Raw genomic sequence first — 1153433 nt, 5'->3', positions numbered from 1 at the left:
AAAATTGTTTGTAAAAGCCTGCCTGTTCATTTTTCAAATTATCATCACGGATACCTTCAATATGTATATAGATCATCTCCTTAAATTTTAGAGATGAGAAAGGCATATGGTTTGGTAGTTACGACTATCCTTTTGATTATCTTTTTTGGAAAAAATAGTAAGTGATTTTCTCCTCACTCTTTTGCTCCCTATATAGAAAGTGATTCCTCAATAATAGTAGCTGATATTTATATAGCTCTTTAAGGTCTGTAGAAGCACTTTATATACCTGATTTCATTTGAGCCCTATTTAACCCTGTGAGAAGGATGTGACAGATATTATCCCCATTTTGTAGATGAGCAAAATGAATCTCAGGTAAAGTGATTTGTCCATAGCCACTACTTATTAAGTGTAAGAGGTGAGATTTGAATTCAGGCTTCTTAACTCCAAATCTAGCTCTCTGCTATGTCATACTGCTTCTTCTGAGTGCTTTAAAACTGTGGTAGCCACAATTGTGGAGAGGCCTCCAGAGTAGACTTCCTCTTTGTGTACTTGGTTTGGTCCAAATGCTTTTCCCAATTTTGTGGCTTTTAAAGTGCCATTTCAAGTTCCACATTTAGTACTCTAGGGATTGAGGTGTTAAATCCTAAATGTGTTTACTCTGCCATAGATGATAGAAAGGCTAATGCTTTGTCTTTCTAAATGCACATATAATCCTGTGGGCTTACCTTTGCCCTCCATTTTTGGTGCCTCTGGTATTTAAAGTGCTTATGCCTTCTCTTCTATGGACTTAAAGTACTAAATTGTCATCATATGGTGCAGGACTAACATCTTTATAAACACATAAAGGAAGTATATCTGATATGATTAAAGGGACTTTTGAGATTACCTTTGAGTATCTGGCTTAAAATTTTTATTATAAATATTGTAACCAGAAACAAATTTAAATAATAATTTATAAAAAGAGATTGAACATGAAATTATAAACTTTATTTCCAGTATGTTTTATATTTTTAAAGAATATACTAATTTTCAGAAGGTAATAAAGAAATAACATTGTTTGTTTCCATTCCCCTTCTGAACTTCATTTTCTCTTTTGCATACTTTTCTGGATTTAATGATATACTTACCAAGTACCTGCTATGTGCAAAGCACTGTGCTAGATGCTAGGAATATAGATAGACAATTGACATAATTTCTGGCTATAAGAAATATACATTCTTTTGCGTGTGTATGTGTGTGTGTGTATACAATACTGATGCAGGTATAAGGGAAAATCAGGACAGAAGAACATTTTAACAACTGAGGGAATAAGGAAGGCATCCTGTAGTAAGTGGCACCTGAGATGAGCTTTGAAAGAAGAAAAGGATTCTGAAAAGTAGACAAGGGATACATTCCAAACATGATTTATGGGGAAGCAGAGAGGGCGCAAATGTAATGTTGTCTGGCTAGAACATAGCATCTGTAATAGGAAATACTATTAGATGATGCTGAAAGAGTAGGTAGGAACCATGTTGTGGAGGGCCTTACATACCATGTTAAGAGATATTTTATCCTAGAGGCAATAGAGAAGCCACTGAAAGTTTTTGAGCCGAGTAGTGATGTGGTTGGATCTGTGTCTTAGAAAGATTATTTTGGCAGCTTAATGGAGGATGGATTAGAGAAGGGAGAAACTGGGAATTTGATCAGTGAGAAAGCTAGCTGTTCCACTAGAACAGGATAAAGGCGATGGGGGGTTAGGTTGTGGCAGTGGCTATGTGAGCACAGAGGAGGCTGATGTGCAAAATGCAGTGGAAGTAGAACTGATAAGACTTGGTAACTGATTGGATGTATCCATTGAGAAAGAGGAAAAGAGTCAATCAAGCAAGCTTTTAAGGGTGAGAGATAAGGAGTTTGAGATGCTTAGGGGTCATCCAAAAGGAGGCATCCAGCAAGCTCTTGAGTAGTTGCAATTAGAGATTAAAGGATGAGACTTGAATCCAAGGGAGTTCATTAGCTCTCCAAGAGACTAGAGAGAACAAAAGCAGAACTCTCCAAATCATTCTATACCCAGGAATCAGGAAATGGATGATCCAGCAAAAGAAATTCAGGTAAGAGAACTGTGTCATGGAAGCCAAAGAAAGAGAGTGTATCTAGAACAGAGTGGTCAACTGTATTAAAAGCTGCTAAAAAGTCAAGAATAATAAAGATTTTAGCAGTTAATTGAGCTTTGGTAACCTAGGAGTTAGCAGTTTAAATCAAGTGGTGGGACATAAACCCAATGGTACTCTGGATGACCTCATGTTCCCCAGAACCTCACATAAGATCACATAAACCCTGAAACTCACCTGATCAGTAACCCCTGTTCCTAGGGTCCTACCCTCCCTCTCATTGGAGAGGGTGAAGGGCAGACAGTGGAGAGCTCCTCTCAGAACCTCCGTTCAAGGAGGGTGCCCCAGGAAAACCATTTCTTCAATTCCACACTGCTCAAGCCCTCTCCTCATTCCCTTTTTAGAGCTTCTTTTTGTGTTTTCTTCTCCCATTAGATTGTGAACTCCTAGAGGATAGGTACTGTTTTTTTTTTTGCCTTTCTTTGTAGTTCCTCTCCCCTTCTTCCTCCACTCCATCTCTCAACCCCCTCGCCTCCTCCCCCGCCCAGTGCTTAGCACAGTTCCTGGCACATTGTAGGCCCTTAATAAAAGTCAACAGTCTAACTGTAAGGTACTGAGAAGTGGATGGTGGGGAGTGGAGAAAGCTAGAATGGATAATCTTTCTAGAAGTTTGGTAGTCAGTGAAAGGGAAAAATAAAGCTTAAGGGCAAGCTGATGAATAAGACAGAAAGGGATAGGATTAAGGGTACAGAATGAGAGAGAGTGGCCTTTGCCTCAGAGAAGGGGGTGGTGAAGATGAGTGAAAAGGCTTTGAGGTACTGAGTAGAGGGAAAGTGGGAACTTAGGGTAAATGGCTTCTATTTTTTTTCTGTAAAATAGAAGACAATAATGTTTGCTCAGAGAGCAGTTGGAGTTGTTGGGATCATTAGAAAAGAAGGTTTGGAACAGCCATTAAAGAAAGTGGGAAGGGGAGGCAAGGGAAGGTAAAAGTTTTGCTGTGTGGCAACAAGGGCCCAAGGGGCAGGTAGGTGGTGCAGTGGATAGAGTGCTGGGCTTGGAGTAAGACCTGAGTTCAAATCTTGCCTCAGAAATTTACTAGCTGGGTGACCCTGGGTAAGTCACTTGACCCTGTTTGCCTTAGTTTCCTCATCTGTAAAATGAGCTGGAGAAGGAAATGGCAAACCATTCCAGTCCAGTATCTTTACCAAGAAAACCCCAAATGGGGTCATGAAGAATTGGATACAACTGAACAACAAGGGTCCAATGGAAATAAGGTAAGAAATTTTCATAGGAGCCAGTTAGCAACAGAGTTGTGACTTTTCCCCCACAGAACCTGAGTTTGGAAGGAATCCCAAATATTGAGTCCAAATTCCTACCTGATCACAAACCCCTTCTCCAATATTCCTGGCAAGTGGGCATTCAGCCTTTGCTTGAAAACCTAGAATTTTCCAACTCTGAAATTCTGAGTCTCCCATTTTTGGATAGCTCTAATCTTTAGAAAAGTTTTCCTTCTATCAAGCCTAAGTCTGCCTCTCTTTAGGGTCTACCCATTACCACCAATTCTATTAATACCTATGTAAAGCTAGGCCTCTTGTCAATATCTGTACAATCTTTGTAATGGTATCCCTGGATCAAAGCATATGAACAATTTGATAGCCTTTTTTGTATGATGCTATAGAATCATGGAATTTCAGATTTAGGAAGGACCTCATTACCTTAAAGGTAATCTATTTGAATCCATATCTGAATTAAAAACCCCATTTACAGAGTATATCTTAGTGCTTTTTGAGCTTCTGCTTAAAAATATCCAAGGAGAAACTATACTTCTTGAGATAGTCCATTCCACTCTTGGGTAGCTTTCATTGTTAATAAGTTTTGTTCTTACATCAAACCTAAATAGGTCTTTTTGAAAGCTTCTCCCCATTGCTTCTAGTTACACCCTTTGGGGTCAAATAGGACAACTTTAATCCCTCTTCTAAATAATAGCCCTTCAAACATTTGAAGCTAGCTGATGTATTGCTCTCTTTTCTTCACTATGCTACACACCCCTGGTTTCTTCAACAAATCTTCATGTGTCATGATCTTGGAGCTCAGCATACATAATACTCTCCAAAACGGTTACATCAATTCATAGCTCCACCAGCAGTGCAATAGTCTGCCTGTTTCTTCAATGTCCCTGAAGCATTGGATTTTACTGTTTTAAATTACTATTGACAACACAATGGGTTTAAGGTTATATTTCAAAGTAATTTTAAATCTCATTTACCTGGTTATTTGAGCATTTGAAAGATTTTTTTTTTCAGATGGTTGATTATTCCCTCACTCTCAAACTGACCATTCATATTATTTAATTGAAGAATAATTTTACTCTCATAAACTTGTCATTTCTTTTCTGGGCCTGAGTTTTCTAATCTGTAAAAGGAGGGTATTATACTAGATGAGTTTGTCTCTTCTTGCTTAAAAATCTATGATCCTTGCTGATTTCAGATGCCAGACTTTTATCAGAAATATTTATAGGATGTTCCCTAGTCTGTTTCTTTCTTTTTTAAATCTGGATTGCTCTTTTTTACAATCAAATTTACGTGTTTTGTCTCCCAAAATTTCTTTTTTTGAGGTTAAAAATTTCCTGTATCTTTGTAATTGTGATATATATGTGTATATGTATGTATATATATATATATATACACACATACATATATGCGTACACACATAAGTTCAAATCGTGTATGTATTCCACAACTAATTATTTTATGAACTTCATTTTATATTAGATCATTTTTCTACCAGAAATTTATTATACTGTATGATGGGAAATGTGGATTTACTCTCCTTTTTGCAATTGTTAATCAAAAACAGCATATGTATTCTGAAAAGAATATTGTTTTCAAGGCTTCGGATGGTCCTAATAATTTGGGAAGTTTTTGTAAATTATGTTTTATAGGGGGAAACTAAGGAAATATGTTCTCTTTTGACTGCTCAATCTTCCATTTTCCCAGAGGTTTCCCTTCAGGTATTTGTGCACACCATAGGTTATGAATCTATAAGAGACTTTGACAGGCCAGGGGTTTTCTTGAGGGGGAAGCCTCAGAGTTATATTTTGTATCTGGGGTACCTTGGGTCAGATTCACAACATAGTATGTGTAGAAAAAGGAGTTTGGCTACAAAAAAAGAAAAGCTGAATAACAGATATAAGTGATAGCAGTTTTATACAGATCTGTTAGCTAGTTGGCACGATGGATAAAGTGCTGGGCCCAGTCAGGAAGATTTGAGTTCAAATCTAGCCTCTAGCACTTACTAGCCATGTGACCCTGAACAAGTCACTTAACCTCTGCCTCAGTTTCCTTATGTGTAAAATGGAAATCATAACAGTACCTATTTCACTGGGTTGTTGTGAGGATTAAATGAGAAATTTGTAAAGTGCTTAGCATAGTGCCTGACACATAGTAGGTGCTTAATAAATGCCTGTTTCCTACTCTTCCACCCATCTCTTTTAACATAAGACCATGCTTAAGTGTCTATGGGGGCCTATTTTCCAATGACGCCTTTTTGGTAGTCAACAAAATGACAAATCTAATGGAAATTTTTCTTAAAGTATTATATTCCTATGTTACTCTCTGGCATAACGTCGTTGATGTTGGATGACAGATGCCTTGCTGCTGAAGACTTTCCCACACACACTACATAAATAGGGTTTCTCTCCAGTATGAGTTCTTTGGTGCCTAGTAAGGGATGAACAGTCAAAGAAGGCTTTCCCACATTCATCACACTCATAAGGCTTCTCTCCAGTATGAATTCTCTGATGTACAGTAAGGGATGAATGTATAGAGAAGGCTTTCCCACATTCATCACATTCATAGGGTTTTTCTCCAGTATGAATTCTCTCATGTACAGTTAGAGATGACTGGTTAGAGAAAGCTTTCCCACATTCATCACATTCATAGGGCTTTTCTCCAGTATGAATTCTCTCATGTTCAGTAAGAGATGAAGGGTTAAAGAAGGCTTTCCCACATTCATAACATTTATAGGGACTTTCTCCTGTATGAGTCATGTGATGCCTCATAAGTCCACTTCTACGGCTAAAGGCCTTCCCACATTCATCACATTCATAGGGTTTTTCTCCAGTATGTGTTAGCTGATGTCGAGTTAGGTTACTTTTCAGGCTGAAGGCCTTTCCACATTCATCACATTCATAGGGTTTCTCTCCAGTATGAATTCTGTCGTGTTCAGTAAGAGATGAATGTTTAGAGAAAGTTTTTCCACATTCGTTACATTTATAGCGCTTCTCTCCCTTATGAGTCCTTTGATGTCGTGTAAGGGATGGGCGGTCAAAGAATTTTTTTCCACATTCTTTACATTCATGGTCTCTTTCTTTAATGGGGCTTTCTGTGAGACTGATTGACAACTGCTTGAAAGTGTTCTCATGGGAAAGGGATTTCTTCCATTTTTTCTCTTCAGAGTTTTCCTCATGCTTTTCCAATCTACTCTCAGACAGAGGAATTTCTCCAAATGTAGGATCTGAAGGAACTAATATCCCTGGTGATTCTGCTTCTTCAGAAATGTTCTCATTTTGAGTTGAGTGTTGGGTGTCAAGCCTGTTCTCCCAGTCTGGAACCAAGAGAAAAAAAATTAATCTATTCTCTGTGCTATAAGAAAAGAAATGCAACATTGGGAAGAAGATAATAAAACAGGAAATAATGCCCACTAGGTACCCATGGTATTGTCACTTCTAAAAACAGTTTTGTAATCTAGAAAGAAGCTATGAAGTGGGAGAGGAAAACTAAATAGGGAATAGAAGTAGGGGGAGGGTGGCTATATCATCAAATAAGGCGAACAGAGAGTGTAAAGTGCCTATTCAGAAGTATGGTAAAGGTCACTAGAGTGTTGTGTTAAGTGCAGGGAATAGTGATAAATAGGAATAACAAATAAATAAGAAACAGAATGTCATCAGGGAAAATGAATTTTCAGTAAGGAAGAGAAGAAAGGGCAAATAGGTAAGGATACACATGAAGAAGGACAGCTACAGGTGAGACTCATACCTTTCCTTTCCCCAAAAAGTTGGAAGAGAGCTTTCAATAAACTATTGTGTTGTTTCTTCCACTGAGTTCCATAAATCAAGTTCTTACTCACTTGGAGAGGAATTTCTTGGGACCTCTCTCTCTCTGACTTTCTGCAGATTGAACATCCATGGCTCTTTCCCTTGCTCCAATTTGAAGATCACATCTGGTTTAGATATAGGAAATCCTGTTTGTACAGAAGAAAATAAAACACAGCTGCTTCTTATGGGGACAAAGAATTGTCATAGATCCTTTCACAGGACTCACTTGGTTAACTTACTAATACTTCACCACTTATCTGACTTTCTTTAAACATAATTATTGATGTCTTTTGTTGTTGTCTTTTACATCACAATCAACAAAGCAACCTTGCAGCGCTCTGCATCTGTAGTCTCCTACCTAGCTCCTAAGGAGGAGGGATATATATTTCTCTGTATTTTGGAAGTAAGAATGTTTCATGCAGTTAATGTCTTTTAATACCTTTAATACCTTTTAATGTCATTTTCATTTACATAACTTTGTGTATATTGTTTTCTTGGTTCCACTTTCTTCATTCTTCATCACTTCATATAAGCTGCCCCATTTTTCTATGAATTCCTCATATCATTTCTTATAGAGTGATAATATTTTATTACATTCATATACCACAGTTTGTTCAACCATTCTCCATTCAATGGACACTCACTTTATTTTCAGTTTGTTTTTTACAAAAAGTCCTGCTAGGAATATTTTTACATGGCATCTTTCTGTCACTAACTACTTTGGGAGCATATATCCAGCACTGGCATCACCAAGTCAGTGTTGGAAAGGCTGTGGGAAGTCAGAAACACTAGTTGGTGGAGATGTGAATTAGTCATGCTGTTCTTGAAAACAATTTGGAATTATGGGAGAAAAAGTCACTAAGATCAGCTTTTCTTATATAATTCTAAATTGTTTCCCAGTACTGTTGATTTAATTCATAACCCCACTAATAATGTCTAAGTGTCTCTGATTTACCAAACTCCCTCTGGGACTGACAATTTCTATTCTTTATCACCTTTAACTAGTTTGATGGCTGTAAATTGGAACTTCAGAGCTGTTTTTCTCATTATTTATAATTGAGGCATATTTTTCATCATTTCTTCTGAAAGCTGTTCAAATTCTTTGATCGCTTACACTTGTCAGGTTTTTCACTCATACTATATCTCTGGATCACTTTTCCCTCTCTGGAAACAAGAAGCTTAGAACTTTGCCATTCAGCTATACACTGTGTAATTAGGTTCCCTTTATTCTGGCCCCTTACCCCACCCTCCAGCTGGTATTAGGGGCATATTAGAACCCAAAACACTGCCCAATCCTGCCCCTGTCTACCCCACCTCTCCTCCAATATGCACATTCATTCTGACATATAGACTTTCTACAGGGTGACAGTCCACAACTTTCATACACACTGTTCTGCTTAGCCTTTCATCCTCCCCAGACATGTTCAGTCCTGATGCAAACATACTCCTTCTGTACAAAGATTCATTATATCTAGCCACCTCTATAAACCTGAGGTTTTTAGACAGAGTCTCTGAACTTTTCCATATTCTCTCATTCAAGTTCTGTTCTATTTATCTTACAAATGAAGAACAGAGAAAAAAACTGATTTGCTTGATCAGTGGGTGGCAGAACAGGTACCATAACTACTGGTCAACTGCCACTTATGGGAAGCCTAGCTGAAGCAATAAAGCATCCTGAGGGAGAGGAGGTAGCATGTGCTAGGAAAGTCAAACCACAACCTCTCCTCAGACCCTAATAGAGATAGTTGAGGACTCAGAACCCAAGAGCCTTAGGAGTAGCAGTGCCCCTAAGACTACTGGCCTTGTTTCTGGCCTGTACTTGGTAGCCATCATTGGGGAGAGCAATCACTGTGAAGAAAAGGCCCACTTTCTTTGGCTGACTGTCACAATTGGGAAGATAAGGCCAAAGCTTGGGGAGTGACAGAGAACCCTCTATACAACAGGCCCTGCTCCCAGCCCAGCCCTCCACAACCATCATCCCAGGAAGCAACCCCTGTGAAGATGTGACTGGACAACTACTTAGAAAAGAAAGGTCTTGCCACCAAAGTCCTTGGCATTGTCAAATGGTTTAACATTACAAGTTGATATGATTATCAGTAGAAATGACATTAAAGAATATTTATTATCCTCAGATTTGCTGCTATACCCTAAGGACATGGGATCCTTCCATCTGACTTGCATTTGAACCATATATATATATATATAGTCTCCCCGTTAGAATGTAAGCTCCTTGAAAGCAGGGACTGCCTTGGTTTTCTTTTCTTTTTGTTTCCTCAGCACTTACACAGTAAGTAGTTAATAAATGCTTGTTCATTTCCCCCCTCTCACTAATACCAGTACTGCAATTTGTACACCCACTAGTCCAGTAACTACTCCAGATATTAACATGACATTCCTATGAACTAGCTTCTAATAAGATACCTGGGCTGTTGTCCAGCACAGCTGTCTTTCTGTCTTAAACAAGCATTTTTTTCTTCCCTCTGTTGATTATCTCTGCCTAGGGTAGAGTTTAAGGAAACCTGTGTTCTTGGGTCCCAGAAAGGAAACTGGAGTCACATGTAGACAGCATCTCCAATCTAATCAGTTTTCACCACATTCAGTGCACTTCTAAGTTGTCTTTTCACCTCCCATGAGAACATCTATCTCACCTGTCAATTCTTCCCTCATTTTCCCTCCTTTTAATTTTTGCTCTTTCCTCTGCCTGGAGAGGCTCTTTTTCTCTATTTTCTTCTTGTTTTTTCATCAGTCTGTCCAGGACATTTTTTTTGATACTTAGTCCTCTGAGTTTTTTTCCCTGCTTCTTCCCCACTCCCTTTCACCCAGATACCTTTCTTCTCAAACTAGCAACCCCCTGCTTTGCATCAGTCCATGCTTTTAATCCAGATCTTTTTAGGGACTCTATCTAACAATGTTTTTTCTTGAAGTGGATAGTATATAGGTGTACTCTTTCCCACCCTGAAAGCTTTTGGGCAGGCATTGGAAATTCTGAGGATTGTAGATTCAGACTCTTGTTACAGGGACCTTATGAGGAAGTTTTTAGCCCCTTCTCTCAGAGCTCAATCTGGGAAAGGGACACTACCCAAATCCCCCATCAAAGTGAAGGTAGTGCTACCCACAAGCTCCCTCGATCATTACATTGGAAATATGGACCCTAGGCTAGATCAGTACGGGCACACTGTGGGCACCTCCCTATTATCCTTACTGATAAGTTTCCCTTGCCTCTACTCATCAGGGAGTCATGTGCCATCTGGAGCATAGCCCCAGCAACAATGATGAGCTGGTGGCTCAGGTTTCTATACCAAAAACATTCAAATGCTCAAAAAATTAAATGCAAATTAAAATAACTGTGAAATATAACCTTAAGCCTATGACACTGATAAAGATGGCTGTTGGTATACCCTACAATGCCCTTGTAAAAATGCCTACCTATACCTGTTAGGCCCTAGCCACAAGGGCTCCAGACTTCATTGTTCATCGCTTAACCACTTGGGTGGCTCCAGCTTCTCTAGAGGCACTGACAGGGAAGTTATGCAAATACTTTCCCTCAGGCAAGTCTGCTGCTCCACCAGTTATAAAAAAACAAAACAAAACAAACAAACAAAAACACCCAAGCAGCTAATGCTAATATAATTATTCCTCAAGACTGCCTATGCCAAATATTCTAAAGTGACCAGAAAAGGGGGAACTGCCTTCCAGGAAATGCTAATTCCAGCATGGACCCACTAGCACTGACTCATCAGCACTTCACCAGTAGCATCAGGTCCATCTGTGGCATGCCCTGCCCATTCCCCCTGCCCCCCAGCCTTCTTTTCCATGTGAAGACTGCAACGAGATCAGAACATTTCCATAGGCAAAATCTGACTAGGGTCTCCACTGCAGTCCCGGACAACTGACTGGTATCCATGAATCAGAGAGATGGCAAAATCCACAACAATGTTCAACCTATAATGAACACTCTCTGACATCCCTTGCTGGGAAGAGTTTCACAAATACTTATGTCCTAAGCTTTTCACTGGATTAGGGTGACCGCTCCCAGCCACACTAAGTTCCAGCACAGACTTAGTCTCACCTTTCTCTTCAAAGTACATACAGAATTATTGTCTCCTAACTCTTAACCAACACTTAGTATCCCAGTCCTTCATTCTGTTTGCACTAAGCAACTGCTCCAAGATCTGTCTTTACAAGCCAGGATCTAGTATCCTACAAGATATCAGCACTGGTTACAACTTCAGGAAACTTACAGACTGGGAGATTAATTAGCAATTGTAGAGAGTTGTGCACAACCTTCACCTTCCATGAGCAATGTGTCTGTCTTACAAGGGAGTTTTCAATCCTAACACTTTTGTTCTGTAAGAGAAGAGAAACACAGACTCTTTGTCTTACACCTGAGTTCCAAACACTTAATTCCCAAAGTACAAGATGGTACTAAAGAGCTATTCATCTGAAAAAAGATCGGGCAGGTTTAGTAGCCTGAAAGCTCAGGATGAATCAACAATGTGTTCTGGCCCCCATGAAAGATAATCTGAGGCTAGGGTGGGATAATCTTGCTGGATTTTGGCTTGGTCTGGACAAATCTGGAAGGATATAATTCAGGAAGTATATTGATAAAGAGGAGGACAATCAGGATAGTGAAGGACTTTGAGTTCACACCATATGACCGATTAAAGGAAACAAGGATCTTTGCCTGGAGAAGAAAAGATCTAGGCACTGGTGAGAGGGAGCAGAGAGGAGGAATACTGGTGTGATTCCTGACTTCAAGTATTTGAAGGGCTTTCCCATGGAAGACAGTGTGGCTCCATGGGTAGAAACAGGAGTAACAGGTGGAAGTTGGTAAAGAAGCAAATTTAGGCTCAAGAAATAAAAACTTTTCTAACGGAACTCTCCAAAAGCAGACTGGACAACCTTGGAAAGTGGTGGGTCTCCCTCAGTGAAGACCTTCAAGCAAAAGCTGAGTGGCCGCTCGTGTGGCAAGAACCTTCTGAGTAGCTTCCAACTCTGAGATTCTGTGAATCAAATAACATTAGAGCTGGAGAGAACTAAGAGATCAGGTAATTCAACCCCCATCGTTGGAAAGAAAGTAAAAGAGGTGAAAGGATTTGTCCAGGGTTAATTAATGATTAACAGGATGAGATTTGAACTCAGGCCTCCTCTTCTTTCTCCTATACCAAGGGTAAGGAACCTGCAGCCTTGAGGCCACATGTGGCCCTCTAGGTCCTCAAGTGTCACCTTTTGACTGAATCCAAACTTCACAGAACAGATTTGTTTGGATTTAGTCAAAGGGCCACACTTCAGGACCTAGAGGGCCACATGTGACCTGGAGGCCACAGGTTCCCACCCCTGCTAAGCTGCCTCCCTATCCAAAAAGGATATGATAGGAAAGCCCAGAAGGAGTTGAGGTAACTTCTGAAGGAGATTCAGGCTTATCTTTCCAGAAAGCAGATATGTGCACTCTTATCTTAGGTGAAAGCCCTTGACCTGTAGGAGAAGAGGACAAGGAAGTTACAGTCTCAGGAATAGCATAGTGAAGCTTCTTAATTTCAACATAAGGTGTACATCATTTTTACCTCTTAAGGAGGAGAAGAGATGCTTTGTTTCTTGGCCAAAAAAAAAGATTTGAGGTCTCTGACCCAAAGCCTGAACCAAAATTCGGGTAAGAAATTCAGAAGCTAAATGATTTTTACCAGTTGTCATACCCTGACAACTCCAGAACTGCTATACCTGGCAACCCAGCTCCCCTCCCCTGCCCCACATCTTGCTTGGCTTATTTCTTCAAAGGTACCACTTGTTTTCACTTTCTTTATATGCCATACTTGTTATCAGTCCTAGGTCATATTACCTTTCTTTCTCTACTTAGTCTGGTTGTGAGATTAGGATGTTTCCACTCTATTTGAGGTCTAGGCTCCATGTGGAAATTACCTGGCCATTACAACTACCTCCTTGACCTTTACTTCCTGTTCCCTCCCTTTAGATTTAAGAAATCTCATTTTTGTATACTATTGTCTTTCTCCACAGCTCTTGATCCAAGTTCTATAGTTTCCCTGAAGGTCTACTGGATACTGTTCTACCTAATGTCTGCCTGAGTAGTTCTTGGAACGGTGGGCCCTTTCTTTGCTGACCCTCCAGTTTTGAACTCAATAGGTGACTCCTTTCCCTCATGCATGCCTCTTCTCTTTATCTTTTGGCTCACCACTTCTAAATCCATGGGCTCTATCTTGCAGCCCTTCTTCCTGTTCTTATTCTTGATGCATTCAGACCTCTTAAGGTCTTCATCCTCTCCAGGACCCCACCCTTCATCTGGTCCCAGAGCAAACACTAGGACCTCATGCTCACCTTCACAGTTACACAGCCATCACTGTTGTTTCAAAGCAGTTCCTACAGGTATGTGTTACATGACTATCCTTTAGACACATAGTCACAGTGAGACATAAATAAATCCAATCCTAGCTCTGCATTCACTACTACAGTATTTAGCAAAGAGGAGAATTTTCTTAATTTCAGATAGATTCTGAGTCCCAGGGAGAAGCCATCCTTACCCAATGAGATGAGGTTTCTATAGTTCTCCAGCATCACATCTTTGTACAGATCCCTCTGAGCAGGGTTCAGCTGTCCCCACTCCTCCTGGGTGAAGTTTACAGCTACATCCTTAAATGTCACTGATTCCTGAAACACAAACACATTCTTGCTCACCCATAAAACTCTTCCTACCTAATGGGAAAGTGTGAAAATAAGAGCATTTGGAGGGATTGATGGGCTGGATGGAGTGGTTCTGATGACAGTAAGAACTCTAAGTAGGACAGAAGTTGGAGCATTTGACTTGAGGTAGGAAGGTATCTTTTCCATATAAATATGCTCATCACTAAGCTCCAATGAGGATGAGCACTAGTCAGGCAAAGCCCTTTTTATCCTTAGTCCTTCATCCACAAGGAGGGGGGTCAGAGAGACAGAGAAGTTCCACGAGGATGAGGGGAAAAGTGTCCACACTCTAAAAAAATGAAGTTTCATTCAGAAAAGAGAGGAAAACTCAGCTCACCTGGGCCTTGGTTATCAGGGACACAGTAGCCATTCCCTCTTCTTCTGTAGTCCTCTCCTGTAAAAAGACAGAGTTCTGAGAATGCAGGCCTAGAGGAGAAGAAGAGGGGAAATGATCATAGCTCAGAGCTCCCACATTCACCAGGCTAGACATATCTAAATAACTGAAGCATGTGATTTCCCTACCTCTCCAAACTCTACAAAGGAGGTCAAAGGTAGCCCAAGCACAGCAGCCCTGCTCCTTCCAAGATCAAAGGAAGAGGAAAAGAACCCCACATACAAAAGTATTCAGAACAGCTCTTGTGTAGTGGCAAAGAACTGGAAACTAGGGGAGTGTTGATCAATTAGGGAATGGCTGGACAAATTATGGTATAAGAATGTAGTTTCAGAGGAACTTGGGAAGACTTAGATGAACTGATACAGAGTGGTCAGAGGATAACACAATAACATCAAAAATATTGTAAAAAACAAACAATGAAGTGTGCCCAACCACAATTCCGGAAGACTGATAATGAAGGGTGCTACCCACGTCTGGACGGAGAGGTAATGGATTCGAGATACCAAATGGATTATATATTTTCAGACACAGCCAATGCTGGAATTTGTTTTGTCTGACTACATATATTTCTTAAACGGTTTTGTTTTTCTTCTTTTTTCAATGTGGTGGGGAGGAGGTGGAAAGGGGGGAAAAAGCTTGCTAACTGAAAAACAAATAAAATTTTAAGAAAAATAAAGAAAAACAAAATAGATTGCTCCCACAAAGTACCTGGTATGTTGACGGTGTCTGTCTCATAGCACATCATGAAATGGATATCTGTTTTTGTCAGGAAACATAATGGAAATTAATAGTTCTGACCCCAGCGCTGTCTGATATAGAAAATAACAGCCAAAATCTATGTGACTTATTCACCTGTTCCTTTAATGAGGGAAAATATTTCCATTTTCTTTCCTGACTCATGGAGTTAACAGAAACCACTACTCTGACTTCCTTAAAGTAGCCTAACGGATATAAGACATTAGTATAAGGAAATCAGCAGGAAGATAGAAATGGGAATCCTTAACCATAACCTTGCTATGGTTCTGTCTCTGCAGCTTAGTATTTGTGTGGCCTTTAGCAAATCACTTAACCTAGCATTTATCTATAATAATCCAATGGAAAGGCACTCTAGTGTATTGAAAAGAGTGCTAGACTTGGGGCAAGGAAAACCTCACCTTTAAAGCTTACTGTATGATTCTAGACATATTAATTAACAGCTAGGTAGTATAGTGGATACAGCTCTGGGCCTGAAGGCCAGAGGACCTGAGTTCAAACCTGGCCTCAGATTTTACTAGCTGTGTGACCCTGGGTAAGTCACTTAACTCTTTTTGCCTCAGTTTCCTCATCTGAAAAATGAGCTGGAGAAGGAAATGGCAAACCACTCCAATATCTTTGCCAAGAAAACCCCAAATGGGGGTCACAAAAAGTTTGGACATGACTGAAATATACAACAACAAAGTTAATTAACAAGCATGTATTAAGCACCTACTATAGGTATGTTAGGTTTTGGGTACATAAAGTTCAAAACAATCCCAGTCCTTGAATGGAACTTGTAGTTCACTGAGGGAGACAAAATGCACACCTAGAAGTACATATAAGAATATTGTTCAGTAGTTTTAGTCACGTCCAATTCTTCATAACCCCATTTGAGGTCTTCTTGGCAAAGATACTGGAGTGATTTGCCATTTCCTTCTACAGCTCATTTCACAGATAAGGAATTGGGACAAATAGGGTTAAGTGACTTCCCCAGGGTCACATAGCTAGTAAGTGAGTAAGTGTCTGAGGCCGCATTTGAACTAAGGAAGATGAGTCTTCCTGACTCCAGGCCTAGCACTCTATCCACTGTACCACCTAGTCACCCCATGTAAGAATACCTACAAGGTAATGGGGGCCAAGAAGAGGCACTGACAGCTAGCAGCAGGAGAACTGGCAAAGACTCCATCCATGTGGGAGGCAGCAAACAAGCTGAGCTTTGACTGGTCCTAGAGAGTCTAAGAGGTGAAGGTGAGGAGGGAGGATTTCCCCCATGGGGAAAGAGCCTGTGAGAAGGCACAGGAATTGGTGTATCCTGTGGTAGGAACAGCAAGAAGCCCAGGTTGGCTAGACTGAGGGTGTGGTGCACAGGGTGAGGACCAAAAGAGATAGTGTGTTAAAAGTGCTTTGCTAATTATGATAGCTAGCATTTATATAGCATGTACTAGGCGCCAGGCATCCTCACCTCCTCACCTCGATCATGGGATATAGGTGCTGGTATTATTTCCATTTACAGTTGAGGAAACTGAGGCAATCAGAGGTTAAGTGGCTTGTTGAGGGTCATGTAGCTAATAAGTTCCAGAGGCTGGATTTGAACTCAAGTCTTCCTGAATCTGGGCCCAGCCTCTATCCACTGTACCAACCAGCTAACATTGGTCCACACCCAATGTCCTATCTACTTCACTACCCAGTTGCCTTAAGGCTTTTAAAATTAGCTGTCTGCCAACCTTACACCATTAGATAATGCCAGCTATTCTGTCATAAAATGGGGATATGGCTGTAAAAAATGACAGTGATTCCACAAATCAATTTCACTACTTTTTCAGTAACATACTTCAAATATACCCTCCCTACTAAAGAGAATCCTATTTTTCTTAGGGTCATTTGTCAATAAGCCAGTCAATAAACATTTACAAAGTATCTACTAAGTCCCAGGCACTGTGCTAAGCTCTAGACATAAAAAGAAAGGCAAAAGACACTTTCTGCTCTTGAGGAACTCACAATCTAAAGGAGAAGACAACAGAGAAACAAATATGTACCAACAAGCTATGTATATAGGATAAAGAGGAAATAATCAATAGAGGAAGGGTACTGGAATTAAAAGGAATTAGGAAAGGCTTCCTGTAGAAGGTGACATTTTATCTGGGACTTCAGGGAAGCCAGGAGGCAGAGATGAAAAGGTCAACCATGCTACCTAGAAAAAATGTCTGGAGTCAGGGGTGGGACTGTTTTGTTTTAGGAACAGAAAGAAGGCCAGTGACACTGGATTGAAGAGTATGTGCAGGGGTGTAAGTTGTAAAGACCAGAAAGGCTGGGGGAGCTTGGTTATAAAGGGCTTTAGAAGCTAAAAAGAGGATTTTATATTTGATCCCGGAGGTGACAAGAGTTTAATGAGCAGAGAGGCTACATGGTTGGACTTGACTTTAGGAAGCTCACTTTGATGGCTTCGTGGAAGATGGACTGGAATGTGGAGAGACTTGTGGCCCAAAGACCAAAAAGAAGGTACCGCCACCACCCTAGTGAAGGCCTTTACCTCCCCACACCTAAATCACTGTAATAGCCTTCAGGCTGGTCTGCCTGCCACTAGTCTCTCCACACATGTATAATAAACACATGTACATATGTAAACATATGCACAGGCATGCATGCTCACATATCACATGCTATTTATATGATAAACCAGTGGAAATCATTCTCTCCCCATCTCTGCCTTTCAGGTTGGCTGTTGTACATGGGGAAACCTGAAAAGAGAGGAGAATATGAAAGGAGATGATATGAGAAATCCAATGTTGAAGCCTCCAATATGCTAACTCAGTGAGACCAAGGGGTAGCCTGGACCAGGTCAGTCACAGCCACTCTGTTCTCCCCAACTCAGGTTTGTTTGTTTGTTTGAAGATGGGTCATTTTCACATCTTCAAAAATCTGAGGTCAATATTTTACCAAAGTCACTACCTCCTTATTGTTCCCTGGATATTATGCTTTCACCCAGGTTCCTAGGTAGAATGGGCAAGAAATATTCTTCCACTGGCTACAACAGGGCTACTTCTGTATAAATCTTAGGCCTCTGGATATTATGCTCTCACTTGGGTTCCCAGATAGAACGGTCAGGAATATTCTTCCATTGGCTACAACATGGCTGCTTCTGCATAAATCTTAGGCCTTTCTGGACCAGAGAGAGAGCTCCAGAGATGGGGGGTCTGCAAAAACCCTGAAAGGAAATCCCTTTCCTCCTTCTTGGTATTGGAATTCCCTGAAGGTCTAGTGAAAGTGGAAAGAACTTGGCCCTGGAGAACGGATGAAAAAATGAACTTCCCTGCCTTCTTTGCAGAGGTAGAGGACCATGGGTGTGGAGCACAGTCAGCTTAAGGTGCTGGTCAGTTTTGTTGAGCTGTTTCTTTCGTATTTCTTACAAGGGATGGTTTCCTGGATAGGGAACGTGGGGGAAATATTTAGGAATGAAAGTAGCATAAAACCAAAATACATCAACAATTTTTTAAAACAGAAAGCGACTTCTAAGATTGCATTTTGGTCCTGAATGGAATGCTTCTCTTTGGGAGCATAAATTATCTCTGCAAAGCCAGGATTTAGGGTTTCAGGGGAACAACTAACTAAAAGGATAGGGTTTCTCTCTCTTCTTGGGGGTTGGAGGATTTATCCCTGGCAGAGAGCCAAGCCTCTGACACCCTAGGCTGGATTACGGTACGTTTTGCCAAGGTGCCATCAGAAAGGGGGACTCCCCAGCCACTGGGTAAAGTGCATTCGTGCTGGGGAGACAGGCTGGGTCCACAGTCAAATCACGAAGGGCCTCCCTGAGGAATCTGAACTCTGTTTCGAGGGATAACAGGGAGCCACGGAAGCTTCCTGAGTGGGGGAGTGACATGTGTGACATGGGGCTGGGCTTCTGGTGGGAAAAGGGGAGGAAAGGGAAGGATCGCATCCTGTGGAGCAGAGAACCTAGCCTTTGGAGTCCGACGACCTCGGTCCGATTCCCGTCTCTGCCACGAACAGACTGAGTGACTCTGGGCAGGTCTTGCCTTCTCTGCTCCTCAGTTTGCCGATGTGTCAAATGTGGATCCTCAAGCCCCCGATCTGCCCAGCGTCTGCAGACCCCGCTTCCCTCAGTCCCTGAACGCCCCCACAGACCGGCCTTTACCTCCAACCCGAGACGGTCCGGACAAACTGCTATCCTCCGGGTCCGATCCTGAGTTATGAGACCACACACACGTTGCGGTCCAAAGAGGACGCCGGGCTCTCCCTCTCCAAGCAGCTTCGCCTCCTGAGCACAGACTGCTTGGACCAGCCACGACAGGGGGATTCTGGGGGATTGAGTCTGAGTGCCAGTCGGGGGGCTCTATGCTCTCTGGGAAATGTAGTCCGGGATTTCCACCTGCGCAGGCGCGGTGGGTGGACTTTCAGATGGGGGCGGGGAGCGCTTCTCGGTTGCCACGGTAACGACCTCCTTAGCAACTCCGAGAAAAGAACTTTCGTGGTAGTTGGTAGCTCTCGGTGTCACCTTTCTTCTTACTGCTGAGGAGGGGCGTTGCGGGGTCCCATTTGTCATCCAGCTGTGGGCCCAAGAGGTGAAATGTGCTTCTGATGCCGGGGAGCCTTGAGGCTGCAAGCAGAGCCGGGCTCTCTGTTCCCTTCCTCCTACAAGCTTAGGTGCTCCACCTCGGAGCCCTGCATACACACCTGAGCAGCAGGAGGCCCCCAGGAGGGCAGGCGCTCCACTCCGAGGAGTAAAAGTCTAACACCCAGGGCTCTGTCACACATGGTCAGCGTCCTCCCGAAAAAGAAACCCAAAAACCCAACTCCGGGTTCAAAGTACTTTGTGGGTCAGCAACCACTCGAAATCCTAGTTTATGATCCCACGCTAATGTGTTTACTTTTACTAACGCAACCAGAAAGAGCTCATTAGCTCAAATCAAAAGACATTTAGTTTAAATAATATAGCAATTTAAGTGATAAGACAAGATCTCCCCATGTCCACAATGGCACATTCCCACCAGTTCCCACACTTCTATTGGGCAGAAAGCATCCACACGGGAAACATCACCATACAAGAAGGGATATATATATATATATATATGTACATGTGAGGCCAAGCCGTTAGATTTGTTGAATAACATCATTAGTAAGCATATATTAGTACAATCTTCACCTGCTGAATAAGAGGAAATACATGAGTATTATCATAATTCTATCAACAAAAGCAGCTAGGTGGTGCAATGTCTAGAGCACTGATCAGTCTAGAGCCAGGAACACCTGAATTCAGATTTATCCACAGACATTTACTAGCTGTGTGTAACCCTGGACAAGTCACTTGACCTCTCTCTGCCTCAGTCTCCTTAATTATAAAATGAGATATCAGTACTATTATGGTCTAAGTTTAAGCTTACTCCTCCCATGGGTGCTGTATGTATTTGTGGGAAGGAGTGAACCAGGTTCTTAGGAGAAAGTTTTCTATTAATTGTCTTTACCACCACCACCTCCTCCTCTTCTCTTCCTTCTCCTCCTTCCTCTTCATTTTCCTTTTTTTTTATTCAAAAAAGAGACAATGAGACATTTTCCAAATGAGACAATTTACTTTTGTCCTGTGCAGTTTTTATTTTTAATTTCTTGAAATGTAGCTCTGAAAAACAGGCTTTTTAAAAAAAAATTTTAAATGTTTTTAAATTTTAAATTTTAAACTAAACCCTATGTCCCCATTTAAACCCAAATCATTCTGGCTTTCATGGAATGGTCACTGACAGGCCCAGTCCTAGCGTCCGGACTCATTGTTTAGATTTTGATGGCTTAGAATGAGTATAAATAGCAGTTGTTCTCTTAATAAATGCCTCTGTTTTCAGCAAATTATGTCTACTGGTTGACTTTTTTTTTCCTTCAAGTTTAACTCATGTTTTCTTTTTATATGACAAACATTTACAATTCATTCCCACTTCATCCAAATTCTTATAATAAAATAATACAGTTAAGTAAACTAGTAATATGGGCGGCTAGGTGGTACAGTGGGTAGACCACTGTGCCTCAAGGTGGGAAGACTTGAGTTCAAATTTTGTTTCAGATGTGTGCTAGCTGTGTGACCCTGGGCAAGTCACTTAACTTCTGTTTGCCTCAGTTTCTTCATTTGTAAAATGGTGATCATGATAGCAGCACCTTCCTCACAGGGCTGTTATAAGGATCAAATGAGATACTGTTTGCAAAGTGCTTAGCACAGGGCCTGGCGCATAGTAGGCACTTAATAAATATTTCTTCTCTTTTCCCCTAATAAGACAATGACTCCACTTGAAAGTACATGCAAGACATCTGTAACACCCCTTCTCTTTATTAAAAAAAAATTTAACAGGACATCTTTTTCTTCTCCCTCCCACATTCACCCCATTAAAAAATGAAAAGAAAAAAAATTTTTCTTGTAACAAGTAAAGTATGCATGGTCAGCAAGATAAATTTCCTTAATGACTGTATGCAAAATATGTTTCCTTCTGTACCCTAAGTCCATCACCTCTGGAATCATGATTAGTATATCAATCATAGTTATTAAGACTTTCAATATTTTTTTTACAGAGTTGTTATTATAGAAATTGTCCTCCTGGTTCTGCTTATTTCATTTTTCATTGGTCTATAAAAATCCTCAAAATTGTTTATTTTTATAATATTTTTATTGTTGTATAAATTGGGTCACCTTTGCCTCAGCTCAGCCTCTCTCAGCAAGATAGGAGCTATAGAAAATGGAGTCACTTTTCACAGAAGCAGATCAATGTATTTAAATGTACACTGTGCTTTTTACTCATGGTATAGAAACAAAGATAATTTTTTTTGGCTGGGGGGGAGGGGGTAGACAAGGCAATCAGGGTTAAGGGACTTGCTAAGGGTCAGCTGGGAAGTGGCATGTGTCTCAGTGGGGATTTGAACTCAGGCCCTCCTGACTCAGGGCTGGTCCTCTATCCGCTGTGCCACCTTGCTAACCCAGAAACAAAAATAATTAAGAATACATAATTAAATATTTAACTGAGTAGGCTATGTGTAATCTACAGACAGTACACAAGAGAGCTTGACCCCAGGGCTTTTAGGAATGCACGGTTCAGTTTGGTTACTGACTGCTAGCTGTTGCTCCTGCCTTGGGGGAAAATAGTTTAGAAAACCTAACACAGAAAGTGATGCGGATTGCATGTATCTTGTCTCAAAGGTGGTGCTGAATTTGCTGTGAAGGGAGAACCCTTTCCTCTTGCCTACAGGTTGCTGGCTGAATTTTTGTACAGTCCTGAGGTGGAAAAGTTTACTTACTTGTGCTCCAAGCCCTCCTCTGACTTTTAGTAGAAGCTGCCAGGTCTTGTATGAGCCTGACTATAGCTCCTTGGTAACCCAAACTACTTCCTCCTGAATGCTTGCAGTATTTTCCTTTGATGTAGGAGATTTAGATTTTGGCTATGACACTCCTGGGGGTACTCCTGTTGACATTTCTTTCAGGAGGTAACCAGATTTGTTCTGATTCTAATAGACCTGCACAGTTTTCCTTTATGATTTCTTGAAATAAAGTGTCTAGCTTTTTTAAAAAAAATTTAAATGTACACTGTTAGGGGCGCTCTGGGCCTGGGCCCCCCGAGAGGGTAGTGAGACGCCAGAGAGTCTGGACCTGCTGACGCGGCAGTGCCCGTGTGGCTTCCACCACGTCAGTACCGGGGCGGCTCTTACTGGAGGAGCTCCACCCTCGGGGAGGAACTGGCGAGGAGCCAACCCGAAACACCCAATATAAGGCGCTCCCCAGAGAGGGTCAGTGGGATTTGTGTGAGATTTCTGGTACGCTATGCAATAAAGCTGCTTGTTGACTCCGGCGTTCTGTCTGGTGATTCTCCTCTCGCATCCCCCGAGAGGAGCCGGAGACGTCCGAAGACCCGAGGGCAGGGTGAGTGATAGGCGGTAGTCGGGGAGTACGGGGTGCCAAAGTGGGGCACATCCCGTCCGGCCGCCGACAGCTGGCGCCCAAACGTGGGGCTTGACCAGTGAGGCCGCTCCTGCTCCCCATATACGGGGGAGCGGAAGACCAGGCAGCCTCAAGGGACAGGTTGAGCCCTTGGGAAGATGGGACCAAAGGTCTGTGAAGCCCGTTTTGAGCCGGAGGACAAAGGCGTACTCGCCTGCCAGATCTACAAGGTCTGCAAAGAACAAGGTGTTAACAGTTACATAAGGACATGTAGAGAGTGGGTGGAGAAGATCTGGGTGGTCAGCCCGTGGCTGGAGCACACCGGGGTGGATCTGCCCGTCTCCACGGCAGGTGGAGTGCTTAGGAACCGCCACGGATCAGGCCACATTCATAAGACTCATATACAAGATGGCCAAGATCAGGGGTGTACAATCACTCCCCGAATTACAGATGTGGCTACCGGAACAGAGCAAGAGGAGGAACTTGCACACTTGGTAGACTCCAAGGACAAGATACCAGAAAAAGGAAAGAATGAAGTAAAGTTCTGAAGAAGTTAGTCCCAATAAAGCACGGCACCTGGCCTCCGTTACATCAGAGGGCCAAGCAATTTGTGCATAGGATTCAAAAAATCCTCTCTGTGTTTTTTGTCTCTGTGTCTGTGTGCTGTATCTGTGTTTCTGTGTGTGTAATCTTATAGTTGTTGGAAATAATGCTCTTTCTTTCTCCCTTCATCCCAAATCTGGCCAATTTGGAATGTGAGGAGAGATAAGAAAGGAGGCGGGGACCTTTTCCCTGAAATTCAAATGTGTTACTCCTGATTTGATGCTTAAGATAAAGTCAGAATTTCTCATACCATTTGGCACTAAGGCAAATTCGGAAAATGCATGAATCTCTACTAAAGAGACACTTTGAGCTCCCCAGTGTGAGGAGAAAGGGACATGGTACCACTGGATTTTTTCCAGAGTCCTACTCACCTTTGACTGGCAAATTCAAAGTTCTCTCTTTCAAAAAGTTTTAAGCTGTTGCTCATTTTGATCTTTAAGTTTTAAGGTGAAAAGTAAGCCAGCTGGGGAAAGGGAAAGCTGGGTGAGTGTGTAATTTATTTGCTTGAAATGTTCAAGGTAGTTTGGGAAAGAAAGATTGTAATTGGAGATACAGAGGGTAAAAAGAACAGAAAAAAGTTAAGGTAAAAGTTTGGGAAGGTGAGAGAGGCTGGTATGGAGGAGTTTGATTGTGGAGGGTAGAAGCTGTAGTTCAGTCCACGTGGCCTCGGGGTCCACGTGGCTTGGGGGCCATCCCCTCCCCCCCACTCCACCTTAGGAGCTGAAACTAAAAAACTTGTAACCTGTAATTAATGATGAAAGGTTTTAGTGTATCTCTGGGTATTTACTATCAGAAAGATTTTGATTCATTAAGCTCTATGTAAGGTATGACTGTGTTAAAAATGCTTAAATTTTACCGTTGGTCAAGGAAGCTCCCTGCCTGGGAAATTAACATAAGCAGGCTCTTTTCTTTTTCTATGGGACTTCCCGGCCCAAGGTAATTTACCTGCGGCTGAGATTTTTATCATGGATAATCCTGAGTTCCTTTTTTAACTCACCTTTGCCAGTTCTGCTCAGCAACTGAAATTGTTTTAGCTTGCTCTTTTTGCTTGAAAGGAAGTGGCTATTATATTCATTCAATCTTGCCATTCACAGACTTTATGGGACTGTTAACTGACTGTTTTTCTGAGTCTAACTCCAGGTGTGAGTCTTTCTCAGCCTTGCTAACCCTACCTTGTTAAGATCACAGCTAAAACACTTCTGCCAGCACTTAGGAAACTTGTAAGATTGTTAACTAGGTTATTTGGGATTACTGTTTTAGTGTTAAAAACCAATTAAGTTCTGAAGAGATAAAAGAAATTATGTCACCCACCTTTTGACCTAGATTTGTGGGTGGGTTCTATTAAATTTTATACGAATATTGATTAGGGTAAAGATGTTGCTTATTATGAGTTGTTATGATTGCTGTTACGTGATTGCAAACTATTTGTAAAACTTTCCCAAGAAAAATGTGAATGGAACTTAGAAATTCATATTCGAATAATTGAGAAATTTATTAACTATATAGCCCCAAGAAAATTCTATTTACTGTAGTTTGCTGTTCAATAAGGGAATGGTGGTGGAATCCATTCCCAGGGATGTTAGAAAGATCGCATAATTGTAATAAGATACATGCTATTTAAATGTAAACTGTTTTAAGTTAAAAATAATTGCTTTATATTAATTTTATGTGGATTTTCTTCAATGTGAAGTTTTGGTAATGAGATGAATGATTCTCTGTCTTAAGCAATTTGGGGTCATATCTGACTGCGGTAAAGCCACCAAAATGGAAATTAATTGGTCTTGGTTTTCAAGTTTAAATGGATGATAATTATGGTTTTTTGATATTTTGTTATACGTCTCAAATTTTTCTTATTGCGTAAATTGGTAAGCAGCTATATCATCTGTGTTGTTAGAAACGCAATTTCTTTTATAATCTAACTGTTATTAGGTTCCGAATTGTAATTTGAGAAATCTTAAATTACCAAATTTTGTCTTTAATTGTTTTGCTATCATTTGGGAAATTTGTGAGATCATTAATTAAGCTATTGATGTTGTTGCTTAGAGATAGTATTTACCATGGTGAGTTTAGTTTTCCTTTTTTTAATTATGTGGAGAAGGTGGAAATTAATAATATCAGGATAAATTATAAGCTGTCTGAGAAAGAGAGATTCTTTATGAAGGAAAGTTTTGTGCACTCCTTTGCATAATTTTTGGTAAGACTCGACCTTGAATAAGTTTGCTCAGAGGAACAGCAACAGATAGCACACAGAGTTCTCTATGTAACCCCTTCCTAGAGACCATGTTGCTTCTCCTTATTTTGTAACATTGCCAAGGCCCTTGGAAACTCTCTGCACGGGCAAGGTCATCAGCCCAGAAAAAGAACTTGTTTGAGTTATGTGGGTCCTAAACAATGCACTTGGCTTGCTGAGGAACTGAAAGTTTATGTACAATAGATAGAAAGGATTCTAATATTTAGCCTTTACACTGGGACAAGTTTCACGTAGAGAATGAAAGATGTTTAATTAAATCCCTTATGTATGTGAGTCCTATTGTCATAAAACAAAAAGGGGGAATGGCGGGGAGGCTGACCCATGCGCAGCTTGCTACAGCCACCTTTACTGCCAATTTTTTGCAATTCCGTGACAATGGCCTCACACCCGCGTTAAAATACTATGCTGGGGACCGGTGTGAAAAACAGGAACCAGGCCAAAAGGAGACACCACCAACTGCGTGCTTTCAAGGCAGCACGGTATGGTGGAAAGATGAGAAAGGGGAGTGGCACAGGCCGGGAAGGGTCGTAATTAGAGGGAGAGGGTATCTTTGTGTCTCTACAGATGACGCCACGGGAGAACAAATCTGGGTGCCCCTCCGCCGGGTCCGTGAGGTTGCGCCCCCGTCGATGCCCCAGGGGAAGGAGGCCACGGCGGAAGAACAGGACCGTCCGGAGACAGAGGGCTGCCTTCAACAACGCCCTTAGCTGCCTGCTTGCCATGATCCAGTTGGCGACCCCATCCACAGCTGCTCCTGCCGTCTTGCCACCCCTGGCAGTGACTCCCACGCATTGGGCCCTTACCCCGAATCTACAATTCAATGGCGACCGGGACAAGAACTGTAACAACGCCAAGGACTGGTGGGACACTCCATCAATTACTCCAATGGGCCTCCATTGGGGGGTTTGTCCTCGTCCTTGCCCTTCTCACCTGTTTGTGCTTACCCTGCCTGACTTCTTGTATGATTGGGGTTCTGCGCCGCTCATAAAACAAAAAGGGGGAGATGTTAGGGGCGCTCTGGGCCTGGGCCCCCCGAGAGGGTAGTGAGACGCCAGAGAGTCTGGACCTGCTGACGCGGCAGTGCCCGTGTGGCTTCCACCACGTCAGTACCGGGGCGGCTCTTACTGGAGGAGCTCCACCCTCGGGGAGGAACTGGCGAGGAGCCAACCCGAAACACCCAATATAAGGCGCGCTCCCCAGAGAGGGTCAGTGGGATTTGTGTGAGATTTCTGGTACGCTATGCAATAAAGCTGCTTGTTGACTCCGGCGTTCTGTCTGGTGATTCTCCTCTCGCATCCCCCGAGAGGAGCCGGAGACGTCCGAAGACCCGAGGGCAGGGTGAGTGATAGGCGGTAGTCGGGGAGTACGGGGTGCCAAAGTGGGGCACATCCCGTCCGGCCGCCGACAGTACACTGTTTTCAGTGTATAAATTATCTCTCTTTGACCTGTTTTCCAGGTCAGTTGTTTACATCCTGTATCTTACATTTTCTTCTATTTTTCCAATCTTTTGATTTTGTTCTACTATTTCTTTCTGTCTTATGGAGTCATTCATCCCTGTTTGGTCTATTCTAGTTTCCAGGGAATCCATTTCTTAAGTAAGATTTACCACTTTCTCTTCTAAGCTACTAATTCTCCTTTCAATTCTTTCTTCCAGAGTTTTTATTTCATTTTTTTAATCCCTTGCTTCATTTCTTCATACTGTAATAGGGGTTTGGCACATGTGTAAAGCCCCTCAGCTTGCTCAGTTGATACAAATTCTCCAGGTGCAGGGACACTCAGGAGATGAGTAAGGGAAGTGCCTAGAAAAAACTGTGAAGCATCGATGGATGTTCTGTAACTGCTTCTGGTAAGCTAACCTATCAGAAGGTTGAAAGGAGCCTTTTTCAGTTGGCTGCACAGTAGGAACTATAGCCATCTTCACAAGAGACCTTGCATGTACCAGATCCCCATTGCATACATATTCATGTAGTCCTTGTAGAAAATCCATTTTTTTCCTTTGAGTATCTGCAGCCATTACAGAGTTAGATTTGTAATACTGTTTTTGATGCTTGTGGGTGTTTTCTTTGGCTTACTCATCTTTCCAGCTTTAGTTTCTGAATTGGGCTTTATGCCAGGGCCAGTCAGCCCTGCTTGGTCTCACCTCAAATTCCCTCAGTTCTTGTGGTGACCTCCACTTCCTGAAGTTAGGCCCTCTACCCTCCCAATATCCCTTATCTTTAATATTTAGGGCACTGGATCATCAGGGTTCTCCTTGGGTCCCCAGGACAGTGTTAGGGACTTCAGAGATCGTGGTCTTGGGCTGTCCAGGTCTGAACACTGGGTCACCATTCTGGTTTGCTGTCTGTGGCTGCTCACGAGGCTTTCCACTCTGTGCCTTGCTAACCAACCTTGATCTTTCTTAGGGGAGTCCTCCCTTCTTGCTGCCCATAGACAGAAATCCTTGTAGGCTGCACATGTCCTGTATCAAAGATAGCTCTGATTTTGTTGTGAGGATAGGGCTCTTTCCTCTTGCCTGGAGGTTGCTGGCTAAATTTTTGTAATGTCCTGGGAAGAAAAATTTCACTTACTTTAGTTTTCATTGGATTTCTCAAGCAGTCTTCAGTTTGGAGTGAATTCAGGTTTTAATTTGGTATGTGGGAATTTGGCAGCCTGTCTCATGTTCAGGTAGCCATCATGGTTGGAAGTTTTAGACATTTATTCTTGCTGCCACCATGATCCCTCTCAGAAAACCAAAAGCTCTGATGGCCTTTTCTGATTCTTCATTCTTCTTAGCTTCTTTCTAGCACTGGATACTGTTGACCACATTACCCTCCTGGATCTTCTCTCCTCACTGAGTTTTCATGGCACTGCTCTCTCTTGGTTCATTTCCTACTTATCTGATGATTCCTTCTTGGGCTGCTTTGCTGGATTAACATCCATATTCCACCCCTGTCAGTATGTCCCCAAAGTTCTGTCCTGGGTCCCTTTTTCTTCTCTTTCACTTGGTGACCTCATCAGCTCTCATGGGTTCAATGACCATCACCAAGTAGATTCTCAGATCTATATATCCAGCCCTAGAGAGACTCTTGCCTATTGTACATTTTGAACTAGATGTCCCATGGTCATCTCACACTCATTTATCTTTCTCCCCAAATACTTTTCCCCTGATCCCACTTCTCTTTCCTGTTTTCTTCTTTTTTTGCCCTATTTCTTTCAAGGTCACCAATGTCTTTCCAATCTCTCAGGTTCACAACTTAGTGTGGTATTTAAAAAGGTTTGAGAGACATAATTTCTAGGTAATTTATTAATTTTCTTAATGATGCCAGCATTTTACTAAAAGGATGATCATTTGGCTATCTCTCTTAGACCAAAGACCCCTCATGGTGATGGGCTTATAGCTTATATACCCTTAGAAGAGGAGGTGCTCCCAAAGGTGGCAATCAACTCTGATTGGCAACAATCAATGAAAGCATGAATAACAATGAGAAGGTGGACTATATTACAATGAGGATCTTGGGGGTACATGACTTGGGTCACCCAAATCTTTGGCAAAAAGACTTGTCAATTTCCATATCACCTGTTTGACAAAATGAAGAATCAACACTTCCCAGACCTGCCTGAGCAAACACATTGAGCAGGAATGCACCTATTAGCTCAAACTTAGAATTTCTTTTACTGTCTTTGATTAGATCTTGGTCTGAGTACATCTTTGAGAGATTTCCTACACCGCTGAATTGCTGGATGAGGAAGTATAAAAGGAGAAAAACCTTGATTTTAATATAATAATTTGTTATTAAGTAAAAGAGAAATAATCATTTCTCCTCTTAGTGCTACACTGGATTCCAATCTTCCCACCCTAATTAACCAATTGCATGCTAAATCTTGTTGATTCCACCTTCATCGTAATTTTCAAATCTGTCCCCTTCTCTTTACCCATAGTGCTACCCCTAGTTCCCTTCCTTATCTTTTCTTGCCTGGACTCTTGCAGTAGCCTCCTAATGGATAACCTGAATCAAGGCTCTCTCCTTTCCAATTCATCTTCTACATAGTTGTCAGTGATTTTCCTTAGGCACAGATCTGACCATGGCAATTCTCATTTCAATAAACTTCAGTGGTTTCCTGTTGCCCCTAAGATAAAAAACAAGCTCCTCAGTTGGTATTTAAAGCCCTTCTCAACTGGCCTCTGGTGTACCTTTCTGGATTTATTACAATTATTCCCCTTCACATTCTTTGGTCCAGCCAAAGGACCACAGGACATTTCATTTGCTGTCTCTGTACTTTTGCATAGGCTGGAATATACTCCTGCTTTACTTCCACCCCTTAGATTCCTTAGCGTCCTTCAAGGCTCAGCTCAAGTACCACATCCTAGGATGGGGTGTTTTTTCCTGATTTCCTTCAGCTGCAAATGCCTCCCTGCTCAAGTTATTTGTATATGTACATACATATATATTACGTCCCAAGAGCACATAAGCTCCTCAAAGGCATACACTATTTAATTTTTGTATCCTTAGTGCCTAGCACAGTGCCTTGCACATGGCTGCCATTTAATAAATTTTTATTGATTTAAATTCCCCCTAAGCATGTCACTCAAGCTTTTTGAGCTTCAGATTGTTCATCTGTAAAATGGGCACCTCATAGGATTGTTGGGAGGATCAAGTGAGACACTATGTGGAAGCAGTAGGTGGCTTTGGGGAGCTAAGCAGTTGTTTTTCATCCACTAAACCTACAGACCTATCTGAGCATGCCCAGACAGCTAGCTACCCGTGTATTGTTGAAGTTATGATTTTATTTTAAACTTGCCTCAGCACAAAATATGGCAGCTGTCATTAAAAAAGGAAAAATACTGTCCGTCCACCCTCTTCCTTTTAGTTCCTTGAATATTGCTGTTCTTACCAGGTTGGGATTTTGTTTCTAGGAGTGTCTAGATTCCAAATTTATTGACAGGCTTAAGTTTCCTCTCTCCTCCCCTTTTGCCCAAAGGTTCCAAATTAGCTTCAAGCTCCCAGGTTCAGCCTGAATCAAGTATCATGTCTCTTGAATACAAGGAACAATAATCTTCTCTTCATTTTTAAGTATCATATAAAATACAGGGGTGTATGTGGTATTCAGAGAGGACTAGCACTTGTGGTGTGAGGGCTTGCCAAGCCCTTTTCAGGGCTGCTCATCCGCCTTTGGAGTCCACCTGGAACTCAACTCTCACCTGTGACTCCAAGAAGCTCTAGCAAGTGCAGCAGCCATACCCTGGTAAAAATCTTCTTAGCAGATAGGCTAAACCAGGTTGGGCTAACCAGTTAGCCTCAAATCTGCTGGTGAATTAGGGAGGCTGAACACCCCAAGCGTGTGAAGACTTCCCCTGGTGGAATGGGCAGATGAGAACAATTTGTTCCAAAGGCCACGAAGGCAGCTGAAGCAGACACTATGAAGCGTTTAGATTTTGTTCAGATATTGAAGATTACAAGGTCGTTCACTGTATCTTGGGCCATTGATAGTTGTCTTGACTTTTGTCTTGCCACTGGACTCAGTGACTCTGGAGGAGAGAAGAAGGCTGACAACTTCGTACAACTTTGCCTCACTTAAATTCAATTCATGCACAAGTCAAGACATCACACTGTGATGTCATTGGTTCTCTTTAAAATGATGAACAACAAAACACAAAGCTTAGCATTTCTATTGACCATTAAGGTACAAATTGAACATAAGAGATGAACAAACTTGCCCACCAACCTAACCCAAAAAGGGACCAGATTTTGGTAGGAGATGAGATAGGGTGGTCACAGGTTTAGTTCTCTATTTCTGGCTAGTTCTTAGGGTTTATCTGTTAATAGCTCCTCCTGATAGCAGCTTGAGGTCCCTCCTTTTTGCAACTGTATTTGACTCCTTCCTTCCTTCCTTCTTGGAATCGTGCAATAGTCTCTGCTTGCTTGGAGTCTAGGTCTTACCCACCCTACCCCCATTAGAGTTAGTCACTCTGGGTACTTTGCTCTCTGCACCGGAATCCCTCCTGCTGGTAACACTGTCCTCCTGTAGACAGCTGCTGTCTCCACTCTGGGTCTCAGTTCAAGCCTTTCAGAGGGGCTCCAAAACGTAGTTTGCATCTGTAAAGTGTACACTCTAATGCTCTATATCAAGAATTCTTAAATTAGGGTCCCCTGATCCCTTTCTCATTCCAAGGCCTGCGCCTCCATCTGCCACACTTTATCGTTTCTAAAACAAGAATCATTACTACCCTTTTATTTTGGATAATGACAGCTGTGATCCCTTACAGCTTTATTTTCACTAGCCTTTGGTTTCTTTTTTAATTCTATGTATTTTATATTATGAATTACTATTCTAAGATGGTGTCACTAGATTGTCAAAGTGGTCTATGACACAAAAAAGGTTTTGCTTAATATTATCATTATCACCATCATAATTTATTATCATCATTATATACATATATATGTGTGTGTGTGTGTGTATGTATATATATGTATATATATATATATATATAGTATATAAATTATAATTATCGTTGACAACTGGAGGAGCCCGTACACGGCAGAATAAAAGGTGAATAGAAAGCACTGCCGGTATGCCAACTCACGTGGCTCTCCGCAGTCTTGGAGACAGATTTCAAAGGGACCGCGCTACCCTGTACTAGGTGCTCGTCGCCACTTCCGGTCTGTTCCTTCTAGTCAATTACTCGGGTCCTTCTTCTTTGGCCTCCATGCGCGGGGTCCTAATCTTAGCATCTTACTTGTAGTTGCCCTAAGATGAGCCAGACTGCGACCCTCCCAGTGACAGTCTCAGGAGTCCTAGTGGGGGTGGGGTGGGACTGCTTGATGGCAAGAGCCTGCGGGGAATGAGTGAGGGTCCTTCCGTCCCCGCCTCCCGCGCCTCCCGCGCGCCTCCCCAGAGAGACCTTTTCTCTCAGGCAGCATGTAGTCTACTGGGGGGCGGAGCCTGAAACTCTAGCCCGGCCGTGCAGAGATGGCGGCGACCGTGGTCCTGCGGGCCGGCAGCCGGCTTCCAGTGTCTTGGGTTTCGGGGACAGGTGAGGCCCGTTGAGGTTGGGCACTGGGCGAGGGGGAAGCGGGGGCAGTCGGGCCGCACGTGCTCAGGGTACCGAGAGAAGAAAGAAAGACCCCGGCATGAGGGGCGCCCCCCTCGGGGTGCAAGGCCGCTGCTTAGCGTATTGTGTCCGGTGGCAGAACCCGGGCTGACCGGAGGACACCGGCCGACCTGATCCCGTTCCAGCCCTTCTCGGGGCCTGCCGCTCCTGCTCGTTCTCTGGACCCCCTGGCCGGAGGACGGTGGGACGCCGAGCCCTGCCCGGGGCGGGCCGGGGTGACCTTGAGCCTGGCAGTGGGGGCAGGGCTCGGAGCTGTTAACCATCGAGGAATTCTATAATAATAACGCTAATAATAATAACTCGTGTCCGCATGACTTAAAAGTTCCCATTTGATTTTCACGGCAGCCTAGAAAGCAGTGCTTAGTCCCTCTGCGCGTAAGAAGAGCCAGGCTCAGAGACATTAAATGATAACACCCAGCGTCTTCCAGCTTGTCCGAGGTGGGATTCAAACTCAGGCCTTTCTCATTCCAAGGCCTTCGCCTCCGTCTGCCACACTTTATCATTTCTGAAATAAGAATAATTACTGCCCCTTTATTTTGGATAATAATGACAGCTAACATTTGTATAAGCTTACTGTCTACGCCAAGCCATTTACAATTATCTCATTTGATGATTACATATGAAATGATATCTCAGTTACAATTGCCTCGTTTGATCCTCACCACAACCCTGGGAGGTGGATGCTATTATTATCCCCATTTGACTTGCCCAGAGTTACACAGGTTGGAAATGTCCGAGGTTACATTGAAACTTGGGTCTTCCCTTCTCCAGGCCCATAGCTCTAACCATCCAGGCGAAGAGGGGTTAAGTGACTTACCCAGGGTTACACAGATTAGCTGTCTGAAGCTAGAAGGGGACTTCCTGACTCCAGGCCTATGGCTCCAACCATCACTACACCTAGTGCAAAGTATCCTTTCCTCTTTTTGGAAGACCATCTATAAAAACAAGGTCTCCTTGTTTTGCCCATTCATGTCTTAAAGCCTAACTTCCTAGTTATTGCTTGAATTTCTTGGACTTTCCCACAGATTTTTTGAAATGATTATCTTGTTAGCTGCTCTTATCAAAAGTAGCAAACCTGAATCTCAGAAGGATAAGTAAAACTGTTGGTTATAACATCAATGAAAGGTTTTTAGTATTTTTAGCAAATTTGTCAGCTTCATGTTATTTAGGGCAGGGATCCACCCCCTTTGAAATGTAATTTGGAAAGTTTCAGCCCTGGGGAGGGAAGCAGTCCTTTACTGTTTAAGAGTCTTCTTAAAAGCAGAGGTAGGAGAGGATGGCAGTAGGGAGGGGTCTTGTGCCTTACTTCGGGGCAGCCCTTGTCCAGTGCTTGATAGACATGTTCTGTTGTCACTTATCAAACTCTGATGTTTCTTCATTTTTCAGGTGGGTGTGGATGGAAGAGGGAATAAACAGCATTCCATTTCTCCTTCACATTGCTTTTAAAAACTGATAGATTTTTTGTAAATATTGGTTTGGAAAAGCATTGTTCTACTGGTTTTCCTGATAGTTTTGAATTCTTGAAGGGTACTCAAATAGTTTCACCATGTTTATACTTAATAGGGTCATAGATTTAGAGCTAGAAGGACCTAGAGATTATCTAAGCTAACTCTCATTTTACAACTGAGGAAACTGAGGCCTAGAGGTAAATGTCTGAGTTATGTTTTGTATAGCTGATAAGTAGTAGAAGGGGATCTGAACTGAGGTCCTCTGACTCAAGTTGAATTTTGTAGTCTAGCCTAGTTGGCTTTGCTGTTTCTCCCACGTAACATTCCATTTCCCATCTTTGTACAGGCTTCACCTTCCTCTCTAAAACTTCCTTTAAAACTCAACTTAGTTGGCATCTTTGACAGGTAGCCTTTCTGATCTCCTTAATGCCCTCGGCTCCCCTTCCGTACCCAACACTGCCTTGTTTTTATTTTGTATATACTTAAATATGTACTGTATGTGTTGTCACCTGGCATTCTTGAGGGCAGGGACTGTTTCATTTCTGTGTTTGTATCCTTATCAAGTACACAGTGTACACATCGAGTAGGATGTACATAGGAACTTCATGCATGTTTTTTGATTGATTAATAATTATTTCCTCCTCCAAAAGGTGGAGGAACCAGGAAGGAAAGTTTCTATTCTTCATCTGACCAATATGGAGAAACTGATTGCTGGGATGGAAGTAATAGGAATCTTGAGGGAAGTGACCTTTCCATCTTAGAATTTGTAATAAGGTGGGGGAGAGGACAGCTGGGCATAGTTTGACATATACCCTAGTTTTCAGGAGAGCAGATTTCTGTGGGTTCAGAGAAATAACAGGTCAGATACCATAGACTAAGTTCTATAGGGGAAAACAACCTGTAAGAGATGGAAGTAAAGAAAACAGTTTTGATGAGGACTAGAAGGAAAAATTGGCTGAAGAGATTGAGGTGGATAAACAAGTGACTCATTTGCTAACTGAAAAATGATAACGTGCGAACTATGGAAGCAAGGACAGAAACAGAGTGAATACAAAAATGGCACAATCCTGTAAGTGCTGCTGTTCTCAGTGAGCTGAAGTTGGCAAAGAAGGCAGAGGATGGCAGAAAAGTTCCTTTAAAAAAGCCAAACTGTACTAAGGAAAAGAAGAGTTAGGTGGATAGGACTTTGACAAAAAATTTATTTGATTCTTAATTTTTTTCTCTTTTCTTTGACATGTCCTTTGAACCGAAAAGATGGAAAAATGGCTGTTACAAAGTTACTACCTAAGATAATTAGGAATATAGTGAGATAACACTTGTCAGACATTAAATAGTATTTATTTATTTAGTATTTTTGGCGGGGGGAAGGCAGGGCAATTGGGGTTAAGTGACTTGCCCAAGGTCACACAGCTAGTAAGTATATCAAGTGTCTCAGGCCGAATTTGAACTCAGGCCCTCCTGACTCCAGGGCTGGTGCTCTACTCACTGCACCACCTAGACGCCCCAAAATAATATTTATTAAATACCTACTGTGTGCCAGGCTCTGGAGATACAAAGACAAAAGTGAAATCCCATTCCCTCAGCAACTTAATTTATATTGGGAAAGATATGTATATATGTAAATATATTCAATATTTTTCAAAATAAAAGAGAGACAGCATGGGATAGTGGATAGAGAGCTCCCCATGGAGTCAGGGAGAACTGGTTTCAGGTCTTTCTGATACCTACTGACAGTGTGAGCTGGGCAAGACATTAATCTTTTAGTGACACTGGTGACTTTCTGAAGACTCTAAGTTTCAGAGAAGATGCTGATCTGCACTGGTAGGGGAAGTGTCCTCACCTGGGAGTTTCCTAATAATGAAATTGCAGATCCAGATTAAGAAAAAATAATCCCGAGTATATACAGTAATTTTTTGGGAGAGGCATTGTCAGCTGGTGGAGATCAGGTCAAACCTCTCAAAAGGTGGCATTTAAGTTGAACCTTGAAAACAACTAGGGATTCCAGCAGCCACTACAAAGGCCTGGAAATGAGAGATGGTGATATAAAGAGAGAGTTATATGAAATTATGAGCAAGAAGGCTTGGTCAGCTGGACCAGAGAGTGTGTAGGGCAGGGATGTCCAAAATGCGGCCTCTGTGGGCAGTGTGATTTATGCCTACAAGCTTAGAAATTTACATAAATGCTTTAGTAAATGAAGCTGAGCTACTGCAGAGCTCTCACTAAAATGGCAAATCAAAATATATTGTCTGTTGTTTCAATAAAAACCTAAGGTTGGATAGCCTTGGTGTAGAGAATAGTCATGTAAGTCTGTAAATGTATGTTGGAGCTAAGTTGTGAAGGGCTTTGAATGTCAAACAGAGGAGTTCGTATTTGATCCTATAGTAGAGAGGCTCTGGGGTTTATGGAGTGGGGGGAGGGTAACATGATCAGCCTGGGGCTATAAGACTGTCGCATTGGCAGCTCTGTAAGGATGGATTGGAGGAGGCTGATACTGGAGGCAAGGAGGCAGAGTAGGAGGCCATTGGAATAGTCCAGGCAAGATTTGATGAGAATCTTAAGTAGACTGATGGCTATGTGAGCAGAGGGAAAGGGAGAGATATAAACTATAGTGGAAGTAGAATTGACAGTATTTGGCAACTGATTGCCTGTGTAGGTTGAAGGAAAGTGAGGAGTTAAGGAAGACCTCTAATGTTATGAACCTGGGTGGGAAAGATGATGATACTCTCAGTAGAAATGGGTAAGTTCAAAAGGGGGATAGGCTTTGGGGGAAAGATAATGAATTCTATTCTGGACATGTTGAATTTGCAGCGCCTACAGTATATCCAGTTAAAAATGTCCAATACACTGATGAGATTGGGGGGGGAGGACTGGAGCACAATATGGAGACTAGAACTTGAGTATCTGCAAGAAGGTGATCACTTGGATGCATGGGATCTGCTTTATTCACCAAGAGAGAAAGTTTAGAATGAGAAAAGGGCCCGTGACAGAGCCGCAAGGGATCTCACATTTAGGGGCCTTAGGATATGAATGATGATCTAGAAGAGGAGACTGAGGACTTTATTTTTAGCTAATTTTTTTTTATTTCTTTTTCAGGCTCTTTATGGACAAGGCAGCTTTACCCAGTTACCTTACCTGCAATCTCCAGTTTTACATCGAGGGTCCCCTCTTGCAATGGTGAGAAGTTCAGTATTTTTATTCTGAGCTTTGAGGATTTTTGTTTTCTTCTTTTGAAGTTGGGAATAAATGAAATAGGGCTTTCTGACAGAAGAAATGTCATCATTATTCATGAACAGACATGTTATTTTGGTCTTAGCTATTGATATGATAGACTCTTTCTATTGGAGGGGATTTTATAGGTCAAATTAAGCTCCACAAGTCCCCCCAAAAGTCCCTTCTTCACATAATATTCCTTCAGGTGTTTGAAAGATATTGAGCATATCTCTTTTTCTTTTACATATTTGAAGTTCCTAGATTCCTAAATCTTTCTTCGTGTGTTAAGGTTTTCAGATTGCTCATCACCAGTTACCCTCGCTAGCCTGTCTAGTTTGTTAGTGACCCTCGTGAAATGTGGTGCTCAGAGCAAAGATGACAGTACTCCAGGTATGACCAGTTCAGAGCGTAGGGGAACATTGCCTCTGTTTACTTGGCCCTTATGTTTTTAGTCTCTGAAGAACTTTGGAATTGATGGTGTGACATGGGAGACACTGGCACAGGACAGCCTAGCATGGCATGCCCTCATCAAAGAAGGCTCTGTGCTTTTTGAGCACAGCAGAATTACAGTAGCTCAAAAGAAACATGAGGTGTGCAAATTTAGAGAATCCATTCCAAGTGTTCCCATGGATTATTTGTGCCCAGCCTGTGGTGGAGCATTCTGAACTTGTATTAGTCTGATCAGCCACAGTTGGACACACTTAGTGATGTCATTTTGGCTTACTTCAAGAATGAAGGACAACAACCAATGTTTCTAGCATTTCTATTGACACTGCCACCACCCTGGTCCAGGCCTTTATCACCTCACATGTAGACTACTGCAGTAACCTGCTGGTGGGTCTGCTGCCTCAAGTCTCTCCCCATTCCAATCTATTTTCCATTCGACCACTAAAGTGATCTTAAAATACAAGTATAATCATGTCACTTCCAGGGTTCAGTAAACTCAAGTGGCTTCCTGTTTCCTCCAGAAGCAAATACAAAATGCTCTGTTTGGCATTCAAATCTAGGCCCCTCCTACCTTTCCAGTCTTCTTTAACCTTGTTCTCTAACAAGTACTCTTTGATCCAGTGACACCGGCCTCCTGGCTGTTTCATGAACAAGACACTCCATCTTTCTTCACTCCAGGCATTTTCTCTGGCTTCCCCCATGCTTTCCCTACTCTGCTCTGACTACTGATCTCCCAGCTTCCTTTAAGTCCCAACTAAAATACTGCCTTTTACTGGAAGCCTTCCCTAATCTCTCTCAATTCTAGTGTCTTCTCTTTGTTAATTATTTCCTATTTATCCTGTATATAGCTTGCTTTGTATATATTTGTTTTCATGTTGTCACATTAGATTTTGACATATTAGATTATCTCAAATTAGATTGTGAACTCGAGGGCAGGGTTTATCTTTTATCTCTTTTAATATCCCTGGCACTGAGCAAAGTACTGGGCACATATTAGATGCTTAATATATATTAATATATGTTTATTGGCTGATTTTATTTTTTAAAACTTTTGATTTTGTCCTAATATTTCTCTTTTTTTGGTCTTAAAAGTTGTTGATTTATATATGGTCCATTCTGATTTTCAGGGAGTCTGTTACTTGCATGAATTTTTCCACTTTCTGTTTTAAGCTATTTATTCTTCTAGTTCTTTCCTCCAGATTGTTTAGTTCATTTACAATTTCTTTTTTTTAAATTAATTTATTTTTAGTTTTCAACATTCACTTCCATAAGTTTTAAATTTTTTCCCCCTCCCTCCCCAAGACAGCATGCAATCTGCTATGGTCTCTACACATACATTCCTATTAAAACTCGTTTTCAATTAGTTATATTTCATAGAAGAATTATAGTGAATGGGAGAAACCATGAGAAAGAAAAACAAAACCAAACAGAAAATAGTCTGCTTTGCTCTGCATTCTGACTTCATAGCTCTCTTTCTGAATGTAGATGGCATTTTCTGTCATGAGTCCTTTGGAATTGTTTTAGGTCCTTACATTGCTGAGAAGAGCTAAGTCTATTAAAATCAGTCATTGCACACTGTGGCTGTTACTGTGTACAATGTTCTCCTGGTTTTGCTCACTTCGCTCAGCATCAGCTCATATAGGTCTTTCCAGGTTTTTCTGAAGTCTGCCTGCTCATCATTTCTTATAGCACAATAGTATTCCATTACATTCATATACCACAACTTTTTCAGCCATTCCCCAATTGATTTTTTTGTACATGTGGGGCCTTTTCCCATTTTTATGATGTCTTTGGGATACAGACCTACAAGCGGTATTGCTGGGTCAAAAGGTATGCACATTTTTATAGCCCTTTGGGCATAGTTCCAAATTGCTGTCCAGGATGGTTGGAGCAGCTCACAGCTCCACCAACAATGAATTAGTGTTCCAACTTTCCTATATCTTCTCCAACATTTATCATTTTCTTGTTTTGTCATGTTAGCCAATCTGAGGGTGTGATGTGGTACCTCAGAGTTGTTTTGATTTGCATCTCTCTAATCAGTAGTCATTTAGAGCATTTTTCATATGCTTATAGATATCTTTAATTTCTTCCTTTGAAAACTGCATGTTCATATCCTTTGACCATTTGTCAATTGGGGAATGACCTGTATTCTTGTAAATTTGATTCTATTTACAATTTCTTTTTTTTTTGTCTCTTCTTTCTTGTGGGTACTCTTATAGTATGTATAACCAACTCCCCCTTTTCTTTGTGGTTCTCCTTGTAGCTATTGTGGAGTTTCCCTATTTATCTGGGGTTATCTTGGGCATCTTTAGACCCATAATATTTCTTTATAGTCTTCAGTGTATCCTGGTTTTTTATATCTTCAATCTCAGTCTTTGATTTGGTACTTTGTATTAGGAATAATTTATGCCTCTTCGGTTCCCTTAGATGATCAGGCCCTATTTGCTCTTAGTTTTTATTATCTGGAGTCCTGCCATTGGCTTCCACTTCCACTGGTGTGATTGTTCTCAGAAAGTTGGCAGGTTTCCAGCCATCCTCAGTCATTCTAGTTCAGAGTGTTTTGGTCAGGACCTTCTGGAGTATCTCAGTTCAGAGTGTTTTGGACTTTGGTTTGGAGGCTGTTGTCACAGGTCTTACCTGCTTGGTCAGAGCGATCAAGTTCTTTGAGCAGTAGCCCTTTCTTTGCCTAGGTACAGAAAGCTGCAGGCTTCAGATTGCCCTAGAGGCTCTTTGGGTTGAACACCAGCAGGCTCCTCACTTGTTTACCCTGCCTGGTGTGGACTTTTCTGACAGAATCCCTTTCCCATTGCCAGGAGGCTTCTTCTAGCTGTCTTTTTTGTGTAGTCTTGGGCTGCAGAAAGATGCTTCCTTAATCCCTCTTTGGATTTATTGATATTTATTCATCCAAGTGCTCTTTGCATATCTTTTCTGCAGTATGTTTGTGAGAGCTGGGCTCCTGTAGGATGTGCAGGATCTTAACTGGGAGGCCCTTAGTAGAGCTTGAGGTCTGGAGAGTCCCACAGATTTAGAAAATGCTGCCTAGTTTCAGGCTGATAGCCTGGTACTCATTTTCCTATCTTGTCCATACATCTTTCACAAATACTTGACTATATTAGCTTCATCATTGAAAATTATTATTTAAGGTATTATTTGTGTGCACTGTTACACTGGAGCTATACAAAAGAATTATATGGACAGTCAGGGTTATATAAGGTCATCCGGTTTTAACATTTTTCATTGACAATATTAACAGTTGTAGAATGCTTCGATAAAGGTTTTGTTCTCTCTATAGGCAGTTTTTTGCTGCAAGGACCCAGGAGTCATCATAATTATACCAATTTGGCCCACGCCCTCCAGACTCAGTGTTGTATTTCTGCTCCTAGCAGATCGATAGGACAGCAACACAGACACTACAGTTTCTTCACCAAATGTAAGTATAACAAATAATATGTAAAAACTGAGAATTTAATAAGAGTATGAAAAATAAGATTTTCTAGGTCTTAGCTCTTCTTTAATTGTCTCACTTTGGGGTTATTTGTTTAAACCTATGCTTACGATCCATTTGGATGCCGAAGAGTGCATTGACAGGTGACAAAGTCTGCATGGCTAGGTTGTTGGAAAAGTATGTGAGAGGCTCTTAGCAAACCTTAAGCACAGCTTTGGTGCAGTTGTTTCAGATCATTTATTTTCTCTAGAAGTGCAAAGGAAGAGTCCTGGGTTCTTAAGAGAAGGGTAAGATAGTTTAGGTATGCGGAGAAATTTGGAGCACCAATGCTTTAGTCAAAATCTACCATGCCTCTTTTCATTGTTAGAACCATATAGGAGGATGAATATCCTTGTTCTATTTCCAGTTTTTGTAAAAACTAGGAGGTGCTGTGATAGTTAACTTGAAAGAATAAGCGAGAAGAGTTGGGATAGGAAAGAAATAGACAAATGAAGTATACTTATAATGATAACGCAAGTCAGTATGTGATTACGGGCAGCAGGGAGGTGTGAGGAGTCTTTTTTTACATGGGTTCTTTGAATTCCTGGGAATCAGATCATAAACATGTCCTGCCCAAGAAGGACTCTGCTCTGGGTGCTGGTGTTTTCCTTTTAACAAGTTCGGAATGCTCTGGATATCTGAATTTCTTGAGTCTCTGAGCTTCCTGCTTCCTTAAGCACTGAGTAGTCTGGATCATCGTGAGCTCTGGGTACTGGATTCTCCAGTTTTGAACTCCTAAAACTCACTCAGCTGGAGTAGCTATAAGAAGTCTTCCTTTAAAGAAAAAAAATGTCATGACTTAATAATTTGGGCTTCTTGGTATTTTAGGTCAGCTGGTAGGGAGGAGGAATATGATAATCAGGATGTGAAGAGGATTTGCATAAATGAATGACATCAATTGCAGGAGTTATTGAATGATGCTATCAGAATAATGGTCTAGAAGTGGCAATGAAGAACCAGGGATATGTTAGGATAAAACTGAAGCCAAGAAAAATGGGAGGTATTCTGGATCAAGGGACAAGCCCCGGCTTTTCTGGGGCTCTCCAGATATTAGTAGATGGTTTCTGCCCTATTTTAGAACCTGGAGTCACTTTGAAGTAATTTCCTCAGGAAATAACCTGGCCAAGTAAATTGGTTCCCATGGTGCCATGAGGCCTTTTTTGTGTTAAAGCTAACCTCTTGGGAGAGATAGCATTAGTCACAAATCACTAGAAAGGTCTTTCATTGCCTTTGTGTGAAATTGGGATTGAAGCTATGTTAATATAGAACACTTTAAGGAAAATAAAGACTTGTTGGTTTGTTGCCTTCAAAAATATTGCCCAAAGAATACCTTGCCATAGTGGGTGCTAGGAGAACTAAAACCTTAGTTGTAAGGCAATAACTTTACTAATTGATCACTTGTGCCTCCTTTGTATGTCTTTATTTGAAAAAAAAAATTATCGTATAGTTTGACATAAGATGCTTCACCCAAGACCCCTGAATAAACCTTCATAGAGAGTATCTTCTCCCAAGACAGTTAAGCAAAAGAATGTACTTTTGTTTACTATTCCCTAGTCAGTGGGCATCTACTTTGTTTCCAGTTCTTTGCTACCACAAAAAGTGTTGCTATGAATATTTTGGTGTGTATGGGAACTTTCTTTTTACTGATGGCCTCCTTGGAGTTTGTCTAGTCATGAAATCTCTGGGTCAGAGGGTCACTTTGTTTGCATATTTCCAAATTGTTTTCCAGAACGTTTGTACTGATTCACAGCTCCACCAACAATGCATCCGTGTGCTTATTATCTTCCCACAGTCCCTCCAACTTTGACTATGTCCATCTTCTGTTATCCTTGCCAATTTACAGGGTGTGAGGTGAAACCTCAGCATTGTTTTGAGTTGCGTTTTTATGTTAGTCATTTGGAACATTCTTTCATTTGATTGTTAATAGTTTTCAGTTCTTTTTTTGAAAAGTTTGTTCATATCATTTGACTACTTATCTGTGGAGAATGGCTTTTGATTTTATGTGTATATCTGTTAATTGTTTATGTGGCTTTTCTACCAAACCCTTTTCAGAGAAATTTGATTCAAAGATTTTTTTCCTATTCCACCATTTCCCTTTTTATCCTGTGTACATTAGTTTTGTTTGTGCCTTACAGTCTCGTGTAATCAAAGTTATCTATCTTTTGTCTTTTGTAATTGCCTCTATCCTTTGCTTGGTTGAGAATACATTTCCTGCCTATGTCTCAGAGGTATTTGATCTGTCTCTCTAATTTGTTGGTAGTATTCCATTTAATATTAAGGTCACATATCCATTTAGAATGTATTATGGAAGAAGATATAAGGTGCTGGTCTAATTTCTACCAAACCGTTTACTCATTTTAATAGCAATTTTTATCAACTAATGAGTTCTTTCATAAGTAATTTCTGTTTTCTAGTTTATTGAACACTAGGCTGTTGTTTTCCTTTATTTCTGACTCTTTTATATGGTCTGATCCATTGCTGCCTCACCCCAACCACTAAGTGGTTTTGATAACTGACACTGCATAGTGATTATTTAATGCTACCTGCACATGAGGTAAACTTTTAGTTAATGGGTATCAAATGTTGATGTGGTTGTAATCTGCCACTGACAACTTCAGAACAAATTCAGAGTAGGTGTCATGGATGTGCTTCCTGTATTTGAATGTGGAATATATAAATTGGAAGTTAATCTTTGAGTCGGATTTAAGTGTCATATCTGTTAGGTTTCTCAGTTTTATTCATTTTGGTAAGTAGAATATAAGAAGTTGATTTTCAAAAAAATCTGCAACTTAAAAAAAATTGCAACCAGAGAACTCAACCCTATCATTGAGAGAAAGTAGTCTCGAAGAATTGAAGTGACTTAATCTAAGGTCAGACAATTGAAATGGAGGGATCTAGGACTCACACTCCCATCTTCTCACTCAGGAGTTCTTTACCCTATACCATGCCTCCACCTTCTGAGTGAATGAAAATTAGGTTAATCAGTGACAGGAGATAGTGAAGGGAATAATTATTGTAAAGTGGCTTTCATTTCAATTAGGATAGAATTTTAGATTTGGAATTGGGATGAATATCAGGATAACACCTCAGTGTTGTTTAACATATTTTAAATACTAAAATAAAATTATTCTTAATACTTTAAATTATTAGTTATCAAAGCAAATTAATTCATGAACATAATAGCAACTAAAAGTTTTTATAGTATATGAAGAAGACAACAAGTAATATTGTTGTAAAATGCAGGGGGTTAACTTTTTGTCATGATGTAAAATGTAGATCTAAACACAGTTATTTTCTGAGTTTTTTTTTTTCTGTCAACCAAAATGTACCTCTTTTGGGGAAATATCCTTTTGTTGATATTTAGTGATCACAGAGGACATTTTCATGGTACAAAAAAGGCAGAACTAGTATGAAAAAGATAATATGCAAATTTGTGTTTCTCACCTTCATCTTCCCCTTTAGCTAGCTACACCACCCTTCTTATAATCCTCTACAGCAGCTCTCTCTTTATATACCTGAGAAAACTCTCTTTTCTACATCTCTTTCCCTACATGCTAATGAACAAAAGCATGCTTGACATACATTGGGTCAGATGTGGTCCAGGTGAGCCAAGGCCTCAGCAGCTGCAGTCGAGTTGGTCAAGCATACATATGTCCCGCCCTGTATCTTGGTCACCATCAGGAGCTACAATACGAGGTTAATAATTGATGCCAAACTTGAAGTCAGTTGGGTACCAATCCACAAACTGGATGTTGCACTTAGTCTTGGTAGTGATAGTGGCAGCATTGAAGTCTTTGGGAACCATGGTACGACAAGCAGTAAGCTATGTATTCACCATAATTGAAAGCCATGCTTCACTGTCTTGTTGACTGGCTTAAGGGGAGCATTAGTGATCTCTGAATTATAATCAGCTGCTTATAGTAGACTTTCTCAGCGGATGTCACTGGGGCATACGTAGGCAGAGGAAAGTGATGTGCAGATTGAGTACCAAGTTGGTCTGAAATTCTACCAGATCAGCATTCAGGGTACCATCAGACTGGAGAGAGGCAGTGATAGAGAGGACACATTTTGGCTACTAAAGTGATTAGCGTAGGTTGGGCATTCAGTGTCCAGGTTTCTGGTATAGATATCAGTGACCTCACTGTCTACCACGAAGGCACAATCACAGTTCTCTGAGGGGGACGCGAGTGTTTAGAATGGAGTTATAAGATGCAACTACAATTGTAGAAACCTGATGCACTGGGTAAATGAGCATCTCCAGCTTTGACTTCTTGCCATAATCAGTGGCTGTCTGCAGAGTTGGAATCAGTCCCACCAACCAAGCTGTGGAGAAACAAGAAGCCTTGAAGATCCATGCACTCACTGATCAAGCTTCAGAGACCTGACCAAAGCAGCTTGGTGGTTTCCTTGCCAATAGTGTATTGCTCACCAGCATAGGTCTCTTCCTTCTTGGTGATGAGCTGCTTAGAGTGGAAAATCTGATGGTTCAGAACTTCACCAGTGACAAGGTGTTCCAGGTCTCTAAATGCTACCCAAGGACAATGCTTGCCTGTTTCACTGAAGAAGGTATTTTTTTTTTGGAGGAGGAGGGAAGGTAGGGCAGTTGGGGTTAAGTGATACTTGCCTAAGGTTACACAGCTAGTAAGTGTGTCAAGTGTCTTGAAGCTGGATTTGAACCTGGGTCCTCCTGACTCCAGGGTGAGTGCTCTACTCACTGTACCACCTAGCTGCCTCAAAGAAGGTATTTAAGGAATAATTTCTTCCCCAGTGGTTTTGTCACTTGGCATCTGATCATCAGTCTGGATACCATGTCTGGGGAGCTATGGCTCTTGGCAGGCTTGACCAGTCTGAACATAGGCCTGGCCAACATGGATAGAAGTCCATTTGTGCATGATGAAGGTGTGTGGTGGTCTGCTGGGCTGAGAAGGAATGGAAGGGAGGCAGCACAGACTCCTCACTCTCCATTAAGGAGTCCCAAGGAGAAGGTAGTGAGCAAATATATATACCTTTCAAAAACTGACTTTCCTGGTGCTAATGCATCATAAATCCCTTCTTAGACTTCTCATTTCAAGTTAAAAAACTGTAGTTGAAGGGCACTTTATGATGTCCCATTAATTGCCTTCTCTGTGATGATTCAGATTTTTCAAGGTATATATCTCTTGCGTAGTCTATATAGTGATTGTATAGTTAGTTGAGGAAACACATTTTAAAAACAATTTTCTTGAATTTGGGTCATTTTATTTCAGAATTTCCTTCAGAGTCTCTGGCATAACTGAAATAATATTTGTGCAGCCCAAGGTAAGGACTGAAAGTCGTGCTCCATTAGGAGCTAGTCCACTGGAGCTGTTGAGCCTTCAGTATCATATACCAAATACATAGCTTTGTACCACAAAGAGGCCAACTTCCTGGCTTTTAAAAATCTCTTCATTGCTAAAAGTAATCTATCATAGGATTTCAGAGGGACCTCTGTTTTGCACATGAGGAAACTGAAGCCCAGAGAGGTTAGATGACTTGCTTGTAGTCCCACAGGTTATAGAGAGAGCTAGGATTGGTGTCCAGGCTTGGATTCCAAATCCTGAGTTCTTTCTACCGAATGCCGCTGTCTCTCCTAAAAGGCAAGTCTGGTTGTACCCTCTTTATTGTATTCTACGCAGTGGCTGACCAGGAGTGTAACCTGGTTCATCTTCTGGTCTCTGAAATCATCAGGTGTTATGAATTGGATAGCATATTCTTATTAAATCTAGTGTAGACATAGTCAGCACTTAATATGTGTTCATTTAATTGACAAGCCACACATAAAAGAAATAGTTTTAAATGGTAGCAGTCTGGTTCCAAACATGTTCTTTTTCCTCTTCCATTATACACAGCATGTTAATTTAGAAAAGGTAAGATAGGAACTTGTCATTCAGGAGGGAGTATCCATACAAGGTTTTAGACTCAAGGAATTCATAACAGGACAGAGAGTAAAGATTTGAGGACCAGAAATCAGTAGGCATCCTGTGCATGTAGTTAATATAAAGGATCTCTTAAAATTCAAACAAATGTGACAAGCATGATATGAACTTTCTGGTATTACTCATTTGGACAGTGGAATAGAGAATGTGGTTGTAGAGTAAACAGCTTATAAAAGACCGTGATTGCTTTGAAGATCAGGATTGTAAATAAATGTGCCAAAAATCAGTGGTATCACATATTAGGAAAGTACTGGCTGGCTAGTATGAATGAAAAAGCTTTTATTGTATTCCAAATAACTGCTCTAAGTACTAGAGATATATACAGAAAAAGCAAAGCAGTCCTCGCCTCAGGGACTTCATATTTTAATTGGGGTACAACTGATCAAGGAAAGCTAATGGTACAGCTGTAGGGAGGCTGGTGTGGCCCAGAGATACTTAGGTTATATAAATAGTTTTGGTGACATTCCCTGTGGACTCAGGGGATGGAGGCTGGGATGGGAAGGCTCGGTCTTGTCAGAAGGAATGGAGTTGACTCCCATGTCTTTCAAGGCCTGTGAGCAATCAGACAGCCTTGGGGAAGGGAAGGTGTGGTGTGGTAGGGAGCCCCTGGTGCAGGCAGCTTTTCCTGCTGCTCAGGGATCTTTGATGGGTTCTGGGATAGTGGTGCCAGGGGAGGGGCAAAGCCGGGGTGGTACACTCAGTGTTCTGGGAAACTTCATTCAACAGAATACCCTTAGTTTTAACCCTTTTTACTAAAGATCTTTATAAAATCCAAGGTTATCTTATGTATGTTTTCTTCGTGCTTTTGTATGTACGTCTCCCCGGGTAGAAAGTAAGGCAGGGCTATTTCACTTTTATCTTTGTCTCTTCAGCATCTAGCAGGGTGCCTAGCCCATAGTAGGCATTTAATAAATGATTGTTAATTGATTATATGACCTGGAGGTCCCTTTCAACCTTTTGGTTTTCTAGGAGACCATGGTCCATAACTTGTGAAACCTGTTTTTTTGCAGTGACAGCAGAGGAGCTATGGAAAGGGGCCTTAGCTGAGTCTGGTGCTGGAGCAAGGAAAGGAAGAGGAAAAAGAAGCAAGAAAAAAAGGAAGAAGGACCTAAACAAGGGGCAGATTATTGGTGAAGGTACATTTGTTTATCAGAGAAGCTTAGTTGTCTTTTTATGTTATTGATATTCATTTAGATCCTAAAGAAACCAAATTGCGGACACTGTCACTCACTGAGATGCCATTTCCCTCATCTCAGTTCTCTCGAAAAAGCTTGAGGATTTGAGGAGGCTGCCTGAGCTCTCTGAGAGAAGATGGGGCTCAAGGGCTCTGAATAAGCTGGTGCCTTTTTGTGTGGAGACATGTTCATTTGTCAGCCAACCAAAGAAAGTCTGGGTGGGCTCTGTTATGGAATTTGGGGATGTCTGTATCTTTGTTTCCGTGTCTCTGTAGCAGAATGTGAGCTGTTTAGGACAAGAGCTGTGTCTGCCAATGTGTTTTGCATATAGTCTGGTTGTTTGATGCATGGGATCTAGAAACCTTTGCCAAACATAGGGAAAGGGAATAACATTGCTCATTAAGCCCAGGGATCCTGGGGCTGTTGTAAGAGGAGAGGGGAGCACTTGATCTTGTTTCAGTGTGATGTCTGTTTTACTCCCCTTATCTTCTTTCCTGTCTCAACCTCTCCTCACTCATTTGCTGTCTGGCTTCTAACCTCATCACTCAACTGAAACAGCTCTTCAGACTTACCTATGCTCTCTCAATTCCTCGTTTTGATGGTCTTTTCTCAGTCTTAACTCCTTCTCGACCTGTCTGCTACATTTGATACTGCTTTTCCATCTCCTGGATATGCTCCTCTGTTGGGTTTTCCTAACATTCCTCTCTCCTGGATTGTCTTTTGCCCGTGTGATTGATCGTTTTCTGTCTCCTTTGCATCTATATCATGCCTCTGTTGTTCCCAGACTTCCTACCTAGGTCCTCTTTTTTCTCTGTATGCTCTTTCTCATTAACTTCATCAGCTCCCATAGATTTAACGTCTCTGTGTGGACCATATAGATCCAGTCCCATTTTCTCCCTAAGCCTTAGTACCACACCACTAGTTGCCTGTTAGAACTGTATGATCTGGAGATACCTTAATCTTGACCCATCAAAACGGAACTCATTAGCTTTCTGCCTATCTGTTCTCCCTTCCAAACCTCTCTATTCCAGCCTCCGAGGTTCATAACCTTTGTATTATTTTGGACTCCTCACCTTCCCTTGTGTAGCCAATCATTTGTCAGATCTTGCCATTCCTGCCTTCCTGATGTCTCTCAAATCTGACCCCTTCTCTATGCTTGCACAGCTCTTACCATCTCTCACCTAGGCTATTGAAGTAGGCTTTCAGCTTGTCTCTCTGCCTCAGGTCTCTCCTCACTCCAGGCCATCTTACACATTTGCTGCCAAAGTCATTTTTCTCAAGTACACTTATGATCATGTTGCTGCCCTACTCAAACATTTCCAGTGACTTCCTGTTGCGTCAGATTAGAATATAAGCTCTTCTTTTAAGGCTTTATGCAACCTGGCCCCAACTTGTCTTTCCAGTGGCTGTTGCTCTTCTTCCTGTTCTCTGGGATCCAGTCACATTGGCCTTCTTGCTGTTCTTCTCCAAGACACTCTATAGCTTGTTTCTCTGTCTTCGCACCAACTGTTATCCATGCCTATGATGTACATCCTTCCTCGTCACTCAACTGAAATGACTCTCTCCAGAGTTAACAGTGATCCCTTGGTTCCCTTGCCTTGCAGAGTTCCAGTTTCTTGAAGATGCAGCTCAAAGACCATCTTCTGCACAAAGCCTTTCCCAATTCCTCCAACTGCTGTGCCTTCCCTCCCAATGATCTTGTATTTTTAATTACCTTGTCTTTATCCATATTTATTAACTTTATATTTATGTCGTATGTGTTGTCTTCCCCATTAAAATGTAAGCTCTTCATGAATAGGAATTGTTGCATCTTTTATATTTATATTCCTGACTTCTCACATGGTAGTTGGCACCTAGTAGGCACTTAATAAATATTTGATGGATTGGTTGACTGATTTACTACAGCAGTTTTTTTTTTTTTAAAACCTAGATTTTTACTTATAAGGCAAGTAATTCTTTCTATCTTACCTTAAGGACGATCTGGTTTTCTCTGGCCTGGTTTGAATGCCCCTGTTTTAAAACATGGGATGGTTCAAGGAGTCGGCCAAAGAGGCAAAGAGGAACAGGAAAAGATACAGGCTGAAATGATCCATCAGAGAGACGAGTGGGACAAAAAGAGAAAAAAGAAGATTAAAAGGGAGAGAGGTTGGACTGGAAGCTCTTGGGGAGGAGTCAGTTTAGGACCCCCAGATCCTGGTCCTAATGGAGGTAATGATCTCTCTTTTTGTTTTTGTCATAGAATATGTTTACCTTTTTAACTGGAGGAATGTATTTACTTCTGAAATTTCAAAATCCATTCATTTTCATTTTAAGAAAGTAATTATGATGTTGAACCTCACATACCAGTAAGAAAACTCTTGAATATACTTGGCCAGTTTTGAATATCTTTTAAAATAGATCCTATTAAATAGATTGCCTCCCTTCACTTGGTATATGTTCAGGGAATACATCAGAGAATTTCAGGATTGGAAGAATTTTCAAAGAACGTCTCCTACTTCCTCATTTTAAAGATGAGGAAACTGAGGTCTAGGGAAGTTAAATTATTTGCCCAGGTTCATACAGTTAGTAAGTAACACAGTAAATGGATATATTCTGCCATTTTGGTTTATAGTCAGTATTGACCAGTCCCTGAAGGGGTAATTTATAAAATCTTAACCCTCCTCTTAGAATTTAGGAAGGCTTTTGTGGGGATGACTCTGGTCTTTTTAAATGACAACAAAAACTAGCCACTGAAATTTGATGCCTTTTTATCCTTATAGATTGTCCTGAATGTACCATGTTTAGACACATTTGAGGAAGAGCTAGAAAATGAGGTGGGAGAGGGATGGCTGGTGGTGATCACCTGACACATAAAAAGATCAAAAGGAAGACGTGTGGCATGTTGGGCATGGTTCTCTGTGAGAATCTGTTAACATAGGGAGAAAATGCATAGCATAAGAAGACTGGGTAGGTTTGTTTGTACTGACGGAGGAGATACCCACATCGAGGTCAATACAGGTGCTCTGAAGTACATTACCCTGTAGTAAGAAAGGGCATTCAGGCTCCTTCCAGTGATCTGAGGCTTTTGTTCAGAGGAGTGTGTTTTTAATAAATGCTTTTTGCTAGTGCTGACTATATTTCACCAAAAACATTTTTAAATTAAGAGCTGACTGTCTAGCATTTTTCTCCCCTTCACCCTATATTTAACGTTTCTCTGTTTCTTTGTTCAGTTCCTTAAGCAGTTACCAGGTGCCTACTATGTGCAAAAGCATTGCATTTTACATTTAAGATGACCTCTGAGATCTCTTCTAGTTCTTAGTATTTTATAATCTCTTGCCTCAGATTATTTAAAACTTCAAATTTAGTATCAGAGGTTTTTAATCTGGGGTCTATACATGTTTTTAACATTTAGATAGCTATTTCAGCCTTATCGATTTCTTTTGTAATTATTGTAGTGGAGTTTGGGGGAGATCCAATAGTGTCAGTACTCACTAATCAGGGTTCTTGAAGTTGGTGTCAGAGAATAGCAGTAAGAAGTCAATTAAGAATAAATCAAGGAGCATTTATTTGGCCAGGTAGATAGCAAGGTGGATGGCATTGACCATGACAATGGCATAAGAGGTTCTTTTTTTTTTTTTTTTTTGCAGGGGGGAAGGCAGGGCAATTGGGGTTAAGTGACTTGCCCGAAGTCACACAGCTAGTAAGTGTGTCAAGTGTCTGAGGCAGGATTTGAGCTCAGGTCCTCCTGACTCCAGGGCCGGTGCTCTATTCATAGCGGTTCTTTATAGACATATTTTAGGGCAGCTTTCATAAGCTGTATTCAGCATTTCATTATATGAATAAAGAAAAGAAAGATTCATTAAACACAGGTGGTTATATGAAATAGAGTTGTATGCTTGTTGGAGAAAAAGGTTTATTATTAGTTATAGGAGAAAGATAAGGGAATCATTGTCTGAGTGTAGCTCATCTCACTAGATCAAAGAAATCTGTTGGTTGGACCAGACAGGGAGGAGAATGTCCTCAGGACTCTGAGGGACCCTGGCTGCTACAACTGGTCTTACTGGGGGTTTTTAAGAGAGGTGCCTGGTAGGAATAATGATTTAGAGTACAAACTATATGAGCAAATTTATATAAATGTCTTCTTTTATCTCAACAGAAACTTATGAAGATTTTGATACCAGAATACTCGAGGTAAGCTTTTATTTGTCAAGCATTTTTAAAGCCTCAGCTGTGTACCAGCCACTAGGCTAAGCATCTGAGGCTACAATGACCCAATTTTTGCCTTCAAGGAGAATTGGGGAAAATGACACATATATAAATAAACACACAGTATGTACAAGGTTATTTTGGAGCTAGAACACGAGCCCCAGAAGGATTAGGAAAGGCCTTGTGGAGGAGCTGGGATGTGGCTGGGCTTTGAAGGAAACGAGGAGTCCCAAGAGGCAGAAGGGAAGAGAGGCTGCTTTCCAGGTAGGGCATTGGCCTCTGTGAGGTTGCACAAAAAGACAGGATGTTGTGGATGAGGGACAGTAAGTAGGCCAGCTGCCCTGACCCGCTGAGTTTGTGAAGTGTTGGTGATGTGTAGTGGAGTCCCTAGGGGTAGGCAGAAGCTAGCTTGTATGGTCTCTGGTTTGCATTTCATCCTAGCAGCACAAGGGAGCTCTCTGACAAGGCAGTGACATGGTCAGTTATGCTTTAGGAATATCAGCTTGGCAGCTGTGTTGAGGATAGGAAGAGAGAAGGAAGGGAATGCTCATTTCTATATCGCTTTCTGTGTGCCGGGCACCATGCTAAGTAAGCTCTTTACAAATATTATCTCATTTGATCCTCAAAACAGCCATTCACGGTCGGTGCTGTTGTTATCCTCAAAATTTTACTGTTAAAAAAACTGAGGCACATAGCTGGTAAGTGTCTGAGGCCAGATTCGAACTCATTCCCCTGACTCTAGGCCCAGCACTAGATACATTGGAGAGGGGAGGCTCTTGTACATTCTAGGCAAGAGGTGGCCACGTCAGTACAGGAGAAGGAACAGATGGAAGAGATACAGTGGAAGTAAATTCAGTAGGCCGTGGCACCTGTTTAGATATGATGGGGGAGAAGTGGGGGGAAGGGAAGAGTTGAGGTAACTTTGGAGAGAGGATTTTCAGTTGAGGGGTGAAGCTGAAAGTCAGATTTTGAGGGGACAAGAAAGAAGTTAGTGAGAATAGAGGATGTAGAGAAAAATGAGTATAGTTAGCTTTTTCTCAGAGTTGGGAGAAATAATAGCGGAAATGGTGGATCTAACGACTGTTCTTCAGAAAAAGAATTAAGATTAGATGTGTGGTTGTTTTTATAGGTTACAAGGAAGAAACCAGCAGATTGGAAAGAATTGGAAGGTAAGGGAAAGAGAGGATGATTGTGAGGGTAGTCTTCAGGATGAGATGAGAGGGAATAAGATCAACAGCTTTAGTGAGGAGACAAAAGTAAAGGAGAATGAGGGATGATGTTAAGGGGTGTTGAGATGAAAAATAGAGGAGAGTGAGCGTGTGACAGATGGTGGCTTCACTCTCTAAAGTCTTTGGCAAAGCCCTCTCCTGAGGGGGTGTAGGAGGATTGAGAGAAGATAAAACTTGGAATAGCTGCAATGGGAGGTGTGATAAGAGCAGAAGGACAAGTGCGCTTTAGTTAGGGCCTAATGAAGCCAAGATCCCCAAAACTTTTCATGTGCCCAGTCAGTGTAGTTGTGCGACTTTCTCAAGCACCATTCAACAGGTAAGAGTGGTGATGAGACAGAGCGGTAAGGTATGGGAGACTAGAGGATGGTGTACAGTTGGAGCTGGTTTAACTGGGATCGAGATTGGGAAGGGTGGAAAGTGAAGCCAGAGCAGCTGCAATGGACTGGGAGAACACTGGGGGGAGGGAGAGGAGAGGAGTGTCACTCAGGAAGTAGGTGGCAGAACCAAAAGTCAAACCTAGGTCCTCTGACCTCAGATACAAGAGTCTTTCCGCCATGCCCTCTATAATTATAGAGTAGTGAAGTTTTAATCCCAATGTTTTAGTAAAATATCTGATAGGTTGATTTTTCTGGGATGAGGGAGGTAAATTAAGTGAAATTGAAACTAATTTCAATGATTGAATTTTTTTTTCTGATTGATAACTCTAAAGATAATGCTGTATGTAGATTTGGGATAATATATTCCATTTTTCCTAAGCTAAAGTGAGAATTAGTGTTCCCTTCCAACTTTAAGCAAGGAGATAGTAAGTATACATGTATGCCTCTTGATAAATTCAAGTTACTTATCTGGGCCAGCCAGTTAAACTGAAAGAAGCTGTGGATGTGAGTGCTGTATCACTGTGAGTGGTAAAGACGGTGGACAATAGGAGAGGTACTTCAGGAGCAGAGAACGGTGGATGTCCCCATTTTTTGAAAAGAGAAGAGAGCAGAATCTGCAAAGTAAATGCAGCCTAGGCATCTGGATGGCAGCGTAGATAGAACACCAGGCTCAGAGTCAGGAAGACCTAAGTTCAGACTTGGTCTCAGATATTTACTAGCTGGATGACTCTGGGCAAGTCTTTTACCCTTTTTTTTTTGCCTCAGTTTCCTCATCTACAAAGTGGACATAATAATAGCACCGACCTCCCAGGGTTATTGTGAGGATCAAATGAGATGATATCTGTAAAATACTTGGCAGGCACAGTACCTGGCACATGGTAGGCACTATGTAAATGTTAACTATTATTACTATTATTAAATACCAGTGACCTTAAACCTATAGATCAGGGAAATGCTATGGTTATAGTTTATCTAGGTTGTAGCAAAACATTTGATAAAGTCTCTAATGCTATTTTTTGGGAAAGATGGAAAAACATATGCCAGAAAAGTATGATTTGATGTATTCTGAGCTGTTTGAGCAGACCCAAAGAGTAGTCCTTAATGGTTAGAAAGCACCATTGGGCACTGCAGGTGTCTTCATGGCCCTGTGCTGTTTAACATATAATCATAGGGTTAAAGGTCTAGAGCTGTAAGGGAACGTGGAGGCCAGCTTCTTGTTGGTAACTCCATTTTACAGATGAGAAAACTCCGGTCCAAGGAAGGTGAGTGATTTGCCAGAGGCCTCATGGGTAAGCTTGAATATACATTGTCCGACTCCTGAGGATACCATAGACAGTCTGTTTATCAAATATGTTGATAACACAAAACTGTGGGGGAGAGCTGCCATATTGGATGGCGGAGTCAGGATTCTTGACAGGCTAGAACGTCAGGCAGAATCTAGTAAGATGAAATTCCACAGGGGTAGATGTAAAGTTTTATACTTGGGCTAAAAGAAAGTGGACATCACAAGTGCAAGATTGAGGAGGCATGCTCAGATAGTAGAGTACCTAAAGAACGTCTTGGGCCCTTCCCGCCTCATGTCTCTGCCTGCTCTAATCCATGCTCAGAGCGTTCTCAAAGCGCAGGCCTGACCATGGCATGTCCCAAGCACTGCGATCACGAAGCCTTTTGTTTTTCAGGTAAGAAATGTTTTTAATATGACAGCAAAAGAAGGAAGGAAGAAGTCAGTGCGGGTCCTTGTGGTAGTGGGGAATGGAAAAGGAGCTGCAGGTGAGTATAGTCTGAAGATGCCACGTCAGACCCTCAGAGCTGGGAAATGGCCATTTGTGACCGATGCTCTGGGAAGCATGATGGTTTATCAGTTGTTTTTTTTAACTGTTTCAGACCTTCAGTACTATTTGTCCTTGCCCCTTATAAGAGTAATCAAAGTGTTCCATGCTACAAATTTTCCTGAAAATATGTTTTTCATTTTTAAATACTAAGGCAGCTTTTTTTTTTTTTACCAGACCACATATTTCTTCCTTTTTAAAAAAAAGTTTGATTCTCACCTTTTACATAATTATAGCATAGAATTATGGCATTTTGAGATTTGTAAAAATTAAAAGTTTCAGTTTTTACACATTGATCAAAAACTGATTTTAAAATACCTTTTGCTATGTGTGATTGAATTTTAAAATTCTCTTTGTCAGACTTTATCATCCTCCCCATTACTTATTTCTCACAGACAAAAAGATTTATCTTAGTTTTTATTGCTGCTTTTTGGATACCACAGTAAAATACAAATTAGCAACTCAAAGATGTTTCATTTTATTTTCTGGTTAACCTAGGTTGAATTCCATATGAGGGTTCTGGTTAATCATGGTTTTTCTGAATATATGTATATGTATTTCTTTCAACATTTATGATCCTCTTCTGATATATCAGATGTCCACATCTAATGTCTTAGTTTGAGAGTATCTGTTGATTCATGGAAAATAATTTTATGCCTCTAACCTAATATCATAATAACCTAAATATTTTAGTTCAAGTTTGATATTCAAAAAATATTCAGCATTTGCATAATCCTACACACACAAAGGCCTAGGCATCCCACATTTTCTATATTGTTCCTTTAGAGTAGAACAATGAAGCATTTGGGTGATAATATGTTTCATTATCATGCATAGTTTGAACCATGGAATGAAGTGAAAGCTATTTGTGTTTGCTGAGAATGTATCTCTTCATTAATGTTTTTGCTTTTTTTCGTATAGGTTTTGCTGTTGGGAAAGCCCCTGATCGGGTCAATGCTTTTAGAAAAGTATGTAGATTTCTTCTTTTTTTGAATACTTAAGGAATTACAGCCCCATTGGTTAGACACTCTAATGACCATTAACTTTTATGCAAGGCTTATGTGGTGGACTTAGTAGAAAGGTCATTATATTTGTTACATTAATAGCTGTTTCAAAAGTTTTATAATAAGCACATTTAAAGAGATGAAGTTGCTAATTTATAAAAATGACTTTGAGGAAACGAATTATAACAAAATCTAATTTTTTTCTTGTTCTCTTTTAGGCAAAGAATAGAGCAATTCATTATTTGCATTACGTAGAAAGATATGAAGACCACACAAGTATGTATTACCAGCCTTTCATACTTACACATTATAATTTTTATTATAAAGATTATGCAGGATTATATGCAATTATTAGATAAGATTTCTTGTTTGACATTACTGTTGAGGTAGAATCCTCTTTCAGTTAATATCATTGGAATGGTTTGTGCTAATGGTATCTATTGAATGCCTGTCATGTACTTGGCATTTGCTCTGTCTTTGCCAGCTGCTCATGATTGCTGAGTAAGAAATTAGAATTTGGACTTTTTGAAGGCAGGAACTTTTGTCCTTAGTACCAGTGCCTAGCACATAGTAAGTATCTAACAAATGCTTGTTGACCAACTGACTGATTTTTTTCATCATCCTATATCTCTCCTTTTCATTCAGACCCCCAGAAAAAGCTATATATTTTAGCTGCTTCTGCTTCCTCTCTTCTCACTCATTTTTTAACCCTTTGCAGTATAGTTTCCAACCTCATCACTCAGCTGAGATGGTTCTCTAAAGTTACCAGTGATCTCTTAGTTTTTTTTTTTTTTTCTCTGTCCTCTTCCTTTTTGGATTCTCTGCAGCATCTGACACTCTTGGCCACCTTCTCTGAGATCTCTCCATATTACTCTCCCTTGGTTTTTCTCCTAGAGTCTGACTGTTCCTTCTCAGTCTCTTCTCTCCCCTACACCTCCCCCCCACTTTAATTGTTAAATATGACATCCGTGTCTGTGAGCAATTTCCTAAACAGACCCACACAATGCAATTTAACATACCTCTGTGGTAGATAGATGTGTACCTTCATGTCCTAATCTATTTGTGTGTTTATTGGTGAGTTATTATTTTTATATTATTCTGTTTAAAAGTAAATTGTCAAAATTTATCAGTCTCCCTAACTCCTTTCTGTAGTAGTTAACTGAATAAAAGAAATTGACATTCAGTAGTTGGCTCATAAATATTTAATGACACTGGGTAAGTGCATAAGTCAGTATTTGTAAGGCTAAGCTGCTGCAACCATTTACTTTTTATCTTTGGTATAGGTGCTGTAGACTCCCGTCTAATTCCTCTCTTATCTGTTTTTGTTCCTCTAGTTTACCATGATATTTCTTTAACATTTAAGAGAACACATATCAAGATGAAGAAGCAGCCCAGAGGTATTTAAGAAATGATTGACTTTGAGGGGTAAAATGGAGGTTCTTGGAAATGAAATAACAAATCTGAGTTGTACAATGTTGCCTGTGGCCAATCTGGGATAAATTTTGATAGAACCCAAATTCCATTTTTTTATTCACATTTCTCTCAACCTCCCACCCCAAAAAACAACAACAACCAAGCTCCCTCAACCCCCACAAAAACACACTTTAAATAAAAAATAAGAAAGTATGAGACTTGGAAGATAATAAAGGATGATTTCAAGCTATGGATTATTGTATAGAGCCATGACTGCCAAAAATATTAAAGATGTAATTCTAAGTTAGGGTCTGAGAAGATGTGTTATAGAAGTAGAGACAACAGTTAAATGGATAGATGGGCTTGGGAGAATAGGAAGTAGAGTTCTATCCTCAACCTCATTGCTTTCTGTGGAGTAATTATATTGTGACTTGGAATGACCCCAAGTTCTCAAAGGCCATGAGAGTGAAGGGCCTCGCTGTGTTATGCTGAAAAAAAGCGAGCGAGACCCGGATATAAATTTGGATGTGGATTTCTTCAGGCACGCGACTTCGGAGTGAGGACTCAAATCGAACAGCCCTGAGCAGGAGTAGGGTCAGGGTATTTAAAGGGAAAAAAACACAAACTGACTTCCGTGGAGATGGGAGCACAAACAGTGGGGCAAGCTGGGGCAAGATGGAGGGTAAACCAGGGGACAGGGCACAACAGCTGCAGAGGCTCCAGGTGACACACTCTGGGTCTGTTGTGTGAGGAAAAAAAGTTCATCACCAGGTTGGTCACAATGACTCATGTTTTGTCTGTATCAGCTGTCAAAGAGGTGTGACTGGTGTCAGGGAAGGACTTTCATCTTAATGTTGATATATAAATCCTGAAGTCTTTTTTAGTGAGCATCAGTAAACAGTACTTTATGGATTATATAACTTGGAGCAGTTTCAGTAGAGAAATGGAAAATAATTGAAGTAGAATGTGCTTTATTGCCTTAATTACATCTTTTAAATTCCAATTTTAAAAAACTATACCCAGCAAAAACCATTTATTTTGTCATTTAAAAAATACTTATTTTCATATTTGGACTTTAAGATTTAGGCCTTTATATATTTGAATATTACAATTTCATCTGTAGCTTAAAATATTCCATTCCTGAAGGTTTGCTATCTTCTCTATTTCAGTCATAAATCTGGAGTTTCAGGGTATCTTAGAGAAATCTAGTTCAGTCCTCCAGTTTTACAGATGAGGAAACTGAGGCCAGAGGGATTAAGTGACTTGCCTAAGGGCACACAGGTAGTAAATAGAATCAGTATTTGAACCTAGGTCCTCTTAACTCCAAATCCACTGCTTTTGCCATTGTAGTATGGTGCCTTTTCACAAAGCTGTTTACTGCCTTTAGAGCATATGAATGACTAGAACCCTAAAGCTGACCCAGCTGACCCTAAAGCTGACTACAGCGCATTGGCTGCTAATGCTGCTTTCTACAGCAGTCTTGGGAGCAGTGGTAGGAAATCCTGCTGAACTCCTTGGAGATACCATCAGTCATTTATAGGTTTCATTCTCTTAGTCAGTTGTTATGTTAATGGGGGGTATAAGATCTTCCCCACCGACTAATAGGCCTCATATGGAGCCCCCCCCATTAATTTTTTCCCTTCTAATTCTAAGTTCATTGCTTTTGTTTTTGCAAAAGCTTTTCAATTTGTGTAGAGATGTACCATTTTGTGTGTAAATATTTTCTGTTATTTTCTCCTTTTTTCCAGGTCATGGTCTTCGTTGTCATCGAGCCATTATTACAATTTGTAAACTAATTGGAATTAAAGATTTGTATGCAAAGGTTACTGGATCTGTCAATTTAATTAATGTAACCAAAGGAGTCTTCCATGCATTATCAAAACAGGTAGATATTGCATATGATATTAATATGGTTTGAAAAATTTGGATCGTATTCATTGTTTTCAGTATCATTCAGGGAGGCCATAATGTTCAGCCGCCGTTATTGGCATTCATGAAGTGAACACTCAGTTAAATGTCATACTCCAGTATTTGTTTCCCTTGGTCAGTCTAAATTGACCAACGCTTTTAAGTAAAATGGCAAGCAGTTCTTTTGCTATGAGAGATGACTTTTGGGGAGGCAGACCTTTCAGTACATATTTATTTTAACTCTGAAATGACAACCTTTTGCACTTAGCTTGTCATCCTTTATTTCTCACCACGGTTCTGGCCAGCAGATTGCTAATAAACTCAGTGACAGTGGTATTACTGTGTTTCAGCCTTGGACAAATCACTAAACTTCTCTGGACTTTGTTTCCTCATCTATAAAACGAGGGGGTTGGGCTAGATGACTTTTGGGGTCCCTTCTAGAACAAAGTGCTGTTACCTCATAAGAAGGTATTAGAGCTTAGAAGGGGCTCTGCAGCTTGGTCTAGTGGATGGAGAGCTGGCCGGAGTCAGGAATGTTTGCCTGCAAGTGCATCCTCTGATGCACACAGTGTGGCCCTGGCCCAGTCGCTTAGCTAATAACCACAACCCCCCCCCCCAACTCTGTTCTGTTCTACAAGAAGGACGGCTGTCCTTTGGGAGACCCCATGCCAATGGTCACCCTTCACTGGGCTGAATCAAAATAAAAATTAAAAGTCAAAATGTTCCTGTATATTTACAATTATTTAAAATGGTCTTGTCAGGGCAGCTAGGTGGTGCAATGAATAGAGCACTGGCCCTGGAATCAGTAGGACCTGAATTCAAATTTGGCCTCAGATACTTGATACTTACTAGCTGTGTGACCTCGAGCACGTCACTTAACCCCAATTGCCCTGTCTTCCTCCCGCCAAAAAATAAAATAGAATAAAATAGTCTTGTGTTCTCAGCCTAATACTGTGTACCCAAATACCAAATCGTTAGTTACACCCATACAGATAGACCTAAATAGATGCTTCATGGAATGATCACAAAATACTATAGAGTCTGCCATTTGAGGGAGGTTTCTTTTGTTTTGGGGTGAGCTGTGGGTGTTTATTTGCTCCAGAAGGAAAAATCCCTTGGATCCTTTTGGCCAGACTTTCCTTTTCCTCTTTCATTAGTATAACTTGCAAGTACAAGAAAAGGAAGCCAGCTTTACTTTAAATAGTAAAACTGGTTCTTGGGACTGTTATCTACATTTAACATATTAAATAGTTTAGTGGGGAGGCCTGTTCCATTGACTCTTAGCAAATGTAAGTAAAGTCTTTGGACTTCTCCAGCAAACCTTGTAAAGAGAATCTTTACTCTTAAACATTCATTATGTTCCCTGAGTGTGTATGTGTGTGTACTTTAAAAAATTCTTTTTTGTTATGATTTCAACAAATCATCCACAAATATAAACAACACAGCCTTTCTAGTAGTAAAGTTGCCAGAGTGACCTTCCACTGTGTATTTTTTAAAATGCTGCTTGAACTCTAGACCTGAGGGACCCAGCTGAGGACTTGCCACTCTTGGTAGCTCTGCAGTAAGTTCTATAAGTTTTAGTGCAGCTTTATTTTTCTTCGATTTCTCAAATGCTGTTGTCTATGTCTTTTGAAGAAATCGAATTTCCCTGTTACCTTCCTGAGGCCACATTTCACTGAAGACTAGAGAAGTCACCACTAAACACTTAATCACAATAATACCTGGCCCATACATGGTAACATTTCCAGGCACTTTGCATACATTCTCATTTGAACCTGACCCTAATTCTGTAAGGTAGATTCTATAATAATCCTCATTCTGCAGATGAAGCAGCTGAGACTCAGAGGTGTTAGAGGTTTGCCCAGGGTCAAACAGCTATTCTCTGAGCTAGGGTTTGATTCCCCATCTTCCTGTCTCCAAGTCTGATGTGTTGGTATGTAGTGATTTGGGGTTTGTGCAGCCCCGGTGCCCGCCATTCGATATTCACAGAGATGTGGTGGGGTAGATAGTGCAGTTCTTGGTCCCATTTTTCAGATAAGGAAATTGAGATCCAGCAAGGTTGTGACTTACTCTTGGCAATGCAGCTAGCAGGCATCAGTTGGACTGATCCAGGGCTTCTGCCTTGAAACCCAGACGCCTCCTACTACGTACATTATGCTGCCAGTCAGGAAAACATGAATCCTGCTTCAGACCCTTACTAGCTAAGCAAGCTGCTTGACCTCCTATCTGTGAAATGGCAATAATAGTCCATGGGTTTGTGAGGATCAGATGACGTGTTTGCAAATCTTAATGAACAACATAAATGCTAGCTGGTGTTGTTAACATCAGAAACTGTCTTAGATCTCCCATGACAGTAGTTGTGCTGTTTGTATCTGCTGATTGGGAAACTACATGGCGGTTCATTTAATTCAGTTCAGCAAATATTTATTGAGCACTTGCTAAATGCTGTAGTTACAAACCGAAAAGCAAGATGATCCCTGCTCTCAAGGAGCTCACATTCTGATGGGGGAGACAGCATATACAGGAGATTTCAGCTGCAGCTCAGGGCTTAGGGCTAAGGGGTCCTTTGCGTGTACTGATAAAGCAGATGGCAATGCATCTTTCATCTCATTGTCATTAGCAAAACCGTATCCATTTTTGATATTGAACCATTTGACAGAGACAAGGACTTTAATGATAAGGGTGTTATTTTTCTTGTTGACTCTTCAGTAACTGTGGCTGTACTCTCTGTTTTTGTTTTTATTTTTTAACAAAATTACCCCAACATGCCACAGTAAAGGAAAGGAGAAACCTAAATACCAAACTATCAGGATTTGGACTGTAGTCACACCCAAATACACAGGCACTCACTCCCCTCCTCATTTTTGAGTCTTTACCAGACCTTGCCCATCTAGCCTGCATCCAGGATAGAAGGATATCTCAAAGTCAAGGTTTCCCTGTCGTGAAAAACACAGTACTTTAAAACATTGTAGTGGTACTTGGCTGCTGAGTTTCATCTTGTTTGTGGGAGTTTCCTTCACATGAATATTTATATTCTTTTTTCTTAGGAACTCAGTCATCAACAAACATGAACCTTTCAGTACACAAAGAACAAAAAAAGATGATTGTATATGGAACGATAAACTTATTATAGTTTCAAGCACATGAAACTTAATACTTCACTAGTAACAACATTAGCCTGTTCACATTTAAGTCCTTCAGAGTTTCAGCCTTCTCGACTTTGTCTTTCTCTTCCTTTTTTGTTTTGCATAGGAAACTCATCAGCAGCTGGCCGAGAGGCAAAGCCTTCATGTCGTCGAGTTCCGGGAGGAATGTGGTCCTCTGCCCATAGTTGTCGCCTCTCCTCAGGGAGCAGTTAGAAAAGACCCTGAGCCTGAAGATGAGGTGCCAGACACCAAATTAGACTGGGATGACGTCAAGATGAGTCAGGGACTGAAAAAGTCCGTTTGGATGAACTTAAAGAGAGCTGCGTCCTGAGCTTTCGTCTTGCTCTTGTAGCCGAATTAAGGCACGAAAGGGGCCACAGAAAAGACTCAGATTCGTTGTGCTTTTCAGGAAAAGGAAATGGCCAAGGTGGGGACAGCACAGCTATTGTTTGAATGAATGTGGCTCTTCGTTGTTACTGTACATGGGATTCTCAGTGTATTATTTAATTTGCTTGCAAGCTGAGTTTTACATTCTGGGTATTCTCATAAGTGCTACAATCAGGAGCACTCTTTTTAAAGCATGGGAGACTCATGAATTCAGTGTAACCCTATGTAATTAAGTATCCGAATAAACCTGATTCTGATTTTTACAAAATTCAATTGAAAACTCCCTCTAGTTCTGTCATTTCACCATAAATAAGGGAGATATTGAAGATAGTTAATTTTGACACCAAGGTGGGACTGTAAAATGAGAATGCAAAGATTGGAGAGGGAAAGCGTTTCTGGAGGAGAAGCGACAAAAGTTAACTAGGTGGTAGGCTTTAGCTTAATGAAAGCAAGAGCTTTGGAATAATTTTTTAATGGCCTGTTTTGCTTATCACTAGAGGTCTAATGGGATGACATTGACCTAGCAGGGATGTTGTAAGAGAGGCCTCCTGCAGGGGGAGGGGTGGTATAAACAAAACGGCGTCCAGGTCCATTTCCTGCTTTGTTTTAGGAAGAACATACATAATCTCAGCTTGTGAGATTAAGTTCTATTTTTAACATTAAAAATATCATTTTGGTGTCAAGAACATATTACTAGACATATCCAGGAGGATTGGCAAAGTAAACAAGCCATTGAGGGATTTTCTGTCGTACCACAGAAGTCATTGTGATAGCGCTGTCCACCTGACTCCCAATATTCAAGTTGTAAAGAAGAATTATAACCAATGAAATGAATCATGAGAAAGATGAAACAAAGCTAAAAATAAAATAAAATTAAAAAAAAAAAAGAGGGAGCAAATTGTATGCTTCAATCTGCATTCAGACTCCGTAATTCTTTCTCTGGATGTGGATATTCTTTTCCATCATGAGTCTTTTGGAGCTGTCTTAGTACCTTGCATTGTTGAGAAGAGCCAAGTCTATCAAAGTTAGTCATCACAGAAGCAATGTGTCTGTGGTTGTGGACAATGTTCTCCTGGTTCTGCTCCCTTCACTCATCATCAGATCATATAAGTTTCTCCAGGTTCTTATGAAGTCCATCTGATTCTCATTTCTTATAGCACGATAGTATTCCATTACATTCATATACCACATTTTGTTTAGCCATTCCCCAATTGATGGGTATCTCCTTGATTTCCAATTCTTTGCCACCACAAAAAGAGCTGCTATAAATATTTTTGTATCTACAGGTGGGTCCTTTTCCCTCTTGTATGATCTTTTTGACACATAGCCCTAGAAGTGGTATTGCTAGGTCAAAGGGTATGAACATTTTTATAGCCCTTTGGACATAGTTCCAAATTGCTCTCCTGTTGGGGTCCTCTCACCCCTGGTAGTCCTTGACCAGCAAGGACCTATCTCGGTATGCAATGATTGAGGCGGGAGCCAAGGATGGAAGGAACTCTGTTTATTGTTTCAGCAAGCAGGATTTCTATGCGGTACTAGCCTTCCTTACTGGTGCAAGCAAGCTCGTGCACGATCCTCTAAACCTATCAGGAGCCCCAGGGCCATGCATCACAGCTCGTGGACAGCTCGTGTCCAGTGCTTATTTGGAAAGGGGGCATGTGCTGTTCACAGCCTGCCTTATCAGAGGAGGAGGAGCCGAGCTGGACTGTGTAGCCCCAGATAATTCCTTTTTTTTTTTTTACGGGACTGTCCTTGGGCTTTAACTCCCAAGCTCATCAGGCTCTCAAGAGCCCTTTACACTCTCCAGAAAGGTTGGATCAGTTCACAACTCCACTAACAATGCAGTAGTGTTCCAATTTTCCCATATCTTCTCCTGTACTTATCATTTTCCTGTTTCGACTTGTTAGCCAATCTGACAGAAGTGATGTGGTACCTAAGAGTTGTTTTGATTTGCATTTCTCTAATCAATAGAGATTTAGAGCATTTTTTCATATGACTATAGATATCTTTAATTTCTTCCTCAGAAAATTGCCTGTTCATATCCTTTGACCATTTCTCAACTGGGGAATGATTTTTTTTTTATAAATTTGACTCAGTTCCTTGTATATTTTAGAGATGAGGCCTTTGTTGGAGACACTGGTTATAAAAATACTTTCCCAATTTTCTGCTTCCCTCCTAATCTTGGTTGCATTGGCTTTGTTTGTGCAAAAACTTTTCAATTTAATGTAATCAAAATTATCTATTTTGCATTTTGTAATGCTCTCTATGTCCTGTTTAGTCATGTATTCTTCCCTTCTCCATAAGTCTGACAGGTAAACTATTCCCTTCTCTCCCAAATTGCTTATAGTATCAGCCTTTATATCTAAGTCGTGAACCCATTTTGACTTTATTTTGGTATATGGAGTAAGATGTTGATCTATGCTCAATTTCTGCCATACTATTTTCCAGTTTTCCCAGCAGTTTTTGTGAAATAGTGAGTTCTTATCCCAGAAGCTGGACTCTTGGAGTTTGCATCTTGTCTCAGACACTTAGCTGTGTGACCCTAGACAAATCACTAAATCTCTTGGTCTCAGTTTCCTCCTCTGTAAAATGGGGATGATAATAATACCACCTACTTCACAGGGTTGCTGTGAGGTTCAAATGAATGTTATGAAACGCTGCACTTTGCAAACTTTAAAGCACTAAATAAATGCCATCATCCTCATTATTATTGTTATAGCAGAAAGGACTGGGTAGAATGAAGGATCAGCCCTGTCTCAGCGCAGACTGGTCCACAGCAGATCTTCCAGAGGGGCTGGCAGGGTGCAGAGGGAGGTAGGTAGCTAAGCTAATCACACTGGTTCCTGTAACACAGGAAAGATGCTGTCAGTGAGAATGAAATGACTGGACAAAGGGCTAGCTGCTGTCTGTTATTTCTCTGCATTATGGTTATCTGTGTCAGATTATATAGTCTTGTAGAAACCCTGTGCCTACTTTGCCAGCATGGTGCCTAGACATAATGTATAGGCCAGTAGTTGCAAAAAAGAAGAACATAGCAGAATACCTCCACTATTTACTACTCAAGAGAAAATATGTCAGCTAGGGGACAGTTGGTCAGCCATCGGTGGGGATGCCTGGCCCCTTCTGCACAGGGTCCTTCTGTGGACGATGACTGGGCTGGGAGCAAGGCCAGTGGTCTGGGGGCTGCTGATATTCCTGGCACTCCTGAGCTTACCTGCCTGTTGCTGTCCATTGGTCAGCAGTTGGTGTTGGTTTATGTATATGTACTGATGGATGAACTCAGTGGGTACCTCTTCAAGCACATCTTAGCCTTCAACCTTTTCTTTTTTGTCCTTTATGGATTATTAAGCCAAGATTGGATTTCTTAGCTTATTGCCCCAAGAATATCAACAGGATCTTTTCATTAGTTGAGTTCCCTGGAGCATCTGTCTTCCTGTGAGATTCTTCATGCTTTCTGTGTAGTTCTTGGTTATTTCATAAGGAAGGCAGGACAGCTAAGCTGCTGGGTCAAGAAGAAGGCATCTGTGAGCAATAGCCCTGAAGAGGGCATCATATGCTTTTCCCCTCTGAATTTACCTGCCAATGATAGCTAAAAGCAGGCAGAATTTCTAGGATAGCATTATACTACTGCTTTCTGAGTTGTCTTCATTTTTGAATTGTTACCTAAAATTTTTTGAGTAACAAATGCTTTTAAAAATTAATCTGTCCCTCCCACTACCTCCTAACATCACCTAGCAAATTTTTTTTTAAAGACTCAAAAAACAATCCTTCAGTACTTTTCGACATAGTCCCGGAAAGTAAATTGCAACATTAGCCATGCCAGAAAATATGTTTCTTTCAATGTTTTTGGTTCATCACCTCTGTCAGACGGTGAGTGTCATGTTTGGTTCATTACCTCTTGTCAGGAGGTGAGTGCCCTGTTTCATCTTTGTTCATAAAGACTTGTGGTTTATCATTGCATTGATCAGAGTTCTGAAACCTTTCAAAGTTGTTTTTCTATATGATGCTGTTATCATTGTATGAAACATTCTTAGTTCTGCCCACTTTGCTCTTTATCAGTTCATAAAGGCCTTCCCAGCTTCCCCTGAATTGTCCATTTCATTATTCATGGCACAATAATATTCCATTATATTCATATAGCACTTCCCCAGTAGAAAGACAGTCCCTTTAGTTTCCAATTTTGGACTAACATGAAAAGAGCTGCTATAAATATTTAGGTCCTTTTCCCCTTTTTTCAATTTCTTTGGTATTTTGGTATTTCCTAGTGATATAGCTGGGTCAGAGGATTTGCCTAGTCTGGTAACTTTCTGGGCATAGATTAGTTGTCTTTAAAGAAGAGAACAAGAGCTAGGTGAGGCCTCTCCAGGGCAGAGCAACATGGTGGGTTCCAGGCAGCTGGTATTACTGAGTAGCTTTTCCAATGTTTCCTTGAGTTGTGTGTGTTCCCCAGGAAGTCTTCTATATCCTGGGCTAGATAAAGAATCGTGTGAGGTCTGGGGCATTAGGAACGTTTGGTGACCACTGTATGACAAGGGGCATCACGATGGTGACATCCCTTTATCATACCTCCTGAATCTTTTCCCCTCTTCTCTCCAGTCTGCTTGTGTCAGAGGTCAGAAGAGCTCAGCAAGTCTATTACCTGTCTGTATATTGAACAAAGTAGGGAGCCACTGCACAGGAGGCTTTTCCACCTGATATCGTGCTGAAATTTCCTGTGTATTGTCTTCCCCGTTAGAATGAGAGCAAGGACTGTTTCCTCTTTTCTGTTTGTATCTGCAGTGTTTAACACTGTGCTTGGCAACATAGTAAGCACTTAACAAATGCTCTTTCTTTTGTTCATTAATTAACATATACATCATAGGAGAAAAATGAGGTAATAGTTTGAAAGTACTTTCCAGCCCTTAAAAGTCTAGTTTTTATCACACACATGTATAACACATAGGAAATGTGTGTTCACATATGAACATATTTTCACATGTATATGTGTACATGCATACAAAATACATGGGTTAAGAGGAAGGGTAGGGGTTAGGTTTTTAGTTGGGAGATCGTTTTGACAGTTTATTATGGTTAGGGCTTGCTGGGTCTGGGACTTTGGTTCTCTCTTTTGTTTTAATCTTTTTTGTTCTGAACTTAACCATTAGCAAACGTGAACTTTTCCTTATAAAAGAACAAAAAAAAGGGGATTATATATGAAGCTGTGAACTTCTGTTATGTACAGTTTGTGTTTAAAAAGTGCATATTAAATTTAACATAGTAAGAAAATTGCTCTGTTTGTGTCTTCTGAAAGTTTTTATTTTATTCTGTGTGCTTTTAAAATGTTTCAACTGATTTTTTTTTCATTTCAGTCACTAATTGAGTCATCTCCACCATGCGCACCCCTCCCCCCCCAGCCATAGGAGTAATTAGTAATAAGTATAATCAATTTTTCCCTGAGTGTTCCCAGGGAGTTCTTTGGCTAACTAAGGAGATCACTGGAAGGAGAATAGTCTTCACCTGCTTCCTCAAGTGAGAAATCAAAATCTGTTGGATAGAGGTGTTAATAGCTTTTCCATTAAGTTTCAACAAATGAATGCTAACTCGGATTCTCTTGGAAGGGGAATAACTACCAATTTTCAAGCATCCTAACTCAAGAAAAGAATCCTCAGTTATTAAGAATTACATGTAAATGTTCATATATATATATGTATATATCATATATATGTGTGTATACATTTACATACACACGTACATGTCTATACACATACATAATACATACAAACACATATATTCATTATGGGCAGCTAGATGATGCTGTGGATAGAGTGCTGGGCCTGTAGTTAGGAAGACTCATCTTCCATAAGATACTTCCTAGCTGTGTGACCCTAGGCAAGACTTAACCCCGTTTGCCTTAGTTTCTTCACGTGTAAAAAGAACTAGAGAAGGAAATGGCAAACCACTCTAGTATCTTTGCCAAGAAAACCCCAAATAGGGTCACAGAGTCCAATATGACTGAAAAAGGACTGAATGACCACTTAGATTAATAGGTACTTATGTAATTATTTGATTAGGTAAGTGGGTACTTTGGCACTTGGGCAATTAACTATAAGGTACTTAGCTATTTAGGTAATTAGGTACTTGTTATTAGCTAACTAGGTGATTAAATACTTAGACAAAGCACTGGTCTGAACTGTTTTAAAGTGATTTAGATTGGCCCGAATTGGTTTTGAACCAGTCTAAATTGGATTGAACTGGTATGAACTGTATTCTCCCTGGCTATGTATGTATGTATATTGTATATATATATATATATGTATACAACCAACAATAGGGACTTGTTTTTCTTGACTATGCATATTTGGTACAATACATTTGTTTTTCTTTTTTTAGTGGGATAGGGGTAGGAGGGAGAGAACATAGATTTCTGTTAATTTTTTTAAAAGTAGAGATGAGAGGTTTAGATGCGAAATGTATGCAATTTGAGATAGATTAATGTATTATTCAGATAAATTACTGTATATTTTTATAAGAGAGAACTCTCATGGAATGGGAATAACCTGCAAATGTAAAGTAAAAGCCAAAAGCAAAACGCATCAATAAAGCTTTCAAAAAGAAAAAAATGCATGGGGTTAAGAGATGGAATGTCTTGTGAGAGAAGCAGCAAGGAGGCCAGTGTCACTGGTATCTTGGTTGGCTTGGAGGGAGGTAGAAAGGGTTTTAATTGCTGAACAGGATTTTATATTTCAACTTGGTAATAATATGGAATTTACTGAATAGAGGATGGGGGACGGGGTGGGGGGCAGTGACGTGGTCAGACCTGTGCTTTAGGAAGATCATTTTGACAAATGAATAGAATTTGGATTGGAGTGGGGAGAGAGACTTGAGACCCAGAGACCAACCAGAATACTACTGAAATAATCCAGGTATGAAATGCTAAGAGTCTGAACCAGTGTGGTGGCAAAGTCCAAGAAGGGAAGAGGGCATATACAAGAAATGTTAAAAAGGAAGAATCAACAGGACTTGGAAACAGATTGGATCTTAGTGGTGAGAAAGAGTGAGGTCAAGGATGACAACTTGGTTGCTAGCTCAGATGATTAGGAACATAGTGGTATTGATGAGGTGTTTGTGCTTGGACCCTAAATTCTAACACCCTCTGCTTGGGTGCCTGTGCCTGAGCCCCAATTCCAAAGCACATCCAGTTCTCATAAACACATCTTGTTCCCAAAACATTCTATCCCAGGCTGTCTCTCTCTAGCCAAAGGGCAGCCTGCCCCAACTTATCTCTGCTTCTTCCTTTGTAAGCAGCTACGTGCAACTATAGATTGAATTCCGGATGCTGATAATTGTATACTGCGTCATAACCATATTTACTATTCACTGACCTTTCTAACATGTATCTTAGGATAGTACTTTGTCTAACAAGACACTAGATGAGAAAATATTCCCTTTAGCCCTGACTGAGAGTGAACTTAGTGATGTTTCACGGTAAAGACCACACCCTCCAGTAATCCCCCCCACCCCGGGCTATTTCCTAGAAAACTTTGGGTAATATGCCTGCACAGTAGACTAAATGTGCATGTTCCTTTAAGAACTAACTTCTCCTTGAATATGCCCTAAACCGCTCCCTAATCCCACCCCCAAACACCTAACTGACGTATCCTCCCCTCCCCCTTAATCCCCTATTGGCTTCTATAAAAATTCCCCCTGCACCTCTGCATGGTTGGAGGTTCCCTAAGAACTCTTGCCTGATGAAAAAGCGTAATAAGTCTTTGCCTCCTTGACTTAAAGAATGCTTGTGTCTGCGAATTCATTCCAGGTGGCCTCTCCCTGGGAACTTTGGTTTGGGATCCCTGAATCCCTGGGTTTCTTCTCCCACTCTACAGTATCTTCTCCAGGAATAGTAAAGTAGGAAGAGGGGAAAGTTTGGAGGGACAGACAATTCAGTTTTGAACGTGTTTGAATATCTAAGGGATATCTAGTTTGAGACATCCAACAGGCAGTTATTCATGTGCAACAACAATTTGGCTAGCAGCTCTTGTAGAAATGTAAGACCCAACAAGACCAGCAACAAGAGCTGCCAGCACAGGTTCTCTGATCTGCTTTTCTAAGGAAAGTAACTTTAAGGGGTTAACAATCTCACTTTAATGAAACATACATATATCATTCACTTAGTTAAGGAGGAAAAGCCAGCACCCTGAACTTCTGAGCAAATACAAATAGAAATTACAAACAGAAAATATCAACAGATCACATGACACAATTCAGTAGACAGGCTTTGTCTAATCAAGACATCATATACGTAGTTACCAAAAAGAGAAGCACCAACATCTCTGTTTTCTTCAAAGCAGGGGGGCTCCAGTGGATACCCAGAGTTTGCACACCAACACTTCCAGTGAGTGAGAGCCTCAAATAAAAATCTAACCTCTGAGTTTATATACCCTGTTCAAGGCCTGAAGGCTTCACACCTAATCAACAAAAGGGTGTGGGCTTGGGGCTTAGCACCTAGTAAGACTTAATCAAAGGCACTTGATTACTTTAGCATTCTCAAAGAGAAAACAGTAAAAAAGTCCCACCTTAATTACCAATACATCATGCCATATTGCATAGACTGGTGGAAGACTATGTTTTTTTTTTTTTTGGAGGGGGGAAGGAAGGGCAATTGGGGTTAAGTGACTTGCCCAAGGTCACACAGCTAGTACCAGTTTCAAGTGTCTGAGGCTGGATTTGAGCTCAGGTCCTCTGACTCCAGGACCGGTGCTTTACTTGCTGTGCCACCTAGCTGCCCCAAGTGGAAGACTATGAGTCATGGGACCAATGGATCAGAGCACTGACATAGGCAAGAGAGAGTGTGACACGTGGATGTTGGCTACCTTTGGTGTTTTAAAGTAAAGCCCAAGTTACTACTCTAGTTAGAGCCCTGATTCCTAAAATACTTTTCTGCAATTTGGAATTGTACTGAAAAGTCTTTAAACCAACACACCTTTGAAGCAGAAATACCATTAATAGTCATGAACTTTAAAGAAGTAAAAGAGAGGAAAAGGATCAGGGATGTGCTAGAGTCAGCTCAAATAGGCTCTGAGAGCTGATTGTTAAAATTTCAGTGTGAGCAGATTAAACTTAAAAGTTTGTTGTGCACTTTCAGAGAGCTGATGATCAAGCATTTATCAGCAAACCCCTGGAAAGGACCCATATGTACAAAATGTTTGTAGCAGCACTTTTTGTTGAAACAATGAATTGTAAATAGTTGAAGAAATTGTGAATATGATGGAGTATTATTGCATCTGAGAAATGACAGAAAGAATTCAGAGAGACTTGGGAAGATTAGCATGAACTGATGCAGAACAAAGAAGAACCAGGAAAACATTTTACATGATGAACACATATTCAGTCAATGAAGAAGACTGATGGTGAAGTGTGCCTTCTGCCTCTCATCAGAGATATATTTTCAGGCATGTCTAATGTGTTGCTTTGTTTAATGAATCTTGCTTATTGCAAGTATAATGGGGAACTAGCCAATAGGCCTAGTCCTTATTAGTCTGCAGAATGCTTGGTTGATACAGTCCCTACCTGGATTTTGGAGCATATGTAGACATTGCTTAACTGGTTCTGGTTTGTTAATCACATAGTGAAGAAGAATCTCTTTGCTTGACTGCAGAGGCTGGATTGGGGGAAGGTGACATTCAGAGGATTCTAGTCAACCAGAACCTCATGTTTCTGTTTGGTCCAACTTCTTCCTACCTGGCCATAATAACAATGTAGATGACAATTGTCAAAATGTCCACGTAGTTCTGTATCACAAAGTATATGAGACTCACCCCTCGAATGAATGGGGCTCAAAATCTTGGGGTAAAGGGCGAAGATCTCATCCTCCAAAACTTCTTCCTGCTGAAATTGGACGTAGAGCTGTCCCTGCCCCAAAAGATAAAGAGTCCTATTCAAGAGGTCAGTTCTTTAGCAAGTTGGCATCTGGAACTCAGTTGATGCCAGGTCCAGAGATGACACATCACAGTCATGGACAGGTCCAGAGGTGACATCTGAACACATCAGAGGGTGTCATCTGGCTTAAGCGATCAGGCATCAGCAGGTGGATGGCACTAAGCCTGCAGGAAACAAATCTTACAAACAAATTTAATAAACCAAAGCCAAAAAGAAACAAAGAGACTATCGTAATAGCCTCATTCACATAGAATACATGAGTCAAAGATATAGCTTCATAACCATTTTCTCCTGGGTAGACCATGGTTACAGTATTGTCTTTACCGTGTGCTATAATTTCTGCAGCCTTTGGAACATTTAGCTCCTAATTTTATTCTATCAGTAGAACCAAATCTTTCCTTTCCTCTGATAGTTATTTTGGAAGGAGGGTCAGTTTTCACAAAAGCTATTGTTTCACAAGGAATAATAATCAATTGAACTATTGTATCATTTTTACACAACCGTATAGGTTCTTCACCTAAATTCTGGAGTGTCATAATAATTTCTCCTTGGTAACTAGAATCTATCACTCCAGACAATACATGTATTCCTTGAGCTGCTAATCCTGGTTTAGGTAATATCCATCCAAAATGATTCTTAAGGATTCTCATACATATCCCAGTAAAGATTTTTCTTATCTCTTTTCTACCCAACCGAAAGTCCTCTAAACAGTGTAAATCACTGGTATTCCTGGATACGGTGGTGGGACATCTTCCTTCACAGTCCAATACTCAATATTTGGGATCTTATGTGTTTGCTGTTTTCTAATTTGCAGATTCTGGGTTATCATTCTGGCTAGAGGTATACTTCCTCCTAATGGTCTATTATTCAAATTATGTAAAGCAGTGAACAAATTCTCCTTCCAATATTGATATGAATTATTAGAACTTAACTTTCTTAACTGTTCTTTCAACAATCCATTCATTCTTTCTATCAATCCAGATGCTTGTGGATAATATGGAATATGATATATCCACTCTATGCTGTTCAGTACACAATATCTCTTCATCTCATTACCTTTGAAATGTGACCCATTGTCACTTTGAATTTGCATTGGGATTCCATAATATAGACTTATAATATCTAGAGCTTTACAGGTGTTTTTCTGGGTTGCATTCTTATAAGGACAAGCCACTAGTACACCTGAATAGGTGTCAACACAAGTACATATAAATTTGCATTCTTTATCTTGGGGTAGTGGTTCAATACAATCTGTCTGCCAAATCTGGGCTGGAACTTTTTCCCTTGCTATTTCTCCAGTTACTACCTGAGGAGCAGTTTGTTCCTTTTCCAATTGACATATATGACAGTCCTCTGTTACTTGCTTTAACAACGAATCAGAGATACTAATACCTTGATCTTGTGCCCCCTGGTGTGTGGCCTGGACCAGCCGTTTGGTGGACTCATTTTGCTAGTACCAGATCATCAGCTGGTGTTGAAGCAGGGACAATATGTTCAGTAGCAATCTTTGCTGGTCTATCAGCATGTGTATTGTACTCATGTTCTGGTGTAGTGACGGGCACGTGAGCGTCTGCATGAAAAACTGACAAATTAGTAACCAAAGACATGTCCCATATGTCTTCCCATAGTTCCTTGCCCCAAACTTGTTTACCATGAATTTCCCAATTTTGATTTTTCTGCATTGGCATCCATGTAGCTAACCCATTAGCTACTGCCCACAAATCAGTGAATATATGACACTGGTCTCCTTTCTCTGTTTTAACAGCTTGATGTACTGCGAATAAGTTCAGCATATTGACTACTTCCACCTATCCCAGCACTTTCCAAAGTTCTCTTAGTACATGGGTTATAGGCCACTGCATTTCAATGTCTTTTATGTCCCAAATATTTTGCTGTCCCATCAGTAAACCATGCATGTTTCTTCTGTTCTTCAGTTAGTCCATCATATCCATCATTCCATTTTACCAAGGATTGTACCAACTGTTGCTTTGGTTCAGATGCTTTTTCATTTCCATCAGTGTTGATGCTTGCGATAGATTCATGCGGAGCAGAAACTCCACTTTTGCCTGTCTTTAATCTATTCTGAATATACCATTTCCATTTAATTATGCTAGCCTCTTCCACATGTCCAATTCTGTGAGATGCTGGGGTACTTATTACCCAAGTCATAATTGGGATTCCAGGCCTCAATATCGCTTCATGGCCCAGAGTCAGTTGTTCAGTCTCTACCAAAGCCCAATATGCAGCTAACAACTGCTTTTCAAAAGGTGTATATTGTAATCCAGATGAAGGTAGTTTCCTTGACCAAAATCCTAAGGGTACATTTTGGCTTTGTTGTTTCTGCCATAAACTCCAATTCACATAGTCATCTTGTACAATCACTAGTAATTCCACCAGTCCACTTTGCATAGGCCATAAATCCAGAGCCAATTGTATAGCAACTTTAGCTTCTTCAGAAGCTTTGCCCTGTTCAAGTCCCCAATCAAATTCATATTTTTTCCTGGTAACTTTATATAAGGGTTTCAAAATTTGTCCAAGATGTGGGATGTAGTGCCTCCAATATCCAAACAGTCCTATGAACTTTTGTGCGTCCTTCTTATTGGTGGGGATAGGAAAATCTTGAATCTTCTGTCGAGCTTGTGGGAGAATTTCTTGCAGTCCTTTATTCCATTGTATACTCCAAAATTTTACAGTTTGAACTGGTCCTTGAATCTTTGCAGGGTTGATTTCCCATCCTTTGCTTTTCATATGCTCAGTTAAAAGCATCACACTCGTCTCCACTTCTTTTACAGTTTCTCCCTGTATCAAAATATCATCTATGTAGTGGGTAAACTGTACACCAGGTAACTTCAATTCATCCAAATGTTCAGCCACAGTCCTTTGACAAATAGCTGGACTGTGCATACATCCTTGTGGCAATAGGGTAAAAGTATATTGTCGGCCCTGCCATGTGAAAGCAAACTGGTCCTGTTGTTTAGAATCTATTGGGATCATAAAGAAAACATTGGCCAAATCAATAACTGCGCACCAAGTCCCATCATATTTCTGAATCCTTTCTATTGAAGTAACAGTATCTGAAACAGCAGCATACAAAGGAGGAGTCTCTTTATTCAGTTGTCTATAATTCACTGTCATTCTCCACGTTCCATCTGACTTTTGTACTGGCCATGCAGGATTATTCCATTAAGTGGTTGTAGGTACTAACACTCCTGCTTCAACATATGCCTTTATAGTATTGGCAATTTCATCTTGACCACCTGGTACATGATATTGCTTCAAAGTAATTACCTTAGAAGGTTCAGGTAAAGTGATTGGGTCCATCTTTACTTTTCCCACCAAATCTGTATTAATTCCTATCTTCCTTACTGCAAATTGATATCTCCCCTCAGGCAAATTCAGAGTCATGCCTTTCAACATATCTGTTCCAATGATGTATTCAGGAATAGGTACAATGACCACAGTATCTTCTTTCTTAGGCAATTGTCCAATTTTCATCATCAGTTTTACTTGTTTGGCTGATATTTCAGCCCCTCCTAGTCCTGTGAAGGTAATAGGAGTTCCATGCTTAAATCTTTCAGGGTTTCCATAAATCAAGCTGGCCTCAGGCCCAGTGCCAGTCAATGCCCTAGTTACAGTATTTGATCCATTCTTCCAATATATAGTCAGATTAATATGGGGTCTGTAATCCTGTCTGCATGTTTCTTTAATCTGAGCTGGGGCTCAGCCTATTCCCTAGTCTCCTTGAAGGTGTGACTCACTTGGATACAAGAGTTCAAGATCTGTAGGATTCGTAGGGGCAGTTCTTACTTCTGTGTTTCGTTTGCTATTAAGCCCCTTATCTTGGTACATTTTGTATAGCTCATTAGTTGGAATACCTTCTATTCTTCTAAAATCTACTCCTGCTTTCAACAGGGCAGTAAACATCTCTTTTCTTGTCACTCTATTCGTTGGATGTTGAATCCATTGGCTGTGTACCCTCCTTTCCCGAGGAAACCTATCATCTTTTCCTCAGTTTCCTAAGTCACTTAACTTCGAAATCTTATCCAGCGCCTCTGAAAGAGGGTTCCCTACTTCCGCAATCAGCAGAGTCAGCATCACATGTTTATAAGTGGGAGACTCCCAAGGGAGTTTCATAATAAACTTCAGCATTCCCCAACATGATAGCAGTTTTCATCACCTCCTCCTTTAACTTTCTTGTACAGTCCCTGATTGAATACCAGGGTCTATTTGAAGAAGGCCACACGGTATCAGTAGGATATTCCTCTTTACAGCTTGTCACAGCGAAAGCCAACAAATTGGTTCTTTGGTTAGTTCTTTGCGAATGATGATCTCTAAAAGCTTGCTGTGCAAAAGAGTTCTGACTAATACTTATGAATCTCATACAATCCACAGAATCTACAGACACTTCTGTGGTCCCTTCATCACTGATTCTCACCATCCAAGATGTTAATGATTCTCCCATTCTCTGGGTGAACCCACTCCAAGTTATCTGTGATTTCCTGCTGTGTAAAATCCTCTAAAACCAGCCTAAACTGAGTATTATCACCTTCTGGTATCTGCCTCCTCCTCTGGCACTTCACTTTGAGAAGCCTGGCATGATACTGTCTCACTGTTTCTGTGAACAGTACTCTGCAACAAAGTATCTCTTCTTCCCAGAGGTTGTAACATTGTATCCTCCTGTCTAGATTCTCTGCCCCTGTCACCATGATAACCAGACTGACTGCTAGGTTCCACCTCCGCTGAACTGAGGTGCACTCTTGACCTCCTTGGCTCCCCTTGCCTTCTAGCTGAATTTACAACAAGGCTGTTAGCTTCCTCCTGTTCTGTCACCTGAGTTTCTTCATCTTGCTGTGGCATAGGCTGAGGATTCTCAGACGTTTCAGCAACTGTCTGAGCCTGAGTTCTCTCTCCTAATAGTCTGTCTCTGTGTTCATATACAATATGATAGGCTGTGAGTAAAATCCAGCCTCATTTAGAGATTGCTCTTGGGACTCCCATTCCTGACTCAACGGTAACATCTCTGAGGCATCGCTCCAAATCTTTGGGTCCTCCACTCTGTAGCTTCTGCTTCCAGTCCTCACAGAGGCCAGTACTCTTAGACCATTCCTTTGCAAGGGAGCAATAAGTTACACCCTCCCATCCTGGGATAACCATTTCTTCTTCTAAAGCCCTTCTACCTCTAAATGGAGATGTTATACCTTCTGATCCTGTTCTTGATGCCAAATGAAACAGTAAGGCAGTAATAACAACGTAGATGATAATTGACAAAATGTCTATGTAGTTCTGTATCACAAAGTATACGAGACTCTCCATATAGAAGGCAGAAGAAGTAAACCATTTATTCGGACACCAGAGAACCATATCCCATAACTCAGCTCCAATTGCTAGTCAGTCCACTTCATCATAACAGCAAGGAGCTCAAAACATTCAATACAGAATACCACAGCATGGAGCCTGGCCATCCCAAAACCTCTCTGACCCCCTGCTAGGGTCTTCCTCAAAACAAGCTCACAGTACAGCTAAGTCAGCCTATTCAGTTCTAACAATCACAAGGGCAGCCCTTAGCAGCCACCAGCAGCCATATTGTCTCTCTCTCTCTAAGCATTTTCTGTGACATAACTTCCTTTACCTGTCAGAAAGCTCCTCCCACCATGTAACTTAGGATTCCTGTGACATAAGCAGGTCACGTGGCCCATTAATGGGTGGGAAAGATCTTCAAATCGAAATTGCTAATACACCGTGTTTTGGTAAGAGATCAGAGATAATGTTGTAAGGGCAGAGACCTTGGGTCCCCCTCATTGGAAGTTACCATTCAGCTCATGGGCCTCATTTCTTTGCCTTGAGTCCAGAAGCAGAGTCATTCTGGACTTTGTAGCCAGTCCATCATTGAGACCTTGAGATGAAGAATGACATTTGATAGCTGAGACAGGGACTTAGCTAAGTATCGATGTGAACATTTTAATACGGTATTTGGATGTGAATTTGGTGGGAATCAGTGCTATGTAGAAATTTTGTTAGGTCTGAGCCCCTCTATCCAGAGACTTAGGTGGTATAGGGGGGAGTGCTGGGGAAAAATACACATCTATTTTTACTATGTCTTCAGAGAGAATATTCCTTTGCAAAAGCTAATTGGTGTTAATTAGGTTAATTACTGGGGAAATAGTCAATGGTGGCTAACTGTGGGAACAAACCAGAACGGGGGCTTGAGTCAATACCTCAACCTCTCAGGGATACCCCTAGAACCCTGAGCGGGGAGAGGTAGCTGGCCTGGCTCTGCGAAGTGAAGCTTGATTACTTGCTACACAAGAAAGGGCTCCACGGATGACTGGGATTCATCAGAAAGTGACAGTGAAGAAAACAGTATACCTACTAAGTGCTTGCATGACCAACCCTGAAGTAGAAAATCCAAGTATTGTTGTGACCACTTGAGGTCACAAAGCTGAGATGAAGTGAATTAATAGGCAGAAAAGATTTTGAATAAGAAGGGACTTTAAATTTAATGTCGATCAACCCCTTCCACCCTTTTTTTTTTAAATTTTAAATTTATTTATTTAACATATTTAGTTTTCAGCATTGATTTCACAAGAGTTTGAATTACAAATTTTCTCCCCATTTCTACCCTCCCCCCCACTCCAAGATGGCGTATATTCTGGTTGCCCTGTTCCCCAGTCAGCCCTCCCTTCTGTCACCCCACTCCCCTTCCATCCCCTTTTCTCTTCCTTTCTTGTAGGGCAAGATAAATTTCTATGCCCCATTGCCGGTGTATCTTATTTTCTAGTTGCATGCAAAAACTTTTTTTTTTTGTTTTTGAACATCTGTTTTTAAAACTTTGAGTTCCAAATTCTCTCCCCTCTTCCCTTCCCACCCACCCTCCCTAAGAAGTCAAGCAATTCAACATAGGCCACATGTGTATCATTATGTATAACCCTTCCACAATACTCATGTTGTGAAAGACTAACTATATTTTGCTCCTTCCCAACCCATCCCCCTTTATTGAATTTTCTCCCTTGATCCTGTCCCCTTTTGAAAGTGTTTGTTTTTGATTACCTCCACCCCCATCTGCCCTCCCCTCCATCATCCCCCCCCTTTTATTATCTTCTTCTCTCTTCTTTGCTGTGGGGTAAGATACCCAATTGAGTATGTATGGTATTCCCTTCTCAGGCCAAATTTGATGAGAGCAAGATTCACTCATTCCCCCCTCACCTGCCCTCTCCCCTCCTCCCACAGAACTGCTTCCTCTTGCCACCTTTATGTGAGATAATCCGCCCCATTCTATCTCTCCCTATCTCCCTCTCTCAATATATTCCTCTCTCATCCCTTAATTTGATTTTATTTCTTTTAGAGATCTTCCCTTCATCTTCAACTCACCCTGTGCCTGCTCTCTCTCTCTCTCTCTCTCTCTCTCTCTCTCTCTATATATATATATATACATACACATACATATATACATACATGCACATTCACTTATATATATATATATATACATAAACATATATATATGCATATTCCTTTCAGCTACTATGATATTGAGGTCTCATGAATCATATACATCATCTTTCTATGTAGGAATGTAAACAAAACAGTTCAACTTTAGTAAGTCCTTTATGATTTCTCTTTCTTGTTTACCTTTTCATGCTTCTCTTGATTCTTGTGTTTGAAAGTCAAATTTTCTATTCAGCTCTGGTCTTTTCACTGAGAAAGCTTGGAACTCCTCTGTTTTATTGAAAGCCCATATTTTGCCTTAGAGCATGATACTCAGTTTTGCTGGGTAGGTGATTCTAGGTTTTAATCCTAGCTCCATTGACCACCCTTTTTTTTTTAATGAAGGAGGAAACAGTGGAAAGAACTTGCCCAAGAGCACAAGGTCATACAGGTAGAAAATGGTGGAGTCAGGACATCAACCTCAAAGTCTTCTAAATCTGAAATTAGTGTGCTTTTTACCACATCAGGCTGCATCTCTGGAATGTAACTATACTTATTTAATCGACTGTTGGGTGAGGATTAAAAGCATAGGGGTTTTTGTAGTTTAATTCAATTAGTAAATATTGCTTATGTGTTTACCATATGCAAGTAGGTACAACACAAAGACAAAAGAAATGGAATAGTCCCTGCTCTCAAGGAGTTTATAGTCTTTGTTGTTTAGTCTTTTTTTTTTCAGTCATGTCCAACTCTTGGTGACCCCATTTGGGGTTTTCTTGGCAAAGATACTGGAGTGGTTTGCCATTTCCTTCTCCAGTTCATTTTACAGATGAGGAAACTGAGGCAAACAGGGTGAAGTGACTTGCCCAGGATCACATACCTAGTAAGTATCTGAGAGTGGATTTGAACTCATCAAGATGAGTCTTCCTGACTCCCCGCTGGCTGGCACTCAATGCACTTCACCACCTAGCCTTATAGTCTACAGAATTTTATTAGTTAATGTCATTGCTGCCAGGTGCCATTTGTCAAATCCCATTTAACACAAACAAGTGCCATGTATGACTTTCAAAATAGCACATTGGTGAAAAGCCTCTGTTTTCTTCATCTACATTTCATAGAATCAAAGAACCTCAGCCTCAAAAAGGACCTCAGAACCTACAAATTCTTACTGCAGCCTCCCCAACAAGTGGTCATCAAGACTTCCAGTAGGGGGAACCCTCACCCTTCTGAGGCAACCCAATCCATTTTGGGTTAACTGATTGTTATGAAGTTTCTTTTTTAATGCCGAGCCCGGATTTGCCTCTCTGAACCTTCCATCCATTGCCTTGATTCTAGGACTGAGGAGAAGAAGCCTAATCCCTCCTTATAAATACTTGGTGAGAGCTATTGGGTCCCACTCCCTTCTCTTCTCCAGGCTAAATTTTTCCAGTTCCTTCCAACTGATATTTGCAATTGATGATGAGAGAGAAATTCGTTTTCATAGTCTATTCCAAGTCACCTGAGCACTAGAGGATGGTGGTGGGGAAGGCGTGTAGGCATCCTCCACTGCTATCTCCTTTAGAACTACCTAGAGATGTAGGCTATACCTAGCTAGGATAAGTGTCCTTATCTAAATAGGCCACAGTCCTGTAATATTGACCTGTCAGTGGCCAGTGGACTATCCTATGCAGAAAGATTTGGTTCTTTTCCTAACTCTTTCTCTTTCTTCATCCTAATGAAACATTTCAAGAACTGTGTTCCTTAATGCCACTGGGGTTTATCTGTATGTCCCAATTCAGTCACAAGTCTGTGTCAGGGATGTACAGGAGTCATCTCCTACTGGCTTGAGAGAGACGATTGTTAAATTTTCAGTCTGAGCGTTTATACCTCAGATATTGGCAAACGCTACAAGTCTGGTCTTGATTTGTTATTCTGTTGATTATCTAGACTTAACAAAGTGATGGAGAAAAATATTAATCATGTAGGTTCAACTTAAATGGTCTCCTTTGTACTTTTTTTTGGAGAGCTAGCTGTTAAACATTTACCAGTACACCCCTACCTAGTTATGACAAACTGCTTTCAGCAATTACACTTTCCCAGTCTAAACTGGTGATAAAGCTACACATATTTAAAAGTCCCATACTTTAGAGTCCAGTTCCAGGCACCTCTGAGCATATTCAGAGAAAAGGTCAGGATAGGAGAGCCGTAGATACTCCCAAACTGTTTCCCTTCTCTTTCCCCCTCCTCCCCAATTTTACATACGTCTGAGCCCCAGAGATAAGTGTTATTGCTTCTCTACTCAGGTGAAAGGGTAAACTATGATCGTGAAATACCAGAGGCCAGTTGGAGCAGAAAAAAAGGTGTTAACTTCCCATTTCGATGCCGCCTAACTGGCTTTTCTTGTTCCAGGCAGTTAGGAGACTGAGCAGATAGAGCTCTGGACAGAAGAGTTAGGAAGATCTGAATTAAATCTGGTCTCATACACTTACTAGTTGTGTGACTTTGGGCAAGTCACTCAACCCTGTTTGCCTCAGTTTCCTCATCTGTAAAATGAGCTGGAGAAGGAAATGGCAAACCACTCTAAGTATCTTTGCCAAGAAAACCCCAAATGGGGTCATAAAGAGTCAGATATGACTGAAGCAACTAAACAACAAATTTTAGAATCACTCTAATTGTTAGAAAGTTCTTCTTACATTAAATATTTAATTTAATTTAATAATAATAATAAAAAATAATAATTTAAATATTCTTCTTTACAACTTCCATCCATTGTAATAGCTAGCAGTTATTTCTTTTTCTATTCTGTATTTGTGTTCTGGTAAAATAAATTCAAAAAGAAAAGAAAAGAAAAGAAAAGAAAAGAAAACAGCAGTTACCTAATGCTTTGAAGCTGGCAAAGTGCTTTGTATATATTATCTCATTTGATTCTCACAATAATCCTGGGAAGTATGTACTATTTTTGTCCCCTTTTGAAAGATGAAGAAACTGGGACTCAGTGATTTGCCTAGTACCACACAGCCAGTAAGTAGCTAAGGCAGGATTTGAACTTGGGTCTTCCTCACTTCAAGTCCAACACTCTATTCACTGTACCCTTATTCCTCAATCTGCCCCGTAGAGCCATGTGGAATAAGTTTAATCCCTCTTACACATGATACCCCTTTAAGTACTTGATTGCAGTATTATGGCGCCCTTCATTCTTCTCTTCCACAAGCTAAGCAATCCCAGTCCTATCTGTCCTCCTCTGGCATGATTTTGAGACCTATTTCCTCTATCTGGGTACTATCCAACTCATTAATGTACTTTCTAAAATGTGTTACTTAGAACTGAACCCTATACTGCAGATGTGGTTTGACCAGGGCAGGGTACATTGGGACTATTGCCTTCCTCATCCTCAACATCATTCCTCTTCTAATGGAGCCTAAGATCCCCTTGGCTTCTATTTCACACTGTTGACTCATTGAGCTTTTAGTCCACTAAAACTCCAGATCTTTGTTCAGATGAATTAGCACTAGCCATTGTGTACTGGGGATCATGGGTTTAGAGCTGGAAGGGCCATTAGAGGTCATCAAAGCCAGTTAACCACCTAATTTTTTGTCCCCAAATCTTCCTTCCTTCCTTCCTTCCTTCCTTTCTTTCTTTCTTTCTTTCTTTCTTTCTTTCTTTCTTTCTTTCTTTCTTTCTTTCTTTCCTTCCTTTCTTTCTCTTTCTTTCTTTCCTTCTTCCTTCCTTCCTTCCCTCCTTCCCTCCCTCCCTCTCTCCTTCCTTCCTTTCTTTTTTCTTTCTTTCTCTTTCTTTCTTTTTCTTTCTTTCTTTCTCTTTCTTTCTTTCCTTGTTTCCTTTCTCTCTCTCTTTCTTTCCTTCCTCCTTCCTTCCCTCCTTCCTTCCTTTTGTCCTTTTTTTCTTTTTAGTTTTCAACATTCACTTTTATAAGATTTTGAGTTCTAAATTTCCCCCTCCTTCTCCCCCATCCCCAAGACGGCAAGCAATCTCATATAGGCTATACATGTACAATCATATTAAGCATATTTCCACATTAGTCATGTTGTGGAAGAAGAATCAGAACAAAAGGGAAAAACTGCAAGAAAAAAAAGAAAATAGTATGCTTCCCTCTGCATTCAGACTTCATAGTTATTTCTCTGGATGTGGATAGCATTTTCCATCATGAGTCTTGGAACTGTCTTAGATCATTGCTGAGAAGAGCTAAGTCTATCAAAGTTGGTCATCACACAATGTTGCTGTCACTGTGTACAATGTTCTCCTGGTTCTGCTCACTTCACTCAGCATCAGTACATGAAAGTCTTTTCAGATTTTTCTGAGATCTACCTGCTCATCATTTCTTATAGAACGATAGTATTCCATTACATTCATATGCCACAACTTGTTCAGCCATTCCCCAATTGATGGGCATCCCCTCAATTTCCAACTCTTTGCCAACACTAAAAGAGCTGCTATGAATATTTTTGTGCATGCCAGCCACCTAATTTTATAGAGGGACTTGAGGCCCAGAGAGGGAACGAATTTGGAGTCATAGTTTCTGGGACACCAAAGATGATGCTTTTTCCGCTGCACTGTATGCCTCTCTTAAGGTCCAGTCTCACGAAGACAGAATGGTAATGGGGGAAGAGTCCTGAATTTAGCATCAAAGGATTTGGGTTCCAGTCCCCACTCTGCCTCTTGCTAGCTGTGTGGCCTTGAGGATATCACTTCACCTTTAAGGGGCTTAGCTTCCTCAGCTGTAAAAGGAGAGTTTAGGGCTACATGACATCCAGCTCTATCATCGTAAGAACACATAAGGTAATGGTAGAATGAGGTTCTCTAACATATTCCATGGCACCATATTGCTTCCTTTACATTTATCCCTGTTAAATTTCATCTTGTTACATTTGGCTCAACATTCTAGCCTGTCTCAATCTTTTGGGATCCTGACTCTGGCAATTATATGACATATACCCTTTAGGTTCCTGTCACCTGTAAATTTGATAAGCATACTGTCTATGTATTTATGCTATTCATTGATGAAACTGTTAAACAGCACAGGGAAAAACAAATCCCTGGGGTCTTCCACTGGAGACCTTCTTCTAAGCTGATAACAAGCCATTAGTCTGGCCATTTAGCCAGTTCTGAATCCACCTAACTGTCCCCTTGTCTAGACCATATCTTTTCATCTTGTCCACAAGAACATCAGGAGAGAATTTTTCACATGCTTTGCTAAAATCCAAGTAAATTGCAGTTACGTCATTCCCCTGATCCACCTGTTTACTCACCCTGCTAAAATGGGTTGAAATTAGTCTAGCATGACTTGTTTTTGATGAAGCCAGGCTGGTTCTTTGTGATCACTGCTGCCCTTTCTAGATATTCACTAACATCCCTTTAATAATGATATAGAAATTTACCAGGAATCAGAGTTAACCTCAGTAGTCCACAGTTTGTAGACTCTACTCTCTTCTGTCTATTGAATATCCAGAGAATATTTGCCTTTTTTCAGTCCCATGGCACCTCTTCTATGCTATACAACATTTCAAAGATCACTGACAATGACTCAGCCACCAAAATTACCAATTTCTCTGGGTCTGGTGCCTTGTACTCATCAAGAGCATCTAGGTGCTCATTATCTTCTTACTAATCTTGGGTTTCAACATCTATTAGTAATTTTCCTTTTCCCTTTTCTTTTTTTGGGCTAAAGATCATTATTCTTTATAGAAAGAACAAATCTCTGCCTTTTCTCCATTGCTTATTACTGACATCTCATTCACCCTGAGCTTTTCTCTTTTTCTAGTCCTTGGCTTTTCTCGCCAGCCTCAGCTCTTTCTGAGTCTTGGCGTTCCTGGTAGAATTCTTACAATGCTGTGTTTTCTATTACTTCTCCTTGCTTCTGCCTCCTCTACTTGTCTTTATAGCTCTTTATAAACTGGGGGTCCTTATGACAATCCCCATTCTGACTGATGAGTCAAGTAACTGAGGAAAGCTATCTACATCTCACTCTCTGGGTGGTGGGGGTGCCCTTGAGGAATCTGAGGTGTCTTTCTAATGCTTTTGAGTCTAGCCTCGAATCTGGTACATTTTCTCCAAAACCAATCACAAGTTATAGTTTGTATCTGCCTTATATCATTAATATCCTCCAGTAATTAGAACCCTGGGATCATTTAACCAATTAACATAAAGTAACTTTTTACAAAGTAGTATTTGCTAAAGAGACATATTGAGAACAGAAGTAAAAAATACATATTTTCCCCAACAATAGGGACATACTCTACCCTTTATAACTTTGGTTCTTGGGGACAGTGGGCATAAACTTAGAGAAATTTATGTAAAGCAGTTGCGCCATCAAGTTCATTTCTAAACATGGCACAGCTCATGGGCGAGTCCTTATCACTTCATCTTGTTTGCCTTCAGTTCATCGCTGGGTCAAGGAGGTCACTCAAGACTTTGTTCCTCAATGACTTTGGCCAACTGAAAAATCTTCTACAGACTCTAGCTACTAAACCTCTGGTGGCTTTCTCTCCTGACTTTTTGAAGCTCACAAAGTCGAAGCCTAGTATGACACATTTTCCCCTAAAAGCCATAAATAACAAAAGCAAAGAGGCAAAGAACAGAGGAGTACATATTCACCAGGTGGGGAGATGAAGGCTCTAGGCCCTCCCCCCTCTCTCTCTGTCTGTCTCTCTCTCTGTCTGTCTGTCTCTCTCTCCCTCTCTGTTTCTCTCTGTCTCTCTGTCTGTCTCTCTGTCTCTGTCTCTGTCTCTCTCTGTCTCTGTCTGTCTGTCTGTCTCTGTCTCTCTCTCTGTCTCTCTCTCTCTGTCTCTGTCTCTCTCTCTCTCTGTCTCTGTCTCTCTCTCTCTTTCTCTGTCTCTGTCTCTCTGTCTCTCTGTCTCTCTCCACCAAGAAGCTTACAAAATGTTTTCCTTCAATCACAACTAGGAAGGAAAGAGAAGGTGACTCATTCTCTCAGTGTCTTTTGTAGGCATTCTCAGTTTCAGTTCAGTGGTTAATCTAAAGGTTCCCCTTCTTCATGTGTGTTGTTATTGGTCCTTTGTTTCTGAAGAGGACCAGTGACATCAAAGGTGGTCTTGACTCACATGTGAATCGGATTTAAGTGAGGCAGAGTTGTGCAAAGTGATCGGTTTCTCTCTTCCAGGGTCATTGAAGTCCAGTGTCAGGACAAAAGTCAAGACAGCTAGTGATGGCCTGGGATGCAGTGGATGACCTTGGCATCTTCAATGTCTGACCAAGCTTTAAACACTCCACAGCACCTGCTTCAGCCACCTTCATGGCCACTGGAACAAATTGTTCTTATTTGCCTGTTCCTCCAGGAACGTCTTCACATTCTTGGGGTGGACATCCCCCTAACTCATTGATTGGTTTGAGGCCTGTGGGTTACCCTCAATCCTGATTAAGCCCATTTCCCAGATAGTTTTACCCAAGTGTGGCTGCTGCACATGCTATAGCTTCTTGGAGCCACAGATGACAGTTGGGTGAAGGTGGAGGCCAAAGGTAGATGAGTAGCACAGAGAAGGATTCAGCAAGCCCTCACACCAGAGGTACTCATCCTCCCTGAACTGTGGGGGTCACAACCCACAGTTTAAGAAGCACTGGACAAGATAGTAACTTCCCTTCAATGATTTCTACCTCAGCAACCAATTGCTCTTTAGTGATGAGATTCGTGCCCAGAACAGCAACTCCCTTATGTTAATCCATGTTTTGAAGGATGAAATTATCATTGTGGCAAGCCAAGAATAAGTGATTCAGCTTCTTGATAGAGAGCTCTGCCAGATGTTTTAAGTCTTTCATTGCTACTATGTCATGCAGAGGCTTCCAACACAGAGGTTCCAAGTTTGTAACACATTTCCTAATTTCTTGACTTTCATCTCTTTCTTTCGAAGAGGTTTGTAATATGCCCCAATGACAATATTATGTCTGTTTTTACCTTTATTGATCATTACACAAATGGCCTCCATCATGCTTTCCTCACATGAGTATACCTTCTTAATATGCAATACTATCCTGCCATCTACTTTGTGTCTTTTATAGAACCATATTCTGGTTGTGGGTCTCATCCTACTAAATCTCAGTGATATCTAAGAGAGATAAATTATCTTTTTTCGTTAGCATGTTTAGTTCATTTTGTTACCTATACTTTGTGGATTTGTGTATAGTCAATCTCAGGCCATAAGTTTTATTGTTGGCTTTTTAGATTTATTCTTCGGGGAATTTCTGTGCATTTTCACCACTATAGTTCTTTCTCAATTATGGTTATTCTCCATGGTATCTAGCTTAGAGTATATATGTTTTTTTTAAATAATATTTTATTTTTTCCCAATTGCATGTAAAATAATTTTTGACATTCTTTTTTTTAAATTTTGAGTGCCAAATTCTCTCCCTCCCTTCTTTCCCTCCCCACTGCCTGAGACAGTAAGCAATTTGATATATGTTACACATGTGCAATCATGCAAAAGATTTCTATGTTAGTTATGTTGTGAAAGAAAACACAGACCAAAAAAAAACACAAAAAAGAAAGTGAAAGATACTATGCTCTGATCTGAATTCAGACTCCATCAATTCTTTCTCTAGGGGTGGATAGTATTTTTTATTATGAGTCATTTGGAATTGGCTTGGATCATCATACTGCAGAGAATAGCTAAGTTAGGGGTGCTAAACCTGTGGTCTCAAGGCCACACATGTAGCTCTCTAAGTCCTCAAGGGCTTCCCTTTGACTGAATCCAAACTTCACAGAACAAATCCCCTTAATAAAAGGATTTGTTCTGTAAAACTTGGACTCAGTCAAAAGGCCACACCCAAGGACCTAGAAGGCCACATGCAGCCTCAAGGCCGCAGGTTCCTAACCCCTGAGTTAAGTCATTCATGACTGATCATCATATGATATTACTGTTACTGTGTACAATGTTATCTTGGTTCTGTTTACTTCACTTTGCATCAGTTCATATAAGTCTTCCCAGGTTTTTCTGAAAGCATCCTGCTTGTCATTTCTTATGGCAAGATAGTATTCCATCACAGTCATATACCACAATTTGTTTAGCCATTCCCCAACTGATGGACATCCCCTCAATTTTCAATTCTTTGCTACGACAAGAAGAACTGCTATAAATATTTTTGTTCATATAGGCCCTTTTCCTCATTTTAATCTTATAGCATATGGAGACAATATATGTATTGGAGTACATATGTAGACAATATATACATATATGTGTGCATATATATGTATGTATGTGTGTATACTTATATATGCACGTATATTCACATCTTCCTTTTCTTTTCAGTTTAATGCTCTTTTGATTAAACAATTAAGATGCCAGGAAAATACATTTTCCCCATCCCTTGTTGCACGGACTCCATCCTATTCGGAAGTCTATATTTTGAGACATAGTTCTTTTAATTCCACGGTTCCCTTAGTAGGTCCCATGTTTTATTCTCTTTCTTACTTTGTTTATACTTTTTGTTACTCATGAGATGTCTCCTATATCTTGGTATGTTACAATCTACCCATCCTTCAAGGCTTGTCTTAAGAGTTGTCTCCTCCTCTGAAGCCTTCCTTACTCAATTAATCTAATCAATGTTCCTTTTTAAGCATGTTGCCCACAACTGGACAAAATATTTCAGCATAGAGCAGGAGAAGCACTGACATATGGGGTATTCTTTTAGCTCTACTCTTGACTTACTGTGGGACCTTAGGTAAATCGCTTCCCTTCTCTGACTTCATCTCCTCATATGCAAAACACACAAGTCCCTTCCCATCCTAAAATTTATTCTCTGATACTGTATAAATAATAACCAGAAAATCTGGCTCAACCTCTGTTCACTAAATGCCAAATATGAGCCTCAAAACAGGCTCTTCATTCCACTATCTTCCTGACTCCCCAAATAACTACCTCTTTTTCCACCTGCCATGGTGCGTGAAATCCCACTATTCGGGCCTAAAAGTGTTTTGGTTTTTCAGAGCCCCCTTAGAAGAGATGATATTTAACTTTACTTAACACCTTAGGGGGAATTATGATGATGAAGAAAGAGCAAGTCCCCATAGGAGTAGGAGTCAGGAGCAAATAGTCTGTGCATCTCAGTTAACAATAATAATCATCATTTAAGAATAATTTTTGTATAGCACTTGAAGATCTGAACAAGTGCTTTAATACATTATAATATGTGATCTTCACAACAGCCCAATGAGATGGCTACTATTATTTTTTAAAAATTTATTTATTTTTAGATTTCAACCTTCACTTCCGTAACATTTTGAGTTCTAAATTTTCTCCCCCTCTCTCCCGTCCCTCCTCCCCAAGATGGCATACAGTCTGATATAGGCTTTACATATACATTCATATTAAACATAGTTTCACATTAGTCATATTGTAAAGAAGAATTAGAACCAATGGGAGAAACCACCAGAAAGAAGAAATAAACAAACGAAAAAACCAAAAAGAGAGAAAATAGTATGCTTCGTCTCCATTCAGACTCCGTAGTTCTTTTTCGGCATGTGGATTGCATTTTCAATCATGAGTCTTTTGGAGTTGTCTTAGATCCTTGCATCGCTGAGAAGAGCCAAGTCTATCAAAGTTAGTCATCGCACAATGTGGCTGTTACCATGTACAATGTTCTCCTGGTTCTGCTCACTTCATTCAGCATCAGCTCGTATAAGTCTTTCCAGGTTTTTCTGAAATCTGCCTGCTCATCATTTCTTATAGCACAATAATATTCCATTATGTCCATATACCACAGCTTGTTCAGCCATTCCCCAACTGATGGGTATCCCCTCAATTTTCTTTGCCACCACAAAAAGAGCTGCTATAAATTTTTTTGTACATGTGGGTCCTTCTCCCATTTTTTATGATCTCTTTGGGAAACAGACCTAGAAGTGGTATTGCTGGGTCAAAGGGTCCCAAACAATGCATATCCCTTTGACCCAGCAATCCTGCTTCTAGGGATGGCTACTATTATTACCCTGATTTTTCAGAGGAAGAAACTGAGGCTCAGATTAAGTGACTTGTGCAGAGTCACCCAACTAGTATCTGAGGCAGGATTCCAACCCAGGTCTCCCCAACTCCAAGTCCAGTGTTTTTTCGATGATGCCACACTGCATCTTCCTTAAGCAACTCTTCTCTGGAGGAAACCAGATTAGTTCACCCCATTTACTGCTTAGCTGGGCTAGAGGACCGCTGATGTCCCTTGTCCACTCATACTACTGGCTGTGTGTATTATTATAAGCATGTCATTTAACCTTTCAGGTTGATGCAGCTGGATAGACCCCTCTAGTGGACCTTGAGTCAGGAAGACCTGAGTTCAAATCCAACCTCAGACACTTATCAGCTGTGTGATCCTGGGTGAGTCACTTAACTGCTGTCTGCCTCAATTTCTCCAGCTGTGAAATGAGAATCATATTAGCACTTATCTGTTGGGGTGTGTGGTGACGATCCAATCAGATAATATTTGTAAAGTACTTAGAACATAGTAGGAGCTTGATAAATGCTTGTCTCCTCTCTCCCTTCTTCCTCCTGCCCCAGCAGTAAAGTGAAGATAATTATCCTTGCAATACTTCCTTTACAGGTTTGTTGTAGGGAAAGTGCCTTGCAAATCTTGTAACAGTATATAAACAGGAGTTATTATTGTTAACCTATGTATGTATATTTATGCATACGTATATATGTAAATAAGGGAGTTGATTAGATCAGAGGTTCTTAATATTTTTTGTGTGCCTTAGACCCATTTGGCAATCTGGTGAAGGCTGCGGACCCCTTATCAGGATCATGCTTTTCAATGTCTAAAATAAAATACATAAGATTGCAAAGGAAACCAATTATATTGAAATATAGTTATCAAGATTTTTTTTTAAAGCAACCAAGTTCACAGGCAGGTTAGGGATCCCTGGACCAGATGATTTCTGAGATCTCTTCCAGCTTCGACTTCAGTAATTTGGGAAAAACTTTGGCCTACTTTAACATTTAAATAGTAGTTTAAATTAACTGCTGCACAGGTTAGGTTTTCAGGAGAGAGAACCTTCCAGAAGTTACCTTTTACACATTCTGAGGTACATGTGAGTCATCAAGCTACCTAGCAAGATGTGAACAGGCTCCTTGGTTAACCATTCTGGGCTCTGGCAGCAAACTCTTGGAACAATGGAAAGAATGGAGGGGTTTCCCCCCGCCAGTTGAGTTGCTATCAGGACATCAAGCCAAACAAAGGTAGTCTTTGGTGGGCAAATAGCATAACCGCATATTTGTCAGTGTTTGTCATTGGCGTGGTGGGGTTCCACTTGGGAATGAGCAGTCTGGTCACCTGTGCCTTCTTGTCCTTCCTGGTTTCGCAGTGATTTACATAGACCATAAGCAACTGAAGGAGAATAATGATTAACCAAGAGGAAGAGATGCCCTGAATCAGAGAGCAATCTACCTCCTTCAACAATCCCTTTTCTCTCTATAAGTGCCTTTTTACCTCAAAGTTTTACTGAAAGAACACAGAATTCTGGGGGTGGGAGGTACCTTGGGTGTAAGCTAGGCTAGCTTCATTTTATAGTTGGGAAAAATGAGGTCCTAATGGGTGGAGCAACTCTTGCCCAAGGTCTAACTGTAAGTAGCCCAGGAAGGATGAAAATTCATGGTGTAGTGGGAAGGGCCTTGTATCTGGCTGGTGTCCAAGTGCCGGAGACCAAATCCTTACTCTGTCCTTTACTATGAGTATGATTTTTGGGAAAGTCATTTGACTTCTCTGGGACTTAGTTTCTTCATCTCTTCATCTAAGATGAAGAAGTTGGATTAGGTGACCTCCAATTTCCCTTCCAGCTCTAATGAATCCAGGTCTTCTGATTTCTGGATGAATGCTCTTATACTGCACCATGATTGATTGGACCCTTCAGAGCTCATCTCTCTTTTTCCTACCTGTAACTTCTCATGATATTAACCTTAATCTCTGATTTCTTTCTTAAAAAAAAAAAGGCATCCCTTTGCTATCCCATATGCCCCCAGGAATAGCCTTCTCACACTGGAAGATGCCTCCTCCCTATGGTTTCTTCTCCCTAGAAGATCCCTCCACTCCTCCTAGCCTGTCCTCTGATTGGTGAATTCTTCCTGGAATATCCATTCTGAGGAAGTGCTCAGGTCAGCCATGTTCACTCCTTCACTCCTCTCCAAGCTCCATTTCCAAGTCTCCAGACTTTTCTGCCATGCCCCAGCAGCATTTTCACACTGGAATATCCCTCTTTTTCCCTCTTCCAGTTGGTAAGTTCCTCCCCAAATCTCCAATTCGAAGTAGTGCCCATGACTGTCATGCTCACTCCAAATCTGGTTCAGCCTAGGATTCTTCAAACTACTTCTTGACCTCATCCCTGTGTGAGTCCTTCTTTCCCTTGCCCCCTTTTTAGCTCCTTAATTTATGTGTTGTTTTGTCCCTTCTTCGAGGGCAGGAACTATCTTTTTGCTTGAATTTGTAGTCCTGACACGTAATAAGTAAGTGCTTAATAAATGCTCGTTGATTTGACTTGGGTAGAAGCCATATCAATATCCTGGCCTAGAGTATGGCTGTGGTTTCCTAAACCAGGAAATACTTGGCTTTAGAAAACTCTAAATACCAGACACTCCTTAATTCACTCTCCTTAATTTATCCATCAAACGTAAATAATTGGAGTAGAGGAGGGAGCTTGGAACTTGGAGTTGGGAGACCAGAGTCTAGCTCCAAACTCTACCACTCACTCATCGTGTGACACTGGGCAAGTTTCATTTTCTTTGTCTGTACAATGAAGGGGCTAGACTAGACATACATCTGGATTTATTTTTAAAAAATCTGTCTGAAAAATGGGCTGCTTTGTGTAGTACAATTTGAGATCTGGTGCTGTTAGGTCCCTTCATATCCGCTTCTTTTCATTCTTTCCCATGAAATTCTTGACCTTTCTGCCATATGAATTTTGTTACTCTTTTTCCAGTTCTGTAAAGTAATATTTTGGTGGTTTCATTGGTATGGCATTGAATAAACAAATTAATTTAGCTTAAAAAATGGACTTCTGATCTACTCTTCTTCCCCCTCTCCTGCTCTCCTTCTGTTCTCTGGCAATGATAGAAACACACATGTAATGATTGAAAAATACAGGGATAAGAAGAGGACAAAAACAGAGACAGGTCCAGGCAATCCAAACCTAGTGAATATGCCCTTGGATAATTGAACTAGACTTTAAAGAACTGTAAACCCAACCACTGGGATCCAAGTTGGAACTAGCAACTCATTACACTCCATTGGTCAAGCAACTAGAACATAGTGTTCAATTTTATCCTGTACCCTAAATCTGCCACTTCTATCAGGAGGTGGATAGAATATTATGTCATCATATATCATATCATATCATATCATATCATATCATATCATATCATATCATATCATATCATATCATATCATATCTCTTCTGGAATCATTCATAGTCATTTCATTGACTATAGTTCTTATAACTTTTGAAGTTGTTTGTCTTTACAAGGTTGTTGTTATAATATCATTATTCTCCAGTTCTGCTCATTTCATTCTTCATCATTTTATAAAGTCTTCAAGATTGTTTTTTTTACAATATGGTTGCTTTAATGTGTATTACATATACAATCATTCTTCTGATTGTGTTCACTTTACTTTGTATTAGTTCATATATCTTTCCATGTACCTTTGAAATCATCTGTTTCTTTATTTATTACAGCACAATAGCTTTCCATCACGTTCATATACCACAGCTTAGTCATCCATTCCCCAATTGATGGGCATCTCTTTCGTTTCCAGTTTTGGGTCATCATAAAAAAAAAACTTGCTTATTTTTGTACATGTAAGACCCTTCCTGTCACTTTGATCTCTTTTGGGTGTAGGCCTAGCAATGGCATAGTTGGGTCAAACTGGTTAGTAACTTTTAGTGTATAATTCCAAATTGTTGTACCCATTCATAGGTCCACTAGCAGGGCATCGATTTGCCTGTTTGCCCACAACAACCCCTCTAACATTTATCATTTTCCTTTTTTGTCATTTTTACCAATTTTGCTTTTATTTTCATTTCTCTAATTAGTAGTTATTTGGAGCATTTTTTCATATGGCTATAGATTAGGTTTCTTCCCTTGAGAATTGCCCGTTCATATCCTTAGATAATTTATCAACTGGGGAACAGCTCTTATTCTTATAAATTTGAATCAGTACTTTATATAACTTGGAAATGAGACCTTTATCAGTGAAAGTTACAGCAAAGATTTTTCCCCAATTAATTATTTCCCTTTTAATCTTGTTTACTGGATTTGATTGTGCAAAATCCTTTTACTTTTATGTAATGAAAATTACATATTTTTTCTTCTGTGATTCTCTCTATCCTTTATATGGTCATGAATTTTTCTCCTATCCATAGATCTGATAGGCGTTGTCAGAGTTAGCTCAGTGTTTGGGAGGCTCCGAAGGAAAGTGTGGGAGGGAGGAGGCATTAGACTGACTACCAAACTGAAGGTCTACAGAGCCATTGTGCTGACCTCATTGTTGTATGCCTGTGAAACCTGGACAGTCTACCAGTGCCATGCCAGGAAACTGAATCATTTCCCTTTGAATTGTCTTAGGAAGATTCTGAAGATCACTTGGCAGGATAAGATACCAGACACTGAGGAGGTCCTCTCTTGAACTAAACAGCCAAGCACTCAAACTCTATTTCAGAGAGTGCAACTCCAATGGGCTGGCTACATTGTTTGAATGGCAAACACACATTTGCCTATAAGACTATTTTATGGAGAACTTACACAGGGCAAGTGTTCACATGGTGGTCAGAAAAAATGATTCAAGGACACTCTCAAGGTCTCTCTTAAGAACTTTGGAATTGATTGTGTGACATGGGAAGACACTGGCACAGGACTGAGGTGCTGTGCTCTATGAGCAAAGCAGAACTGAAGTAGCTCCAAAGAACTGGAAGATGTGCAAATTTAGAGAATCCACCCCAAATGTTCACATGGACCATTTGTGCCCAATTTGTGCTAGAGCATTCTAGGCTTGTATTGGTCTGATCAGCCACAGTCAGACACATTGTAACTTGACTCTAACACAGGGATATCATTTTGGTCCTCTTTGAGAATGAAGGACAGCAACCACATAGTTCATTACAATATCACGAGAGAGTAGAAAAAAAGCATTAGACTGGAAGTCAGAAGTCCTGGATTCTAGTGGTGGTTCTGACATATACTAGATGCCTAAATTGAGGTCAGTCCCTTCACCTTTGTAAGACTCAGTTTCCTGATTTGTAAAAAGGAGATAATATTATTCGCTCTACCTACCTTGTGTGTTGTTTTACAGAAAGCTCTTTATAGTAATAATAATTAATATAAATAATAATAAATGATGGGGATGACAGCCGCTCTGCCACTCTCTAGTCGTGCGACAGTTTCCTCTTTGAGCATCAGTTTCATCATCTGTAAGTTATTCTGTTCTATGACAGAGGCAGTGATGGAGAACTGGACTTGGAGTAAAAGATCTGGATTTGAATCCAGCCTTAAGCACTTAATAGCTGCGTCTACGTAGGTAAGTCATTTAACTTCTTAGATACTCGGTTTCCATTTCTGAAAAGTGGAGATAATAATTTTGTGTGACCTTTACCATATTGTTGTTGTGAGGAAAGCACTTTGTAAACCCTAGAGAACTTATATAAAAGCGAGTTGTTATGATTATAAATATTGTTGTAGGTGGGGTTGGCGGATGGCCAGTTACGTGGCACAATGGATAGAGCGCTGGGCCTGGAGTCAGGAAGATCTGAGTTCAAATCCAGCCTCAGATATTTACTAAGTATGTAACCCTGGGCAAGTCACTTAACTCCTATTTGCCTTAGTTCCTCATCTGTAAAATGGGGACCCACTGGAGAAGGAATGGCAAGGCACTCCAATATCTTTCCCAAGAAAACCCATGGGGGTCACAAAGAGTAGGACATGACTGAATGACTGAACAACAACAAACTGTCCTAGAATCAGAGAGCTGGAAAGAAACCCAGAGGTCATGTCATTCTTTCTCTTGCCTGAAGAGGGCTTGGCTTTCATTGCTGGAGAAAAGGAGAAAACCACCACACATCTGAAATCAAAACATGCCAATGAAGAATTGATTTATTTTTGCTGGAAATCAAGGATGGAAGATGGAAGATTCTTGGGAGCACCTAGAGGGTGTGGTTCCAGGTAATCATGGCCAATCGGCTATGGAGTTTTAAAATCCAATTCAAGAAACTTTAAGCACCTACTATGTGACAGGTACTGTGCTAAGCTAAGCAAAAAGAGGCAAGAGATAGTCCCTGCCCTCAAGGAGCTTACAGTCCAATGGGGGAGATGACATTCTAATAAATACAGTGTACATCAAGCGAGCTACAACAGGATAGATAGCAAGTAATTCACAGCAGTAGTGTGGTGTTAACAACATTGCACTGCCTTTGAAATCAAGTGATCCCAGGTCTAGCTGGACTCTGCCACTTATTGTTAATGGAATCTTGGACAAGTCACTGAATTTCTCTGGGCCTCAGTTTCCGCATCCATAAAATGAGAAGTTTGGTTCTCTGTCTCCTTCAGCTCATCCTACACACCACTTCCAGATGAATCTTTCTGATACCTGATTAAAAAGCTTTTATGATTCCTCATTATCTATTGAGCAATGTCCAAATGCCTTAGGTTGGTGTTCAAGGCCCCCTAACATTGGGCTGTTTTCTACTTTCTGAGCCTCTTCACAATACTTATCCCAATACAACCAATGCTCCAGCCAAGCTGGAATACTTGCTGTCCCGTGAGTGTGTCCCTTTCCTCTCTTTCTTCCCCACCTTTGTTCACATTGTCCCTTGTGCCTGGATATCTTTATCCTCCCCTCAGCATCAACATGTGTCACTGTGTGATTTATCTTTCCATGTGCGATGCAAATGCCACTGCTTCTGCAAACTCTCCCCCCAGTGTCCTTAGCTAGAAGAAATCCCTCCTTCATTTGATACTTTTGGGGGTTTGGGGAAAGTAGACTACTAGAACTATGGCTTCATTGGTAGTGAGAAAATTTCCCTTCCTAATTAAGATCTGAAATTGTTCTGCAATTTATAGCCTTGGAGACTTGCCCGGGGGGTGTTGAGAGGGTAAATGACCTGTCCAGGATGATATAGCCAGTCAGTATTAAGAGGCAGAGCATGATCTCACATCTCCCTTGTTCCAAGTCTGACTCTTTGTCTATTAACCCATGCTATCTCTCCTCTTAACTACTAATAAATAGCATACAGCATGTCTGTGACCATGTCCAGTTATTCCATTTTATTTATTTTTTTATTTTTTGAAATCTTTATTTTTCTTCTTTGGTATTTTTTAAAAATAAGTTTATTTTTAATTTTCATCATTCACTTCTATAAGTTTTAAATTTTCTCCCCCTCCCCCTCCCCAAGATTGCATGCAACCCAATATAGGCTCTACATATCCATTCCTATTAAACATATTTTCACATTAGTCATGTTGTATAGAAGAATTAGAATAAATTGGAGTAACCATGAGATAGAAAAGCATAAAAGAAAACAAAACAAAAAAAGAAAATAGTATGCTTCAATCTGCCTTCAGACTCCATATTTCTTTTTCTGGATATGGATGGCATTTTCCATCATGAATCTTTTGGAATTATTTTAGGTCCTTGCATTGCTGAGAAGAGCTAAGTCAGTTATTGCACACTGTAGCTGGTACTGTGTACAATGTTCTCCTGGTTCTGCTCACTTCACTCAGCATCAATTCATATAAGTCTTTCCAGGTTTTTCTGAAACCTGCCTGTTCATCATTTCTTATGGCACAATATTATTCCATTACATTCATATACCACTTGTTAAACCATTCCCCAATTGATAGGCATCCCCTCAATTTCCAGTTCTTGGCCACCACAACAACAGCTGTTATAAATATTTTTGTACATATGGGTCCTTTTTCCATTTTTATGATCTCTTTGGGATACAGCCCTAGAAGTGGTATTGCTGGGTCAAAGGGTATGCATATTTTCATAGCCCTCTGGGCATAGTTTCAAATTGCTCTCCAGAATGGTTGGATCAGTTCACAATTCCACCAATGATGAATTAGTGTTCCAACTTTCCTATAGCTTCTCCAACATTTATAATTTTCCTGTTTTGTCATGTTAGCCAATCTGATAGGTGTGATATGGCACTTCAGAGTTGTTTTCACTTGCATTTCTCTAATCAATAGTGATTTGGAGCATTTTTTCATGTGACTATAGATAGCTTTAATTTCTTCTTCTGAAAACTGCCTGTTAATATTCTTTGACCATTTATCAATTGGGGAATGACTTGTACAGTTATTCCATTTTAAATTATAAACCACTTAAGAGCACTGCCTTGTGACTCTTGTATCTAGCACAATGCCTTGTACATAGTAGGTGTTTAATAAATGTTTTTTTGACTTAAAAAGAACATTCATTTAAAGGTTCCCTCTATTTTAAAAATTCTGTGATTTTAAAGTAGACAATGTCTCAAGGAGAGACAAAAAAAGATCATAACAAGAACAGCGGTGAGTTGAGACTATAGAAGATGAAAGGTGATATGGTATAGTACAAGAAAGCTAAACTTGGAATCAAGGGAACTAGGTTAGAATCATTCTGTATGGTGACAAAAGAATGTTGGATGTGAGGTCAGAGGACCCAGGTTCAAATCCTGGCACTAAAATACTACTCATGAGACCTTGGGGCTGCTAGGTGGTGAAATGGGTACAGTGCTGGGCCTAGAATCAGGAATCTGACCTCAGACACAGGGGCAAGTCACTTAGTCTCTGTCTGCCTCAGTTTCCTAAACTATAAAATGGGGATAATGATAGTCCTATCTCCAAGGGTTGAGAATCAAATAAGATATTTGAAAAGTGCTTTGCAAAGTGCCTGGGATACTGTAGGTGCTTAATAAATGCTTGTTCCCTTCCTTCCCCATTCCCCGACAACTTACTTAGCCTTTATGTGCCTAATTTTCCTTGTCTATAAAATGTAGGAGTTAGACTAGGTAACTTCTAAGGTCTTTTCCAACTTTAAATTGATGATCTCATATTATATGCTTACTGATTGTGTAAATTCAGCTAAGTCACTTCTGTTCCTGAGTCTGTTTCCTCATCTTAGAGTAGAAGTGTGTAAAATAGAGATAATAACATCTGTCCAACCTTCCTAACAGAGTTATTATAGGGCAAGGATTTTGTAAACCTTAATCATTATGTAAGTGTGAGTTATTGGTATCAAAATTTTTAACAGAAATATGCATTACTGGATTTGGGTCATTGTCCATTTCTTGCATTTTCTACAGCATTGAAGAAACAAATTCCATTGGTGTCTTTTGTTTTCATATCATGATCACTTCCAGACATTCTGCCCCTCCATTCCTCCAAAAAAGAGATCCCTTCCTTGTAAAATAATGAAAAACAGTTTAACAAAAAACACCTGACAATGCAAATAGCTTTTTGCCTTTCCATAACATTTTTTAAAATGTTATGTTTAAATGTTTTAAAATGTAAGAAATGTTGCATGTTGGAATGAATTAACAGATGCTTACTACCCATGGTAGAGAAAGAGGGATCTCTTTATTGAATAAACAGAAACTGTGGAACATCCGGATTTCCTCATCCCTTACCTGTTCAAAGCACAGTTATGGAATAGCCCCAGACAACAATTACCAGTTGCAATGACTGATTCCCTGGCATGTAAGGATTGCAGCCTAAAGAAACGAGCTGTCTACAAACCCATGCCAATGTCACTCAACCATGTTTTTGTTTTGGTTTGGCTTCCCCAAAGGACACATGTAGAGTTTTGTTTACTTGAGCTGACCCTCAGGTCATAGGGAATCATAGCATTATAGAAGCACAGAACCACACAGATTTCAGTCAAAGCTCTAACCAGGAAGACAGTGAACAGACCTCTCTTTGGATCACACCACTTTGGAAGTACCAAAAACTTGCAGGCCTTCTGCCTGAGCTGTGAAAATAGCAGGACAAAAAAAGATAGATGTTCAGGCCAGACATTCACCCCTAGATGTGAGTAGAGCCCAAGACTAACATAAAGTCCAGTCAAGAAATAGATAACAAGAATGAGTAAAAACACAGAAAGAACCTGATTGCAAAAAGCTCCTATGGTAATAGGGAAGCTCAAGACACAAACAAAAGACTGTGACTTAAAGCATCCACAAGCAAACACACGAAGAAAAATGAAGATTGAACACAAGCTCAAAAGGAATTCCTCAAAGAGCTAAAGAAAAAGATTTTTAAAAAGGCAAAAAAAAATTTCAAAATCCAAATAAGTAGAGGGGGAAATGGGGAAAGAAAGCACAAAAATAAATTGAGCTTTCTTTAAAATGATAAATAGTATCTATATCTAAAACAATTGGCAAGCATTATCTTTAATAGGGATAACCTAGAAACTGACAACTGACAACTTAAATGAAATGGAAGAATTTTTATAAAAATATAAACAGCTCAGGTTAACAGGAAAAGAAAAAAATGTAAAGAACTTGATCTCAGAAAAAGAAATTAAACAAGCCCTAAACGAGCTACCAAAGGTGAGAAGGGGAGACCGGAACCAGATGGATTTACAAACAAATTCTATCAAACATTCAAAGAATGATTAATTACAATATTGAATAAACAATTTGTAAAAAATAGGAAGGGGAATTCCATGGATACAACATAGCTAAATTTTACCGATGCCTTTGATGTAATCTTTATCCTGTCTTTGTGGAATTATCAGATTCAAAGAATAGTCATTAAGAGATTGATTTCAACTTGGATATTGCCAGTGAATTGCCAATGGAGCTATGCTTGGTTGTATGCCATTCAATTTTTTAAAAAATCGTTTACATGGATAAAGCAAAAAAAATGTCATGTTTAACAAATTTGTAGATGACACACGACCATGAAGAATAGCAAATCAGTGATAGACAGGACCCTAAGGTATCTTGATATGCTACAGTGATGGATCGAAGCTAATAAGATGAAATGTATCAGAGATAAATATAACAGCTTATACTTGGGTTAAAAAGAATCAGCTGTACAAGATGAAAGATGTGACTAGTCAACAATTCATGCAAAAAGAACTGTAGTTTTTAGTAGCCTGCAAGTTCAATATGAGTAAATAGTGTCATGTTACAGGAAAAGTTGATGCAATCTTAGGTGGTATTAGAAGAATCACGTTCCCTAGTAAGGGTGATAATCATCCTGCTCTCTTTCCTCCCAATCAGATCGCAACTAGATTATCGTACTCAGATGTAGACACCATATTTTAGGAAGGACATTGACAAACAGGAGATTCTCCATAGAAAGGCAACCAGGATGGTGAAAGACTGGAGACCATTCCATATGGGGATCCTTTGATGGAACTAGGGATGATTAGCATAGCAAAGAGAAGACTCAGGAGCTGAGGGGGCTGGGGCATAGGGAAGGGACATGACAGTTGTCTCCAAGCATTTGAAAGTTTGTCATGTGAGATTGGGATTGGACTTGTTCTGCTTGGCTCCAGAGAACAGAACTAGGAGCAATGAGTGGAAGTTACAGAAGGGCAGGTTTCAGATCCATATAAGGACAACCTCTGAATTCAGTTTAACTTAATTCAGCAAAACTATTAAGTGCTTACTAAGTGCTTGTTACTATTTTGAAAAACAAAGTAAAGAATCAGCTCCTTCCCTTGAGGAGCTTACGAGCAGAATATAATGTATAAACAGGTAAGGAAATACAAGATAATTTTAGGAAAGAGAGGTCCCTAACCATTGGTGGGATCATGGAAGAACTGGCACTGAGATGAATCTTGAAGCAAAATAAGGACTCTGAGATGGGGAGAAGAGGAGGGAATATATTCCAGGTAAGGGGGGCAGCTTATCTGGAACACAGAGTGAGGGAATGGGATTGAGAAACAAGGCTGAAAGGGTAGGGGCCAAATTGCAGAAAGCCTTGAATGCCAGACTAAGTACTTTATGTTGAATTCTAGAAGCATTAGGGAGCCACTGAAAATTTTTGAGCAGGGGCGTGCCATGGTCAGACTAGTGCCTTAGGAAGATTGTTTTGGTAGACCATGGTTATCAGACCATGGTTAGAACTGCTTCAGGTGAGAGGCAGGTTCTCATAATACCTAGGAGTAGCGGGTAGAGAGAGTGTAAGAGCATTATTATATAGGAACCACATTAAAAGAGACTTGGTGGTGGGAAAGTTCACGACATCTAGGAGAGGTGACAAATAGATCAGTTTGACCAAAGTGGGGAATACAGAGTGGGAGGAGTAGGAAATAAGATCACATGAGATTTGACAAAATCGATCTTATCAAATATTTGACAAGTGACATGATGCCTTAGTTGGCAGATGAAGAGAAAGGTATTGAGCTGAAAAGTGGTACAACAAGACTTAGGAATAAAGCTCAGTCTGGTGACCCTGTGAAGGATGGATAAACAAAAAACAGAGGCAGTAAGATCAGGAATGCCATAGACATAGCACACCTGTATTTCATTAAAGTCATTGATGAAGTCTCTCGTGCTCTTCCTGGGGGCAATGCTAATACTCAGTCAGATTAGGAACTGGATGAATGAACATACTCAAAGACCGTATCCAGTGGGTCAATAGTTCTTTAACGGAATGTCCCAGGACCTGTCCTTGGTCCTGTATGGTTCAACATTTTTGGCAAAGACTTGGACGAAGGCATAGAAGGCATGCTTGTAAAATGTGCAGGTGGCATGGAACAGGGAAAGATAACATGTCAGTTGACAGAGTTGGGAACCAAAAAGACCTTGATGAGCTAGAATAATGGGGGTGAAACTAATAAGGTGAAGTTTAATAGGAGCTTTATAAGTCAAGGATGAGGGAGCTATTGCTAGACAACAATTCTAATAAAAATACCTGAGGGTCTTCGTGAACTGAAAAGTTGACATCAGTTGAACATGGCAGGCAAAAAGGGAATGATATTTTAGGTTGCATTGAGAAACAAATTGTCCAGAATGAAGGGAGTGACAACTCCTTTGTACAGTGCCTTGGTCAGACTATATCTGGAGAACTGTGTTCAACTCTGGTCACCATGTTTTAAGGAAATAAACAAGCTGGAGCATATCCAGAAGAGGGTAACCAGGATGGCGAAAAGACTGGTGACTAGGTCACATGAGGTTTAGTTAAATCAATTGGGGATGTTTAGGCTGGAGAAGAGAGCCTAACGGGAACATGATAAATGTCTTTAAGTAGTGAATGGGCTATCAGGTGGAAGTAACATCCCAATTTTACACATGAGGCAACAGAAGCCTAACAAGGTTACTACCCAAGATCATGCGGCCCAAAGCGGTGAAAAGACACTGAGTAGAATCTTGATGTTCTGCCTTTTCTATTATTTCAATTATTTCACACTACATCTCTGCCTTCTACACAGACAGGTCAAAAATATAGGCGGCTAGGTGGTGCAGTGGTCCTGGAGTCAGGAATATCTAAGTTCAAATCTAACCTGAGATTCTTACTAACAAGTGACCCTAGATGAGTTACTATGCCTCAGTTTCCTCAACAGTAAAATGGTATTGCTAATAATAGCACCTACTTCCTAGAGTTGTACTTAGCAAATCTTAAAGCTCTATATAAATGCTAATATTATTACTAGTGCTGCTTGGCTCCAGAGGGCAGGTCTAAGAGCTATGGGTAAAAATTGCAGAGAGGCAGATTTTAGCTCCATGGATAGAAAATCTTCACAATAATTAGAGCTTCCCCAAAATGGAATGAGCTTCCTTGGGGTAAGGATAGGGGATAAAGAGAGAAGTATTTATTAGTACCTACAATATGCTTAAGAATTTACAAATATTATCCCATTTGATCCTCACAACAACCGTGGGAGGCAGGTACTATTATTATCCCCATTTTACAAAAGAGGCAAACCGAGATTAAGCGACTTGCCCAGGGTTACACATCTAATAAGTGTCTGAGGCTGAATTTGAACTCAGGCATTCCTGACTCTAGGTGTAGCACTCTATCCACTCTGCCATCTAGCTGCCATACATAGAGATATACCCATCAGAAAGGAGTCTCTGTGTTCCTTGAGAACTTCTAAGAAGGGAATTACATAAATCATGTAAAGTTAGATCTAGAAGAGCTCATAGAACTAATTTGGGCCAACCAATTCATTTTAGAGAGGAGAAAACCAGAGCCCAGAGAGGTTTTCCTGATTCCAGACCCAGCACTCAAACTGCTGTGCTCCCTACCTGCCCCTGGGTTGAAGTGGGCTCCCTCTCAATGGAAGTCTCCAGGCAGGGAGTTTATCCTTTCTCTTATACAGGGGCTATCCTGGGCTGTACCAGAATGTGATTTCTTCTATCATACTGTAAACTCCTTAAGGATAGGGAAAGTATCTGCTTCATCTTTGTGTCTATAACAGAACTTACACAGAAACTAGGTGCTCAACAAGTGATACAAGGACACTCTCAAGGTCTCTCTGAAGAATTTTGGAATCGATTGTGAGGCGTGGGAGACACTGGCACAGGACCGCCTGGCATAGCATGCCCGCATCAGAGAAGGCGCTGTGCTCTACGAGTGAAGCAGAATTGCAGTGGCTCAAAAGAAACGTGAAATGTGCAAATCTAGAGACATCTCTGCTCCAAATGTCCATATGGACTATTTGTGCCCAACCTGTGGTAGAGCCTCTGCAGCTCAACAGCCAACCAAGGTTTGATGATTGACTAAATAAAAACATGCTCCAACTCCTACTCCTGTAAAAGGGAATGAATTATGGCCCAAATGACTGTATGATAAGTCTGTCATGAGTTTTGATTATATGTGTGTAGTGAGACAATAAGAGTATACCTTTGCATAGGAGATTTCAAGTACATGCTTATATAAAACCATGTAGTTGCTAGCAAGCTAGCCCCAGAATCAGAGAGCTGGGTTTAAATTCCATCTCTGACAGATACTGGCTTCATGAGCTTGGGCAAGTCACTTTTGTTTAGCATTCAAAGCTATTCATCACTTAGATATTTCCCACTTTCCCAGTTTTGTTACATGCACATTCTAGCAATGCTGGCCTATACAACACTATATTTCCCAACCCCATACCTTTGAACTAGCTCTTCCCCACAGCTGAAGCACTTTACTTCCCTTTCTTAGTTTCCATGACTTCCTTTAAGAATCAGCTCAACAATTTGGAACTATACCCAAAGGGCTATATGTGCATGACCTTTGACCTGGCAATAGCACTTCTAGGTCTGTATGCCAAAGAGATCATACAAATGGGAAAAAGACCCATATGTACAAAAATATTTATAGCAGCTCTTTTGTTTTTTGCAGGGGGGGAAGGCAAGGCAATTGGGTTTAAGTGACTTGCCCAAGGTCACACAGCTAGTAAGTGTGTCAGGTGTCTGAGGCTGTATTTGAACTCAGGTCCTCCTGACTCCAGGGCCAATGCTCTACTCACTGCACCACCTAACTGCCCTATAGCAGCTCTTTTTGTAGTGGCAAAGAATTGGAAATTGAGGGGATGTCCGTCAATTGGAGAATGGCTGAACAAGCTGTGGTATATGAATGTAATGGAATACTATTGTGCTATAAGAAATGATGAGCAGGCAGACTTCAGAAAAACCTGGAAAGACTTATATGAATTGATGCTGAGTGAAGTGAGCAGAACCAAGAGAACACTGTACACAGTAACAGACAGTGTTTGAGGACTGATTTTGATAGACTGGGCTCTTCTCAGCAATGCAAGGTTCTAAGATAACTCCAAAAGACTCATGATGGAAAATGTTATCCACATCCAGAGAAAGAATTACAGAGTTTGAATGCAGATCGAAGCATACTACTTTTTCTCTTTCATTTTTTTTTTGTTTCTTCTTTCTGGTGGTTTCTCTCATTGGTTCTAATTCTTCCTTATGGCATGATTAATGTGAAACTATGTTTAAAATGAATGTATATGTAAAACCTATATCAGATTGCTTGCCCTCTTGGGGATGGGGGAGGGGAGGGAAGGAGAGAATATTTAAAACTCAAAAACTTGTGGAACTGAATGTTCTAAACTAAAAATAAATAATTAAATAAAAAGAGAAAAGAAAAAAAAGAGACAGCTCAAATTCCACCTCCTGGAGACTTCCTGGTCCTCCCAGCTGCTAAATCTTTCCCCTCTCTTTCCCTTCCATCTACCCCTTATGTATCTTAGGTGTGCCATGTTATTTATGTGTTTTCTACTCCATTAGAATGTAAGCTTCTTGAGGGCAGGGATCATGTTTTTGCCTTTGTATTCTTAGTCTTAGCATAATACATAGCACGTACTAAGTGCTTAATATTTAACTGACAACCTCTCAGTTATCCAAGGAACTCTATAACAACACTAATAATAACCAGCATTTATAGCATTTAAAGATTTAACCTTATAGCACTAGGTTTTCTTTGAAATGTTATCCTTTACATAGGTTATTTCTTTTGGTGACAGAGCATGTGCCAACCTGCATTGGTTGAAGGAATTTCTTCACTGGGAGTTCCCCATGCCAATGAAATCATAGGACCAGTCCAAAATATCCACAAATATTGGTATACTTTGTGATGCTTTTGCTAGCCTCTTAAAACTTTAAATAGCACATGCATATATGAACACTTTTGCTTACCTCTTGTGTTCCTGAATTTTATGAGAAACCTATTGAGTTATGTATGTATTTGTAAGATAATTGGCCATCTACAAGAATGCATAAGCAAATGTTCCCATATTGTGTGCAAGATATAATGTTTGCAAAGATAACCACCCTCTGGACCAGTCCCTCTTCTTGCCCTCTGAACCAGATTCCATGCTCAGAGACTCTACTATGCCTATTCTTTTTGTTTTGAGTAGTTATTTTTGGTATATAGAGATTTCCAAAGAAGCAGCGAATAGGCCAATGATGTTCAGAGCAACAGGCTTTTATGCGATGTGTTTTAACTCACACAAGTGAAAGGTACTTAACTCGAGGTGTCTACAGGGGAGCAGGGAGAGAGGAGGGAGCAGAGCTGGTCAGAGGCACCCACTTATTCCCTTAAAGAAGGACCGACTACTTCTGTAGCTTGGATCCTTGTATCCTGAATTAAAGTGAATAATGGGCACCTAAGCCTGTGTATGCTGCTTTATTTCCGTGCTGAAAGGAGCACAGTATTTTCCACTGTGGTGCAGACTCTGGAGGTAGAAGCGACTGATCGTCCCATCATCTTAGCAACTTTTCTGTTCACGGAGGTGTAATAGCCAACACTTAGCCCTCCTTGGGGAGGCATCACTGTGAACGTGACTTTTATCTCAAGAAGGGGCCTGTTTAGGAACATAGGTAAGACCTGTCTTCTTGGTGGGATTTATGCTTCTGTTACTTTTAATATACATTCAAAATATTTTGCTCTTATAAAATTGTGATGAGTTCTGGAAGCCCACTCATTCCCTTAGGAAAGGTCTAGTGAAGTAATGAGTCATCTGAGAGTGTGGGAAAGTAGACTAAGGTGGAATCCAGGGAAGTGGTTAACATCATGTATTATACATGATACTTATTTACATATATATCTGATTGCCCTTATCAAAATGGAAACGCCTGTGGGTAGGAACTTCAAATTATCTTTGAATTAACAGGTCTTAGCACGGTTGCACAGCACTTAGTTAATAAGCATTTATTAAGTACCTACAGTGTTCTAGGCACTGAATACGTGTAAGTGTTGTTGAAGGGGTTTCTTGAATCATACATCTAGGGTCCAAAAGGGCCTTTCATTGTTCAGTCCTGTCTGACTCTTTGTGACCCCATTTGGGATTTTCCTGGCAAAGATACTAGAATGGCTTGCCATTTCCTTCTCCAGCTCATTTTATAGATCAGGAAACTGAACCAAAAAGAGTTAAGTTACTTGCCCAGGGTCACATGGCTAGTAAGTATCTCAGATTTGAACTCAGAGAGATGAATCTTCCTAACTCCAGGCCCAGTACTCTATCTACTATGCCACTCCTGAAAAGGATGAAGGAATTATCAAGAGGCCAGGAGGGTTCAGCATCAGCCACAGAGCAAAGGTGTGGTCTGGCCTACTGTCAGTGGGGCAATCTGGAGCCAATATTCAGATGCAGTTTAGGAGATGACGAGAAGATGGGTACTGCAAGGGATTGTGGGTCCCATCAGTGCTGGAAATCTGATTTGACTGATAGTAATGCATCATATGGAAGGACCTGGGCTTTGCCTGGAGAATATCTCTGGCCGACATTATTTTTATTCAGAAGAAAATTCATGAGGAAGAATGATAAAGTAGATAGTTTGGCTTCAGAAGGCCTGGGTTTGAGTATAGGATCCACCATTTAGTAGCCGTGTAACTGTGGACTTATCACTTGTCCTCTTGGACCCTCAGCTTCCTCATCTGTAAAATGAGGCAGTTGGGCATGAAGATCTCTAGCTTCCTTCTAGTTCTAACACTGGAAATCTCCACAAGGGCAGGATGTCAGCACCATTGCAGCACCACAAGGAGAACTCTCCTGAGAGATCAGGGCTTTGTCCCAGCTTCATTTAGGAAGACAAGCTTTCTCTCCATCTCCCAACACAGACTCTCAAGGGCAGCTCTAGGCAGATCACTGAGATTTGTTCTAGGCTTCCTGTGTTCCTTGTCTCCTGCGGGAAAGGGCTAACCTAACTATGGTCATCCTTCCTAGGAATCCTCCATCTGTCTATTAGCCTTTCCTCTCCCAGCTGTCTCCCATTCATTCAGATCCACTGCTAGGTAACTGGGAGGCCAATATAAGCTACCTCTCTGTGGAACATGGTGATTAGATGGAAGACTATATTCAGAATCAGAGGACCTGTGTTCAAATCTTGCCTCTGCCACTTATTGCCTTTGTGACCTCAAACAAATCACTCCACCTCAGTTTCTTAATCTGTAAAATAAAAGGTTTGATTTAGATGTTCTGTGAGGTCCTCTCTAGTGCTAAATCTATAATCCTACGGTCCCTTAAGGCCTTAGCCTAAAGGAATAACTTCTTTTGAGAAGTGTGGCCTCTGTGGCTAGGAGTGTGTTGTATATTTTTGGTCAGAGGAAATTTCTAAAGCCTCAAATCACATCAAGAACTGTTCCTTTCTAATCTCTTTATGTGTAGGACAGCAACCAGCATGGGAACTAAGAGGAGAAACAGCCTGCAACTACTCAGGGTATAGCATGAATGTTTGTGATATCCAAAGAGGCATAATTTTTAATGTTATTTTGAAGAATGTGTATATGTCTAATACCATAAAATTCCACCCTCCCTAGGATGAATCCAGACACTGAAGACCTTTTCTGTCTTACCTTTGCCAAGTACTGGAGCTGTGACCATCATCAAGGTCAACTGGACAACAGGTGGACAAATGTAACTCCTGACTGCTTTTAATAGATGCCATGGGAAGACAGCAGGGTGGCTGCCACTTGAATCCTGGTGTATGGTTCATAGGATTACAGATCTCTAGCTGGAAGGGACCTCAGATTATCTCGTCTTGTCCCGCCATTTCACATATAAAACCGAGACTCAGGGAATGAAGTGATTTATGCAAGTTCACACAAGTAGTAAGCGTTAGAGTTAGAATTTGAACCTAGATCCTTGGACTCCAGACCCAGTGCTTTTTCCACTATTCCAACATAGCTACAATAAAATTCCATACAAATGCTGGAGTCGAGAGGGAAGTCACAAAACACTCTTCTAAGAAATAAAGCACTCTGATATATATGAAAGACGGGATAGTGGATAGTATGCTGGATTTGGCATTGGGAAGATCTGGGTTCCCATCTCCACCAAGACCCTTACTATTTGTGTGAACTGGAACTAATCAATTAATCAACTAATCTCAGAGACTCAGTTTCCTCAGTCGTAAAGTAGGGATAACAACATAGGGCATACCTACCTGCCTCATAAGGCAGTAGTGAGGCTCCAATGAGATGGTGTATGTAAAAGACCATATGGATTTTAAAGTATCATATGTGTATATACACATGTGGTTGTCACACATGTCACTAGCAGGGTAGGAGGCAAAACAAATGGCCTACATGTCAAGAACCCTGGGCTCCAACATTGGCTCTTCCTCTTATCAGTCATGGACCATGGACAAATCCTTTCATCTCTCCCAAGCTCTATTTTCTCATGTGTCAAATGGGTACAGTAATTCCTACCAGGGTTCTTACAAGGATCCATAGAGATGTGGGTGAAAGGGCTTTGGGAACTGTGAAGAGACGTAAGATCATGAGGTGAGAGTAGTATGTACATTTGGGGGTGTGGGGGATGGGACCCAGAAGCCTCTTGGCCAACTGTATGTGGCAGGCTTCCAATATGATTATGCATTTCTGAACAATCTCTTTTCTCTTTTCCATAAAACACCTTATAGAAATATGCAAGGAGTGTCTGTCACCTGGGAAGCAGAACCTGGGAGTCTGAATCCTTCTAGGCTCTGAATGATCCAAGCAAGTTGTTGAAAATAGAGTTTATTGTTGTCACTGATATTTGGAAATCTATTGAACAAAATACATGGCCCACTCTCTAAAGACAGTTTCTGAGTGGATTTTTTTTAACAAGCAATCAAAATAGCCCATCTGGGATAATTTTTTCCTGGTTTAAAGGATACTTTGGTAGGACAGCAAAATTTATTTTGCCTTGTAATAAAGGAGCTGTTGGGCAGACTCTGCAACCACATAAAGATGACTGCCAACAGTGGTAGTCCTGCATGGCCACTCCACAAGTGTTTGTGGTTGACCTACGGATAGTGGTGGCATTTTGAAAGTCACAGAGGAAGTAGAGAAGTGATATTGTCAAATAAAAACAAAAAACCTTGAAAAGCTTCTGTGGAGATGCTCAACTGGGATGTATAAAAAATTATCCAGAATCCTGCTCTTCTGAGAGGCACAGGATGATGCCAATATACATATTTGCTATCTGAACTTTACTGCGTTGAGGGAGGCACCATTTAATTATAATCAAGGGATTTCATGTAAACCATGATTGGAAGAATTTTACCAGAAATTGGAGAATTTTACAAGAAAACTGGTTTGAAAATATTTCATAAAGAATAGAAACTAAAGAATGTAGAGGCTGTATTCCTGGTATGTCTTGTGTAGCCACCCAACACCTGTGTTTTTTCATGGCTCATATCACTTTCCATGGCTGATAGATTATCTCCTGCTGTTGGTTCCAGAAAGAATCTATTCAGAGAACTCAATCCCTAGGACATGTGAGATCTCCTAAGGATCTAAAACCATGCATGGGATAGTGAGTGAGATCAAACGTGGCTGTAGGGAAATGTCTTTCATAGTTCTTGGGACCCAGCAAAGGGGTCCTAGGAGTCTCATTTTGTTGTCTACCTTCTCCCAGAGTTTAGCCCTTCAAAAACAGGAAATGATGATGAGAAAAAAGCAATCAATACTTGGGAGTAAACACAGCAAGCCCCTGACTCCCTATATGCAGTTAGTTATGTGAGCCAGTAAAGATAAACACCAACGAGAAACAGATAGGTTTCCACCCCAGCCTCCCCCCACCCCCACACACTTTGTACAAGAGAACAGAGATCCATTTGAGCATCCCTGACTTTTAAGAAGTCCTGGGAGGATGGCCAATCAATTAACACCTTCTGGATTTTTGGGTAAACTTCCACAGGATTTTATGACGACTTCCATCTGAGTAAAGAAAACACTGCATGGATCACGTATATCAGAGTGGCAACATATGCAAATACCTGTAACCAAAATAAATGAGCAATGATGAGTGCATGGTACTAAATGACAAGATATGGACCAAGAGTCATTCTTCAAACCTATGAACAGCTAACATCATAGATCATGGACCAAACTGCATGGAGGTACAAGTACAGGGGACTCTCAGTGCCCCTAAGGACAAGCCCCCTCCACCATTCTTTATAAGCCTCTTCTGCTCATGAAAGAGTAATGCCCCACAGGCACTGACTTCAGCCACTATGGGGTGTGTGTGTGTGTGTGTGTGTGTGTGTGTGTGTGTGTGTGTACACACCTGGTATAAGTAAAGATACAAGTAGATTTGGAAGGGATCTCAGATCTTATTTAGTCCCATCTACTCACTTCAACAGAGGAAGAAACTAAGGTCCAGAAAAGGAAAAGGGACTGGCCTGAGGTCACATGGTCACTAAGTGGCAGAGCGGGGATTAGAACCCAGGTCTTTTGGCTTCTCGGTCCAGGGCTCTCTCCTCCAAACCATTATACACATGGATTTATTCCAGAGAGTTGGTATTATTGTAAACTTAACATCTTTCAATAAATATAATCTAAATATGAAGCAGATAGAGTGATACAGTAGATAGAACACCAGGCCTGGAGTCAGAAAGACTCATCTTCTTGAGTTCAAATCTGGCCTCAGACACTTCCCGACTGTGTGACCCTGGGCAAGTCACTTAACCCTGTTTGCCTCAGTTTCCTCATCTGTAAAATGAGCTGGAGACAAGGCAGTGTTGTATAATGGAGTGAGTGCTCAATTTAGAATACTAGGTCCTGGAATGAAATCCTGGCTTTTCTGCTCATTGTCTTGTCATTAGAACTGGCCTTTTCCAATTTAGAGGCTATCTGTGTCCTAGTCACACCAACTGCTCCTGCCCAGTACCCTCTTTCTCCTGCTCTGCCCTTCCCCTTTTCTACAACCCCTAAATGAGGAAGCTTCCATACTTCCATTCCAAGGGTTTTCCATTCATTCTAGTAGCTTTTTGGCTTCTTCATAATCTTTCTTGACTATAGTCACGCCCGTGTAAAATTGGTGTAAAATTGGGGTGGCATTCTTTTCAAAAGGATTTCTGGCTTTTCCTTTGCAAATTTCAAAGGTAGGTGGTGCAGTGGATAGAGTGCTCTGCCTAGAGTAGGGAAAACTCATCTTTGTGAGTTCAAATCTGGCCTCAGACACTGCGTAGCTGTGTGACCCTGGGCAAGTCATTTAACCCTGTTTGCCTCAGTTTCTTCATCTGTAAAATGAGCTGTTGAAGAAAATGGCAAACCACTCTGGTATCTTTGCCAAGAAATCCCCAAACGGGGTCATAGTCAGCCACGATAGAAAAAGAACTGAACAACTGAAAAATACGGAGTAAGTAATTAAAACTTGAAAATTCAAGTATATCAGGTAAAAGATATAGAGATTTCGACTGCATTAGATTTTAATTGCATTTTAACCATTTAATTTTATTGGCTCCGTGGCCCCTTCTGAATTTGTCTGGATACATTTCATCGTCACCTTACGTTGCTGCTGTTGGGGTTTCTTCCTTCAATGACTGTAATGAATACACACATGGGTTCTGTTGCTGTTTCTGTTTAACTTTGTTTGCATCATAACGCAATTATATGCATTTGCATTTATTTGCATCTTCTCCCTCTTTATCCCCTCTTGACACTTTGTAGAGTATCTCTCAGTTTCTCATCAAGGCAGGGGAAGAGGAAGGATTCCTTTGAGTCTTGCTTGGGTCTGAGCTGAGCCTGTACTAAAGGTTCTGTCTGAAGAGCTCCCTTTTGGCAAGAATCCCACTGTGTACTCATTTGGAGTCCTGTGACATAGTAGCTGTGGGGCCACTTTCTATGCTAGGCGTTCCCCTATCTCCCTGCTCTGTTAGTACCTTCCCTTGAAAATTACCTTCCACTCCTATATACCTAGTATGTACATAATGACTGGTATAATCAGTGATATTTTATTTGCATAGTGCCTTTTTGCAAAGTTACATATGTAAAGTGCTTCAAGGTTTGCAAAGGCTTTTGATACGCAGTTTGTTTGCCTGTTTGGACTCCTTGGGGGCAGAGAATGTTTTTGCCTTTCTTTGCATCCCCAGGGCTTGGCACAGTGCCTGGTACATAGTAAACGCTTAATAAATGCTTGTGGGCTAACAGAAGACAGAGGACCCTGCCTCTAACCTCTCTAGTTCCTTTTTTAAGGACAAATGGTCCAAAGATCCAGAGACTTCAGGAGTAAAAAGGCTGCTATGAACTTGAGAAACTGTCTACCTTTTCTAGAACATGAGTACATTCTCTGTTTTCAGTAGCTATTGCTATCCTGAGGGAGAGGAGAGGCCATGACCTTGTCCCCTTGGCTCCATCTTCCTTTAGGGCTACTCTGGGCAGCTGCCTCTCAGCTATGATTTGAAGGGTAGCTGAAGGCTTACCTACCTGGAACCCCAAAGTTCTCCCCTCATCCACCCTTGCCACACATACCAGCCTGCTGAGGCACATCCTGGACACAGTATGCATTTTTAAAGGGTTAAAGCATGATGCCACCTGAAGAGAATGACCTATTAGTGAGATGGCACATTATCATGAACTTCCAGGTTCCACTCTCAGTTCTGTGTGACCTCGAGAGTGACTTCTCTGGATCTCAGTGTTCTGAACTGTTTGGTCCAGATGATATCTCTGGTCTCTTCTAGCTCTTTTTATGATGATATGAATTGTTTTTTTTGTTTGTTTTGTTTTTTAGAAATTCCTAAGGAACACAGAAATACCCATTTATGAGGGGCACACATCCATGAATACCAGCTAGGTTGTACAGTAGATAGAGCATTGGACCCGGATTCAGGAAGACCTGACTTTGTCTAGCTTCAAGATACTTTAGCTGTATGACCTAGGGCAAGACACACAACCTCTGACTGCCTCAGTTTTCTCAACTGTAAAGTGGGGATCACAATAGCACCTACCTCTTCGAGGTAGGTAATTATGAGATCAAATGAAATAATATCTGTAAAGCACTTAGCACGGTGGTTGGCACATAGTGTGGACTTTATACATGCTTCTTTCCCCTTCGCTCCCTTCTTCCCATTAGATTTAGCCCATTATTATCAAATAGAGAATATGACAGAAGGAATAAATCACAGACAGGCAAATTTTGTTGGGTGAAATGAAAGTAAGGAAAAGTCAAGTGTATGGAGTATCCTCTGGCCACTTGTCAGGTCCAAGGGATGGAACAGGAAGGAATAAGATAGAGGCAAGCTCTGCCCAGTTCACAGTTTAACTGGCGGGGGGGGGGGGGGGGGGGGGGGGCACCTCCCATCATCCCACTCCTTCTGCTTGGCCTCACCAGCTTTATTCTCAAGCGCTAGTCTGGCAGGTGAGGCCCTGGAACCTTACCTGCTTTCTAAATGGAATTTCAAAAACTGGTTTAGTGACTTAAGGACATAGGGTCAGAAAATTCTAGCCCAGGCAGGTTATTTATTCCCTCTGTCCTTCAGCGACTCTCAGACACGCCTACGAACCATAATCCATGCCCTGTCTCTGCCCTACCCCCTCCAGGGATGGAATCACAGCTGTAAAACTATTCAAGTTTTCATTGGCGGAAAACAATGAGTAACCCAAGTTAGCCAAGAACAGTCATTTAAAATAACTGATCTAGGAACTTTTAAGTGTTTTCTATGAAATCAGTGGGCTTGGGAGAAACCAAATGAGGCTTCAGGGAGTTACTCTATCAAAAATTCGTTTATTAACTTCCTAAATGAGGGGTGGAGATATATGGAGCAGGACAAGAAATGGGTCCTGTGAATGCTGCCCAAGTGTGCTACAGATTCCTTGCTGACAATAGAAAAGCTGGCCAGGTTTTTTGTTATTTCTAGATCTATCATCAGAAAACCTAGATTTGAATCCTCATTTTACCGGGTTGACCTTGAATAAGTCATTTTCTCTCTGAATCTGTTTCTTCATCTAAAAAATGGGGGTGCTAATTTGGGTGACTGATTGATGGAGATTCGTTAGTGAACCACAGGCTCAACAGAAATCAATAGGGTAATAAGTCAGCTAGAAAAACCTACCTTAAGAGCATAGCAACCAGAGTTATGAAAGTGAGAGGTCTATTATATGATTTGCCCTGGTCAGACATTGGAACTGGAACATTGATTTCAGGTTTGAATACTATATTTTACCAAGGATGTTGGTGGGCTGAAGAGATCTCAGGATGTTGAAGGGTCTTGAGTCCATTTCAGATGAGGATAGGCTGAAGGAATTGGGAATGGCTAACTTGGAGAAGAAAAGACTTAAGCGAATAGGAAAGCAAAGGTCAAATATTTGAAAGCTGTTGTATGGAAGGGGGATTAGACATGTTTTGCTAGGGCAAACTAGGGGCAATGAATGGGTGGAAGTTGTAGGGTAGGCTAGTCGGCTTGATATAAGGGAAAACTTCCTAATAATGAGGGCCATCAGAATGTAGAATGGGCTGCTTCAGGAGGCAATGGGTTCCTTTCGTTCCGTGATCCAGGGGTTCTTAATCTGAGGGGCCCGTGAATTTTGGATGGGAAAACAACTACATCTCTATTTTCATTACTACCCTTTGATTTCCTTTGTACCTCTAAATATTTTATGCATTTAAAAATATGATGATTCTGAGAAGGAGTCCATAGGCTTCAAACTGTTAAGGGAGTCCATGACACAAAAAAGATTAAGAACCCCTCCAAGGTCACAGAAGAACTCAAACCCAGGATTCTGATTCCAAGTGAAAAAATGGTACCCTTAGCCCACACTGCTGTAATATATTCTTGTCTCATTAATTTGGCTTGGGGTGGAAAGTCAGGAGTTTGGAGGTTCTAGTACCAGGTTATTTCTTAGATCAGGCCAAGTCACATGGAACTCAGGTTTCTTAGTCAAAAGAACGGGGCAGAAGTGGCCTAACGGAAAGAAATTTCAGTTTTGAGTAAGAGACACTGGGTGTGAATTTTGGTTCTGCTATTTACTACTACTTGGGTTAACCATTTAATCTCAGGTAGGCCTAAATCACACCATTTAAAAAACAGAGTAATAATAGCCAACATTTCTATAGTGTTTTGAGGTTTACAAAGCACTTTACAAATATCATCTCCTTTTGTCCCCACAATAATTTAGGGAGATGGGTGCTATTATTATCGCAGTTGAGGAAAATGAGGCAGACCGAAGCTAAGTGACTTGACAAGGATTACACAATTAGTAGGCAGAATTTGAACCCGGTTCTTCCCCCACTCCAGGTCTAGTGATCCCTAGCTCTTATACCACCCAGCTGTCTATATTTTTGACGTGTCTGGGCAGAAGGCTGAGAGGTAGGTGTGATAACAGAAAAGGCAGAACACCTGGGCTCTGCTCATGCCTTTCACGACTTACTGGCTGTATGACCTTGGGTATCTTGGTATTAACCTTCTGGGGCCCCAACTGCCTCATCTGTAAAGATGGGATATTATTTTACCAGTCTAACTGCAGGGACTGGATGAGGTGATCGCAAATCTCTCAGGTGTTTTTTCAGTCGTGTCTGACTCTTCATGACCCCATTTGGAATTTTTTTTTTTTTGGCAAAGATACTGAAGTGCTTCACCACTTCCTTCTCCAGCTCATTTTACGGATGAGGAAACCGAGGCAAACAGGGTTAAGTGACAGGGCTACTAAATGTCTGAGGCTGGATTTGAACTCAGATGTGTTGCTGTGGAAAGGGCAAGGGACTTGGGTTTTTATGCTGCTTCTGATGCTTACTTACTGGGTCATTGTGACTGTGGTTCCTATCTCTTGGAGCTTCAGTTTCTTCATCTGTAAAATGAGGCAATAGTTGCTATTCTTACCTTACAGTGTTGTCATGAAGAAAGCGACTTCTGAACAGTAAGATGCTACCTCCCTCTTCTAATGAGAGAGATTGGGCATGAGGGGTACTGAATTTTGCAACACTGCCAGGCAGTCCTCTTGACCACAGAGCCAGTGCTCTATTCACTTCACCACCTAGCTGCCCCTCCTCTAATTATCTTGTGTTGACTTATCTGAGCAAGACTTATCCTCCCAAACCCCCAGCTCTTGGAGGACAGGGAGTAATTGAGATTTTGTTTTTGTATCCTCAGATGAGGAAACTGAGGCAAACAGGGTTAAGTGACTTGTCTAGGGTCACACGGCTAGTAAATATTTGAGGACAGATATGAACTCAGGAAGATAAGTCTTCTTGACTCCAGGCCCAGCGCTCTATCCACCGCCCCACCTACCTGTCCTACTAAGTGTCAGGGAATGTATTTGGACCTAGGACTTCCTGACTCTAAACCTAGAATGCTAGACACTACACCATCTATTTGCCTTACATAGGTGGAAGGGGGCAGGGTGGGGTTGGGCCACTTGTGATTTTATTGGTATATGAATGTAAAATCATTTATTGCTTACTACATGTCAAACACTACGCACATGGACCTCCCAGTAAGTAGCTTCTCCTTCCCAATGCAGATTAGTAACTTCTGCAATTTATGGTTTTAGTGATTTGACTGGCTCCCTGAATGGTTAAGAGTTTGAAATGATTGAGTTGAAATGAGACAACAATATTTCATGCTCCTAGATTTCTTTATAGTCAACAAAGCATGGGGGGAAGGGAAGGTTGGGGAGATATCATTCCCCCCACTTAACAGATGAGAAAACTGAGGCCAAGAGGCATTATTCTTCTCCTTATTTCCTTTTTTGTGTGTCCTAATTTGTGTTGTTGGGAAAGTTTACATCAGAGAAAAGACTTGAACCCATATCCTTCTGACTCCAGTCCAGCTTACTATGCCACGCCTTATTACATACACAGTAATAGCTCACTAACCTGTTGTCAATGGGGGCCATGGACTTTCTCAGAGTCTCATTAAAAGAGCCAGTTTTGAAAGAACTGATGGCGTCTGAATACAGGTTGAAGCACATTTTTAAAAAAGAGCCAGTTCCCAGAGAAGTCATTGTCTAGACGTTTCAGTCCCTGACTTTGACCCTCAGCCTTCTCTATCCAGTTGTTTCGAAGGCAATGGCGGGAAGGTATGCATCGTAGACCAATGCTCCAGCATCATTTGACTTTAATACCCTGACCTTTTCTAAAAGGTCTCCTTCTCCAAGCTGTCTTGATAGTGTAATAGAGAGAACAGTGAATTTAAAATCAGAGGACACAGGGTCATATACCTAATGTATCAGAAATGAAGGTAGAACCCAGACCTCCAGGACGCAGCGTCCATCACTCTCTCTATTACGCAACAGTGTCCCCTCTCATTTCTAGTATTATCGTATACCTAATCTTTCCAAGTTCTAAGTTCCAGTCAGATTAGCCTCCTTCCTGTTCCCTGTATACTGCATTGCAGTATCGAGCACTCTCCAGCATCAGCACTCTAGTCTCGTGACTTTATTTTAGCTACCCTCTTTTTGCGGGCTGCACTCCCCCATCAATACCACCTCGCGGAATCTCTAGCTTCCTCCAAGACTCAGTTCGGGTGCCGTACCCATTGGGCTTTTCTTGATCCCCCAGTTGCTAGGGCCCTTACCCCCATCAAATTAAATTACTTTATATTTACTTTCTATGTTCTCATTTCCCTCAATAGCACGGAAACTCCTTGAGTGTAGACATTTTTGTGGGGGAGGTGGGTAGGGGGTATCTTTGTATCACTGGAGCCTAGCATCGTGAACATAGTAGGTGCCAAAGAAATGCTTGTTGGACTTACCACTGCAGAGATGTTTTCTTGGTAAGCTTTAAAGGTGTCATTGGCATATACAGAAGTTAAAGAGTCCTTTAAGCTAATTGTGGCCAAAGCTTCGAGCACTGAAGCACTCAGATAAAAGAGAGCCGCAGTCATGTGATAGGACACATCCTGGAAGGTCATGGAAAGAAACCAGTCAGTAGAGGGAAGCAAAAAACACAAAAACCTGATAAAGCAGAGGGTCCTAAACTTATTTAGCCTACTGCCCCCTTTTCAAGAAAACAAAACTACTCAGCATCCCCCTGGAAATCTACTTTCTTTATCCTTAAACAGTTTAAAAAAATTTGTGTCACTTCAAAAAACAATTTTTTTTAAAAATGACGTATCTTAAATTTAATAATTTATTGTAAATTTGTAGATTTTTTCCCGCATTGAAATTTTGATGATACAATATCGCATTGTATAACCATATAGTATCGTACTGTAAACAAGTCATTACAGGTACATATTCCTGCCATTTTATGCAAGACTGCCAACACTTGCTTGTTTAGACCTGTTGGTGGACTTGACCACTGATGGGTTATAACTTGCATTTTGTGTGTTTATTTGGAAAATAATGCAATCACTACAACTTTAACTGTTACACAACAGATGAAGCACGTACAAATGGTTTTTCAAAATTCTCTTCTCTTATTCCTTATGCCTTCACCACCCACTTATTTTTGTTCAACACACCCAAAATTGCACCCGAGGCTATTATAGAGTCTTCCCCCCCATCAGGCCAGTGTCTCCCAGGGGGCGGCATCGCCCACTTTGGGAACCAGTGAAAGGAAAAAGTAGCCAAGCCATTCAAAAGAAGGAATTACTTCCAAAAACTTTCAAGGACCTGTAACTTCATTGGTAGGTTACCTCCTTGGAGGGTAATTGTAACTTTTTTGGGCCTTCACAAACTACATTTGTGAATATTGTTGTTGGTGACCAAGCCCATGGTTTGCTTGTTGGTTGTTTTTTTTTTTTTGACAAAGATACTGGAGTGATTTGTCATTTCTTTCTTCAGTTTTCCATTTTACAGATGAGGTACTGAGGCAAATAGGGATTAAGTGACTTGCTCAGGGTCACACAGTTAGTAAGTGTCTGAGACTGGCTTTACACATATCTTCCTGATTCCAAGCTCAGTGCTCTATCCATTGCTCCCACCTAGCCTACTCAGGCTGAAAGAAAACCCAATCACCTGGAAGGCAGCCTTCTAGTGATGAGCCTGTAGCCAGAGTGACAAACACTCAGCAACCAGTCTCCCCATCCCCCCCAACCCCCCACCTCTTCCCCCAAACCTCATTCAAAACTCCTCAGTGGGGGCAGGAAACAGATTAAAATGTAGGCGGGGAATATTTAACAAAATAAATAAAAGTACAATATAGCATAGATGAGTATGATACACATAGGTTCCCAAAGTGGGCGATACCACCCTCCCTAGGGGATGCTGAAATGAATGGGGGGGGGGGAATGGTAGTAGTTTGAAATGATGCAAATTTTAAAAAAACCACTAAAGGGTTAAAGAAACTCGATTTCCAGGGGGGCACTGAGTAAGTTTTTTTAAGGGACTGGTAGGCCAAATAAGTTTGGAAACCTCTACATCTAGTCTAAGAGTTTTTTGGTTTTAATCTAGAGACTCATAGAATTGGTTGTTTTTTTTTTTTTTAACATTTTGATAACTGCCTTTCATTATGATTTGTTTCTTTTATAATCTTGTGCATTTTATTTTATGCATTTAAAAACAGTATTCTGAGACAGGATCCCATAGGCTTCACCATTCTGCTATAGGGGACCACATTACCAGAAAGGTTAAGAAGAAACCCTGCATCTAGGCCAAGAACTTGGCCTCATTTTGAAAGGCAGTTAAATGTGGCTTTCTCTACGACTGGCGGGAGATAAAAACAAACCAAATGACACTGGAGTATTTCCCTTCTCCATCACTTACCACAGGCTAGCAACAGACAACCCAGAAAGCTGCCCCTAGAACCTTCTCAGCCTCCCCTCAGGAACCTTCTCCAGCCACTGCAAACCCCTGGAGGCAGAGATCCTTTACTGGTGTATGCAGTAATGCAACATTCACAGGCTCACGATCTCTGTCTGGAAGGAACCTCAGAGGTGACTGAGTCCAACCTCCTTATTTTAAAAATTGATTTTTTATTAATATGTTTTAGTTTATATAACATTTATTTCTTCCATATCCTATAACAAATAATTTTTTTTAAAGAGAAAGGAAAAGTTTCAGCAATCAACACATCAAAAAAAAAAATCTGACATTATAAGCAAAGTGCCACACTCTCTTGACCTCTGCCTCTGCAAAGGAGCAGAGTCTGCTGTCTCTTTTTTGGGGCCAAGCTCAGCCTTTCAATTTCAGAATGTTCATCTTTAGTTGTTTTTTGGTGGTTCTTTCCATTTACATTGTTGTAGTCATCACATATAATGTTTTTACTTTGCATCTGTTTCATGTAAATCTTTCCCAGTGCGTCTATACTTACATTCATTTGTTTCTTAGAACACAATAATATTAACAATAATAATTAATAATAATAGTAATACAGTCCATATGCCACAATTTATTTAGCTATTTTCCATAGATGAGCATTTACTTTGTTTAGGGAGTTGCTGTTTTATTTTTTGTCTAGAAGTGGAATCTCTGGTCCTCTCTGGTCATTCTCTAGTCACTCCTGTTGCATAATTCCAAATTGCTTACGAGGATGACTACCAATTCACAGCTCCACCAACAACATATTAGTGTGCCTATCTCTACACAACCCCTCTAATATTAACTATTCTCATTTTTGGTCATCTTCGCAGATTGGCTGGGTGTGAGGTCACCCTCTTCATTTTAAAAAAAGAGTCCCAGAGAGGTTAAGTCACTTACCCAAGGTCACATAGGTAGTAAGTGGCAAGTCAAGATTAGAACTCAGGTCCTGTGACTACCCTGGAGCACTTCCACTGAAATGTGCTTGCCAGATGTCAGTAAGGTAGATTTTAGTGTAAGTAAGGTAGATTTTAATGTGTGTTATTATTTCTTAGAGTTCAGTTTCCCAGGATCTATGGCCCTAAGAACCTCAGTTTCCCAGGATCCGTGGCCATAACAACCTCAGTTTCCCAGGATCTGTGGTCATAACAATCTCTGTTTCTCAGCTATTAGATATGAATTTCCAGGCTTATGGTTCAAAACATCTCTACCATGCTTGCGCAACATTATATAAGGATAAATAATATAAACATGTGTGCTGAAATTGTAAACATCCATTGAGACTGCGCAGTGAGATATAGGGATGAGGTGATGTAAACATGTGAGGCTACTGCTGGCAATTTGCGTTCTTTGTCTGATGCCCTATAAAACAGGTGGTCAGTTTTCAGTGAGTTGGGGAACCTTTACGGTTGAATGCACAAGCTGCCTTGATCAGCTCCCATCAAGGATTGGGAGGGGGGAATCTGTGTTTGCCTCAACCAGCCCCCATTGAGGCTTGAGGGGAATTAGGGGAACCCTTTAGGGTTGGTTGAATGCACAAGTTGTGCCTGTCTCAACTGGCTCTGTCGAGACGTAGGGGTAGTTGCCCCCACTACTTGCCGGCCCCTTTGAGAAGGGTAATTAGGGAATACTGTAGGAGTTTGTGGTGCTTCTGTTACCAACAATACTGTGTTAGAGAAAACTAGACTAGAATAAAACTTATTATTAACCCCTTCGAAGCTGTCTTTCCTGTCTGACCAGATCAAGAGCAAACCTCTTAGAGGCTGGAGTCTAAGCCTCCAGTGTATTATTTGTCTAACACCAAGGTATACGGTAGAGGCTGTCACCTGCAGCAGAGAGTCTTCAAAGACAAGCACTGGCTTGTGCCTAGGGTTCGAGACAGCAGGATTAAACATGATGGGAACAACAGTACTGTATGCTCACTGCTTTATGGTAGCAGATTTTTTTCCCCTCTCTTTTGAGATTCATGATCACCCAGTGAGGGGTAGGGAAGATAATATTATCTCCATTTAAAAGACGAGAAAACTGAGTCTGAGAGGTAATGTTCTTCTCTTTAATTTGCTTTAAATTGGTCATAATTTGGGTGTTTAGGAAAGTGTTCTAAAAGTATTATTTTATCCTAGTAATATGTGGCAGAATCAAAAAGAGGTAAAGTGGAGAGGATTCTGGGAAGATGGTGGAGTAGGTCAGAAAATTCCAAGCTCTCAAGATTTTCCCCCACAAAAGAGTTAAAATAGCACCTTAGGGCAAACAAAGCGTGGGTGGAGACAAAGACGAATAGGGGCACAACTGGGGTCTTCCTGGGACCATTTGAGAAGATGGGAAGAAAAATCCCAGGACCAGGTTTGGTCCCTGCCAGGAGGAAACACCTCCAAGCTAGGTTCCGTTTTAACAACTCACGGCAAGCTCTAGGCTTAGTTGGTTAGAGAGGCTGCCTCATTCCCAGCCACAGGAACTTTTCACCCCGGAATGGTGAGGGGGGTTGGGCGTTTGAGCCCGGGGAAGATCGGGGGAACCTCTGCTGACGAGGAACTCCAGACCCAGCTGTGCTGCGAAGAGCAGTGGGGGCGAGAAGGAACCAGCACACGCCTGGTGAGTGCAGAAGCAGTGGGGCAGAAAGCCCCTGGCTGTGGGCACTTACAGGAAGTGGAGTTTGGCTTGAGTTCCAGGCTAGAGGGGAGAACTGAAGATCTGGGGCAAGAGGCACCATTTCCCATACCCCAGGGCTAGAGGTGATTACAAAAATCAAGTTATTACCACAAGAAATGCACAGGCAAAGGAGAAAGAATCCAACCATAGAAATCTATCATGGGAATAGAGATGACCCGGGGTTCATCTTCAGAGGAAGATATTGAAGTAAAGAAACCCCCAAAGAGCAACATCAAATGGTCACTTGCCCAAAAAGAATTTATAGAAGATCTTAAAAAAGACTTTAAAAATCAAATGACAGAGATGGGGAAAAACTTAAAAAAAAAATCCAAGAAAAACAAGAAGGTTATGAAAGGAAAGTCAACCAATTAGAAAAGGAGATCCAGAATCTCAAGGAGGAAAATGACATCTTGAAAATTAGAATCGGGCAAAGTGAAGCCAGTGAAATTATAAGAGATCAAGAAATAATTAAACAAAACATGAATAATAAAAAAATAGAAGAGAAAGTGAAACATAAGAAAAACAACAGATTTGGAGAATAAAGAAGAGAAAACATAAAAAAAATTGGAGTAACTGAAAGTTATGATTAAAAAAAGAATCTTGATACTTGATATTAGAATAATGTGGGGAAATAGAAATAGAAAAAATCCATTGAACACCACTTAAGAGACATCCTATGAGGAAAACTCATAGAAATATCAGTCAAGTTCTGAAACCCCCAGCTCAAGGATAAAATATTAAAAGCATCAAGATTAAAACAATTCAAATATGATGGCACCACAATTAGAATTACACAAGACCTAGCAGCAGAGACAGTCAAGGACCGCAGGTCTTGGAACACAATGTATGTAAGAACAAAAGACCTGGGGCTCTGGCTGAAAATATCATACCTTGCAAATTTAAGTATTATCTTGAATGAAAAAAAAATGGACATTTGATAAACTCTCAGACTTTCAAGATGTTCTCTAAAAAAATGCTGAAATTAATAGAAGATTCAACATACGAGAACCAAGAGAAACAAGGTACTTATCAAAGACTGGCTATAAGGAGTTCATAAGGACAGACTGTTTACCTTTTATATAATGTAAAATGTATGTCTAAGATTCTTATTAATAATTAATAATTCATAAGAAAGGGGGGGGTAAACCTGATTATGATATGAATTTAAAAAGTAAAACCATTTAGAAACAGCTAAAAAGAGTAATTATTTTATACAAATGAGGTACAAGAGAAAGAAAGGATACAGAAGAGTTAGATGGAGGAGGAGGGCTGGTAGTTCTGGTAACCTATTTTCATCAGGAATGGGTTTAAGAGGGAACAATACATATATATTTAGAAGAGTATAAAAGTCTTCTAAATTTAGAAGAAATAAAATGGTAGGGGTATAGAGAGGGGGGAGAGGACAAGGAGGGATTTTTAGAGGGGAGAATGAGCGAATAGGCAAAAGCAGGACATAAAAAGATGTTTAGATTTATGGGAATGAGAGGATAGGGGAGGGATCCTTGGAGGGGGGTAGGCAAGTAATAGGAGGGCAATATGGTTGGCAGAAGTAAAGTAGAGGAATCAGGAGGGATAGGAAACAAGAGATATGCACAAATACAAAAACAAAGGGTATGTTTGGGGAAGTATATGTCTATATATATATGTGTGTATATATGTATATGTGTATGTATACATCTATAGTTATAGAGAAACATATCTAAACTTTATTGTAGCCTACAGGGGGTGGGAGGGGGGAGGGAAAAAACAAAGTAAAAAAGTCACAGCAGAGAACAACAGAAAACTCACAAGGAAGCAAAGATGGACAATTCTTTTTTTTTTTTTTTTGCAGGGGGGAAGGCAGGGCAATTGGGGTTAAGTGACTTGCCCAAGGTCACACAGCCAGTAAGTGTGTCAAGTGTCTGAGGCTGGATTTGAACTCAGGTCCTCCTGACTCCAGGGCCAGTCCTCTACTCACTGCACCACCTAGCTGCCCCAAAGATGGACAATTCTGAACATAATATGTATTATTTATCATATATGCTTTCTTGAAATGAAAATCTATTGTTATGTATTTTGAATCCTCATGTTCTGCTACATATGAATGACATGTTTTTTTTTCTTTCTCACTTTGTATTTAAGTTTATGGTATGTTTTATTCCTTTATTCTGTATTTGTGTTCTGGCCCTTGAGTCTAAAATAAAATAAAATTTGAAAAAATTAAAAAAATTAAAGTGAAAAAGAGGTAAAGTGAGTTAGGAGGAGTCTAAAGAGGTAAATATTAGCAGGGCCAGATAGAATCTCTATGGTATTGTGATTCAGAACAACTACATGCAATGTTTCTCCACCAAGGTTCCCTTGCGATGTTTCACCTGGGTTTTTTGGAGGCTAGGCTAGTAGTGCACAAGTTCTGACGGGTGCTCACTCAACTGGAAGTGTTTTGAACATCAGTCCTATACTGACAGATCATATAGTGACCCATCATATGAAGACTTGCTGAACTAAATTAAGAGAAAATTTTCAGTCATAGCCATCTCTCAAACACAAGCTGTGAAGCTACAAAGAAATTGTCTTCTCAGATAAGTAAGCACTTTGAGAGCAGGAACTGTTTAACATTTGTCTCTGGATTCCCAGCACCTAGCACATTGTAGGCATTTAATAAATACTTTTTGATTGATTGGTAGTACAGGGCAGTAGAAAAAATTGGATGACCTGGCTTTGAGCACTGGCTCTGCTATTGACATCCTACATAATCAGGACCAAGTCACTTCATTTCTCTGGTCTGTGAAATAAAGGAGTCAGACTCCAGGATCTGGGACTTTTAACCTTTTTGGAGTCACTGTCCCTTTGGCAGTCTGGTGAGACCTATGCACCCCTTCTCAGAATCATGCTTTTTAAATGCACAAAATAAAATGCACAGGATTACAAAAAGAAACCCACTATATTGAAATATAGTTGTCAAAATATTTACAAAAACAAATTTGTCACCCCAGGTTAAGAACCCCTGGACCACATCATCTCCAAGATCCCTTGCAACGTTCCTATCCTAGCATTGGGAGCACCCAGCCTAACAGAACCATCGAAACTTGAGAAATCTAAGCGGTGGTAGAGTCAGTCTATCAAGCACCCCAGGAAGGCAAGCTTCCCTAAAAGATGGTATCTACTGGCAGCCTCCCCCCAGCAGCAATATGAACATATGTGCAAGCAGAAAAGAAATTTGACTCACCAAGGGTATCCAGGAAGCATCTCCACCATGAGCGCCAATGAAGTAGAGGAAGAGTAAGATGGTCGTGGCCACAAAGCAGAACACTGACACGAACATGACCCAGCCCTGAGCCAGTGGAAATGGTACTTTGGAGGAGGCCACCAGAATCCAGACCAAGCCTCCAAATATCTGCAAGGGAAACCAGGAGGGAAGAAAGTGTCACATTGCAGCCTGTGAATTGGGCAGAGGCATTGGAAGGATCTAGGAACTCAGAATTAGTAGGAATGAATGGACTTTGGGTCTTGTGGGTTTGAAGGGAGGTAAAGAAAAGACAGAAATTCTCCCTTAAAATGCTTTATCCTCCCCAGTTTTGAGTAACATAAATTGCTTGTCTTATCTTTGTTTTCCTTATTCTCTGGTATTATCTGCTTATTTGGAATCCCTCCTGCCCAGAGGCCAACCCTGTGATTTCATTGGTATAGAGAATTCCTGGGAGGAAACTCTTTCTAGCAAAGCGGATCAGCACTTACTCTGCAAATGAAACTTTTTGAGTCCCTGCCCTCAAGGAGGTTGCTGGAAAGTCATTTCCTTCTAGCTCTGTCTGTCCAGTTCTTCCCATCTTCCTATCTTCCCAGGGCTCAGTTCAAATGCTATCTCCCTGCTCTGCCTTCATTACCCAGCTGGAAGTGAGCATAGCACTTTGTACCTCTTCCTGGATGATTGTCACGTGTGTTAGCTATCACTTCCAGCATTCACGCTATTCCTCCCTTTGTTTCTCCTGATAGAATGTAAGCGCCTTGAGGGCAAGGATAGTTTTACATTGGAATTGATTGCATGACACGGGAGACCCTGGCACAGGATCGCCCAACATGGTGTGCCCACATCAAAGAAGGTGCTGTGCTCTATAAGCAGAGTAGAATTGAAGTAGCTCAAAAGAAACGTGAGATGCACAAATTTAGAGACATCTCCACTTCAAATGCTTGGGTGGACAATTTGTGCCCGACCTGTGGTAGAGCCTTCCCAGCTCATATTGGTCTGATCAGCCACAGAGGGACACACTGTACCTTGATTCCAACATAGTGATTATTTTAGTCCTCTTCAAGAATGAAGGACAACAACCAGTGTGTGTGTGTGTGTGTGTGTGTGTGTGTGTGTGTGTGTGTGTGAATTTGGTACAATAAAGTCTACACTAAGGAGATTTCAGTACTAGAGTTGGGTTTTACCCATAGTAGGCACTTAATGGATAGTTGAATAGATTATGTGAAGTACAGAAAAAGATGAATTCCATCTCATCTGGAGTGCTATGTAATGGAGAAAATTCTTTTGAGCACTAGAGAAAAACTCTAAAGAGATATACCATTTAGACCAGCAGGCACTGTGGTCTTCATAATTTAGAATGAAAGTATCTAAATACGAAGAGGGAAGAAAATATTAGTTGGATTGAATACATGCCTAGTTAAAATACATATATATATTTTTTAAAAAAGTAGAACTGAGACTGCATTGGTATAAGAAATTTTCCAGTGAGGAAGTTCTTCTTCTTTCTGCAATTCATCATTTTATTTTATTTTTTCACATTTCAATTTATTTGTTTTAGTTTTCAACTTTCACTTCCACAAGATTTTGAGTTTCAAATTTTCTCCCCATCTCTCCCTTCCTTCCACCCATGACAGCGTGTATTCTGATTACCCCTTCCCCCAATCTGCCCTCCCTTCTATCACCATCTCCCTTTCTCTTATCTCCTTCCCCTTTTATTTTCCTGCATGCTAAGATAGATTTCTATATCCCATTGCCTACGTATCTTATTTCCCAGTTGCATGTAAAAACAATCTTTGACATTTGTTTTTTTAAAACTTTTAGTTCCAAATTCTCTCCCTTCCTCCCTCCCCACCCACCCTCATTGAGAGGGCAAGCAATTTGATATAGGTTATGCATGTGTAATCATGTAAAACACTTCCATAATAGTCATGTTGTGAAAGACTAACTATATTTCCCCTCTATCCTATACTGCCCACTGTTTATTCTATTCTTCTTTCATCCTGTCCCTCCTCAAAAGTGTTTGCTTCTGATTACCCCCTCCCCCAATCTACCTTGCCTTGTATTACTCCCCCTCCCTTATCCCCTTTCCCCCTACTTTCCTGTAGGGTAAGAAATTTCCATATCCAATTGAGTATGTATGTTATTCCCTCCTTAAGTCAAATCCAACGAGAATAAGTTTCACTCATTCCCTCTCACCACCCCCCTCTTCCCCTCTACTATAAAAGCTTTCTCTTGCCTCTTTTATGTGAGATAATTTACCTCATTTTACCTCTCCCTTTCTCCTTCTCCCAGTACATTCCTCTCTTGCCCCTTAATTTTATTTTTTTAGATATCATCCCTTCATATTCAACTCACCCTATGCCCTCTGTCTCCAACTACTTTAATAATGAGAAAGGTCTCATGAGTTACAAATATCATCTTTCCATGTAGGAATGTAAACAAAATAATACAACTTTTATAAGTCCCATGTGATTTGTCTTTTCTTTTTACCTTTTCATGCTTCTCTTGAGTCTTGTATTTGAAAGTCAATTTTTCTATTTAGCTCTGGCTTCTCAAGAATGCATTAAATTCCTCTCCATCATTGAATGTCAATCCCCCCCCCCCACACACACACACATTCATTACACTCAGTTTTGCTGAGTAGGTGATTCTTGGCTTTAATCCTAGCTCCTTTGACTTCTGGAATATCATATTCCAAGCCATCTGATTCTTGATGTAGAAGTTGCTAAATCTTACGTTATCCTGATTGTGGTTCCACAATACTTGAATTGTTTCTTTCTGGCTGCTTGCAATATTTTCTCCTTTACTTGGGAACTCTGGAATTTGGCTATAGTATTCCTGAGAGTTTTCATATTGGGATCTTTTTGGTGGATTGGTGGATTCTTTCAATTTCTATTCTACCCTCTGGTTCTAGAGTATCAGGGAAGTTTTCCTTGATAATTTCTTGAAAGATGATGTCTAGGCTCTTTTTCTGATCATGGCTTTCAGGTAGTCCAATAATTTAAAAATTATCTCTCCTGGATCTATTTTCCAGGTCAATTGTTTTTCCAATGAGATATTTCACATTGTCTTTTTTTTTCCATTCTTTTGGTTTTGTTTTATAATTTCTTGATTTCTCCTAGCTTCAGTGAGCTTTTAGACCTCCTTTTCCATTTGGCTGATTTTGCTTTTTAAGAGATTCTTCTCCTCCTTGGTTTTTTGGACCTCTTTTGCCATTTGCCCTAGTCTGTTTTTTAAGGTGTTATTTTCTTTAGTACTTTTTATGTCTCCTTTACCAAGCTGTTGACTCATTTTTCATGATTTCCTTGTGTCACTTTCATTTCCTAATTTTTTCTCTACTTCTCTTACTTGATTTTCCAAATCCTTTTTGAGCTCTTCCATAGCCTGAGACCAATTCATATTTTTCTTGGAGGCTTTGGATGTAGCAGCTTTGACATTGTTGTCTTCTTCTGGTTGCATGTTTTGATCTTCCTTTTCACCAAAGTAAGATTCTATAGTCTGAGTTTTTTTCTGCTGTTTGCTCATTTTCCTATCCAATTACTTGCCTCTTTAACTCTTTGTTAAGGTAGTGCTCTCCCTATCTTCCAGTATGGAGGGTGCACTGTTCTAGGCTTCAGGGTTTTTGTGCAGCTGTTTTCAGAGATACTTCTAAGGACCTGTAAGTGGTATGATCTAAGGAGAGGTGTGTGCTCCTCCCCTGGCCTGTGCTCTGTTCAGTGAGTGACCACAAGTACTCTTTTCTGCCCTGGAACTGTGAGGAGGGTTCCCTCTCCACTGCTGCCTGAAGCTCTGCTATGCCAGTATGCCTCCTCACCCCAGGACCACCACTCAGGACTGTGACCCAAATCCGAGTATGGGCAAACCAACACAATCCTGCCTTGGTCCCAGCAAAGAGATCCCTGTAATTTCCTTCTGATCACTTGTTTGATCCCCTTACCATTTGTGGGCTGAGAGCTCTGGAAGCAGCTGTTGCCACTGCTGCCACTGCTGCTGCCACCTCCCTAGGGCTGTGCTGGGGCATGGTCTGGTCTGTGCTCCTCTCTCACCCACTTTCCCACTGACCTTCTAAATTGTCTTTGGACTTGTGAGTTGAGAAGTCTGGAAACTGCCTCAGTTGCCAGTGATTCAGTCTTCCGAGGCTTGCTTCAGGTTTGCTGGGGCTCTGTCTGTGCCAGCGAGGCCTTTGCTGGACTGCGCTCCTCTCCCAGCCTGATGCAACAGACCTTTTCTGTGGACCATTTGGGTTGCCTTGGGCTGGAAATTTGTTTCACTCTGTCTTTTTGTGAGTTCTGCTGCGCTAGAATTTATGTAGAGTAATTTTTAACAGGTATTTTGAGGGGTTTGGGGAGAGCTCAAGTGAGTCCCCACTTTTACTCCATCTTGGCTCTGTCCCACAATTCATCATTTTAGAGAGTTGTCTTGGGGACACTGGGAGATTAGATGATTTGCCCAGGCTGATACAGCAGTATTTATCAGAGGTGGAACTCGAAGTTGGGTCTTACAGACTCATAGGGTTGCTATGCCAACCTGCTTCTCATTAAGTAAGGCATTGCATTTTCAGTGTTCTAACTAGCATGGTTGATGTGATTTGTTCCATTCTGTCTTTAAGAAAAGCCCAACCACTTCTAGCTCAAGTCACCACAGCTGATGTGACAAGGTAGCCGTTGCATCCCGCTTGCAAACAGGTCTCTTTCTAAAGCAAACATAGCTTAGAACAAGAACAAGAAAAGACCCAAGAGAGCTTGATTCTAATAGTCCACACAATGAACAGTTAAACTCCCTTGGGTGTAACCACTAGAACCTTACTTAATGAACAAAGCATTCATTTAGGACTAGGTTCCCACCCAGGTTTGTACATCTTATGGCTCATTTAGGTGTGGTGATTTTGGGGTAGAATTATAGGTTCATAGGATTTAAAGCTGAAAAGGACCTTGGACATCATAAACCACAAACATAATTTCATAGGCAGGAAAACAGAGGTCAGCAAAGTTGAGTGACTTTCTCAAGATCCCACACCTAGTGATAGAGCCAGGATTTAAACTCAGGTCTCCTAATGCCAAATCCAGGGTCTTCTCCCCTACATCGGGCTATCTCTAAAATAAAGTAATAGTAAATCAACAAGTATTTGTCAACAGTCTCAGACACTTACTAACTGTCTGACCTTGGGCAAGTCATTAACCCTGTTTGCCTCAGCTTCCTCATCTGCAAAATGAGTTGGAGAAGGAAATGGCAAACCACTTTAGTATTTTTGACAAGAAAACCCCAACTGGGGTCATAAAGAGCTGGACACAATTGAAACAACAGCTATGGGCCAGGCACTGTGTTGAGTGCTGAGGATAAAGGAGAGACTATCATAAACAATGAACTGCCCACCATGAAGTACTGCTTGTCCCACTGATCTTTGTGTGACTGCATTTATTCTGTTGCCTTTCAATCCTTTTTGGATCTGCTATGTGGCTTCAAATTCTTTCCAATTGTTCTTTTACGCCCATACACTCTATAGCTCGTGAAAAGTGAGAAGCCATCCACAAACTTGACTGTGATTCTAATTTCACTTATTTCCTAAAACTCCTGTTCACCTACGACTTCCATGGGTGCTTTGCACATAGTAAGTACTTTATTCATTCATCCATCCATTCATGGGTTAAGAAACTTGAACTATTTGAAATTACATTGACAGCTACTTCAACTACTAAGAATGGGTTATTTGAATGAGCCAGCCTTAATATCTTCTCCCACTCAGAGCTGATGTCAGTGGGATACTTCCTTTCATTAGAGTTATGCGGAAATTTTTACATTACACATATGATAATAACATTCTTCCAGTGATGCTGTATGGCAGTAACTCATTGACTAATTCTTCTCGAAGAAATAAAGTTGTGGGTCACCCCAGGGTGAATGAGGAAATATAGAATGGTGGTGGATAGCAGTAGCACATGTCCAACGAAAATTTGTGAAGAAAGACTGCATAGTGTTTTGGATAAAGAACTAGCATGGGAGACAAGAAGATCTGGGTTCAAGTCCTGCCTTTGATGCTCATCAAATTATTTAACCCCTCAACATCCTAGTCAAAGCTTTAAGACTAAAGAGCAGAGAAAGTGCATTGGTAGAGGGAGGTTCCTGAAACAAGAGTTTTCTGTATCAATGACATCACAGGTCTGGTTAAAAAAAAAAGAATTGTGCAAATGCATAAAGGATATTATCAGGCAGATGTTTGACTGTAAAAAAAGATAAATCGGTCATGATATACATGATCTACACAATGGCCAAGAACACGGCACACAACAGAACGAGATATTCACGATGACCAGCCCACATGTGTGTAACGTTAAAGGTTCTAGAGGAAGGCCCCTCAGACTGCCAAGCGGAGGATTTCTGGGAGAACCTAGACAAGACACAGAATGGGTAGGCAGGGATGGGCTATATATAATCTGCATTGTTGGAGAGAGAATCTACACCAATGTGATCAATCAATCAAGTATTTATTAAGGTCCCATTAGGAACCAGAGTGCAGCTAGGTGGCACAGTGGATAGGGCAGCAGGCTTGAAGTCAGGAAGATAAATCTTCCTGAGTTTAAATCTGGCCTCAGACACTTACTAGTTTATGATCCTGGGCAAGTCACTTAACCCTATTTGCCTCAGTTTCTTCATCTTTAAAATGAGCTGGAGAAGAAAATGGCAAAACACTTTAGAATCTTTGCCGAGGAAACCCCAAATGGGGTGATGAAGAGTCAAACAGGACTGAAAAAGGACTGAACAACATAGGAACTAAGGGCTATGCTATGTTCTAAGAATAGAAAGACATAAATGAGCCAGTCCCTGTCATCAAGGGGCTTACATTCTACTGCATAGAAACATGTTCACAGATAGGTAAATACAAGATCTGTACAAACTAGATACACAATAACAGGGGACACTATTTGGCAAAATTAGGAAAGGCCCCTTGAAGGAAGCGACATTTGAGCTAAACCTTTAAGGGAGCCAGTCCTTCCAAGAGGTAAGAAGTAAGGAGAGAGAATATTCCAGATGTGCAAAGCTGTGGTGACTGGATGACTGATGGCGTCTTTGACAGAAACAAAGAAATGAAAGGAATGATGAGTTTAAGGTGAATGAGAACGAGTTCTGTTTTGCACATGTTGAGTTTGAGATGCCTATGAAATATGCAAGTGGAAATGTTAAGTATGCAGATGAAGAGACAGAATGAGAGAGAGACACACACACAGAGAAAGACAGAGAGGCAGAGCGAGACAGAGAAGGAAGGGGGACACACACATACAGAGAGAGAGAACGAGAGAGAGAGAAAGAGAGAGAGAGAGAGAGAGAGAGAGAGAGAGAGAGAGAGAGAGAGAGAGAGAGAGAAAGAGAGAGAGAGAGAGGGAGAGAGCTGCATATTTAGATTTTGGAATTATTCACATAGAGATGATAGTCTAATCCATGGGGACTGATAAGAACAACGAGCTTATATGACAGGGAACTGGGGTCCACTGATGATTCATCAAAGGAGGGAGAGACGTAGCAATAAGACAGGAAGGATGATCATAGAATCGGATCTGGAAGGGACACTGGAAGCCATTGAATTCAACCAGAAGAGAACAGTGCCACATCAAGGTGAAAGTATCCGGGAGGGAGGGTGGTCCATAGTATTAAGTGTTGCAGAGGTCAAGGACAAACACTTGGAACTGATGAGATCACCAAGAGAGTATAAAGAGGGAAAAGGAGGAAAGATTCCTTGGATACGTAGATCACGGATCCATTAAAGTATAGCCACAAGAGGATTCTGGGAAGATGGTGGGTCAGAAAATTCCAAGCTCTCCAGATTTCCCCCACAAATGAGACAAGGTAAGGGCATCAGAGCAAATGCAGAGTGGATGAAAATGGACAAGAGTTGGGGCAGAACCATGGTCCTCCTGGGACAACCAGAGGAGAATGGAACAAGAATCCTAGGACTGAGGTTTGGTCCTTGTGAAGCGTAAACACCTCCTGGCTAGCTCTGCTGAAACAGGAAATGGGTGAGCCCTGGGGCTAACTGGGTTGGGAGGTGGACTCCACCTGGTCACAGGAATTTTCACCTCTTGGACAGTGTGAAGAGTTGGTGTCTGAGCAGGGGAAGACTGAGGGAACTTCTGCCTATGGGGGACTATATATCAGCCATATTAATCAATATTGTTTTAGACCATTTAAAATAACTAGACAGTATAAGGTTGGAATAATGCTGTGGTGTAGGGAATTATGAGTTCATGATTTAGAAAAATATGGAAAGACTTGGACTTATGAAGGAAGAGGTTATTCACCCTCAGAGAAACAGAGGACAAATTAGTATAGTACAGTCTTACATAAATGCATATGAATGTATATATATATATATATATATATGTGTGTGTGTGTGTGTGTGTGTGTGTGTGTAGGATTATAGATATCTAGGAGGAATATGTATATTTGTATGTAAGTATATGCATGCATGTCTATATGTATACATAGATATTTTGTATATTACATGTATGTATGCATACGCATATATACACATATACATTCATACGTGTATACACACAAATATATAAATATATCTGAACTTAATTGTAGACTTCTTGGGGAAGGAGGGGGAGGAGGGGGAAGAAGGAGAAAAAAAGAACAAAGTAAAAAGTGCACAGCAGAGAACAAAATAAAACCTCCAAAGAAGTAAAGATGGATAGCTCTGAACACTATGTGTAGTATCTATCATATAGGCTTTCTTGAAAGGGAAATTTATTGCTTTATATTTTGAATCTGTTCCTCTTTATATTTTGAATCCTCTGTGCACCTGGCAATGGTTTTTTTTTTCTTTTCTTATTTTGTATTTAAGTTTTAGTATTTAAATTTGTTTCTTTTTTCTTATTTTATATTTAAGTTTAAAATTTTAAAAAATTACAAAAAAAAAAAGTACAGCCACAAAGTTAATGCTGTGTAGCTTGGATATAGGCCCCCTGTGGATTCCCTAGTTGGAAGTAAAGTTAGATACAACAAAAATGACAAAAGTGACCTTTGTGCTTTCAGATTTCTTTGCAATTTATCAGAATGCTTTCATACACGTTATCGCATTTGTATGTGAAAGTACTTTGCTACAGCAGCTCAGGACTGATATTAAGAACACAGCAATGGGGTGTTTGCTGGTAAGCCTACGTCCACAATGAAATTAGAATTCAGTTACCCGTTTCCAGCTTTTGGTCAGCTTCTCTGGGAGGGGACATGACAACGTCAACAAATGCTTGGATCACCAAGAAAGCATTCACTAGTGTTTTGGAAGCCATAGCATTCTCAACTGAATTGGGGAACAGTGTCTACAAATGGAGGATCAAAAAAATCCTATAACCTATAATCAGATTTTCTGCTTTCTGGACACAATAGGTTTCTAGTCAAGAAATGAAAATAGCCGTGTGCGTGTGTGTGTGTGTGTGTATTCAGATGGGTGGTGTTCCCCAAGCGGGAAGAAGCTAGAAACAAAATTCTCAATCTATGTGTATTGAAGTGTGTATATATTTGTGTAGCCATTTGTTTGTTTGAATTAGCATCCATTTAATTCATAAGAGTTTAGTAACTGCACTTAGGAATGACTTATTTCATAAGCATCGGTAAATTTCAGTATAATTTTTCCTAGCAGAGATGAGAGTCATTTATTATTTTTCCCTGCAGTGACCATTATAGATCAAGGCATAAGATTTTATTGTAAGCTAATAAATGACTACCCTCTATAATAGAGCTACAAATAATGGGAATTGCTATTTGTTCTTCCCTGTTCCAGGACTTAGCTCCCTTAAATCTATTTATGCAACTTTTAAATATATTTATTTGTGTCATATTGGTTTACACATGAGAAAGCCACCCCCCCCCCTCACTTTTGATCTTTGCAAAATGTTCTACTGGAAAGATGATACATGATATTTCTGCCAAGATGTAGACATGATTCATAGCTAATGCTGATAGCAGAGAGGAAGAATTAGGAGATTCATGAATTGTGCTTCCATTTACAATTCCAAAGCTAATCATATAAACTCATGAAAACTCCTTACATCTCAAAAGTCTTTCACTTCAGGCCTCTGCCAATGCCAGCTGCTGCCTCTTAATAAGCTAACTCTGTATGAGTATGGTGGCTTTGAAGAGTAGGATGCCCACAGGATGTCCAAAGATCTGCAAGCTACTCAGGAAGCCCTTTCTCAGTCTTTTGAACGTATTCTTGCTTTACTATGAGCAACACACTGCGTTTCTTGGCTCTGGGCATTTTCAGTGGTCATTTCTCATGCCTGGGATCCTTTCCTTCTTTGTCTCTGCTTCTGGCTCTCCTGGCTTCCTTCCAGTCCTAGCTAAAATCCCATTTTCTACAGAAAGCCTTTCCAAAAAACTCTAATGCCTTCCCTCCGTTGATTATTTCCTATTTATCTTATATATAACTTGTTTGTACATACTTGCTTGCATGTTGTCTCCCTCACTAGATTATGAACTTGAGATTACAGACTGCCTTTTAACTTTTTTTTTGCTCAGCAATTGGTACAGTGTCTGGCACGTAGTAGGCACTTAATAAATACTTATCAACTGACTGAGTGACCATTGATTCTACCTGGATAATTGGCAAATGCTTCTTATCTATTTTCATCTCGACACTTTCCCCAACAAACAAACAAGACCTAGAACTGAGGAATGACCGAGTCCTCAAAAAGGCCATACTTTATTACCCAAGAATGACTAGGCCCAAATATTTGAGCTGGATCAAAGCAGACCTAAAGTTAATATGGGAGTCACCAGTCTAGAGAAGAAAATAAACTACCATATTAATTCACATTTCTAAAATGCTGTACAGTTCATCAAACAAACACTTCCTCACAGCTGCCCCATGTGATAGGCATTGAAAGTACAGTTATCCCCAATTTGCAGATGAGAAAACAAAGGCCCAGATAGGTTAGGCTAATTACCCATAATCACAGAGCTAGTAAGTGTCGGAGCTCAAGCATCCTCAAACTTAAGCATCTGGACTGCAAATCCAATGCTCATTCCCACTCTTGTATGATACCTTTCAGCAGGCAGCTGGGTGGCTCAGTGGATAGAGCCTCATATACTTTTAGTTGTGTGACCTTGGGGAAATCACTTAACCTCGTTTGCCTCAATTTCCACAACTATAAAATGGGGATAATAATAGTACCTACCTCCCAGGGTTGTTGCATCAAATGAGATGATATACTGACCTTAGCAAATATACCCCTCTAAATGTCTGATAGAATTTTAACGCAAAAATATCAGCCTATCAAAATGTCCTGCCCATCAAATTCTTATCCCTCTCAGGAAGGGACAGAGGCAGCTTTAATTTGGCAAGTTTGTTATTCATTTCATACTTAAATATCCAGTCCAATCCAGTGGTTTGGCTGGTGACTACAATGTTCAAGGTACTCTGCCAGGCATTGGAGATAACGACAAACAAAATAAAAACCATTGCCTGCCCTCAAGGAACTTACATTCTACTAAGAGATAAACATGGGAACCAATCGATATGACCATTATGATTTGAGATGGGAAAGAGCATTAGGAACTAGGAAGAATCTCGAACATGCTTCCCATAAGAGGGGGCACCTGAGCAGAGCTTTGAATTAAGCAGGTATTTTAAGAGGGCCAGGTAGGTGGCACAGATAGAGTGCCAGGCCTGGAGTCAGGAAGACTCATCTTTCTGAATTCAAATCCAACCTCAGACATTTACTAGGTGCGGGACCCTGAGCTGGAGAAGGAAATGGCAAACCACTCCAGGATCATGGCGAAGAAAACCCTAAATGGGGGTCACAAAGAGTCAGATGTGACTGAAAAACAATTTTAAGAGGAGGTAGAAAGGAAGGAATACACTCTAGACATGGGGGACAGTCTATATGATGACAGAGTGTCAAAAGATGGAAGGCAGAGTGGGAAGAACATTGCCTTGACTAGAACATAGGGTGCATGAAAGGGAGAAATCTGTAGTGAGTCTGGAGAGGTAAGCTAGAACCAGCTTGCGTAGACTTTAAATGTCAAGCTAAGGCTTTTGCATTTCATGCCTAGAGGCAACAAGGAATCAAGGAAGATTGCTGAGAACAGGAGTGACACGTAGAATGGCAGAGTTCTATTTCCCCAGAGCACTCCTCCTGTATAGAGTGCCCACGGTGGCCATTAAAACAAAACCATCCTTGCAGTCACAGAATTAGAGGAAAAAAGATTTGCAGAAGGAGCATTTGATGTGGAGTCAGAAGACCCAGTTCAAGGCTCAGGTCTGCTGCTACCCAAAGTCAATAATAAGACCTGGGAAAATCACATGACTCAACTTTTCCTTACTTATAAGTTTTCTTACTTATAAAAAGTATCATCCCTGTCCTATGTATTTTACTGGGTTGTCATGAGGATCAACTATGATCATGAAGGCAGTATGGTAGAATGGATAGAGTGCTAGATTTGTATTCAAGAAGACTTACTAGCTATGGGCAAATAACTTTTAATGCCTCTGAGCCTCAACTTCCTCATTTGTAAAATGGGCATAAGAATACCCATAGTACCTAATTCAGACTAATTATGAGTTTCAAATGAGATGATAACAGTGACTACCCTAGTTCAAGGCCTCATCATCCTTCCTAATCTCTCTCTCCACTTTTACTCTCCCATTTCCAATCTACCCTCTACATTTTTACTCAGATAATCTTAATGCCCACAGTTAATCATATCACTCCCCCATTCCAAACCCTTCTGTGGCTCACTATTATCTATAGCAGAGCTGTCCAAAATGCGGCCTGCCTACAAGCATAGAAATTTACATAAATGCTTTAGTAAAGGAAACAGAGCTCTCACTAAAATGGCAAATCAAAATATATTGTCTGTCGTTTCAATAAAAACCTAAGGTTGGACAGCCCTGGTCTATAGTATAAACTGTAAACTCTTTAGCCTGGAATTTAAGGCCCTCCCTAATCTGGCTCCTGTCTGCCTTTCCAGCCTTCTCTCCAATACTCTTTCCTTCACTTTATGTCCCAGACAAATTGGACTATGAGCTGTTTCCAAATGCATCACACCATTCACTTCCCACACTCTCAGACAGGCCAATATCCTCCTGCCCTCTCTCCTTTTCAGAATTCTTCTCTTTATTCGAGGCTTAGCAAAGATACCCTGTCATTTTGTTGAAGCCTTCCCTGATCATAGATTTTGACTTAGAGGTTGTCTAGTCCAATCCCCTCATTTTGTAGATGAGGAGTGACTCAAGGAGGTCACGTGCCTTGCCCATTATCTGTTTTTTCCTCTTCTCAACTTCCCTATTACTGGTGATGCCACTGCCACCCCACCAAGTATCCTTGATTGCAACCTTGGTGCCATCTGGAACTTTTTACTCATCCTGTATATATCCAACCTTGTTTCTGTCGCTACAACCTCATGCCCCTTCCTCTTTGCTCACCCATCCAACACCCTGGTTCGGGTCCTCATCACCTCTTGCCTGGACTATCGCAGTAGCCTCTTGCTTGGCTTCTCTCTTTCAAGCATCACCAAAATCCAATCCATTCTTCAAAGTCATTTTCCTAAAGTTTAGGTCTGATCATGTCACTCTTCTGTTCAAAAAACCCCAGTGGCTCCCCATTGCCTCCAAAATCAATTTCTCATGACCTGTCTCTTTGTTAGGCTACCAGTCTTGTTTCCTTTCTTCCCCAATGGGATCCAGTCATATCTGCTGCCTGCTCATGATTTCATACATACACACTCTAGCTCCTGTTTCTGATCCTTTGCACTAGCTTCCCTCCATGCCTGGAATGCTCTCCATTCCTCATCTCTGTTTCTTGGAATGCCTGGTTTCCATCGGTTGGCCTTGGTGCTCAAAGAGGACCAAAATGACGTTGCTATGTCAGGGTCAAGGTACAAAGTATCCGACTGTGGCTGATCAGACCAACACAAACTCAGAAGGCTCTACCTCAGGTTGGGCACAAAGAGTCCCTATGAACATTTGGAGTAGAGATGTCTCTAAATTCACACATCTCATGTTTCTTTTGAGCTATTGCAATTCTGCTTTGCTCACAGAACACAGCACCTTCTTTGATGCAGGCACACCATGCTGGGGGGTCCTTTGCCAGTGTCTCCCATATCTCAAAAGTGTTTCAAAAGTTCTTTAGAGAGACCTTGAAACTGTCCTCGTATCATTTCTTCTGACCTCCATGTGAGCATTTGCCTTGTATGAGTTCTCCATGAAATAGTCTTTTAGGCATTTGAACAACCTGATTAAGACTTAACTGAAGTGCTCTTTTCTATGTGAAACCTTTCCTGATCCTCCTACTTGCTAGTGCCCTGTCTCCCCAAAGTATCTTATGTTCATTTTGTATATATGATATGTAATCTTATATATGCACACGTGATCTCCCATTAGAACAAAAGTGCCATTTGGTTGGGCACCATTCAAAATTAGTCCACCACATAGTTCATGTGCCCATTATTTCTTTTCTCAACTATAGCCTCCTAATGTTTGGGAATCTTAACTCAGCATGAACTGCTGGGACCAAAAGCTTGTTTTAGGGGCAAAGGGAAGGATGCCACCCCACCTATGTCTGTAATGGGAACCAAGAGAGAGTACAAATATACTAGCTCACCATAGAGAGATAAGTCACTGGTTTACCCATATGAAGTCAACTTTATTCCAGATCTCAGGATAACCCTAGCCAAATATTTGTTAAAAGCAGAGAAGATAAGGGTGATTCAGAAGGCTCATTCCTTTCCTTCTACACCTAAATGGCACTGGGCGGTGGAGAGAAGGCTGGACCTAGAGCCAAAGAACCACAGAATCTCTGAGATGAAAAGGACCTCAATTATCATTAAGTCCAATCCATACCTGAAAGGAATTTCCATTATAACAGTTGACAAGTAGGGAAAGAAGTGGCAGACCACTTCAGCATCTTCGCTAAGAAAATCCCATGGACAGCACTGGCATGCTATGGTGCACCGGGTCACGAAGAGTTGGACGGGACTGAACGACAACAACATTATTATTTGGGCATCGTATGGGCTGGATGGCCTCAGAGGTCCCTTCCAACTCTAGGCCATCTATGATTCAGTAGGCCAGATTTTCTCCTGTTGCCACCATTCTCTAGCTACTCCCCAAATCTCTTCCATGATGGGAAGAGAGAACAAGTTTTCTCAGACAAGCAGAAAACACCAAAGTACATCTTTTGACATAAGGAAGTATTTAAATGTTTTGGATTGAAAGTGTTTACATGTTGAGCCATGGGCGTCATATGGAATAATGGCAAATAAAATGCACAATCTCAACAAAGTAAACTATTAAGCAGAGTCAAAGCTACCTTTCTGAAACATGATAGTAAAATCTCTAATACAAGGGGATATCCTCTAATCTAATCCCCTGTTTTTCCATTAAAGAAATGAATCCAGAGAGAGGAAGTGACTGGAAGGCAAGGGACATTCAACTTGATAGGCAGCTGAGTGGTTCAGTGGATAGAGTTGTAGGCCTGAAGTCAGGAAGGTCTGAGTTCAAATCTGTTTATAAAATCAGGGTAATGACAGCAGCTATGTCACAGGGTTGTTGTGAGGATCAAATGAGCTAATCCTTGTAAAGTGCTTAGCACAGTGCCTGGAATATAATTGTTTTTGTGTGTGTTTGTCCTTCATTCTTGAAGAGGACCATGACATCAAGGAAATGATGACATGACTTACTGTTGACTTTGATTTCAGTGAGGGAGGGCTGTGCAAGGTTAGCACTTTCTCCTCCAAAGCCATCTGGGTCCAGTGGCCTGATATTCACCAGGATGACTGGAGATGACCCAGGATGCAATGGGAGACCCTGGCCCTTTCATACTAAGGTCTTTTCAGGTTCTCACTTTGAGTGAAGTAACGCCCATTCAGTAAACAGGACTCTTTAAGAAGTTAATCAAGGGATGGTTTTTGATTATGGGGGCCTTTAAAATCCTCACACTCTTGATATACAGGTGTTTCCATAGCCCAATTAACCTAAAGCAAAATGCACTTTCTTCTACAATTCCCCAGGTAAGTTTTTTTTTTTAATTAAAGAAATTATTCTTTTGCTGAATTACTTGTGTAATATGGCCACTGGTTGTCTCTGCCTTTAATGGGAGCGTTCTGGTGTGGCTTCAGGTGCTAATTTTTGTGGGGGGCAAGAGAAGGATTCTATGCCATGATTCCCTTCATTACGTCTCACACTGCGTTTATATCTTAATTGTTTTGGCCGTCATGTTAGTGGCTCTTGCATGGTCTGAGGAACAGAGCATTCCATAACAGATGGGCTTGGGTTATAATGTGCATAACTGATGGCCCCAAACATTGACAATGAAGCTGGAAAAAGCAGTCAGAGGCTCTAGAGTCAGAGCTCCCAGAGACCTCAAGAGCCCTGTTACACTTGAGTAACTGCAGGAAAAGTAGAGTTTTAATGGGGTTTTTGCTCAGCAACTTACTTCATTCAGGCTGTGTCTATGCAAGCAAAATTCAGAAGTACCAAATAGTTTTAACTGAAATATCCAGATAATTATAGGGTCTTGGGATAGGGAAAGATAAAAATCACTTCACCACCATACTTTATAGGTATGTTCTTTATGGAAGGAGTTTTTTTCCCCCCAACATGGCTGACTTTTTAATCATAGCTAGCATTTATATTGTGCTTTCAGGTTTGCAAAACGCTTTATAAATATAATCTCATTATATCCTTAAAGAAGTCCTGGTCTACTACATGCTATTTATTATTTGTTGTTGTTTGTGGAGTCGTTTCAGTCATGTGACCCCATTTTGGGATTTTCTCAGCAAAGATAATGGAGTGGTTTGCTACTTCCTTCTCTAGCTCACTTTACAGATGAGGAAAAACTGAGGTAAGGATGGGTAAGTGACTTGCCCAGGGTCACACAACTAGTAAATGTCTGAAGCTGGATTTGAACTCAAGAAGATGAGTATTCCTGATTCCAAGCCCAGTGTTCTATCAACTGTGCCACCTAGTTACCCATAGGTGCTATTTTATCCCCTTTTTATAGAGGAGGAAACAGTCAAATAGAAGTTAAATGACTTGCCCAAGGTCACATTCTGACTTAACTAGAACTCAGGTCTTCCTGATTCCAAATCTAGTACTCTCTCCACTGGCTTTTAGAATATAGCACATGTTGAAATTGAGATTGATGATCAGAAAGAGAGAAAAACTGATTGACTAGGCTAAGGCAGAAAAAGATTGATCGACTAGCCTACTATTCCAGCAGAGATTGTTATGCTACTAGCACTGTTATGAATAATAAATACGGTATTAACCGCCCCCCCCAAATGGAGTAGAAGGGAACACAAAAAAATTTTTTGAAAAGTTTAAAAAAAATTAAATTATAAATAGTTTAGAATTTGAGGTTTTATTTTGAATTTTTTTCCATTTTGTTTACTACATTGTGGATACTTGTTAAGATTTTTAGAACAGGGCAGCTAGGTGGTGCAGTGAGTAGAACACCGGCCCTGGAGTCAGGAGGACCTGAGTTCAAATTCAGCCTCAGACACTTGACATGTGTACTAGCTTGTATGACCCTGGGCAAGTCACTTAACCCCAATTGCCCTGCTCCCCCCCAAAAAAAACCAAAAAAAAAGATTTTAAGAATAATTTTTAATTGTAAATTTAGGACTATTGGGCCTTAGATCTCAATAGAATAGAAGAACATAATAAAAGGGATCTCAGAAGCCATGTAGTTCAGCTGCTTCACTTTACAGATCATAACAGTGGCTAGCACTTCTATTAGGCATCCAGGTTTGCCAAGCTCTTTGGGTTATCTCATTTGCTCCTCATGACAACCCTGGGAGGTGGATACTAGGCCCATTTTACGAATGGGGAGACTGTTCAGAGACATGATGTGGTCATATAGCTAGTAAGAGTCTGAGGCAGAATTTGAATTCAGGTCTTCCTGACTTTAAGTTCTGTGCTGTGTCTACCTAAGGAGATGGAGGCTAAGTGGCTTGTTCAAGATCATCCCTTAATTACAATAATTTACAAACAAAAATTATAATTACAAAAAAAGATTACAAACAAAACCAAATATAAAGCATTATAATAAATAAGAGGAGGGAGATGGAAGGTAGGAATGGTCATGGGATCGTCTTACAGAACAGGAAAGATTTGAACTGGTTCTGAATGATGGATAAGATTAAGACATGCCAAGAGGAAAAGGAGGTGAATGGAAAGGTGGGAGCAGGGATTCAGAGGTTAAAAAAACCCAACCCAGGAGTACATGTGCTTGAGTAGTGAGTAGGCTCATTTCTCTAGTCACTGTAGCTAAAAAAATCATCACATAGTGTTCAGCCCTCTGATGATGAGCCTCTGTGACCTCAACTCAGCTGGTCCTTGGACTTCCAGGCTTGGGGGTAGGTAGGTAATGTGCCCGAGATCTTGCCCTTCTGGCATAGCCTTTAGGGTCCAGGATCACTTCCACATCATGGTGCCTTAGAGGAGGTGCCCAGAGAAGGGATCCCGATATTCCAGGGTCACTTCCACATCATGGCACCTTAGAAGAGGGATCCCAGTGTTTATATGTCAAGGAGACCGAAAACGCGAATCTATGGAATATACCAGAATCCTGAGCTCAGCTAGTCACAGACTAGCTTAAGACAAAGACACAGCTTAAGGCACAGACTTTTTTTTTTTACAGCTTTCTTTTCACATACTAATTTAGTCCCTGAACGGGTAAGCCTGGTTTCCCCATTGATGGGAGAACTAATGACTCACACACTACTATTAGGAGAAGAATTCCTGATTGGCATCTCAGAATGCATTTCCTTCCAGAAACAACATGGAAGAATCATTAAATTTTACAGTATGGGAGTTACAGTCTTCTGTTGCAAGTCAGCACTTTGCAATATAGACTGAGAGACAGAGTCCAACCCTATTACATTAACCTTGTGATATTTAAAATATTTCTGTATTCAGTGATGAATTAAGATACTTTAGGTTTTATAAAAGGGGAATGATTTACCTTACCGGGCTGTGAGGATCAAATGAGATAATGTATATGAAAATGCTATGTAAATCTCAGATATTATTTTTTTTCATTACTGAAAGAGAAGTTACGAGAGCGTACAACACCAGCTGTTCATAGTCCTTAGCATATATGAGTACATTGCACACACAAACACACACAGCATCATGAAACAAAGGAGAAGCAGAAAGCAGAAAGATGGCAGCCTTGGCTAAATTTTACATAGGAATAAACTAGTGCATTATTAGCATAGAAAATAAAGACTCCACTTTTGGGGGGGGGGTGGAGTAGGACCTAACTTGTTTAAAATACCTTTGGCTAACTATCCAGGTGGAAATTTAAGATACCTTTATTATCAAAGTGGCTAAGCACCATACTCTTGGGGAAAGTCCTGCTCCAGGAACCTTATGAAGAAACAATATATTCTTCTTCCCGTTGCTTTTTCCTTGGAACACAAGCTTTCTGGAACATTCTGAAGTTATATGGCAAAATTGGATGTAGAATAGGTAAATAAATGGTGCCATGGCCCAAGGTGTTGACATCCAAGCATAATATGCCCCACTCAACCACTGTCCCTGCACTTTCCCCTGTTCCTCCTGCTACTGGGCACCTTCTTTCCAATCCTGGTGGGGATAGAGGAAAAGTCAAGTTTTCATGTGGTTTTGATTTGATCTGTTCTCCTTAGCACAACTGGGCTAATGTTCAAAGTTTCTGTCTCTGAACTGCCACCTTCCCCTTTGCCTAACTCATCCTGCCCTGAGTGAAATAATTGCTATTCATGGCTTTGTTATTTGTAGACTCAGAAATAAAGGTGTCAGTTACCACATTAGAATATTGAGAGCAGAAAACAGTAAAACATACATTTACCCATGTTTCCAACCCTCAAATGAGGTCACACAGTCCTACAAAGCATAGGTCTTGTATAAAATCCCATTAAAAGCACATGGTATTAGGATTGCTCCGGAGCTCTGGCAGGTATGGTTAACAAAGCAATATTTTATTATCACTTCCAAAGGTCAAGAATATATGCTTGAACTGGAGGTCCAGTTTAGTTCAGAATGACCTTGGATTACCTGGGTTAGCACTAGGTGCTCCTTGTTCAAAGTGACTCTCTCCAGACTGCCCCTCAGCGTTTGGGGCTCAGGAAGGAGGAAAGGAAGAACCACTCTTTTCTCACCTCCACTTCTTTGGATGCCTATCTTCCTTCATTCCTACAGGAAGCCTTCATTGCTTTTCCTAATTGTGGTATCCTCTCCCTCCTCAAATTACTCTGTACCTTCTTGTCTACGTTACATATTGGATCCCTCATTCCCATCTAAGCTCTTTGAGGACAAGCATTGTTCTGTCCTATCTTTGTATCTCTAGTGCTCTGCACATAATAAGCCCTTGGTATGAGTTCATTGAGTCGAATCAAGTTGAAGGACCTAGAATTTTTAAATCATGCCTAGCATGATTAATCATTAATATTAAGTGTTAATAAATGCTTATGGAATGAAAGCTGTTTAAAGTGACTGAGTAGGTTCAGGAGCTGAATTGAAGGACACGATTGACTCCTACGTGCAGCCTACATGAGCCCCCTCATCCCGGGGTTCAAAAACCAAAGGTATTAATTATCCCTCAGGCACCTCTGAATACAAGATGACTTGGAGCCCCACCAACACAAACCCCCAAAGTCTTCCAAGTGTGGCCCACCTTCCTGGGGTCTAGGAAGAATTAACTCTGGTTAGAGGAGAGGTATGATGAGGTGGGGGGAACTGTTTTTCTGCATTCTAGCATACTAGGACCTTCAGGCATAATAAGCTCTCAGATATGTTCAGCCTGAGTGACCCAATATTGTATGTGGGTGAGTAACACAGACAGTCTTTGTAACTAGTGTGACTTAGGGAATAGCAGTTATCTTTATTGTTCCTTGGCCTTTTTTTTTTCTGAAAGTTTTCTAGCAAGCTCCTTGACAGGGTCATGGGGACCCTTACCCTAACCCTCTGACTCGAACCCTAATCCTAACTCTACTGAGCACAACAATTCAGCCCATGGAGGAGTAAAGATGAGAGACAGCCTATGTGCATGTGTCAGAGGAGAGAGGATTTATGGCAATTTCAACATCAGATGTCATTGAGGTTTGGGAGAAGAGGAGGTGTGGGGCTTCCCAGTTGTCTGCCCCTAAGAATTGCTGAAAGTCACCATCACATGAGTCAATAAGATTTCTGGTTTGTATAAGAAAATTGTTGGTTCAAATACAAAGCTTCTCAAAATGAAAAAAAAATCAAGCAAAACCTTAAAAGACAAGGATGCTGCTTGTGAAACCAGGCTTCTGCCTCCAGTTTTGCTATGAACCAGCGGTGTGGCCTCAGTTTCTTCATCTTCGCAATTTTACAATTAGGAGATTGGCCTAAATGGTCTCTAAGGTCCTTCCAACTCTAATATTCTATGATCTGTCTTTGTGGCAAGATCTTGTTTCCAATGGAAGGTTTCCCTAACAAAGGAATGTGGGCATATTCTAAATTTGGCTTGGAGTTATGGTAGTTGATTTAGTGACTAATGGATAAAGATTATCCAGTGGCATATAACCTACTTTGGAGATAAATGGTTGATTATGATGGCACTGGAAAACAAAGAACTCCCACAGGTAGTCAGATTCTCCATCCCCCTTTACTATTCCCAACCCTAAATCATCATTAGCATAAATATAAACACATGTATAAACAACAAACAAGTCCTTTGCACTTGCATTCAATTTTTAATGTTTTGGAGCACTCTGACATCTAATACCCTAGTCTTAATTTTTTTTTCATAAACAAAAATCTCTCCTTTGTACCTTCTCCTCCACATTAAGAGAGACAGAAAAACTAACTCCTGTTACATACAGGAAAAAAAAATCAAGCAAAATCAAATTTCTGTGTTGGCCACATCCAAATTTTATATATCTCCACTTATACTTTGAGTCATCCACTCTCTGACAGGAGGTGGGCAGAATCATGAGTTCTCTGGAATTGTAGGTTATCATTGCATTGATCAGAATTCCTAAGTCTTGTGTAGCTGTTTGTCTTTACAATATTGCTGTCTTTGTATAAATTGTTCTCATGGTTCTGCCCAGTTCACTCTGCATCAGTTCATATGAGTCTCCCCAGACTTCTCTGAAATCCTTCCCTTCATCACTGAGAGCACAATAGATTTCTATCACATTCATATGCTGTAATTTATTCAGCCACTTCCTAGCTTATTTGATCTTCATAATAACTTGTGGAGCTTGGCAAGTCAGCTATGATCATCATTCCCATTTTGCAGATGGGGGAACCTAAGGCATATCACACTTAAGCTACTGCTCGAGATTACATATCTGGTAAATGGCTGAGTAGGGATGAGATCCCAAGTCACTTGATTTTCAATTCAATGCACTACTATCACAGGACATGCAGCTATAAATAGGATTGAGGTACTATAGAGCTCACCAACTACAAGTCCCTCTTTTTAAAGATCGGGTAACTGAGGCCCAGAGAGGTGAAATGACTAGACCAGAATCACACAAGCACTAAGAATTTGAACACATGATGCTAAATCCACTGCTCTCTCCTCTCTACCTCTCACCAATAAAGCAGAACAATTTGGTGGTCAGGTGCCCCACCCTATCCAGCTGGCTCAGAAGAGCTTTTCAAATTCAGGAAATATTCCAACACTGACTTCGGAATAAGAGGCCCTTGGTTCAGATTCTGCCTCTGATGTTTATCACCTATGATCTTGGACAAATTATTTAACCTGTAAAATGAGGAAGTTGGGCTAGCTTCCAGCTCCAGACCCATCAGCGTACTAATCATTTCATCTCTGCATCTAGAGTTCAAGGAACTAGCTTTCAGTGTCGGCTTTGCCATTTAGAATCACAGAATTGGAGAGGTGGAAGGAAGGACCTCTAAAGTCCAATCTCTAATCCAATCTGCCTAAGTCACGAATCATATTTACAATATCCTGCACTCCACGAGTACTTATCCAGCCTCAGCCGAAAGACCTACAGTGATAGGCAATTTGTTACTCACTCAGGGGCAGCCCTTTTCATTTGGGACATTTCTAACTGTTAGGTTAGATGGCCAGGCATACAGGAGCTGGGGCATTTAATGAAAGAAATACCTACATTGATGAGATCACAGGAATATTGATTCCAAAGTCTGCCTCCTTGTAACTTCTACCGGTTGCTACCAGTTTGACTTCTTGGTCTAAGAAAAATAAATCTAATCCCTTTTCTTACAGGAAAGCTGTTCAGTAGTGATGTTCCTCCTAAGTCTTCTCTTCTCCAGGTTCTACATCCGCAGTTCATTCCTCATACTTTTCCAGTCTTCTTGTACTTTACCTGATCAGGCCAGCTATATGGCTCAGTGGATAGACCACTGAACCTAGAGTCAAGAAGACCTGAGTTCAAATCTGACCTCAGACACTTACTAGTTGGGTGACCCTGGGGAAGTCACTTAACTTTGTTTGCCTCAGTTTCCTCATCAGCAAAATGAACTGGAGAAGAGAATGCCAAGCCCCTCCAGTATTTTGGCCAAGAAAACCCCAAATGGGACCACAAAGAGTTGGACAGGACTGAACAACAACGCACATTCTGAGATCCAATTTTAGTGGGCTACTTGTGGTTTCTTGAACATGAAGCTCTATCTCCTACCTCCAGGACTTTGTACTGGACATCTTCCATGCCTCAGGTGCTCTACACCTTTGCCTCTGCTTCTTAATTTCTCTAAGTTCCTTCAAGGCTCATCTCAAAACCCACCCTCTGCAGGAGGCCTTCCTGGTTCTCCCAGGTATTTGGCCTTCCCTTTTCGGTTGCCTTCTGTCTACTAGTCTACTACTATCCACCGTGTATCTTTGTATATTCTTAGATCCTTACACGTTGTCTCTGCCATCAGAATATAAGCTTCCCGAGGGCAGGGATAATGTTTTTGCCTTTCTTTGTATCCAAAGTGCTTAGCACAGTTCCTGACACAGAATAAACTTATTGGTGGATATGCACCGCTCTCTAAGTAACTCTCCCTTATTCTGTCTTTATGCAGTGATCTTTTTAATTTAAGTTTAGGACATTGTATTTATTCCTCAAAACCTTTGACCCAAGGCCTCAAGATCCTAATTCAGGTCCAGTCTCAAGGATTACCCAATACTCTGATTCATTCTTGCTCCCACCCAGATTATCCACTTTATAATCTCCAAATATAGCTCATTTTTCTGGGTCTACAAACATGTGGGGCAGCTAGATGGTGCAGTGGATAGAGTGCTGGGCCTGAAGTCAGGAAGATTCCTCTTCCCAAGTTCGAATCCAGCCTCAGACACTTCCTAGCTGTTGGACCCTGGGCAAGTCATTTAACCCTGTTTGCCTCAGTTTCCTCATCTGTAAAATGAGCCAGAGAAGGAAATGGCAAACCACTCCAGTATCTTTAGCAAGAATCCCAAATGGGGATCACAAAAAGTCAGGCAGTACTGAAAAACAACCAAACAGCAACAACAAAGATGTGGGTGAAAAAGTTCTCCAGCTAACATACAAGCACACAATAGGAAAAATGTATTTCACAGGCTACAGGACAACTTTAGCTCACCCCACCAAAAACGGATAAATTTCAAAGGACTTATAGGAACTCATAAAGAAAAACCATAAAGGACTCACAATAGTTAGGAAGAAATCAATATGATTCCCTCACTCTGGTGAAGATCCCACTTTTTCACAAAGTCCTATGTGTTCATCTTGGGAATGTCAGTTAGCCAGTCAGTCAAATATTTCTCAAGCCCCTATTACATGCCAGGCACTGTGCTACGTTCTGGAGATACAAAAAGAGGAAAAAGTTCCTGCCCTCAAGGAGTACACAATCTAATGGGGGCAGAAATCAAGCAAACACCTATGTGCAAACAAGCTGTATATAGGATGAATAGGAAATAATTAAAAGAGGGAAGGACCTTTTGATGGAAAAGAGAACAGCTCTAGTCACCGAAACTTTATAAGGAGATATCTTTTGTCCTCTGAATAAGGTACCTATGGGTATATTCACCCTTCATAGGGAAATGATTTCAAAAGTCCCAAACTATGGCTCACCCTTTAAACTCATTGAAATGATCAAGAAACTTTTGTCATCAACTCCTTTGTGTCTAGTAAATTATTCAGCCCATTGTTAGAACCTGTCAAGACTAAATCCTGAGGATACTTTTGATTTTTGATTCAATATATTAACTACCCCTCCCAGCTTTATATTACATATAGATTTGATAAGCATACCACTTTTGCCTTCATTCAAATCACTGATAAAAGTATTAAACAGAGCATGGTCAAAAACAGAGCCTCATGGCATACCACTGGGTACCTCTACTACTAGGTCGGTATTGATCCATTAGTCATCAGTATTTGGGCACTGTCATTTTCAGCAAGTTCTGAACCCATATAATTATACTACATCCAGTCTAAACCTACCCATTTTATCCCCCAAGATACTGTGAGAGACAGTCAAATTCTTTACTGAAATACAGATATATGTCATTCACTTGCTTTACCAGTCTGGTAGTCTTGTTAAAAGAAAAATGAGGTTTGTCTGGTAAGACTTGTTTTGAATAAAACTACGCTGGATTGTAGTGATCACTGCTTCCCTTTCTAATTGCTCATAAAACATCCCTTTAATAATGTATTATGTATTCTATGTCAACCTCACCAGCCTATAGTTTGAATTACACGCTGTCTCATTCTTTTTTTTTTTTTTTGCAAAATGGAGACAATGGTTGTTTACCTCCAGGCCAGCAACAATCCCCACGTTGTCCGTGATTTCTCAAAGATCACAGAAAACAGTTCAGTCATAATTTCTTTCATTGAGGTCAGTTAAGTGCTTTCAGAACAAGCCCTTCACTTACGCTTATTTGAAATTGCTTATTAGCTCTGTGACCTTAGAGATTTCATTTTGCTTCCCCTGATCTTATTTTTTTTAATTGTTAAAAAAGTTAATTGTTCATCTGTACTGGTCTCCTGTGGAGACCCGAGGCATCAGCATCTGCCCTGCCCTTCCTCAAACCCAAGCCCACTGTAATGGGAAGTACATTGGAGCTATTCTCCAGTCCTGTTGCTCTCTCTTTCTGAGGAGTAGTGAGGAGCACACTGGGTTTTCAGCGAAAGGGACCTGGGTTTGCCCCCTTTACCTTTTGGTAGAGGTTTCCCCATCTATAAAAGAGGTGGTTAGATTAGGTAACCTCTAGAATCCTTTTCAGCTCTAAAATTCTGCTAATCTCAAACCTAACTACCACACAGAATGTTTCTAAGGGAATGTTAATTCATTCAACAAACGTTTATTAAGACTGTGTAGCATGCAGATAACTGTGCTAGGCTCTTGAGGAGATATAAAATTTGCATAAAACATGATTCCTGTTATCATGGAACTTACTGTCTTCTAGGGAGATAAGATATAGAAAAAATTTTCATACATATTATTATATGCTAAGTGGATTGATCAGAGTTTCAAAACAAAGTGCTTTTTGAGGTCTAAGGAGAAGATTCAAGGAGATTATCCCTTCTGAGTTGGGCTTTAAAGGATGAGTATGAACTCAGGGCAAATGTGGAGAATGAAGACAGTGTAGGCCTGGGGAACAGAAGGGGCAAAGCACCAAGATGGTGTGTGGGAGAGAAGAGAAAAAGAAAGAGCATCAATACCCTTCCTCCTACCCCATTGGTAGAATAGGGGCTGGCATACGGTACCCAACTTAAATGCTTGCTGATTTACTGACTCCCTCTGCCCTTTTCTCCTCTGTCCACACCTACCAGGAAGTAGGACCCTGAAATCTTCCAGCTCTATGCCTCGAGCCAGACCTGAGACACGGAGGCAGGAACTAAAGTGGGTAGGAGGCATGGTGTGGGGGAACAAGAGCTCGGTGCCTGATATAGACCATTTGGGGACACTCTCCCATCTGGCAGGCTCTCTGGTCCCCCTGATATTGGCCCACCTGCTCTCCTTCCCAAGGCCACCACCTATTGCTTCTGGCTGGAATTCCTCTTCTTTCATGACTCACTTTGGAACAGAACTGAATATAACTTGGCACTCAGTTCATAAGATTTTTAAAGAGTAATGTTGGGTTTTTTTAAATGCTTGTAAACAAAGATGAAACAGTCAAGGAATTAAAAAAAAAAAGGCTTCACCTTATCCCCTGCCTCTTCTTTCCCCTTAGGCCCTTTGTACAAAAAGGACTGAATTGAGATTAAGCTACATTTCAGAGAAATGGAGGTTATCCAGGGCCAGGATGTAGGAGCTGGACACTGACTGGGCAGGGGCTGAAAAGAAAGGGACTCCGGGTAGAGCTGAGGAGACTGGCTTGGCTGCAAGCTGGACAGGTTGCCTGCAAGGTGGTACTCAAGGGGCAGGGAAGTCAGCGAAAGAAGGTGCCAGAGATTGCCCTTCTCTTCATCTTCCACCACAGATCCCTGAGCTTCCCGGACCAGCCCTGGGGAGGAGTGGCTGGGAATTCCCTATTCCAGGTAGAAGTTCACTGTGGGCAAAAGCCACCTGGTAGTTTGCTTTTAGGACCAATTTTGATTGCTAACTAGGTCCTAAAGCCATTAAAGGGTGGCAAGTGTTGTTGGAGGAACCTAAATTCTGAAGCCCCAGGGAAAAGCTCCATTAGTCTTGACTTAACTGGGGAATTCTCAGCTCCCAAGCCCATTTTGTATAAGCTGGAGACCAACTGAATTCTACTTTATGAGCAAAGGAAAATCTCTGGCCACACATAGGCCTGGGTTACACTGTTGTTTATCGTTAAGTACATTCCTATCAATCTATCTCATCATAGGACCCACTGGACAACAGAAGTAAGAATACTGGACTGAGAGGCAGGAGACCTGGTCCTCAGTTTCCTTACCTGTAAACATGGGTAACAGTACTTGTCCTACCTATCTCAAGGGGTTGCTGTGACCTATGAGAGAATTCTTTGAACAAATACAAAAGCCCCAGACAAATCTAAAGTGGAACTATTATAAATTACTACAATATGTTGGGCATCCAACTTGTTAGCTGCTGGAGCAACTAGATAGCTCAATGGATAGAGCACTGGGCTTGGATTCAAGAAGAGTCCAAATCTAGCCTCAATAAACATTTATTAAGCACCTACTGTGTGCTGGGCACTGTGCTAAGCACTGGGGATACAAAAAGAAGCAAAAGACAGTCCCTGCTTACAATCTAGTGAGGGAGACTATGCAAACAAATATATACAAAGTAGGCTATATACTGGATAAGCAGGAAATAATTAACAGATGCTAGCTGTTTGACCTTGGGGAAGTCCCTTAACTTCTATTTCCCTCAGTTTACTCAACTGTAAAATGGAAATTATCATAGCACCCAGCTCACAGGGTTTCGGGGAGGATCAAACAAGAACGTTTGCAAAGCACTTAGCACAGTGCTTGGCACGTAATGGGCACTATATAAATGCTAACTGTTATTATTAACTTACATGTGTGGGTTTCTGCATTGGCAAAATAAGTAGTTATCTAAGTGGTCAGTGTGATTGGAGGAACTCAAGCTTCTTGGGGAGTCTTCAGCCTCCCAGCAGCCAGGTGGCTCAGTGGATAGAGCACTGGGCCTGGATCAGGAAGACCTGAGTTCAAATCCGGCCTCAGACACTTACTAGCTGTGGGACCCTGGCCAAGTCACTTAATTTGCCCTTAATCTACTAGAGAAGGAAATGGCAAACCACTTCAGGGTCTTTGCCAAGAAAACCCCATGCCTAGAACTGGCTAGCTGTGATCCATGAGGTCGCAAAGAGTCAAGACCACAACAAGAATTCAACCTCTGATCTGAAAGTGGGATTGCCGTACGATTAAGGAAACAATAACAAGTCCAAAACCAAGCCACATCTTTTTCTTCTCCCGACTTCCACAGTTCTGTTAATGGCGCCCCCCTTCTTCGGCTCGCTTTGAGTTAGGTTGCCTTTCTTTTCCATCAGTAATTCTGTCTCTATGATGTTTCTGTCTCCCAGTCTCTCCTTTCCGTTTCTACAGCTACTGCCTCTGTTCAGTGTTCAGACCCTTATTAACCTCTCACCTAGACTACTAGAACAGCCTCCATACTGATTTCCCTATCTCTGGTTTTCTTAGTCTAAACCATACTGCACATGCTAACATATTGATCTTCCTAAAACAAAACTTGGATTTTATCAGTCCCTTTCTAAAAAACCAAAGTTTCTCCCTATGGATTAAGTCCCAACACTTGGGCCTGGCATTCAAGGCCTTGCATAATCCAGCCCCAACCTATTTTTTCTGGCCTTATCTTCTTCTATGTATACTCCACCTTCTAGTTAAATTGGACTATTCACCACCTATCCTTGAACACACCCTGTGGTTCCCAGTCTTCACATCTTTGTTCATGCTATTCTGCTGTACTTGGAATGTTCTCCCCACCCTAACATCTCTACCAATTGAAATCCTGTCCATCCTTTAAGACCCAGATCAAAGGCTACTTCCTTTCAGAAGCTTAGCATAATCCCCCTCTTCCACTGGAAGTGATCTTTCTTGCCTTTTGACCCCCAGAGTACTTTACATGGCTCTTATTTCCATAATTAGCCATTATGCAAGTGGCACAAAATGTATTCTCTATTCAGTTGGTATGGGGTGGTAGAGACCCCCAAATATCTCCACTCTCCATCCTCCAGCCACTACCAGATTGCAGACTCTTTTAAAGGCAAGAACTGTGTCTTAGACATAGTCTAGGTCATACATTTTGAATTGCTTGGCATAGTACTTATATCCAGTAAGTATTCCTCAGATTTTATTGAATTGAACATGGTTACATGCTAACTAAATAGAAAAATTCTATCCAGCAGTCATACTTCAGTCCCCAGAGATAGCTACCATTTTAAAAATCCCCCAAATATCTGGAAAGTCGCTTTCAGCAACACACTTTCAGTTTTTGATCTGCCTAACAGAAAGCTACTTATTAATCAGTCAATAAGCATTTATTAAACCCGTGCTGTGTACCAGCCCCTACTAGTATCTATTATGTACGTTAGGTATTGACTATACAAACACAAAAGAGAGATGGTTAATCCCAGAAGAAGTTCATGTTTACATGCCCTCAACATAGTAGAGGACTATCTCTCTTCTCCCTACCCCTTTCTAATTAGTTCTTCACACAAAAATTTTATAGAATCTGAGCACATGGCTTAGAATTTAAAAGAACAACTATGTTTGATTTGGGGTTGCCTAAGAGTAACAGAAAAGCAAATAAAAATTCTTGGCAGTTGGTAACACAAGCACACAGTAAATTCCAATTCCAACAGGTGGTGGCTGGGGTCCAAATGTTGAAATCGGGTGATCATTACTTATTTTCTAACAGGTATCCGAAAGGAAATTCCATAAGAATTTCCATTGAGCTTTTCAACTAGTATAGTCTTTATGAACTTCCCTTTGAAAAAGGTCATAGAGGACATAATGAGATGTGGAGATGGAGGTCCAGAGAAGTCCAGAGATTTGCCCAAGGTCACACAACTTTCATTGACTACACTGGGAGGAGAATCTCAAGCACCAACCTCTGAGTGAGATTGCACTGCTATTTGGCAAACAACTGCCTCTATTATAATCTTTTCAAATCAAAGCTATCCAAATCTACAGAGATAGGATTTAAGGTCCATATCAACAAGCCTCACAGTTTTTGAATTAGGGAATAAAAAGAACCAAACAAACCCAAGTTCTTACAGCATATCCCACCCAGATATTTAATTCTGTCATAACCCTTCTGTTTTAAAATCGCTGATTTTCTTTTGCTCCCTGTTCAACCCACAAGATTCTGGGCATTTTCACTGACTGTCCCCCAAGCCTGGGATGCTCTTCTTTCTCATCTCCTACTCCTGACCTCTCAAGCTTACTTCAAGTTCCAGCTAAAATCCCACTTCCTACAAGAAACCTTCCCCAATACTGCTTAATTTTAGTGCCTTCCATCTAAGACTTCCCTCAATGTACCCTGTATATATCCTGTTTGTACATAGGCACTTCTCCATTAGCGTGTGAGCTCCTGAAGAGTAGGGTTTAGTTTTTTTTTTCCTTTCCCTTTCTTTGTATCCCCAGCATTTAGCACAGTGCCTGGAATATGATGGGTACTTAATAATTTTTGTTAACTGACTGATAAAAAAACTCTTAAAAAAACTCAGTATCTCCCCCCTCCCCCAGTCATAGATTTATAGCTGGAAGAGGCATTAGAGGTCACCTACTCCAACACCCTCCTAAGTTAATGCCATAATAAAACCAAATCAAATATTTATTTTGAAGCTATACAATTTTGACAGTGGTTCAAATTATATTTCTCTAATCAAGGGGCATTACAAAAAAGCTTACATATCAGGACAAGGATTAAGAGATGTATGCAATGTTGCAAAACATATCATTGGAGGTTCAACTGAAAACATAACAATGCTTCCATTTGGTCATTACAAGTTCAAAAACAAACCTTAAAAAATTACTTAAAACTGGTCATGCTCAGAATTTTTTGGGTTATGTGCTTCATTTAACACCATATTAACAAGTTTTTTTAAAACTACATTTGGAACTTAGGTAGTTCTCTAAACGATGTTTTGTGGTATCCCCAAATTGTCTATGTTATAGCATTTAACAAAGTCTAAGAAAGAAAAAAAAATTGTCAGCTGGCTGTAATTACAGATGAGAAATGGAGGCACAGAGAGGCCATAGGATCATTAGGAGAAGTGACTTGCCTAAAGTTGTACTGGTAGTAAGTGGTAGAGGCAAAATTTGAACCCAGATCCTTCAACTATAAATCCAGACCTCCTTATACTGCACCCTGAATAAATATAGCTTTAAGGCAGTTTTGTTTTTGAAGGCAAAAAGGACCTTGGGACCAAAGCATGTACTTGCTAAACAGGATACATCTCTTGTTTTAAGAATGACAGCTTTATAGGAGTCTTGATTCTGCCTATGCAATCAAATCGGCCAATTTGAGTTGCTGGAGGAAATGTTCGAAATCTCCAAACTCTAGAAAGCCTACAGCCCTAAAGGACTTTGGGGAGGTTCCAACAGGTTTATGAGGCTCTCACGAGCTGGAAAGCTATTAGCAGCCTGTGCAAGGCTCTTTGGCACTGCGACCAGGAGACCGGGAGTTAAATCCTAGCTCCCAGCTGACTAGCTGTCTATAGCTACAGCAAATCACTTCAGTTTTCTGAGCCTTGGTTTTTGCTTGAGTAAAGGGAGGACAATTCTTGAACTGGGCTTGCTGTGAGGAAAGTGCCTGGGAAACGGGTAAGTGCTAGCGGGAATGAGCCGCATTCTTGTGCCTCCTCCCTTGTCAAGCGAGTAGGGAAAGTCCTGACACTCACAGAAGGGCTAGCAGCAGCATCACCGCTTGTCAAATCTGCAGGTGTTATTTCTATCCTGATTCCCCTTCCCCATGGCCAGGAAAGAACAGATATTTTAAAAGGCCAACTCACAAATTCAAAAATGAAAAGCAGGTCCGGGAAGGTGGCCAGAACAGAGAAGCCGCTGGGCAGGGAGCCGCCTCCCGAAGTTGCAGTAGGGGCCATCCTCGCTTCTTTCAAGGCTGTAACAGCAGCCGCACCTGGCGTCGCTAATTCTCTGGGGCACAGAGAAAGTCCTTCCTCTGCCCGGCTCTACCCGTTCTCTCCGCTTGTCCCGGAGAATTCTGAACTGGCCTGATGGCCGAGGGCTCCCAGGATTAAGAGGGGGGGAAGGAAGGAGAAGGAGGAGACTGGCGTCCGCAGTGGGAGGTGTGGCCCATCAATCAATTAATCACGCAGCAGGTGTCTCCTCCCTGAAGGTGTAGACGAAGTACCAGAAAGACGGGGCCAAATCCTCATCTGGTGGCACTGGGCCCAGGTGACTGTGCCCGCGGAGACCTCGGGGGTGCTAAGATGCCTGCCCTCTGGCGGGGAGCCCCAGAGGGGTGCACTCCCGACTTTGCTAGCCCAAACTCTGATGGGGCTGCTCCCTGTGTCTTTTCGGCTCCCACCTTTAACCTGGGTTTTCTCTGCTCCATCTCTAGGGGAGGGGGACCGGCTTTTTCGGGGGCGGTGTTTTCAGTGTCGGGTTTAGAAGGTTCAGGTTGAACTATCTGGCCTTGATACGTGTGGGTAGGTGTGGCAGAGGGGTACGGGGGTGAGGAGGGTAATAACATTCACTGGATTTTAGGAATTGGAGTTAGAATTTGGGACTGGACCTGTGATTTCATCGGTTTAGGGAACCCCCTACCAAAGTAGGATGTCCATCTCCGCATCAATTTACAGTCTTAGAGTTGCCTGGGGGCACTGAGAAGGTGTGACTTACCCACTTACGATTACGATCAAAGGTAAAGACCTTTGAAATCGTCTATTCCAACCCCCTCATTTTACACATGAAAAACCCAAGGTCCAGGGAAGTGAACTGATTTGTAAAAGTAGCTACTAAGATTGAGTAACTTCTCAGGTTCCCTCGAGGACTAAATTCTACAAGCGTCAGAAACAGGTAGGTATTCGAGCTCAAGTTCTTCTGACTCTTACGTCCGTGATTTTTCCACTAGCTCTCCGTATGCAAGTCTCCCCCGCCCCCTGCCCCCTGCGGTATCGTCCCCCCAACCCCCGCCCCCCAGGCTCCGACTTGGTACCGGAATTAAACAGTTCTTTCCTTTCTGAAAGCCACACCTGCAGCAGTAGCGCGAGGCTGTGGCTTAGGTATTTTCCCTTACTTAAAAGGACCTATATAGTCAAGATGGTGAATATCTTGGTTTTCTTGGTCACTTTTCAACATTGCGGCCGCTTAAGTTTCAAGGCTTTGCATTTTAAAATCGCCCTCTCTCTTACTCTGTAGAAAGTTGGCTGTTCAATCATCAGGTTTCTGCTCTTACATGCAGACCTTCTTTATCCTCCTTCCCGGCTCCTCAAGTAGAGTTACAAAACCAGGCTAAGAAACTGGATTAAAACTCAATTGTGGGGGGACAACATTTGAAGCTCACTGGGTTGTTTACGTCTACCCGGAATTTTGGGGGAAAAAATCATTTAAGTTACTATGGAAGAGGCTGTCGGACACGCGGAGACAGGACACAGTGAGGAAGATCTGAGTTTGAATTTTGGCTCAGCTGTGTCTCCCTGAGCAAGTCACCTGACCTCTTTCAGTTTTATTTCCTTAGCTGTAAACTTCGAGGAGTGGGTAAGAAAAGCCCGAATCTCACAGGGCTGTGGTGTGGCTCAACCAAGATGTAATGTGTAAAGTGCTTTGTAAAAAACAAAAGATAGCAATAAAATTAAATTTGTAAAACGTTATAATGGGAATCCCTTCTTGGGAGAGGATTTAATTCCCTTTTGGAGATCATAGGATCAGACTTGGATGGATTTTTTGATCACATCACTTTGATGTGATTCATCCACGTCACTGTTCTTGCCAGCATGCCGTGTGGATCTAAGTAAGGGAGGATGAGGACAGGAGTCAGCCAGGATGAGCAAGCATGGATGAGCTTTGGTCTGTATCACTCAAAGGATGTCCAACCATGGAGAACCTACAGCCTCAAGGCCACACGTGGCCCTCTAAGTCCTCAAGTGCAGCCCTTTGACCGAATCCAAGCTTTACCAAACAAAATAAAAGGATTTGTTCTGTAAAACTTGGACTCAGTCAAAAGGCCACAGGCAAAGACCTAGAAGGCCACCTGTGGGTTCGAGGTCAAAGGTTTCCCACCCCTGATTAAACCATCCTTATTTGTTTGGAAACTTTAATCTCTTTCCGGCCCAGCCCTATCCCACCTTTCCAGCTATCCAGCATTCTTAAACATCCCTCTCCTATACACATGCTCAGCCATACTGTCTTACTTGCTGTTTCTTCCATAGGACACTCTATCACCCTCGTCTGATCCTTCTACTACCTCTCCTGCCCAGAATAGTCAGCCACCTCTGCCTCTTTGAACCTCTGCTTTCCTTTAGGACTTGGCTCAAGTCTTTACAAGACTTTTACAGTTTCCTTGTACGTATTTTATTTGTGTTTTATATATATATATATAGCTATATATACATGTATATAAATATACAATATCTCCTTGGTTACACAGTAAACTCCTTTCATTTTGGGCTTTGTATTATTCCCAGCAGAGAATATAGAGTAGGTGCATAATAAACGCTTGCTTCTTTGCTTCATTGAATATCCCTTGTCATTATTATGTGACTGTACCATTTTTTTTGTTCCCCATCATAGACCATGATTTCTCCAGCAAAAGCCCTTATTTGTAATACGTTGCAGTTTACTCACACCCACCTGACTGTGCCTCCTCCTCGTCTTTTGCGTCACCTTTAACTTCACTTCTTTGGAAGGAATGGTATTTATGACTCACAGTTATAAGATGGGCCCTTATTTCAGGAGGAAGTATGGCATCTTTAAAAGATCTCTGCAATTTCCCAGAGGCAATCTAGTCTGATCTCCTATTATTCAACTATGGGCTCAGATCACTATGCATTGGTAGTGCCTGTCCGAGATATGTATGTTGATGGGCCAGGTCTATGGTTGACCCATCCAATTGTAAATCATAGACTGCATAATGGGAATTCTTCATTCACTTGGTTTTATCTGTGTGGATTGTTAGGATCATAATTTTTGAAATGAAAGAGACCTTAGAGGCCATCTAGTCCCATCCCCTCATTTTATAAGTGACCATTTATTTGATAAGCATTTATTAAACGTCTAAAATTTGAAAAGCACGGTATTAGGCCCTAGCGATACAAAGACAAAAATGAAACGGTTCCTACCCTCAAGAAGCGTTCATTCTACCAAATGGAAACATTTACACAGGCGAGTCAATACAAAATACATACAAAGCAAATACAAGGTAAATTCAGGGGCAAGGCAATGAACGTCTGGTGGGGATGGGGCAGGGGGGAGAGGGGTGAGATAGGACAGGCCTCTTAAAGGAATTGGCACTTGAGCTATCCCTCGAAGGAAGCCAGGGATTATAAGAGGCAAAGGTGAAAAGTAGGTACCTTCTAGCCATGGGATACACAATGTGCCAATGGTTCCAGAGCTGGAGGAGAGTAGGAAGGAGAGGGTGTGTACACGGGCCTCATGCTGGAGGTGATGATAGAGCTGAGTTGTGAAGGAAGGAAGGGATTCTGATGGCTTGAGGTGAGGAGGGAGTACCCTTTAGGAATGGAGAATGGCCTACACAAAGGCATTGGAGACAGAAGATGGAATGTCATGGAGGAAGAATAGAAGGAAGCTGACTGAATTGTAGAGTGTAAAAGGGGAGTCATACTTTCAAAAGGTAGGTTAGATCTAGGTTGTGAAGGCCTTTTAAATGACAAATGGTGCAGTTTATATTTGGTCCTAGAGGCAATAGGGAACTACTGCAGTTTATTGAGTGGGGGAGTGACATGACCAGACTCCAGGGGTGGGGAACCTGAAGCCTTGAGGCCACATGTGGCTTTCTAGGTCCTTGGGTGCAGCTTTTTGTCTGAGTCCAAGTTTTACAGAACAGATCCTTTTATCAAGGGGGTTTGTTCTGCGAAGTTTGGATTTGGTCAAAGGGCTGCACTCGAGGACCATGTGCCATTGCAGGCTCTAGTTAAATCATCTTAGCACCTATATGGATAACGGATTGGAGTGGAAAGAGGCTTGAGATAGGGAAGCCAATTAGGATGCTTCTGTAATAGTACAGGAGAGAGGCAATCAGAGCTTCGGGTGGCATTGGCCACATGAGTAGAGAGAAGGGGTCAGATACTAAAGATGTTGTGAAGGTCAAATCAGCAACACTTGGCAATCTCTTGGATGTGTGAGGCAGAGGGGAGGAGCTGAGGACGGCTCTGTTAACAACTTGTGAATGGCATTACTTTGTCTTTTGAATGTTTCCCATGTTGTTAAATTGCCTGTTTCTCTTTCATTGGACCCTTCCATATTGACCTCCTACCCAAGGCCCGAGTTCCTAAGTATGTGGTATAAAATCTGGCTCACCACACCTGGCATGTGAGAAGAAAAGGTGCAGGGCTTCCCTGGCCCTTGTGGCCACATTTCTGACACCAGACTACAGAAGGTCTGCCTGGTTTGGCAGTCCTGAAGTCTCAGCGAAAATGTGTATAATGTTTCATGTATCACTCGCCCGTCTCCCATTTTTTGCCTCTTGCCATCAAGGGCTAGGACTCTTACTAGCCATGAAGGTGTCTACTCAAAGTTTCTGGGATTCTGCTGCATGAGATGAACCCCTTTGACCAACCTGTGTGGTAGTTGTTGCTGTTTTGTTATTTTTCAGGAGTGTCCCGACTCTTCGTGACCCTATTTGGGGTTTTCTTGGCAGAGATATTGGAGTGGTTTGCCATTTCCTTCTCCAGCTCGTTATACAGATGAGAAAACTGAGGCAAACAGGGTCAAGTGACTTGCCCAGGATCACACAGCTAGTAAGTGTCTGAGGTCACATTGGAACTCAGGTCTTCCTGACTCCAGGCCCTGCGATCTATCCATTGAGCTGTCCCCAAACCTATGTGTTTACCTTTAGACAAAACTCAATGAAGACAGTGGCATCACCACATTTAGGTTCTAATACTTCAAGCCCTGATATGTTCTATGAAGAAGTGGGAATAGTATTGAAGAGAGGAAGTTGGGGATGATGGCTGGACCCGACAAAATGCTATGCTGGGGATGATTTAACATTGAAAGCATTGAAGGACCAGTTTTCAAGGTTGAGCAAAGAGGGGAAAATATTAACAGATGGAGTGGGGGGAATTATTGGTATCATCACCAAAATAGACAGCTTGGTACATTGGGAAGAACACTACTTCTGGAGTCAGGATCTGGGATCAAATCTTGCCTCTGAGATTTGCGATCTTGGGCAGACACTTCCCAGTGTCTCACTTTCCTCCCTTTTTAGAATGTAAGCTTTTGGAGAGCAAGGACCAGGAGTATGCTACAGCTGGCTCTACTGGTTCCCAAGAGCCAATTGTTAAATTTTCAGTGTGAGCATTTACACCTCAGAAATCAGCAAACTACAAACCAGGGCTTAGTTTATTGTTTTGCCGAAAGTGATGGAGAAAATGTTAGAAATGTAGCTTAAATTTACAAGTATTTTGTGAACACATTTCCTCCTCCAGAGAGCCGGATGTTAGATACTTGCTAGCACATGCCTGAAAACAGGACCATCCTGCTTGCATGTCATGCTTAACATGGTGGTTGACACATAGTAAGCACTTAATACTTGTTGTTTTGTGGTTTTTTACTTCAAAGTCACAACTGAGAGGACAGCACCCTTTTCCACATTTCTCATTTCTATAAAGATCCCCAGATGGGAAGACAGGGACAAGAATCCACATAATCAGGAGGAGTGGATAGGTTTTGTTCTGCGTTATTGGAGGTGGCACACCTGGATGAAATGAGACCTCCTGGAGTAAAGACCTGTCCCATCCCATCTCTCCTCCTCTCCCCCCTGCCCCCACCATGCCCCATCCTACTCCCCTTTCCAATCTGTGACTTAGATAGAAAGCTTAATAAGGAAAATAGAGCATTTACATAATAACGCTGTGCTAAATGCTTTGTACAAATATTATCTCATTTGAGACTCACAACAACCCCGAGGCAAACAGAAGTTAAGTGACTTGTCCCAGGTCACACAGAAAGTACTTGAGGCCAAATTTGAACTCAAGTCTTCCCGACTATAAGTCCAGTGCCCTATCTGTTGCCATCTAGCTGCCTAAAGTACAAAGGTATGAAGTGATTTGTTAACCATTGTTTGTTTGATAGATGGGTCAACAACAAAAGAAAGAGTATTTTGTTCCCAGACAGCTAGTTGCTACAGCTAGTTGAAGACCTGAGTTCAAAATTACCTCAGACACTTATTAGTTGTGTGATCTTGGGCAAGTCATGAATCCTCTATGTGCCTCAGTTTCCTTAACTATAAAATGGTGATAATAATCACATCTACCTCCCAGGGTTGTTGTGAGGATCAAATGAGACAATATTTGTGAAATGCTAAGCACAGGTCCTGGCACATAGTAGGTATTTAGTAAATGTTTGTTCCCTCCCCCTCTTGTTCTCTCCCAGACTTTAGTCTCTTAAACTCTAATTCTTCTCTGCTCCTGAGTAAAAGTTGTAGATAATTATGATGACTAAAGGATAGCAAAAATGGCAGCTAGGTGGTGCAGCGGATAGAGCTGGGCCTGGAGTCAGGAAGACTCATCTTTTTTAGTTCAAATCTAGCCTCAGATACTTCCTAGCTGTGTGACCCTGGGCAAGTCACTTGACCTTGTTTGCTTCAGTTTCCTCATCTGTAAAGTGAGCTAGAGAAGGAAATGACAAACCAGTCCAGGATCTTTGTCAAGAAAACTCCAAATGGGGCCACGAAGAGTCGGACACGACTGAAACGACCAAAAAACAACAAATGTCATGAAAACCCAACGAAGAGAGAGTGTGCAGGAGAGAGGGGTCAACAGTATCAAATTCAGCAGGTCAAGAGAGATTTAAGACTGGACAATGTAACAACAAAAAGAATAGCACTGGAATGGAGGAGTAAGAGGGGCTCGACCTAGCTGAAGGCATGAGAAATTGTACTCACGGGATCGTAGGATTTGGGGCTGAACAGAACCTTAGCGATCATCCAATCCATGCACTGCATTTTACAAGGAAACTGAGGCCGAGAGGGAAAAGATTCAAAAGGACCCAATGAAGCAGCTTGCGAAAGCTGTCCTCTTACGTGTAGTGTTCTCATGGCACATGAATCTCTCTAATGAGTATAATAAAAATTTTAAAAACCTCATAAACCCTGTAAAAATGTTTATAGCTCAAAATTACCTTTCTAGGACAACAAATCACAGAACAGTGTCTGGTCTGCATTGATAGAGAGAGTTTCCTCACTGGGCATTCACCACTGAAATCAGCAGTTCTGAACCAAAATCCTCTCATTTCTTGGGTGTCTGTTCAGGTTGTATCAGTGCCCTGGGCTATTTGTGAGCTGGTTTTAGAATTTTTTTGAGGGGAAAGTCAGGGGGACCTAGAGGGGATAGTTTTGATTTTTCTGGGCCTGAGTTAATCTTTGTGATTGAAACACATAGAATGTAACTTTTTTAATGTCTTAATAATGTCTGTGTTGCTGCTCAGCCTGTATGAGAGAGAGAGAGAGAGAGAGAGAGAGAGCGAGAGAGAGAGAGAGAGAGAGAGCGAGCGAGAGAGAGTCAGTCCTATTTGTACAAAAAAATTTGTAACATCTCTTTTTGTGGTTCTAAGAATGGGAAATTGAGGGGATGCCCATCAGATGGGTAATGGATGAACAAGCTGTGGTATATGATTGTGATGGAATATTATTGTGCCATAAAAAATGACAAGAGGATGATTTCAAAAAAACTTGGAAAGGCTTACAAAGTGAAATGATCAGAACCAAAAGAACATAGTAACAGCAATGTTGTATGATGAATTGTGAATGACTTAGCCATTCTCAGCAACACAATGATCCAAGAAAATCCCAAAGGACTCATGATGAAACATGTTATCTGACGCCAGAGAAAGAACTGATATTGTCTGAATATAGACTGATGCATACTATTCTCTCTCTTTCTCTTCCTTCCTTCCTTCCTCTCTTTCTTTCATCCATTCTTTTTTTTGTTCAAGTCTTCTTGTACAAAATGACTAATATGGAAATGTTTTACATGATTGCACATGTATAATCTATATTTGCTCGCCAATTTAGGAAAAGGGGAGGGGGGAGGGAGGGATAGAATTTGGAACTCAAAAGTTAAAAACAAATATAAAAAAAATTTTTAACATGTAATTGAGGAAAAAAATATTTTTAAAAGAGTGTATGAAAAACAGAGAATAAGAGAAGGTAAAAAACCCAACAACAAATAGTATGAAAGAAATTTAAAAATAATGTCTGTGTTGTATCTATAAAACATTGTATACCTCATGCCAAACTACATGTAGATCTGTTTTGGAACAAAGTTGTGTCCTTACTCTTCTTAAATTTTCTTAAGAGTTCTTTGTCTGACCTTTCTCTTACTCTGTTCACTCCCTACCTTGAGTTTTATTTGCCCGTGTACATATTAAATCTTCCAAGAAGACCATAAAGTGTTGTTTTTTATCTCCTGGCTCCAACACAGAACTTGGCACATATTAAGTGCTTAACAAATGTTTTCTGCATTGAATTGAGTTCCTTGAGGGCGCAGTCTGTGCACTGGTAGGAATTCTCAGGTATACATTTGCGTCCTGTGAACACTCCCATTTCTTGCTGTTGGTTTTATTTTGAACCTCCGCTGTAATGAATAGGAAGAAAAATTGTAGGATCGTCGATTTAGAGCTAGCCAGGATCTTAGAGGTCAGGCAGAGGCAGCTAGGTGGCACAACAGATAGAGCACTGGACCAGGAATTGGGAAAACCTGAGTTCAAATCCAGCCCCAGACACTGACTAGCTGTGTGACTTTAGGCAAGTCACTTAACCCTCATCTATTTCCAGTTTCCTCGTTTATAAAATGGGGATAACGATAGAACTTAGCTTCCAGGGTTGTGGTGAGAATAAAATGCAATATTTGTAAAGTGCTTTGCAAACATTAAAACTCTTTCTAAATGCTAGCTATGATGATGATGATGATGATGATGAGTCTCATTCTATACCTTGAATGTATCACCTCTCTGTCAGGGGGCAGGTGGTAGGCTTCATCATTGATCTTCTAGAATTTGCTCGATCATTGTGTTGATCAAAATTTTTGCCTTTCAGAGTTGTTTGTTCTTACAATGTTGTTGTTATTGTATAAATTGTTCTCCTGGTTCTGTTCACTTTATTTTGCATTGCTGTTTGTTGTTATCATTCAGTGGTTTCAGTTGTGTATAACTCTTTGTAACCCTGTTTGGGATTTTCTTGGTAAAGACACTATAGTGATTTGCCATTTCCTTCTCTGGCTCATTTTACAGGTAAGGAAACTGAAGCAAACAGGTTAAGTGACTTACCGAGTCACACAGCTAATAAGTGTCTGAAGCCATATTTGAACTCTTAAGATGAATCTTCCTGACTCCAGTGCACTATCCACTATGCCACCTGTCTCTTTTGGGATGCAGAATTAGTAGTGGTATTGCTAGGTTAAAAGAGTATACATGGTTTTATAGCCCTTTAGGCATAGTTCCAAATTGCTGTACAGAATGGTTGAATCAGTTCATGGCTCCACCAACAGTGCATTTATGTCTCATTTTTCCCACATCCCCTTCAACATTTGTCATTGTCCTTTTCTGTCCTATTAGCCAATCTAATAGGTATGAGGTAGTACCTCAGAAATGTTTTAATTTGCATTTCTCCAGTCAATAGTGAGAGCATTTTTTTCATATGGCTGCAGATAGCTTTGATCACTTCATCTGAAAACTGTTCATATCTTTTGATCATTTATCAGTTGGGGAATGGCTCCTGTGTTTATAAAATTGACTCAGTTCTCCATATGTTTGAGAAATGAGGCCTTTATCAGAGAAACTTGCTTCAAATTTTTTTCATGGTTACTATTGCTAACATAGTTATTGCTAACTGTATTTCCCTCCATCCTATTCTCCCCTGTCCTGCCCTCAATTTATTCTATTCTCTCTCTCCTTTCACTCTGCCTCTCCTCAAAAGTATTTTGTTTCTGACTGCCCCTCCACCAATCTGCCCTCCCTTCTATCACCCCCTCCCCTCCCTTCCACTCCTACTTTCCTGTAGGGTAGAATAGATTTCTATACTCAATTGAGTGTATATGTTATTCCCTTTTTGAGCCAATTTTGATAAGAGTAAGGTTCACTCATTCCGCCTTACCTCCCCTTTCTTTTCTTCTACTATAAAAGTTTTTTTTTGCCCTTGTATGTAAGATAATTTACCCCATTCTACCTCTCCCCTTTCCTTTCTCCCAGTACATTCCTCTCTCAGTCCTTTGTTTTATTTTTTTACATATCATCCATTCATATGCAACTCACACCTGTGCCCTCTGTCTATTTATACTCCTTCTAACTGCCCTAATAATGAAAAAGTTCTTATGAGTTACAAATATCATCTTTCCATGTAGGAATATAAACAGTTTAATCTTATTAAATTCCTTATGATTTCCTCTTCCTGTTTACCTTTTTATGCTTCTTTTGAGTCTTGTATTTGAAAGTCAAATAGTCTATTCAGCTCTGGTCTTTTCATCAAGAATGCTTGAAAATCCTCTAAGACATTGAATATCTATTTTTTTCCCTTGAAAGACTATACTCAGTTTCTGGGTAGGTGATTCTTGGTTATAATCCTAGCTCCTTTGTCCTCTGGAATATCATTATTCCAAGCCCTCTGATTCTTTAATGTGGAAGTTGCTAAATCTTGTGTTATCCTGACTGTGGCTCCACAATACTTGAATTGTTTCTTTCTGGCTGCTTGCAATATTTTCTCCTTGACCTGGGAACTCTGGAATTTGACTATAATATTCCTGGCAGTTTTCATTTGGGGATCTCTTTCAGGAAGTCATTGGTGGATTCTTTCAATTTTATTTTACCCTCTGGTTCTAGAATATTAGGACAATTTTCCTTGATAATTTCTTGAAAGATGATGTCTAGGTCCTTTTTTTGATCTTGGCTTTCAGGTAGTCCAATAATTTAAAAATTATCTCTCCTGGGTCTATTTTCCAAGTCAGTTGTTTTTCCAATGAGATGTTTCACATTGTTTTCTATTTTTTCATTCTTTTGGTTTAGTTTTGTTGTTTCTTGATTTTTCATTAAGTTGTTAGCTTCCATTTGCTCCATTCTAATTTTTAAGGAATTATTTTCTTCAGTGAGCTTTCGGACCTCCTTTTCCATTGGCCAATTCTACTTTTTAAGGAGTTTTTTCTTCAGCGAATTATTGTGCCTCTTCTACCATTTGGCCTAGTCTGTTTTTTAAGGAATTATTTTCTTCACTTTTCTTTTTGGGTATCCTTTAGCAAGTCGTTGACTTGTTTTTCTATGTTTTCTGGCATCACTATCATTTCTCTTTCCAATTTTTCCTCTACCTGTCTTACTTGATTTTCAAAATCCTTTTTGAGCTTTTCCATGGCCTGAGACCAATTCATACTTTTCTTAGAGGCTTTGGATATAGGAGCTTTGATTTTGCTATGTTTTTCTGAGTGTGTATTTTGATCTTCCTTGTCACCATAGTAACTTTCTATGGTCAGAATTTTTTCCTGTTGTTTTCTCATTTTCCCAGCCTGTTACTTGACTTTTAACTGTTAAAGTAGAGCTCTGCTTCCAGGGTGGAGGGTGTAGTGTCCCAAGCTTCAGGGGTTTTGTGCATCTGTTTTCAGAGATATTTCTAGGGACCTGTAAGTTTTCAGTTCTTCCAAGGTGGTATGATCTAAGGAGAGGTGTGTTTACTACTCTCTTGGCCTGTGTGTGACCACAAGCACTCTTTTCTGTGATGAGGGTCCCCTCTCCACTGTGGCTGCAAGCTCCAATGTGCTAGTAGGGCTCCTTCTTGCCCTGGAACTGCCATCCAGTACTTCAAGCTGGATCCAAGTATGGTCAAAGCAACAGAGTCCCGCCTCAGTGCTAGCAAAGAGACCCCTGAAATCTCCTTCTGACCAGTTGTTTGACCCCCTTGGCTGAGAGTTCTGGAAGCAGCTGCTGCTGTTGCTGATCCTGCTTCTGATGTGCTGGGGCTGGGTCTATGCTGGTGAGGCCTGCACTGGACTGTGTTCCACTTTCGCCTAGGTGCGCCAGACCTTTGCTGCTGATCTTCTAAGTTGTCTTTAGCTGAAAAATTAGTATTTATATCTATTAAATTGTATCTTCTTAGATGGGCAGATACAATGGAGGTGGCTCACAGCTTCTCTGTGGCTTTTCCTGGTAACTCTTGGGGACCAAATCTATCTAATGGTTTGAGGACTCCTTCCACAGAGCCTGACTGCGGTGGATCTGGAGGAGAGAGGAGCAGAGGCCCACCCTGCACCCCTTCCTCTCACCCCCTCCTGATTCCCTGCAGGGAAGTTCTTTCTGCACCCCTGACTGATTCCAGTTTAAAAATCCTTAGTCTCTCTCAAGAATAAAATAAAGGTCCTTATCATTGCCTTCCCATTAGTACTGGTTCTAGGGAACAGTCTTCTTTTTCTTTGCCATACATTGGCTGCTGGACTTACCTGTATTCCTGATTGTATTGTATGTGCTGCATTACTCAGACTTAGCTACCTATGGCCAAAGAAAAGTTTAAAATTTAAAAAAACCCATCATCAGCCCCATATACCATAAAATATATAAAGCTACATTATACCTAAAAGCTCTAAATTCAGGTCCCACTGATCGTCATGGAGAAATTAATGAAAGCTCTGCCCATTTTTATATAAGAAAAATGCCTCAGTGTGTGTTGCAGCCACTGCATGCATCTCAATAAAGAACACTTCCTGTTGCAGATCATCCAAACAAAAAAGATCTGAGTGGATCCTGATAGAAGCAGCTAGATGGTACAGTGGGTAGAGCATTGGGCCTAAAGTTAGGAAGACCTGAGATCAAATGCTGCTTCAGATAATAGCAGTGTGACCCTGGATAAGTCACTTAAACCTGTCTGTCTCAGTTTTCTCAATTGTAAAATGGGGATGATGATAATAATAGTACCAACTCCCAGGGTGGTTATCACAATCAAGTGAAGTATTTGTAAAATGCTTATTGGCTCAGAGCCTGGCACATTGTAAGCATTTAATAAATGCTTGTTTCCTTCCTTTTCCCCTTCCTTTCTTCTTTACTTCCTTTTTTCCTTCTTGCTTCCTTCCTACCTCTCTTCATCATCCAATGTTTGCAGCTATTGTGGAGGTATAAGGCCAATAACACCAGCACACAGGAGGGCTGCTAGCGCAGATTATTTGATCTGCTTTTCTAAGGAAAGCAACTTCAATTAAACATACACATATCATTCATTTAGTTCAGGGGAAAAAGTCAGCACCCTGAACTTCAGAGCAAATACAAACAGAAATTACAGAGAAAATAACACAAATCAACGGACAGGCTTCTGTCTGACCATAGCAATACATACATAGTTACCTGAGAGAGAAGCACCAACATCTGGGTGTTCAAAGCCAAGGGGCCTCCTTAACAGCTACCTAGAGTCCTGTCTGGCCAAATCACAGGGACAGCCTTCCAATGAGTGAGCCCCCAAAGCAAAATGCTAACCTCAGAGTATATTTATACTTCTTCAGGGTCAGAGGGCATGACAGCCATGTGACTCAAACTCACGTGACTTAGGCTTTCTTGTGACTTAAGCAGGTCATCAAAAACTCTTGATTCAATCAAAGGCAAGGCTCAATCAAAGGCACTTGGTTCCCTTAGTGCTGAAAAAACAGTGAAAAGTCCCACTTTTCTCGCCATTACAGTTAGCTACCTATGTCAATAAGGCATCCTGAAATTTCATTTTGAAATTTTATAAGCATCTCATATGTGCTTTCATTCAAATGACTTATAAAAACATCAAACAATATAGAGCCATGAACAGAAACCAAGGATTCCCTGCTAGATCCCTTCTTCAAGTTAATCTTAACTATTACTGTTTAGGTTTGGTCTTTCAATTAGTTTCAAATCCACCTAGTGAAGACTCTATCTTTCTGTCTCATCTACAAAGCTAGATTACAAAACTTTGTCAAATGCATCTACTCTACAGCATCCCCCTGATCTATCATTCTAGTTACCCTTTCAAAAAACAAAATGAAATTAATCTGGATTAACTGTTTTTAGTGATACCATGTTAAGTCTTCACGATTACTCTTTATCACAGTATGTGGCACATAGTGAATTCTTATTAAATGCTTATTGACATGACCACTCCCCTTTCTGGATATTTGTAAACTATCGCTTTCAATAATGCCTTCCAGGAATTTGCTACAGATTGAAATTAAGCTCACTGGCTCATACTTTGTAGATTATACCCTTTTCATGGTGCAATGGGAAAAGTGCTGGGTTTGGAGTCAGAAGACCTTGCTTCAAATCCCAGCTCTGTCACTTATTGTTTGCCTGACTTTGGGTAAAGCTTTCTCTCTTCAATTTAGCTTCTTCGTTTATACAATGAGGGGGTTGTATTAGGTGATCTCTATGTCTCCCTTTCAGCACTAAATCTATTGTGCTATTCCCCTTTTTTGAAACTAAGAGCAATATTTGTCCTTTGACAGTCCTGTCTTCTGTGACCAATCAAAGATCTCTACAGTGGCCCATAATCACATCTTTCGTTGTATTGTTCAGTTGTGTCCAACTCCTTGTGTCCCGATTTGGGGTTTTCTTGGCAGAGATGCTGGAGTGGTTACCATTTCCTTCTCCAGCTCATTTTACAGATGAGGAAACGGAGACAAACAGGGTTAAGTGACTTGCCCAGTGTCTCACAGTTAGTAAATGTCTGAGGCCGAGATTTGAACTCAAAAGGAGGAGTCTTCCTGATACTATCCATTGTGCCACCTAACTGCCTGTAATCACATCTACCAGTTCCTTTAGATGATGGGGATGTAGTGTGTTTGGGCCTTAGTGACTCAAACTCATTGAGGGCAGCTACATTCTCTCTTACTACAGTATCTCCCTCCTTACCCTGAGCATCAACTGCTTAGTCCCCCATTTTTGTTATCATGTCAAGTCCAAGGATTATTCTTCTTGGAAGAGAAAACAAAAGCAAAATCAGAGTTGAATAGATCTGTTTTTTCACCATCATCTATTATCACTGGACATTTGATCTGAACAGTGGACCTATTTCCTTCTTTGTATTTTATTTCAGGTCACTAAATATAGGTACTCTTCCTTCCTCCCCACCAAAGCCCAGTCCTTTTTGTGATCCTTCTTTTCATTACCAACTTCCATGTGTTTTGAGTTCTAGCATCCCTGGAACTATTTTAATAGGAACTACTTATTTTCTATTCCCTGCCCTAATTACCATCTTCTATACATAGGATCATTAGGCAGCTAGGTGGTGCCATAGTGTATAGAGTGCCAGGCCTGGAGTCAGGAAGACTCATCTTCCTGAGTTCAAATCTGACTTCCAACACTTACTAGCTGTGTGACCCTGGGCAAGTCATTTAACCATTTTGCCTCAGTTTCCTCATCTGTAAAATGGACTGGAGAAAGAAAGGGTAAACCACTCCAGTATCCTTGCCAAAAAGACCCCAAATGAGGTCACAGAGGGTTGGACACAACTGATAAATAACAAATACATTGGATAATGAATTTAGAGAGGAAAGGAACCTTTGACAAGTCCTTTAAAGATCTAAGTTGGTTGATGAGTTCCTTGTGTATTTATATCTTCCTCTTTAGATATCTTCCTCTATTCCTCATCATTGGAATTCTTTCTTTTTGTGGCTTGAGAGTTCCTCTTGGGTTAGTTTATCTTTCAGAGTTTTGGGCCATGGGATTCCAACTTAACCTTTTTCTTAACTCTTTGGATTCTGCTATATCAAACTATGCCTAGATTTCCTTTCCCCCCGCCATTGTGTATTCTAAGATAGCTTGGTGACTTCATCCCAAAGTTCTTATTATTTCCACTATAGCAACCAGTTCCTTCCAATCAGTAATCTCTAGCACCTAGCAACAGGTGTGATGAAGGTAGTAGGAATTTAATAAATTCTTGTTGGCGATGAGTGCAATCAATGTAAGGTGATCAATGTAGGTTTAGAGGGAAGGCTTGGTGTCTTTCCATGGCTCCTGTGAGGTTCAAAATTTTAATTAGAGGGAGTACATTCTAGAGATGAAGTAACAGTCAAGGCAAAGGGACAAAGATGGCATATGGCATAGTAAGAAGGCCAGTTTGGCTCAGCTGTGCAGTTTGTGGAGTGGGATGATGTGTGAGAAGCCTTGGGAAAGTAGGTTGGGAATAAATTGCTTCTGAGGTGATTTAAACGCCAAACAAATTTGGTTATATTTATTCCTAGCAATAATAAAGGGGCAGCTAGTGGAGGATAGAAGGGCCTGGCTTTCTGTGGTCTATGGGGTCCCAAAGAGTTGGACACAACTGAACAACAATAATAAAAAGTGGTAACAAATTGGAGTTTATTGAGCAGAGGAGCAACATGGGCAAACCTGTGCTTTGGGAAAATCTCTTTGGCAGACGGATTGAGGTGGGCTGAAATTTGAAGAAGGGAGACCATTTTGGAGGCCGTCCAGGTAAGAGGGTCAGAGCTGAGGTGGCGGCTGTGTGGGTGGAGAAAAGCAGATAGATTCCAGAGACGGTAGGGAGGTAGAAACCACAATAACCAGCATGAGTGGATCTTCAGGGTGAGCGAGAGCTAGGAATTGAGGAACCTGGGTGACTGGAAGGATGGTGTTAATTTGGACAGAAATAGGGAAGTTCAAAAAGGGGGTGGATAGGTGGGGAAAAAGAATGAGTTTTGTATTAGGCATGTTGGGTTTGAGATGCCTGTTGGATATTCATTTTAAAATCTCTAACAATCAATTGGTAATATAGTACTGGAACCCACTCCAGACAAGGACTGGGGATAGATAGATAGACAGATAGATAGATAGATAGATAGATAGATAGATAGATAGATAGAGTTGACAGACAGACAGATGGATGGATAGATAGATAGACAGACAGACTGGTAGATAGAATTAACGGAGATAGATAGACAGGTAGATAGACAGACAGACAGACAGATCGATAGATAGATCGGTAGATAGACAGACAGATAGACAGCAGACAGACAGACAGACAGATAGATAGATAGATAGACAGGTAGATAGAGATAGATAGATATATAGATAGATAGATAGAAAGTTCTGCTAGGCGTATACACAGAGGTGATAATTAAATCCCTGTGAGCTGATGAGATCACTAATAATAACTAATACTCATAAAACACTTTCAAGTTTACTAAATGCTTTAGAAATTATCTCACTCTTAAAGGAACCCTGTGAGGTAGGTGCTATTATTACTCCCGTTTTACATCGGAGGAAACGGAAACTGAGGAAGATTAAGTAGCTTGCTTAGAGTCATGCAGCTAGTAAGAGTTTGAAGTAGGATTTGAACTTGGGTCTTCCTGACTCCATGTCCAGGGCTCTCTCCATGCTGCCTCCACATGAGAGAATATAGAGAAAGAAGAGAATGTGATCCAAGGGGAGTCTCAAGGCACACCCATAGCTAAAGAGCATGAGAAGAATGAAGGTCTCTGCTGGTGGGCCAACCAGTCGGTCCATACGCACCTTGTGTGATGGGAAAGGGTAGTAGATTAAAGGGAACTAAAAGAAAAAGAACATGACTCACTCTCAAAATGTTTTCCTGTTCCCACTCCTCCCCAGCCCATGATGAACCTGCCTTCTTCCTTTGGAAGGAGAGGAAAATGTGGGGTCAAATACCTGCTTTAAGGACTCATGCTACCTGCCTGAGAAAGATAAGTAACTCCATGTGTGCAGATATTTTTTCCCCAGAGGAGAAAAAAAATACCTGCCTAGTTACACATCAAATCCAGTGCAAAAAGCTTAAAAGCAGAACAGGGCAGGGCAGGGCTGGGCAAGCCAGTCTGAGGAATGTGGTATTGGCAGGTTTCTGCCTCTCCTTCACTGGCCCATAACTGCAGTGCAGAGTCCATCTGGAGCCACATCTTCATTCAGAGTTTCGTTTGCAACACCCTTCTGAAAGCCTTTCCTATATGATATATCCCCAGGTTGACTAAGATAATCCTCCAATAAACCAGAGGAGGAGATAGTATCTGACTAATTCCTCACCCTGGGGAGTCAAGCAAATTCAAACTAGGGTGGCCTTTCAGCTTCACAGGCTATGTGTCACTGCTCACTCCTGTGTGTCACTTAGCCTCATGTGAAAGTTCACATCAGGGAAACTAGTCCCCCAAGTGTTATCAAGGGCTTAAGCTTCAGAAGGGGAGCAGATCTATGACTCAGGAATATGAGAGGGGGAGAAGTCTTCAGTCTAAGAAATGAGAGACAGTGGAGGGAGAGGAGAGGGTGAATAAATGGGAAGGAGGGAAGGAGAGAGAATGAGTGAGAGATAAAGAATGGAAAGGAGGGAGGGAAAGAATTTGAGAAAGAAAGAATGAGAGGGAGAGAGAATTGAAGGGACAGATAGAAGGAGAGGGAGGGAAGGAAAAAGGAGAAGAGAGGAGAGGAAGGCAAGAGGAGGAAGGAAGAAAGAAAGACCCATAAGGGACCTTTATAGCTAATTCTGCATTCACAGTTAATGAGTGAGTTTTGAGTTGTGTGAGCATATGTAAAGAGTGGGTTCTAGGATGGCAAAGGTAGATGCATACTGCCTGTGCAGCTGTCCAGAAAGGATGAACAGCCCTGAACCTTGGTGACAGACATAGCTGAGAATCACAGAGTTTCAGAACTGGAAGGGACCTCAGTGGCCAGCAAGTCCACAATCCATACCTGGAAAATAATTCACTTTGCAACATAACGAATGAGAAATCTTTCAACAATTTGTTTGAAGACTTCCAATAGGGAGAAAACCCATCCCTTGCAAAGGCAGTCCATTTCCCTTTTGGATAGCTCTCATTTTCCACGAGTCTTCCCTTACCTTAAGCCTAAACTTGTTTTTGCTGTTTCCACCCACTGCTTATAGTACTACCATATGGGTCCAAGCAGAAAGATGAATCCTTCTTCACATGACAATCCTTCAAATACTTGAAGATAGTTATAAATGTCCCTTGTCTAAATTTATGATCCTATGATCTCTGTTAAATTTCATCTTATTAAATTTTGCTCATCATTCTAGTCTGCCAATATCTTCTTGCATTCTTGCTCTGCTGTTCATTATGTTAGGCTTTCTTCCCAAGGTTGTGTCATCTTCACATTTGATAACCATGCCATCTATGCCTTGATCCAAGCCAACAATAAAACATTAAATAGCAGAGCTAACACTGATCGCTGAAGTCCTCCTTTGGAGACCTCCTTCAAAGTTGACATTGGGCCATTAATAACTACTCTTTCTTAGCCCTCTGTATGCTCTAGCTGACTCACAGTTAGGAATTGTGGAGCCTGGAACAAATTCAATTAGGAAAAGGGGAACACAAAAACAGTTTACTGTGATTGGGTACGGTTGTGCTAGGCAACTCTCAAGAGGAGATAGAGGTCTTGGAGGTAGCAGACAGAGGGGGGCAGGAACCTCATGGCAGAAAGCAGGCCAAGGAGAGGTGTATCAGCTTCATGGCACTTCAGGAAGGTGGTGGGGCTTGGGATGTTCATTCTCTGGCTTAAAGCCAGGCCTAGTTAGCACCTTGGCCTCCTCATAGCAAATGAAGGTGCTTTGGAAATAAACAAAAAAACTAGAGTTGAAATGTGAATATAATTAATAGCAAACAGTATTATGTTTGTGAGCATTTAGAAATGAGTCCCTGCCACTTAGATATTATTGGAAGTTTGTATTTGATAGGTAAGTGACTAGTTATTTCCACCCCTGGGCTAATGGGCATTTATTCTTTATGGTCTAGCTCTTTCGCCTCTACTTTTAATCCTAGGGATAGAGGGAGACAAATGCCAGTCCTTTTCCCTACCCGTTTCTCCTTGGGGTGGGACCCAGGCCAGGTTCCTTGGGGAAAATGGGCCACCACACCTCCACTGTGACTGTGCCCCATTGTGACTAGTAGGTCACATTAAAATCACTGAGGACAATGAAGGTGAAGGCTGTCACAACAATAGTTTGGATCCTGAGGCCTTTCCGTACCCCCAGTGAGTTCTTCTTAGGCACTGTTCCCTTCTTACATTGGCCCAGTGATTTCTCCCTTGGTCTTATCCCTGCTGCCCTGCCTCTTCCCCATCTCAATCCACCCCTCCCCCAAAGTGCTAGAATTCCTAGATATGGCTCTAGATCTTACTCATCTGCTTGAGATTCTTTGGGGCCTTTGATGGCCTGTCATGTAAAGTTCAGATTCCGTCTGCTGGGCATTCAAAACTTCCTACAAGTTGTAGCCTTATCCCCTCTAAGTGTAATGCATCAAGCTCTGTCCCCAAACATGTACTGTGCTTTTATAACTCCATGTCTTTGTTCATTCTCTTCCTTATGCTTGGAATATCCTCCCTCTCCTTTCGCCTGTAGAATTCCTATCTATCTTTTTTAAGTCCAAATCAAATGCTACCTCCTACAGGATTCCTTCATCACTTCCTTATTCACTTACTTCCACCTGCCTGCTAAGAATAACACGTTGTTTTGAAAATCCAGGGACATCGTCTACAGGCATTACCGTCCTTCCATCCCCTCATCTACCCTAATAGACTCACTTCACAACAGTCAGAACTTTAGGACCAGTCCAGATGGGAAGTACCTAAGAACTGTCCACTGGCCTTTGCTATCTCTGCCCCTGACACCAAGCATTGCCATCTGATCTGCCATGGCACTCTAAGGGCTCCAGGGCTTTGTCATCCACCTCCCTCCAGCATGTACTAGAGCTTTCCATCCACTAGGCAGCGGAACCCTCCCCTAATTTAGAATGTCAGCTCCTTGAGGGTAGACATTCTCCTGCTTATCTACCTGTATCCACAGAACTTAGTGCTTGGAGTATGGAGTATAGCAAGCTCTTTAATGTTTTCCTATTCCATTCCAAATTTGCTAATATACTTATTATAACAATATATGCATATAATAGTACATAAAGGAGATGTTGTCTAATATACTTAAAATATAGTACACTTAATCATATACTTAAACATAGTATAATATACTTAATTTTATACAGTATAATTTCCTGTGTTTTATCACCTTCCTAAATGTAAGGTCTTTCAACGCAGGCATTATATTTTATCTGAATTTTGTTTCTCCCCTAGAGTTTAGCACACTGGTGCTTAATAAATATTTTCTATTTTGGAAATACGTTTTACATGATTTCACATGTATAACCTATATCAAATTGCTTGCCTTCTCAATGGGCGGGGAGGGGAAGGAAGGTGGGAGAGAATTTGGAACTCAAAATTTCAGAGAACAAATGTTAAAAATTGTTTTTACATGGAATTGAAAAAAATAAAAGATAAAATTTTTAAAAGTCTTATGATTTACTTTTTGACAAGTTCAGTGGATCCTATTTCAATTGTGTCTTTTGAATCCTTGCACTTCCACTGACATCAACTTAGTTGAGGAACTATTTACATGAACTATGCTACAGTAGCATCCTAACTAATTTTTTTTACCTCCTATTAATACCACTTTATTTATCTGCCAAGTTTTATGCTCCTGCCATACATATTATGGGTGTCTTCCACTTGATAGTATCGCTTCTTAGTTTTCACCAACCATCGACAATTCCCTATTGACTATGGAATTGAGTCCAAATTCCTTGGCTTGGCATTCAAAGCCCTCCATGATTTGGTCCCAACTCCCCTTCATGTACCCTGTGCTCTAAGCAAATCAAGGGCAACCCGATATCTAGTTGAAAGGGTACTAAGCTAGGACTCAGAGGATCTGATTGAATCATGGCTTTGACACTTATGATCTGTGTGATTTTAGTCAGCTCACATCACCTCAGATGGATCTCAGTTTCCCTATCTATAAAATGAATGGGTTGGATTGGATGATGACCTATGGGCTCCATGCATCTCCAATGAGTCTGATCAGAATTCCAGTCCTCAAGTGGTCCATGGATAGATTTCAAGGGGATTACACATTTAGATCGGGAAAAATGACATATTTTTTCACCAACTACTCACTGAAATTCAGCATTTCCTTCAGTGCTAGATTGTAGGCAACAAAGATGATTCTGAGAAGGGCTCCATGGAATTCACCTGACTGCTACTGAGACACAAAAATTAAGCCCTAGATCAGATGATCTCTGGTTCCTCCCATGATCCTCTGAAAGAGTTGTGGAGGGGGTTCAAACATGAAACACTTCCCTCTTTTTCCTATGTCTTCACAGCACTTTTCCCACTCATTTCATTATAGAGAACATAAACAATGGGGATTCTGGAACCTCAGAATGTTACTTCTCTCACAGGTATTTGCATTTTAAGATTCCCTCCAAGAACAAAGGATGAACAACATTTTTTTTTTTTGCTGGGGGGAAAGCAGGGCAATTGGGGTTAAGTGACTTGCCCAAGGTCACACAGCTAGTGTGTCAAGTGTCTGAGGCTGGATTTGAACTCAGGTCCTCCTGCCTCCAGGGCTGGTGCTCTACCCACTGCACCACCTAGCTGCCCCTGAACAACATTTTAACAAGAAAAAAGCCTTAAAGCAAAGGCAGTCTGTTAGAAGAGGAAAGAGAACAGAACAGATAATGACCTCATTTAAGAAATGAAAAAACTCAGATAGAACAAATTGAATCCCAATACTTTGCACATTCTAGATACCTAATTTTTTGCTGGATTATATTATTTTGGATTGAATAGGGAAAAAAGTTCAGGGCTCCTGAATCCCATTCTGCTTCCTTGGTCTAGGTCTATATTTCCTCTTTGTACAGGATAAATTCCATTGATAATTTAAGCCCAAAGATCATCCACGTAGGTGGGCCACAGTGGAAATTCATTTTAATGAATCTATTGCTAGAAATCATGTTCCTCATTTACATGAGCAGGAGACAAAACAGTTCATTTTCACGTTCTCTATAATGAAATAATGAATAGGAAGGAAAAGTGCTCTGAGGACATAGGAAGCTTACTCTTAGAACAATCCAATATAATACCATCTTGGCAAGAATTTGAGTATCTAAGACGTACAAAGTGTAAATGAAGTCATTAACTGTTCTGTTCTCTTTTCTCCTAACGGATTGCCTTTGCTTTAAGGCTTTTTTTCTTGTTATAATGCTTTTGTTGTTGTTCAGCCTTTGTTCTGGAAGGAGACCTTTAAATGCAAGTACCTCTGGAAGAGGTGACACTTTGAGGCTCACCATTTACACTTTAGTGTGAATAAGTTTATGAGATCCTTTTCTGAGACTGTAAATTTCCGTGGGGAGGAAGATCACAAACATATTGGAGACCTGAATGGAGGGGTAGGGATGGAAGGAGAAAAATACCCCCTAAAGGGAAGCTGGCAAAGACAAACTTCATCTACTCTTTATTTGATAGGGATCTGACCCTATGCCCAGAAAAAAGACCGAGCAGGCAAGGAAAGGACTACTTTGCTTCCATGGAGGGCAACCAGACCATTATCTGTCCTCTCCAGCACTGTGTAAAAAAGGTCCATGAATCAGGTGATGGGGAAGAATAATGTCGGCAAAGCCAAGCAAATTCCTTAGCAAACTCACTGTGTTTGTAAAGCATTGGTTTTGGAAGGAAGGCAACAAGCATTTATTAAGTGCCTGCTCTGTGCCAGGCTCTGTCTGTGCTACACATATTATCTTGTTTGATCCTCACAGCGTGTGAGGGTGGTGATAGTATTATCCTTATTTTACAGAGAAGGAAATTGATACAGACAGAGGTTAAGTGACTTGCTCAGGGTGATACAGCCAGTATGTGTCTGAGGCTAGTTTTGAACTCTGGTCTACCTGACTCCAGACCCAGTGCTCTCTCTCCACTTCGCCACCTAGCTGTCTCCAGAATTTCAGAGACCTAATCTAGCTAGATTCTGCCACTTACTAGCTGGATGGGAGCCCTTGTGTGCTAGTCCCCAAAGTGGAAATAATGAAACTGCCTTCTTTACAGAATTGTCAGGAGGTAGTCAGCTCTGGAAGAGTGGACATAGTGTAAGATTTAGGGTCATAGTACATCAGTCAGTCAATAAGTATGATTCATATAAGCACCTACTATGTGCTAGCCACCACGCTAATCACTGGGGATACAAGGAAAGGCAAAAGATAGTCTCTGCCCTCAAGGAGCTCACAGCTGAATGGATCTAAGGTCAGAGGACCTGGATTTAGATCTTTGTTTTCCCACTTTCTACTTCTATTATCTTGAGCATATCACAACCTCTCTGGACCTCAATTTCCTAATCTATAAAGTGAGAATTTTTTATTAGACAACATGTAAGGGCCCTTTTGGGGCAGGTAGGTTGGTGCAGTGGCTAAAGCAATGGCCTTAGAATCAAAAACCCTCATCTTTGTGAGTTCAAATTTGGCCTCAGAGACTTAACCTGCTGGGTGACCCTGGGCCAGTCACTTCACCCCATTTGCCTCAGTTTCCTCCTCTGTAAAATGAGCTGGAGGAGGAAATTACAAACCACACCAGTATTTCTGACAAGAAAACCCAAAAGACTGAAATGACACAACAACCACCAGCGAGCACCACCACCCAGCAACAACAGCTTTTATAATATATTTAAAGCACTAAGAGGCATCATGGTAGAGTAGAGAAAGGACTAGTCCAGGGTCAAGAAGTAGATTTGTCAGGCCTCTGACACATACTAGTTGAGTGACTGTGGACAAATCTCTTAATACCCCAGGAAACCAACTCTCTTAAGTTACAGGTGAGGTATTTATCTACATTGGTGGAGGGAGTTTCTACACTTGGAATTCCTCATGACTTCCCTCTCTCTCACATACAAAGTAAAGCACTATATAAATGTGAATTACTGTAATTATTTTGCCATTTTTCTCGAAGCCTGAATTCCCAACCCTGTTTGTTATAATTATTAAGTCTGATTCAGAAGATAAGTTTTGCTTCTTAAAGCTGAAGAGAAAAACAACTTAAAATGCTTCCAGCTGCTGTCAGAGGTGACTGACTGCTCTTGATGCTCAATAGACCAGTCCTGGGGTGGAGCCAAATGGTCGATGGGAGGGGTTGGGTGACTGGTCTAGCCACAAGAAGGGTACAAGCTTCATTAACTCCCTGATAAAAATCAAATCAACCTTGAAAACTTTTTTTTTTCGCTTGGCATTCATTTGACCTGAAGCCTTGGGAGCTGACACGGCCATAAGCTGGCAAAGTTTCAGCTCAGATTTAAGTAACAAAGCTAGAACAAAGGATATTTCTAACCTTCTGCTGGAACCACAACTCCACCCCTGTTGATTGCACTTGAGTTAATATGGGGGCTTGAGAAGAGGATTAAGGAGTCCCAGCCCCCATGAGCAGCTAATATGGTCTGGTGGATAGAGTCCTAGGCCAGGAGTCAGGAAGATCTGAGTTCAAATTCTGCCTCAGACATCAGTTGTGTCACCCTGGCCAAATTGCATCTAAATGAGAATAGCAGCATTTACCTTTTATGCTTATTGTGAGGCTCAAATAAGGTGGTAGTTATAAAGCCTTTTGCCGTCTTTCAAGAGCTGCATAAATGCCAGATGATGATGAGGAGGAGGAGGAGGACGAGGAGGAGGAGGAGGAGGAGGGGGAAGGCAGCAGAAGTTCTCCAGCAGCTGTCAGAGCCACTGCTACCATAGATTGCTTTTGGCTGATGTGACTGTAGGCATCAGAGGTCTCATCCATTAATCTCCAGGTCCTTATGTCGCCCTTCAGATTTCCCAGATACTATCTTGGATTCTCAAACTAATAAATTGGGCTTCTTTACTTTTGTCCTGCTATGTGGCTTTCTGGTAAGTGACCCATCTTGCCTGCCCATGCTCTTGCCTTGCCTCCTGTGGTTGAAAGACCTGTTGTTCCTGACCAGTAACCTTGAGATTCTGTCCCTTTCGGTCAGCATTGCTGGCCAGCTAGCCCAGATGCAGCCTAGTGGGAAGAGGGAAGAAACATGTCGCAGTGACAATTCTTTGATGATTTCACAATCAATCGACAAATCACATTGAACACCTGTCATATCTAGAAATCATATTGAACTCCCAGGGTAGGTGGTGCAGTGGATGGAGTGTTCGGGTAGGAGTCTGAAAGACCCGAGTTCAAAATCAGCCTCAGATATCACTAGCTACGTCACTCTGGGCAAGTCACTTTAGCCTCTCAGCCTCAGTTTCCTCATCTGTAAAAATGAGGATGATAGTAGCACCTATATCACAAGATTGTTGTGAGGATCAAATGAGATAATGTTTGTAAAGTGCTTTGTAAACCTTCAGGTGCTATGTGGGGCGTCCCAAAAGTCTTAGTGCAGTTTTAAGCTATTAAGGTTTTTGACCAAAGACTTTTGGAACACCCTGTATAAATGCTGGCTATTTTTATTATTTACTATTATGTGCAACAATATCCTAGTTCATGTAAGGGAGGTAGAAGTATAAGAAACAAAACCCACAATCCAGTTGGAGAGACAGGAGTACAAAAGAAAGAGCAGTGAATAGCACGTGTGTGAAATTGTGTACAAGAATTATGTAAGTGCCCTGGGAGTTGAGAAAATGAAGCAGATTAAAGAGGGCCTGGAGTCCAGGAGGCCACTGCTGCCCAGGGAACATTCTTTCCAGCTGCAGGTGATGTGGAAGATTCCAAGGGAGCCAAGTTAGTTTCAACAGTATCCAATCACTGAGCAACCTTGCTGCCTCAGGGAACACTCAGGGAACATGGCTACCCTTTCTGGTGACCGCTGAGATCCACAGAACCAATGAACTTTATGGAATGTTAGAGACGCAAGAGACGTTCAGCTACAAGTCATCTGGTCCTCCCTACCCCGCCCCACATTTTATAAAAGCAACTGGGGCCTAGAGAGGTGAAATTACTGACCTCACAGGCACGGAGGGTACCCTGTTTCTTGTGTTAAGGATAGTTATTATTATTATTATTATCATTATATTATTGTTATTAGCATCTTTACTGGATTTGTGGAGATGATTTTTTTAAGAAGAAAAAATTTTTTCTCTTTCCTTGAGTTTTTGGAACTCCATCCCTCCCTCTTTCCTTCCTCTTTCCTTTCCTTGTTTCCTGTCTTCCTCCTTCCTTCTTTTTCCCTTCTTTCTTCCTCCCTCCTCCTTCTTTTCCTCCCTCTTTCCTTCTTTCCTTCCTTCCTTCCTCCTTCCTTTCCTCACTTCTTGTCTTCCTCCTTCCTTCTTTTTCTTCTTCTTCCCTTCTTCCTCCCTCCCTCGTCCTTCCTTCCTTCCTTCCCTCCTCTTTCCCTTCCTCACTTCCCATCTTTCTCCTTCCTTTCCTCCTGCTCTCCCTCCTTCCTTTCTTCTTGCCTTCTTCTTCCCTCCCTCCTCCTTCTTTTCCTCCCTCCCTCCCTCCTTTTCTTCCTTCCCTCCTCTTTCCCTTCCTTACATCCTATCTTCCTCGTTCCTTCTTTTTCTTCTTTGTCCCTTCTTCCCTTACTCCTCTTCCTCACTTCCTTCCTTCCCCTCCTTGAGAGCGAGGACTTTGCTTTTGCTTGTCTTTATATCCTCTTACTTAGCACAGTGGATACTATGTAGTAAATGCTTAATATTGCTCATCAACTAAGTAGCAAAGTGTTGTACCCATTCTAAGTGGGCTTAAAACAATGTGGGAAGCAATGTGTTCAAAGGCAAAAGCCAAGTGTTGTCATTTTCAGTTGTGTCCAACTCTTTGTGACCACATTTGGGGTTTTCTTGGCATAGATACTGGAGTGGTTTGCCATTTCCTTTTCCAGCTCATTTTACAGATGAGAAACCTGAGGCAAACAGTTAAGTGACTTGACTAAGGTCACATAGCCAGGAAATGTCTGAGGCCAGACTGGAACCGAGGAAGATGAGTCTTCCTGATTCCAAGCTCAGTTGGTACTCTATCCACTCAGACACCTAGCTGCCCCAAAAGGCTAGTACAGTGCAACTGAAGTTAGTTACCTACTGGAGGCTCAAATTTTTGTTTGGTGATTAAAATTTAAGTACCTTGGAAAATACACTCCCCCCTCCATACGTGTACAGCTCATTTAAAATAAATCCAATAAATGAACATCTGGATTTGCTGATCTTTCCATCTTCCCCCCCAAAAGATAATTTAAGAGAAATTAAGTGAGGCAGCACCTTATTATGGAAAGGCCCTGGGAGTCTGAAAAGATGTGGGCTTAAATCCCAGCCTCACTGAATGACCACAGACAAACTATTTAACTTATCAGTTTTTTCATCTGTGAAATGGCAGTGATAAACCCTCTACCTCACAGGGCTGCAGTGAGGAAAACACTTTGTAAAAACTTTATCCTATAACTATTCTTCAATTTGCCAAAAGCTTTATCTGGTACGATTCTTTCAAATAACAAATTCTTTTAGTGGCTTGAATGATATTGAGTCTATTTGCTTGCAAACATTTCTCAGCTCCTTCTCCACTAATTCAGAGAAAACAAAAGCCCCAGTACACCCTCCTGGAATAACTTGTGTCTTCATTTTGAGGTCTCCCAGGAACCAGCTAAGTCTAAAGCCCCCCAAGGGGTAGGAATTTAAGGTGCTTGCTTGTCTGCCTGAGAGTAGAATTTCTGGAGGGGCCCAGGGCAGGAAAGGGGCAAAGCCAAGTCCAAGCTTATCGTGGACTCATGGTTCTTTCTGTATTTGAATGGCTGACTTGAGCTGACTACTTGTAACCAAGCCAAGAGAAACAGGACTAGGGGGACTGACCGGCTTCAAAGTGGGCAGCTGAGACCCATGGCTTTTGATTTGGTGGAGCAGAACAGAGCTCCAAAAGATTTTGGAGAAGCGGTACAATCCAGGTGAGAGGCAAGTTATCAGAACCGAACACAAAACCCTGGGGAGGGTGAGGGAAGGGGGTGGGTCCCCGCTTGAAGAAGAAGAAAGAGGGGTTAGCAGGGGGTCTAACAAACAAGGGAAGGTCTTCTCCCTTTAAAAGTTCAGTCTGTTGATTTAAGCTTCTCAGAGACAATGGTGGGAGGGTCTTTGGGTCAAGATGTGAAAAACAACAGTCTTAAAGGCCCTTCTAGTTCAGGGGTTCTTAACCCCTTGCAGGGGTGTCCTGGTAAATGTTTAGCAACCTGCTGGGGATGGGGTGTGTGGCAAAAATATATGCATGACACACTTTTCGGCTTAATTTGCATCATTAACATTTTTTTCCATCACTTTCATAAGTCTAGACAATAAGAAAACAATAAATCAAGCCTTGATTTGTATATGTAGGTTTGTCCATTTCAGAAAGATAAAATGCTCACACTCGAGCTTTAACAGCTGGTGAGCTTGTACTGACTCCAGCACACCTCTGCTGAGGCCTTGGGGGTTCATGGATAGATTTCAGGGGGTCTATGAATTCGAATGGGAAAAATATATAATTGGCTTCCTTTGATATCCTATGTATTATATGCATGCAAGAACACCTGCCCACTTCATCCCTCTAGCATTCTCGATAAGTGTTTATCCAACCTTGGCTTGAAGATAACTAGTGAAAGGAAATGCAGCTTCCTTGGGCAGCTCAGAAAGTCACCAGCCAAGCCGTTCACTTTATTGTTGTTGTGTCATGTCTGACTGTGACCCCATTTTAGGGTTTTCTTGGCAAAAATACTGGAGTGGTTTGCCATTTCCTTCTCCAGCTCATTTTACAGATGAGGAAACTGAGGCAAACAAGGTTAAGTAATTGCCCAGGGTTACGCAGCTACTAAGTGTCTGAGGCCAGCTTTGAACTCACGATGAGTCTTCCTGATTCCAAGCTTTGTCCACTGCATCACCTAGCTGTCCAACAACAGCATGGTGTTATAGAAGGAGCACTGGATGAAGGGAGAGGAAACCCAGTTCTAGTTCCACTTCTTCCATTCACTAGCTGGAGGAAGTCATTTAATCTCCTTGGGCCTCAGCTGCCTCATATCCAAATTGAGGAAGCTGGGCTAAGTGCTCTCCTTAATCCTGGCAGCCGAAAGCATATTTTCCCAAACCAAATATTCCTCAAGCACTTTTACTTAGATTTCTTCTTTACTCCTGTTATATTCTGCCTTGTATCATGTTTATTTGGGAAGATACCAGATTAGGGGATTACAGATTTTGAGTTGGGAAGGCTTTAGTCCAATCTTATTTTACAGATGAGGGAACTGAGATCCCAGAGTTTAAGCTCTTTAAGGGCAGGGATGATTTTTCATTTAGTTTTTGTATCCCTAGTGTCTGACACATAGTCACTGCTTGACAAACGATTGTTAGATCGGATCAGATTGCCCAAAATCACACAGGTATATTAAGGTTCATTGCTAGGTGTCAAAGATATTTCAAAGCAGAATTGGAAGACCAATCAATGCTCAATAAACTCCAGTGGTTCCCTATTACTTTCAGGATCAAATGTAAAATCCTCTCTTGGGCTTAAATTTTCAAAAATAAAATTTTTTTTCTATCATCAAGCATTTATTTTACTCCCTCCCACCCCCAGCCTTGGGGAGAGCAATAAGAACAACAAATTTGTCATAAATAAGTAGTCAAGCAAAACAAACTGGGCATGTCCAAAAAAGTATGTCTCATTATGAATATTTAGCCCCTCTCCTCTCTCAGAGGCTCTGGAATCACGATTGATTACTGTGTAGACCGGAGTTCCTAAGCTTATCAAAATTGTTCATTGTTCCAGTGCTGATTTTCGAGTAGAAACTGTTCTCCTGGTCGATTGTATTCTGTATCAGTCCATACAGCTCTCCAGAGGATGCTCTGGACCTCTCCATTTCTTACAGCTTAGCTGGCTTTTATAGCCCTTCACAACCTGGGCCTTTTCTAGTTTTCCAATCTTTGTACAATTTATTCCCCTCTGCGTATGGTCTGGGACAGTGGATAGAGTGCCATGCCTGGAGTCAGGAAGATCTGAGTTCAAATGTAGCTTCAGACACTTCCTGTGTGACTCTGGGCAAGTCACTTACCCTTGTTTGCCTCAGTTTCTTCATCTGTAAAATGAGCTGGAGAAGGAAATGGCAAACCACTCCAGTATCTTTGCCAAGAAAACCCCAAATGGGGTCATGAAGAATTGGACAGGACTGAAGCAACTGAACAACAATAGCATGTATGGTCTAGTGATAGTGGCGTTCTTACTGCTCCTTGAACAAGAAGCTCCATCTTTCAATTCAATGCATTTTCACCAGCTCTTCCCCAAGCCTGGAATGCCAGCCCTCTTCTGCTCTGGTTTCCTTCTATACTCAGCTCAAATCTCACCTTCTTTAAGAGGCGGTCCACCCCACCACTCCCCCGAACCCCACCAGTGTCTTCCCTACGGGGTTACCTCCAGTTTACCCTCTATATACTATATTTTAGGTATGTTTATCTGCATGTTGTCTCCCCCATTAGAATGAGAACTTCTGGAGGGCAGAGACAGTTTTTACCTTTCTTTTGAGTAGTTAATAAATGTTTGTTGAATGACTGACTGACTAGATAAACCAGATATGCCCAGAAGAACACAGAATAGCAACGAGGTGACAGTTCTAAAGTGGCCACCGTACCCAAATGGAACAGCGGCTAACACTTCCAAATCCAAGCCTTTCTTCTAACCATCTGCACTGGGGCTAGAACTGAGCCCTCGAAAAAGGGAGTGGGAGGAGAAAGGCAGGGAGATAATCAGCGATGTTTTGAGGGAGCCTCAGGCATGGCATTCTTCAGCTCAGAGGAGGGATTTCACAACGGTCTTTCGAGGCAGCTCCCACAACTTGGCTTCTTGTCATACCCATCTCTCAGATGCTTGGGTCCGTCTCTACTCTGTGATTCAGGGCAGCTCAAGATCAAGCCTTCTCAGGCATTTTATAGAGAGATGTAGGGTCCCACTCAGGTGGGGGGGGACTAGTTTCTGACCTCTGAGGTCACAGGCAAGGGAGGAAGTGATAATTAACTTTTGTTATTGTTTGGTGGCTTTTTTTTTCAGTCCTGTCCAACTCTTCATGACCCCATTTTGGTTTTTTCGGTTTGGGGGGTTTTGGAGGTATTTTTTTCGGCAAAGATACTTGAGTGGTTTGCCATTTCCTTCTCCAGCTCATTTTTATACATGAGGAACTGAGGCAAACAGGGTTAAGTGACTTGCCCAGGGTCACAAAGTTAGGAAGTGTCTGAGGCCAGATTTGAACTCACAAAGATGAGTCTTCCTGACTCCAGGGATGGCACTCTATCTACTGCTTCACCTAGCTTTGCAATTTGCAAAGGAAAAGCCAGAAATCCTTTTGGAAAGAATGCTACCCCAATTTTACACCAATTTTATATGGATGTGACTATAGTCAAGAAAGATTATGAAGGAGAAGCCAAGAGGCTACTAGAATGAATATAAAACCCTTGGAAGGGTCTAAGTATGGAAGCTTCCTCATTTAGGGGTTGTAGGAAAGGGGAAGGGCAGGGCAGGAGGAAGAGAGTACTGGGCAGGAGCAGGTGGTGTGACTAGGACACAGATGGCCTCTAAATAGGAAAAGACTAGTTCTAATGACAAGACAATGAGCTGAAAAGCCAGGATTCCATTCCAGGACCTAGGATTCCAAATTGAGCACTCACTCCGTTACACAACAACTGCTTGTCTCCGTATTAGGCTAGAAGCTATTTGAGGGCTGGGACTGTGTCTCTTTTCATTTTTGTAAGCCTAGACCCTGGCACACTGCCCAACGCATAGTAAGTATTTGGTGAATATTTGTTAAATTGATGGGATTGCTAAGGTTCCTCTGCAATGGTAACATTCTTTGAGTTGGTATTTTAGAATTCTGGGTAAAATTTGAATGAGTGGTCTATTAGTTTTTGCCAGGCAGAAGAAGGCAATGAGGAAGGGGGGAAGGAAAGAAGAGTCAGGGCAGTGAAAAAATTTAGTCTGTTAATTCTTTACATGATTCAAGCCATCTAAAGAAGGACAGAGCACTACCCAGAAGCCACAGGAAGCTTCCTTTCTGCAGGTGAATGAGCTGTTTCCCAATGAATTTGCAAAACATCACGGAAGACTGGGTAAGAAAACCTGTGGTTCCATCTGTAATAACAGAAGAGACCTAGGCTGTACCTGCTACCAGGGCTGGGATCCCATAATTTGCTCCAAACAAAGAGCTAGTTGATAAAAGTAGGCAATGACCTAGGGCCAGAGCCAGTCCCTTTTATGACCAGTCAGTCTGGTTTGTAAGGGCAACACTGGTTTTGGTGAATTTATTGACACTTATTTGTCAGTTTCAGACACAGTTTTCACCCTAGAACTAGATTGCAGGATGCAGCCTCTTGTGGCCCCTGCCGACTGCTAATATAACAATAGCTCGCATATGTAGAACACTTTAAGGCTAGCCTCAAAAAAACCTGATGAGATAGGTACTATTTAAAAACCCCACTTTATAGATGGGGAAGCTGAGGCTAAAGAGTGACTTGATGGTGTCACAGCTAGTAAGGGTCTGAGGATTTGAATCTGCATCTATCCTGACTCTAAGGCTAGCATTCGATCATTGCTACTCCTGTACCTTCTCAAAGTAAGGGCATCTACCACTTCTCACTCTGCTTTGGGTCTATACACCACATTTCAACAAAGCCCTTGAATATGAGAGTGCCTTCAAATGGGGGACTTATTGATTTCATTCCTTCATTATTCAAGCCACATGTGTCCTTTAACTCTAAAAAGGATTGAGGTACCTCATGTGATATAAGCTGGCCTTCACTGGAGACCTTCTACCACAGACTCAATGAGCAGTTGAGGTTGATACAGCTTCCAGAGGCTGGACTCTAAAAATACTTCCAACTGAATGAGTCTATGAATTAATTTTAGTGAAACATTATTTCTTTTTCCCCTATGTCTTTCTTCCTTCTTTTCTTCCTTTCTTCTTTCCTTTCTTCCCTCCTTTCTTTCTTTCTTCCCTCCTTTCTTTCTTTCTTTCTTTCTTTCTTTCTTTCTTTCTTTCTTTCTTTCTTTCTTTCTTTCTTTCTTTCTTCCTTCCTTCCTTCCTTCCTTCTTTCCTTTCTTTCATTCTTCCTTCCTTCCTTCCTTCCTTCTTTACTTCCTTTCTATCATCTATCTATCTATCTATCTATCTCATTCTCTGTCTCTCTGTTTCTGTCTCTCTCTATCTCTGTCTCTCTCTCTGTCTCTCTCTCTCTCTCTCTCTGTCTCTCTCTCTCTCTCTGTCTCTCTCTCTGTCTCTCTCTCTCTCATCTATCTATATCTATTTCTGAGTTGGAGTCACAAACGCTTGAGTTCAAATTCCATAAATCTGCCTACAAACACTTGTTAACTTCATGACCATAATCAAATCACAAGGTCTCTGAGTCTCAGGTAACAATGCTAAGACAGTCATAGATGGGTTGCAATCTATCAGAGGAAAGAGCTTCCACACCAATGAGATCACACATTATTGATGTATTTAGAACTATATAGAGATAGCATGTATATTATAATATATAGTACGTATATCTATATTTAAACCTTCCCTTCAAAAAACTAATAGTAAATTAAACTCTATTTCCAGCTTTCTAACTTGTCTTCCAATCTTTGTTCATGTCCATACCTGGATTTTTATATACAAGCATATCTGGTACAAGCTGCCTCAACTAATGTTATTTTGGCAATACTAACATTCATACATGCTAACTACTCCCTGGGGATGACTGAGTCGAAAGGGAGAAGAATAGCTGTGCTCCACAGGTTGTTTTGGCATCTTGGTGGTCAAAATTTTGGGGGCATATTTAGGAACATGTATATGTATATGTATACGTATATGTATGTATATCCATACCTATATGTAACACATGCATATGCACACATATCTATACATATATACACATATGTATGTATGTACATATATACTGTAATGATGTTGTTGAACATAAAATTGAAGGAAATAAGTTATACATTTCTATATAGAACCATCTACCTCCCAACCACCTCCTAAACTTCTTCCCACTTGCCTCCTAATCTTCAAGTGTAAGGGGAGGGTTATTCCTGAGGCACATGTACCCACAGCTCATGAAAAAGACATAAGGGGAGGGGACTGAGACTCCAGTTTCAGACTGCAACGAAAAAAAAGAGCAGTTCTCAACAGCACCCATTCTTGGGGCTTGTGAGCTTGCCTTTTCACGTTCTAAGATCTGGGTCACTTCTCATCTCCATAAATCTTGTTCACTATCTAATCAAGCCCCAGGCCATAACCACAAGCTGTAGCCATAGGCATAGTCTAAGTCACTTTGGTCTACTTCTTGGAAGCCTGGCAGTTCAAAATTAAGGACAGCCACCGCTTGCGATCAGCCAGCCTGGCTCCAATGGCATCCAACAGCTACTTTTGTCATTTGTGTGACAATCAGGATTTTCAAGGTCATCAGAAGAGAGAAGAAGCAGTCAATCCTGCACGTAAGTGTACATACACATCTCATGCCCCCTTGTTTCATTAAACGGCTTCCTTGGAGGGAAAGATTGTTAGCTTTTCCTCTGTGAACCAACTGAACTCATGTGCACATGCAAAATAGACTCCCAATGAGAGTAGAATGGCAAACAGTCTCTTATGTGTGCCAGTATAATCAGACACCTCTTTGCCAAGGCTTTTCTCCCCCATCCCATCATAACTCTGAGTCTATAGGAGAATAATGATGCAGAAAGGGAAGAGGGCAAGGTATGGGATGGGTTACGCCATTATACACATTCTTTTGCTGTAGTCAATGGAGTCATCTGCTCCCTTTGCCCTCACTGATTGGGCAGGGCCTACTTCTAATGGTTCAGGTAGATGACTGACTGGTATTATCCTAATAAGAGTATTCATGCCATAGGGGTGAATTATATCCACCAGTGGGTAAACCATAATGTTTGAAACCGCCATGAATTTCACCATGGAAAACTCAATTGTATATTGATGAGTAATCTTCAACTCCTTTGCACTCTCTGCCCCCCACCCCTCAATGCAATCTGCTGCCAAGGCCTGCCGAATTCACCTTTGTCACATCTCTTGTATATGCCCCCTTCTCTCCTCTGACAAAGCAACCACTCTAGTGCAGAGGCCCTTATCAACTTACATTTGAGTGCTTTGCCATTTCCTTCTCCAGATCATTTTATGGATGAAGAAACTGAGGCAAACAGGGTTAAATGACTTTCCCAGGGTCACACAGTTAGTTTCTGAGGCTGGATTTGAACTCAGGTCTTCCTGACTCCAGGCCCAATATGGATATGAATGTGTATATATTTATATATATCTATATATTTACATATACATATATGTAGACACATATAAGGGTACATATGTGCACATATGTATGTATATGCATATACAACACACACATATGTATACATATGTGTATTCCTAATAAGTATTTCAATATAATTGGTTTCCTTTGTAGTCCTATATATTTTATTTAAAATATTTATTTGTTATTTAAAATTTTAAAATATTATTTCTAGGCCCTGGTATAGCCCTTCTCATAATAAACACTTAATAAATGCTTGTTGTGGATCATCATGCAATGTTGTGCGTTATAGTTACCCATTTTGGTATTAGTCCTTTACAACACTGTCATCTCTACGATGGCAGGGATTCTATTTACATAAATTTTTTTTTATTTAGTGACGAGCATAGTGCTTTGCTTACAGTAGGCATGTTTTTATTGAATTTGAACACTATTAAATTCATGTTTATTGAATTAAATTGACTTTCATACCATTCTTTTCTTATATTTGTATAGCTGTAATAGAACTTATTTAATGATTTTCATGTATTTTGAGCCTATGTGTCTCAGATGTGAGGTTTTTTAAAATGGGGTTAATGATAATTCTCTTTATAGGGATATACTAGTATGCTCCTAAGTGATATATCAGTGTGCTCCTCCACCACTTTGTCGTTTTACTTTTTTTTGCTTTCTCTTTCCTTTTATGCATGTTCTGTAGGACCTCAAAGCTCTACATTTCCTTTGAACTAGACAGAACAACTCTATCTAGACTACCTATTTACTTATCATTTTCAACATCAATACATTGGCATCCATTCGTTCTAATTATTTCCTCCTCTTCAATGTAAATCTTGGCTCAGTGCTGCCTCCTTCATCCAGATTAAAACTGACTGTGGCTCTGGTGGTTGATGCCCCCATTGGCCAGAACACTCTAGTTTAGCACTGAAACCACTGCCTCCTGCTTCAACTTCTAGAACTTACATCTGGCTCTTCAGCTGATACAAGTTGAGAAGACAACGAGGAAAAAATGGAGATAAAAATAGAGGATGTAAAGGGCAGATATCTTTTGTATCTTGTCATACTGGATTTTGCTCCTGTTGCAAAAGAGATCATCGTGATCTCAGAAGGGGAGGAGAAGTCCTTTTCAGTGCCAGAATTCCAGAATCGCGCCGCAAATCTCATTTCTATGAATCACTTCCTCAACCTCAAGGGAAATAATAATTCAAAGAGTATAAAAGAGCAAGAAATTCTCTTGGGCTACATAAATAAATAAACTTTGAACTCTCATTTGGTGGTGACATGGAGTCTAGCTTGTGTTGGCCCTCCCCTTCCCCGTTCCTGCCCACTCTTCCTTGGGAATCTGAAACTTCAATTCAACAAACATATTTGTTACGTGTCTATTATGTGCAAGGCTCTGGGATACAAATATAGCACCTAGGACACCCATCCTGCTCTTGGGGCCCCTAGCATAGCTACCTCAGGTTCAAGGTACTCTATAGTTCCGTAGCCACTAAAAAACAGATGTGGCACATGAGCACCCACTGATATGTTTACTTTTTCCTCCAGTAAACTGAAGCATACAATTATTAAGGACAAAGATATGCAATGAAATAGCATAGTAAGAAAAGTCAAAATAAAACATTTTCTCCATAAACCTGAGGCACAAGTGTATTTTAGAAATACATATACCACATGTGGAGAAAATAGGTTTGTTTGGAGATAGCGTACAACGTTCACAAATGTAGAGAACGTATGTGGCAGGACACATATATGGGGATGGGAAGAGAGCCTACTATGTCCCAGGCACTGTGTTAAGTGCTTTACAAATATTAACTCAATTTGATCCTTACAACAGCCCTGTGAGGTCGGTGCTGTTATTATCCCCATTTTACAATTGAGAAAACTGAGGCAAACAGGTTAAGTGACTTACCCAGGGTCACACAGCTAGGAAGTGTCTGAGGCTGGATTTGAATGCAAGTCTTCCTGGCTCCAGGCCCAGTGCTCTACCCACTGAGCCACCAGCTGCATCAATGGAAGAAAAAGTCTCAGCTCTAATACTACAGGACTATCAGCATCTTCTGGAGATGTCTACATCCTACTCTCTTCAGATCTGCTACCTGCTGAGTACAGCATTTCTTCTGAGGGCTTTTCTCCACTAGCCTTATGGTGGCATGGCTACATGGGTGAATGCTAGCCTTGGTGGCCTTTGCTGGCCATTACTCTGCTGGTCTCATTGCGTTTTGCGGTGGGCTTTGCTCACCTTGTTTTGGTCAGAGGACCTGGGTTCATTTATTGCCTCTGATGCTTGCTACCTGTGTGACCCTGGACAAGCCAGTAAACCTCCATAGGCCTCAGTTTCTTCATCTGTAAAATGAAGGGACTGGGCTCAATGACCTCCAAGTCCTCTTCCAGCACTAGACCTATGACCCTATGACCCATAACCTCACTTTTCACTGTTGCCTTTTGCATTGCCTTCATGCATCTTCTCTGGACTCCATCGATTCCTGTGGGATTTTTGAGGATCCTTGATTTCCAGTCTTCCAGGTCTTGAAATCATCTTGTCAAAGAGAAAAATTCAGTGTGGGCAGGATCTGCACGTGCAAGAAGAGTTTCATTTCTCCTAGTTTTGTTTCAGGCCTTTCTTTCCTCCAAAGTCAGCAGTTAACATAGTGTCTGACATACAATAGGTGCTTAATAAGTGCTCATTGACTTGACTTGGCTCTAAGTCATTCTTAGTTAGGCTGCTTCCCTCTAACCTTTGGATCTCCAGTGTTTACCATAGCAACTGGCACCCAGTAGGCACTTAATAAATGTTGAGTTGAATCACACAGAGTCTCCATTTTATGGAATAAGGAAATGAGAGTTCCCAGGATCACTCTAAGAAACCTCTCTTGTGTCATGGACCCCTTTGGTAGACTGGCACCCAGGATTCCTTCTGAGAAGAATATTTTAAAATTTTAAAATAATGTTAAAAAGTTTATATAAAATAAATATTTTAAATAAATAAAATATATAGGATTACAAAGGAAACCAATTATATTGAAATAGTTATTATCGGATATATTCATGCATATGTACATATATTTATATACATAATACATACAACACACACATACACATACACATGTATACATACATGTATATAAATACAGATATACGTATATGTGTATACACATACATACATACCTACGTATGCACGTACACAGAGAGGTATATGTACACAATTGGGCCTGGAGTCAGGAAGACTAAGGAAAGGCCTGCTTCAGATGCTCACTGTATGACCCACGGCAAGTCACTTGACTCTGTTTGCCTCAGGTTCCTCATCTGTAAAATGAGCTGGAGAAGGAAATGGCAAGTCACTGCAGTGTCTCTGCCAAGAAAACCCCAAATGGGATCACAAAGAGTCAAACACAACTGAAAACTAACTGAAGAACACAATACACACATGATATAAGCACATATACCATGTGTATGTACATACATATATGTATACATACATGCATAATAATTATTACACTATGATTGATGATGTAATATGATATGGTTTTATGTGTGTGACACTTAATGTGTGTAAATGTAAAAAAATACTGTGTCATACACACGTAAAATTCAGACCCCAGGTTACAAACCCTTGCTGCTCCCCATCTCTTGAAATTTTATGGTTTATATCAGAGGTGGGGGACCTGTGGCCTTTTAGTCCTCGGGTGTGGCCTTTTGATTGAGTCCAAGTTTTACAGAAGATTCTTTTACTAAGGGAATTTATTCTGTGAAGTTTGGATTCAGTCAATGGGCTGCACTTGAGGAGGCCTCAGGCTCCCCACCCCTGGGTACCATTCTCTTCTTCTCACTTGCTGAGTCAGCCTTACATCACCATGTTGCTACACATTCTGACCTCTGCATTTGTTTTATCACTTGACTTTTTGGCTGATCTAAATGTTAACTTTCCTCTTGCCTTTATGTGATGTAATGGAAAGAATCACAGATTTAGACCCAGAGAAGCTGGGTTGGAATCCTAGCTCTGTCATTTGCTGGCTCTGTGACCTTAATAGTTACTTTAATTTTCCGAGCCTCAGTTTCCCCATCTGTAAAATGGGGGTGGGGACACTTGTACTACATACCTCACAAAGCAGTTATGAGGCTTGAATGAAAATATGTCTTAAATGATTTGGAAACAATAAATATGTAAATGTGGTTTTTGCTGAAATGGAATAATCTTATGGGACAACTTGTTCATGCCAGAGGCTGCCTTTTCTCACTTTCTTTTTTTTTTTTTTTGTTGTTGTTGTTGTTGTAAGGGTGTTTCGTAAGGGTGGTAGATTTTAAAATATCATTTGGATTCTAAGCATGCTGGATCCTGGTGCATAAGCTCAGGAGAACTTTTGCAATGCACACTTGCTATTGCTGGCTCTCCTTATATATTTGAAATGCAAGTTTAAGTTGTGGAAGAAAAATACCCTGAAAGAATGGAATGTACTCATTGAGGATGGAGCCCAGGTTATAGGCTAATAGGATTATGGATTTAGAGCTGAAAGGGGTAAGAGACCATCTAATCCAACTCCCTAACCCCCTTATTCGAAAAATAAGGAAATGGATTTCTGGGAATCACTCAGACCCAGACAACTTAAGTGTCTTAGGCTGGGTCAAACACAGTACTAATGAGAGAATTGGATTCGAATTCAGTTCTTTTTAGTCCAAATTGAGCACTCTTTGCTCTCACATTCTTTTTGTAGTCCTATAGTCTTACTTTTTCCCACTTTCATGCCATCCCTACCACAACTAGTACTTGACATAAATAGATTGTGAGCTTCTTGAAGGTAGAGACTGTCTTTTGCCTTTTCTTTGAATCCCCAGCACATAGGAGGTGCTTCATCAATATTTATTGATTAAATATAAAGTGTTTATAAAAGTCACCCAAGAGATGTCTATGAAATGACTAGAGGTCTTTGGAGTTTTCCACTAGCTAACAGTATAGACACATGCCATTAGAATGCAGTCCTGCTTTCATGGGCACTCTCATCTCTACCTGCATTTCCTGAAAAGTCACAATCCCAAGGCTGTTTCTGTCCCTTCATTTTCATGTAGTAAGAAGTCACTGCCCTGTGACTATGTTAGCAAATCCATTTCTACACAAAGGGCTCAAGCAATGCCTATGAATCAGCTTCCAAGCCTCATCTCATTTGAAATGGAAAGACCAGGTTAATGTCAGCAATCCTTCAAATTCAAGAGGAGTAATATGTCCATCAGATCACCTGGAAGGGAAAAAAAAATCTATTCTCAGTTGTACCCAGAAACCAACCAAACCAGAAAGACACATACTCAGATGACCAACAATAGCACTTCATGAATTCATCATCCTCTCTAGATACACAAGTCCTTGGTGACTTATAGACTTGCTTGGACGACACCTTGCAGGGTTGAATAGAATCTGGGAGGGAGAGAATGTTGACAAGTTCTGTGACTCCTCCTGTTTAGTCTTTTTAACCATCTGGTTTAACTGCCTTGGTAGATTTCCTTTTCCAAATGCCTCTGTCTATTGAGGCTTGTTTGTTTTAGGCCTGAATATGGAGGAGTTGGAGACCTGCAAAGCTCCAGGAGATCTCCATCTTTCATCACGGCAATAATAGAAGTGCTTTATTGTGGTTTTGTCAGTTATTCAGTTGTTTTTTCGGTTGTATACAACTCTTTGTGACCTCATGTGGGGTTTTCTTGGCAAAGATACTGGAGTGGTTTGCTATTTCGTTCTCCAGGTCATCTTACAGATGAGGAAACTGAAGCAAAGAGGGTTAGGTGACTTGCTCAGGGTCACACAGCTAGTAAATGCCTGAGTCTAGATTTGAACTCAGGAAGATGAGTCTTCCTGACTCCCGGCCTGGCACTCTATGTACTGTACCACCTAGTGCCACCAGACAAATTCATCCTTAAATTAGAAAAATAGGGTCTAGACCAGGGGTAGGGAACCTGTGGCCTTGAGGCCCCATGTGGCTGTCTAGGTCCTCAAGCACAGATTCAGTCAAAGGGCCCCACTTGAGGACCTAGAGGGCCACATGCGCCTCGAGGCCAGAGGTTCCCCACCCCTGGTCTAGACCATATCACTATCTGGTAAATAAATGAATCTGGGTCAGTCTTGATATGTCAACTAGTCATCCTTGGAGGAACACTAGTTACTTTGGCTAAAATATAGAAAAGAGAGTCAAGGTGATTCACAAAAGCAAAGCTTAGTCTTAGAGGTATCCATGTTCCAGTTCTGCCGGATAGATACTAACTAGGTAACTGTACATATGTCTTTGAAGCCCTCAGTGCCCCCAGACAATTTTTAGATTATAAATTACTGACGAGTACATTTGTTTTGCTTGACTATATATATTTATTACAGGGAAGGGTTGCTATGGGTGGGGAGGAGGGATGGTTAGTGAGTAGTGATAAATATACAAAAAAAGATATTCAATAAAACATTTTTAATGCACAGAAGAAAACCAAATGAAGTGTAGAAGGGGATGCAGCAATTTTATCATCTTAACTTTGGCAAATATAGATATCTTTCAAAAACAAACTATAAAACAGAAGAAAGCTGAATCTTTTACAATTTTTTCTTTGTATATTGAAATATTTATGCTTACTGACAATTAATTTTATGACAAAAAAGAAAAAAGGGAGATTAAAAAAGAAAATAAAAAAATTTTCGGGTTAGAAACAAAGTTAGTACCGCTTTCTCACCTCCAAAGAGTAGTTGACCTGTACTGATGGAGGGCACTTCCACACTGGAAATTCCTTATACTGATGAACTCACAGATCAGAACAAAAACAAAATGGAAAAGAAAACATGGTATTTAAGTTCTCAGATGACACCAGGGTTAGGGTCGAGTTGCTGCTATTCAGTAATGCATTCCAATATATTAGTCTCCATCCATTGTCAGGAAATTCTTACTTCTTCCTTATATCTACGTGGGGCTCTCCTTTTCATGAAAGAGGGGCCCTCGCTCTTATAAGTAGTAGGTAAGAAATCAGGGGAACATGATTGGAGCCTTGCACTCCAGAATCTCTTTCCTGGGCCAGACAGAACCTCAGAGTTAGAAGGGGCCTTGGATTACACCAATAACAATGATAATAAAAACAACATTAATAATGTTTATATAGTGCTTTAAGTTTGCAAAGCACTTTACATATATTACCTCATTTGATCTATATAGAAACCCTGTGAGGAAGGTGCTATTATTATCCCACTTTTACAGATGAGGAAACTGAGGCAGACAAGTAAGTAGCCCAGGGTCACACAGCTACTAAAAGTCTGAGGCAGGATTTGGACTGAGGTCTTCCTGATTACAGGTCCTGAAGACCTGACTGTCTAGGGCTATCTAATCTGGAAATGACCAAGAGTCCCTAAATCTGTAATATTCCTGAACAAGGGGTCATTTACCCACCACTTGAGGGTCTTGGGAAATTGAATTTTAGGGAAACATTAAGGAAACAATTCACTTCTTCCTAAGCCTCAGAATGGCCCTAATTATTAGAGAAAGTACTTAAGCAACTGTGACAATTGGCATGCCAGTACATCCTTCTGTCAGGGCCATCTTTTGTCAGGTTCTTGATGCAGCAGTGGGAGAAGCCCAAAGACCTTGGGTCTAGAGTGACCTTGGAGCAGTCACTGTGAAGCCTTGCTGTTCCTTTCCATGACTTTGTTTTGGGGAGCTCTACTTGCCGAGGCTCTAATACCTACAAGCAGAAGTTTGTGTGATGTATCTCTATACCGCTCCAGGGCCTGGGTAGAAGGTACATTAGATTGCGGAGCTGAGTCATCCTGACATTTTCTGAAGATTCAACCTAAAGCTGTCTCTCTGACTCATGGTGACTGAATTCAGTCATTTACTCTTAGAACAGATGCCCAGGGTTGAGCATAATAATATGCATTAGCCTTCTAAGGGGCAGCTAGGTGATGCAGTGAATGAATGCCCAGACTGGAGTCAGGAAGACTCATCTTCCTGATTTCAAATCTGGCCTCAGACACGTAACTAGCTATGTGACCCTGGCCAAGTCACTTAACCCTGTTTGCCTCAGTTTTCTCATCTGTAAAATGAGAAGAAAATGGCAAACCACTCTAGTATCTTTGCCAAGAAAACCCCAAATGGGTTCATGAAGGGTTAGACACGACTGAACAATAAAGCCTTCTAAGATTAAACTTGGAAAGTAGACAAGTTAGAACTTGAGCGTGGACTTAATACCAGCTAAGGGTTGATCTTTAGGACATATTTTTTAGCAGTCTGTGCATAGAAATCAGGATTTCTAGCTCTCACTTCTGGGCTTTATCTGTTAGACCAGTGTTTCCCACCCTAAACTGCATTATGGGTGTACTTATGGGTAAAATAGTCAAATTACGTAAGGTTAAAGGTTCCATCTTCTGTAACTTCACTGAGGAAGGCAGGAGCTCAAAGCGGAGAGACGAGGCCTATGGGGGAGGGGCAGAACGCAGGGAGAGGAGTCAGTTTAAGTTTCTAGGTGTGAGGGAGTAGGTGTCTGTGGTAGTAGCCAGGCGAAGCAATTGGGCAATATTTACTCTGTTAGCTCTGGCATCCTAGAGAGACAAGCTTCTTGTTCTTTTATTGATATAAACTCCAGCATATAGAATTAAGGTCGTAGGAAGAGATGACTGTAGTCTTGAACAAGTCTGTGCGTTATCATCATCACCGTCAACTTCCTCCTGTCTTCATCACTAGCCTCATCATTAGACTTACCTTCTTCTTCCACCAATACATCTTGGGCCTCACTGAAGAACTAGTTTCCCAAGTGCAGCCCACATGAGAGAAAGTCTCTGACTTATAGAAGCCAGTAACCAAAAGAAAATGACAATGCAGGGGGTAAGCTTCCTAGAGTGGGAAAGGGAGTAGAAACTTTGATTTTTTTCTATTTCCTTCTTATAATTTTTTTTCACATAATTTATTGATAATTCAATTAACTTCTATTGTGTTTAATAGCTAATACTTACTTTTTGGGTTTCATTGTTGTTGTTTTTTTTTGAGGCAATTGGAGTTAAGTAACTTGCCCAGGGTTACACAGCTAGTAAGTATCTGAGGCAGGATTTGAACTTGGTCCTCCTGACTCCAAGCATGGTGCTCTATCCACTGTGCCACCTAACTGCCTCCTAATACTTCTTTAATGGGGTGGGTAGGTGGTGAAATGGATTGAGGGTTGGGCCTGAAGTGAGAAAGACTCACATTCATGAGTTCAAATCCAGCCTCAGACACTTACTAGCTGTATGACCCTGGGCAAGTCACTTAAACATGTTTGCCTCAAATTTTCATCCATAAAGTGAGCTGGAGGAGGTAATGGCAAACCACTCCAGTACCTTTGTCAAGAAAACCCCAAAGGGGGTCACGAAGAGTTGGACACAACTGAAACAGCACAACAATAACAACAAAGAATAGAAAACTTAGGGGGGGTGGACTCAAGACAGCTATCTTAAAGTATTGGAAGGGCTGCCGTGTATTCTCCATGAATTAAAGTCCACTTCAGTTTTAAGTACCTATCTCTGTCTCCGTCCTTCTGTCTGTCTGTCTCTCTTTCATCTCTCCAGGCTAGAAATACCGCAGCTACTCACAGGCCCACTCCCTTGCTCTATTCCTAATCTGGATCAGTTAAACCCTCCTTAGGGAACCTAAGGATGCCCTCCCCGAGGCCCCACCCAACCACCAGCTCCCAGGGGCTCACTGTATTGGTGCTGAACTTGGCACTGACACCTGATCAGCTTAGGCCCCTGCAGCTCAGAATTCCTCAGCTCAAACAATACATCAGCCTCAGCTTTCCCTGTAAAAAGGATTATATGTGAGCACCACTCTGAGCAACACGCTGAAACTTCTTCATTGTGTTCAGTTATTCCCTTAGTTGCTCTCATTTTGCGGGGGAGGGGGTGATTTTGGTTTTTAAAAATCTCTTGAGTGTCTGTCTTCTGTTTAACGCACGGCTTAAGATTTTTTTCTGTTGTATTGACCCTTACTTCTCTGACTCCATAGAACAGGGCTGTCCAACCTTAGGTTTTTATTGAAACAATAGACAATATATTGTGATTTGCCATTTTAGTGGCAAATCTGCCACTAATCTACCATTTTAGTGGCAAATCTACCATTCTGTGGTAGCTTGGCTGACTTTACTAAAGCTTTTATGTAAATTTCTATGCTTGTAGGTGGGCTGCATTTTGGATGGCCCTGCCATAGAATATTTTGTATTGTATCAAAGCTGTTTTTCAATTTGTTCATCATGGTTTTGATTTTTTTTGTTTCTTGTGAGGATTTCTAGCAATTTTGTTTCTTTCCAACACTTCTATTGAGAGAGTCAATGTGGTACAATGAGAAAAACACAGGATTTTGAGTGCAAGGACTTGGGTTTGAATTGTAACTCTGATATTTGCAAACTGTGTAACCTTGGGCAATACTTAATCTCTCCGGTCTTCAGTTTCCTCATCAGCTGGGGTGTAAGGGTAAGGTAACAAGACAACAAGCATTTATTTAGCAATTACTATAAGTGAGGTACTATGCTATACACCACACCGGGAATACAAATACAAGCAAAAGGGAAAACATTCCTTGCCCTCAAGGAGCTTACCTTCTAATGATGGAAGAAGACAAGTAAAAGGAGCTGAAAAGGGAGGAGAAGGAGGAGAGAGAGGTACCCAAAGTTAGGATATGGTGGTAGAGTCTAGAAAGTCACGAGTCCTACAGAAAGCTGTAGGAGAGGAATGACGTATGGGTGGCCTAGACCTATCCCCAAAATGGAGACCCCCAAAGGAACTCACCAATGATAACCTCTGATGCTCTGAATCTGTGCTTGTCCTTATTTTTCAAGGGAATCATGAGGACTCAGGAGACCTATCCGTCTGTAGTCTTCCTGGAATTCTGCCTTAATTTTTGTTTTCTTGAAGTTTTGGGGGGGGGAAAGGAAATGTCGATAAAGTCAAGTATAGGAGAAAAAAAGAGATAAGAAGGACAGAATCAGTGAGAGGATGGGAGTTAAAAGCCACATCATTAGGAGGAATAGCTCCAAATTCTGTCTCCTTGTCTTATAGGAACCAATGTCTGCCCCCTCCCAAATCACATGCCTAAGCATTTCCACAGTTTACTAAGGGTCCTTGTCATGGAATCATAGTAAAACCACTCCATATGACCTTCAGTTTCCTTAGATATAAAGTGATCACTTAGGACTTAATGAGTTCTAAAAGCATCCCCACTCAGAGAAGAAACCATTCATTTCTGTGCAGGCATTCATAAATTGCTTTTTTGTGTAACAAATTATCTTCATTGATTCATTCATTACATAGACATTCATTAAGCACTAATTATGTGCAAACCACTGTGCTGAGGGCTAGGAATTCAAGAGAAAAAATGAAGTAGCCCCTGCCTTCAAGGAGCCTATATTCCACCGAAGAAATAAATTATTTCAGCAAAGATCCTTAGGAACTATCACTTATTTGTTGTTTTTTTGGAGGGTAGAAGGCAAGGCAATTAGGATTAAGTGACTTGCCCAAGGTCACACAGCTAGTAAGTGTCAAATGTCTGAGGCCACATTTGAACTCAGGTCCTCCTGACTCCAGGGCTGGTACTCTATGTCCTGTGCCACCTAGCTGCCCCTTCAGCAAAGATCCTGATGTGGGATTGATTACTAGTCCAATTTTTCATTTTGCTAATAGTTGTCTTTGGTGTCTTTTCCATAAAGCATGGTGACTCAAATGTTCTCATGGTGTGACATTAGAATTTCAAGCTACCTCATTAGATTGAAAGCTCCTCGAGGGCAGGGGTTTTTGTCTCTTTTTATGTCTCCAGTGCTTAGCACCATGCTTGACAAATAGTTGATGCTTACTAAATATTTATCAACTGGTTGATTTATGTTACATGCTCCAGGCAATTCATCTTACACTTCTTGCTTTTCTCTGGACTAGAGATGGCAAGAAAGTACAGAAAAAAAGAAAAACTCGGCCAAGCAGAGGTTATAGTTGTATCTCAGAGTTTCTCAAAGCTCTTTACACATATTATCATCTCAATTAATCCTCCTAACAGCCCTGTGGAGCAGGTATTGTAGGCATTATTAACTTCATTTTACAGCTGAGGAAATTGAAGCCTATGGTCCCACAGCTAGTTAATGTTGGAAGTAGATTCTAATGCTGGTCTTTCCTGTCTTCAAATGCATTCCCGCTTCCCCTACACCTTATTACCCGTTGTTCCCCTTTTCTACCCTGCCTATGGGGCTCCCTGTGAAATGAAGAGAACAACACATATTATTTAAAGTAGGTTTCATGAGCAATTCTTTTTTTCTTTAATTTTAGCCGATTTATACTTGGGTCTACTCTTGAATCTCTAGAAATAACCACAGAATTAATTCTAAGAGAAGAGGCCTAGAGAACGGTATGGTAGAATGAGAACAAATGGCATTCAGGAGGGGTTTGAGTCCCAACTTTGGTACTAATTATGTGACCTTAGACAAGTCTCTCAACCCTCCCATTTATCAAACGGGGGCGGGGTGGATAATAACTACTCCGACCTCATTGGGTGCTGTGGATCAAATGAGATAGAACTTTGGGATGTTACAGAGACCAATCTCTAACGGACCATAGAGAACATCTAGTCTGGTACCATCATGTTGGGAAAATGAAGTCTAGAAAAGGGAACTTTCCCAAAGGTTACACAGCTTCATGGCAGCTGAGCCAAGACTTGAACCCGGGCCTCTTGATTTCCTAGTTTCCACTGCATCGTTCTCCACTGTGAAAATGACATGACAGAGAGAGCTGGTCTCAGGCTCAGGAAGACCTGGGCTCATGTTCCTTCTCTATCACAAATCATTTCACTCCCTACGTCACTCTCTAAGATTGTGAGTTTCAGAGGCCGTGCTGATTTGCATTGGTAAAGGAAGTCCCTTGCTAGAATCTCTGGTCTATGAGTCTATTTTTCAATAGAAATCATGGTTCAAGTTTAAAAAAATTGAAAAGATGAAGTGTTATGTCTGTGGATCCCAAACTATGGGGCATGGAAGATGTCCATCTCATGAAATGACTCAGTATAGTAAATAAGCAAACATATCTTTTCATATTCAAGATGTATAAGGAATTACTACAAATTTATAAGAACAAGAGCAATTCTCCAATAGATAAATGGAATAAGAATGTGAACAAGCAGTTTTCAAAGGAAGAAATGTAAGCTATTAATAATTATGAAAAATGCTTAAAATCATTAATAGCCAGAGAAATGCAAATTAAAGCAACTCTGAGGTCCTACCTCACACCCATCAGACCCAAAGTTGTCAAAGAGGGAAAATGACGATTGTTGGAAGGCCTACAGGAAAACAGGAGAACTAGTGCACTCTTGGCAGATTGGTCCAGTAATTCTGGAAAGCCGTTTGGAACTTTGCTAAAAATGTTACTTAACTATTTTGACCATTAACTCTTCTACCACTATATGGTTTATGCACTAAAGATCCCATATGTACAAAAATATTTATGGCCCCTCTTTTTGTAGTAGCAAAAAAAAAAAGGAAATGAAAGGGGCATGCATCTAGTGGGGAATAATTAAACAAAATCATGTTATTTGAATGTAATGGCATATTCTTGAGCCATAAGGAATGATGAAATGGTCAGTTTTAGGGAAAACTGGGAATATCTGTAAGAACTAATGTAGTGAAAGAAAGAACTAATGTAGAGAGAAGTGAGCAGAATGAAGAAACAATTTATATGATAACAACGACATTAAAAAGAACAACAATTCTGAAAGACTTGAGAAATCTGAGTACGCTATGAATCCAAAAGACCTAAAATGAAACATGCTTTGCACCTCCTGACAGAGAAGTGATGAACTCAGGGAATGAGACATACATTTTTGGGCATGGCCAATGTTGGAATTTGCTGTTTGACTATACATATTTCTTTACAGGAATTTTCTTTTTCTTTCTTTCTTTCTTTCTTCTTTTATTCATTTTCGGGGAAGAGGTAGCAGGGAAAGAAAATAAATGCTTATTAATTGAAAAAATGAAATAAAATAAAAAATAAAATTATAACTTATTGGTACTTAATTTTTGAATTTAATTTTGTAATCTAGTGCCGGCTTATTCTAACAGGCTTCCACAGACCAAGGATATACCAGTAATAAATCTCTGGGAAATAAAAGATCATAATGACAGTAATAGTTCACATTTCTTTAGTGTTTCTAGGTTTATCAAGTCTTTAATTCCCCAGGACAATCCTATTAGGTAAAATATAGTACAAGTATTATTATTCTCATTTTGTAGATGGGGAATTTGAAGATAGAGAGGCTGTCATTTGCACAAGGTCACACAGTTAATAAATATTGAATCTGGGAACTGAACTCAGGCCTTCTGACTCCAAATCCACTATACCATGTTATCCAACTCATAGACATAAAGTCATCTCAACTTCTCAAATAATTTTCCACTTTTATTTTAAATCCCTGCAGAATGAAAACCAAACTAGCCTTAATGCATAAAGAAAGACACACAGGACCTCATTTAAGTTAACCCTGAAACCTTATACCCATCCATTCAATAAGTTAGCATGATAAGGCAGAAAGACCACTGGCCTGGGAATCAGCCACTAATTTCTTACAGGATCTTGGGCAGATTATTCCTCTTCCGTAGGCTTCGATTTCCCCACATACAAAAGGACAGAGTTGGATTAGATGATCACTAGAGTTCTTTCTAATGCTAACATTCTGTGCTTCCATGTTCTTCTCTTGATAGCAAAGTTTTTATAAAAGGACTTTGTGAGGAGTGTTTCAGTGAGTTAAGATGTGAACCAGGGAAAGGCATGAAACATCTATTTTCATGGGAGATTGCTTGGGAGGATTAAGTGACAAGACCTCACCTACTTCTGCATTGTTCAGGGCATTAAAGGGGCCATATGGCTAAAAGTTTCAGAGACTTCATCACACTAACTGCTATGTGCAGGTCTGTAGTGGCCAGGTAGAGTGTGTGCTCTGCTGATGAGAGATCAGCAAATCTTTGTGGAAGGGACCTTAGGTCATTAGTCTGACCCAAGGCTGAGCATGAACGCCACCTATAACACAATGGATGAGTGGTCATCCACACTTTTCTAGAAGACCTCCTCTTTGAGATAGCTTTACCATTGCTGGGAAGTTTTATCACCTTGAGGCTAACCGTGCTCTTTTCAACTTTCATCCATTGACCCTCATTCTGCCCTCTGGGGCCAAGCACTCTTCATATGAGAGGCCTTCAACTATTTAAAAATAGCCTTGCTGTCCCTCCATGCACAGACAGCCCCTGCAGTATCTCCAAATCTCCTCTAATCAAAGCTCCTGGTTCCTTTAACCAATCCTCATAAAATATTAACTTAACTCCTATCACCTTTGTTGTCTTCCTCTGGTTGTGGCGTTGGGTTCTTTTAATGTTACAACTCCTTTCCAAAGGTTCTGATGATGAAACTTGTAAAGGGCCAAAAGAAATTTTAATGCTTTGCTTATCATTTTCATTGCCATATTGACATTTTCTTGACTGTCATGGGAAAGGATAACATTCTGTATAAAGCCCTCAAGATTTCTTTTGGATGGTGAAATACTCTTGAGTCAGTCAAGGGTTGGGGACAAATTTATCCAAGTAAGGAGGAGATCCAGGCCTTTTTTTAATCAGGAGCTATGTCTTCACATAGGCAAAGGTACCAGGAGCCTTCCAAACTGAATTAGAGCTATTCAAAAGTAGAACAGGCTGCTGAAGTAGAGAGTGGGTTGTCCCTGAGAAGAGATCATAGAAAACGTGACTTAGAGCTGCAAAGAACCTTAGATGTTGTCAAGCCCGTCTGCTTCATTTTACAGATGAGGAAATTAAGATCTAGAGACTTGCTGAGGGTCACACAGGTAGGAAGTGTCTGAGGTAGGATTTGAACCCTTTATCTCCTTGACTTCAAGTCAGCACTCTCTGTCCAAGGTGCTAGACTGCCTCTCTATGTCTTAGTGCCATTTTTAAGTTATTAAAGCTTAAAACTGTGTTAAACCTTTGGAACACCTGGTACTTTGAAAATGAATAATTTTGAAAACTTTTATTAACTGACGAAGAATGAAATGAGAACAATTTACACAGAACATTTTAAAAACAAACAACTTTGAAAGCTGTAAGAACTATGATCAACTCAATGACTATCCATGATTCTAGAGAATCAATGATGAAGGATCCTACATCTACCTCCTGACAGAGAGGTGATGGATTCAGGGTACAGAACCAAATACATGTTTTTTGAACACGATCGAGGGAATTTGTTTTGCTTAACTACGTATATTTATTATGAGGAACTTGTTTTTCTTTTCTATTTCCCAGTGATGTGGGATGTGATTGAAGGGAAAGAAAATAGATTTCTGTTAATTAAAAAGCTTGAATAAAAAAGTGAGTGGATGGTAAGGCAATGGAGACTGTTCTTTCTAGAAGTTTAACTGAGAGAGGAAGGAGATATAGGATGATAGATTCAAGAGGACAAGATGGTAGGGTCAAAGGAAGCTTTTTTAAAATGAATGTGGGCAATGTGAGCATGTTTGTAAGCAACCATTACCTAGAAACTGGAGAGAGAAAAAAGAAACAGAGACAGAGAAGAGATACTTAAATAGATAGTAAAAGGTAGAGAGATGGTGAAGGGTGAAGAAAAGGGAGAGGAGAGAGAGAGAGAGACAGAGAGAGATAGACAGAAACAGAGAGAGACAGAGACAGAGAGAGACAGAGACAGAGAGACAGAGAAGAGAGACTGAGACAGAGACAGACGCAGACACAGACACAGAGAGAGACAGAGAGAGAAGAGAGACTGAGACAGAGAGACAGAGACAGACAGACACAGAGAGAGAGAGAGACAGACAGACAGACAGAGATGAATGATCAATAGATCAAGGTCCAGGAGGGGATGGGATCAAGTATGTAATAGAAGGGTTGGCTTTGGCAAGAAGGAGAGAAAAGAGCTGCATCATCCTCTGAGCCTAGGGCAAAGGAGGAGAGGACAGTTGAAGCCAGAGACAGGTTTTGATGTGTGGAGTGGAGTAGATGAGGGAGCTCCTGACTGATGTTTTAATCTTCTCAGTGTATAGGGTGCTTTTCCTTCCCTCTCCTCCTTCAGCATGCACAATCACTATTCTGGCTGGCTCCAGTATATTATCAGTATATTACTCGTATTCTGGTTGTTTGCTAAGCTGTAAGAGTTGTTTTCTGACTGTTGACCTCTTGGACTCAGACCTCCAGGTGACAAGGTATGATCTAATTCAGGTGTGGAGGATGGAAAACCTTTCCCTACAGTCAGCAAAATGGCAGTGGGGCCCTCAATTAGCCAGGCTTATGCTAAGGCCCATGGCTGTTTTTGCCTTTCTTGTGTCTTTGCTTTATTTAGTATTGACCTTGTGAACATTGAAAGGTTGGAAGAAATCCCAGCATTGGCATCGCATACTGGCAAAGTGGCAGCAGTGGCTTTCCTTAGAGCTATAGTGGCTAATGGCAGGGGAAATCACTAATATCAGACAGTTCCACTATTGCCAAGAGAGGAGCCACTTGAAAAAAATCAGGATCAACTATGTTATTGGACAATATCCAATTACAGAGGTAAACTGTGAAATGGCTAACGAGCAGTGGCAAATTGTGCTATGCCTTGATGAGGCTTATCTAACAGCCTTCTAGGAGATTGCAATAATAATAATAAAGTAAGTCACTGAATTCTGTTCTAATCGTCCTGTAATATAGACTATGATTCTTTTATACTTACTATTTCTTTTGCTGTATGTGGATAAATAATTTGTTCCGTATATGATTTATGTTTGTACATTGAGTAACTTTTTATTTCCTCCCTTTCTGGGAAACCCCTTTAGGCTTTGAACCCTATGATTATTTTTATTATATAATTAGCAAACTTCTCCTGGAGTTATGAGCCAATAGTGTAAGAACTGAGGATCCTACTTTGCTATCAAGAAGATTGAGTTGCTTCTAGCCACTGTTATGTTAGTAAATCAAGAAGCCAGATTAATGGCTGAGAGAGGGATTTGAGGATGGGGTTGGGGTTTGAGCAGAGAGGAGGAGGTTTAGAATAGCCACAGAGTGGATGATGGAGAAGCAATGAGGGGAGAATGAAAAGACTGCCATGAGCCATGAGAGCCCAATTAAGATTGTTATTGTTGTTGATTCAGTCTGCCCAACTCTTCATGACCCCATTTGGGGTTTTCTTGGCAAAGATACTAGAGTGGCTTGCCGTTTCTTTCTCCAGCTCATTTTATAGATGAGGAAACTGAGGCAAACAGAGTTAAGTGATTTGCTCAGGGTCACACAGCTAGCAAGTGTCTGAGGCTAGATTTGAACTCACAAAGAGGAATTTTCCTGATTCTCGGGCCACTTTGCTGCCCCCAAATTAAGATCAGAGAACATGAACTTGTAGAGGCCCTAGGTAAGTGGTTTCATGACTTCCTTCATCAGCAGTCAGCAGTTTGGGAGGGGGAGTGGTGAAGACAGTGGTGATGACTTAGGGTTGAGGACAGGCAGGGTATAACCGAAGGACAAGAGTGAAGACAATACATAGATGAACTGGTGAACCATGTGATTGAGGCAATAAAGAGAAGAAAGCGAGGTTAGAAGAAGGGGGAAGGTTGGAGGGAATGGAAATCATGGTGAAGAAAAGCAGGTTTAGGAAGAGTGGGACAAGAATTCAGGAGATTGTGATCAGAGAGAGGAATTTTAGACTTCAAGATCTTGGTGGTCTAACAGTTTAAGATGGTACAAAAAGATTTATATTTTTAAAAGATCAACCTTGAGACTCTAAAGGGGTACTGACTATTTTATAGTCAATTAATTGTGCATTATACATTATTGACAATGTCCAAGGATTTATTATAGACCAAGAATTGTTAATCTGGAGTCCAGAACTTATTTTTCTAAAATATTTCCCCAACTTTATTTCAAAGCAAGTGTTTTCCTTTATAGTCTTATGTATTTTATTTTATGTATTTAAAAACATTCTCCTGCTAAGGGGTCCATAGCCTTCACTGGACTCTCAAAGAGGTCTAGGACACAAACAAGGTTAAGAACCTTTGTTAGGGACCAATGCCAAACCAACTTTTTGGTCACAGAAATCAATTTGGTCATTTTCCTATAATTTTTACCATTGACTGAACTCATACATTATATATGGTCAATGCAGACAGCACAGTTGGAAGGTTTAGTATGTGTGTTTATCTGCCACTACACATTTTTCTCTCAGGAGAATCCCTTGGACAGTGTCAGAATCTCAAGAATTCCATGGCTCTGTTTGGAAAACACTGCTTGAATCCAGCTCTGATGAGGATGTTCTTTTAGGCAAGTCATCAACCCCACTAAATGTGTCTAGCTGTAAAATTGAACGCATAGATTTACAAATGTCAAACTCACCAGGACATTTTTAGATGAGGTTACTTAGATGCCAGGGCTTTAGCTTTCAAGCTCAACCTTAGAGCTTGAGTCCAAGATTTATATTGATGCTTATTGATGTATCCTCCAGCTTCTCAAATTGCAACCAGCCCATCTTGTGTGACTCTTATCTATGTCCCTCAAAAGTTCCCCTCAGGGGATCCACCCAGTGTTCTTTGGGTGCTTTCCTCGAGTTCAGTTGACATTGTATAGATGCCAGAGGAGCACAGGGGCGTTTCATCAGCCATCCCTCAATTTTGCTAAGGAACAAACCCAATCTTATTTCCAGTTGTGTATCATTCTCATGACATTTTCCATCACCTTTGCTGTATAATTCTTTATAATAGGTTGCAGTCCTGCTCATAGCCAGCACATGCTCCTCTGTTGCTCTTTGGGTGATGCTCAAATTTAAGTCTTTGTAAACTGTGGTAGTCCATGCCATTCAACACCCCAAGATTCTGGAAGGAGAAAAAAAGTTCTTAGACAAAAATGACCAAAATCAGTTTTGGAACCTAGATGGATTAGACCAGGGGTGGGAAACCTGTGGCCTTGAGGCCACATGTGGCCAACCCTGAATTTGACTGAATTCAATCAAAAGGTCACACCTAAGGATCTAGAAGGCCATAGGTTCCCCACCCCTGGATTAGACTAATTCAATATGAAATCTGGGTTTTAATCCAGAAGTCATGAGCATTGCATTCAAAGAAGTTGATTCTCAACTTCTTACCTACTTACCTACTGGGGCTGTCCTGTCCCTGCCCATATAGGAGTAGAAAGGATCTTGGGACGTTAGTGATGATTAATGGCAGGGACAGTTAACAAAGTCAAGCCAGGGACCTGTGGGAGGGCATGGTCAGGGTACGGTATGGTTGGAGGAGCACAGTGCCCACTGCAGGGATCAAAAAGAGCAGCCAGCAGCTAGATCAAAGGCAGTAATCCACAAGGAGACAGACCGAGGAAAAAGGGTTGTCTTTGGGGAGCCACCAAGGATGGGGGTAGATCAGCACCGAGCTGCTAGGAAAACCAGAGAGAGGATGGAAAGGGGCTTCGAATCCTTTCACACAGAGAACCAGCTGCAGGCAGGGGTAGTCTGGTCATTCCACTGCTCCCCCTTTCAAGACTACACACTTATATGAAGTGGCACCATAAGCTATTACATTAATGCCTCTAAATAGTCCTCATAATACCAGACATTCCACAGCAAGACCGTGAATATTATTAGGAACAGGTAGCCCCAAATTATCCTATACATATTTACCTTAACAATATGGAAGGGCAAGGGTTCTTTCCCTTGTTTGTGTCATGGCCCCCTTTGGCAGTCTGGTGGTGCTTATGAACTCCTTCTTAGAATAAGGCTTTTAAATGCATAAAATAAAACACAAAGGATTACAAAGGAAACCAATTTTACTGAAATAATGTCATTTATCAAGATATTTTTAAAAAACAAGTTCACAGACCCCAGGTTAAGACTGTCATGTGTAGGGGTCTCCAAATGGTAAAGAGCTCTTCTTCTGGCTATGGGGCGGGGGCGTGGGGTTAGTTTCAGGACACTGGAGACAGGAAATACAAAGCACCTCCCTCCCTTTCCTGCTTTCTGGGCAATCTAGTCCCAGCCAGTGTTTCTACTTGCCTGCCACTGCCCTTTATACAAACTCTCCATTCTAGTTTGACTAGTCTACTTACCATCTCCTAAACACGTACCCCATGTGCATTCCTGCTGTGGGCAATGCCTAAAAGATGGAGGGCTGGGCAGAGCCTGAGGTATGGAGCCAGGTAAACAGTTCAAGGTCAGGGTTACTGCTGTAGGTGAGAGTCATGCAAAGGGTCACAGTCATTCAGGGGTCAGGGACCAGGAAACGCCCATGAACCAGAAGCAGCTTTAATTTGAAAGGACCCAAGCCCTTCCCTGAGTCTGAAAATTTTGAAACACATTTAAACAAGATAGAATTTTTAAAAATGGATACCACTATACACTTTGCCAAGATGTATAAACACTGGTGACATACAGTGTCTCATATTGAATGACCCCAGTATGTTCACAGTCAAAAAAATCACATTTCTGGAGGGATGAGGAGGACTATGACTGGGGCAGAGACAGATCCAGGAGAGACTAAGCTCTGACTAGGGCACTGTGCTAGCCTGCCTTGAAAACACCAATCCTTTATGCTAGATGCATGAGTAGTCAATGCCAGAATAATGTTTCCATTCTAACCTATAGCTTAGAAGTACATGTGTTTTGGGGGTCTTCTCTTCACCTTACTTTTGAAAGAAAAACTCTTGACTCTAGGATGTTAGGTATGGGGATGGAGAGAGTTAGGAGAGGAGAAGACAGAATCAAGATTAAAGTGCAAATTTTCTATTTTCTGCTTGGATTTTTTTAACTAATGGAATCTTTTTGGAGCAAAATCTGATAGAAAAGTTGGCAATATATCCTGTTATTAAAAAATGAAAACAAAAAAACCCTCAACCAAACAAAAGAGCTAGCTATTAAAAGCAATATTTGGAATTGCAACAAACAAACAAAATTGGAAGTAACCTTAATGTTCAACCTGAGCCACAACTAGGGTGTGTCATTTGGGGCTTTTCCCTAGGGCACTAAATTTAGAGGGTGCTGATGGTAGGTTGGGGGGAGTTTCTCTCCTACCCCATCCTGTTGCTTTCTTTTTCTTCCATACAGCTCAACCTTCCCAGCAACAGCCTCATAGAGGTGTCCCAGGGTCTGTCTCCACAATGAGGAACAGCGTCTTGATCACTACCTCCAAATAAGGGTATGCTTCGCACAGCTTGCTTCGTGGTGTGGATTGTGCCTCAGGCACAAAAATTTCTGGTTACAGTCTTAAGCTCGTGAAGTTCCCCACTGTAGGGAAAAATTACATAAGGTATAGGTATTGGCTTATGTCTAGTATCTCTCCAAAGGGAGCAGGGAGGGGAAGAGAAAGGTCTCTAGTCATACTACCCTGAACATACTTGATCTCATCTGATCTCAGAAACTAAACAGGGTTGGGCCTGGTTAGTCTTTGACTAGGAGGCCAGCACCCTAGGTCTGTGTTTTGCCAGCTAGGTGGCAGCATGGAGAGAGGGCTGGACTTGGAGTCAGGAAGTCCTGAATTCAAATGCTTCTTCAGATCCTTAGCTGTCTGGCCCTGGGCAAGTCACAGCCTCTTTGTGTCTCAGTTTCTTCATCTGTTAAATGAGGGTGTTGGACTCAAAGGACCTTCCAGCTTTAAATGATGACCATGGGCAAGTCATTTAAACCTGTTTGCCTCAGTTTCCTCAACTGTAAAATAGGGAGAATAATAGAACCTATCTTACAAAGTTATCATGAGAATCAAATAAGATAATATTTGTAAGAAGCATTTAACACAGTGCCTGGCATAAGCATTGTTCTTGCCCATCAGAGCCTGCACAGGCTATACACAGCACCTGCTTTGCAGTGAACTCCAAGCACCAGCTATCCTATGTATCATGTAAGTCATGGTCATGTTTTATAGATTCATAGATTGTTAGAGCTGGAATAGATGTTGTCCATGCCTTAGTCTAATCCCTTCATTTTACAGATGGGGAAACCGAGGCATCAAATGCTCAAGGGACTTACCCAAGGTCACAAATTGAGTATGTATTATAGGCAGTGCTAGAACTAAAGAGACAGTGTGGCCATGGAGCTGGTCCTCTGGTCAAGAGATTTGCTTTGAAATTTGCCTGACATTTATTGACTCTGTGATCATGAGCAAATCACTTCATCTCTCAAAGTATTCATCAAAATGACTATGATAATACTTGTACTACTGAGCTCATGGTATTTTGGGGAAAGCATTTTGCAAACTTCAAAGCACTAAATAAATGCAAGTCATTATTTGAACTCAGGTCTCCTGACATCTAGCTCAGTGCTTTTTATCTTTATTCCCAAAGTCAAGGGAGTATAATGACAGGAATGGGTTATAATGGAAAGAGCATGGAGTTTGGCATTTCAGGGTCTGGGTTTCAATCTCCACTCTGTTCTTTGCTAGCTCTGACTCTCAGTCTCCTTTTCTGTATGAAGTAAAGATAATAATGTTTACATTTCCTAACTCTCAGGGTTGTTGTAAGCAGTGGTGTCAAACTCAAATAGAAACTGGGAATCTCTCCCTACATGCTGCATATTGACTTAGAAAATCACATACTAACATTGTCTATGTTCTATTGCATTTTTATCTATTTTGTCAAATGTTTCCCAATCACACTTTAATATGATTCAGGAGCACTTGCCCCCAAGTTTGACACCTCTGGTTGTGAGGAATGTACCTTCTGTGCTATCTTTGTATCGGGTTTTCCCTTTGGATGATGACATTCCTTGGAAGTGTTACTTCTTGTTTGCATCAATGTTTCTTCCAGGGTCTTGAATAGAGCAGACTGTTGATGTCTTCTCCGATTTCCATCAACATCATCATGACTATCAGTAAGCATTCACTGAAGACCTACTATGTGCAAAACCCCATTGTAGGGAGAACATTCCAGAGCTGAGAGTCCTGAAGTTGGGTCCATGAGAAGAGATCACTCATATTGGTAGGTTAAACCCAGGTAAAGAAAAAGGAAAAAGAGAGAAAGGTCTGTAAATCCCACTCAAATACAGTCGAGGCTCTGTAAGGATATTGGGAAGAGTGTTACATGCAGGAAGGGAGTTTAGGGACGGCTTGGACTAGAAAACTCTGAACTCCCTACTCTCAACTGGTGTGTGCGTGGTAACAGAACATATGGAAGTTTTTCTTATTCTCTCACTGAGCACTCTCAAGGTGCCTTAAAGGTATGAAGATGTCCTTGACTCAAATCCCTTCTCCTTCCAACCCATCCTCAGCTGCCAAAGTGATCTTAAAGCACAGGTCTGAGCATGCCACTCCCCTACTCAAGAAGCTCCAGTGGCGGAAGCGGCTGGCCGGGAAATCCACGTGGGAGACGGGCTGGGAGAAAGCTGGGCGCCCGAAACCGGCAGAGATCCCCAGGCCTCCCAACACAGGACGGCAGTATCTGGGAGCGACGAGAGGCAGCGCAACGCCACCAGCCGCGAAAACACCCAGCCCCGACGCTTGCAAAACCCAGGAACTCGGCTTCTTGAACTTCCGGAAGACTCAATGGCCAGGTAACCGGCTCTCACCCCTCCCCCCCTCACCCAGAGAATTCCTCGGGAAAAAAAAAAGAGAACTGAAACAGAGGAGAGAGTAGCGGGGCTTCACAGGACAAATACTAGAAGCTCATTAGTCCCAGAGGGGAAGAGTCGGCAGGGGGCCAAGCCAGGAGCCCAGACGTAACCTTGCTCCCCCAGGGGAAGCGCCAGTCATCAGCTCAAACAACAAACAGCTGAGACCATTGCTGAAAAGCAAGTGCTGGAGAGCACCCACAGGGAGTGAGACGCCAGGGAGCCAGACCCCTCCCCCACACCTCAGGAAACTGAAGGTTATAATTCTAGACTCACAACCCCCAGAATAAGAAAGCTGGGACAAAAAGCCCTGAGATCCACAGATAGAAATTCGTTGTAAAGCCAGCAAAAGGCAAACCAACATGAAGAAGAACACAAAAAAACCGAGGACAATAGATTCTTTTTATGGAGACAGGCAGGATCAAAATATCGACATAGAAGAAGATAGCAATGACATGGTAGATACATCAGATACCTCAAAAGCTAATATGATCTGGTCTCCAGCCCAAAAAGCACTGCTGGAAGAGCTAAAAGAGGATTTTAAAAACCAAATTAGGGAGGTAAAAGAAAACATGGAAAAAATGGAAAAGTCCCTAAAGAATAAGATTGGCGAAATGGCTATGGAGATTCAGAATCTAGAGAGAGAAAAGGACACCCTGAGAGGTGAAATCAACCAATTGAAAATGGAGGCTCAAAAGCAAAATGTAAACACTAACTCATTTAAAATTAGACTTGAGCAAGTAGAAGAAGCTCCAGTGGCTCCCTATTCTCTCTAACAATAACAGTTAGCATTTATATAGAATCTTTATATTTGCAGAATTCTCTACATGTGTTATCTCAAATGATCTTCAAAACAACCCTGTGAAGTGGGCTCTGTTACATCCCCATTTTACAGGTGAGGAAACTGAGTCTGAAGGACTTTAAGTGACTTTCCCAGGGTCACAGGTGGGATTTGAATTCATGTCTTTCTGTCTCCAAGTTCAGCTCTTTATCCCCTGTGTCAGCTAGCTACTCTGGGATAATATGTAAATGTGTCTGTTGACTTTTAAAGCTCTTCACAATCTTGCTTTCCAGCCTCATTATGTGTTAATCTTCTTCCTGCATGATTTGGTCTGGTGAAACTGGCCTTCTTGCTGTTCTTCCATCTCTAATCTCCTAATGCCTTTACACTGGCTGTGGAGGCACCTCCTCCTCAATTTTGGTGTCATAGAATCCCCTTACTTCCTCCAAGACACAGATCATTGGGGCCTGGAGTCAGGAAGACCTGAGTTCAAATTTTGCCTTTAACACTTACTAGCTGTATGATCCTGATGAAGTCACTTAACCGCTGCCTGCCTCAGTTTCCCCAGCTGCAAAATGGGGATCACAACAGCATCTACCTCCCAGTACTTTTGTGAAGATTAAATGAGATAATTATAAAGCTTTCAGCACAGTGCTTGGGTCATAGTAAGAGCTATCTAAATGTGAGCTATTATAGATCCACCACATGAAGCTTTTCTTGATTCCGCCTAACTGTTAATGCCCTCTCTCCCTAATCTAACTTGCATATTATTTGGCATTTATTCTGTGTTGTATCCCCATTGTCTAACACAGTGCTTGGCACAAACTAGTCACTTAATAAACACTTGGACACTGATTTACATACATATGTAAATAAATATACATATTCATGTGCACATATAAATATGTTTTCATGCTTACCCAATGAATGTAATTGCAGAAGGTCCAGATAGTTCTATTGAATCAAAGTATCAATTAAGTGTGAATGTATCTTTAATCAATTTGAGAAGGGTAAAGGCTTTGATCACTGGATAAAGTCAGATGATGATGCAGAGGGAATATTTTGTGATTGGCTGAAAAAAATCAGAAATACCTTTGAGCCTATGTATGAAATGGCAAGCCACTTCAGAATCATGCAGTCCAGAGGCAAACCAGTCTAATGGTGGGAGAGCTCCTGCTAAGCCCCTGAGGAGCTGCTTGAGAAGGAGATAATTTCTCCTTCTCCACTCCTCCTCCTCTAAACTGTCCCTGGGTGACCACAGAAGTCTGGGAGATCCAGAGTTCTAGTAGCCTTCTGAGTGTTAGTGGCCAATGACAGAGGAAGAGAATGCAGACAGATTAGAAAGACAGTTGCCTGAATATGGGAACATCTTTGGGCCTCATGACCACAACAGATGCGAGTGCTGACTCTACAAAGGCATTGACTCTTAGAACCCAACAAAGAGCTCCTCCTAAGGAGGAGCTTCATGAGTACTCTACAAAGGTATGAAAGGACTTTCAGGAACCAGGAGTGGTTAGTTATCCCACATGGGTTCTCTCTTTGTGTGCCTCACTATCATTTTATCATATGTTTGAGCCCATTCTCCCCAAGGATCTTGGGTATGCAAGGGGAGAATGCACTCTCAGTTTGCGAGGAATGTTTTGTATCAACTGTTCTTACTGTACCACCTATTAAATGCATGTTGCTAGAAGCTCATTGAGTTTACTGACTGATAATCCATAGGAAGCACACCAGTAGGAACCCATGTGCAACAGTACTAGAAACCTGTGGGGAAGAGGAGTACAGCATGTTTTCTCCTGTCTCCTACATGAATGCCTCTATCTTAGGTGATCTGGGCATGTGCAAAGCCCTATTACACATATATTGGGACAGATAGATGGACAGGGAACTGGTCCCAGAGTTGAAAAGGAGGATGACAACAGGCCAAATTTCCTGTGGGAAATTGCAAAGCATTTTTACTGACTCCAAAGCTCCCATAAAAGCAAAGACCCACCATCACATCAATGCACATATTTTCCTGATGTTACTGTGTGGCAGTGAGACCTATAAAACATTGTCTCAAAAGAGGGAAATATAAAGGGGCATGGTAGGTCTCAGCAACCTGAAACAGATGAGAAATTCTGAAGAACAGGAGCAAAGAGTATCATCAAGGAATCATGTAGTCAAAGGAGAGGATGGACTGGATGTGTTACTAGAGTGGAGGACAGGCAGATAGATGGCCACTATAGGTGGAACCCCTTGTGGTAAATTTTTGGGAAGAAATAGATGAGAGATACACAGGGTGAGCAGGCATGGATGGATTGCAATCTGCACTGCCGGACGAAACTCCTGATGAGATCACAGATCCATTTGAGGATATTTGATATACTTATTTGTGTATATCTTCTTTTCTGATGAAATGAAAGCATTCTTTTTCAGTTTTGTTGCCCAGGGCCTAATGCTTAATAGGTGTTTAATAAATGCTTATTGATGAAGATTCCAAGTTCTTTGTTTTTGGATCTCCCCCAGTACGTAGCAAAAAACTAGCTTCACTGCTAGTAAACTCTCTCTCTCTCTCTCTCTCTCTCTCTCTCTCTCTCTCTCTCTCTATATATATATATATATATATATATATATATATACATATATATATGTATATATACATATATATGCTGATCATTAGTCATATATCAATCATTTACACTTCAGTATAAATTTGCTTTCTATGAAGTCAGTGTGCTACCTCTGCCAGAGATATTTGCATTTTAAACTTTCTCTTGTCTCTATATGTGGAATAAAAAGTTTTGTCCATTCCCCTCTCTTTAAAGGAATTTTAAGCATCTAGGAGGAGGTGGCTGAGGAAGATAGAAGAAGCCCAGTGTGTGCTCAGTGACAATTTAGGCTGGGTCAGATCTGCTAGCATTTCAACTTGGGGCTCCATGAAGTCTAGTTTTCAGAAAGACCTGGCCTAGTTCAGCAGTGAAAACACAGCAAGGTGTGTCCTGGAGCTAAGGAATCCATCCTTCTTGGGTATGTGTGACTGGGACTGAGGCCAGAGGCTCCTTGTCACAATGGATCAGGCAGCTTCCTGAGATGGGTGTACAGTTCCCTTATCTCATCAGTCCTAACTGAGAACCTGAGAGGTATTTTTATCCCCATCTCACTTTGGGGCAAACCGAGGGTTAGGGGGTTAACCCAAGGCTGGAGCAGCAAAAGGTGTGGGGAGAGGGGGAAGAGAGCACTTGATCTGTCTCCCAGCCTAGCTCTCTCAACAGCACATTATACAGTCTTTCTCTTGACTAGGCATAATTATAAATCATTCAATGGCCTTCATTCTAACAGGTGAACTGGGGAAGAAGCAGCAGCAGAGTTTTAAATCACAGGTTCTCCTCTTTAAAATTCAGAACAGATTAAAAATCCCTTTGAAATTAAGAGGTTGATTTTCTTGGGTAGCTATTATAGCTATACATATAACACAGCTATGTACATATAATATAGCTATACATATCATATATATGTATATATTATATTATGTAGAATGTCAGGGCTAGAAGGGGCCTTGGTGATCATCTACGTTCTTCAAACCTGGCTCCACACTGACCCCTCTTAAAGACTGTAGAAACTGAAACCCCAGAGGGGGAAGTAAAAGAATGATCCCCTTTGATCCTCTATGCTACCTTCCCAGTTGTTCCTCTCCTGATTTGCTTCTCCTTTTTTTTTCCTTCCTTCCTTCCTTCCTTCCTTCCTTCCTTCCTTCCTTCCTTCCTTCCTTCCTTCCTTCCTTCCTTCTTTCCTTCCTTCCTTCTTTCCTTTCTTCCTTCCATCCTTCCTTCCTCCCTTCCTTCCTTCCTCCCTTCTTTCCTTTCTTCCTTTCTTCCTTCCCATCCTTCCTTCCTTCCTTTCTTCCTCCCTTTCTTTTTCTTTCTTTCTTCTTTCTTTTTTTCTTCCTTCCTTCCTTCCTTCCTTCCTTCCTTCCTTCCTTCCTTCCTTCCTTTCTTCCTCCCTTTCTTTTTTCTTTCTTTCTTTCTTTCTTTTTTTCTTACTTCCTTCCTTCCTTCCTTTCTTCCTTCCATCCTTCCTTCCTCCCTTCCTTCCTTCCTCCCTTCTTTCCTTTCTTCCTTTCTTCCTTCCCATCCTTCCTTCCTTCCTTTCTGCCTCCCTTTCTTTTTTCTTTCTTTCTTTCTTTCTTTTTTAATTCCTTCCTTCCTTCCTTCCTTCCTTCCTTCCTTCCTTCCTTCCTTCTTTCCTTCCTTCCTTCTTTCCTTTCTTCCTTCCATCCTTCCTTCCTCCCTTCCTTCCTCCCTTCTTTCCTTTCTTCCTTTCTTCCTTCCCATCCTTCCTTCCTTCCTTTCTTCCTCCCTTTCTTTCTTTCTTTCTTTCTTTCTTTTTTTCTTCCTTCCTTCCTTCCTTCCTTCCTTCCTTCCTTCCTTCCTTCCTTCCTTCCTTCCTTCCTTCCTTTCTTTCTCTCTCTCTTTCTTTCTTTCTTTCCTAATGTAGCCTGAGGCAGCTGGGCTGTCATAAACAATGAATAGCTGTATCTTCCAGCCAATCCAAAGGCAATGAAATAGGAAATGGGGACAACTGGGTTTCTTACCTGTCTGGGCTCCCAGGTCCTGAACCCCAAATAAAAATGCTCACAAATTCGTTCATTCATTCATGGCATTCATTCACTAATAGTAGGTCAGTCAGATAAACTTTTAAGCAACTACTATGTGCCAGGTACCATGCTAAGCACTGGGGATACAAAGAAAGACATAAGACAGTACCTGATCTCCAGGAATTTTGTGTATGCAGGTAGAAAAGTTAACCGTGTGTGGGTGCATGGCCTTCTACTTCAGACCATGTTTGGGATTTCTGTGAATATTTCCTTGTTGTTTACTTTATGGGGAAGAAAAGCCTTTTAATTGTTTGCTAATCAAATGAATGTACAAAAGGACAATAAACAGGACAAATTTGGCTCCCTTTCTTGGTGACAATTGAGGAAAGACTTGCCAGAAGCTTCTGAGTAGGGACAGGGACCTTGGGCCCTTGCCTCCCCACTGGGACCCGTCTATGCCCTTTCGGACACAATGCTGTTGGTTTTTTATCTCTGCTCTTATTTCATGCTTTCCTGCTCTTGGATGAATGGGTATAAGAGATGGAACAGACCAAGCTATGACTTCTATTGGCTTTTCTGACCTTTCAAAGCTCACAGGGTCTTAGCACAGCATCTTCTATCCATGTCAGATAGATGTTTTTAGTCCATTGAAGCCTTCTATGATCCAGCACCTTCCTTCCCACCCCCAACCCCCACATGATTTTTCCATCATCTATTCTTGGAATGTTCTCCTTCCTGGCATCTTCTTCTCAGAATCCCTAGTTCATTTCAAGGCTTAGCTCAAATGCCCTCTCCTATAGGAGGGCTTTCCTCAGTTGGTTGTGTTCTCTCCCTCTTGAAACTACTTTATATAAATTTGATATTTGTGTATGTGTTACATATTCCCTTCTTTCCCTTTTCCCATGTCAACTGCTTAAGGCAAGGACAGTTTTGTTTTTGGCTTTATAGCCTAGTATAGTGCCTGGCATGTTTGTTATTCAGTTTTTTTAGTCACATACAACTCTCTGTGACCCCATCTGGGGTTTTCTTGGCAAAGTTACTGGAGTGGTTTGCCATTTCCTACTCCAGCTCATGTTACAGATGAAGAAACTGGGTTAAGAGACTTGCCCAGGGTCCCATAGCTAGTCAGTGTCTGAGGCCAGATTTGAACTCAGGAAGATGAATCTTCCTGTCTCCAGGCCTGGTACTCTATCCACTGTACCACCTAGCTGCCTGAACATAATAGGTGCTTAATAAATTACTTTTTAATGGAATTGAACTGATCTTATATACTATGGTCTTATATACCGTAGTCACCCAAAATAGATCCTAAGCTCATAAGTAATATGTCTAATTTATCTTTGTATCTTACCCAGCTCTCAGTATGTAGCGTCATGGAAAGAGCACTGGACTAGCCACTCAGTCAACAAGCATTTATTAAGCACTTACTGTGTGCTCAGCATTATGCTAGGGGCTAGAAAAACAAAGGAAACCAAAGAAGGCCCCTGCCCTTCAGGAATTTAAATTCTAATGAGACAACATGGTAATGACCAGTCACACACAAGATAGTTTTGGAAGGCGATCTAAGATTGAAAGGCATTGTCAGACAGAGGAACCCTTGGCCAAGGGGAGAATTTGAGCTGAGTCTTCAAGGATGCCAGGGACACTAAGAGAGGGAAATGAGAGAGGGGATTCCAGGTGTGCAGGACAGCCAGTAGGAAGGCAGGGAGCCAGGGTGGAGATGGAGCACCATGCTTAATGAACTGCAAGTAGATTGGTGTATCTGCATCACTGAGTGTATGGAGAGGAGTAAAATGTAAGAAGTCTGCAAAGGTAGCAAGAGACCATGTCATGATGATGCCAAACAGAAGAGTCTACATTTGACCTCCAAGGTAATGGGGAACCATGGGAGCTCAGAGCAGGGGAGTAAACTACTGAGAACTAGGCTTTAGAAAAAACTGTATAACCTTGGGCAACCTCTTTGGCCTCAGTTTCCTCATTTGTAAAATGAAGGGGTAGGACTAGACCCCTAAGTTTCCTTCTCACTCTAAATCTACGATCCTATGATCTCATATGCCTGCACTGGACATTTTTTCTCCAGCTCTTTCCCAAGAAAAGTTTATTGGTGGGCTGGTAATTTTTCACCTCATCCCAGTCACAGGGGAGAGGAGTCATTCTGAGTCATTTCCCTCGGATGAGGCATTTGGAACATTTTATAGAGGCAGCATCTGAGCTGAACTTTGAACGATGTGTAGAAATTGCACAAATTGAACTTGAGGATGGGAGAGGAGAGAAGAAACAGTGTGAACAAACACGGGGAGGCAGTAAACTGTGGAACGTATTTGGGGAAGAGTTTTTTTTAGTTTTTTTAAAATATACTTTCTATATATTTTAGTATTTAGTCTGTACATTTCGTGTGTATATAGTCTGTATATTTTTATCCTATTTATACTTATATAGCATGCTTGGGGTTACCAAGGAGAGATGGAAGCCAGAGATGGACTCCTGCTGGTCAGGTAGAAGTCTGGGGAAGAGTTTGGATGGAGTAAGGGTGTAGGAAATAGAATCATGTGAGATAAGCCTGAAAAGGTTGACTGAGGCAGTCCCCTCCCATCTGTGCTTCTGATTCCAAGGACTTCGTCACCATGACTCAGCTTCCTTCTCATCCACAAACTTTTCTCAGTGCCTGGCTCCTTCTTACCCTGTCCTTCTGCCATTCATGAGTTCCTTTTGAGGCCTCCATTTTGGGGACAGATCCAGACCAGCCATGTTTCCTTCCCCTCCTAGCTATGCTTCTTAATCTAAGGATTTTGCCACCATACTCCCACCCAGGTGCCCCTTACCCCTTACCCTCTTTTATGCCTTCCCTCCATTAAAATGTAAGCTCCTAGAGGTCAGGGACTGTCCTTCTTTTTTACTTCTGGTTGTATCTCTGGCAATTAGCACCATGTGCCGCACATAGTAAGCACTTAATAAATGCTTGTTGCCTTTTACAAGGGTGCTTGGATGGGGCTTCTGTGGAGGGTTTTGAATGACAAGGAAGAAATGTCTTATGAAAATCCTAAATTGTGATATATACTGTCTGGGATAGGCAAGCATAGGTAGGGAGCTAAAGTGAGGGCACCTGTGCTACCAGGCAACAACTTGAGCAGATCTGGTGGTGGGGGCAGGGCACAGGACGCCAAAGGCTAGCTTGGGAGGGGCAGAAACAATCAGTCAATCAAGGAACATTTATTAAGTGCCTGCTATGTACCAGGCACTGGGCTAAGTGCTGAAGATACAGAAAGAAGCAAAAAACAGTGTCTGTCCTCAAGGAGTTTACAATCTAACCGGGAGACAGACTCCACCTACTCCTCTTGAGGCCAAAACTTTGGCCATCAGGAAAATCTCCCTTTTTCTCAGTCCTGTTTGGGACTGTACCCATGTTGTAAGTACCATGGTCTAATTTTCTATAAAGATTCTCAGCGGAGTACAAAGCAATTTGTTCTGCCACTTTTGATTAGTGACTCAGACACACCTCACACTATAGCACATGATGGGAATCGAAAGCCCTGGATTTTAGCGCTGGCACTGACAGTGTGACTTTGTGCAGAGCAGAATCAAGTTAGACTAGATTTCCAGGGACACTCTCATTCTTTTCTCTGAGTTTTCTCAATGTGTGAATGGAACACAGGCGACATCTAGTGGTAAGCATGTGTGATTGAAGCACTCTAAAAGATGGCTTTTAGTAAAAGTAAAAGGTGGTATAGTGAGTGGCTAGAGCACTGGCTTGGAATCAGACTCATCTTCATGAGTTCAAATGTGGCCTCAGACACTTACTAGCTGTATGACCCTGGGCAAGTCACTTAACTCTGTTTGCCTCAGTTTCCTCATCTTTAAAATGACCTGGAGAAGGAAATGGCAAGCTACTCCGGTATCTTTGCCAAGAAAACCCCAAATGGGATCACAAAGAGACCAGTTGGGCATAACTGAAATGACACAACAAAAAGTGTTTGGTCCTTTTTCCCAAGCAAGGACATCAAAGGATCACAGGACCACAAATTTAGAACTGGAAAGTACCTCAGAGGCTGTCTAGTTGTGTTGGTAAGCAAAATGGGCTCTTAGCACTTAGTTCAACAAGTTCCCTTGAAGAGTTTGGCTTTTTGTTTCCTTTGAGTAATTCAGTGTATTTCATTGAGTCTTACTAAGTGCTGAACCCCAAGCTCTAACCCCTATTAGGTGTTAACCTAACCTATGTGGATGTGAACCTCCCAGGGTCCTGAGGGGAGGGGCTAACTCAAGAGCCAATCATAGCAGCCTAAGTTCTGGTCATTCAGATGACATTCAATGACGTCTGAAACCCTATAGGAAGAGAAGACAGAGCCATTTGCGCAGGGCTCTCACTCATGATGGTGCTGTCTGGGCAGCTGTAGCTAAGAAGCCCTCCAGCTTATAACCTGGATGCTGAGACTTTGTTAAATTCTGGTAACTATGTATTGGGATTTGAATCAGACAAGGTCTATCTGTCGATGTTTGCACTTTGTTTGTATTTTATTCTGAAGTTCAAGGTGCTGGTTTTTTCCCCTGAACTAAGTGAATGATATTTGTATGCTGAATTAAAGTAAGCTTGTCAACCCCTTCACCTAGCTTTCCTTAGTTAAGCAGATCAAAAGAACCTGTGCTTTTGCAGCATGCTGGTAGCATTCTTGTTGTTGGGCTTGGGTTTTTTCTTACACCCCCACAACAGCTGCTAGCCAGATTTTTGAAACACTAGTCCACTTCTAATAAGGATGGCTCATTTACATAGTTCTTTGAATCCATAAAGTTGACAAAACTCTTTACATATATTGTCACATCTGATCCTCACAACATGCTTATGAAGTAAGGAGCTCAAATATAAACTAGTGTTGCCATGGAGTTGCACCTAGCATCTCTCAGCCTTTAATGTGCTGGAACTGGAATGGCTGGGAAGAGTGTCAAAAATCCCTCAAAAAGAAGAATGTGGAAACAGGTTAATCTTCCCTCAACCCCTAGGGGAGACACAAACCATCACAGGATAAAGGCATATAGAGGGGAAGTTGTTGTCTTTTCTAGGGGATTTTTTTGTTCACCTCAAGTTACTAATCTCTTTCTGTTTATACTTTCTCCTGTAAATCAACCTACAGCTGACTAACGAATATGACTTTTTGTTCGGTTACTTTTTAGTTATGTTTGACTCTTCATTACCCCATTTGGGGTTTTTTTGGCAAAGATACTGGAGTGGTTTTCCATTTCCTTTGCCAGCTCATTTTACTAATAAGGAAACTGAGGCAAACAGGGTTAAGTGACTTGCCCAGGGTCACACAGCTAGTAAATGTCTGAGGCTGAATTTGAACTCATGAAGATGAGTCTTCCTGACTCCAGGCCAGACATCCTAGGCACCAAGCCATCTAGCTGTCCTTATATAATTAATACAACTGCAGAATGACTAAGAAGACTGGTGATTCCCTGAGAAAAAATTGTTACTCTGCCACCTCCCCTCCAGAGTGGTTGAATATATATTTTACCTCTTCCAATCTGACTAGTTTCTCTAACCTCTATGTATAATACAAGTATTGATTACACAGCAAGAATTTGTGGCTACTAATTTGTTTTATATACAGGGTAATAAATAATACAACAACAGGGGAGAGAGCAAAAGGGCAAAGAGATATAAATTTGTTGGTTATAGAGTAGTCAACACCAGGAGCTTCAGACTGCAGGAGCAGAAAAGGGATTTCCTGCTTAGGTTCCTTCCCCTTTTGGATGAGAAGGGAGATAATCGACCTTGGAAATGTTGCTCGTATAGAGGAGTAGTATTTTTCCCCAACTCAGAGGCGGAAGAGAAAGCTAATGTTTGAGTTCTCTCCAGTCATCCCACCAAATCATTGCGTATATCAGAGTAGCAAAGACCCTCATCAGCCTGAGTAGCTGCAATCTGGAAACTATTTATTGGCTCTCTTGAAGGGAAGATCTGGGTGGGGTGGAGGTGGGGAACAGCTAGGCATTCAGCACTGTTCCACATGGTGGTTAAAGGTAGCTAGGTGGTGCAGTAGATAGAACACTGGGTCTTGAGTCAGGAACACCTGAGTTCAAATTCCACCTCAAACACTTCCTAGTTACATGACCCTGACCAAGACACTTAACCTGTTTCCTCAACTGCAAAATGGGGAGCATAGTAATGCTTACCTCACAGGGTTGTTGTGAGGATCAAATGAGATAATATTTGTAGGGTGCTTAGCACAATGCCTGGCACATAGTAGGTGCTTAATAAATGCTTATTCCCTGGCTAAACAAGTTGTGGTATATGAATGTAATGGAACGCTATTGTGCTATCAGGAATGGAGAACATATGCACTTCATAATAACCTGGAAAGACCTACATGATATGATATTGAGTGAGGGGATCAGAACCAGGAGAACATTGTATACAACCACAGACATATTGCTTCTGTGATGACTAACTTTGATAGACTTGGCTGTCCTCAGCAATACAAGGTTCAAAGACAGCTCCAAAGGACTCATGATGGAAAGAGCTATCTACATCCAGAGAAAGAATTACGGAGTCTGAATGCATATCGAGGCAAACTATTCGCTCTCTCTCTTTTTTCTTTTTATCTTCTTTTTTGGTTTTGTTTCTTCTTTCTCATGATTCATTCCATTGGTCATAATTCTTCTATACAACTTGAGTATTGTGTAAATAAGTTTAACGCGAAGGTATATGTAGAACCTATATTGGATTCCATGCTGTCTTGGGAGGGGAGGGGAGAGGGGAGGGAGGGAGAGAAAATTTGGAACTCAAAAACTTGTGGAATTGAGTGTTGTAAACTAAAAATAAAAAAATTATAAAAAAATAAAAAATAAAGGGAGACCATCTATGAAAACAAAATGCTTATTCCTTTCCTCTAGATGGAGGGAAGCTAGGTGACATAGTGGATAGAGTGCTGGGCCTGAAGTCAGGAAGACTTATCTTCCTGAGTTCAAATCTGGCCTTTAACACTTAGTAGCTGTATGACCCTGGGCAAGTCACTTAACCCTGTTTGTTTCAGTTTCCTCATCTGTAATCTGTAACATAAGCTTGAGCTGGAGTAGGAAATGGCAAACCACTCCAGTATCCTTGCCAAGAAAACCCCAAATAGGGTACCAACTCATGAACAGTTGTACATGACTGAACAGCAAAATGATTTGGACTCTGTTTAGATTGTCAGAGGTGGAAAGAATTTTTGTGTGTATTTTTTCTCCCTCCACTGACAATTGGGTGCTCTTGAGCTAAATGAGAGAAAATATTATTGCTACAGATCTCTTGTTTTTACAATCTTTCCAAAGTGGGTCAAATCTCTATCTGTGCCTTCTCCCTTAGGAGCTAAAAAAAAAAACCAAAACCTAAAACTTGTGGTTTGATGAAGGAGGACAGGTGCTCCCCCACATTGTTTTCCCGTCTATATAAGGGCAGAGAAAATCTCTCCTTGGGGGTGGAATTGAGGGTGGTGATTCAGTTTTTCCCAGTGTCTAGAGAAAAGGAGCAGCTGGGCCAGGCTTGTGGACATCACAAGGATTCCAAGGATATTCCATGACTAGGGCCAGAGGAGATCATCCCCTTCTTTCTTGCAGCAACCAAACAGGCCTATCTTTTTGTTTTACATTCAACCAAACAAACCATCAATACTTACAGACCTGGAATCTGAATAATTCACAAATGTATTACATGTAGTCAATGAAAACAGACATAATCATATTGTGTGAAACTATCATTTAGCTATTCAAATGGAATTCACTCTTACAAATACCACTGGATTTGGAATATGAGTCCCTGGTTTCAAATGATTTTGAATACTTTGCTAATATGTAACTGCTCAGTTATCTGTATGACCTTGTGCAAGTCTTCTACCCTCCATGTACTTCCTTTTATTCTCTGTAAAATGAGGTAGGTAGATCAGATAACTCCTAAATTTTATTATAACTCTTTTTTCTATGATCTGTGAAGGGTCCATCTGTCTCACACTTCTATATACCAACCACCCTATCAAGCCCTGCCCACATCCTTTCCCCTGGAGCCGTGCAATACATTAGCAGTCCTGAAGGTGGTGCTATAACTTTAGCTCTATTCAAAGTCCTATTAGCTTCTGCTGGAATAGATAGTAACCAGAGGCTCCCAATTAAGAGGATTTTACTGCTAGAAAGGATTTTAGAGATTAGGGCCATGTCAGGAAGGCTCATCCTTATTCCCAGTCTTTCCTCTTCACTACCTGTCACATATCTGCATAGGGTTGTTCTGAGGATCAAGTGAGTTGATGTATGTAAAGTGCTTTGCAAACCACAAAGTGTGATATCAGTGTTTGTCCCTCCCTCCCTTCCTTCCTCTTTCTTTTTCTTTCTTTCTTTCTTTCTTTCTTTCTTTCTTTCTTTCTTTCTTTCTTTCTTTCTTTCTTTCTCTTTCTCTCGCTCTCTCTCTCTCCCTCCCTCCCTCCCTCTCTTTCTCCCTTTCTTTCTTTCTTCCTTCCTCTTCTTTCTTTGGTTCTTTCTTTCTTTCCTTCCTTCCTTCCTTTCTTTCCCCCTTCTTTCTTTCTTTTTCTTTCCTTCCTTCTTTTCTTTCTTTCATTCTTTCCTTCCTTTCTTCTTTCTTTTCTTTCATTCTTTCATTCTTTCTTTCTTCCTTCCTTCCTTCCTTTCTTTCTTTCTTTCTTTCTTTCTCTCTCCCTTTTTCTTTCCTTCTCCTTCCTTCTTTCTTTCCCTTCCTTCTTTCTTTTCTTTCTTTCTTCCCTATATCTTTCACTTCCTCTTTCTCCTTTACCCCCTCAAATTTAAAAGTAGCTCATCAAAAGGTTGTTTATTAAGAGAGAGCAGATTTCCCCCTAGAGAAGGAAGACCGAATAGTATGGCTCTGAATGCTGGCAGAAGTCTATCTGGTGATTAGATATAAGCAAGGAAGGAAAAGTCCACAGAAGGGGAGTGCTAGTGATGCTAGTATGAAATGAAAATTTGCAAAATTCATAGGTCTGCTAGCCCTGCTGACATCTTCTTCTTTCTCATCATAGTACTAGTTATTATTTCCACAACATTTTCAACTTTGCAAAGCATTTTGCATTTTATTTGATCCTCACAAAAATCTTGAGAAGTGGTATTATTTGATTTTTATTTTTGAAAAGGATCATTGGTACCGCGGGATGATGTCAAGAGGTGGTACTACAAGTATGATTATCACTATAAATGATGAAAATGAGGCACAGAGATTAGGTGACATTGCCCAGGGTCACATAGCTCATGGGTGTCCATGGCAGGATTCAAACCTATGTGTTTCTGACTCCAAGTGTAGCCCTCTATACACTCATCATCATTGTCATTATCTTTGCACCGTGGTTGTCATCATCATCAGTGGGAAAAGTTGGGGATTTGGAGTCAGGGAACTAGACTACCTTCCTACCTGTGTGACCTTGAGTCGGTAACTTTGCCTCTCTGGGTCCCAGTTTCCTCATCTGTGGAATAGGAAGGTTGAGGTAGACAGCCTTTAAAGTCTCTAGCTCTCAGACTTTGTGTTTCTGTAATTTCTTAGAGTGGCCAACCTCCCACCCCTAGAACTCCCAGAGCACTTCCTCTTATGTTGTACCTTCCAATCATACTCTGTATTCTGGTTGTTAGTTTGTACTTATCTTTTCTCCCTTAATTAAACTGTAAGCTCAGAGAACACAGAGATTACTACTTAAAGCTCACATTTAGAGGACACTTTGTAGCCACAAAATACCTTCTATAAATATGTTCCTTCCACCAGTCCTGTGGAAAAAAAATAGGGCAAGTCTAATTATGTCCATTTTACAGGCTAAGAAACTGAGATTTGAGGAGATTAAGTGATTTAGCTCATGCACCTGGGCAATTCAAACTCAGATCTCACTGCTGGGTTTCAACCTCTAATCTCTCTGCAGGTCCAGGGCTCTGTCTGTTACATGAGGTTACTTGGATTCATTACTGCATTAGTAGAGACATCAAGGGGTACCTGAAGGGTTGGACTGGGATTCAGGAAGAGCAGGGTTCGAACGCTATTTCTGACACTTACTGGCTGGGTGATCTTGGGCTAATCACCTAACTTTGCTGAGCTCCCGCTTACTCATTTACAAAATAGAGATAACAATGTTTCACCTTCACAGGGATTTTTGTGAGGCTTGAATGAGATAATATCGAGAGCTTTGCCAACCTTCAAATGCTATAGGAATTCAATCCACTAAACATTTATTAAGTGCTTACTATGTGCCAGGCACTACCCTAAGTGTCTACTATGTACCAGGACCAAAAAACAGTCCCTGCCCTCCAGGTGCTTAGAATCTAAGGTTGGGAGTGGGGAAGCAACAGGCAAACAAATATCTACAAAGCAAGCTATATGCAGGATAAATAGGAAATAATTAACAGAAGGAAGGCACTGGAAGTACGAGGGGCTGGGGAAGGACCTAAAGGAAGCCAGGGAAGTCAGTAATCGGAGTCACCCATTCCCTCTCCCAGTATAACTGCCTGGTGCATACCGTAGATACTCTGTAAATGTTTGTTGATGGACTCTCTAACTGAACGTTGTACTTTCATGGCCAGAAGAAGCTGCTAATAACAGGAAGGACTGATTTCTGTAAGGAACAAATACCTTTTATTTCCAATTGTCGGTTTAAACGGTAACAGTCGTAACAATACCAATCACTACAGAGAGCTGCCATGGTGCTAAATAGTGAATGGGGCTCTTGGTGATTTTTTTGCTTTGCATTCTGAGGTGTCAGGCATGGTGAAAAGCACAAAGCAATCAAAGAACCGAAACAGGAATTTCTCCCATTACCTCTCAAGAGCAGAGGAGAAATAGGAGCAGAAGCCTGGAAATTGTTGGTCAGTTCTTTTCCTTGATCATTCAGGTTGGTTCAATTCAATTCCATTCATTCCCTGAAGCACCTGCTTTGGGCAGCACAAAGTGGGCAAGACAAAGATGAAAAGCAATAGGGCCCCTGCCCTCAAATGGCTTACAGTCTAACAGATGGAATGAGAACACCCATAACCAGAATACAGCTTAGAATATGTTTAGGCGCATTGGAAGGGTCAAGCATAAGGGGAGAGCTTGAGGAATCTGGGATCACTTCTAGGCAGCTGGATCAGGAATTGCTGAATGGAGGAGCTGGCTCGTGAAATCTTTGAAAGATGGGAATGATTTCAGTGGATGGAGATGTGTGCACAAAAGGTGATCACTTTAAGATGACAACAGGCCCGGCCATTTGCCTCTGGAGATGAAGGGAATGCAAAGAAAGGACCAGGTATTGTCTTCTGATGAGCATGAATTGAGTGGGTGTCAGGCAGGAATTCGTGACTTTGAGCTTCTCCCCTTCCTCCACCCTTTCCCACCTCCCCAAGAGCTAGGTAGGCCAGTCCACCTCCATTGCACATAGGACAAAAAAAAACCACAGCCGTCGGCTTCAAACGTTTAATTTTTTTTTGAAAAAGCACCTTGAATCTTATGTTACTGGAGTAACCAACAGCATCCATTTCACTGAGAAGAATCAAAATTCAATTTAATTCAGAAAAAAGCAATGCTGTATTAAATGCCTACTATGTTTAAGGAATTGGGGATGCAAAGACAAAACAAACAAACAACCCCCTCACCCCTTTCTTTTCCTATATTATAGCAATGTGGATAAACTACCAGAAAACATGGCCTAAAAGGTTAAGTATATGTCCTAAGCTCCTTGAGAGGAGAAATTGGGTTTTACTCATCTCTTTCAGTGCCTTGCTCATAAAAAACCAACATGTTTTTGTTGAATGAATAGCATGGTATAGTACTACATAAGATGACAGGATTCAGAGATGGAAGGAACCTCTGAGGACTTACCACCTCCCCCCACCCCCCATATTCCAGAAGAGGAAGCAAAAGATCAGAAAAATAGGATAACTTGGCTAAGGTCATGCAGCCATATGAATTAAAGGATGGATTCAGGTCCACCTGCTCCCTCATGGCAGCCATGTACTCCCATGGTCTGGTGAGGAGACAGAAAGAGGGGCCAATATGATTGAGTCATCTCACAAGGGCAGCCTACTTACTGTTCTTTCCCTTCACCCATGACCTTAGGGAAGGAGCTATGGTCACTATTCTTGACAAGGAAACTGAATCCCAGAGAAGTTACCTGATTTGCCTAAGGTCACACAGCTGGTCAGTAGAAGAACTGAGATTCCAACCTAGTCCTCTGACTCTAGATATGGTGCTCTTTCTATGACTATCCCCATGCTTTTGATGTCACCTGTGCTATCTGTTCATTCTCACTTCTAAGGGACAGAGTGGTTTCTGGTACCACAACTAAGGAATCACTTGAATGCTTTCAAGAGGTAGATTTAGAAATTCTAGCATAATTATATAAAGTAATAAAATCTTGGCAGATACTAGTTGAGGCCCCTCCTATGTTTGTGGTGGGATGGGCTTGCAGTGAGAACACTATATAACTTTGATCAACAATATCATTTTATTGTGCCCACAGCAGCCCTTGGGAGACTGGGCTCCTGGGCGGTGACTCAGGAAGACAGGAGAAGACCCTCATAGTATCTGGCCAGAACAGAAAACAATTGCTATTTAAACTTATTCCAATTCACTAGAAAGTCAAGACATTACCCTCATGATGTCACTGGTCCTCTCTGAGAATGAAGGGCAGACAGCAACAACAACAGGGAGGCAGCCAGTGGGAGAGAAAGATCACAGGCTCAGACCTAGAAGGGACCCAGAGGCCATCTAGTCTGATTATCTCATGTACAGAAGTGACCAAGACCCAGGAAACTTAAATGACTTTCTAGAGGTCACGTAGGTAGGAAGTCTCCGAGGCAGAATTTAACTGTGGTCCTCTGATTCTGGTCTTCTTTCCATTGTATTACGGCTCCCTTTGCTGATATATCAGAGAGAAGGAGGCACACAGTGTGATTCCCTGTTTCCTTCAGCCCTTAGACATTGCCCTGGGACCCAAACACTCCTAGAGATGGCCCTGGTTGTACCTCATTTGAGAAGAAAGAAAATTCTATCTTGTCACCCTTAAAAATAAGATAGCTTGAAACAATTTTGAAAATAAGAGTGAATTGATCGTTGTTGTGTTCAGTTGTTTTCAGTCATGTCTGACTCTCCGTGACCCCTTTTGGATTTTTTTGACAAAGATACTGGAGTGGTTTGCCATTTCCTTCTCCAGCTCATTTTACAGATGAGGAAACTGAGGCATATAGGGTTAAGTGACTTGCCCAGGGTCACATGTATCTGAGGCCAGATTTGAACTCAGGAAGATGAGTTTTCTTGACTTCAGGCCTGGCACTCTATCCACTGTGCCACCTAGCTGCCCCATCAGGCCTGGCACTCTATCCGCTGTGCCACCTAGCTGCCCCATATTGATTGACAATTGATAATCAATAATGAATCGATCATTAACACTATTTAAGTATAAATAATCCTGTTGCTGGTCCGTTGATCAGGGAGTGATATCTGTTTACGTGAAGGAATACAAATGTACCTCACTTGCTTCATTCATTGGTGAATAATTCCTAGAGTCAGTTATTTTCCAGGCAAACTAAAATAATATGTTTTTAATATACAATACAATTGCATCTGATATACAAAAAACCCTAGACAAATTAAAATTTTAAAACCAAGTTACCAAAAGTACTTCTGTTTTATACAGTCTGAAAACATGGGCCAACTGTTTCTCAGTCCAGCTTCTGGATGTTTGTCCTGATGGGACATGAAGCATCTTCTCTGTCCCGCTGTCTTCATGCTCTCCTTCAGTGGTAGTAGATGCTGAAGGCGTGGAGGATGTACATCAGAGTGGTAATAAAAGCAAAGAACTGGAAGAGAAAGAATGGAGGATGTGAGCTGTCTGTCTGTCTGTCTCTGTCTGTCTCTGTCTCTATCCCTTTCTGGCTCTTTCTTTGTCTCTGTCTGTCTCCCTCTTTCTATCTCTCTGTCTCTTTCTCTGTCAGTCTCCCTTTCTCTGCCTCCATCTCTTTGTCTCTTTCTCTATTTCTGTCTGTCAGTCTGTCTGTCTCCTTCTGTCTCCATCTCTGTTTGTGTCAGTCTTTCTCTTTCTCGGTCTCCATCTGTCTGTCCCTCTCTCCTTCTCTATCTTTCTCATACACAGCTTCCTCTAGAAAGTACTGCACTTTTTATTTTCTTGTTAATCATCTGTGCACCTGTTGTATCTTGCCCCCTCCTAGGAGAATGCGGACTCCTTAAAGGCATGGACTGTTTGGATTTTCTCTTTGTATCCCTAGTACTTAGCATAGTACCCAACACACAGCAGGAATTTAACAAGTATTTGTTGAACTAGGTTGGATGTGATTCTTACCAATGGGGAAAACCCATCTGTTCTTAAAGTGGGAAAAATGACCCCTTCCCCACCATCTACTTGGGGCAAGCTGATGAAGAGCTTCCGTCTCTTACACTCCATTGAGATCTAGCACCTAAAAATTCTTGTACTGAACACATCATAGCTCAGCTCACCGTGGCAGCAGTATTCAATTCGTAGTAAGTTTTCCCAACCCCTTCTTTCTCCGTCCGAATTGTTGCATTTGCTTGTAAAACAGCTGCGCTCATGTACAAAATTCCTGTAATTCCATGATAAAGGCTATCCTGGAAAACAGTCCCCAAAGAAAACCATGAAATAAGCTCTATAAGGCAATTTCGAAGACCATCACAAAACCTTCATCTTTTATTATAAAACTGTAAGATATCCTCCGGTGCTAGTAGCATTGGAGGACAGAACTCCTTGGGTCAGATTAGCACTGATTTTTTTACTCAAGCAAAAGGTCCTTGGAGGAAAAAATAGCAAGGGGAGCCTCATTCAAAATCATTGTGTGGGGAGGGGACCCCTGATCAATTGAGCTCTCATTAACTCGATGAAATTCCAAGATAGAAAGAGTGGGCAGCAAAGATAATGAAGTGTCTAATCTGTACCTTGAGTAACTCAACATTTTATATCCTGAGTGCCTTTTTAGGACCGTGGTTTCCATGAGGATAGAGTCTCCTGGGGAGTCTTGGTCTGACCCCAAGGGTTATCAGCCTATCTGAGGGTAGGGAGATGGGCTATATCTCACTCTCCCTCTAATTGTGGGACTTGTCTCCATCACAACCGCTCTTACTGTTATTCCTTGTCTTTCTTTCCCTCTGGCTTTTCCCTTTGCCATGAAAGCTACCAATTTCCACCCTTCTGAGCTAAGCATTGGCCCATCAGGGCAGCCATAAACTAACCACTACCTAGACACCATAACAGTAGTTGTATGGTGCCACTGGGAAAATACCTCCCCCTCCAAACAGTTTTAGGAGTGTGGACCCACTGAGTACCTTAAAGCTGAATTAGTCACCCTGGAGACCCAACCTGAGAGTGAGGGCAGTGGCGGGTAGCCCCAGAGAGGTAAACTCCAATGCTATTTCCTCCATGAAGTCTTCTCATCTGTAATAACTTCTCCCCTCAAACATTGTGTAACACTTCGCATCTTTCTTGTGTACTTAGCCTTTAACCTAGTATAGCCGTATATGTCATATCTGCCTAACAATCTGTCCTCTATGAGGGCAGAGACCCTGTTTTATCTAAACTTTGTATTTCCTCCAAGCATCTAGCATAATACTCCATAAACAGTAGGTTTTTAATAAACGTTTGAGGATATTATCAAATAAATCCTTTTATAAACTGAAGAATATTCCCCTGATTTACATTTCGTGGTTTATGGTTTGTATATCTCTGGTTTTATGATAAAGCAGGAGTCCTCTCAGAATCCATTTCAATGAAAGAATAACCATCTCTACAGTACATTGGGGCTATCCCCATCCTGGAGTTGTGCCTCAGCAAGAAAAGTCCCCGGGGGGCAGCTAGGTGGAGCAGTGAGTAGAGCACCAGCCCTGGAGTCAGGAGGATCTGAGTTCAAATCTGGCCTCAGACACTGGACACACTTACTAGCTGTGTGACCTTGGGCATATCACTTAACCCCAATTGCCCTGCCTTCCCCCCTCCAAAAAGCAACAAAAAAAGAAAAGTCCCCAAATCAGGCAGCAAATCTATGTGTCTAGCCAATACTCATGGTAAAACTATATATCCTTACCACAACTCTCCAGGATTCATATTTTTTATAAAATCCAAGTAAGTAAGACAACAGGAACATCAGGGATATGAGGAATGAAGTGATAGACACATACATAACCCATCCTTGCAACAATTCAAAATACACTTCGGTGGCAGCTACCAGAATCCAGACCCAGCACCCAAATACCTGCAAAAAGAAAAGAAAAGCTGTGTCAAAGGCATTCCTTTCCTACAGTGTAGTTTTCTGTGCAAGACATCAGTTTCTTTTCATCTTTGTTATTGTTTTCCCTCTTGGTCTGGTGCATTCAGAATTAGTGATTTACTTCAACCCATGACTTTCCTGGCTTCCTTGGCCATTGATCATCCATCCTCCTGTTCCCTGCTCTTAGCAACCCAATACTGTAACCAAATGGGACTTCTCTTGATCTAAGGTGAAACAAATTCCTGTCCCCAGATTCTTGCAATTCAAATGCCTTCTGAGGCAAAGTCCTTTCCTATTTTTGACCTCTCCCTTCATTTTCACCCCTATCCAGTTCACCCCCAACCCTAATTATCTTCTGTCCTCCACTTCCATTGTGTCCTCTGGAAACCACAACCAACCACCACTATAATGTTAACACATTCTCCCTCATCTTAGAACTCTTTCTTTCATTTTCATCCTACTTTTCTGGGCTCTTGGAGTCCTCCCGTAGATGCCTTACTGGCTCCACTCTCCAGTGTAGGCTAATCTTTTCATGCCATATGGCACATTAGGTCAGAAGGAGCAGTTGGCATACTCTTTACTCCCCACTGTCACTTCTGAACCCTTTCCCTGATACCATAATTCCATAATGTCTTTTGCTTTGACTTTTACTCCATTTGTTTATTTTACTTTGTCTGGATCTTGGTTTCTGTCAGCTGTTGGCCTTCATATCACTCTCCTTGCTCGAAGAGTTCAGCACTTGAATTACATATACAGTCTTCTTCAACTCACCCTCTACCCTCATCCTTAGAGGTTCCATTATTCATATGGATGTTGCTAGGAACGAGTGTTCTCTGGATTATCTACCTCCTCAATTCCCATGACTCATCTACATTGTAGCTAATTCTTACACTGGTTGATCATACCTTAGACCTCCCCATCACCCTCAAGCCATTTACCTCTGTGATCTTGAACATCGAAGTTCCTTTCTTTTAATATAATTTCCTGTCCCTCTAACTTTCCCTCCGTTTCTCTCTTCTGCCACCTGGGTTGTATAGTGGCTAGAGCAGTGGGTTTGGAATCAGGGAGAATCTTGTTTGAATCTTGTCTCAGACAGTTACTAGCCTGGGTGACCCTGGACAAGTCACTTAACCCTTCTTGGCTTAAGTTTCCTCATCTTTACCATGAGGATAATAATAGCACCTATGTCGCAGAGCTGTTATGAAGATCAGCTGTGGTAACATGCTAAACTTTGCACTTGGCAAACCTTAAAGTGCTATAAAAATGCTAGCTATTACTTATTCATCTTCACTATATCCTTCACTCCTCCACTTTTGCTTTTTCTTTCAAGGCCCTCACTATCATTTTGACTTCCCTTTAAATATATTTAACCAGTTCAATGGTACACTTGTCCTCCATCTTTGAATCCTAACGCTATGTTCACTCTCTGCTGATCCCCAACCCCCCGTCTGCTGCTGGAGGAAGCCATCCATGCCAACTATCCATTAAGTCCACTATAAATTCATCTCTTTCTGATTCCAACTATCTCCTCCACCCTCCATGGCCATCCTTTTAGCCTTTCTTCATTGAATATCTCCCTCCTTGAAGAAAGCATCCCACTCTCACCCACCAATCCTTCTCTCAGCACAAGAGCTAATTTTCTATTCTCCTGAGAAAATCAAGGTTTATCACTAGCTCCTTGCCTCCCTTACTCTTTTTACTTCCTAATGCAGCCTCTCCTTTGCTCCATTCTTAGAGGATGAGGTTGCCCTTCTTTCTGACTCATTGCTCTCCTCCAAGAGCTTTTCCCATCAATCATTCTCTTTCTCACCTTCAGTCTCTGTTCATCCCTGGCTCCTTCCACACTGCCTAGAAACATACTCAGGTCTTCCCCACCCTTAAAAACACCTTGACTGTGCCATCTCCTCAGGCTATCGTCCTCTATCTCATCTCCTTTTCACTGCCAAATCCTAGAAAGAGTTGTCTAAACTTGTAGGTTCTATTTACTACCTTCCCACCAACTAATCAACTCCCAAAATCTGGTTTCCAACTTTATCACCCTAATGAAACTGCTTTCACACAGATGACCAGCAATCTTTAAGTGAATTGGATGGCCTTTTTTCAGTCATGACCACATCATCACCAATGTAGAAGAGATCTCAGAAGTCATCTAATCTACTTCCCTCATTTTATATATGAAGAAACTGAGTCCCAAAGAGTTTAAGTGACTTGCCCAACTCATCCTTTCTTGAGCTCCCTGCAACATCATCCCTATCCTCTTCTGGAATACTTATTTACCTCTTGGATTCTGGGACACTGCTCTTTCCTAGAAGAAATCCATTCTGTCTGACTGCTCATTTTTAACACCCTTTGCTAGACCACCATCCTTCTCCTGACCTCTTAGAGTGGGCAGATCTCACCCAGGCCCTCTTTTCTTCTCTTTTTCTCAGTATAAGAGCTAAGTATGAGAAGCAAGCAATCTCACTGAGCTACTTAAAACAAATATGTGAATAAGTAAAATCTGTCTCTTCTCCTCCATAAGTATTTGATTGTTTCAAAGATGATACTAAGGGGCAGCTAGGTGGCACAGTGGATAGAGCATGGTCCCTGAAGTCAGGAGGGCCTGGGTTCAAATCGGACCTCAGACACTTACTAGCTATATGACCCTGGATAAGTTGTTTAACCCTATTGCCTCAAAAGAAGGAGGAGGAGGAAGAGGAGGAAGAGAAGAAAAAGAAAGAAAGAAAGGAAGGAAGGAAGGAAGAAAGAAAGGAAGAAGGAAAGAAAGAAAAAGGGAATTTCAATAAGTGAGATATGGAGTGAGGGAATGAGGCAATTTTGAACATGGAGCAATTGGAGGAAGTAAGTGGTTCAGTAAGCTGGATGTTCTTGTCCAGTTGTGTCCAGTTCTTTATGACCCCATTTGCGGTTTTCTTGGCAAAGATACTGGAGTGGTTTGTCATTTGCTTCTCCAGCTCATTTTACAGTGAAGGAAATAGAGCCAAACAGGGTTAAATGACTTGCCCAGGGTCACACAGCTAGTAAATTTCCGAGGCCAGATTTGAACTCAGATCTTCCTGGCTCCTGACTCTACTCTATCCACTGTACCACCTAGCTGCCACTACAAACCATTTTGCAGGACAGAGGGACGATGAGGACAATGGATCCCTAAGAGTCTGGGGAGACTGCCCTAGGAGGCAGGGCTGGGATACAGAGAGGTAGGTGGGAGGATACTACCTTTGTCTATTTCAAAATTTTACCTGAAGCCCAAGAAAAAGGGAAGATGTTCTCTTCCTCCTTTTTTCCTTCCTTCCCTCATTTTGTGGTCTTTAAATCCCAGGTCACCAAACTGCTACTAATGCTGTCAGCAATTGTGCTCTGCTGCATCATAGGCTCTTGTGGTCTGGCTGGGAACCAAATGGCCATGTATGATACAGTTTCTATGGGAAAAGGAATTCTAAGTTTTAAACAAACAACATACAGAGTTTAATACCAGAACTTGTTGATAGAGGTGGGGACTACCTGTCTTGTGAGTCAGATTTTGCTCATTCCTGAAGAGGGTGAGGGTGAGAGAAGCCAACAAAAACAACAAATGTTAAATACCTCCTCCTTACATCAAGCCTAAATTTTCCTCTCAGTCTCTTCTACCCATTGCCCCTTGTTCCCCCTTCTAAGGCCAAGCAGAACAAATCTAAACCCTTTGAATAATACTTGTATGAGCTTGGTCAAGTCACTTAATGTCTATGGGTCTGTTTTCTCATTTGTAAAATGAGGCATTCGGATTGATTATTTCTTAGGAACTCCCCAACTCTAAATCAATGATCCTGATCTGAGAGGTCACTGTGTCTTGGCCTGCGTATGAAGAGGAAGGTCACCTCTGCCACCATTGCTAAGTTGGAGACAGTTATGTTTACTAACAAGCCCCTTGCAGCAGGACCTGGAGAAGGTTGATCTACCAAGGAAGCCATTGTTCCACTGGTGAGTCAGTTGCCCTTTAAGCCACAGCTAAGGAAAATGATGAATTATCTGGTTGATGATATGTCTTTCAGGAAGAAAAAGGAAGTGGTGGTGAGGGAAAAGGGAAAGAAAGCCACACCAGTATATGCAATGTGGCATAATGAAAAGAGTATTTTGTTTAGTTGTTTTCAGTCATGTCTGACACTTTGTGACCCCATTTGGGGTTTTCTTGGTAGACATTGGAGTGGTTTGCCATTTCCTTCTCTAGCTCATTTTACAGGTGAGGAAACTGAGGCAGAGTTAAGTGACATGTCCAGGGTCACACAACTAGGAAGTGTTTGAGGGCAGATTTAAGTCTTCCTGACTCTAAGCCAAGCACTCTATACCCTGTGGCACCACCTCATTTCCCTGGAAAGGGTAAGTTGGATTGTAAGTCAAAAAACTGGGTGGGAGCACCAGCTCTGACGTTGACTTACTTTTTGACTTTAGTTAATGTACTTCCCCTCTGTCTCAGGCTCCCCCATTAGATTATGAGGCAAGAACTATCTTTTGCTTTCTTTTTTATCCCCAGTGCTTAGCACATAGTAAGGTTCTTAATAAATGTTATTGCTTGGCTAATTCATCAGTAAAATGAACTGTATAGACTACAACATACCCAATTTGTATTTATTACCTTCAGTGTATGTATGAGAACTGTGGACCCACATTTTGAGGAAGCCTAGACACAAGCTATGCTTAAACTATTTTGGGAAATATTCCCAGGGTGATTCCAGGTCGAGGTAGGGAGTCAGAGTGAGAGAGAAACAAGTCTCTTGGGTCAGGGCTCTGAGGTGAGACCCAGACCCAAGAATCTGAGCCCAGAGTATTTTGGAGGGCAGGTGGGCAGGCAGGCAGGCAGATAGGCCTTGGGTTCTATCCAGAATGGTTTGATCTCATTTCTGCTTCTTAGAATCCTTCACTTTCTCTAAGGCTCTGCACAAGCACCCATTGCTACCCAGGGTCTATCCTTGTCCCCCAAGTTAGTACATCGCTCCCCAGATGATTTCACTACCTCTGTACATATTTTGTATTTTACTGATCTGTGTATATGTCCCATCTCTCCCTGTACCCCTCCCCCACATCTCCCACCACCACCCCTTGGTAGAATGTAAGCTCCCTAATAGATGGCTTTGTTTTTGCCTTTATAGTTCTAGTACCTTGGCCAGTGCTTGGCACAGAGAAGATACTCAATAGATGCTTGTTGAGTGAGTGAATGAATGAATGAATGAATGAACCTCTGACCCAAGAGTTACATAGCAATACTACTTCAGAATCATGAGACCAATTTTATTCTGTGACTTAGGGAAATTAATCTTACAGTTTTATAGGCACACTCTAAACACAGAGTTTTCTGTCTTATTTGTTTCAATAAATAAATCCTGGCCTGGGAATTTGGTCATACCAAGTACCAAAGGATGGTAGAGCTGGAAAGGACCTTACAGATAATGTAGTCCACCCTTCTTATTTTAGAGATGAGGAAACCTAGTGTCGGAGAGGTGAACGGAATTGCCCAAGGTGACCCAGTGAACGGAGGAGTAGAGAATAACATTCCAGTCACCTAGCTGTCAGTGACAAAGTCTGTGGGTGGGGCACTGGTGGAATGAAGTCAGCTGGCAGTTGGGCATTTCTGTCAATTATTCTGTAGCAACCAGAGTGCTTGCCAGAAGCACCTCTCTCACTGGACTCTTGGAGTAGGGGAAAGAAAATGTTTTACTAGCTAGAGCACTGAATGACAGCACCAAAGTAATGTCTCTCCTCACTGGACATAAATCCATCACAATGAAAGCGACTTAGATCAGCCCTTCTTTGGGGTTGGACCACACACAAGGGGATTATGGAGAGGATGATATGTCATTGCCTTACACCTCCATGGACAGAGGTAGTATGGTTTGATCCTTAGTGAGCCAAACATTAGGCTCTGTCTTACTAGATATCTTCAAATGGGAACTAGAAGCCCCCTTGTTGGGGCTGTGGTAGAGTGGAATCTTGTTAAGGTACATGTTGAACTAACTAGACTCCAAGGTCCCTTCCAACTCTGAGATTCTGTGATTTGTGTCACTCTAGAGAACACTTTGGTATTAGCTCCTGGGGTCTCAGGGCACTGTAATGGAAAGATCATTGGTCTGAGAGTCAAGAGACCTGGATTCTACCAACGACTCTGCCATTTACTCACTTTATGATTTGGAGCAAGTCATGTAACCCTTCTGGTCCTCAGTTTCCTCTTCTGCAAAGTAAGATTTGCATTTCCAAGATTATCTTCTATTTATAATCTATGTATCCTCAATGTATGATTTTTTTGGAGTATGTCATCTACCACATTAGAATATAAGCTTCTTGATGGCAAGGACTGTGCTCATGCTTTTCTTTACATCTCCATTGCTCAGCATAGTGTCTGATATCTAGCAAGCATTTGATACACACTATTGCCTTTTCATTATTCTATCCTGTGATTCAAAGATTCACCTCTACAAGCACCACTAGGAAGCCTTGGGCAAATACTTCTACTTGGGTATGTGATCTCCAGTTCTGACTATTTCGCTGGGAGGTATGGGCATCCCATGAAATTGCTCTTTCATGTTACATAGCCAATGGAAAAAAAGACTTATTTTTTTCACCACCACAGTCTACCATCTCCTGAGATGCAGCACCATCTCTGCCAAGTTCATGTTGTGTTAGTTGGCTTCCGATGAATGAAAAGACCAACACCGTCATCTTATGTCTATCTTGGGGAATCTGGGTTGTTTTTTAGAGTGGCATGAGAAACTTGACTATATGCCATCACCTCTTTAAAAAAAAACAAAATGAATTGACATTCCAGATCTTTCCCATGTTTTATATTCCTTCCCGTTTTCTAGTTCTCATTACATCTTCCAAGAGCAACATATTAATTTTAGACATGGGATTAGTCAGCAAACATGGAGCAGTGTTGTTATCTTTGCATACTTGATTTTTAGATCAACACATGATTACTAAATGCTTATTGTGTTCAAGTCTTTGTGCTTGGCACTGGAGAAACAATGATAAAAATGATTCAGTCCCTTCCTTTAAGGAACCTTCAGAATATTTGGTGGTGGAGAGGGAAAGGGTGTGACATGGGATAGGGGCCAAAGGAGAGCTCCAGACAAAGAGCTCTAGGAAAACTTTTGGATGGAGAGAACATGTGCTTGTGGGTATGTGGGGGTGGAAGGAATCAAGGAAGACTTCATGGGAGAGGTGGCTCGTGAGCTGGATACTGAATGAAGAGGTGAGGGAGGGGGGATATATTCCAAGGATAGGAGCCAGGGGACAACTTACTCAAATCTTAGAGGTGAGACATGGGACACTGAATTTGAGGAACAGCAAGCAGTCCAATTTGGTCATAAGTGTTTGAAGGTAAGTAACGTGAACTACATTTGGAAGAGATGAGTTGCAGCCACATTGTAGGGAACCTTCAGTGCCATGGTAAGGAGTTCAACTCTTATAATTGCCCTCCTGTAGGCAATGAGGAGCCAGTGAAGATTTTTGAACTGAAAAGTCTATTTCGGTGACCACTTTAGGTGTGCTGATGTCTTCTGAACAGTTTTGCACATACAGACCAAAGTTAAATTGAAACTTGAAGAGCATTTTTGGGGTGGAGTGGAGACCAAGTTATCCATTCCCCTATACATGTGGGGAATGGTAAAAATCACCTAGAAAACCAACTAAAGAAAAAGAACATAAAGACCCCAGGGGAATTATGCTATACTATGGAGAAGGACTTTTGTTTCCTGACTTCTTCAATTACTTTGGTAATTTTTTGTTCATGCATTTAAAGAGGCAGCTATGGTTTCAGTGGAAAGAACACTGAACTGGGGGTCATGGGACCCAGGCTCCAGCCTCAGATTTGCCACTAACTAGTTTATGTGATGTAGAGAGATCACTTCCATCTAGTTGAGACTCGGTTTCCTTATTTGTAAAACAAGACCAGATGATCTCTGAGGTCCCTTTCACCTCTAGTATCTTGAGTTTTCAGCATTCCTTCCATCCAAGAAATGAAGACTTTCTACTGAAGTCCCATTCCAGGGCCTCACTGGGATGTGGAAGTGATGCTGGAGGCAAAAAGGCTTTGCTTTTGGACCTGGCAATACACCGTCCTCAGGTGACCAGCTGGACTACGTGCATAGGCTCATCACAAGACTGTTGGCCACCAGGTGATCATGTTTTTCTGACCGGGGGGGATCTTTCATTGTTTTGAAGCTTTGACTTATGATCCTAAAGATAAGAAAATGAAATGATTTGTTCAGTTATGTCTAACTCTTCATGACCCCCATTTGGGGTTTTCTTGGTAAAGATACTGGAGTGGTTTGCTATTTCCTTCTCTAGCTCATTGACAAATGAGGAACCTGAGGCAAACAGGGTTGAGTGACTTACACTCAAAGTGTGATGATACCATCATAATGAATAAAACAGACTTGTACCAGAGATACAGTTTTAAAATTTGAAAATGCCCAATGAACTCCAGGCTGAAGAAAGAAGCTATGGATCATTGTTATAATTATCATTGCTATATTCCTAGAAAGTACAAAATAAATGTAAATTATTGTTATTATCATAATAACTCCTCTTGTTCAATGGAGTTCAGATAAAAATAGTTCTCCGATGAGTCACTCTCCTGTTTTTATTCTTTTGTATGTTATTGCAACTGCTGTCTCCATGATCAAATATGAACTCCTTTGTGTGGCTTTTAAAACCCTTCGTGACCTGGCCCTTTTCTGTATTTCTAATCTCCTTACACTTTACTCCTTTCCACAGACTCTGTGGTCCAGGAACACTGGCCTTCTTTCATCTCATTGTACAGGATGCTCCATCTTCCAACGCTGTGCCTGTTAACTAGTTGTCCCCTACATCTGAAATCCTCTTCTTCTCCTGGAAACCTTTGCCTTCTGGCTTCTCTACCCGCTTCAAATCCCACTTCCACAAGAGACTTTCCCTGCCCTCTCCCTCCCCATCCCTACACAATGGTGCCTTCCCTTGGAGATTACCGTCTATATTTTGTGCGTACATAGTTGTCTGCGTGTTGTCTCCCCTATTAGAATGGGAGCTCCTTGAGGGCAGGGTCCATGCTTTTGCCTTTCTTTGTATCTCTCGCTTTTAGCTCAGGGCTTGACATTGAGGGTAGCTAGGTGGTGAAGTAGATAAAGCAACGGGCCTGGAGTCAGGAAGACTCATCTTCCTAAGTTAAATTCAGCCTCAGACACTTACTAGCTGTGTGACCCTGGGCAAATCACTTGACCTTGTTTGCCTCAGTTTCTTTATCTGTAAAATAAGCTGGAGAAGGAAATGGCAAGCCACTCCAGTATTTATGCCAAGAAAACTCCAAATGGGGTCACAAAGAATCAAACATGACTGAAATGACAACAACTATGGTACTCTGTACATGCTTAACAAATGCTTGTTGACTGACTAAATGACTATAGCTACTATTATCATTGCTACTACAAGACCCATACTAGATTAACAGGAGATCTTGAAGGGCTGATGTTCCTAATGAACCTAGTTAAGAGAAAACTACCAGTATTAGGTAAGAGGAATCCTCCAGGCCGACAACTCTCAGTTTCAGAGTCAGATAAAACTGGATCTTATGGGTAATTTGTTTTCCATTTCCCTACTCCCAACCCAATTCCAGAAATCTTCAATACCCAGCTTATCACAAAAAAGTGGTATCTGGATTTCTTCAGGTTATTGAGGGTCTGGGGCCCAGGGGATTCTTCATGCTAGGTTCTTTAAGTCTCTGAAAAGGTAGAGACATTTGAGGTTTGGGGGAAAGGGAAGAATGGGTACTCCTAGAATGGAAATGGGAGGGAACAAGCATTTATTAAATGACTACTATGTACCAGGTACAGTGCCAACTACTTTACAAATAGTCACAACAACCCAAGGAGGTAGATGCTAGGATTATTCTCATTTTACAGTTGTAAAAATTGAGGTAAGCAAAAGATAAGCGAAGCTAGTAAGTGTCTGAAGCAGGATTTGAATTCAGGTCTTCCTGACTTTATTCACTACAGGTCCAGTGCTTTATCTACTACATAGGGGTAGGTTGAGGTACCTTTGGAAAAACATTGATAGAACGGGAGTTCTTAAATTTTTTTGTGTCATGAACTCTTTGGACAGTCTGGATCCCACCCCCCTTTCAAAATAGTATTTTTAAATGAATAAAATATATAAATAGAATTACAAAACCAATTATATTGAAATAAAAGTTATATATATATATATATATATATATATATATATATATGCATATATATTTTACAAAACAAATTTGTTGGTCCCAGGTTAAGAACCTTTGCCATAGAAGGATATTTTGGAGAATGGAGAATGGAGAAGTTCTAGAGAAAATAATTAGAGAAGGAGAATCTAGGGAGTTAGAAAGATTCTGAGGTAGGGAAATGATGTTAGTAATGAGGACAGAGCCATGGGTTAGGGACAGAAACAAGTTGTCCCAAAGGTCAACAAGCATTTATTTTAGAAACTCTGAGGAGAGAGATTGATGGGAACCAAGGAAGTAATAGCTAGCTTAGAAAAGCTGAAGGACTGCAAGTAACACTTAGAAAACTGAGAGGACAAAGAAAGCAGGCCAGGCTGACTAAGTCCAAGCCACTGAATGATAGTCTGTCTCTATGACCAGCTCACCAAGTATCAGCCTGTTCCTTTAAAAAAGGAGAAGCCCTGTGTGTTTATCCTCTAATTCCTTTGTGCAGATTAAAAAATAATTAGTAAGAGAAGGCAGGAAATTTAGTAGGGAGGGGTAGAGATTAGGGCTGTGAGTCAGAACATCTTGGTTCTGCTCCCCTTGCCACTTCCTGTATGACCTGAGTCACCTTCCCATTTGGGCATCAGTTTCCCCATCCATTAAATAGGATTTGAAAACATGCCCCTCCCCTGCTACTTGTGAGACGATCAGCCTAAACCTTAAAAGTGCTACACAAATACGAATTCTTATTACAACTCAGTTCAACTTAATTCAGTGCCAATTTACTGAGCACAGATTGAATATAACCCTGTGCCAGGCACTGGAGACAATACAAGACTTCTCTAGAAAGGTGAGGCTTTATCAGGTCCTTGAAGGACAGGCAGGTTCTAGGTAGATGAGGAAAGGGAGAAAGGACACTTGGGACTGAGAGAATAGCATGATCGGGACAGTGAGTGCCTGGTTTGTGGTATGAAGAGGAGTTTGGCTTGGCTGAAGGAAAGGTTTTACACTGGGGAGTGATGGGTAGGACAATGGAGAACTGGTGAAGGGGATGAAGCAGATAAGTGATATGATCAAGTTTGCTTTTGTTCAGTCGTTCTTCAGTCATGTCTGACTCTCTGTGACCCCACTTGGAGTTTTCTTGGCAGAGATACTGGAGTGGTTTTCCATTTCCTTCTCCAGCTCATCTTACAGAAAGGAAATGGAGGCAAACAGGGTTAAGTGACTTGCTCAGGGTCACACAGCTAGTAAGTGTCCGAGGCTGGATTTGAACTCAGGAAGATGAGTCTTTCTGACTCCAGGCCTGGAGCTCTGTGCTCTGTGGCACCACCCAGCTACTTTAGGAAGCCTAATTTAGCAATGGTACCTGTAGGATGGATGGGAGTGGAGGTGGGGGGTGGGGAGAGTGGGCCCACCAGAGATAGTAAGAACAGTGAAGAAGCTATTACAGTAGATTGCGAGTTCTATTAGACTATACCTTCTTTAAAGACAAGGACTCTTTCTTATTCATCTTTGTATCCCCCACATTGCTTACCATGGTGCTTCACACAGAGTTATAAATGCTGAGTTGTTGGTCATAAGATTTAGAGCTGGAGAGGGCCTTAGAGCTCATCTCAATCAATCAATAAACATGTATTAAATGCCTAGTATGTGTCAGGCACTGTGCTAATCACTGGGGCTATAAAAAGAAGCAAAAGAGAGTCCCTGCCCTCCAGGAGCTTACAGTTTAGTCCAATCATTTCATTTTATTTAAAACTTTTTTTAATTAAAAAGTTTTTTTTCAGTCTCTTAATTGTTTTTTAACAAATGAGGAAACTCAAATCCAGAATGGCAGCTTGCCTGAGATCTTACAAGCAGTAAGCGGCAGAGCCAAGATTTGTACCCTGATTCCCAATCCGGTATTCTTTCCACTGTACACTTGTTGAATTGAACGGTGATGATAAAGGTTTGGAAGAGGTGGTGACGGTGAGAATACCAAGGGTAGGACAGATGGGAGAGATGCTTTGAAAATAAGAGCAAGAGGCCAGGGAAGGGTGAAGGAGAGAGAAGAATGAGAAGATTCCAAGCTTTCAAGCTTGGGTGACTGAGAGAAAGGAACGCTATTAACAGAGATGGCGGTATGGCTCAAAAGGGAAGGTAGTGTGTATCTGGAAGCTTAAACTGAAAATGTGGAACTGCGGAAGGGCTATGTCCTTGAGTGTCAAGAGCTACTTATTGCCAACACCTCATTCTTTGAGTGGATACTTATCACAAGTTTCGGGGGTGGGTTTCTGACTCTCTTTTCCTTCCCTAGAACTCACATGACCACACAGCCATTCAGTTTCACACCAACCTTGGACAGCATTATGGTATAAGGAAAAGACCTCAGTGGAGAAGAATGTGGCCCATAAAATTGAGACCTAAGCAAGATAAAGTGTCCTTAATACCATAAAAGACACACCCTATTTTCACAGTGATGACATAGAAATGCCCTTTGCCAGTATTGGGGGTAGGGGTGGGGGAGGAGCTGTACCCTCACTTAAGCTGTTCATTGTGGAATTCCAAGATATTAAAAACTGCTATGTTGCCTATGAAGCGTGAGCAGGCCTCAGACTTCTGGGTCTGTATCTAGCACAGGGCCATAATTACATTCTGGCACGGGGAAGGGGACAGAGAAAGGTTTGATTGGTAATGCCTGGGTTCCAGATGAAAGCACCTCTTTCTAATTACATTTTTATTTGTCTCATATTTATTTCTAGGGCCCGATTGCTGTGACATTCCTCCAGAGCTTATAAGTCCTTGGTGCACACTTGAAAAACCGAAAAATAAGAAGCCTGTCCCTTGGGTTCTGGTTTTTCTCTCAACTTTACAGCCTATTTTGATACCTGCACTTTTTGTTTTCATATGCCAGTGGTTGTTCCCACTAACTGGGTGACTTCACATCTCTAATCCTCTGCTTCCTTGGTCTGATGAAGGAATCAGTGATCAAATGAAACCATAATTGTAAAGTTGTTAGCACAGCACCTGACACATATCAGACACTATATAATGTTAGCTGTTATTACTGTGGAAAAGTACAAAGGGTAAAAAGGGAAAGTCAGTTCACTGGGCCTTCCCTCCCAAGAGCTCCTAGTTGATTGGAGCTGGGGGTGGGGCGGGGGAGGTTGGGGGTGTGGTTGGAACACCAGGTTAAAGAAAGGCATTCTTTCAATGATTATTCTTAGTTGATGCATTTTCCTCAGAGCCGGATCTGGGAGTAGGCAAAGCAGGCGGCCACCTCAGGAGAAACTCATAATGTAGGGCAACTAGGGATACTTTCCAGTATGTTTTATAAACTTAAGTAATTTTAATGTCAGCAAATAACATTCTCCCCGACGCCTAGTTATTGAAAGACATCTGGTATATAATACAAGGAGCACTAGATTTGGAGGAACCAGATCTTGAATCCTGCCTCAGACCCTTACAGAATGTGTTATCCTGGGCAAGTCATTTAACATATCTGAGCTACTGTTTACACCTGTAGAGGATAAGATCATTCAATCAACCAATAAGCATTTGTTAAGAACCTACTAGGGCAGCAGTGGAGAGAGTGCCAGGCCTGGAGTCAAGAATACTCAACTTCCTGAGTGCAAATCTAGGCACAGACACTTACTAGCTGTGTGACCCTGGGCAAGTCACTTAGCTGCATTTGCCTCAGTTTCCTTATCTGTCAAATGCGCTGGAGAAGGAAATGGGAAACCAGTCCAGTATCTTTGCCAAGAAAACCCGAAAATGGGGTCACAAAGAGTTGGACTTGACTGAAACAAATGAACAACAACAACAAGGACTTACTATCATCCAGGCATTGTGCTAAGCACTGGAGATACAAAAATAAAAGTGAGGGAGTCCTTGCCCTCAGTGAGATTACACTTTAATGGGGGAGGTGGAATACATAAATTCATACACATATAAAGTGAATAAATATAAATATACATGAAATAGTTAAGTACAAGGTGATCTGCTCTGAGGAGAGTACATTGGAGCATTCAGAAAGCTGAACTATTCTCCCTTGGGCCATTTTTGTGGGCTACTTGTGCTCTGGATCAGTGGTGAAGGACTTGGCTCTTGGGGATGTCCCTGTGACAGCAGCAGAGGGAAGGGATATAACAAAAGAGGATTGGCCACCGAGCTAGAAGAGACTCAGACTCTGTAGACTTTACAAGGAGATCGATGGTCTGCTCTCGATCTCCCTTTTTCCTCTCTCCTGAATGTGTGATTCTTTGGGACGATCCATGATGGTAAGAGAAAGACTCTGACAGATATAGCGGCATGTCCTGCCTACGGGAGCCTGAGCCCAGGCTTGGGCCCCTGGTTGCCTCTTCTGCTTTCGGTTTCTTCTCCAAGCATAGGTGACTGAATGATAATTCTGAAATGGACTTTACCAAGTCAACCTCATGACTTCAAGAGGCTGGTGGCTCCTGGATCCTTTAGTCAGAGCTGATTGGCAGCAGGAGTAGTTTTCTACAATTAAACTCTCCTTGGAAAAGATGCTTATGGACGGAAGGATGAGTCCAAGTTCTGGTCTAGTTTGCTAGAAGATGTGAACTTTGATGGAGTTGTCTTGACAGTACAGAGTTGAGGGGAAGGTGAACTGGCTATTTAGTCATCCCAGAAAATTTCATTCTTTAATATTTTAACTACCACTCCCCGCCCCCGCCTCCAATCTGGGAAAATATAATAGGAATTATAGGTTACTGTTTCATGTCTTAGATCTTTTTCAGTGCGTACTTGGGAATTGTCTTATACCTGGTCTACAATGTGCATTGATTATCTTTTCTATTACTTTCAGGGAGACGTTAATATGAGCCAAACCTAAACTGTAAAGTGAATTTCACTGGGAATCCAGGATTGGGGCATAAAGCACCAGAGACAATGACAAAAGAGTTTAAACCCTCTTTCTCGAGGCCAAACTCCCCTAGGGCTGAACTCAGTCCACCCAAACTGAAGCTCCTTAATAGGAGAGAGTGTTCCAGGGGCCCCTGGACCAGTGCTGGTCTACTGTTACATATACAAAATGAATTACATGGTAATTTTGGGAGGCAGGACACTAGAAGTTTTGGGGATCAGGAAAAGCTTAATTCAAAAAAAGGTGCTTAAGCTGAGCCTTAAAGGAAACCAGCCAATTCAAGAGGTGGAAGTGAGGAGGGAGTGCATTCCAGGTGAGGGAGATAGTCAAGAGGAAGGCATGTGGAGATGAGGCATTGCGTGTATGGAACAGCAAATAGGCCGCTATTGCTGCTCTATAGGATTCATGGAGTGGAATAGTGTTAAACAGGACCAGGAAAGATAGGAAGGGGCCAGGTGGTGAAGAGCTTTAAATGCCAAACCAAGGGATTATATTTGATCTAGAGGTAACAGGGAACTAAGAACTATTAAAGTTTCCTCAATAATGTGAAGAGTGTTGCCCCTCAGGAAAGTCGTTTGGGTGGCTATGTGGAAGAAGGATAAGAGCAAGGAGAGATTTGAGGTAGTGGGACCAACTGGTCATGTTTTTGCAATTGTCTGGTGGGAGGTGATGAAAAGTTTTAGCTGGAACTATTAGGGACTGTACATAGAGAGAAAGGGACAGATGTGAGAAATGTTGTAGAGGGAGAAACAATATGATTTGGCAACTGATAAGATATGGACAATGAATGAGAGTGATGGGTTGAGGACGACACCAAGACTGCAAACCAAGGCAACTGAAAAGATGGTGGTGCCCAAAGGATAATAACACCAGCTGTATCTGCCTGCCAGTGTTGTTGTGAAGATGGAATGAGAGTGTATGTAAAGTGCTTTGTAAGCCTTTAAGCACTTTATAAATGTCAGCTAGCATCATTATTTATATCATGACAAGTCAAGGTATCTGTGTCAAAGCAAAAGCTCAAAGCCTCAGTGGACAGTGATGTATAGGATGGGGTGCAGGAAAACAGAATTTGCCAACATTTGGCCAGGACACACAAATGCTTCCTCCCAGCCCATGGCTTTACATTTGAGTCATTTCTCTCACATTTATTGCAAGCCTGTAGGGCAGGGACACTCTCCTTTTCTTTCCCACACAATGCTGAGTTTGCCACTTGGGCAAGAGAAGCAAGAATGGGAAGAATCTTTCCTTTGGCTTCACACATTCCTTCCTCCTTTGAGCTGTCCTTCCCCTTCTGCTTTCCCTTTACATAAAACTGAGAAAGAAATATTTCAGGGCCTGGGACAACCAAAGATGGCTAAGTTATTCAGTGCTTTTCCACAGGAATGAATGGCTTCTCTTAATTAAGTACCAACTAATCACCTGTATGGTTCATCTTAACTATTACTCCCTACCAAACATGGATCTTACTTTTGTCCTCCACAGACACTGCTGTCAGTGCAAAGAGCAGGATCACCCCTAAGAACAGTGGCAGGTTTTATGACTGAAGTACTACTAAGTCTTCATGTTTTCATTTCTACTAAGCTGGTGTAAGTTGGGATAGGTGAACATTGGTTTTTCCCCATTTGGTCTTTGGGGTCTTTAAGAGTCCTCCATTAAAATGCAGATAGATTCCTTTGGTCAAAGAACTATAGAACCTCATAATAAATGAATGAAAAAGAATGTATTAATTGCTTACCATGCTCCAGGTACTGTGATGGATTCTGGGAATACACATATAATCAAGCAAGATGGCTCCTGTCCTTCAGGAGCTTACATAATAATTGAAGGAGGGGAGAGGTTGCTAGGGAGGAATGTTTCACATGAGAAATTCAGAAGGATGGTGAAGGGAGTCATAGAGCAATTGACCGACAGGAGGTCCTTTCCAGGTATGGTAGTGTTGACTTGACTATTATTCTCAGAGCTAAATTTGATAATGGAGTTGGGAGTATGACATGGAGACATAAGAGGCATGGTGGAGCTACGTCTAGGTAAAATAAGTTGAACACTCACCAACCAGAGAACAAAGGTTCCAGTAGTGGGAGTGCAAGGTGAAGAGAAACACAGGGACCCTCTGATCCAACATGTTCTTAAACAGGAATTCCCCTCAATACAACACCAAGTGGTCATACCTTAAACACTTAGCATGATCTGGATTTAGGTCTTGGCTCTGCCACTTATTAGACTCATAGAGTTTCAAAGAGGGAAGGGACCACAGAGTTAGTTCATCCAGTCCAACCCTCTGATTTTTTCAGATCAGCAAATAATAGATGAAGGAATAATTTTATCCTAGAAGTAACAGGAGTCACTGAAAGCTTTTGAGGAAGGGAGTGGTCAGACTCATGCCTTAGAAAGATATTTTTGGTGGATGTGTAAAATTCGGATTAGAATGGGGAAAGACTACAGGTAGAGAAACCAATTAAAGCTATTACAATAGACCATTTCAGAGATGATGAGAGATGATGATGGTTATATGAGTAGAGAGATACCAGCTCTGCTATTTACTTTTTGAGCATCCTTGGATAACTTATTGGATCTCTTTAACACTGGATTTCCTCATTGGTAAAATGAGAAGTTTGAGAGAAAATTTCAAAGACATCAAAAGACAGAAATAGTGTTAGAAGGGCTGTAAGAAGACAGTTACTATCATGCACAATCAATGGAGCTCTTGCCCGGTCCAGCCATTCTGGAGAAATATTTCAAATTAGGAAAGAAAAGCCACTAAACTATTCATGTCTCATAACCCAGAGATCCCACTATTGGGCATAAACTCCAAGGAAATTAAAGACAAAGTTTCCATGCATACCAAGATATTCATAGTAGCAGATGGATATTTTACTCATTAAAAATTCTTCTTTCTCTTGAACAGAAAGCTGACTTTTCATAATTTCCACCCAATGCCTTCTGGGGCCATAGAGAACAAGTTTGTCTGCTTCCTTTCCTCTTTTATAGACCTTTGTGTACTTAAAGATCATTAGCATGTTAGTTATAAGTTAAAATCTTATGGAACATAAGACAAAGGAGGGGAGATCAGAGCAGAGAGAAAAGAAACTAAGAGGGAGATGAGAACCATAGGCAAACCGCGAATTTCACAATTTTCCTTCAGGCCTCCTTGTGCTCACAAAACATAACATTTGCCAAAATGCCAAAATGAATCATCTTTATGTCATCTTGGGCAAGCAAAGCATAGCTTCTCAACACCTAACATACAGGTAGCCAATGCAAGGAGTAAAGCCCAGAATTCCATTTGGCAAACCACTCACACAGAATGCCATAGGAATTCAAACTTGGAAGGGACCACGTTGGCCATCTAGTCCAACCCTTACCTAAACAAGCATCTCATCTATAGCAACCTCAGCAAATGCTCAGATATCCTTTGCTTAAAGCTCTCCACTGAGGGAGAGCCCACTATTCTTGAACATGGCATATTACACTTTTGGACAGTTTCAATGGTTCTTCCTTGTGCTGGTGGTCAGTCAGTTCAGTTGTCCAACTCTTTGCAACCCCATTTGGGACTTTCTTGGCAAAGACACTGGAGTGATTTGCCATTTCCTTCTCCAGATCATTTGACAGGTGAGGAAACTGAGGCAAACAGGGTTAAGTGACTTGCCCAAGATCACATAGCCAGTAAGTATCTGAGGCTGGATTTGAATCTTCCTGATTCCAAGCCCAGTGCTCTATCTACTGTGCCACCTAGCTGCTTTTAAATGTTCTTCCTTACCTCAAGGCTAATTTTGCCTCTTTGCACTTCCATACATTATTCCTTATTCTGCCCTTTGGGACCAAAGTGAACATATATATTCCCTCTTCCATAGGGTAGTTTTTCATGTCCTTGAAGATATATCATATCTATTCTACATTTTCCCTTCTTTGGGCTAAATATCCCCACTTCCTTCATCTAATCCTTATATGACATCATGAGGCCCCCTATTATCCTGGAGTCAGACTCCATGTATTAGACCACCTAGAATCATGTAGGCTTTTGCTGTAATGATGTATAATGCTCATTACTTTTTAAAGGTATAGGGAAATTAGTTCTTTAAGATCATCCTTTCTTCCCAACCCTCCTCTCCACCCATTCAACATGCTCAAGTCTCCATTCCTGGTTCCAGGTGATCATGGGAAGCTTGATGGGGTTGGGGTGAATTTTATAATCATGTGTGACTTATTGCTGAGGGTTTTGCACTGTGAGATGATGAGTCCCCTTATTGGTTGGGGAGTTGAAAGAAGGGATTTCTCTCAGTAAATATGCAAAAGGGAGGGACCTGTCCCCTTATTTCTCTCTTGGCTTGGACTCTCCCATGTGGCAAATAGTGTTCTTTGCTTTGATTCTCTCCTTCAGGGTGGGGGAGATGGGTGATGCTCTTTACCCCTCCATCCTTACCCCCGGGCCACTTCCATACAGAGCATAAACCCAATGGAAGAACTCACACCTGGGCTGCCGGGTGCTTTTTTAAAAATGTTTCCTTTCCTCAGTAGGTGGCTGAACATGATTCTTAAAGTGGGAGAGTACAGGCCTGGGGTGATCCTGTGAGCTTGAGAAGTCCAGATTCAGGGATCCAATCGGGGTAATAGTTGGTTTCTGTGATAGCAGGATTTGACTGGTAGAAGGATGATCTGCATCAGAGAGGAAAGCCCCCATGAGACTATTGGCTCCAGCCTGGCTGTTTTATCAGCAGATTCAGTACCAGGAGCAATTTGGACAGTAAAATGCAAAATACCCAAATAGCAGTTTTGCAGTCTGTTTTGTGTTCTAAAGAGGTTTTAGTATTAACTTCCCTGCAGATCATAACTGTAGTTGTAAATTGTTACCAAATCCCATTCTGATAATGTGCACTTGTGAATGTTTTATGTTTAGCACTTCTTTTGTGTATCTGAATAAATTACCTGTCCCATACTTGATTCTTAGCATACATTAAATTCCTTTCCCCACCCCATTCCCCTCCCACCTTTTTTTGGTGGCCCTAGATGTGAGCCATAAATATCTTTCATGAGTCCGACAAGAGGGAAATTGAACCTATGCATTAGAATCAGGCTCCTCCGGACTGAACCTGATCCAAACTGCATGCCTGTGTACAGGATTAGGAGGGGCAAGTTCCTCAGCCCCTTGGTGACCCTGTTGTAGTTCCTCAAGGTTAAATAAATAAGACCTTGTAAAAAGGAAAATAAAACAGAGAGGCACATTTCTTGGCAGACACACCCAAGTGTCCTTTAAATGAGGTGAGTCTAACCTGAGAAGAGGATTCATCACCAGCATGGATTAAGACGTCAGCCACTTCCTTCTAATTGGTGGGAGACACTCTTCTAGGTTGGCCAGTCTCCACCCTCCCTAGCACGTCCACACCGGCTGCTGCTATGTGTGGCTGAGCTCCTAGCTAGCGATTGTCGAGAGGGACTGATAGTCCAGCCCAGGTATGCACCTGGGGTCAGATGAGAGAACAAAATGCCAGGACAGATAATGACCATAATACAGCCTGGGGCAGGAGGTGGGGCTCAGGGTGCATACAGGTCACACAAGACCAAAATTGTCTGCTTTTTAAGCATCTCCAGTCACATATAGAAGAAGCACATTGGAAATAAAGGCAAAGAGGGCATGAAATCAAGTGGCAGGAGCACCAGGACATTTGATTTCCTTTTTTGGGGCTCAGAGAATGCCATAGGAACCATGACAAGGCCAGAAAAGTGAGGAGGCCCCAGACCATCTGCATCAGTCCCGCCTCCCGACCCCCCAGAACACAGCTTGACAAAGTAGAAGAGCAGCAGGGATGGAAAATGGGTCCTTAGGAGCCCCCAGCCTCTTGTGTAGAGTCCAGGAAGTACAGAGATAGGAAGGACTTGGTGATAATGACAATAATAATGGTCATAATTGGAGAAGGAGAAGGAGGAGGAGAAGGAAAAGGAGGAATAGGAGGAGAAGAACCCTGCAGGGCAGATGGCTTGGCTTGAGGATAATGAACAAGTGCACTTTAATACCCAATAATAATATCAACACTAGCTCACATTTATATGTCACTTTGCAATTTATAAAGTGCTTTTCAACTCCAGGAGGTGGGTGGGGCAAGTATTGGTGTTTCCACTTTACAGAAGAAATTGAAGCTTCAAAAGATGAAGTGACTCAGGGTCATAAGATCACAGGTTTTTGGAGCTGGCAGGGACCTTACAGATTGCCTTAGAGATCACTGAGGTTGACGGAGAAGAAAAAACTTACCCAAAGTCATTTTTTAAAAAATAATGTTCTACAACATTTTCCTGGAGTCTGGGAGTTATTTTAATTATTTTCTGGATTTGTATGAGACAGCATAATAAAATGGAAGACGTGCAAGACTGAGAGTTAGAGACCTTGGTTGGAATCCTGTCTCTGTGATTTATTGTTGTTGTTCAGTTATTTCAGTCATGTCTGAATCTTTGTGACCCCAGATACTGGAGAGGTTTGCCATTTCCTTCTCTAGCTCATTTTACAGATGAGGAAACTGAGGCAAACAGGGTTAAGTGACTTGCCCAGGGTCACACAGCTAGTAAGTATCTGAGGTGGGATTTGAACTCATGAGGATGAGTTTTACTGATTCCAAGCTCAGTGTTCTATCCACAGAAAGGGCTCCATGACTGATTGTCTGTGTAACCTTAGCCAAGTCACTTCCTTTCTCTATAAAATGAGAAGATTGGGCTGGATGATCTCTATGGAGGGATCCAGTACTCAATTGATGACTTCTTAAGCAATGTACCAGTTAAAGACAGTGAAACTGTGCTCACTCAGGATCATACAACTAAAAAGGGGTCAGAGGGTTTCCAACCCGGGTCTGATGACTCCAAACCTTGTTTCCTTTCTATTTTTATGCATTTTAATTACTATCCATTTACTACTAGGAACTAAAGCATTCGTGGATATTTTCCTCTGAAAAGTTTGTGCCTCCCCAAAAGTTTCAGAAGCTGTCATATAAAGGAGTATTCAGTACAGAGAAGTGTTCCCAGACCTACCCAGAGTCAAAAATCCAGGCCAAGAAAAACCTGTGCTTGAACCCCTCCCACACAGTCAATGCCACCCTTCAAGTTCCAAGTCCAACATGGGGAGTGACCCTAAATGTTCCATCAAAATATACTCTGTATTTAGCAATTCATTAAGTCAGGATGTCAAATGCTAACTTATTTCCCTCCTAATCTCTCTTTCTCTCTCCTCCCTGCTAGATAGCGTCATGGGCTGTCACTCTGACCTAAGATGCTCTGATCTTCAGTCCCCTTCCCAACCTCACCCAATAAGTCTTCCTGCTACAAACTCGTTTTTCTTCTTTTTATTTTTATTTTTTTGTAGTTTGGGGTTGGGGGGGAGCATACTTGGAGGGGTGGAGTGGAAATGTCCCTCCCTCCGTCCTCATTGCCAAGGTATTCATCCAACCTTTGATGGTTTCCTTCCTTGGCTCCAACCACACCTACTGACTTTCTTGGCTGTTTCCTCCCTCCACCACCACACCTACCCACCATACAGTTTCTCCTTTATCTCATTGTCCCTGCAGTCTATTTGGAAGGTCACTGTCGAGGTCATTTTCCTAGGAAATTTGGATCAGTGCTTTTCGGACTCCTCCACTGGTCTCTCTGTCTGTCCCTTGAGTGTGAAAAGTCATTTGTATAAATACCTCCTTTTCCCTGTCTTGAGCTCTTTGGCCATCTGCAGCTCTGTCCTCCTTTCCAACCTCCTCCCGACTGCATCCTAGCCTGACATCACCCCTCACGATAACTAAACCCACCCTTCCTGCCATCCCCGAATGTCTGGGCCTCACACCCAGTTAGGTCTTTTACTCTTGCCACTTTCTTTCCCTTCCTTGTGTTGGTTCATTCATTAGCAACTTGGGGCAGGGCCAGGGTCATTTTTTTCCCCTGAAGCAGCTTTTATGAACCTAATGACAGTCATTTACAACATTACATAAAATTGAACAATAAAAATAATCTTGTCCATCTCAGCACAGGGGCCCAATCTGTGAGTCCGAATAAAGTGATTTCCCCTTCCCCACCCTTATGCTTCTTTCAAACTGGTGCACCAGAATTTTCTCCGCTTCTCTAGGGTGTTTGTTAGAGGTTTCAAAGGCCTCCTTGGCAAAGGTGTTTTCAGTGAATACAGCTTTAATGTCCCAATACTGAAAAAGTATTTAATCACATTTAGATTGAGAACTCCTTGAAAGCAAGGACTGTCCTTTGCCTTTCTTTGAATACCCAACACTTAATACAATGCCTGGTACACAGTAATCCCTTAATAAATGTAACCGGGGGCTTTGCGTCTTTAATACTCCCACCCCTCCAATTTCATCACCTACAAGTAATGTTTAATATGTTTATTCCTCCATCTACTTAAAGGATTTTTTTTAAAAAAATTGATTTTCCTCCCATTTACTATATTACTGAGAGATTCCCTAATTATATCCCAAGTGGGGGAGGTCACCATGGAATCGGGTGAAGGAACAAAGGTTTCATTCAATTCTCTTCCCATTTCTTCTTGCTACCCTTATCAACAGGAAAAGGCCATGTAACTTTGAATGCTGTGGACTGAGTTTTGCTTGGGTCTCCTCCCTCTTTTCCCTCCCCACTCCTCAAGTAAGATGAGACAGTCCTTATAGAGTCCCATCTCTGAAGATAGAAGTAGTTTTGTGGGAACCAGAACAGACTGGGCCAGGGTGAGTAATCTTGTTATACTGCTATCTACAGATACTGATTCTTCTACCTCTAATCTGCTGTGGCCTTTGAACAGCTGATTAAATAGAGGGGCTAGAGGGATGCTGCAGAACTGAGGGTCATTTGCTTAGGGACTTTTGTCATTTGATGATGTTCATCAATGCATCTCTCTCCACCATTTCTTGAGTCACCCATAATTAAAAAATCTCTGATTCTTCAGAGATCCTGATGCTCCATGATCCATAGCCATGTTGCCAATGGTGATTTGCATATAAGAAAAGACATGTAGAATCAGGAAAGGAGATGGGGCTAGTCACTCAGTCTCATAGTGGGAACAAACGGATGGACTAAGTGCTTCAGTGGTGCCCATGGTACATTAAAAGACCTCAAGAAAGGCCTCCAGAGTCGTGGTGGATCCTCTTCTGCCTTGGACACTTACTAGCTGTGTGAACCGGGGCAAGTCACTAACCTCTGTCAGCCTCAGGTACTTCATTTGTAAAATGGGGATAATAGCACCTACTCACCAAGTTGTTGTGTTAAGTAACATTTTAAAAGCACTTTGCACACCTTAAAGCACTATGTAAAATAGTGGCTATTATAAGTCATGGGAAGACATGGACAAGTGTCATATGGAATGAAAAGGCATAGATGGGTGCTTTGCTGGATGAAATATACCAATGACATTGCAGATCCATTGAAGTTTTAAAATTTTTTGGGGGGGGCGGCATTGCCTAAAAATTGCTGCATTACCTTGGACAATTCACTTCCCTCTGCTGGGGCCCCATTTCTGTGTCTATAAATGAGGGAATCTCCAAACTTCTTTCCAACTTAGATATTCTATACTGCTATCATCTTATATTGATGGTAGGAACCCTGAGGTTATTAATCAGTCAATCGATCATTTATTAAGTGCCAAGCGCTGTGTTAGGAGATAAGGTTGCAAAGATAAAAACAAAACAATGCCAACCCTCAAGGAGCTTTCAGTCTACTGAGAGGAAACCACACATAAACAGGCAAGTCAATTAAAACTTATGTGAAGTTAACATAAGGGCAGCTAGGTGGCACAGTGGATAGAGTGTAGGCCCTGGAGTCAGGAAGACTCATCTTCCTGAATTCAAATCTGGCCTCAAAAACTGACTAGTTGTGTGACCCTGGTCTAGTCACTTAGCCCTGTTTGCTTCAGTTTCCTCATGTATAAAATGAGGTAGAGAAGGAAATGGCAAACACTCCAGTATCTTTGCCAAGAAAACCCCAAATGGGGTCACGAAGAGTCGGACAAAACTGAATAAATGGTAACATGGTCAGATCTGTTCTTTAGGACTATCTCTTTAGCAGTTGTGCAGAAGATGAGGTAGAGAGGGGAGAGACTGGAGGAAGGGAGACTAATTAGGGAGTTATTGCAATAGTCCAGCCAGGCGTGGGGAACCTGGGGCCCCAAGGCCACATGCGGCCTTCTATGTCCTTGGGTGCAGTTTTTTGACTGAATCCAAGTTTTACAAAACAAATCCTTTTATTAGGAGGATTTGTTCTATGACGTTTGGATTCAGTCAGAGGGCCACACTTGAGGACCTAGAGGGCTACATGTGGCTTCGAAGCTGCAGGTTCTCCACCCTTGGTCTAGGCCAAAGTTGTTTGTTGTTGTCGTCATCCTTGTGTCATTCAGTCATGTCCTACTCTTCCTTAGAAAGTTAGGCCGGTGACTGCACAGCCCTCCCTCTCTTAAATCCAATTCACTCGCATATCGTGGCCTCACCTCCCTGATGTCATGATCCTCTTCCAGAACGAAGGACAATCCACCACCACAACAATTCTTCATGACCCCATGGACCGCAGCACACCAGGCCCTTCTATCCACTACTTCCCAAAGTCTATCAAAACTAGGCCAGAGGTAATGAGAACCTAAACTAGGGTGGAGGCTATGAGTGAAGAGAAGAGGACAGATAGGAGAGATGTGGAATAATTATCTCTTGTAATCAGCCTCCTACCTCCCACTTAGCCAATCTAGGAAACACTATGGAAACTCTGACAGACCTGCCCTGCCCCAGGGTAAAGTTCTACAGTTATAAAGCCCCTAGGTAGGAATGTGGGAAAGAAAAAAAGATCAGAGAATTGTTCAGAAAGGAGAAAGGTGAAGCTCATTATCTGGGATTACAAATTTAGCCCAGAAAGGAACTGGGTTGACATAAGGTAGGACCTCAGGTTCTTAGATTCTGATTTTATTATTTAAATAACTTACCTCATCTAGGCATTCCCTACCTGGAATGCCTTCCTTTCTTTTTTGTTTTTTTAAATTTTTTTACTTAGGTGGTTTTTTTTTTTCATTTTTAGTTTACAACACTCAGTTCTGTACGATTTTGAGTTCCAGATTTTGCCCACCCCCTCCCTCCCCAAGATGGCATGGAATCCAATATATCTTCTACGTATAACTTCACATTAAACTTATTTACACAAGAGTCAAGTTGTAAAGAAAAATTATGACCAATGGAGTGAATTATGAGAAAGAAGAAACAAAACCAAAAAAAAAAAGAGAAAAAAAAAGGAGAACAAACAGTGTGCCTCAATCTGCATTCAGAATCCATAGTTCTTTCTCTGGATGTAGATAGCTCTCTCCATCACGAGTCCTTTGCAGTTGTCTTTGAACCTTGTATTGCTAAGAGCCAAGTCTATCAAGGTTAGTCATCACAGAATCAGTATATCTGTGGTTATGTATAATGTTCTCCTGGTTCTGCTCCACTCACTCAGCATTATATCGTGTAGGTTTTTCCAGGTTATTATGAAGTCTGTATCTTCCCCATTTCTTATAGCACAATAGTATTCCATTACATTCATATACCACAACTTGTTCAGCCATTCCCCAATGGATGAGTATCCCCTTGATTTCCAATTCTTTGCTACCACAAAAAGAGCTGCTACAAATATTTTTGTACATACAGGTCCCTTTCCCATTTGTATGATCTCTTTGGGAAACAGCCCTAGAAGGGGTAATGCTGGGTCAAAGGGTATACACATTTTTATAGTCCTTTGGGCATAGTTCCAAATTGCTCTCCAGAATGGCTGGATCAATTCACAACTCCACCAGCAATCCATCAGATTTATGGGAAAGGAAAGAATTTATGACACAGCAAGAGATAGAGCATTACAAAATGCAAAATGGATAATTTTGATTATGTTAAATTGAAAAATTTTTTTTGTATGAACAAAGCCAGTGCAACAAAGATTAGGAGGGAAGCAGAAAATGGAGAAAATCTTTATAACTAGTGTCTCTGATAAAGGCCTCATCTCTAAAATATACAGGGAACTGAGCCAAATTTATAGGAATACAAGTCATTCCCCAATTGAGAAATGGTCAAAGGATATGAACAGGCAGTTTTCAGAGGAAGAAATTAAAGCTATCTATAGGTTTATGAAAAAATGCTCAAAATCACTACTGATTAGAGAAATGCAAGTCAAAACAACTTTTGGGTATCACATCTCTCCTGTCAGATTGGCTAAAATGACAAAAACAGGAAAATGATAAATGCTGGAGAGGATGTAGGAAAACTGGAACACTGTTACACTGCTGGTGGAGTGAAATGCCTTCCTTTCTTAGCCCACCTATCCAAATCCTACCCATTCTTCAGAGCACACCTCAAGGCCCACCTCTCCTTATTCCTCAAGTCTCTATCCTTAGCCCTCTTCTCTCCTCTCTTTAAACTATTTCACTTGGTGAAAATTAATTGAATGAATGTCATAGATCCAATTGTCATCTCTATGCAACTGATTTTCATATCTATTTATCCAGCTCTAACCTCACCTGAGAGACAGCTTAGTGGATCAAACGCATCTGGCCTCAGACATTTACTAGATGTGTAACCCTGGGCAAGTCACTTAACCTCTTTTTGCCTTAATCCATTGGAGAAGGAAATGGCAAACCATTCTAGTATCTTTGCCAAGAAAACCCCGTGGACAATATCGGTGTTGTGTGGTCCGCCGGATCTCGAAGAGCCACACAACTGAACAAAAACAACAATCTCTCCTGACCTCCCATCTTGTGTCTCTCCCTGTCAATTGGACATCTTGAAGTGGATGTCCCACAGCCATTTTAAACTCAACATGTCCCAAATGGAACTCGTTATTTTTTTCCCCTAAACCTCTTCTCCTCCCCACACTTGCTAATTTCCCTGTTGTTGTCAAGAGCTTCACCGTTTTCCCAGTCAACCAGGCTTTCAATCTAGATGTTATTTTTGACTCCTCACTCTCTCTTACACGTCATCTCCAATCAATTGCTGAGGCCTGACGACTGACGACTCTGCCTTCATGTCTCTTGTGTTAAATCCCCTTCTCTTCTTTGACACTGCCATCACCCTGGTACAGGTACTTACGACCTCATACCTAGACTATCGCAATAGCCTCATGGCTGTCCTTCCTGCCTCAAGGCTCTCCCCATCCTCCACCCATTGTCAAAGTGATCTTCCTAAAGCCCAGATCTGATCACATCACCCCCTATTAAATAAACTCCAGTGGCTTCCTATCACCTATAGCAGGGCTGTCCAACCTTAGGTTTTTATTGAAACAATAGACAATATATTTTAATTTGCCATTTTAGTGAGAGATCTTTGGTAGCTGGGCTTTGTTTACTAAAGCATTTATGTAAATTTCTGTGCTTGTAGGTGGGCTGCATGGGGCTGGGCCGCATTTTGGACAGCCCTGAACTATAGGATCAAATATAAAATCCTCTGGCTTTTAAAGCCCTCCATAACCTGGCCCTGTCTTACCCTTCCAGTCTTATTACACCTTACCATATTCTACAATCCAATGACACTGGCGTCTTTGCTGTTCCTCCAACAAGACAATCTATCTCCTACCTGTACATACTCTTTTTTAAAAATTTCTTTATCTATCTATCTATCTATGTACCTATCTGTACAGGTCTCATGCTACTTTATTTCTTTATAACTGGAAAAGTCCAGGAGAGCTGATTAATTTTAGCTTACAAGCCTGAAATCCACGGAAATATCACCCACCTTTGGGTTAAACTCAAGGGCATAGGTGATAGTCTGGGAACTGTCTTGAGTTTTTGCTTCTAAAGTAGAATTAAGGAAATAAATAGCCTTTTTACAGTAGAAATTCCCGGAACACTTGCCTTGGGCCTCGGGCATCTGGAAGAATCCTGTGCAGACTGAGCTCTTGGCAGTCAGGTGATACTCCATCCAAAGGACCACTCCAGGCTTTTGCAGGATGATGGAGCCTTTGGCACTAAGTGGATGCTGAGGCTTTCAGAAGTCAAAAGTCAGAACCTGACAAGCATCTGCTTGAGTACTTCCAAAGAGGGTGAGGTTCTGCTTCTTGAGTATCTCTCAAGTCCAGACAGTGCTTAATCATATCATCCATAATATGAAGCCTTCCCATCTACCATGCTCCTTTTACAGATGAGGAAGCTGAGGCAAACAGGGTTAAGCGACTTGCCCAGAGTCACAAGTGTCTGAGGCTAGATTTGAATTCAGGTCTTCCTGAATCCAGGCCTGGCACTCTATCCACTGTTCTACTTAGCTGCCACCTAGCTTTGTTACTAGGGAGGACTCAATGGGGGTTATATCTAGAAATTTCTGCATTATAAAAAGAAAAGGCAGAAGAAACTTTTTAAAAAGTTGATTTAAGAATTTTATGTTATTTTGAGCTTATTCAACTCGGTACACATTTATTGCGTTTTTTTTTTTGGAGGGGGGAAGGCAGGGCAATTGGGGTTAAGTGACTTGCCCAAGGTCACACAGCTAGTGTCAAGTATCCGAGGCTGGATTTGAACTCAGGTCCTCCTGAGTCCAGGGCCGGTGCTCTACTCACTGTGCCACCTAGCTGCCCCTCAATACGCATTTATTAACCTCCTACCATGTGCCTGGCACTGTGCTAGGCACTGAGGACACCAAGGCAAAAATAAAACTGCCCCTGCTGTCAAGAAGTCTATTAGGACAAACAACAAATACACATTATAAATATATACAGAATAGATGTAAATAATTTGTAAGAAAGAGAACAAGGAGGGGATGAGGATCAGGAAAGGATGTGTGTAGGAGGTGGCATTTGAGCTGTACCATGAAGGAAGTTGGGGATTCTAGGTGGGAGCACAGAGAAAGCACAAACCAGGAGAAAATAACTAGTTAGGATTTGATCAGAGAGATGTAAAAAATTAAATGCTAAGTGAGGCCTGGAGGAAACATGCAAGTTCCTCTGGGAAGAAGATTCTTAACCCGGGATGCATGGACCTCCAAGGGATCTGTGGATAGATTTCAAAGGGGCAGTGAACTTGGATGGGAAAATTAATTAGTTTTCTTTATAATGCTATGTATTTTATTTTATATATTTAAAAACATTATTCTAAGAAGTAATCCTTAATCTTCACCACACTGCCAAGTAACACAAACAAAGTTAAAAACCTCTGCCCTAGGACATCTTATTCTGTCACCAAGGATTGCAAGAGAAGTGGGAGCAAGGTGTGAGGAGGAGAGGAGAGGGTCTTTACCTCTTCCTTGGGAGGGAAACTGAGAAGAAAAATAGAAAGAAGGATTAAAATTTTCCCAAAGTTTCAGTTTAGAGTTCCTCCCTGGGATCATCTTGCCCACTCTACCTCAGCAAATTTTAACCTCCAGTTGAAAATTTCTTTTTCCCCCCATCCCCCTTGCCTTCAAGTACCTTTGCATTCTAACACATCAGGCAGGCCAGCCCCAGGGAGTGAGTAGGTCACACCTGCAGGGCCATTACATCCTAGTTCCATCCTATGGTACTTTCACTAGATACTAACTTGATCAGGTAGATGGACGGGGGAAGGAAACTTAGGAGGCCCTCATTCATGGTTTTGATTTTGCTCCAGAAAAAGTGCTGCAAAGAGCAAGCCTGTTTTTATCTCTGTACTTGGCTAGCTTGTTTATGGAAGATCATTTCATTAGGAAGCTCCCTTCTGTTCCCTTGGTGTGATTTGTAGATTAAAGGAAATTCTCACGTTGGAGACATTGCAGTGCATTAGAAAGAGCTCTGGACAAGAGGATTTGGGTTCAAATCCCTCCCTCTGGTGCTTGCTACTTGTATATCCTGGGAGACAAGTCGTTTAACTTTCCTAATCCTCAGTTTTCTCATGTGTAAATTGAGGGGATTGGACTATGTGGTCTCAGATTCCTTCTGCTTCTCAACTTATGATCTGATCAGAAAAATCAACTGAGAATTGATTGAAGGAACTGGAACAAGCCTTGGGCTGGAGATTTGGGGTTGAAGACTGAGCTCTGCCTCTAACTAGCTGTGTGACGTTGAGTGAGCAGCTTAATGTCTCTCTCCGGGCTGTGATTTCCTTCCTCATCGAAAAAAAATGAGGAAGATTTACCAAGTGATCTCTAAGGTCTTTTCCTGTTCTAAAATTCTATTCCAAATGGGTTTTCCACCTGGAAGCCTTGGCTGTAGCTGATACAGTTTGTCTGGAATGCACCCAGAGACAATGTAAGAAAACAGGAACCCAGAATGCTTCACAATAAAAAAAAAAGTGTGACTCATTTCTGTAGATACATTCATGCAAATGGGTTATAACCAGGATAAATCCCTCTGCCAGAAACTTGTTGAATCAACATTGATGGACAGACCTGGCATCGGCTAGGGAGGGACTTCCTGGATCTTGGGATGAGCTCTTGAAGCCAAGTGGCTCCCTATCACTTCTGAGATAAAATACAGACTCCTCACCCTGGCATTTAAAGACCTCCACCTACCAGTCTTATTTCATATTACTCCCCATTCCCCAAAACGTACTCTCTATTCCAGTCAAACTAGCTTCCTACCTTTCCCCTATCTATAGCATTCATTTCCTGCCTGCATGCCTTTGATCAGGTTGGTCTAAGATGCACTCCCACCTCACCTCCACTTTGAAGTGGCCCTAGCTCCCTTCTAAGGAAAACTCAGGTATGTTTTACTACAGGAGACTATTTCCGACTCCTCAGTTAAAACTTTGTATACACATTGTATTGTCATCTCTGCACATACATCCCCCACCAAGAGAGTGTATGTTCCCGAGGGCGGGTACTGCTTCATTTTTGACTTGGTACCTCTAGTGCCTAGGACAATGTCTGACACATAGTTGGTGCTTAATACCAACTTGTCGGATTCTGTAAGGTACAGAGCAATCAATTTGGAAATATTTCTCTCTCCAACACATCAGGTTAACACCTGAAATGTTTTCACTGGGAGAGATGGTCAACGTGATACACATTTAGTTTCCACTGTTAAGGTGGTGTAGTAGATAGAACATTGGGCTAAGGATCAGGAAGACTCCTCTTCCTCAGTTCAAATCTGGCCTCAGACATTTACTAGCTGTGTGACCCTGGGGAAGTCACCTAACCCTGTGTGCCTCAGTTTTCTCATTTGTAAAATGAACTGGAGAAGGAAATCGCAAAGCAGTCCAGTATCTTTGCCAAGAAGGATCCAAATGGGGGTCACAAAGAGTCAGACATGACTGATAAGGTTGTGAACAACAGCCATAGCATATCTAGACTTGAATCTTTCAACAGTAATTTCTTCCTGAAAATCTAGACCATTATTAAACAGTCAGGACAGTGACCCACATATAAACACGTCAGCCAAAGGCAGCGTACGTCAAAAAGAATGTAAAACTGACTTTTTTTGGGGGGAGGATAGTTAAGAGGAGGCAAATTGAACATACTTCTATATCTTGATAAATCTGTAATTGTGATCTCATTGCTGGCCGAATTCCCCCACAACCTTTCCAAGCCTTAGATTGTTTTCTTGAGTTTTTACAGCCAAAAATATTCATCAGCTGGTGATGAGCCTTTTCACATCTGATGAGGCTGGTCCCAGACAACAGACACACCATCTTATGATGAGCTCCCTCTACAGAAGTTTCCTGTGGTGCCCTCCATGAGGCATTGGAAGGTTTGAGTGGGGAGAATTAACGAACAAGATACATAAAATATTTTCCATTTTGATGGTATGGTTGGTTGATAGCCACACTTTTGAGAGGTCATTTATATCTAATGTTTAAGTTAGGGAAAGGGAAAGAGATGTGATGCCATGAATCTGCCACAGTAGTTCTACCCTCAAGAGCTACCCAGAACAAACCTACTCTTTCTTCCAGATCATGGTCCTTCAGATATCTGAAGGCTACTTCATGGCTTACTTCAATCCGGTCATGTCTTCTCCTCAATAAAAAAAACAAACAAACCCTAATTCCCTTAACTGAACCTGAAATCACATGATATCCAGGTCCCTCATTACCTGACTTACCCTCCTCTGGCCATGCTCTAATATATTAATGGCCCTCTTAAAATGTAGCCCCTAGAACTGAACAAAGTATTCTATGATCTGATCAGCATTAGAATGTAGTCAGTTATCTCTTGTGTCATAGACTTCTATTAATGCACCTAAGATTGCGTTAATGTTTTTGATAACTTCACCACACCGCCGGCTCATATTGAACTTGTGATAAACTAAGACCCTCAGATCTTCTGGTTAGTTGAGTCTCTACCTTCTTATGCTTATCAATTGATTTTTAGAAAGCATTTCTCTGAGCTGTTGGGAGGCAGCTAGGTGGCAGAGTGGATAGAGAGCTGGATCTGAAGTCAGAAAGGCCTGAGTTCAAATCCTGACTCTGACACTTACTGCTGTGTGACCCTGGGCAAGTCACTTAACTTCAGTATGCCTCAGTTTCCTCAATTGTAAAATGGGGATAATAGTAGCACTTACCTCCCAGGGTTCTTGTGAGGATCAGATCAGATCACTTACGTAAAATGCTTTGCAAACCTTACAAATATTAGTTGGTATTGTTCTTTTAAGTGTCTTAGCACTGCTGCTACTTTCCATGATTTTTGAAATGTTAATGACATTGGTTGAGATGGGCAGACCTCAGGAGAGAGTCCTAGAAATGCCAAGCATATGGCAAAGTTGAACTTTAGATATTAGCTCATCACTCACCCGTTCCCTACTGGCATTCTCCATTCTGGGACCTTCTGACAACTTGCCAACACGGCATTGCACCCACATAAAGCACATGAGATGCGCTGCTTATTGGCCTTCCCTGATGGCCTTGGCCAATACCAACAGAGCACAAAGTACACACACACACATTCACAGGGGAAGGCGCTCGTAGACCCAGGCTACGGCAATTACACTGTCTCAGCAGAAAGGGCTCATGGTATAATGGAGACCAATATGCCAACGGAAACTCACACTTGGAGTCAAGAGAGACCAAAGTTCAAACCCTGCCTCTTATACTTACTAGCTCTGAGCCTCAGTTTCCTCATCTGTAAAGCAGAGATAACAATACTACTTATGGAGTAGTTCTGAACACCAACTAAGATAATGCATATAAAGTGCTTTGTAAGATTGAAAGCATCATGTATCTGCTATTATTGTCGTTATCATCATTACGATTGTTAACCTGAACTCTTCCTTCTCTCTCCTCTTCTGCTCTCAATTTGCAACGACAGAATTGGGGGGAAGGGGTGGGGTGATGGGTAAGCATCAAACACCAGGGATGTTGGCCTCATCAGTGTTTGGCCATACTGATTATCTGTGCCCACCTCCAAAGCTCCTTTTGTAGTTGAAGCTAAAGCCGTCTTACCTTTTCTCCCACCCTTACGTCTCATTTATTCTCTTTTCCTTGTTGTCCTAACACTGAGTCTGGGAATCATATATGCAAGTTATTTTCATGTACTTGGATGGAATTTGTTAGGGCCTGAAGACTCGGCCTCATTTAAAGCAATTTAGGTACCACCTTTCCCATTTCCTTACCTACTTTGGACTTAAATTCCCTCTTAACCATATTTTCTCTCCTCCCCTCTAACACCTCTAACCTATAGTTTGAAAAATCATTCTTCCTGAGGGAGAAGATTGAAGCTAAGTGGAAGGTGAGACGTCTGAGGCTCTATCTGTCATCATATACATCTAGGTGGTATGGTGGACAGGCTGGGCCTGGAGTCAGGAAGTCCTGAGTTCAAATCCAGCCTCAGACACTTACTAGCTGTGTGATCCTGGGCCAGTCACTTGACTTCTGGTTGCCTCAGTTCCTCAGCTAGAAAGTGGGGTTAATAGTAGCACCTACCTCACAGAATTGCTGTGAGGATCAAATGAGACAATATTTGTAGAGCACTTAGCACGGTGCCTGGCACATAGTAGATGCTTGTTCTTGCCTTCCTATCTCTCATCTGTTGGTATTGCATCACATGCCCTAAGGCACCCACCATTCCTGCCTCATTTTTTCTTCTTGTTCCAAACTTAGTTGCCCTTAGCATTTTTTAAAATAGTATTTTATTTTTCCTTTACTTATACATCAAGACAATTTTTAGCATTCATTTTTACAGGATTGGTGTTTTGATATTGTTGTCCCCTTCTGAGTTTGTGTCTTGATCTTCCCTGTCACCACAATAACTTTCTATGGTCAGACTTTTTTTTTTATTGTTTTTTTGCTCATCTTTTTCAGCCTTTTTCCTTTCTTTTAAATTTGATCTCGGTTCCTGGAGTAGAAGGGGCACTGCCTCAGGCTTCTTGTGCCAGGGGCTGTAGGCCTTGGCTGTTTACCTGGTGCTGCACTGATGTTGCTCTGAGGCCCACAGGGCTGAGGGGGTGGGGTGGGGGATGGCTGGCTCTATTGGAAGGTGTAGGGGTCTGGCAGCTCACTTGGTGCTGACTGAGCCAGGGTCCTAGTTCTGGTGACTGGTATGTGCTGAGGCAAACGGGGTGTTTCTGTGTTTCCCTGTGGCTACACTGAATCAGGTGGTGGCCTGGCCTCCAGAGGATGCCTGTTTGCCTAGGGCTAATGCTGAAGCACATGGCAGTTCTTGGAGCTGGAGTCTGCCTGTTCCCCTGGCCACGCTAAGGCACCTGGTGGGGTCCTAGTGTTGGCATCTGCCCACTCCACCACACTGGGGCTCAGGATCTGCCACTGCTTTGCTGAAGGGGTGCTTGCTGCTGGTTTTCTGGGATGCTTCCTGTCCTGTACTGCGCTCTCCTTCTACCTAACTGAAACAGACCTTTCCTGCTGATCTTCCAAGTTTCTTGGGCTAAAAGATTGTTTCACCCTGTTTTTTTTGCAGGTTCTGCTGTTCCAGGATTTGTTTTAGGGGGCTATTTTATGGTTGTTTGGAGGTGAACATGGGAGAATTACAGTGATTTCCTGCTTACTTCGCCATCTTGGCTCCCAGAACCGGCCTTAGCATTTATTCAGCATCTTCTGAGTTGCTGGCTTTCCTGATAACTCTTCTCTCTGGTTTGTCACCCACCCTTGTTATGTACCCCTCCTTCTATCTGTTGTATGCACTTTAAACTCTCAGTGGCCAGGTCACTGAACGTCATTTACGGGCCATCAAATCCACCCCTTCCCCCATATTTTGTAGATGAAGAAACTGAGACACAGACAGGTTGACTTGCCTAGGGTTATAAGACTAGTCTGTCAACAATAAGTTCTGACTACATGCAAGACACTGTTCCAAACACTGGAAATAAAAAAGAAAGGCAAAAAAAAAAAAAAACAACCCAGTCCCTGCCTTCAAGAAACTCAACATTCTAATGGAGGAGACAAATATGCAAACAACTCTGTACATACACAATATATATACATCTTCTTACCTGCCCCCTGGAACCTCCCAGGTAACCTGTGCTCCAGCTTGGAGTACTCTAGGTACTCCAGAACTTGAATTCTATTGAGAACCTGACCAAATGTATTTCCATCCAGCCTGCTCTTCCCCTGGCCCGACATTCCAGTTTCACATCTGCTTTGTGTATTTATAGTGCTGTGTATACATCCAGAGAAGAACAGACCTCTCTAGCCTGATTCTGTGATTAGGCCCTTCTGGAGGGCCCTAGAGAGTATCTGCCTAGATTTCTGGTCCCAGACTTCACAGCCCTGGCCCGTCCTTCCACCTCCTTCAAAGACCTGCTCACGGCAGTTATTATAATGTCCATATAGTCACCTATCTTTCACAATGAAGGACAGTGACCTTTAGCATTTTGCCTTGTCTGGCTTTTGTCATATAGAAATAAAAGGCAGGGCTGTTATGGTAGGAACAATCCAGACGATCTCATTCAACTTGGAGTCAGAAGACCTGAGCTTAAGCCCCAGCTATTATATTTATTAACTGGGTGACCTTGAATAAGTCATAATTTCTCTTAACTTCAACTTTTTTATCTATAAAATGGATGAGTAATTACTTGCACTACTTAAATAGTTGTTGAGAAGGAAAAACCTACTCTGTCTGCTATATACACAAGGTATTAATGTCATTTTAATAATCAGATGACAGTTGCATTTGAGCTTCGAACTTATAGGACAATAGATTAGTGCTGCAGGGGACTTTCAAAATCATTTAATCCAACAACCTCTTGCTGCCTCAAAGGTGCAGTGGATAGAGTGCTGGGTCTAGAGTTAGGAAGACCCGAGTTCAAATTTGACCTCAGACACTTCCTAGTTGTGTGACTCTGGACAAGTCACCCAACTCCTGTCTGCCTCAGTTTTCTCAACTATAAAATTGGGATCATACCAGCACCCACCTCCCAGGGTGGTTGAGAATCAAATGAGATAGTATTTGTAAAGCAATTAGCATAGTGCCCAGCACATAAGAGGTACTTAATAAATTCTTGTTTCCTTCCTCCTATTTCCTTTTACACATGAAAAAATTGAGCCCAGGGAGGTTAAGTGATTTTCCAAAAGTCACACAGTTAAATAAGCATCAGAGTCATGATCTGACTGTTCTCGGACCTCAGAGTTATTGCTTATTCCATCACACTACTCTGTCTCTTTATTGCATCATAAACTCATTTTCCTTACTCTCTGTCCTCTCGTGCCAATAGATATTAGCTTATATATTATACAGCTGAGGAAGATTCATTTATAACCCTCAAATCCTGAAATGATCCTGAGCTGTATTCCTTTGGAGTTCTTGAACATTATGTTAGCTATTATGATTATTTCCCTGAGGATTATAATTTTCTATCCACATCGCTATCGGTATCAGTCCCCCATTCACCTTCACCTCATATCAGGTGTAATCCTCTTGGCATCCTATCATAGCCTTGTGTCACAGAGCATGGTTTTGCTTACTCAGGGAACTTCAGAGTTTCAAAGGTAAAGCAATGAATGCACCATCATTGTTGTAAATCCAGAACTCAAAGAGCATTTGAAACGTCACTCGTGTGGAAAGCCGCCTGAGATCACTTCATCCGGAAAGGAGGCCTTCACAAAGACACTTTGGGTGGGGCTTCAATAGTTTGCCCCTTGCCCCTTGAGAAATAACTACGCATGGCTCCGTCCTTTGTCTAGGTTCTCTACAGGTGTTAACTCAAGTCCTTGACAACTTCCGAAGCCTCTTGCTCAATTGGGATGAAGGAAAGTATGAAAGTGAAAAGCCCTGGTTGGATTCAATGGAACTATGTATGTGTTCCTGTTTTTTCCTCCTCCATCAGGAAGACCTGAGTCCAAATCTGGCCTCAGACACTTACTAGCTGTGTGACCCTTGGCAAGTCAATTAACCCGGCTTCCCCTAGCTTCCTCATCCTTAAAATGAGCTGGAGAAGGAAATGGCAAACCACTCTAGGATCTCTGCCAAGAAAACCCTAAATGGGGTCATGAAGAGTCAGACACAACTGAACAACAACAAATTTGGGACAGAAATGCCCGGTTTTAGGAAAAGGGAATGGCTTCCCACCCAGCCAACCAGTTTCACAAGGCTTGAGTCTCAAGTAATTGATTACATTGCAATCAGGTTTGCAGTGGGTTGGAATTTGTCTAGTTTGGCAGGTATCTTATATTCCAGAAACTGAAGACATGCCAACTGATAGAACATGCTACGCCCCTCTCTCTTCCTAATTTTAATCTGGGTTGTCCTAGTCACTATCCACATCGAGGAATAAGTATAGGAGACAATTCTCAAACGACACGACTGCACGTATGATGTTTTCGTTGCTGTTACTGGGATTTTTTTTTTTAAACGACCAGTGTTGTCAGCTTACTCTGTTGCATGAAACATTGATAAGCCAAAGTTCAAAGTCAGATAATAATGACAGAGAGGAATAGGGAATAGTTAGTAATAAAGAAAAAGCATATGTTTTCAATACCGGAAGAAAGGATTTTTTTAACCCTTTGTGCACCTGAGCCACCAAAGGGTCATAGCTGGAACAGGCTTTAGAAGTCAGCTAGTCCAACCCTCATTTTACAGATGAGGAAACTGAGGCCCAGTATCTTGCCTCACACAGGGCAATAGAAACAGAGTTTGCATTCACGGCAGATCCTCTGATTCCACAGCCAGCTCTTTTTCCCCCCTCACCCCCCACCTCCCTCCCTACCCCATGCCTTGCTTTTTGCCCTCCTCCCAGTAAAAGGGTATAATAGTGATCCAAACTGATAGAATCTACTAGGTGGAACCATAACATGGAAAAAGCATCAGAGGTTCAAATTTCAGTTCTCCCACTTACTCCTTATATGATCTTGGGCAAGTGACTTAACCTCTATGAGCCGTATTTGTAAAATCGTTTACAAAAAAAATGTCTCTCATTTACAAAATGAAGAGGTAAGACTAGGTCACTTCTGAGGCCCCTTCCAGCTCTAAATCTATGATTCCACAAACAGCTCCCTGAAGGGGAAAAGAAATGACGTGAATATAAAGCCTTGGATCAAACGCCTTAACCATAATCCTGGTTATTTTAGTGACTAGTAATGAGTTGTAAAAATCCAGACTGCTGAGTAACAGTGCTTCGCATTCATCACCCACTGGCTTTGCTTTTAAAAGCCTACATCTCCAACACTGCTGGACCTGGGACATGAAATTCATATTCACGAAATCTATTTTGTGGTGCCTTTTGTTTTATCTTTAAGCTGATTCCTATGAGACATATACACATCTGGCTTCTGGGCAGAGTTAAACTGAGGAAGAGACCAGCTTCCTGACTACGAGATTAAAATAACAGCAATTCAAAAAACTTATATGGTTTCCCTGAATATTGTAATATTTTCTTCACTCAGTCATTGCTCTAAAAACCTCAATCTCATGGATCGACTCTTCTCCCTCTCTGCCCCCCTGCCCCAAGGTTTTCCTTGTCTTCACTGGGCTGTGCAGAAAATTAAACTCTAGAGACTTACCAGTTCTGGAAGGAAGAAAGCATACGGGATTGTTAGAAAAAAGGCTAATCCTGTGGGCACTTCAGGAGGTGCATAGGAGGTGGGTGGAGGGAAGTCTTTAGATGCCATCCCCTTTCTGTGTTCAGGGGCCTCTTTCGAAGCTCACCTAGACCTTATTATCTCTGCAGCAACTCTGCCTGGCACTCACTACTTCAAATATTATACCCTGACACACCCATTGACTGAGACGTAGACTGAAAAAAAAAAAAAGATTTCCAGCCTAGCAGGTCCTTCCACTCATTTCAGCCAAAAGAATCATCAATGAAACTGTAGGGTATTGAAACGGGACTTAAAATTAGATGGCCCCTCTGCTAGGCTCAGACACAGTCAGGCAGAATGTCAGGACCTTTGAAGAAGGTAATAAATGGGGTGGAAAGGAAGGAACACTGGTTCCACTTACTAGCTATGTGACTTTGGACAAGTCATTTTCCTTTGGGCTAACCCTCTCTTGGAATGAGTTTCTTCATCAATGAGTGAGGGTTGGACAATGTAAATGAATGAAAATAAAAAAGCATTTATTAAGCACCTACTCTGGGCAAAGAACTGGGAATATAGGTACAGAAAAGCAAGGCTGTCTTTGCAGCGCTCTCTGGGAATTCACAATCTAATAGGGGGAGACAATACATAGAGGAGCTTTCAGCTGCCAAATCAGACTAAATGCCTGAAAGGATCTCTTCTAGCTCTAAAAACCTGATAGAGATACCACATCATCAACTCATGTCACATATGAGAAAGCAGAGTGAGGTCAGAATGGCTGTCCCAATTCCACACAGTATGTTAGTGGTACAGTCATACTGGTTCTTGATCAATTTGTTCTTTTTATTAGTGTATATGGTAAGAGGAAATCAGGAAAACCACCTCCAAATGGGGTGGAAAGGAGGGTGAACCTGGTCCTTCCCTTTCTGTCTTTCATTTTGGGAAAGGGCAGGAAAAACTTCCGTTTTGACTACCACCCCCCTAGCCTTTCCAGTTTTCTTACAATTCATACTGTTCTCCCAACCCCCCTCCAGTGTACTCTGCTACTCTGCAATCAAATGACACTGGCCTCCTTGCTGGCCCTCAAACAAGACACTCTGTCTCCTGACTCTGGTCATTTTCTCTGTCCATCCCTGCCTGGAATGCTCTCCCTCCTCATCTGCCTTCTGGCTTCCCTCGCGTTCTTTAAGTCCCAGCTAAAATTCTACCTTCTAGAGGAAGCTATCCCCAATTTGAACTTTGAAGTTGATTCAGGTATTTCTGGCTTCCAGCATTGAGAAAGAAGATGGTAGATACCAATTGCGCTTCAGGATGCTGAAGGAAAAAAGACTCTGGGAAGAAGCCAGTATGAGAGGAGCTGGTAGCCTCCATCATATCCCTACCCCAGCTTGCAGCACTAGTGACTTTAGGGAATTTCTCCCCTCTCCTCTCCTCTCCTCTTCCTCTCTCTCTTAAGCTGAGTTACCTCACTCCCAGTGGGAAAGCTCCTTTACTCTATGGTATATATTTTCCTATGTATACTTTCTCTGATTTCTTTGTTGCTATCACCTTGGATAAATGGGTTTCTTTGCTAATTGCTATTTGGATTGTGGAACTTGTATTTGGTAAGCAGGGAGTTAAGCCTTGGATATAAAGTTTGGGATCCTGCTTCCCTCATAATAAACAGCAATCAGAAATTTAACTTAAATGGAAAAACTATATCCCTTAGGCTAATAATATTTAAAAGGGAACAATAGATATAAATTTTTGGTCGTTGTTCAGTTATTTCGGTCGTGTACAACACTTTGTGACACCATTTGAGGTTTTCTTGGCAAAGATACTGGAGTGGTTTGCCATTTCCTTTTCCAACTCATTTGACAGATAAGGAAACTGAGGCAAACAGGGTTAAGTGATTTGGCTGTAGGTTCACACAGCTAGTAAGAGTCTGAGGCCAGATTTTAATTTAGGAAGATGAGTCTTCCTGACTCCAGGCCTGCACTCTATTCATTTGTCCACCTAGCTGCCCTGGAGATATAATTCTAGCTACGTACTACACCTCTCCCCCACCCCCCAGGAGAGCAGAATGGCCAAGCTTCTGGCCCCATCCTCCTGCTTCCCCTCCTGCTTCCCCCTTCCTGGGAGAAGAATGGGGGGAGAAGAGCCTGGAGAAGACCAGTCTGCCTCCCTTCAAGCCAGCCAACAATATCCCCCATGCTAGTCGTGGGGGACAGCCCTCCCTATATTTAAAAGGAAAAGCAAGTTGTATGTAATAAAGGAGCTTCATAGTTTTATTATATAATTCTCTATATTCTACTATGTACATGGAAATACAACTTTTCATTGGAGTTTAAGTTGAAAATAAAAAAACATAATTGCCTTGTCCCCAATGAAGTTTGCCAAGTTCTTTCCTCCCAACTCTCTGAGGCAGGTAGATAGGCAGCCTACGGGGCTGGAAAATAGCCTTGATCCAGAACGGAGAGGATTCTAGAGCGCTGGCTCCGGTGTCCGTGAATGCAGGATTCCTTGGGTGTCTGTGTCCTTCCTGGGGATGCCTTTTAAGTCTTCTGTGCTCCCTTTGTTTGGTCTCTTGCAGTGTGGTCCTCCTCCCGCCTTGCTCCCTTTCTTCTTACTGCTCCACCTCCTCCTTCCTTTCTCCTTTTTTGGACCTGGCCAGATCCCATGGATATACCACTGACGCTCCAGCGTCTGCTTTGGGAAGCAGCTTCCCAGAGGTTGGTAGAAGTGCGCTGGTGAGCAATTCTCTCCTGGCTCCCAGCCACTGGTGAGGTCCTAACCTCACAAGTCAACTCTGCCTGCTCATCTACCAAAGAGCAAAAAGCAGGACTGTTTATACAAGGTGAGAGGGATGCCCATCATCCACCTAGCATGACACCTGGCACATAGGAAAGGAGAGCTGGAGCTGGAAGGACCCTCAGAGGCCCTCTGATCCAAACCCTTCACTTTTCAGATGAGGAAGCCAAGGCCTGGGGTGGGGGTGCGGGGGGGGGGGGGGAGGGTGGTCCCTGCTGCACAGGTGGTAAGCATTAGAAACGTGATATGAAGCCTGATCTTGAGCTCCAGAGTCGTGCCCTTTCCATTATACCGTACTTTCTCCCATAGTGGGTGGAGACACAGTAGTAAAAAGAAACCTAGACTTAAAGTCAGAAGATCAGGGTTCAAGTCTCACCTCTGGTACTTACTAGCTATATGACTTTGGGCAAGTCACTGCTACAGATTCCTCATACTCAGGGAGTGGGAAAGAGGAAACAATTAAGCACCTACTATGTGTAATGCATGGCACTAAATGCTTTACAAGTATGATCTCATTTGACCCTCCCAACAACCCTGGGACATAGCTGTTGTTATGATCCCCATTTTACAGTTGAGGAAATTAAGGCAGACAGAGATTAAGTGACTTGTCCAGGGTCACCCAGCTAGGAAGTAGATTTGAACTCAGGTCTTCCTAACTCCAGGTCAACCATTTTATTTTCTAGCTGTATCCAAATACAAGACAATACAACTTGTGGGGCAGCTAGATGCCACGATGCATAGAGTGCTGGTCCTGGAGTCAGAAAGACTCATCTTCCTGAGTTCAAATCTGGCCTCAGACACTTACTAGCTGTGTGACCCTGGGCAGGTCACTTAACCCTGTTTGCCTCAGTTTCCTCATCTGTCAAATGAACTGGAGAAGGAAATGGCAAACCAGTTCAGTATCTCTGCCAAGAAAACCTCAAATGGAGTCACAAAGAGTTGAACACGACTGAACAACAAAGACAATAAATGTTCTTGGAATGATATAAACATTGCAGCACCACACATATAACACAGATCGCACATTTAGAGGACCAATATTATTGTTTACAGAGGCTATAAAAGACTGTGCCACCCTTAGCATCCTCTGCTCTCTTCTCTGCCTCTCAACTTCTGTCATGTTGGGGCAGAAGGACTATGCAGGACCAAGGTCCATTTTGCTTTTTTCTTAATTTTGTGGGTCATCTATGGCCAAAGAATTAGGCCAGCCCGATGGTACATGGCTGGACTGGTCCACAGACAGAAGGGTGTGTTGCCAGAACTGTACTTTCTAGTTTGTCATATTATGGATTTAGAAACTGAAGAAGCTAATAGAGGTTTTCTGGGCCAGCTCTGTCATTTCACAGAGGGAAAATTCAAAATCCAGAGAATGAGAGCGATGTGCCAATAATCATACCTGCAGTGAGTTGCAGAGCTGGGATTTGAACCCAGAGCTTCTGAGTCTAAACCCAATGCTTTGAAAGAGTTAGCATTCCACTGGTATAGTGTTTGAAATGACCATATTTTCTGGAAAAGAAAAACACAGCACGACAAAGGATTGTTCAGTAATTTTCAGTTGTGTCCAACTCTTCCTGACTCTGTTCGGGATTTTCTTGGCAAAGATACTGGAGTGGTTTGCCATTTCCTTCTCCAGCTCATCGTACAGATGAGGAAGCTGAGGCAAACAAGGTTAAGTGACTTGCCCAGGGTCACATAACTAGAAAGTGTCTGATGCTGGATTTGAACTTGGGACTCCAAGCCCAGCATTCTCTCCACTGCACCACCTGGCTGCCCCATGACAAAGGATTAGAATGCAAAGCCTTACCAGAGATATATCTTATTTACTTAAAATCAGGACCACCCCCAGAAACTGGAATTATGTGATTCCTATAAAGATATTAAGCATATTTTCTCTCTGACTTTGAATTTGCCAGTTATTTTTTTTACCACCATAAAGATGATTCCTAGATCCACACAAGCAACTCAAATCTGCCAGAAATCTCTACCTAGAAATCCAAAAACAGAACTCACATAGTAGGTGCTTAATAAATGTTTCCTGAATTGAAGTGAACTGAACTCCCTGCTAAATACATTTTTCCTCCAAACTTTCCTATTTCCTTTGAGAGCATCACCACCATGTTCCTCCTGTCGCCCAGTTTCATAACCTTAGAGTCACCCTTGACTTTTCCCTCTTCTCCATTCCTTATATTAAATGAATTGCCAAGTCTTGTCAAATTTACTTCCACAGTGTCTCTTGTAACTGTTCCCTTCTTCCAGTCTCTCCCTTCTCCAGTTCATCTTCCACAGAAGTAACAAACAGGTGTTACTAAGACACAGATCTGCCCATATCACACCTCTGCTCAATAGCTTTCAACATCTCCCTATTATATGAAATACAAATTCTTCAGCCTGGCTCTGAACTACCTTCCCAGTTTTATTTCACATTACTCCCCTCCACAAACTTTACATTATAGTGAAGCTGGACCGTTTCTTGTTCTTGAATCCAATATTCTATCCACTGCCTTCATTCCTTTGCACAAATCATTCCCAAGCCTGAAACACACTCCTTCCTTGTCTCTGCCTCTCGGCAGCCTCACTTTCCTTCAAGGCTGGGATATCACCTCCTCCATGAAACCTTACTCATCTCCCCAGCTGTTCACGACTTTCTCTTCTTAAATTATGTTGTATTTGTTTATCTGTGCAGTGTGGTATCCCTTCAATAGAATGAATGAATGAAAACACACTTATTAAGTATGCGTCACACACTGCTCTAAGGACTGGAGAAGGATTTTGCTCTTAAGCATCTCGCATTCTAGTTGGGAGAGTCAATACATGAAAGAGATGGAATAAGTCCTAAAGGTGTGGATATTTTTTGAGGAAAGAAGCTTTTTTGTTTTTGCCTTTGTGTCTTCAATGCTAGCATAATTCCTGGTACTCAGTGTATTTTGAGTTGAATTTCAGGTTGTGAAATTTGGGTCCATTTCTTTGATTCCTATTCCAATCAATTCAACCAACAAACACTTATGAAGTTACTGTGTTGAAAGCGCTGCTCCAGAGTCATCCCCCACCCCCCAAAAATCCCCATACATTCCAGAAATGCCCGACCTAGTCTCAGACACACAATGCCTTAACCCAGTCTTAAGACTGCATCTAATACCCATCACATCTGAGGCACCTCTTTTGAGCCCAGGACAGGCAGCTCTTGATTCTACTCATGAATCCAGTGCTCATCTGCGTGACCTTGGAAAAAGCACCTGGGTACTTTGGATACCTATTTACTCTTCTATAAAATGTTATGAGAATCTAATAGGTTTTGTGAGAATTAATTAATGCTCATAAGAGTGATTTGACAACTGCAGATGAAAGGCCCAGGAAGTCCAGGGTGTCACTACCTTTATTACTCAGAACAACTATAATTATAGGGAAGTATACCCTACCTACCCAAAGCATGAGTGGGGGCAGTTCTGCAGCTCTGAATTCCACCAGCCAGCTTTTCAGGAAGAGTCTACTGGGAAGGGGAGTTTGGCCCTGATACAAGGGTTTGCAAAATGAAACCCTGTGGAGTATGTATGCTTGTTTCAATGGCTGGAGACAGTGGAGTCCTCTCCTGAATTCAAGACTATAGTTCCACTCTGTTGTGGATGGAGATCTGAGGAAAGAGGCTAAGGAGAGGAAGAGAATAAGGAACTAAAATTTGTCACAAAATACAATACCAGGCAGGCCAGGAGCTGGTCTGGAATTTCCCACCTCAATTAAATTCTCACAAATGAGCATCATGTTCCATACAGGGGTTCATGATTCATTGGCTTCAGTATGTTTGAAAGGGGCTGGAATTTTTAAGAAGAGGTTATCACCCCAAGTCATCATGACCCACTGCTACTGAGATTTCCTTCTGTGAGCTGTTATGATTTGCCTCTTAAATCATCCTTTTTTTAAAAAAAACCCTCCATTTTTTTGAACAATTGTAATATTTTAATTTCTAATTATATGTAAAAACAATTTGTATTATTCATTTTAAAAAATTCTGAGTTCCAAATTCTTTCCCCTCCCTTCCCTCCCCCCTTATTGAGAAGGCAAGTAATTTGATATAGGTTTTATATGTGCAGTTGGACCTCCATTTCTTTTTCTTTTAAAAAATTATCAATAATTTTTATATTACCTTCATTTCTAAATACATTTCTTTTTCTTCCCTAACCAAAGAGACAATCTCTGTAATAAAGAATTTTTTTAAAGGGAGAGGAAAAAAGCAGTTAGTAAGGCTAACCAACACGCCAACTAAATGTGACAGAATGCATGCTATTCCAAACCTATAGTCCCCACCTCTACAAAGAAGGGAGGAAGGGCATTTTCTCATCTCTGCTTTTGGGGTCAAGCTTGATCATTATGATTACATAACAGTTGGGGGCAGGGGTTGTTTCCATTTCCATTTCCATTGTTCTAGTCACTGTGTACATAATTTTCCTGGCTCTGTTCATTTCACTCTGCATCAGTTCACATAGGTCTTCTCAGGTTTCTCTGAATCTATCCCAATCACTGTTTCTTATAGTACAATAATACATCATTACATTCATAGATCATAATTTATTCCCCAACTGATGGAAAATTCCTTTGATTCCAGTTCTTTGCTACAACAAAATATTTTGCTACCAATATTTTGGTGCACGTCGTCTTTTCTCTCTTTCTTTGGTCTCTTTGGGGTATGTAGTTTGGTGACTTTCACAGCATAGTTCCAAGTTGCTTTCCAAAATGGTTCAACCACTTTACAGTGACACCAGCAATGTATTAATGCACTTGTTTTCCCATAGTACTTCCAATAATTGTCATTTTCCTCTTTTGCCATTTTTGATAATTTGATGGGTACAAGGTAGAACTTCAGAGTTGTTTTAATTTGCTTTTTCCTGTTACTAATGCTTTAGGGAGCTTTTTTCGTATGATTATTCCTGGCTTGTATTTCTTCTTTCCCATTTTTTTGCATTACTTCTCTTGATAGTCTTGACCTTTTGTTCTTCCAGGTGAATTTTGTTACTATTTCTTTTCCTACTATATCACTTATTTTCAATCTCTCACTGTCTATTGGTTCAGCCCCTTCTGCCTACAAATATGCCCATGTCTCCCTTGTGCTGAAAAACCTTTAGTTGATCCTTCCAATCCCTGCTCTCATATAACTACATTTTTTCCTGCCCTTTGTAGTTATTCCTCAAAAGAGCCATCTGCAATAGGTGCCTTTCTCTTCTCTCATTACAAATCCATCTTCTGACTTAATCATTCCACCAAAATTGTTCTCTCCAAAGTTATCAATGATTTCTTAGTTATCCAATCCAACGGCCTCTTCTCAGTTCTCATTTTCCTTGACTTCTCTGTGACCTTTGCTGCTGTTGATCACTCCCTCCTCCTTGATATTCTCTTCTCTCTAGGTTTTCAGGACACCACTCTCTCTGATATAGGTTTTATATGTGCAGTTTGACTTCCATTTCTTTTTCTTTTAAAAAATTATCAATAATTTTTATATTACCTTCATTACTAAATATATTTCTTCCTCTTCCCTAACCAAAGAGACAATCTCTGTAATAAAGAATTTTTTTTAAAGGGAGAGGAAAAAAGCAGTTAGTAAGACTAACCAACACATCAACTAAACCTGACAGAATGTGCATTGTTCCAAACCTGTAGTCCCCACCTCTACAAAGAAGGGAGGAAGGGCATTTTCTTATCCCTGCTTTTGGGGTCAAGATTGATTATTATGACTACATAAGAGTTTGGGATCCTCTCCTGGTTCTTCTCTTACCTATCTGACCTCTCCTTTTCAGTTTCCTTTGCTGGATCCTCATCTGGATCACCCTCTCTAACCATACATGTTCCTCAGGGTTCAGTCCTGGGGCCTCTTCTCTTCTCCCTCTATGCTACTTCACTTGATGATCTCATTAAATCCCATGGGCTTAATTACCATACCTATACTTACTACTCTCAGATATACCTATCCTGCCCAGAGCTCTCCATTTGCCCCCATTCTCATATCTCTGTCTGCCTTTCAGACATCTCAAATAGGATATCCAATGAACACCTTAAACTAAATATGTCAAAAACAACTCATTCTCTTTCCGCCAGCCCTCCCCCTTCTCCTGTTTTACCTATTTGTAGAGGGCAACACCATTCTCCCAGTCCTTCAGGCTTGAAATTTGGAGTTATCAACTCCTGACTATTTCTCACCCCCTTTATCCAACCTATTACCAAGGCCCTTTAGTTTCACTTTTAGAAAATTTCTTAAATACACCCCCTTCTCTCCTCTGACAATGCCTTTATTTTGGCGAGGCTCCTCATCACCCCACACCTGCATTATTGCAATAGGCTGCTGATGGGTCTGCCTGCCTGAAGTCACTCCCCACTCCAGTCCATCCTCCATTCAGCTAATAAAGTGATTTCCCTAAAGCACATGTCCCATCATGTCACCCCCTACTCAATAAACTCCAGTGGCTGGATTACCTCCAGCATCAAACAAAATGCTCTGTTGATATTCAAAGACCTTTACAACCAATTTTCCTCCTACCTTTCCCTCACTCCCTGCCACATACTCTTCAATCCAGTGACACCGGTCCCCTTGATGTCCCACGATTAAGGCGTTCCATCTCTGGACATTTTCTCTGGTTGACCCTCATACCTGGAACATGCTCCCTCCTCTACTCTACCTATTAGCTTCCCTTATATTCCAACTAAAATCCCTTGAAGAATCACCTTTACACCAGGATGAGGAATTGGAGTACTGCTAATGTAAATTCCATTTTTAATCTACCCAAAATATACAGTTTTCTCTTTTTCAGAGAGGTCCTAAGACGGGAAACCAACATGACGCTTCACCTCACACATACTTGAAATTTAGCTGTCAAAGACATTCTGAGTGTCTTTTATATGCACAGTAATCATATTTTCTGAAATAAAATTTGGGCTATATGGTCTGAAAGGGGATATAATATCCTTTTCCAAACCTCAGTGGCTGTATTCATTTGCTACTATGCAAAGTATTGGGGAGGACAGAAAGTACTAGACATGGCCCTCTATCTATCACAAGCAACTTACAACCTGATGGAATGATAGCAAATAACTGTCCTAACACGTGATCAAACATGTAAACTGACACAAAACAACAGCGACCATACAAATACATAGAAAGAGTCGCCATCTCCTCTGGTCTATCAGCTCCTCCCTTAGTTTCTGTTTTGGGTCTCCTATACCAGTCTGACTGCTCCTCCCATTAATACAATCTCCTCAGCTCAGCGTTTAAAGCACTTCATAAAATGGATCCTGCCTACCTTCCCAGGCATTTTGTATACCAGACTGGCTTATTGCTGTCCTTTAAATTCCACATTCCCTCTCCCATCTCATGCCTCTGCACAAACTGCCTCCCCCCTCCATGGAGGAAATGAATGTTTTCCTCACCTCTGTCTCTTAGAATGCCTGCTGTTACTTAGTCGTTTTTCTCTGTGACCCCATTTGGGGTTTTCTTGGCAAAGATACTGGAGTGGTTTGCCATTTCCTTTTCCAGCTCATTTGGCAGATGAAGAAAGTTAAACCAATAGGGTTAAGTAACTTGCCCAGCATCACACAGCTACAGTCTGAGGGCAGATTTGAACCCAGATCTTCATGATTTCAGGTCCTGCACTCTATCCGCTGCACCACCTAGCCGGTCCATTAGAATGGCTAGCTTCCTTCAAGGCACAATTCAAATGTGACCCTCTATGTAAGGCTTCTCCTGAACCCATCAGAGGTTCCCAAACTTATTTGGCTTATACCACCTTTTCAAAAAAAAAATTACTTGGTGTCCCCCTGGAAATCTACTTTCTTTAACTCTTTAATGTTTTTTTTTTTTGGAAATTTGCATCATTTAAAAAATATAAAATATATATTTTTAAAATGATGCATCTTAAATTGTAAATTTGTGGGTTTTTCTGCACTGAAATTTTGATGATACAATATTGCATCATATAACTGTATAGTATCATATTGTAAATAAGTCATTACATGCACATATTCCTGCCGATGCATGCTGGACTTCCCAACAATGTGTGACACACTTGCCTGCCAACACTTGCTTACTAAGACCTGTTGGCATACTTTACCACTGATAGGTTATAACTTGTATTTTGTGTGTTTATTCGGAAAATGACTTTAACTCTGTTACACAACAGATGAAACATGTACAAATGGTTTTTCAAAATTCTCTTCTCTTCTTTCCTTATGCTTCCCCACCCCTTTATTTTTATTCATCAACTCCAAATTGCACCTGAGACTACTACCACCTACTCCCAGCACCTCTCATGGGGCAGTATCACCCACTTTGAGAACCTATGTGTTAGGCCTTCCTGGGCCCTTTCTCTCCAGGCACTATATTTGAAAATACAGAAATTCCTTTGTACTTATTTGTGTATTTGCTGTATCCTAAGGAGAATATAAATTTCTTGAGCATCTTTGTATTTCCAGCACATAGCATTGTACTTTATATATAGCAATCAATAAATGCTTAATTTAGTTTGCTGAAGTATTCTTGAACTAAGAAGAATGGAGGGTGGACCATGAGGACTATTGTTGAAGTTGTTGAATGACTGGACCCAGGAAGGACTATTCTGGGAAAGTTACATGAAGGAGGTGAGTGTTGAACTGAGTGTAATGGCAAGCAAAGTTGGACTTTTTGCTCATTTTTCTTTTGGAGTTCTTCTCAGCACTAAGACAATCAAGTGCCTTTGATTGAGTCTTGCCTTTGTTTGAATCGAGAGTCTTCGATGACCTGCTTAAGTCACAAGAAAGCCTGTCACATGAGTTTGAGTCACATGGTTGTGATGCCCTCCAACCCTGAAGAAGTGTATATACACTCTGAGGTTAGCATTTTGCTTTGGGGCTCACTTATTGGAAGAGCATTCATGGGATTTGGCCAGATGAGACTCTGGGTAGCTGTTAAGGAGCCTCCTGGCTTTGAGAATATTGGTGCTTCTCTCTCTGGTAACTATGTACGTATTGCTACGGACAGAGTTAGAAGCCCTGTCTGCTGATTTGTGTTATTTGCTCTGTTTATATAATTTCTGCTTGTAATTTCTGTTTGTGTTTTCTCTGAAATTTAGGGTGCTGACTTTTTCCCCTGAACTAAGTGAATTATATATGTATGTTTAATTAAAGTGAGATTGTAAACCCCTTTAAGTTGCTTTCCTTCAGAAAAAGCAGATCAAAGAACCTGTACTAACAGCCCTCCTGTGTGCTGGTGTTGTTGGTCTTACACCTCCACAGCAGCTGCCAGTTACATTGGTGTTACACAGAGGTAGGCAGCCCCAAAGCCTACTTCTTCTAAGAAGCTTTCTTAAAGTAATTCTATCCTGCTGTGAATTGGTCCACCCATTCTGGAATTAAATTTGGAATTATGTTAAGAAAGTGATTTAAATGTTCCAAAGACATATAATAAGGTCCCATATACACCAAATTTTCATAGCAGCACTTTTTGCTGTAACAAAGAATTGGAAACAAAGTAGCCTGTGGCACAGGAATACAATGGAATATTATTACACCCTAAGACATTGGGTATGAAGAATTAAGAGAAGCATGGGAAATTTTATTTGAACTGATGCAAATGAAGGAAGCAGAATGAGGAAAATAATATACAATGGCTTCAACTTTGTAAACATAAACAATAAAGAAAAACTGACCAACATGTGATTATAGTGATTGAGCTTGGCCTCAAAAAAGAAATGCAAAAATGCAACTTCCTTCTTTTCTTTGAAGAGATGAAGGACTATGAGTGTGGAACATTTCATAGAATTATTGTCACTCAGTTAACACGTTAGTTTTGCTAAGCTGCTTTTTTTTTTCCTCTTCTTTTTCTGTTCTTTGCTACAAAGGATGGCTTTTTGGATAGGGGAAGGGAAGGGATATGTTTGGAAATGAAAATGACATAAAAATAAAGTGTATCAGTAAAAACAGTTTTAATGGGGAAAAAAGTAATGCCACCCATTTTCTAATCTACCAGTCCAATCTCTCAACTACCCTTTCTCTTAAATATACTTTTATATGTTGATCTATTTTTGCTTGTTACATGTTGTCAGGCCTTGCCTCATTTCTAAAAAGGTATTGGATATATATTTTGAATACTCTTACATTCTGCTGTGCATGTGGCAATGCTTTTTTTCCTTTCTTATTTTATATTTAAATTTTAGCATTTAAGTTTATAATATGTCTCTTTTTCTTTTTATATTATTATATTGTGTATTTAAGTTTTAGTATTTAAGTTGAAATAAATTAATTAAAACAATAATAAGAATAATAATTTTTTAAAAGGTACTGGAAATCAGAATTTTATGGAGAACCCACAGTGTGCATCATAAATTAACGTTCCAACAATCCTAAATTATTGCTTCATCTCCCTCCTTTGGCCACAATCTCTCTTGATAAGTGCACATCGTTGCTGTGTTGCATCTGGTTACAGGAGTTAAATGCAAATTTCAATTCCATGGGGATCTCCACAATGGCACTCTCTCCACTGATGCAGATCAGCAACTTGTTTGTAACTTATAGTCCTAGAGAGTTGCTGGGGCATTGAGAAGTAAAGGTGTCTCACAGTAGTATTTATCATAGACAGAACTCTTCCTAACTCAAAAGCCAGCTCTCCATTCTAGGGAAAAAGAAAGAAATGGTGCAAGCTTTTATTTAGTGCCTACTATCTGCCAGGCTAAGTGTATTTTTTACAAATATTATCTCACTTGATCCTCACAATAACCCTGGGAAATAGGTGTTATTGTGATCTCTGTTTCAGAGTTGAGGAAACTGAGGCATATAGAGGTTAAATGACTTTCCTAGGGTCACACAGCCAGTAAGTGTCAGAGGCAGGATTTGAGCCAAGATCTTCTTGAGTCCAGGCCCAGTGCTCTGTGCACCATGGTGCCACCTAGTGGCTTGAGAAGAGCGTGCAACTTAGAATGCTTTGGTAATAAAGATAGCTGAGCCTCCCCATTGCCACGTGTCACTTCTCACGGATACATTATAGAAAAGCAACGAGGTGTAGCATTAAGATTATTGGAGGTGGAATCAAAAGACCTTAGCATGATTCCCAGACACTCTAACTATAAGCTATGTGACCTAGTGCAAATCACAACTTCCCTGGGTCTCAGTTTCCTTATCTGTTAAATGGGGATGATTGTCTTTGCAGTCCTTATCTCAGAGGGTTGTTGTGAGAAGAAATCATTGCAAACTGTAAAGCATTGTTGAGGCGTTAATAAGAAGAACTTGGTTTGGAGCCAGAAGACAGGGGTTCAAATATCATCTCTGCTACTTCAACCAATCTATACATCTATCAATCAAAAAGCATTTATTAAGCACCTTCTATGTACTGGGCACTATGCTAAGCACTGGGGATACAAAAAAGGCAAAAGACAGTCCCTGCCCACAAGAAGCTTACAATGCAATGGGAGAGGGGGCAACATGCAAGCAAAAACAAAATGAGCTATATACAGGATAACTAGGAAATAATTAAAAGAGGGAAGGCATTGGGATTAAGAGGTGGGTGGGGAAGACTTCCTGTAGAAGGTAGTATATTAGTTGGAACTTAAAGGAAGCCGGGAGTTCGTAGTCAGAGTTGAGGAGAGAGAGTCTTCTAGGCATGGGTGACAGTAAGAGAAAATACCCAGAGCCGAGAGATGCAAAGTGTCTTGTTTGTAGACTAGCCAGGACAGGAGGCCAGCGGCACTAAATCGAAGCACACGTGTTGAGGAGTAACGTGTAAGAAGACTGAAAATGTAGGAAGGGGCTAGGTTATGAAGGACTTTGAATGCCAAACAGAGCATTTTGTATTTGCTTCTGGGGGTAATAGGGAGCCACTGGGGTTTATTGAGTGGGAGCAGGTGAGATGATTGGACTTGCATTTTAGGAAAATCATTTTAGTGACTGGAGGATGAATTGGAATGGGGAGAGACTTGGGGCAGTTGGACCCACCAGTAGGCTATTGCAATAATCAAGGCATGAGGTGATGAGGGCCTGGACCAGGGTGGTGGCAGTGCCAGCTTTGAATGTCAAACAGAGGACTTTAGGTGTGATCCTGGAGGTGACAGGGAGCCTTTGGAATACATTGAGTAAGAATATTCCCTGGTCAAACCTGTGCTTTAGGAAAGTACTTGCTTTTCCCAGGAATTCTGGCAAGTCTCTTCTCATCGCTGGGTCTTGGCTTCCTCAACTGTAAAATACAGAGATTGGGCCTGATACCCTCTAAGGCTCCTCCCAGTTCTAAATAAATGAGCCAATGACAAACTCCTCAGCAGACAGAAGACAGCTTCCAGCTCTTTTGCCTATTTAGTCAAAATGCTAATTCATTGGTACATCAGCCTTAGAGGTCAGATTAGCACCTTACTCTGCTCCCAAAAGTCATAGAATTGCCAGCGGGACGGAGAAGTTGAAGAGACTTCTCAAGATCAGACAGCTAGAACACGTCAGAAGTCGGGTCTTCCCAGCTCCAGGCTGAGTCTTTTCCAATATACATGCTGTCTTTCGGTTTGTGTTATTTTTATTCATTCATTCAATTCCTTCCACAAACATTTATTAAATGCCTACTATGTTCACTATGCTAGATACAGAGGATTAAAAAAAATAGGACAGTCCTCTGTTCTCAAAGAGCTCATATTGTATGGGGAGAATAAAATGGTATGAATGAATGAATGAAAATGCATTTATTAAGTCTTACTATAAGCACTATGCTACACGCTGGAGATACAGATAGAAAAGAATGACATATGTGCTCTCGAGGTTTGGACTAGTGAGAGGCAACATGTATAGGATGTTTCAACTGCAGGTGTGATATAAAGGGCCTGTGGTCCTCAGAGTGCCATGATAAGGCTGATGATAATGTCGTTGGTGTCATTTCTGTTGTCATATCCATTTCTGACTTTGAACCATTTGAGAGTGTCAAGGGCTTTGGGTGGCAAAAACTTTCTTTTCTGGTCCACAGATAAGTAAGCACAATAGTGATTTGAGGAGGGGGAGAGCATTAATAACTGAGGGTATCAGGAAGGGCTTAGGAAGTGGCACCTCAGCTGAACTTTGAAGGAAGCTAAGGATTCTGGGAGGTAGAGGTTAAGGTGGAAGTCCATTACACGCATGAGGAGAGCCTGACTGAGGGCACAGAGATGGAAGATGAAGGCCAAGTTTGGGGATCAGCAAGTGGGACAGTTTGACTGAACCATGGGAGAATGTGTGAAGGGGAGTAATGGGAAATTAGTCTGAAAGATAGGAGAGACTCAGATTGTAGAGGACTTTGGTAAATATCCCTGGAGACTTACTAGAAAATAATTTTCCAGGACATTTCTGGCTCCTTGACAACCTTTTCCTGTTTTGACAGCTGGAAATTAGCCTTTTAAGTCAATAAAAAAAGTGTGTGTGTGTGTGTGTGTGTGTGTGTGTGTTATGTGTGCAGCTGAAGACCTGTGGTCTCACAATGGCATGATGGTTACAGCCAGATACACACATCTGAACTGACGATTAGTCTAATCTATTTAGACAAATTACCTTTGTTTTTACCACTTATTAGTTTAAGTTTAAGTAAAAGTGCTTTCACTTATGTTTCTGTGTTTTCCTCTTAAGAAATCATAAGCTTAATGGATGGAACCATACATGGGGACAGCCCATGCAAGAAGTGATTTTTGCAATTCTGAAGAATGAATTATTATACTACTCTATCACATTTCATAAATAATCCACTAAACTACTTTTAAGATTCCATTTCTCTTCCCCCTTTTTTGAATTCACTTATAGCATTTTCCTTTTTTCAGATTCCCCCACCCCAATGTGGGGGACAGGCTCACAAGACCAGGCAAAGAGTAGCTTAGAGACTTATATGCTCACACTAAAGTCATTTTCTAGACAGAAAGGGTAAAAAGGAGGGTTGTTGATACCTTCAAATGAAGCAGCAAGCCTAAGACAACAAAAAATATAGCAACATTCATGCCAGCTGCAAAAGACCCAAGGACAGTGATCAAAACTTCTCCAGGATATTTTCTGCAACTATTTGGATAAAGAAGAAACCACCTCCACCCTAACTTTTGGGATTGTTAGTTCTCAAAAATTACTGAGGAGCACAACTCCTATACTGGCAAGAACCAGGGAATACTTTGAAAAACAGTAGATCAGTAGCAGACCAGGAGGAAGATGATGGATGGTATTTCCAACTTAATTTCCCATACCTGACTGTAAGAAGAGGTGGTAGACAGGAAGAGAGACTTTTCGAAAGGGGATTGTAGAGAGGCACAATCTCTTTCAAAGTAAAGGATTCCTTCTAAGCCACTTTTATGACCAATGGTCCCCCCCTTCTTCTAACTTGATGCCAATCCCTAGAACTTAAGTGTGGTGCCAGATATAGGTAGAAGCCAGCTAAAGTGTAGAATTTCCTGATGTGATGAACCTCTAAAACACTTTTAAGATGGGCTGTCCAAAAATCCAGAAACTGCTGAAATAAACTTGTCTAATCCTTGTCTTGCAATTCTGTGAAATGTTGGCCCAGGCTCTTAAAACTCTGATCAGTTCTCCAGAACCTTGGGGATATTAGGAGATAGAAATGTTTTCTTTGAACCAATACTAAGAATTAGAAAGAATGAGAGATATATCAATAGAAAGTGTAACTTCCCATGTAATTCCAAAGGATTTCCCTACATCAAGGAATAACTTAGGCTTCAGAAACTTACTTTGGAACCTTACAGATGTGGGTCAATTTACCAGTAATTGTGGGAAAGTCTCTTTGACAAGAGTGATTATCTTTGTTCTTCAAAAGGTTAAGATTAATTTCAAATCTCTGAAAGTTCTATTTTGAACCAGCAATCTTTTTTTCTTCTTCCTCTCCCTTATTTATTCCCCCCAGTAAAAGTCAGGTGTTTTTGGTTGAGTTGGATGGTGAAAATAATACAGGGCTGTCTGAGAAGTCTTGGTGCTTTTAGCTTAAAGCTTCACTAAGACTTCTGGGACACCCCACATATATGGGAACAAACAAACCAACAAAACCCCCTCAATTAAGAAAATTCAGGATTGGGTTAATAAAGCAGAATGGTCAATGAGACCATCTGGATGCTTTACCCATGAACAACTGAGAATTATCTGTGCCCACCTGAATTCATCTTCACAATCAAGCGGAAGCTTGTGATCAAACTATCAGGAACTTGCCTGCTGCCAGGCGTTTCTAAGAGATGTCATGAACTCTCAAAAAATCTGGAAAAAAATTTGTTGTGTTAAACATAATATGAATGTGATTTAAGTGTAGGTGTATCTATATGCTTGCTATATAGCCCTTTTATGGGGGTGGGGTGGGAAGTAATGAGAAATCACTGACTTACCTTTAAGGCTATTGTACATAACTTTAAAAAGTTACCTGCATATTTGACAACCATTTGGTTGATGCCTCACATGTTTTCTCCCCAGTGATTCTGCTTTTAAAGAAATAAGTTTTATGAACATCTCCTTCAAATTATTTTTTTATTGCAAGTAAAATAAGCATTTCCATATACATAGTAGATTGTATTGAATATGTAGCTTTCAAAGCTGTCCCGCTTGGCCATGTTGCCTTCTGGCTTTCTTTCTGTTCTCTTAACTATTAAAAAAATACTTCAATTACTTTTTAAAAGAAAATCAACTCTGTTGTTAACTCTCTTCTCTAACTGCCTCTCTACCTCCTGCTAGCCTTTGAAAAGTAAATAAATAAAAACAAAACCCTTGGAACACAAATGCATAATCAAACAAAACAAAGTCTTACATTTACCACATCCAAAACCCTAAGTCTTGTCCTGCATCTTGAGTCTGTTGCCTCTCTGCGAGGAGGAGGGTAGCGTGGTTCATCTTCGGTCCACCATCCAACTGTGGTTGGTTATCGCACTGATCAACGTGCCTAAGTCTTTCAAAGTTGTTTGTTTTTACAATGTTGTTGTCATTTTATAAACATTTCTCCTGATTCTACTCACTCTATATCAGTTTCCGGGCTTCTCGTACTCTTTGGTTATTTCTTACTTACAAGAATATTCCATTACATTCATATACCATATTTTGTTCAGCCATTCTTCAACTGATGGGTATCCCTTCAGTCTGCACTTCTTTGCCACTAAAAATAAGCTTCTCTAAATATTTTTATGGGTCCTTTTCCTCCTCCTTTGATTTCTTTGAGGCATAGGCCTAGTAGTAGTATCACCAGGTCAAAAGGTAGAAATGGCATTTAATTTACTTTCCTATTTTAAAAATAGTATTTCCTATTTTTTTAAATTTACTTTCCTATTTTAAAAATAGTTATTTTAAAACACACTTGAACAACTATTTCTTACAAAATATACTTTTATAAAGTAAAAATACAGTAAATTAGTAAAGTAAAAAAACAGTTCACAATTAACACTCACCATTTGGTTCCTATTCTGCTCAAATGACCATTTAAGAGTTTACATTTATTCCTAGAGACAGTACCAACTGGACTGGAATCTCAATAACCAATCACAATTAATTCACATTCTTCCGAGCTTCTCCTAAGAAGTCATAGGCCTGCTCTGAAATATCAAAAGGTTCATGAACACCTTCTGGTGACAGTAAGGCGTGGAGAGCACCAGAGTTTTCTTGGTTTTGCTTAAGGAAGTCATAAGTGACTTTCCATCGAGTAGCTTCGGTTTCTTCTTCTGCCCATCTGAATGGTGGGAGGACGGTGGAGTGTAAGAGAGGGTACACACAGTCATGGTACACAAGGATGAACACAGACTTCAGAAACTCTCTGTCTCTCTGGGAAAACACACACAAATAAATAATTATTTAGAAATTATTAAAAACATACAGATTTAGTTGGATACTTATGCTGCCCCTTGGCTGCCAAGGGTTTTCTACTATGTCCTCTCCTTCCTGGCATTACATGATTTAGACTAGATGTGTCAAACATGTGGCCCATGGGCACATAAGGCCTACAATACTCCCAAGTATGGCCCAAATCAGATTAAAATGTAATTGAGGAATATTTTACAAAATAAGTAAAACAGACAATATTACATTTTAAAACTAAGTCAGTATGAGGCCCACAGGGATCCTTATGTACAGTTTAGTGACTCCCCAACTTTATGTGAGTTTGACAGCTTTGGACTATGGCTTTGAAGCTTAAGTTTTATATTTCAAGCTTAAAGAAGTTGTGCATATATTTTCACAACTACTAAATCAGAAAGGACTGTGAACTTGGTTTAAAAATATTTTGATAACTCTATTTCAATATAGTTTCCTTTGTATTTCGTGCATTTAAAAACATTATTCTAAGAAGAGGTCCACAAGCTTCACGAGATTACCACAGAGGACCATGACACACACAAAAACAAATAACTCTTGGTCTAAGTTTCTTTTTAAGAAGATTTGTAAATATGATTAACAAAAGCTCAGAGAGTTGAATAATATATCAGAGAAGGCTGCGGGGTGAACCTCAAGACAGAGATGAGATCCCTGCTTTTATCTTCTACCTGATAGCACAAATTAAACAGATTAACATAAAATTATGTTGATAACTAAGAACAGTTTAATATGTTACCCCTCCCAGATTATAAATCTGCTAACCCTTTAATAGGAACATTTCATCTCTTCTTCTACTGATGCCTCATATAGTGAAGATGTGACCCTCGGTCAATGGAGACTATATTGGGAGAACAGAACCTCTGGCAGGTCTTAGCAAACTTGAAAGGCTTTATACCCAGGCCCAGTGGCAAACCAGGCATCTGTCACCCAAGGGTGAACCTAGCCAAATTTGGTAAAGGATGGTAAGGTTTTAAAGGTCTCTACAACTTATGAAGACTAGCTATTAAAATATAAAGCCCCAAAGCTGTTTCCATGCAAATAAAATCACAGGTTTTTTTTTTACGTACCGAAAATATTTAATATGTTTTGCCAAAGGAGTGACTCAGATGGGAATTACAAGTTGATGGAAGAAGATCTCTTGAGCATGGCAGCCTCATAACTGGACACTGTTACTCGTATGCTTATAACTGGACACTGTTACCCGTACCTCTTATGGACAGGTCTGGCCTTAAGTACAGCACTATGACCAATGAAGAATTATAAATGTATTAAATCTACCAACTCCAGCATAAGCCATGTATAGAGTATGCATAATTAATACAGGCCAATCTGATATGGACACAATATTTGTATTTTTAAATTAAAAAAAGAGACAATTGTGGCTTCTCATTCCAAAAAATTCCTGTATTTCAGCCTTCTATTGGGAGGTTGTATAGACAGGCCTTTAGTCATTAAAAATACTGGGTTTATTTTCATCATGGCACTGACCTTACCACCCTGAGCCAAGCACTTTTCAATAAGTTCAGTTTAGCCGAGTTTCTGTTCTTTCTTTGCCCCTCCCTATTGTTTTTGTACCCACAGTTAGAAGGTTTGTAAAGATAAGATTGAATCTGGCAGCCAATCAGAAGGTCTAGATTGGAAATTTCCTTTCGAGATAGTAAAGCAGATTTAAAATGAACATTTTTATTAAATGTTTCATTGGAAAAAAAAGGAATTCCTACATTAGGACTGGAAAGTCCACACCCTTCTAAGATGTTTATTTGTATGATTTGTAGTCATATAAAGTACAGTTTTATTTTGTTAGGACATGCTAGGGCCACATCTATTTTAGCCTGATAATGCAAAAATAGCTAAGTTTTATTAGGGGAAAAAATTACCTTTTCAGATCTTTTTAAAGTACTTTCTTTTTCAGCCCACGCAGTCTAAAAATTAAATACAGAAGTTTATATTAGTCTGAGTATTTAGACACATATAGTAAGTACAGTCTGTGAATAGGAATATCCTGGTTCAGGATTGGTGCCCCATCAATATAGGGAGGAGGTCACAAAATGTCACCCTTTGAAACTAAAGCTATGAAGAATCAACATAAAATAGATGAGTTTAACCAAATGGAGACATAATCCACCTCAAAAGACAGCTAATTTGCTGCTGGTGAAAACATCCCAAATCTCATCAAGGGACTAGGGCAGTTCCCAAAACCAGTCAGCCAGACAATCAGTCAGTCAACAAGCATTTGTTAAGTGCTTACTGTGTGCTAGGGATTGTGCCTGCAGTTACAGAGACAGTCAAGAAGCTCACATTTTATTGGCTGAGATAACATGCAAATAACTGTGCACACAAGACAGAGAGAGACTGGCTGGACTAATGTCAATGGGAAGGCCTTAATAGTGTGGAGGAAGTGGGACTATGGTGACTGGGAAAGGCTCCTGCAGAAGGTGGGGTTCGAGCTGAGACAGGTGAGGAAAGTATTCCAGGCAGAGGGGAGAGATGGTCAGTGCCAAGGTGAAGAGATGAGAGATGGAGAGTTGCTGAAGAGGAATAGCAACAAGGCTCGTGGACAGTAGGGAGAGTAAAGTTTAACAAGACTGGGAAGGGAAGGAGGGGCCAGCTCATGAAGAGCTTTAAAAGTCAAACAGAGCCCTTTATATTTGATCCTGGAGGTAACAGGGAGCCACTAGGGTTTATTGGTGTGTGTGTGTGTGTGTGTGTGTGTGTGTGTGTGTGTGTGACATGATCAGATCTGCACTTTAGGAAGATCACTTTGATAGCTGAATAAAGGGCTGAATGGAGTGGGTAGAGACTGAAGGCAGAAATTAGAGTAGACCAAAGTATCCCCTAAGTCTCAAAGGACTAGGACGGCTCCCAAACTTCCACTGCGGTGAAGTAAAAATGAGATACAATCTAATCATTATAACATGTCCATGCTATATGATGGAAGATGATGGGATAGAGGGCAGTGCATGAAAGCAACCACAAACAAAATATGGGGTCAGTCAAAATCCTGATGCCTGTACATGCTCACCTCACACATGATTCGACTCCAGTGAGCTTTACAAATATGTCCCTCCCTTTACTCTTCTCTTTGCTAAGGCCAACCCTTCTATGTGTAACTTTGATGCTGTCCCTCCTGTTTTCTCAAGAAGATTCCTCTCCAATCATTCCCTTCCCCTGCTCCCTCCCTGCCCCCCATTCCATTTCCTCCCTATCTATCCTTCCCTACTTCTTACAGACATGCTCAGGTAAGTCTCCATGATCTTAAAAACCAAACCAAACCCTTACTAGATACCACCATACCTGCTCGATATTGGCCTATATGTCTCCTCCCTTTCTTAGCTATTCTTTGATAAAACTATCTATTCCTCCATTTTCTTTTCTCTTATTCTTCTAAACCCTCTGCAATCTGGCTTCCCTTCTTACCATTCAGCTGAAGCTGCTCTCTCCAGCAGTTACCAACTATCTCTTAATTACCAAATCTAACATCCACTTCTCAATCCTCATCCTTCCTGACCTCTCTGCAGCCTTTGACTCTGTCCTCCAACTCTGAGTTGATTTGATTATTACCTGGTATGCGGGGTGGGTGAGTTGCGTGGTCTGTTTGGGAGATGAGACAGCCTACTGGCAAGAAGAGGCGTGGATGGCCAGATGCCCCCAAGCCCCAGATTGAATGCTAATATAAGTGAAGCACTTTGCAAAGCTTAAAGCATGATATATGTTTTAGATGTTATTACTCTTATCATTTGAGTGTGCGTATGGGGGCATTTCTGCTTTTTACAAATTACTTAGCAAACTGTCACTATAAAAAATGTGGTCTATGAAATGGAATATATATATATACATACATATGTGTGTGTTTATGTGTGTGTGTGTGTGTGTGTGTTACTTCAGGGGAGCAGCATTACATGCTGAAACGAACACTAAACTTTTAGCCCATAAAAATGGGCTTGAATTTTGGCTCTGACACTTATTACCTGTGTGAACAAGAACAAGCTGTCTAATCTCTCCAGGCTTCAATATCATCATCTATAAAATGAGGAGGTGCTACACATCTCCCAGGGTTGCTGCAGGGATTAATGAAATAATGGGTCTAAAATAGTTTTAGACAAAAATGGTATATGTTACAATTATTATGATTACAATTTTTATTAACTTGAATACTATACAGTTTGAACAATGTTCTATTAGCATACACATCATTATAAGTTTTCTAGAAGAAGAACAATTAAAGTCATTGTTAAATTTTGCAACTTTTTCTTGAGTATGCAGTGCTCCCCGCTGAAAGGCATCTGTATATTTTGTGTATCATATGTTTGTGTGTATACATGTGTGTGAGTACATATGTATGTGTATGTATTTGCCTATGTACTCACATAACGACCTGCATTGGTAGAAAGAGTTCTGTGTGTATATGTATGTATATGATATGTACATGTTTACATGAGAAAGTGCCCACATTAATGAAATGACAGATCCTTAAAGCATTAAAGAAGTACAGATTCAGATACCAGGCTACTTCTTTCACCTAATCATTTGAAAGTGAATGTGTTCATACCTGTGTTAAGTCTATGTACTCATCAGGTCAAGTAGGGTTTGCAGTTGGAAGGTATAATATTAAGGTGGGACTTTTTTTTTTATAGTTTTTTCTTTTAGAACGCTAAAGTAATCAAGTGCCTCTGGTTAAATCTTACTAGGTGCAAAGCCCCAGGCCTACACCCTTTTGCTGATTAGATATGAAGCCTTTGGGCCCTAAAAAGGGTATATAAACTCAAGAGGTTAGTGTTTTCTTTGGGGCTCTCACTCACTGGAAGAGTGTTGGTGTGGAGGCTGGTAGCTGCTGGAGCCACCTGGCTTTGAAAAAACTCAGATGTTGGTGCTTCTCTTTCTGGTAAGTATGTATGTGATGTCTTGATCAGACAAAGCCTGTCTGTTGAATTTTGTTATTTGCTCTGTTTATATTGTCTCTGTAATTTCCATTTGTATTTGCTCTGAAATTCAGGGTGCTGGCTTTTCCCCCTGAACTAACTGAATGATATATTTATGTTTGATTAAAGTGAGATTGTTAACCCCTTAAAGTTGCTTTCCTTAGAAAAGCAGATCAAAGAACCTGTGCTGGCAGCTCTTGTTGCTGGTCTTGTCAGGTCTTACACCCCTACAGCATCTGCTAGCAACACTGTCGTTACAGAAGAGACCTTAGAGATTATCTAGGCCATCCCCTTCAATTTATAGATAAGAAAATTATACAGGAGAGCCCAAAGAAACCTCATAGCCAGAGGAGAACTCACATCCAGAAAAATCAGGAAAATTTCTATGGAAGCCCTTTTTTCAGTGCTAGACGAAGGTGCTGACCCACTGAGTGTGGATGCAGGTATGTATGTGCATGTATGTGCAAATGTATGGCAGCATGAAACAGTGGAGGGAGAGATAGACTTGGAGCCAAGACAAACTGAGTTCAAATCCTGCCTTTGTTTATTCTGGCTGTGGGCCCCCAGCAAGGCATGTAACCTCTTGGTGACTATAAGTTGCAGAGACGTTGCTGACTTGCATTGGTAGAAAGAATTTCCTATGCCAATGAAATCACTGGTCCAATATCTGTCTGTCTGTCTATCTATCTATCTATCTATCTTCTAACTCTCCCCTAACATTTCCTCCAGTAGTTGCGTTCTTATTGAATTCACTCAAGTCTTACATCAGAATGACAATCTGATAAAGAAATAGCAAAAAATCACCAACTGCCCAATAAGGAAAAAAAAACCAACAAGATTAAATGAGAAAATAAACCAAGCATCTATTTAAAGTAATTAACAACAGGTATAGCAATTTAAGATCATGATGCATGTCACATACCCTAAGTACATCCATCAGGTCAGGTTGTTCCATGAGTTTAGGAAAGGTTGCTAGAATTGGACTACTAATTAAATCTGAAGTGGAAAAGAAAAGAAAATGATTTTATGCAACTTTCTTTCATTGAAATATATTGTTACAATAATTATTTTTTAAAAATGTATTACTACTTAGATGTATTATACAAAAAAGAGCTGGTATAAGTATCAATCTGGATTAGTAAGATTACCATATTAATATTACCAATTAAAGACCCTAAATTTTAGTGAGAAGGATTTGGAAGTATCTAGCAACATAAAAGCTTATGGAGGGCCAGCAATCTGAATGACCTGCTACAATATATTAATTACTTTTTAAAATAATGTAAAAATGAGCTGCTTTATAACACAATTGAATGAAATAGATTACTATGGATCTGTGCAAAGAATTAAATATGCAAGAATTCTACAGAAACTAGAATAGCAAAGTGCTCTATGACTACCTTTCATTCATTCGACAGACACTTGTCAAGCATCTGCCCTGTGCAGAACATGGTGCTGGGGGAGCTGCCTGTCTCACAGTTCAGTAGGGGGAAAAGATACATACACAGATTGACTTGCTAAACAGTATTACATGATAAGCGCCCTCAAGAAGTACAAACCAAAGAGCTCTGGCTGTTACTGATCAATCTTGGTCCCTTGATGATAGAATTTTATTGGGCTGAATTGTGTGCAAGCTCAAACAACCTCTCCCTGCTCATGGGAAAGTGTTAACATCCTTCAACTTCCCTAAAGAGTCACTTCAGCCATGAAGCTTTCCTTGGCATTATAATACATCCAAAAGCATATGACTGAACAGCTTGCCTTCTCCCTCCAGTTACTGCTTCCTTAAATATAGCTAGCTCTCTGTCCGAGCATATCCTGTCTTCTTCCTATTTATTTAGGAGGTATTTCCACCGAGGACGTCTACTTATGTACTCTTGTACAGATGCTGAACACAGCTGACATTTAAAAAAAAGTTCCAATAACACTCAGACTTATCACTGAGATAAATATTGCTGCTGCACATGTTCTACTTTGGACACATTGTTTAAATATGATAATTTCTTTCTTTTTTAAAGCATCACGTATCATATGAAGTAGAAGATTCCATTCCTGCCCAATAAGTTTACATGTAAAACAAACAAAAACTCCAAGGAAAGAGGGGTAGGCAAACTACAAAGCAAGGGCAGAGCTCTCTGGGTCCTGAAGTCTCCTGAGACAATTATTTTGTGAGCAAAGTCAAGATTAAATGGGGACACAGTGGACAGTGCCAGGGAGCTGACACAGGCAGAGTGCACTGACAATGGCCAGCAATGAACAGCACCATCTGATGGGTCTTATAGTAACCTGCTGTCAGGTAAATGGCTAGGAGCCAAGCCACTAAGCTCTGCTGACAGGCGCTTTTCTGAGGCCCCACCTTTACCTGGTGAACAAGAGAGCCAGCCGACCATGACAGTAGTAAACTTACAGAAACAGAGAACAGCTACTCCCAAGGAAAGCATCAGCTAATGGGGCTGAACACAAGGGCATGGGAAAAAAGCCTCACCAGCATTTTGCATGCTTATCCTGTCTTTCAGGAGTACGTCACCAAGAATTTCTCGATAGAATACCAGCAGGTGAATGTAGCACATACTTCCTATTAATGTTTCTGGTAGTAGACTATTAAAGAAGAAGAAAAAATTCATTAAAAAATACAATTCAGCCCAATGTCTTTGTAATTAGCTTACATTCACTATAATGAATAGCTCCAGAGCACTGTTTCATTATGTAGCAATTATAGTAATGACTTAAAGGAATGTCCCATCATGCAATTGCTAATCATAGAGAGAAAATCTTCCAAATAATTTTATATTTCTCTAAATACATGCTCATGTGCCAACTACATGCCTCAGCGCTTGCTTTCATATTTGCTTCTTAGTATACTCACAAGTCTGGAGTTAAATGTCAAATAAAAAGGATCATTGAAAAGTCCCAGCTTTTTAGGCATTTGCAACTGGTCATAAATGTAAGAGAGAGTGAAAATCTAACTTTATAAAGGCAATTGTATACAACTGTGCAGAGTATCTTGAAACGTGTAGTGTATGATGTTGTACACATAACAATCATCGCTGGCACTGAGGAAGAGGAAGCCTCCATGTTAAGAAAAATCGTGAGTGGTTAAATAAAGGTCCTAACTTTAGTCAATAATAAGAAAGGGAACACGAACAGGAAGAATGCATTACAGAGTTAGGGACAGACACTGCCATTCTGTTGAAAGAATATGAAATAAACCACAACCTTATCTTAGGGAGCTGTTTCTCTAGTATAGGGATCATCTGGTTTTCCCTGCCCAGGAACCATTAGGAAGCTCCTTAGTCCTAAAGTTAAAACACAACTATAGCTAGATGGACTGCCTTCAGTCTCTAACACTAGACTCACAACCCTACTCGAACAAATGCAACCTTAATGCAGTATCCAATGGGCCTTACTAAAATAAAGTTACTTTTATTTTGTTGGTAATTGGCATTTGACATTCCCAAGCCTTGCCCTGTAATTAGGGGAGTTTGTGTGACAGAAAACAGAAGTAAAAAGGAAGCTAAAGTAACAAAAAGTAAATGGAAGAACATCAATTTGAGTATTTGGGAATATTTAAAATATTGGCTCCTGCCTAAAGTTCCAAAACAGTTCTCTGAGCCATATAATAACCACACTTTAAAATTATTTCTCTCATTTATCAAAGAGTAATGTAAATATGCAATACTTATTTACCTTTTTCCCCTTAAAATGGAGGTATTGCTATTTCCCACTTCTTTTCTGTCTCTCAAAGGTACAGAGATAGTTAACAGTTAACTAACAATATACATAAGATGAGGTCCAATGACCCACCATTTCTTTGTGCGGGTTCTCCATGGATTTGTACTGGTCCATCCCCGCATGCAGTTGAACTCCTTTACAAGCCAACATTTAGCACAGCACCTAGCACACAGTAGGTGCTTAATAAATGTTTATTGACTGACTGACTAACATGTACAAGGCTGCTGGCCAATGAGAGGGCTATGGTCATAGAGCGGTGTGAAGATGACTTCTATGGGGAACTGAATCCATGTTTCATCAGCTCAAGGCCCTTGTAAACAACTAAGATTGTTTACCAGACACACAAGCTGGGAAAGCTTTGGGTCTAGGCCCAGCAACATGTGCTATTCAACTGAAAGATAATGTGCTTATTGTTCAAGGACTAGCCTAGGTCAGTTCAAAGAGGCTTGTCACAAGTTTGCCCCAGCAACTCATCAAATGAGTCTACCAGACTCTTACTTCTTCTACAGGTTTTGAATCTATAGAGCATTGAAATAATTATATATGGCAAATAGAGAAGAGGAATATAAACTAAGGGCACTGGCCTAGATCTTGAGTGGACAAACTCTTAGGGGTGAAGTACCAGGTTTCCATAGGGTCACCCATTCATAGTCTCAAGGTGACAGCAACTACCTTCAAGTTAATCTGCAAAAAATGATAATTATTGAATGGGCAGGGAGAACAGGTGCACTGATGTGTTGTTAGTGGAGCTGTGAAGTGGTTTAACTATTCTGGAAAGAAATTGGAACCATATTCAAAAAGTCACTGAAACACAGGCTGCTGATTACTAGTCTAGTAAAAGAAAAGTTAGCATCTTCATCATTCAGGCCTTCTGAATGCTGAGTAAGATGAATCATCTACTTCTGATTCATCTCCTCCATCTACGATATGCAAGCATCACTGCGCAGTTTTAAAGTTAGAAAGACATGGTAAAAATAGCATTTGGTAGGATTTTTTGTTTGTATTATTTTTTGACAATAGCTCTTAATGTATGCAATGGAAAAAGTTCCACTACAAAATATTCAGCTCTCAATGGGAAATGAGGAAGGTGATAAAATCACAGATAATTGATACCATTGATACCATAGATAACTGATGCTAAATTTCAACCAAAGTTTCTATATCCTCTCTAGCTAAGTTTTTCATCTGAATTTTAAGAAGAAAACTCGACTTATTTGTACATTACTGCCTCTTAAAATTTCTCCAATAACCCTTTGTACAAGTGATAATGAGCATTAAAATTGCCAAAAGGCAACAAGCAAGTGAAACAAAGGCACTGATAATTCAAACTGGCTAATCAACTTCTGAATAACTCAGCAGTGAGTGCACGTGGGAAAACCGGTACCGACCTCAATACGCTTCTTGACCTTCTATTTAGGGATCTTAGTTTGACCAGAAGTTGAGGCTGTCTCCTCATTGTCATCATCTGATGAAAAACACTGCTGGCTGCTTTTAAAAAAAAATTAGAAATAGACAAACTGGAACTCCCGATATTTTGGATAGTGTTATAGAGCAAAAGGACTTTAAATATACTTATCGATTAGAAAAGGCAAATTACACAAAATGTTAGTCATTTACATCACAAGTAAAGGAGTAGATAAAAGAGGCAAGGTCCAGTGATGCCGGACATCATTCTTCCCCAACATATGTAGTCTATACTCTAAAATTCCAATACATTCGTTGAGATGAATGACAGCATCAGCCTCACCTAGAGTTTATAAGATCATCACATGGGACAGCAAGTGTGAGGTTAACTCTGAGGAAGTGTTCACTGTAACACAGACACCAGGTTCCTCTGCTAGGTTTGGAAAGCTTTTTGAATCAATGGAAAAATCCTAGATTGGAAGCAAATAGGAAAGAGGGACTTGTAGCCTCATCAAATGAAACAGGGGGATCATCTGCCTCTGCTCTTCTTCGCTCCCACATTAATTCTCTTATTTGCTACCAGGAAAATCGGCTCTTGGAGAAGAAGACAGGGTTTAACATTAAATCCAATACCTTCTAATGCTCAATTTAAGTGATAGTTTGTATAGGAAAGTATGTCTGTGATAAACTACTCTGCGCTTAGTAGAAAATGATTACTTTCTCTGATACATCTTATCTTTATTAAATCTTTAGGAAAAAGAAAGTTTATATATAAAAGTATACCTCTTCTGGAAATTGAAGGATCCACTTCAATGCCTTTTTCATAAGGAGTACCGCCATTCAAGTAAAGTTCATAGGTTCTGTAGAAAAAGAGTAATTAGTACACTCAGTACATTTTGAAAAATACAGGGAGAAAATATTAGGCAACGTCTAGTTCTTAATTTTGTTGGTCTTGTGACATCTTTTTTAACATAAAAAGGTATAATATCACCATAAAAAATTTACCCAGGCGCCTGTTTTCATGTGGTATTTTGCTATCCCTTATATGAGAGAAATTCTCTGGAAGGAAACCGAAGATAACCTACTTGGGAGGAATAGGTGTTCCATCGGCGTCAAACAGTTTTAGGAAGACCCAGCCACAACTTAATTCTCCTTTTTCACCCGTTGACTAGAAAAGTAAAACAAATACATAAACCTTGACGTCTGAGTATCTCTGAACAAAGATTTTTTTTGGTTGGAAACACATACAAATTCTAAAATGTTTTTCAAAAGAAAATAAAGCGACATGTAATCACTGGGTTTGGGGCCAGCAGGAGACCAAAGAGAAAAGCTGTAACCAATAAGAGAATATGATTTGGTATGTATTATTGTCACAGTTCTTATATCTATTTCCTAAAGAGTTAGTACGATATAGTGGAAACAGTGAAGGAGGGAGGGACTCAAAAAGTAGTATAGCATTTTAAACACTGGGTGATTATTAGATATAGTTATTTATATTGATGTTTATTGCCAAGTTTTTAATGAAACATTTAAGTACATGTATTTATTTCTATAGATATATGCCTAAAATAACACCACCATCTACTTCCAAAAAACGCATCAAGTTGCAGTCGTCTTGGGTTTCTACATTCTTTAGGATTTCTAGGAACCACCACAAATTCTGGTAAGCCCACTTTGCTGGTCCTTTGAGAAACTATAACAACACTTGTGGGAAATTCTTGTTCATTTCCAAAAGCAGGAATAATTTTTTAAAAAATCCCCGTAAAATGATACTGGGAAAAGCAAACTCTTTACGTGAACTTACATTACGAACATAAGAGACTCCAACTTCAAATAATATTCCAAGTTCTGGTGAAGAAGAATTAGATCTGATAAAACAATCCCCATCAAGCAAGCATGGCAAGATACCAGTTACCTTAAAAAAAGACAAAAATATAGAATCATTCAAGATTTTCCATCCTATTCATTTTTAAGTGGCTTGTATTCTATGATTTATGGTAAATAAGGAAGGGAAGGGATGGTGGTGTAAAGATAATATAGAGGAGATTGTAAGGATCCAAATTCTAGGTTTCGTCCATGCCAATCCCTGAGCAAATAATTTAATTTCTCTGTATTCCTGTCAATAAACTGGGACTTTGCTTACTACCTGGTCAGAATACTAGATAGGGTGAAAAAAAAAAGAGCACCTGGAGGTGGTCAGGGGCACTAATGGTTGGTCTGGACTTGTGATTTCATCATTGTGGGGAGCTCCAAGTGTGGAACATCCTTTCACTGGGCCCTAAGACTAAGAGTTGCTTGAGGCACTGAACGATTAAGGTACATGCCCAGAGGCACATGGACAGCGTGTGTCAAAGGTAGGATTTGAACCCAGGCCTTCCTGGCTTTGAGGTCAACTCTCTCATCTATTCTGCCAGGCTGCCTCTCCTGTGGTATCTGTTCTTGTTGTTCAGTCCTGTCCAACTCTTTGTAACCCCATGGACCACGGCACACCAGGCCCTTGTATCCTCTGCTATCTCCAAAAGTCTGTCCAAGCTCATATTTGTTGTTTCCATGACACTCTCTATCCATCTCATTCTCTGCTGTCCCCTTTTCCTTTTGCCTTCAATCTTTCCCAACATCAGGGTCTCCTGTCTTCTCATTATGTGGCCAAAGTATTTAAGCTTCAGCTTCAGTATTTGACCTTCCAGTGAATAGTCTGAATTAATTTCTGTAAGTATTGGCTGGTTTTATCTCCTTCCTGTCCAAGGGACTCTCGAAAGTCTTCTCCAATGCCATAATCCAAAAGCGTTGATTCTAAGGCACTCAGCTTTCCTCATAGTCCAACTCTCATAGCCAAACACTGCTACTAGAAAAACCCTAGCTTTGATCATACAGACCTTTGTCAGCTGGGGTGTCTCTGCTTTTTAGTATGCTGTCCAGATTTGTCATAGCTTTTCTTCCAAGGAATGTCTTTTAATTTCATGGATGAAGTCACCATCTGTAGTGATCCTTGAGCCCAAAAATATAAAATCTGACATAACTTCCATTTCTTCTCCCTCTGTTTGCCAGGAAGTGATAGGACTAGTTGCCATGATCTTAGTTTTTTTTTAAGTTAAGCTTCAAGCCAACTTTTACACTCTCTTCTTTCACCCTCATCTAGAGGCTTTTTAATTCTCCACTTTCTGCCAATAGAACGGTATCATCTTCATATCTGAGACTGTTGATATTTTTCCTGTCAACCTTAATTCTGGCTTTTGATTTGTCTAACCTGGCATTTTGCATGATGTACTCTGCATATGACTTAAATAAGGTGACAATACACAGCCTTGTTGTGCTCTTTTTCCAATCTTAAACCAATCAGTTGTTCCATGTTCAGTTCTAGCCTTTGCTTCTTGGCCTACATACAGGTTCCTCAGGAGACAAATGAGAGATCCAGTACTCCCGTCTCTTTGAGAACTTGCCACATTTTGTTGTGATCCACACAGTCAAAGACTTTAATGTAATGAATGAAGCAGAAGTCGATGTTTTCCTGGAGCTCCCCTGCTTTCTCCACAGTCCAGTGAATGTTGTTAATTTGGTCTCTAGTTCCTCCATCTCTTCAAAAACCAGCCTGCTCTTGTGGGAATTCTTGGTTCGCACATTGCTGAAGCCTAGCTCACAGAATCATACGCATAACCTTGCTGGAATGTGAAATGAGCGCAATTGTTCAATAATTTGAACTTTCTTTGACATATGGTATCTAGATAAAATGAAAAAGAGGACTGCAAGGCAGTTTCTCATCCATGGAAGTCTAGAATCTCTTGCCTGGCCTCTATTTAATACTGACTCAGGAATTAATCCATTTAACCAAAATCCTACCTACTGGGATAGCCTTTAGTGGGTTTTCTTCCAAACTCTGAGTAATACAAATTTACATAGCACATTTTCCTGGTAGGATTTATTTTACAAAAAAACACTCTACTTTCTAAATTCTTCCTGTTTTGAATTCCATTTCCTCCAAGTTTCTACTCAACGCCCACCTTCTGCAGAAGGCCTTTCCCTCTCTCTCAAGCTCTGAGGTAATTTCATCTCCATGTTGGAAGTAACATAATAATATCATCCAGAAGCCATGTATGGGCCATCCATCTCGATTAGAGGTAAAGGAAGACAGACAAATGCCCTTAGTATTTAAGGAATGCATGTATTCTTTATACTTATTATGTATTGGGTGGGGGGGAAGAGAAAAAAAAATAAAAAAAATTACATGATAAATTTATTATATGTTTAAAAGGAATACCAAGTTGTGTGTAATAGATTTGCAGTTTCATATTCAATCATCTTTTTATTATTCAATTATGTTATGGAAATGCTAGTTTTATTTCATAAATTACAAATAAAATAAATATATATTTTTAAAAAGAATAAGTATAAAGTCTCCACTGCCATTAGAGTTTTCTTTCATGGGAGATTTACAAAAAGAGGTATATAGGATAGGGTGTGGGAGGATTGAAACTGGCACCTGGTATGGGAGTACCCACGCTGATGAAGCCACAAATTCTTTGAAGGACTAAAGCATGATGATTCATAGGAGTTATAATTTCAGTGAGTCAGAAAAAGGAGTGATTTGATTTAAGTACTCAAAGCACTTTTTGGACTTAGGTAAAAATTTAGTCTCACTTGTAACACAGCAAACTAATTACATAAACATGTAACATACTGCCCATTTCCCCTCTGTAATTTTACTATTGTGTTTTCGAAAGAACAATGCCGTAAGGAGTATACAATGACAGCCAAGTCTTGAAAATCTTAATAAGGAAATTTGGTTCATTTTTCACTCTGTTTGTTAAATTGCTCACTTACCCGTGGAGAAAAGGTCCAGGTTTTGGGCTTTTTTGGTTGCCATGTAGCTCTGACTGTATGAATATTGCTAAGAACCTGAAAACAGATTTTGATATATGAAATTATCTTGGAAAAAATCAGGAAATGATATATTTTTTTTCAAGATTAAAGAGCTCAACTAATACTGTTATTAAAGTGAGTAAACTAAAATTTCTCAAGACTGTACATGAATTCAGACTTTAACTCTTGTGCTTATAATTATATTGTGTTCAGTGGATTATTAAGCATGGTCTACAGAAAAAATAGTTAATATGATAAATAAAAATTACTGGGTTAAGGAATGATAGAGATCAACAAGGACCTATAGGGCAATTACCCTACAAGTTCTGATTCAATTAAATTTTAGAAAACATTTTAAGTATCCAGAATGTGCACAGCACTAGATGGCCTCTGGGGTACCTCTCAACTTCATTAGTCTTATAAAAACAAAGATGAAAGTATGCCTGTCCTTGGGGAGCTTATGGTCTACTGAGAAGATACAACATGTACTATATGTTGTATATATATACATGTGTGAATATAGAGTAATGGAGAAGGAGAAAACTAAAAACTGTGTGTGTGGTGGGGGAGGTCAAGAAAGCCTTTGCATAAGAGAATCTAAGTGGAGCCTAGAAGTAAGTTAAGGAGCTGAAGAGGTAGAGGCTGAGGAGCAGGGGATTGCAGGCATGCAAGAATAACCTCCACAAAGGCATGGAGTTGGGAAATATCAAGCTCAAAAAAATTAATGATAGGCCAGTTTGGATGGAACATAGAGGGCATGAAGGGAAGAAAAATGAAATAAGTAAAGGTAGGAAGGATCCAGGTATGGGGCTTTTCAGTCCCATACTGAAGAGAATTATCCTAGAAGTACTGACAGTGACACGGGCAGACCTGTACTGTAGGGGGATCATTTTGGCAGTTTAATGGAGGAAGGCTTGAAAAGCAAAGAGGAGGGAAGCAGGGAAATCAATTAGAAAGCTACTGTAATAGCTCAGACTGGGAGGGACTAAGTGCCTAGACCAGGGTAATGCCTGTGTGAGTGGAAAGTAGGGCACAGATGCAAAAGATGTTGGGAGAGAAAACTGATAGGGATGTGAGACAGGGATGAATTCAGGATGGTGGTCCCTTAATAGAAATTGGAATGTCTGGAGGCGTGGTTTTATGGGGAAAGTCAACAAGTTTTGTCTTGTGAATATCTAGACTATTATTCTTCAAGATCTAGAGAATTAAAGACTACATGCTTCCTTTAATTAACCATAACACTTGTAGTCAGAAGGTTTATCCTATGACTTGCATAAAGGAACTTAGACAAAAAGCAAAGACTGTGTTGTGCAAACAGGATAAAATTATGGGCAACCTTTGATACTTTTTCAAATGAGTCAGAAGTTTTTTCAGATAAAAAAAGAGTACCCACATATGAGTTTTAGTTCACTTCCCAAAGTACTTTAGATGTGTACCTGACTTGGTGAATTGGTGCCTGCTCTTGCAGTAATGCAGATCTCTAGACCACTACAGAAGTAGAGGACCAGAGGACCACCCACACATCTATAGCTGTTGGTACAAAGGCCTGGCCATGCAGGCCCCATAAAAGCCCCAAACTGGATCCCACCTACTGTTGCCTGTTGTCTTATCCAGTGCATAAGTATTTCATCTGAACTGCACTACCTGGAGGACCCTACCCTGCAGGAATGCATAGGTTGTCCCAACTTCTCTTGCTGAAAGTTTCAGAAGCTGTGCTCTACATCAGGGGCCAGACAATATCATAGGGTATGGCTACCTTGCCTATGCTCGCTGGTAGTTGGTGAAGGCGTTATTCCCATATTACAGATAAGTAAGTCCTAGAGAGGCTACGTGGCTGGCAAATGGGAGAGCCAAGATTAGGACTTAGGCTTGTAAACTCATGCTTTTTTTCATCCCATCATGCTGGACTTGTCGTTAAACAGCCAGTGACCGTTAGAGCACAGTTTGAGTTTGCCGGTCATAAGTTCTGCGGCCTTGGGCAAGTTACTTAACACTGAGGAGCCTCAGATTCCTCATCTATAAAACAGGAAAGACCTGTGCTCTACATTCCCAATTCTTAAGACTGAGAAACCAAAATCTAAAAACTATGTTTACAGTGTCTTTACAACTGGGCAATTAGATTAATTCAATGTTATTGTGAAGTCATATTAATGGCTTATGTAGATAAAACAACCAACTAATAAGCTGAATTTGGAGGTAACTTTCTGACCCAAAGGCTTGGTGTTTGTAGACAGCCTGGCAAAGAAAGGACAGAAAAAAATCACAAAAATATGGTAACACTTGGCAAAATATTCTGAAGATACAGTATTTTGTACCATAGCGTATCATGCATTTGGCACAGCATTGAGAACATTGACTTTGGAGTCAGAGGACAGGGTTTAATTTAAATTAAATTAAATCTAAATTTCCCACTCTGCCACTTACTACCTGTGACCTAAAGTTTGATTCAACTTTAGACTTTTACCAATGCTGTACTAGCTTTTAAGCAAATCTACATTGTTACTGAGCTGCTTTGGAAAGTCACTTCAGTTCTGTATCTGTGAAAGGAGGTGGTTCAACCAGCTGGCCTCTGAGGTTCCCTCTAGTTCTAAGCATATGATCTCATGACTGACTGCACCAGCGGAGCTCACCTTGCTTCCATCAAACAGGCAGAGGCGTACGTGTCTGCTCAGGACCTGTAGGCTCACTCCTGGAAGAGGAATCATTTTACAGCTCCACAAGGTTAGAATCAAGGACACACGGCTTAGTCTGGGTTTAATCTACAGCAAACAAGCATATAAATGAATACAAATATATATGTAAAAAGTTATTTTTTTACACTTCCTATCTGAATTTTTACAATTCATGCCATTCTCCATACTTAGCATCCTATAATTACCACTGGTAAATTAATACATTAAACTCAATTTGCTAAGAAAGTACACATATGAAAAAAGAAAAAAAGACTGAAAATTTACAAGACGGAAAATACCACTGTCTGGCAACTATTTAAAAAGTTAATGTTAATTTCAATTAATTTAATTAAAATTAAGGTTAATGTTAATGTTAAACATTAATGTTAAATTTTTTTGTTAATATTTCACTTATTTTACTACTAGTAAGTACATTAGTGTGGAACTGACCAAGTGTCTGACTGATAGTTAAAGACTGGATATGGTGACCTCTAAGGTTCCTTCCAACCAGGGCTGTGCTGGAGCCAGCTCTTGGTGTGAGCATTTACACCTCAGGAATCAGCAAATATTCCAAAAGCACAGCTTGACATTGTTTTGTTGATTATCTAGAGCAGGTTCCCCACCCCTGGTACAGCCTAAACTTAAGAAAGTGATGGATAAAATACTGAAAATGCAGATTAAATTTTAAAGTGATGTATGTGATGTATGTGATACATATATATTATAGCCAATTGTTAAACATTTACCAGCATACTCCTGCTTCCAATTCAAAGATTCTATTACTCTATTTTAAAAGTTTTATTAGAGTTTAGATTTATATCAATACTGTATTAGCTTTTAGGCAAAAATTTCATTATTACTTAACTGCTTCAGAAATTACTATATTTTCTTCTACCTCTACAACAAAAAGAAACCCAGTATCTTACTCTACTTCTAGGTGTGTGACAGAAGTCAAAAAGCTCCAATTTAAGACATCTGAAACATCCAACAAGTATGTGGAAGTTCATTATTTTTGTAACGAAAAGAACCACTTTTACAGACAGAATAAGTAGGTGACAGAAAGGCACAGAAAAAGGGACTAAAGAGAATGCAAATGGTAGGAAAAAACATTGCATTATGACCTTCAAGATATTCAACTTTTTATAGTACATGGCAGTCAAGGTTAAGTTCTTTGTGATCTCTTCTTTCAAACAATACATTAACTCAAAAAAATCTTTACTGAATGCCCACTGTATGTAAAGCCCCATGAGCACTAAGGAGCCTACAAAGAGGAACAGGGCATGTTAACTAAAAATCTAGGTTCTAATGGAGGGCATAAAATGTGCACAAATAACTGTGATGCAAAGTAGAAGATGAAACTGAGGCAAGAGAGGTATGATGTGCTATGATCAAGGGTGAGAAACCTGAGACCTCAAGGCCACATGTGACCCTCTTGGTCCTCAAGTGCAGTCCTTTGACTGAATCCAAACCCCACAGAACAAATCTTCTCAGAAAAAGGACTTGTTCTGTAAAACTTGGTCTCAGTCCAAAGGCCACACCCAAGGCCACACACCTAGAAGGCCACATGTAGCCTTGAGGCCGCAGGTTCTCCACCCCCGTGCTAGGTCAACCTCATAGGAAGAACAAAGGGGTACAGGGAAGGTTCCATAATGTTTCTAAAAAACAATGTGGTTCTAAAATATTTACCACTCTTCCCTCCAACTTAAAAACAGGTAGATTATAGTCTGTATCTTTAGTTCTAGGAAAGACTGCCTAGTAATATTCCGGTCCTTTGCTCTCCCCAAACAGCAAGATCATAAGTCATGCCTAACTTTCTCATTCCTATCAGTCTAATAAGACAGAAATACAAAATAAATTGCTTTTTCTCCCTGGTAACAGAATTGTAAATGATAGAGAATGAAAGAGGAATAAAGCCATGGTAACCAAATCCTATTTAAGGTTCTACATATTACAAATTAGTAATAGTTAAGTTATATTACTATATGTACATAGGCCAAAAAAAGTTTTTACCCTACAATGTACTGTCCAATTTACATACCAGGAAATGTAATTTATTTATATACTTAGGAATACACCTAAATCTTGAAAATGCACAGTTTTTCTGATAGTAAATACTTACAGCACCATTTTCAGGATCCCATATCATATCTTTAAAAGCCAATTGTGAAGGGGTAAGTTCAGGCTGTAAAAAATAACCTGCTTGAAACTGACTCCCTGAAAAAAAAAACATTTTTCTTTAATATTTGTACTGAAAAGAAATGAAATGCATGATCTAATAATGATCTTGTCTTTCATTATCATCATTAGTTATCCTATGTCACCCCCGTAGGTGCCTGGCATCGTGCCAGGAAATAAGGAAGGAGCTACAGAAAATTAATCAAAAACCAAAATGTCACTAGGTTCCAAGGAGCCTGTTCTTTCATTTTTGTCGATAGCTTTTGTTTTTAGATTACTTCCATTTCTTTTTCTTTTCTTTTTTTTTATTTAAATTTATTTATTTAACATATTTGGTTTTCAGCACTGATTTTCACAACAGTTTGAATTACAAATTTTCTCCCCATTTCTACCCTCCCCCCCACTCCAAGATGGCATATATTCTGGTTGCCCTGTTCCCCAGTCAGCCCTCCCCTCTATCACCCCCCTCTCTTCTCATCCCCTTTTCCCTTCCTTTCTTGTAGGGCAAGATAAATTTCTACGCCCCATTGCCTGTGTATCTTATTTTTTAGTTGCATGCAAAAACTTTTTTTTGTTTTTGAACACCTGTTTTTAAAACTTTGAGTTCCAAATTCTCTCCCCTCTTCCCTTCCCACCCACCCTCCCTAAGAAGTCGAGCACTTCAACCTAGGCCATGCATGTATCATTATGTATAACCCTTCCACAATACTCATGTTGTGAAAGGCTAACTAAGATTACTTCCATTTCTAATACCATTCCCCACCCAGACAACCATTCTTATAACAAAGAATCAAAAAGAGGGGGAAAAGGAAAAGCAAAACTAACCAACAAACCCAACAAGTTTGACAGCACATACACACTTCTGCACTGAGGCACACCTCCATTTCTTCAAAGAAGAGAAGGAGGTGTACTTTCTTATATCTCTGTTGGGGCCAGACTTGGTCATTATAAAGATGCATCCCTCTGCTGTTTTTTCCATTTACATGGCTGTAGTCATTGTGAGTATGGTTATCTTGGTTTTCCTTATTTCATTTTGCATCAGTTCACATAAGTCTTCCTATGAGTCTCAGGACTCTTCCCTTCCATTGCTTCTTATGGCACAGTAATATCCCATTATATTCATGGACCATGATTTGTTTAGTCATTCCCCAACTGATGGGTTTCTACTTTGTTACCAGTTCTCTATTACAACAAAAAGTGTCTTTGTGAACATTTTAGTGTTTGTGGGACCTTTCTGTCTTTGATCTCTATAGGGCCCAGCAGTGGGATCCCTAGGTCAGAACACATAAATTTGAGTCATATACTCAGGGTAACTGCAGATTGCTTTCCAGAATGACTGGGCTAATTCACAGTTCCACCAGCAGTGTATAAAGATTACAGAGTTGGAAGGAGTCTTTTTTTAATATTTAATTTATTTAATATATTTAGTTTTCAGCATTGATTTTCACAAGAGTTTGAATTACAAATTTTCTCCCCATTTCTACCCTCCCTCCCACTCCAAGATGGCATATATTCTGGTTGCCCCGTTCCCCACTCAGTCCTCCCATCTGTCACCCCACTCCCCTCCCATCCCCCTTTCCCTTCTTCCCTTGTAGGGCAAAATAAATTTCTACGCACTATTGCCTGTGTATCTTATTTGCTAGTTGCATGCAAAAACTTTTTTTTGTTGTTTTTGAATGTCTGTTTTTAAAACTTTGAGTTCCAAATTCTCTCCCCTCTTCCCTCCCCACCCACCCTCCCTAAGAAGGCAAGCAATTCAACATAGGCCACATGCATATCATTATGTAAAACCCTACTACAATACTCATGTTGTGAAAGATTAACTATGTTTTGTTCCTTCCTAACCTGTCCCCCTTTATTGAATTTTCTCCCTTTACCCTGTCCCTTTTCGAAAGTGTTTGTTTTTGATTACCTCCTCCCCCTGTCTGCCCTCCCTTCTATCGTCCCCCCCTTTTTTTATCTTCTTCCTCCTTCTTTCCTGTGGGGTAAGATACCCAATTGAGTGCGTATGGTATTCCCACCTCAGGTCAAATCCGATGAGAGCAAGATTTACTCATTCCTCCTCACCTGCCCCCTCTTCCCTTCCTAGAGAACTGCTTTTTCTTGCCACTTTTATGCGAGATAATTTACCCCATTCTATCTCTCCCTTTCTCCCTCTCTCAATACATTCCTCTCTCATCCCTTAATTTGATTTTATTTTTTTACATATCATCCCTTCATATTCAACTCACCCTGTGCCCTCTGTCTATGTGTGTGTGTGTATATATATATATATATATATACACACACACATACATATATACACATATACATATACACCTACACATATACATACATAGACACACACATATGTATATATATGCATATTTCTTTCAGCTACTATGATACTGAGGTCTCATGAATCATACACATCATCTTTCCATGTAGGAACGTAAACAAAACAGTTCACCTTTAGTAAGTCCCTTATGATTTCTCTTTCTTGTTTATCTTTTCATGCTTCTCTTGATTCTTGTGTTTGAAAGTCAAATTTTCTATTCAGCTCTGGTCTTTTCAATGAGAAAGCTTGAAAGTCCTCTGTTTTATTGAAAATCCATATTTTGCCTTGGAGCATGATACTCAGTTTTGCTGGGTAGGTGATTCTTGGTTTTAATCCTAGCTCCACTGACCTCCAGATTATCGTATTCCAAGCCCTTCAGTCCCTTAATGTGGAAGCTGCTAGATCTTGCGTTATCCTGATCGTTTTTCCACAATACTTAAGTTGTTTCTTTCTGGCTGCTTGCAGTATTTTCTCCTTGATTTGGGAGCTCTGGAATTTGGCGACAATGTTCCTAGGAGTTTTCTTTTTGGGATCTTTTTGAGGAGGCGATCTGTGGATTCTTTCAATCTCTATTTTACCCTCTCGCTCTAGAATATCAGGGCAGTTCTTGATAATTTCTTGAAAGATGATATCTAGGCTCTTTTTTTGATCATGGCTTTCAGGTAGTCCAATAATTTTTAAATTATCTGTCCTGGATCTATTTTCCAGGTCAGTGGTTTTTCCAATGAGGTATTTCACATTGTCTTCCACTTTTTCATTCCTTTGGTTCTGTTTTATATCTTGATTTCTCATAAAGTCACTAGCTTCCACTTGCTCCAATCTAATTTTTAAGGTAGTATTTTCTTCAGTGGTCTTTTGGACCTCCTTTTCCATTTGGCTAATTCTGCCTTTCAAGGCATTCTTCTCCTCGTTGGCTTTTTGGAGCTCTTTTGTCATTTGAGTTAGTCTATTTTTTAAGGCGTTGTTTTCTTCAATATTTTTTTCAGTATTTTTTTGGGTCTCCTTTAGCAAGTCATTGACTTGTTTTTCATGGTTTTCTTGCATCATTCTCATTTCTTGTCCCAATGTTTCCTCTACTTCTCTAACTTGCTTTTCCAACTCCTTTTTGAGTTCTTCCATGGCCTGAGACCAGTTCATGTTTTTCTTGGAGGCTTTTGATGTAGGCTCTTTGACTTTGTTGACTTCTTCTGTCTGTATGTTTTGGTCTTCTTTGTCACCAAAGAAAGATTCCAAAGTCTGAGACTGAATCTGAGTGCGTTTTTGCTGCCTGGCCATGTTCCCAGCCAACTTACTTGACCTTTGAGTTTTTCAGCAGGGTATGACTACTTGTAGAGCAAAGAGTACTTTGTTCCAGGCTTGAGGGCATATGCTGTTGATTTCAGAGCTATTTCTATACAGCCAGCTCTGCCACACCAGCACTCCTCCTTCCCCAAGAACCGCCAACCCAGACCTGAGGCAAATCTTCAGCAGGCTCTGCACTCCTGCTCTGATCTGCCACTTAATTCCTCCCACCAGGTGGGCCTGGGGCCGGAAGTAACTGCAGCTGTAGTTCTGTAGCTACACCACCCCCGCTGCCCCTGGGGTGGTGACCTAACCTGAACTCTGTCCCCTGCAGCTTTTCCCACTAACCTTCTCTGTTGTCTTTGGTGTTTGTGGGTTGAGAAGTCTGGTAACTGCCACAGCTCACTGATTCAGGGTGCTAGGGCCTGCTCCACCCGGCTCCTGGTCTAGTTGGTCCTGTTGCCCATGCTGAGCTCCGCTACCCTCCACTCCATGAGCGACAGACCTCATCCAGCGACCATCCAGGCTGTCCTGGGCCGATCCCTGCTTCCCTCTGCTATTTTGTGGGTTCTGCAGTTCTAGAATTTGTTCAGGCCATTTTTATAGGTTTTTGGAGGGACCTGGTGGGGAGCTCATGCAAGTCCCTGCTTTATGGCTCCACCTGGAAGGAGTCTTGAAGTTCATCTAATACAAGCATCTTATTTTGTAGACAAGTAAACAAGGGAGGTTATGTGACTTGACCTAGGTCACATAGGCATCTGAGGGAGGATTTGAACCCAAATCCTCTGCCTCTGGGACCAAGAGTTCTTTCTGCTATACCCTGTTTGGCTATCTTCCCACTGCTGTGATCATTGCCAATTTGTCTGGGTAAAGTGAAACTTCAGAATTGTTCCTATTTGCATTTCTTTTGTTATTACTGATTCAGAACAGTCTTTCTCCAGGTCTTTAATACTCTGCCATTCTTCTTTGGAGATCTGTTTGCTCCCAAGCTCTGACTGTTGTTGAGTTGTATCCAACTCTTCTGAAGGAGACCATGGACCATACTTGGACCATGCTTTCCATGGTAGAGATATTGAAGTTGTTTGTCATTTCCTTCACTGTCTCAGGCTGCATTTGAACTCAGATCTTTCTGACTCCTGGCCCCGTGCTCTATCCACTGAGCCACCTGTCTTCTATGCTTTGACTGCTTTTCCATTAATCAATGGCCCTTGGTCATATGTTTGTGTTCATTTCCTATATATCTTGGACTTGGGCCCCTTATCACCAATGTTTGATATGGAGACTTTACCCCCTAATCCAGGGGTGGGGAACCCCTGTCCTCAACAGCAGCTATTTTAGCGGGGCCACTTTGGTTAATTCAAAAGCTTTTCAATGGTCATGTAACCAAGATGACCACAGAGTTTACTTTCTAAGATAGATCTTTCATTGAGAAACTTAGTGAGGCAGAGGCATAATCAAAGTAACACATTGTTGTCAAATGTAGAAGACTGCGTGTCACTCTTTTAAAGAAAAAATTCAATTATTACACTGACTACTTTCCATAAAAACATTTTCGTATTATTCTATTGATGATGAGGCTGTATGGTGCTAGGGCATCATATTCACCGTATGACCATGGGCAAGTCATTTAGTCTCTTAGGGCCTCAGACAACTCTCTAAGACTGTAAGTTACAGATGGGTCAGTCTGGATACAAATGGGAAGTTAGGTGGCACAGTGGATAGAGTGCCAGGCCTGGAGTCAAGACGACTCATCTTCCTGAGTTCAAAACCAGCCTCAGACACTTACTAGTGGTATGATCCTGAGCAAGTCACTTAACCCACTTTGCCTCAGTTTCCTCATCTGTAAAATGAGCTGGAGAAGGACATGGCAAACTACTTCAGTATCTTTGCCAAGAAAACCCTAAATGAGGTCAGTGGAAAGAGGTTCCATACTGGGAGCTCCCTACACTGATAAAATCACAGACATTCCTTTCCATCTTCCTCAAAAGAAGAGAGACCACAAATGCATTCATACCTTGTAGCTCAATATTCTACACAGACTGTTAGGCTAACATTGAAATGTGTTCATCATAAAAACAGCACACATGGGAAGCAGCAAAAAGCCTGAAGTCAGAAAACCCAGGGCTAAATCCCAGCTCTTCTACTTACTACCTGTGCCATTCACTTACTGTATTTTCTGGGGGTCTCAGTTTCCTCATCTGCAAAATGAGGGAACTGGCTAAATAACTTTTAAGGTCCCTTTGGGTCTAAATCTGTGATGTAACATAAGTTCATGGTTAAGCACTTTACAAACACAATCTGATTTAGTCTTCACAACCAAACTGTGAAGTATGTACTACTATTATTACCCTTTTCATTTTCCACGCAAGGAAAAGTTCAGTGGCTTTTACACGGGCAAACAATTATTGTCAGGTGAGGGATTTGAAACCTGGTGGTAATTATTATTACAGTGTTTACATAAAGTATCTGAGCTCAATGAATTCATTTTTATTTTTTGCAAATCTTTTTCCACATCTTGGTCTCCTTATAATTTTTTGTTTTTGAGTCATTTCAGTTGTGTCTGACTCTTTGTGACCCCATGTGAGGTTTTCTTGGCAAAGGTAATGGTTTATCACATCCTTCTCCAGCTCATGTTACAGATGAGGAAATGAGTCTTCCTAATTCTAAGCCTCATGCTCTATTCATGGCGCCACCTAGCTATTCTGCTTATAATATATCAGTAATATTTTAAGAAATTTGCCAGCATGAAAGCCAGGAAAATTAAATAATTTGCATACTTTACGGCCTCTGGTCATTTTTTAGACTAGTTTTTAAGTATGTTGATTCACAGGTAAGATGATTAGAGACAATTGCTTAACAAATCATCAGCCTATTTTATTTGGTTATCTAATAATTCATCATACTTTATTATCCCTAAAATGATTATTAGAATCATATGAATTTATAATTACATAATAGAAGTCTGAGAAAAAGAATGAGAAAACCATCCCAGACTAATAATTAGACAAACATTTTGCACACCAAATATCCTAAAATTAGAATTAAATATTCATCGTAAAGCAAGAAATTACAGAGCTTCTTGCTAGAAATAAAAGTATTTTAGGTTCCTTTTATTAAAAAGAAACTTCTTTCCATATAAAAAACTAAGAATTACCTTAGAATTTTGCTAATAATTTGTTTTTCTCAAAGAAGAGCAGAAAGCTCCCTTCTCCTCTAGGAATGAAGTGTGTGTTAGCATTAACCAAGTTGAGTTATCCATGAAGTCTGTTACTGATGTATCAGAGAAATTAGAATACTAGGTTGTCTGGCTTTCAATCTAAGAAAATGACCACTCAAATCTTACCTTCTTCTAAGAGCTGGTAAAGAGTTGATGGTCGAAACCCTGCAGGGATAGCTCCCATAGCAGTCAGCACATCAATCGTGTTACTCTAGTTAATGAAGAAATGCAATAATGATTTTTAGGCCCCTTTCTCCACACCTTTTGAGTCTTTCTTCATACGATGGAGATAAGCGTATATACCTACATACACACACATTCATCATGCCAGTAGAAAACATACACATAAACAGGTGGGGGGAAGCTGTGAATTGGAGAAAGCAAGGAATTTAATAACAAATTTTGTAAAGGATTATCATCAGCGAATCACAACTCCTCCTTCCTACGCCCACTTCCCTTCTGCAGACATCTGCTCCTCAATGAAGTGTTCCATACACCACAGGCCTATCCCTCTCTTATTCCCCACTCCTACCCTCAACAAAATTTAAAATCCTGGTTTTCATCCCCTCAGGATATTGTGATATGATTAGCTAGCTTAATACTATAAATGAAGCTGACTCATAATGGTAGAGTGTCATCCTCTCAGGATAATATGTCCATTTTAACAGAGGTCTTAAACTGAAGAGGAGACCAAATGGTAGAGAGGCAAGCAAGAAGAAAGATACTTGGAGCCAGGGGCTCTCAGAGGCTGTCAAATTTTGCAATGTAAATAGCATTCCACTCTATCTCTAAGATCCTATTTAAAAAATGCTTATTAGATCACAAGGCCACTAAACAACTTTCATCCAATTCGTGTACCTCATATTCCATTTTGTGCATGGTATCTTTTTTCTTTCTTTTGTAATCCTATGTGGTTTATTTTATGATTCTAAAACATGATTTTAAAAAAGGGTCCATAGCCTTTGCCAGTCTGCCAAAGGGGTCTGTGACACACACACACCAAAGGTTAAGAATCCTTGGACTGGATGTTCTCCATCCAAGAATCCTTCGAGTTTTAAATTCTATGATCCTCTGTACAGAAATTTTAATCCTTTTCCTTCAGCCATCTCATTTTACTAGAATAGTAGCCAAAGCTAGAATTTTCAAAAAGATCTAGGTTTAGTTTACATCTCAAGCTCCTATAATCTTTTCTGATTATTATAGCTTTCTAGTAAAAGTTCATTTGTGCATGGTATCTTATATAAGAGTAAATCACCCAAGTCCCATTCCACTTTTGATTATCTATTAGGTAGCTGGATGCTAAAATGAGACATCATTAATATTGTAGGAAAGACACTAACCTCTGTAATAGCTTTTCTAATAGCGCTCCAATGAGAATCAGTTCTGGAGATAGACAAAAATAAGAAAATCAAATACGTATGAAACAATACGAAAGCTGTGCCCACTTATTCACATTTATTCAATACTCAGCTAGTAGTGAATGTATTAAATTGTCAATGGCTGCAGCAAATCTAATGCCTTCAGGGTATAGCCTTTCACTCTGAAAACGTTCATAAAGAACCAAAGCAGAAAATATATCTAAATTTTACAAAATTCTTCAAGTTATTTTTGATGAAAAGAATGGAATCAATCCATTTTCCCTGTACCTCTTTTCATGATCCCCCAAATATTCTTACCGTGGTTTAATCTCTGTTCCATCAGCTGTTTCATCTACCACCTCTACATCGTCTTCACTTTCATCTTCACTGTATTCCTGGTGTTCTTTCTCCTTAAAACAGGGCTAGAAATGATTGAAATAGGACACTTTTATCATCCAGCGAACTCAATTTATATTTTAAAAATATTAGCAACATCACTTTAAAAAAAAGATTTAAATCCAAGTGCTCAGGGTCATTTTATGGATGCACTATAGGAAATGTAGATATAGATATACATAAATGGATAGATTTCTCATGCTTCTATCCCTTTTGATTTAAAGTAATTTTATAGATCAAAAGGTTCTGCAGCTACACAAAAGGGAAACATGGGCAGAAAAACTGTAATAATGAAAAGAAAGCTAAAATGAAGTAGAAAAAGAAAAATAAAAAAAAATAAGTATACATGCTAACCTCCAGGTAGGTTTTGGGAACGAGACCTTTATTTCCATGAATATTCTTAGCTAGCCACCAGCCATCAGGTTTCTTTTTAAGTATGAGGAGAACTTCATCTTTCTTAAAAGAAAAACAAAACAAGAAACTCCAGTACTAATAAATACATCATTACTTATGCTTTGTAATATATGTGCTAAAAATTGATGTTTCTCTTACTTTATATTTAATCTATTCTAATCTTACTGTGATTTTAAATCATATTTTCAGATAGAATTTGAAAATCAAGTTTCAAAATAAAATTAATGAAGAATTTATTGTGTAAATTGATATCAGAAAGCTGTGTAAAATTCTATAAGCAAATTTCTTTCTTTTATCAAATCTCAGTATAATACAGATTATGAAGTTTAATAATTAATATCAGTCAAATTTCATAAGATTATAATTGTATTTTTGGCTTACCTAATACTAGAAAGAAGGGTTCTTAAGCTCCTTCGGTAAAATGTTATATACTCTTATTTTCCCTGTCACTTCTGTAATGGTCTGATAGGTACAGTTGCTAAGGAAGACTTTTTGTTATATCCATGTGAGCATTAAGAATTATTAAATAAAAGTACCAGGTTTTTCTTTTTATCATGGGTCAATTATACTACCATAACTCAAAAAAATGCATTTTTTAATGTATACTTGGGAGTTGCTGGACAGCTAGGTGGCGCAGCTGATAAGAGTACCAGGCCTGGAGTCAGGAAATCTGGCCTCAGACACTTACTAGTTCTGTGTCCCTGGACAAGTCACTTAACCCTGTTTGTCTCAATTTCCTCATCGGTAAAATGAAATAAAGAAAGAAATGGCAAACCACTCCAATATCTTTGCCAAGAAAACTCCAAATGGGGTCATAAAGAGTCAGACATGACTGAAAAATAACTGAACTGAACATAAGAGCTGCTAATTAGCTTGTAGCCTTAGGAAAGTCATTCTTCCTCTTGGCCTCATCTGTCAAACAAGAGCATTAGATAAACGATCTGTAAGGTTCCTTCAGTCTTAGCATTCTATGTTCATCCTAAGTGCAAGTCTCAAATTCATACCTCCTACATAAGAAACCTGAAGGAAAATTTAAACTCATTCAATATTAAACATATTTCATGATTTTCATCATTACTCAGCAAATTCTACTTTGTTTCAAAGGAATGAGAGGATTTTGATACCTGAACAAGAATCCTCTCTAAAACCCCCAACAAGCAGTCATATTTGCTTGAAGACCTCTAAGGAGCCTATTTCCTCCCCACTCCCTAAGAAGCACATTTTTAGTGGAATTCAACTCTTAATTATTAGGAAGTTTTCCCTTACACCTCAAGCCTAAATCTGCCTCTCTGTAACTTCCAACTATTATTTCTTTCTTTCTTTTTTTGGCGAAGCAATAGGGGTTAAGTGACTTGCTCAGGGTTACACAGCAAATAAGTGTCAAATATCTGAGTCTGGATTTGAACTTAGGTCAACCTGACTCCAAGGCTGGTGCTCTTTCACTGAGTCCCTTAGCTGCGCCGTGCTCCCCCCCCACCCCCGCCTCCTGCTGCCAACTATTACTTCTAATAATTCTTGGCCTTTGGGCCAAGCAGAAAAAGTCCAAAGGAGACAGACTTTATTTCACTGACAGTTTCATGAAACTTTTATTTGTAAGCCTTGTCTCACATATTTTTCTTCTCTTAATGAAGAGTATTTGGCTCTGAGAAAAATGTACATAGTAGTCTCATGACACAGAGGAAAGAATACTGTTTCCAAAGTCAGAGGAACTGGGTTCAGATCCATGCGCAAGTCATAAATTCCCTATGCTTCAGCTTCTTCATCTGTAAAATGGGGGGGTTGCAAAAGGGGGTCTTTGTGGGCTTCTCCAACTCTAGATCTATGATCTTATCTGGCATTTTATCACATGAGTAAAGTATCGCATTTATGTTTATCTTGATATGAGGTACCCAAATGGTTTTTACCTTAAATGTGAGATCTCCTGCTTGCTGAGCAACAAAATCACCCACAGCAATATATTCTTTACTACTTGGCTGCTCATCACTAGAGTCATCTTCCTCTTCTACTTCCTCATCCTCCTCTTCCTCTTCTACTTCCTCATCCTCCTCATCACTTTCTTCATCTTCACTAATATCATCCTCATCTTCATCGTCATTGTCATCATCCTCCTCCTCATCTTCAGTTTCCTCAGAGTCTTCTTCTACTTCTTCAGCCTGGGAAATATTCTGAACTGTCTCCTCTCTATATTAAAAATAATTACAATTAGGATCACTAAAAACGAGATACAGATACATCCCATGTATGATTCAATGTGGTTCAATGGACCGTGGCTTTGGAGTTGGAGGACCTGGGTTCAAATCCCACCTCTGTCACTTATTATACCTGTGTGACCTTGGACAAGTCACTTAACTTCTCTAGGACTCAGTTTCCACATCTGTAAAATGAAGGGGCTGGACTGGATGGCCTCCGAGGTTCTTTCTACCACTAAGCCTGTGGTTGTACCATGCTGCCCTTTCTATGGCAGTGCAGCCAGTTTGTATAAATGTGCAATGGATGCAGAGATATGAGGGAGAAGGGAAGTGAAGGAAATAAAGACTGTTTCTGGCTTTTCTCATGCAAAGGAAAACCTATTATCTGGAAGGCGATCAGCTCACATCTCCAAATGGGACAAGTTGGGCGGGGGTGGGGGGGGGGATCAAGGCAAGGAGAAGGAATCTGCTCCGTGGCACAAAGGAGATGGCAGGTGACTAGTGATCAAATGGTGCTAAGAAATTTTCATACCATACCAGATAGAAAGAGGAAGAAAAGAAACTCTGTTGGGAAACCACACGGCACTATCATTACATTTCTCGTAGAACCAAGTACTTCTTGTAACACTGTTTCACTTGATACCATGTTGTTGTGGAACCCGTTACCCCTGTGAGTGGAGTGTGCCTGTGTTATAGTGAATATTGTTTTGGGCCTAGTTTGCCTCCTTTGGGCTAGTCTCCACATGCGGTGAAGGACATTTTAATGTTTTGCACAGAACATGTACCAGGCAGGTCTGAGCCCTGCCACCACCTGGACCTCCATCTTGTCTCAGATCCAGGTAAAGGCAGCCTAAGACCCCTGAGCCAGAGTCCCAGGTGTAGCAGCACCCTATAGACCCTGCTAATTTAGCCCGACCCCTGCAACAAATCATCCAGGGGAGCAACTCCTGTGGAGATGAGATCTGGAGACCACCTCTCCAGGGGCTGTACGCCCCATCTCCTCAACAACCATTGCTCTTGAAACCCGGAAAAGGAAGACCTCATCACCAAAGGTCTTGGCACTGCAAAGGCTTCAACATGGGAATGGATGTGGTTTTACCAAGAGAAGTGACATTGAGGAATATGCATTACCATCTGCTTTGGGCTTTTCCATCCAACTCACAGCCAAAACTCTGAAGTTGTTTCCACCACTAGAACGTGAGCTCCTTGAGCCCAGCGACTGTCTCCACTTTTCTGATTGTATTCCCAGCATTTAACGTGGTGCATTGCACATGGTAAGTGTTTTTTAACTCATTCATTCAATGTAGAAATATAACAATATAGTTATAAGCATGAGAATGATACTACAATCAGCTGACAAATATTTCAAGAATCTTTTTCATCATTACCGATTCAATCCTTAACTTCCTTCTAAATATTTCACTTATCACACTCAAGACAATCTCTGAGGTTTTAATATTCTTATTTCATGTGTTTGTATCTTTTCTTCCCAAGTACACTATAAGCTTCTGGAGAAGAGGAGACACCAGGGAGGATACAGCGAGGTATATAACATAAGTGACATTGGCCCCTTCGCTGTTCCTCACACATGACATGGCATTTCCCACCTCTGGGGATTTTCACTGGCTGTGAAACACTCTCCATTCTCATCTTTCCCTTCTCTCTGGTCTCAGTTAAAAGTCTCATTTTCTGCAAGAAGCCTCTCCCAGTCCTCCTTAATCTTAGTGCTTTCCCTCTGAGATTATCTACAATTTATCCTGTATATATCTTGTTTGTACTTAGTTGTTTGTATATTATCCCCTCCATTAGCCTTGAAAGCAGGGACTGGCTGGTTTTGGTTTTTGTTGTTGTTTTGCCTTTCTTTGTATCCCCAGTGCTTAGCAGAGTGCCTGGAACATAGTAGGCATTTTATAAATATGCTTCTTATGAACTGATGCTGAGTGAAGTGAGCAGAGCCAGGAGAACATAATACACAGTAACAGCCACAGTGTTTGATGACTGATTTTGATAGACTCTTCTCAGCAATGCAAGGACCTAAAACAATTCCAAAGAACTCATGAGGGAAAATGCCATCCACATCCAGAGAAAGAACTATGTAGTCTGAATGCAGAGCAAAGCAGACAATTTTCTTTTTTTTTTGTTGTTTTTTTCTTTCTCATGGTTTCCCCCATTCATTATAATTCTTCTATACAACAAGACTAAACTGAAAATATGTTTAATAGCAATGTATATGTAGAGCCTATATCAGATTGCAGGCCATCTTAGGGAAGGAAGGGTGAGGGAGGGGGAGAAAATTTAAAACTTATGGAAGGGAATGTTGAAAAGTAAAAATAAATAAACTAAAAACATGCTTGTTGACTAATAAATATTTGTTGATTGTAATGCCTCTTATATCTATATTGTTATTTCTATGTTTAGAAATAAACACTAAAAATTCTTTCAATCTTAACAGAGAATACCAAAAGGTAGTGATATAAAAAGAATGACTAGGGTCCTATACAATTTCATTTTTTTTAGTACAGCTATATGAAGCCTACTATTATTAACTGGTATCACAAAAACTATGTTAGTGAAACTATCTTAGGGGCAATTAGTTCCAAAGGAATAATGTCATAAATGTAATGATATCATTGCATGGTTTCACATTCTGGTAGGATGTGTTATAATAGATTAATGATGTGATTATGGAGCATTGTTATTTGGGGCAGTGTTATAAGGGTTATAGCTATTCAAACAAAAAATTTTAATCAACATACGGAGTTACATTTTCTTTACTTATAGTCCCAGCAAGTTCTTGCAGCTGCTTTGTAAGCTTTTCCAAAACATTTTCTTCATCTTCTTTTCTCTGGTTGTAGTTCCCCACCGGTGCTGGTTCATCACCCTATAAAAGAAAATTGTGTCATATAGAAATACATATTAATTTTAATTCTCAGTCAAATATTATTTTTGTTGCTTTTAAATTAATTTTATTTATTTTTTGTTACTATTTAATTGCCAAACTGTCACTCTCCCTTCCTCCCCACCCCTTAATATCATTTGATACAGATTTACAAATATGTGTAAAACCAAATTATGCATACTTCCATTTGCCAGTTCTTTCTCTGGAGGTGGATAGCACCTTCCTTCATAGGGCCTTTGCAGTTGATTTGAGTATTTACAATGCTCAAAAGAACTTAGCTGTTCACACTTATTCTTTGAACAATATTGCTATTACTGTATACATCATTCTCTTGGTTCTGCTCATTTTGCTTTTCGTTATTTCATGCAAGTCTTCCCATGGTTTTCTAAAATGAGCTCATCATTTCTTATGACAGAGCAGTATTCCATCACAATCCTCTCAATTTCCAGTTCTTTGCCACCATAATATTTTAGAACATATAGGTTCTTTTCCTTTTTCCCTCATTGCCTTGGGAAACAGATCTAATAGTGGTACTGCTGCGTCAGAGTGTACATTCAGTTTTCTAACTCTTTGGGCATAATTCCAGATTGCTCTCCAAAATAGCTGAATCAATTATGTTAATAGTTTTCCTTATGTTAAACCATCCCTGCATTCCTGGTATAAATCCCACTTGGTCACCATGCACAATCCTTGTGATATATTGTTTTAGTGTCCTGGCTAGTATTTTATTTAGGATTTTTGCATCCATATTCATTAATGAAATTGGTTTATAATTTTCTTTGTTTTTACTCTTCTTGATTTAGGTGTCAGCACCATATTTGTTTCATAAAAGCGGTTTGATGGGACTCCTTCTTTGCTTATTATTCCTATTAATTTGTTTAATATTGGAATTAATTGATCTTTAAATGTTTGGTAGAAATCACTTGTAAATCCATCTGGCTCTGATGCTTTTTTCTTAGGAAGCTCATTTATGGCCTGTTCAATTTATTTTTCTAAAAGACGTTTATTTAGATATTCTATTTCCTCTTCTGTTAATCTAGGCAGTTCATATCTTTTCAAATATTCTTCCATTTTATTTAAATTGTTAAATTTATTGGCATATAATTGGGCAAATTAACTCCTAATAATTGCTTTGATTTCATCTTCAATGGTGGTATATTCACCCTTTTCATTTTTGACACTAGTAATTTGGTTTTCTCTCTTTTTAAAAATCATATTAACCAATGGTTTTTCTATTTTATTAGCTCTTTCATAAAATCAAATTCTAGTTTTATTTATTAATTCAATGGATTTCTTACATTCCATTTTATTAATATCACCTCTAATTTTTAGAATTTCCACTTTGGCATTTAATTGGGAATTTTTAATTTGTTCTTTTTCTAGTTTTTTTAGTTGCATACCCAATTCATTGGTCTGCTCTTTATTTTTTTGATGTCAGCATTTAGAGATATAAATTTTATGTATATGTTATTCTAGAACTACCAGCACTCTACCCCCCTCCTGCCTCTACTGTAACAGTTTTACCATTCATGCCTCATTTGTATGAGATAATTGCTCCATTTTATCCCTCTCTACCCAACCTTATTTTTTCGGATCATCCCATCATACTCAACCCCAAGCCTTCTATCTATGTATGCTCTTTCAAACTACTCAAGTAATAATATTCTTAAGAGTTACGGATTACATTTTTCCGTAAAAGAAGTAAACATTTTAAATCCTTTATAATTGGTCTTTAATGTTTACCTTCTTATGTTTCTCCTAAATCTAGCAGGTCAAATTTCCCATTCAGTTCTGGCTTTTTTGTCAAAATACCTGACAATCCTTTAGTAAATCAGTGCTTTCTAAACTCAATGGGGTTGAGACCCACAGTTTAAGATGCACTGAAGGGGTTGCAAGTGAAAAAAGTTTAAGAATCCTTGCTTTGGCTCATTAAAGATTCATTTTTTTTCCCATTCAGGGTTATATTCAACTTTCCTGGGTAAGGAATACTTGGTTACAAACCTAACTTCTTTGTTATCTGGAATATAATGTTTCATGCCCTTTGGTCTTTTAACATAGAAGCTGCTAAATCTTGTGTTATCCTGACTGTAGCTAAACAGTATTTAAATTGCTGGGGGGTTTTCCCTAGTTGCTTATAGTATTTTCTCCTTGACCTGAGAGTTTCAAAGCTTAGCTATCATGTTCCTTTGAGTTTTCATCTTGGGATCTCTTTGAGGTGGTGATCTATTGATTTTTTCAATTTCTACTTTACCCTCTTGTTCTAAAACTACAGGGACATTTTTCTTGATTTCTTGAAATATAATGCACATTCATTTTAATACCAAAAAGGGAAAGAAAGGAAGGAAGGAAAGGAAAAAGAAAAAGAAAATCACCAGAAAAAGAAGACATGAAAGAAAGGTAGTCTCTACCATGGGCAAATAAATTGTAAGATTCTTTGAACAGTGTTTCTGATGCTTCGCATATTCTTCAGTTAGTAATTAAAAACACACAATTAAAACTAAATTAAAAAAATATACATATTTGTATAAGTAACGAGAGCAGACCTGGGATTGCCAGGCAGTGATTTTGCCCTTAACTTGATCACAGCCCAGGTCTGAAGAACTAGAATCATTCATTACCAAGGGAAAATCAGAACAGTACAATTACTTCACAGAGGCTTTTTTTCCATTGATGTCAACTCAAGAATTAAAGACTTCGACACTTCCAAAGTTTCAGTTCACTCTGCTTGCTCAATAGAATAATAAGTGAATCTTTACTATGTCACTGACTGAAATACTTACTTTGCTTAAATTTTTAAGAGCCTTTCTGTTTTCATCTATTTCTCTTTTCAACTGGATACATCTAAAATGAAAGCAAAAACAAAGAATGGACTTCATGTTGTCAAGAACTCATCAAGAATAGTTTTTCAAGCTTTGAAACAGTTGTAGAAAGGAAGATTTTTTTTTCTGGGGGTGGGGTAGGAAATTATATGGAACTGTAACACTGGTGAAGGAAAAACTCTACATATGTATGTAATCGTCAGCTCTTTGTTTCCTTTAACTTTCAATCATGCCTTAGATATTTGCTTGTTATAGCAACAGGTTAAGTTGCTTGCACATGGTTGCAAAGTTAAGATAGCAGAACCAAAATGTGAATCCTAGTCTTTCTAACTTCAAGCCTAATTCTCTTTTCACTACGTCAGGCTGTTCTCTCTTAGAAAGTTTAATAACTGCCAACATTTTGGTAAAAATTTGGATTTCTATATATGTAACATAAAGTTATATCACTTGATAGATAATTCACTAGGCTAAAAACAATTTGTATCAAAATAGCCTTACTGAAACAATTAATATGTAAAAAGTGCCCCTTTTAAGTCCAAAAAGGTTTGGTTCCTTCTTTCTTAAAATGGACAAATAAAAAGAAAAGAAAAGAAAACTGAGAAAAACAGGAGAGTGGGAATTTAGGGATAGAAAAGGGTAATCACTCTAGTAACTTCAACCCCAACAATCTAGGATTGCTCCCTACCTCAGAGGCATTTTACTTCTATAAAGGATAACATCCTGCACAGTAACCTATATTTTGACTAATGGTCCATACTTCAGGTTGGCAGTTGAACTAGATGACATCTGAGGTACCTTATAACTTTAAGATCTGAGAATTCTGAACATAATGACAAAAATATCAGATAAAAGCTAGTGTATAAAATCTTATTTTTACTAAAACAATATTCGGTATTACCAAATGGCTTTTTCCTTGTTTCCTTCAAATCTCTAAAATTATGAAAACATTAATATCTTCTCGAATGCCTGAGCCTTTATTTCTATTATCTGTAGGCACCATCTTCCCTATATTTGGATTTACTGACAGGCTAGATATAGTAGAAGGTAACTTCTGTGTGGAATATGCTTGTTAATTTAATTTTGAAAATTTTTAGTCTATTGTTTTTCACTAATTTTTAATTATCCTGTGTTTTTGAAATGCTATAAATGACCAAAGAAAGACATTTCTCAAGCAATCTATATTTTATACAACAAATGCTAGCGCTGCTGCCACAAAGTTTATTCTATTTATTAGTAGGTTACCTCTGATAAATATCCCGCCTTTTACTGGCATCTAGGGCTCCTTTCAGTTGACTCTCAGAAAGCAAACGTCCAACCTAAAATAATTGTGAAGTGCACAATGAAATTTTACGTTTAGTATTCTGAACTTTAGTGTTACATGATCTTAAAAAAAGTTTTCATTCATATGCCTTGAAATTCTTATAATAAACAATCATGCAACTTTGCAAATATTCTCACAAGACTAAGTAAATAGGCTGACATGCACAAATGCTTCTCACATCTGTGCCTCTGTTGCATTGATTGGCGGTGCCTCGGGTAGAGTACTAGGCCTGGAGTCAGGAAGACCCACCTTTCTGGGTTCAAAGCCAGCCTCAGACACTTATTAGCTGTGTGACCCTGGGCAAGTCACCTAACCCTGTTTGCCTCAGTTTCCTCATCTGTAAAATGAGCTGGAGAAGGTAATCAAAAACTGAAGAATCGGACTGGAACAAGTGAACAACAACAACACTGAACTGATTATCCAGAGAAGACAGACTGGAGGGAAAAGGAAAGTAATCAAATGTGGCTAACTCAGAAACCATTTGCTAAAGAATGTTAATTTAATACCCATCATTAGATGTTCAGAGTCAACAAGTCGGCTACCTAGTTCAGGCAACTCTGGCATAATCAATCATTATGAACAAAATGTAGAAAGCTCCTGGGCTATTTGCACTAAGGGAAATGGTCTGGAATTTGGCTAATTTCCTTTTATTATGGCTCATTTCCTCTAAACTGGTCTTCTCTGGAAAATAAAGTTAGTTTGAAAGGTCTAAAAGCTCTTTATATACTCTACTTTCAAGCCATATTTAATAGTTTCTCATGAATAATCTGAACTTTTCTAACCTTTCTTTTTAGGTTTCATTTTATAATTATCTTTTGCTATTTCATTAAGCAAATCACATCTCCTACCTGTGCATGTGCATGTATGCTAAGGTATGTTCCAGGCCTTCTTTTCTCTCTATATTTTCTCACTTAGCAACTTCATCACCACAGGGGCGTGGTGGAGCCAGCTCAAACTGGCTCAGGGCCCACTGTTAAATTTTCAGTTTGAGCATTTATACCTCGGAAATAAATCAGAAGTTGTTATAAATCAGGGCTTTATTTTTTGTTCTGTTGACTGTCTAGACTTAAATGATGGAGAAAGAGTTGATAATGCATATTAAATTTAAAAACTTTTTTTTCTTCTGAAGAGCCAGTTGTTAAACATTTACCAGCACACCCATGAGGTGCCCATGGATAATGATGATGATTCACAGATCTAAACATCCAGCCCTAGTGTCTCTCCTGAGCTTCAGTTCTGCATTTTGGATATTTCAAATCAGTGTCTCACAGGTATCTCCAACTCAGACTCAACAAGTCCAAAGCTGAGTTTATTACCTTTCCCACCCAAACTCCACTTCTGGCTATTTTTGTTGAGGGTATACTGGCAGTCATCTAGGTTCACAACCCTAGAACAGCCATCGATACCTGACTTTCCCTGACTTCACATATCTAGTCAATGGCCAAGTCCTGTCATTTCTTCTGTCACAATTTCTGTCATATCTACCCCTTCCTTCTATTCACACAGCCACTACTCCAGTTTAGGATCTCATCTCCTTTTACCTGGGCTATCGCAATAGCCTCTGGATTGGTCTCCTTGCTTCTAGTCTCTCCTCTCTAGTCCTTTAAGTGCAGGTCTGACCATATCACTCCCCAGCACACCTCTAATAAAGGGCAATGGTTCCATACTGCCACTAGGATCAAATATAAGCACCTCTGATTAGCTTTTAAAAACTCTTTCTAACCTGATCCTAACCTAACTAAAAATATACATCATCCCTTTTTGCAAACCCTATGGGACAGCCCTGATATTCCATCTGCAGCCTAGCTGTTCCCATGCTTAGAGTGAACTTCCACTTTACCTCTGCCTCTGAGAATACCTTGGCTCCTTCAAAGCTCTGTACAAGTGCCACTTTCTACATGAAGCCCATTTTTATTTACCTAGACCCTCTAGGTCCGCAAGTGCGGTTTGAATGTCAAGGGCCTCATGTGGCCTCAAGGCTGAAGGTTCCCAATTCCTGCTTAGATCCTAGTGCCCTCCCCACAAAATTTACCTCATGCTTACTTTGTACATTCTTACTTAGGTACAATGCCTGGCATACAGTAAGCACTTAATAAATGCTCTGTCTATATCTATGTATATATTATGTATGCATGTTTTTGTCCATCTATTTGTTGATTGATGTTGTCTTCCCTGGTGTAATGTAAACTCCTTGAGATCAAGGATTGTCATTTGTTGTGGCTGATGGCACAGTGGAAAGAGTACTGGGCCTGGAGTCAGGAAGATACAAGTTCAAATATGACCTCAGATATTTAAGCTGTGTGACACTGGACAAGTCACTTAACCTCCGTTTGCCTCAGTATCCTCAATTATATAAAGAGGATAAGAGTAGCACCTACTTCAAAGAATTGTTGTAAGGATCAAGTAAGATAACATTTGTAAAAATGCTTAGCACATATGAGAAATGACAAGCAGGATGATTTCAGAAAAAATCTGGGAAGACTTACATGAACTGGTACAAAGTAAAGTGAGCAGAACCAGAAGACTGTACACAGTAACAGCAATATTGTACAATGAACAACTATTCTCAGCAATACAATGACCCAAGACCATCCCACAAGGCTCATGAAGAAAAATGATATCCACCTCCAGAGAAAAAACTGACATCATCTGAATACAGACCAAAGCGTACTTTCTTCTTTCTTTTTCTTTCTTCCTTCCTTCTTTCCTTTCTTTCTTTTTCTTTCTTTTTTCTTCCTTCCTTTCCTTCTCTTTTTCTCTCCCTCCCTCCTTTATTTCTTTTCCTTCCTTCTTTCCTTCCTCCCATTTTCAAGTTTTCTTGTAGAAAATGACTAATATAATTGCACATGTATAATCTATATCAGATTGCTTACCATCTCAGGGAAGGGAGAAGGGAAAGAAGAGGGATAGAATTTGGAAGTCAAAACTTTAAAAAGTGCAATGAATATTAAAAATTGTGTTTTATATGTAATTAAGGAAAAATAAAATATTATTTAAAAATATTAAAAGGGAACAGATATTGAAGGCAGCAGCTGTGTCTTGGTACCACCATAGATGTGAAGCTCTATGATAGTTCTTACCCTTTTGGTGTGCTGTGTCCCACTTTAACAGTGTACTGAAACCTATGCAATCTTCTCAGAATATGATTCTTAAATGCAAAAAATAAAATAAATAGGATTCTCATTTTCAAAAATAAAATGCTTAGCACAGTGCCTGGCACATAATAGGCTCTATATAAATGCTTACTCTTTTTCCTTTCCCTTCTCTCCTTACCCTTGTCTTTGCAGCCCTAGTACACAGCCATGCCTGGCATACAATGCTTGCTTGCTGACTGATTTATCTTCACTATCCTAAAGACTCCTCATATGTCTTTTTAGTTTAGAATGAGACATTTTTTTGTATGACTAATGCCCTAATACCTAGTACACAATATCCTTTCCTCTCTCAAATTACTTTGCATTTTTTGTCTGTATAAAGGCTGTATCTCCCAGTAGAATGTATGCTCCTTTTTTTTGTATTTTATCCCCAGTGCCTAGCATAGTTCCCTCTGCATATTAGGTGCTTAAAAAAACTGCTATTGAATGGACTGAACCCTGACATGCTGACCCACCCAATTCTACACCCAATTCTACTTCTGCTCCTGAAGGGCTTAATTTTTACTACAGCACTGTACCTCTGATTCACTATGAAACACTGTGCCTCCAAGGGTATTTCCTGCTTTTAGAGGACCCCCAGAACTGGATATAATACAGACACTTTAATAAAGTTCTCACCTGTGAAGAGCCCCAAAGGCATGAGTCCCTAACAACAGAATTTAATAACTGACCAGATGAAAAACCAGACAAGCCTTCCACTGTAATGGGAGTTTAGCTGAAGAACAATTTCAGAGTGTTGATGGGTGGTACAGTTGACCCCTTTTGTTCAATGCAATGTAGTGGCAAGAGCAGAGGAGAGGAGATCTGGAGGCCTAATTTCCATTCCTGATTCTATTATAAACTAGATAAAAAGGCGGGGGGGGGGGGGGGGGGGAAGAGGGGAAGGGAAGAGGGCCCAAGACAGAGCCTTGGGGGATGACTACAATTAGTAGACTTGATCTAGACAAAGATCCAGCAAAATGTCTGACAAGTAGGAGGAGACTCAGGAGAAAGCAGAGTCACAAAAACTTTTCGTAGAAAAGGAAAATCCTTCTACCAATATAGGCCTGCATCTTATCTGCACTATATGGTATCAGAGAATTGCCTAGAAAGGTTAAGTGACTTGCCCAGAGTTAAGTAGCTACTATGTGTCAAAGGCAACACTTGAACCTAGGTCTTCTTGACTTTGAGGCTCTCTCTGCACCTAGCTTAACAAATGCTTGTTGAATGAATCTACCTTTCCTATAACCACCAAACTATTTTTATCCACAAATGTGATCACATCAGTCCTCTAAAAAAAAACCCCAGGGCTCCCTATTACCTATGTACTACCCATTTTGCCCAGCTAGGGTTCAAAGCCCTCTAAATTCTTGTTCATGCATCCTCTTTATTTCAGCCAAACTTATTACTCTCTGCCTTCTCACTAGATACAGTGCTGCCTTTGCCTCAGACTTTGTACATACCCACCCTTTTGGTTTGTTGAGTTCCTACCAATCCTTTCCATGTCCAACTTAAATACCATCTCTTCCAGAAAACCTTTCCATTATACCACCTTTTATACCTCCAGTACCACCATTATACCTCCTTTTCAATCAATCAAACAAGTATTTATTGATTACCTCCTATGTGCAAGGCACTGATTGAAGCCCAATGACCAAAACAATCCCTCTTTGCAATGAGCTTACATTCTACTGGGGGAGGCTGCACACACACACGCACACATATACATGCACACATATACATACATATATGTGTGTGTGCATATAAATATGTGTGTATGTATATCAATGTGTATATATGTATGTATATATAAATATATACAGCATAAATATAAAATGAATAAAAACAACCAAATACAAAATAGTTAAAGATAGCCTCCATTTGAGGAAGGAGTCATGCTCACTTCCAACTCCACTCTGCCCCTGCACCTTCAGATTACTTCTCTGCCTTGCCATCCTGCTCCTTCTAGCTCCCTTTTTATATCTTCTCCCATTAGAATGTAAGCTCTTTGAGGCCAGAAACTGTATTTTGATTTGCATTTGTATTCCCAGCCTTAGCACAGTGCCTGGTGCATAGTAAGACCTTAATAAATGCTTTGTCTATCTATGTATCTACAGGGTAGTTCGGGAGGGAGGGCCCTAATGATAGGAAGGAATGAGGAAAGGTCCCTGGCAGAAGTTAGTGTCTATTCTGCATCTTAAAAGAATAAAGTGTCTTTGTGGGACGGAGATGAGGTGGGGGTGCATTCCAAAACAGTGCAAAGATAGGGAGATCAGAGAGGGAGCATTATGCATTGGAAACAGAGACAGGGCAATTTTGGGGAACGCAGGAGAGGGAGTAGTGATGCCCGACGAGACTGGAAAGATAGCTTGGGGACAGGTTGTGCTTTAAAAGCTTAACTGAGAAAGTTTCTATTTAGCCTAGGGGCAATACGGACCTCCTGGAGTTTTGATTTATACCTCTCACTGTACTTATCGAATGCAGTTTCATGTTATATCCCCCTTGTACCTGGCCAAGGAGAAAGCAAGGACTGAATCTCGCTCCAACCCCCTCAGTGCTCTCAAGGATCTGCTCATCTATAGCCCACCTCTTGCACAGGAGGGAAACTAAGGCCCAGGGAGAGGGAAGGGGCTGGCCAGGTAGCCCTGAAGAGGCGCAGCAGGGATTCGAACCCAGCTCTTGTGGCTCCAGCTGGCCCTTGGCCCCTGCATCACTCCGGTGTTTGGGCAGCTCAAAGGAGGGAGACCAGAGACTCCAGGGGCTGGAAGCCGCACAGGGCGATGGAGAGAGAAATGAAAAGGCTGAGGAAGGGAGAGCGAAGGGGCGTTCCCGGGGTCCCCAGGCCCGTCTCCGGGCCCTTCAGGCTCCCCCGACCGCCACAGGCTCCGGGTCGGCGGGTTGGGGGAGGACGAGGCGGGAGCCCGGGGCCCCGGAAGGCCTTACTACCTGTTGTCTGAGGTCCTGGCTGCGGCGCTGCACAGTCTGCAGGGGGCCGCGGCCCCTCCCGCTCAGCATCCCGGCCGCGGCTCCCAGAGGCTCGGTGCCCGTCGTCAAGGAGACCGACGTGGTGGCGGTAATGGTGACACCATCACAGCGCGCGCGCACAGTCCCAGTCCGAAGAAAACACCCTGAAGCGGGCACAAAGACTGAGGTCAAAGGCCAGCCCGACGCCTCCGCCCCCCGAGAGCACCCCCGAGAGCACCTCCTCCAGTCTCCCAGCCTACCAGACTCAGACGCGGCTTTCCAGTTAATGCGCGGCTGCCAACAACCCGAAGAACTACATGTCCCAGAATGCAATGGCTTTGTTCGGTTTCACCCGGATCTTAGAAAGTGTCCCGCTGCCCATAGTCCTAGGAAGAGGCGGGACCAGGGAGATACCTCCGGGATCAGCGTCCATTCATTCCTTAATGCTTACTAGAGCTTGTTAATTGAGTGCATAGCCCTCGGGACGAAAAATTCCCTACCGCGGAGTAAAGAGATGTGCCGAGGTGCCCGTTTGGGCTTCAGAACTGACTTTACTGAGTAAATGCAGCAAATGCTGCCAGGCTTGGAGGCAGAGTGAGTGACACTTAGTGGCGGTGTAACTTTAGGCACGTCCGTAAAATGGGGGTTTTCGAGTTAGCTCCATCATTATTTGAAATGATATTTGTACTGCAGCTGTCCACTGACTCTCCTCCTACTCACGACCTGCTGAATCAAGTTAGAAAAAATTAGGAAACCGTGCTGATTGGGTCTACTACAAATACACCCCCTCAGCTAGACCTTCACTGCTCCAAGGCAATCCTTCCCTAATTAACACACCATATCCTGCTCACCGCAGCAGCAGCGGCTCTCCCGGACTTTTTCATCCTTTCTCAAAACCTCTCATGGCCTCTCCCTCAGAACCTTACCTCTTATTTTACTGAAAAACTTAAAGTCATTCCTTAAGAGCTTCCTTCTCCCTTCTCATCTCACATCACCTAGGTGCCTTCCGCCACTATTTCCTTTATCCCTACCCCACATAAGAAGGTAGCTCTTCTTACCAAGTAAACCACTTTACGTGCATAAATGATCCTATTGCATCCCATCTTTTTCAGCTGATTGCCCCCTCTATCATCCCATCTCTCACCAATCTTCAATCACTTCCTGTCTACTGGCTGCTTTCTTATTGCCTACAAACATCTCAACGTCTCCCACATCCTCAAAAAACCTTCACTTGACCCATACATCCCTGCTGGCTATCATCCTCTATCTCCCTTCTTTTCGGTGGCCAAACTCCTTGAGAAGACTGTTTTACAATAGATGCCTCCACTTCCTTTTTTCCCACACTTTTCTTAACTCCCTATAATCTGCTTTTTGACTTTGTTATTCAACTGAAATTGCTTTCTCCAAAGTTAATAATGATCTCTTAATTACCACATCTAAGAGACTTTTCTCAATCCTGGTCTTTCTTGACCTCTCTGTTGCCTTTGACATTGTCAATCACCCTCTTCTTGATATTCTCTTCTCTCTAGGTTTTCCTGACTGTTACTCCCTCTTGGTTCTCCTCCTACCTGACTTTTCTATCTTCTTTGCTGGATCTTCATCTAAGTCACTTGGGCTAAAGGCAAGTATCCCACAGGACTCTGGCCTGAACTCTCTTCCCTTCATCCTCTATACTATTTCACTTGGTGATCATATCAGCTCCCATGGATTCAATGATCATCTCTATGCTGATGATTCTCAAATCTGCTTATCCAGCCCCAACCTCTGGGGATCGTCAACTGTCCATCTTAAACTGGATGTAGATGTCTTAAACTCAACATGTCCAAAACTAAATTCATTAGTTATCCTCCCAAATCCTCCTCTCTTCCTTATTACTGTCCAGGGAAACTCCATCTTCCCAGTCACCCAGGCTCACAATCTAGGTGTTATATCCTCATTTCATTACTCTCTTTCGCCTTCTATATGCAGTCTGTTTCCAAGGCCTGTATATTTTGCTTCCCTAAGATCTTTCCTTTATTGCACCCTCTCCACACCACTGCTTCTCCCCTACACTGCCACCATCCTGTTGCAGGCCTTCATCATCTCATGGCTGGACTTAATACTGTATCCTTGCTGTTGATCTTCCTGCCGTAAATCTGTGCACTCCAGTCCCCTTCCACTCAGCTGTCAAATTGAACTATCACCTCCAAGAAAAAAAACATAAAATCCTGTTGGGCTTTTGAAGGCCTTCATAACTTGTCCCTTCCACCTTTCTAGTCTTCCTTCGCCTTACACCCTTTACATACTCTGCAATCCAAAAGTACTCGTTCATTGCTGTTCCTTGAACAAAACTCCATCTCCCAGCTTTGGGTATTTCTTCAGACTGTCCCACGTGCCTAGAATGATCTCTCATCTCCTGTATTCTTTCAAGTACCAAATAAAATCTCATTTTCTACATGTTTCCACCTTTCCTGATGCCCTTCAATTCTAGTGCCTTCCCTCTTATTTCCAATTTATACTGTGTACGGCTTCTTTATAATTCTCTCTTCTCCTTCCTCCCCTCCCCCCAATTAAATTGTGAACTCTCCCAGAACAGGAACTATACTTTTATTTGTGTCCTCAGGGCTTAGTACAACACCTGCCACATCATAGGTACTTAATGTTTATTTGCTAACTGAAAATACTAATCAATGTATTTTTTAAAAAGCTGACAGTCTCTCCACTTCTGAAAACTAGGTGGTAGTGGTGGAGGTGTTTTCTTCTTCTTCTTCCTTGGGGCCAAGCTTGCTTTTTATAATTTGGAAACATTCATTTTCAATTGTTCTGATTGTTCATTTCATTGTTGCAGTCATCATCTGTTTTCTTCTTGCCTGTTTACTTGATTTTGCATAAGTTCATTTATGCTTTTTCATGCTCCTCTGCATTCATCATAGTCTCTTCTTACAGCACAGTAATATTTCATTATATTCATGTACAATAATTAGTTTAGCCTTTCCTCAATTGAAGTACTTATTTTCCTGTTATCGTCACCACAAAAAGTGCCACTAGTTTTGTTGCATGTGGAACCTTTTTTTTTGTTTAAATCAATGACTTTGTTGGGGTATATGCCTAACAGCTGAATCTCTTGGTCAAAAAATATGAACATTTTATTAATTTTATTTGCTTAGCTCCAAATTGCTTTTAGGAACTGTACTAATTCACAGTTCCACCAACTTTAGTATTAGTGTGCCTGTGTTAATTGGTACTTTAAAGCTAGCTCACTTTAGATAAAATCCAGTTGATCATAATTGGTCTTTATGTATGTCCTTTGGAGCTTCAGGATCTACCTCAAGGGAAAGGGACTCCAACTTTCAGCACCCCAAGAAACAAGTCTTTACATATATCCACGTTGGAGTTAATTTTATTATTCTAGATTGTTGAGATCTCTTTGGATGCCAATTCTGCTACCTAATGTGTTAATTATCCCTTTTAGTTTCCTGTCATTCTTAAACTTGATAAGCACAGCATTTTTCTTCATCCAAGTCATCAGTAGAAACACTGAACAAGACTGTGCCAAGGCAGAATCCTGAAACATTCCATTGGAGACAGACCCCTGCAACTAATCAACTAGTCCTGAATCCACGTTGTTGCTGGAATCTACGTAATATTGTGTATATTTTATCTATAGGGTTCTCCTGATCCAAAAAAGCTGGTGAGGTCTGAACTATAGTACAAGGTCCATGTTGATCCATCTGCTTGTTTATTTTCCATGTGTACCACATTCCCAGTTTTGTTACCGCATCAATGATGCCTTGCATTCCCTTTCAGCAACATTGAATTCTGGCTCCCTTCTACACTAACCTCTTTAACAAATGTTGACAATGATATATACACTTATTAAAACACAAAACAGGCATGGGTGTTCCCTAAGAGTCTGTCTAGAACTCCATTCTCCCTGTCACCTGGCTTGGTGACCTCATCAGCTCCCATGGTTCCAACTATTACATCTATGCAGCTGATGCCCAGAACTATACATACAGCTCCAACATCCTTCCTAAGTTCTAGTTTTCAATCACCGCCTATTGGACATTCTGAACTAGATGTTCCAGATACCTGAAACTCAACACATACAACATGGAACTCATCTCCTCTACCTGCTCTTTCCAATTTTCCCATTACTATCCATGCCTGAAGTGTTCACCCTCCTCACGTCTAAGATTAAAGTTTCCCTGGCTTCCTTCAAGCTTCAACTCAAATTCCATGGTCTGCAGGTGGCCTTTCCTAAACTCAACCCCTTCCCCATCAGTGCTTCCTGAGATTATCTTTCTATTTTTGTTCGTGTGTCTGATTCCTGATGACTCCAATAATTATTTTTTCCATGGGGTTTTCCCCATGGAAGATACTGTAGTTTGCCATTTTCTTCCCCAGTAGATTTTTTGGTGTGTGTCAGAGCTCTCCGCTATGACCCAGGTAACGACATGGAATAGCTCAGTTTCATTGAGCTATGCAAGCCCCTCTATCAAGACAAGGTAGTGATCTAGGACTAGCTCTTTTAGGCAAACGGGTTGGTTGAGTGACTTGTTAAGCATCACACAGCTAGTAGTGTCTGGTGCTGGATTTGAACTCAGGTCTTCCTGTCTTCAGGACCACCACTCTATCCTCTTCACTCTCTCTCTAAATATCTATATCTACCTTATATGTAGTTATTTGTATGTTGTCTCCGTTAAAACATGAGCTCAGACAGATTAGAAATACTTTGTGACTTAGTAGGTCATTAGAATTGCTATGGCCAAAGTCTTTATCACCCTGAAGCCAGAGATGAACTTCTTAACAAATCTAGGTTGTTCACTGGACTAACAAAAATCACCAGGCCTAAAATTGAAGGCTTTTCAGTTTGGTAGGGCCTGCCATAACTTACTAGCTGGCACAGACTTGAAGACACCACGATCATCTTACCACCAGAATGAGGCATCAGAGCTAAGACTTGGGCAAAGAACCCCATTACTTAATGGCATTCTTATCTAAGAGTAGTAAGATAAACACATCAAAACATGTATTTAACTTAGCATAAAAAATAAAAATAGGGATGACATATTATTATATGAAACAAGATATGTTAGGAGGAGGAAAGGTAAACAAGTAGGATGATACTAGAATGCTATAATTAGCAGAACAGGGGAATCAAAGAGGAAAAGAGATTCACTAAAAGTAGAAGCTCATCAGACAGACAGACATACAGAGTGAGCCCAAGACAGAATTTAGAGTTCCAAAGAGTATATTACTATGGTGGTATGAGCCTAGCACATCTCAGCTTGACCTAGGTGAAGAAATGTGCTGATTGTCTTTACAGGACAAAGGGTGTAGAGGGATGGGAAGGAAGAGGTCCTGGACAGAGATAAAGATTCAAACCTTTTCTGGTTTATGCAACAGTATAGTTCAAGATTTCAACAATAAAATACTTCATGCAAAATGTAAGTTGAAAGCAAGAAAGATGATTATATGAAAATAAGGAAGAAAAAAACTACATAAAAACTTCTATTTCCTTATTCTGTAATTAGCTTAAAAGTTATACTGAAGCAATCTCTGCAGATGGTAAAAATGACAAGTCAGTAATAGAGGGTCTTTTATAGGACAGGAATGTTAAATTGTTGGCAGAACTGTGAACTTTCCATTCTGGAAAACAATTTGAAATTATGCAAGAAAAAGTAACTAAAATGTCTTCTGATCCACAGATACCTCTGCTGGGCACCTAAGGCAAGGAGGCCAGACAGAAATACCATAAATACCAAAATATTTGTTGCTACTACAGAAAGTGGGCTAGAACTAGAAACAACAAGTTGGATGCCCATTAACTAGAAAATTGCTAAATGACTGTTGAATATAAATGTAACAGAATATTCTTGCATTAATGTGGGTGCTGATGAACTGCGAAGTAGAACTGAGAAAACTAAATACACAACCACAATGTAAACTAAAAGAACAAATCAAAACAATACTATCGGTGTGTAATTCCAATGACCAAGCGTGGCCCTGAAGAAAAGATGTGGAAATGCCCTTTCCTTCTTTCAATGAATAGGTGGGGTGGCGAAGAAACATGAGTACTGAAAATTCTATTACTGTGAGATGAGGTAAAAGTGTTGGGTGTTTTTGCAGAACTTTTTGTCAAGAGAGAAACTGGGGGAGAAGTAGTATATTTGGATATGACTGTGATGTAAAAACAAAAGGCATCAATTAAATTTTTATAATACATATTAAAGTAGACAAATGATTTGTATACATATCATCAAGGGGAAGATTCCTTAGAACAGCAGAGATAACCTTGTTCAACAACCTTCTGATGAGCTCAACAGCCCAAGCACCAAAGGTGACATAGTTACTTATCTTTTGTGGAGGTAGAGTACTATTACTTACTATGTTAGTATAACCAAGGGCACTTTTTTCCTTTAAAAAAAAATTGCAGTACATTGGAACAGGCCAATTAAGTCAAGAACAGATTACAAAATATATAATCAACATTGAATTACTTCAACTCCCACAGTTTTACAAATTTTTTCACAAACAAGATTCTTGCCAATAACAATACTGTTAAAGGTACATTCTGTACTTCTTTGGAATCTTCTCAGAAATTCAAAGCATCTTACACACAATCATCTCACTTATTTTCACAAAGTCCTTGTGAGCAAAATGGCTCGTTCAGGTAGAACAATTATTACCAGATGAAATAACCTTATTCTTCTGATCTTCAGTCCTATGAAACTATTCAGCCAATAAGGACACTTAGCACTATTTTCTCCTTTAAAAAAAAAGGAGATTCAAAACGTATCCAACTTTTTAAACTTTAAAGATAAAAATCAACTGGTAAGCAGCAGGATGAAATTGTTTCTGTCCAGTTCTCTATGTCCATTTTCGAGAAGCTGTTAAAAACAGAAATAATTAGTTACATACAACTATTAAATTAATACTTTCTATCATAACGCTTTACAATATTCTGCAAGACTGGGCTGCACTTTACCAAATATATGTAAATGCAAATATTACCATCCTAACTGGAAGTATTTTCTGCAGGACAAGGTGTGGTTAGCTTAGTAAGGGTACAGAAGTCATATAACTTCCCTGGGCCTTAAATTTATCTTTAAGACAGAGGAACTGAGTAGGAGGGAAGGTTAAGGGAAGGGAAGAAGCACTATGCTAATCAATTTTACAAAGATCTCTTTTGATCCTTACAACAACCCCTATATTTGAACTCAGGTTTTCTTGACTGACTCCAGGACCCGTCTCAATTGTACCAATGGTTGCCTCCACTGTATAATCTACTACTGATTAATGATTATCTGGTCCAAGTCCTTTCTTTTATAGATTAAGAGAGCAAGGCATGGATAAGTTAAATGATATTTTTTTTTGCAAGGTGACAGAAGTACTGGCAGAGCTGGGGCCAAAACCAGTTTTCTCAATCATAAGATATGATTTTAGAATCTGAAGGGACCTTTGGGATTATCTAGTCTGATCTCCTCCATTTTCCAGATAAGAAAATTGAGGTGGAGGAAAGTAAAGTGACTGGTCCAAGGTAACATATAGTGCTGCCAAAATCTTGACATCTAGTACTTGCACCGGGTATCTGAAAGACCCTCTTAGATGGAAAAGAGTAACAAATGATTACTGAGTGTACAGAGCTGAGACTCATAAAGGATTAGAATGGACAGGAACCTTAGATTATCCCAATCCCTTTATTCCACATAATTAGGAATCAGGGCTCAAACTGAGGAAGCAATTTGCTTGGTAACAGAGCAAGGTAGTAACAGACTAAATCCAAATGCCCAGAAGGTTTTTCATGCCTACTGAAATTTTCTACTAGTCTTTCAAGAAAAGCAAAGTGTATAACGTGCTGAACTGAGAGTGAAGAAGACCTGAGTTCAACTCCTTCCTGATACATCCTAGCTAGCTCTGGCAAGAATTTCCACACAAACATTACAGATCCACAGCAAAAACAAAACAAAAACCTTGACTTCAAATGGACTAAAAGGCCCAGTGCTTCTTAAGAACAAATGAGGCTTTGAATTAAAATATTCAGAGCATCTAAAATTCGATGAGGTTGGAAAAAAAGCCTTAAACTAAATATTGTGTAATTATAATGGAAAAATGTGGCCCAGAGTCCATCTCCTTCTTTGCAGAATTGGGAGACTATGAGGGTAGGACATTGCATACAGTGTTAGACCCACTGAAGTTGGTGGTTTTATTGAAGTTTCTTCTTCCCATTAAAAAAAAAATGTAGACGGAAGTAGGGATATATATATTCCCAATCGAGTCAATGTAAAAATATCAATAAAAATAAAATGGTTTCCATGGGAAGCCACCAAGTGCGAAAATATCTAAAACTATTTGTCATCTTTGTGTATCCTACCACGCCTTGCGCATTGTAGTTCTTCAATAAATGTTAACTAAATGAAAGAATGAATGAAAAAATGAAATGCAATGAAATGGTGAGTCCTGTCCTTTGACGGTCTAACTATGGAGTTATCATTCTAGAAACCTTCTTATGTGCCTGGTTCCCTGGTACTAATGCTGGTACGATAAGGAAATTACAATGAAAAAAATTAACTTTGAAATTTTTTTTTTAAAAACATCAAAACAATCTCAAGAATTTACTACTCAATGTAAAAAGGGCTATACGTGCCACCAAAATCCTTTTTTACATCAAAGTACAGCAGAGAGCAAACATTTTCTTTTAACATTTTCCTGATTAATTTATTAAGAGGAATAAAACTTCGAATTTGTCAGTCATGTGACTTAAGAAGAATTTTCAGGTCCCTACAATATCCTCCACTTTTCAATGACTGTCCTGAAACATCCCTCCAGCAATAACCTGGACAAGATTTCCTTTCCAACCCGCAGAGCTGAAAGTAGTTTTCGGGTGGAAGTGCGGGGAAAGGCAGTAAAGGAGAGAACATTACTGATGCATACACATGCATACACAAAAGACCGCACTGGAGGGGGGCAGGGCAGAAGACATTTAACACGTGGGCGTGAATGCCAGCCCCCTCCCACACGTGCACCAAAAGGGGCTCGTCCGTGCTCAAGAACCTCACCATGCAACTCGTTTCTTAGGTTTCCAGCATGGCCCCCATTTAAGCACCCAAGATGCTGCGGACTGAGCCCTCAAGACCCTTAAGGCCTCCTCCAGCTCTCACTAGGCCCACGTCGAACCCAGGTCCCCGGAGCAAAGGGCGGCGCGGCCGAGACCCAAGGCCAGGCCGCAGTGACCCCCCAAGGTCACCCGGCTGGCCCAGGGGCCTGCCCTTTCCCCTGGGGGGCTTTCTACTCCCCAGGGGGCAGGGCTGTGAGTTCCGAGGCCCCGGCGGTCCGGGGGTCTCCTCTCCCACCCGAAGCAAGGCGGGCTAGCGGCTTGGCCCGAAGCCCCGGCGGCGCGGACTCACCGCGAGCGTCCGGACTGAGAGAGGCGAAGCGGGCCGGTCCGGTCTTCAGGCCCTCGGCGCGGCCACCGCAGCTGCCTCGGGGCGGGGAGGGTCTCGGCGGCTCAGTACAAGTCCAGCCGCCTCTGCGTTTCTTTCAGCTGTTCCTGCAGCCGCCGTTTCTTCCAGTTCAGGAAGCGCCTCCACATGCGGCACGCCTGCCAGCCCAAGAAGAAGCCCGAGGCGAAGGACACCACCACGGCCACGCGCAGCTTCCGATCCCCTATCTCTTTCATGGCGATGACAGTCCCGGCACCGGACACCAAGCGTGCTGTACGGCAGCGCGGCGGGGTCAAAAAGGCTTGCACTCCGGCGGCCCCGGTCAGGTGGGGAAGGCTGAGGAGGAGCTGAAGCCCGGTGAATGTGCATAGTGCGCTTGCGCGGCTCTTGCCGGTTCTCCCCCTGGTTTGTGCCTAGTGCGTCTGCGCTGCTCTCCGCTGTTCTGCTTTCTGACATCTACAGGGGTCTACAATGCAGACAAGCTGACCAGCAAGAAGCACTTACTGTCTGCGGGGCATTGTGCTGAGAGCTGCGAATACAGAGAAAGGCACCCACCCCTGGCAAAATGTTCCTAACCTCAAGGAACTCCTATTCTAATGGGAGAGACCACACAATTACACACACACACACACACACACACACACATATATATATATGTATGTATGTATGTATGTGTATGTGTATGTGTATGTGTATGTGTATGTGTATGTGTAGATGTAGATGTAGATGTAGATGTAGATGTATATATATACAGTGTGCCTTACAGGATAGATAGGAGATTGGTTGGCTGTTGTCCTTAGTTCTAGAAGAGGACCGAAGTGACATCACTATGCTAGAGTCAAGTTTCAGTGTGTCCCACTGGGGCTGATCAGACCAACATGAGCTCAGAATGCTCCAACACAGGTCCCGCACAAATAGTCAGTGTGAACATTTGGTGTGGATACTCTGAATTTGTGCATCCTGCATTTCCTTTGAGCTGCTTCAATTCTGCTTTGCTCATAGAGTGCGGCACCTTCTCTGATGTAGGCATGCCATGCTCAGCTAGTGTATGCCATGTCTCACAATCAATTCCAAAGTTCTTAAGAGAGACATTGATAGTATCCTTGTATCATTTCTGACCACCATGTGAACGCTTGCCTTGTGTGAGTTCTCCATAAAATAGTTTTTTTGAGAAGCAAATGTTTTGCTGTTACTGTATACCGAAGCAGAGTTTGAATGCGTGGTAGTTCTAGAAAGGTGATCTTCAGAATCTTCCTAAGGCAATACCAATGGAAGTGATTCAGTTTCCTGGCATGGCGCTGGTAGACTGTCCAGGTTTCACAGGCGTACAATAATAAGGTCAGTTCAATGGCTCTATAGACCTTCAGTTTGGTAATCAGTCTAATACCTCTTCTCTCCCACACTTTCCTTCCGAGCCTCCCAAACACAGCTAGCTCTGGCAATGCGTGCGTCATCCTCATTGTCAATGTGTACATCCCTGGAAAGTACACTTTCAAAGTAAGTGAACTTATCCACAGCATTCAAAATTCTCCATTTGCTGTAACTTATGGTCCCAGATATGGATGGTGTGGCAGTGGCTGATGGAGTACCTGTGCTTTCTTGGTGTTGTTAGGTCAAAATTAGCAGAAGCAGCAGAGAATTGATCCATACTTTGTTGCATCTCAGCATCAGAGGCTGCATTGAGTACACAATCATCTGCAAACAGAAAATCATGCACCAACATTCCCTCCACTTTGGTCTTGGCTTGTAGTCTTTTCAAAATGAAGAATTTACCATCAGTGTGGTAGCTGACCTTGATTCTGTGTTCATCCTCATTGAAGGCATTTGACAATATTGCTGAAAACATCATGTTAAAAAGCATGGGAGCAAGCACACAGCCTTGTCTCACTCCATTGGTGACTGGGAAACATGAGAGCATTGTCCATTATCCAGAACCTGGGCAAGCGTGCTGTCATGAAATTGATATGCAATGCTGATGAACTTCTCCAGGCAACCAGATTTTGACATAATTTTTCCATAAGCCCTCACGACTGACAGTATCAAAAGCCTTGATCAGATCTATAAATGTTGTAGTACATATGTAGGGTGTTTTTAGGGAAGACTAATACCTCTGGTGTGAAGATTGCCATCCCTTTTCTGGGCTACTTTCCACCTTTAGTGTCTGCCTGTACCACCCAACTCTCACCTATGGCTCCAGGAAGCTGTAGCATGTGAAGCCACCACTCCCAGGTAAACTGTTTTGGCAGACAGGCTAAACCAGGTTGAGGGTAGCTGAGGGGGTCTCAAATCCATTGGTGAGTTAGGGGAGAGAGGAGATAATCTCAGAAGGAAGGTATTAGCAGTAGAAGCCGGGAAAAGCTTCCTGCACAAAGGGAGATTTGAGCTAAGCCTTGTATGAGAATAGGAATGGGGCAGTTTTCTAGGCTTAGAAATGTCTATGAGGAGGGAAAGGAGGATAAAAATATAGTGAGTTTTATTTCGTATGTGAGCATGTGTGTGTGTGTGTATGTATGTTGGAAAGGAGGGAAGGTAAGATCTCAGATCTGCTATCTTGATCTTATCAGTTAAATAGAAGACAAGACCATCTGTTGAAAGTGAGGGTACATGCCTGTTACTTGGGGAAGGGCTGAACAAGTTATGACATATGAATATGCTGGAATATTAAGCTGTAAGAAATGATGAAGGGATGACTTCAGGAAGACTTATATGATCTGATGCAAAGTGAAGTGAGCAGAATGAGAAGAACGATTTATACAGTAATAGCAATATTCTGAATTTAATCAGCTGTGAAAGACTTAGTAACTCTGATCAATACAATGGCCTGCCACAATTCCAGAGGATTTATGATGAAAAAATGCTATCCACTTCCATATAGAAAAGTGATAGACTTTGTGCATACAGATTGAAGTATATTCTCTCTTTCTCTCTCTCTCTCTCTCTCTCTCTCTCTCTTTCTCCCCTCTTCTATACCTCCCTCCCTTTAAAAAGAGAATGATTAAAGCCTCTTATACCTGTCTGCTCTAGGCTAGGATTAATACCTATTTTCTCTCAAGTATGACTCATGCTGGGAATGCATTTGGATGTTTCTCATGAAAAAAAGGCAAATTTTAGTTTGGGGGAGAATAAATTACCTTAAGATCAATTTAATCATAATTTTTTAAAAATAGAAAATGAGGGTAGGAGGAAGTTGGAAGCTTGAGTATAATGATAAAGGTTTGGAACAATTGTTTTGAGATATATCATAAGGGTGGAGGTGTCAAATTTGGAGCAGCAAAACTCCCAAGCGCAATAGAACTGGATTATAATTAGGAAATGTTTGATAAAACAAATAAAAATATAGTAGAACGTAGATAATATTAATTTGTGGTTTTATAAGTCAATATGCAGCCTACAGGGATGTTTCTATTTGAGTTTGCCAACACTGTCATAAGGAACCAACAAAAGAGAAATGTCAAGCAGCAATGAGTATAGTGCCTGGGCCTCAGTCTCCCTCTTTACCCCAGTCCTTTCCCTCGTTCTAGATGATTCTATGCTCCCTCAAATACCTTAACAGTTCCTCAGTCCATTCAACTACCTTGATCTATTTCTGTATTTCCCCCATTCACAAGGATGATTGTACCATTCATCCTGTCATCACTAGTGTCCCACTTCTACGTTCAAGAACTCTGGATTTCCTGTATGTGATACCTTTCTATTGGTTCTATTCCTTACTCCTCCTACACCTACTCTGTTTTCACCATGATCTCCAGTCATTCCATCCCTCAGTACCATCCCAGGCCATCAACCCTTGCCTCCCTTCCCAATATTCTCTACAATATCCTCTACTCTTGAATTCCTTGTTCCCTTGCCCTATAACCCCACTAAACAAAGCTTTGTCAAATCCCAAGACTAGATTACTCTCAAAATCTGCCTTCTTCTCTCCAATTCACATGCTGCTAAAAACACAAAATGGTCCTGATTGGGTCCCCTACAAATTTATATTAACTAATCTGAGTTGGGCTTTCATTGCAGCAAGGAAACCCTACTCTTCCCAAAGGATTCTGTACCCCTCTCTCCACAGTGGTTGTTCTACTTTTTCTTCTCCAGATTCTCATGCCACTCTTTCCTCCTACCCTCTTGATTCATCTTTTTTTTTTACTGAAAAATTGAGGCCCATTTATCAAGAGCACCATCTTCTTTCCTTTTCTTATCTCAAATCCCCCTGACAATTGTCCTCCATCTCCTGCTTTGCTTTAGTCTCTAATGATGAGGTGACCCTTCTGCTTGCCAAGGCCAACTCCTCTACGTTTGCACTTGATCCCCTCCCCTCCCATCTTACCCAGCAGATCGCTACCACCACCATCCCCAAGCTCTCTCTTCTTCTCTCTCTCTGTGTCCATGAGTGCCTTCTCCATTGCCTGCAAACATGGCTGCCTCTCCCATTTTTTTTTTGCTTTTTTTTTTTGGCGGGGCAATTGGGGTTAAGTGACTTGACCAAGGTCACACAGTTAGTAAGTGTGTCAAGTGTCTGAGGCAGGATTTGAATTCAGGTTCTCCTGACTCCAGGGCCGGGGCTCTACTCACTGTGCCACCTAGCTGCCCCTACTTCTCCCATTCTTAAACAACAATAACAACAACAAAAAAAACCTCCACCAGATCCTATTGCGTCCTTTAGCTATCATCACATCTCTCTCCTCCCCTTCTCAGCTAAACATCTTGAAAAGGCCATCTGTAATCCATAGCTTGTCTTCCTGTCTCTTCTAAACTCTTCAATCTGGCTTCTGACTTCATAATTCAAGTGAAGCTTCCTTGTCCAAAGTTACCAGTGTCAAATCTAATGGTCTCTTCTTGATTCTCATCCTTCCTAACTTCCCTGCCACATTTGAATCTGTTGATCACTTTCTCCTCTTGTATTCTCTCTCTTCTCTGGGCTTTTGTGACTCTCCTTTCCTCTCTCTCCCCTCCTTTCCTTCCCCTCCCCTCTCCCCCCAGAACTAATTTAACTTTTACCCCAAACCCATCTCTCTTTTGAACCTCCATACTACTTTTGAGAGTACTACCACACTTCAAGGAGTGTCGTCCTCCACTCTTCTCTTTCACTTATCCCACAAATCCAATCCGTTACAAAATCGTGTTGTTTCTATCTTCCCAATATTTCTTGTATGCATGTCCATCTTTCCACTCACACAGCTGCCATCACCTGTGGCCTGGGCTCTTGCAGTAGCCTTCTACTTGGTTTCCTTGCCTCAGAACTCTTTCTCTGCTACAAGCTATCCATCCTCTACTCAACTTTCCTAAGCTTTGGCCATGGAATGTTCTACCCCTAATCCCTATACAAGAAACTAGTACCTTCCTATAGCCTCCAGGATGAATATGAAGTCCTCATTTTAGTACTTAAAGCACTTCACAACCCGACCCCTTTCTACCTTTTCCGGTCTTCTTATATATTACTTTTCTCCATGAATTCTAGGATCCAGACATAGTGGTCTCCTTGTTATTCTTCATCTCCCCTCCCCAGGCTTTTGCACTGGCTGTACCTCATGCCTGGAATGTTCTTTTTCCAACCTCTGACTCTCAGCTTTCCTTGGATTCCTTTAAACCTCAGAATAAATCCAATTTCTTCCAAACTGGTCTTTCCCAGTTTGCCTATCTGTTAGTGCTTTCTCCTCTAAGGATGCTGTTCATCTACTCTACATTTATCTTTTATATGCTGATCTTATATGTGTCTCCACATTACAATGTGAGCTGCATGAAGGTAGGGCCTACTTTTGCTTTTTTTTTCTTCTTAGCACAGTAGTCTGTCACATAGTAAACATATAATAAATATCTATTAATTGATTTTTAGTTGAGATATGAATTTAAATCTGGAACACTTAAACATTACTACTTTCATTGATTCAAATGACATAACTTTCTGCGGCCTTCAGTTTCCTCATTTGTAAAAAAGAGGGCGTTGGACTACATGGTCACTAAGGGTTTAGTTCAGCCTGTGTGAATATCAATGAAAAGTAAAATCCTTGTTTTAATAGCCTGAAGTGTTACACTTAAGCCACCTAGTGTCCAATAGGAAAACCACATCTGGAATAAGGTACATGCTAATGGCAGGCCATACTGAGACAGTTCACACTTCATCTCACCTCAGTATATACCACAACCAAGCATTCTACGGAAGTCAGCATGCTATTTGCTAAATGTTGTAAAAGAGAATAGAGCGTTCCTCAATACAAAGAAGGGCTGTAGGTTCACATGAGCCTTTAAGAGTTATACAATCTGTCCTGGATTGGCTTCATGGATTGATTTTGTTTGTAAATATAACAGTTCCACCAAAGTAACATGGGCTGCCTCAGGATGCAGTGAATTCTCCCTTATTGGAGTTCTTCAAACAAAGGCCAGACAATCTTTCGCTTGTTATTTTGTTGAGCAGGTTATTGTCCAGATAAGGTTTAGACTCAGTGGCCAAAACTAGCTCTATTTTTAAATATTCAAGGTAAGGATTGACTGCAAAAATCTTTAAACCCTACAAATCAGGGCTTAGTTTATTGTTTTGTTGATTGCCTGGCTTTAAGAAAATGATGAAAAAAATTAATAAGTCGACTTGGGCTAGTCCCCTGGTAACTTAAATTTGATATTAGAATGAAATGAGACACATAGGTCATTCAATAGTTAACAAAAGATTTACTTAGGGGCAACTAGGTGGCACAGTGAGTAGAGCACCGGCCCTAGAGTCAGGAGGACCTGAGTTCAAATCCAGCCTCAGATACTTGACACTGGTACTAGCTGTGTGACCTTGGGCAAGTCACTTAGCCCCAATTTCCCTGCCAAAAACCAAAAAAAAAAAAAGATTTACTTAGCCATAGCAGGGGAAGGACATTCTACCAACTAAATGAAACTTCCCTGTTTCTGACTTGCCTGTCGGTCTGCTAGTAAAACCTCAGAATAAGACTGGAGCTCCTCAGGGTTGTTGACATCACTCAGGAGACCAGAAGTGATGCTAATAGCTAGAGCCTCTATTTCAATACTAATTATGGAAAAAAAACCCAAGTCTAACTTACATGGAGTCTGGGGGTAGGGTGGGTTAGTTGCTCCCATCATAGGTGGACCAGTCTAAGCTAGAGGTCCCTTCTAATTCTTGGTTTTATGAAAAATAAATATTCATTATTGTATCTTCCTGGGTATTTTTGCAGATTTATATCCTTATTTGTATCTGTGGCCTTCATCTTTAAGTGATTCTTAAGTGATCTTTTAAGTAAACTTAGCCAGATAAAATATTCTTCACTATATTAGGAACCTTTCACCTTTTGAAGACCAGTTACTCAGCTAGTTACTGGTGCCTTGGACACATGTCTCAGGATGACTGACCATTAACTTTTAGGAAACTGCCTTATTTCAAGCAAGGGAAAGTAAGGACTAACATACTGGGAAAGTATTCCTCAAGGGCAGAGATTTTGGGGTTTTTATCTTTGTATCCCTAGGACTTGAAAAGTGTTTTTTTATTTGTTTTTGTATCCCTAGTGTTCAATAAATGCTGAATTGTTGAATTATTAGATCAATATTTCATTTAGTTAACACATCGTATAGGCAGGAGATGGTTATTTAACCCCCAGGAGTGCTGCTGACAAAGCACATGACCCTATTTAGTGATGGGGACTTAACGTGTCAATCACAGGCTCATCCCAGTGGTTAAATCCTCCACCTGGCACCAGAGGGCGTCAGGAGGTCATGCGGAGCTCTCCTGATTTTCAGAGAGCTGCCCATGTCTATCCCCTAGCTCCACTCTCTTTGGGGTAGCCGGGCTGCTCTCATTGTACTGGGCCCATAGTGGGTGGATTTATCTGAGAAGACGCTTAAAGAGGCTTGCTGCTGCTGCTGCTGTCGTTTTGCCTTTCTTTTATTTCCAGTGCTTAGCCCACTGCCTGGTACATAGGAGGCACTTAATAGATGCTTATTGACTTGACTTGGTTTGTAGTATCTGTTCCTTAACCCCCTCTTCCCTTTGCTGTTGTGCTTTGATGGAATTTAGTTAAACAGAGAAACAGCATGGCTTAGCCCGCCTAAAAGCTAGAAGAACCTGGTTCCAAGTCCAGCCTCTGATGCACATTTGATTAGAGGATGTAAGACAGATAACACTAGCACACAGGATGGCTGTTAACACAGATTCAATCTTTTTAAATTTTTTTTTTAATTTTTAAATTTATTTATTTTTATTTTTTAAATTTATTTTTATTTGTATTTACTTTTTATTTTATTTTTTCCCACAGGTTCATTCTTGATCTGGTCAAACAGGACGATAGCTTCGAAGGGGTTAATAATCTTACTTTATTCTAGTCTAGTCTTCTCACAAGGGTTGCTGAGAATGGGAGCACCAACTCCTACAGCATTCCCCACTTGCCCTTCTCACAGGGGCCAGTGAGAAGTGGGGGGCAACTACCCCTACTTCTCAATGGGGTCAATTGAGACAGGCACAGCTTGTGCAGTCCCCTAAATCCCCTCAAGCCTCAATGGGGACCAGTTGAAGCAAACACAGATTCCCCCCAAGCCTTGATGAGGGCAGATCAAGGCACACACAGCATTCCAGCTTGTGCATTCAAACCTAAGGGTTCCCCACTCCTTGACTGGTGCCCACCTGCTTTATAGGGCATCAGACAAAGGAGGCATATTGCCGACAGTAGCCTCATAAGTTTACATCACTTCATCCCTATATCTCACTGTGCAGTCACAGTAGATATTTACAATTTAAGCATAACTGTTGACATTATTTATTATTATTTAATGCTGCACAAACATGGTGGAGATATTTTGAACCAAAATCATGAGAACTCACCTCTAACACCTGGGAACAAGAGATTGTTATGGCTAAGGATCCTGGGAAACTGAGCTCTAAGAAATAATAACTGCCCTCCACCTTACACACACTAAAATCCACCTTACTTACAGAGGACCCTGAACAAATCACCTCGCTTCTCAAGGCTCTAGGCTGGAAGTCTTAAACCTATAGCTTACAACCCTCTCCGGTGTAACCTAAACCAGATTAAAATGGAATTGGGAAATATTTAACAAAATAAATAAAAATACAATTAAACATAGATAACGTTACATTTTAAAACTAAGTCAGTATGTGGCTCACAGTTTTGCATGCTGGTCTTGAGTATGATGCAACTTAACTCTAGGAAATGCTCTAAGACTATAGATTATGAAGAAGTAGAGGGAGTTTCTTCACCTAGAAGTTCCATATACCAATGAAATCACAGGTCCTGTCTTTATCCCTATCAATAACACAAATATATTCTAACTTAATGCCAAGAGTTCTTAACCATGTTCGTATTAGGTAGTCTGATGAAACTTATGGACCTCTTCTCAGAATAATATTTTTAAGTACATAAAATAAAATGCACAGTATTGCAAAGCAAAGTAATTCTATTGAAATGCATTAAAAAAGTTGACAGACCCTAGATTAAGAACCCCTGTGTTGTGCTATTCATAACAAGAGATGAGAAGGAATTAAAACAAAATACTTTAAAATAATTATGATGTGGAGCAGGCCACGGTTCCTTCCAGTCTAGGCAGCCCAAATTCTTAGTCAGTAGGCAGGGCACCAACCCCCAAAGTTTAAACTGTAATCTTGGTACTTAGATTCAAACCTCCCTTTCAGCTGCTGCCACAGAGAACTAGCAGACAACCCTCAAGTAGCCCCCAGGCAAATCTCTGAGTGGGCCAATGTATAGTCAAATGGAGAAACTCAGGACCGGATATCTTGGCTGGTCTAAATCTATTTCAGGAGGGCAGGGGATGGCAATATGGATGAGATACTGAATCCTCCTCCTGCTGATTCTATTCACTGCTCCTTCCTCCTGGCCATGCCTCTGACTTCTGGCAGCTAGGAGCAGCTAGGTGCCACAACGGATAGCGGGTTGGGCCTGAAGTCAGGATAGACCTGAGATCCAATCTAGGCTCAGATGCTTACTACCTGTGTGACCCTAGGCAAGGGTTCATCTCTCTTTCCCTCAGTCTCCTTATCTATAAAATGGGGCTATTAATAGCAGCTATATCTCAGGATTGCTGTGTGACTCAAATGAGATACTAATTATAAAGCGCTTAACAGAGTGCCTGGCTCATAAGTAAATGCTATATACATGTTAGCTATTCAGATAATGGGTCAATCAGTGTGGCTGTTTAGTCATTTCAGTTGTGCCTGACTCATTGGACAGATGAGGAAACTGAGGCAGGCAGGGTTAAGTGATTTGTCCAGGGTCACACAACTAGTAAGTATCTGAGGCTGGATTTGAACTCAGGAAGATGAGTCTTCCTGACTTCAGGCTTGGTGCTCTATCTCCTGTACCATCTAGCTGCCCACCGAATGGGTATTGCCTCAGTCAAACTGAGGCCTGTTAAAGACCTTAGCTTAAAAAGGTCAAGGTCTCCCACTGTATCCAGGGCCATCTCCAGTTGTCCTGATCTTGCCACTGGACCCAGACGGCTCTGGAGGAGAAAGTGAGGCTGGTGACTTCGCACAGCCCTCCCTCATTTAAGTCCAATTCACTTGCATGTCCTGACATCACCTCCCTGATGTGTAGGTTCTCTTCAAGAACAAAGGACAAACGACAACAACTATTCAGTATTAGTATTATGTTTCCCTGCTTGACTCACAAACCTGTTCCTGCCCACGGACACAGCCTTATAACTAGTCTCATTATGAAAAATCAACTTCAAGAAAACAACCTTGTTTCTTCCCTTCAGATCATTGCCTTGTCTGTTTGTCTCTTTGCCCTTGAAAAGCAATGTGAGCTGGTCACATCTTAGATCACTTCTTCCTTCTGCAGTCTATAACTCCAGAAAATTTATTTTGTCTCATTTCAGCAGACAAAGTTTTGCAGGCAAACCCACCTCAGCTCTCTCTGAAGCTGTATTTTGGGGATCGGGGGTGGGGAAAACAGCTTGAGAAATAGGCTGTAAACATCTCATTAGAGGGAGGCAGAACTCTACCCCCTACAATTACAAATCTTGATGAATACAAATGGCATAAACTAGGTGCTTGATAAATGTTTACTGGATTATATGTCCTTAATGCCAAATTCTCATCTGAGAAATTCGATCAAGACTTTTTTTTCCCATTTATGACTCACTTTATGTTAATAAAAACTTCAAGATTTCCTGAGAATAAAGTTATCTCTGTAGATGTATCTGCTAAGGAATCTTGTATGATCTTAACATATGCATTGGATTCGCCTTACTGGAAGAGAGCCTTTAAAACTCCATTTCTGTACTGAAGAAAAAAGAGATTTGAGGAATTCTGCCTTTTCCACTGACTCTTAGCCATAATCCACCCAATCCAAACTGTGGTCCTAGGCCTTCCTGGCTTTCTGCTTATTCCCAATATAGCTAAAAAATATTTTCCCCAGTCTTTTGGATATTATTCTTACAGAAACCTGCCACTCATTCTCCGCTCTCGTATCCATCTTCTATACGCTATAATCTTCTCCTTACTCTTCTAGAAGTCTAATTTGGCTGACAGGAAAACAATACACAATGGCTACAATGAGGTGAATAGAAGGAAAAATGAGATTGCATACTGCATAATTATATGACCAAGCTTGGCCCTGAGGAAGAAATGAGAAAATATATTTTCCTTTCTTCTTTGTATGAGTTGAGGAGTAGGAGTGGGCTGGAGACTATGGGTGTGGAACACTGGATATAACCTCAGGCTTGGTTGATATATTGGGTAGTTTTGCTGAATTGCTTCTCCCCCTAACCTCTACTCCTTTCCTTTTCATTTGTTGTTGCAGAAGTTGGCTCAGTGGGTAGGGGAGAGGGAAGGTATGCATCCAGAAAAATATGAAAAAAATATGGAGATCACTGGTCTAGAGGACATATCCACCCAGCACTTCAAAGTCAACTTGTCTAAAACTAAACTCATTATCTTCTCCCCTAAACTTGTTCCAACTTGTCTATGTTAATAGAAAGATCATCTTCTCAATGGCTCAGGCTCCTAACCTTGAACTCACCTTGGACTGAAAAGAAGAAAAAAATATATATCAACAAAAATTTAAAATTAATAAAAATAAAAATGTAACCCTCTTAAAACAACTAAGTTGGTTGAGTTCCTTGTACATACACATTGGTCACTTAAAGCAGTTCTCCTTTTTCTTCTTCATAGGGATCATTTGTGTTTGTGTAATCAGAATTTTGTTCTTGAAAAACATCTGCCTGAGTTAATTCTCCCTGTTTAATTTTTGGCTGTGGGACTCTACATCTTTCTCTGATCTCTTTGCAGTCTACACATTTTGGGGAAAACCCATACGAGGGAGCTCACAATCCATTCAGGTTTACAAAAAGTCTGGAATCAATAAATCAATCAGGCAACACGCATTTATTAAGCACCCACTATGTACCAGGCACTGTGCTCGGCACTGGGGATACAATTCAATGAATAAAACAATTTCTGCTTGAACAGAACTTACACTCTATAGTCAATGAAACAGCTGAAGTTGAAGAAGTATGAACAACAGTACTTAGCAATTGATTTGATGTAAAAGTGAGAGAAGAGAGAGTGAAAAGTCCAAGATGACTTCAAGGTGATGAGCCCTGGTGATTGGGAAGATGATCTTTCCATTAACATAGGGAATTTGGGGCAAGTTTGGGGGAGAAGTTGATGAGTTTTGTTTTAGACAAGTTGACTTTGAAGTACTGGAAGGATATGTCCTTTAGACCAGGGCTTCTTAAACGTTTTCCTCTCAAGACCCCTTTTTGCATTTTGGCGCAGTTCATTGTCATTGCCTGGCCTGACAGCACGCACAGTGCAAAGTGTGTGTGCTTTGTCTTCAGGACTGAGGCTGCAGTGAAGTTACGAGATGCAACACAGGTGAGCACTGCCAGAAACACCTCAGATTCAGTATGCGTTTGATTTTGAATTAGTTTTTGGTTGTTGCATGTTCAGAAACCTTTTACTCTTATCAAAGTTTTCATGACCCCATAGGAGGTCGTAACCCACAGTTTAAGAAGCACTTCCCTAGACCAGTGGTCTTCATACCTCTTTGACTTTTTACCCCATCAGTTAAAAAAGTTTTGAACAAACTTTCCTTGTATGTGAACATTTACTTATTTATACATGTACTACCATACTAATAATACTGTACGTTAAAGAATTTAGAAAATAGAAATAGTAAAATGAGATAAAGATCAAGTAGGATTTTTTTCTTATAGTCAATAAAGCATCACTGTGGTTTTTTGAGTAGAGGAGTGACATGGTTGGATTTGTGCTTTAGGGACATCACTTTGGCATCTGTGTGGAGGATGGATGGAATGGGGAGGGCCTTGAGGCAAACAGAGCAATCAGGAAGCTATTGCAATTGTTCAGGCAAAAAGTCATGAGGGACTGAACTGGGTTGGTGGCCATGACAGCAGAGAGGAGATGCTGTGGATATAGAAAAGACAATATTTAGCAAGAGACTGGCTCTGTGGGGTAAGGGAAAGTGTAGCATTAAGGATCAGACAAAAGTTACAAAGTCGGGTGACTAGAAGAATGGTAATATCATTAGCAGAATTGTGTTTGTCCTTCATTTTCAAAGAGGACCATGGCATCAGGGAAATGCTGACATGTCTTACATTGACTGATTTGAGTGAAGGAGAGCTGTGCAAGGTCACCAGCCTCACTTTCTCCTCCAGAGACATCTGGGTCCAGTGACCAGATATTCATCAGGATGACTGGAGATGACCCAGGATGCAACAGGAGACCCTGCCCCTTTTAAGCTCAGGCCTTTTCATGTACTTAGAGTGAGGTCATTCAGCAAATCAGCCTCTTTAAGAAGTGAGTCAAGGGATGGCCCCTTTAATCAGAAAAAAAGAAAAAAAATCAAGCTGGGAGGAGAAGACCCTCAGAGTTGCTGTTTCAAAGAAAAACAGTTATCATTGACATTCACTCTGAGCCAGGAGGGCCCAAAATACAGCCATTAAGTGGAGCTTAGACAGGGACCTATTGTGGTCCAATCTATGAGCTTCAGGGTGAACTGGGCATATTGAAAAGCTATGGGCTTTTGGTGTGAGAGAATGTCATCGCATGATCACAATCCATCCATGTATGCTAATCCTTGTGCTACTCATTCTTTCCCACTAAAAATCCCCCAAAACAAGAAGCGTGTCATATGTGGTGGTTGGGTTGGGTTTGGGCTAACTTAGTGGCCATTTCTTTGGAGGACAAGCCCCATCATTGAGGGATAACTGCGACAGGCAGGATCGTGCTCAGGGGTTAGGGTGGGGGATTGTGGGAGATCTTGTCTGCTATAGCTGCCATGAGTGTTTATGTCAGGGATAGGTTATAACTCACTTAAAGGGCTGATACCCTATGTAGCACTGGGAGACCAGTAGTGGAAGAGAATGGAGTAGGGAGTATTTAAGGGGATGGTATAGTTATGTTTGAGAGAAACCTATGATTGGTTATGGGAGGAGAAAAAAGTGGAATCTATCTTTCTACCATCTCACTAGTTGATCATTAATTCCTTAGAGGTTAACACATGGCCCCTACTGAATGGAGGGAAATAACAGTAATCATAACTGTGAATTCGACTGGGATGAACTCACCCATAAAATGGAAGCAGATAGCAGAGTGGATTAAAAACCAGAATTCTACAGTATGTTGTTTACAAGAGACACATTTGAAACAGAGAGAGAAACACAGTAAAGGTGAGGGGCTGGAGCAGAATCCATTATGCTTCAGTTGAAGTAGAAAAAAAAAGCAGGGGTAGCAAATGTGATTTTAGACAAAGCAAAACCAAAAATAGATTTAATCAAAAGAGATGAGGAAGGAAACCACATCGTGCTAAAAAGAAAAGTGCCTAGACAATAGTAAACATATATGCACCAAATGGTATAGCATCTAAAACTTTAAAGGAGAAGTTAAATGAGTTAGAGGAGGAAATAGACAATAAAACTGTATTAGTGGGGGACCTCAACCTTCTCTTCTCAGAACTAGATAAATCTAACCAAAAAATAAAGAAGAAAGAAGTTGAGGGGATGAATAGAATTTTAGAAAAGTTAGATATGATAGACTTCTGGAGGAAATTGAATGGGGATAGAAAGAAATATGCCTTTTTTCTCAGCAATACATGGTACATACATAAAAATCAACCATGAGCTGGGACATAAAAACCTTACAATCAACTGCAGAAAGGTAGAAATATTAAATACATCCTTTTCAGGTCATAATGCAATAAAAATTACATTCAATAAGAGACCATGGAAAGATAGATTAAAAATTAATTGGAAACTAAATAATCTAATCCTAAGGAGTGAATGGGCCAAAGAACAAATGATAGAAACAATCAATAATTTCATTAAAGAGACTTACAACATACCAAAATTTATGGGATGCAGCCAAAGTAGTACTTATGGGAAATTTTGTATCTCTAAACATTTACATCAATAAAATGGAGAAAGAGCAGATTGATGAATTGGGCATGCAACTAAAAGAACTAGAAAAGGAACAAATTTTAAAAACCCAATTAAACACCACATTGGAAATCTTAAAAATCAAAGGAGAGATTGATAAAATTGAAAGTAACGAAACCATTTGATTAATAAATAAAGCTAGGAGCTGGTTTGATGAAAAAAAACCCACTAAAATAGAAAACCACTGGTTAATTTGGTTTAAAAAAGAAAGAAGAAAATCAAATATCCAGTGTCAAAAATGAAAGGGGTGAATTCATCAACAATGAAGAAGAAATTAAAACAATTTTAGGACCTATTTTGCCCAATTATATGCCAACAAATTTGACAATCTAAGTGAAATGGGCAAATATTTACAAAAATACAAATTGCTCAGGTTAACAGAAGAGGAAATAGAATACTTAAATAACCCCATCTTAGAAAAAGAATTTGAATAAGACATCAATGAACTCCATAAGAAAAAATCCTCAGGGTCTGATGGATTCACAAGTGTTCTACCAAACATTTAAAGAACAACTAATTCCAGTACTATGTAAACTATTTGGAAAAATAGGCAGAGGAGTTCTACCAAATTTTTATGACACAAATATGGTACTGATACCTAAATTAGGAAGAGTGAAAACAGAGAAAGAAAGCTATAGGTCAATTTCCCTAATGAATATTGACGCAAAAATTTTAAATAACATATTAGCAAGGAGATTACAGCATACACCATGACCAGATGGGATTTACGCTAGGAGGACAGGGTTGGTTCAATATTAGGAAAACTATTGGCATAATTGACCATATCAATAACAAAACCAACAGAAATCATATGATTATCTCAGTAGGTGCAGAAAAAGCTTTCAACAAAATACAACACCCATTCCTATTAAAAAACACTAAAGAAAATAGGAATAAATGAAGTTTTCCTTAAAATAGTAAGTAGTATCTATCTAAAGTCATCAGCAAGCATTATCTATAATAGCAATAAGCTAGAAGTCTTTCTAGTAAGATCAGAGGTGAAGCTAGAATGCCCATTATCACCACTATTATTTAATATTATGCTAGAAATTTTAGCTACAGCAATAAGAGAAGAAAAAGAAATTGAAAGAATTAGAATAGGCAATGAGGAAACAAAATTATCCCTCTTTGCAGATGATATGATGGTATACTTACAGAATCAACTCAAAAACTAGTTGAAATAATTAACAATTTTAGAAAAGTTGCAGGATATAAAATAAACCCACATAAATCATCAGCATTTCTATATATTACTGACAAAGTCCAGCAGGAAGAGATAGAAAGAGAAATTACAATGAAAATAACTGTAAGAAACATAAAATACTTGGGAGTCTATCTGCCAAGACAAAGCCAGGAACCATATGAACATAATTACAAAATACTTTTCACACAAATAAAGTCAGATTCAAATTGTTGGAAAAATATCAATTATTAAAAGATAGGCCAAGCTAATATAATAAAAATGACAGTTCTACCTAAATTAATTTACTTATTCAGTGCCATACCAATCAAACTGCCAAAAATTATTTTATAGAGCTAGAAAAAATAACAAAATTCATCTGGAAGAACAACAAGTCAAGAATATAAAGGGAATTAATGGGAAAAAAAGCAGAGGAAGGTGGCCTAGTAACCAGATCTCAAACTGTATATAATAAAGTGGTAATCATCAAAACAATCTGGTATTGGCTAAGAAATAGATTGGTGTATCAATGGAATAGATTAGGTACACAAGACATAGTAGTAAATGACCATAGTAATCTAATGTTTGATAAACCCAAAGACCCCATTTGGGACAAGAACTGACAATTTGGCAAAAACTTCTGGGAAAATTGCAACACAGTATGGCAGAAACTAGGTATAGACCAACATCTCACACAGTATACCAAGATAAGGCCAAAATGTGTACATGATTTAGACATAAAGGATGATATCATGAGCAAATTAGGAGAGCAAGGAATAGTTTACCTGTCAGATCTATGGAGAAGGGAAGAATTTATGACCAAACAAGAGAGAGAAAGCATTAAGAGATGTAAAATGGATAATTTTGATTGCATTAAATTAAAAAGGTTTTGCACAAACAAAACCAATGCAACCAAGACTAAAAGGAAGGAGAAATCTGGAAAAACAATTTTTACAGCACTGTTTCTGATAAAGGCCTCATTTCTCAAATATTTAGAGAGCTGTATCAAATTTATAAAACTGTAAGTCATTCCCCATTGATACATGGTCAACGGATATGAACAGGCAGTTTTCAGAAGAATAAATCAAAGCTATCCATAATATGAAAAATGCTCTAAATCATTATTGATTAGAGAAATGCAAATTAAAACAACTCTGAGGTGCCACCTCACACCTATCAGATTGGCTAATACGACAGAAAAGGAAAGCGATAAATGTTGGAGGGGACGTGGGAAAATTGGGACACTAATGCACTGTTGGTGGAGTTTTGAACTGATCCAACCATTTTGGAGAGCAATTTGGAACTATGCCCAAAGGGCTATAAAACTGTGCATACCCTTTGATCCACCAATACCACTACTAGGTCCCAAAATGATCAGAAAAAAGGGAAAAGGACATATTCATACAAAAAATATTTACAGAGCTCTTTTTGTGGTGGCAAAGAATTGGAAATTGAGAGAATGCCCATCAAGTGAGGAAATGGCTGACCAGGTTGTAGTATATAATTGTAATGGAATACTATTGTGCTATAAGAACTGATGAGCAGACAGATTTAAAAAAAACCTGGAAACATGCAAACTAAAGCAAAGTAGAGTGAGCAGAACCTTGTTATACACAGTAATAGCAATATTATATGAAGATCAACTGTGAATGACTTAGCTATTCTCAACAATACAATAATCCAAGATAATTTCAAAGGACTCATGAAGAACTGTTGAAATCTAAATGCATATAGAAGCATGCTATTCTTTTACTGTCTTTATTTTTTTTTTGGTGTTTTTTCTTTTTGGTCTGTTTCTTTTTTCACAACATGACTAATGTGGAAATATGTTTGGCATGATTGCACATGTATAACCTATATCAAATTGCTTACTGTCTCAGAGAGGGGAGAGGGAAAGGAGGGAGGGAGAGAATTTGGAACTCAATTTTTTAAAAAAATGAATGCAAAAATTGTCTGTACATGTAATTGTGGAAATAAAAATATCATACAAAAAAGAATTGTGTCTAGTAGCTGATTGTTAATGGGAAGCACATCTGTAGGGGACTCTAGCTATAGTGTTAGGATCACAGACTCACAAGGTTATCCCTAGAACCACAGGTAGCAGCTGCACTCTGGGTACCTCCTCTTCACTTTGGAGTGCCAAGTTGGGGGAGTAGTCTAGAGGGATGTTATATAACCATTATTATTCACTGAATTTGCTTCAGAAAGAGTGAGAGGAGTCCTTGGGAGGATTTGGGGAAAATTATTTGAAAGGATAAAGAGAATTCCACCTAGCTATTCTTTATACTAACCTCCTTCGAAAGCTAGTCAGGCAATGATGTAGTAGCTTAAATGCAGGGCATGAAAAAAGATCTGGGTTGAAATCTTGCCTCTGACCCTTAATGGCTTTAAGAACTATGTGACATCTCTTCTCTCTGAGTATTAATTTCCTTATTTGTAAAATAAGGAATTTGTAAAATATTTGTAAAATAGGAATACTAGTTCCTGGAGTATTGCCATACCTACCACATGGTTGTTATGAAGCTTAAATGAGCTTCTGTATGTCAAATATATTGTAAACTTTAATTTTTATTATTATTACTACTATTATTTCTGTGTGGAGAGCATGATACTAGACACTATGGAAAGTTATAAAGAACAAAGTCAGAAAAGAAAGGTGGTATATCCACATTAAAAGGTAACAACATCTCAAATGACAATATGTAAAGAAGGAGAGAAGATAAGCACAAGCATTGTATTTGCAACTGTGCCAGACTGGACCAGAGCTCAGGGTTTTGGATGCTGAGTTTTCCATGGTTAAACATATTTGGTCTGGTAAGCCTTCTTAGAGAGACCAGTTTTTTAAAAATAAATTTTTATTGATTTCTCTTGTTTTTTAATATCAACCTCATTTCCCAATATATCTCTCCAACTTTTTCCTCCCAGAGAGTTATCTTAAAATGAAAACTTTTTTTAAAAAAAGAAAACCAACCAGCATATAGAAAACAAACAAAAAACCTGACATTACATTTTATTCTATAGCTACATTCCCCCACTTCTGTAAAGAAGGTAGGAGATGTGTTTGTGTGACTTTTCATATCTCTTTTTTGGGGGCAAAGGTTCATCATTATCATTTTGCAACAGTTCATTTCTTTTATTTTGTCTTTTCTTTTCATTTAAATTGTAAGCACTGTGTATATTGCTTTCCGGGTTCTGCTTATTTCATTTTGTATCAGTTCATGTAGGTCTTCCCATGCTAGAAAAGGTCTAAGGAGAGGAAGGGCAGTATTCAGCAGACAGGATTAAAGAACACTATGAACAATGGGTGGTTTAGAGGCAACAAAGGAGAGGATATAGGGGTACTTGATTTGAACAAAATTTGAAAATCAAGGCAGAGAAGATGAGAGCAGTTGAATGGAGCAAAAAAGTGGTAAAGGGTCTTGAAGCAAAAGATCAGGTCACAGATAGCTTATAGACCTTCCCTGTTGAAACTGGATGCTGGAGGAGTTCATGGTTCCAGGCAATTTGGAATTATGCTAAGAAAATGACTAGGATGCTCATTGTTTCTGCTTTTAAATCCTACTGCTATGCCTATATGCTAAGGAAGTCAAAGGTAGAAAGAAAGGAACTACAAACACAAAAATACTTATAGCAACACTTTTTGTAGTAGCAAAGAACTAGAAACAAAATAGATGTCCAATGATTGGGGAATGGCTAAATACAGAATGTGATAGAGTATTACTATGCCATTAGAAATGATAAATATGAAAAATATAGGAAGGTATGGGAAGCCTTATATATGCATATGAAGTACGCAGAACCAGAAAACCAATATACGCGTTGTGATCACAATTTAAGTGAAAAGAATTACCACCACCAAAAAAAAAAGTGAAATTAAATACAGTATAATTATAGCAAGCTTGGCCTCACAAAAGAGATATAAGACTGTACTTCCTTTTCTTTGCAGAGGTGGGAGCTTATGAGTGTTGAACACTACCATAGGCTTAGTTTTGCTGTACTGCTTCTGTCCTCTCCCTTTCTTGTATTTCCTGTAAGAGATTCTCCTCAGAGAGGCGATGGAGGGAGGACTTATTTGGAAAATGAAAGAGATATAAAAGCAAAAGATAGCAATTTTTTAAAAAATTAAAAAGTAACAACACAGGGATATTTAAATTAGACCATTGAGAGATACATGGGCCCCAGGTGGTTGTATCTTGCTCCAGCATTTATATGGTAGAGGTGGGTACGATGGACTGTTTGGAACCCTACTAGAGCAGAAGGAGTTACTTTATTGGTTGGCTCCATGCTGGCTGACAACTCACCCAGACAGGGACACTGGCTTTTACCGAGGCCCTATATCTAGTGAAATTCCTGGAAATAGTTCTGACAAAGACAGACAAAACAACCACCTTTAAGCCTGACTCACCCTCAAAACACTAAATAACCTGAGTTTGGGCTCTCTATCCACAGTCCCTCCTTCACTGCTTTGATGTTTAACAAATGTGTGCCTTGCAAACAGTAGTTCTTTTAAAAAGTATATTGAATTGGTGCAATTTAGAATCCCACATTGCAACCGCTTTTTGTTTCCCATTTGTGTGAAAGAAAAATGCAACAATAGAGCCCCAAAGATTCAGAAACATACTTGATTCTAGTTGTGCGGCTACATAAAAAAAGTAGGCTAGCAAGAATACTTTTTGTCGATGGAACTCCAAATCGACTCCATATCACAGTTTGTAAAGTCTGCTCCCTTGGACTAGATAGCCCTTTCAACTTGGACATTGAATGATGTGAATTTGTTCAAGAGTGGTGGGTTTGTAACCATAAGTATAAAGAACAATTTTAACTTCTGGAACAAGAACAAGTAACAAGAACAGTACTCTTGAATTGATTTTTAGAGAAAAATTCAGTGCAGTTAGGGAATTAGTCCTGTAGTGGGGAGACAAAGGCCTTAGGTTGCTAAGAGATGGGTGATGGGAAGGTTGATAACTTGGTTGGTGTTAATCCTGGTTTTTTTTTTTCCCTGCCTGCTGAAGGAGTGCAAGGGATGTCAGTGGCCTTTAAATTTTAGTTTCCTGGACAAAGCTTCAGTTGCCTCACCCTACTAAGGTTAAAAGTCAAGTGAGAATGAAAAGGGGAATTATTTTGAGAAAATAGCTTTTTTTTTTTAAAAAGTCCAAACTAAAAAAAAACCTATAAAAATTTTAAACCAAACTGAATTAAAATCTGTTTGATAATTTAAAGACATTTGAACTCTTCCTTCAGATTCTGCGCTCTGGTGTTGTGTCTGAATACTCCATTCTTATTTATAAAGCGAAGAACTGCAGACAGCTGCATTCCTTTGCTGGAATGCCATATGGTCTAATCCAAGCCATATGCAACAAGGCAAAAGTGAAGTGTTGGCAGCCATCCTTCTTCTGAGTAGAGGAAAGAAGAAGTTGCGATCTACTCCATCAGCATACAGGATTCTATACTGCACTCTGGATTTCCCATTGGGGAAATAAGAAGCACATTGTATGAGAATATTGGAATGTGCAGAATCAGGCAATCCCCCTTTCTCCCTTCCATGGCTGACACTAGGTAACAGGAAATATTGAATAGCACTTCCAGCACTTTATGTGGAACAGTATGAACGCCCCACCGACTTTTTCTTTTTAAATTCCATAATCCTTTGTACCTGCTCAGAGGTCTTACTCTGACACCTCATTATGGTGTGAAGGAGTTCTTAGTGGCTAGGCCAGTGGAGCAGAAGCCCTGGTAGATTCTAATAAACTGGAAAAGCTTCAAATATACTCCAGTTTTAAACACTGTGTGTTGTCTGAGGACTGACCAGTCTAGCTACTTGAGGAGAGATTTGTTGCCAGAATTTTGGCCCCAATGTGATGATTTTTTTCTTGACTGCAGAGACCCACCTATGAAAGAATAATAGAAAGATATGATTAAGAATCACATACGGAAAAAAAAGAATCACATAGGATGAGAAAGCATGGCAGGGTTGTGATCTGGATGAGCTGAAGAAGAATCACATGCCCAATGAGGTCATAGATTCATCAAACTCTTAAAATATACTTTGATACTGTAATTTGAAATTAAACTAGCCAAGCCAAGCCCTTTGTAATGAAATAAGACACTATTTAAAAATCAGTGTAACTTCAATTAATTTGAAATTAAACTAGCCAAGTCCAGCCCTTTGTAATGAAATGAGACAATGTTTAAAAATCGGAGTAACTTCAATTATGTGTGCACTTTATCCAAAATAGGACTATTTACCTGAGGTAAGGAAAGCAGCTCTCTATATACAGAAGGCTAAGAGCACTGGCTGCTACCCAGAATCTCTCTCCAATCCCCTCTTGGTTCCCTTTTAGGTACTGTAACCTTCCTCCTTCACCTTCCTCCTACAACCCTACCTCTCCTTCCCATAGGCTGACTTTCTTTGCAGTCCCTTCCTCCCTGTACCATCACCCTTTTCCTTTCCTTGTTGCTCATTTGATTCTAGTGCTCCCCTAGACCGATTTTTTTCTTCCATTTTTAGAATTGGCCATGTAAATTCACTTTAACTGAACAAGTACTTAGCATCTATTATGTCAAGCATATCCTAGACCTCTAAGAAAGGAAAACATATTAATTCTGGTTTATATTAGAAGATTTTTTTCTTTTTCTAAATATTAGAACAGGCTTCAGACTTCCAGAGAACAGATCTTTCATAGTACATACTATACAGCAGGGGCTTTTTTGACCAAGTTTTGCAGAAACCTAGGTTCCTTGGGTATTTTGCATACAGATATATATTTGGTCTAGCCCTCTGGTTTCATTGGTGTGGCAATCGCCCATTGTGGAAAACTCCCAGTGTGAAAGCTCCTTTCACTTCTATAGTTCTATAACTCATTCTTAGAGGGTTGCCTGGAACATTGAGAAGCAGCCTGTGGTCAGCTGGTATGTCAGAGGGAGGTCTCCTCAACTCGAAGACAGGGCATTACAGTATGATGCTTTTCTTACATATATTACTATTACTAATAATTCAATACAAAGAAAGTCTAACTTCAGCTAGTGGAGCTTGAAATATGCGTGGGCAAAGCAGCACAAATCCCGCTCTCAAGTCAATTTTTGAAGACAATTGGATTTAGTGGGCAGCTAGATAGCACAGTGGATGGAGCAACGGGCCTGGAATCAGGGAGACTCATCTTCCTTAGTTCAAATCTGACTTTAGACACTTATTAGCTGGGCAAGTCACTTAACCCCGCTTGCCTCAGTTTCCTCATCTGTAAAATGAACCGGAGAAGGAAATGGCAAACCACTCCAGTATCTTTGCCAAGAAGAATCCAAATGGAGTCACAAAGAGTCGGATGTGACTGAACAATAAATGAAATATAAAGCATTTTGCAAACTTTTCAAGTGCTCTACAAATGTGAGCTGCTATGGTTGCTCTGTTGCCTTCAATACTTCAAAAGATCTGCATTTTCTTAGCTTCCAGCCTTCCTTACATTGACAGCCATCTCCAACCCTTCCGATCCTCAGCAGAGTATTTCAAGAACTTGATGGGGCTAAACAATCCATCACTTGAGAGCTGACCTGGTCTGGGAGAGCCCAGGTCACCTCCGAGACACTCAGAGGCCTGGGACTCTGGGGTGGTGCAACTTTGGGGGAGGAATGGTTATTGTTTTTTCAAAGTCCTACTTAATGAACCTGGATCATAGTTCATAAAGCTGAAATATATGGTTTTGTTGTCGTTGTTTGTTTGTTTTTGTCTGAAGTTTCCTAGTCTTTAAAAAGTCCCCAGAGCCATGGTCACAGAAGAGGTGTCCATAGTTCCAGTAACACTGGTGTACCACAACACTGGACCAAGCACTGCTTTCGCATTTCCAGATGCCATATAGAAATCTCCCCAGTTTTCTGTGCTTTGTCAACTCCTTTTCATTGTCCATTCCCCATGCCCCAGAGAGCCCCAAAGAGAACCAAATTTGCCTGGCATAGACAGGCGACAACCACTGTCTCTGGGGCCCCAGTCCTCTCAGAGTCTCCTTGGGCCCCTCTTTGAGCTTAGGGACAACTCCTCCTGACTGTTTCGGTCAAAGCCAAAGCAAGCCGCTGTTTGGAAGATGTTTCCGAAGATCGCTGCCCGCAGTGGCTCCCAGAATGGGTCGGGTTGGTCAGCCTCCAGCCACTAGTTCCTAGCACCCCACTTGGGTGGGCTCCCTCCCTGTTCAAGCTGCATGCGACCCCTCCCTCTTCAAGCAGTCTTAGACTCTAGTCCAGTCTGGGTGAGGACTAGGGAAGGAAAGAGGCCGGAGCTGGGGGCAGCCGAACGAAGAGGCCCGTTTTAGGGGAGGGTCACTCTGTAGGTCTGTCCACACGCATCTGGCGCTGCTGGAATTTCCACTCCCTTTCAAGGATTTCGGCTGAATTGTTCCCGCTGCCTCTCGAGTCACGTGAAAACGGCGATTAAATCTCCAATTCTCAGCCCGCCCTAGCCGCCCCTCAGTTTTTCGGCTGAATTTAGAGTTCCCTGGCTGCAGAGCAGGATGCGCCCTCTCAACCGAACCCAGGCAAGGAGCCCGAGAGCACCTTCCAACAGCCTCCGTTAGCAGCAAGCACCTTGGGCCACTGTCCCGCTTCCTGCACTTTTCTTACTTCCCCACACTCAAGGCAGGCTTTCACCTCAGTGGCCGGAGGTGTCCACTTCGGTCTGGCTCAAGCACGAAATTTCTTGAGATGCCTGGCACCACAGAAGAATTGGAAGCGAGTAACGAGGCCCCCCTAGCCGGGGAGGGTAGCTCAGACAAGATTAGCCTGGAGCGAGAGCAACCCACAGAAGAGGTAAGGGTGAGGCAGGGAATGGGGGTGGGGGGGGGGAAGAGAGACCCGCGGTGGGGGGACGCCCCTGTTTATACTGACCTACGGGCTGGTGGACCCTCGCGTTTTCCGGGTACCTCTCCCCTTCCTTCTCCATTCCACTTAAGAAACAGAGGTTGTTAAGGGGTTATCTTAGAGTTCTAATAATCTTACACCCTTCTCTCTTTAGGACGATCCTGCAGGAATAGCAAAGGGACTTAGAACCCTGTGCCCTTCATTACTTGTTCACAGGCTTGAATCTCTACCCCTTTCCCCTAGTCCTTTACTGAGATAGAGTGTATTTTTTTTTAATTTCCTATTCAGATCGCAAACAACGTGTTTCTAAAAGTTTATATAGTGCAGCTAGACTCACTCTTCTGTGTTTTGATCCTCTACTCTTCAAAAGGTTTAGTATAAATTCAAAACAGTGATTAGATGTATCTAGGGCTTGGAGTTAGTTGGGGCTTTATTCGGGAGGGGTTGAAGGGAGGGAGGGACAACTTTCCAAGTTAACGCTGTGAACCCAAGTATTATTCACCACCACTCTAGGGCACACGACCACATCTCTCCGACTTACTATCTGTAGGACTTCTTTATGGGACTCAGTTTCCCCACAAGTAAGATCAGGCATTCGACAAATTATTCTTTGCAGGTTCCATCCAGCTCCAAATCCTCTGAACTCAGAGAAAAGTTCTTTTGACAAAATTAAATGCTTCCTTTGTCTCTGTGCCATTTCCTATCTTCCAATCATCTCACCCTCTACCTTTTAAGCATGCTTCCGTTAGTTGCAGGTGGAGTCCTGCTTGGAATGAGGGAGAGTGACTTGGAAGCCCATACTGTAAATTGGGAACCCAGCCTACATGTGGACTGTTCTGGGAATATTTACCCTTTTCTAAACTTTGAGTTGTCACCCCTGCTCACTTTCTGTTGGCCTAGGTCACTGCGGTGAACCCACATCAGTCAGGGAAAGAACAGGGCAACATGGCTAGGTTTGAAGCTAAATCCGGGAGTAGCTTATAGATTATGATTGCAAAGAAAACAGCGCGCAGGCGTGTGTGTTGATCACCTCCATCTAGAGAGGGGAATCTTAATTTACACTTGTAGCCTTATATTGATTGGCCTGACAAACTAAACCCAACATTTGTCCCACTGTTTCTCTATTTCAGGGAAAACTGGGGGAGGTGGAGGAAGAGGGGACTTCCTAGGATGTGGCCTCTACTTTGGGCCATTTCCTGCTCTCTTTGAATGTTTTTGTGCTATCCCCGATCCCCACAAGATTCACTTCTTCCAAACAGCTGTTTTATTTGTCGGTTGTTCAATTGTGCTCAACTCCTTGTGACCCTTTGTCCGTGAAGTTTTCTTGGCATTTTTTTTTTCTGGAGTGGTTTGCCATTTCCTTCTTCAGTGGATTAAGGCAAACAGAGGTCAAGTGACTTGCCCAGGGTCATACAGCTAGTTAAGTATCTGATGCTGAATTTGAACTCAGGTCTTCCTTATTCTAGGCCCAGCCCTTGGAGAGAAGTAAAACAGAATTAAAGATTTGGAATTCATTTTACAGATGAAGAGACAGAGGGATAGAAGCATGAATTAGCTTGCTGAAGGTCACTAAGCTGGTAAATAAGAGGATGTGAACTCAGGGTGCCCCTGAAGTCCAAGCTGGTGGTTTGTCCACTATATCACACTGCTTCTCCTTTCTTAGCTTCCAGTCTTCCATACTCCAACTGCTGAGAGGTCTATCTGCCATCTCAAAATCTAGACGTCTCTGATACGTTTGGCTTCTATGTGATTCTGAAGCAAGATCACAGGTGATCTGAACGGTTCACACCTGTGCCACGTTGTTTCTACTATAGTTATTGGTCAGCTTGGATGGGGCAGTTCTTTTTGGATTGGGGGGAGGGGGAATGAACGTAGTTATTTCCAGAGAAAGAGTATGGGAGAAGTTAGTAAAGATTAGTAGTGTGATCTAGTGGCAAGAATGCTCGATAGGAAGTGGGGAGACCGAGTTTCTTGTCAGAGGTATGCCACATTCTAGCTATGTGACTTTTTGTAAGGGATTTTATTTCTCTGAACCTCCGTTCCTTCCTCTGTAAAATGAGAGAGGTTAGACTAAATGATCTTCAAGGGTCTAAAATACCATGATGCCAAATATTTAAAATTATTTTAAAGTATTTTAAACTAAGATTTAAAAAAATTCTTTGGCCAAAGTCACAGGGTGTAAATGCTGTAACATGTAATACGTAAGGGGAGTGTTTCAGAACCTTCAAAGCCAGAAATGCTGAGAAGGCTGAAGACAGTGCTGGCAAATCATCAATTTTAGTAATGTTCATCTCCATTCTGACCTTTGTTTCCTTCTCTCCCTATCCTCCTGATGTTTTTCAGTGGCTTTGGTAGAAAACGATCATCTGTATCTTAAACATCAGCTGATTCTATCTTAAGGAAGTTCCTTTTTATAACTAGATGTCAGTGAACTTGAATCTGGAAGGTTACTCATTAAGTCATTAAAGGAGCTGGTGTAGGGGCAGTATGTAGACAAGCACCTTCTCCTGCAGACTCTGACCTAGAGCAGCTATAATCTATTTACTTTAATGTTAGATTTTCATAATTTTACAAAGAGTGAAAAAATTTCATTCAAATCAATAAATGCTTACTGAACACTGGGTATTATAATAGGTAGGTGGTACAGGGTAGAAAGTGTTGGACTTGGACTCAGAAGGACTTTCATTTAAATCCTGACTCAATCACTTCATTAGCTATGTGACCCTGGATAAGTCATTCACCCCCAGTCAGCCTCAGTTTTCTCATTGGTAAATGGGGATAATAGCACCTGCCTCGCAGAGTTGTTAGGAGGATCAAATGAAATAACACACATAAGGTGTGTTGCAAACCTAAAAGTGCCATATAAATGCCGGCTATTATTATTACTTGTGTGACCTCCAGCAAATCATTTGACTTTCTGAGCTTTGTTTTCCATACCAAGATCAGAAAGTTTAAATTTATTTTTATTTTCAGATTTTTATGTCTATGTAGTGACTATATAATTAGCACCTCGTATACTTTCATAGTCTCTAATTCCATGTATATGTACTTTATCGCTTCCTTTTATCCTTCGCACTGTTCTAGCCAAATTGGACTGTTCGCTATTCCTCACACATGTCCAGTGCCCTTCTACCTTTGTCAGGGTCCTGCTCCATGAACTGCCTTACCATCTTCCATCTGCTTGTGTTAACATTGTAGCCATTTAAAAAAAAATCATAGCGCAAGGCAGTAGTGCTTAGTGGATGGAGTTCTAGACTTGAAATAAAGCCTGTACTACAGTTCTGCCCCCAAAACTCATTAGCTATGTAGACATGGGCAGGCTGCTTAATTCTCTGAGCCTCAGTTTCCACATCTGTAAAATGGGAGCAGTAATGTCTATAATACCTAATTGGCAGGGGTATTGTGAAGCTAAAATGGTATAATGGATGCCAGTTATTATTATTATTAGCCTACATTCACCAGGTCTCTAGTCTGATAATGATTTCATTCCTTGAGCCTTATCCTGCACTCCTACTGAGCTCAAGGAATGTTTATAGAGCAAAACAGGGTTGTGTTGGTAAATGTTTAACAATTGTGCTCTCCTGGGAGGGGGGGAAGCCCAAAATAAACAGTATGTATATACACTTTTAAGTTTAATCTGCATTACAGGGTGTCCCTAAAGTGTGGTCACATAGGAAATCTCATTAACGTCTCATTAACTGTTTCACTGAAGACTGTGTTGTTCAGCAATGAAGCTTTGTTTTATGTGAATGGTGAGGTTAACAGACAGAATACTGGTCACAAAGCAATCCGCATTGGGTGGACCACTCCAAACAGCAACAAGCACAAAAAATTATGATGTGATGTGGTATATGGAAAGCTCATGTGTTGGGGTCATTTTTCTTCGATGAACATGTAACTGGTGAGACTTACCTTGCTGTGCTGAGAGATCATTTAATGTCCCAACTGGAAAGGCTAGGTGAAGAACTTCCTGAGTAGTTCCAACAGGATGGGGCCCCTGCCCATTTCACCACGGTGGTAAGACATTGGCTGAATGACAATTTCCCTAACTGGATTGGAAGATGTGGTCATGTGGAGTGGTCTCCTCATTCACCAGACCTTAACTTGACTTCTTTTTCTGGGGTATGCTAAAGGAGAAGGTGTACTCAATGAAAATCACAGATGCAACACACTTGATTGAACGCATAAAGAGTGAATGTGCTAAAATTGACGGCAGTGTGGAGTTATTGCATCGAGTTCATGGGAATCTTGCAAAGCGCCTCACCCTTTGCATCACAAATGATGGAAATTACATTGAAGATGTTATTTGTTAATATTCCCATTAAATAAAATGTTGTTGAAAATTTCATTTCATTTCTTGAAAATATGCATTTTTGCCTATGTGTCCAGACTTTAGGAACACCCTGTATTAACAGTTATTTAAGTCTTGACAATTAACAAAACAGTAAATCAAGCCCTGATTTGTAGTAATTTTGGATTTCTGAGTGTAAATGCTCACACTGAAAATTTCACATTCTTGTAGCTCCTAAGAGCCAGCTCCATCCAGCACAGTTCCTGCCTTGTCATATTGCTGTGTCTTCTCAATCCACTTTGAGGCTTCATGGCTTTACGGTTGTGTGAGTGGCATCGTTATTGCTTTCTGAACACTTAGAAAATGCTTTTGGGATTCAAAGTCTATTCACAGAATCACATAATTTGAGAGTTTTGAAAGGAATCTCGGCAACCATTTTAGTTCAACTCACGCAGGGAAAGACTCCACAGTAACACATCCCTACAAATACTCATCCAACCTTTGCTTGAAACCCTCCATTGAGAAGGAACTTACCCCCTCTGGAGCCAGCCAAGTGCATTTTGGGATAGCTCTAATTATTAGCAAGTTTTTCCTGACATCAGCCTAAAATTTGCTTTTTTTGAAATTCCTATCGATTATAACTGGTTCTGTTCTCTGGAGCCAAACAGAAAAAGTCTAATCCCTCTGTCACATGAGACCCTTCATATTGAAGATAGCTACCATGTGCTCCTGAATCTAGTTCCTTCAACTGCGCTTCATGAGATATGAAATCAAGGCCAGTCACCATCATAGTTACCCTCTTGTGGACACTTTTCAGCTTGTTAACATCCTTGAATTGTGGTATTCAGAGAGGAATGATGCTCCCTATGAAGTCTGAGGCAGGTGAATCTTGAAGGACTACCTTGTGGAAGCTATGCTTCTCCACCCCACTCATGAGCTTTTTGCAAAGTGCCACATTGTATCGCTGAATCATGTTGAGTTTGCAATCCATGGAAACCCCCAGACCTTTGTTAGACCAACAGAGATCTGGCCATGCCTCTTCTATCCTGTACGTGTAAATTTTAAAAACTGAAGTATAAGAATTTACATTTTCCTTATTGAATATTATCTTATTAGATTCAGCCTGAAGCTCTCTGTCATGATCCTTTTGGATTCTCATTCTGCTATTCTTTGTGTTAGCTCTGCCTGCCAAATTTGTGTCATCTGCAAATGTGATGAGTATGTGATCTATGCCTTTATCCAAGTAACTGATAAAAAAAAATCGTAGTGCACTTCACTGTAGACCTTGGCAAGTTGGTATTGAACTACTGCTCTTTCAGTCTAGACGTTAAACTAATTTTGAACTCATCTAATTATATTATCATCCAGTTCCCATCTCCATTTTCTCCACAAGTCAGTCAATAAGCATTAAGCATAAGTCAATAAACAACAAGTGCTGGGAATACAAAGAAAAACAAAATGTAATCCCTGCTCTCAAGGAGCTCACTAAACAGAGGGAAAACAGAATGGAGGGAAATACGTAATAATCATAATTGTGATGTGAATGGGATGATCTCAAGAAGTCTAATGGGGGACCCAACATGCAAACAACCATGTGCAAAAATGATATGTATAGAATAAATTAGAGATAATCAACAGAAGGAAGGGACTAGCATTAGGGAAAATCAAGCAAGGCTTCTTGTAGATGGAGGAGTTTTAACTGAGACTTGAAGGAAACCAGGTAGCAGAGATGAAGAGGGAGAGAATTCCAGGCATGGGGAACAGCCACCGAAAAACGGATGGAGCCAGAAGATAGAGTGTCTTGTTCAAGGAACAGCAAGAGAAAATTGAGAAACTTTGTCAACCATTTTGCTAAAATTCATATAAATTATATTTACTGAATTTTTCCAGGCTGCAGGTTTAGTAAGCTTGTCAAAAAAGGAGTTAAGGTTTGCCTCCTGCAATCTATTTTTAAAACTCTGTTGTAATGACCACTTCCCTTTTCTAAATGTTCACTAATCTTATTTCTTTAATGATCCATTGTAGAATCTTCACTCTAAGTAAAGCTCTCTAGCCTATAGTTCATAGATTCTGTTCTCTCCCTTTTTTTTTGAAGGAAAAATCAAGATGCTAGCCCTCCTCTAGTCATATGCCTCTCTAATTCTCTATAATCTTTCAAACGTTGAGGACTTTGGCTCAGCAGTCATATCTGTCAGTCCTTTCAGTACCTAGGCATGAATTACCTGAGGCTAGATTACTTGAATTCATCAGGGGCAGGTTGGTGCTCTTCGTAGCTTCTTACATATCTTGAGCATCAGGTCTCTGTTAATTATTTTTATTCTGTCATTTCCAGTGCAAAGTCCATCCTCCTTGGCAGAGAGAACATAAGCAAAGTAGTAATGGTACTGCTCATACTTCTTTCTGTTGTCAGTTATCATCTTTGCACCCAGCCCAAGCAGAGGACCTCTCTCTAATGTTCCTTTTTTAGGTCCCATTGTGGTTTTAAAGGACCCTTTTGCGTTGTTGTTCTTAACTTTTTTTGCCAGTCTCAGGTTACTCTGACAATATATTTTACAGGGCTGTGTCATCATGCCCTTATGTTCATTTTTTGTTACCTTAATTTGCCAGCATCTATACGTTTCTTTTAAAAAACTTAAGTTGGTTGGTGAATTCCTCATGTATCCGCATTGGTCTCTCAAGCAACTTCCATTTTTCCTAATTAGAATTGGTGTCTTTGAAAGTTTATTCGCGAGAATTTACCTTCTGTACTGAGCTTATTTACCCTTTATGATTTTATTCCATAGAATCTTACTCATCCTTCTTCTGAACCCTTTGAAATGTGCTTTCCCTAAACCTAGAGTGCTTGTTATCCAAGCACTAATTTCTTGTTCTTTTCTATTACAAGATTTAGGAGATAGTGGTCACTTCTCCCCAAGGTTCCTATCATTTCTACCCCAGCAACCAATCCCCTCCTGTTTGTGAGAATCACTTCCAGAATAGAATTTCCCCTTGTTGGTTCTTCCACCTTTTGCAGGATGAAGTTATCATTAAGACAAGTCAAGAAATCATTAGTGTCTCAGATTTTAGCAGAAAGCAAACACCAACGGGTGTCTAGGGCAGTTTGGTGGTATGGTAGATATGGCACTGAGCATGGATGTGCCTCCTCACATCAGGATCTGTTCCTTATTTCCTAAACTTCGGGCATTCACATAGAGATGTTAATAGCAAGTTCTGGTGCTAAGATGTTTACTTTGTCAACCATCCCTTGAGCCAGAGCAGTGGAGCAGAGCCTCCCTAGTAGCTCATTACCGGTCAAGGGCATGGCTTTCCCTTTTCAAGCAGTTCAATTCTCCCTCCCCTTGTAGAGGCCTGTTTTTCTATTTAAATCCCAGGCTGCCACTGGTGGCCACCAGGGAAAAGAAAAAGTAATAATATGTTGGTGTTTTATTCTCTTTGCTGCCTGGAGTGCTTTCCATTTCATGATTTTATATCTAGGGGTACCTGAAGATTTAGATTCCATGCCAGGCTTGTAACAATTCAATATCTATTCCCCTTTCTTATTTGGCTGAATGAATCTAAAATTTGACTCCCTGAGTTCCTAACCTCAGTTATGCAAAATGTTTCTCCTCATAGGAAAGGAGAATCCAGTCATTCTCCTTCCCTCTCTATTATATATCTGTAAACATTAGCTAAGGTGTAATACACAGATTTGAATTTCAGTTTATCAACAATTTATTATATTTGCCACCTTAAGAAACCCAGTAAACATTTAGCATGAAAGTTAATGCTTCTCAAACCCAGAAGGGAGGTAAGAGAGGTGGGTTAAATTGAGTAAATGACTTATAATATTTGTCTCTCTAGGGACAGAAGGGAAGAAGAGAGGAGATGTCATTAGTTTCTTTTCCCAGTTAAATTGGACCTGTAGTAGTTCAAGATTCACTTACAACATAGTTTGTGTTAAAATGGCCTCACCACCTTGGCTCAGGAACTTAAGATCTCAGGTCTGTTTTCCATGTCCTCACTCTCCCAGTTTCTTACTTGAAATGGCATCTAGTTTCTAGTTCTTCCTAGTAGTTTGGCCTTCCTGTGTCCTATATATAATTCCGTTCCCCAAAGTTAGTGTCAGTGGCATTCTGGGGAGTCCGAAAAGTTTAAGGAAGTTAAGAACAGGACTCTTGGCTAGCAGATAATCCTTAACCCTCCACCTCCCATTCCATCTCCCTTTCTTCAGTATCTAAGACAAGTTTCAAAATGAGACATTTTTTTGGATGATGTAGGAATTTGTTTCACTTGACATTTAAATATTTGCTATAGGGGCTTTGTTTTTCTTGTTCTTTTTTTCCAATTGGAGACAGGATATGAGAGAGAGAGAGAGAGAGAGAGAAAAGGAATGTTTGTTAATTTTTAAAAATTAAATTTTAAAAAGAAGTACTACATTTGAGACATTTGAGATCAAGTTTTATTATTGATGCCTTTCTTGAATTTGGTCTTCTGTGACCCTGTCTATTATTGTCTCAATGGCTATTCTTCCTTCATCATAGCTATTCTCTATGGTACTTAGCTTGGGATATGTAAAAAGGTATTCTTCTTCCTCTCCCATCCTTTTTAATTTAAAATGCTTTTGATTAGATTTGCAAGACACTCAGCAATTTGTCCTTACAAACCTTTGCTAGGTATGTTTCAACCCTGATTGGGAATTTTGAGCAGGGAAAGGCCTATTCAGAACTGTACTTTAGGAAAATTAATCTAGTTATAGTAGGTCAGGAAAAGACTAGAATGCAATATTCTTGGCATTTATGATATGAGAGCCATTGTGATATAGTGGATGAAAGCTGGCCATAAAAACAGGAAAACCTGGGTTCAAATCTTTCATCTAATACAGACTAGAGTGTGACCACGGGCAATCGAATCCCTCAGGGTCTAGGAAGCTAAGACTGTAAATTACAGACAAATTGCCTGTCTACATCAGTGGAGGGAATTAACCTACTTGGAGTTTTCCATATCGATGAAATGACAGGTGTGGAAACAAACCAAAAAACTAAAAATCAAATCAATATAAAATTCTAACAAAAACAAATTAAATGTTTCTGAGGATTGGTGTTTGCATTTTAGGTTAAAATTATATCATATTTTTTTGAGAACTGAAATTTCCGATTTGTGAGACTGCTATCTTAATCAGTATTGGGGATTTCTTCAACTTAAATAGATAACTATGGCAAGTAGTTGAAACTGTGTTTTTTTTTTTCCTTCTCTGGGGAAGATTAGGAGAAGGCAAAGCAACTTGTAAAAACAATTGACTTTTTGATCTTAGGTTGTCAGTCAGCAAACACTTAATAAGTAGCTACTAGGTACCAGGCACTGTCCTAAGTACTGAGGATACAAAGAAAGGTAAAAAGTAGCCCCTGCTCATGGGAAGTGAGACCTAATGGGGGACATAGCATGAAACAACTAGGAACAAAGAAGATACACACATATGTATTATGCATATGATAAATTTAGGATAATCTTAGAAGGAAGACACTAAAATTAAGGAATGGGAAAGGTTTGTTGTACACTGGAATTTAGCTGAGACTTTGAAGGAAGCCAGGAGATAAAGATAAGGAAAGAGAATTCCAGGCATGGGGAATTCACAGCAAGTAAGAATGCTTAACTGGGAGATGGTGTGCCTTGTTGGAGGAGTAGCAAGAAGACTGTGTTACTGGGTCACAGACCAGGTGAAGGAGAGTAAGGTGCTGAAGGCTGGAAAGACAGCAAGGGGCCAGGTTATGAAGGACTTTGAATGCCAAATGGAGGATTTAATATTTGAATCTGGAGTTAATAGGGAGCCACTAGAGTTTATTGAATAGGGGTGTGTGTGTGTGTGTGTGTGTGTGTGTGTGTGTGTGTGTGTGTGTGACATGATGAGACAGATCATTTTGATAGCAGTGTAGAGGATAGACTGGAGTAGGGAAAGATATGAGGCAGAGAAACCAACCAGAAAGCTGTTATAATAGTTCAGGTGTGAGGTGATGAGGGCCTGTACCAAAGTTATGGCAGAGTCAGGGGAAAGGAAGGGATATGTACAAGAGATTGTATTAAGGTAGAAACAATGAATCTTGGCAACTGATTGGATATGAGGAATGAGAGAGTGTGGAGTCTAGGATGACACTTGAGTGCCTGGGTGACTGGGAGGGTGACGGTACCCTTGACAGTAAGAGGGAAGTTAGGAAGAAGGGAAGGTTTGAGTGTGGAGGGAAAATAATTCAGTTATGGACATGTTGAGTTTAAGATATGTACAGGACATCCTGTTCGAGATGTCCAATAAGCAGATGGAAATACAAGACTGGAGCTCAGGATAGAAGTTAGTACTAAACAAATAATCTGACTTCTGGGGGCGGAGCCAAGATGGCAGCTGGAAAGCAGGGACTAGCTTGAGCTCCCCACTGAGTCCCTCCAAAAATCTATAAAAAATGGCTCTGAACCAATTCTAGAACTGCAGAATCCACAAAACAGCAGAGGCAAGCAGGGCTCCAGCCGAGGACAGCCTGGATGGTCTCTGGGTGAGGTCTATCCCACACGGAGCTGGGAGCTGGGAGTGGAGCAGAGCAGAGCCCAGCGTGAGCGGCTCGGACCAACCAGACCAGGAGCTGGGTGGAGTGGGCCCTAGCGCCCTGAATCAGTGAGCTGCGGCAGTTACCAGACTTCTCAACCCACAAACACCAAAGACAGCGGAGAAGGTTAGTGGGAAAAGCTGCGGGAGTGGAAGGAGTTCAAGGTTCCGCCACCACCCCCGGGGCAGTGGAGGTGGGGCAACTACCGCTGCTGTTGCTTCCAGCCCCAGGCCCACCTGGTGGGATGAATTAAGGGGCGGATCAGAGCAGGAGTGAAGAGCCTAAGGGAGTGAAGATCTAAGCCCAGTCCGGGTTGGGGGTTCTTGGGGAAGGAGGAGTGCTGGTGTGGCAGAGCTGGCGCATCCCCCCCAAACGTGGAACATAGAACTCTTCAGTCTACAAGCAGTCATACCCCGATGAAAAACTCAAGGGTCAAGTTAGTTGGTTGGGAATATGGCCAGGCAGCGAAAACACACCCAGATTCAGTCTCAGACTTTGGATTCTTCCTTTGGTGACAAAGAAGACCAAAACATACAGCCTAAAGAAGTCAACAAAGTGCAAGAGCCTACACCAAAAGCCTCCAAGAAAAACATGAACTGGTCCCAGGCCATGGAAGAGCTCAAAAAGGATTTGGAAAAGCAAGTTAGAGAAGTAGAGGAAAATTGGGAAGAGAAATGAGAAGGATGCGAGAAAACCATGAAAAACAAGTCAATGACTTGCTAAAGGAGACCCACAAAAATACTGAAAAATACACTGAAGAAAACAACACCTTAAAAAATAGACTAACTCAAATGGCAAAAGAGCTCCAAAAAGCCAATGAAGAGAAGAATGCCTTGAAAGGCAGAATTAGCCAAATGGAAAAGGAGGTCCAATGGACCACTGAAGAAAATACTACCTTAAAAACTAGATTGGAGCAAGTGGAAGCTAGTGACTTTATGAGAAATCAAGATATTATAAAATCGAACCAAAGGAATGAAAAAATTGAAGACAATGTGAAATATCTCATTGGAAAAACCACTGACCTGGAAAATAGATCCAGGAGAGATAATTTAAAAATAATTGGACTACCTGAAAGCCATAATCAAAAAAGAGCCTGGATGTTATCTTTCAAGAAATTATCAAGGAGAACTGCCCTGATATTCTAGAGCCACAGGGCAAAATAGAAATTGAAAGAATCCATCGATCACCTCCTCAAAAAGATCCCCAAAAGAAAACTCCTAGGAATATTGTCGCCAAATTCCAGAGCTCCCAGATCAAGGAGAAAATACTGCAAGCAGCCAGAAAGAAACAATTTGAGTATTGTGGAGACACAATCAGAATAACCCGAGATCTGGCAGCTTCTACGTTAAGAGATCGAAGGGCTTGGAATATGATATTCCGGAGGTCAATGGAGCTAGGATTAAAACCAAGAATCACCTACCCAGCAAAACTGAGTATCATGCTCCAAGGCAAAATATTGACTTTCAATAAAATAGAGGACTTTCAAGCTTTCTCAGTGAGAAGACCAGAGCTGAATAGAAAATTGGACTTTCAAACACAAGAATCAAGAGAAGCATGAAAAGGTAAACAAAAAAGAGAAATCATAAGGGACTTACTAAAGTTGAACTGTTTTGTTTACATTCCTACATAGAAAGATGATGTGTATGATTCATGAGACCTCAGTATTAGGGTAGCTGAAGGGAATATGCATATATATATATATATATGTTTATTTATATATATAAGTGAATGTGCATGTGTGTATATATGTATGTGTGTGTGTGTGTGTGTGTGTGTGTGTGTATATATATGAAGAGAGAGAGAGAGAGCGCGGACACAGGGTGAGTTGAAGATGAAGGGAAGATATCTAAAAGAAATAAAATCAAATTAAGGGATGAGAGAGCAACATACTGAGAGAGGGAGATAGGGAGAGATAGAATGGGATGGATTATCTCCCATAAAGGTGGCAAGAGGAAGCAGTTCTGTGGGAGGAGGGGAGAGGGCAGGTGAAGGGGGAATGAGTGAATCTTGCTCTCATCAAATTTGGCCTGAGGAGGGAATACCATACATACTCAATTGGGTATCTTACCCCACAGGAAAGAAGAGGGAAGAAGATAAAAAAGGGGGGGGATGATGGAGGGGAGGGCAGATGGGGGTGGAGGTAATCAAAAACAAACACTTTGGAAAGGGGACAGGGTCAAGGGAGAAAATTCAATAAAGGAGGATGGGTTGGGAAGGAGCAAAATATAGTTAGTCTTTCACAACATGAGTATTGTGGAAGGGTTATACATAATGATATACATGTGGCATATGTTGAATTGCTTGACTTCTTAGGGAGGGTGGGTGGGAAGGGAAGAGGGGAGAGAATTTGGAACTCAAAGTTTTAAAAACAGATGTTCAAAAACAAACAAAAAAAATTTTGCACGCAACTAGAAAATAAGATACACAGGCAATGGGGCATAGAAATTTATCTTGCCCTACAAGAAAGGAAGGGAAAAGGGGATGGGAGGGGAGTGGGGTGACAGAAGGGAGGGCTGAAGGGGGAACAGGGCAACCAGAATATATGCCATCTTGGAGTGGGGGGGGAGGGTAGAAATGGGGAGAAAATTTGTAATTCAAACTCTTGTGAAAATCAATGCTGAAAACTAAATATGTTAAATAAATAAATTAAAAAAAAAAACAAATAATCTGAGAATCATCTGCATGGCTGACGAGATCACCAAGTAAAATGGTTCAGAAAGAGGAGGGAAGAGGGTCCAGGACAGAGCCTTGTGGGACACCCATAGTCAGCATGTGTGACCTGGATAAAGATCCAGCAAAAGAGACAGAGAATAAAGAGACAGGAGGAGAACCAGGCTGGAACAGTTTCATGAAAGCCTAGAGGGCAGAAAGCATCACGAAAAGCATAATCAACAGTGTCAAAGACTGCAGAGGAGTCAAGGAGGATGAAGACTGAGAAAAGATAATTACATTTGTCCATTGAGTTTATTAGTAACTTTGGAGAGAGTAGTTTCAGTTGAATGATGAGGTTTGAAGCCAGACTGAAGAATTTTAAGGAAGGAGTGAGAGGTAAATGAGAGAAAGGGAAATGGAGGCATATATTGTAGATGACTTTTTCAAGGAGGTTAGCCACAAAATATAGGAGAGATTTAGGATGATAGCTAGTGGGGATGGATGGCTCAAAGGAGATTTTTTTGAGGATGAGGAAGCAGTAGGGAAGCAGGCAGTGGATAGAGATAGATTGAAGACTAGCAAGAGAGTATTATATATATATATATATATATATATATATATATATATATATATATATATATATACATGAGGGAGTAATGTGTTGGATAAGATTGGATGGAGTGGGATCACTTGGGCATATACAAGGGTTTGCTTTGGCAAGGAGAAGGGCCATCTCATCTGAAATAGGTGAAATGGGAGACAGTGGCAGAATGTATGTGAGTAATGTAAGGTGAGGAGGAGGAAAGAAGGAGCTGTCAGTGAGTGGCCTTATTTTTTTCAGTGAAGTATAAGGCAAGATTCTCAGCTCAGAGAATGGGGACCTAGGGGAGGGATGAAAAGATTTAGAAAAAGCCACTGTGGTGAGTTAGGATAGCAAAATTAATTAGAGAAGTATAAAAAGATTGCTTGCTACAGTGAGAGCCCAGGTGATAGAACATAAATTAGTGGATTCAGTCAGCATGTTTTCATGATTTTCTCTAGCTTCATTCAACAGCCTATGAGTAGGAGCAAAGGTAGTGGATGATAGGAAGTAATTCAAGGTTGGAGTCTGATAGGACAAGATCTTTAATAGGATAAAAGAGTAAGGGACTTGGGAGAATTGTGGAGAATTGACCTGGTTCACCAAGGGGTCAAGATGGGGAAGGGAAGAAAGTGTAGACAGTGCAGAGGTGAGATAGTGTACAAAAGAACTGAGGGTTGAGAGATTAGAGGTTGTGATGAGGACCAAGGACAGGGTTTGGAGCTGCAAAGCAGAGAGAGAGGTGGGATGATAATAGATTATGATCAGACAAAGGAATTTCAGCGTTCATGGACATGGGATGGGAAAGACTTATGAACGATGGGAGGATTAAGGATATTACTATCTCTGTGTAGCTATGGTTATGAGAAATTACTTGAGGAACTGGGAATTTAGAGTGTTTGAGGGAGTTATCAACATGAGTGTTGAAGTCCGTTAATTTGAGGTAGGAGTTAAGGAGGAGAAAAAGACTGAGCCAGGCACTGCACTCATTGAGGAAGGAAGAAGAACATCATGGAGATAACAGCCACCAGAATCTTGATTCGATAATAAAATGTGGATTTAATGAACCTCAAAGGAGAAAGAGTTACTGAGGGATGGTAGTAGAGGGACAGCCCAGAAATAGCAATGGGGAGCAAGGAGTATTCTCCTAGCAAGTCAGGGTATGAATGAAAGTGTAACCAGTGCTGGAACAAGTAGCTAGGGAATACATTCTCCAATTTCAATGTTAAAACAATCTCATTTATATCCTTTTGAAATCTTCAGGACCTCTTGTTGGCTGCTGCCTATGTGTACGATGCCCAATACAATAGAAACATTCCATTTGAAACCTCACCTCAATCTATCAGGTAATGAATAGTGTATATTTTTACATGTATGTTTTCTCTGAATCTATATGTGCCTAGATGGTGTTGAAAAAACATTCCTTTTCATAGTTTTCTTGAATTTTTATTTATTTCATTTCATTGAACGTTTATTAAGCGTTTACTGTTTAGGCGTTTGGGGATACAAAAAGAAAAATGAAGCATTTTCTGTTCCCTTTGATCCAGTGACCCTGGGCATTCCTTGGCCATTCCTTGAATAAGACACTTCTCTCAGTTCCAGGTACTTTCTCTGGCTCTCCCCCACAGCCTGGAATACTCTTCCTCCTCCACTCCCAACTAATGACCTACCTAACTTCTTTTAAGTCCCAAGTAAAATCTTACTTTCTGCAGGAAGCCTTCCCCAACTTTTCTTAATTCCAGTGCCTCTCCTTTGTTAATTATTTTCTATTTCTCTTTCATAGAACTTGTCTTATATGTATTTGTTTACATATTGTCTCCTTCATTAGATTGTGAACTTCTTGCAGTCAGGGACGGACTTTTGCTTCTTTTTGTATCCCCAGCACTTAGTACAGTGCCTGGTACATAGTAGGTGTTTAATAAATGCTTATTGATTAATTCATTAGCTCATTAACCAGATTTTCTTTAAAAAGCCCAGATCATAGTATGTTTATATATGTATGTACACACACCATAAATTAGAAGGGTACACAGAATTATTTTTAGTGGCTACCCTTCAGCCACCCAAATTTAGGTCATGTCCTTAACAAACATTCTTTTCCTTAGATACCAAATTAGATGTGGAAAAATAAGTAGCAGGGATGGTGTTTTAGCAAGGCAATAAATGCAACATGGATGATAATTGTGAATATGCCTGTGTAATTCTGTATCACAAAATATGAGAAACTCTCTTTATAGAAGGTAGGAGTAAAACATTTATTCAGACACCAGAGGACCAAATCCCATAACCAATAAATCCAACCCATCCAACCCATCCAAGCAGCAACCAATGTCCAAAACCAGTAAGCCTACTTTATCATAACAGCAAGGAACTTAAAACACAATATCACAGCATGGAACGTGGCCATCCCAAAACTATGCACCCCCCTGCTGGGGCCTTCCCACAAATACACTCACAGTGCAGCCACCACATATGCTCTTTCCCTCAGCTCTAACTGCTCTCTCCATTTCCCGTAACACACTTTCCTTTTCCCCTCAGCAAGCTCCTCCCACCACAGGTGACTTAGGCTTCCTGTGACATAAACAGGTCACATGGCCTATTAATAGGTGAGAAAGCTCTTCAAATCTAAATTGTTATTACAGATGGTCTGCTTAAGAAAGCCATGCAAACTGGAAAAAGCTTGAGGTCTTGTATGGTTCTGTCTTAAAAATTTTTTTTCAGTTATCGAGCCTTTATTTTTTGCTCCCTCCCATATTCCCCTTCCCCCTTCAAATCTGGGGAATACAAAGGAGAACAAAATCCTGTAACAAATAAACATAAACAAGCAAAGAAAATTCCTATATTGGTCTTAAAAATGTGCCTCTCATTCTTCACATTAGTCTATCATGTTTCTGTTCAGTAGGTGGGTAGCATTCTTTATCACCAATCCTCTGGAATCATACTGGTAATGGCCTTGATCAGAATTCTTGAGACTTTCAGAATTGTTTATTTTTGTCATGTTGAAGTTTTAGCATAAGTTGTTTTCCTCTTCATTCAAGTCTTTTCAGGTTTGCCTGAAACTGTCCTCTTTACAACACAGTCATATTTATCATAATCATATGCTGTAATTTGTTCAGTCATTCCCAAATGATAGGTGCACTCTTAGTTTTCTAGTTCTTTGTTACATAAAAGTGTTGCTATAATATTTTGTATTTATAGAACTTTTTTCTCTGTCTTTGTTTTTCTTGGGGTATAAGCCTAATGGTGGTATTTCTGGGTCAAAAACTGTGCATGGTTAATACCTTTTTGGGAATAGTTCCAAATTCCTTTCCAGAATAGTTGGACCAATTCACAGCTCCATCAACAATGCATTAATATGCTCTATTTTTCCACAGCCCCTCCAATATTTTTATTTTCCTTTTTTTGGTCAACTTTGCCAATCCAATGAATGTGAGATGGAACATCAGAGTTGATTTAACCTGAATTTCTGTAATTATTAGTAATCCGAAGTGTTTTTATATGGCTGTAGTTTTAATTTCTTTCCTTGAGAACTTCCTGTTCATACCATTTGACCACTTTTCAATTGGGGAATGACTCTTATTTTTATAGATTTGAATCAATTCCTCATACATACATACATATATATATATATATATATATATATATACACACACACACATATATATATATATACACATATATATATATATGTTAGAGAAACTTGCTGCAAACATTTTTTATGTAGTTAAATATTTCCCTTCTAATCTTGTCTGCATTTGGATTTATTTTTACAAAACTTTTTTTGATTTTATGTAATCAAATCGTCAGTGTAATAAAATGTATTCAAATGATCCTCTCTCTCTCCTGTTGAATCATGAACTCTTCCCCTATCCATAGATTTGTTCATCAGATTTGCTTATGATGTAATTTTTTATGTCTAGGTTATATATCCCTTTGCAGTTTTTCTTGGTACGTAGTATGAGGTGTTGGTCTAAAGTTGACTTTTGCTGGACTTCTCTCCAGTTTTCCCAGCAGTTTTTGTCAAATAGTGAGTCCTTTCCCCAGTAGTTGGGGTGCTTTTTTTTTTTGTCAAACATTGGGCCCCTAGGTTCATTTGCTTCAGTATGTTGTTTACCTAATCTGTCTACTGATGGATATCTCTATTTTTTAACTAGTACCAAATTATTTTGATGATTACTGTTTTGTAGTGTAGTTTGAGATGATGGACTAAACTGGACTCCCTTCTTACCCACTTATTTTGTTATTTCCACTTAGTCAATCAACAAGCATTTACTAAATGTTTACCATGTGCCGGGCAATATGTTAAGTGATGGGAATACCAACAGAAAGAAAGACAACCCCATGCCCTCTAGGAGACTACATTCTAACAGGAAAAGCAACATATAAAAGAAAGCTGAAAAGGGGTTTGGAGAGAATGAAGGTGGAGGTGGGTAGGGGGATTGTAAAGAAAGTGCGGGGGACAGCTAGGTGGTGGGGTGGATAGAGCACCAGCCCTGAAGTCAGGAGGACCTGATTTCAACTTCAGCCTCAGACACTTAGCTGGCTGTGTGACCCTGGGCAAGTCAGTTAACCTCAACTGCCTCAAAAAAAAAAAAAAAAAGAAAGAAAGAAAAGTCCGTAGCGAAGTCTGAGAGGAATGAAAACATGGCTGCTGAGAGGAACCATAGAGTGAAAAGTAATTCTGAAGAGTGAATTCCCTGGCTGGAGTGAGCTTACAGGATGAAGAGGTTTCTGGGGCATGGTAGAGAAAGTCTGGAGTGACATGTGAGTGGGAATCTAAATTTACCTTGAGATTCATGACCTTTTTCCGTCCTTCTTTTCTTCCTTCCTTCTTTCCTTCCTTCCTTCCTAAAATCTTAAATCCAGTTCACCCTGAAGCTCATAGATTGGACCACAATAGGTCCCTGCCCAAGCTCCACTTAATGGTTGTATTTTTGGGCCCTCCTGGCTTAGAGTGAATTTCAGTGGTAACTGTTTTTCTTTGGAACAGCAACCCTGAGGTGCTTCCCCTCCCAGCTTGATTTTTTTTCTTTTTTTTTCTAATTAAAGGGGCCATCCTTTGACTCAATTCTTAAAGAGGCCTATTCACTGAAGGGGCATTACCTCACTCTAAGTGAGTACATGAAAAAGCCTGAGCCTAAAAGGGCCAGGATCTCCCATTGCATTCTGAGTCATCTCCAGTCATCCTGATGACTATCTGGTCACTGGATCCAGATGGCTCTGGAGGAGAAAGTGAGGCTGGTGACCTTGCACAGCCCTCCCTCACTCAAATCAAAGTCAACTGCAAGTCATGTCATCATTTCCCTGATGCCATGGTTCTCTTCCAAAACAAAGGACAGACACAGTCTAGATATGGATAGCATTTTCCATCATGGGTCCTTTGTAATCCTCTTGGTCATTGTGTTGCTGAGAAGAGCTGAGTCATTCATTGTTGATCATAATGTTGCTGATACTTTGTACAATGTTTTCTTGGTTCTGCTCAAGTCTTTCCAGGTTTTTCTGAAATCTGCTTGCTCATCATTTCTTGTTGCACAATAGTATTCCATTACATTCATATACTACAACTTATTCAGCCATTCTCCAATTAATGGGCATCTTCTCCCTTTTTCATCTCCTCCCACCACAGGAAGGGCTGCTATAAATATTTTTGCACACATAAGTCCTTTTCCCTTTTTTACGCTTTGGGATACAGACCTAGTAGTGGTATTGCTGAATCAAAGGGTATGCACAGTTTGATTGCCCTTTGTCATAATTCCAAATTGCTCTCCAGAATGGTTAGATCAGTTTACAATTCCACCAACAGTGCATTAGTGTCCTAATTTTCCCACATCTCCAAAATTTATCATTTTCCTTTTTTTTTGGTCATATTAGCCAATATATGAGGCGGTACATCAGAGTTGTTTTAATTTGCATTTTTTTAATCAAAAGTGATTTGAGCGCTTCTTCATATGACTATAGAAAGCTTTGATTTCTTTGTCTGAAAACTGCCTGTTCCCATCCTATGACCATTTATCAATTGGAGAACGGCTTGTATTCTTATAAGTGCCAAATCTACTTGTGCCTCCTCTCTCATCATCCTGTTCCATCTTCTGCAGCATATTGCCTCCATAATCTTTTCCCTCTTTATCTCTCCTGCCCTCCTTCCCTGTCTTGCTCACTAGTCTTCATTCTCTCCCTATCCACTGATTCCTTCCCTGTTACCTATAAGTATGTGTAAGGTGCCCCCATCCTTAAAACTCCCTCACTTGATCCTCTAATTTCTTCAAGTTATCATCCTGTATCTCTCTTCCTTCTCTCAGCCAAGTCCCTAGAAAAGCTGTTTGTACTCATTGCCTCCACTCTCTCTATTCTCACTAACTTCCCAACCCATTGCTTCTGACCTCATCATTCATATGATCATGGATTCAGAGCTTGAAAGCACCTCAGAGGCCACTGAATCCAACCCCCTTATTTAATGGATGAGGAATCTGAAGCTCAGAAAAGTTATGTCATCCAGGGTCACACATATATTAGGTGTCTGAAGCAGGCTTCAGCACAGTGCCTGGCTCGTAGTAGATACTTAATAAATGTTTATTGTCTGACTTACCTGAACCCATATCTTTCTGACTATGTCACTCTCCCCTACACCACGCTGCTCTCACTAAAGTTACGAATAGTCTCTTAGTTTCTAAATCAGGTGGCATTTTCTCAGTCATCCTTCTTGACCTCTCTACAGCGTCCGATCTCATTGATCGTCCTCCCTTAGATACTCTCTCCTCACTGGATTTTTGGGATGCTGCTCTCTCTTAATTCTTCTCCCTGTCTGACCTCAACTCAGTCATCACAGCCCCTAACCATGGGTATATTTCAGGCCTCTGCCATAGTCCTCTTTCTCCCCGTATTCCTCTCTTGGTGATCTCTACAACTTGCCTAGATTCAATTATCATCTCTAGGTAACTGACTTCTCGATCTTCATATCCAATCCTCGTCTTCCTCTAATAATGTATCACCTGCCTCCTTGACATTTTGTAAGGTCAATGAGGAATAAGATCTTCACCGCCCCCCCCCCCATCAATAGGCCTCACGTGGAGCCCATTAAGGGAAGCTTGCTTGCTTGTAGGAAGGCTTACACACCTTTTGTTAATTTCTAATTAGACTCTAATGAGCCTAAAGAGTGTATATTCTGAGAGGTAAGCTTTTGCTTTGGGTGCTCGCTTATGAGAAAGATGTTTTGATTCGCTCCCCGACTCCTCAGAGGTAAAGTCTCTCTTGATTCAGTGGTGGATGTAAAGCTTTGATGCAGGCAGTAGAGCCTTGTCTGTTGGTCTTTATTCCCCTTTGTATTTTTTCTATGTAATTAAAGAAGATCATTGACTCCTTTTAAGTCTCTTTCCTTAGTAAAGCCGATAAAAGAACCTGCGCTAGCAGCCCTCCTGGGTGTGCCAGTGTGGTTGCCGTTACACATTTCCACCTGGATGTCTTATAGGCACCTCATGTTAGTATGTCCAAAATAGAGCAGTGCCATTTTCCCAGTCATCCAGGATCACAACCCAGGAGTCTTCTTTGATTCTTCACTTTCACTTAGCTCTTCAATAGACATTATTTACCAAGTTTTGTTGATTCTGCCTCCTCAATATCTCTCACTTCAGTTCCCTTTTCTCTACTCACACTATAATATAACTAGGCCCTTGGCGTGTCTTGTCTAGAATATTGCAAGAGCCTTCTTAGTCGGTTTCCCCACATCCGGGTTCTCTCCCTCTCCATTCTGTCCTACACACAGCTGCCAAACTTAAAACATGACATACTTAAATCACTTCTGGTCATGGAACTCTGCTTAAGAAGCTTCCGTAGCTCCCGCATGACTTTAAGTTAAAATACAAACAACTCAGTTTGGTATTAAAGGTCTTTTGTAATCTGGTTCCAACCTATCTTTGAAAAAAATAAAATTAATTATTTTTCAAGAAACAAGTATTTCTTTTCTTTCCCTCCTACCTCTCTCCTCACCCATTGAGCAGCAATAAAAAAAGAAATATATATATATATATATATATGTAAAGTCCTTGTAATAGCTATGTAAAATCAAGTGAAGCCATCTCATTGGCCATGTTCAAAAATGTATGTCTCATTCTGCATCTTCAATCTCTCACTTCTTGGTCAGGAGGTGGGGAATTGTGATTTGTCATTGCATTGATCAGAGTTCTCAAGTCTTTCAACGTTGCTTTTCTTTATAATGTTGTCATTATATAAATTATTCTGGTTCTCATCACTTCACATAGGTCTTCCCAGTTTCTTTGAAACCATCCATTTTATCATAGCTTATAGTGCAACAATATTTCATTACATTTAGAAACCATAATTTATTTAGCTATTTCTTAATGGAAGGGTACCTCCTTAGTTTACATTTTATTTCCCAGCCTTTCGTTCCAGGCTGATTATACATTACTCCCTTTCATATATTCTATATTTCCTGCATACTACATTCCAACTCCTGCCTCCAAACATGGAATGCTCATCCTCATCCCCTGTACCTCTTGGAACCCTTAGCTTAGTTCAAGAACAGCTTCCTTCAGTAGGCCTGTCCTGATTCCTCTAGTTGTTGGTGTTTATTCTCCTCCCTCCTCAATCACTGTGGATTTGTTCAGGGGGATCAGATATCCTATGTTTACTTAACTGTGTACACACCACCCTGTAATAGAACGTAAGCTTCTGGAGGGAAGACACTGTTTTACTTCTGTATCCTCAACACCTAGCCTAATCCTTAGAACACAGTAGATACTTAATAAATTTGTCTCTGATGATTACTTATCCCTATATTCTTTTCAGCTTTAATTTAACAAAAATTGAATTAAACCCTGTGCTTAGGGCACTGTACCAGTGTGAGGGCAACGGTTTAGATAAGACATTTTCCGTGTTCTAGTAAGAGAAGAAGACACAAACAAAGATGCCGGTAAGACGCAACACTGAAAGGTGAAGGCTTGGATTAGAGAGGTGCAGAATAAAGTGTTAGGGGAATTCTGAAAGGAAAGATTATTCTCTTAGGGAGCTCAGGCCTTCCTCATGGTGCAGTCAGTGTTGGAGTTGGACTTTAAAGGATGGATAGGAACTCAAAAGGTGAAGACTGTTCACTTAGATTTTTTTAAGCTCACTGATATCAACAGAACTCTCCGGTTAATATGTGTTAATAGGCTAAGTAAATCCAGCAAATCTTTATGAAATCTTTATTAAATATATCCAACAAATATTTCTTACTGTGTGCAAGTTAATGGGGGAAATAATGATGGAAAGATTTTTTTTTTCATACAAAGATGAAAAACAACAGTCTAGCAACTCCCTCTAGGAAGCCATGTTCTAATTCAACAATGGATCATAATGAGAAATAACTTCACTTATCTTCTCTTTGCTCAGCTTTTATGGATGGATAGTTATTAACAAGGCATATTGGATTTTGAAGTGCCTCCTGAATGAACACAAGCAAAACTAGTTAAGTATAGTGCAGAAAGCCATGGACTTGGAGTCTGAAAGACTTGGGTCTTGCTTAACTCAATTTCAGTTTCCTTATCTGTCAAATGGTTGTTGTGATTATCAAATGAGATCATGCTGAACAGTCCTTAATTATTGTATGAATATAATTTTATTGTTAATATAGATATAATATTTTTATGTGAAAAGCAAACTAATCTCAAGAGTAAGAAAAATACCATATGATATATTTTGAAAATTTACTTGTGAGCAGATATGGGGTGATTTGATTCATTAAGGGGCAATATTGATTCATTTTGGCTATAAAAAAGGCAAACTCAATTTTACTTTTTAACTCTTGTGCAAAGGAAAGTCTCTTGGTGGCTTTTTCTCTCTCCAATTCTGCATAAAAGAAAGGGCAAAGAGGGTCATAGTTATAAGGGTTGTATTTTGCCAAAAATTCAAGCCTTCTTTTAAGGAAAGAAATAAATGTTTTGGTAACAACTTGATTTGCTATTTATTTATAATATCCTTTATTTTCTTTTCCCTCCAGATTTTACTATCTTTATAGCCACTGGGCTATGCAAGTTGCCACCTACTTCTTTATTTTTCTAAATCTTTCTCTTGCTCTATTTGAGGAGCCTGCTGTGTACCCACTCCCTTTCCTGGTAAGTCCCAGAGATGAAAAGCCAAGTAACTGTTTTACATGAGTTGTCAGAATAGTGAAATTTCTATTGTTTTTCTCAAACTTGAACATATCTGAATTATTGATTTTATTTTCTGTTTTTCTATTTGTGGGAAAGAAATCTTGTATTGTGAAACCGTGTTCTTGAAGAATAAATTCTATTCTTTTACACATATGCCATTTCCTTAGTTTTCTTCCTCTTCCCTTTGAAAAGAGAGCGTAAGATCAGTTGGAATGTCACCAGTACATTGGGTAGAACTCCCTTTAACAGATTTACAGGAGGACATGGACAAGTGAATGAGAACCCACCAGGATGGGCAGACATGGATGGTTTACTAATTCTAATCATAAGTGCGAGTGCTTGAATCAATGAGATTAAATGCATCAAGTATTGAAATTCCTTTGGAGCTGTTGGAAATTAGAGGAGAAATGATGTTCTAAAGAACATGTCACTTGATGCAAACTATCAAACATGTTATGATGTTATAATAATTAATGTCTTTAGATCTTCTATCCTAACCACCACATTCATCTTATAATATACAAATATTAACTGTCTACTAGTATGATGTGTTGTGTTTAACTCTGCATAAAACATGGTAAAAAGAGATTCTGAAGGGAACTAATGAGGAACGTGGTCAGCATCCCTTTCTGCCTTGCCACTACCTAGTAAATGATAGATATGGCTTTTCAGGCATGATCCATCAGTCCTCGACCTCTCTGCAGCCTTGACAATATTGATTGCCCTTTCCTCTCTTCTGTCTAGGTTTTCAGAATACCACTTTCTCTTGGTTCTCCTCCTGCCTATCTGATAGCTCTTTAACAGTCTCTTGTGCTGGTTCCTCTTCCAGATCATGCCTTCTAACCAAAGATGTCCCACAGGGTTCTGTCATGGACCTTCTTCTCTTTTCCCTCTATATACTTCAGTTGGTGATTTCACCAGGCTTTTTGGATTTAATTACCATCTCTAAGTTGATGATTCTCAAATTTACCTTTCCTGCCTCAACCTCTCTACTGACCTCCAATCTTGTATCACCAACTTCCTTTTAGAAATCTCAAACTAAACACTGGAAAGCATAGGAATAAACAGAGTCTTCCTTAAAATTATAAATAGCATCTACCTAAAACCATCAGCAAGCATCTTATGTAATGGGAATAAGCTAGATGCATTCCCAATAAGATCAGGGGTGAAACAAGGATGTCCATTATCACCCCTATTATTCAGTTTGGTACTAGAAATGTTAGCTGTAGCAATAAGAGAAGAAAAAGAAATTGAAAGAATTAGAATAGGCAAACAAGAAACTAAATTATCACTTTTTGCAGATGATACGATGATTTACTTAAGAGAATCCCAGAGAATCAAGTAAAAAGCTACTTGAAATAATAAACAACCTTAGCAAAGTTGCAGGATATAAAATAAACCCACATAAATCCTCGGCATTCCTATACATTACTAACAAAGCCCAACAGCAAGAGATAGAAAGAGAAATACCATTTGAAGTTACTGTAGACACTATAAAATATTTGGAACTCTACCTGCCAAGACAAACCCAGGGCCTATATGAACATAATTACGAAACACTTTTCACACAAATAAAGTCAGATCTAAATAAATGGAAAAACATCAGTTGCTCATGGTTAGGCTGAGCTAATATAATAAAAATGACAATTTTACCTAAATTAATTTACTTATTCCAGTGCCATTCCAATCAAACTACCAAAAAACTATTTAGAGAGCTGGATAAAATAACAACAAAATTCGTCTGGAAGACCAAGAGGTCCGGATATCTAGGAATTAATGAAAGAAATGCTAGGGAAGGTGGCCTAGCCATACCAGATATTAAACTGTACTATGAAGCAGCATCATCAAAATTATTTGGTACTGGCTAGAAACAGAGTGGTGGATCAGTGGAATAGCTTAGGTACACAACATGCAGTAGTCAATGGCTATAGCAATCTACTGTTTGATAAACCCAAGAATCCAGCTTCTGGGCTGATTCACTATTCACAAAAACTGCTGGGAATATTGGAAAATGGTAGGGCAGAAACTGGGCATAGACCAATATCTTACACCGTGTATCAAAATAAAGTCAAAATGGGTTCATGATTTAGGAATAAAGGCTGATGCTATAAGAAATTGGGAGAGCAGGGAATAGTTACCTACCAGATTTATGGAAAAGGGAAGAATTCATGATACAACAAGAGACAGAAAGCATTACAAAATGCAAAATGGATAATTTTGATTATGTTGAATTGACAAGTTTTTGTATAAAAAGCCAAAGCAACAAAGATTAAGAGGGAAGCAGAAAATTGGGAGAAAATCTTTGCAAACAGTGTCTCTGATAAAGGCCTCATCTCTAAAATATACAGGGAACTGAGCCAAATTTATAGTAATACAAGTCATTCCCCAGTTGAGAAATGGTTTAAAGGATATGAACAAGACAGCTTTCTGAGGAAGAAATTAAAGATCTCTATAGGCATATGAAAAATGTGCTAAATCATTATTGATTAGAGAATGCAAATCAAACAACTCTTAGGTACCACATCTCTCCTGTCAGATTGGCTAACATGACAAAACAGGAAAATGATAAATGCTGGAGAGGATGTGGGAAAATTGGAAAACTGTTACATTGTTGGTGGAGTTGTGAATTGATCCAGCCATTCTGGAGAGCAATTGGAACTATGCCCAAAGGGCTATAAAAATGTGCATACCCTTTGACCCAGGCAATACCACTTCTAGGGCCATATCCAAAGAGACCACACAAGTGGGAAAGAGTCCTGTATATACAAAAATATTTATAGCAGCTCTTTTTGTGGTAGCAAAGAATTGGAAATCAAGGGGATGCCTATCAATTGGGGAATGGCTAAACAAGTTGTGGTATATGAATGTGCTATAAGAAATGGGGAAGATACGAACTTCATAATAACCTGGAAAGACCTACATGATATAATGCTGAGTGAGCAGAGCAGAACCAGGAGAACATTGTATACAACCACAGATATATTGATTCTGTGATGACTAACTTGGATAGACTTGGCTCTTCTCAGCAATACAAGGTTCAAAGACAGCTCCAAAGGACTCATGATGGAGAGAGCTATCAATATCCAGAGAAAGAACTATGGAGTCTGAATGCAGATTGAGGCAAACTATTTGTTCTCCCCTTTTTTTTGGTTTTGTTTCTTCTTTCTCATGATTCATTCCATTGGTCATAATTCTTCTTTACAACTTGACCATTGTGTAAATAATTTTAATGTGAAGCTATATGTAAAAGATATATCAGATTCCATGCCATCTTGGTGGAGGGGAGGAAAGAGGGGAATGAAGGGAAGAAAATCTGGAACTCAAAAACATGTGGAACTGAGTGTTGTAAACTAAAAATAAAAAAATCTTAATTAAAAAAAAAAGAAATCTCAAACTAGGTGTCCAGTAGACATCTCAAACTCAACATATGCAAAACTGATCTCATTACCTTTCCCCTAACTCTCCTCTGGCTCCTACCTTCCTTATTACTGTAAAGGGGAATACTATTCTCCAGTCCCTCAGGCTCACAGTCTAGGAGTCATTCTGAATTCTTTACTATCTCTCACCCCGCCCCCCCATATTCAATCTGTCAGAAAACTTGTAGATTTCACCTTTGCAACATCTCCCAAATTTGCCACCTTCTCTCCTCTGACTCTGCCACCACTCTGGTGCAGACCTTTATCGCTTCATGCTTCAATTATTGCAGCAACCTGCTGATGAGTCAGCCTGCCTCAAGTCTGTCCCTACTCCAATCCATTCTTCATTTCAGCTACTAAAGTGATTTTCCTAAAACTCATATCTGATCACGTCACTCAGTAAACTCCAGTGACTCCCTATCACCTTCAGAATCAAATACAAAATCCTCTGGCATTCAAAGTCCTTCATAACCTAGCCCTCTCCTACCTTTCCAGTCTTCTTAGACCTTAAACTCTCTGCTTTCAGTCCAGTGACACTGGCCTTCTTGCTATCTCATGAAGAAGACATTCTCTCCCTGGGCGCTGGGCATTTTCTCTGTCTGTCCCCTAGTGACTAGAATGCTTTCTCTCCTCATCTCTGCCCACCAACTTCTCTGGCTTCCTTTAAATCCCAGCTAAAATCTCACCTTTTACAGGAATGCTAACCCAGTCCCTCATATCTAGTGCCTTCTCTCTCTGAATTATTTCCAATTTATTCTGAATATAGCTTGTTTGTGCATATTTGTTTGCTTCTTGTCTCCCTCATTAAACTGTGAGCTCCTTGAGGGAAGGGACTGTCTTTTGCCTCTTTTTGTATCCTCAGCTCTTTAGCATAGTGTCTGGCATATAGTAGGGACTAATAAATGTTTATTGACTGACTGATCCTGCCAGTGACTCTGTCTTCAACTTTACAGATCTAAGATGACATTCTTAAAATTGTAACCTGGGGGACATCCTATGGAGATGAAGTTTCTTTACAGTGATGGTTCTAAAATTCTTTGTTTTTAGGACTTCTTTACACTCTTAAAAATTATTGAAGACCCCAAAGACCTTTTGTTCATGGGGGCTATATCTATTGATATTTACTATATTAGAAGATAAAACTGCTAAATTAAAAAAATTATATATTAATTTTAAAATAACAAACCCACTACATTACTATACATAACATTTTTAATGAAAAGTCACTATAGTTTCCAAAACAAAAAGAAGTAATAAGAAGAGTGGAATTGTTTTACATATTTTTGCAAATCTCTTATGTCTGGCTTAGTAGAACAGTTAGATTCTCATATCTGCCTCTACATTCAACCTGTAGTGATGTGTTTTTTTGTTTGAAGAATGTCAAGAAAATTTGACTTCATGCAAATAAGTAGTTAGAAAGGGGAGGAGTACTTTAAAAGGTAAATGGTGTCTTGATATTATTATGAAAATAATTCTGACTTTGCAAACACACTGAAAAGGTTCCCAGACTACACTTTGAGAACCACTGCTTTATAGAAAAAAAATTTACTTTCTCCAAGTTACACAAGGCAGACCAGCATGTCTTCATAGCTACATGTAAAAAAAGATACCTCTCAGCCTGGCTTCTATTTTTCCTTACTCTTAAAGGTAAACAGGGGAAGGACCCCAGGCAAATGTGTATAGTTTCTTGAGTTTGCCTCCGGACTCTTTTATTTTCTTCCTCCCTTTGACCAATAACTTTTCACACTTCCATATCGACCCCCTCTGCACCCCCATTCAGGTCCCAATGACATCCTATCGTTGTAACTCCCTCTTGCCCCTATCGGAACAACAGGAAAGGATGTGATCACTCAACCACTCAGCTGTCTTTGTAGGGCTCTGATAGCCTGACATAGCTCTTCTTTGTTTGCTTCCCAAGATGATTTAGTTAAATCCTTTCCTGTTTTGAGGAAGAAAAATGGGCAGAAAGAGCAACTTCAGAACATCAACATCCTGGAAAAACAGCTGTATAAACTGTCTTTGGTATGAATGAGTTTGTCATGTCTTAATAATCCTGAAACTTTTTTTCAGTGCAGAATTTTGTTTTTTTCAGAATGAGCATGAGTGCATCCATACAAAATCATCTATTATTTCTCTTATAAAAATCATTAATACAATACAATTAGTGGTAATTCTGTTCTAGGAAATAGGGATTCTGGCAGCCACACTCAGAGGTAGCATCCAATACTCTAATCCACTCCCAATGGTGATCTCCATTTAGTCTTCAATTCCCATTACTTTTCTCATACTAAAGTAGATTGTAGAGGTGGGTGCTATACAGTTTTAAGTTTCTCCGGCCTAGAGTTGGACTTTCCCAAGTAGCTCCACCATCGTAACTGCAGATAATATAAAGTACAGGTTCTTTGGGCCCCTTGCTCAGAATATTTGGTACTTGGAAAAAGTTTTTATGAAGTTAAGTGGGAAATAAATTATGGCCAGAGAGAAAGGACTAATGGCAAGAGGAGGAGTCAGGAACTCTATTGAGAGTTCCACAAATAATGCCCTTAGGCATAAGGAAGAGAAGAAGAAAAAAGGAAAGGAAAAAAAGATAGAGTGGAAGACAAAAGGAAGAGAAGAAGGAAAAATAAAGACAAGAAAAAAAGTTTTAATGGTAGAGGGCCAGCAACAATTGCCTCAGGTGGCCCTGGACCCTCTGGGTGCTAATGCGCCAAGTTACTTCTCCCTACCTTAGAGGGAGAAGTTTTTTGAATGCAGGGAATGGTGTTCCTTGCCTCTGGCCCCTTTCATTAGCACAGGTAACGGAACCTACCTGTAAGAAGAGGCTGGAGCTAGTCATTTTAGAAAATCATCAGTATTTAAGTATCTGAATGATTATCCTAAGAGCTACTATTCTGATGATTTCAGTACAGTTGATTACTTTGAACTCTTTTAATGTGTACATCTCCTTTTTGTTTGGAGGAGAAATCTGAGACTTAGGTTGTCTGGTTATATCTTAATTGTTTCTGCTCTTCCTCTTGTAAATCCCAGTGTGAATCTCCTTAAGTCATGGAAGAACTGAGCCTGATAGAACAGTTATATTCTTCACCCTGTTCACCCTGCCGTTGCAGTAAATGAAGAAGATATATGGCTGATTGACTGAATCTGTCCACTTCTGGGCATCAAAACAGAAATCTGAATTTTGGGCGTTCATAGTACTCCCTTTCCCTTCATCATTTTACCTAGGAAATTGCCTGTGTAAAATAAGACCCCAGGTTGGGATGTGTCTATTTTGAACACCTATTCGGCAGTGAGACAAAAGAGCCTTTCATAATAATGCTTTTTGTCTTAATCCTTCAGACAGAAATTTTGGTCAGAACCATTGATTGGAACCATCTTCATGGGCTTTGTAAGTTCCATGGACTTTCTTAGGCTAAATGCAGTCCCCCACATAAAGGCTATTTTTCTGGGAGGGATCAGGGTTTTATCCACAAGCCAAAAAAAAGAAATGCTTAAGCATCTCTATAGACTTCTTGATTTTATACATTTGGAGACCCCAGGTTGAAATGTGAGTGGTTGGTCAAATTGACTGTTACAATTTTTCTTGTTTGGGCCATTGTAGTTCCCTATTACTTGCCCCGCTCATCCCAAAGAGCATATACGAGAAAGGCAGAGTTGGGGGACAGAAGGTCATTCACTCATGGAGAGGTAGGTACTCACCCAGAAAGCTGGTTTACTGGGGTCAAATACATGACTGCTGCTGTGATTAGAATTCTCTTAATATCCCATTATTCTTGCTGAATAGTATTAGGATAGCAATGCCACTTGGTGGTTGAATTATTCAGAGTCTTTGTTTTCTCATGGTAGGATGGAAAGATTTGTCCCTGATATAGGAATTTCAGGAATTAGTGACTTGGAGGCCCCTGAAATCAGACCAAGCCTTCTATCTGTGGCTTTGAAGGGGAGCTTGAATTAGATTCTGTTAGGGTTAGAAGGGAGGAAAGATTAGGAGAAAAAGTTGGGAGAGAAGATGGCAATTGCCTATTTCTTGGAGCTGCATCATGGATTTCTACTAAGACCTAGAACCTACCCTGTCATGGCAAAGGCCTAATCACAAGTGTCCTCCCTCCAGAATCTTGACCTTTAGCCTTCTATTTGCCTGATAACATCTCCTTACATTTTAATTCTAGTGCCACCCCTCTTTGGATTATGTCCCATTTATCCTATTTATAGCTTGTTTCTATATAGTCATTTGCATTTTGTCTCCCCTGTTAGACTGGGAGCTCCTCAAGGGAAGGAATTATGTTTTGCCTTTTATTTGTATCTCCAACATTTACCACAGTACCTGGCACATAGTAGGCTTAAATATTTATTGACTGACTGAGAACTAGTTGGGTTCCTCTGATCTCCCCATCTTTTCTAACCTTGCTCAAACTCCTTTCCCTCGCCCTTTCCCTTTCCCAAGAGTGTCTGATATTTATTTTATGTCTCTGGTCACATTTGGTTATTGAGTTAGGCATAATGCCGTAATCCATTTTGCACCCTCACCCAGACTTTCTGGAATGTCTCCTTATACTTCCAATGTTATTTCTATCCCAGTAGGAAAGTTTCTAATAAAGAAAAGTGCCACCAAAATACATTCTCTTTATTCATAGCACTGTTGCTATATGATTGAAATCTACTCAGCTACCTGGATTGGCTTCATGTACCTAGCAACTCCCCTTTCCCAGCCATAGGGGATCCATCCTTAATGGGGCTTCTGACTGTGGTGCAGTTGTCACTCTGGGATGCAAAAGCAGCCCCAAGGAGGGAACCTTAATATTATTCTGGTGCCCAAGAGGGCTTCATTCTCTTACTTCGCCAACCAAGCATGGCAGAGTCATAGAGCCTTTGGTGTCTCAACATTGTCGTTGATACTTGGGATTCTATCTGGTGAGACAAACCCAGGAACTGCATGAACACAATTACAAAACACTTTCCACACAAATAAAGTCAGACTAAACAACGGGAAAAATATCAATTGCTCATGGGTAGGCCAAACCAACATAATAAAAATGACAATTCTACCTAAATTAATTTACTTATTCGGTGCCATGCCAATCAAACTACCAAAAATTATTTTATAGAGCTAGAGGGAATAATACCAAAATTCATCAGGAAGAGCAAAAGGTCAAGAATATCAAAGGAATTAATGAAATATTGTGATTTGAGAATTTCCCCTACTACTGGGTAAACCGCTCTTGGATATTCAAGATATAGCATGTCTAGATGCAGCCTAATAATTTATGGCAAAGAATCAGACTTTTTATAATCATCTTACCTTGCTGGTGAGCTGTATCCCAGCAGGCACATGGTAAATGATAATAGCTAGCATTTTTATAGTGTTTTAAGGTTTGCATAGAGCTTTACGTATATTATCTCTCACTTGATCCATACAATAACCATGTGAGTTAGATGCTATTATTAGCCCTATTTTAAAGATGAGAAAACCGAGCCTGAGAAGATTAGGTGACTTCCCCAGGTCACACAACTAGTAAGTGTCTAAGGCAGGATTTGAACTCAGGTCTTCATGACTCCAATTCCAGTTCTGCATTCACCATGCCACCTGGCTGCAAAGGAAAGATTACTTAACTACCCTGGGTAAGTCATTTAACCTTTTTCAGCCTCTTTTTCCTTATCTATAAAATGAGGGGCTTGGGCTCAGTTTCTAAGGTTCCTTCCAGCTCTAAATCTATGATTCTATGAACATTGGATCTAAAATCAAAGGACTTGGGTTCAAATCCTGGTTGTGCTGCATCCCTTCTGTGTAAATTTGGATAAAACACTTAGCCTTTCTGAGACTCAGTTTCCTCATCTTTAAAATGGGGAAAGTGGGGTTGGACTATCCAATTTGTAAGGTCCTTTCCAGTTCTAAAGCTTGTTAACAAGAAGAGTGAATTATCTTAAATGAAGCACTGTAATTTAGAATAACCTACATGTGCCTTCTTTTGTGGGACATATTGTTAAACCACTAAGGACTATAGCAATTTTTTTATGTTAATGTATTTTATTTTATTTTTTATATCACCATAATTTCTCCCAGTATTCCTTCTCTTCCCACTTTATAACAATTGTTTTCTTTGGGAAGGGGAGGCAATCAGGGTTAAGTGACTTGCCCAGGGTCACACCACTACTAAGTGTCTAAGGCCCAATTTGAACTCAGGTCCTCTTGACCCCAGGGTCGGTGCTTTATCTACTGCGACACCTAGATGCCCCTTTATAAAAATTTTCAGTGGTGTTTTTTCATTTTCTGATCTTCTGAGTGAGAAGAAGAATGTTGGAACAGGGGCAAGAGAATATTAAAGCTCAGTCTAGAAATACTAAGTCAAATGATGATAAATCTGGTTCTGTTTTGTCAATGTGCAGGCTACCTCACTCACTGAAGTTCTTTGCCTTTGTGTGTTTTTCGGGCGGCTTGTACAATTTGCAAAAGTCACTCCACGTACAGTTTTTTGGAAGGATACGAAAAACATCTGTATCATGCTAACCATACTGGTGAGTCTTATGTGTTGTGTCTTAAAAGATTTGGCAGAGGGAAATGACAGACTCGGCTGCTTGGTCTATCCTTTATAAATTTTCTTCATACCCAAGGATGCAGAACCGACTCTTCCTTATTACTTCTCATTTGCTTTTCAGTTTCTGTCATGCTGAGGTTGCTGCTTGTGGCCAGGAAGTTGTGGTTTGGTTTAAATTCTGGGGAGAGGGAGAATCACAAGTCAGGTCAGAGTCTGTAAAACTTGGTCACTCTCTGTGTCTCTCTTTAAAAAAAAAATAATCTGAATTTTCACTGTGTCATGTACAGAGGTCAAAGTTAACACTTGCCTTTATGGCCCCTTTGTTCAATGATAAATGTTACAGGTGGAGGAAAATTGGAGTGGGAAAGAGAAAGGGAAGATATCATAGTTTGTGGAAATATTTCCTAAAGTATCACATCATCAAAGATAGAGAAATTGACCTTTGGGGGAAAAATTGATTTTAATCGATATCTTGTGCTTTGAACATCACCTACATTTCCCCCTGCACTCCCCCCTTCCCTTCTCACAGAGTCCCATCCTTTATTAAAAAGTTGTGTTTTTTTTAAGAAGTCAGCAAAGCCATTTAATACATTGAAAAAAAATCTGATATTATATGTACTGTTTCTATCTGTGGCTTTGTAAAACTTTGTAGAAAGCGATCCTTAAAAAAAATTATCCTAGATGTTACTTCACTCCTATCTTGTGGTTATGCTTATATGTACTATATTTAAGGGGAAAAAATCTGTTGCCTTTCCCATGGATCTTTGTATCTCCTGTATTCTTTTAAAATAATCTTATTTGGCAATTTTTTTTCTTTTTAACTATTTTACTATTTTATATTTTACTTTTAAAAAATGTTTTACCATTGAATATTTTACTTTTTTAAAAAAATATCACTCTTAGTCCCCAGTGACTGCCCCCCTGCACCAATTGAACCCTCCCTTGTAACAAATAAGTACAGTCAAGCAAAAAGTCAACGAATTGGCCTTGTCTGAAACATATGCTTCAATCAGTCTTTATAGTTACTCTGCAGAGAGACAGACTGCTCTTTGCTTCCTTGTTGTAAAGTCATGATTTATTCCCTGGATTCTTCCAATCCTAAAATAAAATGAAGTGGAAATGACTTTTTTTAAAGAACACCCCCAAAATACTGTTTAGAAACAGGGTTAGAAGTAGGAGAGAGAGATTTCTCTCTCACTTTCATGCTTTAAAGGGAATAGGCCTGTAGCAGACATACAATTTTAATCCATCCAAAATAAAATATTCAGTGCTAGGCATGTATCTCATCTCATCAAGTGGATTTTAATACCCTTGAAAGCAAAGACTGAGGCTTTTATACTTGTTTTTCTCTTCCCCCTTGCTTTGTATTTATGCATTTATTTTGTACATATCTTGTGTATACTTACGTATGTACACTCAACTCATGCAAGTATTTTTTTTTGTATTTCCTTTATATGTGCATGTCGAGTTAAGCACCTAGGGGGCAGAGAGTTTTATTTTTATCTTTTTTGTTTGTTTTTAGAAGGGGGAATGAAGGGCAATTGGGATTAAGTGACTTGCCCAAGGTCACACAGCTAGTAAGTGTGTCAAGTGTCTGAGGGTGGATTGAACTCAGGTCCTCCTGACTCCTGGGCTGGTGCTCTACTCACTGTGCCACCTAGCTGCCCCTATTTTTATCTTTTTATTTCTAGCATCTAGTAGATTCTTTTGTATTCCTAGTACCGTGAATATAGTAGACACTCAATAAAGGATTTTTTGTTCCTCTCCCTCCCCACCCCCAGTTCTTTCCCTCCCTCTATTCCCCTCCCCACCTTTTCTTTTTTCCTTTTCCTTTCCTGGGATTGGGTCTCCCTATCTCACCTGGGCTAAAAGTACTAAAACTACTCATGGGCTTAATCCCAACACTTTGTTGTTGTTCAGTAGTTTTTAGTCCTGTTTGACTCTGTGATTCCATTTGGGGTTTTCTTGGTAAAGATACTGGGATGGTTTGCTATTTCCTTCTCCAGCTTATTTTACTGAGACAAACAGGGTGAAGTGATTTGCCGAGGGTCACACAGTCAATAAGTGTCTGAGGCCAGATTTATACCCCGGAAGATGAGTCTTCCTGATTCCAAGTCCAGTGCTCTATCCACTGAGCCACTTAGCTGCCCCATGGAAACTTTAATCCACTCCATTTTCCAACCTGGGTTGATTTACTTCTCCTTAGGCAGCCTAGTGGTCCTCCATTCCCAGGTCCTCAACATAGTAGTGCTGGACTTTGTGAGGACACCTGATTGACTTTAGCCCTGCTGAAGCTCAGAACTCCCAAACACAGGTAATCTACTACTTCAGCTTCCTCTAGTAGCAGGGATTACAGCCACGGGCCACCATGCCCTGATGCTTTTTGATTTTCAACAAAGATTTGAGCACCAATTTCACACCAGGACAATATCTATTACTTGCATTATTTACTTGGTTAACTAATCCTATTGTCTCTGGGATGAGGTAAGCCATCGCCTAAGCCCTGCTGAAAGTGACAAATATGAATTAGACAGTCGAAATTAATGAGATTTCATTGTGTTTTAGTGTTTTCTCCCTAAAACCATTTATTGTTTGCCTTTTTTTCCTCCGTTAGTCCTCTCTTAACTTCTTGTTGTATTTCTTTTATAGCTGACCTTATTAGATCTGATTATCTATGGATCCCTTAGAGTCTTTAACATCCACAGTGTTCGATGGTCAAGATTCCTGAGACCTCTCTTCTTAATCAACTTTCCTGAAAGTCGTCAGGTAAGAGGGTTGGCTTGATATGTTACAGGTTTTTTTTTTCTCAAATAGACAGCTAATTTCTCTCAAGGAGAAATCATAATGGTAGTTTTGGTTGCATCCAGAGTAAAATTAAATATTTGTCTTGGCAGATTCGAAGAGCCTTCCGAAGTATCCGGAACACTTTGCCTGAGGTTCTCTATGTATTTCTCTTGCTCATGTTCAATGTGTTGATGTTCTCCCTTATGGCCTTGAAATTGTTTGGTGATAGGTAAGGACGCTGCTAGAATCTTCTCTTCTGGGTCCTCTTACATTTGAGTTATCCGTTATCCAAGATGGATTCTTAAATCAGAAGGTGACTTTATCACTGGACAGTTACAACCACATGACCACTGCAAGGTCAAAAAGTACATTTGTGGGTCCATTGCTCATTTTTCTTATACTTGCGTGTGTGTTTTTTTTCCTCTCTCTCTCTTTAGGAATCTTAAAACAGTAGAAGGATCATCCTATTTTACAAATATCCTAGATATAATGTTTGATCTCTATGTGCTGGTGACCACCGCTAACAGCCCTGATGTCATGTACGTATTTTACTATTTATCTTTCATTGTATTAATATCAATTCTTAGATTTAGTTACCTGAGCATGACCACATATTTTGGCGGGGAGAAGGCAGGGCAGTTGGGGTTAAGTGACTTGCCCAAGGTCACACAGCTAGTACGTGTATCAAGTATCTGAGGCCAGGTTTGAACTCAGGTCCTCTTGACTCCAGGGCCAGTGCTCCACTCACTGAGACACCTAGCTGCCCCTTTTTTGGGGTTGGGGGTTGAGCTGTATAATGTTAACAACAAAGCAGAGCAGAGCAATCTTCTGACACAAGGTATATCATGAGACAAATGGATGTTTTTTGTATTCTTTCTAAATGGGTGATGGGGAGGACCCATGAAATAGGGAGGATGCTATGATATTTATTTGTTTATTTTTTTGGTAGAGGGTATAACATGTGAATAGTGTTGGAAAAAAATTTTTTTGGAAAAATATTTTTTAATTTAAATCTGTTCGGTTAGTTTATAGATATACTATATCTATACTTATTATTGGGACTTGAATTCTCTCTTTCAGGGACTCATGCCATATAGATATTGATTCTTTTTTTTTTAGGAAAACTTTCCTTCTGCCCCTGTCTACAGTACCAACATGCTGTGATCATGAGTGCTGAGGAAGCTCGATTCTGTCTCTCGATTTGAGACAGGGAGCCGAGAAAGAGTTTCTAGATAGACCCAAAGAGATAACCTTCCAAGCAGAGAGCTTTGAATTCTATAAGTCCCACTTAGAGAGGATAAGCCATGATGAGTTCTGCAGATTTGAACTGAAAAGAAAGGTGGCTCTTCTGTTTGGCATTTATCAAGTGCCTACTATGTTCAGGGTCCCCCAGCACAACTGTGAATAATGATGACTAAGATATGGTTTCTGGTCTCAAGGAACTTATATTCTAGTAGGAAAGATAAGGCATGGATATAAATAAAATGAGTGAGAGGGAGATTAAAAATAATAATAATAAATAATATGATAAGATGTTGTGGGAGTGTCAAAGAAGGAGAAATCTTTTCTGGTTGGTGAGATTAGGAGAGGTTTTGTGGAGGAGGTAACATTTGAGCTGAAGCTTAGAGAATGAATTAGCTTTCATCAATCAATGAATAAGCATTTATTATGCATTTTCCATGTGCCAGGCACTTTACTATGTTCTGGGGATATAAGAAAAAAGAAAGAAATTCCCTGCCCTGAAGATGCTTACAGTTTATGAATGAAGACAAGATGTGCACATACAAACATAAGCAAAATAAAAATTTGTATTTTAGGGATATAATCCTATAACACAAGGGGGCAAAATAATGATAGGTTAAACTAAGTATAACTAGGTGCCTATACCCTGTATGGTTTTTCAAGGTGGGAAAAAGTTTGATTGAATTGGAAGAGGCATCTAAAATTGACTGAGTCTCTCGATTTGAGACAGGGAGCCAAGAAAGAGTTTCTAGATAGACTCAAGGAGATAACCTTCCAAGAAGAGAGCAGCTTCAAGGAGTGAGAATATCTAGTGGCAGCAGAGGAGAAAGCTGACTGTAGATTGAAGTGAGAATTAGCCTTGGAAGCTGATAGTTCAGCTGTAGGGAGGAGTAGATCCAGGAAACCCTGTGAAATAGCTTAATCAGTAGAGATACTGTGCCCAGAGGGGAGCAACATGAGGACTGTATGAGGAAAAAAACTCACTGGGGTCTTGCAGAGAATCAGAAGTGAGCACCAGGATATTAGATGGATCCTCTCTAGAGGATTTATTGAGAGCTATAGATAAAGAATCACACAGAATGGGGCAAGAAGGAGTTTTAATCTGTACTGGTAAAGTAAGAACTCATGATGATAAGAACATGAATGTATTAAATTGTCAAAGTATGAGCTCTCTGTGACATCATCCATGATTGATCCATATCTTCCCCACAAACTCTGGCCATTTATAAGTTGGCTTTGGCCATATATGTTCCCTACTTGGGTGCTTGACTGACATTATACTCTCAGTTTGTGTCCACTCTTCCTGTGGACTTAGGGGAATGTTCCTTAGGTTAATGGGGAAGGGAGGGAAGAGAGGAATGTTTTGTAAGTTCTTTTCTTACTATGCTATCTTAGCAAATACCTTTGCTTTGAGCCAATTGGTTAACTGTTAGAAGAAAGCATACTGGTGGGGATTGGTCAGCTACTATTCTAGAAATGCAGAATCCCACATACCTTTGAACCTGAGGGTAATAGTTGCTTTATGGGGAGGTAGTCTAGAAGGAGGTACTATAAATACAAGGTGACTTTTTTGGAGGGGAAAGTCATTAGTAGCTGATGGGAATAAGGAAAGGCTTGATGTAGAAGTTTATATGAGAGATGTGTTTGGAAGGAAAAGTGATTCTAAGAGGCAAAGTTTGTGGGGAAGATACGGATCAATCGTGGATGATGTTATAAGGAGTTCATACTTTGATAATTTGATAAATTCATATTCTTATCATCACGAGTTCTTCCTTTACCAGTAAGATTAAAACTCCTTCATGCCCCGTTCTGTGTGATTCTTTATCTATAGCTTTCAATAAATCCTCTAGAGAGGATCCATCAAATATCCTGGCACCCACTTCTGATTCTCTTAATATTTTGCAGATAATAAGGCAGCACCCAGCAGCCATTCTACTTTCCTTCCTTCTCCCATCCCACCTCTTTTTTTCTAGTCTTACGTATCCTTGATGATGAGAACAAGACCTGATTTCCAAATTTTAATTACAATCTAACTTATGGTAAATAGTATGAACTTACAGTTGACTCAGTCATTGTTTTCATGACTTATTCCAGAATTGTTTGGCAGTCTGGGAGCAGAGTTTGGTTTCTACCCAACAGTATAAACGGATAAGGAAGATATAGTGAGAGATCAAGTATCCAAGAAATGCTAAGGTGCTATCAAGAACCTTATCATAGTGAAGCCAGAAGAGTATTTAGACTAGGAAGATAGGAAGGTCACTAAGAGAAGTGACCAGCATGAAGACCATGTTCAACAGGACTGAAGAAATGGAATAGGTAGAGGGAAAAGAGATTGCAGTCAGGTAGTATGGTTTTGAATGATAAGGTTCAAGGTGCACCTCTCCTGATGCGTGGCTAGAATGGAGCTGAACGGACTTTGGTATCCAAGTCAAGGAATGGTAGAGTCAGCGTGTTGGAGAGCTCATTCACATGAATGCTGATGTTTGAAGCTCAACGATAGGAGGGAAATATCGAAGTTTATTTAACTTTGTAAAATCAGAGTGTTGGTTGGACTAGAATAGATGATCTCTAAAGGGATCTTCTGGTTCTGAAGTTTTGGGAATCCTGAGAGAAGAGGTCTGTGAGCCAGGCTAATGTTCAAGGTAGGGGGAAATACTTGGCCAGCTCTTTCTGTTTGTATCTCTATTTGTGAAGTGTCCTCATTTTGCAGCTTGATTATAGGTAAAGTAATCACAGGAGAAGGTTTTCTGAAACGGCTTTCCTGTTAGAAAATGTAAGGTGTGGAAAATATGAGCCCTGTTGTCTTTAATAGAAGGCAGGAATCTCTTATTGACATGAAGAATTTGTTTGTCTTAAAGAAGAATTGTTGTTCCTATCGCATCCTTAGTAATGAATTAATTTGCCAATTTTTCTTCCCCTGCTGCATATGTTATGCAGGATGAGGTTGCTAGCCATGGCACACACTCTGTGTGCTACTTCAGCTTGAGGTAAGAAGGTATAAAAGTCCTGCTAGAGGTAGAATCTGAATCAGCATCTTCTTGCCCTTCTTCTACCTTCACTTCTACCTGGTAAAATCTGACCATTTCTTTAAAGCCCAGGTCAAAGGTTAATTCCTTGTCCTTAAACTCTCTGACGTCACTGACTCTCACTGATAATTCCATGGAGTTTTGTGATAATACTTTCTCTTGTCTGATCATATTTTTCATTACCCTTTGATAGATCATCACGCATGTCCTGCCCCCTAACCTTGGATGTCCCTAAGTTTCTGTCCTGGGACCTTTTCTACTTTTCTCATTATGCTTTGTGTTAATGACCTCATCAGTTCCCATGGCCTCGTGTCTATACGGATGACGCCAAGGTCTATACGTATCAAACCCTCTTCTCTTCCCTAAGCTCCAGTACGATGTTACCAAATCTCTATTAGACATTTCCAACTGGGTGCTTCATAGACATCTAGAACTCAGCATGCCCAATCTTGAACTTATTGTTTTCTGCTGATCCTGCCTATGCTCCAAATATCCCTTTTCCTGTTGAAGACACTGCCACCCTTCCAGTTACTCAGGTTCAAAAATTCTGAGTCACCCTTGATTCTTTCCTTTCCTCAATATCCCATCAGTTCTCGAAGTGTTTATAGATTCTCCCTCACAATATGTCTCTTGTTCATTCACACAGATACCACCCTAGTTTGGACCTTCATTCCCTTTCACTTGAACTATTGCTGTAGCCTCCTAATTGTCTTTCCTGTCTCCAAGCCTCTCTCCTCTCTAATTCAATCTCTAAATAGCTGACAAACTAATTTTCTTAAAGTACACATTGGATCATGTCACTCCTTCACTCAAGAAGGTTCAGTCACTCCTAACACACCCTCCTCTGGGATAAAATACAAATTTCAGTTTGACATTTAAAGCCCATCACAAGCTGGCTCCAACCTATCTTTCCAGGCTTTTTGCACATTCCTCCCCTTCATGCATTCTATATTCTAGCCAAGTTGAACTGCTTCCTTTTCCATGAGCTCAGCATTTCGTCTCCCACCTATATGCCTTTGCCTAGGCTACCCTGTGTTCCTAGAATATACACGCTCCTTCCCTATCTAAACCTTTTGGGATCCTGAGCTCCTTTGAAGGCTTAGCTCAACTACTACCTCTTATGGAAAACCCTTTGTGATTCCTTTAGTTATTATTGCCCTCTCCCTATTCCTTAAATTATCATGATACCTGTTCTGTTTACATATATCTCTGTATTCTCTGGGCAGGGACTGTTTTTACTTTGGGTCTTCAGCTTGTTTTTTCTTTGAATCCTCAGCACCCAGAATTGTGCCTTACGCAAGATAGACACTTAATAAATGCTTGCTGCATTGGATTGAAACCTCCACTGGTTAAAAAAAATGCTTCTCCTTTCCCACTTCATCATTCTTTGTTATGATATGAAATAATATAAGCCCGTAGTTGGGTATGTCATATAGTCCTTACTAGACTCAAATAAGCTCATTGGGAACAAGGGACCACATTTAATTTATCTTAAATCATGATAATATCTAGTACTAGGTTCTTGATAAACATTTTATTGAACTGAATTTTAAGTACTAAGTAATAGCAAGTTCTTGAATTAAGGAAGTAGAAACAAGCTGAATTCTTTAAAAATCAAAAGCATCATGGGAGATAAAAATGCAGATATTCTGAAACATTTAAAGCCTATTTTCTATTCTAGATTTTTTTTCTAAGTCTTTTCCCCCCTAAGTAACAGTTTGATATGCCAACAGGAGTTCTGATATGCTACTTTTAAAAAATTTAATTTATTTAATTTTAGTCTTCACCATTTACTTCCATAAGCTTTTGAGTTTTAAATTTTCTCCACCAACCTTTCCTCCCCCCTCCCCAAGACAGCATGCAATCTATGCTATTTATTCCGGGACCATTTTAATATTAAAATCAGCTACCTGGAGATGTAACAATTAACCCAAAGGAATAAATTGAAGATGATGTAACAAAAGACCATCCCTTCCACCAAGGGACTCTGGCTCTGGGTTCATGTTCAGACCAGCCTCAGTCCTAGGGAAACCTGCCCTCTAAAGAGGGGTACAAGGCTCTTTCTCCCTGGCTTTCTATGCCCCTCACCCACCCAGGAGTCCCAGAGAAAATCACTTAAGACTTAGGTTTAGTTCATATCTCAGAGTCCTTCCCAAAGGAAGTTAATCAGGTACTCAAAATGCAGTGTATATCAGGTATGGGACAGCTATTTGATTCTTCCACACAGAAGAAATGGTCAGAAGACTCATAAATGTACGCTGACAAAGACTTAAAACATGATACCACAACGTACAAGTCCTGTTATACTCTCCTGGGAAGTCAGTCCTCACACTGAAAATCACACTGAAGATGCAGAAAACTCCTGCTACTAGTCAGTTTTGACTAAGGGACCTAGGAACTCCTGACCTCCTGAACTCGTGAGATTGTCTTTGAGACTACTTCAATCCCAGGATTGCTGTTTTGTCAACTATGCTTAGGGAAAGAAACACAGGCAGAAGAAATATCCAGGCATTTGAGATCTAGTGTTAGTCTTCCCTGAGCATCACATGCCTCTGCTTTCATTTGAGAGCCAACACAATTCTTAAGTGATTTAGCACATGTCCCCTGGAAGTGACCAGGGGACTTCAGCTCAGCTCCATACATTCTCGTCCACTGTGACAATGGCATCTTTGACAATGATCTACCTTCAGGAGGGCAGATCAATGAATCAATTTATTAAATACCTACTGTGTAATAGGCACTGTGCTAGGCATTGCGCTAGGCATTGCCTATGAGATGTATGGAGGGGAGTTTTCCCTGTGACTCTCATAGAAATCAAGGAAACAGATGCTGGAAGGGGTCTTGGGGATAATCTTGTACATTCCCTTCATTTTTCAAATGAGAAAACTGACATCCAGAGAAGAGAAGTGATTTCTATCTAAGGTCCTACAGTGGGTTCATGGGAGAGCTTGGCCTAGGAGTCCGGTCTCCTGCCACCACATCCAAAGTTCTTCCCATTACAACGGACTGCCTCAAATCCTAGCTCCCCGCATGTAGTATGAGGAGTCATTTGCCTTAGAGAAGCACAAAAAGCAGGTAAAGAGGGTGATTAAGATTAAAATCCAAAATTTATTGCTATAAAAACAACTAAATTTTGCCCTGTTTTGTTCCTTTCCAGGATGCCTGCTTACGACTTAGATTGGCGATATTCTCTCTTTTTCATAACCTATATTGTCATCAATACCTACATCTTCATGTCTGTCTTTCTAGCTGTTGTGTACAACAACTACAGAAAGCATATAAAGGTAATGTATAGAAAGCAAAAGGGCAGGAAAAATTGGCTGTTGTGTGCGGGCACACAGAAATGACAACTAATGCATTTATAAGATTTTTTTTTCAGTCACGAAAGAAATGCCTCCAAATTCTAGGGACTTTCCCCCTTGTTTTTACTGCTGATCCCATCTGTTGCTTATCACCCAAGAACTGCACGTGGGGAGGAGGCTTCCTTTTTCTAGGTCATTGTTCTCCCACTCATACTTGAGTTATTTCTATGCAGTGGAGACATAATTGTTCAATGAAGCTCTAAGAAATGTTGTTAAGATTAAATGGTGCCATGAAATATCTGTTCATCCTCCACTATCTAGTTTGGTGGCATCTAAAGATAGTTAAAATACTGCTCTTTTTATAGCATAGCATAGCAGGTAGAATGCTGGGTTTGGAGTCAGGAAGACTAAAGTTAAAATTGTACTTTTGATACTAGCTAGGTGACCCTAGACAAGTCACATAAGCTTCAACTTCCTAGAATTCATTTGCTAAGTTGTTGATGGCTTATAAATTAATTAATAAAGAGAATTCCCACACCAGGAGTTCCCCATGGATGCTGAAGGCATTGATCCTTCACAATGCTTTCTGCTAAATAGAACACTTTTCACCATCATTAATGGTCACTAAGTGGCATAGTAGACAGGATGCTGGACTTGGAATCAGGAAAACCTGGCATCAAATCCTCCTCAGACACTTAGCTGTATGACCCTGAGCAAAAACACTTACCCTCTCTTGGATTCTGTTTCTTCATCTGTAAAAGAGAAGTAATAATAGCTCCTACATCGCAGAATTGTTGCCTGGATCAAATGAGATAATACACGTAAAACACTGGCTTTTTAGATCTTAAAGTGCTGTGCAAATGTTAGCCACTATCATTTTTATTATCTTTAGAAATATGAAAAAGAAGTGCGCTCTGTGTGTGTGTGTGTGTGTGTGTGTGTGTGTGTGTGTGTGTGTAGTGGAGGAGTGGGAGGGGTGGGGAAGGAAGGGGGGAGGAAGAGGAGACTGGACCTATGATTTCGTTGTGCTAGGAAACTTCCTGGGAGGAAATTCCCAGATACCCAGGCAGATTAGTATTTGCTCTGCAATTTAGACTCTTAGTTGTCTGGGGCACCAAGAGGTTATGATTTACTCCAGGGTCACACAGCCTGCATGTGTTATAGGGAGCCCTTGAATACAGGTCTTCCTGACCCCAAGGCTGGCTCCCTACCTACTCTGATGCTTGATAAAACATATTGAAATTTTACTTGAAGGACGTGTGATTTATCAGTGTGGATGCTCCTATTAGTGAAGATTCTCACCATGCCCTCGGAAGTTAACTTCATGGGTTGACTTGTCCAAAAATATGCATCCTGCAGTGGATGACCCTGATGTAATTACCCTCTCAAACTTAGGCTGGTTCTCATCAACAGAAGTAGAGTCGATTATAGGTTCATATCTGAAGCTTCTCTAAGTTTGGTAGGCTCTACTTGCAGAGTTTACTTCCTTTGGGAATTTAATTCAATTTATCAAGCATATATTAAAGGCTTACCATGTGCTAGACTCTGGGGACATAAAGACAAAAACTGTATCATCTTTGCATTTAAGAAGCTTACCCAGAGAACCCAGATCCACCTTTAAGGCAGAATGAGGAATTAGAAGTATATGAAACTTTAAAAAAAAAAAGACCATTTTGGACTCAATATAGGCTGCATGCCTAAAATGAGATCTTTTTGAAAGGAAAAACAATCTATAGGAACATGTTGCAATTGAATACTAATTTTAGAGGCTCAGTTCAGGTTTTGTATATCCAGATTTAATGGGAAGATGACAGCAATCGAGCCTATAGCATATTCAGAGCAATACAGTAATACAAAATTATCTAATTGGCTTTGTTATTTTTTTTCAAAATTTTCTTGTTCATTTCAGTATTTTCTCGTTCATCACATAGAACACGTTTATAATTTGGGTACTTTGGAGAATTTCTTAGGCTTGTCGATTTAGAATTGGAAGGAACTTCAGAGGTCATATAGTGCAATCATCTCATTTTATAGATGAAAAAGAAACTGAGGTCCCAAGAGATTAAATGTTATCTCAAAGAGGGAGCTCATTAGCAGTGAGTCCCTCATGACCCCAGAGTTGTCAGAGGAGTTCTGCCACACACCAACCCCTTACACATCCACCCTAATGGGCTCCATGGGGTTAGACCCATAGCGGAGGGAGGTTATACCCCACCAGTACCACTGTAGAAGGAAGATTCAAAGAGTACAAACTACATAGGTTTTATATATATATATATATATATATATATATATATATATATATGCATATAGATAGATAGATAGATAGATAGATAGATAGATAGATAGATAGATATAGTTAGAAAAAAAAGTCCAACCTTTCCCAGTTCAGATCTTCTTGCCTGGCTCCACAAGAAATTTGGTTTCCCTTCTTCCTATCTGTTTCTTCTGTAACACAACAGAGTTGTTTTCTCCAGTCTCCCAGGTCCTGGAGGAAACAACGTCTTTTTCTTAGTTCTCTAGGCATGACTTCAGGTTTCCTACTGTACATTGTTAAAACGATGCCTGACACTAAGTTAGCTGTTCTTTATGAATTAACGAGTATTTATCATGTCTACCATGTGTGCCAGGTGCTGGGAGTGCAGATATAAAAGTGAGCTATTCCTGCCCTCAGGGAGCTTATATTCTATTGGTCTCCACAGCCAGTATTCCTGAACTTCAGTGTTATCTAGGCTAGCCTCACTTCCCAAGCTGTCTTCTTCCTTTCCTTCCTGATCTGACTAATATAATTCTCTAGGGCTTTTTTTAAGAAATATCCCTAATTTTCTTTCATTTACACGTCTTCTGTCTTTCTGGATAGACGAGGCCCAAGCTATCTGTCATCTACTACTCTGTTTCAGCCCTTACCTAAAGGCGTACATGTATGAACACAGGTAAGATGGCTTCTGCTTATGCTGCAGGAGATGGAGTGAGTATACCGAAAGCCCAGAAGAAGTTGTTATTCATCAGGCACGGACACAGGACCAGTTTCTGTTTCTCCTTTGCTTCTATGTCAGTATCACTCCATCAGGCATTTTATTAAATACCTACAGTGTGCTAGGAACTGAGGATACAATTATAAAGAATGAAACAAGTTATAAGTGATAAGGAACTTAAATTCTAATGGGGGAGACAACAAGTATATATAAAAATACACAAACATATGTTCAATGGCATAAATATAAGGCGAATAAAACACAAGTATATACAATGTAGTTACATCCAAGATAGTTTGGAAGGGAAGCGACTAACAGACGGAGGCGTCAGGAAAGGCTCCCTGGAGAAGATGGTACCTCTTAATGGAAGACAGAGGCTCTCTGAGACAGGAGGCCATGCTTTCAGGCGTCTGGTATGGCTGGTGCAAAAAACACAGAGATGGGGGAATGGAGCCACAGGTGAGCAGCAAAGAGAAGACCAGGTGGGCTTAACCACAAGGCTGGCTAAATATGAACCTGTCTTTCTCTTTAAAAAAAAATTCTCCATGTTTTTTAGAACGAGATTCGCAAACTGGCTTACATGAAACGTCACAAAATGATAAAGGCTTTCAACATTCTGAAGGCCAAGGAGGGCACGGAGTTCGTTGTGAAGGAAGTCCAGTGGAAGCGGTTAGTTAAGATAGTGGCACCTGATATCAGCAATTCCCACCGGGAGCTCCTTTTGAGGATATCCGATGAGGAGCAGAAGGGGTATGTGGGTGAGTATCATAAATTAATAAAGTGGCCCTCTGGTCTTGCACCTAACCCTTATAAAAGGGATGAGGAGAGGGGAGGGACAATGTCAGACATTCAAATCTGTTCTGACAGGCTGCCTGTGGGACAAGCTAGAGCATGAGAACAGAAGGATTGTGAGGGCAATAGCTAACCACTATATGAGGATCATAGATCCAGAGCAGGAAAGGCCCTCAGAGGCCATCTTGTCCAACCTTCTAATTTTAAAGATGAGTAAATTGAGGCCTAGGGTAGTTGTGACATGCCCAAGGGAACACAGATAGTAAGTATCAGTTATGGGAAATCCAGGTCCTCTGACTCTACAGTCTTCATGTTATTTACTATACCACACTGCCTCCCACCAGCTGAAGAACCTAGGAAGGAAGGAAGGAAGGAAAGAAGGAAAGAAAGAAAGAAGGAAGGAAGGAAACAAGCATTTATTAAATGTTTAAGGAAACAAGCAAGACAGAAAAACAATCCTTACCCTCGAGGAGCTTACATTCTAAGGGGAAAGACAACACACAAAAGGGAGCTGACATGGAAGGTGGGAGGTTGGGGAGTGGGAGTGGGAAGGGTGGATTGAGAGGAAGGTAAGTTCAAAAAGTAAGAACTAAGGTTGAGGGGAGAATGAAGGCAGGCCAGCCTCAGCCCTTCCACAAAATGGAGACTCTAGAAAGAACTTAGCAATAGGAGAAGGGGGCAGGCCACAAGGGGTGTAGGCCACAGGGATGGTAGGCCATTACTGGGCAAGGAGACCTCAAGTGCCAAGGCAAACTCCAGGATGAACCAGCAGTAGAGAAGGCATGGCTTAGAAATATAGACATCAGGACCGGGGCTGGGAGAAGAATGAAAGGGAATGAATTGAGACTATCTCTATGGTTGAAGAGAAGCCTCAGGAGGGACGTGATAACTGCTTTGAAATACTGTATGAGCTGTCATATGGAAGAGGGAGTGGATTTGTTCTGGTTGGTCCCAGAGGTCAGGACCAGTTCTAGTGAGGAGAAGCTGCATAGAGTGTTTAATTTTTGTCTCATTCTAAGGAAAAATATCCTAAGCTTAGAGTTGCCCCAAATAGAAAGGAGTCACCGTGGTAGGTAGTAAGCTATGTATTCTTGAAGCCCTTGAAGGGGAATCTGACTGATTTCTTGTAACTTGTGAGGGGCTTCACGTATAGATCAGATTAGACGACCTGAGCTCCTCCCCTTCTAACTCTGAGGTTCTATAATTGTATATATTATAGGCAAGAATTGGATGGTGGGGGAGGGGACAGAAGTATAGGTATGGGAATGACATGCGTAGAAACATGAAGGCACATATCTGGACAAATAGACAAGTCTATTGTCAAGAGCTATGTTGGAAAATAGTGCAATTCAAAGTTCCAAAGGTATGTTGGAGCCTGATCACTCAGGGCCTTCACTGGCAGGCCTAGGAATTTAAGCCTAATCTCATAGGACAATAGAGAGTCAGGGAAGGTTTCTGAGCAGAAGTGTAACATGATGAAAGCATTTTAGGATTAACCTGGCTGAAGTATGTGATAGTTAATAAAAATCACACTCCAAGTCATTTGGCAAATGTGAGTGCCTTCTCTGCCACTAGCGAATCACCTGGTGCTCAGTCCTTAGCATGGTGCCTGAAACATAGTAGCTATTTAATAAATGTTAACTGACTGAATACTTTTAGAAAGAATAATATAGTACAGATAACATTGTGTTGGAAATAAGTTCTGGGTTTTTGGCCAGGTCACATCCCTGGGCCCCAGTTTTTTCACGTATAAAATGAAGGCATTAAATGCGGTGATCTCTAAAGATCATCAACTTCTACCCATTAGAATCCTGCCCTCCCACCTCTAAAAACTTATGTTGGTTAAGTTAGGGAAGTATAATGAATCCCCCTCCCTATCTTCCTCTATATGAGACTTAGACTTTCCCAGTTGACCTTGGTGTGGATGCTTCCATGAATATCTGGGGTCATTTTTATATTGCAGACAAAAAGTGCTTTTTGAGATTAGCTGATCTGTTGAACATTCAAGTCATTACTATAAAGTTTAAAAGACATCCCCTGGAGATGTGGATGCCCCATGTGTATAAGTCTTCAGGAAGTCTTTTTATACAAAAGGTAGTTCAACACAGGTAAGTTAGTTTGTGCTTTTGGGGGGAAATGGTGGTGATGATGAGAGGTGCTTTCTTAGGATTAACAAATTTACCTTTCTGGCCCTTACTCCTTTGCCTTTTTTCACCTTGTGGAGTCCCTCTCTCCCTTCTCTGTACCCACCCCCTTCTTCTTCCTCCTCTTTCTCCTCCTCTTCCTCCTCTTATACTTGTTATGCTTACTTAGCCTTAGGGGTCAGAACTAGGAACAATGGATAGAAGTCACAGAGGCAGATTTAGGCTTAATGTAAAGGGAAAACTTTCTAAGAATTAGAGCACTGGCCAAATGTGCAATAGTTGGCTTCCAGAAGCTGTGAGTTCCCTTTTCCCAGAGTTCTTCAAGGTTGGGCTGGAAGCCACATGTTCAGAATATTGTCGAGATTTTTGTAGAGTTGTAGAGTCTACCTCTGAGACTAAACATTATAAGCTCATGGATTCAGACTAATGAGAAGTAAGACCAATCTATCCTGTAATTCAAACTCACTGGTGATTTAAAAATTGCAATTTTATTACTTCCAAGTACATGGAATAGGCAACTCTTTGTCATCTAGTTTGAGCTTCTGCTCTGTATGACTTTAAATTAATATTCCCTTCCACCTCATCCTTGCTCTGGCCTAAGCTATGGAGACCTTGCATATATTGCATTTAACTTTCTAGCTATAAAGGGAGTCTTCAGAAGTAGTGAAAATAGCTTATTCCCTTAAGTAAATAAATATTCCTTTTACTTTTATATTTGTCAAATTCCTTTTGTCATAAAAAGTAGCCATAAAAATAATTAAAATAGTTTATTATATATAGTTTATATTGATTATATATTTTATATTATTGTAGCTTGTATTTATTATACATAATAGTTTCTTATATTTATAGTTCATAAAATAGTTTAGCCCTAGTCTGTATTGATTCAAGGGATGCATTCAGTAATGCCAAACTTCTTTCATTTTGCTAAAAGAATAGCATACTTACTGCTACTGAGAAGAGGATGGAGAGAGGCAGGCAGATAGGTGAAAAGAGCCCTAGATTTCAAATCAGAGGCCCTGGGTTTGAATGCTGGCTCCGTTATTTGCCCTCAGCAAAACGACTGGGGTTGTTGGGGGTGGGCAGAGGGATCTGGGAGGAAGAGAAAGAGGTCTTCTCAAAATAATCCAAAAACATCGTATATTGAGACTGGCTCATGTTCAATAACTATATCTTTTTTTCCTCCCTTTCTTTCCTTCCCCCTCCCCCATCCCTCACCTACTCCCATAATAGGGTGTTTGTCTGGATTTATGATGTAATTATCGTAATAAATGCTGTATTCATTGCCTTGGATGAGAAAAATCCATTCATTTCCTATGCAGAATGGGTTTTCCTTTCTCTATATATTATTGAAATACTCCTGAAGTTGTACACCTATGAACCTAAGACATTTTTTGCAAGGAATCAATTCTGGAACTGGTAAGTGTTAATGTCTCTACCTTTGGGGGAAAGTGTGTGTGTGCGTGTGTGTGTGTGTGTGTGTGCGAGTGCGCGTGTGTTTCAGAGAGACAGAGAGAGAGAGAGAGAGAGAGAGAGAGAGAGAGAGAGAGAGAGAGAGAGAGAGAGAGAAGGGGGGAAGACAGAAAGGAAGATAGAAAGCAGAGAAAAGAGAGATTTGTTTGCTTTCCTGGTTTTAACTATTCTTAAAATTTATCATCTGTTTCATTAAGCTTGGGAAGCCTTGTGATTTAAATCTCAGCAATAAAACCTTCTGGTTCAGTAAAAATCTTATAAACCAATTCCAGATAATAGTATTAGACTTTGACAATCCAGCTAAAATTTGACACCACTGTAGGGAGAAGAATTCATAGATTCTTAGAGCTGAAAAGAGACCTTAGGGATTCTCTAGTTCAGAGGTTCTCAACCTTGAGTTTGTAAACATATTTTAAAAAATTGGTAACCGTATTTCAATATAATTGGTTTCCCTTTTCATTCTAAGTATTTTTAATGCATTTAAAAATATTATTCTGAGGAAGGGTCCACAAGCTTCACTAGACTGCCAGATGAAGCCCATGCCCAAAAAGAGGTTAAGAGCTCCTGCTCTAGTCCAACCACTTCCCCAGGGAAGGAACCTTCTACAGTATTCTTCCCATATGGTTATTCAGTCTGTGCTCTGAATACTTGTAGGGATAGGAAACTCATTGCTTCATGAGGCAATTCTCTTCATTGCTGGACAGTTTTAGAACAACTTTTAAAGCTCAGAATGATCTGAAATCTTCCTCTACTGCCACTTCTGCTGACTGATCTATACCCTCTGCAGCAATAGGGAATAAGTTTATTTCCTTTGCCAAATCATAGTCATTAAAATGTACGAAGACAGCACTAAGCTTCTTTTTTTCTAGACTAAATTTGTAAGTTTCTTGAACCATTCTTTGGGGTGCATGGCTCCTAGAGCCCTTGGTATCCCAGTAGCCCTCCTCGGGCCCTCCTGATTGCTCAGCAGTCCTCCTCAAATGTGTCTCCCTGACCTGAACACAGTATTCTAGGTGGGGTCCCATGCTTACAGGATGCATACAGTGGGACTATTGTTTCCGCTGTTCTAGAACGTTGTACCTCCATTGTACAGTCTGTTGAACTTCCATTAATACTGCCTGTGACTATAAACTTTTTCTCAGTTTCTCATTTATGTGATTTAATTTTTTTAACATAAATATAGGACTTTACCTCTAAATATTTTACTAAATTTTATCTTGCTTTTTTATCTTATTCCAGCCAATCACTTTCCCTGTAGAATTTTGGATCCTAGTTTTCTTATTCATTGTGCTAACTATCCCCAACATGTTTTTTTTTTTGTAAGTGAGTTTGAACAACATGCTTCTGATTTCAACTAAGTTGCTGATAAAAGTGTTGGCTAACTAGGACAGAGCTAAAGATAGAATCCTGTGGGGAATCGCTAGAGAGTTCCTTTCAGGTTGACAGAAATCCATTAATCAATCCTGGGTAATGGTTATTCGGTGTGCTCTGGATGCATCCTAATTACTATTATCTAGTCTACATTTTTTTGACCTTGACCACAACTATATTCTTAAGAACCTTTATCAAATACCTTGCTGAAATCAAGATCCATTATATCTACAGCATTTCCTTGGTCTAATGATCCTGTTGGGGTTTAGGCTCTGCTCACCCAAGGACACCAAAAACTGTTGCAGCTTCATGATGTGTTGTGGTAGAACCATCTCAAAGAATTCAGAGTCAGACCACCTCTAATCCAAGTACAGGAATTTATTGAGGACTGATGCCCCTCGGAAGCAGACTAGGTTCCTAGAGGAACCAGCAACTTCAGAGAAAGCAGGCTGGATTTTTATAGGGTAAAGATGCAACTGATAGCAGAAATTATGAATATTAAAAAGACAGGAGGGGGTTGTTAAGGAATTAGGTAGTAGGGGAGGTGTCACAGCCACAGTGGAACTGTGCACGCAATTACCCACAATGTATACAGAAAAACCCATTTGGGGAGGTATGTATGTATGATAATGATATTATAATAAGCCTCTCTAAGTCATAAGTTCACTCTAGGTCAGCTTTACTATTACTGCTCAGGTGCCTACTTAGGAAAAGTCCCTTCTATTGTTTTGAGGTCCACATCCTGCTTGGGCATCCTGGGGGTGCTGCTTTCTGATTGGCTGAGTATTGTGGTCCTAGATGACTAGACGGATGTGGTTGTGGTTGAGTGCATGGACACACTTGCTGTTTCTGTGGGAAGTATGAGGAATGGGTCTGGGGGCAATGGCTAGCTAGAGCCAGTGGCTTAGATCCCATCACATGGATAAGCCTGCTGTTTCTGTGAGAAATATGAGTTCACCTGTTGTTCTAGTGAGCAGTGAGGCAGATATGAAGAAGTTAGGATATTGAGTGGGGGGGCGGTGAGTGGCTCGGTAGGGGCAGTGGGCCTGCTGTTCAGTGGGGTCTATAAGGAAGTTAGAATGTTGGGGCTGGGTGCAGCTTTATCAGGATTCCATCAGTCCTATGACAATATTGTTTTAAGACTTCATAATGTGAGCATAGAATACTGCCTATTGTGTTGTTTCCATGTTTTCTAACTAGCCAGGCCAGTGTTGGATTCCATTGAATTTTTAGCCTCTTGATTCTCTGTTTGTGGTCCTCTGGGATCCCATTTATTGATTCCCCAACTAAGCATCTTTCTCTATGACAAGCTGATGTGAATCCATCTGTTACTCTTGACCTTCTACAGAGTCCCTTATTTGTCCTATGCTCCTATAGCATTCTGAATATTATTGTTTTCCATTGCATGCTGAATGATTGCCAGTTTTACAATTTTTTTGTAGAGTTTGAGGTTTTTGTTTTAATCTTTATGGGCATCTCCTTATTGATCAACATTCATGGGATCATAGGGCCTAGAGTTGGTAGGGACTTTAGAGGTCATCTAATCCAATTTCATCATTTTGCAGATGAAGAAACTGAGGCCAGGAGAAGAGAAGTGACTAGCCCAAGGTCGCATACACAGAGCAGTGTTTGGGGTTGAATCTAATGGATATGGCCTTGTTTTCTAGTCCATTCTCTCATTCTCTTGACACTGTCTCTTATCTCTGCACTTTCTCTATATATCATGCTTTGTATAACACATTCATTTTATATCCACTTTGTTTTACCAGGGCTCATCTCTAACCCAGTCATCTTGGACTAGATTTAGTGCTTAGCACAGTGCCTAGACAACAGTGCTGTTGAATTGTTTCAGTCATGTTAAACTCTCTGTGACCCCGTTTGGGCTTTTCTTGGCAAAGATACTGGACTGGTTTACCGTTTTCTTTTCCAGCTCATTTTACAGATGAAGAAACTGAGGCAAACAGGGTCACACAGCTAGGAAGCATCTGAGGCCAGATTTGAACTCAGGTCCTCCTGACTCCAGGGCTAGCACTCTATCGCTGCGCCACCTAGATGTCCCTGGATAATAGTAGGCACTTAATAAATGTTTGTTGACTGACTGACTAGACAGCCTCTGCAGATGATGCAATTTTTCTTGGAGCTCAAGGGAAGCAATTATCTGTCATAAAGACAGTCTAGCTATCTGTTTTTCTCAGAAGACATTCTTTGATGATCAAGGGTGAACAGGCAGTTTGTCTACAGCAGGCCACATATTTATAGCCATTACAATAGATCCTAAATTAGCTCTTCTTTCTCATTGGAAGAACTTCTTATTTTATATGTCAAATAACCCAGTCCATTGTCGATAATCAGTTAAATGTGCTAGACCTGAATATGTTAATTTGTTTAAGTTTTAGTTTTTCTTGAAACTAGAAAATTAGGTTGTTTGGGCATCATTGTAGCTATTTAGGGATTTTTTGGCTTGGTTTTAAGTGAGTGCCTCTTAACATAGGTGATGAATTTTGGACTTTTGTACTGAATGTTTTTTCCTTCTATTCTAACATAATGACATTCCATTAATTTCTTTCATATTCCCTTAGGTTTGATAGTTTAATCATCATTGCAGCCTTGATGGCCACAGCAGCCAACGCTGCAATTAAGTCAGGTAAGTACCCCATCATTTCTATGTTTCTGTTGCCTGACTCATAATGGTGAGACATAGTAAGCCAATGTTAGCCTTGGACTCTCAAAAGTAGTCTTAAACCAAGGCATAGCCTCTATCTTTAGGGATAGTTAATCTCTTCCAATTTATGGCTGATTATGTTTTTTATGGGATTTATTTCTACTTAACTTTTATGTTAAAATTTCCTGCTCTGGTAGGACAAAAACTGGTCATTGGATTAAAAGTTTCAGCTTTCTCTATTTAGGGTTAAGTAGGGTCAGAATCATAAAAAGGTAATTGTAAGGCATGGGAATCACAAACATACTCTTAGAGATATGGGTCAGAAATTCAGCATAACTGCCTTTATAGAATGCAGCTTGGGTTATACTAAGTGGCCAAATCCTCACAGACGTGCCAGACTGGTAAATAGATCATCACAACAGGGAGGGTACCAGACCCAGCCATAGTATATGGAATGCCTGAGGGCAGGAATTGGGGGTGCCACGGTCATTCCCCTCTATCTTCTTCATAAGCTGGTGAAGAATATAGAAATGTCAGTAGGTTCATAGGATCGTAGAATTAGAGCTGGAAGTCTCTCAGAAGTTAGAACTAAACTAAGCTGGTCCTCAAATAAAGCACTAAATCTAGTCCAAGATGACTGGGTTAGAGATGAGCCCTGGTAAAACAAAGTGGATATAAAATGAATATCTTATACAAAGTCTCCCTGGTTCCATATTTGAAGCCTTTCCAACTCAATTGCACTTGCCAAAGCTTATACTCCTCTGACAGCCTTTGGGAGCCCAAAGTCGCCTCCATGGTGAAAGGAGGAGTCAAATCTAGTCAGATTCTAAAGCCTGAGGTGTTTATGTGACATATTGTATAGAGTGCTGGACTTGGCACAGAAAGACCTGAGTTTTAATCCTGCTTCAGCTATTTACTTGTTATGTGACCCATGGCAAGTCTTATAACCTCTTGGTGCCTCAGTTTCCTTATCGGTAAAATGAGGAGATTGGATTCAACAGCTTCTAGGTTCCCTTCCAGCCCTAAATCTATGGTCCTATGAGTTACCCTGTAATGCCAATAAAAGTCCAGATTTTGTTAATAAAAGGAATAAACAGTATAATGGCAAATCAGCAGATGTGTGGTTGTTTTCTAGCCGTTGAATATAACAGTCAACAGATCCTGGATATTGTCTTTATATTGAGACTTCTCCGGCTCATAAGGATTGTTGACAGCATTCAGAGGTAAAAAACTGAAATTATATAAATAAATAAAAAATTTCAAAGGAGTGATATATGGTGGAACTGCATCATAGAATTTTAGAACTGGAAGAGACCCTAGAGAACATCTAGTTTAAACCCCTGATTTTATAGATCGAAGATCTCAGGAATGGAAAGGGGGAGCGGTTTGTCCAAAACAGGTCAGTGATGAGGTGGGTGCTTGATCCTGGGTCTATTAGAAAACTGTTCCAGCTAAGCCTGGTACGCAATATCTATTCTCAGCAATAAGAAATAGAACACCTGGGGCTGAAAATATTCTCTCATTAGAAATGGAAATACACTCAACTTAATGAATCAGAATAGTGAAGGTGGGAGGAGGGGGTGGGGAGAATGAGTGAGGGAATAGGTGGAGGTGTTTGTTTAGGGAACAAGCCATGAGGCATTTTTGAAAAAGAAAGAGAGGCTGATGCTACCAGTCTGGTTTTGTGATATAGAAAGATCCAATCAGCTGCTGGTTACCTTCTGAGTAAGGAATGAAGAAGCTGGGGTCTCTCTAGACACAAACACCCAGGGAGCTTGGGCAGATCTGTGTCAGTGAGATGCTTGTGCCAGACAACTGTGACTATTCTCTGATCCAGCAGTGACCACTAGCCAAAAGTTTTCAGTCATCTCCAGGACTCCTCTGGATTGTTCTTCACCAAAATGAGCAGGAATAAAGTTAGCTGAGGCAGGAAAGCAAGGTGTCCCAAACCCTGGGTATTTTCCTCGCTGCTGGTGCCTTGAATTTATTCTCCAACCTACCTCAGTCTTGATTGCCTGCCCTTTTGTTTGACACTTTGACACTCCATCTTGCTGACTCTTCAAATTCTGCATGTTTCTCTGCTCCTGTGTGAATTTACCTTTAACCCCATGCCTTTATCTGGCCCCTCCCGCAGCTGTATCTTCTTGCACCCTCTTTATATACTGAGGTTGTTACCCTGATTTCCTTCCCTACTGTATTTTTTTTTTGCGAATATTGAAGCTTTATAACCCAGCAAGATAAGCTATTAGGCCCCACTCTTAGGGCCCTTGTCCAATATCTTTCTTAGATGCTGTTAACTGTAGCCTAGATGCTCACACACTTCCAGTTAAGTCTATTGTCATTACCTTCCTTTATAGATTGAGAGACTTTAAGGGAGACTCTGTGAGAATGGAGAGAAAACTATGAAACTGAGACATCTATGTCTACTTGCAAAGATTCTGATGTAATTTATAAATGCAAATCTTGGCAAAGACATTGAAAAAATAATTAATTAAAAATTAATTTAAATTAATTTTAAAAATGAATTTAAAAAATTAATTAAAAAAGAATTGATATTTAAAAAAGAAGAGTCACAGGACAATTTTTTAACATTTGAAGGGTCAGGCTAAGATGTGCTAATTGGTATGCCATATTTTTTGTGCATCTGAACCTTTGCTATAGAGTTGAAACTTTTGTTTGACCTTAGATTCCGGGTCATAATGACAACCTTAATTAATATCATCCCCACGATGCTGACATTTGGTGGACTTGTTTTGGTAAGTTTGCTTGGCAACATTTAATCTGAAAGTGTCACATATATGTCTGTTCCTGAGAACTATCCTTCTGAGAGACTTTTGAGAACTTTTAGATAAAGAAAAGAAAGGCAGTGTTACTTTGAATAGTTTATAGAACCTATTTTTACAGAATCTTCAGCTGAATTTCTGTATCAACTGGCTACTTAGCAGTAATGGATAGATAGAATCAGAAATACTTGGGTTTGAGTCCTGCCTCAGACACTTACTAGCTAAATGACCCTTGGTAGTTCACTTAACCTCGTTTCCTCATCTGTAAAATGGGGGTATGCCTAACCCTATCACCTCAAAGGATGATTGAGGATAAATAGGAAGTAATTAGCAGAGGGAAGGCACTAGAATTAAGAGGAGTTGAGGAAGGCTTCTAGATAAAGATGGGATTCTAGTTGGGCCTTCAAGGAAGCTATGGAGGTCAATAGAGTAGAGTGGAGAAGGAGGGCAATCCAGGCACAAGGAACAGCCAGAGAAAATGCCCAGAGATGGAATGTCTTGTTCCTGGAATGGCAAGGAGGCCATGGCACTGGATTGCAGAGTGTGTGCTAAGGGGACAGGTTATATTGTTATAGTCATTATTATTGTTATTAGCATCATCACTGTGCCTCCAAATGGCTAAATAGTTATTGGGCTTTTCTTTTAAACAATAAGTTCAAGTTGAAGCCACCACCACCAATTTCCCATGTGTTGCCTTTGGTTGACTATAAAATAGGCCATCTAGTTACATAGCTGGGCTTTCTTGTGATGTAATTCTTCTAATGTCCACCATCCTCTTGGATATGAATGACTTGAGTGACTCACTTTCCAGGTGGTGTACTATATGTTTGCTATCATTGGAATGGAATTATTCCAAGACAAAATCCAATTCTTCTCTGAGAGTTCCACAGATCCTCATGCTGTGGACTGTGGGAACCCAGCCTTGAAAGATTCAACATTTGCACGAAGCAGATACTGTAAGAATAATTTCAATGACCTCGCCTCTTCATTCATCGTACTGATGGAGCTCACCGTGGTAAATCAGTGGCATGATATCCTTTTTATGCAACTGGGAAGAACATGATCAGAAGAGATAAACTTGAGAGGGTTAGACCAAGAGACTGCTAGCCTGTCCATTGGCAGAATTATTTTCTAAATTTTTAGCTTAGGTTCATACCTGAAGCTAATAGGAAAACTCAGTATTTTATTTACTATGACACATAGAAGGGCCCCATATTGAATTAAGTCACTGTAGTCTCAGAAACATATAAGATCATAGAACTACAAATCCAGACTGGGAAGGGACCTTAGAAATCAATTACTCCACTTCCCACTTTACAAAAAATCAGACCTCGAAGAAGTCACATGTCTTGCCTAAGGTTAATCAGTCAACAAGCACTTGTTAAGTGCCTACTATGTGTCACTCACACACTGTGCTTTGAGTTAGTGATGCAAGGAAAGGCCAAAAAACAGTCCCTGCTCTCAAAGAGCTCACAGTCTAATGGGGGAGACAACATGTAAAGAACCATGTTGTTGCTGTTGTTTTGTCTGTCCTTCGTTTTTGAAGAGGACCATGACATCAGGGAAATGATGACATGACTTGCAGTTGACTTTGATCTGAGTGAGGGAGGGCTGTGCAAGGTCACCAGCCTCACTTTCTCCTCCAGAGCCATCTGGGTCCAGTGGCCTGATATTCACCAGGAGGACTGGAAATGACCCAGGATGCAATGGGAGACCCTTTTAGGCTAACCACGTACAAACAAAATATGTACATGTATATAGTAAATTGGAGATAAGAGGGAAAGCACTAGAATTGGATTAGGAAAGGTTTCCTGTGGAAGATGGGATTTTAGCTGAGGGATCAAGGACGAGGAGATGAGGAGGGAAAGAATTCCAGGCATGAGGGACAGCCAGCAAAAATGCTCAGAAGCCAGAGATGGAGTGCCATGTATGAGAAACAGGAAGGAGGCCGGCAGTACGGTAACATAATGTATGTGGAGGGGAGCAAGGGGTAAAAAGACTGGAAAGGTGGTAGTGGTGGGGGCAGATTGTGGGGGGCTTTAATAGCCCAGTAGAGCATTTTATATTTGCTCCTGGAGGCAATAGGAAGTTACCTGAGTTTATTGAATTGTAGAGTGATGTGGTCAGACCACCACTCTAGGAAGATCAGCTTGACAGCTGAATGGAGGACGGACTGGAGTGGGGACTGACTTGAAGCAGGCAGACTAATTAGCAGATTACTGTTTAAGTCTAGGAGTACGGGCTTTCACTAGAGTGGTGGCAGAGGCAGTGGTGGTAGTGTCAGAGAGAGAAGGGAACATACAAGAGAGTTGTTACAGAGATAGAAATCACAGGACTTGCCAACCGATTGGATGGGGGGTGGGGTGGGGTGGTGAGAGAAACAAGTCGAGGAGAATACCTAGGCTCTGAGCCTGGGTGACTGGGAAGATGATGCTACCCTTGACAGTAATAGGGAAGTTAGGGAGGAGGGTTAGGCTACAGGAGTTTGGTGGGGGAGGGGGAGTTAACGAGTTCACTTTTGGAGGTGTAAAGTTTAAGGTGTCTATGGGACATCCATTTCAAGATGTCAGTAGACAGTTGCAGATATGAGACTGCAGATCAGGAAAGAAGTTAGGGCTGGAAAAGTAGATCTGAGAATCATCTGCAATTAAATTGAATCTGCAATTGAATCTATGGGAGATGTTGAGATCACCAAGTGAAATAATATAGAGAAAGAATAGAAGAGGACCTATGTCAGAGACCCACAATTAATAGGAACAGCCTGGATGAAGAACCAGCAAAAGAAACTGATTGGATATATAGGAGGAGAACCAGGAGTGAATAGTGTTGTGAAAACCTAGGCCTTTGAATCCAAACTTCACAGAACAAATCCCCTTAATAAAAGGATTTGTTCTGTAAAACTTGGACTCAGTCAGAAGGCCACACCCAAGGACCTAAAAGGCCACATGAGGCCTCGAGGCCACAGGTTCCCCACCCCTGAAGAGAGAAAAGAGTATCAAGGAGAAATGTGTGATTGACAGTGTCAAAAGCTGCAGAGAGGTCAAGAAGGATGAGCACTGAGAAAAGTCCATTAGATTTGGCAACTACCAGATCATTGTAACTTTGGAGAGAATCATTTAGGTTGAATCAAGTGAAGGTTTTTTGAAGTCTGGGGACACATGGGTATATTTGTAGCCAGTAGGGAAGCAGCCAGTAGACAGTGAGAGATTGAAAGTTAATGAGAGAGCAGAGATGATAGAGGGGGAAATCTGTGGGAGAGTCTGGCATTGAATGTGATCCCATGTGAATGAGAATTGGGGTTTGCCTTATCAAGGCACCTCTTCTCGTGAGACAAAGGAAGTAGATAGCGGCAGAAGACATTTAAGGACTGTGAGATGAGGAGGAAGAGAGGAGAGAGAAGAGGGAGCTCTCAGTGAATGACATCCAGTGAAATATGAGGCAAGGTTCTCAGCTGAGAGAGCAGAGGAGAGAAGGAACTGGGAAATTTGAGGAAGGATGAAAAGGTTGGGAAAAGCCACTGGGGTGAGTGAATAATGAGTCAATTAAGGAGATATGAAAGGATTGCCTTATCACTTCGAGGGTCCTGATCACACAGATATTAATGGCAGACATGGACTACAAACACTGGTCCTCTAACTCTTAAGTCTCATGCTCTTTCTAATACACCAATAAAACTTGGGAATGGAATTTTAATTAAAGCAGGGAAACTTCTAGTGTCTCCATACATTGAAATTGAATTTCCTTGTTTATGGATTCATAGACTGATTCATAGACCTTAGAGATCATCCAGCCTACCCTCTCTCACCTTTTTCTTTTAATAGATCAGAAAGCTGATCTTTTCTGGTATCTATTTTTCTCTTTCTACCTTAACTTCATACTCATTGCTGATGGTTTTGCCCTTGTAACTCATCAGGCTGCAAAGCTATTCTTTATTGCTTTCCATATTGTGGTCGTCATCCTCATTGTTAAGTAAGTTCATGAATTCTCTCTTACCTGTACTTGGGAAAAGGGTTTGGATCCCTTTCTGTCTCTGAGCCTCATTTCACTTTGCTTATACCTCTCAAATGGCACTTATCACATCCTATCTTTGTGCTATAGTTCTTTCTAGATATGGCTTATCCTTTCCCATGAGACTGGATGTTCCTTGATGACAGGGACTGTCCTATCCATCTTTATATCTTCCATAATGAATGCCATATGTTTCATACATAATAGGTGCTTCAGTGTTTGAATGAGTAGAATGGAATGTGTTCCTAAGACTGTCTCAGTAAATTGGTCAATAAGAGAGGAAGACCTGGAAGTGAAATTAGGAGGAAAAGAAACATTATAGGTAACCCTAGTTTAACCCCTTTGTTGTCTTCTATAGACTGAATGGAATGGGGACTGAGAAAAAGCCATTAGATTTGGCAATTTAGACATCGTTGCCAACTTTGGAGAGAATCATTTAGGTTGAATGAGGAGCCAAGAAGCTGGATCATAGAGAGTTAAGAAGATATTGCAAGGAAAGGAAGTTGAGGTACTTATTATAGACAGCCTTCTAAAAAAATCTTAATCGCAAAAGGGAAGAAAGAGATAGCACGATAGCCAGTGAGAATGGAAGGATCAAGTGAGGCATTTTTTGAAGTCGAGGGAAACATGAGTATACTTGTGGAAGTCGTGGAAGAAGTAAATAATCCCTCCCAATGTGTAGTTATAGAAGTGGTAAGAAAGATGGAAGCAAGCCAACAAAAAGTTTTGATCATCTGTGCGCTCCATCCTTTTCTGTAAAAACTACAGCATTGTTATTATTTTGCTAAAGACCTAGTTATAAATAATTTCAAACGAAGGCTAAGCTTCCAGAATCAGAGTTGGAAAGGTCTTTAGAGGTGATTTAATTGGACCCATTCTTCTCCAACATTTCCAGAGAGTAGAAGTTTTCCAGTCTCTACTTAGGAGCTCTCTACTCATTAAACCAGATCCCATTTTCTTTGTGAATTAAATGCTCACCTTGTGAATTAGATGGAGGAGAGTAATTGGTCTAAAAAAAATCACTCAAACCCCAAGGGAACATTTGCCCTTGCTTGGCAAGAGCTTGATTGATGTGGGCTCCAATACTATCTTATATCTTGGCATCTTTTTGTGAAACTGCAACTGATAATAGTTTATATTAATACCTTTTGTTTTTCTCTCCATCGCAGTATTTTTGTAGCATTCATTCTGGAGGCCTTCTTTGTGGAGTATTCATTAGAAAAAAGTGAAATAGAAACTACTATTGAGAAGAAAATTCAAGAGCTGGGGATGGGAATTCAAGAGTGAGTAACCTGTTTAGTTAAGTGTCTCTGGCTGAATTCTGAAGGTAGAAGGTATTTCCAATATATTAACCTACCTATGTCTAAGATTTGCATTTCCCCCAGGGTACTGCTCATGGTACTATGCACCCTTAGGAAATACTTGGATGGATGGATATATGTACAGATGCATGTAGATAATTGGACTTTAATAAATGATATTATGAATTGGACTGCAATGGAATGAGTCTATAGATGGCTGTTGATATAAATGCCTGACGTGTCACGTTGTTTTTGTTTCTATCTAACAGGGAGAATGTCTCTGATGGACAACTGATAGACAACATGGAAACAAATGAAAACAATCTTAGCGGTGGAGGTGAAATGCAAAGGCAAAGCTCAAAAGGATTGTTCTTCCGAATTGCTTCAAAAAGTAAGAACTAACCTCACCGAGAACCGGGAGGCTTGATCAGTGAAGAGCTACATTCCTCATATGTAAAATGAAGGGATTGGGCTAAGGTACCTCTAAGACACCTTCAGCTCTAAATCTCTGATTCTGTGTGATTTTTGTACATTTCCCCATAAATTATCCGTTGGGGATTTGTCTGTCAATAGAGCTCTTCCTTTGGCCCTTTTAACAGCTTTAAGCTACTGAACGAACCATTTGGATTGTCTGTCTGTTTCTGATTCTTGTTATGTGACCAGCCAGTTGTTGTCTTTTCCCATCATAAGCTTCCTTGATTAATGTCTTTTTTATGCTATTTCTTATGTGTAAGTAGTAAATGGTAGCTTGCTACAGCCTGCTTACTTCTGTTCACCAGGAACTTTCATTACTTTCTGAGTTGTCATTTTCACTTCTTCCTAGATCATTGTTTCTGTGATTCATAGTTATATAACATCCATGGGAGAATCTTGATATTAAAGAGAAAGGTCTTTATGGAAGCCATCAACTTGAGATGATCAAAAAAGCCCTATGCAATTTCCCAAATACAATTTTCAATTCAACCAACTTTCCTTAGGGACTTGCTAGGTATGAAATACTCTGCTAGGCACTGGGTTTAAAGAGATCAAATTGACATAGTTGCTACCTTCAAGAAGAACACATAGGAGGAGGGTGCAACATGTAGAAAGAATGGGTACAGAGAAAAGGGTAAGTATAGGAAGTGATGAGGGCAAAAAAGATTTCCAAAGAAATGCTTCAGGCTGATTTCCTTCTATTGTAGGTATTCTTAACCAGGGCTCTATAAACTTGGTTTTTTTCAAAAGTGTATTTTGATAATTATTTCAACATAATTGGTTTCCTTTGTAATCCTACATACTTTATTTTATGTATTTAAGAACATTATCCTGGAAAGGAGTCCACAGGCTTTATTAGATTGCCAAAGGGGTCCATGACAGAAAAAAAGATTAAGAATTCTTGGCCTGTTGAGTTCTGGGTCTAGTTTTTTGTCCCTTTGTTGTATCAATTACAAATGATGACAGACTTATTTGAGCTGCTTACCTGGCTGTACATGGTGCAAAGGATGAATTGGGGGGGTGGTAAATTATGGAGTTAGGGAGACTAGTCAGGAGGCTGTTAACAGTTGTCATATGGAGAAGTGATGGCTGTGAGGATACAGAGTGGTTGGATATAAGAGAGATGCTGGAGGTGAAACTGATCAAATTGGCAACTGATTGGATATGGGAACATAAGTGACCGGGAAAAAATCAAAGATATTTCACAGGCCTTAGTGACTATAGGAGGAGGGTGGCATCATCAGTAGAAATAGCCAGAATAGAAGGAGAATAAATAAATAGAGAAATTTAATAGGTTGCGTGTGGGGAAGATGATTTTTTTTCATTTTAACTGTATTGCTTTAGAGGAACCCAGGAGGCCCTGGCACCTAGTAGATACTTAAATGTTTGTTGAATTGTGAGGATATAAACATTTATTTTGATGACCAGCACAGTTGGTGGAGCAAACCTGAAAGAAGGTCTTACATGATGGATGGTGATTGGTAATGATGCTGATGATTCCTTCACCCATAAAAAATTCTGTTTGTGTGTGTGTGATCTCCTCATGCTCTTAAATATGAGTTCGGTCTGGGATTGGCAGGTTTTGTTACATGGAACAAGATGCACCATGTGTGGAAGGTGACTTTTGAGTCACTACTTGCTATTTATATTAATTCTATTGTTTTAGTTTTGATTAAGTAGATTCAGAGCATTTTTATTTGGTCGAGTTCAGCAAATGATATTTGATTGGGGAGCCTCTGAATCATGTTGACCCCAGCAACTGTAAAAATTAAAAATCTCTCTTTGTAAAGGCTCACTTCTCCTCCTCCCAGGGTACAGGACAGTCGATGCATTATTACAACGGATGTTTGAATCTGAAATCTCTCCTGAAGATGAAGGACCTTCCTTGGATGAGATTTTGAACCTTTCACCCAGCGATATGTATCCAAAGAATCCAACCTTTGAAAATTCTGCATAGTCCACACTTGCAAAGTGAACACAACTGGAAATATGATGAGTGGAATCATTTTTTTGTATATGTTATTTGGGGATTTTTACTTCTCCTTTGTATTCTCATGAAGTCTGCTAAAAGTCCTTGTCCAGCTAAGAAAGTTGGGAAGTAACCTTTCTTAGAGACCTGGGTGAAATTTTTTTTTTTTTGTCATGGGACCAAGATAACCTTTTAGCTCAGAGTCCACCAAAGGCCTTTTACTTTGTACAACTATTTTGCCTGAAATTGAAATGAAAACAAATAGGGAATATTTTGTGCAGGGATTATTAATAGCACTTACTGTGCATATGTATGTACATAGGGAATTTTTATTCCAATGTGTATGTAAAATCCTAGTAGTTTATTTTTACACAATATTCTGCCATCCTACTAAATAGATGTCATGTTCCAAGAATTTAAAGTATTTAAATAATTAACAATATTTTCTGATACAGTAGCTCCTACAAGGGAGTATTGCTTTATACATGATGGAAAATATGAATGTGGCAATAAAATTATGTAGAGATTATGTTATGGTTTGAGTTTTTAAATACTTTGTTCCTTTTTGGCTTCTCAAAATCTGACCCATTCTTCATCCTTGGTGATTCTCATGGTAGTGTTGTTACCTACAAACTGGGAAGTTTTTTCCAATAATTATATAATAATAGCAAGTATTTTCATAACACTTTGAGGTTTATAAAACACTTTAAAATATTATCTCATTTAATCCTCACAACGGCCCTGGGAAGGTGGGTCCTATTACTGTTCTCATTTTACAGATGAGGAAACTGAGGCAGATGGAAGTTAAGTGACTTGCCCAGGGTCCCACAGCTGGTAATTGTCTGAGGGCTGGATTGGAACTTAGGTCTTCCTGACTGCAGGAAAATGATTTAATAAAAACCATTTTCTGTTTGATCCTATTAAAAGAATCAGTTTGCTCTCTGTGAGGACAAATAGCCAGGGATGGCAATATGGGTTATCAAGACCCCCTTTTAATATTGTGTGAGAGGCTAGGATTAAATGTGACTTGGAAGAGTCAGGTACTGAGGAACCTCCTCGGTGCCCAGGAGGGAAGGACCAATCCCACACTGGCAAACATTGTGAAGGTTTATTCTCTCCCCATTTCTGATGTGTGACAGTGACCTCAGGGGATCCCCTTAGTCGCTGCTGTGAGCAGAGGCGCTCATTCTAGGGAAGGGTTTTAGATGGACACCACACTAGATGTGTATATGTCATAGCCTTATTCCCTCTCCTCCCCCTGCCCCCGCCCAGCTCCTACTCCCATTAGACGGTGACCTCCTCGACGGCAGTGACCTTATTTTCCACCTCTGTGGCCCAGCACAGTACCTCAAACATAGCAGGTGCTTGATAAATGTTTGTTGAATGATATAATGATAGGAATTTCCTGCTCTGGCACAGCCTTGTAGGATTCAATTCCATTCATCAAGCCCTTAGTAAGCACCTGCTGTGTGCAAGATGTTGTGCTAGGCCCTGGGATTGCAAAGAAAAAACTAATAATAGCTCATATTTCTACAGTCATCGATAAGAATTTGGAGCAAAGTACTTGGTCATATCGTTTGGCCATCGTAACAATCCTGAGAGATAGGGGCAGTTGTTATTTTCATTTTAAAGATAAGGAAATTGGAGCCCAGAGAAGTTAATGACTTGCTCAGGATCACAGAGCTAGTGTCTGAGACAGGATTTGAACTCAGGTCTTCAGACCCTAAGCCCAGCATATACTTGCCTCAAAAAAGATACAATGCCCACATTCAAGGAACTTATATTCTTCTGGGGGGTGAGGCGGCAATATGACATATACATACAGATAAGAAATACAAAAACATAAGAAGTAGAAAAGGGAGAGAAGAGGAGGGGTACTAGGGAGTAAGCATGGCATGAAGGACAAAGACTGGCCTCAAAGTGGAAGGGACTTGGTTTCTCTGCCCATGTGACTCTGGGCAAGTCATGGGCATCTCATGGCTCCAGGCAACTGTCTGAAGCCATATGTGGCAGAGAAAGTATGATCTGCATTGATGAGAGGAAGTTCCAGGCTAGGACCTCCCATGAGGAAGAAATCATAGGAATGGTTTGTTTTTTTTTTTTTTTAAAAAAAAAAGCCCTAATACCTAAGGAGTCCAAGAAGGGCCTCAAGTGGGAGACTGCGATTGAGCTGAGCTTTGAAGAGAGCTGGAGATACCATGAGGCAGAAGTGAGGGGGAAGGGCATGCCAGGCTTGGGAGATTTTCTATGCAAAGGTATGAAGATGGGAGGTGAAGTGGGTATAGAAAAGAGCAGGTAGGCTGGTTTGTCTGGAATGTAAGATGCAGGATGGAAAAGAGTGTGAAATGATTATGGAAAGGTTGGGGTTTCCAGATTGTGAAGGGATTTAAATGTTATATTCTGCTCAGATTTGAATTAAAAAAGCATTTATAAAGTACCTAGGTTGTGCTATGGACTGTCCTCGATGCTGACAGCACAAAGGGACGGAGAAGACAACTCTCCCTGTAAGGGAAATATATTAACCATTTGTATATTTGTCTCATTTAGAAAATGGGTTGGAACTTTGAAAGACCTAAGAATTCTGTTCAAAGCAACAATCAACCCCAATCCCAGAGGATCAATGGGTAAGCATGTACCCACCCCTGACAGAGTCATGATAGTCTTGGTGAAAAATGAGGCTGCCTTTTGGACATGGACAATATGGGACTTTTTTTTTGTTTGAGGACAGATTTCTTATGTAGTTTGTTGAAAGGACTTTGTTTTTCTTTTTCAAGGAGGTGGAAGAAAGAGAAAACTTTTTTGTTAAATTAAATAAAATAGGCTGGACTAGATAACCTTTAACTCTGGTTTGTTGCTAGGACCGCAATTAAAGTCGTCTTGCTAACTTCTTTAGAGAGCTGTAGAACAGGGCAGAGAAGGATTTAGGATGATTTGTGTAACTGTGCCCAGATACGAGAGACTGACCTAGAGGACCCATTAGAACCCATCTAGGCCTGCATTTTGAGGTCCCCTTGCCGTGATGTGCAATCAGCCTATCGGCCATTAGGGGGCCTCCCCACTCCATCATCCAAAGCGTGGCTTACTCTTTTGTCTTAGAGGAGTCAGAGCCCAAGGACCCAGCAGGGACCTTTCCAGCATCGCTGCTCGTGTTTTCCACTGGCGAAACAAGAAGTGGGGGAATAGTTTAATGGAGCCCCTCCCTTACCTAAGAATCGATCCAACAGAGGTTAACTAAAAGCTCATAAATTCTCCTCTTAAATGTTAGTGGCCGAGAGGAGTCAAGGGGAGAAAAGAACACTATTTCCCTGTAACGAGGCGCGTACTTATAGTGTTGACCCATTGCCGTACTGACTACAGTAAATACCTCAGAAATATTGATCACTTGCATATTTGCATGGAAAATAAGCTGGGGAGTTGGGGACATCTCAAAGTTGTAGAAATTTGGGAGAGAGCGGGCAGTTTACAGGCTTTGAGGGCAAATAAAGGTGTCTCAGGCAAATATGATAGATGAAAAAACGGGTGTAAATGAAGCCCAGCAGTGGGTACTGTGAGGAGTTTTGTTTTTTTATTATTTTTTTTAAGTAAGAGGAGTTAATTAATCTTGGTTCTTCTAGAATTTATAATTCCTGTGGGGGTAGGAGGGGGGAATTGGTCACAGACCAATTGATTTCTTCCTTCTGTTCCTGCCCATTTGAGGTAATCACAGAAAACAGGGTGTGTGTGTGTGTGTGTGTGTGTGTGTGTGTGTGTGTGTGTGCATGCGCGTGTGTGTGCAGATAACAGAGGCAATGAGGTATTAACATGTTAACAAAGTGTAAAGATGTTACCGCTCTCTTTTCCCTTTGTTGTTGTCGTCCAGTCATTTTTCAGTTGTGTCCAACTCCTTGTGACCCCACTTGGGGTTTTCTTGGCAAAAATACTAGAGTGGTTTGCTGCTTCCTTTTATATATGAAGAAACTAAGGCAAACAGGGTTAAGTGACTTTTCTGGGGTCATACAGCTAGTAAGTGTCTGAGGATAGATTTGAACTCAAGAAGATGAGTCTTCCTGACTCCAAGCCTGACACTCTATCCACTGCACTGCCTAGTTCCCCTTCCTCCATTACAGAGTGCAAAAATGTCTCCTTGATAGGACTAGAAGGAAAACTGGCATGCTTGTACATGGACATCCCTTTTTGACAAGAGGAGAAAATCTTCTCTCTCCTTCTTGCTACTGCCGATAGGTACAGGAACTCAGCTCCTCAGGAGACACTTAAGGCAGCAGAGAGCGCAGGCACACTCTCCAGAAAGACACAGACCCATTAGAAAGTCGGTGACTGGAGGGAGGAAGGAGCTTCCGGAAATGCCATCCTTGGCTGCAGAGAAGAGGACTTGTAGATCCAAGAAAGATCTAGGTCTGGCAATCACAAATTGAGCTGTGGGGATGAGCAGACCCTGGATCCCAGCCCAGCAACCTACGAAGCCTGGAAGCTGCATCCTCCCTACTAAAAAAAAAACCCAACATGCATAACTATTTCAGTATAATTGGTTTCTTTTGTAATCCTATGTATTTTACTTTATGAATTTAAAAATAGTGTGAGAAAGGGTTTTTTCCAGACTGCCAGAGGAGTCCATGATTCAAAACAAGTTAAGAACCCCACTAGTAAAGCTCTTCTACAGAGACCATATCATCTAAATTTAACATCTTTTAAAGTGGCAGGACAGCGTTCTGTCCTGTGCAGGAGATGCTTATTAATACAGCAAACGGATCTCAGTTAAATTCGGTACTTGCTAAACAAGATAGAGGCAATATCTATATATCTACATCTGCACACACATTAATATTTGTGAATATATATGTATGTATGTATATACACATATATCTATATATGTGCACATGTATGTATTAGTGGCAATATGTGTACATGAACGCATATAGTCACATATGTATTAGAGGCAGTATATATATCTATGTCTTTGTATATATGTATGAGTGTATCCATCTATGTATTGGAGGTAGCATGTATGTGCATATATACACATGTGTACATACACATACATGTACACTTATACATACGGCCCCCCGTATGTGTGTACATACACACACATACACAAACACAGAGACAGAGGGAGAGAGACAGAGCTAGACAGACATAGGAGAGTCATGCCCGTGATCTCCAAACACTGTCTTTTCCAGCTCTGCCTCTAGATCCCTTACAGGGATCTGCAGCCCCATTGGTGCAGGCATCCTCTCCACTGATACACAACATGACCCCTCTATAACTCAATAGATGGTCTTTGAGAATCGCTGGGGTTGAGACCATCAGCCTGTGGCTGAGTTGGTGGGTAGAATTTGCTCACTTAAGTTAGAAGCTTGAGGCTGTGAGATGTGGGTGACTTAGCTAGGCTGCAGATGACAGAGCTGGTCACCAGGCCTGAACCGGAAACCTTCATGGCTCTGTAATAATAGCTTGAATTTATATAACACTTTAAGATTTATGAGAAGCCCTTTATTGTTTCCAGGGTCATGATAAATAGTCCCACACAGAGTCCAAGCAGAAGATGAGTTCCTTATACATAGAGAAGAAGAAAGGAAGTAAATAAGTATTTATTAAGCATCTACTATGTGGGTGTTATGGTGGATAGAGTGCTGGACCAGAGTTCAAATCCAGCCTCAGATACTTACTAGATGTATGACCCTGGGTAAGTCATTTAACCCTGTTTGGGTCTTTGATCTCATTTTCTCCTGCCTCCTCCTAGACTTTGTTCCGATGGTCCTTCTCTCTCTTTTATCCATCTTCAGTCTCTGCTCCACTTCTGGCTGCTTCCCATCTGCCCACAAATGTGCTCGGATCTTCCATCTTTCCCGGCTTAAAAAAGCTTTCCCTTGATCCAAATACCCCATCCAGCTACTGTCTCATCTGTCTTCCCTTCATATCTGACCTTGAAAACTGTTATTGGTTACAAAGGAGGACTTCATAGGGTGGGGGAAGGTAGAGGTTTTGTTAGGTGGTGACAGTGCTGCTAAAAAAGAAAAGAAAAGAAAACAGCATCAGTGAAATTTTTTTAAAAAATACACAGAAAAGAGCAGAAAGAAGTCCAGAAGGGGACCCAGACATGCAGGGAAGTGTTGGTGCTATCCTGTTAAATTTAACACACACTTTAAAAAATTATGTAACAAGTGCAGTACTATTTTCTTTTTGTATTTTGAGATGTTTGTGTTTGTTGATATTTAAGTTCCTAATAAAGTGGACTTTTGTTTTAAAAGCCTCCATTTCATGCTCCCATTCCTCACCTTCCCTCTTTCCTCAATCTTTTGTAACCTGGTTCCTGTCACCACTACTGTAATGAAATTTCTTCCTTAAGCATCACTAATGACTTCCTGGTTGCCAAATCCAATGACTCTTTTCCCTTTTAAAGTTTCTATCTTCCGTGACTTCTCCTCAGATGAGAAATGACCTTAATTTAGAAAGGTTAAGGTCATCCACCACATCCTGGATCATTGCCCGTCATCCCAACTTTTGTCTCACCACTGGATTTTGATGACTCTGGAGGAAAGGGTGAGGCTGACGAGTTTGTGCAACTCTGCCTCACTTAAATCCAATTCATGCACCAGTCAAGACGTTACCCTGTGATGCCTTTGGTCCTCTTTGAAAATGAAGGACAAACAACAACCACCACCACAACCGCTAGACCCTGTTGACCATCCCCTTCTGCAAATACACAAACACAGAGACAGAGCTAGACAGAGAGGTATAGGAGAGTCATGCCCATGATCTCCATCCACTGTCTTTTCCAGCTCTGCATCTATCTATAGGGAAAGAATGCAGTGTGGCATGATCCCTTACAGGGATCTGCAGCCTCTCCTTTCTCAGTCTCAGAAATACCACATGTTGCTGGTTTTCATCGAACCATTTAACTGCTCCTCACTCTCTTCCCTTGGCACTTTGGCCATTTTCAGAACGATTACTCAATCAGCAAGCATTATTAGCGTATGTTAAGCTACTTTGTGCTAGGCACTGGGGTACAAAGACAATAGTAAGACAGAGAGACAATCCGGAGATGCAACATATACGTAGGCATATATAGAGGAGATGGAATAGGAACTGAACCTGTAATTTCATTAATGTAGATAGGGTATGCCCAGATGAAGAAACTCCCTCTATCACTGTAGATTAGCAACTTTTCTACAATTTATAGTACTGGAGAGCTGCCTAGAGTACTGAGAGATTAAATAATTTGCCCAGGGTAACATAGCCATCATGTGTCAGGAGTAGGATTTGAGTTCAGGTCTTCCTGGCTATTAGGCCAAAATAAATACAAAGTACGTTTTGTTGTTGTTCAGTTGTTTCAGTTGTGTATGACTCTTCATGACCCCATTTAGGGTTTTCCTGGCAAAGATATTGGAGTAGTTTGCCATTTCTTTCACTGGCTCATTTGACAGATGAGGAAACTGAGGCAAACAAGATTAAGTGACTCGTTCAGGGTCACACAGCTAGTTAGTGTCTGACGCTGAATTTGAACTCAAGTCCTCCTGACTCCAGGTCTGGTGCTTTAACCACTGTGGTACCTAGCTGCCTCAAAGTAGGTACAGAGTGCAGAGTGCATGCAGAGAGAAGCAAAAGGGTCCGTAAGATGAATGTTCCCAAGAGTCTGTCCTTTCTCATCCTGCTACTGTCAATCTTTTTGACTCCCATGTTTTCAACGACCACTTTTATGCATCTGACTCAATTTCGCATCTCCAGCCATGATCTCTCTTGACTCTGAAATCTACATCTCCAATTCCCTGCAGGGCCTTTCCACTTAGCACCTTTCAAACCTTGTGTCCAGAAGTGGGCTCATTTTTGTTACTAATGCCATTCAGCCTCCAAGGTCCATAACCTCTGGGTTGTGATTTCTCTCCCATTATACACTAGACCCTCTGTTAAGATTGTTCTAAATATCCTCTGGGGTGGGGGAAGCTAGGTGGTGCAGTGGATAGGGCCTGGAGTCAGGAAGATCTAAGTTCAAATCCAGCCTCAGAAACTTACTAGCTGTGTGACCCTGGGCAAGTCACTTAACCCCTGTTTGCCTCAGTTCCTCATCTGTAAAATAGGGATAAACTGGAGAATGAAATGGCAAACCACTCTGGTATCTTTGCCAAGAAAGCCCCAAATGGGGTCATGAAGAGTTGGACATGACTGAACAGCAACAACAAAGTATCCTGGCAACCTTCTTATTAAAAAATAAGAGCAAAAAAACCCCAAAACAAAACAAAACCCAACAACGAAATTCAAGGTGGTATAGTCCAAATTCCAACTCCAGAACTTAATGATAGAATGATGATGATGGAAAGAGCCGTTTAAAGGTGAAATGATGTTTCTTTTCCAGTATTAATACCAGACACATTTCTCCTTGAATTCTCTTTCCCCTCCCAGAACATTTGGCATCTTAGATGTGAATACCGTGGCTATGTATGAGCACAGGTCTGGAGGCCTGATTTCCCACTTAAGATAGCCCTTAAATAACCCCTCAAACAAAATACTCCCAAACCATTTTGATCTTTTTTGGAGTGGGTTGGGGAGGGTGAAGAGCAAGAACTTGCAACTACATAATACTGAAACTAATAATACATAAAATTGGGGACATTTTCCTTTCCCTCTATTTCATAGATGAAGAGTGGAAAGGGAGTAATAAAGTTCTTATAGTCTGATGCTCTCATGTTACAGATGGAGGGATTGAACAGTTAAGTCATTTGTCCAAGATTACACAGGTAGCATGTGGCAGGTGTGGGATCTGACTTGATCTTTTTGCTCCTGTCATGCAGAAAATGGAATAGAGAGGTGGCTGTTGCAAAAAGGCAAACATGGCATCAAGAAAAACTTCCTACTAGAATTGCCCCCCAATGGAATAATAGGCACTAGAGACATCATGGCTTCTCCTTCATTGGAGATCTTTGAGTAAAAGCTGGATCATTGAGTGTCAGCCGCATTGTAGTAGGGATTCATTCTCAGATTAGATTACATTGTCACTGATGTGGCTTTCAGCTCTAGAATCCTGCGCTTCTCATGCCAAATCCAACACTCTTTCTACCCAACTGTACACAGGGCAATTATCTTCTGTAGTGGATCCCCATCCCAAACTCCGTAAGTCAACGTATCTGGAAACTGTGTTTTGTACCAAGCAGAGGAGAAAAGGGTTGCTGCTTGAAGCCCTGGCTTTGAGACTACCTTGTACCTTCCTTTATATGGAAGCAGGCATGGGTCCTGGGGGAACTATGCTGTTGCTAGGAAACCAAATTTTGAAGTTTTTATTTAAATGGAAGATCTGGCATAAATGGGTGAGCAGATGGGAAGCAGCAACACTGAGACAACACTAATGTGGAAGCAATGTTTCTAATTGGGCTGGAGTTTAAAGTCCTGTAGCTGGTTGTCTGGCAAGTGGGACTGTGGTGCCAGGGACAGAGGGTGTGTTGAAAAGGGCTCTGACACAAGGCATCAGTGTTGGTGGGGCGCTGCACACACCAGACTGAAGAGACTTGCCTTTCTTTTAATTGGAACGAGTAGACAAACACAAATTTAATTTATTCTTAACTTGCTATATCAGCACCTTATCTACTTCATAGGAGTATTCAGCTCCAGCTATAAACAATCTGTTTCTAAAGATAGATCATTTTTGGGTCCAAAAGAACTGAAAATGGTTTAAATATCAAAGATAGCATTAAGTATTTTGCTCCCATAATCGGCAAGCATTGACCAAAAGTTAGGTGTCTCAGTAAGGCCTGATTTTTACCTATATAGTGGCAATGGAAAAAAAGATTTATTTGAATCTGTTTAATTTTCAAAAGGAAATGAAAAATAAACTCCTAGAATATAAGCTCCTTGAGTATTGGGATTTTTTCATTCTTTTATTTACATCTCTAGGGCCTAGCCCAATGCTTGGAAACTAGTAGGTGCTCTAGAAATGGTTGTGAACTGATTAACTGAGAGGCTCTTAGTCAGTGAATACTCATTAAGTACGTGCAAGGCATTATGCTAAATGTCAAGAATACAAAGAAAGGCAAAAAACGTGGTCTTTGCCTTCAAGAAACTCACATTCTAATGAACTATGGGAATCATTGGTTGCTATTCCACTTATTTCTTTTTTTATTTGGTCATTTTTCAGTCAAGTCACTCTTCGTGACCCCATTTGGGGTTTTCTTCGCAAAGATACTTAAATGGGTTATCATTTCCTTCTCATTTTACAGATGAGGAAACTGAGGCAACCAGGGTTAAGTGACTTGCCCAGGATCACACAGCTAGATTTGAACTCAAGAAGATGAGTCTTTCTGACTCCAGGCCTTGGTAGTCTATCCATTGTACCATCTAGCTGCCCACTTATTTATTTACATACATTCATTTTTAATTTTTAAATTTAACATTTTAAATGGATTTTTTTTAATACCACATTCACTTCCAAATATATTCCTTGCCTCCTACCTAGGGAGCCCTTATAATAGAGAAAAGAAAGGAAAAAAGTTCAGCAAAACTAACCAACCTATCAAATGAATGGGATAGTATTGACAATGTTCCACCCTTATACGGTCCCCATCTTTCCAAAGAAGTTGAGCTCTCCCAAGTTGAGCTTTGTCATTATAATCACATTAGTTATACCATTTTAAAAGAGGCAAGGGTTGGCCTAGGCATCTTAAGTATAGAAAAACAGTACAATTGTCCCTGGAAAAGCCCAACTCTAAAAATTTTAATCATTCATAATTTTGCCTGGTGCCTTAAAAAAATAAACTACACTGTTTTTACTTTCCCCTTGAGGGACTATTAACTCTAAGATGATTTCTTCATTGCAAAGTATGTAGAATATTTCTAAAGTATATTCTCTTTCAACCAAGGTCCACAGGTTAATTTGAAAAATTATTAAGTTAATCTTCCTTTCTAACTGCTGGTTCAAATCACAGAATAGCGCAATTTTGCAGTTTCAAGGGACTAAAGTGACCATTTTGTGTAACCCGTACTTGAAAGGAATTCCCCCAGGAAAGCTCCAGCGTGGTTGGAAACCCACGGCATGGATGTTGGAAGTGACTAGGAACAATAACAGGGGCTAAGTCCAGCACTCAGATCAGGATAGCTCAGGCCCAGAGGCTCCCAGGTCCCTCCTACTCGGGCCTGAGATTCTATAGAGGGCCCTAAAGATCCAGGTCTCTGAAGCTCGAAGATCTGATGGGGCCTAACCCTGAGAGGTGGAAGTCAGCACAGGAACTCAAATGATCCAGGTCAAGACCAAATAGGGCCAACCATCTCACCCACAAGCTCAGTGGGGACTGAGCCCCAGTTCAGGAACTAAGCTGGAGAGGTGAGTAAAATGAGCAGACATAAAGAACTAAAAGAATTATTGCAGATCCAAGGAAACCAAAAAACCTAGTCTAGAAGGAGAAAGTAACTCTAGAATAAAAACAAGCAGAGATTCAACGGGGAAAGAAGATTTTCCACAAGAATATGTAGAAGAAATGAAGTAAAAGGAAAATAAAAATGAAATAAGTCCTGGAGGAGAGAATTAGAAACTGTGGTAAACTTTACCCAAGTCATGGATTCTATGAAAATTAGAATAAACTAAATGTAAATTAGTGATTCCATGAAAAAACAGGCCATCTTAGAAAATCAAAAGACTGAAAAAAAAAACCCAGAAGAAAGTGTTAGACTGTTGTAGTTTAGTCATTTCAGTTGTGACCAACTCTTAATGACCCCATCTGGAATTTTCTTGGCAAAGATACTGGAGTGGTTTGCCATTTCCTTCTCTTGATCATTCTACAGATGAGGAAACTGAGGCAAACAGGGTTAAGTGACTTGTCCAGGGTCACATAGCTAGTAAGTATCTGAAGCCAGATTTGAATTCAGGAAGATGACCGACTCTATCCGTTGTGCCACCTAGCTGCCTCCAAAAGCTTTGGGTATCTGCTCTCACAAACAATTGACCTAGAAGTCAGGGTATGAAGAGACAACTTTAGAATCACTGCATATGAAAACTCATGTTAAAAAAATGGAATACCACATTTCAAGAAATTGCAAAAGAAAAGCACTTAGACCTGTTAGGACCACATATGTAACATATTCTTCCAAATTTCCAGGTCATATACACCAGCTGGAATTCTTTTAATGTATGAGTTTTTGCATCTTGAGGTTTAATCAAGGCATTAACTTAAATAGAAGGTTGTTGGTTTACGACAAGTTTGAGATCTGTTAAAATTAATTGCTGGGAAGTTGTGGAAGCCTCTTTTTTTGGGGGGGGGGAACATCATTAGATACTCTAGGGCTTAAGTATAATTTTAATGCTATCAAGATTTTGCCATTTTTTCCAATATTTGTATAACTCCATTGATCTGTCATTCCACTGGAAATATTTATCCTATTCATAATACTTTTTGTTACAAATTTGTTAGAGGTGTTGCTGGCTATTTAGATCTCTATTCTACTTTCAGATTTTATATTCTATTTTCATACTTAGTAGAAATTACCATGTTCTCCTGCAGCCTTGACCTCCTTTGGGAAACTGTAAAGCATTCCTTTAGAGCTAGAAAAATTCACCATTAAAAAAAACATAAAAGAAGTTAAGTAACTGAATAGAATATTAGAAAAGTTAAATATGATGGATCTCTGATAATTCCTGAATAGGAACAAAAAGGAGTATACATATCTCTTAGATGCGAATGGCACCTTTATAGACACTGACCATGTGAGAGCATAAAACCTCATAAACAAATGCACAAAAGTAGTAATATTAAGTATTTCCTTTACTGGCCATAATGCAATAAAATTATATTTTTAAAATGGCTGTTAAATAAAGGATTAAAAATCACCTGGAGACTAAATAACTTAATTCTAAACAATTAGAGGGTCAAAGAACAAATTACAGAAATGGCCTATAACTTCATTAATGATAATGATAAGAATGAAGCAACATACCAAAATGTTTGGGATGCACCCAAAGCCATTCTTAGGAAAACATTCACATTGCTAAACAGTTGTTTCAACAACAATAAAAAAAATAGATCAATGAACTGAGCATTCAAATAAACAAAAATAGATCACTAAACTAAAAAATTCCAATGAAACAGCAAGATCGCTATCTGGAAGATCATAGAATAAATGAATAAAATTGAAAGCAAAAACCTCATTGAATAAATAAATAAAACTATGAATTCTTTTTGGGGGGGAAGGATAAGCTATTAGCTAATCTGATTAAAAAGAGAAACCAAATTACTTGTACCAGAAAGGAAAAGATGAATTCTTAACTAATGAAGAAAAAATAAAACATATTATGAAACAATTTTATCGAACTTTATGACAATAAAATTGACAACTTAATTGGATACATGAATATTTTATAAAAATATACAATACCCAGATTAGAACAAAAATAGAGAATTTAAATAACCCAATCTCAGAAGAAGAACTTAAACAAGCTACATATTAACTCCCAAAGGAAAAAAACCAGCACTAGATAAATTTACAAGCAAATTTTATCAAATATTCAAAGAACAAATAATTCAAATATTATGCAAACTTTAAAAATAGCAAAAGACAGAAAAATCAAAAGGGATATGAAATGTTATCAAGGGATGAAATCCAAGCTATCTCAAACCATATAAAAAAGTGTTCCAAATCACTTATAATCAGAGAAATGTATATTAAAGTAACTGAGGTTCTACCTCCAACCCATCAGATTGGCAAAGTTGACGGAAACGGAAAATGACAAATGTTGGAGGGGCTGTGGGAAAACAGGCGCATCGATGTAGGTACTATTAGCTGAGCTGTGGATTGGGTAGTCAATCTGGAAAGCCATTTGGAACTATGATCCCAAAGAAACCGACCAATCAATCACCATTTATTGAGCACCTACTATGTGCCAGGCACTGTGGTAAGCACTGGGGATACAAGAAGAGGAAAAAGTCTCTGCCCTCAAAGTGCTCACAATCTAATGGAGGAGACAACATGCAAGTGATTATGTACAAAGAAGCCATATACAGCATAAAGCATTTAATTCCTGCCAAGCATGAACTCGGGTCTTCCTGACTCCAGGCTCAGCTCTCTGTCACTGCGCCACCTAGCTGCTACATATAATGAGAATAATAGCATCTACCTCTCAGGACTGTTGTGGGGTTCAACTGAGACAGCATTGCAAAACCTGTAGCACAGTACCTGGCACATAGTAAATGCTACATAAATGTTTATTCCCTTCCCTCTCCTTCTTGAGTTGCCTGGAGTATCAAGTCTGCATGTGTTGGTCAGGGTCCCACAGTCAGTACAGGTCAGAAGTGAGACTTGAATCCAGGTTTTCCTAGCTTGGAGGCTAGTTCTATTTTGCCATGCTGACTCCATTGTGTTTATGTTTAGCATATTGTTTGATATTTTTGTTACAATTAAGTCATTAGGACCAATTATAACGTGTTTCAATGCCACGATGCACTCAGGAGTGCATTTGCTTCTGTCAAATTAAACAAACATTAAAATAAATGGCCCCCAAAATGTCCATTTTTATAACAGTGCTGTCCTATCTCTCCAACCTCCACCTCCTGCCTCGCCCTACTGTCCTTTCTCTGAATCATCTTCTGATATATATACTTCTACAATTAAAATTAGCGGAATGGATTAGATGATCTGCAAAATCTCTTCCAGCTTTAAAATTCTATTCTGTCATTGTAATTTAGGAAGAACTGAAGGTTTCCAAGGAAACCATAAAGCCGAACTTGCTAAATCAGCCACCCCTGTCTTATACATAATTCTACATTGATAATGTTTGGCCTGTGGGTAGATGTGTTTCTTCTGTGGAGTAAAATATGTGGGCCTTGTGACTCCTCTCTCTCCCTTTGCTATTTCCAGGTTCCAAGCTGCATTCCTGATGGTTGATATGGCCCAAATGTAGCAGATGAATAGGGTGCTATTTTCTATATGTATATAAAACAGTGATATCGAGTGTTTTCAAAATCTCTCATTTTATTACATTTGTCTTGTCTTTTGAGAAACAGTGCACGCCATAGACATTACAATTGTTCTTGAAGATACTAAAATCTGAGCTGAAGGCTTTAAAGCCATATCCCTAGAAAACAGGGAGACAAGGTCTTGACTGCCTTAACGCCTGTCCCTGAAAACAGAAAGTAGCCTAGTTAATTAACATACATACTCTCTCTCAGAACAAGGTAAAGAATGAAGTTTATGAAACAGAAGAGGTTGAAAAACAAGAGCCAGAAAGTCTAACTTGTCTGGAGTCCTTGATAAATGAAGAATTTGTTTTCTAGGCAACTATTTAATTACCTATTTTGTACATGTGTCCGAATTCATTCCAACTCGGGCTGCTCCCCACACTCTCATTTGACATTTGAATGCTTCTGCTAAGTTGGCTAGTATATTTTTAATGCTGACTGACAGTAAAATATCTTTCGGTCACAAGGATGTCTTTCGATAGTTAATAATGATAATAGCTGTCATTACAGAGAGCTTTAAGGTTAATTATATACATAGTCTCACTAGTAAGATCCTCCCAACAGTCCTGTGAGGTAGGCAGGCAATACAAATATTTCTCTCATTTTGTAGATAAGGAAACTGGTTAAGGGACTTGTCTGTGGTCACACAGCTAGTAAAGTGTTAGACGTGGGTCCTGAGCTCAGGTCTCTCCCGATTCCACATCTAATGTCCTTTCCCCTACACCAGGCTTTCTGTCTTTCAGGACATTTAGCAAATGAAGCAGACTGACGGGTTCTAATCAATGTACTTAGGGAGAGATAGAGTGAACCAATTTATACAACAGGCAGAAAGAAATCCAATTTTATTTTCGTGAACGTTTGCACTCCAAAAGCAACACAATTAGCCGGCTGCGGAAAGATCTTATCTTGCTTGCATAGGACTGCTGAAATACTGCTTTCAGTTTTTCCCGTAAGGTTTCCAAAGAAGGGAGATGGTGACAGTCTGGTATATTCAACATGATGTGAAAAAAGTCATTCCACATTTCAGAATTTGGGATCCTAAAAGTGTGACAGAATTTAAAAAACATGGTAAGTGTTTTTAAAATGGTAAGACCTTCAATAGCCTCAAAAGAATTGGATTTAATTTATTCCCCACCTTTGCTTAAATCCACATGTAGCAAGTAAAGAGAATGGAAAATGTGACTCTCATAACACAAAAGGACTTTAAGGACTTATAGAAATTATTTTACTTTTGGCTAGTGATAGATGGATTATTGTCAGAAACAGAAATCCTTCCATTTGGCCCATACAATTAACGGCAGAATGAGGGATTCAGATTGTGTTCATTTGAGATTCTTATGGCTGAAGTCCAAAATTTTGTTGCTACTATATTAGAAAAGTAGGTAACAGCTGACACCAAAGACCATCCAGATGAGGGATTCTTATTCTTTGTGTAGTTAATTGGTGTGGTGGTTGTCCTTTGTTTTTGAAGAGGACCAAAATGACACGACTATGTTGGGGTCAAGGTACAGCATGTTCTACTGTGGCTGATCGGACCAATGTGAGTTCAGAAGGCTCTATCACAGGTTGGGCACAAATAGTCCATGTGATCATTTGGAGTGGAGATGTCTCTAAATTTGCACATCTCATGTTTCATAGGCTTAATTGGCAGAATGGTGGAAGCTAGGATCCCTTCTTAGAACGCCTGTTGCCTGAACTGGAAGAAATGCTAAATTTCATTTAGAGGTTAGTAAAAATAAAGATGTCAGTTTTCCCACTCAAATTCACAGACCTCAAGTTAAGAACCCATAATCTATATCAAAGATACTAGAGCAAAGTAAAAGAAATGCAGAGAATGTGATAAAAATAGTTTGGGCTTGGCAGAAGAGATTTGTCAGCTATGATCTGACTTATCCAAGACTCAAATTAAGATTTTTTTTTGGGCGTGCATCCGGGCCAACCACATTGGTTAAACTAAAAATATTGAGGCCTAACATGTATGACACTAACAATGTGTTATGATTCAAGAAAGTGACTATAGAAAAAATATTTGCTGCGTTAAATTATTCAGTGCAGAGAATTTGTTAAAGTCATTCAACAAAATACTCTTATGGGCCTTCTTCCAGGACACTATAATTACTGCTATATGGAACCTATTATTATAATGAGATTTTCAAACCTATATATATGTTTCTGCTTTTACAATATATACATATGTAGACATACACATTAATATACATACATGTATATATGTGCGCGCACACACACACACACACACACACATTTTTGAGACAGGGGCTCCTTCTTTTGCCCAGGCTGGAAGTGCAGTGATTCCTCACTGGCCTGATTCCACTGTTCATGAGCATCACCCCAAATTGTGCAGTCTGATGGCCTCTCACTCCCAGGGCTCACCATATTGGTGCCAGAACACCCAACTTTAGCCCTGCTGTAGCTCAGAGCTGTCCACCAGCCTCTGCCTTCCCAGCAGCAGGACTAGGCATGTGCCACTAATGTTTTTGAAAGCAAAGAAATTGATGGTTAATATTTTTAAAAATCTTATTTGTACACTTGTTTATTCACTTAGGTTTTGATCGTTTGATCAAGATGCATAAACTGCATTTTAAGTTTGTGTTAGAAATGCAGAGATCCTAGAGCTCACCAATTAATGACTCCTTACTTCTAAAACCTTCCGAAAAGTGATTATTCAACATTATAGCTGGTTCCTCACGTATTCAAAAATACTTACTAAGCACAAGGCAATTCTTTGCAGACACAAGAGAAATATATTAACTTCATATAGAAGAACACACAAAAAACTAGAGAATATAAACAAATTTGTGAAGTAGCACATAAGTAATGAATGTGAAGCAAAGGAAAATGTAGTGGTAAAGGAAGCAGCCTAGCTCAGTGTGAGGAGGGCGAGATGGAAGAGAAGGTAAAACTAGGCAGATAGCTTGGCTTTTGCAACTACAATCTCACAGGACTGTACACAATAAATCTGGGGATGCCATGTTTTTTTCTAGGGAAGATTTCTGTAAGTAATTAGTGAGACATGGTTTCTATACTTTGCATTCAAGCATAAAACCATTGCTTTTTTTTTTTTAACTTTGTCTGTCTTTACAAATGCAGGCACATCAACAACTACAACAACAAAACTATCAGTTGTTAAGATACTGCCCTCAAAGGCATGCAAGCGCTGAGGGGCGGGCACTACAGCCTCCATTTTATACATAAGGAAACAGGATTGGAGAGGAGAAACTATTTGCTCCGCACAGTCACATAGCTGGTGTCTGAGGCAGGATTTGAACCCAGGCGTTCTTGACTCCAAGTTCAGGGCTCTATTCACTAAGCACACACTGCTTTTCAGAATGTGAATATTTAACTTTTAACAAAATATTTAAAGTTCTTTAATAATTAAGCCCTCTTTGATGAGATCCAGGAGCTGGGTAGCAGAATGGATAGAGTGCTGGGCACGGAGTTAGGAAGACCTGAGTTCAAATACTGATTAACTGTGCAGCCCTGAGCAAGTCACTTAATGTCTCTGTGTCTCAGTTTCCCCATCTATAAAATGGGAGGTAGGATTTGATGGCTTCTAAGGTCCATTCCCATTCTAAACCTATGTTCCTGTAATTCCTTTTCTTGAAATTAAACTAACACTTATGCTCTATAGAAAACTGTGTCACAGAGAGGATTCAGAGTAGAGCATCTTATCAACCACTGAAATATACTAGTCTGTGCCTTGGGCACACTCCCCCCCTCCTCTCTTTGGTCATTTTCTAGTTTTTCTTTCCTTAAAAGACAAAGAAATGATGAATTTCCTCCAATGCATTGGCCTCTTGTGAATGGACTTGCTGGTCATTTTTATCCAGGTGGATCCATTTCCATCCATCTGTTTGTCTTTTCATGCTAGGATACATATTTTATAACCATAAGATGTACCTTTTGGAAACTCCTTCAGGCTTCCAGACTCCCTGGTCATTTTTCACCTTCATGTATGTACCAAACAGCATGCAGTACGCTGTTGCAGCAATCCCAAAGTAATCAGTCTATGAACAAAACACATATAAAACATCATTTCTAACTTATGTGGCTACTCAAAAATCAATTCATTAGAATTTCTGGCTCCTGGGGCAACTACTTCAATAGTGACCAAGAGGAGAAAGGAGAGAAACTCCCCCAAACAAAGAACTCAAGTAGCTTTTCCCATGGCCTTAATACTTACCTTTGCTGGTTCTCAACTGATGTTCACCCCCCAGAAAGAGTTCATTCAAAAGATGTTTTTCACTTTTTTAATGTTCAAATTGATCAGTCCCCAAATCATTCTGAAGGCCTAAGAAATGTTAAGCCAAAATTTTCAAACTGAATAATTCCATACCTGATAGTTCCAAGGTTTTTGGCTGAGCATTTCAACACATTGAAAACCAGAAGTTTCACACCTTGCTGTAAATGCAGTTCCTTTTGGGAAAAGGGTCATATCTATACTTTGACCCAAGTCAATTAAAGCCAATCCATGAGATAAATCATCTATTCCACTGTCCTGTTCCAGGAACCTGAATTTGGTTAAAAAAAAAAGTGTTGGATGGATGCCATGGAATAAAGACCTGATAAACAAAGAGTAAGAGGATCCCTGACAAGAAGGAATATGACTTGCCTTTCTCCAATTATAAAATTGTCAGGTTTAATGTCCCCATGAATGATCTCACAGCCATGAAGTTGTTCTATCATGTGGAGGATTTTTATTGTAAAGTAGAGGACTAGTGCTTGCGGCATCACTTTTTCTGGAGTGTTTTTGTAAAGATTAATAGCATTCTGGAAGCAGAGATGAAATTCTTTATTAGCAGCAACATGATTACAACAAACTTTAAAAGCAGCTACCAAAGCCTCTAAATTCCTCCAACCCAACCTACAACACCAAACAGAACAAGATCAGCCACAAAAAATCTATACTTCGATCAGAATCACATATCCAGTTGAATTGCAAGATAAGGTACTTACTAGTAATGTTCCATAACTATACAGATCGCCAACCAACACACTGCCGTTATGGAAGAAATGAGCGGCATCAAACTTGATGAACAGGTGGCGCATACTGGGTTTGAGTCTCTTCATCAGCTGAGTTCCTATATAGAATTCCCAGGGGTTTGCAGGCTTCTGGACCTGTAAATTAGGTACACAGGAACATTTACTGAAAAATCCATTGTATACTCTGGAAAATATCAGAAAAATAACTTATCACAAGAAAGTTATACAGCTTCAACCAGAAGACAGGCAACTCTAAACATGAGAGCTCATCACCATTTCCTAATTAAATTGACTTTTTTCACATCAGATTATCATTAACTTGGTATAGACATGGAGGCTGTCTATAGAATAGCAAAGTGTGAAAATATTATTGCCTCCGTGTTGCCTTCTATGTTATAGATGTTTCTGAATACCCAGACATTTGTCTCACCACCACTTCCATGGGACTCAGATGAAGTGTGGCTGCGGCAGGGGACACCACATCTGCTGTATCAGATGAGGGGAACTATACACACTTGTGCTTAATACATGAGTTGATTATAGGCCCATTTTTTTCTTTTTGGTGGGGGTGGGAGAGGAGAGATTCCAAAATTATCATTTTATCAGTCGAGGAAAGTTTTGAAGGCCTTGGACCAAACTTTACTGAGAAATAGAAGCTATTCATGCTGAGCTCTCTCTTCTTCCCTTCTGTATATCTCAAAACTCCTCGGCATCATCACCCCCACCCTGTCCCATTCTCTCTTCCTTAACTCAGTCCCTAATAAAGAGATGACTCTTCTCATCAAGGCCAACCCTTATGTACTCTCGATCCATCTCTGCTGGCTTCTCTTGCAGAGGCACCCTTGCCTCCTCATCTCCCCCTTCCCTAATCTCTCTTCTCTATCTGTTGGCTTCTTTCTGCTGACTGGAACTATATCTAAGACTCATCCATCTTCAAAAAACCCTCAATGGAACCTTCTATCCCCTCAAAATATAGTCCTCTACCCTTTCAAAGCCTAACTCTGAGAAAAATCTATCAATTTTATCCACCTCCATTTCCTCTCCTCTCACTCATGTCTCAAACCTTTGTAAACTGGCTTCTGACCTCAGCACTCAATGGAACGGGCTCTCTTGAGAGTTAGCCACAATTTCCTAACTGCTAGACCTGATGGTCTTTTTGCCATTCATGCTACACTTTTGACACTGCTCACCTCCCTCTTCTCCTAGATACTTTCTCCCATCTCCATTTTCTCTCTTGGGGTTCTTCTCTTACCTGACTGCTTCTTCTCAAACGCCATTGCTGGTTATTACTGGTATTTCATCCCTAACTGTGAATACACCCTAAGGCTCTGTGAGGGATTCTCTTTTCTTTATATATACTTTTTAACGTAGTGATCTTGTCTGCTCCCACGGGTTTAATTAGCTCTATACATTTGACTCCCAAATCCACAGGTTTAACTAGCTCTATACATTTTACTCCCAAATCCACAGGTTCAACTAGCTCTATACATTTTACTCCCAAATCTATATATCTATTCTAGCCCTAGCCTCTCTCATGCTCTCTGGCATGCATGTCCAACTGGACATTTCAAACTGGATATCCTATAGACGTTTCAAATTCAGTATGTCCAAAACACAACTTATGATCTTCCCCTTTCCCCTCCCCCAACTCTTCCCTCTATTTCTGTCAAAGGCACTACCATCCTTCTAGACACTCAAGTTCACAACCACAGTTATCCTTGGATCTTCACTCTCTCTTACCCTACATAGGAAATCAGTTGCCAAAATCTTGTCGTTTCTACTTCTATATCATCTCCAGCATCCATTCCCCCCAGCTCACATTTAGATGTTTTTCAGTCGTGTCCAACTCTTTGTGACCCCTTTTGGAGTTTTCTTGGCAAAGATACTGGAATGTTTACTGTTTCCTTCTCCAGATCATTTTATAGATGAGAAAACTGAGGTAAACAGGGTTAAGCGACTTGCCCAGGGTCACACAGCTAGTAAGTGTCTGAGGCTGGATTTGAACTTAGATCTTTCTGATTCCAGGCCCAGCGCCCTATCTACTGTGCCTTCTAGTTCAGGCTCTAATTCTCTCTCACCTTCACTATTGGTCTCCCTGCCTCAATTCTCTCCTCACTCCAATCCATCTTCCAAGTGTCTGCTAAAATGATTTTCCTAAATGAGTCTGAACACGTCACTTCCCTATTCAGAAAATTTCAATGGTTCCTTACTGGCCCACCTATCTTTTCAGCCATATTATATATATTATATTATTATTGTTACTACTACACATATAGTATATCACACAGATAATATATTATACAATAGCAGGCCTGTATAATAGATACATCTCACACTTATACAGTCTAGCCAAATTGAGTTCATTGCTCTTACTCCCAAACAATGCCCCCATCCCTGTATCTTTGCACTGGCCACCCCCCTGGCCTGAGATGCATTCCTTACTTACCTCCACCCCTTAAAGAATCCTTTATTTTAAGACTCAGCTCAGGTGCCACCTTCACACACACACACACACACACACACACACACACACACACAGTCTTCCTCAATGGAATGTAAGTTTTTGAGGGTAGGGGCTATTAAATATTTGTCCCAGTATCCCGTGTCAAGCACAATATTTAGGACATAGGAACTTAATAAGTGTTTTACTGATTCACTGAAACTCTTTTTCCTCAAGCATATTAATAATTATTCCACAATTAAGAATTTTAAAGAGTTGCCCAGAGCAGTGAGAAGGTAAGTGGCTTGTTGAGAGTTAGGCAGCTGGTATGGAACTGAGGCAGGACTGAACTAGGCTCCTTTTGACTTCAAGGTCAGTTTTCCATCCACATCATAAGACCAGATAACATAGACAAATAGCTGCAAAATACGAAACTATACCAAGCCGCTCTGAAAGCAAAGGTAACAAAGATGTTCTGAAACTGACCTCTCTACTATTCAAGTAACTCATCCCCCAAACTTACCTTTAACATCACTTTCTGCTTGTTTTTGGGGTCACTCATATTCCACTGAGTAGCTTCATAAACATGGGCAAAAGCTCCCTCTCCAAGAAAGGAATCAACATAGGTCAACCATGGACCTTTGGAAGAGGAATACACATTGAAATGAGAAAAGAGCTTGTAATACATACAAAGTTCTGCAGAAGTGCTGCCACATTAACAAAGTGTTTTTTAGAGTCTTGGATGAAGTTTATCATAGCAGCACTATTCAGCAGTTTCATAAACGCTCCTTTAGGAAAAGCAAGTATTTGATTATTGACTGATTTTTTTTTTAACATAAGCAAGTTTCTTCCCAATTTTTAATAATGAGAAAGGGCTATAAGCTTTAAATTTCAGATTGGGCCCTCTTTTATTATAAAGTGCAATAAGTATCTATAGGCTATGATGCAAAGAGTAAGTCAAGAAACATAACCAAGACTAGACTGACTAGAACTTCAAATGTGTTTCCTGTTCTAAACCCTCCACCACACCATAAGATCAATTATTTGGTTATATTCTACAGTATTACAAAGGTAGAAGGAGAACATGCTATACGGATTCTTCATCAATCCCAGATATGTTATATCCTACAAGACCCTCCCACATACATTTTTCAGAGAAGGGAAAAAGAAAAGTAAGCAGGATAATATAGGTCAGTGGTTAGGGAATGCCTGAAAAGGCTGTGTTCCACTGCAAGAATGAAAAAATGACAAATACATCAACAGTGCATAATAAACACAGAAAGGTCTACACTAAATAACATAAAGAAAAAGATGAATATGGGAACTCTTCCACTAATACAGATAGCAACACACCTTTTCAAACTTCACAGATTGTGTCCATATCCGTGTATAAAGCTTTTAAAGAAGATCTACCCTATATGGTAGAAACCTCCCCCCAGGTCTTTCCTAACATTCTGGGTCTCAGCATGTACTCCCTTGCTCTTACTATGTGGTGAACCCAGTTTTCTTCATAGAAATGAGATTGAACGAGTTCTTAGCAATTCTTACCCAACTGGATTTCATATTTTTGCTTGATGGTTGGAAGCTTATAATCCCATTCAAAAGAATTTGGATAAGAACTTATTGGTGGAGATAATCTTGATAAAAATTTCTGAATCAAGTCACTATCCCATGGGTTCTCAACAATGAAGTCTTGAAAGAGAAAGAAAAAAAAAGGCAATTTTCTATAAAGTAAAATATACCAGAAACCAAATACAGTATAAAACAGTCCCATCATAATAAAGAAATTGGTAAAGCAAAACCTTGATCACAGGATTGTGGCTTTAGAGCTGGAAGTGGTCATTTAGACCAATTCCTGTATTTTGCGGGTGAGAAAAATGAGTATCAGAAGGGTTAATAACCTGCCCAAAGTCACAAATGTAGGTCTTGGACTCTAAGCAGCATTCTTTTTATTTTTTCCCCACTTAATATTATTTTACTTTTTTCCAATTACATATAAAGATAGTTTTCAACATTTACTTTTATAAGATTTTGAGTTTCAAATTTTTTCCCCTTCTCCTCTCCCCTCTCCAAGACAGCATGCAATCTGATATAGGCTATACATTTGCATTCATATTAGACATATATCTACATTAGTCATGTTGTGAAAGAAGAATCAGAACAAAAGGGAAAAACCATGAGAAAGAAAACACACACAAAAAAGAGAAAATAGTATGCTTCGATCTTCATTCAGACTCCAGAATTTTTTCTCTGGATGTGGATAGCATTTTCCACCATGAGTCTTTTGGAATTGTTTTAGATCATCATATTGCTGAAAAGAGCTAAGTCTATCAAAGTTGGTCATCATACAGCGTTGCTGTTACTGTGTACAGCGTTCTCCTGGTTCTACTCACTTGACTCAGCATCAATTCATGTAAGTCTTTTTTTTTCCCCTAAAATCCGCCTGCTCATCATTCCTTATAGCACAATAATATTCCATTACATTCATATACCACAACTTGTTCAGCCATTCTCCAATTGATGGGCACCCCCTCAATTTCCAATTGCCACAACAAAACGAACTGCTATAAATATTTTTTTACAAGTGGTCTTTTGCCCTTTCTTATTATCTCTTTGGGACACAGACCTAGAGAAGTGGTATTGCTGAATCAAAGGGTATGCACAGTTTTATAGTCCTGTAAGAGAGTCTCCCAAATAACTTATGCCTAACTCTTTAAGCAGTTGGCCCACTGACCACACCATAATATACTGTGGTCTTCAGATATTTTTGTGGTAGTTCCTATCTCAGTAGATTCTGACTTCAAAGATGCCTTTAAGAAGAAAAAAGAAAAAAATCCCCAAACATCTGGGCTTAACATTGTTTCAGATGTTTGGGGGTGCTGAAAGGCTGCTCTCCAAAAACCAAGATTTAAAATATATTGTGGACCCATCCAGGGTTGATCCTATTTTGTCCTTATTAAAAAGACTGGAAAATTAGCCAATTATGGATCTCTTTGTTTTTTTCTTGCTGCTAGACAGGGTTAGACCACGGAAGCTCAAATTTTTATTCTTTTAGTAGCAGCAAAAGCAGCTGGGAAAGAGGACAAGATCTGTCAAGAGCACAGAGTTGGCAGAAGAGCCAGAAAATGCCTTTTTAAAAATCACTTAAATGATCATACTTATCAGAGACTACTGTAATTTGAAGTTTCTTCGGAAAATAAAGCCTTTTAAATGTCCAGGCACATTCAAAGAAGCCTAAATATCAAGGAAAGACTTATAGTGCTACAGAAATGACAGAGAAGCACACCCACTCTGGGACTAACATCCCTAATTACCTTGTATTTATTCTCTTTATATTTACTCTGTACATATGTGAAGCTTTAAAAAGCTTAAAACTGCACTAAGACTTTTGGGACATCCTGGATATATACTTCCTGTCTCCCTGTGAGAACATAAGCTCCTTGAGAGTTAGGATGGTTTCATTCTTTGGATTTATTCCTGGAGACTGCAAAAGGGCCTGGCATATAGTAGGCTTATGGATGGATAGTAACTTATGATGATCCAGCTTGGATCCATACTTTTAAAATTAATTCCCTACTAACATTCTTAAAATTTTGTTGTTGAGTTGTTTCAATCATGTCTGCCTCTTTGTGAACCTATTTGGGATTTTCTTCGCAGAGATGCTGAACTGGTTTGCATTTCCTTCTCTAGCTCATTTTACAGATGAGGAAACTGAGACAAACAGGGTTAAGTGACTTGCCCAGGATCACCCAGCTAGTGAGTGTCTGAGGCGGGATTTGAATCCATGAAGATAAGTCTTCCTGATTCCAAGCCCAGTGCTCTAGCCACCCAGCTGCCCTTCATAAAATATACCATCTGTTTAAATATCACAAATGTTATCTATTATCATGATTAAAGCACTCACATGATATGCTTCTAAAATATTTTTATTTTTTTATTTTTAGTTTACAACACTCAGTTCCACAAGTTTTTGAGTTCCAAATTTTCTCCCCCTCCCTCTCCTCTCTCCTCCCTCCCCAAGACAGCATGTAATCCAATATAGGTTTTACATATGCCTTCACATTAAACTTACTAAAATACTTTTCTACTTACATTACAGATATGAGTATAGCAGGTATGTATATAGGCATTATTCATGTTCTTTTTATAAACTTCCAAAAGTAAATCCTAAGGAACAGAATCATCTCTTCCTAAAATAAGTTGCCATAAAAATTGCTACGGAAGGCACAAACCAAATGATTTGATATTACCACCACCAAAGTAACAGAGAACACCTGGTGTATGTCTAGAACATAGTTTGGTTCCTTAGGCTTAAATACTTGTACTTTCATTGCTGCATATCATTCTTACAGGTATATCCATGTATATGTAGCTGGTTGTCTTAGTTCAGAGATATATTCTTATAAAATAAATGAAAACATATTATTACTGCAACTTAACAAATATGTATATAGAAGTGCACTGTAGTCTTGGTGTCACAGAATGGCAGCTGATGAACCTGTTCTTTAAGGAATCAAATAATATATATTTTTCCTTCCAGAAAATAATTCCTAAGAATATCAGAATGGTGAAGTAGATAGAATACTAGACCTAGAGTCAGGCAGACTCTTCTTCTGATTTCAAATCCCGCCTCAGACCCTTCCTAGCTATATGACCCTGGGCAAGTCACTTAACCCTGTTTGTCTCAGTTTCCTCATCTGTAAAATGAGCTGGAGAAGGAAATGGCAAACCACTCTAGGATCTTTGCCAAGAAAACCCCAAATGGGGTCACAAAGAGTAGGATACAACCAAAAGAAACAACTAAACAATACGTCGGAAAACAAGTACCATCTGGCTTTAAATAATGTCTCTTATTAATGACTGTCTCACTCCCAAGGGCTCCCCTTGATGCCCAGAAATCAATTTTTTTGTTTTAAAAAAAGAAAATTAAGATAATCATCAGTTCATACCTTGGACATGAGGACTTTCAGATGGTCTGCTCTGTGTGCAATTGGCTGGGTGTGCAACACTGACTTCTTCTGGCTCCACATCCATTGCAAGATCATTTTCAGTGGGTTTACAAGCAACAAGGCCCTCCTCAACACCATTAGTAAGAGCTCCAGCCACCACACGCTGAGTGAATGGGAGAGGTGGCACACTGACTGGCAATATACTCTCTGCGACATTTTCTTGAATTATACTGGATATGTACAGACACAAAAGAGGCAGAAAAACATTTAACTTAGAGTATCAGATGCTAGAAATCAGAGACTGGAATATACACCTGTCTCATGCCAACTAGTTTTCTACTGATTCTAAGGGCAGTATTTCAAAACCCCAGAGTAAAAAAAGGTTAAATTATTAGCCTTAGGCATTCAAAGTCACTAGAATCTGGTCCATCTACATACATTTTGCTTGGAACATACTTATCATTCTCCATACACAGCTCACTCCACAGTCCACCTCCATGTCTTTGCTCATCACTCCCTAGACCCATCTCTGCTGTTGACTGTTACTGCACTCTTTAAACCCATCAGTTCAAACACCACCTCCTTCCTGAAGCCTGAATCCCTCCAATTCATGATGCCCATTCCCCTTTGTATCTCATATAGCATTCTGTCTGCTTTTTGCCAATTGGGCATTTATAATTTTTTTTTATTCTAATGATTTGTATAAGTGCCAAGCACCCAACTATACTGTAAGCTTCATGATGGCATGAACACTGATCTAAACTTTCTTCCTTCCTCATCACCAAGCCCTGTGCTCTGGACTCAGTTCAGGAGATGCATAGTAACTTTTAACTGAATTTGAATCACCAAACTAATCAACCTTGAGTTCTTGTTTAGTTTACCAATAGTACGAATAGTTGTCTGATCTACTGGCCTTTGTTTCACCAAAGTGGTCATTTTCTAAGAGCAACAATGATGATGATGATACTTAATTGACATTTACCTACTGCTTTATTTAAAGTTTACAAGGTATTTTGCATGTACAGTATTATCTCATTTGAGCCTCACAACAACCCTGTGAGGCTGGTGATAGAGGTATTTTTATTTTCACTTACAGATGATGAAACTGAGGCTCAGAAAGGTAAAATTCAAAACCAGGTCTTCCCGATTCCAAGTCTAATACTCAATTATATCATGCTGCTGGTATTTTTTCTGAGATTTTTTATTTTTAGTTTATAATACTCGGTTCTACATAATTTTGAATTCCAGATTTTCTTCCCCCCCTCCCCAAGACAGCATCAAATCTGATATATCTTCTACATATCACTTCAAACAGAATAAAAAAAAAACCCCGAAACAAAAAAAGAGAAAAAAAAGCAAAGGAAAAAAAAAAAGGCGAGCAATAAGTGTGCCTCAATCTGCATTCAGACTCCATTGTTCTTTCTCTGGACGCAGACAGCATTCTCCATCGTGAGTCCTTTGGAGTTGTCTTTGCACCTTGTATTGCTGAGAAGAGCAAAGTCTATCAGGGTTAGTCCTCACAGAATCCATATATCTCCTCCTCCAAGTGATATGAAGAAATAATTTGTCTTTGGAACACATCCATTTATGGTGAATCAGACTTTTACTTCAAGTAGTCTGAAAGGTGTTTTGAAAGCACCTTGATATGAAGCCAGAAGAGGGTATCACAGAACGTCAAAGTTAGAAAGAACCTCAGAGCATCACATAGTTCAACCTGAACAATCTATCCCATCTGAAACACCTCCAATGAGTGGGAATCTAGTTTTCCCAGGAAGGCCTCCAGTAATGGGAAATTCACTACTTCCCAGGGCAGCCCTTTCTACTTCTGGACAGATAGTCGGAAAGACTGCTGGGCTTAGAGTAAGGTTTTAGATCCTAGCTCTGACACTTAACATTATGTGACAACCAAAACTTTCAAGCCTCATTTTTCTCATCTATAAGATGGGAAAGCTCTCTGCAAACTTTAAAGTATAGATTGGTACAGTACAAAGACGCTTAGACTTAGAGTCTGCAGGCATGGATTTGAAATCTGACTCAGGCACTAATTGCCTGTGTGACTTTGAGCAAATAACCTTTCAGAGCTTTAGTTCTGCAAAATAGGGGTGTAATGCTTGCCCTATCTTCCTCACCAGGTTATGAGGAAAATGCTTTGCAACCTCAAAGTTATGTAAACTGGTTACTATCATCATTATATAAATATAAATTGTTATAATGATCAAGCTAAAATCTACCTCGCTGCAATTCCTACCCATTACCATTACCTAACATTACCATTCCTATCCATTCCCCTGGCTCTATGGAAAATACATCTCATCTCTCCTGGTCATTCTCTTCTGGATGAGCTCTGATGTCTCAATAGTAGCCATGCAATTTTAAAACCCATTGCTCGTCTTTAGAATGAGAGGCATCTTAATTTTTTTCCCCAAACCTGGTCATAAGGCCACAAGAGGGTACACCCATTGCCCCTTCCCCCAGCTGTTACTGGATTCCATCTGGCTAGAGACTTAAGTGGGGCTCTTCTGTCACCACACCTTTACCTCAGCTAGTTTTCCCCTTGGCTTCTCAACTTTATAAAGTCTGCATATCTTAAGTGAGAACAGTTTTCAATTTAAAATAGTATATATAGAATTAGAATTGAGCTGTATATATGTGAAATTAAAGACATATTTGGAATGTGCCATTACCTTAACTTTTGATTTTTTGAGGTCTCCACAAGTTTTTCCTTACAGGAATCATAAGTCATACCAGCACTATCATTTTCAATCATATTTTCTAAAATTCAAACATAATTAATTAGAAACAAAAGCACAGGATTAAAAAAAGATATCTTATGACACTTTAATTACAATTATGTTCCCTAATTTAGAGTATATTGGACTTGAGGATTTAAGTACTACTAAAAAAAAGCATTGATTTCCATTAGAACTTCAAAATTCCATTCTCATAGGAAAGTTTAGTTCAGAAATGTAATAAAGGTCATGCATAAGAATTCTAATATATCTTTTCACTTTAATAAACATTTTTCTTCTTCCTTTCCTTCCTTTTTTTCTCTCCTACACAACTCCTCAAGGAAAAATTACAAATGGATACGAATAGTCTAGGCAAATCTCTTAATAGCACACACATATCAACATACAAAACCAGAGGTCAATTTTACATGCAAAGGTGACTTTCCATTTATCCTAATGGACTTGAATATTTAAGTAGTCACAAGGGTGATGCCATGGCTCCAACTATTGAGAAGAATTTGTGGGTTGGCAGAAAAGGATTTTTCAGGGAGTATCTAGGCTATATCATTTAGCAGTACTGTTGTTATTTATAAAATGCCCAGTGTGGTATGTAATCTTCTAAAACATATCAATTTTTTAAAAACACAAATAAAACTTCTGATAATGTCTTTTAATCAAGTCTTATATACGTAGTTTAATAGCTGTTAGTGATCCATTAGGTTGAAAAAGTATATGAATACTAATGAAATGAAAATTCTGTTTTGCTACCCAGACTTGAAAAATGCATGCATACAAACAGAAACAGAAATGGCAAAGATTCCAAATGCAATTTGACACAATTTCTACAAAAAGTAAGGTTAAGCTACATTGTTTCAGTTGTGTCCAACTCTTCATGACCCAATTTGGGGTTTTCTTGGCAAAGATACTGGAGTGGTTTTGCCATCTGCTTCTTCAGCTCATTTTACAGATGAGGAAATTGAGGCAAACAGGGTTAAATGACTTGCCCAGGGTCACACAGCTATTAAATGTCTACGGTGGAATTTGAATTCAGGAAGATGAATCTTTCTGACTCCAGGTTGGCAAACTATACAGGAAGACCAGAAACAGAAAGTCTATGAAGTCATTAACTCAACAAACATTTATTAAGCACTTCCTGTTTATAGAACTTTGTGCTACGTAGTGTGGAAGACACACAATTTCGATGAGCTAGCCTTTGTTCTCTCAGACCTTACTGTCTAATTGAGGAGAAAAGACATAAAATGCTTTTTGGGGGACCAGAACTGTGATTTCATGAGTGTTGGGAGCTCTAAGTGAGGAACTCCCTTTACAATGTAGACTGACATCTTTCTCAATAACCTAAAACCATAGAGTCAGAGGTGGAGTTGGAATTAAGGAATAAGGTTAGTGTTAGCTGGGAGGTACTAAAAAGTTAAATGATTTGACCAGGGCCAGAACATGAACCCAGGTTTTCCTGGCTCTGAAAGCAGCTCTCTATCCATCACGTCTTGGCTACTCTCTATAAAACATACTATTATTATGTAATTTTTCTCGTGAGATACAAAACATGCTATATGTTAGGTCTTAGAAATAAGTAAAGTTGTTACTCATGGAGAAAAGATATCAGACAAGGCTTTCTGAAAATCACTTGAGTTGACCTTAAAAGAGGGGTAATGATCTCATTAGAATGTATGGGGCACGTAGGAGGACAAAAAGTATTTCGGTTTTGCAGGGATGTTGAATACATGGAAAGAATTAATGAGATAAGAGTGGAGGATAGTGCCAAATTGTGGAAAGCCTTGAATGCCAGAAAAAGGAATCTGAATTTGATTCAGCAGGCAGCAGAGAAAGCCTGAAGATTTTGAATAAAGGAGTGATATCACCTTTTGAGCAGAGAAGTGATGCTGGTAGAATGTTAGGCCCGAGGGCAGGGACTGTTCACTTTTGTATTTGTATCTCTAGCACCTGGCACAGCTCTTGGTACATAGTAGGCACTTAATAAATACTTGCTGTTCAAGTCTGAGCTTTAGATAAGGGAGATTATTTTGAAAATTATATGAAGGACAGACTGGCAGGTGTAAATAATGGAGAATTGACCTGCTAGGCAGTTATTGTCCAGGCGGGTAGTAATAAGGGTCTGTTCCAGGATGGCATCAGCAGATGAAGAGAGAGATAAAAAATATTTAACAGATACAGAATCAACATGATTTGGTTATGCTGACTGGGTAATAAGGTGAGAGAGAAGGTAAAGGCAAATTTTTTGCATTCAATGTATAATGCCTGTGATTTCATTGGTATAGGGAACTCCTAGGAAAGAAACTCTACCACTTGAGATTAGCAAGCGTTCTGCAGGTAAGTCTTAGAGAGCTGCTTGGGGGACACTGAGATGTTAAGTGACTTGTCCAGGGTCACAAAGCCAATATATATCCAAGGCAGGACTTGAACTCAGGTCTTCATGACTCTGATGCTGGTTCTCTATCCATTACATTAGCTATTCTCAATTTTGTTGGTCTCAGGATGCCTTAACACTCTTAAAATTGAGGACCCCAAAGTGCTTTTGATTATATGGATTATATGTTTACAATTTTAGAAATTAAAATTGATAAATTTTTAAAAATTAATTTATTAAAATTATAAAGCATCATGTTAATATAAATAACATAATTTTATGAAAAATATCTATATTCTAAAACAAACAAAAACCTTAGTGAAGAGAGTAGCAGTGTTTTACATAATATCTTAGTATTATTATGAAAAAGTTTTGATCTTGTAGATGCTCTGAAAGGGTCTCAAAGACTCCAGGTGTCTTCAGATCACTCTGGGACTCACTGCACTGTGACAATGCCTCTCAGCTCGGGGCCAACATACACAGCAATAAATGGGATACAAATAAATATAAACCATATCCTTGATAAAGGAATATGGGGACATAAGACAAATGACTACAATGTAGTATGTGACAAACGCCAAGCAAATGGTATACAATTAGTGTTATGGGAGTGCTAGGGAAGGAAGGATCACTTCCCAATAGGTGATAAGGAAAAGCAACATTTAAATTGGGCCCTGAAAATGCTACCACTGAATGTTAATGGCGATGTTAAAATCCACGGTACATGGCTCTTTTCAGCCAGAGTTACTTCTACTGATTAATTTCTAGCAGAGACAGTCACCTACAGAGTTAGTTACAAGACCTTATGGATTTCTCATACTATGAAGAGTTTTTGCTTATGTTTATGGAGCTGAAATGGTATTGACTTTTTGGGGAAGAAATAACTATTTGAACTAGAGTTCCTTTTAAAATAGCTTTTAGAACTTTGTTTAATGAACTGCCTAACAAGTTTGCCTTAATGCTTGACCTTTTCCCATCAAGTTCACAAGCCAGGGAATATGTTCTCTCATTCTTCGATCACTAATCATGACTTAAAACAAATGGGACCAGGAGGTACTGAACCTACATTAAAATATAACTTGGTCTAACAACCTGACTGAAATTCTCTTGACAGATCTTAACATTATTGCTTTAGCTAACAACTGCTAATAAAAAGTGATGCCTCAGGGGAAAAAAGCTTTGACTATAGGATATGGGCAATCACTGATATTGCAAAGTGGTAGCATGTGTGAAAGGAGATTTCTGTGAGTTGGTAATGACAGGCTAATGATTCTTTGGGTTTAGATCACAAACTTAATAAGAATCTGCTTTTAATTCAAAAAAGTAATGTTCTTTATAGAGAGGAATGATTAACATTGAGACATCAGTAAAGCATCCAAGCAGAAGGCACAAAGTCAGCACCCTTAATTAGCCTTCAAAGAAAAAGATGAAAGAGAGAACAGTTAGTTCCCTCTCTCCTCACCCTGCTGTTCTCAGTATCATCTCTACTGTAGACATTCTTCCAAGAATTTTAAGTCAGCTATGTTACATTTATTGAATAAATATACCTTTATAATTACCTAGTTTTGACAAGTCAGGAAGACAGCATTTCAATAGCATGAAATTTAAATAAGTGAAAGATCTATATAAGTGGCTTGTACAGGTTACAATATGGTAGGGACTTAATGCACAGCTTTCATGGAAATCATTGTTAAACCGCATTTAAAATCAACAAGTTCCTGCCATGTATGAGGCAAATACAAGACAGAAATGAAATGCCTGTTCCCTGGATGACCTCTAGGACCTTACACTCTACTAGGACAAACAGCATATACACGTGCAGTATATACATAGACGCACAGAGTGCCTACATAACAAAGTGTGGATAAGGTAAAAACAAAGCCATGGGGTGAGGAAGGGAATCAGGAGGGGCTTCATGTCAGAACTGGTTCCTGAGCTGAACCTTGCAGGGAGCTCTAGATTTCTGAGAGAGGGAGGTGAGGACACGAATTCCAGCCATTGGGTGGATATAAGCTGGATGAAGGAAAAGTACTTCAGTTGTTGGCCACAGGACAGTTCATTGATTCAGTCAACTGACAAGCAAACATTTATTGAGTGCTAGGCACAAAGATTAATAAGTAGCCCTTTCCTTAAGGAAATTCTATTCTAGTGGGAAAAACCATTTCACGAGAACATACAAAACACATACAAGGTAAATACAAGGTAATTTTGGAGGGAGGGATCAGAACAGACTCCATGTGGGAAGTGGTGCTTCATGTGAGTTTTAGGCAAAGTTGGGCCTTCTGAGACGTGGTAGGAAGAAGGGATTCATTACAAATATGTGACACAGGGAGAGTGGATGGAAGATAGCATGGAACCCGAGGCTGCTTCAGAACAAGGACTCAGATCTGTACCTCCTCCTTAATTTGAAGACAATGTTCCTTCCACTTCACCTTGATGATGACAGCTATCATTATTTGTTAAGGGGTCTGGGAAAAAGGAACAGTACACACAACTGTCTGATGTAGTTGGGCCAAATTAAGATACCCATATCTTTAATTACTACTTATAGATCTCTATTTTGCTGGCAACCTAAGATATTAAATCTCACAAAAAGCAAGAAGACCCTATAAATGCCAGAACTATCTATCTATCTATCTATCTATCTATCTATCTATCTATCTATCTATCTATCTATCCAAACATCTATCTGTGTGTGTATATATGGAGAGAGAGAGATCTGAGATGACACAATGAAGTAAAGTGAAAAAATATGGAAGTCCATTGAGTTTCTTCTTGACTTTTCACACAGTTCCTGGTTCACAAAAGCACCAAAATACAGTAACACCCACCTTTGTCCTCTAGGGCTTGCCATGCATCCATGGAAATTTTGTTAAATGGTGTAGAAGCAAGTTGTGCAGCAGATGTAAAATCTCTTGTGCTATTAGGACTGGGTGCCAAAGTTTTGTTATAGCGCACACCCCATACAGTACAGTCATCCAAGGGCTCTGTTGCCTGAAATCCTTCCTAGAATATAAGAAATATTGAAAAGTAATAACCTTCTCATTTCCAACAGAATATTGAGTTTTCATAGCTTTTAAAGATGTTCAAACTGCCAAATGTAAGGAGTTATTTTAGTCCTACTACAATTGAAGTGGCCAATAATGACTCTTCCCACAATCGTGATTTTTGTTTTTTAAAGGTATTATATAAAATTCAAGTAATTAACTGGTATATGTCTAAGAAAAAGGTCAAAGAGCTTGCCAGAGTGAATACAGTAGAGATTAACTTGTCTAAGACTTCTAACAGTAAAATACAAAATATCAAAAGATTCAGCTTTGTTTTCTTAGACTGGGACATTCTAAAGTTATAGTACTACCCTGATGGCAAACTGGCATACTGGGCAGGTAGGATGAAGGATGACATGGAAGAAAAATTCAATACAATTCAATTTGTATCTATCAAGGCCTCACTATGTGCAAAGCACTTTGAGATACAAAGTTAGTACAAAAGAGAAGTCACCCAAGGAACTCGAAATCTAGTAGAGGTAGGTAAGGTAAATAAACAAAAATCTGCAGTACCAATAGCTATAGCTTGTGTTTATGTAGTACTTTAAGGTTCATAAAGTGCTTGACAAACATGATATCCTCTCTTGTACTCAGATAAGTGTAATTAAGGAGAGGATAAATGAAGCTATTGGGGTGGGGGAATTTTAAATAGGGGTGTTTTCCTGGTTTTATTTTGGGGGGTGGGGTTTCTCTTAGTGGTGGTGGGAAGGAGGAAGAAAAAGAATCTGGAAAGACTTCATTAAGGACAGACATTTGAGATTAACCTAAAAAATTTGACAGGAAGAAATGGGTTGGGGGAGGGGGTAGGGATGGGGGTGGGGAAGGTAGGTGAAGCATTCTAAGCAGAAGGAAAAGTTTGAGCTGAGGTATGGAGACAGAGAAATAGAAGGGGCATTTGAGGTATCGGGAGTAGTCTACTTTGACTACAATGGAGGATATATAGAGGCAAGTATTAGGAGGCCAATAGAGAAGCCGAGGCCATATTACAAGAGGTACTGAATGCCAGTCCAATGAATTTCTTCCTGACTGATCTGGCAGGGGTGCATAAAACAGACCAGAAAGGATAAGTACTAGAGAAAGGAAGACTACTTAGGAAGTTTTTGACATCCAGAAACCTGACTAGAGGAATAAAAAAGGGAGGAAAGATATTAAAGAAATTGTGGTGCTGAATTTTATAGGCCTTTACAACTGCTTAGACAGATATAGGAGGTAACGGAAGAGTCCAAAAATGAAATAAAATAAAAGGCAGCACTTAGAACCTGGATGACTGGGAGAATGGTAGTACCATTGAGAGAAGTAGGGAACACAGAAAGAGGGGCAGCTTGGAAGCTGAAAAAAATGAGTTTGGTTTTAGACATGTTCTATTTTTGGTATTGGTGGGTACTGGGCATGGGGTACAGCAGCCAACTAGGAAATAGTGATTGGAGCTGGGGAGAAAAGTCAGGTCTAGTAATAGAGATCTGGAAGGTATAATCATGGAAGTGATAGCTGAAACCATGGAAGTGGGTGAGATTCTTGAAGAAGATAGTAAAAAAGACCAGAGGGCTAATGACTAAGGTTGTATACTGGTTAAAAGTAGCAATGGCTTTTATGTTATTCATGTAGCATGTGTATTGATTGGTTGATGTTTCAAACTTTGGTTTATTTCTTGTTTTGTATTTTCCCCTTCAACTTCCAAGTTGAAACTATATATTTCACTCCATATGTTTATTATAACTCAACAATCTCTCAGCACTTTAACATAGAGGAAAGGTGAAGTCTGGACTTTTCATTAACAACGGAGAAAGATTTCCTTAGGTCAATGCTACTGTGGAGAAGGAAACTGGGTTTTCTTTCTCATTCATTTAAGGCTATTTAAACTAAATTCTGACAACTAGACTGATTAGTTCTTAGCGTTCAAATTATCTGTCTCTCTGTTTATCTGTCTATTTGCCCACCTCCCTACCCAAACTGTGAACACACTCTTCATTACTTCACAAGATATTTGAAGAGATAATCTAAAGGTACTAAAATGAATTAGACATTTTTTCACATTTGTAAACTGCTTCAATATCACTAACTTCAAATCCCAAAGTCTTAGGAATCTTATTCCTAAACTTCTGTTCTAAAATAGTACCTTGCACTTGCACAGGCCTTCAAAAATCCTTTCACATATATTCTTTCTTAATGATCACAACGCTTGTTGATCCACCATTCAGTTTCTCACTTGCAGTTCCACGGCTGCTGAACAGTGCTGAAGAGAACACAAGAAGCCCCTACAAATGAGGTAATCTCAGCCGGGCTCTTGCTGATACTTGACAATTCTTTTTACTCTACTCTCATTAACCCTCTTTCTCACAGCCTATATTATCTAGTATAAACTTTTTTTCTTTGCTCTCACCCTCACCTTTTAATTAACGAGAAGATTGATGCCAAACTGCAGCAACTCCCGCATTACCACAACTTTGCTTCTCAAAACCCCTCAACAGCACCATCCACTTGCTTCTCCTTTCTTTCAGTCATAGGAAGCGACTCTTCAGGCTAATTCTTCTACCTTTATCTTTAATCTCATTCATTCCCTCTCTCCAAGACAAAAAGTCCATAGTCACTTCCTCTTGTGATCTTTCTCTTACCTTCTCCGTTTAATAAACATTTTTTTCAAAGGAATAAGTGAATAAATAAGTATTATGGTCCCCTTAATGGCTGGGGCAGAGGGGTAGAACAATTTCAAACTCATTAGGGTTTTTGAATGCTTTCTTTCCACTGTACTTACATTTGGTTTGGAAGCAGATCTGCTTGTAGGTCGTTCACCAAAGAATCTGATCCCCGTGATTTTGTTTACAGGCTGTGTTAACCTAGAAAAGATTGGTAATCTTTTTAATAACTCTGAGTAGCAGAGAAGAAAGCCAAATCTGTAAACAAGACAGACTAAATAAGCTGAAAAGATGAAGTTGACAGAAAAAAAATCAGCTGTCCTGTTAAGTGAGATTTTGTCAGTGTAGACAGATGTCCTTTACTCAGTGAAAGAGATGAATGCAAAACTAGATAAAACAAACAAATTTAACTGATTTTTGTTGTAAAGTTAGAGATTTATTTGCCTGGAAGGATGGGTTAGGGAAACCTAAATACTCCACTCAAAGCCCTGGCACAAAAGGAAAAGGTCTGGTGGCAAATTGGAAACCTTCCCTGTTCCTGCCCCACCCCCAGCAGTTCCATTTTTTCTTTCCAAGATTTTTCTGTAGTCTTTCCAATCCCTAGACAATATGATTTTCTCCCATGTCTTGAAATTCCCTATTTCTTCACGATGTTTCTGGAAGAGAATTTTCATTGAGTTAATGGAGCTAAGCTAGACAATCAGCTGCCCTCTACTAGTGAAGTATAACAATATTCCCTAGTTAGAAAATGGCCATCATTTGAAGCTTGAGGTAATATGAAACAATTTTCTACTTTTTCAATGCTGTGAACCCAAATTTTACATATTTTACTTAGAATGAGGGATGGTTATATACTGTACATTATATACCATCCAAATGTTCTTAGGCAAGTTATTTAACCCCTTTGGGCCTCAGTTTTCCTATCTCTAATATCATAAGTTCATAGATTAGAGGCTGAAAGGTACTGTAGATGAAATTCAGTCCAAGTTCCTCTTTTTATAAATGAAGAAATTGAGGCCCTGAGGAAAATGATTTGCCCAAGGTCACATAGGCTTGAATTTGAACTCAAGCCCTTTGATTCCAAATCCAGCACTATTCCCCCTGTACATATGTACTATCTCACAACAAGGTTTAGACAAGATGATTGTTAAGTCTCTTTACTGCTCAAATCTTTTGATCCTATAGGAATACATAATGTTCCATTCCCCAACCCCAAATATTATTGTAACTACGTTGTTTTACCCAGCATTTTCTTTACTTCCATCTTCAAAGATGGAAAAAGCAGGTGACGCAGAAGGGACATCACTAACTCCCCAGGCTCCCAGGGGCTGTATCGTCTCTGCAAGACAGTTAAATATCAGCAATTTTGATGTTATAAAAATGATATATTTTTTTTTATACTTTGTTTATTAATGAGAAACCAATTAGGTTTTCTGGTTTCTGAAACAAAGTAACAATATCAACTTTCCAAATGTTAAGGTAACCAGTCCAAATTTTCTTTTTATAAACAAAACACATTCAGATAATTTCTGTTTCTTTCAAATACAAATGTGCCTTAAAAAGCTGTATACATAATTTTTATAAAATGACTATTTACTTGGCTTATAGTTTTTTTAAATTTATTTTTGATTAATATTTGACAGTGGCTAACACTTTACATGTTTAATTTGCTTTAACCTCATTGTCTTTCCGCCAAAATTGATGCCACTCTCCCATTTCTGTCGATGGTCCCAGAATTCTTCTCACCACCCTGGCCTCAAACCTTAATTGTTTCTAATCTCTTCTCTACCCATATTTAATTAGTCAAGCTAATCCTTCTATTATAACATCTCTCATCTCTACCTTTTCCTTTTCTTTTCCACTAAGAACTCATGTGTTCAGCTCTCATTACTTTATGCCTGGACTACTGCAAGTCTCCTAAGGGCTCTCTCCCTCTATGCTCTCCTAATTCTAATTAATCTTACAAAATCAGTACTCAATTAATCTAATGTATTATTTTCATCATTTTACTTCACTACTGCCTATTAAAAAAAAACCCAAACCCTCTTCAGCCTGACATTCGAGTCTCTGCTCTGGCCAATCTGATCCCCTAACCTACTTTTCAGCCTTATCTGTTAACAAAGAACATTTCCTATGGTCAATCAATTCTTTTTTACTGTTCCTTTGAACCTTTACTCATGGGATCATAGAGCTGGAAGGGACCTCAGAGATGATAATCTAGTTCAACCCCCTCATCTTGAGGAAGCAGGTCTAGGGAGCTGGCCTGACTTGCCCAGGGTCACACAGGTGATGAGTATCACTGGCAGCATTTGAACCCAGGTCCTCTAATACTTTGCATTTTTTTCCCAGCCCAGAAGATCCCACTCTTTTTGGAGGCTCATCTCAAGTTTGACCTTCACTGTGATGTTGGTCACCACAACCCACTGTGTTCCCTTCCTTTTTAAACCCCTCTAGCTCACTGTCTCTGTCATTTAATCACATTCGTTGTTTTTCAGTCACTCAGTCATGTCTGACCCTTTGTGACTCCATGGACCATACTGTCCATGGGGTTCTCTTGGCAAAGACACTGGAATGGTTTGCCATTTCCTTTTCCAGCAGAATACCAGAGGTTAAGTGACTTGCCCAGAGTCACACAGTTATTACATGTCTGAGGGCGGATTTGAACTCAGGTCGTCCTGACTCTAGGCCCAATGCCCTATCCACTAAGCCACCTAGCTGCCTCCCATTAATCCACCATTGTTCTGTAATTTCTCACCTCACCAACTAGACTGTAATCCCACCCAGTCCAGGGACCGTGTCTTTATAATTCTTGATGTGTCCCATAGACCTTAGTATAGTGTGAGCTGAATCAATATGTATCTGATGAAAATGAAGGGAGGAAATCATTACTTTGGGAATGGTCCTTAAATATATCATCATCTTGATTCAGAGAGGAAAGTTTCTCATCTTCAATAGAAACTTCAGGATGTGAAGTTTCCTGAAACATATCCATTATAAAACCTTAAAAGGAGAAAGGAAAAGTTCATTACAAAATGATTACAGAAGAATTTTCATTAATCCATGGCAAGATGTAGTCTAAAAGGCCCCTTACCTAGAGCTTCTTTGGTGTGAACTGTGGGTGAAGGCTGTACTCTTGATGGTGTAGCCTGTATCATTCCTGCTGATGTGTTGGGTGTTACATGAGAAGTACTTACACCAAAAAGTGAAGGTGTTTCAGCTAATGTAAATTGTTTGAGAAAATGTAGTGTCAGAATAGTACCAGAACCGTCAAGAGAAATCAAAACTTTCAGGAAAGACTTACTACTACTAGGTAAATTTGATTCTCATTTTCAGTCACTTGTTCTCACATTTTCAATAATATATTTCCAACAAGTACACTACCACTTTCATTTACGTAGCACTTTTTTCTTCAAGGCACTTTCACTGGGCTGAGAACCTGGACACCTGGGCTCCAGTCTTCTCTCTGTCACTGCTTTGTTACATAACATTGGGCACATTTCCGAGTTTCCTCATCAGTAAAATGAGTGGATTTGATTAGATGAGCTCTAGGGCTACCCTCGGCTCTAACAACCTCAGTCTGAGGAATCTTATTTTATCCTTATGTCTTTACTGAGACACAAACTCTTGTTTTCTAGGGAAGGATATTAAAGTATAGAGAAGTTCAGCAATCTGCTTACGACTGCAGCAAGCTAGAGATACAGACTCCTCATCTCCTGCCTCTCCCCCACTGTTCTCTCCACTGCATACCATGTATCACACAATGAGCACATATTAAGCACCTACAATGTGCAGGCCCTGTCTTAGGGGCCTGGCAAGTACAAAAATGAGACATCCTGCATCTGAGGAACTTACGTCCTTCTGAGCGGATACAGCACATCCACGGGTAGGCAAACAGAGGAAGAGAGGATATATAGAGCAGTGGAGAGCATTTAATTGGGGAAGTTAGGAAAGGTTTATTCAAGGTGGTGACACCTGAATTAAGTCTTGAAAGGAGCTAGTGGTGCTAAGTCAGGGAGGTGAGGAAGAAAAATGTTCTAGGCCTGGGGGACAAAGAGCGAGAATATTCAGTACTGAACTTACTTAATGCAGAAAGACTCATTCATGTAAGAGGGGAAAGGGTGCTTTGCTATCCTGCACATTATTATATGTAGAGCTCATCTTGTGTTCAAAGACCTACAATAACCACCAACAAAAAAAAACAAAAAGTTTTATAGCCATCTCTATGTTCTAAGTAGATTAAATCCAAGCCCAGGCTCCCTGAGGGATAGAGGTTATTTCTTCCGTTGCAACAAAACAGACCTAGGTATTTTGCCATCAATAATGAAGTGGGGACAACTTTTCACAAGTAAACTTGGTTATATGAGTAATTTACCTTTAATCTGGGGTCCTGTATATAGCTTTGCTTCATAGGTATTTTTATTCACATATCTAATGGAAAAGGAAAATAAATAGTTAACAGGAGTATAAGCAGTTACTATGTTAAGTAAATCCTCTATAAATTAGTAGTCAGACTACAGCAATCAACTCTTCTTCTTCCAGGCATTCTTGGTTCTACACCAAAGATGGAATTTTTTAAATACTTGAGAATACACCTGGATCAATAGATGTTGTACCTTAAAGAAAAATGCCCCCTATTAAATACTCAAATGGATGTGTGATCTCAATTTGAATACTTCCTCTAACAGAGCAGATTGCAACTCACTCATGCCTGCCCATTCTGCATGTGTTCTCCTATAAATCTGCCATATAAGGTACATCCCATGTGCTTTCTCCTGACACTGTGAGGATGAGGGGGAGGCCTTGGGCTGTCCAATGGTCATCTCATTTCTCTTCCTATCATCCATGATGACATTTCTACTCCTTCTTCAAAATTCTTTATGGGTTACATGTAGTAGCCTGCTCACAGCTGCTGTGTGCATATCCATTATTCTTTGTGTGAAATTCATTTTCAAGTCTTTGGAGATGTTCATGTTCTACGTCTCTTAGACATACACCATCATGTACTCCATGAAACAGATATTAAATATTAGCCTCCAAACCAATGATAAAGCATCACCTCTGCCAATTTCAATGATACTTCCAGAACCAGGAATAGTCTGATAATATGAAGACCTTTCTAATCCAAAATAATTAAGTGCATTTACAAAGGGTTGACTTACATCACGGGGAAGAAAAAAACAAAACAAAACCTCTTAATAAAAATATATCCCAATTTAACTAAATGCATTAGTTATACAGGGGAATTGCCAAGTTTTAGTTGTTCAGTGAATGAAATTCCCTATTATGGTATCACAAAGTTTTTTGGATCCCTCCCTTATTTTCTGGTTATCTTTTCACAGATTTTAAAACAAATGTGACCTGGAAACAAAAATGGCACTCGGCATCATTTGTCCCACATTGTTTTCAACATATTTGACTTTGGGGGATTCCCTTAAATAGCACCAACTAACTGCTAAGAATAAAGCGCGTGTGCGCGCGCGCACGCGCGCACACACACACACACACACACACACACACACACACACAAGCATGCACGTACACGATCACCTTTCATTGTGAGGAAATGGACACCACTCCAGACAGGTGTGCTCTGTCTTTAGAAATTTAGAGTGAAAATGTGAAGAAATGTCATAGGAACACTAACCGAAGGAAACAAGTGATGTAGTTTGGAGAAGAAAAGAGCTTGGGAGCCACTGGGTCATGAATCATCTTTCAGGATTTGAGGAGATATTCAGTGAAAGAGAGATTAGGCTTCCTCTGCTTTGCCCAAGACAGCAGAACTAGTAACAAAGGGCAGAAGTTGAAGAGACAGACTTTGTTTTGATATCTAGAAAAACTCCAGAACAGAACCATGTAGAAGTTGCCTTAGGGTTCCATTTCCCAAGGGGCATTCAAGTTAAGGCTAGATGAACTACTGGTCTGATATGTCACAGAGGGAGTTAGTGTTCAGGTATAGATTAGACACTAGATGGCTACCATATTTCCTTCCACTCATTTTCTGTCTTAGTCTGTGGGAAGGAATGTAGATTGCTATATGTAACGTTAAACTGATGCACAAAAATGCCACCTTTGCTTGATATAGGGGGAGGAATGCTGTGGCAACAGTCACTCTGGAGAAGGGACTGTGGCTGTGCTGATGAGGAAGACACTGGGAAGTTTTGCTAGTGTAGAGGTATAATGATCCCTGGAAACTGTAACTGGGGGAATTTTAGGGATGAAGCAGTTATATGTAGTGCAAGGCTCAATGAGAAGGCCAGTCAGTCTTGGGAGAGTAAAACTAAGAGGCAGATGTGCCACAAAGTTGTTTTCCAGGCAAGAGTGCAGCTCCACATAGAGAAGCCTGATGTTAGTAATGGGGAAGCAGGGGCTAGTTAAATCTAGGATGCCTTACTGCCAGACTCTAAGGTTAGTATAAAAAAATTAAGAAAAAATTCTTGGGCTATAATCAGATTATTCTATAAACTTATAGGGTTTTTTGTACCTTCTTTCCTTTAATTGCTAGTATCAAAAATACTTTTGGCTTGAATATATTGAAAATAAAGGGGCAGCCATAAGGCTCATGCTTAAAGAAGTGGGTGAGAAAAGAATTGGTGAAATGCCAGCAAGCATTATTGTGGTTACAGAAAAAAGAGAATGGCATATTCTAGGAGAGATTCAGGGTTTTGGTCTATCCCTTCTCCTTCTTGCCAAGAGCTGTCCCCATTTCCTCTGGGATATATAGAATGTAGAATTAAAACCAAATGACAACCACAGATTTCAATAACTAATACAGTAAAAATTAGAATTCTCAAAGTGCTAGTTAAAAACACCAACTTGTAAAATCTCTCAAAATTAAAATCTCCAAGACATTATATGGTTTTACTTTGGCAGAGAGCATCTTAAATATTAATCTCACACAATTCCCCCTGGAGACTGAAGGAAATATATATGAAGAGATTGTGTATCAGAGACTCTGTCTGGTTTAACAATTACCTCTATATATCCAAGTTCAAGACTGGCAAGCAAAGATAATTTTTTTTAACAACTGGATTTTCTTCAGTAAACATCAAGAAGTATCAAGCTGAGTTTTAACATGGGAAAAGTTGGATTCAAGAGGGAACCATGAGATGCAGTAAAAACTACAGAGTAAATCTTGGAAGTTGGGGGAAGTTTTAGAATAATCTAGTCATTCACTAATGCAAATCTTATTTATAAAAATGTGAAAAGTAAAAAAGCTATTTTGTACATACGGTTCTTTAAATTCCAGATCGTGAGAAGACAAAAAGTGCTTCTGAAAAGGATCAGGCATAATATTCACACTGCTGTTGTTAGCTTGTGCCCGGTGATAGTCCTGACCCTCTCCAGGGTCTTCTTGTACTTTGTTGGCATTCTTTCTGCATACTGCAACTGGGAAGTCTGTTCCTGGCTGGGGCCTCAGAGAGGCAGGACAGGTAACACTTTGGTTGACCCTTGGTAACACTGAGGTAGCAGAAGCAGTGTTTGCTGGGAGTGGTACAACAGAAGCCACCGTTAGCTGTTGGTGTCTTATGTTAACTGAGGGCTGTTGATTTCTGGCTTGATGAGATCCAGTCAGTTCTTGCGGCAAGCGTACACTTGGCCTCACACATACTGGATGAGCCTTTTAAAGTGAATTCAAAAAGGAAATTTAGTTAAGAATTACTAAGGGGTAATTTCAGTCTTGTAAAGAGTATCTATTGCCTTGGAGCAAATGCCTCCAACTAGCGGGTACTTTCATTTCCTGATTTCCTTTTGTTGGTGTTTTTAACTTGGACTTGAAGAATTCTACTTTTGCTGTCTTAGTTATTAAAATCTGTGACTGTCACTGGCTTTTATTCTACATTGTACATATAGCTGAGGAAATGGGGACAGCTCTTGGCAAGAAGGGGCTTGGACAGCATTGGAAGGAACTCACATAGAACAGCCTTCTCCCCTTCTCCATGTATAGAGATAACTTTATTAATCATTGACACCTGATGATTAAGCTTTTAAACTACTCAACCTCCTTTCAATTTAGGAAGCAAAAAAAATTTGTTCTGTTCAGATTATTTCATTACTAGATGCACACAGTAGGTGCTTGATTGATGAATTATTTTTGGAGGAAAAAAGAAATAAAGTCACCACTCCAAAATGTGTGTTTGTAGGGAAGTGTAGATATTTTGTTAAAGGGTGGCTATATTAATACTATTTGTCTTACCAATAAACAAGAAAAATTCTTAAATGTAAAAGAAGGATGACTCAGAAGTCCAAGATTGTTTCTATTGGCAAACAGACTTACGGTCTTGGATTCTCTCTTAAAATAAAGAGAACATTTATTTTAACTGTCTTGTATTATGGTTAGTAGAAAGCAAATTGAACTATAGTGCAAAGTATAGGACTTGGCTTGAGTCCTACTTCTAAAAGTCATGTGACCTTGGGCAGGTTGTTTGACCTCTTGGTGCCTCAATTTCTGTAACTGCAAAATGGGCAGGTTGGACTAGGATTCACCCCAGCTTTAACAATCTATGAATAGCCTATCTATGAATATGAGAATAATCTAGAATTTGTCAGTGATGGGGAACTTTGCAGGTAAAGCCTAGACAGTTGCTTAAAACAAAGAAAGGTTAAATACTTTGCCCAGGGTCGCACAGTTGTTAAGTTTCAGACATCACTTTTAAACACAAGCCTCTCTAACTCCATGCCTAGAACTCTACCCGTTATGCTACATTGTCTTGACTGTGTAAATCACAGAGATTTTAGGTTCAACTACGTATGAAAGTAGAGGCTAAACTCCCTTTCTTATTCTGTTCCTACCCTTACAGTTTGCTGAGGATTTCAGAAGTTGTAGCCATTGCTATCTCAGTACTTGACCTCTTGTTAAACTGTGACATAATTAATCTTAAAACAGAAGAGAAGTCTAGCAGGCATATTGGATTAAAAATATTTTTAAAACTCTGAAAGCTACTAACCAATAAAACAGAGCTGATAAATGTTATAATAGGGAGGATAAAGTAGTTCTTCAGCACTAAAGATCAATTTTGGTTTAGGAGAGGGCCCATTCTTTGATACAGAATAGCGTTGCCATTTATTATTTGGGGGTCAGAAAACAGTACCTCCCAATGCCTTCCAGTCTACTTTTTAGAATCCTTTTCTTCCTTCAAAGCTTAGCCCAGGTGTCAGCTCCTTGGGAAGGCCACCCCTCATTCTCCCAGCCCAAAGTTGTCAGTGCTTTTTCTGGCACCAAATTCCCTCTTATTTTACTGTGATACTTAACCACTCATCTGTGCACATGCTTAGCCCACTCACTTCTGCCCTGTACAGCATTAGCTGGAGGGCAGGGATGCTTTCATTTTTTTCAATATACCGCAAGTGCTTCATTTGTAATAGGCTGAATTTACCTCAGCTCTACCCTGGAGAGTAGCTGCGTTTCCCTGTGATGTCTTCATCACTTCAGCCAACTGCTTGTGAAGTTCATCCATTTTCTGCTTTAAAAGCTGATCTTCAAAAGCATCGGCTTCTTTCCTTTTTAAGTATTCTTTGTCTTCATTCACTTGATGAAAAAATACATTAAAATACATTAATTTAAAGCCTTATACGTAAGATGTAGTTAAGACATATCTCTACACGTTTAAAGGTGATTTTTTTTAAGCTGTGGTAATTTGTGTACTTAATGCTAAGTGAGATTTCCACTGACAGAGTATTACCAACAGTCTGAGGAATATGATACTACTGAAATACTATACTTAAAATTTTGATTACATCTTTGTTGGTGGACCCCAACAGGATTTTTTAGGCCCAGAACCTCTTAATCTTATTTACACACACACACCACACACACACACACACACACATCCAATAACAATGTACCAAAGTTTTCAGCAACAAGTTTGGATCAACTTCAGAATAGTAGCTGTGAGCACAACATATAAACTTAGAAAGTTCTTGAGAAACTTAGTGAGACTGACTCCTCTGTAAGAGTTAAACAGAAACATGGTAATGTATATGAAAAGATCAGTCTAGAAAAACTTCTAAAATGGCAATCAACATTAACTCCACATAGAATGCAACTATTTACAGACCAGTCTTTGCTCGTGCTTGTAGTTCTGAATCCAACTGAATGAGGTATGTAGCTTAATACTTTGTTATCTACCCTGGGTGTTTTGGGAGGGGTTCTGGACACATGATTTCATCAGTAGTGGGGAACTTCCAGTGTGGAAAATTCCTCTACCAATTGTAGATCACTATTTTCTATAACTGATACTCTTAAGACAGTTGCCTGGAGCCCTGAAAGATCATGTGACTCATCTGTGGTTACAGTGTTTGCAGGTATCAATGGAAGGGATTTGTACCCAGGTCTGGACTCCAAGGCTGGCCTTTTGGCCAGTATACCACACTGCCTCTCAAGTTTTTTACTTATAAAAATACATTTTTTGGGGGGCCGAGCCAAGATGGCAGGTAGAAAGCAGGCACACGCCTAAAGCTCTCTCCCAGTACCCTCCAAACACCTATAAAAAATGGCTGTGAACAACTTCTGGAACTGCAGAACCCATGAAATAGTAGAGGGAAGCAGGGCTCCAGCCCAGAACTGCCTGGATGGTCGCTGGGTAAGGTCTATCACACAGAGCTGGGAGTGAGTTAGAGCAGAGCCCAGTGTGGGCTGCGCCCAGACCAACCAGACCAGGAGCTGGGTGGAACAGGCATAGCACCCTGAATCAGTGAGCTATGGCAGTTACCAGACTTCTCAACCCACAAACACCAAAGACAACAGATAAGGTTAGTGGGAAAAGCTGCTGGGGCAGAGTGAAAGGAGTTTGCGGGTAGGCCACCAGCTTGGGGGAAGCAGAGGTGGTGTAGCTACAGAGCTACAGCTGCAGTTGCTTCCAGCCCCAGGCCCACAGGATGGGAGGAATTAAGTGGCTGATCTGAGCAGGAGTGCAGAGCCAGCTCAGATCTGAGTGGCAGTCTGGGTTGGCGGTTCTTGGGGGAGGAGGAGCACTGGTGTGGCAGAGCTTGCTGTGTAGAAATAGCTCTGAAAACAACAGCACAGCCTCTCAAGCTTGGGACAAAGTACTCTACAAGCAGTCATACCCTGACGAAAAACTCAAGGGTCAAGTAAGTTGGCTGGGAACATGGCCAGGCAGTGAAAACACACCCAGATTCAGAATCAGACTTTGGAATCTTTCTTTGGTGATAAAGAAGACCAAAACGTACAGCCAGAAGAAGTCAACAAAGTCAAAGAGCCTACATCAAAAGCCTCCAAGAAAAACATGAACTGGTCTCAGGCCATGGAAGAGTTCAAAAAGGATTTGGAAAAGCAAGTTAGAGAAGTAGAGGAAAAATTGGGAAGAGAAATGAGAGGGATGCAGGAAAACCATGAAAAACAAGTCAATGGCTGGCTAAAGAAGACCCAAAAAAATACTGAAGAAAATAACACCTTAAAAAACAGACTAACTCAAATGGCAAAAGAGCTCCAAAAAGCCAATGAGGAGAAGAATGCCTTGAAAGGTAGAATCAGACAAATGGAAAAGGAGGTCCAAAAGACCACTGAAGAAAATACTACCTTCAAAATTAGATTGGAGCAAGTGGAAGCTAGTGACTTTATGAGAAATCAAGATATTATAAAACAGAACCAAGGGAATGAAAAAATGGAAGACAATGTGAAATATCTCATTGGAAAAACCACTGACCTGGAAAATAGATCCAGGAGAGATAATTTAAAAATTATTGGACTACCTCAAAGCCATGATCAAAAAAAAAAGAGCCTAGATATCATCTTTCAAGAAACTATCAAGGAGAACTGCCCTGATATTCTAGAGTCAGAGGGTAAAATAGAAATTGAAAGAATCTACCAATTGCCTCCTGAAAAAGATCCCAAAAAGAAGACCCCTAGGAACATTGTTGCTAAATTCCAGAGCTCCCAGATCAAGGAGAAAATACTGCAAATAGCCGGAAAGAAACAATTTGAGTATAGTGGAAACACAATCAGGAGAACACAAGATCTAGCAGCTTCTACATTAAGGGACTGAAGGGCTTGGAATATGATATTCCAGAGGTCAACGGAGCTAGGATTAAAACCAAGAATCACCTACCCAGCAAAATTGAGTATCATGCTCCAAGGCAAAATATGGACTTTCAATAAAATAGAGGACTTTCAAGCTTTCTCAGTGAAAAGACCAGAGCTGAATAGAAAATCTGACTTTCAAACACAAGAATCAAGAGAAGCATGAAAAGGTAAACAAGAAAGAGAAATCACAAGGGACTTACTAAAGTTGAACCGTTTTGTTTACATTCCTACATGGAAAGATGATGTGTGTAATTCATGAGACCTCAGTATTAGGGCAACTGAAGGGAATATATAGGAATATACATACACACACACACACACACACACACACACACACACACACATATATATATATACACACACATATATATATATAGACAGAGGGCACCAGGTGAGTTGAATATGAAGGGATGATATCTAAAAAAATAAAATCAAATTAAGGGATGAGAGAGAAATATATTGAGAGAGGGAGAAAGGGAGAGATAGAATGGGGTAAATTATCTCACATAAAAGTGGCAAGGAAAAGCAGTTCTTTTGGAAGGGAAGAGGGGGCAGGTGGGGGTAATGAGTGAATCTTGCTCTCATCAGAATTGACCTGAGGAGGGAATAACATACACACTCAATTGGGTATGTTAACCCACAGGAAAGGAGGAAGGGGATAAAAAAGGGGGGTGGGGATGATAGAAGGGAGGGCAGATGGGGGAGGAGGTAATCAGAAGCAAACATTTTGAAAAGGGACAGGATCAAGGGAGAAAACTGAATAAAGGGGAACCGGATAGGAGGGAGCAAAATATGGTTAGTCTTCCACAACATGAGTATTGTGGAAGGGTTTTACATAATGATACACATGTGACCTATGTTTAATTGCTTGCCGGCTTATGGAGGGTGGGTGGGGAGGGAAGAAGGGAGAGAATTTGGAACTAATAGTTTTAAAAGCAGATGTTCAAAAAAAAAGTTGTTTTTGCATGCAACTAGGAAATAAGATATACAGGCAATGGGGCATAGAAATCTATCTTGCCCTACAAGAAAGTAAGGGAAAAGGGGATGGTTGGGGGGAATGGGGTGACAGAAGGGAGGGCTGACTGGGGAACGGGGCAATCAGAATATATGCCACCTTGGAGTGGGGGGGAGGGTAGAAATGGGGAGAAAATTTGTAATTCAAACTCTTGTGAAAATCAATGCTGAAAGCTAAAAATACTAAAGAAATTTAAAAAAATACATTTTTGTTCTCCACAGTCTATACTCACTTAATGTTGCTGATTACTGACTCATAAGTAGAGATGATTACTTTTTTTTGGGGGGGGGGCAGACCTGGGGGTGGAAGTGGGAAGGAGAAACCAGAACACGAAGGATAGAATCCAACATATTTACATGTTCAATAATCAATGAAATCTGAGGTTTATTTTCCTTCCTCCAAAATTCATACTATCACAATAAATTCCAAACATATAGAAATCCTACGTAAGATTTCTATATTATGAGTGGAAGACTACTGTACATAGACTCTACATAAGTGGGATGATTTGACTCACTATGTTTTACCCAAATCCTCATATTATGTAAAAGTCCATTTTTAATTCTTCAGTAACAGTATTTATCCTGGAAAACACCCATGAACTTAGATGTTAAACATGGATCTTTTCTTCATAAGAAATAATTTACCTAGAGATCTAAGAACACTACTTGTAGAAATCATAAGACCCTAAATATTTCAATGCAGTCAGGATTTCTTTCATGTGTATTTTCCTCCACTCTTATAGATGGCTTCCCATCCCCACCTTCCTAACTGATGAAACTCCTATCCATATCTTCTACAGACAATCTACCCAACACATCAGAAACCTTCCTCTAGGTCTTTTTATGTTTTGTGGGTACCCGTAGAGGACTTGGGATGTCCATCTGTTATCCTTCACTCTTGCTATGTAATTAGCCCAAATACTTTTGGAATGATATTCCTTTTGCCACTTTTGCACACAAGGCAAGAGTACAGAAATGACTTCATCCAACAAACACTTGAACTTTTGGCCAAGAGGAAAGAGTTAGTGATGGGCAACATCAGTTTAAAATAGAAAATAATTTCTAAAACACTACAGAGGAGCACAGTGGAAGATTACAAGCAGTGTTGCCCCATAAACCTACGTAAAGCAGAGGAGAAAAATCTGTTACTCTTGGAATAAGACCCAACTAAAGCCTACCAAACCAAGAGTGCCATAGATGAAGCTGGCAGGGGAACAAAAGGGAAAAGATAGAATGTGTCAAACCCTAAGAAGCAAAGATTACATCAATTAAACAGGAAAGGTAGAAGATTAATTTTGATTAAAATCTTGGACATTAGTTGTGTCAGACTGCTGCTTGCCCATGTTCAAGTAACTTCTCAAACTGAAGGTGGCAGTGTATAAGGCAAATGTGGGAATGCTACATGAAAGTCATAAGTCACTTTGTTTTCACCAGTATTCTAGACTTGGATACAGTATGATATTAAGATTACCTATGATAGAAACTCAGATTTAAAACATTGGAGATCTCAGATGTAAACAGCTCTCTTAGATTTAAACAGATTTCTCAGATTTAAAACAATGGAGATGGGAAAGTTGTGGCCAATTTGGTGATGTGATTAGTTAGTTGATTTAGCTTAAGGCAAGTGTTTAAGAGGCATGACTAAAATGGGGGCCATATACTCACTCCATAACACAGTGAGCTATATGGGAAGAAATTCACTTCATTTGACTTAGGATCCTGCCGGAATTCATAGTGAGCCCTTAGCTACTTATCTTGTTAGGATTTAGGGGAAGGCTCTTCAGCTCTCTTGAGAGTAACTGAGAGCACGTTCTCCTAGAGGAGGCTAGTATACAATATGAGCTGGATCACATGGCCCTTGAGATAAGGAGTAAGAAGTCAAATAAAAAGCACAATCATAAATACCCCATTCTTTTTGTTTTCTCATTTGCTTGTGCTTCTGAGCTCTCAGTTCCTCGAAGGATAATTCTGAATCTCCGCAAATTAGCTTATCTTTGCAGTACATACAGACTTGCTTGACATCACTCCTGGATGCTAATGAAGATTGCTGGACTGAATAGCCTGATTTAGAAATGATGATACGTTGTTCTCTGTAATGGAGAGACATGGCACATAAATTTACCACTTATACTTTATCCTGCTCTTCTATAAAGCAAATCAATTATTTAGGCACAGATTGTACTTGCATTTTTGTTTCTTTATTGTGAGATGACTGCATTGAAGAAGGAAGTGAATCCTAAAAAAAAAAGTAGACAAAAAATGCAATGGATTCTTTCCAATAAAATACATTTTTACTCAATCAACTCTGCCTAATAGTTTGAAACTGCTAAAAACAATTAAGTACTTTTGTTTCTTTAAATAATATGTTACCACTAATATTTGAGGCTTCTACTCAGTGTGTTTATCTTACAATAAAGGGACACTTGTGATACTGGCAATCAGGAAGCCAAATACAAAATAAAATCTAATACATCACTTGATGTGGGAGAAGGATCCCTAAATTATCTTGAGACATCCATCAAAACATAATCGTTGCATCAGTCTATTATAGTTGTGTCAAACTCAAAAGACAAACAAGTAACAACAACAACTGGTTCAGGCTATACTGGGGGGTAACAAATTTGGTACCTTTGGTCTACCATACCAGACACTGGTCAGACTCAAGTACAAACCTGCTGTCTTCACTTGCTGGATTAAGTACTCTTCCCAAAAATCTGACAATAACATAACTATATTTTCTGTGGCAGATTTTCTCCCAACCTTAAGGGATATTTAATAATAATAAAATAATAATTTTTGACATGTAATCTCAGAATGCCAATCAACTCCTAATTAGCTACATCTTAAAATCTCACCTTAAGACAAAAATTCTCAAATGTCTACTTGATTTTCCTATCCCAAATTTTATTAAGTTGATTGATGACCAACAACTTTGGGCAATATCATTCCTAGTCCTCCCATGAGTTTGTATAACTATTATTTTTTGGCTACCTGACTTTTAGGAATGCAAGCTGGGTCACCATTTTCTTGAAGTGATCTTTTTGTTGTCATTTGATTTAAAATTTGAGAATTGCGAAGGGGTTCTGAAGAAAAAGAAATTAATGAAATAATTAGTCAAATAAAAACTCATAAGAAGCAAAGCTATGAAACAAAAGATTATAACTATACTTGCAATATATTTGAGAAGATCATAAATTATTCACATATTGCTCATATATAACTACTTTCATTATTTACTGAATGCTTCCTAGAGACTCTCTTCTAATCAGTTCTAATCATTGCAGGGGATAAAAGGAGTTTTAAAAAAATTCTAGTAAGCTCAACTAACAAGACAGGCCATTTTGAGACTGTTGTTGAAATGTGAACTTTTCTGGGAGGAGATGAATTTATTCATTAGTAAGTAGCATTAAACACATAATTTAGCATTTAATTTGAACTTAACGAGCTTGTTGATACAATTATATCTTATTCTTTTTGTATGCTCTGTAGTACCTCACAGACCTCTGTTTAATATAATAAATGTTTAAAGTAATAGGTGTTTAATAAAAGCAACAGTGTTTGGGGGCCAAGAATTAGGTTATTTTGTAACACGAAGAACTTTGAGGGGAAAGACAAGTTTGGGGTACTGAATTGGGGGGGGAGGGGAGCTGTGTGAAAACAATAGAAACCTAGGGAAAGAGAAACAGGAGGTTGTTAAAGATATTTCATCTATTTAAAATTTTGCTCACGGCTATCCTCGTATCCAGTAATGGAAATCACTCATGTATTCAGCTCGCATGGTTCCCAAGATCCATATCTTAGGATAATAGTGCTATAGCTCAGATATACTTTAGGTTAAATAGATTTTTGCAAACTCTCTTAGATATAATTTATTATACAACTGAATAACTTTACAATTAGACTTGTTTATAAATTGGGGGCTAACTATGCTGAGCATGTTCTGTGCACTTAAAAAATGTTGCCTACAGGAAAGAACCTCCGTTTACCTTGTATCCTCCTATATCATCTAGTACAGCATTCTAGGTATTAAAGACTATTTTTGTCTAAATTAGTAACAACTTCAACTTAGGAAAATGTAATTTTACCTGGAGCTGGCAAATGTGTTCCAGTGAATCGGTTCTGGAATAAACTAAAAAGAGAGTAGGAGTTAAGAATAAAATTTAACGAAAAGTTGATATCACTTTCAAATATGCAATTTTGTAAAAAGGAAGATTAAACTGAAATGAACCTATTAAGAGACTGATAAATTCATGTAAATTAATATGACATGAAATGATAGGGTTGCTTTCAATAAACAAACTTTATAAATGTTCATTATACCATATAGGTTAATGGCTCCTTTAATGGGTCTTATCACCATGAGTATTCTGTTCAGCAATAAAGATTGTAACTCATCTGAAGATGCTTCATGCTATGCAAGTCTTGTCCACGACTTTCTATAAAATTAGCCTTAGGTAATCTATCTAAAGTGCTACGGGCCTTCCTCTCATTGTTTTAATATTTTGGTTAGTGGTTCAGCATCTGGGCTGTTCACATAACTTTTACACCTCCTCATTCTTGCTACACAACTAGACAAATATTTTTTTCTAATCATACATATTCTTGATATCTTTTTTTGTTATTTATATGATCATAAATTTAGAGCTGAAAGAGAACTAAGTTTTTGCATACAAGTATGCAATATGCTGCAGGTTACTTATGTCCCCTCACTATCCTTTGGTCCTCCTGCAATATTGAACTGTTTGATATGGTCACAGTATACCATTTGCAGCCATGTAGAATCACCCCAAGAATACTGGTGTAAAAAAATGAAATATATGCAGCAACAAACAGCTCCAGAATCATTCTGCACTGTCACCCCAAAGTAACCTATTCTCCTCTCTTCTTACTCAATTTGGACCCATCTTAGTGCCTATCTAAGTTATGTACTAATCAACTACATCACTAGGCTTGTCTATTTAAGTTTACATCATAACCTTGGCAACAAATTTTTCATTTGCTGGGCTTTTCCAGTGAGAAAGGTTAAGTAGATTTCTTCTGAAAGACTAGATCTTACCGAAGAAGACCTAACATTCAAGGGAATCAACATCTCATCCACAAATGAATTAGCTATAGAACTGTTTAAAGGGAACTCTACCTCTATTTGGATTTTCCTTAGAGCATGCATCATGACCTTCAGCAAGCAGAGTTCCCTGTTTTGGATTTCACTTAATGTTACATCAAGGAATGTTATATAACTGTGGCATATGTTAAAGAGACTCTGTTTGGAGAACATTTAAGAAGGTGTCTTGCTCTACTGGGTTAAATGCCTTTTTGTAATCAGTGATAAACACAGTGGGATGTTGTGGCCTCTAAAACTCCAAGTCAGTTGTGGGACCATTAATATATGTCTGTTATAGAATTGTCTGCAAAAATTCCTTTCTCATGCTTCAGTCAGGTATACCCTTGATACATGCATAAACTATTCCCAAAATTCTTAGGTATAAAAAAGTACTTAAAAGTATTTTTTAAAAAGTACTTAAAAGGGCTGCTGTAATCTTGGTCACTTTTCTCCTCCTCATTCTTTTGGGGAATGATTTTTAAAAAGTGACTGCTGAGTGCCTTTAAAATTCTGCCCTTGAGAATTGCTCAAAGAACTCATTTCATATTTATTAGCTATAGCTAAGAGAAGGGGTAAATACAACTTACAAGTAACAACTAAGTTTGAGATGTTTAGGAAATATCTATTTGCCAAGAACAAATACTGTGTTGCATAATGTGGAAAACAGTACTTGCAAGGAACATTACTTAACTAAAGCAGATTTAGAAATCTGATAAACTACCTGTATTGTTGATGCAATATTTCTGTAGGTTCTGCCTGGTTTTGAATTCCTTGATGAAAAACAGCATTGGCACGCTGCAGATCTCCTTGGACTTCAAGGTGCTGAGCCCAAGCTAAATACAGAGCAGATGACCTGATACCAATCCCTTGGCAGTGCATATATTCATAAAATTGATGAGGTTCACTGTTAAATTCAGCCTAATTTAGAAAGCAAAAAAAACCATTACCTTCAGATGTGTTGTAGTAACACAAGAATTCCTATGCCAGGTTAAACACAGGGCTCTATTTTGCCAGGTATTATTGCCAAAGATCCTAAGTGTTATGCTATAGAAAGGCTTAGTTGACTTCTAACGTCAACCTTAAAAGTTAAATATACCCCAAATTTCCTTAGCTGCCACTTCTGGTCCTACAATTCATAAATCTACATTAAATCTTTAGTCCACTTATAATTCTTCCATATATAAGTCTTTGAGATGAGTCCCACAAGTTTATTTCCTGTTGAGTCAAGTAGCACTTTAATTTGTCCTAAAATTTCCTGTCAAATTTCAAAAGTTTCTTGACCAGTCCCAGTATCCTGGGAATTTGTAAACAAGGGTATTCATTATTAATGCATTTATTAGTTATTTCATTCATATGAATTTCAAAATATTGAAAAATTCTAATCGTGTCTCTGATTAACCTTTGCCATTCTAAAATTAAGAGTTTGAACTGTTTCACTTTGACTTCTTAGACAGGCCCCTGATTTAATTTTAGTTGCCCTATTCCTGATATGCCACTTCTCCCATTTCACAACCAAAAAACCCACTAAGCCCTCTGCCCATTTTCCTCCTAGGGTCTTGGATACTGAACATTCTGACCTAAACCATTTATAGAGATTTTGGTCTTATCTCACCTTCTAATCCACCCCATAGCTTTCCTAAGTTAGTCATAAATTTTTAACTGACTCTGATATTCTTAATGAAATCTATATTCTGACACTTTCTCCCCACCAACAGTGCAGTTTCTTTTCTCATCTCTCCTATAAGTCTTCCTTTGATTTAATTAGTTTTATTCAGTAATGATAATATTTTCTATTGCTATGCACAATTAAGGGAAAAAGATTGGAGACCAAGATAAAAAGTCTTCTTATTAAAAACAAACAATTTTAGAATTTTAGGCATTATGATTAAATATCTTGACACGTTTGTTTCAATAACACTCTAAAAATATACTCACAAATTTTACACAGCAATTAATGAACCTTGGATCACTGTGGTACCTCTTCTTATCCAAAAATGTTTTGACTAGTCGTTCTAAGAGTGTTGACAAAAATTCTGTATTTTGAGTAAAATTCTCTTCTGCCCATTGTACGTATCTGAAACAAGAATATTCGAAAAAGTGTTTAAGGTTGATGTTTGTTACTTTTTAAAAGGTAAAAGTAAACTGAATACTAACCTTTCCCACAGATCAAGTGGATCATCTCCTCTGTAGTTTTGTACATGGGCTTCAAACATTCTAAAAAAAATGATGAAAACTAGGTATTACTGTGGGGCTAACGAAAGCAAGAAAGTGTGTTCTGATTTTAGGCAGTATTTATTACTTATGTACCCTGAAACGCAAGTTTAAAAACTGGGCCAAAATATAATTAATTTAAAATGCTTAAAGACAGTATTCAATCAGAAAGTGTTGATTTGAAATTAAAATGTCGAGTCTGGCAATCTGTGCCTTAATTCAGGTTTGTACTCTAGGAAAAAACCAAAATGATGCCTTTTTTCTGCTTTCATCCCTACCCCACCCCCACCCCCACCCATGACCTAATATCCTAGCTATTTTTCTTTTGATATGAAAAATATGGAAGCTTATATATAATCAGCAACTTCTAGGGAAAACCTTAAAATTATTACAGTATGAGATGTTGTACAAAGGGGGAGTCTAAAGAAATTTAAGAAGGAAAACTACTTTCAAATGAGGATAGGGATGGCAGTTAAAGTAGAAAACATTTTGTGGAGAAATTAATACCAGACCCTTAAAGAGATTCCCATAGGTGGAAGGAAAAAGAACCTATTCTAAGCATGTGGGAAAGGAAGAATAAAGAAGCGAAAACTTGGGCAACATGAGAAAAGGTGTAGTTGTGTTTGGTTCAAACAGACCATAGGTAGGGAAATAGTGTGAGAAGGATGGAAAGGGATGCTGGAGTCAAATTATATAGGGCCTTGAATGCCAACATAAAGCCCTCCTCCTTCCCATGTGGAATATCACTGAAATGTGGAAGCAAATCCCAGAGGCTAAAGAGTTGGAATGAATCTCAGAGGCCATGGTGTCCAACCTGTAACTGAACAACAATCCGTACCATGTCATGGCTAATAAATGATTAGTCTCTGCTTGAAGATCTCTGGTGAGAGAAAAGCCACTGCTTCATGAGGCAGCCCACTTAATTTCTGAATAGCTGATAGCAAGTTTTTCCTTATATTAGGCCAAAATTTACTTCTTTGCAACTTTCACTCACTCCCAGCTCTACCCTCTGAGGTAGGGCAGTCCAAATGTAATCTTTCTTCCATGTGACAGCCTTTCCAATTCCTGAAGACAGCTATCATGTTCCCTACAAGTCTTCTGGTTTTCAGGCTACACATCCTCAGTGCCTACAACAGATCCTCCTAGGGTAAGATCTCCAAGCAACTGTCAGCATCTTGGACATTTTCCAATTTATCAATGTCCTTTCTAAAATGGCCTGCCCAGGATGAAAAATAATATTCCAGATATAATCTGACCATGACAAAGAACAGTGCTATTATCACTTCCCTAATCCTGGTCACAATATTGTCCATATGGTGGAAAATCTTTTGTATGTGGGTATTACATTTGGTCCTCCCCACAAGCCTGGGAGATTGGGGCCACTCTGGTCCCCAAGGGTGTGGCCCAGGGTTACCTGTCTAGTAAGAGGCGGCACCTTATGTTTTCCTGACTCCGAGTTCAGTGACTAGACTTACTGTCCCAGCCCGCTTCCTCTGTAGCTCAAAAGAGCCTTGGTTTTCTTGGCTGCTATGCCACAATGCTGACTCATAATAAGCTGGCAGCTCACCAAAGCCCCCTATCTTTTTCAGATCTGATGCTATTTGGTCAACCTGGAAACATATCTTTTTGAACTAAAACTCTCTCCCTATTCTCCTACACTTCATCTATATTCCAGCCAAACCACTTATTCAATATTCCTTCAATTGGGCAGCTAGATGGCGCAGTGAGTAGAGCACCGGCCTTGGAGCCAGGAGGACCTGAGTTCAAATTTGGGCTCAGACACTTGACACATGTACTAGCTGTGTGACCTTGGGCAAGTCATTTAACCCCAATTGCCCTGCCTTCCCCCCTCAAAAAAAAAACCAAAAAACAATATTCCTTCAATATACCCTCCGAGTATTTTTTGTGGTAGCAAAGTCATAGAAACAGAAAGGGGTTCCCTGATTGGGTAATGGCTGAAAAACTGTGTATGTAATGGAAAATTATTATGTAGTAAGACATAATAAACAGCAGGAACCTGATAATTGACAGTCACAGTAATAGCTAGTATTTATATAGCTCATTCTTTAAATCTATGATCTTATGTGATCCTCACAACCCTGGATTGTAGGTGCTATTCATTATCTCCATTTTACAGATGAGGAAATCAAGGCAGAGAGATTAATGACCTGCCCAGGATCACATAGCACACTATATAGTAACTACCTAGTTGCCTCTAATTAACATATTAATAAGGTAAACATGGGAAAACTTGTATAAACTGTGGCAGAATAAGAACAATATATGTGACTGCAATAATGTAAATAAAAAATACAAACAGGGGTGAAAACATGGAATAACTAACATGACTAGTATTGGGCCTGGGGAAATGATTAATGACCAACTATTCTCCCTAGAGGTATAGGGATCTATGTAGACTGAACAATCTTGTCACTGTACTGACTGGTTTTATTTAACTGTTTACAAAGGAGAGTTCATAAAGTAGAGGACATGAGAAAGAGGGGGCAAAAGAGGGTTTTTATATTGATAAATTACTTATATTAAAAACAAAAGAAATCAACAAAACTATTTTCAATGACCTGGTAGCTTCCCCGCTGCCACACCTTTGCTTCCTTCACTTGGGAATATCCTACCCCAGTATGTCTTGTCTAAATCTTCAATTTTGAGAGTCCAGGGTTTCACTGCACCTTCATAAAACCATCCCAGATGTCCCTTCCTACATGATGCATGAATCCTCAAGCATGTTATTACCTCTCTTATGGCAACCTATTTGATTCTATAGTTATCTGTATTCACATAAAATTATAAAAATGGAACACTCCTTGCAGTAGAGCTGGACTAGAATCTAGCCAAGCCAGAGTACCGCCCAGCATCTCCTGCAATTCCATTTTAACCATTAGAACACCAATTCCTGGCTCTAGGGGGGCAGAGCCAAGATGGCGGCTGGAAAGCAGGGACATGCCTAAAGCTCTCCCCCAGTACCCTCCAAACACCTATAAAAAATGGCTGTGAACAACTTCTAAAACTGCAGAACTCACAAAATAGCAGAGGGAAGCAGGGCTCCAGCTCAGGACTGCCTGAATGGTTGCAGGGTAAGGTCTATCACATGGAGCTGGGAGCAGAGGGGAGCAGAGCCCAGAGTGGGCTGTGCCCAGACCAATCAGACCAGGAGCCGGGTGGAACAGGCATAGCACCCTGAATCAGTGAGCTGTGGCAGCTACCAGACTTCTCAACCCACAAACACCAAAGAAAACAGAGAAGGTTAGTGGGAAAAGCTGCTGGGGCAGAGTGAAAGGAGTTTGCGGGTAGGCCACCAGCTTGGGGAAAGCAGAGGTGGTGCAGTACAGAGCTACAGCTGCAGTTGCTTCCAGCTCCAGGCCCACAGGGTGGGAGGAATTAAGTGGCGGATCCCAGCAGGAATGCAGAGCCAACTCAGATCTGAGTGGCAGTCTAGGTTGGAAGATCTTGAAGGAGGAGGAGCGCTGGTGTGGCAGAGCTTGCTGTGTAGAAATAGCTCTGAAAACAACAGCACAGCCTCTCAAGCTTGGGACAAAGTACTCTACAAGCAGTCATACCCTGACGAAAAACTCAAGGGTCAAGTAAGTTGGCTGGGAACATGGCCAGGCAGTGAAAACGCACCCAGATTCAGAATCAGACTTTGGAATCTTTCTTTGGTGACAAAGAAGACCAAAACATACAGCCAGAAGAAGTCAACAAAGTCAAAGAGCCTACATCAAAAGCCTCCAAGAAAAACATGAACTGGTCTCAGGCCATGGAAGAGTTCAAAAAGGATTTGGAAAAGCAAGTTAGAGAAGTAGAGGAAAAATTGGGAAGAGAAATGAGAGGGATGCAGGAAAACCATGAAAAACAAGTCAATGGCTGGCTAAAGAAGACCCAAAAAAATACTGAAGAAAATAACACCTTAAAAAACAGACTAACTCAAATGGCAAAAGAGCTCCAAAAAGCCAATGAGGAGAAGAATGCCTTGAAAGGTAGAATCAGACAAATGGAAAAGGAGGTCCAAAAGACCACTGAAGAAAATACTACCTTCAAAATTAGATTGGAGCAAGTAGAAGCTAGCAACTTCAGGAGAAATCAAGATATTATAAAACGGAACCAAGGGAACGAAAAAATGGAAGACAATGTGAAATATCTCATTGGAAAAACCACTGACCTGGAAAATAGATCCAGGAGAGATAATTTAAAAATTATTGGACTACCTCAAAGCCATGATCAAAAAAAGAGCCTAGATATCATCTTTCAAGAAATTATCAAGGAGAACTGCCCTGATATTCTAGAGTCAGAGGGTAAAATAGAAATTGAAAGAATCCACCAATCGCCTCCTGAAAAAGATCCCAAAGAGAAGACTCCTAGGAACATTGTTGCCAAATTCCAGAGCTCCCAGATCAAGGAGAAAATACTGCAAGCAGCCAAAAAGAAACAATTTGAGTATTATGGAAACACAATCAGGAGAACACAAGATCTAGCAGCTTCTACATTAAGGGATTGAAGGGCTTGGAATTTGATATTCCAGAGTCAATGGAGCTAGGATTAAAACCAAGAATCACCTACCCAGCAAAACTGAGTATCATGCTCCAAGGCAAAATATGGACTTTCAATAAAATAGAGGACTTTCAAGCTTTCTCAGTGAAAAGACCAGAGCTGAATAGAAAATCTGACTTTCAAACACAAGAATCAAGAGAAGGATGAAAAGGTAAACAAGAAAGAGAAATCACAAGGGACTTACTAAAGTTGAACCGTTTTGTTTACATTCCTACATGGAAAGATGATGTGTGTAATTCATGAGACCTCAATATTAGGGTAACTGAAGGGAATATATAGGAATATACATAAACACACACACACACACACACACACACACATATATATATATATATATATGTATATATATACACACACACATATATATATATATATCTATATAGACAGAGGGCACAGGGTGAGTTGAATATGAAGGGATGATATCTAAAAAAATAAAATCAAATTAAGGGATGAGAGAGGAATATATTGAGAGAGGGAGAAAGGGAGAGAAAGAATGGGGTAAATTATCTCACATAAAAGTGGCAAGAAAAAGCAGTTCTGTAGGAAGGGAAGAGGGGGCAGGTGAGGGGGAATGAGTGAATCTTGCTCTCATCAGAACTGACCTGAGGAGGGAATAACGTACATACTCAATTGGGCATCTTACCCCACAGGAAAGAAGGAGGAAGGAGATAAAAAAGGGGGGATGATAGAAGGGAGCAGATAGGGGAGGAGGTAATCAAAAGCAAACACTTTTGAAAAGGGTCAGGGTCAAAGGAGAAAATTGAATAAAGGGGGATAGGATAGGAAGGAGCAAAGTAAGTCTTTCACAACATGAGTATTGTGGAAGGGTTTTACATAATGATACACGTGTGGCGTATGTGGAATTGCTTGCCTTCTTAGGGATGATGGGTAGGGAGGGAAGAGAGGAGAGAATTTGGAACTCAAAGTTTTTAAAAACAGATGTTCAAAAAAAAGTTTTTGCATGCAACTAGGAAATAAGATATTTAGGCAATGGGGCATAGAAATCTATCTTGCCCTACAAGAAAGTAAGGGAAAAGGGGATGGGGGGCAGTGGGGTGACAGAAGGGAGGGCTGACCGGGGGATGGGGCAACCAGAATATATGCCATCTTGGAGTGGGGGGGGAGGGTAGAAATGGGGAGAAAATTTGTAATTCAAACTCTTGTGAAAATCAATGCTGAAAACTAAAAATATTAAATAAATAAATAAATCCTCCCAAAAAATGAATACCAATTCCTTGAGATTAGGGCCTATGTCTTCCTCATGGTCATATTCCCTTCCCAGCGTTTAGCAAACAATACATTCTACAAAGAAGGTACTCAACAAACATTTCTTTAATTTCAGAGATAGAAGGAATCTTGAAGATGGTCTAGTCCCTCCCCACCCTGCCCCTTTTTAAGGCAATGCTATCACTACAAATTGTTTCTTCTATTATCCCCACTCTATGACCTATGACCTGTCCTATCACATCTCTCTCCCTTTGTGTCTAAATTCCTTGAGTAGGCCAGTTATAATCAGTGTCTCCACTGCCTTTTCTCTTACTCTCTGCTTTTAACTTCATCATTTAACTGAAGTTGCCTTTTCCAAAATTACCAATGCTCTCTCAGTTGGCGAGTCTAATGGCTTTTCTCCAGTCCTCATTCTTGACTTTTCTGCACCTTTGGACACTCTTCCTTCTATGTTTTCATGAAACTGATCTCTGCTCGTTTTTCTCCTAACCTGTCCAACTGCTTATTCTCAGTCTCCTTTACTGGATCTTCATCTATGTCATGCTCCTTGCTAATTGTGCCTAACCCTTAAAGCTCCATCCTGGGCCCTTTTCTCTTCTCCCCCTATACTATTTCACTTGGTGATTCTATCAGCTCTCATGAATTGAATTATTATGTATATGCAGATCTATTTATACAGCCCTAACCTCTAGCTAGGTGGCCCAGTGGATAGTGCCCCAGGCCTGGAGTCAGGAAAACCTTCAAATACCACCTCAGACTTTACTAGCTGTGTGACCCTGGGTGGGTTACTTCACCCTGTTTGCCTCAGTTTCCTCATCTGTTAAATGAGCTGGAGAAGGAAATGGCAAACCATTCTAGTATCTTTGCCAAGAAAACCCCAATGGGATCATGAAGAGTTGGATGCAACTGAAATAACTGAAAAACAACAAATCTCTCTTGACCTCCAGTTCCACATCTCCAAATGTTTATTGGATGTCTCAGATAAATTCAAGGTGTTCAAAACTGAACTCATCCCCTCCCACCTTCCCCCTCCCAACTTTCCTATTAGTATAGAGAGCTCTACTGTGCTCTCAGTCACTCAGGCTCCCAACTTAAATGTCACCCTTGACTCCACCCACCTCCACATTCTCTCAGTTGCTGAGTTCTATTGACTCCACCCTTTACTCGTCACTGCCACCATCCTGGTATAGGCCTTCCTCATCCCCTCACACCTGAACAATGGCAATAGCGTACAGTTTGGTCTCCCTGCCACAACCTTCTCCCCACTCCAGTCCATCTTCTAATCAGCTTGTCAAACTGATCCGCCTCAAGCCGAGGTCTGACCATGTCTCCCCTCTATTCATTAAACTCCACTGGGCTCTTTATTGCTTCCAGCATTAAATATAAGATCTTGTTTGGCTTTTAAAATTCTCTATGACCTGACTCCTTCCTACCTTTCTTGGCTTTTAAACCCTAATTCCCCTCAATATACCCCACAAACCAGTGATTCTGGCCTCCTTGCTGTTCCTTGAACAAGACACTCCACCTGTGGACTCCAGGCATTTTCATCAGTTTTTCTCTATGCCTGGAATTCTCCCCTTCCAATTCTCCATCTCCTGGCTTCCCTGACTTCAAGCTCCAGGTTAAATTCTATCTTTTTCTGCAAGAAGCCTTTAACAATCCTTCTTAATTTCAGTTCTTTTCCTCTGAAATTACCCTTAATTTTACTTATCTATATATTTATCTATATATCTACACATAGACACATACAAACATCACTAAAGAAAATGTTCTCTTGGTTTAGCTCTGCATTGTTTCATATATGTCTTGCAAGGTTTCTCCAAATCCATCCCTTTTGTCATTTTCTCATTAATTCTTATACCTTCTCTCATGATACCGTCACTACCCTAGCACAGACCTCATCACCTCAGGCCTAGACTTTTGCAATGGACTGCTGGTTGCTCTTCCTGGCACACGTCTCTCCCTACACCAAGTCTATCCTCCACTCTACCATCAAAGCGATCTTCCTTTTAAATCACAGGGCTTACAGTGACTATCCCCTCTCAATAAACTCAGTGGATCCTTATTACCTTCAAGATCAAATATAAAATCCTGTTTGGTGTTCAAAATCCTTCATAATTGGTCCTACTCCCTTTCCAGTCTACTCATACCTCGATACTCTGTGATCCAATAACACCGGCCTCCTTGCTATTCTATTCCTTCCACACCCCACCTCCAGGCTCCAGGCATCTTCACTGGCAATCACATACACCTGGGATGCACCCTCATCTCTGCCTCCTGGTTTCTCTTGCTTCCTTCAAATCCAGACTAAAATCTCACTTTTTGCCGGAAACCTTTCCCAATGCCCCCTAGTTCTAGAGCCTTCCTTTTGTTGATTATTTCCAATTTATCTTGTTTGTACCTAGTTGTTTTCGTGTTGTCTCCCCCATTAGAGTCTCCAATAAGCTCTCTTCCAGCTCCTTGAGAGCAAAGACTGCCTTTGCCTTTCTTTGTATCTCCTGCTCAGCACAGCACCTAGGCACATAGTAAGTGCTTAATAAGTATGGATTGACTGATGGATAAGACTATCAAATTCATTCATTTAGGCAACAAGTCTTTACTATGTGCAATGCCCAATATCAGGATGGGGGTGGGGGCGGTGATAAATCCTGGCTCCGGCCCTCAAGAAACTTTCATATCAAAAAGACAGGTAAAGCTGATGTGAAATGCTACTCTTTCCCCATAGTTTTAATGACAACTGACTGCATTTAAGGAGCAACACTGGACAAAATAAACCACTACTCTACCTGACAGCTCTCTGGTCCTCCGTTTACTCATCTGCAGAAAGGAGGGGGAATGACTGAAACCATTTTTAAAGGACCTTTCTGCCTGTAAGAGTATCAGGTTCACTTTGTGGTCTAGCCTGGATAGTCCCCTAGGCAATGATGCCCTAGAAAATGTCTGAGCAGCTGCAGCAGCAGCATTGGCATCATCATCATTAGCAGCAGCAGCAGCCAGTGGACCAAACCTTCGCCACAACAGAACTAGGAGGTGGCCGTGCAAAGGCATCGGGCCAGGGAGGGGGGGCTCAATCCAGCACTTGGAGCTTTCCAGGAAGGCCAGGAATCACAGCACGGAAGGAGGTAGGGAGACCCCCGATGCTCACCCCAGTGCCCCTCTAAAGTTCCCAACCCTTTTCACTGTGCAACGACATCGGGGAGGGAGAAGGGAGAAGGCCGTTCCAGGGACACTGACAATAACAAGGGTTCAGTCCCTAGACTAGACCAACCCAACACCACTCCCCCGGGCGCGCCGTCAGGCCTGGTCCTCGGCGGTTGGAGAGCGTAACCCCTTGTGAACTTAGAGGACCTGGTTCGAATCCAGATCCTGTCATTTGCTTCCTGTAAGAAACTGGACGAGCCGCTTCACCTCTCCGGGCCTCAATCTTATCTGTAAAATGGGGGCTTCCGGCTTTTAGTTCTAGCAACGAAACCCACCCGTTCCCCCGTCGTTCGACTTAGTATCCCCATCACCACCACCACCACCACCACCACCACCACTGCCTCCAAGCAGGGACTCACAGCAGGGCATGTTTTGGGTCGTCCATGGCCTCCCAAGTCGAACACACACATACACACAGACAAATCCGGGCACAGCCAACACCGGCCGGATTCAAATCTCCCGCGCAGGCGCAGCCCGAACCCCGAGCGTTCCCAGAACAACGCGGTCATTGGCCGCTCGCTGAAATTGCACCTAGCCAATCAGGAGCGCAGTTGCTGGGAGGCGCTCCTTCCTGAGCCTCGGCCAGTCCCGCCCATTGGCCCTATGCTGGTGCGCCTGCGCGCAGCACCCTGACTGTGTTTTGTGAATGAGGTTGGTTTGGAAGTGAAGCGCTTCGTCTTTGTCAGGCTTGGGGCTTTAGGGCGTCGCAGGTTTGGAGCTGGGAGGTACTTTGGGGGCCATCTAATCCGACCCCCAAATTTTACAGAGGGGAGGTCTGAGGCCTAGAGAGCTTAAGAGATTTTCCAAGTTACCAGGTAGATTCATGATTTGAACCCACGCCCTCTGATGTCGTTCCAGAGCCTTGGCTCTTTCCCCCAGTTGACTCTTGCTGGACAGTGGGGGCGGGAGACAGTGGTTGTAGCCCTCTCATTTTACGCCAAAGGAAGCTGAAGCCAGAAGAGAGGGAAAGTGACTTATCCAGGGCCCCTAGGCCGACCTGGAGTGAAGAGGGGGACAGGGGAGAGAGAAGGAGAAAGTCCCGACGGTGTTTGACCTTGACCGGTGGAATTGCGGTTTAGCGGTCTACAAAGTGATAGTAATCTAATTTTTAAAAAAAGGCTGCCCCTGACCTTTGTTTTGTTGCTGTGCACCAGAAATAGGTGACAGAAAATAATTATAATCGAGATAACCATCATAGGATTTAGTGCTTGGAAGGTCCTTTAGAAATCTCATCCACCTCCCCTCATTTTTTTAAGAAGGAAATACTGAGGCCCGGAGACTTGCTAATTAGTGAAGCCAGGTTTCAAACTCAAGTCTTCTGATTGTAAAACCAGGCTGGTATAAATGTCTGGGAATGGGGAGAGCAAAGAACTGTGTAGTCTCTTCCTAAATTAATACATTAAAATGCATAATTATACATAAATTAGGGGTATATACTAATAAGTGGGAAATAGAATGTAGTATTATGGATGTTAAGGGTCCTCAAGCTTTGGAGATGAGGCAACTGATAGAAAGGTTGGGCCTGTGTAGGTAGTAGAAAATGTTAAACACCAGAACCTACTAGATCGGCTACTTAATATTTATATTTATCAGCTATGGATATTTATTACTGTTTGCTTCTAACGGCCTGTTGAGCCGCATATGCTGAACTAGATTCAGGTTTTGAATCCTGAACGTCCAGTTCAGTGCTGTAGTATGGTCTGTTAAAAATAGCAGGCTATGTATCGCTTGTATGTACATATTTGCTTGCTTGTTGATTCTCCTATTAGATAGTGAGTTCCTTGAAGTTGGAAATTATATTTTGTCCCAGGATTTAGCACATTACCTGGCATATAGTAAGCACTTAATAAATGCTTAAATGACTGACCATTGACCGGACCTCCCCTACCTGTACTTACTGTATGTCACAATACTGCTTCAGAGTTACACTCTTAACACATCAGTAAAGCCACAGCTTGCTGGACTGCTTAGGCTTGGAGTTTTTTCATTGCTCCAGATCTGATTTTTGCCATATCTGTTCATTAGCTGAAACACTGACTTGCTGTTTCTTCCTTTTAAGAGGAACAGTTTTACAACAACAGATGACTAGTTTAGATTGACAAATATTAGCCTAGAGAAGATAGACTTCTCCCTACTGCCTGGAATGAACTTCAGGAACTGGAGAGAAAGTGGTACTCTTCTCAGGGATACCCCTCTTCTTCTGTTGGCCAGGTTGCTGCTTTGCCCTCACAATTATTAGTAACACAATGAATTGATGAAAGGTATTCTATAATTGATGACAATACTTTGTCAAAATTGATCACATAAACAAAATTCACCTTAATGATCAAGGATAATTTTTTAAAAATTTTCTCTGCATTAACTTGAATGCATGCATTGTTATAAATTTGACTCAGAGAGCAGAGGAGAGGATATGCCAATCTACTTCAATGATAGGCTTATATAATTTGACAGTAGGGCCAAGTTAGACCTCTGTGTAGCAGAGCAGCTCTGGGCAGTTCATACCCAAGTGACCCCTCTCAGTTATCCATGATCCTAAGATTATAGATTTAGAGCCCATCTAGTCTAATCCTTGTTTGATTGTTTACAAACAAAGACTTAGTCCAGGAGAGGTAAAATGATGTGACCAAGGTTGTAGATAGCAGAGGAGGGGTTCTGACTCAGGTCCTCTGACCTGAATTTAAGTGGGATGACTTTTTCTTCAGCTTATTTTCCTGAAATATTAATTGAATTTTCTTTGTTGCCTGTTCTTTCTCACTCATATATTCATCTTATATTCTCTTCTTCCCCTTTTTATAGTCACCAGCTAAAGTCCTTCCATCAGGACTACAACTAGACTTGTGATCTCATTGGTATAGGGAACTACTGAGTGAGGAAATCCCCTTTGCCAAGGCAGATGGCACCTTTTCTATAGTCTTAGAGAATAATACTAATAGGTGATGGTGACCTGTCCAGGGTCATACAGCTATCTATGTCAGATGTGGGACTTGAACTCAGATTTTCTTGACTTTGAGTTCCTTCTCTCCACTCAGAAAATTGCCTAAATCTTGAGGGTCTCATTCTTCAACTGTTTTTTCATTTCATAGATTGAAGGAAATCTTTCTCTTCTCACTAGTTCTATGTTGTCTCATTCCTATTTCAGTTATACATTCCTTTACCTAGTCTGTTCTATAATAGCCATTGTCTATGTATCTAGTCTGAGGACGAAGTTCTTGGAAGATTATTTGAGTACAAAAATAGCTATCTGAGTGCAATTTTACCACCACTGTTGCCACATCTCCTACCAAGCCAGGAATGGGGAGTAAATGGAAGAACGGCTCTCACAGTTTCCATTATTTGACCCAAGTGCATTACTAAACATTGTGTCTTGAACCTAAGCCAGTTCTTGCCCAGGCTCAATAACAGTTGGTTAAATACCTTGACCACTGTAACAAAGGAAGTTTGGAAGAGGGTCAACTTCAGGGCAGACTATGTTAAGTTTTAGATATGTTGAGTATGAGATGCTGATGGGACATCCGGTTGAAGATCTTCAATGGCAGTTGGCATTGAAGGAGTGAAGCCTTTTTCACACCTATCACATTTATAGGGTTTCCTTTTGTGTACATTCTCCAATATTTTAAAAAAATGGGGTCCTGTTGAATCTTTGTCTATAATATTCACTACACATATAGTTTCTTCCCTATGTAGCTTTTCTGATGTCTAAAAGATTGAGTGCTTATTGTATCCTCTTTCCTACTGATCACATTTATATGGTTTCTCCTGTTTGGAAATAGGAGCTTCACCTGAATCCTTTTCTGCACTCATGACATTTATAGTATTTCTCTCCTGTGTGAACTCTAACAATATTGAGATTTGTTGACTGAAATGAAGCCTTGGCCAGACTCATCACATTTATAGAGTTTCTCTCCTGAAAGGGTTCTCTGAATTTTTTCAGAAAATTATAGGTATTTTCTCTTGCGTGGTTTCACTGATAGATTATATGATTTGCAATGGAAATGTCCTTGCATTTATTATATCCATAAGGTTTCTATTTCATTAAGTCTTCCAGTTGACCATTTCACAGTTGTGCCATGGAGAGTCTTATTCTACTAAGTCATATAATTGTTGACCTTGGAATCTCTCTGAGCCCATTTACATGAACCATAAAAGGATTAGTTCTCAACAATACATACTTTTCATAGAATCACGAAATCTCATATTGTAAGGGACTCCAGTAGCTTTTTAATCCAACTTATTGCAGAACAAGGCTCTCCTCTATACCATACTTGGCATGTACTCATCCAGCTTTACCTTGAAGACCTCAAGTGAGGGGAAATTCACGGTTTCCTCTAGTAGCCCATTTTACCTGTGGGTAGCTCTGGTTATTAGCTTTTGTCCCCCCCTAAGTTGAGTCTAAATGTACATCTTTGTAACATTCACCCAGTGCTCCCAGTACTGCTTTCTTGGTCCAAGAAATGCAGTCCCTCTTCCATATGACAACCCTTCAAATGCTCAAAAATAGCTATCGTGTCCCCTCTAAATCTCTAGGCTAAACATTTCCAATTTTTCAACAAAGTCTATTAAATCATGATTTTGAGGACTTTTACCATCATGGTTCTCCTCTCTCGGGAATCTCTTCAGCTTATAAGGTTCAGCACTCAAATTTTTGTCTGAGCAAGGGTTGGTACAACACAGCTACTGAATCAAAAGTTCTATAAACTATGTCTCATTTGATACAGCCTGATTGCTCTCTTAACTTCCATATTATATTCATATTGAGTTTATAGTTTACTAAACTCATAATTTGCTATATTTGCCAAACTCATAATTTACTATATTTATTATTATTACTCATATTGAGTTTAATGTATACTAAAACCTCTAGATCTTTTTCAGAAAAAAACTATTATGTAGCAATATCTTTTCCTACCCTCCTTTACGTGTAAGACTTTACCTTTATCCTTACTCAAGTTCATCTTCTTGGATTCAGCCCCAAATTCTAGCCTGTCAAGAATATTTGAATCTTGACTTTCATCCATTTTGTTAACTATCCTTTTTACTTTTTATCATTGTAAATTGTACAAGCATGTAATCTAAGTCTTTATCCAAATTACTGGTAGGGATAAAGGCTGGGCCTGTGGTTTCATTGGTATAGGGAGCTCACTAGTGAGTAAATACCCTCTACCAGTGTAGGTTAGCATCTACTCTGTGACTTAGAATCTTAGAAGTGCTTAGAGCACTGAAATGTTATGACTTATTCAGTTTCATAAGCCAGTATGACTGAACCCAGGTATTTCTGGATTTGAGGCTGGTTTTCTATTACCCCATGCTACCTTACAAGTCATTGATAAAAATACTAAATTTCAGGAGACAATGCAGTATCCCTTCGTTCTGGACTAGAGACATCCTTCCAAGTTGACATCAGATTTTTAGTGACTACCCTTTGGGTTCAGCTAGTTCTAAATCCACCTAATTGTATTATAATCCTGCCTCCATCTCTCTGTCTTGTCCACAAGAATAGATTTAGGAGTGAAGGCTGATATTATAAGTAATTTGGGAGAGCAATGAATAGTTTACTTATCAGATTTATGGAAAAGAAAAGAATTCATGACCCAACAAGAGACAGAGAGCATTACAAAATGCATAATGGATAATTTTGATTATGTTAAATTGAAATGTTTTTGTACAAAAAAAGCCAATGCAACAAAAATTAGGAGGGAAGCAGAAAATTGGGAGAAAATCTTTACAACTAGTATCTCTGATAAAGGCCTCATTTTTAAAATATACAGGGAACTGAGCCAAATATATAGGAATACAAGCCATTCTCCAATTGAGAAATGGTCAAAGGATTTGAATAGGCAGTTTTCAGAGGAAGAAATTAAAGATATCTATAGGCATATGAAAAAATGCTCTAAATCACTACCAATTAGAGAAATGCAAATCAAAACAACTCTTAGATACCATATCTGTCCTGTCAGATTGGCTAAAATAACAAAACAGGAAAATGATAAATGCTGGAGAGGATGTGGGAAAATTGGAACATTGTTACATTGCTGGTGGAGTTGTAAGATGATCCAGCCGTTTTGAAGAGCAATTTGGAACTACGCCCAAAGGGCTATAAAATGTTCATACCTTTTGACGCAGCAATACCACTTCTAGGGTTGTATCCCAAAGAAATCACACAAGCGGGAAAAGGACCCATATGTACAAAAATATTTATAGTGGCTCTTTTTGTGGTAGCTAAGAATTGGAAATCAAAGGGATGCCCATCAATTGGGGAATGGCTGAACAAGCTGTGGTATATGAAGGTAATGGAATACCTTTGTGCCATAAGAAATGGGGATGATACGGTCTTCATAACAACCTAGAAAAACCTACACGACATAATGCTGAATGAGCAGAGCAGAGCCAGGAGAACATTATACACAACCACAGATATATGGATTCTGTGAGGACCAACCCTGACAGACTTCACTCTTCTCAGCAACACAAGGTACAAAGACAACTCCAAAGCACTCACGATGGAGACTGCTATCTACATCCAGAGAAAGAACTATGAAGTATGAATGCAGATTGAGGCACACTTCATGCTCGCCTTTTTCTCCCCCTATTTTTTTCTTCTCTTTTGTTTTTGTTTTTGGGTTGTTGTTGCTTTTTTTTTTTTTGGTTCTGTTTCTTCTTTCTCATGATTCATTCCATTGGTCATAATTCTTCTCCACAACTTGACTAGTGTATAAATTAATTCAATGCGAAGTTATTCGTGGTAGTTATATGAGATTCCATGCTGTCTTGGGGAGGGAGGGGAGAAAATCTGGAACTCAAAATTATGTAACTGTATGTTGTAAACTAAAAATAAAAATTAAAAAAAAAGAATAGCATGAGAGACTTTGCCAAAAACAAAAAAATTTACAGAATTCTTCTATCTTCTAATGAAATAATCCTGTTAAAGAAAAAAAGAAATGATAGTCTGCCATGACTTGTTCTTAATGAGGCCATACTGGCTCATTGTAATTGTTGCTTCTTTTTCTTTATATCTACTAATCATCCCTTTAAATAATGTTCTAGAATTTTGCCAGAAATTACAGGAAAGCTCATTGACTTACAATTTGCTGACTTCATTTTCTTCTATTTTAGAAAATTGTGTACTTGCTGTTTTTTAGTCCTATAGTACCAGTCATGTTCTCAATGATCTTTTTTTTTAAATTAAATTACTGACATTTTTTGTTTCTATAGCAGTCATTCCTGGATTTTCCCCCAGCAGGTGTCCAGATCATCTAAGTCTCCATCGCTGCTCTCTTGCCCATGAGACTGGCTTGGGAGCTGTTTCCTGAACTCGTCGATTTCTTTCTGGCCCGGCTGTTTGTAGAATATTATGATGACAGCATCACTTCAGTTATTGTATCTGCTGATGCTCACCCAAATGTTCTCCCCCTGTGCTTTCCCCTCTCTGGTTTCTCCATGCTCTATATTTCCTCTCATGAATATATTATTGTACAGTTTTACTGTGTCCCAACCCACTTTACCAATCCTATTTCTTTTGAATAAGGCAGAGCCCTATTTCAGTCAGCTAGTATTTGTTAAGTGCTTACTATGTGTCAGGCACTATATTACGCACTTATTTCAGTCATAAGGCTCAACCTAATAAGTTCTAATGATAGCCATGGGTTCAAATTTGCTTCCTTGTGTTAGGATCTCTAGTCCATCTTGCTTGTTACCCATACTTTGTTTGTATATACACATCTAAGGTCATAGGTTTTATTCCTGGCTCCTTTCTCGGACTTTATTTCTTGAGAACTTCTGGATGTGTCTATGTTTTCTTTCTAGGTTATATGATAGCTACTGTGGGCGGTATCTAGCTTGATGGATCTCTGCTTTTTTAAAAGAGCTGTGGGTCATCCATATAGGCTTCCTTCCCAAAGTCCTGAGTAAAGATTTGGGTAAGCTTTTTGAAGCTTGCCAGAATATATTGTGGATGTTCCAGGTTTCTGGAAACCTTTTCTCCTTGAAGATTAATCATGAAATTATCCTGGTTAGATGAGTGGCCAGATTTTCCTCAGCTTTGCCACCAGAAAAGGTTTTGTTCTAGGCACCTGGAGGCTATTCCATGAATAGTGATCATATAGTTAAAATTTCTGCATAACTGAGGAGCCACCATTCTTCAGGCTTGTCAGCAGAGTGCCTTTTAATATTCTAGATCCCTCAGTTGTTTTCCCTTGAAGATTTACCATGTAGTTTTCACTTTTCTCCTGGTGATATGTTTCTGTCATTCTTCCACTTATCACCATGGAGGTTTCTTTGAGAACTATCTAGGAAACCTATATTTCTCTGAGGAAAATATGCATATATATATATATATATATATATATATATATATATATATATATAAAACTCCCTTTCTGTAATGAGTTTTCTGAATGCAGATGTTTGAACAAAGTGAAATCCAATGGAAGTTACTTAAGTATCTAGATATTTATCCCTGCCTTATCATTTCTCTATCATAGTAGCTAGACTGTGCCAGTCCATTCTTTGCTCCAGATTCATTGCTTTGGGGCTCCCTGACCTCTTATTGGGAAAATAGGTCTTTTGGTCCCCACATTCATTGGCTGTTCATCCTGACCTTCACATTTGGCGAAACTTGCTAATCATGAAAATGATTAGATACTCACTCTTCTCTCTGGTGCTTGGGTGCCATGGGAAGGGGGATTGCCTCCAGTAGTCTTTTGAGGTCTCACAAGACTCTCCGCAAAGTTAAAATGACCTGAGAATGAGATGACCATCCCAGGGAGGTTGTGCTCCCAACTGATGGCTGGGACATCTTTACAAACTCTGAAATTGGAGCTAGCCATGCCACTTGATTAAAATGCCAGCTGAGCATGTCCTAGGTAGAATGCTACATGGTACTACATTTCTATAACACTTATCCCTGTCCCAAAGGTCATTGGGAGGGACTCTCTCCTTATTGGTAGAAATGAAGTCCCTGTGTGAGGGGCAGAGTGGACAAGAGAAATAGAGCTTCAGGACTCAGCTAATGTCCTTAAAGCATGGAGTGGATTTCTATCTTTGAGAAGGAAGATGGAGAAGCCAAGGCCACTTCAGGTTGCTTAAGGAAGAAGCTCCAGGAAGACACAAGAGGAGTAGGCTGTCTCTATCATGTCCACAACCCCAGATTGCTCACTAGAATCTTTGAAGAGTTTCTCCTTGGGTGAGATCCAAGACCCTTGAGCTGAGTTATCTTACTCCCAATGGGAGAGCTCCTTCACTCTGTATTATCTGGTATTTATTCTGCTGTGTATGCCTTCTCTGATGTCTGTTTCGCTTTGGTTTTGCTCATTTCAATGTGTAATCTTTGTAATATGTTATTGTAGTCTCCTAGCTAGTATTTTATTTAGACTTTTTGCATCTATATTCATGAAGTTGGTCTATAATCTTCTTCTCTCTATTTTTGCTCTTCCTGGTTTAGGTGTCAGTACCATATTTGTTTCATAAAAGAAGTTTGGTAGGACTCCATTGCCTATTATTCTAATAATTTATGTGATATTGGAATTAGTTGAAATTTAAATGTTTGGTAGAATTCACTTGTAAATCCATCTGATCATGTTTTTTTTTCCCTTTGGAAGCTCATTTGTGACCTATCCAACTTATTTTTCTAAAATGGTTTATTTAGATATTCTGTTTCCTCTTCTGTATTTTTTGTAAATATTCTTCCATTTCATTTAAATTGCTAAATTTATTGGCATATAATTGGGCAAAATATCTCCTTATTAGCCCATTGTGTTTCAAATGGGCTTGCTTGAATATACTTTTAAGCCCAATAAATTTTAAGCCATTCCATAAAATGCCCAGCCCTTAAAAGTCATAATTTTGTTTCTTCCTAGTTATATCTTGGAATTTTTCTGCTCTCTTAAATATTATTAGTCTAGGGGATGTGGCTGGGTTCATCTAATTTCTAATTGCTTTGTCATTTTAGGGGAGAAGGGGAACCCCAAGCTCTTTTTTAAATGTAATTTAATTTTATTGGTTTTTGGAGAGGTAACAAGCTTATCCTAGCTTAGCTTTACCCCACTTTTATGAAGTTAGTGTGTTGAGGTAGTATATTTCTGTCTGAATGCTACTGAATGTATAATAACTTGTTACGTGTTGATACATGAAAACAGTCATTGGTTCTGTTTCCATGATTAGAATTCAGATCCCTTGCTGCATGATTGTACTTTTTAAGCACAGTTTATTAATCTAACAGACCATTGTTGATGTAGTATTATAAATTTATTAATTGCATTAATATTTGTATATTAATGTGAACACATATGGATGAATCTCTAGAAAATATGAGAGCTAAGATGCTTGAGGGGTACTGTTTAGCTTTTGCAGATAAAAAGGATAGAAGTCTCCTAATATCAGTGACAGACTAGACCTTAAGAACGAGGACATTTTAAAGATATTGGGCAGAAAAGTGAAAGGATTGGAAGAGTATACAATTAAGACGACTAATGTTAAACTCAGGAAGTTTTCCTAATCCTGTCTGAGAATTTTGACCATGGAGATATACTGAGGAATTAATAGTAGGAAGTTATTCCTGGCAACTTTGGACATGTTCATCCTCTGAGGATGAGGACCTGTTTAAGGAAGTAGGTGCCCTTATAATCAAAGGATGCCCTCCTAACAGAGAGACTGGACGTTGTTACAGTTGTACCCCCAAACTTCATTCTGTCTGTGACTAGGACCATAGCCCATGTGGTATATGATTATCATAGGCCCAGACTTGGCATTTTCTCTGGACGTGAACCATCCATCCCCAAGGAGAAAAATTGTGGGAAACTTGGGTTGGACCAGTTTGGGACACTGGAAGGCCCTGACATGGACAAAGTGATGAGACTGTCAGCCTAAGAGAGATTGCTGCAAAGGCAGCAGAGACCTTTTTAGAAGAATGTTACCTGGCAAAAGAGCACTCCTATCCTGTTTGTCTTGAATACTGTGCAGCACAAAGGTGGAATGCCTATTGACTTCCTCCTCAAGGTGGAGCAATGTGGAGCAGAAAGAGAGGGTTCCAGATGTGTACAGAGGCCTATATGTGGCAAAGAGGCCTGTCCTTGTGTGGCTTGAAGGGAGGCAAAATAGACATCTCTAGATGTCTATCTACCCTTCCCCAAGGGAGAATTTAATTCCTGCCAGGAGAGGAAGTAGGAGTTTGGGGCCAGAGTCCGCTCTACTCAGAAACTAGGCTTGAAGTATATCCATCTGCTCCCTTAAATATTGTTCAGATAGGGGATGTTTATCTAGGGTTCAAGCTAACTTCTGATTACTTTGTCATTTTGGGGAGGAAAGGAGACCCCAAGCTCTATATCCAAAGCTTCACCCCTTCCCTACCTAATACTAGTTCCACAATGAACACAAATAGGAATTAAAAAAGAAACTCATTTTCCCAAATTATGGCAAACCAGAAATCAGAGAAGGTACACAGAGGAGGATGTATGCCAGCTAATACATTAATACAACAATAATATAATAACTCCATTGGGAGTGAGATAACTCAGCTTGACCAAGAGAGGATCTTGGATCTCATCCAAAGAAAAACTATCCAAAGTCCAGTGAGCAGTCTAGGAATATGGACATGGTGGAGAATGTCTGCTTCTCTCATGTCTTCCTGGAATCTTTTCCTTTAGCAACCCGAAGTGGCCTTGGCTTCTTGCATCTTCTTTCTCAATTCAAAGATGACTGACTTGGAGAGTCCCAACTGAAGCTCTCTCTCTCTTTCTCTCTCCCTCTCTCTCTCTCTCTCTCTCTCTCTCTCTCAAATCCTCATTCTCATTCTTTCTCTCTCTCTCTCTCTCTCTCTCTCTCTCTCTCCAATTCCATCCCTTCCCTCACATGGTGAAAGGCTTCATCTTCACCAAAAAGGAGAGCATCCCATACCAATGGGCTTTGGGACAGAGGTTATATTTATATTTATTAACTGCAGCTCTTGACTTCTGAGTCATAGAGGAGTGACATCTTACATCAATATTGTCTCTCCTATGGGCATGAAATCACAAAATACTTGAAATATTGGAGTGTTAACATCGCCTATTCTCTTTTTGATGTAGCTATCATATAATGATGCTACCACGGGCTGACATCAAGCAAAATTAGTATTATAATTTAAAATGCCTGGGTTCTTGCTTAATTTTTCCTTAGAAAAAAAAAAGCTTGCTTCTATGTGAACCCTTCTCTCTCCTCTATCCCTCAGTCTCTAGGGTTTGTATTTGTTCTTTCTTAACTCTGACCATGCTCTCCTGCCTATTCTTCTCAAGATGTTAACTTGTGGGTTTTTGGTTGCTGCCTATGTACTAGGACCCCTTAAAATGGGCATGTTGCTTGGAATGTCCACCCCACTATGCTTCAATTCCTTATTTCCAAAAAGACTAGGTACTGAGATTACACCTGTGATTTCATTAGTATGGGGAACCCTCAGGGGAGGAAATTCCTTCTACCAAGATAGTTCAGCACCATCTCTATAATTTAAAGTCTTAGAGAATTACCTAGAGCACTGAAAAATTAAGTGATTTGCCTAGGGTCACACAGTCAAGATGTGTCAAAGGTGGCACTTGAATTCAGGTTGTCCCAATGCTAATGCTGGTTCTCTATCCACTACTCCATGGTGAAGGATTGGACTAAATGACTTTTAAGGCTCCAAATCAAGAGCAACAAATAGGAGGGAGCAAAAAAGAGCAGGGTCATGAGGTCTCATGCAATAATAATAATTATAACTAGTTAGTCATTAAGCATTTATTAAGCAACTACTATGTGCCAGGCACTGTGCCAAGTGCTGGGGTACAAAGAAGGGCAAAATTCAGTGTCTGTCGTTGAGGAGCATTTATATAGCCCTTTAAGGTTTGTGAAGCACTTTATAAATATAATTTGATACTCAGAATAACCCTGGGGGAGGGGAGGCAAATGCTAATTATTGACTTGAGATTAGAGTCACGTGGCTAGTAAGTGTCTGAGGCAAGATTGGAACTCAGAAAATTGCAACTTGGGCCAAGCTTGGAAAAGATTTCCAAACGTTGCATTCATTTTTCTGTGGGCACATGCATCTTTTACTGCACAGTTGTGTGTAGCTGGCCCATCCCTCCATCTGTCTGTGAATTTGCCTTATGCTGTGCTGCCTTTCTCATTACTCTGTATGGCAATGGTCATTTCTAAGTAGTTGGAGATATCATCCTAGCTCTTAATCACATTTATTCCCCTAGTTTGCAAGTATAGGCAATCTCTAACTTAAAAATACTCAATTTAGAACAACTTATGCTTAGCAACATCCATTATCATATCATTCTACCTAAATACATCTACCTTCTCTACCTTCTTCCCTGCTGCTATAATCCTCCCTAAAAGTTTTCAAAGTTGCCCATCTGCTGAGGTTTGTAGTGAATGTTATGCTACTTTGTGAGTTTTGAAGGTCAATTATTCCTTTTGGGCAATGGAGAAAACTTATGTTATGTTTTATATTATTGTAGTAGAGGGCATATTAGAGCACATCCCATGAGGCTTGCATGGGGATAGACCTGTGCCCTTCTGCTGGATCCTATTCTCTAGCTCTTTGCTCTTTTGATATGCACAGCCAGAGGCTCTGGAGGTCCCCATTATGGGAGGTTTGTGTTGAATATGATCAGTGACTGAGCCAGGAAGAGCCATCCACTCAAAAAGCTTTAAAAGGAGAAACAATTTCCCTTCTTTCAGTTTTCATTCTTTCAAATGTATGGCTTAGGAGTCTCAATAGTTTTCTCTCAGACTTCCTAATGGGGAATAGGTTTCTTTCCTCTCCCTTTCCCCAGTAGCTGCTATGTGGGCTTACTCACACATTGCAGTGAGTACATTGCTTGTCTAGGTGGAACTAAGATTGAATCTCAAGTTCCCAGCTGCCTCTTCTGTTTTGTGTTTCTTTTCCTGAGCATAGGTGACTAAATGGCAGTCCTGAGATTGTTATTTCCAGCCTTGGTAGCTACCTTGTGAGTGTGGAGAGGTTGGGAGATCTTGGGTGGCAAGAGATGCTTCAGGTATCACTCCCTTCTTAGAGGAAAGGATGACCACTGACAGGAGGCTAAGCCATACCTGGCAAGACAGGACTGGGACTTGAGTTGCTGCTTAGATAGTGCAGGCTGAAGTAGAAGTGAAATCTCATCATCACTTTTGCAAGTCTCCCTGGAGAACATTTTACTAGTGATGGCTAGTTCATGCTTTCAGTATTTGTCAATGCATGGTTATGAGTCCTTTGTGTTTTAAGCATTTTCTATTTGGTGGAAGAAATTAAACCACTTTGTACATTGATTAATGTTCTAGAAGGTACCCTGTTCTTTTTAGGGGAGACCCTGGACATGAGCCAAAACTAAGCTTTATTTTAAGGAAGTTTTCCTGGAATAATGAGGTGGGAGCATAATAAGCCAGCAGTGCAAGAAGATCTTGAATCCCATTCTTTTTTTTTAATTTTTTTTATTTAATATATTTAGTTTTCAGCATTGATTTTCACAAGAGTTTGAATTACAATTTTTCTCCCCATTTCTACCCTCCCCCCCACTCCAAGATGGCATATATTCTGGTTGCCCTGTTCCCCAGTCAGCCCTCCCTTCTGTCATCCCACTCCCCTCCCATCCCCTTTTCCCTTCCTTTCTTGTAGGGCAAGATAAATTTCTACTCCCCATTGCCTGTGTATCTTATTTTCTAGTTGCATGCAAAAACTTTGTTGTTGTTTTTTTTGAACATCTGTTTTTAAAAACTTTGAGTTCCAAATTCTCTCCCCTCTTCCCTTCCCACCCACCCTCCCTAAGAAGTCAAGCAATTCAACCTAGGCCACATGTGTATCATTATGTATAACCCTTCCACAATACTCATGTTGTGAAAGACTCACTATATTTTGCTCCTTCCCAACCCATCCCCCTTTATTGAATTTTCTCCCTTGACCCTGTCCCCTTTCGAAAGTGTTTGTTTTTGATTACCTCCACCCCCATCTGCCCTCCCTTCTATCATCCCCCCCTTTTTTATCTTCTTCTTCCTCCTTTTTTCCTGTGGGGTAAGTTACCCAATTGAGTATGTATGGTATTCCCTCCTCAGGTCAAATCTGATGAGAGCAAGATTCACTCATTTCCCCTCACCTGACTTCTCTTCCCTTCCTACAGAACTGCTTTTTCTTGCCACTTTTATGCGAGATAATTTACCCCATTCTATCTCTCCCTGTCTCCCTCTCTCAATATATTCCTCTCTCATCCCTTAATTTTATTTTATTTCTTTTAGATATCTTCCCTTCATCTTCAACTCACCCTGTGCCTGCTCTCTCTCTCTCTCTCTTTTTCTCCCTCTCTCTCTCTCTCTCTCTCTCTCTCTCTATATATATATATATATATATATACACACACATACATATATACATACATACACATTCACTTATATATATATATACATAAACATATCTATATATGCATATTCCCTTCAGCTACCCTAATACTGAGGTATCATGAATCATATACATCATCTTTTCATGTAGGAATGTAAACAAAACAGTTCAACTTTAGTAAGTCCCTTGCAATTTCTTTTTCTTGTTCTTTTTCTTGATTACCTTTTCATGCTTCTCTTGATTCTTGTGTTTGAAAGTCACATTTTCTATTCAGCTCTGGTCTTTTTTTTTTTTAATGGAATTTATTTATTTAACATATTTGGTTTTCAGCATTGATTTTCACAACAGTTTGAATTACAAATTTTCTCCCCATTTCTACCCTCCCCCCCCACTCCAAGATGGCTTATATTCTGGTTGCCCTGTTCCCCAGTCAGCCCTCCCCTCTATCACCCCCCTCCCCTCTCATCCCCTTTTCCCTTCCTTTCTTGTAGGGCAAGATAAATTTCTACGCCCCATTGCCTGTGTATCTTATTTTTTAGTTGCATACAAAAACTTTTTTTGTTTTTGAACATCTGATTTTAAAACTTTGAGTTCCAAATTCCCTTCCCTCTTCCCTTCCCACCCACCCTCCCTATGAAGTTGAGCAATTCAACCTAGGCCACACATGTATTATTATGTATAACCCTTCCACAATACTCATGTTGTGAAAGGCTAACTACATTTTGCTCCTTCCCAACCCATCCCGCTTTATTGAATTTTCTCCCTTGACCCTGTCCCCTTTCCAAAGTGTTTGTTTTGATTACCTCCACCCCCATCTGCCCTCCACTCCATCATCCCCCCACCTTTTATTTTTTTTTTATCTTCCTCCCTCTTCTTTCCTGTGGGGTAAGATACCCAACTGAGTATGTATGGTATTCCCCCTCAGGCCAAATCTGATGAGAGCAAGGTTCACTCATTCCCACCTCACCTGCCCTTTCCCCTCCTCCCATAGAACTGCTTCCTCTTGCCACCTTTATGCGAGATAATCCACCCCATTCTACCTCTCCCTATCTCCCTCTTTCAGTATGTTACTCTCTCATCCCTTAATTTCATTTTATTTCTTTTAGCTATCTTCCCTTCATCCTCAACTCACCCTGTGTCTGCTCTCTCTCTTTTACATATATAATATATATATAAACACATATATATATACACATACATACATATATACATAGATATATACATACATACACATTCACTTATATATATACATAAACATATATATACACACACACACACACACACATATTTATGTGTATATATATATATATATATATATATATATATGCATATTCCCTTCAACTACCCTAATACTGAGGTCTCATGAATCATACTCATCATCTTTCCATGTAGGAATGTAAACAAAACAGTTCAACTTTAGTAAGTCCCTTGCAATTTCCGTTTCTTGATTACCTTTTCATGCTTCTCTTGATTCTTGTGTTTGAAAGTCAAATTTTCTATTCAGTTCTGGTCTTTTCACTGAGAAAGCTTGAAAGTCCTCTATTTTATTGAAAATCCATATTTTGCCTTGGAGCATGATACTCAGTTTTGCTGGGTAGGTGATTCTTGGTTTTAATCCTAGCTCCATTGACCTCTGGAATATCATATTCCAAGCCCTTTGATCCCTTAATGTGGAAGCTGCTAGATCTTGTGTTCTCCTGATTGTGTTTCCGTAATACTCAAATTGTTTCTTTCCGGCTATTTGCAGTATTTTCTCCTTGATCTGGGAGCTCTGGAATTTGGTGACAATATTCCTAGGAGATTTCTTTTTGGGATCTATTTGAGGAGGTGATCAGTAGATTCTTTCAATTTCTATTTTGCCCTGTGGCTCTAGAATATCAGTGCAGTTCTCCTTGATAATTTCTTGAAAGATGACATCCAGGCTCTTTTTTTGATCATGGCTTTTAGGTAGTCCAATAATTTTTAAATTATCTCTCCTGGATCTATTTTCCAGGTCAGTGGTTTTTCCAATGAGATATTTTACATTGTCTTCCATTTTTTCATTCCTTTGGTTCGATTTTATAATATCTTGATTTCTCATCAAGTCACTAGCTTCCACTTGCTCCAATCTAATTTTTAAGGTAGTATTTTCTTCAGTGGTCTTTTGGACCTCCTTTTCTATTTGTCTAATTCTGCCTTTCAAGGCATTCTTCTCCTCATTGGCTTTTTTGAGCTCTTTTGCCACTTGAGTTAGTCTATTTTTTAAGGTGTTGTTTTCTTCAGTGTATTTTTCAGTATTTTTTTGGGTCTCCTTTAGCAAGTCATTGACTTGTTTTTCATGGTTTCTTGCATCCTTCTCATTTCTCTTCCCAATTTTTCCTCTACTTCTTTAACTTGCTTTTCCAATCTTTTTTTGAGCTCTTCCATGGCCTGAGACCAATTCATGTTTTTCTTGGAGGCTTTTGTTGTAGGCTCTTTAACTTTGTTGACTTCTTCTGGCTGTATGTTTTAGTCTTCTTTGTCACCAAAGTAAGATTCCAAAGTCTGAGACTGAATCTGGGTGCATTTTTGCTGCCTGGCCATATTCCCAACCAACTAACTTGACCCTTGAGTTTTTCAGCGGGGTATGACTGCTTGTAGACTAAAGAGTTCTATGTTCCACGCTTGGGGGTATGCGCCAGCTCTGCCACACCAGCACTCCTCCTTCCCCAAGAACCCCCAACCCAGACTGGACTTAGATCTTCAGCAGGCTCTTTACTCCTGCTCTGATCCGCCCCTTAATTCCTCCCACCAGGTGGGCCTGGGGCCAGAAGCAACTGCAGCTCTAGTTCTGTAGCTGCCCCACCTCCGCTGCCCCCCGGGGTGGTAGCCGAACTCGAACTCCTTCCACTCCCGCAGCTTTTCCCGCTAACCTTCCCTGTTGTCTTTGGTGTTTGTGGGTTGAGAAGTCTGGTAACTGCTGCAGCTCACTGATTCAGGGCACTAGGGCACGCTCTGCCCGGCTCCTGGTCTGATTGGTCCTGCCACAGCCCATGCCGACCTCCACTCCCCTCCGCTCCCAGCTCCCTGTGGGATAGACCTCACTCAGAGACCATCCAGGCTGTCCTGGGCTGGAGCCCTGCTTCCCTCTGCTATTTTGTGGGTTCTGCAGTTCTAGAATTGGTTCAGAGCCATTTTTTATAGGTTTTTGGAGGGACTCGGTGGGGAGCTCATGCTAGTCCCTACTTTTCGGCCACCATCTTCTTGAATCCCATTCTTTAAAGGATATTCTTCCCCAGGACTGAACCTAGCTCACTTGAGTTCACAGCTGGGGCCATTTTGGGGGGAAAAGTCTCCTTTTAGGTCTCTGTAATGTTAATGTAAATGGGAAGATCTTTCCCATCCATTAATAGGCCCATGTGATCTGTTTAAATCACATGGAAGCCTAAATCACATGAGTTTGAGTCACATGAAGCCTGTGGTGGGAGGAGCTTGCTGAATGGGTGGAGCAGAGCTGAGAGGATTTGGCCAGAGCAGGCAGAGCCAAGAGAGAGAGAGGAAGCAGCAGTTAGCATGAGTGGGATCCGGGGAGTGATATTGCTTGAGGGTGTTGTTTTGCGGGAAGGCCCTAACAGGAGGAAGGCTTGGGGAGGGCGGTGCCCCCTGCATTGTTAATGTGTATAGATTTCTTTGTTGCTATGATGGATTTGGCTTTCTGGTGTTTAAATAGTTTTGGTTCTGTCTTCCTGTGGAGAGTGTGTGATATTTTACAATTCAGAACTATGCCAGCATATTCATAGAGGCCATAGGAGCTGTGAATACCACAAGGAACACTATATTCTTATATTCCTCTTTAGGTTGTTGGAGAGGAACAGAGGACTTTATTAGCTAATGTATGTGTAGGAATATGTGGGTGGCCTTACCAAAAGCCTACCAAAAATGAAGAAGGTTATCAATTGGCTTTTTGATGAGGCTTTTTAAAAAAAATGCATCAATAGGTCCCAGGACAGCTGGATGGATGGGTACCAATACTGGTACAGGATGCTCTTGAGAAAATTTTGGCTATTTTAGTTTGAGGAGATGATGGAGCTGAATGCTTATGGGTTTCTCTGGGACCTAGAGGATTGTGTGAAGCTAATGGAAGGGCTCTGAGTTCTTGGCTTGGTTATCTGTTTAGACAAGGATAGGTTTATTTAAGTGATAGAAGCAACTAGTTTGATCTGGACAAATGTCTTATTAGGCACTTTTAGTTATCTGTAATCTTAGTATAGTATTTCTGTAAATGAAAAGTGTTTTTGAGATTACAAAATGCTAAGTGCTAGCTAGCAACATGATGGGAAAGTGGGATGTTACACTTCTTCCTGGAAGGAAGGGGGAATAGCTTAGTACTGTTAGCTACTCTCTTGGTACAAAGGGACCAAGCAAATTTAGATACACAGGGACTTAATATAATATCTAGAGATCTGAAACTATACAACATATGAGTGAAGAAAATTCACTGCAAAATCTCCAGGAATTGGGGGAATCTTTGAAACCGTGGATTTGGAGACTAGTAGAACAGAATTCATTATGTTGGACATGAATAATCTAAGATCTCTGGGGCCATTGACTACTGACTATTAGGCTATAGCACCATGCTGCACAGTGCTATATTCTTCCATTACCAAGGCTATAGAATATTCTTTGTAGAATTACAAGTTTTGGTGCTACAGAAGACTACTAAGGGGGTTGAGGGGTGGTCTACAGTGAAGCAATTCTACATCTGTTGGAAATGTTGGCAAGAAGATATGCAAAGCCCATGAGAAAAAGCTATGATGCATTTGGTATATAAGGGATAAGGTACCAGGCTTAGTGGACATGAGGCTGTGGTCATTTAATTAGAACAAATATAGAAGAATGCAGTTGGCTTCTCCATAATAAAGGGAAGGCCTTGACTAAAATGTTAGCAGGGCAGAGGGGAATGATCAGGAAAATGACTATTAACCTAGAGGAAAATCTTCCTTGAACTAACAATGGAGATACCTACATCCTCTAGTCAGTACCCTACAAGGTCCTTACTTTTATGCCAGTTATGTGTTCCTCATCAAAAGTTCAAAAAAAATGAAAGTAGCATGATATAGTAGAGAAAGTACTGGTTTGGGAGTCAGAGGATCCATGTTCCAATCCCTGTTCTGCTACTTAATACCTGTGTGACCTTGGGTAACTTACTTAACCTCTCTGAGAGGTCTCAGATTTCTTATCTTTAAAATCAGGGGATTAGATGACCACTAAGGTCTCTTTCAGTGGTAAATCCATAATCCTATGAAATAGCTATGGAAGACAATTAGAGGCAGAAAGAGCAGCCCAGATGAAAAAGCAGTGACAATTAGTCAATAAAGCCTTTTGATTTTGGAAGCTTTGGACAATAATACTCAGGAGATTGGGATTCATGCAGAGCCATGAATTTTCTTAGAGAATTATCTTATTTATAAATGTGGAGTGCCTTGATTATAAAAGGAGAGGCAAATTTGGCCAATGTTAAGGGTCCACACTGAACTCAGAACAAATTCTTCTAGAGTGAATGAGTATAAAGGACATGAATCCTTTAGCTATGTTTGAAAGAGAGGTCATTAAAACATTTAAGAGAGTTATAGGATATCTTGGTCCTGATAGAAATTTTCCAGAGTCTTGGTCATGTCAAAATACAAGGTTTGTTTGATTTTTTGTTTAATACTGGTAATAGGAAAGAATGTAAAATGAAAATATTCAGGGAATCAAATTATCTGTGGATTAGCATGTGGATTATCTTCAGAGAGGTGGGGTGACTTAGGAAACCCAATATATCAATACAGCTAACTTTTGTACATGATAGGCAGGATCCTCCTATAATTTTTTATAATTCTTACCCATCTTCTCTTAACTACTGTTTTTCATACTCTTCAGTCTATGAAAAAGTCAAACTTGGGGTTGGGGGGAATAGTTGTCAATCAGCGCTTAGAGCAAAGCTTTGTCCTAGTTTCTGTGGAGAAGTTAATGAAAAAAAAAACCTGTGTTTTTGCTTCAGTTCTCTGAAGGTAATGTAAATATGGACACATAAAATTGGGTGTTAAATTATGACAGTTCCTGGTTGTTCAGTCGTTTCAGTCATGTCCAACTCTTTGTGACCCCATTTGAAATTTTCTTGGCAAAGGTGCTGGAGTGGTTTGCCATTTTCTTCTCCAGCTCATTTTATAGATGAGGAAACTGAGGCAAACAGGGTTAAGTGACTTGCCCAGGGTCATACAGCTAGTAAGTGTCTAAGGCCAGATTTGAACTCAGGAAAATGAGTCTTCCTGACTCCAGGCCTGGCACTCTATCCGTTGTGTCACCTAGCTGCCCATGACAACTCTACTCAGATTAAAAGACATAACGGGAAAGGGAGAGACTTAATGATTTAGGTTTAGTCTGGGTAAAGTGGGAAAGGGAAGGATTGCAATCAGATGATTCCAACTGTGGCTTATTAGCATTGATTCTATTCATTTATTTTCCCACCTTTTTCCTTGGGGGTGACGGAGTATTAGAAAGGGAAATATAAAAGGATATGATGGAGGGAAAATGCAATAGTAACCATAGATAGGAAAGGCGTGAACTCATAAAATAGAGAAGGATGGTAGAATGTATCAAAAGGCAAAATCCAATTATAGTCTATATGAAACACACTTAAGGTTATAAAAATTCACACAGTTATGTTGGAGTTGGAAGAGAGTATTAGAAGCAGTCATGATCACAGACGAAACAAAAGTATAAAGAGACTTGGTTAAAAGAGATAAAGAGGGAAACTAAATTATGCTTTAAGGCACCATCGGTAATAAAACAAGTTCAGTTTTAAATACATAAACACCAAATAACATTGCAGCTTCATAATGAAAAGAAAAGCTAATTGAAGTACAGAGTAAAAAAGAAAAATAATAATTGAAAAATAGAAAATAATAATTAAAATAATAATAATTGATAGCTAATTAATTAATAAGTAAATAATAACAAATAATTGAAAATAATAATAATAATTGAAAAAAGAAAATAATAATAATAATTGATTCAGAACTAGCCAAATATAACAGAAAATTAAACAAGAATGAAGAGAATTTTAGGACAATTATATATGTAGACCTCTGGTGATTATTGAATGGAATTGAAAGAAGCATCCATTTTTCAGCCTTTTACGGTACCTTGACTAAAAAATGTAGAAAAACAAATATTAACTGTATCCTTTACAGAGCACAACAAAATGAAAATTATAATAAATAAGGGGAATTTAAGGGAAGAATTCAGACCTAGATGGAGATTAACTCAATTTTACAGAGTGAAATAACAAATCAGAGAAACATTAAATGATTTTTATGTAAGAAAATAACTTTTTAAAGGAAAAAGAGGAAGAAAAAAAAATTAGCAAAACAATTAATACATTGAAATGTCTGAAAATATATGCAATGTTTCACACCCATGGACCTTCTCACAACTGGGACAGGGGTTGGAGAAGGTGTCTTACATATCTTCTTTGGGGATATGCTTATTCTTTGTAATACTACAACATCATTTGCAGTTGTTTTGTTATTCTTTCTATTTACTTTGTTGTCATTGTGTGTATAGTGGTTTGGGGGGGGTACGATTACCTTACTGTGTATCAGTTTATATGAATCTTTCTAAGTATCTCTGTATTCATCACATTGATGTTTCTTAAAATACAGTAATATTCCACTACATTCAGGTACTGCAATTTGTTTAGCCATTCACAATTGATAGGTAACTACTTTGTTTTCAATAATTTGCTACTATAAAAAGTGCTACTATAAATATTTTGGTATACTTGGGGACTGTCTTTTTTTTAAGGAACCTCCTTGGGACACATATCTAATGTTTGAACCTCAATTCAAGTGGTATAGGCTTTGGGATTCAAAGGGTATGGGCATTTTGGTTTATTGGCATAATTTCAAATTGCTTTCTGAATGCGGATTCACAGCCTCACCAACTATGCACTAATGTGTCTTATCTGCTTATCTTATCTAACATTGACTTTTCCCATCTTCTGTCATCTTTTTCAGTTTGCTGGGTCAGGTGAAACCTCAGAGTTGTTTTGATTTACAGTTCTTTTATTAATGATTTGGAGTATTTCTGTATATAGTTATTAACAGTTTACGATTGTTTTATTGCCATTGCTTTCTCCAACCAATTCTCAGCAACAATACCTTTCCTTCAAACTGCATGGCTCCTAACAAAGTTGTCTTTCTCTTTGTCAGCTTCTGTAAGCAGCTTCTCATTTCCTCCCTTACCTTCTATCCCCAGCATCTTCTGACTCCTCATGAACTCAGTTTCTTTGGTCAGTCAGATTCTGACTTCTGATGCCTCAGATCAGGGCCCCCTTTTTAGTAGAGAATGGTCTCAATTCAGGTGGAAAAAACGCAAATCCACAGTTCTGTCAGGTATGGCACAAAACACAATATACAAATTTTCTCATCATTCACAAGAAGCTCTTTGATTTATAATTTCTCAATTATATTATTTAAAACTGAATCTAGTCATCTGTAGATGGGCTGATGGAAACACCTTAAGGCGCTGTTGTCAGCTTTACCTCTGTGCTCTTGTCTTTGATCTACTTTCAAACAGTTCCTTCTAGTGTACTTTTCTGAGGGCAGTTTTTTCCTCAGGTCCTCAGAAGTTTCAAGCTTCTCACATGAATGTGTTTTTTCTGTCCCTTTCAGCACATAAAATGTTGACATATAAAAGGGAGACTACTTTAAAAATGAATGAATGACTACATGAATGAATGAAAAAGTATTTATTAAATGCCTACTGTATTCAAGGGGATGCTCAGCCCTTCAGGATGCAAGGACAAAAATCAAAACAGTCCCAGCCATCATGAAACTTATATTGTAGTAGGAGAAGATAACACATATAATGATGTGGTGGGGAAGGAAGGGGTGTTTTGGTCAAGTAAATCAAAGAGATAATGAGTGGAATCAGAGAAAAATTTGACACAAAAGGAAGACAAAATTGCAGCTTCCTGGAAGGAGCTTTCACAGAAACATTGAGAAGGTATAGTCCCAGCCCTCAGGAGAAAAGTGGAAACCAGCTGTGAAACTATCTCAAAAGATGTACCTAAGGGGTAGTCCAGGGATGAAGGACATAATGGTAATATGGGAAAGTAAAAGAAATAGTTTACAATCCATGATGTGAGGTTCAGAAAGTAGTGTGTAGAAATGATGGTCCCCAGGTGGCCAGATGTATCATGGAGATCTGACCACTGAAAGAGACGAGGCATTAATAGTCTGGAGAGTATCCACAGGAGGGCAACCAGGATAGTGCAGAGCTTTGAGATCTTACAATATAAAGATTAGCTGAAAGAACTGATGATGGCCAACCTGAAAAGAGAAGACTTAAGTGGTCCATATAGCCATATTTACATATTTGAAGGACTGTTGTGTGGAAAAGGAATTAGATTTCAATTTTTCCTGGCCTAAGAAGGAAAAACTAGGAGTAATAGGTGGAAATTGTAAAGAGACAAATTTAGGTTTGATCTCAGGAAAAACTTTCTAACAGAACCATCCCAAAATGGAACCGGTGCTTGGAGAGGTAGTGTGTTTCCTTTCACAGGAGGTCTTCAGTCAAAAGCTAGATGATCTTGGGGATCATTGTAGAGGGGATTCTGGGATTACATTCTAAAATCAAACCATCACCACTAACATGAATGCCCTCTCTTTTCAGACACTAGTAGAGTGCCCAGCACCCTGAGATCTTGAGCCTGGGGAATAGTACTGTCCCCCTGACCACTGGCTGTGCTTCCAAACCAAGCCCCTACCAGTCAATCATTCCAGTCAGTTACCATCTTGAAGAAAGGACCAACCATTCCCAGCAACCTAGCTGCAGCAATAAGTTACCCTGAGGGAGAGACAGGAGGTGGTATGTGCCAGGTGGGTCATTCTCTTGCCACCAACTTAACCACCACCTCCCTTCACATGTAGGTGGAGATAACCCAGCATCCTGAGCCCAAGAGCCTTCCAGACCATTGGTCTTGTTTCTAGTCCAGTCTTTACAGACATCATGCAGTGGAGAAACCCTTATAGATATGAGAACTGGAAATTTTTTCTGCAGGTGCTTCAGCTCCTGCCTCCTTAGCAGTCACAACTCTTAAACACCTAGAAAAGAAAATTCTTATCACCAAAGTTCTTGCTATTATCAACCATGAGTAAGGTTTTATCAGTGCAAAGGACATTAAAGAAGATGTGCTACTCTCAGCTTTGCCTCTGTGTCCTGTGGATCACTGGGTCTTTCCTTCTGACTTAGGGTTGAAACTTCTGCGTGTGTTATCTCCTCCTGTTATATTGTACGCTCTTTGAGATCGGGACTGCCTTGTTTTTCTCTTTGTATTACCAGGGCTTAGCATAGTGCTTTGCATATAGTAAATGCTTAATAAATGCTTTTTCACTCATTTTCTCCAACTCTAAGTTCCTGTGATTCCATAATCCATGTTACAAGACAAAGCACTGGCCAGGATACGTGCAGATTTCAGTCTATATGTCTCTTCTAAGTGAAGATGAGAAAACAGTGGTGCTTAGGAGGTATATCATCCAAGCAACTTCTATAGTTTCTAGGGATGGACATAATTGCCTGCATCTTTGGCTCTGCAATGGCTATATTTTGTGGAGGGTTAGTTCCATCTTTAAGAAGATTCAAATTGAGTGGCATTCTAGAAGCAGATACTTAAACTGCTAAAGGTGGTAGCTATAGCATATCATTGCCCAGAGAAGTGTCTGAAGTTCTTTTAAGTTATTGCTAACAACCTTTCACCCCACTTGGCATTCTGAGTAAGTGAGCAAGCCTAGATTTATCTAAGTATTTTATTGAATCTATATAACTTCAGATAAAAAGTTTAGAGAATGAGCCTACTATCTATAGATATATGATCCGGATTCTTCTGTCTCCTAGATACATACCCTTATGTATGTAGCAGGTATGGGCTGAAGCATTTCTATGTGGCTAGCCATGTGTTCTAGCCTATTTCTATGACTCATGTGTTCTGGCCCTTCGCTAAAGGAAATGCCTGATCCAGCAATTCCTAACAAGTTCTTTGATTCCTGTCACTGGCATTGATTTGAAGATGATTGACAAATGAGTCAGGAAGAAACACCAACTCAGAAGTCTATGAAAGGACCAAAGAGAAAGACCTCCTCTTTTGAGTTCACTTTGGGACTCTGATAGATCTCCCAAGTACTTCTAGGGGGAGAGGAAAGGATTTCTCTCTCTTGTCTCTTATCCCATCCCCACCAGCCACAATGGTTGCCCACAAGACAACAAAAACATGTGCTTGTCTTGGTGAGTCTGAGACTGGAGCTTAAGTCCCAGCCTGATTCTTCTGTTTTGTGTTTATTTCCCCAAACACAAGTTGCTGAACAGCAATCCTGAGAAATGTCTATTTTCAGCTTTGGCAGCTACTTCATGAACTTAAGAATTCCTAGGTTCCCAGTGAGAGGGGAGTCCCACAACTACCATGCTTCTCAGGGGAGATGGCTACCTTCAGCATCATTTTGAACACAAGGGGACCAATGAATCATGTTTGGCTCTTCAGAAGACCTGGATCTATTAAGTTGTTTAGGTAGTAATATAGGTCTGAGGAAAATGCTAAATGTTGGGTCAGCAGTCCCACAAGGTGCCTTTGTTGTTCAGGGAGATTTTAATGTGGCATTGTTTTATATTTTAAGTATTTTTTAAATACATGCTTATGAGCCTTTTGTGTCTTAAGCATTTCTTTTTGTGGTGGAGGAAATAAATAACAATTGTACCTGATACCTATTTTGTACATAAAGTACCTTCTCTAGAAGGTATCGTATGTGACCCTGTTAATATTTTTTGAGGAGACTCTGCACATGAGCAGCTAGAGGCATTAGGTGCAAACATTAGAGACAGCTAGGTGGCTCAGAGGCTAGAGTGTTGGACCTAGAGTCAGGAGATCTGAATTCAAATCCAGCCTCTGATACTTTCTAGCTGTGTGACCCTGGGCAAGTCACTTACCCTCTGTTTGCCTTAATCCACTGGAGAAGGAAATGGCACACTACTTCAGTATCTTTACCAAGAAAACCCCATGGACAGTATTGGCATGCTATGGTCCATGGGATTACAAAGAATCGGGCTTGACTGAATGAACGACTGAACAACCAAACATGAGCTATACTCAAAGCCCTATTTTAGAGAATGAGAGAGAATGAGAGGCCCCTGATCCCCTGTCTTTAGAGTCAGTCTGTCCCCAGGATGAATACCAGCTCTGTGTGAGTCTAGATTAAATCCTCTTATAGGAGAAGGCCCCTTGGGCTGTGGGTAACAAGTGGACATTTTAGCTGCTACAAGGGGCACAAAAAAAATTTATATAAGGAAAACTGATGAAATCAGCCCTAGAAGAGACACAGCCTCTCAAATAAAATGCTGAGGAGAGAAACAGTCTGTTCCGAAGACCTGTTTGAAGGTGGGACACTGACTGAATTAAAGATGGTTTGTGGTGCACAGTGGTCCTTCAGTTCATTTGCATGTGACTGCTTTCAGAGTGTTGGAGAATATAATTGAATAAATTATACTCAATAGGGAGGCTAATGCAGTCCTTCACATATTGGAGGAGGCTGGAGAGCTTGTTTCCAGCAAAGTGTAATGACTCGTAAAGGCACTAATCAGAATAGGCCAGTCTCTTGTCTCTGGCTCTTCCTAGACTAGATGAGTACGGCCAGAGTTATCACTGCCTATCAATCAAATGACAGTTTGTGGACTATGGGAAGATTACATAAACACTGTTGGGGGTCTTAACCAACAGAAAGGTGGAATTTTAAAATTTTACATAATTTTAAAATTTAAATATTTTAAATTTAAATGTAAGTCTAAACCTCAAAATTTTAAAAATTTTACATAACAAGTTGGAGATGGGCCACTGCTTATGAGGAGACCCTGATTTGAGACATTAGAAGCCAAAAGAAGAGAATATAGGAAAGGTAGGAGATGACCAGATAAAGATAGAAGCAGAAGAGGAAGCTGAAAGTAAGAGGAATCAGGAAAAGGAGGCAACAAAAAGAAGTGCTTATAGAGTACAGGAACTGACCAGAGCTGATCAAAACTGACAGGCAGGATATGCAGTTTGTCTGGGAGCTGTGTTGCTGGAAGAGAGGTATTGCTTTGCTGAGTGTATTGGCTGGAGAAAGGAGGGAGAGGGAAACCTCTTTGAGTTTACTTATGTTGCCCTTTATGGTTCTCTTATTTGAAAGGAAGAAACATTGGTTTTTCATCTATTTTGCTGAGAGGAGGCTTGGCTTTACTAAGAACTGATTAGTCAGAGATGAACCCCCAGCAATTTGAAAAAGCTGGCTGCAGAAATGCTGCACAGCCCAATTTCTATCTATAGTTTGGGAGAAACTCCACAGAGCCTTAGGGCAGATCTGAGAGAGCTTGGCAGTTTTCTGGCTTAAGGGAACTATTTGTCACAGAAAGAGCATTATGCTTTCTCAGCATTCCGCCATGGGTGGCTGTGTGCTAAAAGAGCTTGTCACTGCTTCAACAACTTGATAGGAGCAGAGAAGCAGCTTTGCCAAACAATAACATTGTTAGGGACCAGAATACAAGCAGGTAGCAGAGAAGTCGTTTTGTGCTACAGGTGACACAGGGTACAGACTATTTTCTAAAGATACTCAGGGCCTAGAATCCTGCAGCTGTAAATTATGAGTTGCCCTAGGCAACTCCTGTGCCTCCCTGACAATTTTCTTTAACTTTGTGCCCGCTCTCCCCTCATCACAATTATAGCTGTGTGGTTGTGGCCATGATAACTATCTCCTGGGCACATCACCCCAGCCTGCCAAAGGACTTGCAAGTTGGGTTGATTGAGCCAGCCTCAGCCCAGGGAGAATGAAAAACTGGAGGGATTTGGTGCCATACCTGGGCTACAGACATAAGCTACTCCTTTTTTCTTTTTTGCAGTCTCTCCTTTACCTCTCTTCAGATGACACTTAAAAATCATCCAGGAATAGTCCGCCATGGGTGTTACAGTTTACTACAATTTGTGCATCCTTACACATGCCCAAAGTCCAAGCTCTGTTGTCTTGGTAACTGTCCAATTGCAACTGCATATCATTGTCTTGATTTATTCTTTGTTAATTCTGAATGTTTTCTTGCTATCTTATTTTTTGTTTCATTGATGCTGAATTCTTATCAATTTAATTCAGTAAGTATTTAATAAGCACTTTGTATGTACCAGGCACTGGGCTAGGTGCTGGGAATACAGAAACAAAGATGAAACAGATCTTGCCCTTATGAATCTTGCACTCCATTTGGGAAAACAACATATTCACAGATAAATATAAAACATATAGGAAATAAATACAGACAGGTTGCAAAGAGATTAGGGAAGGGGAGAATCACTAACAAGCATTTATTTATTAAGTGTTCACTATGTGCCAGACGCTGCTAAGCTCTGAGGACACAAATCAACTCAAAAACACAGTCCTTGCCCTCAGAGAACTCATTTTAATGGGGGGAGACCACGTGTAAACAAGTATGTATACATAAGCTACACAGAGGATAAATTGAAAATAATCCACAGACATGATGATATTATTCAGGGTAAGTAGTTGCCCCTTCGTTTGGGTCTCAGTTCCTTGGAAGTCAGCCATATTTATTCTGTCCTTTGCATCCTGACGAACATACTGCTTGGCAGAGAAAACAAAATAAATTGGAGTGCTTCTCTGTCTTTAGTCTTTTGTTGTCATCCTCTCATTCGTTATAGAGCAATTGTCTCCTGACATAGCTTAAAAAGCCCATAGCCCTTTTTCTTTCTGTTTGTCCGTAAGTCTTCCTTTCTAGTCTCAGATCATTCTTTAGCACTTGAGAGACTATTCTTACAGTACCTTGTCATGCTTTTATCTTTATTTCATTACCTGTTCTTCCTTTCATTTTCCATAAGTATTTCCATATTCCATATGTCTTTCAAAAGTCGAAGTCTGTTAGTGAGTTCCCTGTATATCCGCAATTGATCTCTTTCGATAACTAAAATTTTTCCTACTCATGGAATGGTTTTTCTTTGTGTCTTTAGAAATTCATTCTTAAATATTATCAGCCCCTACTAGGATGACTTGCCTTATAGAATTTTAGGCTGTGGGAGATTACCTGTTCTTTGAAAAAATTTTATTATCTTAAATACTAAAAAAGTAGGAGAGAGCAGATGGGTCCAATACCTGCCAGGATCCTACACTTCCATCCCCTAAAAGGAGACAAAGCTGTCCTCATGATCCCATTAGCTCTTGCCTTCTTTGACTAAGCATGTAAGGGCATAAAAAGACCCACCCATGTGGAGTCAGGACCCCTCCAACTTGCTGAATGTGTGAAAACCACCTAAGTCACATTATCTTGCACTGCTGACCAAATGGGCTTCCATCTGGAGATGAGTGGGGCTGAATCCATCAAAGCTAAGTGCCACTGTATCCTTTTTGTATATCCTTGTTAGTTACGGCAAGGTAAACCTCTTTTTGTTAACTGTCTAATAGCTTATGAGTGTCTCATTTCATCCCTGAATTGAGCCTGAACTAGCAGAATGTAGGTGTCAGGTCCAACAGAAAGCATTCCCATATACATAGAACACAAAAAGAGCATTTTTTATGAAACCATTAAGCTCCATTTCATACCACTTACTTTTTTTCCTTAAAGAATATAATAAATTCTACATTTTACTTTCAAAAGTATATTGCTTATCTGGGCTTTTTAACTTTCTTCTATTCTCTTCTGTGCATTAAAAAAGTTTCAATTCCTCTCTCTCTTTTTTTGTCTCTCTTTTGCTAATTTCCCCATCTCCCTCCAAATCTTCTCACCAACTAAAAAGCAAGCAAAAAGAAAAAAAAATCTGGTAGCAAATATAGTGAAGCAAAATGAATCCACACAATGGCCATGGCTCCAAATGTGTACCTTAAGTGCATCTCCTCTTGGTCATAGAGCTTTATCATAGAGGCTTGATTGGTCCCTGCCATGATCAGACATCTTAAATCTTTCAATATTATTTGTCTTTACGGTGTTGTCCTTTCATCACTTGTTCTCCTGGCTCTGCTCATTTCTGTTTTCTCATATTACTTAGCACACTGAAATAGTCTTTTCTCATCATTTCCTATGGTCCTATAATACTTCATTACATTCACATACCACAGTTTATTCAGCTCTTCCCCAATTGGTGGTCACCTCCTTCAGATTCTGATTCTTTTCATTTTCCTTTTAATCTTCCCTTTGGGATCAGGAAGTTGGTGTTTCTACTCTTCTCTTCCTGGTATTCCCATTCCTCTCAGCTTCCCTCTGTGCCATTTCCTGAGTTTCCATTTGTTCTCCTGCTGAGTTTGATGTATTTCTACTTGAAACTGTGTATTTGTTATTTTCATCTGGTTCCTGCTCCCTGCACCCCTTCCTCCACGTTTTTTTTATGTAGTCTTCCTTCTTATTCACTCCAACTCTGAAAAACAGCAAGTTCTACCAGTTTTCCTCCTTTCCATACTAGTATATTCCTTTTTATCCTCCTTTCTCTTTTCCCTCTTAAAATTTTCACACACACACTTTGTCTTATTTAACTTCTTCAATAACCCTTTGATGAAATTTTATGGTTCTGAGGAAACTGTTTTTTTTTTCCTTCCCCAAGGGAATTAAGACTATTATAGAGCCTCATCCAATTGCTCAAACTTGTTTTTCTTTTTAGGTTTCCCTGGACTTTTGTATTTGTATTTAAAGTTCCTACTCAATTCTGGTCTTTTAATAGAAATGCTTGAAAGCCCTCTGTTCCACTAAAAGCCCATTTTTCCCCCTGTAGGATTAATGTTACCCTTTGCACGGTGTCCTTCTTGGTTGTTAAAGCCTATATCTTTTGCCTTTCAGAATCTCACATTCCAAGATCTCTTATTTAATGTAGCAGTTGCCAGGTCTTGTGTGATCCTGACTTTGATCCCTTGGTACACGAACTCTTCTTCCTGGATGCTTGTAGTATTTTTTCCTTTGATGTGGTAGGATAGCTCTGGATTTCGGCTATGATAATCCTTGCATTTTTTTCCCCTGGGGGTTATTTATGGATTTTCCCTTTGTTTTTTGATCCTACTAGATATGAAGTTTTCATTTATGATTATTTGAAATATAGTGTCCAGGCTTTAAAAAAATTCATGATCTTTAGAGAGTCCATGACATTCCTGGAAATTTTCATTTTGGAGTTTCTCTCAAGAGGGGATTGGTAGATTTTTCCTACTTTCACTTTGCCCCAAGGCTGGGTAGTTTTCATTTACGATTTTTTTGAAATAGGGTATTTAGGTTGTTTTTTTTTTTATGGCCAAGGGTTCACATAGTTCAGCGTTTCTTAGATCATCTGTCTCTTACCTATTTTCCAGGTCAATTATTCTTGATAGGAAGGAAGGAAACAAACATTTATTAAGTGCCTACTATGTGCTAGACACTGTATTAAGTACTTTACCATTATTCCTTCATTTGATCCTCATAACAACCTGGGATATAGGTGCTGTTATTTACAGTTAAGGAAACTGAGGCAGACAGGTTACATGAGTTTGCCAGGGTCACACAGCAAATAAAGGTTTAAGGCCTGATCTAAATTCGGGTCTTCCTGACTTTAGGCCTAGAATTCTATATGCCACTTAACTGCCTTATATGAAATACTTTAATATTCTGCTTTTTCTTTTTGTTTCATGGAATTACTGATTTATATTTGGTCCAATATAATTCTCAAGGAGTCTATTGCTTGAGTGAAATTTTCTACCTGTTGAACTAAGATAGGTGTTTATTTTTGTTCCACTCTTTTTAATTGTAGTATTTTAAAAACTGTGTCAATTCATTATTTTCTTTGAAGCTTTGCTTATAGATGATATGGAGTCATTATAATGGGTTTGTGTCTAAGGCCTCATTGGCTCCATAATTTTTTTTTATCAGCAGTATTTTCTTCTGTTTATTTAATTATCCAAATTTACTCCCTGAATTGGAACTGTGTCAGGGCTAGGCTTTATGCATCTTGGAAAGGAATTGTACTCTATCAGTTTGGTCTGATCCGGGGCATTGTTCTTCTGGTATGAGTTCTACAGGTATCTAGCATCTGCTCTGGGGTCAGAGTGATGAAGTTGCAGAAGCTAGTCATTATTCTCTAGATCCTGGTCCATGAACTGGAAGGTTTCAGTGCATTGAGCTCCTGGCTCCTAACCTTTCCCTAGTGTCTGCAGGCTTCTTTGTATAGACTGGGGCTGAAAAAGTACACTTTCTGTACGCCCTTGGATTTCTCTGTCTTTACTTGGTTTGGCGCTTTTCTGTTCATCTTTGCTAGAGTAGGAGAGGTCAGGGTTGTTCTGCTCCTGTTCACTATTTCAAGAACCCTCATTAGCATCTTTATTTGGCATTAAATGACAAGCAGATGTAATCAACAGTGACCCAGAAATCTACTGGTGGCTGTCATCCTGGGAAGCACCCCCTACAGAGATACAACCTGGCAACTGCTCCTGCAGGTGCTCCAGCCCTGATACCAGAGCACTTAGCACTGTTAAATGGTTCAAAACCAAAAAACAGATATGACTTTTATCAGTGGAAACAACATTAACAAAGATTCATTTCCACTGGCTTTGTCACATACCCTAAGGCCCATGTAACCATTCCCTTTAGCTGAAATTTCCTTGGCTATGTTATCATCCTTATTAGAATGTGAATACCTTGTGAGCAGGTACAGTCTTGCTTTTCTGTTTGTATCCCTGGTGCTTAGCATAATGCTTGCACATTTTGAGAGCTTATTCACTCATTCAGAGCAAGTGCCCAGCTAGTACAATGAACAGAGGACAGAACCCGGAGTCAGGAAGATCTGAGTTCAAATTCTGCCTCAGATATTAACTGTGTGACTTGTCTGCCTCAGCTTCCTCATCTGTAAAAATGGGGATTGTAATAGCATCTATCTCCCAGAGTTGCTGTGAGGATAAAATGAGGTAATATTTGTAAAGTGCTTTGATTATTATTATTCTTTCATTCAAGCATAACTCCAGTTCAATTCAACAGGCATTAAAGCCCCAGGCCTTGTCCTCTATGGTCAGATTTTCTTATCTATCTCTGACCTTCAGTCTTGCATCTCCAGCTGCCTTTCAGACATCTTGAACTGGATATTCAGTAGACATCTTAAGTTAAACACGTCCAAAATGGAACTCATTATTTTCCTTCCTGAACTCTCTTCCCTTCCAAATTTTCCTGTTTCTGTTGTGGGTACCACCATCCTTCTAGGCATGCAACTTAGGCATCATCATTGGCTCCTCAGTCTCTCTCATTTCCCCAAATCCAATCTCTTACTATTATCTGCCCCCCAAATGTAGTAGGGGACATTATCTATGTGGTTCAAAGGGAGGCAAAATAGACATCTCTAGCCCCATCTCCTCCCACTCTTCTTCAAGGGAGACTTTAATTCTCACCAGAAGGGGAAGCTTTGCCACTCTGCTCCCTTCAGAGAGAAGGGGTAGCAGGCTAGAATTATTGTTTGTATAGGGAATGTGGTTTTCAGATTTGAGCTAAACTTCTGATCAATATTAATGGGAAAAGGAAGGAGCCCAGGTTCAATATCCAAGGTTTCATCTCATTCCCACCGGATAATCAGTTCCACCATGAACATTCACATAACAAATAGCAAAGAAATCCTTTTATTGATAGCCAAACAGAAGTCAGAGAAAATATGCATAAGAGAATATTAATATAAGATGAGAGACGGAGAGAGAGAGGGACAGACACAGAGAGAGAGTGGCTCTCTCAGGTCTTACCCAAGAGGAAATTCCCCAGTGTCTCTAGTCTGCTATCTCCTCTCATGTCGGCTTCTTCCTGGGGGGGTTGGTATCATCTAACTTCTCTCTGAAAGCCAGAAACACCCACAGCAAATGCAGAGCTCCAAAAGACAAAAGATCTGGGTCAGAGTGTGCTGAGACCAGAGACTGAAGTGTCTCGAGCCCTCTTCTCTCCTGCTCTGAAAACTCTGACGTGCCCCTCACTCAGGTGTGGGGTATCGATCTCCATCAATGAGGAGACAGTCCCATAATGATGGACTTTGGGATTTAGGTGGCATTCCCGTTGTGACATTGTTCATATATACCCCCTTCTCTCTTCTGAAGCTGTCATCACCCTGGTGTAGGCCCTCATTGCCTCACTCTTGAAGTATTAATCCCAAAGGCTTCTGGTCTGTCTGCCTGCCACAAGTCCTTCCCCACTCCAGTCCATTCTAAGCTTTCTCAGCTGTTAAAATGATCTTCAAGTACACGTCTGACCATATCACTTTTATCCTCCCTGTTCCCCCCCAATTCAGGAAACTCCAGTGATTATTACCTCTGGGATCAAATACAAAATGCTCTTTTTAACATCTGAAGCCTTTCATAACTTAGCCCCCAACCTTTCCAGTCTTCTTACACCAAGTGGGTCCTGACTGCCTCCTCCCCCCATGCCCCCCCCCATCCCGGACTCTTTGATCTAATGATACTGGCCTCTTTGCTATTTGATGAAAAAGACTCCCAGTTCCAGGCATTTTCTTGGGTTGGTCCCCTATGCCTGGAATGCTCTTCCTTCTCACCTCTGCCTCTTGGCTTCCTTCAGGTCCCAACTAAAATCTCACTTTCGACAGGATGCCTTTCCCAACCCCTCTTATGTAATTTGTTTCATATTGTCTCCCCTTAAGACTGTGAGCTCATTGGGGGCGGGGACTGCTTTTTTGCCTTTCTTTGTATCCCCAGTGATTAACTCAGCGCCTTCAAGGAGCTTATATTCTCCTGGAGGTGGAGGATGCAACATAGAAACATGATAGAGAGATGATCATTTGAGAAGAAAAGAGAAAGTGCTACCAACTTAGGGCATCAGGACAGGGTTCTTCCAGAAGGAACAGCTGAGCTGAGGCCTGAAGGATTTGAAAAGACAACGGTGAGGAAGGAGTGGACTTCTGCACTGAGAGATCTGGATGAAGAAGTAGACGGATGGGAGACTGGCAGGGTACTAAGGGAGTGAGGTATAGGATTAGAGGTAAGGGGATTGATTTAACTCTCTAAATTAGATGAAACACTTAAAAGACACATTGAACTGTGTAACCAGAAACTGCTAGTTAACAGGAGTGGCAGACAGATCAGCCTGGCAAGCAGCAGCCACAGTCAAACTGTTTTCAACAAATATTGAGGAAACGATGATTCTAAGAAGCAGAAGGGCAGAACAGGCCAGCCTCTGCGAGTCGGTTCCAAATAAGAGAATTTTTATTATGTTGAACATGAAAACAGTGCTGGTCTTTTCAAACACACCCCCACACAATCTGTGGTACCACCTTGAAGATGAACAGCATGTGTACATCATGCAAATTAAGGGAACAAAATCCAAACCAAAAAGAAAAAGGAAATTAAATTTGCTTTTAAATCTAGAAACAAAGCAAAGTTTCATGATGATAGCATCAGACTGGGAGTCAGGAGACTAAAATCCTAGACCGGGGTGGGGAGCCTTTGGCTTTGAGGCCACATGTGGACTTCTAGGTCCTCAAGTGCAGCCCTTTGAATCCAAACTTCACAGAACAAACCCCTTAAAAGGATTTGTTTTGAAAACTTGCACTCAGTCACAAGGCTATACCCAAGGACCTAGAAGGCCACATGTGGCCTTGAGGCTACAGGTTCCCCACCCCTGTCCTAGACCTATCTGATTTTCCTTATTGGGTAAAGAAGAACCTAATAAATCCATTATGTATTATTAACTATAGTCTAATTCTTGGACCTGTCTCCTGGCTTCTCTAGCCTGCTTGGCACAGCCTTGATCTCTTTCCAAATTTCTCTAGATTCTTCTCTCCACCAACCAGCAATACCTGATAAGGTAGTGCTAAATGCTGCTGGAGAAGCTTTCAGGGATACCATCTAGTTCTTTAAGAGAAGGCTGGGTCTGAATTAGAGTTAGTGAGCTCTATGAGGAAGAAAGAAATAGGCAGACCTACTCTGCTCATAATCAGATATCCAGATCAGTTTTAGGCCTGTCTTGGAGACAGGACAGAGGTTGGGTACTGGTTAAGTCTCCAGGAAGGAAGAAAGGTAAAGAAGGACTATGCTTGCTTGCCTTGGTTTATCTATCCCGTTTTAATAGGAACTTATCACAAACACCATGAACATCCTATCCTTCATACCAACTGAATTTTCTGAGTCCTGCATAGTAAAAAACAAAAACAAACGGGAGAGCCTTCGTTAGCCACAACGGCTCAATCTTCCCTTTCCTCTTCCTATCTCATCTTCCTTCCTTAAAACTCTAAACTGTGGGTGCTCAAGTTCAGCCTGGGGCCATCAAAGCTTATTTTAAGAAGGACTTCACTCTCAGCCCCACTACCTCCCACCCCTTTTTCTTCCTGTGGCCTCAGGTTGCATTGAAAATTGTGGACAGTTTGAATAGACATTTCAGTGGAAGGAGGCAAAACGTGCTTGAGGTTCTGTTGAGAGTGGGACACATCCTTTTGTTTTTAGGGATAACAAACTCTTCGTTGTCTAGAAAGATCTTGCAAGGATGGTCTGGGAAGGGAGTTGGCCACTATCACCATGATCATCATCTCTGACACATATAGATCCCAACGAGCTTTACGTATATCTCATTCAGCCCTGACAATCACAACCACAAGTTAAAGCAGGGACTTGATTTATATCTCAGCACCTAGCTCCCGCATGTGGTCGAGTACCTGTTTTGGTCAGCACCTCCCCCCCCCCCCGCCCACCCCATCCCCCCCCCCCCGTTCCCCACACCTGGAGGGGATTATGAATAGGTGGTGGGAGTAGTGAGCGTGGGAGTTGGGGCAAAGTAAGAAGTGGAAAAGAAGGGAGAAGAGAGAGGCTATTAGGGAGAGAAAAGGGGGCAAGAACAGGTAGGAAGGGGGAAGGGGTTGATGTGAAAGAAGGGGTCGGGAGAGGTGAAGAGCAAGGGGAAATGGGAGAGCTTACTGGCAAGAAATGAAAGGAGGGGGGGAAATGTGCCTATCACCCACGTGACGTGGAGTGGGCCGGGGAGAGGTGGCAATACGGCAATGTCCTAGTCACCGCGGCTGCCGCCGCCCCCGCTGCAACTGGAGCAGCTTGAGGCCGTGGGGCTCGGGCCGCTGCAGCCGTGAAGCTGTCAGCAGGTGGCGAGGAGGGGCCGAGCGAGCCCGGGAGTGAAGGCTCCCAGAGCTGCGACTGCGGGCGCAGCCACAGCCGCCCGAGCAGCCTAAGGGAAAGCAGCACAATGGAGCCAGAGCCCGCCCGGGACTTGGGACTAGGAGACTCCTCCTTGCACAGATACCTGGATGGGGATTTCTGGAGGCTGAAGAACGAGCTGCGCAGGCTCTTGGCCGGTTGTCCCCTCTTCTGGCAGAGGTACCTTTTTCCCCACCCGTGCACGCCCCTGGAGCTACCTCTGATGCTCACTCCCCTCTCTCTCCGAGCAGCCCACCCCAAGCTGGGCTGTCTCGTTTCTCGCCCCGTTGTTCCGTGACCTGCTTTGGGAGCGCTGCAGCCTTGCTCCTCCCCCCCGGAATTAAAGCTGCTCCCCAGTCCCTCTCAATGGCAGCAGCTGTTGCCCCCCGTCAGCTTCCCCAGCCTCAGGGACAGCTGACTCCCAGCAGCCTCAATACCTGCTGTCGAACTGCCAGCAGGTACTTGTGGCCCCCTGCCTCCCAGCTGAACGGCAGCTAGAACTCCCACTTTCCCCAAACTGGAGGTTTGAAATTGGCGGAGGGAGTACGGTGTGAAAGCTCTGGGGCCTTTTCTTCTCCCCTCCCTTGTTTTGTCTACTAAGCTCACAGTAGCCGGGGGATACGCAAAGCTCTCCTCTGTGTGTGTCTCCGATCTTGGCTCGGGGCGGAACCAGACCGGCTCTCCGTCTGGAATGTATACTTGATTACTGCCCGGAGCGAGGTTCAGCCACACTCCAGGGAAGTTGGGGATTTGGGCTATGTGTCAGGGAAGGAATTTTTGGTTTTTACGGAGGGAGGAACTTCCTCTGAAGATTCTGAACAATGGCCCAGGATGTTTTGGGGATGAGATGGGTTTGATGAGGTAAATAGGATGCTGAGGGAAGGATTAGATCATCTCTCCAAGTCCCTGTGACAGTAAAGATGGGCTGGCTGGATGTGCCGGCTTCATTAATTCCTGGTTTTAGACAGGTGGATCCTCTCTTAACTCCTTTCTCTTTTCCCCATGATAAGTGTAACTCGCCTGCTAAGTTGAGAGGAAGACTTAGCCTCCCACTGATTGCTCGAGTCCTCAATTGCTCACTTATGAAAGCATTTTAAAACGCGCTCAAGCACAGATGTTGGAAAGGGGCGAAGAATCAAAGAATGAAGTAGGCTGAACCTGAGAGGTTTAAGGCGAAGAACTCAGGACGGCAGTCTTATGATAAGCTCGAGTGGGGAGGGGCACTGGTCCCACCCAGGGACTGAGCTTGCACGTGGGATGTACTGAGGAAAGGGTAGACTGAGGCCGGATAAGCAATTCAGGCTCTACAGGCATTCCGTTTCCATAGTGGAGTTAAGCTGACAGAGAAGGAAGTTGATGTGGCCTGATACGATTGGGGCAGGGCTGGAAAAGTGTCTTCTTAGTCCCCATTCTTTTCAAATACTGATCATTAGAAGCCTCCCTTTTGTTGATTCCTTATTCCAAGAAAGCTCCACTTAATTGCTGCTACCTGAGAGACTTATCTCCTTAACCTGTTATTATCTATTGTCATGAACTCCTTTATACCGAGGCATATCACTTTGAGAATGGGGCAGAGGGCAGTGAATTTTGGTTTGGGGAAGGGTGCTGATGGTGGTGGAGTGGTGGGCTGTGTTGGAGTGGGCTCTGGCTTCAGTGGAGTGGAGCAGCACAGTGCTAGGCAGACATCCATTCACCTTGACTCTGCCTCTCTAACCTATCTCCATGCTTCTGCTCCAAGCTGAACCAGAGAGGAATGACTCTAATAGTGAAGGGTACTTAGGGGAAGTGGGACAGGAGGTGTGGGATGATGCAAAACCATCTCCAAACCCTGTAGTGATATTTAACCTGCTTTCTCTCCTACATTCTTTAGGCCTATTTCTTGGTCTTACAACAATTCAGACTATGCTTTCTTCCTATTAAGTACAACCAAGATGAGAGTTTTGAACCCCATATGTGAAGACAGGGAGAGTAGAGAGTATACCTCACCTGAGGTAGGAGGGGGTGGATAGTAGCTACTTTTTAGGAAGTGGTTATAAATGCGACACCTCTCCTTTCTCCCCGCCCCCCATCTTGGCCCAGATTCTTCTAGAATTGGGGTAGGGTCTTAAAATATGAGAAGGTTGTTTGCCTGTAACATTTAATAAATTTTCACAATTTTGGCTTGTTAATTTTGACACCAGGTGGAGATTTACTCCAGGAAATCTCCACCCATACTTAGGTATTGCTTTTCTCTCACTTTTCATTAAGATTCTTATCTCTTTCCCTATTCCAGAGGACCCCCAAGGAAACACAGTCATGTTATAGTTTATATTGACTTCATGGAATAAGAAGGTTATAAAAGACATTATTGAGATGCCCCAAGACCCTGGCACTGCTCAGATATAAGCGTCCACCATCTGTGTGTCCAGCAGGAGTCATGCCCCATTAATGGCTCAGCTCACATACTTACTCTCCAAGGGAACACAGGGTCCCAGGAGCAGTTGGCAGAAGAGTGCCAGTCCAAATCCCTCCCCCTCCTCTCCAAAAGAGACTCTCAGGGCTCTGCCTGTATCTTGTAACAATTTCATCAAAGGAGTTTGTTTTGTCCCACTTGCTCAGCAAGGTCTGCAAAGTTTAAACTAAGGTTAAATCCTGAGGCTGAAATAGTTCCATCCATCCTTAGTATCACCGATTTAGGGCTAGAGGGAACCTTAGAAGTCATCTAATTCAATCAACTCATTTTATAGATGAGGAAACTGAGGCCCAAAGAGGTCAACTTGCCCAATGTCAATGAGTGGTAAATGGCAGAGGCAGGATTTGAACCTGGGTCCTCTGGTTCCAAATACATCACTTATAGCCCCTTTACTTTTACAGATGGAGAAAAGTAGGTCTAAGGAGGTAAATAAAGGGCCTTACCCAAAATCATACTGCTAGTAAATGCCAGTACTGGAACAGCACCCAGGTGCTATGACTCCAAATTTCCACTTTACCCCTGTTATCCTCTGAAGGCTGACTATGAAAGGTGCCTACTGTGTTGGGCTATGTGCTGGATCAGATGACTAGCTCCCATAGCACACTTTCAGTTAGCAAAGAACAATCAGTTCTATTTTGGAAACAGCAAAAGAATTAAATCCCATCTCTAGATACTTTAATTAATCTGCCAATATAACCTCCCTCCTATAAGATAAGAATCCAGATCAGTGGTTTCCTAAGAATGTTTCAGCCCAGTACTGCTAGGAAGAAAAGATTTTTCCATTTTACCAGTCAGCATTATAGGATGATGCATGTATGCAAATACAGGAAGGGACTGTGATTTGGTTAGCATGGTGAGTTCCAGGTGCTTGGGCTGCCTTAGTAAGTAAGTCCTAGGGTGTTGCCTGAGGCACAGAAAGTTTAAGTGACATGCTTTCACTGGACCATTAACTCTTGTTTGAGGCAGGATTTGAACCCAAGTCTTGGTAAGCCCAACACTATTGATTAAGTCAGGCCGACTCTCATAGATACTCATTTCTCAACAGAATGGAAAAGTTCTAGATGAATTAGGTGATGCGGATATCCTTAATACATGGAAGAGTTACTGGGGTTTTTGTTTCCATCATGTCTGGTGTAATTTTGAAGTTTGAAAAATCAAGCCATGGTGATAGATGACTACATAAAGAAAAGTTCTGGGCACTGAAAAATTACCTTTCTGGTTCTGCCTTTCTTTTTTTATCTGCCGGAATCTTGAGGCAACTTTTAGAATAGTAAAAAAAAATTCAATTAACTTTTCTGTATTTTTCTCATAGAAAAATTATGGGGAAAACAGTGGACAAGTCACTAAATGCAAAGGGGAAAAAATCTGTAGGAGGAAACTCTAAGTGGGGAAAACCTAAAAAAACTGAACTTGGTAAATAAGAATTACATACAAGGTGAAAGAAGTGTTAGGCACCTCTTTCCATCAGCTACTGTCAAATGTAATCAATCACTTTAGTCATATTTTGTATAGGTACCCCTGTTACAAACCCTTGCCCTTCCCCCCTACTTATTTTAATTAAATATTTACCTTCTCCCAGTTCTTTAAAGACAAAGATCACCTGGAACTAAATCTACAGAATCTGGGCAGTGTTTATGTAGACATAGCTAAGGACAGGGAAATGATGAGCATTGTCACAGCAAGGGGTACACTCCTCTATCCCCATCCCTTGAATTCTGCAGTAGAAACTCTGTTCTTTTATCTTGGACATAAGATCCCAAGCTTTCAAATGGAAAAACATCCTCAAGTTCCTTTTCCCTGGATGACCTTCTGACTTTTTTTTAATGTCAAAACACTTCACAGACCAACCACATCTTAGAAGTTGTGTTATTATTAGTAGACTTTGAGATAGTGGTTTGTTCAGTCATTTTAGTCCTTTCCAACTCTTTGTGACCCCATTTGGGATTTTCTTGGCAAAGATATTGGAGTGCTTTGCCATTTCCTTCTCATTTTATAGATGAGGAAAGTGAGGCAAACGGAGTTAAGTGACTTGCCCAGGGTGACACAGCTGGTAAATGTCTCAGTGATTTCAGGCCTAGAGCTCTGTCTGCTGATAGTACATGGCTAGGTAAGGACCCATTTTCAGTAACTCTGGGGCAATCTGTTGCTCACAGATTGAGATTTAGAACTTTGCTTCTTTGTTATCTCCATTAAGGTACCGGTTGTTTACACTTGAATCTTTTTGTTGAGTAGGTTGTGATAGAAGGCAGGAAGAAGGCACTAAAGAAGATGGCATCATACCAAGGTGTGTAATGTAAGTCTTGGAAGGGACACTAAGGACCTAGTCCACCCCTATGTTCTATGCCAGATGAAATAGAGGCCTAGTGTAGTAGGCCTCCATGAAGCCACACCTAATCTCAGTGACATCTTCCTCTGAACAATAAGCACATTTTGTGTAATGCCATTACACAAATAGTTACACAGCACAATTACTGTCTTATTTATCTTTGTGTCACCCATATAGACTTTAGAGCCTCATTTTACAGGGAAGAAGCTAAAGTCTGAAGTTAGAAAGCAATTTGCTGAAGTCACGCAATAAGCTGCTAAGCCCAAATTGGACTTCAAGTCAGGAAGACTTGACTTGAAGGGGGTTTGGGTTCAAATTCTGCCTCAAATACTAACAATGTGACATTAAGCAAGTCACTTAACTTCTCTTGACCTCAGTTTTCTCATCAATAAAATGAGGGAGTTGGCTAGATGACCTCAGAGATCCTTTGTAGCTTTAAATCTGTGACTCCCAATCTGGTCTTCTTTCTGCTGTCCTACACTGTGCTTCCTTGAAGCCCTGTACACAGTGAATGCCTAATAACTATTTGAATAGAAACCACGAAGTTTTGCCTCAGGCAGGGACAGAGAGTGGCTTTGTAGCACAGGTGCTTAGCAGGGCTGCAGGGGAAGTGTCTATAGATGCTGCAAGGCGGGCAGTGGATATGGTGATGGGAGAATAAGTGTACATATTTTCAGGGGAAAATCGTGTAGAGCCAATGGGCCCGTCGGTCTACGATTTGGGACTGTTTTTTTAGCCTTTTTTTGTATCCCCAGCATTTGGCACAATGTTTGATACGTAGTAGGTACTTCATTTATATTTAAATTGTTGGTACTACCAACAATTCTGACCAATTGTCTGTGAACGGAAGGTAAGTACAAGAGCCCTGGGAATAGTAATACTCTTTCGAGCACCTGCCTTGCTTTGAGCCCAGCCTGGCACTGGTCATCCTGGGGAGCAACATTTGTAGAGAAAAGATTTACCCTCTCTACCAACACTTACTGCCATTGACAGGGACAGCTGAAGCAATAAGGCACCTGGAGGGAGAGACAGGAGGCAGAATGTGCCAGCCAGGTCAAAATGCCTTCCTTCAGATCCTGGTGGAGACTGCGTAACACCCTGAGTCCAAGAGTCCCAAGAATAAAAAGTATCCTCCAGTCAGGGGTGGGGAACCTACAGCCTCAAGGCCACATGTGGCCTTTTACCCTCTCAAGTATGGCTCTTTGACTGAATCCAAACTTGAAGTTTGGTTCCCCACCCCTGCTCCAAGTCATTAGCTATGGAAGAAGCCATTATCAAGGAAGCAACTCTTGTGGAGAAGAGGGCCACCATCCCCACTACCATCAACCCTTGACCAAGTACCAATGACTGGCAGGCAAGGCTAAGGTCCCTGGGAATAAGAGTGTTCTTCAAACTACTAGCCCTGCTACCAGCCTGGCCCCTGCAGCCATACTTCTTCATCAAGGTAGCAACTCTTATGGAGATAATGAGTCAGCTATGTGCTATACCAATGAAACCACCTATATGTGTTAAATACCAGAATGTGAGCTCTTTGAGAGCAGGGACTGTCTTCCTTTTCTATTTATATCTCCAGTGCTTTGCACATACATTGTAAGCATTTAATAAGTGTCCTTTTAGTCATTATTTCAAAGTAACTGTAAAATTATATCCTTACTCAGGTTTCTACTGTTCTGTGGGAGTGGTTTTTACTCATCATGTTTCTTTTGCAATGATATAAGCTTTTGTTCTTAATTTGTGGAGTTATGATATCCTAGCAGGAGCTCTTAACCTGTTTTCCATGAGCTTGTTTTATGAAAATGGATATTTTGCTGACTATTTCAGCATAACTTGTTTCCTTTGTGATCCTGTGTATTGTATTTTATGTTTAAAATCATTATGCTGAGGAGGGGCCTATAGCACTCACCAGAGTGCCAAAGGGGGGACCACGACACAGAAAAGGCAAAGAATCCCCTTCCTAGGGGCTAAGGCAGGTTCCCTACTCCTGGGCTAAAGGAAACTATTTTCTTCCTTTATGAGTACATATGTAATATGAAAGGGAGCCTTGCTTTTGCTGTTTTCTTCTCTCTGCAAAGAGGGAGGCAGCAAAGAAAGTGTCAAAAAACTACTCCTTGTCAAAAGGCCAAAATTTTATGCCATTACCTTTGATTCCTGCTAAGGTTCAGGTAAGTCCAGTCAGTTGGGGCTTATGGGCTAATAAGGATGAAATAATTGAGAATGGAAGTAAACTGGTATAATCAATGTGGAAAAAATTAGCTTCTTAAGGGCAAAGTGGATCACCCCACTCAAAGCTTTATCAAAACACTTGTCAGCTGAGATCTTCTTTGGTAGGAAGGTAAGGAGATTACCAGCCAAATGATTATTCAATCAGAGTGCTTTTGTCTTTGTGAGTGCCTTATAATCTGTTGTCTTTAAGTCCCTAGCCTTAAGGAAATCAAGGTCCCCATCTCCAGACCTATAGGCATTTGTAAATGACAAAGAAAATAGAAAAAAAAATCACCAAACTCTGCTGAGTGTTCATTATTAACTTTTATGCCTCATTTCTTTGAGGTTTCTGACCAACTCATCTAGCAGAGAAGGTAATATCTTGTCCTGTTTTGCTTATCCCAAAATAACTTGTTTTATCAGGGTCAAATCAAACACTTCTCAGTTTGGGGGCTTTTAGAAATTTTGGTTTTTTCGTTGCAATTGGTATTAGAAAATCAGCAAGCTGTCAAAATCAGTAGTATCTCAAATCTGATATAATTGAATTGAGAATACCGTATGTGTCATTTTGTCAAGGATCTGATTGATGTATGATTTCATTTTTTCTGATAATAATATCTTCTACTCAAAGAGGTCACAACCTGACTAACTATAGATAAGGCCTATGAGCTTATCAAGTACAACTTCATCATTTTATAGGTAGAGAAACTGAAGCCCAGTGAAGTTAAGTGGCAGATCCGGGGGTTGAACCTAGGTCCTCTAACTCCAAATCCATCAATCCTTCCTTTAAATCACAGTACCTATATCACTCTGTAGTCCCAGTAATTGTTCCTTAGAGCATACTACACATGTGGGGAGAGGGGAAGAAAAGAAGGAAGGGAAAAGATAGAGATTCCCCTGACTTCCTGCTTTTTCTTTTTATTACTCCAAAGCATATAACCTGAGTCATGCAGTAATTAGGGAAGCATTAGACAGTCCATGGTTATGCTATCTTCTCCCATCTCAGGCCAACAAGAGAGAAAAGTTAAGATCTTTCTTTCAGTCCTCTCTCTAATGGGATGGAAATGTGGGATGTCCTACGGGTACAGTCAGAGAACTGAGCTTTTAAAATAGTTTCTTTTGTCACTCCAGCTAAAGTGGTGGTGGGTTGTTTGTTTTATTTTTAATCTATGCAGAAAGAAATGAGCCGTGTGTATGGTTTTTTAAATGCAATAGCTCTGGAGCATCACTACTTGGTTTTAGACCTTGAGAAAATTATAGGGTTGCTTTGTGCTATGTACATCCTATGGGTTTATTTAAAGGGCTTTGTCAGCCTTTTAGACCAGTTCCCATGGTTGAAAGAATATTGTAAACTAAAGAAAGCTTTGCCTTCCCATCCTCCCTTTGGTTGGAATCTTGATGTTTGCACTTGAACTTGGTTAGCCAAATGGGCCATTTTGGCCCCTCTAAGCAAAATACCCTTCCCTTCCTACAGCCCACATGCTGACGCTGATTTCCTTAACTACTACCCTAGTTCTATATCCTTGCTACCCACGAAAGGCACCTATCTCCAGGGTTGTTCTATCTCCAGGGTTGTTCAAATGAGATAGTAGTTGTAAAGCGCTTAACACAGTTCTTGGCACATAGGTGGTACTAAGGTGATTAAGAAATATTTGTTTCCTTCCTGTTCAGTGGAAAAAGCACAAGGCTTGGAGTCCCAAAGACCCGGCTTGAAAGCTGATTTTGATTTTTATTGTCTGTGTAGCCACAGAGGGAGTCAGACTTGTGAACTTCAGTTTTCCTGATCTGTTTCCTCATCTCAATGAGAGTGGTTGGTAGAAAAGTTCTTTGTGAGAGGCAGCTTAGTATAGCACTGTTTTTGTTTTTTGCCTTTGTATTCCCTTACACAGTGTCTCTTTGTACTCAGAAGGGTCTTAATAGAAGCATGTTGGGGTGATTGACCTGAAATCAGGAGAACTGGGCTCAGATCCTGGCTCTGACACTTATTACTGTGTGATCTTGGGTGACCAACTTAACCTTTCTGAATCTCAGCTTCTTCATCTGTAAAATGGAGATAACAGCTAATAATCATGACTAACATTTATATAGTACTTACTGTGTTCCAGGCACTGTGCTAAGTGCTTCACGATTATTATTGCATTTGATCCTTACAACAACCCTGAGAGGTAGGTGTTATTATTATGAGGCAGACTAAAGTTAAGTGACTGGCCCACAGTCTCACAGCTAGAAGGTATCTGAGCCTGGATTTGAACTCAAGTCTTCCTGGCTCCATGCCCAGTGCTCTGTCCACTTCTATAGCCTCTCTCACTGGGCAAGGAAGCAGTCAGTCCCCTTCTTCCTCCCTCGCATAAGTATGCCTTCTGACTATGCTGTCCCTTATGCCTGGAATTCTTTACTTCCTCATCTCTGTCTCCTGGCTTCCTTAGAGTCCCACTTCTGATCCCGCTGTCTAAAAGAAGATTTTCTTGATCTTCCCTTAATGCTTGTACTTCCATCTGTGATTTTCTCTAATTTATCCTGTTTATAGTTCGTACATGGTTGTTTGCATGTTGTCTCCTCCACTAGACTCCTTGAGGACAGGGGCTTTTGTCTTTCATTGTATTCCCTAGCACTTAGTCCAGTACCTGGCACATAATATCTTCTTGATAAATACTGTTGATTTTACTTGGGAAAAAGAAAAAGATTTTCAGTTTTTGGTGGCCTTCAAGGTTAATAGAAATTAACAGTGCAATAAGACCCCTCCCCCCCAAAAAGTAATTTATTTTTGTGGTGTCCAGAATGAGGAAGATGATGGACCTGTTATTCTCTGCCCTGATCAAACCCCAACTTGCCTGTGCTCAGTTGCAGGGAAAACATTTTGTAAGTCATAAAACACTATTGAAATGTCAGCTGCTGCTGTTCATCCTGTGTTCTACCCTTGCCAGGGTTCTGGGGCAGTCAAGCAGCAGAGAATGGAAACAGGTCTTTAGGAAACTATTAATGAGTGCTCTTAAACTGCCTTCTGTTTTACACTGAGCCTAATGAGCAATGATTTTTTAAAAATTAGTTTAAAGACATTTATTAAGCACCTAATAAAATGTTCTAAGCACTTAGGGATACAAATCCAAAACTAAACAGTCCTGGCTTTCAAGATGCTTACATTTTAGTAAGGAAGTAGTAGCTGGGTTCTTTTGTTATGAGAAATCATTGTGACACTAGGTGCAGCAATAAGGGATATTTCTAGGAGCAATGACACTATGGATTTGTTCCATAAGCAAGAATTAGAAAGGCAGCAATGGGACATGTGCAATGGCAAAGAAGATGGCCAGAAGATGGCCTTACACCCTTGATCCCATTCCCTGCCACCTTGTCCAGCAGATTCCCTTAACTGTTATCTCCTTTTTCTAATCTTCATTTTCTCACTACTATTTTATTTTCCTACTGACTACAAATATTCCAATGTCTCCCCAGCTTGATTTTTTTTTTAGTAGATTACATCATCCTCATTAACTATCCTCCCTCTCTCTCCATAACACTTGAAAAAAAGCCATTTCTACTTGGAATTTTAATTTTGTCCCCTCCCATTACCTTCTCAACTCCCTTTGCTCTGACTTGTTGCCATTCAACTGAATTCTTATCATTCAACTGAAAAAAGTCACCAGCCAATTTTTTCTTTAATTATTTTTTAATACTTTTAGTTTTCAGCATTGATTTTCACAAGACTTTGAGTTACAAATTTTCTCCCCATTTCTACCCCACTCCACCCCAAGATGGCATATATTCTGATTGCTTCTTTCCCCAGTCTGTCTTCCCTTCTGTCACCCTACTCCGCCCCCCACCTCATCCCCTTTCCCCTAACTTTCTTTTAGGGCAAGATAGATTTCTACGCCCCATTGCTTGTATATCTTATTTCCCAGTTGCATGTAAGAACAACTTTTTTTTTGAGCATTTGTTTTTAGAACTTTGAGTTCTAAGTTCTCTCTCTTCTTCCCTCCCCATGCACCCTCCTTGGGAAGGCAAGCAATTCAACATAGGCCACACATGTATCATTCTGTATCATTCTGTAAAACACTTCCTTAACAATAGTGTTGTGAAAGGCTAACTATATTTCCCTCCATACTATCCTGTCCCCCTTTATTCCATTTTCTCCCTTGACCCTGTCCCTTTTCAAAAGTGTTTGCTTTTGATTACCTCCTCCCCCTATTTGCCCTCCTTTCTGTCATTTCCCCTCCCCCCCCCCCGCTCCCTTATCCCCTTCCCCCTACTTTCCTGTGGGGTAAGATACCCAATTGGATGTGTATGTTATTCCCTCCTTAAGTCAAATCCAATGAGAGCAAGATTCACTCATTCCCTTTCACCTGCCCCGTCTTCCCTTCTAATAGAACTGCTTTTTCTTACCACTTTTATGTGAGATAATTTACCCCATTCTATCTCTCCCTTTCTCCTTCTCCCAATATAGTCCTCTCTCACCCCTTAATTTAATTTAATTTTTTAGATATCACCCCTTCAGTTCAACTCACTCTGTGCCCTCTGTCTATATATATATATGTATATTCCCTTCAACTACCCTAATACTGAAAAAGGTCTCATGAATTACACCCATCATCTTTCCATGTAGGAATGTAAACAAAACAGTTCAATTTTAGTAAGTCCCTTATGATTTCTCTTTCCTGTTTACCTTTTCATGCTTCACTTGATTCTTGTTAATTTTTTTAGTAGGAAGATTTTCCTCTGTTTTACGAACATGGCTATCCTCCACTTTATGGAACAGTGATATTAAAGCAAAGATTGTAATAAATTATAAGTTCCTTGAGGATAGGAACCCTGTTTCTAAATATATCCCTAAACATATTCTTCACATTTAGCAACATGTTGAATTGAAATGTAGTGCCTCATCTTGTTACTCACCCAACTTTCATTTATGCTAGGTTGTTGGATTCCCTAAAGGACAGTTCAGTGCTCTAAAGGTTCTAGGGGTAAGTATGTGAGGATATATTTATACTGTAACCCCTGAGCCCCAACTAGAATGCCTCCCATTAACAATCAGCCGGTAGTCAAACAGCTCTTAATCAAAGGCATTTGCTCAAATATCATAGTAACAATAGTACTTATAAAACATTTTCCCACCCCCACCCCCAAATACCCCTCATCCTAGGACAAAATAGACATAACATCCAGAGGAAGGCTTAAACTCAGAGTACAAAGACAGGGATGCACCTAGCAGGCAAAGGAATAACACAGCTCCTGGCACTTTCTGGCTTGAAGTCTTTCTTTGATTGTACAGTTGGCATTCTTCTCTGGTACAAGTGGTTCCTGTACTCTTTGAAACTGTTTCCTCCCCCAGGTAACTATCTTTCTGTTTATACCTTTCTTTGATGTGTCTCTCTGTTTCTAATGTAGATATTTCCTTTCATGTGCATCACTGTCTATTTGGTGTATGCTGAGCTGCCTTCTTTCAGGCCTCCAGATCTTTTGAGACTCATAAGGCCTCTTGAAAACCTCTACCTCAGGGTACTCAAACACCTATACAAGGCTGTAAACATAGAAGAGGAAGCCCAAACCCAGAATCAAGCTTACCTAGGGCATAGGTCTATGACCCTATAAAAGCTAATGGAAATAATAGGTCTAGATGTCTTTGTATCTCACTCTCAGAAGGAAGCTCAAAGTAGTCTTCACTAAAGAGGTAGAGGGGCATTGAATTGTAGCTCAGAGGAGTTCCTGAGTCCCAGAGGGGCAGAGCCAGCAGGGGTCAGCACCAGGAGCCCAGACGTACTCTTGCTCCCCCAGGGGAAGTGCCAGACACCAGCTCAAACTACAAAGAGCTGAGACCATTGCTGAAGAGCAACAGTGCTGGAGAGCAACCCTAGGGAAAGAGACATCAGGTAGCCAGACTCCTCCCCCGCACCTCAGGAAACCGAAGGCTATAATTCACAAAGCCAACAACTAGACTCACAATCCCCAGAATAAGAAAGCTGGAACAGAGAGTCCTGAGCCCCAAAAGCAGAAATTTATTGTAAAGCCAGGAAAAGGCTAACCAACATGAAGAAGAACACACACACAAAAAAAACCGAGGACCATTGATTCTTTTTATGGAGACAGGCATGATCAAAATACCAATTTGGAAGAGGATAGCAATGACACTATACCCACATCTGATACCTCAAAAGGTAGTGTGAACTGGTCTCCAGCCCAAAAAGCATTACTGGAAGAGCTAAAGGAGGATTTTAAAAACCAAATTAGGAATGTAAAAGAAAAAACGGAAAAAATGGAAAAAATGGAAAAAAAAAATCCACTGATGAATTGTAGCTCAGAAGATAATAGGGAATCTTTCTTCATCATTTCTCATAAGCCTCTGATTCATCAGCTCTTCTGGCTCAGCAGCCAGGTTGGGGACTGTTTGTCATCATACAATACAAACCCTTCAGTTATACATGGTGGGAGGTGCACATCCTCAAGCTTCCAGGACAATGATTGGAAGTAGATAGAGAATAGCAGTGCATGTTCTGTGCAAACCAACAAGAAGAGGGCAAATTCAAGTATATTCTACAAACTTATTAGAGAAATATGATGGTCGAATAAATTTATGTATGGAAAAAATACCTTCTTCCCCTTTATTACATTTAAACATTACATTTAAACTTATTAGAAATATATTCTTTTGGAAGCAATTCTCTGATAGATTGAATAGAGGACATTGTGACTTTGTGCCACATGGAAGTTGAAGTTTCTGCTTGTATTTTTTCGTATATTTTCAAGTTTAGAAGTGCTTTTCCTGACTCTGGGGTCTTCCTGTTACACTCCTTGTAGCATCCAACTTAGTGTCATAAGACTTTTCCCCATACCTGGGAATTCCCTGACTCTGGAAGTCAGAATTTTTCCAACTTTTTTTCCCCACCTGTATGCTTATGGTATCCAGCAGAACTCTGAGATATAATATTATGCTTCATTCATTCAACTACTCAGTCAACTAGCATTTATTAATTACCTATTATGTGCCAAGCGCTGGGGATAGAAAAGCATAAAGCGGTCCTTTCATGTGAGGACTCTATCCAAAAAGGGCTTAGTTTGAGGCCTTTGAATTTCCATAAAATGATTTTTTTCCCCTTCCTTTATCATGTCTGCAAATTTTCTGAGTTGTTGAGTTGTTATAGAGAATATGATAACCGTACTTGGGATTGATGGCTCAAGATCATAGAATAGACAAATGGGAAAAAAAAAATAAACCCTTGGTACTGGGTAACTGTGGGGAAATCTTGAAGCCTTTTTAAAAATGAGAATTACTTTTGCTCAGAATACCTAAAGGAGAGAAAGAGGAAAACAGATTAATTGCTTTTTAAATTCATTCAATCTGTTTTTAAATAGAAAAATATCAGTTTATTTACATTAGCTTATTTAGCTTGCCCATACTGTACCTTTGAAAAAAATGTATCTAAGGTACATGTAAACTCAAAATTCTAATTTTTAATTCATTGGGAGAGGATTACAGGACAAAGGCATAGGAGACAGAAAGAAAGTGATTTTGAGGGGGCTGGATCTGGGAAGACAGTCAAAAGTTGAATCTGAGAGAGAAGAAATTTGGGCTAAGAATGAACTCGTTGACTGAATACTCAAAAAAGGATTAAGAGTAAGGACCTGAAGGAAAGGGCTCAGGAAGAATCATAAGGTTATCTACTTAGGGCAGGAAGAGACTTTAAAGGCCAGCTAGTCTGACTCCCTTATTTTATAGATGAAGGGGAGATTTCCCATAAGAATGACTTCATTTCACTCAGCTACTGAGTGGTTGGGGGTGGCATTTAAACCAGGGCCGAGGTTTGAACTTGTTCTTCCAAAAACGGAAAAGATAGTTGTTAAGTACATAAAACAAGCTGTTAGTAAAACAAATTGTTGAAACAAATAAGAGGCCATTGAGAAAGGAGAAAGGAAGTAGGATATAGCAAGTAAGTTGTTGAGATAAAAGAAAGGAAGCCTGGTGAAGTCAAGTTTTTGAGGGTGATAAAGATCTCAAAGAGGTGCTCAGGAGTTGTGTAAACATTTGAAAGTCATTTAAAAATTAAAAAAAAAAAGATAAGGCTGAGAATCTCCATCAGGACGGAGAGTAGCATGAATTTTCCCCTCTCTAGCATTGAGTGTGGTATTTATATTTCTATTGTAGCCAACTAATTACGTTTCAATTGTAGGCCATGCTCCTTCCTAGAATAGAAGGTAAGGGGACTCAAAAACACCTCTTCACAATAAGTTTTTTTTTGGAGAAAAAGAAGTGTTTCTTCAAAAAAAAAAATATGGAAGTAGGGCTTCAGTGGAGGAGGGAAAATAAAATGGCAGAGCAGAAACTTGACCCTTGTCAGGGCAGTGGGAAGTGGAAGAATATCACACAGAAGAACAGAAGGAAAAGGACACCTATACACTGGAAGATTTAAAAAAAAAAGTTTGGTACTCTTCCTGAAGAGGAAGGAGGTGGTTGTTTTGAGAAGGAAATGGCATTTTTTTTTGGTCTTCTGATGAATGATAAAGGAGAACTACAAAAGCTATTAGGTGGGAAATCATCAGGGCCAGAGGAAGAAGAATCCTAGTGGCTTGTGATTCCCTACTCAAAGGCAGCAAGGCAACTATTTATTAACATGATAATAACAAAGAGGTCTATTATCTTCCTAGAACGTGAATCTGAGACATAACTGAGAACTTTCCAAGATTTACAGGTCTCTTGGATATAAATGATATTGACCTAAGGAACTTAGAAAGTCTTGCCAAGAATTACAGGATTTTAAGTAAGAAATGGAAGATCATGGTGATACAGATTATATTTTCCTCACTCTTACTCATTGAAGGCAAGGGAAGTAGAAGAGAAATGTGTTTGGGAAATAAAAGCTGGCTAAGAAGATGATATTCGACAATGGGATTTGAATATCTGGTCCGTGGCATATATTTTGAGAATGACAGTGGAACAGATCACACAAACAAGAATCAGAAACAATTCCTCTCTAACTAAATACTTGATATACACAACAACAGAAACTAACAGTTAATAGGTAGCATTTACATAGCACTTTATAAGTGTTGTAAAATGCTTTATAAATATCGTATTTTATCCTCACCAAAAAAAGTCCAAAAACAAAACCCTGGGAGGTAAGTGCTATTCTTAATTCTTATTTTACAGGTGGGGGAATTGAAGCAGGCAGTAATTAACTTGTTCAGAGTCACATAACTAATATGTGTCCGAGGCTAGATTTGACTTCAGGTTCTCCTGTCCAGCATTCTATCTACTTGTACCACCTAACGTTCCAATTAGGAAAAGAATCCCTATTTGACAAGAGCTGCTAGGGAAATTGTAAAGTAATTTGGTGAAAAACTGGTTTGAAACAGCATCTTCACAGATTCAAAGAATTTCTGAGCTGAGAGGGGCCTCTACAACTTCCTAGTCCAACCTCTACCTGAAAAGGAACCCCAACTATAACATACCTGACAAGTGGTCATCTGGTTTAGGCTTGAAGACCTTCAAGGAAGAGGAATTTGCTACCTCCCAGGATAGCCTTTTATACTTTTGGACATCTCTGATTGTTAGGAATATATTCCTGGCATCAAGTCTAAACTTGCTTCTTTGAAATTTGTACCTACTATTCTGTGTTTCTGTCCTCTGTGGCCAAACAGAGCAAATCTGATACCGCTTTTACCTGACAGCCTTTCAGATATTTAAAGAAAGCTATATTCTCACATCTGAATCTTCTCTTTTCCAGAATAAACAACCATAGATCTTCCAATTGAGCCTCATTGAGCATAGACTTAAGTAAGGTCTTTCATCACACTGGTTGTCCTCCTCCAGACATTGTCGTCTCAGGTTGTGGTGCTGAGAACTAAACACAATACTCTAGATGTGGCCTGCTGAGAGCAGAGTACAGAGATGTTATCAACTCCTCATTCCTAGAAGCTCTACCTTGGCTTGTTTTGACTGCCACATCATGTACTTGTGGTCCTCTAAAAACCCTAGATTTCTTCAGACAACTCTAACCAATGCCAATACCAGCTTGTGCAGCTGATTTTTTTTTTTTAAATAACTCAAGTTTAACATTTTACATTTATTCCTACTGAACTTGTCTTACTTAGATTCAGTCCAAGGCTTTCGCCCATTAAGAGCATTTTGGATCCTGACTCTGTCTTCCATTGTGGCCATCATTTCTCTCCTGGTTGCCACCTATGTCTTTAAGTCATTGATAATGATGATAAACAGCACAGGTCTATGTACAGATGCCTAGGGCATCTGAACACAGGGTTCTAATAAGTTCCCATTGTATTGCTGACTATTGTCCTATCCTACTATTCAACCATTTCTGAAGCCATCAAATTAAACTATCATCTAGTCCACAGCTCTCCATCTTAATCAATATTTTATCAATACTTTGCTAAAGTCAAGTTGAACTCTATCCATAACATTCTCTGATCCTACAGTTTATTAATCCTGTTAAGAGAAAAAGGAAAGGAAAAAAAGTTAGTCTGGTATGATTTTTTTTTTGGAGGCAACTGGGATCAAGTGTCACATAGCTAGTAAGTGCCTGAGCCTGGATTTCAATTCAGGTCCTCCTGACTCCAGAGCTGGTACTCTATCCTCTGTGCCACCTAGCTGCCCTGATATGATTTATTTTTGATAAAATATGTGGGTTGCTTGTAATCACTGCTTCAAATTCTAGATGTTCCCTTAAATAGTCTATCCTAGAATTTTCCCAGGCATTGAAGTCAAGTTCACAATTTGCAGACTCTATTCCTATACTACATACCACAGTTAAGTTCCAAATGGATACTTGAATTAAATATAAAATGTCACCTCATTAAAGTATTGAAGAGAAATTGATCTCTGGAGGCATCTTTCACAATTATGACTAGAGGGAGAAAGCTTAACCAAAAAAATGAAAAGAGGAGATCACAAAGAATACAAACGACAAATTCAATGACATGAAATTGGAAAGTTTCTAAAAAAAATAAAATCAGTGCAAGTTAGGATAGGAGAGGCCACAGATTGGGCAACGAACTCCACAAGACTTTGTATAAAATATCTTTTGTAAGAGTCTGATATCCAAAATATAGGGAATTACCTCAATTATTTAAGACCAAGAGACATTTACCATAGATAAGTGGTCAAAGATACGAACAAATATTGTCAAAAGAACTGCAAAAATTTGCATTTTTTCTAACTGTCCTCATGCCTGGAATTCCCTCCCTGTTTATCTCCTGGCTTCCCTGGCTTCCTTCAGGTTGAAGCTAAAAATCTCACCTCTTGCAAGAAGCCTTTCCTTATCCCCTTTCATGCCAATGCCTTCCCTCTGTTATTATTTCCAAACTTATCTTGTTTGCATGTTGCCTTCCCCATTAGCATGTGAGCTCCTTGATAGGAGGGTCTCTCTTTTTTTTGTTTCTATGTATTCTTGGTGCTTACTACAGTGCCCAGCACATAGTAGGTGCTTAATAAATGCTTATTGACTTCATCTAAGGATGATGGAGGGTTTTTAGGAAATGATGGAGGGGAGGGGAAAGGAGGATCAAAGAAGAGATAAAATTGATTCTTGGGATAGAAGAGACAGTGATGATTGACAGATAAGAGGAGATGAAGCCATTTCATTCTTCTTTTGCTTTAGATTGCTCTGCCTAAGAGAACAACCTTTTCTCTGTAAATGCCAGAATATGATTGGCTAATGGAGCTGATGCCCAAGATAAGTCAGGGGATAGGAAGAGAGCACCTAGATGTCTTTGATGAAATCTTTTTGCTTGACCCACATGAATTACCTCTTCAGGGATTGAAAGAATTGGCAGCTGTGATTGCTGAGCCACTACCAGTGATATCTGAAAGATCACTGAAATGGAGGAGATACTGAAGGACTGGAAAAGGATAAGTGTCTTGATTTTCAGAAAAGGGAAGAGAATGGAACCTGCACACTAGGCTAATGAACTTGACTTCAATTCCAGGGCAAATTCTAGGATAGGTCATTTAAGAGACGGTTAATGATCATATGCAAAAGGAACTAGTGATTATAAAAAGTCAGTATGGCTTCATTAAAAACAAGTTATTTCAGACTAGTCCAATTTTGATAGGATTGTTATATGGATAGATCAAGGGGATGCTGTAGAAATAGCTTACCTGATTATCTATATTTTAGCAAAACTTTTGATGAAGCATTTCATATTATTTTTGTGAACTGTAGGGAAAGATATGGCCAGAGGTGGGGAGCCTGCCACAGGGGGTCTCAAGGCCACAGGTTCCCCACCCCTGCCTTAGGCAAAATACAATTAGAGGAGTTCAGAACTGGTTGAATGGTAGGACTCAAGAATGAAGAATTAGTAGTTCAGTGCCAGATTGGCAGGAGGTCTCCAGTGAAGAACCTCCCAGTATCTGTACTTGGACCTGTGCTATTTAGTGTTGTCATCAATGACTAGGATAAAGATAGGACATACTTAGCAGATTTTCAGATAGCACAACGTTAGAAGGGATGGCTAACCCTCTGGAAAATGGTCAGGATCCAAAAAGATCTTGACAGGGTAGTAGGGGTGAGGGGACTTTGGCCTTGAGGCCACATGTGGGCCTCACTTGGGGTCCTAGAGGGCCACATGTGGTCTCAAGGTTGCAGGTTGCCTACTCCTGAGAGCACTGGGCCGAGTCTAATAAGAAAAAAATCAAGAGAAAAATGTAAAATCTCACACTAGGATTAAAAATGGAGGATGGCGGGGAGGGTGGTTTCATTAGAAAGAGGGGCAGCTTTTAGGAATGAGGAGGTGATAGTGATAATGTCTCAGTACTCTGTCCTGGGCTGACCTCATCTGGATCATTTTGTAGAGTCATGGTAGCCAGCGTTTAAGGACATTGATAAACTAGAGAGTGGCCAGTTGAAGTGAGGTCAAATGCTAAAGAGCCTTGAGTCTCTGCCATGTGAAGATTGAAAGAACTGAGGATGTTTATCTTGGAGAAAAGAATAATGAAGACATTTTATTAATAGCTGTGTTGAAGTTTTCAAAGAGCTTTTAAGTGGAAGAGGGATTGGTCTTGTGTTTAGCTCTAGAGGGAAAATCCAAGAGCAGTCGGTTGGTCATTGCAAAAAGACAAATTTAAGCTTGACGTCAGGAAATATTTGATAACTAGTAGAGCTATACAAATGTCTAATGGGTTGCCTTGTTAGGTACTTGGTTTCTCTTCCTTGGAGGTCTTCATGAAGAGGATGGATGATCATTTCTTCTTTTATGTTAGAGGAGATTCCTTTTTGAATATGAATTAGGGTGGATTTTTAAGATTTTTTTTAGATCCCTTCTAAATTTAAAATTCTTTGACTCTAATTATGGTAGCTTTTTACTTGTATTTGATATTTTGAGTAGTACATTGAGGGAAAAATCCACCTTTTTTCAGTGTTCCTTGAGTTGCAGGGTTTTTTTTTATAAAACATTTGAAACTATCCCTTGTTTTCCTCAAAGTACCTTATTTCCACAAATTTCCCCTCTCAGGGACAAGACTACTCAGGAAGTACTCAAGTTATTGTATTGTAGAGTTTCCCAGAAATAGGGGATTACAGAGGCCATCTTCACCCCCCCAGATCATGGAATGAAGATTAGACAGTCATCGATTCACTTAAAGCCAATTAGCAAACAAATGTGGGATAAGCTTATAAGAAATATAGAAATTTTTCTCTTTTTGTAGATGAAAGAAGATGAATACCTTGCTCAAGGTGTCAGTAAGTGGTAGATTTAAGACAAGAACCTAGGTCTTCTCACTCCAAAATTAGGTTCTTTTTACAGCACTGTATTGAAAGACTTTTTGTTTAGACATCACCTTGGAGTTTGGGTAGTCATGGTCCACACCTTTAGCTATGAACATCTAACATTTGCATTTTAAATGGTTTGGGAAAAGAAACAAAGAATTAAGAGAGTGTTGTCCATGGAGTCATGAATTCTTTATTCGGTTTTGGAATTGTGTGTCAACCTTCTCCCTGTACTTCTGTACAAAATTGAATGGTAAGATGGCTTGGCAATTTTATAACAAAACTTAGAAGGCTAATTATGAATGGTAGTTTCTTGGGTGTTTAAAAAGTTCTGCATTTTCCTTCATAGAATAGAGCTTTCGATTTGGAGTCAGAGGACCTGTGTTCATATCTTGGCTTTAGCATTTGTTCTGTTTTTGTTATTAGTCCTTCATTTTTGAAGAGGACCAGTGATATCACAGGTGGTGTCTTGACTCTCCAGTGAATGCAATTTAAATGAGGCAGAATTGCTCAAAGTCTTTAGCCTCACTCTCTCTTCCTGAGTCATTGAAGTGCAGGATCAAGACACAAAAGTCAAGATGACTGGTGGTGACCTGGGATACAGTGGATGACCTTGGTATCTTTGATGTCTGATCAAGTTCTAAGCTCTCCACAGCACCTGCTTCAGCTGCCTTCGTTGCCTTTGGAACAAATTGTTCTCATCTGCCCATTCCACCGAGGAAAGTCTTCACATTCTTGGAGTAGACATCCTCTAACTCACTAAAAGACCTATTACTCTCCATCTGGTTTAGCCAATTTGTGGAGACAGTTTTATTCCTGGTGTGACCTTGGGCAAGTCATTTTAAGTCTCTAGGTGTTTTCTCATTTGTAGGATGAGGGGGTTGGGCTAGATGATCTCTAAGGTTCCTTCCAGTTCTAAATCTATTCTCCTGTTTCCTCTAAGGCTCTTCATAATGGAAAAAATTATTACTCTCACTTTGATCTTTGAATTATCCCTTTCTTTGCTTTTATTCTTAATGATGCTTTTTTCCCTGCTTCATTAGTGAATGTACCAAAGTGTCTAATGTTTGTATGACTTTCCAAGGAAGTAATTCAAGGTCATTAATCATTATTTTTGAAAGTACTAATGTTTCTATGGAAATTTATAGCTGTTTTCCAGTTTTGTTTCATTTTAACAAGTATTTAGTTGAAGTCAATAGGATGATGTCAGAATTTGTTAGACCTCCCCAGAGAACCTCCACAGGTTGCTGCTGGCACCATCCATTCAGCTGCAAAGCCCTCCTTCTCCTGGATGCTAGAACATACCCTCCATCCCTTATTTACCAACCAGCCCCTGGGCCATCACCAGTTGTCTCAACATGTCTTGCCACTGGACTCTGGTGGCTCTAAAGGAGAGAGTGAGGCTGATGACTTTTGCACGACCCTGCCTCACTTAAATCCAATTCACTTGAAAGTCAAGACATTATTCTTGTGATGTCGTTGATCCTCTTTGAGAATGAAGGATAAACAACAATACCAGCCAGCCCAGGTTTGTAGCACTTACAAGTCATTCCCTACTCTTGTGTCTTCCTCACCCCATGTCCAGTCAGTTGCCAAGTCTTGTCAATTCCTCTACTTCCACAAAATCTTACATTTATCCTCTTTTTCTCCAGTCACATGACTACTATTACCATATTTAAGGGATGCATCACCACTGACCTGGGCCATTGCAATAATCTCCCTGTTTCTAACCTCCCTTCTCCCTCCCCAACCCATCTTCCACGAAACTGCAAAAATCACCTTCCTAAGGCATAGGTCTGACCACATGAGATCTGACAATGTCACATATTTGAAAATCTTCAGCAATTTCTCTTGCCTCTAGGATAAAATACAAATTCTTCAGCCTGGCATTTAAGCCCATTAGCAATGTTCCTCCATCCAAACTTTCCAGGGTTGTTTCACATGATTTTCCTTCACAGACTTTATGTTCCAGCCAAATTAGAATACTTGCTATTCCCCAAATTCAAGACTTCATCTCTCCGTCTCAGACATTTCCACAAGCCATCCTCTGAACCTAGAATGTATTTGCTCTTCATCTCTGCTTCTCACCGTCCTTTTCTTCCTTGTCTCAATTTAAATGCCATCTCTTGCAAGAAACCCTCCGTGATACCACCACCTCCACTGCACCATTTGTCTCTATCTTTGGCTTTCTCCTCCCCACCTCCCCACCTCCCCTTCGCCCCTTCTCCCTTTCTCTCTCCCTCCCTCTCGGTTTCTCAAAAGAAGAGATGGTTATGTTTTTGGTTTTTGTATCCCCAGGGCCTTGCACAGAGTAGACTTTTGTAAAGATTTGTTGAATTTGTAAATCTACCTACATCAAAGATGTTTAAAACCAGAGAAGGGAGCAAGCCGCCTCTGTCCTAGGATCAATAATTATACCATCCCCATCCTGTTCTACAGATGTAACTGTTTGTACTGAATCCAAAGACATTTCCATTGTGCCTGACAAGTGGTCATTCAGTCTTTACTTGAAGACTTCCATTGAGGGAGAACTTAATACCTCCTGAGACAGCTCATGTCCCACTGGGAACAGCTGTAATTCTTAGAAAGTTTTTACTGAAAACAAGCCTAAATTTGCCTGAATCTTCTATAATTGCTCCCAATTCTGCCCTTTGGGACTAAGCAGAAAAAATTTATTCATTTTTTCCATATGGTAACCCTTCAAACACTTAAAGACTGCTATCATGCTTCCTCTCTGTCTTCTTTAGGCTGAATATTCCCAGATTTTTTGGTCAATCTTCATATGCTGTGATTTTCAGGTTCTTCATTATCCTGTTTGCCCTGCCCTGGACATTATTCAGCTTATCAATTCTTTCCTAAAACCTGGATGAGATAGTAAGACCCAGTCTGTCTGTCTGTCTGTCTGTCTGTCTGTCTCTCTCTCTCTCTCTCTCTCTCTCACACACACACACACACACACACACACACACACACACAAAGTAGCAAACTGAGTCTTGAAGGAAGCCAGGAGTTCTAAGAGATGGAAGAACAAAGTCATGGAAAGAGGAAATGGAGAGTCCTGTACAAGGATCAGCAAGGAGACCAAAGATTGTGGAGTGTGTTTGTTCAGTCATTTCGGTGGTGTCTAGCTCCTTGTGACACCATTTGGGGTTTTCTTGGAAAAGATACTGGAGTGGTTTGCCATTTCCTTCTCTAGCTCATTTGACAGGTGACAAAACTGGGGCAAAAAGGGTTAAGTGACTTGCTCAGGGGCACCCAGCTAGTGTCTGAAGCTAGATTTGAGCTCAGGAAGATGAGTCCAGGCCTGGCATTCAATCCACTGCACCACCTAATTTCTTGGCAAAGATATTTCTTTCTCCAGTTGATTTTGCAGATGAATAACTGAAGCAAACAGGGTTAAATTAAATGTCTTGCCCTGGATCACAAAGCTAATAAGTTTCTGAGACTAGATTTGAACTTGGGTTCAAACTCCAGGCCAAGACATGAAGAGCTTTAAATGGCCAACAAAGGCCTTTATATTAGATCTTGGAAGTAATAGGAAGCCATTGGGTTTTTTTGACTATGTGATGTGGGTGTGGTGGGGAGAGGGATGAAGGGAGAAGAGTAAGACTTTAGGAAATCACTTTGGCAGCTCTGTGGAGGATGGAGTGGAGTGGGGAGAGACTTGAGTCAAGGAGACCATTTAGAATGTTAATCCAGGTGAGAGGTGACCAGGGCCAGAAGTGGGGTAGAAGCTTTGTGAAGGAGAGAAGGGGACTTTTTTAACAGATATATTGTATTTTTTTGAAGAGGGGAAGGCAGGGCAATTGGGGTTAAGTGACTTGCCCAAGGTCACATAGCTAGTAAGTGTGTCAAGTGTCTGAGGCCGGATTTGAACTCAGGTCCTCCTGACTCCAGGGCCTGCGCTCTACTCACTGTGCCACCTAGCTGCCCCAAGAAGGAGACTTTTAAGAGGGATGTTATGAAGGTAGAAAAGATAAGCCTTGGCAATGGATTGGGTATGTGAGGTACCATACTAGATGCAGGGAATACAAAGAGTTCTTTGTGTCATAGATTTAGTGCTGGAAGTGATTGTAGAGCTCTGCTAGTCACTTATTTTTTTAAATTCTTTTTAAAAATTATTTAATATTTTTAGTTTTCAGCATTGATTTCTACAAGATTTTGAATTACAAATTTTCTCCCCATTTCTACCCTCCCCCCCACTCTAAGATGGCATATGTTCTGATTGTCCCATTCCCCAGTCAGCCCTCCCTTCTATTACCACACTCCCCCCCCCCATCCCCTTTTCCCTTACTTTCTTGTAGGGCAGGATAGATTTCTGTGCCCCATTGCCTGTATATCTTATTTCCTAGTTGCATGCAAAAACAACTTTTTTTTTTGAACATCTGCTTTTAAAACTTTGAGTTCCAAATTCTCTCCCCCCTTCCCTCCCCACCCACCCTCCATAAGCCGGCAAGGAATTCAACATAGGTCACATGGGCATCATTATGTAAAACCCTTCCACGATACTCATGTTGTGAAAGACTAATTATATTTTGCTCCCTCCTATCCAGTTCCCCTTTATTCAATTTTCTCCCTTGACCCTGTCCCTTTTCAAAAGTGTTTGCTTCTGATTACCTCCTCCCCCTATCTGCCCTCCCTTCTATCATCCCCCCTACCTTTTTTATCCCCTTCCTCCTTTCCTGTGGGGTAAGATACCCAATTGAGTGTGTATGTTATTCCCTCCTCAGGTCAATTCTGATGAGAGCAAGATTCACTCATTCCTCCTCACCTGCCCCCTCTTCCCTTCCAAAAGAACTCCTTTTCCTTGCACTTTTACGTGAGACAATTTACCCCATTCTATCTCTTTCTCCCTCACTCAGTATATTCCTCTCTCATCCCTTAATTTGATTTTATTTTTTTAGATATCCCTTCATATTCAACTCACCCTGTGCCCTCTGTCTATATATATGTATATGTGTGTGTATATATATGTATATATATGTATATATGTATATATATGTATATATGTATATATATATTCATATGTATTCCCTTCAGTTACCCTAATACTGAGGTCTCATGAATCATACACATCATCTTTCCATGTAGGAATGTAAACAAAACAGTTCAACTTTAGTAAGTCCCTTATGATTTCTCTTTCTTGATTACCTTTTCATGCTTCTCTTGATTCTTGTGTTTGAAAGTCAGATTTTCTATTCAGCTCTGGTATTTTCGCTGAGAAAGCTTGAAAGTCCTCTATTTTATTGAAAATCCATATTTTGCCTTGGAGCATGATACTCAGTTTTGCTGGGTAGGTGATTCTTGGTTTTAATCCTAGCTCCATTGACCTCTGGAATATCATATTCCAAGGTCTTTGATCCCTGAATGTAAAAGCTGCTAGATCTTGTGTTATCCTGATTGTTTTTCCACAATACTCAAATTGTTTCTTTCTGGCTGCTTGCAGTATTTTCTCCTTGATCTGGGAGCTCTGGAATTTGGTGACAATATTCCTAAGAGTTTTCTTTTTGGTTTATTTTTCAGGAGGCAATCTGTAGATTCTTTCAATTTCTATTTTACCCTTTGGCTCTAGCATATAAGGGCAGTTCTCCTTGATAATTTCTTGAAAGATGATATCTAGGCTCTTTTTTTAGTCATGGCTTTGAGGTAGTCCAATAATTTTTAAATTATCTCTCTTGGATCTATTTTCCAGGTCAGTGGTTTTTCCAATGAGATATTTTACATTGTCCTCCATTTTTTCATTCATTTGGTTCTGTTTTATAATATCTTGATTTCTCATAAAGTCACTAGCTTCCACTTGCTCCAATCTAATTTTGAAGGTAGTATTTTCTTCAGTGGTCTTTTGGACTTCCTTTTCCATTTGTCTAATTCTGCCTTTCAAGGCATTCTTCTCCTCATTGGCTTTCTGGAGCTCTTTTGCCATTTGAGTTAGTCTGTTTTTTAAGGTGTTATTTTCTTCAGTATTTTTTTGGGTCTCCTTTAGCAAGTCATTGATTGACTCGCTTTTCATGGTTTTCTTGCATCATTCTCATTTCTCTTCCCAATTTTTCCTCTACTTCTCTTACTTGCTTTTCCAAATCCTTTTTGAGCTCTTCCATTGCCTGAGACCAGTTCATGTTTTTCTTGGAGGCTTTTGATGTAGGCTCTTTGATTTTTTTGACTTTTTCTGTCTGTATGTTTTGGTCTTCTTTGTCACCAAAAAAAGATTCCAAAGTCTGAGTTTGAATCTGAGACTGTTTTTGCTGCCTGTTCATGTTCCCAGGAGCTTTTTGTTGACTGCTTGTAGAGTAGAGCGTACTTTGTGATGCTATGCTATTTTCAGAGCTACTTCTACACAGCACACCAGTGCTCCTTCTCCCCCAAGAACTACCAACAAGGATTTCGCCCCAGATCCAGGCAGGCCAAATCAGACTTTGTACTCCCACTCTAATCCTATGCTTAATTCCTCCCACCCCATGGTCCTGTGACTGGAAACAACTGCAGTTGTAGCTCTGGAAACAACCTCAGAGATGTACCACCTCTGTCGCCCCTGGGGCGGTGGCCGACCGAACTCCTTTCACTCTGTCCCAGCAGTTTTTCCCACTAAACTTCTCTGTTGTCTTTGGCGTTTGTGAGTTGAGAAGTCTGGTAACTGCCACAGCTCACTGATTCAGGGTGCTACATCTGTTCTGCTCGGCTCTCAGTCTGGTAGACCCTTCCCAGCGACCATCCAGGCTGTCCTGGGCTGAAGCCTTGATTCCCTTTGCTATTTTGTGGGTTCTGCAGCTCTAGAATTTGTTCAGAGCCATTTTTTTAGGTGTTTGGGAGGGACCTTCGAGGGCGGGGAAGAGCTTAAGCAAGTCCCTGCTTTCCAGCCACCAATTAGTCCCTTATTTTACATATGAGGAAGCTGAGGCCCAGAGAGGGGGAAGTGCCTTGCTCAAAGTCAAACAACTAAGAGTGTCTCCCTGCTGCCTAGTCCTGTGCCCTACTCTCTACACCACCCTTCCTCTCACCATATTGAACTTTACAGATATGCTAACCAATTTTAGAATATGTGTTACTGCAACAAACAGACACTAAATAGAGATGGGGAAGTATGGGAAGGGGGTTAGGCAACTTGCTCAAGGTATTAAAGGCTGTGAGTGGTAGAGCTGGGAATCAAACCCAGGACACCTGATTCCATATCTAAGATTTCCTCTGTGTCATGCTGCCTCTTGGAAACGTGGAGATCAAGATCAATCAATAAACATTTATTCAACACCTACTATGTGCCAGGCACTATGCTAAGTGCTGCATTTGCAAAAAGAGCCAAAGGACAGTCTCTGCCCTCAAGGAGCTTATAGTCTGATGGAAGATAAAACAGTCCCTATTTTCAAGAGAGTAAGATGCTTTTCTTCTTCTGGGGTAGATTTGGGGCAGAGATCCAACTTGTACACATGGAAATGAAGGGTAATCTGAGGATGTGGAAAACATTAACAGCCTGTGTGTGTGTTAAAGGGTGGTGCTGATAGAAAGTGTTAGGGAGAAGTCAAGGGGAGCTTCGAAGGGAGATAAGGGTTCTTAAGAGGAGCCATGAGGAGGGAGGGAGTGTATTCCAGGAAGAGAGGACAGCTTGTGCAAATACACGTAGGCAAGAGAAGGAATGTTGAGTTTGGGGAACAGGCCGGTTTGGCTGAAACATCAGGTGCACCAAGAGGAATAATGTGAAAGAAAGTTAAGATGGCATCAGATTGAGAAAGGCTTTAAATGCTAGGCTAAGGTGTTGTATTATTTTATCCTAGAGGCAAGAGCCAATGAAGGCTTTTGAGCAGGTGAATGAGATGATCGGACCTACGTTTGAGGAAGGTGGTTTTGGTAGCTGTGTATGTGTGTGGATGGATTGGTGAGGGGAGAGGTTGGAAGTGGGTCAAGCACAAGATTATGGGGGTGGGGTGGTGTGGTCAGGTAATTAGGAGCCTATTGCAATAGTCTAGGCAACAGATGATGAGAGACTGAATCAGTGTGGTAACTATGGAAGTAGATAATAACAACAAATAGCAGTAGTTGGCATTTATATAGCACTTTAAAGTTTGGAAAATGCCGTAAAAATATTTCATTTCGTCCTCATGACAACTTTAGGAGGTAGGAGATGTTATCCCTATTTTGCAGGTTGAGTAAACTGAGGCAAGCAGAGAAGTTAAGTGACTTGCTCTGAATCCCCCTGGCTAGTAAGAGTCAGTGGCAGCTCGTGTCTCTGGGTCTGGAATCAGAAAGAGCCAAGTTCAAAGGTGATCTCAGATACTTACTGGCTGTGTGACCCTGCGTAAGTCACTTTACCTCTCTTTGCCCCGATTTCCTCAATTATAAAATGAGAATAATAATAGCATTTACCTTACAGGGTTATTGTGAGAATCAAAAGAGGTAATATTTGTAAAAGCATTTTGCATTGTGCCTGGCACATAGTAGGTACTATTCAGGGGTGGGGAAACTGCCACATGTGGCCTTCTAGGTCCTTGGGTGGGGCCTTTTGACTGAGTCCAAGTTTTACAGAACAAGTCCTTTTTTTAGGAGATTTGCACTTGAGATCCTCAAGTGCAAACCTTTAACTGAATCCAAACTTCACAAATCTTAGAGGGCCACATGTGGCCTCAAAGCCACAGGTTCCCCACCCCTGTGCTTGTTCCCTTCCCTTCTCTTCCCCCAAAGCTGGATTTAAACGTAGGTCTTTCAATTCCAGATCCAGTATTCTATTCACTGCACCATCTTGCTGCCAAGGAGATGAATGATCAGAGATGATGGGGAGGTAGAATTGATAACTTAGCATACAAATAAATGCAATGGGTGAGCAGGGAGGAAGACATGAGGATGGTTAAGCTTCTGAAGCTGTGGGACTGGGAGAACATTAGTTCCCCATAAAAGAAGTAGGGAAGTTTTGGTATAGGGTCTAGTTTAGGGGCAAAGCTGAGATGTTTTGGACGTAAGTCAAGTTCTTCTTTATGCAGAGGCAATAAATCCCTTTAATTTTTGTCCATCAATTTGAATTTGTTCCTCTTTCCCAGTTCTGCCCACCCCCAATCCAAGACGACTCTTTAAAATGGCAGCCATTCCAATATTTGAGCTTTGACTTTGCTCACTTATCTGGTTTTGCTTGGTCTGGCTGTCGCCACTCCTGACCATGACACACATCACTAAATTTGTTGGGAAGGCATGTGTAAGCACTTAATAAATACCTGCTGAATTGTTGTTCAATAATATCAAAAACATTTAAACACAATTGAAAGTTTATGATTGTAGCAAGAAATGGACCAGAAGTCTAGAACAGAGGTTCTCAACCTTTTTTGTGTCACAGAACCCTCTGGTAGTCTGGGGAAGCCTATGGACCTCTTCTCAGTATCATGTTTTTAAATGCATAACATAAAATAGGAAGGAGTATAAAGGAAGCCAATTATATTGAAATTCAGCTATCAAACTGTTTTTAAAAAGTTTACAAACCCCATGTGAAGTAGATCATCTCTAAGATAGCTTCTATTGCTAATATTTTATAAAAATGTTACAAAAATTTTTCATTTTTAAAAATATGATTTCAGGTAATCCTGCTTACAAAAATATCCTATAGCTTAAGTAGGATTTAGCTTGTACTAGTGGAGAACTCTTGCTGTTGTTGTGTGAAGATTTTTTTTTAATAACATGGTGGTTTTGAGTGAATATTGGCCATTGAGAATTAAAATTATTCCTCCCAGTGCTGTGTGAAATGGAAGAATACTGAGTCTGGACCAAATTTCAGATCCCATCTGTATTTCTATCTATGCAATCTCTGTGCAATTCACTTAGCTTCTCTGGGCCCCAGTTTCTAATCTATAAAAGTGAAGTATTTGGAGTAGATGACCTCTAAGGTCTCTCTCTGTAAATTACAATCCCAATGAACCATTTAAAGAGTTAACTTTGAAATAAGTGTTCAGTATAGAGAATTTAGGACCTCTATAAACCATATAAAAATGCAAAGTGGAAATTCCGTATGTATTCCTTCTTTAAATTTCAGCAGATAATCTATTTTTAACATGCCTACCTTTGTATTAGTTTATTCTGTATTGAATTCACTTCATAATTTTATTTAAGAGCCTTGATAAGTCCTATTTAAATATTATGAAAGTGTTAGGTTCTGTTCTTTGTGGGAGAAGCAGAAGACCCAGGTGGTATAGCTACAGCAGAAGCTTCCTTTCTTTGTTCCTTCCAGCCTGGTTTACTTCTTCCTACTTGGGTCCTGCCCTCCCTGTCTCTCTGATTAGCAGGGGCACTTGCTAAGGCCTAGATGATGTGCTTTACAGCTACCACCATAGGCATGATCAAATACAATGACTTCTTTGACTTCACTAAGACCCATATGGCCTGATCTCAGCACTGACCAAGAAAATAACCCTGAAGACCCCACCTGTAAGGCAAGATAGCCTAGCTGAAGCAGCATGAGATACGGGGTATGGCACATTCCAGACCAATCAAATCACCACCAAAACCACATAGACCCCTGTGGAGAGAGCTCAGGACTCTAAACCCAATAGCCCTGGTAATAGCAGGTAATAGCCCCCTAGAACACCAACTCCTACAGCCATCACTGAGGGAAGCAGTCGCTGGAGAAGGGGCCCACCTTTTTCAACCCCGCAACTGCTGTCAAAGCCCTGGCAATGAGGAAGCACCAGGAAGCACCTCCAGACCACCAGTCCTGACTGCAGCCCAGCTCCCACAGCCATCATCCCACTTAGCCCTTGTGGAGATGCAGCCTGGCAACTGCTTTTTTATTATAGCCACAGCTACCAAACACCCAGGAAAAATGAACATTTCTTATCACCAAAGTCCTTGGTGCAGTCAAATCATTCAGCATCAGAAATGAAATAGTCTTGTCAATGGAAATGATACAAAAGAATATGCATTACTATCTACTTTGCCACTGCATCCTAAGGACTGTGGGAAATTTTCATCAGATTTGTAGCTGAAATCTTCTCTATGTGTCATCTTCCCCATTAGAATGAGTGCTTTTCAGTGGCATGACTACTAGTTCTATATCCCTCCCCTCTAAGAGAGCAAAGAAAAAGAACCCACATATACAAAAACATTTATAGAAGCTCTTTTTTGGGTACCGAGGAATTAGAAAATCCCATCAGTTGGGATATTGCTGAACAAATTCTGGTACATGAATGTAATGGAGTACTATCGTACTGTAAAAAATGATAAAAAGCGTGATTGCAGAAACACCTGGGAAGACTTATCTGAACCGATGCAGAGTGAATAGGATGAGAACAATTTATGCACCAACAACATTATAAAGAGAAACAATTTTGAATGATTTAAGAACTCTGACTAATGTAAAGTCCAGTCATGATTCTAGAGGAACAATAATGAAGCATGTTACTCCTGACAGAAAGGCGATGGAATTGGGGTGCAGGATAAGCCATTAGATTTTTGAACATGGCTGATGTGGGAATTTGTTTGCTTTTTTGGCACATGTTGTTAAGAAGGGTTTTGCTTTTCTTTTTTCTTTTAATTGGAGAGGAGGTAGAAGGGAGAAAAATAGATTTTTGTTAACTGAAAAAAATTAATTTAAAAAAGCATTGTGAGCTCCTTGAGAGCAGGGACGATCTTACTTTCCCCTTTGTCTCTTCCTTGTTTAGTACCATGCTTTTACAAAGTAATCTCCTAATAAGTGCTTTTATCATTTATTCACTCATTCCTCAATAGATACAGTCAGCGAGGCTGGGATGGCCATTGCTCTGGCACTCATAGGTTGTTTTGTCTTTGTACAACTGCACCTCAGGATTCCAGGCTAATGAAGTATGTAAATATAATCAGGGCTTCATTGACGATAGAACCAGAGATGTGCTTGAGGCCAAGGCATGGCATATCATAGCATAGCTTTGTCTGGATACTCATCACAGACCTTGGCAAGATGACCTGATAGGCATCACCTCCTTTTGGGGCATACAAATCCTCAAAGAGGAGGGGCATGACCTGGACAAGAGCATGACAGAATGATATATAGAGTGATGTGATGGCTTTTGCAAAAGTTATGCTAAAGTGAATGAAATCCTGCAGTAGAACAAGGAAGGAAAGCAGCCCATTGTGAATGAGGACAATAAGCTATTGGCCGTTATTGCCCACACATACGTAGGTTCATTTTTTAAAATAATTTTTATTTAGCATTTTATTTTTCCTCGGTTACATGTAAAAACAATTTTTAACATTCGTTTTTGGAACTTTTGAGTTCCGTATTCTCTCCTTTCCTCCCTCCTCACCTCTCCCCATTGAGAAGGCAAGCAATTCGATAGAGGTTATACATGTGTAGTCATGTAAAACACAATAGTCATGTTGTGAAAGACAACAGGCAAAAAAACCTCCAGGAAAATAAAGTTTAAAAAAAGTATGTTTCAATCTGTATTCAGCCACCACCAGTTCTTTCTCTGGGGATGGATAGCATTTTTCATTATAAGTCCTTCAGAGTTGTCTTGGATCATTGTATTGCTGAGAATAGCTAAGTCATTCATAGCTGATCATCTTACAATATTGCTGTTACTTTGTACACAGTACATTTCACTTTGCATCAGTCCTTGCAAGTCTTTTGAGGTTTTTCTGAGAGCATCCTGCTCATTGTTTCTTATAGTACAATAGTATTCCGTCATAATTACATACCGCAATCTGTTCAGCCATTTCCCAATTGATGGGCATCTCCTCAATTTCTAGTTCTTTGCTCCCAGAAAAGAGCTGCTATAGATATTTTTGTGCATATAGGTCCCTTTCCTTTTTGTTTTTTATTTTTCTTGGAATATAGACCTTCTGGTGGTACAGCTAAGTCAAAGGGTATGAATGGTTTTATAGCCTCTTGGGCATAGTTCCAAATTGCTCTACAGAATGGTTGAATCAGTTCACAACTCCACCAGCAGTGCATTAACATACATACACTCTTGAGCAATTATTAAGCAATTGCTATGTGCCAGGTACTGTGCTAAGCACTTTACAAATTTTTCATTCGATTCTTATGACAATCTGTGAAGGAGGTGCTATTATATCCCCATTTTACAGATGAAACACCTGAGGAAAAGAGGGTAAGCCCTCTTTTCACACAGCTAGTAAGTGTTGAAGGCCAGATTTGAATGAAGATCTTCCTGATTCCAGCACTCTATCCGCTATGCCACGTATAATTGGATATATGTGATATAAAAACAAAAGGCAGCAATAATAGGAATAACAATGACAGACTCCTAACAAAGCCTAGTAAGATGTAATAGCCTGATGTCCTGCAAATATATTTAAAAGGGCTATAAAATAATAACGTGAGCGGCAGGGAGGAGAGAATTGCTTATGTTTATTATTCATGAAGTTATATATCATAGAAAGTAGCTATTTTGAAGGAAAAATACTAGTAGTTGAAACACTCAGCAGTTTCCAAGATAAAATCCATGGAAAGAGTAAGTAACAAAACCCAGGCCTTAAATGTCTCTGTACAGATGCTTCAAATTTAGGTAATAAGTATAAGGAACTAGAGATGCCAATGTAAGGAGGCCGATTTGACCTCACAGGTATCACTGAGTCTTGGTGAGCTGAAACTTGAACCTGGAGTATGGCTCTGGATGGGTATAACTTGTTCCAAAGAAATAGGCTAGGTAAAGAGGAAGAGGCCAGGAAATGTTTATGATGTGAAGAAATTCAGGAACCAGAAGTAGAAAGCATAGAGGAGAGTATTTGAATAATGTTGAATGGAGAGAGAAACAGAAGTGATTTTGTTTTTGGATTATACTATATAGACCATTTTCTGTCTCATTTCTTACCTAGCCCATGGTCATTGAATGGGCAATACCTCAGACAAACTGGGGCTTGGGAAATGATTTCAAATTAGAAAGGCTAAGGTCATCTGCTGCATCCCTGGCTATCACCAGCTGTCTTGACTTTTGTCTTGCCACTGAACTTGGATAGCTCTGGAGGAGAGAGTGAGACTGATGACTTTGTGCAGCTCAGCCTCACTTAAACAGGATATCACCTTTATGATGTCTTTGGTCCTCTTAGAAACTGAAAGAGGAACAAAACAAACAAAGCCTGTAAGGACCTTAAGAACTGGGGTACCTGTTGACATCCAAGGTTATCAAGAAACAGCTTCTGAGTGCGGTGTGGCTACTGGTGTCTATGGAGATAAATTGACTTAGCCTCCTGATCCAGGTCAGTGTTGATGTGGTTGTTCTAAACTCTATCCTTTCCATTGACAAGGTCAAGTATAATAAGGAGAAATATCATAATCATTAGGTTATGGTTCTCAATGTGCTGCTGGATGAACAGGTAGAAAATCTGATGCTGAAGTGGACACCCTGTGTGTTGTTGTGTGGGTGGCCCCAGGCAATAGCTATTTAACAAGGTCACAGAATATGTACAAGGCTTCTGTGTCCCCTTCATTGCTGACGGTGGCATTCTGCCTATTGGCCACACTGCTTACCATCCCTTACCATATCCTTACCATTGCTTTGCATTTTCCACAGTGATGATGAGTCATTTATTGGTGGCCACTAAGGAGGTTCAGGGCTAGTATGTTTTCTCCAGTGAAGTATGATGAAAGAGATACTGGGGAATGTGCTCCTTGTATGCCATGGGAAAGAACCTAGGGAGGCAGTGAAACAGGCAAGACCAAAGTAGCCCAAGGCATTACTGGGACCATGAAGGACAAAGAGTCTCCCCACAAGTTCATTCCTTTCTTGGTGGCGGAAATCCAAGACTCTTGCCAAGATATTGGTGCCAAGAGCCATGATGTACTCTGGGGAGCTGAAATTTGAGAAGAAGACATCATTTGCACAAGTGATATCTGTGGCTCTATTCATATGAGAAGTAGCTCTCTGGTTTGATTTTATTTCCCCTCACCTCTTCTTCTTCCAGTTTTTCAATAAAAAGCTAGGCATAGTGGAAAAATATATTCCATGGAATCACAGAGTTGATAGATGCCTTGGAGGCCATCTTTTTAGTCCAATCTGTACCTAAAAAAGTATCCTTTCTATATTATTCGATCCATTCTCTATTAAGCATTTATGAAGTACTTACTCTACTATGTGCAAGGTGCAGTTAGAGACAAAATGAACAACATTCCTGGCTTCAAGGGGCTTACATCCTACTTGGGGCATGTAGAAAGTCAAGTGATAGGTATTTAGATGTGAGTTTGAGAAGGGAAAAAAGCACTGGTACTTAGTGGACTTGGAAGAGGCATCTTGCCAGAGTAGCAGCTAAGCTGAGCCTTGGAGGGAATTCCAGATTGTAAGAGGTGGAGGTGAGAAGGGACTGCTTTCCATGTATGGAGGACAGCTTTTTGCAAAAGTACTGAAATGCCAAGTTCTGGCAACTTGATAACCCTGAAGACTCCATTTATTTCATCTCAGACACAATCACTGGGCACTCACAGGCAGCTCTGGCTATGGGCAATCTAGTTTTTCTAGAACAGAAGAAGTACAACAGGGAACAATATGGAACTGGAGCAAAATTGTGAAGGACTTCAAATTCCAAACTAAGAAGTTTCTATATCATCCTCAGAGCAGACGAAGGTTGTTGAATGATGTGGTCCTACTCGTGTCTTAGGAAGGAAGATCATTTTGGCAGCTGTTTGGAGGATGGGATGGAGCGGGCAGAGACTGGAAACAGGGAGGCCTATTAGGTGGTTATTGCAGTAGTCCAGGCAAGGTATGGTAAGTGTCTAAATTCACATAGGGGGCCACATGAATGAGAGGAGACAGACACAAGATATGTTGTGGGAGTATAATCAATCCAATTTAGCAACTGATTATATATGTCGGTGAGGGAGAGTAACAAGTCAAGGAAGACTCTACAAAGTTGTGAACCTGAATGACTTGGAAGGACAGAGGTACCCTTGGCAGAGCATTAGGCAAGTTGGGAAGAAAATTTACCTAATTTGGCATTTCTCTACCACCTTCACCTGCTTTTTGACAGGAGGAAGCCTGGCTTGGTTTGGTACCTTTTAAAATTGACCATTTGTTTCTAAACTTCTTTCCTGGTGTGTTCCATCCACACAGGACAACCACTACTTTACACAGGCTTTGAATATATTTATGTAGATAACATAGAAATAAATTAACCATTCTCTGATTCAATTAACAACCCTCTTTTCCCTGCTGAACATATGAAAACTCGAAGAACGCAGTAGTTGGAGATATACTATTATGGATCTGGTACCTGGGATTCCTTTTATTTTTGCTCTCCTATTTTTTCCATTAGTGGAAGAAAGTGTTTACTTTCCTTTTATAGGGGAAGGGAATCTCTTTTCCTTTTTAGCTTCTGTTAGCAGATGTGTCCTGTTTGCTAAGCCTCGAATTCAGTGGGTTTAGCAATCCCCAAAGAAACCGCTCTTGAAGCTCAGTCCTGGGACTTCGAAGTAACACCCTTGCTCTTCAGGGTCTGTCAGCTCTGACAGTTACCACAAGACCATCAGGTAGTTTCTGTTTCGACTGATGGTTTGAGCAAGTAGAGTTGTAAGTTTTGTAACCATTCAGAGGTGCCTTGGTGAGTGTGGCTTAGAGAAGTGGGGGTGGAGAACTTTGGGGTTGGAAAGGCCCTGTCTGGGGGTTGTTGTGAATCTGACTGTGGTATTTACTAGAAGGCTCATAGTTTCTTTACTCATTGCCTTTGGGGACATAGGCTGCATAGCTACTTTTGACTTACTGGAGTGAATAGGTAGCCACTGGAAGGTGATGGCTGCAGCTTGTTGTCTTGGTGGCTCGTAGAACATCTTTGCTTAATAGAGATGACTGTCCAGAAGCCCACTCTACTAATTTGTGAGTGCCTAGCCAGGACTACCTTTCCATGAGGTGTCCAGGCCATGATCACTTCACTCCTGGCTTCACTTGTCACTCTCTGGTTGTTTCCACCTTCTTGTCAATAGTCTTGCCCCCTCCACTTTTGGTGTTGTCTATCCCCATTAGAATGTAAGCTCCTTGAGGGCAGTTTTTGCTTGTATTTGTATCCTCAATGCCTATTACTTAATAAGGATTCAGTGAATGTGTTTTCTGTCTTTCTAGAGATATGCCCCAGGACTTTTTATTATAGTAATCATCCCAACCCCTCTTTATTATTTCTATTGTAGGGCTAATATCTGTGTCCCATGTGACAACCTCTGGGCTACCAGATGATCCTCCCTATAAAGTTGAGAGCAGACAGAAATAGCCAGAGGGTCAAGGCATCAGGAGCAGAAGTGGGGCTAGGGCAGGTATTGGAAGAGAGTGGTAATTCTGGGTCTAGAGGGAGAAATGGCGGCTGGGAGTTTCCCTTCCCACTCGAAGGCTTGCCCCCTATTATACTACAGAGTTCCACTTGTGGTAAGAGACATGGAACAACTGGGGTCCTCTATAACCCAGCTGAAAGTATCAATGCATCAGGAAACAGCTGGAGAATCTTGTTGTGGTCAGTGGTAGAGTGTAAGCAGGTCAGCAGCAGCCTGTCCTGAGAGCTGGTTCTGAATACCCAATTTTGCAGCTGCCTCCTGGATTTCCTCACTCCCAGTATGTAGAAAAGTCAGTGGTGAGACATTCAGGTTATGAGTGGAAAGCTTTGGGAGCATTTATTAAACTCAACATGTGGAATGCTTGCACCTCCCAGTGAGAGTGTCCGAGGCTAGGCATCTGAACTGTATGTGGTGGGAAATCATGGGTTTGTGGTATGGATAGATTATAGATAGGTTATGGGTGGCCACGGTCTAGGAGAGGTTACTGGCATATAATAGAGACTACTCAGATCACCAGGCTCTGATAGGTGAGCTTACACCCTATCTTGATTGGAACCAGGGTTCCATGTCACTTACCAGCCCTTGCTACACCATCACCCCCTTTCCAGCTCCCTGTCTGTGTTGTCTTCCCCAATTAGAGTGTAATCTCCTGTAGCACAGGGACTGTCTTGGTGATTGATTAGCACAGTGCCTAGCACATAGTAAGTACTTAATAAGTAATCTCTCTTTCCATTCATAGAAATCCATAAGAGAGTTATGGTAACCCTCGTAATGCTCTGCCTGTTTAATGGCCTGACCATCTAATGTCATCACCCTGATGATTATAGCAGCACTTGAAATGTATATGGTGATGGAAGAGAAAGTTACTGAAGCATCCAAAGGGATAGATACTAAAGTGGTTAGGATCTTATTGGTAAACAAGATGAAAGACTTTCCCTCATCCCTGGCCTGGATGTACCTTTCTGTATGTGATTCTAAGCACTAGGAGGTGGTGGCTATGGAAGAAGCTGGTCTGATAGAGGAAGAGGCATAAACAGATTCTAAAAAACTTAAATTTTAAACTAAAATTCCTTTTTAAAGAAACATAAGCAAAAAAGTAAAATGTAATTTCTGTGTGTGTGTGTGTGTGTGTGTGTGTGTGTATGTGTATATAGAGTCAGAACTAGCTGGCAGGGGAGCAAGTGAAAGTAGCAACCACCCACTCTAACTCAGGCACCCCCAGGGCACAGTTACAGGAGTAACTTGAGGAGCCCACGTACGCAGCCACTGAGGCATGGAACAGCCAGAGAGCTGGGAATGAGTTAGGCAGGGCTTTCCCCTATCTACGCATGGGGCCTCTTCTGGTGATAGTGGCAGAGAGGTGAGTCTGAGATTGTTGGGGATTCCATGACTGATCCTCAGGGTTAGGGGTCTAAGAACCAGGCAGGACTCTCTTTGAGCAGGCTTCAGCTCAGCTGCAAGACCTGGTGTAGGTGAAGGGCAGGGAAGGGAATAAACATTTTTATAGTGCCTACTCTATGTGTGCCAGGCACTGAGCTAAGTGCTTTACAAATACTATCTTGTTTGATCCTCAAGACAGCCCTGCAAGGTAGGTGCTGTTGCATCATCATACAGCTAGTGTCTGAGGTAGGATTTATCCTCAGGGGAAGCTAGATGGTGCAATGGATAGAGTCTTGGGCCTGGAGTCAGGAAAACTCGAGTGCGTATGTGACCTCAGACACTTACTAGCAAGTTACTGATGCCTGTTTGCCTCTGTTTCCTCATCTGTAAAATCTGCCAGAGAAGGAAATGGCCAACCACTCCAATATCTTTGCCAAGAAAACCCCAAGTGGGGTCATGAAAAGTCAGACACGACAGAAACCACTCAACAGCAACCACCTCCTGAGTTCAGGCCAGGCCCTTTATGGTCTAGCCAGCAGGAAGCTGCTCTTCTACCTAGTCACCACTACAAGTAGGTCAAAGTTGGAAATTGTAAAGTGACTAAAACAAGCTGCTTTGATTTTGAGGGGAAACAGGAATGAGGAGCATGGAAAACACTTGGAGATTCAAGTTCCAGCCAAGCAATGCAGGAATATATTGCAGTGGTTAAAAAATTGGATTCAAATTGGAATCCTCAGATGTCAGAGAAGAAAGAAAAGCAAGCAGTCTGGGATCGGGTGACCAGTCGTTAGCTTTCTTCTTGATACAGAGAAAACTATCAGAGAAGACAAAAACATGTTTGATTACTGAAGAGAAAACAGCATTAACCACATTAACCAAAGGCATTAGATCAAAAGTGATGCAAATAGGAAGGATGAAGTGGTCAGGACTGTGCCCCATTGAGCTTGTGACTGTGGACATACCCAAGATGGTCCCACTTTAGTGTATATATACATATACATATACACATACACACATATATCTGACATAAATTGTCTGGACAATGAGTGCCAGGCAGCCTATACTGTGACTGCCCTCCCCCTCCCCCATCCCTTCCCCCCTCAATCTTTTCAGTTCCCTTTTGTGTGTTATCTTTCCCATTAGAATAGAAGCTCCTTGAGCATAGGGCCACTGTCTTTCTGCTCATATCTGTATTTCCAGTGCTGAGCACAGTGCTTGACACATTTTAAGAGCTAAATAAAGGTTTGTTCACTTGAACTTGTTCTTTCTTTACTTCTAGATAACCATAGAGTGCAGGGCCTGGAGTCAGGAAGACCTGAATTCAAATCTGGCCTCAGCCACTTACCAGCTGTGTGACCCTGGGCAAGCCACTTAACCCTGTTTGCCTCAGTTTCCTCATCTGTAAAATGAGCTGGAGAAGGAAATGGCAAACCGCTACAGTATCTTTGTAAAGAATGGGGTCATGAAGAGTCAGATATGACTGAAATGGCTGAACAATGACAAGTTCTTGTTGATTCTACCTTCACAACATTTTTTTTTAATGTCTGTCTCTTCTACTCACACAGCTAAAAACCTGGTACAGCCCTTATCCCTTCTTGACTCCTAACTGGTCTCCCTGTTCCCAGTCTCCCCTTTTTAAACCATTCTTCATTCACCTGTCAACTCCACCTCTCAAGAAGCTTCTATGGCTCACTATTGCCTCTTGGATAAACTATAAACTCTTCAGTTTGTCATTTAAAACCTTTCATATTTCTTATTTAGATTCCAGACTACTTTTCCTGACATTTCAGATTACTTCAAATATTCTTACATTTCAGCCAAATTTACCCACCTGCTCTTCTCTGAAATTGGCATTCTATTTATGCTCTCTTTGTCTGAATTGTTCTCCTGGAATGCAGTCCTTCCTCACCTTTACCTTTTAGAATCCTTAGCTGTCACGAAGCATTAGCTCAAGTTCTGTCGCCTGTGGCTAGCCTTTTCTGATTCCCCAATTATTTGTATCTTCTCTGTCCTCAAATTATAATGCATTTACTTACCTGGCTACATGTAATATAATCTCCTTTCAGTCAAATGTTGACTCCTGGAGAAGAGCTGTTTCATATTTGTCTCTGTTTCTCCAGTGCCTGACATGGTGCCTTGCACATATTGGTGCTTAATAAGTGCTTGGTAAATTGAATCAAGGTCCCACTTTAGGTGAGCTACTCTTGTCTCTACCTGCAGTTTGTTTCCAAACGTTCTCCAGAATGTGAAATCACATCAATGGACTCTGTTGTAAATGGCCAGAATAAAATCAGAATCTTTTCAGTGGAAGGTGTCCAACAGGAATTACCTTCCCAAAGTGTGGAGACCTCCATCCCAGTGGAAGAGCCATTGTTCTACTTTATTTATTTTTTATCCCTTGAAAATTCCTAAAGAATTGTTATTAGAATTTAATGTAATCATAACATTAGTTTTAATAGTCTTTCTTAATTTGATTAAATAATAAAATGAAAACCTGTCCTCCTTTGTGTACTGGCTAAACCACTGGGGGAGTATTAATTTTTGATATGCTTTTATTAGGGCATGGTTGGGGTGGTATTCATTCCCTCACTTTCTGGAAAGAGCTGAGGGTGAGCCAGTAGGCAAAAGTGTAAAAGGAGTCTTTTAGGGGGTTTTGCTTTCTCAGTACAAAGAGAAAGCCAAGGAGTATTATGTTTTCATAGAATGTAAACTCCCCGAGGGCAGGGACTGTTTTATAGTTTCCCCTTTGCATAAGCAGAGCCTAGTATTGTGCCCAGATTATAGTAAGTACTTAATAGTAATAATTGTAATACCTGTCACTTCTGTAGGGTTTTAAGATTTGGAAAGCACTTTACAAATATTGTCTCATTTGATCCTCACAATAACTCTTTGAGGGAGGTACTATTATCCCCATGTTATAGTTGATGAAACAGGTTAAGTGACTTGCCAAAGGTGATGCAGCTAGGAAGTGTCTAAGGTCAAATTTAAACTCAAGTTTTCCTGACTACAAGCCCTGAGGCTCTATCCACTATGCCACCAAGAGGAGAAAGATTACATATTTTATCATTTTCTGCTGATTCAGAATGTTACAAGTTGAGGGACTGGGTCTGCTTGAAGGTAAAAATCAACCTCCTACCATAAATAATGGATCTTTATAGGGGATGTCTATGACAGGAGTGACAGCAAAGTGACACCACATCAACCCTGCTGGGGCTAGTTCTCATTCTTCGCTCTCATCGTGCTGGTGTGGTCATAGTTTAGAGACTGAGTTTACTGAAGTGCTGTACAAAATCCACAGCATCTTAGACCCAAAAAGGACCTTAGAGATCATGAAATCTGACCCTCTCATCCTACAGATGAGGAAACTGGGAGCTTTGGCTTTGTGCATAATAAAGAGTTCATCTACCTTGGGGTGTATGAGAACTGTTCTCTGAGAGGACCAATGACATCAGGAGGGTGATGTCTTGACTTGCCGAGCTGTGTAAAATCATCAGCCTCACTCCCTCCTCCAGAGTCATAGGAGTCCCATGGCAAGACATAGGTCAGGACAACTGGCAATGGCCCTCGTACAAGAATTATTTAATGACTGGGAATCTGGTGATTTTGTTTCTCAGTGTACAGAGACCTCATTTCCCTAGTTTATCTTGTAAATTGGAAAGGATTCAGGAGAAATGGGGAATAGTTCTTGGTACTTGCATAGAAATGACTGGTTAACATGTTTGCTTACTTAAGTGGTTGATATTGTGTTTTATGAAAGCAATTATTAAAGTCACTATCCGTTTTTTAAAAACAAATTTTATTAACATATTTTATTTTTACAATAGCTTGACTTCACTCTGTATCCTTCCTTCATTCCCTCCCAGAAAGCCATTCCATATAACAAAGAATTTAAAAAGAAAAAAAAAGAAAAAAATTAGCAAAACTGATCAAATATATTTTTAAAAAATCTGTCAATATTTGTGATGTTCCATACCTGCAGACCTTGGCAAAGGAGGCGGGATCTTTTCATATCTTGAAACCATTATTCTGAAAATTCTCAGAAATGGGAAATAGGTGAGAAAACGTTTGTGCCCGAGCATTCGAGAGACTGAGAATTCAGCTTCTGGGAAGAAACCTGTTGTTGCTGAATAATATAAATACGTTTGAATGTTATATAGAGAAAACTCCAATGTTGGGGGAAGCATTTCCAGTAGAGACTGGCAGTCAGCATTGGGAAGATTGAAAAGGGTGAAATCAAGATAAAATGTTGGCAGAACCTGGCCTCAGCCAAGAGGGATCCTTTCCTGGAGTGCCTGCATGGGACTTGGTGCTTCATGCAAACTGATTTATTCACTTTCCCCTCAATATAGTCCTGTTTTGTTGTCTTACTCACTTGGTCAGATGACATCTGGAGTACTGTGCTCAGTTCTAGGCAATGCACTTAAGAGACACATTAGTAGACTAAAGATCTATCCAGTGTCAGAAGTGTCTGAAAACTTTAGTTAAGGGATCTGGGGATGTTTCATTTAGGGAAGATTTAGGAGAGACATAATAGTGGTCTTGAGGATGGTCATGTGGAAGAGCAATTGAACTTACATAACGCCCTGTTATAATTAGTTCATTATAACTCTACAATATACTCTAATGGCCCCTGAGGATTAAGTTTCCTCTTCTTTGGACTTGAGGGAGTTAATTTTAGGTGATAATATTCTGGATTCAGTGACCCTTAGTTAGGAAAACTCCTAATGCCTAGGCAGAGATTTGGCTCTCTGTCTCACCATATATTTATTTCTATCACTTATTCACCCCTGGTCTCTTTGTGATTGAGGCAAAATTTGGCTTCTCAGGGGAGGGAATAAGCATTTATTAAGTGCCTATTATGTGCTAGGCAGTGTGCTAAGCATTTTACAAACATTATCTTGTTTGATGCTTGCAACAACCCAATGAGATAAGCACGATTGTTATTCCCATTTTATAGCTGAGGAAACTGAGGCATGCCTTGGTTAAGTGACAGCTAGTAAGTATCCGAGGCCAAATTTGAACTCCGATGTTACTGACCCCAGGCCCAGGGCTCTAACCACTGTGCCACCTAGCTGATTATTTTACTCCTCCTTCATTTTTGAAGAGGACCAATGACATCATGGGGTGATGTCTTCACTTGTTCCCGAATTGGATTTAAGTGAGGCAGAGTGGCACAAGGTTGTCAGCCTCACTGTCTCTTCCAGAGTCATCCAAGTCCAGTGGCAGGACAAAAGTCAAGATGACTGATGATGGCCAGGTATGCATTGGATGACCTTGGTGTTTTTGATGTTTGACCAAGCTCTAAGTGACCTACGCAGCACCTACTTTAGCCACCTTCATGGCTGTTGGAACAAACTGTTTTCATCTGCCCGTTCCACTTTGGAGAAGTCTTCACACACTTGAGGTGGACATCCCCTAACAAATGGACAGGTTGGAGGGCTGTGGGTTTTACTTTCAGCCTGGTTTAGTCCATCTGCTGAGATGGTTTTACTGGGGTATGGCTGCTGCATATGCTACAGCTCTTTGGAGCCACAGGTGAGAGTCGAGTGCCAGGTGGACACCAAAGGTGGACAAGCAGTCCTGAAAAGGGCTCAGGAAGCCCTCACACCAGAGGGGCTAGTCCTCCCTGAACACCCCATTCATCCCACCTGATTATTTTATAGTGTCTATGGAGTGATGGTCATCAAGAGAGGAAGTTGAGGAGTTGACTTTTTCTTGGGACTTCCCTTAGCCTGGGTCCACTCCTCTAGGATGCCTGTAGAAGCAAGGACTCTCCCCCATAACTTCCTTTTCTCCCATGGCTCCTCAAAGGGGTGCTGGAAATGCCACGTTGCTCCAACCTCTTGAATCCAGACCCTCAGAAATTCTCCTCAGTTTTTAAATCTGTAAAATGGAGATATTACCATCTGAAGTGCCTACCTCACAGGGTTTCTGTGAGGTTCAAATGAGATAATGTAGGTAGAGCACTAGATAATTGTCAGTTATTATTTGTTTCAACTGTCTGAACAATAGTTGATTGTCATGGGAAAAGAATTTCACATATTTTAAAAGCAAAAACTTAGACGTTTTTAATTTTGTGAGCACATTTTCAGACATTTTCCACAAACCAAAAATATTTCTATGCATTATTCCTTTTATCTTTTATTTCTACTTTTAATTTGAACTCTTACTGGTAGCTTTGAGTATCCTCTTTGGTCAAAGTGTCAGTGCTCCACCTAGTGGTAATGATCAGAATTTTTTTAGCAGTGGGCTTACTAAAAAGATGCCTAAAGAACAGGACTTTCACATGCCCTAGGTTTTGTCTAACCTGGGAGATAAGTGACACAGTGTTTGTTAAGGAGACCTCACAGGGTTATTACTCATAGTTAGGAACACAAAACAGTATGGTATTGTGGGTAGAATGCTGAGCTTGAAGTCAAGTAGATGTGCATTCAGATTCCAGTGCAGACATTAGGGGGGTGACAATGGGCAAGGCACTTACTTCTCTCCAGTTTCCTCATTTGTAAAATAAGGATAATAATATTTTTCAGCACCCACCTGGAAGAATTGATGTTAGGCTCAAATGAGGTAAAGTACACAAAATGCTTTGTAAACTTTAAAACTTAATAGAAACATCACTTCTTGTTTCCAGTGGGCATTTTGGGGTTTATAGACACACGATATCATCAGTTGTTTGTTTGAGAGTGGATGGATGGTAGAAGGCAGATTCATAGGCTATTACTGGATCTGGACCAATAACTCATACTGTATGCAACGAACCATGCTGAGTACTGAGTAGAGGACAAAGACCCACAAAGACCTGCCCAGGTCTCGCCCTCCAGGAGTTTGTAATCTTGTTGGTAAGAGAAGCCGTTTCAGAGAAAGCTGGTGACATTAAATCTTAATAGTTTCTCTTGAGGTTTGTGCCTCTTGTGAGATAATATCAGCTCTCTCTCTAAGTTCCAATTGTCCACCTGCAGATGGAGAGATGTTTTCAGAGAGCACCCTTGGCATGGCAGAAGAATGCCAAGGGGATCATTTTGATGAATGTATGAGTCCCAAAGTGCTAGGGATTTCTCAGGAAACGAGTACATCTGTTCCATCTTGAAACTTATTTTGCTTTTTTTTAAAATCTTTTTGGAAAAAAGCTAACAATATGAAAACCTAAAACATTTCATTATGTTGGGAAAATATGCTTTCAGCGAACTGTCTTAACTTTCTCAGTGTGCTATGGACCCTAGTGGCCATTTGGGTAAAGCCTAAGGACCCTTCTCAGAATGTTTTTAAATGCATCAAATAATATACATTGGATTACAAAAGAAACCAATTTACATTGAAATAGAGATGTAACTTTTTTCTCTTCCACATTAATGGGACACTTGAACTCTATCTATAGACCCCTTGACCTAGGTTAAGAAGCCTTTCTCTAATGTGCCCCTAGGCTTATAGTCAGCCTCTTTGGAAATCATCTTACCCAGGATAGTCCATTTTTAAGAAATGATGATGGGAAACAGGAATAGCAAAGCTAAATAGAATCCACAGATAATATAGACACTGATCTTGGTTAATAGTTTTCCTTTTGTTGACCAGAGCCCATTCCCGTGGCTGTTGGGCCAACCTGAAGGTCACCTCTTTTTTTTTGCAGCCTGCCCTCTGTTGGAGTTACTCGAAATAACAAAGACTAGAACCCAAATCAGCCAGCTGGAAGCCGACTGAGAAGGAAAGGGTTTGGTTAATAGCCAAAATAGATAGAGACCCTGGGAAAATCAAGGATTGACTGTATCATCCTGTGATTCTCCCCTCCACTCCCCCCTTTTTTTCCTGTATTGTTTATTTTTCTTCAGAGTTGTTTTCAATTAGGCTTGTTGAAAGCTGAAGGCTACTTTCATATGAAATATGCCCGGCCATGTAATGTTGTGTCGCTTTAGCCAAGATAGACTTTGTCTGTTCTCCCCCCAACCCCCATCACCAAAGACTTTTGTGTTTAAAGATTTAGTTGTGGTTTTGGCTTAAAATTAGTTCTTAAAATATTTTCTGTATATGCCACTTTGAAAACTTGAACATCAATTACTTTTGTGGTCTTCGGCTGTGTTTGTCCAAGGTTTTCCTCCCCCACCTCTTTCTGGGCTCTCTCTGTTCCTATGCAAGTGGTATGCTCAGGGGAGAGGTTGTTGAATTTGCTTTTGCTGATTTTAGGGTTTTTTTTTGCATTTGTTATAATTTAACTGTAAAGGTTAATGGACTCTGTGAAAAAGATCTATAGCTTTTGGTTTGCCAAGACTTTTTCATAGGTTCTGAGGGTTGTCCTTTCTTTCCATTGAACCATTTTAAAAAGGAACTTTGGGGAAGAGGGACCAAATGAGTGCCCTTTCCTCCCATGGTGCCTGTGAACCTAAACCGTTTTATCACTATGTGGACGTGGGGTAAAGGAGATGTAGATATGTATCAATCAGAAAGAAAAGAGGAAGAGGAGGTGAAAGAGGAAAAGGAAGGCAGAAGGATCCTAGAGATGATCAGGAGAAAAAGAATGTTAGCTCTGCAAGCTACTTGGGGATCATCTGATCCAATGAGCTCATTGGATCAGCTGTGGCCCCTGACATTCAGAGAAGCCATCTGGCCGAGGTCATACAGCTAGTTTATTGGCAGAGCTGGGACTGGAACCCAGATCTCTTGATTACCAGCTCAGGACTTTTTCCATTGTAGATCACTGCCTCCCTTAACTGGCCTCAGCTCAGTAGAAAATTAAAGCTGCCAAAACAAACAAGTAAAAAACAAAATTGCCTTCCTTAGATAACTCCTATTTTTTTTTTTTTTGCTCATTAGAATTACTTTTCTATGTCAAAATTTTATTCTGGAGATTTTCTTATCCCTCTTAGACTGATTGCCCCTTTAACATTTTACTTCATATGAGTTTACCTAGTTTTTCTCTGAATCTTTGAAATCTGCTTTCCAAAAAACCTAGAGTTTATATCAGACTACACTCAGCTTTTGTCTTCTCAATCACAAATTCTAAGGTGAAACAGTCACTTTCCTTCAAGATTTTTTTTTTATCATTTCTACTTCTGCAATGTTCCTTTCTTGTGGTGAGAAATAATTCCAGAATAACACTTCTCATTGGATCTTTTGTTTTTTTGAAAGGTCAAATTATCATTAAGGCAAGCTAAGAAATTATGAACTGCTTTCAGAGGGAGAGAGAGGGAGAGAATGAATGAGAATGAATGTTACAGCAAATGTCTAGATAATCAAAATCATCCCTCATACCTCATGCTGTTATGTCAGGATTGGAGGCTAAAATATACTTTGATAATATTACTTATATTTCTGCTTCCATTGATTTTCCCCTGTATCCTTTTCACCCTATGACTCTTGGATTTCTTCTCCACCTACTGACCTTCCTGGCTATTTAAAGCCCTAACTAACATCCCACCTTTTACAGGAAGCCTTCCCCAACTGCTCTTAATTCCAGTGCCTTCCCTTTGTTAATTATTTCCTATTTATCTTGTATTTAGCTTGCCTTTTGTATTTTTGTTTTCATTTTGCCTTCCTCACTAGCTTACAAGCTCCTTGAGGTCATCTTTTGCCTCTTTTTATATCTCCAGCACTTACGCAGTGCCTGACACATAGTAGGCCCTTAATAATATTTTTTGAATGATATAAATACCATTTCTTAATATCTGTATTATTAGCACAGAAGAGAAGCTCTGGCTTTGTAGTCAATTAACAAGCATTAAGCATGTGCCTGTAACATGCCAAACACAGTGCTGAGCACTGATCATACAAAGAAATAGAAAGACGTTGCTGCTTCCCTCCAAGAGCCCACATTCTAGTAGGGGAAACAACATGTAAATAGCTAGGGGCACATTCCTATAGTGGCTCCAGCATTGCTGGGGCTCGACCACCTGAGATGGGGGTGCTGCGCTCCTGCCTGTCTCCCCCCCACCCCAGGCTGTAGGGTTTCCATTCTCTCCCTCAATTAACTGCTGTGTTCTCAACTGTTTCCACACTACACTTCAGCACTTTCTGCCCCCTACCCCCACTCCCCACCCCCGCCCCCCACCCCCGCCCCCCACCCCCGCCCCAATATGGTCATATCTAGGTTTCCCCAAAGAAAAGAAAAAGACTCTCAGCTCTCCTTGGGTCACTTAGCCTATAGAAACATCAAACATAAGGCTTTATTTGACTCCACACAAAATGCAAAGCACCCAAACCTGAGCCACAAATAATCATCTTTAATAGACCTATCTCCTCCAGGGATCTCATACAGTTCTGGTGCTGATCCCTCCCCGCCCCGCCCTGAGGTCAGAGGAAAAAAGCAGCTTTCTACAATTGTCCCTTCCACAATTGCAGGAGTTAGGGGCGCAGCACCCTGAAGTCTGGTAAATCTGTGTGAAAATTTTTGGCTCTCCTTTGGGACCAGAGAAGAAGTCTGAATTTTTATGGTGCTAAAAGATATAATATGTTGATATTATACAATACTATACATATATTTTATGCATTTCTGAGTTTCTAAACTTTTTGTGTCATCTGCCGGCCTTTGGGTGTTATCTATGGCTTCTGCAAAACTCCCCCCAAATTCCCATTTGATGTCTTATTCCCACTCCCTATATAGCAAAATCAAGATGCGGAAGGGATAACTGTACTCTGGTAAGCCTCTCTTCCCGTAGGAATTTATATAGTCTTCAATCTCCCCAGACTTTTCTGGGGTTGAGGCCTTCCTGCAAGAGTAAAGTACTTTAGATACATAGCTATTGCCCTCTTTTAAGTCCCATTCTCAGACATCATCTTCTTAACCAACCGGTTACTTCTCACCATTACAGTGGGGATTCCTTTGGGTTGTTGGTGTGACTAGAAGCTGGGCTTTTTAAGCTTTTTCCACTCCCCGCCCCTTTTTTTGTTGGTGTTGGGTGGCTCGAGGGTGCGCACGGTGCAAAGTGCACATGCTTTATGTTCAGAACCAAGGTTGCAGTGGAGTTTCAGGGTGCAACATGGGCAAGCACTGCCAGAAACACCTCGGATTCATTGTGTTTGATTTGTAATTAATTTTAGGTCGTTGAGCGTTCAGAAACCTTTTACGGTTGCCAGATAGTATGTTAAACCCACAGTTTAAATAGCTCTGGACTAGAACACTGAAGTACTTTCCAACTCATATTTTGTGATTCATAGAGACACTTTCTAGGTTTGTTCTGGTGCTAACTTTAGTCTCTCTGACTCAAACCAGACCTGTTACCCAGGAAGACAGCTCTCCTGGTTATTCACAGCCACTTGCGGTAGAGGGGCCTTGTGTATTCAGGTGGGACCAACTGACCTCTGAGGTCCCTCCTTATTCTAAAGAGTTGATGAGCTATGAAATGATGTCAGCTACAAGGCCTACGTTATACAATAGGAGGATCTCAGCATCTCTGTTTACCTCCATAAAAGATAGGCTGAACCCATGTCATGTATAAAATGAGGAAGAAATTTCACCGGATGCTCAATTTTTTCTCTTTTGTTATCTATGTTTTTACATTACCTAGCTCTTTTCCTCTCCCCCTTCCCGGAGAGACACCCCTTATAATAAATTATTTTTTAAAGAAAATAAAGAGAAAAAAATTGAGCAAAAATGATAAGTACATCAAAATAATGACATTGAAGTAATCAACCATTCCACACCAATGGATGCACACACCCGCCTCTGCAGAGGAACAGGTCCAGGTATCTTCTCATATCTCTTCTTGCTCTTTGTAACTTTACAACATTCCATTTCCCTTGTTTTGTGTGAGGGGGGAGGGGGCTTGTTCTTTCCATTTATATGATTGTCATCATTATTTACATTGTTTTCCTGGCTCTTTTTTTTTCCACTTTGCATCAGTTGGTGTAAGTCTTTCGATGTTTCTCTGTATTGTTTCTGTTTATTATTTCTTATAGCAGAATAATAATATTCCATTATATTTGTGCCGGCACTCTTTTAATTTTTTTACCTTTTTTGTGCCCTTTTTAAACATCTTTTTTTTTGCATCTTGTCTTCACAGATATGACTTAAGTCTGGATGAAATGAGGGATTTGACATTTCAGAGAGTGAAATTTACCATGAGCTTACCTCAGTTAAAACGAGCAATTCAGGAACAGGTAAATTTTAATTTTCTTTCATGTGATTTTTGTGAAATTATCCCCATGTAGTCCATTTTTTCTCAGTCAATAATCATTCATTAAGCATCTACTATGTGTCAGGCACTGTGTTAAGCACTGAGGATACAAAAAGTCACATAAAATACTCCCTGTCCTCAAAGGATTCACAATTTAATGGATACAAGTATGAAAAAAAATCCTTACTCTCAAGGTGCTTACATTCTAAAAGGGAAAACAACAAACATGTATATAAACATATCTAGAATAAATATATTAAAAGAATAAATACAAATGTATGCAAAGTAGTTAAATACCAAGTTGTTTGGAAGGCAGAAGGTTGTGCTTGAGTTGCATCTTAATGGAATTGACTGACTTGGAGGTGGGGGGGGTAAAGAGGGAGTGCATTCCAAGAATGGGGGACGATTAGCACAAAGACAAGGAGGTGAGTGATGGAGTGTCTTGTGTGAAGAACAGAGAGAAACCTTGTTTGACCAGACTTCAGAGGTCAGGAGGCAAAGTAATGTCCAAGAACACAAGAAGGAGTGGTTGAGGCTAAGACTTTTAAAGCTAAACAGAGGAACTGGTATTATCCAGGAGCAGTAGAAAGCCACTGGATATAAGCAGGGGAATCAAGTGCTCAGCTATGAACTTAGGGTAAATTACTTTGGCAGCAGGATGAAGGATGAACCAAACTGGTGAGAGGAGAGGCAGCAAGACCAATTCAAAGCTTGCTGCAATAAACTTGAGATCTGAGGAAGGCCTGAACTAAGGCAATATATGTGTGAGAGGAGAGATCGAATGTGAGCAATGTTGTGAAGGTAGAAATGAAGGTAGAAAATTTATTAACTAATTATATGTGTAGAGTGAGGGATAGTAAGATGTTCAAGGTGATTCTGAGATTCCAAACCTGGAATACTAAAAGGATGCTAGTGTCCTGAAAGAAACAGGGAAGATACTATTGTTCCATAAGAAATGATGAGCAGGATGACTTCAGAAAAACCTGCAAAGACTTACATGAACTGATGCTGAGTGAAGTGAGCAGAACCAGGAGAACATTGTACATAGTAACAGCAACCTTGTACAATGACCAATTTTGATAGACTTCGCTCTTCTCGGCAATGCAGTGATCTAAGACAATTCCAAAAGACTCATGATGGAAAATGCTATCTGCCTCCAGAGAAAGAACTACACTATTCTTTTGCTTTTGTGATTGTTTTTTCATTTCACAGCATGCCATAATTGTCTTTCCATATTTTTTCTATTCCTCATTCTTGTCAGTCTAAATTGGAATATTATTACAGACTTATGTTTTCAGTGGTCTAGTAAGAAAATTCCCTCTACCAATGTAGATTAACAACTGTTCTGAATAAGTGACTTGCCTGGGGTCACACCAATGTTTCTTACGTTGATGTTGTCTTTCTATACTCCATGCCACGATGCCTTCTAGTTTCCTAAGTGATATTTTTATAATCTTATCAACATAGTCAAGTGCCAAATCTCTTATCATCTCTTTTCACAGTGTTTTCCTGATATTCCAGCCCTTTGTTTTGATTCTAACCTATTCTCAGAACATAATCTATGTATAACTGATCAGCAAAGAAATGAAAATGTAAGTTAGGGGATTGATAGTTTTGAAGTGAAAAGTTCTGAGTATATGTTGATTTTGACTTGCTGGCCATTTCCAGACCGTATTGCTTTCACTCCAACCATCCTCCTCATCCCCTTCATCCTTCTCATCCTCCTCCTATTTGAACCTTGGACTCATCCCCTGGGATCCTCGGCTCTGAGAGCTGAGCTTTCACTTTACCTTGCATGGAACCAAGCCTCCATATCACTTCCCTGACATTACCAAATCATGCTGCCATCCTGCACCCCTTTCATTTCCCCATTGCCCCTTGAGAGGGTAAGAAATGTCTCGCTTGTTTGTAATTGTTTCCCTCAGCCTGGCTTGTAGTAAACTGCTAATAAATGCTATTTCATTCATTCGCTCATTCATTTAGTAGTTTCAGTTCCACCTGTTGCAAAATTTTTTATCCATATGGACTACAAAATATAAAGCTTTAGATTTTCTCAGCTATAAATGAGGATAATGATATATTCTCTACCTCAGAGGATTGTTTTCAGGAAAGCAAACTTTAAAGTGGTTTATAAATGTGAGTCCTGATTATTATTATTTGAGATAATTGATTTATAGGGATATCGTCTTTTTGTGATGCAAATAAATACTTGAAATTAATTTCTATCCTAATATGTTTCAGAAAAAAGTTTCAAAACTCTAATTCATGTTTCCTTTTTAAATTGTACCTTCCAGGGACCTAATCTTTTTACATATTGCCGTAAAAAGACTTTGAGCTGACATGGAATAGAGGTCAGCAAAACCAATTGCCAATCAGCTTGAATCTTTATCCCTCTACCAAAGATGAATTCCATTTTGGGAATTCCCTTTTCTATTCTAGCATGAACCTTAGAGGTCTGTTCCGTCCCATTATGTGACCACACAAAGTGCTAAAGGCCAAAGAGAGCCTAGTCTGCTTTTGAGGGCTGATCTGAAGCTTCTTTTGGGAAAGAATGGGATACTAGTCTGGACCAGATCTTGGAGCTCACCTTGTGTCTATCACAGAGTTGTGCCAAACCCACAAGTCAACCTCAGCACTGACCAGCCCTTTTCAGGGTCCTTTTTGCTAGGGATGACTCACAATTTGGCCCAACTTTTTGTGGCCACTTGGAATTGAGCCTACTCCTCTGAGGAGCTTGGAACCAAAATATCCTTGGCAGGGGATAGACAGAAGCTGAGCATTGAGAAAATGGTTATTCTTCTCATAGAATCTTGCCACACAACTAATTGTCAGGAAGATAGAAATCGTAGTTTGGTATGTTTTCACAACTTTTGAATGAAATAATCCATACATATTCATCTGGAAAATGAAAATCTCAATATAGAAAGGTTGAAAGAACTGGTCAAGGTTAAAAAATTATTTTACATGGAGCCAGTTCAACAGTAAGTCAAACGGACAACATTTAAGTGCCTACTATGTGTGCAATAAGACTTGGTAGTCTGCCCCGTAGCCTGCACGAATCTCTGTGAGTGTCATTTCTTTTTTGGCTTCCACACTGCCTTTCCCTTAGAAGGTGTCTAACCTTTTATAGTCTGGACCCAAATCGTGTGGTCTAGGAAACTCCCCAGGAAAGAATCAGGAGAATGGTGGAGATTTCTGCCACAGGACTCTAGTCTTGTCTCTAGTGTTTTGTTAACTTTGCAAGGTGCTACACTAGGTACTGAGTTTATAAATTCTAAAAGAAAACAATCTTGCCCTCAAGGTGCTCACATTCTAGTGGGGGCTAGAACATATACACAAGAAAGCAAACAACACACACACACACACACACACACACAGTATTTGTATCTGCATATATGTGTGTCTACATGTATATGTGTGTATTTGTATATATATATATATGTATATATGTGTGAATATATATGTGTATACACACACATATAAATTTCTAGAGGGAGAGTGTGCTAATAACTGGGTGTATCAGGCACCCATGCTATATACTTTGTAGGAAGACAGGTAGTTCTACAAGGAGGAGGTGAAGAGGGAGTCCGTAATTTCAAAGCACGAAAATTCCCTTTAGCTCAAGTCTAGGTTGTCTCAGGTTCCAGGGAAAGTGTGGCTAGGATCCAAAGCCCTCCCCTGTTTGCTCCCATCTGTATCACTTCTCCTATTCAGCATGGTCTTACTTGGCTGGGGAAATAGAGCCCCTCCAAGTATATTCAGTGCTCAGGGTCGTCGGTAGAAATCTCAGCCTCGGGCCAGTCATTACTGATAAAGTCTCCAGCTCCCCTAATCACCTCAGCATGTCCACAACTTAACTGAGTGTCAGAAACTGAAACCCAGACATGAAGGTTGATCCTTTTATGCTTCTTGCTAATTGCTGCCAGACTCTGTTGAGCCCCACAGATTAACCTGTACAGTCCCTTACTTTATGAGGAAGGCCGCACACTGGACTTGGTTGTTTTATTTATTTTTTACTACAGCTCTTCTAGGGCTTTTAATTGTACACGTACAAATACAATTTCCCTTTTACTGTAGCCTTCCCTGAAATACTGGCCACAGTTTTTCTTTGGCGGCTATGTGTGTTCCCTTTAGGAGGCAAAGCACTAGATTGATGGCCCCTTGAAGTTCCCGTTGGTCTAGAGTGGAGTTCTCCCAGGCTGTAGCTATTCCCTGCCTGTCAGTAAATTTGCAAAAACCGATGAACCAAAAGGTAATCGCATTAGTAATAAGAACACAATGGAAACTTTTTGTAGTTGACGTCACAAACTTCAGCAGCACATCTGCTCTAGAAGACTCTCAAGTTCCATTCTGTAAACAGCTGGAACATTGGTCTACTTCTGGTAATTCTAGAAGAGATGCTTTATGATTCATACCCCTCAAGAAAAGACATCAGATCAGTGAGACAAAAATACGTATATATTTACATTTTCCTGCCTTTCTCTCTTTCCCTCATCCTAATTTCATTTTGTTTTATTGTTACCTTCTGCTGACATTCATCTGTACATTGAAGTAATATGTGACATGTAATGGTGCTGTCCTTTTAACCAAGTGATGGGTGAGTAGTGGAAACCAGAGCTAGGTTACGCTTGGTGTTTGCTTCTAGGTCTCTATGGACAGTATTGAGGCCAAGAAAAAGCCATTAAAATATTTCCACTTCACTCCTTTCTCTCTTCTCCCCTTTCCACCCCTGCCATCTGTAATAGATTTGAAATGTTCCAATAATTTCAAACCTGAAAAAAAAGCTCCTAGGGTTTACCGGAACACACACACAACATTCCTGAGCCTGCGTGATCACATCCTGAGGCAGCACCAGCCTTGCACCTGTTTCTTCTGTTCATGGAATTAAATCTCTTCATGCACCTTGGCTAAGAACTCACATCCTCTTTAAGAATCTAGCAGTGAGTTCAAGACAACCTAACAGAGATGGATTGATTCTGAGGGTTGAGTCGTAGGAGATACATGACTCATGGTTGTCTCAGCGGTAATTCCTCAGGGAGGGTTTGGAAGCAGCTGGGCAACAATAATTACCCAGGAGAAAAATTGCCCCCATTTCACACTGTATGTGACCTTGGGCAGGAGAAAGAAGTCACTTATCCTATCTGCTTCATCCTCTGTCAAATGGGGATAATGCACGCCGCCATGACTAACTCAGCATGGTTGTGAGGATCAGAGGAGGTAATCCATGTGAAAGTACCTTGAAACTGTCAAGCGGAGTCTAAGCTATAAAAACATTTAGGGGAAGTTCCCCAGAACATTGCCTGGATCCATAGTAGTGAGTTTGTAGGAAGCCATGAACAACATGAGAAGGTGTGAATGGTTTGCAGTCTTTATGGTTGGATTGGTCAGATCAAAGAACCCTCTAAGTATTATTATTGTATGGCGTTTATCCCTGCTGCTGATGGTGGTGGTGTTACATCAGGGACTATCTTCTTCCCTTCCCCTTTTTCCTCTCCACCTTCCATTTTTGTAATGTCTAGCATATAGTAGGTGATCAATAAACGCTTAATGAATTGAATGGACCTGTTGTTGAGCTCTGGAGCTGGAGGTTCAATTCCCATCCCCAATGCTGATTTACAAATCACTTTGCAAATATTATTTAATTCTCACAACAATCCTGGGAGATAAGTGCTATTATTAGCCCTGTTTCATAAATGAGGAAACTGAGGCAAACAGAGATTAAGTGACTTGCTTAGGGTCCCACAGCTAGTAAGTGTCTCAGGCTGGATTCGAACTCTGATCTACTTATTCCAAATCCGGTGTTCTGTTCACTGTGCCACCTAGCTGCCTCCCTGGGACTCAGTTTCCTCCTATTTAAAATGAAGGGGTATGTCTAGATGGCCTCTGAGGCCCCTTAAAGCTTTAGGACAGATCTTTGGGATCAGAACGCCCTTGGCAGAGGGATGTGCACACGTGAGACATTTATCTTAATAGCTTAGAAATGTGACTCCTGGCCATGTTGTACTGCTTTCCCCCTCGCTCTTTCCTCTTCCTGGGACAGTGGGCCAGGTAGCTTTTGAATATTTTATTTAGTAAATATTTGATAAATTTAATAAATATTTATTAAAACATTTTATTAAAATCCTTAAGTAGTTTTCTAGTTTCAGTCTCAGATTATGTTAGAGGCATCCTAGCGATCTGACACAGCTGAGAAGTCATGGGTTGCTTGCTCAGGCCCAAATGTCCTCAGTTTCTCCCCATGTTTTTCCTTTCCATCTGTTTTAATCTAGAAGAGCAGCATTTGCATTTTCTAAACAACACAAATCATCCCCCTCCCTGAACACTCTGCTTTGTGGTCTGGCCTAGAAATAGTCTTCCAGTGTTAGTTGGGAAAGTAGTTGAACTTTATCTGTCTCATTAAAGTGAGATATGGCTTTCCTTTACAATCCAAACATGTCCTGGGAGGACTGATCTAAATGTAGTCTCTGTTAGACCTAGGAACTGAGATTGGACGCCTGGTTTCCATTTTATTTATGGCAAGGAAATAGACATGCCCACTGAAATAAATTTGGATGAAGATTTGATTTGAATTTGTGTAAGTTTACTGACCAAAAAGGGGCTCACTTAAGAGCTTCCACATTTAGAGGATTATTCTAGTCCTTTTTCTAAATGCTTAAGTGAAGAATGGCCTGCTTGATCTTCAGCTATGTTGGGAACATTTTTCGTTTTTATTTTTAACTTGAAGAAATACTAGCTGAACAATGACATAAAAAAAGAAATTAGGATATCCTTGGCAGCTTAATGGAGAAAATGAAAGCTTTCCTAGTCAACCCCGGAGGAAAAACAAGCAGTTTTACCCACTGAAGATGTTAAATTTGAGGTGTTTGTAAAATATGTACATTTATTTAACATATCCCCACGTATATACACAGTTGGTATATGTTGAACATATGCATGAACATCTAATACATATAACATATACATGCACACACATATAATAATATGAATATTCACACATACATAGAGCAAGGGGTACATGTGCACATATATATAGAGAAATTTATTAACAGAGCACACATAAATACGCATATGCTCATTGTGCATTAAATACACGTGTCAGTAAGTCAAGAAGCATTTATACAGCTGTGTGCCAGGCACTGTGGTAAGAACTTCACAATTGTTATCTTATTTGTTCTTCACCACAACCCTGGGACGCAGATGCTGTTATTATTCCTATCTCGTAGCGAGCGAGATGATTATTTCTCTCTCACGTTAATAGCCAGTTATTAAAATTGGGGACACGCAAGTCCTGTTTCCTTGTCCAGTCTCTCAAGAATAGAAGGTAGAAGATAGGATTGACATTCACCTCCTTGCAGTATTGCTACTCCACCTAACAAGATCAGACTTCTAATCTAAGGTGAAACTCCTGGCCCATTGGCTTCTGCTCAGGCTTGGGGGTGGGGACATAGATTCTTTGTTTAGATTGCCCAAGGCTTGGGGTAACTTAGAAGGAAAGGACATAATTAAAGTTCATTAGAATAGGTCCAGCCCTTCCTGTTCTCTCATTACTTAGTAACTAATCAGAGTCAATTGCCACCCTCTGGCACACTCACTTTTCAGAGGCCATATAAGCCTCGAGCCCTCTGTCAGGAGGATCTTTGGCATTCAAGAGTGCCCCTGACCTCTTTTATTAAAATGCTAGCCTTTTTAATAAAATGATTAATTACCCAGAAATATTTCTCTCGAACTTTTTAATTGTCACAGTAGTTGAAAAAACCAAGGCAGAAGTTAACTGACTTGCCCAAGGTTACACAGCTAGTAAGTGACCGAGGCTGCTTTTGAACTCAGGTCTTCTTGACTTCAATCCCAACCCAGCTGCCTCAAGAACCAGTTTCTATCAGTAGAATGTCAGCTCCCCGAGGGCCGGGGTTATTTTGCCTTTACCTTTCTATTTCCCACACTTAGTACATGCTAATAACTTAATGAATGCTTGTTGAGTTGAAGCTGCCCATCTCAATGGAAGATTAGATGAGGAGTGGGGAACCTGCGGGCCTCGAGGCCACATGTGGCCCTCTAGGTCCTCAAGTGCAGCCCTTTGACCTAATCCAAACCCCACAGAACATTTAATCAAATGATTTGTTCTGTAAAACTTGGCTGTACCCAGGGACCTAGAAGGTCACAAGTGGGCAGGTTCACCACCCCTGGATTAGACCTTAAATATGTAATGTTGACTTTGTCAGATGAGGGGTAGCAGCAACAAGAATAAAGAGGCCTGGAAACTTGCCCCAGAAGAAAAGTCAACACACAAACAGAGTCAGAGATGGAGGCTGCCTAGAAAAGACCAGAGCAGAAGATGAGGGAGCTCTGAAAAGACCAGGAGAGGCTTACAAATGCAACAACCAACCAAGCTGATTAAACAAAATTGGCAGAATTGCTCTCTCTATACTGAGTGACCAAAGTGAAGATAGGTTGTAAGTGGAGCAAGTGACTTTAATTGAATATTCAAAATGATTACAGATTGTACAAAACAGCTAGGATCAGAGAGGGGGGAGGGTGGTTCCCACCTCCCCCCCCCCCAACGAAGGCTTCCAGAATACCCAAAAGAAATCATATTAGGGATGGTAAGTGAAGTGAGCAGAACCAGGAGAACATTGTACACAGTAACAGTAACATTGTTTGATGACTAACTTTGATAGACTTCGCTCTTCTCAGCAATGCAATGATCTAAGACAATTCCAAAAGACTCATGATGGAAAATGCTATCACATTCAGAAAAAGAACTTTGTAGTCTGCAGATTGAAGCATACAATTTGCTCCCCCTTTTTTTGGTTTCTTTTTTCTCGTGGTTTTTCTTGTTGGTTCTAATTCTCCTTTACAACATAACTAATGTGAAAATATGTTTAATAAGAATGTATATGTATAGCCTATGTCAGATTGCATGCCCTCTTGGGGAGAGGGAAGGGAAGGGGAGAAGACTTAGAACTCAAAATCTTATGGAAGTGAATGTTGAAATAAATAAATTTTAAGAAATTACATTAGGACTTCCAACAGCCACAAATGGAGGCTGAGAGAGTGCTTTGCCATTTGACAAAATGTCAACTGTGAGGGTTGTGTTTGAGAAGTCCCAAAATGTCGAAACCCTGAAGCAGTATAGTTCTGAAAAGAGAAAATGCATACAGACAGAACCATGAAGGGTCACTTATCGTAAAGAGGAAATGGGCAGTGACTGCAGCAATCAGGACGCTTACCAGTTGTAAAACCTTGAGCTGTTCCCTGCTGCTAAGGGTCATGGTGTGAGTCATTCCCTGTCACACATCAGGAAGATGGAGTGAGAAATGATTCTTGCTTTCAAGTCTGGTGTCCAGTTTTCCCCCCTCCTCCCCACTGGAAAGTTTCCTTTTCTTCAGGAAGATTATAATACCATAAATCGCTCCAAATATATACTTTTAACATACTTGCCTGTCAATATAAAATAACCATATCCTTTTTGGGTGAAGGTCATCACATTGTGGAAAGATTAATATCCAGTCTGAAGGAAAAGGAAGGCTACTCTAAATTAGTATAGAGATATCCAGGCCAGCAGTATGGGATAGTGGAAACATAGCTGGATTTAGAGGCAGAGAGCATAGACTCAAGTTGCAGCTTTGCTGCTTTCTGCATGTGTGACCTTGGGGAAATCACCCTCTAAGCCTCAGTTTCTTTACCTGTAAAATGGGGGTCAGTTGGATTAAGTTACCTCTGAGATCCCTTCCAGCTTTAAATCTATGTGATGGGCTCTGTGTGTTGCTATTATAGGCCAGATCATTTACAGGTTCAGTGATCAATAAACAATAAAAAATAATCCATTGGTTTTACCTCTGTGTGTTGGCAAGAGGCTTGTAATTCAGTCCCTCATTATTGTTTGGACCTGTGATTGCATCATTGTCTGATAGTCTTTGCATGGAAACTCCTCTCATTGATGTAGTCTGGCAACTCTTCTGTGGTCTCGGACATGTGGGGATCCTTGGAGATTAAGCGACTTGCTCATGCCATGCAGTTAATATAGTCAGGGAATGCTTAGGTTGTGCAGTGGATAGAGTGTTGGACTTGGAAGTAGGAAAGCCTGGATTCAAATCCCCAAACCCTTACTAGCTGTGTGACCCTGGGGAGAACTCTTAATCTTTCTGAATCTCAATTTTTGCATCTATAAAATGGAAGAATTAATAACACCTGCCTCACAGAGTAGGTTATTAGCTAGAAAAAGAGAAGATAGAAAGGGCTTTGTGAACTTTAAAGCTCCCTCTAAAAATTAGTATGAGTTGTCGTCCAGTAGGACATGCTATTTCATGACCACAGGGTATACCCCAACTCAGGAGGATCATCTCTCATAGATACATGGTGGTGGTATAGGTGAGACCTTCAGCATTCTGGAAAGGTAAGTTGAGGTAATACCCTACTTCTGGCAAATCAGTAGCCATTAGTATTCTTTGTTGTTGCAGTTAGCGGCCAAGTAGTTAGAGCACTGTGTCTGGAGTCAAGAAGTCCTGAGTTCAAATGTGGCCTCAGACACTTACTAGCTGTGTGACTCTGGGCAAGTCACTTAACCCTGTTTGCCTCAGTTTCCTCATCTGTAAAATGAGCTAGAGAAGGAAATGTCAAATCACTCCAGTATCTTTGCTAAGAAAACCCCAAATGGGGTCACGAAGAGTTGGACAAAACTGAAACAACTGAACAATAACACCTCCTAGGGCTGTTGTGAGGATCAATAATTTTAAAATGCCTGGCACAGTACTTGGCACAGAGCTGTATACCCGGCATAGAGTAGGTGCCATATAAATGTTAGATATTATTATTATTACTGTTAAGAAAGGCAGTATAGAGATCTGTTTTCAGTTTTCCAAGTTTATAAAACTAGCTCATTAGCTGTTCATTATTTGAAGAACACAGAGAACCATTAGAACAGAATCTTGCCACTTCAACAGAAAAAATAACTGGCACAAACAAGAGGCAGCTATTTGGATTAATGTGATTTTCCACACAGGAAAAACCAAAAGGCTGATGAATCCCCTGGTCTAGGTTGGATGAAGAACCTACAGAGCTCGTTTATCAATGCAGATATCTCGGACCAGCCACTGCAAACGGATAGTATCTGGGCCCACAACTGAACAGGAGGAGAAAAATAGGCTATGATGCCTTTGGGAAATTGTACACTCTCTTCAAAGACCTCAGTCTTCCCCTTGAAACAGTGGTTCACCTTGTTTTGACACCACTATTCCTTGGGCGACTTCATATAATAGCTATCATTTATGTAGCACTTTAAGGTTGGCAGAGTGCTTTATATATATTCTCATTTGATCCTTAGAACAACCCTGGGAAGTAGGTGCTACTATCATCCCATTTTACAGATGAAGAAACTTAAGCTGAGGTATTTAGTGTCTTGCCCAGGGTCATATAGCTAGTAAATCTCTGAGGTAGGATTTGGATCCAGGTCCTCTGACTCCAAAGCCTTTGTTACTTGCACTGTCCCATGATGTGAATCATGAAATATCACAGTCCCCAAAGCATAAAAGTTGTGGGTCAGCCAAAGTGGAAGAATTACATGGTTGGCCAAACAGGCTGTAACATATGACAATAAAAAATTTCATAGGAAAAGCAGGATAAATTATATCATCAAAGAAATGTGAAATCAGAAATAAAAGATGGACCAGTCATGCTGTGAGAGCCAGGGATAAGCCAGGGGACAGCCTGCCTGCACCTTTGGGATCCATGTAATATGACGAGATCTAGAAGGTGGCCCACTCATATTAGTTTAGACCCCTTTTTAGACCAAGCTTTTGGGAGGATGTGAACAAGGTCAATCCAGGACAAGCAAGCATGGGCGGGTAGAAATTTGCATCTTTGGAGATAGGTTCTGCAACAAAGAGATCACAGATTAATTAAAGATCAAAAATACATGTAAAATGAGAACTCCCGGGACATTCATGTAGCCTCCTCTACTTCTGTTTGGGACTAAATCCTTCAAACAGAGACATAAGGAGCATGTTGTTGTTGTTAAGTTGTTTTTCAGTTGTGTCTGATTCTTTGTGACCCCATTAGGGTTTTCTTGGCAGAGATACTGGAGTGGCTTGCTATTATTTCCTTCTCCAGCTCATTTTACAGATGAGAAAACTGAGGTAAACAGGGTTAAGTGATTTGCCCAGGATCACACAGCTAGTAAGTGTCCCAGGTCAAATTTGAACTCATGAAGATGAATCTTTCTACTTCTAAACCCAGTGCCCTATCCCCTGTTGCCCAAAGGAGCATTGATATGGCTTTGCTTAAAAAAAAAAAGAAGTGTATGTGTGTATAGTTAACCATCGTATCATTAGGTGTTTGGTCTTTGTGGATGACTTGATACTTATTTTTTTAAAACCCTGTAAAGCAGAACTTAATGTTAAAACTGACTAGGCATTTAATGCATTGTTGGTGGAGTTGCGAACTGATCTAACATTCTGGAGAGCTATTTGGAACTATGCCCAAAGGGCTATAAAACTGCACATACCCTTTGATTCAGCAATACCACTGCTAGATCTGTATGCCAAAGAGATCAAAGAAAAAGGAAAAGGATCTATATGTACAAAAATATCTATAGCAGCTCTTTTTTTGTGGTGGCAAAGAACTGGAAATTGAGGGAATGCCTATCAACTAGCAAGTGGCTGAACAAGTTGTGGCATATGATTGTGACAGAATACTGTAGTGCTATAAGAATGACGAGCAGGATGATTTCTAAAAAACTGAAAAGACTTACAGGAATTGATGCAAAGTGAAGTGAGCAGAACCAGAAGAACACTGTATACAGCAACATCGTACAGTGATCAATTGTGAACGATTTAGCTCTTCTCAGCAATACAGTGATCCAAGACAACTCCAAAGGACTTGTGAAGAAAAATACCATCCACATTCAGAGAAAGAACTGATAGAGTTTGAATGCAGATCAAAGCAGACTATTATTCTTTCTTTATGTTTTTGTGGGGTTTTTTTGTCTATGTTTTCTTTTATAGCATAACTAAAATGCAAATGTGTTTTACATGATTGCACATGGATAACCTATATCAAATTGTTTACTGTCTTAGGGAAGGAGAAGGGAGGAATGGAGGGAGAGAATTTGGAACTCAAAATTTTAAAAAATGAATGTTAAAAATTCTTTCTACATGTAACTGGGAAAAAATAAAATATTATTCAAAGAGGAAAAAAAGTGACTAGGAATGTTAGTGGTGATGGCTTCAACGAAGTCTGAAGTGGAGAAATACCAGTCATCTCAAAGAGAGTCCCATGTCACTTAGATGTTCCACATGGTTGAGAATTTATGAAAATTTATCAAAAAAACTTTCTGTAATGGAGGGAGGTATTATTGGTACAGATCAAATCAGTGTAACGTATACATATGTAGGCTTCCTGTAACTAAAGAAAAGATTTGATGTGAGGGGAATTGCCAGTTAGGTGACACAATGGATAGAGTGCTGGGCCTTGAAGTCAGACCTGAATTCCAATCTGGCCTCAGATACTTACTAGTTATCTGATTCTGGGTAAGTCACTAAGCCTCCCCTTGCCTCAGTTTCCTCACCTGTAAAATGAGGATAATAATAGCACCTACCTCCCAGGGTTGTTGTCAGGATCAAATGAGATAATTATAAAACACCTTGCACAGGGTCTGGCACCTGGTAAGCCCTGGAATAAATCTTAGCTATTAACAATGATAGTTACCATTTAGATAGCACTCATCTCATTTGATCCCCACAACAACCTTGGGAAGTAGGAGCTGTTATCATCTTCATTTTTGCTGATGAAGAAACTGAGTCTGACATAGGTTAAATGATTTTCCCAGGGCCACACAGCTAGAGGCAGCGAGGTGGCACAGTGGGCAGCATGCTGGGCCTCGAGTTGGGAAGACTTATCTCCCTGAGTTCAAATCTGGCCTCAGACACTTACTAGCAGTGTGACCTTGGGCAAGTCACTTAACCCAGTGTGCCTCAGTTTCCTCATCGGTAAAATGGGGATGATAATCATAGCACCTATTACCCAGGGTTGTTGTGAGGATCAAATGAGATCGTCTCTGTAAAGCAGTCACCACAGTGTGTGGCACACAGTAAGAGCTATATAAACATGAGCTATTATCCTTTCACCAAGTCATGCCGATCGTAGTACCCGTGTGTTCATTTGACAATGTAAAATGGTCCTGTCCATTCCTAGAAGGGATTATGATGTCAATTATGAAGCGTTAATAGGCAAACATTTGTAAGCATCCCTGGAACAGGGGAAAGAAAAGTGGTTTTGTAATCAGAGGATTGGGTTCAAATCGTATCCTATAACTTCCCACCTGTGTGGCCTTGGGCAAGTCACATTGCCTCCCTGGGCCTCAGTTTCCTCATCTGTAAAAGGAGAGGGTGGCAGTAGATGACCCCAGAGGTTCCTTTGAGCTCTGTATCTATGAGCTTACCATTGAAAGGATCATTCTGCCACAAAGAGGATAGAGAAGGAGAGTGGATAACTTTGGCCATTTCTGTTGCTCACAGATTATAAAATTGGGGGATTATTTCATTTGTTGTTGTTTAGTCATTTTCAGTCCTGTCTGACTCTCCATGACCCCATTTGGGGTTTTCTTGGCAAAGATACTGAACCGGTTTGCCATTCCCTTCTCCAGTTCATTTTTACAGATGTGGAAACTGAGGCAAACAGGGTTAAGTGACTTGCCCAGGGTCATACAACTAGTAAGTGACTGAGGTCACATTTGAATGCCCCAAAATGAGTCTTCCCAACTCCAGGCCTCGTATTCTACAGACTATGCCACTTAGCCACCCTAATTATTTCATACAAAGGATTTAATTCAATTGATCACAGTTTGCACTGAAGCTAGAGAAATAGTAGCATGAGATAGAACAGAAGTGAAAAACGGAGCCTGGAAGAAAAGGCACAAACAGCTTCAAATTAAAATATATCGGCTTTGTAATGTTTACCTTTGAAGTCGTGCTTGTTGCTGAAAGAGAAGGAAGGCTTCGTTGTGGTGCCCCGTGTTGGGAAGCTTGCTATGAGAAGGTACATCATAAAGGAAAAAGAGAAAACTTGTTGGATGTCGGATGACAGCGGCAGGCTATGCATAGCAGCTGGTGAAATAGTCAGAGTATGTGCTCTTTTATCAGCTGTTTTATCACCATGATAATGATCGTGCTACAACTCTATGGTAACAGTAGTGACACGAGATCACATCTATATAGTGCTTCCTATACGTGATCTCCTTCGAGACTCCCAGCAGCCCTGAGAGGCAGATACTATAGATATAAATGTTATCATCCCCATTTCATGGACATGGAAATTGAGGGTCAGTGATGTGAGTCAGTCAGCTAGCATTTATTAAACACTACCATGTGTCAGGCACTATGCTAACCACTGGGAATACATATACAAATGGAGGGCAAGACAGTTTCTGCTCTCAGTAAGCTTACGTTCTAAGGGGGTTGGGAACAACATGTGATAATTGGAAGCTGGAAGGAGGGGTTGGGGCAAAGGTACCCAGTGTGAGGACATGGTGCAGAAAGTCCTGGGAACAGCCTGGAGACGAATGAGACATGGTTGGCCTGGGAATTCTCCTTAAATGGAAGTTCTGGGGTTGTTTGGTGGTTGGTTGTTGTCCTTCACTTTCAAAGAGGCCCAAAATAACATCACTCACTATGTTGGGTGCAAGGTATGCAATAAAGAGGTGAAGAAGAGAGGGTACTTCCAGTATGTAAAGTCCAGGACTGGAGTTAGGCTTCAGGATGAAGAGCTACGGCATGGTAGAAGGGGTCCAGAGTATAGCCTTGATAGGAATGAGAGGCCATAGAGTAAGTGACTCTCCTATTGTCACACATTATGTATCTGGCAGGATTCGAACCCAGCTCTTCCTGAGGGCAGATCTAGCACACCATCCTTTATTAACCCTTGTTATATAACATGATGGGATCTTGGGGGTCATCTAGTTCCATCGCTTCATTTCATAGACGAGGAGACTGAGGCCCAGAGAGATTTAGTGACTTGCCCAAAGTCACAAAGGTAGTTAGTGATAGGATTCAGACCCAGGTCCCCTGACTCAATTTTTCCATCGTAGCATGCCGCCTCCCAGTATAGATTAACAGTGTGACATTTTAGGAAATAATTCTGCACGTGTGTGGATAGAGCCCTTAGTGACAGATCAGCAGATCCTGACCAGCAGACCGTTCATTCTGTTTTTTAATATAACTAACAAGGCAATGTTGTTGTTCAGTTAGTTCAGTCGTGTGACCCTGTTTGGGGTTTTCTTGGCAAAGATCCTGGAGTGGTTTGCCATTTCCTTCTCCAGATCACTTTACAGATGAGGAAACCGAGGCAAGCAGGGTTAAGTGATTTGTCCAGGGTCACACATCTAGGAAGTATCTGAGGCCACATTTGAACTCAAGAAGATGAATCTGCCTGGCATTCTATCCACTGTGCCACCCAGCTGCTTATTCAAGGCAATAAATAGAATTAACTGGGAGAGAAACATCACAAAAATCTACAGAAGTGTTGTTGTTGGGAATGCATATAGCCTTGGCAGAGAAACAAAAGGAAATGTTGAAACTGCAAAGTCATCCTAGTATCAGGGGTTCCCATATAGTAAGTAGGTTAGTGGCTTTGAAGTGCGCTGCATTGGCCTCCATCCAGAAGTACTTGTAGAGGTGGGATGCACACTGGATTTACAGTCAGGGTATACATAGGTTGGAATCCTATCTCCGTCACTGACTAGGCAATGTCACCATGGACAAGTTGCCTACTTTCTCTGAACCTCAGTTTCTTTGAAGAATGGATATAATCAAAGGATTTTTGTGAGATTATGTAGGTAAAACACTTTAAGAGGAGCAACATGGTACAGTGGAAAAAGCACTGGGTTTGGAGCTAGAGGACCTGGTTTCAAATCCTGCCCAAAGGTGATCCAGGATTTCGTTGGTGTGAAATCATTAAAGTGCTATGAGCAAGAGCTCCGTAAAAATAATTTTCATTTGATTTTCTGACTAGAGTGTTTCCCCACTATTCTCAAATCTGCTCGGTTTTAGGAGGATGGGAATTTCTAAATACGTGAATAATACTGACTCAAACATCTACCATGTTTTTAAAACTGTCTTCAGAGAGGAGATGCTAGAAAGCAGTGTGTGGGATCAGACCACAATCCAGGAAGAGACATCAAAAGGGGTTGGGGTTAGTTGTTGAGCTGCCAGATGAAGACATCAGGGGCTGGAGTGGTAGAAGCTCGGGGCCCCTATTCTGGCTAAGGCCGGCACTGGACAGTTTCAATGGGAGTCATTGGCCATCAAGGATCAGAACACAATGAGAACTTAACGTGAGATATGGCTTGTTTCAGGCAGAGAAAAAGAAGAATTTTGTCAGGAGAAGTCTTGTCATTGGAGAAGTCCTTTCCATAGCAGACATGGCGACAGGAGTGAAGGTAAGAGATCATGGGTCCCTGATGGAATTCCACTAGTTTCTAAACAGTTGGAAGTTAGAAAATGGAAACCCCTCGGCGAACAATGAGCTTGTTGGAACTGGTTTTCGGTTAGCATATACACAATTGATGCCAGCCCCTCAAGATTTAGTTTGCTGTTTTACTTATTCATGTGATAGGCAGTGTGACCTAATGGAGGAAATGCTGGAACACAAGAGTCAAGAAGATGTGGGTTCAAATCCTATTCCTGACTTTCACTGGCTGAAGGATTCTGGGCAAGTCACTCAACATATGTTTGTCTTAGGCAACTCCTTAAGACCTCCTTTAGGCTGATTTCAAGTTGTGTTGGTGAAGGGAATTTCTACACTGGGACTACTGATGATGTCACAAATCCTTTCTATTCAATCATTTATACAATTATTATCTTATTTGGTCATCACAACAGGCCTGGGAAGTAGGTGATTTTATTATTTTCCTTTTGCAGATGAGGAAACTGAGGCAAAGAAGGGTAAAGTGATTTCCCCAGGGTCACCCTGCTAGTAAATCCTGAGACCTGATTTGAACTCAGGTCTCCCTGATTCCAGGCTCAGCACTCTATCCGCTAGACCGCCCAGCCGCCCCTAATATTTATTCAGCGGCTATTATATGCAGAGCCCTGTGCAGAGGAGAATAAAACATGGTACCTGTCCTCCTGGAGCTTATTTGTCTAGCACAAATGACTTTCCTATATGACAGAATGAAAATGTTCCAATCAGGGATCTCTAAAAAGCAGATCCAATATGCTGGTAGCTGCTTAGATACACAGATGCTGAGCCTGTTGACACCACTGTAGCTTTCTCTCTGTTGTTTGCCCCATGTAACCTTTTCTGATTCTATCCTTCCACCCCTGTGAGCTGCTAATGAACTTTCCCCATCACACTTCATAAAATACATTGCACCTCGCTTATGCACTTATATGTTACAGCATATTAAAATTGCCTGTTTCTTTCTCTGAAATGGACTGTAAATTCTATGAAGATGGCGATTTTATCTTAGCTAAACTTTGTCTCCTCTCCAGTCCTTTGTGCACAGTAGGTGATTTAATGAATGTTTATTGAATATAATTTAATTGAATCTAGACCAATTGTTGTTTGGTCATTTTTCAGTTGTTTCTGACCCTTTGTGAGCCCATTTGGGGTTTTCTTGGCAAAGATACAGGAGTAATTTGCCATTTCCTCCTCCAGCTCATTTTACAGAGAAGGAAACTGAGGCAAACAGGGTTAGGTGACTTGCTCAGGGTCACGCAGCTAGTAAGTGTCCGAGGCTGTATTTGAACTCAGGAAGGTTAGACTTCTTGACTCCGGGCCCAGCACTGCGCTACCTAGCTGCCCTAATCTAGACCAGGCATCCTCAAATGGTTGGCCAATGATGCTTGTGTGACATCTGCTTTCTGGTTAGGCAGTTCATCGCAAGATTACTACTCAGGGATACTTCATTTGGCATATTTTTTGAACTCAGGGACTTGAGAAAATAAGAAATAGTTCCTCTTCTCCTAAAGGCTTTGCCTTAGATCTTCAATATTGTCATGGCAACTTCTTTTTCTTGCTTATTTCCTCCTCATTCCTACCTCCCACGCCCTCTCTCTATGAGTTTAGGATGTGCAAAATTAGATTGGGATCATGGGAAAATGTGTGGTATGTGGGAGCCATTGAGAGCTTTCCTCTGAGGACCCTAGCAAGATGTTTGGGTGAGTCTGACTAAAAAGCCTGATTAAGGCTTGAGTGAACCTTGTACACTCGTTAAGGAGGAGTGCAGAATCAATTTAAATGCTAACTTTAAAGATAATCTTTGTGTCCTTCTATATGGTCATTGGTGAAGGAATATTTTTTCTCTCACTAGCTTCTCAGATGGCATAGCCTAAAAAGTCATAGAATCTTAAGACTAGTTGCTACTTGAGGGCAGGGACTAGGTTTTTGCCTTTCTTTGTATGCCCAGTGTTTAGCACAATGCCTATATAATAGGTATTTAATAAGTACTTCTTGATTTGACTTGGAACAAAGGAATTTTGCCACATTGAGCCAAGTCCATGGTATGCCTAGACTAGTATTTTACTGCACAAAGGGTGCACCAAAGGGGACAGTTGTCCTTCCTCAGTTCTTGGGGGAAGAGAGGAGTACAAGTTCTTTGGTGGGGCCTTGGGAGCTCATGGAGGTGAGCAGCCTGCTTGGTGATTGTCAGGGCATACCAGGTTTTCTCACAGCCCTAGAACAGCTGGATTGCATTCACCCTCTTTGCTTGATTCCTTCGCGTGAGCCCACTTGTCAGCCGGAGGAGAGCGGTGTCAGATCTAGAATCCCTCAAAGTCAGCTCCGTCCTGGCAGGTCAGAGTACATTTTACTTTTTTCCATCAAAACTTTTATTTATCTAAAATGCTTTGGGTGTCCCTGAGAGCTTTGGATAAACACGGTTGTACTGGAGCAGTGAAATCCTGGCAGGAGCTAAAGTCTGGCACGACGGCTGATTCACAGTGGAATGGGGAGAGAAGGGAGAGAGAGATGCCAAGGAAAGGAGCTTAGTTCGCTGAGGAGTTTGAATCCCCCATCTAGTTTGGGAGAGATCCCAGTGAAGGCTTCAGATCTGCCAAAAAAATTGATGCAATCTGGAAACACTTTACTGTTGAAAGAAGTGTGACGTGCCTCCCTCTCTTCTTCCTAATGACCTCTGAGTTGTTTCTCTCCCTCATTTAGATGTTCTCCTTCAGGGTTAATGGACGGCCCTTCTCTCCCAGCCCCTGGCCTCCAAGGTGGCAGTAGGCTCCCTTTCCCTCGGGATGAAAAGGTTCCCAAACATCTCTGTTCCCTCTGTAAAATGAGTTTCCTTAGAGACTTGGGTGAGTCTGCTAAAAAGCCTGATTAAGGCCTGAGTGATCCTTCTATACTCATTAAGGACGAGTGTAGAATCAATTCAAATGCTAACTTTAAAGAAAGTCTTTGCTTCTGTCTATATGGTCATTGGTGAAGGAATATTTTTTTTCCTCTCATCTGCTCCTCAGATAGGATAACCTAGAAAGTCGTAGACCCTTAAGATTCTAAATCAGCCAAAATATCCTAGAATTCATTTAGGGAGCCTATTAGTCTCACCACCCTCTAAATGAGGCCCCAGGGAACTCGATCTGCATAATATTGCCTGGGTTCCAGTAGTCTCTTAAAAAAGAAAACACAAGTGATGAATCATCTATGGCCTTGTCCAATGGCCCATGTCAGTCCTGTCTTCTGCCCCATCCCTCTGCCTCTACTGATTCTTAGCTAATAGCTGGGCTCCTGGAAGGGGATAGAGTGGTGGCAATGAACACCTATTCCATTGTATTTGTTGAATCTGTAGTTGCTACATCTGACTCTCATGACCTCATGGACCATAACATGCCAATCCTGTCTATGGGGTTTTCTAGATAAAGATACTGGACTGGTTTGCTGCTTCCTTCTCCAGTAGATTAAGGCAATCAGGGTGGGGGTGGCTTTGGGGGTGGGGGTGTGTGTCACACAGCTGAGTACCTGACTCCAGGCCCAACACCCGCTGTATTCGATCAATGTTGATCTTGTTTCGTTGTTTCAGTCATCTCTGACTCTTCATGATCCCATTTGGGGTTTTCTTGGCAAAGATACTGGAATGGTTTGCCATTTCCTTCTCCAGCTCATTTTTACAAATGAGGAAACTGAGGCAAACAGTTAAGTGACTAGTAAGTGTGTGAGGCTGGACTTGTACACAGGTCTTCCTGTCTCCAGGCTTATCTAGTGCTCCGTCCACTGCACCATCACTCATTCACTCAATTAAATTCACTCAATTAAATAATAAATAATCAATAAAAAATAAAGCTCGTGCTGACTTACTGGGCCTTTGTTTCCTCCTTTGTAGAATGGAGACAAAATTACTTGTATCACATACCTGGAAGCATTGTTTTGAGGAATGTTCTTTGCAAGAATTAAAGTACTGTGTGCCTAGTTATTTTGTATTCTCTCCTCCATTAGAATGCACGCTTCTTAAAGGCTTTTGGTTTTTTTTGCCTCTTTTTTTTTTTTGGTATCCCTAGCACAATGCCTGGCATATAGTAAGCAATACATATTCGTTGACTGACTGACTCTTATGGCCTGTGGAGGCTCCTTCTGACTCATAGTTGTCACCAAGGCTGTCTTCCATATCAGGGGTCATCCCACCACAGCTGCAGCCCCTTCTGTAAACAAGTGAAGACAGAGCAGTGAAAAGGAGGTTTCCAAAACAGATGCCCCATTTAAGTGGAGGTCATCTCCACGTAAGCATTTACTGTTTCCACTTGTCCATTGTACCCAGAGCCATTTGCTGTCCTCATTCACCGATGCACATCAGATAAGGAGGATGCTGGATTTTCACCTACAAAGATGATGCTACTGATGCACCACCAGTGGAACACTTATGCCCAGTTTGACACCAGCAACAGGGGTGCATTTATTTTCCTTCCCTTGATACAAATAGCACGCATTTGTGAGATGCTCAGTCAGGGATAGCTAGAGGTGCAGTTCATGTCCAAAGCTACCTGGCTCTCACCATACCTGTGATCTCTTTAGCACCAATGTTTCAGTTGACCTTTTGACCCACAGAGAAAGGCTTAAACCAACAGTTATGCTGGTTAAAAAAATAGTTTAAGAAATAGAGACATTGATTGGTGGACCGCTAGGCATACAACATACAGGAGCAAACTAACACAGTAAGATGGTGTTTGATAAATCCCAAGCCTCAGCTACTATGGTAAGGTCTCATCAGTTGTCAAAAAGTTCAGGGCAAAGTAGGTGTAGCATCACTAAGACGTAGGTTTTGCCTCTCTGGATGTGAGCAGGTAGGCTCCCTTTGACTCTGCAGATTTTTCTGTGTGCCGCTGAATACAGATACTTCTCTGTACATTCTGGAAGGAGAAAGGATTCTGAGATAGAATCTAAATCATACCCTGACACCAACATTATCCTAAATAGAATTAACATTAACCTGACAGCTGTTTTAGATCAGTAGACTTTGGGGAAGGCACTTGCAATCCTTAGGTATTTTCCACCTTTCCTTGTCTTGGTGGTCACACTAGAAATTGAGCGTGGTGGGGAAGGAAGTAAAAATCAGAGGCACAGGGGCAGAAGGCTTCTTGACCACTTAATTGATTTGCCCTAGAGGTGTGAGAAGAAGTTCTCTGAGTCCTTTAGAACAGCAGTTCCCAAAGTGTGGTCTGTGAACTCATGGAGGACCCTAAGATGCTTTTGGGGGTCTCTGAGTCAAAACTTCTCATAATAATGAGTGTTGAATCCATCATTAACATTTATTAAGCTCTTACTACATGCCAGGCACTGTGCTGAACACTGGGAATACAAAAAAAGCCAAAAGACAGTCCCTGTTCTCAAGGAAGGGAAACAACCATGTATGAACAAGTGAACTGTAGGATGAATTTGAAATAATCAACAGAGAGGAAGCACTAAAATTAAGGGGCATCAGGAAAGGCTTCCTGTAGAAGTTGGGATTTTAGCTGGGATCTGAAGGAAGCCAGGGAAGCCAGGAGATGGAGATCAGGAGGGAGAGCATTCCAGACATAGGGCAGAGCCAGTGAAGATGCCCAGAGTTGGGAGATGGAGTTGCTTGTTTGAGAAATATCAGAGGCCAGTGTCACTGGATCTCAATATAGAGTGGAGTGATGGTGGGAGGTGTAAGGTATGAGAAGAATGGAAACGTGTTGGGGTGAGAGCAATTTATGAAGGGACTTGTACACTAAATAGAGGATTTTATATTTTATTCTGGAGGTGAGAGGGAGCCATTGGAGTTTATTGAAGAGGGGAGTGACGTGATCAGAATTGCGCCTTAGGAAGATCAGTTTCACAGCTGAGTGGAGGATGGACGGGAGTAGAAAGAGATTGTGGCAGGAAGAGCAACCAGCAAGGTATTGCACTCTAGGCATAAAGTGATGAGGGCCTACAGCAGAGTGGAGGAGAGACTGGGGTGTATGTAAGAGATGTTATGAAGGCAAAATCAGCGGGGCCTTGGTAACAGATTGGCTAAGGGGTGATGGTGAGTGTGAGTACAGAACCAAGGACGACACCTAGGTTGGGAGCCTGGATGACTGAGAAGATGGTGGTACCTTCAACAGTAATAAGGAAGTTAGGAAGAGGGGAAGGTTTGGGAGGAAAGAGAATCAAATTTGGACATGTTGAGTTTAAGATAGGTATCTTAAATAGGGCATCCAGTTTAAGATTGGAGATGTGAGACTAGAAGTCAGCAATGAGGTTAAGACTAGATAAGTAGATTTGAGAATCCACTGGGGCCAATGAGAATGCCAAGTGAAGTATTATAAAGGGAGTAGAGAAGAGCCCTGTGGGATACCCATCGTTTAATGCTGTTTAAATTTCTAATACAGTAAATATCAGTAGATACAACTCACAAAAGCACACTGGGGAGGTCTTTAATAATTTTTAAGAGTATAAAGGGGTCCTGAGGCCAAAAAGTTTGAGAACCATTGATTTAGAAGCCAGTCATCTTTTCCTTGTGGCCTCAGAATTAGTCTTTTCTGAATGTCTTACATAGTATAGCCTGGAGTCAGAAGAACTGAGTTTAAATCCTAGCCCTAATACACTCCTTAACTGTTTGATGCTGGGCAAGTTGCTTAACCTTTCTGTGCCCCAGCCAGCCTCCCAGGATTGTTGTAAGCAAAGTGCTATATTAATATCAATTATAATTCTTATTATTTGGGGCTATATAGAGTAGAATTGGGATAGTAGCTTTGAGTGGAAGCTGCCCAGAAATGCATTGGTGGCCACTTGGTTCCCTTGGTTAGACCCCAGCACTAGTGAGGCAATGGGTTAAATCTCTGTGCTTTCTAATTATCTTTGTTTCATTGTTACATATTCACAGATGGCACCTTGGCCAGCTATCCCATAATCCTGTCACTGATAACAAGGTGGGGGCAACCAAGAGAGAGGTGTATGACTCAACACCTTTCTATTGGCAAAGGAACTCAAGGCTGGTGTCCTACTGCCTATGGGTCTTCCTATGTGAAGGACAGAATTAAAAATAATGGAAAAAAAGAGTATGTGAAATGTGAGGGTCAAAGTTTAAAAATGCACATAATTTATTAGTCCTGTGTTTAAAAATCTATCCAGTTATCTTACGATATTCAGAGAAAGGATCTCAATGGCATCCATGCTTCATAGTGCTGGAAAAGATGGGTAAAGGGTGAATACATGTGTATGTTTCCCTCCTCCTAGGTAATATCTATGTGACTATAGAACCACTGGTTGATTTGGTCATTTTGACCAAACGACCCCATCGCAGGGAAAGGCAGGTTGGCATTAAGCTGATGGAAAAATGCTTCATTTTTTTTCACTCTTCAGTGGCCAAGCTGGTGTCTGCAGTCATAGCTTTTGTTTGTTCCCTTTACGGCTCCCCAAAGCTCAGTTTTCGTACTAGCATCAGGTCATGTTTCTCTGACTCATTTAGCAACATGTCCTTCTATTGGTTGGACTGGAGTTAGTGGTAATGTCCTGGCAGCAGTTGGTGAATGGAATCTACAAATATGTAAGTTAGAAGGCCGTTTTATAGGGTTATAGCAGCTGGAGCTTGTAATGGACCTTTTGATATCATCTAGTCTAACTCTTCATCTTATATATGGAAAAAGTGAGACTTAGGGAAGTAAATATGGCTTGCCCAATATCCAAAGCTCTATCTAGGAGTCTCTGCATCCAAGGCAAATGTTATCGGTTCGGGCCTCATATAGATGTGGCGCAGTGGATAGAGTGCCAGACCTGGAGTCAGAAAGACTCCTCTTTGTGAGTTTAAACCTAGTCTCAGATACTTACTGACTGTGTGACCCTGGTCAAATCACTTAACCCTATTTGCCTTAGTTTTCTCATCTGTAAAATGAACTAGAGAAGGAAATGGCAAATCACTCCAATAACTTGACCAAGAAAACCCTAAATGGGGTCATGAAGTGTTGGGCACGACTGAACAATGTGACAACAACATGAATGGAGGGAAGGCAGAGATCTCTGGATGTCCGTTGGAGGCCATTGCCAGGAAGGCTGCCGTAGGAGAGGAGCTTCTCCCATCTTATTATCTTCTTATTTGAACTAATTATTCTTGCTAAGTGTTAAGTTATCTTGTCTCAATATGACTAGAGAGCTGCAAGTACTGTCAGCACCCTCTAAATTGGACACCATCTAAAGCTATTGCCCTGTGACAAAACCCGAGTCTCCCTACCTTAGTTGTGGTTCTGTCAAGATTACTAAACTAGCAACTCTGAGTTGGGATTTAAACCTATATCTTCTGATCACTTCTCTGATCACCACCATATGACGTTGCCCCTTCTTTTCTTCTCTCCAAGGGGAAAGAAAAAAAATTAAAGAAGAAAGAGTATAGGCCTAAAAAGACAGTATATACATCCAGATTATGTGGTTCAGGAGTGGAACATTAAACCTGTTTTACTTAAGCAAGAGTAAATCAGTCTTTAAAAAAGATAAACTTGAGAAGTTTATGATTTAAGAAAAACAAACAATCATCCCTTTGGACTGAATCCTTCTTCCCAAGTTGGAGCTTGTAACACTATTTATGATAATCTAAAATAATTATAGTGTAGATATAATCTAGTGATTAGGACATTAGATGTCTTCCAAAGGTGTATTAAGGTCATCCTAATAAAATTCTCATATTTCAGAAGTTGTAAAAAAATAAAAAAGATAGTAAAGACATAGTAAAGGGGCAGCTAAGTGATACAGTGGATAGAATGCTGGACCTGGAGTCAGAAAGACTTCCTGAGTTCAAATCTGACCTCAGACATATACTAGCTGTGTGACCTTGGGTAAGTTACTTAACTCTGTTTGCCTCCATTCCTCATCTGTAAAATGAGCTGGAGAAGGAAATGGCAAACCACTCCAGTATCTTTGCCAAGAAAACCCCAAAAGGGGTCACACAGAGTCGGACACGACCGAAGCAATTAAACAACAATAAAAAGACATGGTATATTGGATCTGCCAGGAGAATGTAAACAGCTGTTTGGTTCTTAATATTACATTGATTTCAAAATCTATAAATAAATCAATTATCTATAAAACATGATGACTTTGTTCAACAGGCATGGGCACCCTTCTCTAGGCTAGAGTCTCCCCAGCCTTGCCCTCATGTGTTCATTTTCATTTTGAGGCCTTTGTTCATACTGTGCCCTTAGCTCTCTCTTCCCTCCTCTCTGCTTCTCTACGTTCCATTTATCTGACAAGCCCAGAAGCTCGGGGGGTGGGGAGGCTTCTCCAGCTCCCCTGGCCCACATGGATTTCACCCTGGCCTGGCCTGCCCTGTTACTTGTTAACTACACCATCCTCTGCTGTACTTGCTCATATATTATTGTGTATAGTTAGTTCCCCATTTGCTTTGTGTGAATCTTGTTTCTTCAATGAGATTTTAAACCCCTTAAAGGTAGAGATTGGTTGAGCAATTTTTGTGTCTCAGGCAAGTGCATGTAACACATCTTCACATCAACTTCTTAAGACAAACTCATTTAGAATGGTGATGAGCCCCCATGGATGGAAATCCTTGAATACCATAAGGCACCTGGTCGGGAGTATGTGGGTAGAGAGGAGCTGATCATCTATTAATAGATCTATTGGCAAGAATAACAGCTTTATCTATTTTTCATCTGTCTGTCTATCTATCTATTCATTTATTCAATCAGTCATCCATCCATCCATTCGTTTACTTACTTATTCATCTATCTATTCAATCAGTCATCCATCTATCCATCCATTTACTTACTTATTCATCTATCATCTATCTGTCCATCTATCTATCTATCCAGCCAGCCAGCCAGCCAGCCATCTGTCAACTGGGTAACCAAGTTTGTTACCTCTATGCTCCTGAAGAAATACAAATCTCGTTGGCTTCCTCTAAATTTTGGTGCCCTGGGAAAGCTCTAGTTAACCTATTCTATGTGTATCTCTGTTTAAGGTCAAAGATCTCATCTCATACTTCTTTTGATCCCCCATAGGACTCAGATACTGTTTTTGCCCAGTAGATACTTGCTGAAGGAAGTTGAACTGATAACTTGCAGCTGTTAAATATTGCTAACAGTATTTTCTTGACTTTTTTTTCAGTGTGGCATAATTTACTGGTTGTTTGGTGGGGCTGTCAGGAATCTTGGGAGTCCAAGACATGTTGCTAAGTGGTTCCAGCCACTCCAGGTATGGTATGGCTCCTCAGCTATTTTGTTACATTGCATTATGAGAGGCTAGCACTGTGGTATTTGCAGGAACCCCTGTAGGCATCTCTGTGTGGTAAGCCTGAAGATTCCCTAGAAGGCAGGCCTTTTCCTGGGTCTGCAGATAAGGATGTTGGTACACAGAAAGAAAAAGAGACTTGTCCAGCTTTATGCAGTATATCAGGATCAGAACACAGGGCCTGAGACAGTCTTTTTTCTCTGCCTTGAGTAATGCTAATTCTCTAGTTTATGTTAGTTCTCCCTTGGTTAACTTAAAAAAAATAAAGAAAACTGGTATTTCCTGATTTAATCAACATTACTTGATTTTTAGATATTGCAAGCCTACACCAGTGAATACTAAGGTGGAGTAAAATTCTCAATGGCTAGTGGTACAGTGGGGCCAGAGAACCTGAATTCAAGGGCTACCTCTCTGTGTGACCTGGGGCAGGTCACTTAAGAACTCCATGGGCCTTGGTTTCCTCATCTGCAAAAATAAAAACCATGACCTCTGGGGTGTCTTTTATGTCTAGACCTAGGATTCTGTGATGTGAATATGTTTTCTTTTTGATCAAACACAGGAGCAGAAATACACAGCGATGTTTGCAATGACCGAGCGGGGTCACGGTAGCAATGTGAGGGGCATACAGACAGAAGCGACTTTTGACCTCACTGCTCAGGTAATGATTACTCTGTGTCTTTGTTTGGTAATGATGTAGAATATTATCAGTCTGATTAGGAACCAAAGAAAGAGGCATGATGGATGTGTGTGTGTGTGTGTGTATATGTGTTCTATGGCTGTAGATTAACTCCAGGTTCACCTGTCACTCTGGCATATGCAGATTGGGATGTGTGATTGGTATGTGTAATGACTTGTGCCTTCCCTGAGGCATTTCACTGTCTTCTGCAGCAGGAGGGGGTTCCTATTCAGGAAGAAAAGAAACTGTAAGTGGTATAATGTATTTGGCCAGGTTCTCCTCCCTGGAGTTACTAAGCAATTAACTCAGCTGTCAAGAAGAAATCTCCCCAGTTTTATTCTGCAAAGGTAAACATAAAAGGAAAAATCATAGAGCTGGGAGGACCATTAGAGGTCACCATCCAGGACTGGTCAAAGGAAATAAGGATGTTTAGCTTGGAGAAGAGGAAACTAAGGGGATGTGATAGCCATCTTCAAGTTTTTGGAGGGCTGTCCCACAGAAGAGGGATTATTCTTGTTCTGCTTGGCCTCATTGGGCAAGTCTAGGAATAATGGATGGTACTTGATGAAAGACAGATTTAAGCTTCATCTAAGAACAAATCCCTACTTTTGTGCAGCTTTAATTCTTGGGAGTGCGCTGCTTTGGAAGGTTAGTGGATTTCCCCTTAGAAATCTTCAAGTGAGGGCCAGATGAATCCTTGTTGGGTATGTTGTAAAGGAGATATGACTTGGATTGCGTGGCTTCTGAGGCCTCTTTCTATTTTGAGGTTCTTTGATCATCTCATCTATCATTCTCTTCCCCCTCACCCATTTTATAGACAAAAAAACCCCTGAAGCCCAATGAAGGAAAATGACTTGTTCAGGGTCACACAGCTAATTCGTGAAAGAGTTCAGATTAGAGTCTGTTTCCTCATTAATAAAATGTAGACATTAGACTAGATAATCTCTGAGATTCCTTTCAGGTGTAAATTCCATCATACGATGCCTTCCCATCCTTTGGTCTTTCCCATTCACTGTAATTCTCTCTAGGCAGGCCAGAGAACACCTCTGTTTGAGCTCTAGGCATATGTTAAGTTAACATTCAGCCAAACATCATAGTGTCCTTCAGTTCCTATTTTTTTTTAACCTAAGGGCAAGGATTGCCTAACTTTTCCTGCCATCTTTTCTTTCCCTACTATTCCTGTGTAAAGGAGACAGATGGATTTATTTCGTGTACCTTTACATCTATCAAATGCTTTTAAGAGAAAAAATGTAAATTCAGACGACAAAGAATAGATATATTTCAAAAAATTGTTTAGTGGGAATGCGTGTGTGTGTGTACGTTCACACAAGTGTGTTGGATTTCAAATCTCTTAGTTTAGCTTTCTTTTGGAAATCTGAATTAGTATCAAAAGGATTCTTTAATTTGGGAAGGCCAGGATGAAGCAGCTTAATTTTAACTTAACTCTTTTTTCCTGCTGAGCCTAGCTGGGTAGAGATTGAATCAGGGTGAGTTTTGGGTTGTAAGCATATTGTGGCATTTGTGGGACATTATCTATTTGGGAAATCCCTGGTCCCGATTGGAAGTTCTCCCACCCTAATCTAATAAGCATTTATGGAGCACCTATACTGTGCTACAACTGTGGATACAAAGGCAAAATTAAGTTCCCGCACTGACAATCACAAGGCCTAGAGGGGTTGATGTAAGAAATGAACTCTCTGATCAGACAATTTTAATGGGATCATAGATCTTGAACTTTAAGGAGCCTCAGAAGCCATCTAGCTCCTCACTCTCACTTTATAGACGAGAAAATTGAGGGCCCCAGAGGATAAATGGCTTGCCCAAGGTCAGCTAGATAGGTCAGACCCCCATCATGGGGCTCAGGATTTGAACCCAGGTCCCCTGACTTCAGAGTGCATCATCTTTTTACATATATCATTGTGCTTCCTTCCCAAGCCCCTTATTTTACAAATGAAGAAGGTTTTCACAAATCTGATTTAGATAGTGCCCAGAAGTGATCTGGATAGATCACTTATAGAATTGCTCTGGACTAGAGAGGCTCACTTGACTTGATCTTAGTTTGGAATTTTTTGTTGTTGTTCAGTCATTTTTCAGTCATGTCCAACTCTTTTTGGCCCCATTTGGGGTTTTCTTGGCGAAGATCCTGGAGTGGTTTGCCATTTCCTTCTCCAGCTCATTTTACAGATGAGGAAACTGAGGCAAGCAGGGTGAAGTGACTTGCCCAGGGTCACACAGCTAGTAAGTGTCTGGGGCCAGATTTGAACTCGGGAAGATGATACTTCCTGACTCCAGGCCTGACACTCTATCCACTGTGCCACCTAGCTGCCCTAGTTTGAAATTAGGGGATTGCTGAATAAGGGAGCCTTAAAATCTGTCAGTTCTTATTGGAGTTCATGCTAGACTTGTAAGACACCTTTCTTTTTCTTTAATGTTTTATTTATTTCATTAAATATTTCCCAATTACATGTAACAATTTTTTTAACATTCATTTTTTAAAACTTTGAGTTCCAAATTCTCTCTCTCTCTTTCCTGCCCCTCCCCCAACCCTTGAGAAGGGAAGCAGTATGATACCGATTATCCATGTGAAGTCATACAAAACATGTTTCCGTATTAGCCATGTTGAAAAAGAAAACACACACTCACTCACGCGCACACACACACTCAAAACCTAAGAAAGATAAAGAAAGTAAAAAAGGTGTGCTTAGATTTGTACCCAGAGTTCATCAGTTCTCTCTCTGTAGGCTGATAGCATTTTTCAACCCAAGTCCTTCAGAATCTTCTTGGATCATTGTATTGCTCAGAATAGCCAGGCCATTATGCAATATTGTTGTTACTGTGTACAGTGTTCTCCTGGTTCTTCTCACTTCACTTTATCAGTTCATATAAGTCTTCCCTATTTTTTCTGAAACTACCCCCCTCATCATTTCTTATAGGACAATAATATCCCATCACAATCTTACACAGCTTGTTCAGCCATTCCCCAATTGATGCACTTGCTCTTCTTGTAAGTAGATTCACTGTAGGTTAGCTGATGTGCATCCCGTCTTCTTATGGGGAAGAGGGAAAGGAAGGAGGAGACAAAGGACTAAGGATAGATTCATGGTATAGAGGAATAAACCCTGGATCTGGAGTTAGAAGAACTAGGTCCAAGTCCTGGCTTTGCCACTTCCCAGCTAGAGGACATTGGGAAAATCACTTGGCACTTCTCAAACCTCAGCTTTCTCATCTGTAATATGGGAGAGTTGGACTAGACCGTGATTCTAGAGTCTGGGATGTGATATAAACCTTCTCTGGCTGGGTACATCATAAACAGTATAATTACTACGTTGGCATTGGGTGTTTTTCAGTTGGATATTTCATTGGAGTTTACCCCAAGACCCGTGTGTCCATAGTCATGAGCAAGGGGTGTTGATATAGATCTCTTCCACATAGATATCCCCTAGCTCCCTCTCTTCATAGCACTGATAGAAGGGGAAAGAAAAGGAATAAGCATTTAAATAGCACCTACTATATGCCTTTACAAATATTATCTGGTTTGATCCTCATAATGATCCTGTGAGGTAGGTCGTTTTATTATCCCCATTTTACAGCTGAGGAAACTGAGGCAAATAGGTGTTAAGTGGCTTGCCCAAGGCCATACAGCTACTAAGTGTTTGAGGTTGGATTTGAACTTAGGTTTTCTTGACTCTAGGCCTAACACTGCACTACCTAGCTGTGACAAGTGGCTTTTGAGTGTAGGGAAGCCAAACTCTTGCCTTCCCCCCTCTTTTTTTTCTTTTTAGGAATGTGGTATAGATTCTTTTTTTTTTTTAAAGATGCTTTTTGCTTCTTATAGCATTAACATTTCCCAATATAACTTCCCCTTCCCCCGCCTGCCAAAAGAACTCTTCTATATCATAAAGAAAAACAGTAAAACAAAAACATATCAACATAGTAGCCACATCTGAAAATGTATATGACATTCTGCACCCATAATCTTTTACTGTCCGCTGAGGGGAGGGAAGAGTTAAATGATCTTTTCTCTAGAACCAATATTGGTCATTGCCTATAACCTGAGTTTAGCTGCCTTTTTAATGTTTTCATTTGCATTATTATAGTGATTGTGATATGTGATTGCCTTACTTTTAAAAAAAAAGCACTTTAAAGCTTTTAAAAACTGGAATCCTCCCTACGGCTGTTTTCCCCCCACTGAAGTCTTTTTAGTACTTGGGTCCCATGATCCCCAAATAGCAGAACCGATCCTGCTACCTGGTCTGCATTAGCAGATGGTATTTTCTGATAGGGGAGTTTAGCACTCTGAATATTAATAATGATGAGGTCCCGGTGAACTCCCCATTCACCCCCCGTGGGAGCTAGACAAAGTACAAATCCATCATCAACACAAGCCCCTGAGAACTGACATTACAGGGAATGAATTTTTCCCTTCACTGGTTTTTTGCGTTTTCCTCTTCATTTTCCTTTTAAAACGTTGGAGCATATCATATCAAATGAGTCTTCTTTCCCCTGAGCCCTATTGAAATCTTTTACATGCTCTGGTTACTGGTTCCTTTAGGTTTGTTTTATTAATTTATTTATTTACTCACTTTGGGGGGTTGGGGGTGGGATGGAAGTGATCTGGGGGGAAGAAAGTTTTATTTGAAAAGTTTTGGCTAAAACTTGAGTTCAGGCAGAGAAGGTAAACGAATCTATAAAGCCTTCGGCCAACGCTGTCTTTTTTTAAAATTGACCATTTTGTTGGCCTGCTACAAATAATTAATAATAATAACAGGCACACATGGTATACATTATTTAAATACAGCCCTAATGCTTGAATTCTGGCCTATGCAGACTTTCCAAAGCCAGGGCTGGGCCAGAAGTCTCAGGCCCTCTTTCCCAGGGTATATCAGATGTTTCTGAGGAGTTGACCTAGTGTTCTCTCCCACACCACACCAGGTCTGCACTGTCAAGCCAGAACTTTTGGTGGTAGTGTTGTTGCGGTTTCCAGTTGTAAGGAATATTCCATGGGGGTTATTTTTTGAAATTGATTTTTATTTTAAAATTGTACCCAGTTTAAAGTCACACCGCCGGTTGAGGAGTATTTGTTGACTTGATAAAACAATGTCCTCCTCAGGAGATTTCTTTGAAAAAGATTCAGTCTGTCCTTTTCTGTTTCTAAAAAGGTCTTGCATATGTTAAAAGTTTCCCTGTGCAAACATGTGTCAGTGAATGTTTTCTTAAGCCCCAGGACTGTGTTTCTTGGCCAGAGGGAAAGTGTAGTCTATATGCTTTTAGAATCTGAAATCTGAGATAATCTTGGTGTGATCAATAGCATGTTGGTTTAGCTCAGCCAGATCTTCACTATAGTCAATCCCAGTTAAACTGAGAGGGATTAGCTCACCATGCTTAGGAGCATGTCAGTTTTCCCCTGGACCCCTACCCCATCCCAAATTGCCTGCCTTGTTTTAGGCCAGCAAGAACATGATGTTTCTTTCCAAGCATAAGGTCCAGTTAGCTCATATTTCAGTAGCCGGCTAGGTGGCTAACCCGTGGCAGAATACAGAGAGGAGAAGGGGGGGATAAAGGAGGAGAATACTTAGGATTGAGGATTTGCTCTTAACATGACTTCAGAGGAGCAAGAAAAGAAGGCAAAGAGATCTTGAGATAGGGGGTCCAATTTGACTGCCATATTTTACCTGGCCTTAACCTCAATTCTGACTGTGACTCCCCTATGCAACCAACTTCGGTGGTTCCCTATTTCCCTCTAGGATAAGATATAAATTGTTCTCTTTAGCTTTTAAATCCCTATTCAGCCTGACCCCAACCTATCTGTCCAGCCTTTTTGGACACAATTTACTCTCTGGCCCTTTGAGATCCATCTACCTTGGCCTTCTTTGTCCATCACACACACCACTCCATGTCCTGCCTTGTACCTTTGCACTGGTCAGCACTCATGCCTGGAATTCACTCCCTCCTTCCCACCACCTCATGGAAACCCTCTCTTCCTTTACTATACAGCTCAAGCACTGTCTTCCGTTCCTGATCTTCCAGTTGCTAGTTTCCTCTTTCCCAAACTACCTTGTCCTTAGCTACTTTTTATTTATTCACTTTAAATTCATTGTTATAAATTTTTGTATATTCTTCTTGCCTCCCAAATTAGAATATAAACTCTTTTGAGTAGAGATTCTTTCTTTCTTTTTACTTGTATTCCTAGTGTCTTGCCACATATGCTTGGCACATGTTACTGTTCAATCATTTCAGTTTTGTCTGACTTTTTGTGACCTCATTTGGGGTTTCATTGGCAAAGATACTGGAGTGGTTTGCCATTTCTGTCTCCAGCTCCTTTTTACAGATGAGGAAACTGAGGCAAACAGGGTTAAATGACTTGCCCAGGGTCACATAGCTAGTAATTATCTGAAGTTGGATTTGAATTCAAAGTCTTTATGACTTCGGGCCTACCACTCCAAACATTAAGTATTTGTTGTTTGATTGTGGCCAAACAGGGTTCCTCATAGATTGCTGTGAATTTAATTCAAGCCAATTCAACCATCCCTTAGTGAGCACCTAGTATGAGCCAGGCCTTGAGAATATGATGGCAAAACAAAGATCAGACTGACACCAAGGAGCTTTTAGTCTGTATGGGGGAAGATGCTGTAATTCACAGTATAAATATATGAAATACAATTTTTTCAAAATTACATTTATATATTTATCTAAGTGACTATGAGAGGATGGCAGCTTTAGAGACAAAAAAAAACCCTAGTAGCACATTCATGATTCTTACCCTGAACTGAGCGAAGTTCTTTTACAAGTGTTTCTACTTAAAAGTTTATACGTACTAAGCTTTTTTTCCCCTTCTGAATCATTTATTGTTATTTTAATTGGTCAAGAAAACTGAGAGGCAGGTTATGAAACATTCATCCAAAAGCAAAGAAAGTATCTCTTTTTATAAAGGTTGAAATTGTATGCTCCAAGGTTTTAGGCAGTGATGGGAAGTGACTGATATTATCTAGTATCTTTATTCTTCATCTAGCCAAAAGGGAATCTTGGATAGTTTGGGAGCAGTGTTGGTCTTTGATTAGAAGACTGAGTGTTTCAAATTAGGTCACAGAGGCAGCAGCTATGACCCTTAGTGGTGGGGTGGGATTAGGCAGGAGACAGTGGGGAACAGAGCATGGGGAGGCAAGGGATTGTACATGAAGCGAATACAGACCAGTGTGTCAATGTCTCCCCTAGTGGGAATAGCAGCTACTCAGTAGACAGCCCCTAGTCACTGGGGAGTTTCACCTTCCCTGACCTCTCTGGTATGTTTAGGGATATGGGGAGTATATGAAAAGAAAAGGTGATTTAGACAGTAAGGCTTTTAAGGACCATATTTTTTAAAAAAATCTACTTGGTATGAAATCGGGGATTGAGGGACTGAATTTGGTTATTCCCAGCCCAGTCTAATGGAGGTCATTATAACTAAGCTCATCTGAGCTACAAAGCATGAATTTAGTCCCCAGGCTATTTCTAACTTCAGTTGTCTTCTTACTGAGAAAGTGGTGGAAGAAGAAGTGAGAGTACCTTAACGCTTGTTATTAACTCCAGATATGTAAACTCATGAAAAATGTGTTTGAAAAGCTTAATTAGGATTAATTTTTCTGATTGTTCTGCTCTATTAAGATAAAAAAATGCTTCTCGGCTATTTCAGGATACAAATCTATCAGAGGAGCAGAGAATTAGAACTCAAAGGAAACAGAGGTCATCTAGTTCAGCCTTTCATTTTATAACTGAGGCTCAACATGATGAAATGATTTTCCCATGGTCATACATTGAAAATAGCAGAGACAGAATTTGAACCCAGGCTTTCTGATTCTTAATAAATTCCTTTTTCACTGTTCCAAGTTGCCAGTGGAGGAACTGAAATGATATCTGAGGTGATATGTAATGACAGTAATTGACTTCACAAGTCATAGGGATGAGCAGTTAGTCCTTAATATAATAGTAGAACTTAATCATTGAATCATAGACCCTTAAGGCAGGAAGGCACCTGATACATAGATCATCCAGGCTACTGTAAATAGCCTTCTAATGAATATTCCTTCCTCTGGTTAATCAAGAGAGGCAGCTGTTGTCTAATGGATAGGGCATTGGACTTGGAGTTAGGAAGGCTTGGGTTCGAAACCCGGTTCAGGTACTTACAAGCTGTGTGACCCTAGGCAGTTACTTCACCTTTCTGTTGCCTCCATAAGATGAGGAGGTTGGATGAGGCCTTTAAAGGTCCCTTTAAGCTCTAAATCTATGATCTAGGGCCTCTCCAATCCATCTTCCACATTACTGCCTACAAAATCTATGATCATGTTACCCCTTGAATCAAAAATTTTCAGTAGTATAAAATCCAACTCTGCCATTCAAGACTTTCCAAAATCTCAATCCTACCTCTTCTCATACTACATTTCCCCTTCTTGTAGTCCAGTGGTGCAAACTCGACTTAGGAACCACATATTAACATTATCGGTTTAATTGTGCTTTTATCTATTGTTAAATATTTCCCATTTATTTTTTCAATTTGATTCTGGCATTGGGGGCTACAGTGCTGCCTGTGGGCTGAGCATTTGACACTTCTGTTGTAGTCTACCTGCAAAACAAATTGAATCCTGATTCCTGCTCTGAACTCCAGGCCTTGCTTATGCTGATCGCACTTGCTAAAGTGGACTTCCCCCTCTCCTCTCTGTTGAAGTCTTTCATTTATTTCAATGCCTAATTCAAAGGCCACCTCTTCCATGAAGCCTTCTCTGGTGGAAGTGATCTCTCTGTCCTCAAATAACTCTGAATATTTTACTTTTTCTTCATTTTGCATGTATCTCATTTTCCCTTGCTTCCTAATCATTTGTGTACTTGGCCTTTTATCTCTTAGATTTTAAGCTCCTTGAAGTCAGGAATTGCTTCACTTTGATCTTTGTATGCTCAGTGCCTAGCATATACAGTAGGAGGTATTTCTTCCTTGTTCACTTGATTGAGTTGAAATTGTATAAAGGAAAAAAGTAATCTTTTGTCTTGAATTTCTGTGTAGGAGTTTATCATTGATACGCCTTGTGAAAATGCTGAAAAGATGTACATTGGGAATGCAATGGAAGGTCATTATGCTGCTGTCTTTGCACAACTCATCATAAATGGAAGATCTCAAGGTTTGTGTTACTACCCCCTCTTGAAAGCAGCTTATATTTATACGGGGTCTCCCAAAAGGGGAGTTTTAAGCTTTAATAGCTTGAAAGCTGTTAATGGCTTGTAGTAGCTAAGACTTTTGGGACACCCTGTATAATGCTTCACAATAATTCCTTTCATAGGCAGTATTTCATTTGAGCTAGATATCAACATCTATCCTGTAACATCAATAGTCAGGCAGCCAGTAAGCATTAATTAATCACCTATGAGGTGCCAGGCACTTGAGGTCTGGATACATAGTACATGTTTTATTCTCTCCCCTTTACATATGAGTAATCAGGCTTGACAGATGAAGAATACTTAGATGAAGAGACTTGATCAAGGTCATTCAAACAGGAGTAAAGAGCATGGCTAAGGGATTGAAAATCTGCCCTCCCTGCCATACATTTCCTTGCTGAAATTATGATATAATAATGGTTGCAGTTTTTGTATATGTCGAGCAAGTGTACTAATCAACCTTATAATCTTCATCTGTCGTTCATTCTAGGCAGGTAGGTGGTGCAGTAGATAGAACGCCAAACCTCAGTTTAGGAAGACTTGAGTTCAAATTTGGCCTCAAACCCTTAAAACCATGAGGCCTTGGGGAAGTCATTTAACCTCTGCCTCAATTTCCTCATTTGAAAAATGGGGAAAATGATAGCACCTACCTTCCATGGTTGTTGTGAGGATCAAATGAGATAATATTTTTAAGGTACATTGCAAACTTTAAAATCCTATACTTTGTGTTTTAAAACAGGTGGCAAGTAGTAGAATTTATTCTTGTTTCGGAGTCACGTATATTCAGTTGCTTTTGAGATTGCAGACCTGGATTTCTTAACCTTTGACAGTTTGGTAAAAGCCTTCTCAGAATAATATTTTTAAAGGCATAAAATAAAATACACAAGATTACAAATGAAAACGATGATCTTGAAATAGTTACAAAAATATTTTAAGAACCAAGTCTGTCTATGGATCCATGGACCCCAGTTAAGAACCTCTATTATAGACTATTATTTTGGCCTCCCACCAGCTCAGAGTCTTACAGCTGAGTGAATTTAGGGACCTGTTAATGATTCTATGAATGACACTCAAATCTCCAGTAACGGATGGGACTTCATTTTTTTTTCCTTTAGAAGCATACATTTCAGGAATCTCCTTATTTCTCTGACCTCTTTAGGTCCCCACTGCTTCATTGTTCCCGTGAGAGATGAAAATGGAAGCTTGTATCCTGGAGTGACAGCGATTGATATGTTACACAAAGAAGGTAAGTCTTCAAGCAGCCCCTCCCTCTGCCCACATGGCTCCTGGGGGCTTCTATTCCCAGCCCCTAAGAAGAATACAAAAATAAGACCTTCAGTCATCAGATAGAAATGGAAAAACTAAAAACAATAACAATATTAATTAAGAAGTCTTGTACAGACTTTGTGCAGAGTAGGCTTTTAATAAATGCTTGTTGATCAAGTTTCTCATTGACTTACTCTCCAAGTAAATCAAGTTAACTGGCATAGGCTCTTTTTGTGTGCTAAGCACTGAGATTATAAATAGAAAAAGAAGTACAGCCCCTGCCTTCAAGGAACTTATATTCTTTTTTTTTGAGAATAATTTATTTAATAATTTTAGTTTTCAACATTGATTTCCACAAGATTTTGAGTTACAAATTTTCTCCCCATTTCTACCCTCTCCCCCACTCCAAGATGGCATTCTGATTGCCCTGTTCCCCAGTCAGCCCTCACTTCTGTCACCCCACTGCCCCCCCCAATCCTCTTTCCCTTTACTTTCTTGTAGGACAAGATAGATTTCTATGCCCCATTCCCTATATATTCTATTTCCCAGTTGCATGCAAAACCAACTTTTTTTTTGAGCATCTGCTTTTAGAATTTTGAGTTCCAAATTCTCTCCCCTCTTTGTTGTCCATCCACCCTCCCTAAGAAGGCAAGCAATTCAGCATAGGCCACACATGTATCAATATGCAAAACACTTCCACAATAATCATGTTGTGAAAAACTAACTATATTTCCCTCCGTAGTATCCTGTCCCCCTTTATTCACTTTTCTCCCTTGACCCTGTCCCTTTTCAAAAGTGTTTGCTTTTGATTACCTCCTCCCTCAATCTGCCCTTCCTTCTATCATTCCCCCCCATCTTATCCCATTCCCCCTACTTTCCTGTGGGGTAAGATATCCAATTGAGTGTGTATGTTATTCTCTCAAGTCAAATCTGGTGAGAGCAAGATTCATTCATTCCCCCTCACCTGCCCCCTCTTCCCTTCCAACAGAACTGCTTCTTCTTGTCACTTTTATGTGAGATAATTTAGTCCATTCTATCTCTCCCTTTCTCTCTCTCTCTCTCAATATATTCCTCTCTCACCCCTTAATTTTATTTTATTTTTTAGCTATCACCCCTTCAGTTCAACTCACCCTGTGCCCTCTGTCTATATATATGTATATTTCCTTCAACTACCCTAATATTGAGAAAGGTCTCATGAATTATAAATATCATCTTTCCATGTAGGAATGTAAACAAAACAGCTCAACTTTAGTAAGTCCCTTATGATTTCTCTTTCTTGTTTACCTTTTCATGCTTCTCCTGATTTTTGTATTTGAAAATCAAATTTTCTATTCAGCTCTGGTCTTTTCACTGAGAAAGCTTGAAAGTCCTCTATTTTATTGAAAATCCATATTTTGCCTTGGAGCATTATATTCAGTTTTGCTGGGTAGGTGATTCTTGGTTTTATGCTAGCTCCTTTGACCTCCAGAATATCATATTCCAAGCCTTTTGATCCCTTAACGTAGGAGCTGGTAGATCTTGTGTTATCCTGATTATGTTTCCACAATACTCAAATTGTTTCTTTCTGGCTGCTTGCAGTATTTTCTCCTTGACCTGGAAACTCTGGAATTTGGCTATAATATTCCTAGGAGTTTTCTTTTTGGGATCTTTTTCAAGAGGCAATCAGTGGATTCTTTCAATTTCTACTTTATCCTTTGGTTCTAGAATATCAAGGCAGTTTTCCTTGATAATTTCTTGAAAGATGATGTCTAGGCTCTTTCAGATAGTCCAATAATTTTAAAATTATCTCTCCTGGATCTATTTTCCAGGTCAGTGGTTTTTCCAATGAGATATTTCACATTGTCTTCCATTTTTTCATTCCTTTAGTTTTGTTTTATAATTTCTTGATTTCTTATAAAGTCACTAGCCTCCACTTGCTCCAAACTAATTTTTAAGGTAGTATTTTCTTCAGTGGTCTTTTGGACCTCCTTTTCCATTTGGCGAATTCTGCCTTTCAAGGCATTCTTCTCCTCATTGGCTTTTTGGAGCTCTTTTGCCATTTGAGTTAGTCTATTTTTTAGGGTGTTATTATCTTCAGTATTTCTTTGGGTCTCCTTTAGCAAGTCATTGACTTCTTTTTCATGATTTCCTTAAATCACTCTCATTTCTCTTCCCAATTTTTCCTCTACTTCTCCAACTTGCTTTTCCAAATCATTTTTGAGCTCTTCCATGGCCTGAGACCAATTCATATCTTTCTTGGAGGCTTTTGATGTAGGCTCTTCGACTTTGTTGACTTCTTTGTTGGCTGTATGTTTTGATCTTCTTTGTCACCAAAAAAAGATTCTAAAGTCTGAGTCTGCATCCTTTTTCTCTGCCTGGCCATGTTCCCAGCCAACTACTTGACCCTTAAGCTTTTTGTCAGGGTATGACTACTTGTAGAGTAGAGAGTACTTTGTTCCAAGCTTTAGGGCCCCAGGGCTGGAGCTGGCCTACTCTCACCTGGATCAAGCAGTTTTCCCACTAACCTGGCATTTGTGGGATGAGAAGTCTGGTAACTGCCACAGCTCAGTGATTCATGGACCTAAGGCCTGCACCAGTCGATTCCTGGTCTGGTTGGTCCTGGTGTGGCCCACACTGTGCTGCACTCTGCTCCTAGCACCATGCAATAGACCCTTCCTAGGGACCATCCAGGCTGTCCTGGGCTGGAGCCCTGCTTCCCTCTGCTATTTCATGGGTTCCGCAGCTCTAGAATTTGTTCAGAGCCATTTTTTACAGGTGTTTGGAGGGATTTGGGGGAGAGCTTAAGCGAGTCCCTGCTTTCCATCCACCATCTTGGCTCCACCCCCCAGGAACTTACATTCTAATAGAGGAAGACCACACATAAAAGGAAGCTGAAAGAGTGGGGGAATTCTTTACAGGAACTGCACAAAGTTCCACATTCACTCATGTTGTTGGTAGTTCTTTGTCATCCCAGCCCCTGCGTCACTTCTTAGTAGTAGGGGTTAATGGATTCTTTTGCTCAACTAACTGTGTGCATGTGTGGTTTTCTCCTAAAGATTATAAACTCCTCTGGAGCTACAAGTGTTCCCTGCAGACCCAGTGAGTGCTGTGTACCTAATAGGCATTCAGCGAGTAATTGCTTTTTTAAAAATAAATTTTTATTGCTCTCTCTTGTTTTTATGTTACTTAATTTATATTTCCCACATATCTCTCTTCCCACCCTCTCCAAGAAAGCTATCCTAATAACAAAGCAAAAATACCCAACCCTAGTGCAGCAAAACTATATTGAAAAACTGTGACATTAAATTCAGCATTCCATGCCCACAGCCCCCCACCTCTGGAAAGAAGCTGCAGGGGTGGGGGAGGTGACTTCTGTCTCTTCTTTCAGCTTAAGTGTGGCCATCATTTCACAGTATTTGTTTTTAATAAGCAAATATTTGTTGACTAGGATTCATCAAGTTTTATGGGCACCATCAGTTGCCATTGGCAGATCTCAGTCATAGTCAGGGGAAAGGAAAAAAGAAAGTAAGAAATATAAGATGATAATAAAAACAATAATTTAAGATTTTCCAAGCACTTTATGTAAATTATTTCGTTTGAGCCTCAAAACAACCCCATGAGGTAAAGGCTTTACAGGTACTATTACTATAGAGGGAACTTGGCATACCTGATGTTTGGTTTTTAGTCGTGTCTGACTCTTTATGTCTTCATTTGGAATTTCCTTGGCAAAGATACTGGAGTGGTTTGCCATTTCCTTCTCCAGCTCACTTTACAGATGAGGAAATTGAGGCAAACAGGGTTAAGTGACTTGCCTAGAGTCACACAGCTAGTAAGTGTCTGAGGTTGGATTTTGAACTCAGGTCCTCCAGACTGTAGGCTGCGTGCTCAAGGGTGGCCCTTTGACTGAATCCAAACTTCACAGAACAAATCTCCTTAATAAAACGATTTGTTCTGTGAAACTTGAACTCAGTTAAAAGGCTGTACCCAGGGACCTAGAGGGCCATATGTGGCCTTGAGGCCGCAGGTTCCCCACCACTGGGGGAGAATGGCTGAGTTTCATCCATTGCCTTAGATACCACTAGGTATATCCATGTGTAGTATGAATGAAGCTGGGTATTTAGGGAGGTCCTTACTGGATACCCTGAGTTCATTTTAGCTGACATACCCTATATAGGTGTGGAAGGTTTTTAAATACATGTCTCCTGAGTGCCTGATTTACTATCTCAGACTGTGATGGAGATGTCGGGAAACTCTGGCAACTGCTTTAAATACATCAGAGTTTGTACAGGGCAGAGGCTTAGGCTCAACCTCTGTGGAGGGCTGCCAGATGGGACCATAAAAGCTCTAGAAAGCCTGGTCTTAGTTCTTCTCAGGCACCAAAATGAGGATTTGTCCTAGTCAACAGAATCTCTTGCTTAATAAAGAAAGGTACTTTTCCAGCTTAAACTTCTAGCTTAAACTTGCAAAAATAGTTTGGCTCGAAGCTGGGCAAGGAACTGTGTTATAGACATAAGTAAAACCTTAGTGGGGGACTGGTGACAGTCTCTCATGAGTCACTCAGAGATGAACTTGGCAGATTTTGGCAGCCCCTCTGCTAAGCCAGGCAACCTTCCGTTGGTTATCGGGTAGCCAGGCTAGCACCTGAGGCTGCCTCTTTTCCTAAACAGCTGCCTTCAAGTCAGCCAGTGTGCTGGGGTGGGGGCGGGGGCACATTTGTGGTGAGGGAAGAGAAATTTGAGTTGCGCTATTGTGGAAGGGCCCAAATTGGCTTTCCTGGGGCATCCTTGAATTCTTTCATTCAACTAGAACTTAAATTGAATCTCCTTTTTTTGACCATTGCTAACTGCTCAAGCAGATAAGGTCCTTTCCCCCCACCAATTCTCTCTCGCTTTCCCCCTACCTTGAGCATGTTAGATCTGAGGAAGAACAAGCTTTTTTTTTTTCCTGGCCTGTCAGGGAAAGGAAACAAACATAGCTTTGGTAAGTAATCTTACTTGGGGAAAAATGTCTCTGGAAATAATGTGGACATCCTTGGTTAAGTGCACTGTGTATTTGGAGTCAATGCTTGGCACATGGGGAGCAGGAGAGGCAGATTTGCTGATTAGAACTTGGATTTTTCTTTATGCTTCCCTGGTTCATTTGGTTGTATTTCTGTTTGCTCTGTAGGTTTACATGGTGTGGATAATGGGATTTTAATATTTGACAAGGTTCGAATTCCAAGGGAGAACCTCCTGGATAAGTGAGTAACTCTTCTCCACCTCGTTAATTTCACTGTTTATATAAAATGATTGTTCCCCCAAAGTAGGCTCAGATGCCATTGGTTCCAAAGAGGTTTTTGACTTCTATGTCTGGTTCATTCTTGGGATTATAAGATCACAGAACCAGAGCTGGAAGGGATTTCAAGGAACATTATTCATTGCCACTCCTCCAATCCACCCCCCCCTCCGCCCCCAGCAAGTAATTGAAACAATACTGCCCCTGATTCTAGAGAGGGCACATGGCTCCATTCACCATCCTTGGCCACCACTCATCTATATGTGTTGTTTCTCCTAATGGAATATAATCTTCTTGGGGGCAGGGACTTTCTTTTTGTTGTTGTTGTTGTACTTGTCTAGTGTTTAAGTCATATTTAAGTTCTTAATACATGGTCATTCATTCAGTCATCCTCCTAGATTGATATATTTGTGATGGTAAATTAGTCCATCTTATGTCTCAATTTTTACCTAGCCATTAGGCAGTTCATATGTAAGTCAAGACATCACCCACGTGATGTCCTTGGTCCTCTTTGAGAACTAAGGACCTCCTCCACTACATTCATCTAGTTCATCCCCTTTAGTTGTCCAGATGGGGCACCTGAGGCTGGGGGACAGGGAGTGTGGGCGGTGTCTGTGGGGGTGTTAGGTGACTTGTCCAAGGAAACACAGATAGTAACCATTAGTGGGGGACAAGCATTTATTATGTGCCTACTAAGTGCCAGGAACTGTGCTAAGCACTTTATAAATATTATATCATTTGATCCTCACAACAGCAGTGGGAAGTAGGTACTATTATCATACAGAGGTTAAGTTACTTTCTGAGGGTCAGACAGCTAGTGAATCTCTGAGACCAGATTTGAACTCAGGACTTCCTGGCTCCAGGCCCAGTGCTGTACCTTGCCTCAGTTGGTAGTAAGGTCTGAACCTGGGTCTGTTAATTCCAAAGTTAGTGCTTTTTCCTCCTATTTAGGAATAGTTGGGTAGGGGGTAGCAGTTTTTTACTTTTTGAGATTATTTTAAAAGGCAAGTTCATGAATAATGACAGTGATGGTTGGTATGCTTTTAGCTGATGTCAGAAATGCAACATCAGTATCGATAGAATGTAAATGGAGGCTCGGCATTTGGGGTCATGTCTTGTCTGCAAAGGTAGTTCGTACTTTCCTAGGAATGGAAAAGGAAGGAAAGCAGCAGTGGTTCTACTACTACCCTGTTCTTTAGAGAGATGAAATGTGGTCCTGCCTGCTGGAGACTCTGCTCATTAGCCTAATGCCAAGGGAGCTAAGGAAATAGATCAACACTAGATGAGGAGGTAGATAGGTGAACTGGAAAAGAGGACGTGTGTTTCTCATATTTCATAGAGAAGAAGTGGAGAGTCAGTCACATGTACAATTGAATTTGATGAGGAGAACCAACCCTAGAGACTGAAAACAAATTGATACTGTCATAGGCACCTATGAGATCAGTACGTGGCAAGTACACCAGGGCCAAGAATGAAGCTTCAGTGCACAGGAAGGCTGGCCATTGGGCACACGAGTGCTTTGAGAGGCATCAATCAAAGCCAGATCTTGAAGCAGACTCCAGGGAAATCCAGTGAAATATTATTTCAGCAGGACTTCTACTGACATAGCAGCCCTGGCCACCTCAGGCATTTCTGGGGGTAGTCAGAGGGAACCAGTTTCTATCTTTCTTGGACTACTCTAAATCAAGTCAGAAGTTAGAGGTAAATCAAATTAGTTCTTAGCGCTAACCTAAATCAAGTTAGCTGTTAATACTTTTTTCTTCTTCATTCACTCACTTCTCTGTATACTAATATATTCCCTCAATAGAAAGTGAACTCTTTGAGGGAAGGGAATATCTTCCATCCTTGTCTATGTCCCACAGCTCCCAGCATAGTGCTTTGCACATTGTGGATATTGAAAGAAATGCAGGATTGAATTGAACTCATCGGGGATATGCCAATGATCTCTGGATATCATGTTACCTGACTCTCTCTCTCTGACGGGAGGATACACCTGAAAGAATATGCCACTGTTGGTTCCAATGGATGATATTTTTAACCATGTGAATTTTTTTATGACATGAAACATATCCTTCTCTTCTCTCTCTTTTCCTGTGTAGGTTTGGTTCCGTGGCACCAGATGGACAATATTATTCACCCATTAAGAACAAAAGTGAAAGATTCAATGTAATGTTGGCAGCTTTGACACCATCCCGATTAGCTGTAACTTTCCAAGCCATGGGAGCAATGAAGGTAGTTTTACTGGCATTTTTCAAGTGCATATGCAAATGGTTCTCATCTCTGCTTATGAATGTTCCCTAGTTATTACTGTATTGAGACCACCACACTTGGAGGCTGAGTAGCTCTTCAGAATGTCAGGGCTGTTTAGGTCAGTTGGTTAGAGCCTGGTGTTAATGAGGCTAGGATTAGAGATTCGATCCCCATCCAGGCCAGATGGCTGCATACACAGGAAAATTTTTGTTCCTCGGCCACAGATGCACCCTTAACGCCAGCCATCTGTTTCACAGATGTGTGTTTTATAGATTAGGAAGGGCATTGGGTAAAAGGGTGCGGATGACTCAGTATAAAATCATCACCACTACTGGAAAAACAATGGCGAGCTCATGCTCTATTTGTGATGGGTCAGCAGAATCCTACGTGTCGATCAGCACACTTTTATTTCATTCTTTGGGGTGGTCTCATTTGCCTGTGGTGGTGTGATGATGTTTGCAGGCACATCTCCGAGTTGGATTTGTAGGGCTTAAACTCTAGAAGATGGTCAGTTTCCTCCAAGGTCCTAGGGCTGCACTCATGGAATTTTAGATTCTTAATGCTAGATGACACCAAGAAGTCATTTAATCCAAACCCCCTCTGAAGCAGGGATTCTATCCTTGACATTTGCATAATACCTGGCAAATGGTAAATGACAGACAACTCACTTCTCCCCAAGTAGCCTATTTCATTTTTGGGAGGGGTGATTGGAACGGATAGGGGAATGGTTCTAATTGTTAAGAAGTTTTTTTCTTTATGTTATGTCTTCCTGTAATTTCTAGTCATTGTTTTTATTACTGCTCTCTGGAACCAAATAGAATAAGTATGCCCAGCATGGCAGCACGTGCCTGTAATTCCTGCTATTGGAGAGGCTAAGGCTGGTGGATCTCTTGAGCTTGGGATTTCTGAACTGTATTGCTCTAAGCCTATTGGATGTCTGTGCTAAATTTGACATTAATATGATGAGCCCCCTGAGAATGGGGCTGGTGAGGCCACCAGGTTGCTAAGGAGGAGAGAATTGGCCCAAGTCAGAAACAAAGCGAGTCAATCATGGGCCAGTTAGGATGAGATTGGCCCCATGAGTGTCTCCTATACTTTTAGCTCGAGTGAGCTAGGGAGACCCAATCATTTTTAAAGCAAGTATACATTCTTCTGCTCCCAGTTCTTTAAATGTTCATCAGCTTGTAAATCAGCAAAGAATCTATAATTTCATTAGTGTGAAGAAGTCCCAGTGTAGGAATTCTCTCTAGCAATCTAGATAACAACCTATGTACAATTTAGCAGATGTGTCTTGGGACACATCTCAGAGGTTAAATGACTTGCTTAAGGTCACATCAGCAGTGTCAGAGATGGCATCTGAACTTAGATCTTCTGATCCCAGGCCTAGCATTCTCCAATATATAAAGCCACATCCAACTTGCCAACATCCTTCCTAAAAAGTAGCATCCAGCATGGGCCTGACAACAGAGGAGCTAAGAGAATGGGGAAGGGCTCTGAAGTTATGCTCACAGACAAGTGTTGCCCATCTTGTGACGCAGCATCTTTACTACCCAGCCTTTTTGGTGTCAGTTTTGCATCAAGACCTCTTACAGCCTATGCAGTGGCCCATTTCATGAAACTCTCTGCAGGGACACACATGACACAAAACGCAGACAAAATCCCCCCAAGTAACCAGGTTCTCTGGAATTGCACTGCCATGTGCCACAGAGGTCTCACTTGACTCTCTTGCTAACTGCCCTTCCTGATAGCAGAGCTCTTCAATGTAAAGGCCAGTTAGGAAATCCTGCCCAAGAAGCAAGCTTAATGTAGTCTGGCTACAGGAAACCTCAGCCAGAATTTGAGGCTGATGCCATCACCAGGGTTATTGCCAACAGCTGCTACCATCGCATCCCACAGATTTATCCATAAGCATTTATTAAGCACCTTTGTGCCAGGAGCTATGCCAGGTGCGAGGCAAAAACCATGAAGTTATCCCTCCTACCTTCTGTCATCTGAAAATTTGACACGTATGCCACTTGTGCTTTAATCTAAGACATTGATAAAAATGTTAACCAGAATAGGTTATTGACAACAGCTGCTACCATCCTATCCCACAGATTAATCTATAAGCATTTATTAGGCACCTTTGTACCAGGAACTATGCAAGAATGCAAGGCAAAAATCAGACACAGCTTCGACCATCGAGGACTTTACATTCTGTTTGGGGAAAATGACTCATCCCCAGAGAAGCCAATAGAATATACTAAGGAAGGAGGAGTGGGAAAGACAAGATGAGAGAGTTATTTAGGATAGGGACATCAGGAAAGGCCTCATCTAGGAGGCAGCTTTTGAGCTGAGCTTTGAAGAGAGCTAGGGATTTTGCTAAGTAGAAGTGAGGAGGGAGTACATCCCAGAAATCAGGGACAGGCATATAGACAGGGATTGGATTGTCGTTAGTCAATAAACATATATTAATCACCTACTGTGTGCCAGACACTGTGCTAATCACTAGGGATACAAAAAGTAGCAAAAGACAATTCCTGCCCTCAAGAAGCTCTCAGTCTAATGCCCTACATGTCAAATAGGAACAATAGTGAGTAGGCCGTTTGGGCTGGAGCACAGATTCTATGAGTGAGAGTAATCTATAGGGGTGTGCTGGAGCCGGCACTTAGCAGCTTCCAGGAGCTGATTGTTAAATTTGCAGTATGAGTATTTATACCTCAGAAGGTAACATGCTACAAATCAGGGCCTGTTTTTATTGTTTTGTTGACTTTCTGGACTTAAGAAAGTGATGGAGAAAATGTTGCCAATGCAGATTAAAATTAAAACTGTGACATATATATATGTATATATGTATGTATATAATTGTTTATTTTTTGTGTTTTTTGGAGACCTAGATGTTAAACATTTACCAGCACACCATTGCTAATAGGTACTAAGCCCTGGAAAGGTAGATTGGTGCTAGTTTGTGAAAGGCTTTAAATGCCAACCAGAGAAATCTGAATTTTATACTAGAAGCAATAGGGAGTCCCTGGGGATTTTTGAGCATGGAGTGGCATAGTCAGACACGTACTTCAGGAATATCTCTTGAGTAGCCATTGCCTCCTCTTCTTGATTGTGGTAACAAATTGAACTTTTGAACCCAAGTGTTGGATTTACTTTACATTTATCCCTGCTAAATTTCATCGTATTAGGACCAGCTAACACATAATTCCAGTCTGTTCAGATCTTTTTGAATCCCAGCTCTGTCATCCAACATATTAGTTATCCCTCCTACTTTCTGTCACCTGAAAAATTTGACATGCATGCCACCTGCACTTTAAGCCACTGATAAAAATGTTAACCAGAGTAGGTGCATGGAAAGGATCCTGAAGCATTCCATTAGAGACTTCTCTCAAGGGAAAAACTAAGTTACTGTGTCAGCACTCTATGATACTGATTGTTTAGCCACTGTCAACTGGCTATCTACCTACCTATTCTCATCTAGTCCAGCTCTCTTGTTCACGAGACTACTATGGGACTCTGCTGAAATAGTGGCACGCTAACTTTATTTATGGCATTTCTGTGATTCACCAGTTTGGTAATTTTGTGGAAAAAAAGGCATCGGGTTAGCATATTCTTACTGAATCCATGTTGACTTGGAATGATCACCCATTCCCTAAATGGACACAAGCCATCAGTCATCTCTTTGATAAAACATTTACACATTTTGTCAGTAATCGACATCAATCTTGCTTAGTTTGTAATATCTGCTCCAGTACTAATAGTATCTACTATATTACTGATAGAATCTACTACTAATAGTATCCGTTATACTGCTAATAGAATCTACTGCTAATAATATCTACTATATTACTGATAGAATCTACTACTAATAGTTGTAGAGAATGGAATCTGTACTACTAATAGAGTCTACTATGCTACTAATAAAATCTACTGTTTCCCCCTGTTTGAAAATCAGGAAATGTTTACTCATCTCCAGTTCTTCATGATTCCACAGAAATTACTGACAGTGATTTGGCAATTGTAGGCATAGCACAATGCTCCGATTAGCCCATATCTAGAGTCCTGTCTTCACATCGAGGTGCCAAATTTCAAGAAGGACATTGCTAAGCTATAGTACATCTGGCGAGGGTGATCAAGGTGGGGAGGAGAATAGAAATCTGCCAGGCTGCTTAGTTTAGAGAAGGGACAACTATTCAAGGATATGATTGTAACATCTAAATATCTGAAGGGTTGTCCATGTGGAAGAGGAATTATGAGACTTCTCTGCTTTTCCTCAGAAGGCAGATCTAGGAGGAAAGTTTCAGAGAGAAAGATTTTGACTTCAAATAAGGAAAAATTTCCTAACAATTAGAATTGTCCAAAAGTGGAATCAGTGGTTTCCCCCAAAAAGAGGTGAGTTCTGCCTCATGAGGAGATCTTCAATGGATGAGGCTTAGCCTTCTCATAGATCTTTTGTAGAGAGAATTCTTGCTCAGGTATAGGATGGCCTCTAATACCCTTCTAGTTCAGAGACTCGATGACATTTAGTTTGTTTGGTATCTTGGGTGTCATTCATCCAGGTCATATGTCTTGCATTCATTGAGCATGATGAGCTCTCTTACCACCTCCTCATTCATCTTACTTTCAAACTTAGGGTTTTCTGGGCAGCTTGGACTGAAAAACTCTTCTTGCCTTCTAAATCCTATTTGGCTAATTGGTTCCCAGTGCTCTCTCCATCTCAGTTTTTGCTCTGGGCAACAAAAACCAATGGAGAGGGAGATGAGACTACCTCATGTATATACATGATCCCAATGTCAACCCCTTTCGATGCTCCTTTTCTTATCTGGGGGAGCAGTTTTCCTTTGACCACTAACCTTGCTCTGTGCCTTAGTGGACTGGATGTCAACACGAAATTGCTAACGTATATTTAACACTTCTTTACTAAGACGTTCAGGCTTCCTTACAGTTTTATAGCCTGATTGCAGACATACATCTTAGACTGAAAAGGATGATCTTTAAAAAAATCAACAAGAACAACCTTAAACTTAATTGTTTCAAAAAAAATCAAATACAACATAAATGTTTTTGAAAACAGAGATATAATGTGATTTCCTTGTAAGTTGCTTAGAAGTTCTACTATAAACACATGTTCGGGAAGGAACAAATGATTCCACATCAACTACATTGTGTTCCTAATCCATTTGGGGTGTGTGTGTGTGTGTGTGTGTGTGTGTGTGTGTGTATGCACACATGTGTCTGTGTTTTAACATTGGTCGTCTGCTGCTAATTTTTGATATTATTCCAGGCCTCAGTCATACCTGCTTATATCACCAATGAAGAAACTGAGATAGCTTTGTAATGAAGTCACCCGTCCTAAAGTTAGGATATTGGCCAAAAATTAGGGAAAAGTTTTCCTTCCAAACTATATGCAATCAATCATTGCCTCATTTTCATAGCCACAGAAAGAGGTAAATAAGAGAAGCCATATTAGATTGGAATTGCATTGAGGGAATTGGCTGGAGAGAAAAATGATTCCAACTTTATACAAAACGGTAACAGCAATATCTACAAATCTGCAAGTTTGAATGATAGAATCCTTAAGAAAACCCTGGTCGTGTCTCTGTGAGGACGGTGTTGGAAGAATATGGGGAACACATGCCTTTTGAGTGCTATGAGGCCTAATCTAAGAATCCCCCACTAGTACCAATTTCTGTCTGTGTGGCAACATGAGAAGACCTCACGGATGTATGTTTTTCCATTTGAATAGAGCCTGTGAATAAAAGCATGATTGGAACGAGACAAGGGGTGAAGATGCTCCTAGAGAAAGACATGATTTTTCAATAGTCAGTTTTTAGAGAAAGCAAACAATGAGGTGGCCAATCAAAAAAAAAAGTAGATGATAATTAAAAAAAAAGAAATTCCCACCAGACTCCATTTACTTCTGCAGTGCAGTGGAAGCTGATTCCAGGGCCTAAGAATATATTACAAAAATCAAAGTATGAACAGTTTCTTTGTAGATAGTTTATAATTCCAATAATCTAGGTTGGGGAAGTCTCAAGGAAGGGGATAAGGGCAATTTTTGTTGCTCTGGGGTCTATAGTGGGGAAAGGAGGAGGAATGGAAGGAGGAGTGGGGAATCTTTTTACCCCTTGCTAGCTAGATTCTTAGTTCTGTTGTTTCTATGCTGTTGGAGGATTGCAAATGCTGTCATTATCCTTTAAATAAAATGCCTTGGAGTAAAACCCTTGTCACCCTACGTAGTTGGGGTCATTTCCCTTAAAAGATGCACACACTACCCCCTTCCTACCCCACTTCCCAAAGCTGCCTCGTACTCACTGATCAGAAATGACAATACTAATAATCAAACACTGACTCCAAGGTAAAGAGGTCGTAGGAATGTTTGAAAGCAGTCCTCTAAAAGTTAACTGCACCCTTAACAAAACCCCATGTGAAATAAATCCGATTGACACCACCATGAGCACCTGCCACCAGGCTCCCCCCACCCTCTCACTCCCCCTCTCTCACAGAAAGAGAGCTTGTCACATAATAATGGGATCTGGCCGGAGCTCTGGTGGACATCAGATCCATCCTCCACTTTTGTGGCCCAACTGATTTAATCAGCCATGATAGATAGTGACCTTGGCCCGTGTGATCTCATCTCGAATGTCTCCAGTGAGGATGATTTCACCACCTTTCTTGGCAGCTCCTCCACTCCTATGGCTATAACACATGACATATGTTTTCCCTGTTGAAACTTAAGCCTATCCCTTCTATTTTTGCTTTCACTGATGAGTGGGAAAATGGCCTCCTTTCTTTTCTTCTGTTTCTGTCATATATTAGGAAACTGTTACTGTCCCCTTTCACTCACAATGATATTTTTTTCCTCAAGGCCAGGCATGCTTAGTCCTTTTAAACTCTGCCCAGAGGTCTTATTTTTCATGGTTATCTCTCTTTTCCATTTCTCTTCTTGGTCCTTGAATGTTTTCTTTGAAAAGTTTGCCTAATAGGCCATCTCTCATTTGTATCTAGAATACCATGGCAGATTCAGTGATTAACAAGAACAAAAGAATAAGGAAATTAAGATGTATGGCCAGGAAAAGGAGGGAGATTTTTGGACCATGTTCAGAAATAGAGAAGGTATGTGGCAAATGGACAGAGGTGGGGGATCTGGGTGAAGAAGTAAAAGATACTGATATTTAAGGATTTGGGAAACCTGTACCCTAAGGTTTTGGGGGGGAGGTTCACCCCAAAATTGAAAGGGAGAGAAAACTTAACCTTACAATAACTAAGATTTACAGTAACAAAAACTTATTCCCTCAAATCAGAAGTTACCTGTTTCCATATTGTATTACATGAATCACATTTTATTCTTAATCCATAGCTACAGAATCTCTGAGCTAGGAAGGACCTCTGCAACTATCTGGTCCTATCCATGTGGTTCTCTGCTTTTTACTAATACAGTTTGTGAGTGCCTTTTGTCTTTACATCTTAGTCTTTTCCCTTCTTCCCCCTGCACCAAATTCTCCCTCATGGAAAAGCAGAACAACTGAGCAAAGCCATCTGATCCAGAATCCAGCATTCTGTCCTGATAATGCCTCATGTCTCTGCCGGGAAGGTGGAGGCATAATTTATTCTCAAGACCTTGTCTGGTTTTTCTTTGTCTTATTTAACTTCTTTTTAGCTCTCTTTTCACCTACATTGTTGCAGTCATTTTCTATATGGTTCTCCTGATTCAGCTTATTTCAAGTCATGTCTTGACACAGCTCTGGGCAAATTCCTTACCTTCTCAGGTATCCAAATAATTGGAGGGGAAATCACAGATGATATTACCCAAAAATGCTAGACGACACCATTCACTACTAACCCGTTTATTTCCTTTCTGATCCCTAAAAATTTTTCAAATGATCTAGACATAGAACCAAGACATATTTGATAAAGATAAGAAAAGAGAATCAGCATGCCTTATAGTCATATAACTGACCTAAAATGACATTTGCGGTCCAATAAGAAATGATAAGCAGTATATTAATAAATGGAGCAGCTAGTGCTGGGCCTGCAGTCAGGAAGACTCATCTCACTGAGTTTAAATCTGGCTTTAGACATGTACTAGTTGTGTGACCTTGGGCAAGTCACTTAACCCTGTTTGCCTCAGTTTCTTCACCTGTAAAATGAGCTGGAGAGGGAAATGGCAAACTACTCCAGCATGTTTGCCAAGAAAACCCCAAATGGGGTCATGAAGAGTCAGATACAACTAAAACCTCTGAACAACAACAATATTAACACACAGTGTAATAATAAAACAATTCAGTAAGAGACATGCGTTCAGCTGCAGGCTTTGACACTTACTTGCAGTGTGACTGTGGGCAAATTTCCCTCCAGGTCTTTCTCAGATTCATAATCTTCATCTGTAAAATGGGACCAATGTTATGTATCTAACAGGGTTGTTGTGTCACTCAAAGGAGGCACAATGTACAATGACCTTTGCAAATATTAAAATACTATGGCAGTTTCAGCCATGACCAAAGAAATTACAAATGACAAAAGAAATGACAAATACCTTTATCTTCTGTCATTCTGGTCAAACTGGGGTTTCTCGTATCACTGTTGAGCTCAGTGAACTGGTCTTCCTCTTGGATTCCTTATGAAGCAGTTGCACGAGATTTCCTCTGACAAACCTACCGATTTTAGTCTGAGCTATTTATTGCCAGCCAGTTGTGGTTTCTGAGGGTAGAGATCAGCACGCTTTTTGAAAGATCCTGGAATTTCACTTTGCATCATTTTCTTCCTTGGCCAGGGCTCAAATAGGTCCCCATAGAGCTGATAACGAAAGAACTAGGGTTCTCACATTCATCCTCAGTAATTCCCTGAGGCCAAGCCCATCACCTCATGACCACATCCACTTGAATGAAGAGTGGTTTTAACCACTTAGTGCATTATACCAAGTGGCAACCCTTCCTCACACCTTTGTCTGAAGTGTGCTGAAAGAACTTACTTCCTTGTGTGCCAAAGAATACCTGCTGCAGAACACTGAAAACCATTCAAATTCAGAAATGAGGTGAGGCTGGCAGTCTGTCAACAAGTAATTAAAAATATCTACTATGTGCCAGGCACTGTGCTAAGCTCTGGAGGTCAAATCACCAGGACTAAAGCAGCATTGCTAATAAAGATAAGCAAATATCACCAATATTTTCTATCATCCTGGCCTCTTTTTAGGAAGCCTAGAGGTAGTAAATAATAAGATGACGATGATGATGATGATGATGATGGAGACTTGACTTGTCCTTTTGTTGGTTAAATAGAACTCCCAGGTGAATAAATTCCCTCTACCAATGCAGTGAGATTTTGTATTCTCTATACTTTATGCTCAGTTATGACTATAAGGCATGCTGATTCTCTTTTCTTATCTTTATCAAATATGTCTTGGTTTTATGTCCAGATCATCTCAAAAATTTTTAGGGATCAGAAAGGGAATAAATGGGTTAGTAGTGAATGGTGTCTTCTGGTATTTCTGGGTAATATTATCTGTGATTTCCCCTCCAATTATTCAGATACCTTAAGGCTTGATCCCTCAGTGCTTTAAGAATTATGTTGCCTCCAGCAGCATTGGTTGATTTGCTCCCCTTACCTTCATCTTCTTTAGTACCATGAGAGAATGATACTAGAGCTTTTTTGGTCATCAGTTTAAATATGGAAGGAAACTAAGAAGTCATCTAGTCCTATTCTTTCATTTTATGGATGAAGAAAATGAGGTACAGTAACTTGAATTGATTTGCTCAAGGCCACCAAGTAGGGAAAACCATCAGACTGTACAAAACCATCAGACTATATGAATATGACTTAAGTAACATCCCTTAGGAATATGAAATGGAAGTGATGAATAGATTTACGGGACTGGATATGATAGAGTGCCTGGAGAACTATGGACAGAGGTTTGCAATATTGTACAGGAGGCAGCAACAAAAAAAATTTCAAAGAAGAAGAGCAAGAAAGCAAAATGGCTGGTTGATAAGGCTTTAAAATAGCTGAGGAAAGAAGGAGGAGCAGCGAGGTGCCTTCCAAATTGCAGTGCTGGAAAAGACTTTTGAGAATCCCTTTAACAGCAAGGAGATCAAATCAGTCAATATTTAAAGAAATTAATTTGGACTACTCATTGGAAGGGCAAGTGCTGAAGCTGAACTATTTTGGCCATATAATAAGAAGACAGGAAAACACCCTGATGTTGGGAAATATTGAAGGCAAAAAGAGGCTGGGGTGGCAGAGGATGAGATGGATAGATAGTGTCATGGAAACAATGAACATGAGCTTGGACGAACTTTGGGAGATAGTGGAGGATGGGAAGGGCTTGATATTCCATGGTCTACGGGGTCATGAAGAGTTGGGCATGACTGAACAACAACAAAAGAGGAAAGAAGGAAAGTGAAAGGTAAAGGAGAAAAAGGAAAAATATAGCCAACAGAATGCAGAATTCCAGAAAATAGCAAGTGGAGATAAGAAGGTTTTTTAAAGAATGAGTAATGCAAAGAAATATAAGAAAACAATAGAATGAGAAGGCAAGAGATATCTTCAAGAAAATCAGAGCTATCAAGAGAATGATTCATGCAAAAATAGGCGTGATAAAAGACAAAAATGGTAGGTACTTAGCAGAAGTGGAAGAGATTAAGAAGAGGGGGCAAGAATACACAGAAGAACTCTGAAAGATATTGACATTACCAATAACCATGATGGTGTGGTTACTGAACTAGAGCCAGACATTCTGGAGAATATAGTCGAGCGGGCCTTGGGAAGCACTGCTGACAGTAGGGCTAGTGGAGGTTATGGAATGCCAGCTGAGTTATTTAAATCCTAAAAGATAATGCTGTTAAAGTGCTGCATTCAATATGCCAGCAAATTTGGAAAACTCAATCATGACTGCTGGATTAGAAAAGATTAGTTTATGTCCCAGTGCTAAAGAGGGGCAATGCCAAAGAATGCTCAAATTACCAAACAATTGCGTTCATTTCACACACACCAGTAAGGTTATGCTTAAGATTCTGCAAGCTAGACTTTAGCAATATGTGAATTGAGAATTTCCAGAGGAGCCAGTTATTTTTCAAAGAGGTAGAGGAACTAGAGACCAAATTGCCAACATTTGCTGGATTATGGCAAAAGCAGAGTAGTTCTATAAAAAACATCTACTTTGTTGACTACACTAAAGCCTTTGACTATGTGGATCATCTCAAAGAGATGGGAGCACCAGATCATTTTACTTGTCTCCTGAGGAAAGTATATGTGGGCCAAGAAGCAATAGTTAGAACTGAGTCTGGAACAACTGATTATTTTAAGATTGGAAAAGGAGTATGTTGTCATTTTATTTAACTTATATGCAGAGTACATCATGCAAAATGCCAGGTTAGACAAATCAAAAGCTGGAATTAAGATTGCCAGGAGAAATATCAACAATCTCAGATATGTGGACAATACCACTCTAATGGCAGAAGGTGAAGAAGAACTAAGAAGCCTCTTGATGAGGGTGGAAAAGGAGAGTGTAAAAGTTGACTAGAAGCTTAACATTAAAAACAAAAACAAAAAAGCAAAACCTAAGATCTTGGCAACTGGTCCCATCACTTTCTGTCAAATAGAGGCATGATAAATGGAAGTAGTGTCAGATTTAATATTCTTGGGCTCCAAGATCACTAGAATTGGCAGCCAAAGCCATAAAATGAAAAGATGCTCCTTGAAAAGTAAGCTGTGGTGAATCTGGACAGTATACTAAAAAGCAGAGATGTCTTGCTGACGAAGTTTTTTATAGTCAAAGCTATGGTTTTTTCCAGTAGCAATGTGCAGCTGTGAGAGTGGGACCATAAGGAAAGCCGAGCGCCATAGAATCCATGCTTTCAAATAGTGGTGCTAGAAAGACTTTGAAGAGTCCCTCGGACAGCAAGGAGATCAGATTGGTCAATACTTAAAGATAATTCAGACTATTCACTGGAAGGTCAAAGACTGAAGCTGAAGCATGAACACTTTGGCCACATAATGAGAATACAGGACTCATTAGAAAAAACTCTGATGTTGGGAAAGATTGAAGGCAAAAGGAGAAGGGGGAATATCGGAGGATGAGATGGACAGATAGTATCATGGAAGCAATGAACATGAACTTGAGCAGACTTCAGAAGGTAGTGGACAATAGAAGGGCCTGGCATGCTGTGGTCCATTGGGTCATGAAGAGTCGGACATGACACAACAACGACACAGGTAGTTAATGTGAGTCAGGCTCTTAACCCAGGTTCTTCAGCTCCAAATACAGTCCTCTTCCTCTGTGCCACTCCTGCTTTTCCTAATTTTAAGATGGCTAATGGGTTCTGAAATAGTTGAACTTCAGTTATGTAGTCTGGAGAAGAAAAACTAGGTAGAAACTTTGTAGCTGTCTTCAAATGGTACAAGGAAGCTGGTGACCAGCTGTTTGATCTCCGCTGAGGAAATAACAGAGGCAGGTACATTGGTTTCAACTGGAGCATGTGGGATTTGGGATTACACAAGGAAATGTCTTTGACAGTGAGGGTTGTTAAACATTGAATAAATTTCTGAAGAAATTTATTGGTGGAATCTGCTTTCCCTGGAGATCCTGAAAACATACCAAGTCTTTCCTTGTTATACTAATTTGGATGAGTCTGCTTAAAGGCTTAAATGTCCGTTAAATGTCCATTCCTATGGCAAGAGTCTCTGGGATTAGAAACCCTGCTGAATCCCCAATGGACAATAGTAGTGATGAAGAGATGGTCAGCCCTTAGTTCCTTTAAATCTCCCTCAGGACTCTCATATTCTCAAGAAAAAAAATATTATTTCTGCTGGAAGGGCTGTCAGTAAACATTTATTAAGCTATATGTTGGGAATACAAAGAAATACGAAGAGGTCACCATCTAATGGAGGCAATTACATGCGATCAGCTGTGTACAAATGAGATATATACAGGATAAATTGGAGATGATTCTTCAATCCTTAGAAGGCCTGGGAGAGGTTTTTGCAGGTAGGACTTTAGCTGAAACTTGAAGGGAGCCAGAAAAGCCAAGATGCAGGGATGAGAAGGGGATAGGGGACAGGCAGGGAAAGGGCTTGGAGCTGGGAGAGTGTCCTGTGTGAGAAGCAGCAAGAAGGCTGGGCTCAGTGGATTGCGGAGTATGTGCTTCCTACATAAGCTGTAGGAAGACTGGGAAGGTAGGAAGGGGGCAGTTTTATGAAGGGCTTTAAAAGTCAATCAGAGGATTTCTATTTGACTCTGGAGACTCAGGGAGACACTTAAAGACTGACTATTGCTGGGGGCTGAGGAGTGGGGTGGGAGGGGAGGGTTAGAAAGCAACCAGAGGTCATTGCAGGGGGCTGATAGGTGGGCAACAGGCATAGGCATTAGGGGGAGAAACAGCCCTGGCACAGGAAGAGGTTTCTACATTGGGGAAGGGGAAGATATCTGACTCAAGACAATCCTGCCACCGTAAGTGGGTTAAGCAGGATAAGAAGTGGGTAACTGAACCACACCGTTGTCGTTCAGTCATTTGAGTCATTTCAGTCATGTCTGATTCTTTGTTGACCCCATTTGGATTTGTTTGTTTGTTTGTTTTTTTTTGGCAAAGATACTGGAGTGGTTTGCCATTTCCTTCTCCAGTTCATTTTACAGATGAGGAAACTGAGGCAAACAGTTTAATGGGTTAAGTGATTTGCCCAGGGTCACACGGTTAATAAGTATCTGGACCAGATTTGAACTCATGAAGATGAGTCTTTCTGACTCCAGGCCCAGTGCTCTATGCACCATGCCATCTAGACGCCTGAAGAGTGCCATCAGCACCCTCTAAATTTTCTACTCTGTGGTGAAACTCTGTTGGCCTCACTTTCATTATGCCTTTGGTGCCTAGCACAGTGCTTTGTTGTCCAGAAGGTAATCAATGTGTGCATGTGCTAGTAATGATCTTTACCTGTTTCCTAGTTCTAGTTCTTTATCTTCTGTGTCCAAATAGTCATCCTGACCAAGCTTTTATGAACCTTGGGGGTGACTTAGTAAAAGGAAGTTTTGTAGTAGAATAAGAGACTCTTGGAACCAGCAAGAACCTTATAATCAGGGGGGCAGAGCCAAGATGGCAACTGGAAAGCAGGGACTAGCATGAGCTCCCCCCCCCCGAGTCCCTCCAACAACCTATAAAAAATGACTCTGAACCAATTCTAGAACTGCAGAACCCACAAAATAGCAGAGGGAAGCAGGGCTCCGGCCCAGGACAGCCTGTATGGTCTCTGGGTGAGGTCTATCCCGCACAGAGCTGGGAGCAGAGGGGAGCTGAGCCCAGCGTGAGCAGCGTGGACCAACCAGACCAGGAGCTGGGTGCCCTAGCGCCCTGAATCAGTGAGCTGCAGCAGTTACCAGACTTCTCAACCCACAAAGACCAAAGAAAACAGAGAAGGTTAGTGGGAAAAGCTGCAGGAGTAGAAGGAGTTCCCTGTTCGGCCACCGCCCCCAGGGCAGCGAAGGTAGGGCAGCTACAGAACTAGAGCTGCAGTTGCTTCTGGCCCCAGGCCCACCTGGTGGGAGGAATTAAGGGGCGGATCAGAGCAGGAGTGAAGAGCCTGCTGAAGATCTAAGTCCAGTCCGGGTTGGGGGTTCTTGGGGAAGGAGGAGAGCTGGTGTGGCAGAGCTGGTGCATCCCCCCAAGCTTGGAACATAGTTCTCTTAACTCTACAGGCAGTCATACCCCACTGAAAAACTCAGGGGTCAAGTTAGTTGGCTGGAAATATGGCCAGGCAACGAAAACACACCCAGATTCAGTCTCAGACTTTGGATTCTTTCTTTGGTGACAAAGAAGACCAAAACATGCAGCCAGAAGAAGTCAACAAAGTCAAAGAGCCTACATCAAAAGCCTCCAAGAAAAACATGAACTGGTCTCAGGCCATGGAAGAGCTCAAAAAGGATTTGGAAAAGCAAGTTAGAGAAGTAGAGGAAAAAATGGGAAGAGAAATGAGAAGGATGCGAGAAAACCATGAAAAACAAGTCAATGACTTGCTAAAGGAGACCCCCCCAAAAATACTGAAAAATATACTGAAGAAAACAACACCTTAAAAAATAGACTAACTCAAATGGCAAAAGAGCTCCAAAAAACCAATGAGGAGAAGAATGCCTTGAAAGGCAGAATTAGCCAAATGGAAAAGGAGGTCCAAAAGACCACTGAAGAAAATACTACCTTCAAAATTAGATTGGAGCAAGTGGAAGCTAGTGACTTTATGAGAAATCAAGATATTATAAAACAGAACCAAAGGAATGAAAAAGTGGAAGATAATGTGAAATATCTCATTGGAAAAACCACTGACCTGGACAGGAGAGACAATTTAAAAATTATTGGACTACCTGAAAGCCATGATCAAAAAAAGAGCCTAGATATCATCTTTCAAGAAATTATCAAGGAGAACTGCCCTGATATTCTAGAGCCACAGGGCAAAATAGAAATTGAAAGAATCCACCGATCGCCTCCTCAAATAGATCCCAAAAAGAAATCTCCTAGGAATGTTGTCGCCAAATTCCAGAGCTCCCAGATCAAGGAGAAAATATTTCAAGCAGCCAGAAAGAAACAATTTGAGTCTTGTGGAAACACAATCAGAATAATCCAAGATCTAGCAGCTTCTACATTAAGAGATCAAAGGGCTTGGAATACGATATTCCGGAGGTCAATGGAGCTTGGATTAAAACCAAGAATCACCTACCCAGCAAAACTGAGTATCATGCTCCAAGACAAAATACAGACTTTTGATAAAATAGAGGACTTTCAAGCTTTCTCAGTGAAAAGACCAGAACTGAATAGAAAATTTGACTTTCAAACACAAGAATCAAGAGAAGCATGAAAAGGTAATCAAGAAAAAGAACAAGAAAAAGAAATCACAAGGGACTTACTAAAGTTGAACTGTTTTGTTTACATTCTTACATGGAAAGATGATGTGTATGATTCATGAGACCTCAGTATTAGGGTAGCTGAAGGGAATATGCATATATATGTATATATATGTTTATGTATATATATGTATACATGAGTGTGTATGTATATATGTGTGTGTATATATATGCATATATATATGTATATATATATATATATATATAGAGAGAGAGAGAGAGAGAGAGAGAGAGAGAGGACACAGGGTGAGTTGAAGATTATGGAGGGAAGATATCTAAAAGAAATAAAAGCAAATTAAGGGATGAAAGAGCAATATATTGAGAGAGGGAGATAGGGAGAGATGGAATGGGGTAAATTATCTCGCATAAAAGTGGCAAGAAAAAGCAGTTCTGTAGGAAGAGAAGAGAAGGCAGGTGAGGGGGAATGAGTGAATCTTGCTCTCATGAGATTTGACCTGAGGAGGGAATACCATACATACTCAATTGGGTATCTTACTCCACAGGAAAAAAGGAGGAAGAAGATTAAAAAAAGGGGGGATGATGGAGGGGAGGGCAGATGGGAGTGTAAGTAATCAAAAACAAACACTTTTGAAAGGGGACAGGGTCAAGGGAGAAAACTGGATACAGGGGGATAGGTTAGGAAGGAGCAAAATATAGTTAGTGTTTCACAACATGAGTATTGTGGAAGGGTTTTACATAATGATAACACATGTGGCCTATGTTGAATTGCTTGACTTACTAGGGAAGGTGGGTGGGAAGGGAAGAGGGAAGAGAATTTGGAACTCAAAGTTTGAAAAACAGATGTTCAAAAACAAAAAAAAAAGTTTTTGCCTGCAACTAGAAAATAAGATACACAGGCAATGGGGTGTAGAAATTTATCTTGCCCTACAAGAAAGGAAGGGAAAAGGGGATGGGAGGGGAGTGGGGTGACAGAAGGGAGGGCTGACTGGGGAACAGGGCAACCAGAATATATGACATCTTGGAGTGGGGGGGGGGAGGGTAGAAATGGGGAGAAAATTTGTAATTCAAACTCTTGTGAAAATCAATGCTGAAAACTAAATATATTAAATAAAACAACAACAACAAAAATATACTCATAGAACAGTAGTTCATCAAATTAATTGCCCAGAAGAAACAATAGTGATTGAGCATAAATTGTTTAAGTGAAGGTCTACAGAAATACTGTATTGTTTCAGAATAACTAAACAGTAGATTAAACCTTGAATAGAAATTGGAGCACAAATTACCTTTTAATATTAAACACTGTTTAACAAACTTAAAAAAAAAACCTTATCAGGGGTTCTGAACATTTCTTGTGTCATGAACCTTTCTGGAAGTCAGACAAAGCCCATGGAGATTCCTTCTTAGAATAATGTTTTTAAATGTTAAAATAAAATGCATAGGATTACAAAGGAAACCAATTATATGGAAATGAGGTTATCAAAATATGTTTTAAAACTCAAGTTCATAGACTTTAGGTTAAGAATCTTTGTTGTAGATTTCATCTCACTCTTTTATTTTAAAGTCAAATAAACAGATGCTCCCAAAGATAAGGTGATTTGCTTAACTTCCCCCAGACATTTTTGTGCTTGAGGTGGTACAATGGCCAAGTCTCCCGACTCTCACCTGAGTAGTGTGGCTTCCCCACACTACGGCTGTTTTACAGAGAAGGGTGCCTTTCTTTACCAGGATGGTTTAAACAGCTAAGGAGGGATTTATGAAGGACTCTCTGAGAGTGAGAACTGTTAAATATTTCAAGAGGTGGTGGCAGGGCAGGGATGTCTGAGGGACCAGGACCCTGCCCCTAGTGATGAGGAGCAGAAGTCTATAGCGATCAAGTTGCAGGCAGCAGACAGGGCTAACGGGATCTGGCTAAAGGCTGAGTGCAGAGAAATCAGCTAAGAGAGTGAGGAACTGGGAAGTGTTGAGGGGCCTTTAGGTAGGAGGGGCACTAGCAAACAGAAGGTACTAAAAGCAAATTCTGCCCCTATGGCCCAGGGGGTTTTGCCCCTTGAACTTGTTCTTGTATTCTCTGCTGTGAAGAGGGAGGCAAGGCCTCACAGGTGTATTGTGATGGAAGGAAGTGCCTCGCAGGTGAAACTTATGCCTGATTAAGGCACGGGCAGAGGGCCAGGCCTTCCAGAAGGTTCTCACAGATGATCGTTTAAACTTTCTCACTCAGAGTTTAACAATACGATGCATACCTTTGTCTAGGATGCTTTGACTATTGACTCACCTGGATTTTCAATAGAATGGACCGGGCAATGTCATGTTCCTTCTCCACCTCAGGTTTCTGTGAATCCATGAGAATGGCATTTTGTGACCTCCTAACATCACTTGCTGCTTCTGAGAGTCTGTGGTAAATCTTAATTAGATCCCAGCTGAGAAATTTTACCTGAGCCCTCAGGTGTTGCTGCCACCAGGTGTTAGTACGTATCTATTTGATAGCAATGACTGAATAGTCTGACAAGCTCAGGAATGTATAACCAGGATTCCGGGAGAACACAGATAAAGACTATTTTCTCTCTTTCCTCTCTCCCTGTTGAAAACATTTGTTAACATTTACTCTGCCAAATTTCATTTTAAATTTTGTTAAAAACCAAAAAGTAATGAGTAAAAAAGTAGGTGCTCAGTAAATAGTTTTAAAAGTTTTATTAATGCTATTTGATTTTGTACCAGTCATTTATGTACCCTCTCCCTCCACTGAACACAGAAAAACAGCTAAATGAGACCAACTGACACTGTAATCATATGTGACAGTGTATGCAACACTACATATCTGTAGTCCCCCACCTCTCTACCAAGAGGTGTAAGGTGTGTTTTCTTATCTGTTCTCTAAAATCAACAGTAATCATTAAAATTAGACTTGATCTTTCTTTTAATATTTCTTTCATTTAATTTCTTGAGGACCATTTACTTTCTGTAATTTCTTTAGACAAAATAAAATCTCCACATCCTAGAATTCGGGAGCGAGAAGGAACCTTTTGTTACTGTGGTTGTTAAGTTTGTTTTTAGTCATGTCTGACTCTGTGAATCCATTTGGAGTTTTTCTGGCAAAGATAACATAGTGGTTTACAATTTCCTTCTCCAGCTTATTTTACAGATGAGGAAGCTGAGCCAAACAGGGTTAAGTGACTTGCCCAATATCACACAGCTAGTACGTGTCTGAGGCCAGATTTGGACTCAGGTCTTCCGGACTCCAGGCCCAGCACTCTATCCACTGTGCCACCTCATTGCCCAGAAGGACCTTAGCAGTTACCTATAGGATCCAACTCAAACCCTAAAAAGAATCCCTGCCATGATATATGCCTGACAAGTGGACACCTAGGATTTGTACCTGGTTGTGAGCCAAACAGAATGAACCGGGTTCCTCTTTTACAAGGTAGCCCTTAAAAGATAGGTATCCTCTCTCCCTCAGTCTTCTCTTCTCTATGCTAAATTCTCAAGATTCCTTCAGTGGATCAGTTGAATAGCAATGTGATCCCTGTTGATCACAAGGCATCTATTTTAGTTACCCCTTTCTCAATATTCTCCAGTTTATCAATAGCCTTCTTAAAATAGAATTCTTACAACCTTCTCTATATTGGCGTGATAAGGGCAAGGTAAATAGGGACTCTTACTTCCTTATTCCTAGATGCTAGTCTTCTACTAATGTGCCCCAAAATTGCAATAGCTTTTTAGGGGCATCATATTACATTGCTGTCACATACTGAGCTTCTGGGCCACTAAAACTGCCAGATCTTTTTAAGACAGGATTTTTTTTTAAACTGCTTTCTTAAGATTATAGGATTTTTAAATGTAGAGCTGGAAGCAAACTCAGAGGTCTGCTAATCCAACCCTTTTGTTTTAGATATGTGGCAACTGAGGCCTAGATACTTAGTAACTGTGTGACTCTGGGCAAATCACTTAACCCTGTTTGCCTCAGTTTCCTCATCTGCAAAATGAGCTGGAGAAGGAAATGGCAAACTGTTTGAACAATCTGGCTAACAGCTTCTGTGGGGGTATAAGATTCACCCACAGCCAGCACCCAGAAAGCTGCAAACAGCACAGGTTCTTCTGATCTGCTTAATTAAGGAAAGCAAGGTGAAGGGGTTGACAAGCTTACTTTTAATTCAGCATACCAATATCATTCAGTTAGTTCAGGGGAAAAAACCAGCACCCTGAACTTCAAAATAAAATGCAAACAAATTACAAACATCAACAGACAGACTTTGTCTGATTCAAATCCCAACGCACAGTTACCCGAGTTCAACAAAGTTTCAGCATCCGGGTTTACAAGCTGGAGGGCTCCTTAGCTACAGCTGCCCAGAGTCTCCTCATCAACACCATCTCCAGAGCCCCAGACAAATGGCTCTATCCTCCCTTCTTATAGGGCTTCAGACATCAAACATCATCTGAATCACCAGAGCTCAGGCTCTGGTGATTGGTTCTTGAGTTGGCCCCTCCCCTTAGGACCCTGGGAGGGGAGGTTCACATCCACATGAGTTACGTTAACACCTAATGGGGTTTGGGCTCGGGGCTTAGTACCTAGTAAAGCTCACTGAGATAAATTGAGTCACTCAAAGAAAACAAAGGGCATTCTGGTTACACAAACCACTCCAGGATCTTTGTCAAGAAAACCCAAAATGAGCTCATAAAGAGTCAGATATGATTGAAACGACACAACAATAACCTGAGGCCCAGGGAATTTAAGTGATTTTTCCAAGGTTATACAAGTAGTAAACATTGGTGGTGGGATTCGAATGCAGATTCTTTGGCTCCAGAGCCATTATTCTTTTTATTATACCACATGACTCTGTATGTCTCCTCCATCTCATACTCATGAAATCATTTGTATAAGATCAAGTATCCATAGTAAATTTCTTCTTCTTAGATTTCAGCCCAGTATTCTAGCTTGTCAAGATTGTTTTGGATCCTAATTGTGCAATATAGCATGTTAGATATCCCCATCAGCTTTGTGTCATTTGCAGATCTGATAAAAATATTAAATAGCATAGGACCAAGAGCAGATCCCTACATTGCGCCGCTAGCATCATCCTGCCAAGCTGACGTGAACAACTACCCTTTAGATTCTTCCATTTAAAGTTCTAAATTCATCTAATTGTATTATCATCTAGTCTACATCTCTCCATCTTTCTCATAAGAATATTGTAAGATACCTTATCTAATACTTTGCTAAACTTTAGGTGAACCATATCTGTGGCATTGCCCTGACCTACCAGTTTAGTAGCTCAGTCAAAAAGAAAAAAAAAAGGAAAGGAAATGAGATTAGTCTTTTCTTAATTAAATCATGCTGGATCCTTATGATCCTGATTTCCTTTTTTTGTTTTGTTTTGTTTTGAACTGACTATCCACTAACCATCTCTTTAAGAATCCTGTACAGGATTCTGGCAGGAGCTAAAGTCAAGGCCATTGACCTAGAGCTTGTAAACTATTCAGTCAGTCAATAAGCATTTAATGTGTCTGCTACACACTAGTCACTGTACTAAGGGGTGGAATACAAAAGCTAAAGACAGTCCCTGCTCCCAGTGCCAACAGCTACGGACAAACAGGACATACACAGGATAAAGTACAGATAATCAACAGAGGGAAGGGACTAGCTTTAAAAAGGATTGGGAAAAGCTTCTTGCAGAAGGTAGGAATTTAGCTGGGACTTGAATCAAGTCAGGTAAAACAGGAGGTAGAGCCTTCCAAATATGGAGGACAGCCAGGGAAAATGTCTGGAGGATGGAGATGGAGTGTCATATTTCAGAAACAGCATGGAGACCAATGTTACTGGATTATAGAGCACGTGGTAGAGGAGTATAGTGTAAGAAGACTGGAAAGGTAGGAATCATATTAAAAATGGTTTTAAATCCCAAGCAGAGGTTTTTATGTTGGATCCTGGAGCTACTGGAGTTTATTGAATGGGGCTGGGAGGAAGGTAACATAGTCACTTCTATGCTTTAAGAACAATTTGACAGCTGAATGGAGTTTCTTTCACTGTAGTGGAGAGAGACTTAAGGTGGGGAGATCAATTATATTCTTGGGTATCAGCTTCTTGTTGCTCATTTTTGGCTTTCCCTTTCCTGTCCAAAGACCATTCACTTTAGCAGAGAAAATAGAATTAAAATAATTGAGCAGCTCTGCCCCTCTGTGTTGCCAGTAATCAACATCCCATCTTTCCTGAGCAATGTTCTGATCCTTGTTCTGGTCTTCCTCTTTCCTCTAATTAGCTAAAACAGTTCTTTTTCTTGTCCTGAGTTTTCCTGACCAGTCTCAGTTCATTCTCAACTTTAGCCTACCTCACACTCTTCTTACAGGACAGTGCTACACTTCTGTATTAATCGTCTGTCACCTCATCTTGCTTCCAACTTCCACATGTAGCTTTGAACAATCTAAATCGGTTGGTGAATTCTTCGTGTGTCCACATCAGTCTTGTCAGGCACCTCCCCTTTCCCTTCTTTGTTAGAATTGTCTCTGTATTGGAATTTGATCGAATGAAGATTTTTTTTAATCCCATTTTTAAAATGAGGCAAACCATTCCACTGTGATTATCACAATATTAATAATACCTAATGTTTGTATAGTATTTTATAGATTACAAAATGTTTTCCATGCCAAAACTTATGGTAAATATGGAGGATAATTATGTTCTATCTGTTTTACAGAAAAGGAAATAGGATAGAGATCCTATAGAAGTCCAATAATCTAAGCAAATGGTTGTTTTCTTAATCTAGTTTCAGATTTTCCCATCACCAAACTAAACAACCCTCATTCAGATAGGATTACTCAATAAATACTAGAGTTTTTCTGTAACCTCTAGGATCAAATATAAAGACCTCTGTTTAGCATTCAAAGCCCTTCAAAACCTGCCTCTCAACTCAGTTTTTAGTCTACTTCTGCCTTACACCCAACCTTATTCTCTGTGATCGTGAGACACTGGACTCCTTACTGTTCCATGAATGAGAGCCTCCCTGTGCCTAGAACATTCTGCCTTCTTATCTATACCTCTTGACCACATTGGCTCCCTTCAAGGCCCAGCTAAAACCCTACCTCCTCAATACAATGCTTAGTATTTATTATATAGGCTTTCTTGAAGTGGAAATTTATTGCTATATATGTGTTTTTTGAATCCTCTCATGTTCTGCTGTGCACATGACATGTTTCTTTTCTTATTTTATATTTAAGTTTATAATATTTCTTTTTCTTTTTGCATTATATATTTAAGTTTTAGGATTTAAGTTTAAAATTTAAAAAAAGATAAATAAATAAATGAAATCCCACTTTCTACAGGAAAGCCTTTCCCAATTCCCCTTAATGTCAGTGACTTCTCTCTGTTGATTATCTCCAATTTATGTTAAATATAATTTGTTTGTACATAGTTGTTTGCAAGTTATCTCTACCATTAGACCATGAGTATCATGAGATCAAGTACATTGAATCCCTAGTCCTCATAGTAGGCATGTTTATCGACCAATGAAGTAACTGACTAGGGTTTCCCATAGTAATGAATAGCAATGAAAATGTATGTTTGATACTGTCTTGTATTACAGAATCAAAGATTAAAGAAATCAAGTTGTTTTCGTTTTTATCCCACTGATGAATTTTGAATATAGCCAGTGCCCAATTATCCAGCCAGATGATTGCCAGTAGAGACATAGATAATCCAAAACAGTAGATAATCCCCATCCAATTCCCTTTCAGCTTTGGGGATGCATGATATGATTTGGAGTGTAGTAGATTAGCTGCCTTAATCATGTTTGGTTTGGGTTGAGCAGGCAGTGATTTTAGGTTCCCAGAGTAGATGCCAGCCTCTGATGGTGGGGGTGGGGAAACCTAGGAACAAGTTGGGTGACCAAGAGAAGCCAGCCTAAAATGACAAATTTGTTCCAAGTCATCCACAGAGGAGGCAATCTGTGTGGAGATAATGGAATAGTAGATTGTCAATGCTATCTATCTCCTGAGCTCCCTAGGTCCAGCGTTTAGGAACTTTGTACGGTTGTCCACCAGGGGGTGGCAAAGACCCATAAAGATTGCTGCTTTCTGTAAGGAAGTGGTGGCTGGTGTAGCTGTTTTCATCTATTTTTTTTTTGAAACTTTTTATTAGCTTCTAGAGTTGAATTTTAAAGTAAAGAATCTAAAGATAGCACCCTTAAGAAATGACTTGGCTTAAGATTATGGAATGAAAAATAAGAAATTATTAGGGGACTCTTTTGTTGAATATTCTGGATACGTTTTGCTATAAAATTCAAAGGAAAATCAGTTTGTTGAAATTATATTTTGTAGTGGCAGACTATATGAAGCAGAGGAAAGAATACTAGATGTGGAATTAGAAGGCATGGGTTCACTTCCTATTTAGACTGCTTATTAGCAGTATAACGTCTAAACAAGTCTTTGAACCTCAGTTTCCTCATCTGTTAAAAGGAAATTATAAGCTTTGTACTGTTCTTCACAAGGTTGCTATGAGGATCAAATGAGATAAAGGATACAAAAGTCCTCTAAAATACTATTGAAATCTCAGTTCTTATGGTTAGGGTTGGGGGCAATGCAGTGTTGGCACCATGCAGGCCCTGGAGTCCAGAGGACTTGAGTTCAAACTTGGCCTCAGATACTTGTAAGCTGTGTGACCCTGGACAAGTCACTTAACCTTCTTTGTCTAGGTTTCCTCATCTGTCAAATGAACTGAAGAAGGAAATGGCAAACCACTCCAGTATCTTTGCCAAGAAAACCCCAAATGGAGTCAGGAAAAGTTGGACACAACTGAACAACAACACACTTCACTTTTACTAAGTCATATTCAGCCCTCAGTCATCTTTATGCACAGATTAGTGGCTGTCATTTCTGTTTGAGTATGACACCACTGCTTTAGATGATCCTAGGCTTCTTCCTAGAACCACTGTGCAGGTCCCCCCTCCCCCCATTCCCTACCCCCTGCCTTTTTATTTGAACACTAATGGTCTTCTGGTAATGCTGTATGGTTTCAAATCATGGAGTAACCCGCGAATCCTTGAAGAGTTAATATTGGGAGTCACCCACAAGGTAGTGGAGAGGGGCAGAGTAGTTGTGAGTAAGCCATATCATATTACCCATGAAGAATTGCACAGGACATAAAGGATGTCATAGGAGACATGCGTGACTGGAAAAGGAGGTGGGCATACAGCAAGAGGAAGGATTAATTGACAGTAGTGCACATGCCCCATTGGTATCCTAGCCATGCAGTGTTAAAAAATCTCAAGGGAGGCCCCCAGCATGCCCCTGTGGCAGATTTGCAGAAAGACACGGACTAAAGTCCCACTGGATAGGTTGTCTCTTGCACCATTGTTGGGAGTGCCCACGTTGATGAGATTATAGTTCCATTACAGTATGTTTGCTAGTTTTTTTTTAAATTTTGAAATGTACATATGTTATTTTTGAAATTAATATAGTGCCTGACCTCTAAAGATTTGTATAAAGAGAGTTTGTATAAAGGATTTGTATAAAGAGAAGTAATAAGTAGTGCCTACCAGACATATTTGAAATGAATATTTGGAACATCGTCATTTCTTCAATTTTTTTTTCTTTTTCTTTTTTTGAAGGAGGGAAGGGCTGCCTACTGTAAGGTGTATTGTGTTAGGCAGCAAAAAATGAAGTCTGTGTCTTAGACCAGTGGTGTTGAATTCATATAGAGATAAGGCAGCTAAATAAAGATCCCTGCTGCGGCATATTGACTTAGAAAACCGATATGAACATTATTTATGTTCTATTGTACTTTTATTTGTTTTGTTAAATATTTAAATATTAAAAATTGCATTTTAATCTGGTTCAGGCCCTTTACTGGAGTGCCAGTGCATCCAGTAGGCCCAGCATTTGACACCTCTGTCTTAGACCACATTTTCTTTAACTATATATGCTTCCAGAGACTCTTAAGAACCAGAAAAGACCTTACAAGGATCATCTAATTTCACTTTCCCTTCCTCCTCCCACCCCAACTCCACATACACTCACACACACACACGCAATTTTTTAATAAAAACATTCTTAAGGGTAGCTGGGTCTCTCTGGTGTTGTTCCATAAGCTTTGACACCATGTCTTCTTCCAGCTCTGTAAAGAGAAGGAAGGATTCATGTCTGGTTCAGGTAGATAGGTTAAAAGCATATGGCAGACCACTATATTTTTCCTTTGCTCTCCGAGAGAAACTCCATTAATATACCAGATATGTAATGATCAAAAGTGGTAGATCCAACCCAGATGCTTAGATCACAGAATCGCCCAACATTCAAGCTGGAACAGGGGGCCTTAGGGGGGTTTCTAGTACAACTCCTTCATTTTACAGGTAAGCAAACCAAGGCTCAGAAAGGTCAAAATCCTGGCCCTTTGTTAAATAGCTAATTAGTGGCAGAACCAAAGCATAATACTCAGTTCTCTAATTCATTGCTCTTTCCATGGTTTTTTGCTACAAATGCTTTGGGAGTAAAGTTCCTGTTAACTAGGTTGACTGTATGTGGAGTGTGAGGGAGACTTTCTCATCACTGGCCTGGTGATAGCAGAAAGAATACAGTAAGAGGAAACAGTGATGTTGCCTTAGGTAAAGACGCCAGGCTTATGTGAAGAATGACTGGGCCCCTGGGACTCATTTGGACTCAGAAGGCCTGGGTTACCACCTTATGACCTTGAGCAAGCTCGCTTACCAACCCCATTTCTGAGTCATAGGTTCCCCATCTGTAGAATAAGGAGATTGGACTACTTGACCTCTAAGACCCTTCCAACCCTAAATATATATGTGAAGAAGGTGCTGCAGGAAGGCCTTGTGCTCCATGTACTGGCTATGTCATTAATTAGAGACCTATCAGAAGAAAGACCACGGACTCTTCTTCCCACACATACAGAGAATGAGAGAACCAACTGTCTAGGTTGTAACGTACAGGTGGGCATAATCAGGAGTACTTTTGAATATTAATTTTTATAAATACTCTTCAAACAAATAAATTATTATGAACTTTTAGCCAACAAATGAATTATATAGTCATATCTATTTGCTTTTAAAATTGAATTTCTACTTGACATGTCCAAATGAGCTCATTAGTTTCTTTTATGTTCCCTTAAATTCTCTATTACTTGATAGCTCATAAGATTTAGAGCTTAGAGCTCACTTCGTTCAGAGGTGTTAAACATGTTGCTTGTGGGGTGGCAGCACTCCCCACTACTGCTGAACCAGATTAAAATGTAATTGGGAAATATTTTTTAAAATAAATAAAAATACAATAGAAGGTAGACAATGTCAATATGTGGTTTTCTAAGTCAATTTCTAAGTCAATCCCATAGGGATCTTTATGTATGGTTTAGTGGTCCATTTCTATTTGAGTTTGGCACCACTGATCTACTCCAACATAATTTTTTTTGAAGAGGAAATTGAGGCCATTGTATGTAAGATGGTTTGCCTAACTAACTCCTTCCTTCCTTCCTTCCTTCCTTCCTTCCTTCCTTCCTTCCTTCCTTCCTTCCTTCCTTCCTTCCTTCCTTCTTTCTTTCCTTCCTTCCTTCCTTCCCCCCCCTTTCTCCCTCTCCCCCCTTTCCCTCCCTCCCTCATTTGTCTAGCCTGTATTCCATCATTTAACAGTTTCTCACATATGCAATAGGTGGGTACCATTACATACCAGTCTTCTGGGGAGAGGAAACCTGAAGAATGGTGGTAATTAGGCCCCAATTAACAGGGTCTTAGGCAAAGAATTCTCCCGAGGAAAGATGGTATGGTACAATTTGTGCTCACAGGGAGTAAGCAGGATGCTGTGCCAAGTCAAACCAGCAATCATTGAGTAACCAAATCCAGGGGCTAGACAGAAGGTAGAAAAAGGAGTTCCAACAGTGGCCTAAGGCTGAGGAAGTGAGCATATCTTCCTGCCATAAGGGAGTGGTAGGTGTCTAAAAGATGACAGTTTATCAAAGCAATTTCATCCAGACAGCATTCTTTTATTGGGTGGGGGTGGGGGTCAGGAAGGGGAAGGCTGGGGGAGGGAGGTGGTACAGAGAAGGGTGGCTGGCCATGTTCCACCCTTGCTCTTCTCCATCAGCATTTCTGTGGTCTTGAACTATTACCTAGTCAGATGCTGCCTTGGACTTGTCATGGTAATTATCTCTTTAGAGAGATTTTCAAGTTCTCCCTCTGCCAATGACCTGATTATTTTTGGAAGTGTTTTGATATTTTGTCAATGAAAGGCCAAGTGGTGTGAGAATGAAGGGAAAAAGCATTTATTAAAAACACTAAGTGTCAGCCATTGTTGTATGTTCCAGGGATACAAATACAAAAGTGTAATAGTCCTCACTTTCAAGGAGCTTATGTTTTAATCAAGGAGACAACACACATGGAGGAGTGGGGGCCAGGTAAGGGAGATTTGCCCAGAAGAGTCACTGAGATGATGAAGTACTAGTAGTATTAATTTTAATTTAATTTAATTCCTGTTCCCAGAACAAGAGGTAGAAAACAGGGCCTACATGGGGAGGGGGGAGCAGAGGATTTTATGCAACAGTGAAACATGGTTTGGGGCTGACTAGGTATGATGGGTTACTTAAGTTTGCAGTCATGACCACCCAAACTCAGGGGAGGAGTTTTAAAGATGAGTATATTGCTTGGGGTTGGGATGGGGATAGTCTCTGGATTTATGATTTGTAGAACCCTATTTCTGGTGAGGAGATGGGGAGGTTGGGGAGTGAGATGGTAGACAGAAAGATGTTCAGGGTAGATGGCTGGGAGAGACGATTTTATTTTGTCCCTAGCACAGTGCTTTGCATATTTGATATTTCTAAAGATGCTTAATTCTATCATTGTAGGTATCCCTTCTATGCAGATCATATTCTTTTCCATAATCACCTGGTGGTCAACCCTCTGGTGATGAGCTATTTTGAACTTAATGAGGCTGATCCTTAAGGAATAGAATCATGGTTTTATACCTGTCAGTACTCTGGAAGGACCTGCCAGATTTTGGACTCTGTTGGTATAGCCTTTGGGAACATAGTCACTTTCCTCCCATAATCAGTCATGAGAATATTAATTAGTGGAAGACTTGCATTAAGTAAGTATATTGTAAATATTTGTTGAATCAAGGAAGGAAGGAGTAAATGGATCCTTGGATATTGTATCAGAAAATGTGGTTACTATGTGGATGGCAATTTTGATGAGATAAAAGATTAGAATATTGAATGTTAGAACTGAAAAGGACTTTAGAGTTTATAATGTAAGTTATTTTTAACAAACTGAGGCCTAGCAATTTGCTGAAGGTCATACTGTATATGGCAAAGTTGAAACTTGAATCTAGGTCTTTTGGCTTCAGGTCAGTACCATGTCTATGACACTACTGCTAAATGTATCCTACCTTGTTGAAGTTTGCAGGGAACAAGTGCTGAGCAGGTAGAGGACCAGGTTGATATCACAGGTTTGGGTTTCTAGGAGCTTTACAGGTATGGTATTATTCTGAGTCCAAAATTGGAATACATAGTCTGATAAAGAACATTCTTTTCACAAAGCCAAATGATAACTATATTTTCTTTTCTCCAGATTGATAGTTCTTGAAGTACAAGTCACCACTTACAGGGCAGGTTTCTTTGATAGAGAATACATGACAGTATAGATTGGCAAAGATGGCGGAGTAAGAGGAAACAGTATATCCCTGTTCTCTCCCACAGTCATGCTAACAAAAATAGGGGAAGAGCAGCACCAGACTTAATAGTGACAAAGAAATCCACGGAGAAGCCTCTTTTAGACCTAGAATGGCAGTTTAGTCCATGAGCACAGAGGAGGGGGGTGATCCTATAGCTCTGTCATTCCTGAAGCAGGATCTCAAACTCAGTCCAGAGCCGAGTGACTAGGGCAGGGTCTGTAGACCAGAAGTCAGCTTACAAATCTGTAGTTCTGATTCCAGAGTAGGATCATTGATTCAATTAGCAGATGAGTGACCAGGGCAGGGATTGTAGACCAATGGTGGGACTACAGCTTTGTTGCTCTAAACCCAGAGAGCCTTCCAGCTTTGCAACAGCTAGAGCTGACAACTGTATACTTGAGCTCCAACCAAGGGCAGGCCTACAGTTATGTTGCCCAGACCCAAACTGGGGTCTGGAACTTGTGAAATTCAGATTGAGAGCCAGAAATCTGAACATGAATTAGCGCCCACTGAAAGTTGGTAGTTCCCTGACCTGAGCTATCTCTGAGATCCTTGAAGAACAGAACACTCAACTTTGGAAGAATGGAGATCAAGACACCTGATAATACAGATCTGGATCATACAAGGGTCCAACATTCCCTTCAGAGGTGTACAGAACCTGGTCCTAGAACAAAATCTCAATTGAGGAAGTAATCCTAAAAGAATGAATAAACAAATAAACAAAATCCCCCTCACCAACAATAAAGAGCTTTTATGGAGCTATGTATTCCTACAATATAAATCCAAAGGAAGAGAATATTTTTAAAACATAATAAAAACCCCAAAGAAAAAGAAAAATGCACTTTAAAGAGGAATTTCTGGTTTTTTTTTTAAGTTAAAATAGTATCATAAATGAAATGAGAGCTCTCAAGGAAAGAAAAAAAAGAATAAAAGGTTGAAAGGAAAGTCTTGGAAGGAGAATTAACAGCTTAGAACAAGAGGTACAAAACCTTACTCACCTAACAAACTCCTTGAAAATTAGAATAGACCAAACAGAAATTAATGACTCCAGAAGACAGTAAGAAATATTAAAATAAAATCAAAAGGTTAAGAAAAAAGAAGAAAATTCAAAGTATTTCAATTAAAAAACAAATAACTTGGGAAATGGGTCAGGGAGACATAATTTAAGGATCGTTGGACTACTTGGAAGCCATGACCAAAACATAAAAGAACCTGCATATCATATTTCAAAAAATTATAAAAACCTCTCAGATATATGTGAAAGAAGGCAAAGGTAGAAAGAATCAACAATCAACTAGTAACTTCACAAAAGAAACCCTAAAATTAAAATTCCTTGAATCATTATAGTCAAAATACAGAGCTTCCAGGTCAAAGGAAAAAAATGCTGGTAGCAGTTATAAAGAATTCAAGTGCCAAGGAGACTGAGGATCGCACAAGATTTGGCAGTAATAAGAAACAAGAAATTTGGAATATGATATTCCAAAAGGTGAAATATGTAGGCTTAAAACCCAAAATAACTGACTTAGCAAAACTGAGTACAATCCTACAGGGTATGAGGAAATAGACTTTTTAATGAAATAGAGGACTTTCAGACATTTCTAATGAAAAAGCAAGAGCTGATAGAGATTTTGAAATACAGACACAGGAGTCAAGAGAAAGGCAAATATTAGTGAGCAACTGGAATCGACTATACAAGGTCAAAATGTATATATTCTATTGGGAAGGATGATACAAATGTGTCCCCAGAACCTTGATGTCATCAGGGACCATAGAAGAAATGAAATAAGACAGAGGGCCTGAATGTGGTTTTGTAATGTTTTAATTAATTCAATAGAATAAAAGAAAGGGAGGGAAAATGAAATAGACTGGGGGAAAAAGAGAGAGGAAAGGAACTTATTTCACATAACCAGGGTGTGGAAATAGAAGATTATACAAAGAGAGTATAGGGGTAGGGGTTAGGAAGAGTGTGTGTTACTTGAACTTCTCTTTCATTTGAACCAATCATAGAAGGGTACAACACAGTTTGGTATAGAAATAGATTCAACAGGGAAACAAAAAGCAATGGGGAGAAGGAAGAATAGGGAATAAAAAAGGATAGATTCAGATAGGAATTAGTCATAAGCAAAACAAACTCAAACTTTGAAGGGTGAATCATAAAGAGGCATTTTAAAAATAAAGAAAGCAAAAATGTACTTTGGGTCTGGGTAAGGGGAAGAGAAGAGAGATGGGGGAGTAGCAGATTGCAGACATTAAAAAAATACATGACACCTGCTCAAATATTCTTCATAGTAAGTAGTCTAAGAGAATCATGTTGGCAGAGCTGGCTATGGTAGTGAAGGATATAGAAGAGTGACATATCCTTGTTGGTATTGTCAGTTTAGCCTGCACTTTTTTTTTATACTGAACCTCATGATTCAAGGTACTACTGATATATGAATTTATAGCTAAAGAGGTGAGGCTAAATGATGAATCAGCACTTGCATTTATTATTTCTTTTTTAAAATTTATTTTTAGTTTTCAATATTGACTTCTGTAAGATTTTGAGTTTCCAATTTTCTGCCCATCTCTCCTCTTCCCCCCACCCCAAGATGGTGTGTAATCTGATGTAGGCTCTAAATATACATTCATGTAAACCTATATTCACATTAGTCATATTGTAAAGAAGAATTAGAACCAATGGGAGAAATCATGAGAAAGAAGAAACAAAAAAAAAGAGAGAGAGAGCAAATAATATGCTTCGATCTACAGCCAGATTCTACAGTTCTTTTTCTGCATGTGGATAGCATTTTCTATCATAAGTCTTTTGAAGTTGTCTTAGATCCTTGCATTGCTAAGAAGAAATAAGGCTATCAAAGTTAGTCATCACACAATGTGGCTGTTACTGTGTAGAATGTTCTCCTGGTTCTGCTCACTTCACTCAGCATCAGTTCATATAAGTCTTTGTAGGTTTCTCTGAAGTCCACTTGCTCATCGTTTCTTATAGCACAATAATATTCCATTATATTCGTGTACCACAACTTGGTCAGCCATTCCCCAACTGATAGGCATCCCCTCAATTTCCAATTCTTTGCCACCACAAAAATATCTGCCATAAATATTTCTGTACATGTCGGTCCATTTTCTATTTGTATGCTGTCTTTGGGATACAGACCTAGAAGTGGTATTGCTGGGTGAAAAGGTATGCACATTTTCATAGCCTTTTGGGCGTAGTTCCAAATTACTCTCTGGAATGGTTGGATCAGTTCACAAGTCCACCAACTATGCATTAGTGTTCCAATTTTCCCACATCTTCTCCAGCATTTATCATTTTCCTGTTTTGTCGTATTAGCCAATCTGATAAGTGTGATGTGTGTATTATTTCTGTTGAAACTGCAAATTCAACTATCATTATGGGAAACTCCATTCCTATATAGAAGAAAAAATGATATTTGTTGTGAAGCATTATACCACTTTTTGCTTACATGATAAGGCATTTGAAGCATGGGTACTTATAATTTCACAGTTTTGTGGAAAAAGTTCAGTCATTTTTTTCTTGGTAACTTTTTCAAGAAGCTGACAGGATTGTCCTTCCTCTACACCCCACCCCACCCCAAAATAATGATACCTGCTTCTAAAGTATTTTTCAGGATAATTATTAGTGCCTGAACTGGGCAGCTAGCCTCTCCTATGGCAATAGATTCTTCCTTCCCAAAGTCACTGAATGTGTGTCATCTTTAAGCTCATTATGTGAAACTATCCAATCTTAAACCCCTATCCAAGATAACAGTCAATGTTTCTGAGGTATCGAAGGCTCTAAACTGTGTATCAAAGCAGATTTGCTGAAACAACAATCATGAATTCAGAAAAGATGGTCCGTGAGCTCAGCTATGAAAACCTTAGCCAATTAGTGCTCCCAAATTGTCAAGGCTGATCAAGAAGAAAGACTTTAATTGAGAAGGCACATCAGAATCAGAGCTTTTTGTCTAGATAAGCAAGAACAATCCAGTTTCAAACCACATTGTTTATAAAAACTCATCCTGAGACCCTCACGTGGATACTGCTGCTTATATCCTTGTTAGAGGCTGTCAGAGGACGGAGAACTATTCAGGCTGAGGGACCATGCCCCTCAACTGGAAGTACCTAAGGCAGCCCTTACAGTTATTCATGTTCCCTCATTTGCTATACATCCAAGATCCATCCAGCTGAAATATATCCCTGACAGAATGTATCTGAATTATGTGTTGAGTTAATGCTTTTACTTTTAGTGGCATGGAAGCAACATTTACCATATAATTATCCATTTGTAGAGCATTTTTGTTCAATGTTAGGAAATAAGTAGGAGAGCCTGATCTCTTCTCCAGACATTGAAACTAGCTACTTCAACCTAGAACCACTTATAGTTTTGAATAAGCTGAGGAATCTGGTATAGTTGAAGGGGAAAAAATGTTGGCTTACCCCTTACTTTAAATTTTTTTTTCAGTGGGGGACATTTATCAATAATAAACGTTTATTGAGCACCTCCTAATTTGAGTACATTCTTCAGAATGATTTTCAGTGCCTTTGCTTGATGTAGGGCAATAAATTCAGAGGGGAAAAAAGAATCATGCACTTTTTTTTAGAGTAATAAAAGATTTCCCTGGCTAGCTTATTAAAGACATCTGGGTTATCCAATTTATCTCTGAAAAGTCATTATACATGTAATCTGTGGTTCTAAGCCTATTTGCATAAGATTCTCCTTGTTGGTGGAGAGTGATGATTCAATGTGCCATGCCTGCATGAAGGACAGAGAATTGGCAAGAACTTGGGAGAAGAGAGATCTTGGCTTTTCTGGTTTCCAGCTTCGAGAGGGAAGACAGATTCTCTTCAAGGAGAGGTCCCTAATGAGAGAGACAGATTCTGGGAAGAAGCTGACATGTAGAGGAGGAGCTTGATCATATTCCTATCCCTAGCTTATGATAGTAGAGACTTCGAGCAATTTCTTTTGGGGATAGGTGTGGTACCCTCTCTCCTAGATGAGCTATCTCTCTCCTAGTAGGAGAACTCATTCATTCTATATATTATTCAATCTATTCTCATAATTTCTATCTGCGATTGGCTTGAATAAATGGATTTATTTGCTGTTTTGCTTTGTGTAACTGGCATTTAGTGAGAGAAGAATCAAGTCTTGGATATATAGCTTAAACTATTCCTTCCCTATTAAGAGACAGTGATCAGGAGTACAGCTTGAACCTAAATATTATTTCCCCTAAAATAACAATATTTATGGAGGTGGATAGATAAAATTTTAGCCTGGTAGCCTTTCCCTGAAAAGAACTTAGTGGCCAGCCTCTGACACCATTCTTCTGCTTCTGCTCTGGCTGGAACCTAAGTCTTCTTTGGTGAATGGAGGATAGAGGAGACTTCTTTCCATGCTTCCCTGTGAGTCACATCTAGATGTGGACACATATAACCAGGAGTGTGAAGGAGCCAGCTCCTATTGGCTTGAGAGTGCTGATCGTTAAATTTTCAGTGTGAGCATTTACTCCTTGGAAATCAGCCGACTACAAATCAGGGTTTGATTTATTGTTCTATTGATTGTCTAGACCTAAGAAAGTGATGGAGAAAATGTTAATAGCGCAGATTAAACTTAAAAGTGTGTCATGAGTACCTTTTTTATTCCTTCTGGAGAGCTGGTTGTTAAACATTTTCTAGCACACCCTTGCAAATAACCTACATAGGCAATAGAAATACTATTTTTATATACATTCTAATAAAGCAGGAAAAAGTTAATGCTTAGTGTCTTTTGTAGAATATATATTCAGTTTATATAACATTTATTAGATAGGAGTTTTTGTATGTCATAATTTATGATAGATGTTCCTCATTAATGTATAATTGGTATTCAGCTAAGCCCCTTATTCACAGGGGATTTCTGCAGTATGTATTGAAGAAAGGCTGCACTTTCAGATATAATAAGGAACATGTGAATCATGAAAAAAGAGAGTTGCATACATCCCTTACTGGGAATCTTGTGCACCAAGGAGCTGGCATCAGATGGAAATATGGAAATGAATATAGAGCAGTTATGATGATGATGAGGAAACTTGTGACCCCTGCTAGCATTAGACAGATTGGTGTGATGGTGAATTGTGTGTACCAAAGGGTAATGATGAACAGAGCCTGATGGGGAGAAGCAAGCTCACAGGCCTTGCCCTTGTTATGTTCCTGACCAAGGAATAGGCAGCAAACAAATCAGAGATATGACTAACAATGTATAATAAAAGTTACAACCAAACCTCTCTATTATGATTTGATAGAAAAATCATGCTACAAGTCCTATAAAATAGGTATAAATGTACTTTTGAAACCCTTGTTTCAATTTGGCTTTGGCTATGATCATGACAGAACTGTATATAATTTTTTGGGGGAGAAGAAGTCCCCCTCACCCCCATTTCATCATGGTAGAGAAAAATGAATGCTAAAGGGCAGCATGGAATGATCCTTTTGGTAGCCCTGTGAGTCATGTGGACTGCGTAAGTCCTAAAGGAAGGGGTGACTTGATGGAAGACAGTTTTGCTTGACACTTTTCCGAAAGGGGGTAAGAGCTTTTCTGATGACCAAGTGTCTTGCTTGGAGAAAGCCTGTTTTGTAATTTTGTTGGATTAGGTAAAACTTATCCGTAATGTTCATTTATGTATTTGTAGGAGAGTTGAAGGCTCTTTCTGGAAGATCTAAACAAAACAATTTACATTCCCAAGGTTTCCCTGGATGTGGACATGAGTCAGATTTTGGGATTGACACAAGCCAGATACTATACCAGGTTTTCCTGGGTGGGAGGCATGGGCTAAAGGGATTTGAGGAGAAACCTCCTTCATTTTCCCCCAATTCCCATATATGTATATATACTTAAATATACATGTAATTTATGGTTCAAAACCCACTTGCATTACATACACACACATATATACATACACTCAAGCCTTTCATGATCATAGCCAGGGCCCAATTGAAACATAGGTTCCAAATGTATATAGTACATTTATATCCATTTTATAAAACTTGGAGCATGATTTTTCTATTAAATAATAATAGAAGTATTGGGTTGTAACTTTTATGATATACTCTTAGTCATATCTCTGATTTATTTGCTGACAATTCCTTGGTCAGGAACATAGCCCCTCATTTATAACATTTTTTTCCAGTGGAGAAATAGGATTTCTTTTATGACAATTCACTTTGGAGTGTGGCTTCTAGGACTATATAGCTGTGAAAAGCAGCCTTCAGGGATGAGTGCAGTAGATTCACTCTGAGAGCTCAAGCTGAAATGTTGAATGAAGATGACAATGAGATTTCTCAGAGCACTTTGGAACTTCCATTTTGATTCAACAAGCATTTATTAAGTACCTACTCTGTCCATGGCTCTGTGCCAACTGCTACACTTAACAGATTCTAATTTCTATTATAGATATTCCTTTATTTGTCTTAACTGTTCTAGTAGGCTATAAGCCCTTGCAAGATTGAGACCATATCATTTCATCTCTGTATTCTCCAGCACCTACCATAGTGCCTTGCACATAGCGCACAGAAATTCTTTTGGAGTTACAATTTGAATTGGATGATGATGATAAAAAATGTGATGATGTTTCAGCAGGAGAGGTTCAATACACAGAACTCCTTGTGTCCAAGGTTGTTGGATTACAAAAAGGATGTTAGACACTAGAAATAGAATTGGAAAATCTCCTTTCTCAGAAATCTTTTAAGAAGAAAATTAATACCAATCTTCAGTATAAAAAATTGTGCTGTGTAGAAATAGGGAACTATATAAAATGACTTCTAAGATTGCATGATTCTATGCTCTAATTTAAAACAAGCATTATGTTTATGGCAGAAAATATGCTGATGAAAGCATTCACCTAGAAGTCTGATACTCTTTGGGGGGAAGTACAACAAATGAATAGAAATACATCAATAATTTGCTAGAGAAACAATAAACACATTCTGTTCAAACCAAAGATGCTTTTGATTAAGCATAAAATATTAGGGCAATGAAATATACATCATCTTATGCAAGTCTGGTGTTTTAAATGAACCAAGGAAGCTTTCTTTTAGAAGTAAGAGGTGAGACTCAGTTTTCTCATTTGTAAGATGAGGAAAATGATGTAATTCTACCCACCTTTTAGAGTTGTTGTGAGAATCCAATGAGATTTTTGTAACTACTTAATAATATGTAAAAGTAAATTGTAAATATTGTATTAAGAATACCATTTTATTATTTAAACTGAAGTGAAAACTCTGGTTTTGAGAATAACCCAACATTTAATAAATTTGGTTTTTCCTATGTTGGTCATATGGATGCTTGGAGGAAGGGAGTGAATTTTTGATTGTTTTTTCTCTACCCTCTTCCCCCAAGCTCAACTACTCCTTCTAGGGGCAGGGATTCTTAACCTGACATTTGTGAACTTGATTGTTGTCATTTTTGATAACTATATTTCAGTATAATTGATTTTCTTTATACATCTATGTATTTTATTTTATGAATGGAAAAACATTATTATGAGAAGGAAACCATAAGCTTTACCAGACTATCACAATGATCCATGACATTAAAAAAAGGTTTTGAATTCCTGTTGTTCAGTCATTCAGGCATGTCCAATTCTTCATGACCAGTAGACTATACTGTCCATGGGTTTTCTTGGCAAAGATACCAGAGTAGTTTGCTATTTCCTTCTCTAGTGGATTAAGGCAAGAGGTTAAGTGACTTGCCCAGGGTCACATGACTAGTAAGTGTCTGAGGGCAGATTCAAACTCAGGTCTTCCTGCCTCCAAGCCCAATACTCTATCCACTGAGCCATCTAACTGTCCCATGAACTCCTGTACTAGTACGTAAGCTACCTTTGCCAGTGTGGTTAGAATGCAATGATAGAGTTTTCATTTAAAGGAAATATCTAAAGGTAGGATAGCTAATAGGAATAAAACTGATGATTGTCACCTCAGGCCCTTTACCTCTGAGGCCCAGTGTCTAGTGTCATTCTAAGGTGCAATTCTCTCTAAAGGAGAGAGTCTTTTTCCTTGTAGATGATAAAATCACCATTGTGGGCCCCTATGACTCACCAGAGGACTAGACCTATAATAAGAGTGATTAGTTCAGTAGAAGTCAGCACACCCAAATGGCTCTCTGGTCATTAGGGAGCTACTTGTTTTTATAATACCTATTGTGGTCGCCTTGGAGAACAGGTGTTAGATGTGTCATATGTCCACAGATCCCGTAAGCCAGTCTGGCACTTATGAATCGCTGAGAGTGGTATCTTCATATTCATAAATGCTTTCACTGGTTCTTGGAAAGGGGCCAGTTTTGTGGCTCTGACATTTCAGAGAATTCTCTTATCTCAGTTGTGAGGGTCAGAGATGTCCAGCTGAGATATCAGCTTCCTTGTTTGCTTCCAGGTCCAAGCATAGGTCAGGTAATCAGACTGATGAACATTAATTTCCAGAGAGGATCTTTTTGGTCATTGCCTGGCCTGGAATAAATGTTCTAATGAATCAACTTTTTAAAAACTGTATTATCCCACCTTGTTTCATTAGTGTTTTAAGAATTATGTCCTAGTTTTCATGCTTGGATAAATATCTGTCCCAGTCAAAGTCACTAAGGAGCTGGCTCACCTTAGGTCTTTTCATTTTCCTCCTTCCCACACTCAATCTCTTCACGGTTTGCTTTCAGTCTGTGTTTTAGAGTCATCTTTACAAAAGGGCTAGGCAGGCCCCCCAGATGAAAAGCCCTACTGTCTTCAAACACTTCCCAGATTTTAGAAGGTGACTTTTAAAGTATGACATCATTGCTATTCTAATCCCTAACATTTCATGACATGAAAAGGGCAATTTTGGATCTAAATTTAATTTCTAAAAAGTTAAAAGCAGGACGAAAAGCAAGAGTTTTAATTTAAACATGGCCTTTCATCTGAGAAACTCACCCTTCTGACATCATCTTATGAAATTAAAGAATGTCAAGACTGGAAGGGACATTAGAGATGGTTTAGTTCAGCTTTACCATTTTATAGATGCCCAAGGTTGCCTGGTTGGTTAGCTACAGAGCCAAGCCTAGAGACTGATTCCTTATTCTGTGTGCTCTCTACTCCACTAGGTTGCCTCTCATTAGTCCTTGGGTAGTCCTTCTCTGCTGTGCCCTGGTCAGAGCGTAGCTGTGGAGTGTTGTGTTCAGTGCTGGGCACCATATTTTTGAAAAGGCATTGTTAAGCTACAGAGCATCCAGAGGAAGGCAGCCAGACTGGTGAAGGACCTCAGGTTCATACCATATAACTGGCGATGTTTAATTGGGAAGAGAAGACGTAGATGGGTGTGGGATATGATACCTTCTAAGTCACCTGTTTTAGAGGTGAGAAGATTGGGGAAAAAAACTGAGTGACTCAGTTGTGATGCTAGGATCAAAATATTGGAAGGGCTATTGTGTGGGCCTGAAGACTCATCTTTGTGAGTTCAAATCTGGCCTTAGACACTAGCTGTGTGACCCTGGGCAAGTCACTTAACCCCATTTACCTCAGAGTTCTCATCTGTAAAATGAGCTAGAGAAGGAAATGGCAAATCACTCCAGTATCTTTGCCAAGAAAACCCCAAATGGGCTCATGAAGAGTTGGACACGACTGAAACAACCGAACAACCAGAAAAATCGTGCAGTAGAGCAATCGGACTTATTCTGTTGGCAGATCTAGGACTAGTGGGTGAAAGTTGCAAAGAGGCAAATTTAGGCTTGGAGTCAAAAATAGAATAGGCTGTCTTGGGAGATTGTTGGGGTTTTCTCACTTCATGTCAAGCAAAATCTGGATGACTGCTTTGTCAGTTATTTGTAGAAAGAGTTTTCTTTTTTCTTTTTTGGTGGGGGAGGGTATAGGCTGGACTAGATAGCCACCAAGGTGCTTTCCCACTCTGAATTCTGGAATTCATTCAACAGGTCCTTATTGAGCTCTGACTAAAGGCTAGGCACTGAGGAGGAACACAAAAGGGAGGTGAGTCACAGCCCATGCCTCAGAGTTGCTTACAGTCTAGTTGGGGAGACAGGAGGAACAGACATAAAGTAGTGAAGTGGAGGTGTTGCTACATTGGTGGACAACAATATTTTCTACTGAATAAAAGACTCAGGGTTTTATCTCCTGTCCTCCCCACCCCTGATCATAATACTCCACTTAATTGTTAAATGCACATATAACCCCTTTTGGATATATCATCAGAATAGGGGAATTTTAGGTTAGACCTTCTAGGTCACCTGTTTTAGAGACAAAGAGGCAAAGAACTGGGTCACTCAGTTGTGATGCTAAAATCAGAATCCATTTGGGCCCTGACAGTCCAGCAATGAGCTATTTTTTTTTATGAACATCAGCTGAGTACACAACAGGGTACTTCAGAGTGTCTTTATAGGCCACATCTGAACCCTGTTATCAAGGCTGATATGTTTTCTGTTCATCCAGTAATCATAGATTCCCCTAATTTTAGAGCTGAAAAGAATCTTAGAGATCATCTTGTCTAATCCTCTTACTTTATAATGAGAAAACCGAAATCAAGAAAGAGCACAACTTTCTTCTAGTCCTTCTCCTATCGCCAAATTTCCTAACATTTATCTCATATTTTCTTTGTATGTGAGTATATGCATTTACATATGCCCATCTCTACTTTTATACACACATTTTGTTTTCCCAATTAGAATGTAATTTCCTTGAGGGAAGGAATTGTTTTGACTTTGTGTCCCCAGTACCTGGCATAGTGCCATACCACCATAGTGGTACATAATAAGTGCTTAATAAATGTTTATTTTTCAAGGTCACACAATTCATTGATTACAGAGTCATGACTGGAACCCATGTGTTCAGGTGCCCAGGCTAGGGATAGGGATCCTTCTGTTAGCCCATATACCAAAATGATCTCTCTGAATATAGTCTATTAAAAATAAGATTGACCAATCTAATAAATAACTTTTCACAAACTTACTTATGTCAGATTCAGGCAATGTGAAGATGAGGTCTATGGACAACCACAGGAATATCAGATTTTATTATTAAAAGAGATCTCTAATCACATCTTCAACTTGTTGAGACAGCTAGATGGCTCAGTGAATAGAGTGCTGGAACTGGCATCAGGTAGTTCAAATCAGGCTTCAAATACTTACTAGTCATGTGACCTTGGGCAAGTCACTTGAACCTCTGTTTGCCTCAGTTTCCATATCTATAAAATGAGGATAATAATGGCACCTACTTCCTGGGTTATTATGAGGATCAAATGAGATCATATTTGTACAACTTGGCAAACTTTAAGGTGCTATCTATAGATGCTAGCTATTATTTATTTTATTTTTTCTTTCCCTACTGTACGGAGGTAGAGAGGAGAGGCCATGCAGGGGTTTGATATCTGTCTTTGAGGAGCCATTTAAAGAACGTCTTTTTCTTCTTTCTTACTCCTGACATAGATTTATCCTCAGTCAGGGAGATAGACTCATTATGTCATTTAGCATCATGGAATCACAGATCTAGCATTAGCAGGAACCTCAGATGCCACTTAACTTAATCCATCCTTTCATAGAGGAGGAAATTGAGTCCTAGAGAGGTTAAGTGTCTTGCTGAGAGTCAGACATAGACAATAAGTATCAGAAGCAGCATTCGAACCCAGGTCCTCTGATTCTGGAGTCATTGCCCTTTTCACTGTACTACAGTGTGTTCTACCATCTCATTGCTGTGGTCCTCAAATACAGCTATTTGAAGGTGAGGGAAGGATTTTAATTGTACTGGGAAAGCCATTACTGATGTTGGGATTTTGTGTTTGTGGTACGCTTTAACAACATTCCTGGGAGCTCCATTATTACTAGAAACTAGCTCATGTCTTTCTTCCCCCTCTTTCACTTTGGCTTGTCCAATGGTGTGGCTGCTGGGACATAGCCATTTTGTGGTCACCCCATAATTACATTAACTGAAATCTTGGCCAGTCCAAGCCAATCAAATTTCATTATGTTGTGCCCGTGTTAAGTGTTTGTGTATATCTTGATTCATTTTGATTGGTGACTGTGTATATACAATGTATGTGTGTATGTATATAAATATCTCTGCCTAGATGTGTAACATGTGCATGACTATTAAACAGTGATAAAATACAGATCTGATGAGATGATTAAAGCATAGCACGGCATGTTAGACTCAAAGCAGTCAAGAAAATTTGGGGAAAGCTTTTCTCACTGTGGTAAAAAGATGCACTTAATTGACTAGCACTGGTTCCTAAATTTTCTGCAATTTGTTCCTTGAGCCAAGAAACTTAAGCTGTTTTGGGTCATTTCTGAAAAGCCTGTTAAGGATCAAAGTTAGCTATAATTCTCTCATGTGTGTGGTTGGTGTTGTTAACTCTGCTACATTCGTATCTGTAGAGAGACTGCCCCATTGATCTGGGCCCCAAATATGAACGTTAACTTTCCTGATCAAGACACAATTTCAGCCCACATTGACAAAGAGAAGTGGTATGTTAAGCAATTATCTGGCCACTAGATAACCAACTAATACATCCAACCCTCTTAGTCTTTTGTTTCTATTGGCAGGGGTGATTTGGGGGGAGGATGCAATTATAATTATTTCTTTAATTGGTGAATATACACAGTCTCTTTGGAAATACATGAATGTAAACACACACACATTTGTTCACTCATTTTCAGACATGTCTGACATTTTGTGACCTTATTTGGATTATTCTTGGCAGAGATACTGCAGTGGTGTGCCATTTCTTTCTCCAGTTTATTTTATTTTTATTTTTTAAAATAGTATTTTATTATTTCCCATTTACATATCAAGACAATTTTTAGCATTCATTTTTACAAGATTTTGAGTTCCAAATTTTTCTCCCTCCTTTCCTCCCCTCTTCCTAAAATGGTAGGCAATTTGATATAGGTTATACATGTGGTATCATGTAAAACATATTATTTCCATTTTAGTCACAGTTGTGAATCAAAAGGAAAAAAAACATGAAAAAGAATAAAGTGAATGAAAAGAGTATGCTTTGATTTGCATTCATAGTCCATCAGGTCTTTATTTGTACGTGGACAGCATTTTCCTCTGTTAGTCCTTTGTACTTGTCTTGGATCATTGCATTGCTGGGAAGAGCTGAGTCATACATAGTTGATCATCAAACAGTGTTGCTGATACTGTGTATGATGTTTTCTTGGTTCTGCTCATTTCACTTTGCATCAGTTCATACAAGTCTTTCCAGATTTTTCTGAAATCTGCCTGTTCATCATTTCTTATTGCACAATAGTATTCCATTCCATTCATATACCATAGCTTGTTCAGCCATTCCCCAACTGATGGGCACCACCTCAATTTCCAATATTTTGCCACCATGAAAAGGGCTGTTATAAATATTTTTGCACATGTAGGTCCTTTTTCCTTTTTTATGATCTCTTTGGGATACAGACCTAGTAGTGGTATTGCTAGATCAAAGGGTACGTACAATTTTGTAGCCCTGAAGCATATGTGTGCATGGAGGGGTGGGGGTGGGGCTGGTGTTGGTGTTTGCCTGTTCCATCGCTCTGGGGCTCAGGATCTCCTGCTGTTTTGCTGAGGTGGGACTAGATACTGGCTTGCTGGGATGCTTCCTGTCCTGGAATGTGTTCCCTTTTTACCTGAGTGAGACAGACCTTTCCTGCTGATCTTCCAAGTTTCTTGGGCTAAAAGATTCTTTCGCCCCATCTTTTTGCTGGTTCTGCTGTTCCAGGATTTGTTTGGGGGCACTATTTTATGGTTGTTTGGAGATGAATATGGGAGAGTTACAGCAATTTATTGCTTACTTCATCATCTTGGCTCCTGGAAGTTCCAGCTCATTTTAAAGATGAGGACACTGAGGCAAACAAGGTTAAGTAACTTGCCCAGGATCACACAGCTAGTAAGTGTCTGAGGCCAGATTTGAACTCAGGAAGATGAGTCTTCCTGACTCCAGTGTGTATTTGTAGTGTTTGTCTCTGTTTGTCTATCTGTCTATCTGTCTACACACACAGACACACAGACATATACACATATATACATATGTGTGTATGTACATGTATATGTACATATGTAGTCATATTCATGGAATTTTAGAGTTGGATGGGATTTCAACTACTGTAGAGTCTGATCTCTCCCTAAACAAGAATTTCCTCTACCATTACCTGAACAATTAGTCATCTAGACTTCGCTGGAAGGCTAATCTCACTACCTAAGATATCCCATTCAACACTGGAGTAGCCCTATTTGTTGGGAGGTATTTTCCTTATAAGAGGCCTGAATTTGCCACTTTACAGCTTCTGCCCATTGCTTCTCTCTCTGTTCTCTATGGCCAAATGGTATAAGTTTATTCCCTATTCCACATGACAGCCCTTCATATACTTGAAGACCACTAATATGAAGACCATTTCTCCAGGCTAAACAGTCCCAGTTCTTTAACTTGACTTTCATACAACATGAACATTTGGGCTAGTCACCCCACTTCCTTGTGCCTCAGTTTCTTTGTCTGTAAAAGCAGGTGAGTGGCACTAGATTCCTGATCCTATGACCACTTTGGTTGCCCTCCTATGGAAACTCTCCAGCTTATCATTATCCTTCCTAAATCCCAGAACAGAACCAAATACTCCAGATGGAGTCTGACCAGGACAGAATAAAGGCTATTTGTTTTCAATTTTCTTCTTCCCTTAGGGGGGAGAGATTGGGCTGATGTAAATTTGAGGAAGGCCGACCACCACAAGTTTACATGGCCACAGAGACCATTTCCTGGCCTGTTGCTTAGTTGTGAAACACACAGTACCTAAAAAAGACATGGCCAGTGGAAGGTGATGAGGATTCAGTCAGCAATAGGATGCTATCTAGTCTCATTCTTGTCACACAGTCTGCTGCCACTTGTACCTGATACTTTCAGAAAATAAAATTTTTTTGACATCTTTTTTTATATTATCTATATTTCCAAATGTATCTCTTCCCTTGCAGAGAGTCATCTCTTAACAAAAAATGAAGAGGAGGAAAAATACAGTCCAGCAAAACTAATACTGGGTAAAGTTTGACATTACATGCAATTTTCCACATCCATAGTTCCCCACCTTTTAAAAGAAGCAGGGGAGAAGGCCTGCTTTTAAAGTGATCAAGGAAAGTAACATATTCTATAAGAAAGCGGGGAGAAGAGTCAGAGGAGGGTTTTCTTCCCACAAAGTTATTGCACCTATTTTTAATTGTGTGTCCTCTAGGGAGAATCAAGCTCATGGAAATCTTCAAGGAGATCACTATTATTGTTGTTTGTTCTTCATTTTCAAAGAGGACCATGACTTCAGGGAGGTGATACCATGACATGCAAATGAATTGGATTTAAGTTCGGAAGGGCTATGCAAAGTCATCAGCCTCACTTTCTCCTCCCAGAGTCACCTAGGTCCAGTGGCAAGATATAGATCAGGATGACTGGAGATGGACCTGGCCTTTTTAAGCTAAAGTCTTTAACAGGTGATTAAGTGATTAAGGCTAGGTAAGAAATGAGGCAGAGACTGTCCTCTTTTACCTAGTCAAAAAAAAATCAACCTGGGAGGGGCAGACCTTCAGAGTTTCTGGCCTAAACAGAAACATTCACTCTGAACCAATGGGGCCCAAAAAATGACAAACATCAGCCATTCTATAAGTGAGGGTGTTAAAATATGTATGGATACAGGGTTCTAAGAGTTGATTTTGCAAAATCATGTTCTAGTCTTCCCCTTGGACTTAAGGTATCACTATGGCAGGAGACCAAAGCATGAACCAGTTTTCCAGGGAGCACCAAGATGAATAGTAGTACCCTCTTTCCATGGCTCCAGAGGCTAGTTTGGGTGTAGATCAGCCTAGGAATGCTGCTTTTTAAAAAGGATATCAACTAGTTTGGAATTTGTAGATTTCAGTTCTCAAGGACATTCCAGAATGGGGCAGACCTCCTTGTTCAGAGATGATTCAGTGATGTGGTGGGTCCCTGGCATCCCTTCTTCCCCACTGTTGTCTAGACGGATCTTCCCCAGGCTTGTCCCAGAAGGAAAATGACTTCTGAGGGTGACAGGGAAGGATGTGGCTGTTTCTAGACATCACCTCATTGGAGAATCAACATGTGCCTTTGTCAAAACATCTTTCATTTAGGAATCTTCCTTGTCTTTTGTGACCTAAGAGTCACACTTTTAAGTCTTGACTATCTGAGAAAATCTGCCTCTTTTTATCAATGCTAAAAGCAAAGTGTTGATGGGGAGGCAGCATGGTAGGACAATGGCCCTCAAGTCAGAGGATCTGAGTTCAGGTCCTGCCTCTTACTGACTGTATAATCTTGGGCATGTCACTTAACTGCCTTGGGCCTCAGTTTCCTTATTTGTAAAATGAAGGTGTTGGAGTAAATCATCTCTACAGTCCCTTCCAATTTTAAATCTGTGACCCTGTATCTCCTATGCCACATACACCTGCTTTCTCCTTTCAATTCAATTCAGCCAATCTTTATTGTATTCTCTGTACAAGGCATATTTTAAGAAAAATGACCATTATTTTAATTCCTAACAAACCATTTTACAAATTTCTGGAAAAGCTATTTCTTTCATTCTATTACATTTACTTCTTAAGTCCTTTAGAAGCAGTGTAGCATAGGGATCTGGACAGGAAGGTGTGGGTTCAGGTCCTGCCTCAAACACATACTAGTTGTCTTACCCTGAGCAAATCATTCTTGGTTTACACATGACTCTCTGGGGCTATAAATTGCAGAAGAGTTGCTGATTTGCATTGATTTAGATAGTTTCTTCCTTGAGAGCCTCCAACATCAATAAAATGAAAGCTCTGGACAAAAAAAAAAAGAAAAGAATAAGTCCTTGTTATTACCTTCCTCCTTGTAAGGATTTTGAATATTTCTTTGTTGACTTGTTTAAAAAAAAAATTTCCTTATCATGTTTATCCTTTTTGGTCCTTAAGCTATCTTTTTCTAGTACTTGGGAAACTTATTTGCATTTGGGCTACCATACTTTTTTCTCCTTTGAGAGGATAATTGAGAACTGCTTGAAGGGCCTGATCCAGGGGTGGGGAAACTTTGGCCTCGAGGAGGTAAGGAACCAGAGGCCACACGTGGCCCACTAGGTCTTCAAGTAAAAGGGCCGCACTTGGGGACCTAGAGGCCTCAGGTTCCCCACCCCTCGGCCCTGGTCTCATGGTGGGACTTTTTGTTGAGATGCTGAAGGGTATGCAGACAATCCTTTTCCTCTCCTAAGAGAAGCCCAGCCTCTGATTTATTTTTCAGATGAGGAAATTGAGGCCCAGAGAGATTTAAGTAGTTTAGGCAGTGCCAAAGACAGGAAAAAAGGAAACAAGCATTTATTAAGCATCTATTGAGTGCCAGGAAGTGCACTAAGGACTTTATAAATAATCTCTCATTTAATCTTCACAACCACCTTGGACATTCATGCTATTATTATCCCATTTTGCAGTTGGAGAAAAAGAGGCAAACAGTGACTTGGCCAGGATCACACAGCCAGGATAAAGTGTCTGAGCTCAAATTTGAACTCAAGTCTTCCTGATTCCAGGTTTAGCACTCTGTCTACTGTGCCATCTAGCTGGGATTTGAACCCAAGTCCTGTGCCTTAAAATTCAGTGCTATTTCTACTGTTTTACAGATGGCCTTCCTAATGATAACCCTCAAATTCCTGCGATTCTATGTATCTGACTTAGTTTTCTTCATATTAACCATTATTAATGAATAGTTGATGTTATTATTTCCTTCCTACGAAGATTACAGGATCTAGAGCTGGAAAGATCCTAAGAGATCATCTAGTTCAGCCTCTTATTTTGAAATTAATTTGTTTCAAACTTAAACACATAATAAAATACAAAAAAGAAGTATATTATAAACTTAAATACTAAAACTTAATTGCAAAATAAGAAAAGAAAAAAAAAGCATTGTCATGTGCACAGCAGAATGTAAGAGAGGATTCAAACTATACAGCAGTCCCACAGCTATTAAAGGATGGGGCAGTTGGGTGGTACAGTGGGTAGAGTACCAACCCTGAAGTCTGGAGGACCTGAGTCCAAATCAAGCCTTAGGCACTTATTAGCTGTGTGACCCTGGCCAAGTCACTTAACCCTGATTGCCTCAAAAAAAAATAAAGGGAGAATAGTTTCTTTTCATGGCTCCCCACCCCTACACTATGTTGCCAGATTAATCTTCCTAATATAATATTTTGATCAAGTCCCTTTCCTGCCCAAAACCCATCAATGGCCCTCCAGTGTCTATTGGATAAAGGCCATTTTTCTTTAGCCTGGCATTTAAGTTCTTGTACCACCTACTTGGCTTTCACCCCTCTCTTCAGTCTTCTGTCACTCTTTCTTAAAACTTTTGCTGCAGTCAAATTGGCTTCCTCATTGTCCCCTTCAAATGACTTATACATGTCTGCATCTTTGTTTTCGCTCATGCAGCTTTTCCCACCTAGGATATGAGGCCCCTGACCTTCCTGGGATTTGTCCTCCACTCCTCTTTGCTCAGACAAATCTTGTCCGCACTTTAAAGATTGAGCTCAAGCAGCATGGTGTAGTTGGAAGGGTGCTGGACTGGAAGACTGAAGACTTGGATTCTGGTGCCAGCTCTACTACTCCCTCTGTGACTTCAGAAAGCCATTTCTTTCAGAAACTCTGTTTCTGGATCTGTAAAACAAGATGCCTGAAGGAGATGATCTCAGAGGTCATCCTTTTGGATACAACTAGGACTAAGTGGCCTTCCAGTCCTTTCTAGCTTTGTGATTCTGTGATATTACATGATTCTAAGGCTCAGATTATTTGTGGTGGTCCACCTAGATCACAGTCTCTAATTCTTCTGCACTCTTTTACCAGTGGTATGTTGGTAAATGTTTAATAGCCAACTTCTTCCTCTCTTTCCCCTCCCAAATGTGTAACCCACTTTAACACTTTATTTATCATTAGCATCTTTAACACTTTATCATTTTCTTAAGTGCTGAAAATCAACAAAACAATAAATTAAGCCCCTATTGGTAGTGTTTGCTGAGGTATAAATATTTACCCTGAAAATTTAACAGTTGGCTCTGAGGGAGCCAATTCCATCCGGTGACTGTTCTCATGGCATTTCTTCTCTACATAATCATTTGCCATTCACCATATGTTACTCTGAATTGTAATAAACCTCTTAACAGAAATAAAGAACAAATAATAAATGATTGATTGATTGAACAGAAACAGTTTCACATCTCTCTGAATCCTCCAAGGCACTTAGTATAGCAGCTGAGCTAGAAGGGACAGAATGGTAGCCTGGGAGTCCCTTTTCTACCCCTTACTAACTTTAATTGGACATAGCTTACTAACTTGTGAGAGGTAGTATGCATGATGGTTAGAGGCCCTGGGCTTGGAGGCAGGAAGACTTGGCTTCCAATCCTGCCTTTGACATTTGCTTATTGTGTGATCGGGTGCAAATCATTTAATCTCTCTGGGTCTCAATTTCCTTATGTATAAACATGATAATACCTGTAGGGACCACCTCATACAGAGTGGCTATGAGGTCATGGATCAATCCACAAAAATCTAAATGCCTACTATGTGTTGGGAACTATGCTAGGTGCTGGAGATATGAAGACAAAAGTGAAACACTCCCCGGCTCTCAAGAAGGAGCTTCCATTCTATCAGGGGATACTCTGTGTGTGTGTGTGTGTGTGTGTGTGTGTGTGAGAGAGAGAGAGAGAGAGAGAGAGAGAGAGAGAGAGAGAGGGAGGGGAAATGCATATACACATAATAAATATGAGGGCATTTAGAGAGGGAGGACACTAGTAGTTGGGGAAAAGAGTGAAGGGGACAAGCATTTATTAAATACCTACTATGTACCAGGCACCATGCTAAGCACTTAACAAGTATTATTTTGTTTGATCCTCATGAGCCACCTTGGGAGATAGGTGCTATTAATATCACCATTTTACAGATGGGGAAACGGAGGCAAACATTGGTTAAGTACAGCTAGTACGTATCTGAGGCTAGATTTGAACTTAGGTAGGTATAGTACTCTCTCTGCTTTACCACCTGGCTCCATAGTTGGGGAGGATCAATAAAAACTTTGTTTTGGAAGTGGCACTTGAGCTGGGTCTTGAAGGAAGGAACAAAGGAGGGAGAGAGGGCTTCCTTGAGGTGAGGAGGCAGAGCATTCCAAGCATGAAATACACCTGTTGATGTAAAGACTCAAGGAGACAGGAGGTGTAGGGCCAGGCATGAAGAACAAGCCAAAGGCCAGTATTGCTGGACTACAATGTGCAAGGAGAGTGAGATGTGATGAAGCTAGAAAGGTGGGCTGAGGCCAGGTTCTGAAAGGCTTTAATAATCAACAGGAGTTTATATTTTAACCCAGAGGCAATAGGCAGCCACTGGAATTGATTAAGTTGGATGAGTGATAGGCTTAGACCTGTACTTTTAGGAAAACCATTTTGACTGTTGTAGGTGCAGGAGAGAGGAGCTACTTGAAGACAGAAACCAATTAGGAAACCATTGCAATAGTCCAATGTATATAAACCATTTTGCAGATTTTAAAGTGCTACATGAATATCTTTTGTTATTTTAATGGACACTCAACAAATGTTTGTTGACTGTGCTTCCAGTCCATTTTTACCTTATCCTGAAATTTTTTGAGGGATATATATCTGTGTATTTTTATTAAATGGGCAATGTCTTCTGAGAGAGAGGCTGCATTTACAGCCTTGACCTGGCCAGCTGGTGAGTCACAGTAATGTAGTTTCAGGGGAAGCAGTCACCTAGTTTTGATGTTATAAACACATCAGATTGAATGCTGAAAACATGCAAAGCACGTTCCTGTTTTTATTTTGTTTTTTAGCTCTTTATAACCGCAATTAGGCATGGCGGTGTACAGATTGTCCTAGAATCACTTCTGAGATTGTTGAAGGGACTTTGCCCCCACCCTGGCGGCTCTGTGGAATACATCATCCAGGGTACTTTAGGAATATAATGTGTTCTTTGTCATCCTGTGGTTACATTGTAAATGTGAGAGCTCCCTGACAGCTTTCCTCTTAGCTAACTAAAGTCAACAAAAGCAACCAGACTTTCTGAAAATCCCCGCCTTACTTAACATCCACTGCTTCCCTCTGCGACACTGAACAGTAACTAACATTCTATAACCTACATAACAAATACTTTCGGTTGTGTGTTGGTTGCATTCTGGCCTTCCCTGAATGCCATTAGCTTTTATAGTCACATGGCACTGCACCAATGAGGTGTGGATTAATCTCCAAAGAACCGTGTTAGGGTTGTTTGCTTAATCCTAAGAAAAACAAGTTTTCTCTTCTCTTTACAAGGAGGTAGGGAATTGGGAAGTCCTTTTTTGGAAATGTTAAGAAAAATCAGAGATTCTCTTTGTCACCTGCTTAGTGACTCATCTGTTAGGAAAGACAATGACAGTTGTGTCTGTAAGTCCAGGTTTTCCTATTTCATGACTATCCTTTGTCAAGGTGGGCCTTCTATTCTTCCTAAAGATTAAACATAAATAGAACAGTCATTATGCCATGGTGCAAGGCCATAAACCCAGTAAGCGGTATTTAGGCAAGTTCCATTTTAGGGAAAAAAAAAACCCATTAAAGCTTCGATCTGCCCATGTTTCTGCAATGCATGTGTGCTCCTGTCTCAGACTGCACCTTGGCCCTCTAGTACATCCATCATTTTAGACACACGTTCACTTCTGTCCCATCAAAGCTTGCACTTATCTCACGTCTGTGGCACTAAAACATTAACCCCAAACATTCAGAATCATGAAACGGAACCTTTGAGAGAATTTATGCAGAGGGTTATTTATGGTGAAGAAATAGATTCCACATTGTTTTCCCTGTTTGGCCTCTGTTTCTTTATGTTGTTGAGTCTTTGTCCTTGATTTTGACCATGAAGAAGACAGACATTTGAAGGTCTCCATTTGTTGAGTACAGCACATTTTAATCATATTCGGTTGCCAGTCCATTTATATGGAAAGCTGACTTTCCATGTACTCTATAGGGAGTATATTCCAGGCAGGGGGACAAATATGTGCAAAGTTCTAGGCATATAAGGCCAAAAATGAAATAGTTCTTTCCCTCAAGGAGTTTATATTCTTATAAGGACAGGAGAGGGAGATGGGATAAAATATATAAAGAGATTAGAAAATATGAAGTATTTATGGAGTCATTTTGGTGACACAGTGGATAGAATACCAGTCTAGGAGTTAGGAGGACCTGAGTTCAAATATGGCCTCAGACACTTGCTAGCTATGTGACAACTAGGCAAGTCATTTAACCCTGATTACCACTCTGACTCCCCACCCCACCCCAATAAAAAGGGGAGTGAATACTAGCAACCGGGAGATCAGGAAAGGTCATTGTATTATGGCCAATAAAGTCAACAATAATCAAAGGTGTCCTCTGTGTCAAGCTCTGGGAGGTGCTAAGGAAGCTACCAAGGTTAGAGGAGACAGTCTCTGTTCTTGAGGAACTTGAAGCTTAGCAGGGTGCAGAAAGCTCCTTATGTACAAATAATTAAGATATGAAATATAAGGAGGAGTTAAGCATTTATTAACTGCCTCCTATGTGCCAGGCACTATGCCTAGTGCTTTACAAATATTATCTCATATGAAAATGGAGATATTAAGAAAGAGCTTTGAGAATTTTGAGGAAAGGATAATTGCTAGGGAAGCCATTCATCTGGGAGCAGAGGGAAGAAGGGGAAGGGAGAAGTAGCATTTGAGCTCACTCTTGATAAGTGGTAAATCTTGGTAAGATTTCAGCTGACAGAGACATAGGGGAAGGAAGGAGGGCATTGCATGCATAGGCAGTAGTGTAGATAAAGAACAGAGGTAGGAAAATGCATGTTTGCTGAAAAAGTGATCTGTTAGGTGGAGGGGAGAGTGCATGAAGGTATGTTATTCGTGTTCCCGTCTGAACCTATTAGATTGTAAACTCTTTGAGCACTGGGAATATGTTGATTTTCTTTTCTTGTATTCCTAACATCTTAGCAACAGTCTTTCAAGTAGTAGTAGTATTTAATATGTATGTGATGACTTGAAATCATTTCAGCTTTTGCTGTTCATCACATTTTTAGGAAGGAGGTTAGTAGCTTGAGAGAATGGCCAAAAAGAAGGCAGTGAGGATGACAAAGAGCCTGAAGTTAATGCTCTATGAAAATTGAAAAAACTGGTGATGGTTAGCCTGGGGGAAAAAAAAAAGACCTGGAGAGAGGAGGCATGATAGGAGATAGGTTAGCTGTCTGTAAGTATTTGAAAGGCTTTCATCAGAAGGAAAAATAGACTTATTTAGAATATTTAAGGTTAGTGTCAGAAAGAAATAACAACAAAACTTCCTGATAATTAGAGCTGTCTAAAAGTAGAATGGAATGGCCTGGCAAGTGTTATGGGCTCTCCTTCATTGGAAGTCTTCAAGAAAAGGCTGGATGATGCCTTGTTGAGTGTGCTTTGGTGGGGTTACAGCTGAGGCTATTGGTTGGACTAAATGGCCAATGAGATCTTTTATAACTTAGCGATTCTGTAAAAATAAGATTTCTCTTTTCAAGTGGATTTTATTTTTTTAATTACCTATGGAAGACTGAGGTGTGAAAGTTATTTTATGGATGAGGGCATGTCCCTTGAGGCATATGACATATCCCATTCTGCCCAGTTTACTATTTAATAGTCTCTAAATTCACTTTTGAACTTTCTCCTTCAAATTTTTTTTTGTGGTTGACAATATTTTTTAGGTTGTATGACTAGATACTTACGAGGTGTTTCTTTTTTTTTTCCTCTTTCCGTTTCTCTTTAAAATGCACACTGCTTATGTTAAGCAGTGTCTGAAGCTGGAGTAAAGTTCTTTGAATATATCAAAGATTCGATAACTAAGAGTTGTATATTTGAAGACCTAGTTTATATCTTCACATCTCTTGATGTGCTGATTTCTTAAAAATGTTTCCTGTTAATAAATGTATCTGTGTTTATCATTGAAGCCAACTACTCAAAGTCATAAGACAAAGTGGTTAGACCCAAAGTGACCAATTAATGTTCTTGTTTATATTTCTGTCAGAAAAAAACCCAAACAACTCAATAAAATTTTACATTGACATTAGAAATGATGCTCGAAGGTCCAAAACTCAAAGCAGTGAAACATCATTCATTGAATAATGGGAGGAAAAATCTATCCAATTTACTGACAATTTTGAGTTATAAAGCATCACCTAAGAAATTGAACTGTTCTGTTTCTCCTGAAGGCTGGTTAATTCCTAAGCTAACAAATTGCTGCCTAGTTGAAGTCTTTTGGGGGATTGGCTCCAGTGAGGAGATGATAATAACATTCACCACAATTGGCATTTATAGAATGTTTTCAGTCAATCAGTAAACATTTATTAATTGCTTATTATATACCAAGCATTTTCCTAGAACTTTACACCCATTATGTCATTTTGAGCCTCATGATAACTCTGTGAGGTAGATACCAGACAGAGGTATGATTAGCATCATTTTTTACAGATGAGGGAACTAGGGCTCAGAGAGTTATATTGACTTGCCTAGAGATGACAAAGCCGGGAAATTTCAAAGACAGCATTTGAACCCACTCTTCCTGACTCTAAACCCAGCATGCCATGCTGTGTAGTATGATATGTAATTAGCAGATCAATTTTTGGGGGGGTAAATATGTGTTTCTAAAGCACTTGAAAACAATTTATTCACTTTTCATCCTATTTACACTGTTAATTTGCTTAGCAACCCCTTTTTATTCATAGATAGTGAAAAGGCAACCGTCAACTCAACCTCTTTTCCAGTTATCACACATTCCAAATGAGCAGGGTTGGAATTAATGAGGTCTTACTGTAACTCCCTCTCACTTTCAGCTTGCTGACAGAAATTGGGAAATAACCTAAGAATCAAGTGTGGTTTTATAAGCACTTCCTCCACCCGTTTTCTTCACTTAAAGCAAGACTCCCTTATTATATTGTTCCTTTTGTAAAAGAGGGGGAAAGACCCTGCAAGACAAACACTAAATTATTGAGGAAGTTATTGTTTTGTTGTATAACTAGCTTATTAAAGTTGTAGGGGGAGTGGAGGTCATCAGTGAATGAAGGCCTCTGAGGAGAAGTCCAAGGAGTCATGATGTGACTTTTCTTGACCCTTTCAGAAGGGATTGGAGAAAGATGCTGTAATAATAGTCTGCTGGTTGCAGTGATCATCTAGCCTATATGCAGGCAGATTAGATGGATGCATGTAAGATGTGATCCATGTTAACAATGTCCATATTACCTGGCTCTCTCCTAGACTGATAGCCACTTGAATGTCTGTGAAGTACCACTCCTAGAGGTTAAAGCATCTAATTGCACCATAGAAATTACTCTGAGAACTCTAGTTGTTACCCTTTGCACCTTCTGTGAAATTAATTTACTAGATTAGGAAATAGTTATCTAATAAAATTCTGAGGGAATGAGACTTCGGATAGTTAAGTTTTGATGGTGCACAGTGGAGAACCAGAACCCTGGACACTGGGAAGAAATGAGAGAAAAGCAGAGTTGGAGAAAAGTTACCTTTAAAGTACCATTCGGATAGCATGTCATATTTTATTATTACTTAAAGAGCACTGGTTATAAAGTCAGAAGACCTAGGTGGAAATCCCCTCTTTGAATACTTACTTCTTTTGTGACCTTGCCGCTCCCCTGGCCTTGGTTCTCAATCCCTCTTAATCCTAGTGCTTCTCCTTTGTTGATTATCGCCAATTTATCCTGTACGTAGCTTGTTTGTATGTAGTTGTTAACGCTTTGTCTCCCATTAGACTGTGAACTTCTTGAAGTCAGGCATTGCCTTTTACCTTTCTATCTTTAAATGCATAGCATTATGCCTGGCACACAGTAGGCACTTAATATTTATTGACCGAATGATCTGTAAAATAAAGGGTTGGACAAGATGGCCTCTGAGGGCCCTTCCAACTCCTTATCTATGATCATAATTAATAATAAATATAGTTATTAGACTACAAGGAGTAGAGGGGGAAGAGGAAACAAAGTCATCTCACTGACTTCACTGTATCTGCTCGGGCCAACCCTGAGGATCATGGTAATCTCTAGGCACCCAGGTTGTCAGGACTGCTGATATTTTCAAGAATATGCTTCTTTCCCCCTTCCCACACTCCTTTTGTCTTGTCAGACTTTCCAAAAGCGAATGTGCCCACTTAGAAAGGTGGGTCCTGCCCCGACTGTGTTTGTGAGCACCTCTCTTACCAGTCATAGCCTGGAAGCCTCTCGTTCTATGTATCACCCTCAAATACAAACTAAGTAGCTGTTTATTCATGTGTCATGAAATTGCCCTGCTGTCTTAGAGATCGAGGTACTGGCCCCTTCTTTAATTGAAATCTGTAATTTTTTTAAAAAGTCATTATTTTTAAGATCCATGAAGTCTGTGTTGTGATTTATAGGAAGTATCCAACTACAGCTGGTGCACTTCTGGATGTTTTATGGCAGATTATTCTCAGATTACCCTTTAATGCAGAAAGGTTTGCCTGTTGTCTAAGCTTTCTGTGTCATAGAGAAACCGTTCAGACTTGATATGAAACAGCTGGTGGAATCAGCTGTAAGCAGAAGTCGTATTTTAAGGCAGGCAGTAAGAGAGAAGTTTTCATAGCTGGTGGGGGTGGGGTGGGGCGGGGAGTGAGGCAAAAGTTAAATCTCCCCTCACTATTTAGAAGTGATTTAATTTAGTCATTAACAAATTATGCAAATGAAAAAAGGGCCCTGAATGTGGTGTTTGTTGTGGAGCATTGGGGGCCCACAGCTGTGCAAAGGGAGTTTGGGAGACGGGACCTCCTCAGGATGGCCTGGCTCATAGAGTGGTTGCATAAAGCTCTTAGTGACCCTCAAGGCACTAAGGCTCACCCCAGGCCCAGAGAGGTCAGAGGCGACTCCCTGGCCCTGCCTCCCTCTCTATCCTCAGGGTCCCTGCTGAGCATGACAACAAGAGAACTGATTGTCAGGGTGGTTTTCTTCCTCTTTGTCTGGAGCCCCCTCTTTGTATGAAGAGTTCTGTGTGCTTTTCTGAGTGTGTGTGTGTATGTGTATGTGTGTGTGAGACAGACAGACAAAGAGACAGATAAGCACTGTCAGAGACAGAAACAGAGAGAAAAGGAGGGAAGAGACATAGAAGAGAGTAGAGGGGAGATTGAGAAAGATGGAGAGAAGGACAGAAAGAAGAAAGGAGCAAGAGAGAGAGACAAAGGAGGGGGATACGGAGAGTAAGAGAGAGTTATTGGGGTACAAAGAATGAAAGAGCAAGGAAAGAGAAAGGGGGGAGAGAGAGGGAGAGAGGTTTAAAAAATGTTTTGTGGACACTAAAAAAACTTTATGCAGTCAAGGGACACAAAAGGGGTGGGGGAGGAGGAGGAAAGGCAAAGAAGGAGGGGGATATGAAGAGTAAGAGAGTTATTGAGGTACAAAGAATGAAAGTGAGGAAAGAGAAAAAAAGAGAAAGGGAGGGAGAGAGAGAGAAGTTTTAAAAAAATTTTGAGGACACTTAAAAAACTTTTTGCAGTCAAGCGACACAAAAGAGGTGGGGGAGGAGGAGAAAAAGGCCAATTCAGTGTGCTTGAACCGGGTGAATGGCTCCAGATCTCTGAGGTTAAGAAGGCCATTCAACGCCACAGTTATAAAATTGGACTCTTCATACTACTCTACTTGTTTCAGTCTGGTACTTACTTGCCTCTAAGAGGACTCCCCCTCCCCCTTTCTCTTTGTGATCTATTGGGTATTTTGTAGAGGAACAGTTTAAAACTGTCCCCTTCTGAAACCTTCATCTGTTACACCATGGGCCAGTCTCTGTCTACACCACAGGGTTCTGAGATAACTGTCCTGTGAGGATCACAAAGGCTCTCTGCAGTGTGGAGTTCTGACACCTACTTATTACATGAGCTAGGGGAGTTGGCTCATTAGATCCAGTGCATTGTGAAGGGTAATTTAAGCCACATTTCCACCAGGGCTGTTTGGTCTGACTGCAAATGTGCCAGCTATAAAAAGAGCCACATTAAAGGAGTTAGCAGCTGAAATGTTCAAGCCTCTCTTGGTCACTCTGCCTCTGGTTCATAAACTGGTCTCTGGTAGCCCTGGGGCCATGGCAGCCATCCCGACGACTGTGTTGGACTGGAAGGGGTTAAATAGCAAACCCTTAAGGAGGCTGTTTTAATAGATGCCAGCTTTAGAAAGGTAATTGTTGTGGCCTTGGGGCAACAGACACTGAGCATGGATGGTGTGTTCCTTCCCACTTTCTTTCTTACCAAACTGTTGGTTTTTTGGGGGGGTCCTTTTTCAGTGGTGATCAAATCTATTAGATTTCAGCACAAGCAAAAACCTGACAAAAATGTTAAATAAAAGTCTGCCTTTAAGAATTTCAGAATTACTCTCTCATCCCTGTTTAACAAGTGCAGCTGCCCAGTTGACAATTTTTCCTGTTTTTCTTTGTTTTTCTCCTTTCCCTTGCTAGTTTCTTTTTTTTTTCCTCCCAGTAAGAGCTGATCTTTCAACAGTGGAAAAAACCACTAATTAAACAGTACTCAAAGCTTATCATAATATTCAGTTGGTGAAATTACCTTGTAATTAGTCTAACAGTGATCCAGAACTTATTAACACCAGGACATGTAAAGTTAGACAGGGCACGGAACTTTGAAACTGCTTCTGCCTGTGGCTTGTTCAGCTGCAGCCTCCAGCGTCTGCTTTATTTCTTTCACAAAGCCATCTCCAGTTCTATCTCCTGGGTTTAAGTTTTTAATGGCTTTGGGGCATTTTCTTCTTATGTTTGGTTTAGTCTGAAAGACGTAAGCTCAAGCACTCACAGTCTGGGCTTATCTCTGCAGGTGAGTAGATTGCATGCTTCGCATGTCAAGGGGAAATCAGTTTGATTTTACATTCAGTGCCTATGTGTCTGTGGCTCCTTTTGTAGAAGCAGACCTTCTTCCTGAGGACAGACCCCTTTATTTCACTGCTGTTGTATTAATGACTGAGCATTCTGAAGTCCTGTGTTCATGCCTCAGAAATTCTCTTTGAAGATTTTATTCAGATCTGTAATCTTATCAATGTAGGGAACTCCCAGTGTAGCTTAGCCATTGGTCTCTAACTGATAATATCGGAGCAGGAGTTATTAACCAAGGGGCCAACTCTCAATTCTGAAGGGACCTGTGGATAGATTTCAGGGGGTCCAGGAACTTGGATGAGAAAAAAAAATCGCATCTTAATTTTGATATAATTAATTTCCTTTGTAATCCCATGTATTTTATTTTATGCATTTAAAAATATTATTCTGAGAATGGGTCCATAGGCTTCTGCAGACTGTTAAAAGGGTCCACGACATGGAAACGGTTAAGAAGCCATCTATGAGAAAGTTGCCTGGGACATGCTTTGGTTTAATGACTTAACCTGGTCGTACAGCTAGTCTGTATCAGAAGCATGGCTCAAACCCAGGTCTTCCTCACTCCAGGACTGGCCCTCTATCCATTACTACCCACATAGTCTCATACAGAGAGTCATTCATGGGTTTCATAAAACTAACAAGAAGCTATTGTAATATGAGGAACTCTATGGCAGACTTAGTCTGTCTAAAACTCCCCTATCTTATATCTCTTAATCTCAGCATTGGAAAATTCTATTCGTTGGACATTGTGTTATGACATTGGACACAAATGGTGATTAATAATATGTCAGCAGGACTGTTTCCATGTGACTTTTAAATGTTTTGAATGATGCAGGCCCTGATGTAAGGGTATTTGACTTAAGGGGTCCAGTTTCTAGGAACATCTATTGTGACTCCCCTTACTGCCATCATGGGAGCTGCCAATCTGAGATTACAACTCAAGTTCCTTTTCCCATAGAAATGATGTTTCTTAATAAGTGATGAGCGGGTGCTCCAATAATTCTGCAAGAGAATGTCAATTCAACTGGAGTAAACAGGCAAGGATTTTGATTTGGTGCATCAGCAATGCAACTGAAGGTGTTCAGAGGCTACTAAAAACCAAGGAACTCCAAGAGAATTGAGTCACTACTCCATTGTGCTACCTGAGAGGTCTGATACTGCCACAGATTTTACCACTGAGGCAGCTGAGAGGACAGTGATAGAATGCTAGGCCTGGAGTCAGGAAGAGCCAAATTCAAATTTGACCCCAGATTCTCACTAGCTGACTGTGGGCATGTCACTTGACCTCTGTTTGTCTCAATTTTCTCAACTATAAAATGGGAATAATTATGGCACCTACGTCACAGTATGGTTTTGAGGACCAAACGAGGTAACCCATGAAGTATTCTGCACACCTTAAAGCTAAACCAACCCTTATTGTTGTGCTTGTAATCATTGTAGAATGCAGAGTTTCTAGGGAACCATTGACAGTTTCCAGAGGCAACAGAAAATCCGAGCTGAAGGTGCTTGACTAAGGGTGACCCTCTGTGAGTGATTATTTATTCCCATTGCCTCTAGGCTAAAATACAAATTCTTGGCTTGGCATTGAAAGCCCTCAACAATATGGTTCTAACTTATTTTTCCATGTTGGTTTCAAATGACCCCCTTTCATGTCCTCTGTGTTCCGGCCAAACGAGAGAAGTAGTTTTCTGGATCCTACATTTTTTTTCACCAATGCCCACATTCTACTCTCTCCTCATCTCCGCCTCTCACGATTCTTACTTCATTCAAGGCTCCACGCAGGGGCTGCTTCTTCCTTGGAGCTTCCCCTGTTGTTTCAATTCTTGTTGTTTTCGTCTTTTCCACATTACCTTGTATTGTGCTAATTTGTGCACTCACCCTCCAGTAGAATGTAAACCCCTTGAGGATGATGTGAGGCTATTCCCTGTTTTTGTGTTTGTAGCCCTAGCATGGTACCAGGAACATAACAGGCACTTAATAAATACCTGTTGAATTTAATTGAACTGGGAGGGCCTTTGTCTTATTAAAAGGTTATTTATAGCCCATACAAAGTCTCACCTTATCATCAGGTTCTAGTAGAGTCTGAATATAGCCCATCTCTCAGGTTTATGTAACTAGCTCAGGGATACTTTTGCTTGATCAGATGAGCACACTTTCCTCTGCAGGTGTTCTTAATCTTTTTTTTTAATGTCATGGATCCCTTTGGCGGTCTGGTAAAGCCTATTTACCCCCTCTCAGAATAATGTTAAATGCATAAAATAAAGTGTATAAGGTTATAAAGGATAACCATTATATTGAAATACAGTTATCAAAATACTTTAAAAAATACAATTTTGTGGACCCCGGTTTGAGAATCTCTGCCTTAGAGCAATGAGACAGTTCTAGTTTCCAAGTGAGTTGGTCCAATACCTGGATCCAGATGGGATGAATGACATTGGTTCTGTCTTATAAACTCTGCCAGTGCCTTGGAGAGCATCCTTGAAGATCTGTTATCAATTTCCTGTAGTCAGACAGTTCTAATACCTCATATGCTTTGAACACCAATTCTTAGCAGTATGACCAAATTCCTTCTTAAGAGTATTCATATGCCACCCTTAAAATGACCAGCGGGGTTTTCACTTTGAAGATGCCATTCTTCACACTCATAGAACAGTTTCCAATATCATCTGGGTGATTGTTGCCCAGGGAAGGGTATGTCTATTGAGATGGATGCAAGCCAGGAACCTCTGGGTGATATTTTTCCAGCAATTGACATTACTGAAGACATCTCCAGTATGGCTTCTGTTTCCACGTGGTGTGGATTAGTTGATTGGAGACAAATGATAGAAGAGACAGGTGAAGGAGACAAGGTTAAAGCAAAAGTGACAGGGCCATGTGGAGTTAGAAGAGACTTTGATTGGATATAACTCTTCTGGCCCTTGTGAACAGCTAGGGGCCCATCCCCCTCCCTCTCCTGGCCTCTGGTGGTCCTCTCCAACATTTTCTCCAGTGACACTTCCACCACATGAGTCTTTGTCCTTTTGCTCTGGGAAGGCTCAAGCCAGGGGAGAGTTGTAGTTGCTAACATGATGAAAGGAGAAACAGTCCTGAGGTTGAGCCCAGGAAAACAATAGAAACTTCTTGCATCATACCTTGAGTCCTGTGTTGCCACTCTGCCATGAGTGTATAACCTTATACACACTCTGAGGATCCTTATCCCAACTTCCACTCCTACTGAAAGATCAAGTCCTGGAGCTTGGCTACCATCTCACTTCAGGGTTCTAGGGTTCTTATCCTTAAAATCAGAGGGTGATTCTCTAATGCTGTTGGCTTGAGCCCCCACCAGTGTGCTGCCCCCCAAGATTATCAATTGAGAATTAATTTAGTCATGCAACCTCAATAGTTTTACAAAGGGGTTTTTATTAAGATGATACATTAAGAACAGTTGGTACAAAACTTCCCCCTAAAAGTCTGTGACACACTTTCCAACAAGTACATACGGAGTCCAGGGGAAAGTGGGATCAAGCTTAGAGAGCACATGTGAAAAAGAGGTAACTCAGAGCATCTATTTGCTAGAAATCTTTTTCTCTCTTTTGTGGGGTGCTCAAGAAATTTCCCTCTTAGACATATCACAGATTCTTTTCTGGGCTCCTTTGTGGAGATGTGAATCTATGTCTAGTCTATCCTTGGCTCCTAAAATAGATATTACCATCAGCTGATCTTGCTAGGTCACTGATAAGAAGATGGGAAGTCAAAAATCCTCCATACCCTTTGAAGCTCATAAGGTCCATCTCTGCATTGAAGGAAAAGATCTAGCCAAGGTTGAACCTAAGGCCTCTCCTACCCTTCCTCACTGAGGTGGTTTCTCCTCATAAATGTATTGAAAAGCCACACTTGCCTGAACCTCTTTAATGACCCCCTTCTCAATTTTCTTTGTTTTATAGATGACCCTTGAGATTCAGTGAAATCTTCCTTGCCAATCTGAACATGATCCTTATTGCAATGTCTGTCTCCAGCTCAAAGGTTTTCCACTTAGATTAAAACTTGTGATTGATTGTTCATTTGATATGTTTTTACCTATTTTAAGGTATAAAGACTGCTGTGAGAGTGATTTTGACTTCATCTTTACAGGTGTCTGAGTTATTCCCTCTCACCTATGTTGTTGTGCTGAGAGACAGAAGTTTTATGAAGCTACATACCTCCTGATTACTTTGTGAGAAAATTTTGCAGAAGGTATCTTCGCCAGTTATTAACAGTTATAGCATACCCAATTTGCACCCTTATATGAGCACCTTTTCTACAGTACTAACCTAAGACATCTTGTCATTGATCATCTGGATGCAATGTAATTCCAAGGCTTTGTTTCAAGTCATATAAATAATGAAGGTCACCAGGTAACAGGTGATGTTGACTTTTCATGATAATTTCTGGGCTTTGGGATGAGTGGCAGTGTTGAATAGCATTCTGTCTCAAAGCTCTACTGCTTCTTGCAGAATCTGTGCTCCATATCCTTCCATATTCTGGAAGCCACCTTGGTCGCCATGATCCAGTAGTCCACCGTCCTGAAAGATCCCTCTCACACTACAGCCTTCTCAGACTAGAAGATCCTTTCACCCCTGAGGCCACTTACTCTGATCTGATTTCCTCCTGGTACCTCCATTTCAAGGAAGGGCCCCCAGGCTAGCTATGTTCACTCCGTCATTCCTCTCTGGGACTCCCCCAACTTTCTAGACTTCTTTCTCCACTGTGCTCTCACATGGTTACCTCCTACCCCTCTTCCCCTTTCAGCTTCCCTTCATGTATTGTTTTCTCCCATTACAAGGGCAGGGAATATCTTTCCTTTTGTTTCTGTTTGTGCTTAGTGCAGCACCTGGTACATTGTAAGCTCTTAAGAAGGAACAGGAATATCAAACAAATTGTTGTGAATTTTTTTTTCCTGGGAGGTAGGGGGCAGGTAATTTTACTGTAACTTACTATAATTTCTGTTATCTCTGCAGATGTACTTTAAATACAATTAATTATAAACAGATATCATAATTTTACTTTGATATAAAATATTTATCCTACTATCTCTATTTTCTTTGCCTTATGGATAAAAAATTGCACTATGTTATAGCTTGGTCATTTGAAGTGTTCCTGAATTCTGGTCCTTCTAAATGCTTATAGATTTGACTTGACTTGTCATTGGTAAATCCAATATTGGTGTTACACCCCACACCCCAAGCAGGTATTTTTGTAATTGAAAGTGCCTACAAAAATGGTAGAGCCTCCATTCCCTTTGTCTACTGGCCCTGTTGACTAGAATTCTCTGACAGTATTATCCATAGAGTTAGGGACAGTATCGACAACAATATTAGAAACTATCTTCGCTTAATCTCTGTAACACGCGGGCAGGTAGTTACATTGTAGGCAAGATCTTTGCCAGTAATCATTTTGGGAGGAAAGGGAGAGGGAGGCCAGACTTGTCATTTCATTGGCATAAAGGACACTCCTGATCAAAGTTAGCTCTGCAGTTTACAGTTTTACAAAGCTGCCTAGGATGCTGAGAGGGTACGTGATTTGTCTAGGGTCACATAGCCTGTCTGTCCATATTTGTCAGAAGTAGGACTTGAATCCAGGGCTCCCTAGACTCTGAGGCAGCTCTCTATCTATTCTGCCACACCACCTCTCAGTTTGAATCAATAATGCCAAATTTACATAGGTCAAGAGATGCCACTGGAGAGCGTCATTGTGAATGTCAAATCCAAAGTAATCCCAAGCTTATCTCAGAAGGCTCCAGGTTTGCAATGCTGTGAGGACTGTTTCAGTGTCCTTATCAGGCAGCTGATTCTGTTTATAAAATTTAAATCTTTGAGTCAGTGACTAATGGAACAAGTGGGAAATATGTTTTCAGTGCCTCCACATGTTTTACAAATGTCTTTGTCTTTGATGAAGCAGGAATTTTCAAAGGATCTCATGTCAGCATGCATTTAGGACTCAGAAATTGTAAGGTTGCACTGCCGCTTTCTACAGAGCCTTAGAGTTGACTATAAGAGGAGAGAGATGTGAAGAAGGGTAGTCTGTGATCCTGTGAGTCTGTCTAAGAATTGTCAGTACATTTGCACAAGTTCCCGTGGATCGTGGGTGCCATATTGCTTGTCTTTTTAATGGGTTGGGAAAGGGCTGGAGGGAGAGAAAACTTGGAACTCAAAATTTAAAAATGGATGTTTAAAATAAAAAAAGAAACCCCTCTACTCTGTAAAGGAAAAAAAAAAAGAAGTGTTGATGTTTGTGTTAGGTGTTATAGGAGAAACTTGCCTCAGGGTGAATGGAAGGGAACTTTATTGTGTGGACTGTTGATATGAAATATAACACTGAGATTCAGTAGGGTGAGTCATTTCAATTCATCAAGCCTGTACTGAGCACCCCTGATGTGCCAGGCACTGTGTTAGTTGCTGGAGATACAAAGATAAAAACAAACCAGTCCTAACCCAAAAGGAGATTATATTCCTCTATGAGGGAAGGGGGAGAGAAACAATATTCATCTAATGTAAAACGTATACATAGACAATATACACTCTATATAGCTACATGGATATGTAATAATATTTGGATGGGGAGAGAGAACACCCTTTACTTCTTGGAAGGGTGAGTTGATCAGCGCCAGAGGAGTCACTTGAACTGAGCCCAGAAGGGGAAATGGAGATTTCCAAGAGGCAGAGATAAGGGGAGAGAGCATTCTGGGCGTGAGATATTGCCTATTTAATGCCACAGAGGTGGGAGAGAGATTGTCATGTATGGGGAATAGAAAATAGGCCATTTTGTGCGTGTATGTGTGTGTGTGTGTGTGTGAAACATAGGGTATGTGTGGCAGTTAGGTGACATGGTGGATAGAGTTTGGGGCCTGGAATCCAGTCTCCAACACTTACTAGCTGTGTGACCCTGAGCAAGTCACTTATCCCTGTTTGCCTCAGTTTCCTCATCTGTAAAATAAGCAGGAGAAGGAAATAGCAAGCCATGTGTATTAGCAAGGCAATAAACATAACATTGACGATAATTGTGAAAATGCCTACATAGTTCTGTACTGCAAAATATGAGAGACTCTCTATGTACAGGGTGTCCCTAAAGTCCGGACACATGGGAAATCTCATTAACATCTCATTAACCATTTCAGAGAAGACTGTGTTGTTCAGTGACTTCTTTTTTGGGGTATGCTAAAGGAGAAGGTGTACTCAGTGAAAATCACAGATGCAACCCAATAAAGAGTGAACGTGCTAAAATTGATGGCAATGTGGAGTTATTGCATCAAGTTTATGTGAATCTTGCAAAGCACATCATGCATCACAAATGAGGGAAATCATATTGAAGGTATTATTTGTTAATATTCCAATTAAATAAAATGTTGTTGAAAATTTCATTCATTTCATTTCTTGAAAATATGCATTTTTACCTATGCGTCCAGACTTTAGGAACACCCCTGTAGAAGGCAGAAGGAGTAAAACATTTATTCAGACACCAGAGAACCAAATCCCATAATCAATAAGGCCAGCCCATCCAAGCAGCAACCAACTCTCGGAGCCAGTAAGCCCACTTTATCATAACAGTAAGGAACTTAAAATACAGTATCACAGCATGGAACCTCATCATCCCAAAGCCATCTACCCCCCTGCTGGGACCTTGCCACCAACAATCACACTCACAGCCCGGCTACCACACATCTGCTCACTCCCTTGGCTCTAACTGCTGTCTCCCAGCGTTTCCTGTGACATACTTTCCTTTTCCTCTCAGCAAGCTCCTCCTACCACATATGACTTAGGCTTCCTGTGTGTAAGTAGATCACATGGGCCTATTAATGGGTGGGAAAAATCTTCAAATCTAAATTGTTATTATACCATACCATCCAAGAAAAGCCCAAAAAGGAGCCATGAAGAGTCAGGACTGAAAATGGCTGAACAACAACAAAAAGGATATGTATGTTTATGTTGCTTATGTTGGTGGGAGAGTAATATGAACTAAATCTAGAAAGATAGATTGGATCTAGATTATGAAGAGCTTTAAATGCCAGAGTTCATATTTTATTCTGAGTTTTATCCTGAAATAGGAAGTAAGGGAATACCATAACAGAACTTCTCCTTTAGGAATATCAACCTGAGGGGTGGGGCCAAGATGGTAGAATGAGAGCAGGGACTTTCTTGAATTTTCCCCCAAACCCCTCCAAATACCTGTAAAAAATTACTCTAAACAAATTCTAGAGCAGTAGAATCCACAAAATGACCAAGTGAAACAAATTTTCAGCCCAAGACAACCTGAATGGTCAACGGGAAAGGTCTATTGCACTGGGCTGGGAGAGGAACACAGTCTAGAGTGGACCATGCTGGCACAGATGGGACCTGAGCAGGCCTCATGGCACTGAATCACTGGCAGCTGTGGCTCTTTCCATATTTATCAACCCACAAATGCCAAAGACAACTTAGAAGGACAGTAGGAAAGATCTGTGGGTGAAAGAGGAGTGTGGTCTGGCCTCAGCCCCAGGATAGCGGCAGCAGTAGTGGCTGCTTTTGGAGCTCCTAGTCCACAGATGGTGGGTGGATCAGGTAGCTGATCAGAGGTAGATTGCAGGAATCTCTTTGCTGGTGCTGAGGCAGGATTCTCTTAATTTGCCCATGCTTGGATCTGGGTTGCAGGCCGGGGTGGCAGTCCTGGGGTGAGGAGGAGTGCTGGTGTGGCAGAGATTGTGACAGCTGTGGAGAGGGAATCCTCCTCATAGTTCCAAGGCAGAAAAGAGTGCTTGTGGTCACTCACAGACCAAAGCACAGGCCAGGAAACGAGTAAACACCTCTCCTTTCATCATACAACCTTGGAAGAACTAAAAATTTACAGGTCCCTAGAAATATATCTGAAAATAGCTGCACAAAACCCCTGAAGCCTGGAACAGTGTACTCTCCACTCTGGAAGCAGAGTCCTACCTTAACAAAGAGCTAAAAAATCAAGTAATTGGCTGGGAAAATGAGCAAACAGCAGAAAAAAATCAGATTATAGAATCTTACTTTGGTGATAAAGAAGATCAAAACATATACCCAGAAGAAGACAACAAAATCAAAGCTCCTACATCCAAAGCCTCCAAGAAAAATATGAATCGGTCACAGGCCATGGAGGAGCTCATAAAGGATTTTGAAAATCAAGGAAGAGAAGTAAAGGAAAAATTGGGAAGAGAAATAAGAGTGATGTAAGAAAAGCATGACAAACAAGTCAATAGCTTACTAAAGGAGACCCCAAAAAAATGCTGAAGAAAATAACACCTTAAAAATAGACTAACCTAAATGGCAAAAGAGGTCCAAAAAGCCAATGAGGAGAAGAATGCCTTAAAAAGAATTGGCCAAATGGAAAAATAAGTCCAAAAGTTCATTAAAGAAAATAATTCCTTAAAAATTATCATGGAGCAAATGGAAGCTAATAACTCTAAGAGAAATCAAGAAATTATAAAACAAAATCAAAAGAATGAAAAATAGATGACAATGTGAAATATCTCATTGGAATAACAACTGACCTGGAAAATATATCCAGGAGAGAGAAACTAAAAATTACTGGACTATCTGAAAGCCATGATCAAAAAAAGAGCTTAGACATCATCCTTCAAGAAATTATCAAAGAAAACTGCCCTGATATTCTAGAACCAGAGGGGAAAATAGAAATTGAAAGAATCTACCAATCACCTCTTGAAAAAGATCCCACAAGGAAAACTCCTAGGAATATCATAGCTAAATTCCAGAGTTCTCAGGTCAAGGAGAAAATATTGCAAGCAGGAATATCAATCTGGCCTCAGTGTGGGGGATGGTTTAATGGGAGGGAGAGAGGCAGGGAGACCAGTCAATTAGTCAATAAGCATTTATTAAGCACTTAATATATTCCTGATAACCCTGTTAAACACTGGAGATACAAAGAAAGGCAAAACGCAGTCCTTGTCCTTAAGGAACTCACATTCTAAAGGAGGAAATAACATGTAAATAGCTAAATTTGCCATTAGATTGTGAGCTTCTTGAGGGTAGGGGTTGTTTTTTGCCTCTTTTTGTATCCCTTGGCCTTCACACAGTGCTTGACACATAGTAGGTGCTTAATAAATGTCTATTGACTACACTGACTGACAGGTACACGTGAGATACAATGTTGTTCAGTCATTTCAGTCATGTCTTCGTGACCCCTTTGGGGGTTTTTCTTGGCAGAGATACTGGAGTGGTTTGCCATTTCCTTATCTGGCTCATTTTACACATGAGGAAACTGAGGCAAACAGGGTTAAGTTGACTTACCCAGGGTCACACAGCTAGTAAGTATCTGAGTCCGAATTTGAATTCAGGAAGATGAGTCTTCCTGACTCCAGGTTTGGCACTCTATGCAATATGGTGCCACCTAGCTACCCCAGTACATAGAATAGACAGATTATAGTCTCATAGGGGAAGGCACTGGGTGGAGGAGAACTAAGAAAGATGTGCAGAAGGTAAGATTTGAGTTGAGTCTTGAAGGAAGTCAGGTAAACTAAGAGGCAGAAGAGGGAGACTGAGTAGTCCAGGCATGGGAGATAGCTATTGCAAAGGCACGGAATTGGAAGTTGAAGGGTTGCATTTGAGGAACAGAAAGTAGGCCCATATAGCTGGATTATGGAGAGTGCTGAGGGGAATAAAATATAAGAAGACCAGAAAGGTCTATTTGCATTTGATCCTGGAGGTGATAGGGAGCCACTGGAGTTTATTGAATATGGGAGGAGAGAGCATAGCATGGTTAGACCTTCACTTTAGGAAAATCACTGGCACTCAAATTTGGGAAAAATTAGAATGGGGAAGAGACTGGAGGCAGAGAGACTAATTAGAAGGCTGTTTCAGTAGTACAGGCATGAGGGGACAAGGGTATAACTAGAGTGGTAGCTGTGTGGGTGAAGAGATGGGGACATAAGTGATAGATGTCATTAGAAATGACAAGATTCAGCACCAAATTAGATATTGCCAATTAGGAGCCAATGCTTTTGAGTGAAGCAGAGTATGTTCAAGAGAACTGGTATGTGTGAAAATGTTAAGGGCCCTGGAGATTTTTTGCAAGTGAGCCAATGTGTGTTCTAGAAAAAGCATGTGCTGGGTTAAGAATGGGAAGGGAGTTGTATCATCTTCTCTGTCCTATGTCAGCGGGAAATCATGACTTCACAAGACTTATGTGAAAACTAGGTTTATTACAAGGGAAATGAACATACATGTGGAACCCAACGAGTTCACAGTACTTACCAAAGTTTGCATATTTATGATAGTACAACCAAAAGAAGGAGGAGAAAACAGGGAGGGGCATGGCATGGGAGGGGAAAGGTACTGTAAGGTAACCCAAAGGGGAGGAGCAAGGCCATGGCAAAAGCCCCATTCTTTTCCTTGGGAACCACTCCCTTAATACCTAGGACCTCCTCCCTACCCCTCACTACTCAGTAATACCAACTTTGACATTGATGAAGACCCTACTCAGATTCTTTTTTGTACAGCTTATCTGAATACCTCATTTATGAACCCTGCAATGTCTGGATAAGAAGAGAAAGAGTCTGGGAGTCAGAAAGAGAAGACCTCTAGCACAGTGTGTATGACTGGGAATGATGAGATCATCACACTAAGTTGTTTTCTTCAAGATAAAAGGAAATTCTAGAAGAGATTTCCTTAATGCCTTTTATTCCTTATATGTTTTTGTTGTTGAGTCATTTCATTCATGTCAGACTCTTCATGATCTCTTTTGGATTTTCTTGGAAAAGATACAAAATGTTTGCTATTTTCTTCTCCAGCTCATTTTTACAGATAAGGAAACTGAGGCAAACAAGGTTAAGTGACTTACCCAGAGTCACATAGCTAGTAAGTGTCTGAGACAGGATTTGAACTCAGGTCCTCCTGACTCCAGGGGCCAGCATTCTATCCATCGTGCCTCCTGGCTGCAGCATGTTTGCTGAATTGAATTTAACGTACCTACTCCCCCTACTGCTAGCACCTTCCCTCTGAGACTATCTCCCATTTATACTGCATACATCTTGTATGTATATAGTTATTCACGTGTCGTTTCTCCCATTAAAATGTGAGCACCTGGAAGGCAGAGATCCTTTTGCCTTCCCTTGTATCCCAGAGTGCATTTCTTGGCCCCAAGCTGGCTGTCTCCATTCATTAAAACAGTCAGATAATTGTCAGGTCTTTACTCTGCACCATGTGGGCTGTTTCTCAATCTCTCTTCCATTTAGCACAGTGCTTGGCCCACAGTAAGCACTTAGTAAATGATCATTGACTGACTGACCCTTCCAAGGGCTTGTTTGGGTTCTAGGGCAGAGACTGTATTCAATTGTTTAATGGCAGCCTTGGAGAGTGGGGTCACACTGCTTGTGATTGGCTGAATTTGTTGAGTTCAGCCTCTGATAAATGGACAAGGGATGAGCAGGCTTTCAACATGACTGAGCTTCTTTGTTGCAAAACCTATTCTAGAAACCACTACAGAAAGCAACTATGGAAATATAAAAAGTATAAAACAACAGGGAGCTATTTGGGGAATGGGGTCTGGACCTGGGAATTCACTGATACAGGAACTTCCTGGGTTGAAACCCTATCAATGTAGAGTGACAGTTTTTCTGCAGTGTACATTCTTAGAGAGTTGTCTAAGAACCAAGAAGCTAAGTGATTCCCTGGCTAATGCCATTAATATGTGTCAGAGTTGGTAGTGGAGCTTAGGACTTCCAAGGCCAGCCTTCTATTTATTTTGTAACAAGGGAATGAAATCACTGCATTATGTCCCCAAGAATGGGTCAAAATCTAAAATTTATGATCACTGATTTAGAATTGGGAGGTCTGATTTAGTCTGATCCACTCCCACCACCAACACCTCATTTTATAGAGGAAGATCCCAGCAGTACAGATTTGGTCCTGGAAGAGATCTTTGAGATCATCTAGTTCAACTCCCTCATTTTACAGATGAATAAACTGGGGACCAGATAGGTGAAGTTGCTTGTCCAACATCATTCAGGTATTAAGTAGCAGAGCTGGAATTTGGACTCCAGGTCCACTGACTTTAAATCCAAGAGACAGCATGCTGTGGCAGAGAGAGTGCTAGATTTGGTGTTAGGAAGACCTGGGTTTAAATCCCACCTCACACACTTAGAAGTTTTGTGACCCTGAACAACCTAACTTCTCTGGGCCTTAATTTCCCCATGTTTAAAATGAGGAAGTTGGACTAAGTGATAAGATTCCTTCTACCTCTAAATCTTTTAGCTCTAATCCCTGATCCCATGTTAAGTAACTTGTCCAGAATCTCATAGCTAGTAAGTGGCAAATTCCCCTTCTGTGTGTGAAGAACCCCTCTATAGAACTCTTAGCAATGCAGTTTGCCTTCCTTCTGAGTTAAATAGGCTAGCATAGCCTTGGAGGGTAATGAACAGTCTTTCTATGGGAAAATTCATTCATAAATTGAAGGAGTACCTATGGTATCATAGTTAAGTCTGCTTGTGTACCCTTCCATGGCCAAATGGAACACGACTGTAAATTATAAATTACTTACTATATATGTGCTCTACATAAAGTTACTTGTAATAGAGAAGAGAGCATCTCACAGCAGGACTCAGACCTTTACAGACCAGTACATCCTATACATTCAAACTCTTTGATGTTTTTTTTTAAACTTTTATCTGCCTCAGAGACAACTTCTCACCGAGGTCTCCTTTGTCTTGTATACATAAAAGCTTAAGATGCTCTGGCTGGAGAGCCAAAGGGAAGTGAAGATTTGATAATTACCCAGTTAACTTGATCAACATTGACAGCCTGACTGGATGACCCCAGAGTACATTTCTTGGCCCTGAGTTGGCTGTCTCCATTCATCAAACCAATCAGATAATTTCCAGTTCTCTACTTCACTCTGTGCTGTGTGGGCTGTTTCTCAGTCTCTCTTTTGCTTCAAGGGGGAGTGCTGGGTGCAGAAAGAGGGGGTAAAGAACTAGGCCTAGAGGCATTTGTAAACTTTTATGTGCTATCAGCTTCAGATCATCATGACCCCTTCCTTCACTGGGCCAGTGACTTGTAATGTGGAACAGTCTGGGAATGAACCTTGGAAATATTCAAGCATTGTGGTCACGGGTCCTTTTGGCTTTTTTTTTTGTTTGTTTATTTGTTTCAAAGTTAAATATGTTCTACTTTGGAAGCTCTTTCCTTACAAGGGAGACCTTTGCTCTAATCTACAATTCTACCCTTTAGACTTCTTCAGTAGCTTTTCAATCTTTAGGATTTCCTTTGAATGTTGTGTTCATACTAAAGAGGCAACATGGAAAATGTCCCATGTAGAAAGAGCTGAGAGTCGTGCATTTTGTTGGGAATAGTTTTCCCCCAACATGATTGACCATGTAACATTCATTTATTTTGAATTTAAACCATGCTTGACAAGATTTAACTCATTTTTTTCTCTCTCTTTAATTACAGCTTGGTCTGACAATAGCCATTCGCTATAGCCACAGGTAAATGTTTTCTTCTTCTTTTAAGAGGTAGACCTGACAATTTATAGTGTTTGTATTTGATAACAATATAAATATTTTGTTGACATTATTGTGTAGCTACTTGACAAAATGGGTCTGTTAGCAAAGTAATTACAGGCACTGTTAGTTGGTTTGGTCCTATGGTGTGGTGCAAAGAGCATTGGATTTTGGGTACATGGGTTTGAATCCTTAGTTTATCTGCTACTTATGACTGGTGTGACCTTGGTCAAGTCACTTGTCCTCTTTGTTCAGAATTGTAAATAGAGGTAATATGGTATAGTGAATTGAGAGCAGACTTTGGAGTCAGGAAGGCCTGGGTTCAGGTGCTACCTCCAACACCTACTGGTTGTTTGATTCCGGGCAGTTGATTTAACCTCTTAGTGTCCCCAGGCAATTTTTTAACACTATACAAGTTGCATTAATGGAGGGAGTTTTCTCACTGGGAGTTCCCTATACCAATGGAATTGTAGGTTCAGACCCCTCCCAATTCCGCCCCCCCCCCCCAACCCACAACAAAAAACTTTTTTATATCTGTAAAGATAACTCGCAGCTTTCTGAATTTTCCCCTGGGCCTGTCCCCAAAGTGTTAATGTGAAGAAATCATTCCCACCTCTCAGCCGGGTTCTGTCCACAGCTAGTGACTACTTTGTATTCTCAACCTAGCCTCCACGTTTATGATATGCGGTTACCTGAGGCTTTTCCCTTCCCTGACATCCTTTATCCAGAAAGGGACAGTTCTTTCCTTAAATCTAGTTAGACAATGCTTAAGATGTCTTTTTGCTAGATGTTAATTGAGGGAGGTGAGAGGAAGGACTCAGAAGTTGCTTCTGATCAGACGGTAGAGTTTCCTTTTTGATTTCCGTCTTCTCTGGTGCAACCTTGACCTCTGAATGCTGGGTTAGCAGATATTTGTTATAAGATTGAGTGGAAGGGTAGATACTTAAAAACAAACTTTATTCTGAGCATACTTCTGAGAAGTTGGTTTTTAGGAATTTTAGGTCTTTCCTCCCCTTTCTTCCCCAAGTCCATGGACTTGCTAGTGCTTCTCATTTAATTACCACATGTTATATTGGTACAATGGATAGAGCACTGGGCCTGAGTAAGGTAGAACTGAGTTCAACCCAGTTTCAAACATTTACTAGCTGTGGGACCTTGGAGAGGTCCCCTGTGTCTGCTCCAACTGTAAAATGGGGATAATAATAGCACCTACCACCCAAGGTTGTTGTAAGGATGAAATGAGGTAATATTTTAAGGCATTTAGCACTATTCCTGGCACATAGTAGGAGCATAGTAAATGCTTGTCTCTCCTCTCCCTCCCCCATTTTGCTTTGTATTTTTTTTGCAACCCCATCCCTATTCCCTTTGCCATCCCATCACCCCTCTACATTGAAAAAGAAAAGAAAAACAAAGCGCTTGTAACAAATATAGTCAATCAAAACAAATGACCATTTTGATACTGTTTAAAATTGTATGTCTCATTCTGTACCTTGAGTCCATCACTCAAGAGGTGGGTTCTTCATCAGTCCACTGAAGTCTTGGTTGGTCCCTGCATTGATCAGAATGCCCAAGATTTTCAGAGCTATTTTTATTATTTGGGAAATATCTCAATTTTTCTTATTGGATTATAAGTTCTTTGAAGGCAAGGCTTGGGTTTTATGTTTGTTTCCCTTCAGCTCAATTTAATCCAACAAGCATTTGTTAAATACCTACCATATGCACTGTATGTTGTTAAGTGTTGTGGATGGACAAAGATAAATTTTAAAAAATTGCCTTCAGGGAGTTTACATTTCATTTGGATAAGGTAACATTTACATATGTAAGTAAATATAATAAAATTGAAGAGGGAGGAAGCACTAACATCTAGGGGGTTTACAAAAGACTTCCTGTTAGTGGTGGTACCTGATCTGCTCCTTGAAGGAAGGTGGGGTTTGTCAGAGGAAGTGATAAGGGTATATGCTTTCTAGGTATATGGGAGAGCCTGAGCAAAGGTGTGGAAGTGGGAGATGGAATTCTAAGTTTAGGGAATAGTTCACAGTCTATTTTGGCTAAAATACTAGGTATGAGTGGTGGGAGGGGTAATGTGAAATAGGCTGGAGTCAGACTCTTCAGAGTTTTAAATGTCATGGTGAAGAGTTTGCATTTTATCCTTGAAACAGTAGAAAGCCACCAAAGCACATAGCACCTAGGATAGCTCTTTGCACTTAGTAGGTGCCCTTTGAATGGATTTGAAATTGCAGTGATTCTGAATTCTTATGCCTACATTACCCATGTAATTTCTAACAGAAGGTCTATTATCCCAAGAGGTGCTATGAAGTAAGGCTGGTGATGGTGGTAACAGGGCTTGGTGATGAGTTTGCTATAGTGACCAAGCGGAGATGTGAGTCAAATGTGGTGCCAAAGTTTAGAGCCTGGACAATGGAAAATGGTTCAATCATTAGCAGTGATTGGGCTAAAGGGGAGGAGATGAGCTTTGTGAGGAGGAAAGGTCAGGGTAGGAGGACAAGCTTAGTTTAAAAAAGTCTGGGCTGTACTTCACTTTCAACTGAACTCCTGGAGTCTTATGCAAAGCTACCATGAGAAAATAGATGGGGAAAAACTAGGTTATCTCCAAAGCAAGTGGTAACCCCAGTGCAATGATGTGTGCAAAGGCATCTTTGAGGATGTTCCCAATTTTCTTCACAAGTTTGCTGGAACTGCAGACATATGGCCACTCATTCCCGGTGCCTTGTGCAAGTAAAGCTCTTAATAAATGTTTGTTGAATTCATCTTCCCACCTGAGCTAATGAATCAAGCATACTCCACCTCCCCATTTCCTTTTTAAAAATTATTTATTTTTACCTTTAATTTGTTTTTAAAATTTTAAGTTCCAGATACTCTCTCTCCCTCAAGTCCCTCCCCCACCCCTCAGGAAAGTAAGCAATATGACATAAATTATACCTGTGAAGTCATACAAAAGATATTGCTTTATTATCCATATTGCAAAACCAAACTGAAACAAAAACAATAAAAAGCAAGAAACATGAAGAAAGTGAAAAAAATATGCTTCACTCTACACTCGAAGTTCATCAGTTTTTTCTCTGGTGGTGGATAGCATTTATCATCATGGGACCCACAATGAATTGGAATTGTCTTGGATCATTGTCTTGATCAGAGGAGCTAAGTCTTTCACATTTGATTGTAGCAGGCACTGTTAAAATATTGCTACTATGTACGATATCCTCTTAGTTCTGTTCACTTCACTTTGTTCAGATAAGTTCTTACAAATCTTCTAGGGTTTTTCTGAAACCATCTTGCTCATCATCTTTTATAATAGCACAATGGTATTCCATCACAGTCATATACTACAAGTAGTTCAGCCATTCACCAGTTGATGGGCATCCCCATCAGTTTCCAAATCTTTGCTACCATAAAAGAGCTGCTATAAATATTTTTGTACATATATTTTTGTACATATTGGTCCTTTTCTCTTTTCTTTGATCTCTTGGGCATACAGACATAGTAGTGGTATTGCTGGGTCAAAGGGTGTGCATAATTTGATACCCCTTTGAGTATTGTTCCAAATTATTCTCCAGAATGGTTGAGCCAGTTCACAACTCCACAAACAGTGCATTAGTGTTCCTATTTTTTCCACATCCCCTCCAGTATTTATTATTTTCCTTTTCTGTCTTGTTAGCCAATCTGATAGGTGTAAGGTGGTACCTCAGAATTGTTTCAATTTGCATTTCTTTAATTAGTAGAGATTTAAAGCATTTTAAAATTTGACTATTGATAACTTTGATTTCTTCTTCTGAAAACTGCCTGCTCATTTGAACTTTTATCTTTGGAAAATGGCTCTTATTTTTACAGGTTTGGCTCAATTCCTTATGTATTTGAGAAATGACACTTTTCTCAGAGAAACTTGCTGTAAATCCCCCCCACCCCGTTTCCTACTTTCCTTCCAATTTTGGCTTTATTGGATTTGTATGTAATCAAAATTATCCATTTTATGTCCTGTGATCTTTTCTATTTCTTGTTTGGTCATAAATTCTTTCCTTATCCATAGTTCTGACAGGTACATTTTTCTATGTTCCCCCAAAATGCTTATGATATCACCCTTTGTGTCTGAATAATTTATCCATTTTGACTTTATTTTGGTGTATAGGGTGAGATGTTGGTCTCTGCATGGTTTCTGCCAAATTGGCCTTCAGTTTTCCCAGCAATTTTTGTCAAATAATGAGTTCTTGCCTCCAAAACTTGGATCTTTGGGTTTATCAAACACTAGATAACTATGGTCATTTACTGCTGTATATTGTGTACCTAATCTGTTCCACTGATCTTCCAATCTATTTCTTATCCAGTTTTGATGCTTACTGCTTTTTAATAAAGTTTGAAATCTAGAACTGCTAGACTACCTTCCTTCACATTTTTAATTGATTTTCTTGATATTCTTGACCGTTTGTTCTTCCAGATGAATTTTGTTATTTTTCTCTAGCTCTATAAAATATTTCTTTGATAGTTTGATTGGTGTGGTACTGAATAAGTGAATTAATTTAGGTAGAATTGTCATTTTTGTTACATTGGCTTGGCCTACCTGTGAGCAATTAATATTTTTCCACTTGTTTAAATCTGTTTTTACTTGTATGAAAGGTGTTTTGTACTTGTGTTCATATAGTCCCTGGGTTTGTCTTGGCAGGTAGACTCCCAAGTATTTTATAATATCTGCAGTTATTTTAAATGGAAATTCTCTATTTTTTCCTGCTGGGTTTTGTTGGTAATAATATATAAATGCTAATGATTTATGTAGGTTTACTTTATGTCTTGCAACTTTGTTGAAGTTGTTGATTGTTTCAGCTAGTTTTTTAGTTGCTTCTCTAGGATTCTCTAAGAATACCATCATATCATCTGCAAAGAGCAATAGTTTTGTTTCCTCATTGCCTGTTTTTATTCCTTCATTTCTTTTTCTTGTCTTATGACTACTACCAATAATGAGTAATAATGGTGTAATGGACATCCTTCCTTCACCCCTGATCTTATTGGGAAAGCCTGATCTTTTTGTGAAAGCTCCGTTATAGATAATGCTTGCTCTTTGTTTTAGATAAATTTTTGTTGGTTAGTCATTTTCAGTTGTATCTGACTCATGATCCCTTTTTGGGGTTTTCTTGACAAAGATACTGGAGTGATTTGTCATGTCTTTCTCCAGCTCATTTTACAGATGAGGAAACTGAGGCAAACAGGGGTAAGCGACTTGCCCAGGGTCACACAGTTAAGTGTCTGAGGCCAGATTTGAGTTCAGGTCTTCCTGACTCCAGGCTCAGTGCTGTATCCATTGTGCCACCTTGCTGCCCACCAGTAGATAGATGTTACTTATCACTTTAAGAAAGACTCCATTAATTCCTATGCTTTCTAGTGTTTTAAATAAGAATGGGTGCTGTATTTTTTCGAAAGTTTTTTCTGCATCAATTGATATAATTATGCAGCTAGGTGATGCAGTGGATAGAACATGGGATCTTGAGTCAGAAAGACTCATCTTTGTAAGTTCAAATCCAGATACTCACTATTTGTGTGACCCTGGACAAGTCACTTAATCCTGTTTGCCTCAGTGTCCTCATCTATAAAATGACCCTGCAGAGGGAAATGCTATCTAGAAAACCCCAAACACGATCACAAAGAGTCAGTCATGACTGAAACGATTGAACAGCAACAAAAATTGACATAATCATATTATTTTTGTTGTTTTTGTGATTGATACGGTTAGTTTTCCTTATACTTTTCCTAATATTTAACCAGCCCTGCATTCCTGGTATAAATCCCACCTGGTAATAGTGTATGATCTTTGTGACATATTGTTGTAATCTCCTTGCTATTTTATTTATAATTTTTGCATGAATATTCATTAGGAAAATTGACCTATAGTTTTCTTTCTCTGTTTTTGTACTCCCTGGTTTAGGTATCAAGCCTATTTGTGTCATAAAAGGAATTTGGTAGAACTCCTTTATTACTAATTTTTTCAAATAGTTTATATAGTATTGAGATTCATTGTTCCTTAAATGTTTAGTAGAATTTACTTGTAAATTCATCTGGTCCTGGGAGTTTTTTTTCAGGGAGTTCATTTTTGACTTGTTCAATTTCTTTTTCCAAAATAGAGTTATATAAGTATGCTATTTCCTCTTCTATTAACCAGGGAAATTTATATTTTTTTAAATAATCATTCATTTCTCTTAGATTGTCAGTTTTACTGGCATATAATCAAGCAAAATGACTACTAAAATACTTTAATTTCATTTCCATTGCTGTTGCATTCACCTTTTTCATACTCACAATTTGGTTTTCTTTCTTCTTTTTTTTTCAAATCAAATTTACTAATGGTTTATCTATTTTATTGGTTCCCCCCCCCCATATACCAGCTCCTAGTTTTATTAGTTCAGTTCTTTTTTTTTTTTTTTACTTTCAATTTTATTAGTCTCTTTGGATTTTCAAGATTTTCATTTTGGTATTTGATTGAAGCTTTAAAATTTGTTCTTTTTTTCTATTTTTTTAGTTGCATGCCCAATTCATTAATCTGCCCTTTCTCACTTTTATTGAGATATGTTTAGAGATATAAAATTTCCCCTCTGCTTTGGATCTCACAAATTTTGGTACGTTGTCTCATTGACATTCTCTTTAATGAAATTATCGATTGTTTCTATCATTTGTTTTTTGACTCACTCATCCTTTAGAATGAAATTATTTGGTTTCCAATTATTTTTAATTCATACTTTCATAGCACTTTATTGAATGTAATTTTTGTTCCATTATAGTTTGAAAAGTTCTTAATTTGTTGCTGAGGTTTTCATGTTCTAATACAGGTTCAGTTTTTGTGATGATGCCATGTACTACTAAGAAAAAGCTATAGTTTTTTCTATTCACATTCAATTTACTCCAGAGGTCTAGCATATCTAACTTTTCTAAAATTCTATTAATCTCCTCAACATTTTCTTATTTATTTTATGGTTAGATTTGTATAGCTCTGAAAGGCAAAAGTTGAGGTTCTCCATAGTTTTTTGTAATTTTATTGTCTATTTCCTCCTGTAAATCATTTAACTTTTACTTTAAGAATTTTGATGCTATGTCATTTGGTGTGTATATATTTACTATTGATATTATTTTATTGTCTGTGTAGCTTTTAGTAAGATGTAGTTCCTCTGCTTATCTTTTTAAATTTGGTCTATTTTTGTTTTAGCTTTGTCTGAGATCAGATGACCCTAAAATAGTGGTAAAAGGACTGGATTTGGATCCTGTGTCTTGACTCTGTCACTAACAAGATGTGTATGGCTATGGATAAGCCACATCATTTCTCTGGGCCTCATTTTCCTTATCCCTATAAGACAGGGTGGTTGTGAAGATCAAATGAGATGCTCTCTGTAACATGATTTGTAAATAATAAAGTACTAAATAAATATAAATTATTTATATCAATTATTCAATTATTCAGTGTGTATTTAAGGATCAAAGGTTTAGGAGTGAAAAAGACCTTTAAAGGCCATACAATCCAACACCCTCACTTTACAGATGAGGAATTTGAGTCCCAGAGAGAATAAGTATTTTGCCCCAAGGTTGCATAGTGGGTAGGGGTAGAGCTGGGGTTTGGACCCTGGTTCTTGGACTCCCAATCTAATGCTCATTCTACTAGATTACACTGCCTCTCTGTCATTGCCACTTTATCAAAATAGGAAGTGAGCCTTTTGGTTCTTAAGGGGTGGTTGGTTCTGGGGATATGTGCTTGACGTGATGAGATGATTTAATTTTAAGGTCTAGCCATCTAATCTCTGATCCAATCAAAGCCAAAGGGGATGTTGTAGGAGGTTAAGTATCTGGAGGTGGTAGAAATATCCCATGCTGAGGAATCTGCCATTAGCAGGTATGCTTTTATAGGAACCTGTGGATACTTCATTGTCGTTCATAATGTTTTCATTGTTTTTTGTGAAGTCATTTTCATAGAATAGATTTTTTTTTCCTGTATTCGCATTTTCCACTGCATGGTTTGAGGGTTTTTCTGTGTGGAATCCATACTGTGGGTGACAATTTGGTATCCCCAGAATTGCCCTTTGCAGATAAAACTCTCAGGGCCTCCACCACCCACACAGTGGGGAAAGATTTCCTGGTGTGTGGGTGTTTTTCTCTTTTTTTTTTTCCACAAGGTTTAAAGATAGGTTATGTGTTCTTACTGCAAAATTTAGTGAAATTACTTTGAGAAGCAGAAATCCTTAAGGTAAGTACTTTGGGGCAAAAACCCCAACAATACAAGATGAAATTAATTAATGGACCTAGAGTTGGGCATCTTACCCTTCAGGTTCACTTCTGATCTGATGTTGGAGGGATTCTGTTAAACAATGGCTTTGGGATAACATAGAGTGTTGATATCATAATTTTGGGGAGACTTATTAAAACAAAATGAGATGGCCACCTCTTAGCCCCTAAATCTAAGAGTGGCCTTTTCCATCAAAGGAATGGAGGTGGCAAATTTTAGCTTTGTTTTGTCAAAATTGAATTGACACCTATGAGGTTCCATCTCTTACACCAATGCCTAAGTGCATATTTTTCTCAGTAGCCGATTTATATCAGTCTCTCTTAGAACCTAAGAAAAGCAGATTAGCTAACCCCTTTAGGCTAGAGCTCTCAATCTGATAGGATTCCAGTGTAAACAAAATTTAGAGGAGAATATAAACTCCTTGAGGGCAGGGACTATCTTTTCTTTTGTCTTTGTGTCTCTAGTACTTAGCACAATACCTAACACATAGTACCTACATAATAAATGATTGTTGGATGAGATTTGATCCTCTGGGTTTACACCACCCATCCTCCCCTCTTGCCTGATGGGAAAGGGAAACTTTGGAGCATGACAGCAGACTGGTGATCACAGAAGCAGGGTGCTATAATGGCAGAACTTTGGATCTCCAGTCATGAGAGACCCAAGTTCAAATCATCCCTTTGATGCTAGCTGTGGGACCATGGCCAAGTATTTCTTATTTCTTACGTGGATCCCCGTCTGTAACATGGGGATAAATATATATTGCTCCTACCTTATAATGTTGTAAAGGTAATATGAGAAAAGGTATATAAAGAGTTTTGTGAACTTTAAAGTACTACATAACTGTAAATTGTTATTATTATCTTATGCTTTTCTTTTGTTGAAGATTGTGCCATTCTCTTGGTCATTCTGGGGTATTGGGGTGGGGGAAGGGCTGCACCCTTTGCAAAAGTTTGATGAGGTCCTCCTTCCATGACTCAGCACCCAATTTGGTAGTACCTTTTTTGACCTCCTCCACTCCACCCCATCCTACTCACTACTTCTTCATCTACACTTGATAGCATTGTCCCTGATGGTCTAGATGTCTCATTAGAAAGTCTGGGCTATGGGCAGAGACCCCTGGGGGAGTGAGCAAATTGAGAACAGATCTGGCTCACCAAGGTTGCTCGAGCAGTTTGGCCATCATCCCTGATGGGGGACATCACTTGCGTGCTCACCTCTGAAAACAGAGACTCAGTGAATTAAGAAGGTTAAGATCAGTCACTCTGAGAACTGGTCTTGAATATGCTCGTGCTTTTGTCTTGAATGAACCCAGACAGCATAGCAAAAAGTGATGGGGTCATGGACTTTAGTGTACTGATTTAGATTATGAGTTAAGTTGGAAGTTCATAGGCAAAGCAGAACATTTATTGAATGGATATGTGGCTGCCAAGAAAGGAGCTGTCTCTTTAAGATACAGAGGAAGTGGAAGACAAGAAACACAGCATTAGAGCATATAGAATTTTGATTTTGAATGTGGTTGGCAAATATCTAGCGACTTTTATTTTGTGCTGGTTTGATCTCTTGGAAGGCAGCTGGAGTACACCACTCTGGATCTCCAAGTTCTGTGAAAATAAACAAAGATGCCTTTCTGTGTCCCCCGACCCCCACCCCCTACCCTAAGCAAAGGAATAGCTGTCGCTGGCTGTTTTTTCTTCTGTTCCCTATTCCAGATGTCACAGGGAGGCAAAGAAGTACAGCCTTACATACAGGGTATCCAAGAAATTATTCAAGCTTGACTGTATCAATCACCTTGAAATCACTCCGAAACTCCCTGATCATAATCTCCGGCCCTTCTACTTCTCCTACTCCTTCGACTCTTTCATGGTGGTTCTTTGCCCTCATTGTAACCTTTGGTCCCTACACTTCTTCTTATTCTCCAAGTCTTCCTGTTCTTGTCTCCCAACAAAGTCATCTTATGGGTTGGCAGGTTTAAAGCTAGAAGGGACCTTAGAGTTTATCTTCAAACTCTTCATTTTAAAGATTTGGAAACTGAGGCCTGCGTGTGAAGTGACTTGTCCAAGGTTACACAGGGGGTAAGTGGCAGAGCTGTGGCTGGCTTTATGGTGAGGCATTTCAATACCTCCCTCTCCCCTGTGCTTGAATCTCCAGTCTTTGGGTTTAGTCAGTGAGCCAATAAAGATTTGGTGAGTGCCTGCTATGGGGCAAGTGCTGGCCTAAGTGCTGGAGATACAAAGAAAGGAAAAAGATAGTATCTGCTGGGGGGGGGGGGTGCAGGGCGGAGGGGGCTCACAATCTAATGGGGGAAACAACATTAAAACTACTATATGGAAATGAGATATCTGTGTGTCCCCAGTCAGGGATGATGGCCAAACTGCTCAACTACTATATGGAAATAAGATATGCATGTATATATGTGTGTGAATATACACCCTGAAGTTATGAACACCAAATAGGGGATTTCCTCTTACATTTGATCCCGGAGGTGACAGGGAGGCCCTGGAATTTCTTTGCAGGCTGGGATGATATGATCTGATCTGCTGTTTAGAAAGAACACTTTGATAGCTGAGTGGAGGATGCAGTGGATTAGGGAGGGGCTTGAGGCAGAGGGACCAATCAACTGCAAAAGTCTAGGCATGAGATGAAGAGAACCTGTACCAGGGTGGTGGCAATGGCAGAGGCAGAGGAGAGACGTTATCAAGGTAAAATTGACAGGCCTTGGCAACAGCCTGGATATGGGGTGGGCAGGGACAGAGAGTGAGAAATCAAAGAGAACACCTAAGTTGGGAGCCTGGGAGGATGGGGGTACCCTTAACAGTGATAGGGAAGTTAGAGAGAGGGGAAGGTTTGAGGGGAAAGATAATGAGTTCTGTTTTGGACATGTTTAAGATGTTTACAGATCATCCAGTTTGAGATATCCAATAAGTGCTTAGAGATGTGAGACTGGACCAGGATAACAGAGGGGCTCGATCTGGATAAGTAGATATGAAAATTATCAGCATGGAGATGGTAGGTGAATCCTTGGGAACTGATTAAGATCACCAAGTGAAATAATTTAGAGGGGGAAGAGAAGCAGGCCCTGCTAATGTCCAATGCAATATAAACTCCTACCTTTGGACTCCTGTAACCCTTTGACTGAAAAAAGGAAGCCTGAAAACAGTCTGTATTCCTCAACTGGGCCGACTCTGCTCCAGAGAAATCTTTTGATTCCCTTCCCATTGTAAATCTATCACTTTTTCTGCAACACTGGCTCCAATCTTCCTTTTTTTCCCCCCTCCTCAACCTCCCAACCCTTGCCCCTTTCCTCTCTTAACAAATGACCACACCAGGAATGAATTCCTGCCTTTCTCTCCCATCTCCAACTACTGTAGTCCTTCCAGGCTTCCAAATTTTCACTTAGATGCTGTCTCCTCAGTAAAGCCTCTCCTCTTTCTTCTTGTACCCCCACTTCCCAGCAGCTCAATGTGGCCTCTTCTTCCTGAAATGATTCTCTGGACCTCTCTCTTGCATTTATCATGTTCTTATATCACAATTATTTATGTATATTTCTTTCTCCTTCTAATTACATTGCAAGCCCTTTGAGAGTAAAAGGTATATATTATGTCCCTGGTGCCAGGCACAATGCCTAGCACATACTTAGTTAAATATTTGTCGAATGGAATTGAAATCAAAGCTTTCTTTTGAAGTGATACATTTCTCTCACAGCATAGCAGGTATGGTGCTGGTCTCAGAGTCAGGAAGACTTGGGCTCAAATTTCCAGTTCTTTGAAACACAGGCTGTGTGACCCTAGGCAAGTCCCATCACCATTAGGCAATGTATGTTAGGCAGGTTTTGAAGACTAATTTGCAGAGAAGGTGTAGACTTGCCTGGGTAGAAGAAGTCACTTATATAGAGAATTCCTTACATCAATGAAATTGCAGATTCAGTCCTATCCCTGTCCCTCTCCTAATCTTAACCCAATCAATCTTCAAAGAGAGCATTATATTAATAGAATGTCTAGAATAATAAGATGTTAGTGAGGAGCATTAAAGATTATTTCATTCAATCCCTTCATTTTTATAGGTAAGGAAACTGAAGCATAGACAGTTGAAGGGATTTGGCCAAGGTCACTTAACTAGTAAGGGCAGAGACAAGATTAGAACACATTTCCCAACTCCTCATCCAACTAATTAGCTTTCAGAGTTTTTGTGATACCTGTACAATCTGGCTGGTACTAAGTAAAATGATAAAGTAGATAAAATTTCTCTTCAGGCCCCTCCTGTTCCCCCTTTGAGTTCTTTCTTCTTCCTCACCTTGTACTCTCTGACTCCAATTTCCCTTTTTAAAAAAATAGTATTTTTTTCTGATTACATCTAAAGACAATGTTTAACATTCATTTAAAAATTTTTTTTGGGTTCCAAATTGTCTCCCTTCCTCCCTCACCACCCCTTCCCTAAGATGGTAAGTAATTTGATATAGGTTGTGTGTGTGCAATCATGTAAAACATATTTCCATGTTAGTCATGTTGTGAAAAAAGAAACAGAACAAAAGAAAAGAACCACAAAAAAAAGTGAAAAAGTAAGCTTTGATCTGCATTCAAAATCCATAGTTCTTTCTCTGCATGTGGATAGCATTTTCCTTCATGCACCCTTTGGAGTTGTCTTGCATCATCATTGGATTGCTGAGAAGAGTTAAGTCTTGACAATTGATCATCGTACAATGTTGTTGATGCTGTGTACGATGTTCTGGTTCTGCTCACTTGACTTTGCATCAGATTATGTAAGCCTTTCCAGCTTTGGCTGCCCAAGAGGGCTCCTCACCCCTCAGCCTGGTCTGTTCAGTCAGTACCTCAACTCTGCAATGCTCTCTCCCTCTTTTCCACCGTAAAACAGACTCACTGGGCTGGTCTCAGTTATTAGAAGGTATCTAACTAACAACAGTGTTGCTAAAGCTGTTCCCTGGTGATTAGGGGCCATATTTGCAATCTACTACAAGGCAGTGTTCTAATCAAAAGGAATGGATCTTTAATGGAAGAATTTTAGTCATTAGATGTATTTAGTGGAGGATACATTTCTTCAAGAGGGGACAAAACTTTACTAATACCCCCTAGACTAGGTGACTACCTAGTCTGTCCTCCCATAAGGTTGGGCTTGCATGTGTGATCTATTCTCTCCTCCCTCTTCCCCACCAATCTATCTTATAGCTCTCTAAAAATGTATTAAGCCACTCATCTAAGTCTCATCAGGTCAGTTGGACAGGAAAAAGTTACAGATAGCACCTTGAGGGGCTGGATTAGGTAGGGCTTGATGAGATAGAGTTAGAAGCCAAGAAGCTTGAGTGGTAGGTGGGATCCCAGCCAAAGTTCAAAGCTGGGAAACTGGAGAGTGAAGTCATCAGGCCAAGGGAAACAGCAGATAGGAAGCCAAGGTATAGGCCAGGCTGTGATACACTGAAATCAGAGACAGAAGCAAGGGCTAGAAAGAAAGCAAAAAAGGGGCTGAGCCCAAGGGTGGGGAGCCAGGAAAAGCCAGCTTATGCCTAGAGCTCAGCCCAGACTAATGAGGCTGACCTACTTGGTGTTCTGCTAAGTACATTTGGGCTGTGGGGGATGTACTGGCCATGATCCCTTAAAGGAGTCATGTTGTAAGATATTAGAAAACCAAAGGTACTCAGTGAACAAATGTTCTAAGCTATTAAATGCACATTCGTGGATGAATTCCCCCAAATTTTAGTCATTCCAGAAGTACTGTTGAGCTAACCATTAGTCATCAGGAGGCTTTTTGGAGAGACAATGGAGTACAGTGGGAAGCATCCTATATTTGGAGTTAGGGGTTCTGGATTCTATTACTGCCTCTCACACTACTCGTGTGACCTCGGACAAATTTCTTAAATTCTCTGGGCTTCCATTTCCTGATCTCTGAAATGGGGGGATTGGACTGGATGAACCCTGGAATCCATTCCAGCTGTAGTTCTATGATCTTACAGTTCTCTAGTTTGTGGATTCTTTTTTGACATTTCTTTTCCCTTTGACTTCTCACCTTTGGCCTCATTCACTACTGAGTGGGGAAGGGAGTAACGTCCCTTGATCAGCTGAGCTTCAGGTAGGAGTTGTTCTAGTTGGCTTCTCACTCGCTTTCCAGAACAGAGGATTTTTGGCTACCAAACAGCCCCAGTGAAGCATTGTTGTGGGAAGATACTCATAACAAGTTTAGGGCTTTACTTCTAGTTTTGTTCATCTCTGCTGCTTCTGGACCCACACTGGGCTTGGAGTCAAGAGGACTCATCTTCCTGACTTCAAATCCAGCCTCAGAAACTTACTAGCTGTGTGACCCTGGCCAAGTTACTTAACCCTGTTTGCCTCGGTTTCCTCATCAATAAAATAAGTTGGAGAAGGAAATGGCAAACCAGTATTTTTGCCAAGAACACCTCAAATAGGGTCATGAAGAATTGGACGCAACTGAAAATGACTGAACAACAAAATTGAGAATTTATCCATGGCATATCTTGACCTTTTATATGTAAGGCTATTATTCTTTACACAAGAGACATACTACTAAAAGAGGCCATCAGTATCAAGGCCTGTTTTTCCCTCATAGTTTATGCTTCTAGAGTTGCTTTATCCTCATTTCTACTTTATCTTCAAGCAATAGTATCAGTCCTGTTCCCCCCCAACCCCAGCATCTCCCCAAAGAGTTGATGATTCACAGGACAAATCATTAAACCCATTTGGAAAATGTTTAGGAATCCTTTTGTAAAGCAAAATTTCTTTTTCTGCAATGATTTGCCATGTAGGTTAATTTTTGTGCAACAAACTTTTTTATTTAACTATTTATTTATTTATTCATTTATTTATTTATTTGCAACAAACTTTTTGAAAGAAGGGTATATGCCTAGACTTTGGATGTGATGCAATCTAGGAACATTTTTTTTGTGCTGATTTTCATGTACTTGGGATATCACTGAAATCTCAAATACTGTATGATTAGGAAATTGCCTTGTCCACACCTTTTGGATCTCTTGTTTTCTTATTTAAACATCTTGTGAAATCCTGTCTCTTCCAAGAAGTAGAGTCCACAAATATTCTTTGGCCCCATTCTGACTAAATGGACCACTTCCCTGATTTTCCTTTCTGTTACAAATAAGGCTAACGGTCTGGGGATAACGAGGAGGGAGATCTTCCATGTCTTTTAGTTCAGTTCTCTCCTTTGACTGATGAATAAACCAAGATTCAAGGAGGTTTAATTGATTTACACAGGATTACATAGTGATTAGTGATAGATCTGAGACTTGAATCCAAGCCTCTTGATCCAGAGCCAAGGGTCCTTTCAATAGGACTTAATAATTTAATTGAGATAATGAAGTTTGTACAGTTATAGTTTGCTTTTTGGCCTTTCCATTGAAAGCAGAGTATCTTGTGATTAGGCCTCTAAAGTCTGTTTGCAGACTTAGAGAAACATAACTGCTCACAAAGCCACCATCCTAGTTCAGTCCTGCGTTACTTCTGGCCTGGACTATTCCAATAGTTTTTTCCTTGGTCTTCCTCTCTCTAGGTTTTCCCTCTCTGCAGTCCATCATTTAAACAGTTTTCAAACTCCTTCGGTGGCTTCTTATTACCTTAAGGATAGATGAGGGGGCCTAAAAAGGGCTTGGCATACTAGAGATGCTAGCTAGCTCTCCCTGAATACCTCATACACCCAACTCTCACCTGGGACTCCAAGAATCTGTAGCATGTGAAAGATGGACTACAACGGGTTGAGGGTAGCCAACAGGTCTCAGATCCATCAGTGATTGAAAACTATCTTTACATGGAACTGGAAAAAAAAATACTACTAAGTGGAAAAACAAAACAAAACAAAACCCATCAGTGGGTTAGGGGGATGTCTACTTCGAGCATGTGAAGATTTCCCCTGGTGGAATGGGCAGATGAGAACAGTTTGTTCCAGTGGCCATGAAGGTGACTGAAACAGGTGCCGTGGAGTGCTTAGAGCTTAGTTTAGACACTGAAGACGCCAAGGTCATCCACTGGTTCCCGGGGCCATCACTAGTTGTCCTGACTTTTGTCTTGCTACTGGACTCTGATGATTCTGAAAGAGAGAGTGGGGCTGATGGCTTTGTGCAACTCTGCCTCATTTAAATTCAATTCACAAACAAGTCAAGACATCACCCTATGATGTCTGTCATTGGTCCTCTTCAAAAACAAAGGACAAACAAACAACAATTTGAGAGAGGGGAGGGCACTGATAGCTTTGTTTAGTAAGTGGCATTTACCTCCTCATATATAACTTCATTGAGACCTTAGTGATGATGAGGAGAATAGACTGGCCAGACGGGGTTTCCTCTCCTCTGCCGGGTATGAATTCAGCGATTAAGTCTGAAAACTGATCTTGCAGGTCCACAGGCAGTGGTGCCCAAGGTAACATCCCAAGAGGCACTTTTCATCCGAACCATCTGGAAAACTCATCTGGTCAAGAGGCCTAGGCTCTTCCCTAGAGACAAATGGAATCAGTCACTTGGCAGCTGTTTTCCTGATCTCAATCAAGGTTTTCAGTGTTTTACCCCCTCTCAATTCATCCTTAAGCAGTGGGTTATTACCCAGATTGATGATATGATGGAATCTCAGACTTGAAGGGGACCTTAAAAGCCATCTATTCCAATGCTTGTGCCTGAGTATAAATCGCCTCTATAACATCCACAGTGAGGGGCTATGTAGCCCCTTCTTGAAGAGCTCAAGTCCTAAAGGAACTTGTTTTCTTCCAATGTGTCCACTTTGGGGCATTATAGAATATTCCTTATTTCAAACCAAAATCTGTCTCTCTTTAGCTTCTCCCCTTTGCTCCTACTTCTGCCTTCTGGGGGCCAAACAGAGAAAATGTAATCCTTTTCCCACATTATAGCCCCTTATTTACTGGAAAATAGTTACCATGTCTTTTTCCCAGGGGTGTGTGGGATGCAGATCAAACTGGCTCCAAAAGCCAATTATTAAATTTTCAAATGTGATCATTTACATCTTGGAAATTGGCAAATGCTATGAATCAAGGCTAGGTTTATTGTTTTGTTAATTATCTAGAATTAATAAAATGATGGAGAAAACATTAATAATGTAACTTAAAAATGTGTCATGCATACATCTTTAGAGAGCCCATTGTTAAACATTTACCAGCACACAGCTAGCTGTTCCTTTTTCATTGTCTCCCAGTCTTGTCTTCGCTTGCTAAAACATCTCCAGTTCCTTTAGCCAATCCTCATTGTTTCAGGTCCCTTCAAAGCCCTGCCTCTCTTTGGACAATCGGAGGAGCTAAATCTTGATCTGATAGAGACCTTTAGAGGAAGCTGAGTCATAGGATCAGGGATTTAGAAGTAGAAGGGACCTCTTAGATTATTGAAGCAAATCCCTTCATTTTACGGCTGAAGAAACTAAGGCCCACAGAGCTGAAGTGACAGGTAAATGGCTGAGCCAGAATTTGAACACAGATCCTATGACTGGGAAGTTCAGCCCCTTGACATTGACCACAGTAATTCCCCTGTTCCTCCAATCTCTGATGAAGAGGGGACCCTCCTTGTCAAGGCCCACTCCTCTACACATAAGCTCTGTCCCATCTCTCCCAATCTTCTTCAGTAGATTGCTCTTACTATCCTCCCCGTTGTTCCTTTAATCTTTTCCTTGCTGCTTACAAGTCTTCACATCCTTAAAAAAATTCCTCCCGAGAGCCTACTATCTTCTCTAGTCTCCTTCCTCTTCTCACACTCTCTCCTAAACTTTATCATTCACCTGAAACTGCTGTCTTCACATTTGCTAGTGATCCCTTATTTGCCAAAATAAATGGCCTTCAATCCTTATCATTCTTGATTTCTCTGTAGCCTCTGACTGGGCAGCAGGTGGTACAGTGGCTAGAGCATTGGGCTGGGAATCAGGAAGACTCATCTTCGTGAGTTCAAATCTGGCCTCGGACACTTATTGGCTGTGTGAGCCTGGGCAAGTCACTTAACCCTGTTTGCCTCAGTTTCCTTATCTGTAAAATGAGCTGGAGAAGGAAATGGCTAATCACTCCAGTATCTTTGCCAAGAAGACCCCAAATGAGGTCACCAAGAGTTGGACATGACTGAAATGACTTATAATGACAAAAAGCGTCTGACTGTCAACCACTCTCTTTTCCCGGATGCTTTCTCCTCTCTGGGTTGACATTGCTCTTTTCTGGTTCTCCTTTTATATGTGTCAGCTGCTCCTATTCAGGTTCCTTATTCATTCATCATCCATGTCGTTTCTACTAATGGTGGTTATACTCCAAGGGTCTATCCTGGGTCTTCTCTTCTTTTCCCTCTATGATTTCTCATTTGGTAGTCTTATCAGCTCCTATGTATATATGGGGGGAGGGGAGAGAGAGATTCTCTCTCTCTCTTTCTCTCTCTCTCTCTCTCTCTCTCTCTCTCTCTCTCTCTCTCTCTCTTTTGCTCTCTCTAGTCTTTAAACTGGGCTCCAGTCCCACATCATGAACTTCCTATTGGACATTTTAAATTAGGTGTTGTACAAATTCTTTCCCACTCTCCTCCAACTCACCCCCAATCTACTTCACTCCCAAACTTCCCTGTTATCACCAAGGGCCATAGCATCTTTCCATTTACCCAGGTTCATAACTTCAGTGGGCACCACACTCTGGGTGTACTCCAGCTTGTCCTAAAATGTGACACCTGGAGCTAAGCATAAGACTCTAGCTGTGATCTAAGCAGTTCAGAGTACAACAGGACCATCATTCCCCATATTTTGGATTCTCCCTGACTTTATTAATGCAGCCTCTAGTCACATTGGTTTTTCTCATTGTTGCTACCTCTCCATTTCTGTCTTCACAGAACACTGACGGGTCATCAGTTAGATCTGCAAATTCTTTCAGTGTCTTGGGAAGTAGTTCATCTGGGTCTGGTGACTTGAATTAAATGACAGCTGCTCCTCTCCTCATTTCATCCTGGATTTCAGTTCCTTGCTAACCATTTGTTCTAGCTTTCCCGCTCTCATTGGTAGAGAACACAGAAACAAAATAGGAATAGAACAATTCTTTTTTTTCCCCATCAGTCCCATCTTCTTCCCTGTGTTCCTAAAGTCCAGTCAAACAAACAAAACAAAATAATGTTATGTTTGTCTCTGACACTCAAAGCAAGCTAGCCTTAGCTTGTGCTGGCCTTTAGCTTTCCTGGTGTTATTCTTACAGGACTGTCAATCTTTGTAATTCATCCACAGTTACTTTAATTTCATCCATCATCTATTCATGTCTTTAAAAAAAAGTCCTTTGACCAATAAGGGCTCACCCTATACAGATTTCCCTGTATGGCAAAACATATAATAATGAGGCTGCACTCTTTTGTTCTGGAAGATTTTTCATGGGAGGAAGAAGATAACAAGTCTACTGACATCTCTTTGGTTGAGAGGAAGCAAGTTGACATCAGGGAATACTTGATTGCTCTTCTACACTATATGGCCCCATTTGAAAAGATGACTTACTCTATCCTGACTCCCTCCTTCATCAACTTTAGAGAACCCTGAAGTGTTAAGATATATTAGTCTTAAGACATGATTACTAGTTACAAGGGTATCTAGAGAGAATCCACAGAAAGAAAGTAATTGCAAGGACTTTGCTTCCTTCTGACACCAATTTCTTCTCTGAAATAATTTTTTTAATGTAGTGCAAGTCTTGTTTTGGGCCTATTATGGGGGTCCAAATGATCTACAGATCAGACCTCACCATAGTTTTTCTGTCCCATTCTTTCTGTAACTAAAAGGTTATGATGGAGAGGCAGCATGGCATAGTGGATGAACTGCTAGACTTCAAGTCAGGAAAACCTGGCTTCGGATCATGCCTCAGACACTTATTAGCTGTGTGACCGTTTTACCCTGTTTGAACCTCAGTTTTTTAATCCATAAAATGGAGATGGTAATAGTTCCTATCTCACAGGGTTGTTGTACAAATAAAATGAGATAATACCTGTAAAATACTTTGCTAACCTTAAAAGAGTTGTATAAATGTCAGGACCAGGTAAGTAGAGGAGTATGTCTCGGCTGGGCACATATAGTCCATATAGATGTTTGTGAATTTCAAAAGAAATTGTGCCCGCATAGTTTATTAAAAAAAACACACACACACAATTCCCCCAACAGCTATCTTATCACTTAGATTTTCCTGTTGAGGTCTGTGCAATCTCATATACAACACAGACAAATAAATGAACAGATTTGTACTTTCTCACTCCTTTTCATAAGGTGACAGTGGTTGCTCATTGTTGGGCCTTTTTATATTGCATATAACATTTGCGGCTTTCTGCGCATGATAGATACTCAACAAATATCTGTTGGATGACTAAATAAATGAATTTCTTCCAGCCCACCTAGAAAGACTATTGTTTTGTTGGAGGGATATGGAATTGCCTAGGTCAGCCTTTTGGGATCTTGTTAGCCTGAATCTGCTCACCACATGTATACATATTTGCCACATGTAAGATAGCTCAAGCACATGTGCCAATGAGAAGCAGCAGTCTTGGTTTCTATAGGGAGTCAGCGTGATGTAGTGAAGAAAGGATCCTGGCTTTCCAGTCAGATGGCATGGGCCAAATTCTGGGCTCTGTCACTTGCTACATATGTGGCCTCACTTTGAGGCCTCAGTTTCTTCATCTATAAAATGAGGAAGTTGGATTAGATGACCTTTAAGGTTCTCTTTCAGATGCTCAGGTGGATCTGTGTTGATGTCATTGATTCAGAACTTTCTTCAAACAATGCAGATTGTGACCCATTCGTGCCTGCTCATTCTGCTTAAAAATTGCATGCTTCTGTACAAATATGTGACTGTATGTATTGCCTTTGCTAGTGAATGGATGACATAGGCCTGATTCTAACTTCCCTCAGAAAGTCTTCCAAGACCAAAAATGTAACACCGTTATTCCTTGCACATCGCGACTTACCCCATCGTGGTTTTGATATATCAAGAGTTGGCATAAGAAATTAAATAGGAATTTTGTGGGAGTTTTGTGGAAGCAGCAGATGACACACAAAGGCCAGTAGATGAAACAGAAAAAGTCTAGAAACTCACAAATTGTTATATAGAGTCTGATATCATATGACAAAAGGCTAAGGCCTTATATGATTTCCTTAAGAAAAATGAAGGTGAAGAATCTATCCTTCCTGATTTTAGGTGGATTTTCCGGATTGTGGGGTTGCTGCACCCCTAAATCCCATGATATGGAAGGGATAATCATAAATTCTCTGTTGACCATTATTATGCAGTAGGGATGGGGATAATCAGGAAATCACTTCTATGTGGCTTTGGAATGCAGAGAGATCCACATATATATAGACCTAAATGCACAGATCAGGACCCTAACCCCATCTGTTCTCAGCCCATTGTTTTCCAGTTGAACTCTTTGAGTAGCCTGGGGGTTAGCTCATTGTACCCCCAACTCTAAAACATGGGCAGATAACTGAGAGTTGATGTAAGTTGGTTTCACTGTTTTCTCTCTTCTTTGTGGTTCCCTGGAAGGAAGTAGGGGAAGAGAGTTCAAGATACTACTGTTGTTCAGCCCCACCAAAGGGAGATGCTATTTCCACTGTATTTACATACGCCTTTATGCCTTTCAGTGCATTTCCAAATATTTTACCACTGAGCTCATAGCTGCCCAACACAATCATGAGAGCAGTTTTTATTCATCACATTTTGCTCAGATAAATAAAGGGTCTTCAACCATTTAGGTCTCTTAAGGTTGACTTGTTCAAAGTTAGATGGTGGATTAGAGATGATGGAGGCAAGACAAAAGATGGACACTTTTTCTGGTATCTGATTTATAGTAGACGCAGCGTTTCGCTAACTGTGTTAGGCTGGATGACAAGGACAATTGGATGTTTTCCTGTATTTTTGATAGGTAGAGTGGTCACTGTGGCCTGCCTTCCTTGGATCCTTGGCTCATGTTTCTATGAAACTATGGAAGTTTGTCACCTAGTGTATTAGGAACCTTCCAACCTTTCCTGCAATGAGATTTCAGCTTCATATAGGGAAGATTTTTCTAACGTTGAAGTGTCTGAAAATGAAACGTATTGGCTTATGAGGCATTGAATCCCCGGTCACTGGAGATATTTTAGTAGAGCTGGCTAGCCACTTATTGAGGAGGTGTGGTAGTACGGAATTTTTTGCTTCAAGTAGACAAGACTCAGTGACTTCTAAGGGCATTTCTAATGTCGAGTCTCTGATTGTGTAACCAACTCTGAGGCATTTCTGTAGTTTCCTTTTGATTACTTTATTAACTGAAGTCAAGAGGCCAATTCTGTATGCTGGAAAACTTTTAAAGAAAAATTCATTTTTTTCATTCATGTATTTCCTATGGCAAAAAAAGTCCTTAAAAAAGTCTTTAAAATGAAACCTTAAAAAGGGCACCTGTAGGTAAGAGACCAAATCATTCCTATAGAGCAGGTGTTCTTCACCTTTCTATATCACTAATCCCATTGGAAGTCCAGTAAAACCTTTGGACACCTTCTCAGAATAATATTTTAAATACATAGGATTATAAAATAAACCAATTATATTGAAATAGAGTTAGAGTTGTAAAATAAACAATAAACAAAAACTAAATTCAGGGACCCCAAGTTAAGAACCCCTACTGTAGAAGGAATGTTGTCCAACTTTTTTTTCCACATGTAAAATCACTTTATTTTTATACCCAAGTTTTAAACATAAGAGGAGAAAAAAAGGCAGCAATACAGAATTCATGCCAGACAAATCTGGCATCTGCCACTTTTTTCACCCACATTTAAATCAGTCATCAAACAACAGGTGTTCAACGAGGGATCCTTGGATGCCAGGCTCCATGCTACGTGCCCCAGGGGAGTGTGGAGATAGTGAAACCCCAGTCCCTGCATTCTGGAGCTTACAGTTGAGTTGAAGCAACAAGAAGTCAACATACCAGAAGTTAATAATGCAAGTTGCCAGTCCAAAAGATGTCATAAGGAAGTATGTGGTTAGCTGATGAGAATCTGGTAGAAAAGTATTATATGTGAAAAGCTACACCATCTCTATGCTCTTTGAGTTCTGTTGATTAAATACATCCTAGGTGCTAGACATCGAGGACAGGCCAATGAAAGAAGCTTTCGGAGCTTGTTCCCTCAAGGTGCTTCTAGTCTAAGACAGAGGTTCTTTATGTCATGGACCCCTTTGGAAGCCTGTTGAAATCTATGGATGCTTTCTCAAAAAAAAATTTTAAATGAATAAAATAAAACACAATTATGAAGGAAATCAATTATATAGATAAGGCAGTTATTGAAATATTCTTAAAGAATGTGTTCAAGGATTCCAGGTTAAGAACCCTTGGTCTGGGAGGAGGATGACATATGCACAAATAATGATAACATATTTTTTATTTAAAAATATTTTATTTTTTCCAATAAGCCCAAATCTACCTTCTTACCCTCCCATCACAAGCCCCACTCCCAAATGAGAACACAAGAAGAACAAAACTTATTACAAACATGTAACTATATTAATATGTTAACAAGCATTTATTAAGTGCTGACTGTATGTAGTCCCTGGAATACAAAGACAAAACTAAGTAGTCTCTATTTTCAAGGAATTGATATTTTATTGGAGGGAATCTAACATGTAAACAGATAAGTTAGAATGTGAGATACAAGTTAGGATGTGAAGTTTGTAGCAAGATCCAACGAAAAGAAATGAGAGATTGGACAGGAGAAGGGAACACTTATAATTAGGGAAGTGGGGGGTAGGAGTGGATGTGGGGGGAAACCAGGAAAGGCTTCATGGAAGAGGTGGTACCTAAACTGAATCTTGAAGGAAGAAGGGACTCTTTTAAAAAAGCAAATTAATCTTCTCCCCTGCCCCCCATAGAATCTTAGAATTGGGAGGGACCACAGAAGTCATCTTGTGTAATCTTTAGTCTAACTGTGAATAACATCTCCAACAGGCAGACATCCAATCTCTGTTTAAAGACTTTCCCAGGTGGGGGTGCTGGGCTTGGAGTAGGGAATACCTTGATGTACTTCTGACACTCTGTGGCTGTACAATACCAGGCAAGTCACTTGGGCCTCAGTCTTTTTATCTATAAATTGAGGGAGATGGACCAGATGGTTGCTGAGATCCTTTCTAGTTCTAAATTTATGTTCTTCACAAAATAGGTCCATTCCATTTTCAGACCAATTTAGTTGTTAGAAAGTTTTTCCTTATATTAAGCTAGATCTACTTCCCTATAACTTCTACCCATTGGTTCTAGTTCTGACTTCTGGAACCTTATAGAATAAATGAATCTGCTTCCATTTGACAGCCAGTTAAATATTTGAAGACTCTTGGGATTTTCCTCCAAGTCATCTCTTCTCCAAGAGAATATGGGAAGAGAATAAGCACATATATAGTACCTCCTATGTGCCAGGCACTGTGCAAAGTGCCGTACAAATATGATCTCATTTGATTCTCCCAACAACCCTGGGAGATATGTGATGATGATGATGATGATGATGATGATGATAGTTTATTATCCCTGTTTTAAAGTTGAGGAGAGTAAGGTGGTGACAGCTAGCAAGTGTCTAAGGTGGGATTTGAACTCAGGTTTTCCTGACTCTTTGGCCCAGTGTTTTATCTACTGTGCCACCTAGCTGCCTCAAGCTAAGCACATCTAATTCATTCAACCCTTCCTTTGATTTATCAAGATTTTTTATTCTTATATAGTACTTCATTAGTGACTACATAACCAAACCTCAAATTACATTTCTAAGTTTGGGCAATAGTCTTCTGTGTCTTTAATATACAAGGCCTACCTCCTATCTTCTCTTCTCCCTGAAGACTTCCAGGATTCCTCCCAGCCTGAAGTGCTCGCTTTTTTAGGGCAGCTGCATGGGATAGTGGCTAGAATGTTGGATCTAGAGCAAGGAAGACTCAAATTCAGATCCAGCCTCAAACACTTACTAGCTGTGTGACCTTGAGCAAATGTTCTAACTTCTGTTTGCTTCAGCTTGCTCTCCTGTAAAATGGGGATGATGATAATAGCACTTCCCTCCTAGGGTAGGTGTTGTGAGGGTCCAAGGGGATCATACTTGTAAAGCACTTTGTGTGAGGGCTATTATTATTAACTTCCAGAAACACTTTGACCTCTCTTATTGTTCTTTTCCACCATATCTTGTATCCTAGTTATTTTATACAAATCTTTCCCTGCCTATTAGATAACAGTCTCCCTGAGGGCAGGCACCACGACTAATTCATCTTGGTGTCACCTTTCCTGCTGTACCCAGCACCTAACATAGGGCTTTGGAAGGGGTCTCTTCTCAGGTCTTCCATTTAAGGAGGGGACCCAGCATTGCTCTCCATCATCTTCCAGTCTTCATTATGCCCCCATGCTGGGTACCCTTCCCTCCCCTCCCCTTTCAGCTTCTTTTTATGTGTTGTCTCCCCGCCCCCCAATTAGATTGTTAGCTCCTTGAGGGCAAGGGCTGTCTTTTGCCTTTCTGGCATATAGTTATAGCTGCTGATTGGTAGTCAGCTAATATTTGTTCCCAAAATGAAGGAATAAATATTAAGCCATTTTAGGAGCAAGGTATTAATGAAGACAATCCCATTATGATAATATTAATTGACATGTATCTCTACAACTCTTTAAAGTTTGCAAAGCATTCTTCATACATTATCTCCTCTGATCCTTACAAAAAATCAGCAATTTAGGTACAACAGGTAGGACCATCTCCATTTTACAGAAAAACAAATTGAGGCTAAGAGAAATTAAGTGATTTGCTTAGGAACTGATTCTTCCAAGGAGGAAAGACTAAGCTTTCTTGGAAAACCAAATGGAAAATCTAGTGAATAGTTTTCTCAGAAGCTCCTTGAGGATGGATCCAGGTATTTCTGGGACATAACAGTACAAGTATCCTAGGACAGTCTATGTCCAAAAAGCTACGCATGGGTTTTTCCCTTGGCCAGACATGAGAAAGTGGTTGGCAGCCTAGCTAATAAATCCTGCTGTTGGGGAGGAGTAATTGATGCTTTCTAAGAGTAAGCAAGCAAGCAAGTCTTGGGTCTCTGACACCTGTTTCTTGGTGTTAATAGAATTCGGGTGTAAGAAGGACTCTGGCTGATGTCATTCGCAGGTGCTGGGAGCCTTGTGGTCGAGGTCGGCTCCATGGCATTTCTTTCACAAGGTGCTGTTAGCCACATCTGGCCTCAGCTGTTGAGGGCATATTAACCAGAAGGCTTATGAAGAGGATGTTTTTAACCAGAACAGAACATTCAGCAGTAACAAGTCAATGCTAGGCTCAGGTGCAAACACATGTACTTTCCCTACGGTTTTAGCTTATTTCATTTGGTTATGGAACAAGATACAAATATTGTTTCATCAAAATATCATTGTGGAAAAAGTATACTTCTGCACACACACATACAGACACACACATACACACACTTCTCAGTTTCTTAAGCCCATCTGTCTCATTACATGTCAAAGGGGAAAAAAAAACCCATGCACACACGAGCACGCCTCTTCCTTTAACTTGTCTAAAAGATAGCTAGCTTGTCTCTTTCTCTTTGGTTTTTAGCATTTGATCCTTTGATATTTGGTGAGATATTTCAGATGCTCCACGAGGAGACGTCTTTGTTTATAACGGGTAAAGAACACTCTCTGTTCTTTATGCATTTCTCAGTTCTTGCACTACAATTAAAGGGCAAACGAAATTCGAGGCTTAATGAGTGGATGCCTCACAGGCATGATACCCTCTGCTTGAACTGATTTTATCTGTCAAGGCTGAGCCTCAAGAAAAATGTTAGTGCTACCACAGTGAGTTTAAGAACACAAATTTTACATAACTATATTTGAAACTCAAAACAAAAAGGCTAGATGGGGCAATGCCATTTGGCTGGATGCATCTGTGATCCGGTGGGCTTTCTATGATTACATTTGTAGCCATACACTGTGTCTTAATCTAGTTTTCTAGAGTTTTGAGGTTGTGTGATTGACTTTATGTCTTTTGCAATTTTTCCAGTATTAGGTGAAAGTATATCCGACCCTACTCCGTTTCTTCGAAATGCACAGCTGGGTCACTAGAGTATAGTTCTGACTTGGGGAAAAGAATGTAAAAGAAAACACAGAAAATCTATTCATCGGAGCACTATGAAAGGGGGAATTATTGAAACAGTTGTTGCCATGTGCACACCTGGTCACAGGCCTGGGAGGAAGCGGGATGGGGAAAAACGGACTGAGCAATTATTGTAGGATACCATAGAAAAGATGGGTGTAATCCAGCTGCTCAGCGGGTGGATAATGGAGAATTAAATGAAAATATCAATACTAACGTAAACAAAACATATCAACTGTCCAAGAAATGACCTTTCTCTCAACCAGAACCGTCTGTGGTGAAGAGAAAAGGGAATTCTTAGACTCTAAAGACAGTATTTCTGTTTCTTTTTTTTTTAATCCCCTTTTACTCAGCTTCACCAGAAGTCAAGGCTGTATTTATTGGCTTCCTCAAATCTCTGAGTATTCACTAGGAACCTACTAGGAATTAAGAGTCAAGAGAGCTGGGTTTAGATTTGGCTTAGCCATTAGCTGTGTGAGCTTCAGTTTTTGGAGTCTGTTTTTTCATCTATAAAATAGGATGGGTAGGTGTACTAGATGGTCCTGAAGGCCCCTTCCAATTGCATGATTCTAAGTCAGTCACTCAGCATTTATTTAGCTCTTACTGTATGTTTGGGATTGGGGATATCGAGAAAGGCAAAAGTAATCAATCTGAGATGCTGGAAGATATGGCAAGGCCAACCCTATACCAAATTGTAAAATCAGGAAATGTTGCCTTCGGGTGTACCTTCTGGCTCTCTTACCTTCTTCGGTACAGGGTATGCTACAGAAAGGATCTGAAACCTTTATTCTAAGGCACAAATGACTGTGAAAGTACAACTTGTCTCCTGTTTTAGGAGGTGGGAAAAAGCCTTACAGCCGTTGCTGGATGTTTTGTATCTGGTAATGTTAATATTCCATATAAGGTGAGTGTCAGTAAAGATGAAGCTTTGCTTTTTGAATTTTAGGTGCCTAAAGGAGGGAGATATTTGAGGGAGTCTAGAACACTGTTCCCACCCCTAGTTAGACCATGCCTAACCCCTCAGTTATTTGCCTCAGTTCCTCATCTGTAAAATGGGGACATATTGGAGAATGAAATGGCAAACCACTCCAGTAGCTTTGCCAAGAAAACCCCATGGACAAGTCCATGGGGTCATGAAGAGTCCAACAGCTGAACACCAACAAGAAGAAAAATATTCCAGTATTGGGAATCACTTTTTAGGAGTATTGGCAAGCTGAAAAAAAGTCTACAAGAGCATGACTAGGTAACTTAAAACCATGTTCTACCAAAGATCTTTTGAAGGCACTGGGATATTTAGCCTGGAGAAGAGAAGGCTTAAGGGGCACTGATATTTTAATATTTGAAGGGCTATCATCAGGGGTGGGCTAGTAAATATTTAACAATCAGCTCTCCAAAAAGTAGAACAAAATGGAAAAGGTATGCATGACACACTTTTAAGTTTAATGTGCATTATTATCAATTTCTCCATCACTTTCTTAAGTCTAAATAATCAACAAAATGATAAATTAAGCCCCAATTTGTAGTATTTGTCAATTTTACAATTTGGCGTTGGGCTGGTCTTGCTGCTAGACACACATGTTGGAATCTTAGATAAATGTTTTTGTCTGGTTGACTTACTTAGAGCCATATAGTTGGAAGAGGCCTTTTTAAATGCTCACACTGAAAATTTAATCATCAGCTCTCCTGAACCAGTTAGAGCCAGCTCCAACACATCCTGAACTATCACATAGAATGGTTAGAATTGTTCTTCTTGGTCTCACATGGATGTCTTGAATTAAAGGGTATTCCTTTCGATAATAAGGTCATTGAGGACAGGAACTATTTTTGCCTTTCCTCGTATACCCAATGCGTAGCCCTGTTCCTGCTACATCATGGGCATTTAATAAGTGCTTGTTGACTTGACTTGTCGGGAAGGAAATGTGGAAAGAGCTGGATTTGAAAATAGGGCCTGGTTTGAACCCTGGCTCTCTTACTTACGTCCTGTGTGACTCTGGACAAGTTGCTATCTCTCAGGGCCCTGGTTCGCTCCTCTCATTTTTCTTGTGGCTGTTCAGTTTGGTTGTGTCTGACTCTTCATGGACCCATGGACTTGAATGGACTTAGCATGTCAGTTCTGGTATTTTCTGACTTCGAGACCTACAGTGTGTAAATCACTTACCCTTTCTGGGCATCAGTTTCTTTTTGTGTAAAATGAAGGGGTTTGTCTGATCTGTAGGGTCTATGGTAGCTCCAGACTCTGTGAACTGCTGCCGGGTACCATTGCTATCGTTCAGAAGAGTAAAGCTAGATGTTTTTGTCTTTATGTTGTCATTGTCAATTTTTCTGTAGAGACTGTTGGAGTGAGACATTGCCTTTCATTGCTTCTGGGTTGACAAGGAAGTTATTTAGCCTCATGGGCACCAAAGGGAGCATTTGTCAGGAACTTTCTTTTAAAATCATTCTCAATGCTTCTGAACCATGAGGTCCCGTCAGATCACTTCAGATATCTTCCAAAAGAGGGAAGAGAAGGCCGCTTTCCAGAAACATTGTTAAATCCATAGATGTTTATTTAAATGATAACTGTTCTTCCTTGTGGTTGTTCAGTCATTTTTTTCAGTCATGACTCCACTTTGTGACTCCACTGGGGTTTTCTTGACAAAGATACTGGAATGGTTTGCCCCTTCCTTCTCCAGCTCATTTGACAGATGAAAAACTGAGGTAAGCAGGGTTAGGTGACTTGCCCAGGGTCGCACAGTTAGTGTCTGAGGCTAGATTTGAACTTAGGTCTTCCTGACTCCAGGCCTGGCACGCTATCATGTTCTTTCTTAGCTGACTGGAAATGCTGTCATCGTCAGAGTATCAGATAAGCACAAGCCAATTCATACCATACTGAAATTACTTATGACTGGGAATTCACATGTTCTCCTTTGATATGTTACAAAGAAATTTCTGTCTTTGGTGAAAGCCTCTTTAATTCACCCTTATTGGAAACGCATTGACAGAAAGTAGAAAAAAATAACAAGGTGACTTGGGCCTTAATTTTATCAGTAGGTTAACAAAACCCAGACTATCTTACCATTCAGTGTTCCGTATTGGTTTGCCTGTGAGAGGGGAAGGAGCACTTGGGCAGTTTAGTAACAACAAAGGAAATAGTCAAGTAATTACTTGATATCCGGTAGACAAAACACATGACTGACTGAATTTTCATTTTTAAGTTTATTGTTGTGGTTCTGTATTGTTCTATACCCATACTCTGCCTAGTTTCTTAGTGCTTAGCCAAGTGTGGTGATTTAAATGGCAAGGAAAAGGTAGTGTCAGTCAACCCAACTGTATGAAATGTAGTGAACAGAAATAAAACACTCCCTGCTCTTAAGGAGCTTACTGCTACTGGGGGATACGTGCATACATAGGAGTAAATATAAGGTGCATAGTAGATAGAGCTCCAGGCCTGGAGTCAAGAAGTCTCATCTTCCTGAGTTCAAATCCGACCTCAGACACTTACTAGCTGTGTGACTCACATAGCAAGTCACTTAGCCCTGTTTGCCTCAGTTTCCTCATCTGTCAAATGAGCTGGAGAGGGAAATGACAAACCCCTCTAGCATTTTTGCCAAGAAAACCCCAAATGAGGTCGTGAAGAGTCAGACAAGACTGAAATGATTCGACAACAACAAGGAGATGGGTAGTGATGGGGGGAAAAAAGAGAAATCAGATAAAAGAGCGTTAGGTACTTCCCAGACCAAACCACCCTTCACTGGCCACCACCCTATATGTTTTCTCTGTCTTTAGAATGTAGGCTCCTTGAGGACAGGGGCTATCTCTCCTTGGTACTTGTATCCTCAGTGCTTGACAGTACTTGCTAAGTGGTTTCCATTCGCTTATCAGGGAAGGCTTCTTAGAGCAGACGACACCTGGATAAGAATTCTGAAAGGCAGAGATGAAAAGAGTTCTTGCTGAGCACGGTGACTGCTTGGATGACTGTATTGCTGTTGTTACTGTTGTTTATTTGTGTCTCACACTTCGTGACCCTGTGGGCTGTACTGTTTGTGGGGTTTTCTTGGCAAAGATGCTGGAGTGGTTTGCCATTTCCCTTCCTGGTGGTTTAAGGGAAACAGAGGTTAAGTGACTTGCCTAGGATCACACAGCTAGTCAGTGTCTGAGTCCACATTTGAACTCAGGTCTTCCCGACCCCAGGCCCAGTGCTCAAACCTCTGAGCCACCTAGTTGCCTCCTTTGGGTGACTGTCTAAAGAGACAGAAAGATGGCATGTCAAGTAAGGGGAATAGCTGATAGGCCACTGTGGCTGGTATGGAGAGTACCTAAGGGGAAGTAAATTGAAGTAAGGCTAAAAGGATAGGTGATAATTAAATTTTACAGAGCCTTAAGTGCCAGGCAGAAGAGTTTGTGTTTTTATCACAGAGGAAATAGGGAGCCACTGAATGTTTTTGAACAGGGGAATGACACAGTCAGACATGTCTTACATTGTTTTGCCAGCTGTTTGGAATCTAGATGGAAGGTGGGGGAGACTGGAAGCAAGAGACCAGTTAAAAGGTTTTTAGGATAGTTGAGGCAAATGGAGATGAGAGCTTGAAGTAGGATGAGTAGAGGAAAGACACAAAAGACTTTCTGGAGAAGGATTGAAAGCATTTAGCCACTTTCTGGTTATGGGTTTTGAGGGGAAGTATCAGTCCGAGATTGATCTGAGGTTATGAACCTTGATTACTGGGAGGATAGCCATCCCTTTAACAGAAATAGAGAGGCTTAGAGCAAAGACTGGCTTGGAGGGGAGAATGGAGAGATCAGTTTTGGACATGTTGAGTTTGAGGGGCATCTAGATGAATGTGTTCATTGGTTAATAGAAAATGTTAAGGCTGAATATTTAGACTTAGGGATCAGTTTTTTTGAACCTGTGGGAACAGATGAAGTCATTAAATGAGACAAAATAAAGAAATAAAAGGGTCTAGGATAGAGCCCAGGATGGTGTACCACTTGGGGGGCAGAAAAATGGATAATGAACCTAGCAAGCAAGACTAAGAAGGAGTGGTCAGAGAGGTAGGAGGCAGGGTCATGGAAGCCAAGGGAGAAGATAATATCCAGGCAAGAGGGAAGTGGTCAATGGTCTTGAAAACTGTTGAGACCAAGAAAAGGTCATTGGATTTATCAATGAAGTGATCCTTGATAGAGTGGACAGGTGGTCAGATTGGAAGCCAGAGTACAAAGGGTTAAGGAAGGAGAGGGTGAAATTCTTTCCATGTAAGGAAGGATCAGTAGGAGAAAAAACAGTCATTAGTGGGCATAAACAGAAGGGCAAGGATCATGTCTTCTGCGCTTATGTTGAGCACAGTGCTAGGCACATAAACACTTAAGAAATGTTTCTTGACAGGATCGTTAAATTTTTTTTTTTTAGTTTAGTTCAGTTTCTGTTAATTGGACTTGTCTCTCTTGTCAAATACACTGAGAATGTCATTGATCTAGCTGTAGCTTAAGTGATCTAACTACATGTAAGCCTTCTGAATGGGCATTTTACAAATATTCTTGTTCATTGGGCTAAATGGAAATAATTCTGCAACACGTTTTTGAATCTATTAGTCACCAGCATTCTAGATGTAGGTGTTAGGAAAAGACTGATTTAAAAAAAAAAGCCAGACCACAGTTGGCAATGCGGCTTGTAAGGTGTGGCATGAATGTTTTAAGGCTGATGATTGAGAGTTGTGTAGTGGAAAGAGCAGTGTTTCTGGAGTCAGAGGACCTGGATTTGAATCCTGACTTTACCCCTTCCTAGGTGTGTGACTTTGGCCAAGTCACTGCCTGTCTCAAGGTTAGATTTTCCTCACAGGCCAAATGAAAGGTTGCCAAATTCTGTCCTACCAGTGGATTGGGGCAGCTAGGTAGTACAGTAAATGGAGTGCAGGTCCTGGAGGTTCTGAGTTCAAATCCAGCTTCAGATACTTACTAGTTATGTGACTCTGGGCAAGTCACTTCACCTTGGTTCCTTATCTGTCAAGCGATCTGGAGGAGGTTTGCAAACCATCTTTGCCAAGTAAATCCTAAACAAGGTCACAAAGAGTCAGACATGGATGAAAATGATTGAATAGCACCATTGGATTGGTTGATTAAACTGAGAATAATTTAGTTCATTGACCATGAGTAATGAATGATGTGAAAAATATTTTTTTACCCCTTATGGGACTTTATCTTGTTCCCTGCCCTTTATATCAAATATATTCTGCTCCATGACCTTAATCATAGAAATTCAAAGCTCAAGCCATCATTCTGTGCTTAAGCTTTATATATAGTCGATGACTATGTCAAGCCACCACTGTAACTGCGTCTTTTAGAGTCCAAAGCTTGCTTTGTTGTTTCCAGTTATTAGCGCTTCATGTGCATTTAGTCAGATTTCCCCCCATGTTTTACGTTGCTTTCTGGGTTCCCATGTTGGTGAATCTGAGCTATTTTACTGCTCTGTCCGGTGACTTCAGTCATTAGAATCACATCTACAAGGTAAGGTTTGTGATGACAGATGGCAGGCATAGACAGCATTATCGACCTTGTAGTTTGGAGCTTGGATGCTCAGAGCACTGCAGGGACTTCTTCCTGCTCTAATATGGCAAACGAGAATGGCGGTGATGCCATTGAAACTGAGAACCTTCATGTGACGACACACACCTGCTCGAGAGCCTGCTTTCATTCCTCCTGTTTCTCGCAGTGAAGCTGGAGATAAGGTGTTGCTTTAGAAATATAAAAGTATGTGCTTTTTTAAAAATATGAAGCAATTGGATTTGAAACTCAATACTGGAGGAAACACCAGAAACTTGGTTTCTGAAGCTGGGAAGCTGTGGGTTGTCAAAGTAGAAAGAGAAAGCATGATGATAACAATAACCACAACAATGATACAAAGAATAATAAAAACATTATAGCACCTTAAGGTTTATATTTACAAATAGTCTCATTTTCTCCTCACAGCAAGCCTGGAAGGTAGATGCCGTCATCACCCCTAGTTTATAGGTGAGAAACTGAAAGACTTAAAGTGATTCGCCCAGGGTTATGCAACCAGGATGTGTCTGAGGTTGACTCCAAGCCAAGCACTCTCTCCTTCTTCCCACCCCCAACCTGGAGCAACAAGAATGTTCCATTGATCATGAGTGTGTAAATGAGTACTTGAAGTAACTTTTTTTTTTAAATTGTAGAATAGTGAAGTTTAACTCATGTTTGCAAAGGTTTCAGGAAAACAGCAAATCTGAGTCGGAAATAAACAGTTAAGTGCTATGGACATGAGTTCTGATTTTTATTAATAATCCCTTGCATTTGCAGAGTTTTGCTATTTACAGAATGAATTTTCACGTGTTATTACATGATCCTCACAACAAATTTGTGAGTTTTCTGCACTCCCTACATAAATTTAAGAAGCTTTGGTCTGAGCTATTTGTTGTTAAGGTGCACTCCTGTAATCCTAGCTACCAGAGAGGCTAAAGCTGGCAGATTTCTGAGCTTGGGTGTTCTGAGCTTTGGTGGGCTATATCAATTGGATAGCCATGCCAAGTTCAGCATTAATATGATGGGCCCTTGGAAGCTACCAGATAGGAAAAGGAGCAGGTCAAAATTCCTGGGCTAATGAGTGGTAGGATTAGCCTGTGAGTAGTCCCTCTACTTCCAGTATGGGCAATGTAGGAAGACCCAGTCTTTAAAAATTTTTTAATTTAATTTAAAATTTTTGTAAAAAGTCATTCCATAAGCATTTATTAGGTATCTGCTATGTACCAGGTACTGTGCTAAGCACTTTACAAGCATCTCATTTGATCCTCATAACAACCCTGAAATGTAGCTGCTATTATAATCCTCAATTTACAGTTGAGGAAACTGAGGCAGACAGATTAAATGACTTGGCCAGGGTCACACAGTTAGTGAGTGTCTGAGGCCACATTTGAACTCAGATCTTCCTGACTCCAGGCCTCTCTCTTTCCACTGAACCACTTGTATTAACTGCTACAGAAGCACAGGCCTTGACCAAAAGAATGTGAAATTCTGTGGAACAGTAGAGGGGAAAAGGGCCTTGAGTCTGAGTACCCAGGCTCTCCTCCTCTGGCACTGACTTTGTGACTGTGGCCAAGTCACTTAGCTTCTCTGACTCTCAGTTCCCCCATCTGTAAAAGGAAGGGATTGGACTAGATGGGCCTTAAAGTCCCTTGCAGCCATGAATCTATGTTCTTACAACCTTAATAAACATTTATTACACATCTACTATGTTCCAGGCAAATGAAAAAAATCAATGCCCTCTAAGAGATGTCTACTAGGAAGAAATGGAGTATGCATAGATAAATGAATATAAATAATATAAAAGTAATACATACATATATATGTATTATATACAAGGAAAATATATCCTAAGTAATTGGGGAGGGAGCACTACCAATGGCGGGGTGGTGATCAGGAAGGAATTGATGTAGAGAGTAACACTGGAGCTGAGCTTTGAAAGGATTCCAGGAACCAGATGTGAGGAGAAAGACTAGTCCTGGCATGAGACATATAGCCCTCCCAAAGGCAGGCAGTCCAGGTGGAGGATGTCATTCATGGAGGAACATCACACAGACAAGTTTGGTTGGAAAGTAGTGTGTGTGATGGGAAGGGATATGCAATGATTCTGGAAAGACAAGATTAAATCAGATTAAGAGTACTGCTCATCATGGGCCAATTGGGGATGAATTTTTTAGAATTTCATGAAACTGTAATTTTGCATAGGCACATAGTTCCTGTCATGATAACTTCGAACCTTGTGAAGGTGGGTATAAATGTGTAAGAATGCCGGTATCAAAATCAGGATGATCTGGGCTAAAGTCCTTCTTGTGATACATATAGACCATGTGACCTTCAGCAAGTCACTTGTTTTAGGTGTCTCTAAGACTCTGAAGTTGCAGAAGAGCTGCTGATCTGTGTTGGCTTTTCGTTATAGACTCTACATACAGATGAAATCATAGGTCATACCAAAAAAAAAAAAAGACAGGATAACCACCTGTCCTTTCCTGTTAGGGGGCACTTAGAGGCACGTAGGTGATGTAGTAGATAGAATGCTGGGCCTGGAGTCAGGAAGACCTGAGTTGAAATCAAGCCTCAGACACTAACCCTGGGCAAGTCACTTAACCACAGCTTGCCTCAGTTTCCTCAATGTAAAATGGGGATAATAATAGTACCTACCTTCCCATGTTGTTATCTCAAATGAGATATTTATAAAACTCTTTAGCACAGTGCCTCACACATAGTAGACACTTCATAAATTCTTGTTCCCTTTCCCTTCCTCCTTCCTTCCTTTTTTTCTTCCCTTCCTTCCTTCCTCTCTCCCTTTCCTTCCTTCCTTCTTTCCTTCCTTCCTTCCTTCCTTCCTTCCTTCCTTCCTTCCTTCCTTCCTTCCTTCCTTCCCTTCCTCCCTCTCTCCATCCTTTTCTTTCTTTCTTTCTCCTTTTCTCCCTCCCTTCCTCCTTCTGTTCCTAGCTTCCTCCTTCACTCCCAGTAATCCCCTTTTTCCTTCCCTCCTGGTTAAGAATAGTCCTCTCTTTCTTCCACTTTCCCTTTTTTCTTGGCATGGGGATTATAGCACTCCAAATCACCTAATTGTGATGGGAAGAAATGTTGATTGGGCAGTGGTTCCATGTGTACTATAGACTTTGTATTAAAAGGAAGGACTAGAGGACAAAGACTTTGTGGCCCACTGGTGAGCTGCCTTTCTGACTGTCCCCACTTACTCTTACAAGTTCTTTGTCTGGACTTGGGAAAATTTCTCCTTCCTTTGTATATTTCCTCAAATGTAAAATGAGGAAGGTAGTCGTTATCGAGATCTGCAGTAGTTTGAGAGTAATAATACAATTCCGAAGGGATTAAGCCAGAAACTTATGAAAGGAAACCATAGGCATTCAGTGAGAGATAGGGCAATATAAACAACCGTCTCGTAGGAAATATTAGAAACAAAGCAATCCAGGCCCAGAGAATTAGCAACAAGCTCTAAAGTGAAAAGCAAATTCATGAGGGACTTTCAGCAGGGTTAGACCTAGGAATAGGGCATAGGAATTCTCACTTGAAATCAGCAGCATTTGCTTGCTTTACAGACTCCAGCCTCGATGTTGTTTTAAACTCCAGTCCTCCTTCCCCATCATCCTGTCTCCCTATGCTCTCTGATCTGGAAATGTGGTGAGGGCTGAACAGAGAAAATCTGAAAAGCCCTTGGAAATCTTCAAATGAAAAGAATCTGGGAGGACAATTTTGCCTCCATTGTGTATTTTCATGATTCCTACTAATCATTATGGCTGTTGGACCCATTGGAATGTTAGACCTGGGCTGACCCTGTGGGGTCCCCCTCATGTTATGGAAGAAGAGGTTGAAGCTCAGAGGGATGAACTGGCTTGGCCATGGTCACACAGCTTAAGTAAGTAGTAGGCTGGGACTTAAGCCCAGGCCTCTGTTACTCTTTGAACCAGGTCATCTATAAAACGGTGCTCTTACTACTTACCTCCCAGGCTGGAGTGATGCTCAAATGAGAATGTGCATGTAGTGGGCTTTGCAGAGCTTGAATTAAGTATCAATGTCAACTACTATTACTACCACTACTAACGAACATGGTGAATGTGATTTGAATGATCCATTAAATACATGGCTTCTACATAGGGAGGCCAAGTAGCAGGGTGGAAAAGGAACGGGAGGAGTTGGGATTGAGCCAAGTTCTGTCCCTGCTACTTATGGCTGTGAGACCTTGGATAAGTTGCTTGACCAAGACCCATGGTTTTCAATGTCCTTCATAAAAGGAAGTCATTTGTACTTGATGATCACTAAACTCCCTTTCAGCTTCGAAATTCTATGATTCAAGGATATCAATAGATGATTTTTCATACATATGATACTTCTCAAAGACCTTTACACAGGGTGTCCCAAAAGTCTTAGTTCAGTTTTAAGCTTCCATGGCTCATAAACATGCCCCTGAAAGTTTTAGGGTTGTTTTAAGCTTTAATGGTTCTGTCCCAAAAGTTATAGTACAGTTTTAAGCTTTCATAGCTTATACAAAATGTGTCAAAAGTCTTAGTGCTACTAAAGTATTCAGAGCTCAGAACTGTGCTAAGACTTTTAGGACACACGATATCCCTCTTGGAATATATGAAATAAGGCTGTATAAAAAGTTTCTAGCTGCTAGTGAATGAATGCAGAGCAGAAAGATGGAAAGCAATTTCTTGATCCCCTAGTTTAACACTGTCTTTTATTGAAATGGTATTTTTGCCTTGTAAATGTTGAAGGAAGCTATGATAATATTTGCATGCCAGATTACATTCTTGCATATCCTCTTGTAGCCTTCTCTTCCCCTTTCATATACCAGCCTGGCAGCTGAGGGTGAAGGGGGTGATTCTGGGCCAAAGTATGAGCTTGAATTCTTTAAAAGTTTTAAAAGTTCCCTGTATCATTTTGAGATATCGGTATCACTCTTTTATTTAACCACTCATCTGGGGGAAGTTTCCTGACTCAAATTGGCCTCTAAAACCCTTTCATTTTTTTTTTTAATCCTAACTTTGCATTTCTAAACGGTTGAATTGTGCCCAGATTGCACATTCTGAAACCAAACATTTCACAGTTCTACAAAGAAAAAACTTTCTGAAGAATGATGATTCAGACCCTTTATAGCCAGTGTAATTGAGGAGGGCCCATTGTAACCTGCGTATGTACCTTTTAAAATTTAGTAGAAAGACTAAATGGAAAAAAAGAGAAAACATTCATAAGTTTTTTTAAGTTTTGAGAATTAGTATATTTCTAAACCTTTTTAGAAGTGGTACCAATTTTGTAAATAGACAAGATTTTGTGAATAAATACAAATCAGTTGTAATTGGCAATGGGCAAGTCATTTGCTAAAGTCTTTAAAGAGAATTTCTAGAACTACAGAGCTAAAGCTATCGAGTCCAAACTGACCTTATTTTATAAATGAAGAAATTGAGGTCCAGAGATGTTAAGTGATTTGCCTGTCACAGGGGTAGCGAGAGTTAGACATGGAATTTGAACCTATATCCTCTGATTTTTCAAGCCAATGCTCTTTTCACATGATCTCTGGGTTGGCCTCAGTTTCCCCTCTGCAATTTTATTTCTCCTATTAGTTTGTTTAGTAAACCTTTTCTTCATAGAAAAAAAGAGATAATTTTCAACCTAACCTGGACTAGCTTTGACTGGATGGGGAATGCAAAGACCTGGCTTCTAGGCTTTACTCTGTCACTTGGGTCAGGATGTCCCCAACTACCCATTTCCCTTGGTAATGTCATAGTTATTAACTGATAGTTAACATAGTTGTTAACTGTTAGCTTACAGATATGTCCACAGTTTTATCATCCTGAGGCTTCTATTTGACAATTAATACTTTTTTTGGCTGCTTATTTATTTTAAAATTTATTTATTTTTATTTTTCAACATTTACTTCCATAAGTTTTAGATTGTCTTCCCCTCCCTCCCCAAGAGGGCATACAATCTGATATTGCCTCTACACGTACATTCCTATTAAACACATTTTCACATTAGTCATGTTGCATAGAAGAATTATAACAAATGGGAGAAACTATGAGAAAGAAAAACAAGACAAAAAAGAAAATAGTCTGCTTCACTCTGCATTCTGACTCCATATTTGTTTCTCTGAATGTGGATGGAATTTTCCATCATGAGTCCTTTGGAATTGTTTTAGGTCCTTGCATTGCTGAGAAGGGCTAAGTCTATCAAAATCAGTCATCACACACTGTGGCTGTTACTGTATGCAGTGTTCTCCTGGTTCTGTTCACTTCACTCAGCATCAGTTCATATAAATTTTTCCAGGTTTTTCTGAAGTCCACCTGTTCATCCTTTCCTATAGCACAATAGTATTCCATTACATTCATATACCACAACTTATTCAGCCATTCCCCAACTGATGGGCATCCCCTTAACTTCCAGTTCTTGGCCACCACAAAAAGAGCTGTGATAAATATTTTTGTACGTGTGGGTCCTTTTCCCAATACAATTGATACTTTCAAGCTGTTTGGGGAAGCTCACCCTTTTCCCAAGTAACTTTAGCTAATAGACACATTTCATAAGTGGATCATGGGATTGAGGGATTTGCTCCGATACATTTGCCAGCTTGCTCCTGATAGAATAGGAGGCAAGCAGTTCTGCTCCTCCTTTTCAAAGGAGGAAAGGATTGGCAGCCCTTGGCTAGACTCCAGCCTCTACTCCTACCAGCCTCACTTGCCAACCAGGATCTGATCTGAGTAGCAGAGGCTCAGCTCTGCAACCTTTCCTCATCTCCTTTAACTCTTTTTCTTCTGTGTCCAGGCTGGCTCCAATGTTTTTAGAATAGGTAGGATTTAGGATTGTAATTAATTATAAACCACCCTGTAGTCAGTCAGGCAATAAGTATTAAGTATTTACTATGTGACCAGTATGTTAATGGCACTGTGTGTAGGGAGGAAGGCAAAAGCATGATACCAGTCTCAAATAGCTTACATTATAATTGGGACATGAAAATAATTTTGTACAATAAGATGTATACAGAGTAAGTCAATCTCAGAGGTAAAGCACATGGTAGAGGGGGAGATAGAGAGAGAGAGAGACTGACCAGGAAAGACCTCCTGGAGAAAGTGAAATTTGAGCTAATCCTTGAAGGGAAGCTGAGGTAAAGTATTCCAGGCTTGGGGGGTGGACAGGGCAAAGGCACAGAGATGAGAGCCGGAATGTGTGTGAGGGAACAGCCCATAGGTCAGTGTAGCATGCTGAGCGCATAACCCAGAGGACAATAGATTGAAACTATCTCTTGCTGAGAAAGAAGCATTTTTTTTTTGAGAAGCAGCATGGTATAATGGATAGAGTGCTGGTTCTGAAGCCGGGAATCCTGGGTTTAAGTCATGCCTCTGACACATACTCGTATGATTCTGGACAAGTCATTTTACTTTTCCATGCTCTAGGCAACTTTCTGACTCAAGTTGTAGAGAAAATGACAGTCTGCATTGGTGAGAGGCATTTCCTCGCCTGGGAATTTCCTGTACCAATGAAATCACAGATCCAGTCTCTCTCTCCATCCTTTCCTCATACGCTCTGAAGGCGACTGCAAGGATTATTGTCCTTATTTTATAGATAAGAAAACCGAGGCTCTCAGAGTTTCAGTGACTTGTCTATGGTCCCATAGCCCGTAAGTGTTTGAGGAAGATTTCAAAACCAGGACTCCAATCCTGCATTCTTCTGGCTTGATTTTTCCCCATAAGTGCTGATTACTGAGGAAGTGAGTTACTTCCATGGTGATCATGACTTGTAGCACAGAAACATTTTCTTGGCTGATGTGGGCCATAACTAATTGCTCTAGTGTAAGACAGATGATGTCTCTTTTCCCTGATGGGGAAAGGATCAAACATTGACAGTAAAAATAAATGATGAATTCCTTTTTCCGTGGAGCTTCTTGCCTCTGTATTGAACCATTTATATCCCCAAAGGGATCTCACTTCCTCTTGGTTTTCTGACAAACCCCAGTAGATTGGATAGGTTTCTACCATGTAAATAAATAGCCTTTTGCTATTTCTCCAATACCAAATTGATATACCAGAGACTGGTTTAAATTTTAGCAGCCTAATATAGTCTTCTTTTGTTATTTTTCTTGTTGACAATATATACAGATGAGAGGCAGCATTGGAGTAGTGGCTAGGGAGCCAATCTTAAGTTAGGAAGACCCGAAATTGAGTTCTACATCTTACATCATACTTTCCTGTACCATCCTGGACAAGACACCTTCACAGTGTTCTAGGCAGCTATCTGAGTCTGGGAGACCACTGTGCACTGGAAAGAGTAGCTTTCTTCACTGGAAGTTTATTTTACTAATGAAATCACAGGTCTGGTTGAACATACCTACACACATATTTGTGTACATATCCCTATATAAAAAAATCTATGCATATCTATATATGTCTATGTATGTGTATATATACACATGTTTATGCACATCTGTATACACACACATACACACACACAGATGGTAGGGTTGTAACTGGGTAACCTCAGAGAACATGGTAAATGGTGCAGAAGGTGGCCTTAGTTAAGCTGGGGGTGGTGGAGGCACAGAGTGAAGGGGGTGGGGAAGTTGTTTACTGCCCTGTGGGGGAAGGCAGAGACTTTGGAACTGGTGGGAGGCTCCTGGGGAGACTGCTGTGCAGGGGGCCAGGGGAAGTAGGGTGGGCGTGGGAGGAGCTCAGCTTAGCATGCCATCTGGTAGTTTCCTATTTTAACTAATTATTTTTGTTAGCTAGGTGCTTAATCTCTGTTGTTTCAACAGTGCTCTAGGACTGCAAGTGCTATCTGTACCCTCTAAATTTGGTGCCCTGGAAGCAAAGCCCCAGATGTTCTTTCCTTTTTATGGATCTAACTGATAGTCCAAGGGAGGGGATGAAGTTCAATTTATCTTTTGACTTCAGCCTAACCCAAATTTCCATTATTTCAACTGTAAGCAGCAGGAAGACATCAAAGCCAGAAGCTGCCATGATATAGATTCCTTTTTACAATTTGCCAGAGTTCCATCTGGGAAAGTGTGAGGAGGGTGGCTGATCAGAAGCCACCGCTAGCAGGCTGTCCTACCCACCCTGTACAAGCACTTCACATTTTAAAAAATATTTTAGTGCCCCCCAATTACAGGTAAAAATAATTTTTAACATTCTTTTTTATTTTAAAGTTTTGAGTTCCAAATTCCATCCCTCCACCGTCTGATACAGGTTATACGTGAAATACTACACATTTTAAGGAGGGTGGTATGTCTCAGCTGCTGGCCTACCTATGATTGTTGGGCTAGGCCTTTTGGTTGCCTTTTTCATGTGCTTTACCTGTTCAGGCCTGCTGCCCCATAATACCTATTCAGAGATTCTTTCCTTTCTCACTTGAAAAGTAATTGAAAAGAACCTTTTTTGATTGAGTATAGAATGAGCAAGTTCTTGGGGGGAGGTGGTCTGTGAGGAAGAAGCAGTAGAAAGGTAGAAAGTATCATGGGAAAGGACTATGGGATAGTGCCACGGACAAATTTCTTCTCCTTAATAGTTTTGGTAGGGCTAGTCTTGAATACTGTCCATTCATAAGCTTAGACATACCTAGACATGGCTCTGTGTTAAATTCAATTTCCTCTACATCTTGATATGGAACTCCCACTGGAACCATTGAATTCCCCATGTGAAGGGAAAGAGAATAGATGGGAAAATGAAATGTGCAATTTAACTCTCCCTTTCCTCTCCCTCTAGTCTATGGCTCAGCAATATGGGATTGTGTCTAGTAATGGCATTTTAGAGAATGTTGTGGTATTACAGATATAGCTGGTGTTGATATCTCTCCAATCCCCTCCCCCAACACACACACACATCACCCTCTAAAAAAAATAAATAGTATCTCCTGAGGAAATACATGGGGAAGCTTTAGAGGTTAATTGATTGGTTCAATACATTGTTTGGAGTCTGCTTCCAAGTAGGATTTAATAATCCCCTCCCAAATGCCTAAAAGAGATAATCCAGAACCAGAGAGAATATATTAGTGAGAAATAGGAGTGTTTTGTCTGTTCCCTAACCCCTAAGAGGGGGACACCCCTTCCAGGTGTTAGCCAGAGAAAGGACTTCAGTATTTCAACAGCCTTAAAACACAATTGACAGGATTAAGGAAGGAAAGTTTTATTCACAGATAGAAGAAAACAAAATAGAACCCAATGCAGAATCATTAGAAATATGACCCTTCTTCCCGACCCCTTCCTGCAGACCTCTATATTCCTAGCCTTTTACAATCCTGGAATAAGCAAGTTCCTCACCCACGTGGTGCTGCCAGGTATGACCCCTTATTGCAGTAGAAATGCTAGGCCTGGGCATCAAAGAAACTGGGTTTGGATCCTGACTGTGCCTATGATTCTGAGCCAGTCGCTCACCTTTTCTGGGCTTCTGCTTCCTTGTATGGAGAATGAGAAGGTTGAAGTAGATCACCTCTAAGGCCTCTCCCAGCCATAGAGCTGAGATCTACCATGGCATCTCCACCTGAAGGCACATGCCACTGACTGTCTCCTTAAGAGGTTTATCGCAGTCAGTAGAAGAGAAGGGTAGACACTTGGGGACACATGAGCATCGCAGTTATCATCATCATTGCTGTTATCATCCTCATCTTCATAATCCTACTCCTCTTCTTCCTCCTCCTCAACAATAGTTAGTATTATTACCTAGCATTTTTGTAGTGTGTAAGGGTTTGCAAAATGCTTGACATATGCTGTCTCATTGGATCTCATTGGAATTGTCCTGGGACAACCTGATCCTGACCTGCTTTTTCCCCAGCTTGTATCAAGAACAGGAGGCCGCTTTTACAAAAACCCTCAGTGGAAGCCCATTTACGGGGACTGGTGTTGTTGACCCCATGGTTCCCTTTCTGTCCCTAAAGGGGCACTACCTTCCTCCCCCAAGGTGTTAAAATATTGACTACATATCCCTTTAATTTCAAGTCAGCCAGTCTTCCACTTCAGTTTTTTGAGGAGGAAGATGTGAAAGAGGAAGAAGAAATAAACTGTAAAGGACAGAGGAGGGAAAGGAGCGCTTGAGAGAAGGCTGTTTTCCAGTCTTCTTTCTACTTGATTCCTCTGAGGCTTTTAATACCATTGATCATTCTCTCCTCCTCCTAAAAGCAACAGAGAGGAATGAATGGTTTTTGAGCGGCGGAGTGGCTTGGTCAGACCTATGATTTAGGAAGATTGTTTTTGGCAGCTGTGTGAAAAGTGAATTAGAGATGGGAGAGATAAAAGCAGGAGACCAATTAGAGAGCTCTAGGCAATCAGTACCTGAGGGCACGAACTAGCTGTTTTAAATTAGTTACCTGAGATGTCCTGGAAGTAAAACCTATGAGTTCTGTTCATATACCATCTCCTACTGGAAGCTTTTTCTGATCCCCTCCAGCATCCCCCTCCCCCCAATTATTAGCATTCTCTTCCTCTTGAAATTACTTTGTATTTACTTATCTGTGTTTGTTGTGTTCCATCGATAGAATCTAAAGTCTTCAAGGCCAGAGATAGTTTTCTTTTTTGTCTTTCTGTGTCTTACCTCAGAGTCTAAGTGTTTGTTTGTTGAATTGAATTGGAAGGGTCCTTTCCAAACAGCTCACCTCAGCTCCAAAAATACAAATCACCTAAAAACCCTCAATTAGTTTCCCTCCCATCCCAGATGGAGGACCTAAACATTCATTCAGATTCAAAACAGTTTGAATGGCAGCATCAACATTTCTAAAACATAAATGACTCATAGTAGAGGTTTAAGTGAACTTTGAGCACCTCACCAGCAAGGTGATTCTCATTTAGATCCGCTTGCTAACATGTGGAATTGAGGTGCAAATCCATCAGCGCCAGCCAAGCTTCCAGGATTGTTTTTAGACCGAGGTGTTGTAAGACCCAGGTGTTGCAAGATCTATTTGACATAGCAGTCTTGATGATTTTTTTTTTAAGTTGAAGCATTGGGCATTTCTCAAATATTTATCAAATAACAGTGAATTCTGCAGTGTATACCCATTCTATAGTTTAGTACAACAAAGGGGTGTATTAATATATGCTCCAGAAATTGAATCTGTTAATTTCCCATGGTAGATAATGTTATAGAGAAATAGTCATACTATATGCGACTTTAGAAGTGTGCATCATTTTACTGTTCTAGGGGGAAATGTTGCATACTGGAAAAATTTCCTACTGTATGTTTACACAACCATCTTATGATGACTAAAATGACTGAATAACAAATGGTGTACCTAGATTTGGACTCAGGAAACATCTGGTTTAAATCCTGTGTCTGTCATTTAGTTCATTGTAGTAGTTAGCACAGCGCCTGGCACATAGTAGATGCTTAATAAATGGTCTCTCTGTAGATCTCTATCTCTATTGTATCATTATAAATACATTCACAGAAGGTTAATATGACTCTCTGAGCCTCAGTGTTTTCATCGGGAAGGTAAAAATAATGAGATACGAAGACCTATGGTATCTACTTCACAAGGCTGTTGCAAGAAGCAAATTAAATAATGTATTTCTAAGATACTTTGAAAATCTTCAAGTACTGTTGTTACTATGTGGTGTGCAGCAGAAAATTGTCTGCAAAAGCTGGCCTGTTTCTTCTTCATGTTTTCATCAAGTATGCTTACAATGTGTACCTAGACCATTTTCACGAACATTTTATGGAGTTGATCACATAGGCATATATATATACATATATAATTTTACATTTGTAATAGGACAATTTTTAAAATGAATTTATAGATTCTGTTTGTTTTGTTTATATCACAATAATTTCAAGAAATACTTGTCCTTCCAGATAAAATTATAACTTATAACAAAGAAAAACAATTAAGCTAAAACACCCAATACAGTAACTGCATCTGATAATGTATGTGGCACTCTGTTCTGGTAGTCCCTCAGTTTTCTTCTGTGAAGAGGGGCACATGTTTCATTTTTTATTCTCTGGAATGTTTTAACAAATGACTCAGAATTTAGCTTCCTTTCAGTGATCTTTTCATTTGCATTGCTGTAATTGTATATATCGCTGTTTTGGTTCATCTTATTTTTGATTAAATTTGCCAGCTTTATTTCAGGCTATGTGCATTTTTTCATTCCAGACAAACTGGACTTGTGGCTGTTTTCCAAACTTGGCATTCTGTCTTCTACACAACTCCATCCATTTTCACAAGCTATTCCCCATGACACCTTTGTTGTTGTTTAGTCTTTTTTCAGTCATGTCTGACTCTTTGTGACTCTTCTTGGGGTTTTCTTGGCAAAGATACTGGAATAGTTTGCCATTTTCTTCTCAAGCTTATTTTTACAAATAAGAAAACTGAGGCAAACAGGGTTAAGCGACTTACCCAGGGTCACACAACTAGTAAGTGTCTGAGGCCAGATTTGAACTCAGGAAGAGGATTCTTCCTCACTCCAGGCCTTGCACTCTCTCCATTACACCACCTAGCAGCCATGCCACTTTCACTTTTGCCTTTCAGAATGCTAATATTCCTTAAAGGCTCAGCCAGTTATCCCAGTTCCTCCAGGTGATGCTGATGCCTCCAGGTGTTAATGATTGATTTCTCATCAGATCATCTTGTATTTACTTACCCGTGTATTTGTTGTTTCTTCCCAGTAGTGTGTAAGCTCCTTGAGGAAAGGGATTGTTTCATTTTTGTCTTTGTATTTGATGTCTGGCACAAAGTAAATAGTTAAAAAAAAATCTTTGTGGAATTGAATTAAATTGAACCTGACTTAGCTGCATCCCATGCCAAACTCTGAAGTGCTTTCCACTATTTTGTAAGGACATATTGCTTACATTATTACATCATTCTTTTGATAATGTTTCCTGAATTAACTTGTACTTTAATGCTGAGTTGCCATTAGCTGCCATGTCTCTTTATTTGGCATAGAGATAAAGTCTTTCCTGGCTGATGTATTTTCTGAGTTTTTCAGCCTCCTCATTGTGGCAACTGTTTTGCATTAACTAAAGAATGATGAGTCAGTGTTATAAAAACGTCATTCATTTTCTAATTTTCAGAGTTGACAGTTTGTTGAACAAGTTGGGTCGTAGGTACCATAATCACATGCAAACTAGTCTTCCATCTTTTTCCTTAATTTGGTATTGATTTTAACCAATGCTCTTATCAGTAGATATGACTGTAGTGCTGTATTAACTCCCACATTAGTAACCATTTGTTTCCTGTCAGCTAAAATATGTTCAATTTGATTTTTTTTGGTTATGTTGCTCAATGTTCAGGTGTCTAGTACCTCCCACACTCTCCTTGAAGAAACTATTCATGATCCACAGGTGTGGTACTTCTGAGTCGTTTACAAGTCTTTTGGCCTCTTTCATTTCTTGGTTCCAAACTATATTTAACAAAACTTTTTGCCATCTTTCCCTGTGCCTACCCTCATCTTGGCATTACCAAAGAACCAGAGATATGTTGTCTTAATGTGGTAGATCTTGTTAAGTTCTTTATGAATTAAAATTCCACGATATCTATTATGGATCTTTCAATGATCCCAATAGGCTTGCTGCCACAAAAGGTTGCCTTTGAACACCAATATCCTCCTGGTGGTGCTCACTGCTTATGAATTACATACTCTGTCATCCTTTTTACAATTCTTCACATAATACATTGCATAAACCTATCCTATCTCCAGGCCATTGCAAAACTTGGCTTCAGCACCAACTTCTACATGAAGCCTTTCCTGATCCTCCAGTTGCAATTGCCCTTCCTCAGTTGTTTGTATTTAGAATCTAGTCATGATAACTAGGCTGAATTGGCCTTTGGAGCCATCCCATGGAGCATGCTCCAAGTTGCCATTCGACATTCCCAATAACCGTGGGAGCTGTGAGGTTTGCTTCTGGACAGGTGTGGCTTAGAACTAAAGGGCTTGCCCTTTGAGATGATGAAGTGATTGCCTGCCAAGCCAGAAGACTTAGTGGATGTATAAAATGACCACTTCTACTCAGCCTCATCTTTCCTTTCCAGCTACAAATCATGTCAGGATTGTTTTAAACTGCTTCTTGTTTGGGAAGGGGGGAGGCAGAGGTTGAGAAAAGAGGCAACTTATCTTAACACTTACCCTGGCCTCCCTATGACCGTAAACACATAGCATCTACAACACAGGTTTAGCCTAGGCAAGCCTGAGCCTGGGTTGGGGCTACCTCTTTAGTGTTTGGGTTGACTTTTTGAGTTCAAGTTTTGTGTCTGATTAAGTCAAAGGTGAATGGTTTCTCTGGACTGATGACTAAGAAGCTTACCCTCAGAGAAACACACCCATCTATACACACCAGGGAAGGCATTAGTAGGACAGCTAGGTGGTGTAGTGAATAGAATACTTGGCCTGGAGTCAGGAAGACTCATCTTTGTGATTTCAAATCTGGCCTCAGACACTTACTGAGTGACCCTGAGCAAGTCACTTAACCCTGTTTGCCTCAGTTTCCTCATCTGTAAAATGACCTGGGGAAGGAAACGGCAAACCACTCCAGTATCTTTGCCAAGAAAACTCCAAATGAGGTCATGAAGAGTGGGACATAACTGAATCACCACCACCACTGGAAAGCAAAGGGATCTGGTTCTCCAGGGTACTAGGCCCTATCTGAGCTCTCTTTCTGTAGTTACAAAGCAATAATAATAGAAGCTAACATTTATACTGTGCTTTTGGTTTTGCAAAGCAGTTTATGTGTTATCTCATATGATCCTCACAAAATTCCTCTGAGGTGTAGGTACTGTAACTATCCCTGTCTTGCAGGAAACTGAGACTGAGAGAGATTGAATGACTTTCCCAGGAGTTATAGTTAGTGTTGGAGTTAGGATTTGAACTCAGGTCTTCCTGACTCCAAGTCTGACACTCTAATCACTGCACCATCTAGCTGCCTACATATGCAGTATAGCGGATAGGAAGGAATCCTTAGACTCACAAAATTCATTGTGAAAAGCTTAAGAAAGCAGTGTGAAGACATTTCAAAGGATCAGATTTGGGCTTGATGTCAGGAAGAATTTCCTGATAGGCTTGTCTAAAAGTGGAACGAACTGGGTTCCCCATCACTGGCGATATTCAATCAGAGACTGGATAAGCAGTTGATGAGAATGTTAAAATGAGGATTCCTTCCAAAGACGTGTTGAACTACATGGACTTGAGGTCTTTTACAATTCCCCAAATCTGTGATTCTATTATCCCTAGTTCCTTGTGTCTTCAAGGGACTGCAAATTAAATATTTGAATATTTGGAGTGAGATAATTGAAAATAGGATGGGGCAACAATCAATCAATTAATCAGGGAATGTTTATTTAACATGCACTGTGCCAAGCATTATGTGAGGTGTGGCAGAATCAGATGCTCCTGCAAAGGAGTCACTGTTACAAAGCCATTTCAGCATCATTGTTGTTAAGAAGTTTTAAGCTATGAAACAGTGAATACATTCAATAAACAAGGGCCGAGAAAGTCACTTAACTCTGGAGATATTGTGGGAGCAGCCATGCATTCTATGCCCATAGAAATTGGCCTGGGAAATGGGGCCAGCCACCAATTCAGAAGCTAGGAACAAAGGCTCGATGCATTAAAATTCTATTAAAAATTTTGTATTATTTTATCATGGTATCCAGTAACCATTTTAAAGAAAAAAAATTGACACAGAACACCACCAAGAGATATTTATACTTCCCCTCAACATGAAGGTAGAAGGCGGCAGGTTGGGTTTCTGCATCCTGCTTTGCTGCTCAAAGTCAACTGGGACATGTTTATTTTGGCTTGTTCCATGGGGACTTCCCTCTGAGAGATGAGGAAGTGGAGGCTGTTGTAATGCTGGCCTCTGCCCCAGGTGCATGGACTCTCTCCTTCCCTCATGGTCTCCTCCCTCCAACAGCACACTCAATCAGAGACTTTCTAAATTCCCCCAATCCTTTGACCTCTCTAGAACTTCACAAGTTTTCATTTTTAAGAGGTGATGTGACGTAGGACAGAGTTGGACTACAGGAGATCAGGCCATGGCTGATTGGGGGCCTACCTTCCCTGGGGAAGATACTCAACATCCTCACTTGGCTGCTTCCCTTCTAACTTATTGGTTAAAGGATATTCCAGTCTGTTCCCTGGTCTGGGAACATTCACAGGGTCCAAAGTAAGGTTATCCATCATTGGCGATGTTATCTTCCTGTCATATAAGGGCTTAGGAAGGCAGCAAGGAAACTTTTGGGCTCATCTCCTTGAATAAACTCACTGTTGGTGCTCCAGAATACTGTATGAGAATGATAATGATGATTTTTTAACAATATAATTCATGGAAAAGCTAAAAAACATTGACTTCCTTGACTAAAAAATGAGTGTGAAAGAACATATATTGGTGAGAATTCATTGCCGTTGAATCTCCCCTCCTTTTAAACGTAAAGGCCAAGTGAGAATAGAGATATTCTTTGAATGCTGTCAAGCACTATAGGAATAAAAAGAATTATAATAGGATCACAAAAGGACCTTAGAGGCCCTCTTGCCCAACTCATCCCTGAAAAGGAATCTGATTTCATCACTCAAATGGTCATCCAGCATTTCCTTGAAGACTTTTAATGAGAAGATTATGCTGTCTCCTAAGGTAGGATTTCTTAACTTGGGCTCTGTGAATTTGGTTGTTTTACTATTCTGAAAATTGTATTTTAATATAATTGGTTCCCTTTGCAAACCTATGTATTTTGTTTTAGGCAATTAAAACCATTATTCTGAGAGGGATCTGTAGATTTTACAAGACTTCCAAAACAGTCTATGTTGCAAAACAAAGTTAAGAATCCATGTCCTCAGAGAACCCCTTCTGAAAAGGGGGAGCTCTAATTGTTATGCAATTTTTCTTTCTATTAAGCTGAAATTTACTTTTTTTTTTTTTTTGGCTTTGCATTCATTATTCCTGGTTCTGCCCTCTGGGTTTAATCCCTGTTCTGTGGAACAACCCTTCAGATGTTTGAAGGATAGTTATTGTGTTTTCTACCAGTTTTTTTTTTTAAATCCCATTAAACATCTCCATTTCCTTCAACAAATGCTTATATGCCACGATCTTGGATCTTGGTTGTTTTCCTTTGGATACACTCCAACTTGTTGACATTCTTCCTTAAATGTAGCCCAGGACCTGAACATAATACTTGAGACACGGGTTGATCAGGTCAGGGTACAGGATGGTATTCACCACCGTCATCATGCCAACTATGTCTTTCTTAATGCAACCTGAGATTAGGTTGGCTTTTTTAGCTGCTATATTACTCTGTTAACTTGTGTTGAGCTCAAAGTCCGCCAAGACCCTTGGATCTTTTTCAGACAAACTGCTATCTTAGCTATGACTTCCCCATCTCATACTTGTGGAAGTGATTGTTTTGAATACAAGTATAGGATTTTATATTTATTCTTATTCAACTTCATTTTACTTTCTATGGACCAGTTTTCTAACCCGTCAAGATTGTTCTGGATCCTGACTTTGCCATGCAATGTTTTAGCTCTTCCTCCTGACTTTATATCATCTGAAAATTTTATGTCTTTATGTAAGTCATTGATAAAAATAGTTGAATAGCACAGGTCCCAACACAGATTTTTGTGACGCTTCACCAAAGATCTTCTGATAGTATCATTTATGAATGAATGAATGAATGAAAAACCATTTATTAAGTAACTACTTTGTGCCAGGCACTCTGCAAGCCAGACAGATTACATTCTACTAACAAAGACAATGCATAAAGGGAAATAAAATGAGGCACCCAGGAAAGGGGGCAGGTGTGTTCAGGTACAGCAGAATGATTTGAAAATGGTGAGGAAGTGACATGGATAACAAGATTAAATTGAAACCTCACCTGTAAGAGCCCAGAGTTCTAGGGAGCAGAGTCTAAGATCTGGTGGGAGGGAGATGAGGAAAATGAACCCAAGTGTAGGGGTCATGGCAATACCTGGGAATGGACATTGAGGATTGGAAATATAGGTGTGTGGCAGTTCTCTTGGTCAATACAGAGTCAGTAAGACTAATTATACAATCTGGGTCACATGATTTTTTGTTCACCAAGTGATTGTCCTAGACTCAGACAGAGAGACAATTTCAGTCTCTGTTCCTCCTGGGACCACAATTTTGAGGAAGGGCCCAGGCCATCCATACTTCAGTCTCCCAACTTTGTCACCATGCTTCAGTTGACTTCTCCTCTACCCCTGCTGGGCTCTTCTCCTATTGGTGAGTTCCTCCTGGATCCTCCATTTTGACGAAGGGCCCAGACCAGCCCTGATTCATTCTCCATTCTTGGTCACCATGCCTCCCCATCTCCCCCGCTTCACCTCCCTTTTAAGTGTTGTCTTCCCCCATTAGAAATGAAGCACCTTGAGGGCTCCTTGACTCTCTTTTTGCTTGTATTAGTATACCCAGCTTATGACAGTGCCTGACTCACAATAAGAGCTTAATAAATTCTTGTTGACTTGACAAACACTATGTTTATATTTTTCTCAAAATAGTTTATTTTGTGTGAGGGATTCATTGGCTTTAGGAAAACAGCTCTGGGAACTCAGGCATTTTGTAATTAAAGACACTAACTTAAGCTATTGTTAGGGAGTTTCTAAAGCATATCCGTTTAGTCTTAGTCCTAATCCTTAGTCTTCTTCATGAGATCATACCCAATATAGCCAAGGGAACGTAGAAGGGAATTCTCAAATTAAAAAAAAAAGCATATTGGAAACCACCTACATTTGCAAAACTACTTAGTCATGGGGACTTTTGTGCTCTCAGTGAATAAAATCACATGAATATATAACTGTCCCCTTTCTCCTACATGGGAGAAAGGAAACAGAGACTCAAATTAGCTCAAAGAGATGATCAAGAATGATTCTAGAAGGATGACTTCGTGGTGATGTAGCTCTGAAGTCAGCAGAATAACCTCGTTAGATTAGGTAAAGCTTTTAGAATCTAAAGTAATCAGTCAACAGAAGCTCTGCTACCAGCCTAGCCTGAAGTCCCACTGTACAGAACAAACTCCAGACTTGCATTTAAGTAGAATGTAAAGTTCCAAGTGAACTGATAAAAGGAAAATGATGGATCAATGAGAAAGGTACCAAATTATACCCTGGGTGCCCATTTTTTAAAAGCATTGTTCTAAAGTATCATCTTGGGAAATATTGGTTATTTACTATATTACTATATATTTACTAGTTTACTATATAGAGTTATACTATACACATACGATGTAATCCTATATATACTACAAAAAATATATACTATACTAAAATATGTATTTAGTAAATATATACTATACTATTTATAGTACCATATATAGGTATATAAAAATAAAAATTCATAGTAAATATATATAGTATACTATTTATGGTGCTATATATACTATACATATGCAATATTACAGTGCTGCATGTACTATATAAAATATACATACTATATAAAAAAATATGTAGTGAATATATACTATATTACTTATAGTACTACGTATGTACTATACGGGGGCATGGCAATGCCTGGGAATGGATGTTGAGGGTTGGAAATGTAGGTTTGTGGCAGTACTCTTTGTCAATACAGAGAATCAGAAGGACTGATTATATAGTCTAGGTCGCATGATTTTCTGTTCACCAAGTGATTGTCCTAGACTCAGAGAGATAATTTCAATCTCTGTTCCTCCTGGAACTATATATGCTATATAGTACTATATGGATTGTAGATATAGGTAGATATAGATACACAGAGACAGAGAACTATACATACTGCTATAAATTGTGTAGTATGTATTTACTATATATACGTATAATTTTTTATTTACTGTATTTTAAACAAAAAGTTATTTTTTATTTTTAAAACATTTTATAGTTAAAGATACCTGAAGTAGGGAGCCATCGTCTGGACACCTACAATTTCATCCTTATTGTTCAAACCATGTGATTCATACTCCCATCACCTGGTGTCAGCATACTCAAAATACAGGATGCATTTTTGGGAGGATGACTAACCCCTCAGGTTGAATCTGCTTAGCTAAAGAAGTGACAACGACATTGTGCGTGTTTTCGAACCACCCAGTGCAAAAGCAGTACTTGAATTTTTCGCTTTTGCTACTTGCTCTATTGCGCAAGACTGTTCCCCTGAGTCTGATTTTCATTTCAGTACAAATTGTGGCTACAGTTTGAACTTTAGGTAGTATCTTTTTTTCTTCATTTTAGAAACAGAGCAAAGTGGCCAACTCAGTTTAGTTTTTCAAAGGAAGCAGCAAAACCTACTGAATAGGGCTCTTGTTAGTCACGAGGTCTGAGTGTCTCTGCCTCTGCCATCAGCTCACATGGTCGTGGAGAGAAGGTCCGTCCCCTCCTGTTTGATTTCCCCATCTTTATAATGGGACTGTCAATCCTTGCTGTTCCTTTCCCCCCCTCAGGGACATGCGATAATTATCTCTAATTAGAGAGAGAATGTGTTTATAAGGCAGCCTGAACCCCTGGCAAGAAATGATTCTTGAAACAGATTCTTTATTGTTTTATTTCACAAAGGAACTCTGGAAGGACTCGTGATTTTAGAATGCATCAGTTAGATTTCCATTTTGGTTTAAGATAGTTATGAAAAAGGCAACTTGGTGTGGTGGGTAGAGAGCTGCACTTGGATTACAAAAGACTTGGGTCCAAGCTCTGTCTCTGATGCATTCTGGCTATGTGACTATGGGCAAATAGCTCAGAACCTCAAGACTAGAAGTTGCAGAGCAGGTACTGATCTGATCTATCTTGATAGAGGGAGAATTCCCTATCTTAATGAAACCACAAGTTTGGAAGGAAAGGATATAGGAAAAAGGGGGGGAAGGAAGGAGAAAGAAAAGGGAAAGAAGGAAGGAGAAAGAAAGGAAGGGGGAAGAAAGAAAGAAAGAAAGGAGGAAAAAAGAAAAGAAGAAAGGAAAGGAGGAAGGGAAGGCAGAAGAAAAAAGAAAGAAAGAAAAGATGTGTAGAATGGACTTTGGAGAGTAAACTTATCACAGTGTAAAGCGTGTTGAACTCAGCAACAAGAGATTTGGGTTCACCTCTGATATTGCACTAGTTGTATAACCAAGGACAAAAGACAAACTCTCTCATCCGTAATATCCTGATCTCTAAAATGGGGATAAGGATGTCTCTGCTACCTACCAAACTCAAAAGGTTGTTTTGCATGTCAAATGTGACTATACATATAAAACACTATAGTAATATGAGTTGTTGATGCTGTTAATATTTTGTCTGAAGAAAAGCCCGGATGATCTTCCTCCTCTCTCCGCTGAGTCTGTTTCTGCACAAGTCAGCTTTTGGGGGGCATCCTGTGGTCTTGAATCCTAGAAAATCCACTTTGAGTCTATGAGAAAGTAGACCCAGCTCTGAAAGAAAGCACTATTGGCCTATTTGATTCTTGTATATTAAGTGGTATCCAGCTCAGTATGAGTTAACAATGCAATATGGCAGCCAAGAAAGTGAATGCAAATTGTAGGTTGCATAAAGACAAGTCCAGTGCTTGGGACTATGGGAGTGTGTTCCACTGTACTACACCCTAGTTAGACCACATCCAGAGTATTGTGCTTGTTTCTGGGCCCAGTTCAACTCTACATTGTCTTCTTCTCTCAAGTCCCTTGCCCCTTTATCCTACAGAAGATCTTGCCCTTTCACACCCCAGCCCTATATGACTCCCAACATCTGCCACCATCTCTCTTATTCACATGCTGCTGAAGGAAGCTGAAGAAAATCACTGGACTATGTTGACTGGGTCTGCTACACATTTATGTTACTTAATCTCAGCTGGGCTCTCACTACTACAAGGCAATCCTTATATACCTCCCTAATCAATTCACCATCCCACTTACTACAGTAACATTTTCAAACCTTTTTGTCCCTTCTTAAGCTTCTCATACTTCTCCTTCCCCTCCCCCTACCTCAGCTTGCCTCATATTTCATTGAAAAAACTGAGGCCATTCATTGACATCACTCAGATGTCTTCTGCTACTAGATTCTCCTTCACTCCTGTTTCACATAAAGAAGTGACCCTTCTTATTGGCAAGGTAAAATCTTCGCACACATAAGTTATTTCATTCCATCACATTTTTCACAGCAGATAGCCCCCTTTCTGTTACCCTTACCCTCTCACTAATATTCAGTCACTCCCTGTCTACTGGCTGCTTCCCCATGTTTCTCCCAATCAAAAAAATAACAAACCTCACTGGATCTGTCCACCCTTGCTAGTTTATCAACCTTTATTTCTCCTCCCTTTTGTGGATAAATTGCTTGAAAAGCTTTCTCATTCAACTGAAACTCCTCTCTCCAAATTACTAATGATCTAATTGTCAAATCTAATGGCTTTTTCTCAGTCTTCATCCTTCTTGATCTCTCTGCAGCCTCTGATTCTACTGATCACCCTCCACTTGATATTCTTGTCTCTAGGTTTTTGTGGTGATCTTTTCATTTGGCTCTCCTCCTACATATCTGATGGTCCTTTTGTCTCGTTTGGTGGCTCTTCATCCATGCCATGCCTGGTAACCATGGGTGTCACACAGGGTTCTGTCTGGAGCCTTCTTCTCTTCTTCCTGTATGCTGTTTCACTTGGTCATCTCATCAGCTCCTATGGTTTCAGTAATGATTGCTATGCAGATGACTGTTAGATTTACTTGTCCAGCACTAAACTCTCCCATTACTCCCTGTCTTACACTTTCAATGATCTTTTTGGTATTTTGAACTGGATGTCCTATAGGTATATTGAACTCAACATGGACCAAATTGACCTTATCTTTTTCCCCCAAACCCTCCTTTTTCCTGATTTCTCTATACTGTTGAGGATACCACCATCTTCCCAGTCATCCAGGCTCTAAATCCAGGTGTCAGCCTCAACTCCTCATTCTCTTGTACTTTCCCAAATGGGTGCTGTTGTTTTGACCTTTGTAACATCTCTCAAGTGTGCCCCCTTTTCTCCTCTGACCCTGGCACCACCCCGGCACAGGCCCTAATCACCTCACACCAGGACTATTGCAATAGTTTGCTGGTTGGTCTTCCTTACTTAAGCCTCCCTCCACAAAATACATTCTCCACTCAGCTATCAAATTGGTCTTCCTAAAGCACATGACTGACCATGTCACCCCACCAAAAAAAAAACCCAACAACCTCCTAGAGTTCCCTATTCCCTCCAGGATCAAATATTATATCCTGTTTGACTTTTAAGGCTGTTTATAACCTGTTCCTTTCCTACCTTTCCAGACTTCTTATACCTTTCTCCTCTTCACGTACTCTGTGATCTAATGAATATGGTTCCTTTACTCTTCTTTGTACAAGACATTCCATCTCCTGACTCAAGACACTTTCACCGTCTGTCCCCCATGCCTGGAATTCTCTTCTTCTTCATTTCCACCTCTGAGCTTTACTGGCTTCTTTCAAATCTCAGCTAAAATCCCACCTTCTGCAAGAAGCCTTTCCAAGTCCTTCTTAATCTTAGTTCTTTCCCTCTCAGATTATCCCTAATTTATTCTCCTTCCTCCCCATTAGAATGTAAACTTTTTGAGAGCAGACAGTTTATTTCTTATCTTTTTTTTATTATCCTTAGCACAGTGCCTAGCACATAGTAAGCATGTAATAAACGCCACTTGACTAAGCTATATCTTAGGAAGGCAATTGATAGAGTGGAGAGGATAACAAGGATAGGGTAGGGCTTTGAGTTCATGACATATAAGAAATCAATAATATTTAGCCTGGACAAGAGAAGATTCAGGAAAGACATGATGACAATCTTTAAGGGTTTGTAGGGCTGTTTGTCACATGGAAGAGGGCTTAGACCTGTTCTGCTTGGCCTCAGAGGAAAAGAACAAAGAACAGTATATAGAAATTGCAGAGGCAAATTTAGGTTTGAGTTAGCAGAAAACTCCTGAACAGTTAGTGCTATTCAAAAGTGAAATGGGGTGACTTGATAAGTAGTAGTGTCTCCCTCTCTGGACATCTTCGAATAAAAGCTGAATGACCAATTGTTGAGTAGTTTGTAGAAAGGATTCGTGTTCAGGTATGGGTCAAATTAAATGGCCTCTGACCACCTTCAAAACTCTGAGGTTCTGTGATTACATAATCATCTCACCAAATGGTTCGAGTAAACTCACCATTTGCATGAATGACTGCTTTTATGATTCTCTCTTTCAATAACTTTCATTTCAAATAACATTTTCATTATTTTGGGGGGGAGGTATAACATAGACATACTGGCTAAAGCTATTGTTTAGTGTTTCTTGCTCTCTCTTCTGTCCTCTATTTTATAAAAGGATCATGTCCAATGGACTTTTCAAGTCACTAAAAAGAAAATTCAGAATGTCAGCAGAAACCAAAACTTTACATAGGCAAGATGTCGTTGACTTGTTTCAATTGTGTCTGACTCTTTGTGACCCCTTTTGGGGTTTTCTTGGCAAAGATACTAGAGTGGTTTGTCATTTCCTTCTCCAGCTTATTTGACAGATGAGGACCCTGAGGCAGACAGGGTTAAGTGACTTGCCAAGAGTTACACAGCTATTAAGTATCTGAGGCTAGATTTGAACTCAGGAAGATGAATCTTCTTGACTCCAGGCCCAGTATTTTATCCACTGTGCCACCTTGCTGCCCCAAGTTAAGATGAGTCAATGGTAAATTCCACTTGTGACTCAAACTGTGTAGGCATTCATAGAACCAGCAAGAGAGTCCTGTGTTTGTGAGTGTGTAGTGCATTAAAAGTTATGGGTTTCAACTGTTGTCTTGATCAAATATTTGCATTTCGGCTAAATTTGCAAAATGTGTTAACAAATAACATAAGAAATCTTATTTCCATAGATTCATATGATACAGTCTCACTAGAATTTTGTGTTAATGTGTACTTTTTTGAGAATGAAATAAATACCTGTTGAACCATAAATCTCTCCAAAAACAAAAAAGAAACTTCACACTTACAGCCATAGGATCCTGCATAGTATGAATGAATGAAAAAAACAAAATACAGCATTGATTAAGGACTTACAAATAGAAAGGGGAGACAGTCTTCCAGTTAAAGAAATTACATTCTATTGGTGTGTGACAACCTATAAGAAAGTTCAACTACAGTGAGGATGGAAGTACCCTGTGGTCTTTAGGGTAGAGTGGGCATAGACGGCAAAGTCCAGAGCAGGGGATCTTTGGGGAACATGGGCAGGTGTTCCAGATATGGGAACCTGGAAGGAGTACTGGTGGGGCAGAGATAACAAAGCCCAGTGGTTGGAATTTAAGACTTGTTTGCATAGTGGACAGAACATGGGGCCTGGAATCAGAAAGATCTCAGTTCAAATTTGCTTTTAGACACTTCACTAGTAGTATGACCCTCAGCAAGTCACTAACCTCTTTGCCTTAGTTTCCTCAATTGCAAAACAGGGATAATAATAGTGCCTACCTCACAGGATTGTTGCAAGGATCCAATGAGATAATATTTGTAAAAAGTGCTTAGCACAGTGCCTGACACATAGTAGGTGCTATATAAAAATGCTTATTTCCACCTTTTCCCCTGCCTTTTTCCACTTTACTGGAAGGATTGTAGTTTTTAGTTGTTCTTCCAAGTGGTAAGAGCGGCCACACAATGGAGCAAGGGCTGAAAGGAACTGTTGGAAATAGGGGAGTTGGCTCCCAAGGGGGTTGGGATGGAGTAAGATCTCTGGGTTCCTTCTGTGAGGATGGGGGTGGGGTTAGCATCCAGTGAGGAGCAGGAAGAGAAAGAGGCCACTGCCAGAAAGTTCAGGGAAGTGCTTTTTATAGTGTGCTCTACTCGGTCTATAGACATCCAGCTCTCTAAAGACTTTGGTATTAGTAGGGCCTTTCAGAGGGCTTATGCCTTTTCTTAACTCCATCATGAAAAAAGACTCTATTTGGTTATGAATTAGAGAGCAGACCCAAGAAGAAGCCATCCGTGTTGGGGGTACGCACCAATATAGACTTGGGATTAGAGATTCCTTCTTGAGGTAAAGGACATAGGTAGGTATGCTTTGAAGGGAACTTCTTACCTCTCACTCTGGCTCATTGCCCCGAATCAGATGATCTGGGAACATCAGTATCTGGTAGGCCTCGTGTAACCACCAGGTCCCCTTACAAGGTCAGAGGCTCATAGGCTGTTAATAGAAACAGATAAGACATATCCAATCTCATAAAAACTAATGGTACTTCCAAGGAAGAAAACTTTCCAAGTATCCATACAACCTCTGTGACTTACAGTACTGCCCTGGGGATGACCCTAGTTAAGGCAATGAGTTCACTGATTTGGGAGATTCTCTCTTTGGGTCCTCCATCTGTATTATGTTGTTTGCTTCTTGCTTCTCTCCCACTCCCAGGAGTCCATCGATTGCTCTTCTCATTGGTTTTCCTTCTCCACTCTGTGCTGCAGTTTTCCTTTGCTCCCAAAAGGTGATGGTCTTATTGCTTGGTGTTTCGTAGAATCTGTTCCCTGCTTCTCAGTTCTGCTTCATCCTTCTGCAGTATGGCTCTTCTCTAGCAGATGGTGCTCATGTCCCACACCTGCTGTTCCCCTCTTCTTACTTCTTGGGTTTGGCTCTACTCTGGATGGCATTGATCTCTTCCCCTTAGGGGGACCAGTTCATTCACCTGGCCTATAAGGGACCATTTGAGGGTATTTTTTCATAGCTTAAATTTTTTTTTAAAAAAAGTCTACAATTCCTAAGCCTTTTCTTTTCATATAGTTGTCATAGTTTATAGCAATTTTTTGAAGTGAAGATATTGGAACCCCTTTGTCTTTCACCTTCAGGTGGATCTCTGCCTCCAATATTTATATTAGTGCCTATCTAATTTTTTTCTTTCAATATGTGAGCATTTCTGGCTTTTTTATTTTGCTCTTTCTTGGTGTTCTGGGGAAAACTTCCAATCTCTCCATTTTATTTCCTCTCCCGTTCCCCATCTTGCTCCTATCTCTCTTCTCTCTCTCCCTCCCTCCCCTCCTCTCCCCTTCCCCTTTTCCCCAATTCTTCTTCCCATTCTCCCTCCCCTCTCCCCTCTTCTCTTTCTTTTTTCCTCTCTCTTCCCTTCTTGCTCCCTTCCCTCCTTATCTCATTTCCTTCTCTTTCCCTCTCTTACCCTTGTAAACTGGGTTAGCTGGTCTGGGTTATTCAAATAATACTGGGCTGTTTCACAAAAGAGCTCTGTCTGAAAGGGATGGAGCTAATTGCTTTCAGTGTACCAAAGTAAAGGGAAATTTGAAGTCCAGTCAGTTTTACAAGCATTTATTAAGTACCTGTTGTGTATTGGACACTGTAATAGTTCTGGTTCCACTCATGATTCTTGGTTAATAGAGGAACTGAGATCTAGTGGCCTGAAAGCAGGAGCTACATCAGGATCATATTGGCTTTTTGACATGGCTGCTATTGCCTATAAGCATTTTTTTAAAGACTGGGTCTGTTTTCAGTGTCATACCAATCAAACAACCAAAAAATTATTCTATGGAGATAGAAAAATAGTAACAGAATTCATCTAGAAGAACAAAAAATCAATATTAAGAGAATTAATGAAAAAGAATGTGAAGAAGGGTAGCCTAGCAGCACCAGATTTCAAACTATATTACAAAGTAGTAACAGTGAAAACAATCTGGTACTGGCTAAGAAATAGTGTGGTGGATCAGTGGAATAGATTAAATACCCAGTACACAGTAATAAATGACCATAGTAATCTAGTGTTTGATAACCCCAAAGATCTAAACTTTTAGGACAAGAAGTCACTATTTGACAAAGAGTCTTTCAGAAACACCTGGGAAGATTTATATGAACTGATGCAAAGTTAAGTGAGAAGAAAGCAGGAGAACATTGTACATAGTAAAATCAATATTGTACAATGATCAGCTGTGAATGACTTAGCTATTATGATTAATACAGTGATCTAAGACAGTTCTGAATGACTTAATGATGAAAAATACTATCCACCTCCAGAGAGAAACTGATAGAATCTGAGTACAGATTGAAACAATTTTTTTCACTGTTTTTCTTGCTTTTTTTGGCAGCATGGCAATGTAGAAATAGGATTTGCATTATTTCACATGTAAAATTTATATAACATTTCTTGCTTTCTCAATGGGTGGGGGAGAGGCAGAAAGGAGAAAGATTTTGTAACTAAGTATTTTCAAAAATGTTAAAAATAAATAATAATAAACTTTTTCTAAAAAAAAAAGATAGGTCTCTTCATTTGGAAGAACAAAAGGTCAGGAACTTCAAAGAAACCAGGGAAAAAAGATGTAAAGGAAGTAGATTCAGCAGTATCAGACCTTAAAATATATTATAAAGTGAGAGCATTTTTGAAGTGTAAAAAGGATAATATCAATTATTTTAAATTCAAACTTTCTTGTATAAATAAAACCCATATAGCCAAGAATAGAAGGAATGCGAAAAACTGGGGGAAAAACCTTTGTGATTCTGTTGGAATATTGCTGTGGTGATGAACTGGAAACACTTGGACTTAGGAAGGAAGATGCTGTCTGCCTTCAGAGAAATGGATGATAGGAGGAAATAAGCATCGTAAATAAGCACATATATATGTGTATGAGAGTGCGTGTACATATATCTTATGTATTGTATGTGTATGTATATATCCATGGTTAATTGTAATCTTTTGGGGGGAGGTGGATTGGGGGGAAAATGAAGTAAAAAGTGCACAGCAGAGAAGAAAAGAAAACCAACAAGAAATTAAAAAAAAGCTGGGCAGCTTTGAAAACAACAACATGTAGTACTTATCACATAGGTTTTCTTGAAATAGAAATTTATTGTTTTATATTGAATCCTCTCTTGTGGTCTGTTGTGTACATGGCAATGTTCTTCTTTTTTCTTTTCTCATTTTGTGTTTAAGTTTAAAATAAAAACATTTATATCCCCCACTGAAAAAAAGGCTAGATCTCTCCCTCTATTGCTGCTCATGGACCCACTCCTATCATGATCAACATAGGAGCTTTGACTTCCTCCATTTATGACTTGGGGTGGTTCATATCTCAGGTACCTTAATGGTTCCCCACTCCTGGGCACTCACTATTTTAATGCTGAACTTAGTGAGGTATTCCCCTCCATCTACTTAGCCCATGACACCTCAAAGAGATCACCAACCTTGGCCTCTGCAGTACACAAATTTAAATTTTGGTTTGAAAGGCTAAAGCTAGAAGCTCTGCCCTACACACACACACACACACACACACACACACACACACACACACACCAATTTGGAGTGAAAATGAAGAGGATTCCTATCTTGTGTGTGATACACTATAATTCTCTCTCTTTTAAAAAAAATGTTTGCCAATATCAAAAGAAAAAGTTAGCCAATAGTTTGCTTTATTTTTTATCTTATTTTTATTGATAGTTTTAAAAAATCAGTTCAGCAAAACTAACCAACATATCAACTGTCTGTAAATATGAATATATGTGTATATGCAGCATTCCATATTCATAGTCTATAATGGAGGGCAGCAGCAAACAGATTTTACAAACTTGAAATTAAATCATTTTAAATTGCTTTAGTCATCTAAGGAATTTAAAAAAAAATGCAAAAATACATTATTGGATAAATCAGGATGCTTCTCCTGCTTTTTAAAGGGTGACTGGGAAGGTATTCTTGCAGAAGGTGAGATTCTAGCTGAGACTAGAAAGAAGCCAGGAAAAGAGCCAGGAGGCAAAGATAAGAAAGGAGAGGATTCTGGGAGGGATGGGAGATAGCCAATGTTGATATCTAGAATCTGGCCATGGGAGTGTCTTGTGTGAGAAACAGAAGAGATGCCAGTGTCACTTATATGTACCTATATAATACTGGGCAACTTTGGAAATAAAAATGAATTCCAAATATACAACACACAGTTCATGTCATGGACCTTAGACTGACTACTGATTGGCCTTTGATCATTTCTGAAAGGACTTAGTGAGACCTGCCTTTCACTAGGAGAAGCCTATCATGCTCATCCCTCCTCCCCCTTCCCTACTGTTACTGGTTATACACAGAAGTGTGAACTCTCCCTGGAACCACTTTTGGAATCTCTTTGACAAAGTGAAATAACAAAAGTTAAAACAAAAGTGACAGAAAGGGTGCCTGCCACCTCCAACTCATCTCTGCTTGGGGAGGTGGCCCCAACCACAACTTCCCCACCTAGCCATCATCTCCTTCCCCCTTCCCCACAAGGGGTGGGGCGGGGGGATTTATTGGGCAGGAAACATCACCAAGTCTTTTGACTCCAGCTGCAGGTGCAGCTCCTTAGGGGGTGTGATTATACACTGCTGGCAACGTACTGACCTAAAGAAAGTGGACAATGGTAGGAGTGAAGGAAATCCATAGTGGGCAACTCTGTATCTAGCTGTACCAGATAAAAGGAGGGTGGCCATTGTAAATAGCGGAAAGGCTCCATTTGGATAGCTCTTTAAGTTTTACAAAGGGCCTCCCTCACAACAGCCTTGTGAAGCAGGTAATGCCTGCACTGTTACCCCATTTTACAGATGAGGAACCACAGGCTCATCAAGGTGAAATGACTTACCTAGAGTCACAAAGCTCAATATGGGAGCCAGCACTCAAACCATGGTCTCCTGAATAGAAATATGAACTATCCTTTATGTGTTATATACCCCAATTAGGATACAAACTCCTTGAGAACAAAAATTATCTCTGTTTTCTCTTTGTAGCCTCAGCACTTAGCACAGACTACTTTTAGTGATCACTTAATGCTTTTCCATTCCATTCTTGCATCCAAGCCCAGGACTTTCTTTTTGTTCTCTACACACTACCATGTTTCCATATACCTGCTACGTTGAGGCAGAGTAGAGAGAAGGCTGTACTGAACATGCTTAAATAGCTGGGTGATCCTGGGCAAATCCCCAGAGATTTCCCTGAGCCTCTGCTCTGGTTCCTCCTCTGAAAAATGAGAAGACCACCACCTGTAGTACCCAGCTCATGAGGTTCTAAAGTTCAGATAAGAAAATACGACTAAAGGGTTTTACAAACTTTAAGGAGCTAGACAGATGCCGTTTACCAGTTATACTTACTTCATATCACAGCCTCCTTCTCTCCCTCTCCTTGAAAGATCAGAGAACACTGGATAAGTCCTTATGTTTAGATTCTGCCACTATCTTGTGAAAATTGATTGTTTCAGAAAGGAAAATTCTGGGTCAGCTATTCCATCACCAAGTGTGTTGCAAACATTAATGCATTTGGTAGAATCTCAGAGTTGAAGGGAATTGTTTAGTCATTTTTCAGTTGTGTCTGACTCTTTGTGACCCCTTTTGAGGGTTTCCGGGCAAAGATACTGGAGTAGTTTGCCATTTCCTTCTCATTATACAGATGAAGAAACTGAGGCAAACAGTGAGTTGACTTGCCCAAGGTCACACAACTAATAAGTGTCTAAGGCCATATTTGAACTCAGCAAGAGGAGTCTTTCTGACTGCAGGCTTGGGGCTCTATCCACTGCACCACCTAGCCGCCTGAAGGGGACTGCAGAGAGCATTTAATCTAAACCCTAGCCTGATGCAATAATCCCCTCTGTGATATCTCCTTTAAGAGTTCCTTTAGACTCTGCTAGAACAACTTCACAAACAAAGACCCTGCTACCTATTAAGGCAGCCCTTTTCACTATCGGACATCTCTAATTGTTAGGAAATTGTTGCTAGGATAAAGCCCAAATCTACCTTCCCGTAGGTTCTGCCCATTGGTTGGTCCCAGTTCTAGTCTCTGGTCCACACAAAATCAATCTTTCTCATGACATCCTTTCGCATATTTGAAGACAAAAATCATTTCCCATGAAATCATCCCTTCTCTAGGATTAAAAACCATCATTTCCTGAAATCATTCCTTATGTGTCATTGCTGCTAGATAATAGCATCAGGCTATTAAAAATTCTTAATAGGTTGGAACCTAACAAGTTGAATTTCAATAGGGATAAACATGAAATCCCCTATTTGTCAGGCTCAACCATCAATTGCCTGAGTATAGGTAAGGGAAGTTCCCTACTCAGTGGACTTGTTGGAGTATATCAGTATCACACTCAGAACTGAAAACAGTACTCTAGCTGTGGTCTGACCAGAGTTGGACCGCAGCAGAGCAGTTATCTCCCAGACAAATGAGTGGTATTATGGATGGAGTGCTGCTCTTAGAGTCATGGAGACCTGAGTTCAAATTTGGTCTCTGGCACTATCTGTGTGACCCTGGGCGAGTCACTGAACCTCTCTTAGTCGCGATTCCCACATCTGTAAAATGGAAATGATAAGACCTAAAATATTTATGTTACAGGGTTGCTTTGAGGATCTTTGTTATAGGATGCTCTGAGGATGTATGCGAAGCATTTTGTGAACCCTAAAGTACCATACAACTGTCAATAAGGTTTTGGCTTTGGTCTGGACTTACGAGTTCATTGGGGTATTCATTCATTTTAGTCGTGTCCAACTCTCCATGACCCCAGTTGGGGTTTTCTTGGCAAAGACATTGGAGTAGTTTGCCATTTCCTTCTTTAGATCATTTTACAGATGAAGAACTGAGGCAAACAGGGTTAAGTGACTTGCCCAGAGTCACTGTAATGGCAACCACACCGGCATACCCAGGATGGCTGCCAGTGCAGGTTCTTAGATCTGCTTTACTAAGGAAAACAATTTAAAAGGGGCCAATGATCCTCTTTACTTACATAGAAAAAAATACAAAGAGAAATAAAGACCAACAGACAGGGCTCTACTGCCTGAATCAAAGCTTTACCTCCACCACCGAATTGAGAGAGCCTTTACCTCTGAAGAGTTAGGGTGGGGGGGGGCGGTTCTAAACATATGGCCACTCAGAGTCTCAAGGAGGGAATCACAACATCTTTCTCATAAGCGAGCCCCCAAAGCAAAAGCTCACCTCTCACAATATGTACTGTTTAGTCTCAGTGCCTAATTAGAAATTGACAAAAGGTGTGTAAGCCTTCCTACAAGCAGGCAAGCTTCCCTTAGTGGACTCCATATGAGGCCTATTGATGAGTGGGAAAGATCTTACACCACACCCCCCCTGCCCCCCACCATTAACATTACAGTAACACAACTAGTAAATGTCTGAGACCAGATACGAATTCACATAGAGGAGTCCTCCTGACTCTAGGCCTGGAACTCTATCCCCTGTGCCATCTAGCCGCCATTGTTGGAGTAAGGAACATCCTAATGAGGAAACTTCTTTGACCAATGCAGATACACAATTGGTTGGTAAGATTTTAGTTGTGTAAAGGCACTAAGAATTTAAGTGATTTGTCCAAGATGTAGCCACCTTGTGTCAGAGGCAAGATTTAGATCTGGTTCTTCTTGACTTCAGGTTGACTTTCTATCTATTATTCCATGCTGCATCTTGTCATTATTATTTGTTGACTCATAACAAGCTCTAAGTCCATTAAACCCCTAAGATTTTCTGGCACAAACTCTATTTAGCCACCTCTCTTCACTCTCATATTTCTGCAATTGATGTTTTAAGCCTAAGTACAGGCTTATTATTATATTTTATATTTATCCCTATTATACTTTACCTTGTTAAGTTAGCTCATAATTCCAACCTGTTGAGATCTTTTTGCCGCCTGATGTTATCAGCCAGCAGATAAGGTCTGCTTCCTAATGTCTTCTACAAGTGTGAGAAACATGGCATTTTTCTTTAACCTGTACTTTAGGAAAATAACTTTAGTAGTTGAATAGAGGATGGATTGGAGTGGGGAGAAACTGAGGCAGGTAGACTCCCCAGCAGTCCAGGCATGAGGTGATGAAAGCCTGCACTAGAGTGGTGGCAGTGTCAGAGGAGGGAAGGGGCATATTGGAAAGATGCTGCAAAGGTGAGATCAGTATGCTTTGACAAAGGATTGGATATGGGGGGTGAGAGGTAGTGAGGAGTCCAGGATGGCTGCTGGGTTGTGAGCTTGAAGGACAATATCTGATCAATCACCAGATCTTGTCAGTTCCATCTCTCACATGTCTCACCATGTCTCCACTCACATAGCTCCTCTCTCAGTTTGGGTCCTCATCACTTCTTGCCTGGATTATTGAATAACTCTGAATTGGTCTTCCTCAGGTGGCTCCCCTCTCTAATCCAGTCTCCACATAGCCGCCAAAATGATTTTCTTAAAGTGTAGGTGTGACCATGGCACCTCTCTACTTAATTAAACCTTATTAGCTCTAGGATAAAATAGAGACTACTCTGTCTTTTAAAGCTCTTCACACACACACCCTTCATGCATCAGCCATATTGGCCCACTTACTGATTCTCACACATCACGCTCCATTGGCCACCTCCAAGCCTTTACAACTGGCTCTCTATCTTCTCTGAAATCTTCTCCATCCTTGCTTCTGCCTCTCAGGATCCTTGGGTTCTTTTAAGGCCCAACTCAGAGGGCACCTTCTGTAGGAGGTGGGAGAGGGGGAAGGCAAGGAGAAAAGAAAAAACATTAAATAAGTGCTAAGCACTTGACAAATATGATCTCATTTAATCTTCACAACAACCCTGTAAGATAGGTGATAATCCCCATTTTACATTTAAAGAACCTTAAGGGGACAGAGGTTAAACGACCTTCCCTGGATTCACCCAGATAGTTAGAATCTGAGGCCAGATTTGAACTTAGGTCTTCTTGACTCCACCCCGGTGCTCTATCCCTCCTGCCACCTTACTGCCTCTCCCTCTAGCTGCTAGTGCCTTCCCCTCATAAGTTAACTTCCATCTACTCTGTATGTTTCCTGTATATACCTGTCTATGAACAAACCTTCATTAGAATGTAAGCTCCTGGAGGACAGGGAGTATTTTTACCTTTTCTTTGTGTCCCCAGCACATAGTAAGCACTTAAAAAATGCTTGTTGATTGACTGATCTAGCCACAAGAAAATCACAAGAAACTTTTTCAAACGCCTTGCCAAAAGTTAAATAGACGTGTCATGTCCATAGCAATCCACTGATTTAATAACCCTGCCAAAAATGCCATGAGGTTAGTCTGGCATGACTTATGAACTCATTCTGGCTTATACTGATTACCACTTCCCTTTCTAAGTGCTTACAAATCATCCCTTCCATAGTCTGTTTTGGTATTTTGCCAAGAGTCATAAGATCATAGATTTTTAGATAGAAAAGATATTAGAGACCATCTAGTACAACTCTCTTGTTTTACAGATGAAGAAACTGAGGCCCATGGAAACTAAGTAGTTTGTCCATGAACACACAGGTTATAAGTAGCAGAGCCAGGTCTCAAATCCAGGTACTTTGACCCCAAATTTTGCATCCTATGTTCACTGTACCAAAGACTTATATGCATGCATTTAAATATATATGTACATATATACATACATACAGATAATTTTATTTTCGCACAGCAGATTAATTCCCACCAAATATCCAAACATGTTCTTCCACAACCCTCCCCAACAAAGTACGTTCCCTGAAAATAATTAAGCATAATTGCTTGAGTGATTGTGATTGATAGCAATTGTGACTTTATTTCACATTATTCCCTACCATGCTCTTTGTAATCCAGCCAGACTGGCCCTCTTGCAGTTCCTTGCACTTTCACCCCATCTCCTGTCATTGTGTCTTTGTGCAGGATGTCAACACTTCCAGAATGCACTCATTTCCCAATGTGACCTCTTGGGATTCCTAAATTTGCTTCTAGTCTTAGCCTACCTCCTATATGAACCTGCTCGTGCCTTTCTCCAAAAGTTTACCTTGTATTTATTTGGCCTATATTTTGTATACAGTATATTTATAGTTCCACATTTTTGTCTCCTCTGATAGAATGTGATCTTCTTGAGGGCACTGTGTCATTTTTATATTTGTATCCCCAGCCGCTTGCACAATAGCTGACACATAGTAGGTGCTTGATAAATGATAAATATTTGTTGATTGATTGAAAGTACACATCACTTTGCACTTTATTGATACGCTGTACACCAGCATAAAGGGAGGATGCGTGCTTTGTGTTTGATGATTTGGTCCCAACACTGACCTTTGCATTTGACTTATATTTTGTTGCCTCCTTGTGTTATCTACGTTTATTTTATTTTTTTCATAATCAGCAATGGCAGCTCCCTAGAGCGGTGGATAGAGTGTTGGAATCAGGAAGACCAAATTTGAGTCCTGCCTTGGTAATTCTGCTTTGACAAATGCTTTCTAACATCAACATTTCCTCCCCTATGACCCCACCCCACAGTTTGTGGCTTTCTCTGCCATTATCACTTTCTGGCATTCAGCGTTCCTCAACTTTTCCTCCTGTCTTGTCTGTTCCATTTCAACAAGGTAAGCTCTTCCACGGCCATGTTTTACTTACGAATTGCCTCCCACAAGGCCTTAGTCTCATTTATGAGGTGATTTTTTACCTCTTTCCCCAAAACTCTCTAGATCCCTTTGTTACCTGTGTGCTTTGCTTTAGTGTAAGAGACCGTCTGAGGTCACGAATGCCATCTCCAGCACAGTTCTTCATCATTGTTTCCTGCGAAGTGAGTGGGCATATTATCAGTCAGTCAGCAAGCATTTATTAAATATTTACTATATTCTAGCACTGAGGATACAGAGAAAAAAGTGAAAATAGCGCTTGGCCTCATGGAGCTTCCGCTGTAATAGGGGAGAAGAAACAGACACACACATGTGTATATAATATATTTTATAGATATATTTTGTATATAAGATACAGACTGGATAAGAGGTAGCCTTAGAGCAGAAGGCACTGCTATTTCCGTGTCATAAATAAGTTTTAAAAAGAGGAAGCATTTTCACTGGCTGTCCCCCCATGCCTAGAATTCTCTTGTTCATTTCTGTCTCTTGGATTCCCTGACTTCTTTCAAGTCCCAGCTAAAATCCCACATAATTGGTGTTTGATTAATGTTTCTTGACTATCTGGATACCTACTGCTATCTATGGTATCTTGTTGATTGTGTTTCTCCTACATCAGGGAAATGATGACAGGGCTTGCAGTTGACTTTGATTTGAGTAGGGAGGGCTGTGCAAGGTCACCAGCCTCACTTTTTCCTCCAGAGCCATCTGGGTCCGGTGGCCTGAGATTCATCAGGATGACTGGAGATGGCCTAGGATGCATTGGGAGACCCTGACCCTTTCAGACTGAGGTCTTTTCAGGTTCTCACTTTGAGTGAGGTAACGCCCATTTAGTGAATAGGCTTCTTTAAGAAGTGAGTCAAGGGATGGCCCAGGTTGTGTTTGTCACAAACGCAGGACAAACACAACCTGTGGTATCTTATTTAGCTGTTTGCATCTGGGAAGTTTTCTCCATATTGTTCCATTGTCAGATATAATCTTGATCAGGTCAACATGGTGGATTAAGTGCTAGACTTGGATTAAGATCTGAGTTCAAATACTGTGATGGATACTAATGGACCCTAAGCAAGTCATAGATGCAAGTCATGAATACTCATTCCCTTCCCTTCTCTACCATCCATTATAAACTTGAGAGTCTAGAAGTTATCCCCCAGCTCTTTCACTTTCTCTTCTGACCACCCTATGCCTGGTGTAGACATAGTTGTGGATTGTCTGTAGATGGAGCACCAATGTAGCAATTTGTTTTTGTAGATTTTTGTTTTTGTTTTGTTTTTGTAGATTTTTGCAGATTATGGGAATAGTTCCCTTACTCTCCAAACTTCCTGAAACAGAACTGAGAGTTCTTGGTGGCTCCCTTTGACTTCTCCTTTTGCTGGCTGCTACAGCAAACTCCTGGAACAGTCATAGTTTTATCCTTTGAACTGTAGCCTCTGGGGTTGAGTCCTTTTATAACCAATTTTCCTTGCTTCTCCTTCTTTGTCTAGCTGTGATCAGTAATGATCAGGTTCCTACCAATAGCCTGTTGTAAATAGTAGCCAAATTCAGGAATGGTCTGAGTCCAGGGAAGAATTCCAGTTTTCATTCAGTCAGTGAGTTTATTGTATAGTTGTCCTATAAACGCCAATCTCAGAGTTACCTATTTAGATAGGAACATTGGGCCAGGTTGGTTTAATTTTTCAGTGTAGGATAGATTGAAGTCGTGTAAAATATCTTCATTTGTGTTTTTTTTCTTCCATTAGCTTCTCGAAACATTTCCTTATTTTCATAAATGACTTAAGAAGCAAGTCAAAAAAGAACAATGAAATTTCTAGAATGGGGGCACGAAGGATATAACAATTGAGAAAGCCAGAGAACTGGATTTGAATTCTAATTCTGATACTTAGTCACTCCGAATCCATGGACAAGTTCCTGAGTCTCAGTTGCCTCCTATATAAATGGAAGATAATCACTTACCTGGGGCTTAGCCTAGTGATCTTTGAGGTTCCTTCCAGCTCCAAGATGTAGCATTCTATAAAGGGTACCCTGGTAAATATTTACCCTTCAGTCTTACTTTGTATTTGGGTCCATGTAGCAGGTACAGTCAATGTTTCTATGGTTTACCTCAGCCTTTGGTTATGACAGCTGGTGGCTAGGAACATTGGGCCTGGAGTCAGAAAGACCTAATTTCAAATCCTTCCTCAGACACTGTGTGACCCTGACCAAGTCATTCAACATCTCCTTGCCTCAATTTCCTCAACTGTAAAACAGGTATCATAAATAGCTTTTATCTCTTAGGGATGTTGGGAGGACCAACTGAGAAAATATCTATAAAGCACTTAGCACAGTGCCTGACACAAAAGTAGGGACTTAATAAATTCCTGTTCCCTTCCCTTCCATTCTTCCCTTTGCAAGAGAAATTCCAATATTGATTGCTGTGATATTAGATAGCTAACAGGAATACTTTATAAATTACAACAGCTGTATTCCTCCACTTATAAAATGGAAATTCTTAGACCTTGTGCCTGGCACTGACTCACTAACTTCATCAAAATTACCCCCAAATCATTATTAAACACTCACAATGTACCTCACACTGTTGTGGGAATGGGGAAAAGGCTTTGCTTACTCAGGAAGGGGAAGCCCAGATAGAAGCTGAGTCTGCCCCAGTGAGTAATGCCAAGGAGCTCCTCCGAAGAACCATAGTATTGGATCATAGCTCAGTGAATAGAGCACAGGGCCTTGAGTCAGGAAGACCTGAGTTTAAATCTGGCCTCAGATACTTACTAGTTGTGTGACCCTGGGCAAGTCACTTAACCCTGTTTGCCTCAGTTTCCTCAACTGTAAAATGAGCCAGAGAAGGAAATGGCAAACTACTCCAGTGTTTTTGCCAAGAAAACCCTAAATGGAGTCACAAAGAGTAGGGCACGACTGAAACAACTGAATAACAACACTCCTCTCTGTAGATTTTAGGTTTCTAGTAACCACATTCATGGAATGCCTAGAGGTTGTAGGAGCTTGTACTCACTGAACTGTAAAATGGGCATAATACAGGTAACACATACCATGGAGTCGTTGTGAGAACACACAAGATAATGTATTTAGAGCATTTTTAAAGCTTTAAATACTCTGAATATCAATTCTGAGGAATTAAAAGAGGATAAGACACTGCCCTCAGGAAGCCTGCTGCTGCTTTAAGTGAGAGATAAGCTAGATATTCAAATTTAGAAGAATTGCACAAGGAGAGGAAGCTTTTCATGAGCAAAGGCCTCTTTTAACCACTTTGACAGCTCCAACTCTTAGCAAGCTGATTTTTTTGTTGTTTTATAGTGAGAGAAAATACGATTCTCCAACTTTTCTACCCATTGCTGCTACTTCTGCCCTCTGGGGCCAAGCAAAATAAGTCTAATCCCTCTTTTATACGACAGCCCTTCAAACGTTTGAAGACATCTGTCTGCCTTCTCTTTTCCTGGCTCAACATCTATCATCCCTTCAACCAGTGCTTGGAATGGTATGGCCTATAGGTCTCTACCACTCTAATTGCCTTCTCTGGACGTTCTCCAGTGTGTCAATGTTCTTCCTAAATATGATGCCCAGAAATGAGCATAGCACACTCGACACGGTCTCTGTGGGTACCCACAGAACACTCAACTGCACCTGCACGCTTTCCCTATCTTCCCTGTACCCCTGCCAACTCTGACAGCCAAACAACAATGACAGAGGAGTGGAGTTAGCTGGGTAAACACATACACACAAACCTATAGCAGAACAAACTAGAAGGAAAAAATCCCCACCGAAGCAGGGCCTAGACCCTCATCTCCACCAGTAGTGGATTCCCACCCACACAGCTCATCTTCCCCCAAAGTGAAATACAACGCACCAAGCCACAAGTGGAGTTTCCAGGGGGAGCAGAAAGCTAACACTCAAGGCTTGTGGCCTTTGTGACAATACCTTGAACCCTGCTGCACATACCTTGTCAACAGCTGAGCCCCAGAAGTAAACCACCCAGAAGAGATAGCCAGAGAGCATGACACTCTCATCCGCTACTTTGGTGGAATGTGGAAAGATACATTATTGTTCCATCTCATGATACAAATACTTTTGAAAAGTCCCTCTTTCCATCCAACACCCCCTCACCTCCTTCCCCCAGAGGCACCCCTCTGTATGGTAGCAGCAACATCAATTTTTCCTTCTAGCAGGTAGGAGAAATTACAGGTGATGGAAAGGAGGAGGGAGCGTATTCATATTGTCAGCACTGGCATTCAGTGTTTAATATTAACAGCTCCTTCATATGATGGTCATCAAAGAGGAACAGTTGGCAGTGAACAGCACATTTTACAGGGGCTTGTAAGACCTAACTCAGGACCTAGCTCTGGTCTCTAGCCTTAGCCAAGTTCACACAAGTTACAATCTCTCCAGGCCTCAATTCTTTGTAAAATTTGTAAAATTAAAAGATTGCCAACCCTAACATTTTATGATTAGGTGATATTAAGATCTAGCCTATACCCTTCATTTTGTAGAAGATGTATTTATTTCCATTTTGCAGCAAATTGGTGGCAATTGGTGGCAAATCATAGGAGCATATTCCTGGAGCTGGACAGGACCACACATCTCTAAGGTTTTTTCCAGTTTTATGATTTCATTCATTAAACAAATATTTATTGAATTCCTTCTATGTGGAAAGATTATAATTTTGCACCAAGATGAATTTTTATTATGTAGTTTTCCATCATGGTATCTGATATTTAGAAGACATCACCAAAGTCATCCAATTCAAATCATGAATCCCAGCTGTACAATCACCAGCAAGTCCTCTATCCAGCCTTTGCTTCAATCCCTCCGGTGACTAGAAACTCCTTAATACCTATGATAGCCCTTCCTATTTCTGTTAAACAAAATCATTGGAAACTTTTCCTATATGTTGAACTGAAATCTATCTCCTTATTTCTTCCATCCCATGCTCCTAGCTCTTCCTTCTAAGTCTAAATGAAACAAGTCTATTACATTTCAAATAATAACCCTTAAAATATTTGAGACTGCTGTCATGTCCCTTGACATGCCCCCAAAGTCCTCTTCTTCTCTAGACAAAATATTTCCAGTTCCTTCAGCCAATCCTTATATGATATGGCTTGGAACACCCTGCCCATTTCAGTTGCTCTTTTATGGATACATTCCAATTTTTCTTTACTTGTGTATTTTTATTCCCCAGTACTTATCATAGTCTGTGGCATATAGAAAGAGTTTATTAAATGCTTTTTCATTCATTCAGATAGCGAGTTAGGTAGTGAGGTTCTTCAGTTCAATCCATCAATTCAAAAAGCACTTGTTAAACACATTCTGCTAGAAGCTAGAGACACAGGAACAAAACTGAAAATTGTTTCTGTCACAGAGAGTTGGCATTACTCATCACTGAAGGCCTTCAAGTGGCACTAGAATGCCACTCATTTGGGATGCTATGGCAGAGATGCCCACTATGCTAGATTCTGGTTGATACAAAGATAAAAAAGAGTACAATCCTTGTTCTCAAAGAGCTTTTATTCTACTTTCTAAGCCTCCCTCTTTCTGAATAAGATCTAGACCCTTCCCCAACAATGTCACATACAGCAGACATTTTCAAATTTTATCCTAAGAACCATATTCACACTCGCTTGAAGCCTGGGGTAATTCCCATGATGCTTAGCCACTAAATGAAACTTCCAGGAGAGGACCTATAGGTGGTTGATATTAGTTTTCCTTTAAAAACCTCAGAATTGTTGATTTCTCTATAGGTCACATGCAAATACTCAACTCAGCTCTGATCTAGGCCAGCTCCAGTGGAGGACCATGATTTCCCTGCTGGCCCTGGTGGTGAGGGTACAAGTCTTTCTATTTGACTACTAGATGAATTTTTTTATAGCAAGCTCAGCTTATACTATTATATTTAGAATCACCTTGCAAGGGACTCCATAGTTAATAATAAGTTATTTAAATACAGCAGAGACAGGAAGTCAACTAGGGAATCATCGTGACAGCTTGAATATTGGTCTTAAGGATATACTCAGAGATGAAAAAAAGTTAGTAGAGCGTGCATGAATTCCTCGCTACCTTTTTGACTGAGGAAGACATAAATAATTCTTCACATTTATATAGTGCTTTGAGGTATGCAAAACATTTTCCTGATAGCAACTCTGTGAGATTGGTAATAGTGCAAGCATCATTTTCGTTTTACAGATGAGGAATATCAAGACAGCTGGCACATAGCCAGCTGTGTCAGAAGTCCGAAACGAATCCATGTCTCTGGCTAGAAGAGAGTCCAGTACACTCTCCATTGTTCCAAAGATAGCATGGTACAATGGAAAGAGTACTGGCTTTCGAGGGACCCCTATGGAGCCTCAGTTTCCTTATCTGTAAAATGTGAAAAATGGACTCCATGGCTCCTATGATTCTTCTAGCTTCTAGGCTATGATTCAATAATCTAATCTGCCTTAATTATAGGGAATTCTCTCATCTGTGATTGCCTTTTGGAGTTGACAGGATGGGTAGAGGTGCTCAAATGCAAAGAATCTTCTAAATGTAATCAGTAGCCTGAATGGAGATAAATAATTGTTTGAGGATGGCTTCTGCCTGGCAGTTTTTAAAATAGATTTTCATTGATGTCTTTTATTTTTTTTTACATCACCAAATTTTTTTTTCCTTTATCTCTCTTCTTCTGCTCTTCCATATAGCCATCTCTTATGTCAAAGAATTTTAAAGAAAAAAAGAGGAAGAGAAGGGAAAATAACTCTGTAAAACTGATCAACAAATTTAAAAAAATGATTATATGTACAATGTTATAAACTTGTGGACCCAAGCCTATATAAAGGAACAGAAGTGGTGGGGTATTCTCATATCTCTTTGCTACCACACTTATTCTTTATAGTTTTACAACATTCAGTTTCGATTGTTTTGTGGTTGTTCTTTTCATCACCTGACAGTTTGAAGGGAACTCCAGAGTGAGTAAAATGATGGAACTTTTGGCCAAAGTATCTATGTTGTCTTCACAGACATCCACAGGGTCAGAGGATTAGCTGATTACCTGCATTGAAATATCCCTACCATTCTTGAGAAAGATTCCAGATGGAACCAGGGATCTAGAGACTGGAGCTTTTCATTTTCATTGTGAACAGAATGGTGCAATTTATGCTCTAGGGTAGGCTCACCAAATATTTTAGTGAGTGTAACCTTTTGGTGACAAGGCAATATGGTTTTGGTAAGGGGAAATCATCTCTGATTTAAGAGAACTGGGCTTCTTTAGAGGGCAAAAAAGCATGTGGAAAAGTTGATAGAATCTATTTCAAGTTTCAGAAAGCTTTGACAGAGTTCCACACCAAAGACCTGAAAAAAGTCTAAGTGAGTCATTATAGGATTAAGGGTGAAGAGCAGGGAGAGGGAAACTTACCCTCTATTTCATTTCCTCAGCGAACTTGACAGAGAAAACTGATAAATCAATTTCTGTTTAGGTGTCAGTAGCAAATAATGACTTGGTGTGTCACCTGACCAGTGTCTTTTTTATATCTTGCTAGGGCTTTACTGCCTTAACTTAAAGGTCTGATAAAGTGAATGGCAAGGTTGTTGGGGCAAGGAGGTCTGTTAGAATCTCCCCTCCCACACCCCCAATTTAGACCTGCTTAGGAAGAGAAAGAGCCTGGTATAGACATACTCATGTCTGTCTTTAGGAAGCTGTTGGCTCTTCTCGGGGTTTTAGCTCAAGAAAAATGTTCCACAGCTACAGCAGTTACCTGAAAGGTCAATTTACATGGCCAAGGGAATGGGAGGCCTTTCTATTTGAAGATATACATATTTTTTAAAACGACAAGACTTTTAGTGTAAGAGGTCACAGAAGGTATATAATTACATCCTGAAAGACATGACTTTGTTAGCCATAGGTGGCTGCATCAAGTACCTGAATATAGTGACGGCTAACATATAATGCATTTTTACATGTATTTTATTATTTGATCCTCACAACAACTTGGGAGCAGGTGTCCCCATTTTACCCAGCTATTAAGTGTCTCAAAATGATTTGAATTCAGGTCTTCCTGACTTCTATTCCAGCACTCTATTTACTACACCAGCTAGCTGAGAACAAGTGGGCACCCTCCTCTTTCCCTTTGAAGCAGTTTGGCATTGGATGAAGAGTAAGGACACCTGCAGTCAAGTCCCAGGCTGCAGGCATTAATTAACCTTTTAGCCTTGGACACTTTACCTTTCCTTTCTGGGCTTCAGTTTCCTCATCTGTAAAATAGGAAGGTTGGACTAAAATAACCTCTAAGACACTTTCTAGCTCTAGAAGTCTATGATTCTAAGTAAATATGGGACAAATCAAAGGAAAGCCAACTTTATGGAATATATACCTTTAGAGAAGGCTCAGACTGAACATAGGAAGAGATTCATAAGGATATTGACAAACTGCCAGATAGCCTCCACAGAGAATAATTAAGGGAAGGTAGCATATTTTGAGATGCATCTGTTACCTTTGGGGTTGATATTAAAAAGGACAAAAACAGGAGGAGAGAAGACTGAACTTGGCATCACAGAATCCCAGAATTTAGGATTAGAAGACACTCCAGCAGCTACCTTGACCAACCAAGACTTGAATAGGAATGAGCGTTATCATGTACCAGCGTCTGCATGAAGTCCTCCAATGAAGAGGAAGCCACCTCCTAGAGGGAACTCATCCCACATTTGGCCAGTTCTGATTCTTAGGAAGTTTTCCTGACATCAAGCCTAAATTTGATTCCATGTAACTTCATTCCTGGTTCTATCCTTTGGGATCATGTAGAAGAAGGCCAATTTCTCTTCCATGTGACAGCCCTTCAAATACTTGAAAGCAGTTATCATGCCCTCCTTGAGTCTCCTCTGCTCCAGCGTAACCTTCAACTGATCTTTATATGAAATGGACTCAAGGGCATTACCATTCCAGCTGTTCTCTTCTGTGTGCTTTATAATTCATCAATCAATGCCCTTCTTAAACTGTCCTGCTCATGCCTGGACATGGCATGGCATGACCACAGCAGAAAAGTGTGAGACCAGCTCCTCCTTATTTCTGGATGTTGCGCTTTTAATGTAGGCAAAGATCACGGTAACTTTTTTGTTGTCACATCACATTGCTGGCTCATATTGAGTGTGCATTCCAATTAAGCCTCCAGATCCTTTATTTTCTTCTAGCCTACCGTCCAGCCGTTTCTGTACTTGTGAAGCCAATGTTTTGAGCTGAATTGTTAAGACTTTTTATTTTTGTTCAATTTTATCATATCACATTCATCCCTATCTTAGCCTCTTGGATCCTGACTGTCATCCTCTGCCCTAGCTAGTTTTGTGTCTTCTGAAAATTTGGCAAGCCCACCTTCTCCAGCACTTGACACCATTCCCAGCACATAGTAGATGCTTAATAAATGTTTACTGATTGATTTCTGCCGTTATCCACAAAATTGATAAAAATGTTCAAAAGCACAGGGTGAAACATACATCCTTGGGCACTCCACTGGTGACCACTTGCCATGCTAACACTAACTGTTAGCATTTACTCTTTGATTTTGGCCATTCAGCCAGCTCTGAATCCATCTAATTGCCTTATTGTCAAGCCCACATCATTCCCTCTTCTTGTTGAGTATATAGTAGGGGAAACTTTATCAAAGGCAAATTCTCCCTGTAGCATTCCCCTGAATATCAAATAAATAAGTAAGGTTAGTCTGGTAGGACCCGTTCTTGACACTGACACTTTGTAATTCCTGCTTCCTTGTCTAGGTGATCACTAACTATCTCTTTCATGATTCTTTCTACAATTTTCCCAGGAGTTGAGTCAAGTTCACTCTTTATCTTTAATGGGGATGTCATTTGCTCTTCTTTAGTCCCTGAGGAACCTTTCCTGTCCATCATATAGCTAATAGGCATCTGAGGGAGAATTTGAACTCACATATTCCTGATGCCAGTTTCAGTGTTCTAACCATTGTGCTACCAGGTTTCCGTGACCTTTTAAATATCTCTGACAGTGAGTCAGCAATCATATTTGCTAGATCTTTAGGTTATTGTTTTAGTTCCTAAGAATGTAATTCATTCAGGCCGGGTAACAAGTTAATCATTGGCAGGAAGGTCTTCTCTTATTGTTTCCTTATATATCTTAGGTAGTGAATCCAGAAAATGTGAACTAAAATTCTGCCTTTGACACTAAAAAACAAAAGTTTTAATCAGTACTCTAAGAAATATTGTTGTCTTTTTCCGGGGACTCTGCCCCTAACCCTGGTCATAGAACCTCTTGGTTAGGAAGTGCAGTTAAACAAAACAATCTGGAGTCATAAATGGTTCCAACCATTCTAAAAAAAGATGTGGAATTATATGCAATTACCCAACAGTATATGGCCTTTGACCCAAATAGACCTTTACCACCCCCCCCAAAAGAAAGATCAAGGAAAGAGGAAAAGGTTCTATATGATCAAAAATACTTACAGCATCTCTTTTCTGTGTTGCCAAAACATTGCTAAGGGGATGCCCACCAGGTGGGGACTGGCTGAATGTACTATGGTATATGACTGTGCTATATGAGATGCTATTTCTTACAATTGTGCCACAATAGATGAGGAAAAAGATGATTTCAGAAAAACATGGCAAGGGGCAGCTAGGTGGCACAGTGAGTGGAGCACCTGCCCTTGAGTCAGGAGGACCTGAGTTCAAATCCAGCCTCAGACACTTGACACACTTAGAGCTATGTGACCTTGGGCAAGTCACTTGACCCCAGTTGCCCTGCCTTCCCCCCTCCAAAAAAAAAACAAAACAGAAAAACATGGCAAGACTCATATGAAGTGATGCAAAGTGAAGGGAGCAGAATCAGGAGAACAATTTATACTCTAACATCAATATTATAAAAATGAATACTTTTTGAAGACTTTTACAAATCGATGAGCAATAAAATAAGCAGAGCCAGAAGGATAATTTTTGCATATAAACAAGCAACTTTGAAAGCCAAAAGACCTTTGATCATCCCAGTGACTCATTGTGATTCCAGAGGACTGATGATGAAATCTCCTGGCAGAGAAATGGCAGGCTCAAAGTGCAAAATGTGGCATTGATATTTTGGGGTCTGGCCAATAAGATAATTTATTTTTGCTTGATTGTACCTTTTTGTTACAAGTATTTTGTTTTTCTTTTCTTCTTTTGTTCAGTGGTATGGGAGGGAGAGAAAATAAAATCTCTGTCAATTTAAAGAATAAAAATTAGTTTAAAATAAATAAAACAATGAGTACATTGGTTATAACTAACAGTCCCAGCTCCATTCTGCACTTAAAGTCTGTCATCTCTTTGATGGAAGGCAGGAAGAATGTTTCATGGTCAGCCCTCAGAAGTCATGATTATCCACTGCATTAATCAGTTCTAAGCTCTTTCTTTTACTTTGTCTTGGTTGTCAGCCAGATTAGCTTCCTGGTTCTGCTTACTTCACTGTAGGTCAGTTCATATAGACTTGATGTTCATGTAAGACTCTGATTATTTTTAGATCATAGGCAAATCACTTAACCTCTCAAAGATTCAGTTCTCTAAGGAAAACTTTCATGGACTCCCTTGCACATCTAGGATAAAAGACGGGCATCTCTGTTTGCCTTTTAAAGCCTTTTGAAATCTGGCTCCATTTTAGTTTCCATGCTGATTATGTATTGCTCTCCATCATGTACTTGGTGTTCTGACCAAATTGGCTTACTTGATGTTCCGTGGACATGACATTCCATCTCCTGTTGCTTTTGTACAAGCTGTCTCTAATGCCTGGAATGCTTTTTTCCTCACTTCTGCATCCGGGAACCCCTAGTTCCCTTCAAAGCTTAGCTTAGGTGTCACCTCCTGTGAGAGAGCCTTTAAAAAATTTCCAACAGTTGTTCATCCCTCCCCCAGCCCTTCTGTAATTATTTTTCATGATGGAATGCTTGTACAGGTTCTGTAAAAAAGATGATGCTCCTCACACTTTCCCAGTCACCAATGGAGTGAAGGAGGGCTGTGTGCTTACTCCCATGCTTTTAAAATACCGTGGTATTTTCTGCAGTCTTGTCAGATGCCTTCATTGAGGACAAAAACAGCATCAAGGTTAGCTACCATGCTGATAATAAACTATTTAACTTGCAAAGGCTACAAGCCAAGACTAAAGTGGAGGGAGAGTTGGTGCCTGATTTTTGTTTGCATATGTTTGTGCACTCAGTGCAGTCTCTGAGGCTAAAATGCAATAAAGTATAGATTGATTCTCTGCTGCTTGCACTGATTTTGGTGTGACAATCAACACCAAGAAAATAGAGATCCTCCACCAGCTAGCACCATATCATCCATATGTGAAACCATTGATCACAGTAAATGGAGAAATTTTGAATGCTGTGGATAAGTTCACTTCCCTTGGCAACAGTAATACTATCCAGGGATATCCACACAGATGATGAGGTTGATGCACACATTCATTGCCAGAGCTAGCTCAGCATTTGGGAGGCTCTGGGAAAAAAGCGTGGGAGAGAAGAAGTATTAGGCTGCCTACCAGCCTGAAGGTCTACAGAGCTCTTGTGCTGATTTCATTGTTGTACGCCTGTGAAACCTGGACAGTCTGCCAGCTCCATGCTAGAAAACTGAACCGCTTCCATTTGCATTGGTAGGAAAATTCTGAAGATCACTTGGTAAAATAAAGGTCCCACATACTACGGTCCTCTCCTGAGCTAAACTGCCAAGCATTCAAAATCTACTCCAGAGAGTAAAACTCCAATGGGCTGGCCATGTGGCCCAAATGCCAAATATATGTTTACCTAAAAGACTATCTTATGGAGAACTCACACAAGGCAAGAAGGCAAGTGCTCACACAGAGGTCAGAGGAAGCAATACAAGGACATTCTCAAGGTTTCTCTAATGAACTTTAGCATTGATTGTGAGACACGGGAGACAGTGGCACAGGACTGTCTAGCATGCCCACATCAAAGAAGGCACTGTGCTCTATGAGCAAAGCAGAATTGCAGTAGCACAAAGGAAACGTGAGATGGAAAGATCTAGAGACATCTCTATCCAAAAGTTCAAATGGACTATTTGTGCCTGACTTGTGCGAGAGCCTTCAGAGCTCACATTGGACTGACCAGCCACACTCAAATACACTGTACCTTGACCCCAACATCTTGATATCGCTAGCCCTCTTGGAGTATGAAGGATAAACAGCAGAACAATTGCTTTTTATATATTTTGTATTGCCTACCTGTGCGTGTGTTGTTTCTCCTGGTAGAACATAAGCTTCTTGAGGGTAGAGACAATTTCATTTTTTTTAACTTTCTATCTTCATCATCTAGCACAGTGCCTGGCACATGGTAGGCACTTAATAAATGCTCATTGAATTACATTGAACTCCAATATCCATAAAATCACCCTAGGTCTCCTATCAATGAGTGATTCTGAACCACAGGGCAATATGGGAAGCATCCTAATACGTTAGAACTGGAAAGGATCTTAAAGATTATCTAGTCCAGCCCCTCATTTTTCAGGTGAGGAAACTGAGGTCCAGAGGGGGAAATGACTATTTACAGTCACGCCAAGAGTAAGGAGGAGATTCAGGAAGGCAATTGGTCAACTATCTTCTCTCTGAGACGAAGGATGAGTGTTTTCTTACTTGGAGGGGTGGAAGCAATATGAAAATGGAATAAAACATGGAAACAGTTTGAAGTAAGATTAAGATAGAAAATAATGATCTCATGACATGGCTTGAAGTTCTAAATATGGTCTGTTTTTAATGAACTTTGCTTTGAAGTTACACTTAATGAAAATATGAGCATTTCAGACTTTTAAAATCACTTCTCTTTATAATTAGAAGTAGAAATTGGCTTCTTTTAAAAAATACATCAAAAAGCTTTTTGTAAAGGATGGGGCATCTGATGTCTGGGGCAAAGGGCACTTCCTTTCAGTCCCAGTTGGTTCTTTGATCTTCTCTATTACCTTTTAGCAAAAGAGTAGAGCAAGACCCTTCATCCTGATTGGGATACCTGGCCTTTTGTATTCTGTCCCTCTGGAGAAGCCAGACACCAACTGCTCTCATGATTTAATTATGAGAGGCCATTTTTGAACTGTACTTTAACTTAGGGAATTAATTTATTGACTTTTAGAAATTATGCATTGTTTCTGTAGTTTGACCACAAAATTGAGCATTTTCCTTCTAGTCGCATTCAAGGATTATAGATTTAAAGTTAGGATAAGCCTTAAAAGTCATCTAGTCCAATAGCTTCATTTTACAGATATGGAAACCGAGGTCTAGAGAAGTGAATGGAATGACCTGCTCTAAGTCACACGAAGCAGGAGCAGGATTCAAAGCCAAGTGAGGTTCTCTTTTGGCAAATCCCATGCAGGTTTTACTTCTTGGGAAAGCAGGTAAGATTCAGCTGGAAAGTGTCTTTTTTATTTTCCTTGAATTCACATAAAAATGCTAGTCAGTGTTGAGAGTAATACAATATTTTGAATAAATGAATATTCCAAAAGAGTCTCAATAACCACATAGCAATAAATAATTAATGAGCTTGTAACGAATGGGATTGACCTCATTTCTTTTGCTTTGACAGAGCTTTGACTTTAGGGCTCGTAATAATATCTGTAATAGTTTTCTCTCCAAAATGTCCCACAGTAGGCATCCAGCAATTCAACCTTCTCCTGCCCCACCACCACCAAAGAAACCTTCCTCTTAATGAGAGTGGCTGTGGTATAGCAGAAGGTGGAATGGACTTGGAATCAGAAGTCCTGGGTTCAGATCCTAATTAACTGTGTGACCCATCTGTGGACCTCACTCAACTACTCTGTAAAATAAAGTTGAACTCGAAGGTCTTCCAAGATCTCTCATGATCTGAAATCCTATGAAAGATACAGAGGCAACTCCGTTTAGTGGGACAGAGTGTTGCATGTGGGAATCAGGGAAGCCTGGGTTCCTATTCTGCCTCCGATACTTACGAACTTTGTGACTGTCAATAAGTCATTTAACTACTACGCCGAAGGTTCCTCATCTGTCAAATGAGGTAATTGGACTGTGGCCTCTCACATGCCTCCCAACTCCTAAATCTATAGACCTATGACGGTGGCCCATTACTCACGGTAACCAACCAAACTAAGCCTCACACATAAACTGTCCTCCATAGCCAGCACTACCACGCCAAAAAAAAAAAAAAAATCCTACAACGATCCTGAAGCCCCAAACTAAACGCCATAACCCAGTCTCCCATCTTCCAAAATAGAAACCTCAGACCACCCAGGGAGAAGGCTCTTTGAAAAAAATCTGTTAGGTTTTTAAAGGTGAAGCGTCCTTCAAAGCTTGCAAATTGATTACTCCCTCAGCTTTTCCCCCAGCATCAGGGATGTACATTACTGATATGGACTCCAAGTTTTGTAAGGCTCAGATTTTTTTTTTTCTGTCATTGGCCTTTGCAAGTGTCTAAGGTCTTTCTGCTGCACCTGGGGGAAAGACAAAAAAGTAATGATCACATCTTAACTTCAGTTACTTTTGTGGTTTGTTTCTGAGAAGGGAAATAGAAGAATCAAACAGAACTTGAAGGAAGTTTTGGGTATCTGGGGGTGAAGAGGGGTGCATTGTGAAAGGAGATTCCCTGTAAAAGTTCTGAATAATGCTCAAGAAAAAGGAAATCTGTAGTTATAAAACCTGACCTGTCTGTCTAAAGAGAATTGTGGTGGAAACTACAGACAGTAGCATTGTGTTTTTCAGCATTTCAGCTTAATCCAGTGGCTAAATTTAGGAAACCCTTGGCTTGGTGTGTTCCTGCGGCAATTTTTGTTTCCCATTCCAAAGGGCTCCTATCTGGTTATTAAAATGCAAATCTGGGAACATCTTAATTGATATTTTGCACTTCATCCTATAGAATCCTCGAAGGCTTTGTGCACTTAACGAATGGATGCACAGGCCCCCTCTCAAACCTGCCTACTTCTGTGATATAAGCAAGCTTCATGTGGCACTATCTTATTAGTCTATATCAGCAGCACCTAGCTGTGGGTGGGACTGGAAGTGAAGGAAACTATAGGGTTCATGTTTGACTTAACCAGAGAGATCAAGCAGGTGGTAGGAGTTCCAATCTGAAAACTAATACTAAGTTGTTTATCGTACTCCTGCCTTTGTCTGCCTATAGTTTTTGTCATTGAAGTTTGTATCGATAATCAACATGCATCAGTTATAATGTGCTGATGGGATTTAATGAAGAGTGAGACATGAAATTAATCATTAATTAAATGTGTGAATGTGTGCAAAATTCAAAGTCCTTTCCGAAACCACATGTGCTGCATTTTGGGGGGCAAACTAGACAGTACTCCTTTTCCCCGTGAGAATTCTTTAGTCAACAAACAAATATATTTAGATAATGTTCTGTTGCTGTCATCATGGGGTTATGACCCAGTGGAAAGCTTTATAAGGCTTTTCCATTCATTAGTATTCTGATGATGCTGTTACCTATCTACTCTGGCGCTTACTTTGGAATGGTCTGATTTCCTGACCTTTTCCTAATTAGGTGTTTCTTAGAATCATTGTGCAGTGCATGGCTATTTTGAGACGTGGATTTTTTCCTGTTTCTGACATCAGCACCAGCCTGTATGAGAGTGCTTTTGTAGCATTGGCATTTGCTGACACCACTTCATTTTCTCCTTTCAATCATGCCTAAATTAAATGTCTTTCCATGTTACCCATGTTACCATTCCCTTCGAGCATCCAACAACATTAGGAATCTTGATGCTGACCAAGTAGGCATTGTATTTATTCATGAGAACCTCAAGTTCTCCCAGTCTGTTCTTCTGGACTATTTTCCTGTGCACACCCTCTCAATGTTCAAACCCTACTCAGATTTTGCCCACTTTCCCACTTAAACTTTGTCAGCATTTCCTTTGTTAGCTACATTATTCCTTTTCCTTTTTTTCTTTGCAAGCCCATAGAGACCCAATTTGATTAATTATATTCCCCATATTTTCATTCCCCCTCCTTTACTGCCAACTTTAAAGGTGACCTCCAAATATTCTTTTGAAAAATGAACTAATTGTGTAAGGATATGTTTTGACTGTCTTATAACAAGGATAGGAGGGAGTATTTGGTTTGGTATGTAAGTGACTTAAAATTTTTTTAAACTTGTCTTCTTAGAGTCCTCCCCCTGGCATTCACCATCTAAAGATACCCAATTTCTGTTTTACATCAGCTTCTGGTCTGGGTGTACTTCAAGGCTGTGGCTCCTAGGCTAAAGAGATGGCCTTTCATGTAAGCTGATAACATCCTAACAGGTTAAGACTTCACCAGGGAGTAGAGTCACCGTGGTACACTTGAAAGAGCCCAGGCTTTGGAGCCAGAGAATTTTGTTGTGAGCCCTGACTGCCTTTTTTGACCTCATGCACATCATTTAACCTTTCTGAGGCTCAGTTTCTTAATTTGTAAAATGAGCATAATAATGTATGACAGAATTGTAAATAGGACAATAAGACCTGCCTGGTTTTTCTTTTAATATAGATTTTATTGATGTCTTTTGTTTTAGTCACGTAGACTTCCAGGTGTCCCTCCCTTTCCTCTCTCCCAGAGGAGCTTCCACCATCTCTTATAACAAAGAAAAAAAAGAGAAAAATCAGCAAAATCAATCAATATATTCAATTAACTTGATATTATATGAAATATTCCACAACCGTCAACCTTCCTCTCCTCACCCCTGCATAGGAGGTAGGAGAAAGGTCTTATTTTTCCATTGGAGACCATTTTCATTTGATTGGTTGTCATCATCTCCATTTACACGATTATTAAAAATGTTATCGTTATCTTGTATGTTGTTTTCTTGACTGCTTACTTCGCTTTCCATATTTCTCTGTATTCATCATATTGTTTCTTGTACACAGCAATTTTCCTTTATATTCATGAATATAAACCATGAACCATGAACCAATTTTCCTTTAGATTCATAAACACCATGGTGTGTTTAGCCAATGTTTAGGCAATGGTCATCTACTTTATTTCCATTTCTTTACTACTACAGAAGTGCTGCTATAAATATTTTGGTATATGTGAGGCCTTTTTTTGCTATTGGCCTCTTTGAGTTTATTACTAACAGTGAAATCTCTGGGTCAAAGGTTATGGACATTTTTAGCTGCTCTATTTGCATTATTCCAAATTGCTTTCCAGAATGGTAATACTAATTCACCATCCCACTAACAATATATTAATGTCTGTCTTTCTGCAACCCTTCCAACATTGTCCATTCTTTTCTTTTGTCCGGTTTTCTGGGTATAAGGTGAAACCTTAGCGTTGTTCCGATTTCCATTTATTTTATTATTAGTGAGTTGGAACACCTATTCCTATGATTGTTGATGATTTGCTATTGTTCTTTTGAGAATTGTTGGTTCCTAGTCTTTGACCATGGTTCAATGAATAAAGTGCCGAACTTGGAGTAAAGTAACACTAAGTTAGATTCCTGCCGTGGATACTTAGTAGCTTTGTGATGCTAGACAAGTCCTTTAATCTCAGTTTGCTTTACTTTCTTCATATTTAAAATGGATATAATCATAGCACCTGCCTCCCAGGTTTGTTACAAGGCTCAAATGAGATAGCATGATACAGGAATCTCAACTAGGATGATGAAGATGATGAAAGAGAAATGGCTTTTTAATCTTATTTATTTGAGATACTTATTTCTTTATTTACTTAGGATACCAAATCCTTATCCAAGATATTTGATATAAAGAATTTTTCCTAGTTGGCTACTTCTTTTCTTGTCCCAATTGTTATAATTTTGTTGCAAAAGCTTTTCAGTTTCATGTAATCAGTTATCTATCTTTTGTAATTGCCTATGTCCTTTGTTTAGTTTAGAAATAATTTCCTACCCATAGATGTGAAAGTGGTATGATCTGCTTCTCTTATAATTTATGTGGTGGGATCTTTAATATTTAGGTTACATATTCATCTTTACCTTATTGTGGCACATGGTGTAAGATGTTAGTCTAATTCATACCCACTGCTTTCCAGTTTTCCCAGCAATTCTTCTCAAATAAGGAGTTCTTTTCTAAGTAATTTGTGCTTTTGAGTTTATCAAACACCAGGTAATTGAGTTCTATTATTTCTGATTCCTTCTTTGTCTAGTATGTTCCATTGATCTACTTTCTATTTCTTAGCAAATACCAAAGGGCTTTGATTGTTGCTGCTTTATAATATAGTTTGAGGTCTGGAAGTGCTATTACTCTGCATTCCTACTTTTAAAAAATTATTTCCATTGGTATTCTAGGTCTTTGTTCCTCCAAATGAATTTTGCTGTTATTTTACTTAGCTCCATAAGGCATCCTTTTGACAATTTGATTGGTATACCATTAAAACTGTAAATTAATTTCAGTAATGTCTTTGTAATTTTTACTATAGTGGCATGGTCCTACCACAAGTATTGGATATTTCTCTATCCATATAAGTTTTTCTTTATTTCTTTAAGGAATATTTTGTGGTTGAATCTATACAAGTATTAAACATGCTTTGACAGATTGACTCTGAAATATTTTGTGCATTTTGCAGTTATTTTGTATGAGATTTCCCTTTCTAGCATTGCCTCCTGAGGTTTTTTTTTGTTATTATGTAAATAAGTAACATAAAAGATGGCAGGGGTTTGACCAGGTCACTCTCCTGCTAAAGAAATTCTAATGGTTTCATCTTGTTCCTGGGATAGAATACAAACTCCTCCATTTAGCTTTTAAAGACCTTTGCAATCTGACTTCAGTCTTTATTCCATGCTTACCACATTTTGTACTTTTTCATTTAATCTGTTTTATATCCAAACTAGACTGTTCCCTGCTCTCTATATACCATATTCTAACTCCTGCCTTTTTATGAGCTATCCTCCATTCTGAGACTGTACTTTTCCCTTACTGTCACCTAGGGAATCTGTAGCTTCCTTCAAAGCTCAGCTCAAGTGCCATCTGCCATATTAAACCTTTCTTGAGCTCCCCAGGGCAAGTGTCACCCCCAAGATTACTTTATATCTACTTTGTACATATTTTATATCCACTTTGCTGCATTAATGTTGTTTGATTCCAATAGAATTTAAGCTCCTTGAGGGCAGGAATTATTTAATTTTTTTTGTCCCTCAGCAGAGTTCCTGGCACATGGTGATTAATAAGTGTTGTCAAGTGAATAAATTAATCTGTACACTATCTATATCACAAGGGCTATTGTGAAGATGGAATGAATATATATGAAAGTACTTTCTAAATATAAATCATAGTCATGATTATCATTAACAATATACTATCTTACAAATGGAAACATTGAATTGTAAGATGAACTATATCCTCTCTCCAATTCCTTTCTTTTCTTAGTTTTCTATTAACCTTTGCCCTCCCACCTACTAAGTACAAGCCCAACTTATACAAACACTCAGTGTATTTACTTCTCTAACTCCTTTCCTAGCCCTTTCAGACTTTCTTCATGCTCAGGAGAGGTAACAATTGCCAGTTCAAGGTTTGCCAATAGGTGATTGCACTAGATCACCAGCATTGCCAGCAGTAGGTGACTAAAGCAGGAGAAGATGACCAAAGTGATAGTAATGCTTATGACTTGAATGTTTCTTTGAGTTATGCTCCCTAGGGCATTCAGCACAAAAAACATCATTATCTTCTGTCACCGCGACCCCCATCACCTGATCCTTATTAAATATTCTCCACGTGCACAGTATTGTGTTCAGTTCTGCAAAAATACAAGATTGCTGGGAAACCTAAAGTAAGAGGCTGTTCAGCGTTACTCTCCTGCCACCCCATGTACCCATTTCCCAAGAGAAGCATATTTTTACAATGCCCCTATGTAAACTGATGGCTTCCACTCTCCTACACTCCTCAGCCTTTTCTCCTTTAGCTCTTGGCTGGCCTGTTCAAGGTTGGCCTGTCTTCTTCCTTTAGCATCCAAAGGACAGCATGCCTAACAGTTTCTCTCTGTTCCTATAAACCATGGTCCTACTATTTAGAGCTGGCAGGTACCTCAGAGAGACAATCCAGTTTCTGACATCAGAGGGGTGGTATCTTCTGAGGAGAGTAGCACACAATGTAACTGATTCTTCTCCATGTAGCAATCTGTTCCTTCAATGAGACTGGTATCCCTTGGACAGATGCCGGGTAACATGGTTACTCTTTCTTCTACCTTGGATTTCTGGGGCCATGGTAGATGTTCAAGTTAGGAAGCACATCTGGATACGTTTATGTGTATGCTGAGAAGAGGGTATGCTCCTCCTTTCTTGGGTTGTCTCATTAACTCAGATCTGCTACTAGCCGGGCTTGCCCTTGTCTTCCTCTTGGAGTTGTCTCTTTAACTCTAGCAGTTTTATGACCCATTTATGTGTTCTTCTTCTCTCCTGTGACATATAGGAACTAATGACTCTCCTCTATCCCTTATCATAGGATTTCCTTGGACTTTCTGGCTAGGTTCTTTTTCCTTAGATGCTGAAAATTCCCTATAGAAAGCTCACTTTTTTGCCTTAGCTAAGATCCAAAATTATTTCTGGCCTCTCTGATCATGTAGTTTACTTGCCTATGAGGTTATCTATTGAGTTTTCTGGTGCCATAATGAAAGATAAAGACATTGGTGATTCTAGAGAATTTGATTTCCAGCCAGTGCCTCTAGGCATTGGAGTTATGTATGTTTTGTTTTCAATTTTAACATGTTACCATTTTTAAGATCACTAGGAGTGCTTAATAAGTTCTTTTTGGTAGAAAGAACACTCATTTGGAATCATAGGACCCAGGTTCAAATCTCACCTCTGAAACTGCGTGTGTGACTGTGGACAAGTCATATGGGGAAATGAATCCCTGGGGTTCAGTGTACTCACCTGTGAAAGGAGATGACCTCTGAGTTCTCTTCCAGCTCTAGTTCTATGGTCCTAATTCAGAAGGGCTCCATACTGTTGTTGGAATTAGAAAACCTGGCCTCCACTTATGGCTCTCCTAGCCTGATGTCAACAAGTTACCTAACCTTTTGAGCCTCAGTTTATCATTGGCCAAATCAGGAAAATAATACTTGAACCATCTACCTCAAAATAGTGTTCTGTTGGGGGAGGGAAGCACTACATAAACTATCTGAAAATAAGCAGTAATAACAATGATCGAGGGCATACTGGGGGGAAAGGCTTGTCGTTACAATGCATCACACTGCAATCCTAAAAACAGTTGTTCAATTCATTTCAACAAATACTGATCTACCAGCTCTGTACCAGGCACTGTACTTATTGAGTGCTGTGGAAGAGCTTATGATCTGGGAGGAGAGAAGAGGAGTGTCTACAGGTAAATAGAATACAGAATGGAATATGATAAGTGGAAATGATACCAGAGCAAATTCTATGAGCTTTCGAGGGAGGACGAGAATGTCTGCAGAGATTATGAGGGGAGGCTTCATGGAGGAGAGTAGAGATTTGTACTAGGACTTGGAGGTTGGGTAGAATTTTAATAGGGGGTGGTAGGAATATTCCAATGTAGAAAATGGCATAGACAAAGGCCTAAAGGAAGGAAACCATGCACCACATTACTGTTTAGTTAGGGCAGAGGCTACATCTGGATTTGTGGGAGGTGGGGTTGGAAAGCTCAATTGGAAGAGATTGAAAAGGTATATTTTGATTGAGGGAACCAAATATACAAATTCATATTCCACAAGTATTGGTTAAAAGCCAATGTCTATGGCAGATGCTTCTGGGTAAATTGTAAAAGTGTGGACATTGACTTTAGAGCAGAACCTAGAGCAGCATGGTTAATCAGAATGATCTTGAAGGGGCTGAGTTTCCTGAGTGATGTGTTGGTAGCCTGATTTCTGAGGATCCTATGTGACTATGGAATAAATATATTTATTTCTTTTATTCTATGTACTTAGTGGGGTACCCCTGGGTGTAGACCAAGTTAGAATCAATCTTAAGTGGGGTCCCTGGGACCTTGTATTGTTGTCAGAGTGAAATAAACAAGTTTTGATCAATTTTTGTTACCTAAAAAACCAATCAAATATTTCAGTTCCTCGTGAGAGCCAATAATGTAGGGATGTCATCCAGAAAGAGGGGAAATTTCACGAAGCCCAGTCCTTCCACATATTTGCTAGCCACTCCATATTTCCTCTCTGACCTCTATAGCAAGTCATTTTAACTTTCCAGGCCTCTGTTCCTTCATTTCTAAAAGTAGGAGATTGAACTTGATGATCTCTAAGACTCTAGCTTGGAATCCTGCAATCCTAAAAGAATAAGCTAGTAAATAGAGGTTGACAGAAGGGCACAAACACTAGGTCAACCCAGAGAAGGGAGAAAGTGAGGAAATTGCTTGGGACGAGGGGGAGGCTATTTTAAGCAGGTGTGAACTGGATAGCTTTCACCTTCATATATCCTCCAAAGGTCGTAAGGTAGCCCTTACTGTAGTTAACTGCATGGCTAAATTTATTCCTATATCCCACTGGGCCATGCCTACATCTTTCACCTCTGCTGTTCCAGGGAGTTAAAACCAATCAACAATTTTTTTAAAGGAACACAGATAAGTGACTAGGCAACCAAGCCTTGCAAACAGTTTAAAAAATAATTATAAGGCCTACAACAAGGTTATCTGGTCTGAAGAGATTTCAGTAGCCTTGCCAACACTTGTCAATGCTATTCATTTTCCTTCTTTTATAGATCCTCCTCTCTTTATTCTTTGCTTTCTCTTGAGAATGACACTGGACCTGTGCATTTCATGGCAGAATCAAAGCAGCTGAAAGATTCAGTGAGTCCATTTTGGTGAAATGATACTGGTTGGCCTGGTAATGGGTAGGAACCTGGATTGCCTAGGCCCAGTTGTTCTCATGCCAATCTTTAGGTATCAGTCAGATTCTTCCTCCGTTGGCAGACTTAGATCAAGAGAACACAAGTCTTTGGTGTAAGGAATATATTCAGGATCCTGCCTCTTCCTCTTTCCCAAATACACATTTGTAAAAACCAAACTAAGATGGAATAGAGAGAGACTGTGCATTCGTAAAACATAAGTGATTCATGCTCTCCCCCTGAAGCAGAAACTTCTGGGAAATCAAGCAACTTCTATCAATATTGATGCAGAAAAAAATACACAAGGACAAAGCCATTAAGTTCTGCATAGTTTCAGTACTAATGAATACCAGGGAAGGGCACTGGGTCCCTGAAGTATATTCAGGTTAACAGTGGAATACATCCCCCTTTAAAGAAATTAGATATGAAATCCTTTTTGGAACAGGGCTAAGATTTAACTTTTTAAAGGCTAGGGGCTGACTGACAGTCAATATTCCAGTCTGAAGATGACATTTGAAAATAGGAAAAGCAAAGAATTCTGTTTCCCTTATAGTGTCTTGGAATAGGCAACCAATTCTTGAGGGATTTGGATATTTGTCTAGTGTCCTGTGGGTTGCCAGGTGGTCTGAGTTGGCAACATGCCACAGTGGGAAGCATACTGGATTTGGAAAGTAAGTAAGTCAATGTGCTATCTACTGAGGATGGGAAGACAAAGACAAAAACATCCTTACTCTGAAGAGGTCTCCATTTCCCTTGGGGTTACAGCATGTACACAGATAAGTAAACAGAAGGCATTTTACATAATGGTGAAGGCATAGAATTGCACACAGACAACACCGTCATCAATGATATCAACCGAATACAAAATGGCTTCAATGTGTTTGGTGCCATGCCTCAGGAGAAAAGATTTTGGAAGATGTCTTTCTGGATGGTTGAGTCATCCTCTCAGGTGTCTCCTGTAGTCCATCTTTTACTTAAGATTCTTTATGAGCACTGTTATAAGTGGTACAAATGTTGAGTCACCTTGCCATTGATCCTCCCAATGTGATATCATTTCTGAACCTTCCTGTCATTCACATAATCAGGATTATCTGGTGGCAAGGTGATACACATTTCCATGACAGTCCCTGGACCAGTAGAGTGTAAGCTCCTTGAAGGCAGACCTTATTTCATTTTTTGTCTTTGTATTCCCAGCACCCAGCACAGTGCCTTGCACACACTAAATTCTTAATAAATATTAATCGAATTGTTCATTCTGATGGATTTTGAATGGCATACTCTGTCAAAGTGGTCAAGGAAGGCGGAGCCAAGATGGCGGCTGGTAAGCACGGACTAGAGTGAGCTCCGTACCCGAGTCCCTCCAAAAACCTATAAAAATGGCTCTGAACCAATTCTAGAACGGCAGAACCCACAGAACAGCAGAGGGAAGCAGGGCTCCAGCCCAGGACAGCCTGGATGGTCTCTGGGTGAGGTCTATTCCACACGGAGCTGGGAGCTGGGAGCTGGGAGCTGGGAGCTGGGAACGGAGTGGAGCAGACCCCAGCCTGAGCGGCGTGGACGATCCAGACCAGAAGCCCGGCGGAGGGGGCCTTAGCGCCCTGATTCAGTGAGCTGCGGCAGTTACCAGACGGCAGTTACCCTCGACCCACAAACACCAAAGACTGCGGAGAAGGTTAGTGGGAAAAGCTGCGGGAGTGGAAGGAGTTCGCGGTTCGGCTTCCAGCCCCGGGGGCAGCGGAGGTGGGGCAGCTACAGCTGTTGCTGCTTCCAGCTCCAGGCCCACCTGGTGGGAGGAATTAAGTGGCGGATCAGAGCAGGAGTGCAACAGCCTGCTGAAGATCTAAGCCCAGTCTGGACTGGGGGTCCTTGGGGAAGGAGGAGTGCGGCTCTGACAGAGCTGGCACCTCCCCCCCAAACGTAGAACATAGAACTCGTTAGTTTACAAGCAGTCATACCCCACTGAAAAACTCAAGGGTCAAGTCAGTTGGTTGGGAATATGGCCAGGCAGCGAAAACGTGCCCAGATTCAGTCTCAGACTTTGGATTCTTTCTTTGGTGACAAAGAAGACCAAAACATACAGCCTAAAGAAGACAACAAAGTCATAGAGCCTACAACCAAAGCCTCCAAGAAAAACATGAACTGGCCCCAGGCCATAGAAGAACTCAAAAAGGATTTGGAAAAGCAAGTTAGAGAAGTAGAGGAAAAATTGGGAAGAGAAATGAGAAGGATGGGAGAAAACCATGAAAAACAAGTCAATGACTTGCTAAAGGAGACCCAAAAAAATACTGAAAAATACACTGAAGAAAACAACACCTTAAAAAACAGACTAACTCAAATGGCAAAAGAGCTCCAAAAAGCCAATGAGGAGAAGAATGCCTTGAAAGGCAGAATTAGCCAAATGGAAAAGGAGGTCCAAAAGACCACTGAAGAAAATACTACTTTAAAAATTAGATTGGAGCAAGTGGAAGCTAGTGACTTTATGAGAAACCAGGATATTATAAAACAGAACCAGAGGAATGAAAAAATGGAAGACAATGTGAAATATCTCCTTGGAAAAACCACTGACCTGGAAAATAGATCCAGGAGAGATAATTTAAAAATTATTGGACTACCTGAAAGCCATGATCAAAAAAAGAGCCTAGATACCATCTTTCAGGAAATTATCAAGGAGAACTGCCCTGATATTCTAGAGCCACAGGGCAAAATAGAAATTGAAAGAATCCATCGATCGCCTCCTCAAATAGATCCCAAAAAGAAATCTCCTAGGAATATTGTTGCCAAATTCCAGAGCTCCCAGATCAAGGAGAAAATACTGCAAGCAGCCAGAAAGAAACAATTGGAGTATTGTGGAAACCCAATCAGAATAATCCAAGATCTGGCAGCTTCTACATTAAGAGATCGAAGGGCTTGGAATGCGATATTCCGGAGGTCAATGGAGCTAGGATTAAAACCTAGAATCACCTACCCAGCAAAACTGAGTATCATGTTCCAAGGCAAAATATGGATTTTCAATAAAATAGAGGACTTTCAAGCTTTCTCAGTGAAAAGACCAGAACTGAATAGAAAATTTGACTTTCAAACACAAGAATCAAGAGAAGCATGAAAAGGTAATCAAGAAACGGAAATTGCAAGGGACTTACTAAAGTTGAACTGTTTTGTTTACATTCCTACATGGAAAGATGATGAGTATGATTCATGAGACCTCAGTATTAGGGTAGTTGAAGGGAATATGCATATATGTGTGTATATATATATATGTATGTATGTATGTATACATGTATATGTATATATATGTTTATGTATATATATAAGTGAATGTGTATGCATGTATATATCTATGTGTATGTGTATGTATGTGTATATATATATGTGTTTATATATATATATAGATATATATATATGTAAAAGAGAGAGAGCAGACACAGGGTGAGTTGAAGATGAAGGGAAGATATCTAAAAGAAATAAAATGAAATTAAGGGATGAGAGAGTAACATACTGAGAGAGGGAGATAGGGAGAGATAGAATGGGGTGGATTATCTCCCATAAAGGTGGCAAGAGGAAGCAGTTCTATGGGAGGAGGGGAGAGGGCAGGTGAGGGGGGAATGAGTGAACCTTGCTCTCATCAGATTTGGCCTGAGGGGGAATACCATACATACTCAGTTGGGTATCTTACCCCACAGGAAAGAAGAGGGAGGAAGATAAAAAAAAAAATAAAAGGCGGGGGGATGATGGAGGGGAGGGCAGATGGGGGTGGAGGTAATCAAAACAAACACTTTGGAAAGGGGACAGGGTCAAGGGAGAAAATTCAATAAAGCGGGATGGGTTGGGAAGGAGCAAAATGTAGTTAGCCTTTCACAACATGAGTATTGTGGAAGGGTTATACATAATAATACATGTGTGGCCTAGGTTGAATTGCTCAACTTCTTAGGGAGGGTGGGTGGGAAGGGAGGAGGGAAGAGAATTTGGAACTCAAAGTTTTAAAATCAGATGTTCAAAAACAAAAAAAAGTTTTTGTATGCAACTAAAAAATAAGATACACAGGCAATGGGGCGTAGAAATTTATCTTGCCCTACAAGAAAGGAAGGGAAAAGGGGATGAGAGGGGAGGGGGGTGATAGAGGGGAGGGCTGACTGGGGAACGGGGCAACCAGAATATAAGCCATCTTGGAGTGGGGGGGAGGGTAGAAATGGGGAGAAAATTTGTAATTCAAAATGTTGTGAAAATCAATGCTGAAAACCAAATATGTTAAATAAATAAATTGCATTTAAAAAAAAAAGTGGTCAAGGAAGCTCTGCTTCTGGCAGAATATTTTATCCTTGCTGCTGCACAGAGAGCATTGCATATATAATTCTCTGAAGCACAGCTTTGTATATCTGGACTGATCTTTAAGTATTTTAGAATATCATTTCCTGGTTTCTATTGATCTGCTTGGGTAAAGCTTTCTCACTTACCCTTATTGACTGCATTTAATTTCTGCCTTTAATTTCTATGGCATTTAGCCTCACTGGCTAATTCCTTCCCTTTGATGATTATAAATATCATATTTTGGTTCAGTTAGGAAGATCTGTTGCAGGGACTCCATTGTGAATTCCATATACAAGGGGGGGATTTTATATTATATCATCTAAGAAATTCCCGAAATTGTAGAATTTATAGGTAGCTAAGTGAGGCAATAGATAGATCCCTGGACCTAGAGTCAGGAAGACCCAAGTTCACATCCAGCTTCAAACATTAACTAACTGTATGGCTTTGCACAAGTCACTTAACCACTTCATCCTCAGTTTCCTCATGTGTAAAGTCTAGATAATAGTATGAGAATAAAATGAGATAATATTTGTAAAGTACTTTTTAAACCTTAAGGATCTATATAAATGCTTTCTGCCTGTCTAACTACCTATTATCATCATTATTATGTATTGTTTTGAAAAATAGATATGCCTTCATGAGACTGTATTTTCGTTTGTGAAATTTACATCTCTGAGCAATGGAAGGAAGTTCTAGTAAGAGGTAAAAAAAAAAACAAAGGAAGCATAGTATATGGAAAGAACACTGAACTGGGGGGTCAGGAGAGACCTGGGTTTGTATCCATCCTTTTACTATGAAGACCAGCTGTGTGACCATGGACAAGTCTCTTTGAGTCCCTGTTTATAGTAGTCCTCATTTATAAAATGGGGATAATATTTGTAGTATCTAGATGATAGATGACAGATTTAAACCCTATAAAGGGCATTAGAGGTCATTAATCCAATTCTTTCATTTTGTAAATGTAGATGCTGAAAACCAGAGAAATGAAAGGATTTGTCTAAGGATATAGAAGAAGTAGATGGGAAAGTTGGGATATGAATCTGGGTACTCTGACTGCACATCCAGGACTTTTTCTAGTGTATCTCACTGTCTTGAAAGGTTGCCATGAAGCTCAAATGAGATAATAGAGTTAAAGACTTCGTAAATCTTAAAGTCTCAATAGTAGTGGTGGTTTATTATGAGTTTCTTTCAATAATTCTGTGTGCTTATCAGATTATTTAGTCTTAAGTGAATAGGGAAAAGATGAGAGATCTTCTTATGGCCTATATTTGGGTCACACAAATCGTCAGGAGCCCGGAATGCTGCTTATTTCCAATGCTGCTTTGTTATATTTGTTTCACTATAGAAAGAATGTGCCTCTACATAACAACCTAAAGAAACTGATTGACAAAGGGCTCTTCATCAGGTATCCAAGCAGTCATTTTAAGTGCAGGGTGTGCTATAGTTCCAGGACAGAGACCATCTTCAGTCATTGGCTTGAGAGTGGATTTACATTGCTTATGATTTCCAGCTTTGGCAGGACTTAATTATTGAAGTCCTCCTAGAGAAGTTATTGTTGTGGGTATTACTAAATAGGAAAAGATGAGTAGGCTTTCACATGACAATTCTTTATTACTATAAAATCGCTCTGAGTAAACCCCACCATTGAGATTCCTAAAGCATACAGTTGAACATAGGATCGTAGGATTTAGAACTGGAAGGGGCTTTAAATATCACGATATGTCTACCTCTTTGTATGGATAAGGAACTGAGGCACAGAAAAGGGAAGTGATTAAAGACAATGGAAAGGAACAAAACATCATGAGTTGTTCTAAAGGAATAAAGGCTCACGGAACTATAGGATTGCCTGTCACACACATATAGAATGTTAGATGCAGAGCCAGAGGTCCTAGTTGAAATTCTGGCTCTGCTATTAGCTGTGTGGATTTTGGCAAATTACTTCCTCTCTTGGGGCAACAATTTTCTCCTCTGTCAAATAGGGGACTGACCTAGATGGTCTTTAAGGATCCTTCCAGCTCTAGATCTGTGATCCTGTATATGTTATGGCAGATATGTATTCAACTCCAGCTCCTGTTCGATCTTTAGTGCCTCATCCTCTGTCTAGGAATGTCACTGCTGAAGCTAAATGTGGAAGAAAAGAAGACTCTATGGGTCTGTGTGGTCTTCAGGTCCCATCTAGACCCTATCTGGCCTATCCCTCGTTATGGATTAAGCCCCAGTTTTAAGGCTTCTATCACCCAATGCCTCAGACCATTCAATTTTTCTCTAGCTTCCCAAAAGGGAAAGGGATAGGGAACAAGCATTTATTAGACACTTACTATGTGCCTGACACTATGCTAAGCACCTTACAAATATTATCTCACTTGCCATTGGGACACAGGATACTGAAGATCCCCTCCACTCATTACAATTGTCTCCCCTACAGCCCCTAACTTTGGCATCTGCCATTATTCCTACTGACACCAGGATTGACCCCTCTGCCCAAAAATGCTTGGGTGGTAGAGGTCGTTAGAACTGGCAAATAAGGCCAATCCCAGACAAATGTCCTCATCTCTCTGTCTGGTCACCTATCTCCAACAGAAGGAAAATAAAAATTTCTGCCTGGGCCCCAGCCCCAGCCTAATCTTCCTTCTTTCAGTCCCAACCCCATTCCTCTTAGATCTCACATATCCTAGTCAGTGTCTTAGAGGGAGGACAAATCAAGAGCCTACCTGAGTGTTCAAAGGTATTTTTAAGGCAATGGGAAAAGTAAGAATTTTTATTCATTCAATGCATTTCTTAAGTACCTACTATCAAGGCACTATAGACACAAAAGTGAATATGGCATATAACCCTCCTTGAAGAATTCAAAAGAAGCAAAATAAATATAGACACAAAAGTGAATATGGCATATAACCCTCCTTGAAGAATTCAAAAGAAGCAAAATAAACTCATGTTCACAAAAATCCATGATACAAGGGAGACTATAAGTACCAACGAGAAGTCTGGGTAAAGGGCTATGAGAAATTTGAAGAGAGAAAATATTTTCATTCTGGGTAAGGCCAGGAGTCAGAAAAGGTTTTAGGGAGAAGGTGGTATCACAAGTGGGACTTGAAGCAAGAGGAGGACTTCAGCAGGTAAAGATGTGAATAAAATTGTACAAGGAAAAGACAGAATAAGCAAAAGTAAATCTGACATTTGTAATGAACTTTAACGTTTAAGACATAGATGGGGTGTGATCTGCTGTGGTGGGGTGACTTCCTCTACCAGGAGCTCCAACCCTGGGGAAATCATTGCTTCTTCTCATATTCACATATTAAGACTTACATAGACAGCACTTTTAAATGTCATCTCATTTGACTCTCAAAGCAATCCTGTAAGATAAGTATTGCAGGTATTATCATTTTCATTTCAGATGAGTTAAATTGAGGCTTAGATAGATTAGGTAACTTTCCCATGGTCACCTACAACTAGTAAGTGTTGGAAATAGGATTTGAGCCCAGTTTAACCTGCACCTAATGGGATCTGGAATTTACTGTTTCAGTAGATTAGGTTTACTTTCCTTTTCTAAGGTATTTTTTCCTTTTGTTTCTATTCATTCTTTTCTAAAAATATCACAGCCATTCCCAGGATAGACTCCTTCAAAACAAAAAAGAATTAAGCAAAATCGACAGACTGATAGCACATGCACCATTCCATCCCTGTAGTCCCCCACCTCTTTGCCACCAAAAGGGCAGGTTCTTCAGGACCAGGAGTGGGCATTACAATTAATCTGAATTCAGCTGCCTTTTAACATTGCTTTTATTGGGTCTGTTATCATTATTTTGTGCTTTGTTCTCATAGTTCTTACTTTTCGCTGATTCCTACAAACCTTTACTTATTACTCTGAATTCTTCATACCCATCCTTTCTTACATGTAGTCATATTCCATTCCACTTATATAATAATACAACAGTTCACATTTATAGATTTACAAAGTGTTTTACATACGCGCCTCGATTTATGTGGCCAATACTTAATTGATTGGCACATACTTTATTTCCAGTCTTTTGTTGCCACAGAAGTGCTACCATGAATATTTTGGCATCACTGCCAACGCGTTGCCACAAAAGTGCTACCATGAATATTTTGGAATCACTGCCAACTCTTTATTTTTTTTTCTTTTACCTCACTGGAGGTAAAAGATGCCTAGCAGTAGGATTGCCAGATCAAAGAGTATACACCATTTAGTAACTTTTCTTGAATCAATCTAAATTATTTTCCCCAAAGCATTTCAATCCTTAACTACTTATTATAGGATCTCAATTCCTTCCATAAATATACTTTTATACACAATGCTGTTCCATTGTCTATTTTATTTCATTCATTTTAAAATAGTCTGTCATTCACAGCCATAGCCGATTCAGATGACATTTTATTTTAAAGCCCTCACCAAGCTCAGTGATACCCATGAGACTGAATGAATTTACTTTTATAAAAATCTTTAGTTGAGGGGTGAGTAGGGGGGTGTATAAAGCCAAGATGGCAGAGTAAAAGAAGAGACTGGCCAGAATTCTCCCTCAAACCCCTCCAAATACCTATAAAATGACTTTAAACAAATTCTAGAGCAGCAGAACCCACAAAAAGACAGAGTATAACAAATCTCTAGCCCAAGACAACCTGGAAGGCTCAGAGAGGAGTGTAGTCCAGCACAGGCCACACCAGCACAGACTGGGCCCCAACAAACCTGGAGCAGGCCTCAGGGTCAGTAGGAAAGAGCTGCTGGACCTGGGTGAGAGAGGACCACAATCCAGGCCTGGCCCCAACACAGCCCCAACCCCAGCAAACCAGGAGCAGGCCTTGGGAGTGACTGAAACAGCAATGGTGAGGGGTGGTCGCAGTGGCAGTGGCGGTAGTATCAGCAGCTGCTTCCAGAGCTCTCAGCCCACAGATGTTAAGGGGATCAAACAACTGATCAGAAGGAGATTACAGGGGTCTCTTTGCTGGCACTGAGGCAGGATTCTCTTGCTTTGCTCATACTTGGATCTGGGTCTCAGTCCTGAGTGGTAGTCCTGGGGCAAGGAGGAACACTGGCATAGCACAGCTTGTGGCAGTAGTGGAGGGGGAACCCTCCTCACAGTTCCAGGGCAGAAAAGAGTGTTTGTGGTCAGTCACAGACCAGCAGAGTCCAGGAAAGGAGTAAACACCTCGCCTTTGATCATATCACCTTGGAAGAATTGAAAATTTATAGGTCCCTAGAATTATCTCTGAAAACAACTGCATAAATCCCCTGAAACTTGGAACAGTACACCCTCCACACTGGAAGCAGAACCCTACCTTAACAAAGAGTTAAAAAGTCAAGAAATAGGCTGGGAAAATGAGCAAACACTGGAAAAAACTCAAACTATTGAATCTTACTTTGGTGACAAGGAAGATCAATCATACAACCAAAAGAAGACAACAAAGTCAAAGCTCCTACATCCAAAGCCTCCAAGAAAATATGAATTGGTCTCAGTCCATGGAAGAGCTCAAAAAGGATTTTGAAAATCAAGTAAAAGAAGTAGAGGAAAAATTAGGAACAGAATTGAGAGTGAGGCAAGAAAATCATGAAAAACGAGTTAACAGCTTAGTAAATGAGACCCCCCCCCCTCCAAATACTGAAGAAAATAACACCTTAAAAATAGATTAGACCACATGGCAAAAGAGGTCCAAAAAACCAAAGAGGAGAAGAATGCCTTAAAAAGCAGAATTGGCCAAATGGAAAAGGAGGTCCAAAAGCTCACTGAAGAAAATAATTCCTTAAAAATTAGCAAATGGAAGCTAATAACTTTATGAGAAATCAAGAAATTATAAAACAGAACCAAAAGAATGAAAAAATAGAAGAAAACATGAACTATCTCATTGGAAAAACAACTCTTCTGGGAAATAGATCCAGGAGAGAGAATTGAAAAATTATTGAACTACCTGAAGGCCATGATAAAAAAAAGAGCCTAGGCTCTTCTTTCAAAGAATTATCCAGGAAAATTGCCCTGATATTCTAGAACCAGAGGGGAAAATAGAAATTGAAAGAATTCCACAGATCACCTCCTGAAAGAGATCCCAAAATGAAAATTCCCAGGAATATTATAACCAAATTCTGGAGTTCTCAGGTCAAGGAGAAAATATTGCAAGCAGCCAGAAAGAAACAATTCAAGTTTTGTGGAAACACAATCAGGATAATACAAGATTTAGCAGCTTCTACATTAAAGGATCAGAGGGCTTGGAATATGATATTCTGGAGGTCAGAGGAGGTGGGATTAAAACCAAGAATCACCTACCCAGCAAAACTGAGGGTAATCCATTAGGGGAAAAAAATTGATATTCAATGACATAGAGGAATTTAATGCATTCTTAAGGAAAAAAACAGACCTAAATAGAAAATTTGACTTTCAAATACAAGATTCAAGAGAAGCAGGAAAGCAAAATCATAAGGGTCTTATGAAAGTTGAACTGTTTACATTCCTACATGGAAAGATGATATTTCTAACTCATGAGACCTTTCTCATTAGGGAATTTCTCATGAAATTCCCATTTCAACTCACAGAGTGAATTGAATATGAAGGGATGATATCTAAAAAATAAAATTAATGGGTGAAAGAGGAATGTTTTGGGAGGAGAAAGGGAGAGATAGAATAGGGTAAATTATCTCACATAAAAGAGGCAAGGAAAAGCTTTTATTAGTGGAGGAGAAGAGGGGGAGGTGAGAAGGAATGAGTGAACCTCATTCTCCTCAGAATTGGCTTAAGGAGGGGATAACATACACACTCAGCTGGGTATGGAAATCTATCTTACCCTACAGGAAAGTAGGGGGGGAGGGGATAAGAGTAGGGATGGTGATAGGGAAGACAGCTTGGGGGAGCGGTAATCAGAAGCAAACACTTTTGAGGAGGGACAAAGTGAAAGGAGACAACTGACTATTATGGAAGTGTTTTGCATAACTACAAATGTATAACCTATATCTAATTGCTTGCCTTCTCAATGAGGATGGGTGGGGAGGGAAGAAGGGTGAGAATATGGAACTCAAAGTTATAAAAATTGTTAAAAATTGTTTTTACATGTAACTGGGAAATAAAATACACAGGTGATGGGGTATAGAAATCTATTTTATTCTACAGGAAAATAGAAGGAATGGGGATAAGATAAGTAGGGGGAGGGGAGTGGCGATAGAAGGGAGGGTAGAATGAGGGAAAGGGTAATCAAAAGCAAAACACTTTTGAGGAAAGACAACACTTTTGAAAGAGAGAGAATAGAATAAATGGGGATAGGGGGAATTGGATGGGGAAAAATACAGTTAGCAATAGTAACTGTGGGAAAAAAATTTTTTTGAAGCAACCGTCTCTGATAAAGGCCTCATTTCTCTAGCACATAGAGAACTGTGTCAAATTTATAAAAAATAAAAGCCATTCCCCAGTTGATAAGTGATCAAAAGATATAATCAGTTTTCAGATGAAGTAATTAAAGGTATCAATAGTCATATGAAAAATTATTCTAACTCATTATTGATTGGCGAAATTCAAGTTAAAACAATTCTGAGATTCTACCTCATACCTATTAGATTAGATAATAGGACAGAAAAGATAAATGACAATTGTTGGAAAGGATGTGGCAAAAATGAGACATTAATGTCTGGTTGTCAGTTATGAATTAATTACAGAGAAATTTGGAATTATGCCCAAAGGGCTATAAAACCATGCATACCCTTTGACATAGCAATACCACTACTAGGTCTGTATCCCGAAAGAGATAAAAACCAAAAAGGAAAAGGACCTATATGTACAAAAATATTTATAGCAGCTCTTTTCTGGGAGTAAAGAATTGGAAATTGAGGGGATGCACATCAATTGGGGAATGGCTGAATAAGTTGTGGCATGTAATTGTGATAGAATACTATTGTACTATGAGAAATGATGAGCAAGATGCCCTCAGGAAAACCTAGAAAGAGTTAATGGGCTGATGCAAAGTGAAAGGTACTGGGTAAAAAGTGAACAGCAATACTGTAGGATGATCAGCTGTGAATGACTTAGCTATTCTCAGCAATATGCAATCCATGACAACTCTGAAAGACTTAGGATGAAAAATGCTATCCATCCCCAGAGAAAGAATTGATGATAGAAGGGTTTGACAGATTGAAGCAACTTTTGGGTTTTTTTCACTTTATTTTTCTTGAGTTTTTTTTATCTATGTTTTCTTTCACAACATGACTATTATAGATATGTTTGTATGACTACATATGTGTAACCTATATGGAATTGTTTGCCTTCTCAATGAAGAGAGTTGTGGAGAGGGATGAAGGGAGAGAATTTGGAACTCAAAGTCTTAAAAACAAATGCTAAAAATCATTGTTTACATATAACTGGGGAAAAATTAAATACTAAATATATACAAAAAAGAAAAATCTTCAGTTCACCCTGTTTGTTACTTGTATTTTGTGCATTTGTGTATAGTCATCAGAAGCAATGGCATTTGTTACTGTACTTGTCTCTCTACTGATATTCATCTTATCTGCTATTTTCCCTGTTATCTAACTTGGTGGATGTACTGCATGTGGGTAGATTTCTCTCTCACCCTCCATTTTCAGTTGAAAGCTTTCTTGATCAAATTTGCAAGTGTCTAGGCAAATATATTTTTACAAGCCCTTAATAGATTCACTCCATCTCTAGATAAGAACCTATATTCCTATCTCTTAAGATATGGACCAGAAGTCAAAATCCTATTCTCAGTCACCAGGTTCTTAACTGCTATCCAGTCTTACCTTTCTCTTCTAAAGCGTCTTCCTTCAATTGGCAGCATTTATTAAAATACCACCTGTACCCCTAAGACCTTTGATTTCTTGTCTAAGATTTTGTAATCTTGAGCGATGCTTTCTGAGTTCCTTCTGTCAATATCATTTGTCCGCATATGCATCACCACAAGTGTGTAGCTTTCAGGTTTAACAAATCTCAAGACAGTCTTGGTCGGGTCCAGTAAACAGGTTTTGCAAAGAAAGGATAGTTCTTCATGTTTAGGTGAGGTCAACATAAGGCTCCCTCATCAGGGAGTCATTGACGACATGACTCATATCTCTTTCCTCTGAACATTATTAGATGGCCTCCTTTCCAGTAGCACCCATTAATCCTCCTTTTTTTCATAGAACAGAAGCTGATTTCTACTCAGTAGATCCTACTCTACCCTATGTGGAAAGAACCTTATTCCTTTTAAATAGCTCCAAGGCTTCTCTGGACCATCTTTGCCTTGTCTTCGTTACATTCTTCTATCCTTCATCCGCCTTACGCGTTAACATTCTTGCTAATGTTGATATTAGTTGGTAAATCTTGACTCCAGATATAGTTGTTAAAACTTGGACTGGTATCTTAAAGCTCATTTATTCCAACTTCCTTATTTTATAGATGAAGAAACTGAAACCTAGAAAGGGGAACTGACTTGCCCAGATTTGCACAGCTAATTGGTGGCAAGATGGAGAACTAGAACCCAGGTATATTGACTCTTTCAAGCACATGCTATCTCCATAGATTTTCAAGTATTATAAAGGAAGGATCAAAGTTGGAAAAACTGAAGTTGTTTTTTTAACTGAACTGAATAACTTTGCATCAGTTTCCAGATAATCTCCATTTTTATTAAGCTAGGAGAAAAAGGCTCTTGGCTGCAAGCCAGTTGAAATGGTGTCTTTAATATAAAACACCCTATAATTAGTTCTCTTCCAACAGCCTTAAAGCATTAACTACTCTGAGGTTGTAATCTTGTTTAGCTAAATTATAAACAGCAATTGATACCAAACTGAGAATTTTCATGTATGCATTATGTGGGTGTTCTTGGTAGAAACCTTGAGAAATATGGAGACAAACACCTTTTAGAATATATGTAAGACCTTTGATATTTATCAAATGTTATATCTTGTGAAAGATTACAGAAACATAATCAAGATTTTGAGGTTTCAAAAGGAGGGAAATGCTTTTCGCCCTTGTGGGTTACTATCTCATGAAGGAAGAAGCTTATTTGAAAATACAGTGTCCCAAAAGTCTTAGTGCTTATTTTTTTAAAAAGGCTTAAAATGGCACTAGACGTTTGGGACATCACATATATGTGTGCGTATAATGATGCTCATAAAATCATCAATTCAACCCAAGAGATGTTAATTATATGCATCTCTAAAAAAAGAAAAGTAAAAAAATATGAGTAAGAACGGATTTCACACCTCCTTTGTGAACTGTGCTAGACGCTGAGATGACAAAGATGACAGTAACATGGTAACAGACTTTGAGGGAGATTCAGCTAGTACACAGATCGATACACAGATGTGGGAGGGAGTAATAGGGACAAAGAATAGTCCCAAAGTATTCTAGAGAAGACATTCAGCCGGGGCGGGGGGGTGTGGGGAATCTGGGGAAAGCTTTAACAAAGAAGGAGTGCAGGGGAGTTAGTCTGGTATAGCAGACCTGGGTTTAAGTCTTTGCCTTTTCAGTTAGGAGTTGTATTTTGTTGTTGAGTCGTTTCAGTTGTATCTGACTCTCCGTGATCCCATTTGGGGTTTTCTTGGCAAAGATACTGGAGTGGTTTGCTGTTTTCTTTTCCAGCTCATTTTATAAATGAGGAAACTGAGGCAAACAGGGTTAAGTGACTTGCCCAGGGTCACACAGCTAGTAAGTGTCTGAGGTCAGATTTAAACTTGGGAAGATGTCTTCCTGACTCCAGGCCTGGCACTCTATCCACTACACCACCTATGACTTTGGATAATTCATTCCACGTTTCTGGGCCTCAGTTTATTCCTCTGTCAGATGAAGTGATTGGATTAGGTCATCTCAAGAATTATTTTATCCTTTGTATTTGCATCCCTAGCACTTAGCATAGTTCCTGGTCCACAGTAAGCAGTTAATCAGTGTTTGCTGATAGATTGATTTCCAAGGTCCCTTCCAGCTCTAGCATTCTGTGATCTTCCAAAAGCTGAATCTTGAAGGAGGAGCTGGATTCCATAGAGATGAGGAGGGAGTGTCAGGCTTGGAGGGCAGACAACCTGTGGGAATGAATAGGAGTTGGAGATGGCCTGTGGAGCTTAGGGAGTTCAGTGTAGTTGGAGTCTAGGACTTGTGAAATATAGCCTTGTAAAATGAGGCTGCAAAGGTAAGTCCCTTATCTAATGTAAATTACTTCCCCTGGACTGCTCAGGCTTTCAAATACTCAAACTGCTTTGGAAATCCAGGCTCTCTGATTCTTGTATTAGGCAGCTGGGGTTCTGATTTAGAAGCTTTTACGTTGAGGATAGATGAAAACTTTTTAGAAACATAGCTGATAGGCCAGCACCACCAGTCTGCCAATTAAGAGCTGGAAGAAAAACAGGATTTATCCCCAACTGTAGAAAATTTCATACTGCATGAACTCAGGGATAGAGGACATTAGAAAGCTCTTATACATTCCCTTCTTCAATTTTCTCTTTCTTTTCTCCTTTTCCTGTGGATGCACAGATACTTCCCTGGCTTGACTTTCTTCTGCTATGGAGATAACACAAGCTCTTTGGCTTGCCAAAGCTGGCAGGGTGAACAAAACCCCTTCCCTCCTGTTAGAGATGGAGAGGGAACTGAGTGGTAATGCAGGCGCCCTGGCCTCCCTGGGGGAAGAGCAGACCAATAGCATGATTTCCTCTGTCTAAGACTCATGGCTACTGGCCATGGTTCTAACAACCGTCTGTCACCCCATTGGGTGGAACTTGGGGAAAAGAAAGGAAAGCAGGAGCATTTGGGTTTGTCCAGCTGATGACTCAGAATTTTTCTGTGTGAAAATAATACATTGGTGAACTCATCATCCCATGCCAGGCAGAGCCTGAGGCTTAGCTACAATTTATCACTCCAAATCTCCCACCCCTATTTAGTATTCCTCAAGATGGGTTCTGTGTGTGTGTGTATGTGTGTATGTTTTTAAAGAACTCCAGAAATCACAGTGCTGAATCCCAACATTAGCAATCCTATCACTCACAGATATTACCAAGGCCATAATTCTGAAGAGTAAATTAATTCTCCGTGTTCAGGAAGTATGTGAATAATGTTCGGGTTCCTCTGTAGAATAGGTGGATTGACTCTGGAAAGAGCTGGCTGCTTCCATGGCAACGCAGATGTGCTATGGGACTCTAGCTCCGATGCTTGTTTCTGCCTGGGCTTTGTACTGCTTCACATTCCCCAGATTTGAGAAGTATAGAATTAGCTCTGGCCCACAGTTTGCAACTTGGGGTTTTTTCCCAGGGCTCTAGAGTGCATAAGAGAGAAAATAATATTAAGAGAGTTCAGGGAACTCTTTATCTATCTATCTATCTATCTATCTATCTATCTATCTATCATCTATCTCTGTGCATGTATATATGTGCCATACAAATTCCATTCCTACATTGTACCAGCAAACTGTCAGCCAATTTTCTTTCTCAAACCAGTTCTTCCTGTTTTACTTAAGGTTAAGTGGAAGACTCAATTCAGTTTAATATAAAAAAATCTAAATTAAATTCCCACTGTATACTTGATGCTTAGAAGGCAGTGGTGACAAATGACCTAATTACTATCCTCAAGGATCTTACACTCTAATGGGATAAGAAAAAGGATCACTAGAACTTACATAATAATATACCTTCCTAGTAGAAGGGATTTTTAGAGATCATTGAGTATAATCCAGCGGTGGGGAACCTGTGACCTCAAGGCCGTGGTAGGTTCCCCACCCCTGGAATCCCTTCATTTTTCTCTTCCGGGACTTCCCAGACCACAGCACCTTTCCATGGCTATCACTCCCCATATGCGTTGCTCCCCATTATTATGATCTAAGCTCCTTGAGGGCAGGGACAGTCTCTTTGTTGTATTTACATACCTAGGACTTAGGACAGAGTCTGGCATGTGGGAAGCATTTAATAAGTATTTTTTGTGGAATTATTTATTTGTGAGGAAATTGGGGCTCAGTTTAAGTGATTTGTCCAAAACCACAGAGGTAGAGTCATGATTCAAATCCATAGTTTCTTTTGTCTTTATTAGCATCCCCCGTGCTGAGTACAGTCCTTGGCACTTAAGGAGACATTTAATATATGCTGATTGATTAGCTGTACATGGGATATATACATAAATAAATATAACAAAAGGCAGAATGTGATGTATATAAAGAAGAGTGGTCCAGACAAAATGCAATAAGAAACTCAATGAGGGGAGATCACTTTTTGTGGGTGGCATCAGGGTTCCTTCCTGCTTGAGTCAATCCTTGAAACAACAGTATTTCAGTGGAGAAATAAATAGAGGGAGTAAGTCTCAGGCATAGGAAATGGTCTATGAGAATACAGAGAGGAGGAATAAGGCAAGACAGGGTAAGAGAATAATGATTAATCCAGCTTAGTAGCAACATAAAATGCATGAAGAGGAGTACAGTGAAATAAGGCTGGAAAGTACCTTAGATTCAGACTATGGAAAGCCTTATATGTTAGACTGAGTTTGAATTTTATCTATTAAGCAGAGAGGTGCCATAGAAGGTCTTTGGCCAAGGCTGGGGGCTGGTTCATTCATTAGAAATGTTATTTTGGCAGCTGTGGGGAAAATGGATTAGAGCAGAGAGAACCAGTTAAGAGGTGATTACAACAGTCTAGAGGTAATAAGGGGTCCCTGAATTGTAGTTGTGACACTGTTAGTATAAAGGGGCCAGGATTGAGAGCTATCAATATGGGACCAATAGGACTTCACAATCGATTAAATATGGTACATTAGAGATGTGCGACTGTGTGCATCACAACCAAAAGTGGCCAGTCCTCAGAGAGATGGGAGTACCAGGTCATCTTACTTGTCTCCTGAGAAACCTATATATGGGCCAAGAAGCAAGAGTTAGAACCATACATGAAACAACTGACTGGTTTAAGATTGGAAGAGGAGTCTGATAAGGCTGTATATTGTCACTTTGTTTATTTAATTTATATGCAGAATAGATCATGCTAAGTGCCAGGCTGGATGAATCAAAAGCCAGAATTAAGAATTAAGAATCTCCCAGAATTTCTGGGAGAAATATCGACAATCTCAGATTTGCGGTGATACCATTCTGATGGCAGAAAGTGAATTAAGTGGCCTCTTGATGAGGGTGAAAGAAGAGAGTGTAAAAGCTGGCTTGAAGCTTAACATCAAGAAAACTAAGATCTTGGCAACTGGACTCATCACTTCCTAACAAATAGAGAGAGAGAAAAAATGAAAGCAGCATCAGATTTTATATTCTGGGGCTCAAAGGTCACTAGAGATGGCAACTTGTGTTATTAAAAGACACTTGCTTCTTGAAAGGGAAAGCTATGGCAAATCTGGACAGCATACTGAAAAGCAGAAACATCATTCACCATGGCCAAATAATCACCTAATGGCCATGTTTTTGACATTCCTTCCCATGATTAGTATGGCAGACAACAGATATACTCAGGACTGTATTCAGCCTTTCTGATTATTAATAATATGCAATTATAATTATGCACCTTTTGGGCAAGGTATCCACTTGGAGAGGCAATATTTAGGATATGTGCCCTTTGTGTTTCTATATTTGTTGGTGTCAAAGAGAAATGATAAGTAATAATAATGGAGCTGAGTCACATTTATATGGGTTGCCCCACCAAAAAAGTCACCACTTAGTGGTCAACTCTCCTTGGTCAACAGACATATAGTCTCACTAGCAGGCTTGTATTTGAAACCTTTTTCAGCTTGGTTGGAGGTGTCACAACTTATACTCTGCCATTAAAGCCTTGGAAGACCCATCTATATAACCATTTAGTTTACAAAGACCTTTCTTTGCAATAATCTTGTGAGGTTGGTAGAATAAATATTATTATCCCCATATTACAAATGGGAAACTGAAGTTCAGAGTGATTAAGACTCACATAGTGTGTGTGTGTGTGTGTGTGTGTGTGCGCGTGTGCGCACGTGCGTGTGCATGTATGTGTATGACTTTAGGTATGTATTGAACTAAGGATCATACAACTGATATGTATTGAATTATTTGGAGACCAAGATCTCCTTTCATCAAGAAAGATACAGCTACCAAATTGTGATGGAAAGTAGGAAGGGGTGAGCATTGTGATGCATTCGCATAATTATCTAGAACTGCTTTGACAGACAGATTGCTCCAGTGGGCTGGCCACAGTGTTTGAATGCAAATGTACATTTGCCTAAAAGACTATTTTATGAAGTACTCAAATGGAGGTCAGAAGAAGCACACAAAGACACTCTGAGGCTCTCCCTGAATAACTTTGGAATCAATTGGGTGACACAGGAGATGCTGGCAAAGGATAGCCCAACTTGGCATGCCTGCATCAAAGAAAGTGCTGTGCTCCATGAGCAAAGCAGAATTACAGTAGTTCCAAAGAAACATGAGCTATGCAACTTCAAAGACCTCTCCACTTCAAATGTTCCTATGGACTATTTGTGCCTGACTTGTGGTAGAGTCCTCCGAGCACATAATAATCCAATCAGCCATAGTCAGCCACACTGTACCTTGACCCCGACAGTGATATCATTTTGGTCCTCTATGAGCACGAAGGACAACAACCAGAGTGACTAATTGCTTAGTAGTAACCTGTTCTATAAGTGGGTATAAGAAGAGGCTATGATTGGATGGTATCTATGGGGTATTTTTTTTTTACTAGACCTGTAATTTCATCAACACGGGAACTTACTCTGCCAGTGAAGATCAGTGCATGCTTTGCAAGTTATAATCTTAGAATGTTCCCTGGGACACTGAAAAATTAAATGATTGGCCAGGATCACATAGCAGAATATCTGTTAGAAGTGGGTCTTCAACCTAGGTCTTCCTGATCAGAATGCCAGCTGTCTGTCTATTACCCTACATTGCCTCTCATTCTGTAGAGGATTACTCAAAATACTCAAATAGATCTGTGATCTCATAGATTCAATGAGTTCCCCCTAATGATATAAGTGCAACTCATCCATGCCCTACCTAACCATGTGGTTCTAGTCTACAATATCTCAAAAGTTCACCACAGTTAATTGCACCCAATATACTAGAAGTTTTCCTCACTTTCTCTCAGTATTTCAAGTGTACCAATGAAGCACTCTGGTTACCCATCTGTTATTTCTTGAACTTGCTCCTGTGACCACTTTTTTCTTCTTGTCCTATGGATGATTGTAGGCAGTAGTAATAATAATCTAATGGTTGGCATTCATATAGCCCTTTACAATTTGAAAAGCACTTTTTATATGTTACCTTATTTGGTCCTTACAACAACCTTGTGAGGCAGGTAGGTGCAATGTCATTCCCATTTTACATATGAAGAATGAGAAGAAGACAGACTAATAGAAGCTAAGTGCCTTATGCCCAAGGTCACACATCTAAGTGACTGCCTCATGCAGATTTCAAGCTCAGATCTTTCTGATTCCAAGTCCGGCATTCTGTCCCTTGTGCCACTTACCTGTTTGTCTAAATTATAAAACACAGAGATTTAGCTGTTTAAGGAATGGTGATTTTCCGCAAATGGAACGGGGTTGGTCCATAAGACTTAGAGATAAAAGACACCCTAATGATCATTGCATTTAGCCCTCTTATTATACAGATTTCTTCATCTGTATTTAAGGCCCAGACAGGTGAAAATCCTTGTCCAAACTAGTTAATAGTAGAGTTAAGACTAGAACCTCTATGTCCTGATTTCTTTCCGTGGGCCATGTTCTTTAGAGCAGATCTATAACTGGGTTATAATTAGGGGACAAAGGTTTGACAAAGGACTTGACTCCTACGCAAAAAGATCACCACTTAACAGTGAAGTGCAGGTTATTACTTCTTTCCTTCATTCATTCTTCAGTCTCTGTTTCGACTAGCTGCCCCTACTGGATCACAGCTGAAATGGCCAAGTCTGGTTGCAGTGAGGACTTCATAAAGTCAAAGGCCAGTGGCTGAGGAACTAAAGCCACTTTTGTCCTTACAATCTGACTTCATCGTCATTCAGAGCAGACTGATGCAATAATGCTCTCAAACAGGAAACATGCTATGCAATTATCTTTTTAGTAGGTCACTTGCTTCCTCTGGGAGAAGGAACCAGAGGGAGAGCTGGAAACACACAGTTGCCTGGTCCTCAGATGGTGTGTGTACGGTAGCAGTGCAAGTGATTAATAGCGGTGTCACTTTCGATGAATGTTGCTTTAAGCAGCAGTGTTCGAAATTGAGTGGAAATGAAATCAAACAGCTGAAAATAAATGTTTCCTTTCTTATGAGCAGTTAGGATGCAGACATGGGCTTTCAAATATGTCATTTGAAATGGCATGCTTCACCAGAATTCCAAATGCCTTCATTTACTTTAATACTGATATTGTACACTTACACACAGAGACATTTTGCTTTCAATTCCTGTGTAGAACTGGAGATAAATTACTTTGGGACTTTTCTTGATGAAAATGAAATGATGATCCAGGGGACAAAAGAATGACCTTTACTTATGTTTTTAAGGGGAAAAAGTAGTCCAGTAAAGTGATTCCAGATTACAGTTGGAGTAGGTGTTCAGTCCTGGGTGCCATATTTTAGGAAAGACATTGGCAAGCTGCATAGCATTCAGAAGTGGTCAGTGAGGATGGCAGCTAGGTGATGCAGTGGATAGAGCACCAGGCCTGGAATCAGGAAGACCTAAATTTAAATCTGATCTCAGACTCTTTGTAGCTGTGTGATCCTGGGCAAGTCACTTAATCCTGTTTGCCTCAGTTTGCTCATCTGTAAAATGAGCTGGAGAAGGAAATGGTAAACCACTCTACTCCTTTTGCCAAGAAAACCCCAAATGGGGTCACAAAGAGTCAGACACAACTGAAACCACTGAAGAACAACAAAAACAAAAGGGACTGGACCCGGTGCCATGGTATTACCTGTTGATAGAACTGGGCATGGCTAACTGAGAGAGAAGACTTCAGAGAGACATGGTAATTGTCTTCAAATAGGCAGCATGGGATAGTGGATTCAAGTTAGGAATACCTGAGTTCAAACCCATTCCTAAACTGTGTGACCTTGGGCAAAAACTCTTCTGGGCCTCAGCTTCATCTGTAAAAGGAGGGGGTACACACAATAATCACTAAGGTTACTTCAAGCTCAGGATCTATAATCTATGACCCTAAATATTTGAAATGTTTTTGAGTGGAAGAAAGATTATATTTGTGTTGCTTGGCCCTGGAGGGCCAAAATTACAAAGAGTTTAATTTCAGGCTTGATGTAAGGAAAAACTTCCTAATAATCAGAGCTGCCCAAAGTGGAGTTGGCTTCCTGGAGAGGTGGTAGGTTCCCTTCATTGGAGGTTTTCAAGCAAAAATAGCTGACCAACCACTTGTTGAGGATGATGTTGAAGGATCCTTTTTTAGGTGTGGGCTAGATGGCAGTCACTGAAGTCCCTCCTGACTCTGAGGTTCTGTGATGTTAAAATAAGGCAGAAGGTATATTTTGTTTCCATGTATCCTAAATTGGGACAATGAAAACCTTCACCAGACAGAAATTGCTATCTTGCTCTGGGAATTGTAGAGCCACTCTTGGTCCCCATGTTTGCATGCTGAAGACCCTGGCAAATCTAGGGAAATTTCTCAAACTCCACTGGCCTCGTGGTTGTTAGCTGAGGTTTGGGAGCACAAATAATGGGTGACCACAGAATGGAATTGCAGATTTTCTCTTTGCCAAACCCAACTTGCAGCCCACAGCACAGAAACTACCCTCACATAATGGTTTCAATATGCTCAGTCTGGTCTCTGAGGGATTTCATTATTGGAGTCATGGAGCTGACCTCACTGAACATCTTTGGAAGAAATCATCTATAGAGGCACAAAAACACCTTCCCCTCCCCCAAACTAGCAATATATGCCAACAGGCATGCAAGCTAACTCATCAGGAATATACATCTTCGGGGTTATCCTACCATGAGGCAAGGATGGATGGATGACTCAAACATCCAGGTCCATTCTCCCCTTCCTTGACCTGGTTATACGTTGTCTGTCCCACACTCTCCATCCTCCATTCCCACCCACCACCAATTAATTTTTTTAACAGTCCACAGACACAAGAATGAATCAGTAACTGTTGATTGGAGCTCAGGGATGTGAGAGTAAACCTGAAGTTCATTTGGTTTCATGTTTTGCCCAGCTGTTGTCATAGTTACTCATTATGAGCCAGAAAACGAGCCTAGAATCATCTCCTTCCTCGTCTCTACCTACTGAACTAGCTTGGCTTTCTTTTAAGTTCCAACTAAAATCCCGCTGTCTACAGGAACCTCTCTTAATTCCAGTGCCTTCCCTCAGTTAATTATTTCCTATTTATCCTTTATATAGCTTGCTTTGTATATACCTCTTTGCATTTTGCTTCTCCCAGTAGATTGTAAACTCCTTGAGGGCAAGTACTGTCTTTTGCCTCTTTTTCTATCCCCACCATTTAGCACAGTGCTTAGCACATAGTAGGTGCTTAATGAAAGGTTTATTTATTGATTGATGCTCTCTACCCCCACCCCCAGCTTTCCTAACTTCTAAGTTGGTTTAAAACAAATTATTTCCACTTATTCAAAACTAAGTTCTTTCTTGATTTTTTTTCTTTTCATATCTCTTTCCTCCTATTTTTCCCCCACTTAGTCTGGCCAATCTAGTTAGCAGAATTATAGCTGGCAATTTTTGCTTCCATGGCAGTTGACTCAAGGCACAGCTTCACATCAGCTTTTGAAGGCATATTCAGTTAGGGGTGGGAGAGACCTCAGGACAGGGAGAAGCAGTTTCTTGAGGGAGTGAAAGCAGTGTAGGCTCTGCCAGGGAGGAGTTCAGCGGGAGTGCCTCATCTGATACCTTCCGATTTCAGCCGTGGATATTTGCCAACTAGGTTCTGAGCTCAGTTATTTTTCATGCCTTGAAAGAACTGCAGGGCTGTCGGTGCCCTCTAACTTTTGGTATCCTGGGGCAAAGCCCCGCCCCCCTCCCCCTTGTCTCTGGTGAATAAGGGAAAAAAGTACCACTGTTGGTATTAGCTTCCCTACACAGGGATTTCAGGAGTCTCTTGTTCTTGTTGTTTGTCCTTCGTTCTCAAAGAGGATCAATGACATTGGGAGGGTGATGTCTTGACTTGAAAGAGGGGAGAAGGGGAAACCTTTCCACCCAATACAGAATTTATTTTTACCTTAGAAAATATCAGCACTCAAAGATGGCTAGTGGAGAAGGGAAAGACTAATGAAGCAGAATGTGCATTGCATTTGGAGTTAGGGAACTTGGATTTATCTGCATGACCTTTACCTCTCTGTAAGTCACTTGAGGACAAGTCGATTTCTCCATCAGTACAATCAAGAGGTTGGAATCAGTCAGTCCAGCAACAAACATTTGTTAAACCCCTACTATGTGCACTGTGATACAAAGACAAAAGTGAATCAGTCCCTGCACTCAGTGAGCTTGCCTTCTAACTCAGGAGACAACCTGTGTGTATATAGGGATCTGCCAGACAAATACAAAATGGGCAGAGGTCAGCTGAGCTAGGAAGCCAGTATAAGTGGGTGAACTTCTCCAAGGTCCCTTCTAGTTCTCAATCCTCTTATGCTGGAAGAGGAGATGGGAAGTATGGGACTTGTAAGCTCCTGTTCTAGACCTAATTCTCGCTTAAATTTGGCCATTGTTGTGTAGGCAGGGGAAGGGTAGAATGAGATCCCCCCATCTTTCCTTATTTCCCAAGCTTGCTCCCTTAGCTCAGAGAGCCAGGGCACCTAGCAGGGTGACTCATGCTTTCAATGCAGCAAACATCCACTAAGTGCCCCTATGCTCAAGACCCTGGTACTAAGTGCAGAATGTTGTTCCTAGCAGTTGCATAGCACGTGTCTGTTGATTTCCTACATTTGAAAAGTCTGATCAGTGCTAACAATTCTAGAAGGAAGTGGGGGGAGGTGACCAGGAAATAGCTACAGACCTTATTTTCCTGGCCTTCCTTCCTATTCGATCAGCCAGTGTTCCCTTGGCTCTTACCAATAGACTCCTCCCATTGGGTTTCTGTGCATACAGTCTCCAGCTAGTCAAGGGGGGTCTTACTTACAAACCACTGCCCCTCGCCCCACTCCTCACCACCAAGTTCAAGTTGATAACTGGAATATTCATGAAGTCTAAAAGGGTGGGAGAAGACACTTCGGAACTGTTCTGATGATCCTCACGGTGGTCTCTTGCCAGAACTCAGAGCCAGGTAGAGAGAATTATTGGCAGGGCCAGGCACAGGGCTACTCCCACACCAAGGCTGTTGGTTTGAGAATTGTATTTTTTTTCTTTTAAAGACCTAGTCTATAAACCTCACTGCAAAGTCAAGGATCTTAAAGGTGCTCATTGAGCATCCTCTAAATGAGCTGAGAGTAGTGATGTATATTTAGTCATCGTATTTCAAAAAAAATCAGTCTAAGGAGCTAACTCCATAGTCCTTTACTCTAGGGATTTGAGTGATCATGTAGAATTTAGAAGACTCTGTGACTCAGAGAGGTTAAGCAACTTGTTCTGGGCCACACAGGCAAGGAAGTAGCAGAGGCGAAGTTTGAACTCAAGCTTTCTTGCTCCAAATCCAGTGCTTTTTTCACCAGACTGGAGTTACCTGCTGCTTTATCAATTTTCACTTACTAGAAATAGCACTTTGTACTAGGGGCAGAATCCATTGGGTTGAAATTTAGGACAGAGGCCAACCCTGCATCTCTTTTTTGCTCTGACTTTCTCATTAACTCTGGGTAATTCAGTCTCTCTGGTACTTCATTTCTTCGGAGGGAGAGAGGGAGGGAGCGAGGGAGGGAGAGAGAGAGAGGAGATGTTTGTGTGTTTACACAGATATTTATGTGTATGTATGTATATATTTAATAATCCCTGTTTTGTTGATGCTGTAATTTCCATATCACTCTGAGCTTATTGTCGTTCCCCAATTACTCCCTCACACCCAGCAGATCCCTTCCTCGTAACAAATAAGTATAGGCAAACAGAACAAATCAACACATTAACTACATCTCAAAATCCATGCATGCAGTTCACTACCTCTCTGGCAAGAGGCCAGAGACATGCTTCCTCTTAAGTCTACTGAAGCCACCATTGGTCACTGCACCAATCAGAGTTCTGAAGCCCATCAGTTTTGTTTTGCTTTACATTACTAATCTTCACTCTCAGTGCCCTAAGGAGTGGCTTCTGCTGTGCTATTTTAGGAATGTTTTTACATCATGGGAGGTGGAATGAGGATATGACATTTACAGAATGTCCGAGTGGGAAAAGACCTCGGTCCAACCTGTACCTGAACAAGAATCCTCCAGACGACATACTCTTCATTACAGTGGTATTGAACTTGAATAGAAATGGACCTCTGGGCTGCATGTTGACTTTGAAAACCACAAATTTAACATTATTTATGTTGTATTGCATTTTTATTTATTTTGTGAAACATTTCCCAATTACATTTTAATCTGTTTTAGGCTTTAACCACTTGTGTTTTGAAATGACTTTCAGTTTAACACAGCTGTTCTGTGAGTGCTTTGCTTTCTGACTTTATTTGAGGGTCTTCAGGGAGGGAGACCCCAATATTTTCCAAGGCATGCCACTTTTGGATATCTTGAAATGTTAGAAAGTTGGTCCTGACAATCAGGGCCAAATCTGCCTCTCTGCACCTTGCATCCAGCATTCCTAGCTGGCCCTCTGGGGCCAAGCAGAATAAGACTAATCCCTCTTTCACATGACCAGCCTTCAGGTACTTGAATAAGTTAGAACATGTGTCCTAACTCTTGTCTTCCCAGGCCAAACACTTGCGGTTCCTTCAGTTTTTCCTTTCATGTCAGGAACTCATTTTCCTTTGCCGTTCTGGTTTTCCTCTTCTGGAAACTCATCAGCTTCCCAATAGCCTTCCTAAGGGCAATCTGGTACTCTAGACTGAACATTATACTTCAGTTGTTGTCTGATGAGAGCAGAGTATGACAAGATTGTCACCTTCATAGTCCTAGACACCAAGCTTCTTTTCATGTAGCATCACGTTGCCTTAGCTTTCTTGGCAGTCATAGCATCCTATTGACTCATATTGAGCTGGTGGTCCACAAAAAACCCAGTTCTTCTTCACACAAACCCCATTTCCCCCAATCTTCTATTTGTGAAGTTAACTTCAACATGTGTATAAGATTCTACCATTGCTCCCCTTAAATTTCAGTGTTTGAGCCTATGAAGATCTTTTTTGAAATCCTGACTTTGTCATTCAGTGTTTTCACTCTCTCTTCAGGCTTCATATCATGAAAATGTGATGTATGTCATTGATGCCTGTATTCAAGTCACTAATAGAAATGCTAAACAACTCCTGAGCAAACACAGATCTCTGTGGTACTCTGCTGGAGACCTCCTTCCAAGTTAACATTGACCTATTAATAGCTATTCTTTAGGTTTAGTCATTTATAGATCTTAGGTTTAGGTCTAGAATGGGATACTTAGAGGGCATCTAGTTTAGAGGTGTCAAACACATAGTTCACAGGCTACATATAACCCATAATATCCTGAATGCTACCCAAACCAGAGAAAAATATAATTGAGAAATATTTTTGAATAAAGAATACAATAAAACATAGATAATATTGCATTTTAAAACCAAGTAGATATGTGGCCTATAGGATTAGTGGCCCCTATTTTTGAGTTTGATACCACTGTCTAACTTTCTATTTTACTGTGAAACTAAGGCCCACAGAGGTTAAGTAATTTGCTCAAGGTCACTTTGGTACAGAGCGGGAATTCAAAAGCAGGTCCTCTGATGCCAAATCTAGCAAGATTTACACTACATTGGACTGCCTCACAGTTCAACCAGTTATAAATTGATGTAATTGTTCTAAGGTCTGTCCCATGTTTTTCGGTTTTTTCCAGAGAAATATCATAAGAACCAAGTCCTATGCTTTGTTAAGATGCTGATGAAACTGAATGCAGTTCATTCCCTTAATCTTTTAGTTTAGTAATTTTGCCAGAAAGGGAAATAAGTTTAGTCTGAATGACATGTTCTTGATGACACCATGATGGTTCTGATCACTGCAGGCACATAGCTCCTAGCAATAGATCCTTTCATTTTGAAAAAAAAAATATGGAGAAGGAAAAAAAAGAGAAATGTAGTTTGGTACAGAAAGAAGTTTGAAATTATCTCACCAACCTCGCATTCACCATTGTCACCATTTTATTGTCTTACTAGTACCATAACATCTTCTTATAAAGGCTCATAAGTAGATGACTTAGGGAGTCAGGAGCCCAAGACACCGGTCAAGAAAATGAAGGCAGTCTTGTCAAGGATGGTGTCTGCTATTGAGAGAAAAACAGGGTTAAGAGAAAGGGCTAAGAGCACCCAGCCTTAATCCATTCCCAGGATGGATTGTCATTAGCTCCATGGAGATTGAGAATTGTGAGCCCAGTTTGAGAGAACTCTGCCCAGTCAGTGAGATTTTGAAAATTCTCACTCATGTGCCTTGGGTTAAAGAGACGTTAATCAAGTGAAAACTGCAGCATCCATTTTCTCAGATTGTCCTGTGCTCAGAGGGAACAAGCAATTTGTGAAGCCAAAGAAAGAGAGTGAGCAGTTCCCTACTTACAATTCTGAAAGAAAACAGTTGGCCTCCCCAAAGGCCATAGGCCAATAATATGTCATCACAGAGAGCTGAGACACTCCAGTTCGCTTGCCAGAAATGGGTTTCTACCCTATCACCATCCTGAAGAGACAGTTCCTACATGGCCTGGCAGAATGTACAGCCAGAATGCAGAATCTGGAAAATATCTTACTTTGCAGAATGATTGCTATGAGGCAAATGCTTGGTTAATCAATGATCCTATTTATTTTCTTTATTTTGCATGTAGCATCTTTTTTTTCTGTATGTAATTCTCTTAAAAGAGGCATACTCAGGTGGACTGCCTATGTCTATCCCTCACTTATAAAGATAGTATTCCTAACCCACCAACTACTGGACATGTTGTTTTGATGCTTTAGCCTTTCCTCCCCCCTCATCCCTTCTCCCTTGTGCCTGAGAGCACACATTTGTGAGAAGCCTGGCCAGGATTATGGTTGCCATCTATGTCCATGAGTCAGAGCAAAGACAGCTGCCACACAGAAGAATAAAACCAATTCCCTCCTTGCTCCATCCTTCAGTAGTTTACAAAATACTCTCCTCATAATAGCCCTACAGGACAAATTGTGTACGCATTATATCAGAATTTTACAGTTGAGGAAACTGATGCTTAGAAAGGTTAAGTGACTTATCAGAGGACACAAAGTTATTGTCATAGCTGGGATTTGAACCAGAGCCTCTCTTGATTACAAATACCTTACTTGGGGCTCAGCTGTACCTGATCTCAAACTATAATACAAAGCTGTAGTCATCAGAACAATTTGGTACCAGATAAGAAATAGAATGGTTGATCTTTGGAAAAGGTATACAATAAACAGAAGTAAATGAGTACATAACCTAGTGTTTGATAAATCCAACAATCACAACTATTGGGGCAAACACTATTAGACAAAAACTGCTGGGAAAAATGAAGCATAATCTGGCAGAAACTAGGCATAGACCCATATCTTACGCTGTATGCCAAGATAAGCTCAGAGTGAGTACATAATTTAAACATAAAGGATAATTTCATAAACAAATTAGTGGAAGGAGCATGGAAGAAATTACTTGACAGATCTATGGATAGGGGAAGAGTTCATGACCAAAGAAGAGGTAGATAGGTCCACAGGAGGTAAAATGGATCATTTTGATTACATAAAATTAATTTTTTTTACACGAACAAAACCAATGTAGTCAAAATTAGAAGAAAATCAGAAAACTGGGGGAAAAATCTTTGCAGCAGGTTCCTTGGATAAAGGTCTCATTTCTCAAATATATAGAGAATTGAGCCAAATTTATAAGAATAAGAGGTATTGCCAATTGATAAATGGCCAAGGGGGATACAAACAGGAAGTTTTTAGAAGAAATCAAAGCTACCAATAGTCATATGAAAAATGTTCTAAATCACTACTAAAGAAATGCAAATTAAAACAACTCTGAGGCACCGCTTTGCACCCATCAGATTGGCTAAGATGACAGAAAAGGAAAATGATAAATGCCGGAGGGGATGTGTAAAAATAGGTACACTAATGTCCTCTTGGTAAAATTGTGAGCCAATCCTCTGTTCTGGAAGGCAATTTGGAACTATTTCCCAAAAGCTATAAAATTGTGCATGCCCTTTGACCCAGCAATGCTACTGTTATGGGTGTGCCCCAAAGAGATTTTTAAAGGATCCAACAAAAATACTTATAATAGCTCTTTTTGTGGAGGCAAAGAGCTATGGTATAGGAATGTTATAGGATACTATTGTGCTGTAAGAAATGATGAAGGGAATAGTTTCAGAAAGACCTGGGAAGACTTATACAACTTGATGCAAAGTGAAATGACCTACCACAATTCCAAAGGACTCATGATGAAAAACACTATCCACCTCCAAAGACAGAACTGATAAATTCTAAGTGCAGATTAAAGTATATTTTTTCCAACCCCCACCCCCTGTTTGTGGAACATGGCTCATACAGAAATATGTTTTGCATGACTTTATATGTATAATGTGTATTATGTTTCTTGCCTTCTCAATGTGTGGGGGAGAGAATTTGGAACTGAACACAAAGTAAACAAATCCCTCACTGTTTCTACTTCACCATATTGCTTTCACCTGTGCAAGACACTGTGGAGAATAGAAAAAAAGTTGAAAAAATGCTGAATTTGGAGTGAGAGGACCTGGGTTCAAATCCTAGTTTGTCTTATTGTTATTTTTGTTCAGTTGGTTCAGTCGTGTCCGACTCTTCGTGACCCCATTTGGGGTTTTCTTGGCAGAGATACTGGAGTGGTTTGCCATTTCCTTTTCTGGCTCATTTGACAGATGATGAATAGAGGGAAACTCTGGGCAAGTTTGCCTCAGTTTCCTCATCTGTAAAATGAGGTGGAGAAGGAAATGTCAAACCACTTCAGTATCCCTGCCAAGAAAACCCCAAAGAGTCAAAATGTAACTGAACAACAAAATTGGAAAGGTCTTCCTATTCATAGGCCAAATGATCTATTCACTGCACAATATTACCTCTACAGTAGTTGAAGAACTGCCCAATAGCAGAATAATGGGTGGCAGTTCCAAAAAGAAAAATCTTGACTTGCTATAAGAATAAACTTCCGGGGGCAGCTACGTGGAACAATGGATAGAGCTCTGGCCCTGGAGTCAGGAGTACCTGAGTTCAGATCTTAGCTCAGATGCTTACTAGCTGTGTGACCCTGGGCAAGTTGCTTAGCCCCAGTTGCCTCCTCCCCACCCCCCAAAAAAAGGAGGAGAAGGAGGAGGAGGAGGAGGCAGAGGAGGAACTTCCTACCAAGGAGGTTAGATTAGATAATATCCAAGGTTCCTTGAAGGTATGAGTATGCTGGTAAATGTTTAACAATTGGCATTCTGGGGAAAAAATGTACACAAAACATACTTTTAACTTTAATTTGCTTTTAATGTTTTGTTAAGTCTAGACAACAAAACAAATAATGTCCTGATTTGTAACTTTTGCTGATTTCTGAGGTATAAAAGCTCACACTGAAAAGTTACCAGTATTCTTGAGAGCCATAACAATCTGATCAAATTCTATAACCCTATGAAGGAGATCTTCAAAATGATCTTTCAGGATTGCTAAGAAACGTCAGGGATTGCACACTGAGCATGGAGGACGAAAGAAAATCCTGGCAAATTTCTGCTAAAAATCAAAAAAATAATTTTTTCCCCTTCCTTTTGAGGACTTGTACTATTTTTTGCTGGAAAATTAGAAGTATATTCTTTTAAAATAATGATTAGTAAAGCAGTTGAGACAATGTTAAGAATATTAACAATGTTAATATATTATGGTCTGACCTCTGCTAGCACAGAAACTTTAGAATATGTGACCAGAGTGTTGGAAAAGGGGAATTCCGGATTCATATCCCACCTCTGACAGCTACTTACTATGTGAGCCTGACCAAGTCAAGATTCTCATTTCTTCATTGGAAAAAGGGGGTAATAATAGTATCTACCTTGCAAACTCTGAGACTCAAAGGAGAAAATGTCTTTTGTACATTTTAAAGAGCTAAATAAATGCATGCTACAGTTCCTTTTTTTTTTTGCTTAATAGTATTTTTTCCAATTTTATGTAAAGATAGTTTTCAACATTCATTTTTGTAAGATTTTGAATTCCATCACTCCCTCCCTCCCCTCCCTCCTCCCCAAGACAGGTTAAACCTATTTCCACATCAGTCATGTTGTGAAAGAAGAATCAGAACAAAAGAGAAAAACCACGAGAAAGAAAAAATGAAAACCAAAAAAGAAGTGAAAATAGTTTGTTTCGATTCAGATTCCATAGTTCTTTCTCTGGATGTGGTTAGCATTTTCCATCACGAGTCTTTCGAAATTGTCTTGGATCACTGTATTGCTGGGAGAGCTAAGTCTATCATAGTTCATCTTCACACAAAGTTGCTGTGACCATGTACAGTGTTCTCCTGGTTCTGCTCACTTCACTCAGCATCATGCATGCCATAGTTCTAAAAACCAGGCTATAAAATGCTGATGTAAAACTGTATCTAGTCAGATAGTTTATGTGCAATTGAAGAGCAGTATAATGTAACTCTTAAATGGAAGAGCAGAAAGGATTTTTTGTGACAAAATTCATGACTCTGCCTCACTAGTGAGACCCAGCTGGTGGGAACAGTGGTTGGTGGTTTACCTTGAAGTGATGCTGAAATGCAGCTCAGTGTTTCTAAGGAAACTAGATACTTCCTAGCCGCGTGATCTTGGATAAATTACTTAGTCTTTCTCATTGTCAGTTTGCACATCTGTAAAGTGGAGATAATAACATCATCTGCCTTCCAGGGTTGTTGTGAGGATCGAATGAGGTAGAGCACATGGGAAGTGCTTTGTAAACCTTATAAAGGTATAGGCATGTGTATGTATGTTCCACATGATAAAAGTTGTTTTCTGTACCATCTCTTCCTTTCCTAGCCAGTTTCTTTTCTGAAAAGAAAACTTCCTCTAACTGTCTGACACTCTGGAGGACACTAAACCCAGAAATAATAACAAAAAAATTCTTTGTTATACTATAATGTTGGTGGGTCCTTCAGTTTTTCAAGTTTCCGATGGCTCCTCATGCTTCAATCCATCAGTACTTCAAAGTATGAGGTACTTTGATAGCTATCTCTTTGATGTGGGCCCTCTCTCTCTCCACCCAGACAGATGGTGATCCATCTACGCTTTCTAATCCTGTGTGATTCTTGTCCATGTTTTGCTCTGAATCCACTGTAGAGCATCTATCCAATGTGTTGAGACCTTCCTATGGCTCTTTCAATATTTGATGAATAGCAGGGCAGCCCTTGGGTTGTTCATCTGTTATATTTCAACCTTGCTACACCACTGGCTTCCCTCCTTTCCCATCTATGCATGTCCTCGATATTGTATTTTATGCCTCTTTTTGAATCGGAGTCATCATAAATAATGGACTATAGCCAAATACGTACCTAACATGTCTTTTCATTGTCCCTTGGGTTTCATGCACTTTGGATTCTTCTGAGATTGTGGCCATTCCTTGACTCTCAGTCATATAGCATCACCAGGAAAAATCAGCGTTGAAAAGGTGGGATTTCGTGTGAGAACATAGGTTATGATCTAGAACGCTACCATCCTCCTACCCAATTCTGTGTCCAACTCCTTTTTCTTCTGCAGTGTCTTTTGATGTTTTAGGTGATGTTCCACCAACTCAGTGGGCAGTTCATTCAAGTACTTCCTGTCATAATTGGAGCAATATAAATTCTTTTTTAAAATGTCCTACTGATGCTTTTAAAAAAAATCACTGTCATTTCTCAGGACCTCCTTCTAATAGAATCCCCTCTTACACAACAGTGAAGTGGGGTTAATTAAAATAAGCTGACACAACAATCATGTTTAATATCATTTACCTTAGGCCGTACCTGTAATCCACCACCAAGAGAACAAAAGCGTAAGTTGTCATCTATCCTCTGCAATCAAGATTGTTAGCAGTATCCATTTCTCATTGCCTTGATTTTTCCTTTTAGGATTGCTTTTGAATGCCCATAATGTTCCAACATAACAAGATGTTTTGGTGAACTTGGGTGATCTTGTCAAGTTCCTCAGGAGAGAATAATACATATACTGCAGTTATCTTCATCAGTCTTTTTTTTCCTTAGCTCATCAGAGCAAGCCAGGATGACTATGAGCCCTTTCCTCTCCCAGCTCTGAACAGGCTAGCTTTAGAAGATGAGCCATTACAACTTTTGCCTTTCCCATGGGTTGTCTTTTAAGGTGATCTACCTGAGGTTTACTTCATTCTTTCTTTCCCCCACAAGCCTATGGGGATTTAGGTTTCACTAGGAGGGAGTCCTCCTTTTCCTTTCTATACATGTACATTTGGCCCCAGAACAGATACTCCTTTCTTTTGGTAAATATGATGGGAGAGGGGAGAGGACACTCTACTGCTCCTTCCCGTGTGGTTGTGGTAGAGCAACAACCACCCCAGGCTTTGTTCCTCCTTCCTTTAGTAGATCCAGTGTTCTGTCAGGAGTTGCAGCTCTGGGCAGATGCCAAACCAGACTTGTTCTCATGTCCTTCTGAATCTACTGCAGAGTATCTGAGGATCTGGGGTGAAATACCTTGCAGAGGTCTAGTCTGGGTCTCCATATGGCTATTTCCTATTTTAGAAAGCTTTCTTGTAGTTCAGTTGAATGTTTGGATAGAGTGCTGGACTTGGAGTCAGGAAGACTTGAGTTCAAATTTTACCTGAGACACTTACTAGTTGTGTGATCCAGGGCAAGTTTCTTAACCCTGTTTGCCTCAGCTCCTCATCTGTAAAATGAGGATAATATGCGCGTCTTCTTCCCAGGGTCGTTGTGAGAATCAAATGAGACATTTGTGCTTTGCAAAACTTAAAGCACTCTATGTTTTTATTCAGTTGTTTTTCAGTGGTGTCCCACTCTTTGTGATCCCATCTGGGGTTTTCTTGGCAAGGATACTGGAGTGGTTTGCCATTTTCTTCTCCAGCTCATTTGACAGATGAAGAAACTGAGACGAACAGGATTAAATGACTTGCCCAGGCTCACACAGCTAGTAAGTCTTTGAGGCCAGATTTGAACTCAGGAAGATGAGTCTTCCTGATTCCAGGCCCTGTACTCTATCCACTGTGCCACCTCGCTGCCCCAAAGCACTGTAGAAATGCTAGCGATGATGATGATGATGACGATGATGATGATGATGATGATGATGGCGGCAGTGGTGGTGGAGTCTCTCTGGGTAAATTTGGGATACTGTGTCACTTCCTGGTACCATGCTTTTCTTTCTCCAGTATGGGGAGGGGTAGATGGTACAGTCTTAAAATGGGTGCCACTTTCAATGTAATTGCTAAAAAGAGAGATTGTCTTCTGCATTAGCAAATGAGGTGAACCAAAATCCAATCCTATGTTGATGGAAGAGGATGGAAAGATGCTGTACTTAGAGTCAGCACACCTCGGTTAAATGTTGGCCAAAATACTAACTCCGTGACATGGGGCAAATTGTTTAACTTCTTTGAGCCTGATTTCCCACTTGGAAAATGGGAGTAATAAAGTACTACCTACCTTAATAACAATGATATCTAACATTTATATAATACTTTAAGGTTTGTAAAGCATATTTTCTCATTTGATACTCACAATAATCATGACAGAGGGAGGTGCTATGTTTAACTCCATTTTACAGATAAGGAAACTGAGACAGACAAAGGTTAAATGACTTGCCAAGGGCTACACAGCCAGTAAGTGTCTGAAATAGGATTCAGTCACAGTATGAAGTCGGAAGGAGTACTTGCCGCAGATGCTTGAAGTATTGAAGAAATAAGCAGATAATCATCCAATGTGAACAACACATCAAAAACAATAAATCTGAGCCTATATGAATTTAATATTGAAGTAAAATTCCTCTCCTTGACTGCCTAACTTGTGGAGTTATCTTTCCCTCCTGTCTTTCTATTCTCAATAGCCATTGACTCCTTCCTGTAATCTCCTTTCTCTCCCTCTGCCATTCTTTTGAAAACACTCTCTCCAAGTTTACCCATGACTGATCTCATTGCTAAATCCAATAGCTTTTTTTCCTTCTTCCATCTTTGATCTTTCAATAGCACTGAAGCAATTAAGACACTTTGAAGACAAGACAGGAGGCATTTCCAGATGGACCAAATCATCTCCAGTACCTTGACCACCACCTCCCTCAGACCCAGAACTCTGTACCCAAACACCCTAAGAATGACAGCACCCCAACACACATCACTGGCCCTACTACCAGCCTGCCCCCCAACAGCCGTCTTCCTAAAGGGTAACCCCTGTTTTTTCCGTATCTATGACCACTGAAGGGCATAAAAAAGAAAGTTCTTGCCACCCTAGTCCTAGGCATTGTCAAATGGTACAACCTCAGAAGTCGACGTGATTTTATTAAGGGAAATGACACTAGAAACCATACATTGCCCATACCCTAGGAGTGACCTGTTCTTTCTGTCTTCTCAGAAGCCAACTTTCTTAGGTATGCTGCCTCCTTCTATTGGAATGTAAACTCCTTGACAGTAGGAATTGTCTTATTTTTCCATTTTTATCCTTAGCACTTAGCTTTGGATGTAGAAAACACTTAAGATGTATTTTTTTCATTCACTAATAAGTGTATTTTCATTCCTTCATATGTAAATACTCAGCCTTTGCCATTGAGATTAAGTGTCTGAAACAGGATTTGAACTCTTGCTAATTCCAAATTCCTTACTCCCTCCATTATATCACCTCGTTGCCTCACCTAACAGAAAGTGCTTCATCCACTCAGTGCTATAGAAACATAAGCAGTTGTTCTTGTGATAATGCGGACACTCCAGGAATGAACATATGGCAGGGCTAGCCCACCTGGGATGGCATGGGATAGTTAGCTTTGTCCCCTCTCTTTTCTTCCTCGTGGCTGGTCTAAAAGCAAGGAGGGTGATTGAATTGAGACCTCTGAATGCTCCTTTTGACTTTGCTATGGACTTCTTTTATCATCCTTGTCCACAGCACATTCTTTTCATCTGTTATATAATTTATATAATAGGGAGTAGGCTACTTTGACAAGTCTGAAAGTTTTTGAGCTGGTGGGATGACTTGTCAGAGGATTCTCTCACTGTCCCCAAACCATTAGACAATGTACTTATTCTTTAACCTCTTCACATCAGCCTCAGATGAAAAGGACCAGGTCTAAGACATGGCGAGGGCTGTCATCCTAGCCCTCAACCACCTTCCCTAACTCTCTCCAATGTAAACCTTGACTCAGTGTGTCTTGTCTCTTAATGGGGTTTATATTCCTAAATGCAGAGGAGGATAATGAAAAGATTACTGTGAAGGGAAGCCCAGATTTGATTAGTGAACGAGATACAATGAATCAATGAAAACTAGCTCCCTCCAATACAGGAGAACTTAGGAAGATATTATGCAACATGTCATGTTAAAGTAGGGTTGGTTTTTTTTAAAGGTGTTAAGATTTATCACATCCTTTGTTACAGCTATTTACCAAAGCATACAGATAAGATACTATGGAAGAATACATGACTAGAACTTGATGGATTTTTTCCTCCACAGAGTAAACACTTCTTTGATTATATTTTATAGTCTTTAAAGTACTTTGTAAATGCGGGTTGCTATTAATATTTTTAACATTTAATTTTTATTTTTTTCTCAATGTAAAATTTTTAAACGTTTGTTTTTTATTTAGTTTTACTTTGTGTGTATACATACTCATTTACCTATCAATCTATTGATCTATCTATCTAAATGTTTTCTTCCCCATAGGGCCAGTAAGCTTCTTGAGGGCAGAGACTGTTTTATTTTGGTCTTTATATCACCAGTGCCTGGCATAGTCCCTGGCATGCACTGTTTGCTCAATACCATTAATTGCTAACTAATCAATCATACTGATTCCTACGAAATCATACTACTATTAAATGTAATGAGTATTTAATACTTGTTAATTGACTGATTTATTGATTGACTTGGGTCATTATAGCTGAGCTATTACAAAGGAATAAATGTCCTCATAGGCAACAGTATTTAAATGGCCTCCTGAGAAAGATGATGAATAGATATGAAATTGTTCTTGTTCAGGTTGTGACTGCCCCTTTTAAATATCCAGATCCTGCCAACTCAGAAACAATATGCTTTAGGTCTGGGGCTTTGAGAGAGAGAGGCAGGGGCGTAGATTCGATGACCCCTCCATGTTCCTAGCAGCCCTGGGGGTTTTGTGAAAGTTCATTTAAACATTTGCTCCTTAATGATCATGACCTACAGTGATAGAGCACCTTTCCTGCAAAAGATCCCCTGATATTTTATAAACTCCTTGCAGGAATGGTTGGATTCACCCCTGACATACCCACCTCGAGAGGAAAGCGCAGCAGCTGTTTTATAGGGCATGGGAGAGACTCAACAGTAATTGAAGGCAGGAAGTGAAGAATACCTTTTCCACTTGAAACCACAGGGGGGGCCTCAGGGAGGCTGAAAATAATGACCTGAGTTTGAATTTGACAGGAACACCAGGGTTAAAGTTGGTTTCCTTCTGAGAATGTCCTTTTGAAATATGTTCTAGAATACCACTACCATCCTCTTAATTATGTCACAAAGTTAGTTAAGCCGAATAATTAATGATCATAAGGCACTTGGAAACTATCAAATGCCATATAAATGTTAAGCAGTAAAAAATCACTTTGCCCGTGAAATGGAGGGAAAGGGTTGTATGTAGAGGGAAACATTAAAAAGCTTCCTTTTGACCCATTTTCAGGTGCTCTTGTTCTGTATGTGTTGGGGGGAAGGGGAGACTTTATGATTTTTAATTGTTTTAAATCAAATTTTAAAAGACACCATTAGATTCTGTTTCAAAGCAATTTTGGAAGACAAATAGGCTGCTGTTTGACTTTTGCAACAGTTTCACACTGTCTGTTCACTTGTCTCTCCAGAAACACAAAGGTTTCGCCTTTCGGATTTCAATAAAATATCATGTTTGCTTTTACTACTTCTAGCCGGAGGCAGTTTGGGCCCAAGGCCAAGGAAGAAGTCAAGATCATTGAACACCAAACGCAGTACCTCCGATTGATGCCTCATTTGGCAACGGCATTAGCCCTGACTTTTACCAGCAGGTAAAACCTTCTTTTGGCCATCTGATCTGATTAAATGTTTGCTTACTAAACATTAGCATAAGTGACAAGCTAAAATTAATAAGCAGCTGAAAGGAGATGAGATAGCTATTTTAAAATTCTAACGATATTGGATGCGAGCACCCAGAGCTTTTTGGATGGACTAGAAATAGCCAACACACCATCGTCTCGATCAGTGCTAATGAAAACCCTCAGATGATCAGAAAAGAGCTCATTTTCTCCATTGGGTTTCTTTCATTTTCTCCCCAAGCAAACTATTTGTCAGAGTTGCTAAAAACAATACACTTGGCCAGTTTGAATTGCAGCTTCTTTTTCTACCTCTCTCCATGGCCCCCTAAATAGAGGTTCTAAAAAACGATAACATCTCCACAGATAGACAAATTGAGGAGGGATGATGTCATTCTTAACATTTTAAGTGATGAGTTCAACTGTCTCCCGTCTACCACCCTTGACTCCTTCACCCTAAAAACACTCACCCATTCCCATGTCTCTACTCTGAATTGCCTCTACTATTCATCTTCTCTCATCTCATTCCTGAGCTGCTGAAAATGCCTGAATGAGATTACCCCGTAATGCCAGTTGAGCACCTTGCTACAGAATAATCTTTTTTTTTTCCTTCCTCATTTGACTCTCTATTGCCCTCCACACAGCTGGGCCAAACTCTCCTCAAGCTGCCAGTTTGATTCCTTTTCCCTTTCCTTAGCAGAGACACTCTCTTCATCTGTTTTAATGACTCAGACTGTTTTAATGACAGTTTCAAAGCCATCCTCTATGACAGGGCTGTCCAAAATAGGCCGCATGGGTCCCTCAGTGCGATTTTATGCAGCCCGCCTGTGGGTTTTAATTTTCAAGAGTGAAAAAATAAAATAATAATTTGCATGGAATGCATATTAGATTTTTTAATTATATCACTAATAAATAATCTTGTTGATGTTAATCTTCTTTGGTATTTTAAGCAGTGTTATGGATGGAATATATTGCATGGAATTTTCAATCGAACTGTGGGATGTGTTCAATCTGTAGATGCGGACTAGTCAGTATGCACCTAGCTTTATACTGTTGTGTTGTTGCTTTGTTGTTTTGTGTTTGCTTTTGGGCTTCATGCCTTTGACTGTCGTGTTGATGACCCACATTCCTCCACTTTCTGTTAGTGTACTGTATTTTTTATTCTGGGTATGCTCCTTGAATAATCATTTTATTTTAATGTGGCCCTAAGATAACCTAAGGTTGGACAGCCCTGCTCTATGAACACCTTTTTCTCCTCTTTCCATGGTTTAAAATCCCTCTACATTGACCTCTATTTTCTCCTCTTTTGTTCCAGTCCTTGAGAAAGAGGTATCCCTTCTTGCAAAGACTTCTCATTTCCTCTGGGCGGGGGTCCCTGTCCCTCTCTCCCTCTCTTTCTTTCTTTCTCTCTCTCTCTTTCCTTCTCCCTCTCCCTTCTCTCTCCCTGCTCTTCAAACGTGCCAGTTCCCCTACATCCTTAAAAATATCTTTACTTGTCACAGCCACCCCATCAAGTTACCCTCCTATATCTTTTCTGTCTTCTCCAAAACTCTTAAAAAAAAACAAACTTCATCTACACAGCTCCCTCTTCCTCAATGCACACTCACTTCTCAAGCCTTTTAAATCTGGCTTTTGATCTTATCACCTTGGTGGTGACTCAGTGAATAGGGGACTTGGAGTCAGGAAGACCCGAATTCTAATTATGCCTCAGGCACTTACTAGCTATGAGACCCTGGGCAAGTTACTCAGCCTTTGTTTGCTTCAGTTACTCGTCTGTAAAATAAGGATAATAATATTTACCTCTCAGGGTTGTTAGCAGGTGAAGATATAAAGTGTTTTGTGAACAGTGAACTGTGAAGCTGCATAATATAAGCATGAGCTATGGCCATCAGCTGGCTGCCACTGGACCCAAATTGTTCTCTCTAAGGCTGTCAGTCATTTCTTAGCTGCTAAAGTTTATGAACTTTCCTCCGTCGTCCCATTTGACTTCTTTGCCACTTTTGGTAGTACCCATGATCCCCTCCTCCGTATACTCTCTCTTCCCTTGGCTCCTATACCATTGCCTTTGCTAACTGCTACTCCTACCTGTCTGTCCTTTTCCCTAAACTTTGCTAGAACCATTATCCAAATTTTACCCCTTACCCATGGATATTTCCCAAGGCTCCGTCCTAGTCCTCTTTTCTCTCTGTGTATTCCTGTCCTCGGCGATTTCACCTGCTCACGGGGTCATTGCCAGTCATCTTGACTTTTGTCTTGCCACTGCAGCTGGTGACTTTGCTCAGCTCTGCCTCACTCACAAGTCAAGACCACCCCCTCCTGCTGCCGTTGGTCCTCTTTAAGAACTAAGGATGAACAGCAACAATGATCACGGGCTCACACGGCTTCAGTTCCCATCTCCATACAAGTGACTCCCAAATCTTTATGTCCAGCCTAATCTCTCTTCTCAATTCCAGGCCCGTTACCTCCTGGAAATCTTCCTTGAGTGTGCTGTCAGCGTCTCAGCTTCACTCATTGTCTTTCTCTCTAAACATGTTCCTCCTCCACAATGCTGTTTCTATTGAGTGTCCATTACTACCTACACTCTTTACCATGGAGTCACTCTTGACTCTTCTTTCTTTCATATCCCCCCTCATCCCCTCACTGCCAGATTGTGTTGATTGTCTCTCCATAACATAGTTCATACCCATACATAGCCACCACCCTATTTTATCACCCCTGTCATTGGATCTACCATGCCCTCTTAACTCATCTCCCTGCTTCCAGTCTGTTGTTGCCACCCTAATCCAGCCCCCATGTAGCTGCCAAAATAAATAATCTTCCCAAAGCACAGTTAAGACTTGGGTGCAAAGACTTCAGAGATTCTCTTTTAAAATACAATTCTCCATCTTGTTCCATTGTCTGACTCTGACTTACCTTTCTAGTCTCATTTATTTCACCTCATTCTCCTTCACATACTCTGCTTTCCAGCCAAACTAGGTTGCTCATTGTTTTCCAAACTTGGCATTTTGTTTCCCACCTCTGTGCATTTGTGTAACTGTCCCCCAAGCTTGTGAAGTACTCCATCCCCTTAGAAGCCCAATTTTCACTCAAGGCTCAGTTCCAGAGATGTCTTTTTTTAGGGGTTAAGTGGCTTACCTCGGGTCACACAGCTAGTAAGTGTCAAGTGTCCGAGACCACATTTGAACTCAGTTCCTCCTGACTCCAGGGCCAGTGCTCTATCCTCTGCACCACCTAGCTGCCCCAGTGATATCTCTTACTGTCCTACAATTATTACAGACCCTATCCATTCAAAAGTTACCTTGTATTCACTTATTTAGAAGACAGTCTAGTATAATGGTAAAATGCTTGATTTGGAGTCAGAATATCTGGGTTCAAACCCTGCCTCAAACACTTACTAGTTGTGCTACCATGGTCAAGTAACTTAATATCTCAGAGTCTCACTTGCTTCATGTATAAAAAGGGTATAATAATTGTTCCTCATAGGAGAATTATTATGAGGAAAGAACAAAGAAAAGCTGTATTGGAGAAATGATAGGTAGAGTTAAGTGCTTCAGACCATACCTTGAGAAGAAGTCCAGCACTGGACTTTAGGTAACTTAGAAGAAATTTGAGATTCAGGCCACACATTTTATACAGCGATCTCTGGGCAAAGCACATTTTTAAAGCCCCACTGCTTTTGAGTTACTACTATTAAGTTTCCACATTTCATCATTGACTCTTCACCTTCCCTATACCCTTCCAATGCATTATATAATTTGATGCTGCTTTCTAGTCAATGAGCTTCCTGGTCAGCCTGAGACGTCTTACTACTGGTGAGATTGAAAGGAATTAGAACTCCCTGAAAAAAGATCTACATTGGATTAACCCAGTCTTGTGATACTGATGAAGTATTTTTCACAGTTGCTAAAGAAAATCTCATTTGGGCATTATGCCCAGATGAGATCAACTCAGTGACTTGGAGCTCATGTTTGGAGCTCCCTGAAAAAGAGAAGGAAATCACTTGACTTTTGAGATTCTTTGTATTATCACCTTTCCCCCCTTTCTAGTAAAAAAGTCACAAATTATATTTATGAATAGGTATCACAATGGATGATAAGAGAATCAGGATCCAAAAAGGTCTTCAGGAATCAGTGACCCAGGTTACTCTCAATTCTACTATTCAGTTGAACAAACCTTAATTAAGCACTTACTGTGTGCAGAGTACTGGACACAGGACATAGGAACTGGGTAGATAGGTGAAATAAATGATGGTTCCTACTCTCTTGGAGCTTATAATCAAATAAGAAAAAAAAAGTATTCATGTTTAGAAAAACTAAACTAAATAATAGAGAAGTCCATTATCCTAACTGTGACACATATTTGCTTTGTGAGCCTGGTGAATCACTTAACTTATGGGTACCTAACAAAATCTCAGAATTTTTGAGAATTGGAAGGGACTCCAGTGAACATCTGGTCCCACCCATATATGAAAGGAATTCCCATCATACCCTGCCCCATGAGTAGTAGGCCAGCTCTACTTGAAGGCTTTCAACAAAGGTGAATCCAGCTCTTTCCTGGGGGTAAAGAATTAGAAATTGAGGGGATGCACATCAATTGGGGAATGGCTGAATAAGTTGTAGTATGTAATTATGATGGAATACTATTGTACTATAAGAAACAATGAGCAGGATGCCCTCAGAAAAACCTAGAAAGACCTATATGGTTTGATGCAAAATGAAATGTACTGGATACAAAGAAACAGCAATGTAGTAAGATGATCAGCTGTGAATGACTTACCTATTCTCAGCAACACAATCCACGACAGCTCTGAAGAACTTAGGATGAAAAATGCTATCCACCTCCAGAGAAAGAACCAATGGTGTCTGAATACAGATTGAAGCAACATTTGGTTGTTTTTCTACTTTGTTTTTCTTGAGTTTTTTTTTGTCTGTGTTTTTTTTCACAACATGAGTATTATGGATATGTTTTGCATGACTATACATAAATAACCTATGTGGAATTGCTTACCTTCTCAGTGGGGGCGGGGAGAGGAGGAAGGGCAAGAATTTGGAACTCAAAGTCTTAAAAACAAATGTTAAAAATTGTTTTTACATGCTACTGGGGAAAAATTAAATACTAAATAAATACCAAAAAAAGGAAGGAGAACCCAGCCCCTCCGACGGCAGCTACTCTACCTTTGGATAGCTCTCATTTTTAGGAAGTTTCTCTCCCACCCCCCAACATAAACTCTATATAAGTTTCTTCTACTCTTTGCTCCTAGCCCTGCTTCTGAGGACAAACAGAATAGATCTATACCCTCTTTCACATGACAGCCCTTCAAATGTTATTCCCCCTGAGTCTTTGCTTCTTCAGGCTTAATATACTCAGTTTCTTCAACCAATGCATATGTCAGTTTTAGGAGGCAGCTAGGTGGTGCAGTGGATAGAGAGTGCTGGGCCTAGAGTGAGACCTTAGTTTGAACCCAGTCTTGGACATTTACTAGCTGTGTGACCCTGGGCATGTCACTGAACCTCAGTCTGCCTCAGTTTCCCCAACTCTAAAATGAGGATAGTAATAGCACCTACTTCCTAGGATTCTTATGGGGATCAAATGAGATAATACTTGTAAACACATAGTAGGCACTTAATAAATGCTTGTGTCCTTTTCTTTCTTTTCTCTTCCTTTCTTCCTTCCTTCCTTCCTTCCTTCCAACTCAGACTCAAGGTCCTTTACTATCCTGATTGCCCTTCTCTGGACACTTTTCCTGTTTATCAATGTCCTCCTTAAACTGTGATGTTCAGGACTGAATACAATTCTCCAGATAAAGTCTAATGAAGTCAGAGTACTAGAGGGCTACCAGCTCCCCATTTCCGGCAGCTCTACCCCTTTAATGTAGCCTAAAATGACATTGCCTTCTTTAGCTACCACATCACATTATCCATTCCCTTAGAGTTTGCAGGCCACTAAAACTCCCAGATCCATTTCTCCTCCATCTTAGACTTGGGAAGATGATTTCTCAAACCAAGTGTGATATTTTACATTTATTTCTATTGAATGTCATCTTATTGGATTCAGCTCAATGCTTTGACTTGTCATGATCCTTATCTCTTGTGATGTCTATCCCTTCAGTTTTGTATCATCTGCAGCTTAGATGAGCTTATCATCTATGCTTTTTTCCAAATCACTGATAAAAATATTAAACAGTGCTGGGCCAAGCACCAGTCCCTGGGGCACTCCATGAGAAACCTCATGCTACGTCAACCTGACGTTGACATAGAATCTTTAATGGCTGATCTTGGAGTTCAGCTGTTAAAACCTGTTCTGACCTATATTATTGTATATCCATCTGACCTATATTATTGTATAATCCTTATCTATGATTCCCCTGCAAAAAATGAGATACTTTATCAAAAGCTTTGCTAAAATCTTAATAAGCTCTATCCATGCACTTCTCCTCATCAGCTAGTTTAGTAATCCTGTCAAAAAGTGAGATTCATTTGGCATAACTCGTTTCTGACAAAGCCCTGCTGGCTTCTGTAATCACCACCCTCTTTCCTAGAAGCTCACCAACCATCTCATTAGACTAGGTCCATTCTAGATTTTTCTCAGGAATAGAAGTCTACCTGACTGGCTTGTAGTTTGCAGACTCTCTTCTCTTCCCTTTTTTAAAAAATCAGGATGACATTGGCTCTTGTCCAGTCTCACCTTTCTCATTTTCCATGATCTTTCAAGTATCACTGACAGTGGTTCAGTAATTTCTTTTTCTATGTCTTCTTCAGGTCAGTAGGCAAATGCTACTCTTGCCCAAACATCGGCAGGTATGCAGTGAAACCCATGGCATCATTCTTGGGAGCATTACATGCATGCATGTTGATTCCAGTGAGCTTTCTGTTCAAGCCTCAGGAGCTCTGGAATGTTTAGCAGCTTAGATTTCCCTGAGGGTGGTAAGGAAGAGTTCTGTGCATCTTAATTCCTGCCAAACCCAACACCTCCTTCAGTAGTTTGCTTTCAGAGACTCTACCTGAGTTAGAGTCGGCTTTGGCAGGGAATCCAGCTGTGGAATAATACTTTTCCCAAAGCACTTCAGCAACTCCAGATGCTTTCTGCTCCCTGACTGTACAGCATTGTACATGCTGGGTAAAATGGTTTGTCACCACTAAGATATTGTTTACTGATTTCCTACCTCTTTCCAAAAGCAAAAAAGTCTATATACCCAAGCTCTGACAATTTACCAGGCCAGGTACTTTCTTTTGACCCAGCTGCCCAGTCATAATGTGATGAAAGCATAGAGATATTTACTCTATTAAAATATTATTTTATTCTCACAATCAGTATTTATTAAGCTATGTTCCAGGCATTGTGCTAAGTGCTGGGATACAAAAAGAGGCAAAAGATAGTCCCTACCCTCAAGGAGCTTATAGTCTAATGGGGGAGACAACATGCAAACAAATGTGTACGAAGCAAGGTTTATACAAGATAAATTGGTGATACTTTATAGAGGGAAGGTCCTGGAATTAAGAGGTGTTAGGAAAGGCTTCCTATAGACTTTAGTTAGGACTGAAAGAAAGCCATGGAGATCAGTAGTTGGGATTCAGGAGGGAGAGCATTCTAAGCATTCTATCCAGAGAAAATGCCTGGAGCCGAGAGATGGAGTATCTTGAACATGGAAAAGCCATGGGGCCAGTGTCACTGGATCAAAAAGTATGTGTCAGTGAGTAAGGTGTGAGAATACTGAAATGGTGGAAAGGGCTAGGTTGCAGAGGGCTGGGAATGTCAAACAGAGCATTTTGTACTTGATCCTATGGGCAATAGGAAGCCCCTGGAGTTTATTAAGTTGGGGGCAGGTGGTGACATGATCGGACCTGTGCTTTAGGGAAATCCCTTTAGTGACTTAATGGAGGGTGGATTGGCATGGCAGGGAGACCTACCAGCAGGCTGTTACAGTGATCCAGAAGTGAGGTGATGAAAGCCTTCACTAGAGAGGTGGCAGTGTCAGAGGAGAGAAGGGGGCATATATAGGAGAGATGTTGCAAAGGTGAAATTGAAAGGTCTTGACAACAGCTTGGATATGGGGGGTGAGAGATAGTGAGGAATCCAAGATGACTCCTAGGTTTTGAGCCTGAGGGACTGGGAAGATGATGTTGTCCTCTACAATAAGAGGGAGGGACAGAGTTAGGGATAATTTAGGAGGAAATAAAATGAGTTTTGTTTTGGCCATATTGATTTTAAGATGTCTACTGGACATCTAGTTCAAGATGTCTGAAACTGGAGGTCAGCTAAAACTTTGGAGCAATACAAGGAGATTTGAGAATCATTAGCATAGAGATGGTCATTAAATCCATAGATAGGAGCTTATAAGATCACCAAATGAAGTATTATAGAGGGAGAAGAGAAGGAGCCCAGGACAGAATCCTGAGGGGATATCTGTAGTTAGAGGGTATGATCTGGAAGAGGTTCTAGAGAAGGAGACAAAAGAGAAACCATGAAATATGTAGGAGGAGAAGCAGGAGAGAGTGGTGTCCAGAAAACCTAGAGAGAAGAGAGTACAGTTATCCCTTCCACCTTGTAGCAGTTAGGGGTATGGGCCTCCTCAATCTGGAAAATATGAGTAAAATTTTTTGGCCCTCCCTTTGTACCAGAGAAGAAATTTGAACTTTTTCTTTTTCTTTTATGGAGTGTTTATGGTACCTTATTGTAAAATTTGGGTTGATATTATACAATACTACTACTACTACTACTACTACTACTACTACTACTCCTCCTACTACTACTACTACACACACACACACATACACACATATATGTCATGCGTTTCTGAGTTTTTAAACTTTTTCTGTGTTGTCTGCTGGCCTTAGTGTTCTGCAGAACTTCCCCTCCTCCATATTCCTATATAATTTCTTATGGTGACCTTCAATGTGTGGAAAGAAACCTCAATGGAGAAAGTCATGATGTGGCAGGGATGACTGTATGAAGGAGGAGAGAGTGATCAACAGTGTTAAACGCTGAAGAGAGGTTGAGGAGAATGAGGACTGAGAAAGGGCCATTGGATTAGGCAATTAAGAGATCATTAGTAACTTTGGAGGCCAGATTCGATAGAATGGTCAGGTCAGAAGCCAGATTGTAAGCGGCCTCACAACAACCTTTCGGGGAAGGCGTTGTTATTATCTATTGTCCCCTACAGATGAAGAAACGAGGCAAGCAGAAATGTTTTGCCTAGGGTCACGTAGCCAATAAGTGTCTGAGAATGGATTTAAATTCAGATCTTCCAAACTCTAGAGCCAGTGCTCTATCCACTATGTAACCCAGCTTGGTTGTATGTTTTTGTAAGGCTTAAGAACTAAGAATGGCATTAATTTTTAAAATACGATGAAATACAATTTTTAAAATACAATGAAATTTTATTTTAAAATATTAAAATAATACAGTAATGTTGTTATTCAGTCATTTCAGTCATGTCTTTCTGACTCTGTGATCTGATTTGGAGTTTTCTTGGCAAAGATACTAGATTTGGCTTGCCATTTCCTTCTCTAGCTCATTTTACCGATGAGGAAGTTGAGGCAAACAGGACTAAGTGACTTGCCCAGGGTCACACAGCATATAAGTATCTGAGACTGAGATTGGATTTGAACTCAGGTCTTCCTGATTCCAGGCCCAGTGCTCTAACTGCTGTACCACCTAGTTGCCCTCATGATATAATAAAATATAAAAACCATTCTAACCTTGGGATGTACCAAATATAGGATAAGGCCATATTTGACCCTCTGCTGGTAGTTTGCTGACCCCTGCACTATACCATGCTTCCCTTCATATGGCACCTTAATAATTTCTTCAAAATGATATAGAAAAAGGTAGAGGGGGAGCACACAGTGGCGGAGGAAGGAAAAGTAAGAAAGGGACAGGGGAGCAAAAAGTATGTTTTTTGTTGTATTTTATCAAAGTCAACATTTATGTCAGAGATTGCCATGGTTAAAACGTTCCATCACAGTAGCGACTTGCTTCTCTGTAGTCAGGTTGGTTGGTCATCAGAAAAGAGTCAGTAACATTTACAAATGATCACTCACTATAAAAATAAGCTTTTGCAGGCAGTTCAGAACAAGTGGGTGACTGGGAATGCCTTTCCCTAAGAATGTAAATCTGAAAAGGTTGAGAGAAGAAGCTCAGAAGTGAGAAAGGTTGGAGTAAATTATGTAGTATTAGTGGTGAGAAGGAAGGAGGTTGACACATGGATAAGTTACCACAAAATCCTCTGTGGTGATTACTGCCAAAAATATTATTTTATTTTTTTATCTTTTTAAAAATTATCTTTTGTTTTTCTATCACCTTCACTTTCAACTATATCTCTCCCATTTCCTGACCCATACAGCCCCCAAACGAAAGAATTTAGAAGGCAGTTTAGCAAATTTAATTGATATATCAACCAATTTTGACAATAATCCACACCCATAATCTCCTACCTCTGCAAAGAAGGGAGAGAAGTATTTTTTCAAATCTCTTCTCAGCCAAACTTGGTCCTTATGGTTACACAGTGTTCAGTTTCTTTGTTGTTTTTCGTTTTTAAAATTCATTGTTTATTTTTCCCCTTTTCATTGTTTTCTCTATTCTACTTCCTTCCTTATGTCACATAGTACGTCTTTTTCTACTTTTCTGAACACTTTATATTGTTTATTAGGCTAGGAATAGGGACTGGACCCATGATTTCACTGATTAAAGGAACACCCAGTTGAAGAAATTCTATTTATTAATACATGTTGTTACCTTCTCTGTAATTCTAATCAGAGAGAGTTGCCTAGAGGAGAGATAGGCTAAATTACTTGCCCAGGGCCACATATTATATATTGGAATGTAAAGGGATTGAACATAGGCCTTCCTGGCTCCAAAAGTAGTGTTCTATCCACTACAGCCTACCTCTTATAATACTGAAATAAGCCCTTACCTTTGTGTAGAAAAATTTGTTTAATCATCATCTAATCTATGGGCATCAATTTTGTTCTCAGTTCTTTGCTGTTACAAAAGTGCTTCTGTAAATCTTTTGGTGTATATGGGACCCTGAAAAGTCACTGTAAATAGGCTTTCAAAATGTCTAAGGAATTAGAGGAAATAATGGCCTTTTGTAGAGTGGCAAGGTGGTACAGCGGATAGAGTGCTGAATCTGAAATCAGGAAGACTCATCTTCCCGAGTTCAAATCTGGCTCCAGACACTTACTAACTGTGTGATCCTTGCTGAGTCACTAAACCCTGTTTGCCTCAGTTTCCTCATCTGTAAAATGAGCTGGAGAAGGAAATGGCAAACCACTCTAGTATTTTTGCTAAGAAAACCCCAGGTAGGGTCCCGAAGAGTAGGATATGACTAAAAAAAGACTGAACAAAATGACCTTTTTAAAATTACTTGTATATATAACAAAGTAATTTCAGAATTTCTGGTGGGTGGACACAGAAAACTGGAATGAGAAGCACAAGAAACAGGGGAACTCCAGACCGAGGCAGAGAAAAATTCAACTTTAGGTATGGTCTTGCCTGCATTTATCCAACATGTGATGGGGAGTTAGAATGTCAGAGTCTGTTAATAAAAATCTTTGAGTTGAATGTCTGCTTCAAAGAATTGATGATGGTAAGAGATGCCAACCATGAGGCCTTAGCCTTTGGTAGAGGACACCAGAGATGGGTCTATGAGGATTCTCATTATGAAACCACTATGAGAAATAACTCACATACAACATGAAAATGAAACATTTGAGATGTGGGCATGGGCTGTTGGAAAGGCAGAGCAGAAAAGTGTGGTTGGTGGATTTTATTATGGTATATTCAAAGGCTCAGCCTAGAAGACTAAAAGCATGTATCAAGTTCTCAGCCATGCCTGAGACCCAGATTTTAGCCTTGTGGTTTACCTCAAGCTTTCTAGTTGGTCAGTGGGGTCGCTTCATGCCGTGTGGTTGAGATGTTAAGTCATTCTGCTTTGTAAATTTTGTCTTCTAGATATGCTGGGGATTTACTGGATGAAGATATCTTTCATGAGAAGAATCTTGTCAACAGTCGATCTTTGCAGGCTCTAGTGGCAGGACTGAAGGCATACAGTACCTGGGAAAACATAACCTGTTTACAAGATTGTCGGGAGTGCACTGGAGGCATGGTGAGTTGGAGAAATCAAGAAAAAAGTTCTATTGTTGGTCCTTGGAAGGACTATTTTTTTCCTCTTTGGGTTCTCATTATTGCTAAAAGTTTGTTGCTGAATTGTTTCAGTTGTGTCTGACTCTTTATAACTCTATTTGGGGTTTTCTTGGCAGAGGTACTGGAGTGGTTTGCCATTTCCTTCTATAGCTCATTATTCAGCTAGGGAAACTAAGGCAAACAGGACTAAGTGACTTGCTCGGAGTCATACAGCTCATAAATGTCTTAGATTGGATTTGAACTCAGGAAGTTGAGTCTTCCTGACTCCAGGCCCAGCACTCTATCCGCTGCACAACCTAGCTGTCCCCATTGCTAAAGGTAGAAATTGGGTATTACAGAGAAGAGATATGTAGAATTCTGACGCTTTTAGCTTTGGTCTGTAACAATTAGAAATAAAGTTAGGAGTGCCATAGGTTCTTGGCTAAGGCAGAGAAACATGATCTTTGATTTTGGCAAGTGGAGTCAGAAGCATTTTCAAAATACAATATAGAACTGATTCAAAACCCATTTTAATGAACCTGTGTTTAAGCATAAGATACTATTATCATCTTGTGAAAAGGGAGTTGTCATAAAACCAAGGGTATCCACTCCTAGACAGTTATTTGGCTTAAACGTTCGAACAAAGCCCTTACAAATAATTTCCAGTAATCTCCTCAAGCTACATGACTGGAGCCAAATGAAATTAGCTAGAATACACAGAGCTGTGGGTACCACTGTACCTCCACTCTTTTGCCCAAGTTCTCTAAAGATAATGTTGAAGATTTGTGGTGAAGCTTTCTATTTAAACATCAGCATATACCTAGCAACATGGGTGCTCAGGATGAGCCACATAAAACTGGACCCAAGACAAGCAACCCTCAACTCTGTTATTTATGGTGTGCAAATAGTACAAGAAGAAATGGAGATAAATTCAGTTAAGTGGGAGGAGACAAATTCTGGGACACGGGTGGCTGGAGGAGGGAAGACCCTAACACCAGCCCCCTTAGAAGGAAACCCCTGGGTGCTGGGGAAGCCAATGAGCGCAGTGATGAGGTTGGAATAAGGCAGAACCTTACCAGGGAGCAACTCACCTGGTGTGTATTCTTTGGTGGGGGGTGGGGGAGAAGGGGGGGGACATGTGCCATCTGGTAGCTTCTCAATTGATCTAATTATTCTGCTTAACTAGGTGCTGAATGCTGTTGTTCCTGTGCTGCTGAAGGAGTGAATGTTTTGTCAGAGTGTAGCACACCTAGAATTACGCAATCTCCCAAAAGCATTCATTTAAATTCTCTAGCTCTCTAAATTTTGACATCCTGGGGAAAGGTCTGATTGTCTTGGCCTAATTTTGGTTCTGTCAGGAGACACAGTTACTCTGTGTGTGTATTCCCTTATAGAATTATATGGAATTTAAATACACACACACACACATATACACGCATATGCACAGACATACACAATATGATGTGTACATTAATCTAGTTTTACTGCTACACTAAAGTCCAGTTCTAATGCCTCATTCTTGATGTCAAGGTAATTGTGGGTTCTTAAAGTATGTAATAGTAGTGCATAAGTTTTGAAAAGCTCTGTGAAGCTAGAGGTGATTCAAGTATGGATGTGTTCATAATGGGTCAGCTGAATGCCTGCTATCTCCCAAGACCAGCCTGGGCCATTTTTGAGAGGCTCATTACTAGGTTGGTAGGAGGGTGATGAATATTTCTGTCATAGCATTGCTTAGAAAACTTTACTAAGTTATAGAGGAACTGTGCTCTGCTTCTGTGGCTTCTTCCAAGTAAAATCTTATGGGGGTTGATGAAATTTTTACTAGCTCATCACCTAGACATTGATCAGCCAGGACCAGGTCTCTAGACTCCCAGGGCTGATTGGTGCTATGGTAGGGAGAATGTAGCCCAATGGGGCATAGTGAGGGGAGAAGAAGATACAGGCAATATTTTGTCCTGTACCCAAGACTGTGCCTGGAGATGCTCTGCTTGTACCAGAACTGCCATAAATACCCTAAATCCAGTGACACTTGATTTTACTGGCACCTCTGCCAAGGTACTAAAAGGAGCCAGATAAAAGAAGGGGATTGGCATGTAAGGGATCAAACCAGACTATATGTGATAGTGAGAGAGGGGAGTGCATCCAGAGGAGAACCAATAAGATTTGAGGGACCAATGGAGCTAGCTCCTGTCAGATCCTAGAGCTTTCTCTCCTGTGTCTTCATTATGTTGACTGGGGGTATTCCAAGGTGCCTCTGCGGTTTGGGGTTGAAGTTCAACGTGCACTAATCAGCCAATCAAAAAGCATTTATTAAACACCTGTTGTGTGACAGACACCAAAATTGGAGGAGTAAGCAATCACTGGAGGAATAAACATTTAGTAGAAATTCACAGGAAAATCTAGTCCAAAACTGGCGATTTGAATTGGGCCAGATGGGCTTACTCTCAATTTTCTATCCCTGAAGACATCTGCCCAGTAGTAGGCATCATACTTGTGTCATAGGTAAACACTTGCTCATCTCAGTTGAAAGACCTTGGTTGCCTGCTGTGGTGTAGGAGAAGAGAGAAATCCCCCACCTCCCCCAGTACTGCTGCATTCTGGAAAAAAAAAGTGTAAGGGAAAAATAGGTGTTGAGCAATTCCTTCTCAAGAGTTGGCTTCTTTCTTCATAGGTTTTGTGTGTGTGTGTGTGTGTGTGTGTGTATCTGTGTGGAAATACACAGAAAGACAGGGAAGAGAGGAGAGAAAGGGAAAGGAAGAGGGGGAAGAAAGAGAGAAGGGAGAGACACAAAGAGAAACAAAGAGAGACAGAGAAGGGGGGAGGGAAGAGAGACAGACAGACCAGCTGAGATCATGGCCTTACCAGAGCTTCTCTTGCTTTTTAAAGGCCTCCAGAGCTATACTTGATCCTTTATGGAGCCAACAGCTACCACAAGTAGGTAGAGAAACTTCTTGACGCTTCCTTTAAGATGACCAAAGTATGACAGGGGCATATCTTTTACAAGCAGCAGATGGGCCACTTCAATTCTGAAAGGGGTGAACTCTTACATCTCATTCTGTTTTATCCTGCAATTTCATCAAATTTCTTGGGGAACTCAATCAGGAGTCCCTGCTTGAACCTTCTCCCTTCCCTCTTACATAAAATGAACATACAAGATTAAGACAAGGTACGCTTGCAAGGAAGGCACTTACAGTTGGGGGAATCAGGAAAGGTCACATGGAGGAGATGCCTCACCATAAGAGAGGGCTCTGGGCCCAGCCCCTCAGCCCCTCCATGCTGATATTGTGCCAAGAAAAAACCTACAAGAAATGTGGTAGCCCAGTAAATATATCTGAACTGTGGAAAATAGAGAGACTGCAGTTTTCTCTGGGGGTGTTCCTGTTATTTCTTCCGGAATGGCTTGTGGCCATCATGAGTGGGAAAGAAATTGGAACTGCTAAAACGACATGTAGCAGTGGACCACAACACACCGAATTCCCTTTGGGCCAAGAATTTAAGAGTCTGCCAAAGCAGCTAAGCAATTTACAGTAATGACAGTCTGACCTCACTTAATGGCCTAAGTAATCAGGAGACCAGGTGGCTTATTTCCACACTCAGCTCAAGTGAGCCGGGTGCTGCTTCGAAGCTGCTAGCAGGCATCCTGGGCTAATCTGCCTCTTTAAACAGGTGTTTGCTGGCCCTGCTCCTGCTCCAGCTGGCAGTGTCTCTCTCTCTCTCTCTCTCTCTCTCTCTCTCTGTCTCATTTCTGGATATAGAATCTGATTTGCAATAGGTACAGAAGAAAGTCTTCAAAGTGTATATGATCTTTTTTTAAAAAAAAATCAGCTTCCTTAATAGCTTTTCAGACCTATAAAATTAAATATTCCATTGCGCTTTGTGAGTCTCAACTTCAAATTAAGGCAGGAATAGAAATTAGAATTTAAAGTCAGTCTGTCCTGCCTTCTCAGCTTGGCTGTGCTCAGTGCCATTGGACTCTTTCACTGCTATTCAGGACTCCTCACTCTGCCCACAGAAATCAGTCACAGACTTGAATCTCAGAGAATATTGAAAACCCATGGCTGTGAAAGAATCCTCTTTTCTCAAGTAACTAATCAGCATTTTTACACCTACTCTATGTCAGGCACCATGTTAGGTGCTGAGGATATGAAACAAACCCAATAAAAAGAAAAAAAGCCAGTCCCTGCCCTTGATAAAATTATGTTCTCCTGGGGGTAGGAGGGAGGATGCAATATACACACATAAATAAATACAAAAATATATACAAAGTAAATGCAGGTTAAATACAAGGTTAGCTTTTTTTTCCAGGGAGACTGGGTAGAGGGAAGCAATTCTACTTGGGGAGACAGAGAAGTGAGGGGACTGGCCCAGCACCTCATAGCTAGTAAATGCTTACCAACAGCTCTTTTAAGTGGTTATTTAATCTGCGCTTGAGGAGCTCCAGTGACAGGGAGCTCACTACCTTTCAAGGCAGCCTTTTCGTCATTTGGACAGTTCCAATGGCTAGGAAGTTTTCCTGCCCTCTAGCCTATTGTCTCTGCAACTCCTCTTTCCTCCCCTCCATCCCCTCTCCCCCATTTCACCAGGCGTTGCTCTCTGTTACCTTCCACTGTTTTGGGGAGAAGAGCTGATCTGTACTTAATACCTAGGTTGGGATAAAGGAAAATGGGAAGAAGAAGACTGCAGAGCCGAGTGCTTCGAGGAAGGAGGTTACCCAGGTTAGCTCCGCCCCGGCAGTGCTCGTGTTCTGGATCTATCTTTCCCAACCTTGCCCCCTTGAAACCTACCCTCATTTGTCTATCACTGGGATTAGTAATCGACTGACTAATTCATACTATGTTGTTAATGACTTATAACGGCTTCACAGTTTACTTTTTTCAATGGTATAAGTCGTTTTTACTAGAGATAAGAGTTTGATCAGGAAGAATTAATCTCCAACAAGTGGAATTTTGGGAATCCACAGGTGGCATGACAGGGAACGTTTTTGGGTTTTCTTAAAATCTAGGCAGCAGAGTGGATAAAGACCAGTCCTGGAGTCAGGAAGACTTAAGTTCAAATCCAGCCTAGGTACTTACTAGCTGTGTAAATAATTTATCCTGGGCAAATCACTTAACCTCTGATTGCCTCAGTTTCCTCTGTTGTAGAATGGAGATAAATAACAACACCTTGAAGGGTTGTTGTGAGGCTCCAATGAGATAATAATTGTAATGCGCTTAGCATAGTGCCTAGCACACTTAGCACTGAGATGTGCTGTATAAATGCTTATTCTCTGCCCTCCCTCCAGTCCTATCCCAGAAGTGGGCTGCCACATACAAAGCCAATTCGGCTTTTCTCTATCATCTGTGTAAGACGACATGCCCCGCACGCTGTTGGAGAAATGGGGGGCAGCTAGGTGACGCAATGGATAGAGCACCAGCCCTGGAGTCAGGAGGACCAGAGTTCAAATGTGGCCTCAGATACTTACTAGCTGTGTGACTCTGGGCAGGTCACATAACCCCAAATAATAGAGGGATGGACGGATGATAGATAGATAGATGGATGATACATGGATGGATGGATGATAGATATATGGATAGATAAATTGATGATGGATGGATTGACGGATGGATGGATAGATGATAGATTGATGATAGGTAGGTGGATGGAGAGAGAGAGAGAGAGAAAGAGAGAGACAGAGAGAGAGAATGAGAATGGGCTGGGACTGGATGAAGAGAGGTTCAAGGCCAGAGAGACCAGTATGGGAGGCATGCAAGACAGAAGTGGAAGGTGAAACCACCAGAATGGAGAAGCTGTTCAGAGAAAGAATGTAGGTAGAGAAAGGTAGATTACAAAAGACAGGATATGCCTCCAAACAAACGTTTGGCAAAAGTCAGTTGAATAATTGCTCCGTGCTCATTTGTGACCTCAGCACCATCTGAAAAAGCAACAACAATTTCCTCTACCAGTTGTCAAAGAGCTGTTTGTCATTTAAGTGAAGCTATTATTTCCATTTCAGAAGCCAAGAGCATCATGCTCCCCTATTCATACAGGGTTCGTTGGTGGCTGTGGGGTTTTCCACCTCCTAGGGATTACATTATTTTGCCCCAAGCGAGAAAGCATTTTATCTGTGATAAGAACATCCATGTTGAGGAAAGATTTACACACAAAGTAAAATACTGGGTGTTTGAAAACGCCCTCACTGACTGTTGGGAGGAAAGCTTTCCACCTTCATTCAGAGCTTAGAGCCTTCGAATCACAGAACAGGGTTCCCTTTCCTTTTACCCCAGACCTTTTTCAGTGACTGGTTTAGCTCCTATAAACCCGAGATTATTGAGCCTCACCTTTCCTCATCTCCTAATGGGCTCTTTGTCAGTTTTATAGTGTTAGGGTGGTCTGAGGCAGGTGATCAGCATGCTAAGTGTATCATATTTATTTCAAAGCCCTGGGCTGTTCGGGGGGTGGGTTCCTCGATTTGAGCGTACTGATCCAAGAAGGTATAGGCTGCCAGAAAAGAAAACAACCAACCGGATGCATACACAGCATCCTAGGCTAGTGGTTCCTAATATTTTTGAGCACGAGGACCTACTTTTTAATGTCCAAAAATGTGATAGACTCCTCTCTTGATAATGGTGGTACTATTAGTGTCCATTGATTGAGGAAATATGTAACTATCTTGCAAAAAAAACTTCATTCCTCCAACAATCTACAAAAGCTGAGTGTTGGCTCTGATACTTTGGCTGAATGTGTGTGTTGGCACTGACATCAGGATAACCTTGGCCAAGTCACTTAACTTTTCTGAGGCTTGGTTTCTTCATCAATTAAGTGGGGATAATTGTTCTTGAACTACCCCATCACAGTCACAAGACTGTTAAGAGATGAGCGCTTAATAATCTATAGTTTGCTATGCAAATGTAAACTCCCATGATTATATATAGTATATTCATAACAAATACTAGATATCCTGTTCCTATTCTATCTCCTAGAGTTTAAAGGAGACTTAGATGCTACCCAGTACCCATCTCTCATGTTTCAAATGAGGAAGTCAGTTCCTGGTATAGTTCTATTCATCTGAGTGGGTGTCACATACTAATAATGATAATGATCCTAATAAAATCCATAAAATAGCAACAAAATTCAGGGTCATTTACTCTAAGGCAGCTATTAAAAGATGAATAGTTCCTCACCAAAAAGTATGAGGATCCAATCATTTAACCAGCATTTAGTTATTAAGTGCCTACTATATGCCAGGCACTATGCTAAGTACTGAGGATACAAAGGGGAAAAAAGTGAACTATTCCTTGCCCTGCAATACTTTACATTTTAACTTTGGGGACAGTATGCACATACGTTAGTATGTATACATACAAATATATACAAAGATACATACAAATTAGATACAAGGTAATCCTAACAAGGAAGAAGTTAGAAAAAGCCCCCTGGAAGGTGATTCATGAACTGAATTGTAAAGGAAACAAAAGATTTTCAAAAGTAGACATAAGGATGCAATGCATTTCAGGTATAGGCAACAATATGGAGGAACCTCAAATTTTTTGCAAGGAAGTTGTGAATTTTCTTAACCGTGGACACTAACAGTATGACTATTGGTGGAAGGGAGATCAATGACATTTTTGGACATTAAAAATAGGTTCTTTTTTTTAAAGCATAATCAAAAGCATTGGAACCTAGAATGTTATGTGTCCATTTGGTTAAATGTGTGTATAGACTTTTTTTCATGCAAAGTCACAGAGATAGAAGATCAAGCACTGTGTGTGAGAGAGAGCAAGATCAATATGACTGTACCGTAGAATGTATCAAGTGGAGTAAGACTGAAAGTTGTGAATAGAAATTAAATATGAACCAGATTTTAGAGGTCATAGGGAACCACTGGAGTTTCTTGAGCAGAATGGTAACAAGATCAGACCTGGGCTTTAGGAACATCATTTTGGTTTCAGTGTGAAAGATAGATCGGAGTGGGGAGAGATTTAAGGCAGAGAGAACGAAGAAGAGGTTATTGCAATTGTCCGAACTACTTGAGTAGTAAGAACTCAACCTAGAATGGCAGCTGTGTGAATGGAAAAAAGAGGACATATGTAAGAGATGTTGCGGAGATGAAAATGATAGGATATGGTAACTTATTGGATGTGAATGTGAGGAGTCAAGGAAAACATGGAGATTGGGAAATTGGTTACCTGGAGAGACACAGGTACCCTCAGCAGAAACAGTGAAGCTCAGAATAGGGCTGTATTTGGGAGAAAAGGTGAGAGATGCCAATGTGTAGGACAATAATATGAAATAATAGCAAAATAGTGACTTTTCCCAGGGCCATTTCTATCTGAAATTCATAGGAAGAGGGAAGGAGGAGGAGGAAGAGGAGACATGGAAAAAGAGGTCAAATTTGCATGAAAACATGATGAGGTTGTCATCCCTGTGTGTTCTTGGCATATTTTGAAGATCTTTTCAGTGAACCTACCAAAAAATGAACCTATATATCCCCAATCTTTTATTTAATTATAAAAAAGCAATAACTTTATCCATCTGTACCGTAGTCCACAAAACGTTAGATAGAAAAGAATAACAGAATAGCAACCTAAGGTCGATTTCTATTTGAACTCCACTGAAAAATATGAGATTAACAAGATGAATAATATGTGAAAAAGTGACAGTTGATATTTATATAGTGTTTTAAGGTTTGCAAAGCATTGTGCATATATCTTATTTGATTCTCCAGCCGATTTTATGAGGTAGAAGTATTATTATCTGCAATTTTTTTATTATTGTTCAGTTGTTTTCGGTTACGTGACCCTATTTGGAGTCTTCTTGGCAAAGACACTGGAGTGGTTTGCCAATTCCTCCACCTCATTTACAGATGAGGAAACTGAAGCAAACAGGGGTAAGTGACTTATCCAGGGTCACACAGCTAGTAAGTATCCGAAGCCAGATTTGAACTCAGACCATCCTGATTCCAAGCCCAGTGCTCTATCCACTGTACCAGGCAAGGTAATTTTTTTTTACAGGCAAGGAAATTGAGATTCAGAGAGTTAAGTGACGTGCTCATGTTAAGCAGCTAATGTCTAGATGAAAGACGGAGTCTTTACTGACTCCTAGATCAATGTACTTTTTACTCTACACACATTAATGTAGAGCTTTAGTTTATCAACTGCTTTCCAGATACCACCCCTGTGATATACATAGTACATGTCTCATTATCCCAATTTTATAGATGAGGCAACTCGGGTGAGGACAAGTAAAATGACTTCTCATTACTAATGTTCCTTCCAACTTACAATTGTATGTTGCTTTGATGCCACATGGTGACACAGGCAGTAAGGGTGGGGGCAAGATTTGATTCCAGGTTTCCTCATTAAAAGTCCAACAATACGTGCCATGACTGCTGTTGACCAATTAGTTTGTTCTCCTTTTATTGGTGTAGACAAAATGGAAACCTCTCCTAATTCAGTTTGGACTCTCCCATTATTGAACTTGCCATTCTTCCTCCCAAGAGAATGACTCATGACGTTTAAATCTGTATTTTGATCATCCTAAGCTCTCATCTTTCCCTTCTTTCCTGAAGCCTGGCAAAAATATAAACCTTGCTCATATTTACCTTATATTTTAATGACAGAAGAGTTTTTTATGGTAGATGGTTTCCCTTGCCTTTTAACTTATCTCAGTGCCTTTAGTTTTTATACCCCAATTGTTTCCTGTAAATCACGCCTTACCCATTGAGTCTGGCATAGTATTCAACCTTCCACGTCCACCACCCATAACATTTTTGGTGAGAGTAGGGAGATATGTTTCATTGTTTGATCTGCACTACCAAGATAGGTCTTTAAAATAAATCTGTTCAGTTGCCTTTTACTTTACTGTCATTGTATATACTTCTTTCATTGTGTTCATATAAGTTTTCCCATATTTCTCTGAATTCCTCCTAATCTTTTTTTCCCCTTATGGTACAGTAGGTTTCCATTATATTTATCTATCACAGTTTGTTCAGCTGTTATCCAATTGTTTTGTACCTTGTTTCTACTTTTTTTTGCTATTGCAAGTAATGCTGCTATGAACATTTTGTCCAAACGGGGCCTTTCTACCAACCTCTTGGTCCTTGAGGCATATATCCAATTGAGCAACTTTTCTAGAGTAATTCCAACTCCACCTCCAACCCCAGAATGGACTATTTTTGTAGCTCCACCAACATTTTATTAGTGTGCCCATTTCCCCCAAACCCACTATCCTTGACCATTTCCATCTTTTTCATTTTTGCCACTTAGATGGGTGCTAGGTTAAACTTCAGAATCCTTCTAATTTGCATTTGCCTTATTATTTGCGATTTGGAGTATTTTTTGGCAGATAGTTCTGATGAGTTCCCATTTGATGATAACTCCCCTATGGGTAGTTTTTTGAACTCCTCCACAAAACTTTTGTTTGAAAGATCAATCTGTCTCCATAAGTTAGTATATTTATAGCTCAGCGAGGAAAATTTCCATAATTCTATCACAGCCTGTCAGTTGAAAACCTGGGAGACCCTTGGGTCTGTCACTTCTTGGAGAGTTAAATGTAACTCTTACTTTCTTTACGCGACATGACAAATGTGGAGGGAGTAAAGTTTAGTCGCTTAAAGGATATTCTCAGCAATGAAGCTGATAAATGCCAGGCTCATTGGTAGCATACATACAAGAGAACCTGTTCCTGGCATTTTCTTTGGTACCTGGAATTTAATAACATTCTTTCTTCTTCTTTCACTCTTGGTTATCCTGCCTTTTGGGGGTGCATAGAGTATAAATGAGATTTCATAAGAAATTCAGGGGAAAAAACACCTTGGGAGCCAGATGAGTTAATGAATAACAATGAATGACACATACATTTTTCATTTTCTTCCATGGATTTCAAAGCTTCTTATTAATATTAATTAATCACCATTGTTGTTTAATCAGATTTTCCACCAATGTCTTCCTCTTATGCCCCAGGGTGATGTGGTAGTGTCCTGGGTGTCCTAGTCAATAAGCATTTATTAAATCCTTACTATTGGCTCAGGACCATGTCCATGGCACACAGGCTCTGACAAGACTTAGCAGCCTGGAATAGCCTTAAGGATGGGCCTGCGACTGGAGTATGTTTTCTCCTAATGGTCAGTTTAGCTAAGTGAAGGATTCAATGGCAGGTTGACTATAGAGATTGCTGTTTTTATAGGTGGAGGAAACACTGACAGTAATAGACTCCTTGGAGTATTATCAAATGTTTTGGAAGTTCTCACTACCCATACACGGGACAGCGTAGGATAGAAAGAATGATGAGAGTCAGGAGAAACCTGGGTTTGAGTCCTGCCTAATTTACTAGATGCCTACTAGCTGCATAAGTATCTTGTAAATTAGCTACTGAGTAAATTAGTTACTAATTTATCTGAGCTTCAATTTCCTAATCTGTAAAACAGGGGAAGAGAATGGGAGGGAATAAAATTCCATGTAGCACCTACTATGTGCCAGGCCCTGTGCTAAGGGTTTTATAAATATCATCTCATTTGATCCTCATAACAACCCTGCAAGGAAGGTGCTGTTATCCCCATTTTATGGTTGAGGAAACTTAGGCAAACAGAGGTTAAGTGACCTGTCCAGGGTCACACAGTAAGTGTCTGGGGCCAGGTTTGAACTCATGTCTTCCTGACTCCAGGCCCAGTGCTCTAACCACTGAAACACCCAGCTGACTCAGTAGATATAATAATTCCTGCAATGCCTACCACATGGTGTTGTTTTGAGGATCAGATGAGGTAAAGAACACTTGAAGAAGAAAAAGCATTTTATGAGCACCTAGTATAGGTGCTAGGCATACAAGAACAAAAAAGGAAATAGTCCCTGACCTCAGAGAGTTGAGGAGATGACATCCACATGAATAAAGGTGGGCAAAATAAATGCAAGATAGTTTTGGGGATGAAGCACTGGCAGCTGGGATGATCAGGAAATGACTCATATAGGGATGGAGGTGAGGAGAAAGTTCATTCCATGAGTAAGCATCAGCAAAATCATGGAGATGGGAAATGTAATGCTGTGTGTGAGGAACAGCAAGATGCTCAGCTTGGCTGGACCATAAAGTGGAGTGATAGGTGTAATAAGGCTGGCAAAGTAGATTAAAGCCAGGTTATAAAGGGCTTTAAATACTAGAGATTACCCATCAGGATTAGGGATATAGTTTGGAGCTATAGGATAGAATTTTTCTCTGTAAACTTAACTGGCCTCATCGATACTGTTAGTGACTCCTAGGAGCTTACTGACCCAATCCCTGAGGAGATTTACATACACACATATGTGTGTATACATGTGTGTATATGCACCCACACATATTTATAGTACACATGTATGTAACCTACACACAGTACAATATATATGCATATACATGTATGTGCGTGCAAATGTGTGCGCATGCATGTGTTGTGTATGCATATATATCTAATGGCCTCCTAACTAGTATCTTCCTAATAACTTGTATCCGCTCTCCAATCTGTCCTTTGCTCAGTTGTTGAAATTATTTTCCTGAGGCAAAGGTTTGACCATAACACTACCTTTTTCAAAAGCATTCAGTAGCTCCCTCTGGCCCAACTTTTGGAGTAAAAGACTACAAGCTGGCAGGATACGTAAAATTAAATCTATAGCTAATCTCATTTAACATCACTACCTTTCACATACTGTGTTCTTGACAAAGTGGGCTGGCTAGTTCTTTCCTAGCCCATCTCTACTCTCTCCCACCTGGGCTGTTTCATTTCCAGTGCCTGAATCTCCCTCTCTCTCCATATCTCTACCTGTGGGTATCAGGGCCACGTGGTGTCAGATCCACTTCCCTCTCTTTGGCTGTTCTATGATTATGCCCCTCCTTTTTCCTTACTCAGTACATCAGTACATGGTCAGACTGCACATTGACTCAGTTTTGGTTCCAGGTGATGATTGGTTTGTGTCTTGATGGATTTACCTGAGTGTGTGTAAACATATCTGAGGCCCAGAATCCCATTTACAGCCTGGAACTTCCCTGTAGTCTCCCAAATTGCATCTGCTGCCGCTGGAGAAGTAGAAAGAGCCAGGACCAGTAGGGAGTGACAAAGTGAGCAACCAGGAATTTAAAAGAAAAAATCAACATCCATACTCGGAAATTGATACCCAAAGAAACTCTGGTGGTGGCCCCTCATCACCTAGTGACTCTGTGAGCTCTGATGTCTATTCATGCCTTAACATTAGGTCAACACCCACAGGGCCTAGCTAGAAAGATTGTTTTTCTACCTGGCTATTCTTTTCCCCATTCTTCCTCTGCCCCACACCCCCACTCCCCCGCCTTAACTCCATGTGATTTAGCAAGAAGATGGGACTGGCAGGAACAGACTAATGCATATAAAAATGAAGGGGATGAATCTACACTAGGACATCACAGAGGGAGCTTTTTGATTTTCCAACCATTTGGGGCCCAGAGCTGATTCCACAGAGAGCGAGAGACCACAATGCCTCATTTATCTAGCATGTATTTATCTGACAACCTCAGCAACCATAGAGCTAAGAGCTAGGAAGTAAGCAGAAATGACATTTGAGAAACCAAGACATCGCTTACAGAGTCTGTCTATTAAAACTGGTGGGCTTTACTCAGAGATGAGCCATTCGGTCAGAGCTCTTCAAAGATCTTTGTTTATTCTTACATTAGTCACAATTCTAATCAGGTTGGTCATCTCAGACCACAATAAATTTGAAGCAACAAATCCGAAAAGCTGTTGGAAGGTGTTATGCCAACAGCAATTTGGCATAGCAGCCAAGAAGGAGGAAGAATGTATAAAAAGCAGGCCTAAGAACGCAAAAAGCCTGGGAGTCTGGAGGCCACTCAGCATAGGGGCAAACAGCCTTCCATGCCTCAGTAGACACCGAGACTGTTCAAATATTATAGCTTAAGAAGGAAGGGTAGTGTATAATGTAATTTAGAAATATTTCCATTAGAGGCAAAGTCAAAACTTTTGAGGGTTAAAAGGCTACACTTTAGTAATCTGGAAAATTCACTTATGTGATATACCTTAGACCTTATATATGATGGACAAATAAGGCATTACTGTGTTCTGGAACAGAATAGGATTTTTTGTGTATGTGTATTTTAAATAAATCACTCAATTATGCATGAACATTCTGTAGAAATGGAACACTCCTAAGACAGGTAGGCCAATAGTAGGCTAAGTTTGGCAGCATGTATACTAAAATTGGAACAATAAAAAGAAGATGAGTGTGGCCCTTGCTCAACGATGACATGCAAATTTGTAAAGAGTTCCTTATTTAATTGAGAGGCATCGTGGTCCAGTGGAAAGAACATTACAGCCTTTGAAGTCAGAGGACCTAAGTTCATATTATTATTTTGTCACTTACTATCTGTGTGACCTTGAGTAAGTTATTTAACCTCTCAAGTTCCCAGTGTCCTTATGTGAAAATGAAGGCATTGTCTTATATTGCCTCTAGGTCCCTTATAGCTCTCAATCCATGAGTCCATGATCACAGTTGGCTTCAGAGAATACTGGACTAGGGGTCAAGAGACATGGATTCTAGTCCTGATTGTCACTAGCTTTTGGCCTTCAGTAGAAGGTTGGACCAGATCATGGCTATCCTTGCCAGCCCCCAAGTACTTCAACATTGCATCTTCAACATTCCTTCATCCTTCATCACTATCTGACTGAGTTGTCAATTAGCTTCAAGAGAGTCAGAACAAAGTAACAGTTAATTAAAACTATCACTGGCTACCCTAATGACATTGGTGAAAAGAAGGGATGGTCTTTATCTTTTCTTATGTTTTTAAGCACTCCAAATTATTTCTATAGCTCCATTAACACAAAAGTCCTGCGTATGACCCAAAGTGTCATGAACGGGGGTTTAAAGCCTGCAATCCATAGAGCCCCACTTCAACAGTTCCTCTGAACAGCTGCCAATTGACTTTGGCTTTTAAGACTAAAACAGCCCAGTTCCAACTACTCAACTCTGGCCTTCCTGATCAGTCCCTCTACATTTAAAGGGTTCTCGTTGATCTCTCAGTAGCCTTCCTCACTGGCCTTATCTTCTCTGTGTCACAATCTAAGTACCTTAGGGATATGGAATCTAGCCTCCTGGTTTCCTTTTCATTATTCCCTGAAGGCTGGGTAGGAGACTTGGCCACAGGCTCACTTGCAGTAACAAGTTTGGACATAGATATTTAGAAGAATCATGTTACCTAGGCAAGCAGATCCAAGTCTTTTATTAAATGTCACAAAGGTTCTCGTATTCACCAAGAATAGCTTCTGTTCTATAAGTGTTCAGATTTGGCTGTCATTTTGCCAGTTGGACTATGATGTTATTTGACACCCCCCAATAAATGGTCTTACACTTAATCCCATCTGAATGGATCAGAAGTGGGAAAATAAGCTGCCCCTTTTGCTGTCTATGTATGGTACCTGGCAGCATCTTCTCTTTAACAAAGTCATTTTCTGCAGCCTTTCTGAGCTGATCCAGTTCAACATACCCTGCCCCTTTAGGCAAAGGAGAGGACAGATTATAAGGAAGCAAAAGCAAGCTGTGTCAAAGAAAAGTAGGATTGTTGAAATGGGCCCAAGGAATCACCCATTGTACTGGCAGGTTTCCTTCAGAGCCTCCTGCCAAAAATGTTCAGGGAATAAACAAGGTGTTTATAAACTACACATGCCGTGGAAAGTATCCAGACAATGTGAAAAGGCAATGAAGAGAGCCGGCATTTGGCAGGGCTCTCTTTGCCAAGTTTGTCTCTCCCGAGCCTTGTTTATTGTCATCGTTTCATCCTCTCTGGATGGAATCCACGCCTCCACGAGAGGATTCAGTCTCTCTATCCATCTCAAGACAAAGAGGAAAAAGCTGCTGTCTCACTCAAGTTCTCTCCCCAATCTGCTCAATTTAAAACCATTCTGAAGATCTCCAAGGAAAGGGCTGTTCTCAAACACAGTCCAGTGACTCTTGAAAATACCTTAGTCTTTTCTGAGAAGCTTGTTGTTGTGGTTTTATGGATTTTCCGATGGGAAATTGCCTAGGACTTGTCCAACAGCGCCAGCTTGGAGTGAAGAAAATCCCAGGTCATGTCTGTACACACACGTCAAATCAGTGGTTTTTGCATTTATGCCTAAAGTCGCTGAAGACTCAAGGTTCCTGTACAATTAATCAGATTCATCACATAGCTAGACAATGAGCAGTTCCTGAGCCTGGACTCTGTGCTAGGCATTCTGTGGGGAATAATGAAATATAAAACATGGTCCCTGCCCACAAAGAACTTACAGTCTAATTGGGGATGAAAAAATTACCCACAAGGACAGCAATTAGGGAAGGAGACAGAATTATTCGTGACAATATTATATGTGATGTCATAAAGTACTTTGTTGTGTTCTGTGGATGACTAGAAAAGAGGGGTGGTGGTGTAGTAGTAGTAGCAGCAGCAGCAGCAGCATTTGTATAATTCTTTAGTGTTTATAAAACACTTTACAAATATTATCTCATTTTATCTTTATAGCAGCCTTGGGAAGTAGGTGCCATTATTATCCCTATTTTACAGATGAAATAACTGAGGCAAACAGAGATTAAGTGACTTGTCTAGTGTCATATAACTAGTAAATGCCCGAGGTTGGATTTGAAGTCAACTCTTCTCAACACTGGGGCAACCAGGTAGTAGCACTGGGCCTGAAGTCAAGGAGATACTTCCTAACTGTGTGACCCTGAGCAAGTCACTTAACCCTGTTTGCCTCAGTTTTCTCATCTTTAAAATGAGCTGGAGAAGGAAATGGCAAACCACTGCAGTATCTTTGCCAAGAAAAACCCAAATGGGTCATGAAGACCCCAGGCACGACTGAACAACAACAGAGTTCTTGACCCTAGGTCCAGCATTCTATCAACGTAGGTACCGATAGCATAGAATATTCTGTTGTAGAGAATAAGATGTTTATGCTGCAGCACGTGCTCTCAGTGCCAGAGGAGGCAGAGAAGAGAGAACAAGGGAATCACAGCCTGATGTGCATGTGGAGTCATACAGCTGAGTGACCGCCTGCTACATCATGTCCAAGGCCCAGGGAAGATTTCTGCCGATAGGATTTAGCAATTCAATCTGATGAGCATTCATAAGGCAGCTAGATGATGCACTGCATAGAATGCTGAGCCTGATGTCAGGAAGACCCGAATTCAAGCGCCACTTCAGACATTTACTATCTAGGTGACTCTGGGTAAGTCACTTAAACTCTGTCTGCCTCAGTCTCCTCATATGTAAAATGGGGGCGATAATAGCATTTACCTCCCAGGGTTGTGAAGGATTATATGAGCTAATATTTATAAAGTACTTTGCAACTTTAAAAGGGCTATGTAAATGCTAACAATTAATTTTATTATTAATGATTACAGTTATAATAATAATAATGATAAAGGGCCTCCTATGGTCAAGGAACTGTGCCAGGTGTTGAAGATACTAAAGAAAGAACAACATAGCCCCTGCCCTCGAGGAGCTTATTTTCATATTCAAGTGGGGAGGTTACAACATATACTCAAGTAAGAAAATCCAGCATATAACATTAATATAAAGTGACATCGGTAGGGGAAGAGCACAAAGAACTAAAGAGGGTGGGGAAAGACATTGTGTTGGAGCTGGTGATGTGAAGGATGTGAAGTAGGGAGGAGTGTGCTCTGGCCATGGGTGACCTGGTCATGGGTCTCTGGGTACTTAAAATCTAGTGGGATCATAGCTAAAAATGTATATAGTGCTTACTATGTGCCAGACACTGTGCTAAGCACTTTAAGTTATCTTATTTACTCCTTACAACAACCTGAAGAGGTGGGTGCTATTATTATCATCACCCCCATTTACAAATGAGGAAACTGAGGCAAACAGAGGTTGAGTGACTTGCCCAGGATTATCCATGCAGTAAATGGCTGAGGCTAGATTTGAATTCAGGTCTTCCTGACTCCATATTCAACACTGTATTCACTATGCCACCTGAGACGAGACAAGAATATGAAGTACTTTAATACTCACAAGAAAATGGGAAGTGCTTAGGGGAGGCACAGACAAAATGCTGGGAGTTGCCTGAGGAAGGAAAGAGACTTGGGGCAGAGCGGTGTTGAGGGGGAAGTCTCGGACAGAGGAGCCCTTCTGTGTTCTGGTTTCTATGCTTCGGTAGCAAGGGAAACCCAGAATCCTCTGCAGCGATTGGCATCATCTGTTGCTCCATCTAATGTATTCTGTTACACAGATACAGGTTCAAGCTTCCTCCTTTTCGGAAAAATAAAAAAAGACCCAGAAAATCATTTGGCACCATGGAAATACCTGTGAATTTGGAGGCAAAGAATTTAGGCTCAAATCCCACCTTTCTCAATCCCTGTATGATCTTGGGCAAGTCAATTCACTTTCTCTAAGCCTTGTTTTTCTCATCTGTAAAATGCAAAGTTTGGATAAGAAGTCTCCTTTCACCTCCACACCCAGAATCCAATGAGCCAGGTTTGAATCCTGAATCTTTTCTCTAGAGGAATGCCCTTGGTTTACAGAGCTAGAAGGGACCTTAGAGATCACTGAGGCCATCCGACCAACTACAGATCCAACTGTCATTATGCTGCATCTAACTGAAGCAAGGGACTTTGCCTGTGTAGATCTCCCTTTTCTTTTCTGTAAAGCGATGGGCTTAGATTAGATGAAATTAAATGTCTCTTCTGGACCTTTAATTATTACTTATTTCTTTTCACTTATAATATGTTACATCTAGCTGCAAATCCAAATTTGGGGATAATTTACTATTTGGGGCAAAGTTTTTGAATAATATTTCACTCGCTAGGAGTTATGATTAAAGAAATAGATACACATTTTTGTCATCTATAACCATCTGTTATTAATCTATAACTATTTTCCAAGGTGTGCTGGTAAATATTTAACAACCATCTCTCCAGGAAAAAAAAAGTATACCTCATATACTTAGGTTTAATCTTCATTATCAACACCCATCAGAATAATAAATCAAACCCTGCTTTTTTAACATTTTCTCATATCCAAGCTGTAAATTCTCAATGAAAATTTAACAATTAGCGAGCTGCAACACGTCTCTATCTATAATAGGGGTGAGGAACCTGTAGCCTGGAGGCCACACGTGGCCCTCTTGGTCCTCAAATGCAGCCCTAAATTTGGATTCTGTCAAAGAGCTGCACTTGAGGACCTAGAGGGCCACAGGTCCCTCACCCCTGGTCTATAAATTAGGAAGTCAGTTTTGGAGAGTTGCCTGAGGTGGTATTTGAATCCAGGGATTCTTGACTCAAAGTCTAGAACTTCAGATGTTATGCCCCACTGCCTGTCTAAAGAAAGAGATGAATGAAAAGTAGCAATGGTGAACACGTGGCAATGAAGAACAATGGATAATGAAACTATATTTTAAAAAGCAGTTTCCAAGTCAAACTGTGCTCTAGCAATAAAATCCATTCTCTTTTTCTGTTCCTTAGTGTTACATGATCTGAGTCTCTGCTCTGTTGGGAAATAGACCTGTGTACCAGGCCTCCTAGGACCAAATTCTTTTTTGAACAAGTTGAAAATGGGGACGGTCATCCTTATGTCATCTACCTCATGTGAATGTGGTGTGGGAAGGTGATTTTTAAATCTCAAAGTGCTGTAGACATGGGAGTTATTATAGTAATTATTATCGTCATTGTGTTTGCTCAAAGCTAGGATGTTCAGTCTTCTTTTTTTAATGTTTTGTTGCTATCATTCAGTCATTTCAGTCATGTACTGCTCTCCATGACCCCATTTTGGGGTTTTCTTGGCAAAGAAACTGGAGTGGTTGCCATTTCCTTCTCCAGCTCATTTTACAGATGAGGAAACTGAGGCAAACAGGGTTAAGTGACTTGTCCAGGGTCACGTAGCTAGTAAGTGTCTGTGGCTAGATTTGAACTCAGGGAGATGAGCCTTCCTGACTTGAGGTTTGGCCTTCTGTCCACTGTACTACCTATCTGCCCTCTTTTAACGTTTAGGGATATGTTATAACACATCACCAGTAAATAGAAATGCCCAGCTTTTGGTGGTCTGAAACTTCTCATGGAACTTTCTTTCTTTGGAAGGTCTTTCTGTGGTTTGGTATTTCCAGAAACAGAAAAGAGAACTGTGATCATAGCCTCACCTCTAAATACACACACACACACACACACACACACACACACACACACACACACATATGCAGGCACACACACATATGCAGGCACGCACACACACACGCGCGCGCGCGCACGCAAGCATGCCTAAGGCTGTCCCCTGCTGTGAGCTTTGGAGAAGAGAAAGGATTGATGATCCACAAAGACAATGAGAGTAACACATGAAGAGAGCCTTTTCTTATTCCTTTTCATCTTGCTCAACAATCCTTATAAACACCACTTTGTGGTATCAGTGTTTGTGAACCTGTCCTCAAACATGAAGAGTGATAGCAGAGAAAGAGTCCTTGTGTGAGAAAAACTTGCTCCACCTCTTCCCCCACCATTTCACTGAATCCTTCCTCTCCAGTCATTGACTGAGGTCTAAAAATGCCAAGTCATCCAAAAATGCAAACCATAGTCCTCATGATGAATTTTATGTAAACACTGTAATAATTGTGTGGTCATTGCACTTTGGGGTCCTCACTCAGGCTAATGTCAGGGGACATAAAAGAGATTAAAAATAGAGATCTTGGGGTATAGATTGAAAATGACCTCAATTTATCCCATTCCTTATGGGTAGCAATTTCTTTTTCCTTTCTTTTTTAAAAATAATATACATGCATTTTTTCAATGCAGATTCATAGCCCATTTGTAATTTATGATTTTAGAGAAATGCTTGTGGCACTCAGAGGTTAAGTGACCTGCCCTTGGTTATGAAGCTAGTAATGTGTCAAAAGCAGCCATTGAATGGCTCTCTTCTTCAAGCCAGTGCAGGCCTTCTATCCATCACCCATCACTGCCTTGTTTAGTGGCAGAGTTAAATGCCCATTTGCTCTTGCCCTTGCCTTCCAAATTGTCACTGGAAATGAACAAAATCCTTCTCCAATTTGTATTAAAAGAAAACAAAAGGCTAAAGCTATATAGCACCTGCTTTAAATTTGTTCTGATACATTTATTAAATGCAATCAAACACTTAAAATATGGAGATGTTAAAAACAGCAGGAAAATATTAAACTTTCAGTGGACAAATTTTGAGACATAATATATGATTTATAGAGATTCCATTGAAATAGGACATGACCTCAGTGACATTCACAATTAGTTGCTAAGAGGCTAGATATATTCCAGAAGGAAAAGAAGTAAAATAACGTAGCCTACTGTACATGCTCTTTATTACGCTGTGATCGGATTCTTGCTTGCATTACACATTGGATTCCTATTAGTTTCATCTGTTCATCCCACATTTTCTTTTTTATTAGAAGCAAAGGAAGTTAATAGAAAATGTTGTTCTTTCTTGGATGGAGCATGTTCTCCCTCTATCACACACAAACACGTATATACACTTTTTTTAATGGGGGTAAGCAGGTTCTTTCAAACCGGACACCATTTGAGAAGAACAAATTGTGAGAATACTTATAACTGAAGCATGTGTCTCTATTTGCGACTAAAACCTCAGGTACTGTTTAATGCCTTGGAAAGATGACTTTGAAAAAAGGTTCCCATAGGCTGAGAGTTTACTTGCCTTGCATAGACATGTAGTTTTAACTCTAGAGATGAGCTGGCTCACTTCTTCACTGACAAGTGGGACCTCAGCACTTCATTCATACAAGCCCAGGGTCCAATAACACCACACTAGACCTTGAAAAAATAAAATTTCTACCTTAATTCATGACACATTGTAGGTTAAATTATCTTACTGTAAACCCATGAGAATCCTTGTTGATTTCCTTAGAATGAGAATCTGGCTCGATACCTACAAGCTATTGAAGAGGGGAAGTACGAGATCCTCCCTCAGGGAGGAACTCTTGTACCCTGGCACGGTAATGAACTCAGTGATCTAACTGGTCTTTTCTATTTGAAGCAACTATGACTAATGTAGGCTACCTCATCCTGGAAATTAACACCAACCTCAGCTAAAAGTACTACAAGGGAAGTATTTCAGGAGAATTGGATGCATTAGACCTTAAATCAATTGGCATAGCATGTGTATTTTCTGAATCTTCAGCTGCAGCAGGAGAGAGGGATGTGTGTGATTTGGCAACCAGGCTGCTGACTTTACATCTTCTGATCCACAAACAAGGTTTTCTTCCTCTGGTTATTTCTGATACAATTACAGGACTTATATGCATTAAACAGAAACTAAGTGAAAATGTTAAGAGTGTTGTACTTGGCAGGAAGGGGGGAAAGTCCCTTTGAAATAGGGGCGAGAATGGAATTTGCTACTCTCCTGTGAAGTGGTCTGTAATATGATTAGAGCTAGAAAGAGTCCTAAATTTGGAATCAAGTTAATAGCTGTGTAATCCGGGCATGTCACATAGCCTCTCTGAGGCTTGGTTTCCTCATTTGTAAGGTGGGAAAAATAATGGCTTCCCTATAGGGTTATTATGAGGCTCAAATGAACTGATGTAAAACAAATGTTATGATTAGCATACTGGAGGCTGCCAGGTGGCATAGCACAGAGAGTGCTGGACTTGGATTTAGGAAGACCTGAGTTGAAATTCTGCATCAGACATTTAGTAGTGTTGTGACCCTGGTCAAGTTTCTTGACCTCTCTTATTCTCAGTTTGCTGATCTTTAAAATGGAGAAAGTTTATATTAATAACATTATATTAAAATAGTCCTTACCTCAGAGGGTTGTAGTTTGAACTAAATGGGATAATGTGCAAAGTGCATAATAAACTTCAAATGGCTCTGTAAGTGTTAGCTATTAGTAGTAGGGCAGCTAGGTGGCGTAGTGAACAGTGCTAGGCCTGGGGTCAGAAAGACCTGAGTTCAAATTTGGCTTCAGACACTTACCAGCTGTGTGAGTCTAAGCAAGTCACTTAACCCTGTTGGCCTCAGTTTCCTCATCTGTAAAATGAGCTGGAGAAGGAAATGGCAAACCGCTCCAATATCTTTGCCAAGAGAACCTCAAAGTGGAATCACAAAGAGTTGGATGTGATTGAAAAACAACATTATAATTAGTATCACTTTTCTAGATCATAACAAAGCAGTTGATAGTTTCTCTTGCTATTGTGAAAAAGATAAAGAGATGTGAGCTAGATAATAGAATAATTAAAAGGATTCCAAACTGGTTGACTAGCTAGCTCCAATGAGTTGTCCTTAGGGGTTTGTGATCAGCTATCACTCCAGTGGAGGTCCCAGGAATATGTGCCTGGCCCTGTGGTGTTTAATATATTTTTCAGTGACTTGGATGCAGACATGAATCGCCTGCTTGGAAGATGTCAGTGACATGAAGCCGAGAGAAAGAATTAACCTGCTCGATAACAGAAACCATGCTTGTTCCCATAGGGCAAAATTAGTGGCAAAGGGCAGAAGTTACAAAAAGGCCTGATGTAAGGAAAAATTGCCTAATGATTAGAGGTGCTGTAGAATAGAAAAGTCTGTTGGGGGATCCCCTTGACTGAAAGTCTTTAAGGAATGGCTGGATAACCACTTGCTGGGCTTGTTGGAGAGGGGATTTCTGTTCAGGTATGGGTTGGACTAGCTGGGTGCTAAGGTCCTGTCCCACTCTGAAGTTTATTTGATTCTGGATGATTTTAGATGGTATCCAGGAGTATACTGTGGAAATATATTATCTATCAGGATCCCATGCTCCAAGGAAGCATCTTTACCTCACATGTGCAAGCCATTTTCTCACAGAGGCTAATTGACTCCTATAATGTATAAAACTTTAGCGCTAATAGGAAGCTTAGAGATCATAAAATCCAGTGGCTTCATTTTACACATGGAAAAACTGAGGCCCAGACAAATGAAATGTCTTATCCGAGGCCACGCAGCTCATCGGCAACAGAGCAAAAACCTGAAGCCAGGTCCCTGGATTCAAAGTTGATTTCACCACCCTGCCTCCAAGAGAAGTCTCTGACCAGATAATGATGAAATATTCCATAATGGAAGTAGCATATCCTTCCCTAGAAAAGCCTTTTCTGCTCTTAATGACCCAGCTGGTCTCTTTCACTCATAACATCTATGCCAGATATCTGTTAGCTCATCTTGAAACCTACTGACCCTCCAGAAGAAAGACCCAATCCATAAGTCTTTGGGGAAGTTCAGCCTGGTCTCTGAGTGTCGTTTTATCTGTGCAGTGTTTCAGGAGCATCTAAAGCTCTGTGTTTGTGAAATGAGCAGAAATATGCATAGAAACATTCAGCTGAGCAGATCTTTGAGGCGTGCTGCCTATGAACCCTAGCAAATGGATGGGCAGTGTGTTAGGATTACTCAATTTCAGGATATGATAATCATTCTATAGTTGATACCATTTGTTCCCTAAACTGATTTTAACTAAGAATAAAATGTAATTTCTTCATTTGCCTGATGCCCAGTCCTCTGTGTAATGGAAACAGTGGGAAACTCTGAAACAGAAGGCCAATGCTCAAGTCTCAGAGCCGCCATTTACTAGCTGGGTGACATTGGGCAAGTTGTTCAACCCTGCCAAGCTTCAGTTTCCTCATATGTCAAATGAGGCTAGTAATACTTGTATTATCTACCTTCTGGGGTTAGTATCAAGATTAGATAACATAATATACATACAGTATCTTATAAATCTAAGGCATTATAGAAATAGTCCCTCCAGCCTTACTTTGCTTTTCAAGAATGTCTTATAAACATGTCTGGCCTCTTTAAACATAGCATTGAGACAGCTCATTCTTCCATTTTTTAGCATGTTCTTCTAATGCTTAGTACAGTGCCAAGCACATAGTAGGTGCTTAATAAATATTTATTGATTAATTCCATTTCTGACTGTTGGTTCTGTTCCTGTGATGCTGGGCCCTAGTAGGAAAGCTTTTGTCTTATCTTACTAGAAACCTGACCACTACATCACTTCCAAGGCATGTCTGGCACCTGCATTCTAAACATCCTTTTGTCCCCCTCCCACCCTTCTCTTCCCCCTCCCATCAGAATTTGGACTCTGCCTCCAAGATTCTAGGCTCTCGTAGGTAACCTTTTGCCATATCTTACCCAGAAACAGAGCATCATGCCACTTTTCTTAGGATATTTCATTTTCAGACAGCTTTCCTACATCTCCCTTTGCTCTCTGGAGTTCCTAGAAGCAAAGCCATGTACTACCTTATATGTGACAGTGGGGAGAAAGGATAGGAGTAGCAGCTAGGGGGGTGCAGTGGGTAGAGCACCAGCCCTAGAGTCAGGAGGACCTGAGTTCAAATCTGGTCTCACAGATACTTACTAGCTTTGTGACCCTGGGCAAGTCACTTAACCCTGATTGCCTCCAACTACCCCCACCCCACCCCCAACAAAAAAAAACCGTAGCATCATGCCACTTTTCTTAGGATATCTCATTTTTAGGCAACTTCCCTACGTTTATCTTTGCCTTCTGGAATTCCTAGGAGAACTCTTTAAAAGCAAAGCTATGTACTACCTTATATGTGCCTAGGGGGAAAAGAGATATGAGGAACAGCATGGACAGTGGCAAACAGCCTAATTTAAAGGAATTGTTGAGCTTTTAAAATATTTCAGAGAAGCTTTCTTAAAAGCAAACAAACCCCGTATTATTGTCATGGAAAACATTGGAACCCAAAACTTAGGCCTCAGAACATAAAAAAAAAAATTTGAAACAAAATCAGTCATACAAGAATCCCCTCCTTACTACTCCCAGCAAGTGGTCATCTAGTGACCTTGGTGATTAAAGATATCTGGTAAGGGGGAAACACTACCTCCCAAGGCAGCTCATTACAATTTTAGAAAGTTTTAGCTGCTAAGAAGAATTTTATTACATCAAACAGAAATTTACCCTTGTGTGACTTTGCCCAATTGTTCCCAGTTTCGCCTTCTGAGGCCAAGGAGAACATGTCTAAACTCCCTTTCCTGCTGAAAGTCATTCAGATATTTGAAGACAGATCAAAAGTTCCCCATAAGTTTTTATTTTTATCTCCATGTTTAATATCCTCTGGCAGATAAATATAGAAAAAGCTGATGAATTATTGGACTGGTCTGATCCTGATGGGTGAAGGAAATACACTTATATTCATGAATCTTTAAAAACAACCAAGCAAAAAAAAGACTAAGGTGATTATCCATCTTCCTATGCCTGGTGTCATAGAATATTAGCACCAGAAGGGACCTTAGAGCACATTGAGGCCAACCCCCTAATTTTGCAGGTTGGGAGACTGAGGTTAAGAGAGGGGGAGCACTTCCTCAAAATCACACAGCTGGAACTGTAACCCTGGTCCTCTGCTCTCTAACCCAAGACTCATTCCATGACACCATGTACTCTGAGAGTGGTTAGTTTTAAAACTGGAAACTTCAGACTTGCCAAGGATTTAGTTCTCAAAAATGGGGCAAGCACATTTGACATGCTCTATGAAAATTGGGTCAAAAATAAATCTCTTAACTAGTTAATGAGAGATTGAAAGTGGCTTGCCAGCCATGCTTCATGTGAGTTTTTCGTTTTTTGATGGGGGGAGGGTTGTTCTTTCACTTTCAATTACTTCTAATGTTTTCAGCATTTTGTGAACTTCATTTCTTCCAACATGTCAAAGGTGTTTGTCTACACTAAGAACTAGCTTCACTGTAGGTTGAAAATCTGTTGCAAGGGAGTCATGTGGCTTCTGTCAGATTTTGGAACCAGGACAGCCAACTTGAGCTTACTCAAGCAATCTAGGAAAGGAATAAAATCTCAGATTTCTGATGAAATTTTCTATAAAAGAAAAATCATGTTCTCATTCATTACTGTTTCCAGAGGGTTTTTTTGTCTTGGCATCAGTCAGTCATCAGCCAATCATTAAACCGTCCTTTTAGATAGATGGTCATTTTAAAGACTAGTAAGCTCATCTCACCTTATTCTAATTAACCTAAGAAGTGACTTAAAAAATTCAAAGGACATAAAAATAATTTTCAACATTAAATTAAAGGACACCCTCTGACAAATGTGGTATGGTTGAAAGAGCACCAAGTCTTGGAGTTAGAAGACCTGACTCAGAGTCTCACCTCTACCATGCACTGTGTGACTGGGTGCAAGTTTCTCATCTGTAAAATGAGGGTAGTTCAAGGATGTGGGAGGTGACTGGGGCTGTGGTACAGAGGGCAGAATCAGTCTGAATGAAAGATTTAGTAGGCTGCCAATTTCTAGAGCTCCATAAACAGCAAGGAGCCTAGAAGATGGATTTTGGCTCATCTGGATGATGTAATCTGAAAATTGGAAGGATGTTGCTGTCGATCCTTCATTCTCAATGAAGACCCAGGACATCAAGGGGGTGATGTCTTGGCTTGCACGTGAGTTGGATTTAAGAGAGGCAGGACTGTGCGAAGTCATCAGCCTCACTCTCTCCTCCAGAGTCATCAGAATCTAGTGGCAGGACAAAAGTCAAGATGACTGGTGATGGCCTGGTAGGTGGCTTAGTGGAATAATCCTTAACTTTAAGATTCAGAGGACCTGGGTTTGAGTCCCAGCCCTAGTGTTTTCCACCTGTGTCAGCTTGGGCTAGTCTCTTCATTATCTGGAATTGAGTTTCTTCGTCTATAAATAGAGTAAATGGTCTATAAGAACATTCCAACTCTAAAATCCCACGATCCTTCGAACCTTGGGGGCCATCTAGACCAATCTGTACTTCTCCAGGAATCCCCTCAATGGCATCCTGACAAAGAGTGGATCCAGACTTTGCTTGAGGACTTCTAACGAGAGGGAGGTCACCCTGCCTCTACCTGCCATGGCAGCTCATTCTACTCGTAAACATTTTGTTCAGTAGTTTTTCCTTACTAATGGCCTAAATCTGCCTCTCTAAATCTTCTGCCCACTGGCCTTAGTGCCGGCCTCTTTGTGGCAGCCTCCATAGGTCATACATCAATCAGCCCAGCAAATATGAGTTCATTGAATATTAAAAGTTGGTATATTAGGTGACTCCGTTATGATTTTGTGGCTGGGGAAAGGTCCCTCTGTTCCCCAAAATGCCTCTCTCAATTGCTTGACAATACTCGGGAGGAAGCAAAATGGTGTGTAGAAAAGGCATCCAGCTCACAGGGAGACGGTCTGGTCTCAAGTCTAGATTGCACCACTTACTGACCTTAGGCTTAATCTCCCAGCTTCAGTTTCTGCCCATTGAAAATGGAGATAATCCTTATTATGTCTACCTGACAGGGCTGCTGTGAAGATTGAATTAGATAATGTATCTAGAGTGTTTTGTGAGCTATAAATGAGTATATAGATATAAAGGATTATTATTATTGAGGACATGCTATATGAGTCCTTGGTATATCTTGCCCTATTTTGGTCATTTGGAGTGAAACAGAATTAAGTGATGTTGAGCTGGGGATAACTGTTTGTCCATTTTATAAAGATATCTGCATTCCTATCGACAGAGCAAAGAAATTTATTAAGTGCCTACTGAGCTATGTCCTGAAAGAGATGCAAATTTTATATAAGACATGATTGCTGCCCTCATGGAGTGTACAATCTAGTAGGGAAGACGTAAAGATAACTACAATTGCAAGTATATCAGAAGAGTTCAAAACAGAGTGTTATGTGAAAGTAAAAGGGAAATGTTATTGGAGGGAGGGAGGAGGCACCATCACAGAATGGGAAGGAATTCTGGTGACAGACTAGAGATGGTATGGGCACATAGTAGGTGCTTATTAAGGCAGATAGGTGCAATATAGTGGAAAAACACTGCGTTTTGAGTCAGAAGTCCTGAATTTAAGTTCTGGGCAGCTAGGTGGCACAGTGGATAGAGTGCTGGGCCTGAAGTCAGGAAGACTCATCATCCTGAGTTTGAATCCGGCTTCAGACACTAGTTGTGTGACCTTGTGCAAGTCACTTAACCCTATTTGCCTCAACCCCTTATCTGTAAAATGAGAAGGAAATCGTAGACTACTACAGTGTCTTTACTAAGAAAACCCCAAATGGAGTCATGAAGAGTTGGGCATGACTGAACAACAGCTACATGACATTGGTAATGACTTTTAATCTTCTCTTACTCAACAAATGAAGAATCTGAGTCTCCTACTTTCTAAAATAGGATTAATGCATGCACTACTCATACCATAAGGTTGTTGTGCAGATCACAGTATTTAAAACTGGAAAAAAACTTTAGACATCATCTGGTCCATTGGTGCCAAACTCAGATAAAAATGAGAGAGACCACTAATTCATACATAAGAATCCCTGCAGTCCGCATAGTGCTTTAGTTAGTTTAGTTTTGTTTTTTTTAGTATTTTTTAAACTTTTTAAAAATTTTACCAGAACACAAATACAGAATAAAGAAACAAAAACATATCATAAACTTAAGTACAAAGTAAGAAAGAAAAAAAGCATGTCATGTGTGTAGCAGAACATGAGAGGGTTCAAGATATGTAACAATAAATTTTCATTTCAAGAAAGCCTGTATGATAAATAATACACCTTGTGTTGAGAATTGTCCATCTTTTCTTTTTTTTCTTTTGTAGTGTTTTAGTTTTAAAATGTAATGTTATTTATGTTTCATTACATTTTTATTTATTCTATTAAATATTTCCCAGTTACATTTGAATGTGGTTCAGAATGCGCTTGGCACTGTTGCAAGCTGGACATTATGTCTGACATCTTTGCTTTAGTCCAGTCTCCCATTCCACAAACAAGGGAAGGCTCCCAGAAGGGAGGGGACTAGCCCAAGGTCGCACAACTAATAAGTTGCAGAAATAGGATTTGAATTTGGGTCCTTTGACTCCAAGTCAGTGGTCTTTACACTAAATCTCACTGCCCCTATCATGTGAGATGATGCATGTAAAGTAACTGTGGACTTTGTAATAGAAATTTTCAAGCCTATAACCAGAGCTAAGGTTTAGAATGCAAATGTCTTGGGGAGAGAGGGCTGTGGCTGAAATGTACTCTAAGTTAGCAATGTCTTTTGCATCATTTTTGGTGCAGTTTTTCCAGTTAAAAACACCGCTTTTATTTGGATTGCTGATTCTGCCCCTCTAATGTCCTGAAAATATAAACATAGAGCACAGTACTCCCCAGCAACTCTCTTGTTGATTTCAAGAAGTCTGGGGGTCTTCAGGACCAAAGGTGCACCCTTGTGGATGCTTCTTCCAATCCATCCATACTTCCATCCTGTTTTACTCTGGTTCATATCCTCCCACAAATCCTCCACTGGAAGTCCAACATAGGTATTTAAGGCTGTCTTTTAATTCTCTCAACCTTGGACCTCGTGTGGATACTCCACAGAATGTCCATCAGTTCAATTGAAGAAGCCTACTATGTGCCAGGCACTGTGGATACAAAGACAGTAAATACCTCCCCACCCTCTAGGAATTTATATTCTACTGGGATGATGATGGAGGGATATAACCTATACATTCAGTCGTGAACAACTCTTTGTGACCCCATGGACCTCAGCATGGGTTTTCTTGGAAAAGATATTGCAGTAGTTTGCTTTTTCCTTCTCCAGTGGATTAAGGCAAACAGAGGTTAAGTGACTTGCCCAGGGTCACACAGCTATAAGTGTCTGAAGCTGGATTTGAACTCGTCTTCTTGACTCCAGACTCAGCACTATATCCACGGAGTCACCTACCTGCCCAGATATAAAATATATACAGATAAATAAATTGAAAATATGTACAAGATAAACAGTAAGATCATAAGGGTGATGGAATTAATAGGAAAGGCCTCATGGAGGTGACATCTGAGCTGTGCTTTGAAAGAAAATAGGGATTCTAAGAATCAGAGGCAGGGGTGGGGCATTCTTGGCCTAGGGGAAAGCTTGTACAAAAAGCACAGACATAGGAGCAGCAGGTAGATCATTCATCCCTTGCTCTTACCATCCAGCCACCCCACCTTCCTTTCTGTCCGTAAGCTTCTCTGGTGATATCCTTTACAATACCGATTGACAATTTCCAAATCTAGCATCATCAGTAATAAAGGGGATAGTCTCAATAAATCTGGGAAATGATATGTACAGAAGCCCAGCCAAATGAATAAACTGAACACGTATGTAACCAAGGATGTGTTTGTTTTCTTTTTCTTCTGGAAAAGGGCTACATGATGGAAAATCGGATCTCAGGCTTAAAATGTGACTCAGACGTGTTTGTGACCTTTGAAGGCGACAATGTGGTCATGCTCCAGGTAAGGTTCCAAAAGCGCTCACTTGCCATAAGTTGTCCAACTTGTAAGGACAAAGCATCCCCCACACCAGAGGAATTTCTTGTGTTTCATCTGTCTGTGATTTTGTCATCGCATTTGGCAAGTTCTAGCCCAGGCACCATTTGATTTTTACAGTATGTGATGGTGGATTAGGACTGTTCTCTTCCAGCTGATCTTTTGATGTTGAATTAGATCCACTTGTGTTGGGAAAACTGCTTGTGCTGCATCTCCAGGCAGATTCTCTGGGCACCAAAATTATTCCCTGAGAGTTCGTCAGGCATTTCTGCAAGGTGATCAGAGCTCAGTTACATACACTGAAACAGTAAACTACTAATTGGTTCCCTGGTGGCAAAACCAAGTGAATTTAACTTCCAAAGGGACCTACTGTTTAAAAAAAACCTTCATTAATTTGGCCTGAATTAATTCAGAATTTGTGACAATTTGACCTGTGTGGAGCTATTTTATTTGTGAAGACAAGAGTTCATGAATAAAATATGACTTTAGGAAGTATAGGGTCCTGGGAAAGAATGCTGGACTTTGAATCAAAGGGTCTGGGTTAGAATCCTACCTTTGCCAGTTACCATGTGAATGATTATGGGTCTCCATCTCTTCATCAGTAAAGTGAGAGTGAATTAGATGGCCTTTGAATGTCCTTTTCAGCTCTGAGGCTATGATCCAATCATTCTGTGATTGATTGATTACAGAAATTGAGCTTGGGTTTACAACGTTGTAGGTAGGGGATCAGCTCCTCAGGAGTAGCTTCCTAATGGGGAGAAGCTAGAGAGGCACCATATGCTTCACTATGACATTTGTGTTGCAAAGCTTCGACCACAAACTCTGGCTCATGGTCATCATGTAATGGCCTTTCAATGCTATTATAGTCATAGCCTAAGGCATTCTAACCACAAGGGTGGAAAGAAAACCCAGAGAAAATTGGGAAAAACTCAGGCTGCCTGAAATATTGACATTAGATGTAGGGGGACTTGGGAAAGCAACAGGAAGAACTGGAAGTCTTCACTCTGAACCACCATGATGGCATCTTGTAATTACTGAGATGTGGTGGCAAAGCAAAAACGATTTGGACCCAGGGCTAAAGGAGAGAAGAAAACTCCCATATACAGAATATATATCTAGGCAAGCTTCAAGGCCTAGAAAGTAAAAGATGAGTAGGTTATGTGTGGATTAAGGTTAAAAAGAAAAAGAATAAGAAAAGCATTTTTATGGGAAATTATCATCATTAATAATAATAATAACTAACCTTTATTTTATTGCTTTAACTTTGCAAAGTGCTTTATAAATGTATCTTATTTGAGTCTCACAACGAGCCTGTGAGATAAGTCCCACAATTACTATTCTTCCCATTTTGTAGATGAGAAAACTGAGGCTGAGAGAGGTTATCAGCATGTTGTAGCAGAGAGAGTACAGCGTTTAGAATCTGAGGACGTAGGTTCATATCCTCTCTCCATCAGTGACCTAAGGGAAGTTGTTTAACCCTCGGCTTTCTCATCTCTAAAATGAGGGGCTTGGTTTAGATAGCTCTTCTCAGCTCAGGTCCTCCCTTCTGCAAGAATGCTTCTCTTGGTTCTTCTTAATCTCAGTGCCTCTCCTCTGAGGTTATCCTCCATTTGTCCTGTGTATATCTTGTTTGTACATAGCTGTTTGCATGATGTCTCTCCCATTAGATTGTAAGGGACTTGAAGGGAGGGACTATCTTCTGCCTTTCTTTGTATTCCCAGTGCTTAGCACAATGCCTGGCATGCAGTAAATGCTTAATAAATGCTTGACTTGACTTACAGATTCTTTTTTTGTTCTAAATCTATGGTCTTATGACTTGCCAAGGGTGATGCAGCTTGTAAGTGTCTTAGGTGGGCTTCAAATTCATTTCTTCCTATGTAGATCTGTCCATGTCACCTTCCTTCTCAGAACTCTAATGGCTCCCTATTAACTCCCAGATCAAGTCTTCTGGTTGACATTTTATTTATAGGCATGCCACCTTCCTATATTTCCAGTCTTAAACTTTCGTCTCCTCCACATACTTTATGAACCAGCAGCACTGACCTACTCATATTTCCTCAAATGCAGTACACCATTGCTTGTCGCTATGTTTTTTCACTGGCTGGCTGTCATTACCAGATTGCTCTAACCCCCTGACCTGAGTTTCTCTGGCTTCCTTCAAAACTCAGCCCAGATTCTATAATCTGCAGTAGCTAGTTGTCCTAGCTACTAATTCTTTCCCCTCCCAGATGAATCACACCAACGCTTTAAGTATTTTGTGTGTACTTATTTTTACGTTGCCTCTTCTATTAGAATGTGAGCTTCTTGTGGGTAGGGACTATTTTTAACTTCCTTTATATCCTCCATGCTTGACGTAGTGCCTTTGCATACAGTGAGTTCTTAATACATGGTTGTTGACTGACTGGCATGGAGAGGCTTAGTTTTATTTAAAGCATTAGGCAATTTTCCAAAGGCAATCCAGCCTTCTCTCTCTCCCTTCAGTTCTGGGCCCAGCTTATGAGCAGTATCCATCCAAAATATTGATGAGCCTGCTTGATGCACTGTCCATCCAATTGCAAACTATAGTCTGGACAACTTATCCACTTGGTTTTTCCAGGGTGGATTTTCATTTCATATTTTTCTTATTTACTTTGTTCTCTTATCTCCGGCATAGTGATATACATACTAGTTGCTTAGTAAATTCTTGTTGGATAAGATTGAATAATTAGGCCAACCTTTTTTGAAATTAGCATTTTTTGTCAATATGTGATTTCATTCATGTAGGAAGTTTCTGGTGTGGATCCTCCCTCTACTGATACAGATGAGCAATTCATCAATAACCTATAATCTTAAGGAGTTCCTATGGACATTGAGAGATTTATAGAAATTGCTGTGGTCATACAGTTAATCTGGGTCAGAGGCAGGACATAAACTCCTATCTTCCTGACTTCAAGCCTGGCCTTCTAGGTGCTGTGCCACATTGGCTGTCTCTCAGGGTAATTCTGGATGGCTTTTTGGAGGCTCTGTGCTATTCTGGGGCTTGATGCAGTCAGTATTAGATCCACAAATTGGAGCAACTGGAGTACCTCACCATCTAGAAGGAATCCCTCTCCCATTGGGACTCCACACTGGCTATGGCCTGTGGTGATGGCAAACACCTTTGGCAAGCATGTCTCTTTTTTATCTGTTGCTTGACATTAAGAATCAGAGAGCTGTGTAAGCAAGATATCTCTGTTGCAGCATTTTTTCAAGGAATCTTGATTTTGACATGCCTGAGAAACCTCATTGGGGAACCTGCTTGGTGGTGGTGGTGGTCTCTATTGAATCAGTCTACAATCAGTAAGCATACTGATATTTTATTCTCCGTATCTAGAAATCTATTAGGTGACAATAAGGATGTCTTCTGTACAATATAAGCTTCCCTGTCATCTTTCTCAAACCTGCTCTCAAAGCTTGGGTTGATTATTCTCATAAAAATTATGTATAGATTTTAAAGTAGGTATATGGCTAAATATGGTTATCAATAATTTCTCGATCACCTTTCTGGAATGATGTCAGATTTTATCCAAACCTTTGGTTTCCTCTCCCTCCTTAGTTTAAGATGTGCGGAGAAGACATTTCTCTAGAGTACGCCTTCTCTGAGAATAATTGATCCCGTCCTGCTATTCTTCTTAACTTTGTTTTCTTCAGTATCATTTCCATTTCATTAGGTAGAAAATCAGGGACTGTGATAGTAAGAGTTCAAATGCTAAAGGACCGCCGTTACTGACAGAAAATAAGATTTGTTGTAGTTTTTTTTTACAATTTGTCGTGTCTTTGTTTTTCTCTTTCTGATAAATGCCCTTAGAATGATTTTGCTTTGTTGGTTCTCTCAACAAGCTTCCCTCTGCAGCTGCTCACTGTTCATGAAACAAAACTGTTCATGATCTTCTATCTTCTTCCTCTGTAAAGTCTTACAAATTAGCTGATATTCTATGTGGTCCTCTGTGGCCCATCTTCCAACTGAGTAAAGGAGATCAAGTATATATCCTGACTAAGTCCTCTAGGTTTTTTGAATCTCATTACTGTAATGTTTATGTCAGTTAAACTTCTATAAGAAATGATGGTAGTCGGTGTCAAGGTGTGTTCTTTTATCTAATTCTCATTTTTTTGCATCCATAAATTATTTAAGTAGGTCGAGTTGCCTCAAATGTAAACCTAATCTCACGTTCATTCTTCTAATTTATAATTCTTATTTTGCTTCAACAAGTTGGTAGTCTGATTATACACAGATGGAAAATTCAAACATGACACCCTAATCAGTAATCAATTGTTTCCTGTCTGTAGAAATGTAATCAGTTACATTTTTTGCAACTTTTTTTAGTGGTTACCATGTCTCACGCCTCCCACTTTTTTATGGGAGAAAGAATTCATGATTTATAGGCATTTGGTTGTGGGACAATCTAGAAGCTAGTGGAATGTTTTTTTTTCCCTTTTCTTATTGCTGAATCACATTTTCTAACATATTTTCACCATCATCTCCTGTGCCCACTTTTGCATTGGAGTCATCACATATCAAGGTATATTTTGGGTTAATTTGAAAGGTCTTAATGATTTCTCCACAGAATTTCTCTACTTTCTCATCCTTTGTAAACCCAATAGTATAATCTCTTGGGTTTCTTCCTCCATCAACTTTCACCCCAGTACTCTAAACCATGCTTGCCTGGACTGGTTCCCTAGCTTTCTTTTAAAGAATATACTTTACCAACATAGAGTGCTACCCACAACCTTTTACCTATTTTGTTTCTTTTGAATAAAGTTCACCCTTCCAGAGTCATAGGGCAGTTTCATTTCACCAACTCTTAGTGAAACCAATAGGGACAAATTTGCCTTCTTGCATTAAGATTGATGGTTCCTCTTGCTTGTTGCCTAAGCTTTGAATATTTGTGTATAAACATGTGAGGCTGTGGGTTTTACTAGTCTTCTTTCTTAGATTTCTTTCTTTTTTGAAATTCTGAGTATCAGACCTATCATTCTTCCTATTTCACTGAATATGACTTGGGATATATCTATAGTCTTTTCTTTTCCCCATTCTTTCTGCTTTACTACCCTTTTAATTAGATGTTCAAGACCCCCAGAAAATATATCATTTGTAAGGTGTACTCCATCCCTGATCAGAAATCAGTCATTCCTGTATTTCAAGTGATGATTTCACTTTTTTTAAAATCTTATTTTCAGATACCATCTACTTTGGAGTTTACTTTCCAAATTGCCCTACTGGTCAGTCATATTCAGGATTCAATTTGTTTCTGTACAAGATTTTTGCCACATAAAGGCATATCCCAAAAAATGTTGCCCCCTTATCCAATGACATCATTAAACACCTCATAGCTAAACTTCATTGGAAATTTACAGAGTCTTGCTATAATATTGCTCAGCTTATTATAACAATGATCAGAACCTGCTCTCTGTAGCATGGGATCCTATTGTTTGCTATGGGTTTTGTGGTGTTTGTTGTTGTTGTTATAGCAAGTCAATTGATAAGGCAATTGACCAAAATTTATTAGATATAAAGACAAAAATGAAATAATCCTTGCCTTATGCCAATGTGGCTATGTTGTTTCTATCATTGTTATTTGTGTTCATGTCTTTTTCCCTTACTAGATTGTAAGCTCTCCAAAGGTAATTTTTCTTATTTATCTTTCAATCCCTCTCTGCATCTAAATGCAATAATTCGTACACAGAAGGTGTTGAAGGAATTAAAAATACTTAGATCACTTTCTTTGTCTAGAACAGAGGTTCCCAAACTTATTTGGCTTACTGCCCCTTTTAAAAAATTACTTATCACTCCCCTGGAAATCTACCTTCTTTAACCCTTTAATGATTTGTTTTTGAAATTTGTGTCATTTCAAAAAAAAATTAAATTCTTTTAGAAAAATTATGCATCTTAAATTTAATAATTTATTGTAAATTTGTGGGTTTTTCCTGAATTGAAATTTTGATGATGTAATATTGCATCATATAACTGTATAGTATTATACTGTAAACAAGTCATTATATGCACATATTCCTGCTGATGCATGCTGGACTTCCTGACAATGCACTATACTGCCAATACTTGCTTATTAAGACCTGTTGGCGAACTTGACCACTGATCAATTATAACTTGCATTTTGTGTGTTTATTTGGAAAATAACATAATCACTATGACTTTAACTCTGTTACACAACAGATAAAACATGTACAAACTGTTTTTCAAAAAAACTTTTACCTTCTCTTCTTTCCTTATGCTTCCACTGCCCCCTCATTTTTATTCAACACCCCCCCCCCAATTACAACCAAGGCTACTACTGACCCTGGATCATTTAGTGCCCTCCAGGGGTGGTATTGCCCACTTTGGGAACCCATGGTCTAGAAGAAGAAATTGGGAAATTTTGGCCTGCACGAAACTACAAAAATAGAACCACAGCTGGCTGGGTTTCATTTGGTGCTCTGTAGACTTAATCTATGCTTTGATTCAATTTATTCCCTTGTTCAATGCTTCAGTCAAACATTCATGTGAAATGGCTGAACTTTTCAAAATTATGTTAGCCCCTCGTAAACCTGTTGGACTCTAACCTTAGTACTGATGCTTAGAAACAGTCAACTTTGAGGGCAGCTAGATGTAGCAGTGGATAGAGTACCAGCTCTGGAGTCAGGAAGACCTGAATGGGAATTAATAGCTGTGTGTTCCTGGGCAAGTCACTTAACCCTGATTGCCTCCAAAAAAGGAAAGAGTCAACTTTGAATTCTAAAAATAAAAAAAGCCTTAGGTTCTAGGAAGGATAGCTAAAACACTGGACGGCAGTCATTTTAACAAATATTTTGGTAAGCTATGACACTGGGACCAAATGTGAAAAAAAGTAATTTAATAAGGCCAAAGGTTTGATCTTAACCTTGGTTTCAAAAACAAATCAACTTGGTTAGTATTAGATGAGTGAGGCATGGCTAGATTGCAGTTACTTTGAAAAAGATCTAGGAGTTTTAGTGGACCACCAAATTAATATGACTCAACAGCATGTTATGGCAGCCAAAAAGTTTAATGAATCTTGGACTGAATTAAGAGAAACATTGTGTCCAGGAATAAAAAGTGTACTCTGCCCTGGTAAGAGCACATCTGATATATTTTATTTTGCACAATACATTTTTTCAAATTTGTTTTTTTTTCTTATTCAATATATTTTATTTTTCCCAATTACATGTTAAAACTATGTTTTAATATTTGGGTGGTTTGAGGTAAGGAAAATTTTCTTAACCATTAGAGCTATCAGAAAAGATAATGGGAGGTAGTGAGTTCTCACTCACTGCAGGTCTTCAAAAACTAGATGACCATTTGTAGAGGGAATCCCTAGGGACAGCTATGTAGATGGCACAGTAGATAGAATGCTGGTTCTGGAGTCAGAAAGACTTGACTTTGGTCTCAGGTGTGGTCTCAAAAGTTACTGGCTATGTGACCTTGGGCAAGACACTTAACCTCTGTTTGCCTCAGTTTCTTCAACTATAAAATGAGGAAGCACCTACTTTATAGGGTTGTGGTAAGGATCACACAAGATAATATTTGTAAATCACCTAGCACAGTGACAGGCTCGTAGTAGATGCTATATAAATATTTATTCTCTTCCCCTCCCCATTCTCAAATCTGAGCCTATGCTATTCTGTGAAGCAGTCCAGGCAGTACAAACCTACAGGACTCACTCTACTATTGATTTCCTGGCTCATCCTTATTATAATAGGAGGTGAATGGAATGGCCTACATTTGGTGGGTTTTCCTTAGAATTTTTTTATTTTTTCCTCATCTTATTTGCCCATAACTGTCCATACATTTTGTGATGGCTTTCCCTGTCTCTCTTTCCTCCCTTCTCTGATTAAGCTTTGTAATGATTTGAGTGAAAGGCAGCATGGCATCATGGAGAAAGGGTCACCCTTGGTGGCAGGAAGGTCTAGGTTCAAGTCTTGCCTAGAACATGTGATATGACCTTGGGCAAATCACTTAATGTCTCAGTGTCTCAGGTAATTGAGATATGACAAATGATAGAGAGCGTGCTAATTTACATTGGTAGACATGAGTTCCTCACAAGGAGTTCCTTGTACCAATGGCATCAGGTCTGGCTTAAAAAAAAAAAGATCTGAGTACTAGGTAACAATGTGATGTATAGAATTTTCCATCAGTAAAGGGAGTCACCCCTCCTGAAGTACCTCTTCATGGAATAGAGTTATTCTAGGTTCCCAAGGCTATACCACTGGAATGCAAGCCAGGTTCTACTAAGCTGGAAATGCTTCAAGTAGAGACCCCACAACAAAATTAAAGCTGTTGCTGAATGACCAGCCTTGGTATGGGAGAAGTTCAGCCCTAGAAGGAAGACCACCAGGCAACTCATGAAACTGTTAAGGCATGGAAGAGATTGCATGAAAGAAGTGCCCCTAAAAGGCAGATCACAGATCACTGGCACTGAAGTAACAAAGATAAACTTGGATCACTAGAGGCTTTGAGCCAAGCATTTATATCATGAGAATGTCTGTCAAGTCCTTTGTGAATTTCTAAATACATAGGAAATCTGGATTATAAAATAAATGATCAAAACAGTTACTTGCCCTAAAAAAGAAGGTTTATTAATGTTATGCAACTGATAACACAGCATGCTGACATATAATTTGTGATGCTTTGAGTAGTTCTGAAAAATTGCTTATACTTAGAGTTTCCAAATTTTGGCTTTTGATTTACTTCTTGCATTCTGTAGAAGAAATAATTGAAAATTGAAAATAAGGTTGGTCTTTATAAACCTTCACCCACAGCATTTGTTCATTTGTGCTTTACCACACTCTTGTGAGGAGGCAGGCGCTATTATACCCATCTTACCGATGAGGACACTGAGGTACATTCAAGGGGCAGAGGTAAAACAGAAGATGTTTTTAAAGTATATGTAGTTCTTTGTTAATTTACATCATTGCTAATGTTAGGAAATTCTGCTTTGCATGGCACATGGACATCATCTTGCGATGGCACTTCTGGTAAAACGATAGCTTGAAGTTTTCAGCAGACTCAGGGTTAGGGGATAGGGTAGAGGTATACTGGTAAATGTTTAACAACCAGTTCTCTGGTGGAAACACAGGACACACTATAAATATGTCTTTGTTGTTTGATTGTATCAGTTTTGTCCAAATCTTTGTGATCCCATTTGGGGTTTTCTTGGCAAGGATACTGGAGGGGTTTGCCATTTCCTTTTCCAGCACATTTTCCAGATAAAGAAACTGAGGCAAACAGGATTAAGTGACTTGTCTAGAGTCACACAGCTAATAAGTGTCTGGGCCAGATTGGAATTCAGGAAGATGAGTCTTCCTGACTTCAGGCCCAGCAGTCTATCCACTGTGCCAACTAGCTACCCCACTTTTAAGTATAATCTATATTGTCAACATTTTATCCATCACTTTCTTAATTCTAGACAATCTACAAAACAACAAATTAAGCCCTGATTTGCTGATCACCGAGGCATAAATGCTTACACTGAAAATTTAATGATAAACTGTGGTTTGACCTGACACCAGCAAACCCCTACATAGGGGAGAGTATTGGACCCACAATTTTCATGCTTTGTCTATGGTACACAAACACTTTGGCCCTAATAATCAACACATAATTGTTGTGTTGATACACAATACAAGGAATGTATTGTGTAAATCAAGATAGTATTCCTTCTCTTTGAGAAGGGAGACTTATTCATCTTTGAATTCTTCATAACACCTAGAATATCACAGGTAATCAATAAATGCTATTGAAATGAAATCCAGAAAGTCCTAAACCTCTTCACAGGACCATAATCTCCCTTCAAAGCCCCTTCTTTATCTAAGGAGCTTTGAATTGACCCAGAGGCATGAATGCTTCCACACATCTGTCTTCTTGTCAATGTGAGTACTCTGTGGGCAGATCAGGCAGGATGATATTTTGGGGATGGGCTGTGATATAAAAGGCAGGGACAAGCAAGCAAACAAGAAGACTAGATTTGTTATCCACAAACTGAATTAGTTTGTTAACTTAAGTAGTAAATTAAGCAGAGGGGGAGCTACTTTGCTTTTGAATCACTGAATCATTCATTCATTCTACAAGCACTTATTAAAGGCCTATTGGGTTTAGGTGTTGTGGACATAAAGACAAAAAATGATACAGGTCCTACCTTCAAGGAATTTTTGTCCTACTTTGCGGGGAGACCATATACACACAGAAATGTACAGTATGATTAGAAAGTTGTTTCGTGTTGGGAAGGTACCAGCTGCTTGGGGTGTCGCAGAATCTCACATTTGGAACTTCCCTCAGAGGACATTGGGTTCAATACGTACCTGACTAAGAACCATTGGGTCCAACACATAGCTGACCAAGAACCACTCTAAAACATTCTCTACAAGTGTCACCAGCCTTCATTTGGGGAGGTCCTTATGGGGAGCTCACTACCTTGTGAATCTGCCCATTTTCTTCTTGTACAGTTCTAATGGTTATGACATACTTTTTCCTGACCTCAAGCTAAAATTTCCCTCTATGGTTTCTGAACTTGGCTTTTAGGTTACTAAATTTTAAAGCATAAAACTTTCGTTCTAAGTTACTAAGAAAGAACAGAAACAGCATTGGCAAGGGGAAGAAGAAACTGGGAGAGCCTGAGGATGTTGAAGAAGGCAAACAAATGGTGGGCCAGAGTGGATCGAGAATCAGTAGTAGTAGTTGGTAATATTGAACATAACAGTTTGCTATAGTCACCAGAAGGCAAGCCTGCCAGCCAAATGACCCCCTCACCAACTTAGCCCATAGTAGGTACTTAATGAATGTTTATTTACAGACCGATTAACTGGGTGGCCCCAAATGAACAAGGAGAGGGAAATGAGAAATGGGGGAAGGGAGACGTCCTGTCAGCTCTATACCTGTCAAGGGCCATAAGAATGGAATGAAAAGACATTCATTAAGCACTTACTCTGTTCTTAAAGAGCTCACATTTTGATTGGGGAGATAGCACATGTAGGAGAATTCAGCTGACTAGATGAAAAGCCCAGTGGTCTTTAGGGGTCAGTGGGAGTGTAGATGGCAAGAACCTGTGGTCTTTAGGATCAGTGACAGGGCAAATAGTGAGAAACTGTTAATAGACCTGAATAAAACACCCATTTTTAAGCACAAAGAAGTTATATTAAAGGTCTTAAGCAATTTTAATGAGCTGTTAAAAATAAGAGGAGTAGTAAATGTTCTCACAGAAATGTGTTAGCTTGCTTGTCTTCCTTCCTTCCCTCCTTCCTTCCTTCCTTCCTTTCCTTCCCTCTCTCCTTCCTTCCCTCCCTCCCCCACCTCTCCCTCTCTCTTTCCTACTTCTCCCCCTCCCTCTTTTACTCCTTCTTGTAGGAGGGAGTAAAAAAAAATGGGGGTGGGTGGGTCATGGTAACCATGTCTATCACAGAGGTTCTATCTGAGCAGTAGGAAACCCTAATAGGATCAGACGTTAGTTAAAATGTACTGCCATACCTTCTGTAGGAAACTTTAAATCATTATTGAGTTGGGTGATTTTTCATTCAGAATTCCTTTTTCAATAAAACTGTGGTTTCCTTAGTGTGGACCATTTCTAGTTAAAGTAATTATGATGATGATGATAGTCTTTTTAATGGAAAAATTAGGTTCTTCATAAACCCAGGTGTTTGCTGTATAAAAATGATTGGTTTCCAGGCCCTGATTAATTGTGATGAAAACTCTTGTTCCTAGAAAAGAAATGATGAAACACATTTTCCTCTTCTCAACAGAAAGGTCAGGTACCAAGTGTGTGAAGTGCTGCATACCCTATCAATCGGTTGCAGTTACTTTGTTTAACTACTTATCTTTTTTAAATGGTAGAATTCAGTGATTTCAGGGACTCTATGAGGAAATGACATATAAAAACAGTAATTAAAAAAATAGGTTAGGAAAATAACTTCAATATTTTGTCTCCCATAGTGGAAAAAAATTCACTCTTTTCAGAAAAACCCGAAAAGCACACAGTACTGTAATCCATAGTTGACATTTAGAGCAAATGAGATGCAAAGTGTTTCACATGTACTATTGTTTTAAGAAGTAAATTAATAAATAACTTATATAGAGGAAGAGACTTTAGAGACCACCTGGACAAATCCATTCTGTCCCATTTTACAGATGAGGAGACAGAGGCCCAGAGACAGTGACTAATGTTGTCACTTTCTTTTTTTAAAAAGTGTTTTTGTTGATGTTTTATGTTTCTTAAATATATATCACCATAGTATCCCATTATTCTCTCCCCCTCCCTTTCCCAGAGAGCCATTCCACATGACAAATTATTTTTGGAAAGGAAAAAAAAGTCAACACAACTCATCTGTACAATGACAAAGTCTGAAAACATGTGCAATGTGTAACATGTGTGAACCTCCCACCTCTATGAAGGGATAGTATCTATGAAGGGGGTATCATATTTGATCTTTATAATTTTGTTACCTTTACTTTTGATTTTTTGGTATGTTGTTCTTTCCTTTTACATTGTCATAGTTACAGTGTATTGGCCCTGCTTACTTCGCTCTGCATTAGCTCACATAGACCTTTCCATGCTCCTATGTATTTATCACACCCATCATTTCTTATAGCACAGTAACATTCCATTACATTTGTGTACCACAATTTGTTTAACTCTTCTCCAGTTGATGGACATCTACTTTTTTCCCAATCCTTAATTATCACCAAAAAGTGTTGCTATAAATATTTTGAAATATATGGAGACTTGCTTTCTTATGACTTCCTTGAGGTATAAACCCAGTACTGGGATTTCTGATTCAAAGGATATGGACATTTTAGTAATTTTATTTGCATAATTCCAAATATGGCCATGGCATTTCACAACTCATTATGTTAGTGTACCTATCTTTCTACAACCCCTCCTACATTGACTATTGACAATTTTTTGGTCATATTTGCTTGGTTTGCAATGAACAAAATGAAACCTCAGAGTTGTTTTGACTTGTATTTCTCTTATTAGTGATATGGGTGATTTTTTTAAGTGGTTGTGAATACTTTGCAATTTTTTTTCAGAACTGTTCATATCCTTTGACCCTTTTTCTATTGGGCAATGGCTATGCCTATTCTATATGTAGATATTTACATCTACATAAAGATATAGGTTTATAGGTATCTACATGTGTGTATATATATATATACGTATACATATATATATATATATACATATACATATGTATATATATATATGTATCTGTTCACTTGTGTGTGTATTGTTTATATATCTTGGGTACCAAGTCTTTTCAGAGAAATTTGATACAAATATTTCTTTTTCTCCATTTGACCCTTCTGATCCTAGATACATTAATGATGTCTCTGCAGAAGCTTTTTAGTTTCAAGTTCCCACTTCTGCTATAAACACAGTATTATGTTCCTTCAGTTACTTTAATCTTTTTTTAAGGTGGCCCTATTCCTCCTGACTCTCTTCTCTTTGCCCCTGTGCCCCCTTCTCATTTGATATCCCTTTCCATTTAAGGTTTTGTTTATTAGTTCCTTTTTATCTACTGCTTTTATCTGGTTATGTATTTCTTCCCCCTTTTTTCCTTTCAGTAGATTTAGTCAAGTAGATTCCCTCCCTTTCAGCTAATCCTGTTCCTTACTTTTGAAATTTCATTTTTTGTGTCCCTTTCCAAAAAGGATTTCTCTTATTCTCTTCATTATCCATCCTATCTGTTTGCTCCAGGCCTCATTCTCTAACTCATGACCCCTATGATTGTCTGGTCTCTCTCTTTTCTCTGTATTCTGCATGCAATCAGAGCTTCCAAGGCATTCATTCTAGGTGTTTCCTGCCACTGCCTTGTAGGTCTTGCACCATGGATTCCCCTCTTCCATTGTGCCTCACTTCCAGAATAATGCTAATTATTGCAAATGTCAGAGAGGACCCTGCTCCTTCTTCACTATGTCCCTAACTATTCAGCCCACTACTGATGTATACCCTTTCTTGTTGCCCTTTCTCTGCATTTGCCTGGAAGTCTCCTCTCTGGGTCCATGTTTTCCCAATTCTCCAAGTGCCAGTTGCATCCAAGGGTTCCAATTCCCTTCCTCCCAGGACAAGTAGATTTTTCAAGCACCAAATCCCTCAAGCTTTATCCAGTGTAAGGTCCTCATCAATCTTCACCAACTATCTTTCTTCACCCCTGGAAGCATTCCTCAGTGGAACTCCCTCCCACATCTGAAGTAAGACCTCTTCCCTTTCCCTCCCTTTTCAATCTTTCTTCATTCCTCCTCACTCCCTTGTAGACTCTTCTCTTTCTGAGGCCACAGAGGTCACCTTCCACTCATTGCTAGCCCTTAATTGGATCTCAGTGCATCACTTGTTTTTCTCTTCCTCCTACTCCCCTCCCTTCTATGTAACCTCTCATATTGTAATGTGGTCCCACCAAAGAAACATTCACCTGTAAGCAGGATGTTACAAGCTTCTGTCCATAATACCCCTTGTTCATTTCTTCACTGTTACCTCTACCAGATTTCTGCCTTGTGTGCATTTAGAAAGAAGTCTTTATTGGTCTCTCTCTTGCCATTCTGTTGCTGTTGTTGCCCTTGCCTGCTATATTTCTTTATTCCTCCTGCATTTCTGTTGTTTGAGGTGTTTGAGAAGCAAATGACCTCTTCAACTCTGGTTTTCTTTCCAAAAATGTTTCAGACTCTTCTTTATTATTAATGTCCTACAGTTAAGTTCAGATCTGCAGAATAGATCACCCTGAGCTGCATTCTGAGCTTCACTGCTCTTGGGAACACATTATTCCATTCCCTCCTCCTTCTCTAGTGGGTACAGAATAGTCTTGTGTTATTCAAATGTCCTTTCCTTTGTATTTGAAGGTTTTTCTCCTTATGGCTTACAGAACTTGTTTCTTAATTTAATTATTAAATTTGACTACGTGTGTCTTGGAGTTTGCAGCTTTAGATTTTTTCTGGAGGTGATTTGTTAATTCTTTCCATTGGAATTTCATTTTCTACATTTAGAAATTCTAGGCAATTTTCTTCTATTACTTCCTTCATTATGGTGTTCAGGTTTTTATCCTGTCATGTTCTTCTGGGAGACATGATCCTTAGGTTGTCTGTGCACATCCTGTTTTTGTGTTCTGTCTATTTTGCTTGTATAGCAAGCATATTTTCTTTTCTTTTTTCCTTCTTTTTTAGGTTGTCCTTCACTTTGGTGTATTTGCATTTCCTGTTTTCCTCTCTTGTGTTTCTTTGATGAGGCTTGTCATTGAAAATTCAAATTTTTCTATTCCATTTATTATTTTTGCTGAGCAGGACCTAAATTCTGTACTCACAAGTTTCATTTCTCTTTTAAATCGTTCAGGAACAGCATATGGTGCTTCCATGTTCTCCTCCAATTCCACAGGGTCCTCTGTCTCATCAAATGCTGGATCATTTTCATTTATTTTGCAGCATTTATTCATAGATGCCTGAACTCATTTACTAGATCTGGAGGCCATATTTCTTTCTGCTATTACTGTTTTTCCAGTTGATTTATTTATGTTCAAGGACTTTGAGTTTTCTTCTTCCTGAAATTGTTGGTACTTTCAATCTTTCTTCCCCTATTTTTCTTATCACTCACTTCCCAATTCCCTCTCCTCTGACTAGTCTCCTACAATACTAGGCAATTCATAGTTCATAAGTCTAGGTCTCTGGCCCACTTGACTTTTGAGTTGTTAGAACTGGCTCCCACTGGATGCTGTACTCTTTCCCTCAAGTTTGATGAAGTCCTACATATTCTCTCATCTCACCCATGGTTTTGTAACAACAATGCTGCTTGCAGCTGCTGCTGAGGTGTAAGACCCAAGAAGACCAGCAACAAGAGCTGCCAGCACAGGTTCTTTGATCTGCTTTTCCAAGGAAAGCAACTTTAAGGGGTTAACAATCTCACTTTAATCAAACATACATATATCATTTACTTAATTCAGGAGGAAAAGCCAGCACCCTGAACTTCAGAGAAAATACAAATGGAAATTACAAACAGAAAATATCAAAGATCACATAACACAATTCAAAAGACAGGCTTTGTCTGATCAAGACATCACATACACAGTTACCAAAAAGAGAAGAACCAGCATCTGGGCTTTCTTCAAAGTCGGCGGAGGGGTGGTCTTAACAACTGCTACCTAGAGTCTCCACACTAACACTCTTCCAGGGAGTGAGAGCCCCAAATAAAACTCTAACCTCTGAGTTTATATACCCTCTTCAGGATCAAAGGGCATTACAACCATGCCACTTAAAACCATGTGAACTAGGCTTTCTTGTTTCTTAAGCAGGTCATCAAAGACTCCCGGATTTAATCAAAGAAAACAAAGGTACTCGATTACTTCAGTGCTCCAAAAGGGAAAACAGTAAAAAAGTCCCACCTTAATTACCAATATCAATGTCCATCCCTGGTGACTTGTTCTCCCTCTGTTCCCCAGTTCTCTGGCCAGCACCGGCAGTTCAGAGCCTATTTTCCCCAGTATTGCCAATTCAGATTACCAGTACTTCTGGGTTACAGTCCTGACAAGCTTTTGTTCCTAACGGGCTATGGACAAGCTGGATCTCATGGCCTGAGCAAACTTCCACAGCCTGGAGTTGGAATCTCCCTGGCACCGGAAGGAATGAGAGGAAGCCAGAGTATAGGGGTGGCTGTTGATGTAAGCCTGTGTCATGTTCTTGGGTCTGTTGATGCAGCCTCACTGCTAGTAGTGTGGAAAGTGGGGGAGAGAGACTGAGTGAGCTCAGGGTAGTTAGACCTGAGCATTAGTTCCTGGGGTTTTTATTAACCTTTTTTTTATTCTGGGTTTCCTAGACCATGGAAACAGCTAAAGTTGCTCATCTTTTGGTGCACAATTTTTGTTTTATAAAGGATTTATAAATGGGGATCAGAGAAAATATCTTGTCTATCATCTTGTTGCTCGTGTGACTCAGAAAGATATTCAGGCACTTTCAAAAGGATAAATATGCTGCAACAGAGCACAACACCTGAAGCAACACTAGCATTTCTTAATTATTTGAGAACTGACTGACACTCTAAAATGTGAATTCTACGCACAGGTGGTGGTACGGGAACTCCTCGCTCAGTATACCAAACAGTATGAGGAAAGACCATTTTTGGGCCTTCTTCGGAACTGGACAGAGTCTGTGAGTGACAACTTGAGAACCAGGTATGTAGAGTTTAGGCTCCCACAATCACCAATCTACTGCTCACTCCCCGCCCACCACCAAATAAACTAGAGCTGTTATAGCACAGCTTACTGTCACCCACTTTTAGAGGTACTAGTCCAATACAATTAACCCAGTAAACGTCTGTGAAGTGCCAGTTGTGAGTATCTTATAAGGTGTTATGCTAAGTGCTAAGGATAACTGGTATTGTTGGCTCAATGAGTTCATCAGTGTTAGTACTCTTTCCACCACTACAGAAGACAACCCATCCATGACCTCCCATCCTGTAGAAGTCTAATCCACGTCATTCAATCCAGTTCAATCCCATGAGTATTCATTAAGTGCCTCCTTCTAGGTGCTGGACTAGGTAGTAAGTATACAAAGACATAACTAAATATGATCTCTATACTCTAGGGGCTCATATTCTACAAGGATGACATGTCTATCATACAGACAAATGAGTGACTATATGTACAAATTAAACACATAGGTATTAGAGGAATGTATCGTGCATGAGAGGGCACAATGGGAAATAAGTATGGAAAGATGGGTTGGAGCCACTTTGCAAAGGTCTTTACATGCCAAACAAAGGAGTACATGTTTTATTATTAAAGCACTAGGGAATGGCCTAAGCTTCTTGAATAGAGAAGTGTCACAGTCAGACTAGTGCTTATCAATTTGATGGCTGTGTGGAGAACAAATGGGAGAGGAGAAACTGAATTCAAGAAGAATAATTCAGACTCTTAGGATAATCCAGGTCCAAGAGCCTGAGCCTGGGTGACAGCCGCGTGAATGAGGAATCCTACGAGAGTCTACCCAAAGCTCCAGAGGATTGGGCCTTTTAACATTTTGTGGGTGCTCAGTGCAATCCAGTCTTTATTTTTCATTCTTGTTACAGTCAATGACTGGTCTACTTCCTTCTCTGGACATGCTTGTTCTTGATGGAGTCTTTTGTGCCATTTTATATATATGTTATTATTTGTCATGTACTGTAGATTACTTATACCTGCCATAGGTACATAGGTAGGAGGAAAGGAAGGAAGGAAGGAAAGAAGAAAAGAAAGGAGGAAGGGAGGGAGGGAGAAAGGAAATAAGCAAGAGTATTAATTAAGCATTCACTACATTATTCCAGGTACCATGTGCCTTTCTATTTATCTTTGGATCAAACTGTGATTTTGATTGTCCTGAGATTATACTGCTTTATGAATCACTGATACACAGCATCACTTAAAAAAATACTAAAGTTAAAGGGACGAGTTGGGGATTGTTGAAAGCACTGCAAAAATTCCTTATTCAGATGTAATCCTGCCCACTTCCATCCTTTACTTAGCACTAGACCCTTATCACTATCCATCTACAGGGCCCTCTCCAAAATTTGCCACCCATATGCCATGATCTGGGTAATAGGAATTCATTATCCATTTGACTTTTCCTATGTAGATTATTAGAATGATGTCTTTTGAGTAATGTGGCACTCATTGCAATAAGCACAATGTCATCCACAAACAAGGTAATCCAAAGAACCTTACCATATGTAAGGACTTTGCATGGGATATCCTCCATGACTGTGCTAAATACTTTTATCAACCATGAATCTCCCTATTCTGTGTCTTTTGATTTTGATAAACAGAGGGTCACTGAACAAAGTTATTTATATGGTTGCATCTACCAAGGAATCTTATATGATCTTAACGCATGCATGGGAGACACAATGTTGAAACAGTGACTTTAAGCCTTTTTGTCATTATTGAATCAGTTTAAAAAACATCAATAGACAATAAACGCAGCAGGATCTTTGATATACTACTCCTCTGTCAGTTTTGTGTCAATGAAATTGTTTGCTGCTGTCTGTTTTCTGTTGTCTGTGAATGCCTGCCTGTTCCCTTCTCATATTTCCATTGTGTATACCCTTGATATGCATAGACCATTCTCATAATGAATTTATAAAGATGATTAAAAAGCATATGACTAAGTTTTTGGTCAAATCCAACTACTCTTCCTGATTTGTTTTCTTGAGTCCTATTTTTGCTTCTTTTTGAGGATATGAGGTACATATACATAAAACATCAGGTATCAGTTTCCAAATTTAATTACATTGTCACTGATGAGACTATATCACATAGAAATGCTGACAGATATGTTCCATTTCCTTTCTGTTGTTTTCCTTCCATTTTTATCTATAAATTTTTATAGGATAATCTGGTTTAGTTGAATCTCACACCAAGGTTTCTGCATGCTTGTTTTCCTCTCCATTACTTTATTAACAAATGCTGCATTCATTCATTGCCTTTTGCTATTTCGTGAAATAATATTGCTTGTAATTTTATCTTCCTCTTTTGCACCCCTCATTATAACAATTCTTGTATATCAGCTAAATTTTCCTAATAAATGGTGATGTCAATGTCTTTGCTTTTATCTATTTTTCAGATTCAACAATTCAAATAGGTCAGATTAGAGCTGTTGAAATTGTACAAGTATTTTTTTCATCTTGATCCTTTTCCCAATTTACTGTTAATTTTGACCTTTACCCTAACTGCACAGAGACAACAGATTCTGAAATTTTTCCTATATCGAGCAGATACTTTCTGGTGTGTGTGTGTGTGTGTGTGTGTGTGTGTGTGTGTGTGTGATTTTACAAAGTAAGAGCATACAACAAAGTCACCAGGAAGATGAAAGGCCTTGAACTAATGCCATGTGAGGATTTAAGGAACTAGGGATTTTTATCCTGGAGGAGAAAACATTTAGAGGGGAATGTGATTAATGTCGTCAGGTGGCATTGGCCTATCAGGTAGAAGAAAGATTAGACAGTTGTGCTTGAACTTAAAAAATAGAACTAGGAGCAGTTGGTAGAAATTAAAAAGAAGGAGATTTAAAATTAATGTAACAATTAAAGCTACTAAGAGTAGAATTAGCTATGTTAAAAGATACATGATTTTCCCTTACTGGAAGTCTTCAAGAAGAGGCTGGATGACCACTTGGGGTTTTTTTAAAGTGAGGATTCTTAAGAATTGGATTAGATGGCCTTTCAAGTCTCTTCTGAAGCTACAATTCTATAACTCCATAACCTGGTTCACTATCCTAATCTGCTGCTTTGTAGCAAGTAATTAAGTGGTAGTCATTGTTGACTATTATTTGGGGATGACCATTCAAAACAGTTCTGAATCCACTTTATGGAACTCCCATTCTCCTATTTCTGTCTTTTAACTCTGAGCCCTTGCCTACCTACCATGCCTTTCACTATCAAAAATCATCGCCACTATTATCTGTTCAGATAACCTTCTTGAAAGTTCAATTTAAATTCTACCTTCACCATGAAGCCTTTATCCCCTTTTTCTGTTCCAAGATAAAATTGTCTCATGTTCCTCAAATTTCTCCTAACACTTTCCCTGAGCCAGTCCTTTAAGTTATCATACTTTTCTCTCATATTTTGTGTATTTGAATACATGTGTTTTCCCTCATTAGACTGTAACTTCCTCAAGAGCAGTTTGCATTGTAATTATCTTTTTTACACCTAGCATGAGGTACATTGCCTTATGCATAATAGTTGCTTTTAAAAATATTATCTCTCCTGGATCTATTTTCTGGGTCAGTGGTTTTTCCAATGAGATATTTCACATTGTCTTCCACTTTTTCATTCCTTTGGTTCTGTTTTATAATATCTTGATTTTTCATCAAGTCACTAGCTTCCACTTGCTCCAATCTAACTTTTAAGGTAGTATTTTCTTCAGTGGCCTTTTGGATCTCCTTTTCCATTTGGCTAATTCTGCCTTTCAAGGCATTCTTCTCCTCATTGGCTTTTTGGAGCTCTTTTGCCATTTGAGTTAGTCTATTTTTTAAATATTTACACACTCTTGGTCCCTGGAGATTCCAGTACTCCTTTCCTGCCCTTAAACTCTCTTGTTCTTGGAATGGAAATTCTCTTTTCTCAAATAGAGAGATAAGGTTGAGATCCTAGCTAGATTGGGCTAGTTGTGCTTCGTAATTAGACAATTCTATAGGTTGTAAGGCTATTATATTTTTCTACCTTTCCCTTAGCTGCTAGTAAAGTTCTTGAAAAAGTAGTTTTTCAGTATTTTTTGGGTCTCCTTTAGCAAGTCTTTGACTTGTTTTTCATGGTTTTCTCACATCATTCTCATTTCTCTTCCCAATTTTTCCTCTACTTCTCTAACTTGCTTTTCCAAATCCTTTTTGAGCTCTTCCATGGCCTGAGACCAGTTCATGTTTTTCTTGGAGGCTTTTGATGTAGGCTCTTTGATTTTGTTTACTTCTTCTGGCTGTATGTTTTTGGTCTTCTTTGTCACCAAAGAAAGAATCCAAAGTCTGAGACTGAATCTGAGAATATTTTCACTGCCTGGCCATGTTCGCAGCCAACTTACTTGACCCTTGAGTTTTTCATCAGGGTAGAGTAAAGAGTACTTTGTTCCAAGCTTGAGGGGCTGTGCTGTTGTTTTCAGAGCTATTTCTATACAGCCAGCTCTGCCACACAGCACTCCTCCTCTCCCCCAGAAGCGCCAACCTGGACCTGACTCAGATCTTCAGCAGGCTCTGCCCTCCTGCTCTGATCTGCCACTTAATTCCTCCCACCAGGTGGGCCTGGGGCCAGAAGCAACTGCAGCTGTAGTTCTGTTGCTGCACCACCCCTGCTGTCCCCCAGGGTGGTGGCCAAACTGCGAATTCCTTTCACTCTGTCCTCAGCAGCTTTTCCCACTAACCTTCTCTGTTGTCTTTGGTGTTTGTGGGTTGAGAAGTCTGGTAACTGCCACAGCTCACTGATTCACGGCCCTAGGGCCTGTTCCACCTGGCTCCTGGTCTGGTTGGTCTGGGCGCTGCCCACGCTGGGCTCTGCTCTGCTCCGCTCTCAGCTCCATGTACGATAGACGTCACCCAGTGACCATCCAGGCTGTCCTGGGCTGGAGCCTTGCTTCCTCCTGCTATTTTTTGGGTTCTGGAGTTCTAGAATTTGTTCAGAGCCATTTTTATAGGTTTTTGGAGGGACCTGGGTGGGAGCTCATGCAAGTCCTTGCTTTCTAGCTGCCATCTTGGCTCCCAATTAAATCCATTTTTGTGCATTATTGTAAGAAGGAGGTAGGAAAATTAGAATATATGGCAAGGGGTTTGGAAAAGATATAATAGGAATGATTAGAGGAGGCTTTCTCTTCTAGGATGGAACTTCCTGCCTCCTCAGGGTAGGAGGAAATGAAAATTTCAAGCTAGGATGAAAACACAGGTTGCAACTATTGATGTCTGTATCTGAACCAATATTTCAGCTTCCCCTTGTCTGAGAAAAAAAAATTGATCCTTTTTTTTCAGGAAGGTCTGAAACCATTCCACTCTCTTGTAGTGAGCAGACATGAAATATGATGAGATAATTTGTAAAGAGCTTTGCAATCTTTAAAGCCCCACACAAATTCTAGAATAACTGTTATCTTCATCATCACCATTCCACTTTCTTCTTTCTCTAATTGGCTTTGATAGTTAATCAATTAATCAGCAAACATGTGTTAAGAACTTGCTGTGGGCAAGAGAAATACAAAATAAGTCTAAGACATGAACCTATGCCTCTAGGTTCTCTAAGTCTTGCTTATTTTCTCACTTTTCTTTTTATGGGCATATTATCCATTGTGTCTGTCTTTAGCATCCAGGACTGGGGGAGGAGGAGAAGGCCTCTTTGACAGCTGGAGCTAGAACTAGGATTTTTTTTAACCTTCTGAGAAAAACAGTTGTTGGGAGGCAGCAATGACACATAGGACAGTCTGGCCACAGATACAGTCACCCCAGGAGAGAAGATGGCTACTTTCCCAAATATTCACACCCTTGCTTTTCTTGGGGATTGGGGGAGGAGCAGGTACCACAGTGACGGGGTCCTAGGAGTGATTGTGCCATAGGCAGCAGGGGAACATGAGGTAATTGAAGGAATGGTTATTGCTATGTAGAGGAATTATGTCTCCCAGGAGATGAAATATACCCCCTTGATATTGAAGCCCTAAGGCAAAGACCCATTTGTTCTCTACTAGTTAAACTTATGCTGATGGCTCATGTTCTCTCTTGACTGCTGCCCCTCCCTTGAGAAAATCTATAAGGAAGAGGTACATAGCCTTCATGGCAACATACACAACATGGCTGATAGGCACCTATCACTGGTTTCAGAGATGGCTGCATTGTCAACTGGAGTCAAAAATGGTTCAGAACCTAAGAGGACCAGTCCTAGCTAAGTAAACACTTTAATGCATGAATTAATGACAATCCAGAACCACTTATGAGTGTTATTGGTTTCTAGTAAGTCTGGAGACCTTTGGTAAGAGGAGCTATGTCATAATTAGGAAGAGCCATAGGCAGAGGAGAAATATAATTGAAGGGAGGAAGGAAGGCTGAGGGAGGAAAAGCTGCTATATTCCCTAGTGGCCTGAGGTAACCAACCAATCCACAAGATTGTTAAGCAATTGGGAATAGAGGGGAAAGGGAGGAGAAGTAAATGGATACACCAGCCTTGGTAAGGTGGCTGTAGCTTGAGTAGCAGCAGAGCAGCTGATTTGTCCAAATTGGTAAGATTTAACAGCTGTTTCAAGTGAATCAGACAGAACATCCTCTCCTGAGGGGGATGAGGTTAGTTCTCCTTATATGTATGTTTGAGTAAAATGCTATGGATAGGCAGTCTTTACCAGTGCAACTACTGAGGTGTCCCCTGGATTTGATGTAAAATTTGAACTAAATTAATTCCAGCTTTTCTTTCCTAGCTAAATTAATTCTACCTTCTGGGCCAAATCTGTTTCCAAACTGGATCCCAAATATTCTTCCTTTTAATTTGTCTTCTGTACATCAGGATTGTCAGATTTCTGTCTAGGAATGGCTTGTATATTTGGGGAACTTGACAAGGACTAACCCATATACTGTTCTCCATTCCTGGTGTACTCCTTGTGGTACCTTGTTATCACACAAAGGTCTCAGCTATGCTTTGGGAGATTTCCTCAATTTTTTGTAGCAAGGCACAGAGGAAACCTGGGACAAATTTATGCTTTCTCCTTCCCACCCCAACCCCAAGTAAACTGAGGCTGATTCTGTACTTGTAGTTGCATGGTTCCCAATAAAATATTAAATTTTGTTGTACATACCCTTTGACCCAGCAATATAACTTCTAGGGCTGTATCCCAAAGAGATCATAAAAATGGGAAAAGGACCCACATGTACAAAAATATTTATAGCAGCTCTTTTTGTGGTGGCCAAGAACTAGAAATCGAGCAGATGCCCATCAATTGGGGAATGGCTGAACAAGTTGTGGTATATGAATGTAATGGAATATTATTGTGCTATAAGAAATGATGAGCAGGTGCACTTCAGGAAAACCTGGAAAGACTTATATGAACTGATATTGAGTGAAGTGAGCAGAACCAGGAAAACATTGTACACAGTAACAGCCACATTGTGCGAGGACTGGTTTTGATTAACTTAGCCTTTCTCAGCAATGCAAGGACCTGAAACTTTTCCAAAGGACTCATGATGGAAAATGCCATCCGTATCCAGAGAAAGAACGATGGAGTCGGAATGCAGAGAGTAGCAGACTCTTTTCTCTTTTGTTTTGTTCTCTTTCTCATGGTTTCTCCCATTCGTTATAATTCTTCTATGCAACATGACTAATGTGAAAATGTGTTCAATTGGAATGTATGTGTAGAGCCCGTATTGGATTGCATGCCATCTTGGAGAGGGAGGGGGAGAAAATTTAAAACTTATGGAAGTGAATGTTGGAAACTGAAAATAAATATTAAAAATATTATATTTTGTTTAACAGATACAAAATAATAACAATAATATCTAGGATTTATATAGTGCTTTAATGTTTGTAAAGTGTTTATCTTCACAACAATTCTGGAAGGTAGGTATAATCCCTACCTTACAGATGAGGAAACCGAAGCAGACAGAGCTTAAGTGATTTGGCCAGGGTTACACAGCTGAGGCTGGATTTGAACTCAGGTCTTCCTAACTCCATGCTCCATCTACTTGAACTACCTAGTTTGCATGTTGTCTCTCCCAGTAGGCTGTGAGAGTTTTGAGAACAGAAACTGTCTTTTGACCTTCTTTGTAGCCCTAGGGCTTAGCACAGCACCTGGCACATAGTTGGCACTTTAATAAATGCTAGTTGGCTGACCTAGCTACCTCAAAACAGAAATCCTTGATTGAGTGCAAAAAAGCATGCAAATCCCCAGGGACTTATGTTCCTGCTTCTCTTGCCCAATCCCATAGGTTTCTTGATTTTTAAAGTGGGAGGGATGGTGATGGCAGGAGTTTCTACTGTCTTTCTACTTTCATGCTTTGCAGCACAGTCAGATAGTTTCTAAGATGAGGTTGTTCCTGGAAAGTCCTTTGATCACATAGAGTTGAAGGGACTTCAGAAGCCATTTAGTCCCACCCATACCTCTCCAAAGAATTGCATCTAAATCAGATTTAACAAATGGTCATCCACCCTTTGCTTCAGACCCTCTGCTAAGGAGGAACTCACTGCCTTCTTAACCAGCTCGTTCTTCTTTTCTCTCAGATCTGGATGAGGCAGTAAATTTCCTTACCCTTTGTCTTTTCTTCTGTTTGTCCCTCCTCCTGAATCACTGGGCCCTTCTTTTTTTTTTCTCATCATCACCAGGCTCATCTAAATTGGAGGAAATGGGTAGGAGAAACTGTGTATATATTCATTCAAGGTACACAGATACTTGGGGGTGGGGTTGAAGGAGAAGGAGCAGTCTGTGTACTGGCTAAAATAGTTTTCCAAAATAGATTTGACATGCTAACAACAATACTGAAGTTGTAAATATTTTGGTTCTAGTCTATTTGTCCCAGCCTTGGTTAGTGTTTTTAAGACCCACTCTTTCATTTGTATATTCTAATAGAGTATTCTTTATTAAGCCCACTTCTCAAGCCTGGAGAGGTTTTCCTGAGGCCCAGGAGGGAGACATGACTTTTAATTGGCTGAGAGATCTCTGTGCAAAGGATGTGCCATAGGAGAGCAGGGCTCTTCCTTTGCACATTCTTGAAGAAGACTCCCCATGCATCCATATTTGCACATGCTCCTCAGACTGGGTTCTCATTGACTGATCTCTTGTTGCTTTATATTTTAAGTATATCTCATATGTTAGGATGTTAATATTTCAGTATTTCTATGGGGGGGAGGGTAGGTACAATGGATAGAGCGCCAGGCCTGGAGTCAGGAAGACCTTTGGTCAAATCTAGCTTCAGATACTTACTAGCTGTGTGACCCTGGACAAGTCACTTAACCTCTGCCTCAGTTTCTTCACCTTGTAAAATGGAGGTAATAGCAGCACCTGCCTCCCAGGGTTGTTGTGAGGATCAAACGAGATAATATTGGTAAAGCACTTAGCGCAGTGCCTGGCACAGAGTAAGTGTTATATAAAAGGTTAGCTATTATTATTATTAGCTATAAGCCAAGAAAATTCACCTATCTTTGCTTTTGTTTTTATTTCCTGACATATGTCCTCTGGCCAAATGCTATTTTTCAGTACGGTTATTGTTAGGGATGGGCAGAGCACCTGAAATTGGAATCTCTCCAGAAAGTCATGCATAAGGCGCTAATGGGAAGATGCCCACAGAGAGGTAGCGAGTTTCAGCATACGCCGCCATCAAGTCTAATTTGGAATCCTTCTTTCCTCAGAACTCACACAGCACTTTGCTTACGTGAATCACATACCTTAGTACTCTCTAACTTCGTATTATTGTTATTTGTGAACATGTCCCCCTCCAGCCTAGTGTTAGACTTGAAGTCAAGAAACTTGTATTCAAATCTCACCTCAGGCACTTATTAGCTATGCGACTGTAGGTAAGACATTTAAACTTTCTGAGCCTCAGTTTCCTCATTTGAAAAATGGGCATAATTCCATTTGATTAAATATGTATTTATATTCAAGACATCATTGTTGTAGTCGTTTGTCCTTTGTTCTTGAAGAGGACCATGCCATCAGGAAGGTGATGTCATGACTTATAAGTGAGAGAGGGCTGTGCAAAGCCACCAGCCTCACTCTTTCCTCCTGAGCCATCTGGTTCCAGTGGCCAGATACATAGATCAGGACGACTGGAGATGGCCTTGGATACAGTGGGAGACATTGGCCTTTTTGAGCTAGGGTCTTTCCCAGGCCTCAGTTTGACTGAGGCAGTGCCTGTTCAGTGATTATAACTAAGTAAAAATGAGGCAAAGAATGGCTTTTTTATGTAGTGAAAAAAAATCTGGGAGGGTAAGACCCTCAGGGTTTCTGGCCAAAATAGAAACAGTTGCTATTTAACTTACTCTGAGCCATCAGAATCCAAACAACGACCAAGTAAGGCTTGGGCTGGGACCTATTGTTGGCCACACTAGCCTCTTAGCATAATGAAGTGAAAAGGGAAAGACAGTTCCTGCCCTCAGGAAGCTGTATTTGTGTTACCCATTTCACAGGGAGGTTGTGGGGAGACAAAAATCTGAAGTGCTATAAAAATGTTAATATAATTATTTAAGCTCTTTAAGGAAAGCTCTGCTCTCTCTTCCTAGTGCAATGACTTACATGTAGTAGCTATTCCAATATTTATTGAATTTGATTGAATTATCTGCATTCATATATTTCCCCATTTGCCGATGAATATCTAATTTTCTACTCGGACATAGCCATGGGCAAAAATTGGAAGTAGGTATATAATGGCCTTCCCACCTTTGGGTCCCCACATGCTGTTTTCTTCTACCAAAGCTTACTCTCAGGAAAAGTTAGAATGTCAGCTATGTTTAGTTTTAAGTGACTTTAAAGCAAGGTTTAATCTCTTTTAGGATCATTCACCTTTTAAGCTTTATCTCTGCTTTTGGAATGAAACCATTTACCTCCTCCCTTACAGACATTTTAGGCACCAGTGAGTAAGAGACAAGAGTGTATGTGTTTGGGCAGAATTGGAAGGGTTTTCCTGGTGCCTCTGAAATGATGCTCAAAAGGCAGTCACCTGTTCTTCCTATAAATATAGCCAACTCTGATGATACTTTTAGCATATATATATGTATGTATATATATGTGTGTGTGTATATATATGTATATATATGTGTATATATATATATCTGTATAATGACAAAAGTTGGTCAGTTCAATGGCAGAAAAAGGAAACACATTGAAAAAAAACATTCAAACTCATGGTAGGGGGTCCAAGATGCCCACCCTGCCTCTTCAAAGGCTCATGGTAGAAGTGTTGCTCTAATATATATGTATTCCCCCCTCCCAATTTCATCATATCCCAACTTCAACCCTACTAGCATTCCTGCAAGCAGCTTCTCTCCTGAAGACATCTGCAGTTCTAACACTGCTTTCCCCCTATCCTGAACTTCACAGAGAGCCATGGGCTAGTTCTGAGCCAAGAGTCATAGAAATTCCTGAATATATATTAGCCTTGCATCTGCCTTAGTAATTTCTCATGATTGACATTTCTATAAGAAGCCACACCACTGAATGCAGACATAGGTGCTATCTGCAAGCCATCTCTCAAAGTGTAAACTGAAACTTGTCTCTGTCCATATTGAAGCCAGGGTGCAAGAAACCTGGGTTCAAACCATTCACAAAATTTATTTATTTGACACAATGAATAATATTTGATTATTGTATTTTCCTTTTAGTTTTTTGGCATTTAACATGGATGCTATTGGTAATCTGACCTTCCTATTGAAAGCAGTCAGCTTTCGAGAAAGAGTTCTTCAACGGGGATTGGCAGCCAGAATCTACTATAAGGTAAATGTACATTGTATTGTTTTTCTTTTTGGTTTATGTGTAGGGTATAAACCTGATTATGAAAATCCTACTAACCATGATAAGGTATGAGTAAGCTGTTCCATAGCAGTGTTTTTCTTGTATTTCTTGGGCACATTGGAAAACAGAATGACACATAGCATGTGACCTTTGTTGGTTTTATATCTTAGACATTCAGAAGGCAGAGACGCTCTCCTGAAAAACATGCTTTCCATATCATCTCCTATTGTGCATCTTTGTTGTTTTTCAGTCATATCTGGTTCTTCCTGACCCTGTTTGAGTTTCTTGGCAAAGATATAGAGTGAATATTCCTTCTCCAGCTCATTTTACAGATGAGGAAACTGAGGCAAACAGGGTTAAGTGACTTGCCTAGGGTCCCACAGCTAGTAAATGTCTGCAGCCAGATTCAAACTCAGGAAAAGTTCCTGATTCCAGGCCCAGCACCCTATCTACTGTGCCACCCAGCCATCCATATAGAATCATCCACATGATGGTAATGACCCAATAGGAATAAAATTTGTTATAAGCTCCATGAGGGAAGAGACTGTTATTTTTTGTAGTCCCAGAGTATTTGGGTCTTTGGTGATTCAGCAATGCCATCTCCATTCCCAATGCAGATTGTAAACCTTACATGTAAACCATGTATGGCATGTAAGTCCACATCTCCTTATCCTGTGCCATTCTTGTTTATGTTCTTCTATAGATCCTCCATGAAGGATCCACCCAGCACACTTGGAGGCCTTCTTCTCATGTCCTCCATAATGTCTTGCACATAGAGTAGATGTATAATTTATTTTTGTTGAACGAATGGATGATCGGATTTTGTCTACATTAACAAGACTAATATTTTGAGTCTCCAGGGTCAAGTAATACAAGAGGAGGAATGTGCCCAGAATTCATTCATTCATTCATTTGCAAATATTTACTAAGCGTCAACTTTGTGCAAAATAATGAGCCAGGTTAGCCTGACTTCAGCTGAGCAGTCCTTAGGACTGTTCTCACTTAGAACACTGATCTGCAGTTTAGCAGGAATATGAGAAGGAAGCATGTCTGACTGGTAGCCCACTCAGGCCTGATCTACCAGGAAAATGTTCTACCTGTTCGAAAAATTACTGACTCCCCTTTTGTGTCCTCCCCATCCTGACAAATACGCATAGTATGTACGCATATACATGAAATGCGCACGCACGCGCACACACACACACACAAACACACACACACACACACACACCCCTCCTATTCTCAGAGGTATTTGTATTTTTAAAAGAAAGTTCTTGTTAACTTCAGTGAAGATCAAAGTGGTGACATTTCAGGCAGCTCATAAACAAATGAAATGAAAATTTAGAAAGTAGGGAGAAAAAATGCTATTAAGCAAGGAATTACTTGCCCTGTCTGACAGGCAGATGATAACTCATGAAATATCATATGTGAAACTTTGTCTTGGTGGGTTGAAAGATTGAGGCAATGAAAGGGGGAAGGAGAGAGGAGTAGGGAGAGGAAGGAAGTTGGGAGAAGATACTGCCTGACACAAGAAATCCTTCATCCATTTGCTGAAGAAGGCACACATCCTTTTCTAACACAGTAAAGCAAAATATGAAATGAGATACCTCTGGGAGGGATGACAGTGTGAAATATTCAAAGATAAGTGATTGCCGAGAGAAGATCCTTTCTTGAGAGCAGGTTTAGATAGAGAAGAGGATTATCTAGTACCTGGACTACTGGGAGGAAACAGCGGGCAAAAAGGCCCAAGACCTGGTTTTGTTTTCTTTCCAGTGTTGCTGAGGGTTGTCCCTAGCCTGGCTCTACAGCATTTCATGTCTCTTTTGTCCTTGATTCTTGGAAACATTGCTGTTAATTCCCTCTTCTAATCCTTCTTTTCACCTAGTAATATATGGAGTTGTCTATTTTCTTTTCTCAAAGTTCTGTCTGTCTTCTTTTATTCAAAGTGGATGTCTGTAACACCAATGCTGCTTGCAGCTGCTGTGGAGGTATAAGGCCAATAATACCAGCACACAGGAGGGCTGCTAGCACAGGTTCTTTGATCTGCTTTTCTAAGGAAAGCAACTTTAAGGGGTTTACAATCTCACTTTAATTAAACATACATATATCATTCACTTAGTTTAAGGGGAAAAGTCAGCGCCCTGAACTTAAGAGAAAACACAAACAGAAATTACAAGCAGAAATTATATAAACAGAGCAAATAATGCAAATCAGCAGGCAGGGCTTCTGTCTGTCCAGAGCAATACATACATAGTTACCAGAGAGAGGAGCACCAACATCTAGGTTTTCAAAGCTACCCAGAGTCTTGTCTGGCCAAATCACACCAACCCTATTCTAATGAGTGAGCCCCATAGCAAAATGCTAACCTCAGAGTATATATACTGTTTCCAATCAAGGACTCTTGATTCAAAAACTCTTGATTCAAACAAAGGCAAAACTCAATCAAAGGCACTTGATTGCCTTAGTGCTGAGAAGCACTCCAAAAGAAAAAAACAGCAAAAAGTCCCACTTTGCTTGCCATTACAATGTCTCAATTCTTACCTAAGGAAAATTCTGATAAGGACCTCAAATGATGTCTTTTCCTTGTCTGAGGGTTTTGGCATATATGCAGACCCCATCAGCTTATTTGGCTGATACAACCTTTCCCCATGGAGGATGATGCTGGGAGAGCTGCTTCCAGGAGAGAGGTGATGAGGTGTGAGGGAGGGGCTGTGGAGACACCATCGAGCCTGCCTGGACCTTTTTGAATTGGTTGCAGGGGGGTAATCACATGTTTAGGAATGAACTTTTGGGATTGGCTATGTAAACCAGAATTGTTGGCATCTTCAAGAAGGCCTGAGTCAACTTCTGCTTCTTCTTTGCTTCATTCCTCTCTGGAAGAGTTTGGTGACTATCTCTCACAGCATGACTCCTGTGAGGGGGAAAACCTCAGAGCCTTATTCCCCTCCAAGGCCATATGATCCCAGAAATGGTCCTCTGTCCTGGATCTTTTCTGTTCGGTCTTTTCTGTTCTAGGTGCAGGGAGTGAAGTCTCAGTTCATAGTCAGGAAAGTGAACTATAGGAATCTGGGAGTCATAATCCTGACTGAGTTTTATGCTTTTTTAAATGTTTTTTTTTTGTTGTTTTTAGTGCAGTATCAAGGCTTCTAGGAGGAAGAAACAATATTTGGAAGTGACCTTTGGGTCCTCAGTGGAAATAGTCACCTGGCAGTCATTGCCACATCTGGACTTGGATTCAGTGGGACCAATGAACTGAACTAAATTTTGATTCCACTAGCTCAGATACCAAGGTGGTGTCAGGGAGAGTATGCCCCAGAAGTATAGAGAGAAACGCTTGTGTTTTTCTTGCTGTATCTTTGAAGGAAATATCCCTTTGTAAAAGGTACCTGATATTAAGTGGTTAAATGGAACTGGGGTACTAACACAGGCTTGTAAAATGGGGGGGAGCATAGCCCTCAGAGGTTTGAGCCAATGGCAAAGGGAAGAGATTCTTTATAAACCTTTCAGGGTACCCTGGAACCCTGAGGGGGCAATGCAACAAGCCTGGCTGGGGGAAACAAGATCCTAGGGTACTCACTACACAGAGAATGTTAAAGCTAGAGCTCACCTAGTCCACCAGCCTTATTTGACAAACAAGGAAATTGAGATCCAAAGAGATTAAGGTTACATAACAAGTTAATCACAGAAAGACTTGGCTAGAATCAAGATCCCCTAATGCAGAGACTTTATTCAGTTCTCTTTCTACTGGAGTCACTTAAATCCTCTGGATGATTTTCCTTATCTTTAAAGCGAGGGGGTATTTGAAAAGATATCTAAATTCTCTTTTAGCTCAACAATTCTGTGATAGTATATGCCCCTCAGAGAAAAGAAGGTATTGGATTACAGTCATTTAATCAGATACTAGAGGTTATAATAACCATTTCAATTAGATAACAGCCGTGGGAGTCTCAAAAATAATCTGAAGGCATACTGAGTTTTGGCAATGCCCCAGGAAAAGTATGTGTGAGAGAGTGTATTAGGCTATAGTAAATTAGCGTTTTGTCTTTTAATAATGCTCTTTCCCCTTCTCTCCACCAGTCCAAATCTTCCTACTCATCATTCAATATTTGGCTGAAATCCTTCTTCCTCTTAAAGGTCTTCTCATCTCAAACTATCCCATGGTCCTTTTATAAATCTACACATTTATATAGGACATTCAGGTTTGCAAATCACTTTACATAGATTATCTCTGTGATGCAGATACTACAGGCAATAGTCAATAAATGTTTATTAAGTGCCTACTGCGCTAGGCACTGTGGTAAACTCTGTGTTTACAAAGAAAGGCAAAAGGACAATCCCTACCCTTCAGGTATTCACAATCTAACAAGAGAGACAACATACAAACAACTATGTACCAACAAGCTATATACAGGATAAATTGGAAATAATCATCAGAGGGAAGGAACTAGAATTAAGATGGATGAGTGAAGGCTGGGACTTTAAGGAAGACAGAAGGTAGAAATCAGAAGGGTGAGTGTTCTGTAAGGCATAAAGGACAGACAGAAAATGTCAAGAATCAAGAGATGGAATGTCTTGTTTGAGGAACAACAAGAAGGTTGGTGTCACTGGATTGTAGAGTGTATGGGTGGAATTAAGGTCTAAGAAGACTGGAAAGGGAAAGGGTCAGGGTATGAAGGATTTGGAATACCAAACAGAGCATATTATATTTGATCTTTGAGATGACAGGCAGCTGCTAGAGTTTATAGAATAAGGGGGTAACATGGTCATACCTGGACTTTAGGAAGGTCACCTTGACAGCTGAGAAGATGATGAACTGGAGTAGGGAGACATGTGGCAGAGACACAAACAAGACGGTTATTGTAATAGTTCAGGATTGAGGTGATGAGGGCCTACCCCTGGGTGGTGACAATCAGAGGAGAGAAGGGGGTATATGAGAGAAAGGTTATGAAGGTAAAATTGACAGGCTACAGCAACAGGTTGGACATAGTGGGTAAGAGATAGAATGGAGGGGCGGAGCCAAGATGGCATCTGGAAAGCAGGGACTTGCATGAGCTCCCCACCAGGTCCCTCCAAAAACCTATAAAAAATGGCTCTGAACAAATTCTAGAACTGCAGAACCCACAAAATAGCAGAGGGAAGCAGGGCTCCAGCCTGGTTTTTGCTGGATGAGGTCTGTCGCACACAGAGCTGGGAGCAGAGGGGAGCAAAGCCCAGTGTGGGTGGTGGCAGGACCAACCAGAGCAGGAGCCAAGCAGAACAGGCCCTAGGGCCCTGAATCAGTGAGCTGTGGCAGTTACCAGACTTCTCAACCCACAAACACCAAAGACAACAGAGAAGGTTAGTGGGAAATCTGCACGGGACAGAGTGGAAGGAGTTCGCCTTTCCGCCACCACCCCCAGGGACAGCGGAGGTGGTGCAGCTACAGAACTACAGCTGCAGTTGCTTCTGGCTCCAAGCCCACCTGGTGGGAGGAATTAAGTGGAGAATCAGAGCAGGAGTGCAGAGCCTGCTGAAAATCTGAGTCAGGTCCAGGTTGGCGGTTCTTAGGGAAGGGGAGGAATGCTGGTGTGGCAGAGTTGGCTGTATAGGAATAGCTCTGAAAATAACAGCACATCCCCCCAAGCTTGGAACAAAGTACTCTTTACTCTACAAGCAGTCATACCCTGATGAAAAACTCAAGGGTCAAGTAAGTTGGCTGGGAACATGGCCAGGCAGCAAAAATGCACTCAGATTCAGTCTCAGACTTTGGATTCTTTCTTTGGTGACAAAGAAGACCAAAACATACAGCCAGAAGAAGTCAACAAAGTCAAAGAGCCTACGTCAAAAGCCTCCAAGAAAAACATCAACTGGTCTCAGGCCATGGAAGAGCTCAAAAAGGATTTGGAAAAGCAAGTTAGAGAAATAGAGGAAAAATTGGGAAGAGAAATGAGAATGATGCGAAAAAAACCATGAAAAACAAGCCAATGACTTGCTAAAGGAGAACCAAAAAAATACTGAAGAAAACAACACCTTAAAAAATAGACTAACTCAAATGGCAAAAGAGCTCCAAAAAGCCAACGAGTAGAAGAATGCCTTGAAAGGCAGAATCAGCCAAATGGAAAAGGAGGTCCAAAAGACCACTGAAGAAAATACTACCTTCGAAATTAGATTGGAGCAAGGGGAAGCTAGTGACTTGATGAGAAATTGAGATACTATAAAACAGAACCAAAGGAATGAAAAAGTGGAAGACAATGTGAAATATCTCATTGGAAAAACCACTGACCTGGAAAATAGATCCAGGAGAGATAATTTAAAAATTATTGGACTACCTGAAAGCCATGATCAAAAAAAGAGCCTAGATATCATCTTTCAAGAAATTATCAAGGAGAACTGCCCTGATATTCTAGAGCTACAGGGCAAAATAGAAATTGAAAGAATCCACTGATCGCCTCCTCAAATAGATCCCAAAAAGAAATCTCCTAGGAATATTGTTGCCAAATTCCAGAGCTCCCAGATCAAGGAGAAAATACTGCAAGCAGCCAGAAAGAAACAATTTGAGTATTGTGGAAACCCAATCAGAATAACATGAGATCTAGCAGCTTCTATATTAAGGGATCAAAGGGCTTGGAATACGATATTCCAGAGGTCAGTGGAGCTAGGATTAAAATCAAGAATCACCTACCCAGCAAAACTGAGTATCATGCTGCAAGGCAAAATATAGATTTTCAATAAAATAGAGGACTTTCTCAGTGAAAAGACCAGAGCTGAATAGAAAATTTGACTTTCAAACACAAGAATCAAGAGAAGCATGAAAAGGTAAACAAGAAAGAGAAATGACAAGGAACTTACTAAAGTTGAACTGTTTTGTTTACATTCTTACTTGGAAAGATGATGTGTTTGATTCATGAGACCTCAGTATTAGGGTAGCTGAAAGGAATATGCATATATATGTGTGTGTGTATGTATACATATATATACATATATATATATGTGTGTGTGTATGTATATATGTATGTGTATATATATGGACAGAGGGCACAGGGTGAGTTGAATATGAAGGGATGATATCTAAAAAAATAAAATCAAATTAAGGGGAAAAAAAGATAGTATGGAGTCATGGATAACACCTAGGTGATGAACCTGAGGAACTTGAAGAATGTTAGTGCCTCCAGCAGTAATAGGGAGGTTTGGAAAAGGGGGAGTGTTTAGTGGGGAAATTATGAGTTTCAGTTTTGGACAATTGAGTTTAAGATGTCTATGGGACACCCAATTTGAGATGTTCAAATGCAACACTGGAGATCAGCAGAGAAATTGGGGCTGGATGAGTAGATTTGAAAATCATGAACATAGAAATGATAATGGATTGTATGGGGGATAATGAAATCACCAAGTGAAATAGTATATATTGAGCACAGAAGAGCGTCCAGGACAGAGCTCTATGGGATGCCCTGGGTTAATGGGCCTGACCCACATGAAGATCCAACAAAAGAGACTGAGAAGGAGTGATCAGATAAGTAGGAGGAGAACCAGGAGAGAGTAGTGACATAAAAAGCTAAAGAGAAGAGAATATCAAGGAGAAGAGGGTGATCGACAATGGCAAAGGCTGCAGAAAAGCCAAGAAAGATGGAGACCGAGAAAAAGCTGTTGAATCTGGCCGTCAAGAAATGGTAACTTTGAAAAGTACAATTTTAGTTGAATGATGAAGTCAGAAGCCAAACTATAGAGTTAAGAGAGTGAGAGGAAAGGAAGTGGGGGCACACATTATAACTAGTCTTCTCAAAGAGTTTAGCCACATTGGTGTCATCATTTCTTTTTTAAAAATTTTATTTTAAACTTGTCAAAAGTCAAGATGAACATTTCTGTATAAAAAGAAGAGAAGATTGTTTGTGCAAACTGAATTCTTGTTATGTACAAATTGTCTTTTTAAAAAGTATATAATTGAGGGAGGAGCCAAGGTGGCAGAGTACAGGCTGTAACTCAGCCAAACTCTTCCAACATTCCCCTCCAAACAACTTTAAAATTACACCTCAAATTGAATTCTGGAGTGGCAGAGCCAACAAAAATTTTTTTCCAGCCCAAATTGGAGGTCAGCAGGAGGGTTCTGTGACACCAGAATGGTGGTTGGCCAGCACCAGGACTTGGGGCAGCTCCAACAGTGGCTTCAGGAACTGAGTCTTAGGACACAGACAGTAGGAGGGTCATATGACTAGCCAGAAAGGGATTACAGGGGACCTTTTGCAGGCCCTGGGTTCAGGACCGTATTGCACTGCCTATATACATTTCTGGATCATAGTTCCAGGGGAAGGAAGAACACTAGCAATTATGGCCACAAGGGAACAGGGGCCAAATTCCAGAGGTCACAGGTCAAAGAGAAAATACTTCGAGCATCCAGAAATAAACCACTCAAATACTGCAAAGCCACGGTTAGTATGATACAATATAACAATCACTTCCAATGATCTTCATTTAATTTTTTGTGAGATTTGTGTTTTATTTCTAAAACTAAATGACAGACTGTGGTTTATATTTTGTATCTGTTATTCACCCTTTTCCTCTCAGTGTAGTACAACGTTCTACCCACAGCAGATACTTGGCATATACATACATAGGTGTTGATTGATACACTGTATGTTTTGCATATCATATTCATAATATACATGCATACACATTCATAGTCCTTTAGCCAATTTCAGGATAATATATGCTAGATTTGCATGATTCTTTGCATATCAAGCTAGGAAAAGTCATACGATCATAGATTTAGATTTGGAAGTGGTCTTAGAGGTCATTGAGTCCAAGCTTCTCAATTTTCAGATGAGGAAACTGAGGCTCAGGGAGATTGTAACTTGCCCAGAGTCACACAGCTAGTAAGTCCATGAGGCAGAATTTGAAGTCAGGTTTTCATAATGCCATATTCATCATTCTATCCACTACATGAGACCTAAGCAAGGTATAAAAACTGTGCTTCCTATTGGGTTGCTCTCCACTAGAGCCTTTGTGTTTTCACTCTTAACACATGTGACTTGACTTGCCACAAATGAAATTCCTATATGCCTCAGAGAATGGAATTTTCAGGCATAATATTTATGCTGTCTTCCTTCCAAGGTTGTTAAGAGGATCAAAAGAGATGATGTGTGTAAACACCATATAAATATAACTTATTATTAATCTGTGCTCTAGAGGTGAACTGGAGAGAAAAAGATGTGGAGACGTGGCCAGGGCAGGAAGGAGGAGCTGAGGAGGATGTTTGAGAATGACTTCTGTCTTCTGACACTCTCTTGGCTGACTATTGGTCCACTCAACCCCAAGTTCACTCTCTGACAGTGGTCCCAACAGATGCCAAGTGTGAGAGCACATCCTTCATCAAACCATGCTGACAAGCTCACAGTCTCAGAACTCCTTTTTAATGACTGAAAAGAAAGGGCATGAAACTACATGAAAGACTGTCATGTGGGAGCAGGATTATCTTCTTTTTTTCTTTTTGGTCCCAGAGGGCAGAGAGAGCTACCTAGGAGAGCCTGGTGAAGGTTGCAAACATATAGATGTAGGCTTGATGTCACAGAAAACTTCCTAACAATCGGAGCTGTTCAGAAGAAGAAGGGGTTGCCTCAAGAGGCAGTAGTTTCCCCCTGACTAGAGAAGAGTGGATAAAGTCTTGTTGTAGTTATTGTAGGGGATTTCTCAGCCAGGTACAACCTCTGAGGATCTTCCCACTCTGTGATTCTGCAAACTCATGTTTAAGAAACTGGAGCACCATTCCATCCCACCTCAAGCCCCATCCACAGACCCTTGTGGTTGGCTATAATAAGGAAGAATTCAGTATCCCTAGGAAGCAAGGAGACATTGGGCTCAATGGCTTATATCCTTGTAGTTTTTTCACTGACCCTACTAGAAAGATGTATTGAGCACATTGGTTGGCAGCAGTGGGCAAGACCATAGACTTGGAGTCAGGAAGACCCGAGTTCAAATATGGCCTCAGACACTTAGTAGCTGTGTCACCCTGGGCAAGTCACTTAACTGAGGTCTGCCTCAGTTCCCCATTTGTAAATGAGGACAATAATAAGGCCTACCTCCCAGGGTTGTCGTGCAGGTAAAGTGAGATTATGAAGCACTTATCGATGTTAGTTATCATTATTATCACCATTGTTATTCTTATCTTGGTTTTGTGTGTTCAAAACATTCAGCGCTCCTATTCGGTGCAAGCTTTCCACTCTGATCCCTGGAAGAAGTTAAACTTCAGAGCTTCAAGTGTGTTTCCTCACCTGTTCTATGTCCTGTACACCATCTGAGGGGCTATAGAGTTTTAGGGAACCAGTATCATGGGGCCTAATTTCTTTCATATGTGAAAAAAGACATTATTCTCTGTCTTCTGTCAGCTTTAGCCAGTCAACAAGCGCAGGCGGATGCAGGAACCACAGTGTACAGCTCAATGTAAAGATCCCATAATTGAAATGAGAGCTTTCTGGCTGACCTTCCTCTGAAGGCATTACCTTTAGAGTCTGTAAAATCTATTTAAGTACATCTTGCTTTTTCCTTCTTTGACCCTTCCATCAGCCCACGGGGTTTGGAGGAACTTGTAAAATGAGGAAGCTGTTGAGAAAAATAAAGGGGGGGGGAAGGATAGCAGTTATTTTGTTTGTTTTCGTTGTGTGTCTGATAGTGATTACGATCAGAACCTCTCTTATTTGGGTAAAGTTAAATGAATACTCAAAGCTGAAAGAGAAAGAATCATCAGATAATATTTTTCTGTTTTGAAAGTCTACGTGATGAAAAACAGAGCATTTTACTTGACATAGCAGAAGGGAGGGAGAGGAGAGGGAAAATTAGGAAGTAATATACTCAATTATAGAAACCTTTTGCCAAGATCATATTTACTCGTGTTCTGACAACTTCAGTTATGCCTTGGGGGAGGAAAGAAAGTTCAGAAACAAGTTCTATGAGACATGTGCAGATTTCCCATTCCAGGTATACTAGAGCTATAATGATTAATGGTTAACTAATACATTAATTTCTTATCCAGAAATAGACTACCTCCTTGGAGAGGGAAAGGAAAAGTTTCAGAGTGCCAGGACACAGAGCAGAGAGACCAATAAGGGGAGGAAGGTAATAGAGAAGAATAATATGGCACTGACCCAATCCATTAGATAAAAGGTCAGTTTGAGGTGGAATTAAGGGCTTTTGTGGAAGGTTGGACACCTAATATTGTCTGACTTCACCATATTCTCCCATTCCTCTTCCATCTTTTCCCCTGCCCAAGCTCCACTTAATGGCTGTATTTTGGGCCCTCCTGTGAATGTCAATGGTAAGTAACTGTTTCTCTTTTGAACAGCAACCTTGAGTGTCCTCCCCTTCCAGCTTGATTTTTTTTTCTTTTTTTGCTAATTAAAGAGGCCATCCCTTGACTCACTTCTTAAACAGGCCTTTTCACTGAATAGGCATTACCTTACTCTAAGTGAGTACATGAAAAGGCCTTAGCCTAAAAGGGCCAGGGTCTCCCATTGCATCCTGGGTCATCTCCAGTCATCCTGATGAATATCTGGTCACTGGATCCAGATGGCTCTGGAGGAGAAAGTGAGGCTGGTGACCTCGCACAGCCTTCCCTCACTCAAATCAAAGTCAACTGCAAGTGCAATCATCATCCCAATGTCATGGTCCTCTTTGAAAATGAAAGACAAACACAACAACAACAAATTCCCCCTTTACTCCACATTCCCATTTGTTTTCCCCATTCCCTAAATTTGTGTTTCTCTTTCCTTGAATCCCCATTCATTTATTCTCTGGTTCTGTACATTTAATTCTCCCCTCTTCTGTGCTTCCCTGTGACTATCAAGGGCCCTGCCATCATCCCATTTCCTTCAGGCTTGGAACACCAATGTTATCCTTCTGCCCTCACTCTCTCTTCCCTCTCACATCCAATCTATTGCCAGGTCCTATTGTTTCTACCTTTACAACATCTCTCCTATGTACTCCGTTCTCTCCTCTAACTCAGTCGCCATTCCAGTACAGGTCCGCATCCCCTCACACCTGGACTCTTGCAATGGCCTCCTGGGTAGGTCTGCTTGCTTCCAGTGTATACCAATTCCAGTCTATCCTCCACTGAGCTGCCAAATTAATCTTCCTAAAATGCAGATCTGATTATGTCAGTACCCATCCCACACTAAATAAACTTCACTTGCTCCCCTTAATACCTTTAGGATCAATTATGAAATCCTCTATTTGGTTTTTATGGCCTTTCACAACGTTCTTACCTTTGCAATCTTTTTCTCATCCATATACTCTGTTGTTCTTAAGTAATTTTTCAATCATGTCTGACTGTGACACTATTTAGGATTTTCTTAGCAGAGATACTAGAGTGGTTTGCCATTTCCTTCTCCAGTTCAACTTACAGATGGGGAAACTGAGGCAGAAAAGGTTAAGTGACTTGCCCAAGGTCACACAGCTAGTTAAGTATCTGAGGCCGGACTTGAACTCAGGAAGATGAGTCTTCCAAACTCTGGTCCCAGGACCTTATTCACTATGCCACCTAGTTGCCTGATCCATGTACTCTACAATCCAGGGAGACTGATGTTGCTGTTTAATTTCAAAACACTCTGTCTCTCAGTTCTGTGCCTTTTCATTGGCTGTCCCCTCTGCCTGGACCGCTCTCCTCCTAGTCTCTGCCTCCTGACTTCCCTAGCTTTCTTCAAGGCTCTACCTTCTTCAAGAGGCTTTCCCCAGTCCCTTATAGCCTTCTGTCAAAGATTACCTTCCACTTTATCCTGTGAATGTCTTACATGTTTTCATGTTGTCTCTCCCATTAGACTGTGAGCTCTTTGAAGACAGGTACTATTTTTGGCCCTTTGTATCCTCGGTGATTAGTATAGTGCCTGGCACATAGTAAATTCTTAATGAATGTTTGTTTACTTGACTTCACTCAATTCACATTTTACACAGAACAAACTGTAAAATGCTGGCATAGAAAGGGATCTTAAAGATTGTTTTGACCCATTGTCACCATTTTAGAGATAAAGGAAGCTGAGGACCAGAGTGCAGTTGTTAGTGTCAGAACCAGGACTAAAACCAAACTGTTCTCCCTCTTAAGCTAGTAGTCTTTCTTTTACACTGGGCTTTTCTTTCCCTCTTGTCTTTATTCCCATCTTGCTACACAATGGGAAGGGAGTATCACATAGGGCGAATGAGAGAACCCTGATGGTAGCTTTCATAATCTGGGGAAAGGACTCCACCGGAATTGGGGATAAGGGGAATGAAGGGTAGGAGCTGGAGCTTCAGAGAATCAGGAAGCTGTGGATTTGGAGGCTTCCTGGTGGTGTAAATCAAGGCTACATGCCTCCATCCTTGGTTGACTTCCCACTCCCCTTCCTGTTTTTTTCTTCTTTGAGGGATTGATCCATCTGATTCACTTTCTGCTTCCACCATTTGTCCCATTTATCCAGGATGAATAGGGTATTTGTCCCATCTATCCAGGTAGGTGGTGAAGTAGATAGTACACTGGGCCTGGAGTTAGAAAGGTTTGCTTTCAAATCTGGCCCCGGGTACTGACTAGCTGTGTGAGTCAGGACAAGTTATGTAACCTCCGTTTACCTCAGCTCCCTCATCTGTAAAATGGAAGTAACAATAGCACCTCCCTCCCGGACTGTCATAAGGATCAAGTGAAATATTTGTAGTGCTTTGCAGACTTTGAAGATGTATAGAAATGCTGGATATGTCGTCGTCATCATCATCACATCACCAGGATCTCTGGCCTTCCTTGGCCTAGTGTACAGCAGAAATGTGTAGTCTCGTAGATTTTCACATATACTTCCCCACAGGAGTCACGAGCTTTTTCAAAATTTTTTGAGAATTTTAGATATACCAGAATTACATCTGCCACATCTGCACTGCTCCGTGATCAAAAATGATCTTGGATCTGGTCTGGAAGGTTCTGCAAGGCCCCACAGCCTGAGCCATCTTCAGAGAGGAACATCTGGGGGACCATTGCCGTAGGCTTTTTAAGAAGTCTATTGTGTTTTTAATGGAGCCACTTGACTACATTGTCAAACCCAAATCTCTGTGGCTTTCACTGAGTGACCATTAATAGCCCCTGTGGCCTATTGTTTAGATTTAGATGGCTCCAATGAGTGTAAATAGCAATTATTTTCTGTTCTGGCCAGATCCTCCAAGGGTCTCCCTCCCCTCCCAGATTGGGAGCGGTTTTGTGATGGTAAATTGGGCCACCTTTTGTCTCAGTTCTTACCTAGCCCTTAGTCGTTGAATGGGCATGGCTTCTGACAAACTGAGACCAGGGAAAGACCTTAATTTGGAAAGGCCAAGGTCACCCCTGCGTCCTGGGTGTAACGGCAACCATGCTGGCATACCTGGGATGGCTGCTAACACAGGTTCTTAAATCTGCTTTTCTAGGAAAGATAGCTGTTTAAGGGGTCAACAATCTTTTTAAAAATTATATTCACTATTTCAGGGGAAGAGTCAGCACCCTGAACTTCAGGGAAAATGCAAACAGAGAAATAAAGATCAACAGACAAGGCTCTACTGCCTGAATCAAAGCAATATTGCTATACACTTTTATACATCCCTGGATATAGAGAGCCTTTACCTCTGAGCAGTTGGGGAGCTCTGAACATATGGTCACTCAAGAGTCTTGACCAGGGAATCACAAGGTCCTTCCCATAAGTGAGCCTCCAAAGCAAAACCTTACCTCAGAGTATATATACACTTCTGATTGATAGGCTCAGAGCCAGAAGGCATCACAATATTCCTGACTCAGTGCCTAATTAGCTTAGTACCAACAGGTATGAAAGCCTTCCTATAAGTGAGCCTCCCCCTAAGCAAGTTTCCCTTAATGGGCTCCATGTGAGGCCTATTATGGGCAGGGAAGATCTTATACCCCATTAACCTTACACTGGGCCATCACCAGTCATCTTAACCTTTGTCTTGCCACTGGACTATGAGGAGACTATGGAGGAGAAGGAGAGGCTGGTGACTCTGCACAGCTCTGTCTCACTCAAATACAATTCATGTGCAAATCAAGAAATCATCCTAGTGATGTCACTGGTCCTCTTCTAGAACTAAGGACCAACAATAAGCATCTATAAGGCTTCTCGACTTGACTTTTACTCTGCAATACAAACACTCTTCATGCATATGCCTCTCTGCTTTGTACCTTGCTGCCCAAAATTAGTCATCATAGGGTTAGTCAACAACAAAGCCATCTTTGTTATTACATCTTTTGAGAAATCTTCCACAATTCCAATACAAGCACGTGAAAGCTTTTGTTGGAGGGGAGCCTCTAAGGTGGAACTTTCTCTGCTGAATCAAATGCTTTCTTATATTCAACAAACAATAATCTTGGTTTAATGTATAAACCCATGCTAGAGAAAATTAATACTTAAAGAATACTGGTTCTGTTTTTGTGATAATTTTATTATGTAATTGAAAGGAATAACAAGTTGTGCATAGTAGATTTGTAATTTCATGTGCAACCATTTTAAAAATTATACTGTTATGTAAATGCTTATTTTATTCCATAAATTAAAAATAAAATAAAATAGAAGAATACCTGTACTCCATATACAACTGGATGGGCAGACCATAGAGCTGACCCATCAGTACAATATTTTGGGTCAACAGAGCCAAAGGATACCAAAGAGCAGGCAGGTGAGTGGCATAGTGGACATAGTACTAGGCCTGGAGTCAGAAGGACCTGAGTTCAAATGTGGCCTCAGACACGTATTAGCTGTGTGACCTTCTACAAGTCAATCTCTATTTGCCTCAGTTTCCTTAACTGTGAAAGAGATGGTAGCACTTACATCCCAGGATTGTTGTGAGGATCAGATGAGATGATATTTGTAAAGCAGTTAGCACAGTGCCTGACACACAGTAGTTGCTATATACATGCTAGCTATTATTATCATCTCTATTATAAATAATAATAAACTTTTTTTTTACGTTTATAAACATTTGGAATTTTATTTAAAAAAAAAACATCACAACCATTAACATTGTTACAGTTAGTTCTCCTCCCGGGTCTCCACACAATGATATTTGAGCACGCTCACAACAATGGTTTCTCATTGGTTTATTAGTCTTCGTTAAACAACTATCTTAAAAGAAGGAAAAGAAACTCAGGGCACTACCATTTAACTTGTTTTAATGTTTCTCCACAGATGGTGAAAAATACTAAAGTACAGACAAGGAATAATCATAATGTTGTGGCCAACATTATAAATATGGAATTATAAATTTAAAACATTTTCTGGTTTAAAAAATAAATCTGGTAGTAAATGCAGCTCTGCGGGGTTTCTGCGTCTAGTAGGGCCAGTCTCTGCGCTCCTGACGGTGCTCGCCTTTATCCATTTTTCCGGGTCCTCCACGCCCGCCTCTTCTGCCTCCCATCTGCTCCATGAGAGGCCCAGGAGGACCTCCAGATCCTCTTCTTCTTCCACCACCAAAGCCTCCTCGATCCATTCCTCTGCCTCCCCGGAAGCAGCCTCTGTCTCCACCTCGGCCTCCTCTGAACAGGCCGCCAGGCCCTCCACGGTCCATGAGGCCACCTCTGCCACCCCTCATGCCACCAGGGCCGCCTCTGCCATGATCGCCACCTGGAGGTGGAAAGGGCGGTGGAAGAAATCCCTCTGGCTTAGGGGCCTTACACTGATTACACTCTGTTCTCCAGGCAAAATTCTGGTTTCCACAGCCTGGATTAGGGCACTGCCGATCTCCTGCTCTGTGCTGGACATTTCCTCCTCCTGAAGGGTTTCCTCGGGAACCCCTGGGTCCTCTTGGTGGAAAACCTCCCCCGTCTCCTCCTCTGCCTCCCATTCGACCCATGGGACCTCCTGGCCCCCCTGGCCCTCCAGGACCTCCTCAGAGAGGAGGGGGCATCCCTCTGCCTTCACGGGGTGGCATGCCACCTCGCATGCTGTTCATTGGAGGTTTCTTCCGAGCAAGAGACACCTTGAGTTTGCTCCCTTGGAAGTCTTTCCCATCAAACCGTTCTACTGCAGCCTTTGCAGTAGGTGGGTCGTCGTAGGATACTGTGGCATCTCCTTTTGGTTTTCCGGTTTCCTTGTCTAAGTAAATGTTTATCATCGGTTGCCCAGTCCTTTTGTTCATCTTGACAACCCCACACTGTTTGAAAAAGTCTGCCAGCTCATCAACAGTCACATTTTCATTCAGCCCCTGTACATAAATTGCACTGTTTTCCAAGTCTTCATCTGGATCTACAGGTGGCCCTAAGTCAAGGTCTGGTTCTTCTTCCATAGGTCCACCAGGCTTATTGAAGCCACCTCACTCTCCAGCGCTGCCCATTCCACCGTGTCCTCCTCTTCCTCCTCCCCGCCCACCTCTGCTCATGCCTCCACGATCAAATCCCCCTCTTCCCCTGCCCCGGTTATCAGGGCCACTCATGCTCCAGTTTTCTCCAGGTCCGGAAAAGCCTCCAGACTCCTGCCCATATACACCCATGCTACTGGGATGGTCCTGCCGGAACGCACTCTGCTGCCCGTAGCTGCTGCTCTGCTGGCTATATTGACTTGGAGCCTGGCTGTAGGATCCAGTTTGGGGGTGATAACTAGTGGGGGGCTGCTGCCCATAGCTGCTCTGTTGACCATAGCTACTCTGCTGTCCATAGCTGCTCTGCTGCCCATAGGTATTCTGCTGGGAATAACTGCTCTGATCATAACTAGTCGGCTGGGTAGAGGAATAGCTGGTTGGAGGATAGGATGGCGGTGCGGTGACTGGCTGCATGGGGTAGCTGCCGGGCACCTGTGGGTAACTGTAGTTGCTTTGTCCATATCCTAGGCTGGGCTGGCTGTAGCCTGCTGTACTAGATTGAGGCTGGCTAGTCTCAGCGGGCTTGCTACCATCCTGGGGTCTGGCAGGTGCGGCGGTTGCTGGTTGCTGCTCGTAGGTGGGATAAGCAGGCTGGGTGCCATATGCAGACTGTGCTGCATAGGATGCCTGGGTGGTCGTAACTGTAGCAGTGGTGGTATCATAGGCTCCCGTCCCATATCCTTGGACAGGCTGACTGTAAGCTTGAGGTGCAGTTGGTGTAGTATAACCTGTTGGAGGCTGTCCGTAAGAGGTTGCATATGCGGTCTGCCCATATGTCGCAGTTGTCTGAGCCTGTGTGTAGCTGACATCAGTAGGTTGCCCGTAGGTTCCATAACTTTGTTGCCCATATGCCTGGGTGGTCTGTGCATATCCTTGAGCTGGCTGGGCTGCATAAGCACTGTAGCCCTGCTGGGCTGCAGCTTGAATGTAGGTACTATAGTCCGTGGACGCCATTTTCTCTCCTTCCTGCTCCTCGTTCTCTCAATGTCCGTCTCTCTCTCTCCCTCGGTCACTTGCCCTCTCGGCGCCGCACTGCCAAATAATAATAAACTTAATGAGAGGAAGAAGATGGGCTAGATTACCTCTTTTAAATTGTGCTATGTTTATAATGACTCCAAACTTCTCTATAAAACAAAATCCCATCTTTTTAACATCAGTGTTCTTCTGGTTATGTTGTATGACTTCAAATTATCAGTCTCAGAAATGTTTGGGTTACTGGTCACTGAACAAGGGATGGAGAGATGCGTGGTAGATTTGAGTAGATTGTAGAATATCATCAGTGAAAGAGTTCCTGGAATAAGTATCCTAAATGATATTATCAAATTAACATAAGACTAGGAAAGGAAATGGGCCAGTCATGTGGCATGCAACCTCTGTGCTCCATTGATCAAGAGATCTAGAAAAACCAGCCACCCACCCACTGGGTGAACGCCTTATGTAGAATTTCCAGAAGAAGATGGACATTCATTGAACAGAAAGAGCAGGTATAGGATAGATTATAATTTGCACCACTGGAGAGGGTATCCACATGGATAACAGCCTATAAATTCATTGAAGTGTTAGAAATGATAAAAAAAAAGACCAGAATACAGACTGGGAGAGAGAGATTTACTTACTTTGCTGCCCCTCTCCCACCCCTTCTCCACAAAACCCCTTTTCTACTTTTACTTCTTTTGTCTGTGGGTAAAGACAGAGATACCCTCATGATATAGTGAGTTGAGGGCTCAATAAAAGACCACATCTACATCTCAGAAGATAATCCAGCCTCAAATTGACTATCCTGAGTATGCGATCACAGGAAATGGGGCTGGGCCCTTATGGTGAAGGCTTGTATAGTGTCTCTGTTTGGTGGCCTGACAGGTGGATGAAATGAAGATTAGCAATAAAAGAATAACAAGAAGGGAAAGGAAGAAGGGAATCACCAAAGCCAAACCTGTCCCTGCAGATGCTGCCCTGGATCAGCCCTCGGGCAAGGTAAGAAGTGAAAAGCAGGGCTAACAATTTAGTGTCCCAGGCTGCAACAGGCTCTCCTTTGGTGATAAGGAGCAGGAAAGGGGAATTACAGTGGCTGGAAGCCTTTCGTTCTTCCCAAACTGCCATTTATATGTAAGCAGAGCAGAAACTGTGAGTAGAGGAGAGAAGTGGTGCCACTGAGAGTAGTGAAAATGAAGGACACCTTTAAATGTTACTTTCCATAGTGCATCTAGTTTTACTTCAGAAAATTCTCCTCCCTAAGGCACATGGATATTTATTTTGTAATAAGCCATTTCCTGTGTTGGAGTGATGCCAAAAAGCCATCATCGGACAGTAACACAGAGCGGGCACAATTTCAAACCTTGCCTAGGTCTCATAATCACCTTGTCTTGCCTCATATGTAAGGAATTGTGAAATTCTAGTGCATACAAATCAGGAATTGCCTTTGAGTCTGAGTGGGTGCATAGATATGTATAATAGTCATTGGTTAATCAATCAGCAAAAAGAAGAAAAAGAGGAAGAAATTAAAGCTATATATAGGCATATGAAAAAATGCTCTGGATCACTACTGATTAGAGAAATGCAAATCAAAACAACTCTTAGATACCACATCTCTCCTGTCAGATTGGCTAAAATAACAAAACAGGAGGATGATAAATGCTGGAGAGGATGTGGGAAAATTGGAACATTGTTACATTGCTGGTGGAGTTGTGAGATGATCCAGCCATTTTGGAGAGTAATTTGGAGCTACGCCCAAAGGGCCACAGGAATGTTCATACCCTTTGACCCAGCATTATCACTTCTAGGGTTGTATCCCAAAGAAATCACACAAGAGGGAAAGGGACCCATATGTACAAAAATATTTATAGCGGCTCTTTTTGTGGTAGCCAAGAATTGGAAATCAAAGGGATGCCCATCAATTGGGGAATGGCTGAACAAGCTGTGGTATATGAAGGTAATGGAATACTATTGTGCCATAAGAAATGGGGATGATACGGACTTTGTAACAACCTGGGAAAACCTACACGACATAATGCTGAGTGAGCGGAGCAGAGCCAGGAGAACATAGTACACAACCACAGATATATGGATTCCATGAAGACCAACCCTGATAGACTTTGCTCTTCTCAGCAACACAAGGTTCAAGGTCCAAAGGACTCACGATGGAGAATGCTATCTACATCCAGAGAAAGAACTATGAAGTTTGAATGCAGATTGAGGCATACTTCATGCTTGCCTTTTTTTCTTCTTTTGTTTTTGTTTTTGGGTTTTTTTTTTTTGGTTCTGTTTCTTCTTTCTCATGATTCATTCCATTGGTCATAATTCTTCTCCACAACTTGACTAGTGTACAAATTAATTTAATGTGAAGTTATACATGGTAGTTATATGAGATTCCATGCCGTCTTGGGGAGGGATGGGGGGGAGAGGGGAGAAAATCTGGAACTCAAAATTATGTAGAACCATGTGCTGTAAACTAAAAATTAAAAAAACAATTTAAAAAATGTATTGAGCACCTACTGTGGGCCAGGCACTGGGAATCCAACATACACAACTTCTCAATCAGCAATCCTTACTGTGAGCACCTGCTATGAGCAACATACTATTCTAAGCTCAGAGTGAGGAGTAATAGGTACAAAGTAAAATCTATAGGCCCTGTATTCAAGGAATCTGCCATCTAATTTGAGAAATATGACATAGATATGTGAAAAATGAAATGTTAGAAATGATAAGTATTCACTATTATAGAACATGCCATTTTTAAACATGCCATTTATGGTTCAATGGCCTAATGAGTGGCACAGTTAGTGTTATGAGATTCCAGAGGAGGGATAAAAACATGGTGAACTAGGGTGAGCTAGGAAGGCTTCAAGGAGGAAGTAGCATTTCAGCTTGGTATTGAAATATGTTATTGAGGGCAATGTGACATTATGGATAGAGGGGGAAGACCATGGAGTTGAGAAGACTTGGGCTGATATTACCCTCCGACATGTAGTAGTTGGGTAACCATGGACAAGTTACTGAACATTTCAGTGTCCCTGGCAGTGCTCTAAGAGTTTGTCACAGATGAGTTCCTGTTTTGCATAGGTGGAGGAAGTTTCTATGCTGGGCATCATAGTGATGAAATAATTGGTAAGGTACTTCCCCAGCACTTTAAAAAAAAGGACTATGGTTAAGATTTAAACAGGTAGAAAGAAGGCAAAATAGAAATATTATATATTAATTATATAATTTTATATATAATTCTCTTATATGATATATTAGTTTGTATGCTAATGTGATAGACTAACATTATGTATTAATATAACACATACAAACACACATGTACTTCTCATGGCAGCTTACTAAAACTCCATATACCTTTAGTCATCTATGAAATTGACAGGGCTGTTACCTAATTTAAATGGTTGTTTCAACACTAGTAGGAGGATAACAACCTGCCCTCATGAAAGTTGCATCAATGGGTTTAACTTGTTAAGTAAGGTAAATCCAGGATCAAGGAAAACCTAGCCAAAGCCTGACTGCTTTATTCCCTCTGATGAAATATTTGTACCTTATGCGAAGCATGTCTTTCTGCTTCAATGCTTCAATGACTCTATGATCTCATCAATGTGGTTACTACCTCTATCAGCTCAGATCACAACCTATCCGCTTTTTCTCATCCTGTGTCATTCTTATGCCTTTTCTCTCATTGCTCCTCCACAGAAGACCCAACCACTGCCCCAGGGGTCTTCTCTCTGTGTCTTTGCTTTCTGTAGGTACCAGTATAGTACTTGGCCCTCCATCAGTTGTGGAAAGGGTGCCTCTGATTCTATAAATTTCATGCTTCTATATTTCCATAATCACAAAGTCTTGATTCGAATACAGCACAATTTATACTTTTCTATAAGAAGAGGCACTGAATTCCCCATATGTCTTCAAAAAGCTAGATTCATCTTTACTTTTGTATAGAGTCTTCTTGCTATGGTAGCATCATCCTTTGAGGCTTAGCAAAATATCATAATTGAAGTTATTAAACATGGAGCTAGTCTTTAGTGATTTTCTTCCAAAATTCTTTAAGCTAGGAAAACTTAACATGCAATGACAATATAAGACACCACCCTCCCCCCCAAAAAATAACTGACTCAAAAAGCAAGTCAATGCTATAGTCATAAGTACCGCTAAAAGGTGGTGCATTTAAAGGTAACACCAACATATTGAGTAGTTATAAATAATATTACACATCAAGTAGTTCTTTTGTGCTTCTCCAAACTCTCTTCAGCTTCCTGCTATATCAGTGCACGTCCAAATACAAGGTCTGTTGGGCCCAATCCATGTGACTATGTGGATAAGAGCCCCTGGTCAGGTTGTGCAGTGCTGTACTGGCCAATGTCTAAAACTAGGGTTGGGGGGGATGTTTATGTGCATCACACTTTTAAGTTTAATCTGCATTATTTACATTTCTCCATCACTCTCTTAAGCCTAGACAATTTTTTAAAAAGCAATAATTTGAGCTCTGGTTTGTAGGATTTTCCAATATTAGAGATATAAATGCTCACATTGAAAAATGAACAGTTAGCTCGTGCATACTGGTTTGAGCTGGTTCCAGTACAACCCCTGCCTGTAACACATAAATCCATATAGTTTAACAAATATTTATTAACAATGATGATATTAGCAATGCTTGCCATTTATATAGTGCTCAAAGGTATGCAAAACACTTTATATACATTAGCTAATTGATCTCACCACAACCCTTTGAGGTAAATACTAAAGATATCATTGTTCCCATTTCACAGAAGAGGACACCAAGAGACACTATCACCTACCCAGGGAAGTATCTGAGGGGAGCTTTGAACTCAGGTCTTCTTGCCTCCTTGGTACCTACTACTGAGACAGTGAAGTTTCAAGCATACCCCTTAATCTTTGTGGCTCATATGGTCTAGAATTCTCAAAACTTAAACTGAGAGAAGTTTCACCAGTTCCTTATGAGCCTTTCCAGACTTCAAAGCCAGGTTTATGGTAGAATCCCACAGTATTATTTAGACTCTTTTTTTCAGCCTCCTTTTCAGACTTACTTTGCCTTAGCAGTGATTGTTTTCATCTATCTCCATTTTGTGAGTCAAAACACAGACCTCCTATGATTTCACTGGTATGGGGAAATCCCAGGGTGGATATACTAGATTGGAAGTTGGTCTCTAACGAATAGTTTTAGAAAATTACCTGGGAAACTTAGAGTGTAAGCTCCTTAACAGCGGGGAATGTCTTTTGCCTCTTTTTGTATCCCCCATGCTTAGCCTAGTGCCTGACATATAATAGAGCTTAACAAATGTATATTGATTGACACCACAATTCAAGTGACTTGCCTAACTCTGGTCACACAGTCAGTATGTCAGAAGTAAGACTTGTACTCAGGTCTTCCCTGATCTTCAGGCTGACCTTGGTCTCTTAAGCCATATTGCCTCTTAAGCTGTTTTCATTTCTGAGAAAAGTATCTCAATTAATCTTTGAGATCCCAAATTTCCTCTGGGGTTCTCATACTATATTAGGTCGTGGAGGATGTTTTTATTGACAAATCAGGCAAATTAGCAACTACTCATTCTTAACTTTATAAGTGATAGGATTGCCTTTGGAAGCAAAGCTTTGAGTTTTAATAACTTACATGTACATAGAACTAATTTAATACATATAAGGCACTTTCCTTACAACAGTCTTGAGAGGTAGGTAGTACAAATATTATTACCTGTGTTGCAAAATTGAGGAAACTGAGATCTGCCAGGTAGAGTGCCTTGCTTACCATCACACACCTAATAAGTGTCCAGGGCAGATCACTTAAGAATCCAGGCCTCACAAACCCAAGGGTAACACACCCTCTGCCTTCAGTGACTTCATCCACTATATTGTTATAGGCATTTATTCCAAATTTGCCATTTAGTGGGGGTAGACTGGCTATGTTTTCTTCCTCCTTTTAAAATCAGGTGTGCCTTAGATAGAGAGCTTTCTCACCCCAGGGACAAGATGTTTGGCACAAGGTATCAAAGGAGATTTGGAGCAGCTTCTAAAACCTGGCACTATCCTCTCATCACAGGGCGCTTCCTGTTGTCCCTCATTTGTCCCAGTCTTCTAACTGGTCTCCAAAACAAAATGCTTACTGTCAAAACTTATTATATTAGAGTTTCAGTTGTTATGCAGAATTGTTGGTTGTTCACCAGTTGTGTATCTGGAGAATAGATGAGGAGACACCTTTCAACAGAAAAAAGGGAGTGTGGATTATAGACTCTGTTAGAAACATTTTTGTATTTGTTTGTTTTGCCTCAGGCAGCTAGGTGGCTCCATGGATAGTATTGGGCTTGGGAGCAGGAAAACCTGAATTCAAATCCTGTTTCAGATACCCATTACCTGGTTTACCCTAGGCAAATCATTTAACCTAACCTCTTTCAGAGTCAGATTCCTCATCTGTGGAATGGACATAATAATAGCACCTGCTTCACAGAGCTGCTGTAAGGATAAAATGACATAACATTTATAAAGTGCTTTGCAAACCTTAAAGTGCTACATAAATACTAGCTCTCATTATAATTATTACTATTAGTAGTAAGAGGAGTAGTAGGAGTCGTCACATTTTTCTTTGTTACAAGGGGATACTTCTGTATGGGGTATGACATAACAGAGCATGACTAGTATACAGCAAAAGACATCAATAAAAAATTTCCACATAATTAATAGTTTATTATTCCCCCTCCCCTAATAAAAAAGTACTAACATGATTACTTCTATTAAACATCCAAATGTCTCCTTGAAGCTATTTCTTTGGGCCACCATAGTTTATTTATCTTCAGTGGGAAGGCTAGCAATTACTTTGGGTTTTGTTGTTTAGTTGTTTGGGTTTCATTGTTTAGTCATTTTTTAGTCCTAACTCTTTGTGACCCTGTTTGGGGTTTTCTTGGCAAAGATCCTGGAGTGGTTTGCCATTTCCTTCTCCAGCTCATTTGACAGATGAGGAAACAGAGGCAAAGAGCGCTAAGTGAGTTGCCCAGGGTCACGCAGCTAGTAAGCGTCTGAGGCCAGATTTGAACTCAGGAAGAGGCCCTGCAGTCTATTCACTGGACCACCTAGCTGCCCATATGTACCTTGGTACTGGTATCAGATATCCATTCTTTTTGTATCATGTCTAAAACCAAAATTGGGAAGTAGCTAATTCAAGTACTCTTGCTATATCAATTACTACCAACACCACACCTGTGACAGAAAAGATGATTCTTTTTAAAGTATGATACAAATTCATTCAATTTCCATTTCCTGTTGGGTCTCCACCACAGGAATGCTTCAATTATTTAGACATAAAGCTTTGGCAACTTCAGCTACCTGCGGTCATAAACCCAAGAGGAAGCAAAAAAAGGCAAGGAGCTGTCAGAAAGCCTATTAGCTTTACTCAATAGAAAAGGCTTGGAGCCACCCCCAGGACCCAGCCCAGAGCCTGTTGTATTAGAATCATATAAAACAAGTCACATGTGAAATTCACTTTTGTGAAAAACCTATTTGTTAAGGACAGCAGGAAAAGGGGGTTATTAACTCTGCAATACAATCATGGAATTGTTGAGACACTATACTCTTAGGTTGAGATGTGGGGGGTGGGGGCAGGGAGTGTGTGTGCATGCACTGGCACATATAGGGGGATAGGGAGAGGGACTATGGATACCAAATGTTGCATTGCAACATGGTTACTATATTGCTTAACTGTTTTACTTTGTCTTAATTTATTACCTGAGTGAAGATTAGTCTTAATTGAAAACAGACATACTCTATTCTTCTGTTGGAAAGTAGGGCATATCAGGAAATAACTGGCATAACACCCCCCCCAAAAAAAATCTTTAAAACTAGATAAGAATGACTTGAATTCCAGCTATCCCACTTACCAGCTGTGTGACCTTGGGAGAGTCACTTCAGCTCTATGAGTCAGTTTCCTCATCCATAAAGTGGGCATGATACTTGCCCTATCTATGATGAAGGGTTGTTGGGAGGATCCGCTGAAATAGTATATGTTAAATTCTTTGTAAATTGTAAGTCCCAATAAGAATGTAGCTATTATAGATCAACCATTAACAAGTATTTACTAAGTGTTACTGTGTGTCGGATAGTTCTAGGTTCTGATGGTACAGATACAAAGAAGCAAATAATCCCTATTCTCAAGAAGATTATATTCTAATAGGGAAATAGTAACTACATGCTTAAGTATAAATCGGATACAAATAAACAAAAGATAGCTAGGGAGGGAGGGCACTAGATTGAGGCTGCACCTTGAAGGAAAAGAGGGATGATGCAGAGGGCAGGAGGTAGCGTGTTCCAGACGTTGGGGGCTGGGAGGAGGGGGGACTGCAAAGGCTAAGAGACAGGAGAGAGAGTGCCATATGTGAAGAACAGAGAAAGGCAGTTTGGCTGGATCTCAGAGAGCAGGAGAAGGTATAGTATCCAATGAAGTTGGTATGATTGAATGAGTCAGGGCACCAAGAGTTAAAGTTAAAAGTTAAAGTTATATTTTATCCTAGAGACAACAGGGCGCTATTGAAGTTTATTGAGTAGGGGAGTGAGTTAGAGCTGCACTTAAGGAAAATGACTTTGGTGGCTGTGTGGAAGATGGACTTTCCATTAGATTGTGATCCCTTGAGGGTAGGGACTTCATTTTTGCCTTTTTTGTCTCTCCAGCACTTGGCATAATTCCTGGCACATAATAGGTGCTTAATAAATGCTTGTTGACCAACCGGAATGGGGAGACACTTGAATGATGTTCACCTTAGTGAAACTATCAGGTAGGCTGTGGTTGAGTCAAAGATATACTTTAGTATTGTAGAATAATCATCTTTTCTGACTCACCTTTGATTAGTGTTAATTATCTGAATGGAGATTAATCTTAATTGAAAACAGACATACTCTATTAATAGCATTAATATCACAAATGTACTGAATCAGGCAGACAATACTGGCAATGGCACAATGTTAGAGCTTTAGGAGAGCTAAAGAAATGATTATAAGCACTTCTTTTATTACTTACAGGGCCCCCCCGTCTGCCTAGCCAACTATTACAGTTGAAAGGTGTTCTTTCAGTGACGGATTATAGTTTCCTAAAATAAACATGAATTTAAGAAACAACATGGGCATTTTGTAAGCTTGCCACTAATGTAGTCTCCTTAATAACTCAGTACTTCTTCACCATAATTTTTAGTAGACCCATCTAACTTCAGTGCATCTGTGATATCATCAATGTGGTTACTCCCTCCAAAGGTACAGACAGCAACCCTCCTGAGCCTTCTTATCTGGGGTAGATTTGTATCCATTCCCTCCCCTAAACTCTCCATAGAGGATAGAGGATTTGTGGATGCCTTCCCTTAGGTCTGAGTGATCTAGGGGTACCAGTCTAGCACTTGGCCTGTATTCTTCTCTTGCTACATGATCTGACCTCTTCTGATCATACATTTCCTGGAGGTTCTATTTTACGTCACTTCTTACACACAAGTCATTATCGATTATATGCTTTAGCCTTCAGGCCCTCCACACATTGGGATCCTCAGAGATTCTGTTATTCCATAATTTTCAGTCATATAGTATCAATGGAAGACAATTTTGTACTTAAAATATAGTTTTTATTTGGGAGCCATGTGGAATCATTGAAAGTACTCTACAACTTCCCAAATATAATATGATTTCTTCCTCTTACTCAATAATGGATAATAATAATAGCTAGGATTCATAGCACTTTGTAGCACACTTTAAGGTTTGCAAAACACTTTTCAAATATTTCATTTTATCCTCACAAGAACTCTGGAAGGTAGGTACTATTATTATCCCCATTCTACAAATGAGGAAACTAAGGCAGACAGAGGTTAAGTGACTTGCCCAGGGTCACATAGCTGATAGGAGTCTTAGACTACATTTGAACTCAGGTCTTTCTGACTCTAGATCCAGAGTTCTATCCACTACATCTCCTAGCTGCCTCCATCCAATTATATGACATAGTCTGGACAATAGGCATTTCTCAACTATCAGGTTTTTTTTCTACTGCATGGAATGTTAGACTGATTTCTTCTGAGTGGCTATGAATCTCATAGAATAGGCTTTATAATATCATGAGCATTAGTGCAATGAGCACATCATCCACAAACAGGATTATCTGGAGGACCTCACTCTCATGAATCCCTCTAGCACTTGGACTTTGCAGAAACCATCCTCTATGACAGTGGCGAAAACCAACGGTGCACATATAGGCTCCTTGTTTTTGTCTCATCAGTGCATTATTGAAGGAAATTGACCAAGGAATCCTATACCATCTTGACATATGCATGGGAGGGTACCATGTTGGAAGAAAGCCTGCTCTACCACATTAAAAAACAAGCATCACAGCAGGATTGTGTCTTCTCTACACTTTTCTATCAGTTGTTTGTCAGTAGAAAAATGATCTGGCCTGGAAAGTCATTTGTGAAACTTCCCCCTTGCCTTTTCAAATTTTCATCAAGTATGCCCTCAATGCATTTGTAAACTATTCTTATAGAGTTTTTAAGGAAATGAGAAAGCAGCCTTTTTGTGGTAATTAGTGATGAATGTTTCTGTAGCCACCTGTTTGGTGGTGATTTTTGCTCTGTGACTTTTCTAATCTTGACAATCTTCTCTTTTAGGTTACCTTGAAAATTTGACCCTTAACACTTTAAAATTTGCATTACCTCTATCAGTGTGTCTTTCCCCCCTTGTTCTTAGTCTGGTCCCTTGTAATTTTAGGCTCTGCTGGGAGAGCATTTTAATTTCCCTTGCCTGACCTCAAGCTACCATACTGCTTTTGGTCTATACCACTTCTATCTAATACTAAAGGCTCCACCTCATCTTTTTTATAGAAATTTCACCTTAACTTTCCCAGTCTCAGGTTACCACACCAAATTTCACTGTCTTGACACCTCCATGTCATTTTTCATTTGCTACCACCACCAATCCTGCCCCCCCAACCCTTCTACTTTCCACCTTTAGGTCTGAAAATACCACTTAGATGAACACTGCCATTCCTATTGATATCTACTCAGTCAATTGCCTTATTTCTACACTCATCATTCTCTCTGACTTCTCTCCCCAAAACACTCTTCCTTGGCCACCATTCCTATACATGTTATATCAGTTGGAGTATAAGTTCTTTGAGGGCAAAGATTCACTTGCTTGCTTGTACATGTACTCTGAGAGCTTAGCCCAGTGTCTGGCACATAGTAAGCACTTAATAAATGTGTTTTCATACATTCATTCGGCTCTTCTTTCTTCCTAGCTTTGTCTTTAGTATTATTTCTATTTCTTCACATAGCATACCAGGATAAGAATTGTTAAAGGGGAAATGTGATATTTTGACTGTCATTGTTAATGAATGTTAATGATTTTTTTGCTATTCATCCATTTGTTGTCCTTCTGGCTTCATCTTTAAATGTTTGTGGAGTGATCAGGCTTGTTTGGCTCTCATGCCAATTTTTCCACAGACTTACTTTCCCTTCCACAGCTTTCATTGACTTCCTAAATGATACTTCTCATCATTTCCCCCTGTCTTCTTCTATAACCTTTTTACAAATAAGCTGATACTCTAAACTGGTGTTGGCCTTAGCTGCCAAATGTCTCCTTACTTGGCCAGACCAAGCGTTTGCTACCCGAGCTAGGTTGCTAGGCTCTCTTGATCTCCTGGTTGGTTGAGTTAGCATGCCCAGCCAATTCCACAAGGCTGCCATTTCCCCTTTCCTTCGTTGCTCCTGCCAAACCACAGTAGTACTACTCCACATGTCCCACCGTTTTGGAGAGGCAGAGCTGACATAAAAGGCTAGGCTTCAGACATGAAAGAAAGATCATATGGCTATTTGAGCGAACAACTCAAATGTTAATGAATCAAACGTTGTATTCTGGACATCAATATGTCTCTCATTTCCTCAGTTCACTTCAGTCCAATATTGAAGTGCCTGTTATGTTCAAGGCTGCTTTGATGAATGGCATTCAGCACCCCCCCCCCAAAAAAAACCACCTAATTTGACTCTTTTGTTCAGGATTCAGCCTACCTTTGGTTCCCCACTGATCACTTATGCCCTAGGCATGGGGGCTTCCAAATTCTGGCTTATTGCTTTGACTATAGCTTGTCACTATCCCCCCCCCCACAACAACATTTAGCTGCTTTTGCCTCCTAAAATTCCCTAGTCCCAATTTCCAGACATATTGTAATGCATACCATCCACCTGCTTCCACCTGTACTAGACAAAACAGTGCTTGGTGGTAACCCCACCCTCCCAAGGCCACCAGGACTTCTCTAACAAGTTCTTTGAGGTAGACACATGCTATTCTTCTCTGATTGATGTATTAGTTGGAGACATGGGTTTTGAATTAGTCATCTGAACAACATAAGAGTCCTGTCCTTGATAGAAACAATCAAGCCTGTTATTGGTCTAGAAGATGAAGGAGTCTTTTCAAGGACAATCAGATCCCAGGCATGAGGTTGATTGGTAGGTAATTGTTCTACCTTTCTGGATTGCCTCACATATGAAAACAATAAAAGAGAAGGCTAATATAAAATATTAAAGCCTTAATTAGAATTGGATTGCCTGACTATTTGCATCATACTTTGCCTCTGGCCAGGATCAGGTTTTTCAGTCCCAGACGAGGACTTGGGTTCATAAACACATGCCAACTTTGCCAGGCAGCATCAAGAATAAGTTCTATCCTATCTAAACATCCCATTATTCAAAGTACTTGGCCTTTTCTTGCCTGTCTAGAAGGAGATAAGTGTATTGTTCAGTCATTGGCAGGAGCAGAGAGGAAACCTGATGGCTCTGGCCAATGTTCTGTATCATGTAACCAGATACCCTGAAGCATGAAGCTAAGTGTGCAGTGACAGGGAAAGACAGTCATTCATCAGTAACCAGAGGCCTATAATACAACACAAAGAGCCCTGGATCTGGAGTCAAAATACCTGAGTCAGAGTCCCTGTTCTATCACTTGTTAGATGTGTGACTTTGGGTAAGTCACTGAAACCCTTTGGCCAAGTTATAGGCTCTCTTAGAGGTCATTGAAGCTCTTTGAGCATACCTTCCCTCATCTAATAAAATAGGAGAATAATATTTGCCCTGACCCTCCCTTCCTCATAGGATTCTCATGAGGAAGTACTTTGTAAGCAATCAATACATGCTCTGTCTTATCTGTCTAGCTGGCTAGCAAGCCATTTCTCTATCTAGCTATCTAAACTATAAAATGCTATAGAAATGCAAGGTAAGTTACTTTCTCCTTGGCCAGTATGAATTGAGTGTTGATAACTTCTTCTTTCTGTAAGCTGATGGTCACAACTCTTTCCAGAGCAGTATTTATTCATATAAATCAGCAATCCCTACCTCCTCTTCAGGTCAGGATTCAGAAAGGGGAAGAAAACTCCATCTGTGTTCAGCCCTGTGATGAAATGGCCCCTTTCTTGCTGTAGGTGGACATTGCCTGGGACACTGCTCCATATACTAACACTGTTAACTAGGATTCTAGGAAGGTGCTGCTTTCCTGTAGGAAAGGTGGAGAAGGAGGGTGGAGCTAACAGCCCAAGGTAGGCAGGAGTGAAATGACTCATTAAACCTCAGGGCCATCAGTCTTACCTACAGCTTCAAACAGGCCAGGACTAAGGCCCATGGAAAGTTTTTTGTGGCAGGGATGAAGTGAGAGGTACCAGAGAGAAGGACAGTTTTGATACCAGAAAAGACAGGTAGTCAGCGCTTACTGAACACTGGGAAATGAATCGTGATAAGGGCACATCTATTTAGAGCTATGGGAACTGGGCTGAAGTTATGCAGAGGTACTTGGCAGCTTGTATACCAAAAGACAGAGGCAGCTTTATCTGTATCTAGGGAATATGTAAGGCCAAAGGGGAGCACATAAGGAGTGCTTGGTGTATGGTGACACCCACTTTCAAGAGAAAGATCAGGTAGGTCACATGATAAGACATAACTTTGCCCATATGAAAATGATCTTATATAATGTGCTTTATTTAAACATGACTGTTTTCTTAATTCGTTAGTAAAGTTTTTAATGTTAATACTTTCTTCTTCCATATTCAGGAAGGGGAAGGTGAACCATAGAATTCTCCATTAGGATGTGAGCTCATTGAGAGAATAAAGGGAGGAACCATCTGAGATTTCAAATTGGTTCTGAGAGAAAAAAATCAAATTAATAGAAAAAATTAAAAATCGGAAGATAGGTACCCAATTGTGGCAACTGTAACCTGAATTAATTAAACCAATTGGTGGTTCATCCTAAAGTGGGAAATGGATAAAAGAACACACGATCTTCATTTCCTAACAAAGTTCTTGTTGTTTAGTTATTTCAGTCATGTCTGACTCTTTCTGACCCCATTCAGGGTTTCCTTGGCAAAGATACTGGAGTGGTTTGCCATTTCCATCTTACTTTACAAATGAGAAAATCTGAGGCAAATTAGGGTTAATTGACTTGCCCAGGGTCACATGGCTAGTAAGTGTCAGAGGCCAGATTTGAACTCAGTTCTTCTGGCTCAGCCTAGCTGCCCTAAGGAAGTTTAGCTGATATAAATCAGTCACTATAACAAGGAGGCCAGAAAATCTAGAACCTGAATTATTCAGCCAGCCCTCGATCTGCCTACCGAGCAGAGAAATATGGCAGCCAAGGACAATAGTGATTTAGAATATAAACTCATTTGTAAAATCCTACTGAGGAGGAAGACAGAGGATGATGAAGTGTTGCTTCATAAAAGAGAAGGAAACAATGGAAGGCAATGTAAATTCACAGACAGCTTGGTGAAGGACCCAAAATTATCTTAAGAGTAAAATTGGGAGACCAATACAAAAGATCTCTAAAGGTGTCTCTAATAAACTTTTTCAATGAAAGTAGAACTGCTACATTTGGACTCTAGATGTTACACATGAGGAAAAACACTCCCCACCCTCCAAAAAGGGAAAGATGAGAAGAGCAGCTAGACTTACCCAAGCATACAGAAGAGGTCCATACTGGGAGTAAAGTGGCATGTGCCAGGTGGAGTCGAACCACCACTACCACCCCAACCAACAGTTCACTTTAGACTCTAGTGGAGACAGCCCGAGACCCTGAGCTCAAGAATCCTGAAGGTAGCAGTGCCGCTGCCCCGGCCCATAGCACTGGCCTTGTTCCTATCCTAGCTCTACCATTGTTATCAAGGGATAATGGACAATCTCCACCTCTGGGGAGATGACATTATGCCAGAACCCAATTCAATAAATGCCACTGTCTCCTTATAACCTCCAGGACAAAATATAAAATTCTCTATTTGGTACTCAAAACCCTTTGAGATCTACCCTCCCAACCCATTACCCACCCTTCTACCTTCCCCTCCTTCCACCAGTTTTCTTTGCCAAAGATCTCTGGGTGAAAGTGCTTCTTAAAGGAGCCAAACCTTTCCCACTTCTGAATATTGTAAAACACAATTAAAGCAGTGTTTTAAACAATTTCCTCAGTGTTGCAGTAAGATTTTTGAGCAAGTTCCTAAGCAAATCCTATCATGAAAACATACTGAAGAAAATTATTTTGGGAGGTTTGTGGAGGCTAGATTAGATGAGGGAGAAATGGAAGCAAAATAGGAAGCTAAGATAGGAGGCAAAGTGAGGGCTGATGATTAGAGCCTGATGAGTCTGGAAACAAAATTAAAAAGACAAGCAGACTCAAGACATGTGGTAGTGAAAGAACCAACAGGTTCCTTACTTATAAAACTGTGTATAGAGTTAAAAGAAAAAGAGGAGTAGAAATTTATACGAAACATGAAAGCTCTGGGAACTGGGAACATGATAGGTCTCCTAGGAGGAAGAAATGAGGAAAGACCAGATTTTTGGAAACACACTGAACTCCACTTTTAATGTTATGACCTAGGTATTAGTGGACATTTACATAGACAAGAGCAGGCATGACCAGGGAGTGAGCAAGAGAGGACTAGAGATGAAAGCATGGGAATTGTCTGCATCTCGTGAGAATTAAAATGATACGAGTGAATGTGGTCCCTGTTTGAATGTATATAGAAGGAGATTAGCACTGGAGAATGCTGATGGTTGGTAGGTGATGGAAAGAAGAAGCAAAGGGAACTAAGAAGTCATTGGGAACACAAGAGGATGTGGAGAACACAGGGTGATAAAGTCTAGTATACAGAGTTTCAAGCCAGAGGGAATGATCAAGAGTGTCAGATATAGCTGAGAGGTCCTGAAAGAAGGGAACTGAAAAACACAGTTAATAATAAATCAGGCTTAAATAGGGTCATAAGGTCCTCAAAGTTTCCGTCCCCAAAAGCACGTGAGGTTTGTAGTGCAAGTATTATTTCCCTCAGTTTACAGATGAGGAAACTGATGTTCAAAGCAGTAGGGTGATTTTCCTGCCATCACCGAGCTAATGAGTATAAAAGCTGAGAATTAAATCCAGATCTCCTAAGTAATTAGCTTCCCTACATCCAGTCTCTCTAGTCACTAATTGATCTAGGACAACTTGGACAGACCATGTGATTTTTCCCTGTTCAAGAATCTTCGGTGGCTTCCTGTTGTCTCGAATAAAATACATTCTCCTCTATTAGTCATTTAAAGCCTTGAACTGTCTGGCTACAGCTCATCTTTCCAAATTTAATTCACGTTTCTTCACCTCATAAACTCCCTCCCAGACAAACTGACCTACGTGTGGTTAACCTTACCCAATATTCCAACTCCTCTTGTCTTTGTACCTTTGGATGGCACTGTTGTTGTTACCCATACTTGATGGGTGCCCTCTTCTTAACTCCACCTCAGGGATTCACCCTAAGTTCCTCAAAGACTTAGTTCAGGTACTGCCTCTCACAGGAGGCCTTTTGTGTTACATGAATTGTTCATCCTTTCCCCCTCCTAAAAGTGCATTGTCTTTGCTATTTAGATCCTCTCATTCACTTATTTGTGTACGTGCTTCTGCAGCTCAGATTTTGCCTTCACCACTCTTTCTACCTGGGTCATCTTGAGCAAGTCACTTAACTTCTCTTGAGCCTCAGTTTGCTCTTGATGGCCTCTGAGGTCCCTTTTAGCTCTGTATCTGTTATCCTGCACTCCTAAGTTGTATCCCCCAGGCCCAGCAGAATAGAAGCTCTTCAAGGGCACAAAGTATGACCTAGAACATTGTCTTATCCATAATAGCCACTTAATAGGTATTTATTCAATTTAGTTCCAAATCTAGTGCTCTTTCCATCAGACCACAGTGTTTCCATTAGCTGTCCCCAGGGGGGGAATGGTTTGCAAACATAGAGCAATTTATTATATATCTCTATTTCTCTGGGGTTTGTTCAAGGCACAGGGATGGGGGGGGGGAGGGAACAGTTACCCATGGTGGTATAATTTAAGTTGCACTATAGCAAGGATGCCCCTGTCAAGAGGTAACCGCTTGGCAAACCTGTCCCAGTCTCACAGGCTATAAACTCCTAGTTTTGGAGTGACTGCTCTGGATTGGTGAAAAGGCAAGGCTTTCATTTCCAGACTGTTAAAATAAACAATGTTGGGAGGCAGTATGGTGTTGGAGAAAGAGTATTGGATTTCAAGTCTGCAACCTTGGCTTCAACTACAGGCAAGTTAGTTCATCAATCAGAAAAAGCATCTCTTAAATACCTGCTCTGTGCTAGGTACTATGTTGTGTGATGGGCATATGCTATCTGTATCCAGAGAAAGGACTGATAAGTAGAAGTATGTATAGAATAATTTTACATATATATATATGTGTATATATATATACATACATACATATATATGTATACATATTTGTGTCTCTAGAGCGGGGCAGAGGAGGGAAGAAAAAAAAGACACGTACGTGATAATTTTGTATATTTTAAAGGAATAATGAGTTGTGCACAATAAATTCACAGTTTTGTATGTAGACATCTTTTTTATTGTACTATGTTATGGAAATGCTTGTTTTATTTCATACATTAAAAATTAAATCAAAAAAGAAGCAAATGCAGGGTATCAAAAGCAGTTAACTGGAAGAATGTGCTACTTCTTTGGTTGTTGAGTCATTTCAGTTGTGTCTAACTCTCATTGACCCCATTTTGGGGGTTTTCTTGGCAAAGACACTGGAGTAGTTTACCATCTCCTTCCCAGCTCATTTTATAGAGGAGGAACAGAGGCAAACAGGGTGAAGTGACTAGCCCAGGGTCATACAGCTAGTAAGTGTCTGAGGCTGGATTTGAACTTAGGTCCTCTTGACTCCAGGGCCAATGCTTTATCTAGCTGTGCTACCTAGTTGCTCATTCTACTAATATCAATACTTAAACATTAGTGATCTCAAAGTGTAATATAATATATTTTCATGTTATAAATCTGAACTGTACAGAAGATATCAAAAGAAAATCCTTAAATCCAGCAAATAACTTCACTTCAAAAAGGTGGAATATTACTGTCAAGGTTATCCACACTAACACTTTAGCCTGTGACTCCCTGTCAGAATAGTGTCAATGAATACACTTCTCTTACTATGTAGGGTTTTGTAACAATGAATATGGTTCTTTGAGCCCACGCATGTCATTGTGTATGTTAGTGCACATTTATGTTATTATTAAATTTATCATCCATAACATTATATTCAGTCAGCAGTATGCATTGTATTTTCAAATAATTCGTAACAGTTAAATCTATGAGCATGTAAGCATTTTGACGAAAATGTAGGCAAATGGAACACTTTGGGCAAATGTGGTACATTTTCTTGGACTCTTCACCATATGAGGATCTGGGGCTACTGGAATGTGGAGCTATCCCCTTGAAGGACAATTGGTTGGCTTAATTTTGATGTATTCAAACATTTCCATATCCTATACAATATTTGCGCATAACATTCATAATTATTTTATTCTGCACATTTAAGTATTATCTTAATAACTTTTTGTGCCCATGATAAACAGCATCCTGCAAAGCACAACATCCCCTTAGGCCCAGGGTCTGGGGCAGTGGTCTCACCTACTTGAGTCTAAAGGAGTAGTACTATACATATGCTACCCACCCTATAAAAACTTTTAACAAATTTCAAATACAACTCAATTTACAAACATATATACATATATATTGTAAAAAAAAAAAGTCCCACTCATGCCAGAAAGTTGGCATGGCATAGTGGAAAGATGACTAGATTTGGAGTCAGATGGTTTTGTTTAGACTCCTGGCTTTACTATTGCGTAACTTTGAAAAAGCCAGTTAGCCATTGTAAACCTCAGCTGCCTCCTCTGTCATGGGACACATTGCGATGCTCACTATTCTAAGCTGAAAAGACCACTATGAAGAATAATTGCAGTCTATTAGCCAACATCTTTGAAGAGGATGAAGGAATAGAGAAATTCTATAAAGACCTCAACCAGAATCCCCTAAACTTTCTTTTTTTACCTCTACTGTCAGTGACTTCCATATGAAGGCAGGCATAGGGGAGGGCAGCAAAAGCCATATTGGAAATACGGTTTGGGATCAAGAGAAATGAAAGAGGCCAAAGGCCTCATGTGTAAAACCATCACAGCTGTCTAGCATAAATACCGTCTTCAAGAAAGTAGCAGGGAGGTGATGGATGTGAAAACATCAAACAACATTACACAAAAGATGAAAATAACTATATCTTAATAGACAGACAATGACTGGTTACTGATGTCAAAATCTACTTCCTTTGTTCAGTCAGGTCAGGGAATGATTATAGCAAAGTTCAAAATCAATACCAAATTAGAAACAAAAGAATAAACATGAGGGAGAAATGCCATATATGATTATAGTAACTTTAACCCCACCTGCTCAAATGAACTGTCAACTCCAAAAGTGGAAAATGGACAAAAATGAAGACAATGATTTTGATTATCACTGTTTCATCAAAAAGTCCAGCTGATATAAAACAGTCCACACAGCACAACTCCTCCAAAAGCCCAGAAACTCTGTCAGTCACCAAATATTTGATTTCTTGTTAACAATTAATAAATGCCATCCAATGGCAATACCAGTTTAGGGTACAAGCTCATATACGAAACATCATAAAGTAGGAGAGGGTAGATAAAATAAGCAATATCACAAAGCAATAAAAACCAGTATGGGTAAAAATGGGTCCCCAGAGATCTTGGTGTGATTGTTAAACTAAGCCTACTAGAGACCATTTATAGGAGAAACTAGAATGAAGATAGTAAATAAATGTGAAACAGAACATGTATAGTGGTATTTCTATAGTGACCCGGCCTCATCAGCAATGAAAAGGAAACCGCTGCATTTGGATTCTACCATGTTAGTACCTGATGAACAATGAGAGGAAGCAGAAGTGTCATTGAAGATGCAGATGAGAACTGACGGACCAGAACAAATATGTATCTAAAAATTCCACCCTGGTGGCAAAAGAATCTTAATGACATTCATGGATCAATATTCATGACATCTCCAAGTGGGGAAGATCCCAAAGCAATGTAAAGAATCACGAGCAAGTCTTATTACCAAAAGAAGGTATCTGTAACTTCCAACCCTTGTGCCTATTAAAAAAAATTCCATAAATCTTTATGAGAATGGTCTATGCAGACATCTAGGATGTTTGGGATGAAAATCTAAGAAAGAAATAAAACTTTTGTAGACGGCTTTGAATAGCAGACCACATCTTTTCTCACAAGGTGAAGAATTAAAGATCCCACTATGCCTACTGTTTGTCAGTTACAAAAAAGAGAACTTGACTCAGTAAAGCAAAATTTGTATAAACTCTCCTCAAATACAGTATAGTCCATGCACATGGTGATCACTAAGGTCACTTTGTTCAATGATCCCCTAAATATCAATCAAGTAAGGCATCTAACAGGATGACATATGCTCATTAAAGGCATTCTCTTGAACAGAGTTCAGAACTCTTTCAAGTTCATTCTGGAATTTTATAAGAAGTCTAAGAAGATGAATTCCCTCCGGACATATTCTGTAGACTGTCTTGTTCTTGTTGGTTGCACGCTGCAACGTCTTCTCCATGAGATCTCTCATCACCCCCCAAAGAAATCAATCTAGCCCTACACAGAAATAAAGGAGATGAAGAATACGTATTGCCAAGATTATGACATGAAGTTGGGCAGACAACCCATGGAGTTAGTCCATCAACAACTACATCATAGGCATGTGCTATAGCTGAGTGATTAGCAAGGCCAAAAATTGGATAGAACGTTGTTAGGCTGAATATTAGCTGAAAAACTGGGGAGCTCTTTCAGTGATTTCACGCTGTGTGCTTCCATAAAAGGCCAACACTAGTATTTTCTAAGTTATGGCTACAATCATAAAGCACCACAAATCCAAGTGAATTCCAGTTGCAAATGACCCACAGAGCAGTGGAATGATGCTTGATGAAGATAACTTGTATGCAAATGGTGACATAAAAGACATCATATCATAAGGGACAAAGGAGGTGAGTCCAGCATGTATTTGGGAAAGATATCAGATGAACAAGTCCAAGTACTGACCTGGTAAGCCACAGCATATTATAAGAACCAGAGGAAGGCCTACAACATGCTGAATGGATTCTTTAAGGAGGATTTATGGAAAGACACAGTCACATAGACTGAAAGGGTATAAATAAGCTGTCATCTGTGTGAGTAGAGGGTGAGAATCCACACTGATGACATTATACATCCACTGATGTGTTTATTATTTAGTGTTTGCCTGTACCGTATTTAAAAAGCCTTTGTTCTCCTTTTCTAAACACTTCCAGTTTTCACTAATAACATGTATCATGTCTCCTTATATACCTAACTACTTTGATAGCCTCGTATATATAGTCCCTTAATTGTAATAAAATCGCAGCTAGCAATACATTCCACAGTGAGGTTCTGTGGAATGAAACCAGACAGTAGTCATGATGATCCATTAATTTAGATCCACTTTCCAATTGGCATTGGTTACCAGAGCCAAATCAATCACATGGCAATCCACACGAGTTGTCAAGACCAAAATGCATGGATTGACCTTGCCATGTTCCATTTGTTTGCTGCCTATAGACAGAGCTGAACTCAAGGGACAGTCCAATTTCTCTGTCAGTAGCCTCCCTGCACAACGGGGATCATCTTAGCCAAGCATAAACCTAGTATAAGAGCCAAGCCTTTCTTTCTCTTCTCTAGCACTGAGTAATGACTGCTTTCATGACCACACATGGATGATTGCCAACCCTGATGAGGTTATATTGAATCAACTTGAGTGGGGTCTTAAAGAATATTGATGTTAACGTATAAGGAAAAGCACTTAGAAAACGACTGGCAGGCCTTTATGAGGCCATTGCCCTTAATTGGAACATTTTTTCCCCTTGTACTGTTTCTTAGGATGGAGTCAGTGAGCTTTCAGTATGTTATTGACCTCTGCAGAGTTTTCCCCATCTGAAGCCCCTTCCCTGGGCAGTGTTCTGCATTCCCTAGGCAATTCTCCTGATGCTAATTTTCTCATGGTCAGTCTAGTGAAAGCTCATTCTGCAAACTGAATATAAAAGTCTCCTGGTTTTTATTTGGAAACATTTGAACGTGTTTTTTTTATTCCCTGTCTCTCATATACTACTCCCTTCCTAGTCTTGTCCCTCCCCACCCCAACCCCCCAGTTTGGCAGCAGCAAATTAAGAAAGCATATTCTTAGGCGAGACACTTCTAATTGACCACAAGCTTGGATTTCCCAGTATTCTATTGAGAAATGTGATGGGGATGTCAAGGTTCCCTTTCTCCAAACTCAGAAAGCATTGGTAGCCAACCATAGGTCACTCCCATCTGCCAATGTGTTTTGCAGGCCTATTACCTAAGTGGCCAACTTCTCTCCCCCTTTCTTCTTTAGTTTTAATTGGTGACACAGCGAACCATATTAATCCAAGCAGCAATGACAGAGATAATCACTCCCTCTACTTTAACATAAGGGGTCATGGAGAGGGTGACTTGTAGGGAAACAGTGACATTGTCTTCAAAACTTAGGTAGTAATGCTAAATTATATGTAAACATGGCACTATAGTTCACCAGAGCACAAAGACACTTCACTTATCCCAAGGCTTTTATAAAGCTTTTGCATCAGGCATGCTGCAGAAATTGCAAAGGTGCATGAAAAAAGGTTTTCTCTTTAATTCTTAACACCCTTTACAATGAACACCATTAAGCAAGATAGAAGACCAAAGAACCAAGCCAATTGCTACATGCCCCATTCACTTTCAGCTGCCCTCCTCTTAATGAAGAAGGAACTAATGATGCAGGTCAAACGTTTTTATATACCTAATAAACTGTAAGCTCCTTGAGGTCAGACACTGCTTCATTTTTGCTTTGGTATCTCTAGGGCCAAGCACGCTGTCTCACATGTAGTAGACTCCTCAGTTTGAGTCAAGTACACAAACCTAATGCTAGGTTCTTGAGATTGTCTTAAGAACTCCTGAGGTACAAAGTCAGAAATTCCAAATTTAACTCTCTTGTTCTTGAGTCTGGTGACCATCTGTCTGATTTAAGGATCAGCCAACAACTTCCAGAGGATAATTTGGCTTACCCTGGTGATTGTAATGCTTGTGGTTTTGTATCTCCCTCTCTTTTTCTATCTTTTTGTTACTTACATTTTCCCCTTTCTGCTGCCCTAGTCGTTATGGTGCCTTGCATAGCAGGAAGGCACTTGATAAATATTTTTTGAATGAATGATGACTGGAAGTCTTGGTTCACATGTTTAAGATGGCACTTTATGCAGAATAGCTGGGTGACAAAATGCCAGTTCCTGAGTTGGGACAGTCTATCAAGTAACAATTGACACACAGTTAGAGCTAGTCTAAAGTCAGTTAATTCAACCATCAAAGAGTTGCTCCCTGGGGCAGCTAGGTGGCACAGTGAGTAGAGCACCAGCCCTGGAGTCAGGAGGACCTGAGTTCAAATGTGGCCTCCGACACTTGACACACGTACTAGCTGTGTGACCTTGGGCAAGTCACTTAACCCCAATTTCCCTGCCCCCAAAAAACCAAACAGCGATGACGACAACAACGAAAACAAAAAAACCAGAGTTGTTCCCAAGAACCCAAGCCCCAGAAGGATATTGTTGCTGCTTACTATGGAAACATATAATTACTACTACCACTACCACTACCACTACCACTGCTGCTGCTGCTACTAAAGGCAGCATTTATATAGAGCTCTGAGGTTTACAAAATGATTTACAGATATCTCACTTTATCCACACAACAACCCTGGTAGGTAGGTGCTATTACTTCACCTATTTTATTATAGATGGGGACACTGAGGCAGACAGAGTTTAAGTGACCTGCTCAGGGCTACACAGCTAAAGAAGTACATGTCTGGATTTGAACTCAGACCTTCCTGACTTCTGACTCCAGGTCTAGAAGTTTATCCACCGTGCTGCACAACAGTATCAAGAATTGGGGGCTTCTCTATGTACACTTAACTAAGCTAATTAGTCCTACTCCATCTGCATATATCATTCTGGTAGCAACAACAGGTTAAGAAAAAAATTCTCAACTATTTAAGGAGCCATTTTCCTTCTGTCAATTTGACAGGTAATGACCAAGAAGGAGGACATTTTCAGTGCCTGGAATTCATGTCTTCATCATGTTGCTTCCTTGTCCCTGGCGCACATACACAGAGGTCAGTCGGTGTTTATTGAATTTATAATCTGTAAATGACACGATGATCCTGAAAGTTATTTGAGTAACATGACTTTCCCCATTAGGGACATGAGTGTTTCCAAACATGAATGTCCCAGACCAGGGGTGAGGCATTTCAGTCAGAGACTTGGCAAACCTCTTGGAGAGCCTAAAATGTTGACTTTGAGGCCCCCCGAATCACTTACTGAAGTTAGAACATGGGACTTTTTGTGCTAAATGAACTGATATTCAGCAGGAACAGCTAGCAAAGTGAAGCTAGTCAAAGCCAGCGTGAAGAGCACACTGAACAGCTCACTTGACATAACTTGAAACAATAGAATGTTCTACCAAATGGGAGCCAGTTGGAAAAGAGCCATGTGGCACTGAGCCTGAATCACATCATAAGAAGACTGTCATTGGTCAATAAATAAATTCAAGGGCATATGTACAGATAAAGTGAGATTGTTTTAATAGGGTCACTGCCTGAAGAATTTTAAGTACCAGAACTAACAGCTTAGGCCTAATCCTCAGGTTAGTAGGTAACTTGTTCGGCACTTTTAACACCATTCATTTCAGCCTGAGAGAGCACAAAAGAAAAAAAAATCTAACATGTCACTGAATTTGAACCTAAGTAAGAGCCATGGAAGAGAGGAGGAAGGCAGCAGATCACTATCAGAATGATTGTTTAACATCAGGACCATTGGGTAAAAATTGATAATGACAACCTTGATGGGGGGAGGGCGGATGGCAGAGAAGATGAAATGAAATGGCCAAGATACTGTCAGTATTTACTCCTGAGAGGTTTCTGTCACACATATAGGTTAGAAATTCCCAGTTGATATCACATCTCTTTTGGACAGTTTTAGTCAATGATGTGGTCTCCAGATGGAGACCTGTTAAATACTTAGAAATGTGGTTGTCATTAGACAGAAATGTTAAAGAATGACTCTCAGGTGTCTGTGTCACCACTGGAAACAGGACAGTCAAGGCTTGAATAAAGAAACTGATATGCAGGGATCACAGAAAGAAAAAAAAAGCCTAGTTCCATTACCTGGGGTTTCTGGGCATTTAAAACCTTATTCTTACCATGGAAGAGGAAAAGAGAGTGAGCCCAAACTGGACTGATTTCAGTCTCTGAAAGCCTTAAAATGATTAACCATGAGGAAATGCCAAGTGTTTGATGTTGCCAAAGCACATATAAAATCAAAACAGATTCCAGGCCATTCTGCTTGGCTAACAACGGCAACAAAAATGATTAAATGCCTTCAGGAAATTTATCTAAGGAGTATTAGGCTGAAAGTCAAGTGGAAGGGATTCTGACCTATCAGGTAACTGCAGAAAAACTAGATTCCATTGTTGTGGTAGCATTCAGGGATCCTAGAAATGTACTAAAAATAGAAAAATGGGTTAATCATAGTAATAGTTTTTTTTTTTTAAGATAGGAATGCTCAGAGCATGTGTAACAATCAAATGAAGAATTCCCAGTAGACAGTGATAAATTTGCTCAAGCAGCTGTTAAATTCAAAGTAGGAAGAAAAGCGTCCTGAAGAGACCCCCAAAGGAATTTGGATCAGAAATACAAGCAGTTGGTTTGACTTTGCTAATCAAAGCCCCGAATAAGAGAGAATACAATGAAGGGAAAGGGGGAAAAGGGTTAAGATTGAGGACAGTATCCAGCATTATCAAAGAAATGAAAAGACTGAAGACTCTGTCAATCTCTTTAGGAATATAATCTGGCATGAATGTTAACTATTCTTCAAAAGCTTAAGGAGAGGAATATTTAAAAATACACATTTAGAACAATCCAGAGATTTCGGGATATTCTAGAATTGAATAAATCTAGAACTAAAAGGGATCTTAAACATCGTCTTAATCCAACTATCTCATTTGATAAGTAGGGAAAGAAGGCCTACAGAGTTTAATGACTGCCCAAGTTCACACAGGTAGTTGTTAACAAAGCCAGGATTCAAACCCAGGCTCTCTGACTCTAAAACCAGTACTTTCCCCCACTACACTGTTTTAGAACATTAAACCATTAAACAGATGAATGATTATTTTTGCAAATAAATACAGCTACCATTTCTGTAGTTTTTTTTAAAGGCATTTGTTGTTTTCACCTGTGTCTGACTCTTTGTGACCCCATTTGGGGTTTTCTTGGCAAAGACACTGAAGTGGTTTGCCATTTCCTTCTCCAGCTCATTTTATAGATGAAGAAACTGAGGTGAACAAGGTTAAGTGACTTGCCCAGGGTCACACAGCTAATAAGTGTCTGAGACTAGATTTGAACTCAAGAAGGTGAGTCTTCCTGACTCCAGGCCTGTCACTCTATCCACTGTTCTACCTAGTTGCCTCATTTTAAGCATGCATTAACTTATTTGGCCTTCAAAATAGCCCTGTGAAGTTATTACCCACCTCTTTTTTTCAGATGAAGAAACAGGTTCAGAGAGATTAAATGACCCACCTGAATCATGTCGCTGGTTTCAGAGATTAGATTCAAACTCAGGTCCTCCTGATTCAAAGTCCAATGTACTCATTCCCCTCATCATACTGCCTCTTCTACAAATTTTCCCTTATATTTTTCAGTTCTCATAAGACCTGTGAGACTTATACCTTAGAAAGTAGAAAGCCCCAATCTTGGTCCCTAGTAAAGTAATAAAGTTAGGATATCATTATTAAAAACAATATGTATTTATAATTAGAATGTATAATAGTGACAACTTCTGCCCATCAGAGGATTAATTTCTAAGCTCCCTGGAGAATGCTGGTTCTGAACGAGTTTGTTCTCTTGTTATTAAAAATTCAATCACATTTATTATTAAAGTATTATACCAACAATTTCAACCAAAGCCATTCTTTTCAGTATTTTTTTAACATCCTCACCATTTTCCCAGTCTATTTTTTCTCCTATTTCTAATAGTGTTATTGCTTATAGGAGCTGCCCCCAGACTTGGTCTCTAGGTTTGGCATTTATCTTCTCCAGGACATACTCTTCACCATCCACACGTGTTGTAATATCATGCCAGCTTGGGGGAAAAAATGCCATGATCTCAGATAAACTTACACAGGTCCTACTTGAGCTTCCATGCTGGTAGGAAGTGCTTGATCCATTCCCATAAAATAGATGGAAGCCTGATATGAAACCTTTCAAGCTGCTACAGCCTTAGTTAATCCATAAGGGAAACCTGAGCTGCTTCGGGGGAGCCAGAGGCATGGGTCATTAGGGGTACATTAGGTCCCTACAGCTTACCATCTCCTCTCTCACTACCCCAACCCCACACACCCCAGGCTTTTTCTTCTACTGTCATCACACTCTGTTGCTCTTGTGAAGTGGATCTGATGCTTATGTTGAGGGATGTTTGTGACATGTCTGACATTTGCTAGTTGTTTGATCCTGGGCAAATCAGTTAACTGCTCTGACCCTCAGTTTCCTCACCTATAAAATGGAAATAATAATAATAGCACCTCCCTCCCTGGGTTATGGTGAGGATCAAAAGAGTGGATGGTTGTGAACCATTTAACGCAGTGTATTGGCCATTATTATTAATGAACCAATGCGTGCAAAGTGCTTTGGACATTTTTAAGCCATCCAGCCTAGCTCTTAATTTTACTCTCTTGCCTTTCCTCTGTCTGCTCACAGGTCTAGAAGGCCTGGTTGCAGCTCCCAAAGAGGCAGAAAAGGAGTGCTTACCGAGGTCACCAAAACTTGGATTTCCCTCTCCTGTCACAGAATTTAAGCAGAGGGGAGGGGAGGGAACCAGGTCAGAAGGCCAAGGGTTGGGGAGTGTTCAGTCGGAGTATTAAACCCCTTTTTACCCCTCTGCCCTCAGCAGTAGGTGCTTTCAATAGGGAGAGTGGAAAAGGAGTTGCTAGGAAAGATTGTATAGTAGTTGAAAGAGTTCTCCATTTGTAGCCAGGGGCTGTAGGTTCAAATCTAGGTCCTGCTACCTACTAAAACTCATGTGACTTTTGTCAAGTAACTTTACCTCTCTGAGTTTGTTTCTTCATCTGAAAAATCAATAGGGAGTGGTGTTTAGGGATTTTTATATTGGGGTCCATCAACTTGTTTTAACAATATTTTGCTAACTATATTTCAATATAATTATTTCCTTTGTAATGCTATGTACTTTATTCATTTAAAAACATTCTGAGAAGTGGTTGATAGGCTTTACAAGACTGCTAAAAGGGTCTGTGATAGAAAAAAAAGAAAGGTTACAAACCCCTAATCTTTAAAGTCTCATCCAGTCCTAAATGATCCTGGCCAATCTCTCAGGATAGGCTACAGTTCCCATAGGTTCCTTATGCCTCTTGTCACAGAATATATATTGCAAATCAGCATCTATTCCTGGTAAACATCATTATCATACCTGAATTTCAGAATTATCATTTCAGATACTGCATAATGATCAGGAATGGTAAATGCCTACGTAAGTGTTTGCACATTTCAAAGGGGTTTACGAAAACAAACCCGACAGCAGATCTCTAATATTACAGGTCCAGGATAATGCAAACAAAAAGAACCCTCCATCCTCCGCTGACGTGTGAAAGCTATGGGGATTGTCTTCCTTAGAGGAGGAAGACCAGGACGCCTTTTTCTTTGAACCGTCCTTGTGTGTGCTACATTTGAGAGATGATGTCAAAGGCAGAGTTGAAACTCTAAGTGGAACTTCCTCTGTTAGGCTGGGCCATATTTGGCCTCTGAGGCACTTTGTTTCAAGTCATCATCAGGCATCTTTTGTAAATGGCTGTGCTTCAGAAAAGCATCATTGACCTTAGTGCATTACAGTGTATAAATACTTGCTTTGTCATACTCTTAGAATGCTCAGGAAGCACAAGATGGAAGATTTACCTTTTAAGTTGTTGGGTTTTGTTTTGTTATTTGTCTGATAAGCAAAATAGAAGCCATCTGAAAATGCTTTCAGGCTTAAGACTAAAAGAAAAAGAAAAAATGTTTTGAAAAGCAATATAACCCGAATTGTGTTGAGGCTGAAGGATTTGGCTTATTTTCCCCCTTTGCCTCCTCTTCTGAGGAAGCTACAGGCAGGAACTAATCTCAAAATCTCTTTATATTATTAATTATTTACTGCAATAAATAATAACTTAGTAGCACTTTAATAGATTTCACCCTACTAAATATTCATAATCTCCAAACTACATGAATTGGAAGGCTTTCAAAATAGAAAGGTCAGACTCACGTGGGAAAAGGAGGAGATACATATCGTGCATGTTGTCCTATCTGCTACTGGCGTTGTACCAAGGATGCTTTCAGTAGGTCTACTACAGAGGATGAGATTACATTCTAATACATTTATTCACCATAAAAAATAGTTATTCTATTCCCTTGTGCAATAGAAAAGAATAATAAAAAGATAGTGATTTATCCCAGGATGAATCCCTTTGAAATAGACAAGAAGAATGACATGAAGATAGTAATTTTCCTTGGTACTTAGGTAGTACGTTCATTCAGTACCATTTATTAAACACCTACTACGTGCCAAGCATTGGGCTAGTAGATACAAAGACAGAAACAAAACAATCCCTCCTTTCATAAAGCTTTACTGGTGGGGAAGGGGGCATTATAACATGTCCACAGATAAAGTATTTTGCACACATTATCTGATTCATTGGATTGGATAAACTGGTACATATTATAGTCAACAAGCATTTATTATTTACACTGTGCTGAGTGCTGGGGATTCAAAGAAAGGCAAAAACTAGGTCCCTGCCCTCAAGGAGCTCACATCCTGATGGTGAAGACAGCATACAAAACACTTTCTATGTATAAGATATCTATCTATCTGTCTGTCTATCTATATATCTATAGATCTATCTATGGATAGATAGGTATCTATATTAAATGGAGGGTGAGACACCTATGGAAACCTCAGTTTTATCCATAATATTCACATCATGTCAATCAGTTGAGACCTTGAGTTTTCCCCTTCTTAGACCTTCATTGTTCTCCCCACCCCCTTCAGAACAAGAATGGAGTGAAGGTTAAGTTTATCTGAGCATTTGGGTTTTAAGTATTGTCTCCTAGAGTGCCTGCCTTCCTCCTGCCCCTGAAAGAGAGTTGCTTCTTTCCAAGGCTTAATCACAGGCCATGATTTACTTCCTGGTCACCCCAGGGAGCAAAACCCAGGAGTTCTTCATAAAGAATGCTATCTTTAGAGAATCCTTCTATGAATTCTCCTTTGAAGGTGGAAAGAATTGATGAGGTAGGTGTATGACAAATGACCACACTCCAAGGCTGCTTCTCTTTTTTATTGTTGTGGTTCTTTGAAGAGAAAAAAAAAAAGAAAAAGGAAAAAAAGTCTCTTCACAGAGAATAATGCAGGACATAGTTTAGTGGTACTTGACCCAACCTCTCTGGAGGGCCAATTGCAATTTCCAGGTATAAATATCCTTTTTTGTTTTTTTTAAATGAAATATTCCTAGGCATCAACTTTGGTTTTCCCCCCTTTGCTCCCATCTCAGAAATAATTTGCAATCTCTTAACACTAGAAGGCAGAGTTGAAACTCTAAGGGAAACTTCCTTTGTTAGGCAGGGCTGTATTTGGCCTCTGAGGCACTTTGTTCCAATTCATCAGGTCTCTTTTGTAAATGATTGTGCCTGAGAAAAGCAAAAATTTGATTAAAAAATCTGCTCAGTCCTTTAAGGAATTCCTAAATTCTGATCTTTTAAATTAATTGGCAGATGAATTTAAACTGAGCTGCTTCGTATACTAGAATAGGAATTGTAGAGGAAAGCGAGAATCGCTGTTGGTGTACCTCAGTTTCCACATCTGTATAATAGGTAATAATGATTAGCATTTATACAGCACTTTTAAGATTTACAATGCGCTCTACAAATGTTACCTCATTTATCCTCACAACAACCACAGGAGATAGGTGCTATTATTATTTCTGTTTTACAGATGAGAATACCGAGGCAGGTAGAGGTTAAATGACTTGCCCAGGATCACACAGCTGAATAAGTATGAAAACTGGACTTAAACTCGGATCCTCCTGACTTGGGGCACATTGCTCCATCTAGCTGCCTAACACATTCACTACATATGCTACAGGGCTAGTATTGTAGCTGTAAATTCCGGCAGACGGTATTAGTGTAGAGAATAGTAGTATGTCGGCTTCTTTATGTAACTTATTTATTTAACTTGCACTTCCTTACAGTCATGTAAAATATGAAATGCGGACTGTTTTAACTGTTTTTCGCATGCTCACCTTTAATGATTGCTCATAGTTCTTATCTGTCTTATCTGTCTTCATGGCCCCTCCACCCCAGGGGAGAGGCTGGAACTCACTTGAGTTTCCCCCACTCTCTGCTCTTCCTCTTTTGACGCATCTTTCTCCCCACAGTCTTCTTTCACATTTCTCTCCCAGTGTGTCACTGAGAACATTTGGATTTTTCTGGTTGGTCTGTTTATTAGCAATTGTTTGCTGTTTAGTCCGTCATAGCCCTGTGACATTTAAACTTCAGAATGAGAAGTTAAGTATCTGACACAGTTTACAACATCTGAGAAAAAAGTTCAGAGCAATTTGTTCTGAGTAATTTGTTGTAGTGATTCACCACAAAGGAATGGTGCTCAAGAATGAGAAGGTTATTAATAGATGTGTGTCTTAGCCATGTGTTGTGAATAGAGAAGGAAGCACAAAACCTGTTGTCTTAACTAGCATCCAACACAATGCCTTGCCCACAGCAGGAGCTTAACAGATGTCAACTGAAGTGAATTGACAAAGATTTTACATTAAAATGTTAATGCCCATTTTTGAGAATCCCATGGCCATATCTAATATTAGTTCACCATTACAAAATGAAGTAGACGACTATGTAATTTAATTTTTTTACAAGCTCAGTTTTAAAGACCAACTACTCCAAGTACAGTAGCCAGACAAAAAGTTGTGTGTCAAAAGCTGTGGGTTTTCGAGACCTGCAAACACAGAGTGAGTCAATGATGTGATGTGGCAATCACACCATCTAATGTATTATCTTAGGCTGTATTAAATTAAATTCAGTGAACATTTATTAAGCACCTACTATGTGCCAGGTGCTGTGCTAAACACTGGGGGTACAAATAAGAAAAAGAAAACAGTTGCTTCGGTCAAGAAACACTGGAGTTGAGAGAGACTGAGCTTCATGCAGATGGGAAATGGAGTGAGCTGGAAGCATTAATGAGACTGTTGTTGTTGTTCAGTCACGTCTGACTCTTTATGACCCTATGAACCAACAGGCCATGGGGTTTTCTTAGCAAAGATGCTGGAGTGGCTTGCCATTTCCTTCTCTAGTCTTATGCAGGCAGGGATTAAGTGATTTGCCCAGGGTCACACACCTAGTAAGTGTTTGAGGTCACATTTGATCTCTGGTCTTTCTGACTTCAGGCCCAGTACTCCATACACCTCGCTGAGATATAGAGTTATAAGAGAGGAGAGCCCCATTGTATTTAGCTATAGACTATGTCTGTAATATTGTGTTAAAACATGATCATTATATTTTAGGAAGGACACTGCCCCAAGAAAGGCAGGTAGAATGGTGAAGAGCCTTGAAGTCCTGTTGAAGAAACTGGGGGATGCTTAAAAGAACATTTAGTGTAAACAGCATTCCTATCTTCAAGTGATTGAAGGGCTATTGGGTGGGATAAGAAGGATTAAACTTGCTCAGGACACATATAAACAGTGAGGAGAATTGTAAAGGGGCAGATTTTGGCTCAGTGTAAGGAAAAATGTCCCAAAAATTAGAGATATCTTGAAGCAACTTGTCACTAGAGATCTCAAGTGGAGAGTGAGAACCAGACAGTGAGGGGTCTTGTAGCAGAAAGTATTGCTCAGTTGTGGGTGGGTCCAAATGGCCTTTGATGTCAATCAATCTAAAAGTATTTAGTAAGCCCCCATGAAGTGCTAGGCAGGCAGCTAGGTGGCAGAATAGATAAGGTGCCAGGCCTGGAGTCAGGAAAATTCATCTTCCTGAGTTCAAATGTGACCTCAGACCCTTACTAGCTGGGTGACCTGGACAAGTCACTCAATCCCCTTTGCCTCAGTTTCCTCATCTGCAAAATGAGCTGGAGAAGGAAATGGCAAACCACTACAATATCTTTGCCAAGAAAATCCCAAATAATGTCACAAAGAGTCAGATATGACTGAAATGACTGAACAAACAAAAAGTCCTGGGCATTGGAGAATAGAAGCACAAAAAAAGGAAACAATTCCTACTGGCAAGCAGCTTCCAACTCTGACATTGTGCAGTTCTGTGCAATTCCATAAACCTGATCTAGTCTCACAAAAAATTTAGCAAATAGCCTTTGCCTCCACGTACTCCACCCACACAAAACCCAAAATGAACTACAAAAAGAAAAGCCACTGACTCTTAACAACACAACCTTCTTTCAGCTCTGTGAGTTTTTTCTCTCATATGTTATCTTTGCCCTTTGCAATGTGACAATTTTCTGTTTAAAATGCTTGATCATATGTTTTCACTTAGTAGAGCCTTAAAACTAGTATCAAAGGTGTAGCATTGAGTTTTGGGGGAAGAACTTCTGAGTTTGATTGATTTTCAACCACTCAGATTCATCTAATGAAACATTAAGATGATACAGTCTTACTACAAGGCATTTACAAATCTTCATTAAAATCTGAAATGTAATAAATAGCCAGGGGTATAAACATCGTTTTTAGTACCAGCTTAGAGTCCAAATGTCAGGGAATGAAGTGGGAGAATGGTGTCTACTCTTTTTTTTGAAACCTATGAACTATGGGATCTTATTTACAGAGAAAACTCAAGACACAATTAACTCAAAACTTCAGACATTATATAGTAGAAGTGGGGAGTGGTGTGAGTGTATGATGTATTTACTCAGAAATATGAGAGTTGAAAAAATAAGTATTTATCATTCTCTGATAGCCTAGTATGTTTCATATATGTGTAAAATGTAAAGAATATTAAAGAATGCAGTTGACCCCAAGGTGACTAAGAAGAAGGTTCAGCAGAATCTCCTCCTGATTTATGGGCCTTTATACAATCTAATCTGAGCAAGGAAAGAATTTTCTCTTAAATTTGTTGACTTAACAGTTGGTAAAGGCCACCTCCTAGAAGTGTTCCCTTGCAGGACCACGAATATGTTCTGACTTCTTGCCTAACCCACAACATATGGAGCTTCTGCCAGCTTTCTAGGATAAAAGGTAAAAGTTGTCGTGTGTTCAAAAGAACAGAAATAAGAGGGAAAGAAAAGTGTTTTGCAAATGGCCTCTGATTCTCTCTTCCCCCCCCCTCCCTCCCCTCCCTCCCTCCCTCTCTCTCTCTCTCTCCTTCTCTCTCTCAAAGATTTTAGAGGTAGACAGGACCTTTAAAACAACTAGTCTAGAGGTTCTTTTAATCTGAGGTTCACAAACTTTTAAAAACTCTTTGGATAACTGTATTTCAATGTAATTGTTTTCTGCTGTAAGCCTGTATATTTTATTTTATTCATTTAAAATCATTCATCTGAGAAAGGGGTCCATAGGCTTCACCAGACTGACGAAAGGGTCCATGACAACATACAAGAAGATGGTTAAGAACCCTGATCTACTCCTGTCTCCTCATATTTTAGATTAGGAAAGCAAACATTAGATGATACTGACTATATAATAATGGGCGCAATGGAAAGAACAGTCACTCTGAAATCAGAATATCTGGATTCAAATCCTGCTTCTGACCTGTGCCATGTTGGACATGTCACTTACCCTCCTTGAGCCACAGGCCAGTTTCCTACTCTGTAAGATGAGAGGGATAGCATATGCACAAAGACTGGAATAACATAAATAGAAAGAACAGTAACAACGCAAATAACCCTGAAACTGAATGATGTGTAATTGTAAGGATCAAGGTTGGGCTAGAAGAAGAGATGGGAAGATAGATCTCCCTCCGTTCTTGAGCTATGAGTGTGGGATGGGTCAATTAGTATTACCCAACTGATTTCTTTTTCATTCTTAGTTATAAGAGATGAGTAGAGGAGAGAGGAAGGATCCATGTGGAAATAAAAGGATTGTTAAAACAAAAGATGAACATTTTTTGAAGTGGGAAGGTTAGACTTGATGGCCGCCGAAGCCCCTTCCAGCTCTAGCTCTATGATTCCATGGTCCAATAAAATCTATTTTCTCCCTTATTAAAAAAAAGATTAAAAGGAAGGCATAATTAATCTCCTCTTGCCCTCTACTTCTATTGCTGATTCAATAGTGAATCAGTTCAGTGAACAAGAGACTCTTAAAGATAAAAAGCATTTTCCAGAGCATCTACTGTAAGCACATCATTTTGTGGAGAAAGACACAGAGGTCCAGAGCCATTTATTGACCTATTCCTGGTGACACAGATGGCTGAGGCTGGTTGGATGAGAATAAGGGTTAAAACCAAATAAACATTGACCTGATTAAGCACCAACAGATTCTTGCTTCCCTTAAGGTACTCAGGCCACAAATTACTTCTCTTCCTTTTATATTTATTGCTCCAACTATCCTCAAATAACCACAATATGTTTCAGTAATAGAGAGACACAATTTCAAATTGTCTCAGGAAATAGCAGTGCTGTGAAGTTGTAACTATACAGCATCTTAAGGAAAGCTTTACTTGTAAACTGGAGAAACCAGTTTAAGTATCAGAGAGGATCAGCCAAGATTTCCAATCCTTTAGGTTTTTATGGGGTGGGGGAGGCATATTAAAATTAATTGAAAGGAATGGAAAGAATTGACTCAGGTGGAGGAAAACATCTATTAGAATTTGGGAGGGGGTATCTTTAAAGTCAGGAAGGTATAGGGAAGAGGCATCTTTTGAAGAAAGTCTGATGGATGAAGGATGCCTGTTTTTCTTTGAGCATTCCTGTCCCCTGTGGATATTTCTAGAGCATTAGCTAACTCCCATAAATGATGAAATTATCTCAATTTGAGAGAAAGTTGATTGCTTTCTTTTCCTTCATACTTAATTTACATTTAGAACAATGCAAGACAACAAACATTTCTTGGATGCTTACTCTGTACAAAGCACTGTCCTCAGGCTTGGGTGAGCTGCATAGCTCTTACAAGAATTGTTCTCTTCTAAAAGGTCACATGCCCAAGGATCCTTAAAAAATGAGCAGCCTCATTTCCCTACATGTTTTTGTTTTAATAATACAGTTCCTCTGTCTTCAGCTGATTAGCACAAATCAAATTCCATGCCAAATCCATCCTAAGCAGTAAGCATTCTATTCTTTTTTACAAAATTCAGACAATTACTGTAAAGATACTTTTATGCCAGTGAGGGGGAAAAGAGACACTTTAGCTCTATTCTGAAAGATCAGTTGAGGACTAAAGTCTCTGTTTAATAGAATCAGTCATGACTCCTCATTTCATAGCAGGAAGTAGAGATAACCAAATCCACTTTAGCCAGAATGTATCTAACAGGCTTATCAGCTGTTTTACTCCTCTAAACTTGGTCAGTACCCTGGTTGTCAGATGGGAGAGCAGAAACTGATCAGTCAATAAGCATTTATTAACTACTTTCTATGTGCCAGACCCTGTGCTGAGCACTCTAGATACAAAGAAGAAGTGAAAACACTTCCCTCCCTCAAAAAGCTGACATTATAATGGAGGAGGGGGCATGCAGAAGAAAGGCTCAGAGTTGACAGGAACCCCAGAGGCCAACTCTATCTTCAACTATCTTCAGCTCCCCTTTGTTGTACTCAAGAGGTAGAAAAGTAATTATTACCTTTGCCAGCACAGTCTCTGAATTCGATGCCTTGAGAAGGAATATTGTAGTTTTCTAACAATATTTGTGTGGTGGTAGAAAGGTTTCTCTCACATGCTTCCATCTTGAAACAGATCTACTTCTCCATCCTCCTAATCTGGAGATTATTCAAGGGCTATTACCAATTGGTTTAGCCTGTTTCCAGTTGTGTTTTTTCTCCTAGCTAGGACCAGATTTGTTCTAGAGAACCAAATTCAAAAGACATCTATAGAACTCTTGGACTGAAATGGTCAGATATCCCAGAAAAGGCAGAAAAGAGCCTATTTCTAGAATATGATCTCCATGAAGTATAAATACTTTAAATCTAGACCTGTCTCACAGAAATCAGGGCATTTTGGTCCCCTTATCCTTGTGTAAAGAAACCTTATTGATGCGAAATATTTCAGTGTTTTAAGTGAGACCAATTGTGGTGAGACAGAAGCTTTCAAATTTCAGAAGCCCTAAGGACCAGACCCTTCTTCAAAATCACAAACTGGCTCAATTCCAAGTGGTTAGCCTATCCAATTTTGATCAGTATGGTCAGGTATAATATTACTTTAGAGATACCACTTGGTTTAAGTGCTCCATCAGAATCATAGAGTTTAGAGCTGGAAAATCCTTGGCTGAAAGAACTTAGATCTGGAAAAGACCTTAAAGATCATCCATACCTTGGATAACCAGGGGTCCTTATTGGGGTCCATGGACCCTCCAAGGGGTCTATGGATAACTCAACTCAACAAACACTTCTAAACTGCTTAGTATGTGTCAGGCACTGTGCTAAGCACTGGAGATGGCAAATAGAAACAAAAAAGAAAAATAGTACCTACTCTTAAAGAGTTTACATTTTGATATGAAGACAATACTCAAAAAAGGCACTGAAAAGTGGGCCAAGGAGGGGAGGGATGGTTGGAGGGGGAGAAGAAAACTAGTGGTAAAGTTCAAAGAGTTAGAAGTAGAGACTAAAGAGGAATGAAGGATGTAGTTTTTAGGAGAAACTCCTAGAACCAATGGGCAAGTGTACCACAAGGGTAGAGAGGTGCTCCATGGCGAGAAGACTACAGGGGATAAGGGAACTTCAAAGGTAGAAGGCAACCAAAACATGATAGTGAAGTTCAATTTCAGGGAATGACCTTGGATGGGAAAAACAAATTACATCTTCATTTTTACTAACCTCTAACTGAAATTTAGTATTTCCTGCTATTGTGAATATAGACAACAAATATTATTCTGAGAAGGGGTCAATAGGCCTTACCAGAATGCACCCATGACACAGAAAAGGTTAAGAAGCCATTATCTATACCAACCCTCTCATTTTACTGGTATTGAAACTGAGGCTCAGAACATTTAAATGACCTGCCTGAGGTCTAGGTGGGACTTAGGACACAGTTTATGATAGAAATTGGTTGCTCCTGGGCTGTTGGAAGGCCAGTGCTAGTGATGGACACTAATTGAGTATTCTACTATTTGGAATAGGAGAGATCAGATAGTGGAAGGCAGTGTGAGTAATGAACTACAGTTCCTGAAAACACTAGGGTGGTAGCCAGAGGCAACTCCTGTAAGTACAAGGGGAGAGACATGTCTAGTTTTTGTGTCATTCAAAATCTATGTATAACAATCTTCAACAGATATATTCTAGGTCACCAATCCCTGCTTTACAGGCACTTAAGAAACACTGTGGGCAACTAGGTGGTGAGGTGGATAGAATGCCGGAAAGACCTGAGCCCACATCCAGCCTCTAACACTTCCTAGCTACATGATCCTAGGCAAGTCACTTAACTCTCTTTACCTCAGTTTCCTCATCTGTAAAATGAGCTGAAGAATGAAATGGCAAACCACTCTAGCATCTTTGCCAAAAAAAAAATCCCAAATGGCATCACAAAGAGTCAGACACGACTGAAAAACATCTAAACAACCAAAGAAACACGTGAAACAGTTAATTCGGTTAACTAGTGCCAGGCAGCAAAGTAGCCTGAACTTGAATGGCCATACCCCAGAGTTCCATGACAAGCTGACAGAAAAAGCCCCCTTTTCTCATAAAAAAAATTATAGTCATGGCTTAAACACATTTGAAAAGCTCATGAGTAAGTCAGTCTGGTGAAGAGATACAAGGCTCCTAACAACTGTATGGTAGGAGGAATCTAAGGAAAGATATGGGCTATAAAGGGAAGAGGTCTAGAATCCCATTCTCTTTTGGAGTGAAAGAGACATACTCTTAACTGAAAGGGAGCATATCTGAAATGTTTTGGAATGCTAAGTGGGACAGGGTGAAGGTAAGGGCAAGAAGCAAATAATTCTCTCTGATTTTTGTGCTTAACATGGTTGATAGTCAATAAACATCTATTAAGCCCTCACTGTGTGCCAAGCACTGTTGCTTAGCATGTTAAACAAAGAAAAGCAAAAGGCAGTCCCTGCCCTCAAGGGGCTCACAGTCTAATGAAGAAAATAATAAGTAAACAGATAGGTACAAACCAGTTACGAGAAGGATAAATTTGAAATAATTGACAAAGAGAAGGCACTATAAGTAAGTGGTCTTAGGGAAAGGCTTCCTGCAGAACGCAGTATTTTAGCTGGAATTTGAAGGAAGCTATGGAGGCCAGGAGGCAGAGATGAGAAGGGAGAGCTTTCCAGGCATGGGGGACTCCTAGTGCAAATGCTCAGAGTGAGTAGAGAGGAGGAAAGCCTTGTTTGAAGAACACCTAGGAGGCTGACTTACTTGATCAAAGAGTTTAGCGAATGGGCTTGTGTATCAGTAAGGCGATAAACACAACATCAGCGATAATCGTGAATATTGCTATGTAGTTCTGTATTGCAAAGTATGAGAGACTCTGTATGTAGAAGGTAGAAGTGTAACATTTATTCAGACACCAGAGAACCATATCACATAACCAAATGTTCAGCTCCCACAGTCAGTTAGCCCACTTTATCGTAACAGGAAGGAACCTAAAACACAACATCACAACATGGAGCCTCACCATTCCAAAACCTCTCTGACCCCCTGCTGGGGCCTTCCCAAAAACAAACTCACAGTATGGCTGTTTCAACAATCCGGCTTGCAGCTGCTGTGGGGGGTGTAAAACCAACAACAACCAGCTCACAGAATGCTGCAAGCCCAGGTTCTTTTGATCTGCTTTACTAAGGAAAGCAACGTTAAGGGGTTAACAAGCTTACTTTAATCCAGCATACAAATATCATTCACTTAGTTCAGGGGAAAAAGCCAGCACCCTGAACTTCAGAGCAAATACAAACAAATTACAAATATACATTTATAAACAGACCAAATACAATTCATAGTTACCCAGAAAACCATCAACATCTGAGTTCAGCCGGAAAGCCCTTGGAGCAGCTGCCAAGAGTCCTCACCTCCAGGAGAGAGAGCCTTAAGCAAGTAGCTCTGTTCTCCCTTTTAATACAGTTTCAGACGTCATCAGATATCATCTGAGCGACCAGAACTTAGGCTTCTATGTTTGGCTCTGGAGTTAGCACCTCCCTTCATTGGCCCCACTTGGAGCCTCACCTTAGTTACCAATTCACACCTACATAGGCTTAGCACCTAATAGATAGGGGTTTGGGCCTGGGGCTTAGCACCTAGTAAGACTCAATCAAAGATACCGAATTAATCAAAGGAAATAAAGGCCAGATACTTCAAGGATCCCCAATACAACAGCTATCACAGGTCGACTTTTTTACCCCAGCTCTAACTATCATGCCGGCCATTAACAGCCATAAGGGTTCTCTCTCAGCGTTTCCTGTGACAACTCCCTTTTCCTGTCAGGAAGCTCCTCCTACCACACATGACTTAGGCTTCCTGTGATGTAAGCAAGTCACATGGCCTATTAATGGCTGGGAAAGATCTTCAAATCTAAATTGCTATTACAGCTTGGAGTCTGGAAGATTTGATTTCAAGTCCTGCTTCTTATATTTACTAGCCATGTGACCCTGAGCAAATCATTTAATCTTCAAGGTTAAAGTGTTCAAGGTAGCCCCATAGGACTAATAAGCTCTCATTGGTAGAAAGAGTTCCCCACACTGAAGAAGTCACAGATACTTAGAATTCCCAAGTCCCTAGCAAAGGGCCTTCCATATTTTGTTGATATTGTGATCCAGACCTTTGATTCCACTTTGGGGAAATTTTTAGGCATGGAAATTCCCTCCACAGGGGCATATAGGTACTTCTTCGTAACTTACAGTCTTAGAGGGTTCTCTAGGGAACTAAGAGGTAAAGGACTCATCCATGGCCACATAGCTAGTATGTATCAGAGGCTAGGCTTGATTCCAGGTCTTCCTAACTAAAAGACTGGTACCATACTGACTCCGAATAAGCATTTAATAAATGCTTGTTGAGTGGAATGGAAGGCAATTTGGTGACATTGGGGAGGAGGGAACTCAAATTTATGTAGTACTTTAATGCATAAAAAGCCTTGGATCAAAGGTATTTGTACTTCTCAAAAGTAACGTTGTTTCTCTCACTTATTTCTTTTATATTTCAGAAGGATAGGACTTAACACTGTTGGTCTTGTCTCATTTGTACCCCCTTATTCCTGGAGGGGAGCAGGCAGAAATACCCAAGCACCACTCTGAATGCTTTTACATTATTGTACTACCTCCCACTACCCTCACCCCGACTCTCACTGTAACCATCTTGGCCAAAAGAGGACCAATTTCTACCAGTTTCATTTTTCCCTCTTGCTTGCTGCAAAGCAATGGGCAAAACATTTCTTCCTGTTTTCCTCTCTGCTTTATGATTTTGAGGGGGAGAAAATCTATTGGTTTCATTCAGGTTCCAAAACATCAGTACTTTTCATGCTCTCTGCTCAAAAGACCTGTGTAGCAGGGAGTCTGCGACCCTTCACCCTGTAACCCTACTCAGCAGCTGGTCTCAGCCCTAATGGGATGAGAGGTAAAGATATGTGGGCCACCTAGGAGAAGAGGAGGATCATTGTACATTTTGATGTCGTGTCTACTCACTGGAACAGATCACATGGGACAAAGAAAAGAAGGTAAATGGTGTACACCCACATACCACCACAGAACTAGACATCACACACAAGCCTCTAGTTGCCAAAAGGGGAAAAAAAAAGTTTCAAATTCCTATTTGATTTCCTCTCTCTGTGTTGACTCTGAAAACAAAGCTGAAATTCTCACTGAGAAAAAATTTTTTTTCATCATTTCTTTGTTATGTTTTAGAAGAAGAGGTGGGTGGGAGAATTAGAAACCTAGAGTAACAGCCACTACAGAAAAACAAGCCCACAAAAGCTGTCATTTGCTCAAAGTGAGAAAATGTAGCATGTGGCATTGCACAACCTATGTAGTAATTGATGATGGAGAAGCATCTTGATGAGTTTTCAAGTTGACATCACCTATTTCTTTAAAGCATGAAGAACTCTTGGCAGTCATCATCAAGGTGCCCAGACATCATGGTCCAAGACATCAAGGAGCTAGGGAGGGCCCTATGTGGGAATGGACAAATGTCCCATGGCAGGGAGGGGAGGGAGATAATGATTAAGTATCTCTTCTTCACATGCTCTTAGAGACTTGTTCAGAAGGTTAGGACCTAGTAAGGAATCCAACCTTGACAAATAAGCAGACAAAAATCTTTATTCAAGTGTTTCAGTCAATCAGCAAACATTTTTTATTAGGTACCTACTATGTGCTAGGCACTGTTCTAAGTTATAGAGAATGCAAAGAAAGACAAAATTGGTTCCTACCCTCAAGGATCTTACACTGTAATAGTGGAAATAACTTTTAAATAACTGAGTTCATCATTCAAGAGATATACTGACTGAATAGGTCATCTGAAAGGGAAGGCAGTAGCATCTCTGGGTGGGGAAGAAGGGAATGGCAAAGGCCATTCAAAGAAGGTTCACTATGTTGTTTGTCTTTTGAAGAGAACCAGTGACATTAGGAGGATGATCTTCATTTACAAGTAAATTGCATTTAAGTGAGGCAGGGCTGTGCAAAGTCATTGGCCTCACTCTCTTCTCCAGAGTCATTCTGAGTCCAGTGGCAAGACATAGGTCAGGATGATTAGAGATGGCCCCATAAGTAGTGGGAGACCTTGGCCTTTTTAAGATCTTTCCCAGCTATCAGTTTCTCTGAGGCAACACCCATTCATTAGTTAAAGGTTAGGTAAGAATTGAGGTAAAAGATGGCCTACTTTGCCTTCACAAAAGAATCAGTGAGGAAGGGGAAGACCCTCAGATTTTCTGGCCAAAATAGAAACAATTGCTATTTACACTCACTCCTAGTCATCAAAACCCAAACTATGGCCAAGTGAGGCTTGGGCTGGGCCTGTTATTGGCCAATCAGTGAGAGCTAGAGTGATTTGGGTTTAAAGGCATAGTCAAGTAGCTCCATTTAAATCTCAGTGGGCTTTATCAATATGAGTTGAACCTTGAAGGAATCAGGGAAGCTAAGTAGTGGAGGTGAGAGGACAAGGAAGGGTTTGAGGCTTTCAACCAGAGGCGGGGAGACTGGACATGGAAAGTTACATTTGAATAACTGCAAGAAGGTCAGCACTGCTAAGTTGTAGAGTGTGAGGAGGGTAAAATGTGGCAAGACAGGAAAAGTAGGAAGGGGCATAGTTATAAAAGAGAATTAAATGCCAAACTGAGGACTTCATATTTGATCCTCTATGTAAGGAGGGAACCACTGGGACTCAAAGAGCAGGGGTGACATGGTTCACCTACACTTTAGAAGTATCTTGTGGGCAGCTGAGTCAAAGATGGATTGGAAAAGGGGGAAAGATTTGAGGAAAGGAGACCAGGCTGTTATGGTAGTCCAGGCCGATGAAGGTCCAAATGGGTTATGGCTATATAAACATAGAGGAGGGAGCTGTTTCAACAATCCAGCTAGCAGCTGTTGTGGCGGTGAAAGACCAACACAAGCCCAACAACAAGAACGCTGCCAGTATGCTGCAAAAGCCCAGGTTCTTTTGATCTGCTTTACTAAGGAAAGCAACGTTAAGGGGTTGACAAGCTTACTTTAATTCAGCATACAAATGTCACTCACTTAGTTCAGGGGGAAAAGCCAGCACACTGAACTTCAGAACAAATACAAACAAATTACAAACATGGACAGACAGACCTTGTCTGATTCAAATCCCAATACATAGTTACCAGAGTTTGACAAAGTCCCAGCATCAGGGTTTACAAGCTGGAGGGCTCTTAACTACAGCTGCCCAGAGTCTCTGTAAGCCACCAAAAGTGAGAACCCTGCACAAATAGCTCTGTCCTCTCTTATTATACCATTTCAGATGTCATCAAATGTCATCCGAATGACCAGAACTTAGGCTCCTATGATTGGCTCTTGAGTTAGCCCCTCCCCTTAGTACCCTGGTAGCTTCACACCCACATAGGTTTAGCACCTAATAGGGGTTTGGGCCTGGGGCTTAGCACCTAGTAAGACTCAATGAAATACACTGAATTAATCAAAGGAAACAAAAGCCAAACTCTTCAAGGGCACTTGGTTGAACTAAGTGCTAAGAGCCCATTTTGCTTACCAACACAGGAGCGTATAAAAGAGACCTAGGGAAGGAATGCATGGGGAGAGCTACTGTTATAAACAACATGGCCTAGTGGATAGAGTACTGGATTTGTAGTCAGGGAGACGTGGGTGCAAATTCTGTTTCAGCCATTTGCTAGTTGTGAGGCTGCAGACATCATTGTCGTATATACAAGTGGCTATGGACAACTGAACTCTGAGTCTCAGTTTCTTCATCTGTAAAGGGAGGATAATAATAGCACTCATCTCACACGGTTGTTTTAAAGATGAAACAGGATATATATATATATAAAATTGACCAGCACTTGCTAGCAGTGTGACCCTGAGCAAATCACTTAACCATTAAGTGCCTCTGTTTGCTGATCTGTAAGATGGGAATAATAAGAGCCCCCACCTGCTATTGTTGCTGTAAGGATAAAGTAAGATGATATTTGTAAAGGGCTTTACGAACCTTGAAGCACTACATGCATGCGGTCATAATTACTGCTGTTATTAAAGCTCACTGAAAACCTCAAAGCACTTTGTAAATACCAGCTTTTATTATCGCTTGAAATCAGAGGACTTACATTCTGGCCAGCCTGGAGCTGCTCAATCCATTCTAGAATCTCAGGCCAGGATGAAAGACCTCTCAGTCAGGGTCATCCTTTTCTTCTTAGTCTTTCTTTTTGGTTTGTTCTTGTTGAGCCATTTCAGTCACATCCCACTCTTTGTGACCCCATTTGGGGTTTTCTTAGCAAAGATACTGGAGTGGTTTGTCATTTTCTTCATCAGCCCATTTTACAGATGAGGAAACTGAGGCACATAGGGTAAAGTGATTTGTCTAGAGTAATACAGCTAGTAAGTGTCTGAGGCCAGATTTGAACTCAGGAAGATGAGTCTTCCTGACTCCAGGCCTGGTACTTTATCTACTGAACCACCTAGCTACCCAAACCAATGTACACTGCCCAAACCAACAGGCCTACCTAATTATGACCTTTGCCAACCCAGCCATTCCCCATGTCTAACACTTCCTGCTGCTGAGAACCAAAGAAACATAGCCCGGGGGTGGGGAACCTGGGGCCTTGAGGCCACCTCAAGGCCCCAGGTTCCCCACCCCCGGCCTAGACCTTCCACTTTGGGAGATGATCCCTTTTCTATCCCAATAGCACAAACACCCCAATCTGGTTGAAAGGTTTGACTTTCTTCTTGGACACCAACACTGAAGGCTGCCAGCTGCCTGGATTCCTCTGAGGGGAAGTAATCCTCTTCACCCAAATTGCAGTGTTCCATGCTGGTCTCAGACTCTTGTACTTGGAAGCAATAAAGCAGGGTTTTAAGTGTGCCATCAAGTAGTGGCTTTACTTACACAGCTGTACAAAGATACATAAAGAGCCTGGCTTCTGGGAGGTGGGGGCTCCATTGTCTGCAAAGGAATGATCAATAAGTCGTGGCAGAAGTGATCCATGGGGAGGCAAATATTCATTCCATCAGGTCTAAGGAGCAAGCAAAGCAGCCCCTTCTTTCCATATGGGTGCCTGCCTGAGGGCCTGCACCTGAGCCCTAGATCACCCACCTGGGGGTAAGGGAGGGGGAGGGGCATTCCTTATCAGCCTTTGGCAGCTGAACCGTGTTTAAGTCAGCTTTTGGCCTGCTGCACCAATACACCAACTCGTGTCAAGTCTACCTCCACAAGATTGCACGCCAGTCTCCATTTCTTCACTCACATAGTTGCTTCCTGACTTTAAGCCCTTTAGCAAATCTTACTGTTGATTATTGCAGTAATTTTCTAATTGGTCTCCATGTTTCAAATCTCTTCTCTGTCCAAGCCATCTTCCACACAGTTGCCAAATGATGTTTTTAAGGCACAGGCCCAAATGAGTCACTTTCCTGCTCAATAAACTCTCACAGCCCCCTATTACTTTTAAGATCAAATACATGCTTTTCCTTTTGGCAATTAAATACCTTAAAAACCTGGCTACTACCTACCTCTCCTTTGGGCAACTAGGTAGTACAGTGGATAGAGTCCTAGGCCTGGACTCAGGAAGACTCATCTTCCTGGGTTCCAATCTGGCTTCAAATACTTACTAGCTGTGCGACCATGGGCAAGTCATTTCACCCTGTTTGCCTCAGTTTCCCCATCTGTCAAATGAGCTGGAGAAGAAAATGGAAAACCATTCCAGGATCTTTGCCAAGAAAACCCCAAAATGGGGTCATGAAGAGTTGAACATGACTGAACAAAAACACCTACCTGTCCAGTCTTATTATACATTATTCCCCTCCATATGCTCTTTTGTCTAGCCAAACTCATTGTCTTTACATGTAACATTCTGTCCCACACCTCTGTGCCTTTCAACAAGTCGTCCTCCACGCCCGGAATGTACTCCCTCCTCACTTCTGACTCAGAATTCCTAGTTTCTTTGAAAGTTCACTCGGTTCCAACACCACCTTCTATATGAGGTCTTTCAGGATCCCTGCCTCAGCTGCTAGTGCCTCTCCCCAAAATAATACCTTGCATTAATTTTGTATATACTTGTATGTGTATATACTGTCTCCCCAGTAGAATATTAACTTCTTTAGGGAAGGGACTATTTGATTCTGTCTTTGTTCAGTCCTTAGCACAGTGCCCATGACAGGGTAAGTACTTAAATGCATTGACTGAATGACTGATTGGCTGATTCACCATGCTGAGACTGGATTGTAGTTTCAAATGGGGTATCTTTCCTCTCTGATTGTGGAAGAATCAGATCTCAAAGGGGAAGGTCCAGTTTGGTGAAGAGCGATCTTGCCATCCTCAGCATGGACTCTTCTATCTTCTGTCAGCCCAGTTGTAGTCCAGAGTGGGGACAGAAGTCCAGGCGCCAGGACTCTGACAAGATGAACAAAAATTCCAGGGCAGCATATCTGGATACTGCAGTCCACATGAAATCCATAGGACAAGACCAACCAATCACCCTACTTGGAGTCCAGTCAGCCATCTTCCACGTACTTACTTACATAGAAAAATGAATGAATGATATTGATTCTTTTCATTTCCTTTTATTTTTTCTTTCTTGGAGTTTTTGTTTTGTTTAAGCAATTGGATACTTATATAAATTTAGACTCCAGGCAGTCTGAAAGACACTGGGGTCAAGTTTCTTATGGATGTCAATAGTTTCCTTTCATGGATCACTGGAAAAAGTATTGGACTTAGAATCAGAAGACCTAAGTGACAAGTCTGACTTTGCTTCTTACTACCTGTGTAATCTTGGGAAAGTCATGTCATCTCTGGGCCTCAGTTTCCTCATCTGTAACATGAGAAGGTGGAATAAGGTGACTTCCATGGTGCCTGGCAGCTCTAAATCTGTAATCCTAAAGTCCCTCATCCCATTTTCCTTTTCATCTCAATGTCCTAGATTTTCTTTTTCCTTTACATGTTTCCCTCTCCAGAGCAAACAGCTAGACAGCTAGGCGGTAGTGATGGACTTGAAGTCAGGAAGACTTGAATTCAGAAAATCCCTCAGATATTCACTTTGCCGTGAACAAGTCACTCAACCTCTCTCAGACTCAGTTTTTTCATTTATAAAATGGTGATGATAATAATAGCACCTAGGTAGGTGGCACAGTGGCTAGAGTACATGCCTGGAGTCAGGAAGACTCATCTTCCTGAGTTCAAATATGACTTCAGATACTTTACCAGCTGTGTGATCCTAAGAGAATCATTTAATTCTGTTTGTTTCAGTTCCTCATCTATAAAATGAACTGCAGAAGGAAATGGCAAACCACTCCAGTATCTCTACCAAGAAAACCCCAATTGGGGTCACAAAGAGTCAGACATGACTGAAACAACTGAACAACAAAAAGCCCACTGGGTGGTTGTGGGGATCAGATCACTTAATGTAAAAAATGCTTTGCGAGTCTTACAGTGCTATATGAATTCTAGCTCTTATTATTACTAATGTTATTAGTATTATCAACATCATCATCTCCTCACTCCTGGAAACAGCAGCCATACTAGTACTATCCATACTAGTACTATCTGTACCCAAATCAGTCGAGTGCTCGTTTCTATTAATTTAGTTCCTTGTGGGCCATGAGAGAAGTACCAGAATCAAGGTTATGAGTGGTCCTGATCAGTTCTTAAATCCCTGTTATTTTATTCAATTTACCAATAAATCTTTCCTTTAAAAAATCCCAGAATCTAAGAACCCAGAGGAATGTGAGAGACCCAGAAGATCCGAAGTCATCTGACATAGTGTAACGTTACTACCCTTTGCAGATGTCAAATCGTGCAAATCATGCCTTTTGTTGGAAATAAATTTAACTAATTGAAGACAATGGAAACAACAGATATAAAACCACAGAAAGCAATTTGTGGCTACAACAACTTAAAGAAGAGAAGACTTTATCAGCACTCAATTAGTGTTTGTTTATCACTTATTTGCATCAAACCTGGTTCAACCACCTCCATGACCTTGGACAAACCATTTAACCTCTGGACTTCAGTTTCCTCCTCTGTGAAATGACAGGGTTATGCCAGATGAACTCTGAAGTCCATTCCAGATGTAAAACCAATAATAGCAGCTAGCATCCGCATAACACTTTAAGGTTTACAGAGTGCTTTGCAATTATCTCATTTGATCCCCATGACAACCCTGGGAGACAGGTGCTGTAATTATCCCCATTTTATAGATGAGGAAACAGAGGTAAACAGAGTTTACATGGCTTGCCTAGTCATACAGCTGTTAATTGTCGGAGGCTGCATTTGAACTCAGGTCTTCCTGATTCCAGGTCCAGCGTTCTATTCACTGTGCCACCTAGCTTCCTGAGTATGTGTAAGAATCTATGAAAAAACCTGTTTTAGGATATTAAATCAGCAGTGAAGGAAAGCTTTTTGTTTTTAACAGGAGAGAAGGAAATTAGGTTTTCTGTGTCATTATTATCTTAACCATTTTCATACACTTGTATGTAGTTTCCTCATCTGTAAAGTATAGGGTCTGGTCTAGATGCTCTCAGAGGACCCCAATTTCTCAAAATCTTGTGTGAACCTCTAGAACACACATGCAGTACCCTGTGTTACAGGGTTTTCTAGGGCCTTTACAGAATTTAACACAGTTCTTCTTCTCACAAAATACAAAGTCCAGGGGGCAGAGCCAACATGGCAGAGTAAAAGCAGGGACTTGCTTGAGCTCTCCCCCAAACCCCTCCAAATACCTGTAAAAATGACTCCAAACAAATTCTAGAGCAGCAGAACTATATTAGGAAGGCAGAATTTATGATTTCAAAGAGAATCTCATATGTGCCTAAAAGGTCCAGAACCGCAAGATATAAGGAATTCTTTAGGCAGAAGGCAGGAGAACTAAAGCATGTATTTACACTCCACAATAACAAGCCACAAACCAGTATCCCCATTTTGATATTTTCATCAAAAGCTTCCAGGCCCAATAAGTCCGCCTTACCAGGGTAACCAGGAGGCCACAGAGAAGCGAGATGGTATAAGGCAGAATCGTATACATGCTTCCCCTCTACGGTAAGAAGATTACCCACTAGCCTCTAGTCAGCTCTGCTACCGGCAGCTCAGCTTCGGCTGTAGGCGTCTCTGGCTCCAACCGGAAAAGGAAAGGAGGCTCTTCAAGCTGTCCTCTCCCCTCTTATAGAGTTTTTGACATCATCAAGCGCCGCCTGAACGACCAGGGCCGATTGGTTCTTGACTTGGCCCCTCCCCCTAGCGTAGACCACGTTAACACACCTCCCCTCAGCCAGCGCCACGACTCATCACACAGGAAGCTCTGGTCCTGCCCCGGAAGAGCAAGCCCCAGCGTCCAGGGAAGCTCAACGAGGCAAGCTGAGTCATTCAAAGAAAACAAAGTCCATTCTGGCTACAAGAACCCACAAAATGACAAAGTGAAACAAATTTCCACCCCAAGACAACCTGGAAGGTCGACAGGAAAGTTATGTCGCACCAGTCTAAGAGAGGAGCGCAGGCTAATACAAAAGGGGCCAGCACAGACAAGGCCACAGCATACCCAGAGCAGGCCTCAGAGGACTAAATCACTGACAGTTGTGGTGGTTTCCAGACTTATCAACCCACAAACGCCAAAGACAACTTAGAAGGTCAGTAGGAAAGGTCTGTTGGACCTGGGTGAGAGAAGAGCATGGTCCAGCCCCAGCCCTGGGGCAGTGCTGGTGGCAGCAGCAGCAGTGGCTACTTCTAGAGTTCTAAGCTCACAGATAGTAGGGGGATCAAGCAGCTGATTAGAGGGGGATTGCAGGGACCTCTTTGCTGGTGCTGAGGCAGGATTCTCTTGCTTTGCCCATGTTTGGATCTGGGTTGCTGTCCTAGATGAGAATCATGGGGCAAGGAGGAGCACTGGCATGATGGAACTTGTGGCAGAGGTGAAGGAATCCTCCTCACAGTTCCAAGGCAGAAAAGAGTGCTTGTGGTCATTCCAGATGAGAGCACAGGCCAGGAGAGGAATAAACACCTCTCCTTTGATCATACCACCTTGGAAGAACTGAAAATTTACAGATCCCTAGAAATATCTCTGAAAACAGCTGCACAAAACCCCTAAGGCTTGGGACAGTACACCCTCTGCACTGGAAGCAGGCTGACCTTAATAAAGAGTTTAAAAGTCAAGTAATTGGCTGGGAAAATGAGCAAACAGTAGGGGAAAAAATTCAGACTATAGAATCTTACTTGGGTGACAAGAAGATGAAAACATTCACTCAGAAGAAGACAACAAAGTCAAAGCTCCTACATCCAAAGCCTCCAAGAAAAATGTGAATTGGTCTCAGGCCATGGAAGAGCTCCAAAAAGATTTTGAAAATCAAGTAAGAGAAGTAGAGGAAAAATTGGGAATTGAAATGAGAGTGATGCAAGAAAATCATGAAAAACAAGTTAACAACTTGCTAAAGGAGACCCCAAAAATACTGAAGAAAATAACACTTTAAAAATTAGACAAGACCAAATGGCAAAAGAGGTCCAAAAAGCCAATGAAGAGAAGAATGCCTTAAAAAGAAGAATTGGCCAAATGGAAAAGGAGATCTAAAAGCTCACTGAAGAAAATAATTCCTTAAAAATTAGATTGGAGCAAATGGAAGCTAATGATTCTATGAGAAGTCAAGACATTATAAAACAAAACCAAAAGAATGAAAAAATAGAAGACAATGTGAAATATCTCATTGGAAAAACAATTGACCTGGAAAATAGATCCAGGAGAGATAATTTAAAAATTATTGGACTACCTGAAAGCCATGATCAAAAAAAGAACCTAGGCATCATCTTTTAAGAAATTATCAAGGAAAACTGTCCTGATATTTTAGAATCAGAGGGGAAAATAGAAATAGAAGGAATCCCACAGATCACCTCCTGAAAGGGATTCCAAAAGGAAAACTCCTAGGAATATGATAGCCAAATTCCAGAGCTCCCAGGTCAAGGAGAAAATATTGCAAGCAGCCAGAAAGAAGCAGTTCAAGTATTGTGGAAATACAACCAGATAACACAAGATTTAGCAGCTTCTACATTAAGAGAGCAGAGGGCTTAGAATATGATATTCTGGAGGATTAAAACCAAGAATCACCTACCCAGCAAAACTGAGTGCAATCCATGAGGGGAAAAAATTGACATTCAATGTTGTAGAGGAATTTAATGCATTCTTGAGAAAAACCCAGACTTAAATAGAAAATTTGACTTTCAAATACAAGAATGAAGAGAAGCATGAAAAGCTAAACATGAAAGAGAAATCATAAGGAACTTATTGAAGGGATGATATCTAAAAAATAAAATTAAGGGCCAAAAGAGGAATGTACTGGGAGAAGGAGAAGGGGAGAGTGAAAATGGGGTAAATTATCTCCATAAAAGAGGCAAGAAAAAACTTTTACAGGTGAGGGGAAGAGGAAAAAGGTAAAAGGGAATGAATGAACCTTACTCTCATCAGATTTGGCTTAAGGAGGGAATAACATACACACTCAATTGAGTATGGAAGTCTATCTTATAGGAAAGTAGGGGGGGAAGGGGATAAGAGGGGGTGATGAAAGAAGGGAGGGCAGATTGGGGGAGGGGTTAATTAGAAGCAAACACTTTTGAGGAGGGACCAGGATCAAAAGGGAGAATAGAACCAATGGGAGGGGCAGGATAGGATGGAGAGAAATATACTTAGTCCTTCACAACATGACTATTATAGAAGTATATATGTATAACCTATATCAAATTGCTTGCCTTCTCTATGAGGGTGGGTGAGAAGGGAGGGAAAGAATTTGGAACTCAAAATTTTAAAAACAAATGTTAAATATTGTTTTTACATGCAAGTGGGAAATAAGATATACAGGCAATAGAGTATAGAAATCTATCTTGCCCTACAAGAAAATAGAAGGGGAAGGGAATAAAAGAAGGGGGAGTGGTGATAGAAGGGAGGGCAAATTGGGGGAAGGAGCAATCAGAATGCACACAGTCTTGGGGTGGGGGGAGGTGAGAGATGGGGAGAAAATTTGGAACTCAAAATCTTGTTGAAGTGAATGTTGAAAACTAAAAAATAAATTGATTAGTGAATTAAAAAACCTAAACAAAATACAAGATCCAGATAAACATAACGTTGGCACAAATGTATAAGTAAATGTTGAGTAAGGGAAGAATATTCAACAAAGTGTACCCTTGACTTTTTTTTCTATTTTAATTTCTAAGGTGAACTCTTTAGGGTTGTTAAGGAAAGCTTTTTGCCTTGAGAAAGACCCTTCTTCTAGGAAAGACAATCAAATTTCTATTCAACATTCACAGTAGGCCCAGTTCCTTTTTGATTTTCAGAGATGTGTTACCATTCCATTCAACAAGGGTCTCTTGAGGGTTTCTACATGTCAGGCACTGTGCTGGGAATGATGAGGTACCCAAAAGTCACATAAGACAGATCTGTCCTCAGAGAGATCACAGTCCCAGTGGTGAAAAATGGAACAGTTACCAAAAACACAATGATATATGTTGTACATTTCCCCAAATATGCCCTTAGTATGGTAGTTGCTCAATAACCAGAAAAGAGTGAAATCAGTTTGGGCTAGGTAAGGAGAGGCCTTAGACAAGGCACTGAATAGAATGGAAAAGATTTGGATAGATTGAGAGTGGTGGGGAAGGAATTCCAGAATGAGTAAGTTAAATATTTGCTGTAATATTCTCATACAGTTGGAAACTGTAATGCTGGAGGTCTGATGTACACATATAGGTTCGATGTGAGACTGTTTTCATTGTTTTCACCATGAGGTGTTGTTCGTCCTTCATTCTCAAAGAAGACCAATGCCATCAAGAAGGTGATGTCTTGACTTGGAAGTGAGTTGAATTTAAGTGAGAGAGGGCTGTGCAAAGTCACCAGCCTCACGCTTTCCTCCAGAGATATCTGAGTCCAGTGGCAAGATATAGATCAGGATGATTAGAGATGGCTCCAGATGCAGTGGGAGACCTTGGCCTTTTTGAGCTAAGGTCTTTCCCAGGTCTCAGTTTGTCTGAGGTAGTACCTCTTCAGTGATTAGGGCTAGGTACCTACTTTTACCTACTCAAAAAAAATCAATCTGGGAGGGGAAGACCCTCCTCGTTTCTGGGCAGAACAGAAACAATTGCTATTCATTTTCACTCTGAGCCATCAAAACAATCCCTAACAATCACTATGAAGCAGAAAAGAAGTGGGAGCCTAAATAAGTAGGTTTTAGAGGTAAAATAAGGTTAAATTATAATATATTAGTAATTATAATATATAATTAATATAATACCACAAATGTCAAGATGAAGAGGTTAAGCTCAATTTGAGTAGGAAAGTGACATGAAAACAGTGGTGGTATAGAATGCGTGATCCAACAGCCCTGTAGAGAGGATTGGAGGGGAAAGAGGCTGAAGACCAGGAGGTCTTTTAGGAAACTTTTGAAGAAATTCTGCCAATGAGAATGGAGAGGAAAAAGTAAATCTTAGACATTTTAAACAAAGAATTAATGACAGTAATTAACATGAAAGATGGAAGAGAGAATAATAATAAAATCCGTTATTTATGTAATGCTTTACGGTTTACAAAGCACTTTACACATAGTAATTCGTTTGTTCCTCACAAGAATCCTGTGAGGTAGATACTATTATTATCCCCATTTTACAGAAGAAGGAACTAAAACATAGAAAGGTTGAGTAATTTGTCCAGGGTCATACATCTAGTAAATGTCTCAGGCAGGATTTGAACTCGGGTCTCTCCTGACTCTAAGTCCAGTGTTCTATCCACTGAACCAACTAGTCAAATATTGATTCAGTGAAGTTAGGGGACAAGAAAAAATTTTGGTGGCATTCATGGAAATGGAAGGTAGAGAAAGAGAAGCCAGTAGGTTTAGGAAAGTTGATGAATTTGATTTGGGACGTGCTTAGTTCAAAGTAACAGCTGGACACTCAAGTGAAGATTCCTGTAAACAATTTGAAATATAGGACTGTAGATTAGGGGAGTTGGCAGGCAAGCTGTATGGATTTGGAAGTCATTGGCGTAGAGACAGTAGTTAAGGAATAGATGAGGTCTTCAAGGTGACAAGGTTTGCATTTCATAAGCCATGTGCTCTAAACAAAATATAAAGCTTTACCTAAACAAATTGTTAATCTCAAAAAGGCGTCTAAACATTAGTTCCCTCACCTCAGACATAAGCCAGAGTTCATTCTTTAGTCATGTCATAGTATGTTATAACTAATGTCTAAACCATGGCTAATGTCAACATTAGCTAATGTTGACCTTCCTAGCTATATTCATTGGTTAATGTCCAGAAGGTTTGTGAAGATAGAACTTACATAAATTATCTGAATAATTTAACAATTTGTTTCAACAGATTCTTATCAAGTGTCCACTATGTGCTAAGTGTTGTGCTGTAACATCAGTGTCCTTTCTCCATATTTAACTTTTCATCTAGCTCATTTGATTCATTTCAAGATTATCTTAGCACTTAGAATAGTGCTTAGCACAGTGCCCAGCACATAGTGAGCACTTAACAAATGCTTATTGGCTGACTGATTATATAATTAAGGTTGGCCATAGTTAAATATTTGCTATAATATTCTCATATATATTGTGTTGTGTTGTGTTGGACGCCTGATGGACACATGTAGGTTAAGTGTGAGATTGTTTTCATAGTCTTGGAGGAGGAGGGTTTAAAGTTGAAGTTTAAAGGATATGATTTATCATAGGGAAGATAAACTATGATATCATTTATCATATCACTTGGAGGATTCTGCTTGATGCATTTGAGATGGTATGTGCAATATAACAGAATCATAAGAGTAAGGAGAGGCATGATGCTGCATTGGATTTAAAGCTGAAAGACCGGAGTTTGAGTCATAGTGATGCTATTATCCATATGACCTTGGCCAATTTATTATATCGCCCTGGGAACTAGTTTCCTCACATAGAAAGAGATTGCATTGAGCCCTAAATTTTCTTCCAGCTTTAATCCTATGATCCATGTGACAAACGTGGAATGAAAGACAGTATTCATGATAAGGATAAAAAGCTACTTCATATGTGACTGGAGCTAGTCTGGATAGCAATAGTTAAGCATCAAACCCATTTGGGTTTGGGCATGACTGGGAGTTTGGAAAGCACTTTGACTCAGGCTCTCCTGAGGGCCAATTGTAATCTCCAGGCCTAAATGTATTTACTATGTGGTCATTTTTCCTGGATATCATAGTCTCTTCTCTCCACTGCTTCTTTCTCAAAGGGAATGTTTTCAAAGTAAACAAACAGATTTGTTCACGGTGGAATAGAAGCTTCAATGAAAATAGAGATTCAGAGTTTTTGCCTCGATTTCCTCACCTGTAAAAATGAAGATGATAATACTTGTATTACATAATTCACAGAGCTATTAGGAAGAAAGTGCTTAGTGAATTGTAAAGCTCTAGAAATGTGAGCTGTTTTTAGGGGAAAGGGGGGCATATTGGTTTATTTACTTCTTATATTACCTTATTATGATAAACCTATGCTACATAATTAAATAGCATCACCAGAAGTATATTGGTATTAAAAAGATGTACTTTTGTGTGAAGGAGCAGCGAGGGATTGTCAAAAGCACTGTGCAGTTTCCCAAATGCAATCTACTGTGCCCTCTTCCTCCTATTCAATTCCCTCTTCCTCCTTTTGAATTCTGGATCTAGCTTTGGGTCCATCTGTATTGCCTGTCAAAGATATATGTTCTCATTCAATAGGCTTCCTATCCAATCAAAATGGTGAGTGACCCAAAGGGCAGTGAGAGATGCACAGGAGGAGTAAATAGGCCAAAGCACATCACCAATGACGTCTGTAACAATTGGTATAAAAGACATAATACAGGAAGTGTGTTATCAAAAAAGAAGGTCGTTAGACAGCTAGTGAAAGCCAAAGATGGAGAGCTTACGCGCTACACTGATAACCAGAGAATGTGAGAAGACCCAGAGGAGGGCTTCTTGACCTGGGGTCCTTGAACTTAAAAAAAAATTTCATAACTGTATTCTAATATTATAGATTTCTTTTGTATTTTATTTTGTGCATTTAAAGACACGATTCTGAGAAGATGTCCATAAACTTTACCAGAGTCCCACCTCACACACACACACACACACACACACACACACACACACACACACACAGATTAAGGACCCCTGATATAGAGGAAGCCGCCCCACCCCGGTGTGTTGGGTAACTTCTCTAAGGAGGAATTATGGAAGAGCATGAAAAAGGATCACAAAAAATAAGGAAACGTGGATAAGTTACAATCTGTACCCTCGGAGGGAATGCCCACCTAAACAAGATCAGGGCTCCACTGATGTTAGGCTACCTCCTTTTTAAGTAAAGGATGAGACTTATACTGGTTTTTTTTTCAGCTCTTGCTACTCTCACAGGAATAGCCAGAACCCTGTTCTATCTCAATGGCATCCCCACATTGTTGAAGATGCAGGAAGGATCTCTGACTTCCTCTACTCTCTGATCTTCCTCTTGTTATGTCTGCTCCCAGAGCCTTCTTTAATACTTCTCTCCCAATGTGCCATTACGGACATCATTTTTCAAACAACTCTTCTACTGTTTCCAGGCTTTCTAGACCTCTGACAGTTGAGTCTGAGAATAAGAGAAGTTTAGTAAGGGACACAGTTTGCAATAGCACTCTTTGGGAGAGAAGCAGGCAGCATTTGCCCTGAGTCATTACTTATGGTGATTCACTGTTTAGAAATGGCATTCAGGAATGAGACGCCATTAATAGGTGTATATTTTAGTCATCCATTGTGAATGAAGAAGGAAGCACCAGGCCTGTTGTCTTAACCAGAACCTCACTCGATGCATCCAAAGCCTAGAAATAAGTGTTTAATAAATGCTTTTATTCCATTGAACCTAGCAATTCCAGTGAAAATCTTCTTACAAGAAGCTAAGGCTGTTTTTTTTTCTCCAGAAAACTGTTGCCACCATCAGCTATATTACCACTGCAAAACAAATGTAGCCTATTAAATTAATTTTAACTTTTAAAGGACAACAGCCTCACAGGTTTTCAGATTCAACTGCTGAAATATAGGGTGGGAGAGGTGTGGCTAGACAAAAGGTCAGATGTAGAAGATTGTGGTTTTGGGTGGCCTGAAGGCTCTATATGAGTCAACAATGGGATGTGGCAGCCAAAAAAGATAAAGCAATCTTTGGCTGAATTAAGAGAATATCACGTCATAAGGAAGGTGATAGTCCCACAGTGTTCTGCTTTAGATCATGTCTAAGTACTGTGTTCAATTCTGGTTACCAGATTTTAGGAAGGACACTGACAGATGAAAACCAAGTCAGAATAGTATGGCACCAAGGTCAAAGGCCTTGAGACCATCCCATAGGAGGATAATTTCGGGAACTGGAAGTGTCTAGCTTGAAAAGATAAGATTTAAGGAGATGGGATAAGGGGAACATGGTAATTGTCTTCAAGTATCTGAAGGGCTGACATAGGAAAGAGATTAGATGTGTTCTTCCTGGCTCTGGAGGTTAGAAGTATAAGCAAAAGGTAGACTTTGCAAAGAGGCAGATTTTGGTTCAGTTTAAAGAAAATCTTCCTAACAGTTATAGCTTTTTCAAAATGAAATGGGTTGCCTTGGAAGACTGAGGATTCTTCCTCACTGAAGGTCTTCAGGCAAAGACTGGATGACTAGTTGTCAAGGCTTTGCTAAAGGGAGTTACTGCTGGGGGGGCAGGTTACAGTAGATGACCTTGGAGGTCCCTCCCAATGCTAAGATTCCATCATTTTTTTAACTAGAAAAGTATTTGTAGAAGTTTCATAATCAATTGAAATGTATTTTAAATTAATTCACATTTCACAACTTTTCTTGTTGTTCAGTCATTTTCAGTCATGTCTGCCTCTCCATGATCCCATTGGGGGTTTTCTTGGCAAAGATACTGGAGTGGTTTGCCATTGCCTTCTCCATAACTCTTCTTGGCTCATCTTTAAAAAGAATGACTTATCCTTCATTTTAGATAGTATATGTCATTGGAAACACTGACTTACAAATATTTTGAGAGTTTACAGAATTCACGTAAGGGAAGACAGAGCTGAGTAATGGACAGATAAAGCATTGGACCTGGAGTCAGCAAGCCCAGGGTTCAAATCCTGCTTCAGATACATACCAACAGCATGATCTTGGGTATAAGCTCTCTGAGCTTCAGTTTCCTTATCTATAAAATGAAGGAAATTAAAGCACCTACCTCATGGAGAACCAAATGAGATAACAGATAAAATCACTTTAGAAACCTTAAAGTCCTATATAAACATGAACTATTACGATCTTCGTTGAAAAATCACATAGGAAAATGTTGCCATACCACCAGGAAAGGACCCGAAGATGGACTTGTGTTCAGACATTTTAAATGTGTCCCAGAAAACTCAGTGAACTTTGTGATGGAAAACTGTTCAGTGGACAAAGAATCGATTGGTTTTATAAACTTGTGTTAGTGCAAAGCTTCCTCACACTAACTCTATGTCCTCTATATAGAAGATATTCTTTATCCCTGTGTCTATAAGAGACAAGATTTGAGCCCATGTAGTATTCTAATTCATACCAAGTGCTTTACAAGGGGGGTTTTATTCATTCCTTCATCAACATTCGACAAGTATTTATTAAATACCTACTATGTGTAAAACACCAGGGATAAAAAAAAAAGAGGCAGAAAAAAGCCAACTTCTGCCCTAAAGAAATGTATATTATTGTGTTGTTGTTTCTACAGAGAAAACTGAAGAAAGATTGACATGGTAGTCGATGGTTTTAAATGCTAGTTGATGTATTTTACAACATAAATGCTCCACTGCATTTTTTTTAATGTATACCAGTTCATTTTAATTTCTTCTTTTTCAGTTACTTTAGAACAGTTCTCCTTAGCAGTGGGGAGCTGCCCTGTTCGGGAGGACCAGACTTTGTTAATGAAGGTAGGTTATGAGATAAAGCGCTTATTTTCTTAAAGCCTCCTAGCATTTTTATTGCTCGGAGGATAGTTTCATTTTACAAGAGGGAGTAAATTTATCATCTCTGAATTTTTACACTCTGTGGGGATAAACTTGTCATCGACGAGTAGGAGGGTTGCTGGTTAATGAGCACCACTGCTGCCTGTGGAGTTCATGAGAGTGACAGGAAAGTGGTTGTCAAATACTACCAGGGAATTTGTTTAATTCTCCAGAGATCTCGGTTGGTTCTATTTAAACTAATCTGACAGTGTCTTGACTTTTTTTTTTAGCAGATTTATGAGAGTTGGCCATGTTTTATGTCTCCTACTATGCTTTTTAATTGAGGCAAGGGCTTGAGTGTGTCCCTCATCCTCACTTTTGAGTCTACAATGGATTGCTAATACAAATTAGGCAGCACATATTACTGATGGAATTGTTGCTGCTGAGGGAAAGCATAGCTTTATTCATCCTCAATCTCAATCATTGTTGTTTTAAAATTTCTTCCAGATTAAAAAAAGAGCAAAGTCCTCCTGTCACCAACATTTAGGTTGCATGCAAAGCTAAATCCAAAATATAGAAGTGTCTGTCCAACAACACACAAGTTACTTAAAACTGTATCTTTGAATAGTTTGGTCAAACACAGAGAACAAAGAGAAGCTTGTATAGGAATGCAGATAGAAGTATTAAACAGTTACAGATTGTAGCAAAGTCACACACATGGACATAATATTCATTATTTACCACCAATGGCTGACACTCCCACTCTCCCCAAGAAACTGTATCTGCCTTTAACTTGGGACATGAACATTTAACTGCTGACAGTTCTAACATTGTGCTATTAGGAAAACACTGTCTCTGCCCATCAAACCAGGGACTAAATCCTATAATCAAATACCAGTAACTGTGGGAAACAAAAAAAATTAATTAAAAAAACATAGAATGTTTCTATAAGTGGGTTTTAAGTAATTTTCTCGAGATGAGGTATTTGGGATCTGTCCATTTTAAAACTTTTAACATTTAATACACCAGCAAATGTTGGTAATATTAAACCTCTACATTTATGATGATATATTTTGAAGCAAAAATGTGCAGGCCTTAAGTACAATTTTCATTTCTGAAAATTGGGCCTATTTAATAGAAGACCGGGCAGCTAGTTGGTGATGTGGATAGAGCACCAGGCCTGGAGTCTGTAAGACCTGAGTTCATTTTTGGCCTGCTAGCTGTGTGCCTCTGGGCAAGTCACTTAACTCAGTTTCTTCATCTGTAAAATGAGCCGGAGAAGGAAATGGTAAACTACTCCACTATTTTTGCCAAGAAAACTCCAAATGGAGTCACGAAGAGTCATATACAACCGAACACCAGTAACAACAAAATGGAAGACCATTCTGGGTTGGCCATACCTACAGCAAACAGGATTCACTTAGAATCCAAAAAGGTACATTGGAAGCAGAGTCCCCTTTATCTGCCAGAGAAGTCACCCAGCTTTATTCAAAGTTTAAAAGATTCCCTATGTTCCTTGTCGGTAACCTTGGACAAATTACCTCACTTCTCAGGGCAATGGCTTTCTCATCTGTAAAAATGAAGAATCTGACAGGATTCCCCAAGATGCTTTCTAGCTCTAAGGTCCTTTGATCCATTCTTTCAACACATGAGGCCAAAACTTTCCCCTCTAGGTCAGGGATTCTTAACCTGGGTCCCTGAACTTTAAAAACAAGGGTTTTTATTTGATAACTTATTTCAACATAATTTGTTCCTTCAGTCATCCTGTTTATTTTACGCATTTAAAAACATTATTCTGAGACAGTGCACAGGATTCACCAGTCCCCCAAAGAGGTCCATGGCACAAAACCACTTCAGAATCTCTACTCTATGTAACTATTATCTTTCTGGGGCCTAGAATTTGCTGGGGGGGGGGTGCATCTGGACAGCCTTGATACAGATCTGCACACATTCTTCTAGGTAACCTGGCCCATGAGTGTCACTAACCAGCAATTGTTAGTAACGTCATGCCCCTCCTTACCATATATGACCTCTTCTTTTCTCTATATTTCCCCTTTCTCTTTGTTTCACTGGCTTTTTGGCAGGGGAGGGCCTGTCATTCCCTCTTAGCTTCTTCATCTCCTACTGTCCCCTTCTCCATCTTAAGTAGAGACAACATGATGTAATGCACAGATCCTGAATCTGAAATGAGGAGGCTGAATTTCAAAATCCACTTCTGACACTTGCTAGTTGTATGACTGTGGGCAAGTCACAGAATCACAGAATATCTCATATGTCATATACCTACAGGATTGTTGTAAGGGTCAAATGAGATAACATACATAAAGGAGCTACAGATATATCAGGTATCATTATTTTTCTTTCTCTCTTAAGTTTTTTTTCTTCTTCCCTGCTTACTCTTTAGGACTTTCAGGAGCACACATTCTTATTGCTCAGTCGTAAAGGTGTCACCATTTAGGGCTAAAGGGTTTTCTGACCCCTGTTTTAATTCATACATGGTCACATAGAGGAGGCCACAGGTAGAGTGTTGGGCCTTGCAAGGCCGAGTTACCTAACTCCCCTTAGCTTCTGTTTTCTTGTCTGTAAAATGGGGATGATAAAACCTGTACTAGTTATTCTGTAGGATGATTGGGAGGCTCAAATTAGATAATGTATGAAAAGCACTTTGCAGACTTTGAACTGGACTGTCAGGCATCATGGTTTCAGGAGAAGCAGCTTGTTGGAAGAGGGCAGATCACTGTGCTGGAACATGGAAATGGGCTTCCAACCATCAGTTAACTTCATTGCCTTGGTAAAATACCCTCACCTCCCTGGGCCTCCGTTTCAGAATCTCTAAGAGGAAGACTTTAGACTAGGCCTTAAAGGCCCTTTCCAGCTCCAGATTTTGACCCTAAATGATTCTCTGCTTGTTGATTCTTAGACTGTTCCAAACTGACTCTATGCCAACTACTTGGTTAGCTAAAAGCTAACATTTACATAGCATTTTAAGTTTTGCAAAGCACTTTATAATTATCAATAAGTCAATAAACATTTATTAGGCACCGACTATGTGCCAGCCACTATGCTAAGTACTAGGGATACAAAGAAAGGCTAAAATAAAGAAATAAATAAAGGCAAAAAAGCTCCTAAGGAGCTCATAGTCTATCGGGGGAGATATATGGAAAGCACTATGTACAAAGCAGATATATTCTGGACAAATTGGAGGTCATCAGCAGCAAAGGTGCTAACACTATGGAGGACTGGAAAAGGCTGCCCTTAGAAGATGAGATTTTAGCTGGGACTTGAAGGAAGCCAGGGGAGCAGGGAGGTAGAAATAAGGAGGGAGAGAAAATGGCAGAAGTCGGGAGATAGAGTATCTTATGGGGGGAGAACATGGAGGGGGGCAGCATATGAATGTGTTTGAATGCCAAACAGAAGACTTTGTATTGATTCTGGAGGGGATAAAGAGCCCCAGGAGTTTGTTGAATGAGGATTCTATGTGTATACATGAGTGTGCGTGTGTGAGAGGGAGAGTGGGGTGGCAGGGAGAGGAGAGGGAGACAGAAAGACAGACATTCATACACAGTCAGACCTGAGGTTTAGGAAGTTCACTTTGGCAGCTGAGTGGAGAACTCAAGTGAGTCTACTGAGACAAGGAGACCAACTAGCAACTCATTTCAATAGTCTAGACATGAGGTGATAAGGATTGACACCAGGGTGGTGGCACTGTCAGAGGAAAGAATGTAGTATAATCAAGAGGCCTTAGCAACAGATTAGATATGGGGTGTGAAAGAGAGTGAGAAATGGAGGATGGCACCTGGATTGTAAGCCTGGGTGTGTGGGGTGCTCAGGGAGCTCTAGCACCTATTATGTGAGGGCTTGCAAGCCCTTCTCAGGTGTGTTCAACCACCTTTGGTGTTCACCAGTCACCCAACTCTCACCTCTGGCTCCAAGCAGCTATAGCATACACAGAAGCCACACTCCAGTAAAACTGTCTCAGCTGGCATGAGGAAGGGGCTAGAAAAGGTACTAAAAATCTTGTGCTTCACCCAATTGTGGCAGGTGAGGATCCCACCCTGAAGCTGAAACACAAAAAAAAGGTAAAAAAATTTTGCAAAGATGATTCCATTTACCATCAGTACATGGAAAGTGCACATACTCATGGACAACTTGAAATCCAGTAGACCTGAGACACAAACAGCTCTTGTTGTGAGAATTCAGCAGGTACTACACCCAAATAGCAGTCCTGAGTAAAACAAGGCTGACAAACGAAGGCCAGCTTACTGAAGCCAGAGCCAGATACATATTTTTCTGGAGTGGCCACAGTGATTGAGGAGCACGTGAAGAAGGTGTAGGTTTCACAATCAGATCTAATCTGGTCAATAAGCTTGTATGCCTCCCAAAAGGAATGAATGACAGGTTCATGACAGTGTGTTTGCCACTTGCAGGAAAGTGCCATGTCACCATCATCGGTGCATATGCTCCCACCATGACAAACCCTGATGAAGTAAAAGGAAAATTCTATGAAGACCTGGAACCCTTCATCATCAGTGTTTCAAAAGAAGACAACCTTGTAGCTTTGGGTCATTTTAACAACAAAGTAAGCATAGACTACCAGACATGGCAGGGAGTTCTTGGGAGGAATGGAATGAGTCAGAAACATCAACAGCAATGGTCACTTAGTACTAAAGACTTGTGTTTCTCATGATCTTCTCATTACCAACGCTGTCTTCTGCTTATCTAACCTCAAGAAAACATGAAAGCACGCTTGTGGCAAGCACTGGAATTTACTAGACTATGTCATTGTAAGGAGAATAGACAGGCAGGATTGAGAGCGATGAAGGCAATACACAGAGTGCTGGGCTGATCATAGACTCATCCTTTCTAAGCTAAGCATTTGTGTTCAACAAAAGCAGCAGCCCCAAGGCAAGCCAACTATCAGGAGACTCAACATCAATAGGTTAGAGCACTTTCCCATGCATGAACGGTTCATTGCTGACATGGAGGGAAAGCTCAGTCAGCACACGGTTAGCAACAGTGGAGCAGAAGAGGAGTGGGCAGCTTTCAGAGACTTGGTATACTAGCCCACATTTGCTTGTCTGGGCCAGAACACTCACAAAGATCAGGATTGGTTTGATGAAAATGATGGGGAAATTCAGAAGCTACTAAATGTGAAATGAGAACTCCACAGGATTCACCAGCAGGACAGCTCATCTATCTCTAAGAAGGCAATGTTTAATCCCATCAAAAGTAAAGTGTGAGTGAATCTTAGAGAGATGAATCTTAGATTCTTGGCTCAGTAAGAAGGCTAATAGATTAGACTCAATTTTACACTGACAGCAACAATCCAAACCACTTCTATGATGCCCTGAAGACAATTTATGGGCTAAAGACCTCTAGTGCATCTCAACTTCTCCGCACTGATGGAGCCACAGTGATAAGTGATATGGATATGTTCCTGGAGAGATGGGCTGAACACTTCCATAGTGTTCTCAACAGACCATCATCAACCAATGCTGAAGACATTGACTGTAGACTTGAGGTTGTAGTCAATCCCTCTCTAGCCAAACTTCCAACTGAAACAGAGATGTTGAATGCCATTAGGCTTCTCTCAAGTGGCAAAGTGCCTGACACTGATTCTATCCCAGCAAAGATGTACAAGGCAAGGGGTCCACTGTTCATATAAAAGCTGACTAAAATCTTCCAGATTATATGGCAAAAGGAAGTTTCCTCCAGGGAGTCAAGTATGCCTCTAACAGGCTGTCCTGCGACAATCATGGGGGAAAACTCTTTCTTAGTCATTGTTGGCAATATTCTTGCCAGAGTCCTCCTTAATTGGCTGATGGAATAATTGGACCTGGAATATGGTCATCTTCCTGAGAACCAGTGTGGCTTCAGAAAAGCCTGAGGAATGGTTGGCATGGTGTTTGCTGCCTGACAACTCCAGAGAAAATGCCAGGAGCAGAACAGAGGTCTGTACACAACATTCATTGATCTAACAAAGGCTTTAGATACTGTCAGTCATGACAGCTTGCGAAAGATCATGGCAAAATTTGGTAGCCCAGAGAATTTCATGAGTATTGTACACTACTTTCATGATGGCATGCTCACACAGGTTCTGGATGAAGGATGGTACTCTCATGCTTTCCCAGTCACCAGTGGAATAAAGCAGGACTGCGTGCTTACTCCCATGCTTTTGAGCACAATGTTTGTAGCTATGTTATCAAACACTTTTAACAAGGTCAAAAACAGCATCAAGGTCAGCTATTGCACTAAAGGTAAATTAATTTAAAAAGGCTACAAGCCAAGACCAAAGTAGAGGGAGAGTTGGTCTTCGAGTTCTTGTTTGTAGATGATTATGCACTCACTGCAGCCTCCGAGGTTGAGATGCAACAGAGTATGGATTGATTCTCTGCCACTTGTGGTAATTTTGGCCTGACAACCAAGGAAACAGGTCCTTCACCAGCCAGAACCACACAATCCATACATGGAACCATTGCTCACAGTAAACGGAGAAATTTTGAATGCTGTGGATAGGTTCACTTACCTTGGCAGTGTACTTTTCAGGCATGTCTGCATAGATGATGAGGTTGATATATGTATTGCCAGAGCTTTTTCAGCATTTGGGAGGCTCTGAAAGAAAGTATGGGAGAGAAGAGGTATTAGAATGCATACCAAATTGAAGGTCTGCAGAGTTGTTGTGCTGACTTCACTGTTGTATGTCTGTGAAACCTGGACAGTCTGCCAGTTCCATGCTAGAAAACTGAATGGCTTCCATTTGAATTGTCTTAGGAATATTGTGAAGATTACTTGGCAAGATAAGATACGGACACTGAGGTCCTCTTGGACTGAACTGTCAAGCATCCAAACTCTGTTGTAGAGAGCACAACTCTGATGAGCTGGCCACATGGCCCAGATGTACATTTACCTAAAAGACTGTTTTACAGAGAACTCACACAAGGAGGTCAGAAGAAACAATACAAGGACATTCTCAAGGTCTCTCTGGAGAACTTTAGTATCAATTGTGAGACATGGGAGACACTGGCACAAGACTGCCCAGCATGGAATCCCCATATCAAAGAAGGCACTGTACTCCACGAGAATCACAGTAGCGCAAAGGAGACATGAGCTGCCCAAATCCAGAGACATCTCCAACCCAAATGTCCTAACAGACTACTTGCGCCCAACCTGTCATAGAGCCTTTTGAGCTCATATTTGATTGATCAGCCACGGCTGAACACACAACATCACAATGCCATTGGTCCTCTGAAAATGAAGAATAAACAGCAACAGCAAGCCTAAGAATTGGGAAATAGGGGAGTGTTTGGAAGGGAAGATAATCAGTTCTGTTTTGGACATATTGAGTTTTAGATGCCTATGGGATGTCTTGTTCAAGATGTTTAATAGGCAGTAACGAGGCTGAAGGCCAATATTTCTCCTGGTCAGGGCTAGATAAACAGACTTAAGAATCATCAACACACAGGGGATAACTGAATCCATGGGAGCTGATAAGATCGCCAAGTGAGATAGTCAGAGGAAAAAGAAGAGCCCTATGAGGTAGCTACTATTATTATCCCCATTTTCACAGCTGAGGAAACTGAGGCAAGCCAATTGAGCTACTCGCCCAGGGTTACACACTAAGTGTCCCAGTACAGGATTTGAACTCAGAATTTCCCCAGCACTCTATCCTTTGTGCTGTCTAGCTGCCAATTAGTTAGGAACTAATTACTTAAGATTAGAAAATATTGAAAAAATGAATTTCCTTGCACATTTTATGTTATTTTTCAATAGAATTTTAAAATTCTCTAAGTCATCTGTATACAACTTGTATGATTACTTAGGGTGTTATATTCATATTTTTAGATCTTTGTTGTTGAGTTATTTCAGTTGTGTCTGATTCTTCATGACCCCATTTGGGGTTTTCTTGGCAAAGGTACTGAAGTGGTTTGCAATTTCCTTCTCCAGCTCATTTTACTGGTAAGGAAACTGAGGCAAACAGGTTTAAGAGATTTGCCCTGGGTCACACAGCTAATAAGTGTCTGAGGCTGAATTTGAACTCATAAATATGTGTCTTCCTGACTCCAGGCCTGGTTCTCTATCCACTGTGCCACCTAGCTGCCTATTTGTAGATTACTGTATGTAAGGTTTTCAAAGTGCTATGGAGATGTTATCTCATTTGAATCTCAGGATAACCTGGAGAGTTAAGAAGCAAAGGTCATATTATCCCCATCTGGGGGATGAGCCATCTGCACTTCAGAGAGGTAGTTGAGTTATTTGTCCCAAAGTCACACAGCTAGGTAGCAATCAAAGCCAGCCTGGTCTTTTCTGGCTTCAAGTCCAGAACTCTTTCCATGGTACCTTTGTGAATCTGATGATATAGTAATGTTGCAGATCTGCTGCCATGCCTAGTCTATGACAGTGACCCCATTAATATTGATTCCAACTCCAGTGGCTGCCCAGAGAGGAGCCATGTCACCCCCATATGTTGCTGGCTTCAACAAAAAAAAACAGCAAGAGAAATTCTTTTCAGTTTAAGGATAAATTCCTTGTTGGTTCTCTCTTCATGTACTGAATTTTTTAAAGTGTGTACTCACTCTAGAAAAAGCAAAACTTTTTGAGGTTTTTTTTTTAACTGTCATATATGGCAAAGGAATATGTGGGTGTATCAGAATCATAGAATCTCAGAGCTGGAAAGATCTCAGAGGCCATCTCCTCCAACCCAAGAATCCTTTCTGCAGCAGGTCTGACAGTGGTTCATCCGGCTATTCCTTAAGGGCCTCTAGAGCAGGGGTTCTTGACCTTTTTCTGGTGTCATTGCCCTTTTGGCAGTCTGATGAAACCCATAGGCCTTTTTTAAGAATGTTTTTAAATTCATAAAATAAAATGCATAAGATGACAAAGAAAATTAATTATATTAAAATGTACTTAGCAAAGTAAAACAAGCTCAGAGACCCCATGTCATGAACCTTTATTTTAGGATAAGGAGATCTAAGCATAGAGGTGAAAAGGAGGTTCTAGTGAGACAGAACCTGCTACTTCCTGGAATAGTGCATTCCTCTTTGGGAAAACTCTGATTTTAGGTGGTGTTAAGAGAGAAAATGTAAAGAGTGTCAGTAGGGTCTGTATTTACTCTCATGTCTATGCACTCAACACTTTTGTGCTCTGTAAGCATGAGGTTCACTTCATGGATCACCTGCAGAAAATTTTTTAATCCCAGGATGGCTACCTCCTGTTACTTAGTCCACATTCACATTGTTTCATCTAGCATCAGTTAGTGTATGCCCAAGGAACAAAAAACTCATCTTAATACTGAACAAAATGTATTAGGAAAGAAAAAACTCCTATAATACACTTTGAGGCAAAATGTTGCGTTTTAAAATGTGTCCCTTGTTTTGGATTATGAATACTACTGTTAATTCTCCCCCTGGTCCCCTCTCGCTCCCCGCCATGATAAATAACATTAAACTGGTAGACTATAGAATTGTGGAAATATTTAGTGCTAGAAGGGCCCTTAAAGGCCATCTCATGCAACCCCCTCATTTTGCAGGGGAGCAAACTGAGTCTAATGGGAGTTAAATGATTTTTCTCAAGGGATTTAAGCTCACATCCTCTACTTCCAGAGCCAATCTTCTCTCTACTGTACCAGACCGCCTCCCTTAATTCCCTAAGGAAGGATCGTTGAATCTTAAATCCAGACCTGGAAGGGATCTTAGACATAAATCCAGTCCAAACCATTCATTTTACGAATGAAAGCGCTGAGGCCAAGGGAGGTTAAGTTACTTGCCCAAGGTCACGCAGGTAGCTAGCATGAGAGGCAAGATTTAAACCCAGGTCTTCCAGCTCCACAGAGTCAAACCCTCTGCCACCTTCTGTTACATATTAGAACCTAGAGACCCCTGAAACTGAAGCTTTGGTCTGTGTCACTTACCCCAACCCAGCAATGGCCTGTTGTGGTGCCATGTAGGGTAAAGGCTGACCTTGCTGCATGTGGGACGTTATAACTTGCTTCAGTTTATTATAGAAAAATAGTTATGTTGCCATAAGCCATTCTGGATGTATGAAAATCCTTTGGGTATTTTTGTCATTGTTTTGGGGTATTTTTTCCCTAAGCAGAATAGTTTCTGATGGTCTCATATGTTTGCTTTCCAGATGAAAAACACTTTGGCAGGAGGTTCACACTAGCGTACCTCCCTCCAGAAAGAAATCTTCAGATTGTTTGCTTGGGGAAGCACAGGAGGAGGTGGGCGGCAAGATATGTAGAAGATAATTTGGTCTGAGGAAATAAGTAGAACAGTTTCAATACCTACTGTCTAAGTAGCTGACATGTGCAGGGGGCCTGTTGGGCTGGATGGGGTACAGTTTGCCAGCAGCTTAGGGAGGCCCGCATAGCAGGAACTATTTCCCAGTTAGGCTGCCCTAGCATGGACATGGCCCATGCCTGAAACATTTCAGTAGTGATGCTTTAATACCTGATAGGTGTCCCAGTTTTCACTTGGATTTTGAGTACCTCCTTCCCTGTTTTCACCAGAAGAAATGGAAGTAAATTTTGTTGGAGAGGCCTTTCTTTATCCTCTATCATTCTTCCCTCATGGTGGCAGCCTCTCCAGTTAGAATTCTTCTGTTGCATTACATAGTTACTAGAGAGAATCCTCACCAAATTCTGGACTGTCCTGGGAGTTGAATGTTGTCCTCCCAATTCCCAAAACCATTCTCCTAGAAACATACACTTTCCCTACCTTGATGTGAACATAACTTGCAAGGAATGCTGGGCTTTTGCTACAAGATGACTTCACCCTAGCATGGGAATGGATGGTCATTGAAGAGAGGAGAGAGAATTTTCCACATGACCGCTCCATTGATTTTCCTCCCCCGCTCAGGAGGCTTAAAAACACCCCAGCAAGCTGGTTGTCTAGTGTTCTTTAAATTGTCATTGTCATAAAGATTATTTCTGCTTCACTTCTCCCACAGTTCTCCTCTTCCCCACACTTGCTCCAGGAATATCACCCAGCTCTGGGGACGAGTAATTGAGCCATTTTGTGAGGTACTACTGGTCCCCAAAGCGAACCATCTCCGATTCTCTCACGGCCCCTTTTGTTGGGTTTTGTGTTTTAGAGAAGGTGGAGCATACAAGGACTGGGGGCCTCTGCTCTCCTGGTTTCAATGGACAGTTGCCATAGTAACCAAACCATCCCAACAGGCTGTTTGCTGAGGGGACTCTCCGGGCTTCGAAGGCAGCAGGGAGCTATAGCCCGTATAGGTCAGGTGGGAGCTTAGGGTTTTCCCCCACTCCTCCATTCTAGCTGCTCTTTCTTTTTTCTCCCTCTGTGTAGGTGGCAGGTCCTTTAGAACCCTAAACCTGCTCCCAAACAGTTAATTACGTCTCTCTTGCCCCTCCCCAGCACGCTTACTCGTCCATGGCAAAGAACTTCACCGAAACTTTGTCTGCTTACCCTTAATGCTGAAATACCAGCTCCAGCTTCAGGCTTCAACCTTATGGCACTGGAACGAGGATTTCCAGCAGATTCTTGAGGTCCACGTAGTAAAGGAGCCAACCTTTGTCTCCAGAGCTGGTTCTCCTCTGCCCCAGCTGCCCAGTTCCTCCATAGTGTCATCTGCAGCTTTGACACTTCATACCTATGTAACCTTAACAAGTCATTCAACTTCCCTGGGCCTCAATTTCCTCATCTATAAAATTACTAAAGGGCTTCTGAGGTTTCTAGACATATAAGCCTTCAGTTTTTTTTAGTAAGATTTACTATGGCACTATCCAGGCACTATTCTGGGCATGGGAGATATGAAGGCAAAAATGAAACAATCCCTACCTTCAAGAAGCTTATGTTCTACTTGGGGGGAAGGGAGAAGGGAGGGTGGCAAACAATGCATATAAAGATGTGTACATAATAATGCATATACAAAAAATAAACACAAAATAGTTTTGTTCAGAGTGAAGAAGATGCTATCGGAATAGATTTCTTGTAGGAAGTTGTTTTATAGCTGACTGTCAAAGGGGGCTAGTAGGGCCTGAGAAGTAAAAGGAAGGGAGGGAGAGGTTCTAAGCATGGGGAGCAGCTTGTATGGGGAACGGGATGGCATGGCATGGGATGGGATGGTTGGGGAAGGGTAAGTAGTCCAGTTTGACTGGACTGTAGAGTTCATGCAGGGGAGTAATGTATATTTAGCCTGCACAGGTAGGTTGGAGACAGATTGTGAAGGGCTTTTTAATGCGCCACAGAAGAGCTTTTATTTTATACCAGAGGCAGTAAGGAGCTGCTAAAGATTCTTAGACCAAGGAGGGACCAAGTCACACCTGGGCTCTAATGATATCAGTTTAGTAGCTATGTAGAGGTCACATACAGCAAGACCGGTGGGGAGGCTATTGCAATAATCTAGGTGAGAGGTGATGGGGGCTCAATCAGGATAATGAGTACGTGAATCAAGAGAAGGGGAAGCTTTTGAGAGGTCATAGGGAGGCAGAGTCAGAAGACATGGCAATTTAGTGGATTATGAAGGGAAAAGGAAGGGGCCAAGATGACCCATAATTTCTACTAGTGTATTTCAGGTCTGTTTGCTCTAGTGCAGCAGAGGCCTGTACTACAGGGCCCACCATAAACAGAGGTGGACCAGAGAACGAGCTACATGGTGTGAGCTGAGAAGTGATGGGAAGGTCTGCCTAACCCCATAAGATCATCGTCATGGTGCCTGAAATTCTGGGTGGCTCAACGGACAGAGCACTGGGCCTGGAGTCAGGAAGACCTGAGTTCAAATCTGGCCTCAGACACTATCTGTGTAACTCTGGGCAAGTCATTTAATTTCTGTTTGCCTCAGTTTCCTCACCTGTAAAATGGGGAGAATAATAGCACCTACCTCCCAGGGTTGATGAGAGGATCAATAAGACAATTTTAGTAAAACGCTCAGGTTAGAACCTGGCACATAGTAAATACTACATAAATGCTAGTAGTAGTAGCAGCAGCAGCAGCAGCAGCAGTATAGTAGTAGTTATTACTGGGGTGTATGGTGTGTTCAGGGAGAGCTAGCACCTCTGGTGTGAGGGCTTGCTGAGCCCTTTTCAGGGCTGCTCCTCTACCTTGGCAGATGGGCTAAACCAGGTTGAGGGTAACCAACAGGCCTGCAGTCTGTTGGTCAGTCAGGGGGATGTCTACCCCAAGCATGTGTAGACCCTTCCCCCTGGCAGAATGGGCCAATGAGAACAATGTGTTCCAATATCCATGAGGGTGGCTGAAGCAGGTGCTGTGGAGTCCTTAGAGCTTGGGCAGACGTCAAAGACACCAAGGTCATCCACTGCCTCCTGGCCCATCACCAGTCGTCTTGATTTTTGTCTCGCCACTGGCCTTTGCTGACTATGGAAGAGAGATTGAAGCTGCTGACTTTATGCAACTCTGCATGCCTTAAATCCAGTTCATGAGTGAGTCAGGACATCACTCCACGATATCATTGGTCGTCTTTGAAATGAAGGATAGACAATAATTATTATTACCTTTAGAGGGTACCAGGGTAGAAAAATTACTGCACGAGTTGCCTAGAGACCCAGATATCAGCCTGTACCACACTGAAACTAACTCATTATGTGACTTGGGCTAAGCTCTTCACTTTCCTGAGTCTCAGTTGAGGGATAGTATGTCAGAAAAGTAGAAAGGAACCCCCAGAGCAGAAATGATGGTGAGAAGGCCAAAGACAAACTTAACCTACTTTACAGTTTTTCCTTGTCTTTGTGTTGCTGGGTGGTCTTCACATGGGCCTGAGAATTTGAGTCCAATTATAGAAACAACTGACATATTGCGTATCAAAGTAGGCTAAGCATTTTATAATCATTATCTCATTGACTTCCCAAAGCAATTGCCAGATAGAAGGGACCTCTGAGATGGATTTTATGAATGTGTAAACTGAGTCCCAGAAAGGGGAGTGATTTGCCCAAAGTCACATAGGAGCTGTGCTGTGATTTGAACCCAGATCATCTGATTCTGAATACAGTGCTTTTTCCTTGATACCCATTTATGGCAGTCTTGAAACTGAGATGCTTCTCAGTGACTGTAAGTTATCTATTAGTGCTGTGGGGCACTGGGCTAAATGTCTGAAGTTACCTATGTCTGGCATGTGGTGTTATAAGAATGGACACGTTTTAACAATCAAGAGTGCCCAAATCAGAAACTTTCGTTCCCTGCTGTTCTCTTCTCTCAGCTCCCCTTGACAGTCCATAACATCAAACATCCCAGGGAATAAAAATTGCAGGGTCCAGTTATAAAAGCAGAACGAGGTCGGCTGACTGTGCACGGCACAGGTAGCTCAGTTCTGTGAGGATCTTTGCCTAGGGGTGTTTGACACAGGATTGATTTAAAAGTGCTTCTATGAATGTTGGGTCTTTGATTTCCCATCAGCCCAACACTAAAAGATGTATCTGATTGCAGCCTCTTCTAGAAAATAGGATGGGGAACAGTGAAATGACTTGACAGAAACAAGTAAATCAGAAATATTCAGTGGAAATGATGTATAGGGAATTGAGAGCAAAATTTGGTCCTTGGAGAATAAATCAGGGAGAGAGAGAGAGAGAGAGAGAGAGAGAGAGAGAGAGAGAGAGAGAGAGAGAGAGAGAGAGAGAGAGAGAGAGAGAGAGAGAGAGAAAGAGATAAGGTGGGGAGGGGGGTGGCGGGCTAGCCAAAGCTTGTCATTTCACCATTTAAATAAAAAGGTCCGGCTCCTTATATCCCCAGGAGAATATCCCAAGTGACTTAGCCAGAGAAATGTAGAAATTCTGTCAGGAGATTTCAGTGATGTGGACCAAGAGGGCCAAACGTTAACTTAGTGAGTGAGGGATTGTGACCAGTTCTCTAAGTGCAGATTTCTGTGGATAATAGCACTGTTGTTATGCAGGAAGTTGTTCAAGTTTAGGCTGATCTAGGCAGCGCCACAAAGTGCAGGACCGAAGCTTCTTTTCTTTGCTCTGAGCTAACCACATTTGCTCTTTGATTAATAACTAGAAATGTCATGAGACTTAGGGATAAGCTTTCTGCTAAATTTGCACTTGCCCACCTTTTCCTATTTCCCTTCCTGCATTTGATTTGCTGTCTTCTTTGTTTCGCTTGTAAATGATCAGAAGTCTACTGACCAAAAACACGGCAGTAGAAATTCAGAAATCTACTCGGGTGAGAATTTACTCAGCATCTTCTATGTCTGACGGCACAGAGTATTCAAAAACAAAATTGGCAAATAGCTCCTGCTTTCAAGGAACCTACATTCTTCTGAGGGTACAGAGGAGGAGAGATACAACATGCAAAAATAATTGTATATATAGGTTTCTAGGTGGCATGGTGGAAAGTGGGCTGAACTCTGAATCAAAAGTACCTGAGTTCCAATCCTTCCTAACACACATCCAAGTTTTGTGACCCCAGACAAGTCACTTAACCTCTAAGCCTAGGTTACCTCATCTGTAAAGTGGGGATCCTACAGCCACCGCCTTGTTGTTTGTATTAAATGAGATAAAAGTAATAGTAATAGCTTTACATGGTGCTTCAAGGCTTTGCAAAGTGGTTTACGTATGTTAACTTATTTGATCCTCATAACAACCATGGGATATAGATAGTATTATTATCCTCATTTTACAAATAAGGAAACTGAGGTAAAGAGAGCTTAAATGACTTGTCAGGATCACACAGCTAGTAAGTATCTGAGGCCAGATTTAAACTTGGGTCTCCTTGACTCTTAGTCCCACATTCTTTTTGTTGCACCACCTAGCTGCCTCATCTCTGTAATGCCCTTTGCAAACCTTAATGCTCTCTATCTCTGTCTCTCTCTGTCTCCCTCCTTCCTTCCCTCCCTCCCTCCCTCCCCCACTCTCTCCTAGAGACCTATTTCTTTCTACCTCTCTCCATCTTTCTTTTCTCCTCTTTTCTCTTCTCTCCTTACTTTGGCGCTCTGGGCAAAGTATGAAGCAGCAGATTCTCTTGCCAGGAGAAACACTTAGAGATACAACAAGAGTTTTCTGAAACTGGAGTTACGCTCATCTTTTTAAGCTGATTGAAGAGACAGGAATTAGAAGTGAACCCCTTTTGGCTAAAAGCCTTGGGAAAATTGGTCTGGGAGAATGTTTATAACTTACTCCTTAGGAGGATGTGCTAGGGCAATAATGAAAAAGCTGCTTTCAAGAAGGCATTACCTCCTCATTCATTTCAGGAGGTCATTCAGGGTGTTGTCTTTTACCCATCCATTTACTCAAGAAACATTTATTAAGGTCCTGCTGTTTGAAGAACGCCATGTTAGGAAACACAGTCCCTACAAGTGTAGCCTGTACTTTGCCCAAATGCTCAAACTCTGGTGTAATTATGTCCTTTCCTCTAAAATTTCCCCAACAAGTAGTGATCCCGCCTTTGCTCAGGGACCATTAACCAAGGGAGAACCTACTGTTCCCTGGAGTAGCCCATTTCATTCTTGGACAGCTTTTGTTGAAATTTCCTTTACACTGAGCCAAAAGCTACCTGTCTGCAGCTTCTACCGGTTGCTTCTAGTTGCACCAAATATTAGTCCCTCTTCCAAATGAAAACTCAAAAGAGCCACCATGTTTCTCCTAAGTTTTCTTGTTTCTAAATTTAACATTTTCATTCCTTCAGTTAGTTTTTATGTGTCATTATCTGCCATCCTTTCACAATTGCCTCTCGGGAATTCTCAAATTTATGAGCATCCTACCTAAAATGCAATGCCACAAACTAAACACAGTTCTTCAGATAGAGTCTGACCAAAGCACAGAACCCAACAAAACCATTGCCATGCTAGTCCCAAACACTACTCAGCCTAATATTACATTAGCTTTGTTGGATCTCATATCACTTCTTGGCCTTTATCTCCCCACTGCAATCCATCCTTCACCCAGTCACTAATGTGATTTTCCTAAATTACACATTCAACCATGTCACCCCTGCCCCTCCAGGACAGAGGCCCTTCACCCTGTTTCTGTCCTGGATTCTTTGGACAGTCTGCTAAAACCTATATACTCTTTCTCAGAATGTTTTTAAATGCATTAGATAAAATTAATAGGATTACAAAGGAAGCTAATTATATTGAAATAAAGATATAATTTTTCCTATCTAAGTTTATTCCCTGAAATCTATCCACAAACCCCTTGGGGTCCATGGACCCCATGTTAAGAACTCTTGCAACTAGGATAGTATAAACTCCTCTACTTGGCATTTAAAGTTCTTCACAACTTGGTTACCTTCTATCAGTTTTGTACATATTGTGTGTATGTGTGTGTTTGTGTATATGTGTATGTGTGTATTTTCTACTTCATTGGAATGTAAAACTCCTCAGGGCAATGAATTTTTTTCTTGGCAACTAGTGCCTGACACATAGCAGACACTTAATAAACTTTTGTAGGTTGATCAGTTAAATTTTTTTTTTTACAAAAACTGCTCTGTCGCTACACTTCCCAGTTTTATACCTGGGAAGTTGATTTTTTGAACCCAAAAATTACTTTATAGTTATCACCATTTCATTTTTTAGACCTGCATATTATTGTAGCTTGTCTGGATTTTTTTGGTAGCCTAACTGCTGTTAAGCACGTTCACTAGCTCTCCTTCCTAGATTTGCATCAATGCAAATTTAATAAATATTCTATTACTAGTATACCTTTACTATTACTAGTATACTGGTATACCCATACTATTACTATTATACCTATTACTAGTATACCTTTACTGAAAACATTTTGTTAAGTCATTTTTCAGTTGTGTCCAACTCTTTGTGACCCCATTTGGGGGTTTTCTTGGTAAAGATACTGAAGTGGTTTGCCATTTCCTTCTCCAGCTCATTTTACAAATGAGAAAATTGAGGCAATCAGGGTTAAGTGACTTGCCAGGGCCACACAACTTGTAAGTGTCTGAGGCCAGATTTGAACTCAGGAAGGTGAGTCTTCCTGTCAGGCCCAGCACTCTATCCAGTGTGACACCCTGACTCAAAACATAAGCAAAGTATCCAATACAATGGATTGGGTCAAATATATTTCCCTGAGTCACACACATCATTAGAGATCTCCTTCCAAGTTGACAATTAGCCACTAATAAATGCTCTTTGGGCCTGATCCTTTATTGAAATCTAGGTAAACTATGCGTACAGCATTTCCCTAATCTGCCAATCTGGTAATGTTGTTAAAAAAGGAACCAGTTTAGTCTATTATGACCTATTCTTGATGAAGCCATGCTGACTCTTGGTTATCCCATTTCTTTTTTTAGATATTCACTGTCTTTCTAATAATACTTTATAAAATTTAGCAAGTAATCAAAGTCAAACTTACTGGCCTATAATTTCCAAACTCTGCTCCTCTACTTTTTTTTTAATAATCAGGACATTTGTCTTTCTGCTTTCCTGCAGTACCCCTCTAATTCAGCATGATCTTTCAGTGATCCTGTAGTGTAACTCGACGTAACACGGTAGAGTGGAAAGGATGCTGTGTTTAGAGTCAGGGCACCTAGATTCAAAACTTCCTCTGCTGCCTACTACCCATTCAACCTTGGGCAAGTCACTTACCATCTCTGGGATTCAGTTTCCTCACTTGCTAGATGAAAGGCTTATACTAGGTGGCCTCTAAGGTTGCTTCAGACTCCAAATTTATAAGAGATGAGCAGATCTTTCTTCTGACATCCATTATCATCATCCTGTCCACCATAGTATAGCTTTTTTTAAATTCCATTTTACTGTATTTCCATTCCTTACTAGCATTAGCTCAGAGCTTATTTTGGACCACAATATTCCTGACGAATGCTATGCTTTAAAAATTAATCTCCAGCTGCACCCTTTCTCCCATCTCCTAAATATGTCTTTTTGAAATCTGATTTGGTTAATGACTGTCCTGTATAGCTCCACTGGTGTCCTTAGATAATTCCAGTTTTTCAACCTCATCGGAAATGCTTCTCTGAGTATCTTTAGAATTTCACTCTTGAGAAATTCCCATTCCTCCTGGTCTGGTCAGATGTATGTTCTGGAATTTTAGGCTGTGGTATACTATCCTTTTCTTTGACCCCTTCGACATCTACTTTCTCCAATGTAGACTACATATCAGACTATGTTCTGCTTTTCTCTGCTTCTACCATAAATTCTAATGTTGAATGTTCCTTTTACACCAAAAATTCCCATCGTTTCCTCCTCAAGAATCACTTTAATTTTCTGCCTTGCTGAGAAAAAGATCCAGAATAGGAATTCCTCTCATCCTCTCCTCTACTTTGTGAAGGATAAAATTATTACTAAGATAAGTCAAGAAATTATTAACTGCCATGCTTGGGCAGGATATGTGCTCTAGCTTATAGTACAAGGAATTGATTTCCCCCATCATTACTAAACTCCATGACAATCTTGTGTTTTGTTATCTGAATCCATTTGTTTCTTCCTTCTGTACCGGTGGTCTAATAGCAATGTCCTTTTTATTGAGAAGCAATTTGGTTCGTTTAGAGCATTGGATTTGTAGTCAGGAAAGCTTGGGTTCAAATCTTGTCTCAGACACTTACCAGATGAGTGACCCTGGACAAAGAATAGACAAGTCTTCATCCCTTTTGGACTTAATTTCTTCTTTTATAAAATGAGAATAATGCTACTAGTATCACTTAACTCACAGGGTTTTATAAGAATCAAATGAGACAACATCCAAATATAAAATTCTCTGTGAATCTTTAAGTTGTATGTAACTATCATTACCACTACCAGAGGAAGCTCCGTTGATCATTGTCCAAATATTCTTTACCATGCTTCCCCCAAAGTATTTCCCAGATTTCCTGGCTTCTTCATAAACAGTGTTCCTCCAATCGCACCATCTCTTTCATTTGTTAGGTCTTCATAGCCATATTCTAGTTACAGGCCATACCCCATCAAATCACAATCCAATTTGCCTCTTTTCATTAGTACCTATATTTTACTTTGCTTCTTACCCATACTTTGTACTTGTGTAGATATATAGAATGATTGCTTTTATAGAGACATCTGGACATCTCCCCTGTTCTTCTTATTCCTTTGCTGTAGTTTCTCTCTGTAGTACTTCCCTGGGGAGCTATACTTTGGCAGGCTTCTCTCTTCTCTCTTTTCAACTTAGAGCTATTTTTATTAGATTTGAAAAACTCCGATCCAATATGTGTGCGTGTGTATAAAATGTGTATGCATATGTGTGTGTGTGTGTGTGTATGTGTGTGTGTGTGTATTTTTTTCCTGACCCTTTTCAGGTGCATTCCATTCCTAAGATACCATCAACTCTGTATTTTGAGCTATGGTCTAGAAATGTAAATTTTATTTTCAAATAACAATTTTTTAACCAGCTGTTCCCTCAATATATCTGTTCTCTCTTCCAAGATCTTCAATCAATATCAGTGATGAAAAAAAAACTCCACTTTGCCCCTAAGGTTTTCAGTTTCTTACCCACAACTTAATAATCATTAGCAATGTTTTCTAGATTCTTCCAGGCAATATTATTTGTCTTCATTTGAATTATCAACTTGGATAATAGTCATCAGGTATAACAAGTCTTGGGAAATTCTATATCACATCTTAGGTACGTGCCTTTGGAAGACAGCAAACCTCTCTATTATTAGTGTTAGGTTAACCAATAGCTGCCTCAGGAGCTCCCATCAGGGAGTCACAAGCCACCACTACTCAGTATCTCTTCCTCTGACCTTTATGGGAAGATATCTCTCCTGATAACGCCTATCATTCCATATCGTCATTTACAAAGTTAACAGAATCTCAAAGTTAGACTAGTTCTCAAAGGTCATCAACTCCAACCCACGCCTAAATATAAATACTTTGTAAATTCTACCCAACAAATAGTCGTTCAGCCTTTGCTTGAAAAACCTATGACCTTTCAAGAAAGCCCATTCCATTTGGAATTGATCTAATTGTTAAAAAAATGTTTTTGAATTTGGCACTCCCTCTGGTCTACTTCCCCAACTCTCATTTTCATTGGAAAGCTAGTTCTTCAGAAGACAGCTACTATATCCTCAGGGTTGTGGAGGGTAACCTTAAGGGTTTGAATTCCTACTTACCCATAAGCCCCCACAGGGGTGCTTCTCACTAACAGTCAAACTTAATGAGCTTTTAAACAAATGTATTTACTAAGGTGGTATCTCAAGAATACTAGTTATAAAAACAGTACCCCCCCTTGGGGCAGCTAGGTGGTGAGTAGAGCGCCCACCCTGGAGTCAGAAGGACCTGAGTTTAAATCTGGCCTCAGACACTTGACACATTTACTGACTGTGTGACCTTGGGCAAGTCACTTAACCCCAATTGCCTTGCTTTCCCCCCTCAAAAAAAGAGAGTAAAAACAGTACCCCCAAAAAACCTGGGGTGCACTTCTCCAAAATACACAAAAGGTTCATGGGGAGCGTGAGCATAAACTTAAAAAGTAAGGAGGCATATGTATAGTGAAGACCTGTGGAAAAGGTTAACATAATCCCCAGTTACCAGAAGGCCTTTTCTACTTTCCTAAAGTTCTCATGAAGTTCCACTTAGGGGTAACTCTCCGCTAGGCTCCAAGTGTTGATGCTTTTGTAGAGTGCATAGCTAATCAACCAGTCAGCAAGATAAAGGGGAAGTAAGGGAAGGGAATAAGCATTTAAATAGTACCTACTGTGTACCAGGCATTGTGGCAAGTACTTTCCACAAACAGTATCTCCTTTACCCTCACAACAATCCTGGGAGTAGGTGCTATGATTATCCCCATTTTATAATTGAGCAAACTGAGGCAAATAGAGGTTAAATGACTTGCCTAGAGTTACACAGCTAGTAAGTAGCTGAGGCCAGATTTGCACTCTGGTCTTTCTGACTCAAGTCCCAGCATTCTACCTACTGTACAACTAGCTGCCTCAAGCGTTTATTAAGGACTTACTATATGCCAGGCACTATGCTAAGCACTAGAGAAGTAAAGGCAAAACCAAAATTAAAGCCATGGCCCCTGCTATGAAGGAACATTCTATTGGGGGAGAGAACACGAAAATGAGTACACATATAGTAGACTATCCTCTGGGGTGGTAGGAAAGGCTTCCAGCAGATGGGTAAGATCTGAGCTGAGTCTAGAAGGAAGCCAGAGGAAGTTAGAGTTGGAAGTGAGGAGAGAGAACATTCCAGGTATGTGGGACAGCCACAACAAATGAATTGGATTTGGGCGATGGAGCGTCTTGTTTGAGAAAAACTTAGTAAACCGATGTAGCTCTATTACAGAGTACATGGAGGGGAGTAGAGTATAAGAAGTCTAGAAAATTAGGAATGGGGCAGGTTGTGAAGGGCTTTAAATGCCAAATAGGCAATAGGAGCCACTGGAGTTTATTGAGCTGGAGGGGAAGACAGGGTAGAGGGTGTAGGTTCTGATATGGTCAGATCTGTACCAAAATCACAGGCAACGGGGTAGAGGATGGATTGGAGTAGGGAGAGACTTGAGACTGGGGGACTAATGAGAAGGCTATTGTAATATTCCAGGTAAGAGGTGATTAGGGCCTTCTCTCTGCCACAAAGAGTCATGCTTCCTGAAGGCGCCTTTATTCAGGTGACTATCATTGGATGTGCTGTCTCTTACTGATCTAGTCTCTTGATCCCAGATGGATAAGCTGTCTGCTACTGGTCTTATCTGTCCAATGGTGGTGGGGAGGGGAGAGAAAAGAGGAAGAAGAGAGGAACCCCCACCCTAAAGAGTGATTCCCTCTCAGGGGCTTGAATCCAACTCCACTAGCTCACTGCTTGGTGACTGTTCTTTTTATACATAGACCCAGAGGTGTGTCTGAATCAGTCAATCACATTTTTTTGGTGGCATTATCTGCTTTATCCAATGGCCAAAACATATAGTCCTCTCAAATTGACTAGTTCATACTGTAATTGATTGGGGCACTCGTTCAATATTTCTGGGACAAGCAAGCAATGTAAGTGTAATACTTTTTCCACAGCCATCATTCATTGCCCTCTCCCCAAGTCTTCTCTAGTTCCTTAACTCTGGGGCTAGTGACTCTGCGACGCTAAAGTGTAACCAAGTTGATTTTCATCATCCTCTTTGCCCAGTCCTGATCTTCCAAGAAACATAAAGGACTTCATTTGATCATAAAAAAATTATCTCTGCAGTAAATGTTGAGGGAAGTTTAACTTCACCAAGTTCTTGAACCCATGTACGGGACTCCAGGATTGGAATTGTATTTACTGACTGCCCTCCATTGACCACCCCTGTGACTTCCTAGAGCAAAACATGCTTCCCAGTCACTTATGTGTGTTATCTCCCTCTTTAGAATGTAAGCTCCCAAAAGGCAGGGATTATTTCACTTTTGTGTATGTATCTCTGATGCTAAGTACCGTGCCTGGCAAGGTAGGAAGTACTCAATAATTGTTTTTTCAGTCATTGATTTGGTTAACACAGCAGATCTACCAGTGCCCTGGAGGCCTGCCTCTGAAACTTTTACTATTCAGGGGAGACTCTCTTCAGTGTAACTAACAGTCAAGCTGTGTCTTACTAGGTAGCCAGCCCACCCCCTTTTCTGGCCATACATGGCCTTGAATAAAGCCTTTTGTACTCCCTTCTTGAATATATCATTCTCGGCAGTATTCTGGCCCCTAACTGGGGGCACAATGAGATTCAGTGACATACAGTAAGTGTAAGCTGAAGTGATAAAGCATACCAAGTGCTTTGCAAACTTTGGAGGGCTATACAAATGTCAGTTGTTATTACTACAATTGTTAGTGAAAAGAAATGCTAGGGTTTGGGTCAGGAGGAGATATGGGTCCGAATCCCATCTTCAACACTGGCTAACTGTGTGACCCCAGGACCAGTCAAAAAACTTGCCGGGCCTCAGTTTCTTCATCTGTAAAATTGGAATAGCAATGCCCAGAGTACTAGCCTCACAGGCTGATTGTGAGGGTCAAATGAAATGATGCAGGTAAAGTGATTTGCAAACCTTGAAGTGTTTTATAAGTGTCAGCTATTATGATTATTATGATGATTGATCTTGGTTGAAAGAATCCAGTAAAATACTGGTCATAGAAGTTTCAACATTGGCAGTAGTTGCTGCTAAGTACTCCCTCCCATTAGAGAAGATTCCCTCTGAAATATCTCTGATGCTAGCTGAGAGACCACAGGAAAAGCAACAATGCCATCTTGGCCTGGAAAGTTATTCCTTTCTCCCCTCCCATCAATCATTGCTTGGCAGCATAAACCCCAAAGAACGTGCTGTGCTGTGGAGAGGTTCACACTGAGTGTGAGGGATACACAAAGCCCCCATTCTCTAGCCAGCCTTACAGCTGGCCAAAAAGGAGAGAAGAGGGCTTTCCCTTCCTTGCTTATCTCAAAATTCAGAAGCACCCAGGAACTCAGCAGCACTCCAAGTTCCCAGACCACTCTGCTCTTACAGTATTTTCAGTTTGCTTATAAAGACACACTGTTGTTGCCTTCTCAAGAGTTGTCTCTGTGCCTTGCTTTGGTTCTGTCCAGGCTTTTGCTTTCAGACATATGGATTTCTTCCAAGTTCCTATTTCCAGGCATTCGAGACAGTCAGGATACTACCATGTCTAGGCCTCTCCCATGAGACCTAAAACACAGGATGCATCTGCGTCCTTGGGGTTTGGATGCCTGGGGCACATGCTGGCCCATGTATTTGATCTGCTATGACCCCAGATTTCAGTCTTGAGGGTAAAGAAGCCCTGTTTGATCACAACCCTCTGGAAGCCATAAAGATGAAATGGTTTCCTCTCACCATCCCGGGGTCTACCATATCCAAAGGCAGCTGATGGATCCCAAAGAATCAACAAGAATGGCTGACCTTTGTCGCTATCTCCTCCTGCCCACCCCCACCCACCCCCAGACTTCTATTTGAGTTGTAAATTCTGACCATAAAGTTGTTGGAATGGGTCCTCCAGCTGCCACACTCTGTCATCGTTGCCAGGAAGAGAAGCTCCTCAGACTGGAGAGTAGCTGAGCAGGTTGATTTTTAAATATAGGGATAATAACACATCTACATGTGGTTTAGAAATTTAATGCATGAGGCATAAGAAATTGGATACTCCTAGTTGGGTAGGGGGGCAAAGAATGAGATTGGGGCACCTGGATTCTGGGATATACTTCCCTGAGTAATCTATCCAACATTGTCTGCAAATATTTTGGGGCAAATTCATCTTGAGATTTTAGCAAGTGCAGTGGACAAAATCAGTGATTTGGGGATATGTCTTGGGGATATGGCTCTTCAAATGGGTATTTCTTTGTTTTGGGCTAGTCTGCATTTTCTTTTTTTTCTCTTCCTTCCTTCCCTCCTTTCCTGGCTTCCTTCCTTCCTTTCTTCCTTCTTTTCTTCCTTTCTTTCTGGGATTGTTCTTTAAAATTGTAAAGCAAATACATTTTGCTAATGGTGACAGAAATACCTTAATCTAAGGGATAACACCATTGCCCATCAATTTTGCAAGGCGATAATGCTACTCCCAAGAGGCTGAACTCTGAGGCTGAAAGGCAGAGTAGTTCATCATGATGAGAGAATTGGGTTGTTGCTAGGGGGGGAAGGATCCTCTGATGATGCTGTTATTACTAGGCATTAATAAGCTGTGTTCATCTTATCTGACACTGGAAGCCTAACTTTTAGTCCTTCTGCAACATCTTTCTCTCTATTAGGTAGCTCAGGGTCATGGAGAAACACAGCCTGCTGGCTGTATAGAGCAGCAGGCAACCTCCTTCATGCTGGTTTTGGGCCCAGTAGGCTTATTCCCATGTGTCCTGTGGCTCTCCACTATGATGGATAGAAAGACAATTACCTAGGTATCACTGAAGCTTGGTGGGATGAGAGCCTTGATGGGAATGTAGCAATGGAACGGTACACATTCTGTTGAAAGGAAACTGATCTAGTAAAAGGGGTGTGTCAGGGTCCCCTGGCCTCTGACACAGACATACCAGAAGCAGGGAGGGAATGTGAAGAGGGATTAGGAGAATTACAGATGGCCAGGCAGAAATGTCAGCTCAGGCATGCAGTAACATGGTAGTTGTAAGAGTTCTGGATTTAGAGGTAAAGGACCTGGGTTTGAATCCTAGGTCTGCCAAATATGACATAGGTAACTTTGGACAAGTAAGTTAGTAAATATCTTTGGGCCTGTTTTCTGGATGGAATGAGTGATCTCTAAGGTACCAACATTAGTCTGAACACATGGTTGCAGACATACTAGCTGGGTTTCTTTTTATGTGTATGTGTTTGGGGGGCGGAGGGGAGGGGAGAAGGGGATAGAGCAGTGTACAAGAATACACATATAGTGGAATACTCTTCTGGAGACCTCTGGACTACCAAAGCAGAACTGTTTCCCTGACCATGAAGGTACCACCTTATACTCTGTTTTGCTCCCTGTATCCTCCACAGCTCTGCCTCTGTCTTATGAAATCTACCCTAGGCAGCTGGGTGGCATAATGGACAGAGTACTTGCCATCAGGTCAAGAAGATCTGACTTTATACCAGATGCTTATCAGCTATGTGACCCTGGGCAAATCACCCACATTCTGTGTTTTAGTTTCCTTATCTATAAAATAAGGGGGTTGGAATAGAGGGTCTAATAAAGCCCCTTCAAACCCTAAATGTATGATCCTAAGGAAAATCAATTCCAAAATTGTCGATTCCTATCAGCTGATCATTGTACTTTTCTCACCCAACAGCTATGCCTACCACTACAGTTTAGCCCTGCCTCCCCCAGAGGGTTTTTAGGGAAGTAGCATCATGTGTTAAGAAAGGATATATTTGTATAGAAACCTATTGACATCAGGGTGACAGCATAATGAACAACATTTGGGTAGGGATAAAAGGAGAAGCCAAAGTGATATTGCTTTGAAGTATATTACTGACCAGAGGTGAGACTTGATTAAGGGTGCTTGTTGTCCTCAAGTAACCTTATGCAGCCCTTTGTGCAGATAAATATATAATACAATTAACAAATGTTTTTGTAAAGTAACTGTGATTCGGATATTAGTTTAATAAATAGACTAGTGATATAAACTTAAAACAGATACGTATGTAACATATATTTACTAATCTGTGAACATATGCATCCCCTCAATATAATGTAACATTGTTAAGGGCAGGGACTATTTTGCTTTTGTATTTTTATCTCCAATGTCTAGTACAAAGTAGGTGCTTAATAAATGCTTGTTGGTTTATAAGTGCTTGTTTGGTTGACTGACTGCTATAAACTACCTAGCTGGTCAGAGGATATGGATGATGCTTTCTTAAAGTACATTCCAAAAGTAGCCCAGAGGCAAATTATAGTAGTGATTTACATTTCACCTATGTGAATATATACTGAAAGTCTGTTCTGTTAAAAGCAAAGTACCTGATAAATATTTGTCATGACTTGAAGATAATTTCCTCTTTTACAAACTAACCAGGGAAACTGCTGTTTTGAAATTAAATCTGACCAGTCAGCTAATCGGTCAAGAAACACTTAAGTGGCCTCAAGTTGTCATTATATCAAAGGATATAAATGTACTTATGTAAATATGTACAAAAGAGATTCGAGGTGATTTTGCTGGGGAGGGCACTATAGCTGGCAACATTAGGAAAGGCTTCATGTAAAGGGTGGTGTTTGAACTAAGTCTTGAAAGAAGCTAGAGAGTCTAAGAGGTAGAAGTGAAGAGAGAGTATGTCTCAGGCATGAAGATGGGAAATGGATGTCGTGTATAAAAACTCAAAAAGGAAGAAAATGGTCATCAATATAGAATTGACAGGAACTTTTAATGAAAATGGTCTAGTAATATTGGAATTCATAATAATAATGAAAAGAAACCCAGGCCATAGTTAACTGTGCACCCTAGACGTTAAGAAACCCACTTCTTTTTTTGGGAAAAAAAAGATATGATGGGAATATGGCTAAAAAGAGATGAGCAACTATGATAAAACAAATAAATTCTGATTCCACAATTATAAGAAATCCTAATGAGAAAAGAGAAAAGCATCTAATGAAGCCAATGTGCTTCCTGCTGTGCTCAGCTTTAAAGCCATCATACACACACACACACACACACACACACACACACACACATACACATATACACATATATACATATATATGTATATATATGAGAGATAGAAAAAAAGGAGCATACAACTAAGAATGAATTTTAAAAGTGGTTGAAACTTCCAAAAAACAGTGTCAGGAAGACTAAAAACTTTAAATGAGCTAAGTTTTATTTTTTTAATGCAAAAGCTTTTTTTAAAGCTTCATCATTGCTTAGGAAAGATAGTATAATTTTTCTAGAAAACAGAGAGAAGGCAGAACAACTCAAATCTTAGTTTGCTTCCTTCTTTTTCGTCAAGGAAAATGATCTACACATTAGAAAGGGTAGAAAAAAATTCCTAAGGAGGAATTGATATCCAATATAAGAAAGGAAATAATAAAAGAGAACCTGGCCATTCTCAAGTTAAGTCAGGTCTTTCAGGTTAAGATGAATTGATTACATGTTACTGAAATAACTTGTAGCTATCAATACAGAATCACAATAGATCATTTTTTGAGAAATTGTGAAAAACCAGAAAGGCCTCAGAAAACTAGAAACAAGAAAATATCCATGTGACACCACAATCTAGAGACCTACTACTTCTGTATTCCACAAAGTACTCCAAGGCAGTGGTCTTTTCTGGCAAGCATGCCCTTGGCTCACTGGTGCCCCCTACTGATTTCTAGCTGCTACTACCCCCCACTCTGCAGGTGGTCCTTCAGGGAAAAGAATCGGCTTTTCTCTATTCATGTTCTCTAAAAATAAAGAGCCAACCAATTTTAGGCCATTTTTACAAGAGTTACTATAAAGCATTATGGGAAAATACATAGGAAGATTACCAAAACAAATGAGAGGGGAAAGATGTATATGCATATGTGTGTATGCATATATGTATAGTGCATATACGTGTATACATATATAGTACATGTGTGTACAAATAAATATATATCTATACATGTGTATATATGTGCGTGTACATGTACACACATACATATGTATCACATTTTCAAATATATACATGCATACACATTCATATATATTTTAAAAAATTAAGCCCTGAGTCTATGGAAAACTCAGCCTAGCTCTTTCTTAGTTCCCTCTTCCTATTTCTTTTAAGCTTATCTCTAGAGACAGTTGACTCACTACCTCTTTGTATTTCCCACAGTGCCTAGAATAATGTTACACACATAGCAGGTGCAGAACCAAAATGTGTTGAAGGAATATGGAGCTCACCCAAGGCCTAATACGTTCACAGAGCTGACTAAGCATTTACGTGATATTTTATCAGGGCATAGTACATTCCAAAAATTCTTATCAGTTATTTCTACTACTCACTCTGTGGATCAGGCTAACACAAGTGACTGTTTCTTCTAGAAGAGTCAACTGTGACTTTTTTCATTTATTTGGCACATTCACAGAGGGGCCATATTTAGGGTTAGAATCCTCCCTCACTGGCTTACTCCCTAGAGCAAATTGAATCTGTTTCTGGATGTCTGAGGTTATTCAGAATGATAACAATACGTCAGAAATTTAGCTTTCCACAAAATCCAATTCAAAACTCAAGTCAAGAGACACTAAGTTCCTTCTTGCAGTAAGAACCGACAGTACAAAGACAAAAGAGCTAGATGTGGACTCAGTAGACATGGATTCAGATTCCACCTCTCACCTTCATGACTTGGGTGACCTTGGGCAAGTTTCTGAATTGTCCTGGATCCAGATTTCCTCACCTCCAAGTTGAGGGGCTTGGATTGGGTGACCTCCAAGCTCACTTCCAGCTCTAAATCTAAAACCTAAAAACAAAAATAGCCTGTGCCCTCAAAGAGCTTACGTTCTCCAGAAGATGTAAGATGTACACTCATAACTTTTGAGCTTGATGATCAATAGAAGATATCCAGGCAAATGGTGTGAAGATCATGTTCATGTATCCCTGAATAAAACTCTAGGGAGACAAAACACTCACCATATCTTAGTTCTTGGAATCTGAAGACTTTTTACTGCTGCTGTTCATTACAATAGATCTCATCAAATTGCCATATGTTATCAGTTCCTCCTTTGTCTTTCAAGAATCTTATAAGAAAAAAAATCACATTAACAGAATTATTTTTTTTTTGGTCATGTGAATTCTTTGGTAAAAGAAACTCCCAGCAAGGAAATTCCCTCCTCAATCAGCTCTTACCCTGAAATTCATATTAGTGATTGTCTGGGGCACTGAGAGGTAAAGTGATTAGTCCAAGCTCTCATAGTCAGGCTGTATCAGAGGAAGGACTTAAAGAGAGGCCTTTCTTGTTTCAAGGACAGTTCTCTATACATTAAACCAGCAGTTCTTAAAGTGTAGTTCAGAGATTGGGGGTCCCTGAGATCATTTCAGGGGTTCTTTGAGGTCAAAATCATTTTTATTATAATACTGTTTTATATTTGAATAATGTAAATATCAGTAGATATAACCCACATAAACAAAAGCTCTTTGAGGGAAAATTCAATAATTTTTAAGAGTTTAAAGGAGTCTTGAGATCAAAAAGTTTGAAAACTGCTGCCCTACATGAAGCTGCTTTGAACACTGAATTATATAAATGCTATAAGCTATATTGTGGGGAGCTGTCTTTTATAAGGATCCATTCTGACTGTGTTTGACACAGATTACATTTAGTCTTATTATTTGGTGTATGGTCTTTGGTTATTCTGTTTTGGGGAAGAAATAAAGGCAGTAGAAAGATATTTGACAGTTATAAGTTTGTGTTTGTTGTACATTAATATATAGTTGGTGTCCACCTTGTGGCCAGTACTTCTTAGGAAAACATGATTTATTTCATGTATTTTAAAGAATTTCCTATTGTAAAAATCCCTTCTGGCCCCTTACAAAAGTGCTCAGATTTCTTGATTTATTAATATATGTTATATTTTTCTTTCCCCCTATAGTTTTGTCTTTTATATGGAACCAAGTTGGTGTTCCAGGAGAGAGCATGGTACTTAGAGCATAAATACTTGACCCCAGCAAGCAGTGTGCAGATCAGAAGTCAGGTAAGGCTCTTTGCCATGGGGCAAGACAGGGTGTGGGTCATTAACAATTGGCAGGACTTTGCTTTCTTAGTAAACAATTCTTATCAAGCTGGTATCACTTGCCTCCTAAAGAATTTCAGTTCTTCTAGAATTTCACATGCATGCTGTTTTATTTTCTACTGCTATCGTGTTACATTTCAAACTTAAGATGACAAGGAAATGATTCATTGTTTTTGCCTGAACTCCCTGACATGAACTCTCCTTCCCTCTCCCTGCATTGTATGACTCCTAAAGGGCTTTTCTTGGGGTTAACAACAAAGAAAAAGAGAGGGAGGGAAGAAGGGAGGGAGGGAGGGGGGGAGAGAGAGAGAGAGACACAGAGAGAGAGAGAGAGAGAGAGAGAGAGAGAGAAGGAAAGAAGGGAGGAAGGAAGGAAGAAAGGAAGGGAAGGAAAAGGAAAAGAAGGAAGGAAAAAGAGAAAGAAAGGAAGGACAAAAGAAAAGAAGGAAGGAAGGAAGGAAGGAAGGAAGGAAGAAAAACTTTGTTGTATATTCTTACAATGGGTATTACTATCTATATACCTGTATCAATTCATCAAATAGTTACACAAGGTTGTGCTAGTAATTGTTTAACAATGGTTGCCCTGGAAGAAAAATGTATCCATAATACAATATTAAGTTTAATCTGCATTATTAACATTTCCCCCTTCTTTCTTAAGGCTAGACAATCAACAAATCACAATAAATCAAGCTCTGATTTGTAGCATTTGCTGATTTCTGAAATGTAAATACACTGAGTATTTAACAATTGGGTCTCATGAGCCAATTTGAACTGGCTCCAGCACACTAGAGGTTATTTGTTGTTGTAAAATTATATCCAACTCTTTGTGATGCTATTTGGGGTTTTCTTGGCAAAGATACTGAAGTAGTTTGCTGTTTCCTTCTGCAGCTCATTTTACAGATGAGGAAACTGAGGCACACAGGGTTAAGTGACTTGTCCAGGGTCACACAGGTAGTAAGTGTCTGAGGCTGGGTTTGAATTCAGGTCTTTCTGACTCCAGGTCTGCCACTCTATCCATTGCACCACCTAGCTGTCCTTTTCTCTTCTTTTTTTTTTCAGATTAATTAATTAATTTTTAATTTTCAACATTCACTTCTATAAGATTTTGAGTTCTAAATTTTCCCCTTCCCCTTTCCCAAAATGGCATGCAATCTGATATAGGCTATACATGTATGATCATATTAAACATATTTCAACATTAGTCATGTCGTGAAAGAAGAATCAGAACAAAAGGGAAAAACCACGAGAAAGAAAAAACAAACAAAAAAAGAAAATAGTATGCTTCGCTCTGCATTCAGACTCCATAGTTCTTTCTCTGGATGTGGATAGCATTTTTCATCATGAGTCTTTTGGAGCTGTCTTAGAACCTTGAATTGTTGAGAAGAGCCAAGTCTATCAAAGTTAGTCATCACACAATGTTCTAGCTGCCCTTTTCAGGGGAAATAATATAGCTTTCCCCCACAAAAAGTTGGCCTGGTCTGTGAGATTCCCAAAGAAGGAGAAAGGCTAGACTGTTTCCAATAAGCCAAAAGAATCAAGGGACCACAAAAGAGGGACTATGCTATACATGCTATATGTATATACATACACACATACACTATGCTATACTATACATACTATAGGGACTTCCTTGCTAGAGTAGAGTATGTGACTGTGAAGTGACAATAACTTTATATATGTGTGTGTGCGTGTGTATATATATATATATACACACACACACACATACAATGTGTGTATAAGTACATAATTATACATGTATGCATATACCTATATACACACGTTTAGCACTTAATACTTTTCAGAATACATATAGCAGCTCAGTAGTGTTGTAGAAAACACACTGGATTTGGCATAAGAAGACTCAGCTCTGAATTCTGGTTCTGCCACTTTATTAGCTGTTCTACCTTTACCAGATCATTTAACTTCTCTGTGCTTCCGTTGCCTCATCTGTTAAATGAACGTCATAATGCTTCCTGCACTCTTTACCTGGAAGTACTTCTGTGACTTACATTTGTAAACTGGACAGCTCCACAAAGATGTTGGCTGTCATTAGTTCTCCCAAGGACTCTACAAAGTTAGGAGGAAAGGGATTATTGTTTTCCTTTTTCAAAAAACCGAGGTTAAGTGATTTGCTCAAAGTCACACAGCTAATAAGTAACAGCAGGGGCCAGAATCCTAGTCTCCTGAGTAGAAGTGGATTTTAGATTTGTCTAGAAGCTAGATTCATATTTTAGATTCCTTAGATTTCCACTTGGCACACTGACATCTTAATTAGTAAAGAGTACCTAAAGTCCATGAAAGTGTCCTAAGATTATAGGAGCAGACCGAGAGCAGGAAGGGCCTTCAAAAACATCTGTTATAGCCACTTGATTCATGAGTACAAAAATTGGAACCCAGAGTGTGATATGACTTGGTGACAGTCACACAGGTCACTAGTGAGGGAGCAACAGAGTCAGTATTAAAAAACAGATTTTTTTTTTTTTACTCCAAACCCAGTGGTTTTTTTTTTTAATTATCATTGTAAAGGCCTCACACTGCACACCATAAAGCCCTGCCTGGTTTAATATATGAAAAGTGGTATGAGTATGTATTTATTAAACAGATATTTGATAAATATGCACCAATAGAGTTCTACGTTATCAAGAAATGTTCAAAAGAACACAAAACAAATGACAACTAGAAATTCAAGGTCACATGCTATTGAAGGGTCAAGGATTTGTTGGTCTTGTGATACAAGTAGGCGCATGCTAGAGGCACCTCTAATGTTTGAAAGATCATTGTTACATTTTTCAGTGTGAGCATTTATACCTTGGAAATTGGTAATCACTATAAATCAGGATTTGATTTATTGTTTAGTTGATTGTCTATACTTAAGAAAGTGTAAAAATATAGATTAACCTTAAAAATGTGTGTGCATCTATATCTATCATCTATCTATCTATAGTGCATGTGTATATGTATGTATAGTATGTATATATGTGTATTCCCCCTGGAAAACCTGGTTGTTAAACACTTAACAACACACCTCTGGACGCAGAGCAATGAAAGATAACTTCTCTTAGGAGTTGAAATTGTGTACCAGAAAGGGTACTGAATTTGAAGTAAGAAGACCCAAGCTTAAATCTTAACTGAGTTCTTTACCGTATGTGTAACCTCAGACAAATAACTTTGCTCTTCTGTGCTTCAGTTGTTATTCATTTGTAAAATAAGGGTGTGGGTGTGGGTATAGGTGGGGGTTGGTCAGGTGAAGTGATCTCCATTTGTGAGTGACTAGACCTCAGCTGTAACTTCTCCCTCCTCTTAGTTACTTACTTAGCTTACTGGCAAGGGAGACCCTAACAGTAGTCTGAGAATAATCTGCACCCAATAATGATCAGTATTGCTCTTAGCTCTCCTGAGCAGTGACACGTACTTTAAGCCCTCAGGTCACTCCCCAAGACTACCTTCTTTTATTGTATCTATTGTATTCTTCCTGAGTTCTTTGTCTTTGGCTGACTAAGCTGTTAATCAACGGTACGACAACCCCCTGAAATTATTGTTGGTTTACCTGTTCCTGATACACAGCTCAGCCAGAAACATTGGTAGAAAAATGAGTTGGTCTGTTCCTTTCATATTTGAATGTGCCTCATAACTATTTGTGAACTGCCATCAGGGCCAAAATTCCTGCCTCTGAACATTATATGAAGATTTCAGGGTTGTTCGTTATATGAAAAAAGGTAATATAGTGGATAGAGCATTGGCTTTGGAGTAAGGCAGACCTGGGTTCAAATACCGAATGAGACATTTACTAGCTGTATGACCCTGGATAAGTCACTTAACCTCTGTGAGTCTCAGTGTCCTCACCCACAAAAGGAGGAGTTTGGAATCAATAACCTCTTAATTCCCCTCCAGCTCTAAATTTATGTCCTATGATCTCATGTGCTTTTATAATGATGTATAAAGAAATCTTTTTTTTGTTCCTAGAAAATTCAGTGTATATGTATTCACAAATTTCCAGTGTTCAATAACTTAGCCATTATTATTGACTTCACTTGCCAGGTACATGCCTATAATACATGCTACCAGGGAGGCTGAGGCTTATGGATTGCTTGAGCTCAGGAGTTCTGAGGTACAGTGGAGTTAATACAAATTGGGTGTCCATACTATGTCTGGTACCAGTATGGTAAGCCCCTGAAAGCAAGAGGCCTCTGTATTGCCTAAGGAGAGACAAACTGACCCAGATCAGAAATAAAGCAGGTCAAAGCTTCTATGCTGATCAGCAGAGGAATTATCCCATGAATGGCCACTGTACTTCTGGTCTGGGTGAGATAGGGAGACCCAGCCTCATACAAATAAACAAAAACAAATATATATATATATATATATACACACACACACACACACACATATATATATATACAATATACGGATGTATGTATGTATGTTTATGTTTAGATCGATAGATACACATATACTTTACCTTCCAATAATAATCTGTGTTCAGGAACAGCAACCATCTGAAGCTCATTTTAAGTGACAAAGCATTAAAGTATTGTCCCAATTTGGAATTTTATTTCCATTTTAGGCATTGGGGATTCAAGTACCACAGGAAGAGAACAGGTAGGGTGAAGCACAATTGCAAATACAAATAATGTAGGCATTAAAAAAAATCTGCGTGGTGCTCTGGATTTGGAGTTAAAACAACTGGAGATGTTTACCTTAGAGAAGAGAAGATTCCATGGGGATGTGATATTCTTCAAGTATTTGAAATACTCTTATGTGAAAGAGGGATTAGTTTTGTTCTATTTGTCCCCATGGGGCAAAACTAGGAGTAATGTGGGTGGGAGCTTGTAGCCATAATGGCCTTTGTTTTCTTTGAATGACTCAGCTTACCTCATTGAGCCTCTGGACACTGTGGCTTGCTCTTCCGGGGCAGGATCAGACAACTTCCTGTGTGAGGAGTCATGGGGCTGGCTGAGGGGAGGTGTTAACGGCTATGCTAGGGGGAGGGGCCAAGTCAAGAACCAATCGGCCCTGGTCGTTCAGGCGGTGCTTGATGATGTCAAAAACTCTATAAGAGGGGAGAGGACAGCTTGAAGACTCTCTCTTCCTTTTCCGGTTGGAGCCAGCGACAGTTACAACGACAGTTACAGAGGCAGTTACGACAGTTACGTCAGTTATAGCCACAGCCACAGACACAGCTGAAGCAGGAGCTGCCAGTAGCAGAGCTAACCTACGGGAGAAAGCTGAACAAAGACTTCAGGCCATTACAGCGACAGTTACAGCGACAGTTGGAGCCAGAGGCAGTTACAGAGGCAGTTACGACAGTTACGTCAGTTACAGCCACAGCCACAGACACAGCTGAAGCAGGAGCTGCCAGTAGCAGAGCTGACCTACGGGAGGAAGCTGAACAAAGACTTCAGTCCAGTGGGTAATCTTATTACCATAGAGGGGGAAACATGATTTTGCTTTACGCAATCATGCTTCTCTGTAGCCTCCTGGTTACTCTTTCAAGGCGTACTTATTGGGCCTGGAAGCTTTTGATCAATATATCAAAATGGGGTTGCTGGTTCATGGGTTGGTTACTGTGGAGCCTAAATAAATGTTTTGATTCTTCTGCCTTCTACTTTGAGAGTTTCTTATATCCGGCGGTTCCGAACGTTTCAGACATGTTTATGATCCTCTTTGAGATTATAAACTCTGCCCTCCTAATACAGAGCTACAAAAGGGGTTCATTTAGATTTCATTTTCAGGGGTAAGAAATGTCCTAACAATGAGGGAATTCAAAAGTGAAATGGGCTGTGCTGAGTTCAGAGGTGCTAGTGGGCTCTCTTCAGTGTAGGTCTCCAAGCAAAGACTGAATGATGACTTATCAGGGTGTTAAAGTGGGCATTCTTTTAGAAGTAGGAGTTGGACTGGATGGCTGCTAAGCTCCCTTCCAGCTCTGAAATTCTATAAATCTGTGTGGCTCAGTTCAACTCCATGACCTGATATTTACTACCTATATATATTTTTTGAGGTGATCAGGGTTAAGTGACTTGCACAGGGTCATATAGCTAGTAAGTATCTGAAGCCTGATTTGAACTCAGATCCTCCTGACTCCAGCACCAGTACTCTATCCTAGCTGCCCCATTTACTACCTATATGACCACAGGCAAGGCACTCCTCTCTGAGCCTCACCTGGCTCAGAGATTTTTCATCTATGAAAAGAAAAGGTTGGACTAAGTGGTATCCAACGTTGATTCCCGCTCTGAATTAATCATCCATATGAATAATTAAAAAAGGGACTCTATAGTAACCAGACTGCACACTTCAGTAATATTGCTTATGTCCACTAAATTCTACATTCATCTTTTCTTTTTTAAATTTATGTTATTTTTAATTTATGAAATAAAACAAGCATTTCCATCTTTTCCAAGTTTATTCTAGAGTCTCAAATGAGTGGCATGAGTTCAAATAATTAAGTGGTCTTGATTCCATAGCCCTATTTAAAACCAGCACTTAGAGTCACTTTTAGTTAAGCATTTAGTGGTCTCATTTCTCTTATCAAAGGATTTATTTCCTGAAATTTGATACTACAGCTGTCCAAGTTCTCTAGTCAGTTACAGGTCAACATTTGAACAGTGGTTCTCAGCTATGTGTCAGAAAGCAAGTTCATTGTATTTAGATGGTGATAAGAATTTGAGACATGTAGCTTGTTGACATCTGGTAGCATCCTGACATTCCCATGTGTCTACTGAGACACACAGCCCAAACAGGATTTGGAGGTCAAATTAAAATATCCAATGTACATCCTGAAAATAAACTTGATAAAATGTTAAAAATTGGTTTTATTCTCCACCCCCGCCACCCCACCCTCCCCAAGAATCAGTTGATTTTAAAAGACAGATAAGAATGAAACTGAAGAAGGTAAGGGAGGGCTGTTCTCCCTTCACGGTATTGTTACCATGAAACTGTGTGTGTGTACAGTGACTCTCAAATTCCTTCCAAGTTGTTTTGATTACTGTCGACAAGCACTTGCAGGAGAGGGCCCAGTGAAGCTGTTCTTCCAGAAATGGAAGCTCACTGTTGGCTAGCCCATGAATGTTGCCCTGGGGTGAAGCAGAAATGTCAAATACACCAGCTTGGAATCGTTATAGTATAGCTCAGTGGAAGGATGCGCAGAATGTGTAAATAAAGTACCACATGTTACCAAAAAAGACTTGGGTGAGAGTAGTGGCATAAAAACATAATCAGGAACATAAATGGTCTTAAGAAACAAAGCAAACCAGAAGAACAACTTAGACTATAACATCAGTTTTGTAAAAAGTGAACAGGTCTGAAAGACTTCAGAATTCTGATCAATACAATGATTAATCCTGATACCAGAGGACAGATAGTGTTTCTTCCTTCCTTCCGTCCTACCTTCCTTCCTTCCTTCCTTCCTTCCTATTACATACCATAATTTCAACAAGTGGGATGGGGGAGGGAAGAAACTCAACTGATCAGGGGTCCCCTGACCAATCTATCACACTACAATTTTTTTTTTATATATTAGCTCATTTGAGCTTTACAACAACCCTATGGTGTAGGCACTACAGGTATTAATATCCCCATTTTACAGCTGATGAAGCTGAGATTCAAAGAAGATAAATGATTTGGCTATAGTCACACAGCAAACAAGTTTCTGAAACAGAGTTCAAACTCCAAGTCTCCTCTATCCACTACACCATATTGCCTCTGAATATACTTTAGTGATACTGTATTGGAAAGGAGGACTGGAAGTCATTTAGAGCTAATTAAGCCTGGTGCTATTCAAGTACCTCAGCTGCATGTACATGACTCCAAAATGACTGGTCAAAACCACTAGTCAATTCAATAAAAATTTTTTTTTTAAAAATCAGTCAAATCAGTTGATTGGTTAGTCAGGTAGGCCTCTAGCCACGATAATTCTGATTTATCATCTTGGGGAAAGAAATTTGGAACAATAAGAGACATAAATTGTGGCCAGCTGAACTAGGAGAAGCCAGAATTTTGTTTACATGATTTTAATCTTATGCAATGTACTACTTTTATTTGCTTGCTTGAAGTGTATGCAGAATCCAAGTGAAGACTTTACCTGATCAGATAATGACTAATTAGAAGGAATAAGACAATCAAAAAGAGAGGGATGTAAATGTAAGTCCCTTCCTATAGGGACTGTTTTTCATTTGTTTTTGTATGCCTAGTACCTAGCATGATGCCTTGCACAAAGTAGTTCCTTAATAAATGTTTATTGGATTAGAGTCAATTAGGAAGCTGGTACCACAACAGTTCATCTATTATATTAGTAACCTAATGACAACAAGTATACTTCATCCCCTTAAATTATAGTTTTAAAGACACAAAGGGTTTCTACAGCTTTGACAGGAACATTCAGGCCTTTCTCTATGTGCAAACTTATATCATTGGCTCTCCTCCATGCTGTATTGAAATGTATCTTTTTTATGGACGCTCGCTCTGCTTTTCTATCATTATGTTTTCTTTACTCCTAAACCACCTGGACTGAGCCAATATAACAGATGTTCAGGCACCCTGAATCTAATTCAACATCCACTGAATGATGAAGTATTAGTTATGGTGTATTTAAAATATTCATTGGAGTGGGTAGTAGGGCCATTTTGTCCAATCACACCTAGAACTAGAAAGCATATGGATTCAGTTATAGGGAACTCTGAGATGAGGTCTGTGGGATATCCCTTCCTCTTGTGAAGTAGCGAGGTCTCTTTCTCACTTAATTCAGCTTAATGAGTTATCAAATGATACAATGGGAAAGTCAGTGTAGAGTAAAATCCTACAAACTTACAACATCAACTCAGGTGGTACAAGGAAATAAAGTTCATAACTGATTGGTATCTTCACTAAGCCAATGTTATTGCGCCAGCATTTAGGTGGAATAGTAAGGCAGGGAATATAAATGAGACAAAATAATTTTTAAACGTTTCTGTAGTATGTTCTCTTAAAAAAATAAAGCTTATATTCTGAACCTTCATTTTGTGCATTTCCCAGGATATTGGTCATTAAATTGAATGAGAATATTCCCTAAATGGAAATTTTTCTCTTGATCCTATGGTTCAAAAATCCATCATGAAGAGAATTTCAAAGCAGACACGCAAATTATGAAACACTGTAGTTCCCAGCTCTTGCAGGATTTAGATGAAAAAATCTTAGAAATCAACTAATCTAATCTCCTAATTTTACAGATCAGGAAACTAAGTCCCAGAAAAGGTGAATGGCCTACCAAAGGTCACAAATCCAATAAGTGGCAAGACTGGGACAAGAACGCAGGTTTTCTGAGGCCCATCCACCATTCCAGGCTGCTTCTAGAGAGTGGTCCCTGAACATCATGCTACTAAGAATGGAAAAATCTCCTTCCCTCTCTCCCGTTCTTCTCTGCCCCTAGCCAAGGCTGTACCTCAGTGACATGAAATGCATTATTAAATTAATAAATGCAGGTCAGGCAGCTGAGGTTAAGAAAATATATATTGGATTTGGTTTCTTCAATTTGGCCGGTGGGAAGGACCCCAAAGTCATTGCCCTCACAAATCCAGGTTTTCCTCATGGCAGACACCTGGGCAACTCTAATTCTTTACCCAACAGTATAGCTTTGTGTGACCAGAAGGGTGATCCTTGTATCATTTTTTGAATTTCCTTAATTGAAGAATAACTTGTTATGACCCATATGGGAGGGGGTTATTTGTTTTGTTCAACACAAGCCTCTGAGTTCATTTGACAGCTGTGTTATATTGTGATTTGAGGGGAGGAGCAGGGCAAGAAGGTGCTTAGAAAGCTAGATAATTATGATTCCCCTTTCCTAGTACCCTCAATTTGTCCCCTGGCCTCAGCATATCATGAAATTTTCCTGCCTGTGAAAACTTTATGGTATAGCAGAGACGGAGGAATAAGCATTCATATAGCACCTACTATGTGCCAGACACCATGCCGAGTGCTTTACAGATATCTCTTTGGTAAAAGCACAGTACTCCATGCTAAGAGCTATAGCTAGGAATTCTTTTATCTGGGTTTGAGAGAGTTGGGTAGGTTTATACCACAGTGCCACAGAGGACAGTCTGGTTACTGATTTAGTCACTTTCTTAGGAGAGGAAGGTTTTTTTCCCCAAGTTTGACTTGTATCTCTATGAGAATTACAGGGAAAGATAGGCCCCAAAGTCTTGGTGATGGAGCAGGATTGTTTCACTGTGTAAGCCAACAGAATTACAAGGTGTAAGGCTCAAAGGCCATAGCCAGCCATCCCCAGACAAAGCCAAGGAGGATATGTGCCCCCACCAAGTTGGTGGGCATTAGTTATGGTAACTATGGAGAGCCCCACTCATGATAACTAGCTATAGCTCTACCCTCATTCACAAATGCTGAGTTCAGAAAAATATACATCTCAGAGGGGGATTAGTTGAATTTTTTTCTTTTTTTCAGGGTAGCTAGGTGGTACAGTGGATAGAACACTGGGCTTGGAATCGGGAAGGCATCCTCATCAGTTCAAATCTGGCCTCAGACACTTACTAGCTGTGACTCTGGGCAAGTCACTTAACCCTCTTTGCCTCAGTTTCCTCATCTGTAAAATGAACTGGAGAAGGAAATGGCAAACCACTCCAGTATCTTCACCAAGAAAATCCCAAATGGGGTCACAAAGAGTCAGACAAGACTGAAACAACTCAACAAGTTGAGTTTTTGTATGTTTTAAGCATGTTCCATTCAAAGCACCTGCCATAGTAGAAAGGACAATTTGTACATATAAATAACTACATTCAACTAAAAAGACATTCAGTAAAATGTCAAACAGAAAGATAGGGAGGGTACAGTCAAAGCAACTGAGTAGAAGGGTGACTGATGTAATAGAAATAGTGCTGGGCTAAGAGAGAGATCTGGGTTCAAATCCCACTTCCGACACTGAAGTTATATGACTAAGGACAAGTCATTTTACTTCCCAGCTTCGCTTTCCTTTTCTGTAAAATGGAAATAATAGCAAGTCTTTATTAATTATCCTGCCTTTTTTCATTTTTTTCCTGTGTGGATTTCTAGGCCATTCTTTTAAGTAGTCATGAATTTCATTTAGGAGGACTTATAGCTTGGTCTTAATATGATATGCTCAGTGTCATCCACTAACAGGGAAATTTGTAGAACCTCATGTATACTTGTAAGCCTTCTTCTCTTTGGACTCTGCATAGGATATCTACCATGACAAAGTCAAATGCCTTCCATGTTCACATGTCTCCCTGTTTCATGTCTTATTTCATATTAATGACCAAAGGATTGTAGAACAAAATTACCTTAGTGGTTTTAACTCTCAAGGAATCATTTATGATCTTAATATATGGAGAAAGCTCCTTATTAGAAGAGGGCCTATAAGGCTACATTTTGCCTCTAATATACCATCCAAGTCACATACTCTTTTATAATTAACAAAAAATGCAATGAAATATTGTATTCTTTACAACTTCCCATCAGTTGAGTAAAGATGTGATGTGCTGGCAAAAATCTATTGTGAGTTTGTTACCATCTGACGTTTTCAATAAGATACCCTGAATGCATGTGTAAGGTCATTCTGATGAATATTTTACTAACATTAGACAGACATATGAATTAGTAGTTACTGAGGTCTCTGAAGCCTGTTTTGGGGGCAGTGATGCTACCCATAATTTTTCCCCAGTCATTTGGCATTTTCTCATCTTTTAAATATTTGAAACTCAGGCCCTCAGTGGGTCACTTCCAATACTGATCTCTTCTAAGTAGGTGAAGAGTTTCTTCTGTCTAGACTATGGCGTGTAGCCTGATGGACAATCCACCTATTAACTTTGGATGTTCATATACCTTGGGTGAACAATGCAGATGAATGAAGAAGTGAGGAGGAGGAAGAAAATGAGCTAGATTGTATTTGGGAAATTGTGCAGCCCTTTTAATGATCTTAAACTACTCCCTGACACAAAACTCCATCTTTTTACATCTATAATCTCCTGGTGACAAGAGGGAACATGATACATCATTGGACTAACTATCCTTGGAGTCAGCAAGAAGGATGAAGTTCAAGTTCCATTTCTGACACATACCAGCTGTGTGATCCTGGGCAAGTCACTTAAATGAGGCAACTCTCTAAGACTACAAATTATAGAAAAAATTTTAACCTCCACTGGTAGAAAGAGTTTCTTCATCTGGGAGTTCCTTATATTAATGAAATCGCGAGCTCATTTCATAGCTTTAACTCTATTCTGGTGATGCCTTATGACTGCAAATCATGGAACTCAGTCTCCAAAGAATCAAGATGGAATGGAGGAAATGCATGGCAAACATAAGTAGGCTGCAGTCTATTATTAACAATGTCTTGTGTGCCAGAAATGGTATTAATATAACCATCCAAGCCACATATGTTAAAAAAGGAGTCATGTAGCTAGCTGGAACCTGCCCATGCCTAGTGTTGCCTTGTTACAAGGCCTAGACTAGAGGAAAGACTCTAGCACGTGAAGTAGATTCTCTTTAGAGAATTTATTAAAGTAAATAGACAAAAATTACAGAGGATGAGAAAGCATAGATGGGTTCTAATCTGTACCATGAAAAGGTGTTCCAACTCAGTGAGATAGATTATGAATCCATTGAGGTTTTTTATTTCACAAGGTTGTGAAGGAAGTACTTTGTAAACCCTAAAACTTCATACAAATAGGTATTGTTTGTCCAAGAAATGCCTGTGATCATGGTGAATAAAAATGGACTTCTCTGATCTTGTACCTCAATCACTAAACTGGATAGAGAAATTACTACTCAGTTTGCTAAAGGCTTTTTCCAAGATAAGTTAATCTTTCATTTTACCAATTTAAATATTTGTGGGCACACATATTATTTTCCTCAAAGACATCTAACATTTTTCTTCAAAGAGTAGGGATGACATAGATGCTACTATAGCATGTTATCCCTATGGCATGACAAATTATGAATTATATGAATGACAATACTTGGCATCCATTTATGACATTTCTTTGAGAGATTGTGATGTAGGAGAAAGAACACTGACTAAGTTATTTGGAATGAGGAGACCTAAGTTTGAATCCCAGATCCCACATTTACTATCCATGCAGTAGCTGGGTGGCCCAGTGGACAGACCACTGGGCCCGGAGTCAAGAAGACTCATCTTCCTGAGTTCAAATCTGACCTCAGACATGTTTTAGCTGTGTGACTCTGGGCAAATCACTTAACCCTGTTAGCCTCAGTTTCCTCATCTGTAAAATGAGCTGGATGAGGAAATGGCAAACCACTCCAGTATCTTTGCCAAGAAAACCCCAAATGCAGTTACAAAGAGTGAGACATGACTGAAAAATGATTGAACAACAACTGATGTTGAACAAGTCAGCTCTTCAAGAACTTCGCTTTCCTCATTTGTAAAATGGGAATGATGATACATATGCTCCTTTTTTCACAGGTTTGTTGTTATACAAGTTCTTTTTAAATTTTTAAGTGTCATGTAAATGTGAATTATTTTTGTTGTTAGAAATGTTCTTTTTAAATTTTTAAGTGTTGTGTAAATGTGAAATATTTTTTCAATAGGAAAAAATACTTAATTTGGAGTCAGAAAACCTGGGTTTGAATCCTAATTTCACTACTTACCCTATACCTCAGACTTCCCCTTTGAAAATGAGGGGTTGGACTAGATGAGCCTAAGGTTCATCTTCCAACCCTAAACCTGTGATTCTAAAACTCTGGGAAATGGAAAGCACTTTAATCCTAGGAATGTTACACAGCAAATAGAATCATGGAATGTCAGATCTAGAAGGGATACACACTGTTACGTAGTCTAACACATTTAGTTTACAGATGAGAAAAATGAAGTGAGGCCCAACGCAATTTAGCAAGCTTCTTTTAAGCACCTATTATATGTAAATAACATATTGTGTTAGCATGGGCATACACAAGCCAAAACCTACACAGCCCCCAGGTTCATGTCACTAACATTATCCTAAGGGAGAAACAACATATTCATAGATCAGTGTAATACAAAACACAGCTAGGTGGCCCAGTGGATAGAGCACTGGGCTTTGAATCAGAAAGACGCATCCTCATGAGTTCAAATCTGGCCTCAGACACTTAATAGCTGTGTGACCCTGGGCAAGTCACTTAACCCTGTCTGCCTCAGTTCCTCATCTGTAAAATGAGCTGGAGGAGGAAATGGCAAATCACTCCAGTATCTTTGCCAAGAAGACCCTGAACTGAAAAGACTCAACAACACTACAAGAGTACAAACTGGGGAGGCTTCCCTTAGAAGGTGGTGTTGCTGTTTGTTCTTCGTTCTCAAAGAAGAGCAGGACATCAGGAAGATGATGCCATAGCTTGCAAGTAAATTGGATTTAAGTGAGGGAGGGCTGTGCCAAATCACCAGCCTCACTTTCTCCTCCAGAGCTATCTGGGTCCAGTGGTCAGATATCAATCAGGATGACTGGAGATGTCCCCCTTCCCCTCCCCAACTTCAGATGAGCCTTGAGGGAAGATGACGATGCATAGAGGCAGAGTTATGGAGGGAGTAGATCCCAGGCATGAGGAGCAACTAGAACAGCTTCAAAGCCCAGAAGATGGAGGTTTGGGTTAAAGAAACAACCAGAAGTCTTTGGCTACGATGTAGAATGCTTGAAGGAAATGTTAAAAACTAAGGCTGAAAAAGTAGAATGGAGTCAGATTAGAGAGGGCATTAAATGCCAGGCTGAGGATTTTGTATTTTATCCTTGTTGAAATTGGGAGGTAAAAAAGGTTTTTGAGGAGAAGAATAGCATGTTCATACCTATACCTTAGATTATTTTGGCAGTTACTGAAATTAGATTGCATAGAGGAACAGTTTTAAGGAAGGGGCTGTTTGGGAATTAGGAGGCTATTTCAGTGATGGTTGCTCTTCACGCCTGTAATGAACTCCCTTCTCACGTCATTGAATCCCTCTCTTCCTTCAAGAGAAGGCTTAAATGCTACCTTCTACGTGAAGTTTGTCCTCATCCTACCAAATGCTAAGACCCTACCTCTCAGATACCAGTGTAGCTAACTACAGTCAGGTCTGTTATAATGTGACAGATGTGTTCTGAAAAATCACAGTGCTGTGCAAAATTGCACAATAAAAACCACAAGGTTTATGGGGGAAATAGGGTTAAAGAAACAGTACTCAAAATTTTCACCAGTGACACATTAAAAAAATAGGAATCTAATAAAAATGGTAGCATGGTTTTACACGTGCTGAAGGTTAAGAAATACTTAGTACTACAATAATAAATAGTTGCAGCCGGGGGCTTTAGGCTGTTGCTTGGCTGCCTATGCAGCTATTTTCTACAGGCCATGGACTGACAAAGTCAACAGCTACAGGTGAGAGGGCCTCAGTGGACCCAACTCCAGGATGGGGCGTGATTCTATCTGGGCAAAACACGGGGAGGCTCGAGGAAAGTGGGGAATGGGTATGGACTAGCTCTCTGCCCCCAGCTCCTACTGCCCTAGAAGATATACTATAAACATGGCACTTGACCTTGGAAAAGACTTAAAGTTTATTTGTTTGTGAAAGTATATGTTGGGGAGGTTGTAGATTGTGAGTTGCAGTGAAGTGGTACCATATTCCATGTTCTTGATGTTTCTTGAGGATAAAATCATGCATCAGCACACCAAAATTTTTATGTTTGAATTATTCTCTAATACAGCAATTGCGATGGAACAAATCTGTGACTGTACTTTGTATTTATTTGTATTCTCTTTATATTTATTCTGTATGTATTTATTGAATCTTCTGTTAGAATGTGAACTCCTTGAAAATAGGCATTGCTTTTGTTCATTGTGTTTGTATCCCCAGAGCCTAGCCCAATGCCTGACACGTAGTAGATACTTATTAAATGCTTGTTGGTTGATGAATGCAGGTGAATGGTGATGAGGGCTTAAACTATTGTGGTAGCTGTCTGAGTGGGGGAAAGGAAGTAGCATTGACAGGATTTGAGAACAGATTTTATATGGTAGATGAGGAAGGAGGACAATTTTGCCGTTATATATCTGGTTGACTGGGAGGATAGTGATTCCATAAACAGAAATACAGAAGTTGGAAAGAGAACGTACCTTAGAAAAGGGAAAGCAATGTATGTTTTGGATGTGTTGGGTTGAGTCACTAACAGGATATCCAAGTGGAGATGTCCAAGGAGAAGTTGAAGATTTGGGACTAGAGCTCAGGAAAGAAATTAGAGAAATCAACAGATGGAATTGGGAGTCCTTTTTGTAATGATGATAAAAGTGGCAGTGGGGAGCAAGGAATATACAGGATCTTCCTGGATCAGGATGATGAATTGAGTATTCAGTATTGACAAAGGGGGCTTCCAACGAAGTCCAGATTTCTGTTTCAATCAAAAAATAGAAGAGAGTGAGAGGAAGAAATCTATAATGAAAAGGATTTTATTGAGGAGAGAGTCCCTCATTATGGCAATAAATAGCAAGGACCCCATTTTAAGGCATGGAAGAAATATCATGACTCAAAGCCCTAAGAGAGCAATAAAGCTGACTAGGACTGCATTTGTTTCTTAGCTTTCACTATAGCACTAAGAGAGGTTATCATTGCCCCTGGTCATTAGCCATGAAATACAGCAAAGCTACTCAGGAAACAGAAAAGATACTTTTAGAACAACAGCATCATTCTCATACTCGGTAAACTCCTGTGGCTCCCTATTACCCCTAGGAACAAATAAAAACTCTTCTGGTTAGCATTTAAAGTCCTTCACAACATGATCTCAGTCTCCCTTTCTATCCTTATTACATATTATGCTCCTTCATATACACCATGTATGTTGCAATCACACTGGTCTTCTTACTAGTCTTCACACATGGTGTTTCCCATTCCCATGTTTTTGCACTGGCTGTCCCCCATGCGTGGAATCTATTTCCTACTTACATCTCTCCTTTAAAATCACTATCTCCCTTCAATACACAAGTCAGTCAACACCTATCTACATCAAGCCTTTCCTGATGCTTCTTCTCTGCTAACGGCCTCCTTCCCCACGCCCAGCCCCATCACATTGTATCTATTTTGTATATGCCTGTATAAATGTGTGTGATCTCTCTAGACGGATTATAAGGTCTTAGATAGAAGAAACAGTTTCAATTGTGTCTCTGCATCCCCCAATGCCTAGCATTTTCATTGGTGTCTGACTTTTTGTGACTTGGGATTTTCTTGGCTAAGATACTAGAGTGGCTTACCATTTCCTTCTCTAGCTCATTTTACAGATGAGGAAACTGAGGCAAAGAGGGTGAAGTGACTTGCCCAGGGTCACACAGCTAGTAAGTATCTGAGGCCAGATTTGAGCTTAGGAAGATGTGTCTTCCTGACTCTGGGCCCTGCACTCCATCCACTGTGCCATCTAGCAGCCCTAGCATTATAGTGGGTATTTAATAAATGCTTGTTGCTAGATCATTTGAATGATACACCAGAAAAGTCTCCAAAAAGTATAGTTTTGTTTTAGTCGAGTCTCTTTCGCAAAGAATGAGAGAAAGAAGAGGAAAAGAAAAGGTAAGATAAAAAGGTGCTGGCCCAGTAATTTCTAAGCATGGCATGTAGACAATGTGTAAATCTTGACATGGATGAGCTGTAATTCCAGTCAATGGACAGCTCTCCAAATGGGAATGCCCTCCACCAGAACAGACTGCTCCCCATCCATAACTCAGGACACAAGTAAATCTATGCATTTGGCCAGAATGTTGAAATATAAAACCATAACCCTGTGCAATAATTTCCCTAAATGTATTCTTATATTACTTGTTTTACAAAGAAAATTGTATCTCTCTTGAGTGTCCTTAGAAATTATGGGTTGGGCAATATTGCCCCCCTCTTAGGCCCTTGTTTCCACAGAGCTCTAGCTCCCCTCTCCTCCCCCCTCCCCAGTCCCTATGTTATGTAAGCATCAATCCCTTGATTCTTATGCTAAAGAGTTTGCCTGCTATTGTTGCAGGCAGTTACAATACCTGACTTTATCTGGAGAATCTTTTTCAGAACTTGCTGACTTGAGTTTTCTTTGCCTGAATTAGTGATACTGTCCCAGGAGATCCTCTCAGCAAAGCCTACCAGGGAAGAGAGCCAGCATTGATGGTACCTTGGAGGCTTACTCTAATAAAGGCCTCTCTCTTGGGAATGGGGAAAACAAAAGAGCCTGCACAGAGGCATCTATGTGTGAATTTTCTCAGTGTACCTAGAGTCCATCACAGGCCTGCAGCAATTGTTCCCTGCCCCTTTCTTATTTCACTTGTCAATATTAGCACCAGAAGTGACTTCTGACTTCATGGGAACCAAAGAGTGAGGGCATGAGTCATTGCTTGAACCTCGAAGAGAAGAGATGGCCTAACATCTAAAGAGAACAACAGAAAGGCTTGGTGGGTAATTCATGCAGGGAAACAGTGCCTAGCCAATTTTCACATGAAAGACTTAAAGCCAAATTAATGGGTAATAAACTCTTTAAGTTTTAATTCCCCAAGGTTTTCCAGAGCCAAATGTTTTACATGGTTTTTGTAGCATTTAATATAAAAACAAAAACAAATACAGCCCTCAGGGCAGAGTCAGTACAAACTTGTTACACACTTGACAAGGGCTTTAGGCCTTAGGTTTGTGGACAGTTGGTTTTTCTTTTATGTTTTTAGCAAATTCATATACTTGCTTTCCTTCTACCTTAGGAAGGGAACCCAAGGCTATATTGGATGCTTTTCCCCCCTCCTTACCCCCATCATTTATTTTAATGCTGATTTCATGTTTTAGCCACTGTGGAATTTTAATTTGTCTTCCAAACTCAGGATAAAGCCAGTGTCAAAGATACCAGTGGTATTTTATAGTAACATAAATTTAGAGCAGGACAGCATGTAAGAAAATATCCAGTCCAACCTACTCATTTTATAGATAAGGAAACAGCAAGTTGAAGTGAATTTCGCAATGCAAATGGCAGAGTCAGCATTTGAATTCAGGTTCTCCAAGTCTGAATCTAGCACTCTTTTCATTTTACCCCAATTAGCTTCAAAGTATATTCATGTGGGCAATAAGTGTCATTCTTTAAGACACATTGACTTGGGCTGTGGCACCCTCTAGGGTGCAGTCATTTTTTACCAGGTCCGTATTGAAAGAATTAGAGGTCTCAATTCACAGAACTTTTCTTTCCCAGAGGAAATGTGGAGAAGGAGAAAGTCAAGAGATCTGGGTTCTAAATAGAGTTCTGTCACTAATTTATTATATGGCCTTGGCCACATCACTCCTTCTGTCTGAGCCTGTCTCCTCCCCTGTAAAGTGGGTAGGTTGGGTTTGATCATCTTTAAGTCCCTTTAATTGCCAACATTCTGTGAGTCTCAGAGTCCTGAAGCAGACTAGTAACATTTTATTACGGCCTTCTGGTGTAATATTCTTTCAGATTGAATCTCAGAATTCTTGGTCTGTTAAAAAAAATGTTACTAGGGGTGGCCTTGTGGTTGCTTTAATCCCATTGCCATTGCTTTCATACGGTTTCCTGTATTCTAAAGTGAACACACTGTGCATTTGTCTTTTTTTTTAAACCTTTCCTTATATGAATCAGTCATATCTGAACAAATATCAGATGCTTCTGTTAAGTGGTTAAAAGAAAGGCCTGGGGGGGGGGGGTGCCTGTTGTTTTAACTAGCAATCATTAGGCAGAATCACAGAACTTTAGAGTTGGGAGAGACCTCAGAGATCATATAGACCAACATACACTCCCAAAAGAACCTTGTCTAAAATGCACTTGATAAGTAGCCATCCAGTTTTATTTGAAGATTGCCAGCAGTGGGGGAATGGCTACCTCTGGAGGCTGCTCATTCTGCATTGGGGCAGCTTTAATTGTTAGGACATGTTTTCTTATATCAAGCTTAAATTTGCTCTTTGCAACCTCATCACTGCTGGTTTAGTGTTTGTGTGGCCAAGTAGGACAAAGGTAATTCCCCTTCCCCCAACAGCACTTCAAATAGTTAAAGAGAGCTATCATGATCTTCAGTCTTCTCTTTTTCAAATGAAAAATCTTTCGCTCCCTCAACTGATCCTCTTATGGAGTGATCCCAAGACCATTTGCTACTTTGGTTGCCCTCCCCTGGATGTTCTCTTACCAGTCAGTGTCTGGAGGTGTACTGGAGCCAGATCCTTAAGAGAGCCCATTGTTAAATATACAAATTAGATATACAAATTAGTGCTTGGGTTATTTTCTTCTCAGTTTTTTAAACTTTATAAAGTTATGGGAAAATATGATAATTCAAATTAAACTTAAAAGTATGTCATGTATGCATCCCCCTCCCCAAGACAGTTGTTCAGCATTTCAGAACACCAGTGCCAATATCTTTCCCAAATAGGGGTGTCCAGAACTCAACACAGTATTCTAGCCATGGCCTGATGAGTGTTGGGTACAGCAGCACTCTCACCTCTTTGTTCTTGGAAGTTATGCAGCTAGGCGGTGCCATAGAGTACAGAGCACCTGGCCTGGAGTCAGGAAGACAAGTTCAAATCCAACCTCAGACACTAGCTGTGTGACCTGGGGCAAGTCAATTAACTCATTTACCTTTGTTTTCTCACCCATAAAATGAATTGGAGAAGGAAATGGTAGACCACTCCAGTATCTTTGCCAAGAAAACCCCAAATGGGACCGCAAAGAGTTGGGCAGGACCGAAACCACCGAACAACAAAATACACCCTCAGATCGTGTTAGCTCGCTGTTGTTTTTTAGCTCCCATGTTGCACTGTGCTACATCAGGCTCTGTGATGATCAAGCCTGCAGAGCTGGACGGAGAGTATTTTGTTATTAGATGGGGAAATACAAAGTAAGAAGTTACAAGCTTGATCTGTAGTTGTTCCCCATAGACAATCCAAGAAGTGAATTAATTAGAGCCCTGTAGACAAAAGGATGGTGGTTCCAGTGATTTTTGTGATGGGTGTTTTCAAGAATCTTCTCTCTATGCAAGGGAATTTGTTTGGTTGCTCACTGGAGGAAAAAAAAAAAGATTGCAGTGACATGTGCAACGTACTCAGATTAATTTGTCCTTTCTCAAAAGGCCACACTGATTAATTGCATGTTGAAAATTTAAGAGATGTCTCTCTGGTGTATAAATAAATCTTTAGTTAGAACAAATGCACTTTTTTTTAAAAGCAAGACAATTTGGTTCCAACATTTTGGATGATGCTACATTTCTTTCTCAGTTAGCAAAGGGATGTCAACATGAAGTATGAATGATTTTTCGTTAGGAAAAACTAGCAAATTGATGTCCTCATTGCTTCATCTTAATAAAACTGCGTCACATTAAGAATCATAAGATTAAATATTCCATGTTGTAGAATTAAAGAATTTCAGAATTCAGAGGGAACTCAGAGTCCAACCTGTACCTGATTAAAAATCTCCTCTATAATATGCCCAATAAATGGTCAACAAGCTTTTCCTTAAATACTCTGGTGGCATGGCTCGAACTCTTTCAGCCTCTGGATCTGCTCATTCAACTCAATCGGTCCTCATGCTGACATCCCAAAGACGACCATTGCTATGTACCTACTACTCAATATTCTTTCAGAGCCCCAGTTGTAACTCTATGGGGAGGGGAGGGAAGACACTCCTATTACTTGCCACTATAGCTCCTAAACCCCTACAAGTGCTTACTCTTCACACACAATCAACCACAGTGCCACTAGAAGGGCTTAAATTTAAAATATTTGCTTAATGACAAGACAAAAGCAAACATAATTATAACAGTTAACAAAACAAATGCAGTATTTTAAAAATTCATAGTCTGCACATAAACTTGAGCTATACTCTTCCAGTCAAATAAATCTAATAAAATCTAAGTTTCTGTCAGTTATGAAACTGAAAGTTCCTGTTTAATGTTCTTGTAGTCTCTAAACCACTTTGCTATTTACCACTTTATGAGTTATTACCTTCTAAACTCTAAAAGCAATCATATGCAAATGAGATGAAAGATCACAATGTCGTATAAGTTCAGTCATTTTTCTGCCTTCAGACAGGTCCCTTCATCTGAGAGGCAGTTCTCTATTTAGTCCTCCTAGCAGTGTGTCCTTACATTTTAAAAGAAAATCTGCTTCACACAAAAATTTTATTTTTGGTATACAAAAATTCTCTTCCTGTCCCTTTCAGCAACTAAAATTCACAGATGAAAGGGGAAAAAAGCACCCTCCACAAGTTGATTTCATTCATTCTTTATTTTTACACAAAAGTTCATTTTTTAATTTTTTTAGCAAACTGCTCATTTATAAAAGAAGCAGTATCTTACACAAAGAAGGTATTATTTCTAATCACCTGATCAACTTGGTGGCTCTCCTCTGGATGCTTATCAATGTCCTTCCTGAATTGTAGTGCCTGGGACTGAACACAACATTCTGGAAATGGTCTAAGAAGAGAAAAGGAGCAGCATGACTATTTCTTCCCTAGCTGTCAATATTATGCTTCTCTTAATGCAGACTAGGTTTTTTCACTGCCTCATCATATTACTTAGTAATTTTACTTGCAGTGCTCTAAAATTACAATATCTTTTCAAAGGAAGAAAACTGTTACATAGCTTCATATCCCTCATGTTGTGTTTGTGGAACTGTTTTTTTTTTTTAATTCAAGTGGAGGACTTAACATTTATCCCTATTAAGTTTCTTCTTCTTAGACTCAACCCAGTGTTCTACTATGTTTGGATCTTTTTGAATCCCTTTTATTCAATGAAATGTCATACGTGTGTTATCATGTTACTAAGGTACTCTTAACTAATAGGACTCAAAAGAGTTTTCAGAAAATTTTAAACCATCTACACGGGAAAGCCAAGAGGATGAAAAATACCTGCTATCCATATTAAGAGATATAGTTGGATAAACAACTCATAGAAATATTCCATGAGTACACATAGAGAGATACTGATCATGGACAGTGAACTAGGCCCTGAACTGAACATAGGGAGGAGCGTGAGTTAGATTGCCTTTGGGAACTTGTACAGTGCTTTTATTGATTCCATTTTTCTCTCTGGAAAAAAAAGAAGTCCATCTTTTTAATAATAGTATTCTTTCAATCATGCAGCATGGCTGTGAGTCATAGCATGTCACAGCTTCTGAAGAATTAAAAACTGAGGCTCACTCAAAGTGGCAGTAGAGAGGCATAGGGTTTGTGTGGATAGGTGGTAACAAAATTACTTCAAATACTCAAATCAACCCACAATCTCATCAGTGTGGATATTTGTAACAACAGTGCTACTTGCTGCTACTGTGGCTGTGTAAGACCAATAACACCAGCACACAGGAGGGCTGCTAGCACAGGTTCTTTGATCTGCTTTTCCAAGGAAAGTAACTTTAAGGGGTTTACAATCTCATTTTAATTAAATATATATGTATATATAGATGTGTGTGTGTGTGTGTGTGTGTGTGTGTGTATAATTCACTTAGTTCAGGAGAAAAAGTCAGCATCCTAAACTTCAGATGAAATACAAACAGAAATTACAAACAGAGACAATATAAACAGATCAACAGACAGGTTTTTGTCTGACCATAGCATACATAGTTACCAGAGAGAGAAAAAATACCAACATCTGGGTTTTCAAAGCCAGCCCCTCCCCCCCAACCCTGGCTCCACGACAGCTACCCAGAGTCTCATCTGGCCAAATCACACAACACTCTTCCAGTGAATGAGAGCCCCTGAAAGCAAAAACACTAATCTCTGAGTATATACACCCTTCTTCAGGGTCAGAGGGCCTCACAACCGGGAGACTCAAACCCATGCGACCCAAACCTTCCTGTGACTTAAGCAGGTCATCAAAGACTCCTGATTCAATCAAAGACTCTTGACTGAAACAAAGGCAAGACTCAATCAAAGGCACTTGACCACCTTAGTGCTGAGAAGCACTCAAACAAAAAAACAACAAAAAGTCCCACTTTGCTTGCCATCACAGTATTCTCTCCCACAATGCAGATAGCAACAAACCATCCTTGCCTGCTTATCCAGTGTGACTCTTTATCTATATCTTTTCATAAATTTACCACCAGGAATCCAGTAAATGTGCTAGGATCCTTTTTTCACTTTCCTTTGACATCATGGAGATACTTCTAAAGCACACAGACTACCCAGTGGTTATCTCTTCTTCTCACCACTTCACCAACCATTCTTTTTCAATCATCAATGTCTTTGACATCTTTTTCTTCATGCTTCATAGTTCCTTATTTGTTGCATATTTTTGCATGCTTTCACCCACCATATTCCCGTCCATTATCCTATGAATGATACTGAATTTTAATTCTTCAGAGATTGAAGTTTTTAAGACATCTAGTCACTGAGAGAATATTGGCAATAAAAGGGAAATTTGTTCCAGAGATTGATTTGGGATTATTAAAGAAGTTCTGCAGTTTCCCAGAGGCCATCCAATGTCCTCTCCTCCTTCTCTTTAATTCCTGGCACAATTCATTGTCCATTTGTAGTGTCTGTGCCCAGTATGTATATCGAGAACAAGTTCAATAGATTGTGCTTCTAACTGCATGTCATTCTCTTGAGACCAAGGGTAAGCAAACTATAGCCCATGGGTCAAATCCAACCCACTGCTTGTTTTTGGATGACCTACAAGCTATGAATTTTGTTAATGAAATTTTTTGTAGAAATCATTCTCTACTTGCAGGGCCTACAAAAACAGGCTATGGATGGGATTTGGTCTTTGGGCCATCATTTTCTGACCCCAGTACCAAAATGTCAAAATCCAAATGTGATAGGTCCACTTTTCTTAATGGTGAAAAGAATTTGTTATAAAAATCTTTGTAAATCTTTTCTATCTTTTATCTGTTTATTGGCCTCCTTCCAGCTTAATTATTAAATGTTCTTGGTTTTTTGCCCTTTTCTTGGTTTTATCTCTTGCCAATCTTTCTTTAAATGATTTATCTTCTACTTCTCTTAATTTTATGAGGTGGTACTGCAAATAATTTTAAACTATTCTCCTTTGTAAGATTTTATGAACAAGTCTATATTCTATATTGCTGTTACCTGGCTGCCATATCTTTCTGCTTTGTAAGTAGTCAAATGTTTGCTGACTAAAGTGCTTTGAGGGCTCTTTTGGTCTCTTCACAATGGCAAATGATTTATATTTGTTGAATTTCCTTATAAAATTATTGCAATCAATGTTTATGCTCTTCCTTCCATCCATATTCTATTCTTTATTATGAATAACTTCCTTAAATAGGCTGGATTAGAGTTATTTTAATTGCACCCTATGTCTTGTTCTACTTTCTTCCATACTTATACTAATTTTGATTTTTCCTAGTCAGTGGTCTTACTATACACAGACAGCTGATTAAGAAATGACTTACATATTAGTAGTGGGTTGTCTGTTAAAATATCAGTTTCATTCTTTGTAAAGTTATTCACCACGTCACTTCTGATTCTTATCTTAAGGAAAGTATTCATGATTTATAGGCAGGAGCCTTCTGTCTCTGGTTTCTTTCATTACTCATTCCTGACCCATTCTTTCCAATATATTTTTTTCACCTTTCTCACATACTCCCAACTTTTCATTAAAGTCATTAAACACTTTGTAGAAAAACAAGAACATCAGAAAGCAAATCCTAATTCAAGCAAATGTTAAGGTCTGAGTAAGCTGGACAGATTCCAGAATAAGTATAAAAATAATGATAACCAATAAATCTGCTAGCTACTGCCAAATATTATGCTATATGTTGATCTAATTAGAAATTTTTGTCTAGGTCTTATAGAATTTATTTACTTCTCTATCTTCTACAGTAGATGGTACAAAACTGTAAATATTTCCATAGTGGTCTTTTTGCAAATATTTATCATTACCACTGTCTCTCTGAGGAAAATCTGTGAGCCATCCTTCTGCTTAGCTATGACTTCCTGCTGTTTATCTGATTTAATTTATTTCAAGAATATCAAGATTGATACATTGGTTTCCTCCAATATTTTGTCCACTCATTGGTCTCTGGATAAGGATTTCTCATTTAGATAGTATAGTACTAAAGCTAAAGTTTATAGATAGTCTTTCGGGGCACCTTTTGCACCATGTACTGCTGTCATTGCAGGGTTAGATTTTTTTCATGGGTTGCCACAACCAAGCTATTCACCACCAAGTAGCAACCTGTAGTGCCTGGTACATGCTACCTACTTTCCCTCACCACCACCCCCCACCTCCTCCCTCCAATCTTGCTTAGCTAGGCTAGTCCCCATAAAGCAGACCCAGTTTATTGTGAGGGCTTTCTACAAAACATCATTAGGTTGCTCTCTATGGGTCACCACCACACTAAGATAAGACATTGGAATAAGACTTTGTGGAGGTTGCCAACCAAGAATTGTACAGGACAAGTGACATAAAGGATATCATCAAAGAACTGCAGGACCAAAAATAAGGTGAGAGAATCATGTGGCAAGGGCATGAGTGATGTGATAGCCCAAGTCCTCCACTAGTATTCACATAATGTCAAGAGAACTAGAGAAAAGCTTCCAGAATGTTGGGTGGATGGCCTGTGGAAGATAGATAGGAAGATATGAGCAAAAGTCATACAGGATAACAATGAAGAGATGGGCTGTGAACCTCACTATTGGAGACAATATCTATATCCTTGAGAGTTTGGATCTTGTGAGCTACCTGCTCAACAATAAGCTGATATCTGTAATTAACTTGAATGTATTAGGTATAAGTGAACATACCCAAAATGCCTACCCTATCAACCTCAGCCCCAGTCAGGTGATTTTCAGGTTCAGTCTAATACTGTCACAAAATACAGTGCAGGTTCACACTCAAATGAAGTGTATTATTGTTCACATGGAACATGTAACAATTAATGTTGGACATTGGCTATAATAAGAAATCATCTTGACTACCACCTTCATTTTACAACTGAAGTTCAGAAAAATTAAGTGAGTTTCTTAATATCACACAAGTAAAAAGTAGTGGAGCCAGGTCCTCATACAATATTCTTTCCTCTATGCCACAGTGCATTCTTATTAGCCATAGAATTGAATTGAAAGAGACTTAAAGGTCATCTAGTCCAGCCCCCACCCCCACTCATTTTACAAATAAGATAACTAACGTCCAGAGAGGTTAAGATCAACCAGTTAAGGGATGATTACAGAATTGGACAGAGGTCTTTTAGGACTGCCCCTACCTCTCTCTCTTTTTTGGCATGAAATTCGTGTCTAAGGGAGCATATTTACCTTATTAACAAAGAGAAAAAGGGGTTACCAAAATAAAACAAAGACCATTTCTGTTTGGCTTTTCAGGCCCATTACACTTTGGCCCCTCCTGACTTTTCCAGTCATCTTGTTCTCCTTCTTTTCTCCTCCTCCTCTTTACTTTCCTCCACATACTGTATGATTTAGGAGCAATGACCTTCTTTGCTATTCCTCACACAGAACACTCCATCTCTCACCTCTTTTCCTTTGCTCTCACCAGTTGTTCCCCATGCTTAGAATGTTTCTTTTCCTCACTTCTGCCTCCTAGCTTCAGGTTTTCTTCAATACTGAGATGAAATCTCATTCTCTGAAAAAGAAGCTTTTCCTAGTCCCTCCTACTACTAATTTTTTTTTTCTGAGATAGCTTCCCATTTACATGGCATATATCTTGTATGTGCACAGTTGTTTAAATATTATCCTTCCCCATTAGAATGTGAGCTTCTTGAGAACAGATACTGTATCTTTGCCTTTCTTTGTATGCTCAGCACTTAGCATAGTGCATGGTACATAGTAGGTGTTTAATAAATGCTTACTGACTGTATTTTGGACAACCTCTTTGAAACCTGACCAAACCAAGTATTATGATTATCATCACGAGGGTGAAATAATAACTCACACTTCAAGAGTGCTTTAAAGTTTCCAAAGTATTTTTCTCGCAAATCTGTGTGGTATGGACTCCGAGTATGGCCCCCATTTCATAGATGAGAAAACTGAACCTTTGAGAGGTTAAGAAATGCCTGTGATCCATAGCTAGTAAAGATCTAAGGTGAAACTCAAGCCCAGGTGTTTTGATTCAAAGTCTAGTGCCATTTCTACAATGCCTCACTGACTGCCATTACTCATTGCTACAAGCAAGGTAGTGATGTAGTGCTTTGCATCTATTGTTTATTTGGTGTTTGTGGGTGGAACCACAGTGTTGTTGTTTTAAAGGGACTAAAGTCTAATCAGAAGGTTTAAAGGCTTTTAAAGTAAGCAGAAGTGAATCCAGAGGTTAAGTGATTTTGTTCAGTACAGACTCAGTGGTGGACTCTCTAATTGAAGGAAGTCCTCCTTATCATCAGGTCCCATGGCCCGTGGCCACCCCTATTCAAGCCAATTTCCTGGAGAGTTCAATACATATAGAAACTTTCTAGAATCTTATCTAAAATACCCCTAATCACATTGCCTTGTTGAGAAGCAATTCATTTGAACCCAATAAATATTAGTGTTCATGGGAGGTTTTTGTCCAGCAAAAAACACATTGGCATGTGATTGGAAGAGCTGAATCATGTCAGTATTGATTTTCTCTCAATTTATAAAGCAATAAGAAAAGAAGACCTTGTAGAAATGCCCTGTGGGTTCTCCTTGAAAAGGAAAACAAAGGAATTGATTTTCTTATATGCCCCAAAACAACAAGAAACATCATTTCAGGGGACACTTGATCGTTTCATTTCACTGTCCTCATGATAACATAGGTAAAATGACAACCTTGAAGATTATTGTAACTTAAATACAATGTGCTGCAGAACATTGAGGCAGAGACATTCTCTGAAGTATTTGACAAGATTCCCCAAACCAAATGAACATATATTTGATACTTAGATAACATGGAGCTCCTAGTTAACCTCCATGCTTAGTGTGGGGTGATTTAGGTAATCAATTTCAAAAATGATGGCTCAATATTCCTCCCACCCCCAATGTATTCACTGTATTCATAGGCCATGGACATTCAAGAACCATAAATCAAATACAAAATTATTTGACAGACTAACCAGGTAACTTGTAGGAAAATAAGCAGGCAATGAAAATCATTCTCATTCCTACCTATACCATATACAAAAATGGTTACAACCTCCATATGGAGTAAGTCTCAAGGAGAACCTCATAAGGGGATGGGAAAATTGTCACTCCTGTATGTGGGCAGAAAGGGGAAGTAAAGAGTGAATCAATTACTTTGTCTTCAATAGCTTCATCTTGGTTGCCTTCAGATAGTTAGAGGAAGCTAAGTGGTTCATTGGAGAGAGAGTTGACCCGGGAGTCCGGAAGGCCTAAGTTCAAATCTAGCCTCTGTCATTCACTAGGTATGAGGCAAGTCATTTAACTTCTTCTGGCCTCAGTTTCCTCACTGAAAAAGGAGGATAATAATAGTACCAACTCCCTGTGTGGTTGTGAGCATCAAATGGGATAATATTTGTAAATATCACTTTGCAAACTTTAAAGTGCTATAAAAAACAAGCACTATTATTATTATTAGCTGTTACTTCTTGGGTATATTCATTTTCCTCAATATCTCCATTATGGGCAAATGAGGTAAAAGAGGGCAGCTCCCTACTTCAACCAGTAACTTCAATGCAAAAGCAGACACAGGTCAGGATGGTGAAAAATATATTGATGATATGACTCACATCTGAGACACAAAGGAGGCCAAATGTTTGTAGACTACTGAGAAGCCTCACATCTGTATATGATGAGTACTTTTATACATTAGAAAGTTGAAATAGGCTACAAATGGTGAGCATCAAACAATCACAAAAAAGTTGAATATATCTTAACAGACAGGAAATGGTTATTCATATGGAAGCCATGTCAAATCATCAGTCTGTGTATACTTAAACCATTAACTTAATAAAGCATAAGAGAAAAAAATTTAAACCATCTAATTAGAGAAAAAGCTAAAGATGAGAAGATATTGTGAACAATTGCAATACATTCAACCTATCAAAGTGAGCTGTCAGTGCCCCAAAAAAATAGGAAATGAAAAAAGATAAAAACATTGACCTTGATTATCATCAATTCCTATAACCATTTAACCAATGCAAAGTAAATGTCACAATCAGGAGGCAAAAAGAGGCCTAAAACTGTCTTAGTCGGCAAACACATACAAATATCGAAGTGTATATAGCTGCCAACTTTCTCGGATCCAATAAATAAAGCTAAGGACGTTCTTCAGAGGCAAGATGAAGTGTAGAGAGTAGCTAACATTTATATCATATTACTACTTATGACATGGGTATGAAATGTGATATGAAAACTATAGTCATGTCTAAGATCAATTTTTTTCCAGAGATTTGGATAAAAGCGTAGATGACATGCTTATTGAGATTGCAGGGGACACAAAGCTAAAAGGGATAGCCAGCACAATGGATGACAGATTCATGATCCAGAGAGATTTCAAAAAGACTAAAACAGTAGTATGACATACTTTGTTGATGACATATTTTTTTCTTTAGCAGCCCATGGATGAGAAAGTGCAGTGTCGAATGCTACCAGAGATCAAAAAGAATGAGTGTTAAGAAAAAGCCGTAAGATTTAGCAATTAATAGATCATTGGTACTTCTGAAGAGAGAAATTTTAGTTGAATCAAGGATAATGAGGAGGTTGAGAATCTGGGCTACTGAAAAGATAGGCACTGCATTGGATAGATCACTGGGCCTGGACTTTGTAAGACCTGAATTCAAACCCAGTTTCAGATACTTAGCTGTGTGACACTGGGCAAGTCATTTAACCTGTCTGCCTCAGTTTCCTCAAGTATAAAATGGGGGTAATAACAGCACCTACCTCCCAGGGTGGTTGTGGCGATCAAATGAGATAATATTTATAAAGTGCTTAGCACGTGCCTGGCACATAGTAGGCACTTAATAAATGCTTGTTTATTCCCTCCCTCCCTTCCTTCCTTCTTTTTTCTTCCTTCCTTTACTTTTCCTCTCCTTCCCTTCTCCCAGAAATGGAGAAGTTCAGAAGAGGGAATAGTTTGAGGTGGGAAGGAGAAAACAATGAGATCTTTGAGGTAGATTGCAACCAATCTGTGCCTGCTCATCCTGTACTACTCATGCTAAGCCCCTGAAAAAAAAAACTGGAAAGTAGTGGCAGCCCCTGGGAGTGAAAAGGGGAGAAGTAGGGTAAGGAGAAGGGGTTTGAATATTGCCTTCATAGCTACTTCTGGTGCCTGGTTTTTAATTATATAACAACCACCCAGAGGAGCTGACAGCCGGTGTAGAGGGGGAAGGTTAGGAGCTCATACTGACAGGAAAGTCAAATTGCTGAATAGGGCAGAGTGGGGGAGTTTGAGGGGATACTGGCTGAAGGGGGATGGTGAAGTGGTATTGAACCCAGTGATTAACTGTCATGGGTGTGGGTGTGGGTGTGTGTGTGTGTGTGTGTGTGTGTGTGTGTGTGTGTGTGAATGTGACCCATTTTGCCCACTCTTTGATTGGTTATTTGTTGGGGTTGTGCCATGACTCAATGGGGGTGCAGGCCCTTATTTTGGATACCATTGGGCTAGAATCTAGTAACATGAAATGTAGTGGAGATAGAAATTAAAGTCTACATGGGTTCAAAAATTCAGCTATACAAGGCTTAGAAAATATATTTATGTGAGTTCTTTGAGATGTATCCCCAATGCTTTGCATAATTATAATAGCTAGTAGCGTTTATATAGAACTTTAAAGTTTGCAAAGAGCTTTACATATGTTAACTCATTGGTCCCTACAACAACTCTGTGAGATAGGTGGTATTCTTATCCCTATTTTACAGATAAAGAAACTGAGGCAGACAGGTTAAGTGACTTCCCCAGAGTCACACAGCTAGTAAGAGTCTGAAGCAGAATTCAAACTCAAGTCTTCCTGACTCCAAGTTCTTTACTCTACCCACTATGCCATTTAGCTGCCTAGCTTTGCACAAAGTAAGTTCTTAATGCTTCATTCCAATCAGTCAGCCTTCTTATATGAAAAAAGAGGGAGTGTTAGTGATGTGGACACTCAACAGTGCAATATGGGAATACAATTTTAGACTGTACTATATTTTAGGAAGGATGTCAACACCTGGAACATAACCAGGTAGTGTGACCAAGACGGCAAGGAGCCTAGAGACCATGTCATAAGATGATCGGTTGGAGGAACTAGAGAAGGGAAGACTTGGGGGAAAAGGAGTATGATAGCTATTTGTAAGTATTTGAAGAGCTGCATGAGGAAAGGGGGTATAAACTAGTTCTCTTTAGCCCCCAGAGAGCTAAACTATAAAAAAAGGATGAAAATTACAAGATGTTGGGGAAACTTTCTTTTGGTTAGAACTATCTAAAAATGCAATAGATAAGTGATAAAATGGATAGAGTGAGTCTGGAGTCAAGCCAGGAATATTCATCTTCCAGAGTTCAAATCTGGCCTCAAGATACTCAGTAGCTGTGGGACCCTGGGCAAATCACTTAACCCCCTTGCCTCAATTTCATCATCTATAAAATGAACTGGAGAAGTTAATGGCAAACCACTCCAGTATCTTTGTCAAGAAAACCCCAAATGGGGTCACAAATAATCAGATTCAACTAAACAACTGAACAACAACAAAAACGAGATGGGATGCATTGGACATCAAGCAGAGGCCAGGGGACCATTTTTAGGGATGTTGTTGAGATTGGACAAGGTCTCAGAGATCCCTTACAACTCTAAGCCTGAGCTTCAAGTCCTACCTCTAACACATACTGGTTGTATGATTCTAAGTCACTTAATTCCCCAGTGCCCCCAGGTAGCTCTGGAAGACTACAAATGGCAAAGCAGATGGGGATCTACAGTGGCAAGAAGAGGTGACTCTGTGAGACCACAAATGGCAGAGCAGATGGGGATCTACATTGGCAAGAAGAGGTGACTCTGTGAGACCACAAATGGCAGAGCAGATGGGGATCTACATTGGCAAGAAGAGGTGACTCTGTGAGACCACAAATGGCAGAGCAGATGGGGATCTACATTGGCAAGAAGAGGTGACTCTGTGAGACCACAAATGGCAGAGCAGATGGGGATCTACATTGGCAAGAAGAGGTGACTCTGTGAGACCACAAATGGCAGAGCAGATGGGGATCTACATTGGCAAGAAGAGGTGACTCTGTGAGACCACAAATGGCAGGGCAGGTGGGGATCTACATTGGCAAGAAGAGGTGACTATGTGAGAGCACAAATGGCAGAGCAAATGGCAGACATTGGTCAAAAGGAATTTAAAAAGAACTATTGCTTGCCCACAGTAGTTGATCCAAACTTTCTCTTCTTTCTTCAAACTTCACTTACAACCTCTTTCCTCTCACTCTCAGCAGAAGTTTTTACCTTATTTGTAGTCGACAAAATGGCTGCTGTTTGCCATGAGTTCATACTTCTCTCCAACTATCAAAACTCCTTGACACCATTCTTTATATCTTCTTGCTTTATCTCCTTACCTTGCCTTCACCTCTTAGAATCCCCAGCTTCCTTCACATCTCAGCTGGAGCACCACCTCCTGAATAAAGACTTCCCTGATTCCTTCCCTGACTAGGATTGACCTTGTATTTATTTGGTGTGTATTTCTTATTTACTCATATGTGCACATGCTGTTTCCTTTGATAAAATGTCAATTCCTTGAAGTCAGGGTCTGTTTCATTTTTTGTCTTTGTATCCCTAGTGTAAGGCTAGACTATCTGGCAAATAGTAGGTGATTAATAAATGCTTGTTTATTGATCATACAAATAGCTGTTAGGACAGAAATTCCCTAGTGGATTCAGAGATTGCCTGATGCTCTGTAGTCCTCTCCATAAACCCTGTGGGTTAGGCTCTGACTCAGTGTAATATCAATTAAGTTGGGTGTCTTCAATTGAGCCTTACTAGGTGCTAAACCCCAGGCCCCAAACCCCTATTAGGTGCTAAGCCTATGCGGGTGTGAATTGGTAGCTAAGGTGGGGCTCCAGGTGGGCCCAATGAAGAGCCAATAGTAAGAGCCTAAGTTCTGGTTGCTCAGATGACATCTGAAGCTGTATAAAAAGAGAGAACAGAGTTATATGCTTAAGGCTCTCACTCCTGGAGGCACGGGACTCTGGGCAGCCACTCTAAGGGCCTTCCGGCTGAACTCAGATGTTGATGGTTTTCTTGGTAACTATGAATTGTATTTGGTCTGTTTGTAATTTGTTTGTATTTGTTCTGAAGTTCAGGGTGCTGGCTTTTTCCCCTGAACTAAGTGAATGATATTTGTATGCTGGATTAAATTGAGATTGCTAACGCCTTAATGTTGCTTTCCTTAGTAAAGCAAATCAAAAGAATCTGGGCTTGCAGCATTCTGTGAGCTGGTTGTTGTTGGTTTTACACCTCCACATCAGCTGCTAGCTGGATTGTTGAAACACCCAGTAATAAAAACAGCAATTCTTTGATTTGTACTGAAATTTACCATTTACACAGTGTTTGCCTCACAAACAGCCTTATAAGGTAGGAAAGGTGTGCTATGAGAGGAACTCCATGTTATTGTTTGGTCCCCAAAAGTAACATCAGTAGTGGATCAGAAGAGAATTCAATGGAACAGAATAGAACTCAACTAGATAGATACATGTATACAAGCACACACATATGTATACATATACACATTCACACATATACACACACATACATATATATACACATACTTATTGTGCTTATTAATACTATGTACCAAGCACTGTATTAAGCACTAAAGATACAAAGACAAAAGTGAAACAGTCCCCACCCTTAAGGAGATTACATTCTAGCCAGAGACAACACATACATAGTATATATAATATACTTATGTATATATGTACATATATGCATATAAAATCATATATAAATACACACAATACATATGTATATAATCATGTAGGGAGTCACATGTATAACACATACATAATACTATATAGACACATAATGTGTACGTATATAATTATTATATGGTGTTGATTTGTTAAATGTAATTGATTTATTTCCTTTCCTAGCCTAATTATTCATGTTGGACACATAGATATATAACACATATACATATATATGAGTTGTATATGCATATATGTATCATATGTGCATGTGTATATGTGTGTATGTGAGAGATATTTCTGTATCTCTCACACATATATATGTGTGTCTCTGGTTAGAATGTAACCTTCTTGGGTGGGGACTGTTTCACTTTTGTCTTTGTATCTTCAATGCTTAATATAGCGCTTGGCACATAGAAAGTGCTTGATAAATATTTGTCAATTAATTGAAGGTATATGTTTATACATATATGTATATGCTTGTATATATTGTGTGTTAATCATATATAACATTATAAATATAGATACACAAATATACATATGTGCAGGGTATCTCCAAAATTTTAGATCTAAGGCAATTAGATGGCATCGTGGATAGAGCACCTACTCTAGAATCAGGAGGACCTGAGGTCAAATCTGGCATCAGACACTTACTAGCTGTGTGACTTTGGGCAAGTCATTTAACCCTGATTGCTCCCCGCCCCCCCCCAAAAAGTTTTAAAGCAGTTTTAAATTTAAAACTGCCCTCAGACTCTGAGAGAGAGAGAGAGAGAGAGAGAGTGCGTGTGTGTGTGTGTGTGTGTGTGTGTGTGTGTTTGTAAAAGGACACATGAGACATATACAAAAGGAAGGTATTTTGGGGAGGGAGGGCACTAGCAGCTGGAGGATCAGGAAAGTCTTCATGGAGAAACAGGCACTTGAGCTGAATTGAAGTAGAGGCAGAAAACACATAACTCACATTCACAGATAATCCTCTCTTCTTATTTTAGCCTTAACCTCATGGCAGGGCATAACCAGGACTAATGACTAGAAGTTAGAGGGAGACAGACCAGCTACCTATAAGTAAGAACCCCCTAACACCCAATGCTATTCAAAGGTGGAATGGACTGCTTCATGGATTAATCATTCCCTTGTCATTAGTTATTCAAGTGTAAGTTATATGACGACAGAGAGGACCCTAGTGGTGGATGGGAGGCTGGACCTCCAAGGTGACCTTTGAGTTCATAGAACTCAGGAGTGCTGTGATTCCATGGCCTTTCTCCTTCATCAAACTTTTATTAAATCCACTAATAAGAAACAAAAGAATTGATTTCTTTAACCTCCTTTCCTAGCCTAATTGTATATATTGGTGCCAAAAAAGACCTGTGTTCAAATTGAACATCTAACTAGGTATCTGACTGTGAGAAAGTTAATTAACCTGAGTTTTGATCTCCTAATTTACAAAATGGGGATAATATCTACAGTCCCTAAGCCCACAAGGGTGCTATAAGTATCAAATGAGACAATGTAAGTAAAGCACTTTGTAACCTAATCAGTATTGGTTATTATTTTTATATAATGAAATGACCACAAGGTTAATAGCTTTAATTAATTTAATTAATTTTTATTTTTATTTTATTTCAATTTACTTTTATAAGTATATATATTTCTTTTTATTTATCAACTTAAATACTAGCTAATCTATATGTTACATAATTAATTGCATATGTAACTAATACTCAACTCTATAAGATTCTACTTGAAAATTCCCTATGAAGGTGAAATCTTGTTTAATCAAGTAATATTGTATAATTCCCACAATAAAATTCCTTGAAGTGAAAGGTAAGTGTATATAAATAGGTATATGTATATATATATATATATATGTGTGTGTGTGTGTGTGTGTGTGTTTACATATGTATACACATGTATATACATATGTATGTGTGTATATACACATATCTTCAAAACACTGGTCACAGTCATATATGTGGGAAAGTTTCTTCATGGGCTGTGGGAAAATAAGCACACTTATGTACTCTTGATGGAGCCATGAATTAGCCCAGACATTCTGGAAAGCAATTTGGAACTATGCTCCAAAAGGCACTAAACTGTGCATACCTTTTGACCCAGCAGTACCACAAGGCCTATACCCCAAGGAAGAGGAAAAGAACGCATATGTATGAAAATATTTATAGCCACTCTTTTGTTATAGCAAAGAACTGAAGAGCAAAAAGCATCCCTCAATTGAGGAATGGTTAGACAAATTATACTATGTGAATAAATGAACTATTATTTTACAATAAGAATGATGACATAAAGAATGTAAGAGAAATCTGAGGAAACTAGAATGGATTGATAGATAGTGAAGTGAAAAGGAAAAAAAAAACTTTAAAAGACTTAAGAAGTCTGACCAATGCAATTACTAACCACAAGTACTGATGACTGATGATGAAGCATGTAATCCATCTACTGACAGAGAAGTGACAGAACCAATTTGCAATATAAGACATACATTTTCAGACATGGCCAACATAGGGAAATTTTGCTTGACTGTGCTATGCATTTTTGTTACAAGGACTTTGCCCTTAACTTTAAAAAAAGTTTCTTTATAAAATGGAGTTAATAATACTTGCATTGATTGCTGTGATGTAAACTTATAGATGCTAAAGTACTATATGAACTTACTAGTGAAAGAGAAGCAAGGAATGAAGAGAACTGGATTCTTTAATAAACTGCTCTACATGCACTGTCTGAAGTATCCATTCGAAAGCACTTACTAGACTCATGCATGCGTGGGGCGGGGCTGCCATAGTAGCAAGAGACAGGAGATAGGTGTGATAAGTAATGAGGAACGCCCTGTCATCATGGTGCCATGACAGCTCCCATTGTTGGAATGCCCTCTGCTACACTGTCACTGTCCAGTTTCCCACAGAATCATCTCCTCTGTGCTGCCCACCACTGTAATCTGTGCCACTGCTGGCAACAACCTTTCCCCCTCTTAGGTGAAAGAATTCCTAGTTATGGCCCCAATGCCCACTCCAGGGCAGGTCACTTTGCTTCTTTCCTTTGTAAAATTCTGTAAAAGGAAAGAATTGGACTGTATGACCTCTAAGGTCCCCATTGACGCAAAGATTGCATGATTTGCAATGATTGTCTTCCATATGTATGGGCATATTTAGAATGTGCAATGTATGTATGTATACAATATTATATATGTGCATATGTGTACATGCATGCATGTATACATATGGCAGGACAGGGCAATAGAATACTGAAGTAGAGTAAAAAAAGCTAGATTTCATGTCTCAGTTCTTTCACTTACCAACTATGAGACTTTATAACCTAAGCCTCACCTCCCTTCTCTCTTAATGTACTTATACTACCTACTTCAGGGGCAACTACGTGGTGCAGTGGGTGGAGTGCAGTGCCTAGAGTAAGGGAGACCCATCTTCCTGAGTTCAAATCTGGCCTCCAGGCACTTTCTAGCTATGTGACCCTGGGCAAGTAACTTAACCCTGCTTGCCTCATCTGTCAAATGAGCTAGAGAAGGAAATGGCCAGCCACTTCAGTATCTTTGCCAAAAAACTCCCAAAAGAGTCATAAAGAATCTGACAAGAAAAACAACTAAACAACAAAACAGACTGGAGGTGGCAGAAGCATTTAAAGGAAAGTCAATTTTAATATCTACTGGAGTAACCCATGGGCTGTATTTGAGCTTGCAGAAGAACAATAAAACAAACAAACAAAAACTTTGGCTCCCAAGTAGTTAGACAAGGTTTCTAACCCTCCCCTAATGCTTTGTAAAGGAGGTGAATCTGGGAGGCCTTTCAGGCTCCAGGGCAGCCCTAAAGTACTGTGTGTTGAATATCTTCTTAGTTGTTTTGAAGCTTATGCTTTAAATGAGATTTAGGCTTGATGAAGTCTTAGCTGAATAAAGTCACTCACTTTTGCAACACCTAATTTGCAATAAAAATGCAAAAGGTTGGTAAAGAGAGGAGTGACATCAATTGGTTCCATTTCAAAATGTTTACCTCAAATAACCATGTCTATCAGCTAAATGTTATGTTTAGTTTTTCTGATGGAAACCTTTGTTATAACGTAAACCAGAAACCAGTTTCCTGGCAAACCAAAATTTAGGTCTGAAGATCACATTGTTAAGAGCTCAGAGCATGATATACATGTTTACTTGGCATTTTAAAAGGCTTAAACTTGACAAAGGAAAATATAGCCCCTCTCGTCAACATAGTTTGTTATTTATAATATAAAAAATAATTTGGATTTTAACAGTGTTCTTCAGCAGCTGCTTCTAGGGCTCCTACAAGTGTCTTCTCTTTAATTACTTGGATTATCCATGCTAATAGAGGTGAACCGGCTTGCAGGTAATTCGACGTGAGATGACCCCCAAATCATTTTGATCTTGTTTTACAGTGAATTATGTAATTGGTGGGGGCAACAAGATTGTCTTTAATTTCATTCAATAAGCATTCATTAATTGCTATGTGTCAGGTATTGTGCTAGGTGCTGGAGATGAAAAGTCAAATAAAAAAATCAGTCTTTTGTCATTTTACCATAGATACATAATATAAACACAGAGAACTAAATGCCAAATAATTGCAGAGGGAAGCAAACTATTTTGTTTTTAGACTTATTAAAATTAGTTTTCACTTCTGCAGACACCAACTAATAGTAGAACTCAATGAGATAGAAAGAACACTGGACTAAGAATCAGGAGACTGTATCCTGGTTCTATTACTAATTAATGGCAAGACCTGGAACTCGTCACTTGATTCCTTTGAGCCTCAGTTTCCTCATCTGCAAAAATTAAGAAGGTTAGACTAGATAATTTTTAAAGTCCTTTCGAACTCTAATAATCTTCAATTCTATAATTCAGCTTTGGACAAAAGAAAGTCCTTCTGGCATTAAAAATTTGTCTGGATAATCCGCAAAATAGATAATCATGCATCATTAATTGAATACTCAATATATTTCTTTCTTCAAAACAATTATCCCTTGCACCATTAATATTAATATTAGTTAACATCAAGCACCATATCTTTGTTTTTGCCACAGATTAATGCTTTATTTTTCCCTATTTATTTAAAAGGAGATATTATTACTTAAGAGTTACAGAATACTAAAACTAGAAGGGGCCTCAGAGATTACGTAGTCCAGTATCCACCTTTCACAGATGAAAAGACTGAAACTGAATATAAAAATGACTTGTTCAAGGACATATATTAAGTAGGGTTGGAGTGGCAACTTGTTAGATCACTATTTTTACTACTTATTCTGGTTAAATATATTATTATGATTTTAAGTGATAAGTCATCTAAATTGGCTCATGGGCCACAAATTGGGTTATGATTTAGAATTACTACCATTAAATATACCCATGTTTATAGAGATGGTTATGGTATGAAATCTCAATTAAAGTATTTTACTTTTTTTTAGAGCTCTTCAGGTCCCATAGAAATAATTATAATTTTCTTGTAGTAATTTTTGTATGTTAACTTTACAGTTTGGTTCCAGTTAGTTTAACTAATGAATTCCCCTGAAGTGCTCACATTATTCATATTTACACTACATGTTTATTTCCATTTGGCTGGAACCAATTACCCTATTTTACATAATTATAACTTTGAATATTGCAAATTCAAATACATGGGACCTCTTCAGGGGACTCATTATTCACACTAATTGAGACCTAGTTATATTAATGAAATCATAGGTATCTTTGAAAATAGATATATAAGAAACACCTGGACATCCTTATAATGCAGTTATGTAGAATGACAGCTAATTAATAGCAATTATCATCATTGCATTTTTACAGAAATGAAGATATGACATAGACAAATGATAAACTTGGATTTAGAGCAGCAGTTGGTGGAACAAGGAGTGATGGCTGGTTTCTCTCTCCTTCCTTCCTCCCTCACTTCCTTCCTCCCTCTTTCTTTCCTTCCTTCCTTCCTTCCTTCCTTCCTTCCTTCCTTCCTTCCTTCCTTCCTTCCTTCCTTCCTTCCTTCTTTCCTTCCTTCCTTCCTTCCTTCCTTCTTTTTAAATTATAGCCACTAACTGTATTGGTAATTTTGACTAAGCAGAGCAACCCAAAATTCATGGTTCTTAATCCTTTAAACTAAGATCCACCATTGTACAGCCAATGAGGAACATAAACAGTAGGAAATAAGCTGGCCCCTCAATTTGTATATTATTCATGAAGTTGATTGGATTTTATGGGACAAAGCAAATCATCTTTTTCTTAAGAATTTGTTTACTTGCATGTGTGATTATGATATGGGGGAATTATAGAACAAAAAAGAGACTCAAGCGTGGTGTAGTTGTAGACAATTATACTTGGAGTCAGAATCCAGGGTTCAAATCCTGCCAATAGAGGCTATGTGGCCTTTGAAAAATGATGTAACCTCCTGAACCTCAATTTCCTCACCAATAAAATGGGCATAATTCATTATTATCTGCCTCACAGGGTTGTTATGAGGCTTAAATGAGATAATGTGTATAAAGCATTTTGCAAACCTGAAAGCACTATATAACTTTACAACACTATCTAGAAAAGAGTATAAGAATTATAAAGGGAATATAGAACCCTATGAAATAAAGTATCTTTGAAGTATTGAAGTGTGGAGCTATAAACTTGTATATTTTTTATTAAGGTTGGGAGTCTAGAAACCTGAGTCCTGTACTCATTTTATCAGTAACTTGACAAAATGAGACCATTGACATTTAATACAGGTCAGCTAAACTTCTTACTGAAGGTTTCTATGAGGATGCCAGAAGAAAGCTATACCATGACTAAAGATAACTTCATGAAGCCCCCATGAAGGGAGAAAAAGACTTCTACCAACCAGGAGCTGTGTTATCTCTTGCCACATTATATATTCAAAGCTTGTGCTCACTTTTCCCTGGATTCTGTATGTACTTGTTGCAAAGTGTATCATAGATGTTTGGGGAATATTTTGGACCAATTGTTCTTACTATACCAGCTTAGTAAATATTCTTCTCTAAAAGTAATTAAGTTGACCCAAATGATGTAAACTATTTTTCAGTGGGGCTTAAAGCACACTGATGGGGGCTCATGACAGTCCCCCAGGGTCCCCTAGAACCCTGAGAGGACAAGAATAGGCCCCAATCCCCTAATGTGAATGAGGATTTGGGATGGTAGTCCCAGGGCATTTGCTATAACTGGAATGCACTCCCTCTTAAAATCCTTACTTTTGTTCAAGGCTCAGCTTAAACACTACCTTCTGCATGAAGCTTTTCTTGACACCCTGTCACTAGGGCCTTCTTCCCACCTCGTATTGTATCTATTTTTTACTATATGTATATATGTAGATGTTGTCTTAGTCAACAAGCATTTATTAGGAGCTTACTATGTACCAGGCACTGTGCATAGTGTTGGGGAGAAAAAGAGAGACAAAATGTAAAAATGAAATCCTCATGAGGATCTTAAAACCTCCTGGGTTTCAGTGTCCTAATTTATAAAATGTTGGGCTAGGTGATCTCTTAAGATCCTTTCCACCTCTGAAATCCTATTCCTGTTGTCTTTTAGGTTTATATTAGGTACATTTTATAATTACAGTAACCAGTGATTAGTCAGCAATGTTATTTACTAACATGGAACTCTTAGCAAATGAAAGTGAGTCACAGAAAGTTGAACTTTGAACACATCCCCAAAATGATCAAAAGGATTTCACTACCGATCTGATTCTTTACCACAAGCTGCACTATTTAGTGTTCATTGAAAACAATACATCTGGAACAGCAAATTTGGAAGAAAGATAAACTCTCTTGAGAGATTCTTTTTACTACTATGCATTGAAATGGCATTTTTCCCCCCTTCATCCATTTGTTGCATGCATCCTCTGCTTGAGTAAACCAGAAAGGGGGTGCTGGCCATATCATGTTTTAAAGGAAACTGTGGTCTTCACATCATCAGTTCAAGTTTTAAAACTCCTACCACATGAGAGTGTAAAGCTTGCATTTGTATAAATCATGATTTTTAAAGCTGTGGGAGAAAAAAAAAAGCCCATGAGGCTTTCTTAAGATTTCCTTTATTGAGTGGGGTTAAGGAAAAGGAACTGGAGAAGCTTTGAGAAATGGGAGTGAAGATTGGGAAAGGCAGGAAGTTCTTTTGTCCCTTTTTTGCTAAGGTGTAGAAAAACAGAGATGCTTCCATTGGAGTCTCCACTGGGAAAACATCAATAGCTTGTGTGTGTGTCTGTGCGTGTGTGTCTGTGTATCTGTGTCTGTGTCTACACCTGGGCAATTGTCTTACCCCCAAAGAAAATTGTCAGCAGCAGCCTGCAGACTGTGTACTGGGATGTGCCAGCAGGAAGCTAGTTTTGTTTGTCTTCTATGTTTCCAACTTTCAGAGGTATTTCTGATCAGATAGAAAGGTGTAGTATAGTGTATTTACATACAACCTAGCTCCCTTTCTAGACAATGTTGGCATTACAAAACTTGGTAAGCTGCAACAAACCACAGTATCTAATTCGATAAGTCAGGGGACATTGTTTGTGGAAGGACTCTGGACAGGTGGTCTAGGGTTTTGTTGATTCCTCCCGATCAATTTTTCCCTCTTTTAGTCACTTATTTTTTTAAATTTAGGGGTGGGGGGAGGTGTGAATCTAGGGAAGCTTGGAGTAGTTCCTAGATTTAGGGTCGAGTTTCTAGGAGGGGAAAAGGGATACTTTTTCGTGATCCTAGAACCTGCCTTTGAGAGACAGACAGAGACAGACACAGAGAGAGAGACAGAAAGGCAGAGGGAGAGAGACAGAGATACACAGAGAGAATCAGAGACAGAGTGAGCATTGAAGGGAGTGGGATGAGGAGGGGGAAGGATACCCTGCACCCAAATCGAAGAAGCAACAAAGCTTGACCTCTCATTGTGTCTTGTCTTGCAGTTGCTGAATTTATGTGATTCGGTGAAAGAGGACGCACTGAAAGTGATTTCAGCCTTTAACATCCCTCACAGCTCCATCCACGCACCAATCGCTGGCATTCCCAATCCCCGAGCAGCCTGGGCGTTTTACCCTCCACCCCAGCTTCAAGAACAGCCGAAGTCACCGGGGGAAGGAATGGGCCACCAGCGACTCAAATTTGGGGCCAAGTTATAAACGTCTTGTTTTCGGTGTTGTGTTTGCAGTCTCCACGGCGGTTCATTTCACAGAATCAGGAAGCTCGCCCTTGAAGTGTGCCAGGAAAACTATCCCATTTAGGTCCATGCTTAATCACTTGGCCCCTGCTGAAGAAGAAGGGGCACAAACTGGGGCCAGGCAATGAAAGCATGTGGCCACGAGACCATAGTTGTCTATCAACGGGGTCAGGGAGGCCAAGGCAGGCTTTAAGAAGCACGAACCTGATTGCAGATGGGTCTGGACTAAAGTCGAGAGGGAGTGAGAGAAGTGAGTTTGAGTGGGGTAGGGGTGGGGGTGGAAAGTGCTATGTGGGAAAGGACTTCCAGTCTTGTCTGTGCTGGGGAGTTCACACTGCGGTCGGAGGGATGTTCAAAGCCAGGAGATAAGCTGTCCTCTCTGGCTTCTGCAGGTTTAAATCCAAAGAGATTCTATCCTTATGGATGGGACTCCCGCTGAAAAGAGTAAGTCAGATTCTGAGGGATTCCGGGAAAGTTGCTAAAATGTAAACAAACCCACCGGACTCTCCTCCCTTCCCAGCCCCTGCCCCAGCTAGCCTAGGCAGTTAGCTGTTTCGATGAGTCAGACCCACTTAGCTTCTTAAAGGAAATGCCCCGGAGATGACAGACTGATAATACCTTTTGGAATTTTACTCAGAGAAGATCTCAAAGCAAATGCTCTGGAGGACTGCGAGAAAAGCCAGACCGGTCCTCATAACTACCAACCAATGCAAACTTCTGAAAAGGATGGAGGTATTGGGGGGGGGGGGGCGGGGCGGTATTTAGAAACACATTTTAAATCATTTTTACCATATAACGTTTTTATCTGTCGAGTAGAAAAATATGTAGGAAGTTTAATAAAGAAATAAAAAAAGGAACAGTGTTCTTTGTCTCTTTAGAAGTCAAATTAGAGAATAGAGGTCGGCTTTTATTATGATTTAATCAAAAAAGATCATCAAAATTGAGTTGGGATCCTGAAACACAAGAATATTTGCACTCAAAAATCCTAGCAGAAGGATTGTGATTTTTTTTTACTCAACGGACAAAATATCCACCTTATACTCTTTCTGCCATGTGCTCTCATGTCCTCAACAACCAAACCAAACAAACAAAACGGGAGTAGATGGAGCTTGTCTGAGTAAAATCATTTTGAGTGACCTTCCAGGTTCCGGGGTCAAGAAAAAAAAGAAACCAGTGGTTTTCTTTGATTTTTCCCACCCAAGGGCCCTCCCAAAGAAAGTTTCCAGGGAAGAAACCTTCACAGTCAGAAATTACAGTCCAACTAAGCTAGTAAATCCTGGAATTCCAGCAAACATAAAGGGGGCAGGGAAGGAGAAAAGGACAGGACTGCGGGCTTTCGTCACCTCGGAGGCGACACACAGGAAAAGCTTTGTCTCCGGATCAGTAGTTCTACAGGAGTTACTGAAGTTATGCCCGCAACCATCACTGTATCAGTAACATGGGGTGTTAACCAAAATTGTAGATCTTCCGTTGATTACATCCAAATCATCGTGGAATACGTATTCGAATTACTCCAGATTTCTAAAGTACAAATGATTATGTTTGAACGGTGGGATTTGGGGGAGCGAGGTGAGCAAGGATATTTCATTGTAAAAATGCATTATTTGTGTTTTTCCGCAATCCTTCTCTTTTCTCTTCCCCACCCCCATTTCTTTGTCACTATTCACTGTCTTTCATCGACAAGCTGCCTGCCCCCCGGGTGCACCTGGTTTATTTCTCTGACAATTCCTCTGTTCAGAGAGCTTTCCGGTTTTCTGACACCCACTTCTAATGAAATGCGTGATGTTTTTCTTTCCACCCTAACCACTGTGCAAAGGGAGCGGTTTTACACAGTCTCCTTCTAAATGGAGAGTACAGAAACCCTAGGTTTTTTTTTTGGAGGTTTGCTTTTTTTCTCTACCTCACCGCGCCTTTCTTGCTTTCCAAACTATCTCCTTAAATAGAGCAAAGATTTCCCTACACATAAAATAGTTTGCTAGTTACAAAGTCTAGCTTAAAGAATTTTGGTCTTTAGATTTAAACAATTTTTTTCCTCTTCCCATTTTGTTAATTTTCTTTAACTTTTATCTTCTTTCCTCCTTTCTTGTCTCCATCTGTCTTCTCTCTTCCCTATTTTCCTTCTCTTCCTTTCGATTCTCTCTCTCTCTCTCTCTCTCTCTCTCTCTCTCTCTCTCTCTCTCTCTCCTCTCCCTCCACCCCGTGTGTGTGTCTCCGCCCTCGCCCCCCCCAAAACAGAGAATTGCCCAATTAACTTTTTCTTTCGGTTGGGGAATGATTTTGGAGATTTCACTGGAGTGGTAAGACATATCCGTCCATTCAGTCTTATACTTGGCCACTCTTCCAAATCACTGTTAGTCTGTGGGCAGGAGCATTTGTAAAGGCTCCAGTAGCTTTGTAAGCGATGTGTGGGAGAGACGAGATGAGTCTTTACAATGAATGTTTTGCCTTTGCCTCTGAAGTCATTTACTACTCTATTTCCTACAGTAGTGAAATCCTTCAAAAGTTCCCCTCATTCAGACTAATTTTCTTTTTCTCTTTTACTGTTTTTTGTGCCAGATTCTCTATAGTATATATTTTTATTTTGCTGTGTCATGATGACGTTATAGTCTCCAAAGTAAAAATATATTTTTTTTAAATTGGACTTTGAAACCCGGAAAATGACTTCCCTATTCCTCCACATGTACGTTCCTACACCTTTCTTAGATTTTGGAAGATATCTTCTTACCTTAAGATTATTAGCAGTATCGTTCTCACGGCTGTCCCTTTCCTTCTCTACCTCCCTAGTCCCTTCCTCTTCCCCCCCCCCCCCCGACTTGGTTAGGTTATGAGTCTTTGCTTTTTCCGTTATCCCTCCCTTATCTTGATGCCCTTTGTTAAGACGCAAGCGGAGGGAGGGGGGGAGACGTGGCTTGAATCGCGCGGGCAGAACAGGTGGTGGAAGCGCAGCCTCAAGTCAGATGATCTCATCCTGGGTAAGCTGGGCTGGTAGCTAGGGTGGAGAGGGAGTGGAGGAGGAGGAGGAGGGGTCCTGCAGCACTGGTCAAAATGCTCTCTTTGCAGCCTCAGCCTGCATAAATAATAAACTATGTTCCTGCTTTTCCTTGTTCTTCTCAAAGCAAACCCCAGCAACTCCTACGGACAAAGACAAAACTGACACACGCTATATACTACATGCCTTTGCCCAAAAAGGGCCCGGATCACTCAACCCACTCTGCGTGAGTCCAGCAAACACAAAGCAGGAAATCTGAAAGCTGGAGAGCTCTCCATAGACTTAAGCCTTTAAATTGTGATCTTCATTGAAAAGCAGGCCCTTCTCAATCCGGAGGCACAGCGCAGGGAAAGGCAGCAATTTCTTTTCTTGATATCTCCAAAGCTTTCTTTGGAAATTTCAGTTGTGAACTTTGTTTCTTTTCACGTTTTCCCTTAATCCTATTCACTTTTCTTCCATCAAGCCATGCCTCATTCAGGTTTTCCAACCCACGATCTGGAGTTTGTCTACCTCCTTCTTCCTCCCTGCCTCTCCTTTGCGCCTCTTGTTCTTAACTCCTAATTAATAGCGTTCATGTTCGGAAAACGGCACAGTTTAGGGAGAAACCTACAGGTCGTTCGGGATTCCTAGGAGACACGTCTCGTTTTGCGTCGGTGACACAAAGAGTCCGATAAAAAATGGGCAGCCTTCTTTGCTGAGCTCACTAGCCCCGACCCTAACTGCCGTCTAGTGGTAATTTATACCTTTCCCCCTCCCCTCACTTTCGAGACCCAGCGCTCTCTGAAGGGCAGACGGGTCCACTGACTAACGCGCAAGACGATTTGCCAAGAACTTGTAGGAAATTTGCCTAGAACGTCAAGGAGAAAGTCCTAGGAAATCCAGAAAAGCGCGCGGGCCAAGAGACATCTGTGGCCTCGGAGGCCGATGCCCTCTCCCGCTGCCCGGCTCCGGGCAGAACGTGACTCAGTCCTAGAGCGCCCCCTGTCCTCGCCCCTAGCGTCTCCCAGCGGGTTTGCTAGAAAGGAAGAGTAGGTTTTGTGGGGAGGGGGAAACATCTCCGCGGGAGTAGTCAGAATCACTCTAGTAAACACAGAGAACCCGTGACCAGGATTGCTCCGCCCGCTGAGAACTGGACCTCGACTTAGCCGCCTCAGCTACAGGAATGGAACTTGTCTGTGCTGGGGGGAGGGGCGGCAGAGGGGAAGGGACCGGGTGGGGCTCACCCTGCCCCCACCCCCGCCTTTACCTGTCGGGACTTGCCTGCTCGGGGCTCGGAGTGGGCGAGGTCAGCCCCTGATGGGCGGGGCTACGAGGGGGCGGACCCCACGGTGATTGGATGGCCAGTTCTGGGGCGCCCAGGCTGGGCGCAGCTGCTGCGCTGCGCAGGTTTCACTTCTTAGCTCGCTGCTGCCTGGTGTCCTGCCCTTGTTGCAGCTGACTGTTCCCAGCAGCGCAGCAGCCTCCGTGCCGCCTCCGCCGCAGCCAACACAGCAACAACAGCAGCCGCAGCGGTAGCCGTAGCATCGTAGCCACCGCCACCGGTGCAGCGCACCCTTATTACCCATTGCCATCCCCGCCACTCCACCGAGCTCCCAACCAGAGCGACCACCATCTATCTGATCGCCCTCCACCTCCCTCCTTTCCCCGGCCCGCTCGCCCCCAATGTCTGACTCTGACTCTCGGACTGAGAAGCGCAAGGTAAGCCCAGAATACCTGGACCAGAGTGAAAACAGAAGGGGACCAGGAGACTAGATCCTGGAAGGCCTCCTTGTGTCTAGCTCGCTGGTGGGTAAAAGAGGGCGGGCAGGCGCTCTCCGTGTCCCCGGGAGACACAGACCTTAATGCGCGTAAGTCCGAGTGGCTCCCCAGCCTTTCGGCCTTCCCGCGCCGGCGCCCACGTGCCGGGGAGAATCATTGCTGTCCCGGAACTGGGGGTAAGGGTAGAGGTGGTGCTCGGCGAGGGGAGGTGGTTCGTCTGAGCCCTTGGGTTGCTGGGGAAGTTTACCAAAGTTGAGGGATTCGGGCTCTTAAAATACGTGCATCCTGAGAGCGAGTGGAGTTGAGGTGGAGAGACTCTGGTCGAGTCCCGGAGACTTTATTGGCTCTGAATTTCTTTGAGGGTATGCAGGGAGATTAAGAAGCGGATGGGGGGAGGTTGTCAGACTGGGCACTTTTCCGAGAGCAGGGGGGCGGAGAGGTCCGTCTTCTTTCTCGGAGTCTTTTGGCGCAGGACCGGGCGGGGGTTTTAGTCACCCTAGTCAGCATCTAGGTAGTTCACCTTGTGGCTTAGGGTTTTCTGCTCCGGCTGTGTGTAGGCAATGCTCCGGAGGGTTTGAGGAACTGTGCAATCGCACTGAAGTGACGTTGGTGACAGCACTCTTGCTCTTAGGCCGAGGTTTAAGGAGAGATGCCAGCGATAACCCTTGCTCAGGCCAGGAAGGCTACACTCCGCAGTCGCCGCTTCAGTCTTTCCTGCCCTGCAGATATTCCAGGCCCCGGCTCCGAGGTCTTGCAAGAGTCGTCCTCCCCATTTTTCTTCGGTCGCGCCGCTGCCGGCTCAAGACCGTGTCCGCAGCCCGAGCCCTCGCGGGATTGGTGCTGGGCATATACTGGACAAGCCTTGTTTTTGGAGGGCTCTGTGGACTGGGAGTACAGCCCTGCATCTTGATACTGGGTAGGCGCTTACACTTTTTTTTTGGTTGGTGTTGCCTGGACCGGGGTCTCTGGATGATGGTCAGCGGGTGAGCGAGTTCTTCCGCCCAGGGTGGCAGCGCTGTGGACTGAACTGGGGAGTTCCCGCCCAGCCATGCTGTGTGTTGGGAAGCGGCGGGGAGCAGGGCTAGCTGGAGCTGCAGACACCGACCTGGCTCTTTAAACAGTTTCGGGGGAGGCGCAGACCTGCGCTGCTGGGAGAGTGGGAGTGACAAGAAACCGGGAACGGACCCTTTGGGTGGAACTTGGTGGGACGCGGCCGATTGTGTCCCCGATTGTCAGGTTGGGGCTCTTCTATCCCCAGCTTCGACCTCAGTTTGCATGTGTCGCTCCTCTGTGAATGCATGTGCTGGCGCCTACCACGTAAGGTGCTCTGGTCCTTTTCCACTACCTGTCGCGTGTGATTGTCACCTTGGACTGGGTGTCTCTCAGTTCGGGGCCAGAGTGGTTTGGAGAAATTGAGGGAGATGGACGCTTTTGGCTGTGTCCCCTACGCTGGGTATGTTGGGCGGGGACGAAGATGGTTTAATGTGGTGGGTCAGTGAAGTGTGGTGGCCGTGGCGGGCATGTCCGCCGTGTGTTTGGGCTTCGATCGGTCTGTCTTTCGGGTGACTGAGCTGTCGGCCTGTTTTGTTCCGGGGGCGGGAGGAGCTGGTGCGGACTGCTCGCGGAGCCTTGGGGGAGGGGGAGTCGTTGGGCTTGTTGATTTCGAGGCTGCTGCGGTTGGAGGTGAGGAGCTGGGGGGCGTGCAGGATTTTCCTGTGGGGAGAGAGAGAGAGAGAGAGAGAGAGAGAGAGAGAGAGAGAGAGAGAGAGAGAGAGAGAGAGTGTGTGTGTGTGTCGGGGTGGGGGGTGGTTAGTTTGAAGGCTGGTGGCTGGATGCCAGGGAGATATTCAGGTTTTTGGGGTGTGGTTTATGTTGTTGGCTGAGGGTCGTGCTCTCTGGAGTCGGCGCGATTCCCTCTTTGTCTGCTGGTGACACAGGCCTGGACGAGACTGTTGCCCTCCCTCCAGCCCACGATACCCTTCCCCTTCTCCCCCCACCCCCCCGCAACAGTTGGTGAAGCACGAGGGGCGCAGGGACTGCAGCCCTGTATCTTGATACTGGGTAGGCAGGCGCTGAGCGCTGGCGCCGCAGCCCGGGGCCGCACGTGACCCGAGGAGGCTCCGGGTGTTTGTCTGTGTGGCTAGGGTGGCTGGGGGGGAGGGAGCGGAGGGGAGAGGGAGGGCGCGCGCGAGCAGTTCGTTGCAGTCCTCGCCGCCGCCGCCGCCGCCGCTCTTCGGCCGGAGCGCCACTCGGGAGGCAAGTTTGTCAACAATCGCCTTGCCTTCTGGCAGGCTGACCCGCCGAGGGGCCGCCCTTGCCCGCTCCGGATTGGCTGAGGCTCGACCGAGCGACCGCGCTTCGGCCAATGGGGAGAGCGGGCGCCGCGAGCCCGGCGGCCAGGGGGAGGTCAGCGGTTCTCTACAGTCTGGCTATAGAGTGCGTGGGGGGAGGAGGCGGAGGCGGAGGATGTTCCCTGGCGGCGGCGGCGGCTGCGGGAGGAGGAGGAGGAGGAGGAGGAGACGGCGGCGGCGGCGGCGGCTCATGAGGAGGCGGAGGCATCGAGCCGGGCTCCGACTGTGGGCCCTGAGCTCCGACTGTGGGCCCTGTACTCCGACTGTGGGCCCTTGGCTCCGGCGTGTGAGAGTGTCAAGTTGAGAACTTGTTTTGTTTCTCTGGGGATGATTCGAGAGCCCTGAGCGTAAGTTCCGAGGCTTTTGTTTCTCCTTCTTGCTCACCTTTGTTGGGGACCCTCAGTTCTGGGGGGAGCTGCAGCCCGGACGCGGTGAGGTCGCGCGCATACTCGGGGACATCCCGGGGAGCAAAGGTGCCGGGCCGGGGTGGGGGGGCGGTGTGTGTGGAGGATCTTTTCCTTTCTCCTGGCTTTTCCTTAACAGAATTTGCGTTTAAAAGAGACCGGTTTGTAATAATTACTATATTGCCTATTTGTCCCCCCGAGGTGAGGCTGATTGAGGTGCCTCCTGGCTTGCGGCTGGAAGTGTGTGTGTAGCTGGGTCTCACGCACCGCAGGGAGCATGCCCAAAGAGAAAGCTTCCCTGAGGTTGATTTTTTTTTTGTATGTGCTTTTTTTTTTCTTTGTGAACGTACGTGTGTGCCCAACATTTGAAGGAACCGGGGTGTTTTAAAAGAAAGTGAGCTCTTCGTCCGCTTGTGCAGGAGAGGCTGGCTTTCTTGCAGGAGGAGTTGAAGACTTGTTGAGTTAGCATTAAGTTAGAAGAGGAAAAAGAAGGGAGGGGGGAATAGGGGGTGGAGTTGGTAGTAGAGGGAACTGAAGAGGCACTTTGCTATGGACAAACTATTGTGACGCATTTACTACAACTGATGGCTGCTGCCAAACCTTCCCCAGACTTGCTGTGATCAGCACATTCGGTAGAACAATGGGGCTAGAACAGGGAACTTGGCCAGAAGCTGCACAATCACTGCATCTACTCTTCACTGCTACATTTCAACACAGTATCTGATCCATGGGAAATCAGAGCCTACTGTTGGGTGTTTTTTTTTTTCCTTTAATTAGCCAAACCCGTTCTTAGTATTTGGTGTACGTGGATGGATTTGAAGATACAGCTGCTGTGTTCATGACTGGGGCCGTTACTGCTTTAAAATTAAGTTTTAAGTTATTAGCATTCTATTTAAAGGGAGGAAGTGTAACCACAAACTTCTGGCAGTCTCAAGTGTTTTTACTTGGAAGATGAGCAGAAGTTTAAGAGAGCGGTGGAGTAAGAAGAATCAGAATCTAGCTATGCTGGATTAATTTATGGAATCTTTATGTAAAGTAATAGGTATTATTATAAAATATAATCTTAAATGTACCTTTTTTTCTTACAGAAAAAAAGACCAAATGGCAAAGCAACCGTCAGATCTAAATTCTGAGTGCAACAGAGAAGGTGGACAATTGCAGCCTACAGACAGGCCTACTCAGCCTCAACAACTCAGACCAGGGGCCCCTACCTCTATACAAACACAGTATCAAGGTAATTCAGGTGAAGGGGACAGCTGCTCACCCAGCAGCCCTCAGGGACCGTTTGCACCACCCACTAGCCCTAGTCCGTTTGCTACCAGATCCCCACTTTTCATCTTTGTGAGAAGATCCCCACTGCTGCCTCGATCTTCCAGTGGGTATTTCTCTTTTGACACAGACAGGAGTCCAGCACCTATGAGTTGTGACAAATCTACACAAACTCCAAGCCCTCCTTGTCAAGCCTTCAATCATTATCTAAGTGCAATGGGTAAGCAAGATCATGGTAAGACATGTTTTGGCTTGTTTTATTCTTTTTGACAAGATGTGTGTAACATTTAAAAACGCTCTTTTGGGTATGACTTTTCTCATATATTGCTGGTTTTAGTGAGAATAAACTACATGTCAAACTAACATCAGACTGATCTTTTAAAAGCTTGTTCTCAAATTTTTATTATCAGCTGGAACTGGTTGGGTGAGATTCTAGTGTCTGGTGTGAACATTTTCTTGCACCTCCAAAGTGCTAGTAGTAGAGCATCTATCCTAAGTTGAAGTATGTAAACATTTGTGTGTGTGTGTGTATCAAATTGGTTTAAGATAAAACTATATATTTAATAAGATGAGGTATTTACCATTTAAAAATTGAAAAAATCATTAAGCCATTTTGCCTAGGTATTGCTTTTTAACATTGTATCATCCTATGGAAATAGTTAATCTGGTTTTCCATTCAAATTAGACTTTGCTTGAGTTCCTCAGTTCATTTTGTTCAGTGATAATTAGTCTCAGGTGACGGATCTGATTCCTGCACAGCCATTTAAGTTTTTACAAAGAGGAAAATAATATTTCTTCACCCTTGCTGATAACTTGCAGTTGTGGGCTAATTCATCACTAGGAGAGCCAGGTTGAGAGGTTGAATGGCTCATCAAACTCATTGTGCTCCTTCCTGTTTCTTGAACATGTCTCCTGACTAGGCATTTTCATTGACTGGCCCCCACGCCTGGAACTCTCTTTTGCTCTTTACTTCTCTAGCTTCATTCAGGTTTCAGCTAAAGTCCTACCTTCTAGAAGAAGCCTGTCCCAATTCTCCTTAATCTTAGTAATTTCCCTCTGAAGTTATCTCCAATTTATCTTGTATGTATTTTGTTTGGACGTTGTCGTTTGCGTGTTAACTCCCTCATTAGGCTTCTCCTTGAGAGTAGGGATTGATTTTTTTTTCAACTTTTTTTTCTTAGTATTTCCATTGCTTAGTACAGTATCTGGCACAAAATAGACAATTAATAAATGCTTACTGACTGGTTGCTACTACTACAAATAGGTCACAAAAGGCAAATAACACTTCTGCTGGTCAAATTTAGCTTGTTAGCCATACAAAAAAATTTAACTTAAAATATCTAGCATAGTTAAAATATATACTTTGAATGAGAACATATGATATTTACTATACCCAGTTAAGCTATTTTACATGATCATTTTCATTGAGTCTTCAAAAGTGTGTTTGATACTAGGAGTCTGGAGCTGGGCTTCTATACCCAATTGTGTGACAATGGAAAATCAAAGCTACCTATCTTTTTTCAAAACATTTTGGCAGCATTAGATAAAAGTAAATAAATAATCTGGGCCATAAAACTGTAAAAGATTACTTTTGCACTCATACTAACTATAGATGTCAGAGATAAATCTTGCTTGCTGTATATATGAGGAAAACATTATTTGTGGGTAGTTTCAAGAAAATGCTAAGTTTGTAACGAGAAACTTCAAGTGTTTATGATTTAAAATACTGGTTAAAAAAGGATAGATTTTTTTAAAGGCAGGGGATTTTCCATAGTAAAGTGTAATCTGTATCAGAATTATTCTTATCCGGTTTTGCCCAGGAAAGTGACCATTTTATGTGGAGCTTACATTAAGACATTTAAAGTTTTAGCTCTTTTAAAAAAACATTTTTTTCCAAAAGACATGGGTCTTGTACCTTGGCTTCAATTAAATTAATTAGGCATTTATTAAGTGTCTACCAAAAGGCAGCTGAGTGGTAGAGTGGATAGAGCACTGGTTCTGGAGTCAGGAAGATCTGAATTCAAAGAAGGCATCAGACACTTAACTGAGCAAGTCACTTAACTTCTGTTTGCCTCAATTTCTCAACAGCAAAATGGGGGTAAAAACAGCACCTACCTCCCAGGGTAAGGATCAAATGAGATAATATTTATAAAGTGTTTAACACATGCTTGGCGTATAGTATGCTCTTAATAAATGTTTATTTCCTTCTTTCCTACTATGTACTGTACTAGGTGCTTGGAACACTATATTTTTATTTTGAAATTTTTTCGTAAGGAAATAAGAAACTAAAAATGTTTCACACATGCTCTTCTGAAAAACCTGAATTTGGAATTGGAGACCACCTTTATGTTCTTACTGTCATCATAAATATCTACAGAATTTAATGCGTTCTTAATACTGTGTGCCAAAGATGCTGTCTTAACATTTTTCTTGAAAAGGAAGTTTCTTTATATACTGGAAGTAACTTTATAGGATCATAAATTTACAGTTAGAAGGGACCTGAGAGGTCAGAAGAGTAAACTGAGGCCACATTTGGTTAATTGAATTGCTTTAGGTCACATCGCTGACTGTCTGAGTCAAGATTCAGGTCTTCCTGACTCCCACGTCCAGTGCTTTATCACTATACCTTGATGCCTGTTGAAATAACTAAACCATTTGTTTATTTATGCCTAGAAAATCACTGATCTTGAAAAGGTACTCACATATAATACATATAATATACGTATATATGTATACAATACATAAAATGAATATTTTAGTTTCAAACTATGTCCACATGATGGTCCCAGCTTAACATTCTCCCACAGATATTAATGTAGCATTTTAGGTTTGCAAAGCAATTTTCATGTATTAGGTTGTTTGAGACTCACAGACAGTCCTTTGAGATATATACTGCTGTGTCCACTTTACAGAGGACAATACAGAGGCAGTTAAGCTAAGGCTGTCATAACGTCATAAAGCTATGTAGATGAGAGTCGTGAGATTGGAAGCTAGGGTCTGCATTGACTTTATATCCAATGTTTTTTCAATCAAACCACCCATCTCTCTCAGTGGTACTAAACAAGTTAATGGGTTTAAAGTGTGTATACTAAGTAAAAACAATTACTTGAAAGACCATACTAAAGCTGTTAAATCTTGTTAATTAATGTAAGACCCATCTTATTCTCTATAGGGAAAAAGACTACCAAGTTTTATTTGTGGTTGAAACTGAATTCAGTTAAAAACCAAATTAGTCACTTTCTACTAAATGAACAGTAAGAAGATTCAGCTATTCTTTGGTCAAGAGACATGCAGAAATCTCAAGCTTTTTTTTTTTTTTTGAGCTAGCAGGTGGTAGTATACCACCAGATATGTAAATTCCTTTGAAATATTATGTTTGAAAGGACAAATGAATATCTAATTTACAAGATCATAATCTGAACTATTAGAGGAGTGCTCTTGCAAAGTAATTATCCCAAAAGATATTTGTTGGGTATTTATTTAGATTTCAATAATAGTAATATAGTAATGTACTCTATATATATATACACACACACTATATAATATAATTACTATGTAGTAATAGTAATACCTCCTATGTATGTAGTCCTTTAAGGTTAAGTTACTTTCTAACTTGATGTGTGGTAATTATAGTTGAAATTGGTTTAGAAGATAGACTTATAAGGAATTTGTTAGGGTTTAAAGAAAATGCATGAAAGCAGTGTTCTAGTAGTGAGTTGAGTTTGTGGTGGGGGTGGTATGAGCATGTGAATAAATCACATTGGTGCTGGGGAGTGAGTGGAATGGAAAGCAGGCTTCAGTTTTGGTGGTTAGGGAAGCTCTTTGTGAGAATGTATAGTGCAGCTGTTATATAATTTAGAGAGATACCTGATAGGTTACGTGACTTTATCCAGGGTCGTACAACTAGTACATGTCAGAGATAGGACTTGAACCAAAGTCATCCTTACTCTGAGGTCTGCCTCTGCACTGTATCATTGTTACTGTTGACTACCAGTAAAATAAGTAGTAATGATGATAATAATTCTAAATTATATAGTGCTTACTATGTGCCAGGAGCTATGCTAAACGCTTTACAAATGTTATCTCATTGATTCACACAACAACTCTGGCAGGTAGATGCTGTTAATTTCCTCATTTGTAAAATGGAGGGTTGGGCTAAGGTTCCTGCTAGCTGGGAAACATCTGTTTGCCTCAGTTTCTTCTACTGTTAAAGTGTTATTGTGAGGATCAAATGAGGTTCTTATCACAGTGCCTGGCACAGAGCATTTGTACTTACTCCTTTTCTTTCCCTTCTTGTAGCTCTAGGTCCATGATTCTATGATCTCTAGGTACTATGTCATGTCTCCTAAAGTTATTAAATATCAGAATAATAATTATGAATCACATAACTTTTTGTTATTTATAAAAGTTATTAGAGTTAAAAATTTACTTTTCAGCAATTGTTGATCTTATAGTCCTTTATTAAGGGTTAAACCTGCAAACTTGCTTTTTTCAGACCACAGCTAATAATCTTCACTGTTTTAGGGAACTTCTAAAGGATGCTGAAATGTTATCCAAAAATGTGTTCTCTTAGGCTTTGGGACTATGTTCAGTGTTCCCTATTTGACACTGTTTTTTAGGGCTTTCAATAAAGTCTTTGATAATCTATTACAAACATGTTTCTTCACAAAGAAGTCTTTATATAGCTAGGTATGTACAAATATAACAAAAATGTGAGGCTATAGACTCCTTCCATAAAGAAGTTTTCTAAGTGATATCAAATACACTCTATATGTCTTGTAGAATATTTCTAGCCATACAGTAAGTTTCTGTCAGGAGCTGATTATAGTTTAGTATTTGTTTAAAAAGAATATATCTTGATTACTTTTCTTACCCTTGCAATATACATCTTTAGAATAAAGTCATTACTGTATTCATATTGAATATCATTTGACCATAACATAAGGTATACATATACAATTTTTTTTTACAGTTTTTAAATTATTTTAGCAATTGTTATATTCTAGGGGCAGTAAAGGTTTCTTACCTTAATTCATTATTTTAGTCAACAAAACATCTCAGTTCTGCTTTTACTTAGGTTAGAAACTTGAACCATTTGCTTTTTAAAAGCTAGCCACATTATATCATATTCAACAAAAAGCATTACATGTATGATTTCTTGGTTCCTTATAACAACCTTGTCTGGTGGTGGTATGCAGCATTTTCAGTGATCTGGATCACGTGCTTCATCTCTTGCTTCTTACATTTACTATTTATATTACTTCGGGTAAATAACTTCACTCAGATAAGCCTCAGTTTCCTTACTGCCAAAATGAGTATAATACTTTTGCTTTCTAAGTCACAGGAAACTTAAATGAGGTGATATACAGAAAGTACTTTGCAGAATGTTAAGGATTATATAAATATCAGTGGAGATCTGTGTTTCAGAGCTGAGGGAACTGAGGCTGAGGAGATACTGAGTGACTCTTGAGGTCACACCGCTGTCAATAATAACTGACAGTTGTGTATGCTTTAAAATTTGCAAAGCACTTATGTACCTTCTCACATCTGAGCATCACAAAAACCCTAGATCTTCTGATTACTAATTGCTCTTCCTAATATACCATAAAACAAGTTGCAAAAGAGTAAGGTTCAGAAATTGAAAAATAACTAGTTTGGAATTTGGTCTTTCCCAATGCTCTCTTAAGTAATGCCTGTTTTAATGGCAAAATTTTGAATTTATATATCTTCATCAACTTCAAGCAAAAAAATATTTCTATCTCCTTCATATATGAATTTTTCCCCCAATTAGCATGTGAACAGTTAAACTAAAAACAGTACAGAATTTTAGTACTTAACACATACTCTCACAAGACAGCTTAATATCATTTATTTTGTACTGATTGAGACATCTTACAAGGTCCAGTGCATAAAATGTCTTCTCTGCCACCTAATCAGTAGCTTAGGTAATAAAACAATCTACAGTGGTACTATTGTGAATGAAGAATAGAGGACAGGAATCCCATACTCAACTCATGGAAATTAAATTACATCTGTAGAATGTAATAAAAAATATGAACCACTATCCAGTGGTAGTTACTTCTTGTATAACTGATGTACAAGTTGGAACTGTTCCATCTGAACTTCAAAGAGGTGTTTGGTGAATATAATCCTGTGCATTTTGTGATTGATTTATAAAAAGTCAAATGATTAAAAATTGGTCTGTTCTGGTATTTTTTCCATGTTCCTTTTTTCTTTGGATATTTTTGTAGGTCAAGAGCCTTTAAAATTAAATAAGCTTTTCAGAATTAGCCATATTATCTGAGATGTCATTTATCATTTTTTATCTTATTGATTATGAACTAGCTGCTGGGGCAAATTTGCTTTGAAAAATACTTTGGCATATAGTACCTGTTCTATTATGATAGTTCTCATCTTTCTTAAAATGTTCATTACAATAGACATTGAAAGAGTCAGATTCATTTTTTCTAAGTCCTAATCAGAGGGAAAATAGTAAATTTTTTTCTCTTACAATCACATTCTTAACTACCGGGAAGTGTTTTTCAGCAAGGAAAATCAAAGGAAAGCACATTTGTTGCTGTGATTCGTAAGTGACCCTACTTTTTTATATAAGCAGATAAATGCAATTAATATTAGTTGCATTTCTGCCTATCAGGGTAATTTAAAATTGTAGAAATTGCTCTTCTTCCCCTTAATCTACCTGTATACTTCGCATAGAAGTGTAGCATTTTAGAAATAGAGCAGGGCAGCATGGACAGAGAGCTGCCTTCTGAGACTCAGAAAGTCTAGATTCGAGACCTGACCCTCATGTTCACTGTGTGATGCTGACCAAGCCCCTGAGAGGTCTGCGTGCTCTAGGCCACTCTCAGACTCCTGAGTTACAAAGAAGGTGCCATTCTGTTATTGATAGAGGAAGTTTCTTTTACCAATGAAGCCACAGGTCCAGTCATTTTCCCTCTGATATCTTCAAGATTATTTAGCACTGTTTCTTTAAGTTCATTGAGTCTTCTGTAAATGCTTATTTTCAGTGAGTTAAACCAGTAAATGAGAACCTACTCATATGCAGTATTAGACAAAAAAGTTGAAATAAAATATATTGATTATTCATGAGCATTTATGCAGTGATGTGTTCCTAAAAGAAGGTCTATGAGTCAAGTGTTTGTAAAAATCAATTCAGGTTTTAAATATACGTGGATAGTTCACTATTTAAAGGAAGACCAAGATAAATTATTTTATGAAGCAGAGAATTTTTTTGCAGTGTGAACATTACCTCTCAATTTATGAGTTTTACAATTAGTAATTTTTGTATATTGAGTTTTGTTAAAGTATAACATAACTTTTTCTGTTTGAAAACTTTGAATTAGTCAAAGCTATTTATTAAGCACCTACAATGTGCCAGGCACCAGGCCTGCAAACACAAAGATGAAACAGTCCCCTCCCATGAAAGCACTTATGTTCCATAAGAGAATCTGATAAATGTGCTGCTTGATCCATAAGGGAAAATGTAGAATTAAAAGGGTCTGTTAGAAGTTGTTTCAGCTAAAAATTCCCACCTAAGTCAGGAATCCTCCCCTTTATGGCATTTTTGTTTGATGATCATGAAGCTCTTGAAGACTTCTAGTAATAAGGACTTCATTAGTTTGCAAGACAACCCATTCTACTTTTGGACTATTCCAAGTTAGAATGTTTTTCCTATAGTGAACAGAAATTTGTCAAGTTAAGTCAAATCAACAAGCATTTATGAAGCGCCTCCTCTGTGCCAGGCGCTATGCTAAGTGCTGAGAATGCAAAGAAAGGAAAAAACGGTACCACGAGGGAGAGAGAACATGGGAACAACTATGGATTAGCAGAGATCATATCATGGGGAAGGGACTAGCATTAAAGGAGATCAGGAAAGGCTTCTTTCAGAAGATGGAATTTTAGCTGAAGTTTGAGGGAAGCCAGGAAGGAGAGAATTGCAGGCATAGAGTGAAAATGCACCGTTGGAAGATGGAGTATTGTGTTCCAGGAACAGAAAAGTGGCCATTGTTCCTGGATTATTCGGTGGGGGGGGGGGGGGGGGGGGGGGGCCGCAGGGAAGAGGGGAAAGGGTATAAGAAAACTTGAAAAGTGGGAGGGGGGACAGGTTGTAGTGCTTTAAAACCCAAACAGAGAATTTTATATTTAATCCTAGAAGTAATAGGGAGATGTTAGAGTGTTTGAAAGGAGGAGGGTTAACATGGTCAAATTTGAACGTTGGCATGTTTTCAGAGGGTGGACTGGAGTGGAGAAAAGGAGATCATCCAGAAGGCTGTTGCAGTAACCCCAGCATGAGGTGATAAAGGCCTATACCAGAATGAAGGTAGTGTCAGAGGAGAGAAGGAGGCATGTATGGGAGACGTTATGAAGACAGAATCACAGGATTTGGCAACTGAATGGATATGAGGAATAAGAAAGACTTGGGAGTCAAGAATGATACCTAATGTTTGTGCCCTGGCTACAGTGAGGATGGTGGTGCCCTTGACAGTAATAGGGAAGTTTGGAAGGGAGGAGGGTTTGGGGGAAAAGATAATGAATTCAGTTTTGGATGTGTTGAGTTTAAGATGTCTATAGGACATCCAATCAAGTTGTCTAATAGGCAGTTGGAGATGTGAGACTGGAGGTCACCAGAGAGGTTGGGCATAGATAAATACTAAAAATCATCATAGAAACAATCTCTAATCATCGATCTTGTTTCTCTTCTTTGGAAGTTCTTGTAAGCCTTAATTCCTTTTCTTCATGCAGCCTTTAATACATCTGAGGACAGTGATCATGCTAAATCTCTTCTCAGTCCCTTCAGATATTCCTCATAGGACATGATATCTGGCCTTCGCACTTTCTTGCTTGCTGTTGTCTGGACTTGGTCTGCTGTTTGTCAGTGTCTGTCTTAATCGTGATGGAGAATGGAATGTGATGCTCCACATGTGTTCTAACCAGGACAGAATGCATTTGGACTGTTAATGTCCTCGTTCTGGATATTATATTTCTATTACTGCATTGTAAGAACGCATGCACCTTTTTAGAAGCTATATCATATTATTACTCTCTCTTGGGCCAAAACTCCTAAAGATTTTAAATCTAAGTTCCTGGTTACTATGCTGGGTCTCCTCTATCTTATATTTGTACAGTTTATTTTTTAGAAAACTTAAACTACAAGAATTTGTATTTCTTTTCATTGTTGCATTTTATTAAGATGGAGCAATAAACCCAGTCTGTCAAGAGTTTTGAATTTCACTTCTGTCATTCATTGTACCACTAGCCATCCCTCTCAGGTTAATGTTATCTGCAGATTTGAAAAGTGTGCTAACTGAATCTTCCTCCTGCCTATTGATTTAAAAAGTTAGCCCAGACAGTGCCAAGAACTTAGCCTTGAACTATACTACCATTACTTTAGGTTGATACTGATATCTTGTCCAAGCCATTCTTTACATTTGGTATATGTAATTGTTCAATTTGAATAGTTTAGTTCCTATTGACAGATATAAGCACTAAAGTTTAATGTGAGTTACTATGTTGAAAAAGGACCCTGGCTGCTCAGAGAGGCACTGACAGATGAATGGAACTTAGAGATCTGTCCATTCTTGTAACCTTGAGCAAGTCACTTCTACCTTTGGGCCATGATTTTGTCATCTAAGCTCTTATGCTGTTTTTCCATGAACTCCGCTTGCTTTGTCACTTCCCTTTTGTCTAGCCAGTGAGCTATGATGGCAGCTGAAAAGATTATTAGGTATGATAGGGAAAATACACCTCTTGCTTTCTCTTGGAAAGAGTCTCTGACTATAGTTATTGGAATACTTCAGGGGATATAGAAGTTTCACGGGGAGAAAAATTCACCTCCCTGTGTAAAACATTACAAAAAAATTTGATTCAGATTTTTAAATGAATGACTAAGTTAATAGTTATAAAAATATTTCTACCTTAAAGGATACGTGATAATGACAGGTGTGATGTTAAGTCAAGAAAAAGAATTTATTTTGTATTTAGTTCCAGTTCCTTGAGATATTAGGAATTCAGGATTTATAAATTATTCTCAGATTCAGTTAGTGATGCAACTCTCCTGTTACACATGGAAGACCAGGTTCATTACTTAGTTCAGAATCATCAGTAAAAGTACTATTGTGATACACTTAAAATGTTGTGTAGAGGAAGCAAAGGACTTGTTTAAAAAGATGCTAAAAGTACTCTCTTTCCTTTCTTTGACTACCTTCTAGTTCTCCACCTATAATCCACTGACCCATTTTTGTTTTACTACCCATTTATATGTGATTAAAAGTGAAACCCTTTTTATATAAAGTCAAATGTTTATCTAAGGAAATTCTTGTTAGTATGTCAAATTGAAATAGACTGTTAAAAGAGGAAGTACAATCCAATTCTGGCTAAGTACACAGAATCTTAGGTATAAAGTGAATTATGGATAAGAGCTTAGAAACTAATCCTTCCCTAGACTCTTTGGATAGAAGTGGATAGTCTGGAACTGGCTTGTTGGAGCAGTCCCAAGTATTAAAATTGATTCCACTTTTAGTAGTGTGGACCAAGTATGTCTGAAAGCTAAATATTTGTCAATACCACAGTGAGGTTCTATATTGAGGGGTTTTACCTATCAAAATTGCCTAAAATAAATTCCTGCAGTATATTCAAAGGGTTTGCAAACTTAGAGAATGCTTGTTTTCCCCCCATGCATGTCAGAGCTTCAACTCATTTTCTACTGGTTTGAAGATTCTGGCGATAGTTATTAAATATCTACGTAATGGCACAATTGATTTAGAGATGACACCTTTGAGAGCAAATAGCTAAAATTGTTCATAAATATGTACATATGTGGTACTGGCAGGTCCATTGCTAGGATTTCAACGGCTTCCAAAAGAATTGGATGCACCAGTAAATGCTGAGAGCAGTAAGCCCTTTTATTTGACATAATCAAGAGAAGTTCACATTACTTAACTGGAGACACTCAATGCAACAGGAGGCAGGGACGACAAGGAAGGGGTGCTCGGGCAGCCCAAGGGAAACCACAACCCTCTCCCTCGAATGATAATGGTATGTCCAGATTAGGGCATCCTACCAATTTCTTCATACTGAGTCAAGGTCTAGAACTTTCAAAATAGGACTGGGAAGAAATACAAAGAATGTTGCTTGGAAATCTCAGGCATAGTGATCTTGAGGTCAGGAGGAATGAGTCCATTAACACTCGAGTTCTTGTATACATGTTTGCTTCATGCCTCTGAAGAGTTCAAGTGAACTCCAAAAACGTGCATTGGCGTAGCTTAGTAGCTTATTGGAAGGGGAAGGGTCAGGTTCAAATGATTGTACAATAGGCAACTTTTCTCCTTAGTAAGTGTGTTTAGAATAAGTAGCCTTATCAAAGATGGTAAAAGCCATTATTATTGAATGTCTAGTGAGAAACTTTGTGGGGTTTTTTAGTCATGAATCTTCAACAAAAAATTAAATAGTGTAAGAAATGGCATATGAACAATATTAGAACATGTATGAGTTTAGAAGAAGTATAATTCAGTATTCAAAAAAGGTTGATTTGGAATTTGAAAATCTTTGTTTTCAGCTTTTTTGGTCATATACTTTGAACATTTTGGTTGGAACCCATTGCAGGACCTTTTTCCTTCTTCAGTAGAAGAAGTAATCATCTGTAGGAAACAAATACACATCAACTTATTAGATGATAAGAACAGATGAGACACACAGCTCAATTCTGTCAGGAGTAGAACTACCATCCATTAGTTGTCCCAAGTTTAAGGACTTAAATATTTCTGAATGTGCCTAGTGGTGCTTTGGTTTATGCCTACCTGGAGAGGAAGGATAAAATCTACCTTCTACAACTCTTGTGAAATTAGAATGATTTTGTCTTTTGTAGAAAATTTATGTTGAACTTAATGGTTAGCTGTGTGTGTTAAAAAAAATACTACTTTTGCTTTTTCATATAGTTATTATAAATCTTAAGTGCATAAGCACAATTGATCTCTTATAGTAGATGCATTCACAATTAAAATAGTTCAAACTTGGCAGCTTTTTGAGCACCCAATTCTGTTACTATTTTTGAGTTGTCCTTATAGCCATCAAGATTTAGCACTTACCCTTAAAACGATAGGTTAGATATGACATTCTTACTGAAATTCTATTCAATATTAATATACTGATGCCTAGAGCATAATTCAAGGAGAAGATAATGCAGTTCGAATGTTGTCTTTTTCCCATTTATTTTTACTTTTTTTTTTTTTTTTTTTTTGGATCCGTATCTGCGATTTCAGAGCTCTGGGGAACTCCCTGTGAGGAAATAAATACCTTCTACCAGTTCATATTGACACCTGTCCTGCAACTCAAGAGTTGTCTGGGGCACAAGGAGGTTAAGGGATTTTGTTGCCCAGGGCCAGTACATGTCAGAGGCAGTGTTTATCCTAGTTCTTCTTCACCCAAGCTAGATTTCTTTCTGCTCTGTCATACTGACTCCATAATTTTTATATTTCTGTATAACTAGTCTTGTTATCATTATTCTGGGGGAGGGGGATTAAAGAGAAATGCTGATTTCTCCTCAGGAGCAACCTGTAATTGACACTTAAGTTGTTTTGGCAAGTACTGCCACGCTAAAAAGCCTTTGAGTATGAGCCTGGTAGTGGACCATCACCTGAAGATCCACAGTACCTGACACGTAGCTCTTAATGCATTCTTAGTAATTAATTGAGGACAAGGTTAGCTAAATTTGAAGAGAGTCATCATCCAGGAAGTTAGCAACCAGATGAATTTTTTTCTGACTACATATATCAACCCATAAAGACAATTTACCAAAGTGAAAAGGAGTCATAATCAGTGTTGGGGCAAGGAATAGCCAAATCAGTGAAATCACATCTTTGAAGTTATGAAGTATATAACTTTGTATTTTCAAATTCAAAACACTTTATTTTTAGAATAATTTTTAGGCAAGTATATGTTAGAATTAGTATGTAGAGTTTAGTTTAAAAGTAAATGTTTGAGAGGTCAGGGATAATCTGCACGAGCCAATCTTTAGGTTTGCAACAGAACACAACTCTACACCCCTCTCCTCCACGTGCTTCAAAAGCCAAAAGGCAGAAGCTAGCTTGGACCAGGACAGTAGCATGACAGTGTTCTGTGTTGTAACAGAACTGAAGAACGGTGGGAACTGGGGGGAGGGACATTCCACTATGCTGAAGGGAAAGGGCCCAGCATCTAGCCAAGTCCAGTTCTGTCTACTCAGAAGTAATTTGTGCCACAGCTGGAATCCTGTGTCCTTAGAAGAGGCTGAGATAGCTTTGAGGTCCAGCCCCTAGGGAAATAAGCATTAAAGGAACAGGAGTCAGTGAGATAAGGGGTATGTAAGGAAAAACTAAACTAAAATTACCTAAGATCTCAGGAAAAAGAAAACAATTTAAAACCTTTGATCCTAAGCAGATGAAGCAACAAGGAAGATAATAATAACAAAAGAGAATATGGACACCAGATCATCTAAAAAAGTCGAGAAATGTAGGAATAAATATTGAAAAACAAAGGGAAATGAGCCCTAACACTTGATGAAGCAGAGGATCCTGTGGATTCCTAAGAGAACATGGAATGTTTCTATATGGTTTAAAAGAAAAATAAAAACTATGAAAGCAGAATTAATGGTCTGCACAGCAGAAATAATTTGGCAGAATAGAAAAACTTGAATCCATTGTGGCAAGCATTATGAAAAAAACAAAAGAGAACACATAATTGGGAATACAAATGTACAGAAGTGAAGGACAATCTGAAAGAAAAAAGAAATAATGGTAAACGAAAATATGATCTCCAAACCAAAAAAAAAAAACAACATTGATCTTGAAAACATGATTTGTAGGGAGACAAAGTTATAGGTCTTCTCAGAGAATAAGACAATCAAAAAACCTGAGCACCATAAAGAAAGAAATAATGGAAGAAAATTCCCCATAACTTTCTGACACAGAAAACAAATTACTATTCAAATGATTCCACAGATCACCTCCAGGGGGAATTAAAAAAAAAGTGAGGCTGCTAACTCCCAAGACACATAGTGGTTGAATTTAACAGTTTTGATGAAAAACAACAAATTCTTCAAGTGACCACGAGAAAGATCTTCACATACAAGGGAACATCTCATCTTTGAGAGGGATAAACTTCAAGGCTTTGATCTTATAAGTAAAAAAAAAATGCTCTAGGTCAATTAGGATTTTATAAGTTAAAGTATAGTCTTTGAATCATAAGCATATAAACTCAGGTCATTTTCATCTGAAAAGTCATCTGCTTTTTAAACTGAAGATGGAACTGATGAAACCAGATGTTTACATAATCAACTTTAACACCTTGGCATCAACACACTCATTTATTCTTTGGTTTTTTGTAGAGAAAATTAAACACCCTTGTTAACAATTTTCTTTAATTGGAAGCTCTTAAAAGCCACACTAAAATATTTTGGTTTATGGTTTTTAAATGAAGTTTCTTTCTTTGTTTTTGGTCTCACTTTTGATTCCATTGGTTGAGGGACCTCCCTCTACCAATGCAGATATGCATTTGCTTTGCAATTTACAGAGTTGCCTGGGTGCACTGAGGGTTTAATGACTTGCCTAGGATCGCATTGGGCACTTGGTAGTGTAGTGGGTAGAGCCCTGGGGTAAGAAGGTAGAATTTTTGTTTTTATTGACCATCTAAATACAAGTGATAGTTTTGAGTTCTAGACTGGATGGGGGATTAGTGACAAATGATAAATTCTTCAAGTAGTTTGGTATAGATGGCAAGTCTTGACCTGAAATCAAATTGTACCTTTAACTTACATAGGCTTTGTGATCCTGAGCAAAGCATTAAGCCCCTCAGTACCCCAGGCAACTTAAGTCTGTAAGTACCAGACTAAAATTGCTTGTGTTGGTAGAGTGTTTCTTCTGAGGGGACCTCTGTCTTCATCAATGAAATTTAACTGCTGGGCTGTGTTAGCCCTTAAAGGTCATCCCGCTCATGTAAAAGAAAAATCTTGAAATAAAAAAAGTATGTGTTGACTAATGAAACAACCCAACATACCATTAGTATTTGAGACAAAGAATGTAGAAGGGTGGAATAGAATTAGAAGACCAAAATATTTTCTAGGCTTCTATCCAGCTTTCATAGTCTTTTAGGTTGGCAGTTTGTAAATTGTCATCCTGGAATTTGATGAAAGCCGCTTGTTTTAGGTTTCCTAGTCTACGATTGGATAAAAATATGGGCTCTTTTCCATAAGTTTTTTTTCTTTTTACAATGTTTTTTTAAACTAGTGTTTGGGTCTGGGTTTGTCACACACCCCAGTAAAATAACTAGCAGTTGAGAAATATTTATTGTTTCTAATACTTTTCATTCATTGTCTAGTAGTCTATTATAATCAGTACAGGTAGGGACTTCTAAGTCTAGGAAAAAAATACTCATAAGAGAGAAATATTTTATTCTAATTGGTTTATGAAATTTTGAATATTATAGTTTTAAGATATATTATATATTTACATGTAATATAAATTATATTAAATAAATAATATTCTAATTGGTTTATGAAAGCAATTTCTTTTATTTTAAAAAATTTATTTTTATGCTTAACATTTTTTTGTTTTGAGTTTCAAATTCTGACCCTTTTCTAATCCTCTTCCACCTACTGAGAAGGCAAGTGATAGTATATCAAGTATACATGTGAAATCTTGTAAAACATGTTTCCATATTAGACATATGGAAAAAAGTGAGAGAAATAAAGTGAGAAAATTATACTTCACCTTGTCTACAGAGTTCATAAGTTCTCTTTCTGGAGGCAAATAGCATTTTTTCATCAGAAGCATTTTCTCAAAAGAAAATTTCTGTTATCAAAAAGCACCAGATTTGAAGCCCTAATTTTTAGAAGGCAACCACATAGTTACTGCAGTAAAATTAGTTTGTAATGAGATTTTCATTTTTAATTACTGTTCTCCTGCTATTTTATAACCTTAAATGTGAAATCTTGTGCTAGGAACATGCCAATCTTTTTTTCTATTTTCAGTTATATCAAATTGAGTTGTGTAGCATATGTAACATGGCAGATGACTTTCAAATAGTAATCTTGATTTCGTGCAAATAATATTAGTTATACATAGAGATTATCTATTTTAAATGTTGTGGTATATCTGGAGAATGTGAGGAATTCAGAAAAATATGGGAGGATTTGATTTGAATGAACTGAAACAGTGAAATAAGCTGTATTAAAAGAAACAATACAATAAAGGAAATGAGAAGAACATTAAAAAGGAAGCTAAATTCTTGCATAATTAAAAAACCAATAATGGTCTTGGACAACAGATAATAAAGCATACTTCTCTCCTTTTGGCAGAGTGTTGAGGGGTAGAAATGCATTAATAAAACTTAAAAATTTATTTCTAAAAATTTCTCTTCTTATATAATTTATCTTCATCCCCCTTTTTTTCCCTCCTCCCCAGTATTTTTGACACAGCACTACATTCCTTACAAACAGTTGCAGTTTGTGTAATGCTATGACTAAAATACTTAGTGCATGAGTGGTTTGTGAAAGCTATCAAGTGTTGAAATGAACTTGAAAAGTTTATCTTTGTTGCTTCAGCTAATTGTGATGACACTCTCGATTTTTGATCTTCCTGCACTTGCTGACAGCACTAGAGAAAGTCCTTTCTGAAAGTGCCAGATTGATTTCACTATCAACCACTTAACCACGATATTAATTTCCTGCATTGAAGAGCTTTTATGATTTGAAATTAACTTATGAGTGGGAACACTCACTTGCTCAGAAATGTGTATGTATAATTAATGGATTTTACATTGGGCAACAAAACAGCTTTTTCGCCTTAGAGAAATATCATTCCATAAGTGATAGAAAACTGCCCAATTACATTTCTTTAAAAAAAAATAAAGGTTTCTAACAAGTTGCACGCCTAAAACCGGTACCTTATATTGTGATTGATATTATTCGCTCTGGGGAAAAGGAAGAAACCCTTAGCCAAATAGCATTTTAGCTTAACAATAAATTTTTCCATCAGGATTAAACGCAGACACATAACTGCTTAAAATTTTCACTATCCATTTAATCTTTGGAATAGTTTTATGTTAATAATGGCTTATGTTGCATTCTCTAAAATCTCTCGGTGCCACTTGATACCTATATAGATAAATAAAACATGAATAATTGTTTGGATATTCAGTGTTCACTGTGCAGCAATGCCAGTATAATAACACTACTGAAGTTCATTTACAGATTTAGGACTGTACTAAGTAACCAAAGGGATACTTTACAGAGCTAGGAAATAGAAGATGATTTATTTGGAAAAGCAGTATTTTTTATCAAGAGAAATATTGAAGAAAAGTAGAAATGGAAGGGAATATACTTTATATTATATGTCATTAACTATAATTGTTATATATTATATTGTGAATCAATAATTATAGAAACTATTTAATACTGGTATTTAAAAAAAAACCAGCAGTGCCCCAAGATAAGGAAAAATCGGAAATATTTGGACTAAATCATCCAGCATATAATATACTTGAAAACATAAGGTATCTATTTGAAAACAATAAATGAGAAAATTAGAAAAAAAATTTGGTATAAATTAAATTTAGGCCAACATTTTATACGCTATATTTAAAAAAAAAAACTTAAATGGTGTATGGCCTGAATTAAAAAGATCTTAGAAAGATGGTCAGATTGATTCACTTGCTGGAGCTGTGAAGTAGTCCAAACCTTCTGGAAAGTGATTTGGAATTATTTGAAGAAAATGACTAAAAATGACCATACCCTTTTGACCCAGAGTTTCTACTGCTAGCCATATCCAAATAAATTAGTTACAGAAAGGAAGACTATGTATACACACAGATATTTATAGCATCACTTTTTGAAGTAGCAGAGAATGTGATGGCATATTAATGTACTCTTAAGAAATGATGTATACAGAGAAACATGGAAAGACTTACATGAATGAATGCTAAGTGAAGTAGGTAGAACTAGGAAAAAAATACAGGACTAAAAATGATGTAAAAGGAAGAAACAACAAAAACATTAAAATGGAATGCTATGAAACTATCAAGAGATAGATAGGAGAAGTTACTCTCCTCCCTTCTATGCAGTGGTAGGAGACAATGGAACATTACAGATGTCACACTTTTTCAATGTGTTACTTAGTTTTGCTTAATTGTTTTTCTTTTTTGTAAGGGAATACTCTCTAGGAGGGGGACAGGAAAAGGTTTGATACATTGTGAAATGTAAGTGATGTTTAAAACAAAAGAAATAAAAATTCATTTAAAAAGTTTATGAGGTAGATTGGTGGAATAAAATGTCTTAAAATACTAGGGTCATATTTTCCATAAGCAAAGATGAACCTAACATTCCCTTTGCCAATAGGATTTTCTCTTTTATGTAGATGGTGTGGGGGACATAAACTATTTTGAATAAAACTAATATTAAATTCACTGAAATTCTAGATTGGTATAAAATATATGCATGCTTTGCATATTTGTTTAAATATGAATCCAGAGGTATGGTTACTAGATTCATGCTTTTATAGACATAACTTTTTGACTCCTGTAATACAAAGTTATGTGAGGTCTAAGAAGGAAAGATCATCTTAACAATTAAGGGGAAGCAGGGAAAGTTTCATGAAGAAGAGTACAGTCTTAATGGGACTTTAAATGATAGGTAGGAATTCTCTAGTTGGAGGTGGGGGGATAAGGGAGCATTCTAAGAAAAAGGCAGGAAAATACAGAGTATGTAGCATGCATGGAAGTAAGTAATGGGGAAAGGCTGGAGTGGTTTAGTGGAACTAGATTGTAGAGGGCCTGGAATACCAGGTAAAGTGATTTGAACTTGCCTCGGTAGGCTAATAGGGACCTATTGAAGAATTTCGAACAAAGAGGTGATATGACCAGATTTTTGGCTAAAAAAGGGAAATTGGGTGAAAGATACTATACAAAGAAAATACTGACTCATTGATGTGAATTTTTTTTTTAAGTATTGGTGATTTAAGCTAGACCTCTCTCCCAGGTCCAAAGTCTAATGGCTATATGTAACTCTGGAATAGAATAAAAATGAACTTTAAGAGGATGCTTTTAATATTGGCATCTTGTTCTAACCAATTGAGCAATTAGGCTAGTCTTCTAGCTTGATCCATTCTCTTTTCTATCTTTTAAAATTTATTCTCTTTACTACAGATGTGTACTATTACTTGAATTTAACTGTCTTAAATGGGGTTAAGGAAAAAGTTAAAGTTTTTTTGCCTCAAGAATGTACAAAAGTGGTATCAATTGTATAATATGGACAATTTCTTTTTTGTTTATGAAATCTTTTATTCAGAAGAGCTAGTTTTTGAAGTATGTGCTGTATTAATTTTGATACTGATTTTTTAAAAATTATTTTCAAACATTTCTATCTTTAATTCAGCAGGAATGTAACATTTGGTATCACTTTATAAACTTGTACATTCAAGTTTAATAAGATTTATTTAATATTCAGAAGAATGGAACTGCATTTAGGGTATGCTGCCACCAGATGGTGTCAGGTGTCTTGCTTGTCTTGTTAGTCCAAACTAACCGGCCTATGCCATAAATGTGGTTAGTTGTGATAGGTTAACATACGTCTCTGCTTTCTATCAAAATAAAGCTTTCTTCAAATAACTAAGAGTTAATATTTAATGAAAATATGAATAAACTGTGATTCAGCATAGGGAATTCTTCTATGAGAAATTCCCTGTATCCAAAATGACATATTGTTCATGATTTAGTAGATAAGTGCTAGGAAGTCGCCTTAGACACCTAAAGGTTAAGTGGCTTACCTAGGGTCACACTGCTACTAAGTGACTGAATTGGGATTTGAATTTAGGTCTCTGTGATTCCAACCCCAGCCCTCTATCTACTAACCTGCTTGGTCTGACAGTTTATATATTACATGGTAAAGTAGGTTATTCTGTAAAGTGTGTTTTAAAAGAGGCAAACACTTTGGTACCTTAAACTAATCCATAAATATTAGTGATAACAGTCAAACCTAACTCAACTCAAGTCTCATCCCTTGGAAGATAGCAATTTTGGGGTGGTTTGTACTTTAACTTCTCACTTCACATCAGGGCAGAATTAAAAACAAAGTCCTTCTAGCTTTTCATGGCTATTAATGTCTCCTTTTCTCTTCAGCCTCTGCCAGCTGTCACAAAGAGAGTTATGGAAATTAAAGATATAGCATCTCTTTTCAAAACTTTCCTTATTCCTGGGTCTACTGTTTTTGTTTCTTCTTATGTCAATCTTACAGAGTTTGTAAGCTTGAACTTAAAGAGTTCATGAGCACATGAAAAACCTACGGCTATTTTTCCTAAACGTCACTTTCTACTTTAATGTACTTTACACTTTTCCAAAATTTCCTTATTTACCAGATTGGGCAAGTTGGGCGTGGATGATCCCTAAGTCCCCCTTCCAGTATTCATCTTTTAGGTCAGGGCTGTCCAACCTTATTTTTTTATTGAAACAATAGTCAATATATTTTGATTTGCCATTTTAGCAAAGGCTCTGCAGTAGCTTGGCTTCATTTACTAAAGCATTTATGTAAATTTCTATGCTTTATAGGCGGGCCACATAAATCGCACTGCGGGCTGCATTTTGGACAGCTCTGTTTTAGGTTATAAGAAATAGTTTATAAATCCGTAAGGAACCTTAGAGTTCAGTCTAGTTCAATTCACTTACTTTTTATAATTGAAGAAACTTGGGCCCAGAGAGAGAGAGAGAGAGAGTCAGTGTTTTGCCCAAAGGTCAGGTACATATAACAGAACTTAAATTTGAATTTAGGTCCTATTATTGTTGGATGTAGATACTTCTCTAAATTTATACATAGTGACTCCCTGGTTATTTGCAACTTTTTATAAACTAACTTGTGATATTAACTGCCTGATTTTATAATGTTTCCAATTATAAATTAGACTAGTCTTTACAAAACAACACATTTAAATAACATTTTTGAATAGAAATTCAAAATGGTTTCACTAGGGTCTAGAGAAGCAGACTAGGCAGTACCTTCCCTATCTGTGCCCACGTGGAGTTTATAATTTAATTAAAACATAATGAATGCCAGAAGGAAGAAAAAGATACATATGTACAAAAATATTTGTAACAACTCTTTTCACGGTGGTCAAAAATTGGATACAAGGGGATGTAACAGTAGCTAAACAAACTGTAGAATGTGAATGGAATCTTATTGTACCATTTAAAAAATGATGAAATGGACAGTTTCAGAGGAAACTGGGAAGATTTCTATGAACTGATGCGGAGCGAAGTGAACAGAACTTAATAGAACAATATATGCAGTAATCACAATATCATAGAGAAACACAACTTTGACGGACTTGAGCTCTTATCCACACAGTGATAAGCCACAAGTCCAAAGGAATAAAGATCAAACACACTACTCACCTCCTGACCCAAGGGGTTGTACTTAAAGTGCAGAAAAAGATGTACAGTTTCAGGTATGGCTACTGCGGGAATTGGTTTCACTGGTCTAGGCAACTGTACATTGAGGGCTTCATTTGCTGGTGGGATGGAAATGAGGACAAATTAATTTTTTTAAAGAAAAAATAAAAAGACTTTTTAAAAAAAGGGTTTAATGCATATGCATGTTAAACATTTGTCAAACCAGCCCATGATTTTTGCTCTTTCATACCTATTTTACAAATTTTGTTAGCATACTTTTTCCTTTGTACTGTGGCTCAGTCTTTTATAGGCAATGTAAGTAACAATATTAAGAGAGATATTATGTAGCATATAATATGGAGGAACCAGTGGTTGACTGACATAAGAATTCTAGAAAGAACAGTAATGATTCTGGCATAGCAGTATTTTGGCTATATTTATAAAGGATTTGAACACCTGGAAAGGAAGTGAACCGGTCAGGTCATTTGTTTTATATTTCTGCTATGAAGTTTTCTATCAGGTCTCTTTTTTAGTGGTAACTGGTCTTTGCAAATAAAAGTTAATATCTTTAGGTTTATAAGGTGTACTTGATGATAATAAGTGACCTTTAATTTACTTGAATTTAGCACAACCCAAATGACTTCAATCTAAATGTTTCCTTCGGGGCAGCGAGGTGGTGCAGTGAGTCGAGCACCAGCCTTGGAGTCAGGAGGACCTGAGTTCAAATGTGGCCTCAGACACTTGACATGTTTATTAGCTGTGTGACCTTGGGCAAGTCACTTAACCCCAATTACCCTGCCTTCCACCCACCAAAAAAAAAAAGTTTCCTTCCTTAAATCTTATTGACATGCCGAAATTTCCTTAAGGATTTTTTTCTATTGTTTTTTTTTTTAAACATTTTCTACAAATATATGTGAGTGGTTTATTTTGATTTGTCTTTTATCCCTATTTTTGAACGTATTTGTCATCTCAGGGTAGATATCCTATCCATTTGTACAGATCACAACCTTTCCAGGCCTCTTTATCCAGTATAATTCTCACTCATATCCTCCTATAAATCAACTTAATTCAGTAAGCATCCATTAAGTGCCTGCTATGTTTTTGGCACTTCTCAACACTGGAGGTGCAAAGACAAAAACAAAATAATCTCTACCCAAAGGAGCTATTTTAGAAGACTTTCCCAAGTCTTTAACCTGCTTGATGCTATTTTAGACCAATATTCCAATATTATAGTTCACCCAATAATCATATATTTTTCTCCTACTTTGGATATTACCATTATATAGTAATTATAATAAGTCTTAGCAAGCCTGAACATAATGATAAAAATAGATTTTGAATGTTATATATAGCACTTTGAAATAAGACAGCTATATTTTTACATGAAACATAAAAATTCCTGAGAAAATAAGTTCATTTCCCCCCAATGTTTCGTATAGTAACGATAGCTAGCATTTATATAGGGCTCTAAGGTTTGTGAAGCACTTTACATATGGTAGCTCACTGTCATTTTTTCTCCTAATATTTTCAAGTCTAATTATATGGTAATGCACCTTGGACAATCATGGTCTTTCTGAAATGGGAATTGTTTGAGTATTTTTAACTTTTGCTATTTTAGTCCCTGAAGTTTGAAAAGTTAAAACTGACAATTAGTAGGCAGTATTCTAATCTAGATATAGGGGGTAGTGGTATGTTAGACTTTCTGGGTTTCTGGCTATTAATGTTAGGTATCTTCAGACCTTAGATAAGATGTCATGTTGGCATTATCTTTTTCTATGTTTTTTTTTAACATGATTCTAAATGTGAGAAAGGGGCTTAGAGACCATGTAGTTCAACTCTCTCATTTTACAGGTGAGAAAGCTATAGGTAGTAAATGTCAGGTGGAGTTTGGACCCAGGTTCTCTGATTCCAGAGCCTGTGCTTTCAGTCAGTATTTATTTTGAATGCTCCATAAAGGGGATTGAAAGGAAAGGTAAAAGTGATTTTCTTTAGAAATTATATACCGTGTAAATCAGTGCCGACACATGACATTCTGGATCATCTTGTTACTGTACTTGTCAATACTTTTAAGATTTGAATACTTTGCAGTGATGAGAACTCATGTTTCCTAATTGGTCTCTTTTTATAAGTGAGTTATGTAGATCATGACAAGAAAAGCAATAAAAACCAGGAATCCTGAATTTTTTGCCTAAACTTGTTACAAGATTCTCTTGTAACATTTTTTTAAAAATCTATGCTATATGAGAAGAGCATTATGTCTTGTGTGTAGGGGGATATGTTAGTGACTCACATTTGGGTTCTTCCCCACTTTTTGGCTGCTACATAGCTTTTAATGTTTTCATTAACAAATGAATAAATTTACTCGGTATAAATGTCAGTGACAGCTTAATGAAAGGTCTAACTTCCCTCTTTTCTGTCCTTTGAAAAATGACTTTGCTCTTGTACCCAATGTGTATGGTATTTTGTACAACTGAATGAATGCTTATCAACTTCTTTAAATTATGTAGACAAAACATAAAATTAAATTGTTTTCATTGAGTCCACAGTAGCATTGGCAAAGACTACATGCTTTCTATACCTAAGCACCAATACTGTGATCTTATTCCATATCAATTCCCTCATACTTATTCTATTTATTATCAGAACCCAAACCATTAAAAAAAAAAAGGAATGGTACTCCTAAGTGGAAGAGGAATACTAAATTGGTTTCTCAGTTCTAGTCCCAGCCTTATTTATTATTTGTCTGAGCAAATCGCTCTAAGTTTCTGAGCCTTAGTTATTATACTCCAGATATAAAATGGGGATAAGGTACTATTGTAAATTTCTAATGAAAAAATATAAATGAAAGCATATTAAAATCTGTAAAATGGGTTTTGAATGTATTAATATTATTATTACTCATAGAACTTTAAAATAGAATGGCAATTTATTCCAATGAGGAGATCTATATGAAACTTAAAAATTCCCAGGAAACTCTGTTTATTTCTTTGCCAATATTATAGTGACTTTTAAAATCTTTCAATGTTGTTCAAGTGTAATTAAATGGTAACACACTTTGGATAGTAATAGTCTTTCTAAAATGAGAAGCCTGTGAGAATGTGAGAATAACTTTTGTTATTTCAAACCTGAGTTGTGAAACATTAAAACAGATGATCTGTAGCCCTTCTGTATGAACCTAAGTTATGTAATAGGTAGTAACATATTAGTTTTTCTTTCTGGCACTCTGGTCATTAATATTAGGTGTCTTAAGGCCTTGGGTAAGATGGCATGTTAGCATTCTCTTTTGTTTTTGTATCTTTTTTAATACATATCTTAGAAAATGTCAAACTAATGTTTTTTTGTTCTGAAACAGCTTCCATGAGGCAGTCTCAATCAATACCTGCAGACATGCGGCCAGAAATTTGGATTGCACAAGAATTGAGACGTATTGGAGATGAGTTTAATGCTTCTTATCCAAGAAGGGTAACTTAAATTTTCTTTATTCTTTTTGCTTAACGGCCTTGTTTCTTAAATATATACCCTTTTATTTCTTTATTTCCTCCTATGTATGTATTCTATCACTGAATTTAAATTAATTAACAATATTTTAAATACATTTGGAGATGACAAGTTTTATTTTTATGAACAATAGTATTATTCAAGAAATTTACATCAAAATAGTTACAGTTTTTTTTGTTGGTTTTGGGGAGGAGGGGTTGGTGAAAAATTTATAGAAGGTTGCAGTGCCATAACACTTGTGTAACTTTTCAGATTTTAAAATAGTTTAGGCCAAAATTAAGAGAATTTAAACTATTGCAGTCTTAGTCAACTAAAAGGACTGACTACAAATAAAATTTCAAAACTTTAAATACACGCCTTAGCTACTTGAACAACATAACCTTAGCTGTTAGGTTTGTATAATTATTTTTTATATAAGACATGAAAATGGAAGACAGCATTTTTAGCCCAGGTGCCATTTAGAAATACTACTCCTGTCATGCTAGTTTAGTTGAAAGTGAACTAGGCCAGTGACTTTACTGATTTTCTGTGATGTGATTTTCTTAAGTATTATTAGTTTTCATAGTGCTTTCACAATTGACGAGAATGCCCATGATTTTACTTAATATATGGAATTTCATTTTTTTTAAAATTGTAGGCATTTAATGTAGAGGCAGCTTTGTGGATTAAAACTATTAATATGAATTTTAATTTTTTGTTGATCTCATTTATAATTATAATCAGTCATTTATAATCTTATTTATAAGGATTGTGTTGCTGTGAATAATAATTGTATCCTGTATTAATGATCTGTAGAATCAGATGGATAGAGTTGGAAGGAACGTTTGATTACAATTCATCTAGTTCCTTTTTAGATGAAAAACTTGGGCCTTAGAGTGATCACATGACTTACTGCCCAAGGTCACATGGCTAATTAGTGTTAAAGCAGAAATTTTAACCACATTCCTAATCTTAGTATATATATTCTTTCATGGTAGTACTTTCAGTCAGCCTTTTTTCCTAAAGCAAAATTTTATGTAGTATGAAGTAGGCAGGTATTTTCTGTAGTGTTATCTAAGGAAAAATACATAGGCTTTGTAAAAACTATTCATATGATACTTCATTTTTCTGTCATTTCTAATCCTTTGCTGTGTTAAGATCATAATTGGGTTTCCTACATATGTTAACTGATCTTTTAAAAATAGCTTTCTCTGAAGAATAATTTCAATTAGTATTTAGTATGGTCCAATAGTTACATTTTAAAAATTTGAATGTTTTTGATTATAAATTAACTATCATGGAGTAGGTATAAATGTTGGTATAAAGTATAAAGGTATACTGTTGATATTTTATTTTCAGATTTCAGTTTTCCTGTTCCTTTATTCACGTTTTCTTATTAGTTTAGATTGTCTCATAGTTTTCCAGACTAATAGAAAAAGCTCTCTTTTACTTAGTGTTGCTCTTTATAATTTGTATTCTGTTATAGGCTTCTCTATAATGGATTTTTTTACCCCATTTATGTAAGGTCTAAATTATTTGAGGGATTGTACAGATTGGTTCTTAATATTTTTTGTGCTATGGACAACTTTAGGGTGGGTGTCAAGCCACTGACTCTCTTCTCTGAATAGTGTTTTTAAATGCATACAATAAAATACAGAGGATTACAAAGGAATCCAAATATATCCAAATATAGTTATTGAAATATTTTAAAAAAACCAAACTGTGTAAAAACCCTTTGATAAGAAATAAAACATCTTTAATGTAGTTATCTCTAGGGTTAGGGGCTTGTCTTTGATAACATTCTTAGATAACAAGGCCTGGAAGAGAAAAGCAGAGGCAGACTCCTACCAAGACTTCTCTTCAGTTTGGATCTATAGTTGTAAAATTTTATTGGGTAGTTTAAAATTTTTGCTTTAGGACTTAGTGTACTACATGTTCCTTGACTTTTTTCCCTGAAAATATTGCTGCATAGGGTGTTTCATTTATTAAAGGATCTTAGAGCTGTTTATAGAGTACCAGAACAACACCATTGGAACCAATTGGAAAAGGAGTACAATGTATATTGTATATTGTCACCTTATTTACTTAACTTACATGCAGAGTACATTATGTTAAATGCCAGGCTAGACAAGTCAGAAGCTAGAATTAAGGTTGCCAGGAGAAATATCAACCATCTCAGACAATATCATTGTGATGGCAAAAGTGGCCATTAAGGTGGCAGAAAGTGAAGAATTAAGCCTCTTGATGAGGGTAAAAGAGGAGAGTGTAAAAGCTGACTTGAAGCTTAACATCAAGAAAACTAAGATCCTGGCAACTGGACCCATCACTTCCTGGCAAATAGAGAAGAAATGAGAGTAGTGTCAGATTTTATCTTGGGCTCAAAGATTACTACAGGCAGCTTCTGCAGCCATGAAATTAAAAGATGCTTCCTCCTTGGAACGAAAGCTATGGCAAATCTGGACAGCATGCTGAAAAGCAGAGACATCACATTGCTAGCAAAGGTCCTTATAGTCAAAGCTATGATTTTTGCAGTAGCAATGTATGGCTGTGAGAGTTAAAGACTATAAAGAAAGCTGAGTGCCACAGAAATCACAGTGTTTTTATTCACATTTTGGTGCTAGAGAAGACTTTTGAGGGTCCTTTGGACAGCAAGCTCAAATCAGTCAATACTTAAAGAAATTAATTCAGATTATTTATTGGAGTGTCAGATACTGAAGCTGAAGCTTAAATACTTGGGCCACATAATATAAGAAAATAGGACTTATTGGAAAAGACCCCGATGTTTGGAACGATTGAAGGCAAAAGGAAAAGGGGACAGTAGAAGATGAGGTAGATAGTGTCATAGAAACAACAAACATGAACTTGGACAGACTTTGGGAGATAGTGGAGGATGATATAAGGGTCTGGAATGCTATGATCCAGGGGAGTCAGAAGGAGTCCTACACTACTGAACAACAACAAATTATTACGTAATTTAAACCTCACATATTAATCATATCTTAGTCAAATGTGGCTTTTTTACACCAAAGACCTGTCAACACACATCTCCCAGAAATTGTCACACTAGTTTATGGAATCAATTTCAGTAGCTGAAAGGAGCAGATATGAGTAACACTGCGTTATTACAGATCATTCTTCTTGACTTATTCTACATTGCAACTAAATTGTCTTATTTACTGTTTCTCTTAATGAGAAACAGTACATTTTTCTACGGCTGTCCCCCCATACCTGAAATGTATTTCCTCTTCTCCATCTCTTACTATCCATAGTTTACTTTGAGTTTCAACTACACTGCCACCTTCTATATGACAACTTTTCCTCATCTCCCTAACTCCTCTTGCCCTCCTCTGCCTTCTCCTCAAGAAGATTTCACTTTTGTTTTTGAATTGCCCATGCCTAGTAAAGAGTAAGCATTTAATAAGTGTTTGTTGGTTGATCATTGAGAATGTAACCATACCATTTTAAGTATTTTTCTGTTGGTTTAAAAGACCTCCCATTCTAATGGGAATGAAGAAAAAAGTTTAATGTTTTGTGATATGAACACTAGTTGAAAAACAGACATAATAATGTAAAATTTCAGATATGGCGTAAGGGTAGGAGATTTAAAAATGTTAACTGAATTAGCGCCTTTTTTGAGACTTCAAAAGGACCATTTAGGTGCTTGTTAGTTTGTCAGATCATCCACTCCAACTTGGAGTAGGATTGGGGAGAGGCAGGATTCAGGAGGAACAATTAGGAGGTTATTAAGGAAGTTCAGGAGAGGGGATGAGAACCAAAATTAAAGTGGTGTGGTGGCCCTGAGAGTCAAAAAAAGGAGATGGCATACCCATTAAATTTAGTGGTGGCATTGACAAGACTTGGTAACTTATTGGGAGGTTAAGAAAACTTCCCTCCTTGGGCCCAGTGAGTAAGGCCCAGAGACAAGGTTGTACAGATTTGAGTCAGAATCATACATCAGGTCTTGAGTCTAAGTCCAGTGCACTTTCTTTTGCTCTGCCTCTCTTGGAATAGCATCTCTTGGCTTCTCTTCTCTTGGACTACAACTGAAGTCTTTCAGTCTATGTTATTCTTGAATGAAGTTATTAGTAAGAGTATTAATGTGTACATAATAGTCAGAACTAATTTTTAACTCTTGTATTTGATTCTCTTAACATATGCTACATCTGGGTGTACCCAAATGTGGGCCCAGATTTGTGCATTGGTGTGTGTTTAAATGGCTGATTGGGCACTCAGCTAAATGCAGCTGTGTTTATTCAAACCAAATGTGAATTCTCAGTTCAGACTTAGTGCAGGTGGTACACCTGCAGTGTTACTCATCCAGACATATGTCCATATGCACATTCAAATATGTAATCATTTCAGAAACATAAATGCATACATTTGATTGACAGTTCCAATCTTTTTTTCTTTGCGGGGGGGGGGGGGCGGGGAGGGTTTACTTCTTAGGGAGGAAATGAGCATGTATCTGAGATGAGGCTTAATTAGCATACAAAATAAATTTTCTTACAGCATCGTTAGAATGCTAGCTAACTGAACTCCAGAACAAAGTGACTTTGGGGTTGTGGTTAATTTACATTGCATTTTCGGTGAGCATTTTATCTGAGGTTGAGGTCTCTCAGAACAATGTGTTCTTGCCCTAAGACTAAATTTCATCTAATTTTGCCTGAGAGAGGAAATTAAGGCAAAGCATGGTTTCACAGGATTCCTTCAAATAGTGAAACTTGCCTGGTGAATTAGAAAGTTTATTTTACATACATTTCATTATATATGTAGTTTTCAGGAATATAATTTATCTTTAATAAAGCAAAGTATACCTTAATAAGCAAAATAATGGCACTCAAACTGTTATCTGCTTTTGGATTAGAAATGTCATTTATAAGCTTCATGAGACAGGGACCATTTTATCCTTTTTAATATTCACCTTTCCTTACCTATACTAGACTCTTGATTTGTGTTTATTTTTTGTTCGTCGGTGTTGTGCCATGACTATTTTAACTCTGCTCTTAAAAGGATCTTATAAATGGCGTTAGGATTACTTGAAATAATTTTACAAGGCTAAAATTAGTGTTATGTTCTGTGTGTTAACAGTAATGTCCTTTGTAGTATGATATTTAGACATTTGTGACAATACTATAAAGTACATTAGCTATAAATATTACTTGGTACACAATTAGTTTTAAGTGAGTATTTTATTAATATATAGTCCCCAAATGGCTAATATATGGTATTTAAATTTTTAATGCCAAAAAAATGTTTCTACTACAGAATATCATTGCCACTGTGTGGAAGTTTACAGAGAGGGTGTTTTCAATTGACAAATGCATCAGTCCTGTGAAAAATTTCAGAAAGGAAGGCAGAGCATCTGGGATACTGTGCAAATTAGAAGACTAGCAAATGAAACAACTAAGGAAAACATCAAACAATTCAGCACTGTTGTTAAAGAGTGATTATAAAAAAATTTTAAATATTATGTAGAAAATAACCATAACTTGTTTAAATGTTTATCATTTATCTTACACAGTTTTTGAACAATAGTGTTAAGTTTTTGAGCCAATTTATAAATTTTAATGGAGAAGCCCAAGTAGTAAATATGTCCTCAATATGGGAATTTTCACAGGCTGGAAACGTGTCATAGTTCCAAATGACCTTGTACAAGTCACTTGTACAAGGGGTACATTTGGGGCTCCATTTCTTTATCTGTCAAAAGTATTGGACTAAATCTTTAAGATCCCTTTTAGCTCAAAAAATGCCATAAAAGTCTAGCTATTACAGTTCAAAGGGTGTTGGTATTGATATGTTAAATTTATATGGTACCTAATGGTTAAAAAATATTTTGCATTCTTTATTTCATTTGATCTTTCCATGAAGAGGGTTGTACAAACATTATTCCTGTTTTAGAGATGAGAAAACTAAGGCTTAGTGGTTTGATGATCTAATGTAGGGGTGGGGAACCCAAGGACGTGGAGGCCACATGTGTCTTTGGGTGTGGCCTTTTGACTGAACCCAAGTTTTACGAAACAATTTTTTTATTAAAGGGATTTGTTCTGTGAAGTTTGGATTCAGTCAAAGGGCTGCACTTGAGGACTTAGAGGGCCACATGTGGCCTTGAGGTTGCAGCTTCCCCACCTCTGGTAAGGTATCATTACTAAGATTTGAATCCAGGTCTTCAAATTCATTTTTCTTTTCATTATTTACACTATGCTGCCCCACAGAAAAGTAAACCACCAAAGCAATAGTAGATGTAGCTATTGGGGGGAAAGATAGCAGTCTCATTAGTAATCCTCAGACCTCATAGTGGCCAACAGTTTGGGACTCCTCATTTAACAAACCTGTAACCAGACCTGTTACTCAGTAACCAAACTGATTCAGATTTCATTTTGTGTCCCTTTCTAACCTAGAAGTTTAGTTGAGCTAAGAAATGGCCTAAAGTTTAGCAAGGAGAAGAAACTGAGAACATGGATAATCAACCTGTGATTAATTGAATTCAAGTTGGGTGTTTGTTTTCTATACAAGTCAAGTTTTCCCACAGGTGGTGCTATTTGCTGCCATTTTGTTGTTGTGGTGGTGGTGGTAGTGGTAGTGGTGGTGGTGGTGTTAACTTGCCTTCTAAGGCAGGGAAATAGCTGTTATTCCATTGGACTTGATGGTACAGAACAGTTTTTTTTTTTTGGCAGCTTTCTGAATTAAAAGAAAGTCCCTAGAGACCTATCTCAGTCTGCACGAGTCTTGCTTAGATGAAGGAAGTAAACTTATGCAGGAGGGATTTGGCTTTTATAACTTGAAAATTGGCCTTTAAGAAATCCTTCTGAGGTAGATGTTCAATTCCAGTTTAAATGCTTCTAAACTGGAATTGCAACATCTACCTCAGAAAGATTTCTTAAAGGCCATTTCCAGCTTAGAAGTATTTATACTTTAAGTAATCCCCAAGGATTTGAATCCTTAACTTCATAATTATGTATATATGTGTCACTCTTTGAGGCCAATGTGTTATCTTAAATGATTGAGCACTTTCATATTATTTTCAGGCAGATACAATATTAATTATGCATATTTCCTTGATAGCTTGATAATAGACAGTGATTTAGATTAGCAGGTATTATTGAAATAATTGGCTGAACATTCTTGATGTTGAAGCTGATTCTTGCTCTTGAGACTCTGTCAAGCTTGGTCTTCATTTCAGAATTTTTTGGAGGGTTACGTATCCTCTTGAGGCTTCCACCAGGGGAATGTTGAAACAAGCAAGCTGGATGTTCTCCATGTGTCCTTATGCTAAGAGAGTGCTGGGCTAGTAATTGTAGCTACAAAATGTCATTGGGAGCAGCAAGATAGACTGAATTTTTGGCAAGATGCCCAATAAAAATTCAAGCTCAAAACCTATCACCACACACATAATTTGAGACAAAACAATTCAGCCCTATGACACACTTTTGGTCACCTATCTAGGATGTGGGGTGGGGAGTAGAGTGATTAGAGGAGGAGCAGAGAATAGATTCAGTGTAGAAGACCTTATACATAGTGTAAAAGGCATTGGTAGGTAGGAAAATGTGGTTCTCTGATAGGGAAAGCCATAAGTTGTGAGAATGGATATTAAAAATGTGCAGTCACTGCTTTGTTTCTCCTCAAATACCTGTTCCACATCCCTCTCCCTGCCAGCGTCTCTCTTGACTTGGAAGTCTTTCCTGTTAAAACTTCTTTGGGTATTATTCTTGGATATTGTGGCAGCTAGCACATTTGGGAGACTGACTGACCAAGTGTTCAACTATAGTAGGTGAAAGCAGTGATACAGCAAATATTTATTGCCCTATCAATTGATGGAAAGGGGAAAAAACCCAAAATAGTCATCTGAAATATACCACAGACTACTTGAATTGCAAGAAGAAATAGATGAGTTTGGAAAACAGCATAAGTCCTAGCATGGAGGCATTATATAGTAGTGGTAGGGGACTGAAGTAATCCAGACATTCCCAGATGCCAAATCTTGTCCTTTCTACCTCCATAACATGTTTTGCATCCATTCCCTAGCATCTATCCACAGAGCCACTAACATGGTTCTGGCCCTCATCATCTCTCACTCGGACTGTTGTAGTAGCCTCCTCACTTTGACTCTACCTTCTCCAATTAATCCTTCACACATCTGCCAAACTGATTTTCTTAAAGCTTAAGCCTGGCCATGCTACACCAGTAACTCCAGTGGCTGGTTCCTTGTTACATCCAAGGTCAGATATAAATTACTTTGGCATTTAAAACTCTTTACAGCCTGAGTTCAATCTACCTTTCTAGCCTTACTGCACATGATTCCATTCTGTACCTCTTTGTGATCCAATCTTAACTGTCCTCGAACATTCTTTATTTCGTGCCTCCATGACTTTGGGAATAAGGGAAGGGAACAAACATTTATAGAGTGCCGACTACGTTCCAGGCACTGTGCTATGTGCTTTACAGATACCATATTTGATTCTCCTACAATCCTGTGAGGGAGGTGCTATTATCACCCCCATTTTATAGATAAGGAAGAGGGCCATTAAGTGATTTTCTTAGGGTTACATAGCTAGTGTCTGCAGCTGCTTCTGAACTCAGGTCTTTCTGACTGTAGGCCCTGGCACTCTATGGACTGTACCACCAGCTGCCCTAGTGTTCTTGCCCCCGTTGACTGGATATCCTAAGTGACATGCTCTCAGAAGTACTACTTATCTTTGGTGCTCTGCTCCAGTATCACCTTCTATGTGAGGTCTTTCCTAACTCAACGCTTGCCCCAGTTACCTTATATCTTTTTTGTTTTCATTTTCATATACTGATATGTATACATGTTGCCTCTGCCAGATAGACTTTAAAGTGTTTGAAGGCAGGGACTGGCACCGTCTGTGCCTTTGCATTTGCTGACCTTAACACCTGATTAACACATACCAGACACTTACTGTTCATTGATTGTTAATGATTTTTTGACTTGCCTTCGTGGTCCATTAAGCATCCCAGTAACATGCAAGGTTCTGTACATTGGATAGAAAATGCTCAGATGGGAACAAAAGTTATCTCTGCCCTTAGGGAGCTTGTGTCACAGGGTAGTCTGAGGAATCCCACAATGGAGACCCTGACCTGGCTGGGAGATCACAGGCTTAGCTGGGAGTAGGGGAGTGGCACGAAAGTTGAGCCTTGAAGGAAGTAGTTTAGGGACATTTTGTGCACAGGACCATAACCTGTGCAAAAGCAGGGAGGCAGGAGAAAACAGTGAATTCAGAAAATAGCACTTTGACCAACTTGGCCCTAATAACATTTCATGAAGAGGGGATCTTAGTAAGTAATTCTAGAAGTATAGACTGGAGCTAAATTTTTATGGGCTTTTCATGTCAAGGGGGGGGGGATCTAATCAGGGAGCCAGTAAAGTTTTTTGAGCAAGGATGTAACAGACCTGTGTTTTTAGGAAGATGATTTTGGCAACTGTGTTTCCAAAAAATAGATTAGCAAGGAGAAAGACTAGAAAGAGGGAGACTAATTAGGAAGTTATTATATTCCTTCAGAAAGTAGAACCTATAAGGGATCTGATTCTCCTAACCAACAGGGAGTTGGTTATAGGAGTGGGAATGAGAATCTTATGATTATTCCATCTTGGATTTTATGGTAGAGAAGGAAAGGAAAGCTGAATGTGCTTGGAACGTTCCCTAGGTTTTGGTAAATAATATTTCAAAGAGTTTTCAGAAAATATAGGAAAGGTTAGTCTAAAATTCTACAGGGAAGTCATTATGATGAGGAAAGGGGGAAGTTGTCTAAAAAGATCAATATTTATGTACAGGGAGACTGTTCAACCAAGTTAGATTTTCAAAAGAGACAGACATACAGAAGATGAAAGCAAGGACAGACAACAGGGAAATAGGAGGGCATGACACAGCCCTACAAAAGTAGTGTAAAAAAAAAAAGCTCAGAAAAAGGCAAAGCTTATTTGGAATGTAGACCCAAGACCACAACAAGGTATTTCTTAATTTTTAAACTATATTGGGGAAAAGGAGGCTCAGAGAAAGCATATAGGACTAATATTCAATTCTAATAACAGATGACAATAGGTATACCTCAAGTTGTATTTTGCTTCTGTTTTCTCTGTCAAGGAGAACAGATAGTGCTGTAGTAGTTGTTATGGATAGCTGGATTCAGAGCCAAGGCAAGCTGAAGAGTTGACAGTCTGACGTATCCTGGCTGTAGGACCCAGGGCAAATCACTTAAGTTTTAGTACTCTAGGCATCTCTTTGACTGTGAGCTGCAGACTAGCTTGCATTGGTAGAGCAAGTTTCCAATACCCACAAAATCACAAGTCTAGTACCTGCTCTGGGGCAAATGGATTGAAAAGAATATAGAACAAAAGTGGTTTTTTTTAACTTCCTACTTGGCTTCAGTTCCTCCCTTTCTGCCCTTGATTTTTTTCAAGTGACCTGACCCAGACCAACTATATCCCAGGGTAATTTAGTTCAATAAACACATTTATTAAGTACTTAGAATGTGCTAGGCACTGTGCTGGAATCTACTGAGAGGATACAGCAGTACACAGATGAGTAAATAGAAAGTATGTATACGATAAATGCAAAAAGTAAAAAGCATTAACAACTAGAGTAAATCAAGAAAGCCCTCCTAACATAGGTAACCCCTGAAATAATGAATAAAAGAAGTTAGTGTGCAGATAGGGATGAATTGTATTCAAGACATAAAGGGACCGTCTAGGACAAGACCAGGAGTCAGGAGATGAAGTGTGGGTTATAATAAGCCACATGTAGAATCTTAAAAAGGGTCTGTAGGATTTTCATGGCTTGGCCAAGAATAGTTGCTGTCTTTGTCAGAGGATGCTCTGACTCAATACTGATAAAAATCAGACATTGCTGAAGTGTGGTTATCTGGCTTTTTGCCTTATCATATAATAGACTGAGTTATGTAAGGGTAAGAACTGTGTTTTAGCTAATATCTTCAGCACCTTGTATAGTTCTCCACACACAAATATTTAATCATTTTGGAGAAGCATTTATTTTTTAAAACCACTCAACCTATTGAAAATCATTGCTAACTTTTTTAGAGGATAATATTAACATTATCAAATATAACATCAAAGAGCATCCCACTCTTTTTAAGAGCATTCTCTAGAGATGAGAGTAGAACTGATTTTGTCTTGCCATAACTTTGTATATGTAGAGTCAAACCTCTAAGAAGAGTTTAAGTGTTAGGGATCTCTCATTATCCCTCAGTAGCCATAATAATGATGGAGAAAGAGAAGCCAAAGAGAGTACGTAATATCCCCCCAAAAGCTTAATGCTGCCCTAATTAGAGTAAAAGATGTGGTGTGCAGAGTAAGGGAGGTGGAAGTTTTTTGTACTCTGCTCTGAGAAAAGCACATCTAGAATACTGGGCTCCACGGGGTGTTTTAGCTGAAGTATATCCAGAAGAATGTGATGAAGGTTATAAAAAGGGGCAGAGGCACATAGGGATCAGTTGGTGGGCCAGGGGATATTTAGCTTGTTCCTAGGGTACTGAAAGAAATAGTAGGTAGGATTGCTACACCACTGTTGACAGTCTTTGGAGAATGATGCAAAAGGTTGCTGGCAAAAGGAGACAAAAGAGTACGGTTTCAAATTTTGTCAAATTTCTAGAACATGACACTCAACAGTTGGTTAGTGAACATCCAGAAAACGAAGCAGAGATCACTATGAGCCAACATGGTTTTGTCAGAGTATTTCATGGTTCGGTTAAGCTTTTTTGTCATTGACTTGGATAGAGACATAGATGGCATGTTTTATCACCTTTGCTGTTTATGGAAAAGGTTGGAGGAATGTCTGACATGTTGGATGACCAAAAAACGATCCAAAAAGGTTTTGACAGGCCCTGGTACATTAAACCAAATCTAAGAAATCTAATGTTTTCTTGGGTTGTATTAAGAGAACTGTAGTGCATGGGTCTAGGAAGGTGGTGGTTTTTCTGCATTCTGCCCAAATTATGCAGCATCTAGCATTTAGGCTACCACCTTTTAGGAAGCATGTCTAGCAGCAGAAAGACTTGGGTTAGGGATGAACAAAAGGTGTCTTCAAGTCTCTTAAGGGTTGTCCGGTATAAGAAAGATTAGATTCTTCTAGTTTGGCTCCAAAAAACAGAACTGGGAGTAATATGGAGACATTTCAGGGATACAGATTTAGGCTTAATATAAAGAAATTTTTGTTGAAACATGTGCAAAAAGGTAACGAGCTTCCTTAGGAGGTTTCTTAATCATTGGAAGCCTTTATATAGGCCAAATAATGACTTGCTAAAGATTCCCAAGGGGTTATTTTTCATATACAAGTTGGACTAAATGGTCTCTGAAGTCTCTTCCAACTCATAGATTCTTTAATCCTGGGAGATAATACAAGTACTTTTTATCACTATTTTATAGATGAAGAGACTGAGGCCCAGAAGATCACAGGATTATAGCTCTAGAGCTTTTAATTCACTTGATGGTTATATTTAATTTTTACTGTCACAAGTCTGGTTATTAACCTAATTTTATTGTGAAACCAAGTTTCAGGATCTAAAATTTCTGTACGTTTAGCTTCTTTCCATGTTATGTTAATCTAGTTTTCGTAAGCATTTGTTCAGAGTTGTATGTCTACTTGATTCAGTGACCAACAGCAACAATTTTTTGTATGGGTGTGTGAGAATGTCTTAATGTATGTACTTTGAACACCTTTGAAAGAAAAGTTTTATTTATATGAAGGCTATACAAAATCCATAGTTGAGTGCCGTGACTGTCCCCATTGTTATCATGACTGGTTTGTAAAGAGCAGCTCAGTGTGTCAAGGCCTATTTTCTTGCCTAAGCACTTACTTCCCCGAATTGAGCTTTAGAACATTGTTTTGATTTGGTTATTTGGGCATAAATTCGTGTAGTGTAGTTAAGTTCCTGATATTTCATTGACCTCGTGTCAGTAACAAAGAAAACTAAATTAAACTTGGAAATGAGATATAGAGTGGGGAATGTTAGAATTAATAACTTTGCCTGTAAATGTACTGAGTTATTGGTTTTAGCAGTGTCCACTGTGGTAGCATTTCTGGAACAGCTCTAACACCAGTAATGTTTAATATTACTATCACATTGTCAATGCTTAAGGAGCATTAGAGTGGGAAAGCAGCAAATCCAACTCTCTTTCATGCCTCTTATTTATGATTTCCATGTTCCTGCTTTACACCCAACAAATCCCTCTTACTACTGCTATTTATTGATGGCTGCCTTCCAGGTACAAGTTCCAAGTAAATAACACAGGAGCCAATTAACCCTATTCTGGGGAGTTTCCCTTAACTCACCACAATGGAGCTGTGGATAAAGGGGTGGGGGTGGAGTGGAGTGCTGGGCTTTAGTCACCTGTTCATAAGGAGATAGATTTCTTAATTTTTAAGCAACAAATCTCCTAAAGAATTTCCCACCTTCTGAAGGCTTTTCAGAATGTAATGCTTTACTTCTTCAGAGAGACACAGAATAGTATGGTGGCATTTAGAGTTTGGATTTTCAGGCATTTCTTTGAGCCATTTTGACCAAGAACCTGCCTGCTCCATTCAGCTGAAACAGCACCAGATTTGTTATTAGTCAACCAAGCCATCATCTACCAATTTGTTTTAAAGTGTTGGCTCAAATCCTTCTTGGGGAAGTTAGCTCCCATGGTTAAACAATTTCAGTGCAGAGATTATTTCATTAGAATATGAAAAACTTTAGGGATTTATACTCTTGGTCTTTTTCTCCATCTGGCAGTATCTACTCGGATCAACCTCACTGATGTTCCAACTGACTTTAATTATGGCCCTGAGTTCCTAAAGATAAAAAGTGCATTGATCCAAAGTAGGGGTGAGTGTATTAGCTATACTCCTTAGGGAGGCAGCCAAATACAGTGGGAAGAGCACTGGATTTGGGTTTGAATTTTGGCTCTGCTAGTTATTACTTCTGTTTCCTTGGGCAAGTCACTTCATCTTTCTGAGGCCTTGTTTCCTCCTTTGTGAAGTGAAGAGATTGTTTTGTATGGCCTAAGGGTTCCTGCCAGCTCTTATTCTATAATCAGTAAGCTCCCATGTAGTTCCTTACAATAAGGGTGGCTAGTATTACTTCTGTAAAGAATTGAAGGACATCCCAGAGACTAGCCCGTTGCCACTAAATCAGTCGATCCAGAAACATTTATTGAGGTCCTCCTAAATACTCTGCTAGACCTGGGTTTATTACAGAAAAGTTGGGGAGAGGGCAGATGTATTAAAAATAGCCATACTATAAGGGGCAAATAGTATTATTGGCAGTAAATGAGTTTAGGGGGCAATAAGAAGAATGAATGAATCAAGCCATTTATTAATTGCTTACTACGTGCACTGTGCCCAGGGCTGGGGATACACACAGGAAAACAAGATAGTTCCTACTCTCAGGGAGCTCAGAAGTAAATGGGGGCAACAACACATGGGTGTCATTTGCAAGTTAGTTAGAGTGGGTCTCATTGTCCTAAGGGGAAGCAGCAAAGTAGATGGCAAATCAAATTCTTTACTGTTATTTCCGCTGATAATTTTACCCATTTCTGATATTGAATCATTTGATAGTGCCAAAAACTGTTAGTGACAAGAACTGGGTCTTCTTCAGTAGCCGTGGGTATTAAGGAGGCAGGGACTGCAGCCCTCTGAGAGACAGTTGCCTAGCCTCATTTCTAGCAGGGTTGCTTCCTTGGATAATGACTGGTGGGTCTGGACTGGAAGGAGGACTAAGGTGCCTTCCTGATTGGTTAGTCTGTGTTATTAATGTTGCTTATTCACTCAGAAAAATCATTGATACATTGAATTTTTCTCTACTAGTCTCAGAGAACCACTAATTTGTACCAAAGAGAAAAGCTAATAAAGTCTGACGGAACAAGTATTCATTTTTTAGTTTAAAGAATAAAGGACTAAATTGAACTTAAGGTAAGGAGGGATGGAATGCGGTGATAGAGAAAAGATGTAAATTTCAGATAGTCTTTGGAGGGAAGATTCAAGTTATTTATTTTGTTCTTTCACTTTGTTTTAATTAGTAAACAGGAAAATAGAGATGAATTAAAATTTTTGTGTTTTTCATCCAGTGTTATCTTTTTTTCATGCAGTGATATTATTCAGCCTTTGAAAATATCAGTATGATTTATAGCATTTGTACTATGAAGGATGGCATACAAACAAAGTGAATTTTTTACAGCTGGTCTTTAGTTAAATGTGGATTGGTCTGAATAAGTAATTTAGGAAATCTTTGGTTTATTTAGGAAAAAAAAAATCCTTGTTCAGCCTATAAAATTCTAGTGTTTCCAGTGCCATTTCAGTCATATATCAGGTGGCAGTGATCATCCATTCAGTATTTTTGCTCATTCTTTTATTTCCTTTTTACTTCATTTTATCCTAATTTTTTTTCTTTGGGGAGTAGACTAAAAGTCCTAAAACTGCATGTGGATATGAAACTCTTCCAAGTGCCCACAAAATTATATATTTAACTTGCTTCTCTCTCCTAAAAATGTATTTATGCTCCCTTTCCCCTCTCCTCACTTCTTTATATATTCAGTAAGAAGATTACATCTTTGTATATCAAAAAAAGAAAATTCCCAGGAAGAAATTAATACTCTCAGGAAATAAAAAGTAAATATAACTATCCTCTTTTTCTTTTGATAGTGATTTCTAATTAAGGTAGGAGACATTAATTCTGTAATCCATTAGGTTGAACAGAAATTTCAGTTCCTGCTAATGATAAGAATGACATTTCTTAGGGCCTTATTAATGTTTTTTTGTTTTCTGTACCCAGGTGTACCTTAAGTATGTATCCACTTCCATATTGTCAGTGTTGGAATATAGGAACTGACCTGGGTACAATAAATTTAAAAGCTACAAAATTCATGAGAGATAGCTTGACATAGAAGATACAGAGGCCAAGCCTTGGGAGTCAGGAAGACTTAGGTTTAAGTCATTTTTGACCATGAACCAATGTTACTATGAACAAGAAACTTCTCTCGGTATTTGAAGTGACTCTTGAAGATTGCAAATTATAAGTAAGATGAGTTGCCTATCTGCAGTGGGGGAAGGAATTTCTACACCAAGAGTTTCCTAAAGTGATGAAATCACAGATGTGGTCTTCTAACCCTCCACCCCACCCTCCCCCCTCAAAAAAATATTGCTTACCATCTAGTCATGTTTTAGTAAAGATCTTAAACATTAGGCAGCTAGCAGATTTTAACCAGTTGTGCTAGCTAGCTATCCATTTATCCATCAAGGATTTTCTGAGCTGGGTGGTAAGAGTTCTTGATTTGAAAGTGTTTGTTTCCTAAGTTGAATCCTGTCCAAATGTAATTATATATTAAACCAGCTTAAGGGGTTTTAAATTGTCTGAGTAGTATTTCTCTTTTTGAAAGTATTGGCATTCTCTTCCTTCCTGATTAAATCATATTCCTTTACTTGTGATGTTTTGGGGGTCCTGGTTATATTCACTTTCATCAGATCCATGTATTTACTATCTTTGGTTTTTAAAACTCTCAACATGGCAACCTTGATAATTTTGGGACTGTTCAGAAGCAGCATGTATTTATTTGTATGAACACATTTATTGCCCAGAAACACTTTAAATGGAGATCAGAAACTTCTATGGCTTAGAGGCAATTTTCTTAAAATGGATTTCTTTAACCATTTCTGAACTCAGCCATCATTCTATGCCAAGTATTCTTTAGTTATAAGCAAAATTCCTTTCTCCTTTTGAACATTGATTATTGAGAAACTAAGTCTTCTTTTAGTAACAGTATTTTTGTTAATCTAGGCAGTGTGGCATGGTTTCAAGAGCTTTGGGATTGGAGTTGAAGTCAGCTTTGAGCCCCAGCTCTGCTACTTTTGCCAGCTGTATAACCTCAGGCAAGTCATTTAGTCTCCCTGGACTCTCAAGTTATTCACAGGTAAAATGGAGCTGTAGCATCAATACACATATTTCCCATCTCATTATTGTGAAGAGCAAATAAGATAACAAATGAGAGAGTACTTTGAATACACTGTAAACCACGATATAAATATGAACCATTATTATTATAATTTCTAATAATGAGCCACTTGTTTTGGGGACAGGTGCTGATGTTTTGTTGATTGGCAGTTCTTGACCATAAAGAAACAAATCAGCTGCCTAGTAGCAGAATTAAATTCTTAGCTATTGTACCAAATAAGTTTATTTTTTAGCAGTGCTACAGTGGACAGCTTTGGCATAATAACTCACTTGCTCAGACATTTCCTATCTTTAAATGAGTGTTTTGAGATTATCAGTGAGTTCAAACTTAGTTTATAGTAAATCTTAGTTTTACTTTGACTAAGTGTCTCAGCCTATTAATATTCATTTCAACTTAAAATTAACCTACCATCAAATTACTCTCACATACTAAAAGCAATGTAATTTTGAAAGTTAAATCAAAACAAAGCAATCTTGTGTGCAGAAAGATAAAAATCATAGACTGTGGTTAGAGTGCCTCTACAGGAATTGCATACATAAAGTGATTTCCTCCCATCTTGTTAGGGAGAGGCAAAAGGGAAATGCCCAGGCCTTATCACAATCCCATTATGTCAAACTAGAGCTTGAGAGCTCATGTAAACAGTTTAGAGAAGGAAAATCCAGTTGCAGCTGGTGTACATTTGCATTGTTTTAAATCTTAAAGGTGCTCACTACTCTCTAAGAATAGTTACTCTATCTGGTGCAAGACAAGGGTGAGTCCTGTGACAGTGAATTGGAGTCATTTAAAAGAAACCCCTGTCTGTAGAGTCTAAATGAGAATTTTCTTCACTTGGGTGCAATAAAGAAGAGGGTATTTGTTATCTTTACATGGTATTCTAGGTTTCATCTTTGGGTTACCCAATAAGGAAATGGCCAGACTTCATACTTTTAACAATGAAAACTCTAGATTGCACTTGTGCATGTGAAGACATGTTTACCAACACTTAATTATTTTACAAAGTGGAAGCAACCCAAGGGAGAAGACCCAAATTTGCTTCTGGAAACCTTAAAATAGTTTTTACGTGTTCCCTAAAATTTCTTAACAGGTTGTTGAATGCTTCTGGAGTTTCTCAGGTTGAAATAAATGATGATCACTGGAAAAAATGCAAAGAGCTCTTTTTTTGCAGTTTTTCCCTTGGGGTGGGAAAGAACGAAGGTAGCTTTATGTGTCTTTTCTGTTCATATTGTGCACCAATCTTGACCAAACAGTGTTTATACAGGTGGAGTCACTTGAGAGCAATTAGAGGTTCACTAGTTCATTAGTTCTGGCACAGATTGTCTGTAGCTTTATTTAGCTTCTTAGGGCAAATTACACCAAATCACTGGTTTCTTAAATAAATTATAGCTACCAGAAGTCACCCTTAGGGGAATCTGAAACTTTTTTTTTTTGAGTCAACAATTTTGACAATGGTAGAATTATACCCAGAATGTACCATAAGTTACTTTTTCTTCTTTTCTCTGTCTTCTATCCCCTTTTAATCTGTTATAAACACCATTACATTATACCAGGGTTTTTCATGCTAGGGCTTGGGACTCTCTAAAGAATTTAATGGAGCAATATTAAGAGGGTTGGAAAGTCTGGTGTCCCAGTGCAATGAAGTTTTACCCCCATGTAAACTGAGAGAAATTTCTGTTCCACCAACTAAACTTTTCCCCTCTTAAAACTCTCTGAACCTTGACTATCATCTGAATTCATATGAGAGAACATGATGGCAGCACAAGCCCCCTCAAAAAATTGTGGACTCTAGTGGGTTTTCTATATCTGTGCTTTCCCTTACATTTGTCTTGCAGATAAATGCAGTATGCTCTTTGTTCTATAATAACCACCCTATATTGAGGGGGAAACTTATTAACCAAAAAGTAGAAATGACTGCTGAGAAGGTCTCAGTGCCTTCACTTTGATATTATAGTAGATCTTCAAAATGTAACTCTGAGAAATTTAAAATGGAGGGAGGGGATGATGAAATCATTCTGTATCCAAAAAGTACAGTACTAAATGGTTTGTCTCTGTTTGTTGCAGGGGTTTTTGGATAATAACTATCAAGCAGGAGGTGACCAGCACCAAATGGTTATTTTACGCTTGTTACGTTACATCATCCGCCTTGTTTGGAGAATGCAGTGACGATTCTTTGAGAAGGAAGGAGTGCACGGAAATTTTTACTTGCTATAAGTCATCAAGTAAAAGTACCACTTGCATCTTCATATAATTACTATGCAATCAACAGATTTTTTCCCTAAAGGACAGAAGGGCAGTAGGACTCCACATTTTTTGAAGACACTTGTACATGAACTTGAAAGTGGATTTTGTTCATCACATGACAAAATTTTATAAAAGGGAGATCATTGTGAATGTAGATGATGGATTTTTAAAAAATATATCAATCACCATTCTTTGAAGCAGGATTTTATGCAAGAGTGGTGTTTACATTGGTGTGTTTTTCAACTTCTTTAATAAGAAGGGACAAATTTTCAAAAAGGAAGTGGAAACTTTTTGACAAACTCACAAATGATTTTTGTACTAGATTTTAAAGAACCTGTTGCTTAGTCTCAAAAGAGGATGATGTATATATCCTGCAGTGGAAACTGAGCCAGCTAATTTGTAAGCTGCCTTAGTTTATTTGGGGTGGGGGGGATTATTGTACAGTTTACTTCTCTTTTCTTTTTAGCAGGGAGAAGTGTGTCTCCCCTGTTGTTCTATCCTCTTTATTCTGTACTACCTTTATGCCAAAATCAGCATAATAAAATGGAGCTGGTTAAAAAGGGGTAGGTTGTTAACCTATGCCAGCATGCTTCTCTCTTTGTAAATACCTAACCTCCTCTTTAAATTTATTTGCATCTGTGGCAGACTTCAGGCTACCTTTGAACACACTCTGTCTTCTATGAGGAGCTTCAAGATTTTGTAGCCAATTAAGATTCTTAAAGATCCAAATAGGTTCCAAGTTAATTAACATGTTTAAAATTAAGTATAATAGAATTAAAATAATTTTACCCATATTGGTCTTGGCAACAGTTCTGGATGTTGGTTTTTTTTTTTTGTTTTTTTTAAAGATCAGCCTGGACAGTATTTGTTTTAACTTATTTTAATGGATGTTTGCTTCAGAAAGTCTGAGGAGGCTGAAACAATAAAAGAAACAGAATAATTGAGTCTCTTGGACTTTTGGCTACTCTTAATAGATTGTTGATGCAGGGATGAAATGCTGTAGTTGTAGAATGCCAGGTGAGCTTAATAGAAAGAGCCAAGAGTTTTCAGTCACCCCTCACAGAGACTTGATTGATTGCATGACCAAAAGTTTGAGTCCTGACTGCCCAATGATGTAACTAAATAGGAAATGCCTTGCCAGCTGAGGTGATAATGGAAGAAGCTCCTTCAGTTGACAGGTTTAAAGACTCATCAGTGAGATTTTCTCTAGAATCCCACTAACTTAGGATGCCTAATATTCCCAAAATCAGATTCCTTCGGAAGTACAGGTTTAATTCTGGTTTCACCAGTACCATAGAAAAATTCAATTGGGCACAATTATGAAATGTTCCAATATATTTAATGTCTCAAGCCATCTCTAAGCCTCTGAGTGCCAATTTCTTTCTTACCTTTTAGTTTGACAGGTAGGTTTTTAAATGTATTTTGTGCACTGGTCTTCAATGCCTCATCCATGGCAGGTGCAGTTCTTTAGATGTGATCCTATTCCTGATTACTCTTTTTTCATCTTGAAATCACCACATAGGACTAGGAGAAAACAGAGTAAATCTAAAGAGGTTTCTGTTTATTTTTAGTTGATTTCAGAGGAAAAAGGTTCATGGAGTTTGCATTGTGTATCCACAAGTGGGAGAGGGAGGTCAGATGGCTTGGGAGATTGTTTCATGAACCCCACTACTTTTTCAGGGTGAAAAGTCAGCCTTCTGAGCAACTTTTTGTTTCAAAGTTCTTTTTGAATTGTCAAGTAAGATTCAGTAGTGCCAACAGCTATCGTATTCTCTTTTGTCCCTTAGAGGATCCAGTGTTCCTGTAATTCTGCTTAACAATTGAAGAAAAAATATGTTGAATATGTGGTTTTGTAATTACCTCTTTTTTTTTTTTTTTTTTGGTATATCCATCTTTACCATATATTCGGAGGAATTTTTTTCTTTCTCTTATGCTGAAGGATACTTCTTTCCCTCTTAGTGATTTGGAATTAGGTTCATAGGAATTGTGTTGAATTTCAGCTGTGGTTTCTTGAATTAGTCTTGAAACCTTATTTAGTAAGGTCACATTGTCCGTTGGTTATGAGAACGAAAAGAGACTATAACAGAAAGTATTAGAATTTGTGTACCTTGCTGGACACACCAAAGATGTTTGGTTCCACCTGAATCCCCTACTTGGATATCTATGATCATATGCTAATTTCTGCAACTGGAGCACTTTACTTCTGTTTCTTTTAACTATACATCTCCCCTTGGAGTTGGAAGCAATGAAATTAAAAGGACGTTTTTGTAAGGCTCTGCTGGCCCAGTGCCCCAGTGGGGATTCATGTCCTTTCTTGTACATTTACCTCAAGCATGGTCATGCAACAGGTTTGCCTCCATTGCTTCAGGCTGATATAAATAAGCCTAATGATGAGCTAGAGAAATTCTATGAATTATGGAAGCAGTAAAGGACAGGATGTTGGCACCATGAGTTTGAGAGAGAAATACATTTCTCTGTACTGTATCTCTTAGAGATCACGATGCCTCCTGCAGTATACCTTGGGTATACTTTTTTTAAAGACAGAACTAGTTCCACTTTTTGAAAACTTAATGCGGGTTTTGTGCCTTGACAACCTCTGCCCACGTTGGGTTTGTAGTAAGTCTCCCATGGCATAACACTGAAATGCAATAAATAAGCAAAGGTCAAAATACTTAATTTCACAAGCAATTTTTCAGATAATATATCCCTTCTATCCTGCCAAAACTTTATGAAGAATTTTCTTTGGTTGTGGAGAAACCAGTTTAAATTTCTTCTGATATAAAATTTGTATAAAATTTTTCCCTCATTTCCTCCCTTTAACCCCTCTTCTATTTTATTGTAAATATTTGAATATTTATTAGATTAGGACATCTTTACTTTATCTTATCAACTGAGCCAAATGTCTGTGTGCAATTGTGTGTTGTTCTTTTGTCTTTTCTGTAAGATTTTGTAAATAAGTAAAAATCACTGTTTTCTAAACCTTTTTTTTTAGAATTGACATTTGTAAATATGTAGATTCTTTTCTGTGTAATGTGTTCTACTGTTTCATAATGCTGTAACTTGTAGAAATATTGTATATTTATTTTCTGCTTATTTAATTTCTCAAGTTCTGTAAAGTTATGCATTCCCTTTCCCTCCCCCAGATTATCCACAGAAGTAGTGATTGATCAGTTCAGTGCACTGTCTCTTTCAGTGCTGTCCGTATGATTTTTCTACGGTGGTCCTCCAAATTTCATTCTTCCTCACTTTACTTTTATTAAACTTTTAGGCTTTGCCAATCACGATTTTTAATGCTGAGGGAGCTGATAATAGCCAAATGCTGGAATCTACTCAAAGCATTAGCTGTTCCAGTTGTAAACCATAGCAGAATATGTTTGTTCTAAGCCCCATCTTTAGGCACAAAAAATGTTTAGCATTTCAGAAAAGTTCACTGCCGTTGACTAGTCAGGGTTGAGAAAAACAAAAGAATGATCAGATTATAAAGGTTGCTGAAGTCTGGCGTCCGTTGGATAAGTAGATAGGTGATAAGCTACCTTGTTTGGGTCCCCTGGCTTTTTTTCTCCTTCATTTGTTGGGAAGGAAACAAGACTGGAACCGTTTTTGGCCCTTGGCCTTGTCACCCCAGCCCACCTACTGGTAGCAGGCTGACGGGATATAAGTTTACTTGTTTAAAATCTTGCTTGTGTGCTTTACTTTGCAGTTGGAACGTGGTTCATCCTTCCTTCCCCTCAATGGAATAGCAATCCATAGCATTCCTATATTCCTGTTAGTTTGGCCTTGGTTTAATTTGTTTTTCCCTCAAAAGAGATGATTTTGAGTCCAAATGAAAAATCTTTAATTGGCTGTTAGGATGTGATAAGTTGTGAATGTTTTAAGAAAGCCTGTTTCCTTATAGGCTCCGTATACAACAGTGAAAAGCTCTGCCTTTGCTGCTTAGCCAGGTGCCTACATGTGTGTCTATTACTCGGCACTCATACACATGATGTGTGGGAGCTTTGGTGCAGGCGCACAGGTAAATCAGCTATGTAACTTGATTTTTACACATACACGCATTTCCTTAGACAAGAAGCACTCTCAAGTTCTCATGTAAATAACCTGACTACTTAGGTATTTTTTTTGGATTTCAGAGGATCTAAACATTTCGTACCCTGGTTTCAAGACCACTAATACTGTATACTAACTCATCAGGTACCTATATGTACATAGCACTGATCTGTAATTTAGACTGATTAATCACTTACTTTGTTTCATAGGACCCAGCATATGTAGCATTTTTATTGCAATTTCCCTGGCTTACTTGTGTTTTGCACTGATGAATTTTTTGACAGGGTAATTGTCACCTTACTTGTGCAATACTGCTGTAAATAATTGCAGATTTTTTAAGGAAAAACTCAATCTTTTATGTTCTTTAATAATGAATTTTATATAAATAAAACCTTCAACTACTTTTCCTGTGTGGTATGGATTGACTCACTTAATTTAATCAAATGAGAGGTGGTGGGGTGGAGAAACTGTATGTTGGAATTGTGTTTGGTTGTACATAAAACTAGGTCCCTGTTAGTGAGAATAATGAAACTGTGAAGTGGTCACATGTATTCAAATCTGTACTGTTTGAAATTATGATTTATAATTAGTGCCAACCCAGTGATAAATATACATTGTGAATTTTAGTGATGCTACTACTTCACCAGATTCATTATTCACATTAATTGGGACTGATGGCTGTATGTGCTTTACACTTTAACTCTCACATTTATATAATTATTCATGGTTTAAAGAGCACTTTGTTTATAACAACATCCTACAGTAAGGTAGTACATTTTTAAAAATCTATGAGGAAACTGAACCACAGAGAGACCATGTAACAGTCAAAGCTGGGAATTGATTTCCCAGATGTCTTGACCATTTCCCACGCCATGCTGCCTTTGAGGGGGGTGGGGGGTATAGAACTAACACACTGCTTCATCTTTATTCCAATCAGCATACCAAATACTTTGAAATGTAATACACACTACAAATATACCAGGCTATACTTCTAAGGAAAGATGATATAGTGTTGTTAATAATTCTATATTGGGGAATAGCCTAAAACTGGTTCGTAGCTTGGTGTTTCTACCAATCTACATCTTTACTGTGGTAGTTTAAGCTTTCTCCCAAAGTTCTCGAAGTTCTTATTTTGTTCTAGTCCAAAATTACATTGTGGCTTAACTTTAGAAAGAAGTCCTACCCTTCCTTGCCTCCTCCCCTTCTGCTATGCATAATGAGACTTTGTAAGTATAATCACTACTTGTCTTAAATAAAGTCTTGTGACTGCCACTCTATAGCATTTTGTTTATTGTTGTTAAAAAAAAGTGGCGTTCAGGATATGAATTAAACCCAAGATGTGCGGGAGAAACTGAAGCCTGGCAAGTTTGTAAGAAAAGTTTTTGGAATTTTTTTGGTCTGATACTCAAATCACCTGGTTGACTACCAGATGCCTTGTTTTTGGCCAAAGCTGTTCATGAAGACCATCCACTAAGGCATGGAAAGGTGTCTGTCTCAGTGGTGAAGGAAATACTCAAATTGAAGAAATAATGTTTCATTATGAATAATTGAGGCAAATGGTAGAAGAGTACTGTATTCCTCAAACCTTAAAGAGGGTTAAATACTGTAATAGTACAGTTATCCCTTCCACAATGCGACTTTCCATGTTGTGGTTTTGATATATTGCAGGTTGGCGTAAGAAATGAAATGGGAATTTTCTGGAAGTTTTGCAGAAGACAAAGGCCAGCAGGCAACACAGGAAAAGTTTAGAAGCTCAGAAATTTATTTTTCATATGTTATTTTTACCTAACATTGACCTACATATAGCCTGTGACCAAATACTTAACCCAAATTTTATAAGAAGGTATTGTAAACACCTCATAAACGAAAAAGGAAAAATTCAGACTTCTTTGGTATAAAGGGAGGGTTAAAAAATTTTACATGGGTTTTCTAGATCACAGGGGCACCATACGCCTAACTCTCATGATGTGGAAGGGATAATTGTGTTGCAATTTAGGCACATTAGGGAGAAGCAAGAAATTGAAACATTTATTAAATACTTAGGTACAGGGCATTTTACTGCTCAGACCACAAAGATAAAATAGTTCAGGGTGCTTGCTTTCTACTGAAGCGGGGGAAAAGGAGATGAAGCATGAGCCACCAAGAAGTAAATAGATTTATCTGAAGTTATTTCAGGATGGAGTAATTGCTAGCAATTACAACTTAGAGGAAATAGCATGTGAGCGGTGATTTGAAGGAAGCTGGGGATTCTAAGATGCATTCTAGTCATGGGGCACCTAGGGTGCAAACAGCCACAGGCCACTTTAATCAGAGGACAAACTATAAAGTATCACTACTTCTCTAAGAAGTTCTTAGTGCTTTGGGGATGTTAATATATACGCTAACAAGCTACAGAATTTGTTCCCGTTGCTGTAGAATGGGAAAATTGCTTATGACTTTGAGCAAATCATTTCATATCTATCCCTGCCTCAGTTTCCTTATCTGTAAAGTGAAGAAATTAGACTGGATGTCCTTCAAATTCCTTTCCAGCTGTAATTCTAGGCTCCTGTGAGATTAGGCTATTTTTATCCAAGATTGTAGACTAATAAATTACTAAATAGGAATAAAGTCAGCTGTCATTCCTACGCCAGTTATGTTTAAACACATTAGTCTGCAGATTAGAGCAAAAAGGATTGGGGGAGGGGTGAAGAGAGGGAAACAAGCACAGGGGTTTTAATATTAACAGGAGCAGTCTGTTTTATGTCTCTCTTTGACAATTAAGTCATACAAGAAGGACTATAATTCACCATTTTATCACCTATTTAAGACAAGACTCCAGTCTGCTACATGCTGCCGCAGGCATTTGTATCATCAATTAAATTCAGTTTGGGGACTCTTTGAAGTTACTGACATTTAAAATATTTCATGTATTTAGCCTAGAACGTGATTTAAGTCATTCCTGAAGATTTACAAGTAAAAGGTTTTTCTTGACAGGCAGAAAAGTAGCTGATGATATTAAATATTGTTTTTAAATTTAGTGACAATAAGATAAAAAAAATCACAGTTCATATAAAATTCTCATCTGATAGAAGTCACATAGTCTGATGTCTCACCCTTCCTATATCAATCAACCACAGAATTAGTAATGAACCTCTTGTTTTAAGTGTAGTGTTTCCAAAGTGCTGTGTTGCCTTCGGGAAGCCTTCGGCACACTCCAGTTTTCCTGGAGCATTAAGCACATTAATTGAGGAAACTTACATTCTTGTTTTCTTGCCTATCCAGGAGAATCCTAGGTCACAATTTTCACAGCTCCAGAAAAATCAGCTGCAATTAGATGCCCTGAGTTCCTTGCCCAAACAGCACAAGTTGTTTGTATTCAACAAAGAACAGCCCAGCACCGTGTGTAAATAAGGGCTGATTTCTTCAGGGATTTTTCAATGAAAACAATAAAATTCAGGCCTTTGAGCGGACTTAATATACAACAAAGTCCTGATTAGTGCAAATAACAAATCCTATAAAGTGGTCCCACATTTAAATTTATTAATATTTTAGATTTAGAGCTGGGAGGGACCTCAGAACCATCTAGTTTAACTCCATTTATTTTTAATACTATTTTAAGTTGATAATTATGTAAAATATTTCAACTTATAATATTTTAGGTTATAATTATGCAAAATACAGTCATTGCTTTCAGCCCAATGGAAATAATGCAATGTGAATTTTAATAATAGGACTACTTCATAGGATTCATTGTTGATACTAACTGGCATCTAGCTGTATTTAAGAAAGACCAGAAGCTTGAATGGCCACTTCTCAAGCAGAGCAGTGAGGATTCCTTTTTCAGGACTGCGCTCGACTAGATGATTCATGAATTCCTTTCCACTTTGAAATTCTGTGATTCTGTGGCTGTAACTTAAGAAAAACAGAAATGGATAAATACTGGTTCAGTTGAGGATGATTACTTGTGGTAGTAGTACAGTCTTGCTTTAAGCCTTAACACTCCCAAATTAGCCCTGCCTTTATAGCAAGTGAGTTTTTAAAAGACATTTTTTTCTCCTCAAAGATTAATCCATATGGGTATTTTATTGAGCACCAATAAAATAAACCCTAGATAAAAATTATACCACCTGATCAGCATACAGAGAAACACAATTATCATAGTATAGAAGAAAGAACTCTAATTCTGGAGTCAGAGAATCTGGGTTCATATCTTGCCTCAACACTTATCTGTGTGACCTTAGGCTGGTCACAACCTCTCTGGATTTCAATTTTCTAATATGTAAAATGGATTTGAATCAGATGGTTCATGAGGTCCCTTCAAGCTTAAATGTAGGATCCTATAATATAATATATATATTATATGTTTATAATATATATTATGTAATATAATATATATTATATAAGACAATATAATTTAATATGGGGCTTGCTGTCCCCTAGAAGGAAGGAGGAGATTGGGGGTTTCTCAGAACAACATTGAAAAGAAAAAATGACAGGTCACCTGTTCACTTCCCTTTTTCTTTGGGGAAAGTTTTATCAATAGCTCAGCTTTCCTCTCAATGACTATTTCCTGTAAGGTATATCTATGATAACACATTAGACTGTAAATAAGATTGATTTCTTTAGTTTACTCCCCGAAAGAACTTGTCAAATGTGCTAAGTGAAAATAACATCTACAACACAATTGGAAGATGATGAAAGTTCTTCCCTGATGCCTGGCCTGGTATCAGGGAGTTACAAGTGACAGTACTGAGAGAGTGAAATGAAATAAGTTTCTGCTGTTATTTCCTTAAAACAGCTAAGATATTTCAAAATAAGCATGTCATACGTTTTAGCCACAGGCTAGACAAGATCAAACTTAGTCACTTCTGAATTCATTTTCGAATCATAGTTTAAAGTTCAATTTTCACATAGGTTAAGTGGTTCTAATAACCATAAACCTATAAAGCAGTGTGCTTTTCCACTGTCCTGACTCATCCTGACCCTGTGTTAAACATGTAAACAATCCCAGCTTCTGATTGGACCAGGCTAACACATCAATCATTCCTGGGATTCCTGATTACCAACTTAAATCCTTACCTAATATCAGGTTAGAATTTGGAAACTCCTTGACCTGAGTCTGGTATCAGTAAGTGACCTGGCGCATTTCCCCACCACATCTGGGTCTGATTAGGGATGTCCCCTCCCCTCAATAGTTCAAAAATCAATTTCTACATAATAATGATATCAAAATACAAGAAACAAAAATAGAAAAAGACATTCCAGAAAACTACAAAATGCATAAACTATCTGGGGATTGATGTACCAAAACACATAAAAGACTTATAAATTTAATTACAAAGTGCTACATAAAGAGATAATGAACAACTTAAATAGCTGGAGGAATATTCAGTGCTCATGGTTAGACTGTGCCACTGATGAGGGCACAGTCTCTGGGAACCCCCTTGAACCTGGAATACAGTCTCTGGGAGCCCCCTTGAACTGTCCTTGAATCTTCCAACTGGATCCGGCCTTCCCCTAAGGCCACAAGCCTCACATTATCTTTAGGCCCAAATCTCTACCTAGCCTCGCCCTTTGTTGTTCAGCTACTTCCCACCCTTAATCCCATTACCTCACCTTGCCCTCCGTGGACTTCCCCTCAAGACCCTCCCTAAACCCCTCCTCTAGTCACCCCAGACCACCCCTCAATCCCTCCTACAACCTTTGTGTATATAATCTCCATCTTGCCTCCATGAAGGTGCTCAGATTCAATCTAATCCAGTAGGCTGAATCTGGCCCGCTTGTGGAAACAGGTGTCACAAGGTGGGGGGATTTCTTAAGACAGCCCATTGTGGTGAATCCCTAATAAACTTTGTCTTTTCCCTTGGCTGAGAAGGCTTGAGTCGAATTCTTTCGGCAGGACCCGGTGCGTCAATATTTTGGGGTGTCGATTACCCCTCAACCTTTACCTCTTCACCACTATAATAAAAATTCCATTATTTCCAAAGTTGACACTTTTAATTTTATACCAATCAAATTACCAAGGGGATACTTTATAGAACTTGAGCAAAATAATACAATTCATTTGGAAAAGTAAAAAAGATCTAGAATATCAAGGGAAATGATGAAAAGAGTCAGAGGTGAAGGGGAAATGGCACTTCTAGATCTCAGACTATATTATAAAGCAGTATTCATCCCAATCATCTGGTATTGGTTTACAAAAGCAAAAAGGTAGATCAAAAATAGAGAACTCAATGTACAGACTAGACGGGAGAATCAGAAACAATGGAACTCAATGACTCAGTGTTTGATAAAGTGGAAAGCAAATTACTGAGGCTGGGAAAGCTCCTATTTGATAAAAACTGTTGGGAAAACTGGAAAGCTGACTTGCAGAAATTAGGCTTAGACCAACACCTTATACCATATTCCTCAATGTATTCTAAATGAAAACATGACCTTAATATTAAATATTATGCTATTAAAAAATCAGAAGAGAAACATCCTATACCTCTCACAGCTATGGATAAGAGATGTATTTTTAACCAAACAAGAGATTGAGGCTATGACAAAAGATAAAATAGATAATTTTGATTATTTGAAACGGAAAAGCTTTTGCACAGACAAAATTAACACTCCTAGGATAAGAAGGAAAGTGGTCAAATGGGGGAAAAAATCTTTGTATCAAATTTTTCTAATAAGGGTTTAGTTTCTAAGGCATATACATATATGTATTATATATATACATACACACACATACATACATATATTCTTCAATTAAATAAGTGGTCAAAGGATAGGAACAAAATGTTCTCAGAAAAAGAATTACTAAGTACTCATTATGACATGAATGTTCCAAATCATTAATAATAAGAATAATACAAATCGAAACAAACCTTCAGCTTTTATTTCATACCCTGAAAACTGGCAGATGACAAAAAATGACAGTAGTCAACATTGGATGGGGTTGTAGAATGATAAAGTCACCAACACATTATTGGTGGAGCTGTGAGATCATAAACCATTTTAAAAAGCAATTTGGAATCATGTATATAAAATGACTAAGATGTTCATACCCTTTGAATCAGAGACACCATTATGAGGCTTATGATCCAAGGAAGCCATTGATAAGAAAGTCCCCATATACATCACAAAATGTATAACAGCATTTTTTTTTTGATAGCAAAAAATTATAAACAAAACATATGCCCATTGATTAGGAAGCAGTTAAATAAATTGTGGCACATGAATGTGATATGGAATATTACCATGCTGTAAGAAATGATTTATGTGATAAACACAGAGAAACATGGAAAGACCTACATGAACTGATGCAAAGTGAAGTAAGAAGAGCTAAGAAAACAAGGTAGGCAATGACTATAGCGACGTAAATGGAAAAAATCGCACACAAAACATCAAAAAATAAAAGTAACAAAATTATAAAGCTTAAACATGATGAGATATGAGAAGACACCGCCAGCCTCCCCCTTTGTGGAGGTGAAAGGTTCACCAGTGTTACACATTACACATGTTTTCAGATCTTTTTCAATATATCAATCAATTATGTTGACTTTTTTTTCCTCTTAAGAAAACCTGTTATATGGGATGACTTTCTGGGAGGGGAAGAGGTGAAAATGCCGGCAATAACTATGATGATGTAAGAAACAGAAGACATCAATAAAAACCTTTTTTTAAAAAAGAAAGGAATTTATTAAGTACCTAGTCTATATGCCAAGTTAGAAATCAAGGCAAACATATATATATGAAAGACAAACAGTTGTATGAGGGAGTCACAGGGTCCAGAGAGAAAAAGGAGCAGGTTTTTGCAGAACAGAGAGCGGACAGACACTGTGCCAGGCATTAGAGATACAAAGAAAAGAATGAAACTCTGCCCTTGAGGAGCTTACAGTATGGCCAGAGGAGACATGTTGATCAGTAAGCATTTATTAAGTGCCCACTACGTTCCAGGCACTGTGCTAAGCCCTAGGAAAACAAAGCCAGATAAAAGCAATAGTAGGTGGTGTAGTGAATAGAGCACCAGGCCTGGAGTCAGGAAGACCTTAGTTCAAATCTGACCTCTGTTCTAGCTGTATGAACCTGGGCAAATGACTTAATCTTTTTTGCCTCAGTTCCCTCATCTATAAAATGAGCTAGAGAAGGAAATGGCAAACTACATTACAGTATCTCTGCCAAGAAAACCCCAAATGGGGTCACAAAGAGGCAGACACGACTGAAACAACTGAACAACAAAGCAACATTCTCAAGGAATGGAGTGGAATGGAAGAGACCACATGCAAACAACTATATAAAAACAAAGGTATATCCAGAATAAATTGGCTAAATAACGGATAGATACATCAGACAAATAAATAATAACTTGACAAAGGAAAGACAATAGTATTATGGGGGGATCAGGAAAGGCTTCTCACCAGGATTCAGGTAGGATTTTAGCTGGTACTTTGGGGAAGCAAAGAAACAGAGATGAGGAGGGAGAGTATTTCAGGCATAGAGAACATTCAGTAAAATGCCTAGTGTGAAAATGGAAGGTTTTGTGAGGGAAACAGCAAGGAAGTCAGTGTCATTGGATCACAGAGTAGCTGGAGGAAAATAAGGCATAAAAAGATTGGAAAGGCAGGAGGGGGCCAGGATCTAAAGGGCTTTGAATGCCAAACAGGATTTCATATTTGATCCTAGAGGTAATAGAAAACCAGTGGGGTGGGGTTGGGGATATGACATGATCATATCTTGCTTTAAGAAGATTAATTTGACAGCTGAGTGGAGGATGGCTTCCATATATGGAGAGACAAATCGACAGGCTATTGTGATAGTCAGGTGATGAGGGCCTGCACCAGAGAGGTGGCAGTGTCAGAGGAATGAAGGAGGGTATACAAGAGATGTTACAAAGTTAAAATCCATGGGAGTTGGCAACAGATTAGATATGGCGGAGTGAAAGGGTGTGAGTAGCCAAGAATAGGTTGGGAGCATAGGTTGGGAGCCCTGTGACTGGGAGGAGGGCGATGCTCTTGACAGTACTTAGGAAGTCTGAAAGTGGGAAGGGTTTTGTGGGGGAAATTAGTTCAGTTTGGAGCCTGTTGAGTTTAAGACGTCTATCTGACATCCAGTTGGAGATGCCTACTAGGCAGCTGGAGCTGTGAATCTGTAAGTCAGGAGAAAGGTAGATCTGAGAATCATGAGCATGGACTATATATATCATTATATACAACATAGGTACATAGTTATTTTGAGGGCAAGGCTTTAGTCACTGGGAGGATCAGGAAAGGCTTCATTCTTTTAGAAAATAATATTTGAGCTGAGCTATGAATGAAACCAGGGATTTCTAAGAGGCAGAGGTGAAGAGGGAGTACATTCTGGGCACAGAAGAAAGCCGGTGAAAAGACTGGAGATGGGAGGTAGCCTGTTGTGTGTGAGGAACAGCAGGAAGTCTAATTTGGCTGGATCATAGTGTAAATAAAGAGGAATAATATGTAATAAAGCTGAAAAAGGAAGTTGGGGCCAGGGTGTAAAGGACTTTTAGTGCCAAACAGAGAAATTTATATCTGATCCTAATAGTAACAGTTACAGCAGTAGAGTAGGGGAGCAACATAGCACTTTAGGAAAAACCAGTTGGGCAGCTACGTGAAGGATGGAAAGGAAAGGGAAGAGATTTGAGGTAGGGAGACCAAAGAGGAGGCTATTTAGGCAAGAGATGATGAGATTCTGAACTAGGTGTGGAGGGAGGGGGATGAATGGAAGTAATGTTGTGGAAGTAAAAAGATTTGTCCATTGACTGGATATGCAGGGTGAATGAGAGTGAAGAGTTGAATGACACTGAACTTAGGGCGAATGGAAGGATTTTATGCTCTTAAGAGGAATAGGTAAGTGAGGAAGAGGGAGTCTATGTGGAGGGTGGGGGGTGATTTAATGTGTTCTGTTTTCGACATGTTGAATTTGAGATGCCTGTGTTCAGGCATCTCATTAAGTTCAAAATGACCATTAGGTAGTTAGTGATGTCTGACTGGAGGTCTGGAGAGAGACTAGGGCTGCAGATGTGTCTGGGAGTCATTAGCATAGAGATGATAATTAAAGCCACTTGAGCTAATGGTATAACCAGGAAAAAGAATATGGAGAAAGAAGAGAAGCAAGCCTAGGGCAGAGCCTTAGGGTACACTTACAGGGGTGTGATAGGGATGATAATCTAGTTTAGGAAAAGGACAACCAAT

The 1153433-nt window shown here is 40.2% G+C and overlaps 10 protein-coding genes, 1 non-coding gene and 1 pseudogene across 23 annotated transcripts; 5 read left to right on the top strand and 7 right to left on the bottom strand.

The window, feature by feature from the left end:
* Nucleotides 1-5649: 5649 nt before the first annotated feature.
* LOC118843619 (zinc finger protein 239-like) lies at nt 5650-19269 on the bottom strand. Of its 5 annotated transcripts, none has more exons than XM_036751333.1 (6): nt 18938-19269; nt 18301-18406; nt 14195-14251; nt 13698-13824; nt 7197-7310; nt 5650-6674 (listed from the first exon to the last, which is right to left on the bottom strand). In XM_036751333.1, exons 3-6 carry the CDS (start codon nt 14225-14227, stop codon nt 5677-5679), a joined length of 1272 nt encoding a protein of 423 aa, XP_036607228.1. In that variant the 5' UTR covers nt 14228-14251; nt 18301-18406; nt 18938-19269; the 3' UTR covers nt 5650-5676. The 5 variants fall into 5 exon arrangements, with proteins under 5 accessions (XP_036607228.1, XP_036607229.1, XP_036607230.1 ...); XM_036751334.1 differs by having other exon boundaries at nt 19137-19269; XM_036751335.1 differs by lacking the exon at nt 18301-18406 and having other exon boundaries at nt 19137-19269.
* A 13361-nt stretch (nt 19270-32630) lies between these two features.
* Nucleotides 32631-64317, top strand: MRPS5 (mitochondrial ribosomal protein S5). Its single transcript, XM_036752703.1, has 12 exons — nt 32631-32770; nt 37390-37470; nt 41246-41383; nt 48402-48527; nt 50541-50774; nt 52702-52736; nt 56037-56127; nt 57108-57154; nt 57409-57466; nt 58525-58587; nt 60352-60488; nt 63764-64317. The coding sequence occupies exons 1-12, from the start codon at nt 32707-32709 to the stop codon at nt 63986-63988; spliced, it is 1299 nt and encodes a 432-aa protein (XP_036608598.1). The 5' UTR covers nt 32631-32706; the 3' UTR covers nt 63989-64317.
* A 48319-nt stretch (nt 64318-112636) lies between these two features.
* Nucleotides 112637-162078, bottom strand: MAL (mal, T cell differentiation protein). Of its 2 annotated transcripts, XM_036751164.1 has the most exons (4): nt 161919-162078; nt 129514-129681; nt 121673-121819; nt 112637-113980 (listed from the first exon to the last, which is right to left on the bottom strand). In XM_036751164.1, exons 1-4 carry the CDS (start codon nt 162009-162011, stop codon nt 113906-113908), a joined length of 483 nt encoding a protein of 160 aa, XP_036607059.1. In that variant the 5' UTR covers nt 162012-162078; the 3' UTR covers nt 112637-113905. The 2 variants fall into 2 exon arrangements, with proteins under 2 accessions (XP_036607059.1, XP_036607058.1); XM_036751163.1 differs by lacking the exons at nt 121673-121819; nt 129514-129681.
* A 79247-nt stretch (nt 162079-241325) lies between these two features.
* Nucleotides 241326-284214, bottom strand: MALL (mal, T cell differentiation protein like). Its single transcript, XM_036752538.1, has 4 exons — nt 284070-284214; nt 244047-244214; nt 242452-242580; nt 241326-241796 (listed from the first exon to the last, which is right to left on the bottom strand). Exons 1-4 carry the CDS (start codon nt 284175-284177, stop codon nt 241734-241736), a joined length of 468 nt encoding a protein of 155 aa, XP_036608433.1. The 5' UTR covers nt 284178-284214; the 3' UTR covers nt 241326-241733.
* An 18095-nt stretch (nt 284215-302309) lies between these two features.
* On the bottom strand, nt 302310-348005 carry NPHP1 (nephrocystin 1). 3 transcript variants are annotated; one of them, XM_036750527.1, is made up of 20 exons: nt 347704-348005; nt 341545-341618; nt 340264-340324; nt 337341-337465; nt 334300-334576; nt 332336-332437; nt 331904-332007; nt 331568-331610; nt 330354-330438; nt 323357-323451; nt 321196-321324; nt 318527-318601; nt 315513-315623; nt 314794-314876; nt 314492-314568; nt 313693-313792; nt 311058-311170; nt 309495-309568; nt 305531-305575; nt 302310-303605 (listed from the first exon to the last, which is right to left on the bottom strand). In XM_036750527.1, exons 1-20 carry the CDS (start codon nt 347770-347772, stop codon nt 303333-303335), a joined length of 2115 nt encoding a protein of 704 aa, XP_036606422.1. In that variant the 5' UTR covers nt 347773-348005; the 3' UTR covers nt 302310-303332. The 3 variants fall into 3 exon arrangements, with proteins under 3 accessions (XP_036606422.1, XP_036606423.1, XP_036606424.1); XM_036750528.1 differs by having other exon boundaries at nt 302333-303605; nt 313693-313789; nt 347704-347879; XM_036750529.1 differs by lacking the exon at nt 302310-303605 and adding an exon at nt 304844-304893 and having other exon boundaries at nt 347704-347835.
* Nucleotides 348006-353854: 5849 nt separating this feature from the next.
* Nucleotides 353855-357423, bottom strand: MTLN (mitoregulin). Its single transcript, XM_036748234.1, has 2 exons — nt 357111-357423; nt 353855-354593 (listed from the first exon to the last, which is right to left on the bottom strand). Exon 1 carries the CDS (start codon nt 357380-357382, stop codon nt 357212-357214), a length of 171 nt encoding a protein of 56 aa, XP_036604129.1. The 5' UTR covers nt 357383-357423; the 3' UTR covers nt 353855-354593; nt 357111-357211.
* Nucleotides 357387-449061, top strand: LOC118842497 (two pore calcium channel protein 2-like). Its single transcript, XM_036749977.1, has 22 exons — nt 357387-357467; nt 369883-369981; nt 381761-381861; nt 382233-382533; nt 397940-398022; nt 406668-406782; nt 416619-416747; nt 419417-419533; nt 419662-419780; nt 419989-420090; nt 426977-427103; nt 430653-430854; nt 432852-432996; nt 434266-434451; nt 438456-438520; nt 439674-439761; nt 441225-441294; nt 442133-442352; nt 445200-445290; nt 446499-446612; nt 446900-447021; nt 448916-449061. The coding sequence occupies exons 1-22, from the start codon at nt 357387-357389 to the stop codon at nt 449059-449061; spliced, it is 2823 nt and encodes a 940-aa protein (XP_036605872.1).
* A 15350-nt stretch (nt 449062-464411) lies between these two features.
* On the bottom strand, nt 464412-516968 carry BUB1 (BUB1 mitotic checkpoint serine/threonine kinase). Its single transcript, XM_036751125.1, has 25 exons — nt 516905-516968; nt 507498-507557; nt 507279-507417; nt 506065-506261; nt 504328-504371; nt 503234-503325; nt 502429-502478; nt 502148-502332; nt 496560-496711; nt 494415-494803; nt 491558-491613; nt 490277-490402; nt 490075-490185; nt 488428-488524; nt 487305-487386; nt 484337-484511; nt 479075-479162; nt 476391-476620; nt 472990-473133; nt 471965-472080; nt 468975-469136; nt 468631-468788; nt 468355-468529; nt 467919-468025; nt 464412-465038 (listed from the first exon to the last, which is right to left on the bottom strand). The coding sequence occupies exons 1-25, from the start codon at nt 516928-516930 to the stop codon at nt 464843-464845; spliced, it is 3357 nt and encodes a 1118-aa protein (XP_036607020.1). The 5' UTR covers nt 516931-516968; the 3' UTR covers nt 464412-464842.
* Nucleotides 516969-555078: 38110 nt separating this feature from the next.
* Nucleotides 555079-1086307, top strand: ACOXL (acyl-CoA oxidase like). The gene is made up of 19 exons (XM_036753019.1): nt 555079-555209; nt 606295-606391; nt 623753-623836; nt 633952-634038; nt 634634-634732; nt 643782-643896; nt 645090-645176; nt 650342-650414; nt 652549-652681; nt 726476-726510; nt 860640-860756; nt 872733-872886; nt 903984-904073; nt 921166-921275; nt 932894-933005; nt 975802-975889; nt 1011405-1011475; nt 1042356-1042457; nt 1086095-1086307. Exons 1-19 carry the CDS (start codon nt 555079-555081, stop codon nt 1086305-1086307), a joined length of 1998 nt encoding a protein of 665 aa, XP_036608914.1.
* On the top strand, nt 887062-887168 carry LOC118845138. The gene has a single exon (XR_005010019.1). It is a non-coding gene; the product is annotated as a U6 spliceosomal RNA (small nuclear RNA).
* LOC118845000 lies at nt 949060-951297 on the bottom strand (annotated as a pseudogene).
* Nucleotides 1086308-1090725: 4418 nt separating the features above from the next.
* Nucleotides 1090726-1143661, top strand: BCL2L11 (BCL2 like 11). 6 transcript variants are annotated; one of them, XM_036750810.1, is made up of 5 exons: nt 1090774-1091032; nt 1094936-1095081; nt 1095247-1095351; nt 1119895-1120004; nt 1139035-1143661. In XM_036750810.1, exons 2-5 carry the CDS (start codon nt 1094949-1094951, stop codon nt 1139134-1139136), a joined length of 450 nt encoding a protein of 149 aa, XP_036606705.1. In that variant the 5' UTR covers nt 1090774-1091032; nt 1094936-1094948; the 3' UTR covers nt 1139137-1143661. The 6 variants fall into 6 exon arrangements, with proteins under 6 accessions (XP_036606700.1, XP_036606705.1, XP_036606703.1 ...); XM_036750808.1 differs by having other exon boundaries at nt 1090956-1091032; nt 1095247-1095336; XM_036750805.1 differs by having other exon boundaries at nt 1090726-1091032; nt 1094936-1095351.
* The last annotated feature ends 9772 nt before the right edge of the window (nt 1143662-1153433 follow it).

This window comes from Trichosurus vulpecula, chromosome 3 (assembly GCF_011100635.1).
Source record: "Trichosurus vulpecula isolate mTriVul1 chromosome 3, mTriVul1.pri, whole genome shotgun sequence".
NCBI classification, from domain to species: domain Eukaryota; kingdom Metazoa; phylum Chordata; class Mammalia; order Diprotodontia; family Phalangeridae; genus Trichosurus; species Trichosurus vulpecula.
This window is presented reverse-complemented; position numbering and strand designations above follow the sequence as displayed.

Coding starts and splice junctions, on each gene's coding strand:
- LOC118843619 (XM_036751333.1), bottom strand. CDS start 14,227: ATGGCTACTGTGTCCCTGATAACCAAGGCCCAG. Junction 7,311..13,697: donor TAGAAACCTCATCTCATTGG/GTAAGGATGGCT, acceptor CTGTACAAACAG/GATTTCCTATATCTAAACCA. Junction 6,675..7,196: donor CCCAAGAAATTCCTCTCCAA/GTGAGTAAGAAC, acceptor TCTTGGTTCCAG/ACTGGGAGAACAGGCTTGAC.
- MRPS5 (XM_036752703.1), top strand. CDS start 32,707: ATGGCGGCGACCGTGGTCCTGCGGGCCGGCAGCCGGCTTCCAGTGTCT. Junction 56,128..57,107: donor GAATGGAAAAGGAGCTGCAG/GTGAGTATAGTC, acceptor TTTTTCGTATAG/GTTTTGCTGTTGGGAAAGCC. Junction 57,467..58,524: donor AAGATATGAAGACCACACAA/GTATGTATTACC, acceptor TTGTTCCTCTAG/TTTACCATGATATTTCTTTA.
- MAL (XM_036751164.1), bottom strand. CDS start 162,011: ATGGCCCCTACTGCAACTTCGGGAGGCGGCTCCCTGCCCAGCGGCTTC. Junction 121,820..129,513: donor ATGCTTCCTGGATACCCTTG/GTGAGTCAAATT, acceptor ATGACCTTCCAG/GATGTGTCCTATCACATGAC. Junction 113,981..121,672: donor AAGAAAACATCTCTGCAGTG/GTAAGTCCAACA, acceptor TTTTGGTTACAG/GTATTTGCATATGTTGCCAC.
- MALL (XM_036752538.1), bottom strand. CDS start 284,177: ATGGCATCTAAAGACTTCCCTCCACCCACCTCCTATGCACCTCCTGAA. Junction 244,215..284,069: donor CTTTCTTCCTTCCAGAACTG/GTAAGTCTCTAG, acceptor TTCTTTTTGCAG/GTATTTGGGTGCTGGGTCTG. Junction 242,581..244,046: donor ATGAATCCTGGAGAGTTGTG/GTAAGGATATAT, acceptor ACTGTTTTCCAG/GATAGCCTTTATCATGGAAT.
- NPHP1 (XM_036750527.1), bottom strand. CDS start 347,772: ATGCTGAGCGGGAGGGGCCGCGGCCCCCTGCAGACTGTGCAGCGCCGC. Junction 318,602..321,195: donor GCCTGTTTGATGGAAGCAAG/GTGAGCTCCGCT, acceptor ATCTGTTTTCAG/GTTCTTAGCAATATTCATAC. Junction 314,877..315,512: donor GAGTCTCTTATGTTCGTAAT/GTAAGTTCACGT, acceptor TTACTTTTCTAG/TCAACGGGTGAAAAAGGAGA.
- MTLN (XM_036748234.1), bottom strand. CDS start 357,382: ATGAAAGAGATAGGGGATCGGAAGCTGCGCGTGGCCGTGGTGGTGTCC.
- LOC118842497 (XM_036749977.1), top strand. CDS start 357,387: ATGACAGTCCCGGCACCGGACACCAAGCGTGCTGTACGGCAGCGCGGC. Junction 446,613..446,899: donor CTGGGGATGGGAATTCAAGA/GTGAGTAACCTG, acceptor TCTATCTAACAG/GGAGAATGTCTCTGATGGAC. Junction 447,022..448,915: donor CTTCCGAATTGCTTCAAAAA/GTAAGAACTAAC, acceptor TCCTCCTCCCAG/GGTACAGGACAGTCGATGCA.
- BUB1 (XM_036751125.1), bottom strand. CDS start 516,930: ATGGACGACCCAAAACATGCCCTGCT. Junction 502,333..502,428: donor CACAATAAAGAAACAAAAAT/GCAAGTACAATC, acceptor TCTCCATTACAG/AGAACAACGTATCATCATTT. Junction 476,621..479,074: donor TCAAAAAATCAAAAGTTAAG/GTAATGGCACAT, acceptor GTACATATCCAG/TATAATTCAAGAAAATGTCG.
- ACOXL (XM_036753019.1), top strand. CDS start 555,079: ATGGAGCCAGAGCCCGCCCGGGACTTGGGACTAGGAGACTCCTCCTTG. Junction 904,074..921,165: donor ACAATGTGGTCATGCTCCAG/GTAAGGTTCCAA, acceptor TTCTACGCACAG/GTGGTGGTACGGGAACTCCT. Junction 921,276..932,893: donor AGTGACAACTTGAGAACCAG/GTATGTAGAGTT, acceptor TTTTCCTTTTAG/TTTTTTGGCATTTAACATGG.
- BCL2L11 (XM_036750805.1), top strand. CDS start 1,094,949: ATGGCAAAGCAACCGTCAGATCTAAATTCTGAGTGCAACAGAGAAGGT. Junction 1,095,352..1,119,894: donor AATGGGTAAGCAAGATCATG/GTAAGACATGTT, acceptor GTTCTGAAACAG/CTTCCATGAGGCAGTCTCAA. Junction 1,120,005..1,139,034: donor ATGCTTCTTATCCAAGAAGG/GTAACTTAAATT, acceptor TGTTTGTTGCAG/GGGTTTTTGGATAATAACTA.